Here is a 1,128,523-nt window from a genome sequence, read left to right as displayed (position 1 = left end):
CCTATCACTTCTAATGTGTCAGCAGCCCGGTCCAGTCCCTCTTCTCCTCCCACATGGAACCATCTGCCTGGTTGGTTCCTTCTAATTCCAGTTCCTTCATCCTCTAATGGAAACTTCATACCTTTCATCCATTCATTCAGTCAACAGATAACTATAATAATGGTTGTGTGTTCTTCTAGTTGACTTCTCAGTATTGTTCATACACACCCCTTCTGCCTGCCAGGTCTCTATGGGGGGTTGTTCTGCTATGCCTTTAGTCACAGCTCACATCCCCAAACCCCTGCTTTTCCTGGAATGTCTTCCTTTTTCACCTAAGCTCCACATACCTTAAAGGTTTAACTCAAGCATATCTTTTCCATGAAACCTTCCCAAATTATTCAGCCCAAAGTGATCTCTCTGCATTTACAGTTCTTATGCAGAATGAGTGCTATGATTTAACTCTTTTTACCATATGTCTTATGTTGTTCTGTCCCTGCTTTATGAGTTAGACTTGTCCAGCTAACTCCTACTCACCTCTACTGGAAGTCATCCCACACCCCCGTCTGACTTATATGCTATTCCTCTGGGCCGCCACAGCTCTCTGTGCTTAATGCTAACATAACTGTTATGTTGCCACTGTGCTGTGATCATTATTGACTTGAAGTCAGAGCCTAAGTCAACTGGCTTCTAATAAGTTCCTGGCACTTAAAAAACAAGAAGGAAAATAGAAAAACTGCAGTAATGCCTATTTCTGGCAGCCTGGATAAGAGAAAAGGCTCTCCCATTAAAATACAAGTAGAGCCTGGATAAATTACAAGACACATAATGTTTAGCACATTGCTGGGCGCATTAGAAAGAGAAATCACGAAAGGAAGAAAAAAATAACATTAAGCTGAAACCTATATGAAAGACGAGCAACAGGCAGCAGGAGCAGCAGGTTTGCCAATATCAGTATCGTGAAAAGAGGCTAAGGCCTGGGCCTAGCCATGGAATGGGAGAAAACCTGGGACTAACGGATTGAACTGAGACTCCTGAGGGGCTAACACAGTTCCAGATCAGGAGCATCATCTGGATCCTGGCACAAGCAAATGCAAATCCTCTCTGGGGGAAAGTACCCCCAATTTAGGCTCTCTGGATTCCCACAGATTAAGTTTAACAAAATATGAGCCCCAAACCCCCAAACTGAGAATAAACTGGGAAACAAGCTACCACAGGCAAGAGTGAGCAGAAAACAAAACATTCAGATACCGAGAAGTCACAGAAATATAAAATAACAATCCCAACAAATTTCAAAGGTTTAGTACCACATCTCTGAGCACAAATGATTAAGCTGAAAATGGATATCAAAAAGATAAAATTTTAAATATCCAGACATTTAGAAATTCATAAAACTTTTCTAAATAACCCATAAATTTAAAAAAGTCATAAAGGCAATTTAAATATTCTTAGGGCTAAGTTATAATCAAAATACAGCAAAAAAAATTCAGGGAATATAGAGAAACAGGTCCTTAAAAACTTACAGTAGAAAAGCAGAGCTTGAAAATTAATTAGATCAAATTTAAGATGTTATGGAAAAACATAAAATTAAATCTAAAGAAAGCAGAAGGAAATATTATAGATAATATCCATAATTAATGAAATGGAAAACAATACATAAGTGAGAAGACTGACAAAGCCCAAAGTAGTAGCGGAACATAGACAAGTAAAATAACACACTTCTGGTGCAACTGATGAGGAGGAAATAAGAAGGTAAAAGTACACAGTAGAAATGAAAAGAAGGACATGACTACCCAGAGAGCAGAGGCAAAAATAAATAAATAAATAAAATAAAAATTTCATTTAAAAAAAAGGCATGTGGCGCCTGAGTGGCTCAGTCGTTAAGCGTCTGCCTTCGGCTCAGGTCATGATCCCAGGGTCCTGGGATTGAGCCCCACATCGGGCCCCCTGCTCCGCAGGAAGCCTGCTTCTCCCTCTCCCACTCCCCCTGCTTGTGTTCCCTCTCTCGCTGTGTCTCTCTCTGTCAAATAAATAAATAAAATCTTTAAAAATAAATAAATAAATAAATAAAGGCATGAAATGCACAAAATCCTAGAACACTTACCCTAAATTGACTCAAAAAGAAAAAGAAAGTCCATAGCAGCAATGTCCACAATAGCCAAACTATGGAAAGAGCCAAGATGTCCATCAACAGATGAATGGATAAAGAAGATGTGGTGTATATATACAATGGAATATTATACAGCCATCAAAAAACCAAAATCTTGCCATTTGCAACTGGAACTAGAGGGTATTGCGCTAAGTGAAATAAGTCAATCAGATAAAGACAAGTATCATATGATCTCACTGATACGAAGAATTCTTAATCTCAGGAAACAAACTGAGGGTTGCTGGAGTGGTGGGGGGTGGGAGGGATGGGGGGCTGAGTGATGGGCATTGGGGAGGGTATGTGCTATGGTGAGCACTGTGAATTGTGTAAGACTGATGAATCACAGACCTGAACCTCTGAAACAAACAATACATTATATGTTTAAAAAAGAAAAAGAAGATAGTAGGAAGGGAAAAATGAAGGGGGGGAAATCGGAGAGGGAGATGAACCATGAGAGACTATGGACTCTGAGAAACAAAATGAGGGTTTTAGAGGGGAGGGGGGCAGGGGGATGGGTTACCCCGGTGATGGGTATTAAGGAGGGCACGTATTGCATGGAGCATTGGGTGTTATACGCAAACATGGAACATGAATCATGGAACACTACATCAAAAACTAATGATGTATGGTGACTAACATAAAATAAAATTAATAAAAAAATTAAAAAATTAAAAAAATAAAAATGAGCTATTAAGCCATGAAAAAAAAAAAAGAAATAGAAAGTCCAGACACCTATAATTATTAAAGAAATTGAATTGATGGTTAAAATTTTTCCCAAAAAGAAGACAGGCAAAGATGGTTCGACAGCTGAGTTTTACCAAAGTGTCAAGGGACAGCTCATTTCAATCTGATGTCAACTCTTCCAAAGAATAAGAAGGAACAGTCCCCAACTCAGAGGGTGTACAGACCAAATGAACCATCTTAGAAACCTTTTTAGAAATCTTACTTCAAAAAGGCACACAGGTACAAGAATGTTCATAGCAGCATTGTTTGTAATAGCAAAAAATTAGAAACAACCCAAATGTCCATTAATAGGTGAATGCATAAATAACTTGTGGATTATGTACTTGATGGAATATTACACAGGTGAAAATGAACGAATTACAGCTACTTACAACATAGATGAATCTTAGAAATGTTAAGTGAAACAAAGCAAACTTCAGGGGACTATTAGAGCATAAAATTTTTGTAAAGATAAAAAAAGCAAAATTGAACAATAATTTTTAAAGAGTATTTTACACATATGGTTAAATATATACACAAGTGTGTGTGTGTGTGTGTGTGTGTGGCAGGCAATTAATAAACATAAAATTAAGGACAGTGGTTACCTCTAGGGAGAGGCAGTGGGATAGGAATGGGTAGGAACACAAAAAACTCAATGGTATTTCTAATGTTTTAATGTATAAGTTGGGCGATGGGTCAAAGGTATTCATTTAATATTATGTTTCATAATTTATTCATGTTAAATATATTCTTTATAGATACCAAATATTACATATTATAATTTTTAAAAATCTGCTGTGGTGGAAACAAATTTTGAGTGAAGTCTCCCTGAAAGAAAATCTGTTTCCTGTGCAGAACCAAGATTCCCTGACAGAAGCTACCCTTATGCAGAAAATGACGTATGTCCTCAGTAAATACTGGTTGGTTTACTGCTTTTCAAAGGATAACGTCTGGGTTCCCTTCTTACTGGTGCTTGCTGATGTGCAGAGCTAACCTCCTGCCACACACCTAGCCTAAACCCCACAATCCTGGCTGAAATCCTGACACATGTATGACAAGAGACTGACACCTGGTGGATACAGAATGGATTTAATAAAATGACTAGGAAGTAAATCTTTCACTCCACTTAGTGAAAGTGGCAGTAGGGTCGGGGATAGGGAAGCAGAATGAGGAGAAAACCAACATTCAGAAACAGGAAAGGGAAGGATCTCCATCTCTGAAATGGGATTGTCACCTAAATGAGACTAAAGAGATAGTCCCTAAAGGAGAGTGACTTCCCTCTCATACCTTCTGCGCCTACAAGAGGAAAGAGGCTACAGCTGCAGTAAGGAAAATGCAAGACGGTGAGGGAAAAAGGAAACAGGTGTAGCTGATCCCAATCTAGCAAGCTAAAACCACATGTACTTCCTGGTATTGGCCAGGTGTCAGCTGCCTCCCCAGGAACTGCCCGCGTCAGTTCCCATTTGGAGACCTATGTGATCCAACCTTTCCCTGATGTAGAAAGAGCGAATTAGCATACACCATCCTTCTGGCACAGTGATTGGTTAGGGATCGGCATGTGACCCAGGCTGGCCTAATCAGAGTCCATCTTAAGGCTTTGCTAGGATGCCTGGCACAAAGATGCCCCCCACCCCTTCTGGTTGGGTGTAAACGAGAAAACGTCTACTCCCAGGAGTGCTGGCAGCCACTAGGTGGCCCAGGTTTAAGATGATCCTACAGAAGGTAGCAGCAGGGGGAAATCAATCAGGTATTTAGAGACACACTGAGCCACTGCATCAGCTTTTCCTGGAGCCAGTACTACCTCTGGACTTTCCGGTTATGTGAGCCAGTCAGTCTTTATTTTTAAGCCAGTCTGAGTTAGTTTTTTTTTATGATTTAAAACCAAAAGATTCCTAGCCTATACATTCATCATACTTACTCCATCCCTATCTTCCTGCAGGATAGCACAGAGATCCAGGTAAGACAGTCACGACAGACTTATCAATGACGCTAAAGCCAAGGGTACTGAGCTGGAAAGGTCAGAGGCAGGAGCCGGACACTGTGTAAGACAGGGTGCCTCAGCTGTCTGTAGAGAATGAATTCCCTTGGGAAAAGAAAAGCCAAATGAGAAGCAAGTGCAGAGGGGCCTCTACTAGGCAGGTAGAGTTAATGTGGATCTAAACACTCTTCCCCACATACCTATCATGGGGGTGTTGCTTTGGGGTCTTTCCCCTTGTGGAATAAGGAATTTTGAAGCACATGCCCCTTTAAGTCTTTATTACCCTGCGCTGCAGTGTCTACCTCTCCCTTTACCAAATGAAGAGCTTCCTTTTGGCTTCTACTGCCCTTGATGACACTCACTTTTGAAGTGACCAGAGGAATTTTATCTTCTGCTTCTTTGGCATGCCGGGAACTGGGGCCCCTTCCTCCTCTGGAAACAGCACCATCTTCCTGACCCTGGGCAAGCACCATCCCCTTCTCAGCCTCACCCACTGGTCCTGGCTTCCCTGACCCTCCAGCTGAGTTGCTTTCCCCTCCAGAGGCCCACGTCTCCTGTGGTAACCTTGGGGACTGGGCAGAGTCCATGGCAGGTGCTGACTTGTCAGGGGGAGAGTTCCTTTCCTTACTTCCACCTGATTTTTTTCGAGGGCGCCCCCGTTTTCTTTTGGCATCACTTCCTGTATCCTCTATATCCTGCTTTGCTGCTTTAGCAGGTGGATCCTGCCCAATGGCCTCACTCACAGGTACTTCAGCTGTCCTCTTGACACCCTTGTCATGGGGTCCCGGGTCACCACCTATGCCTACTTCCCTGTTCTCTGTGCCCTGCGGCTGAGTGAGCGCCCCAGGCAGGGCTTGCCCAGGCCCGGGTCCGGGTCCGGGTCCAGGCAAAGCAGGAACGGTTGGTAAGATCATGTTAATGATGGGCATAGCTGCCTGGGGTCCCCCCGCCCTACTGGGCAGAGGCAGTGTAGCCACTTTCAGGCCTGAAGAAAGCTTGGGGGCCAGGATAGGTGGAGAGACTCGGATTGGCTGAATAAGTGAGCGAGGGGCCCGGGGAAGGAGCAGAGGCAGCCGGGCCACCAGGGCATTAACCTGTGGGTTATTGGCTGCTGGGGCTGGGCTCTCCACTACACTCTTCTTCCGCTCACCACGTGCAGGGGGGCCACCTCCAGCCCGGGGTTCCAGCTCCTTAGGAGGCTAAAAGGTGAAGAGAGGACACAGTAAATGGGAAGACTAGACATCGGAGCAAACACAGACACAGGAGGGTGAGAAGATATAGGAAAGGGGATACCAAGCCCCCAGCCCAGGGCAGCAAGGTCAGCGGCATCAACTTCCTTACCTGGGCTGGTCTCTCTGGTTTCTTATGGGCTCCACCTTCTAGGCTCTCTACACCATTCTTGGATTTAGATGACCGCTCCCGAGGGGCATGTTCATCTTCTTCTGCAGAGGTGCCAGAAAAGGTAATAAGGTGAGGATGAGGAGGAAACAATGGCCAAGTGAGGCGACTCTGACTGACTGACTGGTGGAGAAGGGAGAAGAAGGTGGTCTAAGGCATGTCCTAATGCCCTACAAGGGGCACTAGGAATAGAAGACAAATGCAAGGTGTCTCTGTCCTAGTAGGTGGGAGGGCCTATGATGTTGAAAGCGGCTGAGAGTTTTTTGGGGCCTGAGAGTCTCCACCCACCAGCGAGCCCCATCGCCTTGAGCACATGGGCATGTGCAGATCGGGCAGAGATGAGATGCTGCTGCAGCAGGAAGCGGGCGACCTCAACGATGGAACTGAAGGACCGTTTCAGGATTCGTTCTGCCCAGTCGCAGGTGAGAGCACAGGCTGCCTCCACCAGCTCATCCCGAGGTGCTGGGGTTACTTCTGGGCCCATTTCTGGCTGCAGTGGGGAAACACATGCCTAGTCACACTCCAAACTAAAGAACCCTTGGCCCCTCTCAGACACCAATGTCAGCCACAGTTAAGACCAGACTGGAGATGGGGTAACTCATCCCAGAAACCCACAAATTCTCTTCATCCTCTGCCTGAGCCATAGGGTAGGTAGAAGGGCATATCCTATATACCTAGAAGCTATGTGCAGAATGACCTAGGCTGTGTCAGCCCTCCACCTTGGAGAGAAGAGTGCAATCGGAGGGTTGGTTGTTACTTACACCATCAGAGCCCTTCAGGTCAAGTCCAGGCAAGGGGGGCATAGATACCAAGGTCTTCCTTCGTATGCCACTGTAGCAATATCTGAGGCAAGTTAAAGAGCAGCCAACGGTGGGGATCTCCAAGCCCCGTGGGAAGGTTAGGCTGTTTCCACTCCTGGCCCTCCACACCCTAAGTTTTCCTTCCCGGGTCCTCCAACCCCAACCTCTCCATTCAAGGATACTTGGACTGGCCCCGGCCACCAAGCCTTCGGGCCTTGATGTCAGGGAAGATCTCTCTGATGATTTTGCCAAAGTTGGCTGTGCTGAGTGGGCGGCAACAGGCGAGGCTCTCACAGTACTTCCTGGGTGGGGAGGGGGTAGAGTGGGAAGACACTCAGAGAAGGAGGTCATGGTTAGATTCCGAGGGTCCCTGGCACAGGTTTGGGAAACCCTTTAAGAAGTCAGGCTCTATCGAGGCAGGGAGCTCTCCGGGGTGAGGGGGTAGTCCTATGCCCGCCAACCCACACCCCCCTTCCCCCGCCCCATTCACCCACCGATAGGCATCATAAACACTTTGCTTTGGCAAACAGGTGTCAGTATGCTCTTCTAGGTGGTTACGTATCCACCTATAGGCATACATGTACTCCTCATTGCTGAGTGTACTTGGCTCTGAGCTGCAAGAGAAGTAAAAGGGACAAGCCTTACTAAGATCCTAAAGTTGTTGTGGTTCTATCCAGACTACTGCTTCAGCAGTGCTGGACCAAATCACCCAGAATCCAGCTTTTCCTGGTAAACCAGGGCAGGACAGGGACTATTCTCATCAAGGACAGCTGTTATGAGTATTCCTATTCACCCAGCCCCAACCCAGTGAGCCTTCCTTTAAAAACCAGAACCTCTGATATCTTAAACTCTAGCACCAAACCTACCTTTTGTCTCCAGTACTGGGCCCTGAGGGAAGCTGAAGGTAGAGATACAGCTTGTCGTTGTCTGAGAATTTCTGTACATCTTGCTGAGGTAGGAACAGAGAGGCAGGAGAAAAAATAAGGGCAAGAAGGACACAAGACAGGATCTTCTGATCCTTCCCCCAAAGTCTAGCTGCCTTAGAGACTGTCAGACTGAAAAAGGACCTTAGAAATGATTTGGGGCTGGGTGTTCACTGTGCTCTGAGGAGTGCCCTTGTGAGCTACTGTGGTGAGAGGGGGAGTGGAGGGGATCGGCTTTGATATTATTCCTACTGAGCGTCTACGCAACAGGTCACAGAGAGATGAAGTAAGATGCTCAAGGTCAATCTGGCAACAAGTTGCAAAGCCAATTATCTTCTGACAGGGAAGACAATACTGCCACTCCCACATAAACCTTTCAGTTATGCATATCTTCATCATCCTCATCCCCCACCAATTCCACCTCTCTATTGCCCTCTTCCCGAAAATACTTACCAGGATTCCCTCGACTTTGTTCTGCACAGCCTTGCTGTGGAAAAGAGGAGAAAGCTGGAGGTCAGACACAAGATTTTCTCTGGTGTCTTATTGTTAGGGAGAGGAAGAGGGATGAGATGCTTAAGGAGTGCTCAGCAACTGCTCCCATGATGAAGAATCTCCCCATGCTCAGATGCACTTGCTCAGGGAGAGGCAGTTCATCTACAGAGGAAGTGAAGGGCTACAGTTCTGGAGCAAGGTTTGGAGGTGGTGATGAGTACTTACGAAATGGTACCTCGGAGCCTCTGAAGAAGGGTGGTGGGTTCTCCCGCCTCAGCACTACCTGAGGAGGCCCTTCCCCCAGTCTTTGGGCTCTTAGCATCGGGTTCATCTTCGGCCATCCCGGCATGAGGGCTAGAGCTGAGAGGAGACCAGGCATGAAGATTTAACCTCCCTTTCCCTGGAGGGCCCCGGGCACTCCTCATCTCCCTACCCAGAAACACAGAGAAACAGAAAGAAAGCCTCTGAATTTCCTCAGTGGTCTTTTTTTTCCACGACTTGCCTTCTCCAAAAATTAGAAATTATCCCATTACTTCTCCAGGCCCACATATACCCAAAGAGATCTTTGCCATATCCATTCTGTCTGCCCCACCTTTCTGCAGTCTCCTAAATATGGAAAACTGTAAAGGAAGGGATAGGGGGACTGGGAATCGACGTTAGACAGGTCCTTTTCTGCCTGATCCCGTACTGCCCTCATCCCCTTAAAGAAAAAAACAAAAATAAAAACAATAACAACCACAAAACAAAGTTCTCCAATTCTCTAAGCTACTCCTCACGCCTTAATTTTCCTGGGAGGTCAGAAAGGATACGAACATATTCTGCCCTTCCAGCCTTGGAAAACACTGGGCCCAAGTTCTCATTACTTAATCTCGCCACGGCTTCCTCCGCGGCTCCCCCTCCCCACGTCGCCGGTCCCTACGTCATCTCCCTCAACCTCCCATCCAGAGGCGCACCCCCACCTCCCTCCCTTCCCCCTGCATTCAATCCCGCGTTGTTGCAAGGTGGGGGGTTCAGGGTGGCGAACTCCTGGGCTAGGCGTAGGAAACCCGGTTGGGGGAACGGGGTCCCAGATTCGGGGCACGTGCACATGGGTGAGGGAGCTTTGAAAATAAATACAGCCAAAATCTTGTTCTGCTCTCCTCCCAACTCATACTGCCCCCTCCCTACCTTTGAACAGTCGCCTTCCAACACAAGCAACAATAAAGGTAAGGGAGAAAGAGAAACTACCTCGTAGCCACCTTCACTCCAGCCCAGCCCCACGGTCCTGGCCCAGCGGGCTCGTGCGTTGCTTTATTTTCTTTTTTCTGAATGGCTGGAACAGCCCCGATCTGCCTAGATACTCGGACAACCTGCTCTCTCATTGGTCGTTGCTGCCACCCGGAGACAGAAGGCGCCGGGCTCGCACCGCCGGCAGCTAAAGTCTGCCTGGTAACAGATTCTGATTGGTCAATAGGGGAGGGAAAATCCAAAGTTGGTCTTATTTGAGCGAAGAGGGGGAAGTCCGGGTTAGGTTTCGGTTAAAACTGGGGTCGGCTGGGACTGCCGGTCCCAAGAGATTCTTCTCTTAAAGGGACCGCAGGACGAAAGCCCGGGCGCTGGGCTCCCTTTGGAGCTTTTCCTTTGCCCTCTCCTTCCGGGTTTCAGTTTTGCCTTCGGTCGTCAGAGCCAGTGGAAGAAAAGAATCAATGGATGATTTAAAAAAAAAAAAAAAAAAGCTAGAAAATTATGGGTAGTAGTGATGGAGGTTCGCTGTAAGCTCACATAACCTTTTTGATGAAAAACAAATTGAGCACCCCACTCCCGACCCCCGCCCTCAACAGCATACAGGCACTTCACAACAAATCTGCAAACACAGGCTCACGTTCCTCTCTGATGGAGGCCTCAAAACCTCCGCAGCTGTACTACGTTTAGTTAAAATGCCAAGCGTTCCTGGGTTTCCCGTGGGTACTTTATTTCCTTCCAAAGAGTTGCTAATGTATCTGCATCCCCATAGTTCTGCACTCAACGAACATTGGAATTTTGACTGACACCCCCAGGGGGTGCTGGATACCCACAGGAACTCTTTACTCTCATAGAACTTTGTACTGTATAGGTCATGGGTTCTTAACCCTTTTCGTTAAGGATGTTTTTAGGTCATGAATCAAATGAAAGCAATGAATCCTCTGCCATGAAAAACGCACATGCAGACCAAGTTTCGCATCTAATTTCGGAGGTCAGGGACTGCAGGTTAACATTCTTTTGAATGGATGTATTTTGTTTTGCACAACAGATACTTTACACCTAAAACTCTATTTGCAGTCCTGATTCTAATACATTCTCTAGTCTCATCATCAGTGTACTTTTTAAAGGGGACAAGCAGTACTGTCTGATCTGGTCACCTTTGCCCTTTATAGCCCCCAATAACCAACTACTGGCTTCTGTGGGTGCTGGGAGAACCTAAGGAATTGCAGAGTTTGGGGGAATAAGGATACACTGGCAAGAAGGTTTTCGATTAACAGCAAAAATTTATTGGTGTTTTCTGTGTGCTAGACACCATCCCTAATTCTAAACACCTCATTTAATGCTCATGGCAGCTCTTTGAAGTAGGTAGTTATTGTCTCTGTTTTATAGGCAAAGAAATTGAGATTCGGAGAAGTGAAGGGACTTGTCCACAGTTATGTATGTAGTAAGTGCTGGAATCAGGATCCAAAGACAGGCAGTCTGCCTTCAGAGCCCATTTTCTTGAACACTGCCCTAGACTGTGTATACATACTTGTAGACACTCATATACAAATATGGGTATAGACTGATAGAAAGATACCCCCAACCACCACTGTTTGGTATGAAGGGAGATATAGGGCACTTTGATTAGAAAAAGAGATTGGGGTAAATTATGCTGGCTTAGGAATTTGCAGGTGACAGGGAATAAATGGGAACTTCAGGAAAGGGAGAAAAAGTATCATAGGTATGTAAAGGAGATTATTTTGACAGCACTGTAAGAAGGTGAGGTTGCATGGGGCGAAAGGCTTAAGATGGGAAAAACAGGCAAGTATTCACTTATGCCAGGCATTGTGTTAAGAGCGGGGAATGCAGCGCCGAATAAGGTATAATGTACCTTGCCCTGAGAAGTAACAATAAAAATGATCTGATTAGCATCACCACAATAACAGCAAGTATTTATCTAGAGCTTAATATGTGCTGGGGATTTCTCTAAAGGCCTCACATATGTTGCCACTTTATCTCTTAGCAACTCTATCAGATAGGTACTGTGATTATCCCTATTTTACAGATGAGAAGACTAAGGCATTGAGAGGTTAATAATTTGCCCAGTGTTACACAGTAAGTGAGGGAGCCAAGATCTGAACCTAGGCTATCTGGATCAGAATATGCTCTAGACACTATTGTACAATGCCTTCTGCTATTGGGAGTGAATTCTTAAACATGAGAAAGCAAACCATAAAAGACAATATTGATAAATTTAGATAATTAATATTAAAAACCTAAATTTATTTTTAAAACCACTATGAAAAGAATGTAAGATCAAGCCACAAATTGGGAGAAGATATTTCAAGACACATAACAAAGGATTATCATCTGAAATTTATAAAGGCCTTCTACAAATGAAAAGATAAACACCCAAATAGAAAAATGGGCAGAGAGGGGCGCCTGGGTGGCTCAGTGGGTTAAGCGGCTGCCTTCGGCTCAGGTCATGATCCCAGGGTCCCGGGATCGAGCCCCGCGTTAGGCTCCCTGTTCAGCGGGGAGCCTGCTTCTCCCTCTCCCTCTGCCTGCCTCTCTGCCTACTTGTGCTCTCTCTCTGCCAAATAAATAAATAAAATTTGTAAAAAAAAGAAATTAAAAAAAAAATGGGCAGAGAAAATCAACAGGAATTTCATACAAGAAGCAGAAATGGCTCATAAACATATGAAAAGTTGTTCTCTCTCTATAGTAATCAAGAAAATGCAAATTAAAACCACAAGATACCATTTCATACCCACTAAATTGGCAACAATTACAAAGTCTGGCAATGCTGAGAGCTGACAGGGCTGTGAGCCAACAGGAGCCCTCCTCCCTCACTGCTGGTGGGGATGCAATTTGCTATAATTTTGGAAAAGAGTTTGGAATTACTTGATAATGTTGAATATGTGAATATTCTATGATTCAACAATCCTACTCCTACAGACAGGCCCTAAAGACAGAGGCAGTAAGGTTTATAGTCTCACTGTTTGCATTAGCAAGCAGAGTGATAAGTTGTGGTATATTTATATGATGGAATGTCATAGGGCAGTGGGAATGAATGAGCCACAGCTACATGCACCTACACAGATGAACTTTAGAAACAGTGAAGGAACTATAACAGAAGAAAACATACAGTGCAATGCAATTTACAAATATTTAATGACAGGCAAAACTGAACAATATATTGTTTATGTATAAATACGTATGTGGTGAAAAGTAAAAGTAATAGAATTATTACCATAAAATTAAAGATATAAGTTACTTCTGGGTGCCTGAGTGGCTCAGATGGTTAAGCGTCTGCCTTCAGCTCAGGTCATGATCTCAGGGTCCTGGGATTGAGTCCCGCATCGGGCTCCCTGCTCCTTGGGAGCCTGCTTCTCCCTCTGGCTCTCTCTCTCTCTCCATCTCTCATGAATAAATAAATAAAATCTTAAAAAAAAAATAAAGATATAAGTTACTTCTGGTGAGCAAGGGAAAAGAGTTTTAGGAATGGTTGTTCAGCCAATCAATAATGTCTTCCGTAGAATCTAATTTAATTTGTTTGTTTTCCAAATGGATGGCCGGTCTTTTCTTTTTCTGGTCTTTTCTTTCTCTTTCTTTCTCTTTCTTTCTTTCTTTCTTTCTTTCTTTCTTTCTTTCTTTCTTTCTTCTTTCTTTCTTTCTTCTTTCTTTCTTTCTTTCTTTCTCTTTCTTTCTTTTTTTTTGCCAGCCTTTTCAAAATATTTATCATTTCCTCCTTTTTTTAAAAAAATATTTTATTTTTGGGCGCCTGGGTGGCTCAGTCATTGAGCGTCTGCCTTCGACTCAGGTCATGATCCCAGGGTCCTGGGATCGAGTCCCACATCGGGCTCCCTCCTCGAGGGGAGGCCTGCTTCTCCCTCTCCCACTCCCCCTGCTTTTGTTCCTGCTCTCGCTGTCTCTGTCTCTGTCAAATAAATAAATAAAATCTTAAAAAAAATTTTTTTTATTTTTTTAAGTAATCCCTACACCCAACGTAGGGCTCGAACTCACAACCTGGAGATCACGAGTTGCATGCTCCACCAACTGGGCCAGCCAGGTGCCCCTCATTTCCTTCTTATTATAGCTGTTTCCTTTCATACTTTTATCATATGCTAAGTTCCCTTTTATAGTTGGGTCTGTTTCTGGACCTTCTGCTCTTCTGTTGATTCTGTTTGTCTGTCTTAATTAATGTAATTATGTTTTGGTATCTGATGCTGAACATCTTCCATTATTCGTTTCTACATATAGAAGTATGTATTTTCCAAATGTGGCCACAACAGTATTTCTGGTTTCACAGACTATTCCACTTTGCCACTTCCCCATCAAAAGATGGAATCGATTTCCTGTCCCCTTGAAGCCCAGAAGGTCTTTGTAACTATCTCAGTGAATGGAATGCAGTGGAAGTGATGCTGTATGACTTCCAAGTCTAGGTTAGAATAGGTGATACAGTTTCCTCTTTGCTCTCTCTTGGGACACTCACCCTGGGAGCCCAGCCACCATGTTGTGAGGAGGCCAAGCAGCCCCACATGGAAAGGTCATGTGTAGGTCATAGCCCCAGCCAAGGTTGCTGGTGACGGCCAGCATCAATCACTGGGCATGTGCGTGAGTGAGCCATCGGATGATTCTAGCGTCTAGTCTTTGAGCTGCTCCAGCTGACACCGAACAGAGTTCCCATAGAGCCCTGTCCAAATTGCCGATTTGTGAACAGAAGTAGTGTTGCCATTGCTTTAAGCCACTAAGTTTTGGGGTGGTTTGTTACACAGCAATAGATAACTGGAACACTATGCATTTACATTTCCAGGTTAGTTTTAGAAACAGCTTATAAGTTTCATAAAAAATCTTCACCCCTCTAGGGTAACATTTCTGGTAAGTATCCTCCATGCCCATTTCCATGTTCTTACAAACACAAGTCTACCTAACTAGAAGTTTTTGTCCAATTTTTTTCTTAAAAATGGGGATTATACTATTCTCTTATATATATAATTCTGCAACTTAATTTGTTTACTTAACATAATGTTGTACATTCCCGTAAGTCAGGTAGTGTTTAGAGCAGAGAGTTTGCTAGGCCTCAAAATCAGTAATTCAGGAAAGGGACTCCTAATAGTGTGCCAGAGAATGGCCAGAAGCAGATATTTAGATCATGGAACCAGGCAATCAAATGTTTGGAAAGTACAAGAAGGAGAGTGATCCTCAATAATCCCCGAGATAAATGCAATTACTTGAGGTTGTCCTTAAAGACTTACCCAATTGCAGTGGGTGGGAGGGCTAACCATGCTAAAAGGACCAATGATGGATGGACACCTTCCAGTACTCTGTCAGTCCTTTGTCATGGCGGACCAGGGCTACAGCTTTTCTGGGGATGTCCTTGAGCTCAGCAAACTGTCTAGAACTTTCCAGATGGTGTCATAAACCAACTTATGGAGCTGACCATGGTGCTAGCAGGAGCCCCTTGATGATACACTAGACTTTGACATGGTAATCTCAGTTTTGCTATTCATGCTCCTCTAGCCTGGTGCTGGGGCATGGGGTGGAATCTTTGTGCGTACAACAGAGATGGGTCCTGTCAGAGTAGGTACAGCAGGGATGAGGGAAGATTGGGTCACACCACAGCTGCTGGCTGTGGCATCTGGGACAGGAGGGACTCTCTTCTTTTTGGAGTGTCTCTTTCAGTAATGTAGGGTCAGAATTAGAGAGATGAAGCCAGGACTAGGATACAGGTGAATAGCTTTTTTTTTAGTTTTTATTATGAAAAATTTTCAAACATACAAAAGGAGAAGGAAGAATACAATCCCCCGCATACATATGCCTATCATCCTGCTTTAAGAATTATTAGCATCTCATCAGTCTTGTTTTATCTGCATATCCTCCACTCTCCAACTCATCCGCTCTAGGTCATTTTAATGGAGACACTCTAATGAGTATCAGTACATCTGTATATAATTTAGTATTCATGTAAGTACTTCAGTGTGGCTAAAAAATAAGGACTCTTTTAAGCATAGTCCCAATGCCATTATCATACCTAAAAAATTAAACATAATTTCTTATTATCATCAAACAGTTACTGTCCAAATTTGTTCAACTTTCTAAAAAAATGTATTTTCTGTTATGTTCACATCAGTATCAAGGTCCACACATTGCATTGCATTTAGTTTTGGTTGACGTGTTTCTTCAATCTTCCTAATCTATACCCTCTCTCTTTCAATTTATTCGTTGAGGAAACAGGTCATTTGCTCTATAGAGTTTCCCACATTCTTCATTTTTATGATTGTATCTTTGTAGTGTTCTTAATTTTTTAAAACTTGTTCTTCTGTCTCCTGTGTTCCCTGGAAACTGATCATGAGATCTAGAGGCTTGGTCAGATTCATTTTGATTTTTTGGCAAGAATACTTCATAGGTGGCACATAATGCCTGGTCATCTCTCTTTTTGTGATGCAGACTGATTAGTGTGTTCAGGTTTTGTCGGTCAGCTCTTTCCATCATAAAATTTCATTTTAGTGTTTCATTTAACGGTTTTAGCAGCCACTGATGATCATTGCTTAGGTCCATTTGTCGCTGGAGGTTAAAAATTATTGTTTATTTGTTCATTTTATTGTTAATAACACAATAAGTTATCGTGTTATTAAAATTCTATCATTCCTTCTAAATGTACTAGCTGAAATTCTACAAAAAACTTTTCCTCATTAACTATTTGGTTATCCCAAGGCAAGTTCCCGAGGAAAATCAAGATAAATACTTGATTCCTTCTCTTTGTTCTCCAGTTTTTCAGAATAACAAAATGGTTTTCTAGCATCTTTCAAACATGACCAATTAGGGTTTTCTGTGTGTGTTTTCATGAACTTCTGGATTTTATTATAGTCGGTATATTTCAGTCTACTTTGATGATTGTTCTTTTTGAAACTCAAATTGTTCTATCTTTGGCCAGTGGAAGCTCCTTCAAGTTGACTTATGTGTTATTTTTTTCTTTTGAGATAATTGTGGATTCACGTGTAGTTGCAAGAAATAATACAGAGAGAGCTCATGTACCCTTCACCCGGTTTGCCCTCATGGTGCGCCTTGCATAACCATAGCACAATATCAGAACCAGGAAACTGACTGATATTGATACAACTCACCAAATTTACTCATGTTTCTCCAGCTTTACATATACTCATTTACATGTATGTGTATGTATATTTATCATACAATTTTTTATCATATTGTAGATTTGTGTAACCATCGTGACAGTCAAGATACACAACAGTGTCATCACTACAAGGATCCCCTGTGTACTCTTTTATAGCCACCCCCCCTCTCCAGTTCCATCCTTAAGCCCTGGCAACCACTAATCTGTTCTCCAATTCTGTACTTTTTTTAAAAAGAGATTTTTATTTATTTATTTTAGAGAGGGGGAGGGGCTACCCAGGTGCCCCTCCAAATCTATACTTTTGTTATTTCATGAATGTTATATAAATTGAATCATACTGTATATAGCCTTTTGAGACTGGCTTTTTTCCCCACTCAGCATAATTCCCTTGAGATCCATCCAGATTGTTGTGTGTACCAATAGTTAATTCCTCTTTATTGCTGAGTATTATAGTCCGTGGTATGGATATAGCAGTTTAACCATTAATCCACTGGAAGACATTTGGATGGTTTCCAGTTTGGGGCTATTATGAGTAAAGCTGGTATGAACAACTGTATACAGGTTTTTGTGTGAACATACATTTTCAATTTTCTGGGATATATGCCCAGAAGTTAATTGCTGGGTCATGTAAGTACATGTTTTGTCTTTTTTGTTTTTTTTGCTCAAGCCTGAGGTTTATTTTGTCTTTTAATATGACTTTGCTTACTTTTTCCTTGATGTGGCCTCTTCTGTCCGTCTAGCTGTGCAGTTTATTCTATCAGTCCTCAGGTCCATTTCTTAGGTATTCAGAATGATTTGATAGTTATCTAGCTGTGTTCAGGGGACAAGGCAAGCCTAGGGTCTTCCTACTATGCCGCCATCTTAGCTCCCCCCTGCGTGTTTGGTCTTCATAAGGAATTGCCAATGTATTTTCCAGAGTGGCTGGAATGTATGGAGCAATGAGTGGAGCAATGTATGAATGATCCAGTATTTCCTCATTTGCCAACATTTTGTATTATCACTATTTTCTGTTTTAGGCATCCTGATAGGTGTGTAGTGGTATCCCATGGTTTTAATTTACATTTCCCTAATGGCTAATGATATTGATTATCTTCTCATGTGCTTATTTGCCATCTTTACATCCTCTTTGGTGAAATGTCTGTTCATGTATTTTGCCCATTTTCACCAAATTGGAATTTTTTTTTACTGTTGAATTTTGAGAGTTTTTCATGTGATCTAGATATCAGTCTTTTGTCAGATATGTCCCATGTCCTTTAGACATAACCCCTGGAGTCTTCATAGTTTCCTTGCTTTCTGGTATGGTAAGTATTTGAGGTTCATTTTGTTGAATGGAATTTTAAGCTTTTAGAAATATTTAGAAATGATGTAGAACTATACCATCCTTTTTCTTTCTGAAGCAGTTTGGTTATTGAAAAGGACAGGGAAGAAATCTAGGAGAGAAACATCTGGTTAGACCCACTAAATCCCAAGGCTCCCTGTAACTCACTCATCCCACACACCTCCTTTATGTTCATTTATTCCTTAAAGCATACTATGTGCTAAGATGCAAGCCAGGTGCTGGGAATAAACAGGGAGTTTCAATATAATGTGACATATATGCATGCTGAGGTTAAGTGCTGGAGGCCCCTACCTGGGGAGTCAGTGAAGGAGGCTTTCCAAAGGATATGATAACCTGGCCCAGATGACAGGTAAGGCAGGGGGATGGAATCAGGACTAAGCTGAGGTAGATCTTTCAAAGAGCATATTTAGAGACCCCAAAGGAAAAAAGTGTGTTATATTCTTGGGGTGCCCTGGGAGTGCCATCTTGGGAGTCCTAGACTGCTCCAATGTTTAAAACAGGACACCTTTTTAAATTTAATTAATTAATAATTAATTAAAACAAGACACCTTTATGGAAGGCAGAGAAGAATGTAGGCTGATACCTGAATGTTGCTTGGTATCGTCTTGGGTAAGGAGTTAAGGAGTCAATAGAATTACTGCCTAGCTTTTGTCTCTTAGGTTCCTGAAACTCCCGTCTCATTCCTTTCGTAAAGAATGAAAGACCTAGTGCAGAGAAAAGAGACATCTCTGCTTTGGGCAAGGGCCTAAGGCACCATCCAGGTATGGAGACAAGAGAGCCAGGCCTGGTCTGTTGGGTTGGTTCACCTTGATGTTCCCGGCCCTCCTGCCCGATCATGTTCCTGTCTTCCAGATGGGAGGTGACACGCCTAACCTCCCGACAACTCTGTGTTCTTCCAGTACTCTCGCCAGCAGATTGCACCATCCATGTCAGGGGTCTGGGGTGTCCCTTGTGTGTGAGGGGGCACACTACACTCTCTTGGGGGTTGTGGGCGAGATTTTACATTCATTAAAAGAAAGCATGGATTTAAAAAATAATAAAGTTTAGGAACACCCATTGACACTCTCTCCTCCCAGGTCTCCTTGTGACAACCACCTCCAAAATCTTCACATTCTGTCTGGCCATAAAAGTGAGATTTGGGCACCCTTAGTATTGTGTTGTCATCACTGGTATGAACTAGTCACTCCCTTGGAGTACTCATCAGAACTTTCCCATGCAAGATACAAAGGGTCAGCAGATGGGAAGTCATAGACCTTGTGCCCCCAAAGATGAGGTGATCTGAGGAATAGGTTCACCAGTTTATTTCTTGATAAAGTAATTTCCGAGAGCTCATGTAAAAACAGCCAGTGAGCAACGTGCAACAGTGATCTGTAAATGAAGACACTACTCAATATATTCCAACAGCCTCAGGTTGGCTTTGGTGGGACAATCTGCCAAGGGTTGGGGGCCAAGAGGGAGCAGAGCGAAGCCAGGTCTCTGCATAAGTGAGGGCTCAGATGTGGACTGGCTACCAGGGGTGGACTTCAGAGCCAAATGTCAGAGCTGCAGTCACCCCCAGGGTAGCGGAGTTCATGGGCCAGGGCTGGGCCTAGCGGCTCCTTCCCAAAGTCCACGAGGAAGTTGGGGTTCAACTTCAGGCCTCCCTTTATTGTGTCTACATCAATCTGCAGCATCACGGAGCCTTCCCTGGTGGAAACAGGGAGCGGAAAAAAGAGAGGTCAGAGGTGGCCATCCCCTTCCCCCAAGAGTTTGTGATGCAGAGGTAGGTCCTAGGGAAGGAGCAGGGCCTGCAGGGTGGAAGCAGGTGGGGGTGCCCAAGGAGTCTTCAGAAAGCCAGACTCTTCTGGGAGAGGAGGGCTAGGGAGGGAAGCCCAGGCGGTCTGCTTCTCACCTGATGAGATCAGGGTAAAACTGCTTGTCCCAGGCACTGTACAGCGACGTGGTGACATATAGACGCTTCCCATCTAGGCTAAGCTGGATCATCTGAGGGCCTCCAGGTACCCGTTTCCCCTTGGGAAAACCAGGGGGTCAGGCCCATGGTAACATATGGGTCCTTGGAGGGGGATCATGGAGTATGCCCCCCACCCCATACTTCTCCAGCATGGATCTGAGGGTCCCATGAGCTGGGCTGGGCGCTCCGAGGTGGGGGGTGATGGGGGAGGGGGAGGGGAGGTAAATCCTCACCTTGACCACCAGGGGCTCTGGCTGGGATTTTAGCTCCTGGTCCTCCAACACTTGCACAGGCCCTCCCTTAACAATGCTGCCCCCAAGGAAGAGCTGGGCGGGGAGATACAGAGCGTAAAGGAGGACAATGGTGGGAGGTGAGGACATTGCAGGAAGAGCAGCTTGCCTCACTTTCCCCACGTGTAGCCATGGCTCCCCACAGACCTGGGCTGCACCATCCCTCAGCCTCCAGTTCTGCTATTCCTGCACCTCCTTTATCACCCCCCAGCCACTTCATACCCTCTCCCTCACCCCCAGACTTCTTTTTCCTCCCTCCTTCTCACTCCCCATTCTGTTGGCGCCCCACCTGTCCCGTGAGGCGGGGCCTTTGTGGGTCAGAGATGTCATATTGCCGCAGGTCCCCGTGCAGCCAGTTGCTGAAGTAGAGGAAGCGGTCATCCAGAGACAGCAGGATGTCCGTGATCAGGCCTGGGGTGGGAGTGTGGTTCAGAGGCTTTAAGGACTCTTGTCCCCCGGCCAGGAAGCCCCGTTTGACACCCCCCCACCGCCCCGGGCACTCACTTGGCATTTCAGGCAGCAGCCAGCCCTTCACCTTCTTGGGGGGCACCTGGATCACCTTCTCCACTGACCATGTACCTCCCTGGGGGTGGGGTTGGGAGGCAAAGAGGTGAGCTTGTGAGATCGGGGGGCTGGGGTCAGATGTGGGTCTCTCCAGGGCCTACTGTCTACAGGGAGCCAGCCGAGGCAGGGCCTTCTTGCCACTGGGGTCTAAGTCCGATGCAAGCCCCGTAAGGTAGGGATGACGTCTGCTTCACCACTGCATTCCCAGCACCTAGCACAGTGCCTACTGTAGAAGCTCACACATACTTTTTGAATGAATACGTGGGAATTTAGGGTTGAGGAGAGAAGAGAGAGAGAGCAAGTGGCCTTGGATTTTGTTCCTGGAGAAGTTGGGCTCCGGAGCCAGGCCGAGGGGCTTGGGTCACGCCTAGAGAGAGCGGTGCCTCACGGCTCTGGAAGCCTGGCAGAGGTACAGGCTGGGACTGCTGGGAGGAGAGGGCCGGAGGACACAGGTCACCTGATTCTTGTAGAAGCGCTGGATGGTGGAGCTGAGGGCACAGCCCACGAAGCCCTGGGCTGCGTCGGGGTTGTGCAGGAAGCGGACCTCCAGGGGGATGAGCCCATCCTGCAGAGGCAGGGTCTGCACGATCTCGTGACGCTGCCAGTCCCACACGTGTATGTGGCTTCCATATAGCCCTGGGGTGGGGACAGGGCCAGAGGATGGGCTCAGGATCCAGGCAGGGGGGCGGTGGGCAAAAGCCAGGGCACAGCCCCGCGCATTAGGTTGAAAAAACCAGTGGGAGGGATTAGAAAGATGCGTGAGCAAGTCAGAGTACTCAGCACACTCCTATACCAGCACCCCAAGAGTCGGGTTCACAGGAGGGGAGTAAGAGGCCCAGAGAGGGGTTTTCAAGCAGAGAGGAGCGGCATGCGTGCCCGGGCTCCTGCTGACCTGTGGAGGGCATTCTCACCCGCCTCTACGTGAGCAGGGTTGAAGCCATCTCCAAAGACATTAGGAGCCGCCCATTCAGTGCTGATCATGACATTGTGTCGAGGCTGGTACCAGAAGTCATAGCCCATAGGTGCGGCTCCCCCAGGCCGTTCCCATGTCCCCTTCACCTCGAACGTCTCTCCATCCAGCAGCACGAAACCCCCTGAGCAGGGAAGGAAGTAACGTGGCAGGTAGACGCAACAGAGCTGCCACCCTCAGCCAGCCCTCACTCCCAGGCATGTCCAAGAGGCTCCACGTCCATGGCCTGGTGCCCCTTCCTCCCACTGGGTTTGCCAGCTCCTTTGATTCAGGTGTCCAAAGGGTCCCACCCAGAGGACCGGGTGGGAGGTAGGGACTCACTCTGGTGCCCCTACCGCCATCAATTTCATCCCCGTCCTCTCCAGACCACAGGGGAAATTTTCTGTTCCCTTGAGCCAAGAGCCTGGGACTCAGCACCCTGTGCTTCTCTTGCCCAGCCTCCCACTCTCTGTGGGGTTCCTCCCAGAGTCTAGGCTCCATTCTGCTCACTACATTTTTTTTTTTAGAGCAGACAAATTATATTTACTTCTCATTCAACATGAATGCCCAACATGTTTTCTCTTGCTCGGTATGTTATGAAGCCTGGACAATTCTTTGCAAATACAACTAGATGTCAATTCCGAAGTGTTATTAAATCTAGGAGTGTCACTTTTCTCCCATCTCTGAGAAAAAGGAGCTGATAGTCTGCTCCAAGCTGTCAGATGGAGGGCGCTGACAAAATGGGTAAGGTTCAGAGGGAAGCAGCCCAGTGTAGTGATTAGGACTCAGATTCCTGGGTTTGAGTTCCACCCCTACAGCTCATTAGCTGTATGACTTTGGGTAAGTTATTTATCAGTCTGTGCCCTGCTTTCTCATCTGGAAACCAGAGATCCGAGTAGCAGCTCCCTCAGAGGTTGCGTCTGGCACATAGTAAACATTTTGTGTCAGCCCTGATCGTACCATAAATGAGAGAGCAAATGTGAAGATGAAGGGTCCCAAGGACTGTGAGACTTGCTCCTGAATTCATAAAAGCTGACATCAAATGTATGCCTTTTCTGGGGCCATGTCTGTGCTCACATTCCCCACAGTGGACTGTTCTGACTATAACTTTTAACTGAATTCATCAGTCAGGTTTCATCTTCATAGAAATAATTGAAACAACTGAAGTTAATTGACTATGGTTTAAATTTTGGATGAGACCTAGCCCTCTGGTTCTCCCTGGAAGGTCATTCTATCCCCTCCCCAGCTTGGGATCTGTTCCCCCCACAGATGTGCCTACAGTGCCAGCAGGTACCTTTGCCGTTGCCCTTGGGGTCTCCCAGGGTGCTGATCATCACCTCCCCACTAGCCAGGCAGTGGCTGGTGTGGTTGTAGCCCAGGCCACACTTGGCATGGATGTCCTCAGCCTCAATGACCTGGAGGGGGATAAGGAATGGCATCAGAATCTTACAGGGCTGGGGGGACCCACCCACGACTCCCCCATTCCCCTACTCCTATCTGCTGACCCCACCTTCTTTTCCTTCAAGACACGGACACAATTTTCCCAGTGGAAATAGGGCAGAGATTCAATCTGGTAGCTTCTGCAGAGCAGCAAGGGAGAGTCTGAGAGACTGCTAACTCCGCAGGCAGAAAGCACTGACTTCTGTCCCCCTGTCTCATAGCCCTGTGAGACCAGAAGCTTCTCGCCCGGGCCACTGCCAGTGTTAACTCCGTATCACCAGCAGCCAGCCGCGAGTGCGTGGCACAAAGATGGTGCTCAAAAACATGTTAAAAGGAAGGATTGGAGGCTCCTGCCTAAGGGAGGGAAAATTAAAAAAACAAAACAAAACAAAAACAACCCCCCCCCAAAAAAAACCAAAAAACTATTCCCACGCCTCCATTGCCCACCCCCAGGGTCCCTGAGCAAAAAAGGCAGGGCGCATGCCTTGTGTAGCTTCGGGGCCCGGGGATCGGAGCCCACATCCACCACGTAGATACGGGAGGACATGAGACAGGGCAGTATCAGCTTGTTGCGTGACTTGGTGCTGTCCCCAAAGCAGCTGCTGCAGGTGTTCCATCCCGAGTGATGCAGCTCATCCTTCAGGTTTGGCATGGGCAGCCGGTGGATGACCTAGGATGGGAGTGGGGAGGGGTGGTGCTCACCCAGACCGTGCCTCTGTGAGCCCTGGACCCACTTGGGCTTGGCGGCACAGCACAGCCTGGAATTCATCACTGCCCAGCACCTCAGGGGTGCCCTTGGGTGGAGAACACACTCTACAATCATACCCAAAGGAAGGTGAAGAAGGCTGGACTGGGAAAGGGCATCGCTGGGGCCAGGGCCAGAGGAAGGGTCTCAGGGTCCTCCAGTGCCCGAGCTCCACCTCACCTGGCAATAGTGGGGAGACTTGGGGTCAACGTCCACAGTGGCCAGATAATCCGGGGCCTCAGTGCCAGTGTTTCGGTAAATACAGGGCAGGTAGACAATCTCCTCCCTGGGTCCTAAAGGGTAGCAGGCAGTTAGTGGGGATGGCAGGGCGGAGCGGAATGACAGGGGCGGTGCTGGACGTGCCGAGGCCGAGGTCTCAGGTCGCCCACCCCCAGTAGCGGTGGAATCAGCCGAAGGTGCTGGCCTGTAGAATTCCTTTCTGGGGGCATGGGCTCTCAGACGTTGCACACTGACCTTTCATGGCCTCCAGAGGGGTAGGGTAGCCGGGTCCACACTTCCCGCATTTTGTAGCTGTGGAAACAATGCGGCACGTTGGTTGGACCACTCTCTGGAAGGTGAAGGCTCCCTCCCCACGTGCCACCACACACACCCCGCCACTGGCCAAGGCAGACACACCGTCCCGGGTCCTGTGTCAACTCCAGCGTCATCACTGCCACCAGTCTCCCAGCCCCTCAAAGCTCTGGTGAGTGTGTGCCTGTGGCAGAAGGAGCTGCACACGTAGGACCTGAAGATGGACAGACACTCAAGCAGGACCCAGGGGAGGGCAGGCGAAGGGTGAGCGCGACAGAGGCTGGGTGGCACAGCAGTGACCACATCGACTTGCACCCCAGTCCCAGCGGCTCGCTGACTAGCCATGGGAGCTTGGGCAAGTTACTTAACCTCCCAGCTCAACTTCCACACCATGTGTATAAAAAGAAGGTCCCAAGAACACCACAGCGGGCTTTGAGGAGAGGTAAACAGGACGGTGCCGTCAAGCGGGCAGCGTTGCGCTTGACCGGAGCCAGTCTGCCCGGGCTGCCCTCAGCTAGCGAGGGGGCTCGGCTCGTCCCAGCCGGTATCTTACCGGATCTGGGGCACTTCCTGTTTTCCACCCCTCTGGGTCCTGCCCCCAGGCTGCTGGCCAGAACCTGGATGACTTAGCCAAAGGTCTGGGAAGGAAGGGACAGGAGGCTGAAGTTCAAGGCCATAGGGCTGTTACCACCTGGCTGTCCTTAGACCAGTTTCTCCACCCCCCAGCCCCGTGAGCCCCACTTCCTTTATCTGTGTTTCGTCCACCTCTGGAGGGCTCAGAGGCCCACCGAGCAGAGCTGTGGGTGTGGCCCTGAAGTCTGGCAAGAGAAGCCACAGGGATCTACGGCACCAAAGTCGGTGGCCAAGAAGGAGTGCCAGCAGGACCAGGCTTCAGGCATCAGGCTTTGGGGTCTGACCGGGAGGAAGAGCTGAGGAATAGCACAGAGGGAGCTGCAGGCTGAAAGAAATCCCGGACTGGAGAGCACAGACGGGGCGCTGCCTCCCTGCCCTGGCCCGCGGCCAGCGTGGCCACTGCCCTGACAGCTGGGGGGCCGCAAGTGGGGAGGTGGGAGGAGCCGAAGTCGAGCCACCACTGGGCCTGGGCTCAGGCCCTCAGCCAGGAAACCAGGTCTCCTACTCATGGCAGCCAAGTGACTTAGGAGGCCCGGAGGTGGCAACGGCGTTTTTGAGTGCAGAAACCTGGTTTCGAGGTCAGAGCTGATATCTGCTCTCTTTACTTTCTCTTTTTCTTTGGCTAAAAGGGGGTAATAATATCTTACTTTCTTTTCTAGGTGACTATGAAAGTCAAATAAGCCAATGTATTCAGAAGTACTTTTGTAAAGGAGAAGTGCCGTATATATACGGGTAGGGCTGCGCCAGAAGTGGGGGACAGAAATCCCAGGGAGAGGGCTGGGCTGGGTGGGGAAGGGTGAGAGGGCCAGTCCAAAGCAACGAAGGAGACTTGTGCCAGGGCTTGGCACGGGAGGCAAGGGGGTGAGGAAGGAGGTTGCTGGACACAGAACAGAAGGAAATTCAAAACTCCAAGACATCAAGACAGAGACAGGAAACCCGCAAAGCCGAACAGAGACAGACAGGAGGTGTGAGGGAGGTGTTGCCGGCTGCGTCATCGTCCCCTCCCCACCCTCCACCCCAGCGTTTCTTAGAGTCAGTCAGGCCCTGTGCAACCCCAGGTCCCCAGGAGCATCAGTGTTCTTGCCTGACACCCTCCCTGTCTTAAGCATCTCAAGCACCATCTCTGAACACCTTTGGGTTTGAGATGAACCCAGGAGAAGCTCACTGGGTTTTCCCAGTGTCAGGCTGGCTGCTAGGCATTCTGCCAGGCCAGGGGAGAGCCAGATGCAAGGGGACAAGGGCCTCGATACTCCCAAGCAGACCCGAGCTCCTCCTCAGCCCGACATCCGGGAGCCCGAGGATGGGGAATAGGGGGGCTTTTGGGACTGGGAAGTTGGGAGGCGCTGGACAGGGCCCAGTGAGAGTGTGTGGGCTCTGATTCCCCTTTCAGAGCGATCGGGGGTTCAGGGTGGCTAGAGAGTGATCTGGCCCTAAGGCCTGGGTTTCCTACTTCCTGGAGTAAAAATCTGGCCCAGGGCTGGAATCAGGATTATCTTTCACCTATGGTGACAGCCAGGGACAAGAGGTTTTCCTTCCGTATGCTCCCACCTGTACCAGATTTTCCCAGCTGCAGAAAGGCCCCTGGAGCCCTCCAGGCCGCCGCCGGGGAGCCAGGTGGGGGTCCAGGGCCACCCATCCCAGCAGTCCCTCTACCCTCCTCTCTTTGCAGCTCTAGAAACATTGGCTGAACTGGGAAATGCAGGGGTGGGGGTGGGGGACACTGGAGCAGAGTTCAACACCCCCTCCCCTAACCAGCTTCCCCCAACCCGGCTTTTCTGTCCCTTCCTGTTTTGTGGGCCAGAGGTCGGCGGCACTTGGCTGTCAGAGGCCCCTCCTTACCCATGCCGCTTGCTGGTGTGCTTTGGTCCTGACCGGGGCTGTGCTGGTGCTGCAGGCAAGCTGTGCCGGGAAGGGGCAAAGGGAAGGAATTTATACAACCAATTGGGGGCGGGGTGGGGCAGGAGGAGGGCCTGGGCTGCAGCCCAGAGGGAAGGAGTGAAAGACCCGGGGCAGCTGGCCAGGACGCTCTCAAATGGCTCGGGAGGCTACCCGGTGTTTGAGTTACTGGGTGCGCGCGCGTGTGTGTGTGTGTGTGTGTGTGTGCGCGCGCACGCACAGGGGTCTGTGCACATGCAGATACGCGCTGTGCCTGCGCACACATCTCTTTTGTGGGTGCCTGGGCATATGTGACTTTGTGGGTCTGCGAATGTGCATGGTCTTGTATACCTGTGCGTTGCCTGTGTGTGTGTGTGCGTGTCTTTGCGTGTGAAAATGTGCCAGCGTGAGTGTTGTGTTGTCTGGACTTGGGCACGTCTGTGTGTCCTTGTGGGAGCCTGTGCCTGCCAGGGTGTTTACGGCTGTGTGCGTGAGTGTGCGTGAGTGTGTGTGTCTGTGTGAGCGTGTGTGTGCACGTGTCCCTGCCTCTAAAGGCTCTTCTCTGTACTTGGATCTGTTTCTCGCCATGAGGGGCACCCGGGGCTGTGGGCCCACTTGCTCCTATCCACAGCCAGGGTCAGCTCTCTCCTAAAAGGACCCTCTCATTCCAGCCATCCATGCTCCAAAAGGCACAACCTTACCCACCCTCCAGCTGCTCACCCAGGTCTTCCTGCCACAGCTGCCCTGACAGGAACCAGGGTTTAGAATATCCAGGTTTCACTTTCTCCAGACTCCTGTATTCCCCTTGAGCTTTGAAGTGGAAGGGAAGTTGGCAGTGCTCCTCATCACTTTCTATTGCCCTCATAAATCTCAGGAGGTGGAATTGGAGTCCCCCCAACCCCATCTCTCCGCTTGGTACCTCAACAGCTCCCAAGGCAGATAGCAGGACCCCAGGGCAGCCCAGCATGGTGCCACTGTCCTTCACTGGCCTGTGACGAGTCCTAAAACTCTCAGGGTCTCCACCTGTCCAGGAAAGAAGGAGAGCTCCAGCTGGAGGCTTCAGTGCGGGCCGGGGCTGCTGAGCCTGCTAGGATAGTGTCCCAGGGACATGTGATGGCCTCCGGGCAAAAGGCAACTGCTTGCTGAAGAACTAAGGCAGGGTTGAGGCCTGATCTGTTAGCTCTCTCTGGGTCTGCCCTCATCCAGAGAAGCCCAGGTTTGAAGGGCTGGACAAGGGAACCCACCCCAACAGTCCTTCATCTTGAAGCCAAGGGCCCCCTCTTTCCTGAAAGCTGGCTGCCTGACAAGGGTAAACTGCCCCACTCTTCTAGGAACCTGCTGACTCTGTGTCTACAGAAGCCACTTTCATCTCCTTGGATGAAAGCTGTGGGGTGAAGTTTTTATTGGGTAGTGAAAGGGACAAAGTTTGGTCTTGAGACTGCCTGCAGAAAGATCCATGGACTTCCCAAACTGGAGTGGAAGGAAGGAGAACAAAACTGGGCTGCCGTATGATGGGTGTCTGTCCAGCCTGGTTCCCGTGGGTGAGGGAGCCCACCCAGGAGGATGCTCCGTGGCCGCCCATGGCAGGGAGCCTCCTTTACCCCCTTCTCCCCAGTATCTCTCCGCCTCTCCTGGCTTTTTCCTATATCTGCATCCTCACCATTACACCATTGGCCAGGCAAGGGCCCCAGTCAACCATGTGGGTGCAGCTGTCCCCCCTGGGCGGCCGCTCGCGCTGCTTCTTCGCCTCTGCTGGCTTCTTCGTCTGCTGGCTCCTTCACTTACCTTGCCTTCAGCCCGCCCCTCTGGCCTCCTCCTCCTCCTGAGGTCTCATCTCATACCTCCTCTACTCTCCTGCTTTGGGGCTTGAAGTAGCCTAATATCCAAGATCTGAGAGAGAAAGAAAGCCCATCCTCACCCTCTCATCAAAAGTCCTGGAGTCATTACCTCCAAAGAGGCTGTGATTTTGCTTGTCCTAGACAAGAGTTGCAAAGCACTGTTCCATCCTGGACTGCCGGCTCTCTCATGCCCGGACCTCGGACCTGGAGTGCTCGGTGGCTCCCGCATGGCACCCTAGCCTCTACCTGCCGCTTTCTCCCAGAATGCTTCCTCCAGAGCCTGCAATGTGCTTGGGAAAAGTTGTCCAAATTAGGGCTACAGGTGGAGGCAGTCCAGGCTGGCAAGAGAGGTGTCCATGGCCTCTGGCTTGTCTTTGCTCCCATGGTGGGCCACCCTAGTCAGCCTCCTTCTGGCCTGAGCCTGCCAAATGCTGCTTCTCAGGAACTTAAGGGCTCCCTCCTCTATCTGATCCACCCTTCCCTAGCCAACCAGAGTCCAACAGAGCTGGCTAACTCCCAGATTCACACGAAGGGATATGGGGAGAGCCCTGAGCTTCCTGCCCTGGGCTGTCCCTGGGGAGCGTGGGACCCCAGCCCAGGCCTGTTAATCCCAGGAGGTTGTACACTACCCTGATACTGGGCATGGCCACTGCAAAGAAGGGTGGGTGCGGCCCATGCTCCTTCTGGCTCTTTCAAGCTCTAGGAAAGCACAGTAAACATTAGGGGAGGTAGGTTATCAGGCTGGCAGCCAAACAGTCAGGAGATTATGTAACAGTCAGGAGATTATGAACTTTGGCTCTGTTCCATCTTCACGGACAGAAAATGGATTCTTGTGACCTTGGGGGCATGGAGCCCGCTGTGGGTTCCCCCTTTTCCTTCCAGCCTCAGCCAGACTTCTTTGGACCTCTTTAAACAGGTCCTTAGACCACCGTTTGGTAAGATGGCGAAGGGAAAAAAGAAGGACTAAACCCAGAGAAGGGAAGGGAGAGGAGATGATGAAGCTGGAGTCTCCAAGAATAAAAATGTTAAAAATGTTTAAAAATGTTAAAAAAAAATGTTGTTCTTCATCTCTAGCAAAATAAAAGTGACACGGAAGCAATCAAAGTCCAGCCAAGGGAGTGATATTAGGGAGAAAGCAGAACTAACCTGTATGAACCACCTGGTCCCACTCACCCTTGCACGTGCGCCCCACTTACCCCTTGCCACACCCCAATCTTGTAAGTAAATCATCCTCCTTTTCCTTAGGAAGAAGCTGAGGCGCAGAAGGGGCCAAGGCACCTGGGAGATGCAGAGCAGGATTCCTACCAAGTTCATCTGACTCTGGAGCTCAGTTTTTCTAATTACTCTGGGGCCATTTTGTGTTTTGTTTGGCTCTGGCTTTGGCGGGGGTGAAGAGAGGGGAGGGTAGCGGGGGAGGCAGCCGGGAGGCAGAAGCACCAGAAGGAACGAGGAAAGCTGTGGTGTTGTGTCTCTGGGGAGTCTCAGAGGCCCTTTCTTGGGAATGGGGAGAGCAGTGAAAGAGCAGGTGTCTCCTGACCTGAGCAGTGAGGTCTTCATGGTGGGAAGGGAGTGGGGGATACCCCGCCCCCGTGCTATAGGAAAGAGACTTCATCCAAGTATAACCATGGTTACCTTTGGAGAGAGGCAATGGAGGGAAGGGGATCATTTTCCATTTTTACTTTATACACTTGCATATTTTAAAAACTAATAAGCATGTATTGCTTTTGTAACCAAAACCCCAAATAAAGGTATTAAATTTTTTGTTGTTTTCGGCCGGTCTGCCCTCTCCTTGGGGAGACACACATATGCGTGGTCATTCATTCATTCAGTCATTCACTCTCGCATTCCCCAAACACTTCTGGAGCACCTGTTTTGGTAGACAAAGTGGGGAACGAGGCAAAGTTTCTGCCTTCATAGAGATGCCATGCCATCATCAAGGAAACATATAAACCAATCACACAATGGCCGATGAGGGCTATGAAGGACCCGCGATAATGTGGGTGGCCGAGAGCAGGCAGGGATTAGACAGGGTCATCTGGTCTATACACGGACGGACCGGCCTGCAAACGAGCAGCCCAACCCACCATACAAGGGGCCTGTGGCGCATGGAGCCGCAGCCTGGGGAGGCCTGAGGTAGGCCTGGCTGCCCAGGCTGAGGTTTCTACCAGCTAAGCAGAGTTTCTGAGCCATGTCCTGCCCCGGTCTCCCGGTCTCACTGCAGAAGGCGGCAGTGTTTACTGAAAGCTGTTACCAGGCCGGCCCTGCTCGCTCGCGGGCCGCGCGGCCACTGCCCACAGCAAACCTGGACAGCGAAGGAGCGTTTTCTTCATCTCGCATCAGAGGAATCAGGGTTTTACGAATTCAACCAGCTGCTCACGCTGACTTCACAGCACCTCCCTGTCTCTGCACAATGCTGAGTTCAAAGCCTGCCGCCCACGGTAACAACAGAGCTCAGAGAAGTGGGGGGGGGGGGGGGAGCCCTCTGCCCCGGCTTCCTAAAAGGGGCATGATTTGCGAGGCGCTCGGGGGGCTTCCTGCCCACCCCCCATCCGCTCAGAAATGTCCTCCCTTCCTGACTGCCATGGTGCTGGAAACTTCGCCACTCACGGTGTATTTCTTCGGGATGGGACGCCTCTTCTCAACTTGCCGCTGCAGGGACTCCCCTGAGCTGTTACGTGTGACTCCGTTTTATCGGGAGCCTGCCTCTGGTGATAAGAGCAAGGGAGACACTGAGGAGATGGAAGTGTCTTTCTCTGGAGCGACAGGAAAAGAATAGAAAGTGAGAGAGGGAGAGCTTTTTCTGTATCTCTGTCTCTCTCTCAGAGGAAAATTTCAACATATACAAAAATAGAGAGAAAAGTATAATGAATCTGCAGGTACACCACCCACCTTCCATAAAAATCTGCTCATCACCCATCTGGCTTCAACTATACCTCCCGGCCCTCCTCTACCTTGGATTATTTTGAAGCAAACCCTGGACATGATAATATTTCTTGCATTAATATTTCTGTATGCATCCCTTCAAGATTAGAATTCTTGTTTTTTAAAACCACCATGTCATAAGCACACCTAAACAAATTAGTAAGTCTTGACTCTTATCAAATATTCGGTGTTCAAATTTCCCCTATCGTCTTATAAATTTTTGTTTTACAGTTCATTTGAATCAAGATCTGAAGAGGGTTCATAGCTTCCTATTGTTCTTAAATCTCTTCAATCTGTAGATGAGAAAGGGAGATACCTCGAAGACAGATCCAAGTTTAAGTGAAGAAGCATCTGACTGGAACAGAAATTATGTGTCTTGTCACATATCTAATCTACCAGAAGAAAAGATGAAGTGGGTTTGAACCCAGGTATGTAGCCTAGAAGAGGTAACAGCAACATCAGTCACAGGGATGCAGGGGAAAGTTCGCTATGACCTCCCCCCACCCCGCCCCTCCTGCCCCAGCTTTCCTCCTGTGCCAAGCCTGGCTCCAGAAAAGCTGAGACAAGAACAATAAAATGGCTTTTATGTAATCATCTCTACCTTTACAGAGGCCCACTTGGCTTGCACCTTCTCAGGTAAGAGCCCTGGGAAGAATTACGTCAGTCTTGGTTAATGGCCCAAATTAAGCCATCAAAACCCCTAATCAAGCCTCATTTTGGACATGTTATAATACTATAAATAAAAAATCCAAAGGAAAATAAAAGCCCTTCTATTTGAGGCTGGAAGAACCTTTGGCCCCTAGAGTCATATCCCTGAGTCACAGTTTCTCTACTTAAGCTCAGGACGGGCAGGAACAAATCCCCTCCTTCTCAGGGCCTCCATTTTCTCACCTCACCACCAAAATGCTGCCTGGGAAGAGTGGGGGGATACTCCCTCCAGGGTCCCAAAGACATGGGAAGCCTGAAGCTTTGGGAGGCTTGTCTTCAGTTCTACATGGAATCAGAGGAAGGTCTGGAGAAAAGCCTCACTGCCTTCCTGGATTCTCTGTCTCCCATATACTGTATCTGACCTGCTATTCCCCTAGGATCTCCCCAGGGTCACGTCCAAGTGTAGAAAGATGGAAAGTGCTCTCTGGAATGGGAATATTTTGGGATTTCCTGTCTCAGCTTATCAAAAGACTGCTCAAAACCAGAGTTTAAAAAACGCTTAGGGCGCCTGGGTGGCTCAGTCTGTTGATCATGTCTGCCTTCGGCTCAGGTCCTGATCCCAGGGTCCTGGAATCGAGGCCCACATCGGGCTCCCTGCTCGGCGGGAAGCCTGCTTCTCCCTCTCTCACTCCCCTTGCTTGTGTTCCCTCTCTCGCTGTGTCTCTCTCTGTCAAATAAATAAAAACTCTTAAAAAAAAAAAATCTCGAACATATCAATTAGAAAAAGACAAACAATAGAAAAATATTCCAAGGATATGGAAATGAAGGATAAATGGCTAATAAGTAAAGATACCCAATCTCATTAGCAATTAAAGAAATACATGGGGTGTTTTTTTTTAAGAAAGTTTTTTTTAAAGATTTTTTTTATTTACTTGAGATAGGGAGAGAGAACAAGTGAGAGACCACAAGCAGGTGGAGCGGCAGGCAGAGGGAGAGGGAGAAGCAGGCTCCTCACTGAGCAGGGAGCCTGACCTGGGGCTCGATCCCAGGACCCTGAGATCATGACCTGAGCTGAGGGCAGACGCTTAACCAACTGAGCCACGCAGGTGCCCCAAAGAAATACTTGTTGAAGCAAAAACAGCAGATATGATTTTCAAAAATCAAAAGATTGTTAATATTCAGTGTTGGAAGTAGTGTGGGGACAAGGGCACTCTTGTATGTTTTGGCAAAGGTATAAAATGGTGAGACATTTTAAGAAGACAGCTTAGCAGGCGCCTGGGTGGCTCAGTTGGTTAAGTGTCTGACCCTTGATTTGGGCTCAGGTCACGATCTCAGGGTTGTGAGATCAAGCCCCACGTCCAGCTCCGTGCTGGGCGTGGAGCCTGCTTAAGATTCTCTCTCTCCCTCTCCCTCTGCCTCTCCCCCCATAAATAAAATAAAATTTTAAAATAATAATAAAAAAATAAAATAAAATAAGGTAGTTTAGCAATACCTAGCAATATTTTCAGTGGAAATCCACTTCTAGTGATCCACTCTATGGAAATAGACAAGTATCCAAATATATTAATAAGATGTTCATTGCAACATTGTTCAGAATAGTGAAAAGTTGGAAACAACCAATATGCGAATAGTTAAATATATTATGGAACATCTATAACATGAACACCAAGCAACCATAAGGTATAGTTTTATACATTTTGACATGGAAGGATATCCAAGAAATATGGTTACGGGGGGAAAAGGCAGAAAAATAGTATGATCCCATTTAATTAAAATGATATATAAAATTAATTAGTTAAGCCACAGGGTTTTAATTAATTTGATTCATTTATATATTAAACTAATTAAGCTAAATTATAATTTATAATTACATAGTACATAATAATGTAATTTAATTTAGTGTATAATATAAATATATACTATACATATATATATGTATATATATATATGGTTATGTGTTTGTAGGAAAGGATTTGAAGAGATGAAGCTTCTTTTATCATACCAAACTTAGCAAATGTAACCAACACAGGTTACCTCTGAGGACTTGGATTATAGGGAGCAATTTTTATTTTTTCACATTATGTATTGATTATGTATTTTTTAAATTTTATAGTAAGCTTGAAATACATGCATGATTTAAAAATTGAAATAGGGAAAGAAGATAATAACACTGTTGCCTGTCAGATGAGCAAAAATTTAAAAGGTTAAAATCCAGTCATGGAAAGAATGTAAGGAAAAGGGAGGGCATCATTCAGGATTGGCGAGAGTGCCAACTGGTACCTTATTAACAAATGCAGTCAATACCTACCAAAAGTTAAATTGTGCATAGCCTTTTACCTAGGAATTCCAATTCTAGGATACAGTCCATAGAAATACCTGGACAAGCAGGCAATAAACAGGTCATAATGATAACAACAACAGATAACACTTATTAAATGCTGAGGATAGCCTTGCTACTGTTCTAAGCACTTTAAAGACAAAGAAAGAAATGAACCCCACACCCACATAAAAGCTCACTATGTGCCAGGTACTTAAGCTCTTTACATGCTCTACCTTATTTAATCCTTACAACAACCCTCTAAAGTGAACTCTTTTATTATGCCCTTTTCCAGATAAGGAAATTACAGCATACTAAAGGGAAGTAACTCCCTCCAACTCACACAGCTAGTGGGTAGCAGAGTCCAGGATTTGAATCTAGACAGCCGATTTCAGACTCTGTGCCTGTAACAGCTTCGCTCTAATGTAGTGAATCACAGAACCTTCCCCAAAGCTCCTTGAGATGGGTTGTTTTTATCTTGCATCGTTTGGGGCCGGCGAGCAGGGCGAGCACGCACAGCCGTTTTCATGTTTGGTGGGAGACGGAACCCACCACCAACCACTATAGGAACCACAAAGGCCAGACACTCGCTTTCCCAGATCCCTGTGCAGCTGGGAGCAAGCATGTGACGGTCCCGGCCGGCCAGGCGTGCCACGGCCACAAAGAAGTAGGACGGCGGCCGGCGAGCGCGCCGTGCGTGATGCGGGCTCCGGCGAGTGTGTGCGCGGCTGGCGGCGCCGCAGAAGCTTCCCGGGTCCCGCGTGCTGGTGGAGCCACGGCTGCCCGTGGAACGTGAGGGGCAGAGGCCGTGTTCTGACAGTGGGGTCTCGGACAGAGAAGGGCTCTCTGGCTGCTCCCGGCTGCGGTTCAACACCTCTGCCCCTGGGGCCTTAGGACTCAGTGGAGCCAATAGTGCTCTGCAGGTTGGGGTGATCCGTGAGGCTGGGGCAAGCAAGACCCAGAAGGAGAGTCCCCGGGGGTGGCCAGAAGACATGTTGAGGCTCAGCCCACGTCAGCGGGTAACAGCTCCTCTCTTGATAAATAGCCTTCTGTGGGCTTCTGGGTCCCAAGAGAAACTAAACATGGGACACTGGGTGACTTTGCGGCCCAAGCCCCTTCATGAACCGAGGATTAACCAACCCACTTAGTTGGCCCAGGATCTCGGGAGCTCCACGCTCCTCACCTCCAAGTACAGCTGCGTGAAGCTTGAGAACTTCCTGAAGGCCGAAAGAAACCACAAAATGCCCTGGTGTGCTCTCCAGCTTGCCCTGTCTTGCCAAAAGCATCTCCTTTCTCAGTCTGCTCCCCTGGCTTCGGAAGTCGGCTCCCCTGGCTTCAGGAAAGATATTGAGAACAAAAAACATTCGAGCTTGGATTACGGGTGGCTGGCTCTCCATAATACACCATCACCCGGCGCAAGTGGTCTAATAGGAGGTTAACAGCAAGAATTCGAGAACCAGACTGCCTGTGTCTGAATTCTGGTTCTACAGGTCCTAGCTGCATGAATTTGCACAAGTAACTGGACCTCCGTGTACCTCAGGTTCTGAATCTCTAAAAGAGATGATTTAAAAAAAAATTCTACCCTCATAGGTTGTTTTGAAAATTAAATGACTTAATGCATGTAAAGCTCTTCAAATAGCACTGAGCATGCACTAAGTGTTAGTGTTAGTGTTCCGATTGCAGCAATAAAGCCCTTCTCAAGTTCTGGAGATCTGTTGCACAAACCCACAACTGAACTGTACATTTAAAAATGGTTGAGATGGTAAATTTAATGTTACAGGTTCTTTACCACAATAAAAGAAGATGTTAGGGGCGCCTGGGTGGCTCAGCCGTTAAGCTTCTGCCTTCAGCTCAGGTCATGGCCCCAGGGTCCTGGGATCGAGCCCCTCATCGGGCTCCCTGCTCTGCGGGAAGCCTGCTTCTCCTTCTCCTTCTGCACTTGCTTGTGTTCCCTCTCTCTGTCAAATAAATAAATAAAATCTTTAAAAATAATAATAATAAAAGAAAATGTTATGAAACTTATGAAAACTGAAGTTTTTAAACATGGCATTTTGTTATGAAGATACTTGCTTTCAAAGACAACTAGCAGGGGCGCCTGGGTGGCTCAGTCGTTAAGCGTCTGCCTTCGGCTCAGGTCATGATCCCGGTGTCCTGGGATCGAGCCCCGCATCAAGCTCCCTGCTCAGCGGGAAGCCTGCTTCTCCCTTTCCCACTCCCCCTGCTTGTGTTCCCTCTCTCGCTTTGTCTCTCTCTGTCAAATAAATAAATAAAAAATCTAAAAAAAAAAAGACAACTAGCAATTCTTTTCTTAACTTGCAGAAAATTAAATGCCTCTTTCTTTAAAAAAACATAACAATGCTTTCTGAGAGATAGTCCTGGCAGCGAGTGGAGGAGGAAAACCCTCCAGTAGGTAAAATTTCAAGTGGAATGTGTCATTGGTTCTGTTGAGAGAAGACATAGTCTGAGGATCTTTACTGATTCATGGGCAAGGCCAGTCTTTGGCCGGGTGGACAGATTTGGATAGAACAAAATCAGAGGACTAGGGACAGGGAGTTTAGGAAGGAGGTTTGTGCAGAGACCTCACAGGAGGGTCCCAGAATATAAGAATATTTGTGTCACTATGGCCCCTCATCATCATAAATAAGGTCCCCTCCCTGGAGGCTGCTTCTGGTGATCAGGTGGGTGAGGTCAACCTGCCTTGTGGATGTCATTCCATTTCCTCCCCAGACATGCCACGAATGAAGTGGCTGTGGCGGCAAGAACACAGGCTTCACATGGCCTTCGAAGGATGGACTGGCCCTTACCGTGTCTGACCCAGCGAGGGCTATTGCTGAAGTTCCACTTGACCTACAAAAGCTATCAAACCAGCCGCCACCTGCTGAAGGATGCTTATGTTAGGTCTCTTCAACAAGGAGGGGGCAGAAATTTGTTCTCTCTAGAAGGCAATTTCATATTTGGATTTATTTTCCCTGCTCCCATCCATTTGCCGCCACCACCATCTGTAGACATCCTGGATGGCTCGTACGTTCCCACGGTGGCCCGCACAACGTGGCTTCTGACAAAGCTCTCACTGCACAGTGACAGAGTGCCAGCAATGTCCAGCGTGTGAAGTGCCCTGCACATATTAACTCATCTAATCTTCCCGGCAACCATATTGAGCAACATACTATCATTAGCTCCATTTTACAGATAAGGAAATTGAGTCATAGAGAAATTTCAAAAATTGCCAAGTCAATAGTAGGTAAGTGAGTGGTGAGGCCTGCATTTGAATCGAGATGATTGGTCTAGAGCCCATGGTTTAACCACCACACAGACTCACGAGAGTCATGGATCTTATCATGTCCCTTATCCATCCCTCGGAAGCAGTTGGCCTGACAGGAGACTCATTTATGGCAAAACCTTCTAAGAATGGAGTGCTGCCCACAGAGAGCAGTTTATGTTCTCAACCAGCAGGCATTCTATGGCATCATTTTTCTTTCAGCCAGAGTACACGATGGGCCCAGAAACCGAGAGAAGGGTGGGAGTTATGACCCATTCACAACATTTTTGCTTGCAGACCCATGACTCTGGGTTCCGCTGGGTTAGAGGTTTGGTATCCCAAGGAGATTTGCTTCTGCGAAGAGAAAGTTCCATTGAACTGGACCTTGGCACAGTGACCTCGCTATTTTGGGCTCTTAATGCCATCGAGCGAATAGGCAGAAAGGGGGACAAGATGTTAGCTGGGGTGACTGATCTTGATGATTTAGAGAAAATAAGGTTGCTGTCACACAACAGGGTGACGGAGGGAGATGGGTGCAAGCCAGGGGCACCCCAGGGATACCTTATACCACCATGTCTAATTGTGAAAGTCAGCAGAAGACTAAAGCAGTAGAAGTGAGATAACTGAGAATTCAGACCCTCCAGGAGTGAAGGTCTAAGTCACTCCATAGGGAAAGAGTTCCGACCATCTTGAGTCCTGGTTGTATAACATAGTGATTTAGAGGCTGAGTGCTCACACATGCTGGCTGTGTACCTGTCTCTGCTTTAGTTTCCACACCTGTAAAATAGGGATAATAATGGTTCATACCTCAAACGTTATTTTGAGAATTGAGTAATACTTATAAAGCACTTAGGACAGGGTCTGGCATGTAGTAAACACTCTGTAAGTGTTAGCTATTATTAAGGCAAATGAATGAGAAGTAACAGGGGAAAGTCATAAAGACCAGCAACAGCCTCATGATCAGTTGGGAAAATGAGAACAGTACACACAAAAACTTGTACAGGAATGTTTATACTAGTTTTATTTGTAATGGCCACAAATAGAAAGGAACAATCCAGATGTCTTTCTGCGTTGGCATGATTAAACAAACTCTGGTATATCCACACCATGGTAAGTTTACTCAGCAACAAAAAGAAATCAACTATTGCACAGTGAAGAAAACCATCAACACAATGAAAAGGCAACCTATGGAATAAGAGAAAATATTTGCAAATCATCTGTGTGATAATGGGTGAATATCCAAAATATATAAAGAATGCATACAACTCAATAGCAAAAAACCCCCAAACAATCTGACTAAAAAATGGGCAGAGGACATAAGTGGACATTTTCCCAAAGAAGACACACAGAAAGCCAACAGGCACATGAAAAGCTACTCAACATCACTCATCCTCAGGGAAATGTAGATCAAAACCACAAGCAGATGTCACCTCACACCTGTCAGAATGGCTATTACCAAAAAGATGAACAATAACAACTCTTGGCGAGGATGTGGAGAAAAGGAAGCCCTTGTGCCCTGTGGGTGGGAATGTACGTTGGTGGATCCAGTATGGAAAACAGGATGGAGTTTCCTAAAAAAATTAAAAATAGAACTCCCCTATGATCATCTGGGTATTTATCTGAAGAAAATGAAAACACTAACTTGAAAAGATACACACACCCCTATGTTTATTGCAGCATTATTTACAATAGCCAAGACATGGAAGCAACCTAAGTGTCCCTCAGTGGAGGAATGGGTAAAGAAACTGTAGTGTGTGTACACACACACACACACACACACACACAGGAATATTATTCAGCCATAAAAAGAAGGAAATCTGGCCATTTGTGGCAACATGGAAGGACCTTGAGAGTGTTATGTTTTTTTAAATTTATTTAAGTTCAATTAATTAACATAGAGTGTATCATTACTTTCAGATGTAGAGGTCAGTGATTCATTAGTCTTATATAACACCCAGTGCTCATTACATCACATGCGCTCCTTAATGCCCATCACCCAGTTACCCCATCCCTCCACCCCCTCCCCTCCAGCAACCCTCAGTTTGTTTCCTATAGTTAAGAGTCTCTCATGGTTTTTCTCCCTCTCTGATAACTTCCCATTCAGTTTTCCCTCCCTTCCCCTATGATCCTTTGCGCTGTTTCTTATATTCCACATATGAATGAAACCATATGATAACTGTCTTTCTCTGATTGACTTATTTCACTTACCATAATCCCTTCTAGTTCCATCCATGTCATTGCAAGTGGCAAGATTTCTTTTTTTTTGATGCCTGAGTAATATTCCAGTGTATATATACACCACATCTTTATCCATTCATCTGTTGATGGACATCTTGGCTCTTTCCACAGTTTGGCTATTGTGGACATTGCTGCTATAAACATCAGGGTGCAGGTGCCCCTTCTGATCACTACATTTGTATCTTTGGGGTGAATACCCAGTAGTGCAATTGCTGGGTCATAGGGTAGCTCTATTTTCAACTCTTTGAGGAACCTCCGTATTGTTTTCCAGAGTGGCTATACCAGCTTGCATTCCCACCAACAGTGTAAGAGGGTTCCCCTTTCTCGGCATTCTTGTTAAGGGTGTTATGTTAAGTGAAATAAGTCAGATAGAGAAAGACAAATCTTACCTATATGTGAAATTAAAAAAAACAACTCAGAACAGAGAACAGATTGATAGTTGCCAGAGGAGAGGAGTATGGAGGGTGGGGAAAATCAGTGCAGCAGGTGAAAAGGTATAAATTTCCAGTTATAAAGTAAATAAGTCATAGGGATGTAATGTACACAATAGTGATCACAGATAATAACATAGTATTACGTATTTAAAAGTAGCTAAGACAGTAGATTAGAAGTTCTCATCACAATAAAGAAAAATTTGGTGGTGATGATGTTAACTAGACTTATTGTGGTGGTCATTTGTAATATATGCAAATACCCAATCATTGTGCTGTACACCTGAAACTAAATTAATGTCGTATGTCAATTATATTTCAATTTTTAAAAAATGAACTATTATTTACACATGACAGCCTGGATGATTCTCCAGAGATGCTGAGTGAAAAAAGCCTATCACAAAAATTTATATACTGTATGATTCAGTTCACATAACATTCTTTTTTTTTTTTGACAGAGACACAGCAAGAGAGGGAACACAAGCAGGGGGAGTGGGAGAGGGAGAAGCAGGCTCTTCGCTGATCGGGGAGCTGGATGCAGGGCTCGATCCCAGGACCCTGAGATCATGACCTGAGCTGAAGGCAGATGCTTAACCGACTAGCCACTCAGGTGCCGCCAAAACAGTAGACATTTCATTAAGAGCATGGTTAAATAATTTGGAATATATCTGTGCTGTGGAATATAAAGAAAGCAGACCATCCATCTTGGCACAGGACAGTCAAGATATTTGGGCAAAAAGCAGGCTGCCAATTGCCAAACTGTATGTATAATATGATTCTATTTTCAAAAGAACAAAAAACAAAACTCTTTGTTTGCCTGTGGATAAAAACAGTCTGGAAAGACATGACAAAATGTAAAGGAAGTTTACTTCTTGGGAAAAGAGTGAAATTAGATAGTATTTACTTTGTATATTTATTTGTGTATACTTTGTATGTAGCATTTTATTATTGTTGTTGTTATTTACAGTAAACAGGTACTGTTTATATACTTTGTAAAACTCATTTTTGGGCCCAAGTGGGCTTAAAGAGGAACTATTTCATAAAGTTTAGAGAGTACTATCTCGAGGTCAGGGACCCTAAAAAAGAGGGTGACATAGAAGAGAACAGTCATTGAAAAAAAGCCTGGCAATTAGAACACAAACGGTCTTAGAATGAAAATAGTAAGACATCAAAAAAGACTAATGTGGCTTCAGAAACAAGTTCTCTGATTTAGGATTTTTCAAGGGCTTGTTCCAAACATGAAGGGAGGAGGGCTGAAGTTCTCCCCCTTGCCCTCCAACATCTTTGCTTCCTCTCAGATCATTTTTACTTTTTATTTTTTTTTAGAGGGGTTGGGAGGGGCAGAGGGAGAGAGAGAATCCCAAGCAGGCTCCATGCCCAGGGCCCAATGTGGGGCTCGATTTCACAACTGTGAGATCAGGACCTGAGCTGAAAGCAAGAGTCGAAGACTTAACTGACTGAGTGGCCCAGGCACCCCAGATCACTTTTATTTTATTTTTATTTATTTATTTATTTAGTTTTCCTCTCAGATCACTTTTTTTTAAAAATTTTTTTATTGTTATGTTAATCCCCATACATTACATCATTAGTTTTAGATATTCAGATCACTTTTAAAACAGCTTTATTGAGATATAATTCACATACCATAAAATTCACCCATTTAAAGGGTTGAGTTCAGTGGTTTTCAGTATATTCAGTTATGCAACCATCAACACAGTCTAATTTTAGAATATCTTCATAATCTCAAAAAAACAAGAAACAACCCTAGTATTCATTAGTGGCCACTTTCCATTCCCCACCCCCAGCCCTAGGCAACCACTAATCTATAGATTTGCCTTTCCTGGGCATTTTATATAAATGGAATCATACAATATGTGGCTTTTTGTATCTGGTTTGCTTCATTTAGCGTGATATTTTCAAAGTCTACCCATGTTGTAGCATGTGTCGTACTTCATTCCATTTCATGGCCAAATAATAATCCATTTTATGGATATACCACATTTTGTTTATCCATTCGTCAGTTGATTGACATATGGGTTGTTTCCATCTTTTGGGGTACTATGAATATGTGTGTACCAGTTTTCCTGTGACGTATGTTCTCTTTTCTCTTGGGTATATGCCTAGGAGAGGTGAGAGAACTTTTTCTGTTGGATTAAAGGGAAGGATTTCTTTCTCCTTTATGCTGGAGGATTTCCTCAAATATCTAGTGATCCCTGGTGATCCTGTTTCTATCTAAATCTGAATTTTCACCACCCCCACCGCAGCCCAGCCTTTCAAGGTACCCAATGCCTCCAAATCCTAAGATTTTTCAAGATGACAGGGTGTGAAGACATCTTTACTTTACCATCCTAAAACCAAAAGTCTCATGAATACATTAAAAATTAAGTACACAAGTAATTACTGTCTCCATTCTTTTTTATTATTTATTTTTTAAAAGATTTTATTTGTTTATTTGAGAGAGAGAGAAAGAGAGAGGACAAGTCTGGGGAGGGAGGGGCAGAGGGAGAGGGAGAAGCAGACACCCTGCTGAACAGGGAGCCCAACGCAGGGCTCTGACGCAGGGCTCGATCCCAGGACCCCAGGATCTGATCTGAGCTGAAGACAGACGCTTAACGGACTGAGCCACCCAGGCGCCCCTATATCCATTCTTAAAAAAAAAAATTGTAAAACTAAAATCCCATTATAACTTCTCCCAAAACCATTTCCCTCTCAGGGACCAAGTTACTCCCCTCACCCCAGCAAAAAGCATATTTCCTCTTTTAATTCCATTTCAATTGGCAGATTTTCTTGATTTTTTTTTATTGTTAGGAAATTTTTCAGAGGTTCCTTGAATTTTTCTTAAGTAAGATTACATAAAACTCACTTTCAATCACCATCATGAGTCCATTAGCCTTATATTTATATATGTATTATTTTGTGCATTTAAATTATTAGGAATGGTATCATATCATTTGTATCATTCCGAAGTTTGCCCTTTTCACTCAACAATGTGTTACATGTTAGTTTTTTTCTTTTTAGCTTCCTAAATAAATGTAATATATTGCATTTTATTTATTCATTCCCCTTTTGACGGGCATTTAAGACTGTTTTTAATTTTTTGCACTTGCAAGTAATATTCAAATGAACATTCTTAAACCTGTTTTCTTGAACGTGGGTGTCTCTTGCTCATAGATTCACTGGGTCATTTAGCATGTATATTTTTCATTTTTATTAGATGCTGTCAAATCATTTTCAAAGTGCCTGTTTCAGTGCATACTCCCATCAGCAGTCTTAAAAGTTTCTTTTCTGGGGCACCTGGGTGGCTCAGTCGTTAAGCATCTGCCTTCGGCTCAGGTCATGATCCCAGGGTCCTGGGATCGAGCCCCACATCGGGCTCCCTGCTCGGTGGAAAGCCTGCTTCTCCCTCTCCCACTCCCCCTGCTTGTGTTCCCTCTCTCACTGTGTCTCTCTCTGTCAAATAAATAAATAAAATCTTAAAAAAAATAAATAATAAAAGTTTCTTTTCCCAAATCTTCTCCAATACTTGATATTGCCAAATAACTACTTTTTGATATTATTGATGAAAAAATGTACCTCAATGTTTTAACTTGCATTTTGTGTTCATTAGTGAAGCAAGGATCTTTTCAATTTTATTGATCATGTGGATTTCTTTCCTGTACATTGTTGTTTATATTATTTGCTCATTTTCTTGGGATTGGTTGTTTTTCTTATAGATATGTAAAAGTGTTCTGAATTTTAGTCCATTAGAGATGATGTATTTGTTTCTCTGTCAGTTATAATTTTACTTTTTTTTTTTTTAGAGAGGGAGAGGGGGAGGAGGGACAGAGGGGGAAAGAGAATCTAGAGCAGAATCCACGACTCCATCTCACAATCCTGAGATCATGACCTGTGCCAAAATCAAGAGTCAGATGCTTAACTGGCTGAGCCACCCAGGTACCCCATAATTTTACTTTGTAATGGTATCTTGGACGATAACATTTTTAAAAATTTTGATGTTATCAAATTGATCAATCATTTCCTTTGTGGGTTGAATCATGTTTTAGGAATGTATTTAATATTGTAAAAATATTAATTCTCCCAAATTTTATATATATTTTATATATTATATTAAATATATATTTAATGTAATTTTAATTAGAATCCCAATACAGTTTCATGGGGTTTTAAAAAAAGATTTTATTTATTTATTTATTTTAGAGAGAGAGAGAAAGAGCACAAATGGGGAGAGGGAGAGTATCTCAAGCTCAACACGGGGCTCAAACCCACGACCCTGAAATCACCTGAGCAGAAACCAAGAGTCAGATGCTTAACCGACTGAGCCACTCGGGTGACCCCGATTTGGTGGTTTTTTTTTTAATTGGATAAAATGATCCTAAAGGAAGAATAAATACCCAGGAAGACAGACAACAGATTAATATCCACATTATATGAAAAGCTCTTATAAATTGTTAAGGAAAAGTCATGCAATCTAATCTAATAGAAGAATGGACAGACTATAATATAAAGAGACAATGCAGAGAGGAGAAAATTCTCTGCCAAAAAATATGAAAAGATGCTTACATTCACAGATAGTCCAGGAAATACAACTTAAAGATGAGATGCCACCCTCCACCTTGTCAGACAGACAAAATATGGGAAAGAGTTATTACAGCTGTTGCTAGCAGGGATATGGGGAAAGGATACTTTCACCTTTAACTTTTTTTTTAAGATTTTTATTTATTTATTTGACAGAGAGAGAGAGAGAGACAGCCAGAGAGGGAACACAAGCAGAGGGAGTGGGGGAGGGAAAACAGGCTTCCCGCTGAGCAGGGAGCCCGATGTGGGGCTCGATCCCAGGACCCTGGGATCATGACCTGAGCTGAAGGCAGACGCTTAATGACTGAGACACCCAGGCGCCCCTAACCTTTAACTTTTAATAGAAGGTAATGAACTAATTTATATACCGGAAAAAAATTTTTTTATCTTTATTCTACACCTCTCATTACACAATTTTGTCTAGATTTATGGTTTACTTTAATTTTAATCCAGACTCAATGTATGAGTTCACATGATAATTCTATTCCTCATTATTTTTATGCTCATCTGAACAGCAGTCTATATTTTAATTATGTTTTAATATCATGTCCATTTAGTCTTTTGGATTTTGTATATGGGCAATCATATTGCCTAGCCACAATTTTTTTCTTCCTCTTTCTCAACTCCTATGTCTCATTTCTTTTTCTTCCCTCCCTTCCTCTTACTCCTCCCTCCCTTCCTTCCTTCCATCCGTCTTATTTATGAGGCAAGGATTGCCAGTCCATCAGATGCAGTAATAATGGTCTTCTTCATCTTGTTCTTTACTTTAATGAGATTATGGGACAACATCTAAAGTTTTACCACTAACTAATATCTGTTGTAGGATTTTTGGTGGATATCCTTAGTCAGGTTAAAGAAACTCCCCTCTCTGCCTTCTTCATTAAAGGTTTTTTATAGGGGCACCTGGGTGGCTGAGTCAATAAGCGTCTGCCTTCGGCTCAGGTCATGATCCCAGGGTCCTGGGATCGAGCCCTGCATCGGGCTCCCTGCTCTGAGGGAAGCCTATTTTCCCTCTCCCACTCCCCCTGCTGTGTTCCCTCTCTCGCTGTGTCTCTTTCTGTCAAATAAATAAAATCTTTAAAAAAATAATAAAAAAATAAGATTTTTATATTCTTTTCATGGATGGCTATTAAATATTATAAAATTCTCTTCCTGCTTCCCCTGAAATAAGTATATATTCTCTCTTCTTTAATCTGGTGAGTTACATTGATAAATTTCTTAATGGTGAATTAACCTTGAAGTCTTGAGATAAACCCTACTTAGTCATGTTGTATTATTTAATACACTGTTGGATTCAATCTGCTAATATTTTATTGTTTTTGCAAATATGTTTAAAAAGCCTAAACTCTTCTTATACTCTCCTTGCCTCATGTCCCAGTGACTTTGGCCTAGAGATATAAAATTTGACTCTAATCTGCTCTATTAACTCAATGTATTGACAATGACTCTCAAGTATAATTTTGGCAGGAAGCATGTGAGAATTACCCTTCTCATCTTCAATCTGTTTTTGTTTGATTTAGGAGGGGTTAGGTAAAAATCTAAATACCCATAATCAGACAGGGTTCGTTGGCCTGAGAGGGGTGTGAGGGTTGAGCATGAGACTTCCTCTACCCCTTCTAGAACCTGGGAGCACACAGTTCAGTAAATGCTTAAAGGCTAGATGTAAGTGTAATGAGAAAACAGCCATTTTGAGTTGCTGCTTTGGCATTTCACAATATGACAACCCCGTTCATGCCCAGAGTCTGGGCATTTAGATAAGGACCCGAGTTTAGGATTCCACCCCAAGTTCCTCCTGTGCTTTTCCTGGGGCACCTTTTATTTACTTACTTACTTATTTATTTATACATATTATATATATATATTTTAAAGAAAGGGAGGGGGGAGGGGCAGAGGAAGAGGGAGGGAGAAAATCTTAAGCAGTCTCCATGCCCAGGGCAGAGCCCAATGCAGGGCTGAGGGGCTTGATCTCATGACCCCAAGATTATGACCTGAGCCAGAATCAAGAGTCAGATGCTTAACCGACTGAGCCACCCAGATGCCCCCAGGGCACCTTTTAAAATAACCACTTAGCGGTGAACCCCCGAAATGTTAGTGGCCTCTGCCCCAACCTCTATATAAGTAATAGGTGCTTGCTACCTTGCTGTCTACCTCCTGCTCACTGATGACCTGGGACGGAGGACTGCCTTCCTCTTAGCTTATAATATTTCTTGTGACTTTAATTCCTCCGTGTGCACGTACTGATGCTGTGCCTTCAACCAAAACGACCCCGGGGTTTTCATTTCCCCAGAGCGGGAGGTTGAATGCTGAGGAAGCTGCCTGCCCACCCCTTGTGGGTGTCTTGTGCCCTCTCACTCAGCGGGTGATAACCAGCATATTCTTAATTTAATACATCAGCTACAGACCCTCAACACAAAGAGGAACAGAGGGAATAGTAATGGATGTGTAAACGGTTGATTTTTCTTCTGGGCACTCCTGGCTCTGAGCTTTCACAGTATGAGAGGCACGCAGATTAGGATGGGTCAGGTCAAGCGGTTCAGGCGAGAGCATGTGTTGTGGACCTTTACTTGTTCTTTGGAACTTAAGGACTCTAACTGGTCATTGCTACTACAAAGAAATACTTATTTACATTTATCTTTTATCAGCCACTCTATTAAATTCTCTAAAAATTCTTGTAGTTTTTAATCTCTTGGGATTTCTACAAGTACAATCATATCTGCAAGTATAAATGATTTTATTTCATCTTCTCAAATATTTATGCCACTTTTTCCACTTTCTTGTCTTATCCCTTCAGCTGCAAGCTCCATGAAGGCAAGGATTTCATTCATTGCTTTATATAGACTGTTGTGTACAAAACAGTTCATAGCAAATACTCAACATTTACCAAAATAATAAATAAATCAGATGAAATCTTCAAAATAATGTTGAATATTTATGGTAACAGCAAGCTTCCCTGTGTAGTTCCTGATTTGAATACTTCAGTAATTAGTATGTTTGTTGTTGGCTTTTGGCAAATAAGAATTACTATGTTTAGGACTTCTATTTATATTCCTATTTTGCATATAGTTTTACTTGGAATGGCTGCTGATTTTCAGAAAGTGCTTCTGTGGGGGCATCTACTGATACAATCATATGGGCTCTCTCTCCCTTTATTTATACAATGAATTATGTTGACAAAATTAGTAAAAAGTAATAACTTAAAGTCCACAATCTATATGACAAAAAAGATGAACAATTACTTTAAAGATTAATAAATTACTGTATGGAAAGGTAAACCTTATTTCTAGATGGGAAAATTTAATATAAATATGTCAATCTTTCCCAAATTAGTAAGTAATTATTTTCCATTAAAAATCCCAATGGATGGGGCACCTGGGTGGCTCAGTTGGTTAAGTGTCTGCCTTCGGCTCAGGTCATGATCCCAGAGTCCTGGCATCGAGCCCCGCATCAGGCCCCCTGCTCAGTGGGGACCCTGCTTCTCCTTCTCTCTCTGCCCCTCCACCCAACTCGTGCTCTCTCTCAAATAAATTAAATCTTTAAAAAAAAAGAATCCCAGGGCGCCTGGGTGGCTCACTCATTAGGCGTCTGCCTTCGGCTCGTGTCATGATCCCAGGATCCTGAATCGAGCCCCTCGTCAGGCTCTATGCTCGGCGGAAAGCCTGCTTCTCCCTCTCCCACTCCCCCTGCTTGTGTTCCCTCTCTCACTATCTCTCTCTCTGTCAAATAAATAAATAAAATCTTTAAAAAAAAAATAAAAAGAATCCCAATGGATTTGAAGAAATTAAAGTTCACGTGGAGGAATAAATGTATAAGAATTGCCAAGAAAGTTCTAAAAACTTTCTTGGTGGGTTATTGCCTTACTTAATGTTAAAACTTCTTACAACATAACTGTGCAATGGTTCACTAGAATGACACTTACAAGCAGATTTAAGTACATGTAAGGACTTACTATTTGACAAAGGTAGACAGAAGAAAAGGATGTTTGCTTGTACATGGTGGGCATCTGTGGGCATACCTGTGTATTGATCTGGAAGAAAATAAAGTTAGATACATTATCTCTAATCACATACAAAAACAAAACTCAGAGAATAAAGATCCAAACTTTAGAAAGTGAAGCAGGGACGCCTGGGTGGCTCAGTCGGTTGAGCATCTGACTCTTGATTTGGGCTCAGTTCCTGATCTTAGGGTGATGAGATCCAGCCCAGTGTCGAGCTCCGTGCTCAGCACGGAGTCTGCTTGAGACTCTCCCTCTCCTTCTTCCTCTTGTTTATGCTCTTTCTCTAAAATAAATAAACCTTAAAAAAAAAAAAAAAAAAGAGGGGCGCCTGGGTGGCTCAGTTGGTTAAGCATCTGCCTTCTGCTCAGGTCGTGGTCTCGAGATCATGGGATTGAGCCCCACGTCCAGCTCCCTACTCAGAGGGGAGCCTGCTTCTCCCTTTGCCTGCCGCTCCCCCTACTTCTGCTCGCTCGTTCTCTCTCTTTCTGTGTCAAATAAATAAATAAAATCTTAAAAAAATAAGGAAAACAATGTATAAAGACTAGGGGCGCCTGGGTGGCTCAGTCGTTAAGCATCTGCCTTTGGCCCAGGTCATGATCCCAGGGTCCTGGGATCGAGCCCCACATCGAGCTCCCCGCTCAGCAGGAAGCCTGCTTCTCCCTCTCCCACTCCCCCTGCTTGTGTTCCCTCTCTCGCTGTGTCTCTCTCTGTCAAATAAATAAATAAAATCTTAAAAAAAAAAGTATAAAGACTATGACGAAGTAGTTCATAGAAGAAGAGATTTGAATACAACACTCTTCATCAGTATAATGGAAATTAAAAAAGGACAAGGAGGTATTTTTCACTATCAGATTGGCAAAAATGTAAAGACTGATAATATCCAATGGTTTTGAGGGTGTGGGGATATCAGGCACATTCTAATAACACACTACTTATGAGGGTAAAAGTTGTTGTTTTTTTTTTAAAGTTTTTATTTATTTATTTGACAGAGAGAGACACAGCGAGAGAGGGAACACAAGCAGGGGAGAGTGGGAGAGGAAGAAGCAGGCTTCCTGCTGAGCAGGGAGCCCGATGTGGGGCTCAATCCTGGGACCCTGGGATCATGACCTGAGCCGAAGGCAGACGCTTAAGGACTGAGCCACCCAGGCGCCCCTGAGGGTAAAAGTTTTATACAATCTGTATTAGTTGGTTTGGGCTGCCATAACAAAATACCACGGACTGGGTGGCTTAAAGTATAGAAATTTATTTTCTCACAGTTCTGCACGCTGGAAGTCTAAGGCCAAGGTGCCACCAGCAAGGTTGGTTTCTGGCAACACCCCTACTCCTGGCTTACAGATGGCTGTCTTCTTGCTATGTTCTTACATGGCCTTTCCTCTGTGTATGTGGGGAGGGAGAGAGAGAATGTATAAAATCTCTGGTGTCGGGGCGCCTGGGTGGCTTAGTTGGTTAAGTGACTGCCTTCGGCTCAGGTCATGATCCCGGAGTCCCGGGATCGAGTCCCGCATCGGGCTCCCTGCTTGGCAGGGAGTCTGCTTCTCCCTCTGACCCTCCTCCCTCTCATGCTCTCTGTCTCTCATTCTTTCTCTCTCTCAAATAAATAAATAAAATCTTTAAAAAAAAAAAAAAATTTCTTAAAAAAAAAAAAATCTCTGGTGTCTCTTCCTCTTCATATAAAGAGAGACACCAGTCCTATGGGATCAGGGCCCCAATCACATGACTCATTTAACCTTAATTACCTTCTTAAACACCCTATCTCTAAACACCCTGTTTGTTTGTTTATTTATTTATTTATTTATTTATTATTTATTTATTTATTTATTTTTAAACACCCTGTTTAATGTGTGAATTTTGGTGGAGGGGCGGTCACAATTCAGTCCAGAACACACTCCTTTTGAAAATAATCCACCAACATCTATTAAAATTAAAAATGTGCTTATTCACAATAGCCAACAGGTGGAAACAACCCAAATATTAATCAATAGATGAATGAGTAAACCAAATGTGATATATACATACCCTGGAATATTATTCAGCCTTAACAAGTAATGAAATTCTGACAAATGCTACAACATGGATGAACCTTGAAAACACTGTCTTAAGTGAAATAAGCCAGACAGAAAAAGACAAATAGTTTATGGTGCCCCTTCTGTGAGGTATCAAGAATAGGTAAATTCACAGAGACAGAAGGCAGAATAGAGGTTACCAGGGTGTGAGGGGAATGGGGAACGGTGATTATTTGTTCAGGGTAATGAAAAAGTTCTCTGCATGGAGAGTGGTGATGGTTGCACAACAGTGTAAACACACTTAATGCCACTGAATTGTACACTTAAAATGGTTAATATGGCAGGTTTTATGCTATGTATATTTTATTATAATAAAAGATACAAAAAACAAATTTAAATATGCACCCCAATTTATACAATGAATACCACACAGGAAAAAGAAATCCCTACTCTTACATAATAACATAGATGAATCTCAAAGACATATGGCTGAGCAAAAGCCAGGCACAAAAGAGTACTGCATCATTTGTTCATTAGAAGTTCAAGATCAATTGCTTCTCGGCCTTTTGGCTAAGATCAAGTGTAGAAGTTCAAGAACTGACAAATCTATGTTGACAAAGATCAGGATAGTGGTTTCCTCTCAAGGGAGGATAATTGACTTGGAAGGGGTATAAGGGAGATTTCTGGGGAAAGATTTATATTTTGATCTGAATAGTGGTTACATGGATATATACATATAAACATTTTAATTGAGTTGTGCATCTAGGATTTATGTACTATCTGTATGACATCCATAAAGAAGTAATAAAGGTATCTTTTGACTGCGTCTACAGAAACAAAAGCATCATTACGTAACAATAAAAGTTTAAGAATTTATTGCAGCAATTTATGGGGTGCCTGGGTGGCTTGGTCGGTTAAGCGTCTGACTCTTGATTTTGGCTCAGGTCATGATCTCAGGGTTGTGGGATTGAGCCCCGGTCTGCTTGCAGAGTCCGCTTGGGATTCTCTCTCTCCCTCTGCCCCTCTCTCCTTGACCTTTACAAGAAGGGCATACATTAAGGCATATGGGGGGTGGGGGTGGGGGTGGGGAGTTCAGGTCCTAGCAAGAATAGAAGCAGCAAAGGAGCAAAGGAAATAAAAAATGGTTTTTTTCATGGGGTCCCTTTGAGATAGGAAAACTGAAGGGACCCCATGAAAAAAAAAAAAAAGCCTTTTTTTTTTTCCCCTTTGCAAGTTTTCCAGCTTCTGTTCCTGCTAGGATGTGCACCCAGCCCTCCACTCTACATGTGCCTTGTCATGCAGACAGCACGAGTCCTCCTGGTAAGGGACAAAGAGATAATGTGATCCTCAGAGTCTTCCAGGAGTGACTGGGCAGGGTCAGCATGAATATTCTCCAAGACCACACTGACTCTAAACACCTTGACCCCAAGACCCCTGGCTTCAGGGAATGGGTGACTTATGAAGGACACCTGGCCGTTGGCCCTGCTCTGACCAGTTCCCAGATGCCTGACATGTGCACCAGACCACAATCACCAATAAAAACCTCAGACCCGAAGCAAGATGATAATCCTTCTCTTTTCCTTTCCAAGTGTCCTGGGTGCTCTGTCTGTATCTCTTCTCTCTTCATGTAGTTTCAGTAAACTCTGCTTTCACTTCCTCCTGGCTCACATTTGATTTCCATCCTGTGTGAAGCCAAGGAACCTCCTGGCTAGTCCTGTGCTACCTCCTCTCTGGGCCCTTGGACCCAGCCTGTCTGTATCACCTTCAGTTTCCCTGTCTCAAAACCACCGCTAGCTAAAAGACCTGTGAGGTGTTGATTATTTGTTTGATTATTTTTTGAATAATAATCAATAATATTTGTTGATTATTATTTGAACAAAACAACAGGGCATCAGACACACCTGAGAACAGGAGATCCCAAAAGAGCCAACAGGCATTCATAGGAAAGCACAGGCTAATTTGAAAACAGCCGTTGAAACAGAGAAGGGCTCTGCCCAAGCCAATGGCTGAGAAGGCAAGGGGTTCCGGGTCTAAAGGGGCTGGAGTAGTCTAGATGTCAGGAACTCTCCAACTGAGCAGCAAGGCTCCCTTCTAGGACAGTGCTACACACTGAGGAGAAACTGCTGGAAGCAGAGAAAAAATTAATCACAACAGGGATAATAGAGCCAAAGGAAGAGGAGATCTAGATAAAAGTGGAAAAGAGGAACCAAGCTGGGAAATCTTAGCACCCGCCATGTTTTTTGAAGCATTCCACAAAATCAACAGCAGAGGGAGCTCTGTGAAGTTAGAAAAGCTGTCCTGAACCACGACTCCTAAAAGTTAGGAAAACAAATGTTTCCAAAAGAAATGAGCAACAGACAAGGCTTGAAGGCAAATCCCACACAAAGTTATTCTATGAAAAAAGAGAGAAGGGAGGATAATATCCCTATGGACATTGAAACCATGCCAGACAGACATGCCCACAAGCAGAACAAACTAATTCACTATTTCAAAATGAGCTGAAAGATACTGAGGAAATGATACAAGAAATAAAAGAACAACATAAGTCAGAATTTGAAAAAATGCAACTATGAGGTGATTAAACTCAGGAAAGAACTGGAAATAAAAGAAAAAAATCTCAGAAATGAAGACTATAAACTAGAAGGAATGTAAGAGTAAGACTAATAAACACAACAGATAATGCCTCAAGAGAAACAGAATGTCAAAAAAATTTTAAGGTTGAAAATAAATGAAAAGATATTAAGGATTCAAGAGACAGTGACAAATACTAAAGATAGGTAAAGAAGATTAGGAGCTCTAACACATAGATAATAGACCTAAAGAAGAAAATCAAAGCAGGGGAAGAAAATAAATACTAAAAGCTGTAAGTCAAGGGAAGAAATATTTTTAAAACCCTACATATTGAGGGCGCCTAGGTGGCTCAGTCAGTTAAGTGTCTGCCTTTGGCTCAGGTCATGATCCAAGAGTCCTGGGATCAAGTCCAGCATTGGTCTTCCTGCTCAGTGGGGAGCCTGCTTCTCCCTCTGCCCCCGCCTTGTGCTCTCTCTCTCTCTCAAAAATAAATAAATAAAATCTTTAAAAACAAAAAGCCCCTACATATTGAAATAACACAACACATATAAAAGAACATTGGGGGCACCTGGGTGGCTCAGTCAGTTAAGCGTCTGCCTTCAGGTCAGGTCATGATCCTAGGGTCCTCAGATTGAGTCCTATGTCGGGCTCTCTGCTCCCTGGGGAGCCTGCCTCTCCCTCTCCCACTCCCCCTGCTTGTGCTTGCTCTCTTTCTCATTCTGTCAAATAAAAAGAAAAAAAAAGAAAAAAAAACATTGACTCAGAATGGCATAGTCATGTTCCAGTAAAATTACTGGACTTTAAGGAAAAACTCATTTCATCATCTTAGGCAAAAGGAGCAAATATCCTATGGGGGTGGGGGGAATCATATTGTGATTAGGCCATTTGACAAGAACGATCTAAGTCAGAAGAAAACAGAGCAATATTAACTCAAATATACTCAAGGAAAAAACTGTGGGCCAAGGATTTTATACCCAGGAAAACTGACATGGAAGTTTGAATGGTACGGACAACTGTCGCTGTTGTCTCTTACTTCAATAAGTAAGAGAATGTAGATTCCATGAGCCCTCCCTGAAGAATCCAGGCTTTAGACAAACAAAATGACCAGAACAACATCAACATAAGGAGAGCTGGTTTAAGCCATATATATGTATTATATATTAGCTATAAATTACTTGTAGAATAAATGGGAGTTAGAAGGAAAAGAGTATGGTATAATGGCTATATGATCTGACCATGTGGATATAGCATATCTATTAAAATGAGGGGGGAGAATGGGAAGAACAAATTCAAAAAATGTTTTAATTGTTTTTAGAAATGATATTGTTGGTGGTGGTAGTAATACTTTTATCCTGAGACTGATGTATAATGTGGGATAAAATAAATGAATAATCTGGGATATTTTAATTCTATAACCCCCCTTTGTCCTTGAGAAAACAGGGTCTCTTCTCATTGTGGAAGAAAAGAAATACAGATATCACAGAGACTAGGTTAAGTAAAAGATTTGTAGCATTTTACTTGAAGTAGAAGTAGAAGTATCAGTGTAAATTCATGAGGCACTTTTGATGAGTGAGCAGAAGGCAAGCTGAGGACAAATGCATAAGCTGACACCCCGCAAGCCCCCCCACCCCGAACTCCCCGGTGGGATATGTGTGACATTCCTCGGGTACTTCTGGCTGCCCGAAAACTAAGGGAAAGGAAAAACAAAAATGGTTAACTGATAAAGATCACAGTCCTGCAGGACATGAGTCTCCATCAGTTTACAAATGTCCTAATGATTTACAAGGAAAAAACATTCTTAACAACAGCCTAACTTTCAGAGACCCATAACTCAATTTCCTGGAGCCCTAACATTAAATTTCTTTAGGACCTGCAGCCCATTGACAAATACTTGAAAGTCCTTTTAGAAATCTTCCTTTTTCCTTACCTCCCCCAACCCCCAGGTATACAGTCAGTCACCCCTCCCACTTGTAATGCAGCCTTTTCTGCCACGGGTCCTGTCCCCGTACTTTAATAAAATCATATTTTTGCACCAAAGACATCTCAAGAATTCTTTCTTGGCTGTCGGCTCTGGAGCCCAAAGCTATTCAAAACTACATCACTTTGGGGGTGCCTGGGGTGGCTCAGTTGGTCAAGTACTGGCTCTTGATTTCACTCAAGTCATGATCTCAGGGTCCTGGGATTAATCCCTGAGTCAGGCTCCTTGCTCAGCGTGGAGTCTGCTTGAGGACTCTTTCTCCATCTGCTCCTCCTCCAGTGTGTGTGCTCTCACTTTCTAAAATAAACTTAAAAGTCTTTTTTTTTTTTTTTAAGATTTTATTTATTTATTTATTTGACAGAGAGAGACACAGCAAGAGAGAGAGAGCACACAAGCAGGGGGAGTGGGAGAGGGAGAAGCAGGCCTCCCGCGGAGCAGGGAGCCCGATGCAGGGCTCGATCCCAGGAGCCTGGGGTCATGGCCTGAGCCGAAGGCAGAGGCTTAACCATCTGAGCCACCCAGGTGCCCAAATATGGATAATTTAAACAGAGAATTGGAATCTATAAAAAAGTCAGATGGACATTTTAGAACTGAAAAAAAAAAAAAAAACAAAATCTGAAATGAATAATTCAATGTAAGGGTTTAACAACAAATTAGATACAGTAGAACATAGGATTAGTGAATTGGAAGACAGTTCAATAGAAAACACTCAAGCTGAAGTACAGAGATCAAAAAGAATGGAAAACAAAAATTATGAAGCATGAGGACATGCTCAAATATATAGCACATATGGAGTCTAAGGAGTGAAAAGAGATTGTTGAGCAAAAGCAATATTCAAAGAGATAATGGCTGAGAATTTTTGAAAACTAATGAAAGATACCAACCCACATATTCAAGAAGCTCAACTAACCCAAGGAAGATAGATACAAATAAAACCATGCCAAGGTATATCCTAACACTAATGAACATCAAAGACATTGCTGAACATCTTAAAATAGGTTAGAGGAAAAAAACCACATTACCTTCAAGGAAACAACAATAATACACATAGCTGACTTCTAACAAAAACGACAGAAGTCAGGTAACAATGAAATAACATCTTTAAAGTTCCAAAAGAAAATAACTGTTAATCTAGATTTGTATATGAAAGGAAAAAAAATGCCACCACAAAAAAGTTTCAAAAAGATACTTTTATCAAAACACTTAAAAAAGAATAAAGTTGGGGGTCTTATACTTCCTGATTTCAAATCTTGCTACAAACCTACAGTAAACAAAACAGGGTGGTACTGTGATAAAGACATACAGACTAAAGGGATACAACAGAGAACCCAGTAATAAACCCTCACACATACAATCAATGAATTCCATGAAGTACCAAGGCCATTCACTGTCAAAAAGACAGTCTTTCCAACAAATAATGTTGGGGAAACTGGATATCCACATGCAAAAGAATGAAGGTGGACCCTTACATTCTACCATACACAAAATTTAACTCAAAATGAATAGATCTATGGGGCGCCAGGCTGGCTCAGTTGGTTGAGCATGTGACTCTTAATCTTGAGCCCCACATTAGGTGTAGAGATTACTTAAAAATAAAATCTCAAAAAATTGGATAAGAAATCTAAATATAAGAGTTAAAACTAGGGGTACTTGGGTAGCTCAGTCAGTTAAGCATCCAACTCTTGATTTCAGCTCAGGTCACAATCTCAGGGTCTTGGGATGGAGCCCTGTGTCAGGCTCCACACAGTGGGGAGTTGGATTGAGATTCTCTCCCTTCCTCTCCCTCTGCCCCTTCCCCCAGCTCACTCTCTTTCTCAAATCAATCAATAAATCTTTTTTTAAAAAAGTTAAGGGGCGCCTGAGTGGCTCAGTCGTTGAGTGTCTGCCTTCAGCTCGGGTCATGATCCCAGGGTCCTGGGACCGAGCCCTGCATCGGGGTCCCTGCTCCACGGGAAGCCTGCTTCTCCCTCTCCCCCTGCTTGTGTTCCCTCTCTCGCTGTCTCTCTCTCTCTGTCAAATAAAAGAAATTAAAAAAAAAAATTTTTTTTTAAGTTAAAACTATAAAACTTAGAAGAAAACCAGGGGAAAGCTTCATGACATTGTATTTGGTAATAATTTCCTGGCTATGATGGCAAAAGTATGGACAAGAAAAGATGAAATTGATAAATAGGGCTAAATCAAAATTAAAAACTTCTGTGCATCAATGGACACTGTTGAAAGACAATTTCAATTACTGCCTTTGTGAGACTTTTAGTTTGGTGGAGGAGAGTCTTTGGACAAGTGTGACACATGCTGTAAGAGAGATACTATAGAAATGAATTATAGAAGATGAAAAATTGCAAAAATCCTCAGGGAAGACTCATAGAACAGTGCAGTCATGGACAAACTGGATGCGCTTTCTTTCTCATCTCTCTGTTATACCCCCTGGGGCCAGGCCCTGAACAGATCAGGAAATGATCCTTAACTCTTTTGAAGGTTCAAATTCCATTTCTCCTAAAAAATAGAGTAGTAAAAATGTTTCTGAGGTGGTTGTAATGATGTTTATTATTTTCCAATTTAGTCTAGTTTTATTTATTTTCTGAGACTTTCACAACATCCCCTATACCCAAGGATATCCTGACTGGTTTCAAAACCAGTCTGGGGATTGCTGACTTAAAAGCTTTAACTTTGGTGGGAGCTAAATGTTAATTAAACTCAAAGTAACAGCCAACCATAGAAAATTAGGCACACTTAAAAAAGATTTTCCAGAGGGGAACCTGGGTGTTTCAGTCACTTGAGCGTCTGACTCTTTTTTTTTTTTTTTTTTGAGAGAGAGAGAATGAGAGAGAGAGCACGAGAGGCGGGAGGGTCAGAGGGAGAAGCAGGCTCCCCCCCGGAGCAGGGAGCCCGATGTGGGACTCGATCCCAGGACTCCAGGATCATGACCCAAGCCAAAGGCAGTCGCTTAACCAACTGAGCCACCCAGGCGCCCGCTTGAACGTCTGACTCTTGATTTCGGCTTGAGTCATGACTTCAGTGTAGTGAGATCAAGTCCCATGTCTGGCTCCACGCTGGACATGGAACCTGCTTAAGATTCTCTCTCTCCCTCTCCCCCTCTTCCCTCTCTTAAAAAAATTTTTTTTCCCCCAGATTAATACCAGACTGCTTTAAAAAGAGAAGAAAGAAACTTCCTAATTTCCCTTGTTTTCAGTTTAATTTACGTCTTGTTTTCACCTCATAAGCAAAGACATGCTGGTCACCTTCTTTTGAATATTGCGTCATCAAATGTTGGTGGTTTGAGAGCCATTCTACTCTCAGGCTGGATGACTCCAGATCTTTTCACTTCTCTTCATTTAGACCTGTCTAATCTCTGGAACCGGTACTGGCCTTAGAAGAGCCTTATTCTGGGGACCTAAAAATGAGTGACACCAAAAACCAGCAACCCAGGAGGTCACTTCTAAACAGGGACATAGCCAGTTAATTGCTGATTGATTTAAAGTTCATATTATGAGGGCTCTGGCAGCTACAAATAACAAGGTATTCTTGTAGTTTTCGAGGAGTCCCAGTAAGCCATCATCCCACTAAGTGCCAGCTATTTGTCCAAGTAAAACTCTGAGTGGCCCAGGAGTCACCTGGAATGTAGGGTTTGGGGATGAGGTGGCTATTTTTAGAAAGGAAAGTAAATTTTTCAAGACCAAAAGGTGATACAAAGGGTGTCAGTCGGGTGCCTCTAACACAAGATCTTGACCCTTCCCTTTCCAGGGTTTCATGACCTAGTAAAATATTTTGTTACTTAATTAGGTTAAAATTTCACACACTGCTTTGGTTCAAATTGACTCAGGGAATTTTATTTTATTTTTAAGGATTTATTTATTTATTTGAGAGAGAGAGAGCGTGAGTGTGCATGAACAGGAGGAAGGGAAGAGAGAGGGAGAGAAGCCGACTCCCTGCTCAGTAGAGCACAAAGTCCAAGCGGGACTGGATCTCACCACCAGAGATCATGACCTAAGCCAAAATCAAGAGTCCCGGGCTCCACGGACTGAGCCACGCAGGCACTCCACTCAGGGAATTTTAAAAAATAAAACTGGGGGGCGCCTGGGTGGCTCAGTCATTAAGCGTCTGCCTTCTGCTCAGGTCATGATCCAGGGTCCTGGAATCGAGCCCCGAATTGGGCTCCCTGCTCCACGGGAAGCCTGCTTCTCCCTCTCCCACTCCCCCTGCTTGTGTTCCCTCTCTCGCTGTGTCTCTGTCAAATAAATAAATAAAAAATCTTTAAAAAAACAAAAAACAAAATTGATTTGGTTTCCCACTGTGTAAAAAATTCAAATTCAAGTTGTGTACAGAGTGATGAGGGAGCAGAAGGCTGGCTGAAGATAAAGCGTAAATTGACACCCTGCAACCTCCCCCCAGCCCCCACTCCTGGGTGGGACATGTAGGACATTCTTCCAGGAATCTCCTATCTTAATGTTAATGCCTTGCTAGAGGGGAAAAACCACCTTAACTTGACAATGGCAAGGCCTCCAGTATCTTGTAGGTCCTCCTTAGCATATGAATAAGTTCTCTCGAAACCTCCCTTTTTCCTTACCTCCCCTAACTTTATAGTATATAATCAGCCACCCCTCACAACCCGAGGGCAGCAGCTGTTTTTGCCCATGGGTCCTGTCCCTGTGCTTTAATAAAATCACCTTTTTGCACCAAAGACCTCTCAAGAATTCTTCCTTGGCCATCGGCTTCGAACCCTAGCGTCTTTCCCACATCAGGGAGGAGTGGCAAAGTAGTGGTTTTAGATTCATCAGTTTGATTCTAGACACTGCTTCCAGCTCCTGATACAGAACCACATCGGAACGGGAACTCCTGGAATTTAGTTTCACGCCCACAGTCAATGGAATTTTTCTGCTGCTCACGAGGAGGGCAAGAACATTGACAATAAGGGAACTTTCAGACATCTGTCCAGGGTCCCATAGAGTGTGATCCACCTGGGATACCATACACCCCAGGGCATGCACATCTGTATGATTAAAAGATTCTCCTATATTTATCAGAGAACAAGGACGGGGAGCGGCAGGCAGACAGAGAAGCAGGCTCCCTTTAATGGAGAACTTGATCCCAGGACCCTGGGATCATGACCTGAGCTGAAGGCAGACGCTTAACCCACTGAGCCACCCAGACGTCCGTATATGATTCCTTTTTAAATCTGGGCTTGAAGACTCAGATCTTTACTTGCTGTGTGGTCAGGTAAATAACCACGCCACAAGCCTTATTTATAAAATAGGTCGAATAATGCCTGCCATACAGGACTGCTTTGAGAAGTACAGACTTAAGAGATCCTGGTTCACTGTCAGTTTCACGTGGGGCTTTTTGATAAAGATCCAAAAAAGGACACGAGAATTTCTGCCTCCACAGTGTCTTGAAGTGGCTCCCCATACCCACCTCCCAATCAACCTCCCTTCCTTGAACTTGTGCGTCAGAACACTCTGATCTAGTCCAGCCTCTACTGCGATGCGGCCAAGCGCTGCGACGCCAGAAAATTCCAACTCTCTGGGTCTCTGCCACCAACCACGGGGATGCTTACGGTCGGCTGTGACCTCATCAACATGGCTGCTGGAAGCGGCTGGCAGGAAGAAGGTGTGGCCACCGAAGGGTCACTTCCGCTTCCGTTGGCGCATGCGTTATCATTTCTTCTGCCACCGTGACTAAGATGGAAGCGTTTTTGGAGTCGCGGTCCACACTTTGGGCCGGGGGTCCGGCTCCCGGGCAGTTTTACCACATCCCGCCTACTCCTGGTGCCTCCGTGGAGCCGGCGTCCGCGCCCTACGGGGGTCCGATTACGCACACGCAGTAAGTTCTCGGCGTCTTAGCCTGCGCAGGGGGCGGGACGGTGAGGCCTGGAAGGGCCGGTCGGTTCTGAGGAAACCGGGGAAGGCGAGGCGGGGACGGCGAGGTGGGGACCGCGGGGCCGAGAGTACCGAAGAGTGAAAGGAGACATGGAAAATCAGAAGCGGAACCCACTGCGTGGAAGAGAGCTCAGGCTCTTCTCCCGTGCCTCTTCCCTCGCCAGACCTCCCTCCCTCCCTCTGTCTAGGAACCCCATGGTGACCGGGACCTCGGTCCTGGGCGTTAAGTTTGAGGGTGGAGTGGTGATTGCGGCAGACATGCTGGGTTCCTACGGCTCCTTGGCTCGTTTCCGCAACATCTCTCGCATTATGCGAGTCAACGACAGCACCATGCTGGGTGCTTCCGGAGACTACGCAGATTTCCAGTATTTGAAGCAAGTTCTCGGCCAGATGGTGTAAGTTATCTGGAGAATAGGGGATAGATCCCAGGTGGGGAGAGGAAGTCACTGTTTTTGTTTTTAAATCCCCTTAGAAGTTCTAGAGTGGAGAACTTTGAGGCTGCAGCAGAGGACAGAAAAATGGTTGGGGGTGGAAGATGAGAGTGTTTGCAATACATAGTTTTCGGCGTTAGGGGGTGTAAAATGGGGAAGATTATGGTAACTTCTTTTGGGGGATGGGTGGAATTCCCGACTTCCATTCTTTCCTTTTTCTCATGACCAATTCCTTTTAAGGATTGATGAGGAGCTGTTGGGAGATGGACACAGCTATAGTCCTAGAGCTATTCATTCATGGCTGACCAGGGCCATGTACAGCCGCCGCTCCAAGATGAACCCCCTGTGGAACACCATGGTCATTGGAGGCTATGCTGATGGAGAGAGGTTGACTTGAAATAACTTAATTTCCCCGACTACCCAACCTCTGGTGTCTGTGTAGTGTTTTATCTCTTCCCTCTGAGTGAATGCCACTTCTCAGACCCCATGGCCCCATCTTTCAGCTAAGATACCTAAGAAAACCTAAGATGAAATGAATTCTTTGACCTGTTGTGTTGTCCTGTTAGCTTCCTTGGTTATGTGGACATGCTTGGTGTCGCTTATGAAGCCCCTTCGCTGGCCACTGGTTATGGTGCATACTTGGCTCAGGTACGTGCATGAGAGGGGAGGGAAGACAAGGCAGTGGGGGCTAGTTGTCATCTGCTTGTTCTTCCCTTGAAATTCCAACATGAGGACTAGGCTAGGATCCCTACTGCTGGGCAGATGGCTTTCTTTGTAGTCTGGAGGCTATACGTGTTGGCACTTATATTCCAATGACAAAGTGGTATGTCAGATTCAGTAGACATGTGCAAAGAGGGATGCCCTAGAATTTACCCTTCAAGTTGGTGTTAGCACAGGTAAGCAGAATTCAGTGTGGTGAGGCAGTAGGTGGATTGTCGTCTTTTTTTTTAAATCATTTATGCTGTGGATTTGGGACCAACAGGTATTCAGCCCCTGGTATCTCCCATGTTTTTCCCATTTCCCTAGCCTCTACTGCGAGAAGTTCTGGAGAAGCAGCCAGTCCTGAGCCAGACTGAGGCCCGAGAGCTAGTGGAACGCTGCATGCGAGTGCTGTATTATCGAGATGCCCGTTCTTATAACCGGGTGAGGAGGGATATGAATAATAAAGAAATGGGACTCTTAACTGGTGGGCTCTGGGTAGTTGTAATACCTGGGTCTTCGCTTTTGAAGAACAGATTACCAAATTTCCTATTTTCAGATTGGGGAAGATCCCTAACTTGACCTTTGAGCAGGTCTCAGGGACTTCATGGGGTGGGGGGGGGTAGAATTTTCATTGGGAACTCTTTCTTTCAGTTTCAAATCGCCACTGTCACTGAAAAAGGTGTTGAAATTGAGGGACCACTGTCTGCAGAGACTAACTGGGAGATTGCTCACATGATCAGGTGATTGAAATTAAAATTACAGAATTAAAAATAAGTGGTAGAACAGTTGGGAGGCCCGTTGGCTTGTACTAAGCTGGGTTTTTCTGGAGGTCTCAACCAAAAGAATTCTTTGGGTTGAGAGGGTTTTGGTTGGAGGATAGAGTTGCATTTAGGAATTAATTTCTCCCTCGATGGCGTCACAATTTTATTATGCTGTCTTCCTTTTTAGTGGCTTTGAATGAAATACAGATGCATTATCCAGAACTGCAGTTGTACCCTTCTTCTAACTTTGAACTTGGCTGGTTCAAAGGTATACTTTTCTATTGTAAAATAAATCAGTCCTTTGAAATGCTTGCTGAGTGGTTTTATTGTCTAAGTCACACCAGGAGTGAAGGTGTGAAGCACTGCCACATGCCATCTCCCTCCCGGCCCAGAGAACCTTCATCGCCCAGAGAACCCTTCATCGGCTCTTGATTCTTACAGCAAATACAGGATTTTCTGCATGACGGTACAGGAGATCCACCGTCATTTGGGCCTGTACTAGAGAACAGCTTCGTAGAGAGGCCAGGCTTAATCTTTGTGGGATAACAAAGTGCTTAACGTTTTTCTTCAACGTTTCCACCCATGTGCTAGATTCTTAAAGATTTTCTGGTTTAATGTTGGCTGCAAATGTGATTTTAGTTAAAACACCATTTCAAAGATGGAAATGTAGCATCTAATAAAGCTGCTCTGGGTAAGCTTCAGTCCCTCACCCATGCCACCTCCTCACCCTTAATAAATACTAAGTAACTTCAACATTTAACTTAAATGTTTATTGTCCATATCTAGTATCAGAAAACCTCTTAAAATTACTATGTGTTCATTTAAAAGTCCTAAGTTTAGCTGTGAGTCAAATCACTTGGGGCATTAGCCAAAATTCTCCCAAAATGGTGTTAAACCTGAACTTGAAAAATGAACACCCTAGGTGATTCAGATGCACATCCTCTCTAAACCGCTTTGAGAAACTAGTATAGGCAGCAAACTGAAAACTACTGCAGAAGTTTAGTGAGGTGAGAGAGCTGACGGGGAGATCAAAATATCCCTCCATTTTATCCATGTTACAACAAAACTAGTAAATGAAAAGTAAAAAGAAACCATGAGTTTTCTATTTCAGTCTTCCACATACTCAGTCTCAACACAGAAAGTAGTCAATAAATACTTGTTTATTGATTAAACTGAATTATAAAAAAAAACAAAACAAAAAAAACTTCCTTCTACTACTAAGCCATGCGGGTGGAATCCACAAAGATAACTTCCTGGCCAAACCCAGCTGATCCACTGTTGGTGTTATGGTCTTAAAAAAATTACCCATCAAGAAAGTCATATGCAGAGGCCAGGAACCCAGCTCTGCTGAGGCTGGGGCTGCTGTGGAGACTACCAAAGAGAAGGATTAGGTCATTGTAGATAGTTGACCATAGTTCTTGAACTTTCTCAAAGGCAAAGGGTTGACTTCAAAGTCCGTATTTGTCAAAATGGCATCAGGCAAAAAAGCTGGGGAAGAGAAGCCCAAGAGAAGATGGATCCTCAGTTCACTTTTCAGATGCCATGGGTTCATGAAGCTGGCCAAACTGTTTATGGGCGGGATCACTCCAGTTCACTATATTATAGTGTGCTGGGGGTTAAAAAACCAAAAAATGGAGGTGAGGAGAAACAGGGTAGTAACAAATGTCACACCCGTACCACCAGGCCCATCACATCTCGAGCATGTCCCAGTCTGTGAAAGCCTACTAAAATAGGGTTACCTAGAAAAAAAACCACATTGTTTATAAATCCATTTTCCCTCATTTTATTAAATGTTCCACTTATGTACATTTTAAAGATGAACCATTTACAAGCCTATGCAGGCTGCCTCCTTGGCTCCCAGGAGGGACATGTTGCTGAAAGCCTTGGGATGGACAGAAGGTTTAGCTGTGGGAAAGCTGGACTTGGGTTTTTGTTCCTTTTCTCTGTATGATACAGTACATTTCAGTTTATAACCATGAGTACATACAGTTAAAAAAAATCCCTCATGCAAATCGTAGAAAAATTCTTTCCTTGAAGCTGGCAGTGAAAAATAAAGATTCATGTCTTTTTCTTTGTGCACACCCCTGTGTGTTTCTTCTTCAGGTCACATTGTTCTCTAAGCATTAAGAGAAATAAGGAAAGCCACAGGGTAAGCAGGATTTCAACAAGTGGTCTGTCTTGTTTTTAAAGTTCAACACTTCTTGCACAATTAGCTCCTGGCTGTAGGACATGTGATCTCTTGAACAGGCATGCTGTCCACTTAACATGATGAAGACCCATACACTGGGAATGGCTTCCACCCTAACACTGTGATCACCTCAGTACCTCTTGCTTGCTAATGACACATGTATGATTCTTTGTCCAGAGTGATGGTGTGAGCATGGGAAAAGGGGTAAGGATCCCAAATGCAAAGAATATTGGTTTTGTCATGTTTTTGTTGGAGGGAGGGTGGTGAGGAAAAACAAATCTAATTCATCATTCTGGATGAGAGGATTTCATGCATTTTTAAAGCCACAATTTTATATCTCAGAGTTGCTGTAGAAATCAACATCTCTGGAGAGGGAAGGAAGGAAAGGAGAAGGAAGAGAGTTCAGTGGGGTTTTTTTTTCCATTTTCATTTTTATATAAAAGTGTTAAGACCACAATGAAAAAAGTTTTTTTTATCCATATATATAATAAACCAGAGTTTGTGAGCTACATATTTTTGTCTTTCCCATCTTCAGAAATGTTCTCACATTGACAATGGTTGGATAGCATCATGCCCAAAGACATTGCCACACAGTAAAACAAACAAAAAAAATCCAGATGTACTATGATACAATTGAGGTAAAAGGGGAAACAAAAAATTTAACATTCGCCCACGAAGAATTTTTTTTTTCTTTTTCTTGATTTTGTCAGAAAAATACCAAACACAGTGATTTAAATTTAAAAAAAAAAAAAAAAAGTCACGAAAACCTGTTTTTAGCAGAAGTGAACGACCGATGGGCCAGCTCTTGGCTCAGACGGGATCACTACTGGTATTCCTAATAATCCACAAATCCACAGGGAAACAGAAGTCACCATCGGGGGGAGTGGTGGCATAAAATTAAAAAATATAAACCAAATACCCGACCTGGCATATCCCCTTTCCCCGAAATCCCCCTACCCCCCCTTCACACTTTCCCACCCCCACTCCACACCCGCTCATGACCCCAACACTCAAATCTCCATCAGATCTAGGTCAGCTTCTTCAAAGCCATAAAAGGACTCGGTCTCGCTTTCACCCTCAAAGAGCTGGTGAAGGCTTTCAGGCTCAATTGTCTCTTCAGGAGATGACCTGGGTCGGGGAGTGGAAGCTGAGGGCTCCTCAGACTGTTCCCCACTCAGCTTCAGCTGCTCCTCTAGGGAGGCAATGAGCTCCTCCTGCATGTCAGCATTTCTTGTGGGTGAGTGAATGTTGCCATCAGGGCCAGGCAGAACACTAGCCACAAGGAAGGACCGCTGCACCAGCTCTGGACAGTCCCCAATGACGCCCAGCACCTCGGCCAGCCAGACCAGCACCAGTTGAAGCAGGACATCAGAGTCGCACGCGGTATCTGCCATTTCCCGAGCCTGCTCCTTCCACTTTTTGTGTAGGAAGTTCTTGACAGTTCGTTTGATGCATACATCTAACGGCTGGATTTTGGAGCTACAGCCTGCGGGGACCACCGCAGGCAAGGTGCTAGAGGCACTAAGCATAGCCAGCACCTCTTCGGACAAGTGAGTGCGATGACAGTCCATCACAAGCATGCCTTTGCTGCGCTGGCAAGCGGTGTGCTTCTGCCACACTCGGGCTGACCACAGCTCCATGATCTCGTCATCACTGTAGCCACTCTCCTTCGCCTCTAGCAATATAGAGTCTGGCACATTAGCAGGTTGATCCATTTGTCCTCGGTAGAAAACCAGGGTGGGGAGGACAGTGCCATCTGCCAGAATGGCCAGCACCACGTCACACCAAGGTTCCCCTGTGCCCACTGTCTGCAGGGCATTCTCCTTACGGTCATCACTGCTCAGCACCTCTGTATCCAGGAACAAGGAGATCTCATCAATAGCCACAATCATGGACAAGGGTAAGTCCTGGTTGTGAATCTGTCGTTGTACGAATTCAATGAAGAGTCCTGCATTCTCTGCCACATCCTTAGGTAGGGTGTGGGCCACAGCTCGTCGGGCATGGGGAGTCAGGTGGTGCCGGAGCATGAAACGCACAGCCCACTCATAAGAGATCTTAAACCCCCCCTCCAAAGAACGTCCTATTTTGGTGGCCTTCTGGAACAAGGTCTCCTCATTCACAGGTAGCTGTTGCTCTCGCTGGGTTAGGACCCACTCAGCCAGCTTCTCTTCTGCTTCTAAGCTCAGATATTTGCCCTCCAGATTCTCCCCCTGGGAGGCCTGGAAGCGCCGAAGCCAACGCCGGATCCGTCGTTGGGGATTTCGGAAGTGTTCGGCGGCCTGTTCTGTATTGCAGCACAGGGCAAACAGTACCACTCGAAGCTTCTTCACAGACAGCTGCTCCTTCTTGCCAACCCCACTGCCACTACCGCCCCCTGTTGCCTGCTCAGGCTCCTGGATGACTGGGCTCCCTTCATCCTGGTCATCAACATTCAGACATTCGGCTCCCTCTGCAGCCAAGGGTGGAAGGGCTGAAGGCTGGGGGTGGGTTGGGGTTGGTGGTGGGGTTGCGGTTGAGGCTGGTGACGGGAGTGCTTGGGCCATAGGAGTTGGAAGCTCTTCAGGCTCAGCTGGGGTGGCCCCCGCAGATTTCACAGTGGCAGTTTTATTAGAGGGGAAGGCAGGAGGCGGATATATATTCTTCAAGCCCCGGTCATGCACTCGGTCACGAGTGTGGCCATGTCTAAAGGGTTAGCAAAGAGAGGGAAAGAAAGCTCAGTTAAACCAGGAAAATGAAATACTAATAGTAGCAGCAATAATAATAAAAGATGAAAACACACTGAAAATAGAAATTAAACCATGAAGTGAGATTCCTGTTACCTTGAGTGAGACATCCAAGTGAGTCCTATAGGAAATGAGACAATAAAGAAATGTTAACTCAAAGAAACAAGCCCTCCAGTCTTATATAAATGTCAGGCTGGAATGCTTCCAATTTGGTGATGTCTATCTGAACAGTGGACGAGCTAGCCCAGGTAGAGAGGCTCCTGACTCATGGTAGGACTTATATCCTTATTTTCTTTTTTTGTTGTCCCACTAACTCCCATCTCTACTACTTACCCCGTGGCAGGATGCTGCTGGATCTGTGAGAGGGGTTGAATACCAAATGCTTGGCCATGGCATCTCCCACAGAGGTAACAAAGGTACATGAAGTGCAAGCTAGCTTGATTCCACTAAGAAAAAGAATCAAGAGTATATTAAACAAATGTATCAGTGACACTAGGGATAAAATCTGAGGTCTAATAAAGAGAGTATCCTTTCTCCTCTTTCTCAAATTAATTCACGTACCCCTCCCCAAGTTACTTAAAAGGATTTAATGTAAGAACGTGAAAAATTAAGAGGCCATCACTAAGTTTTCCCTTACCTCACAGAATTTTTAAACAAAGCCAAATACTTGGGGCTCTTGCGTGGAACATGATTGCTGAGAAAGACAAAGAAAAAACAGCATGAGTTAGGGGGTTCTGATCATTCACCAAGAGATCTTGGTCTCTGACAATGCCCCAACAAAAGAGATGCCACTTTAATCCATCCTCACCTCAACCCAAGCCAGTTTTCCTATCATATTAATATTCCCTATGAGTATGCATACGAATCACCAGGAGAGCTATTAAAACACACATTCTGATTGAGTAGCCTGGGGTTGGGGAGCGGAAGCTGAATTTCTAACAAGCTCCCATCTACTGCTGCTGGTCTTTGGGCCACACTCTGAGTAGCAAGGTCCTACAAAATTAGAGCACAGACCATCAAAGCCAAATGAACATGGGTTTGACTCTTACCCTGCTAGGAGAGATGGACAAACAGCTCTTAAGAGTTGAAGGAGGGAATGAAATGAGTTCTGGAGAATCTGAACTTCCAGATAAGATCACTGGTTTAACAGAGACTTACTTGATCATGTGGTTGGCATAGGCTCGAGAGCAGCAGGTGCTATAGCGACACAGAGAGCAGTGAACATAAGTAGGGAAATGATTAGGGAAATCCGGGATCTCAAAGCTGCACTCCAGGCACGTCTGCCGGCCCATGACACTCCTGTCAAGAAACAAAGAAATTTCTTGTTAACGCCCCAGGAGTCCTCAAACTGTGGGGGCTTCAGACAACAGATCCTGCTAAAAGGCTACTAGATTACACTGGCTATAGGAGTCGTCGTGCCCACCCGGCCCCCAGCCTCCAGAAGAAGGCACTGACATTTTCCTAACAGCTCTCTTCTGGATGTTGCGCCGGACAGGGGGATAAAGGAAGACGGGCAGAGGGTCCGTTGAGGAGGCCAGTGGTGCTGCCTCCTGCAAGGTGCTGGGAGGTGCATCATTGGAGGAAACAGGAACAGTTCGTGGCTGCCCTCGGGAAGCCCGGATTGTCACCTGTGAGCCAAGGGAAGGAACAATTAGACACTGTGCTAAACCTTGGAATACTGATAATCTCTATCCCCCCCGCCCCCTGGATCTATAGAAGAAATGGTGACAAGCCCTTTACCTTTGTGCCTGGTTTCAAACCTTCTAGCTGCTTGGGTTTACGGAAGGTTTTATGGTGCTGAAGCTTGTGTTCAATTTTGTCCTTGGCAAAGAGAAACTGCAGCCGGCATTTGTTGCAGTGATAAACATTCCTCTTCTGAAGGGGGGAAAAGAAAGAGAATCCCTTAAAGATTCCCAATAAATTTTCTTTCCTGATGAGAAGGTAGATTAATGCTAACAATCATCCTTTCCCCCTTTCTGTGGGTAACTGAAAGAGGAAGAAAGATACACAACACCAAAACCTACCATTGAGAATCATCACCTCCCATGGTCCCAAAGAAAGGGAGATTCACAGCCAGGATGACTAGGTCCTCCAACCATCTCTTCCTGACTTGGTTTAACAATGTGGATTAGTGGCTTAAGCTGTACTTGCCCCTACTCTGTCTTTACAATGCAGACAGTGCTACCTACTTCTGGACATTCTTCTTTTTTTTAAACACAGTAAAATGTACATGATGGAAAAAAAATCATTACTTTTTATTCCATATTCCTTCATGTTTTAAGTCTGCCTTCAATTCCAACCCTCCATCCCTTTGCACAGAAACAACTTGTTACCAGTTTCTTGGGTATTCTTTCATGGACAGTCTATGCACATAGCCACATAACACAAACACATCTCCAATCACAATCTCCCTCTTTGTCCTTTCTTTTTCTTTCTTAACATGAATGACAGTATTTTTCTCTACCTTTTCTATACCTTTCTATCCCTTGCTATTTTTCCTCTTAACACATCAATATATAGACATGCACTTGTCCCTGTGAGACAAGTTTGAGGATGCAGACTGCCTACTACTGAAGTCCTTCAGAAACAAGACCCAGGTCTATGGTTTCTTCCCAGGATAACAAGACTCCATTTACCTGAGTACAAAGGACAATTTCCATGCTGCTCTTTGGAAATACACATGTGGAGGATTACAGGCAGTCACACCTATGCATATGAGTATGTGAGCCCAAGAGGGAGCTCACATGTGACAGTGCAGGAACGTTGTGTGCAGACCCAGGAAAATGTTAAGCACAGGTGCACCCATCTGGTTCTCCATTTTGTGTCTTCTCTATGTACCTTCACTCTTCTCTAGTGGCTCCTTTCTTGCAGCATTTTAAAACAAGGCCCTATTTAATCCATCTTAAAATCAAAACACAAAAGCAAGAACAAATTCTCTTCTGCTACCTCTTCCCCTGGATGTGCCAACCCTCAGTCTTCCCCTTCTGAAACTTGTAAAAAAGTTGTTTCCATTTCCTCACCTCGTCATTCATCCTGCTGAAATCTGACTTCCACTCTGCTAAACAACCACATGGCTCCCATCAACGTTGCTATATTAAAGGTTGGCCTCTAAGTTTCTATAGTGCTTGACATCTTCCTGCAACATTTTGATCACACCCCTTTCTTCAAAACACTTTCCTCCCCTTAGCTTCCTTGACATCAAGTCTCTTCTGGTTTTCCTCCTAGGACTATGGTACTGGCTTTGTAGACAGAGTCTTCAGAGGTTCTAAACCTTCATCTTATTCTCAATTGGGGGTGAGGGAACATGGCAACTTCTATGTTTAAAATCACTTGATTTATGTAATTATGATTCCTAAGTATGTTTTCCACAACTCAGGCTTTTCTCCCAAGCTTCAGACCTATATATCCAACTACCTGTTCAATAGACAACTATATTCACTGAACTCAGAATACCCAAACATGTAATCCCCACTTCTGCTGCCAACCTTACTTTCTACAGTGTTTCTACCTCAATACATAGTCTCACCATTCATCCATTTTTCCCGAGACAGAATTTTAGGCACTATTCCTAACTCCCTCCTCTATACCTTTACCAAATCCATCTCTAAATTGTAAATATACTTACCTTCTCAATATCTCTCAACTCTATCCTCTTCTTCATTTCAAAGCCAAAAGCCACTACTGTCTCTCAGTCTCTCACCTAAACCAAAAGAGCCTTTGGCGTGTCCCCCTAACTGTGGTCTTAATCTCTTTCAATTCATTCTCCTAATGCAGCCAGTGTAATCGTAACTTAAAACAAATTTGACCATATCACTCAAGGACTTAAAAAATCCCTTTAATGCCTCTCCAATGACTTAAAAAAGTTGAAACCCCTTTTCATGGCTTACGGGATTTTCTACCACCTGTTTCCTAACTTCCAACCTCCCCCTTGTGCCCAACACTCCAACCACACTGAACTTCCTTTAATTCTATGAACCTTCACTCTGTGCTTGGAGGACACCATTCTTCCATCCCACTTCACATGGCTCACCCTTCCTCACACTTTAGGGCTTGTTGAATACTCTTCTTCCAAGAAAGCCTTAGCAGGCTCCCAAAATAGGTATATGCTTTTACATATCTTATACTTCCCCTAACACAATATTCTCTAGTACACTATTTGTGTTGTATACCACTAAATCCCTGACACCTAGCCCAGTGCATGGCACATAATTGAAATTTGGCAAATTTTTGCAAACATACATACAGTATCTTCTCTACCAAAATCTGCCTAGCTCAGCCCTGGCCCCAGCATCCATAAAATTAAAAAAATGAGAATATGGGAAATGCTTGGTGCCTGGTACCTGGTGCCTCATGTAATGCTGTTGGAATGCATTGCCATTTTTGAAGACCTTCAGGCAATAAGGGCAGAGCAGATGCCGAGTATCCTCATGGATCATCCGAAAATGGACATCTACCTCAGAGTAGAGTGAGGAGCGATACTGACACACCTGAGTCACATAAGAGGGAAAATAAGCTAAGAGTGAACAACTGAGGCCTTAAAAAAGAGGTAGCAACAAAAATGTCAAAGTAAGAGAAAAATAAGTTTTCCTAAATGCACAGAAATCAAATTATTATTCTGACTCTGTAATGCAGGGCTACTTGTGATAGATTCAGCTGTTGATTAAGATAAAAATAGGGGAAGGACAAGAAAGTCTGAGAACAATCCACTTTGTGACTAAGAGGAGTTAAGTTTTCTTTGTCCATCTCTACAGGGCCATTCAGGAGACACATTCCTGCAGTACATGTGTATGTTCTCCGACTGGGTTCCCTGGCTGGGTACATGCACATGTTCCTTTAATGTTTTTCTCTGGCATGGAAAATCCTGAAAACAGACTCTAGGTTTATTATTTCTTCTGGATCTCCACAGAGTTCCTAAAAAACTGAGTGTATGCAGTAGGTATGCAGCAATGTTCATTAGTGGGTTCTTTGTAGAATTCTCAGTGTAGAATCCACTGAGAGCAAAATGGCTAAAGCTCCCTAGAGAAAAAGGCAATACCTGGCAGACATAAGGCATCTCTCCAGGCTTATGAGTATCCTTCATATGCTGGAGAAATAGTGGCTCACTCTCAAACGCCCACTCACAGATCTTGCACTTGGCTGTAAGAAGAAAAATAATCAATAAATCCACCTGGAAATAAGACCAAAGTCCTGCTGACTCATAATCTTTATTCTCTGACTTCTCTATCTTCACTTTCATTAAATCTCTTCTTTCTTTAAAATGGTTCTGTCTTAACATCTGTGTTGCTGATAACAACAAACCTTATGCCTCTAGCTCAGACTTCTTACTAAAGCTCCATTCTAGGTTTTGAACTGTTTACAAGACATTTTTAATTGGATATTCCACCACCAACTCTAATTCAGCCTCCTTCTGATTCCTGGTTGTTTCGCTTCTCACTTCCCTACCTCCTCCTACACTTAGGCACTATCTCTGAGTCTACACCCCTGTGTTCTGTCACCATTATTTCAGAATGTATCTAGGAATGGTCATTTTTCCATTCTCACACACAAAAACTTGGTAGAAGCCCACACGATTTCCTACTACTAATCAGCTGGCTTCCAATACCTCCTATCTCTCCAATAAATAGTGTCTATGCTTTACATACCATTGCCAAATGAATTATTTTAAATTACTACACTGTTTCATCCCTCTGCTCAAAGATAGACAATGATCGTCTCCTATGAATAATTCCAAACATTTATCAAACATCTACTAAATGAGTACAAGAATTTGTCCTCAAAAGACTGACAATCAGGAACAGAAGTTCTTGCCTTGTTATGAGTTGTTGAGATGATTAAACTTTGAAATTGGTCATTTTGTCAAGCTTATTATAAGGCTACAATTCTGAATTTTTAATAATAATTTGAATTGCTACACATTTTGAATTAAATAGACAAAATAACTATTTTTCTTATGGTCACTGGAATTATTTTCAAGTTTTTGCAAATGTAGAAATTGTGAATTTGAAGCTTTAAGCATTTACTGGAAAATGTCCAATCCCTGCTCCCCCAAGAGAGTGAAACTGAAATAATTCTTTAAAGTAAACAAACAAAAAACCAGGGATTCTTAATCTGGGGTCCATGGACGATGCCTCAGGGAACCTAGGTATCCCCTGAAATTATTTGCGAAAGAGTAAAATGTTTATTTTCTGGGAAGAGGGTTCACAAGTTTTGTGTTTATCTCAAAGGGGTATGGCAACCCATTTAGAAGCACTGCCTAGAGATTCATTAGGTGCTACAAAGACACAAATAAAAAATTCTATCTAAAAGAATGAAGGTAAGCTGTAAGATATATAAGCTGAACGTTGAAAGAATAGGGGTTTGCCAGACACAGGGACCAAGAGAAGAACAGGAACAAAGGCAGGGAGATATGGAAGTGCACGCCATGTTTGGGAAATAGTAACTAAGTGTCAACTAAAAATGACAATATTTTGGGGGCACCTGGGTGGCTCAGTCAGTTAAGCGTCTGCCTTCGGCTCAGGTCATGATCCCGGGGTCCTGGGATCAAGCCCCACGTTGGGCTCCCTGCTGAGCAGGGACCCTGCTTCTCCCTCTCCCTCTGCCTCTGCCTGCCGCTCTGCCTACTTGTGTGCGTGCTCTCTCTCTGTCAAATAAATAAATAAAATCTTAAAAAAAAAATAAAAATGACAATATTTTCTCCTTTTGCCCTTTGCCTCTTAATTCAATTTGTCATTAATTGCTTTTCTTTTTTTTTCCTAGAACACCTTTAAATATTGGTGCTTTCCAACTTTCTGTCCTAACACCTTTCTTATTCTGTGTTCTCCCTGGGCAATCTCATTCAACCTTGAAGCTCTTCCTACAACCTATGTATCAGCTCTCTTGGTATAGCTGTTACACAACATCAATAACAACAACATTAATTATAGCAATTTCTAACACATAAACACCATACTAAGATTTATATATATTATCTCATACCAAGAAAACCAGTGAAATAGAAACCTAAGGCATCAGTCGATTTAAGACATCTCTAGTAACCATCCACATCTGTTCTAGTTCCACACTGGAGCTGGTATGGAAAGATTCCAGAGACAGAATAACTGATTTTGCAAAGTGGCCATCCTAACACGGTCCCTCCCAGCACCATTACCCTCATGTCCTTGACACCTAACACTGTCTGTTACTTTGAGAACATAGGAGTGAACTACTACAGCTTCTGCTTCCTGTTCTCCAAATTATGAAAGGATAGGGGCGCCTAACTGGCGCAGTCGGTTAAGCATCCAACTCTTTTTTTTTTTTTTTAAAGATTTTATTTATTTATTTATAGGATAGAGAGAGACACAGCGAGAGAGGGAACACAAGCAGGGGGAGTGGGAGAGGGAGCAGGCTTCCCGCCGAGCAGGGAGCCCGATGTGGGGCTCGATCCCAGGACCCTGGGATCATGACCTGAGCCGAAAGCAGACGCTTAACGACTGAGCCACCCAGGCGCCCCTAAGCGTCCAACTCTTGATTTCGGCTCAGGTCCTGGAATCGAGCCCTGTGTCAGGCACCCTGCTCAGTGGGGAGTCTGCTTGTCTCCCTCTCCCTCTGGCCCTCCCCCTTCTCGCATGCTCTCCTCTAAAATAAATAAATCTAAAAAAAAAAAAAAAGAAAGAAAGAAAGGATAGATATCTTATACCTTTCTAAGGTTCAGCCAACCTCATCATTCCATATATTCCAAGACTTTATCAAGCAATTAGTTCCCCCTTGGTTGAGTCGTTTTCCACACAGGATCCTCCCCTGACATCTGACCATGGTTTTAAGCCTGAAGCATCCTTCCCTCAACTCTACCTCTTCTTCAGTCTACTGCCCTTAAACAAGTGTGAAGAAAAACATAATGCTATTAAGATTATACTATTACTATAATTAAGTGCAATGATCCATTGATGTTTTGGGACAATTCAGGAAATTTGAAAATGGACTAGGTACTAGATCATATTAAGGATTTACGATTGCTTCTGTTAGATCTTGAAAAAGGTACTATGGTAGTATATAGAATACAGTCTTTATTTTTTAGAGATACATACTTAAGTATTTGGGGGTGAAATGTCATTATGTCTATAATTTCATTTAAAAACACTTGAGAAAATAGGGGCGCCTGGGTGGCTCAGTCATTAAGCGTCTGCCTTCAGCTCAGGTCATGATCCTGGGTTCCTGGGACTGAGCCCCGCATCAGGCTCCCTGCTCAGCAGGTAGCCTGCTTCTCCCTCTCCCAGTCCCTCTGCTTGTGTTCCCATGTCTCTCTCTGTCAAATAAATAAATAAATTCTTAAAAAAAAAAAAACCTTCAGAAAATAAAAGGAAACTTTTTTTTTTTTCCAAAATTAAAAAGAAAGCAATGGGTCCCAAAATTAACATTAAAAAATAAGCTACTTTTATGCAGGATCTGCCATGGCGTGTGGGAAAGAGGACTATAGAAAAGGTATTTACTTCTTTGGGTCAACAATTTCTCAGGTTTTTGATCAATATAAATTTTAAGTCACAGGATACTCAAAAATTAAAAGTCAGACATAACAAGAGTGAAAAGCGAAGAGAAAAGGACTGATGAGGTTCTGACTGTCTGGGAATCTTTTTTCCCCATAAGGAAAAACTTCTCTTTCCTATGTATAGTCCTTACATAAATGGAATTAACAAAAGCCCACCCACTGTATAAAAATGAGGTGTATTCACTAGGAGGTGTAGATGAGTTACTCAGATTTTCTGTCACTGACAGGGAAGACTTTGGGGCCCTAACCAAGACCAAGTTGGCTACTCTGCCACTAACTGCACAGTGGTTGATTCCAATATCTATTCTATTCCCAGATTATTAGTCCAAAGTTCTACCGTCTCATTAATTTTTAAACCCTGATTACATGCTAAAATGATATTTTGGATATACTGATTTAAATAAAATATACTATTAAAATTAATTTCAGAGGCACCTGGCTGGCTCAGTCAGTAAAGCATGTGACTCTTGAACTCAGGATTGTGAGTTCAAGCCCCACGTTGCTGTAGAGCTTACTTAAACAACAGAGGCGCCTGGGTGGCTCAGTTGTTAAGCATCTGCCTTTGACTCAGGTCATGATCCCAAGGTCCCGGGATCGAGCCCCACATCGGGCTCCCTACTCGGCGGGAAGCCTGCTTCTTCCTCTCCCACTCCCCCTGCTTGTGTTCCCTCTCTTGCTGTGTCTCTGTCAAATAAATAAATCATTACTCTCATCTGTCTGAATTCTTCTTGTATTTAAAGACCCTAAAAGTTTAAGTATGACTTTCTGCAAAATCTATCCTCAACGATCTTTTCAGTAAACTATTTCACCTATCATTGGTATTATACAATGCACAGGTTTATAATAAATATACTGTCTTGTTTCATTTCCTTTATTTATGTAATTTCTGTCTCTACAACAAAACCAGAAATCCCCTGAAGGACACAGGAGATATTCTAGGAAGACTGGGCTCAAATCCTCACAATGGCACCTTATTAGAGATGTATGCTCTGAAGTAAATGACTTAATTTTTGTGAGCCTGTGTTCATTCTGTATTTCCTCATCTGTTAGATGTACAGTGGAGGCGACACACACCTCATCTTACATTTCATTGAAAGCACTGTCTTAATGGTACTTCATAGTGTTTATAATGCTATCTTTTGTCTTATGTAAAACCTATCAGGGTACTAACTAAAGTGGAGGTCCAAATATAGATGATCTTGGTAAGGTATCCATTACATTATATTATATACATTACAACACATTACAGTGGTCCTGAATCAAAGCCCCTAACAATTCTAGCACTGAATTCAATTCAAGCTTGAAGAGAAGTCTAAGTTGTAAGAATAAAGGGTGAGTGAAGTAAGGAATTGATTAGAAATGTGCAAAGAGCTTCCTCTACACGGATACTCATATAGAAATGATGGGCTCCTCCCAGTGCCATTCAACGAATAAAGAGCAAAGTATACCCCTAGAGTGAGTTTCCAAACTTACTAGTCGATTCGTAAGGACTATGAACATTTTCCAAGTGGCACTGGAGCTGGAAGGGCGTGGAAAACTGGCGGTAACAGTGCTGGCAGATAGTATGACCATCTACCTCACCGTTTTGCTGATCGAGTTCTACGTGGTGTTTCATATGGTTCATGAATCTGTAGCACAGCACAAGAAGTACAGAAAACAAAAAAATCAGCAGCCTTGGAATCCCAGAACACACATTATGTGCCCCCCCCTTCCCTTGTTTGGGACAGTCCCTTTCTGAGCCCAGAAAAGGGTTCTTGAAACTAAGAGTTCTGTGTTAAGATGTACTGGTTTCCCTTACTCCACCCAAAGTTCTCTCTTATTATTACCACAATACCTCCTCCTTCTATAGTACCACTTATTGATTTAATGATAATCCTTAGCCAGACTGGAAAACAGGACTACTGCCCAAAGAGAAAAGACTAAAACATGTAAGAAAATTTCAGTCTTCTCTTGTCCAGGGTAACCTCTGAGGATCTTTAACACTTACCGAATGTTGTTTTTTAGCCTTTTGGTACAATGTGGGCATCGGAAAGATGTGGCAACCTTAGGGAAGTTTGTGAGTTGGGCCACTTTGCCACCATCCCGTCCATAGTAGAAGTCATCTACTAGCATGATGAGTTTGGTCTGGACAGCATCACCCACATTCTCATTTGGCTCTGGTACTTTGGTAGGTGGTGACAAAGCAGGAATAGGTGTAGAAGAGGGTGTGGAAGCAACAGGAGCTGTTTTCTCAGGGGATGGGGGCTTTGCAGCTGATGGGACACTGGGTTCTGAATCCAGAGATTTTCCTTTCTTCTGGTATTCCACCATTTCTGGGCAACAATACTATAAAGGAAGATCATTGTGGTTATCCGGGAGGCTGGGATGTGCCAACTCCCCAACCTCATGAACATCTCTTGGGAATGGTTCTAGGTATTCTCATCCAGGTTTCACCCTTCAATTTTCTATAGTGTTTCTAGAATTACGGCTCTTTCTAATGGATATTTATTTATAGCCATATGCCTCTCCAAACCCGGTACCTTGTATTCCTCCCTCCTGCCTTAGATCCTTCAACCACTTACTAGCATACTTGCCTCTGAACTCCGTGGCAAGAAGAAATTCCAACCTTTGTGTCCGGACTAATACCAAAAAATGAAAAGGCTAGAAATGGGAACTGGTTAATGACTCCTGGTTCATCCAAGGACACAATAAATAGAAAATAAACTGAGGGGTATCTAGGTGGCTCAGTCGATTAAGCATATGACTTCAGCTCAGGTCATGATCTCAGGGTCCTAGGATCGAGCCCTGCGTTGGGCTCCCCACTCAGCAGGGAGTCTGCTTGTTCCTCCTCCTGCTCATGCTCTCTCTCGCTCCCTCAAATAAATAAAATCTTAAAAAAATAGGGGTGCCTGGGTGGCTCAGTTGGTTAAGTGTCTGCCGTTTGCTCAGGTCACGATCCTAGGGTCCTGGGATCGAGACCCGTGTAGGGCTCCCTGCTCAGTGAGGAGCCTGCTTCTCCTTCTCCCTCTGTCATTCCCCCCACTTGTGCTCTCTGGCTCTCTCTGTCAAATAAATAAATAAATCTTAAAAAAAAAAAAAAAAAAGGAAAAAGAAAATAAACCAAGGCCAACTTAGTTTGAGTTGATTATCTAACAAACCTGTCCTCCTGTACTCCTGTGTAATTTCAAAATCAACCACAGCCAAGGAATAAGGTCGCATATGTTCCAATCTACTTGAGAGTCTTTAAATGTATCCTTCTATATTCCAAAGTTTGAAACTCTTCTAAAACAGGCCAAAAGGGAGCATAACCCTTTAAGAAACTTCTAAGTCATTTCAGAGTCCCTGCTTCACAAGCTCCTAATCCTAGAGGAGGTATGCAGTGGTAGCCACTGAAGCTGGATCCCCATCACAACTGGTATCACTTACACACATGTGACCTCTCAAAGCTTCAGTAACACGGAATTGAGCATTACACCGTGGACATATTTTCCGTCCACCATCCTGGAGGTCGAACACTGGGATAGAAGAAGAGGTCACTGGAAGAAGTGAGAAGCATTGATACGATTAACGAGATGATACTGGTTAACAGATTACTGGCCCTTTGAAGAAAAAGTTAAACACTCCCTAAAGGGCATATTAAGGTTGATACACAAGCATGAGTGATCACTATGAGGACCATTCTCTTTACCATTCTTTTCACTCTAAGCCAGGGGTCAGCATATCACAGCTCCTAGACAAAATCCAGCCAGATGCTAACTTCTGTTTGGCCCATGAGCTAGGAACGGATTTTACTTTTCTGTCGTTATACAACTTTTTCTTTAATTCAGGTAACATATACATGAAGTTTACCTCTTAACCATTTTGAAGTGTACAGTTAAGTACATTTGCACTGTTGTACAGGCAATCTCCAGAACTTTTTTCATCTTGTAAATCTGAAACTCTGTACCCATTTAACAATTCCCCATTCCTCCCTCCTCTTCGTCCCTGGCAAGCCCCAATCTACTTTCCGTCTCTGTGAATTTGACTCCTCTGGGTACCTCATATTAAGTGTAATCACACAGTATTTATCCTCTTGGGACTCAGTTCAGTACCTAGCAGAATGTCCCTCAGAGTTCATGAATGTTGCAGCATGTGTCAGAATTTCCTTCCTTGAACAATACGCTACTATATGTATATATCATATTTTGTTTATTTATTCATCGGTTGATGCTCATTTGGATTGCCTCCACCTTTTAGCTATGGTGAATAATGCTGCTATGAACATGGGTGTACAAATATCTGCTTGAGTACCTGCTTTCGATTCTTTTGGGTCATACCCCAGAAGCAGAATCGCTGAGTCAGATGGTAATTTTATATTTCACTTTTTGAGAGACCATCATACCAATTTACACTTCCACCAGCAATGCACAGTCCAATACCTACACATCCTCACCAATACTTGTTATTTTGTTTTCTGGAGAAGAGCCATCCTGATGGGTGTGAAGTGGTATCTCAACATGGTTCTGATTTGCATTTCTCTAATCATTAGTGATGGTGAGCATTTTTTCATGTGCTTAACAGCCATTTGTATATCTTGTTTGGAGAAAGGTCTATTCAACTCCTTTGCCCAGTTTTTAACTGGGTTGTTTTTTTGTTGTTGAGTTGTGCTTTATATATTCTAGATGTTAACCCTTTATCAGATATATGATTTGCAAATATTTTTTCCCATTCACTGGGTTGCTTTTTCACTCTGTTCACAGTGTCCCCTTTGATATCCTAAAAGTTTAAAATTTGATATAATCTCATTTATCTATTATTCTTATATCTACTATTATATTTTTCTTTTGTTCTCCATGCTTTTGGTGTCATATGTAAGAAATCATTGCCAAATCCAATGTCATGAAGCTTTCCCCCTATGTTATCTTCTCTTAACAGTTTTAGCTTTTATGTTTAGGTCTTTGGTTCACATAGTTAATTTTTATATATGGTGTTTGGGTCCAACTTCATTGGATGTGGATGTCTGATGTTTCCAATACCATTTGTTAAATGTTTTTACACTTTTTAAATGGTTGAAATGAAAGCAAAAGAAGATATTCTGACACATGAAAATTACATATAATTCAGAGTCCACAAACAGTTTTAGTGGAGCAAGGTCATGTTCATTTGTTTGTGTACTGTCTGTGGCTGCTTTTGCACCACAATGGCAGAGCTGAGTAGCTGTGGCAGAGACCATATTTAGTGCATAAAGCCTAAAATACTATCTGGTCTTTTAGAGAAAAAGGTTGCCGACCTCTGCTCCATTGAAAACCCTTATGCTCATATCCTGTCTACACCTGAAAACCTCTCTACCAAATCCCAACTTTAAAACCTTGTGCAGAAATCCACCTCCCTGTGAAGCTTTTCTTTTTAATTATTATTATCCCACCCAACTGGTCCATTTCACTCATCTCTACAGCACAAGAAACAGAGAATTATCTCCTTATAGCTTTTTTAGTTACGCTTTTCACAGTGACTATCCCCTTTCCTACACTAAAGTTTCACATAACAACAGACTGTGGCAACTATATTCTATAGTCTCTATTTCAAAGCATAGAGTTCTAATATAACAAATACTTTATTAATGTTTCTGAATGACTGGATACTCTGTCTTTCAGGTTACTGTACCTTTCATTGAAGACTCAGGTCCGCTGGTTCTCTGGGAGCCATGGGCAGAACTGTTGTTGGATACCACCACTGGCCCAGGACTCTGGCCCAGTGAAGGGATGGTGTTAAGGGTATTCACCAGTTTGGCTACTTCATTGCTATTTTCACCTGTAACCCCAGGTCGCTTCACAGTGACAAAGCTGGCAATGCTCACTGCAGGTGGAGAGGGGAAGGAGGGAGCTATGTTGGCCAAGTGATAATCATCTGTTCTCCACCCACTGCCCCGCCCAGCACTGCCATCTCCACTTCCCAGGGCTCACCTAGCTTGGGATTGGGGGTCTGGCTGGATTGGCCTGGAGGCTGAGCAGCTAGCTGCCCCAGTGAGGTCGGCTGTGTGGCAGTGGGAGTGGTGGAGGTGCTGGGTGTGGACTTGGTCTGCTGGGACTGGGACTGCGGGACGGTGCTTCGAATGGTCAGAGTAGCTGGGATGACAGTGGTGAAGGTGTTGGTGGTGGGCCGCACAGGCATTGTGGAGCCTGGCCTCACTGGGGTCATCTGAGAGAACACTTGTGGGACTCCAACTGTCGGCTTAACAAACTGGGTACCTGGGGCTTCAAAAGAGAGACAAAGAAAAGTACCAAAGCTTGGTCAATGAGCTCACCTCTAATACATTCCACCTGTCTTTACTGAAAATACTGGAATAAGGAAAGATTATTTCCCCAAAGTGTTTGGTGGCCATCAGAGGCTAACAAGAGTAGCACAGACTCTAATGTCTAAGACAATACATATCCAAGGTGATAAAAGATCCTAAGGAATCAGCCCTATTAAACTGAAGAAAGAAGATTCCTATCAACTCCTCCCAAAACACCTTACCACACTGCCTTTTTAATCCCAAGAACATAATCAGGAGTAGCTTGACCTCAGTACTGGAAGAGCGAGGATGAGTACAGAGTAGGAGGCAGTGTGCGTATGTATAGGCCAGAGGGCAGCTGTATACCTAAGAAAGCAATCTTTCTTTCTCAGGATACTAAAGGAGTCTTCCATTCTTTCATGTGAACTCAAACGGAAGACGGACTATGCCATTCTACTAGGATCCCAGAGGTGAATCTCCTGGCTCAGCTGTAAACAATTCCACTGACAAATATATAAGAAATACCAGAACTAGGTAAGTTAAATTCACGAGACTTTCATGAGAAAGGCCAAAAGCACTGTGTGGGCTCTGAGAACAACAACAAAAACTTAGGAAGACAAGCTCATGGAGGCACCCATACATCAACTAAATTAGGCTATTTTTTGGCCTGAATTGTAGTAAACTTACAGACACTAAGTAAAGAACTGTGGGGAAAATTACGAGATTTTAAAAAATTATTTTCAATTTAGTTTCTTAAAAAAAATACTAACTAGTCATTGGCAAATTTATCATCAAAGGGTAGGTCATTTGTTTAATTTATATCCAAGATCTATGCTATAAAATTAAAGCAAAATAAAGTTTATAATCCCAGCATGTAAGTGCGTAGACTTGTAAGAAATATGGAATTTGGGAGTTTGCAATAATAATATTCCTTCAGGATAACAAACACTAAAACACCAGAAACAGAAAAATGACTATATAAACCCTGTTTGAAGGGTGGTAAAAAGTTGAAAAGAAAAATAAATAAAAACCACCACCCTGGCCAAAGGTTAGAAACAGTTTTTTAAAAATTGGGCTTAAATCAATATGATCTTTATATTTTTATATTTTCCTTAAACACATTTTTTAAATGACCAAGAATATTTTGAGACAAGAAAAACAAATCTTCTGGATGCCAGTTTATTCAGAATGGGTAGACATTTTTCCTTACCTGGGACTAGGGTTATTGGTCTAACCGTCTGGCCTTGCTGTACGTTCAGCACAATCCCAACCTGATTCATTGCATTTTGTACAGGCCGGACATTTCTTACAGGAAATCCCTGCATTAAAAGCAAAATGATCTTTAACATGGAGATCAGCTAACACTAAGCAGAGATTACAATAAGACTACATCCTAAAAAATTCCCACACTCTTACCTAGTGGTTCTTTTTCTAGAGGTAGAGCTTTTAAATAACTGAGATGGAGAAATCTAGGAATTTTGGCAAACTTTTGAGTGACAAAATATCAAAACTGAAGAAGCTTTAGTACATATGAGCAAAAATGAAAACCTACTTTCCTGTCTTAAAAGAACCTCAGCTTAAAAAGTACCTCATTCACAAACTGGCCCCTAAACAGATAAAGGCATAGAAGAAGGAAAAAAAAAGACACTAAGAGTATTCACTGGAGTGATTCAACACAAAACAACTGTTAAGAAATTGTTCCCAAAGTCCACTTCAAAGGCCATAAACCTCTGGCAAATTTTTAAGAGAAGAATTTATAACTCAGGAAGCCACAGGCAGAGAAGCACTTGCCTTTATGTTCCACATGCAGCATTAGACTTTCAACTTCGAGTGACATTATATGTCAAATAAGTCATCTATCTTCCTCCTTCTCTTCCAAAGTTCTTCCTGCACTTTACCAATTTCACACACAAATTTCAAGAGTCAACTAACTCACCCCATTTTAAGAAAAAATAGCCCAAGCAAAGGGCAGGAAGTGTTAAGGGCCAAGTGTGAAGGTTTCCTAATCTAAGCTTTCCCACTAATTTCTGCCCAGATCTTAATCAAATCACTTAATAGCCCTCTAAAGGATAGGAAGAGGAAATTACCCAGATGTGTTATGTTTGGCTTTCTATAAAAATCAGTATTAAATTAAAAAACAGCAAATGAGAAAGCCAGGTCAAAAGACAGGACTTAGAGTTCTAAGTCAGAGCCTCCAAAGGTTCACAGTCTTTCTCTCCTTCCCTATGCAGCCCCAGAATTCAGAGTCCTACTCACCTGTGTAGTGATGAATATTGGTTGTGAGGCCACAGGAGAACTAGTCACATGATTGGCATTCTGCATGACCTGGACAGGCCTCAACACTGGTTGAGTAACCATTGTGCCCAGACCTGGGGTTGGATTCTGGGTTAGGATGAGTGGCTGTCCACCTTGTTGGACCAAAGAATTGCCAGCTGAAGAGTAAAAGGAAGAAAGAAAAAAAAAAAATGTAAGAAAAAACAAACCCACATTTTATAAGAAACATTATAGTCTCAGATAAGAAATGGTATCCCAGATATCAAAATATCCAGGATTGTCACACTCACCTTAGGTTTAATGTCACCAAACTCACCAAAAATTTAAGCTTTACCCAAATCTGCAACTAACAGAAAAACTGTAGATAGGGAAGGTTCACTAACATCTCCCCCATATACATCTTAACCAGGGATGTCTTAATGTAGTAAAACTTCTACATGGCTATCATTTTAACTCTGACAATATTAATATATAATTTAACATAATCTCTCCACACCAAATTAGCAAACAAAGTAACATATAATTTCTTTTTCCATATTTTCACTAGTAAAACTTATTTTGTCTGAATATAATTTGTTGTTAGGTAATTCACTTTTAATCTTTTTAAAAGCGGCATACTCATCAACAAACATTAATTCAGCAAGCACACAGAATCTTAAGAATGGCACCTCTTCCTAGTGAGTCAAAGCTCAGAAATCCAACAGATTCTCTAACAACCACTGTCTTTTACAGGTATGGGAACACAGAGATGGACAGGCTAACTTTTCTTGCTCTTTTTGACATGAGAACTGATGAAGACTTGGTCAAAAACTAACTAACATCCAGTAAAAATGGTATAACTTCAGAAGATAATGGTTCATTCATAAATAAATATTAATAAATGGACTATTTTTTTTTTTTTTTTTTTTTTTTTTTCAGGGAGCCTGGGCTCGATTCCAGGACCCTGGGATCATGACCTGAGCCGAAAGCAGATGCTTAACTGACTGAGCCACCCAGGCGCCCAATAAATGGACTATTATGGAACCTTTTATTATTTTATATTTATTATAATATATAAGTATATATAAAATATATATAAATATATTTTATATATATTTTATAATTATTAAACAATAATTATACCATAATTATTGAACCACTTTAGGTTCTTCTCATTTGTAAGAAAAGTAATTTTATAAATGTTTTAAAGTCTATTTACATTTGGCAAAAAAGTCATTAATACAAGTTTCATATTTATTTATTTTTAAGATTTTATTTATTTATTTTGACAGAGAGAGAGACAGCGAGAGAGGGAACACAAGCAGGGGGAGTGAAAGAGGGAGCAGGGAGCCCAATGTGGGGCTCGATCCCAGGACCCTGGGATCATGACCTGAGCTGAAGGCAGACGCCTAACGACTGAGCCACCCAGGCGCTCCCTAAGTTTCCTATTTATAGCGAATACTCCAAAACCAGACAGAAAATTTGAGCATCAATATACCTAAATCAGAGATTCAAGTAAGATATTGCCTCAACCTTTTACCTCAACTAACCAGAGTGGGATGGGTTCCTATGAGCTGTATGTCTTACTTTGACAGATAGAGTCACTGCAGTTAGCTACAAAGCTAGACCACTGGAGTGGGTACATAGGTGGCTATTAATGGGCCAACAATGGTTTGTCCCAATTTTTTCCAGAAAATGAGTGCCTATCAGTGGACTAGACCTCATAGTTACTAGGCCAGCTGACTAGTGATTATGAGGTTGACACAGATAAAAAATTACAAGTTCTATCTCTAATTATACTGGCAATTTACTATTTTAATTTAAATGTTTTATTATGGAGAAGTTCAAATACATATAAAAATAGCATACCATAATGAAACCCCATGTACCCATCGCTCAGCTACAACAATTATTAACTATGGCCAATTTTGGTTTTTTTTTGTACTTCCCATCCACATTCTATGAATCTAGTAACTCCAATGAATTCTAATAATTCTATTGAATTATTTTAAATGATTTCTACATTTTTTTTTTTTAAGATTTCATCCATTTACTTGAGAGAGAGAGCAGAAGTAGCACAAGCAGGGGGAGCAGCAGAGGGAGAGGGGGAAGCAGACACCCCGCCAAGCAGGTAGCCCAACACTGGGCTCGATTCCAGGACCCTGGGATCATGACCCAAGCTGAAGGCAGACACCCACCCACCCAAGCCACCCAGGTGCCCCTGATTTCTGCATTCTTACTAAATCTTTCTTTAGAGAAATTCTGACAATTCATGGGTTTTACAAAGTTCTACTTCCAGGAAATGAGAGGCAATCAGAATCCTTAGGCTTGGGTGCCTAGGTGGCTCAGTCGGTTAAGCGTCTGCCTAGAGCTCGGGTCATGATCCCAGGGTCCTGGGATCGAGTCCCACATCGGGCTCCCTGCTCAGCAGAGAGTCTGCTTCTCCCTCTGACCCTCCCCCCCTCTCGTGCTCTCTCTCTCTCTCTGAAATGGATAAATAAAATCTTAAAAAAAAAAACAAAAAGAATCCTTAGGCTTAAAAAGCCTATAAAACAATTAACCAACTGGGGCGCCTGGGTGGCTCAGTTGTTAAGTGTCTGCCTTTGGCTCAGGTCATGATCCCAGTGTCCTGGGATCAAGCCCGCATCGGGCCTGCTCAGCAGCGAGTCTTGCTTCTCCCTCTCCCACTCCCCCCTGCTTGTGTTCCCTCTCTCGCTGTGTCTCTCTCTGTCAAATAAATAAATAAAATCTTAAAAAAAAAAAAAAAAAAAGAATTAACCAACTAATACCCTGCCTCAAAGTTTGCTCTCAAACTAGGTACCACAGCCATAAACTGATTAAATAAGGGAAAGAGATTCAGCAGCTTCTCTCACAAAATGTTGTTTTACAAATCTGAAGGTCTTGATGTATTCCTTTATTCTTTTATGTTTACTTACATAGCCTTAAAACCCAGAGATAGGAGGACTAAATGGAGTCAAAATGAGCTAAACACGAGTTGAAAAACATTAACTATTTATAGAGTAAGAAACCTATAACATTAAATTCAGATCATTTAGGGGTGTCTGGGTGGCTCAATCGGTTAGGCGGCTGCCTTCGGCTCAGGTCATGATCCCAGGGTCCTGGGATCGAGCCCCGCGTCGGGCTCCCTGCTCAGTGGAGAGTCTGCTTCTCCCTCTCCCTCTCCCTCTGCCTGCCTCTCTGCCTGCTTGTGCTCTCTCTCTGTCAAATAAATAAATAAAATCTTTAAAAAATAAAAAAAGATAAATAAATAAAAAATAAATTCAGATCATTCACAGCTCAAAATTAAGCAGTGGTTTATTTTACTACATAATATTTTTTTCCAAAGCAAATGTATGATCAGTCAGAACTATATAAGTAATTTCTAAATGCTGAGTGATAGGTTCTGAAGAACAACAAAAAGAATTGTAAAAACGTTTCAAAATTTTACTCCTGAAACTTAAAAAAAAAAAAAAAAAGAGCTGGGGCGCCTGGGTGGCTCAGTTGGTTAAGCATCTGCCTTCAGCTCAGGTCATGATCCCAGGGTCCTGGGATCGAGCCCCAAATCAGGCTCCCTGCTCAGCAGAAGACTGCTTCTTCCTCCTCCTCTGCTGGCCACTCCCCCTGCTTGTTCTCTCTCTCTCTCTCTCCCTGTCAAATAAATAAAATCTTTAAAAAAAAAAAAAAGGGAGAGCTTTACTGAGATATCATCCACATACCATAGACATTACTCATATAAAGTATACAATTCAGAGCTTTTTAGTATATTCACAAGGTTTGTGCAACTATCACTTCTATTTAATTCCAGAACATGTTCATCATCCCAAGAAGAAATCTTACACCCATTAGCAGTTATTCCCTGTTCTTTTCTCCCCCAGCCCTGGTAACCACAAATCTATTTTCTGTCACTAGAGAATTGCCTATTTTGGACATTTCATATAAATGGGAGTCATACATGGGGCACCTGGGTGGCTCAGTCGTTAAGTGTCTGCCTTCGGCTCAGGTCATGGTCCCAGGGTCCTGGGATTGAGCCCCACATCGGGTTCCCTGCTCGGCGGGAAACCTGCTTCTCCCTCTCCCACTCCCCGTTTGTGTTGCCTCTCTTGCTATGTCTCTGTCAAATAAATAAATAAATAAATAAATAAATGGAGTCATACAATATGTTGCCTTTTGCATCTGACTTCATTTAGCACTACGTTTTCAAGGTTATTCATATTATAGACTTTCATTCCTTTTAATGGCCTAATAATATTACTTTATGCAGATAGATCACCTTTTGTTTATCCATTCAACAGCTTAAGTTATTTCTATTTGGGGGCTATAATAAATAATGCTGCTATGAACATTTGGGCAGGACGTTTTGTGGAACTGTTTGCGTGTTTTGGGTATATAGCTAGGAGAACTGCTGAATCATATAACTATGTTTAACTTTTTGAGAAACTGCCGAACTATTTTCCAAAGTGGATACACCATTTTTACATTCTCACCAGCATATACGAGAGTCCCAATTTCTCCACATTCTCATCAACACTTGTTATTTGTCCATCTTTTTGACTACAGGATCCTAGGGGGTGTGAAGCGGTATCTCATTGTGGTTATGTTGTTTTTCCTTTAATGACTAATAATGTTGAACATCTTTTCATGTGATTACCGGCCATTTATATATTCTCTTTGGAGAAATGTCTACTCAGATCCTTTGCCCATTTAAGAAATTGGATTGTCCTTTTGTTATTATTTTTTAAATTTTTAAAAAAGATTTTATTTACTTATTTGACAGAGAGAGACACAGCGAGAGAGGCAACACAAGCAGGGGGAGTGGGAGAGGGAGAAGCAGGCCTCCCGCCGAGCAGGGAGCTCGATGTGGGGCTTGATCCCAGGACCCTGGGATCATGACCTGAGCTGAAGGCAGACGCTTAACGACTGAGCCACCAAGGCGCCCATTATTATTTTTTTAAAAGATTTATTTATTTAGGGGTTCCTGGGTGGCTCAGTTGGTTAAGCGTCTGCCTTCGGCTCAGGTCATGATCTCAGAGTCCTGGGATCAAGCCCGGTGTCGGGCTTCCTGCTCAGCGGGGAGTCTGCTTCTTCCTCTCCCTCTGCCCCTCCCCCTGCTTGTGCTCTGCTGTCAAATAAATAAATAAAATCTTTTTAAAAAAAGTATTTATTTATTTGAGAGAGGGGGGGGGCTCTCCTGAAGCAGACTCCCTCCTGAACATGGAGCCTGATGTATGGCTTGATCCCAGGACTGAGATCATAACCTGAGCCAAAATCAAGAGTCAGCCGCTTAACCCAATGAGCCACCCCGGTGCCCCAGATTACCTTTTTATTATTGAACTGTAGTGCTTCTTTATATATTCTAGATATCATGTCCATTATCAGATATATTATTTGCAAAATTTTTCTCCCATTCTATGGGTTATGGTGAATTTCTTGATTATGCCCTTTGAAGCATAAAAGGTTTTGATCTTTATAAACTCCAATTTATCTATTTTTTTCTATGGTTACATATGCTTTTGCTATCCTAAGAAACCACTACCTAGGAGCTCAGAGTCTGCTTGAGATGCTCCCTCTCTCTGCCCCTCCCCCACTCAAATAAATTAAAAAATACAAATAAATGAAAAAGAAACCACTACCTAAATCAAGGTCATAAAGACTTACACCTATGTTTCTTCTAAACATTTTCCAGTCTTAGCTCTTACATTTAGTAGGTCCTTGACCATTTAGTTAATGTTTATAAATGGTATGTAGAAGTGCCAATTCATCCTCTTCTGTGTGGAAAAAGTATCCATTTGTCCCAGTATCATTTGTTGCAAAACTATTCTATCCCTATCAAATAGGAAAGGATTACATTTTTTTTTTTTTTAAGATTTTATTCATTTATTTGACACAGAGAGACACAGCGAGAGGGGGAACACAAGCAGGGGGTGTGGGAGAGGGAGAAGCAGGCCTCCCGCGGAGCATGGAGCCCGACGTGGGGCTCGATCCCAGGACCCCGGGATCATGACCTGAGCCGAAGGCAGACGCTTAACGACTGAGCCACCCAGGCGCCCCGGATTACATTTTTTTTCAACCAATTATCATTATCCATGGAACAGGTATTTTGGAAAATAGAACAAAATTGTGTCCATATCCCCACCCTTTTCTTTCTCCTCCCCTATTCATTCTTTTATTTTTTTTTTTAAGATTTATTTGCGACAGAGAGGAAAAAAAATTTGAGTGTCAGTGACCAGGGAGAGGGGAAGAGGGGGAGAGAAAGAATCTTTTTATTTTTTAATTTTTTTTAAGATTTTACTTATTTGAGACAGAGCGAGAGTGAGAGCAAGAAAGAGAGAGAGAAAGAGCACAAGCCAGGGGGAGAAGCAGAGGGAAAGGGAGAAGCAGACTTCCCGCTGAGCAGGGAGGTCAACCCAGGGCTCGATCACAGGACCGCAAGATCATGACCTGAGCCAAAGGCAGAGCTTAACCGAGTGAGCCACCCAGGTGCCCCCCATTCATTCCTGCAAAATAATATTCACCTTAATTATATTTTAACAGTTGGCTCTTATAAAATATTACATACCTTTAAAGTTATAAAGTGTAATGATAAAACAAACACTCTTGAATCCACTGCCCAGTGTAGGATTAGACCATTATAAAAACTAGCAATGTGCTCCTCCTCTGTCTCAACCCATGGCCTCCCTCTCACATATAAAAAAATGTTCCTTAAAAATCAAGAGTCAAGGAAATGCTTTCTATGTAGAGTGAGCAAGGGAAACGAGAGAAACAGGTAAATTATAAAAGCCAAACCAATACCCTCCAAAAACCAGTTTTTTACAATATAATTATTGGAGGAGGTGGCTATTTGTAACCAGGAGCCAGACAAGCTTTAAAACTGGTTTAAAAGGAGGGAGCAGGAAAAGACAACTTTTTCACTTTCTCAAGTACAAAATACACTAAGTGAAACAATACTGAATTGCTTAAAAGTTATTCTTTCTTGCTATGTTATTAATGTAATAAGTAGACAATACACCAATACAACTAAGCTGAAGACTTACAGGAAAACTGGGCTGGAAGACGGAACTTTTTTTTTAAAGATTTATTTATCTGCGAGAAAGAGAGACAGAGAAAGCATGACGGCAGGGGGAGGGGCAGAGAGTCTCCAGCAGACTCTGAGCTGAGTGTGGAGCTCAACATGGGGCTCAATCCCACAACCCCAAGATCACAACCTGAGCTGAAACCAAGAGTCGGACACTTAACTGACTGTGCCACCCATGCACCCCGAAGATGGAACATTTTTAATTCTCTCTATTCTGAAGTCCCATCCCTAAACCTAGATTAACATTTCAAGAATATAAGATAAAGGGGCGCCTAGGTGGCTCAGCTGGTTAAGTGTCTGCCTTCGGCTCAGGTCATGATCCCGGGGTCCTGGGATGGAGTCTCACGTTGGGCTCCCTGCTTGGCAGGGAGCCTGCTTCTCCCTCTCCTCCCTGCTCGTGCTCTCTCTCACTATCTCTGTCTCTCTCTCAAATAAATAATAAATAAAATCTAAAAAAAAAAAAAAAAAAAGAATATAAGATAAAAAAAGTTATAGAGGGCGCCTGGGTGGCTCAGTTGGTTAAGCGTCTGCCTTTGGCTCAGGTCATGATCCCAGAGTCCTGGGATCAAGTCCCACATTGGGCTCCATGCTCAGCGGGGAGCCTGCTTCTCCCTCTGCCTGCCGCTCCCCATGCTTGTGCTCTGTCAAAAAAAAAAAAAAAAAAGTTATAGAGTTGTCTATATTATGCAAAAAGGAGGTGGCTAGGCAAATTGTACCTATTAATGCATGCTTATCTATGCATGAAAATTTTTGGAAGAATACACATGACACATATAACTCTGGTTACCTGTCTATACCCAATTTTTTTTCCCCACTAGCATGGGTTAACATTTTAATTTGAATACTAAAAGTACCTGAAATAAAATCAAATTATATATATATAAATTTTAAAACTTTGTACACAGCCCTAGGTGGGCTCAGAAATCAATGGTCCATCCAAGGAGTCAAGAAGACTAGGTCATGTCAGTGTGTCATGACATGCTCCTCAGAAGCCTTGGAACACCCTAGGATCAAAGAAAAATTTAGCCACATGGTTGCTAATAGCATTTTGACAGATTATTTTTAAAAACAAATACACAGGGGCGCCTGGGTGGCTCAGCTGGTTAAGCATCTGACTTCAGCTCAGGTCATGATCTCAGGGTCCTTGGATCAAGTCCCACATCAGGCTCCCTGCTCACCAGGGAATCTGCTTGTCCCTCTCCTTCTCCCTTTGCCCTTCCCCCCTGCTCGTGCTCTCTCTCTCTCAAATAAAAAAAAAAAAGAAAGAAATACAGGAAAGCAGTATAACACAGTAGAAAGGATACAAACTTTGAAATCTAGACAATTCAAATCCAGTTTAGTCACTTACCAACTATTTGACCTTAAACACATTATTTAGACTCTCTAGTACTTGGTTTCCATGTCTGTAAAATGAGAGAATCCTATGGATAGTGGTTCCTCATCTTTCTATATACATAAGGGTCCCTATTTATAAGTTTAAAAAAATTCTAAGGATGTTTCATGTGATAAAAATCAGTAACAAAAGCTGAAAAAAATGCCTACAGAAATGAGATTTAAGTTCAATAGTACCTAAAGTTGGCAACAATATGGGGAAAGAGCTACTGGGGGACACTTATTCAGAACAATCTATTAGTACAATTTGACACTATCCAGTTTTAAATGCCTGGCCCAAACAATCTCACTTTCTACTGAAGATATGCTTACACAGTGGGCACAGATATAATGCCTGAGAATGTTCACCAAGCATTGTTTGTAATCACAAAAAAATAGGGACTATAATAAATATCTAACAATAGAGGAGTAAATGGTAATAAACAAAAATAAGACCACTATATGCACTTCTATGGAAATATAAACTGATAACAACATTTTCAGATGGCCAATCCAGCAAAAATATCCGATTCTAAAAACTGTGATGACCTTTGATCCAACAATCTGAAATTTATAAATACATTCTCAGGGGCGCCTGGGTGGCTCAGTTGGTTAAGCGTCTGCCTTCGGCTCAGGTCGTGATCCCAGGGTCCTGGGATCGAGCCTGACATCAGGCTCCCTGCTTAGCGGGGAGCCTGCTTCAACCTCTCCCACTCCCCCTGCTTATATTCCCTCTCTCGCTGTGTCTCTCTCTGTCCAATAAATAAATAAAATCTTTAAGAAAATAAAAAAATAAGTAAATACATTCTCAGAACTAAGGATGTGAGAAAAGATACAGAGATGTTCACAACAGCTCTTTAAAGTAGCAGTACAGGCCTTTACTACTATTGTTAATTAACAGCTAACCAAATGACAGGAAATACAGTTGACCCTTGAACAACTCAGGTTTGAACTGCACAGGTCCACTTGTACATGGATTTTTTTTTTCAATAAATATAGTACAGTACGGTGTTATTTCTCTTTTTCATAATTTTTTGAATAATGTTTTCTTTTCTCTAGCTTACTTTACTGTAAGAATATAGTATACATACTACATCCAAAATATGTGTTAATCAACTGTTATCAACAGAAGGCTATCTATAGGTAAGTTTTTGGGGTTATACGCAGATTTTCAACTGTGCAGCCAGCTGGCACCCCTGAGCCCCATGTTGTTCAAGGGTCAACTATACAGTTATTCATCAACAATGTTACAGACATACATTTGTTAAAATGAGAACATACTCATTACATATTAAGGGGAAAAGGAGGCAGAGTGGGTAGAGTGTATGATCCATTTTTATAAAAAGTGAATCATTACATATAGCATTGAAAGTACGTATATGTACAAAATAAAAGTTACAAATAGTTATCTCCAGGTAGTGAGATTACAGTTAAAAATTTTTCCCCTTCCTTTTATTTTTTTTCAGTTTACTTTTTCTACAATACACATTATTCTTATATTAATAAAGCTATTTTATTTTAAGAAAAATAATTAAAAGTCCTCTGCAGCAACACAATGATTCTACAAAGTGCTTATTCTACTTATGAATCTTAGGACATAACTTGCCAATAACTCATCTTTAGAGTGTAAAAATAGTCATCAGAAATGACATAGAAACCAATACTATATAGCTTCTCTGGTCAATAATACACTAAAGACACTATTCTTTCACCATTTCCTTCAAGTAGACAACAACCCTATCCTATTTTTCATACCCAGGAACCAATAACCAAATGGATCTGCCAGAAAAAATCCAAAACAAAGCTGCCCTGGGAGAATTCTTAACAAACTAGTAGGGCTCTTCTACTTAAAAAAAAAAAAAAAAAAATCAAACAAAACAAAACCCAGATCTCTTTAATTGTTAGGACTTTTGGGTTTACATTTTCTCTCCTAGAAATTATCAGCAGCAAGAATCAGGTGCCCTCGGACTTGAAACACCAGCATCAATTCAGCACTAACTCAGAAGGAACAGCACCACTCCTGAATCACTTCCACATCACTGAATCATTACTAAATTCACTCCAACTAGTTGAGCCACATCAGTACCTAAAACTAAATGGGTGCGTCTGTTCCTAAGACCTCTTTAATTCTCTCACCCTCTGGCCCAGGAAGAATTTCCCGATAATCCCACTTACCATTGTTGTTGGCAATTAGTGTGACAAGAGTCTTCTTTGTACTGTCGCTGTTCTGTGCCCCGCTGCTACTAACGGTGGTGGATGTAGAGAGGTGCCCAGCAACAGAAGCATGGGCAGCGATGGGCACTGGAGCCGAGACTGGCTGCTGGCTCACAGAAACTGTGGGGAAGGGGAGGCACAGTCACTTGGAGACAGGGACAGATGACACTAAAGGATACTGTTCTAATCCCTTTTCATCTTGTTGTGGCTCTCTATAACCAAAAACTTTCCTGCTTTCTTTGCAAATACAACTGTGCATCTGGTTTCTCTTCCTACTTGTCCCTCACTCCACCAATTAGACACAATGCCTTCTTCATCTCACATTGCCTGGTTAAATTAATTTAGATCACAAGCTCACTGAACCAGTATTTTAAGGTTTTGCTTATATAGCACAAGCAAACCTCTAAGACTCAAAGTTTTATTACCACCACTATTGGTATTCATAACCATGCAGACATAGGAAGACCTCCACAAGATCCTGAACTGTGTCCTGTTTCAGCCTAAACCAATGCCATCTTCAGGTCTCAAGGCAGGGAAGATAAAAATAGAGCAACGGATACAATTTAGGGGGCAAAAGAACTATCACCCACTTTCTGAATTCAGGGCAATCTAGAATTTGACCCTGCAGCATCACCTTTTTGAAAGAGCAGCTAACAAGCCTAAGTTTGTAAACTTTCCATGAAGGCAGACACAAAGCAAATTCTGCTCAGCTCACAAAGGAAACAAAGGTCAAGTAAAACAAAGAAGAAAAAAATGACTATGGGATCCTGTTTTTGACTGGGTATATAAATAAACACTGACACACACCACTACTTTGCATTCTTGTTCATTCGTTATTGGTAAGAGGATTGCTAAATATTTGATAGTTAATTCAACTCTCAACGTTTCTAGCTTTATGTATGAAGAAACTGAGGCATTTTTATACACTACAGCATGGGAAAAAAAGCACCAGTGCCACAATGAGGCATCCCTGGATTCTTAAAAGTCCTCCTCTGCCTCACACTTTCTTAACAAAAATGCCACCCAATTGAATCAATTTAAATAATCTAAAATCAAGAGGTTTTGTTACCTGTAGGAGTTTTATCCACTGAATTATAATCTTCAACGACAGAATCCTCAATGACATCACTGATTTTCTGCCATGGCTCCAGCTCCTCCTCCTCACATTCCATAAAGAGGTCGGTGTCCGCCATGCTACAAGAAAAAAAGACAAAATAAGATACCTCAGAATGAAAGAAATAATTTTATACAAAATATGGAATCAGATTCTTTAATCTATCAGTAACCCAACCCCTTGTGCTCCCTCTACTATTTCCCCTAACGTCCCCCAAAATTGTAACTTTTATTCTTTTTTTTTTTTTTTTTTAAGATTTTATTTATTTATTTGAGACAGAGAGAATGAGAGAGAGAGAGAGAGCACATGAGAGGGGGGAGGGTCAGAGGGAGAAGCAGGCTCCCTGCCGAGCAGGGAGCCCGATGCGGGACTCGATCCAGGGACTCCAGGATCATGACCTGAGCCGAAGGCAGTCGCTTAACCAACTGAGCCACCCAGGCGCCCCGTAACTTTTATTCTTGAAAAAAAATTATGAAAAAGCCCACAGCAAATTATTCAATAAATAGGAGTATAAAATTTAATTTGTAATATCTAGGACTGTGATTAGAGTGAGGCAAATCATGCAAGTGCAGGGTCTTCAATTAAAATGTATATTTTGGGGGCTCCTGGCTGGCCCAGTCAGTGGAACGTGTGACTCTTGATCTTGGGGTTTTGAGTTTGAGCCCCCCGTTGGGTGTAGAGATGACTTAAAAAGAAAATGCTTAGGGACATTTGGGTGGCTCAGTCGGTTAAGCATCTGCCTTTGGCTTAGGTCATAATCCCAGGAACCAGGAACCTGGGATCAAGTCCTGCAATGTCCCACATTGGGCTCCTTGCTCAATGGGGAACCTGCTTCTCCCTCTGCCTGCCACTCCCCCTGCTTGTGCTACATGCTTGTGTGCGCGTGTGCTGACAAATAAATAAAATCTTAAAAAAAAAAAAATCTTCACAATAAAGTAAAATAAGTAAATAAATAAATAAAATTAAATAAAAAAGAACCTCACAGTCTAGTCCCAGTTTACAAACTTAGGCTTGTTAGCTGTTCTTTCAAAACGGTGATACTGCAGGGTCAATTCTAGATTGCTCTGAATTCAGAAAGTGGGTGATAGTTCTTTTCCCCCCTAAATTGTTTCCTTGTACTTCACCATGATTTTGGAGTCAGCCTTTAATTTGAAAACACTTGCCTAACTTATATGCTTCTTATAAACATAAAGCCTACACCTTTACAATGTAGACAGAGATACTGCCTGCTATTCTGCCTCCCCAGTATTAGTTGACTAAAGGTCAATTTCTTTGTCTTGGAATTGTAGAAGCATTACTGCTCAATGTTCAAACAAAGCCTTTAATGCAAATGTTCTATCAGTGCCCTTAGTATTTCAGCATTTTTTTTTTTACCAAACCCCTAAGCCAAAAACAAAACAACCAACCTAAAACTAAATAAATAGTCTAAGCTGGATCCAACTTGACGGATTTGTTTTGAAGATGCCCAACAGATGGCGTTGTTCCCTTGAAAATTTAAAATATCTAGGCAATCTCCCAGGTGAGTTAGCTGTAGCCAAGTGCCCACAGTTTCAATGGGTAAAGTGCCTACCTTGATTCTACCTGGTCTCTAATATTCTAATTATTTGTCTTCCCAGACCAAAATCACAAAGGGGAGAAGATATGTACAAGGAAAGAAAAATATATAAGGTATCAACTTAAATTTTCTTAGTTACACGTTTAAGTTATATATATATAAAAGACGAAGCTAGCCAGAAACTGAATTTAAAAAGAAGCCAAATCAGGGGCACCTGGGTGGCTCAGTCAGTTAAGTGGCTGCCTTTGGCTCAGGTCATGATCTCAGGGTCCTAGGATGGAGCCTCGCATCGGGCTCCTTACTCAGCGGGGAGCCTGCTTCTCCCTCTCCCTCTGCCTGTCTGCCGCGCCCCCTGTTTGTGCTCTCTCTGTCAAATAAATAAAATCTAAAAAAAAAAATTAAAAAAAAAAGAAGCCAAATCCATATCATAGGCATTCCTTGAGCAAAGATTGCACAACACAAACTTCTGTATGTTTCACTGAAACATACAGTCTAGTTTCAGTGAAAAAGATAACATTCTAAACAACTTTTTTTACTTTTATTTTTTAAAGATTTTATTTGAGAGAGCAAAGCGAGTGAGAGAGAGCGAGCACAAGCACACGAGGCGGGGGGGGGGGGCGGTACGAAGCAGAGGGAGAGGGAGAAGCAGGATCCCTGCTGAGCAGAGAGCCCCCGACAGGGCTCAATCCCAGGACCCTGGGATCATGGCCTGTGCCGAAGGCAGACACTTAACCAACTGAGCCACCCAGGTGCCCCAACAACTTTCTTTTTTTTAACTATTTAATTTTATACCAGTTCTTTGCTGTATAACTTTCTCAGGCCCAAAGCCAACAAATAATTAATGCATAAATATCAAACACCCAGCAGAAGGAATATTAACTGTGGATGATAACCTCTACAGATGGTTCTCAAGCACCTTCTTTCAACCCAGACAAGGTGCAAGCAAACTCCCCATGCATATGCTGAGCAATTTGTAGAAAACTTTCCTTCAGAGTAAGAAGAGCTATCTGAATGCAAATTGTGGTTTTCAATGTCATGCCTATGGATATTTTAACAGCATATCCAAAAGGCTGGTCTTTTGGGCGCCTGGGTGGCTCAGATGGTTAAGCATCTGCCTTCGGCTCAGGTCCTGATCCCAGGGTCCTGGGATCGAGCCCCACATCAGGCTCTTGGCTCAGCGGGAAGCCTGCTTCTCCCTCTCCCTCTGCCTCTCCCCCTGCTCATGCTCTCTCTCTCTCTGTACCTCTGTCTCAAATTAATAAAATCTTAAAAAAGAAAAAAAAAAGGCTGGTCTTTTACCTCAGCTATTCATGATATTTTTAAAAACTTGAGTGCATGTTTTATTTTGTGAAGCAATGAAGTGTAATAAGAATAATCAAAAGTTTCTTCCACTTCATCACAAAGTCAAGCTATACTAAGTCCTCCCATGAAAAAGATACTCTAAGAAACAGACTGGGAAGAGTAAATCTGAAAAGATGGCTAAGAAAGATGTTTGTCGCCTAACTACTTTTTATCAACTGAGTGAGAAAAAGAACTCCCCAGGTATATGCTCTGCCAAGACAACCAATATAAATTAAAAGATTCAAAACAGGGGCGCCTGGGTGGCTCGGTCGGTTAAGCGTCTGCCTTCGGCTCAGGTCATGATCCCAGAGTCCTGGGATCAAGTCCCGCATCCCGGGTTCCCTGCTCAGTGGAAAGCCTGCTTCTGCTTCTCCCTCTCCCACTCCCCCTGCTTGTGTTCCCTCTCTCTCTGTGTCTCTGTCAAATAAATAAATAAATAATCTAACAAAAGATTCAAAACAGGCAGAAAATTCAACTCAGAAAATAGTTTCCAAGTTCTCTACAGCAAACAAGACAGAATTAACCAATAAGGCTTATCAACCCAGAAAAAAAGAAAAAAAGAAAAAAAAGAAAAACAAAAACAATCTGCTAACTGAGCATATTTCACACACTTATATCCAACATCTCTGAAAGACACTGAAACCAAGTTTTTTCAAACACTCCTCAGTTATGACCTAGACTCTTATCTCTGAGCATGATCATTCTTTTTAGCATCTATATAGTTCAGGGTCAAAAAACAACTTTGTTGAAAAGATGGGCCATACCAGGGATGCCTGAGTGGCTCAGTCATTAAGCGTCTGCCTTCGGCTCAGGTCCTGATCCCAGGGTCCTGGGATCGAGTCCCACATCGGACTCCTTGCTCAGTGAGGAGCCTGCTTCTCCCTCTCCCTCTGCTGCTCCCCCTGCTGTGCTCTCTCTCTGACAAATAAATAAAAATCTTTAAAAAAGAAAGAAGAAAAGATGGGCCATACCACAATAGAGATAACCACCTAAATTAAATACTTCACAAACTTGAAAAATGAAAAATGCAAATTTAGTACCCTTCCTGTGGTTTTCCAGTTATCAAAAAGAAATCTTCATTAATATGATGAAATGCTGTATTTAATATCTCTACCGAGATGCTCACGAAAGAAACACCATCATTCTGTGTCTTTCAAAAGTGATCCATGGCATATAGTTAACTTTCAACTATTTTTTTTTTGAAGATTTTATTTATTTATTTGACAGAGAGAGAGCTAGCAAGAGCAGGAACAAAAGGAGGGGGAGAGGGAGAAGGAGGCTTCCCGCCAAGGAGGGAGCCCGATGTGGGGCTCGATCCCAAGACTCTGGGACCATGACCCGAGCTGAAGGCAGACACTTAACGACTGAGCCATCCAGGCACCCCAACTTTCAACTATTTTTGATCGAAGTAGGCAGGAATTACTCAATACGCAGTACTACAATGTACGGATCTTCCCAAACTATCATTCTACTAATGTTTAACCTCTTTGCACACCAAACCTTTAACTTAATTTCTCACAAGGAGAAAAAAAACCTGGGTTTTTTCCCCCTCTCTTCTCTATTGTTTTGCTAGAGGTGTATTCAAGCTTAGTACTTCTCACATTAACAAAGAAGTTGAAATTCAATTCTTACTCAATTTAGGGGCATTTTCATTCTGAGTAACTGCCAGGTAAAAAAGTGAATTTCGGAAAATAAAGGCTAGCACATAGGGCCTCATCAAGAGGAAAACTTGGGATGGGCAACAAATTTGAGAATCATACTACAACCAAGTTAAGTGGGAAACTTTCATCATGTTACAATTATGAGTCTCTGAATCAAGACCGTTGTGATTTTTTTTTTTAAAGATTTTATTTATTTTTTGAGAGACAGCGAGAGAGGGAACACAAGCAGGGGGAGTGGGAGAGGAAGAAGCAGGTTTCCCGCTAACAGGGCGCCAGACGTGGGGCTCGATCCCAGGACCCTGGGATCATGACCTGAGCCGAAGGCAGACGCTTAATGACTGAGCCACCCAGGCGCCCCAGACTGTTGTGATTCTTTTCAGCTATTTTAAAAATGAGATATAGGGGCACCTGGGTGGCTCAGCTGGTTAAACGGCTGCCTTCAGCTCAGGTCATGATCCGGGGGTCCTGGGATAGAGTCCCACATCAGGCTCATTGCTCAGCGGGGAGTCTGCCTCTCCCCCTGCACGTGCCCACTCTCTCTCTCTTCTCGCTGTCTCAAATAAAATCTTTATTTAAAAAAATGATAAAAACTCTAATTAAATACAAAAGTAGAGATGTAGCCAATCATCCAGATTCAAAAATTATCAACCCAGGGGCGCCTGGGTGGCTCAGTCGTTAAGCGTCTGCCTTCGGGTCATGATCCCGGGGTCCTGGGATCGAGTCCCGCATCGGGCTCCCTACTCGGCAGGAAGCCCGCTTCTCCCTCTCCCACTCCCCCTGCTTGTGTTCCTGCTCTCGCTGTCTCTCTCTGTCAAGTGAATAAATAAAATCTAAAAAAAAAAAAATTATCAACCCAAAATTGTCCTTGTTTTATCTATGCCTCCTTTCCTTCGTATTATTTTGAAGCTAATCCCTATTATAAGTATTTCGGTATGTAGCTCTAAAAGATGAAGACTTAAAAGATCATATAACAAAACAAAAAAGTACCATTAAATGCCTAAAAATTGATAGTCCCTTAATATGAACATTCAATTCAAATTCTCTCAAATACCATAATTTTTAAAGTTTGTTTGAATTAGAATCCAAATAAAGTACAAATATATCATGATTATTTGATAAGTTTCTTATATCTTTTAATTTATAGGTCTTCCTTTATCTTTTTTTTTCCTTCCTTGCGATTTACTTGTTGAAGAACCAGCTCACCTCTTACAATTTCTACAACCTGCATATTGTTGATCCCATACCCATAGCACTTACATGCCTCTGTCCCCTGGATATCCTGAAATTGACAGTTGGATCTAGTGGCATGATTAAATACAAGTTGAGGGCACCTGGGTGGCTCAGTTGGTTAAGCGACTGCCTTCAGCTCAGGTCATGATCCTGGAGTCCCGGGATTGAGTCCCGCATCGGGCTGCCTGCTCAGCAGGGAGTCTGCTTCTCCCTCTGACCCTCCCCCCTCTCATGCTCTCTCTCTCATTCTCTCTCTCAAATAAATAAAATCTTAAAATAAATAAATAAATAAATAAATACAGGTTGAATGTTTTTCCCCCAAGATTACTCATAAGGATGAGGTTTTCTTCCATCAGGAGGCATGTTCAATGCTGGATCTAATCACTCTAAATCATTCTTTCTTCATTTATTAACTGGAACAAAAAGCAGGGGTGCCTGGGTGGCTCAGTCGGTTAAGTGTCTGACTCTCGATTTCAGCTCAGGTCATGATCACAGGATTGTGAGATCCAGTCCCACGTTGGCTCTGCACTCAGCAGGGAGTCTGCTTGAGATTCTCTATCGATCTGCCTCTGTCACCCTCCACCCCCGCACTCTCTAAAAATAAAATAAATAAATCTTAAAACCAAACCCAAAACAAAACAAAAAAACCAAAACGCAGGGGTACCTGGCTGGCTCAGTCAGTGGAGCATGCCCCACGATGGACAGAGATTACTTTTAAAAAAATTAAACAAAAAGGCAAAACATATTACTTGGTTACCCAGTGGTGGGTATTCCATCTTGATTTCTTCTATCTTGCCTGCTTCTTTTTACCAGTTTTCAAGGTAATTCAATAGCATTTCACCAAAGTGACCAATAAGCTTGTTGTTAAACTATCATTATGATATATTTTATTTTAAGAAAGGGAGTGGGAGGGGCAGAGAGAGAGGGGGAGAGAGAATTTTAAGCAGGTTTCAATCTCACAACCCCAAGATCATGACCTGAGCCAAAATCAAGAGTCCAACACTTAACCAACTGAGCCACCCAGGCGCCCTTATGATATCATGTTTTAAACGTAATTTATGTGTTTTGATCCATCGCAGTTATTTTTACTGATACTCAAAAATGTCCTATTTTGGCCAGTGGAACTTCTTCAGTTGGCTCCTGAGTCCTTCTGACAGAACCCTCAGTAGTGTCTGATAAAACCCTTGCAGTGATAGTGATAGACAAGATGTTCTAGGTTCATCCCATACATTTCCTGCCCCAGGTCAGAATCAGCCATTCCTCTAAAGAGCTCTGATTCCTTCTGGTGGGGAATGATATTCCAAGACCAGTCTATATGCCAGGGACCTTTCAGCTCATTTTAAATATAAAATTATCTCCCTATCAACCACCAATTATTAGTCAGCTATCTTCAATTTTACTCCTATAGCATGTGGCAGAAAAATTCCACATCTGCAAAGAATATGTCTTAGAAACTTAAAACAAAATTCTATTTTCTCCTGAAATTCTTTCTTGAGATTTCTCAGTCTTGTAACATATTTATTGAACAAAAAATTCTCATTACTTCCACTCTTCTCCTATTCCAAACTCCTTTTCCTTCCCTTAAGAAGCCTGGATCATTTTCCTGATTGGGAGAATTTACATATACAGTTGACCCTTGAACAACATGGGTTTGAACTGTGCAGGTCCACTAATAACAGATTTGTTTCAATAAATATACTGGAAATGTTTGGAGATTTGTGACAATTTGAAAAAAACTTGAAGAACCTAGAAATATAGAAAAAATTAAGAAAAAGTTAGCTATGCCATGAATACATAAAAAACATGTAGATACTAGTTTATTTTAGCATTTACTACCATAAAATAGAAACAAATCTATTATAAAAAGTCAAATTTATCAAAACTTACACACAGACTGTACGTGGTGCCATTTGCAGTTGAGAGAATGTAAACAAAGATGCGGTATGAAATAACTGCATAAAATTAACTGTAGTACACACTGTACTACTGCAATTAATTTTGTAGTGACCTCCTATTGCTATTGCAATGAGCTCGAGTGTTCTCTTAAAACACCACTTGAGCAGCCCTTCTCGCCAGTAAATTGTGTATCACAGTAAAAAGTGATCTCTCCGACGCCTGGGTGGCTCAGTCGGTTAAGCGTCTGCCTTTGGCTCAGGTCATTATCCCAGGGTCCTGGGATCAAGTCCCACATCCGGCTCCCTGCTTGGCAGGGAGTCTGCTTCTCCGTCTACCCCTCCCCACTGCTTGTGCTCTCTCTCTCTCATATAAATAAATAAAATCTTTAACAAAAATAAAAAATAAAAAAATAAGAAGTTATCTCTCCTAGTTCTTACTATTAGCAGTTAAATTTTGGGGAAGTCAAAAGTTATATGGAGATTTCTGATTGGGGGGGGCAGGTTGTTGATATCCCTAACATTCCCCCCAACACGATGTTCAAGGGTCAACTGTAGTTAAAAAATTTTAAGGATGGGGCACCTGGGTGGAGCAGTCGGTTAAGCATCAGACTCTTGGTTTCGAGTCAGGTTGTGATCTCAGGGTTGTGGCATTGGGCCCCAAGTCGGGCTATGTGTTCGGTGTGGAGTCTGCTTGGGATTCTCTCTCCCTTTCCTTCTGCCCCTCCTGCTCATCTCTCTCTCAAATAAATAAATAACATCTTAAATAAAAAAAAATTTAAAAAAAAATTTAAGGACAAAGGTTAACAAAGAGGATACATTTAATCAAGCTCTTTAGCAAGTCACTATGTTTTGAAAGACAGTCTTTTCTTGAATTCCAAGAAAAAGATAGATCACCTCACAGATATCAAACAAATATCAATCTCAACTATTCCTAACAGAAATTATCTATAGCATATAAGCTTATATAGCCAATAAGTTTCCTTTCCAAGGAAATGGGGGGGAGGGGTGTTAGATAAAGCAAAAAGCCTGTATCTTTAACTTATAAATGAAGAGCTCATTTCTCCCCTCCATAAAATTTCCAATAGAGCTAAAAAATTTCATCATACCCCACTGTTCTCCAACACATACCAGGCACAGCGGAAGCTATGCAGCCTATCTGCAGAAGAAATTTGGGTTCAGTAGCCGTATATGGGTTACATAAAGGGAAAGCAAATCAGAGGACATTACTAAGGAATCTTCACACATGCCAGTGGATTTTATCCAACTCAGTGATACTCAAAAATGGGAATTTGCCCCTGAAAAGACATTTGGCAATGTCTGGATAAATTTTTGGTAGTCATAACTATAGGTGGGATTGGGGAGTGCTACTGGCATTTATCTAATGGGTAGTGGCCAGGGGTGCTATTAAACATCCCATGATGTACAGATTATCTAGGGACTTACCTACTCTAAAACGTCAATAGTGCCAAGATTGAGAAACCTTGATCAAACTGAATCCATGCTCTGAAGGGGGAAAATTTCAAAATAATCATCCCACATCCTATGCATAAAGAACTACCATTTCTTTTTTTTTTTTTTTTTAAGATTTTATTTATTTATTTGAGAGAGAGAGAATGAGAGCGAGCGAGCACATGAGGGGGGGAGGGTCAGAGGGAGAAGCAGACTCCCCGCCGAGCAGGGAGCCCGATGTGGGACTCGATCCTGGGACTCCAGGATCATGACCTGAGCCGAAGGCAGTCGCTTAACCAACTGAGCCACCCAGGTGCCCAAGAACTACCATTTCTTTTTACAGTATCTATCTTCCTCAAAAACAGAGAAAATGAGAATACGTTTCCAATGAATTGTTCAGATGGTTACATCTCACAAAGTAAAAACATTTAATTTTTATAAAGCTCATATGCATCTGGTTTGTTTCACCTTATAATCATCTACCTGTGAAACTTGATTTTCTCTTCGTATTCATCTGACAACTTCTGTGCCATTCTTCTTTTTGCCCAAGTACCTAATTTCTCCTCATAAAACAGGAGCATCATGATGTCAATCTTCTAAGATTATACTTATTATCAGTAATGCTTATAACTGTCAGTATGTTATTAGTATTGACTAGTGAATAATTTTTGTGAAAATAATTTCCCAAAATCATTTAATCTAATCTCCATTTCTAAAATGTCTGGGTTTTTAAAAAAGATCTATTTATTTATTTGAGGGGGGAGAGAGGGAGAGGAAGAGAGAGAGAATATCTCAACCAGACTCCTCGCTTAGCATGGAGCCCCATGTGGGGCTTGATCCCAGGACCCCGAGATCATGACCTGAGCCAAAACCAAGACTTGGACGCTCAACTGACTGAGCCACCCAGGTGCCCTAAAATTTCTGGTTTTGACCCCTTTACAATTCCTCTATGGGTTGCTTCTGCTAAATATATCAACGCTTCTTGCCTGTCCAACTTCCAAATCATTTTCTCAGAGGACAGTGAACCAAAATGACACGAAGCAAACCTATTTCTGCGTTTTCTCAAAGTCTTATTGTTATGTTTCAAGTTACAGAGGTAGCTCTATATCTCAAAAACCAAAGGTTATGACAGTACTTAAGTTTAAATAGAAAAACGTCGGGGCGGCTGGGTGGCTCAGTCGTTAAGCGTCTGCCTTCGGCTCAGGTCATGATCCCAGGGTCCTGGGATCGAGCCCCGCATCGGGCTCCCTGCTCTGCCAGGAGCCTGCTTCTCCCTCTCCCACTCCGCCTGCTTGTGTTCCCTCTCTAGCTATCTCTCTCTCTGTCAAATAAATAAAATAAAATCTTTTAAAAAAATAAAAAATAAAAAAAATAAATAGAAAAATGTCAGCCAATAATCCAAACTCTGCCTGTCACCAACTGGTGTGTGACTTGTTCTTTTGTAAACAACAAACAAGCCACCAAAGATAATGTTTAACCTTAATCAAATCAAGCATTTAAATTTAACTTGCAGTTTGTAGGAAACAGCAAAATAGGAATAAGTAGCACCATAAGAAAATAATGACGTAAACCCAGAAGGTGGGACATTCTCTAAAGAAATAATCAGACAGGGGCGCCTGGGTGGCTCAGATCATGATCCCAGGGTCCTGGGATCGAGTCCCGCATTGGGCTCCCTGCTGGGCGGGGAGCCTGCTTCTCCCTCTGCCTCTGCCTCTCTCTCTCTCTCTGACTCTCATGAATAAATAAATAAAACATTAAAAAAAAAAAAAGAAATCATCAGACAAATGCAGAATATAGAGCATTCTACAAAACTAGTAACAAGTTCTCTTTAAAAATGTGACACACACACACACACACATACACACACACACAGTGAGACCGAACTAAATTAAAAGAAACTAAAGAGCCATTACAAATTCAAGATGTGAACCTTTATTGGATTTTGGTTCATATAAAAGCTATAAATGACATTCTGGGAACAACTGGAACATTTAAATATATAGATTAGATACTAGATGACACCTGGGAATTACTTTTTATTATTTTAATTTTTAAATTTATTTATTTTTTTAAAAGATTTTATTTATTTATTTGACAGAGAGATAGAGAGCACAAGTAGGCAGAGGGAGAGGGAGAAGCAGGCTCTCCGCTGAGCAGAGAGCCGGACGTGGGGCTCGATCCCAGGACCCCAGGATCATGACCTGAGCCGAAGGCAGCCGCTTAACCGACTGAGCCACCCAGGCGCCCCAAATTTTTTTATTTTTTAAATCTAAATTCCAGTATAGTTAACATACCCTGTTGGTTTCAGGTGTACAACATAGTGATTCAATAATCCTATACATTACCCAGTGCTCATCAAGATAAGCGTATTTGTAATTCCCTTCACTTATTTCACCCATTCCCCCCACGACCACCTAGGAATAACTTTCTAAATTTCCTTAGAAAGAACAGTTACATTAGAGTTATGCGGAAGGGTATATTTATTCTTAGCAAATGCATGAAATATTTAGTGGAAGTGTCATGACTGACTTTCAGGTGGTTTAGGAAACATGCATATTTTGGTATTTTTTTATAGACCTTAGTACGTTTAAAAAACGTCATGTCTAGGTAATGGGTCCACTGCCGGTACTCCTTGTATTGTATTCTTTCACTTTTACATGCATGAACTTTTCTTTTTTTTTAAGATTTTATTTATTTGAGAGAGAGAAGGCACAAGCAGTGGGGAGCGGGAGAGGGAGAAGGAGAAGCAGGCTCTCTGCTGAGCAGGGAGCCCGATGCGGGGCTCGACCGCAGCTGTGATCATGACCTGAGCTGAAGGCAGATGCTTAACTGACTGAGCCACCAGGTGCCCCTATGCATGAAATTTTCGTAATAAAAAGTTGGGGAGATCAGATGAATAAAGTCTGAGGATCTAATGTAAAACACGGTGACTATAACTGATAACACTATCATATAATTAAAATTTGCTGAAAGTAGAACTTAAATGTTCTCACACACACAAAAAATGTGAGGTGATGAATGTGTTCATTAATTAGATGGAGGGAATCCTTTCACAATGTACATTAAATCACCATAATGTACACTTTAAATATCTTATATTTTGTCAATTATATCTCAATAAAGCTGAAATTTATTTATTTTTTTTAAAGATTTTATTTATTTATTTGAGAGAGAGAGAAATGAGAGAGAGCACATGAGAGGGGGAGGGTCAGAGGGAGAAGCAGACCCCCTGACGAGCAGGAAGCCCGATGCAGGACTCATCCAGGGACTCCAGGATCATGACCTGAGCCGAAGGCAGTCGCTTAACCAACTGAGCCACCCAGGCGCCCAATAAAGTTGAAATTTAAAAAAAAGAAAAAAGTTGGGGATAAAAACTACCTATTCACATTTTGGTTGTGATATTTTTATGCTACCATATTCTGCCATTATCTTTTGCCATTTACTAAAACTGGTAACCTTGTTGACTGAATTTTCTGTTAATGTATTCTTATTTCTAGGAGCAATTTTCACATAGATTGTATATACACGCTTTTTTTTTTTTTTTAAGATATTTATTTATTTATTTATTTGACAGAGAGAAACACGGCGAGAGAGGGAACACAAGCAGGGGGACTGGAAGAGGGAGAAGCAGGCTTCCCGGTGAGCAGGGAGCCCGATGCAGGGCTCAATCCCAGGACCCTGGGACCATGACCTGAACTGAAGGCAGACGCTTAACGACTGAGCCACCCAGGCGCCCCAGTATATACATGCTTCTTAAAATGTACATGTTAATTAATGTTAGAAAGAAAACATGAATCTAAGGTGGATTTTGCAGGGCTACCAAGGAGGTACTCTAGGAGGAGATGAACTTTGCCATCTTCCATTAATCCAACCCCTTATTTGACATCTTGGTAACCTATCTGGTTTCTGTATTTTACAACAGTAATTATACTGACAACATAATTTTTGTGCACTCAGTAGGCTTTACTCAACACTGCAGCTCACACAGGACTATTAGCAATTCCCAGAGCCTTTTAAGTCTCTGGCATTCATCTATCCATCCACAATATGGGTATACCAAATACATCTTTCTAGAGAGAAGTGAATTAATTATACCTTACTTGTTGGTAAATATGGTAGTCTATACTCAGGTCCCAGCTAATCAGTAAAAGTCTACATAATGGAAAAGCAAGATAGAAAGAATCTTTACAAACAACCTGTTATTTAAAAGCAAGAAAAAGAATCCAGCAGATACACCCATCAGTCTACTTTTGCGGTACTTAATGCACAGCAAAATTTACCTACCCTCATCTCAAATAATATTAAGAAAACATGTTTTCTATCAAAACTCTCCAGGCAGATTTGGCTCTTGAAGATTTGAATTCCTTTAATTTGTCTGGTTCTTTCATAGATGTAAATACCAGGAATGAAGAATTCAGAATTTAACGTTTTCAATTCACTGCTAGTATATACCTACCCATAAATTAAGATAAAAAGAACATGTGGAACAGGAAAAATGTTTTAAAAAACAAAACATTTAAGAATACACTCTTATTCCAAGGTGAGAACTAAACAATCCTCGAAACAACTGGCATTTGTTTTCAAGTTAACTCAATTTTTGGCTTTAAAAAAGATTAATTTTAGAAAACCTATAGGACTAAAAACCTATAGGACATGGCTATGAAACTAATTATTGTTAAATCTGTAAGGAGCTTTTATTTATCCAGTCTTTTGCATGACCTATTTTATCCCTTACAGAATCTAATAGTTGTCAAATCTCACATACAATATTCACAATGTTATTTAATAGTGTTAATAATCTAATACTCCCAAACACAAAATATTTTCAATTTATCCGACAGCAAATCTATCAAGAAGCACCCAGATATAAGTCATGTGCTCTTTACTAAAACAACAACTAAAGTAAGCAGTAAATTCCCTATTTTTAAAGGATTAAATATTCAGGAGTCCCTTTCCCACGAAAAGCTTTTCCTCACTGACAGTTGTTATGATATTTCTACTCCCTTGATTTCATTTAACTCTGCTAAATACCAGTAATGTTAGCTTATTTCCCTTTTCTCCTCCCGAGTTACATGTAAAAATATGTTTCTGTGGATATGGCTTTAATATCACAAACCAGAATGCCAAAGAATCTATCAAAATCTTAACATATTGATATGACAAAGGCACCAACCAGCTCTAGGGTTTGTAATTTAAATCAGAAATCTCCACCCTCAACAAAAAGACATATATGTAGAATAAAGACTGAAACATTACCTGGAATGTATTTTACTTTACAGTGATATTGCCAGACGTTATTATGTAATTTACACTCATCTCAATGAATTTTCACAATTGTATGTACTAAGTACTACATTTTACAGATGAAGTTTTTTGTTTTTTTTTTTTAAAGATTTTATTTATTTGACAGAGAGAGCACAAGCAGAGGGAGAGAGAGGGAGAAGCAGGTTCCCCGCTGAGCAAGGAGCCCGATGTGGGACTCGATCCCAGGACCCTGGGATCATGACCTGGGCCGAAGGCAGCCGCTTAACCGACTGAGCCACCCAGGCGCCCCCAGATGAGGTTTTAAAAGGAGGTTTAGAGAGATTAAGTACCTTGCCCAAGGTTACAGTTACTAGATAACTGTAATCCAGGCCAGGATTCAAATCAACCTTTTTCTCTAGAATTCTTCCTCAAGCCACTGCCTCTTCTTTTATTAACTCCAACTAATATTTGTAAATTCTTCAGTTCCTAAATGGTGGAGGCAGATCTGGATGATCTCAGAAGCAGAAGCATAGGATACACTGAGTCATTCCCAAGTTTTTTGCTCTTGAGACCTCCTTACAGTCTTAAAATTATTGAGGACCTTAAAGAGTTTTTATTTATGTGGATTACACCTTTTGATATTTACCATACATACCAGACATTAAAACAAAAAAAGTTAAGTACTTATCAATACAATTAACAACAAACCATCAGGTTAACATAAGATTTTCAATTAAAAGTTACTATTTTCGGGGTGCCTGGGTGGCTCAGTCGTTAAGCGTCTGCCTTCGGCTCAGGTCATGATCCCAGAGTTCTGGGATCGAGCCCTGCATCCGGCTCCCTGCTCGGCAGGGAGTCTGCTTCTCCCTCTCCCTGCCACTCTGCCTGCTTGTGCTCTCTATCTCTCTGTCAAATAAATAAATAAAATCTTAAAAAAAAAAAAAAGTTACTATTTTCCCCAAAATAATCAGAGAGTAACATTGTTTTACATTTTTATCAATCTTTAAGGTCTAGCTTAATAGAAGGCAGTGGGATTCTCATAGCTGCTTAATGCATTCCGCCTGTTGCTGTATGCTGCTTTGGTTAAGTATATAGACTATCTGGCCTCACAGATAGCAGGAAAAGGGAAAAATATTCTAAAAACCTCTTCAGGTAGCTGCCTATATTGACACAATACTAAAACCCAACAAATGGTAGTTTCTTAAAGAATACTTGCATCTTGGAATCTGAATCCCTATCAATGAACTTTTCCTACTTCGTTACATTAAAATCCACTGGTGTAGGAACACCTGGGTGGCTCAGTCGGTTAAGCATCTGCCTTCGGCTCAGGTAGTGATCCCAGAGTCCTGGGATCGAGTCCCCGCATCGAGTCCCCTCATGCGCTCCTTGCTCAGTGGGGAGCCTGCCTCTCCCTCTGCCTGCCACTCCCCCTGCTTGTGCTAGCACTCTCCCCCTCTCTCTCTGACAAATAAATAAAATCCTTTTTTTTTTTAAAGATTTTATTTATTTGACAGAGACACAGCGAGAGAAAGAACACAAGCAAGGGGAGTGGGAGAGGGAGAAGCAGACTTCCCGCTGAGCAGGGAGCCCCATGCAGGGCTCGATCCCGGGACCCTGGGATCATGACCTGAGCCGGAAAGCAAATGCTTAACTACTGAGCCACCCAGGCGCCCCAATAAATAAAATCTTTAAAAAATAAAATAAAATAAAATCCACTGGTGTACCTTGCATTCTGAAAGGATCATTAACATGATGATTTTGAAACATCATGTATTGGTCACTTCGAAAATACAGACTGAGATGCCCATCCTCCAAATGTTGACATATTTCATTATAAATACAATATAAAAAAGATTTAAAAATCACAGTCATTAACACTGATGTTTTGAGAAAAGGCTTAATAGGACTGCGAAGCTGTCAAACCTGAGATGTCAACTTTTAACAAATTCTAATTTTCACTCAAATTTTTATCATTAGTAACAAACACTATCAATTGCTTTCCTCAAAATGACAGGCTCACCTCACTGTCAAGAAAATATGTGCCAAACATTAAAGTGTGAAAAACTGTAGTTTGTCAGTCGTTCTTCCAAGTAAAAATGCTGTTCCATGAAACAAGCAGCTCATGGGGCGCCTGGGTGGCTCAGTCGGTATGTGACTGCCTTCAGCTCAGGTCATGATCCCAAGGTCCTAGGATTGAGCCTCTCACATTGGGCTCCCGGCTAAGTGGGGAGCCTGCTCCTCCCTCTCCCCCTCCCCCCTGCTTGTGTTCCCTCTCTCACTGTGTCTCTGTCAAATAAATAAAATCTAAAAAAAAAAAAAAAAAAGAAACAAGCAGCTCATAACTCAATCTCACAAGTGCTTTTCATTATAAGAAGGATCATACCTCCTTAGGCAGCAAAAGCGCTTTATGCATCCTTCCCATTTGGTCAGATTCTTAAAAATTAAAAAACAAAACAACAGACAAAAAAAACCCATCTACTCAAGGGTTGAGCTTTAGTAAAAATCATTTTTACTGCTTCATCAAGGACATTCTCACATGGTGTTTCAGGCAACTGCCTTGCTTTGTGCTAAGGCACCACCACTATTATTACCCAGCTTTGCTTTTGGACCATTGATGCAAATATCACTGGAAAAAAGATAAATAGCATCTTAACATTTTCTATTTTGAAAACAGTTATGACCTCTCAGCTCCCCTGAAAGGGCTGAAGGATCCCCAGAGGTCAGCGGGCCACATTTTAAGAACTGCTTTCAGGGGCGCCTGGGTCGCTCAGTTAAGCGTCTGCCTTCAGCTGAGGTCATGATCCCAGGGCCCTGGGATCGAACCCCAGCTTCCTGCTCAGTGCAGAGCCTGCTTCTCCCTCCCCGTCTGCCCCTCCACCCCCTGATCGTGCTCTCTCTCGCTCACTCTCTCGCTCACTCTCTCAAATAAATAAAATCTTAAAAAAGAAAAAAAAAAAAAAAAGAACTGCTTTCCTAGATTATACCACTGGTTCAAGGTGGGGGTGGAAACGAACAAGATCCTGTTCATCCCAAGAGTCTCCATTCTGTTAGTTCGTTTAGTTTGAGATACACCACCAACAGGACTGTTACAACCCTAAGAAGGGGACGGAAATCAAGGACATAAATTGCCATTTAATTGTTTTAAGATGATATATTGAGCACTTTTACACTAAACCAGTTAATTCTCAATGTGGTTACCTCAGCCGGACTGCAGGTTAACAATGTCGAGAAGATGGCACTCCCTATCCCACCCAAAGAGACTTGGGGATGAGGGCCCCAAAACAGCTCTTTCCGCAATCTCCAAGGTACTTTTTATGTATCCCGAAGTTACAGATCGTGCGAACTAGTTTGAATTCACAGTCCAACTTCCAGTCCCAGTTTCCAGTTCCAGGGTCTGGAAATTCAACGTCGTTCATCAGGAAGCAGCCCTCCCCGCCCCCGCCATTTCCCCTCCCTCTAGATGGGAAAATCTTCTTTGAAAGTAAAACTCCGTTTCTCTGGGAGTGTAGAAGGCTAGGCTACAATCTCCAACAGGAAAGCAGTTGTTCTGAGGTGGTACAACTGTTTCCCAATTTCCGTCTGGAAAACGAGATTGCGCTAATTAACTTCCAAGACTCTCCTCAGCTCTACCTTTTTCTGAGCTGAGAACGTCCAAGAAAAGTGAGCAGAGATATGTCCAGTCATTAACAGTCTGGGGGAATCCCGCGTCTGACGGGAGAGGAAATCAGGGCAACTCGCAGAAAGGAGGAAAAGCAGGTGGATCAACGACATCACTCCTTTCCAGTAGGTGCCGAGAATCTAGAAAAAATAGTCCCTAGGATAAACATGGCGCCCACCGCGGCAGGATATAATCATCAGAAAATAAAGGTTTTCCGCCCCATCCCATCTTATAAATCACGGCGCCAACCCAAAGAAATTTTAGGGCCAAGGGAGGAGACTTTGTAAACTAACTGCAGTGCACTAAGGCTTAGGATGTACTATTGGACCAAGCACAGATTACATAACACAACGGAGCGGCACAGCAATCACTCATTTTCCTCATCGCGCGCAAAAAGAGCGCCCCACTCCTTCGCCGGCGGGGGCGCGGCGGGAGAACCGAGCGCTACCCCCCCGGGACGTCACCTCGGCGCGGCCTCGCCCCCTCGCCCGCCCCTCCCGCCGCGCCCCGCCGTCTCACAGCCGCCCGCGCCCCCGCCCCCTTCCCCGCGGGCCGGCGCCCGCGCCCGCGCCCGCGCCCGCCCACTCCTCCGAGACGCCTCGCGCCGGGCGTGCGTGTGGACGTCGGGTGTGTGCGGGGCCGTGGGGCGCGAGTGCGCGCGCGCGCGCCGCGGCGGACGCCGGGGGGCGGGGGCGGCCGGCAGGCAAGCAGGGGCCACCCGGCCCGGCTCGCTGCGCGGCTCCCGCGGCTCCCGGGGCGCACGCACTCACACTCGCGCTCGCGCACCGCACCCCACTCCCGCCGCCGCCGCGAGCCTCGCCGCCACTCGCGGGGGACGGGGGCGCGCGCCACCGGGCCCCCGCCCCCACCCCTCGCGCACCCGCCCCATCCCCCTCTCATTGTCTCGCCTCGGAGCGCCTCGCCGAGCGAAAAGATAACGGAACCCCCGGGAGAAGGGGGTGGGGAGAGAGAAGGCTCGCCCGCTCCCTCACTCACCTCCCGTGGTCGTCGCCGCCGGTAGTCTGACCCGAGGAAGGCGCCGTCGCCTTAAAGGGACCTTGCACCCGGCGCCGGGAGAAGGGGGTGGGAGCAGGGGAGGGGACGGGGGCTTGGGGGAGACGGCTGAGAGGGAACCGTTGAGAGCTCGTCTCCCCGAGGGTAAAAGGAAACCTCCCTCGGGTTCGAGTGATTTGGGGTGGATTTTTTTCCCGAGGGGGGCGGGGGGGGGCCCCGAGGGAGGGGGGTGGGGGGGCCAAGGAATGCGGCTCCGTGTACGGGAGCTGGCGCGGGGGAGAGAGACGCCGACTCCCCCCACCGACCCTCTCGCCCCGCGGAGGGATACGTCTCGTCACTTCCGCCCTCCCCCTCTCGTGGCCTTTCAATTGGTTGGAGCGTGTGGCACGTCATGGGCTCATCCTAACCCCTGCCCGGGCTTCTTTTCTAGTCAAGTTTGTCTGGGCCTGCAAATAAATAAATAAATAAAAACATTTTTTTTTTTAAATGAAATAAAGAATAATTAGTTTCAGAAGCAACATCTAAATTTTGGTGAGAAAAATGGGATTTCCAAAGAAAACATTGCCCAATTCACTTGCCTGGACTTTCCAAGGAAATTTTGGGAATCTCCCCACTTTCCACTCAAGGCTTGTACCTAACCAAGAAGGGAACCTCATGCCACAAGCCAGATGGTGAGGCCCAATGGCACCAACAACTGTCATTGGAACAAAGGCAGCAAAATGGCACATACTCTTCCTCAGGAGACATTCAGCCAAGTAGTCTTATGGCAGTAGCCTTAAGTGAAGAACTTTTAAAAGCCATTTTTACTCTGAACGCTTCTGGATTCTGGAAAGAAATCACATATATTGCTTATTAAAGTGATTCATGTATGGAAACTGCTTTGAAGCCATTGTCAATAGACTCAGCAGAGGTCCCCAATTCTAAGAAACTGTAGATTCCACATCTGTGCTTTTTGCTCCAATCAAGGCTGAGATGGATAGGCCCAAAGAAATTGATGCGTCCATTCAAGACCATCCACCTGTAATTTTTCCCCAAACAAAAAGTAACCTCTTTTCCAGGTGGCTAAGAAATTTTGTCCTTCTTTACTTCTAGAGTTGATGATAATATTGTAATATTTTCCTTGGAGATGTGAGTATATTGTTGCTCTCTAAGCAATACACAAGTATTTGCTCCAAACCAAATGTAAATCAAAGTACTTAGTGCATGACTGGGGAGATTCAGAACCATATTTATTCATTTTTTTATATATGTACACTCCATTCAAACCACCAGACTGAAGATAGGCCATGGAAGTAGGCATTACAAATTGTGCACCCATGCACATGTGTATACATGATGCCATCGATTTTCATTCCACTTCATCTCATTTCATACCAAGAACATGTGAATGGTTTCAACTTGGCATTTTTAGCAAGAACTTTATTATCTGGATTGAAAAAAATCACTAATCCTTCTGAAAGTACTTCTGAAGCCTTTCCAGACCTGATCTGGAAAAGCCCATGATGGGATTATGGAATCAATCACCAGAAGACAAATTCTACACGAAGCTCAAATCCTATTTTATGCTTTCCTGCAATAATTATAATTCACTATAATGTTATTTGTCTCTGAAATATTCTTGTTGAAGTGTATTTTGCCATACTGAAAGTGCCAGCTTATCCCCTCTGCCAATGAGGTCTAGTCCAGTTGACTGTACTGTGCACTGTTGACCAGTAACCATTAGCATACCATACTGAACATGTGTCATGCATTCATTCACTTATTCACCACATTTTTATTGACTGCTTTGCTGGTCTAGGTGCTGGGAGTACAGCAACAAAGAAAGCAAACGAAATTCCTGATTTCATGAAACTTGTACTCTAGTGGGGAGAGACATACAATATATACATAAACAAATTGTTCCAATATCTATTGTTGAATAACAAATGGCCCCCAAACTTAGTGGCTTAGAACAACAACAATTTTATTATCTTTCATGGTTCTGGGAGGTGATTAAGCTAAGCAGTTTTCACTTGGAGTCTCATGCAGGGGCTGGGGCTGAAATCATCTCAAAAGCTTCCTCAAATATCTGGAAGTTGGTGATGGCTGTTGGCCAGAACAGCTGACTGTTGGCCTCTCCATGTGGCCTGGGCTTCCTCATATCATAGTGGCTGAATTCCAAGATTGAGTGCCTCAAGAGGACTAGGCAGAGTATATGGCTTTTTGTGATCTAGCCTCAGAGGTCACAAAGCATCACTTCCACTACACTTAAAGGCTGCCCTCGATTTGAGGCTAGTGGGAAACATTTCTCAGAGGAAGTAGTAGAAATATCACATTGTAAGAAGAATCTGTGGCATGGGAAATCTTGTTGTGGCCATCTTGGAAACTATAATCGACCACACATCATATCAGTAGATATATAGTAGGTGATAACATGATAGGTGCTATGGATGGGGAAAAGGGCAGGAGAGGGCAAATTGGGAGTGTGGTACAGAGGTGGGGATGGGAAAGTCCTTATCTTATGTGGGGTGGTTGGAAAAGCCTTCATTATTAAGGCGACATTTGAGCGCAGACCTGAAGAAAGTGAAGGCAACTTCAGAAAGTGAAGTCATTGGAGGATTTTGAGCCCAGGAGTGACATGACCTGACTAACATTTTTAAAGGAACACTCTGGCTGCTTTTAGAGAATAACTGGAAGGGGCAAGGAGCATATGCAGGAAGATGACTTAGGAGCCTTTTGCAATAATCCAGGTGAGGTGATGGTGGCCTGGACCGGGTGGGAACCGTGGAGCTGCTGCTTCCTTCAACTGAGTGAGTTCTGCAGTGTGTTGTTTAGTTCTCTGTGACCTATTTTTCTGTAATTTTGTTTGTGTCCTGGAAGACAGGTTTTGTTTGTTTGTTTGTTTGTTTTTAAGATTTATTTATTTCTTAGGGGGGGAAGGGGCGGAGGGAGAGAATCCTGCAGCAGGGACTCCCCGCTGAGCACGGAGCCCCACTCGACTCTACTCAAGCTCCATCCCAGGACCCTGAGATCATGACCAGAGCTGAAATCAAGAGTCGGCTGCACAATGGACTGAGCCAACAAGGCGTCACGCTGGGAGAGAGTTTTGACCCATAATGGCTAACAAAATGTGTGAGTGATGGTGCCCTGCCTGCCACAAAGAAATAAAAGAAGAACATCATGCTGAATGTTGAAATGGGAGTTTTTTTGGGTATGGGAGGCACCTTTGAGGAAAGAGTTCAGGAAACAAGGATAAGGATCAACAATCAGGGAATGGAGCAAGCTCTTTGCATTATAAGAGATGTCCTAACTATGCCACAGCCAGGACTGATCAACGGTTGAATGACTAATTGTTGGAAGAAAGCAGTAGTAGAGACATTTTATAACTTCGGGGGATGTGAAAAGAACTTCACCACCCTGCAACACTAAAGCAACATCTGCAAAAGGACTCTACAGTTAGTGCTCTCCCATTTCCAGAAATGTATTCCCTGTGCTAAAGATGGAATGCCCATATTAATTTGGACAGTGTTGGAACATTTTGCTGTCCTCAGCTGACACAAGTTTCTCCTAGAGTGAATAGAACTGATAGCTGTGGTCTCTTATACTTGACCCATCTTGATAATGATGGGAAACCAAAGCAGCAGAGCCGATAACCTGGATTGAAACCTTAGAATTCCATTCACATGTGCCTCTACAATATATTAGGGAGGGGTCTGAAAGCCAATCCAGTTTGGTATATTGGAAATTGTACCCTAATACTGCTGCTAAAAAGCTACCCCTCCCTGTCTTCAGTAGCCAACTTAGAAAAATTGAATCCTCTCCATATGGGTTTCTAAGAAAGGTCAAAAGTTAATGGAAGTCCCAAGTTGGGCATTTCACAGTTAGGTAGCCGGAGACTGTTTCTTTTCTACAGTTTATGGAAACACTTATTTGCTTCCTTGGCTTATGGTTTCTGCCACGAGTTGAAAATTAGAACCACCTGTAGCTTGGAGAGTGTCAAGGCAGAGAGACAAATGATTTCAACATGTCTTCAAAACCAGTGATCCATGGGTGCCCCTCTGCCCTTGTTTTGCTAATATCCAGACCCAACACCCACTGCTCAGGTTCAGTGTGAAGCTGACCCATACTTGTCAGCGTGGGGAGTGGAGAGGATTGTGAGGTCAGTCCAGGCAGAAAGCAGCTTCAGTGGGGGACAATGCCAGGTTTCTTTAAAATGAACATCTTGCTCTCTGCAGCATACACTCAGGGTGGTCAAAACTAGGAACTCAAAGGAGCTACTCATTCTGCAAGATGTGAGAGCTAGAAAAACAGTGGAGAAATTTTCACCATCAGAACATCTCCCAGCCCCAAAAGATCGACAGCTGATTGCACTGAACCTGGGAGTCAAGAGAAGTCCACACATACGAGTGGGAATATATGCATAACGTGATGGGATATGCCTAACTTCATGGGGAAATCATTGTGACATAAAGGGCAAGTGATCTATGTTTGACCAGTGACAAATAAAAAATGGGGAACCCAGAGGCTGCTGCTAGGTTGTATTTAAAAATATTATGTGCGGGGCGCCTGGGTGGCTCAGTTGGTTAAGCGGCTGCCTTTGGCTCAGGTCATGATCCCAGGGTCCTGGGATCGAGCCCCACGTCGGGCTCCCTGCTCAGCGGAGAGCCTGCTTCTCCCTCTCCCTCTGCCTGCCTCTCTGCCTACTTGTGCTCTCTCTCTATCTCTCTGTCAAATAAATAAATAAAATCTTAAAAAAATAAAAAAAATATTATGTGCTATCTCCTTATGCTTAGAAGAGCTGAGGACTTTCCTAGGGGCTCAGAATATTCTCAAGAGGTGAGAAATAACTGGAGGAAGTTTTTAGACTGGGTTTCTAAAATAAACGTTGCTGGGGTGCCTGGGTGGCTCAGTTGGTATGTGACTGCCTTTGGCTCAGGTCATGATCCCAGGGTCCTGGAATCGAGCCCCACATCGAGCTCCCTGCTCTGCGGGGAGCCTGCTTCTCCCTCTCCCACTCCCCCTGTTTGTGTTCCCTCTCTCACTGTCTCTCTCTCTGCCAAATAAATAAATAAAATCTTTAAAAAAAAACACAGGTCTCATCTTTAAAAAAAATAATAAAGTAAAATAAAATAAACGATACTCATTAGCTTTCAGTAAAAAGCAACTGAAGGTCTCTGCCTTCCAAATATATTTTGCGAGAAATGGATGAGCAGCAATTTCATCAGTCATCAAGACTTTTCTGTGAGTTGCTGTATGATTTCATGGAAGGTAATAATTTAGTTAAACTTTGAATTAAATTAATATTATTTAAGAGACACCGAGAAGCAAAGCTACATTTGTTTCATCTAGGTTGTTGCTACGGAGTTGAGCAGGTATGATTATCAAGTAATTAAACTGATTCCATAAAGCTTCGTGGAAAAATTAATTGGATTACTTTATAGACACATTTGTTATGTGGTTTGTTCACTATAATAGATTGCAAAGTACAATTTAATTAAAATTTCCTTTTTTTTTCTAGGATACATTCTTTTCTAATTTAGCAGTGTTTGTATTTTATTATAGTCATGAATAATTTCCAGAACACAATTGCAGACATTAAGCAACTTGATTCATTCTTCTGAAGGACAAGAGGATTAACATCATTGTTTTACAGAGAGGAGACTCAGGCTCCAGAATTTAGTTTTAAAGGTTTCTGGTGTAGATAGGTGATCACATCCTTTGGGGTGTCTTCTTATTGTTGAGTATGTACAGTAGGAGTTAGAGGTAGCAAGAGGGCCATCTCCTAAGACAGCCAGAGATTCTTTTTTTTTTTTTTTTTTAAGATTTTACTTACTTATTTGACAAAGAAAGACAGCGAGAGAGGGAACACAAGCAGGGGGAGCGGGAGAGGGAGAAGCAGGCTTCCCGCTGAGCAGGGAGCCCATGTGGGGCTCGATCCCAGGACCTGGGATCATGACCTGAGCCAAAGGCAGACGCTTAACGACTTAGCCACCCAGGCGCCCCCAGAGATTCATTTTTAATGTCTTTTGTATTGCCTGAGACATAAAGTTAGTAAGACCTGAAAATGTGAAAGTGCCAAGATTCACCAATTTAAAATAATTTTATAGGAGCAAAATGATTGAGCCTTCATTCATCCAGGAAATTGTTCTCATTTCTACTCTTGGGTGTAAATGCATTGGTGTGGGGGCGCCTGGGTGGCTCAGTCATTAAGCGTCTGCCTTCAGCTCAGGTCATGATCCCAGGGTCCTGGGATTGAGCCCCGCATCGAGCCCCGCATCGAGCCCCGCATCGGGCTCCCTGCTCAGCGGGAAGCCTGCTTCTCCCTCTCCTGCTCCCCCTGCTTGTGTTCCCTCTCTCGCTGTGTCTCTCTCTGTCAAATAAATAAAATCTTTAAAAAAAAAAAATAAATGCATTGGTGTGTAAGTCCTTGTGAGTCAGTTGTAATATGAGTTTCTTCTTTCCTATGCATCTCTGCTTCTCCAATTCAGAGATCTTATTCCTAACCTAGAAAAGTGGATCTTAACCTTTTCTGCATTATGAACCTCTTGAAAATCTCTATGAAAGCTATGGATTATCTCCCTATGAAAAATGCACATTGGTACATGGATGTAAAATTTTGCAAATACTTTCAGGCTTAAAGCCCATTTGTGTGCTTCTGTATGAACCCCAGGGAAAGAATCTCAGGCCCTGGGTTCATTGGACAAGATCCTTCACTCCCTGTCTTCACAGAGAAGTGATATATTTCTCAGCAATAAAGGTGTGTTGTTATTGTCCTGGTGAAATCCAGGGTATATTAGGCAATGTGGGGCTCGATCCCAGGACTCTGGGATCATGACCTGAGCTGAAGGCAGACACTTAACCGACTGAGCCACCGAGGTGTCCCTTATTATTAGTTCTTAAGATATTCTATACCATAATGTAAGTATTTTATGGAACATGATAATATTTGACTACATTCATGGATAACAGGCTCCTATTCTGATTCTTTCCCAGATTTCCCACCTTAAAGTATCTCTTGGAAATAGTTTGGATCTTGAGCAAAAGTGTCTTTTATAAAATTGCTAGAAGTAATAACTTCCAAGAAATAAGTAGTTTATTATCTTTAATCAGCCAAATGTTCAGTAAAAGCCTATTATTTCTTCCATATATTAATGAACAAAACAGCAAAGAAGGTAACAATATTACCAAGTGCAAATGTGTGTGGTCCAGATAATTACAGAATAGAACACATAAAACAATGCTAACTGTGTGAGACAGACAGTATGTTCTGGAAAGAGAAAGGAAAGCTCTGTGCAGGTTCAAGTCTTCAGAGAAAGCTTCTTGAAAGGAGTGGGGCTCAGATCTCATCTTGAAGCATGGTTAGAATGTAGATAAATGAGGGAAGGGAAGAAGGCATTTCAAGTGGACAACAGAATGAGCAAGGTACTGATCAAACCTATAAAGGTAAATAAAATATGAGGTTGATTAATATAAAATCTCTGAAGGTTTTTTTGTAGGCAAAAAAGCAATCTAGGGCGCCTGGGTGTCTCAGATGGTTAAGCGTCTGCCTTCGGCTCAGGTCATGATCCCAGGGTCCTGGGATCGAGTCCCGCATCGGGCTCTCTGCTCCTTGGGAGCCTGCTTCTCCCTCTGCCTCTCTGTCTCTCTCTCTCTGTCTCTCATGAATAAATAAATAAAATCTTTAATAATAAAAAAAAGCAATCTAATATCAGCAATTTTCTGTTTTCAAATTAATACAAGTGGCATTTATGGAGTGGTACACTGGAAGTTTCAACTGTATGGGAGTTGAAGGGAGAGAAAGAATCTCTCAAGCCCACTCCACTTTGAGCATGCAGCCAAATCAGGGCTCCCTCTCCCAACCCCAAGATCATGACCTGAGCCAAAACCAAGAGTCGGACGCTTAACTGACTGAGCCACGCGGGCGCCCAGTAATGTTTTCTTTTTTACACTGAGTGGTAGGTACGTAAGTTCCTTATATTACTTCTTATTTCTTGTGGTTCTTAAATATTTTACAATTATCTCATTAAAATAATTTAAAGAAAAATAAAATAAAATAATTTAAAGAAGAGCAAAAAAGGAAGTTAAATCTTATCAAATAATTTAAGCAATCCCTTTACGTTACTTTTAGGTAACACTCATTCTCTTTAGGAAAATACCCTTGGAGACGCCTGGGTGGCTCAGTCGGTTAAGCATCTGCCTTGTCTCAGGTCATGATCCCAGGGTCCTGGGATCGAGTCCCACGTTTGGCTTCTTGCTCAGCGGGAGCCTGCTTCAAGGTCTGCCTGCCCGTCCCCCTACTTGTACTCCCTCTCTCTCTCTGGCAAATAAATAAATAAGATCTTAAAAAAAGAGGAAAGAAAGAAAGAAAGAAAAGAAAAGAAAGAAAGAAAGAAAAAAAATAACACTTGGTTTTCTTAGTATTCTCAGACCTTCACTTTTTTCTCCAGTTTTCCCCCAAATGGTTTAGGGGGCAAGCACAGCTTATGCAATTGTATGACAAAGGAGACAATCCAAGAGACCCCTAAGTGCAATGTGGACTGTTTTGGCCTTTGGGACATTGTCCCTTCCCCACCAGGCCACTGCTTGTCCTGCTGGTATTGGCAGCTGAAAGATATAGTTCCAGACCATGTGGATATAACTTGTGAGCTGGCCTTTGGTTGTTCAGGCCTCATGACTGTCTCTCAGCCTCCCCTCAGCTCTCTGGCTCTGCAGATCCTACAAATAACAGTCTGTCTCTGAGGTCCATTAGGCTTGGCCCTGGTTGGTGGAGGCAGGTGATCCACTCTGCAGGCTTCACTACTGTGTCACCTTGCTCTAGCTTGCTAAGGTCACCCCTCCAACAAGTTCCTCAGCCAGATACTGTGGCTCTCATTGACAGCTTCCCAGGAAAGCCAGACCCCAGGGCCTTTGGTCTGAGTACACTTTTACCTGATGTGTTACGCCAGAGGAAGATACAGAGCATAGCAAAAGGGAGCAAGTCCCTGCTATTCCCTCCAATCACATGATGTACCTTGTCATTTCTATTTGAGAGAGAGAGCATGAGCGGGGGTGGGTGGGGGGAGAGAAACAGACTCCCTTGCTGAGCAGGGAGCCCCATGTGGGGCTCCATCCCAGGACCCTGGGATCACAACCTGAGCTGAAGGCAGACACTTAACTGACTGAGCCACCCAGGCACCCATCTCGTCATCTCTAGACAGAAGTCTGGAAAGGAAAAATCGGGACATCTGACAGTTTTCCCTTCTCCCCTTATTCTCTCTCCCACTCTTTCTTCCAATTATCCCCCAGGACCAACAAACATAGGCTTCCCTGCCTTCCCCCACTCTGTGTCCTTCTACCTCTGAGCAGTAGACATCACGGCCTGGCAGTCATACCCTTTGGGAGAACTTCCTGAGTTAAGTCCTCCAAGCTGGTATCTTCAGGGAGTCAAACAGACTTTTTTTTTTTTTTAATCTTGAAAGGAATTTAGGAAATCTTCTTTCAAGCCACTAACCTGGCTTAGAAACTTCTTGTTTTGCTATAAAGTTCTATTTTGAATGTCAGAAGCTGAATATCAGTATTTTCCCCCCTTCCTTCTCTAACAAATCCTTATCTTCCTCAAGCAGATGGATGCCAAGGACCAATTAAGGATAAAGTCATTTATTCATAAAGGAACAAGGAAAGTACACTGTTTTTCAAAATAATACTTTTCTTTTTTTTTTTAAAGATTTTATTTATTTATTTGAGAGAGAATGAGAGACAGCATGAGAGGGAAGAGGGTCAGAGGGAGAAGCAGACCCCCTGCCGAGCAGGGAGCCCGATGCGGGACTCGATCCCGGGACTCCAGGATCATGACCTGAGCCGAAGGCAGTCGCTTAACCAACTGAGCCACCCAGGCGCCCCAAAATAATACTTTTCTAATTGCACTAAAATTCTCTCCATCCCGTTCCTCTCCTTCATAGATCTCCGACGATTGCCCCATGACAGATCAAATTCCAAGATTTATTGCCAGGGTGATGCTCAAAATGTTCAACAACCAGCTGAATAGCATCGCTGACCCATGATGAACACATAGAGGAAAGAGAACCAGTTAAGTCAGTTCCCAGTGTTTGCTCTTCCTCTCTCCCAAGGCACATCTGTGTATAGCTTGGAGAATGTTTTACCCAGGGGCTCTTCTTCTTCAGCCGGTGTTTGGAATGACCCCCTCCTGCCTGGTAGGCAAGATCTGTGGAGTGTGCCTGGTGCCAGTTAACAAGGCATGACTTCAAGGAACATAAATATCTCATTGATGTCACAACTGCCTTTTAGGCAGGAGGTCTCTGGGGGAAAATGTTCAGATTCAATATTCAGGAAGTCAGCGAAGAAAAGTGAAAGGAGAGCCTGGTGGTAGTTGAAGAACCATGCCAAGCACTAGCTAGCACCTCACTTAACCCTATCTAAGCTTAATGTCTTCAACTGTGAAACAAGGTTAAAGAGAATTTACTGACCTAATGCATGTAAGATGCTTAGTACAGAAAAGTGTTGAGTCAATGTCAGCTATTAGTGTAAACCTGAGTAATGTTTATTATTACAAGTATTTTATTATTGTTGTTGTTACTGGGCCAGCGTCTCACTAATGACTATGAAGAGTATTTCCTCACCATCAGCACCCTTAGCCACACATACCTGTGGGACTTCTGATACAAATATCGAATTAAAGAAAATGGCAGGAATGAATGAATGAATGAATGGAGCCTGTGTATCGCCAGCAACAGGGTAGTAAAGATAGAAAACTCAGTCACAGACCATGCCCCTGTTTGGCATAAAAGAGAGCTTCCCCTATACTGAGAAGGAACAAAGTCAAATTCAAGCACTACTGCCTTTCATATTATCTATACAGGTATAAAACTTTTAAAATAAGCAATAAAGGAAAAAAATACATATTTTAAATTAATATAAATTAAAATAAACTAGATAAGGGGAATATTTGATTACATAATATCACAGCAACCCAGGCTTTCTGGAGGGTCTTCAGACACATTTGGAATGTGGCCATAAGCCTGAGTCACAGGATAGAAGAGGGGAAAGAGGGGAGCTTGGCAGAACTGCCTTCACATTTTAAGTTATAGCTTTCTTTACTGAAATAATAGCTTTAAGGAGATAAATTATTCACAAATCATTAATAGCAGATGCTGAGATGGGAAGATAATAAGCAAGAAAGATAATTAAAGCCTGTAGTCTTTAAAATGAAGTATAGAGGCATAAATTGGATGACTTTTCAAAGCTTTCCAATCTAATAGCCTAAAATAATTCTGCCTAGCACTGAGGTTTTCAAACATTTTTCAACATCTCGACCTCATACATGCAAACACACACAATTTCCACCTGGTACATGCAAACATATACAATATTCTCTCACCATACAGGTTTCATTTTTTTTTTTTTTAAGATTTTATTTATTTATTTGACAGAGAGAGACACAGCGAGAGAGGGAACACGAGCAGGGGGAGTGGGAGAGGGAGAAGCAGGCTTCCCGCTGAGCAGGGAGCCCGATGTGGGGCTCGATCCCAGGACTCTGGGATCATGACCTGAGCCGAAGGCAGACGCTTAATGACTGAGCCACCCAGGTGCCCCGATACAGGTTTCATAAAAGAATATTGATCCTTACTATGTAATACTTTCTTTCCTTCCTTCCTTCCTTCTTTCCTCCCTCCCTCCCTTCCCCCTTACTCTCTCCCTCCCTAATATTCTTCTCAAACCGATTTGCCACTCAACAGTTTGAAAAATACAGGTCTAGTGGGTTTTCCTAAATATTTCTGTAGGTTGTTTACTCACCAGAATTCAGCGAACTGCCCCAAAGGGCAGTTTCAAGGTTTGACTTTTGGCTCTAGGATTTAAGAAGTCATTCCCAGGGGACCTTGGTTCCCCTATAGGACAGACAAACATGAGAATCAATAGAACGAACGAACTGCAAGGTCTAAAGACAAGAACCATTTGTCTAGTGGAATCTATTTTATATTATTTATTATTAATTTTTAAAAAATCTCCATCTTAAATATTTAGCACCACAGTGCACCTTTTACAACTAACCCAACACACAACTCTGGTTTGGGAGCCCAGCTATTCAGTTCCATGCAAGAGAAGCCTCTCTCCCAAAGCCAGGCTCCCGCGGGTCCCGCTGGCGCCCCAGCCCTCCTCCGGCCTCGGGTTAACTTTTCCCTCCAGTTTGGTGGAAGGTTACCTTAGAAGAAAATAGTCCCCACCGTCTAAAAACTTTTCAGGAGGAAAGAGGGCGTTGGACGTGCGAGTGGGTGGGCTGCGCGGGCAGGGGCCGGGGAGCCGGGAGCGGCCGGCGGGGCGGGGCGGGGCGGGGCGGCGGCGCAGGCGGCGGGCGGCGAGGGCGGGCCGGCGGGGAGGGGAAAAGAAAACCTGAAGTCCCGGGAGGGGCAGCGTCGGCCTGCGCGCCTCTGGTGAGCGCCCGCCGCCCGGGAGGGGGCGCTGGCGGTCGGGGAGCTGAGGATGGGACCGACGTCTCCCTGCCCCACCCCACCCCCACCGCCGGGGGAGGTTTAGTCTCCGGTCGCCTAGAGCCGCCTTTTATTGATAATTTCTTTTTGTCGTCGTCATCTCTTGGCCTCAGACTGCGTTAAGGGAGCCATATTGAGAGTGCAGAAAATGAGGTGACCTGGAGAAAAAATTAAAATGTGATTTAAAAAATAGAGTTTTTCCTACTTCCTTTTTCTCTCTCAAATTACTTTACATGTAAGTTACATTTGGAAAGGACCCAAGGTCAGGCTTTCCAAGGCTCTGTCTTCTGCCCTCACCTGACACTTAACATAAGATTTTGGTGTGATGGTAATTTTGGCAAATGGAGGTCGACTCCCCCAAACATCACCCTGGTAAGTAATGAACATTTCCATGGGTGAAGACTTAGTTTTTGCTTTACTTCTTCTAATACATGTCTCTTCTTTGAGTGGGTAAGATTATACCTAGGTCAGCCCTGGTTAATTCAGATTGTTTTTTAAAAATTTCTATGGTAGGGGATGCCTGGGTGGCTCAGTCGGTTAAGCATCTGTGTTCGGCTCAGGTCATGATCCCAGAGTCCTGGGATTGAGTCCTGCGTCAGGCTCCCTGCTCAGCGGGAAGCCTGCTTCTTCCTCTCCCTCTGCTCCTCCCCCTGCTTGTGCTCGCTTGCTCTCTCTCATTCTCTCTCTCATTCTCTCTCTCGCTCTCTCTCTTTCTCGCAAATAAATAAAAATTTTTTAAAAAGCTAAAAAAGTAGAATTTAGGGTCGCCTTGGTGGCTCAGTCGATTAAGCGTCCGACTCCCAATTTGGGCTCAGGTCATGATCTCTCAGGGTCATGAGATCAAGCGCCGTGAGGGCTCCATGCTGGGCAGGGGAGTCTGCTGGAGATTCTCTTTCCCTCTGCCCCTCCTCACATACGTGCTCTCTCTCTCTCTCTCTCTCTCTCAAATAAATAAATAAATATTAAAAAAAATATAGCATTTAGGATTTCATTTACATATAGTCTGTATCTTGTTATATATCAGAAATATTTGTGAAACGTAAACTCCCAAAATGTAGGGGCCCTGTTTTATTCTTCAGTGAAATGGAGTTAATCTCCTTCTGGCATTGTGCATTTTACAAGGTCTAGGATATAATAGGGACTCATTAAATGACAGCTATTAGTATTGTTTATCTTGATATCCTCCAAAGTGCTTTGCACGCGGCAATCAATAAGTATTGGTTGAATGAATTAGCATGCCATGTCCCGTACTATACACAGGGAAATGCTAGGATGGGAGCCCTCTAGCACAATGACTTCATTTCATCACTGAAGCTTAGTATGAAGGTATCCATCCTGCAGCCTTTTTACCAGATGCAGGCTCTCTTGACTTTGGAATGTGGACCACTTCAAATTTTCAGGGGGAAAGAAGCGTGCCTAATTAACTAGTAGGGCCTAACCTCTTGTCAGGATGGAACTTAAGAAGTTTGTTTAAATATGGAAAAGCTAAGCTCACTTGACACAGATTGGAGGGGGGAGGTTTCTACACATTATTCAAGTTATTCATGTCAAAAGCGATTAGTGGGCCCTGGTTTCCATTATTACATCACTCATTAGGAGAGTGAGAGCTGGGAGCTGTGCAAGTCACATGATTCAGTGAAGGAATTAACTGAATTTTCTTTGTGTTTCTGCCCTTGGCCATATTCAGTTTTTAGTATATTTGGAAAAGGTGAAAACAGAACATGGAGATCGAGTTACTTTAATGCTGTCAGACTGCTAAGTGGTGGAAACCTGTTGAAGAGATTTACCGAGCTGTTTCCTTAGATTAGACTTTAGTGAATTAATTAAAAAGGTTCTGAGAGATAAAACATGCCAGACCCCTACTGGCTCATAAAATTGTTCTTTCCTACTGATGTGACGTGACAGCCTAGCACAGTTCACGTAAAGCTGCAGGGGAATAAAATAAGGGCCGTGCTGATGTGTTCAAAGACATGCAAGTGTTCAACTCCATCTGGCCATGACAGTGGAGTCAGCTGGGCCCCATGCTCGTTTTCTTCTGCTCAAGCACCTGAGTGCAATAGAAGCACAGACTTTGGCAAGGTGCTAGACTATTTGGTGAAAATGAAGTCAGAACTTCAGAGGAGCTTCACAGATTTTGATGAGTAGGTATTATGTTTCATGTTTTAGTCATTCCTTTGGAATGCACACCTGATGCTGGCCCTCAGTTATCAAGCCAGATGTGCCACTCAGTTTCCAGAGTGACTGAACTGGAAGTGAACTATGTCTGTAAGGAGACAAATATCCCTGGAATGTTCCAGACAAGTAGATGAATTGCAGAAGTATTCTAAAAATTTTGACCAATGTTTGGGCCTAGCTGGTATAGGAAGTACATTCTTTTTCAGGCAACAGTGAAGTCAACATTGTCAAAAGCGTCAACCAACATTCAAGTTGCAGCCATCAACATTAATATATATCTGTAGTCAGAGACTGAGTATGCTATGGCTGAGTATAACATATTCATTCAACACATATTTATTAAGTGCTAGACCTTGGAGATGCCTCAGTTCTTATACTCTAACAGTGCTGTTCAATAGGAATATAATTTGAACTATCTATGTAATTTAAAATTTTCCAGTAGCCACATTAAGAAATTTAAAAGAAACCAATAAAATTAATTTTATTTTTTTATTTTTATTATTTTTTTAAGATTTTATTTATTTGATAGAGACAGCGAGAGAGGGAACATAGCAGGGGGAGTGGGAGAGGGAGAAGCAGGCTTCCCGCTTGAGCAGGGAGCCCGATGCGGGGCTCGATCCCAGGACCCTGGGATCATGACCTGAGCCGAAGGCAGACGCTTAACAACAGCCACCCAGGCGCCCCAGATTAATTAAAATTAATTAATTTTAATATTATATTTTATTTCACCAAATATATCTAAAATATTATTTTGGTATGTGACCTATATAGAAATTATTATTATTATTATTTATTTTTTAAAAGGTTTTATTTATTTGAGAGAGAGAGAGAGAGAGTGAGCGAGAGAGAGAGCCCAAGCCAAGGGGAGAGGCAGAGGGAGAAGCAGACACCCTGCTGAGCAGGGAGCCCAAGGCGGGGCTGGATCCCAGGACCCTGGGATCATGACCTGAGCCAAAGGCAGACGCTTAACCGACTGAGCCATCCAGGCGCCCCAGAAATTATTATTTTTTAATAGTTTATTATTTTGGGGGAATCTGGGTGGCTCAGTTAAGCCTTGACTCTTGATTGGGCTCAGGTCATGATCTTAGGGTCATAAAATGGAGCCCCATGCTGGGCGTGGAACCTGCTTGGGATTATCTCTTGCCCTCTCCCTCTACCCCTCCAACCACCCCCAAAAAAAGTTTTTTTTTTTTTTTAGTAATCTCTACACCCAACGTGTAGGACTCACGCCCCGTGACCTATTTAGAAATTATTAATGAAATAGTTTACATTCTTTGGAATCCAGCTTTTCTAATTTGGTATTTTACACTTTCAGCACATCTCACGTTGCGCTCACCATGTTTCAGCTACTCAAAGCCACACGTGACCAGTAGTTACCGTATGAGGCAGCCCAGGTCTAGAGGGAAATACAGATGAGTAAACAGGTAATTTCAGTGAAATGTAACAGAAGCTATGATCAGACAAGTCTAAGGTACAATGAACATATACAAAGGCTTAGTCCCTTTAGTTCGTCCCCAGATTCCACAATTCTTTGTGCTTCTCTGCGTCCTTCTTGCAGCGACTCTTAAACCAAGCCAGTATCCTTTCTCTGACTTGCACAACAGCCTCCAAAATTGTCTACCTGCATCCACCTATGCACCTCTCTGTGGCTAGAGTGACCTCTTAAACATGTGCATGTGATCATGTCACCCCCTCTGCTTAAAACCTTAAATACATGAATGCACGGTGAACAAATGTGAAATGATGGATGTAAAGCAGCCAGCACACAAGTTCTGCTCACTAAGTTCACTACTTCTCCCTTTCACTGTTTCTGCCTCTTCCTTCTCTGGTTCCTTTTTCTGTCGGCCTCTCAGCCCCAGCCCCTCCTCCCCCTTTTATCACCCAGCAGTCTCTTATCATCTGAATTTCTTTTTCTTTCTTGCCTTCCACTTTCTTTCCATTTCCTTTCTTTCTTTTTCTTTCTTTCTCTCTCTCTCTTTCTTTCTTTCTTTCTTTCTCTCTCTCTCTCTCTCTCTCTCTTCCTTCCTTCCTTCCTGTAGGCTTGCTTTCTTTCTTTCTTTCTTTCTTTCTCTCTCTCTCTCTCTCTCTCTTCCTTCCTTCCTTCCTGTAGGCTCAGTGCCCAACATGGGGATTCAATTCACCACATCGAGATCAACAGTCACCCACTCTACAGATTGAGTCAGCCAGGCACCCCTCTTCCTGCTTTAGTAGAATTTAAATGGGTTTGAATAGAATTTTAATGGGGTTAAAATTTTGTGCTATAGTTATTTACTTCTGTGGCTCAAGTTCTTCACTTAAAAATCAGGAGAGCTTGGGGCGCCTGGGTGGCTCAGTCGTTAGGTGTCTGCCTTCGGCTCAGGTCATGATCCCAGGGTCCTGGGATCGAGCCCCGCATTGGGCTCCCCACTCCGCGGGAGGCCTGCTTCTCCCTCTCCCACTCCCCCTGCTTGTGTTCCCTCTCTCGCTGTGTCTCTCTCTGTCAAATAAATAAATAAAAAATCTTTAAAAAAAAAAAAAAATAAAAATCAGGAGAGCTTGACCCTGTATCAGGTTTAAATTCAAGTGCTTTTCTTTTTTTTTTTTTTTAATATTTTATTTATTTATTTGAGAGAGAGAGAAAGTGCACAAGCAGGGGGAGCGGCAGAGGGAGAAGGAGAAGCAGGCTTTCCCAGGGAGCCTGATGCGGGGCTGGATCCCAGGACCCTGGGATCATGATGGGAGCCGAAGGCAGATGCTTAACCAACTGAGCCACCCAGGTGTCCGGGTGCTTTTTTTTTTTTTTTCAACATGGTCTTCAGTTAGCTCTTCTTGTAGATTAGAGACTTCTATAGAAAAATACATATCACCTTCTCCTTCTGGGAGAAAAACGATCCCCTTTCACATTTTGTAGAGGAGAAAGTGGTGTAGCTACTTACTCAGGATCATCTACTGATTTGAAACAAGTCAGAAGAACCCAGGCACTTGCCCCCAATGGTACCTCTTTTAGGTAGATTGCTGCTGCCTCCTGGTAGTAGGGCAGTGAGGCAAATTAATTATTCAGTGTCTGCAGAGGTCAATAAATAAATGAAATCCCTAATTAAATAAACCAGGGTGTTGAGAGCTTGCAGGTTCCTTAACTTTTCACATTTTCTGTGGAGCACCAGTTCTCTTGTTTGAAGGAACAGCCTATCCAAGCATATGGGCTGCTCCCTTTTACTTCTGGGAAAGTGGATTTATTCCAATATAGACAACTCTGCCAGGTGCCAACACTGTTTCTACCTCCAGTGAGAGCAAGAAGAGATCCTATAGTTACAGAAGGAAGAAAGGAAGTTATAATTCAAGAAGGACTTCCTGCAGCCAAGCCATAGTAGACACCAACACAAAACAAATGAGGGAGGATCTCATCCTAGAAAAGATGTTTCTGTACAAAAAAGAACCCCCCGAAAGGCTTGGGCATTCAGATTCGGAATCAGCAAACAGTTGTTGAATAGATACTATACACAAGGCGCATCTTTCTACTGTACCATTTTAATACTGGGGTCCAAGAGAAACTCTTCAGCTTTTTCCCAAATGGAATTTCTTTCTTTTTTTAAAAAAAGATTTTATTTATTTATTTGACAGAGAGAGCGAGAGAGCACGAGCAGGGGGAACAGTAGAGGGAGAGGGAGAAGCAGGCTCCCCACCAAGCAGGGAGCTGGATGCGGGGCTCGATCCCAGGACCCTGGGATCATGACCTGAGCCAAAGGCAGACGCTTAACCGACTGAGCCATCCAGGCGCCCCAGAAATTATTATTTTTTAATAGTTTATTATTTTGGGGGAATCTGGGTGGCTCAGTTAAGCCTTGACTCTTGATTGGGCTCAGGTCATGATCTTAGGGTCATAAAATGGAGCCCCATGCTGGGCGTGGAACCTGCTTGGGATTATCTCTTGCCCTCTCCCTCTACCCCTCCAACCACCCCCAAAAAAAGTTTTTTTTTTTTTTTAGTAATCTCTACACCCAACGTGTAGGACTCACGCCCCGTGACCTATTTAGAAATTATTAATGAAATAGTTTACATTCTTTGGAATCCAGCTTTTCTAATTTGGTATTTTACACTTTCAGCACATCTCACGTTGCGCTCACCATGTTTCAGCTACTCAAAGCCACACGTGACCAGTAGTTACCGTATGAGGCAGCCCAGGTCTAGAGGGAAATACAGATGAGTAAACAGGTAATTTCAGTGAAATGTAACAGAAGCTATGATCAGACAAGTCTAAGGTACAATGAACATATACAAAGGCTTAGTCCCTTTAGTTCGTCCCCAGATTCCACAATTCTTTGTGCTTCTCTGCGTCCTTCTTGCAGCGACTCTTAAACCAAGCCAGTATCCTTTCTCTGACTTGCACAACAGCCTCCAAAATTGTCTACCTGCATCCACCTATGCACCTCTCTGTGGCTAGAGTGACCTCTTAAACATGTGCATGTGATCATGTCACCCCCTCTGCTTAAAACCTTAAATACATGAATGCACGGTGAACAAATGTGAAATGATGGATGTAAAGCAGCCAGCACACAAGTTCTGCTCACTAAGTTCACTACTTCTCCCTTTCACTGTTTCTGCCTCTTCCTTCTCTGGTTCCTTTTTCTGTCGGCCTCTCAGCCCCAGCCCCTCCTCCCCCTTTTATCACCCAGCAGTCTCTTATCATCTGAATTTCTTTTTCTTTCTTGCCTTCCACTTTCTTTCCATTTCCTTTCTTTCTTTTTCTTTCTTTCTCTCTCTCTCTTTCTTTCTTTCTTTCTTTCTCTCTCTCTCTCTCTCTCTCTCTCTTCCTTCCTTCCTTCCTGTAGGCTTGCTTTCTTTCTTTCTTTCTTTCTTTCTCTCTCTCTCTCTCTCTCTCTTCCTTCCTTCCTTCCTGTAGGCTCAGTGCCCAACATGGGGATTCAATTCACCACATCGAGATCAACAGTCACCCACTCTACAGATTGAGTCAGCCAGGCACCCCTCTTCCTGCTTTAGTAGAATTTAAATGGGTTTGAATAGAATTTTAATGGGGTTAAAATTTTGTGCTATAGTTATTTACTTCTGTGGCTCAAGTTCTTCACTTAAAAATCAGGAGAGCTTGGGGCGCCTGGGTGGCTCAGTCGTTAGGTGTCTGCCTTCGGCTCAGGTCATGATCCCAGGGTCCTGGGATCGAGCCCCGCATTGGGCTCCCCACTCCGCGGGAGGCCTGCTTCTCCCTCTCCCACTCCCCCTGCTTGTGTTCCCTCTCTCGCTGTGTCTCTCTCTGTCAAATAAATAAATAAAAAATCTTTAAAAAAAAAAAAAAATAAAAATCAGGAGAGCTTGACCCTGTATCAGGTTTAAATTCAAGTGCTTTTCTTTTTTTTTTTTTTTAATATTTTATTTATTTATTTGAGAGAGAGAGAAAGTGCACAAGCAGGGGGAGCGGCAGAGGGAGAAGGAGAAGCAGGCTTTCCCAGGGAGCCTGATGCGGGGCTGGATCCCAGGACCCTGGGATCATGATGGGAGCCGAAGGCAGATGCTTAACCAACTGAGCCACCCAGGTGTCCGGGTGCTTTTTTTTTTTTTTTCAACATGGTCTTCAGTTAGCTCTTCTTGTAGATTAGAGACTTCTATAGAAAAATACATATCACCTTCTCCTTCTGGGAGAAAAACGATCCCCTTTCACATTTTGTAGAGGAGAAAGTGGTGTAGCTACTTACTCAGGATCATCTACTGATTTGAAACAAGTCAGAAGAACCCAGGCACTTGCCCCCAATGGTACCTCTTTTAGGTAGATTGCTGCTGCCTCCTGGTAGTAGGGCAGTGAGGCAAATTAATTATTCAGTGTCTGCAGAGGTCAATAAATAAATGAAATCCCTAATTAAATAAACCAGGGTGTTGAGAGCTTGCAGGTTCCTTAACTTTTCACATTTTCTGTGGAGCACCAGTTCTCTTGTTTGAAGGAACAGCCTATCCAAGCATATGGGCTGCTCCCTTTTACTTCTGGGAAAGTGGATTTATTCCAATATAGACAACTCTGCCAGGTGCCAACACTGTTTCTACCTCCAGTGAGAGCAAGAAGAGATCCTATAGTTACAGAAGGAAGAAAGGAAGTTATAATTCAAGAAGGACTTCCTGCAGCCAAGCCATAGTAGACACCAACACAAAACAAATGAGGGAGGATCTCATCCTAGAAAAGATGTTTCTGTACAAAAAAGAACCCCCCGAAAGGCTTGGGCATTCAGATTCGGAATCAGCAAACAGTTGTTGAATAGATACTATACACAAGGTGCATCTTTCTACTGTACCATTTTAATACTGGGGTCCAAGAGAAACTCTTCAGCTTTTTCCCAAATGGAATTTCTTTCTTTTTTTAAAAAAAGATTTTATTTATTTATTTGACAGAGAGAGCGAGAGAGCACGAGCAGGGGGAACAGTAGAGGGAGAGGGAGAAGCAGGCTCCCCACCAAGCAGGGAGCTGGATGCGGGGCTCGATCCCAGGACCCTGGGATCATGACCTGAGCCAAAGGCAGACGCTTAACCGACTGAGCCATCCAGGCGCCCCAGAAATTATTATTTTTTAATAGTTTATTATTTTGGGGGAATCTGGGTGGCTCAGTTAAGCCTTGACTCTTGATTGGGCTCAGGTCATGATCTTAGGGTCATAAAATGGAGCCCCATGCTGGGCGTGGAACCTGCTTGGGATTATCTCTTGCCCTCTCCCTCTACCCCTCCAACCACCCCCAAAAAAAGTTTTTTTTTTTTTTTAGTAATCTCTACACCCAACGTGTAGGACTCACGCCCCGTGACCTATTTAGAAATTATTAATGAAATAGTTTACATTCTTTGGAATCCAGCTTTTCTAATTTGGTATTTTACACTTTCAGCACATCTCACGTTGCGCTCACCATGTTTCAGCTACTCAAAGCCACACGTGACCAGTAGTTACCGTATGAGGCAGCCCAGGTCTAGAGGGAAATACAGATGAGTAAACAGGTAATTTCAGTGAAATGTAACAGAAGCTATGATCAGACAAGTCTAAGGTACAATGAACATATACAAAGGCTTAGTCCCTTTAGTTCGTCCCCAGATTCCACAATTCTTTGTGCTTCTCTGCGTCCTTCTTGCAGCGACTCTTAAACCAAGCCAGTATCCTTTCTCTGACTTGCACAACAGCCTCCAAAATTGTCTACCTGCATCCACCTATGCACCTCTCTGTGGCTAGAGTGACCTCTTAAACATGTGCATGTGATCATGTCACCCCCTCTGCTTAAAACCTTAAATACATGAATGCACGGTGAACAAATGTGAAATGATGGATGTAAAGCAGCCAGCACACAAGTTCTGCTCACTAAGTTCACTACTTCTCCCTTTCACTGTTTCTGCCTCTTCCTTCTCTGGTTCCTTTTTCTGTCGGCCTCTCAGCCCCAGCCCCTCCTCCCCCTTTTATCACCCAGCAGTCTCTTATCATCTGAATTTCTTTTTCTTTCTTGCCTTCCACTTTCTTTCCATTTCCTTTCTTTCTTTTTCTTTCTTTCTCTCTCTCTCTTTCTTTCTTTCTTTCTTTCTCTCTCTCTCTCTCTCTCTCTCTCTTCCTTCCTTCCTTCCTGTAGGCTTGCTTTCTTTCTTTCTTTCTTTCTTTCTCTCTCTCTCTCTCTCTCTCTTCCTTCCTTCCTTCCTGTAGGCTCAGTGCCCAACATGGGGATTCAATTCACCACATCGAGATCAACAGTCACCCACTCTACAGATTGAGTCAGCCAGGCACCCCTCTTCCTGCTTTAGTAGAATTTAAATGGGTTTGAATAGAATTTTAATGGGGTTAAAATTTTGTGCTATAGTTATTTACTTCTGTGGCTCAAGTTCTTCACTTAAAAATCAGGAGAGCTTGGGGCGCCTGGGTGGCTCAGTCGTTAGGTGTCTGCCTTCGGCTCAGGTCATGATCCCAGGGTCCTGGGATCGAGCCCCGCATTGGGCTCCCCACTCCGCGGGAGGCCTGCTTCTCCCTCTCCCACTCCCCCTGCTTGTGTTCCCTCTCTCGCTGTGTCTCTCTCTGTCAAATAAATAAATAAAAAATCTTTAAAAAAAAAAAAAAATAAAAATCAGGAGAGCTTGACCCTGTATCAGGTTTAAATTCAAGTGCTTTTCTTTTTTTTTTTTTTTAATATTTTATTTATTTATTTGAGAGAGAGAGAAAGTGCACAAGCAGGGGGAGCGGCAGAGGGAGAAGGAGAAGCAGGCTTTCCCAGGGAGCCTGATGCGGGGCTGGATCCCAGGACCCTGGGATCATGATGGGAGCCGAAGGCAGATGCTTAACCAACTGAGCCACCCAGGTGTCCGGGTGCTTTTTTTTTTTTTTTCAACATGGTCTTCAGTTAGCTCTTCTTGTAGATTAGAGACTTCTATAGAAAAATACATATCACCTTCTCCTTCTGGGAGAAAAACGATCCCCTTTCACATTTTGTAGAGGAGAAAGTGGTGTAGCTACTTACTCAGGATCATCTACTGATTTGAAACAAGTCAGAAGAACCCAGGCACTTGCCCCCAATGGTACCTCTTTTAGGTAGATTGCTGCTGCCTCCTGGTAGTAGGGCAGTGAGGCAAATTAATTATTCAGTGTCTGCAGAGGTCAATAAATAAATGAAATCCCTAATTAAATAAACCAGGGTGTTGAGAGCTTGCAGGTTCCTTAACTTTTCACATTTTCTGTGGAGCACCAGTTCTCTTGTTTGAAGGAACAGCCTATCCAAGCATATGGGCTGCTCCCTTTTACTTCTGGGAAAGTGGATTTATTCCAATATAGACAACTCTGCCAGGTGCCAACACTGTTTCTACCTCCAGTGAGAGCAAGAAGAGATCCTATAGTTACAGAAGGAAGAAAGGAAGTTATAATTCAAGAAGGACTTCCTGCAGCCAAGCCATAGTAGACACCAACACAAAACAAATGAGGGAGGATCTCATCCTAGAAAAGATGTTTCTGTACAAAAAAGAACCCCCCGAAAGGCTTGGGCATTCAGATTCGGAATCAGCAAACAGTTGTTGAATAGATACTATACACAAGGCGCATCTTTCTACTGTACCATTTTAATACTGGGGTCCAAGAGAAACTCTTCAGCTTTTTCCCAAATGGAATTTCTTTCTTTTTTTAAAAAAAGATTTTATTTATTTATTTGACAGAGAGAGCGAGAGAGCACGAGCAGGGGGAACAGTAGAGGGAGAGGGAGAAGCAGGCTCCCCACCAAGCAGGGAGCTGGATGCGGGGCTCGATCCCAGGACCCTGAGATCATGACCTGAGCCGAAGGCAGACGCTTAACCATCCGAGCCACCCAGGCATCCCCCCAAATGGAATTTCATCCTGAAATGATATCCTGCAGAGTGAGGACCAACTACAGGAATACTTTAGTATTCATTGTGTCAACTACATGCAAATTTAAAAAAGCCCAAACTGGGGCACCTGGCTGGCTCGGCTGGTGGAGCATGCGACTCTTGATCTTGGGGTCGTGAGTTTGAGCCCCACGTTGGAGGGGTAGATTGTACTTAAAATAAAATTTAAAAATCTTAAAAAAAAAAATCCACCCAAAATACTTTAGTATTAAGGTACCTCTGCAACCTGAAACATTTTTCCTACCTTTGACCATTGCTCTATGAAGATACAGACACTGTGTACCACATTCCATCCTAGCATGTGGTTCTTACCCTCTCACTACAAAGATGTACTGAGAATGTCTTTCTGGACAGAATTACTCTTGTGAAAGAGTGGAAGCATGTTGTATTAATTAGGATAATTGCTATAACAGATAGATCCAAATAAGGAAAATGGCTCAAATACAAATCTTCCTTTCTTTCTGAAGATTTTTATATATTTTTTAGAAGACTTTATTTATTTATTTGACAAAGAATGAGAGAGGGGGCAAGTGAGCACAAGCAGGGGGAGTGGCAGAGGAAGAGGGAGAAGCAGGCTCCCCGCTGAGCAAGGAGCCCAGACACGGGGCTCCATCCTAGGACCCTGGGATCATGCCCTGAGCCGAAGACAGATGCTTAACCGACTAGCCACCCAGGTGCCCCTAAAGATTTTTTTTTTTTAAGATTTTATTTATTTATTTGACAGAGAGAGACAGCCAGAGAGAGAACACAAGCAGGGGGAGTGGGAGAGGGAGAAGCAGGCTTCCCGCTGAGCAGGGAGCCCGATGCGGGGCTCGATCCCAGGACCCTGGGATCATGACCTGAGCCGAAGGCAGACACTTAACGACTGAGCCACCCAGGTGCCCCAAGATTTTTATTTTTAAGTAAACTCTACACTCAATGTGGGGCTCGAACCAGAACCCCGAGATCATCAAAAGTCACATGCTCTACCAACTGAGCCAGCTAGATGCCCTCAATTGTTTATTTCTTGCTTCTTAGCCAGAGCAGCCCACCTCCATGCAGAAGGTGGGACCCAAATTAAGGAAGGCCCACAAAAGGCATGGAGGAGCACATGTGGGAAGTTTTTGTGGGCCTAGAAGTAGGGTATGTCCCTCAAAATGGGCTGTATGGACTGGTATCAGTTTGGTGCGGTTACTGGGGTGTGACAAGATAAGTACAGAAATAGAAACTAAGCCTTTAGAAAGTTTTATAACCGTTTTGCTGCCGTTTTATGTCTGCTGAATTTAATTTAAATGTCTTTGTGTTAAAATTTCATTTTTTCCAGTAACTCATTTGTAGTGTATTTTACAAAAGTTTTGGTCTACAATGAATGAGAAGGAAAAGAAAAAAACAACAAAAAACATGATCTAGAAGCAAGAGTGTACATTACTTCCCTTCATATCTTCAGCTAGAATTTAGTCTCCTGTTCATGTCTAACCATAGTGGAGGTTAGAAATGTGGTCTAGGGGCGCCTGGGTGGCTCAGTCGTTAAGCGTCTGCCTTCTGCTCAGGTCATGATCCCAGGGTCCTGGGATCGAGCCCCGCATCGGGCTTCCTGCTCAGCAGGAAGCCTGCTTCTCCCTCTCCCCCTGCTTGTGTTCCCTCTCTCTCTCTCTCTCTCTCTCTGTCAAAATAAATAAATAAAATCTGTAAAAAAAAAAAGAAAGAAATGTGGTCTAGCTGTTTGCAAAGAGAAAAGGGGAGAACGGAGATGTTGGTGAGTACTTAGAAGTCTCTGGCACACTTAGCTTGCACACCCAGAAACACAGCCTAAAGTGTGAAATAGAAGAGAGAGAATGAAGTCCTCTGGGTGAGGCTGAGCAATGGGAGGTATATTTCCTACTTTTGTCCATTGCCAGCCATTGTAATTACTTACAATCCAGAAGGGTTTGGCTGTGAAGGCCAGAAGGGGAAATGTTTTCTCTACTTACTGTGCTCATTTCTCTCACACTCTAACTTTTCTTTCCATTCTCCCGACCATGCCTGAGTTCATCGTTTCTTCAACTACCGAAATAGCTTCCTAACATTAGTCCCTACCTCTAGCCACACATCTCTCATCCCCATCTAATGTGAACCTCGCCATGTTACTCTTCCATGATTCCTCATCACTTACAGGCTTGAGTTAGACTTTTGTCATAAAAATGCCATAAGGTCATTCACATTCCAGTCCCTTCCTACCTGTTAGGCCTCATCTCATGGACAGACGGATTAATGAAATCCTGCCTTTTGCTCTCGCGTGACTCATTGGACTTCCCGAAGGAACCAATATCCATCTCGCCCTCTTGTGGCCACAAGACCTGAGCTTTGGCAAGGAGTGAGGAGGAAGCCAGAGGGGAGGGCTAAAGTCAGCAGAGGGCTTTGCTTACTTAGCCCATCTGTGGGAGAAAAATGGGGTATTCAAGGAGAAGGAAGGAGAAGTTAGCAAGTTCAAGGGAACTATACTTAGGTCAATTCCTAAGTCCCAAGTCCATTTCCAGACCTAGGTGAGTCAGCCTCCCATAAAAATGAGGTCCAGAAAACTCCAGGAAGTTGATAAGACTGTCTTTCCTTTTTTTTTTTTTTAATTCTTTTATTTATTTATTTGACAGACAGAGAGAGAGAGAGAGCACACACAAGCAGAGGGAGCTGCAGGCAAAGGGAGAGGGAGAAGCAGGCTCCCTGCCAAGCAGAGAGTCCCACCAGGGCTCCATCCCAGGGCCCCAGGATCATGACCCGAGCTGAAGGCAGATGCCCAACCATCTGAGCCACCCAGGCGCCCCAGTAAGACTTTCTTTTTTTTTTTTTTTTTTTAAAGATTTTATTTATTTGACAAAGAGAGACACAGTGAGAGAGGGAACACAAGCAGGGGGAGTGGGAGAGGGAGAAGCAGGCTTCCTGCGGAGCAGAGAGCCTGGCGTGGGGCTCCGTCCCAGGACGCTGAGATCATGACCTGAGCCGAAGGCAGACACTTAACGACTGAGCCACCCAGGCACCCCCAGTAAGACTTTCTTAAGTATGATAAGGGCCTCTCAAGAGAAGAAATGGAAGACATATTCCCCTTCCTCAAGGAACTTGTCATATAATACATCCATTGGAGCAATCAGCAGGCAGAATTGTATATGGTTAAGAGCATGACTCTAGATCTAGTCAGGCTGTCTGGGTGTGAATGCTGGCTCTGCTACTTACTGTGTGAACTTAGGTAACTTATTTAACTTCTCTGTGCTTCGGTTCCTACACTTTAAGTAGGAGTGATAATGCTACCTACCTCATAAGATCATCATGAAGATTAAATGAGATAATATTTGTAAAGTAATTAAGATAGTGTCAGGCATATAATAAGTGCTTCAGTGCTTTTAAAATAAATAAACACGTATAATTAGAGATTTCTAGATAACATGTAACAACACTCATTGTGTGGCTTAGTTCCATAAGAATTCAGAAATTGGGGGTGCCTGTGTGGCTCAGTTGGTTAAGCAATTCAATCTCAGCTCAGGTCTTGATCTCAGGGTTGTGAATTCAAGCCCTGTGTTGGGCTCCATCCTGGGTGTGGAACCTACTTAAGAACAAAATAAAACAAGAGCAAAAACAGAAATGGGAAAAAACAGGGAAAAAGAAATTAAGAAGGGTTTCAGTAAGGTAGTGAAACTAAAGAGTGGGCAGATTTGGGAAGACAGAGGTGTGGCCAGATCCAGGTGAAGGCATGGAGGTAGAAACTGACATGGTATGGGGGCAGGTGGTGGAGAATGAGAAGAGATGGCAGGGTGTAGAGTTGCAATTGGGGAACAGAGAGAGCTAAGGTTCAAACCTGATTGCATAGGACTCTGACAGACTCTGTAGGAGGCAATGGAGAATTGTTGACATTTTGCAGAGGGAAATGACACGATGGAAATAGTGTTTTGGGAAGATTCATCTGGCAGTGGCTTTCTGGAAAGACTGGAGAAGAGAAAAGATCAGGAGTGGGAAGGATGGTTATAATAATTCTGGCTTGAGGTGGTTATAATAATAAAATAATTATAGTTATAATAATTCTGACTTGAGGTGGTGAGGACCTGATTTAATGTTGCACTAGACGTGAGATGAGGGGAATTTGTGAGATATTTGGTTTTAAATTTATTTTCAGAAAGTAAAAAAAGTAAGATATGCTTAGAGTTAAAAAAAATTGAATAGTACATAAAGGTATAAAATGAGAAATAAAAGTCTGCCTTGTCTTTGCCACCCCTAGTCTGGCTTTACAAAGGTAAACACTCTTAAAGATTTCTTGTGTACTTCAAGTAAGTTTTAAGCATATACCTGTATATAAACGGTTGACTCTGTTTTTCCTGGTAGTTATGTTCTATAAAGTTGTCTCCAACACTGAATTAGCAAATATAGAACCACTGCTCTTGGGGAAACACAGGGTTAGATTATTGCAAGTCTCTGATCATAACATTTTCTTTTCTTTTTTTTTCTTTTTATTTTTTTATTTTATTTTATTTATTTTTAAAGATTTTATTTATTTATTCATGATAGAGAGAGAGAGAGAGAAACAGAGGGAGAAGCAGGCTCCCAAGGAGCAGGAAGCCCGATGCGGGACTCGATCCCAGGACCCTGGGATCATGACCTGAGCCGAAGGCAGACGCTTAAGCATCTGAGCCACCCAGGCGTCCTTCTTTTCTTTTTTTTTAAAGTTGAGGAGTTTATTAGGGAAATATGAGAGGCAAAGACAACCCAAGTGACAAAAAGAAAATTCTGAAAATGTCCCTTCAAGCCAAGTGGGGGCCTCGCCTTGACCTCCCCAAAAGGACAAGAAACTGGTGGGTTAGGAACAACATTCTCTGGTGGCCACCTTGCCAGGGCGTAAGTGTCTCAGCCTGGACTGCCTCCCACCCCCCACCAAAGGTGGAAAGGAGACAAAGACTGTTTATAGAATCAGTGCAGAGGCAATGAGAGCTGTAAGGAAAGTCAGAGAGAGAGAGAGAGAAAGAGAGGTGGGGAAGACCTTGACAAAGAGTCCCAGGCGTTTGGCTCTGAGCACCTCAAATACACTGACGAACAGTTCTACAAAATGTTACTTAAAGGATAAAATGCCTAATGTTGGTTCCAAGAGCTCCCCTGGACGTCTTCCCACACGCCACATCACACACCGATGTACACGGCAGAGCCCAAAGGCCACGCTTTTGAAAAAAGAAAAACAAGAACAAGCCCTGTTGCTCTTTAAGGAGAGAGGAAGGAGCTGAGGCTGCTGGGGCCTCTCCCACGTGGGCCTGTATTCCGTAAAGCAGCTTCCCAGCAGCAGCATGGTGTAGTTCCAGGTGAGGGTCTCGCCTTTTGTCACCCGAGCCTCAATGTACTCTGTTCTCCGTTCGAGGGCTGTCAATTTCTCGTTTAATGTTGCAAGTCTCGAACGACAAGACATATCAAACGAGTTGAGAAAGTCCGTGATTTTCTTGATGCTGCTGGTGATGACTTCAATGTATTCCCAGTTCGCCCAGTCCTGGTGAATCTCCTGCTGCGCTGGATCCTCTTGACCCGCCACGGCTGCCACCTGACGAGGACCCACTGCCTGATCATAACATTTTCAACCGATCAAACATAACTTTGGTTTTGTGTATTTCTGTTTTAAGACACCTTATTCAATACGTATTGTTGATTCATTAACATTGAGCTTATGACCAAGAGCACTATGACTCATGCCTGAAGGGAGCTTATCTAATGCCTATTTTCTCTCTAGGGCACATGGAAGTTTTCTTGAGCTTGGGCACACTAGACAGCCCTTCAGCACAACAGTTGGGGGCCGTTTTAAACAGTGAAATCACCAACAGCACCAAAAAAATGTGAAAAACATGACACTTCATAGACCATGAGTAGGACACTTTTTGTAGGATCAGAGCTAAAAAAAGAAGGCAGAGCGTTCCTTTGTTGGACCTCAGCTGGGAACAAACCTGTCCTGTGACTCAAATTGTTTGCTGCTTTGTACGTGTCTATGGATGACCACGAAAGTGTTAAGAGTATTGATTGGGAGGCTACAAGTAAGTTTTAGCGAGTAGGCGAGTTGACAAATATAGAACCCACAAATAATGAGAATGAGCTGTGTTTAGAGAGAGGCGCAGCTTCACGGCCGTATGACCTGTGCAGTGACACAGAGCTGCACTCAGGGTGTATATATGTAAACACACACACTTCAGCATATGCTGACATTGCGTTCAGACACTATACCCTCAGTAGCCCTGCGGCCAAGCCGAAGGATATTTGTATTTCAAATAATGATCATGATTGCCTTGTTGCTCTCCAAAAAGTTTGTACTGATTTTCACTCCTAGCAAGAATATTTGAGAATGTCTCTTTTCTCACAGCTTGCTAACTCCGTGAATTTCCAAACTTTAAAACATTTGCCAATCTGATTGTTGCAGTTGTTTTAATTTGCATTTATGTAATCATGTGTGAAGTTGAACATGTTTATGTATTAGTCATTTTTCTTTTTTCCCTTTTGTGAATTGCCTATTGCTATCCTTTGTTCTAATACTATAGGTTGTTTGCCTTTAGTATTTCTTTATATAAATTAGTTAGCTCTTTGCTTGTTATATGAGTTATAAATATATTATCCCTGACTTATGAGTCTTTTGATTTTATTTGCAGCATTTTGGGGGGGGTACTTCTTAATCCCCTTCACCTATTTCTCTTGGCAACCACCGGTTTTTCTCTGTATTTATGAGCCTGTTTCTGTTTTATTTTGTTTGTTCATTTGTTTTTTTATTTAAAATTTTTTTTTTAAGATTTTTATTTATTTATTTGACAGAGAGAGACAGCGAGAGAGGGAATACAAGCAGGGGGAGTGGGAGAGGGAGAAGCAGGCTTCCCGCGGAGCAGGGAGCCTGATGAGGGGCTCGATCCCAGGACTCTGGGATCATGACCTGAGCTGAAGGCAGACGCTTAACGACTGAGCCACCAAGGTGCCCCTTTTATTTAATTTTTTATTTATTTTTATTTATTTTTATTTTTAAAGATTTTATTTATTTATTTGACAGAGAGAAAAACAGCGAGAGAGGGAACACAAGCAGGGGGAATGGGAGAGGGAGAAGCAGGCTTCCCGCAGAGCAGGGAGCCCGATGTGGGGCTCGATCCCAGGACCCTGGGATCATGACCTGAGACGAAGGCAGACGCTTAACGACTGAGCCACCCAGGTGCCCCTATTTAATTTTTTAAAGATTTTATTTTTAATAATCTCTACAACCCTGAGATCAAGAATCGCATGCTCCACTGACTGAGCCAGCCAGGCGCCCCCATTTGTTTTGTTTTTCAGATTCCACATATAAGTGAAATCATGATATTCATCTTTATCTGTGTGACTTCTTTCTTTTTAATTTTAAAAAAGATTTTATTTTTAAGTAATCTCTACACCCAACATGGGGCTTGAACTTACAGCCCTGAGATCAAGAGTCACATGCTCTACTGACTAAGCCAGCCAGGTGCTCCTGCTTTTAATTTTTTAATAAACAACTTAAGAATTATTTCAGATTTACCAAAAAGTTGCAAAAATAGTAGGTACCATAAGAGTAAGTGTTCTTATCTACCCTACACCCAGTTTTTCCTATTATTAACATCTTATATTAGTATGGTAACTTTATCACAATTAATGACCCAATAGTGCTATGTTATTATTAACTAAATTTCATGCTTTACTCAGATTTCCTTAGTGTTTTAGTCTCATATTCTGTTTCAGTTCCAGGACCCCATCCAGGATTCCACTTACTATTTATTCATAATGTCTACTTAGGCTCCTCTTGGCCATGACAGTTGTTTCCTGCTTTCTATCATTGTCATCCCACATCAATTCATGGCTATTGGGAGCAAAACCCTCTTGGAACCAGCCATGCCCAGGATACAGAATCAGCAAATAGCTGACTCTAGATCCCTATCTCTGCTCTCCCTACTGCTTCCAACCCCCTTACCCCGAGGCTCTCAGGCATTCCCACCTCCCCGTACATTCACTCCAGTGCCCTGTGCATTCCTCCTTTGCCCTCTGACTTCAACATATTGAAGGTAAGTCTTCCTTTGAAGTAAAAGGCTGCTTTCTAGCCTTCTTTGCCAGAGGCTGGGATCACCCACACATATCCCCACAAGCTTGCTTTATTTGTTTGTGTGTGTGTTTATTTATCATCTTGGTTAGGGTAGCTGGCTGGTTTTTTTGGTAGCTAGTTTCTGGTACCATTCTAAGCAAGGAGTCTCTCCTTCAGATCCTAGAGAGACTGAGGACTACCACTAGCAGAGACAGGGAGGTTGAGAAGAAGAGTTGGTGAACCGGGGAAGTTAATGCCCCTGGTGTGTATGTGTCTGAAGTAAAGGTGATGCAGAAGCGCAGAAGTCCTAGAGAAAGCTAGAAATATAGATTTTGTGCACTGACGAGAGGTCAGCAAGTAAAGGTGAGATGCACAAGCGCAGAAGTCTTAGAGAAAGCTAGAAATACATACAGATTTTGTACACTGACGAGAGGTCAGCATTTAAAATGGAGATGTGAGAGTTACCTGCTTTTGAAGGTGGCAGCAGAAGGCATGGGAATGAGGGAGAAGAGCTGAGGGCAGAGGAGAGAGCCTTGTCTACAGTTAGGAGACTGGGAGGGAGGGCCTGTGCTGGAGACAGGCGAGGGGCTGGAGCCCCTGGAGGAAAGAGTGTGGAAGACTAGGAAGCAGAGGAACAAGAGACATCCGGTAGAAGGAGCACTGAAAAGAGGTTTTCGGTTTCTGAGCTCAACTATAGAGGAGGGACAAGGGGACTCAGAACCACTGGGTATAAACTGACACAGGCAATGGCGAATAGAAAGGAAAGAGATAGGGTAGCAGCTACACGTGGCAAAGGGAAGGGGATATGGTTCTCCTATACATCTTTGAGGTCAGAAGGAAAGTAACTCAGAGGGTGAATTAGCGAAGACGATCGAGGGGAAAGGGAAATTGGTGGAAGTTGGGTTCTACTGAGGTTCTTGTAGTTGCCCTGCTTCACTAGGATGTAAGCTCACAAAGGCAAGGATTTCTATCAGTTTTGACTTCTGCCATATTCCAGGAGCCTAGAACAGTGCCTGGCACCTGGTAGGTCTTCAATAAACATTGCTGAAGGATTGAGAAGAATGGGAATTATTAAGTCTAGATACTAGGAAGAGAGACTGGCTTTATTTATTTATTTTTATTTTTTATTTCTTTTTAAGATTTTATTTATTTGACAGAGAGAGACACAGCGAGAGAGGGAACACAAGCAGGGGAGTGGGAGAGGGAGAAGCAGGCTTCCCACTGAGCTGGGAGCCCGATGCGGGGCTCGATCCCAGGACCCCGGGATCATGACCTGAGCCGAAGGCAGACGCCTAATGACTGAGCCACCCAGGCGCCCCTATTTATTTATTTTTAAAGATTTTATTTATATATTTGACAGAGAGAGAGCCACAAGCAGGGGGAGCTGCAGGCAGAGGGAGGAGAAGCAGGCTCCCCGAGGAGCAGGGAGCCCAATGCGGGACTCAACCCCAGGACCCCAGGATCACGACCCGAGCTGAAGACAGTCGCTTAACCAACTGAGCCACCCAGGCACCCCGAGAGACTGGCTTTAGAATGAAGGATAAATGAACACATGTATCTCTTCCTCTTAGACCATAGAGAAGATTGAGGAGCTGGGGGTAGATACAGAACTCATGCCTGAAGCCCTGGGCTGAAGGACACGGTACCCAATGAAGATGGACTGCAGGCTTGTCAAGGAACTAAGGGCAAAAATCTCTTCCTGCTTCCATCCAGGGCAGCCAAGAGCGGGCCTGGGACACCAGCTGGGCTCTTTCCCCATCCCTTTGCATTCCAGCTCAGTCCTGTGCACAATGAAGAAAGGGAACTGACAATGCAGTGACATGATTTAGGTTAATGAACCACTGGTCACCTGCCAAGTGGGTGGGAAGTTGTTTTTCTTTCTGCCCACTTTTGTAGAAAAAAAGTTTTTATGAATGATTCATCTTTTCTCATTACCCAGAGTACAAATTTGTGAGCTGATTACAAGAGATTAAAACCCAGGGAGAACAATATTCACCCCCACCTCCCCACCTACCCCCAATTTCTGGTGGATGGATATGTTCCCTATCTTGATTGCAGTGAGGATTTCATGGATATAAATATAGACATAGACATAGATATAGATATCTATATGTATCTCAAAACTATCAAATTGTACATTTACATTTATGCAGTCATATATATGTATGACTGTATGTCAATTATACCCCAATAAAGCTGTTTAGAAAAAGGAAAACAGGAATCTCATGTAAAATATTTTTTAAAATTTTTAAAAATTTTATTGTGTTATGTTAGTCACCATACAGTACATCATTGGTTTTTGATGTGGTGATCCATGATCCATTGTTTTCGTATAACACCCAGTGCTCCATGCAGTACGTGCCCTCCTTAATACCCATCACCGGGCTAACCAATCCCCCCTCCCCCCTAAAATATTTTTATAATCACAGAGTTAGGGTATTTATTTTGTGCATATATCAATTTATCGAATTTATCTTTGCAATCAAAGAGAAAATCATTTTGAAGTAAGATATTATTTTGGAGAAAACAAAGGACAACCAGGGAGACAAGATACAAAGAGTGTCATTGCGGGAATCCCAGCCACACACCAGGATAAACTAACCATTTTCTGGGGTGTGGGTGGGGGAGGCAAAGAACTTAAGAGGAGAAAGTCTTCCATTAGCTGGGATGAGAATGTTGTGTTCTTTTTGTAATTCCTTATTTAGCTGGCTGACTCCTTGAGACCATGCTCTCCTTGTCCCCACCAATATACATAAAACCCTCCTTTTTACAACCTAGAGAGAAAGGTGTTTTCTTCCCAAGGGAAGCCAGTTGCTCTGGCATTCTGCTGGTCCCAGGGTCTCATTTCATAGTCCTCCTGAGGCACTACAGAACTTGAGAGATGCAAGTACAGTTCACTGAATGGATGGATCAAGGACCTGGTTTCCCTGGCCCCAGGACTCAGTGATGAATGAAACTCTTGCTGAGGTCCATCCACTTTAAACTTTTCTGAAAAGGTTTTGGAAATTATGTCCACAGGAATCAAATTTAAGTGTCTAAGGATTTAAATTACTCCCAACGGGGGGCACCTGGGTGGCTCAGTCGGTTAAGCGGCTGACTTAGGCTCAGGTCAGGATCCTTGAATCAGTGGGGAGTCTGCTTCTCCCTCTCTCTCTGCCCCTCCCTCTGCTTGTGCTCTCTCTCTCTCTCTTAAATAAATAAATAAATAAATAAATAAATAAATAAATAAATAAATAAAATCTTTTAAAAAATTATTCCCAATTGGTCTCTGCCATTGCATTGCAGTCTTAGGGCTTTTATGCCAAACAATATGCATGAAACAGTGCTGGGTGCTGTTCTTAATCCTAAAGAGGCAGGGTTGGTTCTTGATCTTGACTTGAAACTCACAAAGGCTAGAGACTAAAATCCCTGGGGCAGAGGTGACAAATCAATAGTTGTGAGTTGGAACTGGTCTGTTTAATAGAGCGCATTCATAAGTAGGGAGGGTTAAAGTCAACTCATTTCCTGAACTAACAGGTCCCAAATTTACTAAAAATCTCCAAAGAATTCCAGGGGAACCATGGAAGCAAGGGTGCCAGTAATTGGCTTCTAATCCTTCAGGCTTTGGCTCAAAAGCCTCCTCTTCAGAGAGACTTCTCCAAACATTCTCCATACCTAGTTGCCATCATGGATGCCCTCTCAAAATTTTCTTCATAGCACATTTCAGTATCTTATCAATTAATTTACCTGTTTAGTTTCTGTCTCTCCTACAGTGGAAGAGACTCTCCATGGGAGCAGGGATGTCACCTCCTGTGTTCACCCCTGTATCACTGCAATAATGCAGAATGATGGCTTCCCAAACGTGGCCACATCCTTATCCTAGGACCCCCTAAATATGTTATTTCACAGGGCAAAAAGGACTTTGCAGATGTGATTAAGTTAGGGATGGGGACTCAAAGATGGGGAAAGTATCCTGGTCCAGGTGGGTCCTTCTGGATGTAATCACAAATGTCCTTCTAAGATGGAGGAAGGGGAATCAGTGTCAGTGAAGGAGATGTGACAACAGAAGAGGCAGTCAGAAAGTGGGAGAGAGACTTGAGGATGCTGCATTGCTGGCTTTGAAGATGGAGGAAGGGGCCATGAGCTAAGGAATGTGGGCAGCTTCTAGAAGCTGGAAAAGACAAGGACATAAATTCTCTCTGAGTGCCTCTAGAAGGAATGCAGCCCTGCCAATAGCTTGATTTTAGGATTTCTAATCTCCAGAACTGTAAGATGATAAATTATTTAAAGGCACTAAATTGGTGGTAATTGGTTATAGCAGCTATAGAAAACTAATACATATGGTACCTGGTGCATAAACATATGTTTATTGACCAACTTCCTTATATCTGGGACCCCAGCCTATAATAAAAATAATACTGAGGCACCTGGCTGGCTCAGTTGGGGGCAACATTTAACTCTTGATCTTGGGGTTGTGAGTTCCAGCCCCACGTAGGGTGTAGAGATTACTTAACAATAAATAAACTTTTTCTATGTCTTCTTCCAGATCTCATCTACATAAATACACATTTAAAAAAAACTTTGTGGGGTGCCTAGGTGGCTCAGTTGGTTAAGCATCTTCCTTTTGATTTCAGCTCAGGTCATGATCTCAAGGTCATGAGATTGAGCTCTGCATTGGGCTCTGCACTGGGCATGGAGCCTACTTAAGATTCTCTCTCCCTCTCTGCTGCTGCACCTCCCCCACCTAAAATAAATAAATTAAAATAAAGTAATAAATAAAAATCTTTGTGATTGTAATGTGTGTGTGTAGACACATATATATGTAGTTTTCATTTTTCTGTTTAACATTATTTTATTGCATGAGTGTGTCAGTTTGGGTCCTTTGGGAGAAGAGATACTGAGACAAAATTAAGAATGTAAGGAGTTTATTAAGGGTAACACCTGTGAAAGAGGGATGATGCAGGATGGGGCAAAGGAGAGCCTCCAGCACCATGCAAATCTGACAGTCTCAGCCTGCCCAGGACAGAGGCCTGGGGCAAAGACTGCCAGTATAGGAGGCCCATGTTGAGCAGAGATGGCCAGGTCCTAATACCCAATCATGCTCAGTCATTGGCGGGGGTTGCCAGGGAAGAGTGTGCTCTCACCTTGAACTAATAGTGAATCCTGAAGGTACTGCAGCTGGAAGAGGGGGGAGATGGGTATACTTCTGGCAGCTGAACAGAAGGCACTTTTTTTTTAATTTAAAGATTTTATTTATTTGACAGAGAGAGAGAGAGCAAAAGCAGGGGGAACAGCAGAGGGAGAAGCAGGCTCCCTCTGCAGGGAGCCCGATGCGGGACTCGATCCCAAGACCCTGAGATCATGACCTGAGCTGAAGGCAGATGCTTACCTGACTGAGCCACCCAGGTCCCCCCCCCCAACATTTTTTAAAGATTTTATTTATTTATTTTGAGAGAGAGAGAGAAAGTACTTTCTTGAAGGGAATCCAGCTGGGCACCTACATGGCTGCTACAGCGCCCCCCCCCCCCCCCCCCCCCCCCCCGGTCCTTTGGCTTCACTTCTCCTACACATTTGATAAGTGTTCTGTGGGCCTTTCTTCCTGAGGAGGAACTCAGAGGGAGGTTAACAGAATAAACTACTGTCCCTGTTGCTGCCATTAGTCTCAGGGCTGCAACCAGTACTCTTTGTTTGCTTCCTCCCCGCTGCAAACCTCCCTTGCCCTCAGCCATTACATCTCCTGTTCTCCGTGGCGGACCCAGTGGTGTGGCCCAAACCCTGATTCCTGAGAACTCTGAGGTCCCTTTGCAGGTCAGGGTTACTCTTGCTTCTCCTGACTGATCAGCATGATGTCATCAGTAGATCAAAGGGATGTTCTGCAGGATGTTCCAATAGTCCAGATTGTTTCTGACTAGATGGGCTGAATCCATTATAAACTGGACTTTAGTTAGGATTCTATATATTACCTGGCCCTCATAAGCTCTACTCAACAGGGGGCTGAGATGATGCTTTGGGTCTCCAGATATCAATGTCAACTCAGGTCCTGTGTCCAACAGTCCTCAAAATGCCTGGCCTGTTCTCCTCTCCTCTGTTTACAGTTACCTGAGCAAACAGTCATAAGTCCTCTTTGGAAAGACTGGGGAATTATTGTAGTATATACTTACCACCATATTGCCAGTCTTGGAGACCCAGCCACCTCTTTAACCGATGCACTTTAGGTCTGAAAACGGACTCAGGTTGCGGAACTAGGTAAGGGATCAGGATTTTTTTTTTTTTACTGGGACTTCCATCCTTAGGTTCCTGCTTATCTATTTTTGCTTTCTTTCAATGACATATTTCCAGCAATACCTGTGCTTTGATTGCCCTTATATTTGCCCCTAGGGATGCCACGTTCTATTAACCATCTCTACAACTCTGTGTCAAGCTCCCTGGGCTGTCACTCTGACCTTGCCAGTCATTAGGATAATTGTAACTCCCAGGCTTCGGGCAGTTAAGTTTAAGTGCTGCCACTGGGCCTCTATTGCTTTGGAACCCTCCTTTATTTCTGTTGCCATAAAAGAGCCAAGTGGTGACATCTCCTCTTATTAGCCCCGCAGAAGAAAGCCACGCTGAGCTCTGTAGCAATGCTGGTCCTCCCTCACCAGCACATTCCTGACGGCCTTGGTAAATGGGTTCCTGCAGAAGTTCTACGGAACATCCTCTGGTAGTTTCTGGCTCTTATAATTGATTCTAGCATGTGCTCGCTTCACTGAGCCATGCAATCCTTTCTCCTCCCCGTTGCCATGGCGATCCAGGCAGATGAGCTTCACTCAGCAAAGGCTCCTCCATGTTTCTAGGAGTCACTAGGGTAGGTCCTTACCAGGAAGTTAAATTCTATCCCAAGAGAGTAGGCCCCAGTGAATAAACTGTCCCTTATCCAGTCTTGTATTTCAGCCCCTTGATTAAGCACCAACCCCATCTTACCAGCACCTGCTGGTTAGTTCTTACGCAGCACATGCAGTGCTGGGGGTATAGTCCCTTTCTTCTCTCATCAGGACCAGCATGTCCTTGCTGGGCTATGCTGTAACTTAACCCTAAACAAGATCTTGGCAGTCAGGAGAGGACGTAGGGGCAGATTCTGGCAGTGACGAGGCCTCTGTAGTGTCTTTTCACGTGGAGGGAGTGCTCGATCTTCATAGGGAGGTGTGGGCCCCTTCTTAAGGCTCTGAGGGTTCAGAGGAGTGTGAGAGCCAAAAATTTGGGGGGCACCACTTAGATACCTCCATTCCATGTACCAGAGTCCTGGGTTTTCCCAACCAGGGCCCTGACCTTGATTACAGATCTGCCTCCTGGAACTCTGTTAAATCCCAAGTTTGGTCTTCAGTTTTTTTTGCTTTCCAGCTGCTACAGATAAGGGCCTCTTCGTAACCCATCAAAGAGGCTGTCTGGCCTTCACAGTTAATTTTCAATGTTTGGTAACTGCTCTCAGTTTTTCATTATCTCTTGGCAGGGCTCAATGCAACTTAATAACAGCCAGCCAATTCCATTGTCTCTGTATTCACTGCTACCCCTCTGTCTACCCCTTATGCCTGAATTGTTACACTACAGGAATATTCTCCCACTTCACCATCAGTGAAAGCAACTGGGCCACCATCTTGTCTCAGACTATCTGTAGCCCACGTACTATCTGGGAGGGGTTCTTATTGTCAGCCAGGCAGTGAGTAATGCAATTCCCAAACCCTATCTGATTGCCTGCTTTTTCAGACCACTCCTAGAACCAACTTGAGTTAATTCAGGTGGTCTGGGAAGCAGATGCTGAGGCAAAATTAGGAGTGCAAGAGGCTCAGTGGGTATTAATGCCTGTGAATGAAAAAGGGGAAAGAAGCAGGAAAAAGGGGAAAGAAAGCTTTCAGGTAGGATACAAATCCGATACCCCTGAAAGGAAAGGATGTAGGAAGCAAATTGGGCAAGGAGAACCTCAAGCCATGATGCAGATCCTTCCAAGCTCCAGTCAACCAAATGGAAAGCTCCAGAGCAGAGTGTCTGATAGAAGAGTCCAATAGTGGACAGAAATGGCCAAGCCCTAATCCCCATACCATGCCTTGTCCTAAACTAGGCGCTGCCCAGGGAGAGTGGGGCCTTACCTCTGACACTGTAACAGATCCCAAAAGTGATGTAGCTGGGGGCTGACAACTGTGTGCTGGTAGTTGAATGGCAGATTCTTCGTCAAAGGAAGATCTGAGCCATACAATCCTCATGGCTCCCACACAGGTATTTTGTCTCTGATTTCAGTGCTATGTCCATATATCATCTTCCCTTTCTCTGTATTTGAGATATACATTAAAAAAAAATTCACATCAGGAATCTAAGCAAATCTGGCAATTGGTGGGACCCCGCTGAAATTTCTTGCCGTAACTGACTGGGAGAGAACTTGGGGCTTTGGGAATGTGTGTACAGGTTTAGGCTGCCAAGCTTCTGCCTCCTTCACTGATGAGGAAAGGAAAGCAAGATGGGAGGGCGGAATCAGCTGTTGTTTGGGTGTGTGGAGGCAAGCTGGCTCTCTCCTCAGAATGGCGTCTTAACAACTCAGAAAGAAGAATTATGCAGAAGGAATCTGTTCCTTTTAATTCCCCTTGGAATTGGAAATATGTAGCCTTCTTGCTCTTTTTTTTCCCTTTCCTTTTTTTTTTTTTTAATTTTTTAAAAAAATTAAACAAAAATTTTTTTAAGATTTTATTTATTAATTTGACAGAGAGAGAGAGACAGACAGCGAGAGCAGGAACACAAGCAGGGGGAGTGGGACAGGGAGAAGCAGGCTTCCAGCCGAGCAGGGAGCCCGACGTGGGGCTCGATCCCAGGATGTGGGGCTCGATCCCAGGACCCCAGGATCATGACCTGAGTGGAATGAGACGCTTAACCACTGAGCCACCGAGGCACCCCCTTTTTTTCCCCTTTTAAATGATACAGTATTTTGAATGTCTACTGGAGACTTTCGACATACTGGAATTCGGTTGCCCGAGCGGTAGAGGTGGGGCAGCTAGGAGGACAAATGGGTGAGTGAGTGTAGGACGACAGGAGGAGCTTGGAGATGAGGCTCTCCCTTGTTAGGGAGTGACTCTGATTAGACCGAAAAGGTTGCTTGGAATTCTTTGTCCCAAACAGTTACCTTGTTATATATCAGATCTGGTTACACATACTCATGTTCCCAGCCCATGATAAGAGAGGGGCTGGAAGATAGAACAGGACTTTTTTTTCCCTGAAGATGCTCAAAGGAAACAATGTAATTATGAAATCTGGGACCATTTTCTTAGTTTTTCTGAGGAAACGGAGTCCCAGAGATTTAGGAGACTTGACTAATATTATGGATTTCCCAGAAATATTGTGTTTCTCCCAAGGAACTCTTGGAGATCCTGAACCCAAAGATGGGAAGAGTATATCAAGTGAGTATATAAAGTGACCCTTTCTTATTGTCTTCCCTAACAATACCCATAACAAAAATTTTACTCAACCAAGAAAAGCCCCAAGCATTAGTATGACAAGTTATTATTGCTCTTGAAGAGCAAAATACTTGTAAACAAAGCTCCAGAAAGAAATGATGAGCAGTGTGCAAAGGGACATCAGTGTGAGTGGTCCCTTTCTTTCTGCCTTTGCCACAACTCCAGTGTAGGGTGTGCCACCTCAACCAAGCCTTGCCATTGCATTTATCATATTGACCTAGCTTAACCCTCTTGAGTACTGCCTTGTTCTCACTCAAAAACCTTGAATAGTTCTCCATTACAAATAAAGCCCACATTCCTTATCCTGATATTCAAGGCCTTGTATAATCTATCCCAGAATCTACCTCTCCAGTCTTATTTCCCACTATGTCCCTGTCTCTTTGATTAGCTTGTAGGGGCGCCTTCCAATTCCCACAACAAACATTATGCTTTCCTGCCCCAGGACCTTTGCATGATTTCTGGCCCTCATTCCTCCTCTCCCTTCACCTACTTGTTTTCTCAACACTCAGGTTAGATACCACTCTCTTCTAGTTGAAAGAGAGGCTTTCCTGGCAGCATTTCATTTGAACCATTTATTTGGCACTTACCATATTCTTCTGTAGGTTTGTAGATAATTCCAATAGTTCCAAAACTGGTTTACAAAGTCTCCAGCCCTCAGAATCACCCTTCTTTTTGGCAGGTTGTACAATGTGGTGAACTAGAGTGATCTGACTCAACTTCAACTCCTTACCTGGTCTTCCAATTTAAGTTCCAGAACACAGACTTTACCTTTTCCTCTAGGTCCAGGCTTTGACTGCTTGCTCACACACTCTCTCTCCCTTATTTCTTGAATCTTGCTCACCCTTTTGGCTTATTCTCAAAATATAACCAAGTCTCTCCTCCCTAAAAACAAAATAAAACAAAAAACTTCCCCTTTTACCCTGTTTTTCTTTAAGTCAAGGTACCTTTTTCCTTCTCTTTTCTTGATATATACTTCTGTTGTTGCAGTCTGAGCTGAGGGTCTGCCCTCTGCTGAAACTTGCATCTGGAAGACCAACAAAAATTCAAAATGTCAAATTCCCATTTCTTCTCCTCCTTCAACACCTCTCTTCCATGGACTTTTTTTTACCTACCTCTCTGAATCCTCCATCACTGACTTTTGTGTTTCTCCCTTCTGTCCCATATTTCTCAAGGTTTGTTCTTTGGTCCTCTTTGCAAATTTGCATATCTCTTAGGATGATTCTTAGATCTGTTTCTAGCTCTACTTCTCTTCTAAGCTTCAGTTCCTACCTTGTGTGTGTGTGTATGTCCCACCTACTTCTCCAACATGGCAAATTCCAAAGTTAATTTATTATGTTCTTCCTCTTCTGGGTCCTCCCCAATCCCTCTGTCTCCTGTCCTTTCAATCTCAGCCAATGGTGTCACCTTCTTCCAGTTATTTATCTTTAAGTTACTCTTCCTATGCAGTCTTCCCTGCTCCTCCTCAGGAATTGGCCACAGATTAACGGGTAATAATTTCAGTAGAGTTGTTAGTGGTAGTGGTGATGGCCTGGGACACTCAGGAAAGAACAAAGGAAAGAATTGTAGGACAGGAATTTGGTTCCAAATTCACTTCTTAGTGAAAAATTTTCCAATTTACCTAGAACTTTCTCTTTTATACCATTTCACAAAAAGTATAATTACCACTTGAATATATATCAATGTAATTTATTCCTTCTTTCTGAATATTGTATTTGCTCTGCTTTCCTACCTTTGCCATATTTGTAAACTGGCCAATTTTTCCAAATTGTAACATTTCTTAAGGAGAAGGGACCACAAACTCTGGAAAAAGACGTTGGTGTCACCTTTACTACCTGTGCCTGATGATGGTGTCCTTCTGAGATTGAGTGCTTCCTTGAGGAATAGATGACACTATGGTGACTCTGAGGCCTCCTGGTTTTTCTTGTAATCTGTGTCCAGAGTGCTGGGGTGTGGTGTCTTCTTTACCACCCTAACTTTATATTTACTACAAATATACTAAGTACCCTAATTATTAAGGTGTTACCCGTGAGACTTCAGGTGTTTCCACTTTTCCAATATCTGGGTCAATTAACAATCTCCCATTTCAAAAAAACAGGTTTTTTTTTTTTTTTTTTTTTTTTTTTAAGTCTTCCCACTGGTCTAGAGACAAGTCCTGGAGGGATACTTCCTCTTCGGATCCCCACCCCCACACCTTTTTGCTGTTCCCTCCCCTAGGCACTGGCCTGTTTGATGACTCTAATCCGGGTATAATGCTTCCCTTGGAATGCGGAGACTTTGCATCTAGCTAAAGACCTGGTAGGTGGACTTTACCCTCCAGGACCCACACCTAGCTTCGGAAGGGGGGAGGGGGGAGGAAAAGGCAATGAGCGCCAGCGAGGGCACCAGACTGTCGGCTGCATTTAAGATTCCACTTCAACCCTAAATAGGTACACAATAAATATTTGTGTGTGTGTTTTTTTTTAATATTTGTTGAGAACAGTATCCAGAGCCCAGCAACGTAAACTAATCTCCTTTTTACATATCTCAGCGGTTAAAATCGAGGAAGCCAACTTTAATGCTGTTTAACCACAGCTAGCGTTTAGCAGGGGCCTATAGTTTGCTGAGCACCCCTGACCTGACTTTACTCTTCTGGGGCCTGGGATCAATGCCTCCATCTCTTGAAAGGCTAAACTCTAAAGTGGATTCACAATCTGAGGTTGAGTCCCCTTTTGTTTAGAGTGAGGGTCATTCCTATTCATTGTAAACTTACATTCCCCTTCAATGTAAACTTACATTGACTTTTACCCAATTCCCATTCATTCAACAAATTAAGCGCCTAATGTGTGCCAGTCCCTGTAACAGGCGTTTGGGATAGCAGCGAACACAAGAGATCCTTTCCGCGGTGGAGCTTAACGTTGGATGAGAGACAAACAATGAATATGATTCAAAAATTGAATTATGTAATTTGGAAAATGATAAAATACTACAGAGAAAAAGGTACCAGGCTGGAAAATGATTTGTGGAGGCCAGAAGATAGGGGCTGCGGCTCAGGCTGGGGAGAAGCGACACGAGCTGAAGTCGCGGAGCTCTGGCGTTTTGAGGACCAGGGAGATACCCTCTGCAAAAGGACATCAAAGCAATCTGATTTATGTGGAGCTAGGTGAAGGGCAGAAAGCGGTCTAGACAGAGATTCCCGTCGAGAACCGCGGAGACAGAGGGCTGCTTTCCAGCAAGGGCGAGAAGATGCCCTGGCGGTCAGCTCCTGGACCCGGGCGGGGGCGGCCACACACGGCCAACCATTACGCCCCCAAAATGGCCTCCGGTTGCCCCTTGCCGCCCCGCCCGCGGCGCTCCACCGCCCGCCGGCCCACGTGACCCAGCCCCCCAACCCCGGCCCGCGACCCCCGGTCCAATTCCCTGCGGCGAACGGCCCCGCCCCTCGAGGGAAACGGACCAACCAGAGGAAGGGTAAGGCGGGGCGGGTGGTGACGGCCAATGGGGGTGGAGCTCCGGAGGGGAGTAACAGGTTGGTGGGGGGGGGGGAGGGAGCGCCGAGGGACGGAGGGGGAGGGCCCGGGAGCGGCTGGTGCAGCTCTGCTGGAGCGCGAGCCCGAACCCGAGCCCGGGAGCGCCGAGCCCGAGCCCGGGAGCGCCGAGCCCGGCTGGGGTGAGTGAATGCGGAGGGGGCAAGAGCACCTGAAAGGCAAGCGGGCCTCAGGGCCAAGAGTACCTGAAAGGCAAGCGGGCCTCAGGGGCAAGGGGCGAGGCGATCCGAGATACCCTCCTCCGGGGTACAGGTGCTGCATTGGAGAGGGGAGGAGGGGAGGTGAAGCTGGGGTGGGAGTACTGATCAAGAGCTGGCTCCTACTCTAAGGTACCAGAGGCAGGTGCCTGGGAACGTGCCAGGTGAGGCTAAGGCTACTCTCAGGACGTGAAAGCATTTCAGGGCCAGGTTATCTCTGGAGGTCAGACGCCGGTCCCAGGGCAGAGTTTCTCTTGGAGACCGAGGTGTTAGGGGGAAGTAGTCTCAGTTGGACAAGGGGTCAGAGACGTAAGGGAAAGGCATCCAGAGGTGCTGTTTCCCTGAGGTTTTCCCCCTGGCTGCCGTTCTGAGCTGGCGCTGACACCTCCTTTCCGGCTTTGAGATGTCTCTGAGGTGTGGAATCTTGCTCTGACTATTCACCTACAGGTGAAGACACTGAGGGGCAGAACAAGAAGGCACCCCCATCTCTTTGCTAGGTGTGAAACTACTTAAGCCTTCAGTTTCTGTCGCCTTTGCTTTTATGCCTGGGAGAATTTTTCCTTCTTCCTCTTCAGAGAGTGCTCTTCAAGAGAGGGATAGGAGGAAACGTAGATCCCTAGGCCTACAAAATATGTAGAAATACTTTTTAATGACTGGGGCTAATGTCAAACCCTCTCCCCAAGCACGCATACTTTCTTCTGTGGTTCTAGATGGAGTCATTGGATGCGCTTTGGGAGCCTAACCAATTTCCTTGATGCCTCCCAGAAGATCCCCATTACTCCTTGAAACCCCACAAGGCATCCCTGACTCTGGGACCATGATGGCTGTCAGACTGGCAGGAGGCACCAGTGGTGTGGGAAATAGGCAGGACTCCTTAGGAGACCACAAGACTAGGGGAATTGGCACCTCTTGGTCTCCAGGCTGGATGAGAGCTGCACATTGGGGCCCAGACAAGACTTCTGAGGCAGATTTCCTTGCCTTAGGCAGGTAAGGGAACCAGAGCCAGTCTTAGCTTGGCCCCTTTGATGCCCTGCCTGAGGAAAGTTGTTGTAATTGGGAAATAATTAGCAACCGCTATGTTGTTCATAGGCTGCCTACGGGTGCCTCTGCACCTCTTCTTTCCTCCTTGATATTTGGGAGTGGGGGGCTGGCCCTAGGGGACTGCTAATCCAGAGATTTGCCTGACCCTAAGAGGATTCTGGCTTCCTAGAATCCTTTCTTCTTTCCCCAGGCTGACCTGCATGCTATCAGCCCTGTGGGAGGTGAGGAGAAGGTAGGGTTGCTTCTCTTCATGCTGGGGAGGGGAGAACTAAGGCCCAGGAGTTGGCCAAGGCAAGTGTGGGATGAGGAATGTAACTTGGGGAACTTGAGAGGGAGGGGCGGGGGATACAAAGTCTTCCTGTCACATACTGGCCTGTCACTCACCAGGTTCTTTGTGCATCTGTTCCTCCCTGTTCCCTCTCCACCTTCTGCCTACTCCTTCAGAGCTTTGGCTCTAGGCTGGACAGCCCTTGCCCATGGTTTTGCCCCCTGCCTCCTTTGTGGTGTGGAGTTTCTCTGGTCTGCTTTATGAGCTGCCAGTGGAGTGTCCGTGGCCCTCCCCTTCCCCTTGCCTCTCAAACCAGTCCAGCCAGTTTGCAGGGCCCAGTTTGTCATTGTGTTTTTTCCTCCACTGGCCAAGCTGCTCTAGCATGGCTCTCAGGTTTCTGCTTTTTCAGTGGACTGGGCCAGGAGTCCACATGGGGTGGTTCTTTTTGATCCGTGGGGAACCTTCTTGTCTTTGTAACTCTTTCTGAGAAAATAACCAATTGATCAAGGTCACTGAGGTGTCCTTTTCTATTTTGACCATTTACTTCCCTTGTTACCTCCGAGGGGAGTCTAATCTCTATACCTCTCATTCTTCCATTTTCTAAATCTGCCAATTACATAGCATCTAGCATGTTGCCTGGCCCTGTATATATCAGTTCTTCCTCTGCACACCCCAAACCACCCCACCCCCACTTCCTGCCAGAAGTCCAGAGACCGTCACTCCTAGTTGGAAGCCAGATGCTTATGGCTGGGCCAGAGGTGACGGAATTGGGGCAGGGCAGGCTAATGAGTAACTCAGGGAGAAGTGGCTGCCTGGTACAGGGGCAACGTATCCTCCCTTTTCTTACAGGCTGGAATGGCAGAGGCAGACAGATGAAGTTGAATTAACCTGTGGCCCGAGCTCTTCCCAGAGTACAGTTGGTGAGGAGTGCCCTGGGCACATGCCAGAGGAGGGAAAAGCAGGGGCAGGCTGTGAGCGAACCCTCTCTACTCCATGTTTCCTGGCACTGGATCGCTGTTTACCTGCCTCTGGGGCTTACGCAAGACCTTGGAGCTGCCTGGCTCCCCTGGCCACGCCCCACTGTCCTCGTAACTGAAGGCGGGTAGGTTTCGGGTTTTCCATGTTGAATCATTTAGAGCTCTGCTTTCTGACCCACCCCAAAGATCACTTCAACCCTCCTGGTCCCTGACCCACCTGTCCCCAGGACTAACGGTCCATTGAAGTTAGGGAGTCATTGGGACCTGGGGGCACGTTCAGCACTGGCTCTGAACAACTTGGTGCGCTTGCGTGGGTGAGGGACTGTGCGCTCTGCTGGGCCTAGTCGGGGAGCTCCTTGACCTGGATCTGGAAGATCAGTAGAGGTACTGACAGAGTAGAGCTGCATTATGAATAAATCATGTGACTTCTGAGAGCTGGCAGTCTAGGCACATCTGGTTCCAAAATTATGACTGAATGGGGCAGGGAGAGGTCTTGTTACTGGGGCAAATGAGAAATGGCTGTGAGGGGGTCATTGGGTAAATCTCCCCACTGCTGTGCGAGTCTGCCTTGGTTCAGGATACAACCTTTAACAAATATTTATTGATGCATACCATGTCACCAGGCCCTGGGGCCACCGTAGTCAGCTGAGAGCCATGTTCTTTGCTGTCCAGGAGTTTATAATCTAGTGGGGGAGACAGACAGGAAACAAATCATCACTGATAAATATATAAAAATAAACAGGGTTGTCTGGCTGGCTCAGTCGGAACAGCATGTGACTCTTGATCTCGGGGTTGTAAATTTGAGCCCCACATTGGGTGTAGAGATTACTTAAAAATAAACTGTTTAAGAAAATAATAAACTGGGCGCCTGGGTGGCTCAGTCGTTAAGCGTCTGCCTTCGGCTCAGGTCATGATCCCGGGGTCCCGGGATCGGGTCCCACATCGGGCTCCCTGCTCGGCGGGAAGCCTGCTTCTCCCTCTCCCACTCCCCCTGCTTGTGTTCCTGCTCTCGCTATCTCTCTCTCTGTCAAATAAATAAAATCTTTAAAAAAAAAAAAAAAAAAGAAAAGAATAAACTGAGGTAAATTCATTGAAGGACAACTGTAGAACATATAACATGGTTCTGATCTAGTTTGTGGGAGGGGGTGGTTGGGAAAGGCTCTGAGGAAGTGACATCCTTCTGTGAGGCACTTGAAGCCAGGAAGGTCCTGTTAGGAGGAACACATGTATGCAGGGTAACATTTGTTGTCAGCTTTGTGACAGGCATACATGCTGCTAGCTATGTTTCATGTTTTGTCATTTTCCCTCTTTTTTTTAAGATTTTATTTATTTGAGAGAGAAAGTGAGTGGGGGGAGAGGGGGAGAGAATCTGAAGCAGACATCGTGCCGAGTGCAGAGCCCAACGTGAGGCTCGATCCCAACGACCATGAGATCACAACCTGAGCCGAATCCGGGAGTCAGACGCTTAACTGACTGAGCGACCCAGGTGCCCTTATTTTCCCTCTTTTTATTAAAAAAAAATAATGGAACCTAAGTAAATTACATGCAAGAATCTGAAGTGTAGAACATGATAAAATTTTTACAGCTGTATACATGTAATTATTATTTTCTAATTCTCACAAGTATTACCTCATGAGGTATTATCATTGTACTTATTTTACCGATGGGGAAACTGAGGCTCAGAAAAGTTGGGATTTGCTCAAGGTTATATACATCCAATGAAGAGCAGGGCTAAGTTCCTTTTTTACTGGATGAGGTTTGGAGAACCTTTGCCTTGTAGCTTCTTTCCTGGTCCCATCTCTTACTTGAATTCTAACAAAGGACCCTGTCAACTAAATATCCTTTTGTTTGGAGTATCTGAGGTTGGTTAAAGTCCTCCCCAATGCTGGAATGGTGGGAGGACAGGGGTCCTTTAGTTCAGGGTGGGCTTGGAGGTGTCCATGAACCTCTTGAGATTCTGTGGTAAAAGTTTGGGTGGACTGTTTCTTGGGCGGGGTGCATTACTTTAATCATTCTCTCAATGGAGTCTCAGAACCAAAAAGGAGAAGAACCATTGCCAATAAGGGCTCCTCCCTCGCTATTCCTTTCTCTGGAGGGGAAGGGCTGGGAATGCTAGGAATGTTCTTCCCACCAAGCCCTTTCTCACCTGCAGCTAGGCCACTCCCTTCCCCTCTCACCCCCGTTTCCTGGGTTTCTTAGCTTGTCTACAGTCCCTGAAGGGGGCCTTGCCAACTTTCCTTGGCCGAGAGCTCCACTGGGAAATCGAGCTGGGTATGTTTGTGTGTCTGTCCGGGTCTTGATATACTCCTCCTCCAGTTAAGTGCTAGGCTGTGGTGGAGATTAGTTGCAGGGCTGGGAAGCTGGAGTTTTTATTTGCTTCAAGGAGAACCTGCCCTCCCCAATTCCTGGAGCCAGAGCACACCTGGAATATATTCCATTTGCCGACTCTAATCTTGGGTTGATGTGGACTGGAGGAGTTGGCCTATGGGTGGTCCTGGCTCTGGCCCTCATGTGGGACAAGTCTGCCTATCCTAGGGCCCTTTGGACTGACATTCTTAAATGTTATTTAAATCTTTTTTTGAATAAACAATACATCTACATGGTTCCAAGTTTAAAAGGGACAGTAGAAAGCTAGTTACTCTCCCATCTCTGTCCTTAGCCCCCAGGTCCTCCAACCCAGAGGCATCACTGCTATCCTCCCAGAAATGGGATGGCATACCTTGAGGGGGTTGTCTTCTGTATTTTAAATGAGCTCTGGGAGTAGAGGGCCCCTTTTCTCCATTGGGATAGAGGTATCTATAAGGTGGGGTTTGGGTTCTGCCTTCTTTGGAGTTGGAGGAGGCACACCATGCTATGGGCGTACATGCGAAGATCAAGCAAAATCATTAAACTCTCGACAAAGCCAAGCTCCCTAGGACTGTATTAGAGGAAATGGATTCTTCTAAGTCAGTGGGTTTCAAAATCTGGAATCTGGACCAGCAGCATCAATATCTCCTGGAAATTTTTAGAAATGCAAATTCAGACCTACTGAATCAGAAGCTCTGGGGACAGGGTCCAATAGTCTGTGTTTTCATAGGCCCTTGAGGTACTTCTGCTCAGATAAAATATGAGAACCACTATTCTATGTAGAAGGAACGACAAGGTAACAAGCCACACAAAAGCCAGACAGGTGGAGGTTTCTGGGTTTCTACTCCCAGTCTCTCAGCTTTAACTGTTTTCTTAATTTTCTAGGAACCCTCCCATTCATGGAGCAGGCATCTACCATGGCTGAGCCCCGGGGCCCTGTAGACCATGGAGTCCAGATTCGCTTCATTACAGAGCCAGTGGGTGATGCAGAGATGGGCACCCTACGTCGTGGTGGACGACGTCCAGCTAAGGATGCAAGAGCCAATACCTATGGGGTCGCTGTGCGTGTGCAGGGCATCGCTGGACAGCCCTTTGTAGTACTCAACAGTGGGGAGCAAGGTGGTGACTCCTTTGGAGTCCAGATCAAGGGGGCCAACAACAGAGGGGCTCCGGGAGCTCTGAGCTCTGACTCGGAATTCCCAGAGAGTTCCTACTCTCATGCCAAGGAATTTCCTGCCCGCTCACAGGGCAGCATGTCTGATGAGGAGCCTGGGGCCCACTGGAATGGAAGGCTACTCCGATCCCAGTCCCAGGCCTCACTGACAGGCCCTGCCCCTGTGAGTCCGACCACCAGGAGCACTAGCTTGCTGGAGTTGGCCCCCCAAGGAGCTTCCCCTGGGAGCACCATTGACACTGCTCCCCTATCTTCAGTGGACTCACTCATCAACAAGTTTGACAGTCACCATGGGGGGCAGGCCCGGGGCCGGACTGGCCGGCGCATGCGGACGCTGCCCCCTGAACAACGCAAGCGGAGCCAAAGCCTGGACAACCGGCTCCCACGTGATACCCTTGAGGAACGGGAGCGTCGGTCCCCCAACCACTGGACTCCTAGCACAAAGCATGACAGCCACATGGGCAGCTCCAAACAGTCGGCCCAGAGCCAGAGCCCTCTTGGTGGCTTTAGCCATTCCCGTCAGACCCAGGACTGGGTCCTTCAGAGTTTTGAGGAGCCACGGGGGAGAGCCCAGGACCCTGGCATGCTGCAGGTCAGACCCCATTCCTCTGTGGCTTCCAATCCCTAACCCACCAGCCCAGGGACCCCTTGCTGATTCAAATAACTTAAGGCAGAAGGTTTCTACTTTTGTTCTCCAATTTACCCATCTTCTTCATAGATGATACTCACATGTACAAGATACTTCCATGGAAACTAACTGTGAAATTAGTCTTCACAAGCATGAGAGTTCCGTGTTACTGCCCGGCCATGAACTGTGCCTCAGTCACTAGCATTTGCTAGGTCTGCAGCATAAGTAAGGCAGGCCTGGTAATATGAACAACTTCCAGTGCTCTTGTCAAAACTCCCACCTTTGTCTCCCACTCAGGAGTGTAAGTAAGTGGGGGAGCGACTTCTTAAGCCTGTTCATTTACAAAGTCTAATACGTTAACTGTCAGTAGCAACAAAACACTTACCACAGAGCTCCCAGCTAGTTGAGATCTGCTTGTCAAGGAGTATCTGGCTTGCAGCAACAGTGAGAGGTGTACCCTGCTTGGACCTCTCCTGGGCCTGCTGCTCAGGCCTCAGCGGTGTTGCCTCTTTTCCCCACGTGAGGCTTGTTCAGCACGCTTGGAGGGCCTCGTCTCCCACCTGCCGCTTCTGCGCCATCGGAACATCACACACACTGCTGGCTTCATCTTCCTGTTTCTCTGGGTTTATGTTTTGCAGTTCAAGTCAACTCCAGACCTTCTCCGAGACCAGCAGGAGACAGCCCCACCAGGCAGTGTGGACCATGTGAAGGCCACCATCTACAGCATCCTGAGGGAGGGGTGAGTGGGGGCCCTCCCAACAGCAGAGTCACACACCTCCCCTCTTTTCCTTCTAGCTTCCTTCCCCATCTTCCCTGCCCTTAGCTCTTCCTTCTCTCATCTCTGCTACCTCTTCCCTCCCTTAGCCTTTGCTTCTATCCTTTTTATCCTCCAGAAGCTCAGAAAGTGAAACCTCTGTGAGGAGGAAGGTCAATTTGGTGCTGGAACAGATGCAGCCTCTGGTGGTAAGTGGCTACCTCCTGGTGGGAGCAGGGAGGCAGTGTTGGGCCTCTCAGGCCTGGGTCTGGGTGTGGACCTGTTTTTTCCCGCCCTGTCTCTGGCAGATGGCTTCTCCTGGGTCTGCTAAGGCCCTGGCTGGGCAGAGTGAGCTCACCCGAAAAGTGGAGGAGCTTCAGCAAAAGCTGGATGAAGAAGTGAAGGTGAGGGGAGACTGGAGCTGCAGGAGGCACACAGGACACGGGAGAAACCGTGGCCTGGGTTGCTCTGCCAAGCGATCGAATGAGCGCTCGTGTGTTCTGTGATACGAGACAAGCGTGTGTGCTGGTCCCACCAAGGACTTCTGGGGTTCCCTGGAGCTTAGGGAGAAGAGCACATTCATCAGAGCTCCGACTACCTTGCATTCATTTCCTTTGGAAGTTCCCACCCTGGCTTTGCTGTTCACTGGCTGTGGATGCCTTGAGCAGCTTACTTCCCTCAGTCCTTTTCACTGCATTATGATGACGGCAATACCAGTAGCTGTCATTTATTGAGTGTACTTTATATTTATGTATATTTATTTGAGAGAGAGAGAGCATGAGCGGGGGGAGGGGCAGAGAGAGAGGGAGAGGGACAAGCAGACTCCATGCTGAGTGCAGAGCCTGGATCCCAGGACCCCAAGATCATGACATGAGCCGAAGTCTGATGCTTAACCAACTGAGCCACCCAGGCACCCCTATTGAGTATACTTCTTGTAATAGGTACCATCCTAGGTAATACGTAATAATTATAGTGATCTGTAAAGTAGGTATTGTGGACCCTTTCATGATAAGAAAACTGAAGATCAGACAGGTTAAGTGACTTGCTCAAGGTACTAAGTTACAGAGAAGGAATTTAAAAATTCAGGTCAGCCTTATGTGAAAGTCTTATCTACTCCCTTTAAAAAAAATATTGTGGGGCACCTGGGTGGCTCAGTTGGTTAAGTGTCAGATTCTTGATTTCAGCTCAGGTCATGATCTCACGGTCGTGGGATCGAGCCCCGTGTCAGGCTCCATGCTGGCCATGGAGCCTGCTTGGGAGTCTCCTCTGCCCTTTCCCCCACCCTCTCATTCTCTCTCTCTCTTAAAAAAAAAAAAAAATTAAAAAAAGTTTAAAAAATACTGCTCTCACCTCTCACAGTATTGCCTTGCGTGTAGTTGGTACTCAGTACTCAGTAAGTATTGGGTTGTAACTCCCCTTATTTCCTGGAAAGCAGAATAGTATCCTGGTTAAGTGGTCAGCTGTGGAGTCAAACTGAGTTCAAATCCTGGTAACCGTTGGCTGTGTAACTGACCTTGGGCATGTTCTTTATATGTTCTAAGCCACTGTTTCCTTAACTATAAAGTGGGGATAATAATTGTACTATATTATTTATCTATGGCTGTGTAACGAATTACCTCAAAACGTAGCAGTTTGAAACAATCATCTCCTGGTGTCTTGAGGACCCAGAGTCTGGAAGCAGCTTAGCTGGGTAGTTCCGGGTCTGTTATGTAAGAGTTTCCAGTCAAGGTATTGGCTGGGGCTATAGTCATTAGAAGACAATGGGTGTTGGCTGGAGGCCTCACTTCCTTGCTGTGTGGACCTCTTCGTGGGGCTGCTTGAATGCTGCACAGTATGGCAGCTACCTTCCCCCAGAGTGAACCATCCAAGAGAGAAGAAGGTAAGGAGGAAGCTGCAGTGCCTTTTTAGGACTAGTCGCAGAAGCTACACATCGCTTCTTCCTTTTTCTGTTTGTTAGAAGAGAGTCCTTAAGTCTAGCCCATACTCAAGGGGAGAAGCTTCACCTCTTGAAAGGAATGTCAGAGAATTAGTGGACATACTTTAAACCATCATAAGTCCCAAGGCTTGTTAAGAGAATTAAATCCAGATAATAAACACAGGGTTCGTAGTAACAGTGCCTGTCATTTAGTGAGTCAGTAAATGTTAGACATTTGCATTACTCCTGGTCCTCCTGAGAGGCTTTGCCTACTCTCCACCTGCTTTACTCGCCCTGCCTTTTCCAGAAGCGGCAGAAGCTAGAGCCATCCCGGGCTGGGCTGGAGCAGCAGCTGGAGGAGAAGACGGAAGAGTGCAGCCGACTGCAGCAGCTGCTGGAGAGGAAGAAGGGGGAGGCCCAGCAGAGCACCAAAGAGTGCGTGCAGTCGATGGTGCATATGGGGCTGTTTGGGGACGGAGGCCAGAGTTGGAGGTGCCACCTGGGTGGGAGAGATGGAGAGAAATCTCTAGAAGCTAGAAGGGGCAGACAGAGATAATTTAAATATAGGAACTTTCTCTTTACTTTCTCTGTTGGTAATGGTGATTGTGCCTGAGTTGGGGTACCTGGATTTGCCTCTCTAGTTCAGGCTCTAAATCTGTAAAATGGGTTAATAATAGTACCTACCTCACAGGATGGTTCATTCAGCAGATATTTTTGCAATGAATACGGTGTGGCAGGCACTGATCTAGGTTCCAGGCAGTGAACCATTCATATGACGAGCACTGCTCTCCAGAAGCATAGTTTCTAGCGGTGGCAGGGGTGTGGGGGAAGACAGACAGTAAATATTGAACATATTAGGTAAGTAAATTTGTAGCATGTGAGAAGGTGGTAAGTAGAGTAGGTCAAAGAAGATTGAGGGCCGAGTGGTGGAGGAGCAGGTTCCAGTATTAAATAAAGTGGTCAGGGGAGGCCTCATTTAGATTTGAACAAAGAAGGAGGTTTAAATGAATTAATATATGTAAAGTGTTTAGAAAACTGCTTGACACCTAGCGCTTGATGATATTATCTATTATTAATTATTAGGCTCCAGAACATGAAGCTTCTTGTGGATCAGGGTGAAAGGGCACGACATGGGCTGGAGACCCAGGTGGTGGAGCTGCAGGACAAGCTGAAACAGGCCCAGGGGCCGGAGTCTGCTAAGGAGGCACTAAGGAAGGTAGGGAGCAGGATGGCTCCCACAGCCTCTGCCTCCTTTCAGCTAGAGCACCCTCAAATCTGTTCACCTATAGTTTCCCCACAGTATGGGCAGTAGGTAGCTGATTATGGGTACCCCTTAGTGTGCTTTCAGACAGATTCAATGGTGGGGTGGGGGTTAGAGCCCAGAATCGTGGGCAGAGAGCACCTGGTACTGAGCCTGACAGGTACAAGGTGCTCAGTAAATATTTTTGATTGATTAAATGAATGAATAGGCAGGCAGATCCTAATAGAGTCACCTCTGTACTTCCATCTTCATTTCCCCAGGACCTGTTAGAGACCCGGGAGCTTCTGGAAGAGGTCTTGGAGGGCAAACAGCGGATAGAGGAGCAGCTGAGACTGCGGGAGCGGGAACTGACAGCCCTGAAGGGGGCCCTGAAGGAGGAGGTGGCCTCCCGTGACCAGGAGGTGGAAAACGTCCGGCAGCAGTACCAGCGAGATGCCGAGCAGCTTCGCCGGAGTATGCAGGACGCAACCCAGGCATGTGACCAGAGCGGGGGCTGCCAGAAGAGGGCACCCTCCCACCCCCAAGAAGGAGCCGCCTTGAGGTTTCTTGGTATTTTGGGACTTTCCTGGTCGTAACTGGAACTCCCTCTAAACGACACATGTGAGATGTAATGAAAACCTTGGCCAGAAAACCTACAAGGGCAGAGTGAGGGGATGCAGGCCAGGAGCACCATGAAGGTGTGTGACCAAAGTCCCATGGGGAAATAAATGGGGGAGGCTTCCTGTAAATGATAGCGGCAGCGGGGGGGGGGGTGCTGTGACTTGGGGAGAGCTTTTTGCTAGTATCGCACCAGGCACCACTGTGATCTCACAGTGTGTAGCTGGTGTGGTGTCCTCTCGGCCTGAGCCTCCCCTTCCACACACTTAGACTTTGGTCTGAAGTGCGTTCTCCCTCTGAGCCTCCTGGCCCCCAACTGTCTCCTTCCCTAGGACCATGCTGCATTAGAGGCGGAGAGGCAGAAGATGTCAACCCTGGTGCGGGAGCTGCAGAGGGAGCTGGAGGAGACCTCGGAGGAGACAGGGCATTGGCAGAGCATGTTCCAGAAGAACAAGGAGGAGCTTAGAGCCACCAAACAGGAGTAAGGACTGCCTCTCTCCCAGGAATGCTTATCCATGTTTCCTATATCCTGTTTCTTTTCTACCCATGCTGTGCCCTTTACTCTGCTGAGAGTGGGTGCCCTTTACTCTGCTCAGAGTGGGTGCCCAGTCTGTTGGCTTCTGGGGAGGTGGTTTGCATTGTCCTGCTAACTTCTCCCAGGCAGGTGGCCTGACCTTGTTCCCTTTCCCTTTGCATTCACCTGGCTGGGCTCAGACTCCTGCAGCTGCGGATGGAGAAGGAGGAGATGGAAGAGGAGCTTGGGGAGAAGATGGAGGTCTTGCAAAGGGAATTAGGGCAGGCCCGAGCTGGTGCTGCAGACACTCACCAAATGGAGGAACTCAAGAAGGTACTTGGAGGGGCACCTGGCTGGCTCGCTCAGTGGAGCATGGGACCATTGATCTCAGGGTTGTGAGTTTGAGCCCCATGCTGGGTATAGAGATTACTTAAAAAAAAAAAAAAAAAAAAAAAGGTACTTGGATTTGGGATGTGGAAGGGCAGGTTGGGGTGATGGCCACCGACCTCGCCTACCCATGAGGTTCCCTGTGTACTTGGTTTTCAGGACCCACCTTGCCTGCTCAGCCATCTCTCTCCCCCACACACTCTTTGATGCAGTTGGGCTGCTCTTGAGTATACAGGTTTTTAACGGAAAGGACTCCTGGTTGGGTTCTAGCCAGAGGCTGCTGGCTGCCTCCCAAGAGACCTCAGGGGGCGGGGAGTAGCATTTAGATGGATTTGTGAGACTCCAGGGTCATTTTTGCAAGCTTGGAATTTGGTCCGCACAGGGAGAGTTGCTCTGTCAGGAGGGGGTGGGAGGGTGGGGAGTGGGGCAGGGTGATGGACTCATTAACTACATCTATTAAACATTTACAGTTAGAATGCCAGTTTATTAACTTGTAACGTTAAGTGTCATCACACAGACTGGAATATTTGCATCGGCATGGCCAGCTGACCTACTTGGGAAGCCAAATTGCAATTTGAAGGCTGCTTAGAGTATAGAATCTAGATGCAGGGATTTTATCATGCATGGATGTTTTATAAATGATAAGATCATCAAATTGAAGTGAATACAAATATTTCTTCATATTTCTGGTATAGGTTTATGAAGGACAAGAAAGCAACTAATTATTTTGGATGATTTAGAAACTTAGAAAATATTTTTGTTAGTATAGGTAAGTGGCACTTAGGGCCTCCTGAGGATCCTTCTAGGTTTATAGTTCTTTGATTCACTACACTGGATATGTAGTTGGTGCTCATTTAACAAGTATTAATGAATCAATGCTTGTTTATCATGCCTTTACCATAAGACTGCCTAATTGTAATCAAGGTAATCATATTTATTAAACGAGTAAAGAAGTATAGCTCTAAGTGATGATTTTCCAGATAAATAAAAGTCTGAGCTTACACAAAATACTTGAAGAAAAATGTAATAAACATTGACCAAACATACTTTTAGTGATTGTGAAATGAAAAGTGCTCTTAAATTTTTCTATGTTAATATGAAGTTAACAAATATCAAGGATAGTCTGAAGTCTGTTCGGTATATTAGTCGACATAATAAACTTGGACATTCCTCTGGGCAATCTTAGTTGATTTATCATATGAGATAAAGCTAAAAAGTAATAACTAGTGCTTCATTTATCTCATATATGAAGTATATTTTATTAAGTACTCACTCAAACAACATACACATTAGGAAAACAGACCCCATCCAGTGTAGACCACACGCTGTGCTGTTCTTTTTCTTTGTAGTTAGTTTTGTTAGTGTCTTACATTAAAAACTCAAAATATATAACCTTTCAGCCTAATTATGGTACTTTCTGAATTTCAGAAGTAGCTAATAGCTAAAGAACTAGAACTAGAGCTCATATTTTAATTTTTTAAAAAATATTTTTATTTTTACACCCAATATGGGGCTCAAACTCACAGCCCTCAGATCAAGAGTCACATGCCCTACCCATTGAGCCAACCAGGTGCCCTAATACTTAAATGTTTTAAAAAAGAAATGAGAGCAGCGCCACTATTTATTGTGTAATATGTTTTGGTTTTCAACATATTTTCTTTTGTTTTTGAAATAGCCAATCCTATTTTATCCACACCCTCACCTACTCTCACTTCATGTGATTTTTTTTTTTAATGGAGATTTATTTCACATACCATAGAATTCACCCTTTTAAAGTGTACGATTTAGTGTTGTTGGTTTTTTTTTTTAAGATTTTATTTGTTTATTTGATAGAGAACACAAGCAGGCAGAGTGGCAGGCAGAGGGAGAAGCAGGCTTCCCACTGAGCAAGGAGCCTGATGAGGGACTCGATCCCAGGACCCTGAGGTCATGACCCGAGCTGAACGCAGACGCCCAACTGACTGAGCTACCCAGGCGTCCCTTTGTGGTTTTTAGTATATACACAAAGTTAAACATCCATCATCACTATCTAATTAGAGAACAATTTCATCACCCCAAAAAAGAACCCCGTATCCATTAGCAGTCACTTTCCCCAGCCCTTGACAACCACTACTCTACTTTCTGTCTCTATGCATTTGCCTATTCTGCACATTTCATATAACTGGACTCATGTATGTCTGGTTTCTTTCACCTAGTATAATTTTTTTTGAGGTTTACCGATGTTGTAGCAATTATCAGGACTTCATTACTTTTTGTGGCTGAATAATATTCTATATGGATGTACCACATTTTGTTTATCTGTTTACCAGTGGGTGGACATTTGGGTCATTTCTATATTTTAGCTCTCATGAAGAATGCTGTTTGTTACGAACATTCACGTGAACGTGTTTTTTGGGAACATGTTGTCAGTGCTCTTGAATATATATCTTGGAATGGAATTCATATGGTCACTCTATAGTTAACTTTTTTTTTTTAAGATTTTATTTATTTATTTGACAGAGAGAGATACAATGAGAGAGGGAACACAAGCAGGGGGAGTGGGAGAGGGAGAAGCAGGCTTCCCGCGGAGCAGGGAGCCTGATGCGGGGCTCGATCCCAGGACCCTGGGATTATGACCCAAGCCGAAGGCAGACGCCTAACGACTGAGCCACCAGGCGCCCCTCTATGGTTAACCGTTTGAGAAACTGTCAGACCCCTTGCCCAAGTAGCCACAGCATCTTTCATTCCCCCAGCAATGGATGAGAGTTTCGGTTGCTGCGCAGTCTGGTATCCCAGGCCGCGTCTGTGCCCTGTCACTGTCCCCCTCCCTTCCAGGAGCTGCACCAGACACAGCAGGATCTTAAGGAACTGAGAGAAGAGCAGCAGAGCCAGGAGGTGGCTGGGCGCCACCGGGAGCGGGAGTTGGAGAAGCAGCTGAGGGTTGAGGCTGATCGAGGCCGGGGGTTGGAACAGCAGAACCTCCAGCTACAAAAGACCCTTCAGCAACTGAGACAGGACTGTGAAGAGGCTTCCAAGGCAAGGGGAGTGGGCACAGGGCTTAGGAGGTGGAGGCTGAGGGGTCTGGAGGGCATGGAAAATTCCCTACCATGGGTATGTACAGACCAGATCCTTGATCCTAGGTGTGTGGTTAAAAGTAGGCAGGATTTGGCAGGGGGGAGGCAGGGCTGCACCTGGTGATAGCCACCACGTCTCTGTAGGGGTGGGCTTCTCAGGGGCACTACCACTGTTGAAGTCTGTCTAGTTCTCGCGGGCTCTCTTGGGTGTGGCTTTCCTGGTGGTGGTGGTGACCTGGAGCCCCGGGGTCTGAGCTGCCCCTCCCCGGACTGGCCGCAGGCTCAGATGGCAGCAGAGGCAGAGGTGGCAGTGCTGGGGCAGCGGCGGGCAGCAGTGGAAACGACACTTCGGGAGACCCAGGAGGAGAATGACGAGTTCCGACGGCGCATCCTGGGTCTGGAGCAGCAGCTGAAGGAGGCCCGAGGCCTGGCGGAAGGTGGGGAAGCGGCGGAGGCAAGGCTCCGGGACAGGGTGCAGCGGCTGGAGGTCAGTGCTTCTGCCCACACCGTTGGCTTCCCCCTGGCCCGCCCTCCTCTCATCTTGGCTAAATCCTCCCCAGCTAAATCCTCAGCCGCCCGTTTTATTTTGCCCCGAGTGTGCTTCCATTTGCCTTCCCAATCCACTGTTAAACTCGGGTTTATTTCCTGGAGCGTGCTTTGCTGTGGACGTCTTGGCCCTTGCACTGCTATTGTTTTTTTTTTTTTTAAAGATTTTATTTATTTATTTGACAGAGACAGAGATAGCGAGAGCAGGAACACAAGCAGTGGGAGTGGGAGAGGGAGAAGCAGGCTTCCCCTCGAGGAGGGAGCCCGATGTGGGACTCCATTCCAGGACCCTGCGATCATGACCTGAGCCGAAGGCAGACGCTTAACGACTGAGCCACCCAGGCGCCCTGCACTGCTATTGTTGTCTCTTATTCCCACCCTGGGCTTGTTCTCTGTGTCTTGATTTCCTCGCTGCTTCCTCTGAGCCTGTTTTCACTGCCCACCTTTTTCGTCAATCACTCTTCTTCCGTCCCATCTATTCCCCTCCAAATGGCTTGTGTCTTCCCTCTCCCAGGCAGAGAAACAGCGGCTCGAGGCGGCCCTGAACGCGGCTCAGGAAGAGGAGGGGAGCCTGGCAGCTGCCAAGCGGGCACTGGAGGCCCGGCTGGAGGAGGCCCAGCGGGGGCTGGCCCGCTTGGGGCAGGAGCAGCAAGCACTGAACCGGGCCTTAGAAGAGGAGGGGAAGCAGCGGGAGGTGCTCCGGCGGGGCAAGGCTGAGCTGGAGGAGCAGAAGCGCTTGCTGGACAAGACTGTGTGCCAGCTCAACAAGGAGGTGGGACACGGGGTGGCCTGGGCTCTCAGGAAGAGGCCCAGCTCTTACGGAAGCTTGGTGGCAGGGGGTGGGGGGTGGTCAGAGTGTGTGGTGTTTGCTTTCCTCAAGTTCATTGCTGGGGAGGCCAAGGCCAAATCTTTACAGAGGGGTGTCCTTCCTCCCGCTCCTCAGTGTTCTTGTCCTCCCCCATACATCCCATTCCATGTGGTCTTGGTCCTTGGAGAATGTCTCCTAGAATTCTCCCTTAGACATCTGTAGGACCTGAACATAAGAATCCTCATTAGTAGAATTTTCTGTTTGGGGTAGGGAAAGGAAAGTTCTGTAATCCCTCCCTAGATGTCTTTAAGACCTAAACACAGGAATATTTGTGGGTGGAATTTTATATTTGGGGGAGGGCAAGGAGAAAGGGAAAAAAGGAAATAAATTGCATTTTTTTCAGATAAGGTTCCCCTCCTAATCTCTTACTTTATAAAGCTGGAGCAAACAAAAATATTTCATCAGTTCTAAAATGCACATTGCATCATCTCTGAAGTTGACTTATGTCTTATAACTGATGATTACAGTTCATTTGGCAGGTTTTTCTTTCTTAGTGGTACATCTTACAATCATTGGCTTCTTGGGTTTGTTGAAATATGGTCATTTAAGGTTAACTTTGTATCAGACACTTTTATAAGTACTTTACATCATTAATGTAATTCTCACAACAACCTTGTGATGGTAGGTACCATTATTTTCCCATTTTACAGGGAACTGAGACCCAGAGAGGGTAAGTAACTTGCCTGTGGTCACATAGCTAATAAGTGGTAGAGCCAGGATTTGAACCCAGGCAATCTGTATACCACTACTAGCCATACTACGGACCTAGGCCCAGGGGAGAGCAAGGGAGGGCTGCTTCGGCTATAAGGAGAATCTGGGGCTCGGAGGAGGGACAGAGGTGTAGTGCTAAAAAGGCTCTTTTCTCTGCCTCTCAGCTGGAGCAGATTGGGAATGACTCTAAGCAGGCCCTGCAGCAGCTCCAGGCCCAGCTGGAGGATTACAAGGAGAAGGCCCGGCGGGAGGTGGCAGACGCACAGCGCCAGGCCAAGGAGTGGGCCAGTGAGGCTGAGAAGAACTCAGGGGGGCTGAGCCGGCTTCAGGATGAGGTAGGAGGAGAAATGGCCCAATGTCCTTGGTTTTAAGGTCATTGCCTCTTTTTTCTTTTTCTTTTTTTTAAGATTTTATTTATTTGAGAGAGAGTATAAATAGAATCTTAAAAAAAAAAATCTTAATACTGCAGTGTCAGTGGAAGTGTGGTATCAAAACAGAGGCATGTCTGACACAGAGTAGGTGCTTTAAATATGATAGCTGGTTTTATTTTTATTTTTTAAAAATGATAGCTAGTTTTAATGCTTCACAATCTTTTACAGTAACAATTTGTAACAATTTTGTGTTTTTTGATTACATTAAACCCTTTTTGTTTTGTTTAAAAAAACCAAAAAAACCCAAAAAGTCTCAGTACCCAACCTGGATCCTGTATTACTTAAATCACAACCTCTGGGGCGGGGACCCAGGATCAGTTGTCTAAAAATGACTTCAGTGATTCTAATTTGTGTAGGGCATTTTAAAACAATAAAGAAAATGGACTAAGAGCTCCTTTCTACCTGCTAGATAGGACGCTGCCTGATTCCTGAATTGTTGAATAAAGCTAGCTAGATCTTCAAAGAGAAGAAAATGGGACTAAAAGTTGACCTGCTTTTTATTACCACCATGCTCTGGCAATTCTAAAGAATGTCAGTGATGAAACATTTCTCCCCACAGGGGCAGACTGCTCCCATCCCTTAGCCCCCACCTTACTTCTCCAAGCTGTTGCATTTTTCCTTCTGTCCAGACCCAGAGGCTACGGCAGGCCCTGCAGGCATCTCAGGCTGACCGGGACACCGCCCGGCTGGACAAAGAGCTGCTGGCCCAGCGACTGCAGGGGCTGGAACAAGAGGCAGAGAACAAAAAGCGCTCCCAGGATGACAGGACACGGCAACTCAAGGGTCTTGAGGTGACGGCGTGGGGGTGGCGGGGCGGGGGAGGGGTGTCCAGGTCCTGGCACAGGTGGGACTTCCGTGGGGGAAAGGAGCCAAGACATGCCAAGCCCCCTTTCTGTGCTAGGTATCGAAAGCTGATAGGCCACAGCTGGTGGGTTTTGTTTGAGTGCAGTGTTTTAAATGACTTTGAGTTAATTGCCAGTGTTTGAAATTTATACATGTCACTTACTTATATATTCCGCTTTCTGGCTCCTTTTGTCCATTTGGAAAATCTGGTAACACTGAGCCTCTGTCCTGAGTTGTCTGCAGGGCAGCAGTTGGCTGGAGCTGAGCAGCGGCATCGCCCCTTCAGAGTGAACAGTGGTCTCCAGGTTGCTCTTTGGCAGTGATGATAATACCAGTGCAAGTAGTAGCAGCAAACACATACTATGCCACATGCTGGGCACTTAAGGCTCATTGAGTCCTGAGAATAACGCTGTGGGGTAGGGTCTCCATTTTATAGATGAGGAAAACAGACACACAGAGAGGTTAAGCAACTTGGCCATGGCCCTTCTGCTAGGAAGTGGTAGATGTGATTTTCAGACCCAGGCCGTGTGGCTCCAGAGCCCATACCCTTAGCCTCTATATGGGACTGCCTGGCTACTTCCTTGGTCTGAATCCTGGCACTTCGGTTTCTGACTCTCCATCCCAGCTTTGGCTCAGGCACTTTGGTTTCTGTCTGTTTCCCCATTAGGGAAATAGGGCTGCCCCACTGAGGAATCGATTCTGGGGTTTGTCATCCTGCCAAGGGCCAAGACTAGAGCTGGCGCCACCACCCTCTCCCCTCAATGCCACGCCTGGTCAGCAGAGGGTGCTAGCTCCATGCTGGCTCTGGGCAGGGGCAAAGACCAGCTGGTTATGGGACATGGGAGACAGGAAGGTCTGTGGAGGCTGGGCTTTGGAAGGGTCCTGGTTGGGGTTTAGCATTCTGGTGTCCAGCATGTGGGGCAGAATGAACCTCTCGTTCCTCTGCCACAGGAAAAAGTCTCACGGCTGGAAGCGGAGTTAGATGAGGAGAGGAGCACTGTGGAGCTGCTGACAGAACGCATGAGTCGTGGCCGGGACCAGGTACCTCCTTCCTTACCCCTTGGCCTTCTCAAAAACACCTCCACCCTCCCATCTGTCATAATCTGGAGAATTCTGGCTGATGAATCTGTGCATGGCTGGTGCTACTTCAGGGTCTCCTCTGCTTCAGGACGGGTGGAAGGAAGCCAGGGATTTGAGTGGGAGAAGGAATCCTGGTGGCCTGGGATCCTCTCTGCCCTGAGTCCAGGCTGCTTCCATTCAGAAGGGATGCTAGTTCCTGGTGAGATGGAGGGAGGAGGCCCTGTTTAAATTCTGTGGCTCCTCCCATTTGAATAGGCTGTGATTTCTTAGTTGCCTGAGAATTGTGGGGATTCAGAGAGCAGCCTACACTTTACTCTGCTTCATGGTTCACCTGGCTGGTTCATTGTTAGCCCTCCCCAAATCTGGCTCCTCTCATCCACTAGGTAGATCAGCTGAGGACAGAGCTCATGCAGGAGAGGTCTGCTCGACAGGACCTGGAGTGTGACAAAATCTCCCTGGAGAGACAGGTGAGCAGGGGAGGAAGGAGTCTTGGGGATAGACCCCAGGAGGCAGGTAGAATGACCGTAGGAGGGATCAGAAGTGGAGTGTGATCACGAAGACTTTCTGTCCCTCTCAGAACAAGGACTTGAAGAGTCGGTTGGCCAGCTTAGAAGGCTTCCAGAAGCCCAGTGCCAGCCTCTCTCAGCTTGAATCCCAGAATCGGGAGTTGCAGGAGCGGCTGCAGGCTGAAGAGAGGTGATGTGAGCCCATCCTCCCTCTCTCCCTCTGGGCTTTTCTCTGTCTTGCATGTCAGACATGGCCAACCTGGCCTGATCTTTAGGGGGATCCTCTCTCTTGGTAAAGAGCAGAGGGAGTTGCAGAACTTCTGAAATGTGAATGACCTCTTATCTCCCCAGTTCTTTGGATCTGCCCCTGGATCCTCCCTAGTGTGACGTGACTCAGAGGAGTTCATGGAGGCTGGAGGGGGCCAACTAGGGTTTCCTTTAGAAATGGCGACAGCCATAGACACCCCCCTACCATACTCTCCTAGGGAGAAGACCGTTCTGCAGTCCACCAACCGAAGACTGGAGCGGAGAGTTAAAGAGCTGTCCATCCAAATTGATGACGAGCGGCAGCATGTCAATGACCAGAAGGACCAGGTAAGGATGGTAGCCGGGGCCAAGCACCCATATGGTAAGCATATACCATCTGTGTGTTTGCTTGAAGGCCAAGGGAGGCCCCATCTCCTAGGTCTTCCTAGCTTCGACTAAGGATGGAGACTAGACTGGAGGCACTGGATTAAAACAGTCATAGTAAGCACATGCATTGAGTGTGATGTGCTAGGTTCTCTTTCTCAGTGTTACACATGTATGAGCTCATTTAATCCCCAAAACAAACCTGTGAAGTTAGGGAACTTGCACATGGTCACGACATTTTTCTAGGGCAACGATCCCTTGTCAAAATTGCTACCGGGGAGGGTCCCAGTCCATGGTAGCAGCAGATGCTTTTCTAATGTGGGGACTTGGTATCCTGCCCAGCTAAGCCTGAGGGTGAAGGCTTTGAAGCGGCAGGTGGATGAAGCAGAAGAGGAGATTGAGCGACTCGATGGCCTGAGGAAGAAGGCCCAGCGTGAGCTGGAAGAGCAGCATGAGGTCAATGAACAGCTCCAGGCCCGGATCAAAACCCTAGAGAAGGACTCCTGGTATGGGCTGCTTTTCTGTCCCCTGGCACAATCAGGATAGTCATGCGGGAAGGGAATGGGTTCTCTGGAGCTGAATAGGGAGGAGGATCTCTAAGATGGGACTCTGCAGTCACTCCTTCCTGGCTGGAAGCTGTATAGTTATTCTTTAGTATCTCAGCCCACTGTCTATATATATCCCATCTCCTCAGATCTCAGGTTGGTGGGGGATCTTGTACCTTGAGGCCTTAGGACAACTGGGAGTGTCCTTGGCATGAAAAGCATGGTTGTCTCAATCTTTCTGTCTCCCTCCCTTACAAGTATTCCTTTCTGTCAGGCGCAAAGCCTCCCGCTCAGCTGCTGAGTCAACCCAGCATGAAGGGCTGAGCTCAGATGAGGAATTTGACAGCGTCTACGACCCTTCTTCCATCGCATCACTGCTTACGGAGAGCAACCTGCAGACCAGCTCCTGTTAACTTGGGTCCACAAGGGACCAGAAACCACACTTGCGGCCTGCCCTGGCCAGGCCTATTCTGCCCTGCCAAGCCTTGAATTCCTCATTCCTGGAAGGGGGGACCCAATTATTCAGCCCTAAGACTGGAGGGGTGTGAGCGATGGTGATAAAAAGGGCATCGGCACTAAGCTGGTAAACGGGCTTTCCCTTTCCTCTGGAGGAGTGGGTATTTTAGGCCAACTGAGCCCTTCCCTTAAGTGCCGACCCTCCTTATCCTCCCTCACAGCAATAGGATGGTCAGCATATAGGCTGAGGGGGATGGAGCAGGACAGGAAGGGATAAGACATTGCCACGTATATAAAGCTTTATTTCTTTAGCCCTTAACCCTCAGGCTCAGGGAAATACCTTAGTGATTTTGCTCCCACTCTGGAGCAGGGTGAAGGGAACATGGGTAATGGACACACTGGGGTGGCTCTTGGATGCTCCTCTTTGCACAGTCATGGGACCCATATGTAGCCCCCACCCCTCTCCACTCCTATATATTTTGTCTTCCCCAAGCCAGGGGATCCAAGGGATCTGTTCTCCCCTTCCTAGCTTCACCATTCCTACCTTCCTTTCCTTTCAGTGCCTTAGGGTGAGGAGGTAAGGATGCTCTTCTTGCCTTCTCTACCTGCACATTCATTCCTCTCCAAGGACCAACCTTTCCCCAACCAGGGCCCTCAGCTTTCCCTGCTGCCCCAGTCTAGATAGAGAGCTACTGGCTCCTTGGCTGATGAGCCCTTGGGGGATGGACTTCGCTAGGACCGTGATAAGGTAGTGGGGCTTGGTTCTGCTCAGGGTTTCCATCTTTCCTCCTCTCCTTCTGTGACTATGGATGTGTTTATAAGGGGGTTGCATCTGGGAATCCTGATAACTGTCTATACGAGTTTGAAAAGCAAAGGTCTTCCTTGTGGCTTCTCTGACCCAGATGTGCCCAACCTCAGTGGGGAACCAGGGGACCCTCATTATCTCAGGAGCTTGGACCTGACACACGGCTTCCTGCCTAGGGCTAAAAACTGACTCTTGGTAGAAATGGGAAGAGGCAATGGAAGATTTATTCCTCCCTTGGGTTTTGGGGAGAGCCAAGCCCTGGTAGGGAGGAGGTAAGGGAGATGATTTACCTTTCTTATTTCCTAAGCAGGCTCTGTAAGGAGCCTGAGGGAGGAAGAAGGCTGTTTTCACCAATGACTTGTAATTTCATGATTTTTTCTTTTAAATCTTCTATTCTGCAAATTAGAGATTTTCTCCCAAACCAACCCAGCCTTGACTTTATTTTAAATTAAATATTAAAATTATATATCTATACTGAAATCCTTGCCTTCCCATTCTTTTCCATGGCTTATTTGGAGGTCTGTTTTATGAAGAAACCATTTTACCTAGAGAACTTCGAGGCTGAAGCTGGGGTTTTCTTTACCTCACTTTTTAGAGGCTCTTTACAGCTGATTAGATGGAACCTAGGGAAACTGTAAGTGTTTATAGCACCTCCATTCTCTCCTAAACAACCTTCTGGGAATAGAAAGGCCAGTAAATGCTGTCTCTGAGGGTTAAAGGAGACAACTGGGTTTTACTCCCTTGGGGCACAGGGATATCCCCAGCATTCACCTTCCCCGTACAAAGACATTCATTCCCATCTGGAATGGGACCCAGTCCCTACCTGGGAGGTAGCAAAATTCCTGCTCTTGTGTTGCCTTGAAGAGGGAGCTAGCTGTTCATCAGAGCCTAATGCCAGATTCAGGGGCACTGCCCACTCAAGAGTGGGTCAGACCTCCTGCCTGCTTTCCATGTGGACACAGCCCAGTGGAGCAGCCAACCTGTAGAGAAAAACCGGGCTGGGAGAGACTCTATCCTTGGCCATCCTCTCCTGTGGGCCCTTAAGATGATAATCTGGGCTTGGGGAGCAGATGCCATCAGAGAAGTTGAGGCTCATCCTTTCTCAAGAATACAAAATCCTTTTAAGGCAACGTGTCCCGCCTCTCCCGGCCATATAAGGGCAGCTTTGGTATAATAGCTTCTACAAAATAAGCCCCACCCAGAGCCAAGCTGGCTTTGGCTTTGGCTTGGGCCTCCTGCCAGGGCAGGGCACCTGTCAGACTGGCTTAGGCCAGTTTGAGTGAGTTGGCCTCTGGTGCCTGCATTTCTACCATGCTGAGTTCCTCAAAGGTGACCTGTATACAGGGAGAGGAGAATGTACGGAAGCTTTTTTCCAACTCATCCTCCAAGGGGCCCGCAGGGTGATTCTCTTTCACCAACAACGACCTTGGAGTTGAAAAGGGAACAGCAAGATTAACGAATGTCTGAGATGCAACCACACAAGCTGGACAAAATTTCGGTTAAGCAGCCTCAGGTAGCCTCCGAGCCCCATTTTTATGTAAGTCTGAGCGAGCGCAGATGGGCGTGTCCTGCTGCTTCTCGGTCACGCCCATCCCGCTCTCTCTTGCTCACATTGGCGAACGGCATTTTTGGGGCATGTCCAATCAGCAGTCCCCGCCCCGATGCGCTTATACATCGGGGCGGTTCCGTGCGCGCCTGCCTAGTAGGGCGGGCGGTGGGCTTCTGCACTGTGACCCCCGTGAGAGTAAGATGAACGGGACGCGGAACTGGTGTACCTTGGTGGACGTGCGCCCGGAGGGGCAGACCGCGGTAAGAGAGAGCCGCGCCGCCTCCCCCGCCCGGTATTCTCGATTTCCAGTTCGGTCCCTCCCGTGCCCCGCGCCGAGTTCGCTGACATCACCTGGGGCCGGCTTGGTGCCATCGGCTCCTCGTGGCGCTTCTCTTTCTCTTTTTCTACCCCCGCGTGGATGGCAGTGGGGTCCTGGGGAGTCGCGGCAGGAAGGCTGTTTCGAGGCTCGGGGACTCGGGGCATCCCTGCCGTCTGGGAGGACACTGCGGCTCCTGCCCGGGACCCCGCGCGAGTATCCGGTGCGCGCTACTCAGGCGTCCTGTGAGCAGTAGATTGGGTCGTAGGAGAAATGAGCTCCTAGAACGGGATCTCTGCTCTCTTTGTACTTTGGGTCTCCGACGGGGGAGATTAGGCTTTTCTGTGGGTCCTGGCGGTGTCAGAGGCCCTTCAAAGAACTTAATGGTGCTTTGGGTGGTCGTTAAGAAGACAAAGGGTAGAGAGTGAAATCCTAGGGCTTGGACCGAAGGGTGGGGCGGTAGGACTCCAGGTACACCGAGAGTGGCCAGGAACTCCACCTTTCTCTGGGAGGAATGGGGCTGTCCGCTTGGGGGTCACCTCTCTGCTCGGATTTCTTCTTCCCCTTGCAGTTCTCCTGGCTCCTCTTCCCCCGTGGGCCAACCGGTAGCTTCCTGGGACGGTTTGTTCACTTTGTTTCCGGGTCCAGCTACCAAGCCCCGGGCAAGTGAATGAAGGAGATGCCATAAACCAGGCTGGAAAGGGAAGGGAAGTGACCCTCGCGAGAGCTTCCGGACCTAGTGAGGGTGGGGGAGAGAGGGGCGTTCTCCAGCGGTAACACATCTGCTCCGCTCCCCTCACTCCCTGGCTCCCTGTCCTTGTTCTCCTCCCCACCCCAGGTGACCATATGATTTTTCTCCTCCAGAGGCAGAGGAAGGTAACTTGTGGCTGAATGTTTCTAGGCTTTGCTGGGGAACTTGACCCAGAATGAGTGTGTACTGTTTCATCGATTTTCAAGCTATTGTGGGTGAGAGTGAAATGGGAGCCAAGTTCTGGGGAGTTTGTATTCCTCCATTTCCCCTCCCTCCACTCTGTATCTGATTCCCTTCCTGGGTTCCAGTCTCAGCATGCCCCCTGGGGGAGCTAACCCAGCTGCACCCCGATTATGGCTCTTCAAAATAACTCAAAATAACTGGTAGAATAGTTTCTCATTTCAAGTTTAGAGTACAGATGATCACTTAATTCTGTTCACAGCCCCCACTCCATGTCTGCCCAGTCTGAGTGTTTCTGCCCACATTACAGGTCTTGATACTGCCTAACCCAGCGCTCCCCCAGCAATGCAACTCTGAAGATAGTAAAATCCGTCCTCTATTATGGCAGCCCCAACACCTACTGTGTGCTCTTACTCACTATTTTGGAATGGTTGAGACAGGGAAAAGAGTATGAGGAAAATAAAGGAGAGGGGTGTTGGGCTTCTTTTTGTTGGCTGCAAAAAAGAGATCGAGAAAGGTCTTAAGACCAATGTATTGGTACTGTTGAGAATGATTTGACACACTCTTCTGTCCCTTGATATTTTGTTGCCTCGTGGGGGAGAAAGAGTCAGTAGGAAAATAGTGAGCAAGGAATTCAGTCCGGCAGTATCCAGCCATGGATTAGTTTGAAGCTAATCAGAGATCTCTAGAACAAGGGGAGATAGAAATTCCCTTTATTCCTTCTTCCATAGACTGGACTTTAGAGGTATTTTACTTCAAAGCTGTGAATGAAAAGCATTGCGGGAATCTGTTCTTGGAGACATTCCTGAGCTGTTAAGGAGGGGGAGGAGGTGGTAAACAATCAGTCAGGCGATAGGCTTTGTCCCTGGATTCCTGTCCTCTGAAGCCTGAAGAAAGAATTTATGGCTCTGGACAGTCTCCAGGAAGCTGTAGTATATTCACACCATCGAGTGAGTGCTCAGTGCATGCTCAGAGTGAGTGAATGAATATGTAAATGAACAGATGTTTCTCCTTGGTGTCAGCAGTGTAGACAATTTAACTGACTAGTGTGTCCTAGTGGGAGTGAGGAACCTGGGACTCTGTTGGTGTTTCCCTGCCAGCAAGGCCGTGTGTGTTGGTGCATCACACTTGGACGTGGAAATACGGCTAATACCTCTCTGGATTATTTTTATTGTTGGAGGCAGATGCAGCAGGTACAGTGAGCCAATGTTTTTCATACTGCAGATCATCACTACCAGTGGGTCTGAAGTCAACTTAGTGGGTTAGAACCCTAGCATTAGAAAAGAAATGGATTCCGATTATATGACATTCTGGACTAGGCAAAACTGTGGAGATAATAAAGAGATCAGTGGTTGCCAGGAATTTTGAGGGGAGAGGAATAGAGCACAGAGGATTTTTTTTTTTTTTGGTCCTAACCCACAGAATGTACATTATTCACTTTACTTGAGTGAACCCTAAGGGGAACCATGGATTTTGGGTGATAATGATGTGTCAGTGTGTAGGTTCATTCCTGATAACAAATGTGCTGTTCTGGTGAGTGAGATAGGTAATGGAGAAAGCTATGCTGTGTGGGGATAGGGAGTATATGAGAAATCTCTGTACCTTCCTGTCAATTTTGTTGTAAATCTAAAACTGCTCTAAACAAAATAAAGCCTTCAAAACAAAAGAAATAGAATTAGCACTATCAGAGTGTTAGGGTGGACATTTTTAGCAAAAGTTTTGTTTCAGTTATATGTATGTATACATAATATATGTGTGTGTGTGTGTGTATGCTTACTAGATCTTGAGGTAAAATTTTTTTTAGGTCAGAGGAGTTTGCAAGCCACTGTAGTAAGTTATAATGGCAAATAGAAACACAAACAAACCTCAAACATTTTTATTAGACGTTCCCGTCAAGTTCCTTTGGTTATAAGCAGCAGAGAGGGACTCTAGCTAACTTAAGCAGAAGAGGAATTTATTAGAAGGAAATGGGCAGTCACAGAATGTAAGGGAAAGCTTAAAAAAAAAAAGTGCGAACCAAGGCTGTTCGCATTGGCAGCACATATACTAAAATTGAACCGATAAGGAGAAGATTAGCATGGTCCCTGTGCCAGGGCAACATGCAAAGCTGCGAAGCGTTCTGTTTGTCAGTGGTATTATAATAGCAGTCAGTGGCGGCAGCTGCCAGCTACGTTTGTGGTGGACATAGCGTAACTATAGAGTTGTCACAGCACTGCGTGGCATACCTGAGACTAATGTAACATTGTGTCAACTGTACTTCAATGAAAAAAAAGTGTGAACCAGGAGAGTCTTGGATCTGGCTAAGTGGAAGGAACTAATGGAGGGTTTCTACATCTGGGTGAATTGGTTCCAGGTGTTTTTGCCATTCTGTTCAAGATTCCAAGGAGAGGGTGTCATTGGCCCCTCACCCACCTTGGCCAGGGCGATACGGGGTTCCTTGATGGATGGGCCCACCAGATTATCCTATAAAGGAGGGAGATTGTGCAAAGCAAAACCCAAGTGCTGTTACCGGTAGAGGAAGATGGAAGCTGTGTGGCAAAAGCAACAGAAGTTCACTACATTAGATTTTGGTTTGAATGATCTGTTTCTTTCTTTTAAAAAAAAAAAAATTTTTTTTTTTTTTAAATTAAGTAGGCTCAGTTGCCTGGGTGCCTCAGTCATTAGGCATCTACCTTCGGCTCGGGTCATGATCCCAGGGTTCTGGGATCGAGTCCTGCATCGGGCTTCCTGTTCCACGGGAAGCCTACTTCTCCCTCTCCCACTCCCCCTGCTTGTGTTCCTGCTCTCGCTCTCTCTCTCTGTCAAATAAATGAATAAAATCTTTAAAAAAAAGATTAAGTAGGCTCCATACCCAATGTGGGCTTGAACTCACGACCCTGAGATCAAGAGTTGCATGTTCCACTGACTGAACCAGCTGACTGAGCCAGCCAGGCACTCCTCTTCCTTCCTTCCTTCCTTCCTTCCTTCTTCCTTCCTTAGGCACTTTCTTTCTTTCAGATTTTATTTATTTATTTATTTATTTATTTATTTATTTATTGAGAGAGAGAGAGCACAAGTGGAGGCAGAGGGAGAGAGAGAATCTCAAGCAGACTCCACGCTCAGTGCAGAGCCCGACTTGGGACTCGATCCCAGGACTCTGAGATCATGACCTGAGCCTAAGTCAGATGCTTAACTGACTGAGCCACCCAGGTGCCTTTCTTTTCTTTCTTTCTTTCTTTCTTTCTTTCTTTCTTTCTTTCTTTCTTTCTTTCTTTCTTTCTTTCTTCCTTCCTTCCTTCCTTCCTTCCTTCCTTCCTTCCTTCCTTCCTCCTTTCTCTCTCACTCTTTCTTTCTTTCAAGATTTTATTTATATGGGAGAGCACGCGCGAGCATGAGCAAGGGGGGAGGGCAGAGGGAGAAGCTGACTCCATGCTGAGATTGGGGCCCAATGTGGGGCTTGATTCCAGGACCCTGAGATCATGACCTGAGCCGAAGTCAGATGCTTAATTGACTGAGCCACCCAGGCGCCCCTCTTTTTTCTTTATAAATCATTTTTCAGTCAAAGGAATATATGTGCCTGGTTTTTAAAAGATTAATATTATCAAAAGGCTTTTTAAAAGAAACTAGCAAGCAGTTTCCTACCCCAAGCCCTGCCCCATGGGAGAGACCACTTTCAACTCTTAGCCCTTTTGTCTGGTATTTACCCCCATGTTTCTAAATAATATGCTTAGAGTGATACTTCTTGATTTATCAGTTTTAGACATCTGTTGACTTCCTGCTGTAGGAATTATAGGAAAGTTTATACTCCCACCCCTTACATACTCTCTTTCCCTTCTCCCATCCTCCTAGTATATTTACATCACAATTTTTGGCTAAACTATCATTTCTGTTAATAACATTGTGGTTAAGAGCCCAGTCCTGGAAATCTGACCCTACAGTGGGGCTGTAGTCAAGGCTTTGATGTTTCCTTTGCCTAAGATGATTTCAGTAAATTACTTAATCTTTTCCGTCTTAGTTTCCTCATCTATAAAACAGGGATAATAATTGCACCCTTCTAAGGTTATTGTGAGGATTAAATAAAATAATGTATGTGAAACATTAAGCACAGTGCCTGGAACACAATAAGTGCTCAATGCTAGCTGTTATTTTCTGTTTGCTCTACTTAGTGGCTTAGATGAGACTGTTTTAGCCTCTTGTGAGACCCTGCCCAAGGGATGGAGGAAGAGTCTGGGAACTCTGGTCTGGTCAAGGTTTGCTCCTTCTCATTATCTTCACATTTATGCTTATCTGTTCCTTTCCCCTTGCCTCTGCCAGTGGAGGATCTTGAGGATGAGAAGGGGCCTGTAGTAGGCCCAGAGTAACCTTTGCTAGTACCAACTCACGCAGGACTGGTCTTAGAGGAGTGATGGTCAGGATTCATATTTTAGTATCCTGCTCTAGGCCGCTTTCCTCTTCCTCCTTTTTCTGACTCATGGCCTAGGCAGCTGATGTCCCATGATGCTCTGGGCTCTTTGGTAAGATGATTCCCTTTAAGTAATCTATCAGTGTTACCCTTCCTCAGAATATTTACATTTTTTAATCTCTAATTTTTTTGTCTTTGAAAGATTTTATTTTATTTTATTTTTTTAAAGATTTTATTTATTTGACAGAGAGTGAGAGAGCACAAGCAGGGGGAGCAGCAGAGGGAGAAGCAGACTCCCCGCTGAGCTGAAGGCAGACGCTTAACCGACTGAACCACCCAGGCACCCCTCTAATTTTTTTTGTCTTGATCATTCTTGGCCAGAGAGTTTCTCTCAACAATGCCTGGGTGGATTTGGAATTTTTTCATCAGCCTACAGCTTGAACCTTTGTCTTTACCCTGGAACAGGTGTTTTTCTTTTAGGATCTCAGAAGCTGAATTAGTTTAATACCAAGTCTTTCCTGAGCTCCATTCTTTAAAAAAATTTTTTTTGGGGGAGGGGGTGCCTGGGTGGCTCAGTCGGTTAAGCATCTGCTTTGGCTCAATTTATGATCCCCAGGTCCTGGGATCGAGTCCCTCGTCGGGCTCCCTGCTCAGTGGGGAGTCTGCTTCTCCCTCTCCCTGCCTCCCCCCACTTGTGCTCTCTCTCTCTCAAATAAATAAATAAAATCTTTAAAAAAATTAAAAAAAAATTTTTAACTAAAGCTATGATTTATTGAAGGTTTACTATGGGCCTAATTTTTCTGTAACTACTTTAATGAGCTATACTTCATAGACTGCACAAATAACCCATTTAAAATGTACAATTCAGTGGCTTTTAGTGTAGTCACTGAGTTGTACAGTCATCAACACAATCACTTTTAGAACATTTTCTCTAGCCATAAAGAAATCTTGATCCATTAGCAGTCAATCCTCATTTTCTCTTAATCCCCCCAGCCCTAGACAACCACTAGTCTACTTTCTTTCTCTGAGATTTCCTGTTCTAGGCATTTTATGTAAATGTAATCATATAATGTGTGATCCTTTGTGACTGGCTTCTCTCAGTTAGCATGATGTTTTTATGGTTGATCCATGTTGTAACATGAATCAGTACTTCATTCCATTTTATTTTATTTTGTTTTTTGAAGATTTTATTTATTTGAGAGAGAACGTGAGAGCACAAGTGGAGGGGGAGGGGCAGGGGCAGAGGGAGAGGTATAAGCAGGCTCCCTGCTGAGCAGGGAGAAGGACGGACTGACTGGGACTGACTTGGGGCTTGTTCCCAGGACCCTGGGATCATGACCTGAGCCGAAGGCAGACGCTTAACGACTGAGCCACCCAGGCGCCCCTGGACATCTATTTTAATTTCTTTTGGAGAGATAAACCTAGGAGTGGGATTGCTGGGTCAGAATATCTTTATTTTGAAAGAGGATTCCTCTGGAGTCACTGGTACTCCAGAGGAATGAATGAATTCCAAAATGCTGACAGCACTGGCTCTGTGACCCCAGGGCGGGGAAGAAACTCCTGGGCAGAGGGACCTTTCAAGTTTGGTGACTGCCTGTTCCTTCCACTCAGGACACCTGTCCCCAGCTCAGCCCGTAAATTCCTCCTCACACCATTCCGTCTCCCCCATCCATCGCCAGATTCTTACTTTCTAGAGTACTACAGCTGATGTCTCCAAGCCTGCCAGGAATCTGGGGAATCCTGAGCTCTGCCAGAGGATCTGGGATAGGAGGCTTAGCCAATCACCTGGCATTTGGCGCCATATTTTTCTGGGGTGGGGGATGGGGTGTTCATCCAGATGGTTTCGGTTCCAGACACATATACTCAGCAGGTGAGACGAGCTTCCCCGCCTGCCGGTAATTATGGTACATGCCTCTCTGGGTCACAATGCAGAGTCTTGTGAAATGCTTTTGTTTCTTAGGGGTGGGGAGGCTTAGTTAGGGGAATAGGTATGTGCCAGGGAGGCTGGTGGCCTAGGTTTAAGCCTGGCCAGCAGGGGCAGGTAGAGGAGAAGAAAATAGAGGGTATGATGGAGATGGGTAGATGAAGGAAGAAAAAGGAAATGATTTTCTAGGGTCTGGAGGCACAAAAGTAAAAAATGACAAAATGACGAGAGGAGGGAGCACTGCCCCTCCATCCCAGGCTGACTGAGCACCTGGCGGGTTTCCTGGAGACCGACTAGCTCAGCAAAAGGGTGTCTTCTTCAGAGTTGAGCTTTCAGGAGCCCACCTCCCTCCTTTTTTTTTTTTTTTAAACAAAATTCACATTTTATTTAGGTTGAAATAAACTATACAAAATTGATTTTCTTCACCAAAAATAACAGCAATATTTTCTGTATTATTCCTAGATAAACAACAAAACACTTATTTTTGTAGGTTTTCCAGGTTTTATTTGTAAATCAAGACGAGGCAGTAGAAATAGTCATGGAAAAAGAGGAAACCAGACACATCAGTTGTCAATATCCATGGCCTCTGATCCTGTCTTGAGCATGAACGGAGGTGTTCAAGCCCACCTCCCTCCTTATACACACTCACTGTTAGGGCTCTTCTGCCCCGGCGGTTGCCTGTGCCAGGTCTCCAGGTGATGAGAAAGGCTGCCCCATTTAGGGTGCCACCCTAAATCCTTTTGCTCATTTCACCTCCCAATCACCCTGGTCAGCCCTCTGCATGGTGTTTGTCCAGCCCATGCCGCTGGGCAGGTAGCCAGACAAAAAGCAGACACCTGTTTTGTTGGCTAATCTGTGGGGAGGAGTGGAATAATTCTTTGTGTCATACTTGACAAAGGGCCATCTCTGGCCTAGAGAGCCCAGTAGAAGGCAGAACCAAGGCTGCCCAAAACCTGAGAGTGGAGTGGCAGCCAAGGGAGGGTAAGCCCCAACCACCCTGTCTGGCCCTCTTTGACTTTATTGGGGCTTTCCTTGTGCTGGCCTCTTGGGAGCCAGTGTTTCAAGCGGCTGGCTATTCCCATTTCTCAGGGGATAGGACTGAGGGACAGAGTGATGGAGGAATGGGTTATAGAGTGAAGATGAATTAAGGATGCTGGCTTCCAGCTCAGGGACAATCTCTACTGCCCTTACTTCTTCTTAGAAAGACCCTTGACCCTCCCCTGCCACCCATGCTCATGGCCCCCATAGCAGCCTAGGGAATAGGAGCAATAATTTCCTATAGATCTGTCCCCTATCACATGAGCCTGGGGTGTGAGAACCTCTGGGGCCTCCCTCTTTATCTCCCTATCATTTCCCCACAGCGTCTTGATCTCTAACCCCTCAGCTATGTGTTTATCCCCTCCCTGCTCTGAGGAGTGACTCACAGCTGGAGATTTGTTTGAGAGGCTGCCTGTAATTTGGAGGTGGCTGGGCTTCTCCCCAAGAATGTTTATGAGGTTAGAGGCTGCTTACCTTGTGATTAGCTGCTTCTTTTTCCCTAGAGAAGGCTCTGCTTCTTATCTTGCCTTTCAGAGAGTGCCCAGTGGGACTTCCCTGCTAGACATTTTGGGGTATTCCTAAAGCTCCCTGGAACCTTCTCATAGCCCTGAGATCACTCCAGCTCCAGAAAACAGCTAATGGCACCAGGCAGAGTTGGGCCTGGGTTTCCCTCCTTAGCTCTGGGCTGGGGTTGTGGTTTGAGGTTCATGGCCTTGCAGACTGGATTCTCTGGTTCTGGAGGCTGAGGTGGCAGAGAGAACCCTAGATTTGTTCACAGGCTTCATTTAGACAATTTGGCTCACCCACCCTCCTCCCCGTGTCTTCCCAGAGCTCCTTGGGAAAGTAATGCTGTCTCACCTTTGTGAAGTGATTTATGGTTTGCAAAGCACTTTCACACTATCCTACATCTCTACCTGTCCTGCGTTAAATGTAGGCAGGGTACCTATTATCACTACCATTTTGCAGATAGAAAACAGGCCCTAAGAGATAAAGTGATTTGCTCAAGGATTAATAGGTGTCAGTTTGACTCAGACCCCACCTCCAACTCCAAGTTTAGCACTTTTTCTTGCTTTCTCTTAATTTAGATATTTTACTAGACCAGTGCTGCACAAACACATTTTTGTTGCTAAAGTTTAAAACACTGTAGAAGCATGGACTGAAAGTCCCTTTACTCCTTTGTCCTTCTCCTGTTTAATGTGTATAAAGTCAGTGCTTCTTCCATGTGCTTACATTCTAGAAATGCCCTGTGGCATGGTGGTTGGGAACACTGACTCTAGAGCTACAGGACCTGGGTTTGAATCCTGGCTCTGACCCTTGCTAGTTATATGGCCGTGGGCAAGATACTTAACGTCTGTGCCTTGGTTTTCTCATCTATAAAATAAGGATATTGATAATAATATTTACCATATAGTACTATTATGAGGATTAAATGAGTTAATATATATAAAGCACTTAGAACAGAGCCCAGTAGGGCTCAGCACATAGTAATTGCTATATATAGGAGTTGACAATTACTGTAAACATATATATATGTACTTAAATAAATAGGAAGTCATTTTTTTATGAATTAGTGCCTTGCTTTTTTCCTACTTTATCTTGGAGATCATTTTCTGTCAGTTCACAGAAGTTTATTTTTTTATTTTTATTTTTTTTAAAGATTTTTTATTGATTTATTTGACAGAGAGAGAGACAACGAGAGAGGGAACACAAGCAAGGGGAGTGGGAGAGGGAGAAGCAGACTCCCTGCTGAGCAGGGAGCCCGATGCGGGGCTCAATCCCAGGACCCTGGGATCATGACCTGAGCCGAAGGCAGCCGCTTAGCCGACTGAGCCACCCAGGCACCCAGAAGTTTACTTTTTTTAAAAGATTTTATTTATTTATTTGACAAAGACACAGTGAGAGAGGGAACATGAGCAGGGGAAGTGGGAGAGGGAGAAACAGGCTTCCTGCTAAGCAGGGAGCCCGATGTGGGGCTTGATCCCAGGACCCTGGGATCATGACCTGAGCCAAAGGCAGACGCTTAACGACTGAGCCACCCAGGCATCCCCAGAAGTTTATTTATCAGCAGTGTAGTATTCCATAGTGCAGATGATACCATACTTCATTCACTCACTCACCTACTAGAGGATAGTTATGCTGTTCCCAGTTTGTAACTATTGTAAACAGTACTGCCGTCAACAGTTTGACACATGTATCTTTGGGCAAATGTGTGTGGATTTTCATAAGGCATATTCCTTTTTTTTTTTTTTTTTTTTAAAGATTTTATTTATTTGACAGAGAGAGACACAGCGAGAGAGGGAACACAAGCAGGGGGAGTGGGAGAGGGAGAAGCAGGCTTCCCACCGAGCAGGGAGCCTGATGTGGGGCTCGATCCCAGGACCCTGGGATCATGACCTGAGCCAAAGGCAGACCTTAACGACTGAGCCACCCAGGCGCCCCTCATAAGGCATATTCCTAAAAGTGGAATTACTGGGTCAAAAGGTTTACAAAATGTGCAAATACTTTTTATTAATATTGCCAAATTCCCAAAATACTTGTATAAACTTACACTCTCTCTAACAATATATGAAATTACTCTTTCTTCCTGCACCCTCACCAATCCTGGATATTATCAGTATCTTTTTTTTTTAAAGATTTTATTTATTTATTTTGTGAGAGAGAGAGAGCATAAGCGAAGGGGAGGGGCAAAGAGAGAGGGAGAAGCAGACTCCCTGCTGAGCAGGGAGCCGGACTCAGGGCTCCATCCCAGGATCCTGGGATCATGACCTGAGCCGAAGGCAGATGCTTAACTGACTGAGCCACCCAGGTGCACCAGTATCTTTAATATTTGCCAATTTGTTGGTCTACAAATGCTATTTCTGCAGGATTTACATGAAGAAAAGTCCATTGCTTTACTGAGAGCAAGAAAGAAGGCTTGTGTATATGGGAAGCTTTAAAGCAGAGCAATAAAATGGACAGCTGTGCACTGAACACTCAGCTTAAGAAATAGAACATTACCAATCTTTTTGAAGCCCCTGGGGTCCTTCCTAGTTCATAACCCTCTCCTTCCTCCACAGAAGTGATCACTGACTCGAATTTTGTGTTTATTTCCTTGCTCTTTGTTATACTTTTCCTACATGGACAAGTGATATAGTGCTTGAGTTGACATATTTTGAACTTTATATTCATGATATTATCTATATTCTCTAGCTTGTTTTTTTTTTAAAATTAATTAATTAATTAATGAAAGTAATCTCTGCACCCAATGTGGGGCTTAAACTCATGACCCTGAGATCAAGACTCACATGGTCTTCCGACTGAGCCAGCCAGGTTCCCCTTCTATAGCTTGCTTTTAAACTTACCATTAATTTGGAGATTCATTCATGTCGATACGTGAAGCTGTAATTCAGTTATTTTCACAGATGAATACTAGTTCATTGTACTAATATGCCAGAGTTTATTCATCCTTTTTCTTGTCAGCGGATCATCTGGGCTGTTGAAAGTGTGTAGCCGTTACAAACAATGCTGCTGTGAGCATATATGTGCATGTTTCCTCTTTACACTTCTTTTTCTTAATTTAAAGATTTATTTATTTATTTGAGAGAGAGAGAGAGCGCGCATGAGTGGGAGGGGCAGAAGGAGAGGGAGAGACATTCCCAAGCTGACTCCAAGGGCTGAGCTCGGAGCCTGACTCAAGGCTTCATCTCACGACCCTGAGATCACCTGAGCCGAAACCCAGAGTTAGAGGTTTAACCAACTGCACCACCCAGGTGCCCCTACACTTCTTAAATCTATCAATTTAGTGAAATTCTCCCCAAGATGATAACTCATTATTGTTTTAACTAACATTTCCCTAATTACTGGTGAGGTTGAGCATCTTTCATATATTTTTAAATTTTACATTAAAATTTTTTCCAATAATAGATTTTATTTAACCCAATATATGCAAAGGTTATCATTCCAAGTGATCAGGATAAAAAGAAATTATTCAATTTTTTGTACTATGTCTTTGTACAGAACATCTCTATTTGGACTGGCCACATTCCAAGTGGTCGATAGCCACATGTGGCTAATGGCTACCATATTGGATAATATAGCTCTTGATAGTGAATGGCTTGACTTAACTGACCCAACTCCCTGTATTCAGACCAAACCTCTACTTTATCAATCCATATGTCCCATCTATCTACCAACTGATCTATTTATTTATACATTAAACTTTTAATTTTATTATATCATTATTTTTAATTGAAATATAATTGACACACCTTGTGATATTAGTTTTAAGTGTACAGCATAGTGATTCAATAAGTCTATATGTTATGCTGTGCTCACAAGTGTAGCTACCATCTGTCTCCATGCAGAGTATCTTTTCATATGTCTATTAGCTACTTATATTTCTTCTTAGAGTTACCTTTCTTAGCCTTTGCTCATTATTTTTGTTTCCCCTCTTTTTATGTTTGCCTTTTCCAGTATTCCATATTGCTTCTCTAAACTGAGAAGTTTGAGTTTCTCATAAGAAAGGGAATTGGGGAAATCCTTGGTCTCATCACCTGGAATTGATGCAGTGTATATTTTTTGAGAACCTACTTAGTTCAGACACTGTGCTAAATAAGCTTCTGATTTTACTGGAGGAGTTGCATGAATAAGTAGTTATAAAGGAACGGGATCATCGCTATAGAGTAGTATGCGGTGGGTGCCCTTTCTCTCTCTCTCTTTAAGTAAACTTTTTATTTTGGAATAATACTAAGTTAAGTTTATAGGAAAGTTGCAAAGATATTACAGAGAATTCTCAATATACTCTTTGCTCAGTTTCCCCCAATGTTAATATCTTATGTAACCATGGTCCTGGGATCGAGCTCTGTGTTGGACTCCATGCTCAGTGTGGAGTTTGCTTGAGATTCTCTCTCTCCCTCTCCCTCTGCCCCTCCTGCTTATGCTGTCTCTCTCTCTCTAAAATAAATAAGTAAAATCTTTAAAAAATAAAATAAAATCTTTAGGGGTGCCTGGGTGGCGCAGTAGGTTATGAGGCCGACTCTTGGTTTTCACTCAGGTCGTGATCTCAGGGTTGTGAGAAGAAGCCCCATGTTGGGCTCTGTGCTCAGTGCAGAGTCTGCTTAAGACTCTTTCTCTTTGCCCCTCCCCCATGTGCTCTCTCTCTCATTTTTAAAAATAAATACGTCTTAAAAAAATTAGATCTTTAAAAGAAGAAAATAAAGAGGCGCCTGGGTGGCTCAGTTGGTTAAGCATCTGCCTTCAGCTCAGGTCATGATCTCTGGGTCCTGAGATCGAGCCTGACATTGGGCTTCCTGCCCAGCAGGGAGTCTGCTTCTCTCTCTCTCTCTTTCTCCCCCCGCCCTGCCCCTCCCTACCACAGTTCTCTCTCTCTCAAATAAATAAAAGCCTTAAAAAAAAATTTGGTTGTATGTATGTATGTAAGTAAGTAAGTAAGTAATCTCTACACCCATCCTGGGGTCAAACTTTCAACCCTGAGATTGAGTTGCATGCTCTACCAACTTAGCCATCCAGGTGCCTCTATCCATTTTATTCTTGAACATTTGGATAAATTCTAATTTTTGGCTATTATGAGAAATGCTACTGTGAACATTCTAGTATCATTTTTTTATGAGTAGAATTTTTTTGTTTTTAGGGGGAACATAGGTATACATTTCTTTTTTAAAAATTGTTTTATTGTTATGTTAATGACCATACATTACATCATTAGCTTTTGATGTAGTGTTCCATGATTCATTGTTTGTGCACAACACCCAGTGCTCCATGCAGAATGTGCCCTCTTTAATACCCATCACTGGGCTAACCCATCCTCCCACCCCCCTCCCCTCTAGAACCCTCAGTTTGTTTCTCAGAGTCCATCGCCTCTCATGGTTCGTCTCCCCCTCCGATTTCCCCCCCTTTATTCTTCCCCTCCTGCTATCTTCTTCTTTTTTTTTTTTTCCTTAACATATATTGCATTATTTGTTTCAGAGATACAGGTCTGTGATTCAACAGTCTTGCACAATTCACAGCGCTCACCATAGCACATACCCTCCCCAGTGTCTATCACCCAGCCGCCCCATCCCTTGGGTAGATAACTGGCAGTAGAATTGCTGTGCTACAGGGTTTGCAAGTGTTCATCTTTGGTAGATGTTTCCAAGGAAATTATGGTAACAAGCAATCCCACCATCAGTGTAGGAGAGTTCTAATTGTTCCATAGCCCCCAACGATTGTTTTTTGCTCTCATTTGTAGTCTTTCTGATGGGTATTTTGTAGTATTGCCTTGTGGTTATTGTCTAGCTCTTTGGTGACAATGACTAATGAGACTGAACCCTTTTCAGATGTTTATTGACCATTTGGATATCCTCTTATGTGATGTGTCTTTTGAAGTCTTTTGTCCATTTTTCTGTTGGGCACCTGCTTTCTCTCCCTTTCTTTCCCTCCTTGCCCTTTCTCTCTCTCTCTTTCTTTAAGTAAACTTTTTATTTTGGAATAATACTAAGTTAAGTTTATAGGAAAGTTGCAAAGATATTACAGAGAATTCTCAATATACTCTTTGCTCAGTTTCCCCCAATGTTAACATCTTACGTAACCATGGTACCTTTGTCATAACTAAGAAAATTAATGTTGATACAAGACTATTAACTAAAGTATAGGTTTTATTTGGATTTTGCCAGTTTTTCCACTAATGTACTTTTTCTCATCCAGGATTCAGTCCAGGAGACCATGTTGTATTTAGTCTTTTTGTTTTATAGGAATTCTTAATATATTCTGAATATTCTTTGCCAGATATATAGAGTGAATACCTTCTGCTCTGTGGATTGTCATGCACTCTCTTTTGATGAACAAAAGTTCAAAATTTTAATATAGTCCAATTTATCAAATTTTTTATGGGGAAGATATTTTTTGCTTTTTACATTTAAATCTGCAATCCAGGGACACCTGGGTGGCTCAGTCAGTTAAGCTTCTGCCTTCAGCTCAGGTCGTGATCCCAGGGTGCTAGGATCGAGTCCCACATCAGGCTCCTGCCTGCCATTACCCCTGCTTGTGCTCACTCTCTCTCTGACAAATAAATAAATAAAATATTTAAAATAAATAAATAAATAAATATGCAATCCACTTGAAATTGATATTTGTATATGGTGTGCGGTAGAAGTAAATATACATCTTTTTCCAACAAGACTCTTTTACTTTAGCGATAAGCATATGCTATGGCAAATATTTTGAAGAGGAGCATTGCATCAAATTTTGAGGAGCAGTACATCAAATTTTGAGGAACTGGAACTTTTGTTTATGTGTTTTAGTCACTATATTTTCACTTAAGCATCATACTGTCCATCTTACCAACTAATACGCTAAGGCTGAGGGAGAATAAATCAATACACACAAGAAATGAAAGCCAGAATCAGTGTTTGAGCACAGGTCCAACTGTTCCAAATGTGATTCTTTTTCTGCAAAGACGAGAGAAAGTCATTTGGGCTTGAGGGGTAACAGACGAGGCAATAAATTTGGTGGTAATCTAGGTACTATTGTGTATCATCTCATTCTAACTGTCAAAAGAAAATATATTTTCCGAAATAAAAAAATAAATATATAAGAAATAAAAAGAGGGGTGCCTGGGTGGCTCAGTCGTTAAGCGTCTGCCTTCGGCTCAGGTCATGATCCCAGGATCCTGGGATCGAGTCCCGCATCGGGCTCCCTGCTCCGCCGGAAGCCTGCTTCTCCCTCTCCCACTCCCCCTGCTTGTGTTCCTTCTCTCCCTGCCTCTCTCTCTCTGTCAAATAAATAAATAAAATCTTAAAAAAAAAAAAAAGAATTTGACAGTAATCTACAAAAGTGGGGGCAAGGGAGGGGGCTTAGTTTGAATACCTAAGTTTATTTAGTTTAATCTATTCAGTGGCATACTAGTGGTCATTAAGAGCCAGTTTTGAAGAATGTTGAGTATGATGGAAATTAACAATGTAATTTTTAAAAAAATTTTTTATTGTTATGTTAATCCCCATACATTACATCATTAGTTTTAGATATAGTGTTCCATGATTCATTGTTTGTGCATAACACCCAGTGCTCCATGCAGAACGTGCCCTCCTCAATACCCATCACCAGGCTAACCCATCCTCCCACCCCCTCCCCTCTAGAACCCTCAGTTTGTTTTTCAGAGTCCATCGTCTCTCATGGTTCTTCTCCCCCTCCGATTTCCCCCCCTTCATTCTTCCCCTCCTGCTACATTCTTCTTCTTTTTTTCTTTCTTAACATATATTGCATTATTATTAACAATGTAATATTAAAGGGAAAAAGCAAGTATATAACTTTGTACAGTAGTATGTTTTTAAAAAATAGGCGTAGAAAGATTATAAGGAATACACTAACATTTTTTTTTTTTAAAGATTTTATTTATTTATTTGACAGAGAGAGACACAGCAAGAGAGGGAACACAAGCAACAGGCAGAGGGAGAGGGAGAAGCAGGCTCTCCGCTGAGCAGGGAGCCTGATGCGGGGCTCGATCCCAGGATCCCGGGATCATGACCTGAGCCGAAGGCAGACGCTTAATGACTGAGCCACCCAGGCACCCCTCGTTTGTTGTTTTTGAGTGTTACCTGTTTGTATAGACTTCTAATGATTGCTCAGGGTATTACACTTGTATAAGTATAACTTATCACAGTCTACCAGTTGCCATTTTACCAGTTTGAGTGAAGTATAGAAACCTTACCTTCCTTTACCCTCCCCCATTCATAATAAAATTAATTTAAATATTACCTCTATGTACTTTTATTTATTTATTTTTTTAAAGATTTTATTTATTTAGAGAGTGAGAGAGAGTGGGAGAAGGGAAAGAGGGAGAGGGAGACAGAGAATCTCAAGCAGATTCTCCACTGAGCGTGGAGCCTGAGTGGGGCTTGATCTCACTACCCTGAGATTGTGACCTGAGCTGAGATCAAGAGTTGGAAGCTCAGGAGCACCTGGGTGGTTCAGTGGGTTAAGCGTCTGCCTTCTGCTCAGGTCATGATCCCAGAGTCCTGGGATCGAGCCCTGCATCAGGTTCCCTGCTCAGCAGGAAGCCTGCTTCTCCCTCTCTCACCCACCCTGCTTGTGTTCGCTCTCTTGCTGTCTCTCTCTCTGTCAAATAAATAAAATCTTTAAAAAAAAAAAAAAAAGTTGGAAGCTCAGCTGACTGAGTCACTGAGGTGGCCCCTCCTCTGTGTACATTTAGAACCTAATCAGACAGTGTCATAATTTTATCTTCAACCATCAAACGTATTTTAGAAAGCCCAAGAGGAGAGGGAAAACCTATTGTATTTAATGATGTTTTTGCTTCCATGTTGTTTCTGTCTTTCTCATGTTCCAAAGTTTCTTTTGTATTGTTTCCTTTCTGTTTGAAGACCTTTTACAGCCTTTTTTTTTTTTTTAAAGAGGTAAAGGGAGAGAAAGCTCTCGAAGAGGGGAAGGGCAGAGGGGGAGGGAGAGAATCCCAAGCAGACTCTGTGCTGAGTGCAGAGCCCATCATAGGATGCCGAGCCCACACAGGGCTGCATCCCAGGACCCCGAGATCATGACCTGAGCCAAAATCAAGAGCCAGCTGCCTAACCGACTGAGCCACCCAGGTGCCCCACTTTTTAAAAAAGATTTTATTATTTATCCCAGAGAGAGAGTGCAAGAGTGGGGGGAGGAGCAGAAGGAGAGGGACAAGCAGACTTCACGCTGAGCACAGAGCCCAATGTGGAACTTGATCTCACGACCCTGAGATCATGACCTGAGGCAAAATCAATAGTCGGACACTGAACTATCTGAGCCACCCAGGTTCCCCTACAGCCATTCTTTTAGTGTAGCTATATTGGTAACAAATTCTCTTAGTTTTCCTTTACCTGAGAACATCTTGATTTCCCCCTCACTCCTGAAGAAGATTTTTTGGTCATAGGATTGTTGATTAAGAGGTTTTTTTCAGTACTTGAAAATAGTGTGCCATTTTCTTCTGGTCTTCCTGGTTTCTGATGAAAAATCTCCTTTTTATTCAGAGTGTTTTCCCCCTATAAGTAAGGTGGCATTTTTTTCTCTGACTTGAAAAGATTTTTTCTTTGTCTTTAGTTATCAGAAGTTTAATTATGATGTGTCTTGGCATGATTTGGGGGCTCATCGTGTTTGGGATTTGCTCAGCTCCTTGAATCTGCGGGTTTATGTCTTTTGCAAAATTTGGAAAGTTTTCAGCCATTATTTCTTTGAGTACTTTTGCAAGTTGCCTACTTTCTCCTGTCCACCTGGAATTCTGATAACATGAATGGGTGAGATGACTTCTCAAAGGCTTCCATCTAGCCTAGTTGTCTGTGCTCTTTCAGTTAGAATGCCTGGGTTCATACAATAAACCAGACTTGATGATCTTCATTAGCTAATAATAACCCCTTTATTTTGGCTGAGGGATGCCCCAGCTTTCCCCAGCTGCCTCCCGGTATGGAGAGATGTTTTAACCTAAGTGCCTGTCTGTGTCCTGGGGAAAAAAGAGTTGGCAGCCACTCTGGCTATTTTGAAATCATTTCCTCTTCTTTCTTGTGTAATGTTCTCTTGATCTAGATGTCATGGAGCACTCATATACATTCAGAAAATACTTACCTGTGTAAAGGACTGTGGCAGACAGCAGCCCACAAGGAGTTAACAGAAGGGGCAGTTCCTCATGGAACATAAATAACTGAGAGGCAGGTGCCACGGGAGGCCCTGTGATGCTGAGGGAGCTGGGGGGGTGTTCCCACTGGATGTAGGGAAGAGTCATGTAAGATGTGGATTTCAGTGTGAATTCTGGAGGGCCTGGTAGATGCCCCATGTGAAAACGGGAAGAAAGGACATTTAAGAGAAATGGTGAAAGCCAAGTCACTGAGGTGAGATGTACTGGGCCAGGGGCTTTGAGAAGCAGTAACAGAAGAAGTGAGTTGACCCAGGCTCCGGAGGGCCTGAAATGCCCCCACGAAGGACCTAACTTGTATTTGGTAGGATTTAAGTATTTTTGTAAAAGCAGCTACATTGCTAGGATTGGGAAGGTGGAAGGGCCATGTGGGAGTGTCTTCCATCTGTCCCAAATTTGGGTTCATTTCAAGAAGTAAGAGGAGGCTAATATTTGAGTACCTCTCTCTTATGTGGCAGAGAACAACCTCCATACACTTTCAGTTAATTTTCAACAAAAAAACCCTAGTAGTGTTAGAGGGTAGTGTTGCCATTTTATAAGGAGAACACTGAGAGTTAAGTATCTGACCACAGAGACTGATTTCTTCTGTCCCAAGCTCTCTTCCTTGAATCGGAAGGACTATTCCCTGCCCAGAGAAGCTTCTCCCAGCTCCCTCAGTTAGGCACATTCTTTCTTCCTCCTTTCCTTCCACCAGACATTTGGAATGTTAGGAGGGTTCCTTAAAACCTGTTAAGGGTAAGATGGCATTTATACTCCTGGACCTCAAGATCCCTTTTATCCTTGGGTAGCTCAGCCCCCATCTTCCCATCATTGCCTGGGGGAAGCATATACTCCCTTTTCATGCTCTCATTGTATCAAAGCTGGAAGGAACCTTAGAGATACTTAGTCCAACTCCTTATTTTTCTGGTGTAAGCCAGAGGCCCAGCGTGGCTAAATCTTTCATCCAACTCTACACATAACACAGGTTATGGCAGGGTTGCTGACTCTGCCTTGCTGACCCTCTCTCAATGTTGTTATCTCCCCAGATCTTCAGCACCTACTTTTTCCATTTACCATATGATTTCCCTCTTTTTTTTTTTAAAGATTTTTTTTATTTATTTATTTGACAGAGAGATTGACAGCGAGAGAGGAAACACAAGCAGGGGGGAGTGGGAGAGGGAGAAGCAGGCCTCCCGCTGAGCGGGGAGCCTGATGCGGGGCTCGATCCCAGGATCCTGGGATCATGACCTGAGCCGAAGGCAGACGCTCAACGACTGAGCCACCCAGGCGCCCCATATGATTTCCCTCTTAATGTGTTCTATTTGCCCCACATTTTGTTTTTTATTTTTTATCTTTTTAAAAAAGATTTTATATATTTATTTGACAGAGAGAGAGCATAAGTAGGCAGAGCGGCAGGCAGAGGGAGAGGGAGAAGTAGGCTCACCCAGCAGGGAGCCAGATGTGGGACTCGATCCCAGGACCCTGGGATCATGACCTGAGCCAAAGGCAGACACTTAATGACTGAGCCACCCAGGCGCCCCCCACAGTTTGTTTTTTAAACCTCCTTTGAGTTAGGAAAGAAAACCTGCTTCTTCCTTTGAAATTAGACTCATCTGTAGATAGATACCTATTGTCTTGCCTTCTTTCATTTGGATAATTTCTGTATGCCTTATAAAAATAGGGGCTTGGGGGCGCCTGGGTGGCGCAGTCAGTTAAGCTTCTGACTCTTGGTTTTGGCTCAGGTTATGATCAGGTGATCAGGTGGTGAGATTGAGCCCAGCACTGGGCTCCGTGCTTAGTGCTGAGTTTGCTTAAGTTCCTGTGTCTCTCTCCCCCTCAACTCTCTCTCTCAAATAAATAAGTAAATCTTTTTTTTTTTCAAAGATTTTATTTATTTATTTGACAGAGAGAGACAGCGAGAGAGGGAACACAAGCAGGGGAGTGGGAGAGGGAGAAGCAGGCCTCCCGCTGAGCAGGGAGCCTGATGCGGGGCTCAATCCCAGGACCCTGTGATCATGACCTGAGCTGAAGGCAGACGCTTAACCGACTGAGCCACCCAGGCGCCCCTAAATAAGTAAATCTTAAAAAAAAGGGGGTGGTTTGGATTCAACTACTGCCCTATAGTTTGGCTCAAGAAGGAGGATATCCTAGTCTTGGAAAGTGCGTCTGTAGCTTCCTGGTTGGCTGTCAGGTGCAGGAACCCTGGATTGGGGATGCCTTCCTCAAGGCTGGGGAAACGGGAATGCGTGCAATGTGCTGTAATCCAAGGACCAGGGTAGCTAGCCCCTCTGGAGCTTCATGGAGCAGCATGCTGTGTAGTCTCTGGTGTGGTATACAGAGCACTGTCAGAGGCCCCAGAGACATCCTGCCACCCAGGAGTGACTGATCTTAGGCAGGCTAACGTCACCTCTCCAGACCTCAGCTTTGCTGTCTGTTAAGTGGTGATAATAAGGCCCACTCCACAGGGCTGGCAAAGTCCCAGTCGTGGACCGTAAAGGTAAGGGGTTATTGTTGCTGTCATTGTCATTATTAGGGCAGCGTGGACATTCTCAGGCTGGCTCTACAAAGTGAACTGACAGGAGATGAACTTGAACACTTAGCCCAGAAGGTATCGAGGTTTCTGGTGGGGTGAGACCTCTCCCTCAGCCAGTTCTCCTTCCTTGCTGCTGACTTCCCAAGCCAGTGCTGCCTGGAACCATCTCTGCTGCCGCTCAGGATCACCTCCTTTCAGACACACCACCTGACCTCTGCATTGTGCGCTGCTTTGGGGGATGGGGAGACCCCACTAAAAGTAAAACTAACTGCAATTTCTGCTAATTTCCCCCGTCCGGTGTTGCTGCTGTGTGGCTTCTGGTAGAGGTTCTGAAATGAATTTTTGGCAGGGACAATCAGACTAACCCTTTACATCTTCTGAGGAGCAGGTCTTCTGCATTGGTCAAGGGGCAGAAGTTCTGGGCTTGTCATGATTTCTGAGCCATTTCTCTCTCTCTCTCTCTCTCTGGCAGGCGGGCAGGAAGACCTATGCCGTGGTGTCTGGCCGCTCAACCAGTCATTCCCTGGCCTCAGAACTGGTGGAGTCCAATGATGGCCATGAGGAGATCATTAAGGTAAGCTTTGTTCACCTCCACTCTTTCTCCCTCCCCTCTTTCTCCTGACAGGCATGTGAGAGGGAGCAGCAGACTTTGCCACAGGGTTTGACTGTGGTTTGACTAGGAGGAACCAGACTTGTAATGCTAGTTCCTGGGTATTTTCCTGGAAAGATAATTAACACCAGGAGACCGTAGTCCGTGTGTAGTGACTTTGGTGCAACTCAGCCGTAGGCATGAGGATGGATGAGATGACCTTTCTAGGTGCCTATCCCACTATCCATATTTAGCTGCTGGAGGTTGTGGAGACAGGTGGGAGGTGTGGTTAGGGAACTTACTATTTTTTTTTAATAGAACAGTTTTTGTTACTTCCTTTTTAAAAACAGCTCTTTGAGACATAATTCACATACCATACAATCGATTCAGTTGAAGTGTACAATTCAGGTTTTGAGTATGTTCACAGATTGTGGCAATCATCACCACTATTAATTCCAGAATATTTTCAGTTACTCTTTTCCTGCTCCTGGCAATCACCAATCTATTCTCTGTCTCTGTGGGTTTGCCTCTTCTAGACATCTCACGTAAATGGAATCCTAGAACATGTGGCCTTTGTGTCTGGCTTCTTTCACTTAGCATAATAGTTTCAAGATCCAGCCATGTTGTAACATATGTCAGTACTTAATCCTTTTAATGGTTAAATAACATTCCCTTGAATGGATATATCACATTTTGTTACCCACTCATCAGTTGATGAACATTTGGGTTGTTTCCACTGTCTGGCTATTATGCTACTATGAATATTCAAGTGCAGATTTTTGTGTGAACATATGTTTTCAGTTTTCTTGGTATCTACCTAGGAGTGGAATTGCTAGGTCATTTGGTAACTCTATATTTAATCTTTTGAGGAACTACCAGAGTTTTTCTCAAAACATTTGTTCTATTTTATATTCTCACCAGCAATGTAGGAGGGTTCCAGTTTCTTTATATCCTTACCAACACTTGTTATTATCTGTCTTTTTGATTATAGCCATCCTATTGCATGTGAAGCCATATCTTGTGGTTTTCATTTGCATTTCCCTGATGACATGCTTTCATATGCTTATTGCCTGTTTGTGTATCTTCTTTGGAGAAATATTTATTCAAATCCTTTGCCCATTTAAAAATTCAGTTGTGTTTAAAGAGTTTATGTGTAGGTACAAGTAACGAATGTGGCCGCACTTTCTCCATGGTGTTACCCTGGCTATATTTGAATTTTTAAATAGCAGTGAATAGTCCAAAAGACTTTTAATGATAATTAATTAAATTTGCCAAAAAGAGTTTGGCATATGAATATTATAAATAAAACATTGTCATTTTTGTTAAGTCAATTGTGTTTTAATTTTCGAGATGTAAGGGTTCCTTATATATTCTGGATACTGACTAGATCCTTATGATATATATGACTTGGAAATATTTTTTTTGTAACTTTAAAAAAAAATTTTATTATGTTATGTTAATCACCATACATTACATCATTAGTTTTTGATGTAGTGTTCCATGATTCACTGTTTGTGTATAATACCCAGTACTCCATGCAGAACGTGCCCTCTTTAATACCCATCACCAGGCTAACCCATCCTCCCACTCTGACTTGGAAATATTAAAAAAAAAAAATTTCCCACTCTGTGTTTTGTTTTGTTTTTCACTTTCTTAATGATGTCCTTTGAAACAAAAGTTTTTAATTTGATGTAATCCAACTTATATATATTTTTTCTTTTATTGTGTTTTTGGTGTCCTATCTAAGAAGGTTTTGCCTAACCCAAGGTCACAAAGATTTATTCCTGTGTTTTCTTCAAAGAATTATGGTTTTAGCTCTTATGAATAGGTCTATGATCCATTTTGGGTTAATTTTTGTGTATGGTATAAGGAAGAGGTCCAGTATCATTCTTTCCCATGTGGATATCCATTTATTTATTCAGGTTTTTAGTATGTTTACAGATTGTGCAGTCATCACCACTATTAATTCCAGAACATTTTCAGTCACTCTTTTCCTGCTCCTGGCAATCACCAATCTATTCTCTGTCTCTGTGGATTTGCTTCTTCTAGACATCTCATGTAAATGGAATCCTAGAACATGTGGCCTTTGTGTCTGGTTTCTTTCATTTAAAGCAGCATCATTTGTTGGAAAGACTGTTCTTTCCCCGTTGAATTGTCTTGGCGTCCTGTCAAAAATCAGTTTAGTGTATTTTTATTGTATTATTATTGTTTCTGGACTCTCAGTTGTATTCCATTGATTTATGGGTCTTCTCCTTATGCCAGTTCCACGCTGCCTTGATTACTGTAGCTTTGTTAATTTTGTTAATATATATTAATATTTGTAATTTTGTTATTTTTCAGGATTGTTTTAGCTATTCAGAGTCCTTTGTATTTCCATACGAATTTTAGGATCAGTTTGTCAGTTTCTGCAAAGAAGCCAGCTTGGATTTCGATAGGAATTATATTGAAACTGTAGATCAATTTGGGGAGTATTACCATCTTAACAATATTAAGTTTTCCAATCCACGAAAATGGGATGTTTGTTCATTTTTTTAGGCCTTCTTTTATTTTTTTGAACAATATTCTCTAATTTTCAAAATACAAGTCTTGAACTTTGTTAAATTTATTTCTAAGTATGTTTTCTTTTTAAAATTTTTATTTAAATTCAGTTTAGTTAACATACAGTGTATTATTAGTTTCAGGGGTAGGATTTAGTGATTCTTCAGTTGCATATAACACCCAGTGCTCATTACATCAAGTGCCCTCCTTAATGCCCATCACCCAGTTACCCCATCCCCCCCTCCAGCAGCCCTCAGTTTGTTTCCTAGAGTTAAGAGTCTCTTTGGTTTGTTTCCCTGTTTTTATCTTATTTTTCCTTCTTTTCCTGTATGTTCATCTGTTTTGTTTCTTAAATTCCACGTATGAGTGAAATCATATGGTATTTGTCTTTCTCTGACTGACTTATTTCACTTAGCGTAATATACTCTAGTTCCATCCACATAGTATTTTTTCTTTTTGTTGCTATTGTAAATAGAATTGTTTTTAAATTCCATTTCGGATTGTTCCTTGCTAGTGTATAGAAATACAGTTATTTTTTGTATATTGATTTTTTTTTTTTTTAAAGATTTTATTTATTTATTTGAGAGAGAGAGAGACACAGCGAAAGAGGGAACACAAGCAGGGGGAGTGGGAGAGGGAGAAGCAGGCTTCTCGCTGAACAGGGAGCCGGATGTGGGGCTCGATCCCAGGACCCCGGGATCATGACGAGAGCCGAAGGCAGACATTAATGACTGAGCCACCCAGGCGCCCCTTTTGTATATTGATCTTAAATTCTACAACCTTGCTACAGCCTCTAAGAGTTATTTGTAGTGGATTCCTTAGGGTATTCTATATAAATGATCACTTCATCTGCAAATGGAGGTAGTCTTTCCTCTTTCTTTTCAATCTGAATGCCTTTAATTAATTTCTTTTTCTTATTTAAAGTCATTGCATGGCCCTTAAAGAAAGCAAAACTACCCCATAATTCTATCGATGTAATCACTGTTGTTACTACTTTATTGTGTATCCTCTCAGACATTTTCCCATATATGTGTATTTTTTCAAAAGTTAGATTGTATTATATATATTCTGTTCTACAATTTGCTTGCCCCCCCCACACTTTAATGCTTTAATGTTGGTTTATAACATCTTCTGTGTCCATAAATGTAAATGTCTGGTATTCTGATGGCTGCATAGTTTGCTATTACAGACATACCACAATATAAGTAATCCCCCATTGTGGGACATTATGCCTATTTCCATTTTTGCATTTGTAAACAATATTTTGCTGAACATATGTTACTAAATTGTGTATGTGTTCTATAATACAGGTAATAAATATTTTCTTAATTGTAAAAGATTGAAGCATGTATAGAGAAAAATGTGTAAATCCCTTTTTACAACTTCCTTTGCATAAATTTGCATATATATGTGAGTGTTTATGCCAGTTTGGCTAAATTTACTTCCTTAGGATAAATTTCCAGAAGTAGATTTGATAGGTCAAGGAGTAAGTATAGTTCTAAGCCTTCTAATTTGAATCGTCGAATTGGCCCCCAGAAAGGCGGTAACAATTGACCCTCCCAGCAGCAGTGTATGAGCCTGCCTGGGGGGCATTAACTGACCAGGAGGTTCCGTAACTGAACAGTACCATTTTCCTGATTGCAGGTGTACTTGAAGGGGACGTCTGGAGATAAGATGATCCATGAGAAGAATATCAAGCAGCTGAAGAGTGAGGTGCAGTACATCCAGGAGGTGGGCACCCCTCCCTCTGAGGGAACTTCCCATTTTTTTGGCTCCCTTCTTTTGTAGGGTCTGGTTCTCTCCCATCTGCTCCCTTCATACCCAAAGTGCCACCAGGCCCCTTGAGTCAAGTATCATTTCCGACCCTTCCAATAATCAGCCGATCCATTCATCAACACATATTTATTGATTACCATGGGCCCAGCACTGTACCCTGGCCATCGTCTCTAAAACTGCCAGTCTCTTTTCCCCAGCTTTTCCTGACCCTCCCCCTGGCTCCTGTTGGCTCCTTGGCACTCATCGTCATGTAATAACATATTACATGTTCCACATGTTTGCCTTTTGCGTTGTGTGTTTCTGCAACAAGAATATTAGCTCCGGCAGGGCAGGGTTTCCTGTTTGTGTAGGAGGGACTTGCCTGGGGTCCCTCCTTCCCCCAGCCAGTGCTAAGGACAGTACCTGGCTCCTAGGAGTATGGGTTGGGGATGGGCACAAAGCTGGGTGAGGTGGTATGCTCTCTTGCCTTTTTCCCAAAGCTAAGGCTTCTTGCCCTCCCCTCCCAGGCCCGGAACTGCCTGCAGAAGCTCCGGGAGGACATAAGTAGCAAGCTTGACAGAGATCCAGGAGATTGTCTCCATGGACAGGAGATACAGGTAATAGGAAATGGTCAATGGAAGAGGTTGTGCCGGGTAGTCCCGTTTGCATCACGCGGTGGGAGATTCGGCATTGCGATTCTCCGGGAACGGCGCAAATACAGGCAATATTGGCTTCTCAGAGCGCTCACGACTTTAGTAGTGCTCTCCAGCAGGTGGGCACTTGCGTTTACACATATCAGCCTATATAGAAGTATACCTGTTCCGAAAACACTGTGTAAAAATGGAATTCATGTAAATAAAACTACCATGAAGTTATTGGCAAAACCTCTGTTCTGTGAGGATTCTGTGATCAGTCTTTTTGCAACACAGTGTCTTATAAAGCAGACAATTACCTATAAATGCAAACTTCTCATAAGTCCATCATACTAAATTGGGGTGACACTGTGGTGTGAATTGGAAGTCTTGGTCCTTGTCTGTTATTTGTGTATGTAGCGGTCTCTGCCCTGGCACGAGAAGCTCCTCGAGGTTAGGGTTCACCCCCACCCCCATCTCTGTATCCCCACACTCAGCACAGGGTCAAGGATGCAGAAGATCATCAGTAAATGTCATATTGAACCTAGAGGCGAGGTCTTCTTGAGATGGATGGATAACCCTGGGATCTTGCTATTCAGCTTTTCTAAAATTGGAGGCTAGGGGCGCTTGGGTGGCTCAGTTGTTAGGCGTCTGCCTTCGGCTCAGGTCATGATCCCAGGGTCCTGGGATCGAGCCCCGCATCGGGCTCCCTGCTCCGTGGGAGGCCTGCTTCTCCCTCTTCCACTCCAACTGCTTGTGTTCCCTCTCTCGCTGTGTCTCTCTCTGTCGAAATAAATAAAATCTAAAAAATAAAAAATAAAAAAAAATTGGAGGCTAGAACTGACCTCAGGAGAAGAGACCTATCTCTTCCATTTCACCCTCATCCTCCTTTAGAGGCTGAGTTATAGCTCCTTCATTTGCATTTGGTTCGGGGAGGGGGTAGTCTTCCTCCAGTAGCCCCTGCCCTCATTCTCCTGAGGGAAACCGTGACCTGGCAGCTAGAGGCGGCAGGGCTCCTCTCTGGCGTGAGCGTGCCCGAAGCTTGTGTGGCCATTCCCCCTAACTCGCTTTGCTGTGACTGAAATAGGACTTTCACTGCCTGAGCTCACATCTGGCTGCTGGGAGGTGCTTTGTCGGGTGACTGAAGAGCCTGATGTGCTCAGAGACTGGACCAAAAGTCCAGGGTCCTTGCTTGCACAGACCAGCAGTCATATGATGAATAATCAGGCTTTGGGTTGGAAAGGATTGCAGCAAAGGCCGCTTCACCTTTCGCTTTATGCTTCGTCAAACCTTGTCAGGATCCCCGAGGGGCAATGGGAGCTCTTTTTTGGTGGCAGGCAGCTGCTTGTATCCCCTGGGCTTCCAGGAGTCAGCCTGCATGTTTTCCTGTCTGCTGAAAGGTTTTAGCCTGAGGTTCCCTGCATCCTCCCTGCAAGGCTACAGTATTCCCTTTCAAGGCCACACACGTTTCTCCACTCCCTCTCCTCCATTTTCCACAGAGCACTCAAAGTCTTTTTTCCCTTCCTGCCTGCGTACCTGCCTTCCTACTTGCCTTCCTTCCTTTTCTTCTTCATCTTCCTCCTTCACTTCCCCTTCCTCTTCTTTCTCTATCTTCTCCACCTCTTTCTTTTATTCTATCTTAAGATTTGAGATCTTAGGAGATTAATGTTTCAAAGTTGGTTTTATGGGCTGTTTTGACTACCAGTTTTATTTTTCTTTGAACAGGTGGTGTTAGAAAAGCCCAATGGATTAAATCCAAGCTCCATGACCCCATATAGCAGCCCACCTGAGGTAGGTAACAGGGAAAACCGTGGTAACTACTTCATAGCCAGGAGGCAGGATATCCTCCTCCCCTATCCCCTTGTTATTGCTCTTTCTCTCTCACTAAATGTAAGAGTAACATTTGCTGTAAAAATTCAAACAACGGAGAAACATACAAACCGGAGATTCTCCTTCCCCAGTTCCACTCCTTTAAAGGATCCACTGTGAACAGATTGAAATGGGTGGTTCCTTTTAGAGCAGTGCTCTTGGCCTTCACTGCTGGTTGGAATGGCCCTGGGAGCTTTGAGACAAGCCTGGTGCCAGCCCCCAGAGATTGTAATTTAATTGGTCTGAGATGTGGACTGGGCATCGGGGCTTTAAAAAGCTCTTCAGGGGGAGCCTGGCTGGCTCAGTGGGTAGAGCATGCAACTTTTGTTTTGTTTTGTTTTAGTTAATTAATTTATTTATTGAGGGGGCAGTGGAGAGAGGGAGAGAGAGAGAGAATCTTAAGCAGGCTCCACACTCAGCTTGGAGCCCAACTTGGGGCTCGATCTCACGACCCTGAGATCATGACTTGAGCCGAAATCAAGAATTGAACGCTTAACTGACAGAGTCACCCAGGCACTCTAAGCATGCAACTTTTGATCTTGGGGTTGTGAGTCTGAGTCCCACGTTGGGTGTGGAGATTACTTAAAAATAAAATCTTAGAAAAAAGAAAAAATATCTCTTCAGGTGATTCCACTGTCTAGCCAAAGCTGAGTACGAACGTTCTAGCATATTTTCTTTTCTTTTCTTTTCTTTTTTTTTTTTTTAAAGATTTTATTTAGGGGCGCCTGAGTGGCTCAGTCGTTAAGCGTCTGCCTTTGGCTCAGGTCATGATCCCGGGGTCCTGGGATCGAGCCCCGCGTCGGGCTCACCGCTCTGCAGGAAGCCTGCTTCTCCCTCTCCCACTCCCCCTGCTTGTGTTTCCTCTCTCGCTCTGTCTCTGTCAAATAAATAAATAAAATCTTTAAAATAAATAAATAAATAAATAAATAAATAAAGGTTTTATTTATTTGACAGAGAGAAGACAGCCAGAGAGGGAACACAAGCAGGGGGAGTGGGAGAGGGAAAAGCAGGCTTCCCGCGGAGCAGGGAGCCTGATGCGGGGCTCTATCCCTGGACCCCGGGATCGTGACCTGAGCCAAAGGCAGACGCTTAACGACTCGGCCACCCAGGCGCCCCATCTTTTCTTTTTTTTTTTTAAAGATTTTGTTTTTTGGGATGCCTGGGTGGCTCAGTCCGTTAAGCATCTGCCTTTGGCTCTGGTCATGATCCCAGGGTCCTGGGGCTTCTTGCTCGGTGGGGAGCCTGCTTCTCCCTCTGCCTGCCACTCCCCCTGCTTGTGCTTTCTCTCTCTCTCTTTCTGACAAATAAATAAAATCTTAAAAAAAAAAAAGATTTTGTTTTTATTTTTTTTTAGTAATCTCTACACCCAACATGGGGCTCAAACTGACAACCCAGAGATCAAGAGTCTCATGCTCTTCTGACTGAGCCAGCCAGGCACCCTGCTAGTTTATTTTTCTATACACAGACCACCGTATCTAAATACCACATGCATGTATGTTTGTATATATGGTAATATATACATAGACACCATAGATACATGTATAAATAACGTGTGTATGTTATACTTTGAACATGCACAGATGCAGGGTCATGATAAATACATTACTCCTTGCTTACTTTTCAGTTTTTTTAAACTGATAGCCTTCTATCAATTTATTAAATTTATAGCCTTCTTTCTATGTTAGTACATGTAGATCTACCTCATTCTTTTGAATAATGGCGTAGTAGTATTTTTTTCCACGGCTGTCCTTGTTTATTTATTTATTTTTTAAAATTCCAGTATAGTTAACATACAGTGTTGGTTTCAGGTGTACAATGTAGTGATTCAACAATCCTATGTATCCCCACCCAATGCTCATCATGGCTATCTTTTTTGAAAAAAAATTTTCCCCCAGCTTTATTGAGGTGTGATTGACAAATAAATATGGCTATACTTATAAAAAAAAAAAAAGGCCTCTGTTATTACATTTTTTGTGATTATGTAATAAGATATGCTTATCATAGAAACTTTAGGAAATTCAGAAACACAGAAACGTGAAAGAAGAAAAAATGTCATTCAAATCTACCCAGAAAAAAACCACAGTTTGAAATGCAAATATGTATTACACTATTGAGATTATACTGCATATAGCATTTCTTTCTGTTTGTTTTTTTTTGCTTGGGTGGATTTTTTGGTTTTGTTTGTTTTTGTTTTTTTGGATTGTTATTTCTGGCCCTTGAGTGCCTGGCTAAATCAGATCTACCCATCCATTCAGGGCATATTATCATCTCTGGTCTCATAAAGGCCTTTCACCTTTTTCTTTTTTTTGGCCTCTCCCCTCCCCAGCCAAAAGGTATACATTCTAATATATTCAGTGTATGATTTAGATATGCCTTTGTTTTCAATTTTCATAATGGATTTGTGCTATATTTCTCTTGTTTTCCTTTTTAACCAACACCATGTTCTTAGGATCTATCCACATTGCTGTGCTTAAATCTAATGTGTTTCTAACTCCTACATGCAAAGTTTTATAACTGCCTTTTTTCTCTTCATTTTATACCATGAAAATTTTCCATGTCATTAAATAGTCTTATAAGAACATTTGAAATAAGCACGTAGTAGTTATGCTCCAGGAGCCCTTTATTTTTATTTATTTATTTATTTATTTATTTAAAGATTTTATTTATTTATTTGACAAAGAGAGACACAGCCAGGGAGGGAACACGAGCAGGGGGAGTGGGAGAGGGAGAAGCAGGCTTCCCGCCGAGCAGAGAGCCCGATGCGGGGCTCGATCCCAGGACCCCGGGATCATGACCTGAGCCGAAGGCAGCTGCTTAACGACTGAGCCACCCAGGTGCCCCTCCAGGAGCCCTTTAAATCATTCTCACCTGCTCAGCCGCTTAGGTACAGATCTAGGGCAGTTGACTGGATAACTTCTTGATGGCTAGAGTTTGGCATGTTGTGATTCTAGCCACTCACTCTAGACGTGCAATTTGAATTTTTTCCCTTCCCCCGAACCACCGTATTTAGCAAATGTGCTGCTGGCAACAGGTTATAATCACACCTGGTATTGTTTGTTCAGCTGCTGCTTCTCACAAGCTCTAAGCCCTGCCGGATATTGTCCTCTTTTTGAGGCAGCCTGGAAGGCAGGGCATGGTAAGGAGTCTTCTTGCTACTTCACAGATAGAGAAGTGAAGGCCCACTGGACTCAGTGATCGCGCAGCGACTGGGACCCTGTGGCCCGCCTCCCAGTTGAGCTCCGTCCTTCCTAATGTGCAAGACGGGGAAAGATTTTTCTGTCAGACTCGCTGGGAGGTGGTAACTGAAATGTCTGGTACCTGTGCGGCAGAGGTGGGGGCAAGACCCCACATGCCAGCTCAGCGCTAACCACCAACCCACCATTGGGTGTTTCTGGAGAGAGACTCGTGGTAACCTCGATGAAGACACCTTTTCTCACATCGAATCAGATTCCTGGAGTCATGGGTGCTTTTGCTCTAAACCTGCCTGTCCATCAGTAACCCTCTACATGCTGATCTCTGTGCTAGATGCAGAGAAGACCAAAAGATGTGCCTTTGGGATGCACCCCTCGTGGTGGGTGTGGCACAGTCCCTGCCCTTGGGGCACTGTAGTCTAAAGGGGAACACGGCCCCTGCTCTCAGAGAACTCTAGCCTGATGGAAGCAGGACCCGCAGGTGAGGATGGCATAAGCATACCTGTTAATCAGTTGATACCTGTATAAAAATTACTGAGTTTGTCCTAAAATCATTCAGCGATTTGAGGCTAGTTGAGTTCCTTAGGATATGAAGAAAGAGTGTTTTCACGTGAATAACTCAGAGCACCTGGGTGCCCAAGACTAACTCTCCCGCTGAGTGATGTGAGGGTGGTCTGGACAAGAGGGCCCAAGTGTGTGTTGCGGGGGACCCTCTCTCTCTCTCTCTTTTTTTAATGGTAATTCTTTTTTTTAAGATTTTATTTACTTATTTGACAGAGAGAGAGAGAGAGCGAGAGAGGGAACACAAGCAGGGGGAGTGGGAGAGGGAGAAGCAGGTTCCCCGCTGAGCAGGAAGCCCGATGCAGGGCTCGATCCCAGGACCCTGGGATCATGACCTGAGCCGAAGGCAGACGCTTAACCGACTGAGCCACCCAGGCGCCCCGAGGGGGACCTTCTCTTATACAAACACAGGGCCTTCCCCTTCTCTTCCCTGCTCTGACTATAGGTAGATGCCTATATAAATGAAGACGTTGAGAGCTTGAGGAAGACCGTGCGGGACCTGCTTGTCAAACTGCAGGAGGCTGAGCGGCAGCACCAGTCCGACCGTGTGGCTTTTGAGGTGAGATTTGGGATTTGAGGAGAACGTGCCCCAAGGGTTGGGCTGCTGGATATAGGTGCCAGGGACTTAGCATGGACTCATGTCTTTCTGGCTGTGTGCCATCAACTGGAGAGGCTAGGCTTTGAGGCCTGGGCACTTTCCTCTCTGCTTTTCGCATTCCTGGACATGTATCGTTTTTGCTGTTCAAGGCTAGCCCATGGTTTAAAGGTTGGTACTTGGTTTTCTACTGAAGTTGAGTGGTAGTGCTGGTCTGGGATAGCAAGTAACTCAGGGGGCATTACTCTTACCACAGTAAGAATTACTGGGCTCTAGGCACCATGCAGGCAGGGACTGTTGTTGTCAAGGTCACCCTGCATCCCCATGTCTGGCATAACGCCAGATGTAAGGTGGGTACCTCTTAAGTGTGGACTAGTTGAGTGGATGGAACAGTGTGGTTGTAGAAGGATCTGTGCCCATGGAGTCAGAGGACTTGAAGTCAAATCTTGATTTTACTATGCAGAGCTTTGTGATCTTGAATGAGTATTTCAATTATTGTTACAAAAGTAATACTAAATTATTATGGAAGATTAAAGAAGTACAAAAGTCTGTAGAGAGTGAAAGCCCCCCCCATTAAAAACTGTTTGAGGTCTGCCATACTTTCCAGAAAATTCTTTGTGTATAAAATGAGGTACACTGGGAAAACACTAGGCTTCTGTGTGAGATTAACCATCTGTTGTCTGCTATTGTTCAGCCACATGTAAAGTATTTCTGTGTCATAAATTTGTAATGATAGGATATGCCCTGCCCAGGCATGCCAGGAGCTGGTGGTAGGAAGAAGACTGATGCTTCTCTTCCATGGGACTAAGAGAGAGAATTTTTGAGAGGGATATTGAGGCGGAGGAAGAAGGCACAGGGATAATCAATTGCCTTTAGAGATGACCAATTATTTGAGCAAGTAATTTAACCTAAGTATCAGTTCCAAATTATGTAAAAATGGGTCATTTTAAGTATATCTTACAAGTGTGGTGTGTGAATTGAGTGAGGTAAGATATGTAAGTATATTTATTACTCTGAAGGATTTTAGAAATATAAGATACCCTATATTTTTCTTAGTGATCAATTTAGTGAAGTGGGTTTTCCTATCCTAAGCAGTTTGGACTTAGCGTGATACTGCGATTAGTTTGGTCTCAGAACAAAGTAGCTGGGCAGTAAAGGAGTTTGCTGCATCTGTTTCAGATTCCACAATTTGGATAACTGGGTTGACGATGTATCATTTTGGTGACTAGCTGTTCCCTGCCTTCTTGGTACACAGCAGGAGGAAGGGGCGGTTGAGGCTGTAGCACTGACCAGACTGTGAATTTTGGAAAGAAATTTCTACACCGAGAGGCATTATGAAGCACTGGTTGGTTTTGGCCATCCATGGAGGGGTCTGCTCGCTCTGGGTTTCAGTGCTTGGACAGAAGGGTCCATGATGAAAGCCTAAGGCCAGAAGGTCCCTGACAGCTGTAGCCACCCGCCTACAGTTTCTAAGAAGGGGCTGCCCTTGGTAAGTAGCACCGGCCTGTAATCAGAGGTGCTGTTTCCACTGTTGGGGTAGGTTGGCACGCCCTTTTATGACTAAGAGGTTCCTTCGGGGCATTGCCGACTGGAGCAACAAGGACAGATGTGGCAGAGGAGTATGTTTTCTTCCCTTTGTGATCCCATAGCAGAGTGAGGACAGCCCGTGGCACATTAACGCTGTGCTCTGAGTACACATCAACCTGGGTGCAGTGTTAGGTACAGAAATGAGAGGTTTTGTTTTTACGTTCCTGTCCATGGGGCTGGCCTGTTCCAGGCTAATATGGGACCTCCGGAGGCTTTTCTCGGTCTTTGCTAGTGAATGAGACTCTCTGATCTACTTTTCTGAGCCAGGGGGTAGCAAGGGCAAGACTGTCAATTACGGTGCACACAACCTGCCCGTAAGCATGGGTTTTCCGTTCTCCCGGCAGCAGCCTGCTGTCAGGAGGGGTTCATGGAGAGTCTGCTCTGCACAGGGCCAGTGTGCAGCATGGACGTGTCCCATCACACATCATCCTGTGCTGTGCTTTCTCTTCCCTGATTCTGACTTTGGGAGGAGTCAGACAAACTGGCTTCTTTGGTGTTCTGTTTTCCCAGGGCTGCGTGGACTTTTGAGAGGTTCCGTGGATTCTTTTTCAGTAACTGACTGGGGAGTCAGTGTGGGGTAGCTGGGAAGAACTGAGATGGATGATGAAGGCACTGTGTTCTAGCATTGGCTCTGTTATTCCCTAGCTGTGTACCTTGGGGAGATCAGTTGACCTTTAGTTGCAAAAGGAGAGGATCGGACTAGATGAATACCAATTCCACTCACGACGTTAGCGAGCAGTAACTGTGTGCTAGGTACTGTGCTGAGCTCAAGGCCCCTGTCATGGTACTCAAGGCCCCTGCCAATGGCCCACTGGGGAGCGCACACAAGCGACTGGGCAAAATCCATTTGGTGCTGTAAGAGGGAAGGCCACACCAGTGGAAGGACTCCTCACCGGGCATGGAGGCTTCTGGAAGGAAGGGTATCTAAGCTGAGACCTGAAGTTGGCATGTGGGAGGAAGGGAGGCAAGTTCTTCCTTAATTTTTCATTCTACAGTTCTGCTTCTATCCGTCCCAAATTGGCTTATCGTCTTGGAAATGGAGCAGTTCTTCTGGTGCTTAGTAGCCCTTCCAGAGGCCATTTTGGCCTTTATATTGCAGGCTGTAATATTGCTTGATGTGAGGGTGAGGAAGAGTGGGGACACAGAAGGAAGGATTTGGAGATGTGCTCCCCTGGATTCTTTGCATTTGCATTTGTAGGAAAGCCACAGTACTGGGTTAAGCTTGGGTGGCACTGGCCGCCTTGGGGGGATGCTGAAGAAGTCCACCATCTGGAAGGTGAGAGGGGTGCCACCATGAAGAAGAGAGGGGTGCCTCCCTTCTCCCATCACTGCGCCTGGGGTCCTGGGTTCTCTCCTAAGGTTTTTATCCACGTTTGCTCTTTCCCCTCCATCCCCTTCACCCATCCCCATCCTGTCTGGGTTCCAGATGTCACTCTAAAGTAGAGCTTGATCAGGGTGCCTGGGTGGTGCAGTCAGTTAAGTGTCTGACTTGGTTTCAGCTCAGGTCATGATGTCAGGGTTGTGAGATTGAGCCCCGTGTCCGGCTCTACACTCAGTGTGAAGTCTGCTTAAGACTTTCTCTCCCTCTCCTTCTGCCCTCCCCACCACCACCACCCCTCACACCTTCTCCCTCAAATAAATAAATAAATCTTAAAAAAAAAATAGAGTGGAACTTGATCAACTATGTGAACCCTGGAAATGGAGATACCTGCTAGAAATGGAGATACCTGCTAGTTTCCCAAATCGTCCTAGAACCGTGAATGGGAAAGAGAGGGGTGCCTCCCTTCTCCCATCACTGCGCCCGGGGTCCTGGGTTCTCTCCTAAGGTTTTTATCCACGTTTGCTCTCTCCCCTCCATCCCCTTCACCCATCCCCATCCTGTCTTAGGTCACACTCAGCCGGTACCAGAGAGAAGCAGAACAGAGTCAAGTGGCCCTTCAGAGAGCGGAGGACAGAGTGGAGCAGAAGGAGGCAGATGTGGGAGAGCTCCAGAAGCGCTTGCTAGGCGTGCAGGCGGTAATTGTTGGAGTCCTGCCTTCAGGGCCTAACTCCTGGGCTGGGGCCTGGGGAGGAGGGGGGGCTGGTCCTGGGACTGACTGAGACCACTGTAGTCTGCTTTTCTGAGCAGCTCCAGAAAAACACACTTCACGGCTTCCTCAGCAAATACCTTTGAGAACCTTTTAGCCTTTAAGGAACAAGAGGTCTTTCTCTCAGCTAGGCTCAGCCCTTGCTAACTAGAGTTGAACCCATTTCCATTTCAGTTGGGTTCTTGTAGAGCTGCCCTTTATGGGCTTTTGAAGTGTGCTTAAAAGAAAAGAAAAAAGACAAGACTGCTCTTAAGGAGCCACTGGGCCTGGTTTCCCGGGGACCGGCAGCCCTAGCCGGCAGGTGGGCCTGGATAATGCAGGGCCAGGCTCTCTGTCCAGATAGCTGGGTGAGGCTGGGAAGTTTCTGTGTGCTGAGGGTGGGAAGGGTTATCCCTGACAGGGGAGGGCGCCCCAGCAAACCAGCTTGGCCTGCTGCTCGTTGGCAGATGTCCCAGACCCAGTAGGGGCTGAGCCCCAGCCCCCAGGCCCCTTTCACCCCAAACACGGAAACCCTTGCCACCTCCTTATCCTAGATTTTCTTCCCTTCGGCCCATCCAGGAGCATCAGACCTTACTGGTGAAGGTTAGGGAAGGGGAAACAGCCCTGGAGGAACTTCGGAGCAAGAACTCTGACTGCCAAACGGAACGAGAAAAGTAAGGGCCCTCGTCCCCCGGGAAGCTGGGGTGCAGGGAGGGGAGGGCAGGCCACGCAGCCTGCAGCTCTGTGCGGCCAGGCCTGGGGAGGAAGTTCCAGCTCTGACTCACGGGTGGCTGCTCTGGGTGGGGTCCCGCCCAGGGAGAGACTGTTTGGGAGGCTGCCATCTCTGAGGAGGTCATTTTCCATGGAGTAGGAGCCTAAAGCGAAGGCTTGCATGGTGTTGGAGCGAGGTGGGGCGAGAGCCGGTGACGGACCCGCCGCCGTGGCTCGCCGGAGGCCGCTGTGGTGGTGTTGCGCTGCATGTTCCTCCCCCAGACACAAGGCCGGCTGTAAAGTGTTTGAGGGTAAATCAGACAACTTCCTCACAAGTCATGCTTCGAAAAACACAGCGAGCGGCGTCATGAAGAGATTCTGAACTTCCTGTCACTGGAAGCTGCCGCACCTGAGAGCCGGCATCGGCCGTGGCGTGCAGGGGGTCTCTGGGATCCTTCTCCACCCCAAGGTTTTCACGGATGCCGTCTGATCAGAGATCAGAGGCCCTACCAGGGAAACCTGCAGAGCAAAGAGTAGGCCATTTGGGACCTTCAAGATTTGGGAAATTGTTTATGCTGCTGGCTACTAATAAATAAGGCCTCAAATGTAAATCAAAGTTAACACCAGCATACTGGGCCTGCCCTCCGTGGTGTAAGTTGGATCTTTTTAAGTACAACGGACGTCACCTGGAGGGCCTTCTAAGGCATTGCAAGATTAACAGACATGATCCCTTTTTTTTTTAAGACTTTATTTATTTGACAGAGCATGAGAGAACACAATCGGGGGAGCAGCAGAGGGAGAGGGAGAAGCAGGCTCCCCACTGAGCAGAAGGAGCCTGATGTGGGGCTCGATCCCAGGACCCTGGGGTCATGACCTGAGCCGAAGGCAGACGCTTAACCGACTGAGCCACTCAGCCACCCCAACAGACATGATCCTTACCCCCTTGGACCCTGCAGTCGGTGGGGGGCATCTTCTCTCCTTTGGGATAACCTCAGTCTAGGCATGGGACATGCAGACATTTTATTGTCGCCTCCTTTTGGGCTCGACGTCATCACGGAATTGTTTTAAATTACTCAGCACTCCTCCTTTCTCAGCAGTGGTGCTCATGGGCAGGTGACTGAAAGGAAGCAGCAGGAGAAACAAAAGAAGACCCAGATAATCCAAAACAGAGGCTTGGGAATGGCAGGCGATGGCTATGCACCATAAACGTTAATTTTCTAAATAAAAGGAGACTGAGCAATAGGGCACTGGAGAGCTGAGGGTGGACTCTTAGATTGTTTGAGGCTTAGGGAGGATGTCGGGGCTCAGATTGCATTGTACCCCGCCCCCACCCTCACCGGGAGCACTGCCCTTCCAACGGCACCTGTCTGCTTCCTCAGGCAGGAGCAGAGAGTGATGGGCACCGGCGGTCCTTCAGAGGTCTGAACTCCTGGACACCCTGCCCAGTCGCCGGACCTCTGGGGATCTTGGCCCAGTTTAGAAGATGCAGAGGATATAGCAGTGTCTGGGAATCAGGAGACTTAGGAACACACCTGTGTGAAGAGGCTTTAAGGACCCGTAAATCTTATCTCCCTTTGACATAGAGTCCTTTCCAACAGCTTGACGGCATTGGGTATTAAACTCCCAGCTCCCACTTGAATCTTTCCAGGAATGAGGAGCTCATCACAGCTGAGGCAGTCCACGTTCTGACAGCTTTGATGCTGAGAAAGTCTGTCCTTTGTTAGCATAAGGACTGCTTCCCTGGACATCTACCTACTGGTTATAGTTATACCTTCTAGAGCATTCCAGAATGACTTATCCATTCTTACCTCTCTGAGCTGCAATGTCCTTGTTCAGACTAGCTGATCTCTAGTGAGGCTTCCACTGTGCTGTTCCAAGGTGTCCCGAGCACCTCCGCCCCATGGCAGATCACTGGGGCATCAGGCAGAGGGGATCCAGTTCATGGAAGCCCCCAAGCCCAAGGTTCTTCCTGTGACTGGGTAGAGAAGGCATCTTTTCCCCTCGCCTCAGCTTTCTGGTCTTAATGCCCAGGGCTGCCAGTCTGGAAAAGGAAGTGGCTGGGTTGCGGGAGAAGATCCACCACTTGGATGACATGCTGAAGAGCCAGCAGCGGAAAGTGCGGCAAATGATAGAGCAGGTAAACAGGGCCCGTGTTACCACGCGTCACCTGCTCGGGAAGTCACCACATGGAGCCCAGCCCTGTTTTCCTGTCAAGTCCATGCTTTTGCTGTTCACTCTCTTGGGGAGCTTGGCTTATATTCCTTATATTAAAACATTTATGGCTACCAATTACTAGGTTTGGGTGATTGGGATTTGCTTTTCTCCCATCTTTCCCCTATGGTTTTAGTCATTTGCCTTTGCTTTCCAATGGGAAAAGAAGGAAAAGTTAGTCTCTCTTACACTTTGAAGAGTGCTGGTAAATGAATAATGAAGTCACAATAAACTCACTTATCTGTGTGCAGATTATCAACCTTTGTACCTCACGGCAGATTTTCTGCCTTTCCCCACCTGAGCTTCAGGGTAGCATACTCAGGATATGGCATTTTGCAGAATTGTCTTGAGAACTTAAAACCCTCTAATTGGGAGGGCATATTTGCTGCATGTCAGCTCCATGAGTACTAGGATTTTTCTGTTTGGTTCACTGCTATTTCCCAGTGTCTAGAACAGAGCCTGTCACATAGTAAGCACTCAACAAATATTTCTTTTTCTTTTCTTTTCCTTTTTTAGATTTTTATTTATTTATTTGAGAGAGAGAGCACAGGGGAGGGACAGAGGGAGAGGGAGAAGCAGGCTCCCCGCTGAGAAGGGAGCCCCGACGCGGGGATTAATCCCAGGGCCCTGGGATCATGACCTGAGCCAAAGGCAGACGCCCAATCAACTGAGCCACAGGCACCCCAACAAATATTTCTTGAATGAATAAATAATTTGTATTTCCCAACATCAAATGGAATGGGTTTTGAGCCATCCATGATTTTGGATCATCAGGATGGTGTTCTCACAACCCCTCCCCTCACGCCTGGGATAATCAAGAGCTCAATATCGACTGAAATGAGGCTTTTCTAGAAAAGCTAAGCAAGTTGTGTAAGAGGTGCAAAAGTCTGCCTTATGTTTCTGCTGGCTCCCCGGCAGCAGGGTGAAGTTCGACGAGTGTGTACTGAGTCATTTCAAAATGAACCCCATTTTCTCCCACATCTTTGTAGCTCCAGAATTCAAAAGCTGTGGTCCAGTCAAAGGACAGCACCATCCAGGAGCTCAAGGAGAAAATTGCCTACCTGGAAGCAGAGGTGTGTGCACTGGGCAGCCCTGGGAAGGGAGCAGGCTCTTGAAGACAGGACTGTACATAGGGAGGGAGAGATTCTGGAGGGCTCTTCGTCCTGTCTGGCTGCTGCTGGGAAGTGAGTATCTGGGAAGATTGTTGACGTGCAGTTCAGTTGAGTCAGTGTTTTCTGAGAACCTTCAGGGAGTTACGGTGGTAAAACCTGTCCCCACTCTAAAGGGACACATCATCCCTGTGTGAGCCGCGTGCCATGGGCTTAGCAGAGGAGGTGACAGTGGAGCTGGGCTGTGAAGGGGGAGGCGTTCTGTAGGAGGGCTCTTGTCTTCTCCACGGCTAAGGTGATGGCCTCGATCAGCTCATGAGTTCTTCTTAGTCTAATTTCCACCTTTCCTGAGAGCTGGGGAGGACAGCAGGGAAGGATCAGTGTTGCACACAGTTCTTGAGGGGAGGAGGCAGGAGCGAGAACTGGAGGAAGAGGGTGGTCGGGAGTGGTGAAGATGAGGGGTGGGGGGAGAGGGCAGCCTGGTGGTGGCACGCATGGTAGGGGTGGCGGTGACTGCAGCACAAACAGGTGCAGAGACCAGAATGAGCTAGTTAAATGTCACAAATGGCCAACTCTGACCCCACAACTTGTATTACAGAATTTAGAGATGCATGACCGGATGGAACACCTGATAGAAAAGCAGATCAGTCATGGCCACTTTAGCACCCAGACCTGGACCAAGACTGAGAACCTGGGCAGGTGAGTGGGCGTGCCTGTGCTGGGGCCTGGTGAGAAGTGAGGGAAGAGGGACAGAGCTGTGGGGAGGAAAGCTTTAGTGCTGAGGCAAGGGCAAGGCTCTTTTAAATCCCGCTTATGCTCACAGTCTCTAATCTGACCTGTTCTCCACCTGAACCATTTTCTAACCAGGTCAGAGTAGACACTGATAGCACAACGCCAGGGAGGCCCATGAACAGCCTCTGGACACAGATGGACCCCCTGCAATTGTTTGCAAAAATCATGAAGGTGTAGCAAGTGTGTATTTCTAGAGAGAGGGCCTTTTGTTTCTAAGAGACTCACAGAAAGGTCCCAGACTTTGAAAAAAGTCAAGACTCACAGCTAGACCCGCTTCTCAGTCCCTGTGTTTCCATCACCCCTGCCCCCCAGACAGCAGCATGACCCCCCGTATCTTCTCTTAGACGCTGCTGACAGTCAGTGTTTCGAGGTGTGGACGCGAGGGGGCCGATGCGGGAGGTGGCCGCGTGTGGGGCGGGCAGCAAGCAGCACTCAGTGTTTCTGGCTTTCTTTCAGCGTGAGGATATCCAAGCCCCCCAGCGCTGATAAGCCCCTGCCTCTTATCCGAGTGGTGGAAACATGAGCGGGAGGAGCCGGATGCTGCTCTTGGTGCTACCTGTCGCCTGCGGAGAAGCCTGCCAGCCCCGCAGGCTCTTCGCCCCGACTTCGACTTCCTGGCCGCTCCCGGGCTGCACTCAGGGCTGGGCAGTTCACGTGTCCCACTCTTCCCAAACTCCTGTCCCCCGTCTGCTGGGCAGACAGAGGGTGAACACTTCCTCTGGACACCGCAGCCCTCGGGAGGACGTTAACCGGCCAGCAAGAGCCAGGGCAGTATCCTTATTCCTGTAGTTCCTGTTTTTCTCTGTAGCAGAGCCTCCCTTCTCCTGTAGACTGGAGCTCAGCTGGCCCAGAACGCAGGCCGTCACTGGGTTGGGAGCCTCACCCGGCGATGCCGGAGGCACCGCTGTCCACAGCGATGGGAGGGCGGCCCGGGGGCATGAAGTTCCCTCCACAAACACGGCTCAGCTCTTTGCAACACGTTGTTTGTTTTCCCACTCGCCCCGCCCTTAGCCCCTGCTGAGCCGGGCCTCCTACGGACAGACACAGGGCGGCCTGTCATGGCCTGGGCAGAGCCAGCGAGCCTCAGCTTTGACCGGCCAGCCTTGTCTTCCTGGGAGAAGGAAATGTGCATTCCGGGAGTAGCTTTTAGTGGAAGGATTCTGTAGGGCCACAGGTAGTTCCGTGTGACTTCTCTCTGCTGGGAAGCCTCCCGGCATCTCAGGGTTTTCCCCTAAGATGCAGTGCAAGGTACACGTCCGTCTTCTTGACTCAAGAGCCTAAAAACTGTTTTCACTGGGTTACATCAATTTCAGTGAAACTCTCATTGTATTTATTTTGCTAAGTTATTGGTGTTTTTCTTTACATCTCACGACGGATTTAATACCAGAGTTTTACAGCCTTCTTTTGTGGTGTTTGGATTTGCTCCGTGCTGGGAAAAATGTGTTCCCACTTCTCCTACCTCCTTCTTTCCCTTCCTCCTTCAAACCTGATCTGAACTTCAGGAAGGCAAGCATATTTGCCCTGAGGCTTTGGGGTCTGAGTGTGTGTTGTTTGGGGGGGAGGGGTGATCAGGACTCTCTTGGGTGGGATTGAGTTCTTCTCCTCAGCCCTCTGCACCCTCCGCTCCACAGTCAGTCTGTTTTCTGGCTCTGAATGACCCTGACACTCATCGTGTTTTCTTTAGGGCTCTTCCTGCAGCCTCAAGGAGGAGATAAGCATCAGAATGTGGTACTGTAGGGCACAGAAACATTCAAAGTCAACATGGATCAAATCTTTAGGTTCTACTTGGCTCAGAACCAGAAGCCCGACGTCTGTGTGTTTCTGTGTGTCAGGACTGGGCTGACAGGCCGGTGCTGTCCAGAATGCTGTTCTGGTGTTCCGCATTCACTTTCCTCATTTGTAAAAAGAGGGGTCCGGATGGTCTCCATGGGCCTGTCCAGTTCTGATGTTCTTTCCTGTGGCATAGTCTTTGTATGGCAAACTTAATAAAATATGTTAATGTGTCTCTTTGAGCTGCTGGCCTGTTCCCCCGCCGCCCAACCCCCCCTCACCACCCCCAACTTTCCTGGGAGGATGAAAAAACATGATTTTAATGCCTGTTGAAGATGGGCCCCCTGTTGTCCACATCTGGAAGGTGTGGGTCAGACAGCCCAAACACTAAAGGACTGTGGCATTCAGAGGAGTTAGAATGTCCCTCTTAAGCAGCTCAGCTTTGTGGGCTGAGTCTTCACTGTAGGAGGTGGCCCTATCTGGGGTGGTGGCTTTGTGGGAGCCCTAGGCTTGGCCAGTGTGTGTCCTCCTCGATGGGAGAAGAACTGGTCACAGTGGAGGTCCTGTGACTACTTAGAGATTCACCAATCAGCATGGGAGGAAATGGAGCCACTCCAGGCCCTTGGCGGAAACGCCAAGCCTCTGGAAATGCTGACAGCAGCCGTTTAAGGGTTTCTCTGGGCATCGTTCAATTAGTCCACTGCTCTTTTTCTTTCTTCCTGCCAAGAATGTAGTTGACTGCAGAGCCCCCAGGGGCATAGCCAAGTTTACACAAATCTTTTCTAGACCAAAGAAACTAGAAATGCAGCCCCCTTTGTCCCTGGCCCCTTCCTTCTAGTTCCCCTTTCCCCTTCAATGGGAAGAACGGAAATTTTTCTCTTAGGACTCTTCTTCCCCCTTCTGCTTGTCAGCGACTTCACACCCCAGGTTTCAGAATGCATTGGAAACCTTCCATTCCAGACCTGGGTTTGTCTTCTGACAGCCCAGGGTTCTCTTCTTTCTTTGGCAGTCTTGCTTGGCAGGGGTATAGCTAGACTGTGCTTGTTCGCAGAGTGTGAAGAGGGTGGAAGTGGGGTGGGGTTGCCTGTGGCGCCAAGACTTGCAAGGCTGGAAGGCAGGAGTGAGTGTGCTGCCATACAGGGAAAGGGAGGCTCTCAAGCTGGGCCCCCAGGGCGTGGTGGGAAGAGCAGAGACTCGGACTGGAGATAAAGAAGGGGTCTGGAGACTAGAACTGGGGCTCTGAGAGGGTCCTTGGACCGAGACGCGCCTCTGCTGTGTATTTGCCACAGTCTAGTTGTACCACCACCGAAAGGAGCAGGGGCTTGCCCCCGAGGCTAAGGAGCGACTCTGGGAAGAGAATGCCGTGGGAAAGATCGTTTATACCTCAGCCGCCTTTTCAATGGAGAGCCGAGACGGGAGGAGGAGATAGAGCCCAGAGCCTGAGGAAGGGTGTGGTGAGCAAGCGGCTCCTGATTTCAGCAACCTGTTTATTGCCTGTGTTAGGTCACTGGTAAGCCAACTCTTCTGCGCTGCTTGAATATTTTGTGGAGCGAAGATTGAATCTGCCTGCCCGGGCCCTTTGCCACGAAGGCCTGTTTCTTTGAGCTGGGTGCTGAGAGCTGCCCGGACACGCAGCCGTCAGCACCCAGCTTCCTGCAAGCCTGCGTCAGCCCCGACGTGGGAAAATCAGGTTGCAGGAGCACGCCTTGCCTCCTGCGTGAAAAGCCCGGGAGGGACATGGTATTGCAACCAGGAGGTGCATGGCAACTTCTTAAATTTGTATTTATTTGAGTTTTTATTTAAGTTCCAGTTAATACACAGTGTAATATTGGTTTCAGGTGTACAATTTAGTGATTCAACATTTCCATACATCACCTGGTGCTCATCTCTGCATTTCTTAATCCCCATCACGTATTTAACCCATCCCCCCACCCATGGCAACTTTTTTTTTTTAATATTTATTTATTTGGGAGAGAGACAGAGATAGAGCACGAGTGGGGAGGAGAGGGAGAAGCAGGCTCCCTGCTGAGCAGGGAATCCGCTGCGGGGCTCGATCCCAGGACCCCAGGATCATGACCTGAGCCAGAGGCAGTCGCTTAACTGACTAAGCCACCCAGGGGCTCCTCGGCAACTTTTTTTTTAAAACGAAATTTCTAAAGCCCAAAGTTGATTCGCGCATCTTCATCTCTATTTAAAAGACTCTTTCACTATGAAGTGTTCCAAGATTTACCCTGGAAAGATGCTTTGATACGATATGGCTTAAAACAATTTGACCAAGGAGGGCAATGTCCCTCGGGGTCCTGAAGCAGCTCTTCCTCTTTAATGAGCTCTTCAGTATGTGTTGCTGTTTTTTGTGGGGCTTCTAATAATCCCCTGGGCTCCCTCATTCCTCAGAGCCAAGCGTTGCAGAGCTGGGGCTTGAGCTTGTTGAGGCTCTGACCCAACAGCAGATGTTAGCCTAGGGCCCTTGGACTCTTTCATGCTTGATTTAGCACTCTGGCTTTACAAGGAGAGATTGTGTCCTATCTTCTCTGTCCCAGTTCTAAGCACCGTGGCCTTGAAACTCAAAGTTGGAGACCTAAATATTCCCTAGACCCTCTTTCTCCAGGCTGAGGACAAAGGAGATGTTTTTTACAGGTGAGTAATTGCTAGCTCCATGTGCTCTGCGGGTTGGCAGCGAGACTTCTTTGAACTCTGAAATGTGTGTGACCTTTCTGCCGGAATCTCTCTTCCCCTGGAGCCTTCTGGGACATGGGACTGACGGTGGACGGTGACAGGATAATGCATTTCCTGACAAGGTCTTGGTCACCAAGTTGTAGACCACAGGATCTCAGTCAGCTGAGGGGGAAAGAAGTCACTCCCCCCTCATCACTTAATCGGCCAATTCAGTGCTAGGCCTTTCCTCCCTCTACCCAGAATACTGTCTGCAGCAGTTTTGGGACCCTTATACCTGTTTTTTTGTCTATCTGTATGTGTATGTGTGTGAGCGGGCCTGCTATGTAAAACATATTGTGGGGAAAAAAATTTGAAAAACACTGGTGTTTAGGAAAAGCTCCATTTTCCACCGATGTTTCCTCTGTACACACAGGACACTTCACTTCACCGAACGGGTAGGATTTTCCCCACACCAAACCACTGAGGATGCCTGCTGGGTGTCCTGCAATTTAACTCCATTCTGACACCATCTGCCCGGAGACACCATCCTATCCCTCAGGGTAAGGGCTCAGCCCACAAGGCTGCTCTCCACTTCAGATGCCAATCGCAAGTAGCAGGTCCCCAGGTTCCCACAACTTCTGTCTGACTTGGCTACAAATTGGAGGTTCCCACAACCGCTTCTTTAGCTTCGATTCATTTGCTAGAGTGGATCACAGAACTCAGGGAAACATTGAAGTTTACAGTTTATTACAGGACATGATAAAAGATACAGATGAAGAGATACCTAGGGTGAGGTCTGGGAAGGTTCCGAGTGCAGAAGCCTCTGTCCCCATGGAGCTGGGGGGTGCGCCACCCTCCAGGTGTGCATGTGTTTGCCAGCCTGAAAGCTCTTGGAACCCCATATTATTGGGGGTGTTTGGAGGCTTTCTCAAATAGGCATGGTCCATTATTAACTCCATTTCCAGGCCCTCCCCTCTCTGAAGAATGGGGGATGAGGCTGCAAATGCCAAGCTTCTAATCATGGCTTGATCTTTCTGGGGACCAGCCCTCATCCAGGAGCTTGCCCAGAGTCGCCTCACGGGAACAAAGATGCTCCTGGTGTTCTTTTATCATTAGGAAATCACAAGGGTTACAGGAGCCCTGTGTTAGGAACCAAGGCCAAAAACCAAATATTAGAACAAGAAATGTTCCCAATGCTCTTATCACTTAGGATATTACAAGTGTTTTAGGAGCTCTGTGCCAGGAACTGGGAGCTGAGACCAATATATGTATTTTTTCTATTATCTCACAACTGGTCTACAGGGCAGACCTCTCTCCTTGGATATATTGTAATCTCAGGGTCAGGAGGACAGGAATTGACTACCTTCCAAAATATCTCCCCTATTCTCTTTCTCTTTGTAAAAAGAGTCACTCTCTTCTGTGATTCAGGCTAGAGACTTTAAAGCTGTCTTTGACTCCTCTTTCCATTCCTTCATCTTTTGTGTCCAGTTGGTCAACATGTCCTGACGCTTCCTTGTTTGAAAAATCCCTCAGACTCGCCTCTTCTTGTGTCCACAGCCTTGTCTCAGCCAGTCTTGAAGGCTGGACTGCCTCAGAAGCCGGTGCCTGCCGGCTCTCTACCTTCTGGTCTAACCTACCCCAAGCCCATCCTCCTTACCACCAGCATTTGAATCTTTCCCAAATACTAGTTTCATCCTATTAGCTGGGGTTATTCAGCCAGGATGAAAAAAGGCTGATGGGAAACAGGACAGTCTCCAAAGATGAAAATCTATCCTGTAGGAGGAGGGGCAGGTTTACTCCATTGGCTCCAGAGGGCAGAACTCAGGTCTGTGGGTGGCTTTAGTGTGAGACATCCAAGAAACAAAAGAATGCATTGACAAGGAGAGAGTCGACTGGACTGTCCTGTCCAGTTGGCAAGTTTCCCTGCAGACACCAGTAATAGCCCAATTAGAAAACACCCTGAAATATAAAATACCTAGAAATGGAGTGCCTATGTGGCGCAGTTGGTTCAGCGTCAGACTCTTGGCTTCAGCTCAGGTCATGATCTCAGGGTTGTGGGCTTAAGCCCCGCAGTGGGCTCCACGCTCAGCAGGGAGTCTGCTTGAGTTTCTCTCTCCCTCTCTCTCTGCCCCCCCACCCCATGCTCGCTCGCTCTTAAATAAATAAATAAATAAATCTTTAAAAAGGTACCTAGAAATCGCCTTTATTGGAAATGTCAATGAGCAATGTGAAGACAATGACCAAATTTTGTTGAGAAATATGGGAAAAGTCAATGAAGAAAAACTTCCCTGGCTGGCAAAGTTAAGATTGTAAAGATGTCAATTCTTTCTTAATTTATTTTCAGGCTTTGTGTAATTACAGTGAAAATCCCAATAGAGTCCTTTTAGAATTGGATATAATTATTTTAAAATTTATCTGGAAGAATAAACAGGGGAGATGGCAAAGAAAATGTTGAAGACAGAGCTTAATTGGGAGAAGTATTAGCCTTGGCAGATAGTAAAACATTATATAGCTTATACATCAATTTAACAGACTGGCTAGGCAAAAATAGACCCAATTTTATATTAGCATTTAAAAAGAACAATGGGAGGGATGCCTGGGTGGCTCAGTCAGTTGAGCGTCTGCCTTCAGCTCTGGTCATGGTCACAGGGTCCTAGGATGGAGCCCCATGTCGGGCTCCTTGCTCAGCAGGGTGTCTGCTTCTCTCTCTCCCTGCTCTGCCTGTCGCTCCCCCTGCTTGTGCTCTCTCTCTCTGACAAATAAATAAATAAAATCTTTAAAAAAAATAAAAAGAACAATGGGGAGAAAGGCATTTGAATAGTTGGTTAAAATTTGGGGTGTTGGGGGTAGGTAGGGGACTCTATCCTTATATAGTACAACTAAATAAATTCCAGGTAAATTAAATATTACAAGTTAACTGTAGAAAAAAAATAATTTAATAACTCTGAGAGGAGATCCATTCAGAATTTTAGTACTAAAGGTCATGAAAGTATATGTCAATTATACCTCAATAAAAAATTTTAATTCACAAAAATGTGAATTCTGAATTAAACTAAAGGCCAAAAGAATGAGGAATTATTAGTGACAGAGATGATGAAAATGTAATATTTTTACTGATAAGCTCAAACAAATTGATAAAAATACTAAGATCCCCTTAGTCCACTGGTCAATATAAGAATGGATAGTTCATGCACATATTTATTAAGCTCCCACTCTGTGCAAGCCATCTAGCCTTGGTCTGAGGATTCCAGTAGGGTGACAGCAGTCAGGGAGACAAGTGTGTCAAGTGGGATAATGGGGGTTGCAAGTCCAATTGGCTTAAGCAATAAAGGATCAGTCTTACGGTTCAGGTGACAGAAAAGTCAAGAGATGCTGTAGGCCCAGGGAAGTGTTCATAGAGTACTTTGAGGTCTCACTAAAAACCTGGGTTCATTCTGTTTCTTCTCTCTGCGCCAGAGATTTGTTGCAGTGCTTCTTGTAATAGTGTGAAATGGGAAACAACACAAGTCCAACAACAGGGAAATGGGTCCAGTGCATGAGGATGTGGCTTCCCTGGGACATTCTGCATTCACTACAGATGGCCTTTATGAAGACTCTTTCGCATCAGAGAACAGTGCTGAGAATGTTAAGTGACAGAAAGTAGGGCACACCATTTTATGGACACTTACTACAACTTTGCAAAAGAAAAAAATGTTTCTAAAAAGGCTAGAAATAAATACTCTGAACCACTCATCATGCTAGTGCAGCGCGGTTTGTCGTTCCACTTGGTTTTTGTTATCTTGATTTCCAAATTTCCTATGGCGTTCATTCTTTTCTCTCCAGCAAGGCTGCTTCCCACACTGCCTTCGGCTCATGCGGGGATCAGTCCTGTCTTTGCACATTTTCTGGTGTTATTTCCTTCACCTGGAATGCCTTCCTCTTTTGACTTAGTAACCCATTAGATATTTACTGATAATCAACACAAGGAAATTGTGCAGCGTATGGAACATAACTTACATGAAAACACTTTGTAAAGTGCTTTACAGCTGTTAGTTTTTATTGTTAGGAATTAAAAAGGAAGAAGAGGGGGAGGAAGAGAAAGGCACCTATTATTTGCACAGTATTGTGCCAGGTGCTAAGGGAGGTCAGACTGGAAGAATCCAGAAGCTTACCATCTCGTCAGGTGGGTGGGGGATAAACAACAACATGTGGAATGCTAACATGAGAGAGGCCGTGAGAGAAGGATGGGGAGGATGTGGGGTTAGAAGAAGACCCTGAAGGATTTGGTCAGATAGGGTCCCAGGCAAAAAGAAAGCCCGAGTTATAACTAATCAGCCTGTGCGGGGGGTGGTGGGGGGTGGGCACAGCTGAAGAGCCCTGCAGAGGAAAAGTAGTGGGGGACTAGGGTGGGCACTGCCCCCAGAGCCTGGACTCTGATCTTTACAGCAACGGCTCTCCAGTGGAGTTTTTTAAAACTAGTATGAAGGTTTCAGGGGGCCAGGGGTCTTCACTTGTTCAACACTGAATCCCTAGTGTATAGAAGTGTGGTTCCTGGCACACAGTAGATACTCAATAAATGTTAGTTGAAGGGAAGTGGGAATGAAGGCTAATCCCAAAGAGGTGGATGACACAGATTGAAAGGTAAAGGCTGGTGGCAGACAAGTTAACAGATGGCTAGGCACCTCCAGGTATGAAGTAATGAGAGACTGACTTGGGCTAAGGGCCACGGAACTGGAAAGTAAGGGACTGCTGGGAGAGTCATTTGGAAAGATGGGATAGGTCCTGGTGACCAACTGAACGCAGGACATGGAGAGAAAAGAATCAGAGATAACATCAAGGAAAGGCACTTATGCTTCCTCTGCCAGGAAGTCTTCCCAGAATTCTCAAGCCCGTGCTGTGTGTTCCCTTTCTGAGCGCAACACAAATAATCTGTATTACCCCGTTTTAGGGTGTAAACATTATAATCCAGACTTTGCATGTTTCCCCAACTAGACTGCAAGCTTTTAAAGGTCAGAGGTATCTCCCATCCCCCCAATGCCTGACCCTACTGCTGCCCCAAGTAGATGCTCAGTAAGTCTTTACTGATTTAGCAGAAACCTGTATTCTCCTCTGTGCTGAAGAGGGCACTTTACTTTTTTTTTTTTTTAATTGTTTTCATCTTCTCTCTTAGTTGGTTCCAGGGAGTGAGGAGGAGGTACATCCTGAGTACTAATAGTTTTCCCATGGAAAAGTCAAGTGCCAACTATTGGCATTGCCACCAGCAATGAAGAATTTCATCCATTCATTTGTTTGTATATCGGGTTTGTCATAGGGGAAATAGTGTAGCATAGAGCCTAAGCCCCACACGGGCTTTGGATCTTCCTTATAATCTTAGATCTGTCATTTACTGGCCATGCTGGTTTGGAAAATGTATTTAATCTCTCTTAGCTTTAATTTCCTCATCCATAAAATCAAGATGATAATGTCTACCTAATAACATTTACTGAGTGCTTACCATGTGCCAGGCACTGCCGTTTAATTCCCATTTTACAGATGAGGAAATGGATATGCAGAGAGGGTAAGGATGCACAGGTAGGAAGTGTAGAACCAGGAGCCGGTCATAGGCCATCTGATCGCACTGCTCTCGTGCTTGGTGCTGTGCTTTATAACCTCATAGGTGTGGCGGTGGTCAACACAAAGCCAGACGGAAGGATCACATGCCACGTGTCTGGCACACGGCAGACACTGGATATGCTAATTTTGTTAATATTTTTGAGCATCTAACATGTCAAAGGTAAAGGCTTAGGCTTTGGGTATGTGAACAGGCAAAGATACACTCTGCCCTCAAGTTGCTACCAGTTCGGTAGTGCCACCAGATATTTGTGGGCCAAGAAGCAAACAGACAATCATAAACTACCACTGCTAAAAGAAACCACACAAAGCATAGAACTTCCTCACTTGACAGGAGAACATTGAGGCCCAAAGTGGGGGTGGGGGTGAGTCACTCAAGGTGGAAGCTTGGACAAGAATCTAGATCTCCTACACTGGAATGCTGGGTCCTTGGCCTAAGAAAGTGTCCAAAAAAGGCAGGAGATGGTCCTTATCCAAGCTGTGTGCACTTACAAAGCAGCTTTCCTTGGGGAGCCTAAGATGGCGTGGGGCTGTCACGGACAGGTGGAGAGAAGCCCATCAGATCTTCTCTGCTCACCTGGCTTACCAAGTCTGCAACTCTTTAGCATCATCATGTCTTTCTAAACTTCAAATGGCAACTCCCTCTTCCTTCCTTGTCTTCCAGTGAGGATGGGAGTTCCATTCCAGGCTACTTCCCTAACAGGGATGTGTCCTTGGCCAAGTGACAGAATCTCTCTGATCCTTGGGTTCCTTTTCTTAAAAAAAGAAAAAAGCCAAAAAAAAAAAAGGTTGGTTGGACCAAGGTCCCTTTCAGTTCTAAAATGGCGTGGGTCTTGTGGGGAATGCATTCAGAGCACATTTACTCAGTAAACCTGAAAAAGAGAACTTTTTGTTTGCCAAGTGGAGGTACCGATGCACCTCAGGTTGCAGCCACAAGAGGGCAGCAGGTCCCCAAGCACCTGCGCAGGTGGCTGCGGTGGGCGCTGCGGGAAGAGAAGCAGGCTCTCTCCTATACCTTGCGTGGGGTCCCGGGAGTTTTCCTGTTGTAAATGCCAAACTCACTTCTTTAGCAAAGGGCAGCCAGCCAGGTTGGGGCGAGACAAGGGAGCAATTTTGCAAATTAAGTCTAGCACCAAAGAGATGAAAGACAAGGCCTAAAAAGAAATTGGATTCTAGGAAAGTAAGTATTTTATGAAAAATTGAAAATGCATCCCTGTCCTAGTTTAAGTTGCCTCTAGCTCACATCAACAGAGGCACAGCTTTGAGAAGAGCTGGGAGCATTTTACAGGCTGATAAAATGTTTGGCAGGCTAAAAGGTGATTTTAAAAACTTATTTTTGGGGGCGCCTGGGTGGCTCAGTCGTTAAGCGTCTGCCTTCAGCTCAGGTCATGATCACAGGGTCCTGGGATCGAGTCCCGCATCAAGTCCCGCATCGGGCTCCCTGCTCCACGGGAAGCCTGCTTCTCCCTCTCCCACTCCCCCTGCTTGTGTTCCCTCTCTCACTGTGTCTCTCTCTGTCAAATAAATAAATAAAATCTTTAAAAAAATAAAAACTTATTTGTGACGCTCATGTGTTAGACCAGCATTTCCTAAAGCTACTTGAGAAGTTTCAGTTTATTTTGCTCATGTTTAGTAAGCCCTTACTCAGGAAAGAATTATTTCTGGAAGTTTCCAAAGAGCTCAGCCAAGCCAGCACTATTTTTTTTTTTTTTTTGAGAGAGTAAAATAACCCAAAATATCATGTGTCATCGAATGAAGAGCACCAGCATGGGCACATTAATGTGTGGAAAGAGGAAGCTCGGTGAGATTGTTGAGGAGGGCTGGATACTGGCTTGGCTTATCCTCCTCAGAGTTCCAACCAGCAATAATCACATTTCAGATCATCACAAAAGCCCATAGATTCCAGATGACCTGCCCAAGGGCCTTTTCAAATATGTAAAAGACCTCGATTCCTTGAGAAGTCAATTCCCATTGGAGATTACAATCTTGCAAAACTTCTACAACACCCACAGAACAAAACCTTAAGGCTATGAGCCTTATATAGAAAGAGAATCTTGCTTCATTATCAGCGGTAGAGCTAGAGCTTCAATCCTCCCCTCCCCCCAACAGGGCCATGAAGGGGTAACATTGGGATTAAGCTGCTCACTGCCTTACTCATCCAGCCTCATTTCTGGACCTCCACTACCTTGTGAGTTTCCAAAACACACTGTGTCCTTCCCCACCTCTCTGCTTTTGCATATCCTGTTCCCTCTGCCTGGCACTCTCTGCCTTGCCTTATCCTTCTAACAAGCTTCTATTCAACCTTCAAAACCCCACTCATGACACCGTTTGGTGAAGTCTTCCCTGACTCCCCCGAGAATCCCCGACAGTTAATCAGTGCTCCCATAGCAGCTGGTACAAAACTTATCCCATCTACAGTAATTGTTTTCATGTCTGCCTCTCCCCCCAGACCTGAGAATTCCTAATGGGCAGGGCTGATGATTTATCTCTGTGTCTGAGCCCTGGCCCAGTGCCTGGCACGTTGTGGACACTCAGCCAATGCCAGCTGAACAGACATGGATTCTCTTTCCTGTAATCAGCAGGGTGTTTTGCAAGGCGACTGACCAGGATCACAGAACAAAACAAAATCATTCCTGGAGGGAGCCCTGGAGCACTGCCCGGTATCAGGAGTTAAACGCAGAAAACTGCTAACATTCAATGTTTGTGCTTTGGAAGGCACACAGCATTCAAAGCTTAATGGAGGCCATTTGCCTAGAATCTATTTTAAGAAGAAGATTACAAGTAAGGAGAAATTTTTTGATCATGTGATTAAGCTCTGGGATGTGAATTTAAGGGAGTGATGGGTGCTCCCTGTTGAAGATCTTCATAATCTATATATTTTGGAAAAGACTTTTTGGAGTGAGTAGGTTAAATATGAACAGAGACTTCTGATTATAAGTTTATGTAACAGAACTGCTCAGCTCTGGGCACTGGACATGGGGTGGGGCTTTGGTAGCTTCCGGTGGAATGACGTGGCCCTCCATGAATGGGTGTTGGGGTTGGATACATAACTGTCACTTCTCTGCACAGCTCCTCACAGCTTTGCCTCATTTGCAAACATCTGAGGGATTAGTAAATATTAGTAGATATGTGTTGTCAGTAAATAGACTTTGTGAGAGCTGCCAACACCTGCTGGTGCTAAGTGCTTGTGCTTCTCTCTGGCTCCTTCCGAGTCTTCCTCTCTGCCTCCTTGTCCCAAAGGCTTTTGGCATGAATGTGGGGAGATCCAGCTGTACTGAAAGAGGACTAGGAGACAAAGGAAGAAAGGGGCAGGTAACCTTCAAGGGGAAAGTAAGTGAGTATCGTAGTTGGTTCCATTCTGTGCAGGGGGTTCCCTTGCAGGGCACTTTTGGGGGATGGAATTTCTTGAACTGCACGTCAGTCAGAACAACAGTGGGTTTGAGAACAGAGGGAAGGATAACACATGAATGTGAAAGAAGTGATTTCTGAGGCTAGGAAATGATTCTCACCCACAAATTAAAATGGGCAAAAGTCCAACATTAGGTTATCAGAGAGAACCATGAATTTATGTTGTACATTTGTACCTTTTTCAAGTTTAGTGCAATTCCTTCGTTGTATATCTTAAATAGCCTCACTATTTTATTGAAATGTTTTTATTTTGATAAAATAGACATAACATAAAACTTAACATTCTAGGGGTGCCTGGGTGCCTCAGTCGGTTAAGCATCTGCCTTCCACTCAGGTCATGATCCCAGGGTCCTGGGATCGAGCCCCGCATCGGGCTCCCTGCTCAGGGGGGAGCCTGCTTCTCCCTCTCCCACTCCCCCTGCTTGTGTTCCCTCTCTCACTGTGTCTCTCTCTGTCAAGTATATAAATGAAATCTTAAAAAAAAAACAAAAAACAAAAAACAAACTTAATATTCTAATGACTTTTAAGTGTACGATTCCGTGGCAATAAGTATATTTACATTGCTGTGCAACCGTCACCACCATCCACGTCCAGGACTTCTTCATCTTCCCCAACTGAAACTCCGTACCCATTAAACACTAACTCCCCATTTCCTCCTTCCCCAGCCACTGGCAACTACCATTTCACTTTCTGTATAAATTTGAATACTCTAGGAATCATATAAGTGGAATCATACAATATTTGTTCTTTTGTGACCAGCTGGTTTCACTTAGCACGTCTTTCAGATTCATCAGTGTTGTAGCATGTGCCTCACTGGTTTATTATTATTATTTTTTAGAGGGGGGGAGGGGCAGAGGGATAGGGAGAGAGAGAATCTTAAGCAGGCTTCATGCCCAGCACAGAGCCCCATGCAGGGCTTGATCTCACAACCCTGATATCATGACCTGAGCCGAAATCAAGAGTCGGATGCTTAACCGACTGAGCCACCACTGTTTCATAAGTGTATCCTGCAAAATCTTATTTCTTAAGGTATCTCCATGTATAGATTAAGTAGGCATCATCATCTCTAGTTTACAGTCGGAGAAACTAAGTTGAAGAGAAGGTAAGTGCATCAGATGTGACTGGCTGCTTCTCCAAATCTATATCCCCCTGTACTCTCTCCCTCACACCCTTCTTTCTTTTGGCAGAGCCCCGATTTTGTTCTCATATTTACTGGCAAGCTATGCCAGGGACTACTCTTAGCTCCATGAGTAAGTCTTGATTAGTTTGAATCAATCACAGTAATTTCAGTTCCTTTGCCAATGACTGGTTTAGGTGATACACTTTTGGCCAATGAGACATGAGAGGAAGTTGATGCAAGACTTTTAGAAAGAGTTTCTTTGCTTTTACAAATAGACACAAGAAGAAACTTCCCATTTTCTGCTTCTCAAAGTGGTCACGTGTGTGCGTGACGCTTGGAGCTCAGCAGCCATTTTTGCCACCATGGGAGGAGTTAGCCAAATGTTGAAGTGGCAGAGGAGAGAGATGGAAGGAATCCGATCCTTGATGATATGAATAAGCTGCTGAGTTAATCAACACTGGAACTCCCCACCTTAATCTTGTTATTTATGTGAGATCATAAATTTCCTTATTGTTTAAAGCACTTTAAAATTTTCTGTACTTGCAGCCAAAAACATACTGAATGACATGTTAAGGATTACAGCTAAACAGGAATGCAGAGGATGCAAGTCTCACTTCCTTTTTCCACTGGATGACGCTAATGACTCAGGATTGGTCTTTTTGCTATGTGATCTCCCAACCTACTATATTATTTCTGAACTGTAGGCTCTGGGAAGTAATTTCTGGGAAAAAGGACCTGTGGAAAATTAAGTTCGATTTTGAGGAAAAAGTGGGGGGCACTGGAGAAAATGAAGAGAGACACAGATAACAGAGTGACAACTGCCTAGGGACTTACGACTGGAAGGATGGTGAAAAATGTTATTTGGGCATGACCATCTGAAACATAACAGGTGTGGTGAGAAGGGCTGATGGAAAAAAGCCAGCCATTGTGGCTCTAAGAGCCAGGGAGCTTTTCTTTCCAATGGGAAGCCCAGCAAATCTCGGAGAGATGGTATATAGCAAAGTGGGAGACAAGGGCATGATATGAAGATGGCCAGGTGAAGGGCTTTGAAACATTACAACTACAGGATGCTGCTAGAGAAGTAACATAATTATAACTACATACTAAGCTGACACCTAAGTTGAGCCCGTGGTAGATTGTACTAGCTACTTTTTATAGTTTACCCAACAGCTTTCTTTGGGCATGTGACCTGGGTATGTGATCCAGTTTTGGACAATCATAGTTCTTCATTGTCCAGGCAACTTTAATTGGTCCAGGTGATGGGCACATGAAAGGGCCAAAGTCCTTCCCTCAGAAATAATATATGGATTTTGAGAAAAATTAGGTGTTTTTTGCTAATAGATAAAGAGAAGCAGAGATGAACAAAAATGAAAGGCAGATGAAAAAGAATTAGGTGGCCCTGAGTTCTCTGTGTCTGACCCTAAGGCTGTGGTTCCTATAGCACTTGGTTTAAATCAAGGAGCCATCCCAATGTGGCAGATTATATTTTTCAGTGACAGCCACCGTGATATAGCCCATCCCACATACTCTGATTATGTTGCAAAATTGACACTCTTCTCATCTAGTGGTTGTGTCTGTGTCCCCTCCCCTTGTACCTGGGCAGAACTTTGTGACCACCAGGACCAAAACAATATGGTAGAGTGATGTCATGTGACTTTCAATGCTGAGTCATAAAAATTCCATGCACTACTGCTTTATTCTTCCAGGACATTTGACTTTGGAACTCGGATACCACACTTGAAGAAGCCAAGAAGAAGAAACCACATGAAGATGCTATGTGTGGGGGTCAGGCCATCAGCCCCAGCTAAGTCCCAGCAGACAGCCAGCCTCAATGCCAGGAGTAAGACATTCCCAGATGACCTCAGCCATACAGTCACCCTTAGCTTTTGAGTCCTCCCAGCTGAGGCCCCAGGCACTGTGGGACAGAAACCAGTCATCCCTATGTGTCCTATCTGAATTCTTGACCCACAGGGTCCATAAACATAATAAAATGATGGTTTCATGCCACTAAGTTTTAGGATGGTTTGTTATATAGCTACAGTTAACAGGAATACCCAGTGTCCTTAGTTATGTGAACCAATAAATTCTCTTCTTTTTTGCTTAAGCTAGTTGGAATTAAGTTTCTGTCACTTGCAACTAAAAGACATTTGGTTCATATACCCTTTAGTCTGTAGGTGTTATTCACTTTGGCAAATCAGTTATTCAATTTACCAATAAATAAATAAATAAATAAATAATTTTTCATGTGGTCTTCATGGAGAAAGTACAGAAAAAATAGTGAGAAGGATAGAAGACTCAGAATTAGGAAAAAGGGTCTAAAAAAAGGGCCCTCTTTTTGTTTTCTTCAACCCATGAGTCTATGGGTAATGACAGGCCTTATTGCCTCACTTAAGCCATTTAATTATTTTTCCCCTAGTGTTGAGTTCTGGCCACTGATCTGCTGAGTGACCTTTGAGAAGTCATCATACATTGCTGAGTCTATTTCTTTAGAGAGAGGTAGTGGAAGGAGCTATTTCTTCATCAGAAAAATGAGGGAATGGGGCTAGATGTGATATCCATTATTATACATACTAGTGATAACTATGTACTAAGCATTATGTTAGGTGTTTTTCACATATCACTCATTTTACTCCTATACAGCAGCTGTTATTAGACACTTTCTAGTCCTTTTCTGGACTAAGATTTCATCAATACTCCTTCTCTTGTGCCTCTCACCCTCTGAGGACACGTCACGTGTGACAATTTCCTTGTTTTCCAGAAACTTACGTTCAGATTAGAAAGGTAAAGCTGGACTAGACATCAAATTATTATGGTCTAAACTGAGTGGCACACCATAAATATGACAGGAATTACATTTGTTATCTGCTGCCATGTAACAGATGACCCACAATCTTAGCAGCTTAAAACAACACACGTGTATTATTTCATAGTTTTTGTGGGTCAGGAGTCTGGACTCAGCTTAGCTGGGTCCTCTGTAGGGTCTCACAAGCTTGCAATCAAGGTGTTGGCTGGGCTGTGTTCCTTAGCGGAGCCCAGGATCCCCTTCCAAGCTTATGTGGTCATTGGCAGAACTTCTTATAGGCACTGGACTGAGGGCCCCTATTTTCTTGCTATCAGCTGGGGGCAAGTCTCCTCCTAGAGGCTCCTGCAGCTCCCTGGCCTTCTCCACAGGCAGATCAGAACATGGCAGCTTTCTTCCTCAGAGCCAGCAGGAGACTCTTTCATCCTAGTCTGCTAAGAAGTGTTATATAATGTAACTGTCGGTATGGGAGTGACACACATCACCTTTGCCACGCTCTGTTGCGTAGAAGAAAGTCACAAGTCCTGCCCACAGGCAAGGGGAGGAGATTACACAAGTGTGTGACTCACTGGGAGGTTGTGGTAGTGGGGGGGGGTGTCACTGGAAGGTGTGTTTGCCACAGGAATTTAGAAAAAAGATAAGTCAGAGAGAATAGGAATCCTCAAGGGAGGCTTTATGGAGGACTTAAGCTGGAGTTTAAAGGAGGAGTAGAATTTAGACCCACAAAGAGGGAAAGAGAAGAGGCTGACCATCTAGGATCAAAGGACTATACACATATGAGCAAAGGTGTGAAGGTGGGGTTCTCATTTAAGTTAATGCCCACACAAAAACCTAATGGAAACCTGCTGACTTTTTACATCACAAAGGATAGGAGGAACTTCTTTTCTTTCTTTCTTCCTTTTTTTTTAAAAAATATTTTATTTATTTATTTGAGAGAGAGAGAGAGAGGGAGAACAAGCAGGGGGAGCAGCAGAGGGAGAGGGAGAGGCAGGCTCCCTGCTGAGCAGGGAGCCCGACGCGGGGCTCGATCCCAAGACCCTGGGATCATGACCTGAGCTGAAGGCAGACGCCCAACAACTGAGCCACCCAGGCGCCCCTCTTTCTTTCTTCCTTTCTTTTTCCCCTTCCTTCCTTCCTCCCTCCCTCCCTCCCTCCCTCCCTCCCTCCCTCCCTCCCTTCCTTCCTTTTTAAAGATTTTACTTATTCATTTGAGAGAGAGAGCAAATGAGCAGGGAGGAGGGGCAGAGGGAGAAGCAGACTCCCTGCTGAGTAGGGAGCAACTCCAGGATCAAGACTTGAGCCAAAGTCAGACGCTTAACCCATTGAGCCGCCCAGGTGCCCCTCCTTTTTTTTTTAAAGAGTTATTTATTTATTTGAGAGAGAGCTGGAGGGGGGCGGTTTGGGGGTGTGTGGGGGGTGTTGGGGGCGTGGGGGGGGCAGAGTGAAAGGGAGAGTCTTAACCAAACTCAGGCTGAGCACAGAGCCCCAGGCAGGGCTCCATCTCATGACCTTAAGATCACGACCTGAGCCAAAAGCAAGAGTGGGACGCTTAATCGATTTAGCTGCCCAGGAGCCCCAGAACCTTTTTCTCTCTTTAACCAAAAGGAAGCTGGGTAGTGAAGAGAGTCCTGGCCGTTGTGTCAGAAAATTTGGGTTCATGGTTCAGTTCTGCTATAAACTAGCAGAATGATTGGGGCCTCTAAGCCTAGTTTACTGTGGATGCTTCTATTTACGTTGTGAGGACTTTGTAAGCTCTTGGGTGAGAAGTGCTCTGCAAACTTTCTGGGTCCCATTTCCAAAGGCAGCTTAAGCAAGTTCCAAGACCCGCTCTCTCCAAGGCCACACCGCTCTCTCGGAGTCCTCTTTCTCAGTCATCCTCTTTCTCAGTCCTCACCAGGTCTCTCTTCAAGTCTCCTGAATGGCTGGAGGGAGGCACTCCCCAGGTTCTGGCCTTGGCACCCTAATCACTTTGTTATCCGCTCTGCCTGGTGCGCTCCTCCACCACCACCCACCACCCAGGGCCCACGCTCACCAATCCATGCTCGCGCCAGACCCCTTCCCCAGCGCCGGACTCACACGTCCAACCAATGACTCATCCTTCCCTCCTGGATCTCCCCCAGACCCCTCAAATCTTCCTCGTACCCAGAACTAGACTCATCGCCCTCCCTGCGAGCCTCTTCCTCTTCCACCTGGTCTTGGGAAATCACACCATCAAGTCTGGGCTCTTAGGCCATTCTTTTCTGCCCTGCCCTCACACCTGAGCTCCAAGGGGTGCCAAGTCCTCTCTGCCCGGTGTGGCCCTCCCGTCACCATGGCCCAAGCCTCCCTCTCGTCAGTTCTCGTGGGAATCAGGGCACCTAGTTCTCAGCGGATCCTCCTGGCTCAGTTTGTTCTCCACACTTCCTGCAGGATGAACTTTCTCAAGCACGAATTTAATAGTATGTCCGCTCTGCTTAAAAGCATTCAGAGGCCCCTAAATATTTGGGAATGTGATTCTTGCCCACCTCCTCTGTCCCCTCTGCTCCAGTCCTACTGAACTACAGTCAGTTCTCACACTACACCATGTTCTTTCAAGTCTCTGGGTTTGAATGCTCTGTTCCCTCTGGTCAGAAATAGCCCACCACACCATCCTTCTCTGCCTTGCCGGCCCTTCTCATCCGTGATTACTCAGCTTAGCTGTTCCTTTTTCAAGGCCCCTCCTATGGGCACTCTTGCCAGCTTGTGCAGGCCTTTATCACAACTCTCATTACTCCAGAGACCCAAAGCCTGCGGTGTAATTGTTTTTTTCTTTTGCTCTCTTTCTAGATTGTGAGTTCTCGAGAGCAGTAACGGTGTGTTATTTTAGTTTCTTATTTTGATTCTCTGATCACCTTTTCTTCCAGTCTGATCCTTTCTACATATTTTATGTATTTATTTTTTGAATAGGTAACACATTCATCTGTCTAAAAATTCAGAAGTTACAAAAAGCTATATAATGAAAAATCTCCCTTCAACCGCTGTCCCCACTCCAGTGGTCCAGTCCCCCTCCCCAGAGGCAATCAATATTATCAGTTTCTTGTGAATACTTCTAGGGATATAAATACTTCTAGAAATAAAAACATATCTATGGTTCCCCTTTTATACAAAAATGTTATCATGTTCTACAGACTGTGCTGTACCTTGTTTTCACTTATGTACTGTATCCAGGACATCATTTCATTTCAGCACATAAAGAACTTCCTTATTCTTCATTTTCAGTTTTCCATTGTGGTTGTATCCTAAGTTAATCAATGAACATTAGGTTATTTCCAGTCTTTTGCAAATACAGATAATACTGCAATGACTATCTTCACAAAAATGTCACTTCACACATGTACAAGTGTGACAGTAGAATGAATTCCTAGAAGTGGAGTTGCCAGACCAAGGATTATGTGCATTTGCGAGTCTCACCATGCCATACTGCCCTTCATGGAGTTTGTAGATAACATCTTATTTATCTTTGTATCCCTAGCCACCACTGCAGAGTCTAGAACAGAGCAGGCATTCAGTACATTTTTTGTCAAATAAACAAATGAAAAAAATAGCTCTTTCAGTGGAAGCTCCCTTTTTCCTTTCTTTGATGTCCTTAGTGGATAAATTCCTGCCCATTCAGAGCTCAGTTCAAACCAAATGATTGTAGAGTATTATTGTAGAGCAAAATTCTTATTATTCCAACTTGTATTATTTTCCCTATTTGCGCAGTTAGTTGACACCCTTCTTCATTAGGTTGGTTATAAAATAAGGTCATACTAACTTTTATGTTCTAATATAATAACTGAATCCTCATCCCACATACTGTGAGATGTCTTAATTATTCTACTACTCTCCTTCCCCAGATCCTGAGCAATTGCTGGAAACCCATACATGGTTCCCAAATTCTTTCAGGGGGTTGCTTGTTGCTTTTATTTTATTTATTTATTTTTTAAAAGATTATTTATTTGACAGAGGGAGAGACAATGAGAGAGGGAACACAAGCAGGGGGGAGTGGGAGAGGGAGAAGCAGGCTTCCCGCTGAGCAGGGAGCCTGATGCGGGGCTGGATCCCAGGACCCTGGGATCATGACCTGAGCCGAAGGCAGATGCTTAACGCCTGAGCCACCCAGGCGCCATGCTTGTTGCTTTTATAAGTCATCAGACCTCTCTCTGCAAGGTAACTTTTACTGTCTTTTTTTTTTTTTTTTAGATTTTATTTATTTATTTAGTGGAGAGAGAGAGTGTGGGGCGGGGGGCAGAAAGAGAGGGAGAGAGAATCTGAAGAGGACTCTGCACTGAGCGTGGAGCCCAACCTGAGGCTCAATTGAAAGACCTCGAGATTATGACCCCAGCTGAAATCCAGAGTGAGACACTCAACCGACTGAACCACCCAGATGCCCCACTTTTACTGTCTTTTTTAAACTGTGAATCCCTGTTGCTCCTCCTGGATTGTTTATTAGCTGTGTGGCTTCTCTATGCCTGTTTATTCATCTATAAAGTAGGGCACATTATAGGATTGTGAAGATTAAATAAAATTATAGATGTAAAGTGCTTAGTGTTTGGCACATGGGAATGTTGAGAGAAACAGTCCCTCATGGGTCTGTCATGCTTCTACCCATCTTCCTGGGTATGCCAAAAATGCAAGACCCTGACTGCTCTTTAGCAGGGTCAATTCTCAAGGTTGTGTTTATAGTGAGCAACTTTAAGGAATGAAGTAATGTCTCCCTCCAGGACAGAGAACAGGTTTGCTCACTGCTTCCTATAAAATGGCAGGTTTCCCAAACTCAGTGTTCCCTCAGCTGTGGTGTAAATCCACCAAATAAGTGCACAGCATTCATGTGAGCCCTTCTTGTCATCCCCATAAGACTTGGGGGAAGAGGAATTGACACAAACGTGCTGAAGCTCATGTTGCTTCCTGTGTTGTAATAGTCCTTTGTCTCCAATCCAGGAATTCTGTGTCTTTTTGTCAGCATCCACAAAACAGTAACAGACTAACTTACTAGCCAGTCAGTAGGGTAAAATAAAATACGAGTACTAAGTGCTTAAGTAAGCTATTTTCATTATTTTTGCTCTTGCTCTTCTTTCTTGCCTTTGCCAGGCATTCTGAACACTATCTGTGAACGTGCATTTGGGTAGGTAGCCGAAAAACATCAACTGCTGCCATTGGCAAAGAATTCTACCGTGCTGTTGGGGAAAACAAAATAAATTAGAAATAAAGGTAACTTCAAAATCATTGCCAGATTTAAATTCTTATTTGGCCCTCCTAATATCCAGTTCTAAATCGCTGAGACCACAGTTTTCTCTGCATACGCTTTTTGTATATTTGGACCATAGTTTTTATGTAGTTGCAATACATGAAAGTTGCGAAAAAATAACCGGGCCTTAGTTCCTGTTACCTAATAGCTGGATGACTTTGGGCTCTCTACGGTTCAGTTTCCAAATAAGTGAAATAGAGAAACGAATTCATGATCCAGTCAGCTCACAAGGTTGCTGGGGCCACGGAATAAAATAATGTATGTGAACACAGAAGGTACTGAACAAATGAGTTGTTATAATTTAAGGTCACAAACGTCAATTTATCCTAATATTATTGCTTTAGAGGCTACGAAATGAGTTATGAAATGAAAGAAAAAACTTGCCCCACGTCAACAGCTGAATCAGTCCGCCGCACTCGGTGCTGGGTTAGCGACTCAAACTACAACTCCCGGCAGGCTTTGTTCCCCAACTGCGTCACATAACCTCCGCTCCGGCCGGGGCTCTGCCCTCTCCTCCGCCCCCACCCTCCAGAAACTACAACTCCCAGGAGGCTCCACGGGGCCCAACCGTCCGTTTTCCCCCCGCCCCCGGCCTTCCCTTTACCCCCCTCCGGCAGCTCTGTGGCCGACTCGGGTCCCGCGGGCGGCGGAGCGGGCGCGCGCGCTGGGGGTCGTGCGGCTGCTAAGCAGGGCGAGCGCGCGCGAGGAGGGAGTGGAGGCGTAGGGGGGCGGGGGTACGGCTCGCTCGCTTGCAAGATGGCGGACGAGGACGGGGAAGGGATTCACCCCTCAGCTCCTCACAGAAACGGAGGTGGCGGCGGCGGTGGGGGGTCCGGGCTCCACTGCTCCGGGAACGGCGGCGGGGGAGGCGGCGGCCCGCGGGTCGTGCGCATCGTCAAGTCCGAGTCCGGTTACGGCTTCAACGTGCGGGGCCAAGTGAGCGAGGGCGGGCAACTGCGGAGCATCAACGGGGAGCTGTACGCGCCGCTGCAGCATGTGAGCGCCGTGCTGCCCGGGGGGGCGGCCGACCGGGCCGGGGTGCGCAAGGGGGACCGCATCCTGGAGGTGTGAGTATCTGGGCTGCCCGCCGCCCCACCCTGCCCCGCCCCCTCCGGCCGTCCCCGCATCTCCCTCTACCCCTGTCGCCCTCAGGCCGCACCGTCCCCCCTCCCCCCCTCCAGCCCCTGAACCGGCACTCGGGACTCCGTTCCCCTCAGGCCCCGCACCTCCTTGGGGTTGACCCTTTAACCTCCCTGCGCCCTGGGTTTTCGCGACCCGCACCTCCCTCCCGGTAACCGGTTTACGTCCCTGCGCCCCGCTGTTTTTACCCCTGCCCCCATTCTTCTGCCTTCTTTTCTGCCCTTTTGCTTTACCCCCGGGCATGCTGCTTTCTGCCCCTTGCTGGACTTCTGCCCCTCGCTGACAGCATCTCCTTTTCTGACCCGGCCCCTGTCGCGTCCTCCCCAAGTTCTCATCTTTAGCATCGTAGTTTCTTGTTTTCCACCGCTGCCGTCAACCCCCATGGACCGTCCCTCTGTCCTCTAGACCAAGTAGGTAGGACCTGTGATCGGCTCCCACTTTTCCTCCGGGAATAATCATCCCTCCACTGCACTCCTTTTGCTTTCCTTAGTTACCCTCTCCTGCGGTTAAGCACCCCCTGCATTTTTCTATCCTGCCTTGTGTGCCTTTCCTCCTCTCCCGTTTGGATTCTTTCTCCCTAGAGTGTACCTTCTTCTCTGACCCTTGCTTGCATGCAAGCCTTTGTTTTTGTTTTGTTTTGGTGGTGGGGGAGGGTGTCTTGGACACTGTACTTTCTTTACACTGTTGTCCCGTATTACACCAGGATTTTGAATCTGGTGTCTCCCATCTTCACATCCCTCTGAGAGCATCCCTATTCTGGCCCCCCTATTCTGGTCTTGACTTCTGCACCATACTCCTACTTCTTTTTAGTCAGGATTATGGTGGAGCTCTCCTTCGTTCCTGCTCCTCCCCCCCCAAACTATACCCCTCTTTTGGGTCTTTGACCTCCTTACTTTTACGGGGCGTGCCCTTTCCATTCTCTCTCTTACTCTATCCTCTTGTGATCCCATGCTCAACTTTATCCTATTCTTTATCTCCTCCAGACTGCTTTCCCTTCTCTTTTTAGGCTCCTGCTGCTGCTGCAACCCATCCTCTTCCCTACTGCAGCCCCTCCCCCTTCATACTCCTTCATCCTTACTTCCCCACTGCATCCCTTAAAGCTCTAGCAGGATGCTGCCTTGGTTTGCAGTTTCTCTGCAGACCTCCTCCACCACTCTCATCCAGGTTTTACCTTGGTGGCTTTGTACTTTGTATTAAAATTTATATAGTGATTGCTGGTTGACTGGTAGGTGGCATATGCTCTCATTACCTCCATTCTCCCCAGCAGTCTTCAATCCTGTATCTCTTGCTTTTTTACTGAACCCTTATTTTTTCACACTTTTGCCCTCTCCCTCAGTGCTTGGATTTGCCCTCATGAAGTCTCTCTCATTTTTTATAAATGTTATTTTAGTTATAATTTCCACAACCTTCAGTTTCTCCTCTAGTAAAACAGTAGGTTTGCTCAAGGTTTCAAAGAGATTAGTATCTTGAGGTCTGGCCTATAGAGGCGTCCCTCCCTTTTTATTTACCTTATGCCCCCTACCCTTATCCTTGACACTCCTACTCTGTGGAATTCACTCATTCTGTTTCCTCTTACCTTCCACCTGAAGAAAGAGTAGCTCACCAAAGTAACTGTTTGGAGCTATTAAACCTTCCATTTATGCTTTTTCCGTTAATGTTCTACGTGCTCTTTTCTTATTCTCTGGTAATATTGGGGGCCAGGGCATTCAGATGTAGAATGCAGTAGTGACCAAAATTTTGCTTCATACCTGGGCATCTAATTCTTTTCTTTCTAGATAACTCAGAATTTGTGGCTGATGTTTCCTTCTGATAGAAGCTCTTGGAATTGTCATTTTCCTTTCCCTTTGGAAGTTAACTTTGGATCCAGCTGTTTATTTTTAAATTTAAAATTGAAGTATTTATTTAAAATTGTAAATTTATCATAAAGTTCTAAGTAATTTACTTTTTATAAGAGCTAAAGGAACTAAACCAAAAATAATTCTGTAGATGACCACAACTAACATGATCAATCATTTCAAATATATATGTATATATATCAGCTAACATAGTTGGTAGCTTCTTGCCTTTATTATGATTTTGTAACAGAGTCTACACATAAATTAGGTACTGTAAGGGAGACTTTAGATGATCCCCTAGGACAGATGGAGGGACTTGCCTCAGGTCCATGTTCCAGTCTGGGCCCATTCCTCCTTCTAGAGAGAAATCATTGAACTTTGGCGCATACTTGGTGGTGAGTAGAGACTGTCTTAAAAAAGACAAGAAAGTGGGCAGGACAAAAGAATGCTCTTTGCTTAGAGAACCTTACTCTAGAAGGTTGTGATGATGAGACTTCTTCGTGGCAATGGTTTCTTCGTGGCAATGGTTTCTCACCTTCCAGCTGTATTTTGATTTCCAAATTCTGTGAAGCTTCTTTGCTGTTACTGTGGAAATGGTGATAGTTGCAACACAGAGTCAAGCAAGTTGGCAAATTCTCTGAGACTTCAGCTATGCGGTCTCTTTCCTTCTTCCAAAGTCTGCATCTTCTCCTTAGGTTTTCAAGTGAGAGGAGGAAATCAGCGACCAAACAGACATGATTCTTGAGGGATATCTGTGTCTGTTACTTGTTTTGATTTTGGTTAGGTTGATGCAAATTTTTCTAAAGCATTCTTTAGGCAGCACTCCTTAGGGCTTTTCTTTGTCTCCTACAAGTTCCTTAAGTTAACCTCTCTATTGTCCCAGGAAAGTTTTGCATGTTATTGAAGTGCCAAGTGGGATCAGGGTTAGGCATAGGTAGATTATTATTGTGTAGGCATAGTTTGCATGAAGTCATAGGTAGATGTCTGGACCTTGATGATTGCTGTTTAACTAAGACTTGTCCCTATTTTAGATGCTTTCGTGTTATACACAAATTATTCCAATTTTCATATATTGTAGTCATTTGGATAACTGATTGAGTTGTGAAAAGAACCGAGTAACTTTGAGATTTAAGGGATTAAAAGCGTGGACAAAAGTAAGAGCATTGATTTCTTTGTATTTCTTTTAAAGTCTGCCTTATAAAGGCCCTGTCCTCATTGAATCTTAGAACAGTCATTAAACTAAATTCAGTATGGTTCAGTTTGTCCTTTCTCCCTTCAGAACTGACTAGATTCTAACTGGTTTGGAAAGAGTCACATTGCAGGGCTTGGTAGTAGGATATGAACAAGCCCTCTGGGCTCTAAATTTTACTGCAGATGGAAAGTTTTGTACTAGCAGTGTTAGTCTCCACCTTGTAATTTTTCCCAGTGTAACGTATATTGAATGTTTCCCTTTGATGTGTATATACCTGGAGGGATGCTTTCAATAAGTAGAACCAAAATACATATGTCTTTGCACTAATTATATAGTATGTGAAGTAACATTTGACTTCAGGTTAATTTTCTTAAAGGTTAAAGTATTTCTAAGGGCTCTTGATTGATTTCTTGAGAGGTGCCCTTAGGAGGGTTACAGTTGTGGTACCATCTTTATTTTTAAGGGATTAGGCTTATCTATTGACTAGTTTATATCTTTGGTATTTGGGTAGTGTGGTCTTTAATAAGCATGGACCCCTAAGATTGGCTTGCAAGCATTTAAAATCATGATATATTTGTCCTGGGTAGAGTATATGCTTTCCCTCTTCATAGTTTTAAGATAATATACCCATCAACTTTCCCTTGTTAAACTTACACTTGATCTTAGCCAAAAGGCCGAGAAGTGGTTCCCTTGTTAAAGTTAAACCATAAGAAAAATTAAAGTTCTCTCTCTTTCTATATATACATATATACACACACACACACATATATATATATATATAAATTTGTTTATTGGGAGTTCATTTTAATGTAATAACTTAGGAATATCTCATGGGCATTCTTTTTTTTTTTTTTTAGCTTCATTTAATGTGAAAGTTTGGAATAAAGAGGTTGGTGCCACAGGAAGTATTTTTACGATTAAGTGTGAGTCATTTAATGTTGACTGCTAAGTACCTTCTCAGGAGCTGCTTTCTCAATTGTAGATGAATTCTATTTGGCCCAGATTTTCCACAAGTAGATTTTAGAAATGGTGTTTGAAATCATGGTTATTGATCAAAGAAAATTTTATGGTAGTGATTCTTAAGCTTTAGTGAGCATAAAAACCACTGGGTGTGTTTGTCAAAAGTGTAGATTCTTGGGCTCATCCTTTAAGGGTTATCTGTGATTCAGTAGGTCTTGCATGGGGCCTAGAAGTCTTTATTTTTTAATCCCTTTGCAACCCACATACCCAACCCATACCTGGAGCTACGCTGCAGGTTCTGGGCCTTGAATTCTCAGTTCATTTTATCTTCGTGGTTATATTGAGAGTCATGAGTTAAGACTATACTAAAAAATAGTGATTTGTTAGACTCCTGAACTCCAGCTCTTAGAAAATCAATTCAGTAAGATAGTGGACTATTATATCTGCTCATCTAGACTTCATTGAATCTTTCTAAATGTTGTAATAAAGATAAGTGGTGAAGAGGTAGAATAAGTTAATAAAATCATTATATCACTTTGCACTTTTTTTAATTAAAGATTTTTAAAAATTTTTTGAAGGTTTTTTTTTTTTCTTTTTTTTCAGATTTTATTTATTTGACAGAGAGAGAGAGCACAAGCAGGGGAAGTAGCAGGGAGAGGGAGAAGCAGGCTCCCGCTGAGCAGAGGGCCCGACTTGGGGCTTGATCCTAGGACCCTGGGATCACGACCTGAGCCAAAGGCAGACGCTCAACCGACTGAGCCACCTAGGTGCCCCAAGATTTATTTATTTTATTTTTTAAAGATTTTATTTATTTATTTGACAGAGAGAGACACAGCGAGAGAGGGAACACAAGCAGGAGGAGTGGGAGAGGGAGAAGCAGGCTTCCCGCTGAGCAGGGAGCCCGATGCGGGGCTTGATCTCAGGACCCTGGGATCATGACCTTAGCTGAAGGCAGATGCTTAACGACTGAGCCACCCAGGCGCCCCAAGATTTATTTATTTTAGAGAGAGAGAGAGTGAGAGAGAGAGAGAGGGCACGGCGGGGGAGGGGCAGAGGGAGAGAGAGAACCTCAAGCCGACTCTCTTTGAGCGTGGATGCGTGGCTTGATCTCATGACCCTGAGATCATGACCTGAGCGGAAATCAAGAGTCGGACATTCAACATTAAGAGGTTGGATAGTCGGGTGCCTGGGTGGCTCAGTCCGTTAAGCGTCTGCCCTCGGCTCAGGTCGTGATCTCAGGGTCCTGGGATCGAGTCCCACACAGGCTCCCTGCTCAGCTGGGAGCCTGCTTCTTCCTCTCCTCCCCACTTGTGTTCTCTGTCACTATCTCAAATAAACAAAATTAAAAAAGAGTCAGACTTTAAACCAATTAAGCCACCCAGGTGCCCCTCACTTTGCACTTTATGTAGTGTGTTACAATATGCATAGTATTTTTACATTTGAACTTCACAACAGCCTTGTGAGATAGGGAAAATATAAATTCCTTGAGGATAGGGACTACATACATCTATGTTGTTTCCCTAGCCAAACGTCTAATGGCACATAGAAAGTATTACTCAATAAATATTTGCTGAATGAGTGTGTGAGTATTATTTGCCCCTTTTTCATAAGAGAGGAAACTGGGTGTTGCACTAATGAATGTTAACCAGATTTAAACCCAGGTCTTTGGATTCTAAATCCAATATATTTTCCATTTCTTTGTTTTCTTAGCTATTTTTGACTGTTAATAGTCAACTATTCTTGACTGAGTAGTCACTTAAAATTCTTAAAATTCAGTCGCATCCCTATAAACTTGGATAGCAGTTGAGCTTTGGTTCCATTGTGAAATGTAACTGTCTTACATCATTATTTACCCTGTCTCTCTGATTGTTAAATTGGATGGGTGACAGGGAGCCAAAATGGCTATTCGTTGCCCTTGTTTGTTGATGTTTTTATTGGTTGTCAATGAAGAGAGCCTGACATAATCATAAGTGCAGCCCCAGGAAATACTTTTAATTCCCTAGGTAGTTGAGGTAGCAAACAAATAAAACTAAATTTGAAAATAGCATTTATCTTTCTCTTGGAAATCACTTCCATAACATCGCCGTTACCAGGAAAAGATCTGTTAGTAACATGAAGATGTGTCTAGGTCATATAAATTATTATGAAGAAGGCTTCTCTTCAGTCCCCACTGACTAGTTTGTTTCAGGTGAGGGTTTGTTACCATGCTCTCAAGGATAATTATTATTTTTTTTTTTTAAAGATTTTATTTATTTATTTGACAGAGAGAGACACAGCGAGAGAGGGAATACAAGCACGGGGAGTGGGAGAGGGAGAAGCAGGCTTCCCGCTGAGCAGGGAGCCCGATGCGGGGCTCGATCCCAGGACCTGGAATCATGACCTGAGCCGAAGGCAGACGCCCAACGACTGAGCCACCCAGGCGCCCCAAGGATAATTATTTTTTAAGATAAGTCCCATTGGGAGTAATTCTTATGATAAGCAAAGAGACTCAATTGACAAGGAGACCCTTAAAATTTATGATCACTGCCCTGTGCTTTGGGAGCACGATCTGTGGTGAGTTTATTCGTTACATGATGGCATTACTGACACAGTGGATATTGTGGTTTAGATTAGAGCCAGTTAGAATCATTCTTTTTGACTATCAGCTATATAGATGTTTTCTGTGCTTTACTCAAGCAGTTTTATAAAAGCCGAATATGGGTGGTACAATTCCAGCCCCACACATGGAAAAAAAAAAAATTTAGGATTTTTACCCTGTCTCTCTGATTGTTAAATTGGATGGGTGACAGGGAGCCGAAATGGCTATTTGTTGCCCTTGTTTGGGGCAAAAAAAAAAAAAAAAAACCTAAAAAAATTTTTTTTAAAGATTTTATTTATTCATTCGAGACAGAGAGAGAGAGAGCATGAGCAGGGGGAGAGGCAGAGGGAGAGGGAGAAGCAGGCTCCCCGCTGAGCCAGGAGCCAGATGTGAGGCTCGATCCCAGGACCCTGGGATCCTGACCTGAGCCGAAGGCAGTCACCTAACCATTTGAGCCACCCATGCGCCCCTAGGATTTTTTTTTTTTAAGTAGGCTTCATGCCCAACGTGGAACTTGAACTCACAACCCTGAGATTAGGAGTCACATGCTCTACTGACTGAGCCAGCCAGGTGCCCCAAAAATATTTAGGCAATTTAAAAATATTTTTAAAAAACTTTCAAGTCTCTGTAAGAGATATATTTTATATTAGAACCAATATAAATACAAAAAAAACCCCACCTGAAGCAAGTTTCACAAAACTATATGTAGTGTTATTGTGCTCCCTGGCATTTTTTAGTCTGTTCAGTATTTCAGAGTTTTTTGTTTTGTTTGTTTGAATGCTGATGGTGATCCACATTAATTTCATGACAAATAGGTTATGATCCACTGTTTGAAAAACAGTGAATTAGGGTATCACTTTTCTGGTGTTGGCCCACTAATATCACCCCATCTGGTTTTGCAATTAAGCACAAACTATGTGTAAATTACTGTTACGCTTGTATGAGTCACAGAGTCCCTGCATCTCTGCCCTTGAGAAGCTTAACACTGCAGTGGGCAAATGTACAATTTACTGTAAAGCAAATGAATTAATGGAGATAAAGGAAAAACACAGTGAAGTTTAAAGGAATGAGTGAATGTGGTTGAGATGATTGGTCACAGAATGCTCTTAAACTGATTGAAGGACAAGTGTAATTTCAGTAGTCAGAGAAGGGGGAAGGATTTCATAGGCTGAGCAAACTGTGACCAAAGGGAGGAGGATATGAAAAGCTCTTGGGATAATAAGGAATCTAAAGTTGCTATTTGTAGACAGTTGTGCTTGAAGTTAGATCAAAAAGGGCTTTGAATGCAATGCTATGAAGTTTGGATTCTGTTCTGTTTTTGAGGTCAGAATAAAATTATATGTGCATTAATACCTAGGACTCCCTGTGAATTTAGTTTTTATTTAATTATTTACCCAAAGAGGTTGAATAACTTCCAAGGCTGAGAGGAAAATCACTATTAGAATTAGAAGAATTTCAGAGAAGAATTTCAGAGCATCTAGTCTCTTGGGCTGTCTTGTACTATATAAAGAAGGGAACTAAGAACAACTAAGCTCTAATACCCAGAGCTGGGAACAGCTGGTGAAGGAGCTGGTTGCCTTTAATTTGTATATGTTTTACCTCACAATCTAGTCCAGCTTGTCGAATATCCACTTCTCTTTTTAAGTTTTTATTTTTTTTTGAATTTATTTATGTATTTGGGAGAGAGAGAGAAAAGAGAGAGGCAGGGTGAGAGGGACAGAGGGAGAGAATCTTCAAGCAGACTCCATGCTGGGTGCAGGGTTCCATGCGGGGCTTCATGAGGATATGACAACCCTGAGGTCATGACTGGAGCTGAAATCAAGAGTCGGATGCTTAACACACTGAGCCACCCAGGCACCCCACTTCTCTTTAAGTTTTAAATGAGTGTACTTACTGTTGTGTTCACAGTTGATAAGTTTGATCCTTATATGCTGCAGGCCCACTGTGCTCTGCCCTACGAGGTTCTGTTTTAGCTGTTCTAAGAATTCCTAGTCTGCTCCTCTGATTTGAAGATGCCTCCTTTAATTTAAGTCTTTTGTTTCTGCATACAGCATATTGTTGGGAGTTGAGGGGACTGAAGACAGACAATATAGTACTAAGGTTTATTTTTATTTATTTATTTATTTTTAAAAAGAGACAGCGAGAGAGGGAACGCAAGCAGGGGGAGTGGGAGTGGGAGAGGGAGAAGCAGGCTCCCGCGCAGCAGGGAGCCTGATGCGGGGCTCGATCCCAGGACGCTGGGATCATGACCTGAGCTGAAGGCAGATGCTTAACAACTGAGCCACCCAGGCACCCCTGGTACTAAGGTTTATACCTCCCGTCTACCTTCAGAATGAAAATCCATACAAAGATCCTTAAATAAGAATTGGTGATGACCACAAAGTAAATTTTTGCTTTCTCTCAGTAATGTGAGGGGTACTTCAGGATTAAATTGTGTGATATGGTTTTAGTCAAATACTAGGTAGTATGTATGTAGTCTCTTGTTTATTACTTAGCGTGCTCCCTGCTAACCAAGTAAGGTTTTCATAATAGTTGAGGAAATACACCTATCTGCAAGGTATTAAAGTTGCAGAGTAAGGAACTGTATTTGAGTATCCTTTTGGGTACTTCTTTCCATGAACGTAAGTTATGAAAACATCTTTTAAAAAATGATTTGTTTTTGCTTAAGCTATCTGAAAGTGTAGATTCTTGTGTCAGACCTCAGAGCAAAACCAGAATGACAGATCTATGTATTCTATGGACGTGAAACACAAGTAATTAGTTTACTTCTCTTTGGAAAAATACAGTGTGTCTGCAGAGAGTCAGCTGCTTGTGTGGATATTCTCCCAGCTGTGTTCAAGCAGCTGATTACTCTTAGAGAACTATTCAAGGAGATTAACCAGGAAGTTGTCTTTTTTCCCCCCAAATACTGCAGTACTTTTATATTTATATGTCTATCTAGTTTTAGTTATGTTTATTTAGTATGTTTTAAAAATTGGGAGATTGATTAAATTAATTTTTGGTGATCTTGGAAAATGTGAAAGTTTTGGAAACTTCTTCCACTTCTTTTGCTCATCAATTTAATCATCTATAAAGTTTGTAACTTGTAAAGTGTGTCGTTTGTCTACTGAATGCACCATGGGTTACTTAATTTTTTTTACCCAATATTATTGTCATTTTTGATTTTGGTAGGGTTAAAAACTACTTTTTGGATCTGTTTTCTCAAGATATGTAACCTCTATCTATCTTTACTTGGACACAGCAATGAGTTTTGTTCTCTGGCTGGTATGTTGAATCTAAGGAAATGTGACACTTTTATGAGTTACGGGCTGGTAGATTATTTTAGATTTCCCTGCCCTACCCAGTTATCCTTTATATTGCTGATTCAGAAAAGGTCTTACTGTACCTTTCTTCTTGTTCAATGTGTTGAAATAGACTACAGTTTACAGAAACTGTATTCTGTGTTCCTCAGCTTCTAAGAGAAATTGCCCACATTTAATTTGGATTAAAGGATGGTATTTGACTGCTAAAGGACAAAATAATATCTGTTGTTACTAATTTTTGTTGTTGTTACAGATTTTTAAAGGCTATCTGTCATAGATGAAGGTATTTTGAGCTGATAGATCTACACTTCTTTCTTTTCTTTTTTTTTTTTTTTAAAGATTTTATTCATCCATTTGACAGAGAAAGAGAGAGCACAAGCAGGGGGAGTGGCAGGGAGAGGGAGAAGCTGGCTCCCCGCCGAGCAAGGAGCCTGATATGGGCCAGATCCCAGGACCCTGGGATCATGACCTGAGCCAAAGGCAGGTGCTTAACCAACTGAGCCACCCAGGCGCCCCTCTACACTTCTTTCTATACACTCGTGTATAGTACCTCTTGAGAGTAGTTGAATATTTAGGAAATAGCTATTAGGATTCAGGGTGTAGGCTGTTGTCCTAGAACAAACTTACCAGATCACAGGACGAGTCATGCTTTTAATCACATTATGTAGTAATCCAGAAATAGTAGTGAAATAGAACTTTAAAAAAATTAAGATTCCTTCTTTGGTAATTTGTGTTACTTGCAAACTAAAGTTGTTGATAAAGCTGGTAGATTTTATTCTTTAATTAACTTTCACTGTGATCAGTATACCAAATTAAAAACATTTGGGGGTTGCATTTAAATTGGCCATGTAGGGCAATGGTTCAAAATATAGCAGATCTCAAACTCTTTGAATTGGTGTTGGGAAATGATTTAAAACTGATTATGTTTGTTTACTGGTCAGTAACTGAGGGAGGGGTTCTCAGCAATAGTAGTGTACATAGGAAGCTATGTCAGGCTAGGGAAACCATAATGGCTGGTAGCAACTTTCTTACCCCTGTCTAACATTCATTATCCCACAGTGTAAAGAAGTAACCCAGTTTTCACCAGCCTTACTTTAAATAGAACCATGCGTTACTACATGCTGATCAAATGTTTAAAGACAAAAATGGAAAACCAGTCCTATCAAAACAAAATAAGTCAATGCTGTATATAGTTTTAGTATCAGAACTTTCTTTAAGACCTTACTGGTAATTCTTTAGCCTCTGTCATGTGAGGAAACCCATTGTGCTTAAATTTTTTCATACTAAGTGTGGTGCATTTTGTTTTCATGAGATGAAACAGTGTAATTACAATAGATTATTCCCAGAACTCACATGAAATAAAGACTCGCTTTTTAAATGTCAACATGTTTATTTCTTAATCCTTCTTACCTCATTTTGCTATCCTTGGAGTCAGTGTTTATATTTAAAAATAAATAACAACAATTAGTTACTTTTATTTTCAATACATTTGAGTAAAAGAAAACATAGCCTCACTTTGAAATTGCTTAAGTAATTGAATGCCATATTTTACTCTTAAGCATTATTTCTACTACCTCCCATAATAGAAAACAAAATAGGGGCGCCTGGGTGGCTCAGTTGGTTAAGCGACTGCCTTCGGCTCAGGTCATGATCCTGGAGTCCCGGGATCGAGTCCCACATCGGGCTCCCTGCTCAGCGGGGAGTCTGCTTCTCCCTCTGACCCTCCTCCCTCTCATGCTCTCTGTCTCTCATTCTCTCTCTCGCAAATAAATAAAATCTTAAAAAAAAAAAAAAAAAAAAAGAAAACAAAATGATCACTAATACTAAAGTTTGAAAAATGTAGAGCTTGCATAATGTTTTTAGTACTTCCCCCTAAACAGTGAAACCAGTATAAAAGTTAAAAATAAGGAGTGGAATTACGGAAGTGCCTGAAGGAAAACCATTATTGAATGTTTTTCGTGCTAGCCTTAATAATTTTTTCATTCATTCAGGGAAAAAAATTTTTTTTAAAGATTTTATTGATTGACAGAGAGAGAGAGTACAAGCAGGGGGAGCAGCAGAGGGAGAGGTAGAAGCAGGCTCCCCCCTGAGCAGGGAGCCCGATGTGGGACTCTATCCCAGGATCCTGGGATCATGACCTGAGCTGAAAGCAGACACTTAACGGACTGAGCCACCTAGGTGCCCCTCAGGGAAAAATTTTAATGAGTGCTTACTATCTGATGAACATGGGATTAGACACTGGAGATAGAAAGCTGAATAACATGTAGTCCTTGCCCTTAGGAAATTAGCTGTATGTACCGCAGTTTATCCATTCCTCTACTGAAGGACATTTGGTTGTTTTCAAGTTTTGGTAATTATGAATAAAGCCTCTATAAACATCTGTGTGCAGGTTTTTGTGTAGACAAGTTTTCAACTCCCTTGGGTAATACCAAGGAGGACAATTGCTAATTCAGGTGGTAAGAGTATGTTAGTTTGTAAGAAGCTACCAAACTGTCTTCCAAAGTGGCTGTACCATTTGGCATCCCCACCAGCAATGAAGGAGCGTTTCTGTTAATCCATATCCTTGCCATCATTTGATGTTGTCAGTGGTCTAGATTTTGGTCATTCTACTAGGTGTGTAGTGGTATAAAATTCATTCTTTAAATTATAAAATATTGTCATATGTTAGAGAAAATTTGGAGAGTAAGGAAAAGAAAAATAATCCCTCATCTTATCATCCTAACAAAACGACTTTTGGTATTTTGGCTGTCTTTTATTTAGGCATCTTATATGAAGTTGAAATCATACTGTTATATGTAATTTGTAATCTAATTTTTAAAGTTAATACTTTATTTTCCAGAACAGTTTGATTTACAAAAAAAATCAGACATTTCCCATATATCCTTCTCCCACCTCCACCATATAGTTTTTCCTTTTATGAACATCTTACATGAGTATGGGCCATTTGTTTAAATTAATGAACCAATATTGATATGTTATTACTAACTTAAGCCCATAGTTTGTTCACATTTCTTTAGTGTCTAGTCCTAATGTCTTTCTGTTCCAGGATCCCATCCAGGATACCACATTACATTTAGTTGTCATGTCTTTTTAAGCTCATTTTGGCTGTGACAATTTCTCAGTCTTTCTGTGTTTTTGATGACCTTGAGTATTGATGACCTTGAGTTTTGAGTATTGGTCAGGTGTATTATAGGATGCCTGACTATTGGAATTTGTCTGTTTTTTTTTTTTTTTCCCCCACAATTAGACTGGGGTTTTGTTTTGGGGGGGAGGAATATTATAGAGATAAAGTACCATTTTCATTAGTTCATATGAAGAGTACATACTGTCATTATGATTTGTGATGTTGATCATCTGGCTGAAGTCATGTTTGTCAGGTTTCTACACTGTAAAGTTATTCTCCGCAGCCCCTCTCCCCTACTGTACTCTTTGGATAGGAGTCACACTCTATGCAGCTTACACTTAAGGAGCGGGGAGTTACGCTTCCCTCCTCTAGAGTGTAGTATCTGTATAATTTAGAATTGTTCTGCATAGGAGAAGGGTGCCTCTTCTCCCCCATGTATTAATATATTCAGTCATTTATATCATTATGGGCTCATGGATACAACCCATAAACCAGTACTGCTTTATTTTATTGCTCCAGTTGTTCCAGCTTTGACCATGGGTAGGTCTTTCAGTTGGTCCCTGTGCCTTTTGCCATACACCCCCATTAATGTTTGGGTTGTTTTGTTTTGTTTTGTATTTGAGTACTTCTTTACTTTCTGGCACTACAAAAGGCTCTGGGCTCATCTTGTGTATTTCATGCCCCAATCCTAGAATCAACCATTTCTCCAAAGGGTCCTAGTTCTTTTTATGGGGGAATGGTATTAGAAAGCAAGATCTGGGCAGTAGATGTGGTGGTAGCTACTAGGGTATAACTTCTTTCAGGTCCTCTCAGCTGACAGCAAAAGAATATATGTGTGTATATTAACCCCTGTATGTACACATGTCTATAAATATTTCTATATGTAACTATCTTTATCTATATTTAATTAAACATGAGTTCTTACTGATACTGTAGCTTTACTCCATTACCATATGGATTTTTTTGTCACCCTCCCTTGCAGATCTGTACATTTCCACTTCAACAGTGAGAAAATTGGCTCCCCACGTTCACCATTCATTTACTTAATTGTTCAATTCCAGTATACATATATAGCAATTGTTAACTTGTACTCTGGGGAAGCAATTTTATCGACTAGAGTACAGTACTTACGTGCAGTCCCTTTTGCCTTTATCTTACAGAATTCATTTCAGTTACTTAGGTCTGTACCTTTCCCCCCTACCCCCTTTAGTGAGATTGTTTGAAATACTTTTGAAATACAGTTAGATTCTCTTGTCACAGTCTGGGATTCCCAACCTACTAGCTGATTTTTTTTTTTTAATTTGCATACATTAAGGTTTACTCTTTGTGTTGTAAAGTTTCATAAGTTTTGACAAATGCATTATGTCGTGTTTGTGCTGTTACAGTGTCATACAAAATAGTTTCACTGCCCTAAAAATCCCCTGTGCTTCACTTATTCATGCTTCCCCTCCCTCCACGCCCCTGGCAACACACTGATCTTTGCATTTTATAGAATGTCGTATAATCGGAGTCATACAGTATATAGCCTTTTCAGATTATCTTTCCCATAGCAATATGCATTTAAGGTCTCTCCCCCTACACCGTGTCTTCTGTGACTTGATAGTTCATTTCTTTTTATAGCTGAATAATATTCCATTGACGGGATGTACCACAGTTTTGTTTGTCCATTCACTTAAAAAGCATATCTTGGTTGCTTTCAGGTTTTGGCAATTATGAATAAAGCCGGTGTAAACACTTGTGTGTGGGTTTTTGTGTAAATATAAGCTTTCAAGTCAATTGGGTGAATACGTAGTAGTGTGATTGCTGGATCTTATGGTTGAGACTACATTTGGCTTTTTAAGAAACTATCAGTCTGTATTCCAAAGTGGCCATACCGTTTTGCATTCCCACCAACAATGAATGAGTTGCTCTTGTTCCACATCCTCACCGGCATTTGGTGTCATTTGTTTTTTTGGATTTTAGCTATTCAAATAGGTGTGTAGTATCTTGTTTTGATTTGCAGTTCTCTAATGATGAATGATGTTGAGTGAATTTTCATATTCTTTTTTTCCCCTAGATTTTATTTATTTGACAGAGAGAGAGAGCAAGAGCACAAGCAGGGGGAGCAGCAGAGGGAGAGGGAGAAGCAGGCTCCATTGAGCAGGGAGCCTGACATGGGGCTTGATCCCAGGACCCTGGGATCATGACCTGAGCTGAAGGCAGACACTTAACCCACTGAGCCACCCAGGTGCCCCACTTTTCATATTCTTACTTGCCATCTGTAAATCTTCTTTGGTGAGGTGTCTGTTCATATCTTTTGTCCAGTTTGTAATTGGGTTTGTTTTTTTATTGTTGAGTTTTAAGAGTTCATTCTATATTTTGGATACAGTCCTTTATCAGATATGCATTTTCCGTATGTTTTTCCCCCAGGCTGTGGCTTGTTTTTCATTCTCTAAACAGTATCTTTCACAGAGCAAAAGTTTCTAATTTTAATAAAGTTCAGCCTAGCAACTTTTTCTTTCATAGATCATGTTTTTGTTGTTGTACCTAAAATCTCTGCCATATCCTAGATTTTCTCCTATGTTACCTTTTAGCAGTTGCATTTTAGAATCCACTTTTTAAAAAAAAAGATTATTTATTTGACAGAGGTAGAGAGCACAAGCAGGGGGAGCAACAGAGGGAGAGGGAGAAGCAGGCACGCAGGTGCCCCTATAATCCACTTTTTAACATAATATTGGCCCAAACATATTTCTAGATATTTTCTTCATCTCTATAATTTTAAATGATTGCTTTATAGTTAATTTGTGCTATAATTTTAACTATTCATCCCTCTATTGTTGACTTTTTATAAGAACAGAAATTTGGAAACGATCTTTTTCTTTGTTCAGGATTATTTCATTTTTTCTTTCAACATATACTTGAGAGTGGTCTACATGCAAAGGTAAAGTTCTTGCTCTCTCGGAGCTCCTATTTTGATGTTTTCCTTCGGATAAATTTTTCAGTAATGCCGTTTTAATTGAAAATATAAGAACAGGGTGGCTCAGTCGTTAAGTGTCTGCCTTCGGCTCAGGTCATGATCCCAGGGTCCTGGGATCGAGCCCCACATCGGCCTCCCTACTCTGTGGGGAGCCTGCTTCTCCCTCTCCTGCTCCCCCTGCTTGTGTTTCCTCTCTCGCTGTGTCTTTCTCTGTCAAATAAATAAATAAAATCTTTAAAAAATAAATAAATAAAAAGTATTGAGATAATAATTTTGCACTTTTTAAATTGTTGACAAGATTTGCTGTTTATTGGAAGAAGCTCAAACATTTTAGAAACCTTTGGCCATTTACATTCTCTAGTTATACTTCTCTTTTCCTATCAATAAATTAGGTGTTTTAAAATGTAAGTTGCAAAATGTTATTATTTCTGAAACAAAATGCTATTATTTTTGAAACAAATTCCAAAAAATTTCTTTATTTAGTGGTCCAGACTAGTAATTTTGTGTAGATGCATCCAAGCTTCACTTTTAGCTATATTCGGCTTACACATGTTTGAATCTCTTATCTCAAGAGTTTAAGGGCAAAGTACAGCCTGATTGCTAAGACAGTTACTCAATAAAAATATTCCCTGACTTGATTGTTTGCCTAAAGTAAGATAGCAAGGAGGTGGAGTTAGATGAAAAGGAGCCGATCTAAGCCAGTCAGATGCCTTAACTGCAAAATTAGCAAGGACAGATCTTCAAATTTCAATAGAGTAGTTACTTGTTTTTTAGTCTAGTGTCTAGTATTGTTGTGTACCCACTAACTGGGCAATGAACCAGTGAAAAGTCAAAGTAAGGGTCTCTCTTCTGATGTGTCAGGGGTCTGTTTTCTCCAACTTGTGAGTCTTCACCCAATTTCTAAGAAGATCTATTGTGGAGAAAGTAGGGAGGTTGTTTAAAAAGCTTTGTGTAATTGAAGAAATAACAGGTACGTAAAATTTTTAAAAACTGCTCATAGTTCTAGTCACCCTAACTCAACTATTTGGCCCTGAACAAAGAAATATGTTTGGGCCAATATTTTACACATTGTGCCTTTTCTTGGGTGAAAATATTTTACGTGCTCATCACAATAGACAATATTTTGCATTTAACATAATATAAGGACTTTTCCATGTAATGTTGCATATAGATTTTATAGATATAGATATTTTTAAAGAATAATTGGTCCAGGGGTGCCTGGGTAGCTCAGTCAGTTAAGCGTCTGACTCTTGGTTTTGGCTCGGGTTGTGATCTCAGGGTCATGCAATTGAGCTCTGCATCGGGCTTGTGTTCAGTGCAGAGTCTTCTAGAGATTCTCTCCCCCTCTTCCTCTCCCTCCCACTGTGCTCCATCCCATGCTTGCTCGCGCTCTCTCTCAAATAAATCCTAAAAATAAAAAACCGGAAAAAGAATTGTATGGTCCGTTTGCTTGATGTACTTGAATGTCTTTATTCAGAGTAATCTAAAAGTAGAATAGGGATTATGTTTCACTCTGATGATGGACTACTATTTCACATTTATAAATGAGGATATTGTATAATAATTTTTATTTTTTTAAGATTTAATTTTTAAGTTATCTCTACACCTAGTGTGGGGCTTGAACTCATGATCCTGAGATCAAGAATCGCATGCTTAAATTTTTTTTTTTTTTTTAAAGATTTTAAAGTATCTATATCCAACGTGGGGCTTGAACTCACAACCCTGAGATCAAGAGTCACATGCCCCACCTACTGAGCCAGTCAACTTTATTGAGGTTTAATTTACATATGGTCAGATGCACACAGCTTAAGTGCAGAGTTTGAGTTTTGACAAAGGTTTAGACCCATTTAACCACCACCCCAATCAAGATATAGAACACTTCCATCATTTCTGAAAGCTTCCTTGTGTTCCTTTGCATTCAGTATTTACCCCTGCCCCCCCCAGACAGCCACTGATCTGATTTTTACCACTGTAGAATAGTTTTACCTATTCTGGTACTTCAAATAGATGGAATCAAATCAATCAGACCCTTTTCTGTCTCACTTCTTTTGCTCATTGTGTTTTTGAGATTCATCCATGTTGTTGTGGATATCAGTACTTTGGTCCTTTTTACTGCTGAGTAATAGTCCCTTGCATGAATATGCCACAATTTTTTTTTATCTGTTCACCTTTTGATAGATACTGGGCTGTTTTTAGCTTTGGACTATTATGAATAAAGCCTCAGTGAACATTGAACAGCAATTGTTTGTGTGGGTATATTTTCATTTCTCTTGGATAAATACCTAGGAATGGCATTATTAGGTAAATATATGTTTAATTTTATAAGAAATTGCCAGATTGTTTTTGTTTTATGCTCCCATCAGCAATGTATGAGAATTCCAGTTCTTCTACATCTTTGGCAAAACTTGGTTTTGTCCTCTTTTTTATTTAAACCATTCTTGTGGACATGTAGCCACTTTGTTTTAATTGACATAATTGAAATTTATATCATATTGCTTGCAGTTATAGGAATTTATTGTCTGTTTTTTTACAGGCTGCCTCTGAGGGACTAATTGTCCTTTAATTGCTTTCTTGAATGTCACAGGGGGCCAAGATAGTATTCTGCTTACCACACACAATGGCTCCTTGCTGTGGTACATTTAGTGATTGGCTCTTGTCATATTTCCATCCATATTTAGTTTCAGTATATACAGCTTCCTTTACAGTATACAGATCCTGACAATTTAGAGCTTTTTTCCGCCCTGCTTTTCAGAGTGTTTATATTAGCTTTACCATTTCCCCAGCTGGCTAACTTTAGTTGAACAAAAGTCTTGTCTAAAGCCACCCCTGCTAGCTAGCTAAAGGCCTCTGATTGGACCAGATTTTGGTCTTATGTAAAAAATGAGAATTTTATTAAAATTGTTAGGTATATTTTTATAATGCTGAAAACACAAAGTAAGTTTTAGGTATCCTCTAGTTACCTAAAGAAACAAAATTTTGGTCTTACTTGTGGATTGTTGGGTTTTTTACTAGCCTTCTTTTTTTTCCGCTCACATTTTATTATGAAAAATTTCAAACATACCGAAAAGTTGAAGGAAATGCCCAGTGAATACCTGCATACCTACCGCTTAGATTTTATAATTAACATCTTGCTGTATTTGTTTAATCACATATCTGCTGAAAATGTTTTGATAGTGTGTTTAAGTCGTTCCCTTTCTTTATGGAAGAACATAGATGAGTAGGACCCATTGGGCAGTAGTTACTTTTGTGTGGTGTAGGACTAGGTGGTTCTCTGATGCAGTGGTCTTATGAAGGGGATTCCCTTTTTGTGATGGGTCGGCGTAGGTTGAGAGCTCAATCTTTTTTTCAAATGAATTCCAGCTAGATTATATTACAAAGACAAAAGAAAGACAAGGGAGATTGAGTTTTGACAAAGGTGATAGGAAGGATTTGTGTCATCAGGAGGCCAACATGCTACTAACCTGCTTGCCCAGCTGATAAAAATACTGTCACACGAATAGCTATCATTTATTGAGTGGTTACCATGTTCTAGAGCTTTATCTCATTTTAGTTCTCATTCTGTTAGCTATAGGTATTATTAGCACCATTTTATGGATTAGGAAACTGAGGTTTAGTGAGATTGAATAATTTATCAATGTCTCATCTGTTAAATCGCACAAGTGGTACTCAAACCCAAGTCTGTCTGACTCTAAAACCCATGCTTTGAACCAGAATTCTACTGCTGGAAGTTTCCTTTATTGCAGAATTTATAGTATTCTTTTATGTCTTTATTATAATTGTCCAAATTGGGCCACACTTAATTTGAGCTTGGTAGAGTGGCATTCTTGTGGAAAAAAGGATATCATATAAACATTTTTATGATTGTGAAGGCCTCTTAATTCTTGAGGAGGGAGGGCCCTTTTTGAAATTAAACGTCCTGGGGTTTTTACTGACCTCATTTCATTCTCTGAAGAATGAAGGAATTTCCAGCCTTGTATTAAATTGTGGAATGTATAGCATTCCTTTTATAGTTGAACTAAATAAACATTAGCAAGTGTGTTTAGAATGTGACACTGGTAGTTCGTTCCTGTCTTTATTTATTTATTTTTTTAAAAAGAGGTTTTTGGGGTGATAGCCAATTTGAAGCTTGGTCTTTCTCGTAAAGAAGTGAAACTGAGCAAGCTCCCTTGCTCCCTGGCTATTGGAGTAAGCCCCACTTAGGTTTCTCTGATGACTTTCGGGGCTTGTTTTTTGAGTGACCCAGGAACAGTGTATTCTAACTTGAAAACTGAATGGGTGGAGGAAGTGTGCATTGAAAGCAGTAGTTCTTTTTTTTTTTTTTTTTTTTTTTTTTTTTTTTAATTTTATTTATTTATTTGACAGAGACAGCAAGAGAGGGAACACAAGCAGGGGGAGTGGGAGAGGGAGAAGCAGGCTTCCCGCCGAGCAGGGAGCCCGATGTGGGGCTCGATCCCAGGACCCTGGGATCATGACCCGAGCCGAAGGCAGACGCTCAACGACTGAGCCACCCAGGCGCCCCTGAAAGCAGTAGTTCTTAACCAGAGGTTAAGAACTTTTGAAGCCAGTGGAAGCCGTGGACCCCATACTCAGGGTGAAAAATACGTACATGCACAAATACAGTTTTACAAACAAATGCTATAGGTGTTTACCAACCCCCAGCCTGTTGACAGAATACCCGAAATTAAAGATCCTTTAAAGGGGAAAAAATTGGGGAGCTGAAAAATAAGATTTGAGCATAGTTGTTAAACTTTTTTTCATAAATGTGCCTTTCATAAAATTGATTATACTAACATAAAAATCTTGTTTTAGTATCCAAGATGTTCAGTCTCTAAAGTGAGTTTTCCCTATTTTGTTAAAAAAAAATTTTTAAGGGCATTCATGAGTAAGTTAAGATTCCTAGGGGTAGATGAAGTTCTCCATGTTGATTTTTAATTTTTGCTTTTTCAATTATATTTCTTCTACCAGTAAAACATTTTCTCAGAACTACTAATAAGGCTAAAGATTTAGATGAAATCCTTTGACAGTCCCCAACTTGAGGTTTCCATTTCTTCTTCAACCAACATTTCTTCAACAGCTACACAATACTTACTATGCCTTGTAATGCAAGTGTTCAGGTATTTTTCCCAGCGAGTTACATGTTTCATTACATTAATCCTCACAACAATCCTTTTAGGGGCTTATTATTATTATCCTCATTTTACACATGCACAAAATAATGCTAAGAAAGGTTAAATGACTTAGTTAAGACCGGTGCCTGTACTAAAGGCAGGGCCAAGATTTGAGTCCATAGCTTCAAAGCCCATTTTTCTCTCTGTTTTATCGTCTGGCTCTGTGATCAGAGTTGATTATTTTTTTTCTGATTACTAGTTTGACCTGATCCAAATTTTAAAAGCCCAAATTTCTATCGGTGGAAGGGGTGCTTTTATTTTTTTCTATAGCTGGCCAATTGTAAAATTACTGAATTTTTTTGTGTGTATAAGTTAGACTTTAGGTTGTCAAATGTCTAGAGTGCTGAATTTACTGATTAGATTGTTAAACCCAAAAGGAAGGAGGCTTAGCAGGGTGATCTCCTGCCTGTTCTGTTTATATAAATGGATGTTTCAGATACCAGAGTTTGACAGAGACAGTTCCAGTGTCTGAAAAGTTTGTGGAAGGCTTGTTACTAAGCTTAGCATCATTTTCAGGAAGGAAAAATCCTAATGGTTTGGAACTGAAAAAGAACTTAACTCTAAAGGGTAGTAGATAAACTTTTATCACATTGACTAAAGGCCAGGTGTATGTTTCCTAACTCTTGGGGGGGATAGCTATGGAGGGAACCTCCAGGTCAGCTAGCTGCCTAGTGGTTTTTGCTGAGACAGCAGGCGCAGGGTCAGCATTGTAGGAAGGTAGTTCAGTTTGCTGAGTGAGTTTTGTGAGACTCAGCATCTTTCTTGACAAAATTATTGTTCTTCCAAACCTTTTACTTTTCCTAGGTGCAGCCTTTTTATCCATTGTAACAGGGAGGAGAATGAGTAGGTTGATTTACTATATAACTTTGGATGTAGGTTTTTTTAGTTTGAACTGATGACCCAGGGCTTTAAGTGAGATAGCACAGAGCAGAAAGAAGAGTAGATAGAATGCTAAGAGAGATTAATGTAATTGGGAGGACAAGGGAAGTTGGTTCAGATAATAAAATTTCAAAATTGCCTTTTTAAAAACCAAGTGATAAAAGAAATTATTTGTATGAGGATATATACCACTTAACTCCCAAGGTGATGAAACTTGGTATAAAGGAAAATTATTTTTTTTTTTTTTTTTTTTTTTTTAAAGATTTTATTTATTTATTTGAGAGAGAGAATGAGAGAGAGAGCATGAGAGGGGGGAGGGTCAGAGGGAGAAGCAGACACCCCGCCGAGCAGGGAGCCCGATGCGGGACTCGATCCAGGGACTCCAGGATCATGACCTGAGCCGAAGGCAGTCGCCTAACCAACTGAGCCACCCAAATTGACTGATTTGGAGATACGGGGTGAAATCAGATATAAATATAAAAATTATCTTAAGTCATACTTTTGAATCTTTACAAATTAAAGGAATGCATTTTGTAAAAAATTTCTTCTAACAGAAATTTTAGGAGGTTTAAAAAGAACTAAGTAGAGTTCAAATGGCAGCATTATTAAAAGGCACTTTGATTGTATTGTATACATCCTTGGTTAGGATGAGGAAATTAGCTTTGAAAGCTTTGTTTCCTCTGCAGCTTCACCATGTGCTTTCCTGAAGCTATATGTGGGATTCTAGCATAGAGGAAGGGCAGGTCCTCTCACCTGTTTCCATTTTTCCTCCCTGCCATAAGTTCATAAACACTTTTACACATTATGATCTATAAAAATGTAAACAGCTTTTCTGGAACCAAATTAATCTTGATTTTATGGTTCATACTGCGTAACACTGGAGTGGGGGCAGGAGGGTGGAGATATAAGGTGTTTGGACCCTTCTGGTTTATGGGATTTCTTTTTCCCTTTTTCCCCTTAGGAACGGCGTGAATGTTGAGGGGGCGACACACAAGCAGGTGGTGGACCTGATCCGAGCAGGCGAGAAGGAATTGATCTTGACAGTGTTATCTGTACCTCCACATGAGGCAGATAACCTAGATCCCAGTGACGACTCGTTGGGACAATCATTTTATGATTACACAGAAAAGCAAGCAGTGCCCATATCGGTCCCCACATACAAACATGTGGAGCAGAATGGTGAGAAGTTTGTGGTGAGTGTCAGCCAACTCAATCCTCAAAACATTTAGCTTTTATTTCCCCCCAGTCTCGTCGTACATGATATAAGAGCACTAGAAGTAATCACTGCAACCTAGATCAGTTTGTCTACCAGGAAGATGGGTTCACACATAAATAAAAGACAGTGACCATGATTTTTTGCAGGGGGTGAAGTACAGTAATAAAGAGGATTTCTGCTTAAGTACAATTCCATTTTCTTTCCAGACAGTTTTAAGTTTGCATTCTGGTCTGTTGTAAACATGTGTAAGTTGGTTTTATTTGTTTGTTGTTTTATTGGTTGCCATATCTCTTTGTTAATAGCAGTCTCTCACTTACTATTGACTCCGTAGAGCTATAGAGCAAGATTAATTTCAAAAGGTGGTATCTTCCAAAACATTTCGGTAATACAGATTTTGCCCACATCAGAACCTACAAGTGCCCTGCACTTCTCTCCACATCTTGTTCTTTTTCGTTTTCTTTGGAGATATCTATGTGAATGATTAACTTGGGTTTTCTGCAAGGTCCTAATTATACTCTGACTACAGTAACTATTCTATACATTTCCAACCTGTTGCTGTTGTAGATGTGCAGGAAAGCCCACCCTGAGTTCTGGATAATATGTGCCAGCCCCTTTTTTGAGTACCTTTGCTTGTTCCTCAAAACCTAATAGCTGCTGGTAGCCAATCTACTTACTTTTTCTCTTGATTGAGGTATGCTTTATTTGCCTTTGATTATTTGGGGAGTGTTGATATAATGAGAAATTTCATTATTCTTTGTAGAAAGTGCAGTGAGTTCTGTTAGATACTGGCAAACAGACTACATGTGTTTCAGGGTGAACTACAGGTGTTTCAAGGTTGCAGTCTCTGAAATTGGGATTTGTTCCCTGTATAGGAATGAGCTACAGGACATTTATGGTAAATTCTTTTCAGTGGAGAGATGAGAAAAGCAAGCAGAGAAGCCAGAAAAGTTCAGAAGGATCAAATAATGTTTGACTGCATCTTTAATTTAGCTGGTGATGATAGCACATAGCACAGTTTATGTCAGCTTGGTCTATGGATTCTCAAAGCCATATACACAAAGTTTAGAGTTTTGTGTTTCAGAGGTGCTATACTTTGAATCACAAGGCATGTAAAAAGTAGAAATCAAGGTCAGTTCCTAAAAGTAGAGCAGATTGAATGTTGAGACCTTTTGGGAATTACCTGAGACCTTGGGAGCCTCTGTAGATTTTAGAAAAGGAATGAAACTACTAATTATCCCTTTTAAGAAAATCAACATTATTGAGCATAATTTACCTACATTAACATTCACCCACGTCAAGTGTCCAGTTTCATGAGTTTGGATAAATGTACATAGTTTTATAATCACCATCATCCAATCAAGATACAGAACATTTTCACCACCCCAGAAAGTTCCCTCATGACCCTTTGCAGTCACAGTCTTCTCCTCATAACACCACCCCTGTCGACCACTGATCAGCTTCCTGTTAGTATATTTTGCCTTTTCTAGAATGTCAAATCAACAGAATCATATAATAAATAGTTTTTGGTGTCTGGCTTTGTTCATTTAGTATAGTCTTTTTAAGATTGATACATGTTGCATATATTAGTAATTTGTTCCTTTTAATTGCATTTAATTTTTAATTGGATAAATTTACTGCAATTTGTTTATCCAGTGGCTTGTTGATGCATGTTTGGGTTGTTTCCAGTTTGGGGCTATTATGACTAAACCATGAAATAACATTAATGTGTGCGGCTTTACGTAGATGTATGTTTTCATTTCTCTTGAGTAGCTAGAAGTGGAATTGCAAGGTGATATAGTAAATGAAAGTTTAACCTTTTTTTTTTAAGGTTTTATTTATCTATTTGAGAAAGAGTGAGCACAAGTGGTGGGGGAGGGGCAGAGAGAGAGAGACAGGGAGAAGAACAAGCAGACTCCCTGCCAGGCAGGGAGCCCCATGCAGGGCTCAATCCCAGGACCCCAGGATCACAACCTGAGCCGAAGTCAGATGCTTAACTGTCTGGGCCACCCAGGCGCCCCTAGCCTTTTTTTTTTTTTTAAGATTTTATTTATTTATTTGAGAGAGAGGAGCAAGAGAGAGAGCATGAGCGAGGGGAGGGAGAGGGAGAAGCAGACTCCCCTGCTGAGCAGGGAGCCCAGTGTGGGGCTTGATCCCGGGACCCCGGGATCATGACCTGAGCTGAAGGCAGACGCTTAAACCACTGAACCACCCAGGCGCCCCAGAGTTTATTTTCATGTACTTAGTGGCCATTCTTATATATTCATTTGTGAAGAGTTCAACTTTTTTTAAAAAAAGATTTTATTTTTTTGAGAGAGAGAGAGCATGAAAGAACGATGGGGGCAGGGTTAGGGGCAGAGGAAGAGGGAGAAGCAGACTCCTTGCTGAGCATGGAGCTGATCACAGGGCTCTATCCCAGGACCCTGGGATCATGACCTGAGCCACCCAGGCGCCCCTCCCATTTTAAAACTTAAATTATTTATCTTTTTATTTTGTTGTTAGGCGTTCTTTATGTATTTGGAGTCCTTTATCAGAGAGGTGTTTTGTAAAGTATTTTTCCCAGGCTGTGGCTTGCCTTTTTAAAAAATCTTTTATTTATTTTTTTATTATGTTCAATTAGCCAGCATTTAGTACGTCATTAGTTTTTGATGATAGTGTTGAACGATTCATTAGTTATGTATAATACCCAGTGCTCATCACCACATGTGCCCTCCTTAATACTCATCACCCAGTTACCCCATCTCCCCACTCCCTCCCTTCTGTAACCCTCAGTTTGGTTCCCGGAGTCCAGAGTCTCTCATGGTTTGTCTCCCTCTCTGATTTCTTCCCATTCAGTTTTCCCTCCCTTCCCCTGTGGACCTCGCGCTATTATGTTCCACATATGAGTGAAACCATATGATAATTGTCTTTCTCTGCTCGACTTATTTCACTTAGCATAATCCCCTGCAGCTCAATCCATGTCGATGCAAATGGTGGGTATTCATCCTTTCTGATGGCTGAGTAATATTCCATTGCATATATGAACTACATCTTCTTTATCCATTCATCTGTTGAAGGACATCCTTTTTATTTTATTTTTAACAATGTCTTTCAAAGAACAGAAGTCTTAAATTTTGATGAAGTCCAGTTTATCTGTTTTGTTCATTTATGGATAATTCATATTCTAAGATATCTGCCTAACCCAAGGACACAAATCTTTTGTTTTCTTGTAAAAGTTTTATAGTTTTTTTTTTAAAGATTTTATTTATTTATTTGACAGAGAGAGACACAGCAAGAGAGGGAATACAAGCAGGGGGAGTGGGAGAGGGAGAAGCAGGCTTCCCGTGGAGCAGGGATCCCGATGTGGGGCTCGATCCCAGGACCCTGAGATCATGACCCGAGCTGAAGGCAGATGCTTAATGACTGAGCCACCCAGGTGCCCCAAAAGTTTTATAGTTTTAACTCTCTGTTTTTATAGTAACTTTATTGAAATGTGAACCAGCAATTGTACATCTTAAGTGTATATAATTCTGTGGTTCTTAGTTTGTATATGTGCTGCCGAAGTGAGCACTGTGGTTCTTAGTTTGTTCACAGAGTAGTGCAACCATTACCAGTCAGTTTTAGAACATTTTCATCACCTCGGAAAGGCTATACCCTTTAGCCACCATCCTCCAAACCTCCCATCTGCTCCCTACAAATCTTTCTGTCTCTATAGATTTGCCTATTCTGGACATTCCATATAAATGAAATCATATGTGTTCTAGGGTTTATCCATGTTGTAGCATGTATCAGCCAAGTAACATTCCGTTGTCTGGTTACGCCACATTTAATTTCTCTCTTCTTCAGTTGATGGACATTTGGGTTATTTCTACTTTTGGCTGTTATGAATAATGCTGTTTTGAGTTATGTGTGTACAGTTTTTTATGTGGATATATGTTTTCATTTCTCTTAGATATTACATAAAAGTGGAATTACTGGGTCACATGGTAACTCTTATGTTTTAACCTTTTGAAGTTAAAACTGTTCTCCAAAAAGTGGCTGCGTCGTAATTTTCAGTTATGTTTAGGTCTGGGATCCATTCAGAGTTGATTCTTGTATCAATACTGTATGATGTAAGGGTCAAGATTTTTTTTTTTTCCATATAGATATCCAGCTGTTTCAGCAACCTGTGTTGAAAAAGAATATCCTTTCCCCATTGAAATACCTTGGCTTTATTGTTAAAAATCCACTGAACATATATATGTGGTTCTATTTCTGTATTCTGTTCCATTGGTTATGTCTGAACATTTCAATATGTTATTTTGAGGTTGTCCTCTATTTAGTGCCTTTTCCCTTGAAAGGGGAAAAGGGAATAGCCTCCTGGTTCTTTGTACAGTGGGTCATTTTGGATTGTATCTTGGATATTGTGAATGTTGCATTGTGTAGGCCTAGAGTTCTGTGATATTCCCCTGAGGAATGTTGATGTCTTGTTTTACCTGGCTGCCACCTGTGGGCAGTACTCAAGTGTCAGTTCAATTCTTTCAGACTTTTCTGTGCTAGTTTGAGTCTGTTCTGCATGTATATCATTCAGGGAAGGATCAGTGTGAGAAGTATGTGGTGTTCATTCACAGAATTAAGGCATCCTTTTCTCTGTTTCTCTTTTCTGGAATTCTCCACTCATTCTGGTGGCAGCCATGCTTGCCTAGAATCTTTTCTCTCTTTCCTCCAGACAGCAGAATGTCAGAGTTTCTATTGGAATTTTAGTTGCCTAAGTCAGGCTACTTTGTGACTGATGCGCACTATCAGGGCAGAGCCCCCTAAAAGCAGGAACTCCCCCCAACCCTATGGGGTGCTCCATGTTTTGACTCCCCTCTGCAATCTGCCTGCATTTAAGTGTAGTATTCAGAATCCTCAGGTAATTGGTTTTTGCATTTTGTCTAGAGTTTGTAGTTGTTATCACTGGAAGGTTGGTCTTTAGGGGAATCTTCAGTTCTATCAAATTTTTTTTTAATGTATAATGAAGCTGTTGCCTTCTTGATGAATTGGCCCCTTTAATGTTATGAAATATCTCTTTATCTTCTGTAATACTCTTTGTTCTGAAGTCTTTCTCTGATACTATCTTATAGCCACTAATAGCCACTTCACCTTTTTTTAAAAAAAGATTATTCATCTGAGAGAGAAATAGTGCAATTGGGGTGGCGGGTATGGGCAGAGAGGGAGAATCCGCCCCCCCCCAGCAGACTCCCCACTGAGTGCGGAGCCCAACACAGGGCTTGATCCCAGGACCCCAAGATCATGACCTTAGCCGAAATTAAGAGTCCGACGCTTAACTGACTGAGCCACTTAGGCACCCCTCACCTTTCGTTTATTGTTTTCATTGAATATCTTTTCCATCTGTTTACTTTTAACTTATCTATATAACTGTACTTAAGGTGAGTGTCTTATAAACAGCATATACTTGTGTCTTGCTTTTTTATCCAATTTGGCAACTTCAGTCTTTTATTTGGAGTCTACTTACATTTCATTTAATTATTGATATAGTTAGTTTTATATTTACCATATTATTCTTTGTTAACTATATCTCATCTGTTCTTTATTCCTTTTTCCTCCTTTCCTGACTTCTTTTTGATAAATGGAGTATTTTTTTAGATTTTATTTTATTTATTTTTTTAAAGATTTTATTTATTTATTTGTCAGAGAGAGGCAGCGAGCACACAAGCAGGGGGAGCGGCAGGTAGAAGGAGAAGCAGGCTCCCTGCTAAGCAGGGAGCACGATGCAGGACTTGGACCCAGGACCCTGGGATCATGACCTAAGCTGAAGGCAGACGCTTAACTGACTGAGCCACCCAGGTGCCCCAGATTTTATTTTTTTTTTTAAGTAATCTCACCGTGGGGCTTGAATCTACAACCCTGAGATCAAGGTCACATGCTCTACCAACTGAGCCAGCCAGTCGCCCCAATGGAATTTTTTTTTTCTTTCTTTTTCTTAGAGAGAGAGAGCATGAGTGGGGAGGGGCAGAGGAAGAGAGAATCCCAAGCATCGCAGAGCCTGATGCGGGGCTCAGTTTCACGACCCTGAGATGATGATCTGAGCCAAAATCAAGAGTCAGACGCTCAACTGACTCAGTCACCCAGGAGCCCCTGGGGTATTTTTTTAATGATCCTATTTTATCTCCACTGTTGTATTATTAGATACAATTTGTTGTTTTATTTTCTTAGTGGTTGTTCCAGGTTTATAGTATACATCTTTGTAAGTATTACCTTTAAATAATATAATATTACTTCTCATACAATAAAAGATTTTTACAACAGTATATATCATTTCCTTCTCTCATCCTTTGTGCTGTTGCTGTCATACATTTTACTTCTATGTGTTATAAATTCCATGTTACTTTGTTGTTATCTTTGCTTTAAACAATTCAAGAAATTAAAAATAAGGAAATATTTAATCACATATTTACCATTTCTGGTGTCCTTCGTTCCTTTGTGTAAATTCAGTTTCCATCTGGTATCTATTCCTTCTGCCTGAAGAACTTCCATTAATGTTCTTATAGTACAGATCTGCTGGCAATGAATTCTCTTAACTTTTGTTGGTCTGAAAAAGTGTTTATTTCACCTTTATGTTTGAAGATATTTTTATCTGGTATAAGATTCTGAGTTGATGGTTTTTTTTCTTTCAGTACTTTATTTTATTTTTTTTTTTTTTTAAAGATTTTATTTATTTATTTGAGAGAGAGAGAGAGCACAAGAGGGGGGAGCGGGAGAGGGAGAAGCAGACTCCCTGCTGAGCAGGGAGCCCGATGCGGGACTCGATCCCGGGACTCCAGGATCATGACCTGAGCCGAAGGCAGTTGCTTAACCAACTGAGCCACCCAGGCGCCCTCTTTCAGTACTTTAAAAATGTGACTGTAGTCTACTGGCTTGCATAGTGTCTGATGAGAAGTGAGAGGCCTGCTTATTTTAGTTTGTGTTCCTCTCTATGTAATGTTTTAACCCCTTATAGTTACCTTCAAAATTTTTAAACTTCAAAGCTAGGTCTTTCTTGGTATTTATCCTGCTTGGGGTTTTCTAAATTTTATAGATCTGTGGTTTGATATCTTATTATTTTTCAAAAATTCTCAGCCAGTATGTTATCAAATATTTCTTCAGCTATGTTCTTTTTCTCTTGTCCTTCTGAGATTCCAATTACATGTATGTTAGACTGTTTGATATTGTCCTACAGCTTTTGGATGGTCTATTCTGTTTTTTTTTCTCTTTTTTGCTTTAGATTATTTTTGTTACCCTGTTTTCAAGTTCACTGATTATTTCCTCAGCTGTGTCCAGCCAACTGTTGAGCTTGTCAGAGAAATTCTTCGTCTCTGATATCATGTTTTTTATTTCTATCATTTCCCCTGAAATTCTCCCATCTATTTACACATGTTGTCTACCTTTTCCATTAGATCTTTTATTGTATGAATCATAGTTATTTAATGTCCCTTTGACATTTAGCTATCTCTGAGATTGCCTTATCTCTTGACATAAGTGGTTTTTCTTTGTTTTACTTTTTTGTCCTGTAATATATGATTGAGTGCCAAGCATCATGTGTAGAAAAGTAGAGACTGAAGTAAATAGTATTTGAACTGAAAATTTGCAAATGTCTTCCTCTTCAGGGGATTGAGTCAATCAGGCTCAGTTTGGGTGTTGTTTTGGCTTTTGGTATCTTTATTGTTCCATAGGCTTCAAATCCCTCTAATAGTAGGCTGCTTTGTGCTTAAAGTGGGGGCTGGAGTCAGAGGCTCTGTTTTTCTGTGTTCTACTCTCCCCTCTCTCTCAACGTTTAGCCGCCCCTGCGTTGCCTGTACCACAGACAAGTTCTCTCCACCTTTGCCTATCCCCCAGTGGTGGACTACTCTTGCTTTTTATTTAGGCTAGATTTGTAGTGGGGGTTCTCTGTTATCTGGTCCAGCTTCCATCTTAGACAGGGTCTACACAGACCCTGTGCCTATGTCTTGGGAGTGAGACTTTTTCAGTTTTTCTGCCCTTCTTCCTTATCACAGCTAAACTCTGCTTTGTATCTGTGGTTAGTCTTGGAAGAGTTTCTTGTTCCTCCCTTAGCTGTAGCAGACCTCTACTTAGTATCAGTATAGGAGCTTGGGTCTAGGATGGTTTCCTGCCTCTCACCAGGAATAAGGAGTAGAGGGTTTTTGCTTTGTTTTTCCCCAGAAGCAGTGGATCTTTGCCAGTGCCCTCTGAGAGGATTTGCTGCCAATACCCCCAAGGACTTAAGGCTTTTGCTTAATAGAAGAGAAGGGTCTAGGGGCGCCTGGGTGGCTCAGTCGTTAAGCGACTGCCTTCAGCTCAGGTCATGATCCCAAGGTCCTGGGATCAAGCCCTGCATCGGGCTCCCTGCTCCGCGGGAAGCCTGCTTCTCCCTCTCCCACCCACCCCCCCCCTGCTTATGTTCCCTCTCTCGCTGTCTCTCTCTCTGTAAAATAAATAAATAAAATCTTTAAAAAAAAAAAAAAGAGAAGGGTCTAGGGGCGGTAGGTGAGGCATTGTGTCTGTCCCCCAACAATTGCCAAGCACCTCTCTCATGCCTAGGGTGCCCCAATAGCCCATTTCTAGTGTCCTGCTCTGTCCCTCATCTTTCTTGTGAGCACAAGAGGCCCATGGGGAAAACTTGCAAGTGCATGGAAAATCTCTTATATCTAGAGTGGGATTACTGTTCTTGCAGCTTCCTAAATCCTGAACAGAAGCAGCCATGGATAGCTGCTTAATGTATTTGTCTGCTACTACTTTTGTTTCTGAGTCTGTTTCTACAGACTGAGTTTTCTCCTGGTTATGGGTCAAATTTTCTTGCTTCTTTATATGTCTAGTATTTTTTGATGGGGTATTGCACCCTGTTAATTAATGTTAGTGTGCGTTAGATTTTGTTATATTCCTTTAAAGAATGATGGATTTTTTTTCTTTTTCTTTCTTTTTTTTTTTTGCTGGCATGCAGTTAAGTTACTTATAGATTACTTTGATCCTTTTTTTCAGGTTTGTTTTTAAGCTCTTTTAGGGAGCATAGAGTAGCTTTTACTCTAGAGCTAATTTAGCTCTACTCCTAAAGCATGGCCCTTTTGAGTTCTTTAGAATGCCATGGAGATTCAAGGGAGGTCTCTCTGTTCTGGCTGGAGGGAAGTCAAATGATTCCGGATGCTCTTTGAACTCCAGTAAAATTGTTATTTTTACAGCTCACCCTGGTAATAGTTCTTTTTTTTTAATCAAATTAAATTAAATTAAATTAAATTTTATTTTAATTAACATATAATGTATTATTTGTTTCAGGGGTACAGGTCTGTGATTCATCAGTCTTACATAATTCACAGCACTCACCATAGCACACAGCACATACCCTCCCCAGTGTCCATCACCCAGCCACCCCATCCCTCCCACCCCCCTCCACTCCAGCAACCCTCAGTTTGTTTCCTGAGATTAAGGGTCTCTTTTGGTTTGTCTCCCTCTCTGGTTTCATCTTGTTTCATTTTTCCCTCCCTTCCCCTATGATCCTCTGTCTTGTTTCTCAAATTCCACGTATCAGTGAGATCATATAATTGTCTTTCTCTGATTGACTTATTTCGCTTAGTGTAATATCCTCTAGTTCCATCCATATCTTTGCAAATGGCAAGATTTCATTTTTTGATGACTGCATAATATTCCATTGTATATATATACCACAGCTTCTTTATCCATTCATCTGTTGATGGACATCTAGACTCTTTCCACATTTTCGCTATTGTGGACATTGCTGCTATAAACATTGGGGTGCATGTGCCCCTTCGGATCACTACATTTTTATCTTTGGGGTAAATACCCAGTAGTACAATTGCTGGGTTGTAGGGTAGCTCTATTTTTAACTTTTTGAGGAACCTCCATACTGTTTTCCAGAGTGGCTGCATACCCTGGTAATAGTTCTTTCCTCAAATTGCTATTCAGCTAGAATTCAAGGGGATCCTATGCAGATTTCTAGAGCTCTGTCTCTCTTTAGCTCCCCCCTCTTGTGTACTCTGTCCTACAAATTCTAGCTGCTTTGGCCTCCCTGAACCCTAGTCTCTGTCTCCACAACTCAGTGAAATTGCCATACTGTTTGGATGCCCTTGTCTGACCTGCAGTTCAAGCGTTACCTCTAGACAGAAAATCTAGGTTATGATAGGGCTCATCTTGTTTGTTTCCCTTTTCTTAGTTATCACAGTTCTTAGCTGCCTGTTGTCCAGTGTCCAAAAATAGTCGTTTCCTATGTTTTGCCCAGTTTTCTAGGTGTTTACTGTGGGAGGTTAATTCTAGACCATTCAGAAGTTCTCAGATTATCCTATAAAAACAGAATATTTTTATTTATAGGCCATTCAATTAAAACTTGATTTTCAATATTCTTGATTTTAAAAGGAATACCAGTGGAACCCTGCTTCATACTATTTAGAAAATTTGATTCCAAGTGGATTAAGGACTTAAATGACAAAATAAAAAAATTAAAAGCTCTTAGTGGAAAGTATAGGTGAATAGGTTTTTGATCCTGGGTATAGCAAAGAGTTTAACACAGAAAGCATTGGTTATAAAAATATTGATAAATTGGACTCCATAAAACTGAGATTTTTAAAAATCAAGTTACATAATAAAGTGAGAAGACAAATGACACATAGGAGAAGATACAGTATACACACATGAAAAAGATTATGTCAAGAACTTATAATGAACTCTACAAATAAATGAGAAAAGCACAAAAACTCAGTATAACACTGGACAAAATATATGAATGTGTATTTTACAGAAGAGGACACTCACTGGCCAATAAATATGTGAAGAGATGATCAACATCATTAGATGAAACATTAGAGAAATGTAAATTAGGACCACAGTGAGAAGTCTTTTCACACCCATTCCCCATTGGCAAGAAGTAAGAGGATCTTTTTATGTTTTACTGAAAGGAGTATAAATTGATGCAACCACTTGAGCTTACCATTTGGCATTATCTCGTTAGGTTGATTATTCACATACCTTATAATCTTGCAGTTCTACTCTTAGTATACCCAAGAGAATCTCTTATATATGTATAACAGGGGGCATGTATACAATTTCATAGCAGTATTTGTTCATGATAGCAAAAACCCAGTAACAACCCCAAGTGCCCATCAACGGGATAACAGATAATTAAAAAGCAAAACAGCAAATTGTTATATACAACAGAATAAACCACAAAGGTATGTAACATTGTGGATGAGACTAAGGGAAAAAATAAGGCATGAAAGGTCTCACTCTGAATGATAACCTTTTTATAAAACTAAAATACCTCCCCCCCCCTTTTTTTTTATTAGTTTCAGAGGTAGAATTTAGTGATTATCAGTTGCATATAACACCCAGTGCTCTTTACATCCTTAATGCCCATGACCCATTTACCACCATCCACCTACCCACCTCCCAACCAGCAACCATCAGTTTGTTTCCTAGAGCTCAGCGTCTCTTATAGTTTGCCTCCCTCTCAATTTTCATCTTATTTTATTTTTCCTTCCCTTCCCCTATGTTCATCTGTTTTGTTTCTTAAATTCTGCATATGAGTGAATTCATATGGTATTTGTCTTTCTCTGACTTATTTCGCTTAGCATAATACCCTCTAGTTCCATCCACATCTTTGCAAATGGCAAACTTTCTTTCTTTTTGTAATATTCCATTAAAACTAAAATACCCTTTAAAAATTAAAATAAAAAATAAAAATTTAAGGATTACTTATAAATACAGGAAAATACTATAAAAAGAAAAGCAAGGGAATGATGAACATGATTGAATATGTTAATTTTGGGGGTCAGAGGAGCAGGGAGAAGGAATGAAGGTGGCAGAGATGATGGTTAGAAATTATTGTCAGGGTCTTAGTTTATAGTTTACTTTTTACAAGGTTAACAATAACTAATTAAATATCCAAACAAAGAGCTTGCCATAATGAACCTGTGTTGTGAACCAAGGATTATGATTAATCCAGTTGTGGACACTTGAGGCCCAAATAAAGAAAGAAAAGTAACAGAGACCATTTATGATTCATCTTAGGGAAAATACACATATGCATGCATGCACGCACACACAAGAAACCTAAGTTATTTAAGAGCATATTGTGGCCTTTATGCTTTTTTAATTTCCAAGAAGGAGCCTAAAAACTTCAGCATTTGGGAAAAATCCCTGAGTTAAGGATCTCATGCATTTTACCCAGAAATCAACTAAGAGTGCTGTATCTCCTTTTACTTTATAAGCAGCTTGTGAATGGCAAATAATGTAGTTTTTTTAAGATGGATTTTCAGCTAAAAATAAGATTAAATAGGAGGGTGATGTTGGAAACAATTTGTTTGTCATAATGTACATTGAAGATTCATCCAGATCAATAGCAGAAACCAGGACGGCATCTATTTGACTTTTGGAAGCTGAACTTGGGTGATATTGCCAAAATGTCATCATTCTGTTTATCACTTTTGCATTATGTAAGGAGATTCTCTTCTGTGTGTTCAGTAGCACAATTCCTGTCACTTACTAGAGATTTGAGAAAATGAGAACTTTTTAATATTCAGATGCTACATAGGATGAGATGTTACCGTTTCAAAGCCTTAAGAAATCTATAGGTGGGGATTTAAGGAACCAGCAAAATGGAGATCTCTGATATCTGGGATTTCAGTCTTGCTACTGAATACAGAGCCCAGGTGTTAATAGAATTGCTTTCCCTGCAGTAGGCTGTGCTCATTGTAAGATTTTATCTGTTACAGGATGCCTGGCTGGCTCAGTTAGTAGAGCATGAGACTTAAGGTTGTGAGTTCGAGCCCCACATTGGGCATGGAGCCTATAAAAGAAAAAGAGAAAGAAAAGAATTTATCAGTTACCATCTTCTGGTATTCATTACATAGGATTAAGTCATGAGGCTAGAGAGAGAAATGGCACAGCATGGATTTTCAGCATTTACATATTAGAAATTATTTTGAAGCTGAATTTTGAAACTTTGACCTGCAGAATCCAGAGAAACAAAATTAGATCACTGACAGATAAGTTTTACACTTTCCTCACCCATGTTTTTTTCTTATTGGGTTCTTACTAAGCAAAGAGGAACTCAAGAGGACTGAAACTTGTTACCCTCAATGGTGCTAGGAGCGGTGCAGAGCCACATGCCGCCTCTAAGTCCACTGCGCCATGCCTGCTCCAGTCCTGGGGCCTGAGGGCACATGCCGTCTGACTCTGCATGGGCTCTGCTCTTGAATGGGTAACAACAGAAAATGGTATTGGAACACTGGGATTCAGCAGTTTTGCACAGGAAGCTTTGGGAGATGTTGATTAATGTAGTGTGCCTGAAGGTGGGACAAAATTGAACTATCAAGATGAATTTGGTGCTTTGGAAAGTGTGGAAGCTGCTAGTGAACTCTGTTCTCCTCTATTAGGAGAAGTAACTGAAATTAATGAAACTCTTGCAGAAAATCCAGGACTTGTGTACAAATCCTTTTATGAAGATGGTTGGCTGATCAAGATAATACTCAGTAATCCTTCAGAATTGGATGAATTAATGAGTGAAGAAGCATATGAGAAATACATAAAATCTATTGAGGAGTGAAAATGGAACCCCTAAATAAGCTAGTATGAAACGGAAGGAAGGAAGGAAGGAAAAGAAAGAAGAAAGAGAAAAAGAGAGAAAGAACTTGTTATCTCAGACAACTGGCTTTGCAGTCTGAACATTCCAACTTCAAGTCTTATAGGATATGGTCAGTTGGAGAAGAAAGTAACCAGTGATCATTAAATTCAGTGTACTATTGCAAGCTAGACTAACTTCATCTAATTCCATTTATGAGCCAGCCAGTCTTAGGGTTTAAATTAAGGTAGAATGCAGAAGCACTGCCCGCCTGTGTATATCTTTAGTTCCTGTTTGATTATGTTCCTCTTTAAGACCAGAGAATATATTTTTTGATAGACATTCTCATTTGTAATGAGACTATGGGCATTTCTTTTTTTTTTAATTTTTATTTTTAAAGATTTTATTTATTTGACAGAGAGACACAGCGAGAGAGGGAACACAAGCAGGGGGAGGGGAGAGGGAGAAGCGGGCTTCCCACAGAGGAGGGAGCCCAATGCGGGCTCGATCCCAGGACCCTGGGATCATGACCTGAGCCGAAGGCAGACACTTAACGACTGAGCCACCCAGGCGCCCCTCTTTTTTTTTTTTTTAAGATTTTAAAATTTTATTTATTTATTAGAGAGCGTACAAGTAGGGGAAGTGGCAGGCAGAGGGAGAAGCAGGCTCCCCGCTGAGCAAGGAGCCCGATGCGGGACTCCATCCCAGGCCCCTGGGATCATGACGTGAGCCCAAGGCAGATGCTTAACCAACTGAGCCATCCAGGCATCCTGAGACTATGGGCATTTCTCATGGACCATAGACATTCTTGAGTTTTAGGCAGAAGGCCTCAGCATGCACTAAGTGAATCAGTCATTTTTTTTTGGCAAATGAGTGTGTCCAAACCAGGGAAATATGAATACTAATAGATATTGGTTAATTTTAAGGACCAATGAAGAATAAAACAATCTGTTGGCGATCTTTTTGTATGTTTCTCATTTGCTTTCTCATTAATTTAAAAATGGTTTGGCTCTTGGGGAAGCCATTCCTACTTGCATTAAAGTATTACAGAACTGTCAGGCATCTGGATTATTTATATTTCTATTGCCTTGATGCCACATTTAAATTGGGAGTGGTGGGGAGGTAGGTGAGAGGCTATTTGATGTTACTCTTCTCACTTTATAAAGAAACTGAAAGTTGAATCAACTTTTCAGTTTTCTTGTTGAAATTATCACAAAGCCTCTCAGGCTGTAGCGTTCTTTTTACCCTAGGAAATGTTTTACTGGACTTGAGATCACTCAAGTGAAGAAATGCAGTTATAGTCTTCATGTGCATTTATCAAAGACCTACTCTACTCTTCCTTGGAAAAAGATATTGGGGAATATCTTTGAACCAGCAGTGTCACTAACTAGTTTTACCTCCCTCCCTTCCTTCCTAGTATGAGGAACACAGGCTGACATATATCACCCATAGTGTTACGGACTTGCTTTTTTTTAAGCAAAGGAATGGTGATGTTATTGAGAAGTTTGGATAGTTTAGTTTGAAAAGGAAGGATACAAGACAAGATTGACTGAGTAAGACTTTCTTAAGACTGCCTGCCCTCAAGAGAACTGTGGTCTTGTCTAAGGGGAATGCTGTTCTCTGTTTTAGGCATTTGTACTTCAAGAGGCAGTGATGGGAATACTTGATAATATATGTGATTCATTACAACTTTGAGTGATAATCACAGGAAGAAAGCTCATTGATCGGGATCATACACATCCTTGGAGACTGTTTCATAGTGATTAGAGGCTTTGCTTTTAATTGGGGGAGGAATCCTAGGCGGAGAGTTACGGAAGAGGAGTCTTGAATTAATAAATTATTTTTGTATTTAATTCATACTTCCTAAATCACAGAAGCATGGGAAAGATACTTTTTGAGCTTTGAAGGAAAGGCTTTGGCCAATACATCCTCAGTGATTAACTCTTGATTCCATGAGTATATGATCTGTTTTGTGCCCATTTAAAATTTGGAATGATTTTTGCAAAACCAGTAAATGTGATTTGGGGCCAGTTTTTCCATCTCTGCCTCATTGTTATGTTCTGAGAATACAAAGTAACTTGCATTATTAGATGTTTTTGGATTGCATGTTTTATTACTTTCCTTTATGAGGGTACATATTCAGGAATTTCACATATATTCATTTATTTATTCAACAAATATTTACTGAGTGCCTGCTATGTTCCACACCCTGTTCTAGAAGCTTGGCATGTATCTGTGAACAATAGACAAAAATCTCTAACCATTTCTTCATGAGGATTATTAACTCTCTGTAATTACAAAGTGGTCCTTAGGATACATTTATTCTTCAACTTTTTGTTAACCCTGTTTTAATGATGGAAGGAAGAACAAAACTAAAGATATCTGACTTCAGGAAAGGAGTTTTTGCAACAAAAACATTTTGCTAACAAAATGCTATTACATCATTTTTAGAACTTCCTTTGAAGTTTGGGCCACACACAAATATCAGGCACATTGCTTTCTAGTCAACCCTCACTTTATACATCTCCAAATTTTCTTGCTTGTTCATTCACAGGTTTACCACATTGGCTTTGAATGACCTAACTTTCTGAAAATAAAATCCACTCTTAAAAGCCTTTGAAGATATTTAAAACAATGTGTTGGAGGTAATTTTAATAGCAAAAATAAGATCATGGGCCACTTGAGTAGCACTCTGTTGTACATATCATTTCTGGCATATTTATTAAAAGTAAGCCTTATTTTACAGTGACCATGAACACATTCTCTGTTAAGTACATAGCAGAATATACCTCACAGCATCTGTCTGAGCTTGACTTTAGATGATTCTGTGATTTAATTTGTAGTAAGTAGGCTTTTTTTTTTTTTTTTTTTTGTTCTTTCCCCTCACCAGGTATACAATGTTTATATGGCAGGGAGGCAGCTGTGTTCTAAGCGGTACCGGGAGTTTGCCATCCTACACCAGAACCTGAAGAGAGAGTTTGCCAACTTTACATTTCCCCGACTTCCAGGGAAGTGGCCATTCTCTTTATCAGAACAGCAATTAGATGCCCGACGTCGGGGGTTGGAAGAATATCTAGAAAAAGGTAAACTGGCCTATTAAACTCTACTATCTTAAGTAGACATGGAGTCTAGGTATGTGTTGCAACTCTTAAACTCCATAGCTAAGTTTCCTGAAACTAGTGAAAGTAAATCGTATTTCTCTGACCATTGGTGTTGAATGATCTGAGCTTTGAAGCTGAGACTGAAATGTCCAGTACAAGGATTATTTGTCTATTTCATTGACTTGCTGAGCACTTAACAACAATAGAAAAATACGTAGTTAGTTTTTGATGCATTAGGGACCTTTATTTATAGGGTTATATTATTTGGCAGCAACCACAGACAGACTCATCAACATGCTGAGTTGAGTTGGGAACTAAGTGGGCAGTACTTAAAACATTTTTATTAAAATGATTCTCAGTTCACTGGCATATCCTACTTGAAAACTCCTTTTTCCTCTTACAGGTGCCAAGTTGTAGGTATTCTAAGGTCCTGTTGATCTAAGCAGGTTATAGGTTGAAGTATTGAAACCTACTTGTTATCTCAGGACTTCCAGATAGTATATCAGAAGTGGGATGTGGATGCTAAAACTTTTGCTTATCTGGAAAGGCAAGGAGAAATGACCCAGATCTTTGGAATAAGATAGTTCATTTTGTGGCTCAGAGAAGAGATCTTGCTTCACTACATTATGGAGTTATATAATTTGCCAGCTGTGCAACAGGCCTTTTTTAAAATACTAATTTAATAGAATAATGGTCTTATGTGATATTTATTAATTCTGTGTCCTTGTGTCCTTGTATAAGAACTAATTGACCTAGTTGAATTTTTTTTAAACTTTAGTAGAAAGCCTTATCCCTGAAGAAAAATCTATTTCCCCTGTAGAAGTTAGTGAGATTTCCTCATCTGTTTTTAGCTTTTTTTCCTAACATGGAATGGCCTCTAAACACAGCCCTTGGGAAATGAAAAAGGGTATAAATTTTTTTTAATAAAATGAAGTAAAAGCATCAGTATAACTTAACATCCTCATGAGAGTGTCAGGAAATTAACTTTGTTATATTTAGACAATTAGCTACTTACCTGCTTTCCTTCCTTCCTTCCTTTTTTTCTTTTCCTTTTTTTTTTGGTTGTTTTGAAGCTAAAGTTAGTGAGGTGAGAAGATGTCCTGAGCTTACTACTTAATTACCTACCCATTTTTTCCAAAGTGGTTTTAACTACTTATGCTTCTCTGACTGGCCTGACGCAGGGCTCGATCCCAGGACCCTGGCAGACGCTTAACAACTGAGCCACCAGGCGCCCCTCTAATTCATATTTATATGAATGTTTATTGTGCCTTGAGATGTCATGTGTCAGGAATGGCATCCTACCTCTGCATTCCCTGCTACTGATGATTTACACTTAAACCTTGATATATTCTTGACTTTAAAGTCTTGATTTTAGGGCCTCATGCCAGATTCTATTTTTGTTTTCTACAGTGTGCTCAATACGAGTCATTGGTGAGAGTGACATCATGCAGGAATTCCTATCAGAATCAGATGAGGTAGGTGAATACTCCCTTTAGTGACTGTTTACCCCTTGGCTCCTTGTGGGGGAAAATAAAGATATCGATTATAGATTGAATTGCCATAAATTCCCCAAATGACTGGTTTTTCAATTTCCCTTTCTTCTGTACCCTGCTTACCTTTCAAGACCTAGTGCTAGGTTCACCTTCTCTTTGACGCTTTCCCTGATACTCAAGTCATTGGTTTTTCATTCCACCAAGAACTTTTGCAGTCAGGACCACCCGATCATCACCTTGTTGCTCTCTCATTCTCTAATTTTTTTATACATATAATCAAATTATCACTTTATATTTTTAGTTCACTAGACTGTGAACTACCTGTAGGTAAGAGCTAAGTCTTTTTTTTTTTTCCAGTCTTATTGAGGTAGAATTGACAAATAAGAATCATCTGTATTTGAAAGGTACTACTTGATGTTTTGATATATGTATACATTGTGAAATATCACCACAGCTAGCGAAAATATCCATTACCTCATAGTTACCGTTTTCTTTCTTCTTTCTTTCTTTCTTTCTTTCTTTCCTTGTGTGTGTGTGTGTGTGTGTGTGGTGAGAACACTTAAGATCTATCCTAGCAAAATTCAAATATACAATACAGTATTGTTAACTCTGGTCACCATGCTATTATACATTAGAACTCAAGAACAAGAACTTGGTCATCTTTATATTCCCAGTGCCTTACCATAATGTCCAGCATATTGTAGGTACATAATAAATATTAATGGAGTAGAAGAATGAATACATAATGCTGCTATATTAAATAGTGTGTTATCTACTAACTATTTTATATGTATATGTCTTATTTTCCCAACTAGATTTTAAGTTTCTTGCAGACAAGGGCTTATAATGAAGTAATTTTTAGGATGGTTTTAGATGATGAATATTTTTTAAGTGGTAAATGAAAATCGACTTGCTCTTAAATAGTTGTTTTCTCTCTAATAAAACTTAGAGTCAAAAATCTGTTAGAGGAGGGGCACATGGGCAGTTGGTTAAGCATCCAACTCTTGATCTCAGCTCAAGTCTTGATCTCAGGGTCATGAGTTCAAGCCCTGAGCTGGGCTCCACACTGGGCATGGGGCCTACTTAAAAAAAAAAAATCTGTTAGAGGACTGTATTAATCATCAAAAACAATAAGAAAGAAGGATCTTTTGAATTAAGGGATAAGAATTGTTTACTCTTTTCTAGAAGAAAATTGAATATTACACTAACTCAGATTCCTGCATTTCACCCATTTTTCCTGTCAAAGGTATCATGATTACTTCAGGCTTTAGAAAGGAACTTAGGATACTACTTGAGCCAATCTAGTGTGCATGACCATTTAAACCCAGAGAATGTTTGTCAAAACTATTGCTTTCAGTTGTTTTCTTTCCTCATTTGTGAGTTCTGAATGTTTGGAAGTAAGCCAAAAATCTCATCTGTGTTTGACCTAGACTGCTTCACACAAGTGTTCTGTTTTGAAATGTGAACACATTGGCTTTAACATGTTTCTTTCCTCCCTGTTCATCTTAAAGGTTAACTTCTGCTGCAGCCTGAAGTCAGCTTTCTGACTTGTAAAATGTATTGACTTTAAGGTTTCTTTTTACCCCTTTTCATTGGAACTTGCTTTCTGTCACATGTTTAGGTTGTTGTTTAGCTAGCATGTTACAAGGAGAGTAAGGATATGCTGGGTGATAAATTCTGTCTCTGTGTCTTTTCCCCCAGAACTACAATGGTGTCTCCGACGTAGAGCTGAGAGTAGCACTACCAGATGGAACAACAGTTACAGTCAGGGTTAAAAAGAACAGTACTACAGACCAAGTATATCAGGTAAATTAAACTTGAACAAGTAGACTCAACTTTGGATGGGATAAAGCTAAGGAAAGATGGATTAAATGAGTTAATACATATAAAGTGCTTGGACTTATCTGGCATATAATAAGTTATTAAATGTTAGCTACTCTTGTTGATGTTATTATTAATGTGAAAGTACTTTGCCCTTCTTGAAAGAAAGGTACAGTATATATCCTGGGTCATAGTAGGTATGATTAGCCCCCCTCCTTTTTAATTGTAAAAAACTTAACATACATGAAAACAGAACAGTACAGTGAACCTCCATTTTTCCATCACTCATATTTAATAATCATCAAGATTTTGCCACATTTGTATTATGTATCCTTTTTTCCTTTTCCTTTGTTTAAATTTTTTTTTTAAAGATTTATTTATTTGGGACAGAGAAAGAGAGAACACGGGCAGGGGGAGAGGGGCAGACGGAGAGAAAGGGCAAGAAGCAGACTCCCCACTGAGCAGGGAGCCTCATGCAGGGCTTGATCCCAGGACCCTGGGATCATGACCTGAGCCAAATGCAGTTGCTTTACCGACTGAACCACCCAGGCGCCCCTTTGTTTAAATATTTTAAAGCAAATTCCATTTTATTGGACCTGTGTATATTTTCAGTATAAATCTCTAAAAAAAATAAGGACATTCTTCTTATATAAACACAAAGCCATTATCAGACCTAAAAAATTAACAGTATTTCCTTGGCGTTAACTAATAACAAATCCATAGTCAAATTTTCCCAACTGTCTGAAAATGATTTTTTATAGTTGGTTTGGTAAAATCTGGATCTAAACGAGGTTTGGTTTTTATGTTTGTTTTAATATAAAGCAGTCTCCCTTCCCTTCCCCAACTTTTTATTTCCATGTTACTGGTTTGTTGTAGAAATTGGGTCTGTGTTGTGCAGTGTCCCACATTCTGAATTTATCTTTTTGTTTCTTTTATCTGTGTCATTTAATATGTCCATCTTCTACTTACATTTTGCGTGAATTGAAGTTTGTTCTAGAGGCTCGATTAGGTTCAGGTTCAGCTTTTTTTAATAAGAATACTTCATAATTGGTGATATATATATATATACATATCCTATTGCTTTTCAACAGAGTTATACAATATCTGATTATCCCACTTTTAGTGATACTAAGATTAATCAGTGGGTTTAGGTGGTGATAACCTGGGCTCTCTATTGTAAAATTTCCCATTGGTCTGTAATCAGATGAGTGTATTATTGATGATTGCTGCCTTAACCAGTGATTTCATTAAGGGTTGCAAAGTACTGGTTTTCTAATTCTGTCATTTCTTTGTATTTGTTAGGTAGAATTCTTCTGTAAAGAACTTTGCCTTATTTTTTTTTCAAAATTTTTTTTTTTTTTAAGATTTTATTTATTTGCGAGAGAGAGAATGAGAGACAGAGAGCATGAGAGGGAGGAGGGTCAGAGGGAGAGCAGACTCCCTGCCAAGCAGGGAGCCTGATGTGGGACTCGATCCCAGGACTCCAGGATCATGACCGAAGCCAAAGGCAGTCGCTTAACCAACTGAGCCACGCAGGCGCCCAAGAACTTTGCCTTATTAACTAGGGCTATGTAGTTACCCTAAAATACAGTTTGTAGGAAAGGGAGGATAAATACTACATTTTTTTTTTTTTTTAAAGATTTTATTTATTTGACAGAGAGAGACACAGTGAGAGAGGGAACACAAGCAGGGGGATTGGGGGAGGGAGAAGCAGGCTTCCCACCAAGCAGGGAGCCCGATGCAGGGCTTGATCCCAGGACCCTGGGATCATGACCTGAGCCGAAGGCAGACGCCTAACGACTGAGCCACCCAGGCGCCCCCCAAATACTGAATTTTTTTTAATTGCCAATTGTCAGAGTAAAGAATTGGTGTCCTAGTTGATCCCAGTGATGTCCAATGAGATAATTATTTTGTTTTATTTTATTTTATTTTATTTTAGTATCATGGGTTTTTAGGTATTTAATGTGATTTAATCATATATTATCTTTGATGCTGAGATTGTTCCATTTTTGACCAGTGGAAGCTCCTTCATGTCTGCTTCTGTATTCTTTTGATGCACTTATTTGTTTGTAATAGCACTCTTGCTTTTTGGTACAACAAGATGTTCTGGCCTCATCTTTGTATATTTCTTATCCTAGATCTAGAATCAGCCACTTTCCTCAGGAGTCCTGGTTTCTTTCAGTGAGAAATTATATATATATATATTTTTTTTAATTTAATTTAATTTAAATTCAATTAATATGTAGTGTATTATTAGTTTCAGAGGTAGTGTTCAGTGATTCATTAGTTGTATATAACACCCAGTGCTCATTACGTCACATGCCCTCCTTAATTCCCATCACCCAGTTACCACATCAGCCCACCCACCCCCTTCCGGCAACCCTCAGTTTGTTTCCTTAGTTAAGAGTCTCTTATGGTTTGTCTCCCTCTCTGATTTCATCTTATTTTATTTTTCCCTCCCTTCCCCATCCTCTGTTTTATTTCTTAAATTCCACATATAAGTGAAATCATATGATAATTATCTTTCTCTGACTGACTTATTTTGCTTAGCATAATAATTCCATCCACATTGTTGCAAATGGTAAGATTTCATTCTGTTTGATGACTGAGTAATATTCCATTGTATATATATATACCACATCTTTTTTATCCATTTATCTGTTGATGGACATCTGGTCTCTTTCCATAGTTTGGCTATTGTGGACATTGCTGCTATAAACATTGGGGTGCATGTGCCCCTTCAGATCACTACATTTGTATCTTTTGGGTAAATACCTAATAGTGCTCTATTTTTAATTTTTTGAGGAACCTCCATACTGTTTTCCAGAGTGGCTGCACCAGCTTGCATTCCCACGAGCAGTGTCAGAGGGGTTCCCTTTCTCCACATCCTTGCCAACATCATTAATTTTAGCCATTCTGACTGGTGTGAGGTGGTATCTCATTGTGGTTTTCATTTGTATTTCCCTGATGCCTTGCAATGTTGAGCATTTTTTTCATGTGTCTGTTGGCCTTCTTTGTCTATGTCTATGTCTTCTTTGGAGAAATGTCTGTTCATGTCTTCTGCCCATTTCTTGACTGGATTATTTGTTTTTTGGGCTTGAGTTTGATAAGTTCTTTATATTTTGGATACTAGTCCTTTATCTGATATTTGCAAATGTCTTCTCCCATTCTTTAGGTTGTCTTCTGGGTTTGTCAACTGTTTCCTTTGCTATGCAAAAACTTTCTATCTTGATGAGGTTCCAATAGTTCATTTTGGTTTTTTTTTTTTTTAAGATTTTATTTATTTATTTGACAGAGAGAGACACAGCGAGAGAGGGAACACAAGCGGGGGGAGTGGGAGAGGGAGAAACAGGCTTCCTGCTGATCCTAGGACCCTGGGATCATGACCTGAACTGAAGGTAGACGCTTAACGACTGAGCCACCCAGGCACCCTAGGCCTTTTTGTTTATCTTTAATCCTGATTTGATCAAGACTTTCAGGGAGACAGGTTTCTGGATATTAATATTTATTTTTCCTTTGTAGCAAAGAAACAAATCTGTTCCCTATACATTTACTCATGTACTATATACCATGGCAGAGGATATGTGCAGAATTTGAGGTACTGCTGAAATTACAAAATGGTGCAGTGATTGCAAGGAACATGTTAATTTTACAAGTTGCTGATGTTTTGTTTTGTATTTTTCCCCCCCCAGTATTTCTCTAGCAAGGCCAATTACTTATTTATTTTTTTGACACTTTTCTCCTCATCCTGAGACTTGTAGCTATAAGCCATTTTCCAAACCTTTTTTTTTTAATTAAAGATTTTATTTATTTATTTGACAGAGAGACAGTGAGAGAGGGAACACAAGCAGGGGGAGTGGGAGAGAGAGAAGCAGGCCTCCCGCTGAGCAGGGAGCCTCATGCGGGGGCTCGATCCCAGGACCCTGGAATCATGACCTGAGCCGAAGGCAGACGCTTAACGACTGAGCCACCCAGGCGCCCCAGCCATTTTCCAAACCTTGAAAGCATTTCAGTTTCTGTTCAGTACAGTGTAGAATGGTGACTTAGAACATTTATAATCTCCAGTTTCTATCTCACATCAGGGATGAACTTAGGTTTGTTTGATATGTGAATAGATCTGGGAAGAAGGATATAATTATATTTGGTTTACTGAGACACTAGTATTTAACAATTTTATCTTGTTCAGTTAATACCTTATTTATATTAGGATTGATCTTGAAAAAGAATTGTGGTACTATTTTGTGTTTTTTGAGTTTTGTTGTCTTCTGTTTGTAATTTCAGTTTTCATTTATTTGCACGTGGAGTCTTTCAATTGTTTGTTGTCATATGAGCTCCTAGAAAGTAAGGACTAATACTTGTTTTTGTTTTGTTTTGTTTTTTAAAGATTTTATTTATTTGTCAGAGGAGAGAGAGCCCAGGCACGGGGAGTGGCGGGTAGAGGGAGAAGCAGGCTCCCTGCTGAGCAAGGAGCCTGATGTGGGACTCAATCCCATGACCCTGGGATCATGACCTGAGCTGAAGGCAGACGCCTAACTGACTGAGCCACCCAGGCGTCCCCCTAATACTTGTTTAATATTCCTCTGTTGTCCCAACATTTTACTCTTTTCATATAGATACTCATGGTGATAATTCTTAGGAAATGGAGGTCCCCAGGCTGAGGCATGGATCGTCCAAAAAATAAATAAGAATAATTTTGAAGCATGAACAAAATTGACAAACTCTTTTAAGCTCAAGAACCAAAGATACAGATTTTGTTGTTAACAGCCTGTATTAAATGTAGGTTAAATGTGTGAGAGTGGATATTTAAGAATTTATTTTCTTCTTAAGATCTGTTCTTATCAAGCACATGACTTATAAGTGGTGTTAAAAAAGACCTTCTTCGTGGGATGAAATCATATTTCAGAGAGAAAAGATGATATTTAAGGAGAGATTATTACCAGCTTGAATTGGAGGGGGAAATCATATTTAGAGATCATAACTGGGTCAAATGCAGGTATATTTTTTCCCTTTTATTTCATACATATGTGTGCATGAGTGCATGTACACATACATAAAAAGAAGAATAGCTATAGACGATGAATTTAGTTTATGTGAAACCAAGATAGCAAAACTCCTCCCTTTCCCTCCTTGCACATGCACACACCTGTCTTTTCCCAAAGTATTGTTTGATTTAGTTACTCTAAAATGAATCTATTCTGTTTACACTATAGGCTATTGCAGCAAAGGTTGGCATGGACAGTACGACGGTGAATTACTTTGCCTTATTTGAAGTGATCAATCATTCCTTTGGTAAGTGCCAGTCGGCTAATTTAAGTTTTGTTTGAGGGTATTTTATTCTAATACTATCAGACTGAAGCTCCCAGAAGCTGTCATACTGAAACTGTTTGCCTGGAGAATAAGAGCTTGCAGAAGGGGAAATCCCACTCATTAGGACTGTCTCCCACAAGCAGACTAGGCAGATCCTATTAAGCCCAAGTCAAAAGGGTGTCTGATCACTGTAGATCCTTTTTCCTCTTTTGTAAGTATAACATACTTATACCTAGCACTGATAACTTCATGATGTTTTTTAAAATCAGAGTTTCAAAATTAATATATTCCAATGAAATAGCCAAAAGAAGGATATTCCATTTAGCCACAACTTGTTTTAGTGTACTTTTATGCTTTTTGTAGATAATTAAGAATACCTTTTTATTTTCAGGAGTTAGAAAAGAGATACATTTCTTAAAAACCTTTGCTTTAGTGCATGTATTTAATTTTCCATATTCTCTTTCTAGGAAATTTTATTGCATGGTGACAGGAAGTTTCTCATATGTTATTTTATAAAAGCTAGGGATGCTGGTCACATTGGTTGCACTGAGATCACAAAGGGGAGGAAGTCCGAGTGCTTGCTGTTAATGACATAGATTTCCTATAGTTTATGGGTCTTTTCTACATCATATATATATGGGGCTAAGGCCAGAAATGACAGATATTGATTGATCCCACCCTCCTCATCCAGAAAGGGGGAGAGTTTGGTAGGTTTGGGTCACCTTGCCATCCCTGGTCAAGGTATAACAAGGTTGATTCCCCCTGAAGCAGCCATCTCCATATTACTCTTCATCTTCCCAACTCCCTATGGTCTAATGAGCAGATATAAATGTTACAGAGGATTGCTAGAGAACCACGGTACTTGGATTCTAATCTTACCCCTTTTTTCTAAGCTTTAGTTAACAAATAAAATGGGAAATATTAAATCTTTCTTTTTGCAGTGTTACAAAGTCAAGTAAACATCAAGAGAAGAAAACTCTGAGCCTTTCCAAAGAAAAGTAACGTAGAAATTAAACACAATAGTATTTTATCCTGCTGTGCCTTGTTAGGAAGAGGAAGAAACATTACTGAGAAGATACTTTTCACTTTGATGAATGTCTTAGAGTTGGGGGTAGGGAGTGGGGAGAGCCTTTCAGTTCTTAACAATAGAAGCAGTTCATTGAGAATTGCCACATGAGAGACTGAATGCACCAGAGCTGGGTGGGTAAGAGGAGAGGCTTGCATTAATGATGTTCAGTGGACATTGCTGTAACTTACCAGATAATGGATAAGATATTTTAATTGACTTTGGAATAGATGCTGTCTGCACAGTCAACATATTAGTTCAAGGGCGCGTCATTACAAGTGATAGATTTCCGTCAGTTTGAGGCTCGATTGGCCATAGTCATAGTTAGAAGGGATAGATTTGGCTAGAGAAATGGTTATTTTGTGGTCCCATAGCAGAGCTACTTGATGGTTCTAAGCCAATGTTCTGGTTAAGGATAGCCTGCCATTCTTAATCTGTTTTACACAGTTTGTGCTGAGGAAATTCCTTACATATCTTTTCACTTTAGCTTTCTTTCTTTCTTTTTTTTTGCCTTCTCTTCAGTACGTAAGCTGGCACCTAATGAATTTCCTCATAAACTCTACGTCCAGAATTACACATCAGCTGTGCCAGGCACCTGCCTAACCATTCGAAAGTGGCTTTTTACCACCGAAGAAGAAATCCTCTTAAATGACAATGACCTTGCTGTTACCTACTTTTTTCATCAGGTAGGTGAAGTGATCTTCCTGGAAAGGCCTGATTTCTTTTTCTGCTTATATGTAGTATGTAATTTGACAATCCAGTGTGAATTCCTTGGATAAATTGCTTTGCCTCCTGGATCTTAGTTAAGTTACATTTTTAAAATGTTCTATCATGGGCAACTGGTTGGCTCAGTCAGTAAAAGATGCAACTCTTGATATTCGGGTTGTGAGTTCGAGCCCCATGTTGGATGTAGAAATTACTTAAAAATAAAATCTTTAAAAAAATAAAATAAAATGTTCTATCCTATTTAACAGAAGATAAATAAGTTTAAGAAGTAAAGATGTCCTGGAGTTAAGAATAAATTTATTTATTTATTTATTTATTTTTAAAGATTTTATTTATTTATTTGACAGAGAGGGACACAGCGAGAGAGGGAACACAAGCAGGGGGAGTGGGAGAGGGAGAAGCAGGCTTCCTGCAGAGCAGGGAGCCTGGTGCGGGGCTCGATCCCAGGACCTTGGAATCATGACCTGAGCCCTAGGCAGATGCTTAACGACTGAGCCATCCAGGTGCCCCAAGAATAAATTTATTATTGTTTTTTTTAAACAACAGGAAATGAGCATATGGCTATGTACTTATTAAAAAACTTTTCTTCAAAATTACACATACATAGAGTTTAAAGCATCAAATAGTTCTACACAGGTATTAGGAAAAGTATTAATTATTCCACTTATCTTTATCTCCGCTCCCCCAGACAACCATTTTCACCCCCTTTAGCTTTTGTTTGTTGTTTGTTTTGTTTTATATTTACTTCCATGTCTCTGTTATGACTTGGTTATATTGCTCCTACTTGAATTTTTAGATTCAAGCAGTATCTCTTAATTTCCCCCTATAGAAGATGAGACTCTAGCTCCATTTCCTCCGGCATTCCCACTATGTACCATAACCATACCCATACTCAAGCGTACTTTGCTAGGTGACAGAGCTAGAAGTTGAAATGGTTTATTGACTTCAACTCTGAACTCATTATGTTATGTAAATATTTTCTCTTAAAAGGCTATGGGGAATGATTTTTACCTTAAAGAAATCAGCAGTCTTCTGGTAAAGGTTCAAGTGGCCCCAGCCTGGTGCCTACAAAAGTCGACCTTGTAGCAAATCACTGAGATTGGATTCTGAATACCCTGGACAAGTGATTCTGTTTGTTCTTTTCCTTCCTTTTTTTTTTCTCTCCCAGAGATGAATTTTCCCTTCTATTAGATTTTTAAAGTTTTTCTTGGGATAGACTGAGGTTGGGAAGGGGACGCATATTTCGTATAGCTGAACCAGGAGTAGTTGAGAATAAGCATATTATACCTAGATACCTTCATGCCTGTATCAGGTCCTTTTGGGGGTTTTTGTCCATGTACGATCCCAGATTTATCACTTCCTGTCTTCCAGTTGTTACCACCCTAGTTTTACAATCTTGTTTCACTTCATGCTTAAAGCACCATAACATCATCAGTCTCCCTTATTTCATTCTCTCTGTAGCTTGGTTCATTTGGCACTCATATACAAATCAGTCTGTCTTTTAAAAATAACACAAATTTTTATTGCTTATTTTAGCTCCAGTAGTCCTTAGTGCTGTCCTTAAGTCTAAATTTCTGTGCCTGTTTTCTGGGATCCTTCATAATCTGTTAACTTACCCATCCAGCATTATATTTTGTTGTCCCCTGACACGTACCCTTTCTTTAAATCAGGCAGATCTGTCTCCCGAATGTATTTAAGCTCAGATGCATTCCTGTTTCCTGACTTCCACTTGTAGTTTTTTCTGTTCAGCCTAACCTTTGGGGTCCAACCAAGTTTTCCCTGATAACTATAATTAGCAAAAAACTCTGCTGTTCTTACTGTGTATCACTTACTATCTGTACCATACATCTTTGCTACCTCATTGTTATCTTTAACAATTATATAGTATTTTTCAGTGTTCTCTAATAGCTTCAACCTGTATAAATTAACTGGAATTTAAATCTCTTAACAGGAGAAACAAGATCCCTCATGTGCCTAGAACAATTCTTGAGCACATATTGGGCACTCTTTAAATGCTACTTATTCCAATAAATATATCCTTGTGGCAGAGTTCACTGGTGATGATGATGATGGTCCAGATGGATAAGAGTTGTTCTGAAAAGGAATCTGTATCTCTTTATTTTTATCAAGAATATGCTTGATAATGAATTTGATGTTCCTTTCTTCTCTGCCCTTGTTTTGGTGACAGGCTGTTGATGATGTGAAAAAAGGTTATATCAAAGCAGAGGAAAAGTCCTACCAATTACAGAAGCTGTATGAACAAAGGAAAATGGTCATGGTAGGTTTATGTCCCCATAATCTCTTTATAAAACACCTCTTCTAATCTCTTAAACATGTTGTTCCAGTCATTTTTGAAAGATGTTACAACTGGTCAGTGGCTTAATTAATTTTAAAAAAAAGGAGGGGGATATAGGCCTTCATGTAATGCCCATTATGTTCCTCCATTTAGCATATAAGAGGATATTTTGCTACATGTGGGTATTTAACTTTATTATTGACAATAAACAGTATTCTTTTTTGATAAAAAGTTCTAAAACAAAAGATGTGGAGAACATTTAATATGTAAGTATCAGTTCTCGAAGAGTTGATATTCAGATTTTTAACATTAGAAATTATTTTATTTTGGCTCAGGTCGTGATCTCAGGGTCATGAGATCAAGCCCTGTGTAGGGCTCCGCACTCAGCAGGGAGTCTGCTTGAGATTGTCTCTCTTCCTCTCCCTCTGCCCATTTCCCCTGCCCCGCACACTCCTGCTCTCTCTCTCTCTCTCAAATGTTTGGAAAAAAAATTATTTTATTTGTGATTTAGCAATTGCAAAATTATTTGTTTTTATAACTTCTTCTCTGCAGTTGCTTAAAACATATATGCTCAGTGGTGCCTTTGGTTAGTGTGCTATCTTAGAGCTGTGCTGTTTGATTCAATAGCTGCTCGCGTCATGTAGCTATTTAAATTTAATATTAAACTCATTTAAATTAAATAAAATTTAAAATTCGATTCCTCAGGTGCACTAGCCTCATTTCAAGTTGAGTGGCCACATATGGCTAATACCTACCATGTTGGACAGCTCAGATACAGAACATTTTCATCATCACAGAAAGTTCTGTTGGAGAGCGGCTGCCTACAATATTCCTTAAATGTTTTAAAATGAGTTTTCAGTTTGTACCTGCCATAAACACAGGGATGGAAATTGTCAAAAGTAAAATTTGTAAAGAATGCTTACATAAAATTTCATTCATAGCATTTTAAAATTTCTTTCTTGGCAAATTCACATATAGTTGAAAGTTTTCCAATTACAGTTTTTCATGATTTCACACAAGACAGTTATTGCATTGGTGATGATGCTGATCACTGAATTTCTTTTGTACCCTCTGTGTGTGCACTTTTTTATGAGGGAATATTATCTTTCTAAACTAATTGGGTTGGAATAAGAATACAAACAAGTCAGCCATTAAACTCAGCCCATAATCTTTTATCTAGCTGGGATAGTTATTTTATCGCTTAAATGACAAAAAGTAATAAATCTGTTTGTCTTAGAAAACTGCCAGAGATCAGGGAACCATTTACCAATGTTCTGCATAGCCAACAGGCTAAAATAGACAACACAAAAATCTTTTAAACAGAATTAATTCTTGGCAGAATTTTGGTAAAGGGAATTTTACTATGTGAGAGACAGGATTTTAAAACTCGATTTTGGGGCACCTGGGTGGCTCAGTTGGTTGAGCATCTGATTTCCGCTCAGGTCCTGGTCTTGGGGTCCTGGGGTTGAGGGCCCCCCCACCTCCGCCGTGTTGTCGGGCTCCATGCTCAGTGGGGAGTCTGCTTCTCCCTCTCCCTCTGACCCTCCCCCTGCTCTCTCTCTCAAAAAAATAAAACCTTAAAAAAAAAAAAAACCAACTCAATTTCCACCTGTTCTTTAAGATCATGGCATCGTCTTCTTTATACTAATGCGTGATTCTGACCAACACATCTGCATCTTTTTGGTGAAAAGGACCAACTACTAAAGGACTATCAGCCTCTGAAATACTTCTTTGCCTTTGCCAAAGAACAAATCAAAGTACTTTCATAAGGGCTTCTGATAATTTCAGTATGGAATACATATTGTTTCTTTGTACATGTAGTACTCCAGACACACTATCTTCCATTTGTGCATTCGACAACAAATATTTGTGGATTACCAAGTGTGTGCCAGGCACAGTAGAAGGTACTAAAAATATTTAAATAGGTTTGGGTTGTCCTATGGCAAAATATAAAAGATCTGAATTTAACAAGCTTGGTAATCTATTACAAAATTACTTTTAGACTCAAATTTGTATCTTGTAATCACTCAGTTAAGAACTTGAATACAGGGGTGATTGGGTGGCACAGTCGGTTAAGCATCTAACTCTTGATTTCAGCTCAGGTCGTGATCTCAGGGTCATGAGATCGAGGCCTGCATGGGTGCCTCTGCTTAGGACTCTCACTCCCTCCCCTTCTGGCCCCCCCCCCCCCCCCGCTCACCTGTGCACACTCTCTCTCTCTCTCTCAAATAAATAAATGAATCTTAAACAACAACAACAACAACAAACCTCGAGTACAGTTGATTTTTCCCCCTTGGATCATTGGAATTGAGTATAAGATATGCTTAAACGTTTATGGAATTCTGTTGTCTTGAAAACCTAGTGCCACAAGTAAGTACTAGCCCTATAATATTGCAATTAGATTTTAAATAAAATCCCACCAAAGGTTGAAAAGCATGAATTTTGTTCAAGTGTAATTTCATGTATTCAAGTATTAGTGTTCAAAGACATTAGTCTACCCAGTGGTCAGGTTCAATTCATTGAAACTTCCCACTCAGATGGGCCCTTCTGATCCCATGTGTCTTGATAGCAACTTAATATGGTTGATAGGCCCAACATTAGGCCAAATCACTACTATTAGTTGCCAAATCACGGTGAGACCTTCAACAACTTCTCAGTTTTAGTTTCTTTTCTATAAAATGGGAATATTTGGATTGCCAGCTATCACGTAGACTCTTGACAAAATACTCCAAAATTCTTAAACATCTGTAAGTTCCCTTGTTTTCCAAATACAGAGGACAGCTCATATCTTTATACTTTGTGCAAATCTAGGAGTGTAGAGATTTGCCTAAAGCTGAGAAATACTACCTGACCTGAGAATCTGAAAACCTTACATTTCCCATATGAGATTTTACCTCTGTCGTCATACCAAGGCCACAGGTGCCCTTAGTTTCCATTCAGGCTATGTTTAGAACTTAATGCCATTAGAAAGTCCCCTAAAGGTCCTTTGCTTTCAAGAACTACATTCTTGAATATGGAGGGATAAATCAGCATTTTGACTCAAAGGTGAGAGAGAGGGGCACATAGAGTGTGCCTGGTACTGCTCTAGGCACAATATGCACATTCTCATTTCCTCCTTACAATAACTGTGCAGGGGTGTGGAGAAGTAGAGTCTGAGAGATGAAGATTCTGACTTAATATCACTTAGCTTGTCAGAAGTGGAACTAAAATTTGAACCTATTTCTGTCTGGCTTCAGAGCATGTGTTTTTCCCTGTAGCAGGGACAGAAGCTGGCCGCATTGGCCTTTATTCCCAGATGGCAGAGGGGAAGCCCCCAGGCAGAGTAATTCATACAAGGTCACAGAGAGAGGTCAGGGTATGCATAGCTCCATGCCTCGTCTGATGGCTTTTCCTAATCCCTCCCTTTGTCTACATGTTTCTCTTTTTAAGAAATAAAATAAAGCTCCCTATTAGGAATATGGCAGAAATATTTTTAAAATAATAGTGGTGCCTCTCAAAGAGGAGAAATCTCAGCAAATGTGTTATATGTAAGGCTCTTTTGGTAAAGAATGTGAGCAGAACCAGTCCCAAGGCTGCGTGACACCTTCCAGCATTTGCAGAGGTCCTAAGCACCTTTGAGCAGAATTTGCTGCTTACTGAGCATGCAGACTTTCCCATGACTGTGTTAGGAGGATGCCGTGGATTGAGCGCTTGCAGGCCTGCTTGCAGGGCACTCTTCTTTTCCCTTTAATATTTTATTGTAGAATATTTCAAATATTCAAATATTCCAAAGAAGTTGGAAGAATAGTACATTTAGCCCCCATGTACTCATTACCCAGTTTCAGCAACCTTCCACTGCTGTTCATGTTTCATCTGTCTCACGCACATGCTTTTTCCCCCCAGAGTTTTGTTTTTTTTTAAAGACTTTATTTGACAGAGAGAGAGCAGGAGAGTACAAGCAGGGGGAGCGGCAGGCGGAGGGAGAGGGAGAAGCAGGTTTCCCGCTGATCATGACCTGAGCCAAAGGCAGTAGCTTAACCGACTGAGCCACCCAGGCGCCCCTCCCCTGGAGTTTTTAAGAATAATATTCATATACATCATTTCACAGGGCATTCCTGAGAGAGAAAATAGTTTAGCCCTCTGGCTAAGGATAATGGAGCCTTTAAAATTATTTTTTTAAGCTATCATTTATTGAATACCTAATTATGTACTAAGTACTATGCTAAATACTTGAATGGTCACAAGTAACTGTGTGATGTAGGTGCTATTACTATTTCCCTTTTCACAGGAGAGGAAACTAAGGCTCCTGGGATTTAGTAATTTGCTAGAGTGCAAGTACCTTGCCCAAGGTGACATAGGAAGTGATGGAGCCAGGACTCAAGCCAAGGGTAGTCTGGGCCCAGGCTCTTGACCACTCTTTGTACTTGCTTCCTGTCCCAACCTTTGTTTCTGCTTATAACGCCAGAAGAGTTTTATTCCATGGCACTGCCTGTCCTGTCTACCAAAGTTTAGTGCCCAGAGATATCTTTTTGCTCATAGTGCTAATGGCAGGGCCAAGCAGTATCTACTTTTATCCCTAGTACAGGAAGGATGATGAGATAGGGGGATGGAGTAGGGTGATAAAAGGAAGGAGAAATGAGAAAAGAAAAATGACACAAATCAGGTATTGTGGTACTTCCTGTCGCTGTGTTCTTGCTGTCATTTTATAATTTTCCCCTTCGAAGTTGCCATTATACCTAAACAGAAGTAAATACAAAGTAGGGAAGGGAGCATGTGGTGTGATTTTTTTCTGTGGACCTTTAGGTCTTCCTAGACAGTCTCTGGGCAGTAGCAATGGTCTTGGTGCCGTTCATTGGTACCAGAGCTACAGGTTGCCCAGGGTCCTTTTTGTGCCTAGGTCCGTTTGTCTCTTTTTAGGCAGAAGGCGACTCTGCAGTGTGTTCAGTCTCCCTGCCCATCTAGTGTAGATCAGCTAGTGTGCTGTGCCTTTGTCTTCCTTCCAGCACTCCCTGCATGTCCCCAGTGTGCTCTGTTCTCCTGTGTGTGGGGACTCAAGGCTCTTTGCTTATTTCCTAGTCAGTCCCTGAGAGGAAACTGGGTCAGAGTACATGCATCTCTTTTTTTTTAAATCATCTTTTCCCTATTTCTGTTCTATTTTCCTTCCCACTCTTCTTTTACTCTCCCCTCTTAACTCAAAATAGTGAGTTGAGTGAAAGAGAGGCCAGTTTTCATTGTAGAGGGGAAAGGACAAAGAGCTAAGTTGGAGTCCTTTCTGAATCAGTCCTGTAGCACTGTACCTCTGAGGGTTGTATATGCCACTCAGTTTGGTCCACGTGCTTTTTAAGGAGGTATAGGTACTGGACACCAGGGGGTGGTGACACTGATCTGGGGACTAGCGGCAATAGAGAAAGGACCAGTGGCCAAGAAATTAAACCTGGCTTCTAATCTTGACTGTTCCACCTGTGACCTTAAGCAAGTCTCCTGTGGGAGACTCTGGGCCTACCTTTAGCAGTCTCTTTCAGCTTAAACATGTTATGAGTATGAGATGTGGGGTAGCTTACTCCTCCTCACAGAGATCCTTATAACTTTTGATTTGGGAGGAGACATGAGCTCCCTTTCCTTAATCATGCAGATCGGTTTGATTCCCATCCCAGAGGCAAGTGAAAGGAGAGGCAGACTTAATGGCATTGTGAGTCCCCCTCTACACAGAGCGCCTCTTTTGGCTCCATTGTGTACTTACGGGGTAGAGAAAGGAGATGGGGTTGGAAGTACGAAGGTAGAAGCTGGAAGTGGAGCAAAGGATCTGCTCGGAGTCCTGGCTCTTCTTAGGGCTGGGTGTGAGACCAGAGCATGGTCTTCAGGTTGCTGGGTGAGAGTTCTCTTCATGGTGGTTTAATACTACAGTAACACTGTTTTTTGCCTTCCTTTTTTTTTAGTACCTCAACATGCTAAGGACTTGTGAGGGCTACAATGAAATCATCTTCCCCCACTGTGCCTGTGACTCCAGGAGGAAGGGACATGTCATCACAGCCATTAGCATCATGCACTTTAAACTGCATGCCTGCACTGAAGAAGGACAGCTGGAGGTGACAGTTCGCCATGGGGCTGGGGCTGGGAGCACTAGGGACACAATTGCTCACTCACTTGCTGGGGTTTAGTTCCTGTTGGGAGGGGAGATGAAATCAAAGCTATTTTGATGGGGTAGGTAAATTGGCACTGGATCCACACTAATCCTTACCTTCCTGGCTCCTCACACTGACTCTTACTCTTCTGTCAAAGTCTTTTCTTTAAAATGATGCAGACATCTCACTCATTTCACTTCTGCTGTCTGCTTCAGAACCATCCTAGCTAAGCTCCCCAGCATTCTCGGACTTAACGCTCTTGTTCTCGGTTGTTTAGAACCAGGTAATAGCGTTTGAATGGGACGAGATGCAGCGATGGGATACAGATGAAGAAGGAATGGCCTTCTGCTTTGAATATGCCCGAGGAGAGAAGAAGCCTCGATGGGTTAAAATCTTCACACCATACGTGAGTGGTAGACAGGGAAACTGTCTTGGGGAAAGTAGATTGGATTTGAAGTTCTCAAGCTGAATGCATAAATGGGGAGAGCTATAGAGGTAGCAGTTGTTTTTTGAACCCTAGAGCCCCAGGTTATCTTCCTGTCTTTCCTGGAGGACTGACTAGGATTGGCAGTTTCACATCCCGTTTGACTCACAACTACCACTAGAAGGAGCCAGAGAAAAGTAGATGAACCAGGCCTGGGTTTTGTTTGTTTGTTTATTTGTTTGTTTGTTTTGTTTTGTTTTGTGGTGCTTGTCAGGGTTTTTCTCTAGGTTGAGCAAGTTTGGGAGGTGGGGTAACAGGGCAGGAGTTCAAAGGCATGGCCCTGTGGTGCCTGATCTTGAGAAGTCAGTGTTGCTATTTTGTTTTTGTTTTTCAGTTTAATTATATGCATGAATGCTTCGAAAGGGTGTTCTGTGAGCTCAAGTGGAGAAAAGAGGTAATTCTAAACAATCTTGAATTGACTTTTTTATCTGTTTGTTTGTTTGAAGTGATAGGCCTGTGGCCAAATACCTGGGACCTTCACCTCCATCTCAGTCTTCATAGGAATATTAGTTAGAGACTGTTTATTCTTCTAGAGAGGTTATTCTTCCAGCCTTTGGAGGCTGAATAGACTGTGCAAAAGAAGCCCTGCTTTTGTCTGTGTGTAGCCATTGGCTGTAGGCTATTCCATCTCCCATGACTTCATGGTCCCTCCTCTGCTGTGGTTTTGTTTTTGTTTTTTAATCAAATCACTGCCTATGTTGTTCCTGACCCAAAAGGGCAGCTGTCCTCAGTTTTAGCTGTTCTGACTAGACAAGTCGTGATAGAACCTGTCTGGGCGAACCAAGAATGCATATGTGTGGGAAGGGTTCTGCTCCTGTTTTACTGCTGTCCATATTTGCCAGTGCTGGAGCAGAATTTGGAAGATTCTGAATAATTTGCTACTGATTCTCAAAGACAATGTTTCTGAAGTTCAGAAGGTAAAGTCAGGATTATAAAAATTTATAATCTTGGTATAGTAGAAAGAACATTGGGCTCTGAGAATCAGATCAGGATTTTGTCCCAGCTTTTTTCCTCCCTGCAACGTTGGGCAAATGAGCCTCCCTAGATCTCAGGTTTCTTGTCTTTTCTTATCTATAAAATGGGAAAGCTGAACCAGATAACTAATATCTAAGCTCCTTTCTGGGTCTAAAAGGCTGTGCTTCTAGGTGGGAAGTTATAGCAGAGGTGGAGGCCAATCAGATGGAGTCATCTAGCCATATATTTTTCTCTTTCTGTCTGAGGGTGGCCACCAGGTGGGAGGAGATGCAGACACCTCAGGCTTCCCAGTGACTGTTCTCTGTTTCCCTTTCAGAACATTTTCCAGATGGCGCGGTCACAGCAGAGGGATGTGGCCACCTAGCCTTTCCTCACCCCTCCTCCTCACCCTCATCCTCTCACCCCTTTCGTCTCCTGTGTCAGACAGAGTAACCATTAACACAAAAGAAGAGAAAAAGGAAAAAAGTCATTATGTTCAAAAGCCCTAAACTAAATACTATTAATAATCCCTCTGAATTTCATGTCTCTGGAATTGAGCTGGTAGAGAATGACAGATTGGTCAGCACCAGGAGTCAGCTGAGTTAAGACAGGAAAATAAGCCCAACAATGCGCCAAAGGTATCTTTGTCCTTTCACCTGGGCCTCATACCAACAGACTCTCCTTGTACTATATTTTTAAAACTGGAACTATGAACTCCATCCATTTGCACTGTTCAGACATATATATGTATGTATGTAAAAATTATATATACACAAATTAGCTGCACGTATATACATATATATATTTCTTTTTAAATTTCATATTGATGGCAGTACCTTTTTTAGCTTGTGTTTTTACACACCTTTCACTAGAATTCATGACTTCTCTCTTGCTCTCTTTATTTTGAAACAAACTTTAAAAAGGAAAAAAAAATATTTTACCAGGAAAATACCTCTCCTCATGAAGGACTCGAAAAGTTTACAACCTGCTTGGGTTTTTTCCCCCCTTTTTTTATTGAGTGAAGATTCTGGCTCATGGGTTGCTGTAGAGTCTGAGGAGCAAGGAGCATAGTTTCTTTATCTTCCACGGAGGCTGCTGGGGAGGAGAAAGAGGTGTGTTTCTGAAGGGTAGCAAGGCTTGCAGATCTGCAGGGAGAGTCTAAAGACTTGGTGTGGTCTTTGATTCCAAGACAACTTTCCTGGTCCATCTCTCTCTTCCACTCATGGCTTTCTAGCCACATTCCATCCACATCTCCTTCTCACTTCCCGAGGGCCCCTTGAATGCTCACCCTCCACTGACCTAGAATGGAGGGGAGGGTCAGCTCAGGAGCTTGATGCCACAGGAACCTGAAACACTTCGTGGTTGTAATTTCCCATTTCCCTGCCGTTTCTGAAGCAGGCAGAGTACTAGGGACCAGAGTTAAAGCCAATACCTTTAGGCACAAAGATTGGACTTAGGGGAAAAGAAGGAAGAAATGCCCTAAGTACCTAAGCTTTTCCCTATCCATTCCTGACCAATAACCACCCATAACCAATTACATTCTCCGTGACTTCCTTAAAGAGCCTTGTTGGGGAGGGACCTGACAGTATCCCCAAGGCCTTAGGGAAACTTGGAATGAGTCAGTGGTCTGTGCCAACCAAACCAGTGCCCATCCAAGCCAGCCGAGGACCCAGGAAGGACCAGTAGGAATATGGTTGATTTGAGTTGGATCTCAATTTTTAATGAAAAGGAGACTGAAGAAAAACCTTTTTGTCCCTCAAAGAGCTCCTCATTTCACCTTGCAGTTTGAGCTTTTGAATCCTGAGAGCTGTATCCCAGGACCTGGGGGCTGGGCTGACCAGGTGGGGCAACACTCTCAGTGCCAGGCTCTAGAGATACTGCACTGGGAGCTCGAGGTTGGGCTCCGGTGCAACTGGAACACGTCTGTGAGCCTTCTTTTCTTTTTCCCTTCTCTACCTTCTAAACAAAAACCTCCATTGGGTGGCATCTTTTGCTTTGTCTAACTGGGAGGCAGCCATACTTGGTTTAGTCACTCTACTGAGCAGTGGTGGGGTGGTTTGAAGTTTTTTTGGTAACTTGTTTTTGCAGATCGTCGTGAGGCCACTTTTCTTTCTCTCTCACCCTGTAATCCTGGCAGCTGCTTGCCCCAGGACAGTGTGGGATCATACAGGACACCTGTCTTCCCTCCCCTTCTTCAAATCTAGGTGGAATCATAGAATACAGAATGTAGGGATGCTGAATGTTTAATGTTACAGAGAGTGATCCCAGGTTTGAAAGCTTTGATACAGGATTATCTTCTTTTGGCTTAAATGAATTTAATAATGAGCCAAAGGACCCTAGAAGGAAGATATGCTGATTCCCCGCTCCAAAATGCTAAAGAGGCTTTTGGCGCCAGCTTTGTTCAAACTGTAAACATAGCAGCAGTTTGCCTGTATTCCCTCAGAGTGGGAGAGGAATGAACAAATCTGGAGTCCGTGCACTATCCCAAATATTGACCTCCCGTTGTGAGATGTGAGACGTGGGGGGATGCCCGTAGGATGGAGGCCCCTTGGAGTGGGTGGATGCTGCTCTGGTCCCTTTGTGGCAGAGCATTCATTCACTTGGTGCTTTGGAGACTGGGCGAGGGCCCCGTGGGTATTGGCCTGTGGGCAGAATCTATTTAGGAACAGCCCCTACTTGTGGCTGTACCACTAACAAAGCACCCAGTTATAGCAAGGAGCGGGAAGGAGGGAGCCCCTGGAGGACGGCACCTTCCCCTCTTCCTCCCACAGCAGGCCTCCTGGACCAGGGCAGAGGTCACTGTGGCTCCATAGGATCAAGCTCTTTTTTGCATGAAGCAGTGTTAGTGTGACACTCCTTTCCCCCCTTGCTCTATACTTCCTCTCCCCAATCCCTGCTGTCTTTCTTAGTCCTGGGTTGTGCCCAGGGAGCCTTCTGCCCAGTCTTCTTTTGCAGTTTGTCTCTGGGAAGTGGAGGGGCTCCCCCTCCCCTCTGCTTTGCCCCAGCAGAGCCAGCAGGATCTTCCTGATCTCCTGTTGTCCTTCCCTCTTTTACTCAGTTTCTATCCTCTTTGGTAAAAGCTCAGAGTTTTGTACAGATCAGGAGAAAATGCAGGCCCTGAGAAACCTGTCCCTGCAGAAAGGTTTCCTTGGGCCATGCTTTGGGCTCTCTGCTCTTTATATTTTTATTCTACTCTTCCATTTTCCTGCCCTCCCCTTGCCCTCAGCCTAAGCTCAGCCCAGGTGTGTGCTCAGGGCAGCTCCTAGGCCTGGCCTGTCTAGTTTCATCCTGTCATCACCCAGGCCGGTAGCTTTGGTTATCCCCTCTTGTAGCTCCAAACCTGGTGCTTGGAGCAGCAGTACAGGGCATTGACAGGAGGGGACACCTCTCTCTCCTCTCAGAATTTGCCACCTTACAGCCTGGCTCCTAAGAGGCAGGTTTCCTTGAGGAGACTGCATCCTGGTTGACTCAGGTCTCCAGACCTGGAGGGACTATTGTGCTCTCTGGCTGGATCAGTTCAGCATAGAGACCATTTGGCTGTTGGAGCCCAGCATACTGCTAGGTTCCCTCACCAGATTGATTGTGTCCCATTAGCTTCCTTTTGAAGGGAGGACAACACTGTTGATACTCAGAAGAGAAGAGAGGCAGTGGGTTTGCTTCTTCAACTCCTGTCTTCCAGTTCCACCTCTTGCCTGCCCTTCCCCCTAGCCCTGAGCACGTCATGCCAGGCCTCACTCATACCAGGATAGCAGCTCACTCCTCAGCAATAATCTCAAGTGTGGGGAATGCTTAGGGTTCTGGGGAAGGGTAGGAGCAAAGAGGGGAGTGCTGTGGGCTGAAGGCACTTGGCCAATTGCTAAATTGGACACCAGTTTTATATCATGCCCCCCTTTTAAGCCAGTGAGCTGGGCTTCAGTTTTCCCCAGGCCATGCATACTTTTAATTTATTTGAGAAACTCTAATTGTATTTTCACTGCAGTATCTTGTATTTTTTATTTGTGATTTAAGAAATGTGAAGAGAAAATACACAGACACATAATGGCTAACAGTGTTTCTTCATTCCTTGTTCTAGAGCTAACCACTCTAAAATTGTTTGGTAATGTCACTTAGTGTAATTAATTGTAACATATTCTTTTAAATAAATTGATTTATTGATGAAAGTAGTCTGTGCCTTCCTAGACTACACATCCTTTGGGTTGCATGGGAAGAAGTGAAGAGGGACCTTTGAGATTGGAGTTAGAAAGGTCAGTCTGAAAATGGGAAGGAACACCTAGGTGGTTCTCCCGGGTAGCTAGTGGGGCAGTCTTTTGAGGGCAGGAGATAGAGAAGCTGGGAGGCCCCTCGCCTAAAGTTCTGTTTCCAGTGGCTCCTTTGGAAATGCCTCCTCCTCCCTCAGATGTCAGAGTTGATTGTGCCAGCCCCCCCACCCCCAAATCCATGGTAAAACTCACAGGACTCCTCTCCCTCAGCCTTACTCAGATAGAGCCTAGCAAAGCCCTTGGGACACATCTTAGCATTGTCCCCCTACCCCAGCAACATGATCTGCTATTTCATTTTACAAATACCTCAGGAGACTGATCTCCTGAATCTGAACCTAATATAACAACAACAATAATAATGCATAATAGTAGGCACTCTGGGTGGTTGTATTCCTTCCTCTGCCCACACCCCTGAGAATAAAGGTGGTCCTGGATGTACTTTGTTTTTACAGAGGAATCCCAGGTGCTGTGGCCTAATGACCTACTCCAAAGAGTACCTGCTCCTCTCTGTGCAAAGCTCAGCATTTGCGTTAGGTCAGATATTTTGTTATTTTTGTAAACCTTTCTTATTTTTATAACCCCTGACCATATGCTTTTGCTCCTTGATTGAAGGCTATAAAAGCAAGAACTAGTTTGACATTTCTTTTGGCAGTTTGGGGAGAGACATTTGTTCTGGGTCTCATTCACTCAGCCATCAGCATTAAATAATTGGGATCTGACAAATCTGATAATGGGGAAATAATTCTTTTTTCTTTAACAAGGAAAGAATCTGTAGAGAAGTAAAAAGTGGAATCCCAGAGTTGAATTACAGAAGTTTAAGTCGACAGACATTGATTGGCTATCTGCCATGCGCAGGGCATCCTGTTCCATACAACAGCAGATACAAAGGCAAAGGAAGAACCATTGTTCCCGCTTTCAGCCCAGCAGAGAACTGAGAGATTTACGAATGACATGATACACGGCAGTGGAAGGTTGAAGTGCCATAAGGACTAGGAAGAAGAGGGGGAAAAAAAGACCTCTGGATGAAAGCAGCTAAGGAAATCTCATGAAGAAAGTGGCGTTTAAGATGAACCATTTAGGATGAGCAGGATTTCAACAAGAAGGTTTTTCACAAAGTTTATTGAGCTGTTATGTGCCTGACACTTATAATTGGGAATGAAAAGCTGTGGGGGGAGGGGAAGGATCAAACCTGTCCAGATGAACAATGAATAGTCCTATTTGATTAGAACTTAGGGATGTGTAGGAGTAAGATGGAAGATGAGGTTTGAAGAGCCTTGAATGCCAGGGTGAGGTGTTCTACATTTAAAAGAAAAGGTTTTTTTAATGAGCTGCAGTTTAGAAACTGGTGCTTTAGAATACACACAGAAGGCTCAATTAGGCTCAATTAATCACTGTTATGATTAGTTGGTAAGTGGAGGCAGTGATAATTGAAAGGAAGGATATGGATGTGAGAAAAAAAATTGTGGAAGTAAAATCTTTCGTGATTTAGTAACATTGAATGCATGTGTCAGGAGTAAAAGACTCCTGAGGTTTCATGTCTAGGTGGCTAGAAAATGGAAATATTTAAGAGTTGAAACAGGGAGAAAATGTTTTAGCTTTGGACCTATTATGATTTAGGCATGGGTGAGAAATCTAGATATATAGACATCCAGCAGTTACTTCTTAATTATTTGTTGAGCACCTTCTAATGTTCTGGGCACTGTTGAGGGTGATGGGGATACGGTGGTAAACAAGGTGGAGAACGGACTCAGCATCTGTCTGTGAATGGATTTGTAGAAGGCTTCTATGGAGAACAGGTTGTAGGAGGGAGGGAAGGGAACCACAGAGACACATGAGGACACCAGAGGGCTCTGGTGGTATGAGGGTGACTTTGGATTTTGTGGCCATGGAGATGGAAAGACAGATGTGTGTAGGTCAACAATATATTTGAGAGAGAGGACAAGTAGGGCTTTGCAGTTGGATTGAATAGGAGGCGTGAGACAGTGAATAGTGGTGCTAGATACTTATGAGGAAGACTGAGGGAGGAAGGCACTCTCAGACTGAGTTCAGGAGAAAAGTTCAATTAGAAACACACAGCTGGGAGTCATTCTCATCGAGTGGATGAGAGGATGCAGTATATTGGAGGGAGACCCCATTTGTGGGGGGCAAGAGGAAGCTGCCTGATTACTCAGGGAAGTAGACCCAGAGAAGGCCCAGAGAATGGGAATCTTCGAAGGACCAGATGCTTGGCTCAGGGCGACTCAAGTTGTCAGACTCGGAGAAGAGAGTGAGTCTTGGCCGCAAGTAGAAATGCCTGCAGTCACAAATACTAGAAGCCAAGACCGCGAAGGCTTTGACATTTTAGCAGGAGAGTGAAAAGACAAAGGAAGCCCTGCAAGTCGGATGGGCTGTGCAGGGTCTCTGCTGAGGAAATGGAAACACCTTGCCTGACGTTTGTCCATTTCTAAGCTCTCAAAATATGGCCAGGGCATGGGGATGCATTGGAGGAAGAATTATCCAGGGCTTTCCCCAGCCACACTCTCATCCCTGGAGCCCCCCTAATGGAGGATATTTTCCTAAATGTCTGTTTTCATTTCTATAAATGGAAGGCTTCTCCCAATCCCTGCTATTAATCTGTCAGCTCCACTCTTTTGCCTTAAGAATTTCTTTTCCTTTTCCCTTCTCTTTATGCTGCCATTAACATTGGAACAGTAACTTGATCATATTAGAAGAAGCAGCTGAGTTTCATCCTGCTTGGTCTGAATTGGGGGATCCTACTGTCCTCATTTCTTATTTCTTCTGCTCTCCCATTTTATTGCTGCTCAGACCCACCCTGCTCAGAAGAGGTGGTAGTGAACTTCGGGAGCTAACAGAACTACCCTCCTTTATACCCTTCCTACTATATTTGAAGCTAATATGATGCCTAAGAAATCTGTTTTTATGCAAGATACAAGTTCAGAGCTTCCTTTTCTGTCTCCGAGGATCCTACGTTTTGCCATCAAAGTCCCTAGAGATGATGAGCACTGGGTGATGTATGGAATTACTGAATCACTATATTTTACACCAGAAACTAATGTAACACTGCTAACTATACTGGGATTAAAATAATTTTTATTTTTATTTTTTTATTTTTATTTTTATTTTTTTTAAGATTTTATTTATTTAACAGAGAGAGAGACACAGTGAGAGAGGGAACACAAGCAGGAGGAGTGGGAGAGAGAGAAGCAGGCTTCCCGCCGAGCAGGGAGCCTGATGCGGGGCTTGATCCCAGGACCCTGGGATCATGACCTGAGCTGAAGGCAGACGCTTAACGACTGAGCCACCCAGGCGCCCCTAAAATAATTTTTAAAAAGGACCTGGAGAATCCCTGTCCCTGAAATGTTTTGTTTCCCCCCAAAAGACCCCTCTGTGTCTCCCTCTTCATCATTCAACTTTACTTGTATCTACTGCTTCTCTGGAGAAAATCTGGCTCCTTTGGAGCTCCTTCTCCTTGCGGGGAAGGGCAAGCCGTGAGCAGTGACAATAAGGATTCTTCAGTGTTTGGTGAGGGGCTGCCTGAGATCAGGGGGGATACCAGGAGGAGGAGACTTCCGAGTCCTTTTGCCTCCCAACTCCTGCATCCCAGGAGAACCCACCAATCAGTATGTCACTCTGGGAGATGCTCTTTGGTCTCAAATACACCTTCCATCTTTCTGTCCTGACCCAGAAACTTGCGGTGAGGCCACAGCGAGACAGTACAAGGGAAAATTCCTGGTGTTGATACCAACTCCTGCTGTCCTTACACACAGTTTTGCCTGTCTGTGACCACACAGACACACACACACACAGACACTCACACACAGACACACACACACACACACACACACACACACCCTATATATTCGAGATTTCAGATGCTCCTGCCTGGATTCTCTTCCTTCTGAGTAAGGCCCCATCCCTGGACTCTGCCAATCTAAGAGACTTGTTTTCCCTGAAACAATATCCACAGGTATGTTTCTATTGCACTTCACACGTTGCTTCTCTTTGTACTACTCTCAGTTTGGGGCAGTTTAAGAGAAGGCCAAAGTACGGGGCTGAGGTTGGAGTGGGTGGTGAGGAGTCACACATCCTTGTGCGCTGGTGGAACAGCTCTGGCCTAAGGCTGGCTGGGCTGGAAGGTGAGCAAGCTTAAAGTGGGGGGGCATAATGAGGGTGGGTTAGCAGGTTGCTGCTAAAAGCAAGTGGCCCAGATGCTGTGAAGTCACACACTACCCCTGTGTGAGCCCCCTGAACCCAGCCCTAAAGTAGTTCACAGAGAAGAATCTAGGAACCAAATTGGAGGGACCTCAGGGCTTATGCAGTCCACCTTCTGCATGATGGGACTCGCTGTGACAGCCTGCTTGGTACTTGTTGGGATCATTGCCTCGGGTCAAAGACTAGGTAGTTGAGCCTGCTAGATGAGAGAATCATGGGCTTTGGAGTCTGACATATAGGGCTTCCTTCCTGCAGCCATCCCTTGGTAGCTTTGTGATTCTGGATAAGTCAATTACCCTCCCAAGCCCTTTTTAACCTGTCTATAAAATTGTATCCCGCCTCACAGAGTTGTTGGGAGGTTAAATGAGGAAATGTACATTTAGGGCCTGTAACAGAATCACAGAGCAAAAGCTTAGCTCCCTGTATCCCCACTGGTAGGTGCAGGGACAGCTCACCCCCACCAACAAGGGAGAAATGGAGGTCAGGAACGTGAGACTCAAGTCCCCCAGCCTTCAGAGGGACAGGGCTGGATACAAGAGAGGCCTGCTGACCTGCTTTCTTCCCTCTGTGCCTAGTGCTGCAGAGCATTCCAGGATTAAGCCTCAAGGAAGGGTGGAAGAATGGGATCATGAAGCCATGGTCAAGGCCTGGACCCCTCAAAGGTCTTGGACCCTCCTAACAGGTCTCTCTCCCAAACCTCCCTCCCTTCGTCCCCTCCGCAGTACGCAAAATCCCCTCCCCGCAACTTTCCAAGACTCTTATTTGATGCTTTTAAACTTTTTTCTTTATTTAGACAGAAAAGACCAACTCTTTAAAAGTAAAATGCAATAAATAAATAAGTTAAGCATAGAGAAGTGTCTGAAACGGACTCCCCAGTCTCCCCTTACCACTCCCACCCCCACCCGTTTCTTTCCCCTAAAACCTCTTCCTAAAGAAAATGATCAGGTAATAAACCCCTGTAACCCTCCCCACACCCCTCCTCCCAAATACCCAATTACCCCCAAAGCAAAGGGAGAAATCAAGAGAGAGAAAAAATCCAAGGGAAACATTGTCTAAACTCCCAGAAAGAGAGATGGCAGCGTCCGGGCCGGGCCGGGCTGGATAACGCACGGGTGGTAGTGGTATTTACACGGAGGGGACCAGCAGAGACTGTAAACATTTTTAGGGGTTCGGGGGAGGTCTTTTCCTCATGAAAGGAGGAGGGTCTCTGTGGCTGACTGGTGGAGAGGCAGCCCTCAGGGCTCCCCCACACCCTCCTTAGAGGGGGCCCATGGGGGAGGCAGTGAGTTTTAGGGCTGGGAGCCCAGGGTTCAGGGATATCCTACCTCTAGCTGAGGGTGGCAGGGAGTGTGAGAACCAGCTTCTGAGAAACCCCTAATGTGGGGAAGAGGCTGGGGTGAGGGTGAGGTGGGGAGCTTGTGGGAGGCCCCTCTGCCCTCCTGGGGGCCACAGGCCCGCTGGTGGGGGAGGCAAGTGCGAAAGCTGGGTACAGAAGGTCACCACAGGAGCCCCAGCAGAAGGCAGATACCCCGGAGCCTTTGAGCCTGTCCCTTGCTCCCTCACAAAGGCCAAAAGGGCACCTGGGAGGAAACAGGCCCTTCAGGAGGGGCGGAGTGGTGGGAGTGGGCCAGTGTCCTGTTCCCCCAGGGCTGTGAAGCAGCTTTTGCCCCAGGCCCCATCGAGGCCCGGGCAGGTGTGCAGAGAGGGCTGGGACCAGACGTGGGGAGAGGGGTGTGGTGCCCCTTCCTCTGGTGTCTCCAGACCTGTGAAGGAAGGAGACATGGGTGAAGCTGTGGGGAAGACACAGCCAGTGCAGGTCATAGGCCCTGCCAGGGAAGAGGTAGCTGGGCTGGCTGACGCAGGATAAGATGGGGCCGCCTGGGGAAGACAGGTCATCCGAAAGGCCTCAGTCCAGACGGAGCCCCCCAGCTGTTGGACAAGGGGCAATGATGGAGGAGACGGGAGGGAGAGGGCCCATGATATAAGAAACCAAAGGATATGCAGAAGGAGATATTCACACAGCCCGTGAGAGAAAAAAGGCTGGAAGATATGGTGACAGGGACTGGAGGGGACAAAGCAAAGGAGTGAGACAACAGGCAGGCAGGCAGAGATAGCTAAGAGAAAGGAGGAGAAGGGGCAGCAGACAGACAGACACCTGGAGGAAGAGCAAGGTGGCCAGGCTAGGACCTGGGGCTGGGCTTAGGGCTGCAGACTTGAGGGCTGAGACCCCCAGCCCCTAGAGAGTGCTCTCATTCCTTTTCAGAAAGGAACAAAGAAAGCAAGAGAGAAAGGCACAGAACACAGACCACAGTCACCAACCACTGTTGACCAAGCACATCCCGCGAGCTGCCCCCGGCCCTGACCCTGGGCTGAGGGGCGCTTCCCTCCGCGGCCCCCTCCCCAAATAACAAACAATCGGCTCCAAAGACAACACGCTCGTTCCATGCAACTTACAGGGGCCCGGAGCAGGGGTCCGGGGATGGGGGCTTCGGCCGACAATGAACACGGGCCCTGGGCTGGGGGGGCCCCCAGGGTGGGGGGAGTTAAGCAGCCAGGATTGGGGGGGAAAGGGGGAGAAACAGAAAATGTGGGTATTGTTCTTGGGTTGTGTTTTTTCAGGGGTTTGGTCCAAAGGAGATTAAACAAACACAAAAGTCACCAAAGCTCACAGCTCTGTGGCCATGAGGCTAGGGTGGTGCTGGCAATGGGGCGGAGGGGACCCATTTAGTGAAATTCAGGCAGTCCAGCAGTTTGGCCTTCTCCACCTAAATTGAAGCTTCTCCTGGGAGGCCTGAAGCTTGGACTTCCCCCAGTCTGTTTTGTGCACTCTCCACTGTCCCATGGGCCTATACTACATCAGAGTCCAGGGTCTATACTACCTGGAATCCAGGGCACTGAGGGTCTGATATCCCCACCTCTCAGGAGGATAGATATTCCAGGAGCCATGATTCTAGAACCCTCCAGTATCCTATACCAGCCCCCTTACTTCCCCAACTCTACTCCCCTAATTCCACTCTGACCCAAAGGAAAACCAAAAAGAGAGAGACACACAAACACATGGACACTGACCAGACAAACGAGACCAGATACTGAGGAAGACCTGGGGAGTGGACACAGATCTAGACAGACTTGGCTCTCTCTGGGGTCACAGTTTGTGTGTGTGCGTGTGTGTGTGTGTGCGTGCATGCGCACGCATGTGTATGTATATGTGTGTGTGTGAGAGAGAGAGAGAGAGAGAGAGAGAATGACTCGGGTGATTGAAACACAGCAGAAGGAAGGAGCTATACCAGATCCCTGCTTCGAGTGCCCAGAGTCAGGGGTGGGGGTGGGGTGGGCATCCCTGAGGCTGGGGGAACAGGGGGTGGGGGGGCAGTCCAAGTGAGGGCCCTGGCTTCAGTGTGAGGGAGCTTAAGAGGTCACAGGATGGGAACAGGACCCACCTGGGGGCCCTCAGTAGGGCCGGTTGGCATCCTTAGGCCGCTTTAGCTGGACTTTGAGGCGCTTCATGCCAATCTGGAAACCATTCATGGCCTGGATGGCAGCCTGCGCACTGGCCGGATTGTCGAAACTCACAAAGCCTGAGGTGAGAGGGGCATAAGGCCCAGCCCAACCCCACTTCACTTGCCTGTGCTGAGGGCCAGAACCTGCTCTTTGGTTCCCCAGCACCACCCTACTGCCTCCCGGGATCCTGAATGCCTGGCACACAGTAGGCATTCGATGGGTAGCTGCTGATGGATAGGTTGAGTTAATGAATGCAGTCCTGCCACTCACATGCACTAGGACATTCTTTCCAGCGCTCTTTAAAGGGCAGCCCCTTCCTCAGCCTGGATAACTCTGAAAACACCACTTCTGGCCCTTCATGACTTCTCAAGCAGGGAGGACAAGGCTCCTTCTCCCTTGAAGCAACTTTTAGACACAAAGCCAAAAGACTCCACTCCCTAAGCCTTCCTTTTGAAAACCAAACATCCCGTTCCTGAGCCTCTTCCAGACCTCATGGAGCATGAATTTGACCAGTGCTCAAGGAGAAAAGGTAAAGCTGCAGTTTTTGGAGGAAGAGCTGGGCCTGGACAGCAGCTGGTATGGGATGCCGAGGGTGTAAGAAAGGCTCTTTCCGACTCTTGGACAATCTGGATTTCAAAGTTTGGGCCCGCTGTGACCATAAATGCCTTCAAATGTCTCAAACCTTGTCCACAGGCAAAAATGTGCCGTATTTTATCTTTTGGATCATCATATTCTTACCAAAACACTTGCTCTGATTGGTGGCCCGGTCAACAAAGACTTTGGCTGAGATGACGTGGCCAAAGGGGACAAACATCTGGAGGATCTCTGAGTCCGTGAACTCCTGGGGCAGGTGGTAGATGAAGATGTTGCAGCCATCAGGGCCTGGGTGGTAGCAGAGACAGAGGAAGAGCCCAGTGATTGGGAAGCACTCAGGGGCAAGCGCCCCACGGAAAGCAGGCCCGGGGCAGACCCTCCCATCCCAGCCCCCAGCGTGCGGGCCAGGGCACCAGACACCTCATCCCCACTCGCTTTCTCCCCGCACATGGGGCCAGAGACAGGCTGCGAGCAGGCAACCGGGAGTCCCCAGCCCAGGGCAAGGGCACTCCTGTCCCGGAAGGCTCTGGGCTGGCAGGAGGGTGCCCAGGCCGCACCTTCCCGTTGCTGCGGCTGAGGCTGCGGCGGCTGCGGCTGCTGCTGGGGAGGAGGTGGGGGCTGCTGGGCGACCAGGGCGGGAGGCTGCGGGAACGCGGGCGCCACCAGGCTGTAGGCTGCTGGGTAGGCTGCTGGGGGGTGGAGAGCAGAGAGCTAGTGCGGGTCCCGAGACTCTCCCGGCCCCCAGGGCCCTCTGGCCAGCAGCCCGGGGTGGACAGGGATGGACAGGGCTGAGAGGGGTCAGAGAAGGAGCCGCCTTGAACTCTGGGTGCACTGCCCCTAACGTCAGGAAGCCTGAGGGGGTGGCTGGCAGGGCGGGGCGCCTGGCAGCCCAGCCTCGGTCCCACGCCGTCCCTCCCGTCCGGGGTGGCAGGGGGGGCCCTGGGCTCCTCACCTGTGTAGTGCTGCATCCCCGCGTAGGCCTGCTGCAGGGGGTCCACGGGGGCCGCGGGGCTCTGGGCTGGGGAGAGCAGCACCGACTGTGAGGGTGGGGCAGGACGCAGAGGAGAGGCCAGGCAGGTGGGGAGGACAGCCTCACAGGGCACGGGGTGTGACGGGAGAGCGCGCAAAGGCCCAGAGCCGCGGGGAGAGGGCAGAGCGTGGAGTCTGTGACTGGCTGTGCAAACCCTGGGCTTCTCTAAGCCTCAGCTTCCCTGGCTGAGAACGGGCAGGAGCATCCCTGCCCAAGGATGACAGAGCAGGAGAAAGCAGCTTATCACCCCGAGGCCTGGAGAGGGAAGGGGCGCCACGGCTGTCTGCGGGCAATGGCAGCGGCGGCTTTGATAGTTGCTGGGGAGAGAGGGGGGGCAGGCAGAGACCCCCACCTGGGTAGGGGTGAACCCCGTTGGGATAGAGAGCATCAGGGGCAGGCTGCCCGGTGGGCTGGGTGGGCACCGGGCTGTAGCCGTTGACGCCCAGGGCAGCAGGGATTGCCGAGACGGGCGTGGCAGCGATGGCAGGAGGGGTGCTGGTTCCTAGGGAGGAGAAAGCGACAGAGACAGAGCAGAGAAGCGGACACACACACACACACACACACACACACACGAATGCAGAGAACCAGTCAGCAAGTCTGCAGGCAGAAGGAAGGAAGCAGGCCACTCTCTCACCCCTGAGTCCCTTCCAGACCCTCTGGCTTCCCTGAGCAGTGCCCTGTGTCCCACCCCCCCACCCCCCCCTCCTACACCCCGGGCGGCAGCTCCTCTGACCTGTCCCATTCACACCCAGCCCAGCCCGCCTCGCCGGGGCCTTACCTGAGGATGGGGTGATGGGAGTGGCGATGAGGCCATTGGCATTGATGGCGGCCATGTGCTGCATCTGCACGGCAGCCATGGTGGCCATGGGGCTGAGGTAGGCACTGTGAGCCGCTACCAGGGCCGCCTGCTGCTGCATCAGCTGGGGGAAGGGGAAGAGAGGAGAGTGGGGCCAGGTCCCCTGTGCCCAGCCTGGTTCCCCTCCCAGCCCTGGGCCTTGGCACTGGAAGGGTGGGGACAGGTCCTGGAGGCCAGGAGGAGGCGGGGATGGGCCAGGCCCAGCACCCAGGGGTCAGTGCTCACGGCCTGGGTGTAGGCGCTGTAGGCTCCAAACTGCAGGGCGATGGGGCTGAACATGCCCAGCTGGGTAGCCACCTGCTGCATTCGGCGGAGACCTCGCTCCTTCTCCGTGTCAGCAAACTTCACCACCAGGCTGGATGAGGCACCCTGGGCAGGGGCCACGCGTGTGGTTAGAGGGACAGAGTCGGGATCTCTCCTCCCCAGAGCCCTCAGGGCCTGGCCTCAGTTCCACCCCTCCAGGCTTGGCCTCTTTGGGAGGGCAGCCATCGTAGTGCCTCTGTCAAACGGGAAGATTTTAATCCCAGCCTCCCCCTGTGCCAGGACGTGCAAGAGACTAGAAAAAGTTGAGAAACTCGAAGGCATGTGCTTGAAAAGGGAAAGGCCTACTGGGATCCAAAGGGCATCCCCGGCTTCTCTGTGAGGATTCTGAGCCGGAAATTATCACCCGGTTGGAAGGGCCACAGAGAATATTTAATCCCAGGCTGGTGGTGCCGGCTAGCCGCCCCAGCCCCGGCACCGTGACTCCTACCCCCGCACCCTAAACCTCACAGTGTGCTCAGAGGATGAAGCCTCAAGTTTTCATACTACCTTGCACTAAATAAAACCAAACCCAAGAACATTTGCAGAGAGTGTTGTAGAATCCTGGAATCTAGAATGCAGTTCTCTGTTCAGTGTTGCATCCTTTTGACCAAGTTTCTGCTAAATGCTTGCCCAGCCTCTGCTGAGGGAGCTTCAGAATCAGCTAGTTCCATCTGAGAACTCTGCCCTGCTGGAGAGCCCTCCATGAGTACAGTCGGCTGACCCACTGCTAATGTGCAGAGGGCACGTGCAGCCTCTAAGCAAGTGTTCTGATGCCCAGCCAGTGAGGGTGGGGGGTATGGGAAGGTGGGGGAAGAGACAGGAGATGGAGAGCCTGAGGGGTGGAGGAGGCCAGGGAGGAGGGCAAGGCATGCGGACTGGATGTGAGGGATAGGGATAGGGGCCAGAGGTGGGGAGATGTCATCTGAAATGTGAATGTGAGGGGGGCTCACCGGCAGGGTCCGGCTGCTGTGAAGGGTGTTGATGGCCGCCTGGGCCTCGGCGTGGGTCTGGAACTTCACAAAGGCGCAGCCTACAGCATCCAAGAGCAAGGAGGAAAGGGTGAGTGCTCACCCTCAAGGGCCCCCACTGTCCCCGTTGCCGGGAAGCCAGTGGGAGAGGAGCGGGAAGGCCAGAAGGGCCGGTTGGGGAAGGGGTAGCGACTGGGTACCTTTGCTGGTGCCGTCTGGCCCCCGGAGCACAGTGCACTCGTCTATGGTCCCAAAAGGCTCGAACATCTTCCTGACGTCCTCATCTGTCTGCTGCTTCCCTAGCATCCCCACAAAGAGCTTCCGGTCTTCTGGGGGGTAAGGCACAGGAGGAGCATGTTCAGGGCCCCCTGGCTGCTTTACCAACTCTATTCCCGCTTGGGACAGGCAGAAATCCTGCCCTTCACCTTCAGCAACTCCTTGGAGGTCCAGGCACTCCCCTCACCCTGGGACTAAGGCTTCTAACATATGATACCGGTGATGTTTGGGGAAATGGGGTACAGTTACATAGAGTGCTCAGTCCAGTTCCTGAAGGGCTTGCACTTTACTCTGGGCTTCAGTTTTGCCATCTCTACAATGGGCTGGATGACATCCCCTCTGACCACACTGACTTCAATCCCCACCTTGACCAGGAACCCTTTGGAATTCTCAGATTTTCTTCCTCAAGAGAGGCTGCCCCTCAGCTACTCCAAGCCCTGGGCCTGAGTCCAAAGTCCAAAGGTACAGCACCTACCTCCTCGGCTCTCGCTGTCGGCCGGCTTGACCTGGATCGGCCTGTTCATCTAAAAGGAGAGAAGAGAAGGCAACTGCTGGGGACCTCCTCTGAACCCCCAGGAGCCCTCCCCAGGCCGGGACCTGCAGAGAGGCTAGAGGGAGTAAACCCCAGGCCCTAAACTGCTGATGGGAAGGAAGGGATGGGCCTAATCTTGTGTAGGATTAGGACCCGAGGGGATTAGAGGCAGTGGAAGGTGAGGATGTAGAGGAGGATGCTCCTGGGGCCAGCTCCAGGCTCCGGTGAGGCCCCAGGTGACTTGGCCAGGGATAAGTGATGCCGGCTTTAGGGGGAGAATGGAACTTCCCATAGGACCTGGGTCCTGAGACAGAGCCCAGCCAAGGGGCTATTCAGCAAAAGCTGCCTCAATTTTGCAAAGTAGGCGCAACAGAGGCCACTCCAATAAGCAGCCCCAAGGAGGACTGTCGACCCAGGGATACCCCACAGATGCCCCGACTTCCTTCTGACCCCTAGAGGTGTGTCTGCTTCTCTATCTGCCCCCCTACACCCCTTGACCCCAGGGGGAAGGCACTCGGGCAGCACAAAGGGAGCAGATGCCCAGTCTCCGTGGTAACGGGAGAATGCGCGCCATGGCAACCGCCCACTCAGCCTGATTTATCCCTCCCGTCGCCCTGGCGACCGTGGTGACGTCATCACTTCTGCTGCTCCACACACCCGGCGAAGGAGTGTGGGGGGGTGAGAACAGGGTATGCTGGGGGTGGAGGATTTGGTGGGGACTGGGAGGTGGGGGAGGGGCCCAGGACAAGCTTCCTGATTCGCGCTGAGCAGGCTCTGCCGGGGCCACACTCTCCCTTCCTCTGCCTTCCTCCTCCAAATCAAATCCTTGGTGTCTCACAGCTGAGAGGGCTCCGAAGGAGGAACTGCTGTCCCGTGCTCTTTTGACATTCTCCCTGTACCCCGAAGTCCTCCAGAGCTCTCCCTTCTCTTCACTCCTGCAGCATCTCCCTTTGTTCAGTCTCCAGTGGAAATGCAGACACCCCCCAGTTCCACTCTCCACTTTCTTGTCTGGTGAGGGGACTTAGCAGTGACTTCTGCAGGTTGATTTCCTTAACTAGCGGGGAGCATCTTCGGAACTGGAGGGAGTGGAAGCACTCAGGATTTCGTGTCTGAAAATATTTTGCTATTGAGGGGGTATCCTAGCTCCAGTGACCAAAAATAGATATTAAACAAAAGAAACCATTTATCAACATTCTGAGGGGGGCTACGGGTATCCTCAGGCAAGGTACTGGACTGGGGGTCAGGAGACCCGGGTTCAGGGACTGGCCCTACCACTCACTAGCTGGGTGACCTTGGACAAGTCACTTCTCTCCTCAGGGCCTCAATGTTCTCATCTGTAAAATAGTGGGGCAGATCAGGCGATGGTGAGTCAGGTTACCCTCAGCTCTAGTGTTCCAGCTTTTGGGGATCTTGTGTGTCATCACTTCACACAGAGAAGTGCAGGATTGATAGTTGCCCCTTGCCCCTTCTCACACCAGACCCTCCCTGGTATCAGGCCATTCCAGTCAGTCTGACAGGACTCTGCTGGTGAGGTATCCCCAGCCCTGGATCAAACCTAAGCCCCACCTCAGCTGACACTCCTGTCCTGCCCCACCCCCATTTATGGATCCGAGAGCAGCTGGTTGGGGGGAGGTGGGTAACAGTCACCCAAATCCTCCAGCCAATCTGCTCCCAGCTTTATCCTCCACCAATCTGGGATTATCCCATGGAGGTTCAATCTCCTCAGGAGCTTGTGTGTGTGTGTGTGTGTGTGTGTGTGTGTGAGAGAGAGAGAGAGAGAGAGAGAGAGAGAGAGGTGTGTGCACGGGGTGGGGGTTAGCTGCCCAGAGCTCTCAGTCTTGCACCCTCCTCCTCTCTGTAATCAGGAGGTGCCCCACGGGCACCTCAGCCCCAGCCACACCCCCTACGGAAGAGGTAGAATCCGAATCAGGGTCTTTCCACAGCATCAGGGAATTCTTTACTTGACACTAACCCCTTCCCAAAATGCCCCTAGGGATTTGCGGTTCTAGTCGAGGGTGGGGAACCTGAGACCCAGAGAGAAAGGATGCCATTCCCTTGCTGCACGGGCTTCCAGGCACAAAAATAGCACCTCAATAAATATCCACAGCTGATAGGGATTCACACAAAGACACACGCAAGCACACAGGCCAAAGTGCAGACCACGCTGACAGAAGGCTCCCCTCGCTCCCCTACAGATAGACAGCCTCCCTCAGTGGCCCTCAGTGACCCAGGCCCAGGCTCTCCTTCTTGGCCTGGCGCTTCCTGTGGGAAGCTCGGTCTTTGTTAGCTCAGCTTGGGCACACCTGCCCCCTCCCTTGAGTCCAGCTGGGCCCTGTTTACCTGGCAACCCGGAGTCGGGCGCCTCTCTTCCCTAGCCACCATCAGCCAGATGATAAGCCCTCCCGAGGGCCTCCCAAAGAAGAAGAGGCTATTTATACTCCAAGTAGCACTCAGACCACTCCCCAACGACTTGGTCACTCATAAGGCCCTCATCCTTCTCACCAATAGCAAAGACCCCACTGCCAGGAAGAGCTTATATGTCCAGAAAATCTAATTCTCCTGGGGATAGAGGCCTGCTGCTCTCTCACCCCTGGCTCCGACTCCCTTCCACCCGGTGTCCCAGACCACACACGGGTCCTTTCCACGGGGCCAGAATTCACTGGCCCAACAGCAAGCCGACAGGGAGGGCCCACGTCCCCAGAGTGGGGTTTTGGCTCCCTCCCACCACCACCTCCAGGAGGCCACACCCTCTGGGCAGGGAGAATCCAGGGGCCTGTGGCTGAGCCCCTCCTGCGACCGATCAGGGGAGAGAAAAGGAAATGGGGCTTGACAGCCACAGGCCCAGCCTCCATTCTTCCTGTCTGCAGCCGAAGCATCACCCTAATGTGGTGGCACCTTGCAGATTCCGGGGTGACAGAGATGGGGAGAAAGGAGAGAGAGCTAAACACCCCCATGAAAAAAGAGCCTGTATTGGGGCACCTGGCTGGCTCAGTGGGTGGAGCATGTGACTCTTGATCTCGGGGTTGTGAGTTCGAGCCCCACGTTGGGTGTAGAGATTACTTAAAAATAAAATCTTAAAAAAAAAAAAATGCCTGTATTAGGAGGGTGTGGAGGGAGATTAGACAGCAGGAAGAACTTCCCACAGAGCTGGCACACTAAACAGCCGAGACTGTTTGAGGAAACAATGCTGCCAGGAAGGCAGGAGGCAGAGAAAAGACCTGGGGGATACAAAGGGTCAGGCAGAGCCTGGCCACAGACATCTGCTCCCCTAGACTGCCCTGATTTGCTCCCCCAAGCCCCTAGCACGTGGGTCCCCTTGGAGGATGGGACCCCCCCCATGTCCTATACTAGAGGCTCTGTCAGGCCAATCTGGATCCTGTCCCCTGAGGCAAAGGCCAAAGTGGAGGCCTCAGTGTCACCTGGGAGCTGGCTCAGGGGCAGGGCTAGACACTCATTAACCAGGTGCCCTTCTCCCTCACCTCCCACCCTGGGCCTGTTTGTTTCCAGGAAGGGGAGGCAGAGCCTTTCCACACCCGGACAGTTGGAGCCCTGCCTGAGCATGCAGGCAGCTGGAGGGGGCCGACCCAGGGCAGGTGCCCGGCTAGCGAGACAGAAAAAGACGAGACGTGGCGACGGAGATGAAAACTACTGATTTGTCAGGGGTCTCCACAGAGAAAAGGGAAGAAAGGAAAGTTGAGACGTGACGTGATGGAAACCAGGCTTCCCAGGGATGCGTGTGCCCACACCCACACAGCCAGGCTGGCGGGCGCACGCGCACACATGTGCACACGCACGCGCACACACAGGCTCCCTGGATCCCGAGCCTGCTCACACACACGCATGCACAGATCCTTAATTCCATGGGCCAGGGCTGTTCTGGCTGGCTTGCCACCAACTAGGACAAGACGGAGGGGTGAGAGCCAGGCGGGTGGCGGGCTTTGCTCTCCGGGCAATATTCAAGGGTTGAGGGCCACAGAGGGGGTGGGTCCTAGACCTCTGAAGGTTGGAAGCTGGGAGTGGGTGAAGTGGTTCTGATGTTCCTGGTTGCCCCTCCCTTTGCCCATCTGTTTTGTCTATCTCCCTCCCAGGAAGGGATGGAGAATCAGCGTTTTTCTCCATTCCCCACATGGGGGGAGGGCTAGAGGCTGTGACACGTGTGTCTCCAGCACCCAGGCTGTGCTCAGCAAATGTTTGCTGAAGGGATGGACGGGGTTAGCTCTCAGTCCTGGGGCTCAGGGGGTGGGAGACAACAGAAGCACAGAGACAGCGGAATAAAATGGCACATCCTTCCCCCCGCCCAGGCTGCCTGGATGGAGGCATCCTGAGATTCTCTATCCCTGCCAGCCCAGGCCTGGGGCAATCTGCAAGGCTGTCTCAGAAGAAGAGAAAAAGAGCTGACTTTTTCTGGAAAGAGGCCATGTCAGAGGGCACCCCTGCCGACCTGGGCACACTTTGGGGGTCAGGCCTGATCCTCCGCAATGATGTCTGCCCCTGCCTTTGCTTGCCCCCCAGCCCAGGCCCACCCAGGCCCTGCTCCACCCTGATGCCCAAAGCTCTTCCTAGAAGACACGAGGTGAGTCTGTCAGAGCTCAGAAGCCCGCACAGAGATGCTAGTCCAGCAGGCACCAGCTGTCCATGTCACAGCCAGACATCCCACCCTCAGAGCCACAAGAGTGCCTGGGTGCCTCCTGCTTACTTTGCCACACACTTGGTGTCCAGAGTCTGTCCCCACGCCTCCCAACCAGCTAAGTTCTCTCTCTACGTGTTGCCCCACGAGCAGGTTGCTCCTTACAAAGGTCACATTTGCTCTGCTAATCGCTGTCTTCCTTCTCTCCAGGTAGAAGAAATGAATGCATCTCTAGCAAGAAAGAGGGGTGTTAGAAGGAGAGGGGAGCTTCCTGGTGATGAGAGGAGGTAGAAAATGAGCTCCATGTCTCAGGAAGGTGGTGAGCCCCCTGCCCTTTCTAGGGCCCTTCTCAGCCCTCTGGCCCTACAAATATGGGACTCACCCCTGGAAGCGTCTTCTGTTCGTGCAGGGCGCTCTGGGCCTTCAGGGCTGAATCGCGGGCACAGTATGTCAGGAAGGCACATCCTGAGGAGGGGCAGGGGCAGAGAGACCGCGTGGGGGTGAGTCCCTGATCTCCCCTCCCTAAAAGGCTCCCCCCAACCATGAGACTGAGGACTGGGAGGCTTGTCTCTTCTTGCCACTTTCTGGCTGCTGAAGTGGGAAGGTATCTGAGAGGGGCCAGACATTTTGCCCCAGGGAGTCTCTGGGCTGCTGAACTCAGGGCAGAGACCCAGAGCCTGGGAGGTTTCTGTGGTGGTGGCATTGGGAGAGGGGACTGTTGGGAGAGGGGGCTTTGTGTGGGGGGAGAAGGGGCATGTGGTTGTCAGACAAGTGTGTGTGGTGTGGTTTCTCTCTTCCTTCACTGGCCTCTTTTCCCCTTCTCCTTTGCCTCTACCTCCCTCCATCTTGGTCCCCATCACCCCTCTCCTCTCCCATTTTCCCTATTTCCTCATCTCTCTCCAATTCCGCGGGAGGCAGGTGGAGGGTGGAGAGTGGGATAGAGGAGAAGGAAAGCGGAGAGCAGTTCACTGCAAGTCTCTAGGCCAGTGGAGGGGGAAGTAGTGGGCTCCCACCCCCATCCCCAGTGCCTGGAGCTCTCCAAGTCCTGACCGGGGCCTGACCCTGCTTACCAAGAGCGCACAGCCCTGGACAGGCCCAAGGAGTGTCGCTTGGCCAGGCTCTCTTAACTTCCCGCCCCCACACTTCCCAGATCTATACCAGTCTCTGTCCTCCACACCCTGCTTCTCAGGTCCCTTTCTTGGGTCCTGGATCTGCCCTGCCCAGGCCATGTCCACTCTTGCCAGGTTGACCCCCACCCCAATAGTGTCTGAGACTACTAAGATTCTCAGGCGCGCGCACACACACACACACACACACACACACACACACACACACACACACCCCTGCCAGGCTCCTTATCTCCCAAACCAGATCTCTTGGTCCTCCATCCTCCTTTGAGTTCATCCATGACACTACTCTCTCATCTCTAGGATCCACATCTCTGCATCTCCTCGACAACTCTTCCCCCAAAGAGGCTGTCTTTAGGCCTGCATCAGAGTCCCCTGGTCACCCTGGCTGTTCTCTTCCAGGTCCTCCATCCACTCCTTAGCCCCTGAACTCTTTCCTTCCACATCAGCCCTTTCCAGCCACTCCAGCCCTCCAGGCTGGCTTCCTCTCTTCCCAGCCTCCCCTCCCACCCCTGACACCTCTCCAGCCTGGCCTGACCCCTCACCCTTGTGCAGCCCGGTGTACTTGTCCTTGATGACAGTCAGCTCGAAGATCCGACCAAACTGTTCGAAGATGGGCTTCAGGTCCTTTTCCTCCAGATGCCTCGGGATCTGCCCCACAAACAGCTTGATGGCATCCGGCTCCTTCATTGGGGCGGCCCAGGAGGAGGGGCCGAGGGGAGCAGGGAGAAGCCCAAAGGCCAGGGGGAGCTGCCCAGCAAGGAGGCAAGTGGTGGGGGCCGGGGCCCAGCCGGGGCTGGCTTTCCCTTTGGCCCCCAACCACAGTGCTGAGGAGAGGGGCAGCTCTTCACACAAAGGAGGCCCAGGGAGTTGAGGACTAGGGGTCAGGGGTCTAGGCAGACACTGTCATGCCACCAGGGGGCATAGCCCAAACAAATGATCTCCCTCCCAGAGATTTGGCAAATATCCCAGGATGGGGGTCAGTGTGCTCAAGATCTGGAGGATTAGGGTGGTATCAGGGGTGCTGGGAACTGGGGGTTAAGAGCTGGAGTCGGGGAAAGGGCCTGAGGAGAAGGAGGTTTAGGGGTTAGGGGCCTGGTAGGTTGCCAGCAGCGTCGGGTGGGGGGGGCACTCCTGATGTGGGGCAGGTGGAGCTCTCGTTGGCTTTCCCGGGAGGACACCTCCCCTGTGGCTGATCCTTCTGCTGGGTCCGAAGATCCCTGATGCCAGATGCTTGATCTCTGATGGCGGCAGGGCTCCGGGGGTCCCTTCTGCCCTGCCGCCCCCCTTCAGGTCCTCCCCTCAGCCCCCCTCCCACCCCCACCCTGGTCCCCGGGCCTGGGCTGCTGCTGGCTGCTCCCGCTGCTGGGGCTGCCTGCTTTCCCGGTCACCTGGGTCCCGGAGCTCTGCTCTCCGGCCGCGCTCTCCTCAACAAAAACCTCCCCCCTCCACACCCCCCTCCCCACTCCCACCTCCTTTCCCCTGACATCAGTGATGTCAGTCTCAGGGGTGGAATACAAATTCTCTACCCTGGAGAGGGACGCACAATCCAGACAAGAGCCACGCCCTCTTTCTATCTCCTTCCTTCCTGACTCCCTTCCCACCCCCAGAAGAGCGGCTGGTCCTGTTGATAATAACCCTTCCCCCATCTTACTCCCCAATCACGAGTTGGGCAAGACACTAAGATGGAGAATTTATAGAGGAGCCCTAAGGTGGGGTCCATTGTTCCGGGGGCTGGAGCTGTCCCCGGTGCTGGAAGAGAAGACCCAGGAGAGGGGAGCAGGGGGGAGGAGGAGAGGGGAGCCGGCATCTGGGGAGACTGAGTGTGGGGAGTATAGGAAAGAATCCGGGGAAAAGAAAATGGCATAGGAACAGTTGGTCAGGTTGGGAGTGGGGGGAGGAGGGAGGTGTAGATGGGGTGGGAAATACATCTCAGAGCCTGGGGGAAAGGGCAGAAGGGTACCCAGAGAGGAAAGATGGAAAGGGGGGCGGGGTGAAATGAGCGCAGAGAGAGAGAACTGTGTATTTTCCAGAAAAGGATCCAAGAAAAACAATGTCTTGCTGGCATTTGCCAACGCCCCCTTCTCTCCCTCTGGGTGGTTTGTGTGTGTAAGTGCGTGGGCAGGGAGGCGGCGGTGGTGATGACTTCGAGAGTTATCGCTGTAAGCTCCTTGAAGACCAGGGCGCTGTTTAATTCAGCATTTTACTGTTTGGGGTCTAGCACAGTGTCTTGCTCATGCGTAGTTGCTAAACAATTATTTTTTGAATAAACAGTTGATGCAAAAGAACCTCTGACAAGAGCAGATCCCTGATTCCTTTGGGGTGGGGGAGAACCACAGCAGGCAAGCTCCGGCTCAGGGCAGAAGAAACCCAATTTCTTCTCCCTTTGCCCCCCTCTCCCAGTTAGGTTCCTTGAGTAGGACTCTCAAAGTGAATCAGGTAACATAAAGGGATGGGGGGAGTACATTTGGGGGCTATTACTCTCCTAGAAAACTCTTCTTCTATGGATGATCTGTTTCCCCCATAATCTCAAGGGAGCTTAATTCTTCCATGTGCTGGGCCCTCTCACACCACCCTTCAGTGCAGGGAGTACCTGCTGACATCAACTCTCCTGGACAGGGCAGTCCTTGCCTGCAGCCCTTGTGGAATGCCCTCTCTACTGTCATTTCCTTCTTCACCCCAGAGTGGGGCTGATGTCTCCATAGTGGCACTGGTGTCTCTGAAATACGAAATACGTCCCAACGGACGTCCCAACGTCCCAGCCGCCCCCATTCCTGAGCTATCACGGCAGGCAAGCTTCTCTTCAAGAAGGGAAGTAATAGTAAGGGTGCTTAGAAGACACTTACAGTGTCCCAGACATTGTTCCAAGTGCTTTATATTTACTAATTTGTTTAACCCTCAGCACCAGCCTATGATGTAGGTTCTACCATTACCTCCAAATAAAGATGAGGGAACCAGGGCACCAAGAGATAAAATGGCTTGCCTAACGTCACAGAGCTAGAAAGAGGCCTTAGTGAGGGTGGAGCCCAGGCAATCTGGCTCCTGAGTCCTGAGTTTAACCCCCACATCAAATGCTCCCCATGGGAATGGGAAGAGTTGTTAAGCCTGGCTTTTTTCCTCTTGTGTCTTCATTTGAGCCCTGTGTGAGAGATGACCTTCTTTCTACTGCTTGATTCTCTGTTGACCACCTTCCATCCTTCCTTAGCTTGGGTTTGTGTGTGTGTGTGTGTGTGTGTGTAAATATGATTACACTTCATCATATGGATGCCCAGGCCCTCCCATTTGGGGCCCTAAGATGGGCACGGAGGGGAGATGGTAGAGCACCCAGTACTGGGTGGTCAGAACACGGGATGGCAGTGCCAGGGAACCAAGAGTGCAAGCACATCTGGAAAGTAACTTTCCACTCCCAACTCCACCCTCACTGCTCCCTGCCTTGCCTCTTAATCAGATCTCAGTATTTATGGAGATGCTAAACAGATCACACCCTCTGAGGATGGAGCCTAGGAAGACCCCACGGCCCTGTTGATCTTGTTACTCTGTGTCTTGTCAGCAGATCTGCCGCCCTGCTGCTCATTCAGGCTTGGGGCTAATCACATTAATTGAAATATTGAACATTCACAAAAATGAATTATAATGAACTCCCCTTACTCCTCCTCCCAGTCAGCAATTGGGGAGACAGCTGCAGGCAGCAAAATGCCTCCAACCATTTGCTTGGTTTGTGGTCCCCAGATGGAAGGTTTCCATCTGAAAGGAGAGGCAGGGTTAAGGGGAGAAGAGGTGGGAGCTTGCATTGGGCCATCCTTGCTGGGTGACTGTGGGCACATCTCTGTCCTGTGAGGTAACTCTGGGGGGTTAACCCTACGACTCAGAGGCCCATTCTGGGGTGTTGCTCTCCAGGAGGAAATGAAGCTTCCAAACCTTACTTCTTCCAAGGTCTTTTCTCTTTCCACCATCCCCAAGCTCTCCCTCTTTCTTATTCTTCTGCACTCAATGCTTAGCTGCCCTACATAAAAAGATTATTGACTTTATAAAGGGAGAGCTCTACTCCTGATTTTAGATTCTTAGAAAATGAATAATTGGGATATATTTCAGAAAGGGCAAAATGTAGTGGTGGTATATGTGGGCAGAGTGGCTAGTCACCAAATACTTGCTAGCCTCACCAACTGAAAGCAGAGTGAAGCCATGTGCAGCAGAAACCATGACACTGTACAAAGAATCTCTTATATGATCTTCCTTCCCTAAAGTGGCTTCTACCTCAAATGGAGAGGTAAGACAGGCCAACACCATGTGCGATAGTGAGGACCAAGGTGCTGTAAGAAAACCAAAGTCAGTAGAAGTAGCATCTCTTATTTACACATAGTGGCATTTGGGCCATGGGAAGTGCTCAGTCAAGAAAGGCTTGATTGAGTCTCAAAGTACAAGAAGACCACAGACTAGCAGAAGGAGGAAATTACTTATTTTATGCACAGGGTGGGAAGATGGAGAAAATTTTACATACTTACGCATGTGTGTGTGCGTGTGTGTAGATTTGCCAGTCCAGTCCAGCACTGTTTAATATAAGGCAAGCCATCTACATAATTTAAATTTCTAGCAGCCACATTAAAAAAGTTAAAGAAACAAGTGAAATTACTTTTAATAATAGATTTTATTTAACCGATATATCCCAAATATTATTCAATGTGTTTATATGATATATCCAAAATATCCAACATGTCATCAATATAAAGATTATCAATAAGACACTTTATTTTTTTAAAACAACATGTTCAAAATCCAATGTGTATTTTGCACTTAATAGCACATCTGACACTTACAGCAACATTCTAGTGCTCAATAGCCACAGGTGGCTCGTGGTGACCATATTAGGTAGTGCAGCTTAAGGGGTTCCCCTGCCAGCTTCTCTGGGGGGGGGCAGGGTGGGAAGAAACAGGTCTTGGCCAATAGGAACTATCACCTGTGATTAACCTCTGCTCCTGCCTGAAAAAACCACTTGTGACAGATGGCAGCTTATCTACCTCTCTACTAACCCTTTCTCCTAAAAACCAGACAAACAAACGCAATGATTACTAACCTGGATGAGATTCCTGGGAAGAGGCCTGTAGCTCACTACCTCATCTATCTTCCGTGTTTTTTTCCTGGCTTGGGAACTGCCAACATTTTCACTTCTTCTCCTCAGTCTTTGCTGAGAAGGATAGAGGTGGACCGCTGAGAGACCCCCTCCAAGGCCATGGTCTAAATGTTGGGCTTATTTCTCCTTGGGCAGTTGTTCACCAATCTGAAAGACCAGCCTCTCTTCTGAGGTCTTTTCTCTGTTCCCCAGGAGGCCTCTGCTGGGCATGATCTCTGGGGGTGTAGAAACTCAGCACCATGTGTATGGTGTGTAGGGACAGACAGGCTCCTGCCCTTTCCAGGTCTATTTTCAGCTCTTTGGCTTTATGTTTCACTTTCCTTTCTTAATTAGATACTAAAAGAATACACCTTGAAGACCAACTGCCTTTCCCCTCCTCTGTTCAATTGGGAGTGGGAGAGATGATTTAGAATTTATGAGGAGCAACTTCATCTACACAAGAAAGTCAGTCCAAGGGGCTCCTGGGTGGCTCAGTCGTTAAGCGTCTGCCTTCGGCTCAGGTCATGATCCCAGGGTCCTGGGATCGAGCCCCGCATCGGGCTCCCTGCTCTGCGGGAAGCCTGCTTCTCCCTCTCCCACTCCCCCTGCTTGTGTTCCCTCTCTCGCTGTGTCTCTCTCTGTCAAATAAATAAAATCTTAAAAAAAAAAAAAAAAAGTCAGTCCAAGAGGGGAAACCTCTGGCAGGATGTCCCCCAGGTCCTTTCCAGTATCTTTAGTGTGAGAATGTCCCTTCCTTTGCAGCACTCCATTCACTCCATCCTATGGGATGCTTTCATGTTGTTAAGTGTTAAGTGTGTCTACAGGACTGATGGAGGGGTTTGGCTTTGGGGCCGGCTAAAGGTGAAGAAGCTTGAATTCTCTCTCTACTACTAGGTTTCAAGAGCTGCCAAACAAGGGAGAGGGTCAGGAACCAGATTCTGGGAGACTCTGACTTAGGAATCCCTTTTCCAGTTTTGCTCTAGAGCCAAGGAAAAAAAAACTATTTGAGGTTGGGTGGAGTCAAGAAGAGGGGCTCATTCCACATACAACCAAGCCGGGAAATTAGAGGGGAAGACCCTCCCACTAGGTTTCAGAGTGGCCCCCATATTCCTTCCCCCAGCCCCACCCCGCGTGCTGATGAGGGCCGGACTTGGGGGGCGGGGCGGGGCCTCTCCGCCCGCGTGGTCCGTCGCCTTGACGACCTGGACAAGATGGCGACGCTGCAGGGCGGGCTTCTGGGGCCGGACCCCGGGGCGCTGAGCCCCGCGCAGCAGGAGCAGCTTCGCAACTTCAAGGTGGGTGCGCCCCGAACTCCCGCCTCCATCGAAGTGCAGCTCCCCTAGGACAAGGGCTGCAGACCCGGAGGAGGTCCGGGAGGAGGGGCGCGGGAGCCTATTCTCAGATGAACTGGCGGAAGGCTGGGGGAGACGCCAGGCGGAACCCTGGGCTTCTGGGACCCGGGACGGAGCCCGACAGGCGCCTGGAAGTGCAGGAAGAACGAGCGCAGGGATCTGGCCAGTGAAATGGACCGAAATTACTGCCGGAGACAGTAACTTAGATACAGACAAGAACTTCCGGACGGTGGAGACCCGACCTTAGCTATGGCCCCTGAGCCTGACAGCGCAGGAGGTGTTGGTCATTAATAAAACAGGCGGCTTAAAATTTCAAACATCCCGGGAAAAGACCCAGGTCAAATGCACACCTAGTTTCCCCAAGGCCTTCACACGCCCAGGGCTTGAACCCTGAAATCTGCCTCCTCATGGAGCGTGACCTTTTGCTCTTATCCTCCTAGATTCAGACTCGGATTGCTAACGAAAAATACCTGAGGACCCACAAAGAAGTGGAGTTGCTCATAAGTGGTTTCTTCAGGTAGGTGGTTTTCCCAACCGGCCTTGACAGCTAGTGGGAAATAATACCAAATCTTGGTTGGCAGAGATGAGTTGACTGCTGCCTTTAGGGTCAGAGAGGTAGGAAAAAAATAAAATAATACATATACATACATATATGTTAAACTAAATAAATTAAATTAAAATTACATACATACACATATTTTTTTTACGTATGTAAGACAATATTTTAAGATTGAGTTTTTTCTCTCAGATTTGTGGCACCCAGGGTGTTCTTGAGTTATCTCTAGAGGTTTTCTTAAGTTATCTCTGAATTCTCAAAAATATTAATATTCAGTCATTTTAGCTGTAAGGATAAATATATATCTTCTGACACTTGGAAGAGGTAATTTGGCATTGAGAAACTCAACAGGCAGCCATTGGGTGTAGAGCACTATTTCTCCATCAGAGGAGCTTAACAAGATCACTAGAACTTAAAAAAAATTCAGATGTCTGGCCCTTCCCTCCCTGAGAGCCTTGTTGTGGAAAGACTCCAGTGGTTGGAAGCCATTCCCCTGTAAGTCTTGGGGAAGAGACTATTTTCCACCATATCCTGGAGCACTGTTTTTCTTTCCCCTACATTGCCCTTCAGGTTGGCATTTGTTGTTTGAATGGAAAATTCTCCTAATGGGATGAAAGGCAAAGAACTGTCCAAAAAAAAAAAAAAATCTTGGGGCAACAACTGATGAAAACAATAGAGCTATCTCAAATACTCTTTGGCTACAGACAAATAGGCAAGGTTTAAATAATAATAATGGCTTCCATTTCTAGGCACTGTGTTGGTTTCCCAGGTTAGCCTTTATCACGCTGAATTGGAATTTTTTTTTTTTTTTTAAAGATTTTATTTATTTATTTGAGAGAGAGAGAATGAGAGACAGAGAGCATGAGAGGGAAGAGGGCAGAGGGAGAAGCAGACTCCCCGCCGAGCAGGGAGCCCGATGCGGGACTCGATCCTGGGACTCCAGGATCATGACCTGAGCTGAAGGCAGTCGCTTAACCAACTGAGCCACCCAGGCGCCCCTGGAATTTTTTTTTTTTTAAGATTTTTTTTTATTTATTCATTTGACAGAGAGAGAGACAGCGAGAGAGGGAACACAAGCAGGGGGAGTGGGAGAGGGAGAAGCAGGCCTCCCACAGAGTGAGGAGCCTGATGCGGGGCTCGATCCCAGGACCCCGGGACCATGACCCGAGCCAAAGGCAGACGCCTAACGACTGAGCCACCCAGGCGCCCCCTGAATTGGAATGTGCACTTTGTCTGTCCCTGGACCAGAACCCCAAGCTGGTGCAGCCGTATTTGTGTCCCCGGTGCCTGCACACTGTGTGACATCTTGGTACTTGTGTGACCCTCCCAGCAACTGCAAAACATAGCTTATCATCACTTCCGTTTTACAGCTGGAGAGGTGAGGTTCCTTCCCCAAGATGCGGAAGCAGGATCCAAACCTCTGGTATTTCCACTGTGCTGGGTTGAAAGCTCACAGGAGCTGGTGAGCCAGAGGTGGGGCTCTTCTTTGTCTTCTCAAAAGTAGACCTGGAGCAGTGTCTTTTTTTCCAGGCTCTTTCGTCTTTCCTGGGTCTCACTGTTCTTCATATCCTAGTCATTTCTCCAGTGGCAGCAGATTCTCACAGAGCAGATAGGGGATGGAGAAAGGGAAAATAGAAACTTCCCTGTGAAGGTTGGTTTTATTTGGCCCAGAGGTAAGGCTTCGGCAAAAGATAGTTTAGGGGTTTTCTGTCAATGTCAGTCCTGGGGATCAGGCCATCATTTTTTACACTTCTTTTTCTTATTCCTTTTTTTTTTTTTTAAAGATTTTATTTATTTATTTGTCAGACAGACAGAGAGAGAGATAGCACAAGCAGGGGGGAGAGGCAGAGGGAGAAGCAGGCTCCCCACTGAGCAGGGAGCCTGACATGGGACGGTCATGTTAAGCAGACGCTTAACCGACTGAGCCACGGCATCCCTTGCGCTTCTTCTTCTAAAGGGAAATAAAGGTTGACCTCATTCCTATCCTGGGGAGCTTGCAGTCCAAGTTAGGAATGATTCCAGCAGGGAGGTTGGGGGTAGATGTTAAAAGCCTGAATTAAATCACCATTTGCCTTGTTCACAAACACAAGGAATGGGTGGTGGGGGGAGGTGGTGGTGAATGAAGAGGGTGGTGTTTTTAGTCACATATCAGGGGTGGCCCAGCTTCTCTGTCCAGGAAGTTTCCAGGAGGAACTGGGTGTCTGTGCCTGGCTGCCGCGAGAACGGCCCCTTCACTTCCTTATCATCCCCACCTCCCGGGCCAGGTAGGCCACTAGGCTCTTCCCTTTGCTGGCCCTGAAGCTCCCTACAGGAAATGCTCCTGGCCCCTTTTAGGCCTTTCTCTTTCTGAGGTGGGGGTGGGAGGGGGAGAAGAAGTGTTTAAAGTTTGAGGGTTTGCTTTTGTTGTTTTTGGTGTTACTGTTACTTCCTTTGGAAGATACCGGGATGAACCAGATTCAGCCCCTCATCTGTACTGGATACTTCAGATGGTTTTCCCCTTGGGAAAAGAGGAAGGGAGAAGAGGGGACAGAATCCTGGGCGGCATACCTGCCCTCACGTCTTTTGCAGGTCTCTGCTCTGGACTCACTCCAACCCATGAGAAGCTCCAAAGTGTTTTTGTTGGGAAGCGAGCTACCACTTGGGTTTTCCAGATCGTGATGACTTACAGTGATTCAGTCACAGCTCTCCAGGGTGTACTTGTATATACAGTGTATGGAACTCTTAACACCTTGAATTTTGGACCTGAAGGATAGAAAGAATAGCGATCTAACTTATTTTAGACCCCGGAGGTCTAGGGTTTTAGGCCGGAGATGTGATAGCAAAGTGTGAAACTGTAGAAAGGCTTTATTAGATATTTTTGTAAGTAGCCAGGCAGATGAATCTTCCCAAAATTTGGAACTGATTATGTCACTCCTTGGCCGGAAAAATCTGCAGTGGCTCCACAACATTGTCCCCCCCCCTCCAGCTTTTTAACATTCTGTTGAAATATAATGAAAAGTGGCATATCCTAAACTGGGTGAACTTTCGCAACATGAGAGTATACATGGTACTAGGGGCCAGATCAAGAAATAGAATCTGACTAGCACCTCAGACCTGCTGAGACCCTTCCAAGCACTTCCCCCTGAAGGCAGCCCGTATCCTGACTGCTCACAGCACAGATTTGTTTCGCCTTTCTGTACTTTCTGTAAGTGCAATTCCACAGTACGTGCTCCGTTGTGCCTGACTTCTGTCGCTCAACTGTTTCTCATAGATCCTCCATTCTCACTGTTGGGTGTGTTCTGCTGTCTGAGCTTTATGCACCCATTCCCCTTGTCTTTTTTTTTTAAGATTTTATTTTTATTTATTTGACAGAGAGCACAAGTAGGCAGAGAGGCAGGCAGAGGGAGAGGGAGAAGCAAGCTCTCTGCTGAGCAGGGAACCTGACGGGGGACTCGATCCCAGGACCCTGGGATCAGGATCTGAGCCGAAGGCAGACGCCCAGCCTACTGAGCCACCCAGGCGCCCCTCCCCTTGTCTTTTGAATTGAATATAAATGTCTCTCCCTGGCCTTCCAGGCTCTGCATAATAGGGCCCCTTTGCTCCCGACTACTCTCTGCGCCTGCCCGCCATCCCAGCCAGATGGAACCTCTGATCATTCCACTGACCTTCCCACTGACACTCCCGGGGGGGCCTGACACTCCCGGGGGGGGGCCTGACTCTTCTGGACCCTGGGTCTACAAAGGTGGATACTCCAGTTCCTACTCTTGAGGAGGACATGGACTCTTTCATTTCTGGGGCTTTACTCTTGCTGCTTCCCTGTCTGGGATGCCCTTGTCCTGTCTGTGGAAATACCAGCTGCTCTGTGAGGATTTCTGGGGCCCCGCTCTCAGTAACCTTTCTCGCTGTCCCCAGCACACTATTTTTTTTCAAGGTTTAGTTTTGTTTTAAAACATTTTATTTATTTATTTGAGAGAGAGAGAGAGAGAATGAGTTGGGGGAGAGGGGCAGAGGGAAAGGGAGAAGCAGACTCCCCGCTGAGCAGGGAGCCCAACGCGGGGCTCGATCCCAGGACCCTGAGATCATGACCTCAGCCGAAGGCAGACACTTAACCAACTGAGCCACCAGGTGCCTGGACACAGCACACTATTAACACCCTCTTATAGCACTTCCTGCAGGGTGCTTGGCCTTTTGGACATTTGGGAACTTACCCGTTCTCTTTTACTTGACTAATTTCTTTGAGGTGGTGCTGTATTTTCTCTTTTTTTAAAAAAAAAAAGCAACCCCTCATATCTCATACAGTTACTTACATAGAATTTGTGCTCAATAATTGTCAAATGGAATTCAAGGAGAAGGGAAGCCAAATTCTTAAAGCTTGGGAGGCAGGGGCTTTCTGGGCAGGCGACGCCTTTTTCTAGGCTGGTGGGCCGGGCAGCCACAGCCAGTAGGATGTGGTGTAGAGAGCACTGGCCTTGGAACTGCAAGACCTGGGCTCTGTGCCCTTTGTTTACTCGCTTGGTGAACTTGGGCAAATGATTAACCTTTTGAAGGTTTGATTTCTTCATATGTAAAATGGGGCACGGTCATTGCTGTTTCACAGGGTTGTTGTAAAGTGGGATAATATTTGTGAACATTCTTTATGAACCATAAAACTCTAGGCTAGATAAGGCATGTTCCCCGCCCCAGCAGCCCCGCCGCTGCAGGCTTTGTCAGTCAGTGTCCGCCGCGAGACCCACCGTGAGACCCGCAGTCCGGCCTCTCCGCTCTGTGGATTGCATCATCCCCCCACCCCTGTGGGTACTCCCGGTTAAACGTAGTCACCAGCCTGTGGGGTTGCATATATGTCCCACCACACGTGAGCCCCTCAAGGACTAGGCAGCGTGTCTTTCGTCTTCACCACCTTTCCCTGGCTTGGGCTCTGGTTCTGTGAAAATGTTTGTTGAATGAATGACAAGCTTTGCCTGGCTAGGGCACAGCTGTCTTGTGAAGTGAGCTTAGTGCCATTTAGAATGTTTTGCTCCTTGCCTCAGAGCCTGACCCGAAGGAAAATCATGAATGGAAGGGTCTTTGTCAGGAGTCCTCTGGCTCATTGACTCCCAGACGGGGGTGCTCGGGTCACTCTGCTCCCTGAAAGGTGGGACCTGCAGCCGAGGCTGAGCGGAGCCTGCCTTCAAGCCTGCTTTACTCCTGCCCTTATCCCTTCATGTTTTCCAGAGAAATGTTTCTGAAAAGACCAGACAACATCCAAGAATTTGCCGCAGGTGAGTAAGGCAATGTCTGTTTTGGGTCTTTGGGAAACCAGCCCAAGGAGTATTATTGCAAATTTAGACTCGGACAAGCCCTGCAGAGTCTGGGGTACTTCTTCACTTGATGTCCCCCCGGGGAGCTTTTTTCAGAAGGCTCTTTCATCCATTGTCATTTCCTCAAAATGAGGACAGATAAGAAATGAGGCAGAGCTTCCTTGTGGTGAAGATTAAGAATTTTGACACTCCCAAAGGAACATACTGGCAGCTCTTACCCTGGGAATCCTAAAGCGGGGTCCTCCACCCTGGCTGCACATTAGAATCACCTGGAGAGCTTTTAAGAAATGCTGAGGCCCGGGCCCACCCCCAGAGGTTGGTATTTAATTAGCCCAGGGTGGGGCCCCGCCTCCCGGTTGTAAAGGTCCCCCGGTGATCCTAATGGGCTCCACTGCCCCAGCTGGCTTGAGGTCAACGGTATTTAGAGGGAAGGGCTCGGGGTGGGGCAGGCTTCCTGGTCGCCTGTTAGTCCAGGGAGTTTGATGGCCTCACACGGTTTCAAACGGAGTCTAGTGCGTCTTTGCCGCCGCAGCAGATGCTGCCTCTGATTCACGTTATGCTGGGTGTATAAAAACCCTCCTCTGTCGTCATCGTGTGAGAGCCTGGCTCTCCTCTGAGAGGATATTCTCAGAGAGGAGAGGGCGTGATATCTCAGAGACGAGCTGGCAAGCTGAGCTGAGACAAGAATAACACTTGGCATTTATTTGGGCCTCGGGATGGGCTGGGAGCAGAAAACCCAGAGATCCCTCAGCCCTCTGATGGCTCCCCATGTGTCAGCAAGCTGATGACCCGCAGGGCAGTGTGGAAGGGTCAGGAGCCATCCTGTGTCAGCCCCTCCTGGGGGCACGGGAGCTGGCCGGCTCAGGACTCCGGGCGGGGACGGTGACCACGGGATCTGCTGTGGCTTCTATGACGTCGGAAGGCAGGGCCGCCAGGAACAGCCCTGCTGAGGCCGAGCCATCCTCGCTTTTGAGCGGAGTAAGCGGCCTCCCTCCCCGCGTCTTCCCCTTGGGTTTAGATAATTTCTTCTTTTCGATTCTTATCCCAGACTATTTCACGGATCCAAGACTTCCCAACAAGATTCACATGCAGCTAATTAAGGAGAAGAAAGCGGCTTAATTAGCAGAATCATGATGCTCAGCTGTTGAGAGAGACCAGAAAGAATCCAGCCTCAGGGTGGGTGTTAACCTCACTTACAGACAGAGGCTTCTTTACTCTTGTCAAAATAAGCACCAGCTTCTTGGCCCAGGGTGTGAAAGAAACCAAAGGGAGAAGCTGCAGAGAAGTTTCATGCAAAAGTGTTTCGTTTTCTTGACACTATTTTGGGGAATTAGGGGCTGTGAAGAGCGGCCCCGGGTTTGTCTGGCATGTCCATGGCAGGAAGAGACATCTGTCTCCTGAGCCTAGTGAAACGGAGTCGGAGAGTGGAAGCGGAATCGTGTGGGAGTGAAGAGTGGCGGGGAGACGGGGGGTGGGACCCGCTAGTATCCAGACCCCGCTGTCAGTCTGCAAAATATCGAGTGCTCCTGCAGATGGCCTTTTCCTTCTGTCCCCAGTGCTGGGAGCAGGGGGTTTCCGTTGCTTCTGGAAGGGGCGGGAACAGTTTCCCTCGTGGCATCTTGGACGAGGGACTTTCCTGCTCCCCGTCCTCTTCAGACCAGGCTCTGCCATGAGGGCCATCTCCCATTTTTCAGGCAGGATGATTTCTGAAAGGATTTTGCAGGTTGGGATTTTTTTCATGTGAGGTGGGAAAAAGCCACGTACCTGATGTCACAGCGCCATTTGTATTTTGCAGGGTCACCTGGAAGCAGGGGAGCCCTGTTGCCCTCAGGGTGGGGTTCCGAGCTGCCTTGGGCCGTGTCCACTGTTGCAAAGGCTTTTAAAGCTATTCATTAAAAGCAGACCTTTCCACTCTCTCTGCCGTGTTTCACTCCAAAGGAGGAAGCCACCCTGCAGGGAGGGCTGTTGCCCCCCACACCCCTTTGACCTGCTAGGCAGCAGGGCTGTCTCTGTGGCAGCCCGTGGGCCTCAGCTAGGTGGGCGGCTGCTCCCACGTGACTCACACTGTGTGCTCCCTGCCCCTCCAGGCTGCTTGCTCCCACAGCCAAGGCTGGACAAAAGAACAGGGGTGGGGACCCTGTGAGGACCACAGCTGATCGAGGTGGCCCTCAAGCCAAGTCCATGCTTTAGCACGGCTCCCCCCCGCCCCAATCTTCCCTCCCGGGTTACCGTATGGCATGTACCAGTGGTGGTTTAACTTTTCTCTACCAGCAATAATAACGGGGCTGGAAGGACAGCGAGAAAATGAGATTGGACAAAGAAAACCCATTCAGGGTCCTGCATCTTGTGAAATAAGAATAACAGGTGACTCAGAGGTGGTGGACTTTGTTCTTGAGGGTTTTAGGCAGTAAGCCGCCCATCCATTTGGTTTTCAGCTAACAGGCAGGGGAGGGGGTCAGTTGGCCTTTTGACATCCTTTCCAGGCCCGGAAGGCATGGATGTCTTCCATGTTTATGCCCCACCTCTCTGGCTTCCACAACCCACAACCCACGGTATGAAGGGCCTCTCACCTGGGTGTCTCAGGTCCATGCCACTATGGCAACAGAGGCCTAGCCCAAAGCAGGGGCTGCGTTTTCTCTCTTTCCCTTGTCTCTGTCCGTCGTGTTCCTGGCTACCAGCCCCTCCATGGCGGAAGGGCAACAAAGCCGGGCATGGAGAGGACTAGAAAAGCGATGCATAAGAAGCTCTGCAGCAGGAACCCTAAGAGTTCTTTCAAGTGCTTTCAGAATCCCACTTCAGCGGCCACGGCCCTGACAGTGAGGTACCCCTGCTTAGAAAACCCAGATGAAGCCTTCAGCAGAAAACTCACATGTACTAAGGACCTCTGCTGTAAAGTGTTAAATTAGACTCTCTTGAAAGCTCTCCTGGGAAGAGAGGCCTGCAGTAAGGTGGGGAGGGGGCCAAGTGTTTTTCAGATGCTTGGCTGCATGATGGGATACCGCAGGAGGACACTGGTTCGCTCTCGGGGGGTTTCCTGGCAGAAAAAAGAAATGCATTTCGATTAGAATATATATTTCAAAGCCAAGGAAAGAATGCATTTGGCATGTGGTCCTAGTGCCTCTGTTCTGTGTGACATCGAGTGCCAGGGTCAGAGAGTAAGGTGGGGAGGGAGGTCATCGTGCCACGTGGTGCTTGATAGTCTGGGAGGAGATGTGTAGCTTTTCTCCCCAAACTTGAACTGTCCAGATAGCTCACCATGTAGACTGAAAGCGCCATCAGAGCAGGGACCAAATCTACAAACCGGACTTGTTCACCATTGCATTCCTGACTGCTGGCCCTGTGTGTGGCATATAGTAAGTGCTCAGTAAGCATCTGTGGAGAGAATGAATGCTTGTGTAATTGAGTGAGCAATCATGTTATATCAGCTGCTATAAAGACTATAAAGTCACACAGCTGTGATGGATGTAGGTACATATAGAGAAGGAGGAAGAAAGAATACCCGGTCTACTTGCAGGAGTGAGGGAGGCCTCAGGGAAACTGGCATGTGATGATAGGTGGGAAAGGCTCTGCCAGGAAGATGTGGAGAGCGGCCTGGGGGAGCCAGGCGCCTCCATTTTGCTGAGCAGGGTGGTGGTAGCAGACCCTGTGTGTCACCTGCTCATCCCCCTTACCCCTTTCTTCCTTGCTGACTGAACACCAGCTTTGTTGAGGGCAGCCATGGACTCAGCCCCAAGTGGTAGATGGTATTTATTCTAAGCCAACCACAGTAACCACGGTCCCTGGTTTCCCAGCCTGCCTTGCAGCGAGGGGCAGCGAGGGTAAAAGTGTGCTGCAGGTTTCTAGGAAAGCTTTGGCTTTCTTAACAAGAATGGTGGGGGGGCGCATGGGATGACAGATTAAGTCGGTGTAGCCTTCCTTTTTCCCACATTTCTTACTGTTTTGAGCCTGGATGTGATGTCTAGAGCCGAGTGGCCATGGTAAAGCCGTGAAGTGACAAGTAGGAGGGTGCCCGAGCCAGTTCTCCAAAGTGGCAGAGAGCAAAGATCAGAAGACCGAGGTCCTGGTGGCATCTTTGAGCACTTGAACAACCCAGCAAATGCTTGCCTTCAGACTTCTTGACAAGTGAGAAAAATACATCTCTAATTTGTTTTGAAAGCACACCAGAGTTTAATCCCGACCCACCACTTACTAGATGTGTGGCCTTGGCCAAGCCACTTAACTTTCTTGAAGTTAGGTTTTTCATCTATAAACCAAGACGTGTAATTAGCAACACTTAGGGCTGCTGGGTTAGGAATAAGGAAGGGACAGTGCCTGGTACGTGGGCAGTGGTCACAAGGGAGTCTGACTGGAGGTGGGTGCGATGTAGGGAAAAGAGACCAGACAGGAAGCTGGGACCCATCACAAGGAGCATCGCACTCGAGGCAGAGGAGGCTGATCTTTATCATCTAGGCAATGGAGAGCCAGCAAAACATTTTAAGCCAAGAGGAGTTCATGAAGAGATTTGCATTTAGAAAGTGCCAGAGTGTGGAAGACAAACTAGAGGAAGCTGACTAGAAGTGGAAAGACCTGTCATCCCAGCCGCCACCGCCTCTCACCGCGGCCCCTCCTCACTCAGGGCTCAGCGGGCCTGGGGGACTCCTGCCCACTGTCAGCTGAGAGCCCGCCCCGCACGCAGCAGAAAACCCAGTTTACAGCGGCTGGTGCAGATGGAGGCTTATTTTTCTCTCCCAATAGAATGTCCGGCTGTAGGCAAGACTCAAAGGTTCAGTGGTGTCCACAGGCCCCAGACCAGGCTTCCATCCCTTCCACTTGGCCGGCTTTAGCCTGTGGCCCCACTGTTGCGAGGGGCTGCTTCTGTTCTCCAGCAGGGAGAAGACAGCAGAGCCACACCAGCTGAGCCCGTCCCTTCTTGTCAGGAAAGCAAAGTTTCCCTGCATGTCCTTTCCACCCACGTCTCACAGGCCAGACCAGGGTCCTGTGGTCCACCCAAGTGCTCCGGAGACGGGCAAGGGGAAATTTAACTCGAGCTTCTAGAGAAGACGGTGTCCGGAAAAAAATGGGATTTGCTGTTGGGTCAGCCCCAAAGCAGTATCTGCCCTCGCTGGTTCCTTCTCCCTGTCCCGGCTAGAATGACCCTTTAAGAAACCTAAACCATGGGGCACCTGGGTGGTTCAGTCAGTTGAGTGTCCAACTCTGGGTTTCGGCTCAGGTCGTGATCTTATGGGTCCTGGGATGGGCTGTGTCTGTGTGGGGCTCCATGCTCGGCAGGGAGTCTGATGGAAGATTCTCTCCTTCTGCCCCCCCCCCCCCCGCCGCCCACTTGCACGCCCCCTTGTGCTCTCTCAAGTAAATAAATCTTTAAAAAGAAAGAAACCTAAATCAGAGTATGTCACTCTCCTGCCTAAAACCCTTCCATGGTCTTCCAGGCACTTAAATCCAAATGGCCTTCCAGGGGCCTCGGAGCTTTGCAAGACCCCCTCCATCCCTCAGACTTCTTCTGCCCCCTGCCTCCCACCTGCCTGTGTTCCAGACACACAGGTCTTCTCTCCCTCCCTCGGACCTGCCACCTGAGTTCCGGAGTTAGGGCCTTTGAACTCTGCCTGGATTGTTCTTCCCCAGGTCTCACAGGGCTGGGGGCCCAGCTGGGATGCTCTGGTCTGAAAGGAAGCCTCTGCTAAGGGAGCAAGCCTTTCTTTTCTCACACAGCAAGTCTGGAGTGTTGGTTTAGGGCCTGCCTCTGCAGTTTCCTCCTTCTCCCTCATGGTCGAAGGACGAGCAGGCAGGGACTGTACCAGCGATTTTCTGGAAAGCAGGTCTTCCCCAGTACACCCCTTCCACCTCTGTCAACTCCCACTAACATCTCATTGGCCAGACCTGTGTACATGGCCCCCTTTAAGGGAGGCTGGGAAGTTGAGGATTTAGTCAGCCAACAGTGCCCTAGAGAGCTTCTTGTCACTTTCTCGGAGTCCTTTCCTAGGGATCCAGACATTTTTAATATTTAATTTAACCCCACCCCCACCCCCGCCATCTTCTCTCCTATCACTCTGTCTTCACAATACCTGTTGCTGTCTGATGTGATCTTGTTTGCTTATTTTCCTGTGACTGTCTGTGGTCTGGACTATGTGAGTTGTGTCGAGAGCTGGCCTGGTCAGCCGTGTTGGTCACTGGGGGCCTGGCACCCACAGCTGCCCAGAGTGCACTTGCTGAGTGAAGGCTGAGCTGTGGCGCCCAGGCCCCGATCTGTGCAGGGGCATGGGAACAGGAGATGGAGTCTCGTATTTAGGAGAAGAGCAGGCAGCATTGTGGTTTGAGTGGGTTAGAGTTATAAGGGCGGGTACAGATTCTCCAATGAGTTTTAGGTTTCTTGCATGGGCAAAGGGACCCATGATGGGATCATTCACTAACACAGAAGGGAAGTAGATGGGGGCAGGGTAAATGGGGAGATGGATTTAGACCCAAAGGTGTCTGCTGGGTTTGTAATTGGGGTGTGGGTGAAATTAGTATGAATCGCTGCGGTGGGGTGGGTGGGAGTTGGACTGAGTGGTCTTCCTGGCCTTTGTGAGATGGGGATGTGGGTGTGGATGCACATGCCTTTCTAGGAGCATGGTGGTGAGAGGAGACGGGGGAAGGGCAGTAGTCAGAAGAGGAAGCTGGGTCAAGGATGGGCTTTTGTAAGGAGATGCTTGAGCATGCAGGGATCTGGCATTTTTCATCTCTTGAGATCTGTTTTACTTTCAGGCTAAAAATGGTAGGAGCTTCTTGGAAATGTTGCACAGATAGGACCCGATATTGGAGGTAATGGGGACTAAAAGGCAGGCCTAACTGTGCCACCGCGTGACCTGTGGTGACCTGTGTCAGCCGCTCCTCCTCACAGTTGGGGCAGTGGCTCTCCCAGGCCTGCGGTAGGCCGCCCCCGTCCCCATAGCGCAGGGTGGCGAGGAAAAAGGGCAGCGTTTAGATAGCGAGGCGCTCTCCTTCTAGCCAGACGGGCCTCTACTGCCCTCTCCTGGGCATGGCTGCTGAGGGGAAGACACCCCTGGAGGCCGCCTGTTTAGGCCCGAGTGAAACCGTCAGCAGGAGAAGAGAAACAGGGCTTAGGAAGGCGGGAAGAGTCACAGATTCACAGATTCTTGTAGAAGGAAATTTCTTTAGAAGTTACAACATCCAGGGCCTTGTCTCTGGCAGCCCTGCTCCATGAGCTCACTAGATGTTTCCTTCTTCAAAGTGAGGGAAAAAAGAAACCTTGCAAGGTTGATTATTCATTTATTCATTTGTTCACTCATTCACTTACTTGCCCACTCACTTATTCAACAAATATTATGGTACATTATGTACCCAGGGTACAAGGTTTTGGGAATAAGATTCTCTTTCCTCAAGGAACTCACAGCCTAATGACTGAAGACAAATACATAGATAATTATAATACAGTTTCAAAGGTGAAGTAAGAGAAACATGCAAGGAGTGATGGGTGTGCAAAGGAGGTGGCCAGGCAATGTCTCCCAGTGTGGGAGCAGAATGCTAACAGATGGACCAGGACTGTAGGCCCCTGTCTGATACGATGTCTCCCCATTGTCAACTCTGAGGGGCGATTCTCGTTTCCTCCAAGGAAAGTTCTTCCTGAAATCTTCCCTCACTTTTATCTCTGTGTTTAATACAGTTTGTTAGGGCCTCGCTTTTCACATCTATGAAAAGAGGGGTGTGCTACTAGATGTTACATTCGAACATCATTGACATGACCAAACTCTATGAATGCTAACATTCGATGTGTTAAAACATCTTCCTGGGAGCAGGTTGGCATGTGCATATGGCCATCCTTGGGAAAATTCAGCTTCAGTCCAAAGGAACCAAATGTACCTTGCATACGACTACCTCTCCCTAAATGCTTGTTGAAAAAAAACAAATTTTCAGTGCTCTTAAACCATCCCTGTTGTTCCCTTGGGTGGCTGAGTGTCTTCATCTCTAAAGGGGGATAACGTGTCCCTTGTGCATTTTGCTGCGAGGCTTGGCATTACACACCCAGACATCCATATCCGTGTCTGGCCCATGGTAGGCCTTCATAGATAGCAGCTACTATTTCAGTGAAGTAGCAGAACTCAGTGCATTATTTCCCCAGAGCCAGGAGCAGTCACTGAGGAGAGGTCACAGGTGTGGGCATCCTGGTGAGAAGAGGAAGTAAACTAAAATTAAATGCAAGTTGACATGTTAGAATTTAGGGCTATTTCGCATGAGACTGAAGACTTAGAACTTTCTCAAGAAAACTTCTGCAGGGCTCAACCCAAGTGTTTCAGTAGTCACACTTTTTTTTTTTAAGATTTTATCTGACAGAAAGAGTAAGCACAAGAAGGCAGATCCGCAGTGGCAGAGGGAGGAGCAGACTTCCCGCTGAGCAGGGAGCCCGATGCGGGGCTCGATCCCAGGACCCCGAGATCATGACCTGAGCCGAAGGCAGACGCCTAGCAGACTGAGCCATCCAGGTGCCCCAGTAGTCACACTTCTGACCCCATCTGTCGCAGGCCCCAGGTGGACTGGAATCTGAGGTCTTTCAGAAGCAGGACTTCACCAAGTACCCTATTCTTTGGTCATGAGGGTGGAGAAGTGACAGCACAGATTCCTCAGAGAATTACAGTGATGAGAGAATCTCTGGGGCCTGGGAGAACAAAATGCCAGGTGTGTTCTGGTAGCTGTAGGGGCACTTCATTGTCCAATTAACAAGTACCTGAAAACAAAATCTGATGGGAAGAGGGAGGCTAAATCAATTACTGTGTTTCATTTCCACACTTTATGACTAAAGAAAACCAAATGCCAAACAGGATTGAATCGTAGAATTTTTCCAAGTGGAAATTGCCTTAGATCACCAAGTCCAATCTTAGTGATAGGTGAAGAAACTTGCCCACAGATGACAGAGTGGTCAAGGGGCTGGCACTCTCCTGATTTCCAGTCTAATGTGATTCCAGTATTTCATGCTAGAAAAAAAAATACCCAGAGTTATTTAGCGTGGAGAACAAAATGTGGCTAGGTAATAGTTCAGGAACATGGAAGTATTCTACCTCTAGGTAGTTAACCTAGCCTTCTAGCTGCAGGTGAGGACAAAATTGAGTCATTCATTCAACTAACATGTGAATGCTAACTATATCTCACTCAAGGTCATTTCCAGCTCCATGAGTTTCATGAATTCACTGTTCTGTACGTCATCTTGAACGAGATGCTATGGGAACATCTACTGAGTGTAAGGAAAGGTAGTCCTTCCCTTGAGGAAGGCAGGCTGCCCAGTGTATTCTTGCTCACAGGTATTCAATAGGTCATAGTGGTGTTTGTAATATGCCCCTTTCTGATTTTTTTCCCTCAGCTGAAGACCCTTCCAATAGTAAAACAACAGACCGTGAGACCCACCTACACCGAACCATGTAGGAGAGAAGAGACATTGTCTATAGCTGTCTTAGGCACCCCACTCCTCATATTTAAAGGTGCTGTGGTGGATGCCATGGTGTGTCATCCCGATACCCCTCGTCAGGACTGAAGCGCGCACCCCTGAGCTCTCTCTCCTGCCCACACTGCTGGGAATGTTGGTGGCTGACGGTTCTCAGCTGAGACCCCTCTCGACCACTGAAAAATCATCGAAGTTCATGCCCTCTCCTGAGACAGCCAGTAACCATTGATCAGTGTGGGAGTAGAGAGGTCTGATTCCCTAGCCTCTGTGGGGAACAACTGTGAAGGGTCACACAGCGCCAGAGTCCTCTGTCCGGTGCTGTGGTTTCTTGCTCTCCCAGGTGTGTTGGTCCTGACATACACCTTCATAAACCTTCACTCAGATTTCCATCTCAAAGAATGTTGGAACTCAACCTGGCAAGAATTGGTGCCAAGACTACTGAGGAAAGCAGATTCTAAATTGAGATTTTATTTTATTATATATATATTTATTTGAGGTGGTTGACATCTTTATTGCTTTGGAGTCGTGGGGTGGGGGCAGGTGCTCAGGCGCTCTTGGCGGGGCAGGCACGTCCTCTTCATCACAGGCTCCGGCAGCCATGCGCAGATCTGGGCGGCACTTGTCTGGCCGCGGATCATGTCTGATGTTGCTGAGGGTGGCCCCGGGCGTTCTTGTTGATGTGGTTCCTACGCAGGAGGTGGCGGGTTTCCTTGGCCGGAGCTCCGCTTCCTGACCACCGCTACACCTTTGCCGTTGGCCGCGGGCTCCATGGCCACAGTCTTGCGGTGGATCAGCCTGTTGTAGCGGGACGGGTTGCGAGCCTTCAGGGTACTGGGCTCGGTGGTGTTTCTCTGCTTGTTCCTCTTGATCACGAAGCTGGAGCCGCTCCGCACGACCATCCACTGCAGATGGGCGGACGGGGCAGCAGCGACTCTCAGTGTTCCCGCCGCCGCCGGAGGCGGAAAGACCAAACTGGGATTTTATTTTTTAAATATTTTATTTATTTATTTGACAGAGAGAGAGAGAGTGAGAGCAGGAACACAAGCAGGGGGAGTGGGAGAGGGAGAAGCAGGCTTCCCGCCGAGCAGGGAGCCCGATGTGAGGCTCGATCCCAGGACCCTGGGATCATGACTTGAGCCGAAGGCAGCCGCTCAACGACTGAGCCACCCAGGCGCCCCCCAAGCGGAGATTTTAAAGCTGAATCCCCTGTTGGCCAGCTGGCCGAGAGGACCCCATCACTGGTGGTAGGTGGAGCACGCACGGCCCTGGCACGCTGGCTCAGGGCAGTATTACAACCCTCGCTGGCTGTGAGCTAGGGTGGGATCCTGGGGGAAGGGAACACATTGCTGGGGGAAATATATCAGGTCTGAGAAGTTACAAAGATAACAGAATTGGATGGCTGCGGCTGCAGGCTCTCAGTGCATTGGAGAAAGACAACAAAGGCTGAGGGTAATTAATCACCAACTAAAGGCCAGCTGTAAAGCCCGAAGCCCTCCTTGGCAACTTAAGAAGAGACTTTTGTCTCTTGCATCTTGAGGATTCAAAAAGCTCAGAAGGTCCAGGATTTACTTGTAATAGTAGGAGAGCTCCGGAGAAGTTTGAATTCTTAACTCTGGCAGGTCTGCTGGGAAGGAGTGAGGCCCTGAGACATTGGGTGGGACATCTGGGTTGATGCTTTAAAAAAATCTTGAATTCCCCCATTCTCCTGCATCCCTTGGGACTGCAAAAGTACCCACTTCTTCCTGTTAAAGGCTGTGCCTCCTCCCTTACCAGCCAGGTGCCCCCTTACGGAAGACTGCCTGGAGGCCCCAGTGGGCCTGGCCAGCGTGTACTGGCGGGAGATGGGTGAAGATGTGTCAGGCTGGATTCTGAGGGTGTTGCACCGAGAAGGGTGGGACATAAGGGCGAGTAGATGGATATGGAAGCACCTTCCCATGATACAGGACTTAATACTCTGACAAGGACCCCGAGAGATACTGTTAATATTCTGACGGGATGGCTCTTAGAAACTTGGAGGAAGCCACGGCCCACATTAAGTGAAGCAGAAACACCAGAACAGCCGTGGTATATGGTGGAAGAGGGCATCAAAGGGCTAAAACACGTGGGCATGTTAGAGTAAATATGCTATGCTAAAGCCAGAAAACTCACCAAATGATTATGCTCCATCAGAGGGCCCGAGGGGCAGTCTGTCTCCAGAAGGGATGAAGAGAGCCCTGGTGAGACAGGCACCAGTCTCATTGAGAAGCTCAGGGATGGCCGTGCTCTCCAGGCCAGCGGTGAGCTGTCACAGAACCGGGCTCCCTGATAGCCATGCGGATGGCGGGACGCGGAAACGGGCAGGTGGTGGGGGCCTGCCCACTGGAATGGAAGGGACTGAGTTACTGCACTGAGCGGGAAGGTTGGAGAGGCAGCCAGGGTCTGGGGCTGACTGGCCGAGTGCTGGAGGTCATTCACAGAACACGGCTTTTCTGGAAACAAGGTAGATGGCACTCCACATGGCTGTTGTTGCTCCATCTGTACAATAAAGAGAAATCGAGGATGGATGATCAGGAGGCTGAGGACGCCTACCCTGATAAAAAGTTACAGTTCCTTAAAAAAAAAACAAGCTACAATTCCCTCCTGTCTCTACACCCTGAGCCAGTCAGCTTTAAAAGAATTCTTTATCGAGGTATAATTTACTTACATTAAAACACCATTTAAAATGTACACTTTAGGGGCGCCTGGTTGGTCTGCCTTCGGCTCAGGTCATGATCTCGGGGTCCTGGGGTCAAGCCCCGTGTCGGGCTCACTGCTCAGTGGGGAGTCTGCTTCTCCCTCTCCCTCTGCCCCTCCCCGCCCCCTGCTTGTTCTCTCTCCTGCTTTCTCTCAAATAAATAAAATCTTTAAAAATAAATAAAAATGTATACTTTAATAAATTTTTCAAATTAACCATCACCACAAGATAGGTAACATTTCCCTCATCCCACAACATTCCCTTGCGCCCAGTGTTGTACTGGAGTCAACTTACATCATCTGGTGAGATCCAGTTGTTAGCTAGCATCTCTTCCATACTCAGTGTCCAGTGATGTCACGCTGGATTTGTGAAATTGTCAGTGGAAGGGATATTTATACCATAGAAATTGGCAAATACGGGGCACCTGGGTGGCTCAGTCAGGTAAGTGTCTGACTCTTGGTTTTGGCTCAGGTCATGATCTCAGGTCTGTGAGATTGAGCCCCGCATCAGGCTCTGCACTGAGCATACAGTCTGCTTAAGATTCTCTCTCTCCCTCTCCCTCTGCACCCCCCACCCTGTGCTCGCGCGTTCTCTCTCTCTCCCTCTCAAAAAAATAAAATAAAATAAAAATAAAATAAAATAAAATATATCTATGTATCTATATAGAAACTGGCAAATGCTACAAACCAGGGCTTCCTTCCCGCTGAAAGCTGGTTGTTAGACATGTGAGCCCATCACTGCTGTGGTACCCCTGCAGTCCAGTCCTCATCCAGGGCTGGCTCTTGGCCACTGCTAATGCTTTATCACAAGAGTTTCACACAAGTGGACTCATACGGCATGTAGTTCTTCTTTCACAGAGAACTTTTCACAGAGCACATTTTTAGATTTATCAGTGTGGTGTGATTAGTTCCTTTATCTTGCTGAGTAGTATTCCACTGTTTATGTAACACTGATGGTCATTTGGATTGTTTCCATTTGGGGTCATCAAGTTCCTATGAACATTAATACATCATTAGTACCTTTTTTTTTTTTTTAAGATTTTATTTATTTATTTGTTAGAGAGAGGCAGGCAGAGGGAGAAGCAAGCTCTTTGCTGAGCAAGGAGCCTGATGTGGGACTCGATCCCAGGACCCTGCGATCATGACTTAAGCCGACTTAATCGACTGAGCCACCCAGGTGTCCCCATTAGTAACTTTTCATTTCTCTTTAGTAAATGCCTGGGAACAGGATGGCTGAGTTAAATGGTAAGGGCATTCCTTTGTAAGGAATTGGCAAACTCTTTTCCAAGGTGACTATCCTGTCCTGCATTCCTACCAGCAATATCTGACCAGTTTTTGCACATCCTCACCAGCATTTGATGTTGTTGCAACTTTTAATTTTAGCCATTTTGATAGGTGTGTTGTAATACCTCATTGTGGTTTTAATTTGCATCTCTCTCATGGTTATGTTGAATATCTTTTCATGTGCTTGTTTTCCCTCTATATATCCTTTTTAGTAAAATATATGTTCAGGTCTTTTGCCCATTTTCTGATCAGATTGTAGTTTTTTTCCCTTTGAGTTTGAGAGTTCTTTTTACACTCAAGATACTGCTCCTTTGTTAGATCTATGGTTTGCAAATATTGTTTCCCAGTACCTTGTCTTTTCATAGTTTTCACATGGGCTTTCTAGGAGCATAATATTTAAATTTTAATGATGTCTAAATTCTTGATTTTCCCTCTTATGGATCATTTGGTGTCAGATTTAAGAACTCTTTGGGGTGCTGGCTCATTCAGTACAGCATGCGACTCTTAATCTTGTGTTGTAAGTTCAAGTCCCACGATGGATGTAGAAAATCTTAAAAATCTTAAAAATCTTTAGGGGCGCCTGGGTGGCTCAGTCAAGTACGCGTCTGCCTTCAGCTCAGGTCATGATCTCAGGGTCCTGGGATTGAGCTCTGCATCGAGCCCCGCATCGAGCCCCACATGGGGCTCCCTACTCAGTGGGGAGTCTGCTTCTCCCTCTCCCTCTGCACTAGCCCCTTGCATGTGCACACGCTCCCTCAAATAAATAAAATCTTAAAAACAAAAAAACAAAAAAACAAAACTGAGGAGCTTGTTTAAAAAAAAATCTTTTGGGGTGCCTGGGTGGCTCAGTCGTTAAGCGTCTGCCTTCGGCTCAGGTGATGATCCCAGGGTCCTGGGATCGAGCCCCGCATCAGGCTCCCTGCTCAGTGGGAAGCCTGCTTCTCCCTCTCCCACTCCTCCTGCTTGTGTTCCCTCTCTTGCTATCTCTCTCTCTGTCAAATAAATAAAAAAATAAAATCTTTAAAAGAAAAAAAAATAACTGTTTCTTCATAGATCTTGAAATTTTTCTATTTTTTAAAAAAAGCTTTATAGTTTTAGTTTATTTTTAGGTCCATGGCCATTCTGAGTTAATTTTTGTATAAGGTGTTAGATGTAGGTTGTTTCATTTTGTGCCTATGGCTGTCCAATTGCTCTAGCATTTGTTGAAAAGGCTATCTTTCCTCCATTGAATTGCTTTCGTAACTTCATCCAAAAAAAAAAAAAAAGTTTGGGCATATTTGTGAGTCTGTTCCTGGGATCTGTATTCTGTTCCATTTATCTATGTGTCTATCCCTCCACCTACAGTTATACACAGCATTGATTATTGTAGCTGTAAAATAAATCTAAAAATTGGGTAGACTGATTTCTCACACTTTTTTCTTTTTGCTCAAAATTCTTTAAGCTATTCTAGTTCCTTTGCCTTCCACATAAATTTTAGGACAATCTTGTAAATGTTTACAAAGAATCTTGGGATTTTGATAGTAATTACATTAAACCTGCATGTCTATTTGGGGAAGAAGTAACATCTTTACTATACTGAGTCTTTTGATCCATGAACACAGTATGTCTCTCCATTTATTTAGATCTTTGATTTTTTTCATCAACATTGTGTAATTTTCAGCACATAAATCTTGTGTTTTCTTAGATTTATACCTACATATTTTTGAGCAATTTTAAAGAGTATTGTATTTTTAATTTTGGTGTCCACGTGGTGTGTGTGTGTGTGTGTGCGTATGAATTTGTTTTTTACAGATTCCTTGAGATTTTCTACATAGACAATCATGTCATCAGTAAATGGGGACAGTTTTATTTTTTCTTTTTTTGTCTTCCCTTTCTTGCCTTATTGCACTGTCTAGAACTGCTAGCATTATGTTGAAGAAGAGGGGTGTGAGAGCAGATATACTTGCCTTGTCCTGATCTTAGGAGAAAAGCACTCAGACTTTCACCAGTAAGTATAATATTAACTGGGACGCCTGGGTGCCTCAGTCAGTTAAGTGTCTGTATTCGGCTCAGGTCATGATCCCAGGGTCCCGGGATCGAGCCCCGCATCGGGCTCCCTGCTCAGCGGGGAGCCTGCTTCTCCCTCTGCCTGCCGCTCCCCCTGCTTGTACTCTCTCTCTCTGGCAAATAAATAAATTAAAAATCTTAAAAAAAAAACCCAAAACACTGTATTTAAAAAAAAAAGTATAATATTAACTGTAGACTTTTTGTAGTTCTTGTCAAGTTGAAGAAGTTTCCCTATATTCCTATTTTTCTGAGAATTTTTTTTTTTAAAAACCATGAATGGGTATAGACTTTTGTCAAATGATTCTTCTCCATCAATTGATATGATCATGTGATTTTTCTTCTTTAGGGTGTTAATATGATAGATTACATGGATTGATTTTTGAATATTGAACCAGATTTGCATCCCTGGAATAAACCCCACTTGAGCATGGTATATAAATTTTACCATAATTTGATAAAATCTATTTGCTGATACTTTGTTAAGGATTTTTTGCATTTATATTCATGAGAGATATTGGACTGTACTTTTTTTGGTACTGCTGGGGGTTTGTTTATTTTCATAATACTAGCTTCATAAAATGAATTGGGAAGTATTCCCTCCTATTTTATGGAAAAAATTATATAGAATTAGTGTTACTTCCTCTTTAAACATTCGGTAGAATTCTCCAGAGAAACCATCTGGGCCTGAGAGTTTTTTGGGGGAGAAAAGGGGGGCCTTAAATTATGAATTAATTCTCCTTAATTGTTATAGGGCTATTCAAATGATCTATTTCATATTGGGTCAGTTATGGCAGTTTGTGTTTTTCAAGGATTTTGTCTAACTTATCAAATTTATGCATATAGAGTTCGTAGTGTTCCCTTATCATCTTTTTGATATCTGTAAAGTCTCTACGCTGTGTTTCATTCCTAATATTTGTAGTTTGTTTTCTTAGTCAGTCTTGCTAGTGGTTTGTCAATTTTATTGATGTTTTTCAGAATACAAGCTCTTTCGTTTCATTGATTTTCTCTATTTTTCTTTTACAAATTTCATTGCTTTCTGGTTCCTTTCATTTTTATTTCCTTGCTCATGCTCGCTTAGGGTTTACTTTGCTCTTCCATTTCTAGGTTCTTGAGATGGGACTTAAGATGACTGATTTTAGACTTTTCCTCGTTCCTAATGTATGCATTTAGTGCTTTAATTTTCCCTTAGCACTGCTTTAGCTGTGTGCCACAAATTTTGCTATGTTGTTTTCATTTTTATTCAGTTCAATGCATTTAAGTTCTTTCCTTCAGAATTCCTCATTGACCCATGGATTATTTAGAAATGTGTTTAGTTTTGAAGTATTGTAAGATTTTCCTCCTATCTTTCCATTGTTGATTTCTATTTTGAGTCCATGGTGATCAGAGAACACATTCTGTATCATTCCATTTTTAAGATTTTATTTATTTATTGGACAGAGAGACAGCAAGAGAGGGAACACAAGCAGGGGGAGTGGGAGAGGGAGAAGCAGGCTTCCCGCAGAGCAGGGAGCCCGATGTGGGGCTCGATCCCAGGACCCTGGGATCATGACCTGAGCTGAAGGCAGACGCTTAACGACTGAGCCACCCAGGCACCCCTGTATCATTCCATTTTTAAATTGGTTGAGATTTGTCTTTTGGTCCAGGATATGGTCTATCTTGGCGTATGTTCTGTGGGAGCATGAGAGAAGGTCTATTCCACGGTTGTTGGGCGGAGTGTCCTGTGTTGCTTAGATCCTGTTGGTGACTGTGTTTTCATCTCAGTATCAGCACCTGCTATCTTTTTTCATGCAGTTTGAGATCTTCCTGGGTCTTGGTACGATGAGAGACTTTTTTTCCTAATATGTAACAACTTTATTTTTCATTTTTTAAGTAATCTCTATGCCCAGTGTGGGGCTTGAACTCACCACCCTAAGATCAAGAGTCACACACTCTACCGACTGAGCCAGCCAAGCGCACCCATGATGAGACTTTTTATCGGAGCCTGGACATTTTTGTATTATGAGATTGAATCGAAATTTAAACTCCTGTCTAACTTTCTGTGAACTGCTTTGGCATGGGCGGGGGAGGCGGAATTTCATGATCCTCCACCAGCTCTAATCTCTGGCTTTATTTAGGTTCCCCCTCTGCACTGTTCCCTATACTACAGTGTAGGAAACTACTTCTAGGCCATAAACTGAGACAATCAGGGGCTCACCTCATTTATTTCCCTTTTCAGTATCCAAACATGTAGAATTTTGTCTGTGTTTTTAGTTAATTATAGTGGGAAGGTGATTTCTGTAGCTGAGATCACTTCATGGGTGGAAGCGGAGGTATTTCTGAGCCAGGTTTTCGGCGGGAACAGATGTAAGAGGCTAGGCCCCTAGGAGAAAGGGCCTTGAAACAGCACGACCAGTGTGTGAGGTCGTAATCCCCCCAGTCTTCTCCCATAAGGACTCATGGCCATTTGCACAATACACACTGGAAAAAGAGGAATATTCGACCATTTGAAGAACTGTCTGCTACAGGGTCCTGTCTGATATTGATGTCCACAGATCTGAAGCGTATGGCCCCGTTAGAGCGGCAGTGTACTGGGACAGGGTGACAAATGTATTCCAGACTAGGTCTGGCTCCGTAGTTCTGCTGGGTTCATAGATCCACCTAGCGGTCACTTCACTGGTCCTCAGTGGGTAACTGAGATGGGTAAGTATTTGATAGTTGGCAGAACTACATTAACCATGACAGGGTAAGAGATATCTTAGTGAAGAAGACCAGCATGAAACTCTTGAAGCTGCCTCCACCATCTCAGGCCAAGATAATTAAAACTGTCACATCAGGGGGCACTTGGGTGGCTCAGTCGTTAGGTGTCTGCCTTCGGCTCAGGTCATGATCCCAGGGTCCTGGGATCGAGCCCCACATCGGGCTCCCTGCTCAGCGGGGAGCCTGCTTCTCCCTCTCCCGCTCCCCCTGCTTGTGTTCCCGCTCTCGCTGTCAAATAAATAAAAACAAAAAATAACAACAAAAAAACTATCACATCGGTGGCCCTCTTGAAGACCTAAAGGATGCAGGGATGGTGGTCCCATCATAAAGCCATTTAATTCACTAGTCTGGTCCCTGGTAAAACCAGACATTTCCTGGAGGCTGACAGTGGATTATGGCGATCTCAACCAACAAGTAATTTTCGACAAGTACTCTGCTGTGCTAAATGTGGTGTCTTTGCTAGAGCAGATTAACACAGCCTCAGGTACACGATAGGCAGCCATTAATCTGAACAATATATTCCTGTCCATCTCTGTAAGAAAGGAGGATCATAAAAAGTTTGCTTCACTAGTGGGATGAGCAGTAATATATATTTACAGTCTTGCACCTGGACCATGTAAACCCTCCCACCCTGTCATCCTATGACCTGGACCATCTGGGCATTCCACAGAGTATCACATTACCACATTGATGACATCAAGGTCGTTGTACAGGACCAGCAAGAAATGGCAAGTACATTAGAGACTGGTGGTATATAAACCTGCAAATATTCATGACATTTTTAGAGGTCCAGTGGTCTGGACCATGCCAGGACATTCCCTCCAAAGTAAAGGGGAAATTTTACATCTCCCATCTCACTACTAAGAAGGAAACACACTGCCTGGTAAACCTCTTTGGGGTCTATAGACAGACAGCATATTCCACACTTGGGAATAGTGTTCTGACACATGTATCAATTTTGATCATAAATGGGACAGATGTAGTCATGGCCTGCAAAGGGCACAATGACCAGGTACCTTATCAGGTAAACTCTTTGGACCAGAAGTACAAGTTGAGGGGGTGTAGCTAGAAATCTAAATGGGGAGTAGAGGTGGGAGAGGATAAATACCCATTGCAGACTGGACAAGCTATAGCAGCAGGGGCTGTGAGCTATCCCAGACCTTCCTCTGTTAGTTTTCCCAGGAAAAGGGGCCCATCAGAATCCTGAAGGGATCATTCTAGAACTTATGAAGTAAATGGATCTGAAGAGCCCAAAAGGTGGACTGTAGTGGAGACAGCGTGCGGCCCCAATTTCCCACTCCAGGACTGAAGCACTCCTTTCCCAAGCTGCTGAGAACGCTGATAGCTCCCATCTGAGTTCCCCCCTGGGAACTGCCTTTGCCTCAAGTCGAGTCACCTGAGCACATGGCCCTTTCCTGGTCCATGTGGGGGTATGTCTGGCCACTTGCCTCAATAGGTTACACATTTCTGCAAAGCTATCCTAGCTTGAGTGTGAGGGACTGACCAAGGTCTTTGTTGAGACCACTCAGCTCAACCTCCCCCCCTCTACACAGTCCTGCTTCCTTGACTCCCCCACCATACACTTCCTGCACACAAATTTCCAATTCAGTCTGTTTCACCAGGAACTCACACTATAGCAAATTAAAATGGAAACACTTTGGGATTAGCTGTGTGGAATGTTGTGCCTGTTGCTCAGGCAATTTCAGAGAGCTTTATGATGCTGACGGTGGTGGTGTGGAAAGATGTGTTAAATGAGCTTTTCATCTTAACAGCAGGGATGGAGATCAATTTCAACCACCACCAGTGGCGGACTTGAGTTACGGAGTCTGGCAAGTGTGAGGCTGGCCTCATGTGAATGAAAGTTACTTAACTCAGAGTGGTAGATGAGCTCAAACACTATGACAGAAACACATCTCTCTGAGCTTCTGGTAAGGACAGCGGAGGCAATGGTCCCTCCTATACCCTTCCTGAATTGTGTGACATCACATTATATTTGAGTGACTAGCATAATCCATTTGTCAACAGTTGGGTCTTTTTTCCACTCATGGACCTTGAATTTATGCAGAGCTACTTCCCTTATCTCCCATCAAGATACCTATTCCATAATTACCCAGTGACTAGCCCTATATCATAACCCTGGTCTAGAGACCAAGATATCTTTTTTATAATTTCAGGAGCTGGTTATAGAAACAAAACAGAAGTTCTCCTTAAATTTCTTTCATCTCAGCTTCATTTTCTCCAACAATTACCCTTAGGCTGTATTCAGATCCCTTTTAGAAAAGTAGAATCCATTGTACTTATTCATATTCATGACTTTATCAATATACCTAACAAAAATAACTCTTAAGACCAAAGACATACCAGATCAGCTTGTTAAGTTCTTTGCCCACAGCACCTATGGGATGTAGCCTGCAAATGCATCCTCTTCTTCCTTCCTTTTTAGCACCAAACCCCATAGCTCAAGAGGACAACCTACTTGGAGGTTCTATCCCCAGTCTACTCAGGGCTGGTAAACAACACCTAAAAAGAACACAAGCTCTATAGTCAGTGGTATTGTAATAGCATTGCATGGTGACAAATGGCGGCCTCGGCATACCTAGGTAAGCACAGAACGTACAGAATTATCCAATCACTATGCTGTACACCTGAGACTAACGTAACATGGTGTGTCAAGCATACTACAATCAAAAAAATTTGAAAATTAAAAAGAAGTTAAAATTTATCAAAACATGCACACAAACACTTAATGACCATACACAGCACCATTTGTAGCTAAGAAAACTGTAAAGGTGTGGTGTTAAGTCATAAGTGCATAAAGTAACTGTAGTGCATACCATATCACTGTCATAAAAACACCCAAAAATAAAAAGAGCACAACCTCTTTATTTCCTCTTGTGATGCAAATGTTCCGTATGTATGAAAATGGGACCAGTACTGGAGAGAATGGGTAGCTCTCCCATTTGTTCCAGCAAATTCCAGGCTCAACAGGATCTAGACTGTTTTCATCTGTTACTATTCAGCTTATCAAATCTACAGCCTGGTACTCCTTGAGCAGGACGGCCCAGGTAAGGCCGATGTGCTAACAGCCAAAGACAGAGGTGGGAGATACGGACGAGTCAATGTGGCCATGCAGGTTAGGCCCATGTCCCCACGTGCTCTCTAAAACTCCATTATTTGGTCAGAGCTGGGAGTGGTGTCAGCGTGCAGGCCCACTGTCGCTCACTGCTCCTCTGATTCTGCTCTTCTGCTTCTGAGGGAGAGAAGGTTCAGATCGTCTGGGAGCTGGTGGGGACCACCCCCTGGGCAGCTTGCCGGGCTAGCCAGTACTTGTATCTTTTGGTCTTGGGCCTCTCAAAGTTCACCACAGACATAGGTACCCTCACAGTGTCAAGTCCATTCACCTGCACACAGAACGACAGGAATCCTCAGAGGTCAGCTGGGCAGAAAAGAGCTACTACCACCGATTCCCACCTTTTCACCCAGCCAGAAAAAGGAGGCGGTATGTGAAACACTCACCGTCACCTCACACCAGTACTCGCCCCACCGCGTAATGGGCTCTTCTGGTAACTTTAATGCATGCGGGGCGACCACAACACCAAGCTGCAAAAAGTCACAACCAAAAGAAGCTCTGTTTACATTGATGCAACTGTAGGCAACCTCAAAGAAGGTTCTGGAATTTCCTGTACAGGAATGAATAAAACTGAGGAGTTTACCCTGGCTGATCCCATGGGAGGGCACAGACCTCCATAGATAGTGGCAGAGAAACTCAGTCTAATTTCTCAGAAAGGGAGGAGGATTCACCAAAGAGAAACAGGTCTTGAGCCTGAAATCACTGTATCCACAAAAGTACAAACTCCCCAGTGAGTCACATTTTCTAGGTTTTCCCTGGCTAGAGAGGAAATAAATGATAACACCATCTTTTCCTATCAGTCTTCAAATTCTGACATCCCTTAGTCCTTAGCCATTTCTCTCCCACAACTCCTGCAACCAACCAACAACACCTTCCCTAACTTAAGCTGTATGATCACACTCTTTCCTAACAAAGGGATCAATTCTGGGCCTCCTTCCCAGGGGAAGCTTATACCCTCAGAGGCACAGTGGTATGTGGGAACACTCACATTTTTGAAGAAATGGCGGGCGACTATTTCAGGGTTTAGTTCCCATTTGACGTTGTTCTTCATCCCCACTTCCAGGTGACAGCTTCTCAGAAATTTCACTGTCTGACAAATTATAAACAGGAAATAGGTTAGAGTTGCAATCAAAGGAGAAGAAACATGTTAGCAAGAGGCACAACGTCTGAGTTCAGGAAAAGGGCACAATTTCTGCTTCACAAGCATACAGGTGAGAAGATGACTGGGAAAGAGAAACATTCTTACTGTCTCACGGCTGATTTTGTAGGAAGGTGTTTTAGTGAAACTTTGGAGGAGAGGGTCACCTATACCTGGTTGTTCCTAAGCAAGGAGAAACAGGCCATGTCAAAGTTAGACCTATCAATGGGGATCAGTGGTAGATCTCAGGACAGATCGACTTTTTCTTTTCTTTTTGAGAGAGAGCATGCATGAGTGAGGAGGGGCCTAAGGAGAGAATCTTAAGCAGGTTCCGCGCAGAGCACAGAGCCCGAAGTGGGGCTCGATATAACAACCCTGAGATCATGATCTAAGAGGAAATCAAGAGTCGGACGCTTAACCAACTGAATCACCCAGGTGCCCCAGGATAAAATGACTTTCTTTTCTTCTTCTTCTTTTTTTTTTTTTTTAAAGATTTTATTTATTTGACAGAGAGACACAGCGAGAGAGGGAACACAAGCAAGGGGAGTGGGGGAGGGAGAAGCAGGCTTCCCGCTGAGCAGGGAGCCCAACACAGGGCTCGATCCCAGAATGCTGCGATCATGACCTGAGCTGAAGGGTGACACTTAACGACTGAGCCACCCAGGCGTCCCCTAGAATGACTTTCAGAGACCATATTAATCCAATACTTCTGGCCCTTCAATCCTACCCCTACCCCATTAATAACTTCTCCCTGCTTACAGAATGAAGTATAAATTCATTAGCTGAGGATTCAAAATGTTTTACAAGTCTCACCTCAACCTCCTTTCCAGCCACATGTTTTGTAATATTACCCTACATAAGTCCTCTGCTTTTGCTAGACTGGTCTACTTTCCATGTTAAAAACATGCCTGAACCACCTGTACTTTTTTTCTCCCCTTAATACCTTTCCCACCCTCCTGGCCTTTCCAAAGTCTACTAAACCCACAAGGCCCAATTCAATCCCGTCTGAAGAAAAGCCCTCTCCAATCACCTTTTTGATCTATGTCATTCTTATAATCTACTGCCTTGAGCTTACTGATCACGTTCTCATGTGTCTATGTTCTCTGTGACTTGTCTGTAAATATCAATGGAGACAGAGCCCTCATCTCACACTTTTCCATGGGTCCCCTGGTAATCAGGCTGCAGCCTTTCTCGATAAGCTAGGGCACTTCACCCAACAAGTTAGGATCTCCCAGGAGGTCTCAATACCAGTTATGGCAGCCAGACATTTCCTCTTTCTCCTACACTTGTCTCTGAAATCAGGAGATTTCAGGGAAATCAAGGAGCCTCTCAGGAAGAAATTGGTGACTCCTTAGGTGACAAATAAGTAACAACTTTCTATGTTTTTACTCACCATCTCACCTGCCTTGGTCTGGATCTTCTCTAATTTTCCTTCTTGTCTCAGCTAGAAAAGAAAGTTAAAGATGAAAAAAAAAGAAAAGAAAAATGAGTCCATGATAAATATCGAACTTACTATGCTGGATATAGGCTGAGTTTCTGGGTTCCTGTTCTTCTAATCCCTATTTCATTTTTAAGTTAGACAGCAAAGAAAAGGAAGTTGCTAGATGAACTCTTAAGGTTTCTATTCCTCCAAGTCCCTCTGCCTTCCTTTGCGCTCACCAATTTCTCCTCCTCAAACAGTTTCTTGTTTTCAGGGGATGCATATACAGCCAGACCTTGAGGCAGTAGTCGATTCCGGCCCAAAGATTTCTTCACTGAGACCAGGTCACCCCGGACTCCAAGTCCTGCCAATAAGAACAGACACTGGATCAGACTACCTAGGAGTACCTAAAGAGGAGGAGAGGATCAAAGAAAGACGCACCTATCATTCTCTCATAGCGGTTATTCCTCCCAGAAAAAAATGTTCACTAAGAACAACACTTAAAAACTTCTAATTAGTTTCTTAGGGCCTGATTTCGAAATTTAATATTCCCTGTACAAAGTGAGAGTTGCCCCCGTAACAGGATTTCAGGAATTGTAGCACATGCTGTTAAGCCTCCTTTTCCCTCCACGCACTGTTACTGATGTTGCTGCATTCACGTTTCTTTTTCTATGCAGGAAGGCAAGGACACAACCATAGTCCTTTCTATGGCTTCTTCCTCTCAAATACAGAGATCATTTCTACAAAGTAGAGAAAGGACGAGAAACAGCTAAGAGGGGACGGCAGGGAAAAGCTGATGCCAAACAGAGCCAGCCTAAGATAGGAAGTATCTTTGCCGGGCCTTACCTTCCACCGACTGCGTGAGGATGAGCTCCAGGCTGCCTTTGGGCCCGTGTTTCGTGTCCTCTACCAGCTTGTAGACCCGGTGTCGCCGGTGTAGGCGCGGCTTCCGGCCCTCTCCGGCCAGCGGCACCTTCCACCAGCGCTCCACGATGACCGTGCCCTGGCAGCCGGGGAGCGAGGGTGAGCGAGTCTCCCGGAGAACCCCCTGCCGCCCTCAGCCGCCGGCACACGGACAGCCCGCCACAGCCAGGCCGCGGCCCCCCAGAACAGTATTCGGGCGTAAAGAGCCCCACCTGAGGCGAGGACCCCCAGAGCTCAGAGCTGGCCCTCACCCGATTGTGAGAGAGGCTGAAGTCGCGCTCCGGGCCCGGGGTGCCCCGTGCGAGTCGCGGGAGCAACAGCCCCCGCACCGTCCCTCGCAGCAGGGCCCTCCCCGCGACCGCCGCCATGTCCCCAGCGCCGAGGGAGAGTGGAGGAGGCCCCCGGCGCCGGCGCAGGAAAGGCCCGTGCGGCTGCCCGCGGCGCGCCTGAGCCGCTGCCGCTCTGGATGGCGAAGCCGAGGGGCAGACCCGGCCCGGCTTGGACGGTGGCCTCGCCGCCTCGCGGCCGCCGGGACCTCAAGGAGCTGAGGCAACGATCCGTGATTCAGCGTTTTCCTCATTTCCTCCTCCCTGTTTCTTCTCCGGGCAGGGACGCGCATAGTTATCGACAGATCGTGGCATGAACCGGAAGAGACACCGTCTCCTTCTTGCCTTCACGTTATCTTTAAAAATGGGGGCGGGCGCCTGGGTGGCTCAGTTGGTTAAGCGACTGCCTTCGGCTCAGGTCATGATCCTGGAGTCCCAGGATCGAGTCCCGCATCGGGCTCCCTGCTCGGCAGGGAGCCTGCTTCTCCCTCTGACCCTCCCCCCTCTCATGTGCTCTCTCTCATTCTCTCTCAAATAAATAAATAAAATCTTAAAAAAAAAAAAAAAATTAAAAAAAATAGGGGCTTTGGTTTATCTCTCGCAGCTCTGAGGTCACTTGCAGCTCTGGCATTCTGTGATAACTGGATGCTGAGGAAAGAGGGATGCAGCTCTCACTTTTCCTTACTTGAGATCTTCCTAAAAGTGGTGGAGGGATGGGATCCTCTGGAAAATGATGGCAACTCCAGGAGGGGGCCTACCCTTAATCTTTACAACTGTGGTACTCAAGCTAGCATTTAAAGAATTCTAAATCACAAAGGAGATAAGCCACAGAAAAAGGAAAGTATGGCAGTGGTGAGAGAGCAGAAGGCAAGCTGACACCCACAACCCCCACCCCACCTTGTGCTTTGTCCCCAGCTTGCCTTCCACTCCCTCAGCAGCCCGGTCCAGACTGTTCTGTGGAGGATCTCGGTAGTGGAGAGAAGACCACATAGATGGAATGAGTAGGGTCTGTTTGGCAGCAGAGATTGTGTGAAGGTGCTCTACGCATCCTGTTAGTTGACCCGGAAACGTCCTCACTCCTCCAATAATTACACTTGCCTCACTTAGCTTCCAGGACACCAATTTTGTTTCTGTTTTCTTCCTGCTTCGCCAGTTTTCTTCACAGTTTGCTTTACTGATTTCTCCTTTTCTCCGAACTATAGAGTGCCCCTAGGACAGTCTTCCCATCTTGACTCTTTTCAGTATACACACCTGCTTTGAGCTCATTCAGTCTCAGTGATTTCCAAAGTTCTTTCTCTCTCCTAGACTTCTCCTAAACTCCAGACTTGAATAGCCCGGCGCTTATTTGTCTTTTCCTTATATATCTAACGGACAATTCAAAGTTAACATGCTTCAAACTAAGCCCGTCTCTACCCAGCCTCAAACTGCCTCACCTGCAGCCTTCCCCATCTCCGTTGATGGAAACTATTCTTTCAGTTCTTGGACTCAACTTCTTTCTCTCAGACTCCCGGAAATCCTGGGGGGTTCTATCTTTAAACTATTTCCAGAATCCAACCTCTTCCCACCACCTCCAGTGCTTCAGCCTGGAATAAGATGCTATCTTTCTCCTGGATCACTGCAGTAGTTTCTTAGCAGATCTGCCTTAGTGTTCTGCAGTTTATTTACAACACAACAGTCAGGATCTCTTAAAAAACATACATCAGATCATGTCATCCCTCTACCCAAAACTTTGCAGTGACTTCCCCTTTTACTCAGAACAAAAGGAAAGGGCCATACAGTCATCTACAGGGCCTCCCTAATCTGGCCCATTAGCGCTCTGACTTCATCACCATGCCCTCCCTGTTTCTTGAAAACACCAGGCACTTTGTCCTCAGGGCGTTTGCACTGGCTGTAGCTTAGGCATGGAATGCTCTCACCCCGAGATGTTGGCTTGGCTAACTCCCCCACCTTTAAGTCTTTGATTAAATGTCACCTTTTCATTGAAGCCTATGTGGATCACCCTATTTCTTTTTTTTTTTTTTTTACCCTATTTATTTCTCCAGCCTGCCCCACCCCCTTCACACTCCTGATCTTCCTTTATCCTCTTTTCTCCATAGCAGTTATCATCTAACATACTAAATTTTATTATGTTTATAGTTTATGTTTGTCTTCTTACTGTTTTAAGATTTTTTTTTATTAGAGAGAGTGCAAGCAGGGGGAGAGGGAGAGGGAGACAGACTTCTTGCTGATCGGGGAGCCCCACACTACAGGACCTAAGCTGAAATCAAGAGTCAGAGCACCTAACTGACTGAGCCACCCAGGCTGCCCCTGTCTTCTCACTGTTAGAAGCTAAGTTCCATTAAGCAGGGATCTTTGTTTTGTTTACTGGTGTATCCCAAGCACCTAGAATACTGCCTGGCTTTCAGTAGGCCCTCAATCAATATTTGTTGAATGGATAAGTGAATGAATATGCAGAGGTCTCAAACTGGTGGCCCCAGAATCAAATTTTGCTCACAATGTTGACTTTTTTTCATGAACAGTTTTTGTCTTTTGAGTTAGTAGCCACTAGTTAAAAAATGTGGAGGAATTTAACACAAAAATCTATCTTTCCGTTTTATGTTGAAAAATCATACAATCTGGGACCACTGAGTCTGCATTTCTACAACTGGATGGAGCTGAGTTGTCAGCTTCTTTTAGGGTGTGAGCTTTCCATTTTGCTACAGCCCCATCCAGCAGCTCCACTAATTCCATTAGCTGTCCCGGCTCCTGGAGGCTGTTTGCAATTTCTACCCTACAAGGCAATGAGATAATTCAACAATGTGTAGCACCCCTGGATTATTAAAGGTAGGGATATAATAAAACTATTGAATTGATAGGAACTGGGAACCAACGTATTAGGTCAGACATTGGATCAGGGCCTTGGAAGCCTACAGTGTTAGACACCAACCAGTTTGTTGCTCAAGTGGGATGTGTATATGTGTGTGTGTTACACGAGAGTGTGCACACACATGAGCGCATATGCCAGAATAAGGAGCCAGGTTGGGTGTGCTTGACAAGTGCTCAGGCAGGGCTGTTTACCAATCAGTACAGAAGCTAAAGTATTCTAATCACTGGTACAGCCAGGAAGTACTTACTAGATGAACAGGATAAGGGGGTTGGTTGGGTGGGGTAGGGGACCAGCAGAGTGGAGTCCTGAAGTGACATAAGGGCTAACCCCCTTGCCCATGTCATAGTGCCCACCGGGTCACAATGACACCAGGTTGTGTGAACCTCTGCCACCCATCTCTGAACCTCACTTTGCCGCAGGGAGGCACTGAACTGAGAAACTGCCTTGTAACAGGTTACGCCCCTCTGCCTTCTCCCTTTCTTATATCAAGAGGGGAAAAACACGGAACTACCTCTACCCGATCTGGTCACCATACGCCTATTACCTTTACTGTTACAAATACCGGATCACCCTCCGGGAGAAGATGCTGCCTTGTTGTTATAAAAGGTACTTGTTTTCATCTCTACTTGTAGTTGTTTATATAAACTGTCAGGAAAAATAAAAGAATTTGAAGGGAATTCCCAAGGGGCAAGAGATAATAGCAAAGGCGGTGGAAGGCTGGCATGGAACTTTACAATTTTTCCATCTGGCTGGCTTGGGAGAATGGAAACAGGCTGGTCCACAGAAGATACAGAAGATAGTGCCAGAGCCCAGTCCTGTGTTCCTGGAAGTGATGAGCCTCTCTCCTTCTCAGACACAGAGGGAAACTAATTTGGGCCCATTTTCCCAACCAGCATCACTTATAAGGAACGGGAGGACTTGACACTCCGGCCCCGTTCCTGCCTTCAGTGCTCCTGAGTCCCTAGCAGGCCTCCAGGCGGTCAGAAGCACCGAGCAGGGTGATCACGACCAGCTTAAAGAATTATACTCGGTAAGTGGCCTCTGTGCTGGGGAAGCCCCTAGCTTGCTTCAGTGACACCTTGTGAAGAAGGGGCATTATTGGCTAGTTGGAAAATAAATTGTAGATCTTGGAGCTCATGTATAACAGCTAGTTGCTTTAGAAACAAGGATTCTGGCCCAGAGATATCAAGTCAAGATCACAGAGCTGGTGGTGAAAAGCTTAATGGGAAAAGAGGAGGTGGGAACAAAGAGCAGAATGTAGTAAGGCTTCTGGGACATAAAGCTGTTTCGCTGCTAAGCAGGGACTAGAAACCAGAACTCCTCAACTTGCCCCTCTATCCTGCTGCAGTAACATGCCTGTGGGTGACCTCTACATTTTAAAAGAGAAATAGAATTCAGAGAAAACCCCTATCATGGAAAAAAGTGGAAGAGCATTATCAGTGAGACAGTAAACAAATGACACAGCGTCATTTAAAGAAGCAGCCCTCTGATATGTTTCTGAAGGGTTGGTGCGCCTCTCAGGTGAGGTCAACAGGCAGTAATACTGCCACTGCACTGACTCCTTTCTAGATTGTTTGATATCAAGGAAAGCTCCACGATAGAGAATTAGGTCCTAGGACTAAGGGATAAAGACTTTGGCTCCAATTCTCCCAGGCTCCGTCAGCTCCCCGTTAGCTTTCTCAGACCCAGCCAAATCAGCCTGCGATCTGAATTAAGGTCGAGATGAGAATAGAAGACTATTACTCTTATTCCTCTTCCAGGCTGGGAACCTGACGGTGCTGGCTACTGACCCCCTGCTCCATCAGGACCCAGTGCAGTTAGACTTCCATTTCCGCCTCACCCCCCAGACCTCTGCCCATTGGCACGGCCTTCTCTGTGACCATCGACTCTTCCTGGATATCCCATATCGGGCCTTGGATCAAGGCAACCGAGAAAGGTGACTGAGCCCAGATGGAAAAGCAGGGAAAGGGGGGGTGGAGAGGGGAAGAGGCAGGGGCTTTCCTTCTTTTATGTCATAATCAGGTAGTGGGTATGCTAACCACTGAGGGTTGATTCAGAAGCTAGATACTTTCACACCACTGAACTGGCATGCAAACAAGCCCATGAGCTGAGCCAAAATCTGGGCTTCGAGGAGTCACAGCCCATGGGAGGCTGCTGGACTCCGATTCAGAAACATAGAAGTGAGGATCCTTAAATAGTTGAGTAACAGGACGTGCCTTCCAGCTGTTTGTCTTTATATAGCAGTTCCTCTCTCCAGGCCCCTTCAGGTGTCAGTCTTATCGTGTACAATCCCTGGCCTTCAGAGGACAATCTATCAGTGCAAGTTCATCAACTTTCACTTCCTGGCTTAGGTCAGGAAAAATGGAACAATAAGGTTTCTTCTACTCCAAGTAGGGGTCTGGATTTTTAGTTCACTAAATATTAACCATGATTCTTCCCTCTGGCCCCTAGTTTGACTGCAACACTGGAGTATGTGGAGGAGAAGACCAATGTGGACTCCGTGTTCGTAAACTTCCAAAACAACCGGAATGACAAAGGTGGGGATCAGCTGTCCTTCCTGGCCCATGGTGCTGAAGCAGCTGACAGCAACTTATTCCTTTGTAGGAGACTCTTCCCCCACTCTTTAGAAGAGAACATGCTCATAGGCATTTCAGGGATTTAACCACCCCCCTCCCCTGCAAGGAAATGAAGGCACTGAGCACTCTGTGCATTCAGATTACACTGGGATTATGAGGAAGGCCCTGCAGGTAGAGGTCAAAAACCAGACTGAAGAAGCACTAGTGAAATTAACACAGAACCATTCAAGGCATGTAGCTGGTGGGACAGAAAGGACCTCAAACATATTAAGCACCTACAGTGTGAAGGGGTTGAACACAGGGCCAGGAGGATAGGAATATATTTACCCAGATGCTTGGAGCACATGTTGCAGAAACCACCTCTTCCCTCATACTCTGTTAGAAGACAGAAGATGGTCAAGAGTTTACTACACCATCATTGTGTTGGGCTTCATAAACATCAGCTCATTTAAATTCTGTGAGGAAGGTTCTATGATCCCCATCTTACAAATGAGAAAACTGAAGTTCAGAAAGGTTAACTTGTAGAATGTTACAAAGGTAAGTAAATGTTAGAGCCATGGTTGAAGTCTAAGTCAGCTAGTCCACAACACGTCACCCTAATGCCTACACTACATGGCTTTCCCCCAGCTACTCCCCAGTGAAAGAAGCCAAATCTGGGGGGAATAGTTGTTGTATGGAACCTCAGAGTGTTTTCTATTTTTTTTCTCTTTTCACAGGTGCCCTGCTACGGGCCTTCAGCTACATGGGCTTTGAGTTGGTCAGACCCGATCACCCTGCCCTCCCTCCCTGGGACAATGTCATCTTTATGGTGTATCCCCTTGAAAGGGAACCTGGCCACCTCTCCAATGAGCCTCCCTGAACATACTTATTCCTGCTGAGGGGATAATGGGAACTTGATAAATGGGAACCAGGATGTGATGCAGGACACCTTCCATCTTAGGAATAAAGGGTAGTGCAATCCTCAAGTGTTCACTTTTCTTGGGGGGAAGGCAGGGTTGGTTATGCAATCCTCAAGTGTTCACTATTTCTTGGGGGGAAAGCAAGTTGGCTGGAGTGGAGTGGAACTGAATTCACTATAGGATAACATTTAATGATGGAAAAAAATCAGAGGGACCTGCACCAGAGAGGGAAGGGAGCCAAGGATTTTAGGTTTCTTTGCCTTCCCCCCTACTCCCAAAGCCATTTACTTATCCTAACCCTGTACTGAGTACTTGCCAAGAGCAAAAACCAGGCACTATGGAATTCAGAAAGACTTAAGCCTTGTTGGGAGATTTTTGTCCATATATTTCAGTTCAAATTAGAGAAATACTAATTCCTTCTCTTTGGATGTGGAGAAAATCCAAGAAGGTACCTGGATCCCACAGCTTTGGCTCAATGGGAGGATTTCAACAGACAAAATGAGAAGCATAGAAGAGGAAATTCCACACAGCAAGAAAAGTACAGGATTGTGTTGAAAGAATAAGGAACCCATCTGATTGGCAAGACTTAAAAGCCGCATTAAAGGGACAGACTTAGCATTCACAGTAACAGACTGCAGCCAGGAATGAGGCATCACTCATTTTCCTGAGCACCAAGTCCTATGAATGATTTATATCAGGGACCCCTCTAGTTAAGGGTAATTGCCAAGGGGCCAAGGAGCCTGGTGACTAGTGGGCCTCATGACCTGACTGTCGAGCAGCACCAACCCCAGGGCCAAGCCTGCTTCAGGGGTGGGTTCACTGCAGCCAGGGTCTGAAACCTTGCCAGATCAATGGCAGTCCTTCACTGATTCTTCCAAGACCCCACAAGCTACTCATCAGAGATGCTCCTTCACTGGAGCCTTTCTGCTAAATGGTACTGAGATTTTTCTGAGAAAATATACTTCGAAAATTATGGCTATGGGAAAACATAGTCGCCATGCAGTATATGGGAAGGCCTAATTCCTAGATTTAAAACCCTGCATAAGGCATCCTTATGTGCTAGTTTTAAGTTTTGCAGTTCACCTTACTGATCCTTAAAAAGCCCTCCCTGTTCATTTGCCATTAATCCACCACCCACATTGCTGCTTATAATGTCTGCTTCCAAGTTTCTTCACAGTGCTCACTGGCCGCACACTACTACCCACAATGTGGGGAGACATGAGGACATGGCTCCCAAAGGTCTTACAGTAAGTTCACATAGTGGAGATCTACCAGAACCCAGGCCTCTTCTTCCAAATATCTAGCTTGGGTAGGGTCTTTTTTTTTAAAGATTTTACTTGAGAGAGTACACATGCATGTGAGTAGGGCGGGGGGGGGGGGGGGAGGAGGGGGAGAGGGAGAGAATCTCAAGCAGAATCCCAGCTGAGCAAGGAGCCTGAGGCGGGGCTTGATCTCAAGACCCTGAGATCATGACCTGAGCTGAAATCAAGAATCAGACGCTTAACCGACCGAGCTATCCAGAAACCCCGGTGGGTTCTTATTTATATAACCTAAACCTAAATTGGTCTGGTTCTTAGTGAATGGTTAATTCTGAAGTAACTTTAGGGAAAGGATAGGATCTGTGTATGAGAGGGACACTTGTTTCAAAGATGGGCCATCCCTGTGAAGCATGTGACAAATTCTACCAGGTTTAAGTTTAGAAGATACCCACAGGCCTGCTTCCACCTTGATTCAACCAACATTTAGTTTTAGATAATTTTCTTGAGAACTTTATTCAGCAAAGAATCCCCCAAATGATTCAAACAGCTATATAAGTTCTCTTTCACTCTATGGATGTCCGTACACATATAGATATTACACTAGCACTTTACAACATTTCCTGAGCTGCTCTCTCCTTGTCTACTTGTATTTTAACCAAAGTTTACAGGGAAATAGCTGGAGCAACTGTTTCAAAAAACCTATCTCCAATAACATATCAGCAGTTAAGGCTGGGAGGCAGTGTTCTCTTCCCATTTCCTGAGGCTTTTTAATAGAATTATAGTGATTTCTGCCTCTGCCTCCTGACTCAGCTGCAGTCTTTGAGTTCGCCAAAGACCACCTTTAACTAACAGTCACCTGATGAGGTGAGTCAGAAGTCTGCAGAATCATCACTTCTAGTGACCAAACCCTGGCTGCTTCCCAGCCTCAAAAAGGACACAGCCTTGCGGAAGCATAGATCAATGCCTGGCAGAAAACAGTGAGCCAGATGTTGAGCAGCCTGGAAGCAAACTCTGGAAGAAGACGGGGTCGGGCAGGTGGAGTGGGGACATGCACTTGTCCCCCTCTACCCCGCACTCTTTCTGGTAGTCCAACAGACGGAGAGAAAGCATTTGGTCCACAGCAAGCCAGATCATGTATGTAACAGAGGAAGGACTGCATAGATGTCTTTATCATAGGCTCCTCTCTCCAGGCACCAAATCCTGCCAAAGACACAAACACACAGAGACACAAAACGCTTGAACGGGCTCAGCCTGAGAGTGAAGCTGCAGGAACTCAGCTGCAGAGCAGTGTTCAGACAGGCTACGGCAGAGAGCAGAAGGCAAGGCCCCGGTGGTCACCCTTGTTACTTTCCGGTGGCTGCAGACAGAGGAGAGCTGCACTCACGCGGCAAAGCAGGCGGCTGAGGCGGCAGAAGCCAACTTCAGAGTAAGTAGTCATCGTCCAGGTTGTCGTCACCAGATATGGAGGCAGCTTCTGCTTAGCAGGGATGGAGAGCAAGTTAGGCATGGCCACTGAGACTCAGGGACAAATGGGTTTCTTGGTGCTCAGTGATCACTTTGGTTAAGAGCCAAGCTTTCACATCATTCCCGGTTTGGAGAGAATCACTGAAAACCAGTAACTTCCAAAGATGCTCTAGGGAGGAAATGCAGCTTGTACCTGATAAGCTGAGGCAGGACAGGGTATTTGCTATCTCTCCAGGGCTCTTCTTGGTCTCAGCGAGGACGCTGCCGAGAGAGACATCGGTTTCTGTGGCCTGCAGGATGAAGACAAGAGAGAAAGGAAGAACGTAGTGTTGGCTGGTGGGAAAGGAGAGGCCACCCCATCATTCTGCCCACAGGATCTGGTTAAGGCAGTTGAGTTTGGCTGCCAAGAGGGACACAATGCTTCCTTTGAGCAACCTGTGGAGCAACTCCTTAGGAACGCCCTCCACAGAATGCCCGCAGGACTAGAAGCCCTCCTGTCTCTCTAGGTGCGAGACCTGCCCTGAAGCAGCACCCTGCATGTAGCCACAATGGCTCACTCACCACGTCATGCAACATGTCTGGGACAGCTCTGTTTTCTTCCACGTCTTCCGGGAGCTCAACTGCGTATCCTTTACGAACTAATTCTAACCCAATATCAAGTTTCTGAGAAGAAAATGAAAAGGGAATGATGTTCTCTCTGTAGGGATGGGAATACCTGAGGAACTAGGACAGAAGAGTTAGGATACTTCAAAGACATTCCTTTAGTGGGACAGTAAGCAGGATCTTACGAGGTAGGAGTAGTATCAGATAAGGGTTTCTAGGAAAGAAAAAGTGAATGAGACTATAAATATACTAAAGAGACAGTGAGCAATGAGTGGACCCCAGTCGTACCTTCCCATTGCTAGTATCATATAAGTAAATCTTGGGCCAAGTTGAGATCCCAGTCTGGACATAGCTGGAGATCTTGGCCACCAGGGGCTTCCAGTCAGCACAGTGAGTGAGTCTGTCAAACTCATCCAAAGCTTCCTCTTCCCACTGTTCACCTGGTAAAAGATTGCAGGGAGAACCTAAGAAGGGGTCCCTGCTGACGGGGTGAGATTACACCCTGGAGGGAAATTCGAACCACCCCTTTCTACTCCAGAAGGCACCTATGTCTGCCTGCCAGGCTGCTGCTTTCTACTGCTGGGGAGGAAAAGACACCTGAGCCCCCAGAACTCATAAAGTCTGGGAATGTGAGAATTCCTTCCATGTGCCCTATGGAAGTTATTCTACGTGGAGGCAAGGTCAATAGGCCATGTGACCAATTTACCTGAGGGGGCGATCCGTGCCAGACTACACTCTATTGCTTGGAATGGAAGGCTTAGGAAGTCACTCCTAAAGTGAAAGAAACTGAAATTAGAATCCCAGCGCCAGAAGGGTCTCTTATAGTCCTTGTTTCTAGAGATCACCAATTAACCCAGCTGGAGAAGATAATCATCTGCTCTCTGTAAATCGGTTCTTTTCCCAATCCCCCTACACGATGAGTGCCAAGAGCACATCACCAGCTATGGCCAAGGCTGAGTTAACAACTGGGACTCCACCCTGGCCTCCACACTGACCTGAGTGCCCGGAGGTCCTTCAGTGGGCAATCTCCATTATCTCCAAAGTCAACGAAGTAGAGGTCTAGGTTCCCATTCTCCAAGGTGCCAAGGACCCGAGCTCTATACCAGGAACCATTTGTAGGTAAAGGTGCTGCTACAATGTCTCCCACGTGCACAGTCAAGTCTTCAGGCTGCACATGGGGATGAGCATCAGGATGGGAGGTTAGGATGGGCAGGCTCAAAAACAGATAAGCAGGAAGTACCAGAAGGAAGAACAAACAAGTAGTTGCTTCCCAGGAAAAGAAAAGAACATATCACAATGAAAAAGAGATAGGCCCCTTTTTCATCAAACCCAGCCCTGTCCCTATGGCAACTCACTAGACTATTCTCATAGTGCTGGGTCATCTCACTGACAAGCTTATCCAGCTGCAGGCTGCGGGAGCCAATGATTTGGATCCAGAAGTGGTTGGGATGTTCAGAGGCAGAGACATAGACTTCCAGGAACTCATCGGCATGGAAACTGAAGTCAGGACTGGGGACTAAACACAGGGATAAACAAGTTATGCTACCGAATCCTCACCATCTAAGCTGGTGACCATATCAGAGCCATCTCTGGTTGAAATGGGGAGACTGTCTCAGAGGTGAGAGATACAAACACCAAGTGGCTATTACCATTTAAAAAATGGCTGGAGGGACAACTGGATGAATCATACAAGAACATCCTGAAGATAGGTCCTAAGTTGAGCTGTGTACCTTTCTATGTAACTGAGCAGTAAGAGAGTTTACATTCCTAGTCATCTGCCATGTATTCAAATCAGACACCAATTATAACAAAGGTAAATCCTCCATATGCCTGCTGCAGCACGGACCAGTGGAAAGATGTGGGCCTGTTCCAGATCTCATTCTATTACTGACTCATTATGTGACCCTGGACAAGTCTGCGAACCTCTCAGGGGCCCTGGTCTTCCCTGTCCCCATCCCAGAACCTACGCACAGAAGAGAATGCTCACAGTCGTTTCATTCTTAATGGTGATGATTTTTAAAAACAGTAATGAGATAAGCCAAAAACCAAAAAACAAAAACCAAACAAACCAGGCTGAGTATTTTACTTATTTAATAAATCTGTGAAAGAGTATCATGTAAATTCAATTGTTGGATATATTCAGACTATTTCCTGTGAACTAGCACATTTTAAGATTTTAAGTAATCTCTACACCTAAGATGGGGCTCAAACCTACAACCCTGAGATCAAGAGTCACATGCTCTACTGACTGAGCCAGCCAGGGGCCCCTTGAACTAGCATATTTCTGTATCATTCTCCATCACTAGCTGGTCTGTGTTCAGAAATTATTTATGTTTAGTACTAACTCAGGTAAAATATTACCACACAAAGGGACATCTGTGAAGAGACTTATAAGTGCAATCAAGAAAACAAATTGTTCTTACTGCTTCCTATTTTGGGTTATCTAAGCCAGTATTTCTACCTTCCATATGGCAAATGGGTTCCCACTTTGTTACATACTTTCAAACATGGACATCTCTGGACTGGTCTGGGCTCCAGATTTCTGAAAGCTGTCACCATTAGGTTTCTCCCAAGCACCTTCTGGCCCTACAACAGCCGTGTCACCGCCTCCTTTTCGGGGAGGAGCTCCCGGTGGTGTAGCTGGCTCCGGCTCTGCACCAGTACCAGCGTGTTTCCACAAAGCTGGCTCTCCAGCTCCACCAGACTCTGTCACTTCCTCTCTTCTTACACTGATTGGCTGCTTGCGTGGGACTCTGGTTTCTGCAGAATGAGCAATTCTTTTCCGAAGTTCTTCATCTTCTGAAACTTTCTCCAGTATCAAATGCTGTGGTAAGAGATGAGATCTCTGTGGCCAGATATTTTCACCCAGGATGGAGTAAAGGGTTCTCATTCTTAGACACAACTCAAAGCTATTAGCTACTTGCCTTGGCTGCTGCCACTTCCTTTTGTGTTCCTGAGATTTTTATCAGTCTTGATAGTAGCAATGTCCCCTCTGATTCTTTGTCACAGGTAATCTTGGCTCCAGAGGCCTTACAGATAGAACGAATGGTCTCCCCACCTCTCCCTGCATTGAAAAACACATAAAAACCTGTCCTTCCCTCCTGGTCAAATGTAACTATTAGAGAAATCACTATTTTGTATATGCTGGGAGAGAAGTCAGTTCTCATTTCCAAAGTGAACAAAATTTAAGATACTGAATAGAAGCAGGAGCTACTGCAATCCTTACTGTAAAAGGGGGACTAGGGACTATCTGCTCTTTCTGCTTAAACTCTTGGTTAGTGTAACTTCATGTCATTTACATTTTTTGATCATTCAGCATACTTTACACCTACACTTCAGAAGAAGATATCCCACACTGTGTGTGAAACACTGGGCCAATGATGGACATTTCTCTACCTCTAAGAGCAGCATAAGGAATGCCCTTGGCGAAGGCATAACAGAAAAGCACTATCTTTAAAGATCTGGGATAACATGAGCAGGTTTAGCTTCCCTTTAAATATCTATTATGAGATAAATACATTTACCTGAGCCCTTCCGGAACCTATTTGTAAGGTTCAGATCACATAACTTCTTAAGGTAATGGGTTTTGCTTTACCACAGGCTGTATAAAAAAGTAAAGCTCTGGTATCAATGTCCCTGTCTTTTTTCCCCCCTCAGCAAGGTGAAGGGAAGTAGGCCAGAAAAAATCCTTGGGAAGGTGTGAAAGAAGGCAAAGGTGAAGAAAAAAGGAAGTTGTCCAGTGGTACCTATGATCCTGCCCACGGATCTCTGGGGAACTGAGAGCTGCTCAGACACGGGGGTATTCTCTGTCAGGATCTGATGGATGGCTGCTTTGGCCTTGCACACCTGAACAGGAAACCCACTGATAAGCAGCACCCGTTCATCGCCTACATCCTCCGTGTCCACATCAATCCGAGCACCTGTCTGTTTCCGCAACTGCAGAGAAAAGGATACATGGCTGTACGCTCTGGAACAGCTCCCGTTTGGGTCAGCGAGGTACACTCTCAACCTAACCCTGGAGGTAGATGGAACTGGACAGTAATCAGCTAAATCAGGATGCTATAAGCAGTCTTCAATTACCTGTACTTATGAAAGGAGATTAGTGACAAAGCTAACCTCAAATAGCAGTTAATTCAAAACAGTTTCTCTTTGTGTTTTGAACCCTCTTCCCCCTAATTTTTTTTGGAGAATCAAATATTTTGTTTTGACATTCCAAATGAACAACAGAAGAATTAGGTAGCAACTCAACATTTACTAACAATTAACGAGAGCTCATTAATTCCATAGTAGAAAAGAATGGTTCAAGCTACACCGAGTTGAGAATCATGCAATCAAAAGTCCCCATTTCAAGCTGAGTCATTCATGCTCTAGGGAGAAGTACTCCTCTCTAGAAGGAAAAGAGCATAGTTAACTAAAAGTTCCTGTATTTTTTCTTTTAAAGACATACATAGTGTGGGATGGGGGCAGAGGAGGAAAGCAAGATTAAGCAGAATCAATCTCTGGGAAAGCCAACTGCTTGCTTGCACACTTACCTGTTTAATATTGGCTCCTTGCCGGCCAATGATGAGCTTCACAGCCTCCTGGGGAACTCGCATCTCTATCTCAATGTCGTCCTCCCCAACAAATGTCAACCGCTCTTCTGCACAGATCATGACTCATCAGATCAGACTTAGATAGCATCCAAGGTACCCCAGCCCTCCCCTGAAGCTAGCTGTCAAAGAGAATGATCCACGAGATAGACGGAGACTCTCAACCATAATGACAAGAAGTAGCGTCTGAGTAGGAATAAGAGGGTCCCAGAAGACCAGAACATGGGCATTATCTCTGGGATACTATTAAAGATGCTAAAATGGGGAAAGTATTTGGATCTGCAAGGAGGGGGTGCTGGATTTTGGGCAAACTGGATCTCCCAAGAGATGACTCCTGGAGAAGAATGAAGGTTAAAATTTGCCCAAGGAGTCCACTGGGCTCAGAACTTCCATTTGTACCTAAATCCTTTCTCTAGGTTCTATTCTCTAGGTCCAGCCTGTGGGGAAACTGGATCCCATGGTTAGCCTTCTGACAACTAAACACAAGAAGCATATAAAAAAAGATAAATAAGAGTATAGATGCTAAAAAAAAAAGAAAAAAAAAGACAAAAAAGAACTCTTGTGGTGCTGCTGTTGAAGGGAACAAATCAAGAGAATTATAAAATGAGTTTACCATTTCATAGACTCGCTGCACATTAAGAACATAGAAGAAAAAACAGTTTCAAAGATCCCTCATAGAAAGCCAATTACATCCCAACAGACATACCCAGTCCAGCAAGGAAAATTTTCATTTCAATTTAACAAGGCCAGAGCACATTCTGAACATTTCCATATGCACAGCTGTGGGGTTCACATACCTCTGCTTTCCCTGTATCTGCGGTATAGGATATAGGCAACCGTTGCACTGGCTGGGATCCCGAGGCCCAGTGCTATTTTCTGAATAGTGGACAAACTTGTCCAAGAAGTTCGTTCAGTGGACATTTTCTGCTGTATTCAGACTTACATCCTGAAATAAGTAAATGAGGGAAAAGAAGAAGCTTTCATCCTATACCTTTATGACTGGCAGAGAGGCATGGGAACATATTACAGTATTATTAAAAAGAATACCACTACCAACCTTTCCATATTAAGGGCCTGAGCTGTCTCAAAATCTTTTTTTTTTTTTTTTTTTCAAAATCTATTTCACGTAAAAGGTCTCAGGGCATTTTTTCAAAGTTGCTAAAGGACATATATAATTAAAGAGAGGCAAACTTCATTCCCTCCCCCCTCCCAAGGAAAACCATACATTGACCACAATTTAAAAAAAATTATTTATTTGACAGAGAGAGTGCGCACAAGCAGGCAGAGGGAGAGGGAGAAGCAGGCTCCCTGCTGAGCAGAGAGCCCGAAGCAGGGCTCGATCCCAGGACCCTGGGATCATGACCTGAGCCGAAGGCAGATGCCTAACCAACTGAGCCACCCAGGCGCCCCCATTGATCACAATTTTGTAAGATGAAGGAACAAAAAAATTAAATGAATCAAACATTACAAAAATATACCTTTAGATTTCACATCAGACTACTTAAAATTGCTTATCTGTGCCCTTCCATGCCTCTAGGCCTTTCCAGAAGCTGTTGTCTCTGCAAGGAATGGCTTTCCAGGCCCAGTTTTATTTATTTTTTAAAAAGATTTTATTTATTTATTTGAGAGAGAGAAAGATCGAGCGAGTGCATGAGCAGGGGGAAGGGCAGAGGGAGAAGCAAACTCCCCGCTGAGTGGAGAGCCAGATAAGGGGCTCCACCCCAGGACTCTGGGATCATGACCTGAGCGAAAGGCAGATGCTTAACCAATGGGCCCACCCAGGTGCCCCTTCAGGCCTAGTTTTAGGCTCTGCTCCTTCTACTTCTTTTATTCTTTTATCTCTACTCCTTATTTCTATTTATTCCTCAGCTAACACTGAAAGGAGGTCTGCCCTGCTCCTTCACCAAAACTACAACTTTCCGTATAGTCAACCTAGATGGCACATATAAGCCCTATCTAATGTCACCTCTGCACCTTCTTTATCTTGGTTTCTCCTCTTTCCCTGGAAGTGCCTTTGCAGTTTTGGGCTTGTCTTCCTGTGGCCTCTATCCACTGCTACTGTCACTCTGCTGTCTTTGGGCAATTTCATCCACGCCTGCAGCTTCAACTAATGACTCCAACAACACTGCCCCTGACTGATTCAGAAGCTCATCAAATCTCATTTGGACCATTGGCCTTGTTGCTTTTTGTCTGGCACTGTATCTTCATTTTGCTGCCAAGCTAATTTTTAAGATTTTATTTCTTTGAGAGCAGGAGAGAGCGCAAGCACCGGCAGGCAGAGGGGCAGAGAGGGAGAGGGAAAGACAGACTCACCTCTGAGTGGGGAGCCGGATGCGGGACCCTGGGATCATGAGCTGAGCCAAAGGCAGACACTTAAATGACTGAGCCACCCAGGCGCCCATCCGCAAAGCTAACCTTAACATCATCACTGTATTTCCTTATTCCATAACCTCTCTCACCACGCTCCCAGACAACTCATACCATCTCTTCTCAAGCCTCTAGCACCTCCTCCATCCTCACTCTCAACTCATGTCTTACTTCCCATGCCACTGAGAAAGTACAGCATTCAGAGAAAATATAAACTAAGCTCCACCACACTTACCCACCTATCTCTATCTATGCCCAAATCTCCCTACCTTCTCTCCTGTGGCCATGGATGAACGGTCTCTGCTCCTGGCATTGAAGGCTCTCATAAAAGTGTTGCTCTCCTTCCTTCTCATGCATTGTTAATGTTTTCCTCTCTACTGGATCTTTATCTTTCCATCAGCAAACATGCCACTGTTTCTTGTTTCTTAAAGAAAACCCTTTCTTGATTCCACTTACTCCTCCAAATACTTCTCATTTCTTCCCTTCCTTTTACAGGAAAATTCACAAGTGCTAATACTTCTGTGCTCAATTTCTCTTCTTCTTGAATCCACTCCTACTGTTCTTGCCAAGGTCACCAGTGACTTCCAATGGCTAAGTCCAATGGTTAATTCTCCGTCTTCACTCTACCTGCCCTCGCCCCCGTATCTGGCACAATTGGGGACTCCCCCTGCTCTGAGACCCTTTCTTCACTTGGCTTCCACAACAGCACTCTTCTGGTTTTCCTTCCCCGCTTCTAGCTGATCCATCAGTTTCCCTCTCCTGCTTGTAACCTCTAAACACCACATTGCCCCCAGGGCTCTGTCCTTTAACCTCTTGTGGGTTATACCTCACTTTCCTTAGTGATCTCACCAAGTTTCATTCATAGCTTGGCTTTAAATCTCACCTGGATGCTGATAACTCCCAAATTCATTGATCCAGTTAGGGCTGTTCTCCTGAACTTCAGGTTTGTATACCCAATGGCCTAGGAGACAACGTCTCCATTGGAGGTCTAATAGGCACCTCAAACTTAACAGGTACAATGCTGAGCTCCTAATCTCACCCCCTGCCTGTAGTCTTAGCTGACTCAGTGAATGGCAAGTCCATTCTTTTAGTTCTTCAGGTTAAAAATCTTACTCATCCTCTCCCTCAAATAGCACCTTTAGTCTGTCAGCAAATCCTGTTCATTCTACCTTCAAATTATCCAGAATTTGACCACTTTTTACCTCTCTACTGCTAAGACGGTCGTCTTAACAACCATGCTCTAAACCATCATCTCTTTTCTAGATTATTGCTATCAATTATATCCCGGCATTTGCCATTGTCCATTCAGTTTATTCTCAACAGCTGAAGTCAAATAACGTTACTCAGCCACTCAAAACCTCCCAGTGGTTTTCAATCTCACTATGATTATAAGCCAAAGTCATTATATTAACCCCTGAGGTCTTCATTTTGATTGTATCCCCAATGGAATGTAAACTGCACAGGGCAGGAATTTTTGTTTTGTTCCTCAGTGCACATAGTAGCCAGTTAATAAACATTTGTTGAGACATTTCTGCAAAGAAGACATCCAAATGGCCAACAGACACATGAAAAAGTACTCAACATCACTTGGCATCAGGGAAATACAAATCAAAACCTCAATGAGATACCATCTCACACCAGTCAATGAACAAGTCAGGAAATGACAGATGTTGGTGAGGATGTGGAGAAAGGGGAACCCTCCTACACTGTTGGTGGGAATGCAAGCTGGTGCAGCCACTCTGGAAGACAGTATGGAGGTTCCTCAAAAAGTTTAAAATAGAGCTACCCTATGACCCAGCAATTGCACTACTAGGTATTTACCCCCAAAATACAAATGTAGTGATCTGAAAGGGCATGTGCACCCCAATGTTTATAGCAGCAATGTCCACAATAGCCAAACTGTGGAAAGAGCCTAGATGTCCATCAACAGATGAATGGATAAAGAAGATGTGGTATATCTATACACAATGGAATATTATGCAGCTATCAAAAAATGAAATCTTGCCATTTGCAACGACGTGGATGGAACTAGAGGGTATTATGCTAAGCGAAATAAGTCAATCAGAGAAACACAAGTATCATATGATCTCACTAATATGAGGAATTTGAGAAACAAGACAGAGGATCATAAGGGAAGGGAGGAAAAAATGAAACAAGACGAAACCAGAGAGGGAGATAAACCATAAAAGACTCTCAATCTCAGGAAACAAACTGAGGGTTGCTGGAGTGGAGGGGGGTGGGAGGGATGGGGTGGCTGGGTGATGGACATTGGGGAGGGTATGTGCTATGGTGAGTGCTGTGAATTGTGTAAGACTGATGAATCACAGACCTGTACCCCCAAAACAAATACATTATATGTTAATAAAAAAAATAAATTCTACTCACAAAACTGAAAGAAAAAAAACCATTTGTTGAATGAATAAACTTCAGCAATTCTGCTGTCTATGTGAAAACTCATTAGTGGCATGAAAGGTTCTTTATTTTTTTATTTTTTAAGATTTTATTTATTTGACAGAGACACAGCGAGAGAGGGAATACAAGCAGGGGGAGAAGCAGGCTTCCGGCTGAGCAGGGAGCCCGACGTGGGGCTCGATCCCAGAACCCTGGGACCATGACCCGAGCCGAAGGCAGACACCCAACAACTGAGCCACCCAGGTGCCCCTGAAAGGTTCTTTATAATCTAATCTCTGCCTACCACTTTCACAGCCTTATACTCTAATCCCACTGCTACCAGGGGAACAGGATGTGCTCTCCTGTGTCCCTTCTGTCTTCCTGGTCATACTCCTTAGCCCAGCTATCTCCCTGGCAAAACCCTACTCCTTCCTCACGTCTCAGCTCTACTGCTACACTTCTGAGGCCTGTGGGATTTCCCCTGGCTGACTTAGGGTGAGTTTCTCCTTAGCTCCTGCCGCCCTGTGAATGAGACTTCCATGATAGCACTTGTTCACACTGTATGCAACTGTGTATCTGTTATGCCTGTGTCCTCGAGACTGGCTTCAAGCAGGCTAGGTCAACCACATCTATTAAGCACTTCTAGGTGCTAGATGTTATTGTGACACTAAGGATGAAAAAGAGGAAAAGATAAATGTACTGAGTAGCTACTACGCCACCAGGCACTTAACCTCCATTATTTTAGTTGATCTTCACACAATCGTGTCAGGTAGGAAATGTTAACCCCAATTTTACAGAGGAATATACCTGCTTAGAGAGGTTACCTCTTACCCAGAGTCTGGGTTATTATTTGGATATTAAAAACCTTACAAAGTGACTTTAGAAGCCCCTCCCCCCTTTCTTTTACATAAACTGAGAACAGTAGTTGGTGTCTTTATTTAGGAAATTCAAAATTAATAAACAAACTCTAGTGGAAAGCATTGTAGCTGGTAAAAAACTAAAGACAGTGTCTACTTCCAGATAGTACAATCTAGTAGAACAAAACAGTGTGGCTTTTAATGAAATTTACTTTAAAATGAGTGAGGAAATATAATTTATGCTATGATTTGCCTCCAGGTACAAAAATTCAACCCAGATGATTTGCTATCCAAGAAAAAAATGTTTTACCTTTAAAAAAAACTGGTTCTAGGAAGGCTAAAAACATACTCATTAATATCGGACCTACTCAGGAATAAAACTTTGATTCTAAATGTGCTTTTCCTGAGGAGGAAAGAAAAAAAAAGAAACAGTGCTTTCTCTGAAAGCCTTTCAGGAAGGGTGATGAAGGAAAAGAGGAGACCTAGCACAGATATCTCATTCCAGGGACATCAGTGTGGCTCAGTTGGTTAAGTGTCTGCCTTCAGCTCAGGTCATGATCTCAGAGGGGCCTGGAATTGAGCCCTGAGTCTCCCTCTCCTTCCGCCCTCCTCCCCCCGTCATGCTCTCTAATAAAGTCTTTAAAAAAAATCTCATTCCAAGAAGCAGATAAAAATGTTAAGACTGCAGGTGGATTTCTTACTACATTCAGACAGAGGACCAAATTTTGCATCTGGACTCAAGAGCTTTACTGACCAGTAGAAATGAATAAAGTTCCTTAGAGAACCACCGGAAGTTTGCCTGTTTTTAAAATCTATGTTTTTAGACAATAGTTTTAAACAAATTTCATCCACTCTCTTTCCCACTCATGCCCAAAAGAGAAAAACCCTGTATTACCTGGGTGAGGGACCCTTTGCAAGTGTCTCGTTATTTCAGGCAATTCATTATTCAGTAAGAAGATCCAATATATACAGTATATCACTTCTGGAGATTTAGTACAGACATGGAGAAATGTGGCTGCTTTTTTTTTTTCTTTTTTAGTGGGTAGGAAGAAAAGGATTGAGTTTAATGTGGGTTTGAGTTATGGGGTTCCTTTCCTAACTGGATAAAAAAAATAATCAGCTTCTCTCTTTTTTTCTAGGCTGTAAATAAAACCTTTCACTGCTCTCTGTGCAAGTTTGGGTGGTATCATGTTTGCATATACCAAAGGAAAGGAAACAAGCTCTGTTTCATAAAGATTTTTGCTTAAGGTCTTGAATTTTTGAACCTCAAACCGCTATTTTCTTATATTAAGAGATGGTTTATTCTGGGTATCTAGAAAAGAGTTCACTTCTTTTATCTAGTGGTTACTTCATATATTTTCTTATGTGGTCTCTAAAGTGCAAAGCTCATCTTCACTATTATAGTGCCTCATTTAAATAGTGCTAGCTCTTTGTTATGGGCTGAGCATGCTGGGGACACAAGTAGGAATGAGAATTCTTGCCCTGAAATACAGTCTAGGAGGAAAGATAAAACACCAAATTACAACACACTAATTACAGGCAATGAAAAGACAATATAAATTCTTGGTTAAAGCAACAGCTGGGGGTGCCTGGGTGGCTCAGTTGGTTAGGCGTCTGCCTTCGGCTCAGGTCCTGATCCCAGGGTCCTGGGATTGAGCCCCGAATTGGGGCTCCCTGCTCAGTGGAGATGGGGGTGGGGACTGCTTCTCCCTCTCCCTCTGCGTTCCCTCTACTTGTGCGCTTGCTTTGCCAAATAAATAAAATCTTAAAAAAAAAAAAGCAACAGCTGGGGGGAGCTAGAACTTAAAAGATTTTTTAGATGGCACAGAGTTGAAAACTACCTCATTAAAATACAAATCATTTTTCTTCATCCAAACCAATAAATATTGAGTAGCCAATGTGTGGTTGGCCCTGGGGGATATAACAGTCCAGACAGACTTGGTAGCTGCCTTCATGAGGCTTCCTGTTGGCAGGGAAGGTCTTATCTTGACCGGCAAAATTGCCTGTAGGTGTTAAAGGTTTTGGGAAACAAATCTAGGCCTGTGAACAAGAGTGGTAACTTAATCCGCACTCTAATGCTGCCTTTTAACACCACCTTCTGGCCACAATTCATGCCTAAGAAACCATAGAATTTTAGAATTGGAAGGACCAAAGAAATGATCTGATTCCACTAATAATGTTCCAACTGGGGAACCCGAAGCCCAGGGAAATAAAGGTTTTTCCCTAAGGTTACACAGCTAATTAGTTATTTCCATACAATGCAGTATACAATGTGGTCTGAAGACCAGTCACAAAGGCACCTCTTTAAGGAGACTCAAAAAACTAATACCATTTTCACCCCAGTTCAGAAACTATCAAGATCAAGGCAAAAAAATATCTGATATTCCTCCGGCTCTGCTGCCAATTCCCCCCTCCCCAGTCCCAACTTTCCATGCTTGGTTAGGTTTCATCACTATGGGCTTCCATAGTACTCCAAACATCCCTTCATAACACATACGTTACTTGTAATTCTTGGCTGGGTCCGTAGTGAGAATGAATGGAAGGTAGCGAGTGTGGGGTAGGGAGACCAATTCAGAGGCTAGTTCAGGTGCCAATGATGGAGATGGAAGAGGAGAGTTTTACTAGGTAGAATACACACAAGATCTAACAACTGGTTCACGGAAAGGTTCAAGGGTGAGCCAAAGAGGTTCCTCATTTGAGCACCTGGTGGATGGTGTTTGAGACATAATATGATTTGGTGGTGGAAGGAATGTGGTGGGAAGATGAATGTCCATGACGAGGATGAATTTATTAGGCGACGTCTATTTGAATCGAGAGCTAAATTTCACTTAACTCCTTTTCACATATTACAAATGAAGTTTGCGTTGAGTTAGCTTATGTCTCAAAGAATCAATATCTACTTGATTAATCAAGTATGATTTTGCTATAATATACATTTTATATAGTTTCTCTTTCAAAATAAGTGGGAAATAATATGATGGCAACAGGGATATAACTGTATAGTACTGAATGCCAATTTGTGTTTGATTTTATTACTTCAAATTGAATGTGAAAAGGTGGTTGGAATTTAAATAGGGGAAGCGGAGTAAAGAGGAGACATTGGATCATTTCAAGGTGAGAGATGCAGATAATGGTTTTCAGTAAAAACCAATTTTGAAATTTCTTGACATTTATATAAAACAGTTGCTATTTGATATGTGTAAATAAGGCTTACTTTTTGTTATTTCAAAGACATCGTTAGGAGTCAAATCATTGTAAGCTCCATGGGGCAAGGATCTCTCATTCCCTTATCTCCAAATAACCAGAACCTACAAAGTAGCTAAAACATGGTGACAGGCCTGTTGAATTTAAGCAGCTCGTTCAATTTTCTCATCCTTGCTACATTTTTAACCAATGAGTGAAGAAAGCCAACCCATTTCAAACTGAGAATAGAGTAAAAATGTAGCTTTGACACGGGAGTCTTCAGCCAAAACCAGTGGGAGATATCTGCATTAGTAAGGAGGAAAACTGGGAAAACAAAAACCCCAATTTATTATTCTGCCGACTGTAAATAGTCATCCTATTAGAATAATTAAAGAAAAAGCTGGAGAAAATAAAAGGCAAACTGATAAACTGATGGCGGTTCTCAGTCTCAAAAAAGATCACTTGAGGAGTCCAAAGTAGCTTGGGGCCAACACTCCGGCACCGGGTCCGTTGTGGGACCAGAGCATGTCCTCCGGATTCGGTTGGTAGCCCGGGGTTCGGCTGCCCATACCCTCCAGACGCCTCCCTTCTCTCAGCCCCACATTCCCGCCTGCTTGTTGCCTGGGGCACCCCCGGCCCGGCCACTCACACTCCCCAAGCCTCCGCGCCCGGTCCCCGCCTTTACCGCTCCTCGAGTCAGCCGTCGCGCGCTCCGCCTCGCACCTCGCCCCAGCGGCCGTCGCCTCCTCCCTCTCGCACCGCAACTCGAGCCCCGCCTGCCTCGCTTCAGCGGCCTCTTCCCCGCCCCCCCAGCCCGCCTGCACCAATCAGCGCCCGGCTCGCAGTCTGACCAATCGCCCGCCCCGCCACAACCTATCCTTCCGCGGGCTGCCCCTGAGCGACGGGGCTGCTGCGTGCTGATACCCAATTACCCGGATGGAATTCAAAGCCGGTCACCAAGTCAGCCAATAGGAGCCAGGGAGATCAGACGTTTTTAATTGAGACTGCACCTGCTGAGAATTAAACAGCCAATTAGAGGCTTCACGGAGTCCTCCCAGCCCACTTCTAGTCCAATTACCGAGGAAGCTTCCACCTCCTCTCTGGGGGATAATCAGCGCTCCCGAGTCTGGGACCGAGGTGCGAGAGCGTGGAGTCACTCATGCGTGTCACCGTTAGCAAAAAATTAGTGCCTTTGTACAAAGCCAGTGCCACCCGACACCCCAGTTACCGTGGGGAAAGCAGCCTTGAGATGGGCGATGCTCCGCCGCTTGTTTCCTCTGTGATCTTTTGCCTTGATTGGTCCTAATACTGTGGCAGGGACTCAGGAGGCATGGAAAACATTTGTTTTTTGTTTTTTGTTTTTTTTTTTTGAAAACCTGAAACAGCTTGGCAGAGGTGGAGAGGTTGAGGGGAAGGAGCTGCTCGGAGGAGTGAACAGACGATGAAGACGGATACGGCAGCAGGAGAGATGGAGAGGGACCCGAGTTTGAGCGCGCCGTGGTAAGGGAGCTACGGGTAGTGCGGGCGTCAGGGGCTCGCCCTTCCCTAGGGATCGAGGGGAACGGGTTGGGCGACCGGCGCAAAGGCACAAGCCAGGGGGCCGTTTCTGTGGAGGGCGGTGAAGGGGGTGGGCTTTCCCAGGCGGCGGTTTCCTTCGGAAGAGGGCATTCCAGCCGCCGTCCGGGACCCGGGACCGTTAAGGACGGTTGGGCCCTGCTCCCGCCGCTCAGCGGCGGGGAGCCTCGCGAGCCGGACCCCGCACCGCCCGCCCCGCATCCAGGCTCAGCCGGGGACGCGGGGTTGGGCGCTCCTGGTAACGTGGAGGTCTTTTGCTCTATCTTCTATCACTCTGTCTGGCTCACGATAAGCACTCAGTGGATGTTGAAGGAACGCCAGATTCTATCTTTGGTCATCTAGGGCGATGCCTTTGGGCCTCAGGTTGTCGTTTTGTATTAATTTTTAAAATGTACATTTTGAATAAGTAATACATACACATTCTACAAAATTCATAGGCATAAAATGTTATTACAGTGAATAAAGTCTCTCTTCCCTCAAGAGGCAACCAGTTTTACCACATTCTTGTAAATTTTTTTCACAAGATATTCTATAGTAAACATGCACATATTGTATGTATTGATATATATATTCTTTACTCAGTCGATAACTTATTATCCGTACTGTTTTTGCAATTTCCTTTTATATAGCCTAGATAGTTTACCATAGCAGCACATGTACCTGCTTCATAGTAAGTTTCACAGTGAGCCTGAGGGATGTATTAAGATATATTTAACCAGTCTTTTCACATTATATTGATACCCAAGTATATTTCATCTGGCTCTTGTTTATCTGTGTAATAAATCCTTAGGGCTGCCAATACTAGATCAAAGAAGTGTGTGCGTTGTTTTTCATTTGGATAGATACAATTTTGCAAATTCCCAAAGACTTTTCTCATTTTCATTCCCTCAGAGATGTTTGAAAAAAAATGTGGTAAAGATAGTATGTATTGCCAAATTGCCTTCCACAGAAGCTTTAAATTCTCTCCCATCAGCAATGTATGAAAAGGACATGTTTGATAACATACTTATGCTTTCTGATTTTTGACAATCTCCTAGTGTAAATGGTATCTTATTGTAATTTTAATTTCCATTTCTTTTTTTCTTTAAAGATTTATTTTAGAGTGTGAGAGAGCGAGAGAGAGAGAGCAAGGAGGGAGGGACAGAGGGAGAGAGAGAAAATCTCAAGCAGACACCACGCTGAGCGCAGAGCCCCAGTGGGGTTCGATCTCAAGACTCTGAGATCATGATCTACGCTGAAATCAAGAGTAGGACACTCAACCGACTGAGCCACCCAGGAGCCCCTAATTTCCATTTAAGTCAGGTTGAGCATCTTTTAATATGTTTGAGTGGCAGTTGTATTTTTTTTTGTAAATTGTTCATATTCTTTGTTCATATTTATATTGGTTATTAGGTCTTAATATTTGCTCTTTGTTCATATATAAGTTAAAAATAGTTTTCGCTTTTCTCAGTTTGTCCTATGTCTTTTTACTTTGCTTATGGTGGTATTTTTGCTATGCAAATATTTTTATTTTTATGTATTTGAATTTGTCACCATTTTTTATTTTTATTTATTTATTTTTTAAAGATTTTATTTATTTGACAGAGAGATAGCAAGAGCAGGAACACAAGCAGGGGGAGTGGGAGAGGGAGAAGCAGGCTTCCCGCTGAGCAGGGAGCCCGATGTGGGGCTCGATCCCAGGACCCTGGGATCATGACCTGAGTCGAAGGCAGACGCTTAACGACTGAGCCACCCAGGCGCCCCTTGTCACCATTTTTTAAATAACTTCTGGGTTTCCTATAATATTTAGAAAAACCTCCTACTAAGATTATTAAGAAATTATCCTTTGTTTTTAAAAATACTTTAATAGCATGTAAACATTCTCCTGGAATTTATTTTGGTGTAAAAGTATGAGATAGAGATCCAACTTAGTTTTGTTTTATCCATGTCTACTTATTGAATAAACCCATATTTCCTCCATTTTTTTTTTTTTTTTTGAATGCTACCTTTATAAGACCCAAATTGCCATATGTATTCAAGTTTGTTTCTGGATTTTTCGTGTTCCATTGATGTCTTTTTTTTTTAAGATTTTATTTATTTATTTGACAGAGAGATAGTGAGAGCAGGAACACAAGCAGGGGGAGTGGGAGAGGGAGAAGCAGGCTTCCTGCCGAGCAGGGAGCCCGATGTGGGACTCGATCCCAGGACCCTGGGATCATGACCTGAGCCGAAGGCAGACACTTAACGGCTGAGCCACCCAGGCGCCCCTATGCATTGATGTCTTTTCAATTCTAGTACCATACTGGTTTTTAAAATTGATGTACATTATGTGTTTTCTCATCAAAAATTTAAAAGTTGATATATAATATATATATAGAAAAGTGCACAGATGAAAAGAATACATCTTGATGAATTTTCAAAAATGTAACACATTGTGTAACCAACACCAGATCAAGAAACAGAACCTTACCACAAGCCCAAAGGTGCCCAAAACCACCCTTGTGTTCCTTCTCAGTCACTACTCCCCTCAAGGGTAAACCGCTCTTCTGACTTCTAATAGCACAAACTAATTTTGCCTCTTTTTGTTTTTTCTATAAAGAAATCACACAGTATGTACTTCTTTGTGTCTGGATTTTTTTGTTTGACATATTTGTGAGATTCAGCCATATTGTTGTGTGTAGTTTTAGTCCATTCGTTCTCATTACTGTGTAGTATATTGCAAGAACATACCCCAAGGTACTTTTTGATTGTGCTGTTAATTTTATTTTGATTGGAACCACATATTGTTAGATTACCCAAGGGAGAATTGTATTTGTGATACAGAATCTTCCTATATACACATCTAAGCCATTGGTGTTCCATCAGAAGTATTTTAAAGTTTTTGTCATACAGACTTTACATATTTCTTGTTAAGATTATTCCTCAGTATTTGAGTGCCTTGATTGCAATAGCCACTTTTACTTTTAAAAATGTAGATGAGTAGTTCAGACCTAAGGAAGAATGTCCATTGTTGCTATAAAAAGTGCAAGCCTGCTTTGTGGACCCATTATCTTCTAGTTCCAATAGGAGGTGGTAGGCAAAAAGGATATGAAGTGGAAGTCCAAAAAGAAGGATTACAACTTAGCCACAGGAGGAATTTCTTAATCAGAGCAGCAGAAAACCAGGTGTAATCACTTTTCCCAGAAAATGTTTGAAGGCGTGTTGCCTTCTAATGAACTTCTAATTGGCTGAGCAGAGAGGTCGGTCAGTAGAAGGGATAGTTTTAGGTGAGAGGGTTCCAAACTCTCAAATCCTATTTGGGATTTGTCCTCTCACGCACCCCTCCAAGAGCCCCAGTCAGGGTTGAAAGATTGGGTTATGAGGCTGGGATTGGGTGAATTGCGATTTCTGTGTCCTCATCTTCAGTTCTGAAGAGTCTGTCCTCCTTCCTTGAAGGGTGTTCTAAACAGGGTGCAGAGTAGGTGGTACCAGTTAATGTAAGGTCTGGGTTTTCCAGAGCATTCAGTGAGCAGGTGTTTCCATTCAATAAGCCAAGCAGGAAAGTGGACTTTAGCTAGAAGGCTGGGCAGTGAGGGGTTCTCAAAGGCAGTAGCCTGGTTCCAGAGCCTTTGCTGCTCACAGAGTGCTCTTCTTGGACAACAGGCAAACAATCCAGGCAAACAGTATTTAACCATCTGGGTTTTTAGAAAACAGCACTCATTTCTCCCTTTGTTGAAGGGGTTACCCCTTCCTCCCCCATGACTCAAGGCTCTGTATCCGAAACCAGCAACCCAGAGGGTGGGCCTTAGTATCAGCAACTATGTTGTGCTGCTCTTTAGTCTTTAGATCAGATTGATGGATTGTGGCGGGTGTCCTCTGCTTCTCTGGCCTCCACCACTCAGCTCTATGTCTTCCTCCTTAATTCTCCTTACAGAGCAGTCTGGAGGAAGAGGACTTGGGAGTCCCTGGTATCAAATGCTCTCCATCCTGAATCACCACCACACTCACTTCTTTGAGCAAAAGTTCCTCCCCACCCCGAAGTCTCCTGCCTCCCCCTGAGAGATAGAAGCTGGTAGGAGGAGGGGAACAGGGGAGGGGAGAGCTGCTCTGATCTGCGCTAACATCCACTCTGTGCCATAGTCCTTCCCAGCCTTTTCTCTGTGCCTATGCTGGACCCCGGAGAGTACAGGCAGGCCCGTCCTCAGCCTTCCCCGCTCCCAAACCCCCACCTGCTGCTTCTCATGGCAGAGCTGCTTCACCTGCATTCCACGGAGCCTGTAATGGTTTCAGGGTGACTGAGGACAATCTCTGAGCATTTTTGTTCATAGCTCACTCCAGGCATTCTCAGAGGGGTCTGTGACTCCAAAAAGCTGTGGATCATTGCCTTGCAGGGCTTGCATCCTTGAATCAGGGATCCAGCATAGCAAAGGAAATAGAGAAATTGGAATATATCAGGAACCAAAATGGGGAGTGTCCAAATGCTTCCCGAGTATCTTGGGGTCCAAGCTTCTCTCAGCTTAGGTGAGACCATGTCTGAAATGGAAGAGAGGAGGGTGGAGGGAGGGAAGGATGAGGTAACCTCAGGAAGGCGCTGTCAAGCAGGGGTGGGCAGAAGGTGGCAAATTCTTCTTGATCTGAAATATCTCATAGATCGTTCTGCCACACTAGAAATTCCCAAGCAACCTAAGATAACCTAAGAGGTTGTTGACGTTAGAACCCAGAAAAGGACCAAGGAAATCTGAAGCCTCCAAAATGTGAGAGCTCTGTTGCTGGCATCCACGGTTTCAGTTCGGTCCATCTGATCCGTGGGATTTCTGCCCCTTTCTGTCTGTCCCTGGGGCAGAGGTGGAGAGGACATTTGGAGAGGGAACTGAGAAAGGGTAACAACCAACCAAACAACCCTCAGCTTCCCAAGTCAGGTACCTTAGTTCCTGAAGGCAGGGGAGGACCAACATCTGGCCTCATCCCCCTAAGAGACTTGTTCTGAGTGGTGGGGTAGAAGAGGACCTGGGTCAGGCCCTTCAGCAGAGAGGCCCTGGGGATGGGTCAAAAGAGCAGGCAATGACTAAAGCAGCACATGGAAGGCATTTGGGTTTTGAGTCCGACAGCCCCGAGTTCAAAAACAGCTCCCTCACTAACTAGCTGTGTGTCCTCGAGCAAATTCCTCCATCTATTTGACCCTGGGGAGAGCCTCTATTGGGTTGCCCCCACCATGGGGACTGTAACAGCCCTGCACATGCGCACACCGCACCAGCACGTGTCCCTGGTTGCATTTACAGGCTACTACACACACACACACACACACACACACACACACACACAGCCTGTACAGTCGCACCTGGGCTGAGGGTAGCCTTCCCAGGCAGGTAGAGAACTGCTTGCTGATGATTGGACAAGCTGTGGAAGTGCTCATCACAGTGACCTTGTCACATCAAAGGGCTTTAGGAAAAACTGTGTAAGGAAAATAAGGGGTGGTAGTGGGCGGTAGCTCCACGGGCATTTTCCGCAGGCTGAATGTGCTTCTCAAGGGCTCCTTTCCCCCCTCTGCCAAGAAGGCCCTTGTCCGTGCCCGGAGGTGGAATGTCTGTAGCTGTGCTGTCCAGTAGAGGGGCACGGGTTACATGTGGCTTTTGCGCACTTGAGAGATGGCTAGCATTACTGAGGAGTGGACTTTTAAGTTTATTTCAGTTTAATTAAGTTAATTTAAATGTTAAAACTGATACTGGATTTAGTTATTGGAAAACTTGTAATATATTTGGAACAACGTAGATGTGTGAATCTACTTTTTCAACAATGAATTTTATTTATTTGTTTTTAAAAGATTTTATTTATTTATTTGACAGAGAGACAGCGAGAGAGGGAACACAAGCAGGGGGAGTGGGAGAGGGAGAAGCAGGCTTCCTGCCGAGCAGGGAGCCCGATGCGGGGCTCGATCCCAGGACCCTGGGATCATGACCTGAGCCGAAGGCAGACACTTAACGACTGAGCCACCCAGGCGCCCCTCAATAATGAATTTTATGAAACCTAAGAACAGCTCCGATCTTTCTGGGGAAAATTTAGTGATTGAACTGAAATGTGCTATAAGTGTAAGCTATACACTGGATTTCAAACACGTAATATGAAAAAATAATGTAAAATATTTCATTATTAATTTTCATATTGATAACATGCTGAAATGATAATAGTTTGGGTACCCTGGGTTAAATAAAATATAGTATCAAAATGTAATTGTATCTGGGTCTTTTGCTTTTTAAACGTAATACTAGAACATTTGAAATTATGTGGGTGACTCACATTCTGTTGCTATTGGGCAGTGTTGCTCTAGAGACTCTGAGACTCGGGCAGCTGCATCTTCTGCGCTAGGGCACATCATCTGTCCCCCACTGCCTCTGGGGGCTCCCCAGAGATTTGTCTGCACAGCAATGCTGCTTCTGCCCTCTCCTGCATCGCAGAGTGGGCAACTAGAGTAAGAACCTCTAGTACTAGACCTCCAAGTCTCAACCTAGTGAGCTGCGGGTAGAAGATCTCGGAGAAGAAAGGGCTGTGCCAGCGAAACCTTTCCGGTGCCTTATAAACTGGAGAGGGGAGGTTGCCAGGATGTAAGAGAATTGTGTGGGGGTGTGGGGGTTGGGGGTGGAAGCGCAGGGATACCGTTTTCTCAAGATTGTTGGGTTTTCCAGCCTCACTCTCCACCTGCTGGGTTCTCACCTCTGGTCCACTCCCATATCCTCACTGGGCCCCACTGAAGAGCTTGCCTGCTGGTCAAGTCTGGCTGCCTCCTGGAGGGCACCTGCTCCTCTCCCCTGTTGGGGACAGTTTGAGCGGGGAATCTTCTAATGAGTGGAGTCTCCTCAAAGCAAGGACATGAGCAGCAGGAATCGCTAGGAAGCTCATGATGCTTGCATATTGAGGGATGGTTGGGGGCTCTTGAGGGCAGAGGGGAGCTAAGGACACTGAGCAGATGCTGCTGCAGAGAGGCTCCCCAGGGCCGCATGACTCCCCACTTCTCAGTCCCTCCTCCCTGCCCCTCCTCTCCCTTCCCTCCTCCCCTTTGGATGATGCTGAGGCTGCTGCCTCTCAAATCTCTCCTTTTCTCTGGCCCTGCCTTGCCTTCTATTTGAAGCACACTCAGAGGCAGTCAGCATCTCCTCCCACCCCGCCTCTTTACCTGGGGTCTCTGTTCGGCAGTGACCTCTATCCAGAGACAGCTTCCTACTGGGCTGCACCAAACAGGGAACAAGGGGCACCAGCAGAAATGGAGTGGAAATTAACTAGGCAGCCAGATCCTGCTGCTGCTGCTTCCCTCCCACTTTTCACTACAGTGTGTGGGGCCTCATCCTGCCTGTTTCCTCCAAGCCTGGTCCTGCCGGGTTCTGGGACTCTCCTAGGACAACTACAGATTCTTGCTTTCATTAGGCATTTTCTAGGAGTTCCCTTCATACTCTTCCTCCAGAGCACTAGGGATCTGTGACTGGGAGATCATAATTAGGAGATCCCAACAAGAATGAGAAAGAAGGGAAGGAGCTGGGTGTCCTAGGCTGGGATTTCTGCAGTGGGTCCTCTTGGAAGGTGAAGGACCTCTCCTTCTCCAGCTGCAGAGATACAGAGGACAGGGAAGGGCTGAAACTGAAACAGACTGGGAGTCTCTCCAGAACATCTCTGGGCCTCCTTCTGTGTCAAACCTGTATGTCAGGCAAGCCCATTGGGATACATGCTCAGTGGGCAGGCAGAAAGGATAGGGAGGGAGAGATTTGCTAACAATGAAGGGGGGGAGAAAGAGTGAAATAAACAAAACTCCTGATACCACACTTCGTTTAGGCTGCTACTATCATGGCCATTTGGCAGCAAGTTTAATGATGTGACAGATGGGGCACATATTGGAGGCTCATGCAGACACAGCACCAATGTGTAGTCTGTCCCTCCTCCCCTATTGCACACTCATATCTTCTTAGCCTGAGGTCCTTGGCCCTAATTCCTTGTGCCTGGGAGGGGACAGAGCAGAAAAAAGAGGGAGACTGCCTGGTTGAGGAGCAGAAACTCTGAGAAGCAAGCGGCACTTCCCAGCCTCACCTCTGCAATAATTTTTTTTTTTTAAGATTCTATTTATTTATTTGACAGAGAGACACAGCGAGAGAGGAAACACAAGCAGGGGGAGTGGGAGAGGGAGAAGCAGGCTTCCCGCCAAGCAGGGAGCCCGATGCGGGGCTCGATCCCAGGACCCTGGGACCATGACCTGAGCCGAAGGCAGACGCTTAACAACTGAGCCACCCAGGTGCCCCACCTCTGCAATAATCTTATAACTGTGGTTGGCAGTCTGTAGTGATTGTTAAAGGGTGTAAGTGTGTGCGAACAAACAGACTGGAGCCTTGGGGCTGTTTCCTGCTTTGTGTCAGGGGGATGGGTGGGCAGGGCTGGGCTGACTGTGGATTTGCATCTCCTGCCCCCTGGGACCCTCAAACTGCAAAAGCAGGGGGAGGCAGACCATCGGGAGGTGTCATTAGCTGCTGGCACGATGCGGGCAGGTGTGGGACTAGGTTCTGGTGCAAGCAGCCTTGGTTTTCTTTTTTCTCTTTTGGTATCTGAAGCTGGCTTGGCTGGAATTCCCAATGTGGAAGGAAAGGTCAGAAGAGCTTGGCAGTGACCCGGTTACCCCCAGAGTTCTTATCCCCAGAGGGCCGAGGTGCCACAAAGTCAAAGGTCATGTGATGTTTGACCCGGCCTTTGCCCTTGCTCCAGAGGGCAATGAGGCCAAAGCAGAGGGTCACTGAGGTGAGGAAGGGGAGGAAGCCAACTGCCAGCACCATAGCAACACCTCTGCTGTCCAGGATGAAGGGCCCTGGGATCCCTGGCGTGGTGATATTGGGGTCAGAGAGAGTGCCATTTGGTGGTTCAACTTGGATTACTTCTAGCCAGGTCCTCAGGGAGTCATTCCCAGCAACATTGCTGACCACACAGACATAGGCCCCTCTGTCCTGTAGCTGCACTGAGCGGATCTCCAGCGTCCCATCCTCTAGGACCCTCACTCGCCCAGCCCTTCCCAGCCAAGCCCCCTGAGGTCTCATCCAGGAGACAGTCGGGGCTGGGTCCCCGTCTCCAGAGCAGGAGAAAACAGCATGCCCCCCCTGCTCTGCAATGACCCACCGCGGCCCGGACTTCCGGATCAGGGCCGGCTGGCAAGTGAAGTGCCCAGGAGGTAGGATGTCTGAAAACTCCCTCAGGCTCTTGCCCTGCACGGGCTGTGGGCCGGCACAGGCCGGGGGCGAGGAGCCGAAGTCCAGGCGGCCGCGGCGCCGTAACAGCCAGAGGAGGCGGCAGTCACAGGTCAGGGGGTTGCCAGACAGCCTCAGGGTGACGAGTTTGTCCGGAGAAGGGAAGGCCGTTTCCTCTAGAGTCTGAAGGGCATTGTCCGCCACGTCTAGGAGGTGGAAAGCAGTCAGGCCGTGGAAGGCGTGGGCGGCGATGGAGGTGAGGCCCGCGCCCGACAGTCGCAGCTCCTGGAGCCGCACCAGAGGACTGAGCCTCCGGGCTGGGATGGCTGAGATGGGGTTCTGAGATAGATCCAGGACCCTGAGGAAGCTCAGGTGGTGGAGCGCCTGGAAGGGCACCGAGCTCAGATTGCAGCGGGTGATGGCCAGGCTGCTGAGATTGAGCCCAACCAGGCTCCCAGGCTCCAGAGCCTCCAGTGATGGCCAGTGGTGGATCTCCAGCTCCTTTAGCTGCCCCAGCCCCCGGAGTGCCCCGGCTGGCAGCCTCCCGATATCCAGTTCTCGAAGCCTTAGGGCCACCAGTGCCGGGAGGCGGGCCAGGGCCAGGCCAGGCACTGTGCTGAGGTTGCAGCGTTCCAGCGTGAAGGTGCTCAGCTTGGCCAGCCCTGCAAAGGCCCCTGGAGCCACAAACACCAGGTGGTTGTCCCCCACCTCCAGCTGCTGGAGGCTGCCCAGCTCCCCAAATGCTCCGTCAAGGAACAGGACAATCTGGTTGAGGCGGAGGTCCAGCAGCCGGAGGGCAGACAGGCCCGAGAAGACCCCAGGCCCCATGATCCGCAGCCGATTGCCCTGCAGCCTCAGGGTGAGTAGGCTTTGGAGGCCGTGGAAGGCTCCAGGCTCCAGGGTGGACAGCTGGTTGTAGCTGAGGTCCAGCTCCCGGAGCAGGCCCAGGCGGGAGAGCATGCCCTGCTGAAGCCCCCACAGGCGATTCCCACTCAGGTCCAGGAGCTCAGTGTCCAGTGGGAGTCCCCCAGGCACGGCCTCCAGTCGCCGATGGGCACAGAGCACTGCCCGGGGCTGGGAGGTGCAGTCACAGACAGCAGGGCACCCGCCACAGCTCCCTCCGGGCAGGAGGAGCAGGAACAGGAGAGGGGGCCATGGGGGCCAGGCTCGCTTTGGAGCTGTAGCCATAGCCATTCCCTCTTCAATCCTGGAATAGATGATGATATGGTCCTTTTTGGAAAGTGACTTCAGATGATGGTGACCCTGGACTTCCCTGGGCCTCCTTAGAGGAGAGAGAGATTGAGCTATCTCTCTCGGCATTGCCAGCGAGGACGGTGCAGACCTGGGAGCAACTCTGGTGGACCACCTCCTTGGGGGGCTCCTGGGCCGCCTCTTTGGGGAATCTCGACTTTCCTCCTGCCCCCAGCCCTGGTAATAGGCCAAGTGCTTACTGGCTCATGGAACCCTAGTTAAGTCTGACTTCAGTGGGCAAAGTTTTCTGTGGATGGGACAGGAAGCAAGGAAGTAACTTTGAGTGTTCCTGTAATGCGTTTTTTCTGTATCTGTGAGATCCAGGAATACCTCCGGTCTCTTCTCCCTGATACTTGTTCTCCCCAAGCTCTGCCCTCCCCCTCTCTGCCAACCGTTGTTCTCCCGTGTTATCTGCCCATAGCTTTGTCTAAGGCTCAGGGGGAATCACATCCTTGGAGTCTGATTGGAGTGAGGTCCTCACCTTGACTGAGTCCTCCAAGGGAAACATGCTCAGCTCTGCTCCCTGTACTTATTGCCCCTCTGCCTTTCTCCAGCCTGGCTCAGGGCCTGGGGCCCTGAAGTAGCAAGATCCAATCTCCCCGAAATGCCTGTGTGGACAACAGCCAAGCTGCACCTCAGCCACGGCGCAGATGCAGGGGGCACTTGAATCCCTCATAAGAACCCTAGGGGCGACCCCTATAGATGACACTGGGGTGTGTGAGGGACCCAAGGGATGCCCAAGTTTTGAGTTTTGTTGCTTGGTCCTTAGTCTCAGGCTTCTCTTCTATTCCTCCTCGATGGTGTTTTGATTTAGTCCAATGTGTGAATCTGAGGGAGCTCTCTTGTTCCCTTTGGGCTCAGCTGTCTGAGTGATACACAAGAGACAGACTGTGCGCCGGGGAGGCAGAGACAAGTGCGAGACACCACCTGGCCCGGTGCTGTGGGTGGGAGCATGCGAGCCCTAGGCTGGCACAGCGCGCTCTGGGGGAGGCCGTGTGCATAGCCTGGAGACTGCAAGTGGGTTTCTGGGAACCCAGGGCCTGGGCAGAATCAGGATGATGGTGAGTAGAATGGCCATCGGGGACTGATTGAGGTGCTAGAGGAGAAGGGGCCTGGTAGTTGGTGAACTCACCCTCAACTCACTCTGTTCAGTGTCAACAGGGCATTGAACAAGGGAGGGGAGGTATTGGAATTGGCAAGGGAGGGCTAAAGAGATGAGATGAGAGACAAGTGGTGCTCCCTGGGAGGCAGGCTGCCTGGGTTTCTTTCTAGCTGCAGATCCAGATGGCCTTCGGGGCTTCAGGCTGTCTGGGCCCTGAAGGGTCAGCTTTCTCCCACACGCCTGATTTTCTCCCATGTGGTACTTAGGAGAGGCAGTTTAAGAGATGGTATGACTTCTTCCCATTCAGGGGGATCACATCCCTGGATCCTGACTGGAACGAGGCTCTGCAGCCCTCCTTTAGACGGACGGGCTCTTCTGGCGGCTCTCCTGCTGTGGTAGTGGGAAACTGAAGATCAGAGAGGCAGAGGGATGCAGGACACTGTCCCCAGGCTTGGGGTTAGAGAGAATGGCACGGGGCAGGCCAAGGCTGCTGACCAGGCTCCTCTTGTCCCCAGCCCAACCTAGCAGGTCTCTCTGGCATGTTGAGAGTTCTCCCGGGACAGACGTGTCCCAGTCTCCTTCATTCTCCCTGTGCCTGTTCTGGGAAGTCCACCTGACAGCTAGCTCTTGATCACTACCGCTGCAGTTCCTGCTCAACCTTTTTGCTCCGCATTCAGCAAAAGTGCAGTGAAGCATGTAACCCAGCTTCCCTTCCTCCCATTCCCGTGAGTTTCCTCTTAGTCCCCAAAGCCTGCTGGGTCAGGGGCTGGGGGATCTGGGGACAACCCCTTTTCTTTATTTATAAGGTGGCTAATTTAATCACAAACTTCCCTTGCCAGTCTCCATGGCTACGGGACTGGCTTCCAGCCACTTTTGCAGGAAGAAATGGGTGTCAGAACCACTTCTTTCTTTAAATGGGGTGGGGTCTGGGTCATCTCTTCAAGGAACAGGAAGCTTTCTTCTTCTTGTGTCTATGTGGTAGTCCAGAGACACATCTGAACCTGGATATCCCTTTTTAAGCAGACCCGACGGAGGCATGGGGACCTGCGTGGGGAGAGGGCTGTGGCGGCGGGGGGGGGGGGGGGGGGGGGGGAGGTTTCTGGAATTTCCACACTGAAATGTGGAAAAACCCTTCCCAGAGGTAGAGGAAGCACTGGGGAGATGGTAGAGGTCTCCTTAGAGTCCTTCCCCACAGGGGCTCTGGGACATTTTAGTTTTCCCATGCAAGTCCGGTGGGGCCAGGATAAATGGCTGGCTGGGGGCGGCAGGGGCGGGGGCAGCTGGCGGGGAGGGACAAGAGGGGCACAGACCCTCTAGCCTGACAGGCCCGCCAGTCTGGCCTTGTCTCTGAGAATGTTACAGAGAAGGGCAGCTGCAGCCTCGGGACAGGAGGTGGGGTCGCTTACCGGAGAAGCTGGAGGGCGGCATCAGGTTGGACACTGCATCTGTCCAGGGCTGGGGACCGTCCCGCTGAGGCTGCACCCCGGGGCGGGTGGGGGGTGCTGTACCTCCCGGCGTGCCTCACTCCCCGCCGCCCCCGCCCACTGTGGCCGCTCTGGCTGCTGTGGCCGCTGCTGCCAAGACCGAGGTAGAGAAAAGAGCCAGAAAGCATTTCTCCTTTTTTTTTTTCCTCTCTCTCTTTTTAAACCAGGCGAGAATGAGTCTGCAGCAACCCTGTTGGTGCAAAATAAATAAATAAAGCCACCAGGGAGGGCTGCAGCAAGCACCTCACAGGATGGCGGGGGGAGGGAGCGCAGAGGGAGACTCGGGGGTGCAGGAGGGCTCAGGAGGGAGAGGCGGCCAGCAGCCCGAAAGGGTCTCTCGTGGACATCCTGACTCCCCTCTGGGGAGCTCTGGGGCCAAGCACCTTCCTCAGGGGTGTCAGTCTCCCAGATGCAGGGTGATTCTGTGCAGCCTCTCAATCTAAATGTCCCCCATGGGTATCGTTTTGTGGGGAAAGTTCTCAGTCCAGAACATCTGCTGGGGAGCTTAGTTCGAGACTCCTTTGGTGGGGGTTCCTGAGGAGCACCTCCAAAGCCTCCCTGGGGGGCTGCTCAGAATGGGGGCTGCAATCCTTATGATGCTCATGGGTTGCTGGCCTAGAAACCTGGGTCTCCACACAGGAATGAGACAGGAGAACAGCTTGTCTGTAATGCGATTTAAGTACCCCCACCCCTGCTCCTGCCGCACATATTCTGGCCTTTAAAATCATTTTATGAAGAATAGCACAAGTTGGGCTTTATGTTTAGCCAACTTAACCCCTCCGCCGAGAGGCACACAGCACCTCCACATCACCGGCCGTTTATCCCTCAGAGGAGGGCTCACAGCGATTTGTAAAGCCAAGAGAAGTCCTGGGGCATGATCACAGCCAGAGAAACAGGTGTTTGTCCTGTTCCCTGGTCTCCTCCCTGCTAGAGTTGGGGTGAAATTGTGTCTGTTTCCTTTCTGCATGATGACAGGAGGACTCTTCCAAGGGTCTGTCTGGGGCATCTGACTGACCAGTGTCCAGCCATCCCTTCTTCTTTTGGGGTTTCTTGTGCTAGAAGACAGCTGGGGCTGGGATTGAGTTTGGACCACCCCAGGTCTAAGGTTGGTGGACTGGCACACCACGAAAATGTTCTGGGGTCCCTCAGGATTGGGACTCTTTCCCTGAGGCCACTAAGCACCTCTGAGCTGTGACCTCAAGGAAGACAGAAATGGTGTCAGATTAAATGTGTTTACAGAGGTGCATAATTGCAGTTTGAGTTTGTGAGTGTGTGTTTCACCTGTACGTGGATGTGTGTCTCTTATCAGATTTGTGCTGACCCCTAAAGTCTACTTCTAAAGTGCACATAAGAGGTTTGAGTTCTATCTGTGATGTTCTTGGCCTCCATTGTAACCTATCCCTGTACCCAAATCCCATAAAAAAATTATCCCAGCCCCTTACCCCCACCCCGTCCTTATCTTCCCATATCCAGTTTTTTTTAGATCCTGGGAAAAGGGCAGGGTGCCAACCACTTCCTAGCTGAGCTGAGAGGAAGGGGGAAGCAGAAAATCTAAAGATCTGGATTCATGTTATATACAGGTCCTTCTGGGCTCCAGCCATCAGTCTCTGAGCTTGACACATCTCCCCAGCCACAGCCCATGGGGAGATGCAATGAGGTATTTTAAAGTCCTATTCTTAGCTTCTGAGCCCAGAGTTGAGTTCTGTTCATCCAGGGTGTCCTGGATCCCCCTGGTGTCCTGAGGACACCATGGTCCTCCTAGAGGTCCTTATGTGCCACCCGAGGCCTCTCAGAAGCTGGGGGTGAAGGGTCATGGGAAAGGAGACGCAACAAAGCTGAGGCTGGAGATGGTGTTCCTTCATCACCACCCTCTGGCTCTTGGCCCACTGCCAGGCAAGCCTGTGGGCAGAAAACCAGTCTCAGCAATTGCTCACCCCCAATGAACAGGCAGGGACCACCCTCCAGGGGGCACAGGTAAGAAAAATGTGAAGGTGGGAGGAGATCCAGGGAGGAGGGCCAGTAGGCTCTAGGGAAGGGAAAGGAGTCCCTCCTCCAGGTCACTCGGACAGCCCTTCGGGTGACTCAATTTCAGTGCTGAAGAGTTCCTTGTAGAGTGGAGGGAAAGCAGCTTGGACCACGATGGGGTGGAGATGCTGGAAGGTTTGCAGCTTTTCCACGTGCTGGCTACACAGGCTCCGAAGCTTCCCCTTGGGTGGCAGCTGGAGATGGGTTAACAGGGGAGGAGGGTCAGTACTCCAGCCTTCTCCCCAGAGCAAAGATGTCCTCTCCTCCCTGGGCTAGGGCAACCCGCCTTGCTTTCCCCCTCTGCGCTCGGCCCTGGAGGAATGGCTGGATTAGATCCCATCACAGGGAGGGGTATGTGTTCAGGAAACTGGAGGCAAGCGAGGACTGCTACGGAACAAGTGCATGTTTTCTGAGTGAACCCCCTCATCACATTCCTGCTACTCCTAAAATGAACCCTGGTGAATACTCTAACTCACACTTCCTGCTCTTAGAATAGTGAGACCCCGTAGTCTATTGCATGCCTCTTGGACCTTCATCAATGCTGTTCTCCTCACCTGGAATGCCTTTCTGATTCTTCTTTGCTTGGCTAATGCTTCCTCACTTTCAAGTGTCACCTCCTCTGGGAATATTTCCCTAACCACCTCTCCCTGGATGAGGGGCCTTTCCTTTGGACTTCCCTTTGTGTAGTAGCACTTAAACCCCATTTTAGGGAAATGGTCTAATTTGTCTGCCTTCCCACCCTAGCTAGGTTTAATCTAGGGTCTCTCCTTGTCTCTTTCTCTCCCTGTCTCCCCCCCTCTCTGTATCTTCTGTTCCTGTCATGTTTGGCACATGACAAATGCTCAATAACTGAATTATAAATGGTTTCCAAGCAGGTACCCAACACCACCAGTACTCAGCCAGAGGGGAACAAAAAAGGCCCAGAGACCCATGAGGAGACAGAAGCAGGGAGACCTCGCTGGAGAAAGGCTGAGAAAACCATTCATCTTCTGCAGCTTCCTGTATAACCAAGCTAGGCTTGAAAAGACCACTCACTAGCTGCCCCCCTCCTTCCCCCCCTACTTAGTTTCCTAGGAAAGGGACAGTCAGAGAAGACCAGGCAGCATAAGATCTCTTGATATCTCTTGGATTCATCCTCTTTTCATTTCTACTGGTTTAGTCTGAGTTTGTCTGGACTATCACAATAGCTTCATCTGTCCATCCATCTATCCATCCATTCAATAACTGTTGGGAACCTACTCAGCTAGGCACTGTGATGGGCTGTGGTGATATATCACTGGTTACAATAAAGTAGAATAAAATATCTAGCTTTATTAAATGCCTATTCTAATGAGGGAGCCAGAAAACAAACAAATATATATGTCTGAGAATTTCTTAAAGAACAATAATGCAGGGGTGCCTGGGTGGCTCAGTTGTTAAGCGTCTGCCTTCGGCTCAGGTCATGATCCCAGGGTCCTGGGATTGAGCCCCGCATCGGGCTCCCTGCTCCGCAGGAAGCCTGCTTCTCCCTCTCCCACTCCCCCTGCTTGTGTTCCCTCTCTCGCTGTGTCTCTATCAAATAAATAAATAAAATCTTAAAAAAAAAAAAAAAAGAACAATAATGCAGGGTGAGGGGTGGAGGGCTTTTTGCATCAGGCGGTCAGGGAAAACCTCTCTGGGATGAAGAGATGGAGCCATTTGGAAGACTAGGGGAAGAACCTTCCAGGCAGCAGGAACAGCAGATACAAAAGCCCTGAGATGCAACTGTATGTGACAGTATTAGGGTTACTGGTACACGAAGGAATAGCAAGGAGGCCAGTGTTGCTGGAACAGGAGACTGAGGGGCCAGTGGGAGGAGAGGAGGTGAGAAAAGAAGTCGGGGTCATATCGTGCTTGAGGCCAGTCAGCCATGACAGACTCTAGAGTTGCCACTCAGCAGCATGGGTGGCTAGAGCAGGACTGAGACCCGTGCTATGTGGCTCCTGCAGGACGGACCAGGGAGGACCAGGGGCCTCTCTAACAGGCCACGTGAGAACTGATAGGGGGGCCGGTGATGGTGGGCGGTTTGTATTCTGAAGGTGGAGTCAACCAGATCTGCTTTCCAGCCGAGCTCCCAGGCTCCAGTCTCTCCTTCCAATCCGTCTGACCCGACTTGAAGTTCTTTAGGACAAAAACTGTTGTGTAGGTCATTTCTCTATCCTCAGCACCTAGCACTCACTGTGCCTGGCACATAGCAAGGGCCCATTGCTTGAACGATTATATAAGTGGTTCCTCTACGCTGGTTCCAAATTAAATTGCCTAAATAATAGCTCTGATGATATCATTTCTAGCCTTCAGAGCTCTCCATTGCCTGGAAATAAAGCCTTCGCTCTTTAATATGGCACTGGAAGTCCTCTCTGATTTGCTACCTGACCTAATTTCAAGCTTGTCTTCTGCTACTTCCCCGCCCTCATCAATCAATGCTAGCTCCCAATCTTACCCATTAGTCAGAATGTACCATGAGCTATTCCCCATATCTGTACTATTTTATTTTGCCTCCTTATTTTTGCTGATTGTTCCCATAGCCTGGAATGCCTGCCCCACTCCCATGAATGTCTGTTAAAATCTGACACACTTCATGGCCGACCTTAAATGCCACCTTCCTAGGAAGCATTTATGACCCACTCCTTTTACCCCAAATTATTATTTTTTTTTAATTTTTTTTTTTAAAGATTTTATTTATTTGACAGAGAGAGAGACAGCGCGAGCAGGAACACAAGCAGGGGGAGTGGGAGAGGGAGAAGCAGGCTTCCCAGTAGGGCTCGATCCCAGAACCCTGGGATCACGACCTGAGCCTAAGGCAGACACTTAACGACTGAGCCACCCAGGTGCCCCACCCCGAGTTATTTTTAATCTCTGTTCTATGCTGTCATAACATTCCCCCGATATCTCTTATCAAAGTAACCTATCAGGGGCGCAGGGATATGGTGGGAGAGCACTGGGATTAAATCTTGCATTCATTACTTACCAATCATGCAAACTTGGACTAGTCGCTTAAGTCCCCTCATCGCTAAAAGGAGGTTTTAATACCTGTCCTATTGACTGAGTTGCCCTGAGGATGACAGCATGTCTGGGACAGCACCTTGTTAACCGCATTACTGTTGTATCACATACCGTATGCTACTCCATATTAGGGTTACTGGTACACGAGCCTCCTTGTACCACACTAAAAGCCCTCGGTGAGGGCAAGGACCGCCTCTCTGTATCTTTGCATTCCATGGTGCCTTGCACAAGCAGGTGCTGGGTGAGTGTTGGCTATATTAAGCCAAATTATTTCCTGGCGGAAATCCCTCCCAATTCCAGGTTCTCTTCACTTTCCATCTGTACGCACATGGAAGTGACGGCTCATCCCTTCGGTTCCCATGCTGCTGCAAGCTCTCTAGCACGTGGCACTCAAGCACTTCCCCCTCTGTACCCTCGGAGCCCGGCCCTCGCAAGCCCTGGGGGCCCAGCTCCTGCGCTGGACCTGACCTCCTCCACTCCTCCACCTCAGGGACTGCTCCTACCTTTGCCAGGATGCCTTGGCGATGAGTCTTGTAGAGATGGTGATGAAAAGCCAGCTCCAGGTTGTGCTGCAGCTGCTCTACCTTCCTCTTCTCTTGGAGCCCTGGCCGGTCTGAAGGAGGGCATGGGGCCATAGCGAGAACAAGAAAGAACATGGACATTAACTTCCCCCAAAAGGGTGTATCATGTTGGACATCTGTGCTGGATAGCGGCCTTCTCGGCTGAGCGCGTGCGCACGTGCGTGTGCGTCCTGGTTTGATCATGAAAAGTTCTGGGGCCTGGGGCTTGGCCGTCTACAAGGAAAACTGGGGAGAGATGAAAGGGATAAGAACATCCAATCTCCCGGGGTGCCTGGGTGGCTCAGGTCCTGATCCCAGAGGTCCTGGATTGAGCCCCACAGTGGGCCCCCTGCTCAGCGGGGAGCCTGCTTCTCCCTCTCCCTCTGCCCCCCCCCCCGCTCCTTCTCTCTCAAATAAATAAAATCTTTAAAGAGAAAGAAAGAACGTCCAATCCTCCTGACTCCAAGCAGCCTTCTCCCTGGTACCCTGATATTTCACATAGCCCATCCAATGCTAGGATTCCACTATGGGGAAAATGAGAGAGAGCCCTGTCACCTGGCCAAGGATGAGCCCGATAGCAAGTGGCTTTGGTGAAGCCTCCCAGGCCAGCAGCAGGGCCCCTGAAGCGTCTGTGGCTAACTCCAGTGGACAAACCACCTTTTGCCCTGGCTCCATAAAATAGCCAGAAGTCATCTTTTAAGTCTTTATTTCTAGTTCGAAGGATGTGTTTAGGTTTTTATTCATTGGCAGAGCCAGACAACAGATAATCTTGATCGGCAAACTCAGGTTAGTAGCTCTACCCATTTCTCCAGGTTCTCCAAATACTTAGCATTCCCTGGCTCAGCCCAGCCTGCTCCGTCCCAGTGAAGTGGGTATCCAGAGTCCTGCCGTGACAGCCCACAGTCTTCAAACTAGCTCGAGCAGACCAGTGATTCCCAAGCACATGACAATCACCTGCGGGAGACTGTACCCCAGCTCAATGAGCTCAGATTCTCTGGGAGTGGAGCCTGGGGAAGTATCACTTTTTAAAGCTCCCCAGGTGATTACAATGTGTGGGCTCACTGGACTCACTGACATGAGCACTCACGAGCAAATGAATTTCTCCCTGGGAAGCGGCACGCTTCCACTCATCCTCACGGCTCCCTAGCTCCCCACTTCTCCAACCCCACCTTGGAGGGTGCTTCCCTCTCTGAGGCTCCTCTGAATCTTCTTTCTGCTCTTTAAAGCCATTTCCCAGATTTAACCACATTTGAAGGTCCAGACCCTTCAATATCCGTCGCTCTCCTGTCACCTGAATGTCCCTTAGGCAAGCCCAACGACACTCACTGGCATTGATGAGCACGAGGGCTGTGTAGAGAGCAATCTCGTCCTCAGAAAAGCGCAAGGAGCTCAGGGAGCGGGAGAAGTCGAAGATGGAGCTGATGAGCTCACTGCAGCCTGAGGGAGAGAAAACCAAAGGATGAGCAAAGTGGGTGAGGCCACAGTGCCCGAGGACACCCACCCTCCTGGTGTTTGGAGCAGAGGGGGTGATCTGCCCTGAAAAGAGGGTGCCTGGGTCTTGAAGCTTCAGATGGACTTGCCATCCAACTCCTGTCTCTCTCATTTCCCCCTGCCCCTCACCCAAGGCTCGGAACAGCTCCATGCCACCATATTTGCCTTCGAAAAAGACCGTGTGGTTGTCAGCGTTGTAGGCCCGGCACATCCTGACCAGCACCACTTCCATTGCTCCTGGGGAGAAGGGGAGGGGGACATGCAGGCGAGAGTCAGGCAGAGCCAGGGAGCTGGCTCTGTCCCCCTCAGTGTCCTGCTTTCCCTAAGCCGCCTCCCTCCGCTCAGCCCCGCCCCATTGCATGCTCTGCCCCCCCTCCCTCCAGGCCTGCCCACCCTCCCTGGGCACCTGCTTTGAGAAGCACAATCTGGTCATTCTGGCAGAGCTCCATGAAGCCTGAGAGCCTCTTAGCGAACTCCACCACGTACTGAATGGCCTCGGTGAGGCGGTGGGCACAGCGTTCCCACATCTCCCACATGGACTGTAAGGAAGGAGGAGGGTCCCACTGTAGCCCCGTTTATGACCCTCCCAAGCCCCTGGGAGCCCAGACTGATAAACTGCAGGCGTGAGGTTCAGAACGCCCACACTCTCCACTCTGGCGTTTTTAGCCTATTCTCAGCACAGATGCCCACTCGGGGTGAACTCCTGTCATTTGGTCGCACTCACTGAGCACCCACCAGCCGTTGGCACTGAGTTAGCTGTTGTGGGGAAATAAAAAACATCTGAGATGCAGCTTTGCCCTCAAAGAGTTTGCATTTTGTTGAGGTGAGAAGCACATACTGACCCCTCTCCCCAAAAAGACCTGCCCAAAGGTCTTAAGAACGAAGAGAAGCAAAAATTCAGTGTCAAACGAGTGTTTTTAGAACATGTGGTGTTGTCAGGAGTGTGACAGGAAAGAGCATAAACTTTGGAGCCTGGTGGATCTGAATGTTCCTGTGGCCCCACTACTTTGTGACCTCGAGTAGGTCTGTTAACTTCTCTGAGCTCAGTTTCCCAGGCTGTTAAGAACAGAAATAAATGCCAACCTCACGGGTCGCTGTCGCAAGAGCGGAGGATCATTTATGGGAAGCATTTAGCACAGTGCCCGGCAGAGAAGGGGTGTTTAACAAATGGTAATCAGGGTTCTGACCACTGCTATCATTGAGAGGGGACGGGAAAGGAGAGTGTACACACCAAGGTGTGGGTGCTGGCGGAGGTAGGAGGAAGGCAATAGGCAGGGGAAAAGGAAAACCTCTCACCCATCTGCTAGCGGGTAGACACACACACGCTGACAAGCACGCACCCGCACGGTCTGTCCGTGCCGCCCCGCCTCGCCCCAGCCCACTTGCGCGCGCACTCCCTCCCCCGCCGCCCCCTCCCACGGGGTCTCCCGGCCTCACCTTCCTCTGGTAGCCGGCTACCTCCTCCCGGGAGAAGATGTTGGGGCGCTGCCGTAGCAGGTCCTCCAGCCGCAGCTGACACGTCTCTCGGTAGGACTTACAAACGTTCTGCACCAGGTGCTCTGGGGCCAGAGGGGGAAGACACAGGCTCCATCTCACCAACCGCTACCCTACCCCACACAAAGGGCACTCCTCGGCCGGCCTCCCCCCGCGCTGCCTCCCCTCCTCGGCCCCTCTGCTCCCTTGGGCTCACGTGTGGTGTACATGGGGTGCTGACCAGGGCCCCTCTCTTGGAAGCCCCTCCCTCACCATCCCTCCCCTCCCCGCCCCCCAGCCGCTCACCAGTCTCCGTCAGGGAGGCATAGGGCGCCTCCGGGGCGCTGTGGAAACTGGGGCTGCAGTAGCTGTCCGGGCCCCGTCCTGTCTCCTCGAGCCCAGGATGCCCGGCGTCCTCAAAACGAAGTCCACATGTGTCGGGGCTCAGCTGGCTGCCAGTGCTGTAGAAGCGCTCGCTGGCCTCGGCCTTGCCCCGCTCGGGGCTGTATTCCGCGTGGTACGAGGCCCCATCGGGCCCGGCCTTGGCCAAGCTGCTGGGGTAGGAGGACCCGGAGCCTGGGGCTCTCAAGAGGCCAGGGGGGCAGGCCGCGGCCTCAGGCAGGTCAGGTGAGGAGCCCAGGGGCAACTGCCCGTCTGGGAGCCCGATGGGGCCGGCGAGGGGGTCGGCTCCCTGGCCGCCCGCTGGCGGGGTCTTGGCCACCTGTCCCCGCTGCTGCTGTTGCTGCCGCTGCAGCTGTTTCTGCACCTCGGCGTGCAGGCTGTCCCTCTGCTTCTTGGACATGCGGCCGAACTTGACAGCTGAAAGAGGTCGGGGATCAGGAGTTTTCGAGGCAGGAGCACGAGGTACAGGGCAGCCTCGACAGGCATTTTGATCATTACAGAATTCACTTGCTGTTCCCTCAATAGCTGGCTCCGAGCAGAGCTTCTCCAGTGTGGCCTAAGGACCTCCCCGGGGGGCCCCCCACTTTTGCTCGAGACCCCTCCCACCGCTTGCCGGTGTTTGCCGCCGGGCTGCGTCCAGCCCAGGCATTTAGGTCTCCCAAGCAAAGTTTCCCAGCTGGAAACCAGCTTCTGCTGGTAGCAGAATTCAAGCAGTCAGTCTGGACTGAGGACTCTGGCCTCCTGATGTTTGGGCTGGGGGTGGCCGAGTTGGGGGCCTGGAGCTGTATTGGGGTCACCTCGCCTGTCTAGGAGGGTCGGAGGAAGAGGAGAGCTGAGAACACAGGTCTCCCTGTGGTCAGGCCTGCAGGCTCGCTGGTGACCTAGATACTCACCACAGCCCAACCCATGCTCCGCGGCTTGTTTCTGAACATCCTCTTCTGCTCTCTCTTTCCTGCCTTTTCACTCCCCCCCACACCCCTCCCAGGTGTGGGGGCACAGCCCCTCGCCCCGCCTGCCCCTTTGCACCCCTGCGTGTTTCCTTTCACTTTGTTATTTTGGGTGCTGAAAAGTGCTGACGGGCTCTTTCTGGCTCCTCCGTCACCTCATGCCTCCCCCAACCCCGCCCTGGGCTCCCTCTGTGGTGGTGATGGGGGGCTGCGCTGAGGTGGTGGGCGAGGACCGAGGAGAAAGGCACCGGGCACAGCCGCCCTCCCCACCCTCGTGCCTTCCAGGTGGCTCTCGGGCTGGCTCTGGCTGCGGTCCTAGCCACTGTCCTGTGTCCTAGCATGGGGATGGGGGACCAGGGAGATGGAGCTAGGGGCAGGACGGTGGATGTGGAAGCTGGACGGTAACTGGGCCAGTTCTTCTTCCATCCCGGGAAGAAGAAAATGAGGAGCCTGGGGCGTTGGGGAAGGGAGGGCTGTTCTAGCAGAGCCTACAGCTGGGGACCACGAAGAGCTTTGGTGAGGTGCACCCCCATGGTGCGTGGCCGGCCCATGCCCCACGGAAGGACACGTCTATAGGATAACCTCTTTGGAGACTCCAGGGAAACCCCAGGGGGCCGCCTGCTTGGCCTCACCATCTCGGGACATGCCCAGTGCCAGGCATTTCTGCAGGCGACAGTGCTGGCATCGGTTTCGGCTGGCGCGGTCGATGGGGCAGTTCTGCTGGCGGGTGCAGGAGTAGACCACGTGACACTGCTGGCTGCGCCGGAAGAAGCCCTGGGGCAGGCAGACGGGGACCTCGGCTGCCAATCCCGGCCAGGCCCAGCTCGCTCCCCGGGGCTTCCAGCCAAGGCTCTGGCCCCCGCTTGCCCAGACCCCACGCATGACCAGTCCCTTTTCTCACCTCCCTTTCTTAGCAGAATTATAATCTGCCACGCAGTCAGTCCCCAGATTCAGACAAGGCCCTCCTGTGTAAGGCACCTCTCCAGCAGCTCCCTAGCTGCCTCAGAGCCCCTTCTCCCCACCTTGGAAGAGACTCTGTGTGTGAGTGTGCATGTGTGCGCATGCTCACCTTGCACCCCTCACAGGTGATAACCCCGTAGTGGATCCCAGATGACTTGTCCCCACAGATTTTGCAAGGAATCACTTCAATTTGTGCTGGAGGAGAGAAAGAAAGAACAGGAGATGAGCCCAGGGACCTGCTCTGCCTCCTTCCCCACGTCCCCGGGCTGTAGACACAGGGACACGGTGCTTCTCCACCCTGCTCCAGCTTGCTCTTCACCTCTTGCAAAATGGAAGAAGTGCAGTGCCAAATGCTGCTCAACAAAGGGTCTGGGGAGGCCGTTTTCGGTTTCACGGGGCAGCCAGGACCTGCACCAGCTCCACAGGGGCAGAAAGTGCAGCTGCACAGAGGCCACCTGCTCAGCCCTTCAAGTTGAAAAGCTCCATTTGCCCCCCGGCCGCCTGAGGATCTAGGAGTTCTCGCTGCTTCACAACACCTGCTTCCCGCGCAGGGGGCTTCCTTTAGGCCACCCTCCCCCACCAGGCTTTGCTCCCATGGGCAGAGTGTGAGGCATGGGGGGTGGGGGGAGGAGATGTGGTGCACCAAGGCAGGGGGCCAGGTAGAGATGCCGGTCATCCTCAGCCTGGCAGTGAAGGCTCAGGGACGGGCTGGGCAGCGACCAGGGGCCAAGAGGACAGGGTCCACAGCATGGGGCCCAGAGAAGGCAAGGAGGAGTGAGGTGGAGCCCAGGAGAGGGTTCAACAAGCCAGGTCGGTCAGATGCTGGCGATCCAGGGTGAGAATCAAACAGGGCACCGAGGCCCCAGGCCCTGGAGCAGAGAGTGGGCAGCACATGAGAGTGCCTATGTTGATGGGCCCAATCTATGTGCTCCGATCATGAATGTTACCTCTGACTGGGACGAGGGACCATCTCATTCAACCTTTGTCCTGTCCTTTCCTTTCCAGGTGGAGGGATAGGCCAGATGAGGTAAGGTGGTTGGCCCAGGTTCATGCAGCTAAGTTGCCCCAGAGCTGGGTCTACACCCTAGCTCCCCTGCTTTCCATTATGCTATTCTGTGTACCTGGCTTTTGCGGCCCATACATCGGTGGGCATGTTTGAGGGTGTGTGTACACATGGAAGGTACAGGTACTTGTGAGCCGGCAGGCGCACCTGCCTGTTTGTGTGTTAGTGTTTGTTCATTGGCCAGTAGGACCCCCAGCTGCCCACTGAGCTCATTGTGGCCTTTTGGGGCTCCAGATTCTTCTCCTCTACTTCGCCCTGTCCCTGTCAATGCCCACAGCTCTCTACTGTTTTAGGGAGCAGCAGTTGGCCTTCTCCCAGCTCATCTTTGAAGGGGAGTTGGGATTCCCACTATGTCAGGGGTTTTCATCCATCCCAAGGGGACAGGGCTCTCTTCTCTGCCATTGGTGCCCTGCTGCTTCCCCTCTGAGCGGGGAGGCTGAGGCGGAGCAGGCCAGAAAAGTGATCTACACCCCAGCCCCAGCTCATCTCTGACCAGTCCCCTAACTGTGTCCCACCCTGAGGGTCAGTGAAGGCAGCAGCTTGCCTGTAGGGCAAACCTGTGTTCCGGTGAGCTTACCCCTGGCCCAGGCCTGGACCCCCCGGTCATGCGTAGGGCCTCCTGACGTGAGGTGGGGAGGGGAACTGTGGCTTGCCCACCACCCCCTGATATTTTGTTTCCCTCATCTTGAAACCATTGTCCCCTCAAGCCAGCTTTGAGCTGAGTCAGAGTAAGCAGCTGCCTCCTCATGGGGGACAGGCCCATGGGTGTCTGAAATTCTTCCATGAGAAGTCACTCCTCTCCCCCACCCCCGCCCCCACTTGCCTGCCCAACACCCACATAGGAGGCTGTGATCGTTGGGGACAGATGGCAAGTGAGCCTTTCAGATTCTTTCCCGTAAATTAAGAGCATATTGGAATGCATGGAAGGGAAGAGAGAATAAGAGGGGATTGGTAGCTGGAAAAGGGGCAGAAAATGTGGAGGCACCTGAATGTCCAGTCACTTAGATTCTCTAGGCCTAGGTTCCCTTGTCAGTGAAATCAGAATAAAAAAGAACATTGCTTGTCCGTGGGATGATTGTAGCTAGGACGGTAGGTGTGATGGTATTACCTGCGGAAAGCACTGTGTCTAAGAGGCAAACTCTACATACACTTTTGCCACAGAGCAGAGCTGAAGGCAAAGAAATGCAGGGGGCACCTGAGGCCCAGCAGAAGCCTCATGCTCCAGAGAGTCTGCGCTCGCCTCGACACCTTCCCCTCCGGCAGCGTGGGTCTCTCTCCACAGTGGCCCTCAGCCCAGAGAGGGGAGAAACCAACATGGGTCACCCAAAAAAGTAAGCAGAGGGGAGATTAGGCCAAGCCACAGTGGGAACTCGGACTCCAGCCCAGCAGTAAACCACAGGCCTCCCTGTCTCTTCCCTTCTCCCAGAGCCACATCCGGGTGCGTGTGTGCGCCAGCCACACAGGTGACCCAGACACATCTCTCCCTGCCCCACACCTGACCCACTGCTGGTCTCGGCCCCAGGAACCTCACAACGCTATAACCCAGACCTTGCTCTTCTCATGGGATGATGTGGCCAGCCATGGACCCCCTTCACAGATACCTGTGCCTGGGGGGAAGCTGGAGTCTGGACCCCAGCCACCAGGCCAGCCACTCTTCAGGGTTCCCCAACCATAGGCCCCCAAGACAGAGGTACACAGTGAGGCAGGAACACGGAGTCAGGGGTTCTGAGCTGGGGGGGCCAGACTCTGTAGCCTCTGATCTAGAGAGACCAAGAGGCTTGGGACTGGCCGACACCAGAGACTTAGACCCTGGGTTGGAGAAACAGGTGCAGAAACACAGAAAAACCCACCGTGATGTCCTGGCCCCAGTGCCCTGCCCCTGGCCCTGCCTGCACCATCAGCCCCTCTGCTCCCACTGCTCCCTCCTTCCCCTGCCACCTGTACCCCTTTCAGTGCCATCTGCCCGAAACCTCAAAGAGAAAGTCCCGGTGCGCGTGAGTGTGACTTGTGGAGGCGGGGAGGGGAGAGGACGGGAAGGTCTGGCAGAGGTGGCAGTGGGGTGAGCAGGAGCTGAAAAACACCTCGGATCCCTCACCTTCACAACCTACCCCTGAGCCCCTGCCTGAAGCAGCAGGTGATGGGAACCCAGGTTGGGGATGGGGAGCTGAGTAATCACGGGATTACTCAAACTGTTGCACTGGAGCCTGGCCTGCCAGGAACTTACCATCTAAGGGCCTGCCGGTGCCAGGAACTCGAACCAAGCAAAGGTCAGGCCCGTCTAGGCCAGCCCCTGCGGCCCCCGCTGCTTCGGGAAGAACTTTGTACCTCACTGCTGCTCTCTCCCAGGGCCCATCAAAGGAAACCCTCTCGCTCCCAGGAGACAGAAGGGCGTACTTGCTCATGAAAGCTCTTGAAACCATCTAGCGACTGCGTGACTCTAGCCCTTTGCGTTTCAAACAAGATCACGGAGGGATCTTGTGAGCAGGTCCCTGCTCGGGTCTGGGGGCCCAGATTCTGCATTTGGACAAGCTCTGGTGGGTGCCCATGCTTGCTGGTCCCCAGCCTACACTTTTGAGTAGCAAGAATGTAGCCCCTCTTGAGGCTTTCGGGCCAGGCTCCTCCTCCTGGGGGATGAGGGTGGGGTTGGCCATCTTTTCCCCCAGCTCATTCCTGTGTCTTCTCCTCAGCCTGGGAGACCTCTAGAGCTGCTTTCTGGCATGGTACCGGGGAAAGAAAATGAATCTCTTCTGGATTGCTTCAGAGACCGAAGTATCCCCAGGGAGCTTGTTATGCACACCTTCTCTGTGGGGAAATCCGGTAGCGACAAGGTGGTCTGTCTTCCCCTCCCTCCAACCCCTCTAATCTCACCCTTCCCACAGCTGTGAGATTCATTGATAGCGCTCTCAGAATGCAGCCAGAGCCTGGCCCTGGGCCACCTTAGGAAGCCAGCCCTGGGCCTTGTCCAGGTGCCCCATGCCACAGAGAGGAAGTGGTAGGAGCAAAGGAGGGGCTCTAACCCAGGGGGGGTCTCTCCCCTCAAACCCCACAACCTCCCCTAGCCCTGCTGGAGAGTGGATGCAGTCAGAGGAGCCGTGGGGTCCTTATCTTCTGACAAAGCAGTCTCCAGCTGCGCCTTCCTTCTCTTCTCTTTCTCTTTCCTTTTCTCCAATGGACAGTAATTAAGGGGGGATAGTAATGATAGACACAAGCCTGGGCTGAATTCTTACTCTGTGCCGGGCTCTGCATACGTGTTTCGTTAATGATTACGACAACCCTGGGAAGTAGGCATTCCTTGCGTTGTCCCTGTTTTACAGATGAGAAAGTGGTCCAGGAGGGCCTAAGTGGCTTGCCTAAGTTTACACAGTCCGAAGTGGCATATCTGGCATTTGAACCCAGGTGTCTGTAACTCGAGAGCCCATGTCCCCAACTGTTAAGCCATACCCCTGTAAGGATGAGGTGCCCAGATGCATCGAGAAAATGGGATAGGGAACAAGGTTACTGGCTGCAGGGGAAAAGCGTGAAGTGTGGAGGTGGGCTGGGAACAGAATTCAGAGAGGACCCCCTGTGGAACTAAAGCCAGGACTCATGTCTAGTGTAACGACCCATAGAGGCATGGTTCCCTCTGCCCCAGCTTTTCCTCTGTGGTGCCCACCTCCTCCTGCCTTTACTCATGTCTTGGGGCAGGCTTCCAAGGCCAGGGTGGAACAGCTTGCCTGACCCAACAGAGCTCCTTCGGGGGTGTGGACTGGCTTTCATACATCCTAATAGGCCTCTGCAGAGATGAATGAGTGAATGGGAAAGAAGAATGCATCTCTTTTCTTAGCTTAGCTCCCCCCAACCCCCACCAGCACGGAGACCACAGCTCGGGCCAGGGGTCCCCTGTGTACCCCAGCCTGTCACCAGCCTCCCTCCTTTCTCAGCTCTCCTTCCCACAGCTTCTGCAAAGCTGGAAACCACGGTGGTGGGTGCACCACAGGGGAGCAAGAGGGGGAGGGTCGGTGGGGGGCCAGGAGAGAAGCCGCTCTACCTGCTGAACACTACTCCCAAGTCAGGGCGAGGATTTTCTGCTGATACATCCAGATCCCAGGGCTGAGAAAGTAGTGAAGCTAAAACTCAGGTGGGCGAGGGAGAGTCTGGGGTTCTGAAAAGCCACGAAAGACAGCCAGCCACCTGAAACCCCTCCTGGTGCCCCCGCCACCCCCGCAGTCTGGGACAGGAGAAAGGAGGGGAAACAAAAGAATTGAGTGAAAACAACCAGTGAATGGGGAGGAGGGGATGAATCACCAGGAGGAAGCTCTGAGGAGTGGGAGCCCCAAGTCACAGTCAGCGGCTTCCCGGCCGCCAGGGTTGTATCTCCCTTCCACAGGGCTCTGCTGTTCCAGGACACACGGAACCCAGGGACACTCTGGCTCTGGTGCTGAGGCCCTGTCCTGTTCCTGTCCCTTCCCCAAAGAGACAGCCCCATCTGGCCCAGAGGCCCAGGACAGCATTGCAATAGCAGGAGGAGTAGAGGTTAGATCTCAGAAAGGACTAGCCATGGAGGACAAGAGGAGACCCCAGGGGCTGCCTTCCTTAGAGGGCTCTTAGCATGGGAAAGTCCCTGTTCCCTATTTGAGTCAGGGGCACAGAAGCAGGGGAGGGGAGGGAGCCCCTGGGTAGGGTGGGGACACCAACACCCATGCTTCACTGTACAGGACAGGCCGGGATGTTCCAGATTCTAGTACCTTGGGCTGAGAGTGTTTGGGATTCCTGTTAGGAATGGAAGAGAGGAAAAGGCAAAGGGTCAGGGGTGATACAAGGAAGGAGGAGGCCCTTTGTAAAGTCTTCAGGTGGCCATGGGTTTTCAGGATAAGAGCTGTGGCACCCTGCCTGGGGACCTGGATTTCTTGCAGGCCCACTGCTCGTCATTCTCATGACCAGACTTGGAAAGATCAGGGCACAGCAAAGACAGACATGTGACCTCGCACCTGTCCCCCCCAACCCCCTCGCCATCCATACCCAGTGCTGGGGCCTCATGCCTCTTGGCTCCACACTGGCCATGTCCTCAGAGAGAGATGACTAGGGCCACCATCCCTCTGGCTGGCTGGGGAGTCTGTTTGGCTAATGGACATTTCTTCTTTACTTAGCAGCAGGTCGCCCTGGCAGGGAGCTCTGCCATCCTTTCAGAACCTCCATGGACTCCATGCCTCCCTCTCTCTGTCTTCCTAGCCCCGATCAGGACTCCGCATCTCCCCTTCGCTGCCCATCCTCCTCCCTCTGCATCTCTCGCTGTGTCTGTGTGCCTTTCTATCTTCTGTGCTCCAGCTCTGTCTCAGGTTTCACACCTCGATGTTTGGGTGGTATTTCCTGGTATTTCTCCATTTATAGCTCCATCAGGACATCATTGGCCTCCGCACCTCTCTTTATTTCCTGGTCTGTGTCTACCCCTTGGTCTCTGGGTGTGTCACAGTCCCCAGCCCCCCATGTGCTGCCGCTCTCTGGCTATGGTCAGAGGGCATGGAAGTGGCTGGCACTCACTAGGTGTGTGTGTGTGGGGGAGGCAGTCAGTCAGATAACCTGGGGTTGTGAGATACCCAGAGATGTCCAAGTGAGAAGGACGGGTGGCATCCACCCTCAGATCGGAGGGGACCCCCTCTCCTATCTACCAGCGTGGATGGAGCTGTTGGGGGGAAATCATGTAGAGCTGCCTAGAAGCTCCCTCCCTCAGTCCTGGGGACTCCTGCTCTCCCACCGAGCTCTGAGGCACACCCGAACCTTGCTTGCTAGGGTGGGTTTGCTGACTGGGGGCCATTTCTGGGAAGATTGGTTTGCTAACCTTTGCTGCTAATCGGAAGAAGCTAGAAAGAAATGAAAGCTCCAAAGGGCCCCTCTTCCTGTGGAAGTTTTTGGCTCTTTTCCTCGCCCCACCTGACCCACCCCAGCTCATACATCTGCACTGGGATCTCTGTCCCAAGTTCTTCCTTTCCTATGGCCTCCTCTCCGTCTATGTCCTGGGAGAGTTGAGACGCCTTCACTAGCCTTGAGGGTGCTCACTTCGGGGACCAGGGCTCTCTCCTTGGTCCTGGGTCCTCAGAACTGGGAGCCTCTCCAAAGTTGGTTTTGTTTTTAAGTTCGGCTCTCTTGTTTTGCTGATGAGGAGACCAGGGCCCAATGACTTGCCTAAGGCTACGTGGCTAGTCAGTGACAGAGTTGGCACCAGAACCTGGTCTTTAGACTCTCAGCCCGTGGGTCTTTCCAGGACCCAATATGGCCTCCCCTCTGTGGTTTGTGGGAAGACCCCAGGTTGAGGCTGGGGCTGCCTCAGGCCTCAGGCCACAGGGACATGGGGCTTCCCTTTTGCTCATTTGCCCGCTGCTCCGAGAGGTTCTCTAGCTTTCCTTACCTGAACACAGGGATTGTCTGATTTACCCATCCTTGCTCTGCTAGAAGGCACAGGGACCCCAGACATCTGCCCACTAGCTGTTGGCCCATGGCTCCACACCAGGAAGGGGGTGAAGCTGAAGGCTTTCTGCTCCCATCTCCCCTGCCCTATCCCCCTCATCAAATGGGTGACTGAAACTGGGGACACACACACACACACACACACACACACACACACACAGACCTGGATGCAGGGTTCTGACCCTCTCTACCTGCCGATCTGGCTTTCCTCTTCCTGTCCTGCTGCTTCGGGGCACAGCAACCCCTCTGGCCCTCTGGCTCCTCTTTCACCCTGCTCGGAGGTAGGTTGGAGGCATGGAGGGAAACACTGCAGTGGGAGTCCGGTCGGTGCCTGTCAGTTAGCAGCCTCCCTCTGCTGCAGCGGTGGGATCTGGGGCGAAGCCCTGGCCTTGCTGGGGCTCAGTCCTTTCTTGTTAAATGAGGAGCAGAGCACCTCAGATACTCCTGCAGATCCTTTCCAGGGCTCATGACAGAGGCGTTCCTCTATAGCCCACTGTATTACCCTGCTCTAAGAAAATTGCCTGGGGAGCAAGACTCCTCAGCTACTCCACCCAGCTCCCAAAAGACCTTGGCCTTGACTGGGACACACGCTGCCAGCAAGAAAGAGCACTCAGCTTTGCTCACACTGTTCCCAAGACACCCCTCTGTTCCAGAGGCCCAGGGATGACGATGGCGTCCAGGCTTCCCCACTCCCAGGTGGCCCCATTCACTTACTTCTCATGACTGAGCCTTGGGCTTTGCCGCCTTAGCTCTCTGTCCTCAGCAGGGGGTGGTCCAGGGATGGGGCAGAGTTGGCAGCTGGGTCGGGGGTGAGGCCCTTTCTGCAGAGCCTCAGCCCGCAGCTCTGCACCTAGCTCTCTCCCAATTCTTCTGGGCCAGGGGGGTTTAAGCCACCACCACACAGGTGGCCGAGTGACAACCCCCCCCACTGCATCCCCACCCCCTCTGGGGTGCAGCGAGTAGGATGACAGGCGCCCCACGTGGCCAATCTGGGCCTGGGGCAGGGTGTGAGGGGCGGGGCAGCCAATTGCAGGGGGCGTTGGAAAATTCCAAAACCACATGCGACAGCCACACGCGGTAAAAGCTGTTTCCACCCGCCAGGGTAGTTCTGGCTGCGGAACCAGAATGGAGCTCACAGGAGCCCAGCCAGGTCCCTACTCCCCCTCCCACTGAGGACCCGAGCCTGACTCTCTGCCCAGTGACTCCAGGGACAGGGATGTTTCTAGAGGTAAGTCACAGGATGTCTGCCTGGGGGCAGTGGCTTGTGCCACCTGACACGCTGTGGACTGCCAACAGCCGCCCACTGGGGTGCAGTCTGGGAGGCCGCCTCACCACCCACCATGCTCATGCCCTCCCACAGATGTGGTGTATGCCCTGGGCTAGGGAAGAAATGATAATTGCAGCAGCAATAATCATCAGACAAATACCCGCTATCTGCAGGAAGTGTTAGTCTGTCAGAAATTTCCTCAAGAGCAAAACTGAAATTGGAATGCAGATGATGATGATGATGATGATGATGGTGATGGTAATAATAATAATAATAATAATAATAATAATAATAATAATGTTTACTTTGTGCCAGAACACTTCTTAAGGTTTTATATGGATTATCTAATACACACAAAATACTTTATGAGGTAGGTACCATTATCCCCATTTTGAAGATGAAGAAAATGAGACACAGAGAGGTTAAGTAACTTGCCCAAGGTCACACAGCTAGTAAGTGGTGGGGTCAGGATTCAAACTCAGGCGGTTTGGCCCCAAATCCCACTTGAGGAATGGGAGGGTTTCTCTGGTTCAAGTCTGCTCTTGAGGGTGTCTCAGCTTGGGAGGTCTCCTGGCATGTGAGTCTAGAGTTTCTCAGCCTGGGGGTCCTTCTGAGGGGCTCTCTCAGCCTCATATCTGCTCTGTGGTGTACCTCAGCCTGGGGATTCCCTCTTCAGGGCCCTTCAGTAGCTCGGCCCTCTCTTTTGTCTGGGGGTCCCTCAGGGGCTCCTCCCTTCTCGGCTTGTCTTGGACCCCCTCCTTGTGGTTGTCTCAATTTGGAACCTATTTTTCTGAGCCTCCCAGCCTGGGGGAGTCATTAATCTCTCCTGGATTCTCCGCACCAAACTTCCTAAGAGGTCTCTGATCTTGCCAGGCCTCTAGTAGCTCCTCAGCCTGGTACACGCCTTTCCCTGCTGGCCTTCCTCTGGCTCTCAGGACCTGGGCAGTGGCTTGGGGGAGGGGCCATCACCCTGGCTTCTCATAGGACACTCTGGGGTGGGGGTGGGGGCATGGCTGCACAGGACCAGTGGGCTGGGAAGGAGGAAGGGGGCGTGGTCCTGGCCAAGGTTTTTGTGGTAAGAGGTTAAGGTAGGAATGGAGCATAGCCTCTTCCAGTTCCAGCTGCTCCGAAAGTCCCCCTTCTCCCTCCCCACCCACGTATGGTCCCTGGCTCCCATCCCCCCAGCGCACGAGCACGTCACTCCTTGACCTGCTTTCCTCCCAGGGCCCTGCTCAGCATTTCCGTGGGGCCCTGTGGCTAGGGGCAGGTGAGGCACCGATCAGGATTGTGCTGAGCAAAGCAACCCCCCACCCAGGAGGCTGTAGCATCCTGGATGGCCCCCCAGCCCCTGTCTGCCCAGCTCAGGGACCAGGGGATGCTGTTGCCTCTGAGATTTCTCTGCCTGGAACAGGGAGGCTCTAGGCGATCTTGGAAGCCAGAGCAGGGTCAGCGAGCTCTCAGGAGGAACGGGTAGGTAATCCAAGGGAGGGCCATGGAGAAATGCAGGTGGTCTCTCTTGCCCCAGAGTGGTCCTCGTTAATTCAGGGACATATGCTTATGGAGGCTTTCCCCCAGAGTACCCTCAGGCTGCTAAGGGCATGCATGGCCCTGATGGGATATAAGCTTTGGGACTGAGGTGGAGTGGGTGCATTTTCTGGGTGAGTAGCCTCTCCCACAAACTGGGGGGGGGGGTAGATCTGCTGTGCTGAGAGGTCCCTAGAGAGGATAGATACTCGCCAGTATCCATTGGGAAGTCCTTCCTGAGCTCTAGCCCCCTTCCCACATGCTGTAGCCTCAGTCTTTCAGGGCCCAGAGTGTCCCTGTGTGTCATGTTTCCTACAGAGCTGAAGGCTTTCCTGCTCTCCAGCTCTGCACAGCCTGGCTTGTTCACACCTCAGGACGTGTTAACCACCGAGAGGAACACCAAACATGGCTCAGCTGCCACAAAGCCTGGTGGCGCAGGCTCCCTGAGTCCCTGAGGCTGCCCCTGCCCCCGTCTCCCTCCTTCCCCCTGCTGGCTCCTGTGCCTCTGTCCAGCACCCCTCCTCTCCGTCTCCCACGGATCCCTTTTAGAATCACTCTCTCCTCGCGTCTGCCGTGGTCCCTCTCCGCAGGCTTCCCCCTGATCTCCCGACGCCCTGCTCTTGAGGTTTCTTCACCCCTCCCCCTGCCGGGCTCCCCATCTCCCCTCTTTCCCTAGGTGCCGCCTCTGCCTGGGCCAGCTCCCGGCTTCCTCTCTGGCACCCCCCCCCCCCAGGCCCGCCGAGCTCCAGCCATGGCTCCACGCCCAGCACAGGAGCTGCCCCAGCCCGCTACTCACAGGTGTGGGTCTTCTTGGCAGCCAGCAGCTCTGGAAAGAGAAGAGAGAGGGCCGGGGCCAAAAGCTGAAGACCGTGGGCACCAGGAGACCCGCCCCTCCCCATCACAGGCCCTATCCCACCCCATTCCTTCCTCCAGAACCTGGTGTCTGAGCCAAAGGTGGGACCATCCTCCACAGCACCTCTCTTCGTTCTCTGCCCCGTGGGTCCTCAGAAGCGCCAGGCTCCTCACTACCTCCGGGAGTTCCCCAAAAGATTCCTTCCCCCGGAAGGCCCTTTCCTGACACCCTGCTCAGTGTAAAGCCAGCTTCCCCTCATCGCTCAAGCTCCCACTGGAGGAGCTGCCCATGCCCCTCTCCCTGCCCTCGTGCTGACACTCAGCACCGTGCATTTGGCTTCCCGACACTCTCCGCGCTGCTACCTAACTGCTATCATTGTGTCATTATCCATGAAACGAGGCTCTCCTGCTAGCTGGGAAGCTGTCTGTCTCATTGGCCTTGGTATTCCCAGAGCCTTCCATAGTGGCTGGCCCATTAGAGGTGTGCGATAAATATTCTGCAGCCAGAGTTACATCTCTGTGGGAGTTAAACCTCTTGGTTGCTTATTTGTGCCTGAAAGCCCCTAGGACTGCCCAAGGTGTGGAGGCTGAGAGTAAGACGCTGAGGATGTTTGGAGGAAGAGGAGGGAGAGCGGGGAGCACAGACCGCTCTGCCTTCCTGGGCCTCTGGCCGGCCAGCCTGCAGAGGAGGGAATCCCTTCCTCCGGCTGGTCCAGGTAGAGAGCAGGCAGTAACGTGCCCAGGTGGGTTGACGTGGGGTGGGCAGGGATGCACATATTTCAGGGGGGTAGCTGCTAAGGGGAAAGCCTTAGCTAGAACATCGTGGCCGTGGTGGGGGTGGGGGAGAGGTTGGGGGGGGGAGTTGGTCATTCATTTATAGCATTTATTGAACACCTACCAAGGGAGTCCCCTTCGAAGAGGCTTCCCCTGCCAGACCTTGGTCCGTTTCCTACAACCACACAGCAGCTCCTCATAGAGCACAAGGCCAACCTCTTGTCCCAGAAAAGCCTGCAGCCCTCCCTCATGCCCCCTAGAGTCTCCCTAACCTCTGGATCTGCTCTCCTGTTATATTTTTCCTTCCACTGCCCAATCCTGGTCTCCACCATCCCCCACACACTGTCCCTCTGCCCAGGAGATGCTCCCCACTGGCCGGCCTCCTCCGTGGAGGACAGAGTGGGGGTGAATGGACTAGAAGGGTTGGGCTCTGCTGGGGGTGGGGTGGGGGAGGACTGCCCAGGGAAGGAGTGGTTCCATCCGGCCCCTCCCCCCTCCCCCTGATCCTGACTGGCCCCACCCAGCTTCCTCCCTGACGTGGCACCCTCTCCCTGGCCTCCAGCCTTGCACCTCAGAGCAGTCCTGGGGTGGGGGTGCTCCCCTTGCCAGCCGTCCTCCACCAGGTGGCCCCCGGCGCCTGCTGGCACTCACTCCCTTTGGTGCTCATAGCTGACCAAGCATGTGGCCGTGGGTCATGCTCTGAGAGGGTCTCTGAGTTAGACCACGCGGGGGGCCAGGGACTGCCTGCCTCTCTGTCCCCCACTGCCCCCGGTCTGCTGCCCCACATTCTCTGCAGAAATGAAACCCCACCCTCCTGGGCCAGTGCGGAGGAAAGTGCCAGGCCAGTGGGCATGGGCAGCTGACAGGGTGTGGTTGCTTCCTCCCCCAAGCCTCTGTCTGTCACCCTGAAAGGCAGGACAGGTTCGTCCATTGGTGAATGAACGGAAGGTGGAGTGGCCAGCCTTCCAGCCACCGGGGCCCGTTCTGCCCACCGAGGAAAGCAGTGTCGCCCCCTCCTCGCAGGGGGTGCTCGCGCGCTGGGGAGGGCCTGCCCACATTCTGACCCTTCCTGGGTTCCGCTCTTCACCCCCTCCCCGCCCCGCACCTGTCTCTTCCTGCTCCGCTGCTCCCTTTCTTTCCTCTCCACGTGTTTCCTGCTTCTCCCCCTTTCCACGCTCTCCTCCTCCGCAGTGTCCCCAGCCCCTCCTCCTGCTTTCTCCTTCAGTTTCCTTCAAGACTGGCGTGCATCTCCTGCCAATCCATCTCTCTCCTCCTTTCTTGTCTTGCCCTCCTCCTCCTCCTCCTCCTCCTTGCTTCTTGACCAGACTCTTCCAATCTCTCTCTCTCTTCTGGCAAGTCCTTTCCACCTGCCTGCAGGGCCATGGGCCTCTTACCCTGCGAGGCTCGGTGCTGTGTCTGTGGGACCCTGTCCATGGGGCAGCTCCCTTGGTGCCGTCCTTGCTGCCCTGGCTGCCCAGGAGGGCAGGGAGCAGGGCCCAGGGGAGGGAGGAGGGAGCAAGGAGGGAGCACCTGGCCAGTCAGCAGGCAGGGGAAAGGAGTGGCTGACAGAGCGGCCTGGCAGCAGGAGGGGACAGGGCGAGAGACCAGAGGAACAGCGTTTGGAGCCTTAAGGAGGAACAAGTGAAGGGAAGGGGACTAGCGTTTGCCAGGCACTTTGTGTAAATCCATGATTTTCCTCGATCCTCACAACAGCCACCATTATTCCAGATTTACCCATAAGCTACATGATGCTCAAAGATATTACTGACTTGCCTGAGGACAATAAGTGGCTGCCCCATGATTTGAACCCAGGTCTTTGTGACTTCAGGTTGGTGTGTTTTCTACCTGACCAAGAGAGGTGACAAGAACAGGGCTTCTCTGGGGGGGGAGCGGTTGGGGGGGGTGCCGCTCCTCCAGGAGGAGGTCAAACTCATCCCATGGTTCCTCAGTTCCTGAGGCCTCTGCCTGCTTAGCCCCTGCACCTCGCTGCCTTTCCCTAGAATTCCGTGGCTTGCTGATGCCTCCACATTTTCCTCGTCTGTCAGGGGCCGTGTTGCAGGGCTGGAGGGGTGTGTGGGGGCAGAGGAGCAAGGGGAGGGGGGAGGCCAGGAGAGACGCCGCACTGCACCAGTTGGAGGAAGTAGAGCCCCCAGACTCGGTGGGTGCACACTGGGGCCCGCACGGAGGAAGGGCTCTGCAGAAGGCTTCGGGACAGAATGAGGCTGGTGCGGGTCCTGGATGCCACTTCTGTCCTGCACAGCCTCGGTCCAGAGTTTGATTAGCTGGGCCTGGCTCTCCTGGTTACCCAACAGGCTGGCTGGCCAGGGGCCAAGATGCAGTGGGGCGGCTCCCTGGCACCTCCTCCTGCTCGCTCCCGGCTGGTAAACAGCAGAGCAGGAGGCAGCCCCGCCACAGCACGTGGCACCTGGTGTGGAGAGGGCAGGCAGCTGTCCCTTCCCTCTCCTGCCCTCCCATCTCGCCATCCTCCACTCCCGCCCCACCCTGGAGCTTCACACTCTGCTACCATCAGCACCTCCATTCCTGGGTAACTCCCAGGGTCTCCCAATGGCCGCAGCTCGAGGGACAAAGGTTAGACGCGTAGAGAAGGACTTCCCAACTCCTAGGATGGTGGGCAAGGGGATAGGGAGTGAGGAAGAGTGGAGTGGCCGCTTTTGGGGACCTCCTTGTGCCAAGGGTCTGACAGTGATGTATCTGTGCCTCTGATTACCCCCATATCCTTTTGGTAAACGCATGGCCCATGCATCTGTGTGGCCCACATAGATCTGTCTGTCTATCTATCTATGGCCCACACTTCTCTGTACAGAACAGGATGCCAGTCTGTTTTGGGGCTCTCCCCCTCGGGCAGGCTTGGATTAAGAGGCAACGCTCTCCAAAGCACACTCCACCTAGTGCCCTCTGGCAGACAAGTAGAGCCAGCCAGAGGCAGAGGGACAGGGGTGCAGGGGAGGATTGGGGTCCTGTTGTATGGCTCTCCCCTTCCCAGCCCGATGATTGGCTTTGCTTCCACTCAGGATCCTCTCTCTGTGTCTCTCCCTGCCCGCCCCTCCCTGTCTATCGTTCTGTTTTCTGTGCCTCCCCGTCTTTTCTCCTCTTCCAGCCTCTCTTCCTCTGTGACTCTGGGTCTCCCAGGGCTTTTCTGAGCTCCCGGTTGGGGGCACCGTGCCAGGTGTGTCTGGCCACCCCCGATACCATGAGTATGGCTGCCCCTCCCAGCCACTCGTGCCACTGCGCAGGGTGGGGAGGAAGTGACTGGGGGTTTGGAAGACAGGGTCCTGGCCTCTAGGCCTAAGCAAGTCACATGCCTCCTGGACATTCTTGGGTCTCCACCCCTTCCCTGTCCTAAGCATGGATGCCTGGGGTTCTTTCTCCCTAGGGCAAGAAGGTACCATGATCATCCTTTTGGGAAGTCCACCCTCATGCCTAATCTTCTTCCCTCCTGCTGCAATCACAGCCCCTTTTCTGGAGGAATCAGTCCTTTCAAAGCGGGGCAGTGGTTTTTTTCCTCCTCGAATTCATTCTTACAATTCTTATGCAAGGAAGAGGCTGATAGGGATCAGAGAATCATTTCACCCCCCACGTGCCCAAGTTCCCTTATCAGACTGGGGAATCTCAACGCAGGGGGCAAGCAGCCTGGAGGGGGTAGAGGGTGGTGGTGGCGGCTTGGAACTGGGGAGCAGTCACCGACTTGTTTTCCCTTCCTCCCCACCCTCTAAACCACAGAAACCACTTAAAGCTCAGTGCAAGCCTGCCCTTCCAGGGAGGGCCTGGGGGTGTGAAGGTAGAAAGTATGTGGGGTCTGGACAGCCTGCAGGCCCCATACTGCCCCAGCCCCATCCTTCAAGGGCCACCTCCTCTGGGAAGCCTGATTCAATGATGAGGACAACTTTTCTTGGGTCCTGGAGAGACCTCAACCCACGGCAGTGACCCAGGGAGGGGGCTGTACCTCCTCCTCCCTCAACCATTAAAAAAAGCACAACCTAGGCTCTATCAACATCTGTAGAGCTCACGGCCTCCACCCCTCCCCCTTCCTGTCACAAAGGCCACTGTGGGTGGAGGGAACGGTAGGAGTTTGACCCCAGCTCCTGGCCCTGAACTTTCCATGGTGGCCCTGCCTGTACCACTCATCATCTGTCAGGTAACATCTGTGGTCACTTAGCCCAGGACGCGGCAGGGGGTGCTGAAAGGCGGGAGCTGGGATTTTTGGAGCCAAAAGACTTGGATAAGAACATGGCCTGCTATTTATTAGTCTTCAGTGAGCACACCAGTCAAAAGGGGACGATAGTAACTGTCCTGTGAACAGGCTTTGAGGCCCCCTGCAGTGTGCACACAGTGGGGGGTTCTTAGCACCTTATTTGTCCCGGCACGTTTCTGTGGCTTTAGCTAGCCAGGAAGTTCCTCCGGGGACACTGGCCTCCAGCACAGGGGGCAGCTCACAGCTGTGACCTGAGTGAGTTGCTCTTTGAATCCCCACCTCACAGCCTCCTCTGAGCAGCAGGCTGGGGTTGGGGGATCTGGGGGAGCCAGGGTCCTAAACCTTCCCTGCAGCCAGGCCATTCCCAGGCCAATTTACTTAACCTCTCTGATCTCTCTCTCAGTAAAATGGGAATGACAATACCTACCATACGGGGCGGTTGTGCTGATTACTAGGATAACACAGACAAGCTGCAGCACCTGGTCCAAAGTATGGTGGTTAAAAAAAGTGGTTTGGGCCCATCCCTCCCTCTTTCCATTCCTATAGTCTTCCCTTCTCTTTATCTGACTCCCCTTTCCTAGGAAGCCGCTTTCTTTTTCTCCATAACGTTTTACCAAGTAACTTTTTTTTTTTTTTTTTTTTTACATTTTACTGATTCATTTTCTAACTTGTCTGATCCCTATGTCTGTTTTGATCACTGGCATCTCCATGGGGCCTCCCTACCTTGTGTTGCAGGAATGCATGAATGAAAGTTAAATGACCTCTACATTTCTTTCCAGGGACTTTCAAATGGACATCAAATCCAGTTGTTCACCAAAGGTTGTGATGGGGGCATTTGGGGCTGAAGTAGAAGGACAGTATTAAGGACAGAGCTAGACCCATGGGTGATTTCACAGACTGAAAGAATGGGAGCGCTGTCATTCTAGGGAAGGAGGAGACTCCTTTCAGAGTGACCTGGGTGGGAGGTGGCAGCTGACTCTTAGAGATAGTATAGTGAGGGGGTTAAGAGCCCAGACTCTGGAACCAGACCCTCTGGGTTCAAATCCTAGCTTTACGCCTATATCCTAGCTTTACTCCTCACTATAGGAGTAAAGCCCAAGGTCACATTGGCTAACAACAGTACTTAATCCTCCTGGGAGTTGCTAGGAGGTATAAATGAGTTGACCAGTTGTAGAACAGTTCCTTGCTGGGTGATATTAGCCCTTATTATTGTTTGGTCAATGCTACCACCTGGTGGACAGCTGGAGCAAGGTTTCCCTGGCCTTGGGCTGGGGCAGCTGGTGGGGGCACCTAATCAGGGGAGGGAGAAGGCATCCCAGCGATCTGACAGAAGTGCGTGTGTGTTGTGTTAACATTACACATGCTGAGGTTTATCGGGATCCAGCAGGCTCATCCCTGGTTCAAGGCACCATGGAAACTGAGAAAGGGCCCAAGGGGGAGGGGGAAAGAAGCTGGGTTGGCCCAGTGCCTTCCTCCTCCTCTCCCTCCCTCCCTCCTTCCTTCCTCTAAGCCTGGCCTGAGCCAACAGGAACCAACTCCAGGGAAGGTGGAGAGAGAGAGAGAGAGAAGAAGAAGAAGAAGGTCACTGCTGACGTCAGGGACATTCAGGTAGGAGGAGGTAAACACAATCTGACCTACATTTATCCATCTCCTTCCCCCCCCTCCCCCTACTCACTGGGGTAGCTTTTTCTGGGCATCTTTGAGAAGAGCTCTCACACTCAGGTAGGACGCCCTCCCCATCTCAATCCCTGGGACATTTTATCTCCACCATCCAGTCCTCAAGCGCTACTCGGACACCTGGCTGCGCCTTCGCGCCCTGGGGTGGCACAGGCATAGGCAAGAGAGAGGACACCTAGCTCAGCACTGTGTGCTGACGTCTCCTGACTCACTCTCAAGACACGGAAATTTCATCTCTCCTCAGGACAGATGTGGGTACAAGTGGGGAGGAGGTAGATGAGTGGGGGATTGCTGATTTCCCCTGCGCAGCCCCAAGGAACCCCCTGGGGGCAAGGTGGCTAATGTTGGTTTCGGTCACAGAGCTTTTTCTGCAGTGATGGGAGGGCCCCCTGAAGGGGTGGAGGCCTTTTTGGACAGGGCCCTACCCAGCCCAGACCTATTAACCTAGCTTCAGCATCTCTTGGGGATGGAGCCCAGGACTGCTGATGTCTGATTACTCTAATGCTCACTCAAGTTTGAAAACCACCACTTGAGGTCTGCTCCAACTCAGCGTGAATGAGCTTCTTCCATCCCTGGTATAGCCAAGACTGAGGGAAGAGAGCAGGCTGTAGATCTGAGTGTAGGGTGCCGAAAAGGGGAGAGATCCTGCTAAAAACAGACATTTTATTAGCAAAAATAAATACAGGCTGGGCAGGTGAAAAGAACGAAGACCTCTTTGAGGAAGAGACAGTCTCCCAGTCTACAGGCTGAGATGGGCAGGCGCCAGGGAGGTCCCTGGACCTAGCCCCCCACCCAAGGGGGGCAGCAGGGCAGTGAGGGGCGTCTCACACTCCCCCAGCAGCACGTCTCTGCGGAAGCCTGCGCCCCTGTCCAGCACCTTGGCCCTCAGACTGCGGGCGGCCAGGTCTGGCGGGCCCAGCCCGTAGAAGAAGAAGTCCTCGTTGAAGATGGGGTTGGCGCTGCATTTGACCACGCGGCTCCGTTGGCCCCGTGGCCGGACGCGCGGCCGCAGCCTCAGCACCACGCAGCAGCCGCCGCCGCCGCTCCCGGGGCCGGCGGGGGACCGCGGCAGGCCCTCGGCGCTCACCAGGCGCAGGCGCAGCCGCCCGGGCCCGGCCTGGTAGTCGGCGGAGAGCCGCAGCCGGCCGCCGCGGGGCGCGAGGCGCAGCACGCTGTCCTTGGTCGGCCGCAGCTGGCAACACAGGAAGTCCAGGTGGAAGAGCGGCGGCCCGGGCGGCCCCGCGCGGCGCGGTGCGTGCGGGCTGGTGTCGGCCGAGCTCGCCTCCTCGGGGGCCAGCGAGTGCGGCCGGGGCCGGCCGGGGCCAGGCCGCGGCGAGCCGAAGGGCGACGACTCGGGCGACGAGGCCGTGTCGCTGTCGGCGGCCCGGCAGAGGCGCAGGTCCGGGGCGGACACGTGCAGCCGGGCGTGCGCTGGGGAAAGCCCCCGGGCGGGGGCGGGGGCGGCGGCGGGCGGCGGGGGCGGCGGGTGGAACAGGGACTCGCGCCGGCGCGTGTGCGGGCTCTCGGGCAGGAAGGCCCAGCCTTCGCGGCCTGCCAGGTGCGGCAGCGAACAGGCCGCGGGGAGGCTGCGCCCGGCCGGGGGCTCGGCGCCCCTGACGTCCGGGAGCCGAGGCGGGATGCAGAACTGCGGGATGCGATCGGGAGTGAGGACGTTGGGGCAGGCGCGCGCGGGCGGGCCCGGGGCTCGGCGCTTAGGGAGCAGGCTGGACGGCGCCCATCGGGGCCTGGACTCCGGGGGCCCCAGCCGGTAGCCGGCTTTCTCCAAGAGCCACATGCAGTGGGGTCCGAATTCCGCGAGACCGAGTAGGTGCAAATTCAGCGTTCCCGGTGGAGGCCTGTGGAGGACAGAAGAGGGCCGGAGGTGGGTGATACTGAGAACATACACCGGTTGGTCGACCACGGCGCACTCCACCCCCGCCCCCCCGTCCCCCCCCCCCCCGCCCGGTACACTGGCCCCTATCTGAGCAGGAAAAACAAGGGGGGCGGTGAAGCCTGGGGGCCTGGGGAGAAATGGAGGGCACTGGACAGTCACATTTTCAGACGCAGGCCTTTAGACACCCGCGATCTCAGACTCTGCCATTAGTGCTAAAGATGCTCACTCACTAAAGAGTTAGAAGGCCCAACACACCCACTAGAACTCCAGGCTACTATTCGGAGAATGGAGGAACATTCTCAAATTATCAAAAGGTCTGTAGTCACAAACTCGGACACGGATCCCGAACCCTCCTGGTACATCCTGCTCCCCTGAAGAGACGCAGAGGCCCTTGGCAGGCTGATCCCCTTCTCCCTCGCCCATCCCGAACTCAGACTCTCCTCCAAGGTCTTGGGTGGCGCCCCTCGGGCTGCCTTCGCCCGGAGCTGGGAGCAAGGCTCTCCAGCCTGAGCCGTCCTTCGGCCCCAGCCCCCCTGCTTCCTCTTGCTCCTCCCTCTCCTTTCTGAGTGGCTCCAGGCCAGAAGCCCACTCGCTGCACAGCTGACTGCTGTCCTGGGAGCACCCAGGGCCGGTCCCAGGAGTCGCACCCCCGGGGACGGGGGGTCACAGAATACCCTCCTCTCCCAGCCCTGGTTGTCCTGCTCCAGCCTCCCAGCCCCAAGGCATCCCGAGTCTGCAGGGCGGAGCGGCCGTTGGGCCGCCACTCCCACTCTCCACTCCTTCCCTCCCTAGGAAAACACTGAGCACAAAGGCGCTATTGATTCTCTGCCACCCCCAGAGCCTGCTCCCCGAGGCTCCGCCGCCGCTCGCTCACCGCGCCCCCGCGCCCCACCCGCGGGACCGCGACGTTCCGAGCGTCCGCCGGCCTGGGAGTCCGAGCCCACGGCGGGCTCGGTCAGACGGCCGGAGCGCAGGCCTCACCTGTGGGCTGCCGCTGGTTCCTGGCCTTCGGCTGGCTGGTGTGCAGAGCCCGGAGGGGAGCAGCTTCCTCTCCAGCTTGCTCCCCCAGCCCAGTCGTTCAGGGAGGAGTTGGCAGGGGCCTCCGTTGCCTACGTCCGACCTCTTTTCCTGGATAAACAGAGCTCTGTCTCCACGGTCATCAGCCCGGCCTTAACTCCTTCCTCCAGGTTTCCAGCAGCAAGCCAGTCCTGGGTCCCAGCCTCCTCTGCTGGCCCCCTAGGAGGGCTGCGGTGAAGAAGAAGGAGGTCATCAGTGGGCAGTGGCCTCCATCCCTCTGTGCTGCCCGGCCTGCACCCTAGCCTTGCTAGCAGAAACCTATAGCCGTGGTCACACACACTGCATATTGTGCAAAGCCGTCCTTGCTGGAATCCTGCTTTGGCCCCCATTGTCCTAGTCCGGAGCCATCGCAGTAGCTCTCAGACAGAGTGACTTGCAGTGACTAGTTCTCTGAACTACATGGCCCAAGGAAAAGTGATCAGGATCCAGATTTCTGGACAAGGAGACACTGAGGACAGAGCTGGTTCTATCAGTGGGTCGAGCTCCGGCTGGCCTGTGTGCCTTGTCGTTGGCAGAAGGCTGTTCACCTGCAAACGTGGAGGGTGCCTCTCCTCCCTTCCCCTCCCCTGCAAGAGGATCCTAGGAAGCACAGGCCGCCATTGGCAAGATCAGCCCCTCAGCTGCACCCGCCATCCCTCAGTCTCTCAAAGACATGAGGCGCATTCCCTCCTTAGGATCTTTGCATAGGCTGTTTCCCTTCCTAGGATGACTCCCCACTTTCATCCTTCAGATCTGGAGGCCCTCACTGACAACCTCCCATCTAAATAGGGGCTTCTGTTGTATGCTTTCCCAGCACCCCATACTTTTCCTTTCTGGCATTGGTCACAGGTTTTTTTCTTCTGTGATTTTTGTATGTGATTATTTATCTACTGTCTTAATTAGACTGTAAGTGTCATGAAGACAGTGCTTAGCACAAGGCAGGTGCTCAATCAGGATTTGTTGAATGAATTAATGACACTAAGCAGAATTATCCCTGAATCAGTTTATTCATCCATTCACTGTGTAGGTGCTGGGGATATATAGAATGGGGAGCAGGCTAAGGGGAGAGACAGACAATAAACATGCAAACAACAACAGGATATAGGAAACAAGATGGTTATTTTGACATCTGATACTTGAGAGTTTTAAAAGAGCATGTGTTTCTTTTTTTTTTTTTTAAGATTTTTATCTTTATTTTTCGATAGAGACAGCGAGAGAGGGAACACAAGCGGGGGGGGTGGGAGAGGGAGAAGCAGGATTCCCGTGGAGCAGGGAGCCCAATGCGGGGCTCCATCCCAGGACCCTGGGATTATGACCTGAGCCGAAGGCAGGCACTTAACGACTGAGCCACCCAGGCACCCAAGAGCATGTGTTTCTTTTGTGGAGATCCCTGGTGCCTCAAACCCTCCAGTTCCGTGACTCCTGACTCAGCTCAGCCCTGGTGGCCTTTCTGGGGAGGGTGGTCTGTGTGGAGTGCTGCAGCCAAGAACTCTAGGCTTTAGCATCAGTCAGATGGGTTGAGGATCCCTCTGCAATTTACTAGCTGTGTGATCTCTGGCACATAACTTAATCTCTCTGGGGTTCACCTTTCCCATCTGGAAGAGGGAGAGAACATACCTAACTCTCAGAGTTGGTATGAGGATTAAGTGAGTTATCTCACATGGGCATCAGTTCAGCTCACTTCCGCTAAAAGCACAAGAAAACAGAAACCCCAACTCAATCTGGCTTGATGACGACATTTTTGGCTTTTATAGTAAGTCCAGAGGTAGGGTAGAATTCAGGGAAGTTTGATTTTGCGGCTTCATTCATTCATTCAGTTACAGACTACCTACTATGTGCCAAGCACTGTGCTGGACTGGAGGATATAGCAGTGAGAAAACAGGTACATCTTCTACCCAGGTGAAGTTGATACTTTAGTGGAGGAAGAAAGATAACAGACAAAAAAAATTAGCAAAAAAAGTACAGTTTATGAGAAGGAAATCAGTGTTGGGAAGAAAATAAAGTAGGGAAGGATCATAGAAGAGCACTCAGTTTTAAATGGGGTGGTCACGGATGGCCACATTGAGAAGGGAATATTTCAGTAATGACATGGAAAGAGGAAGGTTTTCTGAGGGAAAAGCATTCTAGGCAGAAGGAATCATCAATGAGCGGTGCTCAGGCAGAAGCATGCCTGGAGTGTTCAAGGAGGCAAACTGGTCAGCATAGCTGGAACAGAATGAGTGAAGGGGAGATGGAGTCAGAGGGATAATAAGGCCAGATGCTGTTGGGACTCATAGGCACATAAAAGCTGTGAAAATTTTAGCTTTTATTTGAGCCGAGGAGTGATATGACTTGCCATGTATTAAAAGGGTTGCTCTGGTGAGAACAAAATGAAGGGGATAAGGGCATAATTAGAGAAATCAGATAGGAGACTATTGAAATAATCTTTGCACAAGATGATTGGGGCATAGATCAGGATTTTAGTAGTCAGTTTCTAGATGTGTTCTGAAGATCAAGTCAATAAATGGATCCATCCCCGTATAAAGAGAAAGAATGATCCAAGGTTTTTGGCCCGAGCAACTGGAAGAATGGAGTTACCATTTGCTGAGAAGAGGAAAGATTAGGAGTTCAGTTTTGGGTCTATGAAGTTTGAGAAGCCTGCCAGACATCTAAATGGAGACATTGAGTAAGCAGTTGCATATATGAACCTGGAGCTCAGAGGAAAGGTCCAGACTGGAAATGTAAGTGTGGGCACCAAGAGAAATGAAAATGGAATTTAAAGTCAAGAGACTTGATGAAGTGTAGGTAGAAAAGAGTAAGGATCCTGGGCTCAAGGTTCAAGACTGAGTCCTGGGCACGCCAACATTTTTTTGGAAGATGTTATTTATTTATGAGAGAGAGAGAGAAAGAGATTGAGAGAACGAATGGGAGGAGGGGCAGAGGGAGAAGCAGACTCCCCGCTGAGCAAGGAGCCTGATGCAAGACTCGATCTGGCATCTGGGATCATGACTGAGCCACCCAGGCACTGGGCACGCCATCATTTAGAGGGGAGAGGAGGAGAACCAGCTGTGCCAGATGCTGTGGCAAGACCCAGTAAGGTGAGGACTGAGAATCGATCATTGGATTTAGCAATGCAAAGTCATTGGTGACTTTGCCAAGAGCAGTTTCAGTGCAGTGGTAGAAGCAAAAGCCTGGTTGGAGTGGGCTGCAGAAAGGTTAGGGGAAAGAGAGAGCAAAAAACCCAACAAACCTCTCTTGAAGAATTTGCTGAAAAAGCAGGGGCAAGTGGGGTAGTGGCCAAGCGGGAAGTGGAATCAAGAGAGAAGTTTTTTTTTTAAATTTATTCATTTGAGAGAGAGAGAGAGAGCATGAGCAGGGGGAGTGGCAGGCAGAGGGAGAGGGAGAAGCAGAGTCGCCTCTGAGCAGGGAGCCCAGGACCCTGGGATCATGACCTAAGCCAAAAGCGGATGCTTAACCAACTGAGCCACCCAGGTGCCCCCAGAGTGAAACTTTTAAATCACAGAAATAATGGTATGTTTGTATGCTGATGGGAAAGATTCCATAGGAAGGGGAGAATTGGTAATGTAGAAGAGACAAAGGAGAATTAATGCAGCAATATTCCTGAGTAGACACAAAGAATAGGTATTGCGCATGAGAAATCAATCTGGAGCTTGTCCTTTGCTTGCTGTGTGGACAGCTCACCCAGTTACCGGAGAGAAGGTAGAATAACTGAGTAGAGGTAGAAGGTGGAGGAGTGGGTGGTGGGAACTTGTTCCCTCTGAATGCTTCTAATTGCTCAGGAAGCAGGATGTAAGGTTACCAGCTGAGAGTGATGATGGTTGGCGGAGGAGGTGACTCTAGGGCTTGAGTAGAAAGGACCAGGAAAGGAACAGTCACCCAGGAGGACAGGGGAAAGGCAAGGTGGCTGCTGGGCAGTATTGCAGGCTCGCCTAAAGGATAGCAGCCACGACTTTATGCTGAGACCAAACAGCATGGTTGTGAGATTTTTCTCCAGCTGTGTTCATTTGTACAGATGCAGAGGGAAAATGGGCAGAGATTTGGTTTAGGATTGTCTCAGTCGTTGACAGTTCACTTTGGTCTGGCTCTCTTTCTCCTTCCATTTCCTTCTCTTGGTGGTTAAAATCAAGGGCACATAGAAGAGTGCACACCACCTGGGTCGGACAGCAGTGGGACTAAGAACTGGGTATAGATCATCCATAGCCTGGCTGCATCAGTCAGGGTTTGGTGAGGAAAATAGCAACTGCTGGGCAGTTGAACAGAGGGAGTTTAACATAGGGAACTTGTTACAAAGGTGTTGAAAGAGCTAAAAAGGCAGATAGGTTGGTTAGGACGGTCTAGCAGGATCTGGAAGCGTGGAGACACAGCCATTACTTGAGTTGCCTTTCAAAGCAAAGAGAAGGGGCGAACTACCCTAACTTCTTGCTACTTCCCACCTTCCAGTCTGCCACCAGGGCCTCTCAAAGCCAGGTGACAAAGGAGCCTTGGGAAATGCAGGTTGTAGGCACTGGGCCTGCACAGTCTAAGGCAGAGTACGGGCGGAGCAGGGATCTGAGAGCCATCAAGCAAGTGACTGGCACACGGAGTGGCCACAAGTTGACTTAATGAGAACAAGAAGATATCAGACCTGGAAGGAACTTAGACATCACCTCACCTGTCCTTCCATTTGTATAGAGCAAGGAAAAGACCCAGAAAGCAATGACGTGCCAAACAGAGCAGAGGTGAGGCTAGAAGCCAGATCTTCGATGTCAAAGAGCATTGTTTTTTACTTGGACCCTAGAGTTCTTTGGACTGGAGCAGACATGCTCCCTTGAATGGGGCCCGGAGCACCGCCTCTTCACCATCACTGCCACTCCTGGAGAGCATCACATGTGACCCGAGGCCCTGATCGCCTTCTTCCTGCTGGTGCCACTGTAGAGGGACGCCTGGAGGACTGGGCATTACCGAAATCATCTGGGTTCAAGCCTGATGAAGAGGCAGGCAGGGCACAGGACTTTCCTCCAAGCAGGCAGGCAACTGCTCTGAGACTCCCTGGGCTTTTGGGTCTCACTAAGCTGTCTTTCCATGGCTTTGAGCATGGCCTAATAGCATAATTTGCTACAGGGCTCACTGTGGCCACTGGCAGGTGATGGGGTTGGTGGTATATTGTGACTTACAGCTCTGGCTCCTTACGTGAGACCTTTGATGAATGACTTAGCTCTGCAGTTCCAGGAAGGCCTTCGGGGCCCTTTCTTTAAGAGCTGGTATGAGCTACCAGAGTTTCCTGCCTTCTTGAATTGGTTATTCTTACACTTGCATTATTCACTCTTTGGTTCTCTTGACACTTGACTCAGGAACCTGGAGAAAACATATCCTCTGCTTTTTTTGTTTGTTTGTTTTTAAGATTTATTTATTTGACAGAGAGAGAGAGAGTACAAGCAGGGACAGCAGGAGAGGGAGAAGCGGAGCCCAATGTGGGGCTCGATCCCAGGACCCTGGGATCATGACCTGAGCCGAAGGTAGACGCTTAAATTACTGAGCCACCCAGGGGCCCCTATCCTCTGCTTTAAGCAGACTAAACTGCCACATTTGCCTGAGTGACTAGTTGGATTCCACTCCATCTACCTTTACAGTAGTTGCATTCCAGATGAATTTTGTTTTAAGTGTGCAGGCAGCAACTCCCCGTTTCTGCCTAGAAAGCTGTAATACTTGACGTCCTGGAGAGGAGAGGCATTTATCAAAGCCCTAGAGCCTAGGGAAGTGTTCCAGCAGCTGATAACCTTATTTCCCTTACCAATATCCCTGCCTGTTCTCCTGGCCTTAGCCAGTCAAGGCTGACATTCCCAGCCCTGCTGTGGGGTCTTGCCTGAGAGCTTCCCACCTCTGTAGATTTCCACCCTGTGCCAGGATGGGGGTCCCAGCTCCTGGAACCTCAGTCTCATCCTGAACTTGAATTCTTCACTTCCCAGGATAAGGGTTTGGATATGGACTCTTCCTTCCTCCGCCCATCCTCCTCTCAAACGGAGACAGTGGTTGCCAGCTACGCACCAAACCCTTTGCCCTTTCTTCCCCAACATGTAGTTAGACCATATTTTCCAACCAACCTCCCTTTGTTGATTGGTGGGGCCTCATGACTGAGTTCTAGTCAATGGAAATACTTTGAGGCTTGGTCCCAAACACCTCTCTTGTGATTGTCTCTTCTCTCATCTGGCAACTGGATATCAACATCCAGGATGATTTTGGGAGTCATGTGTTAAAGATGGCAGAGCTTTTGTCAGCCAGATTCCTGAGTGACTCCTAGACACCAACAACTGGACTTTATGTCTCTTCTATTTAAAATATGGGTTACACTTCAGAGATGTAAAGGTTTACCTGTCTCAGTATTTGGCTTTACCACATCTAATAATAAAATCCTTTGTGATATGCCCCCTTGGAGTTCTCATTCTTTGGTAACACTTCTCAAGTCCTTGGACCTCTTCCTGGGCATCCTCTGCACCCACTTAGTTTTGATGGCATCCTGCCTGTCCCTGAGGCAGCTGCTCAGTTTCCCACTTCTCTCCTCTGCTCAGAGGAGACTCTGGCTTCTCCCAGATGACGACTGCCTCCTCCAGTCTCTATTCTTCTCCTTCATGTCAGACCACTCCTCCTCAAAAATGTGCGCTAGCCATGTTCTTTTTTCTCCTTTACCACAGTCTCCTTGCCTGACTTAGCGCCATCATCCTGTAGTCCTGCTAGCTGGCTCACGCCCTCCCCTCACCCCAGGTCAGTATACTCCAGACCCCCGTTTTCCACCAGCGGTTGGGCCTTCTGCATGCCTCGGCCTACATGTACCGGGTCGGTTTGTTCTGATCCCCCAGTGGCCTATGGCAATCATTGCCCTTCTTCCAGACCTCTCTCCCCACTGAGGGCCTTGCCTCCTGTTTCACTGAGGGCACTGAAGTCCTCTGGCATGAATCCCCTCAACCTCCCATCCTGCTATGCACTCCCCCGTCTACTCCTTCCTTTTTTGGTATCAGAGTCGCTGCTGCTGTCTCCAGCGGTGCTCTTGATCCATCTCTGAGACCAGATAGCTGTTCTGCTGGATGACACCTCTCTCCCTGCTAGAGTTTCAGCCTCTCTCCACTGGCTCCTTCCAAAGCAATTTATAAATATAGTCAACCCTCTTTCCTTAAATAACATCATCAATAACAACAACATTCCTAGAAAGAATCATCTAGATTCACTTTGTCAGTCCCATCCATTTTTTCATTCACCATAATCTGGATTTTGCTCCCACCCAGCAAAGAAGACCCTCACCTTCCTCATTGCCAAAGGCAAAGGCCTGTTTTGAGTCCCCATCTGTCTTGCCTTCTTTTTAACATTTGACACTGCTGACCTCTCCCTCTTCAGAATAGTCAATCCTGTCCTATCCTTGGTCTCTGGTGGCTTTTGTCCTTTGCCCAACTGCAAGTTCTATCTATGACCGCTTCCCTAGCCTTCATTTCTCCCCCTTCCCCTCCTTTCACTCTATACTTCCCTCCCAGGGGTTCCATGTCCATTTTTACGTCGATGATTTACAGACTGAGGCAGTTGTTCATCCGTCTCAAGCTCCAGACCACAATATCCAGGCTCCTGCTGGTGCTCACCATGTGGCTGAAGTACCATGGGCACTTCAAGCTCAGTGCGTGGAAAATGAAGCTTGTTATTCACCCCCACCTCAAACCTGCTTCTCTGCACTCCTGGTAATGCCACCTGCAATTCCTAGGCCAGAAGCCTGGAGGCATCCTGGAAGACTCTTCACAAATCCACTACCTATAATTAGTGGCAAAGTCCCACGCTCTTTTGTTTGTAACATGTTCCATCTTTCATCTTCAAAGCTCTGACCCACGGCAGGCCCTTACTGTCTTTAGCTGGGGGCCGTGCAGGGGTCTCCTAACCAGGGTTCCCACCTTCAGGCTTGCTGACCCTCCCTTTACTGCCACCAGAGTCATCTTTCTAAGAAACAAAACTTTATGTCACCCCCCCCCCCCAGGCTATACCCTTTAAAGTCTTTCCTCACTGTGTGCTTGGTGCCTCACCCAGGGCCCGGCACCTGCAGGTGCTCAGGAGATCTCTTGGCGCTGGCTGGGGAAGTGGGTGTGTGGGAGGTGCTGTCAGGATTCTGATTTCCTACTACAGAAGGGTCTTAGCCTGAGAATGACGCCACGAATCTATTTATTCAGAGGAACGCGCCCTCTCCTTCCCGTCACCAGTCACTTCCTGGGGACCCTCCCTGCCGTGCAGTGGGTCCCAAGCAGGCAGGGCAGTCAGCAGGAAGGCACAGTGACTGTTACTGGGATGACTCCTCTTCCAGCTGCAGCTGCAGGAAAACACCTGCAGAGAAGAGGACAAGCTGAATGTCAGGAGCTGGTTGGGGTGCTCTGCGCATTTGCATCCTGTCACCTGGTGTCCGATCCTGTCCTTGTGGAACAGGTTGGGCCACTCCTACATAGAAAAGAATCCTAGCCAGGTGCTCCTTCATTGGAGTCTACAGCAGGTGCCCAGTCCCACTCTAAAAAGCTGGATCCCAGCTTGGGAGCGCATCCTCAGCATTCTTCCTTCCATTGGTCCTGAGGGTGATGGTGGCAGGACAGAGTCTGGCGCTGAGGCTGAGAACCTCTTTACCTGAGCACTTAGCATAGACTGTCTGCTGGTCCCTGCTCTGGGCGATGCACGACATGTAAAGCTTCTGGTCCTCGATCTTTTCCACGTCAACTTTCAGTACAGCCAGAGAGCCCACAGGGATCAAGCTGGAAGGGGAGGTGGCTTAGTCCATCCCTCATGTGAATCCCTGGCCGCCATCCCTTCACCCCTCTGTTTCCCCAGCCTTCTCTTCATCCCACTCTGCCTCAAGGAATAAGTGACTCAGGGCTCGCGGCCCACTTGCAGACTTCCAGAGTCTGATGGCAGAGGCTGTGCTCTGGCCGGGAGTAGAAGGTCAGCTGAGCAGCGGCTTGGGGAGGAGGGCGGCTGACAGGGCTCCCGCACCCAACCCCTGACCATGGCCACTCCTCAGTGATAAAAAGGGCATGACTTTGGCCAACGCCCAAGGATCCATACTTACTTTTTGAACCTGATGTTGAGGCTTACTGTGAATAGCCCCTCTCCAGCCAGGTAAGCAGTTTTAGAGAAGGTCTCGTCCATCATGGCAGCCAGCGACCCCCCATGTGCAAACCTGGGGGTGGGGTGGGGCAGGAACAAGGCCAGGGCTGCAAGCTTCCCCGCCACCCACCCTGATCCTGATGTGGAGCCATCCTGCCTCTATCTTTCTACAGGAGAAGAAAGGAAGCAGAGCAGGATCCCAGCTGATCAAACTGGTCCAAGTCACTTCAGCTTTTCTCCCATGTTGCTTCAGCAGCATGAGCAACCCCTGACATAATTATTTTATTTCGTCAGGAAAAATTGAGTTTTTTTTTTCTTTTCTGATAAAGTTAATGGAAAGGGGTGCCTGGGTGGCTCAGATGGTTAAGCGTCTGCCTTCTGCTCAGGTCATGATCCCAGGGTCCTCGGATCGAGCCCCATGTTGGGCTCCTGGCTCAGCGGGGAGCCTGCTTCTCCCTCTGTCTCTCCCCCTGCTCGTGCTCTCTCTCCCTGTATCTCTGTGTCTGGAATGAATAAATAAAATCTTTTAAAAAAAAAGTTAATGGAAAAACATTTTTTTTCTGATTCATCACCTAATTGCTGGCAGCAATTGCCATCATTTGGAAAGGTGCGCTCATACAAGGGATGGAAAAGCCCCTGTGCTTTTTGGCTTGGGCTCTGAGGCATGGCCTTGGGCCAGCTCCCACCTTACCCATCGCTACACCAGGGCCAAGCTAGCATGGATTACCCTCTTGTTCCCACCACCAGGAGGGGAAAGAGCTGGGAGCCATGGAACCACACCAACCTGGTTCGACTCCATGCTCCACCTCTCACTACCAGTCTGATCTTGAGCAAGTTGCTAAGTTGCTGAGTTGTTAAGTTGCTAAGCTTTTCTTTTTTTTTCTTTTTTTAATTTTTTAAAAGATTTTATTTATTTATTTGAGAGAGAGAGAATGAGAGAGAGCACATGAGAGGGGGGAGGGTCAGAGGGAGAAGCAGACTCCCCACCGAGCAGGGAGCCCGATGCGGGACTCGATCCAGGGACTCCAGGATCATGACCTGAGCCGAAGGCAGTCACTTAACCAACTGAGCTACCCAGGCACCCAGTTGCTAAGCTTTTCTGAGCCTAAGTTTTTCCACTATGAATTCTGAATAAAAATAATTCCTATTTCATCAGATTACATGAGGTAATGTTTATAAAACCCCCTACTTCCACATTGCTTGAAAGAGGGAAGAAGAAGTTGGTGCCAAAGAACCCCAAACCTGCTCTTCCCTTGTTATCCTAATTGGCCAGACAGGGGTACCATTGGCAAGTGTGTGGATTCTGCAGGATAGCTCTTGATCAGCCAGCAACCTATTCTTCCTCATTGCCTAGGGCTGGGTGGATACTTGTGACAAAATAGAAAATATATATATGTCTCTGGCCTGGATTCAACACAGTGCTGTTGAAATCCTTGTAATTTCCTGGGTGATGGGAGTGTCTTGTTCTACTGAGGTGACTCTGGGCAGGCTCCTGAATGGCTCCTGGATGGAGCCCCAGAAAGACGAAGCCATGATTAGAAGCTCCTAGAGAAAGAAGAAGGGCTGGAAATGGAGTATATGATGGTTCATGCCTGCGTGAGGAAGCTTCCATAAAATCCCAAAGGTATAGGGTTCAGAGAGCTTCCAGGCTGGCAAACACAGGCCCAGTGGGAGGGTGATGCACTCTGACCCCACAGGGACAGAAACGCCTGCATGTGCTTGGGATACTCCCAGACCTCGCTGTATGCATGTCTTCATCTGGCTGTTCTTCTGTATCCTTTATCATATCCTTTGATAAACTGGTAAATATAAGTGTTTCCTTGAGTTCTGGAAGCCTCTCTAGCAAAGTAATTGAACATCAGGAGGGGGTTGTGAGAACCTCTGATTTGCAACTGTAGGGGCCAAGGCAAGCTGTCCCAAGATGGGCCACTCTGGTGTGAATATTATTTTGAGCTGAAGGCAATCGAGACCCTGTGGGCTCAAGGGAAACTTTTGCCCCTCCCTTCACTACATAGAAGAATTTAAATTGGGGGTCTTTCCCAGAATAAAGGTTATTACCAGAGAAAAATTTTACCTGAGTGACCCATCTGTATGGCAGGGCAAGCAGCTAATTACCAAACATCTGCTCTTCTTCTTATTGCCCTGTGAAGTGCATTCCTTCCCTTCAAAGTCCCAGACCCCTGTCCCTTGCTCCTTAGTTCAGGATGACATGTAGTCTTCATTTTGCCTGTCTTTAGAATTTCCGTGTCTGTGTGGATTGCCTGTATGTACACTATTAAATTTGACTTTCTCCTGTTAATCTGTCTCATGTCAATTTGATTCTTAGTCCAGCTGGAAGGACCCTTGAAGGGGACAGGAAATTCTTGCTTCCTGACATAGCCAAGTCAGACAGAAGTTGTGGGAACCTGGTGGCCTGCTACTTGCTCTTGGCATCTGAAGTGGGGTCAGTCTCGTGGACTGAGCCCTTACCCTGTGGGATCTGATGCTGTCTCCAGGTAGATGGTGTCAGAATGGAGTTAAATTGTAGGACACCCAGCTGGTGTCACAGAATTGCCTCATGTAGGGAAAAGCCTCTCCCCATTTGGTGATCAGAACTATCAGAAGTAAAGGTCCTGTATGAGTAGTAAAGGAGACACACAGGAGAGAAAGACATAGTAGTTGAGAACTGGTTTTTTTCCCTACACAGTAGATAGGCTGAACTGGGTGTTTCTTTTTCTTTTCTTTCTTTCTTTTTTTTTTTTTTAAGATTTTATTTATTTATTTGAGAGAGAGAGAGAATGAGAGAGAGAAAGAGCACATGAGAGGAGGGAGGGTCAGAGGGAGAAGCAGACTCCCTCCTGAGCAGGGAGCCTGATGCGGGACTTGATCCCTGGGACTCCAGGATCATGACCTGAGCCGAAGGCAGTCGCTTAACCAACTGAGCCACCCAGGCATCCCTGAACTGGGTATTTCTTTCTGTTCAGTATGAATCTCTTCTCTGAACCCCTCAACCCACTGGCTTCAGTGTTGGATGGTCCTCCTCTGCCTCTCCTGCCCCACTTCCATGAGCCCCGAAATAAAAATCAGCTATACTTCACCCCCCCATCCCTGCCTTCTGGTGTTTTCCTCTTCAGAATGAAGGGCATTCCTGACCTGTGTAGGGCTCTGACCTAGTCCCCCAGCAGCTGATGCATCAGTGGGAAAATCATTGTCCTCACCGAAGATGCCTTTGGGATGGCCAAGGTGACCAAGGGCTGCAGTCTGAATCCATGGCCTGTGGAGGTGCTGACATCTATTAAGATCTCTGAATATAACTGCAACTGAGTCCCTCCCAGGCCTTGGGACCCTAAAGCTTCCCCCCACCCTTCTGTCTCCCTTGTAGGAACTTTGGCACCACCAATAGCCTTCAGTGACTGTCTAAAGAAGGAACGGGGATGCAGGAGAAGGCAGACGACCATGGACTTGGTGGCCCAGTGACCTTGAGCCTCTTGCTCAAGAGCAAGAGGCTCAAGGCCAGCTTGCTCTCCCTTGTGGAATTTACCTAGTGTGAGTTCCTTCCTGGGCCTATCCCAAGTTTGAAGGCAGCAGAGTATAATGGAGAGATCAATGGATTGGAGTCCCAGGTCCTGGATTAGAGACCTGATCTGACTTGGTTGTGTGTACTACTGTGCTACCTTACCTCTGTGTGCCTCAGTTTGCCCCTGGGCAAAAGATGAAGTCTGGAAAGATGGTGTCTGAGAGCTATATTGTGCCATATGATTTGTGAGTACATACACATAGTTCCAGGCATTCTGGCAGTTGGATATTATTGCCTCAGGTTTCAGGTAAGAAGGCTGAAGGCCAGACGTTAAACTGCTTGCTTAGGGTTCCAAGGCCAGCAAGGCAGAGCAGGACTGAAAGCCTGGCTCCAGGTCTTGTCCTCTTCCAAGTTCACAACATCTTTCTCAAAGTGGCCTCTAAGACCACCTTCTTATTGGAAAAATTTCAGACCTCCCTAAGGAGGCTCTCCTTATCTGCACAATGGGGACTGGACCAGATGACCCAGAGCGCCCTTCCAGTGCCCTGGTGTTGAGACAGAAGTCCAGTGCTCACCACCCCCACCTAGCTCCTTAGGGGGAGGTACAGACTCCGGGGCCTGGGGTGTGGCTCATCCATCAGCTGAACCAAGCCCAGAAAGCAGCCAAGAACATCCACCCAGGCCCTGCCTGTGGCTTACCCTGGGGCCCCCTCCAGGTAGGGGCCAGGTTGGAAAAGACAGATGGACTTCTTCTTGGATGGGTGGAAAAAAATGACATACTCGTAGCCTTGTCCTTCCACTTGAATGCACCTGGTGAAGATGCGCCAGTCACTTTTGTCTAGGGAGAGATGGGCAGTGTCGTAGCTGGAGAAGGGGGCGCATGAGTGCGTGGGGCCCAGTCACGATGCAGGGCCAGTCATTCAGCACCATGGGTGGAGCCCTGCCTTAGGCACAAGGTCCAGGAGAGAACCAGAGGACACCCAGCCTCTGCCCTCAGGGAGCGTTCAATCTGAGACTGGAGACACAGCCCTCTCCTCAGGGACCCCTCAGTCTGGAGGGAGAAATACTCAAGGAAGTTCCCTGGCTGAGGGGTAGAGATAGGCTCATGGCCAGATCAAGACTTTAACAGACCTTAAACATGGGAAATTAAAACTATAACATGTAATTCACATATAATTCAAAATAACAACAGTACTGAACAGTAAAATCGGGGTGCTTGGCTGACTCAGTTGGTAGAGCATGTAACTCTTGATCTTGGGGTTGTGAGTTTGAGCCCCCTATTGGGTGTAGAGATTACTCAAAAATAAAATCTTAAAAAAAAAAACACAGTAAAATAAGTGCAGAAAAGTCCATCAAAGTCCTGATTTTTTTCCCCCAAAACAACTACTACAACAACTACATCCTTTTTTGATGGATATCAAATATTTTGAAAAAAATTATTTTGGTGACCCTGCTTTGTGGCATAAACACAAAGGCCATCTGCCTACTGCACCACCCATTCATCAGTGGGCAGGAAAACCACATATATAAATGAGAGAGACAAGAAAACAGGGATGTGCATGTACACACGCACACACATGCATCTACACACATGAAGAAAGCTGAAGGTGGAAAGTTCTATCCATCTGATCTGGTGGGTGTCTGGGGAGACTGGCTGTGGACCCCGTAGAGCAGGGACAGTGTGCCGAGGCCCGCAGTGGGGGAGGCAGGCCCTAGGGCCTTCACTGGGTAGAGAAGAGGACTTGGGATAAGGCTTGACAGTATAGGAAGAACACCCAGCGAGAAGGCAGAAGGGCAGGGGGCTGAGGGGCTGTGCTCAGGGGGTGGCTCTTGGCTGGGAGCAAAGGCCGACACTGGGTTGTGTTCTCTTGGATGGGAGGAGGGAAGCAGAGATCAGAGAGAATACTCTTCTCTTCTCCTCTACCTGCCTGGGGCTGCATCATCAGAGGTGGGTCAGACACAGAAAGAACTTCCAGCTGAGAACTGGAAGGGAGCTTGTGGATCTCCTTCCCAAGGGCCAGGAGAGTCAGCACAGTGAAAGAGACTGGCTGAACCCACCCGGTGCGCTGGGGAGCAGGTATGCCCAGAGGCCTTCCCAGGCCAGGCCCTACCTGACGCCACTGCTAACCCAGATGGGAGCTTCAGCCCCTGGATGTGGTCTCTGTTGGACTTGAAGGAGGGCAGTTTGATCCAGCCGTCAGTCTTGGTCTTCTCCAGAAATTCCTGGTACAAGTTCAGCATGTCTGGACACCAGCTGGCATTAGGAAGGGCATAATCCTTAAAATCTGTCTTCTCCAGACAGAATCTTGAGACCTGGGAGGGAAAAATCGGGGAGATTAAACAGCTTCCTGGGGGATGGGGGCTGCTGTTTGGGCTGTGGGACCTCTAGGTGGCTTGCTCCTGGGTTCTTGGCTCCTCAAGCCCTTCCACCAGTGTTGACTTACAGGAAGCGGCCCATTTTCCTTGCAGAGGGCTAGGAGACACCTGAGGGTGACTGACAAGGGGACGCTAAGGTGCAAAGGAAGGAAAAAAAAGGAACCAGGGCTGACAAGTAAAGCCATACTGCTCTGTGGTGTGCCTTACCACTGTCCTGTTTAAAAACCCGTGAGCTGTTCTTTGAAGCTAAGAACTGCTAGTCTAAGCCCCACTGTACAGATGGGGAAACTGAGGAAATATGGCTAAGGTTGCCAAGCTTGTGAGTATAAGAGCTGATGCTCAGACTAGAGCCTGTCCTCAGACACTGTCTACCCTAGGGGGTGCGACCAGTGGTGGAGGACCATTGCTACCACCTCCTTACCTCAGGGGCTATCCCTGTTCTGTCCACAACTGTGGGCCTGCCCTGGAAAGGTGGCTCCTTTGAAACATGTTTCGAGTGCCCACAGAAGTGTGAAACTATCTGTGGGAAAAGCGAGCCCTCTGAGGCATCAAGCACTCATGGACCAGTAACAACTGTGGGCAGTAGGCTGGCTGCTCACCAAACCTCACACAGGACCGTCCATCTGGAAATGCCCCAACTCAGTTGCAACGGTCTGAGTTCCACAGGAAGAAGGTGACTCATCGGTGGCCACACAAGTTTCAGACCAGGACGAAAGTGTCCTGGTGGTCTTAGTTTTGGATCTGGGCTCCTTAGTCTCCTTTCCCTTCCCTTCCCTTCCCTTCCCTTCCCTTCCCTTCCCTTCCCCTTCCCCTTCCTTTCTTTTCCTTTCCTTTCCTTCCTTCTCTTTCTGCCTGCTTGCTTTTCCTTCCTTCCTTCCTTCCTTCCTTCCTTCCTTCCTTCCTTCCTTCCTTCCTTCCTTCCTTCCTTTCCTCCCTTCCCTTCCCATTCTTCCTTCTCTTTCTGCCTGCTTTTTTCTTTCTTCCTTCCTTTCTTTCTTGCTTTCTTTCTCTCTCTCTCCCTCTTTCTTTCTTTTTCTTCCTTCCTTCCTTCCTTCGTTTTTCTTCCTTCCTCTCTTCCTATCTTTAGGCCCCACATGGGGCTTGAACTCACGACCCTGAAATCAAGAGTCACATGCTCTACCAGCTAAGCCAGCCAGGAGCCCCTTGATCTGGGTTACTTGATATCCTAAGAGCACCTTCCCTTTGCCAAATCAAATAGCTCCCCAACACACTGCCCACTTGCCCCAGCCATCATCTGGGAAGAGGAAATTTGGGGTGCTCCTATGCCCTAGGCCCCCAAGAGAAGGGCTGCCTACCTGGCTGAGCTGGGAACTTACTGACCAGGGAGTCCGTGGAGGATCCGAATGCTGAGTTGGGGTTCAGTCTGGGCAGGACCTGGGGGACGCCAGGAAGGACTCTGTGCCGGCCAAGTCTTACTGCCACCTGGAAGCATCTCCTTATCATGGCTGGGTTCTGAGGTTGGGGCTGGTAGGACTGAGAAGGTAGCAAAGCGAGTGAGTGCTTTTTGGATGTACCTTGGTGCTGCAGGGGCGGCCACCTCTGGCACAAACCTCTCTCCTTTTTGTCACCAGGCCTTCAGCAGCAAGCTGCCTCAGCAGATGATTAGGCAAGGCTGGACTGGTTTGACACAATACCCACAGATGTTTGGAGCCTTTAGCTGGTCCCAAGCCCCACCCAGCGCTCGGGGAGAAGTAGATGCTGCTTGGGCATGAATGCTGAACAGGACTGGCCTGAGTCCAGAAAGAAACATTTGTTAAAGAGAAAAAAGTGCATAAAGAAATAGCATATGGTACATGGGGCCTTGGAGAGCTGCCCTGGAGTGTTTGGGGGGGCAATCCAAGAACATTCCAAGAAAATTCCCAGAAACGTAAGGGAGGTCTGTCTCTTGATTGGAGAGTGTTGGTGGAGTGTCTGTGTGTGTTGGTGGAGACTTTGTGGTGCGTGCTCTGCAGTGAGACCATGTAAGACCTCTATCTGGTATGGTCCTGGCACGCAGAAAACCAACTCACCGCCCTTAGCTACCCCTTCTTATATCCCAGACAAGGGGTCACACAGAGAAGCCTCCACCTGCTGGTCCCTGGAGGGGATACTGGTGAGAAGGAGAAGGTCTTAGAGGCAGAGACAGAAAATCATTTGGGAGCAGTCAGCTTAGCAAAGATGCTCTCAGGTTTTGGGAACCCCAGGGAAGGGGATGGGTGCTGGGGGTGAGGTGGGGAGCCGGGCAGTGGAGGCCTTGTCACTGGCAAGTGTGCAAGAGAGATAGCTTTCAGTGGAAAGAGGGGAGGAGCGTTCAGCCAGGGTCTGCAAGGTTGTGGGCTTTTTTGGTGGCGGTTATTTCTTCTATTGAATTAAAACTGCCAGTTTTCAACTAGAAGTCCTAGTTTTTAATTCACTGGAGAAAAGCATGCTGTGAAAGTCAGAACCGTGCAAAGGTGGAATTATGATGATAATGGTGGTGGTGGTGGTGATTTGGGGCAGTTTCTGAAAAATCAAACTGACTTAATAGGGAAGTTTACAGGTTTTGCCCCACTTTCTGTATTTGGCTGCCCCGGAAGACTAGAATAGAAATATTTTCCTCATGTCCTGTGAAGATTTGAATGAAGTTTCTTCAAGGACAGAGAAACCGGGTTTTTGATTGATTCAGTCTCTGGATCTAGCCAAAACTATTCGAATTCTTTGCTAACATTTAAAAAACAGGGAGTGTCACACAAAGCCGGTCAAAGACCTCCGGATGAGGAAGAAGATCTGGCAGCAGAGCATGTCCATTCCTGTGCAGTGGCAGCTGCCTGGGGCCACACCTCATGCCCTCTGGCTTGTCCCAGGCTTCCCCCGGTACCTGGCACCGCTTCATTCCCTTGCAATCTCTATCTGTGCTACTTGATGGAAAAGATGGGACTTGAGGAGGAGATGAGAGAGAAAAGAGGAATCTCAGAAAGGACTGGAGAGGAATCTGAGGAAACGGGAGTAGGGAGAAGGAGGGGCTCCATAGGAGCCTGATCCCAGGAAGGTGGCACTCACTGTCCGGATTCCAAGAAGAATCAGTACCTGAATCTGATCATTGACCAAGAGCCATGTGGGAGTTGGGTTATCACCCTTGCACAGCCTGACTTCCCTTGCAGATTGTGTACCCCAGTGGGATCAGCATCTCTTGTTGCCTGACTAGAAGAGGAACACTCTTTTTTTAAAAAAATTTTATTTTATTAAGTTATGTTAATCACCATACATTACATCATTAGTTTTTGATGTAGTGTTCCACGATTCATTATTTGCATATAACACCCAATGCTCCATTCAATACGTGCCCTCCTTAATACCCATCACTGGGCTAACCCATCCCCCCACCCCCCTCCCCTCTAACACACTCAGTTTGTTTCTCAGAGTCCGTAGTCTCTCATGGTTCATCTCTCCCTCCGATTTCCCCCCCTTCATTTTTCCCTTCCTTCTCCTAATGTCCTCCATGCTATTCCTTATGTTCCACAAATAAGTGAAACCATATGATAATTGACTTTCTCTGCTTGACTTATTTCACTTAGCATAATCTCCTAGAAGAGGAACACTGTTTGTGAAATAGTAGAAAAAATATATAATGGTTTCTGCCCCTGGTTTCCGAACACAGCTCCTAAATCCCTGGGAATTTTCTGGGTGATCTGAGTGTCTTTTGTTCCAATGAAGCAACTCTGGAAAATGAGTCTCCTGGATAGCTTCAGGATGGGCACTGGTCACCAGCAAAACCAAACCAGGATGAGAAGCTTGGAACTTACAGTTCCTGTTGGTTTGAACCCCCTTGGGAGCTTCCCTGTGTAATCTGAAACTAGCCCATAAGGGAAGGGTGAAGAGAGACTGGAAGAAAGAGGCAGGCCACTCCAGGTTGGTAGGTGAAAGTTTTAAGGAGCAAAGGGAACTTATAGGATAGGCTAGTCTTGGGTGGCAGCCAGACCAGTGGATCCCTGCACCCACCTGGCACATTTTAGGTTTAGGGAGAGAGGGGCCTTAACTGGATTCAGTCATGTATACTATGCAGGGCTTCTCAACACCACATCATTACTCAAGGGGCTGTGTCCTTGGAGCAACCCCTCAGAGTAGGAAAGGAAAGTGAAACCCACATTCCAAGGACAGGGGTGGGGGAGAGGACCTCTGATCACTAGGGTTCAACTTATGGATCAACCAGCAGTCATGTCTTCCTGATGACCTTCCCCAGCAGGTACCACCCTCCATTCTTCAAGAAGGGGACAGGGGCTGGAGATTGAGTTAATGATCCATTATGCCTAAGTGAAAGCCTCCATACAAATACTGAAAGTACAGGGCTTGGAGAGCTTCCAGGTTGATACATCCCAACTCTATGGGAATAGTGGTTCCTGTGCTCAAGACCCTCCCAGACCACATTTTATGTATCTCTTCATCTGGCTGTTCATCTGTATCCTTTATCATATGCTTTATTCTATAATAAACCAGTAAACACAAGTGTTTCCTGGAGTTCTGTGAGCAGTTCCAGCCAACAATCAAATCTAAGACAAAGGGTATGGGAACCTCTGATTTGTAGCCAAGTCAGACAGACATTGTGTAAGTAACCTAGGGACCCACCACTTGCCATTGGCATCAGAAGTGGGGGGGCAGTGTCGTAGGACTAAGTCATTAACCTGTGGAGTCTGCACCTAACTCCAGTTAGGAGTTAGCTAAGTGAAATAAGTCAAGCAGAGAAAGTCAATTATCATATGGTTTCACTTATTTGTGGAACATAAGGAATAGCATGGAGGACATTAGGAGAAGGAAGGGAAAAATGAAGGGGGGGAAATTGGAGGGAGAGATGAACCATGAGAGACTACGGACTCTGAGAAACAAACTGAGTGTGTTAGAGGGGAGGGGGGTGGGGGGATGGGTTAGTGTCAGAATTGAATTGTAGGGGGCCTGGGCGGCTGAGTCAATTGAGCGTCTGACTCTTGGCTTCGGCTCAGGTAATGATCTCAGGGTCATGAGATTGAGCCCTGAGTTGGGCTCCGAGCTCAGAGAGGAGTCTGCTTGGGATTCTTTCCCTCTTCCTCCCTCTGCCTCTACCCCTCCCCCTGCGTGCTCTCTCCCTCTCGCAAATAAATAAATAAATAAATAAAATATTTAAAAAATAAGAATTGAATTGTAGGACATCTACCTGGTGTTGCAGAGAATTTCTTGGTGTTGGGAAACCCCACACACCTAGTGTCAGAAGTGCTGTGCAGGGTGCCTGTGTGGCTCAGTCATTAAGCGTCTGCCTTTGGCTCAGGTTGTGATCCCAGGGTCCTGGGATGGAGGCCCGTGTCGGGCTCCCTGCTCAGTGGGAAAGCCTGCTTCTCCCTCTCCCGCTCCCCCTGCTTGTGTTCCCTCTCTCGCTGTGTCTCTCTCTGTCAAATAAATGAATAAAATCTTAAAAAAAAAAAAAAAAAGAAGTGCTGTGCAATTATAAAGGAGAAAAACAGGAAAATTTTCCTGTGGACATCCTGCCACTTTAGTTGTTTCACAACTTTTAATTAAATCTGCTTTCAAATATTTACATCATATGCTTATGTAAGTTTTGTTCTCAGTCTGGCCAAGTACTATAGTTAAATTTCTTTTCTTGTATAACTAATTTTCCCTGAGCTGATGTTCAGCTGGGTGCTGTGGCCCAGGGCAATACAGGGAAATGAAGGGGCTGCTCAGCAGATCAACCTTCATTCCCCAGCTGGGAGGGAAGAGATCTAGAAGAGATAAAAGAAAATAAAGACCTGGTGATGTCTGTGACATCAAGGGTCAAGGGTATGACAGATGGAAGGTGATTAGAAATATATCTGAGAGACCGTCTATGCTGACGGCAAAAGCATGGGTGTGGCCCTGCAGTCAGTGAATGGAGGAGGCTGTTCAAGGCCATTTTACTCATCTTGCAGGTTCTCTGTGCAACACTGAGCCCCGTCTAGATGTGGGCTGGGCGGTCAGCTACGCAGGGAGGTGGAAAGGTATTGGCCAGTGCCTTGAATGGGTTTTGTTACAACACGAACTTTGGCCCCAATTGTTCTATGTGAACAGAGCTCAGAAAGAAAAAAGAAAACTCGCTTAGAGGAAAGAAAGCTTCTCCCCAGACCTGGACTCTCTGGAGAAGCAATTAGGAAAAAGAGGGAATGGGGCGCCTGGTTGGCTCAGTCAGAGGAACATGTAACTCTTCATCTCAGGGTCATGAGTTCAAGCCCCATGTTGGGTGTAAAGATTACTTAAATAAAAAATAAAACTTAATGAAGTACTGTATGGTGACTAACTAACATAATAAAAAAATAAAAATAATAAACATTTTGAAAAAAGAAAGAAAGAAAAAAGAAAACAGAGAAAGTCAGTGAAAGTTCATTATAATTTAGAACTCCTGTTGGATTCTGATTTAGCCTGTTTGCCTGCTTGGTTCATTTCCTGTTTGGGACCCATGGGGGAATGTGGAGTCTGGGGGTTTTTCTCACTGTGATACGACCTGTCCCCAGAAGCACATCCTGGGCCAGATCTGACAGGTAGGTGATCCACAGGAGAACCGGCAGTGGGATGTGGGTAGATAATTAACAACTGCCTCTTGGGGGTGGGGAGGGCTCAGAAGTTTGCCAACCCTGTGGTGGAAATATTCCCATGGTGGCTGCTTTCAAGCTACCAGTATGAAGCCACGGACCCTGACTGTGAAGCTGGGGAAGGTTGTAGACAATTGGCTCCTGCAAGCTGGTAGGAACTGGCTCCAGCACATCACTGCTGTAGAAACTTCTCTGGTGTGTTGTGAAACAACAGGGTAATCAAGGCCTGGTAGGTTCCATGGATCACTTCCCAGGCCCAGGACTCTTTCTTCCTTCTAGCAGGCTCCCAAATCTGAATTTACACCCACCTCTGTCTCTTTGGGAATTTCTCTCCTATGTTGTAGCCCTTAGTCTCCCCAGCCTGCCCTCCTCCCCTGCTCCCACCAAACAAACTCATGGGACACTTTCTGCTTAGAGATATTTACTGTAAATCATTAAGAGGAAACAGGTAAAAAGGAACATTTCCAGAACTCTTACAAAGTCTTTCTCAGCTTGGGGGCCCTGGCAGACCATTCTGGACATGTGGTGGAGCTCCCCACGTGGGCTGGCCGACTCCCGGCTGTGATGGTGAGTTCCGGACACTTCGGAGTGGTTGTCAGGGTGGCCCCATCCGGCCCTTCTGGATGAGGAAGGGACTTCCCTAGTGGCATTCCTACATGTCTTTGCTCTTCTGTGAACTCGATCCCTCCTGAAGACTTGGCTCTTATACTCATCCCTGCAATTTCTAGAGGGCTCCCAGACTGCCCATGCCTCTCTCAGTCCATGACTGATCTTCAGACTGGTCAGGCTGGCCCTGACCTCAGGGAAGCTTGGTTTCTTGACCTTCTGAGCCAAGGGTCAGGGGCCAGGCTGAGTGATGGGAAACTGAGGGCACTCAGAAGGGGCTGCCCTGGTTTTGCTCCCCTCAGGAGTTGCCGGGAAGGAACATAGGCCCAGTTATCAGCTTTCTAATTTCTCCAGAAAAGCCAGACTTTTATGTTATGTGAAACCTTCCAACTTTTAAACGTTGCAACCAATTTATAAGTACACTGTGTGCACCAAATCAAATGCCTCTGACTGGATCTAGTCTGGCAGGCTGCTGATCCTGCCGGCTGGTTATAAGGTCGTTCCTGGCCCTTCTCACACTACCATTCTCCCAGGAGTCTGTGGCTCTTCTGCTCGGGTCCCGTTTCTCTGACTATCCCCAGAGCGGTCTTCTTCCCAGGGACCCTCCTGGGATTCATTTTATACCCTGGACCCCCATGGTAGGCACTTTGGAAAGGAAAACCACAGTCCAGTGTTGAAACTGATAAACCAGTTTCCTTGGGGTTTTCGCTCCATCCAGTTGCTAAGGGGTTTGGTCTGTGCTGTGTGTGGGACCTGTGAATGAGCAGCTGGGGGAAAGGCAGAGGCTCAGCCTTCCAGGAGCCAAGACTGGAAGGCGGGCGTAGGGAGGCTGCCTTCATGAAACCTGGGCTTGGAATGGAGCTAAAAGAAGTGGTTGCTAAGCGCTGTGCCCAGAGGGGCCCTGTAGGGGTGGGCTGGCGGGTGTTGCCTGGGGGGGGGGAAGGGTGAGCAGGGCTGTGGCAGGAGACCTTGTGCCCAGGGGAGCTGGGCAGCTGATAAGCAGACACTGGCTCTGGGTGCTGCGGCCTGGTGTGATCACTGCATTGATGGAGGGGGTCCCGGCCCAGCACAAGGTGCTAGGACTGACGGGGACTGATGGGGACCTGTGCTCCCCTCCCCACAGATGTGAGAGCCCCGACCACAGCTCAGCTGGAGTTCCTATTTGTGAACTGCCAAGAGGCAGAGGGCCAGGACCTCTAAGCTCAGAAAGTGGCAAATCCTGAATGGGTGTGTGAGGGTGTATGCGCACACGCAGGGTGGGGCTCCTAGTTCCCAGCCAGGCCTGTACTTGAAATCCCTTCTTCTTCAAACCCAGACAGTTACCTGAGAGGTGGTACCTTCAAATCAAAGGGACAGCCACATGGTGCCACTGGCAAATCTGCTTTACTAGCTTCAGGCACAAAGTAAGGTCACATTGCATTTCAAAAACGTATCAAACGGCTAACACCGCTCCCATGATACCTGGAACCCTTTCTTCCCTGAGAACTCTGAAACAGGGGTGTCAACCATCTGTTGAACTAGTTCAGGGGCCAAGTCTGTGAGGCCTCCAAGCACAGGAGATGGTGGCTTCCCTAGCTGCTGCGGGGCGCCCAGTATTTCTGCCCGCTTTCCCCAAGTCACAGGCACCCCGGGGCTAGAGTGCGTTTCTGTCACGCGGGTGCGGAGCCGAGGCCTGTGGCCCTGACAGGGCGGCCCTCTTGCCGACCACCTGGCATGGGCTAGGGGAGCGGGAGGGTGCGAAGGCGATTCCTCTTCAGGCCTCCAGGAGGAGCCTCCTCTAGGCCTTGGGAGTGTGCTCACGGGGTGAGTCAGCTGCCGAGTGGCCCCCCGAGGAGGCCTTGACCAGTGCCCTCACAGGGTAGCCTCTTCAGGCTGCCCCGCCTCAGGCTCCCACCTCTGTGCTTCCCAGGCAAGGAACCCCCTCCTTCTGGGGGCAATTTCCCCTGCCAGCCTCCCTGTAGCCACCCTTCTCCACCACCCCTTCTCCCCAGCCAGTCCTCAGACCTTCACTTAGTCCCCGTGTGGCTTCTCCAAATTCTTCCCATCTTTCACTAGAGTTCCCAGAGCCCATAAACCCTGGATGAGTAGCATCTGAAAAAAACAGTTCTTCCTTTCCTGGGCGATCGCAGGGCTCTATCCACACAGCTCTGGGAGAGGAGATGAACCATTCCATTCTTCGAGTGACAGGTAAAGATTACGTTTCACATTAAACCAGCCTAACCTTGGATTCCCTCCTCGAAGCCAGGCTTCCCGGGCGTGTCTGGCTGGGGCTCTGCCTTGGGTTCTCCGAAGACAAAGGAAGAACCCATAGGGAGGTCCCTTCCTGAGGCCGGGGCTCCTGGCTCAGCGGGGCAGGGGAGCTCCGAGGATGTGGCCTCCTCAGAGGGCAGCTCTCCTGACCATGGCTGGGCACTGGGCACATGGCATCAGCACGGTGCCTTGGTGGCCCTGTCAACAAAGAACAGTGTCGCGGCTGCTCCGGTGTAGAGTTCCTTGGTGTTGAGAAAGCCTTGCTCCCTCCCTTGGTGCCCTCTGCTAGGCTGAGCAGGCCTGGCTCCTGGCCACTGTGAACCCCAGGGCTTTACTCCTCGCCCCTACCTCCAGCACTGCCGCTTGAGTCCCCTGGCTGTTTCAGTGCATGCACATGCACGTGTGCACACACACCCACACACGGACACGTGTGCTAACTTACAAACATACTGTGCGTGGCTACACATACTCATATATGCACAAACATACACAGATGCACTCACGTATACACAGATGTGGATATACACGCTCAGAAACATACACACATGCATACAACACACAAGGGTTTGTGTGTACACATCTACCCATTCACATACATGAATCATACTGTACACGTGTCCAGGCAGTGTACACGCAGGCGCACACACACTCACAAACACACACGTATGTAGTCAGAGATACAGAAGCACATGGCCGTACACACATGGCATTTGTACACACATTCACATGCACACATGCTCACACAGACTCACATAACTACCATGTGTGCACACATATTCACACATATGCACACACATTCACCTGTTTACATATTGTGATATTGAGAGTTATTGCACCATGCATTGCTCATGTGAGAGAGGCTAAAGTTTTGCCTCTCTTTTAAAATGTAAATATTCCTGCAAAGGTCACAATGGGAGCAGTTATTAGTTATTTTATTTTATTTCTTAGTTTAACTGGGAACCTGAAAGTAGGTGTTTTTTGTTTTTTTTTAAGATTTTATTTATTCATTTGACAGAGAGAGATACAGCAAGAGAGGGAACACAAGCAGGGGGAGTGGGAGAGGGAGAAGCAGGCTTCCCGCTGAGCAGGGAGCCCTGGACCCTGGGATCATGACCGATCCAAAGGCAGACACTTAATGACTGAGCCACCCAGGCGCCCTGAAAGTAGGTTTTAAGGAGAAGGGGCACAACCTTGAGTCTGAGAAGTGACATTTCTCTGGATGCACAATTTTGCCAGGTACCCTCTCCCAGAAAGGGCATGGCTGGATCAGACAGACTGACTTCTTCATAGCTTAACTCCTACAGAACCTCAGACTGTCTAAATCTGGATGAGCCTCCAAACATTTGGTCCTTTGGTCCAAGTCCCTCAACTTATAGAGGAGGAAACTCAAATTCACTGAGGTTAATCAAGTCTCCTGGGTTGTATTTCCAAAACAGATCTGAATCTGTCCACTTCCCTTACTTGTCATCCACATATAAAATCCCAGGGCAAGACTAATTACTTAGGTTATGTGTCCCCTTCTTGGACCCATGTCTGCGGTCAAGGGATGAAGAGCTATGACTGATGAAGGCTGGTCAAGCACCTGCCCCCCTGCCAGGGCTGTGATTGGCAGCACTCCCATACACACTGAATCAAATGAAACCAGAAAGCACCGTCCTGTTACCAGAAGACCGGGAGGCAGGGATAGTGGGCAGACCAAAAACAACTGATGTCCATGACTGTATCTTAGCAATTGTCTAGAAGTTTCTGCCTCCGAGTTTTGAACAGAAATAAACACCAGGGTCGGCTGTGATGGGGGAGGGGCAGCTTAGGGACCCTGTCCGTGTGAGGCCTGTATTTGGGCAAGAAGGGATGAAGTATAAAGTAAGAGAAGGAGGGGTAACAGCGCTACAGTTCAGATGATTTTTGACTCTAAAGTAGGCTCTTCAGAAACTTAGTGATGTTTGTGGAGCGTGTCGCAAATGGACAGAGGACTTGGGTGACTTTATGGAAGCTTTTTTTTTTTCATATTTTAGATATGCGGGAGTGGCTATTGAATTTTTTACTCTTTTGTTTGTCTTTTCTCAAATTGATAGTGTTATAAATATTTAACTTTTTATGAAAGAAATTATAGTATTTGATTAGAAATCTAATAAAAAATTGTTAAAAAGTGTATACATTTATAACATGTACAGTATATATGTAAATATATATATAGTTAGTAAAAAATATTTAAAATATTTTTGACTATGTTTAAAAAGTTAAATATAGTCATATATTTAATATTTGATCTACTTCTCCAATGTGACTAGCAAAGTGCTTCTCAATGTTGGACAGGAAGTTATTGCAGTTGTGCAAGAAGATAAGGTATCGAATGAACTGAAAGCAATTAGTCTCTGATAAGTGGGAAGACGACAGCAAAAACCACGGCAGAGGGCAGTCCGACTCCAGCCCCTGAGTGCTGACTGGCCGTGTGACTTCGCTGATGGAGGGTGCTGGCTACATCAGTCCCACCACATACTTCTCTCTGGAGAGTGTTAGCGAAGGTCTGCATTTCTAGCCTGTGTGGGAGAAACGGGGTGATAGATGACAGCATCTTTTTCACCTTGGACTCTCTGAAACTTGCTGAAGGATATGTGCCTCGAAGACATGACATGGTCCGTGCCGTGGTGGTGGAGAGCAGCCAGTCATGCTATGTCTGGAGAGCCTTATGCATGACCCCAGTGAAAAGACAGGACTTTGCTGCCTTTGAGGAGGCTGCCGATGAGTCCTGTGGAGCCCTTTTATTGAAAAAGAAAGGTGATATTGAAGTCACGAGGATGACAAATTTTGGAACGTTAAAAGAAGGAGGAAGTAACAATATGGTGATCTGGATAGAGAATAAAGGACATATTCCTCAAAACTTAAGTCAGCTGTAAACTGGCTGGCTGGGATAAAGCAAAACAATTCAGATTTCAAATGCTGGATAAAACCCAAATGTGCCCAGTAGGGTCTCTTGTTCCTATTCCTGAGAAGGAGAAGAATTTTTCAGATGAAAATATTAACTCACTAGATAGCTACCAAAAAAACCACAACCTGTCAGGTGTCAGAGAGCGGTGTGGTGAACAACAAAGAAGTCTCTCCAGAGGACTGTCTGTGCTTGTGAAGGAGAAGATGGGGACAAAGGAGAGAGGAAGCTGGGGAAGCAGGTGACAGAGCTGGAGCCCGGAGGGCTCATCCCTCCAAGTGGAAGAGCCCTGATGGTGATTATATGTGATGCAAAGAATTCTGGCCCCAGCCCCTGCAAGGAGCTCCTTCTGCTCTGCTTCTCCAGCTTTGTAATTGGGCGGTTCCTTGAAGTGAATGTCATTAAGTGGGGAGGAGTCGCTAACAGCCGTCCCAGAACCATTTTCTTGGGAAAGGTCTGAAAGTTCAACCACATTAACATCCACAAAAAGTACAGTTGTGACCACACAGAAAAGGAACTCAAGATAACAACTTCCAAGTTTTCTTCCACAGTATCCAATACCAGATAGACTTAAGAAATGTGTGGAACAGGGGCTCCTGGGTGGCTCAGTCGTTAAGCGTCTGCCTTTGGCTCAGGTTATGATCCTAGGATCCTGGGATTGAGCCCCGCATCGGGCTCCCTGCTCCTCGGGAAGCCTGCTTCTCCCTCTCCCACTCCCCCTGCTTGTGTTCCCTCTCTCCCTCTCTCTCTGTCAAATAAATAAATAAATAAGATCTTTAAGAAATGTGTGGAACAGGGATGCCTGGGTGGCTCAGTTGGTTAAGCATCTGCCTTCGGCTCAGGTCATGATCTCAGGGTCCTGGGATCAAGTCCCGCATCAGGCTCCCTGCTCAGCGGGGAGCCTGCTTCTCTCTCTGCCTGCCACTCCCCCTGCTCGTGCTCTCTCTCTCTCTCTGACAAATAAATAAAATCTTTAAAAAAAAAAAAAGAAATGTGTGGAACAAAAAATTGACTTTCTAACTTTCAGCCATTACTCGCAGAGCTTTTCAACATCTCGAACTGTTACGGAACCTGGACTGGATTGCCCGATGGAAGAACCAAGCAGCACCTGGAGATCTTGGAGGATAGGAGGTTTATTTAACGCCAGCAGGCTCAGAGGAGAGTGGTCTCCAAAGGTCTAAGTCCCGAGTACGAAGGGGGCAATTTATACACTTCTACTTCCGTATACTTGGCACTTTTGGCGCCTGCGCGAAGTGGGGCAGGGAGAAGAACCTAGACTGGTGCAAGCGGGAAGCTGAGCAGGGAGAAGAATCCGGAAGAGCCCCGGGGCAAGGACTGGGACTCTCTCGCTGGCTCGGTTGGCCATCTTAGGACACACGTTTTCATTATCATTCCCCCCTTTGATGCCCCTTTAAACACCTAGTTTAGAGGGCATCATTTTCATCTTCTAAGGGGCGATAGTGAGTAAGGAGTAACTGGAGTCTGATTTTAGCAATTTGAGTAGTGATAAACCTAGTAAGGGCATTAAGAATACAAGGACCAAATGCCACTATGAGGAGAAGCAATAGGAGAGGGCCAACAAGGGGGTGAACCAAGGGAACCATTGTGCGAGGGAATCCCACCAAGTTGTCCGCTGGAGTGTTTCCCACTGATGACGCACACATTCCTGTAATTGGGTAAGTTTCTTGGACCACCCCCGACTCATTAGCGTAGACACAACATTCCTCCTGTAAGAAGAGGCAGAGGCCCCCTGCGCTGTCATGAGTAAGTCGAGCCCGTGCCTGTTTTGGAGGACCACTGAGGCCAGTGAATTGAGTTGGCACTGCAGGGCCAGGGCTGACTGAATGAGGGTGGAAAAATCCGCCGTGAGTTGTTGAGTTAACCCCTGGTACTGAACCTGAGACATCCCGACGCCAGCGGTGCTGAGGGCAACATGTGATGCAGGCTCACGATAAGAGGGATGGCCCCGGGGGAGCGTCGAGGTGGCTAGGAGGTCTCCATATGCGTGGGGCATCGCTCCCAGGGAGGACTGAAAGATTCGGTAAGAGACTGACAAGCGTGCATGATTGATTGCGCCAGGTGAGGCAGATGTATACACCTTGATCACAAGCCAGAAAAGTGTTGTTAGGCGCACAGATCCAGCTACGGCCCATGATGGGAGAGGAAGAGTTGCCATACAGAGGTACCGGAGCCAGAAAGGGATAATCTGCGGTCCCCAGGCCGAGGTGGGAGGTGACATGGTAGATTGGCTGAGGATGACACCTAGGTATTGGACGGGACCGGGCTTTATACAGATCCAGCAGTCAGACGCTAGGGGTGGATTTGGGTGGTTAAGCGCTTGGTGGGAGGCGTTAATCATACCTAACAGTTGTGCTATAGATGCTTGCTGCGTGTGGGTGGGGGACCCAGGGATACGCCAGGTCAAGTTATTTTCTGTCTGACTCTGGGGGTTGACTCTAAGCCTTGGCGTGAACATGGACTTAATCATAAATTTGGCCATGGGGTCGGTCCCCATAGGGTGATATTGGCCCAACAGGAGAATGATTCCTGTAGCCCACGATGTGGCATTGGGTTCTAAGACTGAGAGGGTGAGCGGTATACAGTGATTGTTAGGGCAAGAGGATGGGGTGGCCTTGCATGACAAGGAAATCTGGATGTCACTGTGCTGTTTGAGGTGCCACCTGGTGGACCATCGTTCCATTCCCGGCCAAGTTGCCACCCATGACTCACATCCCCAGGCTTGCGAGCAGAACTGAGGGCAGGTGTTTGGCTGTCGAGGCATAGGGCCCCACAGATGTAGATATCCACCAGCTGGTAACCAGAGTGAGGGCCATGGTAGGAACGCTGTCTATGAGGTTCCCAGGAGGTATCAAGAAGCTGGCATCCCTCAAAATGGAGGTTAACCTTTGGTGTGTGCCCATCCCAGGTGGAAGAAGTCAGTGGGGGCGCTGGTGCGGGATTGAGGGGGATAAGCTGGAAAGTCCATTTGCCAGTAATGGTGATATGAGAGTTGTCCCCCTTGCCTGGCCAGGCAAGCTAGAGGCAGTGCAGAGGAACAGCAGACCAGGTAGCAGAAGACCGGGACTGACTGGGGCCAGGAAAACCATGGTGAAATGTGCTCAGGAGTAGACAGCAGAGGGCCAGTAAAAGTGGGATCTACGACCTTAGGTAGAGGGAGCCATCATGGCTAACCTGACAGCAAATGAAACCTGTGGACAAGTAAGTGCAGTAATGCACCCTAGGGACACCCAATAAGCAATGACAATAGTAAGCCTCTGGGGGAAAGTCCAGTCAGGAGGGGCAACAGTGTAGAGTCCGACCCCCAAGATGAGGAAAATCATGCCGATGAGAGCCAGGACCACGGTGAGCAGGTGTCCATCAGTCGGTGAGGTCTCGCCGAAGGTGAAGCTGGAGTGGGTTTGTGAGGTCTGGCTGGACTCTCCACTGGCACAGCTCCTCGTCTGAATGATGAGCTTTCTTCACTCTGGAGTGGTGGACCCACGGGGTGACACCTGAGACCTTGAGGGCAGTGGTTAGAACAACAGTGTGGGGCCCTGTCCACTGCGGTTTGAGGGGGTATTTCTTCAAATCTTTGACCCAAACTGAGTCCCCTGTCTGGAAGGAGTGTACCTGAGACCCTAAGGATATTGGGGCCCTCTTGATGGTGTACTTTTGTAATTTATTCAGGGTGGCCCCCAGGGCCTGAAGCTGCTCCTTTATCCCTTTATCTCCAACCTGATGCAAGTTTCCTGGAAGGCTTCCCAAGCACGGGGGAGGCCGGCCATATATTAATTCGGATGGGGAGAAACCTGATGTCCCGGGTGTGCAGCGAGCATGCAGGAGAGCTAGGGGTAGCAGATTGGCCATGGGAGGTTAGTCTCCTGACAAAACTTTGGTAAGGTTCCCTCAAGAGTGTGATTCATTTGCTCTACTTTCCCTGAACTTTGGGGCCAGTAAGCGGTGTGGAGTCTCCAGGTGATGTTGAGAGATTTGGTCAAGACCTGTACAATGTCTGCCACAAATGCAGGTCCACTGTCATTATGGATTGTTAATGGCAGGCCGAACCGGGGCACGATCTCCTGCAAGAGGACTTTAGCTACTTCCCGGCTTTGTTCTGTCCTAGTCGGGAAGGCTTCGACCCACCCAAAGTATGTGCATACTATTACTAGGAGATATCTGAACCCCCTGCTTGCCTGCACATCTGTGAAGTCTACCTCTAGATCTTCGAAGGGGGTTGCTCCCAGCCTCTGGACACCTGGCGGGGGCCATGGTGCAGACTGAGCATTATTTTTAGCACGTGTTATGCATTGTTCACTCGTTGCTCAGCACAGTGCTGGCAGCTGACTGACGTAGTAGTGCTTCTTGAGAAGGGCCTCTAATGCAGTTTGTCCCAGATGAGTGAGTTGATGGTATTCCTTGACTAGATGCCCTCCAGTTGCTGTTGGAACAAAGATGCACCCATCTGGCATCATCTGTCATCCCTTTTCAGTCAGGGTGGCTCTCTCAGCCATGGCCCATTCTTTTCCTTTTTAGTGTAACTGGGTGGGGGGACTTCTTCCGGGGGTGTTAAGGCCATGGTGAGGGAACGGGCTCTGTCCATGTCCTCACTGGCTGTGGTCTTGGCTGCCTCAACTGCCAGATGATTTCCCCGCGCTATGGGGTCATCTCCTTTCTGGTGTCCCTTACAGTGAAGGATTGCTACTTCCTTTGGAAGCCAGATGGCTTCGAGGAGTCTCAGTATCTCCTCCTTGTTCTTGATAGCTTTTCCAGCTGTGGTTAGGAGGCCCCTTTCCTTGTAGATGGCTCCATGTATATGTACAGTAGCAAAGGTGTACCGAGAGTCAGTATAGATGTTGATTCGCTTGCCTTCACCGAGGGCTCAGGCTCAGACTAAGGCATATAATTCAGCGCGTTGAGCTGACCATCCAGCTGGTAATGCCTTAGCTTCTAGGACTTCAGTGGTTGTGGTTACTGCATAACCTGCTTTCTGGGCACCCTCTTGTAGGTAACTGCTGCCATCGCTGAACAGCGTGAGCTCTGGATTCTTTATGGCTTGATCCTGCAGATCTGGATGGCTTGCATACACTTCATCAGTCACCTTGGAGCAGTCATGGTCTGGTTCCCCCTCTTCTGTGGGGAGAAAGGTTGCTGGATTTAATGTCCTTACTGTTTCGAGGGTGACCCGTGGGTTTTCGCAGAGGAGCCCTTGGTATTGTGCTAGCTGACAGTTGGGAAGGAAGCAGGGTCCCTGTGCGTTCATGAAGGACACGACTGCATGAGGGACCTTGACGTTAAGTTCTTGCCCCAGGGTAAGTTTGTCTGCCTCCTTGATGAGTAGGACTGTGGCTGTCAGCACCCTGAGGCACGGCGGCCATCCCGCTGCTATGGGGTGCAGCTTCTTTGACAGGTAAGCAACTGGCCGTTGCCAGGGTCCAACAGTCTGGGTGAGTACCCCGAGCGCTATTTTTTCCTTTTCATGCACAAAGAGATTGAAGGGTTTTTCTACATCTGGTAGGCCCAGGGCTGGAGCCCACCCCAGGGCGGTCTTTACCTCTGTGAAAGCGGCTTCTGCTTCCTCAGTCCAGGTAGGGGGTTCTCGATCTGGTCACCCTAAGAGATCATAAAGGGGTCTTGCTATTGCTGAGAACCCAGGGATCCAGATGTGGCAATATCCTGCAGCCCCCAGGAATTCTCGTAGGCCCCTTTTTGTCTGGGGCTGTGGCAGGGAGATGATGACCCTTTTCCTCTCCGACCCTAGTTCTCTCTTCCCTTAGGTGAGGAGGAAACCAAGGTATCGGACCTGTTGTTGGCAGATTTGTGCCTTCTTCCATGAGGATCGGTATCCCGAGTCTGACAGGAGCTGTAGGAGGGCCTTTGTGCCTTTTGTGCAGTCTTTTTGTGTGTCACTGGCGAGGAGGAGGTCATCCACATACTGGAGGAGGGTGCATCATGTGGCCTCTCTTGGGAAGCTGGCGAGGTCTGCGGCCAGCGCTTCCCCAAAGAGGGCTGGTGAGTTTTTAAATCCCTGCGGGAGGTGCATCCAAGTCAGTTGCATCTGGCGCCCTGTATCAGGTTCAGATCATTCAAAGGCAAATAGTGGCTGGCTCTGGGGAGCTAAGCAGAGGCAGAAGGCATCCTTCAAATCTGGGCAAGTGAACCATCTGGCCGACCCTGGGATTTGGCCGAGGAGGGTGTATGGATTCGGAACCACTGGGTGAAGAGAGATGGTCACCTTGTTGATGGCCCACAGGTCTTGAACTGGTCGGTATCCCCCTCCTGGCTTCTTGACTGGCAGGAGTGGGGTATTCCAGGCCGCCTGGCACTTGACTAGAATACCTGTTTCTTTGAGTTTGGTCAAATGTTCTTGGATGCCGATCTTAGCTTCTTGTGGAAGGGGGTATTGCCTTTGCCTCTGAGATTGGGCTCCTAGGATCAGTTCAACAATGATAGGCCCGATTCTGGGCTAGTCCAGGTGGGTTGTTTTCAGCCCATACTGAAGGGAAGGTGAGTCTGAACTCCGGCGGGCTGCTCGTTTGGGTCTGGGCACAGAATAGCCTCCATTCTTCCCTTGGTGCAGTAATTGCTAGTATTAGAGACCCTGTCTCCTCCTGCCTTGGGTTCAGTGAGAGGCTAGTGTGTCCTGTGGGCTTAAAGATTATCTGAGCCCTAAGCTTGGAGAGTATGTCTCGGCCCAGGAGAGGGATGGGGCAATCGGGCAGATATAGGAATTCGTGTCGGACCTTGTGGCCCCCGAGTTTGCACTGGCGAGCCTGGCAAAAGGGCTGTTGTATCGCCTGCATTCCGGTGGCCACGAGGATGGTCGCAGTCCTTTTGCTGAAAGGTGCCACTGGGGAGGTAACAACAGAGTGCTCGGCCCCAGTATCAACCATAAAAGTCACTGGTTGGCCCCCCCTTCATTTTGACCGTGGGCTCATGGGGGCCAAGGAGGAAAGAGCCCAGTCCCCCTCAGTCTGAGTCCATTCCCGCAAGGCCTTATGAGGTCCTCCTCTCGGGGTTCTTCCTTGTAGCGACTGGGCTCTTTAAGCCTTTCCCCGGTTGGGACATTCGTTTTTCCAATGTCCTTTCTCTTTATAGGAGGCACATTGATCCCTTGCCAAAGGGGTTCTGGGCTTCCCCCCCTTTCGGTGGTTGGGGTCTCCCTGCCTTTGTGTTGTCCTTTTCTTTCAGGGCAGCGGCCAGGAGGCTGACTTTCTTTTTCATCTTTTTGTTGGCTTCCCGTTCGGCTGCGACCTCCCTGTTCGTGTAGACCTTATTGGCAATCTCTGTTAGTTGGGTGTTGTTCATCCCGGCAAAACCCGCTAGTTTCTCAAGTTTTTTTCTGATGTCTGGGGCGGCTTGAGCCATGAAGGAAGTGTTTACCATCTGTTGGCTTTCCTGTGCCTCGGGGTCAAATGGAGTGTATATCCTGTAGGCTTCACATAGTCTTTCATAGTAGTCCCTGGGGGACTCCCCTCGTTGTTGAGTGACTGAGGATACCTTAGTCATATTTATGGGTTTCTTAGCTCCTACCCGGATTCCCTGGAGGAGGGCCTCCTGGTACCGGCGGATGTGGGCCTGTCCCTAGGTTGTGGTGAAGTCCCATGCTGGGCGCTCTTCGGGTGTGGCTGTATTAGCCCGGGCAGCAGGGCTGATGACTCCCGCTGGTGCGTGCTCTTCCAGGTACCTTGGAAAGGTGCACCTTTCATTATTCTCCTCCTTTCCTCTGTGTTAAATACTGTGTGGAGGAACTGTTGGCAGTCTTCCCAGGTTGGCCGATGAATCTGGAAGAGGGATTCTATGAGGTCTACCATAGCCTGTGGTTTCTCAGAGTAGGATGGGGTGTTATGTTTCCAGTTGAGGAGGTCAGTAGTGGTGAAGGGCTGATAATACATCATGAAATGGCCAGGTTGGACTGTCCTGTCTTCATTGTGCCTCTTGGGTTCCTGCGTCTCTCGTACCAGCATTTGGAGGGTGCTTGCACCTGGCCTGGGGCACAGCTTGGCTGCTGGTCCTGGAGAAAGGGGATCTTTTAGGCCTGGGGGCACCGGTGGATCCTCTGGGCCTGGGGGCGCCAGTGAAACCGATGGTGGCGGAGTGTCTGGAGCTGAAGGGCCAGGTGTAGGCGGTCTTGGGGGTACGTACAGTGGGGACAGGGTTGGTTCATCCTCGGGATCTCTGGCTAGGATTTGTGGAGACTGGGATTTTTGCTGATTTTCTTTAGGTTGCTTGGATGAGGCGATTAAGACTCTGGCCTGTCCCTGCCTATTGCAAGCAAATTGCACCCGGGGGGGAGGGTCTGAGCAATTCCTAGCCAGGAGTCAATGTACGGAAATTGGTCAGGGTGTCCTGGTTCTCCTGTTATGACTCACCATACTCGACGAATCGTTGCGACATCCAATGTCCCTTCTGAAGGCCACCCGACATCAAAGGTGGGCCATTCCAATTCACATAGGGTTCTCAACTTGCTGGGGTTCATCCTGACTCCATAGTCTCCTGAAAACCCCTTCTTGAAATTTTTGATCATGGTCTCTAGAACCGTAGGTTTACTCTGCCCTGATCCCATGGTGATTTCTCTGTGTGCAGTGGCGCAGAGACAGACAAGGCGGGGGGGTGCCTCCTGAGATGAGGAGACCAATCAGATGCCCGTCTGGCTGTGTCCTGAAGGAGCTTAGCCGTAGTGGTCTCAGCATTGTGACTTACAGTCGGAAACTATTCCGATGCCTCCACAGACTGTAGGCTGTTCACCACGGAATCGCAGATGGGCCCACTCAGACTCCGTAGACCTTAAGGGTGCCCGCCTGTGGAGTCACAGAATCAGTCTGCTTGAGCAAGCCAGGTTGGACTGCATGTTCACTCACACATTCACACTCCAGAAGTTATTACATTCCCTCCCTGGGAGTCCCTACCTGTGAGACCTCTAAGAGGTCTCTGGGAGGTGATCAGGCTCCCCTTACACCCCAATGGGGGTGGGCTTGTCTGGGTCCTGGGGCCCCAGGCCTTACAGGAATCCGACGTCAGGACCAGGTCCTCACCTGCCAAGTCTCCTCAAGTCCGGCAGGAACAGAGGAGCAGGGCCAGCCCGAGGTGACAGGGGTGGGACAGTGGCGAAAATTAGGCAGGCGCGCCTTCTCTGTTACGATCCCTCGTTCAGTTACCACCCCGCCGTTGCCCCCAAAACCGGTGGCAAAAATGGGCCATTGTGGTTGGGTTTCCCAGTCAGGGAACCATATGTTACGGAACCTGGACTGGATTGCCCGACGGAAGAACCAAGTGGCACCTGGAGATCTTGGAGGATAGGAGGTTTATTTAACGCTGGCGGGCCCAGAGGAGAGTGGTCTCCAAAGGTCTGAGCCCTGAGCACAAACAAAGGGGGCAATTTATACACATCTACTTCCGCATACTGGGCACTTTTGGCGCGTGCGCGAAGCGGGGCAGGGAGAAGAACCCAGATTGGTGCTCGTGGGAAGCAGAGCAGGAAGAACCCGGAAGAGCCCCGGGGAAAGGACTGGGACTCTCTCTCTGGCTCGGTCGGCCATCTTAGGACACAGATTTTCCTTATCAGAACTACAAGGAAAAGTTTTCGACTTTGACTTGAGGAGATTCATGCAGAAATAGAACTGAAAGAGTATAACATGAGTGGGGTCACCTTGAAAAGAAATGGTGACCTGCTGGTTCTGGAGGTCCCAGGATTGGCTGAAAGTAGGCCTTCTCTGTTCGCAGGTGATAAGCTGATTTTAAAAACTCAAGAGTACAACAGACATGTCATCAAATACTCGGCTATGTGACTGAGATTCATGAAGATACATAATTCTTAAACTTAACCCAGAATTTGAGCAAGCATATAACTTTGAGCCTATGGATGTGGAATTCATATATAACAGGACCACAAGCAGATGGTGTCACTTTGCACTAGAACACGTCACCCACTTAGCTGTTAAAGTGTTGTTTCCAGAAGAAATCATTTTACAGTCTCCCCAAGTGACGGGGAATTGGAATGATGCACAAGACACCAAAAACAATGGACAGTCCACCATCAAGAATAGGAAAGCCCTGAAGGACCATACTAAGCACGCAGCAAAGGAGAGGCGGGCTGGTGCCCAGGACACGCTGGGGCCAGTGGCCTTTGCTGAAAAGTCAACTGATCTGGTAAATGAAGTTCAGATCCCCACGGCGAGAGAAGGAATTTTTCAATCCTGTGCTCAATGAAAACCAGAAGTTAGCGGCTAGAAGAATCCTGAGTGGCGACTGCCGCCCACTCCCGTATATTCTTTTTGGACCTCCTGGAACCAGGAAGACGGTGACGGTTCTAGAGGCTGTTTTACAGTGAACTACACTTTGCGGGACAGTTGAATATTGGTCTGGGTACCCTCCAACAGTGTGGCCGACCTCATGTGTCTGTGGCTGCACGAGAGCCAGGTGCTGTGGCCCGGCACCATGGTCCATGTAAATGCCACCTGTAGGTTCAAGGAGACAGTCACTGATGCCATCAAACTGGACTGCAAAGTTGGAGAAGATATCTGGAAGGCCTTGCACTTCAGGATCATAAGCACGACGTGCAGCAGCAGGGGTCTCTTTTACCAAATAGGAGGGAGAGTTGGACATTTTACACATGTGTTTGTGGACGAAGCAGGACAGGCGAGTGAGCCGGAATGCCTTATTCCGCTGGGGCTGGTTTCAGAGGCCAACAGCCAGACTGTCCTTGCCGGAGACCCCATGCAGTTTGGACCTGTCATCAAGTCTAGACTCGCCATGGCTTATGGGCTGAATGTTTCTGTGTTGGAAAGACTGATGTCCCTGCCAGCATATCTGAGGGATGAAGATGCTTTTGGTGCCTGTGGTGCCTACAACCCCCCGTTGGTTACAAAGCTCATGAGGAACTATAGATCCCACCCAGCTCTGCTGGTGCTGCTGTCCGGGCTGTTCTACCACAGAGCTTGAAGTGGGGTGACCTCCCTGCTGGGCTGGGAGAAGTTACCAGAGAAAGGCTTCCCCCTCATTTTCATGGCGTGAAGGGCAGCAAAGCTCGTGAAGGGAGGAGCCCGTCGTGGTTCAGGTCATGCGCTGTTGCTGCCTCCTCGCTAGGGGCATCTCCAGCCAAGTGTCTGCAAGTGACATTGGTGTGATCATGCCCTACCGGAAGCAGGTGGAAAAAATCAAAATTATTTTGCGAAATGTTATCTGATGGATGTAAAGTTCGGATCAGTAGAGGAGTTTCAAGGGCAAGAATATTTGGTCATCATCATCTCCACCGCATGGTCAAATGAAGATAGATTTGAAGATGATAGGTATTTTTTGGGTTTCTTATCCAACTCAAAAAGATTTAATGTTGCAATCACCAGACCCAAAGCCTTGCTGATTGTGCTGGGAAATCCTCATGTTCTGCATCCCTGTGTTGGTGCTTTACTGGAATACAGCATTACCAATGGTGTCTATGCAGGGTGTGATCTGCCTCCTGACCTGCAGTCCCTGCAAAAAGTCAGGATCAGAGGGACCCACAGGACCAGGTCCACAGCCCCAGTTGGTAAGGCATGGCCAGGAGGCCTGGCACCACATCCTAGGGAGCTGCTGTCCTCATCTCTGTGCTGGGGCCCCTGCCTTGTGTCCTGGCCTTGGCCATGAGCATGGGGGCCATGGGGTCAGATGGAGCCTGCTGTCCGTTCTCCACACCAGCCCATTCCTGCTGCTGGGCAGTTACTGCAACCCATCACCGAAATAAATGCTCACATGGGGCACCTCGAGTGCGGCTGGCTGGAGGAGGCAGGCATCAAAGTGTAGGACGTCAGGCTGAACGGCTCCACAACGGGCCACGTCTTGGTCAAAGACAACAGCCTGTGTTGCAAAGACTGCACCTGATCTTTCATGTGGCTCTTCCCACGGAGGCAGAATTTCAGCTGGTCAGGGATGTGGTGCTGTGTTCCCTTCCAAACTTTCTGCTAGAGGGCGTGAACAAGCTCAAGATCAGCCCAGTCACCCTGAAGGAGGCGTATGTCCAGAAGCTGGTGAAGGTCTGCACGGACACTGACCGCTGGAGCCTAATTTCCCTCTCCAACAGGAATGGGAAGAACGTGGAGCTGAAATTCGTTGACTCCATCCGGCGCCAGTTTGAATTTAGCGCAGACTCTTTTCAGATCATCCTGGACTCTCTGCTCTTCTTCTACGACTGCTCCAGCAGCCCCATCTCTGAGCACGTCCACCCCACGGTGATCGGCGAGAGCGTGTATGGGGACTTCGAGGAAGCCTTCGACCACCTGCAGAACAGACTGATCGCGACCAAGAACCCCAAAGAGATCAGGGGCGGGGGACTGCTCAACTACAGCAACCTCCTCGTGCGGGACTCCGGCCCACAGACCAGGAAGCAACCAAAGCTCTGGAGCGTTCCAGGTGCTCCAGGACTGAGGAAGGCAAGCATGCGGGCTTGGTCAAGCCCGGGACCCTGCGGGCACAGCCACGGAGCTTTCCCTTGGCTGACCTTGTGCCGCGCCAGGCCCAGCACCTGCATACTACAGTGCGGCCTGGACACCATCACACCAGTGAGCAAACCTTACATGCGGAGAGGGAGGGAGGTGTGTGCATACTTAACAGAAGAAAAACTGGTCCTCTGGCATTCTTTCAGTTGGGTTCTTTTTAGCTTGGGTGAAGGCCTGGTGTGCTCTAGCGGTGTGGCAAGCCTGTGCAAATAAGTGACATTTTTGAAGTACCCTCTCTGTCTAAACTCCTTTCTACTAATTAAGTGAAGCTGGACGGCAGTGCTGGCTCGTCCCTTCAGCTTCACGTTTGTACACATGCCTACAACCCACGAGGGCAAGCTGTGAGAGCTGCCACAAGAGCCCGCGGTCTCCAGTGTCATTACATGAAGACCAGGAAGAAAGGGTGGCTGCTGCGAGACATGCGAACAGCACAGCTGCGGGCCAGGCGCCTCCCCAGGCTCTACCAGGATTTCTAGGGACAGGGAACTGCTAGCCTCACCGTCACTGTGACCCCCATCCTCTGCTGGGGCCTTTCTTGCAGCTTGGGAGCTGCAGGTGGGCCCTAGGGATGGGAGTCTTTTTTGGGCTTGGCCATCCCAGGGTCAGTCAGCTCCGGCAGTGGAGGAGTCCAGCTGATCTTTTGGCTATGCAAGGATAACTGGGTAGATAACCACAAGGCTATCCCTAAGTCATTAGGTCGAGCCATAGGAAATTGTCAATATCTGACCATTCTGACCTTTGAAAATGGCTATTTCATGCGGTTCAACCTAAACTTTTAGTAAGGGGAAAGAAAGGAAAGAAACTGAAGCCCAGACTATTATCTGGTAGATTCTATTCAATCTATTAGAAGTAGAATAGGTTTCCTAGAACATTAGTCTCCCAATTCATTTTTTCATCTTTCATTTGTTTAAGGTTCTGTTATGGGTTGAACTGTGTCCTCCCAAAAGGTATGCTGAAGTCCTAATCCCCCACCTCATAATGTGAGCATATTTGGAAATGGGGTCTCTTTTTTTTTTAGTCTCCACGACCAGCATGGAGCCCAATGCAGGGCTTGAACTCAATGATCCTGAGATCAAGACCTGAGCTGAGACCAAGAGTTAGATGCTTAACTGACTGAGCCACCCAGGGGCCCCAGAAATGAGGTCTTTATTGAGGTAATAGAGTTAAAGTGAGGTCATTAGTGTGGGCCCTACCAATGACTTGGTGTCCTTATACAAAGGGGGAAATTTGGCCAAAGGGAAGATGATGTGAAGGCAGGAGTGATGCATCTACAAACCAAGGAATGAATGAGGCTACCAGCAGCTAGGAGAGAGGCTTGAGGCCTTCAGAGGGAGCTTGGCCTTGTAGAAACCTTGATTTTGTACTTCTGGTTCCCAGAACTGCGAGGCAATGAATTCCCCTGTTTTTTCAAATCACCCAGTATGTGGTACTTTGTCATGGCAGCCCTAATGTGAAGGCCTGAATGTTTGTTCCTGCCCCTGCCTTCCTATGTTGAAATCCTAATGGTATTAGTAGTGGAGCCCTCATGAGTGGGGTTAGTACCCTAATAAGAGGATCTAGAGAATCTCTAGCCCCTTCTACCACATGAGGACACAGTGAGAAGGTGCCAGCTCTAAGCCAGTAAGCTAGCCCTCACCAGAAGGTGACTGTGCTGGTGCTCTGATCCTTGACTTTCTAGGCTCGAGAGCTGTGAACAATAAATTTCTGTTGTATATAAGCTACCCAAGTCTGTGGTATTTTGTTATAGCAGCCTGAATGAAGATACCTAGGAAGTAAATATAGGTTCCTTCCAGTGATGATCAACTATGTCGTTGGTAAGACACAACAGGACAGCTTATGTTAAAAATGGTACGGTTGTTTAATCCCTAGGATCCAGATCTGAGGTATTCATTCATTCCTATAGGAACTTGTTGTACTTCCTACCGTGGCCAAAACCATTTGTTTGGATACAATAAAGTTAGCTTTGTTCTTTCTTTCTTCCTTCCTTTTTTTCTTTTTTGATGTAGTGTTCCATGATTCATTGTTTGCGTATAACACCCAGTGCTCCATGCAGAACGTGCCCTCTTTAATACCCATCACCAGGCTAACCCATCCCCCCACCCCCCTCCCCTCTAGAACCCTCAGTTTGTTTCTCAGAGTCCATAGTCTCTCATGGTTCGTCTCCCCCTCCGATTTCCCCCCCTTTATAACACACACACACACACACACACACACACACACACACACACACACACTCCTTCCTTTGGTTTTCTGGCATTTTCAAGTTTGTGGTAAGAGTTTCAATATGAATTTTTTCTTCAGTCTGAAATGGGGCAAATATCATGCTGGTGCAACCTTAAGGAGCCCATTCAAATTTAGGAGAACCAGAAACTTATTCTAAGGAGACACAAAGAATTGCTGATACTGTCACATGGAGTCCTTCTGTGTTAAAGAGTTTAGAAGGTGGAAATAGAGCTCCTGGAGTTGTATTCCGAAGATTTGTTGAGGAAGATCAGTGTTAGCAGGCTTCACCCTCTGGGGGACTCAGAAGTAGGTAAGTAGAGCAGAACTGGAGACAACAGCTTCTTCTGGAGGGAAGGAGTGCAGATTGGTGTAGAATGCACCAGAAGCTCTTTTATGTCAAACTTTTTTTAGGATCTAGTTTTACAAATAAACCTAAACAAACAAAATAACAGAAGGTGATTGTAAGTCAGCTGACTGCAGTCAGATGGGACTTCTCTGAGTAGAAATATATAGGTAAGGAAAGGGATTTTTTTTAAACAGATTTTTTTTTTAACAGAAGCACCTTATTTATTTATTTATTTATTAAAAAGATTTTATTTATTTGACAGACAGTGAGAGAGGGAATACAAGTAGAGGGAGTGTGAGAGGGACAAGCAGACTCCCTTCTGAGCAGGGAGCCCGATGCGGGGCTCAATGCGGGGCTCGATCCCAGGACTCCGGGATCACGACCTGAGCCAAAGGCAGACACTTATTGACTGAGCCACCCAGGTGCCCCAGGAAAGGGATTTTGATTCATATTTGTACCTTCCATCTTTGGGCCTACTCTCCTTTCTTAGCCAAATTAAGAATCAGCTTTTGACTATCACAATACAATAGTGCCTCTGGGAACCGGTCCTCTCCCACTTGGTCATTTCATGGTTCATTACCACTTCCATTAGAGATAGTTAGGAAAGTAAAAGGAAGTGAAATTACAACTAAGCCATCTGGAACCTTTGATACTGAAAGCCTTAGGGAGATAGGACACATAAACCACAGCCTGGAATGGAGTCTTTAAATTGACTATGGGGGCGCCTGGGTGGCTCAGTCGTTAAGCGTCTGCCTTCGGCTCAGGTCATGATCCCAGGGTCCTGGGATCGAGTCCCACATCGGGCTCCCTGCTCGGCGGGAAGCCTGCTTCTCCCTCTCCCACTCCCCCTGCTTGTGTTCCTGCTCTCGCTATCTCTCTCTCTGTCAAATAAATAAATAAAATCTTTAAAAAAAAAAAAAAAAAAAAAAAAAAAAAAAAATTGACTATGGATTCAAATTATTCAGGATCTTAGTCCTGCTTCTTTTATCCATCATTTCTGCAAACAGCTGATACTTGGCAGGGGGTGGGGAGGAGGAATGAATAATAAGACACAAAAAGCATTAATGATAAAGGAAAAAAAAATTTAATAAATACAACTACAGTAACATGAAAAAAACCTTCTGTTCATAAAAAAGATACCTTAAGGCAAATAAAAGTTAACTTATATACTGGAAGGTGCAGTTATACGTCCAGTAAAAACATTAATACAAAATACAGAAAGAACTCCTGTAAATCAGTTAAAAAAAGGGGGGGGGGGAAACAACAAAAGAGGCTGAACAAATAGGAATTTTACAGAATGGGAAACAAGTATGGTAAATGTATGAGGAGATGCTTATCTTCATAGGTGATCAGGAAAATGCAAATCAAGATCACACAGAGATAACATTATATAACCATTTGATTGGCAAAAACTCAGAAGTCTGACTTTACCAAATGCTAGAGAAGACAGGGATCAAGAGAATCTCATATATTGCCGGTGGGAGTATAATTTAGTAACAGCTTTAGAAAACAAGCTGGTGTGTTCCGCTGTGAAGCTGAATACTCCCATACTCTACAACCCAGAAATTCTACTCCTAACTATATGCCAAGCTCTCGTCCGTGTACACCACCAGAATGTTCACAGGAGCCTTTCACAAGAATCCAAGGCCCATGGGATACCTGGGTGGCTCAGTCAATTAGGCTACCAACTCTTGATTTTGGCTCAGGTCATGATCTCAGGGTCGTGAGATCAGAACCCCACATCAGGCTCCAGGCTGGGTGTAGTCTGCTTAAGATTCTCTCTCTCCCCACCCCTGCCACTCCTCCACTCTCCATCCCTCTCTTTACAAGAGTCCAAAGCCCAACATCAAAAGAGGAGATAAATCCACTGTGGTATACTCACACAGTGGAATATCACTAAACAGGAAAAATGAGGAAACTACGTGCCAACAACAGAGTGAACTTCAGTAATGTGAAGCTGAATGAAAAGAAAATCAACTCCCAGAAAAGTACATATAGCGTGATCTCTTTTTTGCAAAGTTCAGAACAAACAACTAAAGTGTACATTCCTATCAGAGAAAGACAAGTATCATATGATCTCACCGATATGAGGAATTCTTAATCTCAGGAAACAAACTGAGGTTGCTGGAGTGGTGGGGGGTGGGAGGGATGGGGTGGCTGGGTGATAGACATTGGGGAAGGTATGTGCTATGGTGAGCGCTGTGAATTGTGCAAGACTGATGAATCACAGACCTGTACCTCTGAAACAAATAATACATTATATGTTAAAGAAAAAAAGAAGAAGATAGCAGGAAGAGAAAAATGAAGGGGGGGGAAATAGGAGGGGGAGACGAACCATGAGAGACTATGGACTCTGAGAAACAAACTGAGGGTTTTAGAGGGGTGGGGGGATGGGTTAGCCCGGTGATGGGTATTAAGGAGGGCACGTATTGCATGGAGCATTGGGTGTTATACGCCCGATGCGGGGCTCGATCCCAGGATTCTGGGATCATGACCTGAGCCGAAGGCAGCCGCTTAACGACTGAGCCACCCAGGCGCCCCAACTTGAGGACATTTTGCTAAGTAAAATAAGCCAGTCACAAAAATGGAACATGAATCATGGAACACTACATCAAAAACTAATAATGTAATGTATGGTGACTAACATAACATAATAAAATAAAATAAAATAAAATAAAAAAAATTAACTGTACATTCCTTAGATACACACATATATTCTTGATACAACTTACGAAAATAACAAATTAGGTATAAGTGAATAGAACATTGTATGTTAATTATACTTCAAAAACTTTAGGGGAAGGCAGGAGGATGAGATGGGAAATATTTAGGTAGGGGTATGCTATTAAGATTCTGGTTCTTGGCTGATGGTAGGTGTTCAGGGTGTTTCTTCTTGAGTCGAAAAGTACATCAGTGAATGAATAAATAAAAGATGACTGTTTCATGCGTCACTGATGCCCACTGTGTCCTAACTCAAAGATTCTGATTAAGCCAAACCTGGGCATCTGAGGTCCCTTAAAATAAAACAGAATAGAAACAAACAAAAAGCACCGGATATCTAAATTAACTCGTCTACATCTGAAGCTACGGAATGTAAGGCTTCAAGGGCTCTTCCGTTGCAAAGGCCCCGTCAGAGCAGGGGCTGGGAGTGCTCAGGGATGCAGTCTGGAAGTACTTCTGATAAACTGCTCATGGGGAGCACAGAGGGAAGGGCCCCGCATCTCTAGACAGCAGCAGCAGGAGCATGCTGTGGTTTCTTTCCTCATTTTAAATAAAAACGCACATTTGTACCCAATTTTGCATTCTTTTTCTTTAATTTCTTGAACTGTGCAAGCTTTAGGTGCCACAAAACCTAACTCCTGTCCTGCTAATCCACTGACATAATCATGTCACAAGGTACACAAGGGCCTACGGTGGACTCTCCCTCCAACCTACCTGGTCCTCTTCCCAGAGGAAACCAATGTTTGTGTCACATTCCTGAAGGTCTATGCAACACAAGAATATACAGATATTTCCCCCTCCCTCCCATGTAGTACTTTTTACTTTGAAATGTCAAGCTGACAGAAAAACTGTGAGACTAGTACAAAGAATGGTCTCCTCTGGAACCACTGGAGATTAACTTGCCAAAATGTGTGTAAAATGACAATATATGAAGTTACTCACAATGTTATTTCTAAGAGCAAGAGACTAGGAAAACATTCATGTCCAAGATCTCCAATTCCAACCCAACACCACAGGGTTCATTCTAGTTTTCTCTTTCTGTATCTGGAAATCCCTTCTCTGACAGTAAGGCACCTGGCTCCCCTCTCGGCTGCCAGCCCGTGTAGACGCCACCGTCCCGCATAGGCTCTGACACCCTGCACTGAGCCACCTGCCCGTGTGGACACCCTCTTCACTCCACTCAGGCTCCAACCCGGTGCTCAGCCCCCACAGCCACACCTTGCTGCAGCCTCCAGGCCAATCCCAAGCCTACCATGCCCACTCTACCTAATGGCTTTTGGAATAAATTATTCAGGAAGGAAGGAAGGAGTAAAAGGGAAAGAGGGAGAAAAGGGGAAGAGAATGCAAAGATCTCTCTACATTTTCTCTATTAGTGATAATGATACTACATTCACAGTCCTGCATCTTGTGCTTTTCATTCAATATGTATTAATGAGATAGCCCCATAATTAAAGAATGTCCTTATTACTTAAGGCACCATAATATGCCACAGAATGTTTTGTGGCACACACTGTGTGGTTGCTCAACCAGCCTCCTACTGATGGGTAGCTATGTTTCGGCAATCTTCTGCTATTCCAAATAGCTTCACATGAGTAACACACTTACTGTGACAGCAGGGCAACACATACATTGTAATTTTGCACACTTTGGTACACCTGTGGGATCAGGTCCTGGAAACAGGTGAAAAAGAGCACACGACTTTGTAGTTTTGATAGATTGTGGCAAGTAGCTCTCTACCAGTAATGTTTAAGAATACCTTTAACTTGTTTTTTTACATGATAGGGAATTGAGAATTTCTGGGCATTTGCGGGTTATAAAACCAAACCAAAACCAAAACCAAAACAAAACCCAACAACTCCCAAGCCCCCAAACACAAAACCCAAGAAACTAAACCAGACCAAAAAAAGACATAGTGGTAGTTTCTTACTTGTTGCCTCGGAGTATAGGGTCTTTTCATCCACACTTCGGACATTACAGGAAACAAACAATTTCCTTCCTTCAACTTTATCAAGCTGGCTATTTATCACAACAACAGAACAAAGGGGGATAGGCCTGCACAAGAAAAAAAAAGGGGACAAAATTTGTTTTTATTAAATTTGTGTAACACTGAGATGACCAAGTGCTTGTGAAGGGGTGGAAATCTACAATAGCTGGTATCAGCGTGTGTCAGATAAAACTGTCTCAGATCAGACACCCCTTCCCTGGGCTGAACCCAGTGGCCATCCACACCCCTCCTTCCTCCTGAGTGCCACTGATTTCAGGTGGGCCCAGGCTGCCCTTGGCATTAGCTTCAGAGACCACTGGGGATTCTAGCTTTTCGATGGCACAGGCTGTCCCATCTGAAGACCCAGAGCAAAGTCTGGAGGGTGCTGGAATCCTTTAAAGATGTGAAAACAGGACCATGGACCATGGGATGGTCCCATCAGCAGCTCTCATTTTCTATCATAATCCAAATTTCTCACCCAATCCCCTTTAGAGTGACTGTCACTAGAAAGACACCCAATAACAACAAATTGCAGTAACAGCTTAATGTACTAAGCCAGGGCTGTCCAAGAGAAATTTCTGTGGTGATAGAAATGTCCCACCTCTGAGCTGTCCAATACAGTAGCCACCTTACAATGAATACCCAAAATGTGGCCGCTGTGAATGAGAAACTGAATCTTTAAATTTATTTAATGCATTTATATTTAAATTTAAATAGCTACATGTGACCAGTCGCTACAGTCGCCTTTGGGAATCCTGGAGATAGAGTGCCATGATGAAAAAGGTGCCTTTTCAAAGGTGAAATGTTATTTGGCAGAACCATAATGTGGAGCAGGATGGGTTCTGTGCTCCCTCAGTGCCCCTCGCACTGGGCTCGGCACTCAGGGGGGAGTGTGCTTGAGATTCTCTTCCTCTCCCTCTCTCTCTGTCCCTCCCCCACTTGCTCTCCCTCTCTAAAATAAATATATCAATCTTTGAGGGGAAAAAAAAGAAAATGAAAAAATCCGGTCACCTGCTACACCATGGGCAAAACTTGAGGACATTTTTTTTTTTTTTTAAAGATTTTATTTATTTATTTGACAGAGACAGAGACAGAGACAGCGAGAGCTGGAACACAAGCAGGGGGAGTGGGAGAGGGAGAAGCAGGCTTCCCGTGGAGCAGGGAGCCCGATGCGGGGCTCGATCCCAGGATTCTGGGATCATGACCTGAGCCAAAGGCAGCCGCTTAACGACTGAGCCACCCAGGCGCCCCAACTTGAGGACATTTTGCTAAGTAAAATAAGCCAGTCACAAAAAGAGAAAATGTATGATTCCACTTACATGAGGTAAGTCAAATTCATAGAAACAGAAAGTAGAATGGTGGTTGCTAGGGGTTGTAAGGACGGGAAAATAGGGAGTTAAGGTTTAATAGGTACAGAGTTTCAGTTTTGCAAGATAAAAAAGTTCTGAAGATTAGTTTCACAACAATATGAATATATTCCACACTACTCAAAAAAATGTTAATATAAAATATAAGGCACAAAGCCCATTAAATCTAAAAATACCACTGTGGGGATGCCTGGGTGGCTCAGTTGTTAAGCGTTTGCCTTCGGCTCAGGTCATGATCCCAGGGTCCTGGGATCAAGCCCCGCATCGGGCTCCCTGCTCAGCGGGGAGCCTGCTTCTCACTCTGCCTGCCGCTCCCCCTGCTTGTGCGCTCTGACAAATAAATAAATAAAATCTAAAAAAAAGAAAATTAAAATACTGCTGTGAACTCATAACCTTATTAAACATTAAAAACTTTCCAGCTGTGACACAGAAATGGCCCAGCAGCAAGGTTATCCTACCCACCATGAGAACACATCTAGTATTTTCCTAGTCTTTTGCACTATTCTCCACTAAAAAGAAATCAGCAATCTTTATAGTGTAGCTACTCTATGTCTTGGCACAGATATACTTCATTGTCGCTAAAATAAAAGTAATGATAATAACAACATTAACAATAATAATAAGCAGTCAACACTACTGAGTACTTGTTATGTGGCCAGATACTGTTCTAGGTGCTTTACATGCATTCATTCATTTATAGCTCATAATGACCCTATATGGTGGATATTATTATCCTCTTTTTAAAGATGAGGAAATTAAAGCACAGGGAGGTTAAGAAACTTGTCTAAGGTCATACAGCTGGTAAGCGGCAAAACAGGCATTTGAACCTGCTCCAAAGTCTGTCCTCTTAACCAGTATGTTATACTGTCTCTCTGGAGACAAAAGTACTTAAAAATCCATCTGGATAGAATTGAAAGGACAGGAACCAGTCTAAAGAGACTCCTAACAGGCCAAATGCAATTTAAATACAGAAAAGAGGGTGATAATTATGGTTAACCACATTATGGAAAGCCAAGAGTCCCTAATGATTCTCAAAAAAGGAAAAAACTAACTCAACAATTATAAAACTATAGCTATAATTCAAACATAAGGATGGCTATGATCAGGTAAGTTGAATTTTTTAAGCAGTTACATATAGTGAACAGTGCAGACAAGTATATGTCTGCCTCACAGTATTTTACTCTATGAAAGGACATGGTAGACACAGCGTGAGGGATGTGTATAGGTCAGCTTTGGGGAGGTTGCACTGGAAGAATTATGTTTATACAATCATGGCATAAACAATCTGGTAGTTTTCTGAGCTCTAAGGTCAGGTCTATAACGGATACCTACATTCAGCAAGAAATCTCCCATTTGTTAGTCAAAAGAGCTTTGATAGCCTACATGAACGGGCTAGGCAAAGACCTGGACAACCCTCAGCACCGGGGCTGTTACCGCTTATGTACCCTCAAAGTGTGTGAGGTACAGGTGGGCTGAAAGGTGAAAGGAACACCTATGCACATTTGGTGGATTTACACCCACGGACAAATGCCATTTGTGGATTTATTAAAGTCCAGCACAGTCTCCATAAGAACCCTCACTAACCCTCTCCCCCACACCAACAGGCAGAGAACTGTCAGGAAGCCAAACAATTCCAGAAAATGCAGGAATCGTACCCTTAACAGAAAGGCCTGGTTACAGAAAAGAATCAGCTAGAAAGGCAAATGTCTTGCCCAACTGAGTATCTCTGAAAGAAAACTAGTCTCATGTCCTTGTCTCCTGGGAGATGGAATCTCCACCAATTATAGGAGATGCATTTAATTGTAGGTAAGTGGTAAACCAAAGCAGAAAATATACAACTAAGACACAATGGACTCGGATACTAAAAAAGGGGAAGTGCTAGGTTAGAAAAAAGGGCGTAGGTTTGGAAAGTCCCTCTAACATGGTAAGGAAATCTTGACTCCAACAGGGGCTTGGCTTTATGAACTAAGGCATGTGTTCCAATCACCCTCAAAGGAAAAATCCTATTCCATTAAGAATCTCCAGGATGACTGCCCAGAACTTACAAATTCGGCTGAGCTGAGACTGTTCCTTTAGGGTCTGACACAAGTACTGGACACCTAATGAGGCTATGAGAACAAGTATACTAACCTCAGGAAAATAGAAATATTGGCATCCTAGAGAAATTAATCAACCCTGGAATGAAAAATTTTTAATAAGTGTAGGTGAAATACTAAGTTTTTAAAAAGATTTATTTATTTTAGAGAGATAGTGCATAAGTGGAGGGGGGCAGAGGGAGAGATTCTTCAAGCAGACTGCCCGCTAAGCGCAGAGCCCGACACAGGGCTCCATCTCACGACCCATGAGATCATGACCTGAGCCAAAATCACAAGTTGGTCGCTTAATCGACTGAGCCACCCAGGCACCCCGAAATAATAAGTTTTATGATCACTGAGATAATTTTGTATTTGACGCATCTGGAAAAAACACACCGTATTAGGCTTATTATTTTATTTACTGAAGTACTTAGTAAAATTTGATTATGTCAGCACTGAAAAGAATTTTTATTGCATAATTTGTAAGTTTGGATTTATTAATATGTCTGTGGTTGTGTTAGCTGTTGACCTTAAATACATTTGAGGGGATAATGACATAGTCTATATAAGAAACCACTTTCTCAATCTCTCTTACTACTAATGATGTTAAATGAAAGTCTTGTGCAGAACTTCCAGGAAGTCTCCTAAAAAGAGAGAAGACAGCTCTTCTTCTACCCTTCGTCAATCCTGCTGTCAGGGCATGTGATGCCTCTTGCTGGCACTCAGTACTGTGAAAAGGTGAGCTGGAAGGAGCCTGCATCTCTGGGAACCAGGGAGCTTGCCATATCAGCCCAGGATACCTTCCTCTGGACTCCTTTGTGTGATACATTTCTATCTTGTTTAAGGTGTTTTTTATTATGAAGTTATGATTACTGGCAGTTGGGGAGGGAGAAGTTAAAGCAGCTGGTCTCCAATTCTTTCATTCTGTGTGTGTTGGGGGGCGGGGGCAGGGAGCAGACAGAAACATTCCCAGGGAAAAGGAGATAAATGACCATGTCTAATTTTTTCCAACTGGCCCTCCAGGTGAACAGATCAGGAATTGGTAAACTATGGCCCCAATGGCCAGTTGCCTGTTTTCGTAAATGAAGTTTTCCTGGAACACAGCTATACCCATTTATGTATTGATGTATTGTCTATGGCTGTTTTTGTGCTGCAATGGGAGAGTTGAGTAGTTGTATCAGAGATGTTATGGCCCGCAAAACAAAATATTTACAGAAAAATTTTTGCTGGCCCCGGAAATAAACTGGTAATATTTGCTAGGGGGAAGTGTCCTCTTCTGTAGCATGCCTGGCTAAGGATTACTTATAGTAAATAAACCCACAATCTATGAGGCATGGCTTCCTAATGATGGCCACATACACCATACAACTCTCTGTGGCATAAAATGGAGATGTTTTGTAACTTAAATGCCCCCCACTGTGCAAAGTAATAACCCACAAAACCTTATTTGGAGACCTCATCTATTAAACTGTTCTTAAACTCTGTTTTGCACTATTGCTCTTTCTCTGTTTCTGTGCCAGTGTCCACGGTTTTGTTAACTGTAAGGGTATCGCTGTAGGATTGAAGAACTAAGACCTTGCGGAGCTTTATTTCTGATGGATACCAAACTCATCTTGCTGTCTGCCCTTTTATTTCTGTGTGAAGTTATAAAAAACTTCTATGTTTTGGGGCGCCTGGGTGGCTCAGTCACTTAAGTGGCTGCCTTCTGCTCAGGTCATGATCCTGGGGTCCTGAGATAGAGTCCCACATCGGGCTCCCTGCTCTGCGGGGAGCCTGCTTCTCCCTCTGCCTCTGTCTCTCATGAATAAATAAATAAATAAATAAAATCTTAAGAAAAGAATGAAAAACTTTTATGTTTTGTTATGTAGTGGTTATTGGTGCTCCACTCAGATCCCCTTCAATCCTTTTTTCACCTTTGTTTTGTTTTTTTGTTTTTTTTTGCCCAGAGCCTGCCTTGCTCAAACACAGAGAGCCCAACAGGCCTGGAATTTTGGTCCCCAGGATAGCCCTCATTGTATGACTGATGTGTGAGAGAGAGCTCCCTTGCTTAAGGTGGGAACAATCCAGAGGCACACATTTCACTCCAGAGCTCCTTGGATGATCAGGCTGAAGGACTTTGGGAGCCCAAGCCTGGTTGGCTTCTCCTTCCCTTTTCCTGTTTTGCTCCTCCCACTCCTGTGCTAGTCTCCCTTGGGAGCACCTCCTTTATCATTTGCACACAAATCTTTGTCTCAGGGTCTGCTGCTGGGGAGCCTGATCCATGACACCTAAGAAGCAGAGAATACCCAGGGATTTACCTTCTAAAATTGATGTTGAGATTGGCAGTCATGACAACTCCCTCAGCGGTAAGTGCACACATACCAAGAGTAGAATCAATCATGGTTGCAATGGCACCTCCGTGAAGGAATCTAGTTACAACAACAGAGAAAGAAAAATGTTTTCAGAAGGCTGAAAAACAGAGCCTCTGGAGTGAAATCATACAAGCACATCTCCATATAATTTACTTATGAAAGGCCCACTTGGCCCATGTTCAATGAACTCAATATCCACGTCCCCAGCTTTATTTTATTCATAGCACAATAGTATAGTATTGGTAATACACCAGAACTTAATGGTAATCAGATCCCAAGCAAGCAGAAAGCTAAAATATAATTTAAGAAATCTATGTCATGTTTTTATTTAACTGCACATATCATTGTTTAAAAATGTAGGAAATGAAGATAAACAGAAAGAAAAATAAAAATTGGAAGGCCTATAATCCCACCATCTAGTGACAAATCACTGTTAATATGTTAATGATACTCTCTCAAATTATACTATTGCCCTGTCCCATGCTTTTGTGATTTAATATTTATAAACATCTTTCCATGTCAATAAATATGTATATCTACATTGCCACTTCAATGCCTTTATTGTAGACTATGGATATGTATGACTACAAGCAATTTTTCAGACCAACATTTCTATTGATCAATGGGATGCTATCATTCTTACCCAGGTGCTCCTTGCAGGTAAGGACCTCCTTGAAATATGCAAACTGTCCTGTTTTCAACATGATTATGGAACATCGCATATTCAAACCCCAGACCTTCCTCAAGGCTTCTGGGAAAGAGCTGGGCTTGTGACATGTGTTCTTTTATAGGCTTTGCATCTGTAGGGAAATGAGGTGGAGGCATGAGAAAACAGGTATGAGAAAGATGCCCTGACAGAGCTAAGCATCTGTACCTTGCGAGAACCACAGGTTAATGGACGACTGATTAAAATGTTAACCAGGTACAAAATTAGAGGGAGTGGGAGCATCCCACAGAAACAGAATATACGATCTTTGCCGTTGTGGACTTAACAGTCTAACTGGGGACATAGTAAACATTAATGAAATCAAAACCAAGTACTTACTCACACATAGCAATCAGGAAATACAGTATATAAATGCTGAGGGCATACTAAATGAAATAGTAAATAAGGTACAGACAGAAAGTCTTCTTGGAATAAGAATGGCTTAAATGGGTTTTAAAGAAAATGAACAGTGTAACAGTAGGGAGGTTTTCTTTGCAGAAGTGAGTTTAGCCTCAGCAGAAGAAAGTTATCATACTGAATCAAAACCAGGTCCAGTTCAGTCCAATACTCTGTGTGACTAGGACTCTAAAGCCCCAAACTCAGGGTTAGAAGCATTAAGGTTCGTGAAATCAAATTAGTGAGTTGTAGTCAGACTTTAAAACAGAATGCTTCACATATATCCTGGGCAACAACTAGTATACTTGTTTAGATATGCTTTTTCAGTTATACAACTGTGCACAAGTTGTGTGTAGTGGGTTGTGAGTCAAAATGCAGGTCACTTCAAAACTGAAAGCTATTGTTCTAAAGGTAGGGCGTGTTTATCCTTACACATCTATGTTAAGATTTAATTCCCAAACTCTGATTTCTTTCTTGGCTCATCATGATTTGCCATGCATAACATTAAGTGTCTTTTACTGTTACTGAATTTATATTTACAAAGTTTGAAAAAGATATGAGATGAGAGGATTTGCAAGAAGTGGGGAGAATGGCTTTTATTTAGGCCATGAACATCCTGTGGGGCAGGTGCCCTGTCTTTTAGACTCTGTACGCTCAACAAGTGACATACTGTGTATGCACACACTATACGCACTCTAGTGGTTGTTGAGAAAATTAAGTTCTTGGCCTAGAACTTGTTCCATCCTCCACACTTTACCCCTACAGTGAGGAGATAAACCTCAATGACCTCTGAGATCCGTCCAACTCTGACACTGGAACTTCAGGATAAGATAAGCAATAAACCCTTCTAATTTTTTACTTAGGAGTTCAAAATTTCTGATCTAGATTACCAAACCTTGAGATTATCTCATAAAAATGAGAAAAATAAAGATGGTAAAATAAGTTTGTTAGAAATGCAAACTCTTAGGCTTTACCCCTGACCTCCTGAAGCACAGCCTGTGTTTTAACAAGACTCCCAGGTGCCTCATATTCATGTTCAAATCTGAGAGGCACTGGCCTTTTACAACATGGGTAACAATGACGGTGGCAGAGGAGTGACATGGTTGGACTTGCATTTTGAATCACTCTGCCAGCTATTGAAAGGAGGGATTGATGGGGATGAGAAAGATGAGCTAGAGGACCACTGAAACACTACAAAATCACGGTCACCAGCTCATCCCCTGGGTGAGGTGACGGTCTCCAGTGTGTGAAAGATGATAGGTGGCTAGATTTGTCCAGGGCCGGGGCTTTCCTGGATGAGTAGGCCAGAGAGGTTCAGACAAGTGAGGTCAAAGAATTGCTTCCATGGGCCCTAAACAAGCAAGCTGGAAGGAAGACAACTGTGGTCAGGAAACAGTGTCTAAATGTGTGAATGCGGAGGTTGTTCACTTGTTGCAGACAAGGCTCAGGATGTCTCTGGCAGTGTGCGGCTGGGGCTGGGTGAAGAAGAGTTCACAGTTGACAGGAAGCTAAGTGAACTGAGGAGTGGCGGAGAATGGTGGGGATTCAGAGGGTGAACAAGGTGTTGAGACACTCAGTATGTGAGGGAGAGGTTGGCAGAGGACAGCAACACAGAGAAGAGAAGGGTAAAATGTCAGACGGTAGAAACCTCAAAGGAACGGGGGTTTCTAAGAGGAACAGGAAGTAATGGGTTGAAAGCAAGTGTGGGTAACAAGGAGAACCTCCAAGTCCCCCCCTATTCAGAGAGGGCCAAGTTTCAGGCAAGAACCATAAGCCATTTGGGAAAGGAACCCTGGAAAACACTGATATTTAAGGAGTAGGGAGGAGAGAGAGAAGACTGGTCACAGGTTTGTGAAAGCCAAGAGAGAAGTTCCAAGGAGAATGAGATCAACAGTGAGGTCTAGTACTGTAAGGGCCAAAAAATGCCCTCCAAATTTGGTATTTAGGTCACTAGTAGCTTACACGAAGAAACTTCCATAGAGCTGGTAGGGGAGAAACTAGATCACACTGTTAAAGACATTCAACTGTGTGACAGGATAAAGAGTTGGAATGGAATTAGTAATACAAGTTACTAATTTTTCCCCTTCACTTGTAAAACAGAGAACTTCTTATTTTTCTCTATTGGAGGTTCTACAAAGAAACTTGTGAACTCTACTGTTTTTCTTGGTTAAAAGTAGTTTTATTGTTATTTCATCCGTTCTTTCAACAAATGCTACCATGAAGAAATGGAGGCAAGGAAAGGTAAAGTAACTTGCCCAAGATCATACAGCTTTAAATTGTGGAACCCAATTGGAACCCACACACTAAACTTCAACATTAAAGTAGGAAGTTGTCAGCTTTTGGATGGGGTCCAAAGCCACGTAACTGAATGGGATTAGCAACAGAGTATAGAGAAGAAAGGAGTCCTGAGGGCTGAGATGTGGGGCACCCTAATATTAAGAGTTTGAGGATAATGAGGAACCAGCAAAAGACATGGACAGGAAAGGACCAGTGAAGTAGGGGAGCGTGCTGTCTTGGATGCCAAATTCAAGGGGAAAGGAGGCACTGGCTGTACCAAAAGCTGAGAGGTCACTGGTTAACATCATGAAGGTCACTGTGCCCTTGACAAGAGTAGTTTCAATGGAGCAATAAAATTCTGACTGGAGTGGGTTCAAGAGCGACTGGGAAGAGAGAAAGAGAGAGTTGTGGCATGTCTGCGCACTGATGAGAAAAGACCCAGCACAGTGGGAGGTCTTTACGTAGTAGGCTAATGGGGAGGGAACGCAGTGCACGGAAACAAGGCTTGGCTCCCCTAAGAGGACGGGCAGTTCACTGGTAACAGGAAAAAGCAGAACACCAGGCACAGATGCAGGGAGTGGATAAATGAGACAGTGGGAGTTTGAAAGTTCTCTTCTGATTGCTTTTATTTTCTCTTAGGGGAACAGGAGGCAAGATCAACTGGAATCAAGGCTTGAGAAGAAGGTAGGATATGGCCATCTAGGAGAGCAGGAGCCTGAATAGACAGGGGAAAATGAAAAATGCTTGTCAGGCAACATTAAGGACCTACTTGAGGTCATTTTGTAAAAAACGGTAATAATCCCGGGCAGCCTGGGTGGCTCAGTCAGTTAAGCGTCTGCCTTCAGCTCACGTCACTATCTCAGGGTCCTGGGATCGAGCCCCCCCATATCAGGCTCCCTGCTTGGCGGGGAGCCTGCTTCTCCCTCTTCCTTGGCCCCTCCTCACCCCCTACTTGTGCTCTCTTTCTCTCTCTCACAAATAAATAAATAAAATCTTTAGGAAAAACAAACAAAAAACCCATCACAATCCCCAAAGTAGCCTAAGGACGAGTTTGGATGACTGAAAGATAATGAGTAAATTAGGAAATATCTGTATAAGCTCCATGAGGTCAGGGACCCTATCTGTGTACTCAGGCCTATTCTAGGACTACAGTATCTAGGGCAGCCCAGACGCTCATCAGATAGTTATTGAAGGAATAAATACTGGATTTGCAAATAAGAAGCCAAAAAGGGGGGCACCTGGGTGGTTTAGTCGGTTGAGCCTTTGGCTCAGGTCATGATCTCAGGGTCCTGGGATCAAGCCTCACATCGGGCTCTCCACTCATTGGGGAGTCTGCTTCTCCTTCTCACTCTCCCTCTGTGCTCTCTCTCTCTCTCACTGTCTCTCTCTCTCAAATAAATAAATAAAATCTTAAAAAAAAAAAAAAAAAAAGACTTATAAAAGAAGCCAAAAAGGTCTTTATAGGCTGACTCTAAAAATGAAGAATATATTAGGTATATACATAAACTTCAGTAAGGTTCAACAAATTGGCCACGTAGGTGCAGAAGAGGGGAGACCAATAGTTCACACAAATGACACACGGTGTTAGCTGGCTGTTAGTGGCAAGTGGGACATGGCTACCTACCTAGTGCTAATGTCTTATTCTACACTGAAAGGATATAACTGGTTTCAAGCTTAGTTCTGGGAAGCATACACTAAGAAGAATTCTGAGAAACTGGAATATGTCCTGGAAAAAGCAACCAGGCTTGTAAAGGAGACTGAAATATCCTCTGGGAGAAATACCTGAAAAAACAGAGAAGAGAAGCCTGGCAACAAGAACTGTCAGGCACAGGAGTGAGATGCATGCATCTAACTCCTACACATGAAAGGATGCTTATTCTGTGTGTTCCCAGGTGGTAGAACTCAACAAATGGGTGAAAGGCACAAGAGTGACTGTAGCTCAGTACAGTCTAAGGAAGAAATCACTAATAAGTAGAGCTGTCCAAAATGGAAAAAGCCCCTTTGTCCCAAGCACCCTATGACTGGAGGGGTTCAAGTGAAGTCTGGATGAATGGTCTTAAGGGTTAATATAGAAAGCAAGAGAAGACAGAGAAAAAGTTAGACTACAGTAGTGGGTCCCAACCTTCCTTCCATTCCAAAACAAGGGAGCCCACTGTCCTCTCCAACAGTAGTGGCTTAATAAGATTGCTGGGTTGTGAGCTCCACAATGGTGGGCATCCCAGTTGTTTTCTTCATTGCTATACCCCAGTGCCTAGCATAACGTCTGACACACAGTAGGTGCTCAATAAATATTTGTGTAAGGAAGAAAGCTAATAATCTCAAAAGAGAAAAGAAGGAAGCAGTAATGATGACTAAGAACCCTTCCCTAAGTGATTCTGATGGTCCATCCTTATATCCCAGACTAAATAATCTTCTAGGTCCTAACTCTCAGATTCTATGTATCTATTTTATCCTGGTTTGATTTAGCTAATTAATATATTTATATCAATAACTATCCACATTTTTAACTCTTTAAGCTATTGGTTCTTGACATTTTTAGGTCATGGATTCCTTTGGGGATCTTATGAAAGACACCGATTGGCCCCTGAAAAAATGGACATTCCTTAAAGGAAGAGAGACCATTACTTTTCTGTTTATCCGAAAGACTGACATACTTCTTACATTCTCATAAAGGCAGGTATTACAAGTTTTTGTTTCTGTTTCAAATGCAGAAGTCTAAGAGTCTAACTGGGCAAGAGAGCATTACCTAAAATGGCAGATAAAGGTGGGTATTATTGAGTTCAGTAAGACTGGCTTTTGCAATGCGACAATAAAACCAGTTTAACGAACTTTCAACTTCTAGTTGGTTGTTAACATCATCACAGAAATCAGTGGTTCCTTAATTCCAGGACTAACTGCATCCACACAGTCTGAAAGCTTGTTAAAAATAGATCCTCAGGCTCTACACCAAAGGGTCCAAGTGATTCAGATCAGGAGAAACACTGACAAAGGAGCTTAACTGTTTAGTTAGTGCAAAAGCGCTAAGCCTATGCAGACTTGGAAACAGAAGTTTTCCAAGTTTTTCAGATGTGCCCCCTTTAAATCACAACAGCTGGCCTGACTGTGGTTCGTACTCCTACCAGATCCAAGAAGGGAGGTGAAGAAAGCAATGGGCAGCATCAGTTACTCCTTTCCCCTGGTTATCTCCTATGGATACATGAGGTATACACGTTAATAAACTTGTTTATTTTCTTATTAATCTGCCTTTTATTACAGGGTCTCCACCAAGAACTTGGAATTATTTTCCTCCCCTATAGTTTCTGGCGACCCAGAAAGTACCTGCTGAGACACCACCACTTGTTCCAGAGCCTACAGAGGGGATCCTGGGAAAACAGGCAGAAGCCAGCCAAGGGTAAGAATTCTTACCCTGCTCTGCCAGGTCTTCCTCTAGTGCCTGGACAAGAGAGGAAGGTAAAATTTTATGTTGTCCCACCCTTTCCAAATTCAGCTTAGCAGGAGAAAAACACATGTAATTCTTTAAACTGTGGATCCTGGATTTGCTTTCAGGTACCCACTGGCTAACTATCCTTTCCCTCCTGTGGACAGTTACTACTTTTCTGTTTGTCTTGTTTTGTGTTCTGAGAACTTGGGCTGCATTTCTGCCTGCTGGGGCATATAGGTTGTCGGTTCTTACGTGTGCGGGTGGCCCAGCTGTCAGGTTGGGGGCCCCAAAATGTGGCCAGACAGAAATGTGAACTGTACCCCATTTGTGGCTAGTGTCCTGCCAACTTTTGCCAGCTCTCAGGGGTTGTATAGGTCTTTCTTTCTTTTGGTTACCTTTGGGAGTGGTTCTGGATTTTGGGAGGGTTGCATCTTTTGTCCCCTCCTTTGGGGACACTTTTTGTGTCCGTCATTAAGCCATAAAAGGCTTATTGGTTTTAGTTTTTAGTCACTTGATAGGTATGCCTTTGATTTAAAAGACACAGGAAAAAATATTTTAAAAAGGAATAATGTCAGGAAAATTTACTGTGTGTTTCAGCTGAAACCTGAGAAAATATTTGAAAGGAATTTTTAAAAAAGTTCGATGGTCAAAACTTGGCCACATTGGAGGCTGATAGGTTTTTGTTTCGTTTTGTTTTGAGAGAGAGAGAGAGCGAGAGGAGGAGGGGCAGAGGGAGAGGGAGAATCTTAAGCAGGCTCCACACTCAGTGGGGAGCCCGATGCACGGCTCCGTCGCATCTCACGAGCCTGAGATCACGACCTGAGCTGAAGTGGGACACTTAACCAACTGAGCCATCCCAGGTATCCCAGGAGTTATTTTTTTTTAAAAGGCCTCTCTTCTATTTGATCCTGGCTCCTCCCATGGGAACTTCTCAACTTCTCAATTGACTGAAACCCCCTTCTTGAACCCCTGCTGACTATATGCTCCACCAGCTCTGTCCACCTCTTTCTTGTTTGCATGATTTAACTAAGTATAATTTGGAACTTAACTGGCTTCTTTGGGAAACTTAAGATCTCCCTAGATTAGCTCCTCTGGGACCTCTTCTTCCTACTGCTTCTGTTCTTCCTTTTGTCACCTTCCATCTTCCATTCAATTCCCTGAATCCTTGCTATGTCCCCTGCTTCAAACTTCGACCTCGTCCAAACCTTCTCCACCCCAGCCATATTTTCCCTTCCCACTTCAGCCCCTCAGCTCCCTACAGCCACTTGAGCTGCAGGCCGCTTTCCTCTACTGGGGGCTCTCTAGGGACCCAGAGACCCCAAGCAACTCTCTGAGGCTGCAAAGGAAAAAGGAGCTATTTGGAAATGGGGCAAATGAAAAATTCTTAAGTCTTCTACACAAATATTCGTAAAAAGCTTTAGCTTAGTGGGTTAACCCTAACTTATTCCATCTGCCTGAAACACAATTTGGATTCAATTGTTCTTTTATAAACTACTGAGTATAAGATTTCTGTTTGCATTTGTCTGTATGTTTATGTATGTCTATATATGTATGTTCTAGATGTGTGATATTTTTCTACCTCTGGGTGGCATTGCCAAAATTACTCTGTAAAAAGAGCTCTACTTTATTGGCTTTAAAAAAAAAAGTGCTTATATAAATTAAGTTTGAGGACAAACTCAGATAAAGAGACTAACCCAAATGTTTTTCAAATTCACATGACTTGGGTAATCTTTGGTAAATAGAAATATTGTAGGTTTACTAAAACAACAAGCACTAACCCAGAAAAACAGACACACTTTCAGAGTTGTCAGCACTAAATGCAGACATACAACTTTTTCTACCTGGTTTACTAGTCAAATGAGCTCATGTTATCTGTTACAAAATTTGTTAGCAAGAAAAATAACTTAAGATGATGAAATTCTCATGAATAATGTAAACATTGCTAAGAATAAATGAATTAAACAGATGTAAGCTAAATGTTTATAAATGAACAATTAGATTTTATGTCTACCTAAAAATAGTTTCTTAAATCTCTTTGGTAACTTAATATTCTTAGGAGTTTTGCTAAGTTATGGATATTCATTAAATATCTAGATCATTTCCAAATAAGATAAAATATTGAAACATTAATTGTTAAATATTAAGCCTAAGTTTACCTGCTTGTAGCCTCTTATTACAGAGGAGCTAAACATATTGGGGTCTGTTAGTAAACATGTCTTGTGCCACACTGAAAAACTGTACTGTGAGGAAGTGTATGCTTCTAGAAATTATAAAAATGTATTCACAAATTTGCCAATCTCCACAATACTGGCATGACACAGTTCATAATTGCTTACTTCTTCATTTTCACTAGAAACTAAGGTTCTATGGGTTAAGAATTCTAATATATGTCATTCAACATACTACAAGTAATAAGGGAAACAACTATGCAAAGCAAGTAGGATGTATTTTTAGTAAGAAAAGGTATGAGGTATGGAGATGTATTTTTGTTAAGGAGAAAAAAGTAAATTTGTCCTCAAGTAGAATAACTAGTTGTTTCAGAATGAAAAGAGGAGAATAAAGGACAAACTAAGTAGATAAAATTGAGGAGGAGAGAGGGAGAGAGAATCTTACCTTGTGTGGTCAAGGTGGCTAGAACTGTATGAAATTATTATGAGGGTTTTTTTTTTTTAAGATTTAATTGTTTTTTGTTGTTGTTGTTTTAAAGCTTTTATTTATTTGACAGAGAGAGACACAGCGAGAGAAGGAACACAAGGAGGGGCAGTGGGAGAGGGAGAAGCAGGCTTCCCACGAAGCAGGAAGCCCAATGCGGGGCTCAATCCCAGGACCCTGGGATCACGACCTGAGCCGAAGGCAGACGCTTAACGACCGAGCCACCCAGGCTCCCCTTAAAGATTTAATTGTTAAGCAATCTCTACACACAACATGGGGCTCTAACTCACACCGCCAAAATCAAGAGTCGTATGCTCCACCAACTGAGCCAGCCAGGTCCCCGTATTATAAGAGTTTTTAAAGTAAGTTTTAATAGAATGCTTGTACAAAGTTAAAATTCAACCACATTTTGGGGTGCCTGGGTGGCTCAGTCGTTAAATGTCTGCCTTTGGCTCAGGGCCTGATTCCAGGGTTCTGGGATCGAGCCCCGCATCGGGCTCCCTACTCCGCGGGAAGCCTGCTTCTCCCTTTCCTACTCTCCCTGCTGTGTTCCCTCTCTCGCTGTCTCTGTCAAATAAATAAATAAAATCTTAAAAAAAAAAAATTTAACCACCTTTCATCTATTAGAAGAACACAGTTTTCTTTTTCTTTTTTTTTTAAAGATTTTATTTATTTATTTATTTGACAGAGAGAGACACAGTGAGAGAGGGAACACAAGCAGGGGGGGTGGGAGAGGGAGAAGCAGGCTTCCCACCAAGCAGGGAGCCCGATGCGGGGCTCGATCCCAGGACCCTGGGATCATGACCTGAGCCCAGACACTTAACGACTGAGCCACCTAGGCGCCCCAAGGACACAGTCTTCTTAAGACTATTGGTCTGCTCTTGATAAGAGATTGTGGAAGGTTTTTTTGTGTTTGTTTGTTTTTGTTTTTTACCTTTTAAGCAACCTGCCTAGAAAGCAAAGATTTTGTATCTTACCAACACCATTTCCTATGCTTCGTGTTGTCTTTTGCAGGTCTTTGATTACTTAAGAAACTGAGTCTTCTCTATTCACAGAAGTTTTTGTTTCACAGTGACCTATTTAATAAGGTGTTCTAAAACATTTGATATTTGACAAACTTCCCCTAACCAAAGTCTAAGTCAGGTGTTTTTTTTTTGAACTCAGACTAACTGTGGGATTTCCCAGCATGTTCCCTGGTACATCTTCTAAAGGAGAGATACTTAACTATTTAAATCGTGTAAAATTCCTAGAAATCTGCTGTGTCCTGGTATAATGTTATCAGTCATGATTCTAGTTATCTTAAAATCTGTGCCACAGAAATAACCACAGTTCCTTGTCATTTGCATTAGAATGAACTCTCATCAGATCTTTAACCAAGGCCATTCTTTAAGTCTTTTTGTCATTTAGAGTTTTACTCTGATGATTTTGCAAAAAAAGTGCTTTGTCTTCTGAGATTCAAGAAAAGGACTCTTGGGGCCCCTGGGTGGCTCAGTCGGTTAAGCGTCTGCCTTCAGTTCAGGTCATGATCCCAGGGTCCTGGGATCGAGCCCCACATCGGACTCCCTGCTCAGCCAGGAGCCTGCTTCTCCCTCTGCCTGCTGTTCACCCTGCTTATGCTCTCTCTCTGTGTCAATTAAATAAATAAATAAAAATCTTTTAAAAAAGAAAAAAAAGAAAAGGACTCTTATATGCACAGGTTTCTGATAACTTTAAGTAATCATACTACTGAATTGGGTAAGAATTTCCGTAACTCTACTGGAAAACTCAATTCACAAAACTGCCAAGATCAAGCAAAATAAGAATCAATTACAAGGGACTAAACGAATTGATGAAGATAAGCAAAACTGAAACATTTATCTTTCTCCTTACCTCATCTCATCAGAATTTGGAAATGCTTATTAAGTATTCTTATTTTCACAGTAATATATTTATTTGCAGATAATCTGTTCTTTGTAACAGACACAGACAAGACCAAACAGGCTCATGGAACTAAGGCTGACTTTATGGAGCCAATAAAGCCCCTTCAGAAAACTGCCTGGCATCTTGCTTACTGGGTTCCTGGCATTACAGTGGGTAAAGACGGTCACTTCCTGGCAGCATGAGAAGTTCAGAATATTTTGGGGGCCCTGAGAAGAGAGGAATCCACTCAAATTCAAAGGTATTGCAGGCAAGGACAGTGAGTCCTTGGCTTGGTTTCTGGCCTTGAGTGGCTTTTAAAGTCTAATCTGAGGGACACTTGGATGGCTCAGTTGGTTAAGCAGCTGCCTTTGGCTCAGATCATGATCCCAGACCTCGGATCGAGTCCCGCATCGGGCTCCCTCCTCAGCAGGGAGCCTGCTTCTCCCTCTGTCTGCCACTCCCCCTGCTTGTGTGCTCTCTGGCAAATATAATAATAATAATAATAAAATATAAGTCCAATCTGAGATTCCTTATGAAAAGCAAGCCCAGGGACGCCTGGGTGGCTCAGTTGGTGAAGCATCTGCCTTCAGCTCACCAGGGTCCTGGGATCTAGCCCCCTGCTCAGTGGGGAGTCTGCGTCTCCTTCTCCCTCTGCTGCTCCCCCTGCTTGTGCTCACTCACACTCTTTCTCACTCAAATAAATAAATAAAATCTTAAAAGAAAGAAAAGAAAAGAAAAGCAAACCCAAAAAAACCCATGTGGCCAGTCACTATTCTTGTGGTACTTATGTAAATAATAAGGCTATGTTTAATGAGATTAGATTCATTCTGCAAACAAATTAGTCTTATCGTGATTATCTCCGATACAAATGGATGACTGCAGAGAGAAAAAGTACGTTTCAATAGCACCTTTGTGGACATCAGATACCAGTGCTGTTTGCTGTCTTTGAAGTTGTTATCTATCTGCAAACTGACCTGGATCCTAAATTCTTCTAGTTTCCTCAAATATCTGACTATGACTCTCCAAACATTTCCAATTTTCTCCCACCCTTCTGACTTGGAATCACTAAGAACAAAACTGCTTTTCCTGAAGCCCTGCAAACTGAAACTGGACAACTTGACAGAAATTTCGTAAGAGCTCATGTGTGGACAACGTTCTTACCTGTTGCAGTTGGGCTATTCAGAAGGTTCACACCTGATGACATCACCAGAGATAGTCAAACTGCAAACCAGGAAAATGAATGAGACTGCTCAAGTATGGCTTTCAACTACCTCCGTTTTGATCTCGAGCTTTCTAATTGATTAAGTTCTTCTTTGCAGCTCGTAACTCAGACAAAAAGCCCTCCAGGCAAAGTATCTTGCCTAGGGAACCAAAACTACCCCCCTCAAGCAATAAGGACTGCCTAGACTAGCAAGACCCCCACCTGTGATTGACCCCAAGCTAATCATCAACTTGACCTTTACATAACTGAGGAAGGAGGGAATGGAGGCTCAGGAGGGAAGTTGACCAACGTAAAGCCATTTTGGTTTTTAGGTTGACTCTTAAAGTCAACAGGTCATAAAAAGAATCACAAGACCCCACTCCCTCTGGCTATAAAAGCCACATCAGCTGGACATTCTTAAAACTGTTCTGTAGGAGCGTTGTGCTGACAATACTGACCCCATCTTTGGCCCTCCTTCTTGTTCACATTTGCTCAGTAACCTCTCTTGGGGCTACATGTTCTGGGCCCCTTGGAGATGAATACATATACCTTAGAAATGCCGGCCCGGATGGGGGGGGCTTATTTTAGCCTCCCATGAATCTGTTAGAGGTAACATAGCTTTCTTTTCCTGATGCACAGGTGGTGCCACAAGATCTAATTAAAGGCCAGCTGTCAAATAAGGTGCATGCAAGCCCTCTGAGGGGAGTGCAAGCCTTCTGATCTCACTACAGTGATCTTCTGTGTGTTCCCCTCACTCTATACAATCCGTGGACTGAGGTCTGGGTTTCGTGGAGAATTAACTATGCAGCTACTGTGGACTGTCCTCCACCTGAATCCCTCTGTCAATAAGTTACCCTGAATAAAACTCTATGTAAACTGTATGGAGTGGCCTGCTTTGTTTTCTGGTCTCAAAGTGCCTTCTTAGCTTGGGGATACTTTACTGTCTATCCTCCACCTTCTAACATGCTCCCTGTAGGTTATTCCACAACCCTAGGTAGGACAACGGAAAAACCAACCGCGCAATATAAGTGATACACCCAAAGTTAAAGAGTAAGCTCCTCTCTATTAGCTAATTAAAAAAAACCCTATAAAACACTTTACTAGAAGCAAAGGGGCATAACTCTTCCTCACCCAGGAGAAGAGACCATTACTTTGTGAAGTAGCTCCTGATGTGGGAAACAAAGGCAAAAGAAGAAATTAAATTTCCTACTGCCTACAAGTCCTTGAAACGGGCAGAGTGACATACTCCTCTAGGAACTCAGCTGCCTTTATGTTAGTACTTTGCCGAGGGCAAAAGGCAATCTTAGCCTGACCCCCAGGATCCTGTGAGTCTACTCTAACACATAAAAATTCCTTTGGAAACTTCCTTTATCTCTACTCCCCACCCCAAAATACATGTTAGTAATTATCCTCTAAGCATATGGCCCACTAATCTACATCTGAAGGGTCTCATGACTCAGGTTTTATTAGACAATAATAAATGACCTTTTCCCAACAATAGCTAGCCCCCTCAAGGTCCTGGAAACGATGCTTCCAAAATTCCTTAGAGACTTATGCTATCCCTAACCCCCTCCCAACTTGAAAGTATATAATGGGCCACTCCTCATGACCCCAGTGCAGCTGTTTCTGCCTGCCCCTGTCCTTTAATAAAAACATCTTTTTGCACCAAAGACGTTAATTCTTTTTGGGCTGGTAGCTCCCAACTCCAACATTGCCACATCACTTGGCGCCTGAATGTGTGGCTCAGTCTTTTCATCTGCACTCTGAGCTTCCCTGTAAACTTGGTGAGTACTTTCTCTTCTCTTCCTTTACTCTCATTTCAGGGGATTTTCATGGAATATAGTCCTTTTTTTTTTTTTAAATAATATTTATTTTTTCAAGAATTTTTGTTTATTCATTTGAGACAGAGAGAGAGCGAGAGAGAGCACGAGCAGGGGGAACAGTAGAGGGAGAGGGAGAAGCAGGCTCCCCGCCAAGCAGGGAGCCGGATGCAGGGCTTGATCCCACGCCTGGAGATCATGACCTGAGCCGAAGGCAGACACTTAACGATCTAAGCTACCCAGGCACCCCCATGGAGTATGGTCTTATTGGAACACTTTCAGGTCAACTGCTCAGGCTGCAATCCTCTAGCTTGGGGCTACTCTACGGGGAGGAGAAAGCCTGGCTTTTGGCTGGAAGTTAGTACCCTGGCCAGAATGGTAGTAAGACCCAGAAACTTAGTTTCTTGATGTTCTCTCTTTATTCCTATCCTTACACAAAGTTGTCTTTTTTGAGCACGGGACAGCCACCTAAGTTGCTAGCAGAGCTGCCAATTTTAAGACTCCCATGTGAGGTTTCCTCCTCACTGGTTTAATGTGATGTTCTCCACATCTCTGGTCTAGTGATCTCTGGCCACGAGACTTCCACTTGGAACCGGCTGAAACCAGTACCCAACTGAATTAAAGCCCAACCGGGACAATTTCCTAGAGAAGTTGGCTGTAAAGACTACATGTGTTGGAATGTCGCTTAGACCATGACGGATTTCTATCTCTACTGTCTTCTGTCAATGTCCTCCACTTACAACAAACTATAGCGGCAATTTCCCCTTGTAAAAACTTTCCTAATGTTTTCCATGGGTTAAAAATGGGGGGTTCTTCAGGGCAAGGCAAGGTATGGTATCTCGGTCCACATGCCGGCACCCATTTTACAGTCTAGAATTCGATGCGCAAGCTGGGGGATGCGAGCATCCCTCCTACCGGGACTTTAATGGCAGGGCGGTGATCATAGCAATTTCATTCAAGGGGCGCCTCGGGTTGCTCTGACACCAGGAACCTCTGACAAGCACAAAGACTGTCTATACATGAGCTATTGTGCAATTTCTCTGAAGTTTACCTCAAGTTGTCTAGCTTAGGCAAACAAACATTCAAAGACAATGAGAACTAGAATTTAACATCTGCAAAGATGGGTTATTGAAACATATTTTTCTCTCTGTAATCACTCTCATTTCCAGAAAGAGCCAAATTAAGACTAATTTGTTTGTAAAACAAGTCACAATCTTGGCCTTAATTTCTCCTTTTGCTTTTGTTTCCCACATCAGTGTCACTTAGGCCAAGTCACCAAACTGGGGTTTATTTATATTTATTTGACAGAGAGCGAGAGAGCACAAGCAGGGGGAGCAGCAGGGAGAGGGAGAAGCAGGCTCCCCACTGAGCAGGGAGCCCTGACTGGAAAGCAGCCGCTTAACCATCTGAGCCACCCAGGCACCCGCAAACTGGGGTTTAATATCTAACCTAACTGCAGTGTCAGCCTCCCCCAGAAATGTTTTAACTGAGTCAGGCTGGAATTTTCTGGTCATCATCAATGAGGTAATCTGTTACCTAGGTCCTCTCTATCCCCAAAGGCAAATGAGGTCATCTGCATGATAAGACCCCCTGCCCTTTCCCCCAAGTGATAGTGACCTTGCCTGGAATCCTTTCTTTTCTTTTGCCATTAACTCCTTGCCCCACCCTCCTTCTTACAAAAACCTTCCATTTTGTACAACTCTTGGGAGCCCCTTTCTACTTGTCAGATGGGATGCTGCCCGGTTCATGAATCATTCAATAAAGCCAATTAGATCTTCAAATTTCCTCGGATGAATTTTGTTTTTTGGCAGGGCCCTCACTCCATCTGAGATGCTCTGAGCCCAACATCTAGAAATCTTGACTGTCCTCTGGACTCAAAAACAGAGTTTACGGTTTGTTCCAACTATTAACCTTTTTCTTTTGTTTCCATAAAAAAACGCCTCTTATTAAATAGGTGACTGCTCATGCCATGTAGAGCCCCCCTGCAATAAATACCACCTCCTAAAATGAGACACAACTGTTGTACACAACTAATGTATTCCCAGGACTAACAGACTCATTCAAAGACATGAAACTTCTTGGGGAAGCTTCAAAGACGGGAATGAACGACAGCAGAATTCGTCAACCCAAAATACGGCTCTTTGGCATCAAGATTATTTTGAGGAGGGCGCCTGGGTGGCTCAGTCGTTGGGCGTCTGCCTTCGGCTCAGGTCATGATCCCAGGGTCCTGGGATCGAGCCCCACATCGGGCTCCCTGCTCAGCGGGAAGCCTGCTTCTCCCTCTCCCACTCCCCCTGCTTGTGTTCCCTCTCTCACTGTGTCTCTCTGTCAAATAAATAAATTAAAAAATTTAAAAAAAAAAAAAAAAAAAAAAAAAAGATTATTTTGAGGAACAGCAGACGTGTTGGGCGTGGAGCCTACTTAAAAAACAAACAAACAAAAACAATAGAGAGTAAAGAAACCCCTGCATTACTTACATCCTTCCCTCTTCAAGCGGTAACTGATGTGGGGAATAAAGGCAGAAGGAAATGTAGTTAAAAATAATTTCCTCATATCCTGCAGCCAAGTGACAAATACTTGAGGCAGACAGAGCAGGACATTCCTCCAGGAAACTCCCAAGGGTCTTAATGTTAATGTTTTGCTAGAGGGAAAAACAACTTTAGCTTGACAATAGCCAGGCTTCCAGGATCCAGTGAGTCTTCTGTAGCTTATGAAAGACTTTTGGAAACTTCCCTTGGTCTTCTCCTCCCCCAACCCCAAGGTGTATAATCAGTGCAGCTCTTTCGGCCCAAAGGTCCTGTCCCGGTGCTTTAATAAAACCACCTCTGCCCAAGGGTCCTGTCCCCGTGCTTTAATAAAACCACCTTTTTGCAAAGACATCTCGAGAATTCTTTCCTGGCCATTGGCTCCAGGCCCCAACATTTCCACATAGTAACCAATGCCTCAATATTTTGTTTTATATTTGACATTTAAATATTCTTTATGAGAGAGTGGTTGTTCCTACCAGGAAAAAAGGTTTTGATCTTTTCAGTCCTTTGAGGAGATACAGATTTATGTGAAGGCAAACGTTTCCAAGAGCCATCTTCAGTTTTCTTCATGAACTGGTCAAAAAGGAGTCTCATGTCCTTGCTCCAGCTGGGGTTGGGGAGAGAACGGTCCACATAAATGACCTCTGAAGAAAACGACCTCTAAAAGAAAGAGAGGAGAAAAAGAAGAATGGAGAGTGAACCCTATCTTGTAACATATTCTCCTATTTTCTGAGACTATCTTGCTGCCTCTTCCAGAAGTTGGTCATTTCAGAGTGGAAGCACATTTTAAGAATCAGCTGATCCAACCTCCTTGAGAGGAGGAGAGATTGAGAGAGAGGGTAAGTGATTGCTCAGTGTCACCCCACTAGCTACTAGCAGAGAAACATTAAGCTCAGGTCTGTGGATTCCTTTCTTTTAAAACAAAACCAAACAAAACACCTTAATCAAGCACAGGTGAGCCAGGAACTGGAGATAAACAGATGAAGGACACACATTTTCCTCCATGTAAAAAGTGTTACCAGTGGGGTATGCAGGAGCCAGAGCACAGGGGAGAGGTGTTTAATTCAGATGGGGGGTGGGGTGGGGTTCAGGGAGGAGTTCTTTGACCTGAATCTTGATTTTGATGTAGGGAAGATGTTAGGGTTCGAAGCCAATGGCCAAGAAAGAATTCTTGAGCCGTCTCCAGTGCAAAAAGTGGTTTTATTAGAGCACGGGAACAGGACCATGGGCAGAAAGAGCTTCAATGGAGTCGTGAGGGGTGGTGATTATATACCTTCAAGTTGGGAAGGGGGTAGGGATAGGTAAGTCTCTAAGGAATTTTGGAATCAAGGTTTCCAGGATCTTGAGGGGGCTAGCTATTGCTGGGAAAAGGTCATTTATTACTGTCTAATAAAACCTGAGTCACGAGACCCTTCAGATGTGTATCAGTGGGTCATACGCTTGGGGGATGATTGCCAACATGTATCTGGTGGGGGTAGAGATAAAGGAAGTTTCCAATGAATTTTTAGATGTTAAAGTAGACTTACAGGATCCGGGGGGGCAGGCTAAGATTGCCTTTTGCCCTCAGCAAAGTATTAACATGGAGGCAGCTGAGTTCCTAGAGGAATATGTCACTTTGCCTGTTTCAAGGACTTGTCAATGGGCTGTAGGCAGTAAGGAAATTTACTAATTTTTCTTCTTTGTTTCCCACATCAATTGAACAAGCAGAAATTAGCCAGCTAGAAAGGGTATTGTAGGCATATGCAAAAGCAAGGAGGCATGACAGTTTTGTGGGGCCTCATAACAACCACACTTAACGAAATATTTATGAAGTAGGTACTAATTATTATCCCCATTTTACAGATGATGAAACTAAGGCCTAAAAGAAGCCTGGCTTTGTTTTAGTGCAAGGGGAAGAGCAGATGGCTACAGAGATGCAGACAAGGGCTTGGCTGGGAGAACTTCCATACTAAGCTAGTTGGCCTGAACTGGTCTGTATCTGCAGTTGTTCCCAGAGGGATTTCAATAGGGAAATGACAAGATCTGATCTGACCATCATAAGAAAGATAGTGGGAGGGACCAAGACTGGATGTGAGGACCCTGTGTCGAGGCTTTTAGAGGTAACCCAAGTGAAAATTATGACTGCATGAAGCAGATAAGGAGTAAGGGAAGAGTAAAAATACAAACACCAACCCCAGGTTTCTGAATTATGCAACACGGTGAGTGATAGAGCCAATTATCAAGAAAGAGAATATAAAGAGGAGGAGGAAGTTGGAGGCGGGGGGGACAGGTGCTTGGTGTCATAGTAACCATGACTTCCACCCATGCTATTTCTCTGCAGCACTGAGCAATGCTACCACTCATGCCCAGGCAGCAAGTGGAATGGTGCAGAGACCCTGGAGGGGGACAAAGGGTGACTTACGAAGGAGGACAAAGCAAATGGCCATAGGCACTGGAAAGGAAAAAATTTTTGGGGGGGGAGGGATCTTTTTTTTTTTTTTTGGCTTCAGCAGAAATCTTGGAATATTTAAGATCACAGAAGCTATCAACTCTATGGCATTCCACTTCCAGTCACCCTTGTTAATTCAGATTCAATGTATCTACAACACTTGGACTGAGACGTTACTAGGGTTCGAAGCCGATGGCCAAGAAAGAATTCTTGAGAAGTCTATGGTGCAAAAAGGTGATTTTATATTAAAGCACAGGGACAGGAGCCGTAAGCAGAAAGAGCTGCTGCACTGGGGTTGTGAGGGGTGGCTGATTATATACTACTGGGTTGGGGGAGGTAAGGAAAAAGGGAGGTTTCAAGAGAACTTTCACGTGCTAAAGAGGACCTACAAGATACCGGAGGCCTTGCCATTGTCAAGGTTGTTTTTCCCTTCTACCAAAGCATTAACATTAAGATAGTTGGGAGATTCCTGGAAGAATGTCACACATGTCCATGTCCCACCAGGAGTGGGGGCTGGGGGGAGGTTGCAGGGTGTCAGCTTATGCTCCGTCTTCAGCCATCCTTCTGCTCCCTCATCACGGACCACACCCTGATACCAAAACAGCAAGGCTGTGCTGTGATGGAAGAACCAGCCAACCAGCCTTCCACTGACATGCTGACACCTCGGCTGGCTCTGATCTGGCCGGCTCTGATTCTGGCCTGATGGTTGAGAATATAGGCAGCCTGTCTCAAAAACTCCACAGAATTAACAACTCCTTGACTGAACAGAAGGAAGTATCAACTTCATGAGGGGAAATGTGAGCAGGGTCGAGACTACTCCACTCCCTAACCCAGGATTTGTACCTTTGTTTTTTTCCTATGGTTTTGGATTCTCTATCTCTTTAGAACCCAGTTCAGAAAATTTGGGAAAGAAAGGAAAAAACAACTTATGGGTGCCTGGGTGGCTCAGTTGGCTAAGTGTCTGTCTTTGGCTCAGGTCATGATCTCATCCAGCCGAAGCAGGCTCCCTCTGCCCTTCCCCCCACTCATGCTCATCGGAACGCACTCTCTCTCAAAAATAAAAGCAAACAATGATAAATGTTGATGTCTTTCTACCAACTTATCTTAAATGTGATCTTTCTCTCATTTATTTAGGAGAGAGAGCAGGTGTGCTGGCAGGGGAGGAGCAGATGGGAAGGAAGAGGGAGAGAGACTCTCAAGCAGACTGTCCGCTGAGCTGAGCATGGAGCCTGACACAGAGCATGACCCTGAGATCTTGACCTGAAATCAAGAGTTGGTTGCTTAATCAACTGAGTCACCCAGGTGCCCCTAAATGTAATCTTTCTTAATACACTTGTAATTTCAGTAAGAAATGTATTTTTTCTTCCTGCCTCACCACTTAAAATTATTTAGTGCCCACTTTTTCATGTCCTTAATCTCAATTATCACCATTTTCAACAGCAGAAAAATAGTCCTTTAGACTCATTTACTATAATTTACCTAACCAGTTAAGTTAGGCATTTATTTTTTTTTTAAACATTTTTTTAAAAAGATTTTATTTATTTATTTGACAGAGAGAGACACAGTGAGAGAGGGAACACAAGCAGGGGGAGTGGGAGAGGGAGAAGCAGGCTTCCTGCGGAGTGGGGAGCCCGATATGGGGCTTGATCCCAGGACCCTGGGATCATGACCTGAGCCGAAGGTAGACGCTTAACGACTGAGCCACCCAGGTGCCCCTAAGTTAGGCATTTAAAGCGTTTCTAATCTTTTGCTGCTCTAAATAAAAATGTTCATTGGAAAATTATGAATATAGCCTTTTCTCTATTTTGGATTATTTCCTTAGAATCCAGTCTCAATCATGTGGCTTTTAAAGTACATGAATTCTGGAAATAAACACAAGTAGTCACAGATAAATATGCACTGAGCAATACATGCCAGTTGAGAGGTAGAACAGAATGTGTAGGATTTGGCTCATCCATAGGTCTTATTTAAATAGGCAACTCTAGGATGGATCAGTTCCAGCATCTTTTTATGGACCATGGTGATAGAGATAATTGAAGACTTTCGTTGAAAGATTTTATTTATTTATTTGACAGAGAGAGACACAGCGAGAGAGGGAACACAAACAGGGGGAGTGGGAGAGGGAGAAGCAGACTTCCCGCTGAGCAGGGAGCCCAATGCGGGGCTCGATCCCAGGAACTTGGGATCATGACCTGAGCCGAAGGCAGAGGCCTAATGACTGAGCCACCCAGGCACCCCAGAGATAACTGAAGACTTTTAGGAACTAGAATGACTCCCTTGGCTGTGGGCTCTCCTACCTGATTTTAACTTTGAAGTGTGGGATTCACTTAAACGCAGTGAACTTTTTAAAATCTGCTATATGCCTGGTTCTGTGCCAGGAACTGGTTAAGACAGAGACGACTTGGGCCCTGCCCTCAAGGGCTAGCAGCCTCAGGTGTGAAAAATACCGTAACAGAAGTACAAAAAGACACAGGAGTGACATTCAGGGAAAACTTCAAAAAGATGAGGACTGATGGAGTGATTTCTAAAGGATGAAAAGTTCACTAAGGAGAGAATGGGAGGGCTACACCAAGCAAAGGCACAGAGAGGTGACACAACTGTTTGACATGATGGGGAAGAACTGCAGGATTTCAGTCTTCATGGATGTAAGGTGCAATGAGAGTAGCAGCCAGATGTGGATGGCAAAGAAGGGGAACACACCATCGAGCCTCTTTGGCCTTAACACAGGGCTTAGATTTCATCTGCTAGGTCAAAGTTTCCAAACACCAAAATGAAAGATGATTTTAGGTAGCACAAGGACTACAGCATATGTATTTTTAAATACATAATACCAAAGGACATAAATAACACATCACACTTGGTGATCTCACAAATGTTATTCCTTAGGATGAAACTCATTAAAGAAAGGCAGTCTTTAAAAAAACATGAAGGTGGTATATGAATGATAAAATACTTTTTTCCACTATGGGGAGCCTTATGGAATTTTAAGCAAACAAGTAACATGAACTTAGGTTTTAGAAACCTTGCTCTGGTGTAAAGGATGAATTGAAAGGTGAGGGGAATCGCAGGGAAAGCAGTTAAAACTGTTGCAAAGATCCAGATGAGATATAGTTAGAAGCTGAACTAGGTATGGGGCACCTGGGTGGCTCAGTCAGTTAAGCAACTGCCTTCGGCTCAGGTCATGATCCCAGGGTTCTGGGATTGAGCCCCGCATGGGACTCTCTGTTCAGTGGGGAGCCTGCTTCTCCCTCTCCCTCTGCCTGCTGCTTCCTGGGCTTGTGCTCTTTCTCTGTCAAATAAATAAATAAAATCTTTAACAACAAAAAAAGCTGAACTAGGCAGAAAGAAATGAAGAAAAAAAAAGATTTAAGAGACTTTTAGGATACTGGGATCAAGGGATGTGGAAAGAGACTGATCATAGGGAAAACAGAAATAGGAGAGCCTTGGATGATTCCAGAATTGTAGCTTTGCAGACTGGGGCGGAAAGAAGAAAGGAGGTTCTTGTTACTGTTTGTGTTAGGAGGGGGAAGAGGAAGAGTGGATCTATAATTTTATTTTATTTTTTTAAGGTTTTTTTTTTCTTTTTTGAGATTTTATTTGACAGAGAGAGAGACACAGTGAGAGAGGGAACACAAGCAGGGGGAGTGGGAGAGGGAGAAGCAGGCTTCCCGCTGAGCAGGGAGCCCGATGTGGGGCTCCATCCCAGGACCCTGGGAACACGACCTGAGCCAAAGGCAGATGCTTAACGACTGAGCCACCCAGGTGCCCCTGGATCTCTAATTTTAGTTAGAGGCATGTAGATCCTAGGACCTCAGATGAACACTGATGTTGTGAGAAAAAAAATAATGAAAGTTTCAGTTCAAGAGGGTAGGAACTAAGAGATACTTGATGTAAGGGCACTTGGAAATTCCCAGCACAGGGGCGCCAGGGTGGCTCAGATGGTTAAGCGTCTGCCTTCCGCTCCCTGGATGGAGAGCTCCGCACCCCCCCCCCCCCCGCCCCCGCCTGACTCCTGGCTCTGCGGGGAGCCTGCTTCTCCCTTCTCCCTCTGCTCATGCTCTCTCTCTCTGTATCTGTGTCTCAAATGAATAAATAAAATCTTAAAAAAAAAAAAAATTCCCAGCACAGACTGTGTACCTGAGGGATAAATGTTAGGGATATCATTACCTTTTCTAGCCCTCTATAGAGGGCTTGATCTTTGGTTATATATTTTTCAAGTGGGACTTGTTAACTAAAGTTATGACTCCTTTTTAATGTATTTCCTTTTAAGATTAAGTTACTGAACCAAAAAAAACGACTTACAAAGCCTGTAAGTACTACTGTTAAATATTCTCAACACAGATTACAAGGCATCAACATATAATTAAAGAAACAAATTATCTTTGTTGTTGCGAGAGGAGCACAGGACATTTTCTTTTCCAAGGTGAAAGGTGGTATAGGATTAATAACCAGTCTGCACACATTATTCTTTAAAAGAAAGGTCTAAGAGCTTGCAGTTCTTGCTCAGTAAAAACTGTTCCCTCCCTCTAGGTTCCCTTAGAACTTCATTACAACATACAGTGTTTTAATTTTGCAATTTCATCCTTTTCTTCCAAACTAGATTGTGAGCTCCTTGAGAGAAAGGGTTTTCTTACTCATCTTTATATCATCAGAGACCAATGTCTTACATATTGTTGGGGTTTAATTAATAATAATTGAATACTTCAGTGAAGCAAAACATAGGGATAGAATAACAAGCATTATTTATTTAGTATTAACGCCAGGCAGCGCGTTCAACGTTACCTCATTTTACTCTTACAACAGCCTTTGAAGTTGAGAAAGTGGTACAGTTATCCGTTGGGCAGAGATGATCTGGGTGAAACCCTAGGAAGAGACACCGCTCTTCTCGCGAGCATACTACCGTAAAGGTCAGGAGCGGTTACTGCCTAGGTCAGACCCCAACTCCACCACGTGCCTGTGTGTGACCTTGCCCAAACCACGACCCAACTGGTCTCAGTCGCAGCGATATTCCTCGACTTGCTGACCAGAGACCAGCATCCCGCACGCTGCTTCAGGCCCGTGTCCCCTTCCTGTCCCTCTCCGCCTTTGGACCTCAGGACTGAAAGCGACCCCGCTAACACCGACGTTCGGCGCTGACGTTAGCTTTTACTGTGCGGCCAGCGGGTTGAGGATCTACAGTTCAGCGCGGCCATCCTCACCGGCTCCCCCCAGACAGAGCCTGGCCCAGCCGCCCGCTCCCGACGCCCGGCTCCCGGACTCACAGGCGGCGGCCGCGAGTCCCTCGCCGGCGGGGGCGCACCTCCCAAGCTGCCGCGCAGGGCCCCGGGCGTGCGCAGTCGTGAGGCGCAGCTCCGCAGCATGGCTCCGAGGGCGCGCAGGGCTCCGGCAGACACAGCTGCGGGGTCCGCCGGCTCTTCCCAGTCACCGACGAGCCACGTGACCCAGGGGGCGCGGCGTGAGGCGGGCGGGGCGGTGCCCTTAGGTCTCCGCAGACTTTGTGCCCGCGCCAGATCCTCCGGCCCAACTACTGTAACCGTCCCCCCGCCACCGCCGGCTGTAGGGGAAGGGGAGCGAGGCCCGGGAAGCGGGGAGGCCGGGAGGACCAGCCCCGACTCGCCCGCGGTTGCCGCGCCCCCCGCCCCCGGTCCCTCCCGGCCGGCGCAGCCGAATTCTGGGCGTGTAACCATGAAGTCCCTCCCGGAGAAGACAAAAGGCCCTCGGGCAGGTGGGAGCGCGCACACTCGTTGTTTCTTGTAGGCCACGGACATTTCCCTGGGATCGCGTTGGTATTGATTTGTACAGAGCCTTCCGCCGCCTAAGTGCATTTATACGCTTAAAATGCTCCTTTTCTGCCTCTTCCGCTGCCCCTCGTCTCCCGCCCCCTTAAAGGCCCGGGCCGAGCTAAAAGTCCTCTAAATCATGCTGTTTTTCAAAAAGAGAACTCGTAGGAGCACTTGAAGGATGTGTTCATCTCTAGCTTTGGAGATGGGCCTGAGCTCAAACTCCCCTCCACAACCTAACACTACAGACTCTGCACCTGGCCTCTCTTTCTTCATCTGTTTGTTGAGAATACTAAAAAGTGCACAACAGGATCTTCCCTTTCAGTGGGAGTCACGAAGTAGAAGTTAACCAGAAGTTACCTTGTACTTCCCTCAGGAAACTGCCCCCAGGGGCGCCTGGGCGGCTCAGTCCTTTAAACGTCTGCCTTTAGCTCAGGTCATGAGGGGTCCTGGCATCCAGCCCTGCCCCTGGGGCTCCCTGCTCAGCGGAGCCTACTTCTCCCTCCGCCCCTCCCCGCTGCTTGCGCTCCCCGGTGCTCTCCCGCGCTCGCGCGCTCTCTCTCTCCAATAAATAAAATCTTAAAAAAAAGAAAGAAGAAGAAACTGTTCCAGGCCAGTGGTGTGCTGGAGCTGGCTCCTACAAGCTCATGGGAGCAGACTTAAAAATTCAGAATTTGGGGGTTCTGGGTGGCTCAGTCGGTTGGGTGTCTGCTTTCTGCTGGGGTCCTGGTCCCAGGGTCCTCGGATGGAGCTCCGCATGGGGCTCGCTGCTCAGTGGGGACCTGCTTCTCCCTCTCCCTCTGCTTCCCCCCCCTCCCCCCGCTTGTGCTCTTTCTCTGTCTCTCAAATAAAAAAAATTCAGAATTTGGCTAGCCAGTCCTTAAGTACTGCTATTATTAAAATTTAAATTATGTCATGGGGCCTGAGTGGCTCAGTCACTGAAGCGGCTGCCTTGAGCTCAGGTCAAGATCTCAGGGTCCTGGGATGGAGCCCCGCATTGGACTCCCTGCCCAGCTCTGAGTCTGCTTCTCCCTCTGCCCCTCCCTCATGCTTGTGCACTCACTCTAATGTAAATAAAATCTTTTAAAAAAATTATGTCAACTTACAATTGAATAAATTGTATTAAAAACAGAGGTGTTTGATACTAAAATCTGTAACTTCCTAATTACTACGTTTTAGTACTGTCTGTGCTCTTGGGGTTATTTACCTTTATCGTATTTGTGTGGTGGGAATAGTAGGCTCATATCTTCCCAACATCCTCTTTAAGTCACATCACTTGGTGGCTAGAAATCCACTGCATGGGAGTATTCACTCAGATACTGCAAATGAGGGCCTTCTCTCTCCTTTTTTTTAAACATTTACCAATATACCATTAGTCCATCCTGAATTGAAGTCTTAAAACCCTAAGGGTTACTAGCATAATAGGTTACTAAAATTGCTTACACCCGGCACATCATTCATTACATGATATTTTCCCAACAATACACCTCTGTCACCACTCACATAGTAAAGGTGGAACGGGAGGGACCATTATCAGGAAAGATATATCAGAGATAAATAAACTTGGCTTTGGTCTTGGCGCTAAGTTCAGAGAGCCCCCTTCTACTTTTTTTTTGTGGGCAATTAGTATCCATGAAACTAATTTCCAATTATTCCAGCACCCTTTGTTGAAAGGCTCTCTTTTCTCCGTTCAATTGTCTTTTCACCTGGGTCAAAAACTGGTTATCCATATATGTTTGGTCTATTGCTGGACTCTGTATTCTGTATGTTAAGTTAGTTATCTTTCTTGATGCTAATCCCATACTGTCTTTATTCCTGTGGCTTGAAATTATTTTCAACTTTTAATTTCTTTTTCAAAGTTGTTTTGGCTATTCTAGATATTTTGACTTTCCATAGGAACTTTAGAATTAGCTTGTCAATATCTACAAAGAAATTGCTGGGATTTTGAATTGACATCTCAGCAAATGGAGTCTGCTCATGAAAGTTGTATTTCATCTACAAGTCTTCTTATGAACAAGTTATATCTTCCCATGTATTTAAATCATATGTAATGTCTCTCAACAATGTTTTGTGATATAGGTCTTGTACATCTTTTGCCATACAGACATACCTTGTTTTTGTGTGATTCTCTTTATTGTGCTTTGCAGATCTGTGTTTTTACAAATTGAAGATTTGCGGCAACCCTACATGGAGCAAGTCTATTGGTGCCATTTTTCCAACAGTATTTGCTCACTTCATGTCTCTGTGTCACATTTTGGTATTTCTTCAATATTTCAGACCTTTTCATTATTACTATATTTGTCATGGTGATCTGTAATCAGTGATTACGACTCGCTGAGTGCTCAGATGATGGTTAGCATTGTTTAGCAATACAGTATTTTTTTTTTTTAAAGATTTATTTATTTATTTATTTGACAGAGAGAGACACAGCGAGAGAGGGAATACGAGCAGGGACGAAGGCAGAGACGAAGGCAGACGCTTAACGACTGAGCCACCCAGGCGCCCCGCAATACAGTATTTTTAAGTTATGTACATTGCTTTTTTAGACATAATGTTATTGCACATTTAATAAACTACAGTGTAAGGACGCCTGGGTGGCTCAGTCGTTAGGCATCTGCCTTCTGCTTGGGTCATGATCTCAGGGTCCTGGGATCAAGCCCCGCATTGGGCTCCCTGCTCAGCGGGAAGCCTGCTTCTCCCTCTCCCGCTCCCCCTGCTTGTGTTCCCTCTCTCGCTGTGTCTCTCTCTGTCAAATAAATAAATAAATAAATAAAATCTTTAATAGACTACAGTGTAGTGTAAACCTAACTTTTATATGCACTGGGATACCAAAAAACAGCATTGGACTTGCTTTATTGTGATATTCGCTTTATTGTGATGGTTTGGAACCCAACCTACAATATCCTGAAGTATGCCCAAATTTATCTTTAAGTATTTCATATGTATGATGTTATTATAAATATTTTTTATCTCAATCCTTGATTGTTCACTGCTAGTATATGGAAATACAGTTACTTTTTAAGGGTGCCTGGGTGGCTCAGTCTGTTGAGCGTCTGACTCGATTTCAGATCATGATCTCAGGGCCTTGGGATCCGGCCCTGTATAGAGCTCTGCACTCAGCCAGGAGTCTCCTTCTGTTTTCCTCTCCCTCTGCCCCTCTCCCCACTCACACACACACTGTCTTTTCTTTCTCTCTCTGTAAAATAAATAAATCTTTTAAAAAAAGAAATACAATTACTTTTTATATATTCATCTTATATCTACAAACTTGCTAAACTCATTGGTTAGTTCTAGTAATTTCTTAATAGATTCCTTACATTTTCTACATAGATGAAGATGTTATCTGTAAATACTTTTACTTCTTTTTTACTATCCATACAGCTTTTATTTCTTTTTTTGCCTTATTGCACTGGCTAGAATCTCCAGTACAATGTTAAATAGTAGTGATGAAAACAGACATCCTTGTCTTATTGCTGATCTTAGGGGGAAAGTATTCAGTCTTTCACCATTAAGTATGATCTTAACTGGAGGGTTTTTGTAGATGCTCTTTAACAGGTGGAGAAGTCCCTCCTATTCCTAGTTGGCTAAGAGTTTCTGTTAATGGGTGTTGGATTTAATCAAATGCTTTTTCTACATATTGAGATGATTAGGTTTTTTTTGTTTGTTTGTTTCATACTGGGGTGCCTGGGTGGTGCAGTTGGTTGAGCCTCCAACTCTTGGTTTCGGCTTGGGTAGTGATCTTGGGGTCATGGGTTTGGGGCCCACTTTGGGCTGTGCTGTCAGTGCAGAGTCTGCTTGAGTTTCTCCCTCTCCTTCTGCCCCTACCCCCCCCCCCGCCCCGCCATGCATGCTCTCTTTCTGTCTCTCAAATAAATAAATAAAACTTAGAAAAAATTAAGTAAAATAAAATTTGTTTCATATCATGAATTACACTGATTTTTTTCTTTGTCCTCTGACCATGTGTTTCTAATGATCTCTACATGTGAATCTATTCTTCACAGCAGAGATTACATAGAGCTAAACACATGATTTGTAGAGGAAGAACAACAGCATTTCAAGACTAAATATGTGGAAGAGACCAGTGCCAGGTGTCTTTATGTTTGCTAAAATAAAGTTTAGAGATGTAACTGAGACTCGTGCTCAAAAGGGAAATTATGTATAAATAATTCAGATCCAAATAGGACTCAGTTCTTGATAAACAAAATCTGTATAAGTGTAGGTGGTTTCAAATAAAGAAATAGATAAAATAAAAAACGTGCATATGTGGAAACTGAAATGCAGGATAGGCATGTATATGTCATATGAATATGTATATACATATGTCATATGAAAGATAGTGTGTGTCATGATTAAAAATGCAGGTGTGGGGGGTGCCTGGGTGGCACAGTAGGTTGAGGGTCCAGCTCTTGGTTTCAGCTTGGGTTGTGATTTCGGGGTTGTGAGATCCAGCCCCACGTCTGGCTCCGCACTCAGTACGGAGTCTACTTGGGAGTCTCTCTTCCTCTGCTTCTGCCCTTCCTGCTTGTGCTCTTTCTCTTGCTCTTTCACTCTGTCTAAAATAAATAAATAAATCTTTAAAAAAAGTGCAGGTGTGGATTCCAGAATCAAACATCTGGATCCGAATCCTGTCTTTGACACAATATGTGTGGCCTTGGGCAAGTTATTTATTTAACTACTCTGTGCCTCAATTTCCTAATTTGTGAAATTGAGATTACTTTCTAGAGTTGCAGGAAGGATTAAATGAGACAATACATAAAAAGTCCTGGAAACAAAGCAAATGCCTATTAAATATTAGCTATTATTGTGTACAAAATACATGGAAGACTTAATTCATGAGTACTGCAGGCAATTGATTTCATGTGATATCTATCGCCTTTTTGGCCTGTTTCCAGTCTCCATGCCTTTTCAGCACTCCTGGGAATATCTGAAATGCACAATAGACGTGTTCTGCTTAGTCCATTTCCTGCCACTCTTACTACAAACTCCTCCCAGGAAAGCATCTCACAAATAGCAAGGAACAAGCACTGAATGCCTAGATGACATTTGAAAATGGAAACTTAGTACTTTCCCCACATCCAGCTTTGGAAGACTATTGCCCCATTACCCTGGTGGCTGAAGATGTCAGAAGCACTTGGCTGTGGTTCCTGGCTGGCTTCTCTGCATGTTGTCTACGGTGGCCCTTGGTTCTTTCAAATGCCCAGAGGCCTCAGTTTAGGGCATTACCTCCAAGCAATTCTGTCATCTGTGGTGGATCCTCAGCTCACAGCTTGGCTTTCTGAGTAATTTTGAAATCAGACACTCTTCTTTTTCACTCATAATGGAGGAAAAGGAGAAAAGGGTTAAAGCATGATTCTTTTTCATTTTATTTCTAAGATTTTATTTTTAAGTCATCTCTATACCCAACGTGGGGCTCAAACTCACAACCCCGAGATCAAGAGTTGCACGCTCCACTCACGCTCTAGCCAGGCATGCCTGTCGCGTTTTTTTTTTTTTTTTTTTTGAGACGTAACCCATGTATAACACTATATTAGTTTTAGAGGTACAACATGAAGCGATAATTGGTATATATTATGAAATGATCACCATAATGAGTCTAGTTAACCTCCATCACCACACAGTTACAACACCAGTCGAGTTCTGAATGTGAAACTAATTTTGCTTTCCTGGGATAAAACCACATGAGGTATTTTGGTCTGTGCTTTTCTTATAATATCTTTTCCTGGTTGTAATATTAAGGGTAAGAATGGCCTCATGGAATGAGTTGGGAAGTTTTCCTTTCTCTTAAATTTTCTGGAAGAGTTTGTGTAGAATTGGCTTTTTTTAATCCTTAAATGTTTGATAGAATTCACTAGTGAAGCCAACTGGACATGGGGTTTACTTTGTGGGAAGGCTTTTAACTACACACTGAATTTCTCTAATAGATGCAGGGCTGTTCTGTTTATTTCTTCTTAAGAGTTTGTACTTACAGCCTATATTTAGAGTTTAACTTATCATTTTCTGCTTTCAAGTGACATTATACCACTGCATGTACACTGTAAGAACCTTGCGGTAATGTACTACTGATGAAGTTTTAGAATGTAAGTGAGGTCCGGAGCCAACGACCAAGAAAGAGTTTTTAAGATGCCGCTGGTGCAAAAAGGTGGTTTTATTAAAGCACGGGGACAGGACCCGTGGGCAGAAAGAGCTGCTGCCCTGTGGTCTTGAGGAGAGGCTGATTATATACTCAGGAGTTGGGGAGGTGAGGACAAAGGGGTCTCCAGAAGGACTGTCATATGCTAAAGACTCTCAGGATACTGGAGGCCTGGTTATTGTCAAGCCAAGGTTGTTTTTCCCTCTAATGAGGAACTAATATGAAGACAGTTGGGAGTTTCCTGGAGAAATGTTACATTCCTCCTATCACACCTCCCTGTCAATGGATTTCAGGTTCAAAAGAAATTCAATTTTATTTACATTTCCTTCTGCCTCAGCCTCCCTCAATTTCATGTAGGGGAGGGTGATGTTAGGGCTTCAGGAAACTGAGTTATGGGTCTCTGGAAGTTAGGTTATTGACAAGAAAGCTTCTTCCTTGTAAATCACTAGGACACTTGTAAACTGAGGGAGACTCCTGTCCTGCAAGACTGTGATCTCTATCAGTTAACCATTTGTTTTTCCTTTAGGGCAGCCCAGAGTGCCTGAGGAATGTTACATATATCCCAAAGTTGGCGGGGGGGGGGTTGTAGGGTGCCAGCTTCCGCTTTGTCCTCAGCTTGCCTTCTGCTCCCTCATCACTACCATTTCTTCCCTCGTGGCCTTTATGGACGCTCTTTCTTCCCTCTCTCTTTTTTAAAAGATTTTATGTATTTATTTGAGAGAGAGACACAGAGAGCATGAGCCGGGAGAGGGGCAGGAGAGGGAGAGGAACAAGCAGACTCCCTGCTGAGCCCAGAGCCCTATGTGGAGCTTGATCCCAGGACCTCAAGATCATTACCTGAGTGAAAGCAGATGCTTAAACTTTTTACTCTTGGATGCTTTTAGGATTTTCTCTTTATCACTGTTTTGTTTTTTAGCAAATTGGTTATGATTTGCCTTGATGTGGTTTTTTCATATTTCTTGTGTTTGGGGTTCATTGGGATTCTTGGGTCTGTGGATTTATAATTTTCATCAAGTTTGGAAAATTGTCAGCCATTATTTCTTTAACTGTATTTTCAGTTCTCCCTTCTCTTCCCTTCTTTTAGGGACTCCAAATACTTGTATATTAGGCCACTTAACATTGTCTTGCAGCTCACTAATGCTTTCTTTCCAAATCTCATTTAAAATACTGGTATTTTCGGGGCACCTGGGTGGCTCAGTTTGTTAAGCGACTGCCTTCGGCTCAGGTCATGATCCCAGGATCCTGGGATCGAGCCCTGCATCAGGCTCCCTGCTTGGCGGGAAGCCTGCTTCTCCCTCTCCCACTCCTCCTGCTTGTGTTCTCTCTCTGTCTCTCTCTCTCTCCCCCCATCAATTAAATAAATAAATAAATAAAATCTTAAAAAAAATTAAAAAAAGAAAAAAATATTTATCTTTTCTCTCTTTCATTTTGGATAGTTTTTATTGCTATGCCTTCAAGTTCACTAATCTTTTTCCTTCTGAAATATTTAAACTGCTGTTAAATTCCATCAGTGTATTTTTCATGTAAGATGTTGTAACTTGATTTGGGTCTTTTTTATAACTGCCTTTTCTCTACTTAACCTTTTGAACTTACAGAATACAGAGATAATAACTGTTTTATGTCATTTTATGCCACTTCTAACATCTGTGTCAGTTCTGGGTTGGTTTTGGTTGGTTGATTTTTCTCCTCAATATGGGTTAGATTTTCCTGAGTGTGTATGCCTGGTAATCTTTGATTAGAAGAGGAAGAACTGAGTGTCAGACATTGTGAATTTTACCCTGTTGGGTACCTCATAGTTTTGTATTCCTGTAAACCTTTTTTTCCCTGTTTGTTTGTTTGTTTGTTTTGTTTTCCTATAAATATTCTTGAGCTTTGCTGTGGGATGCAGTTAATTTATTTGGAAACAATGTGATCCTTTGATCCTTTTGAGTCTTGCTTTTAAGATTCCTGAGGAAGGACTAGAGTAGCATGTAGTCTAGGGCAGGATTTCTGAAACTCAGCACTGACTTCGGGCCACATGGTGCTTTGTTGTCAGGAGGCTGTCCTGTGCACACAGGATGCTTACTAACTTCCTGGCCTCCCCACTCGATGCTGGTACCACCTCACTGCTAGTCCTACAGTCAAAAATGTGTCTACACATTACCAAATGTTCCCTGGAGGAGGGGAGCAAATTTGCTCCAGGTTGAGAACCATTGGTCTAGGGCTAATTATTTCCAACTACTGAAGAAAGACTCTATCCAATGTCCTGTGAACCATGAGGTTTTCCGGTTTAGCTGTTGGGAACAGGCTCTTTTCTGGCCCTATGTGAGTGCTGGGCACTGTTTCCCCTGATTCTCTCAACAGTTTTTCCCCAGTCAATGGGGTAGTTTCCTCAGACACAGACACCAGTCGATACTCTGAATATCCTCCCTACATCTCAGAGTATTTTCTCTGTGTAGGTCTCTCCTCTCTGGCACTCTGTCCCACAAACATGGCCACCCTGGGCTCCCATACTCTCACCTGGGTTTGTCTTCCCTATGCCACACCCTGAAACCCTCTTGAGTTCATTGTAGGGCTCTCTCCTACAATCCCAGGTTCTCAGAAATCACTGTCCTCTATTGTCTGATGTCCAGTGTCTTTTTTTTTTTTTAAAGATTTTATTTATTTATTTGACAGAGAGACACAGCAAGAGAGGGAACACAAGCAGGGGGAGTGGGAGAGGGAGAAGCAGGCTTCCCGCTGAGCAGTGAGCCCGATATGGGGCTCAATCCCAGGACCTGGAATCATGACCTGAGCCGAAGGCAGACACCCAACGACTGAGCCACCCAGGTGCCCCTGATGTCCAGCGTCTTGAAAATTGTTGTTTCATATATTTTTTGTATGTGTGGTTTTTGTTTTGGTTTTTTTTTTAGGTGGAGGGAGAGTGTTCTTTAAGGTGAGAGGGTAAATCTAGTCCTTGTTACTGCATCTTGGCCTCAAGCAGATCCTTTAATTAATTAATTAATTAATTAATTTTTATTTATTTTTTTTAAGAAACTAGGCTTTTTTTTTAAGATTTTATTTATTTATGTGACAGAGAGAGAGAGCACAAGCAGGGGGAGCAGCAGGCAGAGGGAGAAGCAGGCTCCCCACCAAGCAGGGAGCCCGATGTGGGGCTTGATTCCAGAACCCCAGAATCACGACTGGAGCTGAAGGCAGACACCCAACTGACTGAGCCACCTAGGTGCCTCTATTTATTTATTTTTTAAAGCGTTTATTTATTTATTTGACAGAGAGAGAGAGTGCACAAGCAGGCGGAGTGGCAGGCAGAGGGAGAGGGAGAAGGAGGCTCTCTGCTGAGCAGGGAGCCCATTGCAGGGCTCCATCCCCGGACCCCAGGATCATGACCCGAACCAAAGGCAGATGCTTACCCGACTGAGCCACCCAGGCTTCCCACCCCATGTATTTATTTTGTGAGAGAGAGAGAGAGAGAGAGGGCAGGGTGAGTGGCAGAGGGAGAGGGAGAGAGAATCTTAAGCAGATCCCACACTAAGTGCAGAGCCTGATTCGAGGCTCAACCCCATGACCCTGAGATCATGACCTGAACCGAAATCAAGAGTCCGAGGCTTAACCAACTGAGCCATCCAGGCGCCCCTGATATTTAAATTTTTCCCCATAAATTTAAATACTTGTAAGGTTTATAATATTTTGTGTATTGTATAATGAATATATAATTCAGATACATTTTCTCTTTTTAGAAAAAGATTTATGTGGCACCTGGGTGGCTCAGTCGTTAAGCGTCTGCCTTGAGCTAAAGTCACAATCCCAGGGTCCTGGGATTAAGTCCCTCATCAGGCTCCCTGCTCCGCAGGAAGCCTGCTTCTCCCTCTCCCACTCCCCCTGCTTGTGTTTCCTCTCTTGCTGTGTCTCTCTCTGTCAAATAAATAAATAAAATCTTTAAACAAAATAAATAAAAAGATATTTATTTGAGAGAGAGAGAGTGCGCGAGAGCAGGGGGAGGGGCAGAGGGAGAGGGAGAGAGGCAGACTCCCCTCTGCCAACGAGCCAGATGCGGGCCTTGATCTCACCACCCTGAGATCATGACCTGAGCAGAAATCAAGAGTTAGACGGTTAACTGACTGAGCCACCCAGGCTCCCCTTTCAGATATATTTTCATCAAAATCTTACGGGTTGCAGATTTAGCTTATTCAAGTTTTGGAAAATGTTTGCCATATGAACTAATTGGCAAAATCAATCCAAATTGGACTTTCCATTAGAAAGTGTCATTTTTCAGTTCAAATAATGGTGTTAATATGTATCCCTCTGATAAATTATTTCACTTCTGAATTTTAAGGTAAATTCTGAATCTTGCATTTGTACATTACCTGGGTGACAATAAGATGCTGGCATTTAATGTTTCTTGCTGAATTTCTCTCAGATTTGCTGTCATTAAGACTTCCTTAGGAAGGATGCATTTATTTTTATTTTTATATTTTTAAAATTTTAATTCCAGTGTTGTTAATGTACAGTGTTATATTGGTTTTAGGAGTACAGGGGTGCCTGGCTGGCTCAGTTGGTAGAACATGCGACTCATGATTTCGGGATTATGAGTTTGAGCCCCACGTTGGGTGTAGAGATTACTTAAGAATAAAATCTTTAGGGGTGCCTGGGTGGCTCAGTCAGTTGAGCATCTGACTTTTGATTTCCACTCAGGTCATGATCTCAGGGTCGTGGGATTGAGTCCCACAGTGGGCTCTGTGTTCAGCGGGGAGTCTGCTTAAGATTCTCTCTCTCCCTCTCCCCTTGCCTCTGTTTATGTTCTCTCTCTCTCTCTCTCAAATAAATAAATAAAATAAAATAAACAAACAAATAAATAAAATCTTTAAAAAAACCCAAAGGTGTACAATATAGTAATTCAACAATTCTATATATTACTCAGTGCTCATTATGATCAGTATTCTGCCTTGTGTTCTCTTCCAGGAATTTTATGGTTTCTAGTCTCACATTTAAGTCCTTGATCCATGTTGAGTTTATTTTTGTGTATGGTGTAAGAAATGGTCCAGTTTCATTCTTTTACATGTAGCTGTCCAGTTTTCACAATATCATTTATTGAAGAGACTATCTTTTTTCCATTGGATATTCTTTCCTCCTTTGTCGAAGATTAATAGACCATATAATTATGCATTTATTTCTGAAATTTCTCTTCTATTCTATTGATCTAGGTGTCTATTTTTGTGCCAGTACCATACTGTTGTGATTACTGCAGCTTTGTAATATAACTTAAGTCTGGAATTGTGATGTCTCCAGATTTGTTTTTCTTTTTTAAGATTGCTTTGGCTATTCTGGTTCTTTTTTGGTTCCATACAAATTTTAGGATTGTTTGTTCTAGTTCTGTGAAAAATGCTGTTGGTATTTTGCATTAAATCTGTAGATTGCTTTGGGTAGTATAGACATTTTAACAATATTTGTTCTTCCAATCCACGGCATGGAAGCATGGAATGTCTTTCCATTTCTTTTTTTTTTTTTAAAGATTTTTATTTATTTATTTTAGAGAGGGTGTGAGCAGGGGGACGGACAGAGACAGAGAGGGAGAGAGAGAGAATCTCAAGCAGACTTCGAGCTGAGCACAGAGCCCAATGCGGGGCCAATCTCATGACGCTGAGATGGTGACCTGAGCCAAAATCAAGAGTCAGATGCTTAACCGACAGAGCCACCCAGGTGCCCTGTCTTTCTATTTCTTTGTGTTGTCTTCAATTTCTTTCCTCGGTGTTTCTGTGTTGTCTTCAATTTCTTTCCTCGGTGTTTCATAGTTTTCAGAATACTGGTCTTTCACCTCTTTGGTTAAGTTTATTCCTAGGTATTTTATTATTTTTGGTGCAGTTGTAAATTGAATTATTTTCTTAACTCTCTTTCTTCTGCTTCATTATTAGTGTATAGAAATGCAACAGATTTCTTGGGGCGCCTGGGTGGCTCAGCCGTTAAGCGTCTGCCTTCGGCTCAGGTCATGATCTCAGGGTCCTGGGATCGAGCCCCACATCGGGCTCCCTGCTCCACGGGAAGCCTGCTTCTCCCTCCCCCACTCCCCCTGCTTGTGTTCCCTCTCTCGCTGTGTCTCTCTCTGTCAAATAAATAAACAAATCTTAAAAAAAAAAAAAAAGAAATGCAACAGATTTCTGTACCTTGATATTGTATCCTGTGACTTTACTGAATTCACTTACCAGTTCTAGTAGTTTTCTGGTGGAGTCTTTAGAGTTTTCTATATATAGTATCATGTCATCTGCAAATAGTGAAGTTTTACTTCTTCCTTATCAATTTGGATGCCTTTTATTTCTTTGTGTTGTCTGATTGCTGAGGCTAGGACTTCCAGTACTGTGTTAAATAACAGTGGTGAGAGTGGACATCCTTGACTTGTTCCTGACCTCAGGTGAAAAGCTTTCAGTTTTTCCACACTGAGTATGATGTTCACTGTGGGTTATATATATATATATATATATGTGTATCCTTTATTATGTTGAGGTATGTTCCATCTAGACTTCTTTGTTGAGGATTTATCATGAATGGATGTTGTACTTTGTCCAATGCTTTTTCTGCATCTATTGAAATGATCATATGGTTTTTATCCTTTCTCCTGTTGATGTGATGTATCACATTGACTGATTTGCAAATACTGAACCACCCTTGCATCCAGGGAATAAATCCCACTTGATTGTGGTGAAAGATTTTTAAAAATTTATTGTTGGATTTGATTTGCTGGTATTTTCTTGAGGATTTTTGCATCTATGTTCATCAGAGATATTGGCCTGTAGGGGTGTTTTTATCTAGTTTTGGTATCAGGATAATGCTGGCCTCAGAATGAATTTGGAAGTTTTCCTTCCTCTTCTATTTTTTGGAATAGTTTGAGAAAAATAGGTATTAACTCTTCTCTAAATGTTTGGTAGAATTCACCTGTGAAGCCATCTGGTTCTGGACTTTTGTTTGTTGGGAGGTTTTTTGTTGTTTTGTTTTGTTTTGTTTGTTTGTCTTGGGGGGGGAATGGGGAGGGACAGAAGGAGAGGGAGAGAGGGAATCTTAAGCAGGCTCCACAGCCAGCACGGAGCCAGACGTGGGGCTTGATTTCACAACCCTGAGATCGTGACCTGAGCTGAAATCAAGAGTCAGACACTTAACCGACTGAGCCACCCAGGTATATGGGTATATGGTGTCATATTTTATATCCTTTTATTTTGTGAATCCCTTGACTGATTTTTTAAAAAGATTTTATTTATTTATTTGATAAGAGACAGAGAGAACAAGCAGGGGGAAGGGCAGAGGGAGAAGCAGATTCCCCGCTGAACAGGGAGCCCGACGCGGAACTCCATCCCAGGACCCTGGGATCATGACTTGAGCCGAAGGCAGACGCTTAACTGACTGAGCCACCCAGGCGGCCCTCCCTTGACTGATTTTTATAGATTGTACAAAATATCTGCTTTTGTGCTTCCTATTTTTCGTACTCTCACTTATGATCTTCCTTTCCACTCAAAGAGTCCCCTTTAATATTTCTTGTAGGTCTGGTTTAGTGGCCATGAATTCCTTCAGTTTTTATTTTTATTTGTCTGAGCAACTCTTTCTCTCTCCTTCTATTCCAGATGATAGTCTTGCTGGATGAGTATTCTTGGCTGCAGATTTTTCCCATTCAGCACTTTGACTATATCATGCCAAGGAATTGTTATCCCCAGGGTCGTGCGCCAAAGTGAGATTCTGGATGGCAAAGGGTGCGGGTCGTGGGGAGCAGGTGGTGAGGAAAGGGGAGGTTAGAAAGAGGACTGTTTCAGGCAGATGCAATTCGTGTGCATCATTACTATGTTGCTGTAGTATCTAGAGGTATTGGATGGTTCTTATCATCCTTTTAACCAAGAGGCAAGAGGGAGGTTCTGCCTTGAGTGGCCAGACAGAGGGTGTTGTCATTTTCTAACCGTCATCGCGCTCCCCACATGGTTTCCCTTTCAGGGAATACCCCAGACTCTTTCCAGCCTCGGGCCTTCTTGTATGTTTTTCCTCTTCTGGCAGTGCTCTTACCCCCAGCTCTTCACCTGGCTAACTCCAACCAATCCTCCGGTGTCAGCAGAATTGTCACTTCCTTAGTGATCTTTCCCTGACAAGTGTGTCAGAGGCAATGCTAGGTGCTGCACATTCCGTATTTTATTTAATCCGAATTAGGTCCTTGTTAAGTTCTCCCACAGTAGCTGGGACTTTTCCCTTAAAGCACTTAGCATAGTTTATAATTAAGTATATATTTGTGTGCCCTCTGCCTCCCTCAGGAGACTGTGAGCTTTCTCCAGCCCTGCATCTCTAGTGTCTGGCACAGTAATGGACAGATCATGGCACTCAGAAAATAGTTGTCGAATGAACCAATGAATGGGAAACATTTGGAAAGAGGCTGAGGACTCTTCTCCTCTCTTAACCCCCTATCTCTAGATTATCTCATCAATTCTCATGGATGTAAACACTATCTATATGCTGATGCTCCCAACTTTTATCTCTAATTCAAAGCTCTCTTCACTTCATCATTAGGATAATTGTGTGAGATAACCATTATCATCCCTATTTTACAGAGGAAACACCTGGAGAAAATTATATGTCCTGGTGCTATCATCAAAGGTATGGTTTCTTGGATGTTAGGATGCATTCCTAAGAATGTTCTGCTATGTCATTCTTACTACAGAGTGCTGGGTCAGTCTTTTTCAACGTTGCTTTTGCTGACTTCAGAGTTAAAGTCTCCCATAAGATGGTTGATAGATCCAACCATGCTGTTAGATGAAGATTCTGATAGTGAGTGGGATCTGCTGAGCTGGATAAACACCATTCTTTACAGAATTATGTTTTAAGAAAGCTTATTTTTGCCTTGGTATGCCATGACTAATAAAAAGCACCATTTAAAAATACTTATAGAGTGCCTGGCTCAGTCGTTAAGTGTCTGCCTTCGGCTCAGGTCATGATCCCAGGGTCCTGGGATCGAGCCCCGCATCGGGCTCCCTGCTCCGCAGGAAGCCTGCTTCTCCCTCTCCCATTCCCCCTGCTTGTGTTCCCTCTCTCACTGTGTCTCTGTCAAATAAATAAATAAAATCTAAAAAAAACCCCAACAACTTATAAATGGGGGCGCCTGGTGGTTCAGTGGGTTAAACATCCAACTCTTGATTTTGGGTCAGGTCATGATCTCAGGGTTGTGGGATTAAGCCCTGTGTCAGGCTCTGTGCTCAATGTGAACTCTGCTTGTCTCTCTCCCTCTGCTCCTCCCTGCACTCATGCTCTCTCTCTCTCAAATAAATAAAATCTTTTAAAAAATAAATACTTATAAATGCTCAATACAGATTTTAAGGCACCGACACGTGACTAAAGAAACATCTACTTCCGTAGTTGTGGGATTACTGTAGGCCATACTTCCTTTGCTACTGTATGAAACCATTTAGGACTGGGCACTCGCCCAAATGGCTCACGAGTCTTGAAAAGGAAAGCTGCAATAGGTTAATAGTAAAACTGTCCCTGTGTAAGTCACTAAGTCCCTGAGCGGCTGAAGTCTGAGTTAAGTCTTGTGGGGCCAAGAGGAGTTGGCCCAGCAGGTGAAGCAGGAGAGGACATTGCAGGTGCAGGGTGTCCAGGAGCAATTCCCAATGACTCGCCAATGACTCCCCAATGCGGGGAGTCGCTCAGCAAGTCCAGGGAGCCACCAGTGGTTTCTGTGGGGTTCGGCGTTGGTTGGGAAGGGGATGTAGGGAAAGGTGAGGGTGGAGGAGCAGGCGGGGGGTCTTCCAGATCCCGAGGGACCATTACCACCCATACTACTGTGTTGGTGTTTACTCTAGGCCGTGGGGAGCCACAGGAGTCCTATTAGAGCAGTGACATTATCTGGTCTGTATTTTAGAATGATCACCGTGGAGGCTTTGTGGAAATTGCATTAGAATTAGGGATGTGCCTGAGAGTAGAGGGTACTGTTCGAAGTGGGAAAAGAAGTGTGTTTGGGGGCAGAGGGAAGAAGGAATATCTGTTGAGTTGGAGATGTCCAGTGGGCAAAAGTCAGGAGTTTGAGAGAAAGACTTGAAAATATCTTTTGATTTATTCACACAGAGCACACGTGAGGCCTCCCCCAGAGCTGCTTGGGTGGAGAGAGGCTGGTGGCCAGACTGGAGAGGTGTGTGGCATGGGTGGGAGCAAGCAAACAGGACACAGATGGGAATGGACTCACTGCCCCCCCCAGAAGCCTCCCTGTGAGGAGAAGGGGCGGCAGCCGCTGCAGCAGAAGAAAGGACTGTTTGTTCTTAAAAATGAGGTTCATTTTTGTTGTTGTCCTTTCTTCTTTAATACAGAGAAAATATCAACTATACATGCTAAGAACATTGAAACAACACAAGTTAATAAACTTGTCAACCTGCTTGGTGACCAGACTCCTGAGCGGGGGAGAAGGGGGATGGTACCTACCCTTTGGTGCTTTCTACACCCGGCCCCTTTCTGTTTAAACCTGCTCTTTCACCCAAAACAACAATAATGCTAGCGGACACCCTCCTTCCCAGTGCTGCCCCCTCTCTTCTGCCACAGCCCAGCTCTAAAAAAACCCCGCATTTCTCAACCCATTATATTCTGTCCCCAGGTACTACCGAATTGTCATTCACAACTGCCGGATTCAGTGGGGATTTGAAGGCCTCTTCTTACTTGGGTCCTTTGCAGCAGTTAAATGTATTGATCTCTTTTCTTTAAGCTTCCTTTTTCTCTGGTTCTCTTAACTCCACCTCATCCAAGTTTAATTCTTGGGTCTCTGGAAAGTTGCTTCTATGTAGAGTCATCAACTTTCTCATTACATCTTGGGACATCTATCCTCTGCTCTATTTCTTTTCACGGAGTGCAATCTCACAACCTTGGCTACTCTTTAAATACATTCTGGTAAAAAGCTTGGGTTCAAATCTGGTGAGTGACTATTTTTTTTCAGGCCCTGTGGAGTGAGGGCTCAATCCCACACAACTGCCCCACTTCAGATGCAACCTGCAAATGGGGCACTCTGGCTACCTTCACTTCTGCCAGCTGACTAAAAATTCAGATGTTCTCACACCCCTCTCCCCATTGAGTTCAATAATTCACAGAACTCAGGAAATCACATACTTACCATAACAATTTTATCGTAAAAGGTGTAACTTAGGGACAGCCAAATCCAAGGAAGGTGTGTGGGTGGAGGGGGTGATGCAGAGCTTCCATGCCTCTCTGAGCATGCCACCCACCCAGCACCTCAGGTTTACCAACCTGGAATTTCCCCCAAACCCTGTTTTTTTAAAATTGAGATTTCATTATGTAGGCATGATTGGTTAAATCACAGGCCACTGGTGTTTGAACTCAATTTCCAGCCCCTTTCTCTTCTCCAGAGGTCTAGAGGTGGGACTGAAAGTTCCAACCCTCCAGTCCCATGGTTGGCTCTGCAGTCCTGAAGATACCTAGGGGCTCTGTCTTGAGTCACTTCACTAGCTTACACTCAGGTATGGTTGAAAGGGCCTATTATGAATAACAAAAGACACTGTAGCACTCAGGAAATTCCCCTTTGTGTCTGGGGCATGAGAGACTCTCAGTTTTTTTTTCCATCTTCTGGGTTGTTCCTTCTCAGTCTCCTTTGAAGGTTAATCTTCCTTGACTAAGCCATTAAATGTTGGAGGTCTTTAAGACAAGTTTGGTTCATTGATTCACTTGCTGAATTTATTTAATCAAATGTTTATTGAATATCTATGTATTAGGTTCTCTTCTAAGTGCAGGGGATATAGCAGTGAACAAAATATACAAAAATTTTTTAAGAGTCCTTATGGATGTAATGATTCATTCCTTTACCATATGGTTTTCATTAAAGAGTGCTGGCTTGGTCTTTCTCAACACATTGCTTTTGTTGACTTCAGAGTTAGAAGGTGATCAGAACTAAGGAAAAAAATAAAGCAGGAAAAGCAGAGAGGGAGTACTAGAATGGGGGTAATCAGGGAAAGGATCCCTGAAAACATGACATTTGAGCAAAGACTTGGTAAAAATAAGGGAGGTTTCTGGAAAAGGACAAGTGCAACTACCCTGAGGCAGGAATTTGCCTGGTTTTTCAGGGAATAACAAAGAGGCCACTGTGGCCACAAAAAAATGAGTGAAGGAGAATATTATATGGAAAGAGCTAATGGAAGCCAAATTACACAGAGCTTTGTAGGTCATCGTAAAGACTTTGGCTCTTACTCTGAGCAAAATGGGGCACCACTGGAGGCTTTTATGTAGAGCAGGGGCATGATGTGCTAACTTAACAGCATTACCCTGGCCACTAGGTGGACAGTTGACAGGAGGGGGTCCTTTCTTCCCTCTGCCCCCAAACCAATTTCTTCCTTAGCCCATTTGGAAATCAGTTTCCATCATTCATGCCCAGAAACCTAGATGGCATTCTGAGTCCTTCTATCTCATGCCTCACATCCAACCAGTTACCACTAGTCAAGGAGACCAGTTAGGAAGTTAATGCAGTAATCTAGATGAGAGAGGATGGTGGCTTGGACCAGGGAGGGAGTGATGGAGGTAGTGACTCTAGATCTATTTTGAAGGTAAAGGCAACAGGATTTGCTGATGGATTGCAAGTGGAGTGTGAGAAAAATAAAGGAGTCAGGATGAGACCAAGGATTTTGGCCTGGGCATTGGAAGTATGGAACTGCCAGCAGCTGAGACAAGGCAGATAGTAAGAGGAATGGGTTTTAGGGGGAAGATCAGGAATTCAGCTTTGGATGCATTAGGTTTGAGATAGACAAACAGATCCATGGAATAGAAAAGAGCATGAAGATACAGACCCACACATATATGGACACCTGATTTACAACCAATGTGTCATTGCAACAGAGCAGGGAAAATACGTTCTTTTTAACAAACGGTGCTGAATCCATTGGATAGCTGATGGCAAGAGATGAGCCTTGACCCTCTTTCACGCCATGCACAAAAATCAGTTCCAGATGGGGGTGCCTGGGTGGCTCAGTAAGTTAAGTGTCTGCCTTCAGCTCAGGTTATGATCTCAGGGTCCTGGGATCAGGGCCTGAGTTGGGCTCCCTGCTTAGTGGGGAGTTTGCCCCTCCCTTTTCCCCTGCCCCTCCCCCTGACTCATGCTCGCATGCTCTATCATATAAATATCTTTTATTTTTTTAAATTTTTAAAAATAAAATAAAAAAAATCAATTCCAGATGGATTATAGACATAAACAGGAAAGGTAAAACAATAAAACTTGGAGAACATAGAGGAAGATGTTTAAGACCTTAAAGTAGAAACAGTATTTCTTAACAAGATACAAAAATCTCTAACCATAAATGAAATATATTGATAAATTGGACTTAATTATAGTTAAGAACTTATATTAATCAAAAGATACCAATAAGAGAGTAAAAAGGCAAGCCTCAGAGGAGAAGATACTTGTAAAAATGCATCTGACGAAGGGCTTTATGTAATTATTATTTTTTTGGAAAGATTTTATTTATTTATTTGACAGAGAGAGACACAGCGAGAGAGGGAACATGAGCAGGGAGCCCGATGCGGGGCTTGATCCCAGGACTCTGGGATCATGACCTGAGCCGAAGGCAGACGCCTAATGACTGAGCCACCCAGGCGCCCCTGTAATTATTATTTTTTAAAAGATTTTACTTATTTATTTTTGTGTGTGAGAGAGAGAGCATGAGCAGAAGGGAGGGGCAGAGGGAGAAGCGGACTCCCCGCTGAGTGGGGAGCCTGATCCCGGACCCGATCCAAAGGCAGTCACTTAAAGACTGAGCCATCCAGGCGCCCTGGCTTTATGTAATTAAAGAACACCTATACATCAATAAGGAAAAGTCTAACACACACACACACACACACACACACACACACACACGCACGCGCTCGTGACTCAATCAAGTACATCAGAAAAGAGGATATCCAGTGGTCAATAAGCAAATGAAAGGGTACTCAGTTTTATTAGTCATTAGGGGAATGCAAGTTAACCAATATACACCTATCAGAATGGGTACTAAAAAATCCCTGACAATACCAAATTTTTTATTTATACCAAGATTTGGAGGAACAACTGGAATTCTCATTCTTTGCTAGTAAGAGTATAAATTGATAAAAACCACGTTGGAAAACTGTTGGATAGTATCTGCTGAGGCTGAACATATGCATTCTCTATGACCCAGCGGTTCCACTCCTAGGCTTACACCCAACAGAAGTGAGTGAAAGAAACAAGGAAAAGAATGTCCAGAGTAGCTTCTTTTATAATAGTACCGAAGTGGAAGCCGCTCCATACCCATCAGCAGTAGAACAGATAAGCTGTGGTAAACTCATACAACTTCTTTAATATATTGATAAAGAATGGACCGTGCCTCCCACAACAGCCTGGTGAACCTCATAAACAATATTGAGTGAAAAAAAAGCCAGGCACACAAGAGTAGGTTGAAGTTTCATTTGTACAACCTTTAAAACCAGGCAAAACTAATTTAAAATGATAGAAGTCAAAATTGTGTTATCTTTAGGGAAGGGTTTATTGATAAGGAAGGGGCACATGGGAACCTACAAAGATGCTGGTAATGTTCCAATTCTTGAGACAGACAGTGGTTACATGTATATGTCCATTTGTATAAACCCATTGAGCCGACGCTTTACGACTGAGCCTCCCAGGCGCCCCAATATTATTCTGTTCCTTAACTCTTTTTAAAAATTAGTGTTAGGGGTGCCTGGGTGGCTCAGTCGTTAAGTGTCTGCCTTTGGCTCAGGTCATGAGCCCAGGGTCCTGGGATGGAGCCCCACATCGGGCTCCCTGCTCAGCGGGGAGCCTGTTTCTCCCTCCCCCACTCCCCCTGCTTGTGTTCCCTCTCTCGCTGTGTCTCTCTCTGTCAAATAAAGAAATAAAATCTTAAAAAAAAATAAAAAATAAAAATTAGTGTTATAAAAACTGTGATGATTCAACCTAAGTCCTCTTTTGTTGCTCACTTTTATATGAAAGTAGTTTTCTTGAACTTTTAGAATGAGGTAAGAAAGTGTTTCCAACTTCACAGAGCTCCCTCTGCTGTTTGGTGTGATGTTAAAAACATGGAGCCTGCTTTCTGAGATTTCTGGACTCTGTTTCCCTCCCTGATCAGGACCTTTGCCTCCTCTCTGTGCTGGAAGGACACCCTGGGAGATGGGTACTGATGGTTCATAGGGGCCAGACTGCTCAGCCTCCTTGGTCTTTACTGAGGGCTCCTTGCACTCACCTAATACTGAGAGAGCAGAATCTCTCCCAGTTTCAGCTGGGCCTTCTGGGTCTGTTGCTGTTTTGAAGTTTTCCTGTTCTTGGGTCCATTAGACACTGCCTCCATTTCTTCATTCTTCTTCCGTACTGATGCTGATACTGTGTGGGTTTTGTGACTGTTGATTTATCTCTACTTGCTTTTATTTTGGGGTTCATGGGGATATTCTGCCATCTACTTTTACGTTAGAGGGTCCAAGGGCAGGCCACCCCAAAACAGGTCACTTTGGCATGAAGATTATTTTAAGTTAAAAAGCAATCAAAACCCAGCAGATTCAGGAAAAGCTCTCCACCTCCCCCACATCTACCTGAGAAGAACTGAGATAGAGAACCTGCTCCAGAAAAGAGCTATCACCATGGATAACTACATTTACCATGAACTAGGTCTGGTAGGCAGGGAGGAACCTAGCAAGGCCTGTTTGATCAAAGTCCTCTGTGTCCCACTGTTTCTGAGTGGCCCAGCACATGTGTGTTTACCAAACATGTACTCTTTTTCAGCTTCCTGTGAATTGCATTTCTTCCCTTTGAAGTCCCAGGCCCTACTCCCTGCTCCTTAGCTCAGGACTACTATATACCACATTCTGCCTGACTGTCTTTGGAATTTCCGTGTCTGTGTGGATTCCCCGTAGATATGAACTTAAATTTGATTTTCTCCTGTTAACCTGTCTCATGTCAGTTTGATCCTTAGTCCAGGCAGAGGGACCTGGATAGGGCCAGAAGTTCCTCCCCACACGGTGAATGTCCATGAGGTTTTGGTTTTGCTATCCACTTGCTTGTCTGATTTTTTTTTTTTTAAAGTGGAGCCCAATGCGAGGCTTGAACTCACGACCCTGAGATCAAGACTTGAGCTGAGATCAAGAGCTGACGATTTACTGACTGCACCCCCCAGGCGCCCCTGTCTGTTTGGTTTCAGGTGAGGATTCAGAGATTGAAAAACTGCTGCTACCACCCCTGCTGAATCCCCTGCTCTGCAGATATGTGCGCTTTGCTGTATAGATAGTTTATTTTTATTTTATTTATTTATTTTTAAAGATTTTATTTATTTATTTGAGAGAGAGAGAACACGCTTGAGCGAGAGAGCACAAGTGGGGGGGCGGCAGAGGGAGAGGGAGAACCCGGCTCCCGGATGAGCAGGGAGCCCAATGCGGAGTTGGATCCCAGGACCCCGGGATCAGGACCTGAGCCGAAGGCAGACGCTTAACGACTGAGCCACCCAGGCGCCCTGTTGTATAGATATTTTAGATAGACTTGATATTTTAGAGCAATCTTAGCTTCACAGAGAAGTTAAACAGGAAGTACAGAGAGTTCTCCTGTACCCTTTCTCCCCCAGTTTCCCCTATTATTAACAGCTTGCCTTTGTTACAGGTGAGGAACCAGTAGTGATGCCATAACTAAAGTCCATCATTTATATTAGGGTTTGCTCTTTATGTTGTATTTGGTTTTTGACAAATGTATAATGTCATATATGTTATATTTCCATAAGAGGTAAAAAGAACCACCCTCTGCTTAGAAATAGCTTACCTGTTTCTGGTACTGAGACCTTGAGGCATGAATGTATACAGGGGTTCTCACCGAGGGAATTCTATATAATGCAACGAGTAACACGCTCAATGACACAAGGACAGCAAGAAGCCTCATACAGCTCTACCGTGTAATGTCCCTCAGTATAAGCTGGTGGTACTGAAGTCCAAGGAAAGCACTTTAAGGGGAGTGGAGAGACTCAGCAGGGGAGGCAATAGGTCTATAGCTTTCTGACCATCTGGCCTATTTCAGAGAAAAATGTACTGTAACTTATATATAGTTCAGCTAATCCTACATAAAAATTTTGATAGATACTGAGAAGTGACACCAACATTATAGATCTGTTTGCTTATGAGACATTCTTTGTCAAAGGTATGCCTTTTTTCATCTTTCTTTCGCTCGAGAAACTGTAAATGTGGTTTTTTAGGCTGATATTCTGTATGAGGAGAGGTGGGCTTTAAGCACAGTTAATAATCCACTGACCATCTTCCCAGCTCATAGAGAAATACATTAGGACTTCTTGTAGTTTTTTATTACCCCTCTTTGTGTCTTTGTGTGGAACTGTTTGCAGCTGTACATTCCATAAAGTTTGTGGTTTTAGTACTTCCAAGTAGGCTATAGTAACTCTGCCTTCCATTTATCTATTACATTTTTTTCCCTTTCATTTCTTTTGAAATTACCTTATGGTACACTGAGAACACACAGATGGAACATCACAGAATTTGTTGACAATTTTGTTCAGTATGTTCTCACCAAAACTGCACATTAACCTGAAACAGCCAAGATAGTGTGTATTAGTTTCCTATTGCTTCTGAAAAATTGCCACAGACTTAGTGGCTTAAAACAATGCAAAGATAGTTGGGGAGGTCAGAAGCTCAACGTGTGTCTCATGGGCTAAAATCTGAGGTGTCAGCAGGGCTGGAGGACTTAGGGGCGAGTCGGGTTCTTTGCCTTTCAGCCTCTAGAGGGCGCCCTCACTCCTTGGTGCTGGGCCCCCAGCCTGCAAAGGTGTAACTCCAGCCCCTGCTACTATCCCAGATCTCCTTTGATTCTTCTGCCTCCCTCTTCACATTTAAGGACCCTTGTGAGTACAGTGGGCCTACCCAGCAATCCAGCATAATCTCATTTCAAGTTCCTTAATGTAATTACATCCGGCAAAATCCCTTTTGCTACATGAGGCAACATTCATAGATTCTGGGGACTACACTGTGGACATCTTTGGGGGCCTTCTGTTCTGCCTACAAGAGGTGTTTTTAGGCAGTTATCTGTATCTTCCATTGACTTTTGGCCTAAATCTTCCGAATTTGTAGTCAGTAGGTAAAATTTTTGGCTATTTATGAACATCCTTTGAATAATTAGAAAGATTGTATACATCTTTATTTCCCCGTACACTTGTGGCTAATTTTCCTCAATAAGCTAATAAGTTGTGTCCATCACAATACCTAATAGTTTGTCCCTTTAAGGACCACTGTCTTATTAAGGGTTTAGGAAAACGTCAAAGCTGAGCCTTACACAGTGATACATTGTTTTTAACCTTTTTGGTTTCCAAAAGAACATGGCTGTTACTTACATTTTCCTTGGTTTCTGGTATCATAAGAGATACAGAACTCTTAATATATTTTCCTCTTTGGAATGAGGTGGTGAGAGCGACCACTTGTTGAGGAGCTCTCAGGTACTGGATACTGAATGAGGCACTTTATACCCATAATACCGCATTTAATTCTCACAGCAACCCTGTGGTGTCTGTCTTGATATGTCCATTTTAAAGGTGAGAAGACAGCTCCAGGAGATCAGTTAACTTTCCCAGGATCACGAAATTAGTAAGTTATAGAGCAGGAATTCAAACCCATTGTTCCTGACAAATTACATGCATTTTAACTAAATCATAGCCAGTCTTCTATAAATATTGGTGAAATCTCTCATTTCATTAATATGAGCATAATTTTTTTTAAAGATTTATTTTTTTATTTTGAGAGTGAGAGCGAGCAGGGGTGGGGGATGTCACAGAGGCAGAAGGAGAGAGAGAATCCCAATCTGACTACCCCCTGAGCAGGACTCTGAGATCATGACCTGAGCCAAAATCAAGAGTCGGATGCTTATCCAATTGAGCCACACAGGTGCCCCCAGAGCATAATCTTCATGTCATTCCCAGAAACATACACTATTGAAACCTGTATTTGCTCTATCTTGTTGGACCTGGGTTTATATATACAGGTTAATTATAATCTGTTAAGTCATATTTTAAAAAAGGGAGAGCAAGTTGCCTTGAGGACCTGCAGGGGGGCATCAGAGGCCCATTGACCCTGGTACTTTGTTGTCTTTAGCACAATTCAAAAAGAAGCTGTGGGGCACTGTGACTAGGGGGGTATCAGCTGTTGGGGGGATGTGGGGTGGGAATAAAACAAAGTGAAGCTTACAGAAGGAAAGAGGATGTGTCTCACTCTCCTCCCTGCTATTTTCCTACCCCATTGCTCTCCTTTCCTTTAAAAATTGTTTTGTTTTGGGGCGCCTGGGTGGCTCAGTCGTTCGGCTCAGGTTATGATCCTAGGATCCTGGGATCGGGCTCCCTGCTTGGTGGGAAGCCTGCTTCTCCCTCTCCCACTCCGCCTGCTTGTGTTCCCTCTCTCGCTGTGTCTCTCTCTGTCAAATAAATAAAATCTTTAAAATAAATAAATAAATAACAAAAATTTTGTTTTTGCATTGTCTTTTAACTTTTTTTCCCTGATCCTGTCCACTGTAATTACATTTTGCTTCTTACCTTAACTTCCTTATTCTTTGATTTTCTCTCTTCCTTACTCTTTTAAAATTACTTCTCTTAATTTAATTTTTAAAATTTTTTTATTTTTTAAAGAATTTTTTTATTTATTTGAGAGAAAGAGAGTGCAAGAGAGAGAGCACGTGCGGGGAGGGGCGTGGTGGGGGGAGGGGCGTGGTGGGAGAGGCAGAGGGAGAGGGAGAAGCAGAATCCCCCGCTGAGCAGGGAGCCCCACGTGGGCCTTAATCCCTGGACCGTGGGATCATGACCTGAGCGGAAGGCAGAAGCTTAACCAATCTGCCTAACCGACTGAGCCACCCAGGCGCCCCACTTCTCTTAGGTTTAAAAACCTCAAATTTGTCTTAAAATATACTCATTTAAAATTGCCTCTATATATGTAAAGATAATACACCAGCAGCACTGGTATTATAAAATAAGTAATTACTACCAAGAAAAGAGAGGGCCTGTAGGTGCTCAGTGACTTTTTAGGGGGAGGGAGCACTTCATTAAAATTAAATGGAATTGAAAGTGATAGCAATACTTATACCTTAGTTTGGAAAAAAGGAAAGTTTTACATAGATGCTTTGAATTGAGGTAAGATTATGATTTCTTTTACTGTTTTGGAGAAACCTTTTCAGTGATCTAACTTCAAATAACTGTTTCCTGAAATCTAACAGAATTTATGAGCTCAGGGAACCTCACACACACACCTAAAAGGTAGTAAGCATTAAATTCTATTTAGACTCCTGGATTCATAAACTGTTAAAGCTGAATGAGACCTCAGAGAGCATCTAGTCTCTTCTCTTTCCTGGGATGACTGAGATTCTCCTTGAGACCAAGGACAATGTTCTGTTCTTTGACCCCGTAAACCTCAGTCTACATTCTGGTTGGTAGCAGGTGTCCTGTAAATATTTGTTATCTGAATGAGAACACTGGAGGCCCAGAAAGATTACAGATTCTTGTAACTTCACATAACAAATCTGAAGACACAGGATGGACTCCAAATCTTGCAAGTACACATGGAATCACTGTGATTGCAATAGTACAGTTTCCGCATGGGATTCCACTGAGCCCACCTCTCAGACTATGGGTTCTAATACATATATTTCAGTGTGGTCACATACTGACCACTCAAATACAAAATTTATTTAATTCTTCTTTTTTAGTGAAGGACAGCAGTGATAGAGTTTTGCCAATAAATATCTAAGGTAACGATTTCAAAAGCCACTATGAAGCAATTCCATGCCATAGATTTAAATGTCTAAACTTGCAAAATTTGGCAAAAAGAATGTTATAAGTGGATGCCAAACACAAGGGAGTGAGGGAAAGGTAAAGCATGAGGGACTACTGAATTTTTGTTTCTCTGTGATAGTAGTGAGAACTACTATAAGTTCTGCTGTAAGAGGGGTGGAAAAATCTGTGTGGACTTTTACCAGAGCCATTTTCAATTTTTAAAAATTGCTTACAACAGTGTATGTTACCAAGCAACTGTAACCAAGTTATTATATCAGTGGTGAAAATACAATACACACACACTCATGATCCTTCCAACAAAGGGCCCCTGACTCATTTTCACCAGTCCTCGATACCAGGGTTCACGGATCTGCAGTAACTGTGATATCATCATTTCTTCCAAAGAGCCAGAGGAAAAGAAGTTACGAGAGTGTAGTCTGTGTGTGTGTGTGTGTGTGTGTGAGAGAGAGAGAGAGAGAGAGAGAGACAAAAATGGGGCAGGTTAGCTGGAAAGGGAGTCAAATGATCTTCATCAATTTCTGCAACAGCAGGCTTAGATTAGCTGAGGACACTGAAAAATTTTAAGAGAATCACAATGTATTTTGAGGGAACTGATTCAAGACTGACCACGGTCTACCATAAGGCAGCGGGTGCAGTGTTTACTCACACGGGCTCTGGCACCAGACTGCCTGGGTTTGAATTCCAGTTTCTTTACTTCCTTGCTGTGTTTTCTTGGATGAGTTGCCTAACCTTGATAAGCTGCAATTCCTCCATCTGTAAATGGGGGATAATAAGAGACTCTACACTGTAGAGTTGTTCTAAGGATTAAATCAGTTAAAATAGATGAAGTGCTTAGAACAGTGGGTGGCACATAATTAGTACTCAACAAATGTCAACTGTATCATCTCTCCCGATGAAAATCACAGGTGACTAAAAAATGCTGACCCTTTTGACCCTTTTGAACTGGTGATTCTCAACAAGGATGAGTCACCTCTAAAAAGTGGGGAATTTACAACTGTGGTTTTTGCTTACACAATGATTGGCAGGCAGCAGCACTCAGCGGGTAGGGTCAGGGTTAGACGTCCTACAGTCAGTGCAACGGTGAACCCCCCTAGGTCCTACACAACTTTATATATCCTCCTAGCCTTCATGTAGGTCAAAATTTTCTAGGGGCGCCTGGGTGGCTCAGTCGTTAAGCGTCTGCCTTCGGCTCAGGTCATGATCCTGGGGTCCCGGGATCAAGTCCCGCATTGGGCTCCCTGCTCGGTGGGGAGTCTGCTTCTCCCTCTGACCCTCCCCCCTCTCATGTGCTCTCTCTCTCTCTCTCAAATCAATCAATAAATAAAATCTTTTAAAAAGATACTTTAGTAATTTGCCAGCCTTAAAAATCAGGAGATTTCATGTAACAACCTAGATTTCTGGCTTCTCTTGAGACTATAGGAATGTCTGAAATCCCTGCCCTATTTCCTACTTGGCAGCAGTAGAGTGGAACTGAAATGGGGTTGTCCCCATGGGCGAACTCTCTCTTCACTTACTTGTGATCTGCTAGCTCCAAGGCCTTTGAGTCAGCTGCTGCCTGGTGCCCAGAACATCTTACCCAGTGCCGGCACCTGGTCACACGTGTGTCGCCAACACGTATCCAGTCCTTCCATGTGGAGGAGCTGGGAAGCAAGAACCCGGCAAAGCAAAGTTACTGAAAATCACATTATCCAAGACCTCCTGTAACTGAACTGCCAGGAATTGTACCAGTTTTAGCACCACTAAGCCCAGTCTTCAGAAACATTTCAAGTTAGTGGACAAGAGTATATTATATACACACCTGTCATAGTAGGGCATTAGCTGAAAGCTCAAAAGGAAGTTCTTGAATTAGGAGAATGGATGTAGTCAAATAGCATTTCTTGTCTTTTCCTTTTTCTAGTACATCTAGACACAGCCTAGTTTGAGACACTCCAGGGTTCCTCACTGATCTCATTGGGGAAGGAGAGAGGGGGAAATACAAAATTCTCAAAATACCTTTTTTTTTTAAAGATTTTATTTATTTATTTGAGGGAAAGAGTGAGTGAGAGACAGAGGGAGGAGCAGAGGCAGAGGGAGAAGCAGACTCCCCGCTGAGCAGGGAGCCCAATGTGGGGCTCAATCCTGGGACTCCAGGATCATGACCTGAGCCAAAGGCAGACACTTAACCGACTGAGCCACCCAGACACCCTCAAAATACTCTTAAAACATAATATAAATCCTTGATGTAACTAAACACTCCTGACACTGAGTGGGAAATGAGAAAAGTGGCAATAACCAAGGGGCAGTTTGGGGGATTCAGCCCCTTATTTTCCTCAAAATACCTTCCACAAAGGCCCTCCAAGTAAATATGCAACTATTTTGCTATGGCAAATGAAGCTACAAGAGAAGTATCCATACCCTACCCTCAGATTGTTAACCCTAGAACCCTCCTTTGTAGAAATTCCTGAGGGAACATGGGAAAGTTGGTGACAGCCTGCATCCCCTGCAGGTGTTGTGATTTAAAACAATGGGGATTGGTTCCCATTCCTCAGAACTCCGCTATCCCCACATCTGTAGCAAACAAGGTGGGTTTATGGTTTGTTTTCCTGAAATCTGTCTGACCTCCCTTTTGAACTTGATCCAGGTGCTTGGTTGGGACTGTGATCAGAATTACTTAGAGACAAATAAGATAAATAAGGCTTTTTATGTAGTGGCATCCCATTTAGCAAGCAAACTGACCTCCCCCACATACCATATTTCAACATACTTAAGTTACTTTAGCAGGCAGGCTGAGCTCACATGGAAACACAGTAAGCTCAACTGAATGGCAGATTTTTTTTTTCAAGTTTATTTATTTAAGTAATCGCTTTGCCCAGTGTGGGGCTCGAACTCACTACCCCAGATCAAGAGCCAGCCAGGTGCCCCATGAACAGCAGATTCTTTTTTTTTTAAGATTTTTTTTATTTATTTGACAGACAGAGACACAGCGAGAGAGGGAACACAAGCAGGGGGAGTGTGAGAGGGAGAAGCAAGCTTCCCGCCAAGCAGGGAGCCCAATGCGGGGCTCGATGCGGGGCTCGATCCCAGTACACTGGGATCATGACCTGAGCCGAAGGCAGAAGTTTAACGACTGAGCCACCCAGGTGCCCTGAACAGCAGATTCTTAGAGCCAAGGCTGAAATATGTGGCATGCTATCCCAGGAACTGTTACAAGCACTTCGCATGAATTAGTTTCTTGATCCTCACAACAACCCTAAGAGGTAGGAACTATTCTATCCCCTGTTTAGGAGTAAGCATACTGAGGGACAGAGAAGTAAAGTCACTTGCCCTGTTCGTTCCACAGCTAGTCAACCACAGAGGTGGGGTATGAGCCCAGGCAGCCCTGCTGCAGGATCCATGCTCCTCTGAGGATGAGGTGAATTTCTTGGCAATCCCATTTTGCTGAGCTCTCCAAGGAAGGCCTAACGCGGTGGCCACACCTGCCACACTAGCTTACTGTGGCACAAAAGTTTTGTAGTGTTGGGGAGCAAGAATTTCCTGTCCCCTTCTAGGTCCTTCTAGCTGGATCAAGAATCAAATTGACATGGGATAGATTAACAGGAGAAAATCAAATTTAATTTCATACCTAGGGGGAGTCCACACAGACATGGAAATTCCAAAGACAGTCAGGCAGAATGTGGTATATAGTAGTCCTGAGCTAAGGAGCAGGGAGTAGGGCCTGGGACTTCAAAGGGAAGAAATGCAATTCACAGGAAGCTGAAAAAGAGTACATGTTTGGTAAACACACATGTGCTGGGCCACTCAGAAACAGTGGGACACAGAGGACTTTGATCAAACAGGCCTTGCTAGGTTCCTCCCTGCCTACCAGACCTAGTTCATGGTAAATGTAGTTATCCATGGTGATAGCTCTTTTCTGGAGCAGGTTCTCTATCTCAGTTCTTCTCAGGTAGATGTGGGGGAGGTGGAGAGCTTTTCCTGAATCTGCTGGGTTTTGATTGCTTTTTAACTTAAAATAATCTTCATGCCAAAGTGGCCCATTTTGGGGCGGCCTGCCTTGCCCCCTACGGTATCATGATACAGTATGATGCTGTAAGCCCAGAGGAATTTTGTGTTACCTTTAATGACCCGAATTAGACCTAAGGAAACTGCTAGCCAACAATGACAGAATACTTAACTCACGTCAGTGCCTAAAAAAAAGTGGCTGAATGTAATTTTCAGTTTGCTTTTGAATTTAGGTGCAATCAAACCTCCACTCTCAGCTGTATTAAATGACAGTGGTTATTGCCTCCTTTTTCATCTTAGTCTCAAATAATGGCTGTGGATCCAGAGCTAATAGCCCTCCTTGAGTCCAAGCAATTCAGGCAGCTGAGAGGATGTCCTCTCAGGATACTTCTCCAGGGCATAAGGCTGTCCTAGGTGTCCCTGATGGCCCTCTGTCGGTAGGATAGGATCTGTAAATTGTTGCGAGGAATGGCAGTGGACTTGTGCTGACCTATCCCCCCGCAAAACCTCCCCCCGCCCCGGGGGCCCTTGTGGTCAGGGGTGGGATTTGTGAGAAGCCAGGCCTAAGCCAGGAGAATGTGTGGCTGTGAAGGAAGGTAAAGCAGCGAGCTGTAAGGAGGAATTGGGGCTGATTAGCACCAAACACAGAACTTTCTCCGTGTATCTGTGAATGGAGCATCTCTGTCCAGTTACTAGCCAGGTCTCTCCTACACCACTTCTTCAGTTTTTGCTTACTTAGCAGTTAGCTGTCAAATTCGAAATCCATCCTAGTTTAGTCTTCAAAGCCTTGATATAATCGAGCTTTCATTGGCAAAACCAAACAAAAAACCCAACCAGACAACTTGGGAGGATCTTCCTGTCCTATAACCGGAGGCAATCGGATATAGTGGTTGAATGTGTATCCCCGGAGTCAGACTGCCTGAGTGAATCCTGCCTCGTTTCCTTCCCAGTTGTGCAGCCTAAAAGTCTGGTGTCTCAGTTTCTTCATCCGTAAAATAGGAATAATAAAAAGTGGTGCAGTGAGCATTAAGAGTACCTCATTATCAGGCCTCAGGAATTACCATTATCATCCTGAGGTAGTTCAGCGTTGTCTGTAACTAAAGTCGCGTCAGAGACATACACCGAAGAGGAGCTGTTCCCGTAAAGTAAATTGTGTCATTTTGGATCTCTTTCTCTTTGCTTTTTCCGCTGCTATGTGACAGCTGTCTGTGCTGTGTGTCACTTGGCCTTTTCCCATGATTAATGCTTCAAATTTGTAACTCGTCAAACAGATAACCAGGGGAAAAAAAAAAAGGCAGCAGTACTTCATCTAAGCACACCCACAGGAAAGCAGACGCCGGGCTGTTGCCGTGGAAATGCAGGGTATTTTGTAAAACACTTGGCGCGGGGGATAGGAGTTGCCTCACACTCCTGCTGGGTGGGGAGAGGGCAACTGCTTTCTTTAAAACCACCAGGCCAGTGGTTGAGCTGGGAGACTCCCCAGGTTCCTGCAGTAAATCAGAGCTGTCTTGGGTTTGGGGTTTGGTTGTACACTTGGTTTGTTTGTCATGTGGACATTTTTTTCCAATTTCCTTCCTCTGGGTAGAAGGAGTTATAGACACCCCTTTGCTCTTCTACATACATCCAGAAACTGCAAACTTTGTTCTCATAAAAATAAGGTCTGTTTTCCTCTAAGTCCTGACACAACTAAACCTAGCAAAAGGATTTTTGTGAGCTGCTTCTCCTATCCCGTCTCTACGCATATTCATTGTCCATAAATAAGGCTCACTGAAGCATATTTTTTTTTAAAGATTTTATTTATTTGACAGAGAGAGATGGCAAGAGCAGGAACACAAGCAGGGGGAGTGGGAGAGGGAGAAGCAGGCTTCCCGCTGAGCAGGGAGCCCGATGCGGGGCTCGATCCTAGGACCCTGGGATCATGACCTGAGCCGAAGGCAGGCGCTTAACAACTGAGCCACCCAGGTGCCCCTCACTGAAGCGTATTATTCAGCATTTTCTTTTTAGCCAGAGTTAAGCACACAGGAGGATATTTTTCAGATAGAGGTGTTTGGACAACTCTAGGCATCGTAATTTCAGGACGGAAAATCTGTACCAGATATGACTTCACTGGAATTTATTAGCTGGCTGAAGTCAGTAATTCTACATGAAACAAACTGAGAAGCAGAGTTACAAGCTGATGGAATGTGCCGTAGCCTCCAGTGGTTAGTCTGGATTAATATTGCTCAGTCACCAGTGACTACCCATAATATCCTGGGCAGGAGCAGAATTAGACATGCTCTCTAGGAATCACATGCTAATGAAAGTCAACCCCTCAACCACCTAACCTCTCAATCATCTTACTGAGTTGCTAGGCCATAAGCAGGGATATAAACCCTCTAAAACACAGCTCTTGCCTTCTAAGAGTTTCTGATATAGGTGAGGGAAAACAAAAAACAGGAAAAACTACTAGCAATAATATGATGCACAAGGTAATATAAAATGAATATTGGCAGCGGTGGGCGATATGTATGTGGAGAAGAGAGAAATCCCTATGGGCTGTGGTGAAGGAAGGTAGGATTTGAGTCGAGCCTTGAAGGATGGGTAGCGGGGGGTGGGGGGTATTCAGGAAGGGGAAAAGACAAGAGTAACAGTGTAGAGGTCGGGTCTCAGCATTGGAACTTGGTCCACGTAGAGATGTTAGGACAGGCCCAGGGAGGTCAGAAACTGGGGAAGAGACAAGGCACTGGTGTGGGGCAGTATTAACATTGAGTGGGGAGTCGTTAGCACCGGGCCTAAAAGTTGTGAGCCAAGCAAAACCAGGAAAGCCATGTAGAATACAAAGGGGTCTATTTAAAAGTGTGTGAGTTATGGCCTTGCCAAGCAAGGAAAAGATGAGAGGAACACAAAATTCAGTCAACCCAGGGCGCCTGGGTGGCTCAGTCGTTAAGCATCTGCCTTCAGCTCGCGTCATGATCCCAGAGTCCTGGGATCGAGCCCCGCGTCAGGCTCCCTGCTCAGCGGGGAGCCTGCTTCTCCCTCTCTCTCTGCCTGCCACTCTGCCTACTTGCGTTCTCTCTCTGTCAAATAAATAAATCTTAAAAAAAAAAAAAATTCAGTCAACCCAAGTCATGCAATAGTGTAAAAGTTTACAATATAATTCCATAACGTGTGCGGGATCCGATGAATTGGCATTATGACACTAATGTGACTTGAGAGCCCAATGGAAGGTCTTAACTCAGAAGAAAACTTAAAAAGAAAATTATATACAAAGTCGGTTTTCAAATATTTAAGAGCATTTAATTAATTTGTGAAGGCACTCTGAGAAGTGATGGCTGAATTTTGCTTGATTAATAACTAGAATATGGAGATTTATGCTAGAAATACTGGATGTTTAAATTTAATAAATCAAAGTAGTGTTTTCTGTGCACGACTGCTGCTTTGGAGGAGCCAACAACCTCAGCTCGGCATGAGCACAGGATGGAAGGTGTCCACCTCAGGCCGAATGAGGTTCTGGAAGGCAGGAGGGCAGCACCAAGTCGAGGTCCATTAACTGTTGGGACTGAGGTTTGGGGAGAGACTTCAGTTCCTGGAAGCACGGAGAGGAAAAGGAAACACTGACAGCATAGGACCTGGGGCAGGAAAAGGAGTCACCTGGCAGCAATTCTAAGTGGCAAAAGGTTCTCTCTCCAAAGGGAAACAAGCACAGAGAAAAAAGAGAACTTTTAGGGAAGAACATGTGGAAATCCCATGGAATACTTTGCTTTTGCTTTGCATTGAGTGAAAGCCTATAGTAACCAGTAATAAAATGGGTATTGGTCTCTTTGTTAGATTGAAAATGAATTTTCATGAGTCTGGACCTTTAAGTAGAATTCAGTCTGTGCTGAGAGCAGGCCAAAATTCAAAGGCCCATTAGAAAGGACGGCTTTTAAAAATAATACTTAGGCCCTACCCCAGAACAATTGAATCAGAATCTCTGGGGATAGGGGCTGAACATCAATGTTTTTGTGTGTGTGTTCCTGGGAAGTCATTTTAACTCTCTGGGCATTGGTTTCCAACTATAAAATAAGATTGGACTAGATGATCTCAGGGCCCCTAACCAGCTCCAACAATCTGTGATTCGTGGAGGAGAAACGGCCGTGCCATTCATTATTAGCTCAGACGTGGCCCCGCCCACAGCCATGGCTCAATGGCCCACTCACTCTGGAGGAGTGTCACACAGGAAAGAAGATGCTAGCAGTCGGGGCGCCTGGGTGGCTCAGTCGTTAAGCGTCTGCCTTCGGCTCAGGTCATGATCTCCAGGTCCTGGGATCGAGCCCCGCATCAGGCTCCCTGCTCAGTGGGGAGTCTGCTTCTCCCTCTCCCTCCACCTTTCCCCACTGCTCCTACTCTCTCTCTCTCTCTCTGTATCTCTCTGTCTCAAATGAATAAATAAAAAATTCTTTAAAAAAAAAAAAAAGGTGCTAGCAGTCACAGAGACTTTATACTTGGTCAGGGAAACAAATGACAAAACCAGCAGAAGCAACAACAAAAGCAGGCTCACTTCCCTTGGCGTGTCCACATACTTGTTCCTAAAGGGAACTTGAATAACTCTCAAGTGGAGGCTTACATCTTGTGTTAGTACTGTATTGGGGCCATAACAAATTACCACAAATGGAGACGCTTAAACAACACAAACTTATTATCTTACAGTTCTGTAGGTCAGAAGTCTGACCTGGTCTCCCGGGGCGAACATCCAGGTGTGCACAGGCCGTGTTCCTCTCTAGAGGCTCTGGGGGAGGTCCAGTTCCCTTGCTCATTCAGGTTATTGGCGGGATTTAATTCCTTGCTGTTGTAGGAATTGAACCTCCTCCCCCCGCCAGTCTTCTCCTTTCTCAGCTCTCCAGTGCCAGGGAAGTTTCTCTGCTTTTAAGGACTAATGTGATAAGATTGGGCCCGCATGGACAATCTGGGATAATCTCCCCATTTTAAGGCCCTTTATCTTAATCCCATCTGCAAAGTCTCTTGCAGCATAGGATTCGAAGGTTCCAAGGATTAGGATGAGGGCCTGGGGGTGCAGGGGAGGAAGGTATTATTCTGCCTACACTGTGCCTCCAGAAAGTTGGTTTTTGTTTTGTTTTGTTTTTTTAACTAAAAGAAAGGGGGTGGGGGTGGATAAGAAGCAGGGGTGGGAGCTTGTGGTGCAGAGTAGGTCGTAGGTTTGTCTTCAGAGTCACTGAATATTGATCCTGGACAGGATGAAAATATTTATCTGATATAAATTATCCCCCACCCCCCCGGTAGGTAGAGGGGAACCTTGGACACTGAGAATGCTGGCTCTTGCCTTTCTTTTAGCTCAGGGATAAGAAAATAGTATGTCTAATTCTATTAGTATGTGTTCTCTGAGAACCATCGGCAATGGCTGAAAACAGCCTCCCTTCTGGGCCAGAGCTTTTCATCCTTGTCCCTGGAGCTCTCTGCTTTTGTAGGCATACTTTAGAAAGTCTGGCCCTGTTGGTCATGCCTTATTTGCACCCAGTTCATCTTCTTCAGCACTAACAACATCAGGGAATGGAATTTGGGCATTAACAAAAGAAATGAAAGAAGACAAAAACAAAAATACAAAAAAAGAAAGGAAAAGAATTTCTGATTTTCAGATCCTTCATGTACTTGGATCTGTCATGAGCACTATGAAGGCGCACACAGGATTTGTGTCTTTCCACAATGTCAGCTTTATTCACTCATAAAGCAAAGGTAAATCGCAATGATAAAGCGGGTTCAGGATTCCAAACTCAGTGACCATTCACCATGGGATTAAGCCTGGCTTCTTACACAGCACACGGAGCAGGAGAGAAGACAAGCCACACAACAAACAAGCAAACAGAAGGGTGCAGGCAGTTAAGGAACCGAACATGAAGTCGATCTGTGGGCGCACAGTTGAGATAAGGCCTCGGTCTGGTCCGGGTCAGCTCTCCGAACTCGCTGCTTCTGATGTTCAAGCAGCGAAGGATCTCGGTTCTCTTCAGAGATCAATCTGGCAGAGCCTTCGGCAGCAGTTGCCTTTTTAAAGTGGTCAGACATAGAGGGGTCAAGGTCTGAAGAGTCTGACGGTTTGCAGCCAAAATCCTCCCCTTTTTGAAGGGATTTCATCGGTTTCGGGTCTCTGCAGACCTCCTCTGGTTCTGCTCCTTATCATTTCTGGGGAGTCAGCTGATGTGGGTCCGGTGCTATCTCCTAGCTGCGGTACCTGAACTGCTCGCGTCACTGCTTGTCGCAGGGCCCTGCTTGACTGGAGGGACTCCATTTTGCTCTCTACAGGATCTGAACTCCAAATTAGATGGCTTTGAACACCTTTTCTTTTTTTGTAAGATTTTTGCTTTTTATTTATTTATTTGAGAGAGAGCGAGAGAGAGAGCAGAAGGGAAGGGCACAGGGAGAGGGAGAAGCAGACTCCCTGCTGAGCAGGGAGCCTGAGGCGGGATTCGATTCCAGGACTCTGGGATCATGACCTGAGCCAAAGGCAGACGCTCAACTGACTGAGCCACCTAGGCGCCCTCTTTTTTTTTTTTTTTTTTTTAAGACTTATTTATTTTAGAGAGAGAGAGCATGAGTGGGAGGGGTAGAGGGGCAGGGCGTGGGGTTTGATCTCACAACCCTGAGATCACGACCTGAGCCGAAATCAGGAGTCAGACACTTAACAGACTGTGCCACCCAAGCACCCCTGAACTCTTAACATAGGAATGACGAAGATGTCTTCATTCATTCAGTATTTATTGGGTGCCCACTCTGTGCAAGACGTGACTAGTCCAGAGATTTTTGGGAGGAAGAGGCTGGGTGTTGTTTATTCAAAAACAGTCACCCAGCCAACTCCGAGTTTTTGTGAAAGGGCTGGCCTTGTGGATTTGGAGTTTGTGCACCTCCCACAATTGTTTAATGATAGACAGGAACCTGAGCCTCCCTGGAGTTATGTCCCTTTAGTCAATTAATTATTCAAAAGACAGTTTCTAGTTTATAGCAGGAGGAAAAAGATGCTGTCCTTTTGATGTGGGGAGCAAAGGCAAAAGAAATGTGATAAAATTAAATTGCCTTATAACCTGCAGCCCATTGACAAATACTTGAGGCAGGCAGAGTATGACCTTCCTCCAGGATATCATTCCTCCCAACTGTCTTAATAATTAATGCTTTGCTAGAGGGAAAAACAACCTTAGCTTGACAATAGCCAGGCCTCCGGGATCCTGTGTGTCTTCTTTAGCATATGAAAGTCCTTTTGGAAACTTCCCCAACTCCAAAGTGTCTAATCCTCACAATCCCTGGTCAGCAGCCCTTTCTGCCCACGGGTCCTGTCCCCGTGCTTCAGTAAAACCACCGTTTTGCTTGGCCCTCAGCTCTGAACCCCAACCTTCAAACCACATCACTTTGACTTTTTCGTAGCTTTCTTAGGGACATTTTTTCTGGCATGCTCTGGCAGAGAAAGGAAACATCGCGTTTTGAAAAGAATGGAAGTATAACATTCCAATGCTTTCCACTCTTGTGGATTCTGATAAGCAGAATTTAGGAAACGTTTCTGGAAAAAAAAATGATTTTTTCCTAATCTCCCAGTAAAATGTTGTGAATGATTTTTCTCCACGTTAATGCAACAGCATCTTTGATTTGAACAGTTTTTCTTCACAGAGGGAAACATTCCAGTTCTGGATATTGCTGTGTGCTGGGATGGAAAACAAATGGATGAGAGGGACGGAGCCCTGCCACTCCTTGGTTCTGTCTCATTTTGTGGGTCATTTTAACCTCTCTAAAGTTTTGGTTTCCATGAGGTAATAATCATCTGCATCAGAGTTCTTGGTGTATCATGACAAACCAACTACAGGTTTACTCATACACTTAAGCAGAAAAGAATTTACTAGAAAGGTATTGGATAGCTTACCACATCTCAAGAAAGGAAAATGTGTACGAACAAGGCAGGTCAGGCAGCTGCCAGGATCGAAGCTCAAGTATGTCACACCGTGGTCTGGTGGACATAACAATGTCCGGTGGTTGGATGCTGGCTGCTAGTTGGCAGCCCTAGCTCATGGGAGCTCAGCATTGCTGCCTTCTGCCTGCTGACACGGTGGATTCTCTACGGTCTGTGCTGTTTAGCATCACTAATTTCTAATTCAATGGGGTAAGGTGTGTCTGCTTACAGAATTTAGGTCATCTGCTATTCCCTAGCAGTGAAGGAGTCTGGGGAAGCAAGTGTGTAGTATTTCAGCTTCTATAGTGAGAGGTGGGTTCTTCCAATCCACCAAAACTTTTAAGACTGGGGAATTTCCAAACATGAGAAAGAAATCTGGATGCTGGGTAGCCAAACCAAACCAAACAACTGCTGGAGTCCATCCCTTTGGTGGTCTAACATTTTCCTAATTCCTTTTTCCCATATTTATACTTTCAAAAGAAAAAATTCCTCCCACACAACCTAATGCAACTAAACTTTGTATCATTTAAAATGCTCTCACCCCTACTGGGAGTTACCCCAAGGATCTTCTGGATCCAGTCAGCCTGTTCCCAGCCTCATTCTGTGGCAGCATCCCTCTTTCCTCTTGATATTTAGGATCAATCATCTCTACAAAACTGGAACGAGGACAAAGCCTGTTCCACAGGCTGCTCAGGAGACTGAGCTTATAATTGGCTCTTTAGGGCATCTGAGATCTCTACTCTAGTTAGAGGCTCAGAGACAATGAGCGTCATTGTGGGTGGAGTGGGTGATGACCTGGCTTGACCCTTGCAATGTGCCTCCCTCTGGGTGCAGGATCATGGGCTGAAAGCATCTCATTGGACAAGAAAGGAGTGGCTGATGAGGAAGACTCAGAGTGAGGTTTCTGAGTGCTCTGAGTCAGCCAAATGCTGGCACATTTCCCAATTCCAGTATTCAGGGTTCAATTCTTTCTAAATCTCGCACAAAACATACCGTGAGACTGTCAGTTCAATATTTAATCTGGTGACCCACAGAATCAAACCTTTTTCTTTTTTCAAGATTTATTTATTTGAGAGAGAGAGCTTGAGCAGGAGGGGCAGAGGGAGAGGGAGAGAGAATCCCAAGCAGACTCTGTGCTGAGCATGGAGCCTGAGGCAGGGCTCAATTCCTTGATTCCAAGATCATGACCTGAGACGAAACCAAGAGTCCGACACCCAACAGCCTGTGTCATCCAGGTGCCCCATAATCAAACTTTTGAGGGTTTTTTTTTTTTATCATGAGAAAATATACATAAGAGAGCTTTATTTTTTAAGTTATATAAAGTCTTGGATTTTAGTCCATGTTGTAAGGGTAAAATGCAAGAATTTGAGCTTATTATTTTTTCTTTATTCTGACCAGTGACATTAGAAGAAACCACTGCACTCCACAGTCCTTGGATTCCTTATACTGTTCGTGTTGGTCTATGGCTTCTTTGTCCCTCATATCTTCCCTTCAGTGGGTTCCCTATTCCATGTGGACATAGGTAAGAATCTAATTAGCAGAGATTCTTTATAGTTCCTGCCTTTCTGGGTCACTAACTTCTGATTCAAGTCTGGATCGTCTGTCTGACAGTCTGGCCCAGGGCCCCTTGCTAACTTCCAGTTGCAAGGGGGTCTTGGAAAGTGAGTACCTGGCTTTCCAGCCTTTATAGAGGGAGGTAGACTGCTTCCAGCAAGACTCATGGGACAGGGGATTCCTCAAATGTATGCCTGGGGTAGATGCTGGGCAGCCTAAAACCCAACCAGGGTCTAGTGCACTTCCTTATGAGGTTGTTAGGGAGATTTAAAAAGATTATATATATAAAGCATCCAACATAGTACCTGATACATATTATATCTCAGTTGATGTTATTTCCTAGCATCTTCCTGGTTAATAAAACTGGCAGGTCTGAGCCATGAAGGATGGGACTGCAAATATATAGTTAAACTCAAGCATCAAAATTTGACATAGGATTTAGATAAAAGATTTAATAGTCAGACTAGGAAAAGTTATAGTAATTCATTATCTTCTGATACTTAGAAAACTTTTATTTTTGGTATCAGCATTGGCATTTTAATTGAGAAAAAGCGTGACTATTCAGCTTTTTTTCTAAAAAGTTTTTTAATAAAACCGGCTTACCAGTTTTTATCTGGTTCTTGTTATAAAGAGGAGATTAAAAAATTTAAAATTTGAATTCATCTTCATCCATGGCAAATTATTTAGACTGGGTGTGCATTCTCTGTATTGGTTGCTCCTGCTTGCTGTTCCATCTGGGTGTCTGAGTTAGTTTTGCATATTTGGTTTAAACTTATGAACATGTGTAAAAGGATCAGCAGAAATGAGAAAATACTGTTTTGACTGACTCCCAAGCCCAATCTGAAATCAGAATGAAATTGGCCATGAATTTTCTAGTCACAAGCTGCATTGGAATGAGAGGCCCCAGAGGCATATTTATTGGCTTGGAGATGTTAACTTTCTCCCTTGGCTTCTGTAAGCAACAAAAGAAGGTCACCTCTCAAGATTCACTCTGCATGACTTGTGATTCCTTTGCATGTATCTACATCCATTAATTCATTCATCAAACATATTTTTGAGTTCCTAGGACATATTGGATATTATGTCAGCCTCTGAAAGCACAGTGATGAAAAGACTGGCCTAATAGAATAGGTGAGACAGACGTATAAACAAGTAAGTGTAGTGTTGTGTAACAAGTGTGATGATCAATGTATGTGCAAAGATGAGTGGGGGCTCAAAGGACAAATGTTTAGCTGTGATTGTGGGGGAAGTGGATTCAAAGAAGACTTCACGGAGGAAGAGACACTTGAGCTGGACCTGGAAGGACAGCACAGGGGCTCCCTGAGAGAAGGGGAGAGGGCATTCCAGATAGGGGCATGGCCTGTGCGCAGGCATGAAGGCATGAGGTGGCCTGGTGCCGTGTGAAACTGCAGGTAGTTTGGACCACAGAGCAGGAGAGGGAGTGTCAGGACATGAGGTTGGAGGGGAGGCCAAAGCCAGAACCTGGGGGGCCTCTCATGCCACGCTTTGGAATGTACCCTTCACCCTAAAGGCGCTGGGGGCCATTGGTGGGGCAGGTTCGAATTTAGAGCAGTTATTCTGAAAGCAAACGTATGCTCAATTGGAAGTGGAGGTTGAGGGTGGAGCAGGCTGAATTTGAAGGCGGGGAAACCAGCGAGGGCAGAGAATATTGCACAGGTGCCTGTGAGAGGCGAGCAATGTCCATCTTTGACTCTGTCTCCATTCGATGTGATGAAGCTATTGTAGCTGTATTGGTAAGGAAATCCCAGGGCTCGTCAGATCACTTCCGTTTCCTAAAATGTCACTTATGGCAATGTGGCAGAGGCTGCCAGCTGGCCCCCAGAGACGCGTGTGCCCCTCGCATGGTGTAGAGCAGTGCTGGAAAGCAGATGCCCAGCCAGGAGCTCCGTTAGCAAGGCCCCCCCCTCACCGCACCCCTGCAGCCTGGCGGGCATGTGTGACTAGTTCTCAGCAGAGGAGGGGCTGTGTTTACTTCAGGGCTGGGGTGCTTAAATATCAGGTCTCTGTGCCCCCTCCACACCTTCTCCGCCTTGCTGGCTGCCAGTCCCTGTCACCACTTGGAGGAGAGCTGCAGGACAGGACTGGACTTTATTGTGCTATTGACTCAACAGTGAGCCTGCCCTGATACGGCCTGTCTGTACTGTTGCCAAATCATAGAAATTTGTTATTAGACTTGGTGGGCTTGCTGCCAAATTATTCAGGCTAACTCTAAGTCAGTTCATGGATTATGAATTATTTTGACAGTGACACTATCCAGAGACCTAGGTAGTTTGTGTCCTTTTTATTGAGAGCTGTCCCCATGATTTCTGGAGTTGGAGGTCGGGCCATTCTGTGTTCCACAGAGTGACTCAGGTAGGAAGCCAGAGGAAGTCAAACGCCATCACTCATGCCCCCTCTCTGGGCTGTGTCCCGTCAGTTTAGCCAAGTTACGCTGCACCTTGTTTTGAGTACCGTTTTGGTTCTTCTTTCTTTTTCATTTCCACAAACATTTTTTTGGCACCTGTCATGTGCCAGGCCTATTCATAAAGTTTCACTTTGGGCCTGGGACTGTGCTAGATTGTTCTGGCGCAATGATGAACAAGAAAGACATGGTCTCTGCTCTCCTGAAACATAGAGTACTGGTGGCAGGAGAGAATTAAGGAAACTTTTCAAAATGATATGACAAGTACTGTGTTTGGGGGAGAACAGGATGCCTTGAAAACAATGGAAGGAATATAAAACCTGAGCTTGGAAATTCAGGAAGGCTTCCTGGAGGAAGTGATGTTTAAGCAGATATATCAGGGTTGAATAGGAGTTAGTCTGATGAAGAGTAGGAGACAGAGTGTTCTAAGAGGAGAAAGATAGTGTGTGCAAGGGCCTAGAGGAGAACTAAAAGAAGTTGTTGGCCCCTTGAGAAGAGAGTACAAACTGGGAAATGGCAAAGGCTAAAGTTGGAAAAGGAAGCAGGGGCCTGACGATGAAAGGGTTATAAGCCATGTAAGGGGACTGTCTTATGTTGGGGTACCCCAAAAGCAGAAACCAAGGCAAGTAGAAGTAGTTTATTTGGAAGGTGGTTACAGAAAGCACAACGAAAGAATGGGGAAATAAGCGGAAGGGAAGAAAATGTTAACCAGCAGGGTGCTGCTCTGGGCAGCTGAAGCTCAGTGCCACCGGAGACGCCTGAGAGTGTGGGGACAGGCCTCTGAGTTGTCACACTGGTCCGGAAGGCGGGGCATTTATCCAGCACTGTCGTCCCTCATTGGTTGGCGGTTGCACCTGGGAACCTTAGTTCCTTCCACTTTTGGTCTGTCCTGGGCTCCTCAGAGAATGGCCTCGGGCAGGCTGAGAGACAGAGCCTCTGGAAGCCACGGTGTGCATGGGAGCAGTCTGGAGCTGATATTCAGGGTGGGCCACGGGGTGTGGCATAGCACCGACAGCAGCTCCCAGAAGTCTAAACGTTGTCCTAAGAACAAATGGGATCTATTGCAGGGTTTTTTTTTTTTTTTAAGATTTTATTTATTTATTTGAGAAAGAGAGAATGAGCGACAGAGAGCACGTGAGGGAAGAGGGTCAGAGGGAGAAGCAGACTCCCCGCTGAGCAGGGAACCCAACGTGGGACTCGATCCCGGGACTCCAGGATCATGATCTGAGCCGAAGGCAGTCGCTTAACCAACTGAGCCACCCAGGCGTCCTATTGCAGGGTTTTTAAGAATGCGTTTTAGAATGCTCATTTTGGCTGAATGGAAAGGGTGGATTAGATTAGGGCAAAACTGAAGTAGACAGATGAGTTCAGAGTTATTTTTATTTTTATTTATATGACAGAGAGAGAGAGGGAGCACCAAGCAGGGGGAGCGGCAGGCAAAGGGAGAAGCAGACTCCCCACCGTGATCATGACCTGAGCTGAAGGCAGACGCTTAACCAACTGAGCCACCCAGGTGCCCCAGTTCAGTTATTTTAATAAAATTTCCTTTCTGCTTGAATAAGCCTGAGTGAATTTTATTGTTTGAAACCAAGAACCCTGAAAAGGTCAGCTTTGTAATTTGTGTTGGGGGTGGGGGGCGAGATGATGAACATAGTTTTTTTGTTTTTTTAAATAGATTTGACTATTTGGAGCATTTTTAGATGAAACTGAGTGGAAAGTACAGAGATTTCCCCATATGCCTCCACCTCCACACCCCCACATATGTGCAGCCTCCCCCGTTATCAACATCCCCCACCGGAGGGTACATTTGTTACACGTGCTGAACCTACACTGATGCATCTTTATCACCCAGAGTCCATAGATTATATTAGAGTTTACTCTTGGTCTTGTACGTTCTGTGGGTTTGAACATACGTATAATGACTTGTATCCACCATTCTAGAATCATACAGAGTAGTTTCACTGCCCTAAAAATCCCTTGTGCACTGCCTACTTATTCATTCCTCCATATTTCCTAATTCCTGGCTACCACCAATCTCTTTGCTGTCTCCATAGATTTGCCTTTTCCAGATTGTCATATAATTGGAATCATACATCATGTAACCTTTTCAGACTGGCTTCTTCTTTTTTTTTTTTTTTTAAGATTTTATTTATTTGACAGAGAGAGACAGCGAGAGAGGGAACACAAGCAGGGGGAGTGGGAGAGGGAGAAGCAGGCTTCCCGCTGAGCAGGGAGCCTGATGTGGGGCTCGATCCTGGGACCCTGGGATCATGACCTGAGCCGAAGGCAGACGCCTAATGACTGAGCCACCCACGCACCCCCAGACTGGCTTCTTTCACTAATTAATATGCATTTAGGTTTTCCCTGTGTCTTTTAATGGCTTGGCAGCTCATTTCTTTTTAGAGCTGAATAATATTCCATTGTTTGAATGTACCACAGTTTATTTATCCATTTATACACTGAAGAACATCTTGGTTGCTTCTAAGTTTGGGCAATTATGAATAAAGCTGCTATTAACATGTGCACTTAAGTTTTTTCAACTCCTCTGGGGAAATACCAAGGAGTATGATTGCTGGATTGTATGGTAAGGGTATGCTTAATTTTAGGGGCGCCTGGGTGGCTCAGTTGGTTGAGCGTCTGCCTTCACCTTGGGTCATGATCTCCGGGTCCTGGGATTGAGCCCCTCATCGGGCTCCCTGCTCAGCCAGATGCCTACTTATACCTCTGCCACTCCCCCTGCTCTTGTGCTTTCTGTCTGTCAAATAAATAAATAAAATCTTTATTTAAAAAAAAGGGTATGCTTAATTTTGTAAGAAGTCCCCAAACTGTCTTCCAAAGTGGCTGTAACATTTTTCATTCCCACCAGCAATGAATGAAGAGTTTCTGTTGCTCCATATCCTGTCTTCTGGATTTTGGCAATTCTAACAGCTGTGTAGTGCTATTTCATTGTTGTTTTAATTTGCATCTCCCTGATGACATATGAGGTGGAGTGTCTTTTCTTTTTTTCTTCCCTCTTAAAGATTTATCTGTTTATTTTAGAGAGAGAGAGAGAGCACAAGTGAGTGGGGGGAGGGGCAGAGGGAGAGAATATTTCTTCAAGCAGACTCCCCACTGAGTGCAGAATCTGATGTGGGGCTCCATCCCAGGACCCATGAAATCAGGACCTGAGCCAAAACCAAGAGTTGGCTGCTCAGCTGACTGAGCCACCCAGGAACGTCTTTTCATATGCTTATTTGCCATCTCTACATCTTCTTTGGTGAGATAATTGTTAATGTCTTTAGCTTTTTTTTTTTTTAAGATTTTTATTTATTTATTTATTTGGCAGAGAGAGAGAGAGCACACAAGCAGGCAGAGTGGGCAGGCAGGCTGCTTCCAGCTGAGCAGAGAGCCTGACATGGGGCTCCATCCAGGACCCTGGGATCATGACCTGAGCTGAACGCAGAGGTTTAACCGACTGAGCCACCCAGGTTCCCCTTTAGCTCATTTTTTAATGGCTTGTTCATTTTCTTATTGTTGAGTTTTAAAAGTCTTTTTATATTTTGGATAACAGTCCTTTATCAGATATGTCTTTTATAGATATTTTCCCCCAGTGTGTGGCTTGGCTTTTCCTTTTCTTGACAGTGTCTCTTCACCAAGCAGAAAATTTTAATTTTAATAAAGTCTGGCCTATCAATTTTTCCTTTCATGGATCATGCCTTTGGTGTTGTATCTAAAAAGTCACTGCTAAACTTAAGGTTCACCTAGATTTTCTCCTGTGTTGTCTTCTAGGAGTTTTATGGTTTTGCATTTTACATTTAGATCTGTGATCCATTTTGAGTTGATTTTTGTGAAAGGTGTAGGGTCTGTGTCTAGATTCATTTTTGTGCAGACAGATGTTCAGTTGTTGCAGCACTGTTTGTTAAAGAGACCGTCTTCACTTCATTTTGTTGCCTTTGCTCCTTTGTTAAGATCAGTTGACTATATTTCCATGAGTCTATTTCTGGGCTGTCTTTTCTTTTCCACTGATCTATCTGTCTGTTCTTTCACCAGTAAGAACAGACTTTGATTATTGTAAAATTTTGATTACTTTTGATTACTGTAGCTTTAGTCTTGAAGTTGAGTAGTGTCAGTCCTCCAACCTTGTTCTTTTCCTTCAGTATTGCGTTGATTATTCTGACTCTGTCTCTCCACATAAACTTTCAAATCAGTTTGTTGCTATCTACAAAACAACTTGTTGGGATTTTGACTGGGATTGCATTGAATCTACACATCAAATTGGGAAGAACTGCCATCTTGATAATATTCAGTCTTCTTATTCATAAATGTGGAACATCTCTCCATTTATTTAGTTCTTCTTTGATTTCTCACATCAGAGTTTTGTAGCTTTACTCATGTAGATCTTATACGTATCTTGATAGATTTATACCTAAGTATTTCATTTTTGGGTGATGCTATTATAACAGGTATTTTTAATTTGAAATTTCTCTTGTTTATTGCTGGTATATAGGAAGTCAATTGACTTTTGTATATTAAACTTGTATCTGGCAACCTTGCTGTAATCACTTTATTAGTTCTAGGAGGTTTTTTGTCACTTCTTTAGAATTTTCTACATAGATGATTGTGTTATCTGTGAACACACTTTTCTTTCTTTCTTTCCAGTCTGTATACTGTTTATTTCCTTATCATGTCTTATTGCATTAGCTATTCCAGTATGATGTTGAAAAGCAGTGTGAGAGGGGACATCTTTCCTTTTTCCTGATCTCAGTGGGAAAGCTTCTAGTTTCTCACCATTAAGCATGATGTTAGCTGCAACTTTTTGGTAGGTATTCTTTTTTTTTTTTTTTTTAAGATTTTATTTATTTATTTGACAGAGAATGAGAGAGAACACAAGCAGGGGGAGCTGCAGGCAAAGGGAGAAGCAGATTCCTGCTGAGCAGAGAGCCTGATATGGTGCCCAATCCCAGGACCTGGGATCATGACCTGAGCCGAAGGTAGATGCTTAACTGACTGAGCCACCCAGGCACCCCTTGTCAAGTGGTTTTTTTTTTTTGCATTTATTGATAAGATTGTGTGATTTTTCTTTGTTAGCCTACTGATTTGATGGATGATATTAATTGATTTTCAAATGTTGAATCAGCCTTGAATATGTGGGATAAATCTCACTTGGTCAAGATATACATTTCTTTTCATACATCATTGGATTTGATTTGCTAATGTATTGTTGAGGATTTTTGCATCTATGTTCATGAGAGATATTGATCTGTGGTTTTTTTCTTTTTTTGTAATGACTTTATCTGGTTTTGGTATTAGGGTAATACTGGCTTCATGGAATGGGTTAGGAAGTATTTGTTCTGCTTCTATCTTCTGAAAGAGATTATATAGAACTGGTATAATTTCTCCTTAAATGTTTGGTAGAAAAAAAATGTTTGGTAGAATTCATTTGGGCCTATTGCTTTCTGTTTTGGAAGCTTATGAGTTATTGATTCAATTTCATTAACAGATATAGGCCTGCTCAGATTGTCTATCTCTCTTCTTGTGTGAGTTTTAGCAGATTGTGTTTTTCAAGGGATTGGTCCATTTCATCTAGGTTATCAAATTTTGTGGGCATAGAGTTCCTTATAGTATTCTTTCATTATCCTTTTGATGATTAGGATCTGTAGTGAGGTCCCCATTTCATTTTTGATATTAGTAATTTGTATTACCTCTCCTTTTTATTTTATTGGTATTATCAAAGAACTAGCTTTTGGTTTCATTTGCTTTTTTGATTGATGTACTGTTTTCAATTTTATTGCTTTCTGCTCTAATTCTTATTATTTCTTTTCTTCTGCTTACCTCAGGTTTGCTTTTCTTTTTGTTAGTTTCCTAAAGTGAAAGCTTAGATGATTGATTTGATTTATTTTTTCTTTTTAAATTTTTTTCAGTTTTATAACTTTATTTGACAATCATGGTTAGTTCTCATCCACATTAACTGTAGATTTTTGAAAGTGGTGGCAGGTACATAGGTAACCACTGATAGAGCTTGTTTGGTGAATCTTCATCCTCGTCCTTTTTCTGGACAACCACACATGGATACGGTATGGGATATTCTTTATTCCTTTGGCCCAGACAGCGTTGTTGAGCCTGGTGTCAATGCGCACATCTGGAGTTCCCATCTCCTTCATGGAAAATTTCTAGATCTCTTTGAGTGCCCAAGGGGCATGCTTCTTGAAACCCATTCCATGCATGAGCTTGTAAATGTTAATGGTGTGTTCTCTGGTCACTGTCTCATTGATGGCAGGATGGCCCCTCTTCTTGACACCCTTCTTTGCAGGAGCCATTCTGCCAACCTCAGTTTGGAAAACTTAGGTGATTGATTTTAGATCTTTCTTCTTTTTAAATATATGCATTTAATGCCATAAATTTCCCTCTAAGCATTGCTTTCACTGCATTCCAAAAATTTTAATAAGTTGTCTTTTTATTTTCATTTAGTTGAAAATACTTTAAGATTCTGCTTCAGATTTCTTCTTTGACACATGTGTTAGTTAAAAGTATGTTGTTTAATCTCCAAGTATTTGGGGATTTTCCAGCTTTCTTTCTGTTTTTGGTATCTAGTTTAATTCCACTGTGGTCTGAGAGTAGACACTGTATGATTTCTATTCTTTTACATTTGTTAAGGTGTTTTTTTTATGGCCCCAAATGTGGTCTGTTTTGGTGAATGCTTCCTGTGAGCTTGAGAAGAATGTTTAATCTGTTGTTGTGGGATGAAGTGGTCTATAGATATCAAGTATATCCAGTTGATTGTTGGCGTTGTTGAGTTCAACTATGTCCTTACTGATATTCTTCTTGCTACATAATTCAATACATTATTACTATTTTTAAAAAAGATTTTATTTATTTATTTGACAGAGAGAGAGTACACATGCAAGCACAAGCAGTGGGAGTGGCAGAGGGAGAGGGAGAGGCAGGCTCTCCACTGAGCAGGGAGTCCAACATGGGGCTCGATCCCAGGGCCCTGGGGTCATGACCTGAACCGAAGGCAGACACTTAACCTACTGAGCCACCCAGGTGCCCCACATTATTACTATTGTTATTCTAGCAACTTATTATCTGTTAGATCAACTAAGAATAAGAAAAATGAAAGTTTTAATTTTGCTTTTACTTATTCCTTTTCAGAAGCTCTTCCTTTATTTATGTAGATCCACATTTCTGACATATATACTTTTCATTCCCTCTAAAGAACTTCTTTTAACATTTCTGGCAAGACTGGTCTATTGGCAACAAATTTCCTCAGTTTTTGAGAACTCTTTATTTCTCCTACACTTCTTTTTTTTTTTTAAAGATTTTATTTATTTATTTGACAGAGAGAGACACAGCGAGAGCAGGAACACAAGCAGGGGGAGTGGGAGAGGGAGAAGCAGGCTTCCCGCTGAGCAGGGAGCCCGATGCGGGCTCAATCCCAGGACCCTGGGATCATGACCTGAGCTGAAGGCAGACGGTTAACAACTGAGCCACCCAGGCGCCCCTCTCCTACACTTTTGAAGGGTAATTTCACTGGGTACAAAATCCTAGGATGGTGTTTTTTTTTTCTCTGAACATTTTAAATATTTCACTCCATTCTCTTCCTCCTTGCATGGTTTCTGAGGAGAATTTGAATGTGATTCTTGTCCTTAAGCTCAGAGATTCTTTCCTTAGCTGTGTCTAGGCTACTATTAAGCCCATCAGAGGATTTTTCATTTCTGTTATTATAGGTTTTTTGATCTCTAGCATTTCTCTTGGGTTCTTTCTTAGAATTCCCATCTCTCTGCTTACATTGCCCATCTGTTCTTGCATGCTGTCTATTTTATCCATTAGAGCCCTTAGCATACTAGTCACAGTTGCTTTAAATTCCCAGTCTGATGTCCATCGACAGATGAATGGATAAAGAAGATAACACACACACACACACACACACACACACACACACACACACACACACAATGGAATACTATTCAGCCATCAAAAATGAAATGTTGCCATTTGCAAAAATGTGGATGGAACTAGAGAGTATTATGCTAAGTGAAATAAGTCAGTCAGAGAAGGACAATTATTGTATGAACTCACTCATATGTGAGTTCATACATATGTGGAATTTAAGAAACATGTGGAATTTAAGAAACAAAATAGAGGATCATGGGGAAGGAAGGGAAAAATAAAACAAGAGAGGGAGACAAAACATAAGAGACTCTTTTTTTTATTATTGTTATTATGTTATGTTAATCACCGTACATTACATCATTAGTTTTTGATGTACTGTTCCATGATTCATTGTTTGCATATAACACCCAGTGCTCCATGCAGAACGTGCCCTCCTTAATACCCATCACCAGGCTAACCCATCCCCCCACCGCCCTCCCCTCTAGAACCCTCAGTTTGTTTCTCAGAGTCCATAGTCTCTCATGGTTCGTCTCCCCCTCCGATTTTCCCCCCTTCATTCTTCCCTTCCTGCTATCCTCTTCTTCTTCTTTTTTTTTTTTTAACATATAATGTATTATTTGTTTCAGAGGTACAGGTCTGTGATTCAACCGTCTTACACATTTCACAGCGCTCACCATAGCATATACCCTCCCCAATGTCTATCACCCAGCCACCCCATCCCTCCCACCCCCCACCACTCCAGCAACCCTCAGTTTGTTTTCTGAGATTTTTTTTTTTTAAGATTTTATTTATTTATTTGACAGAGAGAGACACAGCGAGAGAGGGAACATAAGCAGGGGGAGTGAGAGAGGGAGAAGCAGGCTTCCCGCGGAGCAGGGAGCCCGATGCGGGGCTTGATCCCAGGACCCTGGGATCACGACCCGAGCCGAAGGCAGACGCTTAATGACTGAGCCACCCAGGCACCCCAGTTTGTTTCCTGAGATTAAGAATTCCTCCTATCAGATGAACCATGAGAGACGATGGACTCTGAAAAACAAACTGAGGGTTCTAGAGGGGAGGGGGGTGGGAGGATGGGTTAGCCTGGTGATGGGTATTAAAGAGGGCACGTTCTGCATGGAGCACTGGGTGTTATGCACAAACAATGAATCATGGAACACTACATCAAAAACTAATGATGTAATGTATGGTGATTAACATAACAATAAAAAAGATGCAGATTTAAAAAAAAAAAAAAGAATTCCTCCTATCACTGAGGTCATATGATACATGCCTTTCTCTGATTGACTTATTTCGCTCAGCAAAGTACCCTCAGTTCCATCCATGAAGAGACTCTTAATCATAGGAAACAAACTGAGGGTTGCTGAAGGGGAGGTGCACAGGGGGATGGGGTAACTGGGTGATGGACATTAAGGACATGGGATGTAATGAGCACTGGGTATTATATAAGACTGATGAATCACTGAACTCTACCTCTGAAACTAATAATACACTGTATGTTAATTAATTGAATTTAAATAAAAAATAATAAAACATAAATTAAAAAAATAAATCCCAGTCTGGTAATTCTAACATCCCTGCCATGTCTGAATCTGGTTCTGATGCTTGCTCTGTTTCTTTTTTTGCCTTTTTCTTCTTTTTTTTTTAAAATATTTTATTAATTTTTTCAGATAGAGAGACCACGAGCTGGGGGACAGAGGGAGAGGGAGAAGCAGTCTCCCCGCTGAGCAAGGAGCCAGACATGGGGCTCAATTCCAGGACCCTGGGATCATGACTTGGGCTGAAGGCAGATGCTTAACTGACTGAGTCACCCAGGCACCCCTCTTCTTTTGCCTTTTAGTATGTCTCTTAATTTCTTCTTCGTAGCCAGACATGATGTACTGGGTGAAAGGCACTGCTATAAATAGGCCTTTAATAACACAGTGGTAAGGTGTGAGGGGAGGAGGAGTGTTTTGTAGGCCTGCAATTAGTCTCAGTGAGCCTGTGCCTCTAGACTATGAACTTCCTGCAGGCTCTCAATTCCCCCACCCCTCACATGGGGCAGGATGCCTAGAGTGGGCTGGAGTTGGGTATTTCCTCTCTCTTTTTGGTAGAGATTAGGCTCTGGTTAATAGATTCTCCTGAGGGCAGACCTTGTTAAGAGGAACAGAATGCTTGGAGTATTTCAAAATGGTTCCCCTTCTTCTCCCTGTGCTGGAAACACTTGAGGATTTTTCTCTAAAAAATTCCAAAGTGAGAACCTGGTAGAGCTCAGGAGGTAAAACTTTCAGAAGTGTGAGAGGCTCCCAGGGACTTAATCTCCTTGGACTTTTTCTCTCTCAGACTCACCCATGCTGAGCCTCCAACACTTGGTATATTTCAGGTTTCCCTACCTTGACATTCATGAGGTTTCTGCCCCAGTTGTGGTTCTCTGTATCCTCCTGTTGATCTCTCCAGTTGTGGGGGCAGCAGTTTGCCTTGTGACCTCACTTCTCTGGTGGATATAGATATTAAGAAGGGTTGTTGGTTTTTAGTTTGTTCAGTTTTTCACTTGTTGTTGGGATGAAGTGGTGACTTGCAAGCTTCTTACATGCTAGACCAGAAACCTGTGATTGTAGTTTAATGCCGCGTTCAAGAGGCCTGTGGAACATCCAAGTGGAATTGTTACTCTTCTAATGATGCCTGAATGGGGAGGGGGTGTGGTAAATGAGATTACCCAGGGATAGAGGTAATGTGGGAAGAGAAGAGGACCTAGGCAATGTCCTTGAGAAAGACCAACATTTAAGGAAGAAAAAGAAATGCTAACAAGGCAGAATAAGAATGAACCTGAGAGGCAGGAGGAAAATTGGAAGAATGAGACCTGTGGAACCTAAGGGAAGAATGTTTTAAAGATTTATTTACTTATTTTGAGAGAGAGAGCGAGAAAGGGTTCACGTGAGCATGTGGGGGAAGGGTCAGGGGAAAAGGGAAAGAGAGAATCCCAAGCAGACGCCCCCCTGAGTGCAGAGCCCTACATGGGGCTTGATCCCAGGACCATGAGATCATGACCTGAGTCAAAACCAAGAGTCAGATGCTTAACTGACTGAGCCACCCAGGCGCCCCAAGAAGAATGTTTTAAAAGAGGGAGTAGCTAACAAGAGTAAATGCTGCTGAAAGGTCAGATAAATGAAGGGCTAAAGATTGTCTCTTGGAGGGAGATTTTTGGTGGTTTGGATGAAAACATTTTCAGTGGAGTGGTATGGGCCTAATATGGATCAGAAAGAATTGAGAAGGAAAAGGTGAGGAAATGGAGCGAGCAGGTGAGATTAATTTTTTCCAGAAGTTTGTGAGATATAGATTTGAGGGAGTGCTTTTTCTTTTAGCAGGATAGGTGGCAAAGGAAGAATTTGAACCCAAGTCTTTCTGACTCCAAAGCTCTTGCTCTTTTCAATAAAGCATTGCTATATGTAGCTTGAAGGGTAGGGAGGGACCTTCTGGTTGGAGGATGAATTAGGCATATATAAATGTTGATGGGAATGAGTGGAATGAGCTGGAAGGAGTGATGGAAAGAAGATATAGAGGAGGGTACGTAGCTGCTGGAGGGAAATCTCTTAGAAGGCCGGGAGGAGGTGAGAACCAGAGCACAGGAGGAGGGATTAACTTTAGAAGGGAAGAGGGATGTCTAGTCCGTTTTAACAGGAGAAAAGCAGGAAAGAATGCTGTAGGTTATATTTTATGTCCTTTAATCTTTACAAAACTCTCTGGGGCTAGATGTTGTTTCCCCCAGTTTTCAAGCAATGTAACAGAAGCCTGGAAAAGTTAGGTAATCTGTCCCGAGTCCACCGGAGAACCTAGGTCTTCCGACCCCAAGGTTGCTTTGAACTGCAACTATGATACTCATTTGCCTGTGATATTTTACAAGCTTAAGTTCCCCATAGGAAGTGCCCTGAAAATGACTGAGATCTAGTTGTGTCCTTGTTTTGTGACTTGATAAACCAGGATGCAAAGAGTTTTATTGCCACAAACATGCAGTGCCATTTGGTAGAGCCCTAGCTAAAGAGGCAGTCTTTAATTAATGTTTGACCAACTCCATACCAAAGGTCTGACTTTTCTTTCTGAGTAAGATTTTGCTAGAATAAACAACCTTGCTTCTGGCTCTATGTGTGGCTGAGAAGCACCAACATGCAAATCTTGTATAACTTATCTTCTGCATTCTTCCCAACAATTGCCACCATGTGGGTACAATTGGTCTGTGTTATAGATGAGGAAACTGAGGCTCAGAGAGGTCAAGTAGCTTGCCCAAGGCCACAGAGTAGGTGGCAAAGGAAGAATTTGAACCCAAGTCTTTCCAACTCCAAAGCTCTTGCTCTTTCAACAAAGCATTGCTATATGTAGCTTGAAGGGTAGGGAGGGACCTTCTGGTTGGAGGATGAATTATAAGTGTTAGCCATATACTGAGCATTGTTCTAGGTGCTGTAGGTGCAATAAATTAATCCCTGGGCAACCTGTGAGGCAGGTTCTATTATTGTCTCCATTTTACATAGGAGAAACTGAGGCACAGAGAGGCACAAACTTACTCAAGGTCACACAACCTTTAAGTAGCAAAGCCAGGATTGGAACCCAGAAAGTCTGGCTCCTGATTTTGGGCTACTGTCTCTCAGGAAGGGACTGTTGCTCTCTAATGAGGAGAATAACTAGACTGGATTCTCAAAGTTGATTTTCTGACTTCTTCCCTGTTTACCCAATTTAGTTATTTGACTAGAGGCATAGACTTTGGAGTCTGACCTGGATATGAATCAATAGCTCTATCACTTAGAGTTGTATGACCTTGGACAGATTACTTCCCTTCTCCACCCATTCGGTTTTTTTGTGTGTAATGTAGGGACACTGAGAATACTTAACTCAAAGAGTCTCTGTGAGGATTAAATGAGATAAAGCCTGTTAAGAGCTCAGCAGGAATGCAGGGCAATAGACAATGGGCAATAGATGTTACCTATTCTTAACAATATATCGTGAAGTTGACAGTAACCAGCAGGATTTGAGCGTAAGTCCGCTTGACTCCAGAGCCCCCACATCCTCTGGTGTACCAGAGCATCCCCATCCCAGTGCTCGGCAGGCCCCTCTTTTTTTTTTTTTTTTTAAGATTTTATTTATTTGACAGAGAGAGACACAGCAAGAGAGGGAACACAAGCAGGGGGAGTGGGAGAGGGAGAAGCAGGCTTCCCGCTGAGCAGGGGGCCCAGTGCGGGGCTTGATCCCAGGATCCTGGGATCATGACCTGAGCCGAAGGCAGACACTTAACGACTGAGCCACCCAGGCGGCCCTCGGCAGGGCCCTCTTGTAGACTTCCGCGATGTAGTGTTCCATCCAGTCAGGTGGCTCCTTTGACCCTCCCTCTTCCTGACCCACTGTGATAGCAGTTAGTGCTGAGAAGCTAGAAGTAGGACCAGACTGGGAGTTTGAGGCCAGAGGAGCAGGGATAAGAAGCCAATGCCAGTGGAGGTCACACGCCTGACCCCCAGTGTTGCCGGCAGCTCCCAGCGGGAATGTGCAAAGTCTACAGGCTAATGTCAGGTCCAAGTCAGGGTCTGATTTAGACAGTCCTCGCATAGAATGATTCATTACAGGTGGTCTTCTTTTGGAAATCTGCCACCCTAGCCCGCAGCCCTCGGGGCTAGATTTTGATGATCTTGCAGGTCCATCTAATACTTCTATTTTCCATCCATTTTTAATCAGTCATTGAGTCCTGTTACATTTTTAAGAAACTGTTTTTGTGTCCTGCCCCCTCATTTTGAGACCTGAGAATGCCTGCTGGGAGTGCTATTCTCCAGAAGGCTGCAGTAGTGTAGAAGGTTCTAGATTTCCCAGGGTGGTCTGAGAAAGCATAGATTAGGGGGGAATCCGTGTCAAGGAGAGAAGTCAGGATTGTTACAGGTAAACTGCGGATGTGCTTCAGGTCCTAAAGGTGAAATAGGGCCATAAATAAGAGTGTGATCAGATGTTGGCAGGATGGGGGCTGCTAGGAGAGTGAGCCCAGAAGGTGGGGTAAATGGTGGGAGTCCAAGGGCAGGGGTGTGAGGAGGATGCTGGGCACTTGCCACATGGGGCTGTTTGCATGGCATGGGGAGAGCCCCACTGCCTAAAGCAGGCTTCTCAACCTGGTCCCTCAGAGTGCAGCAGACTGTGGAGTAAAGTTAACGTGTGTGTGTGTGTGTGTGTGTGAGCACGCGTGCATGTGTGGGCATGCTGGGGGAGGGGGTGTCCAAAAAATGCAGCCAAAAGGAATACCCTGTAGGAGAGAATTTTCTTTGAGGTCTTATGTTTTATACTGAAGATCTGTTTGTTTTAACATAAAACTGTTTGAGAGGACAGCACCAAGTCAAGTGAGTGTTCCCTACTTATGCCATAACTTGAGTAGGCTCTGTCACTGCTCCTCACCTCAGCCCCCTAAAAGCCACAGTGTGGGAAGCGCAGGCTCAGGGACCTGGAGCTGGGGTATTTTGCTCCACCCTATTCTTACCTTCCCATCTCCTGTACTCTAGTCCAAATCTCAGCTTCTCTTACTTGGCTTATTACAATGTGCAGTTAAAATCTTAAATTCAAACAATACATATTTACTTAAGACAGGATAGTTCTTTTTTTTTTTTTTTTAAGATTTTATTTATTTATTTGACAGAGAGATAGAGAGAGAGCACAAGTAGGCAGAGAGGCAGGCAGAGGGAGAGGGAGAAGCAGGCTCTCCGCTGAGCAGGGAGCCCGACGTGGGGCTCGATCCCAGGACCGTGGGATCATGACCTGAGCTGAAGGCAGCCGCTTAACCAACTGAGCCACCCAGGCGTCCCAAGACAGGATAGTTCTTAAAAACATCTAAAAAGCAATGAATTTAACAATGAATTATTTTTTAAAGTAAAATTTTATTAAATTTTTTGTACATGGATTCATTTTGTACATGGATTCATATCCTAATGATATGAAAGGACACATAAATATTCTCCTTCCCACTTCCTGCTCCCCCCTCCCCCTGCCCCACCATCCTGTTTTTTCTGGGAAGCATCCGGTTTTATCAGTTTCTTATATATTTAAGTAATTATGGGCATGTATTCTCCACTATCATTTTCCCCCAAATGGTGGTTTAATGGACATACTTACAGAGAGACAGATGCACACTATTCTGTACTTTATTTTTTGCTCTAACATTATGTCTTGTGCTCATTACAGATCAGCATATAGAGATCAGTTGTTTCTCATGACTGCCCAGCAAGCAGCAGACTCTTAATTGGCAGGCCTCTTTCTAGTGTCTCCCATGTCTGTCATGTGTGTTGGATTAATTATGCTGAAATGTCACTCCCTTGCTCGAACCTACATGCTTTCCCCCATCCCAAGTATGACGTGGTCCTTGCCCTTCCCGCATCTGACAGCACACCCATCCCAGCCAGGCCCGGTCTTTCTCTGTTCGTTCTGGCCTTTTCCACGTTTTCTGCTCCTCTCTGCTCTTCCCACCCTGCCCTGCCCAAAGTGGATCTTCCTCTCTGTTCTTTTCTCCTGACTCCTCTCTCCATGAAACCCCGGACTCTCAGCACTGATGGTGGCATTTACCGCTCAGCACTCAGGCTGCGTCTTCGCCTCACCTGCTGTCACCTGCTGTCACCTACGCATTGTTGATATACACAGCTCTTGGTCCACTGGACTGCAAACTCCGAGCAGACCAGTGACCACACTCTCTGTGTCGTTCGCTACTTCCTGTGGTGCTTGCAGTCACACCGTTGAAAGGAAATTTCATTACAGGAAATCACCTGTAAAGTGGGAACAGTAATAGTACCTGATGTGTAAATGTTGCGGTCTGGGAGCAAATGGCCAAGAAAGAATTCTTGAGACATCTTCAGTGCAAAAAGGTGGTTTTATTCAAGCACGGGGACAGGCCCATGGGCTGAAAGACCTGCCCCGGGGTCACGAGGAGTGGTGATTATATACTCTAAGGTGGGAGAGGGGTAGGGATGGCTAAGTCTCTAAGGAATTTGGAAACAAGGTTTCCAGGACCTTGAGGGGCTAACTGTTGTTAGGAAGAAGTCATTTACTACTGTCTAGTAAAACCTTAGTCATGGGACCCTTCAGATGTGTATCGGTGGGCCATATGCTTAGAGGATGACGGCTAACATATATCCTGGGTAGGGGGTGGGTAGAGATAAAGGAAGTTTCCAAAGGGATTTTTATTTGTTAAAGGAGACTCACAGGGGCGCCTGGGTGGCTCAGTCATTAAATGTCTGCCTTCGGCTCGGGTCATGATCCCAGCGTCCTGGGATCGAGCCCCGCATTGGGCTCCCTGCTCAGCGGGAAGCCTGCTTCTCCCTCTCCCACTCCCCCTGCTTGTGTTCCCTCTCTCACTGTGTCTCTCTCTGTCAAATAAATAAATAAAATCTTTAAAAAAAAAAAAAGGAGACTTATAGGATCCTGGAGGTCAGGCTAATGTCAAGCTAAGGTTGCCTTTTACCTCTAGCAAAGTATTAAATCAAGGCAGTTGAGTTTCTAGAGGAAGGTCACCCTGCCTGTCTCAAGTACTTGTCAGTGGGCTGTCAGTTATAAGGAAGTTCAAGTCTTTTTCTTTTGCCTTCGTTCTCCACATCAATATCTATCTCATAGGTTGTAAAATTTGTAAGAAAGCCAAGAAACCTTTTGTGTGTTGACTCACCCAGAATGGGAGTAGGACAGAACAGAGTCCTCTCTACAGACACCAAAGCTGAATCCTCCTCCTCCTCCTTCTAGAAAAACAGGCTTGAGGCTAAGTGCTGTTACTGCTCATCAGAGCCTTAATGGATGTGCCCAGAAGAGGTTGATGGGAACAGGCTGAGCCTTTGCAGGAAGAAGCCGCAATGCAGGGGCTGCTCATTGATTAGCTGCTTGGGTGATATGATAGGATTTTTGCATTACGCAGTTCAAGTTCTGTGGTCCAGAGAGCTAACTGAAATGATTTTTTCTCCTCTGGTCAATCTTATCGGGAGGATGACATAACAGCATTAAAGAAAACATTAATGACATCACCATTTTTACTTTACATAACCGCTTCCAGACTTTGCTCACTTTCATGTGGTAAAAAATATACAGGGTAGCTGCAGTCAGAGTGAATATATCATTTTGCGGATAAGTAGGAATCTTGGTAGGACACAAGAATTAGTGTTCCATGGAGGCATCTTCCTCATTCAGACCCTGTGGCCCTATCATCTTGATTTTCTCCCCTCTTCATTTTGGTGTGACTTGCCAGAGGTCAGGTTTTTCTTTCTTCTCTGTTCTCAGTGCTTCTTAGAAAGGTAAATATAAAACCCCACTCTGGTTTATCTTTTGTAAGCTAGAACGTGATTGGGATGTGAGTGCTGGAGGAAAGTGGGAAGAACATTCACAGGAACTTATTTATTTATTTAAGGTTATTTATTTATTTATTTGACAGAGAGAGAGAGAGAGAGAGAGAGACAGGGAACACAAGCAGGGGGCAGTGGCAGAGGGAGAAATAGGTTCCCGCTGAGCAGGGAGCCCAGTGTGGGACTCGATCCCAGGACCCTACGATCATGACCTGAGCCGAAGGCAGATGCTTAACTGACTGAGCCACCCAGGCTCCCCCACAGGAACATATTTATTGTCGATCGCCCCCTATTAGACAAGAGGGTCTGTCTCCTATAGGAGTAGAGATAAGCCAAACCTTAGATTCTTAGCGTTTTTATCCAGTGACCTCACCTACCACACCTCACACATCATTTACTATTTCCCAGTTGTCATTCATTTATCACCTACCTTTTCTGTCTCACTTACATGTACTTTCTCACATGAATACACTCCATTCTAACCTCCCGGGGACTCTGTGTCCTGGACATTCCTCTGTACCATCATTAGTATGTCCCAGAAGGCCGCAGGGAAGAGTGGCTAAAACCATAGATGGTCTAGGTTCAAATTCTGCCTCCACCACCTATTAGCTCCATACCTTGGTCAAATCACCTGCAAAGTGGAAATCAACAGTCCCTACCTCACTGGTTGTTGGGAGGAGCGAATGCATTAATACTTGTAAGGCACTAGAACATAGTAAAAGCTCAATTAACATTAGCTATTATCTTAATATCCTCTAATCTTCAAAGACTAGATTACCTGTAATCTTCTCTGCCTAATCTTGCCCCACCCACAATGATCACTCACTCTTTTGATGGTGTAACATATTTGATACTTAATTTACACAAATAGCACCTGGAGACAGCTGCAGAATGGGAAGAAAGAAACACACCATCTGAGTTCACATCTTGACATTGCCACTTACTATGCGGCTTTGGGGTAGTTACTGGAGTCTTGGTTTTGCCATCTGTAAAATGGACGTTATAACACCTTAACAAGGTTACTGTGAGGGCTAAATAAGATAATGCTTGAGAAGTAGCTCATACAGATCTTCGTAGACCCTCAATAAATACACAAGTTCTTTTAAAAAATACTAGAATTTTGTTTTCCAGACTCCAAAAGTAGAATTGTAGAGAATTAAGATGACATAGCAGTGTATAGAAAGGAAATTAAAATAATCTCATAAACTTCTTCCTGGAGACAAGTTTCCTTAGCCGGTAACTCCTACCTTAGAAACCAAAACACAGCTGGATGTATTTCCTTTAGTCTTTTGTGTGTGTGCAGACACACATATTTTAAAAAGAAGGGAATCCCAGAGTGCCTGGGTGGCTCAGTCGGTTAAGCATCTGCCTTCGGCTCAGGTCATGATCCCAGGGTCCTGGGATCGAGCCCCACATCGGGCTCTATGCTCAGCGGTGAGCCTGCTTCTCCCTCTGCCTGCCGCTCCCCCTGCTTGTGCTCTCTCTCTTTCTCTCAAATAGATGGGTAAAATCTTTAAAAAAAATTAAATTAAAAAAACAATAAGAAAGGAATCCCATTATATACCAATTTTGCAACCTGCTTTACTTTACATACACATTTCCCCATCTGTTTAATATTTTTCAAAGTCATGGTTTTCATGAGTTATATAGCATCCCATGTACATTTATACTTAACTTATTTATTTATTTATTATTATTTTTTAACAATTTTATTTATTTATTTGTCAGAGAGTGAGAGAGCACAAGCAGGGGGAGTGGCAGGCAGAGGGAGAAGCAGGCTCCCCGCTGAGCAAGGAGTCGGATGCAGGACTTGATCCCAGGGCCCTGGGATCACAACCCGAGCCAAAGGCCTAACTGACTGAGCCACCCAGGCATCCCTATACTTAACTTATTTAACCCTATTGTTGGACCTTGAAGTTGTATTCAGGTTTTAGCTACTCTAAAGATTGCTGCAACAAATATATCTGTATACAGATCTTTGTCATGATCTTTTGTTACTTTGTTAGGATAAATTCTCCCGGGATAGAGATGTTAGGTCAAGAACAACACATTGAAGGGTGCTGGTGCACACCCCCAACTTTGCTTCCCACAAAGGCTGTAGAAATTACTTTCCTGTCAACAGTGACCAAGGGTGCCTGTCATACCTCACTCTTGCTAATGCTCTGTTGTGTTATTTAATTTTTTTTGTCTGCTTTGTCTATATCTTTCAACCAGATTGCAATCTTGAGCAGGCACTGTGGGCATCTGCCTCTTTATGTCCACCACAGAACTTTGCTCATTATCATTCCTATAGATAGCCTTTGTAAATAGTTCCCAAATGAATGAATTCACGACTATTCACGACTGTCCTTCTGAGGTTAAGAGCTGGAGAAGATACTTGAACAATCACTATCAAGTTGGTCAAATTGAGAAAGAGGTTTATATACTTGCCCTTGGTCTCCCATGGAGATGACTTAGGTAGAAAAATACTAAGTCACAGGTAATTGACTCATGTTCAGGGGACTTAGACAAAGGCATGGGGTCCAAGAGAGAAAATGAGATGTGTTTCAGGGTCAGCTCTGCAGCATTTCCACACTGCCATCTGTTCTTCCTTCATAACTGGGTGTGGAGAGGGGCGGGGTCTGCTTTTACAACTCAGCCTTGTAGCAGAATGAGTGGAATTTTCCAGAGGTTCCTCTTGATGGCTGTTGGCATAATCAGAGCTTTGCCCTCTGGGAGCCATTAGACTGCGACTCTTGAAGCCTAGATGATTGTTTCGGTAGGTCAGATTGTGGGATCTGTTGTTTATGTTGGCATGCAGAGTCATGTGGGGTTTTGAACCATAAATACCATTTTTATTTTCTTTGTACTAGCTCAAAACTCTATGTTCTGAGCAATGGGGCTAACGTAAGGAAAATGTGCTATTCTCCCCTTCCCCTACCAGCTCCATCATGCACACACACACCCAGATGGTTGCCTGGCATCGGATACTATTCTGAATGCCAGAGTCTGGGGTCATCTTCTAGGAATAACACATTGCATTAGAATTTTTTGGAATCTACATACCCACTATGAACATGAATTGAAACTTCCTCTGCCCTAACTCCTGAATCTCTCCTGGGCTAGTTCTCTTTCTGTTTTCAGGTAACGAGGTTTAGAGTGTGAAAGCTTGCTGTGGATTTGGGGACATCTGAGCCCACAGTAACATCCCTGTGTTACAGTTTCACTTGCTCATTTGTGAATTGCACACCAATTTTATAATACTCAGTAAACACATTTGTCCCAGGAAGCAGGTGGTGTAAACTAAAGGGGTAAATCTGGGCTGATACACATTCCTGTAAGACAGACAGACAGTTTGCTGGACTGTGATGGGTCAGTTTCTTCTCCATTCCCTGTAGCTGTCAGAGGTTATCTTTTAGAGCCTTCTTTCCTTAGAGCCATGGTTTCTTTAACCTACAGGTTGGAAGACTTGCTTTGGAATTAAGAATCATCCCTGTGGTTGGGGCGCCTGGGTGGCTCAGTCAGTTGAGTGTCTGCCTTCGGCTCAGGTCGTGATCCCGGGGTCCTGGGCCCCGAGTTCCACCAGCTCCCTGCTCAGCGGGGACCCTGCTTCTCCCTCTGCCCCTCCCCCCTGCTCATGCGCACGCGCTCTCTCTTAAATAAATGGATAAAATCTTTAATTAAAAAAAATCATCACTGTGGCAGATATGGTGGATTGGTCAACTCCTAATGTGCAGAGGTTGGAAAATGTGAAACTCTTATTTCCCAGGCTCCCTTGAAGTTAGGGCTCCGATGTGATTGCAGTTCTGCTAATTAGATGTACTTCCTTGAGCCTTGGGTGGGGAGCCAAGTCCTGTGTGGAAGGAGGCAGGGAAATGGGTATCTGGGTTGTGTGGCTCTGGAGCTGCCCAGCTGCAGCAAGGGCTTCCCAGTTCAGCAGACGGCTTCCTGAGCCAGCAGCCCCCTTGGTGGCCCAGTTCTGTGATCTGACATTGCCGGGGTCAGTGCCTTCAGCTCGTCAACCCTCCCTCCGTTTAATGACTTGTAATAAATCCCACTTTGTAAACCTGATATAATCCCATCGCTGCAAAGCTGAGTTGTATTACCTTGTTCATTTCTTGGCTGAGACAAAATAAAATGGCTGGAACTGTACCTTTGACCTTGATTTTATTACAGATTTCTTTTTCCGAAAGCTAGTTTTGGACTACCCTGTTCCCTTTTGCATGCTTTTCCTTGTGAGGATGGACGACCTCATACTGAGCTTTTCCCCAGAATTATGTTGATGTGTCCAATCATAAGAACAAATGTTTCCATCTTCACTGACCTATTTAATTGGAACAATTTCATGTGCCAATTCATACATCATCTCTCCATAAAAGCAGGGTATAGCATACATAGCACATAATGCACATATGCTGAAGCTTGCAACAGGCACAGACCGGGCTGGGAGAAACATCTTGCTGTTTTTTAAGACATTAGTACTGGCACTTCATTTTCAACAGAAAAGGACTACCCCATTCTGTAAGTTGTGCTAGCCTATTTCCTGCCATCTCAATTCAGTCATGACATCTCGTGACAACTCAACATATGTTAGTGTGTTGTTGTTACTGAAGCATCACACCAGACTCTGTTTTTTGATCAGTTGTCTTATGGACTTATTTTTACCTGAGAATTTGCCGAAACTTTGCAATGAAAATTGGACTCTGACATCTCAGGCATTCAAAGTGCTTGTTGGAAAGGCTCTGACTTAACTAGATGAGACGTGCTCAGTAATGGTAAAATTGGGATATGTTCTAGAAGTGCCTTCTCTTAAACCTTGGAGTTTTGGTCCTTCAGCTAGACACAGCTCCAAGGGCGGATCAATCAGGGAAGTCAGACTCCAAGCCTGAAAGGAGAGCGCTTTCCCGTTTTGCCCACTCTGTGGTGCGCCGGCTGCCCAAGGGCACGCAGGCTCTTCGGGAATGAAGCAGGGACGAAGCATTTCTGAAGAAGGAACAAACATTCCATCAAGTGAGGAACTAAAAAAGGAATTTGTTTATTGAGGTTAAGAGGGTACAAGCAATATAAAAATCAAAAGCTTATCTGACTTTCTCTGCTTCTCAAATGGGGGTTGGATTTTATTTGTACATTTTCTGAGGGTCCCGATCTGCTCATGGAATCGTTTATACAGGGTGAAGCTGTGGGACAGATTCCTAAAGAGACCCTTCAGGAGAACTCTCATTGGGTGGGTGGGAGTGTTGCTCATGTTGCCTACTTCTTTCCCTTCTGCTTCATGTGTATTACGAAATAGTCATTGCATGCGATGGTGAGCCCAGCAATTAGCGAGAAGAAGCTCTGGAAGCCCACTTTGCCGTCTCGGCACTGGTCCAGGTCCTTCATTATTTTGTCCACAGCCAGAGGGTCTTTTTGATTCTAAAAAAAAGAACAAAGGCAAGAAATATCGGTCAGTGGTTACTGTGACAAGCTTCTCTGATTTGCCCTGTTGACAACCATTAATATAATCTTCCAATTATCTGAACTCTTGTTGTAGGTTGTAAGTGATCTTTGGAGGTCACCTAAATGTATTTTTCTGCCTTGAGGGAGCATTTCAGTAAATTCAAATTATTAAGCTAGGAAAGAAGTTTCCGTGGTATCCTTTCATATAACTATAGGGATCTTAGGAACTGCCTATTTCAAGGAAGAGGAGGATTCATGTCAGAGAAGCTAGACCAGGCCTCCTAATTCTCAGTCCACCGCATTTGCCACTGTGAACCTGGCATGACCTCTGACCTGTTCTGCTTCTAGTTCAGCCGTTTCTACAATTTTCGAAATCACAGGATTCTGCCTAAGAACCCCCATTTTTTTTTTTTTTTTTGCAGTGTCAGCCTACATTCTCTTAACAAGTGCTTGTTTCTGATAACGTGGTCAAATCCTTGAAAAGGGAAACTCTGTAAGAAAAGATGGCGTAAGATAATTTAGGGAGTAAGTTTCAGATCACTCCTGTTCCTAGTGAGGATGGTTAGAAGTGGGAAGCGTGGCTGCTCCTACAGGGGCCAGACCATCAACCAGGGAGGGAGATGTGGCCCTCTGGAGGTGTTAAGGTGTTCAGGGAAAGTCTCTATACTTCTACTGGTTGTGTACACGAGTGAGGGAACTCACGCTCAGCGTCTCGGGCTGGATGTTTCCACCCTGCACCCAGAGACCCCCTAGGCTAAAGCAGCAGCATTTCCCACTTAAGGACTGAAAACTCCGTCCTAAGCCATCAACTGCGACTCACTCTGTGGGGCTGCGTCCACTTCAGGTGGGTTTCAGTTAATTCTGGCTTCACCCCTGGCTTCCTGGCTGTGGTCAGAAGGAGTGCAATTTGGATGACACAAGGGTCAACTTTAGAAACAAAATGCTCTGTCAGAGCAGCAGGTGTGGGTGTGCCTGGAATTAGGACCCATGCCTGGAGTAAATGACACCACCATGTTTGGTCCTCCGTACTCCGTACACCCTTTATGTTTCTCATGCTGCAACGCCTTCAGGGGGAAAGGGTCTGGGTCTCACATGATGTTCATCCTCGCTTTGCATTTTATGCAGGGCTTAGTACGCGGAGAATGCCTTTGTGTAATGGGCAGGCTTATAATGAACCCGCATTTTATGCTTGCCTGGAAGGATCGCAGAGAGCGGAAGTGTGGAGGTAATCGTGTCCAGCCCTCTCATTTACAGGGGCAGGAACCGAGGCCCAGAAACCAAAGCCACCTGCCCAGTGTTAGGACAAAGCCAGATCTTCTAACTCCTGGTCTGGGGCTGTTATCAGAGGATGTACAAAAGCAGAACAACAGCGTATTCTGCCCCCTTCTGGCCTAGCATTGTGGTAAGTGCAGCTGTGAGAAGGCAGCTGGGCTACTGGTCTCTGTTTACTTAACTGGTGGTGATGACATGGAAATCAGAGCGTACTGTAAAACCCCGTCTTTACGGAGTCAGGAGGCAGGGGCTTGACGAATGTGCTAACCACCAGGCAGATGACAAGACACAGGACCCAGCCCTTTACCACCATCTCCCTTCACCCGTTAGAGGCTAATGCAGTTTTCTACCGCATTCACAGTAACGATCCTCTTCCTTCCTTCCTTTCCTTCTTCCCTTTCCTTTTTTTTTAGATTTTATTTATTTATTTGACAGAGAGAGAGCACAAGCAGGCAGAGCTGCAGGCAGAGACAGAGGGAGAAGCAGGCTTCTCACTGAGCAAGAGCCTGATGTGGGGCTCGATCCCAGGACCCCCGGATCATAATCTGAGCCGCAGACAGCCACTTAACTGACTGAGCCATCCAGGCGCCCCAGTAACGATCCTTTCAAATGACCACAGTAATGGCAGGGAGAGAAGGGCTTGCATTTCACGCTAGAATTTTGTCAAGCAACATTTCCCCTTCGGTTAAATACCACAACCATGTCTTGAGGGCCTACCATGTAAAAGGACAACTGTGCCTTGTGGCCTAATGTCTTGAGTGAGGTGTCTGAGCTGATGGCAGAGTCCTCTCCTAGTCCTGATGGGCCCCTCAGTCTGTGGGACTCAAGCTGTGTTCCTGTGTTCTCATAGCATTTTCCGTGCGGAAAGCAGTGATTCCTGGAGTCATGCTTGGCTCTCATTCAGCAGATGCTCGACACCATTTCTTTATAGATTAGAGCAGGACACATATTTTTAAAAAGGCTTTATCTGAAGCAACTTAGGAAGAGATGCAAATTGCTCGGAGTGGATGTGACCAGAATGCGGCATCTCCAGTGCCAGGTTTAGGACCTGCGGTTGCCACTTTCTGGTTGATGACTCTCCAGTGAGAGGCCTTTTTTCTCCATCTCTGTCTCAACGGCTGTCTTGTGGTTATATGTGTGCAGCCTTGTTTCACCTCCAAATCGTAAGCTCCTTGAGGGCAGGGACTGTGTCTTCTCTACGTTCTGCTTCCCCTTCTATATCTCACAAACAGTAGGCACTCAATAATGTTTAATAAACAAAGGAACAAAGACACCTTTCTGCTAGTGGCCTCTGCAGGGAAGGGGTGAAAAGGGGAAGGAAAAGCCACCAGGGCTAGAAACACTGGGGTTCGTGTCTGGTTCTTTCTGGGCCGTTCAGTACTTACTTCCAAAAATCCAGGGAACTCCTTTTCCATGAGTACTCTCAGGTCCTCCTTTGTTAAGTAGCCTTTATCCCCAGCAAACTTGTGAAACGTGAACATCATGGTTTCCATGGCATGTTCCATTTGAGACGGCATTTTGGTGAAGTCTGTTGAAACCTTTTAAAAGATGTAAAGAAAGAGTTTACATGAACTTTTAAGCCACACGTATTGCCAGTCTTCTGTGGGTAACTGGAAGGAAAGTCATTAGGTCATCCATGTGACCCTTTCCGGCTCTAACGTTCAATGAATCTAAGGCCCAGTTCATCCCAGGTGTTGGGCCTCCTGCTGATGGAAATGGGCACCTCAGGTACTGATGCTCTGAATGAGGAATTTGTCTAGTTGTCCACTAATTCTGCATAAATCACCTAATGAGGAATAAAAACTCTAATCATTTGGAAAAGCAAGGTCAGTGTCCCTCTTTTTAACTGACAAAGCACCTACTGAAAGAGCAGAGGTTTCATCTTTTCTCTTGGCACTGGTACATGGGACTCTTAGATACGTCTGAATACCAACAACCCACACAGTCAAGCCTGGTTAATATTGAAAACTTCAACCCTCCAAGCTTAACTAGGAAACCTGATTCAGTGTAAGTTTTTTAGAAATCTGCTAACAGGGCCCCTAGGTGGCACAGTTGGCTGAGTGTCCGACTCTTGGTTTTGGCTCAGGTTGTGATCTCAGGGTCGTGAGATCCAGCCCTGCTCAGTGCAGAGTCTTCTTTTTATTTTATTTTTTTTAAAAGATTTTATTTATTTATTTGAGAGAGAGAGAGGGAGAGAGAGAGAGCACAAGCTGCGGGGAGCAGCAGAGGGAGAGGGAGAAGCAGGCTTCCCGCTGAGCAGCAAGCCCAATGTGGGATCATGACCCTGGGATCATGACCTGAGCTGAAGGCAGACACTTAACTGACTGAGCCACCCAGGCGCCCCAGCTGGTATCTTCTTAGCATTCTCTCTCCCTCTCCCCCTGCAAGGCGCCTGCCCCCACCCCCGCTGCCATGCATGTGCTCTCTCTCTCTCTTAAAAAAAAAAAGAAGAAAAGAAAAATGGAAATCTGCTTACAAGTGAATTTTCTCTGCTGGGTGTGTATTCTCTACTAAAGGTCTGAACTTGTTACTGCTTGCAATACAGACATTTGCATCTCTGGTAGTAAAGTGCAGTTTCTCAAAGCTACCCAAAGCTCATTATCTAGTTTCTTGAAAAGGAACAAGTAACAGTGTATCCCTAACTCCTTTGGGGACCTAGTTTTTGGCAGGAAGCACAGAAGAGCCACTCTGAGTCTGGGGCACAGTGGGAGAGCAAGAACTTTCCATCAGAAAGTGTTTAAAAGGAGGGAAAGGAAACATGTCAGATCATTATATTCAGGTATAAAGACCTGGGGGCATGTGCCGCATCAAGACCCAGTGCCTGGTATTTAATAGGAGCTCAGTGGATTCTGGCTTAATTGGAAGGAATGCTTTGGCCAGAACAGAGTAGTTTTGGCTGACATCACCTAAGATCACACTAGTGGATAGAAAACAGGTGAGCTTGAATGGAGACTGTAGTATACCACTCCAAAAACAAACAACAACAAAAAACCAAAAAAGCTCCAAAAGGGGAGCCTGGGTGGCTCAGTCAGTTAAGCGGCTGCCTTCTGCTCAGGTCGTGATCCCAGGGTCCTGGGATGGAGCCCCGAATAGGGCTCCCTACTTAGTGGGGAGTCTGCTTCTCCCTCTCCCTCTGCTGCTCCCTCTGCTTGCGCTCTCTCTCATTCTATCAAATAAATAAAATCTTAAAAAAAAATAAGCCCCCCAAAACCCCACGTCACGGGAACAGGTTTTGAGCACAGGTTGACCAAGAGGCCGGCACCTTCCCTGGCTGAAGAGTGCCCAGAGAAACCAGAAACATGATTTCGGTCTGGTTCCTGCTGCCGGCGGATCTGTGTTCACAGATTTCTAAATATCTTTTACGGAGGAGAAGGTGGAGTTAGTTGGTGACCATGGGGATTGAGCAATTACACTTACGAATTGTAAATTCTACCCCCTAATCCCCAGAAAAGTGCAGGAACCAGCATGCCAAAGAATGTGCTATTCTAGAGAATGTTACACGCCAGACTCTGGTATGATTCATCTGAAAGGCAGTTCTCTTGGAGAGATCAGCAAATTAATGCTTCAAGGTCCACTGTGAGATGAATTCCAGGGGAGCCACACCCTTTTCCCTCCCTTCCTACACAGCCCCTGTGGTTGTCGATGGCAACCCATGGCGCTTAGATGGAGTTGCCCTTGCCTGGATTGTTCTGGAAGTCCAGCAATTTAAGAGAACTGAGCCGAATGAGTCACCTACGGGAGAAAGATGTGGGATCCCACTCCAGTTCTGAAATAACTCAGGAAAAGAGTCAGTGACCAGAAGTATGAAAAAACCTGTGTCTAAGCTCAGAGTGGTAGGGTACTTCACACCGATTCCCAAAGATGCCAAAATTGGTACTGGCTGCCGGACACCCAGGTCACCTTCTGCACAGAGCAGAGCAGAGGGAAAGTGCACTGCAAAGCCAGAGAACTAAGAAAGGGGACACAGCACGGTAAGGACCCCTATAATGGGAGAACAGGCTAATTTAGGAACTTCTAAGAGATACAAGTTGTAAGCAGGAGATCTTGGCCACCCTTGAATATGTTCTTCAAGAGAGTAAGGCCAGTCTAACCCACATTCGCTCAGGTCTCGGGTCACTCCAGTCCTACCCCTCCTTGTCCACATTCATTACGAAGTATTCCTCTCTGAAGCCACATGCCTGCCCCATTGGGTCCCCCATCTCCCCCTCACCGTTTTATTTAAGAAATGGGCTGTAAGTACAGTAGCCAGCTGACTCCCTATTTGTCAGGTAGACCTTTTGTAATAAGAATGCAGAACAGTGGGCACCTGGGTGGCTCAGTCGTTAAGCGTCTGCCTTCAGCTCAGGTCATGATCCCGGGGTCCTGGGATCGAGCCCCGCATCGGGCTCCCTGCTCAGCGGGAAGCCTGCTTCTCCCTCTCCCACTCCCCCTGCTTGTGTTCCCCCCCCGCCCCGTCAAATAAATAAATAAAATCTTAAAAAAAAAAAGAAAAAAGAATGCAGAACAGTGACTAGCCAGGAGTTCTTAGAGATGAATGGCTTTGAAAACCAGAGGAGATGCCCACAGTCTCATCAGGAACCGGTGCCCAGAGAGCAATGAGCATGGCTATGAGCAAATTATTCTGTTTGGAAGGAGGAGCCAGTGCACTGGTTTTAAAGTAAGATGAAGGAAAAGGGGGAAAAGTTGTGATTAGAACTGTTCTCTTAGCTAGTGGATGAGTCACGGAGCTCGTTCCCCAAGTGCAGCTCTTCGCCCCAGAGTCAGCGGCCCTCCCCTCTTGGGTGGGGCAGGCTGCAGGGCTGACCGTTGGTAGCTAGAGTAGGAAGTTCAGGGACCTGAATCTGGCGCTTCCATCCCTCCAATCCTGCGACACGCTCTGCTCCATTTTTGCTGGGGTGCCTTGGGCCTGGGGCTGAGAGGTGGCAGCATCCTCTCTGTACCCAGGACAACCCAGTCCTGCACCTGAAACACTCCATCCATTTACTCTTTCAGCTGTCTGTCTCTCTCTCAGATTTAAGATCCTCTAGGTTAAAAACTGAGTTATTCTGTTCTATCTATGAGCCACATGATAAGCATTTGCTAAATGAGTGAATGAATAAATCAGACAAGCCCCTTGGCAGGACCTGAAGTGCAGGTGTGACCACCCAGGTCTGGACTGAAAACCTTGTAGTTCAGACCTCAGCAGAAGGATGTGAAGCTGGAAGAGTTGGGGAAGGGGCCCACAGGGGCTGCCTGTAAATGGAACAGTAGGGTACAGAGGAAAGCACATTCCATGAGTGCAGGAAAAAAACGCGTCCTGCTAAACAGGTCTGGCCGGACCCTGAACATGACTTCTCTTTCTCTTCTCACTCCTGCTGTTTTCTTGTGTTTTGGTTCTCACTGTGAGCTCCATAGGCTGTTAACTACCTCATCATTCTTTCATTTTTTTATTGAGTCATTTTATTCCGATGTCTGTGTATCCTCCCTACCTGCTTGCCTGGGTAAGAGGTCTTTAAGATGGAGGCTCAGAACTCTGTAGTCTTTCTCCGTGTAGCTTTCTCTACAGAAAAGAATTTTGGACTCCACAAATTTAGTCACAGTGGTGGGAATTAAGTTTTCCATTTCTGGTCCTCCTACCCTGAGCACCTGCTGTGCCCATCCCTGATGTGAGGCTGGTACGCGTGCTCGCACACACTCTTTCTCTCTCTCCATGGTGCTTGCTTTTGGGGAGTTCACCAGCTAATGGCATACTGTTTAAAAATATATCCTGAATTTTAGCTAATTGTGTTTCTGATTCTTGCCCCACTAGATTGTGGGTTCCTTGAGCACCCTGCCCTCCCACAGCCTGCTCAATGAAGTGGTGAGAATGAAAGTGACAATAATGTACATTTTGATTCTCCTGGGAGTAGCAGGGAGCAGGAGGCCTCCTTAGAAAAGTGTCTGCTCTTGAGCAGTCCCAGATGTTTGCTCTGGACCCATGCCCAGATTCAGACCGTAATTTCAAAAAGGACACTTTGAAAGAGCAAGAGGTCTGATTTACTTTGCTCTTCTGTGTCTTGTCTATACCCTAGTTTTCTTATGGCCCACCCAGAAAATAATTGGCAGGGGGACAGTCAAAACATCTGTTATTTAAAAATGTGTTTGAGGTTTCCTTCCTTTTGCCTTGGAGATTTTGAAAAGAAAAAAGCAAAAACCTTTTTTTTTTTTTTTTTTTTAATTGAACACAGAAGGTATTTTTGAATTTGATCCCTAAAGAGAATTCAGAAAAAAATGAGTTGAGGCAATGGATCTGGATCCAGGCTGTCTCTCCCACCTCTTCCCAAACATAAAACTTGCTCACCAAAAAAGTGGGCAGCAAAGAAAAAGCTCCAGATGCAATGCAATAGGAAGAAAGAACTCAGAAGCCTTCTCTACCCCAAGGGAGCACATCCACGTTTCCCTGAAGAGTTGTCAGACATCAGCCGGAACTGGCGAACAGTAGCCATTGTGACAACTGCTAGTAAATCCATCGGTGGGTTGGGTGGTAGTTACTTAGTGAAGGGGTAGGAAGTGCTGAAGATTGTCAAAAATATAAATTTTTTTTTTTGCTTTTGGTGTGAGATTTCTAAATTGTTGAGTCTCCAGGAAAATGAAAAGCTTAAGAAAGATGCTAAAACTTCATTCCAGCTTTCCCAGCACTCAGAATGCTAATTTATACATCATAACCCTGAAAAGATTCCATTGTTTCCCTCAACTTTGAAATACTGGGCTGTATCCAAGGGCATACCAAGTGGGTAGTACTCTAAAAAAGCCACATTTTTGGAACTCTCATTGGAAAGCAGGGAGGCACCCAGTCTCAGCCCCACCCAGCCCAAGGCCTGACTTCACTGGGGTGGCTGCTTGGGGGACTGGTCAAAGGCCAGACACGGGAGGAAAAGGGCCCATCTGACATTGTTTGCAAGAAAAGCCAGGGAAGAGCATCACCTAGAAATCAGTGTACTTTATGGCCAGTACACCCTCAAGAAGACTTGAAGAACTGAAATAGGAAACTTCAAATGGTGGGTCAAGGACAATGATGAAGAAAGTAGCTTCTGGCTGTCAAGGAAAGCATATATGTCATCGAGGAGAGACAATTAAATAGAAACAGGATAGGAATCTGTGAGGGCCGGGCTGATGAAGAAATTTCACATGAGTTATATGAACTCATTTCTGCCCCAGCCTCTGGTATTATCCTTTGCAACTGGCTTGCATGCTGGAGGCAAAGATCACTGTCAGGGTGTTTCCATGAGCCTGGCCTCACCTGAAGCGCAGCATATAAAGATCCACTGCAGCAGTTTGGAAACTCAAGCTGCAGGGGGGTGGGGGTGGAAACCTGCAGCAACTGCTAAAAACATCAACCGGAAGAGCTACCTCACACCTAAAGCTGTGGCAGCCTGCCAGCAGGCACACGGCCCAATCCCCCAACAGTGGTGCGTCTCACCATGGCCCTGCCAATCCAGTTGCTGCCCTCACCCGCAGTTCAGTCAAGAAACCTCTCCTTCAGATAGCTGGCCAGTCCCGGTGACTCACTTCCTCTTGGAAAATGCCCTCTGAGATGGCACAGTTCCCCTTCTCCTTCAGGGAGTGTTCTGTCGGAACCATCTGCAGAGAGTATCTGGAACCATTGGGGCCACACCCACATGGTCTCACAGCTGAGTCACGGGCCTGCACTAGGAGAATCTGGGAGCCCTTTGTGCTGGCCAGGCCCTGCACGATGCTCCCAGCTCCCCTTGGGAGGGAAGGGGGGGTGGGCTTGATGTATCTCAGGGTCTGGCCTAGGGCTCTGCTCTGCCTATCTTGTAGCTGCTCGGCTTTAATCGGCTTTCCTCACCAGCCCCACCCACCCAACTTGGCGGAGTCAATTAGCCAGAGTCTAACTGGACAGTAAGCAGTGTCCAGGCTTCGAGAAAGCCGCATTCCTTTGGCTAAGCTCAAGTTGTGACCCGGTACCAACGGCAAGTCTATCTGTGTCTCATTGCACGGGGCCAGGTTAATCTGGGTTGGGAGGTCTTTCGTCAAGGCTGCTCTTCCCCTCTTTATAGTTCCACTTGTTTAATGAAGATCGCAAGAAGGGAATCCTTTCGGGAGGGAAATCCCGTCCTATATTCCCCTCTCCGCCACCGCGGGCTAGCCAAGCTTTATAAAGAAAACAAACACACCTACACACAAACAACAGGAAGCCCAACCTGAAGCATCTGGGCGAGGGACTGAGCAGTGCCCTTGAGGAAGGGAGTCCGCCAGCTCCAACCCGTCCAGCTCGGGCCCTCCAGCTCACACACATCTGCGGGAGGTCAGCCCGCAGCCGGAGTCCACAGAGAAACAGGCCAGCCAGGAAGGGGCGAGAAGCGGGGCTTCGGATAACTCGGGGGACTAGTGGAAAAGTAGGAAAAGTGGGAGTAAGGAGAAACGGAAAGGGAGGAGAGAGCACAGGCTCCGGGGCGCCGACACCGCGGTCCTGGAATAAAGGACGAGCGCCCCTCCTCCAGTCCGCGAGGATCAAGGGCAGGGGCGCTGCCCGCCTCGCCCGGGTGTGGCCCAGGGCGCTGAGAAGTGGACACCTAGCAGCCCCCGGCGCCCGGAACAACCGCGCGAAGCCCGGGCAGCCGATGGGGGGCTTCCCCGGGCGCCGGGTCGGGGCTGGGGAGCGGCCGGGGAGCGGCGGGCGGAACTCACCTTGGCCTGAGGCGCGGCGGGGACGATTGGTTGGCTGGGACGCACGGCCAGTGAGCGGAGCGCGAAGGGCTGGAAGCCTTAGTACGGGGCGGGGGTGGGGGAGTGGGGGGGGAGGGGGAGGCAGGAGGAGCCTGGGCCGGTGTCCGGGCCGCGCTCACCCCACCCCTTCCCCCGCCCTCCTCTTCCTGTCCCCCCCCACGCCCCGCGCAGGCACACACCCTCCCCGCGGTGCCGCAGCGCGCGGACCTCCACCCGCTCTCACCTCGCCCGAGAGCATTCTTGTGAACATCGCTTCCTACTCGAGAGCTCTCGGATATTTCAGGACATCCCCACCCTGGGCCGTGCCCTTCCTCTCGGGTTTGGTTTAGAGAGTGAGCGCGCGAGGAAATCAAAGAATCCAGCGGTTCTGCGGGTGGGGCGCGCTGGCCCAGAACCAGATGTAGGCGGCTCTTCGGTAACCTACGGGGCTAGGACTGGACGGTACCGCAGGGAGGGAGGGCACGTGGAGTCCTAACGACCGCCAAGGTGTCGTATTCTCAGATTAGGCCCAGGACGTGAGTCCGGAGGGTCTTCGTGGCCTGTGCCCGTCCGCCTAGGTCTAGGGGAGAAGCCCTGCCTGTGCTTGCCCCGCGGGGGGTGGGGGGGATGAAGGGTGCTGTTGGCTAGTCGGCTCCCACATGAACCCTTTGTTGAACAAGGGATTGACCCCTCAGTGTGTATGGCTCCACGTGGTGGACAGTGCAGCTTCAGCTGTGGTTGACCAAAGTCAAGACCAAAGTTCCTAAGCCTCCTTTCTGTCCTGTAATTGGCCTGTTTGGTTCTCGAAGCCCTGTAGGAGAAATTTCTGGAAGAAATTTAGAGAAAACCTAAGTGTTTCTAGTGGATGCACAGTGTTTCCCTCCTCCCCCCATTTATTTTAACTGCTGTTTAGGGTTAAATGCAAACTACTAGCAGCTGTTGGTGGAAAAGGGCCCAGTCCCAAGTTCTGGGTTTTCCTTTGTTCCCAGGGGAGGTCCTGGGAGGAGTGGAGTGAGTGATCCTAAAGGAATGAGCAGAGTCGGGGAATCCTCCAGGTGCTACCATGTGACTAATCTTGGCTCTTGCTAGGAAAACCCAATTTGGATTTCAATTCTCACTCACGCTGGGTTCCTGCAACCCTCGTGGTGACTGTTTAGGGGGGAGTTCTTAAAAATCTTGCCATATGCTTCCCAAGTTTTTCCCAGGCCCCAGGTTATAGTCAAGAGTGGAGAAAATCCTGGATCCTGTTAGTCCCAGGGAAGATGCAACTGGTTTTAGAATGAGAACACCTGAGTTTGTATACTCTTACTTACTTGATTTCTTCATTTGATCCACAGACCTTTACGAATGCTCAGTATATATGGCAGGCCCTGGGCATTCAGTTTCTTCCCTCAAAGAGCTTCCAATCTAGTTGGAAGGTAGATAAGCAAACAATTAAAATCCGGTGCCCCCAGTGAATGGTAGAGGACACTAGGGGATACTTGGAGAATGTTGACTCCAAGTGGTCACAGAACAATTCCTGGAGGAGGCAACGTTTGGTTGATGTTTTAAAAGTAACAATGACACTTATTGTGACTTTTAAATCTGATTATAAAACAGGTTGTATTCTTATTATAGGTTTGGAAAATATACCAATGTATGGAAAAGAAAATACAATTATTTGTAAACCTATGAACCAAAGATAAACATTTCTGTGTTTTCTAGTCTTTTTATACATCTATTATATGTGTGTGTGTGTGTGTGCGCACATGCTTACACGCACGCACGTATTCGTAATTTGGGGATTTGGGGGGACAGAGGGGGATTTTAAAAAATTGAACCCAGAGGGCATTCTCAAATTTGGTCCCTAAAGCAAATTCAGAAAAAATGAATTGAGGCAATGGATCTGGATCCAGGCTGTCTCTCCCACCTCTCCCCAAACATAAAACTTGCTCACCAAAAAAGTGGGCAGCAAAGAAAAAGCTCCAGATGCAATGCAATAGGAGGAAAGAACTCAGAAGCCTTCTCTACCCCAAGGGAGCACATCCACGTTTCCCTGAAGAGTTGTCAGACATCAGCCGGAACTGGCGAACAGTAGCCATTGTGACAACTGCTAGTAAATCCATCGGTGGGTTGGGTGGTAGTTACTTAGTGAAGGGGTAGGAAGTGCTGAAGATTGTCAAAAATATAAATTTTTTTTTTTGCTTTTGATGTGAGATTTCTAAATTGTGATCACACTGATTATAGAATTATGTGTTCTATTTTTGTTCCATAATACTTTCTCTTTTCTCTTTCTTTCTTTTTCTTTCTTTCTTTCTTTTCTTTCTTTCTTTCCTTCTTTCTTTTTCTTTCTCTCTCTCTTTCTTTCTTTTTCTCTCTCTTTTCTTTTTACTATTTTCTGTCATTAAATATTGTCAAGAACATGCTCATTCATTCACTCATTCTTTTTTTTTCCCCATTCAACTACACTGTAGCTTCTCTGCTCTCTTCTCCTGGTTGCTGGTGCCAGACTCTGAGACCCCCCAGGTCCTAGTAGCTGTGGCTCCAAAGACGGAGGGAACTGGGTTTCTGAAACCCTGTTAAGTGCTGAGGACGCAGTGGTGAAAATGGTCAGTAGGATGGCTGCTATCTCTGCCTTTGTGCAGCTTTCTACAATTTCGTACTGGTAGGTCCATAAAGTCCCATGTATCTACCATGCTTATTATAATCTCCCTCTAGAAGAGGTTGTACCAGGCAGTTCGTTCTTTCTTTTTCTTTTTAAAGATTTTGTTTATTTATCAGACAGAGAGAGAGAGAGGACATAAGCAGGGGGAGTGGCAGGCAGAGGGAGAGGGAGAAGCAGACTCCCCGCTGAGCAGGGAGCCCAATGCGGGGCTCGATCCCAGGACCCTGGAATCATGACCTGAGCTGAAGGCAGACGCTTAACGACTGAGCCACCCAGGCCCCCCTAGGCCATTCTTTCTTGAGAAAGTAGTCATGCCTTGTAAACCACATGCATACAGTGGAGCCAACTCTGTTTACCTAGTGACAACCAATCAGATCAGGCAGCAGTGCCTGAGCCAGAGCTGCCCAGCAAGGATGGTAGAGTAGCAGGGGGAAGGGGAGCTGTGCAGAAAGAAACAGATGGCTCTGTGAAAAATCAATAAAAGAAAATCTTGTTTAAAGTGGAGTCAGGAAGCCAGCAGGGGGAGCTCTCATGCCCTAGGGCTCATCAATTGCAGACCCAAAAGGAAGAGAGGGACCTTGCGGGTGGATACTACTTACTATCCAGGCGGGAGGGAGGAAGGCTTTCTAGCACAGTCCAGCCAATGAGAGACTGTCACAACTCAGCCAATGAAAAGCCACTACCCTTCACATTCCCAGTTTACTTGAATGGACTTGATGTTTATAATAGTGCCTGTGAACTTGCAATTTCCTCTATAAAAGAGCAGTCCTCCTTTGTTCTCCTGACTTGCCTACGTTTGCTTGTCTCAGTTTGTAATTCTCTGCTATTCCCAAATAAGCCCATATTTGCTGGTAAAATAACTGGTAGTTTTATTTTTTAGATTAACAGCCATCCAAGGAATGGGAACAGAGGCCTGACTCAGTGTGGTCCCTGGAGCGAAGAGAAGGCAATGTTGAAGCTCTCCACCAGGTCTGTGGTATGTTCTAGTACACTAAATGCTAGGAGCAGGGGACATCGTTCCACTACTGAGGCAGCAGTGGGAGTTGTCCCTCTTCTCAGGGTGGGCACAAAACCCATTACCCGGTGGTTCTTAACTTTTTGGGGTTTGTAGCTGCAGCCCAGAGGGTGGCCTGTTCACCAGAATTGTGTGCTCTTCCTGTCAGAGTGGACAGGAGTACTCAGCCGGGAGTTAGGATCCCAGCACCTCTTGCACTTAGGTGGGACTCTGACCAGGCACCCGCTGAATGGAACTGGAAGTGATGTGTCACTTGCAGACCAAATTGGTTAAGAGGTGACTTTACCACATTTTTTCTTTCCCTCTGCTAGATGCTGAGGCTTTAGGGTTGGAAGAATCACAGCTGAAGGAGCCCGGGTTACTGAATCACTGAGTGGAGGAAAACCACCTGCTAACTAGGCACAGCTTCGCTGGAACAGTTATGTGGGTGAGAAAGAAAACTGTGGAATTTGGGGGTTTACTTGTTACAGCATAACCCTAACAGATAGAATGGCATTCTTTTGAGTGCTAGGAATTTTGGCAGCACACTCAGAAAGATTAAGTGGCGCACATAAGAGTTACACTATTATACTGATCACACGGCAGCATTGTGGCATGTTCGAGTGAACCAGCTTCCGTCCCGAGGCTCTGTTGGAGCCTCACGAGGCACAGTTTGCCCAGGTCTGGTAGATACGTACACCTTTTTGTCTCTTCGTGTGTATCAAGTTGTGCCTGTAGCGCAGGGAAACTGCATGCAGCCTAGCTCCACGTTCTGTTTGCCCAGAAACTGTTACTGCTGTGAATCGTAGTTGTAGCAAAAGAACACTTCATCTGTCAGTGAAGGAGCCCTGAGGAGTCACCGTGGTCCTCCAAAACCACAGATGTATGGCTGCCTGGCCAAGACGAGTTGCTGGCAATCCAGAAAACAAAACAAAACAACAAACCCCCAAATGTGGACACCCTAAACAGGGAAATGTAATTTACTAAACCTTTTCCGTAGTTTTTGAACATTTAGGTTGTTACCAGTTGTTTTTCTTTTTACTGCCATATATAATGATATACAATAGGACTACCTTTGAATAAACATCTTTGCCCACCTGTTTATTTTCTTGGGATAGACAAGTCGGGCTTCGATTGTGTGGGGGCAGACGGGGGAAAAGCACGTGCCAGAGCATGGAATTGTGGAGTAGTGCTTCTATCCCAGGAATTGCCCCAGTCCTGAGAGGAGGTGCCTTTCCTGGGGCACCTGAGATACTCTTCTAAGGAGCTTCGAGCTTGTTTTTGAAGGTAACAGGGAATCACTGAAGAATGTTAAAGGAGTGTGAGTGGCTACCCCCTTACCAGCTGCCAGGCTCCGGGCAGGTCATCACACCACTGTGAACTTGAGTCTCCTTCTGGGTAAAATAGGGAGAGACACCGATCTTCTGGGGTGACAGAAAAAAATGAAGCAGTGAGTGACCATGAAGGCACCAGCTGTGCCCAGCAGGCAGCGGGTTCTGCACAGTGGCCGGCTTCTGGGTGGTCCCTCCCTCTGTGAAGCAAAAGCTCTAGGGAGGCCAAGCAGGGCTCGGGGTCTGTAGTGTGTGATTCGTGGGCAAACGCCTTTGAGCAGTCTTCCCTGCAGGGCACTGGAGGGTTCCACAGAGGCTGTGTTTGCTGTGCTAACTTATCTCGTGGGGCAGCAAAAGCTGAAGGACTGTAGCTTGCCTATCTTCCTCCCTTCCTTCCTTCCTTTTAAACACAGAACTCTTAGTTGGGGGTTGGAAACTACCTGGTTCTTCTGTAGGTGAGCTGCAAATTCTAATGATTATAATCTATCAGATATTCACTGAGCGCCTTCTTCTTTTTTTTTAACTGAGCACCTTCCAATACCTGGTATGGTCTGGGTACTGTGGCTACGTCCATGACCAAGATAGACAGATTTCCGAGGCCTTACATTCTACTGGGAAAGACAAACAAAATACAAGTAAAGGAGAAAGCTAAACTAATATAAAAATTGTGGTAGGTTGTAATGAGGGCCATGATGGGAAACGCAAGAGTCCGAATGAGAGAAAAATTAAAGAGGACATGTTTTAGGTAAAAAGTCAGGGAAGAGGGATGCCTGGGTGGCTCAGTGGGTTAAGGGTTTGCCTTCAGCTCAGGTCATGATGCCAGGACCCTGGGATGGAGCCCCTCATCAGGCTCCCTGCTCGGTGGGGAGCCTGCTTCTCCCTCTGCCTGCCGCTCCCCCTGCTTGTGCTCTCTCTCTCTCTCTAACAAATAAATAAATAAAATCTTGAAAAAAAGTCATGGAAGAGTACACTGAAGACTTAGAGGAAGACGAGGAACCAGGGTTGCACATAGAGCAGGGGCTAGGAGGAAGCTTACCCTGTGGACGGAAAAGCAAGTGCAGAGACTGGGAGGTGGGCAGGGGAAGTGAGCCTGCAGCATGGTGGGGAGCAGAGGGGAGGGTGACAGGACATGAGGTAGAAGGCACAATTTGCTAGGTCTTAACATGGTGGTTAAGAGCACAGACTTGAGGTCAGTCCTATTTTCTGTGCCTCTCATTAGCCACCTAAGCTTTCCAAATTTTAGTTTTCTCATTTGGAAAAGGGACTTGATCTTAGTACCTGCCTCACAGGAATGTTGCAAATATAAATGAGAAAATGCATATAAATGCTTAGCTGAGTGCTTGGCACATGGGAAGCGCCACACTCATGTTAATCATACTTATTACTAAACGGAGGATGGCTTGGAGCCGGACGGGCCTGTATGGAATCCTGGCTCTGCTGCAGGGTTGCTTTGTGCCGTGGGCAGGCATGTCTTTATGCCCTCTGTTCCTCGTCTATGAAATTCCTTAAATGCCTGTCCTGGGGAGTAATTATTATGGGAATTATATGAGGTGATTTATGTGCAGCCATCCTGATGGTAGGAACCAACCCCTCAAGGTCTTATAATTATTATTATTTTTTTAAAGATTTTATTTATTTGAGAGAGAGAGCGAGCAAGCACAGAGGGAGAGGGAGAAGGAGACTCCCTGTTGAGCAGAGAGCTGGACACGGGGCTCGATCCCAGGACCCTGAGCTACCCAGGTGCTCCAGGTCTTATAATTATTTAAAAATATTTTCCTGGAAGGGCACCTGGTGGCTCAGTCGTTAAGCGTCTGCCTTCGGCTCAGGTCATGATCCCGGGGTCCTGGGATCGAGCCCCGCATCGGGCTCCCTTCTCCACGGGAAGCCTGCTTCTCCCTCTCCCACTCCCCCTGCTTGTGTTCCCTCTCTCGCTGTGTCTGTCTCTGTCAAATAAATAAATAAATCTTAAAAAAATTTTTTTTCCTGGATATTACAGCCTCTTAGTAAACACTCCAAAAGAGACAATCAAAACCTAAATGAAAATCTGTTATAAGTTTGTGAATCGGGCACCTGGGTGGCACAGTCGGTTAGGCATCTGAGTCTTGGTTTTGGCTCAGGTGATCTCAGGCTCATGATCATGAGATCGTGAGATCGAGCCCCAGGTCAGGCTCTGGGCTCAGCACAGAGTCTGCTTAAGATTCTCTCTCTCTCTCCTTCTGCCCCTCCCCCCTTTCTCTCTCTCTCTTTCTCTCTCTCAAATAAATAAAAAAAAAATCTCAAAAAAAAAAAAAAGCTTGTGAATCCACTTGTGTTATGGGTTGGGGTGGACGACAAAGAAAAATCTGGGAATTTTAGCTTTCCTTTTCCATTTTTCTCGTCAGGAGAGACCCTGATTTACCTGGTTTCTTGCAAGGAGGAAGAAAAAAAGATCCTGAATTAAGTAATAGAACACCAGCTTGTCTGAATCTCAAGAATGCTTGGTGCTGGATGCAAACTCTGCAGGGGGAGAGCTACTTCTCATGGGCTATAATTGGCCAGTCTCATATGCAGGCCTTTCCCCCTTATTAACACTTGAGAGCAAGTGGTGCTCCAGGCAGAAATTCTGGGGCCTGTATGAAAAAAAGTTGTTTAAGCCACAGAGACTGTGTGTTCGTTGGTGATACTGGAATGTGGCTGGGGAGGGCTCAGACCTATGGGGCCCTGGTGAGTCAAACCCTTTGTGGAAAGCTGGCTGCTTTGGGGGCCCCTGGGTGGCACAGTCGGCTGAAAGTCCGGCTCTTGGTTTCGGCTGGCTCAGGTCGTGATCTCGGGGGTCGTCGTGATCTCGGGGGTCGTCGTGATCTCGCGGTTGTGAGATAGAGTCCTGCCTCCGGCTCAGAGCTCAGCGAGGAATCTGCTAAAATTTCTCTCTCTCCCTCTTCCTGCCCCTCCCTGCGCGAGCGCACGCGCACTCTCTCTCAAATAAATAAATCTTAAAAAAAAGAAAAACAAAAGCTGGCTGCTTAGTCAGAACTGATGTCAGCGTCAGCCAGCAGCTAGCTCTGGGGTTTCCGGGCTGGAAGCAAGGGGAAGCTGCAGTGGGGCGCCCTCGGGGATTTGCGCGGGGAGAGGGTGTGTCCTTGCTTCCCAGCTAGTGCTGTGGGGCCCTCTGGTGGCTGCGGAGCGAGTAGCTCCGCTGCGGTGGGTGCTTCTTTCAGCGTGGCCCCAGTAGAATAAGGGGCAGGATTAAATAATTTAAATAACTTACCTAAGAGCATATTATGGCCCTGTCAGAACCCACACTAAGCCTAGTCTCGAAGCCTCACTCTTGCCACCACCCCTCTCTGCCTTTCTTTGGGTAGAGCAACAACGAGGACTGTAGCTGCTTCGGAATATAACCGGAATCTAGGCAGGAACAGGAGCAGCGTTCCTGAGTAGCTCTGATGGGAGGTCCTGTGTGTGGCCAGTGTTGCACAAGTGTAGACCGTAACCCGGTAGGATTCAGAACAGTAGGCTCGCTATTGGCTAGGACCCTTAGGAATAACTTGTGGGAGACACAGGGTTTGAAGTGAGCCTTGAAGGTTGGGTGCTGTCCCCTCTGATGGGCATTGATGTAGCACGTGGAACACGTACAGAGAGGAGGGCAGTCAGGGGGTAGGAGGAACAGAACTACAAAGGGGCGAACGTCAGGACACATTTGGGGAAACAGTAAGTGCAACTGGCAAAAGGCTTGGGTGGGGGGAAGGCCTAGCTTGAACTCCAGGCTAGAGATTTAATTTGCAGAACAATAAACCACAATAGCTGGAGTCGCCAACTGGGAACAGGGAGAGTGGGAGCCAGAAGATGATGGTGGGGATGATGCAGGCCTGAATTCAAATGGTGGTGGTGATAGTGGGCAGGAGGGTGCAGCCGGGCACCTGTATCACTGTGGTGCCTGCCACACACAGGGTGGAGACACTGGTTGGGGAAGGAAGGTGCTGAACAAGGTGCTGGTGGGATTCCAGGTGGAAATGACCTACTTTGTGATTAGTCTCAAATTGTTGGACTTACCCCTGGCATGGTGACTTGGGAGAGTGTGTAGACACTGGCTTTCCCAGTTGTCGCTGCACAGAGCCTGCTTCCTTGGACAGGGCCCCGTGGATTCCTGCACATGCTGGTAGTCAGGCTGAGGTCCTGGAAGGATGCCTGGTGCCTGCAGAGGTTTTCCTGGCCAGGCTCAGTTCAGTGATGAGAGCATCATACTGGCATTTGGAAAGCAGGACGTAGCTGCAGGGCTAGGTGCTTCAGGGAATGCAGGGATGAAGGCAGCAGTTCTGTGCTTGAGAGGAATTCATGCTGCAGCTGAGGAGACAGGCTGCGGGCGAAGACAGTGAAGGGGGATCAGAAGGTGGAAGTACCGGCTGATTGCAGAGCCAGGCACCCTCAAGGTTCTGGTCAGATGTCACCTCCAACATGACGCCTCCCTGAATCCCCCCAGACTGGGGCTGGGTGTTGGTCCTCGGGCCTCCTTTTGCACCTCCTGGCCCTTATCACAGGGTGTAGAAATTGCTTGTGCAGTTGCCTGTCTCCCTCAGAGCCTGTAGGTTCCTTGGGGACAGAGATTTGTCTTGGTGTATTGTGTCTTCTGAGCAGAATACGGGGGATGTTGGCGGGGAGTGTAAGTCACTGGTCAACACGGGCTGCTGAGGACAGCGGCCCTGGCTTGGAGCTGCTGGGACACCTGAGGATGGACTGCTGGGAGAGCCCCTATAGCCCAGCTCAGTGTGCCCAACTTCTCTTTGTGAAAGATCGGATTTACTATCTGTCACCTATTCTAGCAGATAAGAGTTAAAGCCCTTCATATTTTAAAACACATTCATGCTTCTCAGCTTACCTGTTCTTAAAAGTTAACGGTAGATGTGTCATCAAGGTCTGTTAATGACAGAAAAACTTCCGGTATGAGACAGCTGTCCGTCAACTTGACCCAACCCACGATAACATTGTTTTTTCCTTGTTAATATTTAATGGTAGCAGCTGTGGTGAAGTAGAAAGAGGATTAGAAAAATGAGGTTTGAATTCAGGTTTTCCCACTTATTAGCTTTGAGACCTAGGGCAAGTCACTTCACCTCTCTGAAGCTGTTTATTTTCAGAATGAGGATAACAATAACCAATATTTGGGAAACTCATTACATTTTATAGATCATTTTGGTATATTCATTCAGAAAGTTATTGAGTGCCAACTTTATGCCTGACATTGTCTAAATGCCGTGGATCCAGAAATAAAGACATTGTCTCTCCCTTCAGGAATCCCAGTCTAGGGACAAAACAGCATGTCAAGGTGAAAAGCATCATGGCCGAGGCGCCTTTGGTTGTTGCTGGAGTGCAGAGCAGAGAGCAGGGGCATAGAGGGGAGGCTTCTTGCAGGGGGAGCCACTGGAGGCTAATCTGAAGGATGAGTCTGAGCTCTCCAGGTTAGGAAGGTGGGGGAATGAGGGAGTCAGGCAGAGACATCTGGAGAAATAATAGATGATCTGGAAGGTTTGGTGGTTATACGTGCTATGTGTTTGGAGGTTACAGGAGATCAGGACATGGAATCCTTGAAGGGCCAGATCACAAAGAGCCTCCGGTGCTGAGGGAAAAAACTTGAACTTTATTTTGAATACTGTGAGGAATGTTGAAAGTTTAATACTTATGTGTGTCTTTCTGATGAAAAAAGTGATCTGTATCCATTGATAGAAAAATGGAAAACAGAGGGAGGAGTAGGAGACGTGGATTTTGTCTGGTCTCAGGAATTCAGCTGGATAGGGATCAAACCATTCTGAACACCTACGAACTCAACAAGAGATCAAAGAAAAGAATAGCAGCAACTCTCTGAACAGAAAAGCGACCACTTTCTGGAAGGTAGGACGTGCGGAGAAGTGAATCGGAGGTGATATTCGGGAGGATAGATGGCGGGGGAGGGGGCCTCCGTCGGCCGCTTCTGGCAAGTGATAGAGCTGCGGAGCACAAAATCGGAACTTTTAGAAGTCTGCTCCGCTGAGGGACGTTGCTCCAGTGGCTAAGCGGGGGGTGGAACCCTCGCAGGGACAGTGTGGTCTCAGGACCCTCGGGGTCACAGAAAGACCAGGGGTGCCTGAGTGCGGCAGAGCTCCCAGGTATCGGAGCAGGGAAGCCGACTGCAGAGACGGAGCCGAGGAGCGGGCTCTCAGCTCGGGGTTGCCATAAACCGTGATCCGCGGCACAGTCGGGCCACTGCTCCTCCAGCAGGGACCCAACAAGCGGCAGATCCGGAGAGACTCCCCTTCCTCCCCCGGGAGGAGTGGCGCGGGAGCTCACCGCAGGGATCTGCTGGGTTTGGAGACTCCACACGGGGTCATGTGCCAGAGATAGAAACGCTCGGTCACAGGCTGGGTGAGCATGGAGTGTGGCCAGAGACCGGGGAGACGGGAGTGACTGACTGCTTTTCTCTGGGGGCTCACTGAGGAGCGGGACCCTGAGTTCTTGGCTCCTCCAGGACGGATATTGGGAGGCCGCCATTTTCACTGTCGTCCTCCAAAGCTGTACGGAGAGCTTGGAACAAAAGCTCCCGAGAGCAAACCCGAGCAGATGACTTGGCCCCGATTGGCAAGGGCGGGGCAATTCTGCCTCCGGCAAAGACGTTTGGGAACCACGGCAACAGGCCCCTCCCCCAGAAGATCAGCGAGAACAGCCAGCCAAGACCAAGTTTACCGATCAATGAGAACGGCAAAACTCCAGCACTAGGGGAATACTGCACATAGAATTCATGGCTTTTTTACCATGATTCTTTAGTCTTTCAAAGTTAATTTTTTTTTAACTGTCTTTTTTTTTTTTTTTTGAATTTTTCTTTTTCCCTTTTTCAACCAACATCTTGTCAATCCCTTTTTTAAAAAACATTTTTATTTTTCATTTTTAGAGTCATTTTCTATCCCTTCATAGTAGTTATTCTTATTTTTGGCATATATATATATATATATATATATATATATATATATATATATAAGTTGTTCTCTCTGTAAAATTTTGAGATACAGTTTCTTCTAACAGATCAAAATATACCCTAAATCTCTAGTGTATGGCTTTGTTCTAGTCTCCTACCTGATCACATTCTCTCCCTTTTTTTAAAAAATCTTCTTCTTTCTTTTTTCAAACAACTTCTTATCAATTTCTTTTATAAAATTTTTTATAATTTCCATCTTTACAGTCATATTCCATCCCTTCATCGTACCAACCCTTATTTTTGTACATATATAAGTTTTTCTTTCTTTAAAATTTTGGGAGGCACTTTCTTCTAACAGACCAAAATACACCCAAAATCTAGTGTGTGGCACTGATCTATAAACCAGCCTGATCATATTTGATCATATTCTGTTTTTTTTTTTTGTTTTGTTCTGTTTTTATCTTTTTCTTTCTTTCCCTTTCTTTTCCCCCGGCTTCAGGTCTTTTCTGATTTGTTTAGAGTATATTTTCTGGGGATGTTGTTACCCTGTTAGCATTTTGTTCTCTCATTCATCTATTCTCCTCTGAAAAAATGACAAGATGGAAAAAGTCACCTCAACCAAAAGAACAAGAGGTAGTACCCACTGCCATGGACCTACTCAATAAGGACATTAGTACGATGTTGGACATAGAGTTCAGAATGATGATTTTAAACATACTAGCTGGGCTTGAAAAAAGCATGGAAGTTATTAGAGAAACCCTTTCTGGAGAAATAAAAGAACAAAAATCTAACCAAGTCGAAATCAAAAAGGCTATTAATGAGGTGCAATAAAAAATGGGGGCACTAACTGCTAGGATAAATGAGGCAGAAGAAAGAATCAGTGATATAGAAGAACAAATGATGGAAAATAAAGAAGCTGAGAAAAAGAGAGTTAAACAACTACAGGATCACGAGGGCAGAATTCGAGAGATAAGCAATACCATAAGACAAAACAACATTAGAATAATTGGGATCCCAGAAGAAGAAGAAAGAGAGAGAGGGGCAGAAGGTATATTGGAGCAAATTATAGCAGAGAACTTCCCTAATTTGGGGAAGGAAACAGGCATCAAAATCCAGGAGGCACAGAGAACCCCTCTCAAAATCAATAAAAATAGGTCAACACCCTGACATCTAATAGTAAAACTTACGAGTCTCAGAGACAAAGAGAAAATCTTGAAAGCAGCTTGGGAGAAGAGATCTGTAACCTACAATGGTAGAAACATTAGATTGGCAGCAGACCTATCCACAGAGACCTGGCAGGCCAGAAAGGACTGGCATGATATATTCAGAGCACTAAATGAGAAAAATATGCAGCCAAGAATACTATATCCAGCTAGGACATCACTGAAAATAGAAGGAGAGATAAAAAGCTTCCAGGACAAACAAAAACTAAAGGAATTTGCAAACACGAAACCAGCCCTACAAGAAATATTGAAGGGGGTCCTCTAAGCAAGAGAGAGCCTAAAAGTAACATAGACCAGAAAGGAACACAGACAATATACAGTAACAGTCACCTTACAGGCAATACAATGGCACTAAATTCATATCTTTCAATAGTTACCCTGAATGTAAATGGGCTAAATGCCTCAATCAAAAGACACAGGCTATCAGATTGGATAAAAAAACAAGACCCATCAATATGCTGTCTGCAAGAGACTCATTTTAGACCCAAAGACACCCCCAGGTTGAAAGTGAGGGGGTGGAAAACCATTTACCACGCTAATGGACACCAAAAGAAAGCTGGGGTGGCAATCCTTATATCAGACAAATTAGATTTTAAACCAAAGACTGTAATAAGAGATGAGGAAGGACACTATATCCTACTTAAAGGGTCTATCCAACAAGAAGATCTAACAATTGTAAATATCTATGCCCCTAACATGGGAGCAGCCAATTATATAAACCAATTAACAACAAAAGCAAAGAAACACATTGACAACAATACAATAATAGTGGGGGACTTTAACATCCCCCTCACTGAAATGGACAGATCATCTAAGCAAAAGATCAACAAGGAAATAAAGACTTTATTTATTTTTTTTAAAGATTTTATTTATTTATTCATAAGAGACAGAGAGAGAGAGAGGCAGAGAGAGAAGCAGGCTCCCCGCTGAGCAGGGACCCCGATGCAGGACTCGATCCCAGGACCCTGGGATCATGACCTGAGCCGAAGGCAGACGCTTAACCGACTGAGCCACCCAGGCGCCTGGAAATAAAGACTTTAAATGACACACTGGACCAAATGGACTTCACAGACATATTCAGAACATTCCATCCCAAAGCAATGGAGTACCCATTCTTCTCTAGTGCCCGGGGAACATTCTCCAGAATAGATCACATCCTAGGTCACAAATCAGGTCTCAACCGGTACCAAAAGATTGGGATCATTCCCTGCATATTTTCAGACCACAATGATTTGAAACTAGAACTCAATCACAAGAGGAAAGTTGGAAAGAACTCAAATACATGGAGGCTAAAGAGCATCCTACTAAAGAATGAATGGGTCAACCAGGAAATTAAAGAAGAATTTAAAAAATTCATGGAAACCAATGAAAATGAAAACACAACTGTTCAAAATCTTTGGGATGCAGCAAAGGCAGTACTAAGAGGAAAGTATATAGCAATACAAGCCTTTCTCAAGAAACAAGAAAGGTCTCAAATACACAACCCAACCCTACACCTAAAGGAGCTGGAGAAAGAACAGCAAATAAAGCCTAAACCCAGCAGGAGAAGAGAAATAATAAAGATCAGAGCAGAAATCAATGAAATAGAAACCAAAAGAACAGTAGAACAGATCAACGAAACTAGGAGCTGGTTCTTTGAAAGAATTAACAAGATTGATAAACCCCTGGCCAGACTTATCAAAAAGAAAAGAGAAATGACCCAAATCAACAAAATCATGAATGAAAGAGGAGAGATCACCACCAACACCAAAGAAATACAAACAATTATAAGAACATATTATGAGCAAGTATATGCCAGCAAATTAGATAACCTGGAAGAAATGGCTGCATTCCTAGAGATGTGTCAACTACCAAAACTGAACCAGGAAGAAATAGAAAACCTGAACAGACCTATAACCACTAAGGAAATTGAAGCAGTCATCAAAAATCTCCCAACAAACTAAAACCCAGGGCCAGATGGCTTCCCAGGGGAATTCTACCAAACATTTCAAGAAGAATTAATACCTATTCTTCTGAAACTGATCCAAGAAATAGAAATGGAAGGAAAACTTCCAAACTCGTTTTATGAGGCCAGCATTACCTTGATCCCCAAACCAGACAAAGACCCCATCAGAAAGGAGAATTACAGACCAATATCCTTGATGAACATGGATGCAAAAATTCTCACCAAAATACTAGCCAATAGGATCCAACAGTACATTAGAAGGATTATTCACCATGACCAAGTGGGATTTATCCCTGGGCTGCAAGGTTGGTTCAACATCCGCAAATCAATCAATGTGATACAATACATTAACAAAAGAAAGAACAAGAATCATATGATCCTCTCAATAGATGCAGAAAAAGCATTTGACAAAGTACAGCATCCTTTCTTGATCAAAACTCTTCAGAGTATAGGAATCGAGGGTACATACCTCAATATCATAAAAGCCATCTATGAAAAACCTACAGCGAATATCATTCTCATTGGGGAAAAACTGAGAGCTATCCCCCTAAGGTCAGGAACACGGCAGGGATGTCCACTATCACCACTGCTATTCAACATAGTATTAGAAGTCCTAGCCACAGCAATTAGACAACAAAAAGAAATAAAAGGCATCCAAATCGGCAAAAAAGAAGTCAAACTCTCACTGTTTGCAGATAATATGATACTTTATGTGGAAAACCCAAAAGACTCCACCCCAAAACTGCTAGAACTCATACAGGAATTCAGTAAAGTGACAGGATATAAAATCAATGCACAGAAATCAGTGGCATTCCTATACACCAACAACAAGACAGAAGAAAGAGAAATTATGGAGTCGATCCCATTTACAATTGCACCCAAAACCATAAGATACCTAGGAATACATCTAACCAAAGAGGCAAAGGATCTGTACTCAGAAAACTATAAAATACTCATGAAAGAAATTGAGGAAGACACAACGAAATGGAAAAACTTTCCATGCTCATGGATTGGAAAAAGAAATATTGTGAAGATGTCAATGCTACCTAGAGCAATCTACACATTCAGTGCAATCCCCATCAAAATACCATCAACTTTTTTCAAAGAAATGGAACAAATAATCCTAAAATTTGTATGGAACCAGAAAAGACCCCGAATAGCCAGAGGAATGTTGAAAAAGAAAAGCAAAGCTGGTGGCATCACAATTCCGGACTTCCAGCTCTATTTTTTTTTTTTAAAGATTTTATTTATTTATTTGACAGAGAGAGACACAGCGGGAGAGGGAACACAAGCAGGGGGAGTGGGAGAGGGAGAAGCAGGCTTCCCGCTGAGTAGGGAGCCCAATGCAGGGTTCGATCCCAGGACCCCAGGATCATGACCTGAGCCGAAGGCAGATGCTTAATGACTGAGCCACCCAGGCGCCCCTGGACTTCCAGCTCTATTACAAAGCTGTCATCATCAAGACAGTATGGTACTGGCACAAAAACAGACACATAGATCAATGGAACAGAATAGAGAGCCCAGAAATGGACCCTCAAGTCTATGATCAACTAATCTTCAACAAAGCAGGAAAGAATGTCCAATGGAAAAAAGACAGTCTCTTCAACAAATGGTGTTGGGAAAATTGGACAGCCCCATGCAGAAGAATGAAACTGGACCATTTCCTTACACCACACACAAAATAGACTCAAAATGGTTGAAAGACCTAAATGTGAGACAGGAGTCCATCACAATCCTAAAGGAGAGCACAGGCAGCAACCTCTTCGACCTCAGCCACAGCAACTTCTTCCTAGAAACATCGCCAAAGGCAAGGGAAGCAAGGGCAAAAATGAACTATTGGGACTTCATCAAGATAAAAAGCTTTGGCACAGCAAAAGAAACAGTCAACAAAACCAAAAGACAACCGACAGAATGGGAGAAGATATTTGCAAATGACATATCAGATAAAGGGCTAGTGTCCAAAATCAATAAAGAACTTATCAAACTCAACACCCAAAGAACAAATAATCCAATCAAGAAGTGGGCAGAAGACATGAACAGACATTTTTCCAAAGAAGACATCCAAATGGCCAACAGACACATGAAAAAGTGCTCAACATCACTTGGCATCAGGGAAATCCAAATCAAAACCTCAATGAGATACCACCTCACACCAGTCAGAATGGCTAAAATTAACAAGTCAGGAAACTAGAGATGTTGGCGGGGATACGGAGAAAGGGGAACCCTCCTACACTGTTGGTGGGAATGCAAGCTGGTGCAACCACTCTGGAAAACAGTATGGAGGTTCCTCAAAAAGTTGAAAATAGAGCTACCCTACGATCCAGCATAATTGCACTACTGGGTATTTACCCCAAAGCTACAAATGTAGGGATCCGAAGGGGTACATGCACCCCGATGTTTATAGCAGCAATGTCCACAATAGCCAAACTGTGGAAAGAGCCAAGATGTCATTGACAGATGAATGGATAAAGCAGAAGTGGTATATATATATACAATGGAATATTATGCAGCCATCAAACGGAATGAGATCTTGCCATTTGCAACGACGTGGATGGAACTGGAGGGTGTTATGCTGAGCAAAATAAGTCAATCAGAGAAAGACATATATCATATGACCTCACTGATATGAGGAATTCTTAATCTCAGGAAACAAACTGAGGGTTGCTGGAGTGGGGGTTGGGAGGGATGGGGTGGCTGGATGATAGACATTGGGGAGGGTATGTGCTATGGTGAGTGCTGTGAATTGTGCAAGACTGTTGAATCACAGATCTGTACCTCTGAAACAAATAATGCAATATATGTTAAGAAAAAAAAAGAAGAAGATAGCAGGAGGGGAAGAATGAAAGGGGGGAAATTGGAGGGGGTGACGAACCATGAGAGACGATGGACTCTGAGAAACAAACTGAGGGTTCTAGAGGGGAGGGGGGTAGGAGGATGGGTTAGCCTGGTGTTGGGTATTAAAGAGGGCACGTTCTGCATGGAGCACTGGGTGTTATGCACAAACAATGAATCATGGAACATTACATCAAAAACTAATGATGTAATGTATGGTGATTAACATAACAATAAAAAATTAAAAAAAAAGAAAAATGGAAAACAGAAATATAAAGAAAAAGATAAGCATCCAGAGGTAACCATTGATCATATTTTGGAAAATATACTCGATGAAGGTATATGGATATGTCTGTTAAGCCCTGGCTACTTAAAGTGTGGTCCGTGGACCAGCAGCAGTGGCATCCCCTGGGAGCTCGCAGAAAGGTAGAAACTCGGGCTGTACCCCAGGCCCAGGGAATCAGACTCTGCAGCTGGAGTGGAACAGAGATGCTTGGCAGTGTGTTCTCAAGTGCTTCTTGGTGGTGCAGGAGTTCAGAGGAGAGGGAGAGCCATGCTGATCAGAGTGGGTGTGGGAGCTTTTGGAAGACATGAGACCTGAGGTTAAAGTCTGTAAAATATGTGGGATTAGGTCACACAGAGAGGAGAGAAAGGATGAATGGTGTAGTGGCGAAGATAGGATTTTGGAAAGTAGTAGGCTTCTCCTGAGAAACAGAACCAAGAGGAGGTTTATTGTAGAAATCTGCTCAAGAGGTGATGGAGGCCGAGTGGTCCCAGTACCTGCTGTCTGCTAGATGGGGAACCAGGAAAGCTGGTGGTATAATTCAATATAAGTCCAAAGGTCTGAGAATTTGGAGGGCTATTGATGTAAATCCCCATCTGAGTCTGAAAGCTCAAGAAGCAGGTGTCGCTGTCCAAGGGCAGGAGAAGATGGTGGTTTTGGTTCAAACAGAGAGGACAAATTCTCCCCTCCTCTGCCTTTTTGTTCTCTTTGGGATCTTGGTGGATTAGATGATGCCCACCCCACATGGGGAAGGACCATTTGCTTTACTCACTCTATCAATTCAAATGCTAATCTCTTCTGAAAATATACTCACAGACACACCCAGAAATCATGTATTACCAGCTCTCTGGGCATCCCTTTCCCAAGTCAAGTTGATGTAGTATTAACCATCATCTAGAGTCAGGCCAACCTGGCCTTGTCTCTTCCTTATTTGCTGTGAGACTTGGGAAAAGTTCTGATTCTCTCTGTGCCTTAGTTTCTGCCTCTGTAAAATAGGTGTTAAAAACTGAGCTTATATCGGGGCCCTTGGGTTGCTCAGTCGTTAAGCATCTGCCTTCGGCTCAGGTCATGATCCCAGGGTCCTGGGATTGAGCCCCGCATCGGGCTCCCTGCTCCGCGGGAAGCCTGCTTCTCCCTCTTCCACTCCCCCTGCTTGTGTTCCCTCTCCCGCTGTGTCTCTCTGTCAAATAAATAAAATCTTAAAAAAACAAAACAAAACAAAAAAACAACTGAGCTTATATTATAGGATTATTAAAGGAATATAAAAGATAATGTATGTAAAACTCTAAGTGTATGGCATGTAATAAGTACTCCATAAGTTACTAGCTATTACCATTATTACTACCAATATCAACAGTAAGGGTACAACACTTAGGACATAGAAGACACTCAATAAATTTAAGTAGAATTATGTCAAATTGAATTCCATGTGAAGGGAGAAGTATCAAAGGTGCAGAGGCAGTGCAAGTCCAACCAGGTTAAAGAGCTTATTCTTGTTAGGGATGTAAAAATATAGACCAGCATGAAGTGCTAGTTGAAGCATTACTGGTTACACTTTCACTGATGAGAGAGATTATAGGGACACAAGAGGAGATGGTCAGAGACTGAGTCTGGCCTTGACCACAGTTAAAGGACAGGGAGAAGAGCTGGCAAAGGAAATGAAGAGTGAGAGGGGTTGAGAAAAGGAAGCAGGGGGTCCTTGAAGAAAGGTCTGGTGCAGGAAATGTACAAGATCAGCCAGGAACACCTTATACCAGAAAGCAAGGAGGTTATCAAAGACTACTGGAGTCATGTCAAAAGGGCTTAGGACCCAACTCAAAGGAGCTCCCATAGGTTAAACATGGAACATTATGAGCATCAAGAACATAACTGAAACACAATAAATATGCTTAAATCCATGAGTTAATAATGGAACTAAATAACAAAATGATCTCATTGCTCACTTTTAGAGAATGCTAGGTAATGATTCTGACACCAACTATAATGTGTGGGTTTTTTTCCTCCCATACCACCAAGGAATTCTCTGACACTAGCTGGGTGTTCTATAATTTAACTGAATTCTGACCCTGTCTCCTTGGAGGTGGCGTGGGACCCACAGGTTAATGGCTCATACAAGACTGCCCATCCCCCAACTTCAGAGCCAATTGAAAGTCCAGGGGGCCACCTGTGCTTCTGACCAACTGATTATAGATTGGAAGTTCCAACAGCCCCCTCCCCAGGTTTGATTAATTTGCTAAAGTGGCTCACAGAACTCAGAGGAATATTTCACTTACTAGATTACTGGTTTATTATAAAAGGATATAAATCAGGAAGAGCCAGATGGCAGAAATGCATTCAGCAAAGTATGTGGGAAGAGGCTGGGAGCTTCCGTGCTCTCTGGGAGGGTCACTCTCCCTGCATCTGCACATGTTCAGCAACCCAGAAGCTCTCTGAACCCTGTCTTTCTGGGTTTTTGTGGAGGTTTCATTACATGGGCATGATTGATTCAATCACTGGCCATTGGTGACTGAGCTCAATCTCTAGCCGCTGTCCCATCCCTGGAGGTCAGGGGTATGGACTGAAAGTTCCAGCTGTTCAGTCACACGGTTGGTTCCCCTGGTAACCAGCCCCAACCTCAGGTGCTTTCCAAAAGCCACCCCATTAACATAACAAAAGACTAATTCCAAGAGTTTTAGGAGCTCTGTGCCAGAAATGGAGACAAAGACCAAATATATATTTCTCTTTGTAAATCACAGTATCACACTTGGGAACCAACTGTTACTTTGAAAACTGGTAAATAAAGGGAAAGAATCAAGATTTACCCTGCTCTTCCTATGTAAACTGTTCTTTAGGATAACCAAATAGTTGATGAAGAGTTTCTCTTTTTATTTTATTTTATTTTATTTTTTTTATTTTTTATTTTTTTTATTTTTTTTTTAAAGATTTTATTTATTTATTTGACAGAGAGAGAGAGACAGTGAGAGAGGGAACACAAGCAGGGGGAGTGGGAGAGGGAGAAGCAGGCTCTCCGCTGAGCAGGGAGCCCGATATGGGACTCGATCCCAGGACCCTGGGATCATGACCTGAGCCGAAGGCAGACGCTTAACGACTGAGCCACCCAGGCGCCCCAAGAGTTTCTCTTTTTAAAAGCATCATAACTAAAAATGAATAGAATAAAACTATTTCGATTTTGCAACTCCTAATGAAATAATGGATTGGGATAGTGAGCATCAGTGAACATCAGTGACCTCACAAAAGGAGAAGCAAAAAGATGCTATGGGAATCCTGATGAAAGCACACAATCGGCTCTGAAGTACTCTTTGCAAAAAACTCGAACCTGAGTCTGATCAGGCTTCAAATCTGATTCTAATTTTTTGAAAGTGTAGGAGAAGAGGAGCACATTAAACATGAACACAGGACTACATTAGCAAAAAACTATGAGAAATCTTACAAGACAAATGAACTTGTTTCTTCAATAAATAAATAGCAAGGGACAGGGAGGAAAAGGGAGAGAGAGACTGCAGAGTAAAAGAGCTGTAAGATACGTATCAATCAGTTGCACTAAGGGGACCTTATTTTATTCTAATTTGTGCAAACAAACTGTAAAATACCTTTATGAGATAATTGGGGGACATTTGAACATTTTCTAGTTACTTTTTTAGGTATATATTGATTATATATGTATTTTATTTTTTAAAAGATTTTATTTATTTATTTGGGAGAAAGTGAGTGAGAGAGAGAGACAAGCCAGGGTGTGTGTGTCTGGGGGAGGCAGAGGGAGAGAGAGAAGCAGACGACTTCCCACCAAGCCAAGCAGAGCCCGATGCGGGGCTCGATCCCAGGACCCCAGGATCACAACCTGAGCCCAAGACAGCTGCTTAACAGACTGAGCCACCCAGGCGCCCCACTTAGCATTGTCTTTTTAAGGGCACTCTCACACTCACTATTTCCCTCCAGTCTTACGGAAGGTAGGGTAGGTGGTGTCATCTCTACTTTCCCGCTAAAGAGGGAGAGACTTGGAGAACTTGCTCAAGATCACACAGTTGTCTGAGACCAGACTCTGCATGTTCTGAGACCAGGGGAAGCAGACGGCGTGGTATGGTGAGAATCCAGGGAGGGGCTGATTTCCAGGGACATGGAAACAGTCACCAGGGTCCAACAGTGCTGTGAGTGGAGGACTGTGAAGGTGGAGAGGCTGCTACTGGATTTGCTAATGCAGTAAGGATTTATCAGACCCTGGGGGAAGCAATTTGAGCCATGGGGAGGAGAAAGCATCCAGATTTCGAGGGGGTTGAGGAAGTTTAGTGGTGAGGAAATGGGGAGCAGGTGAATTGGCATTTTATGAAGCAACCCCTGCTGCCTGGTTGATACTAATTTACACCTTCCCCGACTTTCACATTTGGTTTTCTTCCTCTGCCAAGAGTTAATCTCTTTATGGACTGGACTTGCAGCATTCCTGTGTCGTTGTCTTTGTTTTGCGTTCCTACCAGAAGCCCTGGTGACTCTGCAGATCATGGTTAATGATAGTGTTGACACTAAGCTGCTGTGGGCATAAAATATGAATGTAGTAACAGGAACACTTCTCTCTGGGAAGGTCAGGTTCTCAGACGAGAGAGGTGGGGCTCGGGCTCCAGATTATCATTGTTTCTCTCTGCCCTCACAGCCTGTTTTCTCAGGGGGCTCGGATCACTCAGAACCCAGTTCCCAGCCAGTGCAGACTTGCCTTTCCCTCCCAGTTTTCTTTCTTGCCTGCAGTTTTGTGGGAATGCTTTCAGCAGTAGCTGGGGGAGATTTAGGAGATTAGAGAGGGCAGAGAAACAAAGCATGAATTATCGCTATCCCAGCACAGGTGTGGTCCTCACCGTCCTTCTGCCTGAATTCCCAGTACATCTCTCACCAGGTTCATGGGCAGTACAATAGGGTCATTGTGAGGTGGGTGGGGCAGTGAGGCACCAAGGTCTTCTTGGTGGTGCAGCCAAGGGGGGAAAGAGTCTCTCCCTCAAAACTGGAGCTGGGCCATGAATTGTTGGTGGAGTGCCCAGCTTCACCATCTTTATATATTTGCATGACTATATATTTCATTTATAGAAGCTCTCTTTGGCTCTGTTTTTCCCTTCATGTATTCCTGTTCTTGTTTTATGTGTCCTATTTCTTGCTTTGTTTATTTGAACATTTTTTTTTTTTTAAGTAGGCTCCACACCCAGTGTGGAGCCCAATGCAGGGCTTGAACTCATGACCCTGAGATCCTGAGATCAAAACCTGAGCTGAAATCAAAAGTAGGACACTTAACTGACTGAGCCACCCAGGCACCCCTATTTATTTGAACATTTTAAACATACTCATGTTAAGGTCCTGTCCAGATTGCTCGCTCTCTCTCATTACTTGGGTGCAAAGTCTTTCCTCTGTTGCATAAACTAATGGTCCCTCATGTGCATGTAATGTTTGTGAGCCCATTTTAGCAGGATTTATCTTCTGTAGAAATCCTCCAAATAGCTGGGTCGTCTTCATGAGGTGGTTTGCACTTGTCTAGGGTTTTATGGTGCTTACTGCTCTGTAGCGCTTTTTAATCTCTTAGCCTGGGGATTTGGTAGCAGGGAGCAGTGTGGGTTTGAGCCCCGTGGCTTCAGGAAGCACAGGTTCGGTGCTCTGATTTCTCTCTGATGAGAGACCCCGGGGTTCATTCTGAGTGCTGTCTAGGATGGTAGGGCGAGTTTTCCAGTCTCTGCAGGGACAGTGCAACTCTTTAGTAGTTGTCTCCTTTAGCTAAGGGTTCAGTTCCTGTTCTCCACTGCAGCCCTGGGTCACATGGCCTCAACTCTGGTGTACTGTTACAGCTCTGAGTTCCCTCTTTGCTTTTGGCATCTGGCAATTTCTCTTTCTATCTTTTGATTGACCAAGTATTTAGACTTTTTAGGGGAAGGGGTTTCCATTTTATCTAGCATTGTTTGTAGTAGGAAAGGGGCTTGCTGTATCTGCTCCATCTTCGTTCTTCCTCTTCTTTTTTTTTAAAGATTTTATTTATTTGCTAGAGAGAGAGGGAGAGGAACAAGGAGACTCCGTGCTGAGCACAGAACCTAACTTGGGGTTTGATCCCACAACCCTGAGATCATGACCTGAGTTGAAATCATTAACTGGATGATTAACTGACTGAGCCACCCAGGCGCCTCTCAATCTTCATTCTTCTTCTTTTTTAAAGATTTTATTTATTTGAGAAAGCATAAGCGGGGGGTGAGGGGAAAGGGAGAGGCAAGTTCCCTGCGGACCAGGGAGCCCCATGTGGGGCTTGAGTCCAGGACCCTGAGATCATGACCCGAGCTGAAGGCAGCTGCTTAGCTGACTGAGACACCCAGGTTCCCCTCCATCTTCGTTCTTAACAGAAGTCCTAGCTAGCATCATGGCCCAAATCTTCATCAAAAGGGATGGATTTTGGCTTCTTTTTTCTTTTTTTTTCATTAAAAAAAGAATCAACATTGGATTTGGCAAGAAATCATCCTTGGATATGACAACAGAATCACAGGCAATAAAAGAAAAAATAAATTGGACTTCATTAAATTAAAAACTTCTATGCATCAAAGGACATTATCAATAGAGTGAAAAGGCAACCCACAGACTGTGAGGAAATTTTGCAAATCATGCATTTGCTAAGGGATTATTATTCACAGTATATAAAGAACTCCTACAACTCAATAACAAAAAAATGACCTGATTAAAAAATGGGCAAAGTCACCAAATTATATAAACTATACACAGTTTTTCTATATTAATTATACTTCAATAAAGCTGGAAAAAATTGGCAAAAGACTCAAATAGATTTCTCCAATGAAGACATATAAATGGCCAAGAATTACATGAAAATATGTGCAACATCACTAGTTATTAGGGAAATGCAGATCAAAACAATGAGATATCACTTCATGTCCATTAGGATGACTATTACTTAAAAAACAAAAAAATAACAAGTGTTGGTGAGGATATGGAGAAATTGGAACCTTTCTGCATTGCTGGTGAACATGTAAAATGGTGCAACTGCTATGGAAAATAGTATGGTGGTTCCGAAAAATACAGCAATTCCACTTCTGGATATGTATCCAAAGATATTGAAAATGGGGGCTTGAGCAGATATTTGTACACCCATGTTCATAGCAGCACTATTCACAATAACCAAAAAGTGGAAACAATCAAGTGTCCATTGATGGATGAATAGATATACAAAATGAGTTATACACATACAATGGAATATTATTCAGCCCTAAAAAGGAAGGAAGTTCTGACATATCCCACAGCATGGATGAAACTTAAGGACATTATGCTAAGTGAAATAAGCCAGTTAGAAAAGGACAAATATTATATGATTTTGCTTATATGAGGTACATGCAGTAGTCAGATTCACAGAGATGGAAAGTAGAATGTTGGTTGCCAGGAATGGGAGAAGGGGGGGAATGAGGAAATATTATTTAATGTGTACAGAGTTTCAGTTGAAGAAGACGAAAAAGTTCTGGAGATGGATGGTAGTGATGTTTGCGCAATAATGTGAATGTATGTATTTAATGCTTCTCAACTGTGTACTTAAAAATGGTTAAAATGGGGACGCCAGGGTGGCTCAGTCAGTTAAGCATCTGACTCTTGGTTTCAGCTCAGGTCATGATCTCATGGGTTGTGAGATTGAGCTCTGCACTCAGCGCGGAGTCTGCTTGAAGATTCTCTTCCTCTGCCCCTCCCCCCAATCACACGCGCACACACACTCTCTCTCTCTCTCTCTCAAAAATAAATAAATCCTTTAAAAATGGTTAAAATGTTAAATTTCATGTTATGTATATTTAACCACAATAAAAGGAAAAAATACTTCAATAAATTAAGAATATGTACTAAAAAAAAAACTATGTGCATTAGTGTTGGTACTTTGTCCTCTGCCTCTTTCTGTGGCAGGAGTAACTACCTGGTAGGGAAATACTGATCTCACCCTTCTACAATGTGCCGGATATTCTCCCTTCCGTCCAGATTCACTCTATGCTTCTCTGTCCTGCTCAGCCTTCCAGCTGGGTTGTCCTGTGAGGGGCACTGGCAGCAGAGCAGAAGGTGGGAAGGGAGAGAAATTGGTATTTATTCCCTCGGCTCGCTCTTGCCTCCTGTGTTCTGACAGTGGCTGCATTTCTGTGCCTAAGGCCACACCATCTCTGAGGGACCCCTTTCTCTTGCCTGTGGCTCTTGCTGGCTTCCAGTAACTGCTCTCTTGCCTTGTCCAGTCAGGCCTAGTGGTGGAAACAGCTTCCTAATTTTGCTAGTCCCTGGTCCTTTGCTTGTTGTTTATCTTATCCCTGCCCACACCTCTATAATAGTTTCTTCATTAAACTTTCTTCGTGACCCTTTAAGTGTGCATGTATTTTCTGTGGGGACCTTGACTGATACAGTGCCCTAAATCTGATTTTATAGCATTATCTATTTTTTCAGATCCACTACAATAGTCCCCCTTTATCTGTGGGGGATACGTTCCAAGACCCCCAGTGGATGCTGAAACCATGAGCAGTACCATACTATGCTATGTTTTTCCCTAACATACGTATCTTTTAATTTAATTAATTTAATTTAATTTATTTGAGAGAGAGAGAACACAAGCAGGAGGAGGAGCAGAGGAAGAAGCAGACTCCCCGCTGAGCAGGGAGCCCGATGTGGGGCTCAATCCCAGGACCCTGGGATCATGACCTGAGCTGAAGGCAGACGCTTAACCAACTGAGCCACCCAGGTGCCCCCATACATATCTTTGATAAAGCTTAATTTATAAACTAGGCATAGTAAGATATTAACAACAATGACTAATAATAAAACGGAGCAATTATAACAATATACTGTAATACAAGTTATGCGAGCATGATCTCTCGAAATATCTTACTGTACTGTACTCACCCTTTTTGTGATGTTGTGAGATTATAAAATGCCTGCATGATGTGATGAAGTGCGGTGATAGGCACCACAATCTAGCAGGGTTGGGCTGCTATTGACCTTCTGATGACAGGTCAGAGGAGCATCATCTGCTTCTGGTTGACCACGGGTAACTGAAGCCATGGATAAGGGGGCTACTGTATATGCTGGGCACCATGTTAAGTACTAGTGATGTCAAGGTGCATTTAACAAGGTCCCTGTTCTTGAATTCAAAGTCAAGTCAGGGAAGACAGACAAGTAAAAGCACCATTGCAATACAAAGTGATAAGCACTATGAGAGAGGTAGAACAGAGTGCTGTGGGAGCATAGAATAAGAATATTAAAACCAGTCTTGGGGGTGGGTGGGTGGAGGGAAGGCTTCCTGGAGGAGACCACACTTGTGCTGCTCTAGGGGATGAGCAGGATGAGGTGGATAGGGGGCGGTGGGCTTTCAGGGCAGTGAGAAGAACCTATGAAGGCACAGAGGCAGGACACTTAGCTGTCAGTTCAGGAGTGTTTGGCAAGGCTAGGGAAAAGTGATCATGTGAGAGCGGGAAATGAGACTGGAGGGTGGCAGGGCCTGGACCGTGAGGACTCTGGAGTGTCCCAAGATGAGTCTGGTTTCTATGCTGCATGTTGAGAGGAACCAATGCCATTTTACCATGGGAGTGACACCATCAAGTCCGCCTTTAAAACCCCTTTGGTCACAGGGTGGAGAAAGGAGTGGAAGAGGTCAAACTGGGGACAGGAAGAAGAGTAAGAGAGTTTATTGCAAAATAGTAGAGGCTATCTTTTTGGAAGGGGAGGGACCAGTAATTGGCTGGCTTATTAAAAGAAATCAGTTCAAATGAGTATTCATACAAGTAACAATATTTCAAATATTTACTTAAAACATGTATGCTTACCAATATTTTGCTATATTACCTTTCTTGTGTAAATCACATTCATGATGACTTTTAGGATTTTTTTAAAAGAAATATTTATTTTATTTTATTTTATTATTTTTTTTAAAGATTTTATTTATTTGACAGAGAGAAAGACAGGCAGAGAGGGAACACAAGCAGGGGGAGTGGGAGAGGGAGAAGCAGGCTTCCCGCTGAGCAGGGAGCCTGACGCGGGGCTCGATCCCAGGACCCTGGGACCATGACCCGAGCCAAAGGCAGACGCTTAACGCCTGAGCCACCCAGGCGCCCCAAGAAATATTTATTTTAGAGAAAGAGGGCATGCACATGTGTCGCAAGTGTGAGTGGGGAGAGGAGTAGAAGGAGAGAATCTTCAAGCAGACTCCTCGCTGAGTGTGGAGCCCTACATGGGGCTCCATCCCACGACCATGAGATCATGACCTGAGCCGAAACTGACAGTCAGACGCTTAACCGACTGGGCAACCCAGGCGACCCTAGTTTTTGTTGTTGTTTTCTTTTTCTTTTTTTTAGTGGAGAATTTAAAGATAATTGTGGGACAATCTAAGTGAAAGATGCTTCTAGATTTTTTTTTTTTAAAGATTTTATTTATTTATTTGACAGAGAGAGACACACAGCAAGAGAGGGAACACAAGCAGGGGGAGTGGGAGAGGGAGAAGCAGGCTTCCTGCGGAGCAGGGAGCCCGATGCGGGGCTCGATCCCAGGGCCCCGGGATCATGACCTGAGCCGAAGGCAGACGCTTAACGACAGCCACCCAGGTGCCCCTGCTTCTAGATTTTTACCAGTTTTTTCCCTCATTTGTTTATGGTTGTCTCAGATACACCTACATCAACTACAGTGATCTTCAGTGAATTTCCCTAATCAAGTCTTTGAAAATTCAATTTGGCTTTCATAAAGACAACCTTCTGTACCCATATTTTATTGGTTTATAGACTATTTAATTAAATTTCAATTTTCAAAGAACAAATACAACTGATATAAACAGATTTGGGAACAACCACAAATATGCTCTTAGTGAACACATGATTTCACTGATGGGGGCTCCCCAAGAGTTATCAGTTAGCCTCGGACATTTGCGGTTCTATGGTCATCAGTCGGCAGTTTTTTTTTTTTTTTTAGAGGGAATAGGGAGATGGTTAAGTGAGTCAGTTACAAGAAAGGTCTGAAATAAAGCGACAAGGGTGGAGAGGAGGGGATGCATATGCAAGAGTAAAACCCAAGAAATGATGACTAGATGTAGTTGTGAGAATGAAAGTCTAGGGTCATCTCCAGTTTCCTGGTTTGGACAGCTGGGTGGATGGTGGTGCAATCCACTGAAATTGGGAATGAATCAACAGGATCAGGTTCTGGGAGAAGGATATACAATTGAGCCTTGAACCACACAGGTTTGAACTGTACGGGTCCACTTACACGGTGATTTTTTTCAATAAATATATTGGAAGACTTTTTAGAGATCTGCAACAATTTGAAAAAACTCATGAACTGCATAACTGAAATATCAAAAATATTAAGAAACAGGTATGTCACAAGGCATAAAATATATGTAGATACTAGTCTATTTTATTACTTATTACCATAATGTATACAAAAATCTATTATATGAGTTAAAATTTATCAAAACTCAACACACACACTTACAGACTGTATGTGGCAGCATTAGCAGTCAAGAGAAATGTAAATGAGCATAAAAATGCAATATTAAATCATAACTGTATAAAATTAACTGTAGCACATACTGTACCATAACAGTTTTGTAGCCGCCTCTGGTTGCTATTGCAATGAGCCCAAATGTTGGGAGTATCCCAGTATCTGCACAAAACGTGTGATGCTAATACCACCATCTGAGCAGTTGCCTGGCTGGTAAATTGCATACTGTAGTAAAGAGTAATCTCTTGTGGTTCTTGCTATTATAGTTAAGTTTGCGGGGGGAGTCAAAAGTTCTGTGTGGATTTTCGACTGCGTGAGGGTCAGAGCCCCAACTCCTGTGTTGTTCAGTAGTCAACTGTAGAGGCCAGTTGAAAACATGTTGTGTTGGAGGCATGTGTTCCTTATGTGGGCATGCTCCTTGTTTTTTGGAGGATCCACCTCATATGTCTGATCCACTCTTCCCAACTCTTAGTTCTCGTAGTTTGGGTGGGGGTCCACCCCAGTTCTAAGGGTCAAGTACACAGTCCAAGCCTACGTTGATCAGTGCACTGCATACCGTCAGACCCATTGATTGGCCTGGGTGGGCACATGAAACAGGCCAGGGGTGGGAACAGCCCAGGAATTTAGAGAAAGACACCATCTCCTACGGCTGTGCTGAAGCCCAAGCTGTCCCTTGGCTGTTCAGTTACACGAGTCAATAAATTCCTGCTTTGCTTACAATTGAAATGGAATTTCCCATGACCGACAACAAGCTGTGGGACAACCAGGTAGAGATGTTGGGTTCAGCAGAGGACTTGAGAATTCTTGAGATAGATTTGGGCTGGAGATATAGAAATGTAAGTCATGAGCATACAGATCAAAGCCATGAGTCTGGAGAAGGTTGCCCAGGGCAAATGCACTGTGTAGAGACCCATTAGTGTGAGTGCCATGAAAGGGGAAGCACGGAGCCTGATCATTCGTGGGAGGGACGCTTCATCCCCACTTGGAGTTTTGCGAGGCTTCCTGGAGAAAAAAAACCATGTAGGCTGAGAAGGGAAGGGTAGGTGGAAACGGACCTGGGAATGGGTGTGGTGAGGGTGGGACAGAGTTCCGGGCAGAGAGCTCGGGCCAGGAGGTGAGAGAACCCCCTCATGTTGAGGGAACTAAAGGTCACGATGGCTGGAACATAGAAAGTGCACGCATGAAGGCAGAGCCCGGGAGGCCCAGTGCACCGTGAGCAAAGTGGGGGTGCTGTGCCTGGCCTTCCATGCCCAAGAGCCCAGGGGAGTCCACTGAAAGGCGAAGCTGGAGAGCAACCAGATCAGAGGCTTCAGGAAGGAGGAAGGTCTGGAGACGGGCAGGGCGAGAGGAGCGGGGCCACTGAGGAAGCTGCTGCAGTATCCAGACAGAGGTAGTGGTGCCTGGGTCGGGGGAAGCCTGGGGTGGGTTCGAGGGATATTTTGATGAAGAATGAGATGAACTTGAGGGTTTGGGTGGATGTGACGAGTGACTTCCATGTTTCTGGGCAGGGCGGCTAGGTGGATGGAGGTGCCATTTCCTGAGATGGGGGCAGTGGAGGAGGGGCCAGCTGGGGGCTTGGGAGGATGGTGAATTCAGTTTGGGGTATGCAGATCCAGAGAATGTTTCTTGAGGACAAGAATCTTCTCTGCCTTATTCATTCCCCTCTTCAGATACACAGACCACTTACACTTTGTTCAATACTTGAGTATGTGAAAGATACTGGTATTTTACGTGGAGAAATCCAGGAGGCAGTGTCAGAGTTCAGGAGCTAGAGGCGGGTTGAGGAGAGAGGTATGTGTGGTCACTGGCCTCTACGGGTAAATGAAGACAGGTGGACAAGATCCACAGGCAGAGCGTGAGGCATGGGAGGCAGGCTTCGCACGGAGTTGAAGGACCGTGATTGTCTGATGGGGTTCCTAACCATGATCTTGTCCCTGTCAGCTCTGCTCCTCTTCCCCGACCTCTTAGGCTCTCCTTTGCTGGGTCTTCTTCCTCTTGTTACTCCCCTCCTTTCCAACTGAGGGCACGCCCCCAAGCCCTCCTGTTTCTCAAGCCAGATCTCTCCAGACTTCAAATGCAGATGCCCACTGGGCCTTGCCAACTGGACCTACTAATGGCACTTTAAATACAACAACCCTTATGAGCTTATCACTTCCTCCCCAAACTCATTGCAAATAGGAGGCACTTCAGAGAGTTGTTGATTTGAATCTTGGATTAAAAGCTTGGTACAGATTGGGTCTTACTTCTTTCCAAGTTTGAGGGAGCCAAGCAAGTAAAGATTTCCCAGTTAGTTCCCTGAGCCTGACGTCTTAAAGCCAGGGCCAGTGATTTCTTGGTAGAATAGCAAATGGGCCAGTAACCTTAGGGTGCCTGATGTTTTTCCATCTCTTCCCTGGCTCAGTGTTCTTTGGGATAATAACTTTTAAATTATTTTTATTATTTATTTGTATATGGGTGCACCTGCCAAGGGAATAATATGCAGACTTTCACGGACTACAGATTCTATCCCGTGCTGCTAATGAATTAAGGAACTTATCCAAATAGTAGTTACAGTTCTACTTGAAAACTTAGGGTCTTGCCAGCCTGAGGCACTGGTCTTCATTCTGGAATGTCAGAGCCAACAAAAAATGGTTCCAGTAATGGTCTAATTCATTCTATTAATTTATGAAGGAAGAAACTGCGATCTAGAGAGCTTTTTACTAAGTTAAAACTCATGCAGATGGATAAGGAATCAGAGGGCCTCTAGAAACAATCACTTTCACCTGTGCTGCTTAGGGATCTGTGCCCCAGAACATGCTTCTCTTTGTCTACTGTATTTAACCCTGGGTCAGCTTTCCAGTCCTTCTGTCTAGGCACTTTCCCTGCTGCTTTATCAGAGGGCTTAGAAAATTAAGACCTTGACCACACTAGCCTCCTTTCCATTCCGTATCACACTCTCTGCTCCTTCTTACCTCAGGACCTTTGCCCTTGCTGTTCCTTCTCCTGAAACTCCCTCCTCCATTTTTCCTGAGGTTTGCTCCATCTCATCCTTCAGATGTCGCACACATGAGATCTCGGAAGAATGCCCTCCCCCAGCCCCCATTAACCTGTCTAACACACCACCTCGTAATCTTTCCTCCACAGGATTTACCACATTCTAGTCATCTTGTTTGTTGCTTACTCATTCACTGTCTTTCCCCCACTAGAAAGTCAGCTCAGTGAATGCGGGATCTTGTCTGTCTTGCTGACTGTATCTTCAAAGCCTGTGACAGTGCCCGTACTAGGGCACTGAGTGAGTTATGACAAGTGACATCTCTCCATCAGTCTGAGTAATCTGGAATGATTCTGTTGGTATCGTGAGTCATAATTACATCTACACCCAGTGTGTATTTTCACTATTTACTGTGCAGCTCTGGGAACTGCTTCCATCACGCTAATTCCATTCCTCCCATGCTGCTTCCTCCCTGGCACAAAGTACTGACTCTTTAGTGTGTGCTTTAAAAAACACTATTGCTTTATTAACTACCAGCAGGACTGGCCTGCACAGGGGGTGGTGGACGCTCTGGGCTCAGGGTCCGTGGAGGATGTGAGGAGGACGTGATGATTGGGAGGCTGTTTTGAAGGAAAGAGGTGGTCTGGAGGCCAAGGCCCAAGAGCCCCTCTGATTTACTTCCGGAAATGGGTAGACCTTGTAAAGGAGTCATGGCAAGCTATGGCCATGCCACCAATAAGATTAAGAAATTCTTGGAAATCTAGCTGCCCGTCAGCGTTGAGGTCCAGTTTCTTCATCATGCGATCAAGGACAGCAGGGTCCTTTTGGTTCTGCAAAGATAACAATAACCATCATAATGATACTATTACTATTAATAATACATTAATTTATATCACACTTTCTAAGATGCTTTCCATTATGCTGCCACATCTTAGTCTCACAAGAAATGTACGGTACAGGGTAGGGGTTAGTAACATTCCCACTTCCCAGACACAGAGACGGACTCAAACAGGTGAAATGACTTGCCGAAGGGGAAGACCTGTGACCAGAACCCACGTTTTCTGGCTCCCGGCCCAGGGTTCCTCTGTGACGGTCAGGGGTTGTGCAATTTCACAAAAGCAGCGGAACACCTTTTTCAAGTGTTGCATGCAACCGCAGTGTACGGACTATACGGAAGTGGAGTGATGCGAGGTGGAAAGCGGATGCAGGTCCCAATCCGCCTCCTCCTCTTCCACTCAGCTTAGCCGCCAACACATCACGCACGTACAGCCACTAGCTGCGTACGGCCATTTAAATTAGGGATTTAGAAAGTCAGTCCGAAAGTGGCACCTGCGCCTAGTGGCTCCCACATGGGATTGTGCAGATATGCAGAACATTATTTCCATCATCACAGAAAGTTCCGTGGGACAGGGCTTCCCTAGAGGCTTTGGGATGGAGGAATAAAATTTGAAAACTATCCTATTATACCATTTACCATTTCGTATGCCTTTTCCCTAAATGAAAGAAAAAAATTACCATTCCCTGTGTCATGTAGTTTGATAACTTTGATCTTTAAAATATATCTTATTCAAAGAAAAGAAGAAAAGGTCCTTTCACGGTCACGCAGAGCTCACTCAGAGGCCTAGGGGCTCAGCCTTGTCTATGCAGGCCCCTGGCTTAGAGTGAATGAAAAGGAGGCGGAGTGTGGGGGTCAGCTGGGCCTTCACTTCTAGCCATTCTGCCAGTGTCTTATTTCGAGCTCTGCGTAGTTTGAGGGCCGGGGGCTGGGAGCAATACCTTTGTGAAGGCAGCCAGTTCTGTATTCATGAAGGTTAGGAACTCTGTCTTGGAGAGTGTGCAGTTGTTACCCTCCTTTCCAGCAAACTTCTGGAAAACAGCAATCAGAGACTCGATGCACCGCTCGGTCTCAGTAGGGCTGGACATTTTTGCCTTTAGAGAAAAAAAGTCAGGGCTCAGACAAGGGCTAGATGCTAGAGAACACTCTATAGAGAATCTCATACCTTCATTTCGGGGCAAAGCAGTTTCCTAAAAGACTAGGTCATTTTTTTAGGGGACGAGGGGCCCAGAACAAACACAGAGAATCACATTCCGTGAGCCTCCTCTATTGGTTCCCATGTTTATTCTGGGTGAAGCATAGTGAGGGTACGCATAGAGTATGTGGGTGTGTCTGAAAGCAGTAGACTGCCTTGCTGAGAGTGAGCGTGGCAGGTTTTACTGATGTTTCGAGAATCTGTGGGTAAACATATGTATAACTATACAGCCACAGATCTGTAAGCACACCATGCACTGTCTAGAGATTAAATAATCTCCTATTTTCTTTTTTTTTTTTTTTTAAAGATTTTATTTATTTGACAGAGAGAGACACAGCGAGAGAGGGAACAGAAGCAGGGGGAGTGGGAGAGGGAGAAGCAGGCTTCCCGCTGCGCAGGGAGCCCGATGTGGGGCTCGATCCCAGAATTCTGGGATCATGACCTGAGCTGAAGGCAGACGCGGAACAACTGAGCCACCCAGGCGCCCCAAATAATCTCCTATTTTCTAAGAGAATATAGAGGCTGCCGGGATGAATGAAATGGCAGCTTTTTAAGGCAATACTGGGGGGTGTCTGGGTGGCTCAGTTGGTTAGCTGACCGCCTCTTGATTTCGGCTCAGGTCACATCTCAGGGTCGTGAGATTGAGCCCCAAGCAGGGCGTGGAGCCTGCTTAAGAGTCTGTCTGCCCCATCCCAATAAATAAGTAAAAATAAAGCAATACTGAATTCCTGGGACTCCTGCCTTTTCTAGAAGAATACTAAATGCCTAGTTATTATTGTGTGTGGGGTGGGAGATCTGAGAGCTTTTTGGATGTTCAAAAGCAGCTTTCATATCGAAGGTTAGAAACCATTAATTTTACATGCGAGGAAACGGAGACATGAGAAGGGAACTGACATAGCAGAACCACCCCGAGAATCTCAGCCTCCAGGTCCCTTTCTGCAGTTTTGATCTTTGTTCCTTCTACTTCCAGATGCCACTAATTCCTACAGGAATGGCTGGAGGAACTTCTTTGGTCACTTCAAACCACAAAGGTGGATCTCAGGAAGGGAGCTCTCAGGTTGCTACTCACACAGCTCCCGACATCTACAGAGCTGAACCTTAGCCGTGGTAGCACCAGGAGAAGCTGGGGTCAATTCTGTGTGAGCTCTGCTTTCCTTGTAACAGAATTCTTCAGGGAAATCCTATTTCTCGGAGTCTTCGGGTCATTCCTGCTGGTACCTATATCCCCTGGTGGTTCAGTCTGGCCACTGCAGGCTTTCTGGAAAACTTGCCAGCCATGCCCTTCCTTTGAGGCTTTATCTTCAGGTATTAACAATGATCTTTGTGGGGTTCCTGGGTGGCTCAGTCCGTAAAGCGTCTGCCTTCGGCTCAGATGATGATCTCTGGGTCTTGGGATCAAGTTCTGCATCAGGGTTCCTGCTCAGCAGGGAGTCTGCCTCTCTCTCCCTCTGCCCCTCCCATCACTCATTCTCTCTCTCTAATACATAAAATCTTGAAAAAAAAAAGATCTTTGTTTGGACGGTGACATTTGCAATTTAGCATTTAGCTTTTAATTTGGTCTTTTCCGGACTTCCTGGAGGCTTTCAATCCTAGTAATTAACGAGCTGCGGACTGTAATTAATGTGCTAGGAAATGATCTGAGCCCTTAGCCACATAGCTTTGGGCTCCTTCCCTCTTCCCTCCTGTAGCCTTTTCATCCGCCGTTTCTCCAGGTGCTTTACCAGCTAGATGAGCTGCCTGATCTGTAAAGCCCCTTTAGAGGTGGTTCTAATGAACTCTTCTGGAGGTGGATTCTTTCCCAACAGTCATCTTGTTGGGATTTTTTCTTTTTTCTCAAAGAGAACTTTTTCTTAAGGAAAGAAAAATGTTTGTAGGTCCAGGGTTTGGGAGTGAAACAGAATACCATAGCCTGGAAACAGATGTGTTTCCTCAACTGCCTTCCTTATCGGAACTAAAATCTCACTGTCTTACCGATGTGTCAGTTGACAGGAAGAAGGTCAGCTGGGAGGGCAAGCCAGATAAGGCAGAAGGTTCCAGGCTAAGGAGCAAGGGCTTTGTGAGGCCTACAGATGCTCCTCTGCCCCCTTTCCTTGTGGAATTCAGACCGTTTTGCTTTTCTGGTTTCAAAGTGGCTTTCTGCCTTATTTTTTTTCCTCCTTAACATCAGGACTATAATTTAGACTATTTTTTTTTCCTTCTTGAAACTGTTGCTTTCAGCCACACATGGAAAAAATTAAAACCTCTGTATTTCTCCTCAGAGGTAATTTTCCAGAGCAAAAGAAAGAAACACAATTACCAAATTACTGAAACGGAATTGCAAAATTGCAAGCTGGAGGGGGCCTGGGAGATGGTTCCAGAGAAGGGAGGCCCAGAGACAGGAAAGCTTTGCTCAAGGTGGAGCAGAGGCTGAGAGAAGGGAGAACCAGATCTCCTGCCTGGAGGCCAGCACTCCCCACCTGCATCCTCACAGTTGTATTTGGCACCATGATAGGAAGAAGAAAATGGTGTGAGATAACTGGATACCGTGAAAGAATTTTAAAAATCCATGCTAAATACTCAACATTTGAGGAAAGGGGGAAGAAAAAGTAATGTGAAAAAGAAGTAACACTTGAAAAAGACTCCAGCATTGCTGTTGTCATACTTATTTTTTTTAAGTAGGCTCTTCACCCAGCATGGAGTCCAACGTGGGACTTGAACTCACAACCCTAAGATCAAGACCTGAGCTGAGATCGAGAGTCCCACCCTTGACCAAGTGAGCCACCCAGGCGCCCCTGCTGTTGTCATTCTTAACCAATGTGCTCCTACCCTCCTATTCCCCCGCCCCGCAAAGGATCCATAATGGCATCCACCTTCCTCCAGGACAGGACAATCATTCCAGATCTTCACCACCTATTGGTGCAGGGTCCACCTTTTCAAGGTTCCATGGGACACATGCATGGAAAGTAAAGAGGAGAAGAGTAGGTTGCGATAAAGGTTGACACACTAGAGCAGAAGGGGGCAAATGTGTTTGTAAAGGGTCAAACAGTAAATATATTAGGCCACTGTGGTCCATGTTGTCTCTGTCACTCTTTTGTCGCGGGACAGCAACCACACAGGCAACTCATTGGGGAACGGGCGTGGCCGTGTGCTAGTAAAACTTCATTTATGGACAATTAAGTTTGATTTTCATATCATTTCACGTCTAACAAGTATTATTCTTCCTGTGATTTTCTTTCAACCACTCAAAAACGTAAAATCCATTCATAGCTTGGGAGACACAGAAACCCCATCTGGCCCCTGGGCGGAAGCTTATTTGACTCCTTTCACTAAAGAGGCCTTGGAGGAGGTAAATTTTGGAGGTGGTTTAATGCAAAAGTTAGAAAGAAAATTCAAAGTAGGTTGGCAGGAACTGGGAAGAGAAAAACAGATGACGACACGAGTCCCTGAAAAGATGGTGGGTTCAGAGGAAAAGGGCAGGAGGAGGGGGCTCGGCCTGGACGGGGCTCCTCCCACCGTCCGGGCTGCATTCCGACAGCTGGGAGCCGCTTCAGTTTCAGGCTCTTTGTGTCTTGGCCGGTTGCCTAGCTTACTGAAACGGATTTTCCCAGGGCTCAGACGGCTCAGTTCTGAGACGTGCCCTTTTCTGGTCTACAGAAACAATTAGAGCGGCCGGACGCCCCCTCTGCCCCACCTCTTTCACTTGTCTCCCTGGCTTCCGCGAGCCCAGGGCTGGGCCAGGGGCCTCCAGCCCCAGCGGGACCCCGCGACTCGCCCACTTCCCGGCGGAGGGGGATCGCGCGTGGCGCCACCCCGCGGGGACGCGGTGCCGAGCGCAGCCCCCTTCCCCAGCTCCGCACCTTATCGCCGCCCTGGAGCCAGAGACCCTCCGGTGGCCGCCCCTCGGCTGCTATCACAGCGATCACTAGGGCTGCTTCCTTCCTGCCTCTATACCCCAGTTCCAAACCACCCCCCCCCCCCGCCGGATTTATTTTTCCTGCCCTGCTTCCTGCCACGTCCACACAGAAATGAAAGATCAAGCGTGGTGGAAAGCACCGTGTGGCTCTTTTCCTTGCAGAGCCTCGAAGACGAGAAAAAGGTCGGGCTTACCATGTGTTCGCGGGACGGGCGAGGGCCGTGCGTCCGGCGGCGGAGGCGCTGCGAGTTCTGGGCGGCGTGCGGCGGGCAGCGGGCTCGGGTCTTTCTCGGCGCCCCGCCCCGCGCGCGGCCGCGCCTGACTCACGCGCTCCCCTCCCGCCAGGCCGCCTCCGCCTCCGCCTCCCCGGCGCAGCTCCCGACTTGTCCTCCCCGCCCGCGTTGCCCAACGCGCCGCTCACCCGGGACCCTCTGTCTCTTCCTGTCCTGTGGGCCTTGAAGATTTAAAGGACTTTTCTGATTTAAAGGTTTTGCATAGTGGTCTTGGGCGTGGTGTGCCCATGTCCGTGGCTCTTTTCCGTGTACGAGCTCACTCTGCTCATTCAGGTTAGAGAGGCAAAAGGATCCTTTTAAAAACGTGCAATGCGGAGTGTGAGCCTTAATTGTACAAGTTCCGTAGAAGCCGGGCTGTCTATTCCTTCACACTAAAGTTGGCTAATAGAGTAAACAGTGGTGATTTGTGCCAATCAAATGGAGCACCATTGTCTCAAACTTCTCCCTAACCCGAGACAGTTAAACCCACAAAACCCCAAACCACTGCAATTAAAAGCTGACCGGTGTGAGTAGGGCGTTTATCTGTGTGCAGCTGGCAGAAGCTCCGGGTTCTAATAGTGGGCCTGTCACTTTATTGCAATGCTTTTGGCAAATCCCCTCTCTCCTCGGAGCTCCATTTCCTTATCTGTTAAAAGTAGTGATGTTGCATTTCCTGTTTCGTAAGACTGTTATAACTGTCCAGGGAAATGATGGCTTTGAGACGGCTTCAGAAACTGGAGTAGACATGAATGAAAGATAACGGCCCGCAGGGCATCGTGTAAATTGCTTCCTCGCATCCGCTGGTCACTTCTGAGCAGATGTGTGTCTCCCCTCAGCTACTCAGACGTGCATTTTCTTGAATCCACTTGAAAGCCCCACCGGAGCCCCAGACTCAATAATTAAAGAAATAACCTGTTTCTCTCCCATCTTCCCCTTCTCTGCTAATGGTACTGCCATTCCGCCATTCTCCTGGCTTGAGAGCTTTGGAGTCAGGTTTTGACTGTAAATCCCTTTCTTACCCCCAAATCTTTTCAAGTGCCAACTGCTTTCACTTTTTTTTTTTTTAAGATTTTATTTATTTATTTGACAGAGACAGTGAGAGAGAGAGAGAGAGAGAGAGAGAGAGAACACAAGCAAGGGAAGCGGGAGCGGGAGAAGCAGGCTCCCTGCGGGACTTGTTCCCAGGACCCGGGGATCATGACCTGAGCCGAAGGCAGACGCTTAACCGACTGAGCCACCCAGGCGCCCCTATCAGTTTTTATTTTTATACTCTCTTGGATCTGCCCCATATTTTCTATTCCCACCTCCAGTGCTCTTAGTTTAGGTTTTCATTCCCTCTTCCCTTCAGTTTCCTAACTGGTCTCTTGCACCTCTAGTCTATTCTTTTGACTGTGAAAAACACATTTTCTGGGGCACCTGGGTGGCTCAGTCAGTTAAGCCTTTGCCTTCTGCTCTGGTCGTGATCCTGGGGTCCTGGGATCGAGTCCCACATCGTGCTCCCTCTGCTCAGCGGGGAGCCTGCTCCTCCCTCTCCCTTTGCCTGTTGCTCCCCCCTACTTGTGCTCTCTTTGTCAAATAAATAAAGAAAATCTTTTTAAAAACATTTTCCTGCCGTACAGCTCTGATCAATTGCCTACTTAAAAAACAAACCACAACAAAAGAATGAAACAAAATGACTCCTCCATGCCTTTTATATAAAATAAAAACTTCTTAGCCTCTATCTGGATTGGAAAAACTTCTTTTACCAAATGAATGAATGAATTCTTCAATTTATTCATTTAACAAATATTTTTGGAAACCTACTATGTGCCAAGACCAGTGCTAGGCACAAGAGATACAAATATGAATATGAATGATATAGTGCCTGCCTTTGAGGTGGTCTGTGGATAGACTTTACCCTTGGTGGCTTGGGGGGTGTTCCATGGATGGCTTCTAGGGTCCACAAATACCCTAAAGTTATATATGAAATTGTCTGCATAAGAGATTTTCTTTCTGGGGAAAGATCTATGGTTTTCATCTGATTCTCAGAAAAATCTAGGATTAAAAAATATTAAAGAATCATTAGTCTATATGATTCCATTCGTGAATCATGGAACCTTTGATAACATAATCCTCTTTCAGGGAAAATACCTCACATACAGCCTCTTCTGTAGGGTCAACCCAGTTGGTGACTTTTTGCATGATTTGACCCTGTGCCAACTGTCACAGTTGATTGGATTGAGGTTAGCTCTGGACTCAAGGACTACCAATCCATAGAATGGACAGTAGTGGATGTTTCATGACATGACATAGAAAGATGAACTGGGGCCATTCATCTTCTTGTCTTTGGGAAATTGAAGTTAGAAACACATAGAGAATTAGACATTCAGAAGAGCTGATGCTGAACATTTGTGTAGAGAGACCCATGAGGTCATGGCAAATCAGAATTACAAAGAAGTGGACACTATGAATAAATAGAAGCTATGACGTTTGGACAGTGCGTAGAATAGAGGGGAAAATAAATGAATCACTAACTAGAAATAAAAGACGTAGCTACTTGGACATTAGCTGAGTTGTATAAACAGTGAAGCACTAAGAGTGAGAGCCTGTGGTCCAACTTCACTAGTGTTCTTGTTCTTCCCGAACCTGGTTGTTCAGTTTTCCTGATTTCCTGTAAGATATTTATTGTTTCAGTAACTCGTCTGCCCCATGAGGTAGCTTGAGTGAAACCAAAGAAAAGAGCTAAACCAAATAAGTATGAATTGTCTAGAACCAGGCTGGGGCATCAGCTCCTTCCAGTTAGGGCTGCCAGTGTTGGTAACTGCCCAGGCTTGTGCTGAAATGGGTTCATTACTAGGTTTTCATCAATGGGGGGAGAGTTCAGGATAGATGGCGGGCAAAGGTAGATTTGGCAAAGTGGGTAAACAGTGCATCAAACTAAAGGGCTAAAGCAGGCAAGGAGCTGAGGATGAGTGAGGAGGACTGGTAAACCAATAGCAATAGACTAAAATGAGGTACAGAGGAGTAAAAGGGCAATTCAGAAAATAAATGTGGGGACTTCTATAGTGTAGGCTAATCCTTATGTGCTACCTGAACTCTGTGCAGCATTGGGTAGATTCTTAAATGGACACCATAGAGTGTGATAGACATAATAACCAGGTGTGACTAAGGTATGGTGACAACACTGGGAAGGAAATGCTGCGGGAGCAGGGAAAGCATCATGGAGGAAGTGCTGCCTGAGCTGGCTATCGAAGGATGCATGAGAATCCACTAGGCGGATGACGCGGTGGTGAGGCTAGGTGAAGTCCGGCAGTGTGGCGGTCTTTCCAATGACAGACTTGAACTAGAGCATGGGGTTCAAACCCAGTGCTGCAACACATTGTCTCTATGAGCTCCAGCGAGACATTTCTCTGCTGTGTGGCTCAGTTTCCTCATTTCCAAGTGGAGAGAATAGTAGTATTGAGGTTGTCATGAAGATTAAGGCATAATTCCTGTAAAATGCTTAGAACTCAGAGCACTGTCTTCAGAGGAAGCCTCGCATGATGGCTTGTGCAGAAGTAAGGAGGGCTGAAGCACACACGTGTTCTTAGGACTTGTGGGCGGTTCTGTAGGCCTGTACTTTGGGTGTGGGGTGATGGTAAATGTGAGGCAGAGGCTGCAGGAGATGAGCCTGGAGAGATAAGGTTCAGAGCATTAAGGGCTATGCTTGAAAATTTGGATTGTATCCTGAGGGCTATCTATCGAGAACCACTGAAGAGTCTTATGCAGGAGAGTGGCATGATGCACTTCACCTTTTGGGAAGTATAGAAAGTGTACTAGAGAGGAGAGAGACTAGAGGCACTGAACATAATCGAATATTGCTGCAATGACCAAAGCAAGGTGGCCATGAAGTCGGGGAGAGGGAATTACCCAGTGCTGAGAAGGCAGAAGCAATTGGATTCGGCCCCTGCATGGATGTGGGGGCTTTGGAAGAGGGATGAAATCACTGTAGGAGACAATAGGACTGAGAACAGTCACATTTTCTTAGAGCTGTTTTTTGTTTTTGTTTTTAATATGTATTTATCTGAGAGAGAGAGGGAGAGCATGCAAGCACGGAGGGAGGGGCAGAGGGAGAGGGAGAGAGAGAATCCTCAATCAAACTCCTGGCTGAGCAGAGAGCCCGACGCAGGGCTCCACCCCAGGACCCTGAGATCATGACCTGAGCCAAAATCAAGAGTCAGATGCTTAACTGACTGAGCCACCCAGGCGCCCCTGCTTATAGCTCTTCAAATCTCTCTCACCTCAGGGCTTTTGCAACTCTAGGTGGTGTGTCTGCAGTCATCTTTCTCATTTTCCTACTCATCTGTCTTTGTCTCCTCAGGCTGCCATAACCAAACACCACACACTGAGTGGGTTAAAAAACAGACATCTATTTTCTCACAGTTCTGGAGGCTGGAAGTCCAAGATGAAAGTACTAGCCAATTTAGTTCAGAGTGTGCGTTCTCTTCCTGGCTTGCAGACGGCCGCTTTCTTGCTGTGTCTTCATGCGGTGGAGAGAGAGGGAGAGATCTCACTCTTCTTCTTATAAAGCCACAGTCCTACTGAATTAGGGTCCCACTCTTATGACCTTTAATCACCTAATCATTTAACCATATTTACCTCCTAAAGACTCTATCTCCAGATAGAGTCACATTAGGGTTTAGGGCTTCAACAAATTTTGTGGGGGAGGGAAGAACATAGTAAAGTACCTAACATCATCCTTCTTAAAACTTAGAAATTATCTTCTCTAAGTATTCCTCATTCTCTAAGATGGGGCTAGACATCTAACATATCTGGCCCAAGACCACTGTACTTAGAAAGGCCTGCTTGCAAGGTTAGCAGTGGCCCTGGTCTAGCCTCTGGGAACTTAGATTTTGGGAGGTTTCCCTCCATTCCCTTACTGTGGCTCACTGTGCCTAAACTGTACAAACAATGTGGTTTATGCCAAACACCTCTTTCCTTCTGGGAGTTTGGCATTTTGGTATATGCCAGACAGGGTGTGCCTCCAGTAAAAACCTTGGGCACTGAGTCTCTCCTGAGGTTCCCTGGTTCACATGTGTTGTCACAGTTTGAAGCTGGAGAAATTAAGAATGTGCTGTATCCATCGAATGTTCCCCCATAGCTCCTTGTATGGTGATTTTTACCACACTCTACTGTCCTTTTCTGTTTACTTCTTTGTCTTGCTCACGAGACTGCAAGCTACTTGAGGACAGAACCAGTGCCCTGCTCACTCCAGCAGGCCCAACACTCAGTTGTACCAGGAGGGTCTTCCCTGGGTGTAGAGCTGGCCTAAGCACTGGGGCGACAGTGGCTAATAAGGCAAGTGAAGTCTTGTTCGGATGGTCTCAACCTAGCTTTTGTGGATAAACCAATCTTCAAAAAACAAGGAGGAAGGAGAGAGAGAAATGATCAAGGAGGCAGGAGGAGATCGAAAGCCTTCTCTGGTGTCATGAAGTCCATGGAAGAGAGACCTCCAAGATGGAGGGAGTGGTGGACAAGGTGAAGGCCTTCAGAGAGACAGAGTGGGATGAAGGCTGAGATGCATTCCCTGGATGTGGCATTCGTATCCAAGGAGACCTTTGCCAGAGCAGTTTTAGTGCAGTGGTGGGGACAAAGGCAAATGACTGTGGATTGAGGGGCGAATGAGAGGCAAGGAGTGGAGGCAGAGTGTGGATTGCTCATTTGAGAGGACTTGCTATGAACAAGGAGAAGCGGAGCGGCAGCCAGAGAGGGCTAGCTCAAGCGGGGGGGGGGGGGGTCTAAAAACATCCAGGGAGGGGCGCCTGGCTGGCTCACTCAGTGGAATATGCGACTCTTGATCTTGGGGTTGTAAGTTCAAGCCCCACGTTGGGTGTAGAGATTACTTAAAAATAAAATCTTAAAAAAACACACACAACAATATCCAGGGACAGCATGAATAGGATCACAGGTCATGGAGGAGTTCTCAGAGTGAGAAGGCAAATGGACAGGATTGAAAGGAGGTATCCTAGGAGCTGTGGGTGGAAGGAAGGAGAAAATCAGGAATAAGGTCATAGATAGTCCATAGATTTGAGAGGGTTGTGGAGGAGCAGCCTCCCTGATGTCACTGTCGACATCATGAACCAGGGGGTGAGGACATCTGTGGCAGTAGCCAGAGGTCTCAGAGCGACATGGAGAGGGGAGCTGACCCAGAATGACTGACTGAGTGCTGTAAACACTTAGGAAGCTATAATTCCCCGTGATGCTAATCTACATGTTTGTGTGATTGTGTGGCTGTATTTCTTCAGGTATGCTTAGAAATTTAGTCACTGGATCCAAGAAAGAGGTTTGTGGAGTAGATTTAGGGTTAGGGTTTCATAGGATAGATGTAACGAAAGGATAAGACAGTGAAGGAGTTGAGGGTGTTGGTGGGAAAGCAATCTACTTCATTGGGCATTGAGTACAGGACAGAAAAGGAAGAAGCAAGGACACAGAAGGTGGGTGGGCACCAAGTCTCCATGAAATCAAAGGAGAAGCAGAAAAGTGGGAAGGAGAGAGCTGGGGATGTGAGAAGTTATTGATATAATAATTCCAGTGAGTTTAATGTTTGTAGGTAGAGCCCTTACAAATGCTGGAAAATCCAAGCATGGGTGTGGGCATTAATGTTTGTGGAATTGAATGAGTGGTACAATTTCAGAGTAGGGGCTGTATCTGTTTTAATTCTGTGTGATTTAACCTTCATGACTTAATGTTAAATAACTTGTTGCTCCAAGAATTGTTTGACTCTTTGTGTTTTGTTTTGTTTTTTTCCCTGGGGGGAGGATCTCAAGATATTTCTCTTAAGAGTCTTAAATTTATATTCATTAAGTTATTCAATGAGTATTTATTGAGTACCAGATCCTATGTAGGGTCTGAGGATACAAAGATAAAAAAGTCATGATTCTTACCTTCAAGGATTCCCAAATTTAATTTGATTAATAAAAAAGGAATGGGATCTTTTTAAAAACTGTGCCATATACATCAAAGGATATTCACTCAGCCTCCAGGGTAAGTCTCTTTCCATTTAAGTCCTGGGCCAGAAGGTTTACCTCTTGATGATAAGAACTGTAAGGGGAGGTCCGTAGGATTCTCTCATAATCTACAGCTCTTGCCCCCGAGCACTGAGGCCACATTTGCAGTATGGAGGAATGAGCCCACAATCTCTGAGGCCAGTGTGCTGTAAATGGAAACACTAGACAGGGAATGTAAAGGCCCAAGTTTGAGTTCCAGCCCCGTCTATTGCTAGATAAGCTGTTTTCTATTTCTGAGCTTCAGTTTTCTCATGTGTAAAATGGGGATAATAATTAAGGAGATAATAAATATAAAAGAGCTCTTTAAATGGGTGAGGTGTTATACGAATGTTAATTGCTGCTGGCAATAACGCTGTGCAGGTTAAATCAAAGTGTGCTTTATAAACTCTACTTTGCAGATGGTGGGTGTCATTATCGTTTGCCCTCCCAGCCCTTCCCTCTTCACTTCTGTTACCTCTGTCCCAGTTGCTGGCCCTCATTGATTCCCTCACTGGTACTATTGTGAGGGTGTCTTAAGCAGCCCTGGGGACCCTGTACAAGCTGGAGGGGTTAGCTGTTTGCTTTCCTCCATTGTCTGCATATGTCTATGTTTTCTTCATGTTCTTCTAGACATCTTTCATGCTCCTGGTTGGAAACCATTAAACAACTCCACATAGTTGTTTCTAGATCTTCAACTGTTATTAAGAAGAGTTGAGAAATTTTCTCTTTCACAATGACCCACAGAAAAATTGTCACATATATGTTAAAATTTCTGCTCTGAGGAGGCTGCATCATATCAGGTCCACGTCCAATCTCTTAGCTCTAAATGTGTCATCAAAATATTTTCAGTGAGTCTGTAGTGCTTAATTTTTTTGTCTAAATTATTCATTTTTTAAAAATTTTTATTCATTTATTTGACAGAGAGAGACACAGCGAGAGAGGGAACACAAGCAGGGGGAGTGGGAGAGGGAGAAGCAGGTCCCCCGCTGAGCAGGGAGCCTGATGTGGGGCTTGATCCCAGGACCGTAGGCTCATGAACTGAGCCGAAGGCAGACGCCCAACCATCTGAGCCACCCAGGCGCCCTAAATTCTTCATTTTGGAATTCAAGATCCTTTATGGTCTAATCCCAGCTGTTTTTTCATTATTTCCCCTCATTCACTGCAAACTCAAGTCAAGTGGAACTTTTCACTGTGCCTGTAGGCAGAGTTGATCTTCCAGCTGGTTCTCACTGGTAGGCCGCATTGGTTGTTCAAATACTGAAATTCTTCTCTGCCTCCCTTCTTGTCTGAACCTCTGAGTGTTGTCCATCTGAAGCCCAGCCACCCCAGTCGCTCTGCTGGGCCATGCAGTTCCCATAATCAAGTAGCTTAAGGGTTAATGCGTGGTGTGGTGAGGGTCTCCAGGACTCGCTCCAGCCGGGCCACTATTCTGATTGGTTCAGTGTTAGGTCATGTTTTGAATACCTTCCAACCCCTTTAGGAGATTTCCCCCTTATTGATTTTCATTCTTGTGATTCCTTCCTTTCATCTAGAATGTTTTCCCCATCTCCTCATGTCCAAATTCTACCTATATGAAGCCCCAGCTCAAAAAGAACCTTCTCTATGAAGCTTTTGCTTATCTCTTCCAACTAAAAAGGATCTGTCTCTTTATTGATCTACCACAGCCCTTTATCTGCACTTTTGCTTATCTCTTCCAACTAGAAAGGATCTGTCTCTTTATTGATCTACTACAGCCCTTTATCTGCACTTTTCTTGTGGCATGTGTTCCAGGTGATCTTGAATTCATGCTGAAACATAGGTTTATTCTGTGGACTACATTTTGCAGAGTATCTGCTGAAGGGGCTGGCTCCTGGAATTGATTTTCCTTTCTCTGTGCATCCTCTGCCCCCCAACCTTGTAAACAGTTGGGCTTCTGTGAAACATCCAAGCCTTTGGCAGGAAGAGAACAAGGTACAGATTCCAGAGGAGAGAACCTTCGTACCCTCTCCCCTCCACTGATCCAGTGTGGAGGTGACTTTGGTTGCTTCCTGAATTACAAGACCAGACATTGCTGTGGCTTTGTTCACTCTGGGTTTTTATTATTTCAAGACGTCTATTTTTCTGGCCACTGAGACACTCAACAATGATTTTTTGGGTGAATGGACAATTTTATTTGGGCTGGAAATTTGGAGTTGATTCCATTAGAGATAAAGAAGCTGAAGCCCAGAGGGGGTTGCAGGACTTGGTGAGAAGCAGAGGCAGACTTCCAACTCAGTCTCTTGGCTTTATTGCAGCAGGTTTGGCCTTCAGTGTGTAAATGAATGAATGTTTGAATGAAGGAGTGAGTGAATATTAGGACTGTGTATCTTAGATTTTTCTCCTGTGATAGTGAATTTCAACCTTTCTGTTCTTGTCCACAGTCATACCTGTGAGATCACGTGCTTCATTACTTTATAATAAAGACTTTCCTTTAGACATTTTGTATATATGCCTATACATGTGCATTTTAATATTGTCTCTTTAAACTAACCATTAGTGGGGCGCCTGGGTGGCTCAGTTGTTAAGCATCTGCCTTCGGCTCAGGTCATGATCCCAGGGTCCTGGGATCGAGCCCCACATCGGGCTCCCGGCTCCATAGGTAGCCTGTTTCTCCCTCTCCCACTCCCCCTGCTTGTGTTCCCTCTCTTGCTGTGTCTCTTTCTGTCAAATAAAATCTTAAAAAAAATAAAATAACCATTAGTATTAAAAAAGAAATACAGTCTTATTGTGAAAAAAATTCAAACAGTACAGAAGGGTTTAAATTGAAAAGCGAAAGATTCTCATCCCCCCTAGACCCACTACCCTCTGTAATCAGTTTTTTGAGGGGTTCTCTCTAGTTGCTTTATTTGATTTACATATATGGAGTCACCCTGTATGCACTTATTTACCACTTGCTTTGTTTTCACTTAATTGATCTATTTTGGACATCTTTTCATATCAGGGCATATATTTCCACCATATTCTTCTTGATGACTACATAGTATTCTTTAAAAAAATTTTTTAAAAAATTTATTTACTTATTTGAGAGAGAGCGCGAGAGAGCACATGCACACGCCCAGGCGAGCAGGGTGAGGGGGAGAGAGAGAGGGAGAAGCAGACTCTGCTGAGTGTGGAGCCCGACGTGGGACTCGATCCCAGGACCCTGAGATCATGACCTGAGTTGAAATCAGGAGTTGGATGCTCAGCTGACTGAGCCACTCAGGCACCCTTATAGTATTTTATAAAACAGATACAACATCAAAAGTCAAATAGTGAGCTTTTATTGAGAGACACTTAGTTTCATTTTTTCTCCATGAAGTATTCAGAACTCCTGTACACATATAGGCATATCTAGGAGACACTCTGGGTAGTAGAATCCGTGGTTTCCAGCATATAAACTTTAACATTTTGATAGATATTCCAAAATTGCCCCTCAAGGGTTGGTAAGTTTTGATAAAGAAAACAAGTCACTTCTTAGGTCTGTGAGTCAGCAAGTCCTCTGAGACGTTTAACACCAAATGAACACAAAAGAGTTCAGTGCTGTGGTATATTCTTGTGTTTCGGCCGAGAGGTGAGGTATTTCCGGAGTCCACTGCCTCCCGTATGCCGCTTTGGTTCCGCTGGCGTCTCCAGTTGCCCTCTCCTCATTTCCCAGTCCAGCCCCGGCTCCACTTGGAGTCTCTCTGTACCTGGCAAAATCCCCCTCTGTTGCTTAGTCACCCTTGAGCAGGAGCCAAAGCAAACCAGCCAGCCCGTGAACAGGAAATACCTGTTTCTCCGTCAACACCCGCCAACGGTCTGTGATTTCCCAGTTATTGTCCAGAGTGTGGCCTCTCCTTGTGGTTTGGTGGGTGCTGTTTAGAGAAGAGAGGAAAGCAAAGTTCTTCTAACTCTAAGGCAGTTTGAGTGGCAAAGTTAAAACAAAACAAACAAAAAAAGCAAGTTAAAGAGGATAATGGTATGGGGATGGGGAGATACGTATTCAGTAAATGTTTACTTAGCACCCACCCTGTGCCTATTCAACAAAGTGGGTGTGTGTGGGATGAGGGGTGCTGGGCATGGGTAGGCTGAGTGCCGCCTGGGCCTCCTGTTCCGGTCTCACATATCAGGAGTAGGAAGGAACCCCTGTCTGTGGGTCTGTCTCTTCCTGCTCTGTCCCGCCCCTCCAAGCCAGGCTGGGCAGGAATAGATAGCCCCGTGGACAGGAAACTTGTGGTTTTGGTGGTGTGAGTGGAAACAATGACGTTTGCTCCTGCCCGGCTCGGAGCCTGGAGCAGCGTAGGGGCCGGGAGTCTCCCCAGGAAGTGACTCAGGATCCTGAGATGTTTGAGACGTGGCTTGCTTTCTCTTGCTGGAGGGCTGTGGGTGGGTCCCTTAGTGCTGGACTTGATTTCCTGACCTGGGACACCTGAGCAGCCAGGACTCCGATTCAGAGATAGGAGCACCACCTGTTGTCACAGGTCTTTGGGGACTCTAAAAATGCCAGGAAGCTCTGCCCCAGAAGCTGCCAGAGAGAGGTGCTGTGGTGGTTCCTCATTCCTCCACCCACCTATGTTGCCCACAGCCCCAGAGGGTGGCAGCCCTATGGCTTCAACTGTGGGGCGCAGTAGCCTGGTTCCCAGAGCTGGTGGTGGGAGGGTGGGGCAGACACACCTCAATCATTTCAGGTTTCTCAACTAACGAAGAACTTGTCAGATTCCGGGAGTCATAGGAGGCACTTAAACTCTCAGTGTGCCAGGAAAATAATCGTCACCATTTACTACCTGCTCCAATGTACCCCTTTTATCTAGCTATCTATCTACCTTATCATTTTATAATTTATAGAAGTAAGAATAAAGAAATAGTAACAATAGGGGTGCCTGGGTGCCTCAGTCAGTTAAGCATCTGGTCAGGTGCATCTCCCTCTGCAGCTCCCCCGCTTGTGCTCTCTCTCTGTCAAATAAATAAAAATCTTTAAAAAAAAAAAAGGGAATAGTAAAAATAACTTTATTATACATTATAATAAGAACTTAGATATGGCAAACTCAAATTTTTATTCCATATTTTCCTGGACTTGAAAACATACACACAAATGTTTGCTTGTGTGTCATTTATTTGTTCCATAATTACAAAACATTTTTTTAAAAGATTTTATTTATTTATTTGAGACAGAGAGAGAGAGCACAAGTAGGCAGAGTGGCAGGCAGAAGGAGAAGCAGGCTCCCCAATGAGCAAGGAGCCCGATGTGGCACTCGATCCCAGGACCCTGAGATCATGACCTGAGCCGAAGGCAGACACTTCACCAACTGAGCCACCCAGGCGCCCCATTTTTTATATCTTGAAATGTTTCAAGATATAGAAAAACGTGATCACCAAGACCTCAAAATATAGCTTTGTTTTGTAAAAGGGTCCAATGGACCCATATGGTAATTAAAGACAGAATGAGTTTTATTTTGTTTTTTTTTTTTTGTTTTTGAGTTTTATTTTATTTTTGTTTTTTTGTAAGTCTTTTCTTTGTTCTATAGAAGAACTCTAAGAATAAAGGTATGAAATATAAATCTTTGCAAATAGATAGAACTACTCAAGAGGGAAACCCAACATGTAAAACCTATGTTTCTTTTATTTTTTTTATTTTTTTAGATTTTATTTATTTATTTGAGAGAGAGAATGAGATAGAGAGAGCATGAGAGGGGGGAGGGTCAGAGGGAGAAGCAGACTCCCTGCTGAGCAGGGAGCCTGATGCGGGACTCGATCCCGGGACTCCAGGATCACGACCTGAGCCGAAGGCAGTCGCCCAACCAACTGAGCCACCCAGGCGCCCGAAACCTATGTTTCTTTTAAAGCTTACAACCAACACCAGTGTTTATCTAACATCATTATTTCCCCTTTTCCTCCCAGCTTCTGGAGGCTTTGTTAGGGAAGCACTCAAGCATGTGTGAAGAGGTAAAGTGACACTGTCTCTACTGTGGCGGTGGCTTTAGCTCAGAGCCGACATGATCCTCTTCCCTTACTGTCAGTGCTTCTGTGAGCGCTGACCTGTGCCTCACCTCTTTATCTCTGCTTTCAGCCTCAGGCAGTCCCTGGTCCCCACATTTCTCCATCTGTCAGCTCCCTTTATGCCACTTTTCCTGACCTCCCAGCCTGGACTCCACCACCCACCTGAGCAATCAGTCAGACATTCTCATTTCCCTGCAGTCCTTGTCTATCTAACCAGGTGCTCCCTCTGCCCTTGCTGCCACCCGTTAGCTGGGGCCGGCCCCGGGGGAAGGTCATGCAGCCATGGGTTTTTGTTTTTCCACGTCAGCCCGGTGCGTAACACTCATCAATCCCTTTACTTGTCTTTGGTGAGCTAGTTTCCTCATGCCCCTCAGGAGCTCTTCCCATCTGTCATCCTCCCACCTCCGCAGGGGACTTTTCTTCTAATTCCTGGGGGAAATGCAAGGCCCTTGGGTACAACCTCCCCCAGTCTCCACCAGCCCCAAACAGACCTTTCTCCACACCCATCCTCACCTCTTTTCCTCCTGTCCCAGGAACCTGGGGGCCCCTCCAGCCCTTATCCTGCCTCTTCTGTATTCTTTCTGGCTTTGGCCATGGTTTTCTCCTCTCTCCCCTGTTTTTTGATCCCTCTCTCCCAGGGCTCCTTTTTCTCCTCTGTATCAGGCAGGGGACAAAAACACACCTGTGATTTTAACAGAAAGAGTTTAACAGAGGGACTTGTTTGCTTGGTCCCTGAAAAGGCACACGGTGGCAGCGATTTCAGGAGGCGGGGAGCCGAGGGAGGCGGTGGGAGTCGTCAGTTGGGCAGAGGGGCTCTGGGACCGAAGCCTCTGTGAAAGGACGAAGGGACGCTTCTTGTGGCACACCATCTCTGAGGTGCTGCCACAAGGATGGAGAAACTGCACACTGGATTCAGCTGCCTTGGGGGAACAAAATCCAAGCCATGAAGGGCTGCTCAGTTGGGACAGACAGCGTGCCTTTGCAGGGAAATGGTCCTGCTGGGGGAAGGAGCAGGCTGGCGTGCAGTGGGGGCACCAGGAGCCATGGGGAGCAGGCCCCTCCTCTCTGCAGTTCCCCTCACCCCGGTGGGGCCCCCACTGGCAGAGCTCCTGGGGATTCAGTGGCAAGTGGAAATGTGGTTTGTGGAGTCCCTGGCATGGCAGAGTGTGCACCGAAGAGTAGTTTTGAAGCTGACAGACACCAACTTCATACTCTCCTACTTCTCCATTTTCTTTCCTATACATTCAGTACTTGAGTAGTTTTGTGCAATGTCTGCTCTTCCTTGGCTATTTCCTCAAGCTTCTGAAATTTGGCTTTGCTATTATCATGCTACCTAAAGTAAGTTGGAAAAGGCCTTGTTGGGCAGATCCCAGGGGCCTGTTTCCGTGCTTGTTTCATCTGGCTGCCTGAGTAAGCTGTGGGGCACAGTGGATCCGTTATCCGCCTCCTGGCTTCCGAGATTGCTCACACGCCTGTCTCCCCGGGTACCTCTCTACCTCTTGCTCCTGATTCTCCTCCTGGGTCCCCTCCTGTGCTTTCCCCTCAAGTGCCGGTGTTCTCCAGGCAGATTCTGTCCTCAGCTCCCTCTCTTCTCATTGTGCATTTCTGCCCAGGGGACCTCATTCTGGTGCGTAGTTTTATTTAGCACCTCCATATATACAAGTTGACCTCCAAATCTTCATGTGCATAGGCCACACTCCGGCAGCCTGCTGGCCATTTCTACTGGATACCCCACAGCCCCTTCAAATTAAATATGGCCAAAGCCGAACTCAGCATCCTCCCCTTCAAATATGCTTCTCTGCCTCTTTTCTCTCTCTCTTTGAAGATTTTATTAGGCCAGTGAGAAAAATGTCCATTCTCTGTGCTAAGGCATTTTAATAGTTTGGTAATTTGAAGATAGGAATATGCAGAAATTAATGGAAAACTTCTTTGACAAAATGTTATGATTTCATAGGAATACATATTTTTATAAGCATTGCTGAAGAGAGCATCTAGTGGGCTGTCACCAAATAATGCATTCATATATTAATAGTACCTCAGTGAGTTTTTTAAGCATTACATGGAGCTAATTCTGTCTTTCCTGTGAACTTTTAAACATCTGCCTTCCTGAATTTTAGTTTTTTTGTCTCTCACTTCTTGGCTTTCATAAAACCCAGGATGATATTGTTGCTTTCCCTCCACATTTCCATTGCTTTCATAGCATCAGTGACTTCTTCTGTCTTCCATCTCTGCAGCATTTTCTTCATCATGAGAGATTGGAAGAACAGAGAAAGTCAAGACCTTCCCACATACTGTGTTTTTAGCAGGCTGCCCCCACAGATGTCACATAGCCATGGGATTCGTGGGCCTTCAAGCATTGGTTCGAATCCACCTGGAATCCACACCCCTCCCCATGGTGTTAGCAGCTATTTATTCTGCATTTACTGTGTGCCGGGAAAATCCCCACCCTGGATCAATATTTTATATTGTAGGGGAGGGAGAATTCTTCCAGTTGGACTGGGAACTAAATTGACATGAGACAATTAACAGGAGAAAAAAACCCAAAGTTTTATTATGTGCACATGGAGGCTCAATAATGAAATTGGGACCCAAAGAAATGACCAACGCAGGCAGTTTTTATACCTGTTAGACGAAGAGACAATAAAGGCTAAGGAAAACAGATGTTTGGAAGCTTTAATTAGTAAAGAATTCTAAGCAGAATTTGGGCTGAGGTAGATCGGTAAAAAACTAACAAGGTGTTTATTTCTACAGCTTTTTCAACTTTAAAGTTCCTATCTCTGGTGAGAAGGATGTGTACAGGGAGGGTACCTTTCGTGCGGGAGATGTGTTTCCTGCTCTCGGGGGTCAGAGGATGGTCTGAGTGTCCCTGCACTGGCTGTTTCCCAAGCAGCTCCAGTTCAAGATATCAGCATGTCGTTGTGGTGCATTTCAGGGCGGCCTGCTCTGGGCTCATATAATGTGTATTTTCTCTAATCCTCACAATAAACCTGTGAGGTTAAGTGTTAAAAGCCCCTTGATAAAGGTGAAGAAACTAAGGCTCAAAGAGTTTTCAAAAATCTCACAAAGCCAAAAAGGGGCAGAAATGGAGTTGGCCCCGAAGCCTTCCCAGGCTTCCCAGGACAGGCGCTGCTGTCCGCCTCCTGTCACAGCCTGTGAGGGCGCTGCTCTGATCTGTGCGCAGTGGGCAATCCCTGAGGCCGTGCTCACGCGTACGCTGCCCCTGGCCGAGGAAGCCTCCCGCACGTTCTAACACAGGCCGTCCTGGCCCCTCCCTCCCTCGTCTTCCCCCAGTGCTCCCTAGCTGTCTCCGTCCATGGCCTCAGAGATGTTCATGCAGCTCGGTCTTGTCACCCAGCACTGCGCTTTGTTCCTCTCACGGCTCTGCTTGGTTTCTTTCTGACGGGAGTGGGCTTATCCCTATTCCAGCCATGATTTGTGTCTCACTGCACCTGGGAAATTCAACATACATTTACTGAGCCCTCTTAGGTGCTAAGTGCTAGGAATAAGGCCTCCTCCTTCCCTCTTTGGGCCATAATGTCAGGGCCACTCTGTTCACTGCTCTGTCACTCAGTATTACAGCTGGGCCTCCTTGGATTCCGTCCTCCTGTCGGTTACCAAGGACCGCTCACCTGTCACGTTGCAGTTGATGTCCTTTAGAGTAACTACTCTCACACTTTCCTATAGTAAGGGGCTTTACAGATGTTGGATGAAATGATAAATGTTAAATGCTGTTCGTGTTCCCACATACACTGAATATGTGTTAATTTGAAGACTCAACTATAAACATATAAGCAGTATCACTGCTGAAGTCTAAATTTGCAGGCTCACCCAGCACACAGCAAAGCAAGCACCTTCAGCCAAAGCCACTTACTTATACCACGGTAAACTGGTGTTAGGAATCATATCTGTTTTCAAGGAAGGTTAAGTTAGGTCATTTGAGGAGTATATTTTTAAAAAGTTAATTTCGGGCACCTGGGTGGCTCAGATGGTTAAGCGTCTGCCTTCGGCTCAGGTCATGATCCCAGGGTCCTGGGATTGAGTCCCACATCAGGCTTCCTGCTCAGCTGGGAGCCTGCTTCTCCCTCTCCCTCTACTGCTCCCCCTGCTTGTGCTCTCTCTCTCTCTTTCTCAAATAAATAAATAAAATCTTAAAAAAAAATAAAAAGTTAATTTTACTTTAATATTTATTTACTTAACATATGCTTATTGCAAGCTTTCCTGTGCCAGACACTCTTCAAGGTGTGAAGGTTCAGCAGGAAACACAACAGTCTCTGCTTTCTCACACATCACATTATACACATGTATTTGCCTACATGTTGCAAAAAAGGAATTACAGATAGGCAAAAAAAAAGGAAAGAAAGAGAATAAGAAAATGTATACAGTTCTATCATCCTGGTTAATTTTTCAGTGTACACGCTTCCTGACTTACGTTCTTTTCTTTTTTAAGATTTTATTTGTTTGTTTGTTTATTTATTTGAGAGAGAGAGCATGAGCAGGGGGAGCGGCAGAGGGAGAGGGACAAGCAGACTCCGTGCTGAGCGCGGAGACAACACGGGGCTCAATCCCATGACCCTGAGATCATGACCTGAGCCGAAATCAAGTGTCGGACACTTAACCAGCTGAGCCACCCAGGCGCCCCGTGTTCTGTTATAAACATTTGTATTTTACTCAAGAGTGGAATGAGACTTGATTATTGTAACATAACTAAACGTTGTAAATACTTTTTCATGTCATTAAATAGTCTTCTGCCTTATTGTTTTTCTTTTTTTAAAGATTTTATTTATTTATTTGTCAGAGAGAGAGCAAGCACAAGCGGGGAGCGGCAGGCAGAGAGAGAAACAGGCTCCTTGCTCGAGGAGCCCGATGCGGGGCTTGATCCCAGGACCCTGGGATCATGACCTGAGCCAAAGGCAGACGCTTAACTGACTGAGGCACCCAGGCGTCCCCCCCTTTTTTTTTTTTAAGATTTTTAAATTTATTTGACAGAGAGGGACCCAGCAAGAGAGGGAACACCAGCAGGGGGAGCGGGAGAGGGAGAAGCAGGCTTCCGGCTGAGCAGGGAGCCCGATGTGGGGCTCGATCCCAGGACCCTGGGATCATGACCTGAGCCGAAGGCAGACGCCTAATGACTGAGCCACCCAGGCGCCCCTGCCTTATTGTTTTTAATGATAGCATAGTATAACTGGAATCTATTTGATCAGAGTTTATAGTTGGTCAAGAACATCCAGTACCTAACCGTGAAAGTGTCAACACTAGAGTATGTTACATTTATTCACTTCTCAAATATTATTATATTATGTTATGTTATATTAGTTCTCAAATATTACATTTGCCTGGTTCTCAAACTTTAGTGGATATAAGACTTAACTTGGGAGCCCGTTAATAGTTGAGATTCTTGGGCTCCATACTCAGAGATTCTTATTTAGGAGGTCACGAACCTGCATTTTAATGAGTCTCACCAACCAAGGGATTATGAGGTAGGTGGTCCTAGGGCCACTGTGAGAATCTTTGCTGTGACTTATAGGAATAGCATTTTATAGGGTCACAACTCCCTTCTTTACTTCATGTGGGTCGTGGGAGTTAGGTTTCCCTTAAGTAAGGTGGTTAAGTTATACTAGGTATTTAAGAGAATGAATCAGAGGGTTGAATTTGAGTTGGTTAGGGACTGTTGGAGCCTGAGTTAAGGAAAATACCACCCCAAGTCTAAGGGACAGAGCAGCTTTGAAACTAGGGATCAAACTGAAGGTCAGCAGACAGAAGGACCTGGAACAGAATGGAAGCAGTGAGGAAGGTCCTAGACATATCTATCAATTAATGTCCGTTGTGCAGTTCTGTGCTTTCTTGGTGCTGTTGGGTGTTTTGTCAACACCCAGGTCAGCGTGGCTTAAAGTGTAGAGTCAAGGGCAATGAGAATTTGCAAAAGTCCATGACATATATTGCCCATAGGTCAGACAGTGATTCCCTGACTCTCAAGACTCAATAAAATGAACTTGAACCATCCCCACACTAAATCTTGACCAGCAGAAATCCCAAATCTGGGTGATCTCAGTGTGTCTCAGGGGCTCACACTCTTGTGGCTGCCTCTCAGCTGCATTGGATTTCTGCCTTCTTGACAAGGATAATTCAACTTCTTCTCAGATTTCCACCAAAAAACCACCTACACAGCATCTAGATTTTTTTTTTTTTTTAAGATTTGGGGGTCCTGGGCAGGGTTACATCACATTCCATACAGCCCTCCACCATTTATGGACCCCTCCCTACTCTCTCTCTTCCCTCCTGGAACAACCCAGATTCCTCGTTTCCTGACTAACAGCTTCTCAGTCCTTTTTTAAAAAATTTCATTTGTGTGTACCCTCTAGGTTTTGCCTTTCACCCCGAACTAACGCCAAGACATTTTTTCTACAGTTTCAGTCTGAAGAGATATTTTGGTTTTATAATAAAACCCTCTCCCTTTTTATGCACATCCCTGAGCCTGTCCTTGTAGCAGGGGTGGGGTGGGGTGTACTTATTTCTAGCTTCATGGTTAGCACTTAGTAAGCTGCAGACAGGAGTTGGAAGCCAGTCTTTAGTCAACTGCCGTGGTCATTAGCAAATGAATAGCTATCTGTTAGCACTGCACAACTCCATTAAAAGAAGATCAGGTTATTCTTAGTTTCCATCATGGTCTTTCCTTCCTTTCTTCCTTTCTTTGTTTTTCTGCAGGGTGGCTGGCATGGGGGCTCCTCTGGGTGGTGACATTTAAAATGCAGTTGGCCCTTGAATAACACTGGGGTTGGGGGGCCCACCCCTCTCCCCCACACATTTGAAAAAACCCCCTTCTATCTTTTGTCTCCCCCAAAACTTAACTACTAATAGCCTACTGTTGACCAAAAGCCTTACCGATAACGTAAACAGCTGATTAACACATATTTTGTATGTTGTATGTACTATATACTGTATTCTTACAATCATACCTTTTTCTTATTTATTTATTTTTTTTTGGTATTTCTAGGATACCCACTTGTGAGTTTTTCAAGTTGTCACAAATCTCCAAAACATTTTCTAATAATATATTGAAAAAAAATTCATGTATATGTTGGCCCATGTAGTTCAAACCTGTGTTGTTCAAGGGTCAACTGTACTTGCCCTCCAGAGTTGGCTGTGATCCGGTACAGAGTGATAGATACTGAAATGAACCTGTATTTCATTTCTTGTGTGGGTGGGCACTACCTTTCCTACCCAGGAGATTTTTCAGATGAAAGCAACATTCGAAGACCTGTTTATTGATGTTACAACAATTTTGAAATTCAGATGTGTCTTAAAATTGAAATACACATTTAATCTAGTGTTTTCTCTGCCCCCCCAACAAAAATGCTGCTTTTTATTTTTATTTTTTCATTTTTAAAATTTGAGTTCAATTAATTAACATATAATGTATTATTGGTTTCAGGGGTACAGGTCTGTGATTCATCAGTCTTATATAACACCCAGTGCTCATTACAACACATACTCTCCCTAATGTCCATCACCCAGCCACCCCATCTCCACATCCCCGCTCCCCTCCAGCAACCCTCAGTTTGTTTCCTGAGATTAAGAGTCTCTTATGGTTTGTCTCCCTCTCTGGTTTTGTCTTGTCTCATTTTTTCCTCTCTTCCCATTTGATCCTGTCTTGTTTCTTAAATTCCACATATGAGTGAGATCATACGATAATTGTCTTTCTCTGATTAACTTATTTCGCTTAGCATAATACCCTCTAGTTCTATCCACATCGTTGCAAATGGCAAGATTTCATTTTTTTTTTTTTGATGGCTGCGTAAAAATGCTGCTTTTTAATCAGTGGTTCCTCTTATAATCCATAGTGTCATAGAATAATGAAAGTGTAACACCACCTATCCAGAAAGGATCTGGATTTAAGAATTGTGTAGCACTCTCTGCTCTACAACCCCAGGTACTGATGAACATAAGAAGGGGAGAATCTCCTGTCCATTTGAAATTCCAAGAAAGAACACAAGGTGTTAACTACTCACTGTTAGCCCAGGACCATGGCAGCAAAGTGAGGTTTTCCCATTTCCTATTGCCTAAGATGGGTCTACTGGGGACATTGCAAGGAAGTCACCACAAGGTGGCGCACGGGCACCAGGCGTGAAGTTCTGAGGTCCATCAGCTGCAAGGATGTGGTCTTTTGTGGATGGCCATTCATGAGCATCTAACTGGCCATTCATGAGCATCTAATCACAGAATCTAATGCTGTGGCTGAGCCCACTGACCCAGGTGAAGACATGGACTCCATGGAGCAGCTGGAGGAGGGTTTGGGCAGCATGACTAGGGAAAGAAGTCAGGAGTCATTCATTAGAATAACAATATATATTGAATAAAGCCTACAATTGGCTAGATGTAGGGGATATAGGTAGAGAATAAGATAGTGTTAAATAACAAAAAATTCAACCGAATAAATTTTAAAGATTTTTTTTTTAAATTTATTTGAGAGAGAGAATGAGATAGAGAGAGCATGAGAGGGGGGAGGGTCAGAGGGAGAAGCAGACTCCCTGCTGAGCAGGGAGCCCGATGCGGGACTCGATCCCGGGACTCCAGGATTATGACCTGAGCCAAAGGCAGTCGCTTAACCAACTGAGCCACCCAGGCGCCCCAACTGAGTAAATTTTAAAGATTTAATTGACTTTATTAATCGATGCATGAATCGGACAGCATCCCAACTAGCAAGTAGAAGGGAGCACCAAAGGGCTACAGAAAAGGAAAAGTTTTTATTTTTAAAGATTTGTTTATTTAAGTAATCTCTACACTCAATGTGGGGCTTGAACTCATATCCCTGAGATCAAGAGTCACATGCTTTTCGGACTGAGCCTGTTAGGCACCCCAAGGAAAGGTCTTTAAAGGTAGCATGAGGGGCACCTGTGTGGCTCAGTCAGTTAAGCGTCTGACTCTTGATTTTGGCTCAGGTCATGATCACAGGGTTGTGAGATCAAGCCCCGAGTCGGGCTCCATGCTGGTCGTGGAGACTGCTTAAGAGTCTCTCTCAGCCCCTCCCCCACCCTCTCTTTTTCTCTCTCCCTCTCTAAAAAAATAGGTAGAATGGGAGCAGAAAAGAGAAAATTATTAGCAAAGGATCTATTGTTTTAGGCAGGTTTGCTTCCTCAGGAGAATGGAAGGGATCTATCAGTGCTGACTGATGAGGAAGAAGCAGAAAAATGGTCATCTTCTGTCCAGAAGGCTCACCTGTAGCCTGCATAGTTTTGATAAAGATCAAATTCATGCTTGTTGCTACATTTATTTTTAAAAACTTATTTATTTCCTTTAGAGAGAGAGTAAGCAGGGGAGGGATAGAGGGAGAGAATCTCAAGCAGAGTTCTCACTGAGCATGGAGCCAGATGCAGGGCTCTATGCAGGGCTTGATCTCATGACCCTGAGATCATGATGTGAGCTGAAACCAAGAGTCAGATGCATAATTGACTGAGCTACCTGAGCGCCCTCTGGTGGCTACATTCTCAAAGGGTCTCATGACTGCCTGTAAATCTCACTCATAGTTAATATGGAACTGAATGATAATCACCAGAGAAATCTTGCAAAAGTCATTTTATGAGTAGAAATTTGAAGAAGACACTTCTGATCTAATACTCCCTGCATGTCCCCTCCCCCTTGAGCACTAAGCATTATAACCACCAGCTTCATACAGCACAAGTGCAGATCTTTGTGCCCCCGGGTCCTGTCCCTGTGCTACTTAGAGAAATTTACTAAGTTGAACCGTAAAATGCCTCAAGAATGCTTTCCTGACCCTCCCACTCAAGGATCCCACAATATATTTGGTGGCCCATATGGGGATTACGGAGGGAATCCAAGAATGTCAGTTTGACTTGGTAAGTTTTTTCTGCCCCTGGTTTTTGTTTCTTACCTGTTCTTTTTCTTTTCTTTCTTTCTTTCTTTTCTTTTTTTTCATTTTTAAGATTTTATTTATTTATTTGACAGAGAGAGAGAGAGACAGCTAGAAGACAGAGAGGGAGCACAAGCAGGGCCAGAGGGAGAGGGAGAAGCAGGCTTCCTGCCGAGCAGGGAGCCCGATGTGGGGCTCAATCCCAGGACCCTGGGATCATGACCTGAGCCGAAGGCAGACACTTAACTGACTGAGCCACCCAGGCGCCCCTGTTCCTTTTCTTTTTCAGAGATGTCCTGAATAGTATGACCCTTCAGAAGGTGCCTTGTCTGAGTGCTCAGGAGACAACATATTGCCTGTGGCTACACTATGGGGAGGGACGAACTCCTGCCTCCTGGCTAGCTGGCTAGACACCAAGACACCAATACCTTGGCCATTGGGCTCAGAAATCAGGCTCTTCTTGTTTTTTTGTTTTGTTTTTTAAGATTTTATTTATTTATTTGTCAGAGAGAGAGTGAAAGCACAAGCAGGGGAAGTGACAGCCAGAGGGAGAAGCAGGCTCCCTGTTGAGCAAGGAGCCCCATGTGGGACTAGATCCCATGACCCTGGGATCATGACCTGAGCCGAAGGCAGACTCGTTTTTTTTTTTTTTAATTATGTTATGTTAATGACCATACATTACATCCTTAGTTTTTGATGTAGTGTTCCATGATTCATTGTTTGCGTATAACACCCAGTGCTCCATACAGAACGTGCCCTCTTTAATACCCATCACCAGGCTAACCCATCCCCCCACCCCCCTCCCCTCTAGAGCCCTCAGTTTGTTTCTCAGAGTCCATCGTCTCTCATGGTTCATCTCCCCCTCCGATTCCCCCCCTTCATGTTTCCCTTCCTACTATCTTCTTCTTCTTCTTCTTTTTTTTTAAACATATAATTTATTATTTGTTTTAGAGGTACAGGTCTGTGATTCAACAATCTTACACAATTCACAGCGTTCACCATAGCACATACCCTCCCCAATGTCTATCACCCAGCCACCCCATCCCTCCCACCCCCCACTCCAGCAACCCTCAGTTTGTTTCTGAGATTAAGAATTCCTCATATCAGTGAGGTCATATGATACATGTCTTTCTCTGTATCTTATTTCATGAAGGCAGACTCTTAATGGACTGAGCACCCAGGCATCCCCAAGCTCTTCCTGTTTTATCTGTTCTTTTAATACTTGTATTCTTGTTGGGCACATAATGGGCATACATATCATTAGGATGGCCACTGATCTTAAGATTCCCTGTAAGGTTTCCTCCTAAATAACCTGGTATGATCCCTCAATGAGCATAAAATCCAAGATATGTCTGACTGTGACTGTGTGCTTTCCGAAAGGAACTGGTCAGAGCTATTACTCAGTTGGGGCACTCCCTCAATGGCAGACCACTTCTTTGGGACTGGATCATGGCTAAAGCTCACAACAAATTTGCCCAGGTTAGATAGGCGGTCCATACTTTCATTTTTTCTATCTCTCATTTTGTACTTACCCATGGGCTTTTTGGCGTTCTCCGTCCTGCTCTCAGATTGAAAATACTGCTAGCTTAGATATATGATACTCGGTGTGATTAAAATAGCTGCACCTTCATTTCTTTTAAAAAATGATTTCTTTATTTATTGGAGAGCGAGAGAAAGTGTACTAGTGGGGGAAGAGGGGTAGAGGGAGAGGGAGAGAGAGAATCTCAAGCAGGTTCCCTGCTGAGCATGAGCCTGATGTGGGGTTTGATGTCAAGACCCTGAGACCATGACTGGAGCTGAAATCAAGAGTTGGATGCCCAAATGACTGAGCCACCCAGGTGCCCCTTGCCACTGCCTGTCACATAGTAGGTGCTCTGTAAGTACTTGTGGAATGAAGGGACTTTCCTAACATTAATGGCATACTATGTTTCATGGTTAAGCACAATGCTAGGTGTTTATTTTATTTATTTAATTTATTTTTTTAAAGATTTATTTGAAAGGGAGTGAGCACACATACATGCACATGTGCATGGGGGGAGGGGCAGAGGGCGAGGGGAATCAGACTCTCCACTTAGCCAGGAGCCCATCACAGGGCTGGATCCCATGACCCTGACCCCAGCTGAAACCAAGAGTCCGACACTCACCAGGTGTTGATTTATCTAGATAAATTTTTCCTTTCACTATTTTAAATTACAGAAAAACCAAACATGGATTAAAAAATAATCTACATCTCCTTGGAGATATCACATAGGTTTTCTCTGCCAGGTTCCAAGATGATCTGTATGAATGGGTTTCTCTTAGTGAGCTGTGACCTCCCAGAAGTGAACCATACCATCTAACAGTATGTAGTTAATATTCTTTCCTGGCATCCAAGTGGAAAGAAAAACTGCTCTTGGCTAGTATTTTGTTTAGAGGTTTCATCTATATTTATCAATGGGATTGATCTGTAGTTTTAGGGGGCTCTGGGATTTTGATATTGGAGTTCTGCTACCTTTGAAGAAAATGATAAAGCTTTCTTTATATTTGTAGTCTCTGATATGGTTTAAATAGTGTAGGAATTATTTGTTTTATGAATTTTTGAAAATAATCAGCTGTGAAACAATATTGCCTAAAGCTTTTGAGAGGGCAGTTATTTGACAACCTTCTCAATTTTTTTCTAAGGGTTATGTTATACCTTTTTTTGGAATCAATTTTACTAGAAAAGTCATCTATTTTCCTCCCAGACTTTCTTTCTTTTCTTTTTTCCTCTTAGTTGTTAAAACGTTATTCTTCTGTATCTGTAGCTAAAATTTTTTTTAAAAGATTTTTTTATTTATTTGACAGAGAGAGTGCACAAGCAGGGGGAGGGGCAGAGGGAGAGGGAGAAGCAGGCCAGGACCCTGGGATCATGACCTGAGCTGAAGGAAGACGCTCAACCAACTGAGCCACCCAGGCACCCCTGTAGCTAAATATTTTTGGTTGCAGCGTAATTATATTTTTTCTTTTTTTTCTTAATTATTTTAATGATTTTCCAAATATCTTGGGTTCTCTTATTTATTGATCAGTTATGTGGCTCTTCTGTTTTCTACTTACATGCTTACATGTTTATATTTTCCTTCTTCCTGCTTTTCTTAAGTCTGTTGTGTTTTAATTTTCTAAGTTATTGAATTGATTGTAGTTTATTCCTTTTTTGTTCTTTGTTGTTAATAAAATGCTTAAGGCTACAGCTCCAGATTTTAATATTTTGTGACTTTAAAAAGATTTTGTGACTTTTTAATTGGTTTTTAAAAAAATTTCCTTGGGGCACCTGGGTGGCTCAGTTGGTTGGGCGACTGCCTTCGGCTCAGGTCATGATCCTGGAGTCCCGGGTTCGAGTCCCGCATCGGGCTCCCTGCTCGGTGGGGAGTCTGCTTCTCCCTCTGACCCTCCCCCTCTCATGCGCTCTCTCTCTCTCAAATAAATAAATAAAATTAAAAAAAATAAAAATAAAAAATTTCCTTAATTGCAATTTTGCTTTCTTTCTTAACCTAAGTTATTTAGAGGAGTGCTTTTAAAATTCCAAATATTTTCATATATTCCTTTATTATCAATTTGTAGTTTTATTAGCATTATCATAAAAAACGTGATCTGCAGTGTTTATGCTTTTGGGAATTTTCATCATATTTGGTTAGCTTTTATAAATCTTTTATGGGTGCTTAAAAATATGTGCATTTTTGGGGCACCTGGTGGCTCAGTCAGTTGAGTGTCTGCCTTCAATTCAGGTCATGATCCCAGGGTTCTGGGATCTAGTCCCAAGTTGGGCTCCCTGATCACTGGGGAGTCTGCTTCTCCCTCTCCCTTTTTCCCTCCCCCTGCTCATGCTCTCTCTCTCTCATAAATAAATAAAATCTTTTTAAAAAAGTATGTGCATTTTCTGAAGTGTGTAGATTCATATATACCTATAAGATCAAAAATACTAAAAAAAGTGTTAACTAGATACTGTATGAAGCATTTTATTGTTTAATAACCTTATCTCAGGAGGTAATCTTATTTTTATCATTTCCATTTTACAGATGAGGAAATTAAGATTTAAAGAGGTTTGAGTGCCCAACATCATAAAGCTAGTTAGTATGGTGGAGCCAGAAGTTCAACCCTGATTGGTTTGCCTCCAGAGTTCATTGTCTTCACCATTACTTTAAACAAATTTCCTATGAACTTACTTATTTTCTATTTTTCATCTTCATCTCAGCTTTCAATCTGAGAGTGATGAATTTAAAAAAAAAAAAAAGAAGAAAACCAAGGAGAAATCAATGCTAATTGATTACTAATTTTTATAAGGTTTATAATTTGAATATGCAAGCTCTTCAAATAAGCCTTGAGAGTTATGATTCATTAAAGTTAAAATTGTAGGGTTATTGAATATTATATAACATTTAATTTTTCTTTCTATTATCAGCCATTCCTAAAAAATGTTAGAGTCCCAGAAGCCGAAAGTTGTGGAATTCTACCTAATATAGATTAAAACTAGATGTCTAAGATTTATAGAGAAAGAAAAAGCCAAGAATGCCTAATCAACCAGCTCAGTCAGCTGGGGAGGTAGAATTTCTTGGAGCATCTAGAAGGGATTTCAAAATTCATCCTCAGTGGAGTCAGGCTCATCTGGGACCCCAGGGCTCTTCTCATACTTGTGGTCTCCAGATTTCCAAACATGGTAGGGTTTGTCCTGCTGGTCATCAACACAATCTTTCCATCTTTCTTCCTTGTCTTGGTACAAACATTCTTCTTCTGGATCCCCAGTTGGGGAGCAGCCATAGCTTCTTCCCTTCCTTTGATCCTTAAACATCCCCAAACCTGTATAAGTGAGCTGATTTCTTGTATTTCCTGTTTCAGATGGGTCATGTAGGCAACAGCATAACCAGTTACCTTTCTGTTTGGGAAAAAAGTATACCTCACAAGTGAATGGCCCAATTTTTATGGTAGGTGCTGATCCCTGAGGATCTAGATCTTCAAGCTCAGCTTTTTCTTGTCTAGGAAAAGGCTTTTGATCTTGTTCTTTCCCAAGGTGCTTTTTTGTTTCATGATCAGGTTCCCTCAGAGGTGTGCTTCTTCTAAGGTTTCTCTCATTGCTGCCCCCAAGATGACTCTCATCCTTTTTTGAAGGGGGCCTTTGTTCTCTAACATCTAGTCTCTTGTCAGTCCTGGGTTCTGGGCTCAGGTCTCTTACTTGATGTTCCCCATCATCACTGGGTTCTGAGCTCAGGCCTGTTTCTTGGTGTCTTCCATCATTCCTGAGTTGTGGGCTCACATCCCTTTCTTGGTGTCTTTCGTCATCTCTTAGTACTGGGATATGGTCTCTATGTTGGAATGGTTCATATTTTGGAGTTGGTCTCTGCTCCCTTATTTCGTGTCCCCCCTTATTACTGGGCTCTGGGCTCAGGCCTCTTACTTGGCTTCTCTCATCATCCCTTAGTATAGGGATCTGGTCTCTGTGTTGAAATCTTTAATATTGTCTTGGAGTTGGTCTCTGCTCTCTAACTTGACTTCTACCATTCCTGAGTTCTGGTCTCATGTCTCTTTCTTGGTGTCTCCTAACATCCCTTGGTGCTGGGATTAGGTCTCTCACTATGTATCTCTCATTTTCTGTTCGAGTTGGCCTCTGCTCCTTAACGTGCTGTCTCCCTTCATTCCTGGGTTTTGGGTTCTTCTCCCTAGCCTGGTGTTCCCTATCATTCCTGAGATCAGGGCTCAGATCTTTCCCTTGACTTCTCTCACTACCTCTTGGTGAAGGGATCTGGTGTCTATGTTGGATACTTTCATATTGTCTTGGAGCTGATCTCTGCTCTGTAATATGGTATTTCCCATTATCCCTTGGTGCTGGGGTTTGGTCTTTCACTTGGTGTCTCATATTCTGTTAGAGTTGGTCTCTGCTCCCTAATGGGGTATCCCGCATCATTCCTCGGCTCAGGGATCATGTCTCTCATTTGGCTTTTCTCATCATCCCTTAGTGCAGGGATCTGGTCTCTATATTGGAATCTTTCATATTGTCTTGAAACTGGTATATGCTCTGTAATGTGATATCTTCTATTATTTCTGGGTTCAGTGTTCAGTTCCCTTACTTGGTTTCTCTCACCATCCCTTGGTATGGAAATCTGGTCTCTATGTTGCGATCTTTTATATTGTGTTGGAAATGGTCTCTGCTCCCTAACTTGGTATCCCCCATCACTCTTGTGTTCAGGGCTCAGGTCTCTCACTTGGCTTCTCTCCTCATCCTTTAGTGCTGGGATCTGGTCTCTATGTTGAAATCTTTCCTATTGTCTTGGAGCTGGTCTCTGCTCCCTAACTTGGCTTCTCCCATCATACCTGAGTGTTGGTCTCACATCTCTCTCCTGGTGTCTCCCACCATCCCTTGGTGCTGGGGTTTGGTCTCTCACTTGGTGTCTCTCATCTTCTGTTGGAGCTGGTCTCTGCTCCCTAATTTGGTATCCCTCATCATTCCTGGGTTCAGGGCTCAGGTCTCTCACTTGGCTTCTCTTACCACCTCTTGATGCAGGGATCTCGTCTTTATGCTGGAGTCTTTCATATTGTCTTGGAGCTGGTCTCTGCTCCCTAGCTTGGCTTTTCCCATCATTCCTGAGTGTTGGTCTCACATCTCTCTGCTGGTGTCTCCCATCATCCCTTGATGCTGTTTGGTCTCTCACTTGGTGGCTCTCATCTTCTGTTGGAGCTAATCTCTGTTCCCTAACTTGGTATCTCCCATCATTTCTGGGTTTTGGGCTCAGCTCTCTTACTTGATGTCTCCCATCATTACTTAGTGCTATAGTTTGGTCACTATGGTGGATTCTTTCATATTTTCTTAAAGCTGTCCTCTGATCCCTAACATAGTTTCTCCCATCATTCATGTTTTCTGGACCTAGGTCTCTTACCTGTTTGCCATCATTTCTAAGTTCTGAACTCTGCTTCTTAATTTGGTGTCTCTCATCATTCCTGGGCTCTGGGCTCAGGTCTCTCACTTGGTGTTTTTCATCATTCTTTGTTACTGAGGTATGAATCCTCACCTTGTATTTTCCATTTTCCTGTGGTATTGGAGTTTGATCACTAACTCCCAGTCTCTCATCCTCTCTTGGAGATGGTCTCTGCTCTCTAGTTTGCTGTCTTCCACTATTTTGAATATCTGAGCTCAGCCCTCTCACTGGATGTCTCTCTTCATCCATTGGTGCTGAGGTCTGAGCACTTATTTGTTGTCTCTCATCATCTTTCACTTCTGGTCTTTGTTCTCTAGTTTGTTGTGCTTTACCACCTCCGGGTAGTGGACTTAGTTCTCTCACTGGGTGTCGTCTCTCATCATTTCTTTGTACTTCAGTTTGATCATTAACTTCCTGTATCTCATTCTTTCTTGGCGAAGGTCTCTGTCCTCCAGTCTGAATCCCACTGTTACTTAATTCTGGGCTCTGGTGTTTTACTTGGTGACACTCACCAGCTTTTGGTGTTGGAGTCTGCTCCCTACCTTGTTGCCTTGTAATACACTGGAATTCTGGGCTGTGGTCTCTCACTTGATACCTTCCAACATCCTTTAGTTTTGGAATCTGGTCTCCCAATTTGCTATTCTCATCAACTTGTGATTCTAGTGTCTGCCTACCACTTTGTTGCCTTGATTGATCCTGTGGTTCTGGTCTGTGGTCTTGCACCTGATATCTCCCACCATTGCTTAGAGCTGGAAGCTGGTTTCTCACTTGTTGGCTTGCAACATTCTGAGATACTAGAATATTGACTTCTTCCATTTGAAGCCTCCCAATGTTCTCTGGTGTTGGGCTCTGGATACTTAGCTGGTGACATTCCTCAACTCTTGGTTCTAGGATCTGCTCCCTACCAGATTGTCTTGAATAATCTTGGTATGCCAGCCTCTGGTCTCTCACTTGAAGACTCCTGTAATCATTTTCTCTTGGGACCTGGTCTCTCTCATGGCATCTCTGAGAGTTTTGGGATTCTAGGCTTGGGTCTTTTAATTATTGTTGCCCATCATCATTTGCTGTTGAGATTTGGTTTCTCACTTGGTGTTTCTGAGCATACTGGGAATCTTGCCTCTGATCTCTCATTTGATCACTCTCAGTATCTCCTGGTATTGGGTTCTGGTCTCTTGTGTGTTATCTGTGAACAACTTGGGTTTCTGGGTTCTAGTCTCTCATCTGATGCTCTCCATCTTGCCTTGGTATTGGCATCTGGTCTCTCACTTGGTGTCTCCCAACATCCTGGTATATTAAGCTCTGGTTTCTTCCTTGGCATCTCCTATCATCCCTTGGTGTTTGGGTTTGGTCTCTTACTTGGTGTTTTCTTATATCTTGTGGTTCAGGGCTCAGGTTTCCCCCATGCTGTGATTCTAGGCTTTGGTCTCTCACTCCATGACTCTCATCATCACTGGGTGTTGGGATCTGGTCTCTCACTTCATCTCTCTGACTATCCTGGGACTCTTGGAATTCCCTCCTTTGGAATTTTTCTATCTGCAATTGCCTACCTTCTAGCTCCATTGCTTGTTGTCCTTGACTTTCTGTTCTTCTTTCCCTTTCATTTAATTCAGGACAGACACTAGGTTTTATGCATGTATAATAGGCCTTTGTCAGTCCAAATACGAGCAAAATGAAATCACTGAAATCAACTATTTTGTCACCATCTTGATCCAGCTGTTGGAGGATATTTTCTGTTGTTTCAGACTTATTTGTTTTCTATGAGGAAAAAAATCAAGAAAAGAAGTAGTGTATTTGTCATTTTTTTTTCTTATGTCTTTTTTTGTTACCTAGAATATTTCTTAGGAGACATGTATCAGTTCTCTTTTCTATTTCTTTTTGTTCTTTTTGTTAGGTACCTCATTGAATAATACATTTTTTTTCCATTGGATAAATGCATAGTTTTATATTTTGAAATCCCAGTGAATGAAATAATTATTCCTAACAAGTATTACTAAGGTAAAACATTATTTTGTGAAATATTTATTAATCACTAACACCCTCTCTCTTTCCCCAGCTCTCATTTCATATTTCAAAAATAAAACATGAGTTACTAAAGTAGAACTGTTCTCATCTATCCAAGCAAAGGATCAAATCTACATTGTTGTATACTCTTTTTTCTAAGACAATAGAGGAAGTTCATCTATTTCAAAGGCAAATCCTTCTATTTGCGTTTTGTTATTTGGTTACGGAGTCCGTGCCATTTACTTTCTAAATGACACAATACCTTCTGATAATCCCTCTTTCTCTTGATTTTTCGATATTTTAGTCTTCACTGGCCATCATGCTGCAACAGTTGCTTTATTAGGTATATATTTTAAAATATTTTTGTGTACCATCTTTGCACCTTTCTTTTCTTTCTTTCTTTCTTTCTTTCTTTCTTTCTTTCTTTCTTTCTTCTTTCTTCTTTCTTTCTTCCTTCCTTCTTTCTTTCTTTTTTTCTTTCTTTCCCCTTCCTTCCTTCCTCCCTCCCTCCCTTCCTTCCTCCCTCCCTTCCTCCCTCCCTCTTTCTTTTTTTTTTTTCTTTCTTTCTTTCTTTCTTTCTTTCTCTACTACCCATTATCTTTTCTTACCATTTATCTCCAGGCTTATTGAAAGAGTTATTTTTTTTTTTTTTAAAGATTTTATTTATTTATTTGACAAAGAGAGAGATAGCGAGAGCAGGAACACAAGCAGGGGGAGTGGGAGAGGGAGAAGCAGGCTTCCCGCCGAGCAGGGAGCCCGATGTGGGACTCGATCCCAGGACCCTGGGATCATGACCTGAGCCGAAGGCAGACGCTTAACGACTGAGCCACCCAGGCGCCCTTGAAAGAGTTATTATTTGCAAATATCTCTACTTCTTTACTCTTCATTCACCCTTTAGGCCATGTCACCCTGGCATTCATATTTACCACTATTTACCACTACCACTTGGTAGTGACTTCCTTAATGCCAAATACAATGGACCCTTTTCGATCGTCATTTCATTTCACCTCTCAGCTTCAATTCACACAACTAAGTAATCCTTCCTTTGCAAATGTTCTCTTCTCTTGGATTCCATGACCATCCCACTCTCCTGGTTTTCCTCCTACATCTCTGGCCCCCTTGTCCATTTTCTGTTCTCATTTCTCCTCTTCTATTTGACTTCTAATTATTGGAGTTATTCAGGATTTAATCTTGGACAGTCTTCCCATTCTATGTTGTTGCCTTATCACCCATTCTTGTAGATTTTCACCATAAATCAGAAGATGATAGTCAGATTTTTATCTTTGGAACAGATCTCTCATCTGAATTCCATACCTATATACTCAAATGCTTTGGTGACATCTTCTCTGTGATATATCACAAATAGGAGAAATTCAACTTCCAGCTTCAGAGTTCAATGTCCAATTCAGAATTCTTGACTTTTCCCCCATGTCTACTTCTCATCCTCCCCATCTCAGTAAATGGCACCACCATCCTTTCCAGTTTTTCAAGTCAGAAGCTTGGTAGCTGTCTTTGATTCTTTCCTCATTTACCTTCCAATCCAGTTGACCACAAAGCCTTCAGTTTCTACCTCCAAAATGTAATTATCAGCTCATCTATTCATTTTCTCTCTCATTGCTTGGATCCCAATCTAACCTACCATCATCTTTGCCTGCACTGTTGTAGTAGCCTTCTCATAGGTCTGTTAGCTTCTTCTTTTGTCCCTTACAATCTGTTCTCCACTCAGAAGTCAAATGACTAGGTCTTGTTATTCCTCCACTCAGAATTTTTTAAAATGGCTTTCTGTTATGTTTAGGGGAAAAACAATTCAATGCCTTAACATGGTCTACAAAGCTCTTCATGATTCAGTCCTGGCCCCATTCACCACCTTCATCTCCTGCCATTCTTCTGTCCAGTCACACTTGCCTTCTTCCAGTTCCTTGAACATATGAAGCTATTTCCTGACTCAAGGACTTTTTATACTCTTCTTTCCTAGAACTCTCTTCTAACCATTCTTTGCCCTGCCAACTTCTACACATCCTTCAAGTCTTAACTTATTTTTTTCTTTAAGTCTTAACTTAAATGTCACTTCCTCAAAGAATCTTCTCTGACTCCTCAGTAGAACATAATCTTTATCATTGTTTTTAACCAATAGTTTTATGATTATTTATTGTCTGTAAACTTTTTGAAGGCAAGAAGCATGTCTATTTTGCTCATTAATCTTCCCCAGAGCCTAGAAATACACTTTGCATATAACTGATGCTAAATAAATATTGGTTGAATGAGTGAGTGGATAAATGTGTGCCAGAATAGTGCCAGGTGCTAGAAATACAAAGGAAAACATGGCAGTCATGGTTGCCGCCTTTACAGACAAGTAAACAGGCAATTACTACACACTGTGTTCCACAGGGTGAAATGGGAGCCAGTGAGACAAGCACCTAAACCCAATCACTTTGGCTGCAGTTAGGTAACAGTAGATTGTGGCAATAGGGAGAGGCAAGAAATGCGGTGGGGAAACCAATTAGAAGGCTCTTGCAATAATCCAGGTAGAGATGCTAGTGGCCTGAACCAGTGCAGGGACAGCAGTTAAGGAGAGAAGTGGCCAGGTCTGGGAGAGATTTATTTAGAACTCAGAAGAAGCAGGTCTTGGTGACTGAATTAGATGTGATAGAATAGGTCAGAGATGGAGTTGTCAAGGCTAGTGTTCAGATTCTTGGATTAGACAAGTGAGTGGGTCTTTGATGCTGTATTTGCTGAGAAATGGAATGTAGAAGGAGAACAAGATTTGAGGGTGGATTTCTGCAAAGTTTGAGTTTGGGATGCTTATGCAATATCCATGGGATATTTGACATGTCTGAAGCTTAGGAGAGAGACCCTGACTGGTGAGTTGACTGAAAGGTGCAGTATGCAGGAATGGTTGAAGCAGAGAGAGTTAGAAGAATTACCAGGGGGAACACACAGAGTGAGAATAGAATCCCAGAGAACATCAGCCCTTAAATGACAAAGCATAGAAGGAGGAACTTGAAATAACCTGGAGAAGAAATAGCTGGAGAGGTAGGAGGACAGCAGGAGAGAGTAGTACCACTGGAGCCAAGAAGACAGTCCCAAGTACCAGAGTACGTGGGCAAGGAGAGTGACTATTCTTCTTACCTCCAGAGCATTTCCAAACTCTTGCTGGAAAAGTGTCATAAGTTCCTTCTTGGTCAGCCTCTGACAGTGTCCATCACTCTTCGCATGCTTGTGGAAAACATTGATGATACTGATGATGCTCCTCAGAAGACAGTGAGGCATCTTGTTTTGCCAGAAGTACACCTAGGATGTGACAAGGAATACTCAGCTTGTTTCATAGTCCTGAATTGTTACAATTTCTTCTTTTTTTCATTTCTTGGAAGGCAGACAACAATGTAAAAATCTGACCTATTTGTAATGCCAGATGTCTAGCTGGCCTATGTAATTTGTGAAATTTGGCATTTTTACTTCATCTTTCATTCCCAATGATAATGCTTTTACTATAATTCCCAAAAAGAAGAGGACAGAAACTAAACAGGGCCCCTTGGCTTTGTAGCCCTGAATGCATCATGTAGAAGTCATCTGGAATGAAGTTAGCATGGCCTTTCCTTCCACATCTGAAGTGTCTTCTGTGGACGTCCTCTTGGGAGGGTTCCAGACTGTACTAGACTACCTGGCCCAAGAAGTAAAGAGCAGGCCTAGACAATCTCCATGAGATTATCTTTTTCTTTGTATTTATCCCTGTTATGCTACATGTCACATTGCATATGAATTGCTTGTTTCTTATCTTACTCCTTTAAAGATTGTTCTGTAAAGGCCAGGACCATGTCTTATCTATTTTTTATATTTTTCCTAGTGCCTAGAATATAGTAGAAGTTCAAAAAATGTTTGATGGATGGATGCATGAACAAATGAATGATTCCTAATTTGAGTGGTATGTTGGATTAGGTCTGTGGTTCCCAAGCCTTGCTGTACTTTAGAATCACCAGGGGATCTTTAGAGAAATAGACTCCAGGTCCCACCTCCAGAGATAGTGGTTTACTAGGTCTGTGGTGGACCCTGGACTCTGCATTTAAAAAGCTCCTGGCTGATTCTGATGCAGCTTTGAAAACCACTGGCCACCTGATCTGAAGTCCTTTGCCGCTGGAGGGTGCTGTGATGGCAAAAGTAATAAATTAATTGATTCAACAGTTAACTATTTCTTTAGTGCCATTGCAGTGGTGTATTCTGGGAATGTGAGTGAATAAGAAACTTCCTTTCCTCAAGGAACTCAAAGCCTGGAGGAGGAGATACAAAGTTACACAGTACAGTCCAATAATGGACACCCAGTGGTTGGTGACTAAGACAGGAACCTTTCTTCAGATGTTTCCTTTCTTGAAGACAATAGAGGATTCTGAAAATATTAGCTTTTGGGTGAAGTCCACTAGGATTTTGCTTCTCTCATTCGAATAAGAACATGTCATGGTTGGGAAGGTCATAGAATTCTCCAGAAAGGCAAAATTACACAATCTGCACAATCTTAATTGTCTGTGTAAGAGTGCTAAGAAAGAGAAACAGGTATAAAAAGAGAAATAGAATTTTTTCTTGAAGGACTCACCTAGGTTGCCAAGAGAAATGGAGGACTTAGGCTGAGAGCTTGTGAAATACTGGTTTGGGGATCCTGGTGCTTATATAGGAGTTTTAATTGCGCCCTTTAGCCAGACATCTTTTGCAGACAACGCCCTGGTGTCTAATGGACTGATTCATTGCCAACCAAACCCCATTCCACCTGTTTCTTCTCCAACGGGTCTTTAATCTCTGTGTTTCCTTGAATGCCGTTCCTATTGCCTTCTCTCTCTGTCCGCAGCTTGACCCCTGAGGGACAGGTGTACCTTACACCCACTGTAAGGCCATAGCACCAACAGAGTGTGCTGACAGAGTGCTGAAAGTAAGCTCAAGAAAAACCTGGTGAATCAAGAGTGGACTCACCTCCTGGAAGTAAAATACGTTGATTCTTGATCTGAGCCATTTTGATCCTGAATAAGGTCTTTCTCACCATTCATAAACAGCACATCTGTATGTTGGACTAATAATCCAGTTACATTACATGCTTGCTTTCATGTGATGGTACACACAAACGTGCGTCTGTCTTAACTGCCATCTGGCCTGTTCCCCATGCTGGTGACTCTGCCCCTCATGATCCCTCTCCCTCTGTCCATGTGCTGTGCAAGCATAAGATGCTAGCACTGCAGTAGAGATAATGCTTTTCTAGCAGCAAAATCATGGACCCAGGAGAGGATCTGTGGGCTGCAGAGTTGGTGGTCTGTTGAAATTTCACTGCTTTTTGTAGAATTTCGCCAGCTGGGGACCCTTTCTATTTGGTTCTATTCACTTTCACTACTGTGAGCCTAGAAGGAAGTGTTTTTTGTTTTGTATTTTTCTAAAGATTTTATTTATTTATTTGAGACAGAGAGAGTGAACATGAGCTGGGTGGGAGGCAGAGGGAGAAGCAGGCTCCCTGCTGAGCGGGGAGCCCGATGCGGGGCTTGATCCAGGATCCTGGGATTACGACCTGAGCCGAAGGCAGACACTTAACCAACTGAGCAACCCAGGCACCCCGGAAGTGGTTTTTTTTTCATTATTATTAAAGACCATTTTCTTTCTTTCTTTCTTTTCTTCCTTCCTTCCTTTTTTTTTTAAGAGAGAGAAAGGGGAGGGGCAGAGGGAGAGGGAGAATCTCAAGCAGGCTCCACCCTCAGTGCAGAGCCCCACGTGGGGCTCAATCTCACGACCCTGAGATCATGACATAAAGACCATTTGCCAATTTCACCAGCTCATATATTGTTCCTTAGTTTCAAAGGAATTATGTATAGGTGGCTGCGCTCTCGCAGAATCTTTTATGACAATAAAAATAATTTCTACTCGTCTTTATTGCAGAAATCTGTAGTCTTCTCTTAGAGATAGCTAGTCCTATAACCTTGTTAATGGCTATAAGGTAAACCGTATCGGAGAAACCTGTAATAGCCTTGTGGAAATGACAAACTGATAAGAACTATAAAATCAATTAAAGTGAATACAGGTGAATTTATTTTCTGGGGAGCATGATGGTTCCTTTTCTGCTAGTTACACTGACTTTGAGAATAGCTCCATGTGCACCTTCATCTCTGTGTCAGAGAAAGAAACATCGAGTCTGCCTTCGGCTCAGGTCATGATCCCAGGGTCCTGGGATCGAGGCTTGTATCCAACTCCCTGCTCTGTGGGGGACCTGTTTCTCCCTCTCCCACTCCCCCTGCTTGTGTTCCCTCTCTCGCTGTGTCTCTCTCTGTCAAATAAATAAATAAAATCTTAAAAAAAAAAAAAAAGGAAAGAAACACTGAGGCCACAAGAGGTGGTTGTTTTCCCAAAGAAACAGTGAATCACAGACCTTGGTCCCAAATCTTTTTACCTCTAATTTGGTTGGTTTCATAAGAAACATAAGTTTCTTATGTGATTTCTAAGATTGTGTGTGATAAAGACATCTGGAGTTTTTTCCCCAAAGTCTGTAACAAAAACAAGAAATGTCAATTCTACCCAGTTTCTCCCCTGAACATCTCCATGGCTGTGGGCAATTGATTTCAGGGAATGCCCTAAGTATATTATTTATTAAACAAAAGAAAACAAAAATAGCTTTTGAAAAGAGGTATTCTAGGTATGTGACTCAATAATATCCCACTGTTTTTGAATTTGTGTAGGAAACTGTTGGGCCCATATTCAGAGGGTCCCCAGACACTGGCTGAAGTATTTTCCCCACTACTGGAGGAGGAAGAGGGAGGCCTGACCTCCTGTGACCCAGGAGAAGCCAGAGCCCTGTGTGCCTTGGGGGCAGGGGCCTGATGAATGGGCTCCCTGCAGCCAGAAGTGCCATTGTTGGGGTGATCTTTAACCGTAATACAAATAATTATAATTCTTGCTTTGAAAAACTTTTCTTTTGAGAGGAATTGTCTTTGTGTAAATGTCTTCCCACCCTCTTGGTAAACCAGTCTTTGGCAGCCAGACCAGCTGCCTCAGGGTTTTGTGTGTGATCACAGGGCTGATGCATAAGGTCTGCTGACCTTCTCTTCTGAGTTTGGTCTATCTAGTCCCTGGGGTCACTCTCTCATTTTCTGATGATCTCTTTTCTGTCTTCCTTTTGTCTTCCCCTCCATTCAACATTTCAGTCTGTTTCTTGTTGTCCTTTTCTTTCTGTGCCTTTTCTTGCCTTTTGTGTCTTCCAACCCGTCCCCTGCATTGCTACCCCATTTGTTCCAGAATATCTGAAGATCTTCGTTTTGGTCTTCTCTTTTATCCTCTTGGTCAAAAATTTATTCTTTCCCATGAGGGGAGATAAAAGCAGAGCACCCTGAAAACTGATATGTCGTGTTCCTGCTATCAGAAGGGAAAGTGACATTTACTGAGCATCCACTCTGTTGCCCCAGGAGAGGGAGAGCCTGCCGCAGTCACACGGCAAGGAGGCTGGGCTTCACCCCTGGTCTGTTTTGTGCCAGGGCTGGTGCTTTTCCCACTGTACCACCCAAGCTGCCTTCATGAAGAGGACAGTTTCTGACCCAGGGTCCATGACCAACTGGTGTTAGAATAACTTCTGCTGTGACAGCCTTCTGGTGGTGTGGCTTTGGACCCTCAGCATCGAGGGAGGAACTCCTAGGAGTGTCCACAGTCATGATTCAGATGACAGGAGGCTACCAGGTCATTTCAAGGTATTGAGTCCTCTGTGGGAGAAGGTTAGTGATTGGAGAAGTCACTGCTGGGGGTGGGTAACCCAGTGCCCATTCCGACTCTCCTGCTGGGCAACCTCAGACAACTTATGATATCTCTCTGAGCCACAGCAGCCAGATCAGGTGGTCATCATGTCTCGGGTGCGTCACTAGGATATTGTGCGGCTCAAGGAAATGCTGTATTGTGGTGTGTTTTAAACTCATCTGGGGAAAAGCTCTTTACAAATCCCAGTTATTATCCTTATTATGGGGCTCAGCATGATTAAAAGTGAAGCATTTGTTCCATCTGAAAAAGGTGCCTTTAAATACACTTGGGCCAGTAATTACAGAAATTTAAGACTTCCCCCAACCATGTTCACAATGAGGAAGGGGTGTAGCTGAATGAACGGGGGCATGAGGTGGACTCCAAGGTCCCTGACATGTTCTTGCTTAGCCCAGCCAAGCTTTTCTTGACCAGAAAATGGAAAAGAAACAGAAAACTCTAGTCCTTTGCATCTTCTTGGAAGAAAATAATAAACTCAGTGACCAAAGAATGGTGACATTTAACTTCTCTTATGTATCAAGACTTATTTCTGAAACTATGCTTGTTAAGGATTTTAAATAAGACCCAAACTGGTAGGGAGTACAGTTTTCTTTCTTGTAATTCAAACCATTGATGTAATTATGGATCTCAAAGTCATTTTTATTTACACACAAATTATGTATAAATTCTTGATTCTTTTTTAAAAGAGATTTTATTTAATTCTTTGAGAGAGAGAGAGAGAGAGCATGAGCAGGGGGGAGGGGCAGAGGGAGAGGGAGAAGCAGACTCCCCGCTCAGCAGGGAGCCCCACATGGGCCTCTATCCCAGGACCCTGGGATCATGACCTGAGCCGAAGGCAGATGCTTAACTGACTAAGCCACCTAGGCACCCCTAAATTCTTGATTCTTGAAAAACTAAAACATTACAGATAAAAATCTAAGACTTCTTTGATGAGTACTATGACTCCTGGTCCCTTTTATCTCTTCTCAGAAGAGGTCACAACCATTATCAAGTGGTGTTTTGCTTTCATATCTTTTCTTCGCCTTTTCATTTTTATAGACAGAGAAAACCAAGAGGATGTGTGTGTACAGGTCTCCACATATGTCCCCCATGGTTTAGTTTTGTCTCCTTCTGCTTGGTCTGACTCCACCCCTCTCCACCCCATTCCCAAGCCTGGCAGAGAGGTTTGTATATTGGTGGGGAATGGTGAGGAATAGTCATCTAAAACCTTGGTGTTTGAGAGAAACAACTGTACAACATTTTATTCCAGTAGAGTTAGTAACATGGCTAGGAAGTGTTCCAGATTCTGTGTTTCAAAACCAGCCCACCTCACCCAGGAGAAGTCAAAACATTATCTTATGGCTTTTTGACAATACCTTGAACTTTCAGCTTGACACAAAGGGATTCATGTTTATTCATACACTCTTCAAAGAATTGAAACATTGCTGATGAAAGAGTCTTTCTGTTGTCTCTTCATCTGCCTCATAACCCTTGGATGTTCTCATTATGTTCTGTTTTCCCAGAAGCAGACATGAAGGAAGACTCTTTTCCTTCATTTTCATGGAGACCCCTTCAGGGGTAGTTGTATCTAGTCAGCCAACCTCAGCACTGGCTCTGAAACCCTCCTAGTTTCTCATTCAGTAGTTTATAAAGGGCAGGAAAACATGTTTGTGATGTTTTCTGGAGGTTCCTGGAACAGCTTTAAAGTTCTTTTGACTCTAATTTCTCCTTCAGGCAACATATGCCCCCAGATACCTATGGAAAGATTCTATCTTTGTATTAAATCTTTCTATGTTCTTTCTAATTTTTTTCCTCTTTCCTCAAAATGGGTCCCTGTGGAAAGGACATCGCTGGGGTTGCTACTCTGCCTGAGTGCTTCCTGAAAAGCTCCCCAGAAATTTTTATCACAGACCCCTCCTCACCATTCAAACTTCACTCATGTTTGCCCACATCTGGAATCAGGTTGACTTCATTCTCTGAGCTCTCTCACACCATGCCTCCAAGCCTTTGTTCATGATGTTCCCTTTGGCCTGAGAGGAACCAGCCAAATTCCCTGCTAGCTGAACCTATCTTCTCCTAGGTGCCTTCCTAGGGATTTGATTGAGTCTGCACAGCTTCTGGCCACATTTTCTTCCACTGTGCCATCATTGCTCCCTTTTCCTGCTACACTATCCTCCTTATTCCTTGAACATGCTAGGCTTACCTCTCTGAGGGCCTTAGCACATGCTGTTCCCCCTGCTGGAATGCTCTTCCCCTAGTAACTGTTGAACGGCTCTCTTCCTCACCTCCTACGGCTCTCTGCCCAAGTATCATCTGACCTCCCTGTCTTAAAGGCTGACGCTTTTGCTTCCTCTGCCTCCCTCTCTCGTCCCCTCACTCTGCTTTTTACTCTCCCTAACATTGATTCCATATGACATATTATATAATTGCTTATTTATTTTCTATTTTTCCCACTAGAATGTAGGCTCCATGAGGGCAGGGACTTGGTGTATTTGGTTCACTGTTGTATTCCTAATACCTAGAAAATGCCTACTAGGTTGTATGTATGCAGCAAATATTTGTTGAGTGAATAAACCAGTGATGTTAACTACCATAATCTTGTTCTTTTAATAGTTTCTACACTGATTACCTGTGCCATGCTCACTAGGCCTGTACTGAGGCACTTGTCAGAGCTAAAGATGAGGCCTTATTTAGGCCTTCATCACTTAACAGCATGTTCTCCAACTCTTTCATGAGTATGTCTTATTTACTTAATTATAGTATAAGCTATTTGGGCATAGAGACCAAATTTTATTATTTTTATTTTTTAATGACTTAACACTTCAAATGGTGTTGGATTCCATTAGTAATTATTTGTTTGTTTATCTATACCCATGAAAGGACTAGAGGCTTCTCATAGTGGAGGCCAGTGTGGTCAGCAACAGCTATTGACTAATCAGTGATGGCAGTCCCTGGTGGGGTCACATTGACCCTAAGGACAGAGTGGATTTGGTGCATTTGAGTCCTTTATGTGAAATTCATAGTCCTCCTTGCAGGGGTGTGACATCTCTGACTGATGTTTCAACGTCCTTGGATCTTCCTTCCTCCGTCCTAATCTAGATTCTGTTCCACATATTCCTGTCATTAAGGGTGACTGTAAAACTGGTAATATATATTGCTGTAGATAAACCAGCATATGTGTTTATTTGTTATTTATAATATTTGAGGGAAGACCTATTCTTCCCTTTTAAATGAAGTTATTTATTGATAGCCTCTTCTGATTTGAAAGCCGCTTACAATAAAATATATAGACAATGAACTAGTAATGTTTATGAGGAGTAGAAAAATAGAACTAGGAAAAATGAGAATTCAAATACACCATGTAAATAGGGTCAGCATGACTGTTGTTGTACTTCAAGCTTTCTGGCAGCAGTTCTCAAGAGAAAGCACCATCAGTTACAGGACCCTCAGGATCGAAAGCAGAACTGTCATTCTTTTTATGAGGAAAGAAAGCATTTATTAGAATTGAATTCTAAAAGGAATATCTCAGGCAGGACTTTATAAAGGTGGACACCTCATGATGAAATGGAGAAAACTTTCAACAGTATTTTGACAGCCAGAGCAGTGATGAGTTTCACATCTATTTCTTGTAGTTTTTTTTTTTTTTTTAAGATTTTATTTATTTATTTGACGGAGAGAGAGAGCACAGCAGGGGGAGTGGTGGGCAGAGGGAGAAGCAGGCTCCCTGCTGAGCAAGGAGCCCAACGTGGGGCTCAATCCCAGGACTCTGGGATCACGACCTGAGCCGAAGGCTTAACCGACTGAGCCACCCAGGGGCCCCTATTTCTTACAGTTTTGACAAAAATTGAGGATGTGAATGGGGAGTTGCTATTCAATGGGTATTAAAAAAATTGGGTATGTGACTCTAAAACAACTCATTGGTGAAGGCCATTTAAGCTTGGTACATAAACACCACTTCCTCAGCAGGAGTGTCTGGGCGTCCTCCCTGATGAGCATGGCATGCTGGTACTCCCTCGACACTGCGGTGAAGGGTGGGTGTTCATACTCTACAAACCCGAGGAGCAGGTGTCAGGCAGGGTGACATTAGGAAAATTGAGGCAGTCTTCTCACCTGCATAAAAGACCATGCATCTCTGTGTAGACAGGGGCCACAAGGGCAGTCTTTCTCTTAATTAATAGACTCCTTACCATAATCGGTGTCAGAAGTACTGGAAAGCAGCCTGCACTTTTGTGTGGCTCAGCCGGGCACGTAGCACTGTAACATTTAATGCCGAGGTGATTCTGATTGGCTTTGGGAAACCAACCCTGTCCACCCTGTTTGAAGGCTTTGATTATCCGCCACTATTCAGCGGAGGGCACCTATAGTGTCAAAAATCCCCGGCAATAACCAAAATAGCCAAACTATGGAAAGAGCCCAGATGTCCATGACAGGTGGATGGATAAAGAAGATGTAGAATATATTCAGCCATTAAAAAGAATGAAATCTTACCATTTGCAATGACGTGGATAGAACTAGACGGTGTTGTGCTAAGTGAATAAGTCAGTCAGAGAAAGACAAATACCATATGTTCACTCATATGTGATATTCAAGAAACAAAACAGATGAGCATTGGAAAAGGGAAGGAAAAATAAAATAAGATAAAAACAGAGAGGGAGGCAAACCACAAGAGACTCTTAACTATAGGGACCAAACTGAGAGTTGCTGGAGGGGATGGGGTGGGGGGATGGGGTAATTGGATGATGGGCATTAAGGAGGGTGCTTGATGGAATGAGCACTGGGTGTTGTATGCAACTGATGAATCACTAAATTCTACCTCTGAAACTAATAATACAGTGTATGTTAACTAAATTGAATTTATTTATTTATTCTTAAAGATTTTATTTATTTATTTGACAGAGAGACACAGCGAGAGGGAGCACAAGCAGGGGGAGTGGGAGCACCTGGGTGTGGGAGCACCAGGGGGAGTGGGAGCTCCAGTAGGGGTGCCTGGGTGGCTCAGTCAGTTAAGCATCTGCCTTTGGCTCAAGTCATGGTCCCAGGGTCCTGGGATCGAGCCCCGCATCGGGCTCCCTGCTCCGCGGGAAGCCTGCTTCTCCCTCTCCCACTCCCCCTGCTTGTGTTCCCTCTCTTGCTGTGTCTCTCTCTGTCAAATAAATAAAATCTTTTATTTATTTATTTGTCAGAGAAAGAGAGAGAGAGAGAGTGAGCGAGCTCTTACAAGCAGGGAGAGCGGCAGGCAGAGGGAGAGGGAGAAGCAGGCTCCCCGCTGAGCAAGGAACCCAATGTGGGACTTGATCCCAGGACCCTGGGATCATGACCGGGGCCGAAGGCAGATGCTTAACCAACTGAGCCACCCAGGCGCCCCACTAAATTGAATTTAAATGAAAAAAAATCCCCGGCTACACCCAGGTGCAGTCACTGACTCAGCATGGCATCTCCTGGGCAGTGGGAGGGGGTGGGGATGCTGTGCTGGAAGGAAAAGGTGGCATTTGTGCAGCTGTTTCCTTTAGACTACTCTGTCTTTTCGTTTGTTTAGATTTATGGACCTAGAACCTGCATGTTCTCCCCGGGATGTAACAATGAAGTAAGAGCAGATATTATCCCATGCCCAGAGGCCAATGTTAGAGGTCTGGAAGGAGCTTAGGCTGGGAACTCAGGAGGCCAGTGGACTAGCCCTGGCTCTGGCAGCTGACATAGGGCCGTTGGCCTGCATGTACCCCACTTGTGCCAGAGAATGAAGGAGGACCCTATCTCTTCTTCACAGGGGACAGATAGAGCAGTGGGCCAGGTGCCATATGATGCACATGCTTGAGCAGAATAAAGGAGTCCACGCTAAATCTGAAACAGGAAAAGATATTCCCATACAAGGTGATAAGCACAGTACAGTCTGTGTGAGCTCTTTATCTTTTGGTGAGGAAGTGTTCCAGGTCCAAGACCCATTCTTATGTGGTCAAGTGGGGATCAAAAGACTGTGTGTATCAGACTGCCTTTCCCAAGAGGGCTGGAGTGACCTTGGGCAAGTTATCTCCCTTCTCTGGTCTCAAGCAGCCCTTCTGCAGACTATGAGCTCACCTCCTCTTACTAAAATTCAGGAATCCCTAAAAAGAGTTCCTAACCTATGCCCAAGACTAATTGATGAACTTCCTGAGAATTTGTGAAATGCTTTTAACAGATGCACAAACAGAAGCACAGAGAGGTTAAGTAATTTGCCCAAGGACACACTGAGTGACTTTGATTATAACCTGGGTATAGGCTGACTCCTGAGCCCATGTTCTTAACCACTATTCCATCCTTTATTTCTCATTTCCTCACTTCTTAGATACTTCTCTCCTGGCATATTGAGGAAGAAGTGTGAATTTTTATTTACCCTTGCCATAATAACTAGTAGGAGTAATGCTTCTTGAATGGTATAGACCCACCTTCAAGTGCTTTGTGGGGCATTGACCTCCAAGGGTTGATCCTCCCAATCTTGCTGTCCAGGGATTCAGAAATCAATCATGAAGACATGCCACATTCTCAGAGAGGTCTTCTGTGACCACTCTATTTAAATTAGGACTCCCTATTGTTTTTTTTCTCATAGCACTTAGCAGTTTGTAATTATGCATAGTTTTTGTGTTAATTTTTTAAATGACTCTCTTCCTCCATCAGACTGTATATTCTAGGAGGTCAAGAATTATATCTCTTTTGTTCATCACTATATACCCTGTATACATAGTTTGGTAGATGGTCAATTGTTGAATTAATAGTTGAAAAAAATGCCTCCCATGGATTGGTACTACTCTAAATTCACTGGTAAATAGTAAACACATATGTATTGAACACTTACTAAGGCCAGGCAGTTTGCTGGGCATTTTTATGTATATTATTTTGTTTACTTTTTTAAAATAAACTTTCTTATTGAAGTATAATATGCAAATCATAAGTGTACACTTGATGAATTATCACATAGTGAACACTCCCATGTCACCACCACCCAAATCAAGAAACAGAGCATTAACTGTGCCCCAGAAGTCCCTCTCTTGCCCATACTCTACTATCCCCCTCCACACCAGTGGTACCATTATCCTGACTTCTAATACCATTGGTTAGTTTCTTCTCTGTTTGAACTTGATGTAAATGCAGTCATTTGGTATGAATTCTTTTGTGTCTGGCTTTATTTTCCTCAACATTATACTTAGGAAATTCTTCTATGCTATTGCGTGTGGCTATAGTTCTTTTTTTTTTTTAAGATTTATTTATTTATTTTAGAGGGAGGGGATAGGGGCAGAGGGAGAGGGAGAGAGAGAGAGAGAATCTCCAACAGATTCCCCACTGAGTGAGGAGCCTGATGTGGGGCTCGATCTCATGGCCCTAAGATCATGACCTGAGCAGAAATCAAGAGTCAGATGCTTAATGGACTGAGCAACACAGGCACCCCTATAGTTCTTTTTTTTTGAGATATAATTGGCATATAATTGACATATAATATTATATTAGTTTCAAGTGTACAACATAGTAATTCAATATCTGTATATGTTGTGAAATGATTACCACAGTAAGTGTAGTTAGCATAAGTCACCACACAGTTAACAATTTTTTTCCCTAGTTAACAATTTTTTTTTAAGATCTACTCTCTTAGCAACTTTCAAATACACAATACAGTTTTAGTAACTACAGTCACTATGCTGATTGTACATTGCTGATTGTAGTTCTTTCAATCTCCTTGCTGTATCCTTTAAATGTGCTCCTTTATATGAATATAGTACAAATTATTGCTTTATTCTCAGTTGGTAGACCTTTGGGTTATCTTTTCTTTGGGGCTGTTACAAGCAGTGCTGCTATGAATATTTTTGAACATGTCTTTTGGTGCATTTCTCTTGGGTTATATGCCTGGGGTAGAATTACCTGGTCATAGGGTTGCATGTATTCAACTATAGTAGATATTGCCCTACTGTTCTCCACAATGACTATTATATCAATTTATGCTCCCACTACCAGGCTGAGAGTTCTAGTTGCTCTACCTCTTTGCATACACTTGATATTATCACTTTTTAATTTCATACATTTGGTAGAAGAGTGGTTCTCAGTGTGGTTTAACTGGCACTTATGTGATATCCAATAAGGTGGAGTACCTTTTCATTGGCGTTTTTGATATCTTCTTTTCTGAAGTGCCTGTTCATGTCTTTTACTTTTTTTTAGAAGTTAGGTTATCTTTTACTCATTGACTTATAGAGATTCTATGTATATTCCGGATACTGGCTCTGGTTTGTTTTTTGTTGTTGTTTTGCGTTTCTGAATTTTTAAAATTCTTCACAATAGCCCTGTGAGTTATTATAATGACATTTTACACAGGCAGATACTGAGGTCAGAGAGGTTAAGTCAGTTGCTGGTGGACATGTGAGGTATTAGAATGTAAGAATTATTCCTTCTCTTTGGTGACTTATAATCTATTTAGTTGGGGAAATAACACTCAGAGAACAATTAGTGAGTAATACTAGCAAGTAAGTATTAAAGTATTAATCTGGGTGGTATAGGCTGAACGAGCTTCCTAGCAGAGGTAGGATTTAGTCTAGGACTTTAAGGACAGGTATACTTGGGGAAGTACAAGAAATGAAAACACATTTCAGGGAAGGTGAACCACAGGAGCAGAGGCAGGCATGGAGATGGAAGAAATAACGTGACTAACTCCTTGCCTTTGAATAGTTCTTTGCAGGACTTCACAGTTGTCTTATGTAGGACTACATCTTTCATGAGGGCAGGCACCATGCCTGTTCCACTGACCAGGGCATGTCCATTGCCCACCACAGTGGCCCACCACAGTGCCTGGCACATAGCAAGTGTTTAATAAACACATTTAAATGAAATGAAAGAATGCATTCAATCCCAACAATATTCCTTTCAACTTAGTAGAATAGGATTTAAATGATCCTGGTGAGGATTTAAATTAGATGACAAACCTGATGTCCTCAGCAGGATTTCTAAAGAAACTAGTGGTAAATTGTAATTGAAGGGAAATATTATAGAGTTTGATCAGTTTATTTATTTTTTAAAAAAGATTTTATTTATTTATTTGATAGAGAGAGACACAGTGAGAGAGGGAACACAAGCAGGGGGAGTGGGAGAGGGAGAAGCAGGCTCCCCACGGAGCAGGGAGCCCGATGCGGGGCTCGATCCCCCCGGGATCATGACCTGAGCTGAAGGCAGACGCTTAACGACTGAGCCACCCAGGCGCCCCGAGTTTGATCAGTTTAGACTTGATGTGGCATAGAGGAAAGTGTAAGGTGTCACTGAGAGGTCTTGAACAGAGAGAGATGGAATGAAAACAATGTTTTGCAAAATTCCTGAGTGATTAAATGAAGGATGGACTGGAAGCAGAGGCCCAGCTAAGAGGCTGTTGCAATGATATCAGGATTTATTTACTTATTTGACAAACACCTATTGAAATCATAGTACACATTTGGTGCTAAGCTCCATGCTAATGAAGGATAGCAAGATGTGTAAATCGTGAACCTTGCTGTCAAGGAGCTTATAGTCTGAGAGGAGAGGTAAGACAAGCACACAAACAACTGTAACTCATGGGAGGAAGTTTGAAAAAGAGGCACAATGAAGACTGTTGAGTCAGGGGAGGACAACATCCACTTTGCTGGGGCATCAGGGAAGGCTCAAGTAGTCTTCTATAGCAGCACTTCTACCTGCCTCTGCCTTCCTGATCCCTTGTCCCTCTCTATCATGTTCCTTGCTTTATTATCTGGAATTATCTCGTTTATTTATGGTTGTACTTGTCTGCTGTTGGTCTCTCCCCTCTCTCATTAGAATACAAGCTCCAAGATAGAGAGTACCTATTTGTTTTGTCAGTTCTGTATTTCTAATTCTTCGCCCAGTATTTGGAACTAACAAATTTTTTAATAAAAATTTTGGAATAAATGAATGAAATGACATTGAAGTTGGATCCCATAGGATAAGCAGGATTTGGACATTCAATAAAAGGGGAGGGAGAGATATTATTTTAGGTGTAGGGTACTTGAAGGCCCATGGGGAGTGGAGAATGAAAGATGGATCTGGAAAATGGACTTAAGGAAGACTATGGAGCTACGGTAGTAGATCAGATATGGAGAATAAGAGAAAGCAAATGATGATTCCAAAATTTGTGCCTTTGAAGCCTGATAGAACAGGGATAGAGAGGAGGACAGAATGAGTGAAATTGAGAAGACAAGCCAGTTTAATGGGGAGTGATTGGCAGTCTCAGGGGTCATATCTTGTCAGCAATTGCACAGACTTGATTGAAGTGCATGTTCAAGTCTGAACAAGGTGAGTTGAGACTCACCATTGTAGAGACACTAGTAACTTGGGCTAAGGACAGTTTCTCAGAGGGAGAAAGTCCAGAAAAAAAGAGCCCTTGGAAAGAGCCCGAAGTCTAGGGAACTGGATGAGAGGAATCCACAAGAGGTGGGGAAGGACCAGTGAAGTGAGAGGCAGTCATCAGTATGAACTGCCACAAGAGATCTGAAAACATGGAGGTTAGCAGTCTCTAGTCTTGTCAGATAGAGGGCAATGCCATCTTCAAAGGAAGAATTTCCATAGGATGACGGAACAAACATTGCTTTGTGGTAAGGATAGAACAGAGGGCAGAAAGAGGGAGAGAAAAATTGGATGGTTGCTTGAATGTGAAGAGAGTGTTTAAAAACTATTATTTATTAAAAAAAATTTTTTTAAATTTATTTGACAGAGAGAGAGAGAGCACACACGCAAGGGGAGCGGCAGGCAGAGGGAGAAGCAGGCTCCCGGCTAAGCAAGGAGCCCGATGTGGGGCTCGATCCCAGGACCGTGGGATCATGACCTGAGCCGAAGGCAGATGCTTAACTGACTGAGCCACCCAGGCGTCCCCGTCGCTTATAATTCTATCACTAAGAGATGAACATTGTAAATACTTAAGTGTATTTTCTCTTCATCACATATATAGTGGATATCCTGTTGTAAGCACAGAATGGGTATCATGCTTTTCCACATAAGGAATTTTCCATATGAGTGCAGATGCTTCATAAACGCACATTTTAGAGACTATATAATAGACATCAAGGGGATAAATACGCTTTTCAAAGGCTATTAAAATTTGATTTCCTGCACTTTTCATTATTATGAATAATGGTGTTGTGAACATCTTTAAAATTTTTTTTCTATTTTACATTATTTCTTGAGGCTAGAGTTAGTTATTAAAAATAGCATTTATTTTCTGGTTGCAAATGTATTGCATTTCATTATAGAACATTTGGAAAATGAAGAAAATCTCAAATCAGGAAATAAACGTCATTTATAGTTACCCTACTTAGAGATAACTGCTGTTAAGATTTTGTTGTAATACTCTGCCTAGTTATCTGTTAATCTTTAAGTGGAATCATACTCCATATACCACTTTGTAATCATTCAAAGCTTAGTATTTTATTAATCCTTCCTCACTTAATTAAATAAAATCTTATAGTTCTATAATTATAATATAATCTCATAATTTCTAATGACTTTTGGCATTCCACAGTATCCAGTGACCATAATTTAGTTAACAATTCCTGTAATGATGAACATTTAGGTTGTTTCTGGGTTTTGTTGTCTTTAATATGCTATGACTAATATCTTTGTAGATGAACTTTTATATAGATCCCTTATTATTTCCTTATAATGCCATCTGAGAAATATTTAAAAATATTTTTGTGAATCTTATTGAATTGCCATCTGGGGAGGTTGTACTCATTTATATGCCTGTCATCTGTATTTCAGAGTTTCTGTTTCTCCACACTGAAATCACTGTGTGATTATTAAAAACAAACAAATAACATTTAATAGCTTGGTAAGTGAAAAAACTATTTTTAATTTGCATTTCCTTCAAGTCTAGTGAGGTTTTCATATATTTATTGGCTATCTGTATAGCTTCTCTTGCAAATTTGTTATTTATAACTTTTGTCATTTTTGCGGTTCCTGATATATATTGCCAGTTGCTTGTGAAAAAGGCTGATGAGTTTAAGCTCTAGTATATAATTTTCTTTTTTGTGAGTTGTCTTATGTCTCCTTGTCATTAAAGAGATTTTATATATATATGTAAAACATGTATATAAAATAAATATATATAAAACATATGAAATGTTATGTTGTTATATAAAACATATAAAAAATATAAATATATATAAAACATATATATATATTTAGATAAGGATATTCATTCATATCAAAGGTAGAATGAGAAAAGCTGAAAATGTTGGAGGGAGAGATATATAGGAGAATTTTAGATTCTGGAAGAGGTGTGCAATGAAGTGGAAGAATATTGAAACTCAAAGGCAGAATGCAATGGGAGATGGGGCATTTTGGCTTCAGGAAACATTTTATGATATCTATTTTATTCCCTTTCTGGGTTATTACTAGCTCTGAGGCATCATCCTTTAATTACAGTCAGTCAGTCATTTATTTATTAAAAGATTTATTTATTTATTTTAGAGAGCGAGAGAGTGGAGGGGGAGGGCTGGAGGGAATGGGAGAAAGAAGCTCTAGGCAGACTCCACACTCAGCACAGAGCCCCATGTGGGGCTTGCTGTCACAACCCTGAGATCAGGACCTGAGCCAAAACCAAAAGTGGGCTGCTTAATGGACTGCACCACCTAGGCGCTCCTAATTACAGTCTTTAAAAATAACCACAAATCACCTAAGATTGTTTTTGTTTCTGATCAGTGTCTCCAAGGCTAGATGGAGAATAAAGGGGAACAACAAGAGCCAACAAAAGATATTGATCATGAGGTTATTTATTTCCTACTTTTGATGCAATGCTATCAGCAAACCATATGGGTAAACATTTCGTAGACTTATAATATGATCTTATAAGTGGATCATAAGAGCTTCTTATGGAATCAAGCATACATTAGATTTGGATTCTGTGTCTCCTTCATAATTATTCTGATTGCTTATTTGAGCCAGAAACTCTGAAAACACTGTGTAAGGAGTGGGGTTTAATAGAAATTTGCTGAATGAATCAACGAATGAATGAATCTATGGCATAGATTTGGTTGCACCTGGACATTAGCAAAAAATTATGAATCTACTCTGATTGGGTGCTAGAAAGTCATAATTATTTTGAGTTTTATGGTGATATCTGAGATTATCTTGAAGGATAAACTTGAACTCTGTTAGGGTATGTCATGAAACAGAATAATCTGCATCTATGAATTAATTATATTTTATGATTATAAGGTGGTATTACAGAGTCTCATACTCACTATTGCCACATTATAAAAAGCCAACAAATCAATTGAAGAAATTGGCATCTGTTAAAGATATGAAAGGAAATTTTCTATTTTTAGTGATAGGTAAATTGTGAAAAACTGTCTCATGAGAAAATCCATTTTGGTACTCAGAAGTAGCATCATATGGTAGGATGTTTGGTGTGATATTTCTTTGGTGGCAGCTCCCACTGCTGAATACTTTCTTATTTGCTTTTGTAGAAATCTAGGAAGGGAATTTAAAATTTTTAAAAAGATTTTTTTATTTCAGAGAGAGAGAGGAGAGAGAGCACACAAGCATGAGCAGGGGAAGGGGGAAGGGCAAAGGGAGAAGCAGACTCCCTGCTGAGCAGGGAGCCCGGGGCTTGATCCCAGGACCCTGGGATCATGACCTGAGCCAAAGGCAGACTGAACCACCCAGGTGCCCCTAGGAAGGGAATTGAAAGGATTATCAATTTGCATCTGAATGTGTGCACGTGAGCTTTGAGGGTGATCGGGAGGGAAGAAATTTGGGACATGTTGAGCTGTATGAAGTTCCTTGGAACTTCTGGGATCATGATAATGATTTATTGCTTTTTGGTGCTTGCCTCCTTTTGTAGTACTGGTTTGTTTTCCTGAGGATAGCCCTGCTTATCTTCTGAGGCTTGGGGAGCTGATGTTTGCTGTGCTTCAGGATCTGCATCAGGCAGATGTTACCTGGTGTAATGTTGTAATGCTTGTCTGTCACTGAAGATGATAGGACAATCTGAGATCTCACGGGTGAGGGATACACTTGACTGGTTGTCGAGGAGCTCTGGGCTTGATGATCTAGCTGTCTGAGCTTGATTTTGCTGCTCCACTTGGGTCATGTCCATTTGTTGCAGTATCTTCTCTTGCAGGTACTGGTACAGAGGACTGGAAGAGACTGTACCCGTCTCCACAAAACCAAGCTCTTTGTCCGTCTGCATCTTCTCTTTAAGGCCGGACTGGGGGACTGAAACATCATATCTTTTCTTGGCTGGATTTTGTTGGTCATTGACTTCTGCCAACTTTTGGGGGCTTTCATCCTCTTCCAATGTTGCAGATTCCTCTCTTTCAAGGTGTGTTCTGGGGGATGCTGAATTGTCCTCATCCAGATTTCTTACTGGAGCCTCCTGGGTCTCTGGTGCTCTACCTTCCTCTCCTTTGGTACTTGGGCCCTGGACCTTTAGCTTTTTTCTGCTGTCTTCCTTTGTTGGAAGCTGCTTTATGGCAAACAGGTCAATGAAGTCTGCCTCCAGGGTACCAGGGATCTCTGTCTCCAGTGACTTTCTGTTTTCACCTCTTGCTGTGGACTCCTGTGCCTCTGGATGTCCATTGGGTTGCACAGCTGGAGCTGGGCCTTTGGTCCCTGAGCCCGGACTCCTGTACTCTTTTCTGGCAGCCCATTCTGGTTCTTCGGTGAGCTGCTTATCCTCTTCTCTGGATGCCAGCACCACTGCCCCCTGAGTTCTGCTTTCCTCACCCAGTGCTACCTGTTTCTCAATGTCTGGGTTATTATTGTGACTTCTTTCCACAGACTCTCTGAGATGGTCTACTTGATTCTGGGAATCCCCTTGCACAGGCAGGTCGGTTGTCTCTGAGCTGCTATCACCATCCTCTGGAGTCAGGCTGTTGGGAATTTCGGAAGAACCCTCATTATTCTGTGTGACTGTGGGCTCAGGATCCTCTCCCTGGTAACCATCATCATCCTTGACTGGCTTGTTATGAGTCTTGGTGACCCTCTTATTTTCTTCTCCGGACTGGTTCTCAAGTGGTGCTAATTCCTGTGTTCTTTCTCTTGCTCCTGGTGTCCCTTCTGCTGCAGGGGCATTTTTGCTGCTCATAAGTGCTTTTGCTGTGCTTTCCTTAGCATGTCTTGCCTCATCTCCTGGGGTGACTGCTCTTTCAATTTCAGGATGATTCTGATCTCCTCCTTCTGAGCTTAACTCTTGTGTTTTAGAACCTTCTTCAGCATCCCTTTCTTTTGATGACTCTTGGAGTTCCTGATACTTCCCATCCTGTGGTTGGTCTTCCAGGGTTAGTAGCTGAATTTTTCTCTCATTTTCTTTCTGCCCTGCTGTTCCATGGGCCTCAGGGCCTCTCCTCTGTTTCCTTACAGCCCTAATATCAGGTGTTTCTGAAACATTTCTGCTATCACCTTGGACAGGCAGGTCTTTTGTTTCATGTTCTTTGTCTTGTGCTGGTGGTTCTTGGGTCTCAGATGCTCTAAAGTCATCTCCAGGTTCAGCTGGATTCTTTGTCTCAGGTGGTGTCCTGTTGACATCCTCTCCTTGTCCTTGGGTCTCAGATGTTCTACCATCATCCTCAGGATAAGTTGGTTTCTCTGTCTGCAATGGTTTCTGGACAGCAGCTTGTTTTGGCAGGTCAGGGTGCTCTGAACTGGGCTCATATTTTCCTGGCAGCGATAGTTCTTGTGTTTTAGAATGTTCCTTAATACCTTTTTCTGCTGCAACTTCTTGATCTTTGGAAGGCCTCTGTGTTGTTTTTTCTGGTGGAGAACTTTGGGTTCTTAGGTTCCCTTCCTGTTCTCCAAATCGATCCCGTATCTTAGTGCCACTTTGCTCCCTAGCTGGTTTATCTCCCTCCATGGGACTCTCCTTATCCTGTCCCTCCTGCTTTGTGGGACTGTCGATCTGTTCTGATTCTGCTGTTGGCTTATTTGTCTCAAGTTGAGTCCCCTTGTCTCCTGTTGCTGGTACATCTTGTTGATCTCCATCTAGGTGTTGGTTCTTAGGGTCATTGTGCCCAGGTGCTTCTACTGGCAGTTTGCAAGTCTTGGTGTTTTCAACCCCATTGTGTCCAACTGCTCCCCTTTCCATAGGGCTGGGCTGAGCTGATGATGTCATTCCTGAAGGAGGCACCACTCTGTCTTGAGTTGGTGGAGTTTGCTCTGTCCACTGGCCAGTGCCACTGGTCACCTGAAGATCCATATCATCTGGTTTCTCCTCTGGCTTAGACACTTGTCTTGGTTCTGATTTTAGTAATGATTGTATATCAAGATAGCAGAGGTTCAACAAGTTGAAGATTGCAAGAACAAATTCATCAAAACTGATGGTGCCCTTGCTGTCAATATCCAGAAGGTTCAAGTTTCTCTCCACAGCATGAATGGCACGTGGCTGCATGAAAACACAGTGAGGAATCAGCCTATTTATATGTGGTCAAGCACCCTGAGTGTCTGCATGTCTCCCAAGAATCTGCTTTTTTTTTTTATACTTATTCCTCAGGAACTAGTGGAATTTCCCCAAACAGTAAGAATTTGTTGATTCTGGATGCCATTTTTCATCAGAGAGCTATGCTAAGAAGGAAGTTTTACGTCACTGTGAGTTGCATTTTGATGTATACTGGCTCATCACTCCTCTCATGGAGGAGAGGCATGAGAGGAGTCATGCTTCAGCTACTTTGCTGAAGCATAGCCCCAGTGAGGAAAACCTTATTTTCCTTTGTAAGACTGATTAAGCAATTGCACGGAGTAGGGAGCTGAGACTGAAAAAAGTTGTTCAAAATCAGTGAGTGCCAAGAGTTGGTAGCTAAATGTAAAACAGGCAGGGATCACCTCTGCCTATCTTGCATAGATTATGGAGAAAGGGTAAGTGGGGGGGAATTTCCACAGCTCTGTGAACACCTCACCTGAAGAATGTCCCCAAACTCGCCCTGGATGAGCTGTTTCAGCTCTGTGCAGGTCAGTGTTGCCTTGTCACCATCCTCCTGGGCATACTTATGGAATGTCTTGATTATACAGAGGACATCTTTCAGGAGCCGAGGCATCTTTCCCAACATAGGAGACTGTGAGAAAGAACAAACAAAGCTCATTTCCTACGAAGGGTCCTTCAGGAAGGACATACTGTGGTCATCCTTTTTTCTGTCCCTCCCATAGTTCCACTGGCATCATCTGCTCTATTCTGCCTATCTATCCTTATTAAGATATTGCATCTGAATTTCAATGATTTAGTTTTGTACCAGATAATGTCAGTGAGATCAGATCTGGCACAGGTAGGTATTAGAAGCAACACTTCATCCCACCCTGTGGAAAACAACAACACTCATGTCTTCAGAGAAAGCTTTATTGCAAAAGGAAGCGGGAAAAGAATGCAAATGTAAGTACTGAAATGCACAAATGATATCAACAGATGGGACCAATCCTTCCAGCCTTAACTGAGAGTGTCCACCTGTTTCTCCTACCTTGGGTCAGTCTAACTCCTCTTCTTAAGAAAGTATAATTTTTATTTATTTTTTATTTTATTTAAAGATTTTATTTATTTCTTTGACAGAGAGAGAGATAGAGAGAGCAGGAACACAAACAGGGGGAGGGGGAGAGGGAGAAGAAGGCTTCCCGCCCAGCAGGGAGCCCGATGCAGGGCTCCATCCCAGGACCCTGGGATCATGACCTGAGCCGAAGGCAGATGCCTAACGACTGAGCCACGCAGGTGCCCCTAACACGTTTTTTTTGTTTGTTTTTTAAGATTATTTATTTATTTGACACAGATAGAGAGAGAGATCACAAGTAGGCAGACAGGCAGGCAGGCAGGCAGAGGGAGAGGGAGAGAGAGAAGCAGGCTCCCTGCTGAGTACGATGTGGGGCTCAATCCCAGGACACTGGGATCATGACCTGAGCCGAAGGCAGACGCTTAATGACTGAGCCACCCAGGCGCCCCAGAAAAGTATAATATTTAAAGTTAGTAAAGCTTCTAGAGGAAAGAAAAGTAATGCCAAGAAAATCAACCCCTATAAATGCAGGCTGAGGCAACTTGTTTTTGCCAAGAAGACATGGCTCAGTGAACTCACTGGTAAAACAAATAGAATCCTGACCCCTCAGTCATTACCCATTATTTAAATGATTCTGTATTTTCATTTTAGTATAGCTCTGAGTCCCATGTCTTATTAAATAGTATTCATGCCTATGTCATACAGTTTATATTTTTTAAAGAAGACAGTGATCAAAGAAGTTCCAAAGCAAAGAATGCATCTGGGGGGCTGGAGCTCCTAGTTTAGTGGGATTAATAGTGGTCAACTTAGACTTGGGTTATGTCTCTCTGGAATCCTTACATAATCTCACATATAAGCAGAACAACAACCGAGATCCCAAGTATGCTCAAGCATATGGTCTACGAGACTTACCTTGTTCACGAATGAGAGCAAGTAGAATAAAATTGGCAGCGGGCTGTGAGCTGACAGCAGGCGCTGAAACCTTTTATTGAGTCCCTAATTGCACAGTTAGGAAGGAGACACCCTCTGGGTCTAATGCCCTGATTCATCACCACCAAACCTAGTTTCCCCTCTTTGTCTACTCTCAGCTTCTCTTATTTTTATTTCCTTCTTTAGGCAGCTTCAGTTAAGTCTTGGCTTCAGACTCATCCAAAGGAAGAAGAGGGGATATTTTGTTTCATTCACTGACTTGCAGGTTATAGTTTTGAAGGATCTTTGGGGTGGTGTTAGCTTTTTTTTTTTCCAACCTAAGAACACAATTACATTTCTGTTTGACAAATCATAGGGCTGGCAGGGACCTCAGAAGTCATCTGATTCCTTCCTCTGCCCACAGGATGGACTGTATTTGACCCAGCTGGACAGATGGGTGTCATCATGTGTTTAAAAATAGAGGCCCCATTGAGTCATGTGACAAGAGTGGAGATACAGTTGATTCAGGTGTTTCAGGGCACTGCTCTCCTTGCCCAGAGGCAGAGTTAGAAAAAAAAATCTTGCTGGGTGTGCAGAACTTTGCTTACCTAGAATGTGCTATTTTAATAAAAAAAAGTGATTGATATCTGCTCTTTAAAGGTGCTTTTATAATCCAAGGAGCTTAGAAATGGGCATCCATATTCCTATGTTCTTTCTGTAAAGGGGAAAGGGAGACCTAGAAAACACCAATCTGAGGACAGGTAAGAGAGAGCCCAAGATGCTAAACTGGTAAATGTTTTTGTTACCTTCTAGATCTGGGTCCCTCTTTGAAAAGAATATTTAACTAGCAGGAGAATTAGATTAGTTGTTTTATTAGATATTTAAAAAGAGAACAGGGTATGTTTTAAAACATTCTTGCCTGCTTGTAAAAGCATGTAAGAAATAGACCCATGAAAACAACTGTAAAAGGCAAAGACCAAGAGAATGGAGGGGTGGAGATGGGGAGGTAATTTTACAAGAAGACTGAGGCTAAGGGCAGCATTGATATGGAGCAAAACCTTGTTCTGATCTTCCTGATAATCAAAGCAAGTACAAGGGAACTGAATATTGGGGTTGGGGGGAATCCATGTTGATAGTTCCCACCTGTAAAAAAATTTCTCAACATTGTCCTAAAAAGCAGAAGCCTCCTCCTGAGAATTGGGATTGACATGTGAAGGTCATCTTAATTCTGATCAGTCAAGATCTCCTGAGTCCCAACTATTTCTCAGCCACTATGGCAGGCACTGGGGTGGTTAAAGTTGAATAAATTCTGTCTCCCTGCCTTGGAGGTCACAGGCCAGTTTCACGAGAAATGGTTGAAGGAAACTGAGAATCTTCAAGGTTGGGTTAGAAAGAAAGACTTAGGAGAAAGATAACAGCTGTTTTTCAAATATTTGAAGAGTTTTCATGGGGATAAGGAATGGGATGGGAAGAGAAAGGAACTTACATTCATTGAACACTTAAGACATGTCAGGTACTTTACATGGGCTTTCTTACTTAATCCTCATAGACCTTTTAGGTAGTTATTATCCTCTTTTAGCAGATAAGGAAGTTAAGGCTCTTAGCTGTTAAGTAGCTTGCCTATGGCCATGTGCCCAGTAAATGGCAAGCCTGGATTTAGAATTGAAATGCCTCAAGAATATCTCTGAGCTCATGGATATCTCCATTATGTTGAAGTCCTTATTCCGTGTAATGCCAGAGAATAGAGCTAGAATCAGTGATTGACAATTTCTAAAAAGAAGTCTTTAGTTTTTATTAAGAACTCTTTAAGGAACAGTGTTGTCTGACAATGATGCAGACTGTTCCTAAGGTAACAAGACCCCTCTTACTGGAACAGTCAAATAGAGGCAGAATCACAATCCACTGGCTAGGTTATGGGGGAGTCCTGCCACAGCAGGGGGCAAGGCTGGAGTGGCTTACAGGGAAGAGCATTGAACTCTTTCAACCCTAAATGTCTATGTTTTTAGGGTATAGTTTCTATTTAGAAGGTCAGGTTTGGATCTTGAACAATGTAAGGGCTGGCTCCCCAGCCCTTTTACAGGCATTCCTACTCTTTCAGAACTTACTTAAGACCATTTAATTAATACCCATTCTTCGGGGTGGGTAGTGACTCAAGGGATGGCAGAAGCAAGAGAGAGATGGGAGGAGAAGATAAGAATAATTTTTTTTTTTAAGATTTTATTTATTTGACAGAGACACAGTGAGAGAGGGAACACAAGCAGGGGGAGTGGGAGAGGGAGAAGCAGGCCTCCCGTGGAGCAGGGAGCCCGATGCGGGCTCGATCCCAGGACCCTGAGATCATGACCTGAGCCAAAAGCAGACCCTTAATGACTGAGCCACCAGGCGCCCCTAATTTTTTTTGTTTAAACAAATTCTTTAGATTGCTATACAATAAGCCACAAACACTTCTACTATTACCAAAGAGAAAGGCACAGCCCAGAATATGTTATGAAGGAGGGGCAGAGGTGAAGGCAGGTCCAGCCATGAAAACCTGGAGAAGCTCTGGACTCAGAATTAGCAGGTATGATGGAGGTGGGAGTGGGAAGTGGCACTTTAAATAGAGAAAGTAATTGAGAGTTTATGTGAGAAACTTCTGTCTTAGTGGCCATTCCCAAATCCCTCCTCCACTTTGGAGCATAGAACATAGACATCTGAGCATATACTGCCTCACCTTCCTAGCAAAACCCCAAATGGCTCTCCCTAAAGATATTGAACAAAATTCCTAGAAATGCTAAGTGTAAACTCCTTGAGGGCAGGACTCTGTATCTTATTTTCCATATTATACTCAGAAGCTGTATGAGTATCTGGACTATAGTAGGTGCTCTGTCATATTTGTTGATTAATAGATGGACTGAAAGCTAAGGCATCTAGTATAGATATTAATGCTCCAGGAAAAGCTTCTCCATATGGCATTAGTTGGGGGGTGGGGAAAGGGCAGGTCTGCAGCCTGACAGCCATTTCTAAGCAAATTGACAGGTTTCTCCTCTAGTCTGCCACAAGTTCCCATCTAAGTAAGAGAGTTGGTGTGAAAACAGACCTATTTATTCAAATCAGAAGAAACTCACATCTTTTAATTGATATAAAGGGGCAACTAAGAATATTCAGGCATATTAATAAATCAGCAGCATGAAAAAAAAAAAAGAACAAGATAAACAGACAAACTGACCCCAGAGGAAATAGATATAATTCAGGAAGCAGAAGAGAAATGAAAAAAAAAATGCTAATTAATATACTCCAAAGAGATTAATTGAGGCAAGACGAGGATGCTCTAAAAGAGCAATCAGAGAACAAAAATCAGAGAATAAAATGGTATTTATAGATTAAATTAAATAAAAAATGAAATGAAATAAATGAAATAAAAAAGAACAATAGACTTTAAAAAACCTCACAATGTTGACAAAGTCCTTTAGAATGGCATTATCCAATAGAACTTTAGATATTTGGACTGTCCAGTGTGATGGCCACTAGCTATTTATGTGGCATGAAATGTGGCTAGTGTGGCTGAGAAACTAAATTTTAAATTTTATTTAACATGTATTAATTTAAACTTAAATGCAAATAGCCACATTCACCTAGTGGCTACCTCTTTGGATAGTACAATTTTAGAATATAAAGCAAAAAGAGAAAGTGGGAGAAAAGGTAAGAAACATACATAATCAACTTAGGAGAGCCTACTAATAGGAACATCAGAAAGATAAAACAGAGAGATAAAAGATTAATTTATCAAAATATTAAATGAAGATTTCCTAGAGACTTCATATTTTAAAAGGTCCACAAAATGTTCATCTAGATATATCCTTGGAAATTTCAGAGCATCAAGGATAAGGAAAAGAAAGGTCAAGTGTCTTGCCCAAGGCTACAAATCTATTAAGTGGTAAACCCAGTTTTTGCTCCTAGGCAATCTTGCTTCTGTGCCTATGTGCTTAACATAACAATGTAGCTATTTATTGGTTTCCAAGTGTTAGAGTCTGTGTATGTACAAATCATGGCATATTTGTGTGGTTGGAAATGTAAAAGTGGAAGTGATACTGTCAGAAGTTGATGGAAAAGGAAAAGTATATTGAGTTAGAAAGGTAATAGAAGATTAGAATAATGAAACATTAAACACTGAGAAAGGGGGTGGAGAAGAGAGGCAGTGTAAGTGATTTAAATCCTCTCTTTTCATCGCGGATATATCATTTTATTTTTTTAAAAGATTTTGTTTATTTATTTGTTAGAGAGAGAGTGAGCACAATCAGGGGAGTGGCAGGCAGAGGGAGAAGCAGGCTCCCCACTGATCAAGGAGCCGAATGCGGAACGCGATACCAGGACGCTGGGATCATGACCTGAGCCAAAGGAAGATGCTTAACTGACTGAGCCACCCAGGCATCCCAATCGTGGATATATCATTTTAAATGGATAAATTTTACTACCAGAGGTCGCTACCAGAAGATCAACAAAAAAAATTTTTTTAGAGAGTCTTTCTCTGAGGAATGAGACTGGGGTTCAAAAGATTACTGGATCTTAGGGTAGTTCTATTTTTAACTTTTTGAGGAACCTCTGTACAGTTTTCCACAGTGGCTGAACCAGGTTGCATTCCCACAGTGTACTAGTGTTCCTTTTTCATCCTCGCCAGTACGTATTATTTCTTGTGTTCTTGATTTTAGCCATTCTGACAGGTATCTGATAGATACCACCAGTGAGGTGGTATCTCATTGTAGTTTTTTTTATTCAGATTTTTTTATTATGTTAATCACCATACATTACATCATGAGTTTTTGATGTAGTGTTCCATGATTCATTGTTTGTGTATAACACCCAGTGCTCCATGCAGAATGTGCCCTCTTTAATACCCATCACGAGGCTAACCCATCCCCCCAACCCCCTCCCCTCTAGAACCCTCAGTTTGTTTCTCAGAGTCCATAGTCTCTCATGGTTCACCTCCGAAAATTTTTAATTCTTGAAAAATTATGGTTTAGTCTGTTTCATCACTCCTTGGTCTGTCACTCACTTCTCATTGTAATTTTGATTTGTGTTTCCCTGATGATGAGTGATGTTGAGCATCTTTTCATGGATCTGTTGGCCATCTGGATGTCTTCTTTGGAAAAATGTCTGTTCATGTCTTCTACCCATTTTTAAATTCGATTGTTTTGAGCTGTTGAGTTTTATAAGTTCTTTAAATATGTTGGATACTAGCCCCTTATTGAATATGTCATTTGCAAAGATCTTCTCCCATTCTGAAGTTTGCCTTTCAGTTTTGTTGATTGTTTCCTTTGCTGTGCAGCTTTTTATTTTGATGTAGTCCCAAGAGTTTATTTTTGCTTTTGTTTCCCTTGCCTCAGGAGATATATCTAGAAAGAAGTTGCTATGGCTAATGTCAAAGAAGTTATTCCCCCTGTTCTCTTCTAGGATTTTTATGGTTTCAGGTCTCATATTTAGGTTTTTAACCCATTTTGAATTTGTTTTTGTGTGTGGTGTAAGAAAGTGGTCCAGTTTCATTCTTTTGAATGTTGTCCAGTTTTCCCAACACCATTTGTTGAAGAGACTGTCTTTATCCCATTGGATATTCTTTGCTGCTTTGTCAAAGATTAATTGACCATATAGTTGTGGGTTTATATCAGGATTTTCTATTCTGTTCCATTGATCTATGTGTCTATTTTTGTGCCAGTTCCATATTGTTTTGATGACTAGAGCTTTGTAATACAACAGTTATTTTAAAACATCTTCACTCCCTTCGGTTATCTGACAACCTCCTCCCCCTCCACTCTTGGAAGATGGTCCTGCCTGTTTACTTCATAAAGAAAATAAAAGTCATCAGAGGAGAACCCCTTAACTTTCTTCCACCAAACTACAAACTTACTGGCATCTATTTACATGCATGGTTTCTTTCTATGACGTTAGAAAAGGTATCCATCTAAGCCTAATCTCTCTTTCTCTCTGGATCCTGTTTTTTCCTCCCTTTTCAAGAAATCTTCTATGTTGATAATTCCCTCTATTTTCTATACTGCAGTCTCTCTTTATTGGTTCCTTCCCATCAGCATTTACATCTGCTCAAGTCTCTCCTATTTTATAAAATCCTGCATTGTGCCCCAAACCCCATCCAACCTTTCTCCTCCCCTTCATGAACATTTAGTAATGCTCAACATTGAGGAATTTTCAAAATACAAGAAGGGGCTTAGGGCTTCAGTATTCAGAAGGGAGGGATGATATGTTAGATGGACAGTAGAAACCTTGGACTAAACGAAATATAAGGGTTATAGTAATTCATGTGACAAATATTTATTGAATGCCTACATTCTCACACCTCCTTGGCTTCATAGGGACTAGGAACTTTTGAAATCCTAGGTGAAATTTTTGAGTATGTATATTTTTCTAGTGAGACAGTCCACATATTTCATCAGAATTTCATAGAGTTCTATTGCTTATTGTTTATCATGGAAAGAATATACAAAATAAATAATTCCAAATTGTAGTCTCTGCTTTCAATATCTTTACAATCTATTTGGGAGATGAAGCAAGTATAAAGCCAACTAAGGCAGAATGTTGTAATCAATTAATGAGTAGTAAAGATGATAGATATCTTAGAATCTCAGTGAATGAATGTGTGTCAGAATGATTAGGGAAGATTTTAGGAAAGAGGTGGGACTCAACCTGGGTCTTTTAAACTGAGTAGAAAGTATCCAGGTAGATAGGGAGGGAGGCATTCCAAATAGATAAAATTATGCCAATAAGTTTTTGAAGGAAGGACAATCATAAGGTGTCCTGATGACAACACAGACTTAGTCTGCTTTTAACAACATGGTTGGTTCAAGAGATATTGAGGAGGCCAGGGTTAAAAGGTGTATTATCAGGAGAATGTGGAGGACCTTAAATTCCAAACTGAAGATCTTAGACTTTATCTTGCAGAAAATGACACACCCATTTTTTCTTTTAAAGGGGAGTGATGACAAATAGAAATAAAATTTTTAAAAGTTTTTGTAATTCGAGTGCTTGCCATGGATGTCCTGATGGTTCAGAAAATGATAACCTATTCAGAAATCTATCTTTTGCATTAATTTTAGGTTACTGCATGTCACTGTCAGCTCTTAACTGACAAGGGAAATGTGCTTATTATATATTACATAGATCACAATCTTCAGAGGCTTATAGTACCAGTACACTTGCTGAACAGACTAATTACTGTGACTGAATGAAAATATTAACAATGTGTAATTAGTGCAGAAGATGGAACAGAGATGGGTTCACACTTAATTAATGGCCACTGACTTTTACTTTGAGTGGAACCAAGTTCCAGGACTTAATTTCTCCTCTGAAACAAGTAGAAGTAATTAAATGTATATGTGAAGTTCCAGAAGGCTAATGGTCTTTAGTAGAACAAGGATCATAGAAAATGAGGTAGGTTTAGGGTCTTCTCCCTTAATGAATAAACCTGGGATGATAGGAAACCACTCTGGAGAGGAATTTGGGAGATAAATGGAAGGAACAATCAGAACCAGATCTGATTGGCTAGAAAGGCAAGATCTTTGAAGCTAGAACTAGGCTCTGATGATCACCATCAGTTAATTCTTTTTCCTGCTTTCTCTTAGCTCAAGGTAGAAACTGGGGTGAGGCATTATTTGACTTGCTTTTAGAGTTTCAGTTGAACAAACTGAATGTAAGAATTAATTTTTTTCTGGTCCTAGGAATAACCTTGGTGATAGCTATTTCAACCTCATAGTTCAAAATACTAAACGAGGCCCAGAAAGCCTAAGTGATTTGCACAAGGATACACAGATAGTAAAGTGAAGGAACAGGTGAGAAGGACTATTTCACTACTGTATGCATAGTGCCTTAGAATGCTTTGCACATAGCAAGAACTCAATAAATAAATATTTGCTGAATGAATGAATGAATGAACTCCAGGCTTCTGATTCCTTGTAGCAGTCTTTCCACTGCACCATAGAAACTATGGCAGATTTAGTGAAGTGTCTTTGAGGAACCAGGATCTGCTTGTAAAATGTCAAAGGATAAATAAAAATCATCACATTATAATACAGATGTTTCCCTAGCAACATAACCTCACCTTACATGGTGTATTAGTGTGCTAGAGCTATCATAACAAAGTGCCACAGACTGGGTGGTTTAACCAACATAAATTTATTTTCTTACAGTTCTGGATGTTAGAAGTGTAAGATCAAGATGTTGGGACGGTTGGTTTCTTCTGAGGGCCATTAGAGAAGGATCTGTTCCGAGGATCTCTATCCTTGGCTTGTGGATGGCCATTTTCTTCCTGTGTCTTCATATCATTTTTCCTCCCTCCATGTCTATGTCCAAATTTCCTCCTCTTATAAGGACAACATTCGTATTGGATTAGGGCCTACCTAATGACCTCATTTTAATTTAATTACCTATTTAAATACTGCATCTCCAAATATGGCTACATAATAATGTGCTGAGGTTAGAACTTCAACATATGAACCTGTAGAGAGGACATAATTCAGCCCATAACATGGAGACCAGCTTTTCCATCACAGATCATATGTATTAAACTCTCAATCCCATTCCTCAGTAGCAGCCAGTTGGTTAATAGAGCTCCCAGTTTATAGTTAAGTAGCCAGTTGCCCAACAGCCTCAAGGTTCTGCCCATGCATGTACATTATTCAGGTGGAGCAGGAAGGTTGGCTTGCCAGTCTGTTCTCTTGCCAGCCACTAAAAGAAGAGCCACAGGGCATGGACTGGCTGACATTTTTTTTTCTAACTACATGTTATTATAACTGTGATGAAACCATACTTTCTTCTTTGGAAATTGGCCCTTTTCTCACCTTGTAAAGTGCTACAAGAAGTCTGAAGGGCTTTGATTGTTTTTGTTATAGTTGAACTGTAGCTTAGATGATGAGTGTATATTTCAGGAGTATCCTGGGGCTGATATTTATAAGGAGGCTCTGAAATGAGTGCCCATTGAGAGGATCCTGGGGAAAGCCCCTGCAGCTCTTCTAGGGTTTCTGTGAAGATTAAGTAAGGAAAAGCTTACACTTGCCTTAAAGAGAAAAATAGTTTTGCAGTTAGAAATCATTTGAAAGAGATGAAGTTCCAAGGTAGTATCAGGGGATTCCCAGGTTCTGTCTTTTGTGGGTATCTGCTATTTGTGTTCAAGTGAGAGAGAGGCTGGTGCTCCTTGCAGAAAATGTCACCTTACTCTATCGGAATGATTTTCAGGAGCCATAGACTTTGCTTTATTGTCTCTACCATTGATCAAAATGTTAAGTGTCTGTAACTTAGAACATCTTCTCACCCATGACCCTCACAATTAGAAATGATCCTTTCCTGGATCAGGGCCTTCTCGGACTTATTCCTAGTTACTAAGATATGAATGCTGAATATAGACTTCAGCAGGTGGCAGAGGGGTGTTTGGATTATTAGATAACAATTTTATACTTTGGCCTGATTAGTATTAAGCATCTTTTTTTTTTTAAAGATTTTATTTATTTGACAGAGAGAGACACAGCGAGAGAGGGAACACAAGCAGGGAGAGTGGGAGAGGGAGAAGCAGGCTTCCCCCAGAGCGGGGAGCCCAATGCGGGGCTCGATCTCAGGACCCTGGGATCATGACCTGAGCCGAAGGCAGACCCTTAACAGCTGAGTCACCCAGGCGCCCCAGTATTAAGCATCTTCTGACTGTGTCACCTCATGGATTATGTTGCTTAAGTCAACAGGTCATCTGTAATTTCTGTAATATTGAGCTGAACTTTCAGGCCATTTTTTACTCTTGGCTTATCAGACACCAGATACCAAGAAGCTGCTGTATTCTCAGAAGGAAGAATTAACAAACACATTATACAAATAATTTTGTACAATGTCATGACTAGTGAGTCACTGCAAGGATAGAAAGCCGTGGGGTCAAGAATAAAAACGCTTGGAAAGAGAATTGTAGCTTGGAGATGGAAATAATGTAGGGTTCAACCTAACGGAAAAAGTGGTAGGGGAAAATAGGTTTTTTTTTTTCCTTTTTCATATTTAGACATAGACAATAGTAGCCAAATACCCTTATGTGGGAGCTTATATCAGTTATAGACCATTAGATTTTGAATTATGATTTGATGCATAATCAAAACAGACAAAAATAATTGTTTGCCAAACATTTATTATTTTTTACACAGTCCAATCATTTCAACAAGAATGTCTCCAACGTAGTATCAATAGGCCTCAAAGGATTGTGGGCTGATGAGTCTCACCTAAGGGCCTCTAGGAATTTGCCCTTCTGTTCACAAATTTTCCCTTTCCCTCCCCCAAAATGCTGTGATCTCTTATTGGCTCTAGAGCTAAATAGTTGTTTACAGGATCCTGAGCAGGTTTCCTCTCAGTTAAAATGAACAAAGGTAGTAATATTCTCAAACTCATCAAAGACTGGGGGAAAAGAACTGAGCACTACAGACTACAGTAGACAGTTTTAAAATTTGAACTCTGGAGTTGTTTGAGAAACATCTTGCTTTTGCTTCATGAGATTTTAAGTGCTTATGAAGTGTGAAAAAAAATCTAATTCAAATTCTAAGTCTTGAAGCTAAATAAAGATACTTCTTCCAGTTAGGGACTGATTTCAGAGGGAATTTTTCTGTAGAAGTCACTCCCCCTGTGCTATTCAAGGGCTGTAAAAATTCAGTCCCCTTGCAGAATCTGTGCTAATTACGCCACAAAATCGAGTCTATTTGGAGGTAAATATTAATGTACTTTAGGCTCAAGAAGAAATGCCAACTGGAACATTAAAAATATTTGAACTCTCCAAAAGATGGATCAACCATTAAAAAAACAGACCCAGTTCTTCTGAATCTTAAGTCATATTATTCTTGTTACTTTTGAAAGCAATAAATTAACGTTCCCCAAACAAAACTCCTTAAACAAATTAAATGATTTATATTTTTAAAAAATGCACACCACATCTGCACCAAAGAGCAAAGACACCCTGCAGTAAAGAATTATTTCAGGAAGAATAAAAGGCAAGAGTACAAGGTACATGAAATGAGTGTAGTTTAAGGTTTTGGAAAAAAAAGATTTTAGAACATCAGAGAGTTCTCCCACAACCAGAAACATTTGAGTCATTTGGTATCTAGTGTTTCTCGTTTTCCTTTGCTGGAAGCTTTGGCAGGTGTCCGGGTATTGGCAGCATCTCTTATGGGCGGTACTGAGATCTCTGCTCTTGGATGTACTCGTACAGAGGGCTGGAGCGCACCGGGACACTGGAAAACTGACGCTTGCCCGGCTCCAGAGCCTGCTGACTGCCCTTGTCTCCTTCCTCCCAGACACCGCGCCGCCTCTGCTCCTCCTCCTGCCGGCGGCGCAGCTGTTCTTCCCTTTCCTGCAGGAGCTGTTCCTCCTCGCGGAACTTCCTGTCGCGCTGCTGGCGAAGCTGTTGCTCACGTTCCCTCCGGCGAAGCTGCTGTTCCTCCTCGCGGAGCTTCCTGTCACGCTCCTGGCGGCGCAGCTGTTCTTCCCTTTCCTGCAGGAGCTGCTCCTCCTCGCGAAACTTTCTGTCGCGCTCCTGGCGGCGCAGCTGTTCCTCCCTTTCCTGCAGGAGCTGCTCCTCCTCGCGGAACTTCCTGTCGCGCTCCTGGCGAAGCTGTTGCTCACGTTCCCTGCGGCGCAGCTGTTCTTCCCTTTCCTGCAGGAGCTGTTCTTCCTCTCGGAACTTTCTGTCGCGCTCCTGGCGGCGCAGCTGTTCTTCCCTTTCCTGCAGGAGCTGCTCCTCCTCGCGGAACTTCCTGTCGCCCTCCTGGCGGCGCAGCTGTTCTTCCCTTTCCTGCAGGAGCTGTTCTTCCTCTCGGAACTTCCTGTCGCGCTCCTGGCGGCGCAGCTGTTCTTCCCTTTCCTGTAGGAGCTGCTCCTCCTCGCGGAACTTTCTGTCGCGCTCCTGGCGGCGCAGCTGTTCCTCCCTTTCCTGCAGGAGCTGCTCCTCCTCGCGGAACTTTCTGTCGCGCTCCTGGCGGCGCAGCTGTTCTTCCCTTTCCTGCAGGAGCTGTTCTTCCTCTCGGAACTTTCTGTCGCGCTCCTGGCGGCGCAGCTGTTCTTCCCTTTCCTGTAGGAGCTGCTCCTCCTCGCGGAACTTTCTGTCGCGCTCCTGGCGGCGCAGCTGTTCCTCCCTTTCCTGCAGGAGCTGCTCCTCCTCGCGGAACTTTCTGTCGCGCTCCTGGCGGCGCAGCTGTTCCTCCCTTTCCTGCAGGAGCTGCTCCTCCTCGCGGAACTTCCTGTCGCGCTCCTGGCGAAGCTGTTGCTCACGTTCTCTGCGGCGGAGCTGTTCTTCCCTTTCCTGCAGGAGCTGTTCTTCCTCTCGGAACTTTCTGTCGCGCTCCTGGCGGCGCAGCTGTTCTTCCCTTTCCTGCAGGAGCTGTTCTTCCTCTCGGAACTTTCTGTCGCGCTCCTGGCGGCGCAGCTGTTCTTCCCTTTCCTGCAGGAGCTGTTCTTCCTCTCGGAACTTTCTGTCGCGCTCCTGGCGGCGCAGCTGTTCTTCCCTTTCCTGCAGGCGCTGTTCTTCGCGGAACTTCCTGTCGCGCTCCTGGCGGCGCAGCTCTTCCTCCCTTTCCTGCAGGAGCTGCTCCTCCTCGCGGAACTTCCTGTCGCGCTCCTGGCGAAGCTGTTGCTCACGTTCCCTGCAGCGCAACTGTTCTTCCCTTTCCTGCAGGAGCTGCTCCTCCTCGCGGAACTTTCTGTCGCGCTCCTGGCGGCGCAGCTGTTCTTCCCTTTCCTGTAGGAGCTGCTCCTCCTCGTGGAACTTCCTGTCGCGCTCCAGGCGGCGCAGCTGTTCTTCCCTTTCCTGCAGGAGCTGTTCTTCCTCGCGGAACTTTCTGTCGCGCTCCTGGCGGCGCAGCTGTTCCTCCCTTTCCTGCAGGAGCTGTTCTTCCTCGCGGAACTTCCTGTCCCGCCTGTTGGCTTCCTTTTGCTCCTCTCGCTTCAGCAGTTCTTCAGCTGGGAATTGTCTGTCGCGCTGCTGCCAGGTCCTTTCTTTTTCTCGCGCTCTCTCCTCTTTCTGTTCATCCTGTAGGGGCCACCGATCCTGCTGGAATGGTCTCTCTCGAACCTGGGAATCTTCCAATTGCCCGATCTTTTCTTCATGCTCTCTGCGTTTGGAGTAAACCCTGTGATTACGAACTTCATTTTCTTTTTCTGGTTGCCACTGCCATTTCAGATCACCGCGCTGATCCTCATCGTGGAATTGCCGCTTCCTGTCCAGGCGCTGCAGCTCTTCCTCCTCCAGATACTGCCTGTCGCGCTGCTCGCGCCTCCTCTCCCTCTGCAGCTGCTCATCCTCCCGCTGCAGCTGCTCTTCCTCGCGATATTGTCTCTCCCGCTCCTGGCGCCGCCTCTTCTCGCGTTCCTCTCTCTGCAGCTGCTCTTCCTCCAGCTGCAGCTGCTCTTCCTCGCGATATTGTCCCTCCCGCTCCTGGCACCGCCTCTTCTCGCGTTCCTCCCTCTGCAGCTGCTCTTCCTCCCGCTGCAGCTGCTCTTCCTCGCGATATTGTCTCTCCGGCTCCTGGCGCCGCCTCTTCTCGCGTTCCTCTCTCTGCAGCTGCTCTTTTTCCCTCAGCTGCTCTCGTTCAGCTGGCTTGGCGTACACTATGTGGCGGCGTCTCTGGCTTTCCTCCTCTGGTTGCCACCTCCATTTTTGTTCGCGGCGCTTCTCTTCCTGGCGTAGCTTCCTCTCCCGATCCTCTTGGAAGCTCTCCTCCAACTGGAGCTGCTTTTCTTCACGGACCTGCTGCTCCTGCCCCCTCTCGAGTCGCTGGCGGCGCTGCTGCTCCTCCTCACGGAACAGTTCCCGCTCCTGCCGCTCCTCCGCTCTTAGCTGTCTCTCCCGCAGCTCCTGCAACGCGGGCCTGGCCGACAGCCTCTGGCGGCGCCTCTTGCTCTCTTCCTCCGCCTGCCACTGCCATTTGAAGTCGCGGTGCCGCTCTTCCTCCTCCCTCTGCAAGCGTGCCTGCTCTTCCCGATGCAGCCGTCGTTCGCGCTCCTCCCGGAGGGGCCGGAACCCGCGCTGCCATTGGCGGTCCTCCTCCTGCTCCCGGAGTTGCGGCTCGCGCTCCTGGCGCCGCCTCTTCTCCTCCTCCTGCTCCTGGCAGTGCCTCAGCTCCTGCCTGCGGGGCCTGGAGTAGACTTTGCTCTGACGAGCTTCTGCCTCATTTTCGAGCTGCCACTGCCACCTTGGGGTGCGGCTCTTGCGCCGATCACGGGCCTCTTCCTGTTCCACCTCCTCCTCAGCCAGCTGCTCCTCGCGCCTGAGCTGCTCTTTCCGCCTCTCCTGTTCCAAGCGGGGCTCCTCGCCCCTCAGCTGCTCGCGTCTCTCCTCCTGCTCGCGCCTCAGCCGCTGCTCGAGTCTCTCTTCCTGCTCGCGTCTCAGCTCTTGCTCCAAGCGCTGCTCCTCACGCCTCAGCTGCTCTTTCCGTCTTTCCTGTTCCAAGCAGGGCTCCTCGCCCCTCAGCTGCTCGCGTCTCTCCTCCTGCTCGCGCCTCAGCTGCTGCTCGAGTCTCTCTTCCTGCTCGCGCCTCAGCTGCTGCTCGCGTCTCTGCTCCTGCTCGCGTCTCAGCTCTTGCTCCAAACGCTGCTCCTCGCGCCTCAGCTGCGCTTTCCGTCTCTCTTGTTCCAAGCGCGGCTCCTCGCCCCTCAGCTGATCGCGTCTCTCCTGCTCGCGCCTCAGCTGCTGCTCGAGTCTCTGCTCCTGCTCGCGCCTCCGCTCTTGCTCCAAGCGCTGCTCTTCGCCCCTCAGCTGCTGCTCGCATCTCTGCTCTTGCTCGCGCCTCAGCTGCTGCTCAAGTCTCTCTTCCTGCTCGCGCCTCCGCTCTTGCTCCAAGCGCTGCTCCTCGCGCCTCAGCTGCTGCTCGCGTCTCTGCTCCTGCTCGCGTCTCAGCTCTTGCTCCAAGCACTGCTCCTCGCGCCTCAGCTGCTCTTTCCGCCTCTCCTGTTCCAAGCGCGGCTCCTCTCCCCTCAGCTGCTGCTCGCGTCTCTCCTCCTGCTCGCGCCTCAGCTGCTGCTCGCGTCTCAGCTCTTGCTCCAAGCGCTGCTCCTCGCGCCTCAGCTGCTCTTTCCGCCTCTCCTGTTCCAAGCGCGGCTCCTCGCCCTTCAGCTGCTGCTCGCATCTCTGCTCTTGCTCGCGCCTCAGCTGCTGCTCAAGTCTCTCTTCCTGCTCGCGCCTCCGCTCTTGCTCCAAGCGCTGCTCCTCGCGTCTCTCCTCCTGCTCGCGCCTCAGCTGCTGCTCGCGTCTCTCTTCCTGCTCGCGCCTCAGCTCTTGCTCCAAGCGCTGCTCCTCGCGCCTCAGCTGCTCTTTCCGCCTCTCCTGTTCCAAGCGCGGCTCCTCGCCCCTCAGCTGCTGCTCGCATCTCTGCTCTTGCTCGCGCCTCAGCTGCTGCTCGCGTCTCTCTTCTTGCTCGCGCCTCCGCTCTTGCTCCAAGCGCTGCTCCTCGCGCCTCAGCTGCTGCTCGCGTCTCTGCTCCTGCTCGCGTCTCAGCTCTTGCTCCAAGCGCTGCTCCTTGCGCCTCAGCTGCTCATTCCGCCTCTCCTGTTCCAAGCGCTGCTCCTCGCCCCTCAGCTGCTGCTCGCATCTCTGCTCTTGCTCGCGCCTCAGCTGCTGCTCAAGTCTCTGCTCCTGCTCGCGCCTCAGCTCTTGCTCCAAGCGCTGCTCCTCGCGCCTCAGCTGCTGCTCGCGTCTCTGCTCCTGCTCGCATCTCAGCTCTTGCTCCAAGCGCTGCTCCTCGCGTCTCTGCTCCTGCTCGCGCCTCAGCTCTTGCTCCAAGCGCTGCTCCTCGCCCCTCAGCTGCTCTTTCCGCCTCTCCTGTTCCAAGCGCGGCTCCACGCCCCTCAGCTGCTGCTCGCATCTCTGCTCCTGCTCGCGCCTCAGCTGCTGCTCAAGTCTCTCTTCCTGCTCGCGCCTCAGCTGCTGCTCGCGTCTCTGCTCCTGCTCGCGCCTCAGCTCTTGCTCCAAGCGCTGCTCCTCGCGCCTCAGCTGCTCTTTCCGCCTCTCCTGTTCCAAGCGCGGCTCCTCGCCCCTCAGCTGCTCGCGTCTCTCCTGCTGCTCGCGCCTCAGCTGCTGCTCGCGTCTCTCCTCCTGCTCGCATCTCAGCTGCTCTTTCCGTCTCTCCTGTTCCAAGCGCGGCTCCTCGCCCCTCAGCTGCTCGCGCCTCAGCTGCTGCTCGAGTCTCTGCTCCCGCTCGCGCCTCAGCTCTTGCTCCAAGCGCTGCTCCTCGCGTCTCTGCTCCTGCTCGCGCCTCAGCTGCTGCTCGCGTCTCTCTTCCTGCTCGCGCCTCAGCTCTTGCTCCAAGCGCTGCTCCTCGCGCTTCAGCTGCTGCTCGCGTCTCTGCTCCTGCTCGCGTCTCAGCTCTTGCTCCAAGCGCTGCTCCTCGCGTCTCTGCTCCTGCTCGCGTCTCTCTTCTTGCTCGCGCCTCCGCTCTTGCTCCAAGCGCTGCTCCTCGCGCCTCAGCTGCTGCTCGCGTCTCTGCTCCTGCTCGCGTCTCAGCTCTTGCTCCAAGCGCTGCTCCTTGCGCCTCAGCTGCTCTTTCCGCCTCTCCTGTTCCAAGCGCGGCTCCTCTCCCCTCAGCTGCTCGCGTCTCTCCTCCTGCTCGCGCCTCAGCTGCTGCTCGAGTCTCTCTACCTGCTCGCGCCTCAGCTCTTGCTCCAAGCGCTGCTCCTCGCGCCTCAGCTGCTGCTCGCGTCTCTGCTCCTGCTCGCGTCTCAGCTCCTGCTGCAAGCGCGGCTCCTCTCCCCTCAGCTGCTCGCGTCTCTCCTCCTGCTCGCGCCTCAGCTGCTGCTCGAGTCTCTCTACCTGCTCGCGCCTCAGCTCTTGCTCCAAGCGCTGCTCCTCGCGCCTCAGCTGCTGCTCGCGTCTCTGCTCCTGCTCGCGTCTCAGCTCCTGCTGCAAGCGCGGCTCCTCGGGCCTCTGCCTTTGCAGTTGCTCCTCTTGCTGGAGCTCCCGCTCTCGTTGCTCTTGGCGCTCTAGCCTTTGCAGGTGCTCTTCCTCCTGGAGCTGGTGCTGCTCCCGCCTCTCTCGCCTTCGCTCTTGGTCAGGAAATTTCTCTGGCTCCCGACCTTTGCGCCTCTGCAGATACTCTTCCTCCTCAAGGCGCTCTTCCCGTTCTCGCCTCTGCGGCCGCTGCTTCTCTTCCTCAGCGAGCTCCCTCTCCAGTTCTTGCCTCTTCTGCCTGCGTTCTTCCAATTGTCTGTCCTGGGGCTCAAATCTCCTTTGGTCTTCTTGCCTGGCATCTTGTAATGGGTTCTCCTTTCCCTCACATTTGGCCCCCTTCTCATCTAGCCCGGAAGCCTGGCTGAGAGCGTAATAACAAGCTTGAGCCACCTTGAAAACGAACAGGAGGAATTCATTGAAATCGACAAGCCCATTACAGTCGCGATCCAGAAGTTCCAGGATCAGATCTACCGTCTCAGGATCATGTGGTCTCTATAAAAAAAAAAAAAAGAAAGAAAAGAAAACAAAAATTTTACAATGTACTATTTACAGTAGTAAACTTTAACACACACAATGAGTATTTTGTAATATGCCGACACTCAGAAGACATTAAGAGCAATTAGAAAAACATCCAGTGTGTATCAAGTCTTGTCCCTATGTAAAATGTGAACACTTCATTTTAAAACATACATTTGTTGAAAATTTTTGTAACTTGTAATTTAATGATCCAAAGAATCCATGTTCTCTTGAGCTGGGTGAATAAGAATGAACTCATGCTCAAGAGAGAAATACAATGAAAATTTATGAAATTTTACAGCAGTCATTTCTGTCTGAAATAGCCAGTACCCCTGTTCGATTTTTATCCCATGTTTGAAAACAGAACAAGACATTTATGTTAACACCATTTTACTAGAGAACAGGCTGATTTTAATTATTAAAATTTGGAAATAAATTTAAGTTCCTTCCAAGTTTAGTTTGATCTAACATGTTTGGTGATAACTTCCCATGAACAGTTCATTCACAATGATATTGCCATCAAGTACATGAATAGTTGTTAGCAACTTCCTTAGTTCTCAGACTACAATGCGAGCTAAGTACTCAGAAATGAATGGAGGTGGGGGCGCCTAAGTGGCTGGACACTTGGTTTCTGCTCTGGTCATGATCTGAGGGTTGTGGGTTTGAGCCGAAGGGGGTTCCGCGCTCAGCACGAGTCTGCTTGTCCCTCTCCCTCCCCCCACACTTGAGTGCATGCAGTCTTTCTCTCCTATAAATAAATAAAATCTTAAAAAGAAATGAATAGGGAATGTAGTGTAGAGCTGTGATGGTACAAAATGGATATAATAAGTCACCATTCTTTGCTATGATCTCTCCTGAGAAGAAATTTTATAACCCTAAATCAATAGATTTTCTTTTGTTCTTACCCGAAGGACATCTCCAAACTCCCTTTCAAGGAGGTTCTTCAGGTCTTTCTTGCTTAGTGCTGCCCCATCACAATCATATGAGGCATATTGATTGAACATTTCAGTGATATTGAAGATGCTTCTCAGAAGTGGAGACATTTTTTTTTCCTTCCTTCAAGTTCAAGTAAATCTAGAAGAATAAAGTAGGATTCAGAATCACAACTCTGTTTCTGATCTAGGGGAGGCTTCATCCACACTGTTTCAGTCAGAACAAAATTACAACAGTAGTTAATTTCAACCTGGGCTTTCAAAACTTTTTATCTTTAAATATTGTACTTAGAAAGGGGAAGACAGATTTTGAGAAATTTCAAGGCAGGAATTATTTTCAGACTATCTTGTAGTCAGCTTTTGATTGTCCACTCAATCTGGATTATCCATATCCTTTCCTTCTCTCTCTTCCTGCTCCCTAGCATAGGTCAGATCAGATAGTGAAGAGTGTAGAAATTTACATTTGATATGTTGTTACTCATAAGTATCTTCCTCTAAAGTTGAATAAAGAGAATAGGTGAAAGTCAAAAGGTAAAGGCAGATTTAAAAGTATCTTAAAGTGGATAGAAGCCATGTAGATCTAATTGTGGCAGCAAAACATTTGGTGGTAACCAGAAAAATAAAAAGGGAATGTGGATTATTTTCCAACCTTATAGTACATGCATCTATGAGGATAATTCATAAGCCACCAGTTCTAAGAGTAAGCACCACTTCTTCCTGGTCAAAGATGGCATTATAATATTCAGATATAACTATGCAGAAAACAGAGTACATGTTATCTGCATTAACCCAGATATGTTGCAAATACTCAGTTATTGGCTGGCTTTTTTAATTACTTCTCAACTCCAATACCTCAGATGTCATAACTACATGAAGATGGCCCATATTGAGTAGAACCAATATAGAAAGAGTACTGAGGGTTGACAATCTTTTGAGATGGCAGTTTTTAGGAAGAAGAACCCCATCAGAGTTACACATGACATCCTCCAACCCCTGATATGCAAACAAACTTATAGAATTCAAAGCCTTGGGAGAAGAGCCATGTTTCCATTTGAGTGATGGCTTCAGCTATAAGATGGCATGGAGTTAGTGGGAGTTTGACATCACTGTAAGATACTGATCCTTTCTGGCACACAGACCCTCCTCTCCCCCACCAAACATCTACTATAGCTGGAAATGAGTCATACAGAAGAACATGATCCCACTGACTGGGACTTACCCACTTCACCAAAGGAAGTTGAGCCCTCGCTGACACTGCTGGCAAGTGTACTGGACAGTTGGGAGCTGGGCCTTTTATAGGGGATTTAATTGTGCCCTGAAGAGCAACTTGGGAAGGAGACACCCACTCTGTGGGATGGCCTGATTCATTCCTAACCAAGCCCAGCTCCACCTCTGTCTCCACGAAGGACTTGTTTATCTCACTATTTGCTCACGTAGTTATTTGGCACGAGGTTCACAGACCTTGCTTTCTGACAGTTAAGGTACTAGTCCTACCTAACATGAATGGATAGACTATTTGACAGAATCTGTAATTTTCTTAAAGTGCTAAAATTAAGTAAAATAATGAAATAAAGAAATTAGTGTTCAGAATCTTAATTATGACTTCATAAAAAAATAGTAATCTCTAAGCCATTTACAGAGTGGGGTTAAACAGAAACTTTAGCATCAACTGATGAGAACAAATTAATATAGCAATTCTAGGATGATGAGAAGGTGTAAGGAATTGTTTTCAGTTTTTTCTCTAAAAATGCAGGTGGGAAAAAGTTTGCATTTATATTTTTGGGTCTAATGATGATTTTCCTACAGATTGGGGATTACCTCCATGGTAAGCAATTTTGGCACCTTAAAAATATGTTTTCATTAATTGTTCATAAGAGAACATGAAATCTATAAAATTTCATTCTTAGGATATTACATCTAAATGAAGTTTGCCCATTTCTTTTCTCGTTAGCATATCAATGCCCCTGGAGAAAAAGAGCTGGTGTAATGCATTATTGTAGATACAATCATCCTACTCAGCCTAAGTTACTAATGATTATGACACCTAAACACTTGGGTCTGCTTCTCCTGGAAGCACATTAAGGTAATCGGTCATTCTAGCCCATTATATCTGTCAGGGCTTTCTCAACCCTGGCGATCATTTGCAAATCTCAGCATCGTTTTATTGTAAGGAACTGGATTTTATCCCTGGTGTCAGTGACTTCCACCCTTACATTTCAGACTATATGAAACTTTGGTTCACAATAGGTTTATGGAGACTATTAAATGATTCAATGGCTTTCAGCATTTCTATCCCTCCTTTGTCCAACACATCCAACTATTGGTTTTCTGAATTTTGAGGAGACTCTGTAGGGCCCTTTAATAGAATGTGAAGATTTAGAACCTAAATCTTGATGGTTAGTACATTATGTGCAGATTGGTCCAAATGATAATAGAGTTGACTTCTGTTTCTCCCCTCACTTGCTGCTATTCCAGAGGTGGGTGAAGAGGAAAGTGGAAGTGATAAGTTGTGAGAAGACAATTGTAAGCCTGGCTCATTCCTGCATCCTTAAGGACTTTAGCACTGAAGCCTATGATCTGGGGATTTTCCTAGAACTGTCACTGTTTCTTGGGATCAGGTAGCAAACTTAATGTAATAAAGTACTTAGTGAAGAGTGAACATTTTTCTTTTTACCTTTCTATTTAGGAGTTTATATAGTTCTCTTAATCTTTGGGTTCTAGGATAGAACCATCATGATAGAACCACCACGAGCACTGTGTACAATGTAACCACAGATAATCTCAGAATCTCTATTTCTCGCAGAGGGATAGCCTTATTTATGGGTGTCCTTCAAGGAATTCCCTGGACAAACCTTGCTTTATGTTTGATTCTGTTGTCATCCACCAGTATGTGATCTGTTGGGAACCTCAGCCCAGGTGGTGGGATGCATTTGTCTGATTCCATTATCTTCCTGTAGTCAATACACTCAAAAGGAGGCTGGACAGAAATTAGGTTCTATGAGAATAAAGGGAAAGTATTAATTATTCTAAAATCATGGTCGAGCAAGCAAAATAATACAGAGGCAAACTTCCCCCCCAAAGCGCTTCTGAATAGCCTTGAGAAAATGGCTGAAATAGCTTTCATAGTAACAGAAAAACTCCTTCTCCATTATGAATGAAGCTTGATCTTTAATCCAGTGATGTCTCTCTTACCCACTGTTGTTTAAAGTCAGCACAACATAAGGCAAAATATTTAGAAACCTGAAAAACCTAAGAGAATTAGCTTATCTTTCTTGCTGCACTTTGTCCATCCTCAGAAAGGTTATATGTAGATTCAAATGCTAAATTCTAAAATCAGGTTTGATATTATCCTAATGAAGTGGCCCTCATTACTATATAATGTTCTTTTATTTAACACAGTATCGTTATTTTAAAATCCTGTTTAAAAAGAAGCTTCTGACCTAATGTTTGGATAGGGAAATAATTTTTATTGTTTTCTAGTTCCTTAAAAGTTTGGTAAATGCCAAAGAATGTAGAAAATTATCAATACCTAACATATTGGTTCAGTCTTTTTTTTTTTTTAAAGATTTTATTTATTTATTTGACAGAAAGAGACAGAGCAAGAGAGGGAACACAAGCAGGGGGAGTGGGAGAGGGAGAAGCAGGCTTCCCGCTGAGCAGGGAGCCTGATGTGGGGCTCAATCCCAGGACCCTGGGATCATGACCTGAGCCGAAGGCAGACGCTTAACGACTGAGCCACCCAGGCGCCCCAGTCTATTTTTTTTTTTTAAGACCAACATGGAATCCTTAAAATCTAGCAGTGTTCACTCATCATGGTTCATCAAAAAAGAATAATCTGAGGATTCCCATTCTGTTTATATAGACAGAAAAATCTCATTATCTTTCTTTTATAAGACTGGAGACTGAAGCACTGAGAGGTCAGAGAATACTAACTATATGGACTGGCCCAGGAAGGACCCAAGTGCCTCTGCTCCATTCTGCAAGAATGGTCCTTCTTTATCAAGGGTTAATGCTGCTGGGTCCAGAGCACAGTTACACTATTGTACTGTTACTTGGCTTTGAGACTTGGGCTCTTCATTACAGAGGAATTGAAAAGAAAAAATAAAATTTATATCACTCAGATGCTTTAATATTGTGTCAGTCATGAAGACTTGTCCATGCTGAAATCTCAGGGTAGAGCTCTGCTGGATTAATAGAACTAAGTATTAGGTTTTCCTTGTCTATATCCCAGTCAAAGGCTCATGTCCCATTTTCTGTTGTCAGAACCCAGAAAAAGTAGATAATAGATTTGACATTCTGTGGCATTCTACCAGGACCAGCCCTGTCTTTGCTTTGCTGGAAAACCACCAAAGTGAAAATTTAGGTGAAGCAGAGAAGGTACCAGTGTGATCGTCAGCCTTATGGGCTTCTCCAGAACACAATATGAGCCATGATGTGGAACTCTGGGAAAATGTTCAAGTAGGGTGATTTTATTTTATTTATTTATTTTTTAGTTTTTTAAAGATTCATTTATTTATTTCAGAGAGAGAGGGAGACAGCGCATGTGAGAGAGCATGCCTGTGGGGGGAGGGGCAGAGGGAGAGAATCCTCAAGCAGACTCCCCACTGAGTGTGGAGCGCCACGTGCGGCTCCATCCCACGACCCATGAGATCATGACCTGAGCCGAAACCAAGAGTCTGTCACTTAACTGACTGAGCCACCTGGGCACCCCCAAATAGGGTGATTTGAGATGGCTTAAAAATTAAGTTTGGTAAGCTCTCTAAACATCTCTCCAATGAAGACTTTTTTTAAAAAAATTATGTGTTAAACTTTTCAAGTTTTCCTATTGTTTCTTCTTATTCACTGATCCACCCAGTGGGACCACACCTCTGTCAGTCTAAGACCTAATATATTTTCTCTGAGGCTCTGTACAAGTTCCATCTCTTCCCAAAACCTTCCTTGACCTTTGCATATAATGATCTTGCAATTAAAAAAAAATTAACACAGCATGTGTAGTCAGCATCACACAATCTAGCACTAGTTAATGTGTATTTTCCACATTTTTTTCTCTAATTTAATGAGGGCTTGTTTTGTCTTCTCAGTTAGGTTTTAAGTTCCTTGAAGGCTATGCTGTATCTTTTACTTTGACTAGATGTTTAGTAAAATCCTTGCTGATATGATATAATTTTATCGCATTGCAGCAGTTTAAATGGCCAGCAGGTTAGAATGAGATGAGTTGCTTGATCTGGGATGGATTTCTGTGGGTTTGGGGATGAGGGCACACACCATAATGGGAGTCAGCTCTTCTGGGGCCTCTTTCTAGTTTCACCACATATGGGACAGATGATGGAAGAGGCATTACTCCACCCCTCTCTGCCTTCCCGCATGCCCATCACTTCACCCCTCTGTTAAGTTAGGAGCTGTAAGATATGAATCCCTTCCTCAGAGGGGAGCTGTGATAATTACGGCTTGTAAAGCATTTGTGATTCTTAGATATAAGAGGGCTAATTATTATGATCATTAATAATTCTTAATTTTTATCTTCTTTAAGGTAAATTATTCTTACTCTAATTATACCCCCACCCTGGTGGTAATTATACCTCTGAGAGTCAGCAGATGCTTTCATCTTACATCATGCCATGCAGGGTGACTGGGCATGAGTGCCCAGGGAGGGTACTTCTACCTTCTGCTCACTCCCGCTCTCACCCAGAATAGCAGAGGGCCCCTGGCTTTCTTTGTCATTAAACTGGTCATAGATTTCAAGTGATTTGTTTTCTCTGTTCTGTAACTGTATATCCTAACCAGCAGCTCCTCAGTTTCAGAGTGTTGGGATTTATCAAAAGACACATTGAATGGGAAAAATGAATTTAATTTTCATAATTTGATGAATACTCTGAATGATAGAAGCAGGCATCTTTGGTTGGTTAGATGGAGACTTTATGATGTCTATTACAGAAAGGCTTACAGCTGCCATATGAAAGAAGGGCCATAGGTCCTCAGGGGTCAAGGTGCTGTGTGACATTCTCTATTGGACTTAGATCTGCTCCTAGTGCAATGGTAAATCACTCTTTGGGATGAGATAAGAGGATTTGTATCTAAAGAACTAAAAAAAAATTTTTTTTTGAGAGAGGTTTTACTTCTGACAGTAAGGCATAACATAAAGGAGATTGGGAGCTGTGGCTTTACACTTAGTAGAAGTTTGGGTTGTGGGATAAAAGTCACAGCCTCCCGGGGCGCCTGGGTGGCTCAGTTGTTCAGCGTCTGCCCTCAGCTCAGGTCATGATCCCAGGGTCCTGGGATCAAGCCCCGCGTCGGGCTCCCTGCTCCGCGGGAAGCCTGCTTCTCCCTCTCCCACTCTTGTTGCTTGTGTTCCTTCTCTCGCTGTGTCTCTCTCTGTCAAATAAATAAATAAAACTTAAAAAAAAAAAGTCACAGCCTCCCAAAGGTGGAAAAGAGCACTGTCAGCACAGGCGGGCACGCTCCAGTCTGCTTTGGAATGTTTTCTCTAGGCCCAGACGTTCAACAGTCACCTGTGTCATGATCCAGCTATTGAGCCCCACTCCCAGGTGTTTCAGCCCCTTGAATCCCACCCCATCCCTGAAATAAGGATGGAAGTGGAACAAGGAGGAGGCCACTGTTCGGAATTTTTCATGGTTTTCATTCTGACCCTTCCCCTGCAGAGGGGCACATTCTTCCCTGGTCAGCCTCTGCCACCCTACGGCAACCTTCTTTCAGTTGCCTTCCTTTGCTCATTTCTCTTCTCTTCTTTTGAAAAAATTTTCCATTTCTCCACTGGTCAAGGTTCTTGTCCCTTTGGCTCAAATGAGAATCTGAATGGGCTCCTAGCATTTTTGGAGATGCAGAAGACAGGCTGTGTGTTTCTCCATTCTTCCCTCCTGTATTTGTCTCTCTGGCCCACAAGCTTTAAGTCCTTGTTCTGCGCCAAGCATGGTGCCAGACACCGAAACTCTCACCACCGGGCCCTCCACCCTGCCCCCTGATGATTTGGAGTGGGACATGGTAATTCTAAAAATAAGGCTATGTGTTAGTATTTGCTTGTATATGCAAAAAAGGTTTTTCTAAGAACACACACAAGAAAACTAGTAACAGCGGTTACCTGTAAGGAGAGAGATGAGAAAGCGTCTTTTTTACTGTCTACTTTCTTATACTTTTTGATATTTGAACCATGTGAATATGTTATCTATTCAAGAATTAAATACATTAAATCCTAAAAACAAAAGTTTAATTCCAAGAGAAAAGAGATGAAACAAAGAGAAGGTAGCTAGCAGAATATGAGATAGGGGGAAATAAACATTTTATTCTATGATGTAAAAGAGCCGAACAGGAGAGTTTCTAGGAGTTGGTGCTTCTAGAAGACAAGAATGCATCTTATTTACTCACTTGGTATTGCATCTGGCAGGGTACTTGGGATATATAAATATTTTTATTATTTATTTATTTATTTTAATTTATTTTTTAAGATTTTATTTTTATTTTTCAACAGAGAGAGAGAGACAGAGAGAGAGGGAACACAAGCAGGGGGAGTAGGAGAGGGAGAAGCAGGCTTCCCGCAGAGCAGGGATCCCGATGTGGGACTCGATCCCAGGACCCTGGGATCATGACCTGAGCTGAAGGCAGATGCTTAACGACTGAGCCACCCAGGCGCCCTAAATATTTTTATTTTATATACATGTTATAAATATATATATATAAATATATAAATATATTTATAAATATATAAAAATATATATATTTTACATGCAATGAAATGAAATAGCCCTTAAAATGTTTGAACCTTAAAACTCACTAAAGTGGTTGCACACTAAGCATTCATTCTAGCCTTTTAGCAATTCTGTCAGATGTGTAATTGGAACTTTTCAGAAAGTTCTTTGAAGCTTTTCCTTATCTGCAGATGAGAGTGCTATGGATGTTGCTTCTCTAGGTGTCTAACCAACCCCACCTGGCTCTGGGCTCTCAGTTGGCTTCCTGTCAGGTCTGTTCAGAGAGTACATCATTAATGGCTCATCTATAACTGCATCGTTTGAAAGCATTTCCCAAATTACAAGAAAAAGTGCTTTCAGCAGCACAAATTGAGTCTTTGAAGTGAACCATATCCTGTATAGGTGTTACAAGTGGGGAATGATTACAGCTTCTCATAGAGCAAAATCAGTTTTTCTGACATTAATATAATCCCTCCTTTCAGTGCCAATATATTTCAAAATCAGACTTGGGGTTCTTTTTTCATGCTTTTCAAGGTGCAAAACTCTTTGAAAGTCTCTGAATGCAAAATAGTGCTTGTATAACCTTACCTCTCCCATGAATGTCCATAGCACCTTGCTCCTCAGGTAATCAAAAACTTTCACTAAAAACCTGTTAAATGGAAGGCACTGCACTGGGTGAAAAGAAGACATCGTCCTGGGCATTCAGAGAATGTGATATAATTGTGAAGTCTGGTTGTAATCCAAACATGCTCTATGGGTTAAAGAAGGAAGGCACCACTGCTGGCTAAAGTAGTTTGGGAGGGCTTCCGGGAGGAGATGGTGCTTGTTCTGGATAAGATGAGTGGATTTCAGGGGTGCCTGGGTGGCTCAGTCGGTTAAGCAGCTGACTCTTGGTTTCGGCTCAGGTTATGATCTCAGGGTGGTAGGATCGAGTCCCGTGTCTGGCTCTGTGCTCGGTGTGGAGTCCGCTTGTACTCTCTCTCTCTCTCTGCCCTTCCCCGTGCTCTCTCTCTCCAAAATAAATAAAATGAATCTTTGGGCGCCTGGGTGGCTCAGTTGGTTAAGCGACTGCCTTCGGCTCAGGTCATGATCCTGGAGTCCCAGGATCGAGTCCCGCATCGGGATCCCTGCTCAGCAGGGAGTCTGCTTCTCCCTCTGACCCTCCCCTCTCTCATGCTTGCTCTCTTTATCTCATTCTCTCTCTCAAATAAACAAATAAAATCTTTAAAAAAATAAAAAAAAAGAATGTTTAAAAAAAAAGATGAGGGGATTTCAGGTGGGCCAGGTGGAATGGGGAGGCATTCTAGGCAGTGTGTGGAAAGCTGAGTAGGAACGGGCAAAGTCTGTTTTGAGAAATATAGCTGACCAGTCAGACTATATTGGAGAGTTATCACTCTCTGATAAACTCTCCTTGGTCCTATCATGGTTTGGCCTTACAGAAGAGATGTTGGTTTCAACCATCCATCCATTCATTTAGGAAGGAACTGAGTATGATACAGGTTCCATGGAAGCAGGTTCCATATCTGTTGTCTGCTGTTGTATTCCCCGTGCCTGTTATACAGCAGAGACTTGGGGAATATTTGTTGATTGAGAGAATGAATGAATTGCATTTTTGTGTCATATACAAGACCATATATAAGTACCGTGATCGGAAAATAGACCTATAAGAGTTTAGAAGAAGTCACTTTTTAAAAATTATTTATTTTTATTTAAATTCAATTTGATTAACATATAGTATATTAGTTTCAGAGGTAGAATTTAGTGATTCATCAGTTGCATATAACACCCAGTGCTCATCACATCACATGCTCTCCTTAATGCCCATCACCCAGTAACCCCATCCCCCCACCCACCTCCCCTCCAGCAACCCTCAGTTTGTTCCCTATAGTTAAGAGTTTCTTATGGTTTGTTTCCCTCTCAATTTAGAAGTCGCTTTTTAGGACTTTAGGAGATTAGGAGGAAGAGGAGCACGTGAGAGAAGTTAGGATGAACCATGAGATAGGAGGGAGAGCATAATATTATTTTTTAAGTTTTGCTGGGAGTGTGAAATGGGTGGCTGGATTGTCCAGGACATGAGGGAATGAAGATGGGGAGGACAAGGGTAATGACAATAAAACTAATATCCTACTTCTTTGTACAATGGCCTAGTCAGTGGTTTCTTTTGGAGAGTTGAAACAAAGGTTGGGAGAAAGAAATTATATTCACCAAGGGGCTAATTTCATATCTATAATTTAAAAGCAGTTCCAAGAGTATCACCTGAGCCAGTCTGAGCTTCCTCTGCTATTATTATTCAGATAAGGACTTGTCTAAGCAGAATTTGCAGCAGTGAGGAAATTGCCTGGGGCCCCAGCCTAGGCAGGGCTAAGTGGACTGGCTTTGCCCATATTTAGACAATGGCTCCTGGAGGAGACCTCATCTTTCTAACCCAAGCATCTGCCATATTTCAGCTTGATCATCTGCACTCAGCATCATATAATCAGTTAAGTCTAAACAAATTTACTGAGCACTGGGCCAGGTACTGAGAATGAAAAGATGGATGAGAGATACCTCTATCCTACATCTCCAGTTTGGTGGAGGGAGTTTGGCCTATGTGGCATGGTGGTGAAGAGTTTTTTTGTGTTTCTGTGACCATCACCACCACCATCACCACCATCATCATCACTGTGAGCCAGACATGATAGTAGCTGTTGTCTCTCATTCTTAACTGGTTTTGTGTGGTGAGCATGCTTAGACTCATTTTGTAGGTGGAGAGACTGCATTTGAGATGTGAAGTGACTTCTCTAGGGTTGAAGAGCTGGCAAGTGGCAAGGCTGGATTTGAATCCAGCTCTATCTGAATCTAAAACCCATGCTCTTTACCATCTTCAGTGCTACTTTAGTTCTTTGCTGCCTATGTGGAGGTGACAACACTGTGATATGGTTAGAACAAACACATGCTGTATAGTGGGGCAGCCCTTTGCAGCAGGTATCAGTTTCACGAAGGCTGTTCCCTCAGCCACGAGTACACAGAAGTTCATGGTTTTTGTGGGGAGGCTGTGAGGATCTTGTTTCCCATGAGACCTGGAAGACAACTTGACTTCTGTGATATTTTTCCCCTGGCAACTTTGTGTGAAGAAACTAGAGTCTGTCTGGACCAGTTTGTGCAGCTGATGCACTGAGGCTGAGAGTGTCCTGTTATCAGATACCAGCACAGTGATTGCTGAATGTCATGTGTGGACCTCGCAGACTTCTAGCCACAGCTTGATTATAATCATTAAGATTTTACAGGACACTGAATGTATTGCCAAGTGTTTTACAACCTTCTTTTTATTAGTTGTTCCCTATCCAGCCTAACCCTATGGAAGGGCTGCCGCCTCTGCTTTCCCGATGTGGAAACAGGGCCATGGTGAGGTTAAGGTTTTTGCCAGAGGTCACCCAGCAGCTGAGCTGGTGTTCCGACTAGCTGGCTTGGCCAGATGTGGTCTGCTCCTTTGGGCCAATCTGTTGATGTGGGAAACAGGGAAATTTAGAGCTAATAAAATAATACCGTGGGGTCTGGAAGGTAGTAGGATGCATTGTTTGAAATTTGTCTTCCAGTGTGAATTTTGGTTTTGGTGTCCAGAATTGATCAATCAAAAATAGAAGAGCTCAGTCATTCCTATTCCCCTTCTGTGGTTCTCCCTTTTTTGTGTGCTAAATTTTCCTCTACATTCCAAAAGAAGGGGTTGGTCTTGAATGAGTGATTTCAAGTTCCAGGCATTTAGAGAGGGGCCCAGGTAGTGGGTGGTTTTGATCATGCTAATTAATTACTGGCCACATGAGAATCACGAGATGGCTCTCTTTTGTTTGGAGCTAGCATTATGATATCCCTTCATTCTCCGTAGAGGGTCTCTAGTTAAAACATTGGTTTCATAGGATCTTCCTAGGGAACCAGGTACTTCAGGCTCTAACATTAACATTAATTGGAAACTCAGGGTTAAGCATATTGAGACACATTATTTATTAGTCTTGTACAGTAGGACTTCTCAAAGCCTCTGTGTGTTGTGAGTTTCCAAAGGGGAACTCTAGTGTAAACCGTATCTGAAACTCAAAGACCACCAGTTCTATTTTTTCCTTTGCTCTGCCTTCTGACAGTGACATTGCATGGAATACCCCTGAGGAACTTCAAGCTGAGATTCTCAAGCACTCAGACGGGCAGTTCACAGTCCCCTTCCTTCTTTCAGTGGCTCTTTATGGGACTTCACTGCACTCTGTGGAGTCATGGGAGGGGAGAAAATGCTCCCCTCATAATTCTCATGGGAAGCGTAGGTGAGAGATCATTCTTACTGCATGAACCTTCTAGGCATGAGCTTGTACCCAAGGCCAGGAGATGAACCACGCATCTCCTGAGCTGAACTTTTCATTTTTGCCCTGGCTCATTATGCCAACTGTAATTTAATAAATGAGTATTGATTATGGGGTATGTGTTTGGACATAACTTATCACACAGGTCTTAGGAGTACGGATCATGCAGGTTGTACTATATGATAAGCAACATTTTGAAATCATTTGTACCAATAATTTTTCAACATAAGAATGGCCTTGTGTTGGGGCCCCTGAGTGGCTCGGTCGGTTAAGCATCTGCCTTCGGCTCAGGTCATGATCCCGGGTCCTGGGATCGAGCCCCGCATCGGGTTCCCTGCTCAGCGGGGAGTCTGCTTCTCCCTCTCCCTCTGCCCCTCTCCCCCTGCTTGTGCTCTCTCTCTCTCTCTTGCTCTCACTCTATCTCAGATAAATAAAATCTTAAAAAGAAAAAAAAGAATAGCCTTGTGTTATCCCCACCAAATTTCCTCCCAGAACTGTGCATTTAGATATTTTTGGTACATGGTAGTGTCAGGGGGTAAAAATGTATCTTTTTAAGGAACAGTTAATTTTTAAATAGCTCTGGCTAGCCATGTGGTAAATTGGGAGCTGGCAGGGTGGGGGGCAAGGTTCCTGCTGTGGGTCCAGCTTAGACATTTGTATTCTCTATGACCTTAGGTGAGTCACTTAAACTCACCAGGTCCTGAGTGTCTATGTATGAAATTAAGATAATGACTCCTGCTTCCTCCCTTCCTCTTGGGGGTGGGGGTGCTAGAAGAAATGAGATCATATAAGCTTTGAGCCTAGAGGAAAAAAGCAAGAAGAGAATTTTTTAATGTATCTCCATTTTTTTTTCCCTTCCCTTGACATCTAAATGCAGAATCCTGGGAATAGATCCCCGGAAATCAGATCCCAAGGAGAGAGAAATGAGGTCAGGAAGAGATGCCTGCTCATGGAGCTGCTTATGGGCCTTCACAGACTCTTGCTTTCACTAAGTGTTGCCTGGAACATCACCCTCCTTGAAAGCTCAGTGACTCAGGAGATTTGCCTCTCTGTCCTTTATCTATCTATCTTCCTCTCTGTCCTTTATCTTTGTCCTTTATCTATCAGTTGATAGTCATCTTCTCTAGTTGTGGGGTGTTCAGTCTGATGTTATATTTCTGCATTAAATCTTTTTTCTATTATGTGTCAGGATTCTGGCAAAGTCTCTTTATGAAAATTGCCAAAAAACCTACTTGCTGAAATTGAGACATGTTTGCTGGACATTTGTCCTGCCATTGGCCTTTTCTTATCATGTGCCCAGGACATCTAGGACTGGTGTCTTAGACTATTCTTTATCTCTGATCATTAGGATCTGGCATCTCAGAGGCTTTTTGCTCTCAGGAACCTGAACCATTTCAGTGTTCTGCTATGTGTATATTGTTATGATGCCCATTTTCCTGAGGATGAGATGGAGGCAGAGGTGGGATGGACTTGCCTGGGGCTGCAGGGTGACTCATGAGCACAAGGGAGAAGGAGGATGTGAGGGAGGGATTCTTTTCCCCTGACCTCACTCCCAGACCCCACACCATCTAGCCCATTCCCTTCCATGAACTTGCTTGCTTGGAAACCCAGTTCCAGAGCTATTTTGTTGCCTCCTCCCATCCATCATTTATCTTTGACATAATTCATTTATTTAAGGCATCATTTAGCCCATTATCTCCTTGTGGTTCTCACTTGGTTGCAAAGAGTTCCCCATCTCTTGTTCTACTTAAGTACTAGTACAAGTCTCAGTAAGTGCAGCTCTCCACCTACCCTCCTTTTCTCTGGGCTCTGGTCCCTGTGTCAGAGGCTTGGGATCATATCTCAGAGTGATAAGTGCAGAGTGGTTGCTCAGGAGGGAAGAGAAACTATAATTTATTGAATGCCTTCCATTTGTCATGCTCTATATTAGATACAAAAATAACATAATAAACCTATGAGTATGGTATTCATATTTGGCAGATGAGGAAAATGAGGCATAGAGAGGCCAAGTGACCTGCCCAAGGTCACATGACATTCAGCCCACATTCTTTGTTAAAATTTTAATTGAGGTGTAATTAACATACAAAATTATATTAGTTTCAGGTGTACAACATAGTGATTCGACATTTGTATTCATTGTAAAACGATCACCACAGTAAGTATGGTTACCATCTGTCACCTTACAAAGTTAATAGAACATTACTGACTATATTCCCCATGCTGTACATTACATCCCCATGACTTATTTATTTTATAACTGGAAGTTTGTACTTCTTGATCCCTTTTACCTATTCTGTGTCCCCCATCCCTTGCCACTTTGACAGCCACCAGTCTGTTCCCTGTATCTGTGAGGCTGGGTTTTGTTTATTTTGTTTTATCTTTTAGATTCCACATATAAGTGAAATCATGAAGTATTTGTCTTTCTCTGTCTGACTTATTTCACTTAGTGTAATACCCTCTAAGTCCATCCATGTTGTTTCAAATGGCAAGATCTCATTCTTCTTTATCTGAGTAGTATTTTGTTGTGTGTCTGTGTGTCTGTGTGTATGTGTATAAATAAAATAAATGAACATATGTAAATAAAGTGTACATATATTTACATACATATATGTATATATATGCATATGTATATATACCATATCTTCTTTATCCATTCATCCATTGATAGATACCAGGCTGTTTCCTTGTCTTGGTTATTTGTAAGTAACGCTGTAGTGAATATAGGGGTGTAGATATCTTTTCAAATGAATATTTTTGTTTTCTTTGCATAGATACCCAGTAGTGGGATTGCTGGATCATATGGTAACTCTATTTTAAATTTTTTGAAGAACCTCTATACTGTTTTCTATGGTGGCTGTACCGATTTACATTCCCACCAACAATTCATGAGGGTTCCCTTTTCTTTACATCCTTATCGACATTTATTTCTTGTCTTTTTGATACTAGCCATTCCATCATGTGTGAGGTGATATCTCATTGTCGTTTTGATTTGCATTTCCCTGATAATGAGTGATGTTCAGCATCTTTTCATTTGTCTGTTTGCCATCTGTATATCTTTTTTGAAAAAAATGTCAGTTTCTTTGTCCATTTTTAAATCAGATTTTATCTGTTATTGACTTGTATGTTCTTTTTTTAAGCAGGGGGAGTGGGAGAGGGAGAAGCAGGCTTCCCAATGAGCAGGGAGCCCGATGCGGGGCTCGATCCCAGGACCCCGGGACCATGACCCGAGCCGAAGGCAGACGCTCAACGACTGAGCCACCCAGGTGCCCCTGTATGTTCTTTATGTATCTTGGATATTAACCCCTTATTGAATGTATGATTGGCAAATATCTTCTCTCATCCAGTAGTTTGCCTTTGCATTTTGTTGATTTTTTCATTCACTGTGCAGAAGCTTTTTAGTCTGATGTCCCATTCAGCCACTGTGTTTGCCACTGTGCCTCACTGCTTTGGATTTTACTAAAAATTTTTTGGTGGCTACACTTCTTGTTTCCACATAATCTTAATTTCATACATTTGTATAGTGATTTATGGCTTCAGAAAGTTATTACAAATTTTATCTTATTCTTGCAAAAGCCTTATGAAACAGGTACCACAGGTAATAATACTCCAGTTTTTTTTAGATGAAGAAGCTGCTGCTCATAAAGCTTAGTGATTTGCCCAACATCCCACTATCTGGTGTCCAGTCTATACCATATAATCTATTATCAAAATATTCTTCCTCAAGTACTATTTTTATTATGCTACTTTTCTGATTAAGAATCCTACAGTGACTGTCTATCGCTAAATATACAATTAACAGTCAGTTGTTCAACTCTCTTTGCCAGCTGGCCTTCCCCATCCATCATTCATTCATTCGTTTATTCAACAAATCTTAATTAAACACTTGTGATGTGTGAAGAACCGGGGATACAAAGAGGAATAATACCTGGTCCCAACCCTTGAGGAGATTACAGTGTGGTCAGGGAGTCATGCAGGTCAACCCATTATTTTAATCCAGGATAATAAAAGCTATGGTAGAGGGTGTTGTGGGAGTACATTGAAGGGGCACGTCACCCAGACAGTAGGCTCAAGGAGGGCAGCTTAGAGAAGGTGGGGCTTATATCGAATCCTGTGAGACAAGTTGCGGGTAGGGTGTGAGATAGGGAGGGATAAGAGACGAGGGTGGGAAAGCAAAGCAGGAAAGATCATGAAGGATTTTATGGGCAAAGGTAAGGAATTTAGACTTTATCCTATAGACTATGGAGAGCCATTATAGGATTTAAGACAGGAGAGGACTTGATGACATACTTAGATTTGCATTTTGGAGACGTCACTATGGCAGAAACACTGAGAATGGATTGAGGGAGGGCTGGATAGGAGATGACAAAGTCACTTCGGTATCCATTGCAATGAAATAGTTGAGAAATGGAGGCTTAAACTAAGGTATTTACAGTTGGGCTGGAGAAAATCATTTGAATCAGTTTTTTTTTTTTTTTAAAGATTTTATTTATTTATTTGACAGAGAGAGAGATAGCTAGAGCAGGAACACAAGCAGGGGGAGTGGGAGAGGAAGAAGCAGGGGAAAAGCAGGCTTCCCACTGAGCAGGGAGCCCGATGTGAGGCTTGATCCCAGGACCCTGGGATGATGACCTGAGCCGAAGGCAGACGCTTAACAACTGAGCCACCCAGGTGCCCCTGAATCAGGTTTTAAGAAGTAGAAACCTGTAAAGCCTGCTGACATATTGGATATAGAAGACAAGAAAGAGGAAGGAATCAGGAGGAGGTTTGGGTTTGTCTGGAGCCTCTGGACAGATAGATAGCAGGGAGAGGGACACGAGAGGAAGACATCAATTTTGAGCATGTTGAGTGCCTGTGAGACACCAATAAGAAGGCCCAAGAGGCAATAGGACACATAGGTCTGGAAGCCAGGAGTAAAGTCTGGGCTGGAGACAGGGATTTGGAAACCATTAGCAGGAATGAGATGGTTGTAGCCTCAAGAAGAGATGAAATTGAGTGGGCTGTGTGTGTGTGTTGGTGGGGGGGGCACAATGGTTCTCACCTGGGCTGTGCATTAGAATCACGGACGGGGTGGGGGGACTCTAACAATCCAGATAGCTTGGGTCACATCACAGTAACATTAGAAATTCTGGAAATGGGATCTAGGTGCCCCCCACCCTCTTTTTAGAACTTGCTGGATGATGAAGTGGCAGCCATGGTAGAGAAGCACTTGGCATACAGAAAGAGGAATGGGAGGAGACAGATGGGGAGGACCAGTTTGTGAAGGAGCCTAAGTTTCCTGAGGAGAAGGAGAGCCTGGAGAGAAGGGGTCATGGGTGCTAAAGGTGTGAGAGGTCTGGAAGAAAGGAGTGAACACCCTCTTTTACAGAGTCTTTAGTCAGTTCCTAAAATGACCCTTTCCCACAAGCACCCAATCTGTTGGCTATTTCTCGCATTAAATTGGGAGATGGTCCTCTGTATCTCTGCTCAAACTACTCTAGATACCCAGATTCCTGCCTTTTGCCAGGATACCAGTCCACTTCAGTTCCATATATAAGACTTGGCTCAAAGCTCGTCCTCCAAAGATCTGATTAATTTTGCCAGATTCTGAGGACTTCTCTTTAGATAATCCCTCATACATTTAGTGGTTCATCAGAGATGACCCAGCTCTGGGGCAGTGCCTGGAGCCCTGGACTTGGACTCTGAAGATCTGGGTTCAAATCCTGACTCTGCTACAAGTTAATTAGCTGAAACTTTTGGGGGAAGTCACCAGTTTCTTTATCTGTAAAGTATTCATAACTATACTTTGAAGGGTTCATGTAAGATTTGTGTGTGAGATTATAAGAAAGCTATACATGTGGTATAAAATTTTACACTTGTGAATAAGTTGCTCTACAAGCAAAGCCCGTGTGTATGTGTGTGTGTGTGTGCGCGGGTGCGTGTGTGCATTCATTTGATTTTCTAACTGGATTATAAACTTCTTAGAGACAGAAACTGTTTTGTTTCTTTTCTGCCTCCCTAAAAGGGGGTTTAGTGGGCTGTTGTGATTAGGCAGCCAACGTCTTTTGTGGGATCATGCTGGTTAACCTCAGCATCCCTGAGGATGTTGCTCCCAGGTGACAGGACTTCTGGACCTTTGTGCAGGGACCAAGAGTCAGATGACAGCCTGCACAAGCATAGGATGCTATTTGGGTCAGTAGCATCCAGTTCAGATCTGTGGGCTCCAAACATATAAGGGACACATCCTAGGTGTGTGCAGGAAGTGAGAAAGGATTGCGGCAAAACCATCTGATGGCTTTCCAGCTTGCTCTGAGGAAAATCTAAAATCCTTAAGCTTACTAGACCTTGCATGATTAGTGGATATGCAGAGTGACTTCTCAGATCTCATTTCCTGTGACTCACCCCTTACACATTTTGTAGCCACTTGTCTCTTTGCTGTTCCTAAACTCACCTGGTGTGCTGCTGTCTTAGAGCTTTTATAGCTGCTGTTCCCTAGGCCTGGACCGCTCTTCTCCAGGTGTTCATTTACTTTGTTCCCTTCTTAGGTCTTTGTTCTGATTTCGCTTTCTCAGGAGACCCTTCCTGACCACTTTATTTAAAATCATGACCCTCAACATTCCTTATCTTCCTCCACTACTTCTTCCCCTGTAGCACTTGTCATTATCTGATGTAATATGTATTTTATTTATTTCCTATTGAAATTCAATGAGGACCATGTTTTTTTGTCTGTTTTTTTTTGTCTGATTTTCAAAACTACTGTATCCCTGGTGCCTAGGTGGTTCTTGAATAAATGAGTAAATGAATGAATGAATAAAATTTACTTATCAATGGGCAAGATATTTTGAACTGGTGGAGACCCAGTAGGTCAAGGAGTCTGACTCCTTTCTTTACTCTGATTTCCTGTTTGTTTATCGGGTTTTATTTAATCCATTATGGTGAAAACTCTTATTAATTCCTGTGGGGCAATGGCTCTTTAGCTTCCTGGCTTTTTTTTTGTTTTCTCTCAAAGGGCATAAATCCTAAAGAGGAGAGGGTTTTGGTAGTTTATTGAATCTTACTTCAAGCTCTTTCCTCTTATATCTCCTGAATGTGGCTCCTAGTCATCTTGAAATTCCTACCTTTTTTTGGAGGGAATTTTCTAAAAAACAGTGGACCACAACTTTGAACTTCAAAGTCAAATGAAGAGAGAAGAATTAGGACATTATGGTTTATAAATATGTGGGATTATGTGGGATGATGAGGTTGATAGGGTTGGGAGTGCTGATTTTTTCCAGAAGAGCCTGGACAAATTTGCAGAAGTGAAAGCACAATGAGCTGCTTGTGAACTGTCATCCTAATGTGTGTGAAAGTTGTTCTCTCCCTCCACCTTTTTCATAGGGAGTGTACAAGCAGTGACTGCATGGACCACTGGTCATACCCAAGAGAGCCACTGTGGTGTGGTTCACAGCCCCTGGATGCTCTGCTCAGACACATGGAAGGACTAATTGTGAGTTGTGGCTTTTTTCATTTCTCATCTGACTCACCTCTACCTCATCCAGCTACATCATAGGTGGGAGTAAGACACATGAGTGAAAATATCTCAGAGCTTTACTGTTTTTTAAACCAGGTTTTGACAGAGTGTGGGAAACGATTTGGCAAGGATGCCAAGGCAGAGATTTCTGGCTTATGTGGGTATGTAAGGTGACCCCTTTACATCAAAGAATCTTAGAGTTGGATCATCTAGTTCAACTTAGAAATCATCCAACTCAAGATCCATCTACAGCAGAAGTGTTTCTGCAGTGACCCTGACTGATGGTCACACAGACTCTTAGGCAGGCTGGTGATGAGAAGATCACTACCTCCTAAAGCAGTGGACTCTGCTATAAATATAAGGATATTTCCAATTCCAAATTAAATTTCCAATTTAAATTGGGTAAAATTGCCTTCCTTTTGACTTGTACCTGTTGTCTCTAGTCCTACTCTCAAGCAATGTGGAATTGCTCCTTATTCTATGGGACCATCTTAACATCCTTTAAGTCTTCCTAGGAGAGAAGTCCTCATCCTACTCCTCTGGAAGAATTCCATGTTGCCCTGCCACTCATTATGTCTGGACTGAGCAGTGCAGGGCAGAGAGTTCTATTTCCTTCCTATCTGGACATTACTTCTGTTAATTTAAACTAAGATTGCTTTGCCTTTTTTAAATTAAAACAATTAAAAAAATTTAATTGTGGTAAAATATATACAACATAAAAATTACCATCTTAATTATTTTTAAGTGTATATAGTTTGGTAGCGTTAAGTACATTCACATTGTGGTGCAACCAATCTCCAGTACTCTTTTCATCTTGAAAATATGAAACTCTGTACTCATGAAAATCACCCTCTATCCCTAACCCCTGGAAATCATAATTCTACTTTGTGTATCTATGAATTTGATTACTCTGGATAACTCATATGAATGTAATCATATAATATTTCATTTAGCTTAATGTCCCTGAAGTTCAGCCATGTTGTTGTATCTGTCAGAATTTCCTTCCTTTCTAAGTCTTGATAATATTCCATTTATGTGTATATTACATTTTGTCTATGCATTCATCCATCAATGGACATGTGGGTTATTTTCATCTTTTGGCTATTGTGAATAGTGTTGCTATATCATGAATGTACAACTATCTCTTCAAGACCCTGTTTTCAGTTCTTTTGGATATAAAACCAGAAGTGTAATTGCTGGATCATATGATAATTCTATTTTTAATTTTTTGAGGAGCCGCCATACTGTTTTCCATAATGGCTGCACAATTTTACATACACACTAGCAGTACACAGGGTTCCAGTTTTTCTACATCCTTGTCAAAACTTGTTGTTTCCTGTTTTTAAAAAATTTTTAAATTTTTTTAATAGTAGCCATCCTACTGTGTGTGAGGTGTTACCTCATTGTGCTTTTGATATGCATTTCCCTAATTATTAGTGATGTTAAGCAGCTATTCATGTGGCTTGTTAGCTGTTTGTGTACCTTCTTTGGAGAAATGTCTTTTTAAATCTTTTACACACTTTTTAATTGGATTGTTTGGGGCTTTTGTGCTGTTGAGTTTTGGAGTTTTTTTGGTACATTTTGGATATGAATCCCTTGTCAGATATACATTTTGCAAATATTTTTTTCACATTCTGTGGGTTACTTTCTCACTCTATTGATTGTGCCCTTTGATGCACAGAAATTTTTAATTCTGATGTAGTCCAATTTATCAATTTTTACTTTTGTTGTCTTTACTTTTGGTGTGATGCTTTAGGCTGTTTTTTTTTCTTTCCTTTTTTTTTAAAGATTTTATTTATTTATTTGACAGAGAGATAGAGAGAGAGCACAAGTAGGCAGAGAGGCAGGCAGAGAGAGGGAGGGAGAAGCAGGCTCCCCACCGAGCAGGGAGCCTGATGTGGGGCTTGATCCCAGGACCATGGGATCATGACCTGAGCCGAAGGCAGCCACTTAACCAACTGAGCCACCCAGGCGCCCCTGTTTTATTTTTTCTTAAAGCAATCACAGTTCATTACTTTCCTGTTATGATGACAATCAATTAAAAGCCATAGTCAGAGCTCTCATGCCTAATGCTGTTAAGCCTGGTGACCCTCATTCTACCTGCTCACCTACATTTCTCTAAAGCCTACTCATCCCTAATACCCAGGCCAAATGCTTCTTTCAGCAAGAATCCAACTAGCATTCCCCAGTCAGATATAATTTTTTCTTCCTCTGGACCTTATGCTTGATTATAAGCCTGTCATAGTATTCTTTGGATTAAATGTATTGGCTTATATTTATCACTTCCTTCAGTAGACTGTGAGCTCCCTGAGGGGCGGAACAGTTTGGTTCATGATCGTGCCCCCCATCATACTAGCATCATGTCTTGCGTGTAGCTGTTTTAGCAAAGACTGGTAGACTTGGCAGTTATATGCCGGATTCTGCTCCATGAATTATAGTACTCATTAAGTAGGCTCTTTTCATTGGCTTGGGAGGCAATAAAGTGATTCAAAAACATGGACTCTGGAAGTCAGGACTGGATTTGAATTCTGTTTTTGTTACTTTGGGGGAAGTTATTTAATCTCTTCATGCCCTGGTTTTCTCATTTGTAAAATGGGGATGATAAAAAGCACCTAACTTATGAGGACTCATGAGAGGATTGCATGGAATAGGCATGTGAGCGCTCAGCATTGTACCCAGTGTACACTAAGTGCTCTGTGAAAGTTAGTGGCTATTTTTCACTTGTATTTGCAAACACTTTGTTCTTTTGGACCCATCACATGGAATTGTGATCATCTTCCTGCTCCATAGATTGTGAATTTTTGGTAGTGGACACCCTATCTCTGTAACCCTTCAGTGCCAGCACAGTGCCTAACAAATTATAGTCATCAGTGTTTGTTGGATGTATGAATGAATGAATCTGAGACTTTTGAACTGCAGCCCCAATGTTCCACATGTAAATGCTGTAGGCATTGCACTGTGGGGTCTTATAAATGAATACTAGCAATGATTTCCTTAACTTTAGGGAAGTGTGTGGAAGACAGCATGAAAGACAGACTTGCAAATTGTGAACTTTAAATTAAGCAAGTAAATCAGGATGCCACAATAGAGGAATGAGAAGAGTAGGTGCAGATAGGTGATGTGGAAAGGGTATGACTAAAGTAAGTGTAAGGGGTGGCTTTATGGAGGTGAAATTTGAAGTGAGATTTTAAGGACGAGTACAATATCGATTGAATAAATCCATCTGCCTATTTAAATCCTAACTAGTCATTAAAGTCCAGGGCAGATGCTGCCTCTACCATGAAGACATTTATCTTGCCCAACCCACATGTGATCTACCCCTCCTTTGAGTCTCCATGGTGCTTTCTTTCTTATTACATACCACCTTCTGTTATAGCCCTTGGTGTGTATGAGGTGATCAAAAATGTGCATCGAATCATTATTATTTATATACTTAGCTTAGCACCTGCCTCTACCCCTGACTAATTGCAAGCTCTTTTAGAGCATGAGTTGTGTTTCCACAGTTCTCTAGTGCCTAGAACATGCCAGGCATTATGCCAGGCACTCCACAGGTCCTTTTAGTCACCCTATGAAGAAGATCCTATTACTGGAATTTTAAAATGAGGAAACTGAGGCTCAAGTCACACAGGAACTTAAGTGGTTGGGACAAGATTGGAATTCACTTCTTTTGGACTCCCAGACTCTTCTTCCTCACTCCATAGCGATTTATACAATGCATATACTCTGCATAGTTAGGGACAGTTGCTGGTGTAGTAGAAACTGATGAGGAGGGGCGCCTGGGTGGCTCAGTTGGTTAAGCGACTGCCTTCGGCTCAGGTCATGATCCTGGAGTCTCCGGATCGAGTCCCGCATCGGGCTCCCTGCTCAGCAGGGAGTCTGCTTCTCCCTCTGACCCTCCCCCCTCTCATGTGCTCTCTCTTGCTCTCTCATTCTCTCTCTCAAATAAATAAATAAAATCTTTAAAAAAAAAAAAAAAAGAAACTGATGAGGAGTCCATCTGACAAAAGTCTTACCAGTTTACTGGGCAGACAGTGCCATACTATGACTTACTCCTTCTCAACAGTCTCATTTTTTCTAGACATCTCAGGACACAGGGAATCCAGTGGTCAGTAGGTGGCACTAGAACTCCATATGATATTTTTTCCAGTTTGCTGTCAAGGTGTTTTTAAGCCTCTGAAATATTTACTGTCCTTAATCAGCCTGGCTGATTCACCTAGACATTTAGCTATAAAACCAGAGCAATACAACTTTAAGGAAATCTACATTGTAAATTGTATTGTGCCAACTCCTCATTTTAAGGATGAGAACACTGGAGTACAGTATGAGGACAAAAAGTACCCAGTCATATGTGGCGTTAGCGGCAGTGGCAGGACTAGAACTCAAGTTTTCTGACTCCCAGTTCGTTGTGCTCTCTCTCTTAGACTGTTGCTATCTATTTAATAGGTGTTCTTAGTGACCTTTGCTCTCAAGAATGCAAGTTGCTTGTATGCAAAATGTATTTTGACGGTGGGTACTCAATAAATGTTCAATTCCAATTAGGTTCCAGCTGCTTGAGTAGGTCTCCAAGTAAGTTAACCAACACCAGTGGCTGCAAATCCATTGTGCTGGGTTTTCAAAGGAGCAAGCAACTCATCAGCTTCTTAATGGCCTCATAGCTTCAGTGGAAGGAAGGATGACATAGCGAAGCAACAGAAGAACATTTGTATATGCTTCCGTCAGAAAGCAGAGTGCATTTTCCCTTGGGGAGCCTGGTGGTTCAGTTGTTAAGCGTCTGCCTTTGGCTCAGGTCGTGATCCCAGGGTCCTGGGATCGAGCCCCGCATCAGGCTCCCTGCTCGGCGGGAAGCCTGCTTCTCCCTCTCCCACTCCCCCTGCTTGTGTTTCCTCTCTCGCTGTCTCTCTGTCAAATAAATAAATAAAATCTTTAAAAAAAAAAAAGCAGAGTGCACACAGGGGAGCCTGAGTATATGAAAGTCAACAGAGCACTGAGGGAGGGAGGATTAGAGGAGGTGAATTTGGAACTGGCCTTTTGAGGAGTTGGGGGATAGGAATTGTTGGGTTTGGACTGCAACGGAAAAGAAGAGGCAAAGTGGAGCGAGGAGTAAGAAAATAGAATGGCCACAGTCTGGGATCCTGCAAATCATGGAAAGCGTTGGTGCTGAGGGGAGATTGTGCACCCCTCAGGAGTTCTATTTCAACGATGTTGTGTCAGGGGGAGGTGGGTGGGGGCTGGGCAAAATGGGTGAAGGGGACGAAGAAGTACAAACTTCCAGTTATACAATAAATAAGTTACAGGGATAAAAAGTTTAGCCTAGGCAATATTGTCAGGACTATTGTAATAATGTATGGTGACAGATGGTGACTACACTTAATCGTGGTGAGCACTGTGTAATGGATAAAATTGTCAAATCACTATGTTGTACACCTGAAACTAATATAACATTGTATGTCAACTATACTTCAATAAAAAAAAATATAAGAAAATAATAAATGGGGCTTGAGCAGGGAGGCACAGGAAATCTGAGAGAGAGATAGGCTGGGTCCTGGGTTGTGAGGGAAGGTGGGAGGGATGAAAGCACACTAATGGCAGAATAGAACAAAGGGGACAGAGTGGTGGTGCCAGGCATGGAGGGAAAGAGCCATGATGTAATGGAGAGTCAATTTAGTTGAATTTGCTTCAACAACCAGTCACCAAATCCTTATTCTGAGTATTCTGGGTGCTGACAATGATGTAAAGAACAAAGTGTGGACCTTTTTCTGAAGGAACTTCTAATACAGCCAGGGAACAAGAATGTTCACCAGTACCTACAATAATGTAAACTGTGATGATGATCACAGAAGCTTTCCAAAGACACTGCTTGAAGACAAAGAAGTGGTTACTATTGTCTAGGAAGAAGGGGGGATCAAGGAAGACTTCTTGGAGGAACTGGCACAGAAGCGGAGCTTTTTTTTTTATTATTATGTTATGTTAATCACCGTACATTACATCATTAGTTTTTGATGTAGTGTTCCATGATTCATTGTTTGTGCATAACACCCAGTGCTCTATGCAGAACGTGCCCACCTTAATACCCATCACCAGGCTAACCCATCCCCCGACTCCCCTCCCCTCTAGAACCCTCAGTTTGTTTTTCAGAGTCCATAGTCTCTCATGGTTCATCTCCCCCTCCGATTACCCCCTCTTCATTCTTCCTCTCCTGCTATTTTCTTCTTCTTCTTCGTCTTTTTTTTTTAAACATATAATGTATTATTTGTTTCAGAGGTACAGGTCTGTGATTCAAAAGTCTTACACACTTCATAGCACTCACCATAGCACATACCCTCTCCAATGTCTATCACCCAGGCACCCCATCCCTCCCAACCCCCACCACTCCAGAAACCCTCAGTTTGTTTCCTGAGATTAAGAATTCCTCATATCAGTGAGGTCATATGATACATGTCTTTCTCTGTTTGACTTATTTCGCTCAGCATAATACCCTCCAGTTCCATCCACGTCGTTGCAAATGGCAAGATTTCATTCCTTTTGATGGCTGCATAATATTCCATTGTATATATATATATATATATATATATATATATATATATATATACCACTTCTTCTTTATCCATTCATCTGTTGATGGACATCTTGGCTCTTTCCACACTTTGGCTATTGTGGACATTGCTGCTATAAACATCGGGGTGTATGTACCCCTTCATATCCCTATATTTGTATCTTTGGGGTAAATACCCAGTAGTGCAATTGCTGGATCATATGGTAGCTCCATTTTCAACTTTTTGAGGAAACTCCATACTGTTTTCCAGAGTGGCTGCACCAGCTGGCATTCCCACCAACAGTGTAGGAGGGTTCCCCTTTCTCCGCATCCCCGCCAACATCTGTCATTTCCTGACTTGTTAATTTTAGCCATTCTGACTGGTGTGAGGTGGTATCTCATTGAGGTTTTGATTTGGATTTCCCTGATGCCAAGTGATGTTGAGCACTTTTTCATGTGTCTGTTGGTCATTTGGATGTCGTCTTTGGAAAAATGTTTGTTCATGTCTTCTGCCCATTTCTTGGTTGGATCATTTGTTCTTTGGGTGTTGAGTTAATAAGTTCTTTATAGATTTTGGATACTAGCCCTTTATCTGATATGTCATTTGAAAATATCTTCTCCCATTCTGTCGGTTGTCTTTTGGTTTTGTGGACTGTTTCTTTTGCTGTGCAAAAGCTTTCTATCTTGATGAAGTCCCAATAGTTTATTTTTGTCCTTGCTTCCCTTGCCTTTGGCGATGTTTCTAGGAAGAAGTTGCTGTGGCTGAGGTCGAAGAGGTTGCTGCCTGTGTTCTCCTTTAGGATTTTGATGGACTCCTGTCTCACATTGAGGTCTTTCAACCATTTGGAGTCTATTTTTGTGTGTGGTGTAAGGAAATGGTCCAGTTTCATTCTTCTGCATGTGGCTGCCCAATTTTCCCAACACCATTTGTTGAAGAGACTGTCTTTTTTCCATAGGACATTCTTTCCTGCTTTGTCGAAGATTAGTTGGCCATAAAGTTGAGGGTCCATTTCTGGGCTCTCTATTCTGTTCCATTGATCTATGTGTCTGTTTTTGTGCCAGTACCATACTGTCTTGATGATGACAGCTTTGTAATAGAGCTTGAAGTCCGGAATTGTGATGCTGCCAGCTTTGCTTGGCTTTTTCAACATTCGTCTGGCTATTCGGGGTCTTTTCTGGTTCCATACAAATTTTAGGATTATTTGTTCCATTTCTTTGAAAAAAGTGGATGGTCTTTTGATAGGGATTGCATTGAATGTGTAGATTGCTCTAGGTAGCATTGACATCTTCACAATATTTGTTCTTCCAATCCATGAGCATGGAACATTTTTCCATTTCTTTGTGTCTTCCTCAATTTCTTTCATGAGTATTTTAGAGTTTTCTGAGTACAGATCCTTTGCCTCTTTGGTTAGATTTATTCCTAGGTATCTTATGGTTTTGGGTGCAATTGTAAATGGGATCAACTCCTTAATTTCTTTTTCTTCTGTCTTGTTGTTGGTGTAGAGGAATGCCACTGATTTCTTACCAGAGTCCAGCTCCAGCCGGGGTGGGTCTCTCGTAGGAAAGGACGGCGTCGGCGAATGAGGAGACACAGACACAGGATCAGGTTGCAAGCATCTCCTCCTGACAGCCTCGGAGGAACTTTATTTATATGTTAGGATATTTTTGTTTTTCCAAATCTTAGATCATTTTCTGGATTACAGCCATAGCCTTCTTTCATTTTTCCTTTGTAATGATTAACATGACCTTTATTGATTTCCGCTTATTGGCTTTTGCTAAAACTAAAAAACAGTACGCGAAGAGAAAGGTGCTAGACAGAGCGTGACTGTCTTGTTATTTTGTTCTATAGAAACTAATTCTTCGTGGAATTAGTTTCATTATGATTGCTTAGATAAGCGTAACTAAGATGAGTAGTCACTTTATCATGAAACCCCAGAAATATTCCCACAATTATAAAGATTGCCATAAACAAGATACCACCTCACACCAGTCAGAATGGCTAAAATTAACAAGTCAGGAAATGACAGATGTTGGCGGGGATGCGGAGAAAGGGAAACCCTCCTACACTGTTGGTGGGAATGCAAGCTGGTGCAGCCACTCTGGAAAACAGTATGGAGGTTCCTCAAAAAGTTGAAAATAGAGCTACCATACGATCCAGCAATTGCACTACTGGGTATTTACCCCAAAGATACAAATGTAGGGATCCGAAAGGGTACGTGCACCCCGATGTTTATAGCAGCAATGTCCACAGTAGCCAAAGTGTGGAAAGAGCCAAGATGTCCATCAACAGATGAATGGATAAAGAAGTGGTATATATATACAATGGAATATTATGCAGCCATCAAAAGGAATGAGATCTTGCCATTTGCAATGATGTGGATGGAACTGGAGGGTATTATGCTGAGCGAAATAAGTCAAACAGAGAAAGACATGTATCATATGACCTCACTGATATGAGGAATTCTTAATCTCAGGAAACAAACTGAGGGTTGCTGGAGTGGGGGGGTGGGGTGGGAGGGATGGGGTGACTGGGTGATGGACACTGGGGAGGGTATGTGCTCTGGTAAGCGCTGTGAATTGTGCAAGACTGTTGAATCTCAGATCTGTACCTCTGAAACAAATAATGCAATATATGTTAAGAAAGAAAAAAAAAGGGAAGAATGAAGGGGGGGAAATCAGAGGGGTAGATGAACCATGAGAGACGATGGACTCTGAAAAACAAACTGAGGGTTCTAGAGGGGAGGGGGGTGGGAGGATGGGTTAGCCTGGTGATGGGTATTGAGGAGGACACGTTCTGCGTGGAGCACTGGGTGTTATGCCCTAACAATGAATCATGGAGCACTACATCTAAAACTAATGATGTAATGTATGGGGATTAACATAACAATAAAAAAATTAAAAAAAAAAAAGATTGCCATAAACAAAATGAAAGAGAGTAGCAGGAGCCAGCCCAGAAATATTCCCACAATTATAAAGATTGCCATAAACAAAATGAAAGAGAATAGCAGGAGCCAGCTGTGGAGTCTCCTGTTTTCAGGATCGTCCCCCGTACTTGGACCTTGTCAAACAGCATGAGTAGCTTGGCTCGCGCCAATTTCTGTGCATTGATTTTATATCCTGCCACTTTACTGAATTCCTGTATGAGTTCTAGCAGTTTTGGGGTGGAGTCTTTCGGGTTTTCCACATAAATTATCATATCATCTGCAAAGAGTGAGAGTTTGACTTCTTCTTTGCCGATTTGGATGCCTTTTATTTCTTTTTGTTGTCTAATTGCTGTGACTAGGACTTCTAGTACTATGTTGATTAGCAGTGGTGATAGGGGACATCCCTGCCGTGTTCCTGACCTTAGGGGGAAAGCTCTGTTTTTCCCCACTGAGAAGGATATTGGCTGTGGGTTTTTCATAGATGGCTTTTATGATATTGAGGTATGTACCCTCTATCCCTATACTCTGAAGAGTTTTGATCAAGAAAGGATGCTGTACTTCGTCAAATGCTTTTTCTGCATCTATTGAGAGGATCATATGGTTCTTGTTCTTTCTTTTATTAATGTATCGCATCACATTGATTGATTTGCAGATGTTGAACCAACCTTGCAGCCCAGGGATAAATCCCACTTGGTCGTGGTGAATAATCCTTTTAATGTACTGTTGGATCCTATTGGCTAGTATTTTGGTGAGAATTTTTACATCCATGTTCATCAAGGATATTGGTCTGTAATTCTCCTTTTTGATGGGGTCTTTGTCTGGTTTTGGGATCAAGGTAATGGTGGCCTCATAAAAGGAGTTTGGAAGTTTTCCTTCCATTTCTATTTTTTGGAACAGTTTCAGAAGAATAGGTATTAATTCTTGAAATGTTTGGTAGAATTCCCCTGGGAAGCCATCTGGCCCTGGGCTCTTGTTTGTTGGGAGATTTTTGATGACTGCTTCAATTTCCTTAGTGGTTATAGGTCTGTTCAGGTTTTCTATTTCTTCCTGGTTCAGTTTTGGTAGTTGATACATCTCTAGGAATGCATTCATTTCTTCCAGATTATCTAATTTGCTGGCATATAGTTGCTCATAATATGTTCTTATAATTGTTTGTATTTCTTTGGTGTTGGTTGTGATCTCTCCTCTTCCATTCATGATTTTATTTATTTGGGTCATTTCTCTTTTCTTTTTGATAAGTCTGGCCAGGGGTTTATCAATCTTGTTAGTTCTTTCAAAGAACCAGCTCCTAGTTTCGTTGATCTGTTCTACTGTTCTTTTGGTTTCTATTTCATTGATTTCTGCTCTGATCTTTATTACTTTTCTTCTCCTGCTGGGTTTAGGCTTTATTTGCTGTTCTTTCTCCAGCTCCTTTAGGTGTAGGGTTAGGTTTGTGTATTTGAGACCTTTCTTGTTTTTTGAGAAAAGCTTGTATTGCTATATACTTTCCTCTTAGGACTGCCTTTGCTGCATCCCAAAGATTTTGAACAGTTGTGTTTTCATTTTCATTAGTTTCCATGAATTTTTTAAAAATCTTCTTTAATTTCCTGGTTGACCCATTCATTCTTTAGTAGGATGCTCTTTAGCCTCCATGTATTTGAGCTCTTTCCAACTTTCCTCTTTTGATTGAGTTCTAGTTTCAAAGCACTGTGGTCTGAAAATATGCAGGGAATGATCCCAATCTTTTGGTACCAGTTGAGACCTGATTTGTGACCTAGAATGTGATCTATTCTGGAGAATGTTCCATGGGCACTAGAGAAGAATGTGTATTCCTTTGCTTTGGGATGGAATGTTCTGAATATGTCTGTGAAGTCCATTTGGTCCAGTGTGTCATTTAAAGTCTTTATTTCCTTGTTGATCTTTTGCTTAGATGATCTGTCCATTTCAGTGAGGGGGCTGTTAAAGTGCCCCACTATTATTGTATTGTTGTCAATGTGTTTCTTTGCTTTTGTTATTAATTGGCTTATATAATTGGCTGCTCCCATGTTAGGGGCATAGATATTTACAATTGTTAGATCTTCTTGTTGGATAGACCCTGTAAGTAGAATATAGTGTCTTTCCTCATCTCTTATTACAGTCTTTTGTTTAAAATCTAATTTGTCTGATATAAGGATTTCCACCCCAAGCTGGGCTTTTTAATAACATGGTAAACATTTATTAAGTTTCTATTAAAAATAATGCCAAAGGGGAAAAGATGATAAACATTAAATAAATAAGCAAGAAGATATCAGATTATTAACTACTTTATGTATGTCTTCTCAATTTATATTTAAGCAACAATTGGAATTTTTAATCTTATTTTATAGATGAGAGAATTGAGATTTAAAGAGATAAAGAAGCTTTTCAAAGTTTTCTAAGATTATAAAATCAGTAAATGGTTGAGGTAGGTCTCAATACAGGTCTTTTTATTCTAAATCTCAGTCTTTCTCTCTTTTTAAAAGATTTATTTATTTATTTTAGAGAGAGAGAGAGAGAGAGTGGTGCTGGTGGGGAGAGCAGCGGGAGAGGGAAAGAGTCTTAAGCAGACTCTGCGCTGAACGTGAAGCCCCATCTGTGGGGCTCAATCTCATGACTCTGAGATCAGGATCTGAGCTGAAACCAAGAGTCAGACATTTAACCGACTGTGCCACCCAGTTGCCCCTAAATCTCAGTCTCTTTACATACAGTTGGTCAGTCACTGTGCTTGGTGCCGAAGATACAACTGAATAAGATGCAGTTTCTACTTGCAAGGATCTTGCAGCTTGGTGTGGGAAACAGATGGGTGTAGAGTCGTTTCAGTGCAATATGATAAATTCTGCAATGGTGATAGGTCTGAGAGATGCTGCTAATTAATAGAATAGATAGGATTTGGCCAGGTGAAGGTTAGGAGAGGCGCCAGTGGGGAAATGGTATAAGCCGAGGTGTGGAGGCTGGGCAGTTGTCCGGTTAGGCTGGAGTCTAGATGGCAGGTGGGGGTATAGTGGGGAACAAAGCTGGAAAGGTAGACTGAAGCCAGATCACAGGGGCCTTTTGTGAAAACTCAGTGGACACTCACACTCACTGGGCTTGCACCTTGAATGCCTCCTCTTTTTGATGCAGAGGGTGCAGTGGTAAACAAGACAAACAAAATCTGTGTCCTTATGGGCCTTAAGTTCCAGTAGTGAGAAAAAGACAATAAACAGGTAACATAAAACCAAGATAACAGATATGAAAAATGTTGAGAACAAGAGAAAGAGGAGGATGTGATTGGGAGTGACTGGGGACTACTCTTGTAGACTAAATGTCGAGAAACCTTCTCCTGGGAGGTGATTCTTTAGCTGAGACTTGAGTGAAATAAGGAGCCAGTCACACAAAGCTGGGGAGAGGACTCTTCCAAACCAAAGCAATAGCTGGTTCAGAGGCTTTGGGGTGGGTACCAGCTTGTCCTGCTGGAATCACCAGAGGAAGGCCAGTGTGATAGGAAAACAGTGAGCACAGAGGGGAGTGGTGCATGACAGGGTTTGGCAGGGCCCCATCCTAGGAAGGAATGCTGGATTTTATTCTTGTGTGGTGAGAAACCACTGAGCCTTTTACCCAGGGGAGTGACCTGATGTGGTTTCCATTTCACAGAGGAGTAAGGAGTCCCATCAGGAAGCTGTTGCTGGGTTCTAGGAGGGAGGGTTGATGACATGGAAGATGACAAGAATGGTGGGATCTGGGCTACACTGTATTTTCAGATAAAAACAAAGGGACTGCTGATGAGTTTGATTGGGGGGAGGGAATTATTGCAGTAAAGAATGTCTCTCCTATGCTTTCACTTGAGCAGTGTGGATAGTCCTACCAACTTACTGAACTGGGGAAAATTGAGGGAGAAACAAGTCAAGATTCCTGTTTGGGAATGCTAAGACCAAGATGCTATTTGATGTCCCAGTGGAAATGCCAAAGAGATAATTGGATATAGGAGTCTGGGATTTAAGAAAGAGGTAGGGCTAGAGATGAAGACTGAGAGTCTTAGAAATAGTGGTGATATTTGGAGCTGTAGGAGTGGACAAGATAACCATAGTTAGAAAAGAGAAGGTGGCTGATGAGTGAGTCCCAAGGGGAAGATATCTTTTACAAAGGAATGGTATCTTTCTGGTGTGGGTAGATTTGGCGGACCTTTTGTGAATTAGCTTCATGGTGTGCATGGTTCTCTCAGAGTTTGAGAGTAGAGACAGTGCTTAAGGCGGGGGCGATCTGATGTTTGGTCATTCCAGTTGAGGAAATTGGGAAGGTTGCTTTCTGGTTTAGATCCAGAGAGCTGCTTTTTTTACCCGCTGCAGAGCAGTCAGTGCAGTGCAGTAGGACGTCTCTCCTCCATGCTTTCACAGGGGGTCTCCCTTTCTGGTCTTTTGGCCTTAGAGCTTGGATAACCTCCCAGTCTGTGCTTATGTTGTACCTGTGATGGGGAGTTACCCAGACCAAATTCATGTCCCTCCTTATAGTAGCCATTTCTCTTTATCCCATTATCTCTTTATCTCCTGCTGGTTTTCCTCTTTTCCTCTCATTTTCTGCTCAGAAAACTTTTGTGGCTCCTACTACTAACAAAAAAAAATTCCAAACTCTTCAAGGTGGATTTTGAAGTCCTCCGTGATCCAGCTCTATTTGTCCTTCCAGCTTTTACTCTCTGCTTTCTCTCTTTAGTGTTTCCTTGGAACTTCCTTCACCATGTGGCACTCATGCTGTTCCCCCTGCCTAGAATGCCTAAATCCTCCCACCCTTCACTGCCCAGCTGACCCACTGAAAGCCCCCAGGAACCCTTAGCAGCTTATAGATTTTGAAACCTCTCAGCTTTGGGTTTATTTTCCACCCTCTAGTTTAGCTTTCTGGGGAGGTCCTCAGTTACAGAGAATATTTGTGAAGAAGACCCATCTTACTCCTGGACAATTATGCCATTTAAACAGCAGCCAACATCCCCATCGAGCTTAAGGCCCACAACAAGCCATGACCCTTCTCATCTCCACTCCCTCAGGATCATGACCCTAGCTTAGATGCTTTCCTCCATGCAAGCTTATCTCAGTCCTTCCACACAATTACTTACTCCCTTCTCGGTGTTATGACAGCAATTTTCTTTTTTTTTTTTAATTTTCTTTTTCCCCTTTTTATTTATTTATTTATTTATTTATTTACTTATTATTTTTATAAAAATTTTTTTTATTATGTTATGTTTGGCACCATACAGTACATCATTAGTTTTTGATGTAGCGTTCCATGATTCATTGTTTTCGTATAACACCCAGTGCTCCATGCAGTACGTGCCCTCCTTAATACCCATCACCGGGTCAACCCATCCCCCCACCCACGTCCCCTCCAAAACCCTCAGTTTGTTTCTCACAGTCCATAGTCTCCCATGGTTCATCTCCCCCTCTTATTTCCACCCCCTTCATTTTTCCCTTCCTTCTCCTAATGTCCTCCATGCTATTCCTTATGTTCCACAAATAAGTGAAACCATATGATAATTGACTTTCTCTGCTTGACTTATTTCACTTAGCATAATCTCCTCCAGTCCCATCCGTGTTGATGTAAAAGTTGGGTATTCATCGTTTCTGAGGGCTGAGTAATATTCCGGTGTATATATGAACCACATCTTCTTTATCCATTCATCTGTTGAAGGGCATCTCGGCTCTTTCCACAGTTTGGCTATTGTGGACATTACTGCTATGAACATTTTTTCCCGCCTTTTTAAAAAAATTTAAGCTCATTTAATTAACATATAATGTATTATTAGTTTCAGAGGTAGAGTTCAGTGATTCATCAGTCTTATGTAACACCCAGTGCTCATTATGTCCCATGCCCTCCTTAATGTCCATCACCCAGTTATCCCATCCCTCCACCCCCCTCCCTTCCAGCAACCTGTTTGTTTCCTATGATTAAGAGTCTCTTATGGTTTGTCTCCCTCTCTGATTTCATCTTGTTTTATTTTTTCCTCCTTTCCTCTATGCTCCTCTGATTTGTTTCTTAAATTCCACATATGAGTGAAATCATATGATAATTGTCTTTCTCTGATTGACTTATTTCAGTCAGCATAATACCCTCTAGTTCTATCCACATTGTTGCAAATGGCAAGATTTCATTTTTGATGGCTGAATAATATTCCATTGTATATATATACCACATCTTCTTTATCCATTCATCTGTCATTGGACATCTGGGCTCTTTCCATAGTTTGGCTATTGTGGACATTGCTGCTATAATGACAGCAATTTTCTTGTACTTATGACATCTTGCTTTACTTAATGGTTGTTTGCTGTACACATATTTCTTACTAGATTGTAATCTCCTTGAGGGAAGGGGCTGCTGTTATGAGTCTATATATCCTTCCTATGGTGAATCCAATGGCCCTCAACATCCATTCTTATCTCCTTCTATATTTCCTAGACTCCCTTGTAGCTAGAGTTCTGGATATGAATTATGTTTTTCCAATTAGATGTGTTTACGTGATATTTGGAAGCTATGGTGATTTTTGCTATTTCTTTTGGTAAACAGGGTTATGGAACATGGTTGTTGACAGGCAGATTTGGGAGCAATGCCAGCAGCGTCTGGATCCCAGCTTTCTGATTGCTGGATTACAGTACTATGGATGTCTTGACCTCAATAATTCTGGGCGTCACTTACTGATTTCTAATAATTCAGCTCTTATAATTCTAGGCATTAAATGTTCTATTGCTTAAAATATCAAAAAAGGTTGCTGTTTCATTCACCTTCACCCTTGACTGAATAAGGGTCAAATTTAGCCTCTTTTGTCTGTTACTACATAAATATTACTATGTACATTTTTAGCTGAATTTTTCCTGAAGCCAGACTAAGTTCTTCCATCTGCCCACCTATTCAGCAAACAATTATGAGTGCCCCTGGACATTGGTGGCTGCACTAAGTGCTGAGCAGTACATAGTTGAGTACAATACAGTCTTATTCCCTGGTAGGGGAGATAATCACAATAGTGTGTGTGTGACAAATGTTATAAGAGAAATGAATGGGAATGTAAAGGAAGGAGTGCTTGGAGTGTCCAGGAAGGCTGCCCAGAAGATGTGATGTTTTAGTTGGGACACAGAGGATGCCCAGGTTTTTACCTGGCAGAAGCAAGGGGGAGGTACTCCAGGCTATGGAATGGTATATTCAAAGATATGAGTTAATGAAAGACCCTGATAAACTAAGAAAAGGTCAAGTCCTTGGTATGGCTGGAGGACTTAGTGCTCCTTGGAGGGGCTTTTCATGGGACTAAGCTGGATAGGTCATCTGGGTCAGATGGTGAAGGGCCTAGGTGTCATGCTAAGGAGTGTGAACTTCATCTTAAAGTCACTGGGAGTCACTGAAGAGGAGGGAAATTAAAGGCAGTGGACATGGAGAAGTGGGAAGAGATCCAAGAGATATGAAGGATGTAAAGTTGGCAAGACTTAATGACCATTTGAATGTGGAGGCGAATGAGGGCAACGGTCAACTTTGACTCCTCTGTGGGGGAAGGAGCTGAAAATATTTAGATAAATTCCTTTTGACCTTTTGTTATTTGTTTCATATTAATTCCTCTTCTTTCTCTTCCTTCTCCTTTCTCTTCCATTCCTCTCCTCCTCCTCCTCCTTCTTCTTCTCCCTTTTTTTCTTCAGTGCTCAGGAACTCAAAGAACAAAGGCATCTTAGAAGTCAAGAAATGTGGCCTTATTTTTGGAAAACTGCACCCAAGTGAAGATAAGATAGCATGTTCCCACCATGAAGAAGGAAAAGAGTCATTGAGATCATTGCTCACCAATCATTTATTGGGTATTTTAATACAATTCCATTGATTTTCTTTGAAGGGTTTTCAGGAGCTATGGATGGACAGTTTTGGCTTGCTGGAAGCTGCAGGCAGATGACATATTCTTTCTCTGTGTTTTATATGATCAGAAACTGGATAGATATGAAGCTGGAACCAGTCCAGTCAGCGGTAGTGATAGCAGCTCAGGGGACAGTCCCTCTGGTGAAGGGTGGGAGCCTGGGCATGGGAGATATTGTGGACTTCAGAGATGACTCTCCTAGAAGCCTCTCACCATGTTTCATTTTAGTGTAGGCTATGAGGTTTGCAATTCCCAGTGTTTCATCCACCGGAGCCCAAAGCCACCAAAGTCCAGCTGTCCTGTCCTCAGGCTGTAATATGTATCTTCAGAATACCTTTCCTGTTTCTGAATTTTTGGGAGAAGTTTCTACCATTCAGTGATCCAACCATGTCCCACCTACACAGATGGAAAACCAAGAAATGATTTAAATCCCCAAAGTAATCAAAATTGGAATCTGATTATGTCACCCAACTTACCACTCAGATTTAACCCAACCAGAACACCCTAGAATTGCTGCTCAAAGAATGGACATGCCCTAAAAGTGAATACTAGTTCTCAAAAGCATCCTTGCAAGTAGATAGAAGAGAGAAGAAAGACATACGTTTTCAATCTCTTAAACAGAAGTAAGGATAAACTTGACATGTAGATTTCTTCCCTAGCTTCAGGTTGCTTTTAGCTCTGGTGTGTGCACAGCCTAATGCTGATTCCTTTTCTGCTCTTGTACATAGTCATGGAGGGGGTTGGGAGTAGGAGATGCTTTGGTAGGGTGACTTCCACCCTGTTGTCTCCTTGGGGGCCTCCCACCACTCTGGGTGGGGTGGAAGGTCAGGTTACTGCGTCTTCCCTGTGAACCTCGCCTCTGGCTATTCTCATTCATGTGGATTTTTTCTCTATTAGCACAGCCTTGCTGGGTCCCATAAGATTGTTGATCCTGGGATCCTTGATACCTTTCTTCCTCCTCAAGGGTTTGCCTATCCCATTGTTGCTGACAGTTTTGACTCTCTTCGTGGGCTTCCCTGTCTCGTTGCTGACGGGTCTGCTCATCTTTGTGGGTTTGCCTGTCCTGTCTCTGACGGGTCTGCTCATCTTCGTGGGTTTGCCTGTCCTGTCTCTGACGGGTCTGCTTATCTTCGTGGGTTTGCCTGTCCCGTCTCTGACGGGTCTGCTCATCTTCGTGGGTTTGCCTGTCCCTTCTCTGACCGGTCTGCTCATCTTCGTGCGTTTGCCTGTCCCGTCTCTGATGGGTCTGCTCATCTTCGTGGGTTTGCCTGTCCCTTCTTTGACGGGTCTGCTCATCTTCATGGGTTTGCCTGTCCCGTCTCTGATGGGTCTGCTCACTTTCGTGGGTTTGCCTGTCCTGTCTCTGATGGCTTTTTTCCTCTTCATGGGTTTGCCTGGCTTGCTTCTCCCATGGAGTTACCTGACTCTCAACCATGTCTGCCCCAGCTTTGGTGGCCCTGCTCTTCCTCTGCCTGGTGGCTCTGCCCCTCTCCATGACTTTGCCTAGCCTGGGCCTGTCTGTGGTCCTGCTCACAACCACATGATTGCCAGTCACCCCTTTTGTAACCGCATGACCTTTCTTGCTGGATATGTGCAATGAGTTTGTGTTGGTGGTGTTGGCTATCCTCCTCAGGCTCCCATGCCTGGTGGCTGTTCTGCTGGCCTTCCCTAGACTGGAATCTCTGCCCCTGATTTCGAGTCATTTCCTGTCCTTGAGTCTTTTGACTTAGTCTCCCTGACCTTCCTGATTGCTCAACATATGAGTCTCTGCTTGTTCCCTCACTTCCTTGGAGGTAACTATTTTGCCCTGTTACCCCAATCTCTGACTGACCATAGTGAGAGCTCAGGCCCTGTCTGTCCGTCTGACTATAATGATAACCCTGGCCTTGTCTGTCTGTCTGACCATAGTGAGAACTCTGGCCTAGTCTGTCTGTCTGGCCATAGTGGGAACTCTGGCCTTGTCTGTCCGCCTGGCCATAGTGAGAACTCTGGCCTTGTCTGTCTGTCTGGCTACACTGAGAACCTAGGCCTTTTCTGTCTCTCTGACCATGGTGAGAACTCTGGCCTTGTCTATCTGTCTGGCCATAATGAAAACTCTGGCCTTGTCTGTCTGTTTGGCTAAACTTAGAACCTAGGCCTTGTCTGTCTTTCTGACCATAGTGAGAACTCTGGCCTTGTCTGTCTTTCTGGCCATAGTGGGAACTCTGGTCTTATCTGTCTGCCTGGCCATAGTGAGAACTCTGGCCTTGTCTGTCTTTCTGGCCATAGCGGGAACTCTGGCCTTGTCTGTCTGTCTGGCCACACTGAAAACTCTGGCCTTGTCTGTTTGTCTGACCATAGTGAGAACTCTGGCATTGTCTGTCTGGCCATATTGAAAGTCCAATTCTTGTCTATCTCTCTGACTGTAGCCTGATTCCTGATCCAGCCTCTGAGACTGTTCATGATAAGAACCTGATTCCTGTTGGTTTGTCTGGCCATAACGAGAATCGTGAACTTGTTTCTCACACTGACTTAAGGCAAAGATATATCCTTGTCTTTTAGGCAGGCTACTGCTAGATTTATGTCTCCATCTTTGACCATAGCTGGAGTCCCTATCCTGTCTCTCAGACTGATCATAGTGGGAGTCCCTATCCTGTCTCTCTGACTGACCGTAGCAGAAGTCCCTATCCTGTCCCTCAGACTGACCATAGCGGGAATCCCTATCCTGTCTCTCAGACCGACTGCAGCTGGAGTCCCTATCCTGTCTCTTAGACTGACCATAGCGGGAGTCCCTATCCTGTCTCTCTGACTGACCACAGCGGGAGTCCCTATCCTGTCTCTCAGACTGACCATAGCGGGAGTCCCTATCCTGTCTCTCTGACTGATCCTGGTGGACATCCTGGTTTTGTCTCTCAGACTGAGTGCAGTGCGAGTCCTGCCTTTCTCCCTCATGCCTCTGCCTGTGTTGCCTGCCTGTATTTTCTGGAAACTTATTGTCTCGTGTTCCCTCCTGCTCCCCTTCTTGCTGAGAGATTCTGTCTCCACATGACTTATTATACAGTTTATGATAGCAGGCTTGGGCCAATTGGAACACCAACAAGAGATATTCATGAAAATCAACATGTCCATTTCTGTCTTTATCCAAGAGGCTCGGGATGGTGTCCACCGTGTCTGGGTCATTTGGTCTCTGTGAGAAAATAAAACAAAGAGCAAAATCAGCTGTTCTCCTGTGGATACTGTGTGCTAGTATCTATGTCCCAGACTCTTCACTCCTGTATGAGCCTTCCTTGGTTGGAAACCATTAATCTGAAATGGCTTGGGCTTGGTTCTAGCCCAACGGATCAACTGGTCCTCAGAACTGCATCTCTTGCTGGACCAATGGGGGCATGATTATTCCATCCCATCACATGCTATATCGTAATTATTTTTTACTTATTTCTTTCCAACCACACTATGAGGTCCTAAAGGGAGGAGAAGCTGGTTTTATTCATGTTTGCATTCCCAGTGCCTAGGATGACTTGAATGGATGAATGAGAAGATGTGTGGACAGAAATCAAGATACGAATCTAGAATTTCTTCTGAGAAATTATTACTGGTTTGAAGTTGTGCTCCCTTCTGTCAAGCTCAGCTATAAGAAGGTGTGTGTGTGTGTGTGTGTGTGTGTGTGTGTGTGTGTGTGTATGCCTGTGAGCACGTGTGTCTGCTGGGAGAGAAGTACTGAGGAGCTGCCTGAAAATCTTTAGCTACAGGGTGGATGGAGCATGACCAGATCAAACAAAAAACATCAAACCCTGGATGCAAGTGTCAGAGTCACTCACACTTGACTTCATGGGGCCAGAATCTATGCATCTTACCCAGAGGATATCTCCAAGCTCAGCCAAGAGCAGCTGCTTCAACTCCTTCTTGCAGAGCAAGGTACATTTCCCATTCTCTTTAGTGTATTTCTGGAACACCTTGATCACAGTGAGTATGCTGTTCAGGAGTTGAGCCATTTTAACAAAAATGGGTAAACCTAAAAGAAGAAACAAGATTTTTTCTGTGTTTAGGATGAAGACCAGGAGATAGCATTTCCAGAGGGCAAGTGGCCCTTTTTGGTCAGGGAAAGAAGTTTAAGAAATGATAGAGCCCCTTCTTAGCCATACCCCTCACTCCCTTTGATCCACATTCAGGCTCAAAATATCATGTACTACAGTGGGAGATGGGCACAAACTATGGGTCCCTGACTAGGAAAAGTGACAATTTCCTAAAAAGTGAAGAACATATGGTAGGTGGTTTACATGCCCCATCCCCTACTCCAGGTGGAACTTGCTTGATTGAAACTCTTTTATTAGAATAAAAAGGAAGGGAGGTCAGGAGGCCCACAGAGGCAGGGCCAGAAGCCAGTATAGTAAGACATAATTTTCCACCAACTAAATAGACCCCACTGAATAGGCCTCAGTCTTCAAATGACCATTGCTCAAGTGGGAAAGAAGGCTAGAGGTCTCTTGCCATGGGCCAAGCAAGCTTTCTGGATAGCTAAATTACAGCAAGTACTTCTGGCCTGGATGGTCATTTGGGGTATGCTTATAAAGTAGAATAAATTAATATAAAAACTATTACCAATAAAAATAGCAAGCCAAATTTTAACTGCACAGATGATAGGAAGTGTATATAATCAGCTAGATTCCACAATGGCCATGTTGGAAAACTAAGGTCTTTTGGGATCTGGATCTCAGTGACATTTCTTCCTGTGCTGTAAAAATTCTAGTTATTGGGTTTATAAGCCTCCAAGAAGCCCTAACTGCAAAGCATATTGGAATTCCAAAAGCATACAGTGATGCCTATAAGGATGCATGGCACAATGAATTGCATGGGATATACTGAGTTCCTTATGGTATTTCACTGCAATGAGACGTGAATGTTACTGTGGCCCTGTGGTCTAGGGCCTCAACCCCAATGAGCTCTAAACTTTTCGGTCTTGCCTTACTTGCATGAAGGGTCAATGCTGCACTATGGGAGACTAAGCTATCCACCAATAGTTCTAGCCCTCAGTTTTGGGATGCCCAGGACATGCTGAAACAAAGACATGCATATTTTACAGTCTCTGAAGTGGGCCACCCCAGCTATCATCATATTCTCAGATAGAGCCAAAAACGAAGCAAGATTCTACCCAGACCTGTCACACACAGGGAACAGTCTCAGACCTCCCCAGCCTAGCACATTATAGCTGCTATCAAGAGCCTTGTAGATACTGCCATAACCCACTCCTCTGACCATCCCCCCCTTCCAGTGCATGCCTTACCTGCTTAAGGAGGAATGAGCAGAAGATTCAGAAGCCAGAGCGGGTACTGGAGACTTGAAAACCCATCCTACTTATAGGGGTTTTAATTGTTCTGCTAGGCCATCCCAGGAGACACCCATTCTGTGGTGGAGCCAGAATCACTCTGGGCCCAGCCCAGCTCAGCCCAGCTTGACTTCTCCCTCTGCAGACTGTTTGGCTTATTTACTTCCCCCACTTACTCACGAACCTGTTTGTCATTAGATAGGTGATACTGTTCAAGTCCCTGCCCCATTTAATTAGAGGAGTGTGTGTGTGCGTGCATGCTATGGGGGTCCCAAAAGACAGGTGTAGGTTGTGTTCATCCTTAATATGTGTCATTTACCAAGACTAATGGAAGACAACAGTTAAATCATACCAAAGAAGGATACTGTTATGGTCATTTTATAAACACCTGTCAGAGTAAGGACTAGTGATTCTAGGTAAATAGCCAGGATATAGTTACTGGAAGAGATTTGTTTTAGGCTATCTTTCTTGTGTAGGTAGATATGTATATATATATTTTTAAAGATTTTATTTATTTGACAGAGAGAGAGAGACAGCGAGAGAGGGAACACAAGCAGGGTGAAGTGGGAGAGGGAGAAGCAGGCTTCCCGCTGAGCAGGAAGCCCGATGTGGGGCTCAATCCCAGGACCCTGGGATCATGACCTGAGCTGAAGGCAGATGCCCAACGACTGAGCCACCCAGGCACCCTAGATATGTATATTTTAATCTATTGACCTGTTTTAATTTTAATTTTTTTTTTTCCATTTAACAGCTCTGCCTGCTAGAGGGAGAATTAGATACATGACCAATTTGGGGAGGAAAGGGTGTGATGATGGTGGAGCTGCCACCTTTTAAGGTCTTCCTAAAAAGTTAGAAGTTGATAGACAATGCGGACGCTATGATATCTGTGAGTAGAGCTGCTGTTGGAGTCACTGCTTATTCCCCACCTCTGCACCTGTGACGTGTCAGCAATGTCTTAAGCATAGGAAATTCTCAGTAACTTTTTGTGGAGTAAGTCAATTACTGATTTTTGGAAGCATTTGAGAATCTTGTGTAAAGTGCAAAAAATTCTAGATTTACCTCTACTTTCTACTTTTGCCTCACATCTAGATCCCTGCTTGGACTTTTTCCTATGTGTCCACACATCAGTCAGTTATTAGTGATGATGCTTGCTATTATTGACTATGTGTTCAGCATTCTGCACGGCAATCACAAAAGTGCAGAGATTTTAGTTCAGTTGGAATAAAGAAGCTTCATGCAGAAAAAGATTTTGAACAGCAGAGCAGGACATGAGAAGTGTGAGTGTCAGAAAACCTCGGTACATGTGGAGTCTTTGTGGGCTAGGCCCAGGCTCCCCTTAGCAGGTAGGATTTGTGTTGTTCCTCATGGAATTCAAGTGGGCAGAAAAGAAAGCAAAGAAATCCTGGTGGGGAGAAGGGAAAGACCAAAGGTACAAGGCAGGAATTTACAGGGTGTGTTTCGATTGTAGTAAGCTGGTGAGTCTGGCTGGAGGGGAGGCTATATAGAAGAATTGAATTAGAGAATTTTAGAGCTGCAAAGGAAATCTAGCTTTAGCCTCTTAATTTTACAGACAAGAAAATTGAGGTCCAGACAGATGGAGTGACTTGCCAAGGGTCTCACACGGTTATGACAAAAGCCAGGCTCAGAATCCTTGTTTTCTGACCTCAACCCAATGTGTTCTTATACATTCTCTGAAGCAGATTTGGGGCCTGCTTTAGGGTTAGTTTTTTTTTTTTTTTTTTTTTGAGATTTTATTTATTTATTTGAGAGAGAGAGAAAATGAGCAGTGGAGAGGGGCAGAGGGAAAGGGAGAAGCAGACTCCTTGCTGAGCAGGGAGCCCAATGTGGGGCTTGATCCCAGGACCCCTGGATCATGACCCGAGTTGAAGGCAGACGCTCAACCAACTGAGCCACCCAGATACCCCTTTAAGGTTAGTTTTAATGAGAAATGGGAAACAAGGAACATTTTGGTCAGGAAAATGACATGATCAAAGCATTGTCTGGGGGAAGATTTTAATCTGACTGCAGTAAGGCGGCCAGCTGTCTCAGTTTGTCTGGGACTAAGGGGTTTCCCAGGGCATGAGACTTTCAGTGCTAAAATGGGGAGAGTTCTGGGCAGCCTGGGACAAGTCAGTCACCAGAGACTGCAGTACACAGGATGAATTAGAAAGAGGAATGTCTGAGCAGGGAGACAATTTAGGAGTCTATTGTGTGGCCCACATGAGAAATGATGAGAGCTTTGACTTGGATATGGCAGTTTCAAACTACATGCCAGTAGCCGGATGAAAGAGGGAAGAAAGGGTGGGGTTTGGGGCTAGATTAGATGAGGGGCAGGGAAAGTGGAGAAGTCAGGAGAGACTCAAGGCTTTAGGCCTGGATAGCTCAGAGAATTGTGTTGTGCAGAAGGAATGTGACTTCTGAAGGGAACCCAATGGGGTTTCAGATTCGACACTCCTCCTGGCATCCCATGGGCTTTCTGCCTCTGGGATCCTGCCATCCTCCCTCCTGCTTGCATCCTCTGCTCTTCGGGGTCTTCTGGCACTGTCAGCACTTGCTTCAGTCTGTTTGTAAATCCCGAGAGTGGGGTCATACTAAGATTCTCTTTCTGCTTTTGAATCTCGACTTGTGAGTGCTATTCAATTATGTCTCTTCTTTCCCATTAGAAGAAAAACCAAGAGAAGGTTTGGTGACCCCAGAGGCAAATAGGGGGAATGGCAGTGGAATGGGTAGGGGGTAAAGACAACAGCCATTGCCATAGAGTGGCAAAGCTGTGGCCCCCAAGATGTTGGCATCTTCCAGGGCTCCCTAGAAACTCTTTCTTTTGGTTAGATGGGCAATTCTCTGCCTGAATCTGCAGTGGGTCTGCTATGTAGCATTCATTCAATGCTTAGTAAATTCCTACAGGAAGATTCCTACAGGAAAAAGAGAGAACTGTGTGTCGCTCAGTCAGTCCGTCAGTGGGGATGTGTGAGCACATGGAGGGCTCTTTTGTAGGCACCGAGACACAGGCACAGCCTTTGTTTTCGAGGAACTTTCAATCTTACTAGGGCATGGGGTACACAGGCTCCTTCTCTGCAGTTGAAATTGCTACTGTCATTGATAGGGGGTTGGGAGAGTTTGGTTAGAGGAAAGAAGGGGAGGATGCAGAAGCTAGAAATAACACATATTTGAAGAAATCATGGAACATACTGGGCAATTTTGGGCAAATCACTTAACCTCTTGGTCTTGTATTTCTTCATCTGTAAAAGGAGAGAGGGTTGGGCTGATCTCCAAGTGTTTTTTTTGGCATTAACATTTTTAAGATTCTGTGATTCTAATCTTAAGTTTAGCTTTAGAGATTCTGTCTTAACTTTGCTCTATTCATGAATGTGTTAAAGGCCTCAGAACTTTGTGCTTCCCAGTCTTCCTCCGTGGAGAAGGTGGTGGGGGGAGATTGTGAACGTTCTGTCACTTAGTTAGCATTTGTACTTTGCATGAGGATTTCTACTGTTTTTGTTCATTGTTTTTCAGTGTGTTTTGCTGCTTTTATTTGCGTTCGTGTTGGAACGTGGCCTTGTGGTCTCAAAGGCAAGATGTTCTTATTTATTTATTTACTTATTTTTCATTAACATATAAAGTATTATTTGTTTCAGGGGTACAGGTCTGTGATTCATCAGTCTTACACAATTCACAGCACTTACCATAGTACATATCCTCCCCAGTGTCCATCACCCAGCCACCCCATCCGTCCCATCCCCCTCCACTCCAGCAACCCTCAGTTTATTTCCTGAGATTAAGAGTCTCTTATAGTTTGTCTCCCTCTCTGGTTTCATCTTGTTTCATTTTTCCCTGCCTTCCCCTATGATCCTTTGTATTGTTTCTAAAATTCCTATATCAGTGAGATCATATGATACTTGTGTTTCTCTGATTGACTTATTTCGCTTAGCATAATACCCTCTAATTCCATCCATGTTGTTGCAATGCAAGATTTCATTCCTTTTGATGGCTGCATAATATTCCATTGTATATATATACCACATCTTCTTTATCCATTCATCTGTTGATGGACATCTAGGCTCTTTGCATAGTTTGGCTATTGTGGACATTGCTGCTATAAACATTGGGGTGCACGTACCCCTTTGGATCCCTACATTTGTATCTTTGGGGTAAATACCCAGTACTGCAATTGCTGGGTCATACGATAGCTCTATTTTCAACTTTTTGAGGAACCTCCATACTGTTTTCCAGAGTGGCTTCATCAGCTTGCATTCCCACCAACAGTGTAGGAGGGTTCCCATTTCTCTGCATCCTCGCCAACATCTGTCATTTCCTGACTTGTCAATTTTAGCCATTCTGACTGGTGTAAGGTGGTATCTCATTGAGGTTTTGATTTGTATTTACCTGATGCCGAGTGGTGTTGAGTACTTTTTCATGTGTCTGTTGGTCATTTGGATGTCTTCTTTGGAAAAATGTCTGTTCATGTCTTCTGCCCATTTCTTGATTGGATTATTTGTTCTTTGGGTGTTGAGTTAATAAGTTCTTTATAGATTTTGGATACTAGCCCTTTATCTGATATGTTATTTGCAATATCTTCTCCCATTCTGTCGGTTATCTTTTGGTTTTGTTGACTGTTTCCTTTGCTATGCAAAAGCTTTTTATCTTGATGAAGTCCCAATAGTTCATTTTTGCCCTTGCTTCCCTTAAAGGCAAGATGTTTTTAAGCTACAATTTATTGAGGTCTTATTGTATGCTAGGCTCTATTCTAAGCATTTTATATGTGTTATCTTGCTTAATTTCCAGAACAACTCCACGAGGTAGGGAATATTATCATCAGTTTTCAAACAGAGAAACTGAGGGTCAGAGAAAGATAAATAACTTGCCCAGGGTCATGCAGCTTGTAACAGTTGAACTGGGTATTGAACCCACACCTTCCTGGCTCCAAAGCCCTTGTTTGCAACCCCTGTTTGTATCACCCTTTGTAACATGACTGGTGATTGCCTGCTCTGCAATGAGAGAAATAGTTTTCTACAAGAGCTAAAGTAAGAACAAAGTAACTTCCTAATGACATGTTCTGATGGAATCCAACTTTGAAATGAGAACCTTCTGATGCTTAGCCAGTCAAATATTTATTATTTTCCCATGCATCTCACCTACCTAAATGGTTCCAACACTGAAGGAGCTTGTGATCTATTTGGAGAGACTAGCAGATGCTTATTCTTAATTTTTTAAAAACATGCATACAAAAAGTATCCTTCTGTCTTTACAGTTGACAGAATGAGAGGGAAGAAGTTCCATGGGTTGCCCATTCCTTTCAGGTCTTGACCCTATTAAAGCCTTTGCTGTTCATTTCCCATGGGATGCAGATGTGCCTAGTGGGTGTGACAGGTACTATTTTGAGCTAATGGAGTTTTCAGGAAGTCTCCTTGCATATTTTGACCAAATCATTAAGGATAATTATCATGGAACTCTTAGACTTCCTTTTTCCTTCTGTTGAGAAGTTGGGTGCCTATTTAGAGATGAAATCCTCAGGACCCAGAGAATGGCTGTTTGTATGACAAAGGAAGGCCCCTGTGTAATCCTGGGGCAGGCTCTCCATTCCTGCTTAGCTTTTGGAATTAAGCAGGTAGATAAACTGCAGATGGGGAAAATGACCACCTTTCCCTGGAGAGGAGTGGGACTAATTAATAGGCATAAAAGTCTTTGAGATTTCTTGATATTGAAAGGTCATTTATTATCATCTACACAAATAAGTTCTCATTTTAAAAATCTTTCCTTGCAGATGAATTACCCTCCTGTTAATTATAGGCCATCTCCCTATTAATGACATCTATGAGAGTCAGTGGTTTTTGAAGGTAACACTGGCCTCAGCAATATTTTAACTTTGTTGGAAAATGTGTTTTGAGCCAAAGGAAAGGGATGTTGGGTTCTTGGGGTCTGGTGCACAGGTTTGCATCTGGAGCTGGACTTCCTACAGCCAGCATGTAGCCCAGCTTTTTCTTCCATCATAGCTTTTGTTTTTGGATAGAAGATCGCATCATCCCCCACCTTCCCAGTGTTTCAGACCATGTTCCCCCCACCACCCCATGAAATGAGCAAGAAAGTGTCAGAAATTATTGCTGAGCACAGCCCATGGGGTTTTAGATAATTCCCTAGAATATAGTTAATAATGCTACAGACCAAAACATATGTCCTTAAAGTCTGCCACGTGTGACTGAAATTGGATCATTCAGGTTAGGTTTCTGAGTTTTTTTCTGCTTTTTGTTAAAGAGCTTTATTGAGATGTAATTCATATGCCATACAACACACCCATTTAAAGCGTGCCATTATATTTTTTAGTATTGTGTAACCATCATTAAAATCTCATTTTTAGAACATTTTCTTCCCTCCCTGCCTCCCCAAGAAACCCTATGCCCATTCACAGTCATTCCCTATTCTGCCCTCTTCCATCCCATGCTGCTGATCTACTTTCTGTCTCTTTAGATTTGCTTATTCTGGAAATTTCTTGTAAATGGAATCATATAATACGTGGCCTTTTTGGACTGGCTTTGTGCACCTGGCATAATATTTTCAAGGTAGCGCTGTGGCTATGTGCCTCCCGGGCAGGGCGGGGCTTGCGCAACACTCGCAACCCAGCAGCCACCGAAGAACCCACAATAGTAGGCACCTAATAAAGGTTTGTTGACCAAAAGAATGAATGTGTCCTGAGGTAAAGTGGGAGTGGAGGAAATGGGGCAAGGGAGACAGAGAAATATGCTTTGTAATCTGTGAAGTTTCAATTGTATTTTAGGTATTATTAGCAAGTCACTTGGGGTTCCATCAGTGTTTTCCATTCCCCAGCCTCCACCCTTCCACCCCCATGTCAGCTCCTTCAGGATGGGAAGAGGTGAATTTGGGGAGTTTGGGTATGTGGAAATCAGTGCTCGGGCATCTGCTTGTTCCCTTGTAAGAACGGTTGGATCTCCTCCTGATTTTCCCTGCAGCTCCTCCTGGCCCCTCACCTTGGTGCCCCAGAGAGCCCCCGGACTGAGAATTGGAGGCCCTGGCTTCTCATCAGGGCCCAGCTTTCACTGTGAACTTGGAAAGGATATTGCTACTGAGCCAAAGGCAGAGGCTTAACTGACTGAGCCACCCAGGTGCCCCAAGTTCAAAATTCTATTTTTTTTTAAATTTTATTTATTTATTTGAGAGCGAGAGAGATAGCGAGAGGGAGAGGGAGAGAGAGAGCAGCAGCAGGAGGGAGAGCCTCCCTCCCAGGGAGCCTGATGCGGGGCTTGATCCCAGGACTCTGGGATCATGACCTGAGCCGAAGGCAGACACTTAAGCACCTGAGCCACCCAGGTGCCCCCAATTTCAAAATTCTTAACATGCTCTTTGAGGCCCTCCACAGCAAGCAGATCTGTGGTTTCATGTGCTTTTACTTCTTCCTGACCACTGTAGACCACTGTCGACTTCTTGAGTTTCTCTTACTAAACCCTGCAGTGTCCTTTCTATTTCTATTCACACTGCTTCTCCCCCCTGGACCCACTCTTCCCTATTTCTATTAAATTTCTACCCATTTTATTATTTTTAATTTTTTTTATTAAAAAAATTTTTAAGGAAGCTCTATGCCCAACGTGGGGCTTGAACTCATGAGTTGCATACTCTACTGACTGATCCAGCCAGGCACCCAAAATTCTACCCATTTTATTTTATTTTATTTATTTATTTTTAAAAGATTTTATTTATTTATTTGACAGAGAGAGAGACAGCAAGAGAAGGAACACAAGCAGGGGGAGTGGGAGAGGGAGAAGCAGGCTTCCCGCTGAGCAGGGAGCCCGATGTGGGGCTTGATCCCAGGACCCTGGGATCATGACCTGAGCCGAAGGCAGATGCTTAACCGACTGAGCCACCCAGGTGCCCCTACCCATTTTAAACACATTTAAATAGTTACCTTTTCTATAAAAGCATCTCCAACTCTTCCTCACCAGAACTGTCTCCTCTCTGTTCCCGCCCTCCCCATACTCTGTAGCCCTCGCTGTCAGTGTGTGTGATGCTCTCTTTAGTGTTCTGTAGATGGCTGTGTCTGTGTTTGCCTAGCTCACGAGACTGAGCTCTATGAGGGAAAAGACAGTTTCTTAATTCCTCTGCCTGTCTCCTACAAGCTCTGCTTTGCCATTCCCAGTGTTTTTTTTTAGAGCTTCTGCTTTTTTAAAAAATATATGTATTTTTAAGGTTTTATTCATGAGAGACAGAGCAGGGGGAGGGGGGAGAGAGACAGAGAGAGAGAGAGAGAGGCAAAGGCAGAGGGAGAACCCAGCTTTTTTTTTAAATTGACACTGGTGGCTTTCTTTAGTTTCTGTGCCCCCTGGGGAGTGGGATTTTGAAACAAACAGCTAAGTTCTCATTTCATGTGGTCTCAGCCCTGTGTGTTGTTTCCTATGTATACTTCTTATTTCTGAATGAGATGATGAGTTCTCTGTGGGCAGGGACCTTGACTTCCCTTGTTTTGCCCCACACCCCCATGTGCCCTGCCACAGTGCTAGGCCCCCAGTGGGTGGCTGAACTGGACGACTGCCCACTTGTGCAAGTCTGTGCTCCGTGGAGAGTTCTGTGTGGGATTTAGAGCTTGTTTGTGGTTTGACTATTGGGAATAAAGAGAATACTCTGTGAAAATTATAGCTCCGTACAGAGTGTGGGGCAGGAAGATGGGTTTGTAAGCTGGACCGGTGGTGGGCTATGATAATTTCAGGAGGCCTGAGGAATGGCTGCTAGTATTTCGAAGGATTTGCACAGAGAAAGAATAGAGGAACAGTTTTAGTTTCCCCAGAAGATAGCTGGGTGCTATGGATCCCAGACCCAGCTGATGGGGTGGGCTCTGGGCATAGCCTGGGAGCTGCAGCTCTCCCCAGTAGCTGAATGTATCTGTAACACTGGCCAGCATGTGCACATTGAGTTCTGGGGCAGGCAGGCTGAAAGCAGTGTCGGGTGAGCATCAGACTCACTGTGCCTCTAGAGGTCATCTTGCCCTGCCTGGCCCCAAGATGCTCAGTGCCCAGGCCATCCTCAGCAGGTGTCCATCCTGAGGCTCCCCAGAGAAGCAGATTACTCACTGTTCCCGAGAAGCTCATGCCTGTTTCTCATTCCCTCAGCTGTAAGGTGCAGTAGGATGCTGGATCCAGGGTCCTGAGAGAGCAGGGAGAGAAAAGCAGGTAGTCGTGGGGGAGTTACTACAAAGGCTTCAATAAGGGGAGTGATCCTTCAGGGGTCTTTGCCAGCAGAGCACAGAAGGAGTATTAGAGGTCACTAGCTCACAGCCTAGGGGCCCTGGTGGAGATTATCTGGGAGTGGGGAGCGGTACTGTCCCCAATCCTCTGTGATTTATTGTCTGGTTCTCAAAATGAGGGCAGTTGGTGCTTGAATGATACACCTACTCGTCACGTCCACCTAGCAAATTCTTGGCATAGTCAGGAAACAAGGAAGATTGAAGGCCAAGCCAGAGTTTCTTCCTTGATTGGCTCATTCCTTCATTTTTTTGATTTATCCTCTTGACAAAATGTTAAGCGAGGAAGACAACCGTTAACAATGCAAAGGATTCTAGGAGAGGTTACAGCAGAGCTGGGGGCCAGGATTGGGGAAAAGCAAAGTTGTACCATCATTCGTTCTCTCCCCACAGTGGGACCAGCCCAGACAGCACTCCTCGTCCCTCTGCTCCCACCTGCAGTGCCTCACACCCTTTGTGTGCCTCAGCCAGACTCAGTGGCATTGCCACATCCCTTTGCCATGGGTGTTCTGCCTACTCATCCTCTTTAATCCCTAACCCCTTTATTGTGGTCACAGATGCTCCACATGGCCCCAGCACCCTACAGGAAAGAAATCATGAGTTTCTTGTGGCATCCAGAAACAGCACACCTTACTATTTGTCAGAAGGAGAAGAGGAGAGGGATTAGGGGAGGAAAAGTGGCAGCAGAGGGAGAAGCCCAGGCAGGATTTTGTCCTGACACATTGCCCAGGCTGATCAGAGTCAGGAGGAGCCTGGCTGCCTATCTGAGCATCTTGCCTCCGTTTATCTGTGCAGAATGCCAGCCTGCTTCTGCTAGTATGCGAGAGAGAGGCTGGTAGTCCCCTCCACAGGGGGTCCTGGACTCTGACTCTGTCATGCAGAGGTGGGCTGGTGAAGGGGGGTGCAAAGCATTCCCTGCTATCTGGAAGGACCAAAGCCCCTGTACTGTGAGTCTCTCAGGTTCCATAGAACAGGGAGCTTCAAGTATCCAGGGCCTTCCTGCCTTTGAAAAGGGAAAAATTGAGGTCCCTAGAGAGGATGTGAATTTTACAAGGTCACACAACATCACACAAGAAGCCAATAGTAAAGCTAGTTAGAACCCAAATGGTCTAGCACAGGGGTATGACACAGGATCTTTCTTGTCCTGAGACTATGTTCTGCTCTTCTCTCTGGTCCTGTTTACTAACCCCACACCAGGCAGAAAGAACCAGGGTCTGAGGGTCACGCATGTCTGCGTGGGAATCCTAGTTTTGCTCAGGCTTTTTCTCTCCCCCAGCCCCTGGCACAGGGGAGGACGTGGTCAGTGCACATTCTGCTCCCCTTCCTAGGGGCCTGCCCATCATTTCCTTTCTGGAAACTCACCGGGCAGCAGAGGTCCTGACCTACTTGGGCACAGTGCTGACTATATTTAGGCCTCCATTTATAGAATGTTTCAGGAGCTCAAGTACTTTATGGGTAGAGATTAATTACTATCATGATTTATCCTACTAGCCACCCACAGTGGGGAGATGCTGCTCTGAACCACCCCATTTGAGAAGAAGTGGGGGAAATTTCTGAGACTAATCAGGTCTGTGCTATTAATTTGAGTATTGAGGATGTGGAATCATGGAAAGTAGACTGTTTTAGAGAATCTGTTTCATGCTATGCTGTCACCTTTGCCCCGTAACCTGGTCCTTTGCCGTACCTTCCTAGCATCCCCTGCCAGGCTCTCATCAGATGTGTCCTAGAGAGCCACACACCCTGCAGAAGAGGAGGTGGGTGGTCTCCACACAGAAGCATCATGATTGTTGGATGGGAAGACAGAGGGAAGTAAGGGCAGATTGTTTCCATCCTTGTTCAGTGACGATTATGATTTTGAGAGACCATCTCTTTAGTCCAGAAAATGGATAGGAGAGGGACATGGATTTCCCTTGCTGGCAAATGCAAGATAACACATTTAGTGAAAATTACTTAGGGTATGAAGTGCATGAATTGCACTATAGGGGAGGAAGGTGGACCTGAAGTCAGGAACTGGCTTCCATTGCTGGGTCTGTGAACTCCTGGCTGTTTGGCACCAGTAACCTGGAAGGATCCCTTCTGAGAAGGGACTGGTGCGTGTGCTACAGCAAATGGGTGTGCTGTGACCGTGTGCGCTGCGTGTACCGACTCAGAGGCAACCCTGCCATGCGCTTGTTAGCCGCCCACTCTCTCTCCTGCCTGGGAACCCAGGCAGACCCTCGATGAAGGGGGCTTGGTGCCATTGGCAGCCTCTGCTTTCATGTCGAGGCTCTTCCTTGGAAAGCAAGCTTTTGTTTGATTTTGTTATCAAATCCTGGCCCATGTCAATGGTCCTTCGCCTCAGTCTTCCCAGAATGCATGGAGGCTTGTCCATAATGGCATCCAGTACTTTTGTTTGAGGCTTATCTCAAGGGACCTGGTAACCGTCTTTTCTTTTCCTATCACTTAGCAGATGTCTGCCTTTAGATCATGAACATACAGATGCTAGGCTTTGTAGTGTCACTGATTCCTGTCGCAGCGTGGAATTGTAGTGAAGACAAAAGGCTTAGAACTGCTGGCACGTAGGGGGTCCTCGAGAAATGTTAGCTGCTTTCAATATGATTTTTCTGTCTGTAAAAAGCTAGGCAAGACACTTGGCATGTGATCAATTTAACACTAGCCCAAATTATCCCTAGAGATCAATGGGCTCTGTGCTGTCCCCATGATGCAGGAAGGGGGCCCGGGGGTTACCGCACTGTTTCCTGAGGATGCCCCGCAGTGTGCGTGTGCTGGGCAGCCCCTGCCTCCTGCGGTGGGTCCCAGCCTCCTGTGCTGAGCCGGCCTCAGTGCTGCCCTCCAGCGGCACTGCATGGAGCCTGAGGGCTCCATCTGTGGCTTCTGTGTCTCCGTGTCCCTCGCTTGTGGCACAGTCTCTGGCACAAGGCACTTCCCCAGGATGAATAAACCTAAAAAGGAGACCCAAAGGATGGACACCCCTGAAGTGTGTACTACAAAGGAGCCAGGAACATTCACTCTCGGCTTCCCTGGCTCCAGAGCCAGACGGCCTGGGTTTTCGCATCCTGGCCCCGGCGCCAATGAGCCAGGGGAACCCAGCAGTGATGGCGCGTAGTAGGCACTCCATAAATGTAAGCTGTGATTATTTTTATCTTCGTTATTATCAGGAGTCTTTAGTGGACCAGTCCCTGAAATAGTCAATGCAATTTTGGTCTCCACACTTTAAGTAAGAAACAATTGGAAAATTTCAGAGGTAACTAGGAAATGATGATAAAGAACCTCCTTACCTGAAGGCCTCTGTCCTTGCTGTTCCCACTGCCTTGAATGCTCTTCCCTCAGATAGCCATGTGTTTTAATTCCTCATTTTATTTAGGACTCTGGTCAAATATCAACTTATCAGAGAAGCCTTCCTAGCCACCCTGTAGAAAATAGCAAGTCATCACCAAACTTTCTATTCCCTTACTCTGCCTTATTTTTCTTCTTAGCACTTACTACTACCACCTGGTTTGGTGCACATTGGCTCATTTATTATCTCTCTCCTCCCCTAGAAAATGAGCACTTTATAGCCCCAGTGTCCACAACAGTGCCAGGCACACAGTGCATGCCTGTTAATGTGTTTGAATGGCAAAATTAAGTCTCTTCGTTTACAGAGGATGACAGCAGGGAGGGCATTAAATGGAAGATTGTAAAATCAAGAAGGGCATATACTATATGAATATAGCCATGTCCACCAACACTTAACGTAGACTAAGGGAGTCCCCTTCCCTTTAAGGCTTGCAAAAGATAAGTTTAAGACAAAGGGAAGGAATTCCTACTTCATACAACAGGCCATTGTTTGGAGGAACTCCTTGCTCCAAGAAAAGATGCTAGGTGAAAAATAAGAATCCATTCATGGATTTCCAGCAGCTCTGGGTACCATTTCTAGCCCTCTGGCACTGGGATTTCCACAGCTTTCCTGCATAAGACTCTGGTACCTTTGTTAGGGGCAGGCCCTTGCACGAATACACACAGGGCTGCTTCCCAACTGGCCATTCAGATGATGCTGTGTACCAGGGTGACAAGAGAGAGAAGTCACAGGGCAAGGGATAAGTGCTATTGAGAGCAAAGAGGAGGGGAGAGTGGGGAACGAGAGATTGAATTTCCTGTGGCTCTTCATGAATGGGAGACACAGGGAAAGAACCCTGAAGGCTAGAGAGTGGTTCATTCGTCCCACGGTTCGTTTATTAAACAGGTGTTTACTGATAACCTTGTGACGTCAGGCACTGTTCTAGACATGGGGTTCCGGCCTCACACAGCTTCATGTTCTAGGATGGGGAGGCTCATAATAAAGTGAGTAACATCTGTAAGGTGTTAGTCAGTGCCAAGCACTCTGGAGAAAAAGAGGCAGGGCAGGGGACAGGGTTTTGTTGGGATGGTGGAACAAGGCAGGGACGGGGTGGGATTGTAATCGGCTAGCTGCGGGAGGCTGCTTTGAGAAGGTGACATTTGATAAGTGCCTGAAGGAGGTGAAGTTTTCTGTCTGGTCCCAACCAGAGGCCCAGACAGTTCTCAGCAGCCTATTTACATTTGACCGTGTGCTTCTGAGTCTTGTTTCATCCCTCTGTGTGACTTCTACGAGTGTTTCCTTCTCTGGCCTGCCGTCTAGTTTACTCAGTAAACACTGGGCACAGGGACACTGCGAACAAGACAGACAGGATCCAAGCGTCTATGGACCTTTCAGGCCGAAAAAGGAAACAAGTAAATGGTTACCCAACAGTGCGAGGGGTGCTGCCTTGGATGTTTTTAGGGTGCCATCCTAAGCCTCCTGGCTGATACCGAGCCTGAGCCCAAGTTGGCCTTTTCTTCATTTCCCGCCCTCTGTCCCTGCCTCCTTCCACTCTTTCCTGTCTCAAACGTCTCCTGAATTTCCAGTTCTTTTCCATACTCACATTTCTTGTTGTTTTAGGCATCATGACTGATTCTCCCTTGGCCTTTACTTCCCAATTAAGTGAACATAATAGCTGTTGCCACCCATATGCTCACAAGAATGCAGGAGTGTTACAGGGGATTAGTGGCATTTTAAGATTAAGGACAGGACGGTAGTTTAAAAGCTTTTAGCTCCTCCTAAATTAGGGGAGCTGCCCGACACAATGCATTGTTAAGCCTCACAGATTTCCCTGTGGCAATACTTCTGTTTCTCTGTGGGTCCCACACTGGCTACTATTTGGGAAATCTGGGCACGACTGCTTTGGGTGTCAAGCACATGTCTCTTGGACTTCAACCCTGCTCCCTTTTAGGGCCTTGTGACCACAGAGCTCAGGTATGCAGCACCTAATGGACTTGCAAGGGATGTGGCTGGTGTCAGGGAGGTTTGTTGAAGGCCACACACAGCCGCAGTGGGACACGGTATGGACGCCTCTGTGGTTCCTGTCCTCTGCACTGCAGATCTCACTGATTGGGGACTGGGACAGGGGGCACCAGGGGCCTTGCATCAGGGCCCCTTTCTCTGTCAGGGTCTCCATAATCTGACCTAACTTCCATTTCCAATTCCATCTCAGCTCCAGAATCCCCCTGCTCTAGGTAACATGGCGTCTTTGCTGAGCCCCTGGCCCACCTCCACAACTTTGCTCAGGCAGTAAGTCCTCTGTGAAACATTTCCTTTACCTCTCACTTTCTGTAAATCTTCCTCGCCGCCCTCTGCCCGCCGTGAAACACCCCTTGAGCCCTCCTTTGATCTCTCCGTGAACTGAGCTTCCCAGCACACCTTATCTAGCACAGCGCTTTGGTTCAGCAACATCTACCGCCGTAGAGGATCCTCAAGCCAGAACCGACCAGCACTGCATGACCCTAACCCAGTGTTTTTCAAACTGTGTTCTTTGGAACCTGTCAGGGGCTGAGGTGAGGGGCTTGGTGGGAAGGACTCTGCTGCTTACACCCATTCAACTAATTGCTTTTATCTTTCAAACATCCTAAGCTTTGCTTGAGGAAGGGATTCTGTAGTCAAACAGTTTGAAAACTATAGCAGCAGATTTGATTTGTTTATAATGTGGACATGGAGGTCTATAATGTACGAAATGACACATAGTGAGACAGTGCTGGGATCAATGTCAGTCCCTTGTTACCAGACAGTATTATTGGAGTTGTGACATGCCCGTTGTACCATCTAAAGTGAATTATAACCTCTTTAAAATCATAAAATGTCTTAATGTCTTATGCCTTCTTGTTCCCTGGCACAATGCCCTGCTCATAGATGCTCAACAAACACTGGCCACCCCCTCCTAGGGTGACATAGGGACACCTCCAGCGAGCTCCCTAGAGGCCCCTGGCTAGTTTCCCTGGCTCTGCCCCTCAGGTGCTGTGCCTCTGGCAGCGGTTAAGCTGTAAGTGCAGGTGAGGCATCTCACAGGGATCCCAGTTGCTCCCCAAACTGTGCTTTTGGTTGTCAATAAGGTTAACATGCACCAAGTCTGCCTTCTTCCTCATCATTCAGCATTGGCCTTGAAGCTGTCTCACCTGTGTCACCAAGAAACATGAGGGCTCCCCAGCGTCCCTGGCAAACCCAGCTTCCGGGCCGAGTCCTTGCTCTCCTGCCCGCACTCACCTTCCTCCTCTGCTCCACACGTGGTCTTTAACATCCCCCTCTCCACGGTGGCTCTGGCTCCCACGCTCCCAGCAGCCTTCCTTTCTCTGATAACAGTGCTTTTACCTTTATTATCTTGTTTTCTCAGTTTTATTGAAGTATAATTCACAAATAAAGTTATATGGTGTATGTCGTGAAGATTTGATATACATACACATTGTGAGGGGATTCCTCCCATCTAGTTCATCAAGATGCCCATCACCTCACATAGTTACCTTTTGTTTTCTAAAGAAAATTTTATTGTTTTGGGGGATCAACTTATAATTTTTCTTTGTGTATATATAAACATATATATAATATATGTTTTAAAGTTTTTATTTTAATTCCAGTTAGTTGACATACAGTGTAGTTTAGTTTCAGGTGTACAATACAGTGATTCAACACTTCCATACATCACCTGGTGCTCATCACAAGTGCCCTCCTTCATCCCCATCACCTATTTTATCCATCCTCCACCCACCTCTCCTCTGGTAACCATGTTTATTCTCTATAGTTAAGAGTCTGCTTCTTGCTTTGCCTTTCTCTCTTTTTTTCCCTTTGCTCATTTATTTTATTTCTTAAATTATACATATGAGTGAGATTATGTGGTATTTGTCTTTCTCCGACTTAGCATAATATTCACTTAGCATAATATTCTCTAGCTCCATCCATTTTGTTGCAAATGGCAAGATCTTATCCTTTTTTATGGCTGAATATATAATCCATATATATACCACATCTTCTTTATTCATTCATCAATCGATGGACACTTGGGCTGCTTCCATATGTTGGCTATTGTTAATAATGCTGCTATAAACATAGAAGTGCATTATCCCTTTGAATTAGTGTTTTTGTATTCTTTGGGTAAATACCAGTAATGTGATTATTGGACTGTAGGATAGTTGTGTTTATAACTTTTTGAGGAACCTCCATACTGTTTTCCATAGTGGCTGCACCAGTTTGCATTCCCACCAACAGTGCACAAAAGTTCCCCTTTCTCCACATCCTCGCCAACACCTGTTGTTTCTCATTGTTGATTTTAGCCATTCTGACAGGTGTGAGGTGGTATCTCATTGTACTTTTGATTTGCATTTCCCTGATTGTAAGCGATGATGAACATCTTTTCATGTGTCTGTTGGCCATCTGGATGTCTTCTTTTGAGAAATGTCTGTTCATGTCTTCTGCCTATTTTTAATTGGATTATTTGTGTTTTTGGGGTGTTGAGTTGTTTGAGTTCTTTATATATTTTGAATACTAACCTTTTATCGGATATGTCATTTGCAGAGATCTTCTGGTCCCTGGCTAGCTTTTTAGTTCTGTTGCCTTTTGGTTTCATTGATTGTTTCCTTCGCTGTGCAGCTTTTTATTTTGATGTAGTCCCAATAGTTTATTTTTGCTTTTGTTTTCCTTGCCTCAGGAGACATATCTAGAAAAAGTTGCTATAGCTAATGTCAGAGATTACTGCCTATGTTCTGTTCTAGGATTTTTATGGTTTCAAGTCTCACATTTAGGTCTTTAATCCATTTTATATAATTCCTTTTTTGCGTGTCTGAAAACATTTAAGTTCTAGCCTCTTAGCAAACTTTGATCATACAACACAGTGTTATCGACTATAGTATTTATTTATTGAGCTCTCTAGGCTCTGTGTCAAATGCTTTATATCCATTATTTCATTTGATGCTCACAGCAAGCTTGTGAGATAGATAATATTATTACTCTCACTTTATAGATAAGAAAGTAGGGTTAAAAGATGTCAAATAATTTGTCTGAGGTCCTGGAAGTAGTAAATGGCTGTGGCAAGATCTGAACCCAGGCAGCCAGACCCCAGAACGTAGGGGCTTAACATTGCAACTATGTTGGGTTCCTGTTAGGTTTAGAGACAGTCATATTATGTTTCATTTACTCACTGATCCCTTTACCAAATACTTGTTAGGCACCAACTATATTCTAGAGACCTTAACACTATTAAAAACGTGTTAAAACTACGTCATCCCCTTTGTGTCCGTATGTGTCAGTCTAGTCTTCCCACATGGACTGCAGACCCCTTGAGAGCAGCTCCTTTGTTTCCTACCTCTCTTTTGTCCCCTGCCTTTCTTTCTTGCTCACCCACTCAAATGGTTAGTACAGATGCTCACCCAACTGGTTAACTTGCATGGCAACATCCATAGCCTGTGACCCATGCCACAGATTCCTAGATTGGTGGGGAGGTTAGAAGTGATCTGGTTTATTTCCCTGACTCCAAGCAGCCCTAACTACAACTATACCATTCAAGGAAATACAATCATCTAATTTAGGTGTTGGCAAACTATGGCTGTGGGCCAAATCATGCCTGCCGACAGTTTTTGTAAGGCCCACAAGCCAAGGATGTTTTTTATATTTTTAACTGAATGAAAAAAAGAATGGAAAGAAGAACACTATTTTGTGATGCATAAAAGTCACATGAAATTAAAATTTTAGTGCCCATAAATAGTTTTATTGGAACACAGCGATGCTCATTTGTTGCACAGTGTCTCTGGCAGCTTCACATGGCTACTCGGTATTCAGGTGCAGTTGTAACTTGACATTGAGGGTCAACGTGGTCGTTCTGTAACATCTCATTTCATTTCCTACCACCAGTGCACACCCATCATGTCAAAACCAAAACCAAAAAAAAAAGAGGACAAGAGAAAGGTAGACTTCAAATGTCCTCCTTTTAAGGCACAAAAGAGCATAGTTTGCTGTCCTTCTCATCATGGAATTAGAGGGTAAAGTATTACGTTTATTACACAGGTTATGCTGCCGCTGTGCTAAATTAATACAATCTGAATTTGCGCTGATGTCATCAGACTAAGCACTCATCACAATGTTCCCAACTCACAAGAAGCAATGGTCAGAAATATTAGGAAACTGAAATTGAAATATTTTATCACAGCAGAATTTCTTTACAAAAAAATATAAACAAAACCACAACTAAAGTAAGTTTCTGAGCAGCTCTTTCGGTAGCCAAGCAAGGAAAGCTTTTACAGTTGGTGAGTTAATTAAATCATATTTGGTTCCAAAGGCTGAAGGAATGCGTCCAGAGAAAAGAAACTCGGTTCAGACTACTAGCCTTTTGGCAAAGAGTGAGGACATTTCGAACATCAACCATCAGTTAAAAGCAAGGCAAATGAATGGTTTTGAGTGGTTTTCTTTGGTTTTTGATGAATTGACAGATGTTTCTGATACTGCTCAGTTGTTTATTTGGATAGTCAATGCTGAGTTTGAAGTGACTCATGAATTAGCCTCTGGGGATAGTCTGTGAACAACCGCCTGCAAGGATGTGTTCCAAAAGTGGTGGATATTCTAACTCCCTGAAGTGGAATCTGCTACCATATGTTACAGCTGATGATAGAAATACAACTGGAAAAGAAAAGAGCTTAGTTGAAAAAATTTTCAAAGCTCATGAAAATGTAGTGTTTAAAGCCTATGATTCATCATTGTGTTATTCATCAGCAGATACTTTGGACAAAATATTTGAGTCTTTCATGTTATTGAACCAGCAGCGTCAATGGTGAACTTCACCTCCTCTTGTGCACTTAATCATCCTCAGTTCTGTGATTTCTTGGGTCAGAAACAGAGGCTGAGGAGTCTCACTTGCTTTATTGCACAACAGTTTGATGGCTGAGGAGTGGCCAAGTTTTACTGCGATGTTTTGAGTTCAAGGCTGAGCTTGAAATTTTTTTTTTTTAAAGATTTTATTTATTGATTTGACAGAGAGAGAGATAGCGAGAGCAGGAACACAAGCAGGGGGAGTGGGAGAGGGAGAAGCGGGGGAGTGGGAGAGGAAGAAGCAGGCTTCCCGCTGAGCAGGGAGCCCGATGTGGGGCTCGATCCCAGGACCCTGGGATCATGACCCGAGCCGAAGGCAGACACGTAACGACTGAGCCACCCAGGCGCCCCAAGGCTGAGCTTGAAATTTATATTGAATGAGAAGAATCATCTTCATCCACTATTTTTGAACACAGGTGGTTTTGGTAGTTAACTTTTGTGCCAGTCTTGATAATGTTTCTTAATGAATTCAATCTAAATTTGCAAGGCAAAACAGCTCTTAAATGTGGAACTTATACTGTGCTAAAGTTGTTTCAGAGACAACTAACACTGTGTGAATTACAAATAATGTCAAATTGTTTCATAGACTTCCTATGTGTCAAAAGTTAAAATAAAAAGTGTAGTCTTACTACCATACAAATTTGTAGCAGATGTACTTTCTGAGCTCAAACTATTGTACGGGCAGCAGTTTTTTTTGACCTCGATGTAAGTACAAAGGAAATTTCCATTTTTCAAAATCCATTTAATTATGCAACAGAAGATCTTCACCCTTAACCTTCAGTTGGAAGGAATTACTCTTTAATGCAATGCCGTGTTATAAGGCAAATATCAGGATATGAACCTAGTAGAATTCTGTAAGTACCTTCTAAGTGATGAATATGCTGAATTAGAATCTTGTCTATGGATTGACATCAATATTTGGTAATATCTATGTGTGAAGAGACATTTTAAAATATGGAATATGTAAGATCTCTTTATACATCCGCATTAGCAGAGGGACATTTGCAGTTGATTTTGATGACAGAGAACAACTTTGAACCTCAGTTAGATGAACTGTTACTCCTTAAAAAGAGAATTACATTTTTTCTCATTGTAGACCTGTATTACGAAAAATTGTATTCAATTATTATCATATTTTTGTCATGATTTTGTCAATAAAAATCATGGAAATTTGTTTTCTCTTTTGTTATGTATAAGTACCGATGTAATATCCTTATGCCTAAAATGCCTAAATGCCTGAAATATTTATCTGGTCCTTTACAGAGAAAGTTTGCCTACCCCTGATTTAATCTATACTGGAAATGTCCAAGGGACAACCCAAACAAGCAGACAGGTAGTCACCAGAGGATCCCATTTCCTTTATGGTTTGTTTCTTGTCAGAAAATACATTCTCGAATCTCATTCTCAGCCCAACCCTGCAGTTTAGCTGATTTTTTTTGGAATCTGCCATAACATCAGTGAAGAGCAAGGTCAGCAGGTCATTGTGAAAATCAGTTTTAATTTGCTCTGAGTCAGTTCTATGCAGCAGAATAATGAAGCCCTTTACTTGCAATAAAGAAACTTAGGGGTTTAGTTGCCTGCGTTTGCTAAACTGGTTTTCACTTATGGGAACTCTCTCCCTCTGAAGTCGGTAAATGCTTATTGGGATGGGAAGGGCGAGGTTGGGGACATCCCCCAGAGAGAGCCTGAGGTGGTTATGGAGGGGAACAAGTTCAAGGGCCTTTGGGCATGCCGGGCCTGCTGGAGAGAGAACAGAGGAGCCTCCTGTGCCATTAGGGAAGACAGGGCTCTCAGCAGGGATCAGGTATGGCTAGAGCTCTGCTTAGTCCTCTCCCTGGGCCAGAGATGCCTATTTCTTCTTCTGTGTCCTGCCCCCATTTCCTTTCTCTGTCCTTTTGTGTGTTTGTGTTCAAGAAGTGGGGCAGGGGCACCTGGGTGGCTCAGTCGGTTGAGCTTTCGACTCTTGGTTTCAGCTCAGGTCATGATCTCAGGGTTGTGAGATTGAGCCCCAAGTAGGGCTCTGCGCTCAGCACCGTATCTGCTTAAGATTCTTTCCCCCTTCCTCTTCCTCCATCTCTGACCCTTCCCCCCACCCTGTACATGCTCTCTCTCAAATAAAGAAAATCTTTAAAAAAAAAAGAAGGTGGGTAGTAACCCTATTTTACAGATGAGGAAATTTAAGCCCAGGGAAGCTAAGTAATTGACCAAGACAACATAGTCAGTGTAAGGTGGAGCTGGGACTTAAACACAGGATTTCTACCTTTTAATCTTGAGCCCACCCGACTGTGTAGCATTGTGCTGGCCCTAGGATGGGTTCTGAGCCCTTGTTGGTTGACAAACTGGAAGGCATCCAAGAAAACTTTCCTATTCAAACATTATTATGCTGCCAACCCACCATTAGACTTGCTCATGTTTTCTCGAGGCACTTTTTTTTTTTTTTTTAATTTAAATTCCAGTTAGTTAATATACAGTGTGATACTAGGTTTAGGAGTAAAATACAGTGATTCAGCACTTCCATACAATGCCCGGTGCTCATCATGACAAGTCAAGGCACCCTCTTTCAAAATGTGGATCGATATAGTAAGGCATTAACACTCTTCAAGTGAGTTCTTTTCTTTCTTCTCTTCTCTTCTTTCTCTCTCTTCTCCTCTTCTCTTCTCTTCTCTTCTTCTCTTCTCTTCTTTCTCTTCTCTTCTCTTCTCTTCTCTTCTCTTCTCTTCTCTTCTCTTCTCTTCTTCTCCTCTCCTCTCCTCTCCTCTCCTCCCCTCCCCTCCCCTCCCCTCCTCTCCTCTCCTCCCCTCCCCTCCCCTCCTCTCCTCTCCTCTCCTCTCTTCTCTTTTCTTTTCTTTTTTTTCTTCAGTTACTCACACTCAAGCCAGGAAAGTTAATGTTAGGAGTTTGGTGAGTAGAGTCAGTAAAGTTTGTGAAAAGGTGAGTGAGGGATGTTGAAGTCAGATTTTTTCTCTTTTATTGCTTTGCTCAGGGCCCCTCAGGACTCATCACATAGGCACTTGTCCTTCTGTTCTGGGGCATGAGAGACGTGAGTTTGAAATCTTCCAGGTAATTTTTCAAAAGGTGTGGACTCATCCCTGTGCCCTTCCCCGTGGTGGTGACCAGCCTATGCCTGGCCATGCCCTCTGATGCAGGAGGACCTCCCTAGGGGCAGCCTGTCTCTTCCTTCCCCAAGGTAGTTCTAGCCTTGGGAAATGTCCATCACTGGGAGATGCAATCTACCTGGGACCTCTGCTACTTGGTTCCCATTCTACCTTCTGGAACAACGTAATTCAAGGCTCATTGAATCCTTCCTCCACATGACACCCACAAAGCAATTGGCCAGGCTCCCTCCTACACCTCTTTCTGTCTCTATAGCTTCTCTTCTTATAACATTTTCTCATGTGATGAGGTCTTCAGAACATTCACAATCCTGGCCGCCATCTCTGGATACACTATTGTTTGTCAGCTCCTTTCATAAAGCATGGTGCCCAGAACTGACTGGTGCCCATTCATTCATGTCTGTTTATTTAACAAATATTTATGTGAGCTTGCTCTATACCAAACCCTGGCCAAGTGTCTGAAGGTTCCTGACTTTGTGGTACTTGATTAATACTCAAATAACCAAGTCCAAAAACAATAACAAGCTGCAATACATGCTGTGAAGGAGTGTAGCATATCTGGGAAGATTCCTGGCTGCTGAAGTCAACATTTAGGATGATCCTGGTGGCTCTGGCTTGACGGCAAGTCCTGGGCTTTCACAGAGGACTTGAGACACACTTTGACTACCTGCTTCCACAGAGGGAGGAGCCATTTAGGTCCTTTCTGGCCTTATGCTTAGTAGCCAGGCTCATTCTCTCACCTCCAGTCTCTCTGCCTCACCCCCTTTTCTTCTCTTTTGGGAAAGACACAGGCAGAGATGAGCTAAAGTTGCATAAAAAGAGTCTTGGGAAAGGCTCTGGTGGAGTTTTGAGACATGGTTCTCAGGGTTCAGCCAGTTCTGGGAAATGTTTTGTCTGGGTGGCTTTCATTTTTTACTAGACTTCAAGTGTTGCCCCTCAGCCTGATGTGATGTTTGGTCAAGAAAGAATTTTTTTTTTTTTAACTTTTTTACACTTATGAAAGAAATTGAGGAAGACACAAAAAGATGGAAAAACATTCCATGCTCATGGATTGGAAGAATAAACATTGTTAAAATGTCTATCCTGCCCAGAGCAATTTACACTTTCAGTGCCATCCTATTAAAATATCATTGGAATTTTTCAAAGAGCTGGAGTAAACAATCCTAAAGTTTGTATGGAACCAGAAAAGACCCCGAATCACCAAGGGAATGATGAAAAAGAAAAACAAAGCTGGGGGCATCACAATGCCTGACTTCAAGTTATATTACAAAGCTGTGATCACCAAGACAGCATGGTATTGGCACAAAAACAGACATATAGACCAATGGAACAGAATAGAGACTCCGGAAATGGACCCTCAACTCTATGGTCAACTAATCTTTGACAAATCAGGAAAAATATCCAATGGAAAAAAGTCTCTTCAATAAGTGGTGCTGGGAAAATTGGACAGCTATATAAAGAAGAATGAAACTGGACCATTCTCTTATACCATACACAAAGATAAACTCAAAATGGATGAAAGACCTCAATGTGAGACAGGAATCCATCAAAATCCTAAAGGAGAACATAGGCAGTAACCTCTTTGACATCTGCCATAGTAACGTCTTTCAAGACACATCTCCAAAGGCAAGGGAAACAAAAGCAAAAATGAACTTTGGGGACTTCATCAAGATAAAAAGCTTCTGCACAGCAAAGGAAACAGTCAACAAAACTAAGAGGCAACCCACAGAATGGAAGAAGATATTTGCAAATGACATTACTGATAAAGGGCTGATATCCAAGATCTATAAAGAACTTCTCAAGCTCAACACTCAAACAAATAACTCAGTCAAAAAATGGACAGAAGACATGAACAGACACTTCCCCAAAGAAGAAAAAATTCTTGAGGGGTGCCTGCGTGGCTCAATTGGTTAGACATCTGCCTTTGGCTCAGGTCATGATCCCAGAGCAGGGAGCCTGCTTTTTCCTCTCCCTCTGCCCTTCCCCCCACCCCTTGCTCTTGCTGGCTCTCTCTCCCTCATGCTCTCTCTCTCAAATAAATAAATAAAATCTTAGAAAAAAAAGAATTCTTGAGACATTTTTGGTGCAAAAAGGTGTTTTATTAAAGCACTGGGACAGGACCCCTGGGCAGGAAGAGCTGCACTGGGGTTATGAGGAGAAACTGGTTATATACTTTACATTGGGGATGGAGGGTAGAGATAAAGGAAGTTTTAAAGGGATTTTTAGGTGTTAAAGGAAACTTCCAGGATCCTGGAGGTCTGGCTATTGTCAAGCTGAGGTTGCTTTTTCCCTCTAGCAAAGCATTACCATTAAGGCAGTTGTGAGTTCCTGGAGGAATGTCCTCCTCTGCCTGTCTCAGGTATGTATCCATGGGCTGCAGGTTGTAAGGAAATTTACTGCATCTACACTTCTTTTGCCTTGGTTCTCCTCATCAAGCAGAGGCAGAGCTATGGTTTCCTCTCTTGTCTTTCCTGGCTCCAGAACACCAGTTTGGGCCAAGGTTGGCTCAGTTGTCCCAGGCTGGCCTGCTGGCTGAGTCTCTGTGCACTGTGGCTGGGAGAGTGGCAGAGATCAGCATGGCTCCTCCCGCCACAGCACACAGTAGTGAAGTGAGGCTCTGCTCTGCAGAAACCTGGTCTCCTCCCCTTGGCCCACAAATGATAAGAGATCATCCAGTAACTACTATTATTGTCACCTTGTTGTCCATATTACCATTATAGTTGTTATTACTATGCACTGCACTGACCACAGCGAAATCTAAAGAAGAATTTCATCTCATCCAGCACCCTGGGTCAGAAATAGCCAGAAGGCATTATTGAAAGGGCCTGCCATGAAGAGTAAGGCCTCCCTCAAATGACAGCACAAGAGTTGGAACAGGTGGCAGGGTTCTGACCATGCAGAGGATGGGACAGGTGGGGAAGAGAAGGTTGAATGGCTGAAAGCATAGACTTGAAAGGAACTTTATCTCAGCCCACGTGGTGGGCCAGGGGGGCAAGGGGCCCACTCTCAATGTTCTGTTATGCCCTAGGCACTGAAGACCTGGGTTTGGGGTGGGACCTAGTTATTAGAAGGGAAGAGGGATATAAGGTGCAAAGAGCTGAAGACAAAATAGAGGCAAAAGGTCTGGAAGAGAACATGAAGCCCACCTCAGTCCTCTTTGAGGTTAACCTGAAGTCAGGTGTAATGGCGGGAGGTGGGCTGCTTACTCCACCGAAAGCCTTCCGGGAGATAATTTATCCAGCTATGCTTTGGGGACAGTTGGGCGAGTTTACAGTGCTTCCGTAAGGAAGCGCCTGGAAACAGCCACCCTGAAGGGAAATCAACGGGAACTATTCCATGGGCTTGGAAATTGTCTTATAAGAAGTTATTAACATGGCATGGAGGGATGTTGGAGTAACAAAGGCCAACAAAGAGGTTACTATGATGTTTAAAAAAGAGCAGAGTAGAAGAAGTTTGAATCATTAGATTTCAATTAGCAGTATTCTGGGAAAGAGCATTCTGTTTCTTTAATTTAAAATCTCTCTCAAGGTGAAAATATTTTCTGTGCTGACTCCCTGTCTCCTATAAACTTGTGATATGTGGTATCAGACTCCTTAGTGGTCTTGTACACGTGATAGGCACATCCTAGTGCCTGGCCTGAGGATGACTGGTGTCTGTTATACATGAGTACTGGTGCTTGGCTCATCAGTCAGGAGATCTGAGTGTGGTTCCTGTGAGTCAGACTCCTGTACCTCAAGACCCCAGGGGGAACCCACGAGCTGGCCCCTTAGCCGTCAGCCTCCCAGTGGAATACACCTCAGATCACCCCCAGGGTGGCTGCTGTACTGACCCACGAGCTGGCCCCTTAGCCGTCAGCCTCCCAGTGGAACACACCTCAGATCACCCCCAGGGTGGCTGCTGTACTGACCCACGAGCTGGCCCCTTAGCCGTCAGCCTCCCAGCGGAATACACCTCAGATCACCCCCAGGGTGGCTGCTGTACTGACCCACGAGCTGGCCCCTCAGCCGTCAGCCTCCCAGCGGAATACACCTCAGATCACCCCCAGGGTGGCTGCTGTACTGACCCACGAGCTGGCCCCTCAGCCGTCAGCCTCCCAGCGGAATACACCTCAGATCACCCCCAGGGTGGCTGCTGTACTGACCCACGAGCTGGCCCCTCAGCCGTCAGCCTCCCAGCGGAATACACCTCAGATCACCCCCAGGGTGGCTGCTGTACTGACCCACGAGCTGGCCCCCCAGTGGAATACACCTCAGATCACCCCCAGGGTGGCTGCTGTACTGACCCACGAGCTGGCCCCCCAGTGGAATACACCTCAGATCACCCCCAGGGTGGCTGCTGTACTGACCCACGAGCTGGCCCCCTAGCCGTCAGCCTCCCAGTGGAATACACCTCAGATCACCCCCAGGGTGGCTGCTGTACTGACCCATGAGCTGGCCCCCCAGTGGAATACACCTCAGATCACCCCCAGGGTGGCTGCTGTACTGACCCACGAGCTGGCCCCCCAGTGGAATACACCTCAGATCACCCCCAGGGTGGCTGCTGTACTGACCCACGAGCTGGCCCCCCAGTGGAATACACCTCAGATCACCCCCAGGGTGGCTGCTATATTGCATGTTAGCCTTGTAGCTTTCTGGCCGGCTTGACCTCACCTGAAAGCTGCCACAAGTTCACCCTTACATGTGGCACTTGTAGTTTCTTGTTATGGAAATAGGCTTTCTAATAAGAGTCAGAAAAACCTGGCTCACATCCCGACTCTTGCATTGATGAACCATGGGGTGTTGGGCAGGACAATTTGCCTGTGTGTTTCTTAGTTTTTTCATGTGCACAACAGCTGAGAGTGGGAAGGAATAAGGAGAGCATTGGTCCTTTTCAACTCTGTCAGTCCTGGCTCTAAGATGTCTGGGAGGGTACCCGTTCCTCCACATTAATCAGCAGCACGAGCTCATGGAGTTGCTCTGGAATCTGGCATTTCCAACATGTCTCCCTCTGGATCTCTCCCCTGTGGTCTTCCTTTCCTGCCAGTTTTCATCTCTTAAAATTACGGCCAGAAATAAAATGAAATCAGTGAACACTCACAGTTGCTCACCAGATACTGAAGAGACCCTTAGCAAGGGTGCACGGGATGAGAGTGGGTCTCAGACCAAGGCCTGAGCTATGAAGGAGGTAGAGGGGAAGAGCCCCTAGGTAGTGGTGGGGCGGCACTGCAGCTGCCACAGTCGGCACCAGGTTAACTGGATCTGGACAGGATGTGTGTCAGTTCTGCTCTAGCATAGAGCGTCATTCAGCACCTTGCTCAGGGCTTCATGGAAAAGTGCTGAGTTGGAATCGGGGCAGCAGAACTGCAAGACTGTACTCCTGGGCATGAGTCTGCCTCAGGCCCAGAGGCTTGCTTCTCCCCGACTGGTGCTGAAGCTGCTGTACTGCCACAGATCTCTGGGTATGGAGGAGGCACATACTGGCTGTCTCCTACAGTTGTCCTGGTGGTGCTCTGAGTGCCCTCTATGGGAATGGGGGGACCCCAGCAAGTGGACTGGCTCACACGTGGCAAGGAACAGGGTGGGATTGGCCCTACTCTGGAGGGCTTGGTGGAAGCCAACACCTGGGGGCAAGTGACTGGCTGAACAACATATATAGGTAATGCCAGATGGGGGTGCAAGAGCTAGTAAAGGGTTTTCCACTGGAGTCCTCCCTGGTGCAGAGCCCTTTAGGACAGGTGATTCCAAATGCCACTGTGTTTGAGCTGCTGTTGAGCTGGTCTTTGGAGCCCCTCTAGCCACAGCCCTGAGTCTTAGGAATGGAGCTCTGGTGTTTATGCAATATAGGGAGATGGAAAAGAAGAGGGGACAGGGGAAAGGATGGCGAGAAGAGGGAAAAGGGATGTAAGAGGAGGGTGTATAAGGTGTAAAGGAGGGAAGAACGGAGAAAGGAGGAGATGGACGGAGGGGGAGAGAAGAGGTGGGAAAGGCAGCTGGTGATCCCCTAGGGTAGCTGTAGAGAGTCAGGGGTGCCCAGGCCATGGAAGCCTGTGTGCCTGTGACCCTTGGCCTCCTCAGATTGGCTCAGCTAAGCCTCACCCCACGTTATGCATCATACCAACCATATGGGTCTTCAAAAAGAGCCAGTGTTGCCACTGGGGAGATGTCTGCCATTTTCCAGGGAAGCCATTCCTTAGGGTAGAGGGGCAACCATCTTATATGGACATAAAATCCCATATTTAGAATTCACACAAATCTCTCAAGTTTGTCACCATTGGAGCTAATTCAACAAGCATTCACTGAGCATCACTACATGTAAGTTACCTTGTGTGGTGCTGGGAATAAAAGAAAGCCAAGGAATTTACAATCCAGCGGTGGTGGTATGCACTTGTGTAAACAGGATAAACACATAAATAGAGGCAGTGCGAGCCTGAACATGCTGGATGATACTGATGGCCCCCGAGCTGCAGGTACCAAGTATGTGCAGAGAAAAAAGAAGTGAATATCTACCTCCAGGTTTGTCAACAGCTGGAACTGATGACAGGGGAAAGAGAGGTAGAAGTTTGCAGTTGGGGACCCCTGTTGTGTGCTGAACAATGCTAATGTGTTCCTGTGCTCATGGGAGACAGATATTAAAGGCCCAAAGAGGAAAACATATTTGGGCCTGCTGGAGCAAGCAGGACATTTCAGTGCTGAAATGAAGGCACCTGAAGGCACAGCCAAGAACTTCTCAGGTGTGTAAAGGGTCAGAGCCTGGGGTGGAGGTTCAGGGAAACAGAGGGGTGATTTAAATCTCTTTTCTGGAGGCGCCTGGGTGGCTCAGTCAGTTAAGTGTCTGCCTCCGGCTCAGGTCATGATCTCAGGGTCCTGGGATCAAGTCCCTGCTTCTGCTTCTGCTTCTCCCTCTCCCTCTGCCCTCACCCCCCCCCCCCCAACTCATGCTTTCTCTCTCTTTCAAATAAATAAAACCTTAAAAAAAATCTCTTTTCTGGTGGACTAGAGGGTTCTCCTTTGGTTGGGATGACTTAAGTGTTATTCTGTGAAGAGGTAGAGGATGGGTGATTTGATAGAATCATATGATTCTTTCTGTGAAATCTGTTTCTCCTTCCCAGCCCTGGAGCACTAGCTCATGGAGTTCATGCTCCTTGAGCTCGAACTGGGTCTGAGCACTAACCAGCCACCCAAACCTGGGCTCTAGTGCAAAGCCCCCTACTGATACACCCTGTGTCCTTCGGCTGGTTACTTCCCTCTCTGTTCCAACTTCCACACTTGTTGACCCTGAAGTCAAACAGGGGTAGTCTGAGTGTGTATAGACACCTGGTGGCAGTTTGGAGGAATTAAAGTCAGTATTATCAGAGCAAAGCCCTGTAGGTTGCTTAGATGTGTCTCAGACACCTAAAAACACTTCCTGGGTTTGGAGGCTAAGTTAGTCAGTCTGAGGGGTTCATCCTGGGAAGATGGGCCTGTTTTCTAAGTCAGGTTTATCTAGAAGTTTATCCTTGTCCCTGGACCAAATGTTCACATTTGGTTTAATTTCTACTATTTCTACAATCTGCAATTAATTTCCTTTCTTAGTTCCACAGAATTTATTTTAGAGGTAAAATGCTTGTGGATAAAGGACTAACACAATGTCTAAAAGGTAGCTGAAGTTTTATGGTGCTTGCCAAGTGTCTTTTAGGTTCCTACTATTATCCACATTTTATAGATGAAAAAACTGAGGCAGAGAGGTGATGTAACCTACCCAAGGTCACAGAGCTAATCAGAGAAAGAGATAGGGTTTGAAGCCAGACTGTCTTAACCCCATAATCTCTACTTTTTAAAAAAAAATTTTATTTTATTATGTTATGTTAATCACCATACAATACATCATTAGTTTTTTATGTGGTGATCCACGATTCATTGTTTTTGTATAACACCCAGTGCTCTATGCAGTACGTGCCCTCCTTAATACCCATCACCAGGCTAACCCATCCCCCACCCCTCTCCCCTCTAAAACCCTCAGTTTTTTTCTCAGAGTCCATAGTCTCTCATGGTTCATGTCTCCCTCCAATTTCCCCCCCTTCATTTTTCCTTTCCTTCTCCTAACATCCTCCATGCTAGTCCTTATGTTCCACAAATAAGTGAAACCATATGGTAATTGACTTTCTCTGCTTGACTTATTTCACTTAGCATAATCTCCTCCAGTCCCATCCATGTTGATGTAAAAGTTGGATATTCATCCTTTCTGATGGCTCAGTAATATTCCATTGTATATATATAGACCACATCTTCTTTATCCATTCATCTGTTGAAGGGCATCTCAGCTCTTTCCACAGTTTGGCTATTGCGGACATTGTTGCTATGAACACTGGGGTGCATATGGCCCTTCTTTTCACTACATCTGTGTCTTTGGGGTAAATACCCAGGAGTGCAATTGCTGGGTCATACGGTAGCTCTATTTTTAATTTTCTGAGGCACCTCCACACTGTTTTCCAAAGTGGCTGTACCAACTTGCATTCCCACCAGTGGTGTAAGAGGGTTCCCCTTTCTCCACAACCTCTCCAACATTTGTTGTTTCTTGCCTTGTCAATTTTTGCCATTCTAACTGGTGTAAGGTGGTATCTCAATGTGGTTTTGATTTGAATTTCCCTGATGGCTAATGATGATGAACATTTTTTCATGTGTCTGTTAGCTATTTGTATGTCTTCTTCAGAGAAGTGTCTGTTCATGTCTTCTGCCCATTTTTTGACTTGATTATTTGTTTTTTGGGGTGTTGAGTTTGAGAAGTTCTTTATAGATCTTGGATACCAGCCCTTTATCTGTAGTGTCATTTGCAAATATCTTCTCCCATTCTGTGGGTTGCCTCTTTGTTTTGTTGATGGTTTCCTTTGCTGTGCAGAAGCTTTTTATCTTGATGAAGTCCCAAAAGTTCATTTTTGCTTTTGTTTCACTAGCCTTTGGAGATGTGTCTTGAAAGAAATTGCTGTGGCCAATGTCAAAGAGGTTACTGCCTATGTTCTCCTCTAGGATTTTGATGGATTCCTCTCTCACATTGAGGTCTTTCATCCATTTTGAGTTTATCTTTGTGTAGGGTGTTAGAGAATGGTCGACTTTCCTTCTTCTGCATATGGCTGTCCAATTTTCCCAGCACCATTTATTGAAGAGACTGTCTTTTTTCCATTGCATATTTTTTCTTGCTTTGTCGAAGGTTATTTGACCATAGAGTTGAGGGTCCATATCTGGGCTCTCTATTCTGTTCCATTGGTCTATATGTCTGTTTTTGTGCCAGTACCATGCTGTCTTGGTGATCACTGCTTTGTAATATAGTTTGAAATCGGGCAACGTGATGCCCCCAGCGTTGTTTTTCTTTTTCAACATTTCCTTGGTGATTCGGGGTCTTTTCTGATTCCATACAAATTTTAGGATTGTTTGTTCCAGCACTTTGAAAAATGTCATTGGAATTTGGATCAGGATGGCGTTGAAGGTATAGATTGCTCTGGGCAGCATAGACATTTTAACAACGTTTATTCTTCCGATCCATGAGCATGGAATGTTTTTCCATCTTTTTGTGTCTTCTTCAATTTCTTTCATGAGTGTTCTGTAGTTCCTAGAGTATAGATCCTTTACCTCTTTGGTTAGGTTTATTCCAAGGTATCTTATGGTTTTTGGTGCTATTGTAAATGGAATCATTTCCCTAATTTATCTTTCTACAGTTGCATTGTTGGTGTATAAGAAAGCAACTGATTTCTGTGCATTGATTTTGTATCCTGCCACATTAATGAATTGCTGTATGAGTTCTAGTAATTTGGGGGTGGAGTCTTTTGGGTTTTCCACGTAATGTATCATGTCGTCTGCAAAAAGAGAGAGTTTGACTTCTTCTTTGCCAATTTGAATACCTTTTATTTCTTTTTGTTTGATTGCTGTTGCTAGGACTTCTAGTACTATGTTGAACAATAGTGGCGAGAGTGGGCATCCTTTTTGTGTTCCTGATCTTAAGGGAAAGGCTCTCAGCTTTTCCCCACTGAGGATGATATTCACTGTGGGCTTTTCATAGATGGATTTTATGAACTTGAGGAATGTTCCCTCTATCCCTGAAGAGTTTTAATCAGGAAAGGATGCTGTATTTTGTCAAATGCTTTTTCTGCACCAATTGAGAGGACCATATCGTTCTTCTCTGTCCTCTTATTAATGTGTTCTATCACATTGATTGATTTGTGAATGTTGAACCACCCTTGCATTCCGGGGATAAATCCCACTTGGTCATGGTGGATGATCCTTTTAATGTATTGTTGGATCCTATTAGCTAGGATTTTGGAATCCATATTCATCAGGGATATCAGTCTGAAATTCTCCTTTTTGATGGGGTCTTTGCCTGATTTGGGGATTAAGGTAATGCTGGCCTAATAGAATGAGTCTGGAAGCTTTCCTTCTGTTTCTATTTTTTGAAACAGCTCCAGGAGAATAGGTATTACTTCTTCTTTGAATGTTTGGTGGAATGCCCCAGAGAATCCATCAGGCCCTGGACTCTTGTTTTTGGGGAGGTTTTTGATCACTGCTTCAATCTCGTTACTGGTTATTGGCCTATTCAGGTTGTCCATTTCTTCCTGTTTCAGTCTTGGCAGCTTATAGGTTTCCAGGAAGCTCTAGGTTTCCTCCATTTCATCCAGATTGCTCAGTTTATTGGCATATAGTTGTTGATAATAATTTCTAATTGTTTCTATTTCCTTGGTGTTGGTCGTGAACTCTCCCCTTTCATTCATAATTTTATTAATTTGGGTCCTTTCCCTTTTTTTTGGATAGGTCTGGACAGTGGTTTATCAATCTTATTAATTCTTTCAGAGAACCAGCTTCTAGTTTCATTGATCTGGTCTACTGTGTTTCTGGTTTCTAATTCATTGATCTCTGCTCTAATCTTAATTATTTCTCTTCTAATGCATGGCTTAGGCATTGTTAGTTGCTTTTTCTCTAGTTCTTTAAGGTGTAAAGTTAGTTGGTGATTTGGGAGTTTTCTATTTTTTTGAGTGCTTGGGCGGCTATGTATTTCCCCCTTAGGACTACCTTTGCAGTATCTCATAGGTTTTGGACTGATGTGTTTTCATTCTCATTGGTTTCCATGAATTGTTTAAGTTCTTCTTTGATTTCCTGGTTGACCCAAACATTCTTGAGCAGAGTGGTCTTTAGCTTCCAAGTGTTGAAATTTCTGCCAAATTTTTTCTTGTGATTGAGTTCCAGTTTTAAAGCACTATGGTCTGAGAATATACAGGGAACAATCTCAATCTTTTGGTACCAGTTGAGACCTGATTTGTGACCGAGTATATGGTCTATTCTGGAGAAAGTTCCATGTGCACTCGAGAAGAATGAGTATTCTGTTGTTTTAGGGTGGAATGTTCTGTATATATCTATGAGGTCCATCTGGTCCAGTGTGTCATTCTAAGCTCTTTTTTCTTTGTTGATTTTCTGCTTAGATGATCTGTCTATTGCTGAGAGTCGAGTATTGAGGTCTCCTACAATTAACATATTGTTATCAATATGACTCTTTATTTTGGTTAACAGTTGGCTTATGTAGATGGCTGCTCCCATGTTGGGGACGTAGATATTTACAATTGTTAGATCTCCTTGTTGGATAGACCCTTTAAGAATGATATAGTGTCCTTCTGTGTCTCTAACTACAGTCTTTAGTTTAAAATCTAATTTGTCTGATATAAGAATTGCTACCCCATCTTTCTTTTGAGGTCTGTTGGCATGGAAGATGGCTCTCTATCCCTTCACTTTCAGTATGGATGTATCTTTAGGTTCGAAATGAGTCTCTTGTAGACAGCATATGGATGGGTCCTGTCTTTTTATCCAATCTGCAACCCTGTGCCATTTTATGGGAGCATTTAGGCCGTTCCCTTTGAGAGTGATTATTGAAAGATAATAATTTATTGTCATCATGTTGCCTGTGAAGACCTTGTTTTTATAGATTGTTCCTGTAAATTTCTGTTCTATACCACTCTTAGGGTCTTTCTCCTTTTATAGAACTCCCCCCCCCTTAATATTTCTTGCAGGGCTGGCTTAGTGGTCACATATTCTTTCAGCTTCTACCAGTCTTAGAAGCTCTGCATCTCTCCATCCATTCTAAATGACAGCCTTGCTGGAAAAAGTATTCTTGGCTGCATGCTCTTCCTGTTTAGTACCCTGAATATGTCTTGCCAGGCCCTTCTGGCTTGCCAGGTCTCTGTGGATAGGTCTGACATTATTCTGATGTTCCTCCCTCTGTACATAAGGAATCTCTTCCCCCTAACTGCCCTTAAGATGGTTTCCTTGGTTGTAAGATTTGCGAGTTTTACTATCACATGCTGGGGTGTTGGCCTGTTTTCCTTGATCTTGGGACGGGTCCTCTCTGCCTCTGGGACACGAATGTTTGTTTTATTCCCCAGATTAGGGAAGCTCTCAGCTATGATTTGCTCAGATTTATCTTCTAGTCCTCTCTGTCTCTCCACCCCCTCTGGGATTCCAATAATTCTGACATTGGAATGTTTCATGGGTCACTTATTCCTCTGATTCTATTTTCATGGATTCTGAGTTGTTTTTCCCTGGCCTCCTCTTTTCCTTTTTTATCTATTAAATGGTCTTCCAGGTCATTAATTCGTTCTGCCTCACTTACCCTAGCTGTTAGATTATCTAGATTAGATTGGATCTCATTGATAGCGTTTTTAAGTTCTGCCAATTCAGCTTTCATTTCTGCCTTAGAGACTCTATGTTGCCATTAATTGATTTCTCCATTCTAGCTGTTGTCTTCACAATTGCTAGCCTGAATTCCATCTCCGACATCTTGGTTATATCTGCATCCATTTGTAAATCTGCGGCATAAATCATAATCTCTGAGTCTTTTCTATTTTGGGGCCTCCTCCTCCTAGTCATTCTGTTGATGGGTGTTTGAGGGAATGTATAGAGTCCAAATTATTGACCACGACCCAAGCAAGATGCACCTGTTTTCTAGGGACTTTAGGGTTGCTGGCCTCTTGTTCTCCCAGCCTGTCTTCTGGGGGAGGGGCCTGCCGCACTGTTACTCAGGCAACCCTGTTTGGGCAGAGTTGCCCTGCCCCCTGTGGTGGGGGATGGGCTCAGTGAAAACCGTTTTTTGGGGGCTTTTGTTCTCTGGTGGCTTTCCCTGGTGGCTTTCCACATCTTTTTCGAGAGTCAGAGCAGAAGAGACCATTTCCAACCCTCTGCCTCAGAGCAGAGAGATCGCTGTCTGTTCTTCAATGAGCTCTCCAGGCCACACTATCTCCATTTCTGTCTGTGTTGCTATAAACTGCAGTGTCCTGGGTTGTGCGCCCCTCAGCAGTGCTCCCAGTCCTTGCCTCCAGGTTGGGACACAGGGGCATGTCTCTGCCTTTGTGCTTCTAAAACCGCCAGCCACCCCCATTTCACATGTGCAACCTTGCTGCTCCAGGTTTCCATCCAGAGGGCTGCCCTAAAGTCCTTTCCCTGCCGCTACTTGTCCTTGAGTCTGTGCCCTGTCCCCAGCATGGGAGGCTATCACTCACTGGCAGTGTAGGATCCCCCTGGCCAGGCTCCTTCCTGCTGCCATTTATCCTCCGATATCTGCCCGCGGAATCACCGCTCCCTGCTTCGTACCTCGAAACCAACCGCCTGCGATATTCTGTTTGTAGAGATCCAGATCTATCTTCTTACATCTCAGGCTGATTTTGTGGGTGTTCAGAGTGGTCTGGTAGATATCCAGCTCAATTCTGGGGACTGGTTGGAATAGGGTCCCCTACTCCTCCACCATCTTTCCCCCCCTCCATAATCGCTACTTTTAACTTCTAATAAACAATAGTTGACTGACTGATACACATGTTTGTTACTTGAGGGACCCTGAAAAAGATCTTACTTCAAAATATACTTTCCACCAAGGGGGTATAGCTCTATATTTACCATCAGGCATTGCCCATTTTCAAAGTTTCTTATAGTGATTTTTTGAATATTTTTAAATTATATTTTTTATTCAAGTATAATTAACCTAGTGTTATATTAGTTACAGGTGTACAATATAATCATTCAACAATTCTATACATTTCTCAGTGCTCATCACAGTAAGTGTGCTCTTAACCCCTTTACCTATTTCATCCATTCTTCCACCCCTCCTCCCCTCTGGCAACCACCAGTTTGTTACAGTCTGTTTTTTTGTCTTTTTTTCCCTTTGTTCATTTGTTTTGTTTCTTAAATTCCACATATGAGTGAAATCATATGATATTTGTCTTTCTCTGACTGACTTATTTCACTTAGTATTATACTCTCTAGCTCCATCCATGTCATAACAAATGGCATGATCTCATCCTTTTTAATATTCTATTGCGTGTGTATATATATACACACATATATAATATATTACATATATACACATATATGTATGTATAATATATTACACATATATATACAGCTTTACATATATATACATATATGTATATATATCCATTGTATATATACATACACACATACATATATATATTAAGACTGAGTAATACACACACACACATATATGTACATATATACATATATATATGTGTGTGTGTATATATATATATATATATATATATATATTCCACATCTTCTTTATCCATTCATCAATGGATGAATACTTAGGTTGGTTCCATATCTTGGCTAGTGTGAATAATGCTGCAGTAAACATGAGGGTGCATATATCTTTTTGAATTAGTGTTTTCATTTTCTTTGGGTAAACACCCAGTAGTAGAATTACTGGATCATATGGTGGTTCTATTTTTTAAAAAAATTAAGTTCAATTAGGCAACATATAGTACATCATTAATTTCAGAGGTAGAATTTAGTGATTCATCAGTTGCGTATAATACCCAGTCCTCATTACATCACATGCCCTCCTTAATGCCCATCACCCAGTTACCCCATCTCCCCACCCACCTCCCCTAAAGCAACCCTCAGTTTGTTTCCTAGAGTTAAGAGTCTCTCATGGTTTGTCTCCCTCTCTGATTACTTCTCATTCAGTTTTCTCTTCCTTCCCTTATGATCCTCTGCACTATTTCTTATATTCCACATATGAATGAAACCATATGATAATTGTCTTTCTCTAATCGACTTATTTCACTCAGCATAATACCCTCCAGTTCCATCCATGTCGATTTCTGATGGCTGAGTAATATTCCATTGTATATGTTTACCACATCTTCTTTGTCCTTTCACCTGGCGATGGACACCTCAGTTCTTTCCATAGTTTGGCTATTGTGGACATTGCTGCTTGTTTATATGTTTATAACATTAGGGTGCAGGTGCCCCTTTGGATCATTACATTTGTATCTTTGAGGTAAATACCTAGTAGTGCAATTGCTGGGTCATAGGGTAGCTCTATTTTTAACTTCTTGAGGAAACTCCATAGTGTTTTCCACAGAGGCTGTACCACTTTGCATTCCCAACAGCGTAAGAGGGTTCACTTTCCTTCACATCTTTGCCAACACTTGTTACTTCTTGTGTTTTTGGTTGTATCCATTTTGACAGGTATAAAGTGACACCATATTATGGTTTTAGTTTGCATTTCCCTGATGATGAGTGATGTTGAGCATCTTTTTGTGTGTCGTGAAGTCATCTGTATGTCTTTTTTGGAAAAGTGTGTATTCAGGTCTTCTGCCCATTTTTTAATTGGATTTTTTTTGTGGAGTTGTATAAGTCCATTATATATTTTGGATATTAACCCCTTATCAGATATATCATTTGCAAATATCTTCTCCCATTTAGTAGGTTGCCTTCTTGTTTTTTTTTGTTTTCCTTCACTGTGCAAACACTTTATTTTGGTGTAGTCCCAATAACTTAATTTTGCTTTTGTTTCCCTTGTCTGAGGAGACATATCTAGAAAAATGTGTTGATATGGCCCATGTCAAAAAAATTGCTATGTTTTCTTCTGGGATTTTTATGGTTTCAGGTCTCACATTTAGGTCTGTAATCCATATTGAGTTTATTTTCCTGTATGGTGTAAGAAAATAGTTCAGTTTCATTCTTCTGTATGTTGCTGTCCAGTTTTCCCAACACCATTTGTTGAAGAGACTGTCTTTTGCATATTGCATATTCTTCTTATAGTGTTTTTGAAGGTGTAGATAGCTTATGAAGGGTTACCTTAACCCACTGATGTGTATTTAGTCATTAGATGTTTTCATTGCTTATTGAATGGAAGTGCTAGAAGGGGCTAAAAGGAACTGCTGGGTTCTTCAAATGTATTTCAATAAATAGTATATCCCTCCTCTGCTCTTGTTCTGAACAAGATTGAAAAAATTAAACCAAAAATATAGTAGTAAAGATGCCACCTTTTTTCTGATAGTGGCTAGATTATAGGCCATGGCTGTAGGTCTGTTAGCCAGAGCTTGCTCATACTAGACCTCAGAATTAGACAGATTTTGCCCACCCAATGGCAACCTTGGGCTGGGGCAGGCATCTCTGCATAGGTGTAGGTCCTGTTATGGCCTGGAGCATCTGTAGTTCCCAAGCAGAAGCAGGGCAGACCCGAGCCAATTATTCTTACAAAATTTGCCAACCAGTTCCTTCTTCCATCTCCAGGGCAAGGAGAAGAAAGGAGTGGAGAGAGGCCAGGGGTGGGGAAAAGGCACTCACATCCCTCAGAAACCTTAAACATCATCTAGTTGCACAGATGCATCGCATCATTGTACAGATGCAACAGAATTCTGACTTTGATAAATGAGTGTTGCAAGCTTGCGAGGGAGATGATCCAGGACACCAGACATCCTGACTTGGGTCCAGAGCTCCATCTACATTGCACTACACTGTTCTCCTACAAAGAGGAAGCAGAGGGAGTAGGAAGGCAAAGGAGGACAGAAGCAGTGATCCTGACTTGGGTCCAGAGCTCCATCTACATTGCACTACACTGTTCTCCTACAAAGAGGAAGCAGAGGGAGTAGGAAGGCAAAGGAGGACAGAAGCAGTGAAGCCTACATAACTGGGTCTAGGGAACAGGGCATAGGGTGACTCCCTTAGCACTTCAGAGCATCAGATGTTGGAGTCAAGCCCTTTTTCCCTGCTGATCTCCTTACAGCCCCACCAAGAGTCAGAATTGGAGACTATTTGAGATTATCCACTTTATTACCAGGGCTCCAGAGAAACAGAACCAATAGGATGTGTGTGTGCGTGTGTGTGTATGAATATATATAATATATACAATATATAATTATATATTATACAATATTATATATTATATATCAATTATGTATTATCATATAATACATACAATTGTATTATGTATTATATATCATATATATATAGTATACATGTGATGTACTATATATATAATGTATAATTGTGTGGGACTGGCCTGGTTCACATGATTACAGAGGCTGGCAAATGGAAAATCTGCAGTGTAAGCCAGCAGGCAGGAGACCCAGGGGATGGAGTCTCAAGGCAGTCTGCTGAAGAATTCCCTCTTGCTCAGGCAATGGGTCTTTTTGTTCTTTTCAGGCCTTCAATTGATCGGGTGAGACCCACCTATATCATGAAGGGTAATCTGCCTTACTCAGAGTTCACTGATTTAGACGTTAATCTCATCCAAAAACACCCTGCAAGTTGAAACATAAAATTAACCATGACACCTTGGTTGTCCTTGTTGGGTTGGTCACTTCCCCTGATGTTAGTTATTTGACTATCCCTTTCATGATTTTTTTGCAATATCTGTGTATTTATTAATATTTTCTTTAAACCAATGCTAACCACTCACTTTACAACATGGATGGAGCTAGAAAGTATAATGCTAAGTGAGGTAAGTCAGAAACACCATATGATTTCACTCATTTGTGGAATTTAAGAAATAAAACAAACAAAGGGAAAAAATAAGAGAGAGAGAGAGAGAGACAACGCAAGAAACAGATTCAGCTATAGAGACAAACTGATGGTTACCAGAGGGGAGGGGATGGGGAGATGGGTTAAACAGGTGATAGGGATTCAGGAGGGCACTTGCTGTGACAGCACTGGGTGATGTATCACTATACTGTACACCTGAAACTAATATAACACTATGTTAAGTAACTGGAATTAAAATAAAAACTTAAAAAAAATAAAGCTACTAAGCGGGACTGTTCAATTGCCAGATGTTGCACGTACCCATTTACTTGCTTAGCCCTGGATTATTTCATCTCCAATATCATAAAAATAAAACCATGTTTTATATATGCACACACACACAACTTACCTTTATACTTAAACACTATTCGAGATAAATGGGATTTGTTGCACTAGTTGTAATTTTTTTCTAACACGCACAAGAATAAGTAACTCAAACATTGTTAAACTGTAGGTAGCACTTACAACCATCTTGCACATTCCATTTGGGAAACTACCAACCAGGGCTGTGGGGAGGGCGCCGAAGCTCCAGCCCACCACCAGGGGGCGCCATCGCCCCACCGTCCCGGAAGCACTTGGCGTTCCAGGGCCCGAGCCCAGGCGGGCTGCAGCGGCGGGAAGACCCCGGAGCGTTACCCGCCAGGGGGCGAACGAGCGCTCCCGAATGGGGCGCCGCGGCGAGTCCCCCCATCCCCCGGGGAGGTAAGGGCGGGGCTGCGCGCGGGCCCTCCGGGCGGCGCGTGTGGGGCGGCGGGGCGCCGGCTCTGCACCGGCCCTGGCCGCGGTGCCGGGGGGACGAGGGCCGCGCTTCCGGGAAGGTCGGGGTCCCGGCTTCCGCCTGCTCGGCCGGAAGGGGCCGTGGGAGTCCAGGGGTCCCCGGCTGGCTTTGGGGCACGGTCGGGTTGGTGCGCACCCTGACGTTTTGTGGGTCCTCCGTGGCGGTGTCACGCCGGCCAGCGCGTGTGCGTGAGCGTTTCCCAAGCTTCGTGCGCGCCTGGTCCTGATGTCTCTTACATTACTCATATTTTGGTGTGAATGGTTTCGCCGCTTTACTTAAATGGAAACATTTGTTTCTCCGTTTTGAAAATTTTTACTTTTAAAGAAAATTTTCTTCATCTATAGAATGGTGACAACGGTACCAGCATCAGAGGGCTGATTAAATGAAATAATACCGGAAGTGCTTAAAACAGCTTAGAACATGGTATTATTGTTACCATTGTAGGTGGAAAAGGAGTTCTGGGAAACACTGGGACGTGTGGCTCTTCAGAGAAGGTTTTAACTCTCTCTTCCAGGAGCTTTTGGAAACTTCTGATTTCCAGGCTAGCCTCCTTCCTCCCGTTTTTACGTGGAGCCTGGTCGTCCTCACTTCTCAAGGGAGATGTTCCCTGCAATTCCATTTTCTCCACTGGAAATGTCTGTCAGTTTAATTGCTTAGGTGGCAACTAAATAGATTTGTCAGCAGGTGGCCCCAGAGCACCGTGAGTGTGTTTGTCCTTTTGGGTCCTATAATTTCAGAGGGGCTTATTTGAACATCTACCCCACATTATGGTGCAAGGTATGGGGGTGGGGTATAGGGATGCATGAAGGTGTGGGCAGGAGCCCCTGGCCTCAGAGAGAATATAAATGATTTATTTTTCTGGTCTTTTTCTTTCACAAGATTTTGGTCTTTATTGGATTCATTCATGTAATCATTCAATAAATATTTATTGGATGCCTACTGTGTTCCAGATGCTATTCAAAGACTTGAGGTACATCAGTGAGCTAGAACAAAGATTCTTGCCCTCATGGAGCTTACATTCTAGCAGGCAGCAATAAAGAAAATAAGTAAATAAGTTATATAGTTTGTTGGAAGTGTTATGAAAAAGAGAAGTGTAAACCTGAGTGTGTGGGGGTGGGGTTTTTGGGATGGGCAGTTTGCAGTATTGAAGAGGGTGGCTAATAGGCCTCATGAGGAAAGCAAAATTTGAGCAAAGATTCAATTTTAGTGTATGTGCTGCCGAAGCGAGCACTTGAGCAAAGATTCAAAAGAAATGAAGTTAGCCAGGCAGAAATCTAGGGGAAGGGTGTTCTAGAGACTATGAAAAATTTGCAGCAGTTACATTATGTACCCTTTTATAAATGAGGTAACTGAGACTCAGAGAAGTGAAATGAATTGTTTAAGGTCTTATGGGGGGTTACTGGCAAGTTGGTGTAGCTTTACCGCCTCATTCCTAGCCCTGTGTTGATGTACCAGATCACATTACTACTCTGTGTTTGCCAAGGTGATGGCGCCTTCTTGTAAAGCTGCACGATACACAGCCTGCTTAAGTGATGACTCAGGTCAGCTTGGCATATTTCCACCCGTTGGGTAATACCAAAACTGCCTGTGATCTTTCTCTTTTACATAATCAGTAAATATTTATTTGAGTGCCGTGGAGGCTAGAAATGAGGCATGGCCCCTGCACCTAAGGGACTAATAATCTATCCATAAACATTTTTGGTCTTCATTTCCTCTCTTTCATCTGATTTCCCTGCTTCCCCCCAAACAAGTCCACTGGTGATCTCTACTTACACCTTGGAATTGAGTTCGTTCTCAAACTTGGTCACCCATTCCCGGAATCTCCCCATATTCCTTTTGCTGCCAGCTGACACACGGTGCCCCTCCCTGGTTATCTCTAGGTCATGACTCTGCATTCCCTCTACACTGTGTTGGACCAGTCTTTGAGACCAGGCTTATGCTTTGTCCTCTAGTCCTAGGCTTTGATTAGATGCCCCTTACTTAGTGCCCCTCTAGAACTGTCTCTTTATCACCCGTATTCACAGTTGTTGAGATCTGTCCACTTGATTGGAGACTCTGTGTCCTCCTCCTTGGAAATTGTGCTCCTTGGGCATTCTGCTTGGTCCCTTTGAACTGCCTCTCTGAGCCTGAGTCACCTGTCTCAGCCTCTGGCCCTGAGAACTCAGGACATGTGCTGTGTCTCCTTCCTGCCCACATTTGCTGGGAGGATACTGTGTTACCTGGTGTTAAAGTCCTGGGTTATGGTGCTTGTGGAACAGCAGTGAAGGACAGAAAGCTGTATTTAGGTAATTAATTGAGAACTAGTAGTTTGGAGGAGAGCGGAGCTTGGTAAGCCTGTAGTGGATAAGAATGAGGAAGCCTGGTATTGAAGAATGGGTAGAATTAAGATGTGTAGGGGAGAGAACAGGGTGGGGGTGAACTTGGGGTGTTGTGGGGCAACGAGAGATGAGCCTGAATAGAACAGAGAGGGTGTGTTTGGGAGTGCTGTGGGAAGATGGTAGATAGGCAGGGCGGGGCTGGAGCAGGGCTTGGAGCACCAGGTCAAGAAGTTTGTATTACAGCATCATAAACTATTCTTAAATACAGAAGTTCCTGGGAAGCTGGTCTAAAGGCCTTAAGGACAACATGTCATTAGGACCTCTATATCCACCTGCTTCTCTTTGAGCATCTTAAATTTACTACATTCTTGAATGCCCCATATAAAAGAGGTCCCATTGGTTATTTTGTCATGGTGTCCTGTTTCTTATTCTTTGCTTGTTTATTCTCAGTCTCCTCTAGAGTGTCCTCTAATGAATGCTGCCACGACAGGGACTCCGTCCGGCTCCCTTTCGTATCCTCAGGATGCAGCACAGTATCAGCTACTAAAGGCTCTAAAAATAATTGTTGACTGAATGAACACTCTAAACTAAATATCTGTTTCTCAAACCTTGCTCTGCCTTCTGGATACTTGAATTCTCTTAGTGCTAACACCATCTGTGTGGTCTGCACAGTTGGGAACTTGGAGTCAGCCTTGATGTAGACATGAACACAGAACCTGACTGCCCCTGAACTGGACACGGGCTGTAGTCCCACTGAGACCTTGTTTCACACTCCAGTATGATAAGATAACAACGCACCCTGTTGCATTTTAGATGCGAAGGCTGAAAGCATCAAATGTAAACATTGAGGGAAAAGAAGTTAGAATTCACTGGGAAGCGGGGCCAGTGGCAAATCGTAAATCACATCTTTCTAACCATGATATTAATTATTCTGATCTCTTCAAGGGCCAGAATTACATAGTGGTTTAATAATAGTATTGGCTTATGTTAGGTTGCCTGGGCTCAGATCTTGCTTCTGCCACTTACTCGCTGTGTGTCTTTGGAAAATCTGCTTTAACCTCTTTGTGGCTCTGTTTTCTCATCCACAAAATACGAGCAAGAATAATACCTCACAGAATTATTGTGATTAAGTTCTTAGAGCAGTGCTAGCACATAGTAAATGCTCAACAAGGGATAGGTATTGTTAGCTATTAATATTCACTGAGCATTTAAGCTAATATGTGATCTATTGCCATTTTGAGCTGCTGATCTGAAACAGGCAGCCACATTTCATCAGGGAATGATCTTTACAAGATGTGACCAAGGGTGTGGTAGTGAAGGGACGTCGGAATTTGTTGAGTGAGGACTGAGTTTCTACAGGAGAGGCAGTGGCCAGGGAGAGCACCAGGTCTGGATGGGATTATTTTGGGTAGAACGTGCACACGAATTCCCTGACACAACGAAGGAAATATTACCACTTAGCTCTCTATATGCCGGGGTGCGCAGAAATCTAAAAGAACTCTGCTTCTACCCTGTTTTTGCTTTGTAGGAGGAGAAAGCAGCTGTGTTTGAAGCCAGGCCAATTATGATCGTGGTGGTTGGTGCCTTGTCAAAGCCCTCCTTTACATTCCCATCCTCTCTTTCTTCACTATGGCTCTCTGCCTCAGTGAACATAATTGGATGTTTCATTCCAAGAGTCGTGGTGGACAGGAGGGTTTGGAGATTTTACCACACTGGTTACCCAAAAAAAGTTCCTTTTCACCCCTGGGTCCCTGTGCCCCACCATTTCGGGTACTCAGTATTCTTACCACCTCCTCCAACAAACAGCAATGGTGGATTTGATAACCAATTATTTTACACTTTAGAGTGATTTTCTTTTGCTGAATTTTGAGATACTTGGAGGTGAAACATTTTAGAGCTATAGAAACAACTGTGGCAGATCTGTGCAGTGTTGATGAGGTCTCTCCCAGGCCCTCTGGGCTTCCTACAGGTGTCCTCTAGGGGCCCCTTAGTCCAAACTAAGGGAACTGAGGGTGCAGACACCAGCATTCTTCTCTTCTAAATGCCAAAGGCAATTAGCAGGTGTGAGACACAAAAGTCTGTGAGAAGATGCTATGGGACACTTCCATCCAGAATGGGAAAAAGATTGCCTGAACCCAGATGGAGGGGAGTTTGGAGAAAAAATAAAGAGTAGGATATAGCATGTGAGGCTCAGCTCTCCCTTGCCCCAGACTGAGTGTGAGGGATGGTGATTTTTTTTTTTTTCCCCAGAAAGGGACCGATGGAGGGCATGTGTGGTGATGAGCACTGGGTGTTATACGCAACTGATGAATCGTTGAACATGACATCAAAAACTAATCATGCACTATATGTTGGCTAACTGAACATAATAATAATAAAAAAAAGAAAGGGATCGATGTATTTCTGAATAAGGCCTTGATCAGGGTGGCCACCTCTCTTTATAGCACATTCTATACTGCCCGTAGATAAAGGAGTCTCTGTAAATGAGTATGTCCGGTATCAGTGAACAGTCCACTCGGTAAATGTGGGCATGCTGGAGCTGAGAGGACATGTGCCTCCCTGTCTTACTGTCCCCACAGTGCCTGCGAGCCCTGTAGAGAGTTGCTTTGGTGCTGTGGAGTAGAAGGCATGTCTTGGCATGAGTGTTGCAGAAACTCAGCCCCTGAGTTTGCCTTAGCCTGAAAATGGTCTGAGGGGGAGTTCGTGTGTGTCCAGTGAGCCCTGTCCCCCTCCTGGGCTCTTGCCTGTCTTCTTCTTCAACACTCTGGTCTAGTCACTTTTCTGATTCTATCTCTAAGAGGATTTAAGTCTCATATATTGGTTTTTCCCCATCACATGGGGCCATTCTGGACTCTAACCCTCAAGTTTCTTCTGGGTAGGCCCCTCTCTCCATTCATTCCTTGATACATCTGCAGAGCTGTTTCCAGAGTCACAGTCATCATCGAACCAGTCACCTCTTCACCTACAATGTTCTGGAATCTCTCTGCCTGCTCCCTCAGGTCCTTTCACTCATTCAGTGCTGACCCGATTTCCTGACAGTTTCACTGATTGTCTGGCCTTTGGCTTTTTGGTGATTTCCTTCAGCATTCCCTCCTCCTTGGTGTTCTTGGTGGCTTTATTTCCAATACACAGCATCCCCAGTTCTTTGCTTATTTGTTTGCCAGTAAAACCTGCCATTGCTCTTTGATTGAACCCATAGTTTTGGATCATGGAATTATACCATTAGAATTTCAGTGGGATTTCTGAGGTAACTATCTCCTCACCTAACTAAAACTAGGCTGTTCCTGAATGATGTTGCTTTCCAGCAGTTCCTGTATAGGGCACTCCTTCTCCCTGCACTGTGTATGGCCTGGAGATGGGGTAAGCATGCTTTCTGCGCACCGTGTGTCTTCTTTCAACAGCCACTCCTCCACTGACGCACATACACTCCACCCTCTTACCATCCTCATTTTTAGCTCAAGTAATCTCCTTGCCCTATAACCATATTCAATGAGAACTTTGGCACCTGTCTCTTTCCACCCTGGCTTTTGTCATCATTCTGGAAAACTTCAACAACCATGTTGATGACACATCTGGATCCTTCATTTCTTATACCCCATTGATTCCCACCTCCACTCTGCGTCAGCCACCCAAATAGCCGCACCCCACACCTTGCTGCCACCCACGATTGTTCCACCTCTGAAGCCATGAACCCTGAAATTTCAATTATTATTATTATTTTTTTAAGTAGGCTCCATGCCTAGTGTGGAGCCCAGCGCAGGGCTTGAACTCACAACCCTGAGATCAAGACCTGAGCTGAGACCAAGAGTTGGATGCTTAACTGACTGAGCCACTCAGATGCCCCATGAAATTCCAATTATTGATCTCACAGCACAGCTTTCTAACTCTGTGACTCCCAGGTTCCCACTAAGTCTGTTCTTAAAAAATAATCTGTATTTTTATTTTGAGTAATTGCATGCCTGCCTCCCAGAATTAATACTAATAAGCATTTTTGTCATATTTGTTTCAAGTCTTATTCAAGTGAATAAAACATTAAAGGTACATTTAAGTCTCTTTCCTGTGCTCTTCCCCCAGATTCTAATCTCCCCTCTCATCAGAAGCAGCCACCATCATGAATTTGGTGAATGTGTATGTTTGTGTATATAAAATATAATATTGGGGCGCCTGGGTGGCCCAGTCGGTTGGGCATCTGCCTTTGGCTCAGGTCATGATCCCAGGGTCCTGGGATCCAGCGCTGCGTCGGGCTCCCTGCTCAGGGGGAAGCCTGCTTCTCCCTCTCCCTGTGCCACTCCCTCTGCTTGTGCTCCCTCTCTGTTAAATAAATAAAGAATATCTTAAAAAAAAAGTAATCTTGTTTTTTGTTCCTGTACATAATTTGCAACTTGATTTTCACTCAGTGTTATGTTTGAAAATCTACATGTACTGGGACACCTGGTGGCTCAGTCAGTTAAGCGTCTGCCTTCGGCTCAGGTCATGATCCCAGGGTCCTGGGATCGAGCCCCACAGCCAGCTCCCTGCTCAGTGGGGAGCCTGCTTCTCCCTGTGCCTCTGCCTGCCGCTCCCCCTGCTTGTGCTCTTTCTCTCTCTCTGACAAATAAATAAATAAAATCTTAAAAAGAGAAAATCTACATGTACATAACAAATAGTCCGTTTCTTCTAAGTGCTCCATAGTATCCCAATGTAAGAATGTAGTGCAATTTATCCATTTTCCAAATTCATCACTACAAAGAGTGCTGCATTAAACACCCTTGTCAATATCTTCCCACACAGAACAGTCTGTACAGCTCTGTGGCTAGGGTGGGACTACTACCCTAGTAGACTCTACGGTGGACTAGACTCTATGGTGCCCTTGTGTGCATTAGAAAGGCTTCCTCTTCGCATGGACCTAGTCCTCTGAATACACAGCTTGACAAACGGAGGGGCCTGGGCAAAGAGTAAAGTTCTCAGGTGGATGAAGCTTTGTCCTCAGGATGCATGAATTGTTAAGTGGATGTGGACTGGGTTTCTCGGACTTAACTCCCTGTGGGCACCTCTGGACAGGGGACATATTTCACAGCCATCTTTGGTGCCTTGGATTAAGACAAAACAAAACTTTAGAGTCACACTGTGAGGGTTTAAATGCTAGCTATTGTGACCATAGCAAACTACTTAAAATCTGTGCCTCACTGTGCTCATCAGTAAAATGGGAATATGGAATTCTCTCCCGTGGGTTGTAGGGTAATCAGAAGGTTATATATAGTAGTTTAGCATTTAGCATATAGTAAGTTTTACATAAATGTTAGGTATTATTATTTTCTTACATGTGCAGATTCCTTTACGGAATAACAGCAGGACTATAGCTGCTGGTTGGGAGGGTATGCACTTTGAAATAAACCTGTTCTTTATCCCGTCCCTATTTTTTCAGTCTATCAGTCTCGCTCTTGCTTTCTTTCATATCCAGCCTGGATCCCATAATCACACTTTTGAAACTGTGGACCGCAGTCATGTTATAGGGCATTGGAATTATTCAGAGCAATGGGAAAGCATCGCAAAGAGGAGCAAACCAAATCACCCAGGCCGCTCCCCAAAGTGGGCAGAAGGAAAGGCTTGGATTAAGGGTGCAATAAGAGTGACCTCGTTCTGCCAGTCATGAGGACTCTTCTTATCTAGATAGGGCCTCCACCTCCTTTGAGAGATGTCTCACATAACAATGGCGAGTGATCTGAGCTCATTTTCTTCCTCTCACTTCCTTCTTTCCACCCCTACCTCCCCATGCACACACTCCTTCAGCCCACAGTCTGATACATTTATTATTAACAGCTGCTTACTGCCTGTTATTTGCTTTCCTCTCCCTGCTAATTCTCCCACATTATGCTTCTCTCATTTTCTTCAGTTCCGTTGCCAAAAAAGTCCCAATATTCTTAATTCTTTCTTAAAATACTCCCTGCAACCCCTTGTTCTACCGGAAATCTGGTTTCCCTTTATCCTATGAAGTGGAGCCTAGCTGTTCCTGGTGAGGTCAGTAGGCTAGTGGATGGATTGAGAACAAGTTTTGCAGTCAGTCACACTTGAATTTGAATCTGAACTATATCGTGGGTAGATTGTGTGTCCTTGGCCTCATGACAACTTATAAAGATCTCAGTTTGCACACCTTGGTTTAAGGATCTCTGCTCCAAAGAGCTGTGAGGTAAAAAAGGGATAAGTAACCTCACATTGATGCATAGCTTCTAGTATATTCCATATTGTTATTTACCTTTACCCAAAAAGTTGCTGCTACTAGTAAGCCCATCCTTACTACTGTAATTGGAATATAGAAGAAAATTTGCCTGTAACTTTATCCCTCTCTTCACACACATACAGTTTGGGCCCAAGGGAGGTCCTACAGGTGTCTTTCCTGTCCTCCCATACCTGTACCCTTCACTAAGGATCATTAAGTGTCCTTGAACCCTTCACTTTTCCTTGCACCTGCCCTGCCAATTCCAAACCTGTGGTTAACCTACCTTCATTTTCTTTGCTGCTTCTGCCAGGTTGTTGGGTGTTGGGTTAGCTTCTCTCTGCACATTTATGATGTGCAGCCTTATCTAGGCTCTGAAGACTTCCTGGCAGTCTCTTTTCTGATTCCTAGTTGGTGCCCTTTCTCAGACCCTCAACAGGTGTATCACACCTTTTCTGCCTTTTTCAAGCCTCCGTCCCTTCCCATCTTCCTTTTAGGAGATTACTTCACTTCTCCTTTATTAAGGTGGTGGAATAATTGAAAAAACATTAGGAGCCCAGTTTCAAGAAGAATGTTTCCTTGAATAAATGACACCGTAGATATTTAAAGGGAAAAAAGCCACAAGGTTACCAAGGTTACAGTTAGTGTGTTCACGTGGGTAAAACAGCAGTTCTTCCACATGATTATCATACTTGTAGAAGTTAGTATTGCAGATGTCAGGGAGAAAGCTTTTTATGTTAGAGAGACAGTAATTTACAGGAAAGGGCTCAAGGCTTCATTGATTTGGGGAGACTAATTCTAGGTAGAAGCTTCTTCCTTATTTTTAGCTTATCTGAGGGCATAAAGAAGATTTTTCCTCTCTGACTGTGGGACCGGTGGGCTTAGTCATAATTGTGGCTGGGCAAGGGGTCAGTTTTGTTTTCTCCATAGGGGCCAATGGATGTGAAGTCTCCTAAATTCCATTTTTCTCTAAGGAAGCCACTGGATCATAGGGCATTCAAATACAGGTTGCTGGGCCCCATCTCCTAGAAGTTTGGATTCAGTGGGTATGGGGTGGAGTCCAAGAATTTGCTTTTTAAATAATTACCTCAGCTGATTCTGATGCAGCTCGTCCAAAGGATCCCTTTTTAGAAACACTGACTTAGTGATATTTTCTCTCATTTTTACCTCAAGAGTGTGAGGTACACTAATTCCTTTTCAGGGCTGATTTCTCTCTATGTGCTCTTGATTGCATTTTGTCATTTCTTCTTGGTCCTCCAGCCAGCAGTGAACTTCCCTTTCTCTGGTACCGACTGTCTCACAATCTCCTTCCCCTTGGCTTATCAATATTATTCACTCATAACTTTTTTTATTTAGTGTCTCATATGTTTCCAGCATATAGTTTAATTTCCTTCTTTGTAAAGCCTGCTTCTTTCCTGCTCTTCTCCTCTTTACCACTGAACTTTTTGAAGGAATCTTTCCTTTCCATACTGATTTTTAATAATTACAACTACTGTAGCAACAAATAGTAATAAGGATAGCCACTGACATTTACTGGTTGATTCCTGTGGCCCAGACACTTATATTGACTGTGTAGCTGATACTCCACATATCAGTTAAAAAATATGTATATCAGGATATGATACTGGACTATTCAGTTATGTTGATGTGTACTTTTCTACCAATACCCTACGGTTTTGTTTATTATAACTTTATTAACTACATTTTATGTTCATGCCCATTACTTAACTGGAATTCTCATTTTGGTTTCTGGAACACCCCTTTTTTTGTGCTTGTCTTCCTACTTTGATTCATCTTTATCGATGTCCTTCACTGGCTTTTCTGCTTATGTCAACTCCTTTTAGAGCCCTTGAGAGCTTGTCTCCAACTTGATTTTCTAGCCACAGTTCCCAATACTCTTTCTTGGACCTACATGCTTCAGCCAGAGACACCTTCTTTTTGGTCCCTGAACATACTATTTCCTCCCTATCTCTGCACACGGAGTCCCCTTCTTTGCTGTGAAGTCTGGCAATATTGCATAGCAGATTGTCCCAGCTATGTGCCTCAGAGTGCCTGCTGATTTAAGATCTTCAACACCTGGAATGCTCAGGCTTTGTAGATAAGGACCAAGCAGCAGCTGGGAGGGCTGCTCAGGGATCTTTCATCCATGGGGTAGAGCACACAGGGTGGGGGAGTTGGAGAGCACAGGAATAGGTAGTGGGGCAGGCCGGAGACAGGGAATTCTGGCTGTTGGGGGCAGTGGATATAGGATCTTTGTCTTTTAAAGAGTGCAAGACTGTGGGTGGTTGTTTTTAATTAGTCCACAGTGAACTTCAAACGAGGCAAGCACTAAGGAGGACTAGGTCAGAAATGCCACCCCTTGGAATTGAAGCTAATGAGGACCATTAAATGTGATGAGATAGATAAAATGTGAGGACGTGAGTTCTCTGCAGCAGGGATCCTCCCTTGGAAATTGTTCTTAAGTGTGTTGCTAATGAACTAGGGTATTTCTCAAGTGTCCCTCAAGGACATTAAGTATCCTTGCATTGAGGGTAGGAAAGGAGAGTCAGAGGAATATTAGTTGATGTGTCTCCAGCAGTGCCCAAGAAGAGTGTGCTGCTCTGGTTTTAGGTGTTCGATTGTACAGATGGCCCTTGAACAACATGGGTTTGAACTGCACAGCTCCACTTACGTGTGGATTTTTTTGGATAAATACAGCACAGTACTGTAAATGTATTTTCTCTTCTTTACGATTTTCTTAACATTTTCTCTAGCTTACTTGATTGTAAGAATATGGTATATTATACATATAACATACAAAGTAGGTGTTATTTGAATGTTTATATTATTGGTAAGGCTTGCAGTCAGCAGTAGGCTGTTAGTAATAAAATTTTTGGAGGAGTCAGAAGTTACATGCGGGTTTTCAGTTGTGCATGGAGGGGAGAGGTCAGCACGCCTAACCTGCATCTTGTTTAAGGGTTAACTGTAGTTGTTTAAAGAGAAATATTACTAGAGTGGAAGACCTTTCTGGTAGCAACTCATGTTTTTGAGTGTCAGACAGATCTGGGTCTCCACCTGGCTCTACTAATGTAAGGAAGTCACCTAACCTTTCTGAGTCTTCTTTTCCTCTTCAATAAAATGAATATAAAAACACCTCTTGTCACAGGGTTGTTATGAGAATGAAACTAAGCAATGAATAATATATTAAATAATATATATAAAACACATAATTTAATATTCCCCACTCACATGGTACTCAATAAAGACGTTAGTTTCATACTCTCTTTCCCTTTTAGGACAAATTGTTAAAATTGTCAGGTTATCATAGCATGATAGAGGAACATTTTGAGAATAAAACTCTTTTGCTCTAAAGCTCATTTAACAACCTCTGATATCTCTTAAATGAATCTATCCATTGGAAGGGAATACCCCATAGTAGACAACTGGTTCCTGTTCCCAATGCTCATGTATTTTGTAGTTAGTAAATTAGATCCTTAAGACTTTGCTTACTATGACTCTGTCTTTCAGAGTTTGGTTACATCTGAGTGTACAGAAAAATAGTCGATTTTCTTCACCTTCAAAAGTGAGATCCAGACTCTGGACAAGGAATTGAGACCCTATAAGATCCTGCCTAAAACAATGACCTTCTGCTTCTACCTTTAGATTCTGTAGTCATAACAAAGAGAAGAGAAACACATGAAAAATGGGCTTAGCTATACAACTAGGCATTTATATGAAATTTCTTTGGTTTCTCTTACTAGAATAATTTTTTTTTTTTCTTTCTCCAGAGCTCTCAAAATTTGGAAGAGGCAAAGAATAAGTTTGGGCTGTTGCCTGGAAAAGGGGTCAGGGTTTGGTCATCATCCTTGTAGACTCAGATAGGTTGCACTACTGTCATAGAGTTGATTAGACTCACGAAAGCTGTTTCTTTGTAACTAGACTCACCAGGGACTGAAGTAAGAAAACCAGAATGCCAAGAGAGAGTCAGAAAGTCAGAAATGCACTGCCAGAAACACTAGGTATCTATGTTAGTGAATGGTTAGTGAATGCCTTTTCTTTTTGGGAAAATTATAGGAAGCCAAAAATTACAAGGCTCCTTGGTGAGTTTCAAGTTGAGCCAGACAGTTGGTTGTGTGATTCAGATGATGACTATCATCAGGTACTGATGTACTGATACATACATTTCAGCAACTGGGACATGCTGGACCAGATAGTCCAGGGACTAGCTTGGTAGAGTACTTTCTCCCTTGAGCAGTCCTTGATGGGCATTCTAACTTGGATCTTTGTGTCCTCCTTTTTCTTGTGAAATAATTTGAGGTTTACAAATAAGTGTAGGGAATAATATAATAAACATCTTTTTGCTTAATGGGGCACCTGGGTGGCTCAGTCAGTTAAGTGGCTGACTCTTGGTTTCCACTCAGGTTATGGTCTCAGGATCCTGGGATCAAGCCCCATGTAGCGTTCTGCACTCAACAGGGAGTCTGCTTGTGGATTCTTTCTCTCCCTCTCAAATCAATCAATCAATCAATGAATCTTAAGAAAAAGAACACTGTTGGCCTTGTTTATTCTTTTTTTTGAAAGAAGTTTTTCCTTCCTTCCTTCTTTTTTGTTTCAAGTTTTTATTTGAATTCTAGTTAGTTAATATACAGTGTAATGTTAGTTTCAGGAGTAGAATTTAGTGATTCATATAATACCCAGTGCTCATCTTAATAAGTGCCCTCCTCAGTACCCATCACCACTCTCTCCAGAGGTAACCACTATCCTGAATTTGGTGTTTAACATTTCCATAAGGATTTATAAATTATAAATAAATTAATAAATTATAATTTACCAATTATGTAGTTAATAACTACAAACAATGTATGGGATTATTGTGTATGTTGTAAAGCTAAGTAAATGGTATCACACTATATACACATGTTTTACAACTATTTTACTAAATATTCTATTTTGGGAACTTGTTCATATTGAGATATATATATATGTATGTGTGTGTGTATATATATAAATATAAATGCATATAAATATAAATATATATGCATATATATATATAATCAAGTAGAAGCAGAAAACTTTTCCCTTCTTCCCTTCTATGTTCTTTGGCTGCCCTAATAATTAAATTGGCATAAGACAGGGTAACAGGAAAAAAATTTAATTTCATATGTTTGGGAGCCCCATAAAAATATGAGACTCAAAAGCAGTCAGGCAGTTCAGGCTTGTATACCATCCTGAGCTAAGGAGATACAGGTCTGGGGCTTCATTGGGGAGGAAGGCAATTCACAGGAAGACAAGAAGAGCAAATGGTTGCCATGCCATGCAGTTCAGGCTTGTATACCATCCTGAGCTAAGGAGATACAGGTCTGGGGCTTCATTGGGGAGGAAGGCAATTCACAGGGAGACAAGAAGAGCAAATGGTTGCCATGCCATGCAGATAAGTCTTTCTGATACAAAAAGTGGTCTCTGGTAATAGCCGTCTCCCTGGTACAGGTTTCCTATCTAAATTCTCTTAGTTAAAGGAGAGGTACAAACAACTCTTCCTGAGTCTGCTAGGCCTTGATTGCCTTCAGCTCAAAATCATCCATATGCCAAAGTGGCATATTTTGGGGTGTTGTATTCTACCCTCTCCATATACATGCCATCAATTTTAACTGCTGTATAGCATTCTAGTATACAGATATTTCTCTATTACTCTATTCTTCTGTTGAACTTTTAAGTTGTTTGTAACATTTTGGTGACTCTTGTGTGGTTGTCAGATTGCTTCCTAAGTGGTTACCAGTTTGGACCTTATTGCTCCATGTCATCCCCAAAACTGGATATGGTCAGAATTTAGTTTTTTCTAATCTGATGGTTATGAAATGGTATTTCATTGTGTTTTAATTTTCTGTTCCCCTGAGAATCATTTTAAAAATGCCACTTGGCCATTCAGATTTCTATTTTGGAGAATTTTCTTTTTATAAGTTTGGCTGTTTTTTCCTAATTTGATATTTGTAAGTTCTTTGTACAATCTGGCTATTAGTCAGTTGTCACAGGCATTGCAAAAGTTTTATCCTAGTCTGTGTCTTATCTTTTTTATATTTTGAGAGTGTCTTTTGATTTACAGACATTTAGAATTTAATTGTAGTAAAATTCATGAATTTTTTCTTTGTGGTTTTTATATTTCTTGTTCAAGACTTCAGTCTACTTTGAAGTCATAAAGATATTGTCCTATATTTTCTTTAACATATAAAAATGTTTGGCTTATCACACTTTAGGTCTTTAATTCACTTGGAATTGATTTTGTGTATGGCATATGAAATGGAGGTATAATTTTTTTTACATGGAAAACCAATGATGGTGGCACTATTTATTGAAAGGTTTGTCTTTTCCCACCGAGATGCGGAGTCATTACTGTTATATGTGAGGTGTGTATGGGTCTGTTTCTGGATATTCCACTGCTCTATGTGTCTGTTCTTACAACAATTACATACTGTCCTAAATAATAAAACTTTGTAATATCTTTTATATCTGATGACTTTCCTCTTCCTTATTTAAAAATTGTCCTGGTCATCTTAAAAAAAAGATTTTATTTATTTATTTGACAGAGAGCAAGAGAGCACAAGCAGGGGGAGCAGCAGGCAGAGGGAGAGGGAGAAGCAGGCTCCCCGCTGAGCAAGGATCCTGATGCAGGGCTCCATCCCAGGACTCTGGGATCATGACCTGAGCCAAAGGCAGATGCTTAACCAACTGAGCCAACCCAGGTCATTTTTAATTCTTTGTTCTTCTATATAAAAAAAAATTTGGAATTAGTGTGTCAAGTTTCACAAAAAGCCTTGTGAAGACTTTAAACAAAATCAACTTTATTGAGATATAGCTTTCATATGATAAAGTGCATCTGTAGAACAATTCCATCACTCTTGTGCTCCCTTGTGTCCCTCTTTCTAGCCTATTCATAAATCATAAGTTCTACCCCCATTCCTAGTTAACCACTAATCCTGTTTTTATCTTTAGTAAGTCTCATGTAAATGGAATCATATTGTATGTACTCTTTTGTGTCTGGCTTCTTTTGATCAGTATAATGTTTTTGAGGTTCGTCCATCATGTATATCAATAGTTAATTCTTTTTTCCTTCCTAAATAGTGTTTCATTGTATCGTTGCACCACCGTTTGTTTATCTATTCATTGGTTGCTTTTGGGTTGTTCCTAGTTTCAGGCTCTTATTAAAGCTGCTATGAACATTCATGTAAAAATGTAAAAATCTTCATGTGGACATATGTTTTCATCCCACCTAGGAGCAGAATTGCTGGGTAATATAGTCAGGTATATTTAACCTTATAAGAACTTGCCACACTATTTTCCAAAGTGGCTATGTCATTTTATTTTTCCACTTGTTTTATCTACACCTGGTGTTGCCAGTGTTTTTACTTTTGGCCATTCTAATGGTGTGTAGTAGTATCTCAGTATGTTTTAACTTGCATTTCTTTGATGACTAATGACATCATGCATCTTTTCATGTGCCTGTTGGCCATCTGTACATCTTTTTTTGGTGAAGTGTTCATTCAGATCTTTTGCTCATTCTTAAATTGAGTTGTTTGTCTTATCCTTAAATTTTAAAATTCTTTATATATTCTGGATTGTTTGTGAAGGATAGGACCTTGGAGAAAAGGCTTCTGAGTTTGTTTCTAGTCTGACCCCCTATGTGTGAGAATGAAATGAAGCAGAGATGACACAGACCTCAGTATTTGATCACCATTATTTATTATCAATTTTAATGCAATCCAGTTATTTAGATCCAAAGACTTGAAACAAATATATTATAGTAAAACCAATGAACTATATAGCAGTGGCAGATAGTCTTCCTTTCCATCTGGGCACAAATGATATTTTCCTATGTGGAAAGACCAAAGTAGGTTGGAGACATTGTATTTTCATGCTATTGCTCTTCCTTTTTAAAAAAATTTTTTATTGTTATATTAATCACCATACATTACATCATTAGTTTTTAAAAAATTTTTTTATTGTTATGTTAATCACCATACTTTATATCATTAGTTTTTGATGTAGTGTTCCATGATGCATTGTTTGCGTATAACACCCAGTGCTCCATGCAGAATGTGCCCTCTTTAATACCCATCATCAGGCTAACGCATCCTCCCACTCCCCTCCCCTCTAGAACCCTCAGTTTGTTTTTCAGAGTCCATCGTCTCTCATGGTTCGTCTCCCCCTCCGATTTCCCCCCTTTCATTTTTCCCCTCCTGCTATCTTCTTCTTCTTCTTTTTTTTTTTTTTTTTAACATATATTGTATTATTTGTTTCAGAGGTACAGGTCTGTGATTCAACAGTCTTGCACAATTCACAGCGCTCACCATTTGCTCTTCCTTTTTTAACCTGGGGCAAATTCTTAGGAGCAGGGGGCAAGAACTTTCTTGCTGAAACCAAGTTAGAGTCCACATTTGGATCCTTTAATCCTGAAGGGTCCATCCCTGCTCTTTAAGAAAGAATGCTCTTCCTCACTGGCAAGGGAGAAGCTCCTGGGGCCACTTTTTAAATGCCACTTGTTAACTTACTGACTAAAGATTTACCCAAGAATAGGGTCTTGGTGGTTTTGGTAAGTAAGGAAACAATCAACACTGCATTTTTGCTTTTAGAATATTCCCCATTCTGTCACTGTCCAATGTGGGGGATACCACAATTATGGTCCATGTTGCTATAAGAGAGGCTTTGGACCCAGAACTGGTAATGCATTTCTAATACTTTGTTCTGTAGACTTAAGATGAAAGCTTTAGCAATGAGCTCTCAAAAAGATACCTCAACTAAACCTCATGCTTCTCATATGCTTTGTATTATTCTTTCAAAGTGACTCCTGCACATAATTTGTTCAACTCAGTGTTTCCTAACAAAGTGCCCACATACCCTACATTCTTCTGAGGGATTAATAACAAGGAATAGAGTACATGTTTAGAAGAAGAAATAGATATACCCACTTTTAAAAGCAGTTTTATAATGAATTGCTTATCTGTAACAGTTTTGCAGTTCTTAAATGGCTACTTGAATTAATTTCACTTCTGTTTGTTATTCATCCCTAGAATTGGCACCTCTGCTCTTGGATGTATTCATAGAGTGGCATGCTGCTAGGGAAACTCTGGGAACTTGGGCCGGTACTTCCCCTTGCACAATTATCTCCTCCTCTCTTATAACAATAGTCACCTTGTCGATTACCCTCCTTGCAAATTAACAATGTATTCGTAGTGTTGGATCTAGACTGTCCATAGGAGGGTGTAAATTGTCCAGAGCCACAACTTGAGGAGCTTTCTACTTGTCTATAACTGCGTCTTGATTGCCCTTCATTACAATTTGAATGGATACAGTCAGATTCCCATTGACCTTGGCTCCATCCTTGGCTTTGTTGCCTACATGTTCTTGATTGTCCATGAATACTCTCATATCCATCAGGCCCACTACCTGATAGGCCACAACTCCTACCTCTTTCTTTTTGGCCACACTCTGACCATTCCTGGTTATTGCTTCTTGATTGATTAGGGGTTGAGCACATTTTGGGTCTACTGTACTCATTATGAGTTCCACTTGAACTTGACCTACATCTCCCTTGTGTTTCATGTTGCTCATAGCTAGAACACTGACCAGATTCAGAACCACATTGCCCAGAGCTAGGTGAGTGACATGAACCAGATCTGTACTGTTCAGAGCCAGAATACTGACCAGATCCAGAACCACATTGTCCAGAGGTAGATGAGTGACATGAGCCATATCCATATTGCTCAGAGCTAGAACACTGACCAAATCTAGAACCACACTGCTCAGAGCTAGGTGAATGGCATGGGCCAGACCCATATTGTTCAGAACTAGAACACTGACCTGAGCCAGACCCATGTCGGCTACGGCTAGAAGATCTACTTGAGCCAGACCTGTGTCGGCTATAGCTAGGACACTGACCTGATCCAGACCCATGTTGCCCAGAGCTTGAAGAATGACCTGATCCAGACCGATGTTGGCCATAGCCAGAAGACTGACCTGATCCAGACCCATGCTGGCCATAGCTAGAATACTGACTGGATCTAGACTCATGTTGCCCAAAGCCAGAAGACTGACCTGATCCAGACTCATGATAACTGTTTCTAGAGGACTGACCTGAGCCAGATCTATGTTGGCCATGGCTAGAAGACTGGCCTGACCCAGATTCATGTTGACCGCAGCTTGATGTCTGTCCTGAAGCAGAACCGTATTGTCCATAGCTAGAGGATTGACCTGAGCCAGACCCATATTGCCCCAAACCAGGAGACGGACCTGAGCCAGACCCATGTTGCCCAAGGCCAGAAGACTGACCTGAGCCAGATCCATATTGGCCATAACTAGAAGACTGACTGGATCCAGACTTATGTTTCCCAAAGCCAGAAGACTGACCAGATCCAGACCCATGTTGCTCAAAGCCAGAAGACTGACCTGAGCCAGACCCATGTTGCCCAAAGCCACAAGACTGACCTGAGCCAGACGTATGTTGCCCAAAGCCACAAGACTGACTAGATCCAGACTCATGTTGCCCAAAGCCAGAAGACTGACCTGAGCCAGACCCATGTTGCCCAAGGCCAGAAGACTGACCTGAGCCAGATCCATGTTGGCCATAACTAGAAGACTGACTGGATCCAGACCCATGTTGCCCAAAGCCAGAAGACTGACCAGATCCAGACCCATGTTGGCCATAACTAGAAGACTGACTGGATCCAGACCCATGTTGCCCAAAGCCAGAAGACTGACCTAAGCCAGACTCATGTTGGCCATAACTAGAAGACTGACTGGATCCAGACTTATGTTTCCCAAAGCCAGAAGACTGACCAGATCCAGACCCATGTTGCTCAAAGCCAGAAGACTGACCTGAGCCAGACCCATGTTGCCCAAAGCCACAAGACTGACCTGAGCCAGACATATGTTGCCCAAAGCCACAAGACTGAGTAGATCCAGACTCATGTTGTCCAAAGCCAGAAGACTGTCCTGAGCCAGACCCATGTTGCCCAAGGCCAGAAGACTGACCTGAGCCAGATCCATGTTGGCCATAACTAGAAGACTGACTGGATCCAGACCCATGTTGCCCAAAGCCAGAAGACTGACCAGATCCAGACCCATGTTGGCCATAACTAGAAGACTGACTGGATCCAGACCCATGTTGCCCAGAGCCAGAAGACTGACCTAAGCCAGACCCATGTTGGCCATAACTAGAAGACTGACTGGATCCAGACTTATGTTTCCCAAAGCCAGAAGACTGACCAGATCCAGACCCATGTTGCTCAAAGCCAGAAGACTGACCTGAGCCAGACCCATGTTGCCCAAAGCCACAAGACTGACCTGAGCCAGACGTATGTTGCCCAAAGCCACAAGACTGACTAGATCCAGACTCATGTTGTCCAAAGCCAGAAGACTGTCCTGAGCCAGACCCATGTTGCCCAAGGCCAGAAGACTGACCTGAGCCAGATCCATGTTGGCCATAACTAGAAGACTGACCGGATCCAGACCCATGTTGCCCAAAGCCAGAAGACTGACCTGATCCAGACCCATGTTGGCCATAACTAGAAGACTGACTGGATCCAGACCCATGTTGCCCAAAGCCAGAAGACTGACCTAAGCCAGACCCATGTTGGCCATAATTAGAAGACTGACTGGATCCAGACTTATGTTTCCCAAAGCCAGAAGACTGACCAGATCCAGACCCATGTTGCTCAAAGCCAGAAGACTGACCTGAGCCAGACCCATGTTGCCCAAAGCCACAAGACTGACCTGAGCCAGACGTATGTTGCCCAAAGCCACAAGACTGACTAGATCCAGACTCATGTTGCCCAAAGCCAGAAGACTGTCCTGAGCCAGACCCATGTTGCCCAAGGCCAGAAGACTGACCTGAGCCAGATCCATGTTGGCCATAACTAGAAGACTGACCGGATCCAGACCCATGTTGCCCAAAGCCAGAAGACTGACCAGATCCAGACCCATGTTGGCCATAACTAGAAGACTGACTGGATCCAGACCCATGTTGCCCAAAGCCAGAAGACTGACCTAAGCCAGACCCATGTTGGCCATAACTAGAAGACTGACTGGATCCAGACTTATGTTTCCCAAAGCCAGAAGACTGACCAGATCCAGACCCATGTTGCTCAAAGCCAGAAGACTGACCTGAGCCAGACCCATGTTGCCCAAAGCCACAAGACTGACCTGAGCCAGACGTATGTTGCCCAAAGCCACAAGACTGACTAGATCCAGACTCATGTTGCCCAAAGCCAGAAGACTGACCTGAGCCAGACCCATGTTGCCCAAGGCCAGAAGACTGACCTGAGCCAGATCCATGTTGGCCATAACTAGAAGACTGACTGGATCCAGACCCATGTTGCCCAAAGCCAGAAGACTGACCAGATCCAGACCCATGTTGGCCATAACTAGAAGACTGACTGGATCCAGACCCATGTTGCCCAAAGCCAGAAGACTGACCTAAGCCAGACTCATGTTGGCCATAACTAGAAGACTGACTGGATCCAGACTTATGTTTCCCAAAGCCAGAAGACTGACCAGATCCAGACCCATGTTGCTCAAAGCCAGAAGACTGACCTGAGCCAGACTCATGATAACCATATCTAGAGGACTGACCTGAGCCAGGTTTAAGTTGGCCATGGCTAGAAGACTGGCCTGATCCAGATTCATGTTGACTATAGCTTGATGTCTGTCCTGAAGCAGAACCGTATTGTCCATAGCTAGTGGATTGACCTGAGCCAGAACCATACTGACCATGGCCAGAAGACTGTCCTGATCCAGACCTATGGTGACCATAGCTAGAAGATTGACCTGATCCAGACCCATGTTGCCCAAAGCCAGAAGACTGAGCTGATCCAGACCCATGTTGCCCAAAGCTAGAAGATTGACCTGATCCAGACCCATGATGGCCATAGGTAGAAGACTGACCAGATCCAGATTCATGATAACCATATCTAGAGGACTGTCCTGATCCAGATGCATGTTGACCACAGCTTGATGACTGTCCAGAAGCAGAACCATGTTGTCCATAGCTAGAGGGTTGACCATATCCAGATTTATGCTGTCCAGAACTTGACGATTGACCTAAGCCAGATCCATGCTCAGTGCCAGAAGACTCTCCTGAGCTAGACTCATGTTGCCCAAAGCCAGAAGACTGACCTGATCCAGACCCATGATGACCATTTCTAGAGGACGGACCTAAGCCAGATCTGCGTCGTCCATAGCTAGAAGACTGGCCTGATCCAGACCTATGTTGGCTGGGGCTAGAAGACTGGCCTGATCCTGACCCATGTTGTCCAAAGCCAGAAGACAGGCCTGTTCCAGATCCATGTCGCCTGGGGCTAGAAGATCGACTTGAGCCAGACCTATGTTGTCCATAGCTAGAAGACTCTCTTGAGCCAGACCCCTGTTGGCTGTGGCCAGAAGATTGAGTTGAGCCAGACCTATGTCGTCCATAGCGAGAAGACTCTCCTGAGCTGGACCCATGTTGGCTATGGCTATAAGATTGACTTGAGCCAGATCCATAGTGTCCACAGCTTGATGACTGTCCTGAAGTAGAACTATTTTGTCCGTAACTAGAAGATTGGCCTAAGCCAGACCCATGTTGCCCAAAGCCAGAAGATTGACCTGAGCCAGATCTATATTGTTCATAGCCAGAGGACTGACCTGATCTAAATCCATGTTGTCCACAGCTTGATGATTCATCTAAACTGGATCCTGAGCTAGACTCATGGTATTTCTCACTAGAAGACTGATTAGAACCAGGTCCATATTTTCCATAATTAGAGGACTGGCCTGACACAGAGCCATGATTTTTTCTTCCATAACCTCCTGACTGATGACTAGGGCTGCTGCTATGTTTTCTCTGAGTAAAGGACTCATAGGAGCTTGATTGATTTTTGCCATTGCTTATGGACTGGCCTGATTCAGACCCATATCCCTCATAGCTTGAAGACTGTTTTTGTTGTCTACTAAGTCCTGATTGACCGCTTGAATTGGATCTATGTTGCCTCTGACCAGAAGAATGACTCTCAGACCTCTCTTGTTGATGAGAGCCATGCCTGTTTTTCTTACTGTCTTTGAAGTGGCCTGAACTTGACTCTCTCCTTCTTTCCCCAGAGCTTTGCCTATGCTCTGAACTAGATAAGCCTCCTTGATGCTCCATTTCTCTGGAGCTGGACCCAGGCCTGTGTTTAATGCTTCTTCTGGAGCCCCTGGAATAGGAATTATTCTCTCCTGTACTTGGCCTTGAATGACCTTGCCTTTTGTCCTTCTCTTCTGTTTCACTTTGTTCCTCTTGGTGCTGGTGATGGTGGTCTCTCTGCTTTGACCCTGAAGCTTGGCAGTGATCTTTGCCGATGATTTTATTACAAGCCTGAGCCAGTTTAAATATCATCAGAAGATACTCAGTGAAATCCACTTTCTTGTCATGGTCTTGATCCAGATTTTGCATGATGATATCTACAGTGTCTGGATCATCTGGATTCTGTATAGGAACAAGGTACAAGGGGCAGCTATGTCACTATGGACTACATACCCAGCTAACCATTTGAAAGAAGATTGTAGAAATGTGAATGTTTGGCTTACTTAGGTGGAGCTCAGCCACCTAGTCCTTTAGGCAGGACTGCTCTATCTTGAGCAGAAAGAAAGAAAGAAATATGTAATGAACAATGCAGTGAGAAATTGCTAGAAGATGCAAATGGAAGATGTTAGGGAACAAGGAAATCGATTATATTTTGTAAGAAATAGGTCAGATATGATTAGCTAATTTATAAATAGGAATTTTTTAAAAATGAAAAAAGAATAGGTCAGATATGAATGATTAGCATAATTATATATGACTTTTTAATTTTCCTAGCTATTAATTCATTAATTAATTCATTTAACAAAGATTTATTGTGCACTTACTATCTGCTTAGCATTGAGTTAGGTACAGGGGATAAAGCAGTGAACAAGTTTGTTTTATGACAAAATGGAAGTTAAAGTTTAGTGGCACAGACACACAAACTTAAAATTACAGTGTATTGTGATAATGTTTCTGAAAGTATACCACAGGAGAACCAGTGGGGGTTCAAGGAAGGTTAATGAGAGAAAGTGATGTATTTTGAAGTATGGGTTAGACTTAGCCAAATGAAGGGGTAGGAAAGGAGGGAGAGAGGGCAAAAGATTGTTCCAGGCAGAAGGAACAATATGAACAAAGCTGGAGGTTAGAGGATGTATGGCTCATATGAAGAACTGAAAGAAATTCAGGATTATTAAATCTTGAGTCTCAATAGTCAAGAGATATTGCTGGAGAAACAAATAGAGATCAGATCATGCCTTTTAAGTTGTGTAAAGGAACTTTGGACTTTATTTATTTTAAAGGCTGTGAGCTTTGGGGGCACCTGGGTGGCTCAGTCGGTTAAGCATCTGACTCTTGGTTTCAGCTCAGGTCATGATCTCACGGTTGTGAGATGGAGCCCAGCCCCTCCCTCCTTTCCCCCCTCACCCCTGGAGTAAGCACTCTCTCTCTCTCTGTCAAAAAAAAAAAAAAAAGTGGGAGCTTTTGAAGGATTTTGAATTGAGCTGTGAAAAGATTAGATTTACACTTATGGCTGAGATTAGAAATAGAAGGTGGCCTGAGCTAGAGGACTAGCAATAGTGATGGAGAGAAATGGGCTGTTTTGAGAGACTGTTGATGAATTAGATGGAGGGTGGAGGATGGAGGTGCTTGCTGAGAGAAGAAGCCATGAATGGAACCAGATTTCTGCCTTGGGCAAATAGGAGGATAGAGTTTGGAGGGAAAATGGTTTCATATCTGACATACCGAATTACACCCTTAGGAGTCCAAATAAGAAATATTTAGTAGGCAGCTGAATATAATGAATGGACAATCAAGAGCTAGAGCTAAGCTCCCAAATATTTATTTTCAGAGCTGACATTTTAAGATGGTGGTAACCATATTTTATGATTTAGGAGTAAGATGCTAACTTCCTGAACTGAGGCCTTGTAGTTTCACAATCTCAGAAATGGGCAGTGGTCAGGATGTTCTGGGCTGAAGAACTACAAATAAAGGAAAGAAGATGCATTTTACGTACTTTTTTTTCTGAGAACCATCTTAATTTTTTATTCCATAAGAATTACACAGATAGGACATTATATAATCTATGGATTTTTGTCTGTTCAGTAGGATCACATCCCTTGGTCATGTTTTGGAAACCATGTGGGTCAACTTTTGATCGTATTTCAAGCCTTTACCAAACCCTGTTTTCTATCACCAAGTAGAGAGAGTCCTGTAGGAGTTTGACACATGTGACAAAAAGGTACGAAGGGGTGAAAAAGAGAATTGCAGCTGTCTTCAGTCCTGACCTGGAGTTCTTACCTTCAGAATTTGATGAAATTCATTTTCCAAAAGTTCTTTCAGTTCTGCCTTGTTCAACATGTCACACTCCCCATCCTGGGTGGCATATTGGTAGAAAAGCTCAGTGACAGTGACGATACTTTTTAGGAGTTTAGGCATTTTTTTGTAAATTTAACCTAAAGGAAAAAAAGGAGAGAGACCCACCTTTTATTATTCCTTTTTCTTGTTTAAAAACATAAATAGTTCCAATCGTTTGTAATATTTGTTCAGAATTAATCGAGCATGATTAATTTCATCTTTTGAAATCAAGAACCAATCCAGAGTTGAAAGACTTGTTCAAGCCATGTAGCAAGAGAGTGATGAAATTAGGAACAGAATCTATATCTCTTATTTTCATTCCTGAATGAATGTAGGAGCAAAGACTTTCTGTTTTGAGCTCCCCACCTCTACCAGGGATAATTTTATGAGCATTGTTCTGGAGCTAGAGAAATCCTGGGTGTGCCAATCTACCCACTTCCTCAATTCCTCTCTAGGTGCCAACCATCACTGAAGAGGGACAGTTCCATCATCCACATGGTATGCCTGACTCCAACCAAGGGATACCAGTGGCTAAGCTAGACCCTCAAAACTTGTAGGCCAGAGAAAGTACACAAAGTGGGCAACTACAGGCCTAGGTGATATGGAGCTGGAGGCAGGTGCTATCAGGCCCACTTCTGTTTTCATTCTCCAAACAGGGACTGACTCTCAGGCTTTACTGATTATACAACAGAGAGAAAAAGCTCAGTAGTTTAGGAAGCAACCTGCCTAGTGATAATTAAAGCCCCACGATCTTCAAGGAAATGACCCTGAAGAAAGAAGGTACTGTCATTCCCCGTCATCTCTTTATTTTCCTTCTCAATAAAGTTAAAATTATATCAAAGTCCCCAAAGTACATTAAAAAGAAGCCTGGTATCCAGTGCCTCTTTGCCTTAGGGCACATACTGGATTCTTGTAATTTGTAGCCCAAAGTACTCCTGTTCACTTACCTAGTTCACCAGAGAAACAAGTAGGATGAGACTGGAGCAGCTTACAGGGTGCTGCTAGTTGGGGATAGTGGCCTTTTTATAGAGGAAATAATGGTCCATCTTAGGGAGGAGCTCCTCTTTGAGATGTTCTGATTCACTTCCAAATAAGCCCAGCTCTGCCTCCACCTCCATCTCCACCTCCCAGGTGTTTGCCTTCTTACTTCCTTACATGTTCACCTGAGATTGCATTAGCAGTTCCCAAATCTGGGCTAGTATCAGCCCCACCTGCCAGAGTCTCTGGACACTGCAGAAAGACCTCTTTGCGTATTCAACAAAGTATCTAGCATAATGCATTGATAACCAATTATATGGACTTTAATTGAAGTTGAATGGAATGTGTGCAGAAACATCAGGGACCAAATGTCCAAGAATCATGGAATCTGATGTTTAAAAGGAACCTTAAGGATCATCCAGTCGAACTCTCTCATTTTGAGCTACATTTTCTTGTATGGATTTCCAGCCAAAGTATCATCCATGATATTATTACCCATGATATTATTACCATTCCTCTTGAATCGATAATGACTGTAGAGGCCTTCTTGTCTCTTTACCTAATCTTATTTACTATACCTTAGTGGCCATTCATCAATGTAGCTTTCATTTTAACCACTATATAACCTTAGAAAGAAATCCATGCTCTTTAGCATGGTATCCAAGGTTATTCATGATCTGGACTGTGGCTTCTCTCTAGCCCCATCTCTTCTCTCCCTGTTCTTTATGCTTCACCAGTAATTAATTACTTAAGCCTTCCTGAATATACCATCCTATTTCATGTTTTTTCTTGGACTACCTTTCCTCATTATCTGCCTAGTGAACTGCTATTCATTTTTCAAAACCTACTTTAGACATCCTGTAGGAAATATTTCTTGAATTACTCAAGAGAGTTATAATTGTGTACCTTATTCATAGTTTTATTGTAGTATCAATCCTTCTATATTATAAAATCTTTTAAAATTGTTTTACTATTGTAATTAATGTTTAATATAAAAATTACAAAATACAGATAAGCAAAGGAAAGAAAATGAAATAACCTTCCTACCCAGAAATAGCTACAATAGTTATTTGGTGTATATCCTTTCTTACCAATGGATGTGTATGCACACCATATGTATCTGTCTATGTGTTTATATCACTTCTATCCTGTGAGTTCCTTGAGAATAGGGAATGGGCATTATTATTACCTATATCACTGGGGGACTCAGCACATTGCTTGGCACATAAAAGTTCCCAGTAAATGTTTGTCAAATTGAATTGAAAGAAGACTGAGGGTCATGACTATAGTACTTGGCATTGACCAACTTCTACTTTTTCACAGGATTGGGGTCTACCCTCTCTCTTGCCATCTTTACCTCAGAGGACATGATTTCACCTGAATAGAAACTGAATCTTAATATTGGGAATCAACAAGTGGCTTTCTGCTTATCCCTGCGACCTTACTCTGCATTTCATCCACTGTGAATTGTATGTATAGCACGAATGTCATTGAAGCTGGGTGAAGTCACATAGACTTGAAGCTTGTGCAATATAGTCATTAGGATTTGGGAAGGAGTGGTAACAACTATTAGTAAATGATAAATTACATGATTCCAAATTCAACCATTATGACACTCTGTTTTCTTCTAAGAAGTACCCAGAGGGCTGCAGAGTCAGTATCCATTCTGTGGCTGTGTTTCCTCTGGATGCCTGATTTGGGCCAGATTGTCATGCTTCCATCAGAGGAGGGAGCTTTTTGAAGGTGTGACTGAGACTGTGGGAGTGCAGGGGAGGTAGAGTTTGCTGAGTGAAGACTAATTTCCTGTAGGAGACAGTTGTTGCCACAGAGGGAAGAGGAGGTTGCTGGTAAAGACTATTCCAGGTGAAACATGCTCTTGGAGCCAGTGTTCTCCTAAATGAGGGGTTAGCACAATTTTTCTGTAAAGGGTCAGATAGTATATCTTTTAGGCTTTGTGGGACAGTCTTTCTTGCAGCTACTCAGCTATGATCTGGTAACATGAAAGCATTCATAGATGATAGGTAAACAAATGAGCATGCCTGTGTTTCAGTAAAACTTATTTATTGACACTGAATTATTGACAATTTAAATTTCTTTTTTTATTAACATATAATGTATTATTTGTTTCAGGGGTACAGATCTGTGATTCATCAGTCTTACATAATTCACAGTGCTCACCATAGTACATACCCTCCCCAATGTCCATCACCTGGCCACCCCATCCCTCTCATCCCCCACCACTTCAGCAACGCTCAGTTTGTTTCCTGAGATTAAGAGTCTCTTATGGTTTGTCTCCCTCTCTGGTTTCGTCTTGTTTCATTTTTCCCTCCCTTCCCCTATAATACTCTGTCTTGTTTCTCAAATTCCACATATCAATGAGATCATATGATAGACAATTTAAATTTCTTACTTTCACATGTCACAATGGATGAATGTGAATCCTGACCCTCCTATGCATTTGCTTGTCAGGAAGATTCCCCAGGAGAGGAGAGTCTCAGAGGGAAGAGAAGGACTGGGAAGTGTGGGGCAGCAGAACCATGAATTCCTGTGGGAGAGAGAAGTGTGCAGGTCTGTTTGTGAGTGTCAGTGTGCATGAGGTGGTAGGGAAAGGGAACAGAACAAGGGAGCTTTGGGCACTTGTGAAAGAGAGGTAAATTTTGACTTTATGTAAGGAAGAAGTTTTAACCTCTGCATTGACTGAAAATGCATTGAGCTCTTTGCAGAGTAATTGAATTAATTGTGATGGGCATTAAAGAAATTTCCATGTATCATAGAAACAGTTTTAACCCTTTCAGGGCTACATTTTCTGAATATCCTCCAACGTCACCAACCAGAGATGTGTTGGACGTTATTTCCGGGGTTCATGTCCTGAAAATAAGAGGCATATTCAATGTGTGTTTTGGCATCTTCATTCTCTTTTGAACATTACTAATGTAAGAGTTGGACTAGATTATCACAAAAATCCTTTCCCAAACAGAGAGTCATGATTTTACCAGAGTATGTGCTCCACAGTAAAAGGGTGGGCATGAAGACTCCCGCCTCATAAGTCTGGTTCATGGTTTTCCCCTTGGAGATGACAGTGTTTGGGAAAAGAAATTTCTTTTTTTTTAAATTTTATTTTATTTATTTATTTGACAGACAGAGAGACAGGGAGAGAGGGAACACATGCAGGGGCAGTGGGATAGGGAAAAGCAGGCTTCCCGCCAAGCAGGGAGCCTAATGCAGGGCTCCATCCCAGAACCCTGGGATCATGACCCGAGCTGAAGGCAGACGCTTAACGACTGAGCCACCCAGGCACCCCAGGAAAAGAAATTTCTTATGCTATGTGCCACATTCTAGGTTTTTTAGTACCTCCGCATTTTGGCAGAAGAAAATTATGTTCTCCTTTATGCCAAGCACAGTGCTTTGCACTCTTACGTTCATCATTTTATTAATCCTCACAACCGCTATATGACGTAGGGTTCTTACCTCCATTTTGCAGATGATAAAACTGAGGCTCAGAGAAAATATGTAACTTGTTTTAAGTCACTTAGTTATTAAATGGAAAAGATGGGATTCACACTCAAATCTGCTTCTTCCTAGGAATAGCCAGAGAATACGGGACTCTTCATATCTTAGAAAAGGCAGGGTTTGGGGGGCTGTTCTTGAAGAATGAAGTGTTTGACCTAAAACAACAACAACAACAAACAACAACAAAAAACAACCAAGAATCACGGGGCGCCTGGGTGGCTCAGTCGTTATGCGTCTGCCTTCGGCTCAGGTCCTCATCTCAGGGTCCTTTTTTTTTTTTTCCTTTTATTTATTTATTTATCAGGGTCCTGGGATGGAGCCCCGCATCGGGCTCCCTGCTCAGTGGGGAGCCTGCTTCTCCCTCTCCCTCTGCCTGCTGCTTCCCCTGTTCTCTCTCTCTCTCTCTCTCTGTGTCAAATAAATAAATAAAATCTTAAAACAAAACAAAACAAAAAAACAACCAAGAATCAAAACTGGTGAAGATAAACAGTGAATTTCTCTTCATGCCCCAGGGCACTCACTTTCACCCTAGTCCAGAAGGTAATGTTCTTATAGCACCATCTGCTGGGTCTTAGGAAAACTCTTTTCCTCCTTGCCCTTTCTTTCCTCTTCTCTCACATCCCCCATGCCTTTCCTGGCAATTCTTCATAGCTTAGTCTTTATGAATGAGGAAACTACGTAAAAACCAGGGACATAACAAACAGAGAATGTTGATGCTCATGACTTTGGGTTAAGGGAAGTCAAAAGAAGTTAGCTAAAACCGGTTTCCCTCCATATTCTTCTTTCTAGGTACAAGGGTCATTTTTCTCTTATCTCAAAAAATCAAAAATAAATGTAATTTTATAGCTTAGTATCTATTCTCTAGGGAGTGGGGCAGGCATGGTGATATATCTTTTAGCTCCAGCCCCAGGCCCTGGAACATACTCTGCTTGAGTATTGGTCTTCCTCTTCAGCTGTTTCTCCCTCTCCTGTTGGTATTTTCCCTTTGCTCCTCCAAGTTCTAAAAATGCTCCAGATGCTGGGAACCCAGAGCTCATTCTTACTTCTATCCTCTTATTTATTCTGTCAATATCTTTCTCTAGTGTGTGTTCATCTCCTTAATTTGCCTTTTAATGCTCTTGTTGGCATGACCATTCATAGTCTGTATCTCTTGTTGCTGCCTACCTGAGGCTTTCTGCATGTAGATCTGGTCCATCATAGCAAGCAGTTGGAGGAGAGTGATGAAAGTGGTTCTCAAGGACCCTCCAAGTGTTATAAAGGTGATGCAGAACACCTGTTAGCATGGGTGGTATTGGGGTGACAGCTGAGCTTCAGGTATGGGGAAGGAAGAGCTAAGACATAGAGTCATTGGTTGTTGGAAGTCAGATCTAGAGCCTTTGCCTGTGTGTGTGTGTGTGTATGTGTGTGTGTGTGTGTGTGAGAGAGAGAGAGAGAGACAGAGACAGAGACAGAGAGAGAGAGGGGAGGGATACTTTTTAAAAGTTTTTATTTAAATTCTAGTTAGTTAACATATAGTGTAATATTAGTTTCAGGTGTACAATATAGTGATTCAACAATTCCATATATCATCTAGTGCTCATCACGACAAGTGCACTCCTTAATCCCCATCACCTATTTCACCCATCCCCCCACCCACCTCCTCTCTGGTAACCACCAGTGTGTTCTCTATAGTTAAGAGTCTGTTTCTGTTTCTTGGTTTCTCTCTCTCTTTTTCCGAGAGGGTTGGATACTTTAGTGTGAATGTGATGAGTATGACACTGATCAGGCCCTATTTCCTCTTTGACTTTCTCTCCTCCAGGTCTCTCTCTCATCATGGACTCTGCTGAAGCCATAGTACTTCCTTGTTATTCACCAAAACCTCCAGGCATACTCTTTCCTTAGGACTGTTTTCAGGAATGCTTTCCTCCCAAATATTCACTTTGTTATATCCTTTATGTCCTTCAAGTGCTTGTTCAAGTATCATCTTCCCTGACCACTCCATTTGGCATGTACTTCTAACACACTGCATAGTCAGCTTATTTATTTTGCAGGGTTTTGAGTAGAAGAGAGACAAGATATGACTCACTGCTATGGTGATGCTTGACCGTTGGGAGATGAGGTGAACAAGGAAGATCAGTCAGGTGAGAGGCAAGGGAATGGACGTAATCAAGGCTCCGGCTTGGATGACTTTGTGTATGGTGGTGTACACACTAGGAAAAGCAATAAAAGAGAAAGAGAAGGCTTGAGATGAGGGGAGTGATGATAAGTTGTCATCTAATTTATGCCCATCATCTAACTTTTTCCACTCCTTCATAACCTACCTCCTTAAAAGAGCACTCCCTGTCCCTCACCTTCCATTTACTCTTCAACACTTTACAATCTGATTTTCACACCCTCTTTCAGGCTTTTTTGAGGGCTCCTCTTTCTTGGCCAGTGCTTAAATGTTTTTGTTCTCCAGAGCTCTGTCATTAGTTCTCTGCATTTTTGGACCAGTCTCCAGTCTTACCATTTATAAAGTTGGGTAATGGAGCAGGAAAGAGGCAAGACATATTATTCACAAATTTTTATTGGCAATTTTTATGCATCTGCATAGTCTGAAACCAGAGACTTGGACGCTTGGGCTGTAAACTCAAAGGAATTGCCGTCACAGTGATGTGATGATGCTGTAACACCTAATACATCTTAAAGAGTCATGTGTAATATCAAAATTTGCAGAAACATTAGAACTTGAACTCTCATCTTTAACACTCTAATGAACCCCACACAACAACATTTTTTATAATATTATTAAAATTTAAACTTACACTGCTAACATATGCTAACTGAGGAGGACAAATATACACTATCCTTTAAAAGAAGATTAACACTAAGTAGAAGGATTAAAGTAGATTTACGTATTTAAAGAAAAGGAGAGATAACTGTCCTCAAAAAGAAGTTTTTACAATACATTCCTGTGCTTTATGTTTTTCTTCTCATGTCTTCATTTAGTTCATCTTCTGTTGGTGTCTTAAGATAATGATCCCTTTGTTTGTGGATGTATTTATAGAGTGGAATGTTGGTACAAAAAATAGTCAAATCTTGCTTTTTGCTTGCTTCCATTGTTACCTGTTGTCTCAGAGCTGCCATCTTGATAAATATCCTCATCCTGTCTGTACCTTCCACTGTCCCTCAGCTGACTATGGCCAGATTCCTATCTACACCTTCCACTAAGTCCTTTGGTTTTGGTACTAAATGACTCGTAATAGCTGTATTCTCCTATTTTTTTTTTTTAAAGATTTTATTTATTTATTTGAGAGAGAGAGTGAGAGAGAGAGAGAGCACAAGAGGGGGGAGCGGGAGAGGGAGAAGCAGACTCCCTGCTGAGCAGGGAGCCCGATGCGGGACTCGATACTGGGACTCCAGGATCATGACCTGAGCCGAAGGCAGTCGCTTAACCAACTGAGCCACCCAGCCGCCCTGTATTTTCCTATTCTTTTTGGGCCTTTGCTGTCACCAGATTGGTAAGAACTGGAGATGTGATCGCCACTTTTGTGAACTTTTTTTTTTTTTTGAAGATTTTATTTATATGTCAGTGAGAGAAAGAGAGCGAGCGCACAAGCAGTGGGGAGTGGCAGGCAGAGGGAGAAGCAGGCTCCCCACTCAGCAAGGAGCCTGATTTAGGATTCAATCCCAGGACTCTGGGATCATGACCTGAGCCGAAGGCAGATGCTTAACTGACTGAGCCACCCAGGCGTCCCCACTTTTGTGAACTTGATTGCCTTTGTTCATACCAAGATCACCTGGACATTGGACATCATCCTGGCTTTCTATCTGTACTGGACTTGAGCTGATTCTGTGTGTGTGTGTGTGTGTGTATGTATGTATGTATATATATATATATATATATATATATAAGTGTATGTATGTGTGTGTGTGTGTGTGTGTGTGTGTGTGTGTGTATAGTCACTTGAGTGGATATTACTTTATTTCTGTCTTCCAGTATCATTGAGTTGAATCCTGGTCCTTCATGACCAGAAGTCATCTGTCCACTAGTAGATGAGCATTTTCTATTTGAATATCCTGACTGAACTTCAGAGTCACTAGAATGTACATTGCTGGGTGCCTGTTTTCTAGTTGGAATGGATGATGGATCATGAGAGGAAGACATAGATAAAAAAATGACAGGATTCTAATTGTCTGTCATTCAGGGGACTAGCTATAAGTAGTTGGTGGTCTTCCACCTATGTTAGATCTAGACTGACCATGAGTGTCAAATTAAATTTATAGCTTATCCTTGAGTATCCAAAGTTAAATCTTTGCTCTGGACCCTGCATGATCAGAGGTGGACCTTGACTGTTCAAGACTAAGCTTGTTTGTACTTCTATTCCTAAATTTCAGTGGACTGGAATCAAGGCTGAGTTTCTATTGTTTTCACACTATCTATAGTCATATCTAGCACTTTCATAATTAACATGTTTGTAGCTATAACCCAATCTTTGCTTTTGTTTATGCTACTGTCTGGATATTATTAGACCGAAATTACTCTTGGGTTTGAATTGTCTGGCTTCTGAGTATGGCATCTCCTGCCTGATTATAATTATGACTAATTTGTTCCTGGAGAGAATTTGCTGTATAAATTATTCTTTTGGTATTGGATTCCGACTGCCCATGTGTTGACATCATCCATTTGACTAGACCTTGAATTTCATGCTTTGTCTTCAGAATATTAATGGATGGATCCTTTTTGGCTTATTTTACTAATTTCCAATTATCTGTGGCTCTCCTCAGACTGTCCATGGGTTGATGTTGACTCTGTATTTGAATCTCCTTTATTACCTCTAAACTGACAATAACTGTATCCACACTGTCTATTTTTTACTAGGATCAGACTGTGTAGATGAAGTTTGTCTATAAGCTGACCATGAGTGTCTGGAGCTCTTTTCTGATTGTTGGTGGCTTGACACATGTTTTCCTATTGTGCCAGACCTAAATTCCTCATTCGTAGACCCAAACCCCCTTAGTGGATGTCTGGTCATGATGAGATCCTCAGTATTTAGTGTACTTTCCTGTCTGCCCCAAGTGAGAGGCTTGTCTGCTTGTTGGGTTGAATCCTGACTGCCCATGAGTGACTTTTTGGCCCCAATGAAATTCTGACTGTATGGCCCTATCTCCTTGTCTTCCTCTGTGCTAGACCCATATTTCACATGTCTACATCCACTGTCCATGAGTTGCTACTAATGCCCTCTCTGAATCTTCTGATTGTCCTTCACTCTCCCTGGCCTGATTGGATGAACAAAACTGGATCTTTGATGTCTGCTTGCTCTCCACCCAGATGATGATTGTCCATGTCCAGGCTGAGTCTCTAGATCTGTGTCCTGTGTGTTCATGGAAGGATCTTTGTCTTTCTCTTATACTTGATCTTGATGGTCCACAGAAAGAATCAGACTCTCCACAAACATGACTTTCATGAGACCCTGAGTTATCAAGACTATTGCAAAATAAAGGGGGGGGATCAGAGGGGGAGACGAACCATGAAAGACTGTGGACTCTGGGAAACAAACTGAGGGTTTTAGAGGAGAGGAGGGTCAGGGGATGGGTTAGCTCGGTGATGGGTATTAAGGAGGGCATGTATTGCATGGAGCACTGGGTGTTATACACAAACAGTGAATCATGGAATACTACATCAAAAACTAATGATGTACTGTATGGTGACTAACATAACATAATAAAAAAATAAAAAAATAATAAAAATGAAAAAAAAAAAGACTATTGCAATTAGTCTCCTTTTTATTCTTGCTTTGTCTCACAATCTGCTGTACACACAGAAATCAGCCTGAAGTTTTAAACATGCAAGTCAAGAGTGTTACTTTCCTGCTCAAAACTCTCCAGGACCTTTTCATCATATTAGAATAGCAGACAAACTCCTTGCTATTATTCTTTTTGTGATTTGACCTCCATCAAACTCTTTGATCTTATTTTGTACCTTTACTCCCCTTGTTGATCATGCTGTAGACACACTGACTTTTCAGCTCAAAATAATGTCCTGTTTGTTCAGCCTGTACCTTCCTGAGGACCTTGATCTTTGACTTGATTGTTAGTTCTTTGTTTTCTGCATTGCTGACTTCTGTTTGTAATTCTGGTCTCTGCTCAAATGGTGCCTCATACAAGTAACTTTCCTTCCTACCTAGACATGCTGATACCTTTATTTTCTTTATAGCACTTATTACCATTTGTCATTTGTTTAGTGTCTGTCTCCCCTTACAGAATGTGTAAGCTCTCTGAGAGAGTGATTTTGTCTGTCTTGTCCTCTACTGTAAACTCAGAAACTAGAATAAAGCCTAGTTTATAGTAGGTAGGCACTTATTAATATCTTGCATGAATGAACAAATGAGTATTTTTATCTCTGTAAATTGTCCCTCATTTTTCCTTACCACATTGTTCACATTGTTTCCTTTGTGTGTTTAGCTCATTGTTCTACATATAGCATGGAATATACTAGATTATAGTTGGCCTGTAGGAGATTATCTCATGTGATGAATAATCTTTGTGAGGGAAGTATATTCATTTCTGTATCTCCACAGCTTATTCATCTTTGTGTCTCTAGCATGTATCAAAGCACTTAATGGTAGAATTCAATAAATATTACCTGAATAAATGGAATCATTAAATTAGAATTTGGTGAATCACTGGATTAGAATTTAGCCATCACTAATCTAGATGATAGAGAATCATAGAATTGGTCTCCTTCGATCAGCTTCTATCTCACTGAAGACTTGTCTAAATTAACATATATCCAAAAGGAGTAGGAAGACACAAGAATTTACTGCATCTTTAGATTCAACAGTGCAAGAGGCAGTATGACTCATCTGTTCCATAGTAAGAGCAATATGATATTTAGATAAAGCTCTCTGAACATAGTAGACACTATCAATAATGCTGACCCTCTTTTGGCCTACCATGTCTTAGGGCTGTACAATGCAGCAATGCAAGAGAATACAGAGCAATCTCAGAGAAGGCACATCTCTGTCCCCAGTTTCATCTTTATATAGAACCTTGTGATAACAGAGGACCTAAAATAAAGAAAAATTATCTAAGCATCTAGTAGTGTTATGCCTCAGAGCACATTTCTAGATTTCTACTTGGTTTACACTGAATAGGAGTAGTTGGATGGATTCCTTCCTACCTAGTTTACCAAAGATACAAGTAGGATATGGACCAGAGGATCTGGCAGGATACTGGAGGTCAAGAGAGTAACTATATTATAGCAATCAGTTGAAGAGACATGCTCAGGAGGAGCCACCTTTTATGAAATGGTCTGATTTATTTATAATCATATTCTGATCTATCAAATCTCCACCTTTCTTTACTGTTTATTTCCCAACCTTTCCAAGCATTTATTTCTGCTTGTGTTAGCAACTTCCAATTTTATTTATTTTATTTTATCTTATTTTTATCATGATGAGTGTACTCTTTAATCCCCATCACCTCTTTAACCCATCCCCCCCACCCACCTTCCCCCTGGTAAACATTAGTTTGTCCTCTATAGTTAAAAGTCTGTTGGTTTGTCTCTCTCTTTTTTTCCTTTGCTCATTTGTTTTGTTCCCTAAATTACACATTTAAATTGACATTAGTCCTGTGTAAAATAAATTTCAGAGAAGGGTCTTTTTGCAATCACTGGTTCCTTGTGTACATCTATCATCTCTTAAACTGTCTTGTGTCTTCCATATTGACTTAACAGATCTTTGATGTATATTTGCTCAATAACAGTGATCCTTGAACTGAGAGTGGTAGAATATGTCCATGCAAGAGAGATCTGAAATCCAAGAGAGATGAAGAGGTTTTTTGGTTTGTTTGTTTATAAAGTAAAAATTCAGTTTATTCATTTGTTTATGACACAGTACACAAGAGGCAAAATGTTTTACATATAGATTTCACTTCCAACTCCTTGGGATGTTCATTTCTTTGGCTAAAAGGAGAGACTAGACATCAGAGGCAGGGAGTGCTTAGGCAACTGAAATAAGGATGGGGAGGGGGCAGTGCTAATGTCATCCTCACAGGGATGGGCACAAGGGGACTGCTAGTCACAAGCTATTTTCTATAACTGTTAGCTGGAAACAAAGGAGCACCACTCCTGGATGCTCATGCTGTTCTGGGCTTCAGTCATCCTCACCACACAGGTACGTCAGCACTCTCTGGTAGTTGCCCTTGGTGTCTTGCTGGATGCAGTAGTATAGTCACTTGCCATACTTTCCGTTGAAATCAGACCTGATTTGCAACATGTCCACTTCCTGGGAGAGAACATGATTCAATCAGGACTTTTGTGAGTCCCCTTGCCCTTCATGGAGTCATACATTTGGTCAGCAAAATAGAGGGGCTTGTTCTGAATGCACTGGACCAGGTTCAGGAAAGCATTTTCCAGGTCTCCTTTGACCTCCTTCTTGATGCTCTTCAGCATGTTGTATGGGCTGTAGCTCTTGTACCTTTCAGATACTTTCTGGAGATGACACACACTTTGCTTGGTCATGATGCTAATCCACTTGGGCACATCAGTTCCTTTCCTCTTCACTCCATCATAGAGATTCTGGGTGTCCTGGTCGATCAGTTCATAATCAGTGACAGAGCCATCCTCTGCTCTTCTACCCTTTGCGAGGGCAACCATCAGCTTGCAGAAGTCACCAGTTGTGTCAGAAAAGATGTCCTTCTCCAGATCAGTCTTGTACATTTCCTTGTAGACTCTGTTAATTTCCTGAAGCTCCTGGTTGGTCCTTGAGTAGATGGTCTCAGTGAGGGAGTCCTCATCAGTCTCCAGCCCCTTCATGGAGGCTTTCAGCTCAGAAGCATCATACTGAGCAGGTGTTTTCAATAGGCCCCAAATCATGGTCCCCAGGTTTCCAGACAAGGCTGACTTCAGTGCTGATGCAAGTTCCTTTTTGGTCCTTCTCTCGTAGGTGAAGGCAATATACTGTCTCTGTTCATTGCTGTGGTTGGTCAAAATGTCGACAGTAGTGACCTCATCCACACCTGTGGTCTTGATGGCCATTTCAATGTTCAGAGCATCACACTCTGCATCAAAATTGGTGTATGCTTTGACTGATCCATATGAACTTGGGGGCATGGAGTGATCACCCTCTAAGCTGAGCTTGCAGAGAATTTTGTGAATAGTAGATATTTTGAAAGAAGCTAGGCCAAGCTGTGAGTGTCCCCAGTCATGGAGGTAAGAGATGAAGAGTTTAAAAGAGAATACCCAGTACCTCTAAAACAAATAATATATGTTAAAAAAAAAAAAAAAAGAAGAAGAAAATAGCAGGAAGGGAAAAATGAAAGGGGGGAAATCGGAGGGGGAGACGAACCACGAGAGACTATGGACCCTGAGAAACAAACTGAGGGTTCTAGAGGGGAGGGGGGTGGAGGGATGGGTTAGCCTAGTGATGGGTATTAAAGAGGGCACGTACTGAATGGAGCACTGGGTGTTATACGCAAACAATGAATCATGGAACACTACGTCAAAAACTAATGATGTATGGTGATTAACATAACATAATAAAATTAAAAATAAATAAATAGGATTAGAGGAGCAAGATGGCAGAGGAGTAGGAGACCTAAATTTCGTCTGGTCCCGGGAATTCAGCTGGAAAGGGTTCAAACCATTATGAACACCTACGAACTCAATAGGAGATCGAAGAAAAGAATAGCAGCAACTCTGTGAACAGAAAAGCGACCACTTTCTGGAAGGTAGGATGTGTGAACAAATGAATCTGAGGTGATATTTGGGAAGATAGACGGCGGGGGAGGGGGCCTCCCGTCGGCCGAATCTGGTAAGTGATAGAGCAGCAGAGCACAAAATCGGAACTTTTAGAAGTCTGCTCCGCTGAGGGATGTTGCTCCAGTGGGTAAGCGGAGGCTGGAACCCTTGCTGGGACAGTGTGGTCTCAGGATCCTAGGGGTCACAGAAAGACCGGGGGTGCCTGAGTGTGGCAGAGCTCCCAGGTATCGGAGCAGGGAAGCCGGCTGCAGAGACAGAGCTGAGGAGTGGGCTCTCAGCTCATGGTTGCCATAAACTGTGATCCACGGCACAGTCGGGCCACTGCTCTTCCAGCAGGGACCCAACAAGCGGCAGATCCTGGGAGACTCCCCTTCCTCCCCTGGGAGGAGTGGTGCGGGAGTGCAACGCAGGGATCTGCTGGGTTTGGAGACTCCACATGGGTCATGTGCCAGAGATAGAAACACTTGGTCACAGGCTGGGTGAGCACAGAGTGCGGCTGAAGACTGGTGAGATGGGCGTGATTGACTGCTTTTCTCTGGGGGCTCACTGAGGAGCGGGGCCCCGAGTTCTCGGCTCCTCCAGGGCGGAGATTGGGAGGTCGCCATTTTCACTGTTGTCCTCCAAAGCTGAATGGAAAGCTTGCAGGGAACAAAAGCTCCCAAGAGCAAACCCGAGCAGACTACTCAGCCTGATCCAGCAAGGGTGGGGCAATTCTGCCTCTGGCAAAGACATCTGAGAACCACGGCAACAGGCCCCTCCCCCAGAAGATCAGCGAGAACAGCCAGCCAAGACCAAGTTTACTGATCAATGAGAACAGCAGAACTCCAGCGCTAGGGGAATACAGCACATAGAATTCATGGCTTTTCCCCTATGATTCTTTAGTCTTTCAAAGTTAATTTTTTTTTAACTTTCTTTCTTTTTTTTTTTAATTTTTCTTTTTCCCTTTTTCAACCAACATCTTATCAAACCCTTTTTTAAGAATCTTTTTTATTTTTCATTTTTAGAGTCATATTCTATCCCTTCATAGTAGTTAACCTTATTTTTGGTCTATATATATAAGTTGTTCTCTCTTTAAAATTTTGGGATATGGTTTCTTCTAACAGACCAAAATATACCCTGAATCTCTAGTGTATGGCTTTGCTCTAGTCTCCTGCCTGATCACATTCTCTCCCTTTTTTTTCTTTTTTAAAATCCTCTTCTTTCTTTTTTCAAACAACTTCTTGTCTTATCAATTCCTTTTATAAAATCTTTTATAATTTTCATCTTTACAGTCATGTTCCATCCTTTCATTGTATTAACCCTTATTTTTGTACATATATAAGTTTTTCTTTCTTTAAAATTTTGGGAGGCACTTTCTTCTAACAGACCAATATACACCCAAAATCTAGAGTGTGGCACTAATCTATGCACCAGCCTGATCATATTTGATCATATTCTATTTTTTTTGTTTTGTTTTGTTTTTATTTGTTTGTTTCTATCTTTTTCTTTTTCTTTTTTTCTTTCTTCCTCTTTTTTCTTTCTTTCCCTTTCTTTTCCCCAGGTTTCAGGTCTTTTCTGATTTGTTTGGTGTATATTTTCTGGGGATGTTGTTACCCTGTTAACATTTTGTTCTCTCATTCATCTTTTCTCCTCTGGACAAAATGACAAGACAGAAAAAAATCACCTCAAAAAAAAAGAACAAGAGGCAATACCAACTGCCAGGGACCTAATCAATATGGACTTTAGTAAGATGTTGGAACTAGAGTTCAGAATGATGATTTTAAAGATACTAGCTGGGCTTGAAGAAAGCATGGAAGATATTAGAGAAACCCTTTCTGGAGAAATAAAAGAACTAAAATCTAACCAAGTCGAAATCAAAAAGGCTATTAAAGAGGTGCAATAAAAAATGGAGGCTCTAACTGCTAGGATAAATGAGGCAGAAGAAAGAATTAGTGATACAGAGGACCAAATGATGGAAAATAAAGAAGCTGAGCAAAAGAGAGATAAACAACTACTGGATCATGAGGGCAGAATTCAAGAGATAAGTGATACCATAAGATGAAACAATATTAGAATAATTGGGATCCCAGAAGAAGAAAAAAGAGACAGAGGGGCAGAAGGTATATTGGAGCAAATTATAGCAGAGAACTTCCCTAATTTGGGGAAGGAAACAGGCATCAAAATCCAGGAGGCACAGAGAACCCCTCTCAAAATCAATAAAAATAGGTCAACACCCCGACATCGAATAGTAAAACTTACGAGTCTCAAAGACAAAGAGAAAATCCTGAAAGCAGCTCGGGACAAGAGATATGTAACCTACAATGGTAGAAGCATTAGATTGGCAACAGACCTATCCACAGAGACCTGGCAGGCCAGAAAGGACTGGCAGGATACATTCAGAGCACTAAACGAGAAAAATATGCAGCCAAGAATACTATATCCAGCTAGGCTGTCATTGAAAATTGAAGGAGAGATAAAAAGCTTCCAGGACAAACAAAAACTAAAGGAATTTGCAAACACGAAACCAGCCCTACAAGAAATATTGAAGGGGGTCCTCTAAGCAAAGAGAGAGCCTAAAAGTAATATAGACCACAAAGGAACACAGACAATATACAGTAACAGTCACCTTACAGGCAATACAATGGTACTAAATTCATATCTTTCAATAGTTACCCTGAATGTAAATGCACTAAATGCCCCAATCAAAAGACACAGCCTATCAGATTGGATACAAAAACAAGACCCATCAATATGCTGTCTGCAAGGACTCATTTTAGACCCAAAGACATTCCCAGATTGAAAGTGAGGGGGTGGAAAACCATTTACCATGCTAATGGACACCAAAAGAAAGCTGGGGTGGCAATCCTTATATCAGACAAATGAGATTTTAAACCAAAGACTGTAATAAGAGATGAGGAAGGACACTATATCCTACTTAAAGGGTCTACCTAACAAGAAGATCTAACAATTGTAAATATCTATGCCCCTAACATGGGAACAGCCAATTATATAAGCCAATTAATAACAAAAGCAAAGAAACACATCGACAACAGTACAATAATAGTGAGGCACTTTAACACCCCCCTCACTGAAATGGACAGATCATCTAAGCAAAAGATCAACAAGGAAATAAAGACTTTAAATGGCACACTGGACCAAATGGACTTCACAGACTTATTCAGAAATTCCATCCCAAAGCAAAAGAATACACATTCTTCTCTAGTGCCCATGGAACATTCTCCAGAATAGATCACATCCTGGGTCACAAATCAGGTCTCAACTGGTACCAAAAGATTGAGATCATTCCCTGCGTATTTTCAGAACACAATGCTTTGAAACTAGAACTCAATCACAAGAGGAAAGTCATAAAGAACTCAAATACATGGAGGCTAAAGAGCATCCTACTAAGGAATGAATGGGTCAACCAGGAAATTAAAGAAGAATTAAAAAAATTCATGGATACAAATGAAAATGAAAATACAAGTGTTCAAAATCTTTGGGATGCAACAAAGGCCGTCCTAAGAGGAAAGTATATAGCAATACAAGCCTTTCTCAAAACGCAAGAAAGATCTCAAATACACAACCTAACCCTACACCTAAAGGAGCTGGAGAAAGAACAGCAAATAAAGCCTAAACCCAGCAGGAGAAGAGAAATAATAAATATCAGAGCGGAAATCAATGAAATAGAAACCTAAAGAATAGTAGAACAGATCAATGAAACTAGGAGCTGGTTCTTTGAAAGAATTAACAAGATTGATAAACCCCTGCTCAGATTTATCAAAAAGAAAAGAGAAAGAACCAAATAAATAAAATCATGAAGGAAAGAGGTGAGATCACAACCAACATCAAAGAAATACAAACAATTATAAGAACATATTATGAGCAACTATATGGCAACAAATTAGAAGAAGAATCTGGAAGAAATGGATGCATTCCTAGAGATGTATCAACTACCAAAACTGAACCAGGAAGAAATAGAAAACCTGAACAGACATATAACCACTAAGGAAATTGAAGTAGTAATCAAAAATCTCCCAACAAACAAGAGCCCAGGGCCAGATGGCTTCCCAGGGGAATTCTACCAAACATTTCAAGAAGAATTAATACCTATTCTTCTGAAACTGTTCCAAAAAATAGAAATGGAAGGAAAACTTCCAAACTCATTTTATGAGGCCAGCATTACCTTGATCCCCAAACCAGACAAAGACCCCATCAAAAAGGAGAATTACAGACCAATATCCTTGATGAACAGGATGCAAAAATTCTCACCAAAATACTAGCCAATAGGATCCAACAGTGCACTAAAAGGTTATTCACCACGACCAAGTGGAATTTATTCCTGGGCTGCAAGGTTGGTTCAACATCCGCAAAACAATCAATGTGATACAATACATTAATAAAAGAAAGAACAAGAACTGTATGATCCTCTCAATAGATGCAGAAAAAGCATTTGACAAAGTACAGTATCCTTTCTTTTTTTTTTTTTTTAAGATTTTATTTATTTATTTGAGAGAGGATGAGAGGAGAGAGAGAGAGCCCATGAGAGGGGGGAGGGTCAGAGGGAGAAGCAGACTCCCTGCTGAGCAGGGAGCCCGATGCGGGACTCGATCCTGGGACTCCAGGATCATGACCTGAGCCGAAGGCAGTCGCTTAACCAACTGAGCCACCCAGGCGCCCTACAGTATCCTTTCTTAACCAAACTCTTCAGAGTATAGGGATAGAGGGTACATACCTCAATATCATAAAAGCCATCTATGAAAAACCCACAGCAAATATCCTTCTCAGTGGGGAAAAACTGAGAGCTTTCCCCCTAAGGTCAGGAACCTGGCAGGGATGTCCCCTATCACCACTGCTATTCAACATAGTATTAGAAGTCCTAGCCACAGCAATCAGAAAACAAAAAGAAATAAAAGGCATCCATTCAGCAAAGAAGAAGTCAAACTCTCACTCTTTGCAGATGATATGATACTTTATGTGGAAAACCCAAAGACTCCACCCCAAAACTGCTAGAACTCATACAGGAATTCAGTAAAGTGGCAGGATATAAAATCAATGCACAGAAATCAGTGGCATCCCTATACACCAACCACAAGACAGAAGAAAGAGAAATTAAGGAGTCGATCCCATTTACAACTGCATCCAAAACCATAAGATACCTAGGAATAAATCTAACCAAAGAGGCAAAGAATCTGTACTCAGAAAACTATAAAATACTCATGAAAGAAATTGAGGAAGACACAACGAAATGGAGAAACGTTCCATGCTCATGGATTGGAAAACAAATATTGTGAAGATGCCAATGCTACCTAGAGCAATCTACACATTCAGTGCAACCCCTATCAAAATACCATCCACTTTTTTCAAGGAAATCGAACAAATAATCCTAAAATTTGTATGGAACCAGAAAAGACCCCGAATAGCCAGAGGAATGTTGAAAAAGAAAAGCAAAGCTGGCAGCATCACAATTCCGGACTTCAAGCTGTATTACAAAGTTGTAATCATCAAGACAGTATGGTACTGGCACAAAAACAGACACACAGATCAGTGGAACAGAATAGAGAGCCCAGAAATGGACCCTCAACTCTATGGTCAACTAATCTTTGACAAAGCAGGAAAGAATGTCCAATGGAAAAAAGACAGTCTCTTCAACAAATGGTGTTGGGAAAATTGGATAGCTATATGCAGAAGAATGAAACTGGACCATTTCCTTACACCATACACAAAAATAGACTCCAAATGGTTGAAAGACCTCAATGTGAGACAGGAGTCCATCAAAATCCTAAAGGAGAACACAGGCAACAACCTCTTCAACCTCAGCCACAGCAAATTCTTCCTAGAAACATCACCAAAGGCGAGGGAAGCAAGGGCAAAAATGAACTATTGGGACTTCATCAAGATAAGAAGCTTTGCACAGCAAAAGAAACAGTCAACAAAACCAAAAGACAACCAACAGAATGGGAGAAGATATTTGCAAATGACATATCAGATAAAGGGCTAGTATCCAAAATCTATAAAGAACTTATGAAACTCAACACCCAAAGAAGAAATGATCCAATGAAGAAATGGGCAGAAGACATGAACAGACATTTTTCCAAAGAAGACATCCAAATGGCCAACAGACACATGAAAAAGTGTTCAGTATCGCTTGGCATCAGGGAAATCCAAATCAAAACCTCAATGAGATATCACCTCACACCAGTCAGAATGGCTAAAATTAACTAGTCAGGAAACAACAGATGTTGGCAGGGATGTGGAGAAAGGGGAGCCCTCCTACACTGTTGGTGCAAATGCAAGCTGGCACAGCCACTCTGGAAAACAGTATGGAGGTTCCTCAAAAAGTTGAAAATAGAGCTACCATATGATCCAGCAATTGCACTACTGGATATTTACTCCAAAGATACATATGTAGTGATCTGAAGGGGTATGTGTACCCCAATGTTTATAGCAGCAATGTCCACAATAGCCAAACTATGGAAAGAGCCAAGATGTCCATTGACAGATGAATGGATAAAGAAGAAGTGGTATATATATATACAATGGAATATTATGCAGCCATCAAAAGGAATGAAATCTTGCCATTTGCAACGACGTGGATGGAACTGGAGGGTATTAAGCTGAGCGAAGTAAGTCAATCAGAGAAAGACAGGTATCATATGACCTCACTGATACGAGGAATTCTTAATCTCAGGAGACAAACTGAGGGTTGCTAGAGTGGTGGGGGTTGGAAGGGATGGGGTGGCTGGGTGATAGACATTGGGGAGGGTATGTGCTATGGTGGGCTCTGTGAATTGTGTAAGACTGTTGAATCACAGACCTGTACCTCTGAAACAAATAATACATTGTATGTTAAAAAAAAAAAAATAGAAGAGGAAGATAGCAGGAAGGGGAAAATGAAGGGGGGGGGAAATTGGAGGGGGAGACGAACCATGAGAGACTATGGACTCTGAGAAACAAACTGAGGGTTCTAGAGGGGAGGAGGCGGGGGGATGGGTTAACCTGGTGATGGGTATTAAAGAGGACATGTATTGAATGGAGCACTGGGTGTTATATGCAAATAATGAATTGGAACACTACATCAAAAACTAATGATGTTTATAACATATAAAAAATATATATATATGGTAAAGAAAATAATAAATAAATAAATAAATAAATAAATAAATAAATAAATAAAAATTAAATCTGAAAAAAAAAAAAAAAAAAGAGAGAGTACCCAGCTAAGATTTAATGTCACCTGGTTGGTTACTGTGAATTCCATCTCTGAGTATTGAAGAAACCTACCTATGAGATAATTGAATGTTGGTAGCCTTTGAGACACTGTGGTGAATGTGAAAGGAGAGGATGTTGGAGGTGAAAAAATTTATTTATATCATCCCAAATTGGGGAGGGGTCTACCTTCTTTTTTTTAAAAAATCATGGTTATTACCCTGGAATATCACACATATGCCATATACAGTGTGTTCACTCCTATAAAAGTATATTATCTCTTTGCAGGATGCTCTCAACCTTGGACTTTGTACTTCTAGTCTTTATATGTCACTGCCTATATCATCTCTCTACTTGGATACTTAAATGTCCCTGTCATCTTAAACCTAAAAGCTTCAAACTGAATGCATTGTAATGTGTCCCCAGCAGTATTTTTTCTTCTGTCACATACCAGTGACATCACCCTTCTTGAGTGTCTTGGGCTAGGAACTCTGTAGTCATTCTGTATTTCTCCCCATTTTTCACCCTCACACTCAGTTGACCACCACCTTCTATTCTGTCAGTCCTACCCAGACTTGTCTCCTAGTTCTAAGCCCCCCTGTCCTCAGCTGGATTTATTCTGGTCCTGGACGCCTTGCATCTTGACTGCTTCCAGCCGCTTTCTAATTAGTCTGTCTTTACCATCTGTCCTTCTACATTGCTGCTGGCTTCAATATCTTCCTATCAACAAACCTGTCATGCCATTTCCCTGTCTTACAGCTCCTGGTGTCTTTCCTTTGCTTATAGAATGAATTTAAATTTATTTGAAATTTAGGTCTACAAGCCTCCTTGAAATCAGGCACCAATCTTCACTTTTTGCTGTCTTCACTACTACTTGTCTCTTATGGGATTTCGTCCCTTGAATGTTATCAGCTACCCTTTATCATCCCACCCTCACTCCTGATCTTGCATATGCTATTCCTGTTCCCATTTTTCTTCTCCACTAGACACACTCTTCTATACATACTGTAAGATCTGGTTGAAGTGTCATCTCCTTTTATAACTTTCTCTGACCTCTACTGGGGTTTAAGTCATTCCTTCTAGTGCAATCACTTGCATCTACACAGGGCTCTCCTATCTCTCTTGTATTATAATTCTTTGTTCATGGACCTGTTAACCCATCACCCCATTGCTCCACCCCAGCTGCATGCTGATGTCTCCTTTTTGCTCATGTTTGTATCATTAGAGCTATTGGATGCTTATAGGTATTCTAGGATAAATAAATTATAGTGGTTCGGGACCTTTAGGGAAGGCACAGACTGTCCCCCTCTTGCGGCCATAGTGTGCATTAGACTATTTAAAAAATTTTTTTATTTAAATTCAATTTGGTTAACATATGGTGTATTATTAGTTTCAGGGATAGAATTTTGTGATTCATCAGTTGCCTATAACACCCAGTGCTCATTACATCAAGTGCCCTCCTTAATGTCCATCACCCAAATACCCAATCCCCCCTCCAGTAACCCTCAGTTTGTTTCCTATAGTTAAGAGTCTCTTATAGTTTGCCCCCTCTCTGTTTTTATCTTATTTTTCCTTCCCTTCTCCTATGTTCATCTGTTTTGTTTCTTCAATTCCACATATGAGTGAAATCATATGGTATTTGTCTTTCTCTGACTTATTTCACTTAGCATAATACCCTCTAGTTCCATCCATGTCATTGCAAATGACAAGATTTCATTCTTTTTGATGGCTGAGTAATATTTGATGGCTGAGTGAGTAACATCTGCTTTATTCATTCATCTGTCAATGGACATCTGGGCTCTTTCCATAGTTTGGCTATTGTGGACATCGCTGCTATAAACAGCATGTGCATGTGCCCCTTTGAATCACTATGTTTGTATCCTTTGGATAAATGCCTAGTAGTGCAATTTCTGGGTCATAGGGTAGTTCTATTTTTAACTTTTTGGGGAACCTCCATACTGTTTTCCAGAGTGACTGACTATTAAGTGCTCTGACTCTGAGAAGCTCTGTGGTACCTGAGACCCTGTGTCTGACTAGAGTTTCCCAAATGTTTTTTCTGCATGGAACTCTTCTTTTGAAGGACATCTACTACTAGTCATTGAACACACAAACGGAAATGGTGTTCAGTACAAATACTCTCTGAAGCATAAAAAAAGGACAAAATCCATCTTTTTGCTTCCTTATCAGCATTAGCTTCTCTTACATTTGTCCTCTTGTTTTTCTCTTCTCTTCTTCAGAAGTTTTTACCTCTGAAGGTAGAAAGTGACTCTAGCCACTTTGCTGGAAGTTTATGATGTGGGTGATGGCCCTCAGGGGACTGATGGCCAGGGTCTATGCTTACAATGGACTGCTTTTGAATCCAGCTGATTCATGGCTTGCTAACAATTTGCAGTGTGGTTAGCTAATATGCTATGGTGCTATTTTCTTGATTGTTTGTGGGTCACCTTTTTAATCCTTTAGTGACTTGAAAAACACTGTGAATAGATGGCAAACATGTATGTAAGATTCAAGATGCATGAAGATTTTATAGGCTGGAATGAAATGATGTGAGAATTTAATAGAAGCCATTTAAATAATGATAAATGTTAAAACCTGAACTTGGGACTAAAATAGCAATATAAACACAAGATAGAAAACATGTATTTTGGCAGCTATATGTATAAGAGACTGTGTGTGTGTATGTGTGTGTGTGTGTATGAGAGAGAGAGAACGAGATAGAGATAATAGCTTAAAATGAACCGGTCATGTTATATGGTGTCCAAAAAAGTCCATGTAATTTTTTAAAAAAGATTTTATTAGTTATTTGAGAGAGAGGAGAGAGGGAGAGAGGGAGCATGACTGGGGGGAGGGGTAGAGGGAGAGGGAGAAGCAGACTCTCCGCAGAACAGGGAGCCTGTTGCGGCGCTTGATCCTAGGACTCTGGGATCATGATCTGAGCCAAAGGCAGATGCTTAACTTACTGAGCCACCCAGGTGCCCCAAGCAGATGCCTGAACAGGGACATGAACCCTGGACCCTCAGATTCAATTTTTTGAGCACATTTATAAAAGTATAGTATCTAGACAAAGGAGGTAGTATTCTTTTTCCATTCCACACTAGTAAAATCTTACCTGCAGTTGTGTGTTTAATGGTAGTTGCTGCTTTTTAAAAAAAAAATTATTTTATTTTAATTCAATTAATTAACATATAGTGTATCATTAATTTCAGAGGTAGAGTTCAGTTATTCATCAGTTGTGTATAACACCCAGTTCTCATTACATCACATGCCCCCCTTAATGCCCATCACCCAGTTACCCATCCCCTCACCCACCTCCCCTTCAGCAAACCCTCAGTTTGTTTCCTATAGTTAAGAGTCTCTCATGGGTAGTTGCTGCTTTTAAAGAGGGCTGTAGACACTGGGGCATGCTCAATCTGGATGTCAAACAAAGGTGAGAACAAACACCACAGATGGCAGATAGAGAACAGGTACACAGAAGGAACTTACAGAGGTAGGGGTGCAAGATACATGTGACCCTGCAGACGTCTGTCACTTGTGAAGAGGCATGCTTGGGCCAGGTGCAGCTGGAGGCACCATGTGTTTTACTTCAGGAGGAGAGCTCAATTGCCAGCTACCTTGCATATTTGTGGAGGGGATGGGGGTAGAAAAGGAACAAGGAACTTGGATTTAGAGTTACAGCTCTGGTGGTGTCAGAAGCATCGTGTTTATTGATGCAAATCACCTGGAAGGTCCAAAGATCAGTGTGGCTCCTGTAAGAGGGCTTGAAGCTATTTTTGCTGAACCATGTCATTGTCCAGCTAGTTGAAGAAGAGCTACTGGGTCACTCAGCAAACAAACTGGTTGCTTGGTTTTTAATAGTAGAGCAACAAGGATGATGGGCAGAATATATATGAAGTGGTTTAAGAAACTGGTTGTGGACTCTGAGAAACAAACTGAGGATTTTAGAGGGGAGAGGGGTGGGGGGATGGGTTAGCCCAGTGATGGGTATTAAGGAGGGCATGTATTGCATGGAGCACTGGGTGTTATATGAAAACAATGAATCATGGATCACTACATCAAAAACTAATGATGTATTGTATGGTGACTAACATAACATAATAAAATTAAATTAAATTAAAAAAAGAAACTGTGTTTGCTTGTAGATAAGGAAAATAATGGATGGCATAATATCAGTCTTCAAATGTTTGAAAGACTGTCGTGCAGAAGAGGGATTGAGCTCATGTAGTATCATCTCGAAAGGAGATACCACCTTACACCAGTTAGAATGGCAAAAATGGATAGGGAAAGAAACAACAAATGTTGGAGAGGTTGTGGAGAAAGGGGAACCCTCTTACACTGTTGGTGGGAATGCAAGTTGGTACAGCCACTTTGGAAAACAGTGTGGAGGTTCCTCAAAAATTTAAAAATAGAGCTACCCTATGACCCAGCAATTGCACTCCTGGGTATTTACCCCAAAGACACAGATGTAGTGAAAAGAAGGGCCATATGCACCCCAATGTTCATAGCAGCAATGTCTGCAATAGCCAAACTGTGGAAAGAGCCGAGATGCCCTTCAACAGATGAATGGATGAAGAAGATGTGGTCCATATATACAATGGAATATTACTCAGCCATCAGAAAAGATGAATACCCAACTTTTACATCAACATGGATGGGACTGGAGGAGATTATGCTAAGTGAAATAAGTCAAGCAGAGAAAGTCAATTATCATATGGTTTCACTTATTTGTGGAACATAAGGAATAGCATGGAGGACATTAGGAGAAGGAAGGGAAAAATGGGGGGGGGGGAATTGGAGGGAGAGATGAACCACGAGAGACTATGGACCTGAGAAACAAACAGGGTTTTAGAGGGGAGGGGGGAGGGGGGATTGGTTAGCCCGGTGATGAGTATTAAGGAGGGCACGTACTGCATGGAGCACTGGGTGTTACACGAAAACAATGGATCGTGGATCACTACATCAAAAACTAATGATGTATTGTATGGTGACTAACATAACATAATAAAATTAAAAAAAAAAAGATCAAGGGGAACTTGTTTCAGATTTGCAAACTAAAATATATCCTGGTGAATTATAAAGAAATCTTTTTTCCTGACTTCACTCAACTCAGCTTAGATAGCATTTTTATCTGTTCAGTTCAAGAACTATGGTGTAAATATGTAATGTAAATATTTTACCATTTTCCCCTACAAATTATGGCATATATAATTTTCTGGAACTTACTTTTCTCACTTGATAATACCTTTTGGAGATTGTACTAGCATGTAAAGAATATCTTCATTCCTTTTTATCCTGGTTAGTATTCCATCATGTGTGTGTACCATAATTTATTTAACCAGTCCTCTATTAATGGACTCAAAGTTTTTTAAAGCAGGTAGGGCAGGATCATATTTCTGTTCAGGAAAACTAACTCTAAAAGCAATATGAATATTGGGCTGAAATGGGAGAGCCTATAGATGAGGCCCTGGTGGTCAGTCTGGAGAGCATGGAAGATATAAGAGAGATTTTGGAGGAACGTCCTATTGATGCATCGGGGTGGGGGTGGGGGGCACAGCAGATGTGAGTCTAGCTGGGGTTGAGGGGCAGGGGCACCCAGAGAAAGCAGACATTGGGCATGTGGGAGTCTGAGGTAAGATGGCTGGCAGCAGCTAGCAGCCCTGTAGGCACTGGATTGGGGAGACTGGCAAGAACAACAGCAAGACCTAATTCATGAGGGCCTAAAGCACATGAAATTAGGCAGAACCCCAATTACTATAGCCAGGGTACAAGGATCAGAGCATGATTAGTGGCAGTGGAAATGTGATGTGGGTGTAGAGACACTTATCCCTAAATAATTCCTGCCTAAGGTCAGAACCTGTCCCAGTTGACTGGGGGCAGGGAGTGGAGTGTCCTTTCATTTTGTTCTGATTTCATTGACAGAGCCCACCCCCCCACCCCCACCCCCCCAATGCCCCATCACTCCTTGTAGGAATCCTCACACTGGATTGTGGTTTTCTGGTCCCCTCTTGCTTGCCTTTTGGCAGTTTACCATTTTCTCATCCATCATCTTCTACTATCTTTCACTCGGGCCATTCCCAGGACTGTGCCACACATTTTATCCCTAATCTTCAAAATTATTGATCCAGCTTTGCCAGGACTCTTGTCTATGCCACGCCGCTCTCACCCAGCTTTGATAGGATTAGTCTGGAAGCCTGAGATAAGTGGAGAGAGGAGGATTATAGAGTTTAGTTGCTAACCTAATGTTGACTGTTTTAATTGTGTGAACTTATGTACTTGTATGTGTTTCCAGTAAGAGGGGATCTAAGAATGTGAATGTCTTTTTCAAGGGCTTTTCCTTTAAAGGTTATTTTCCTGGAGACCTCAGGAAGAATGATGCAATGGGCACAGTGTGATCTGGGTCCTGCCCCATCCTTCCTTCCTTCCTTCCTTCCTTCCTTCCTTCCTTCCTTCCTTCCTTCCTTCCTTCTTCCCTTCCCTTCCCCTTTCTTCCTTCCTTCCTTCCTCCCTCCCTCCCTTCCTTCCTTCCAAAATTTTATTTATTTATTTTAGAGAGAGAGCCTGAGAGAGAGAGAGCATGAGCAGGGGGAGGGGCAGGGGCAGAGGGAGAAGCAAGCTCCCCACTGAGCAGGGAGCCCAGTGTGGGGCTCAATTCCAGGACCCTGGGATCATGACCTGAGCTGAAGGCAGATGCTTAACTGATTGAGCCATCCAGGCACCTATCCCCATCCCCTTTCTAAACTTCAGAAAATCACCATAGATTTCCATGTCTCTTAGAGCATAGCTTCAGGGAAATTGTGACTTCTGAGTTGAGTTCCTCCAAGTAGTGTGTTGCTTTTAATCTGATTTTCTCTATTTCCAGATGCTGTGAATGAAGACCTTACTGGAAAAGCATAGCAAAAGAGCCAAGAACATGGTAAGGAGAAAATAGTAGAGAAATGGGATGAGGGTGGGGGATGACTATGCTACTAAATGGTTAAAAACCCCAAAATTGCATTTGTTCCTTCTTTTTGTCCCTGACTTCAGGTGTCCTATGTAATGTGTTCTCTCTCCTCCAAATGAAAGGTGATCTGCTATCGCAAGTCACATTGTAAATATTTAGTGAGACTTCATTTTGGGGGCACAGTTGGGTATCTGGCTTGGGTTTTGCGGGCCTATGTATAGGAACTTTTTAGCAGGAGAATGTGTGTCTGTAGGCCCTGGTCCCTGTGAGTCCAGCTCTAGCCAGCACCTGTAGCCTGCTCTGCTCCATGAGTGCTAATCTTCCTTTCTTTCTGCTTTTGGTCTCCAGTTATTCTCTCATTCTTTTCTCTCAAGACCCTCAGAGGTCAGGGTCCCCAAACCTAATTCCCAAGTGCTTTTTGTCTTTCTTAGCTATCCTACCATCCTGGAGTGTTCCCTCTCATTCCTAAGATTATTTCATGATCTTGCTGGGTTAACTTTATTTTGTGCCTCAAACCTGTTGGCATCTTGAGGTCCTCAGCATTCAGGGCAATGCTGTTTAATCTTGCCATGTGGGATTGAAGGCAGAATTAGAAAGTAATTATCAAGGAGTTCTCAAATGGCTAAAGGATGTCTAGGAGAGGGTAGCATGGAGAAGAATACAAGTTAGCCTCTGGTAGGGATGGCCAGTTGGATAGGGAGAGCAGGGAAGAGGAGCAGGGGATTCTACTTTTTGACCTGCTGTCTGTATCCTAATCTGTTCTTTTCTGTGAGCATTTTATTCTGTATATATATATGTATATATATATATATATATATATATTCAAACATACATATGCATATATACAGAAAGGTACACAAATCATTAAGTGTACAAATTGATGAATTTTCTCAAAGTGAACTATCCATGCAACTGACACTCTAAGAAATAGAACATTACCAGCACCCCCAAAAAGCCACCAGTTATATCTCCTTCCAGGCACTCCTGACTCCCCAAAAGAGTAACCATCATGCTAACTCCTAACACCATGGATTAATTTGACCTATTTTTGTACATAGCCATGGTTGTTCATTTTCACTGTTCTATCTTATTGCATTGTATGAATGTATTACAAATTACATATTCTCTTTATTGTTGGGTATTTGGGTAGCTTCCAGTTTTGTTTTGTTTTTTTCTTCTCATTCCCCCTCCGTGGAAGTTTATTTTTATTTATTTATTTATTTTATTTTATTATGTAATGTTATCACCATACAATACATCATTAGTTTTTCTTTTCTTTTTTTTATTATTATGTTATGTTAATCAGCATACATCATTAGTTTTTGATGTAGTGTTCCATGATTCATTGTTTGCGTATAACACCCAGTGCTCTATGCAATACGTGCCCTCTTTAATACCCATCACCAGGCTAACCCATCCTCCCACCCCCCTCCCCTCTAGAATCCTCAGTTTGTTTTTCAGAGTCCATCATCTCTCATGGTTCGTCTCCCTCTCCAATTTCCCCCCCTTCATCCCCTCCTGCTATCTTCTTCTTCTTCTTCATCTTTTTTTTTAAACATATAATGTATTATTTGTTTCAGAGGTACAGATCTGTGATTCAACAGTCTTACACAATTCACAGCGCTCACCATAGCACATACCATCCCCAATCTCTATCACCCAGCCACCCCATCCCTCCCACCCCCCACCACTCTAGCAACCCTCAGTTTGTTTCCTGAGATTAAGAATTCCTCATATCAGTGAGGTCATATGATACATGTCTTTCTCTGACTGACTTATTTCGCTCAGCATAATACCCTCCAGTTCCATCCACGTCGTTGCAAATGGCAAGATTTCATTCCTTTTGATGGCTGCATAATATTCCATTGTATATATATACCACATCGTCTTTATCCATTCATCTGTTGATGGACATCTTGGCTCTTTCCACAGTTTGGCTATTGTGGACAATGCTGCTATAAACACCGGGGTGCACGTACCCCTTCGGATCCCTACATTTGTATCTTTGGGGTAAATATCCAGTAGTGCAATTGCTGGGTCATACGGTAGTTCTATTTTAAACTTTTTGAGTAACCACCATACTGTTTTCCAGAGTGGTTGCACCAGCTTGCATTTGCACCAACAGTGTAGGAGGGTTCCCCTTTCTCCCCATCCCTGCCAACATCTGTCATTTCCTGACTTGTTAATTTTAGCCATTCTGACTAGTGTGAGGTGGTCTCATTGAGGTTTTGATTTGGATTTCCCTGATGCCGAGCGATGTTGAGCACTTTTTCATGTGTCTGTTGGCCATTTGGATGTCTTCTTTGGAAAAATGTCTGTTCATGTTTTCTGCTCATTTCTTGATTGGATCATTTGTTCTTTGGGTGTTGAGTTAATAAGTTCTTTATAGATTTTGGATACTAGCCCTTTATCTGATATGTCATTTGCAAATATCTTCTCCCATTCTGTCGGTTGTCTTTTGGTTTTGTGGACTGTTTCTTTCGCTGTGCAAAAGCTTTTTATTTTGATGAAGTCCCAATAGTTCATTTTTGTCCTTGCTTCCCTTGCCTTTGGTGATGTTTCTAGGAAGAAGTTGCTGCAGCTGGGATGGAAGAGATTGCTGCCTGTGTTCTGCTTTAGGATTTTGATGGACTCCTGTCTCACATTGAGGTCTTTCAACCATTTGGAGTCTATTTTTGTGTGTGGTGTAAGGAAATGGTCCAGTTTCATTCTTCTGCATGTGGCTGTCCAATTTTCCCAACACCATTTGTTGAAGAGACTATCTTTTTTCCATTGGACATTCTTTCCTGCTTTGTCGAAGATTAGTTGGCCATAGAGTTGAGGGTCCATTTCTGGGCTCTCTATTCTGTTCCACTGATCTGTGTGTCTGTTTTTGTGCCAGTACCATACTGTCTTGATGATGACAGCTTTGTAATAGAGCTTGAAGTCCGGAATTGTGATGCCACCAGCTTTGCTTTTCTTTTTCAACATTCCTCTGGCTATTCGGGGTCTTTTCTGGTTCCATACAAATTTTAGGATTATTTGTTCCATTTCCTTGAAAAAAGTGGATGGTATTTTGATAGGGGTTGCATTGAATGTGTAGATTGCTCTAGGTAGCATTGGCATCTTCACAATATTTGTTGTTCCAATCATGAGCATGGAACATTTTTCCATTTCGTTGTGTCTTCCTCAATTTCTTTCATGAGTATTTTATAGTTTTCTGAGTACAGATTCTTTGCCTCTTTGGTTAGATTTATTCCTAGGTATCTTATGGTTTTGGGTGCAGTTGTAAATGGGATTTACTCCTTAATTTCTCTTTCTTCTGTCTTGTGGTTGGTGTATAGGAATGCCACTGATTTCTGTGCATTGATTTCATATCCTGCCACTTTACTGAATTCCTGTATGAGTTCTGGCAGTTTTGGGGTGGAGTCTTTTGGGTTTTCCACATAAAGTATCATATCATCTGCAAAGAGTGAGAGTTTGACTTCTTCTTTGCTGATTTGGAAGTCTTTTATTTCTTTTTGTTTTCTGATTGCTGTGGCTAGGACTTCTAATACTATGTTGAATAGCAGTGGTGATAGTGGACATCCCTGCCATGTTCTTGACCTTAGGGGGAAAGCTCTGCTTTTCCCCATTGAGAATGATATTGACTGTGGGGTTTTCATAGATGGCTTTTATGATATTGAGGTATGTACCCTCTATCCCTATACTCTGAAGAGTTTGGTCAAGAAAGGATACTGTACTTTGTCAAATGCTTTTTCTGCATCTACTGAGACGATCATATGGTTCTTTTTTTTTTTTTTTTTTTTGGTGCAAAATCATGGTTTTATTAAAGCATGGGGACAGAACCCATAGGCAGAAAGAATGGCTGCACGAGGGTTGTGTGGGGTGACTGATTATATACTTGGGAGTTGGGGGAGGTAAGGAAAAGGGAGGTTTCAAAAGGATTTTCATATGTTTTTTTTCTTGTTCTTTCTTTTATTAATGTATTGTATCACATTGATTGTTTTGCGGATGTTGAACCAACCTTGCAGCCCAGGAATAAATCCCACTTGGTCGTGGTGAATAATCCTTTTAATGTACTGTTGGATCCTATTGGCTAGTATTTTGGTGAGAATTTTTGCATCCATGTTCATCAAGGATATTGGTCTGTAATTCTCCTTTTTGATGGGGTCTTTGTCTGGTTTGGGGATCAAGGTAATGCTGGCCTCATAAAATGAGTTTGGAAGTTTTCCTTCCATTTCTATTTTTTGGAACAGTTTCAGAAGAATAGGTATTAATTCTTCTTTAAATGTTTGGTAGAATTCCCCTGGGAAGCCATCTGGCCCTGGGCTCTTGTTTGTTGGGAGATTTTTGATTACTGCTTCAATTTCCTTAGTGGTTATGGGTCTGTTCAGGTTTTCTATTTCTTCCTGGTTCAGTTTTGGTAGTTGATACATCTCTAGGAATGCATCCATTTCTTCCAGATTATCTAATTTGCTGGCATATAGTTGCTCATAATATGTTCTTATAATTGTTTGTATCTTTGATGTTGGTTGTGATCTCACCTCTTTCCTTCATGATTTTATTTATTTGGTTCTTTCTCTTTTCTTTTTGATAAATCTGGACAGGGGTTTATCAATTTTGTTAGTTCTTTCAAAGAACCAGCTCCTAGTTTCATTGATCTGTTCTACTGTTCTTTTGGTTTCTATTTCATTGATTTCTGCTCTGATCTTTATTATTTTTCCTCTCCTGCTGGGTTTAGGCTTTATTTGCTGTTCTTTCTCCAGCTCCTTTAGTTGTTGGGTTAGGTTGTGTATTTGAGATCTTTCTTGTTTTTTGAGAAAGGCTTGTATTGCTATATACTTTCCTCTTAGGACGGCATTTGCTGCATCCCAAAGATTTTGAATAGTTGTGTTTTCATTTTCATTGGTTTCCATGAATTTTTTTTAATTCTTCTTTTAATTTTCTGGTTGACCCATTCATTCTTTAGTAGGATGCTCTTTAGCCTCCATGTATTTGAGTTCTTTATGACTTTCCTCTTGTTATTGAGTTCTAGTTTCAAAGCATTGTGTTCTGAAAATACGCAGGGAATGATCTCAATCTTTTGGTACCAGTTGAGACCTGATTTGTGACCCAGGATGTGATGTATTCTGGAGAGCATTCCATGGGCACTAGAGAAGAATGTGTATTCCTTTGCTTTGGGATGGAATGTTCTGAATATGTCTGTGAAGTCCATTTGGTCCAGTGTGTCATTTAAAGTTTTATTTCCTTGTTGATCTTTTGCTTAGATGATCTGTCCATTTCAATGAGGAGGGTGTTAAAGTCCCTCACTATTATTGTATTGTTGTCGATGTGTTTCTTTGCTTTTGTTATTAATTGGCTTATATAATTGGCTGCTCCCATGTTAGGGGCATAGATATTTACAATTTTTAGATCTTCTTATTGGATAGACCCTTTAAGTAGGATATAGTGTCCCTCCTCATCGCATTACAGTCTTTGGTTTAAAATCTAATTTGTCTGATATAAGGATTGCCACCCCAGCTTTCTTTTGGTGTCCATTAGCATGGTAAATGGTTTTCCACCCCCTCACTTTCAATCTGGAGGTGTCTTTGGGTCTAAAATGAGTCTCTTGCAGACAGCATATTGCTGGGTCTTGTTTTTGTATCCAATCTGATAGGCTGTGTCTTTTGATTGGGGCATTTAGTGCATTTATATTCAGGGTAACTATTGAAAGATATGAATTTAGTACCATTGTATTGCCTGTAAGGTGACTGTTACTGTATATTGTCTGTGTTCCTTTGTGGTCTATATTACTTTTAGGCTCTCTCTTTGCTTAGAGGGCCCCCTTCAATATTTCTTGTAGGGCTGGTTTCGTGTTTGCAAATTCCTTTAGTTTTTGTTTGTCCTGGAAGCTTTTTATCTCTCCTTCAATTTTCAATGACAGCCTAGCTGGATATAGTATTCTTGGCTGCATATTTTTCTCGTTTAGTGCTCTGAATGTATCCTGCCAGTCCTTTCTGGCCTGCCAGGTCTCTGTGGATAGGTCTGTTGCCAATCTTATGCTTCTACCATTGTAGGTTACATATCTCTTGTCCCGAGCTGCTTTCAGGATTTTCTCTTTGTCTCTGAGACTCATAAGTTTTACTATTCGATGTCGGGGTGTTGACCTATTTTTATTGATTTTGAGAGGGGTTCTCTGTGCTTCCTGGATTTTGATGCCTGTTTCCTTCCCCAAATTAGGGAAGTTCTCTGCTATAATCTGCTCCAATATACCTTCCGCCCCTCTCTCTCTTCTTCTTCTGGGATCCCAATTATTCTAATGTTGTTTCATCTTATGGTATCACGTTTCTCTCGAATTCTGCCCTCGGATCCAGTAGTTGTTTATCTCTCTTTTGCTCAGCTTCTTTATTTTCCATCATTTGGTCTTCTATATCACTAATTCTTTCTTCTGCATCATTTATCCTAGCAGTTAGAGCCTCCATTTTTTATTGCACCTCCTTAATAGCCTTTTTGATTTCGACTTGGTTAGATTTTAGTTCTTTTATTTCTCCAGAAAGGGTTTCTCTAATATCTTCCATGCTTTCTTCAAGCCCAGCTAGTATCTTTAAAATCATCATTCTGAACTCTAGTTCCGACATCTTACTAAAGTCCATATTTATTAGGTCCCTGGCAGTTGGTATTGCCTATTGTTCTTTTTTTTGATGTGATTTTTTTCTGTCTTGTCATTTTGTCCAGAGGAGAAAAGATGAATGAGAGAAGAAAATGTGAACAGGATAAAAACGTCCCCAGAAAATATACTCTAAACAAATTAGAAAAGACCTGAAAACTGGGGAAAAGAAAGGGAAAGGAAGAAAAAAGAGTAAAAAAAAAAAAAAGAAAATAGAAACAAATAAACAAAAACAAAACAAAACAAAAACAGAATATGATCAAATATGATCAGGCTGGTGCATAGATCAGTGCCACACACTAGATTTTGGGTGTATTTTGGTCTGTTAGAAGAAAGTACCTCCCAAAATTTTAAGGAAAGAAAAACTTATATATGTACAAAAATAAGGGTTGATATGATGAAGGGATGGAATATGACTGTAAAGATGAAAATTATAAAAGATTTTATAAAAGGAATTGATAAGAAGTTGGTTGAAAAAAGAAAGAAGAGGATTAAAAAAAAGGGGCAGAGATTGTGGTCAGGCAGGAGACTAGAACAAAGCCATACACTAGAGATTTAGGGTATATTTTGATCTGTTAGAAGAAACTGTATCCCAAAATTTTAAAGAGAGAACAACTTATATATATAGACCAAAAATAAGGTTAACTACTATGAAGGGATAGAATATGACTCTAAAAATGAAAAATAAAAAAGATTCTTAAAAAAGGGATTGATAAGATGTTGTTTGAAACAGGGAAAAAGAAAAATACAAAAAAAAAAAAAAAAAAGAAAGTTAAAAAATATAATTAACTTTGAAAGACTAAAGAATGATGGGGGAAAAGCCATGAATTCTATGTGCTGTATTCCCCTAGCCCTGGAGTTCTGCCATTCTCATTGATCAATAAACTTGGTCTTGGCTGGCTGTTTTTGCTGATCTTCTGGGGGAGGGCCCTGTTGTCAGGGTTCCCAAATGTCTTTGCCAGAGGCGGAATTGCCCGGCCCTTGCCGGGTCTGGGCTAAATAATCTGCTCGGGTTTGTTCTCTGGAGGTTTTGTTCCCTGCAAGCTTTTGGTACAGCTTTGGAGGACGAGAGTGAAAATGGTGGCCTCCCAATCTCTGCCCCAGAGGAGCCGAGAACTCAGGGGCCCCACTCCTCAGGGATCCCCCATAGAAAAGCAGTCAATCACTCCTGTCTCTCCAGTCTCCGGCTGCACTCCCTGTTCACCCGGCCTGTGACTGAGCTTTCTAGCTCTGGCAGCCAACCCTGTGTGGAGTCTCCAAACCCAGGAGTTCCCTGCGGTGCGGTCCTGCACCACTCCTCCCAGGGGAGGAAGGGGAGTCTCCCGGATCTGCCGCTTGTTGGGTCCCTGCTGGAAGAGCAGTGGCCCAACTTTGCCCCGGATCATGGTTTATGGCAACCCCGAGCTGAGAGCCCACTCCTCGGCTCTGTCTCTGCAGCCGGCTTCCCTGCTCTGATCCCCGGGAGCTCTGCTGCACTCTAAGAAGAAGTTGCTGCACCTGGGATCAAAGAGGTTGCTGCCTGTGTTCTGCTTTAGGATTTTGAACGAATCCTGTCTCACATTGAGGTCTTTCATCCATTTTGAGTTTATCTTTGTGTAGGGTGTTAGAGAATGGTCGACTTTCCTTCTTCTGCATGTGGCTGTCCAATTTTCCCAGCACCATTTATTGAAGAGACTGTCTTTTTTCCATTGCATATTTTTTCTTGCTTCGTTGAAGGTTATTTGACCATTGAGTTGAGGGTCCATATCTGGGCTCTCTATTCTGTTCCATTGGTCTATATGTCTGTTTTTGTGCCACTACCATGCTGTCTTGGTGATCACAGCTTTGTAATATAGTTTGAAATTGGGCAATGTGATGCCCCCAGCGTTGTTTTTCTTTTTCAACATTTCCTTGGTGATTCGGGGTCTTTTCTGATTCCATACAAATTTTAGGATTGTTTGTTCCAGCACTTTGAAAAATGTCATTGGAATTTGGATCAGGATGGCGTTGAAGGTATAGATTGCGTTGGGCAGCATAGACATTTTAACAACACTTATTCTTCTGATCCATGAGCATGGAATGTTTTTCCATCTTTTTGTGTCTTCTTCAATTTCTTTCATGAGTGTTCTGTAGTTCCTAGAGTATAGATCCTTTACCTCTTTGGTTAGGTTTATTCTGAGGTATCTTATGGTTTTTGGTGCTATTGTAAATGGAGTCGTTTCTCTAATTTCTCTTTCTACAGTTGCATTGCTAGTGTATAAGAAAGCAACTGATTTCTGCATTGATTTTGTATCCTGCCACATTACTGAATTGCTGTATGAGTTCTAGTAATTTGGGGGTGGAGTCTTTTGGATTTTCCACATAAAGTATCATGTCATCTGCAAAGAGAGAGAGTTTGACTTCTTCTTTGCCAATTTGAATACCTTTTATTTCTTTTTGTTGTCTGATTGCTGTTGCTAGGACTTCTAGTACTATGTTGAACAATAGTGGCGAGAGTGGGCATCCTTTTTTGTGTTCCTGATCTTAAGGGAAAGGCTCTCAGCTTTTCCCCACTGAGGATGATATTCACTGTGGGTTTTTCATAGATGGCTTTTTTTGAACTTGAGGAATGTTCCCTCTATTTTTATACTCTGAAGAGTTTTAATCAGCAAATGATGCTGTATTTTGTCAAATCCTTTTTCTGCATCAATTGAGAGGATCATATGGTTTTTCTCTCTCCTCTTATTAATGCGTTCTATCACATTGATTGATTTGCTCATGTTGATCCACGCTTGCATCCTGGGGATAAATGCCACTTGGCCCTGGTGGATGATCCTTTTAATGTATTGTTGGATCCTATTGGCTAGGAGTTTGTTGAGGATTTTGGAATCCATATTCATCAACGATATCGGTCTGAAATTCTCCTTTTGATGAGGTCTTTGCCTGGTTTGGGGATTAAGTAATGCTGGCCTGATAGAATAAGTCTGGAAGCTTTCCTTCTGTTTCTATTTTTTGAAACAGCTTCAGGAGAATAGGTATTACTTCTTCTTTGAATGTTTGGTAGAATTCCCCAGGGAATCCAGAGGCCCTGGACTCTTGTTTTTTGATCACTGCTTCAATCTCTTTACTGGTTATTGGCCTATTCAGGTTGTCAATTTCTTCCTGTTTCAGTCTTGGCAGTTTATAGGTTTCCAGGAAGGCCCCCATTTCATCCAGATTGCTCAGTTTATTGGCCTACAGTTGTTGATAATAGTTTCTAATAATTGTTTCCATTTCCTTGGTGTTAGTCGTGAACTCTCCCCTTTCATTCATAATTTTATTAATTTGGGTCCTTTCTCTTTTCTTTTGGATAGGTCTGGACAGTGGTTTATCAATCTTATTAATTCTTTCAGAGAACCAGCTTCTAGTTTCATTGATCTGGTCTACTGCGTTTCTGGTTTCTAATTCATTGATCTCTGCTCTAATCTTAATTATTTCTCTTCTAATGCGTGGCTTAGGCATTGTTTGTTGCTTTTTCTCTAGTTCATTAAGGTGTAAAGTTAGTGATTTGGGATTTTTCTGTTTTTTTGAGTGATGCTTGGGCGGCTATGTATTTCCCCCTTAGGACTGCCTTTGCAGTATCTCATAGGTTTTGGACTGATGTGTTTTCATTCTCATTGCTTTCCATGAATTGTTTAAGTTCTTTGATTTCCTGGTTGACCCAAACATTCTTGAGCAGAGTGGTCTTTAGCTTCCAAGTGTTTAAATTTCTGCCATATTTTTTCTTGTGATTGAGTTCCAGTTTTAAAGCACTATGGTCTGAGAATATACAGGGAATAATCTCAATCTTTTGGTACCAGTTGAGACCTGATTTGTGACCGAGTATGTGGTCTATTCTGGAGAACGTTCCATGTGCGCTCGAGAAGAATGAGTATTCTGTTGTTTTAGGGTGGAATGTTCTGTGTATATCCTGAGGTCCATCTGGCCCAGTGTGTCATTCTAAGCTCTTGTTTCCTTGTTGATTTTCTGCTTAGATGATCTGTCTATTGCTGAGAGTTGAGTACTGAGGTCTCCTACAATTAACATATTGTTATCAATATGACTCTTTATTTTGGTTAACAGTTGGCTTATGTAGATGGCTGCTCCCATGTTGGGGGTGTAGATATTTACAATTGTTAGATCTCTTTGTTGGATAGACCCTTTAAGAATGATATAGTGTCCTTCTGTGTCTCTAACTACAATCTGTAGCTTAAAATCTAATTTGTCTTATATAAGAATTGCTACCCCAGCTTTCTTTTGAGGTCTGTTGGCATGGAAGATGCATCTCCATCCCTTCTCTTTCAGTCTGGATGTATCTTTAGGTTCAAAATGAGTCTCTTGTAGACAGCATCTGGATGGGTCCTGTCTTTTTATCCAATCTGCAACCCTGTGCCATTTTATGGGAGCATTTAGGGTGTTCCCTTTGAGAGTGATTATTGAAAAATATGAATTTATTGTTATCATGTTGCCTGTGAAGACCTTGTTTTTATAGATTGTCTCTTTAAATTTCTGTTCTATATCACTCTTGGGGTCTTTCTCCTTTTATAGAATCCCCCTTAATATTTCCTGCAGGGCCGGCTTAGTGGTCACATAATCTTTCAGATCCTGCCAGTTTTGGAAGCTCTGCATCTCTCCATCCATTCTAAATGACAGCCTTGCCGGCAAAAGTATTCTTGGCTGCATGTTCTTCTCATTTAGTACCCCGAATATGTCTTGCCAGGCCTTTCTGGCTTGCCAGGTCTCTGTGGCTAGGTCTGATGTTATTCTGATGTTCTTCCCTCTGTACATAAGGAATCTCTTCCCCCTAACTGCCCTTAAGATGGTTTCCTTGGTTCTAAGATTTGCAAGTTTTACTATTACCTGCCGGGGTGTTGGCCTGTTTTCCTTGATCTTGGGAGGGGTCCTCTCTGCCTCTAGGACATGAATTTTTGTTTCATTCCCCAGGTTAGGGAAGTACTCAGCTACGATTAGCTCAAATATGTCTTCTAGTCCTCTTTCTCTCTCCCCACCCACTCTGGTATCCCAATAATTCTGACATTGGAACGTTTCATGGTGTCACTTATTTCTCTGATTCTGTTTTCATGGATTCTGAGTTGTTTTTCCCTGGCCTCCTCTTTTCCCTTTTTGTCTATTAATTGGTCTTGCAGGTCACTAATTCGTTCTTCTGCTTCGCTTACCCTAGCTGTTAGATTATCTAGATTAGATTGGATCTCATTGATAGCATTTTTAAGTTCTGCCAATTCAGCTTTCATTTCTGCCCTTAGAGATTCTATGTTGCCATTAATTGATTTCTCCATTCTAGCTATTGTCTTCACAATTGCTAGCCTGAATTCCATCTTTGACATCTTGGTTATATTGAATCCATTTATAAATCTGTGGCATAAGTCATAGTCTCTGAGTCTTTTCAATTTTGGGGGTTCCTCCTCCTCGTCATTCTGTTGAGGGGTGGTTGAGGAAATGTATAGAGTCCAAATTATTGACCACGACCCAAGCAAGATGCACCTGTTTTCTAGGGACCTTAGTGTTGCTGGCCTCTTATTTTCCCAACCTGTCTTCTGGGGGAGGGGCCTGCTGCGCTGTTACTCAGGCAACCCTGTTTGGGCAGAGTTGCCCTGCCCCCTGTGGTGGGGGATGGGCTCAGTGAAAACCGATTTTTGGGGGCCTTTGTTTTCTGGCGGCTTTCTGGGTCTCCTCCGATAGAGCAGATGAGACCATTTCCAACCCTCTGCCTCAGAGCAGAGAGATCGCAGTCTGTTCTTCAGTGAGCTCTTCAGACCACACTATCTCCGTTTCTGTCTGTGCATCTATAAACTGTAATATTCTGGGTTGTGTGCCCCTCAGCATTGCTCCCAGTCCTCGTCTCCAGGTCGGGGCAGAAATCTGCCTTTGTGCTTCTGAAACCACCAGCCACCTCCAGTTTGCACACGTAGCCCCGCCCCTCTGGGGGCTGCCCTAAAGTCCTTTCCCTGCCCTGCCCAGTCCCCGAGTCTGTGCCCTGTCCCCAGCATGGGAAGCTATCGCTCACCAGCGGTGTTGGATCCAGACAGCTGTCTCCCTCCCCCTTCAGTTTATCCTCTGATATCTGCCCGTGGAATCATGGCTGCCTGCTTCGTACCTCAAAACCAACCGCCTGCGATATTCTGTTTGTAGAGATCCAGATCTATCTTCTTCCATCTCAGGCTGATTTCGTGGGTGTTCAGAGTGGTCTGGTCGATATACAGCTCAATTCTGGGGACCAGTTGGAATAGGGTCCCCTACTCCTCTGCCATCTTTCCCCCCCTCAATAAGGTGCTTTTATAAAACTGAGATTTAGGAGACTTTGAGGTCTAATTGCTGTTTGGTATGGATTATTTTTGTGACAGACTCAAATGCAGAATTTGAACACTGATCTAGATATTCCCTAATGTGCATTCTGGTCTGATATTATGGAGAAGGAAAACTTAGGTATGATTCTCCCACAGTGATTTCCTTCTAATGGTAGAATCTTGTACACATTTGTACTACTCTTCATTTATTTCTTCATTCACCTGCCAACATCATGAACTATATGCATTTTCTTTCCAGGGTGGGCATTTTCTTTATTCTTTTTTCCTTTGTGAAGATATTTCTGCACAAATTCTTGCTTTCCTTAATCTCCATTGGAAAACAACTCCTAGTGTCTTTGGAAGAAGGATCTATGGTTAGTAATTTCTGTTTACTAATCTTGGTTTGACGTGCCTAATAGCCACTTTGGTTGTTGTTTGGGTAATAATTATGGTCCTATTCATGATTGAGCTAAGCCTTTTTGCATCCTGAAGGTGACTACATGGGACAATCATTATGTTGATTAAATTCTTACTTCATTGGACTTGTTATTACTTTTGCATGGTGTATAACTGCCATATGGTCATATAGTTTTCCAGTGATATAAGAAAAACATGTAATTTTGGCCATGGGGAATTAAGTCTTCTGGGGTCTATGAGAAATAAGCATAGAAAAGACTATGGGGGCGCCTGGGTGGCTCAGTCAGTTAGGCATCTACCTTTTGCTCAGGTCATGATCCCGGCATCCTGTGATTGAGCCCTACATTGGGCTCCATGCTCAGCAGAGAGCCTGCTTCTCCCTCTCCCTCTGCCTGCCTGCCTGCCTGTCTGCCTATCTCTCTCAAATAAATAAATAAAATCTTTAAAAAAAAGAAAAGACAAACTATGACATATGCTCAATTGTTTATTTTGAATCTTTATGCAGTTCAGTGTTTTGATTTTACTGAATCCAGAATAATATAGAATTCCATTTGAAGAACAGTAGAGGAAGATGTACTGAGCCTTGATATTAACATAGTAGCTTTGGTCTCTAGAACAGTGACTTTATATTTTTGGCAAAGATAATTTGTGACAAACTACAAAGTTCCTAAAATTTAACCTCTCAAAAGACAAAATCCTTACTTGAACTCCAACTACCAAGAATATTGAGTTTTCTAAATTTAGTTCTAAATGACATTGATTTTGCCCATTCACCATTTCCTAACTTAAGGTTTAAATCTTCCTAGAGAAGAAATGAAACTATCACCAAAGGAAAGAAATAGTGTAACTTATTTAAAATAAAATGGTAAGATAAACTCTTTGCAAGTATAATGAGAAAGTTTCATGATTCAATGTTATGTCTTGGCTCCAGTTTCTACTGCTTGGATTAACTATTCTTCCATCGGTTTCTCACTCATAATAATAATAACTTTGTGACTGAATAAATCCCAACTGCTTTGAATTATCCCTTGAATGGCTATATGTTCCTGGGTTCATATTACTGTCTGTTATATTGAATGACATAAATTTTTCTCCAAACTTACCTATGTCCCTGGATTCCATATAGGTGGAATCAAGACTTCCACTACCATGCTGAAACTGTCCAAATCCTGACTCAGACTGCCCGTGATTTTCACTCTGCCCCTGAAGAGGCCCTGATTGTCTAGAGATATCTATAGAGTGTCCATGACTAGATCCTTGTCTCCACCCAGTACCAATGTCTGAGTGTCCATGACCAGACTCAGACTGTCCATGATTATTGTTTCTCTGCCCTTGACGAGACTCAGAGCGTCTAGAGCTGTCTCTTACATGGCCATGGGCAGATCCATGTTGGTTTCCTGAGCCAGATCCAGATTGGCTCTCGGAATCTTCAGTGTGCCCTTCGCTATCACTGTCCTGACTAATACTGGACCCCCGGTTTCTCACTGGCCTGAATTCAGATGACGATTGTCCATGCCCAGACTGCGATTGTCTAGATCCATGTGCCCGAGAGGATGATTGCTGGTCGTGAGATCCTGAGTCAGAGTGCCCACCATCAGCTGCCTGACCCTCATGGGATCCTGCATGTCTAGAGTTGTCATGTGCCTGCTCATGGCGGGATCCTTGTCTCCCCCTGGTACTGGATTGAGACTGTCCATGGACAGAATCAAAGTGTTCTTGGGAGGATATCTGGTAGAAGCAATACCCTGAGTGCTCAGGGCTGCCATGTGCACTGCCATGTTTTCTCCTTTGCTTGGACCTGGACCATTCCTGTACTGAGCCTGACTGAGTATCTGAGTCTTCTGATTGTCCTTCACCATCACTGGACTGAGTGATACTGGATCCCTGGTGTCTGCTGTTATCAGATCCAGAAGAGGTTTGTCCATGTCCAGTTTCCCAGTGTCTGGAGCTATCCTGTGCCTGCTCATGGTGGCGCCCTTGTCTTTCCCTGGTGGTGGATCCTGAGTCTCGGTGGGCAGAGTCAGATTGCCTATGGGTGCCTGTCTGTCCTTGATGGGTCCCGGAGTGTCTGGATCTTTCTCCTGACTGCTCAGGGTGGTGCCCTTGTCTTTCCCTGGTGCTGGATCCTGAGTCTCGGTGGGTTGAGTCAGACTGCCCGTGGATGGCTGTCTGTCCTTGATGGGTCCCGGAGTGTCTGGATCTTTCTCCTGACCACTCAGGGTGGTGCCCTTGTCTTTCCCTGGTGCTGGATCCTGAGTCTCGGTGGGTTGAGTCAGACTGCCTATGGGTGCCTGTCTGCCCTTGATGGGACCCTGACTGTCTGGATCTGTCAGCTGACTGCCCATGTGTAGACCCATGTTGGTTTCTTGAGCTGGACCCAGAATTTCCATGGGTCTTTAGGAATTCTCTACCTGACTCTTCTGAATGTCCTTTGCTGCTGCTGGCCAGACTCACGCTGGTTCCCTGATGTCTGCTTGCTCTGGATCCAGAGGACAGTTGTCCATGTTCAGTGCCTGAGCGTCTAGATCTGTCTGCTGACTGCTCATGCTGTGATTCTTGTCTTCCTCTTGGGCTCGATGTTGACTGTCCATGGTAGGAGTCAGTGTGTCCCCGAGAGGATGACTCTCCACCATGAGACCGTGATTGTCTAGGGGTATCTGTAGAGTGTCTAGGACTAGATCCTTGTCTCCATCCAGTACCAGTGTCTGAGTGTCCATGACCAGACTCAGACTGTCCATGATTGTTTCTCTGCCCTTGATGAGACTCAGAGCGTCTAGAGCTGTCTCTTACATGGCCATGGGCAGATCCATGTTGGCTTCCTGAGCCAGATCCAGATTGGCTCTCGGAATCTTCAGTGTGCCCTTCGCTATCACTGTCCTGACTAATACTGGACCCCCGGTTTCTCACTGGCCTGAATTCAGATGACGATTGTCCATGCCCAGACTGCGATTGTCTAGATCCATGTGCCCGAGAGGATGATTGCTGGTCGTGAGATCCTGAGTCAGAGTGTCCACCATCAGCTGCCTGACCCTCATGGGATCCTGCATGTCTAGAGTTGTCATGTGCCTGCTCATGGTGGGATCCTTGTCTCCCCCTGGTACTGGATTGAGACTGTCCATGGACAGAATCAAAGTGTTCTTGGGAGGATATCTGGTAGAAGTAATACCCTGAGTGCTCAGGGCTGCCATGTGCACTGCCATGTTGTCTCCTTTGCTTGGACCTGGGCCATTCCTGTACTGAGCCTGACTGAGTATCTGAGTCTTCTGATTGTCCTTCACCGTCACTGGACTGAGTGATACTGGATCCCTGGTGTCTGCTGTTATCAGATCCAGAAGAGGTTTGTTCATGTCCAGTTTCCCAGTGTCTGGAGCTATCCTGTGACTGCTCATGGTGGCGCCCTTGTCTTTCCCTGGTGGTGGATCCTGAGTCTCGGTGGGTTGAGTCAGACTGCCTATGGGTGCCTGTCTGTCCTTGATGGGACCCTGGGTGTCTGAATCTGTCTCCTGTCTGCTCAGGGTGGCGCCCTTGTCTTTCCTTGGTGCTGGTTCCTGAGTCTCGGTGGGCAGAGTCAGACTGCCTATGGGTGCCTGTCTGTCCTTGATGGGACCCTGGGTGTCTGAATCTGTCTCCTGTCTGCTCAGGGTGGTGCCCTTGTCTTTCCCTGGTGCTGGATCCTGAGTCTCGGTGGACAGAGTCAGACTGCCCATGGATGGCTGTCTGCCCTTGATGGATCCCTGAGTGTCTGGATCTGTCTTCTGACTGCTCACTGTGGCGCCCTTGTCTTTCCCTGGTGCTGGATCCTGAGTCTCGGTGGGTTGAGTCAGACTGCCTATGGGTGCCTGCCTGTCCTTGATGGGTCCCTGGGTGTCTGGATCTGTCTCCTGTCTGCTCAGGGTGGTGCCCTTGTCTTTCCCTGGTGCTGGATCCTGAGTCTCGGTGGGTTGAGTCAGACTGCCCTTGGGTGACTGTTTTACCTTGATGGGACCCTGGGTGTCTGGATATGTCTCCTGATTGCTCACGGTGGCGCCCTTGTCTTTCCCTAGTTGCAGATCCTGAGTCTCGGTGGGCAGAGTCAGACTGCCCACGGATGGCTGCCTGCCCTTGATGGATCCCTGAGTGTCTGGATCTGTCTTCTGACTGCTCACTGTGGCGCCCTTGTCTTTCCCTGGTGCTGGATCCTGAATCTCGGTGGGTTGAGTCAGACTGCCTATGGGTGCCTGTCTGCCCTTGATGGGACCCTGGGTTACTGGATCTGTCTCCTGTCTGCTCAGAGTGGTGCCCTTGTCTTTCCCTGGTGCTGGATCCTGAGTCTCGGTGGGTTGAGTCAGACTGCCTATGGGTGCCTGTTTGCCTTTGATGGGACCCTGGGTGTCTGGATCTGTCTCCTGTCTGCTCAGGGTGGTGCCCTTGTCTTTCCCTGGTCCTGGATCCTGAGTCTCGGTGGGTAGAGTCAGACTGCCCTTGGGTGCCTGTCTGCCCTTGATTCCCTGGGTGTCTTGATCTGTCTCCTGATTGCTCAGGGTGGTGCCCTTGTCTTTCCCTGGTGCTGGATCCTGAGTCTCGGTGGGTTGAGTCAGACTGCCCATGGATGGCTGTCTGCCCTTGATGGAACCCTGAGTGTCTGGATCTGTCTTCTGACTGCTCCCTGTGGTGCCCTTGTCTTTCCCTGGTGCTGGATCCTGAATCTCGGTGGGTTGAGTCAGACTGCCTATGAGTGCCTGTCTGCCCTTGATGAGACCCTGGGTGTCTGGATCTGTCTCCTGTCTGCTCAGGGTGGTGCCCTTTTCTTTCCCTGGTGCTGGATCCTGAGTCTCGGTGGGTTGAGTCAGACTGCCCATGGATGGCTGTCTGCCCTTGATGAGACCCTGGGTGTCTGGATATGTCTCCAGATTGCTCAGGGTGGTGCCCTTGTCTTTCCCTGGTGCTGGATCCTGAGTCTCGGTGGGCAGAGTCAGACTGCCCATGGATGGCTGCCTGCCCTTGATGGATCCCTGAGTGTCTGGATCTGTCTTCTGACTGCTCCCTGTGGTGCCCTTGTCTTTCCCTGGTGCTGGATCCTGAGTCTCGGTGGGTTGAGTCAGACTGCCTATGGGTGCCTGTCTGCCCTTGATGAGACCCTGGGTATCTGGATCTGTCTCCTGTCTGCTCAGGGTGGTGCCCTTGTCTTTCCCTGGTGCTGGATCCTGAGTCTCGGTGGGCAGAGTCAGACTGCCCATGGATGGCTGTCTGCCCTTGATGGATCCCTGAGTGTCTGGATCTGTCTTCTGACTGCTCACTGTGGCGCCCTTGTCTTTCCCTGGTGCTGGATCCTGAGTCTCGGTGGGTTGAGTCAGACTGCCTATGGGTGCCTGCCTGTCCTTGATGGGTCCCTGGGTGTCTGGATCTGTCTCCTGTCTGCTCAGGGCGGTGCCCTTGTCTTTCCCTGGTGCTGGATCCTGAGTCTCGGTGGGTTGAGTCAGACTGCCCTTGGGTGACTGTTTTACCTTGATGGGACCCTGGGTGTCTGGATATGTCTCCTGATTGCTCACGGTGGCACCCTTGTCTTTCCCTAGTTGCAGATCCTGAGTCTCGGTGGGCAGAGTCAGACTGCCCACGGATGGCTGCCTGCCCTTGATGGATCCCTGAGTGTCTGGATCTGTCTTCTGACTGCTCACTGTGGCGCCCTTGTCTTTCCCTGGTGCTGGATCCTGAATCTTGGTGGGTTGAGTCAGACTGCCTATGGGTGCCTGCCTGTCCTTGATGGGTCCCTGGGTGTCTGGATCTGTCTCCTGTCTGCTCAGGGTGGTGCCCTTGTCTTTCCCTGGTGCTGGATCCTGAGTCTCGGTGTGTTGAGTCAGACTGCCCATGGATGGCTGTCTGTCCTTGATGGGACCCTGACTGTCTGGATCTGTCAGCTGACTGCCCATGTGTAGACCCATGTTGGTTTCTTGAGCTGGACCCAGAATTTCCATGGGTCTTTAGGAATTCTCTACCTGACTCTTCTGAATGTCCTTTGCTGCTGCTGGCCAGACTCACGCTGGTTCCCTGATGTCTGCTTGCTCTGGATCCAGAGGACAGTTGTCCATGTTCAGTGCCTGAGCGTCTGGATCTGTCTGCTGACTGCTCATGCTGTGATTCTTGTCTTCCTCTTGGGCTCGATGTTGACTGTCCATGGTAGGAGTCAGTGTGTCCCCGGGAGGATGACTCTTCACCATGAGACCGTGATTGTCTAGGGGTATCTGTAGAGTGTCTAGGACTAGATCCTTGTCTCCATCCAGTACCAGTGTCTGAGTGTCCATGACCAGACTCAGACTGTCCATGATTGTTTCTCTGCCCTTGACGAGACTCAGAGCGTCTAGAGCTGTCTCCTACATGGCCATGGGCAGATCCATGTTGGTTTCCTGAGCCAGATCCAGATTGGCTCTCGGAATCTTCAGTGTGCCCTTCGCTATCACTGTCCTGACTAATACTGGACCCCCGGTTTCTCACTGGCCTGAATTCAGATGACGATTGTCCATGCCCAGACTGCGATTGTCTAGATCCATGTGCCCGAGAGGATGATTGCTGGTCGTGAGATCCTGAGTCAGAGTGCCCACCATCAGCTGCCTGACCCTCATGGGATCCTGCATGTCTAGAGTTGTCATGTGCCTGCTCATGGTGGGATCCTTGTCTCCCCCTGGTACTGGATTGAGACTGTCCATGGACAGAATCAAAGTGTTCTTGGGAGGATATCTGGTAGAAGTAATACCCTGAGTGCTCAGGGCTGCCATGTGCACTGCCATGTTTTCTCCTTTGCTTGGACCTGGACCATTCCTGTACTGAGCCTGACTGAGTATCTGAGTCTTCTGATTGTCCTTCACCATCACTGGACTGAGTGATACTGGATCCCTGGTGTCTGCTGTTATCAGATCCAGAAGAGGTTTGTCCGTGTCCAGTTTCCCAGTGTCTGGAGCTATCCTGTGACTGCTCATGGTGGTGCCCTTGTCTTTCCCTGGTGGTGGATCCTGAGTCTCGGTGGGAAGAGTCAGACTGTCTTTGTTTGGCCCTCTGCCCTTCATGGGACCCTGACTGCCTGGATCTCTCAGCTGACCTGCTCTGGGTAGACCCATGTTGATTCCTTGATGTGGAACCAGTTCTTTTGTGGGTCATTGAGGATTCTCTACATGAATCTTCTGAATGTCCTTCAGTGTCGCTGGCCTGACTCACACTGGATCCCCGATACCTGCTTGCCCTGGATCTGGAGGATTGTTGTCCATATTCAGTGCCTGAATGTTTGGGTCTGTCTGCTGACTGCTCATGCCAAGGTTCTTGTCTTCCTCTCGTGCTTGGTTTTGACTGCCTATGGAAGGAGCCAGTGTATCCCTGAGAGGATGTGTCTCCATAAGGAGACCTGGATTGTCTAGAGGTGTGTGTAGAGTGTCCATGACTAGATCCTTGTCTTCTGGTACCAGAGCTTGACCGTCTATGGGTAGACTTAGACTGTGCATGATGGTCTGTCTGCCATTGATGAGACTCAGAGCATCTTGAGCTGTCTCCTGCATGGCCATGGGCAGATCCATGTTGGTTTCCTGAGCCAGATCCAAACTGTATTTCCAAATCTTCTGAGTGTCCTTCGCTATCACTGTCCTGACTAATCCTGGATCCTGGGCTTTTCGCTGGCCTGATTTCAGATGACGATTTTCCATGTCCAGACTGTGATTGTCTAGAGCCATGTGTCCAAGTGGATGATTGGTGATGGGGAGATCCTGACTCAGAGTGTCTACCGTCAGCTGCCTGAGCCTGACCCTCATGGGATCGTGCATGTCTAGAGCTGTCTGATGTCTGTTCATGTCCCTTTCCTCCTCTTCCTTTTGGGCTGTTGGATATTGTTTTCTTCCCCTTTCTATGATTTTTTCCTGATTGACTGGATTTTCTAATTCTTTCTTCTTTCTCTTCTTGTACTTTGTCTTCCCCTATGTCATCTTCTTCATCTTGTGTGTGGTACGCATGTTTTTTTTGGTTTTGCTCTGGTGCTTGGAAGTTCTGTCTTCTGGTCATATCATAGTATGCTTGAGCCAATTTGAATACCATCAGAAAAAACTCTGAGAAGTCTATTTTCTTGTCATGGTCTAAATCAAGAATATGCATGAAGACGTCAGCAGTGTCTGGGTCATCTGGATTCTGTACATACGGAAGACAGGGGAAGGTTACATGAGAATGACTCACATGGTCAGTTGAATAATTAAAAAACAATTTAGTGAATGTTATTTTTGGTAAGTAAATGTGGGACACTATGTGGGTTTTTTCTTTAAAAATGTTCAGCTTATGATGAGTTAGGAGGAAACTCTAGCTATTGTACTAAAAGAATATATCTTTAACGCTGGTTTGTTGACACTAAAAAGTTTGATGTGTCATGTGCCCCCTTTTTTTTCTTTATATGTCAATATGTTATGAAATCTATCAGTGAGTTGTCTCTTAAGTATATCTTCTTAACATTCTTGAGGTTAGGAAACATAATATCAAGAACTAATTATTTGGTGTTCATTTGTTGTCAATAAATATTTATATTTTTTTCACAGATGTATGTGGTGGGTTTGTGTATTGTGCACATCCATGTGTGTGCATAGTGTATTAAAGGTATAAAGACAGGAAAACAGATTATATTTGTTTTGAAATCAGATTAAGTCTGTTTCTATTCCAAAACCAATAATTCACAAAAGCTCACAGTTATTATTTGTCATATTGCTGCTGCAGAGCAAGCATGATGCACCTTTATGTTCCAGCAGATATCCCTTACCTTCAAGATTGGCCGAAACTCCATTTCCAGGAGCTCCTTCAGTTCTTCTCTGCTCAGTGTGTCAGTTTCCTTGTCTGTTGTTGAATAGTCATGGAATAGGTTGATAATGGCCATGATATTTTCCAGTAGAGTAGACATCTTTTGGAAGTAAAAGTGAACCTGGAAAGAAGAAATAAAAGGGGACTTCTTGGTCTTTTTCTAGGTCTTATCAATTATTATAATGAATTTCCACATTTTAAAAAAGGATTTATTTAGTTAGTTAGTTAATTATTATTATTTTTTAAATTTTATTATGTTATGTCACCATACATCATTAGTTTTTTTTACTTTTTAAATTTTATTTTATTATGTTATGTTAATCACCATACATTACATCATTAGTTGTTTTTTTTTTATTGTGTTAATCACCATACATTACATCATTAGCTTTTGATGTAGTGTTCCATGATTCATTGTTTTCGTATAACACCCAGTGCTCCATTCAATATGTGCCCTCTTTAATACCCATCACCAGGCTAACCCATCCCCCCACTCCCCTCCCCTCTAAAACTCTCGGTTTGTTTCTTGAGTCCATAGTCTTTCATGGTTCATCTCTGCCTCCGATTTCCCCCCCTTTATTTTTCCCTTCCTTCTCCTAATGTCCTCCATGCTATTCCTTATGTTCCACAAATAAGTGAAACCATATGGTAATTGACTCTCTCTGCTTTACTTATTTCACTTAGCATAATCTCCTCCAGTCCCATCCATGTTGATGTAAAAGTTGGGTATTCATCCTTTCTGATGGCCGAGTAATATTCCATTGTATATATGGACCACATCTTCTTCATCCATTCATCTATTGAAGGGCATCTCGGCTCTTTCCACAGTTTGGCTATTGCAGACATTGCTGCTATGAACATTGGGGTGCATATGGCCCTTCTTTTCACTACATCTGTGTCTTTGGGGTAAATGCCCAGGAATGCAATTGCTGGGTTACAGGGTAGCTCTATTTTTAATTTTTTGCGGCACCTCCACACTGTTTTCCAAAATGGCTGTACCAACTTGCATTCCCACCAACAGTGTAAGAGGGTTCCCCTTTCTCCACAACCTCTCCAACATTTGTTGTTTCTTGCCTTGTCAATTTTTGCCATTCTGACTGGTGTAAGGTGGTATCTCAATGTGGTTTTGTTTTGAATTTCCCTGATGGCTAATGATGATGAACATTTTTTTCATTTGTCCATAAGCCATTTGTATGTCTTCTTTGGAGAAGTGTCTGTTCATGTCTTCTGCCCATTTTTTGCCTTGATTATTTGTTTTTTGGGTGTTAAGTTTGAGAAATTCTCTATAGACCTTGGAAATCAGCACTTTGTCTGTAGTGTCATTTGCAAATATCTTCTCCCATTCTGTGGGTTGCCTCTTTATTTTGTTGACTGTTTCCTTTGCTGTGCAGAAGCTTTTTATCTTGATGAAGTCCCAAAAGTTCATTTTTCTTTTGTTTCACTAGCCTTTGGAGATGTATCTTGAAAGAAGTTGCTGTGGCCGATGTGAAAGAAGTTACTGCCTATGTTCTCCTCTAGGATTTTGATGGATTCATCTCTCACATTGAGGTCTTTCATCCATTTTGAGTTTACCTTTGTGTAGGGTGTTAGAGAATGGTCAAGTTTCATTCTTCTGTATATAGCTGTCCAATTTTCCCAGCACCGTTTATTGAAGAGAATCTTTTTTCCATTGCATATTTTTTCTTGCTTTGTTGAAGATTATTTGACCATAGAGTCAAGGTTGCATATCTGGGCTTTATTCTGTTCCATTGGTCTATATGTCTGTTTTTGTGCCAGTACCATGCTGTCTTAGTGATCACTGCTTTGTAATATAGCTTGAAATCGGGCAACATGATGCCCCCAGTGTTGTTTTTCTTTTTCAACATTTCCTTGGCGTTTCGGGGTCTTTTCTGATTCCATACAAATTTTAGGATTGTTTGTTTCAGCACTTTGAAAAATGTCATTGGAGCTAGCTAGGCAAGATGGCGGAGGAGTAGGAGACCTGGATTTCATCTCCTCTCAGGAATTCAGCTGGATAGGGATCAAACCATTCTGAACACCTACAAACTCAACAGGAGATCGAACAAAAGAATAGCAACAACTCTCTGAACAGAAAAGCGACCACTTTCTGGAAGGTCTTTTCTGATTTGTTTAGAGTATATTTTCTGGAGACGTTGTTACCCTGCTAGCATTTTGTTCTCTCATTAATCTATTCTCCTCTGCACAAAATGACAAGACGGAAAAAATCACCTCAATAAAAAGGACAAGAGGTAGTATCGACTGCCAGGGACCTACTCAATATGGACATTAGTACGATGTCAGATCTAGAGTTCAGAATCATCACTTAAAGATACTAGCTGGGCTTGAAAAAAGCATGGAAGTTACTAGAGAAACCCTTTCTGGAGAAGTAAAAGAACTAAAATCTAACCAAGTAGAAATCAAAAAGGCTATTAATGAGGTGCAATCAAATATAGGGGCACTAACTGCTAGGATAAATGAGGCAGAAGAGAGAATCAGTGAGATAGAAGACCAAATGATGGAAAATAAAGAAGCTGAGAAAAAGAGAGATAAACAACTACTGGATCATGAGGGCAGAATTCGAGAGATAAGCAATACCATAAGATGAAACAACATTAGAATAATTGGGATCCCAGAAGAAGAAGAAAGAGAGAGAGGGGCAGAAGGTATAATGGACCAAATCATAGCAGAGAACTTCCCTAATATTGGGAAGGAAACAGGCATCAAAATCCAGGAAGCACAGAGAACCCCTCTCAAAATCAATAAAAATAGGTCAACACCCCGACATCTAATAGTAAAACTTACGAGTCTCAGAGACAAAGAGAAAATCCTGAAAGCAGCTCGGGACAAGAGATATGTAACCTACAATGGTAGAAACATTAGATTGGCAAAAGACCTATCCACAGAGACCTGGCAGGCCAGAAAGGACTGGCAGGATATATTCAGAGCACTAAATGAGAAAAATATGCAGCCAACAATACTATATCCGGCTAGGCTGTCATTGAAAATTGAAGGAGAGATAAAAAGCTTCCAGGACAAACAAAAACTAAAGGAATTTGCAAACACGAAACCAGCCCTACAAGAAATCTTGAAAGGGGTCCTCTAAGCAAAGAGAGAGCCTAAAAGCAACATAGACCAGAAAGGAACACAGACAATATACAGTAACAGTCACCTTACAGGCAATACAATGGTACTAAATTCCTATCTTTCAATAGTTACCCTGAATATAAATGCACTAAATGCCCCAATCAAAAGACACAGGCTATCAGATTGGATTAAAAAACAAGATCCATCGATATGCTGTCTGCAAGAGACTCATTTTAGACCCAAAGACACCCCCAGGTTGAAAGTGAGGGGGTGGAAAACAATTTACCATGCTAATGGACACCAAAAGAAAGCTGGTGTGGCAATCCTATATAAGACAAATTAGATTTTAAACCAAAGACTGTAATAAGAGATGAGGAAGGACACTATATCCTACTTAAAGGGTCTATCCAACAAGAAGATCTAACAATTGTAAATATCTATGCCCCTAACATGGGAGCAGCCAATTATATAAGGGAATTGATAACAAAAGCAAAGAAACACATCGACAACAATACAATAATAGTGGGGGACTTTAACACCCCCCTCACTGAAATGGACAGATCGTCTAAGCAAAAGATCAACAAGGAAATAAAGACTTTAAATGACACACTGGACCAAATGGACTTCACAGACATATTCAGAACATTCCATCCCAAAGCAATGGAATACACATTCTTCCCTAGTGCCCATGGAACATTCTCCAGAATTGATCACATCTTAGGTCATAAATCAGGTCTCAACCGGTACCAAAAGATTGGGATCATTCCCTGCCTATTTTCAGACCACAATGCTTTGAAACTAGAACTCAATCACAAGAGGAAAGTCGGAAAGAACTCAAATACATGGAGGCTAAAGAGCATCCTACTGCAGAATGAATGGGTCAACCAGGAAATTAAAGAATTAAAAAAATTCATGAAAACCAATGAAAATGAAAACACAACTATTCAAAATCTTTGGGATGCAGCAAAGGCAGTCCTAAGAGGAAAGTATATAGCAGTACAAGCCTTTCTCAAGAAACAAGAAAGGTCTCAAATACACAACCTAACCCTACACCTAAAGGAGCTGGAGAAAGAACAGCAAATAAAGCCTAAACCCAGCAGGAGAAGAGAAATCATAAAGATCAGAGCAGAAATCAATGAAATAGAAACTAAAAGAACAGTAGGACAGATCAATGAAACAAGGAGCTGGTTCTTTGAAAGAATTAACAAGATTGATAAACCCCTGGCCAGACTTATCAAAAAGAAAAGAGAAATGACCCAAATCAACAAAATCATGAATGGAAGAGGAGAGATCACCACCAACACCAAAGAAATACAAACAATTATAAGAACATATTATGAGCAACTCTATGCCAGCAAATTAGATAACCTGGAAGAAATGGATGCATTCCTAGAGATGTATCAACTACCAAAACTGAACCAGGAAGAAATAGAAAACCTGAACAGACCTATAACCACTAAGGAAATTGAAGCAGTCATCAAAAATCTCCCAAAACACAAGAGCCCAGGGCCAGATGGCTTCCCAGGGGAATTCTACCAAACATTTAAAGAAGAATTAATACCTATTCTTCTGAAACTGTTCCAAAAAATAGAAATGGAAGGAAAACTTCTAAACTCATTTTATGAGGCCAGCATTACCTTGATCCCCAAACCAGACAAAGACCCCATCAAAAAGGAGAATTACAGACCAATATCCCTGATGAACATGGATGCAAAAATTCTCACCAAAATACTAGCCAATAGGATCCAACAGTACATTAAAAGGATTATTCACCACGACCAAGTGGGATTTATCCCTGGGCTGCAAGGTTGGTTCAACATCCGCAAATCAGTCAACGTGATACAATACATTAACAAAAGAAAGAACAAGAATTATATGATCCTCTCAATAGATGCAGAAAAAGCATTTGACAAAGTACAGAATCCTTTCTTGATCAAAACTCTTCAGAGTATAGGGAGAGAGGGTACGTTACCTCAATATCATAAAAGCCATCTATGAAAAACACACAGCCAATATCATTCTCAATGGGCAAAAACTGAGAGCTTTCCCCCTAAGGTCAGGAACGCGGCAGGGATGTCCCCTATCACCACTGCTATTCAACATAGTATTGGAAGTCCTAGCCACAGCAATCAGACAACAAAAAGAAATAAAAGGCATCCAAATCGGCAAAGAAGAAGTCAAACTCTCACTCTTTGCACATGATATGATACTTTATGTGGAAAATCCCAGACTCCACCCCAAAACTGCTAAAACTCATACAGGAATTCAGTAAAGTGGCAGGATATAAAATCAATGCACAGAAGTCAGTGGCATTCCTATACACCAACAATAAGACAGAAGAAAGAGAAATTAAGGAGTCGATCCCATTTACAATTGCACCCAAAACCATAAGATACCTAGGAATAAATCTAACCAAAGAGGCAAAGGATCTGTACTCAGAAAACTCTAAAATACTCATGAAAGAAATTGAGGAAGACACAAAGAAATGGAAAAACGTTCCATGCTCATGGATTGGAAGAACAAATATTGTGAAGATGTCAATGCTACCTAGAGCAATCTACACATTCAATGCAATCCCCATCAAAATACCATCCACTTGTTTCAAAGAAATGGAACAAATAATCCTAAAATTTGTATGGAACCAGAAAAGACCCCGAATAGCCAGACGAATGTTGAAAAAGAAAAGCAAAGCTGGTGGCATCACAATTCCAGACTTCCAGCTCTATTACAAAGCTGTCATCATCAAGACAGTATGGTACTGGCACAAAAACAGACACATAGATCAATGGAACAGAATAGAGAGCCCAGAAATGGACCCTCAACTCTATGGTCAACTAATCTTTGACAAAGCAGGAAAGAATGTCCAATGGAAAAAAGACAGTCTCTTCAACAAATGGTGTTGGGAAAATTGTTCAGCCACATGCAGAAGAATGAAACTGGACCATTTCCTTACACCACACACAAAAACAGACTCAAAATGGTTGAAAGACCTCAATGTGAGACAGGAGTCCATCAAAATCCTCAAGGAGAACACATGCAGCAACCTCTTCGACCTCAGCCGCAGCAACTTCTTCCTAGAAACATCGCCAAAGGCAAGGGAAGCAACGGCAAAAATGACCTATTGGGACTTCATCAAGATAAAAAGCTTTTGCAAAGCAAAGGAAACAGTCAACAAAACCAAAAGACAACTGACAGAATGGGAGAAGATATTTGCAAATGACATATCAGATAAAGGGCTAGTATCCAAAATCTATAAAGAACTTATCAAACTCAACACCCAAAGAACAAATAATCCAATCAAGAAATGGGCAGAAAACATGAACAGACATTTTTCCAAAGAAGACATCCAAATGGCCAACAGACACATGAAAAAGTGCTCAATATCGCTCGGCATCAGGGAAATCCAAATCAAAACCTCAATGAGATACCACCTCACACCAGTCAGAATGGCTAAAATTAACAAGTCAGGAAATGACAGATGTTGGCGGGGATGTGGAGAAAGGGGAACCCTCCTACACTGTTGGTGGGAATGCAAGCTGGTGCAGCCACTCTGGAAAACAGTATGGAGATTCCTCAAAAAGTTGAAAATAGAGGTACCATAAGATCCAGCAATTGCACTGCTGGGTATTTACCCCAAAGATACAAAAGTAGGGATCTGAAAGGGTACGTGCACCCCGATGTTTATAGCAGCAATGTCCACAATAGCCAAACTGTGGAAAGAGCCAAGATGTCCATCAACAGATGAATGGATAAAGAAGAAGTGGTATATATATACAATGGAATATTATGCAGCCATCAAAAGGAATGAGATCTTGCCATTTGCAACGACCTGGATAGAACTGGAGGGTATTATGCTGAGCGAAATAAGTCAAACAGAGAAAGACATGTATCATATGACCTCACTGATATGAGGAATTCTTAATCTCAGGAAACAAACTGAGGGTTGCTGGAGTGGGGGGTGGGGTGGGAGGGATGGGGTGACTGGGTGATGGACACTGGGGAGGGTATGTGCTCTGGTAAGCGCTGTGAATTGTGCAAGACATTTGAATCTCAGATCTGTACCTCTGAAACAAATAATGCAATATATGTTAAGAAAGAAAAAAAAAAAAAGAAGAAGAATGTAGCAGGAGGGGAAGAATGAAGGGGGGGAAATCGGAGGGGTAGATGAACCATGAGAGACGATGGACTCTGAAAAACAAACTGAGGGTTCTAGAGGGGAGGGGGGTGGGAGGATGGGTTAGCCTGTTGATGGGTATTGAGGAGGGCACATTCTGCATGGAGCACTGGGTGTTATGCACAAACAATGAATCATGGAACACTATATCTAAAACTAATGATGTAATGTATGGGGATTAACATAACAATAAAAAAATTAAAAAAAAAGGAAAAATGTCATTGGAATTTTGATCGGGATGGCATTGAAGGTATAGATTACTCTGGGTAGCATAGACATTTTAACAATGTTTATTCTTCCGATCCATGAGCATGGAATGTTTTTCCATCTTCCAAAGGACACCCCCAAATTACTAGAACTCATACAGCAATTCAGTAATGTGGCAGGATGCATAATTAATGCACAGAAATCAGTTGCTTTCTTATACACTAGCAATGCAACTGTAGAAAGAGAAATTAGAGAAATGCTTCCATTTACAATAGCACCAAAAACCATAAGATACCTTGGAATAAACCTAACCGAAGAGGTAAAGGATCTATATTCTAGGAACTACAGAACACTCGTGAAAGAAATTGAAGAAGATACAAAATGATGGAAAAATATTCCATGCTTATTTATTTATTTTAGAGAGAGAGAGAGAGTGCATGTGCTCATGGTGGGGAGGTGCAGAGGGAGAAGAAGAGTCTTACAGAGACTCCACGCTGAGCATGGAGTCAGATTCTGGGCTCAATCTCATGACCTTGAGGTTATGACCTGAGCTGAAACCAAGAGTTGGATGCTTAACCGAATGTGCCACCCAGGTGCCGAATTTCCACGTTTTTAAACCTATATGTTCCTCTATTTAATCCATCTTTAAAGTAGAAGCTTGCCTTGAAAAGCTTCTCTGTACCATCTAAATAGTGAAAATCAACACAGAGTTCATTTGAATTATTAAATACAATTTCTTGGCCTTAAACCCATTCATAGCAGTATTTAGGTGGTGTTGGTAAGACCATCACTCTTACTGAACTGACCATTGCCCATGGCAGGATTTTATTTTTTTATTATTATTTAAAAACCAATTTAAATTTGAGTATGGTTAACACACAATATATTTTTTTAATTTAATTTTATTATATTATGTTAGTCACCATACAGTACATCACCAGTTTTTGATGCAGTGATCCACAATCATTATTTTTGTACAACACAATATTATATTAGTTTCAGGTATACAACATAGTGACTCAACCTCTCTATGTTATACATAGCAGGATTCTGGAAAGGCCTACTGGTCAGAACCAGGAAAATTTATTCATATAAATTTGCTGAAAATGAATTCTCCAGAAGCTAATTTGCTAAATGATCAATGTGTTGAGAGACAATTTTCTGAAAGCTAATTTGCCAAATGGCTGAGACACTCAATGAATGTTCACACAATTTATTTTTTTCAACATTTCATGAAGTATGCAGTATTTTTAATTGGATAGGGTGGCTTTTCAATATTAGCTTTTCAGTATATAGCTTTTCAATATTTTAATAGCTTTTCAATATTATAAATAATTTTCTGTTGACTGGCTTTCATTTTGCCACTTAAGGAATAGCATTTAAGGAATGTTCAATTTATCTAATTGGTGAAAAAAAGAAACTACTAAGCATGTTAATAAATCTAAATAAACATTTATTTTATAAAAGCATTATAATGACTACTTTATGAATTATAAAACCAGGCAAAAGTAAAATGATATAGGAAACAATAATGTGAAAGACAAGACTGTTATAGAGCTAAAGCATGTATGGGCCTTGGATTGTTTTATAAGAGGAAATAGGTTTTGATTAATTATTGAGATTGTTAAATCTGTATTGTGATAAGTTTTTGGGTAACCACTAAGAGAATATAATTTATAACTTCTAAACCATTAGAGAGGAAAAGAGGAATTAAAAAAAATTCCAATTAACACAATATAAGCCAAGAAAGAAGAAAATAAGAAGCATAGAAAAGGCAGAGTAAACAGAAAGTATAAAATATAAGAGTAGGATTAGATATAATTTTATAATGAATTATGATATATGTGTTAATTGAACAGACTGGCTGGCTAAAAGACAGATTATAAAGATTGAATTAAAAAATACAGTTGTATGCTTTTTATAAAAAACACACCTAAGATTTAAGATTTTTTTAGGCACAGTGGAGGCACTGTCATTTACATTGATATTCCAGACCTTGGACTTTCACTGTCCCCAAAATCTCAGTCTCAAGGATTCCACTCTGACCTTCTTTTGTATCCTGAGTTCAATTATTCTTTGGCCTCACTGTCTAATTTACTGCATCATGTACTCATTTCCCTTTTTATTTTGGTTAGACATTTGGTTAATCTCCATCATTGCTCCTGGCATGCACCCTCTCTACCTTGTCCCGCTTTTTCTTCCTTCCTTCCTTCCTTTCTTTCGAAGATGTAATTGGCTTTATTTTTTTTCTCCCATAAAATTTACTTTTTTTAAAATTTAAATTTAATTAGCCAAGGTATAATACATCATTAGTTTTTGGTACAATGTTCAATGATTTATTAGTTCAGCATAACACCCAGCTCTTTCTTATACTCACTGGCAAGACCACTAACAGCCACTTCATTTCCTTTATCTCAGAAGATGTCCTTGATTTTTATTTTGCTGAGAACTGGGAAGCCAATGAAAAGGATTTCTTCATTTTCCCAGTATCTGATCTCCCAGCCTAGTGCATTTGTATCCATATACCTTAACCCTCACTGCTGTTATGTGGATATACAGTCTGTGCTCCTATCCTCTGTTTCAGCACTGGAAACACTCTTTCTTGCCTATTTAAACACTTTGCTTTTGCTTTTGTAGCTATCCTCTTCTCTACTGGATATATCCATGTATTCACACTGATGTGTCTCTTTTTTAGTGCCTTTCTTCTCCCCCCCCAACCCACATCTCCCTTTAGGCACAATCTGATTTATCTTTTCTCTTTTATAGTAATACTCCTTCAAAAGCTATAGCTATGCTTTTTTTTTTTTCTTCACTTCCTATTTTATTTTACTCAGATTGTCTTTCTCTCTAAAAAATCCATGAAATCTCTCATGAAGATAAAAAATGTTCTTCACCTTGGCAAATTCAACTATCCATTTTCATTTCACACATTGCTTGTCATATCAGCAGCATGGCTACATTGCCCTTCAGACGCCTCATACTCTCTTATTTCTTTCCCAAGCTTACTGCCCACTTTCTCCTAGTTTCCTCTTCCAGCCCCTAATGTTGCTGTGCTCTGAGATTCACTCTTTAGCTTCCTTTCTCTATTTATACTTCCTTGGGAGATCTCATCTAGCCCTATAACTTTAAATCCTATATTAGGTTGACAATTAACAATTCCCACTTTTATATGTTAAGCCACAGACTCTTCCCTAGGCTTCAGATGTGTATGTCTAAAGGCCTATACAATATTTCTTCTTGGCTAATAGAGATCTCAAACCTATTATGTTCAAAACAGAAGTCTTAATTTACAGCTACTTTAAAGTGTGGAGGGCCAAGACTAGCCAAGACAATCTTGAAGAAGACAAAGTTTGAGGATATACTAGATGTAAAAGTGTATTATAAAGGCAGAGAGCATGGTATTGGTGCATGGCTAAACAGATGGATCAGTGAAAGGTAATAGTCCAAAATCAGACCTATATCACTATGCATATTTGATTTATGATGAAGATGTGATGCAGGTCAGTAGGAAAAGAATAGACTTTGAATAAATGGTGTTAGGTTAATTGAAGTATCATATAGTAAAACAAATTAGTTCCTAGGTAGATTTTACATGCAAAAGATAAAAGAAAATAACATAGGAGAATATCTTCAAGACCTGGAGGGTAGAGAAATACTTTTTAAATAGAATTCAAAAAGTGTTAATCATAAAGAAAAAGATTGATAAATTGGATTCCATTGAAAGTAGGAATGGCTGTTTATTCAAGGACCCTATTAAAGGAGAGAAGGGAAAGCCACAGAGTGGGAGGATATGTGCAACACATTTGACTAATAAAGGGTTCTATCCTGATTATAAAATTAACTTCTTGTAAATCAATACAAAATACACAGACAACCCAATAGAAAAATGTGTAGAAACCACAGGAACTTTACATAAAAGGGTATCCAAGTGGCTAATAAACATACCAAAAGTTCTCAACTTTATTAATCATCAGGGAAATATAAATTAAAATTAGAGTGTGAGACCACATTACACCCAGCAAAATGACTAAAAAGACAAAAAGGAAGAAGAAACTTTACAATACTAAATATTGGTGAGGATGTGGAGAAACTGGATCTTTCATTTGCTGCTAGAAGGAGCATAAACTGGCAGAAGTACTTTCAGAATTTGTTTGGCAGTATCTAAGACCCAGAAATTTACTCCTTGGGAATATTTTAAGTAGAAATATATGTAATCAAATATATGCACCCAAAAATCACGTACAAAAATGTTCATAGCCCCATTATTTATAATACCTCCCCAAATGGAAACAACCCAAATATCTGCTGATAGAAAAATGAATAACTAAGTTGTGTTTTTCTCATATAATAGTCAGGGGTAAAGTGAAGGATAGCCTGGACTAGGGTGGTAGTGGTGGACAGGGAGACAGATGGATTAGGCATGTCTTAAAGGCAGAGTTGACTGGGCAGGGTGATGGATCAGTGTGGGGTAGGGAAAGACAGGGATCGTGGATAACCTCTAGATTTTGGCTTGAGCAAAGAGTTACTTCTCACTACTCTTACTCCCATCATCTCTCACCTAAACTTCAGTCTATCTCCCTGCTTCCACTCTTGCATTCCTATTAACTTTTTCCACAAAGCAGCCCAGAATGATATTTTAAAAACATACGTTAGATTGTCTCATTTTTCCTGCTGAATACTCTCCAGTGACTTCTCATGTACTTAAAATAATGTACAAACTCTACTATGCCTTTTACATGGTCTACCCCATCTAGCTCTCTAATGTCACCATACACCACTGTTCCTCTTGTTAAATATGCTCTTAGGCACACTAGCTTCTTTTTTTTTTTTTTTTTTTAAAGATTTTATTTATTTATTTGAGACAGAGAGAATGAGAGAGAGAGAGCACATGAGAGGGGCTAGTGTCAGAGGGAGAAGCAGGCTCCCTGCCGAGCAGGGAGCCCGATGCGGGACTCGATCCAGGGACTCCAGGATCATGACCTGAGCCGAAGGCAGTCGCTTAACCAACTGAGCCACCCAGGCACCCGCTTCTTTTTATTCTTTGAAACAAGTTGACTCCTGTTTAGAATCTTGCGGTTTGCCTTGACTGGTTCCTTTTGTCATTAAGATCTCAGCTCAAAAGAAAATTCCCCAGAGAGATCCTTCCTAGCCATCCAATCTAAAGTTCTCTCCTCTCATTACTTTACTACATCATTCTCTTATTTTCTTCATTGTTCTTAGCACTATTTGAAATTTTTGTTCATTTATTGTTTACTGGGTGTCTCCCCCTACTAAATGCAAGCTCCTAAGAGTAGGGAGTTTATGTTGTCCCTGTTATATAATCAGCCAAATAGAGCACTTGAGAAATAGAAGGCAGTTAGTATATATTTGTTCAGTGAATGAATAAATGGAAAATCCAGCAATATAAAGAGAGTATTGAGTAACTTTATAGAAAACACATTTATGTTCTCATTTTCCTTGTATATCAAAATAAGTTTTTAGTAACAGTTCCACTAAAAATGAAGAACCCCAAACATCTAAGAACATTTTGCCTTAGAGCATACATACATACATTCCAGATTTCTACCTTGCTTAACACCAAGTAGGCAAAGTTAGATGTATTCCCTTTTACTTACTTCCTTTACCAGAAGAGCAAGTAGAATGTAGACTGATGGAGCTTGCTGGGTGCTAAAGTCTGGGTTAGCAGCCTTTTTATAGCAAGTCCATCCAGGGAGGAGCCATCCTCTGTAGGATGGTCTGATTCATTCCTAACCAAATCCAGATCCACCCATATCTCCACCTCTATTTCTCTAGCAATGTGTTTACTTCCCACCTTCCTCACGTACTCATCTATACTTGTTTTACCAAGTTCCAAATTTAGGTTTACACAAACCCCACATACTGGAGATTTTATGGAAGGTTTTCTTTGGTTATTATAGGTTCTTTGTGTGCAGGGTCCACACCTTCTACTTTTTTTTTTATAACCCCCACTTTGACTTGATAGATGCTTGATAAATATCCATTGATAAATATACATTCTTATCTTTGTCTTTAGAGTGGTAGAATATGCATTTATGGGAACCCCAAATTTGTGGTAGGAAAATGTCACAAGGGCCTACCTGCATGTCCCTTTTTATCTATGAATTCTATCTCTGGATACTGGGAGAACTTGCCATGAAATGAATGTTGGTCTTCCAGAAATTATGATGAACTGAGAGAAGCTAGGCATATTTAATTTTGATTTTTTCAAAAGAAAGCAAGAAAATGAGCTCTTGAGTTAGAAACGGTGATCACCAGAAACTAGCATGACTTTATCGGGCAAGAACCACTAGTCTAATTTTACATTGCTTTCAAGGTTATTACCTTGGGGTATCAAGGATATGTTCAACTTACTCTTCCTATAAACTGTGGGTTTTCTAATTTATTCTCATAAATATACAGGAGATTCCTATCTGTGGTCTCTCTCTCAATTTCCAGACTTTTATGTGGAACAGACTACATCTTCATTTGGATGTCCCCTAGTTACCTCTGCCCATACTGTTCAAAACTGCGGTGGGTGAGGGGATGGAGTAACTGGGTGATGGGCATTAAGAAGGGCACTTGATGTAATGAGCACTGGGTGTTATATGCAACTGATGAATCACTAAATTCTAAACTAAACAAAGAACCCCCCCCCCCACACACAAAAAAACCCTGAGCTCATTATTGTGGCCTATACCAAAGTGTACTATCCTCCAGAAGTCCACATATTGGTTAATGACATCCCCATCCCCATCCACTGACTGTCTCAAGCTATACCAAGTCACTTTTCACTTCTCACTCTCCTCATGTGCATGCCACATCCTGCCAGTTCTCTCTAGACTTCATTCTGCACTGTAGGTGTGTTCTCTGTTTCTAGAGCTGCAATTTTAGTTCTGGACTTTATCATCTTTCAGTTAGGTATTTGTAAAAAGTGTTGTATCTAGCCCCTCTGCTATAGGCTGCCTGATTCATCTTCTAATCTTATCATGTCATTCCTTCCTGCTTATGTGTAGAATTCCAAAATTTTTCTCCTTAACCTAGAGGCCCCTTCACAATAGGCATGAATCTGTATCTTTTCAGCTGCCTGTCTTACTGTTTGTATTCTATGGGAAAGTCACTCTGGACTGATAAACATTTCTTGGATGACCCTTTAGTGGTATCCCACCATTTAAAATCTCTACTACTATCCTTACTGCCTGAAGAGTCCCTTAATCTTATCTTCTCCTCACCCTTTAAAACTTTCCAGGATCATTCCCTTCTTCATAAAGCCTTACCTGACATCTCCAGATAGATCACAGTTTCCCACATGCTCTGTATTTATCTTTCTCATGGCATTGGTGATATTTTATTGTAATTATTTACTTATATGTCTGTACCCCCTGCCCCATTTTGTGTTTCTTCTCACCCTAGTGTTGAGTAGGTTTGAATCATCTTTTGTGTCCTATAACAGTTTCTGGGGCATGATAAAATAAGAAATGCAAGGGGGTGGCCAATCTTGTTTAGAGCCAATGAGACAGAAATGTGTCTGAGTTTTGAAAATGTTGTTTAATGCCCTTATTTCTAACCTTACTGGACCATCAATTCTTTCTTTTGTGGAACATTAGTTAATGTCCACAGAACACAGATCTTCATTTTCTCCCCTTTTCTTCCTGGGTTTAGTTGTCTTTTGTGCCAGTAGTTATTGTGTCTTTGTCTCTCTCACCATGCTGTAATAATAAAAGTAATCTATATTGCATACCCATTTGGTGCTGAGGATGTGCTGAGATTTTGCACGTATCACTTCTAATCCTCAGAACAACCCCATGAGGTCATTATTATTATCCCTAATTTTGAGATGAGGGAACTGATAGTGGTGGGGTGCCTGAGGTTACCCAGTGAGTAAGTTACAAAACCAGGATTCAATCCCAGGTCATTCTAACTCCAACTCCCACATTATTTCCACTACCTCATGCAGCTCTGGGTGTGAACTTTTCTCCTTTTTTGTTGGGTTTATTTATCTTTTTAGTGTTTTAAACAGCAGTTTCTCTGAAAGTGCCTAAGTCCTGGGGGGAACTTACTTGTGGAGACCATTGCAGGGGCAGCAGAAAGACTTGGCTGTGGCATGTGTGTGAGCTCAGAAAGGTGGAGTTCAGAGAATGCCAAGGATGGGGCAACCTGGGATCTGAGGTTTTAGTGGCAGAGACCCAAATCTTGCAGATTCATATCAATATGGAGGGCAGTCTAGTGGTCTGCTCCAGGACTGTTTTCTTGACCATGATTATGATCATTATATTTTCATCAATTGCTTGGATGAAAATTTGGGCAGCTGGCAAACAATTTTAGAGTAGACTGAGGCTCCAAGAAAATTTTAGTATGTCACACCACAGCTCAGATCTAATAGAAGTGAGTCCTACTGAAATAAAGGTAAAATTCTGACTTTGGTTCTAAATTAAACTTTGCAAGGATGGGGTAGAAGACATAAGTAAAAGCAGGGGGATATTGTGACGCAGGAAGTGTGATGTTTTACCCAGAAAGGTAATGCTGTTTTAGGCTGCATTAAAAGAAGCACATTAGCTAGAACAGAATAAGTGGTGGTGGTCTGCGCTCTGCATTTTCCAGATTGTTTCTATAGCTTTTTGTTCAGTTCTGATGACCACTTTTCAGTAGAGATGTGGACAACTTGTTATATGTTCTGAGTAGAGTAAATAGGATGATTGGCCAGGTGGGTGGTAAAGGGAACTGAGTGAGAAGCAGGTGGTTGGGAGATGAGTGTCTGTCTTCAATTATATGAGTGGCTCGTACAAAGAATTAGGATTATACGTGGGTTGAATAAAAAGTCAGATAAATGGGTAGAAACTATAGAGAAGCATATTTTGGCTCTGTATAGGGAAGAACTGTTTAATAGTCAGAATTGTCCAAACATGAGGAGAATCATCTTTGGAGATAGTGAGTTCCCTATCACTGCCTAGAGAATTTTGAATTGCCTGAGAAGTTGGCAGTCAAGTAGTCTAGCCTCCTCATAGTGTAGTTGATGACCAGGAGGTCCAATGTTGCATGGCTGATAAATCAGAAAGTCAGGACCCAGGCCTCCAACTCAGGGCTTTTCACTGTAAATCCTCTTTGCATTGGATCAGGTTACATCAGTTACAGGAGATGAGTATGAGACCAGGGATATTTTGGAGGGGGGTTAAATAGAGGAACATTGGGTGAATGTCTGATAAATTCCTCTTTCAACCTGAGAGCTATGATTCTATTATTCAAGTGAGTTTCTTTGCCTGACTTGATTCAGATGACTATTTGATCAGTGCAGTTTAATAACTGTAGGGATAACAGGATTATCAGTTCCACTTTATAGTGTGAACAGGAAGATAGCACTTGGCCATACCCTGGTTTCTTCCAACATAGCTGATCCCTCTTGCATATTAGCTTATTACCTTTGGAATTCCAAAGAATTTATTCCCCTAAACATTTAAAATTACTGACCACGCAACAGTGAACTCTGAGATGTGGGGCATCTCCTCTATCTTCACAGAGAATTTGTTATTTGTTTCATTGTTACCAGATGATGGTATGGTTTCAGAGGCATTTTAGGTGTCCACAGTTACATATTGTGGCTGTCAGAATGTGTTAAGGGGTGCAGAAAACTCCCCCAAAGTCAGGAGTTATTGACAAATCACAAATTACAGGATTTCAATGACAATCATTCAATTGGTTGTCCCTCCCTTTTCCTATCCAATGAGCTAGAAAGGCATTATGTTGCCATATGGCCTCTGGGCTGCTGATGTGGGTCAGATTGTCACGATTCAAGGGAACAGCCCTTTGAGATGGGTGATAGGCTGTGGGAGTGAAGGGGAGTTGGAATTTGTGGTTAAATGATTTCCTACAGGAGCTGTAGTCATCTCCTGGGAGGTGCTGTTTTGGGGTTGGAACTTTTCCATGTTGAATATCCTCTTGGATTGCTTGGCATGATTGTCCCTGTGTTCCTGCTTAGCCATACACTGTGGGGCAGAATCTGACAAGAACACCTCTACTTTCAGCTTATATTTGCTAGGACAGTGTTGAAGGAAAGAAAGGTTTATCCCAAGGAAAAATTTCAAGTTGCCTTAAGTGACCTCGGAGTCTGCTTTCTTTAGCCTCTTCTGTGTGTTGTGTGTGTGTGTGTGAGAGAGAGAGAGAGAGAGGGAGACAGACAGACAGACAGACAGAGACAGAGTCAGAGACATGGAGAGACAGATGGAGAGATGGAGAAGAGGAGGGAAGGGATACTGGAGTGGGGGGAATGAAAACGAGAAAGAGCTTTTTCCAGATATAAGCAAGCCATTTTTAAAATTTTAATTCCACCCTTTATTGAAGAGACTGTCTTTTTCCATTGCATATTTTTTCCTGCTTTGTCGAAGATTATTTGACCATAGTGTTGAGGGTCCATATCTGGGCTCTCTATTCTGTTCTATTGGTCTATATGTCTGTTTTTGTGCCAGTACCATGCTGTCTTGGTGATCACTGCTTTGTAATATAGCTTGAAATCAGGCAATGTGATGCCCCAGCTTTGTTTTTCTTTTTCAAGATCTTCGGCAAAGCAGGAAAAAAAATATGCAATGGAAAAAAGTCTCTTCAATAAATGATGCTGGGAAAATTGGATAGCTATATACAGAAGAATGAAACTCGACCATTCTCTAACACCCTACGCAAAGATAAACTCAAAATAGATGAAAGACCTCAATGTGAGACAGGAATCCATCAAAATCCTAGAGGAGAACATAGGCAGTAACTTCTTTGACATCGGCCACAGCAACTTCTTTCAAGATACATCTCCAAAGGCTAGTGAAACAAAAGCAAAAATGAACTTTTGGGACTTCATCAAGATAAAAAGCTTCTGCACAGCAAAGGAAACAGTCAACAAAATAAAGAGGCAACCCACAGAATGGGAGAAGATATTTGCAAATGACACTACAGACAAAGCACTGATTTCCAAGGTCTATAAAGAACTTCTCAAACTCAACACCCAAAAAACAAATAATCAAGTCAAAAAATGGGCAGAAGACACAAACAGACACTTTGCCAAAGAAGGCATACAAATGGCTAACAGACACATGAAAAAATGTTCATCATCATTAGACATCAGGGAAATTCAAATCAAAACCACACTGAGATACCACCTTACACCAGTCAGAATGGCAAAAATTGACAAGGCAAGAAACAACAAATGTTGGAGAGGTTGTGGAGAAAGGGGAACCCTCTTACACTGTTGGTGGGAATGCAAGTTGGTACAGCCACTTTGGAAAACAATGTGGAGATGCCTCAAAAAATTAAAAATAGAGCTACCCTGTGACCCAGCAATTGCACTCCTGGGTATTTACCCCAAAGACACAGATGTAGTGAAAATAAGGGCCATATGCACCCCAATGTTCATTGCAGCAATGTCCACAATAGCCAAACTGTGGAGAGAGCCGAGATGCCCTTCAACAGATGAATGGATAAAGAAGATGTGATCCATATATACAATGGAATATTACTGAGCCATCAGAAAGGATGAATACCCAACTTTTACATCAACATGGATGGGACTGGAGGAGATTATGCTAAGTGAAATAAGTCAAGCAGAGAAAGCCAATTATCATGTGGTTTCACTTATATGTGGAACATAAGGAACAGCATGGAGGACATTAGGAGAAGTAAGGGAAAAATGAAGGGGGTGGAAATCGGAGGGGAAATGAACCATGGGAGACTATGGACTCTGAGATACAAACTGAGGGTTTTAGGGGGGAGGGGGCTGGAAGGATGGGTTATCCCGGTGATGAGTACTAAGGAGGGCATGTACTGCGTGGAGCACTGGGTGTTATACAAAAACAATGAATCATGGATCACTACATCAAAAACTAATGTGTATGGTGACTAACATAACATAATAAAGTAAAATAAAATAAAATTTAATTCCAGTATAGTTAATATACAGTGTTATATTCATTTGAGGTATACAATATAGTGATTAAATGTGTCTATACATTACTCAGTACTTATCAAGTTAAGTGTACTCTAAATATAAGCAAGCCATTTTATGCCAGTCTAAATTGCCTTGCAGTTTTACATGCCTGAGATAGTCATTCCCAGGCACTCACTGACAGTTTCTGTGAGGTATGGAGAAGACATATTGTGTGTGTGTGTGTATGTGTGTGTCAGTGATTTCTGCATCTGCATCTGCAGTAGCTGGAATACCATGTGTTACACACACACACACACACACACACACACACACACAAGTATATGTGAGAGACAGTCACAGAGAAAGAATAATCAAGGACAGGTGTTTTGAATAGTGGGGAAATATTCTCCAGGAAGTTATTTTTCTAAAAATCTGGATGGTTTATTAAACCATTTGTACAACTGCTGAGATAGCCAAAGGCATTGCATTCTAGGATGTGAAGTGGGTTGTATCCATGCAGTAACTGTGATATATATATGAAAGTTTTCTTTTAACAATTAGGGACAAAAGTAAGAACAGAAAAAATGATAGGAGGAATCCTAGAAAAGTGATGGATCACCCCGTGTAGTTAAGGGAAATGTTTTCCTGACTTAATTTTTTAATGGTTATGAGCAGAGAGATTATGAGATCTTAAGAGTGGTCATATCAGCAATGATTAGTATCAGCAGTAAAGGATGGGCCATCACCATTTCTCATCCCATAGAAACAGTGAGTTGTGGTGACAGAGTGGTGTAGCACTAGGAAACTAGAAAAAAAAAAAAGACCCAGAAGCAAGCCAGGATGGAGACATTATAGCCATTCTGACCAGACTTCACCAATGTCATCTGTTCACATAGGGTCTAGAATAAGCCAGAAATTACAGGTGAATGCGGAAGATCAGGAGGGCTAGAATTTGGAATAAGCACCTACTCCCCTTTCTTACCTGTTCCCTTTATATGTAGTGATATTACAGACAGATGGATAGACTAGAGTGTATTCTGGAGGGGAAACTTCTGCAGGTGTCAGAGGGAGGTTCAGATTAAGTATTCAGAGATCATTCATTGATTCAACAAGCATTTGTTACCAGCTGACTACTCCCCAGGCACCACATTTGTCCCAGGCCTATCAGTGAAGTCATGCTCCCTGTCCTCAAGGAGTTCATAATCTAATGAAGAAAGTAGACATGTAAATAATGTGACATGTGTTATAATAAAGATATTTATAAATTACTATAGAAAGAGAGGTGAGGAAGCAACTCATTCTCTTCTATTTTTAAATTTTCCCCTCAACTTTATTGAGTAATAATTGACAAATATAGTTGATGGTTGTATATATTTAAGTTGTATACTGTGATGATTTGATAAAAATGGAGCGATTACCCACATCAAGATAATTAACACATCCATCACCTCACATATTTTCTCTTGTTTATATGTGGTGAGAATAATTACAATCTATTCTCAGCAACTTTTAAGTATATGATGCTATATTATTAACTATAGTCACCGTGCTGTACAGTAGATACTCAGAACTTACTCTTCTTATAACTGAAAGTTTTTACCATTTGACCTACATCTCCCCATTCCCTGCCCCCCCCCCCCCCCAGCTCCTGGCAACTGCCATTCTGTACTCTTTCTATGAAATTGACTTTTTTTCGATTCCACATATAAGTGATACTATACAGTATTTGTCTTTGTCTTCCTTATGTCACTTAGCATAATGTTCTCCAGGTTCATCTATGTTGCAAATGGCAGGAGTTTGGGGCACCTGGGTGGCTCAGTTGGTTGGGCGTCTGCCTTCAGCTCAGGTCACGGTCCTGGGGTCCTGGGATCGGGCCCCGCATAGGGCTTCCTGCTCGGTGGGGAGCCTGCTTCTCCCTTTCCCTCTCCTGCTCCCCCTGCTTGTGCTCTCTCTCTCTCTCTCCCTGTGTCAAATAAATAAATAAAATCTTTTAAAAAAATGGCAGGAGTTCCTTCTTTTTTTAATGGCTGAATAATATTCCATCATATGTTTATACCACATTTTTTTATCCATTCATCTGCTGAAGGACATTTAGGTTGTTTCCATATCTTGGATATTACAAATAATACTTCAATGAACATATGAGTGCAGATATTTCTTGGGGATACTGATTTCATTTCCAAGGAATTGGGTGGGGTTACTTGATCATATTTAATTTTTTGAGGGACTGCCATGTTGTTTTCCATAGTGGCTGTACCAATTTACATTTCATACCAACAGTATATGAAGGTTCACTTTTTTCCACATCCTCACTAACATTTGTTATCTCTTGTCTTTTTGGTAATAGCTATTCTAAAAGGTTCATGAGGTGATAGCTTGTGGTTTTGATTTGCATTTCTCTGATAGTGATATTGAACATCTTTCATGTACCTGTTGACCATTTGTATGTCTTTTTTTGGAAAAATGTCTCTTCAGATCCTTTGCCCATTTTTAAATTGGATTATTAGCTTTTTTTTTTTTTTTGCTTTTAACTTGTATGAACTCTTTATATAGTTTTGATATTAACCCCTTATTAGATAGAGGTTGCCATTCTATAGGTTGCCTTTCAGTCTATTTCAGTCTATTGCTTGTTTCTTTTTTTTTAAATTTAATTTAATTTTATTATGTTATGTCAGTCACCCTACAGTACATCATTAGTTTTTGATGTAGTGTTCCATGATTCATTGTTTTCGTATAACACCCAGTGCTCCATGCATTACGTGCCCTCCTTAATACCCATCACCGGGATAACCCATCCCCCCAACCCCCTCCCCTCTAAAACCTGTTTGTTTCTTGGAATCCATAGTCTCTCATGGTTTGTCTCCCCCTATGGTTTTCCCCCCTTCATTTTTCCCATCCTTCTCCTAATGTCCTCCATGCTAGTCCTTATGTTCCACAAATAAGTGAAACCACATGATAATTGGCTTTCTCTGCTTGACTTATTTCACTTAGCATAATCTCCTCCAGTCCCATCCATGTTGATGTAAAAGTTGGGTATTCATCTTTTCTGATGGCTGAGTAATATTCCATGGACCACATCTTCTTCATCCATTCGTCTGTTGAAGGGCATCTCGGCTCTTTCCACAGTTTGGCTATTGCGGACATTGCTGCAATGAACATTGGGGTGCATATGGCCCTTATTTTCACTACATCTGTGTCTTTGGGGTGAATACCCAGGAGTGCAATTGCTGGGTCATACGGTAGCTCTATTTTTAATTTTTTGAGGCACCTCCACACTGTTTTCCAAAGTAGCTGTACCAACTTGCTTTCCTACCAACAGTGTAAGAGGGTTCCTCTTTCTCCACAACCTCTCCAACATTTGTTGTTTCTTGCCCTGTCCATTTTTGCCATTCTGACTGGTGTAAGGTGGTATCTCAATGTGGTTTTAATTTGAATTTCCCTGATGGCTAATGATGATGAACACTTTTTCATGTGTGTGTTAGCCATTTGTATGTCTTCTTTTGAGAAGTGTCTGTCCATGTCTTCTGCCCATTTGTTGACTTGATTATTTGTTTTTTGGGTGTTGAGTTTGAGAAGTTTTTTATAGACCTTGGAAATCAGTGTTTTTCAATAAGTGGTGCTGGGAAAATTGGACAGCTATATACAGAAGAATGAAACTCGACCATTCTCCTATACCATACACAAAGATAAACTCAAAATGGATGAAAGACCTCAATGTGAGACAGGAATCCATCAAAATCCTAGAGGAGAACATAGGCAGTAACATCTTTGACATCAGCCACAGCAACTTCTTTCAAGATACATCTCCAAAGGCTAATGAAGCAAAAGCAAAAATGAACTTTTGGGATTTCATCAAGATAAGAAGCTTCTGCACAGCAAAGGAAACTGTCAACAAAATAAAGAGGCAACCCACAGAATGGGAGAAGATATTTGCAAATGACACCACAGACAATGAGCTGATCTTTAAAGATTGAACTTTTGGATTGTATGGGAGAAGACAGAGGGAGGTGGAAGTGGAAGACTATATGGAAAGTCCTCAAAAGCCATGCTAAATGATGTGGATGTTATCTTATTTACATTGGATAGCAACCGAAGAGTTTTTAAGTAGAAAAGTGACAGGACCAGATTTTTATTTAGTAAAAATACCTCTACTAAGAATATGAATGGTGAATAGAGTTTGATACTGGCAAGGATTTGGCAACTTGAAAAAAGGAGGGGAGATAACGAGGTTTCAGACCAAGGTATTGGCGGTGGTATTGAAGGGAAGAGATATTCAGAAGTAGAGCTTGATGATGCGTTGGACATGGAGACTGAGGGAGGGCAAAGAAAAAGGAGCAATAGGCTAGAGTCTTGGGAAGCAGCTAGTGGAGACAGACAGGTTCAGAAGAGGTAATCTCAATAGAGTAGGGTTTGACAGGGGGACAGAACTCAATGATGAAGAAGCCAGGAATAGGAGATTTAGATTGGCAGGTGATGGGAAGTTGGTACCAACAATAGGACCCTATGGTTCAACTTTCAGGCCAGGATTTTAATTTTGGAAGTAGAGAAGACAGAAAAATAAAGAAGAGTTTCTAACATGAGGCACTCAAGAACAAAGAACCAAGCAGAGACTTTGTTATCATAACTGAGAGGCATCAAAGACAAATTATCAGCACAGGTGATCTGATGCTGATTCCTGAGCTTTGGGAAACTTCCATCCTTAAATTCCTTCTGCTGAAGGTCAGTACTTGAATGGGTGATGGGGAATCTGAACTTCTAGTACCTAAAGACCCCTCCATCTGCTCTGCACCCACTTTTTGTCAACTTGGACTTTAGTCCCCCCTCCCCCTTGCAAGTCTCTTGGTTATTCATCCATCATAATTTCCTACCTACACTCTGTAGATTATGCAGATGTTTGATTGATAATCCCCACAAATATTGGTGTAGATAGCTCCAGACTTTGACTAAATCACACCTCTCTCACAAAGGCATAGCCAGGGGAGGCCCCAGAGTGGTGTGTGTGGCTTAGCTGCAGGGCCAGCAGGGCTGCATAGTCTAATCACTAGGAACTGGTGGGTTCAGAAGTGAACATCAGAACCACTCTAGAGTTATACTGGCATATTATTTACAATTTCTGCTTATAGAAAAAGTTAAAAAGAACTCTAAAGTACCTTATGTCCCTAAGAGTCACTGAGACCCAAGCCTCCAGAGTCTTTAAGGTATGACTATGAGACTAATGATACTCTTCTTGTTAACTTCCTAGATTTTCACATCAATGGTGATCTTGTTGAAGTAGAGGTGGACTCTTGCCCCACCAACATTTCTCCTTTTTTATCAGCATTGCCTGAATATGACCAGATTTTCTGTTTCTTAGATTATTAATTTCAGGGGATTTATCTTTTTTTTTAGGATATCTGAATAACTTGGGACAAAGTCCCCTGGGCTAGATCAGACAACTTTTTGTGGCATCCTATATTGTTTATTATTAAATCAGTGTGTCAGTCTGGAGCCCATATATTTTGTCTGCAGTTTTTTCAGGATGACTTCTCTGCTCTTCTGCGGAAGTCCTTGAGAAATTGAGGAAGTTTTTGTCCTCAATTTTTGTTTAATAATTTAAATCCATATTTCCTTGATTTTACCTCTTATTTATTTATTTATTAAATTTTTATTTAAATTCTAGTTGGTTAACATATAGTGTCATATTGGTTTCAGGAGTAGAATTTAGTGATTCATCAGTTAAACATGACATCCAGTGCTCATCACAAGTGCCCTCCTTAATACTCATTATCCATCTAGCCCATTCCCCACCCACTTCCCTCTATCAACCTTCAGACTCTATCATTAAGAGTTTCTTTGGTTTATTTCCCCCAGATTGTACCTCTGTAATTCATTCTGTCATTTTTCTTTTTTTTAAAGATTTTATTTATTTATTTGAGAGAGGGAGAGAGAGAGAGAAGGACAAGCAGACTTCCTGTTGAGTGTGGAACCTGACATGGGGCTCAGTCTCAGAGCCTGAGATCATGACCTGAGCTGAAATCAAGAGTTAGATGCTCAACCAACTGAACTACCTAGGAGCCCCTGTTCTATCATTTTTCTAACCAGAACATTAGTTACTCTTGCAAAGTGTACTCTGGAAGCAGTTAATATATATTTATGTTTACAGCAATTCACAGAAAACTGTTTACAGTTCTTTTTTACAGTACAGAATTAATAATTCAGCCAATTGTTTTATTTTCTCCATGAAATTCCAAATTATAAGAATTTTTTAGAGGGGCACCTGGGTGGCTCAGTCGTTAAGCATCTGCCTTTGGCTCAGGTCATGATCCCAGGGTCCTGGGATCGAGCCCCGCATCGGGCTCCCTGCTCCGCGGGAATCCTGCTTCTCCCTCTCCCACTCCCCCTGCTTGTGTTCCCTCTCTCGCTATATCTTGCTGTCAAATAAATAAAATCTTTAAAAAAAAAAAAAGAATTTTTTAGATGAGGTATATGAAATGATTGGATTCAAATAAGGCTGTGGTCACAGTATCAGAGCCCTAATTAATGGTAAGATCACAAAGTCCATGGGAGAGTGTGGAGAGCACAGTGTTGCAACTGCACAGACTTGCCTCTAATTGCTGGCTCCTCCAGTTACCGGGTCTGTGATTGAGCAAATTTCCTAACTTCCCTGAGCCTGTTTCGTCATTTTTTTTTTTTAAGATTTTATTTATTTGACAGAGAGAGTCACAGCGAGAGAGCGAACACAAGCAGGGGGAGTGGGAGAGGGAGAAGCAGGCTTCCCGCTTAGCGGGGAGCCCGATGCGGGGCTTGATCCTAGGACCCTGAGATCATGACCTGAGCCGAAGCCAGACGCTTAACGACTGAGCCACCCAGGCCCCCCTGTTTCCTCATCTTTAAAGTAAGGATTATAATGCATACTTTGCATGATCATCAAGGTTATTAAATGAATTATATACAATGGTCTGGCACTCTGCCTGACATTATAGCAGGTGTTCAATAAATGGTAATTATTAATATTATGTAATTATGAAATCTTATGGACTTAGAACCCAATATAAGTCATTCTTATTTTGATTTAATTTTTACATGTGTATGGTTTCCATCAAGAGAGAAGAGCAGAAAGTATGTATATTTTTGTTTTCTTTTTCAAAGACTTTTTCTTCAAGAGTTGACCCCCTCTCCCTGAGATTATGGAAATTATTGAAGGTCCTTTAGGGAGCAGTGTGATCTGTTGGATTCCTTTACTATCTCTAGGAGATCAAAGAGAAGGTTTTCTTCTATTTTAGGAAGAGTGTAGCTTTTGATGAATAGTGAATGATACATGTAAATACTAAAAATGTGCTGAAAATTCCTCCAGATACTTTTATTGTTTAACTCCCTTGTATACAAAAACTACCGTCTACAACACTCCCTGATCTTCATGTGGGCATTTACCCACTGCCTACTCTTACTACTTATGGTTGTGGTGGGGTAGAGGGTCTGCTTTTGACTTGGAGGGTGAAGAATGCTACTTGGCTATTACTAGGAAATGGTGAGTGGGCATGCAACCTGGGTTAACTAAGGCAGAGAAGATCTCAGGACACCTGTGTGAACTGCCATCAAAGAGACATCATTCCATGTTCCCCCTCCCCCTACACCTTGAGATTTGAGCCTGGAAGTGTGTAGGCTGAGATGCTGCAGCCGTCTTGTGACTGTATGCCAACAGTCTGCCTGAAAATGGAGTCAGCAAAGAGAAAAGCAAGCTGAGAGACTGAGAGATTCACTTAACTCTGATGATACCCTTTGAGCCTCTGATTGAATACTGCCTGCAAGTTCCATCTAGGACTTTTGAATTATGTGAACCAATACATTCTCCTTTCCACTTATCAAAGTTTGAGTTGAGTTTTTTTTGTTACTTCAAATGGAAGTGGAACTAACTGATAGAATTGCTAATTGCTTTTTACTATGTTCTGTGTTTATAATAAATTTAAAAAACACCAAGATAACCAGGGCATGTTAAGGAAAGAGAAGTAATAGAGAGAGGAGAGAAGGAAGAATAAACAAACCCTCCCCCCAATTCTTTCATAGCTCCACTTTTCCTCCAAAGCAATGACTGAGTCAATATCAATCACATTATACTTTATTTTTTGATACATTCAATTGGGAGCAAGAGCAAAGGCTTGTCTGGGGATGCTGGAGGCCTGCTTCTAAGAACTTCTGCAGAAATAGGACTGTGTCTATGGCCCCAGCCCTGTTCAACTATGGGAACTACCTGGCTGTCTAAGCATGGTACTTGCTTTAGAAAATGATATAACTGCCTCCTTGTTTAACATTCCTTTTATCTTCTCAAGTCAGAGATCCAGAACCCATTTGTTTTTAGGTCTTCTATTCTCTCCCAGCACCCAGGACACCAAGGCCTATTTTTAAATTCCAGTAGTAGAGATTTGAGTAGACCATATTCCTCACTTCATGGCATATTTCATTATTGGTCTATGCAGATTCTTTTTTGGAATGGTTGATTCTTCACTCTCATTCCTCCATACCTCCCCCACCAGACAATTGTTCTAATGAGTTTACTGTGTATCTCTTAATTTGTATGGGTTCCTTAGAATATGCATCATTAAGATACCTAGGAATAAACCTACCTAAAGCGGTAAAGGATCTGTACTGTGAAAACTATGGAACACTTATGAAAAAAATTGAAGAGGACACAAAGAAATGGAAAAGCATTCCATGCTCATGGGTTGGAAGAACAAATTGTTAAAATGCGTATACTACCCCAAAACAATCTACACATTTAATGCAATCCCTATCAAAATACCAGCAGCATTTTTCACAGAGCTAGAACAAACAATCCTAAAATTTATATGGAGACACAAAGGATCCCAACTAGCCAAAGTAATTCTGAAAAATAAAAACAAAACTGGAGGCATCACAATTCCAGATTTCAAGCTATATTACAAAGCTGTAGTCATTAAGACAGTATGGTACTGGCACAAAATCAGACACATAAATCAGTGGAACAGAACAGAGAATGCAGAAGTGGATCCACAACTGACGGTCAACTAATCTTCGACAAAGCAGGAAAGATTATCCAATGAAGAAAAGTCAGTCTCTTCAAAAAATGGTGTTGATTAAACTGGACAGCAACATGCAGGAAAATGAAACTTGACCACTTTCTTAAACCATACACAAAAATAAACTCAAAATGGATGAAAGATTTACTACATTGAGATGTTTTAAAATATATATATAATTAAAAAAAAATTTATTTTATTATGTTATGTTAGTGACCATACAATACAACATTAATTTTTGATGTAGTGATCCATGGTTCATTGTTTTCATATAACACCCAGTGCTCCATGCAGTATGTGCCCTCCTTAATACCCGTCACCAGGCTAACCCATCCCCCCATCCCCTTACCCTCTAAAACCCTCACTTTGTTTCTCAGAGTCCATAGTCTCTCATGGTTCCTCTAGCCCTCCGATTCCCCCCTCTTCATTTTTCCCTTCCTTCTCCTAATGTCCTCCATGCTATTCCTTATGTTCCACAAATAAGTGAAAGCATATGATAATTGACTTTCTCTGCTTTACTTATTTCACTTAGCATAATCTCCTCCAGTCCCATCCATGTTGATGTAAAAGTTGGGTATTCATCCTTTCTGATGGCTGAGTAATACTCCATTGTATATATGGACCACATCTTCTTCATCCATTCATCTGTTGAAGGGCATCTTGGCTCTTTCCACAGTTTGGCTATTGTGGACATTGCTGCTATGAACATTGGGGTGCATATGGCCCTTCTCTTCACTACATCTGTGTCTTTGGGGTAAATGCCCAGGAGTGCAATTGCTGGGTCACAGGGTAGCTCTATTTTTAATTTTTTGAGGCACCTCCACACTGTTTTCCAAAGTGGCTGTACCAACTTGCATTCCCACCAACAGTGTAAGAGGGTTCCCCTTTCTCCACAACCTCTCCAACATTTGTTGTTTATTTCCTTGTCCATTTTTGCCATTCTAACTGGTGTAAGGTGGTATCTCAATGTAGTTTTAATTTGAATTTCTCTGATGTCTAATGATGATGAACATTTTTTCATGTGTGTGTTAGCCATTTGTATGTCTTCTTTTGAAAAGTGTCTGTTCATGTCTTCTGCCCATTTTTACCCACAGAATGGGGGAAGATATTTGCAAATGACAATACAGACAAAGCGTTGATTTCCAAGATCTATAAAGAACTTCTCAAACACCCCCCCCCAAAAATATATATATATATTTGAGAAACAAGACAGAAGATCATAGGGGACGGGAGGGAAAAATGAAACTAGACGAAACCAGAGAGGGAGACAAACCATAAGAGACTCAACCTCAGGAAACAAACTGAGTGTTGCTGGAGTGGAGGGGGGTGGGAGAGATGGGGTGGCTGGTGATGGACATTGGGGAAGGTATGTGCTATAGTGAGCACTGTGAAATGTGTAAGACTGATGAATCACAGACCTGTACCCCTGAAATAATACATTATATGTTAATAAAAATAAGAGATGGATCAAATATATATATAATATATAAATTTGTTTCTGATATGCAAAAGCATTTGGCAATACTTTTACAGCATTTGATTTATAGAATGAAAATTTCATACAGTACTCATTTTGATATTAAAAAAAATTCTCATAAAAATTTTTTATTACAAGCCTGACTGAATGATACTGTTCTCTTCAGTTTCTGGTTATGGTAATTAAAACCTTCATTAAGTCTGTTAACAAATCATTACCTGTACATTTATGAAGGCAACTGACATGATTTGCAAACAAAACCTTCAGGTTTTATGTCATTTACCAAAGAGTGCAGTTTGGCAAGAACAGAAAGCCCAGTATGCAAATTTACAAACTGTTTTACAAATTTAGCAGTTCCTGTGACACAAACTGGTTCAACCTTTCAAGGTACCATCCATAAAGTTCCATAAAGGTACCATCCATAAAGTTCCACATCATTGTGACCTGCCCCCTTGACCCACAGAGGCTCCATGAGTCTTTGACAATGCTCAAACAATGGAAGGCCACATGAGAAGTCACTGACTTCATCTTCAGTCCCATGAATTATTAATACAGGAGATGTTATCTTAGAGTTTTTGTCAATGTTTGGGAATGCATCCAAACAGTACGTCTTCAAGACTTCTGTCAGTACTACTGTCAGGAAAAGTGACTCCCATTCCTGAGGTCAAAGGAGAATGAATAGTAGCAGCAGCACTCTCAGAATAAGCAGCAAGACCCACAGATGGTCCTGTCCCTCTGCTTTGTCCATATATACTCACATTTTCAGGGTGAATGCCATATCTTGTCATAAGAGCAAGCCAAGCAGCTTCTATATCTGCATAGAGGTTCTTCTCCAGGCTGGCTATGTGGTCGTTTTTCACTTGGGCTATTTTTAATAGGACCTATTGGTTTAGATTCCTGTCTGAGAATTTCATGGATTCACTCCTGAATGCAGGAGATAAGAGAACCTGTGATTCATAACTTTTATATTTAACAATGTAATAAAAAACAAAGCTCACACACAAATATGAAGTTGCCTTTCCTTGAATGAATTTTGCCTGAATAAAGTAATGAAAGAAAAAGAAAAAAAAAAAAAACGGATGAAAGACCTCAATGTGAGGCAAAAATCTATCAAAACCCTGGAGGAGAACACAGGCAAAAACCCCTTTGACCTTGGCCACAGTGACTTATTAGATACATAGCCAGAGGCAAGGGAAACAAAAGCAAAAATGAATTATTGGGACCTCATGAAGATTAACAGCTTCTGCACAGTGAAGGAAACAATCAACAAAACTAAAATGAAGCCTACAGAATGGGAGAAGATATTTGCAAATGACGTATCAGATAAAGGTTTAGTATTCAAAATCTAGAAAAACTTATCAAACTCAACACCCAGAAAATAAATAATTCACTTAAGAAATGGGCAGAAGACATGAATAGACACTTTTCCAAAAGAAGACATCCAGATGTGTATAACCCAGTTATCCCAACCCCCACCCACCTCCTTATCTGCAACCTTCAGTTTGTTTCCCAGAGTCAAGAGTCTCTCATGGTTTGTCTCCCTCTTGATATCTTCCCATTCATGAATCATTGAAGATTATATCAAAAACTAATGATGTGCTATATGTTGGCTAATTGAATTAAAAAAAAAAAAGACATCCAGATGGCCTACAGACACGTGAAAAGATGCTCAACATTACTCATCATCAGGGAAATACAAATGAAAACTATAATGAGATACTACCTCACACCTGTCAGAATGGTTAAAATTAACAACACAAGCAACAACAGGTGTGGGTGAGGATGCAGAGAAAGGGGAACCCTCTTATACTGTTGGTGGGAATGCAAACTGTTGCAGCCACTCTGGAGAACAGTTTGCAGGTTCTTCAAAAAGTTAAAAATAGAAGTACCCTATGACCCGCAATGGCACAACTAGGTATTTACCCAAAGCATAGAAATATAAAGATTCAATAGAAAGACTTCCTAAAGGTAATGAGAAACGACCCAAATAAATAAAATCATGAATGAAAGGGGAGAGATCACAACCAACACTGAAGAAATACAAACAATTAGAATATTATGAGCAACTGCATGCCAACAAACTGGCAATCTGGAAGAAATGGATAAATTCCTAGAGACATAAACTACCAAAACTGAAACAGGAAAAAATAGAAAACCTGAACAGACTCATAACCAGTGCTCATGCTACTCAAAGCAATCTACACATTCAATGCAATACCATTCAAAATACCACCAGCATTTTTTCACAGAGCTAGAACAAATAATCAAAAACTGTATGCAACCAGAAAAGACCCTGAATAGCCAGAGGAATGTGGAAAAAGAAAGCCAATAAGAAATGCAGAGGGACACTATATCATACTTAAAAGGTCTATCCAATAAGAAGATCTAACAATTGTAAATATCTTTGCCCCCAACATGGGAGCAGCCAACTACATAAGCCAACTGTTAACCAAAATAAAGAATCATATTGATAATAATACTTTAAAAATAAGAGACCTCAACAGGTCTATTACTCTCAGCAATAGACAGATCATCTAAGAAGATCAACAAAGAAACAAGAGCTTTGAATGACACATTGGACCAGATGGACTTCATAGATATATATAGAACATTCCACTCTAAAACAACAGAACACTCATTGTCTTGAATGCACATGGAACTTTCTCCAGAATAGACTACATACTGGGTCACAAATCAGGTCTCAACCAATACCAAAAGATTGAGATTATTCCCTGTATATTTTCAGACCACAATGCTTTGAAATTGGATTTCAATCACAAGAAAAAAATTGGAAGGAATTCAAACACTTGGAAGTTAAAGACCATCCTCCTAAAGACTGGGTCAACCAGGAAATCAAAGAAGAACTTAACAATTCATGGAAACCAATGAGAATGAAAACAAACTGGTCCAAAACCTATGGGATACTGCAAACGTGGTCCTAAAGGGGAAATACATAGCCGTCCAAGCCTCACTCAAAAAAGTAGAAAAATCTTGAATGCACAAGCTAACCTTATACCTAAAAGAGCTAGAAAAAGAACAGCAAATAAAACCTAAACCAAGCAGGAGAAGAGAAATAATAAAGATTAGAGCAGAGATCAATGAACTAGAAATGAGAAAAAGAGTAGAGCAGATCAATGAAACTAGAAGCTGGTTCTTTGAAAGAATTAAGATTGATAAACCACTGGGCAGACTTATCCAATAGAAAAGAGAAAGGACCCAAATTAATAAAATCATGAATGAAAGGGGAGAGATCATGACTAACACCAAGGAAATAGAAATAATTATTAGAAATTACTATCAGCAACCATATGCCAACAAATTAAGCAACCTGGATGACATGGATGCCTTCCTGGAAACTTATAAACTACCAAGACTGAAACATGAAGAAGTAGACAACCTGAATAGGCCAATAACCAGTAACGAAATTAAAGTAGTAATCAAAAACCTCCCAAAAAACAAGACTCCAGGGCCAGATGGCTTCCCAGGGGAATTCTACCAAACATTTAAAAAAGAAATAATACCTATTCTTCTGAAGCTGTTTCAAAAAATAGAAACAGAAGGAAAACTTCTTAACGTTGTTCTTTGAGGCCAGCATTACCTTGGTCCCAAAGCCAGGCAAAGACCCCATCAAAAAGGAGAATTTCAGACCAATATCCCTGATGAACACAGATGCCAAAATACTCACCAAGATCCTAGCCAATAGGATCCAACAGTACATTAAAAGGATTATTCACCACCACCACGTGGGATTTATTCCTGGGATACAAGGGTGGTTCAACATTTGCAAATCAACCAATGTGATAGAGCACATTAATAAAAGAAAAGACAAGAACCATATGATCCTTTCAATTGATGCAGAAAAAGCAATTGACAAAATACAGTATCCTTTCCTAATCAAAAGTCTTCAGAGTGTAGGGATAGAGGGAACATTCTTCAATTTCATAAAAGCCATCTATGAGAAGCCCACAGCAAATATCACTCTCAACTTTTCCCTTAAGATCAGGAACATGACAGGGATGCCCACTCTCACCACTATTGTTCAACATAGTACTAGAAGTCCTAGCATCAGCAATCAGACAACAAAAAGAGACAAAAGGTATTCAAATTGGCAAAGAAGAAGTCAAACTCCTCTCTTCCCAGATGACATGATACTTTATGTGGAAAACCCAAAAGATTCCACCCCCAAGTTACTAGAACTCATACAGTAATTCAGTAATGTGGCAGGATACAAAATCAATGCACAGAAATTGGTTGCATTTCTATACACCTACAATGTAACTGTAGAAAGAGAAATTAAGGAATCAATTCCATATACAATAGCACCAAAAACCATAAGATACCTAGGAATAAACCTAACCAAAGAGGTAAAGGGTCTATACTCCAGAAACTACAGAACACTTATGAAAGAAATTGAGAAAGACAGAAAGAGATGGAAAAACATCCCATGATCATGGATTGTAAAAATAAGCATTGTGAAAACGTCTATGCAGTCTGCACTTTCAAAGCAATCCCTATCAAAATACCATTGACATTTTTCACAGAGTTGGAACAAACAATTCTAAAATTTGTATGGAACCAGAAAAGACCCGAATTGCCAGGGGAATGTCGAAAAAGGAAGCCAAAGCTGTGGGCATCACAATGCCTGACTTCAAGCTATATTACAAAGCTGTGATCCTCAAGACAGCATGGTACCAGTATAAAAATAGACACATGGATCAATGGAACAGAATGGAGACCCCAGAAATGGGCCCTCAACTCTATGCTCAACTCATTTTCAACAAAGCAGGAAAGAATATCCAATGGAAAAAAGACAGTCTCTTCAATAAATGGTGCTGGGAAAATTGGACAGCCACATGCAGAAGAAGGAAAGTCGACCATTCTCCTATACCATACACAAAGATAAACTCAAAATGGATGAAAGACCTCAATGTGAGACAGGAATCCATCAAAATCCTAGAGGAGAACATAGGCAGTAACCTCTTTGACATTGGGCACAGTGACTTCTTTAAAGGCATGTCTCTAAAGGCAAGGGAAACAAAAGGAAAAATGAACTTTTGGGACTTCATCAAGATAAAAAGCTTCTGCACAGCAAAGGAAATAGTCAACAAAACCAAAAGACAACTGACAGAATGGGAGACGATATTTGCAAATGACATTACAGATAAGGGCTGGTATCCAAGATCTATAAAGAACTTTTCAAACTCAACACCCAAAAAACAAATAATCCAGTCAAGAAATGGGCAGAAGACATGAAGAGACACTTCTCAAAAGAAGACATACAAAAGGCTAACAGACACATGAAAAAATGCTCCATATCACTAGCCATCAGGGAAATAGAAATCAAAAGCACAATGAGATATCACCTTACACCGGTTAGAATGGGAAAAATTATCAGGGCAGGAAACACCAAGTGTTGGCGAGGATGTGGAGAAAGGGGAACCTTCTTACACTGTTGGTCAGAATGCAAGCTGGTACAGCCACTTTGATTAATAGTATGGAGGTTCCTCAAAAAATTAAAAATAGAGCTACCCTATGGCCCAGCAATTGCACTACTAGGTATTTACCTCAACAATACAGATGTAGTGAGATGAAGGTGCACATGCACTCCAATGTTCATAGCAGCAATGTCCGCAATCGCCAAAATGTGGAAGGAGCTGATATGCCCTTCAACATACAAATGAATAAGGAAGATATGGTTCATATATACAATGGAATATTACTCAGCCATCAGAAAGGATGAATACCCACCATTTGCATTGACATGATGGAACCGGAGGAGATTATCCTAAGTGAAGTAAGTCAAGCAGAAAGACAATTATCATATAGTTTCACTCATATGTGGAACATAAGGAATAGCATGGAGGACCACAGGGGAAGGGAGGGAAAACTCAATGGGAAGAAATCAGAGAGGGATACAAACTATGAAAGACTCTGGAATCCAGGAAACCAACTGAGGGATACAGAAGGGAGGGGGGTGGGGGAAGATGGGGCAAGAGGGTGATGGGTATTAGGCGGGGCATGTGTGGTGATGGGCACTGGGTGTTATACACAACTAATGAATTGTTGAACACTACATCAAAAACTAATGATGTATTATAGGTCGGTTAATTGAACATAATAAAAAAAGAAAATAAAAAATAAAAAAGGGGGAAGTATAGGGGGGCTTTAATCTCTCAATGTGGATAAAGCAGGGTTTTCAGTAGTTCATGGGTGTATTTTGTTCTGTGTATTTGAGCACACTACATCCCAAAATCACTAAGAAAGTAAAACTTGTATATATAAAAAGGTAGACATCTAGGCTCTTTCCATAGTTTCACTACTGTGGACATTGCTGCTATAAACATTGGGGTGCAGGTGCCCCTTCAGATCACTACATTTGTATCTTTGGGGTAAATACCCAGTAGTGCAATTGCTGGGTCATATGGTAGCTCTATTTTCAACTTTTTGAGGAACCTCCATACTGTTTTCCAGAGTGGCTGCACCAGCTTGCATTCCCACCAACAGTGTAGGAGGGTTCCCCTTTCTCCACATCCTCACCAACATCTGTCGTTTCCTGACTTGTTCATTTTAGCCATTCTGACTGATGTGAGGTGGTATCTCATTGAGGTTTTGATTTGTATTTCCCTGATGCCGAGTGATGTTGAGCACTTTTTCATGTGTCTGTTGGCCATTTGGATGTCTTCTTTGCAGAAATGTCTGTTCATGTCTTCTGCCCATTTCTTTTTTTTTTTTTATGGTCAAAAGCCATTTATTTATTTATTTTTTTCTATCCCTCTCTTTTTTTTAAATTTTATTATGTTATGTTAATCACCATACATTACATCATTAGTTTTTGATGTAGTGTTCCATGATTGTTTGCGTATAACACCCAGTGCTCCATGCAGTACGTGCCCTCTTTAATACCCATCACCAGGCTAACCCAACCCCCCACCCCCTCCCCTCTAGAACGCTCAGAGTTTTTCAGAGTCCACAGTCTCTCATGGTTCATGGTTCGTCTCCCCCTCCGATTTCCCCCCCTTCATTTTTCCCTTCCTACTATCTTCTTTTTTTCTTTTTTAACATATAATGTATTATTTATTTCAGAGGTACAAGTCTGTTATTCAAAGTCTTACACAATTCAGAGTGCTCACCATAGCACATACCATCCCCAATGTGTGTCACCCAGCCACCCCATCCCTCCCACCCCCACCAAAAAAGCCATTTATTTTGGTTATTCTTTATCACCAGTGCATAATGTAATCTCTATATGAATGAATGCATGGATTATTAAATCAATTAAACACATTGCCAAGGGAAAAATAATTTGTAACTGGATTTTTTTATTCTATTCATAAGGAAATGAAGAATGAGAGAGAATTACCTTATACCTGTTTATTTAGAACAAAGAAATTAAAAGATTTGAGTTTATATTCTGAAGTTTGTGCGGACTCCAGAATAGTGTTCTCCATTTCTATTACAGTTACTCTTAACAATTTGACTCCAGTTATGGCCAAGAATAAAAAATTCTGTGTTATGAACACTAGGGAGCTAGAATAACAACCAGGAATTTTACCAATTTCATTGTTCAAAAGCAAGCAAAAGTTACCCAAATCTGGGGAAATAGCCAGGACATAAGAAAGCATACTATTTTTGAAGGCTTTTAAGGTATTTTTTTTTTTACTTTTGTTGCATTGTTATTTTTTTTAATTTTTTATTGTTATGTTAATCCCCATACATTACATCATTAATTTTAGATATAGTGTTCCATGATTCATTGTTTGTGCATAACACCCAGTGCTCCATGCAGAACGTGCCCTCCTCAATACCCATCAACAGGCTAACCCATCCTCCCACCCCCTCCCCTCTAGAACCCTCAGTTTGTTTTTCAGAGTCCATCGTCTCTCAGGGTTCTTCTCCCCCTCCGATTTCCCCCCCTTCATTCTTCCCCTCCTGCTACATTCTTCTTCTTTTTTTCTTTCTTAACATATATTGCATTATTTGTTTCAGAGGTACAGATCTGAGATTTAACAGTCTTGCACAATTCACAGCGCTTACCAGAGCACATACCCTCCCCAGTGTCCATCACCCAGTCACCCCATCCCTCCCACCCCACCCCCCACTCCAGCAACCCTCAGTTTGTTTCCTGAGATTAAGAATTCCTCATATCAGTGAGGTCATATGATACATGTCTTTCTCTGTTTGACTTATTTCGCTCAGCATAATACCCTCCAGTTCCATCCACGTCATTGCAAATGGCAAGATCTCATTCCTTTTGATGACTGCATAATATTCCATTGTGTATATATACCACATCTTCTTTATCCATTCATCTGTTGATGGACATCTTGGCTCTTTCCACAGTTTGGCTATTGTGGACATTGCTTTCTGCCCATTTCTTGATTGGATTATTTGTTCTCTGGGTGTTGAGTTTGATAAGTTCTTTATAGATTTTGGATACTAGCCCTTTATCTGATATGTCATTTGCAATATCTTCTCTCATTCTGTTGGTTGTCTTTTGGTTTTGTTGACTGTTTCCTTTGCTATGCAAAAGCTTTTTATCTTGATGAAGTATATATATATACAATGGAATATTATGCAACCTTCAAAAATGAAATCTTGCCATTTGCAACGACATGGATGGAACTAGAGGGTATTATGCTAAATGAAATAAGTCAATCAGAGAAAGAAATTTATCATGTGATCTCCTGATATGTGGAATTTGAGAAATAAGACAGAGGATCATAGGGGATGGGAGGGGAAAATGTAACAAGATGAAACCAGAGAGGGAGACAAACCATAAGAGACTCTTAATCTCAGGAAAACTGAGGGTTTCTGGAGTGGAGGGGGTTGGGAGGGATGGGGTGGCTGGGTGATGAACACTGGGGAGGGTATGTGCTATGGTGTGTGCTGTGAATTGTGTAAGACTGATGAATCACAGACCTGTATCTCTGTAACAAATAATACGTAATATTTTAATTAAAAAAAGGAATAAAATAAAATCTTCCACATCTTTAAAAAAAGGTAAAACTGAGTAGAGTGTAAAACAGTCTAAAATAAAGCATATATCTATAAAAATATAGGTGTGTAGAAATACAAGTTAAAAAGCACCTATGAAGAAATGAGTTGGTAGTAGACATCTTGCCAAACACAATCCGTTTTCTGCTTGTAGAGATCCAGATATATGTTCTGACATCTCAGGTTGATTTTGTGTGTGTTCAAAATAGTTTGATAGATATCCAGCTAAATTCAGGGGATCAGTTTAAATGGGGTCCCCTACTCCTCTGCCATCTTGCCTTCCTTCTTCTGTCAACTGCTTTTCTGCTTTGTTTGAGAGAAATATATTCTTTTTCTCTTCTAGTATATTAATGTGACAAACTGCAAACCCAGGTTATCTGATTTTGAATAATTTTTGGATTCTTGGTATAATCCTGCTTTGATAATGACATATTTTTAAACACACTGTTGGATATAGTTAGTTAATACTTTAGGATTTTTGAATATACTTTCATAAATTAAATGGGACTATGCTTTTATTGTATTGTTCATATCTAGCTTTAGAATCAAGGTTATACTATTTTATAAAATTTGTTGGGGAGGTATCACTTTATTCTTTTGTTCCTTCTTGCCATTTTCCTAAGCCTTCATTTGAAGGTTTAGCACATTTGTTTTACCTTTTTATTTCCTAATTAATGTATTTGATGCTATACATTTCCCTGTAAGAACTCTTTGATGTCTGTTTCACAAATTTTGACATGGAGTATTTTCATCATAATTTAGTTCTAAGTGCCTTTCAGTTCTCCTTATTATTTATCTTTAACCCAAAGACTGTTAGTTTCCAAAAATATGAGGGGGTTCTTTTGTATCCATTTGCTATTAGTTATTTGCTGTATTATGGTAGAGACTCTAGGCCATATGATATTGATCTTCAAGAATTTATTGCTTTATGGTCTGAATAGTCATTTTTTTGGACTTTGTCCTAGAAGAGTACATATTCCTATTTTAATGGATAGAATTCTTATGTTTGTAATAGGTTGAGCTTGACAATCTATTTTTAGTTTTTTTAAAACAGCTTTATTGGGATATAATTGATATACAAAGAACTGCACATATTTGGTGAATACACTCTGATAAGTTTGCCCATATGCAACACCAGTGATGTCATCGCTACAGTCAAGGTAATAGGCATATTCAATACCTCCCAAGTTTCCTTATGTCTCTTTTTTCCCTCATGGTAAGAACTCTTAACTTGAGGTCTATTCTCTTTTTTTTTTTTTTAAAGATTTTATTTATTTGACAGAGACACAGCGAGAGAGGGAATACAAGCAGGGGGAGTGGGAGAGGGAGAAGCAGGCTTCCCGCCGAGCAGGGAGCCCGATGCGGGGCTCGATCCCAGGACCCTGGGAACATGACCTGAGCCAAAGGCAGATGCTTAACAACTGAGCCACCCAGGCACCCCTATTCTCTCTTTTTTTAAATTTGAGTATAGTTGACACAAAATGTTATATTAGTTTCAGGTGTGCAACATGTGAATCTACAAGTTTATGAATTATGCTCTCATAGCAAATTTTGAAATGCACAGTACTGTATTGTTAGCTATAGGTCCTATATTGTATATCAGATCTTTAGAATCTATTTACCTAGCATAACTGAAATTTTTTACCCATTGAACAACAAATTCCCATTTCCCCCTTCCTCCAACCCCTGACAACTATATTGTATTCTCTGTTTCCATGAGTTTTACTATTGTAGATACCCTCTATAAATGGAATCATGCAGTATTTGTCCTTCTGTGCCTGGCTCATTGCAGTTAGCATAAGGTCCTTCCAGGTTCATCCATGTTGTTGCAAATGGCAGGATTTCCTTTTTTTTTTTTTTAAGGCTAAATAATATTCCATTGTATGTACATACCACATTTTCTTTTTTTTTAAATTTTATTATGTTATGTTAGTCACCATACAATACATAATTAGTTTTTGATGTAGTGATCCACAATCCATTGTTTTCGTATAACACCCAGTGCTCCATGCAATATGTGTCCTCCTTAATACACATCACCAGGCTAACCCATCCCCCCACCCCCCTCCCCTCTAAAACCTGTTTGTTTCTCAGAGTCCATAGTCTCTCATGGTTCATCTCTCCCTCCGATTTCCCTCCCTTCATTTTTCCCTTCCTTCTCCTAATGTCCTCCATGCTATTCCTTATGTTCCACAAATAAGTGAAACCATATGGTAATTGACTTTCTCTGCTTGACTTAGTTCACTTAGCATAATTTCCTCCAGTCCCATCCATGTTGATTTAGAAGTTGGGTATTCATCCTTTCCAATGGCTGAGTAATATTCCATTGTATATATGGACCACATCTTCTTCATCCACTCATCTGTTGAAGGGCATCTCGGCTCTTTCCACAGTTTGGCTATTGCAGACATTGCTGCTATGAACATTGGGGTGCATATGGCCCTTCTTTTCACTACATCTGTATCTTTGGGGTAAATACCCAGTAGTGCAATTGCTGGGTCATCGGGTAGCTCTATTTTTAATTTTTTGAGGCACCTCCACACTGTTTTCCAAAGTGGCTGTACCAACTTGCATTCCCACCAACGGTGTAAGAGGGTTCCCCTTTCTCCACAACCTCTCCAACATTTGTTGTTTCTTGCCCTGTCCATTTTTGCCATTCTAACTGGTGTAAGGTGGTATCTAGTGTGGTTTTGATTTGAATTTCCCTGCTGGCTAATGATGATGAACATTTTTTCATGTGTCTGTTAGCCATTTGTATGTCTTCTTCAGAGAAGTGTCTGTTCATGTCTTCTGCCCACTTTTTGACTTGATTATTTGTTGTTTGGCTGTTGAGTTTGAGAAGATCTTTATAGATCTTGGATACCAGCCCTTTATCTGTAGTGTCATTTGCAAATATCTTCTCCCATTCTGTGGGTTGGCTCTTTGTTTTGTTGACTGTTTTCTTTGTTGTGCAGAAGCTTTTTAAGTCCCAAAAGTCCATTTTTGCTTTTGTTTCCCTTGCCTTTAGAGACATGTCTTAAAAGAAGTCACTGTGGCCAATGTCAAAGAGGTTACTGCTTATGTTCTCCTCTAGGATTTTGATGGATTCCTGTCTCACATTGAGGTCTTTCATCCATTTTGAGTTTATCTTTGTGTATGGTGTTAGAGAATAGTTGAGTTTCCTTCTTCTGCACGTGGCTGTCCAATTTTCCCAGCACCATTTATTGAAGAGACTGTCTTTTTTCCATTGCATGTTTTTTCCTGCTTTTCCAAAGATTATTTGACCATAGAGTTGAGGGTCCATATCTGGGCTCTCTATTCTGTTCCAATGGTCTATATGTCTGTTTTTGTGCCAGTACCATGCTGTCTTGGTGATCACTGATTTGTAATATAGCTTGAAATCGGGCAACATGTTGCCCCCAGCTTTGTTTTTCTTTTTCAACATTTCCTTGGCGATTCGGGGTCTTTTCTGATTCCATACAAATTTTAGGATTGTTTGTTCCAGCACTTTGAAAAATGTCATTGGAATTTTGATCGGGATGGCATTGAAGGCACAGATTGCTCTGGGTAGCATAGACATTTTAACAATGTTTATTCTTCTGATCCATGAGCATGGAATATTTTTCCATCTTTTTGTGTCTTCTTCAATTTCTTTCATGAGTGTTCTGTAGTTCCTAGAGTATAGATCCTTTACCTCTTTGGTTAGGTTTATTCCAAAGTATCTTATGGTTTTTGGTGGTATTGTAAATGGAATCGTTTCTCTATTTTCTCTTTCTACAGTTGCATTGTTAGTGTATAAGAAAGCAACTGATTTCTGTGCATTGATTTTGTATCCTGCCACATTAATGAATTGCTCTATGAGTTCTAGTAATTTGAGGGTGGAGTCTTTGGGTTTTCCACATGAAGTATCATGTCGTCTGCGAAAAGAGAGAGTTTGACTTCTTCTTTGCCAATTTGAATGCCTTTTATTTCTTTTTGTTGTCTGATTGCTGTTGCTAGGACTTCTAGTACTATGTTGAACAATAGTGGTGAGAGTGGGCATCCTTGACATGTTCCTGATCTTAAGGGAAAGGCTCTCAGCTTTTCCCCATTAAGGATGATATTCACTGTGGGTTTTTCATAGATGGATTTTATGAACTTGAGCAATGTTCCCTCTATCCCTATACTCTGAAGAGTTTTAATCAGGAAAGGATGTTGTATTTTGTCAAATGCTTTTTCTGCATCAATTGAGAGGACCATATGGTTCTTCTTCCTCCTCTTATTAATGTGTTCTAAAACATTGATTGATTTGCGAATGTTGAACCACCCTTGCATTCCGGGATAAATCCCACTTGGTCGTGGTAGATGATCCTTTTAATGTATTGTTGGATCCTATTAGCTAGGATTTTGTTGAGGATTTTGGAATCCATATTCATCAGGGATATCGGTCTGAAATTCTCCTTTTGATGGGGTCTTTGCCTGATTTGGGGATTAAGGTAATGCTGGCCTCATAGAATGAGTCTGGAAGTTTTCCTTCTGTTTCTATTTTTTGAAACAGCTTCAGTAGAATAGGTATTATTTCTTCTTTGAATATTTGGTAGAATTCCTCAGGGAATCCATCAGGCCCTGGACTCTTGTTTTTTGGGAGGTTTTTGATCAATGCTTCAATCTCGTTACTGGTTATTGGCCTATTCAGCTTGTCAATTTCTTCCTGTTTCAGTCTTGGCAGCTTATAGGTTTCCAGGAAGGCCTCCATTTTATCCAGATTGCTCAGTTTATTGGCATATAGTTGTTGATAATAATTTCTAATAATTGTTTCTATTTCCTTGGTGTTAGTCATGATCTCTCCCCTTTCATTCATAATTTTATTAATTTGGGTCCTTTCTCTTTCTTTTGGATAGGTCTGGCCAGTGGTTTATTGATCTTATTAATTCTTTCAAAGAACCAGCTTCTAGTTTTGTTGATCTGATCTACTGTGTTTCTGGCTTCTAATTCATTGATGTCTGCTCTAATTTTAATTATTTCTCTTCTAATGCGTGGCTTAGGCATAGTTTGTTGCTTTTTCTCTAGTTCTTTAAGGTGTAGAGTTAGATGGTGAATTCGGGATTTTTCTATTTTTTGAGTGAGGCCTGGATGGCTGTGTATTGCCCCTTTATTACTGCCTTTGCAGTATCTCATAGGTTTTGGACTGATGTGTTTTCATTCTCATTGGTTTCCATGAATTGTTTAAGTTCTTCTTTGATTTCCTGGTTGACCCAAACATTCTTGAGCATAGTGGTCTTTAGCTTCCAAGTGTTTGAATTTCTGCCAATTTTTTTCTTGTGATTGAGTTCCAGTTTTAAAGCACTATGGTCTGAGAATATGCAGCAAATAATCTCAATCTTTTGATATCGGTTGAGACCTGATTTGTGACCCAGTATATGGTTTATTCTGGAGAAAGTTCCATGTGCGCTCGAGATGAATGAGTATTCTGTTGTTTTAGGGTGGAATGTTCTGTAAATATCTATGAGGTCCATCTGGTCCAGTGTGACATTCAAAGCTCTTGTTTCCTTGTTGATTTTCTGCTTAGATGATCTGTCCATTGCTGAGAGTGGAGTATTGAGGTCTCCTACAATTAACATATTGTTATCAATATGACTCTTTATTTTGGTTAACAGTTGGCTTATGTAGATGGCTGCTCCCATGTTGGGGACATAGATATTAACATTGTTAGATCTTCTTGTTGGATAGACCCTTTAAGAATGATATAGTGGCCTTCTGTGTCTCTAATTACAGACTTTAGTTTAAAATCTAATTTGTCTTATATAAGAATTGCTACCCCAGCTTTCTTTTGAGGTCCACTGGCATGGAAGATGGATCTCCATCCCTTCACTTTCAGTCTGGATGTATCTTTAGGTTCGAAATGAGTCTCTTGTAGACAGCATATGGATGGGTCCTGTCTTTTTATCCAATCTGCAACCCTGTGCCGTTTTATGGGAGCATTTAGGCCATTCATGTTGAGAGTGATTATTGAAAGATATAAATCAATTGTCATCATGTTGCCTGTGAAGATGTTGTTTTTATAGATTGTCCCTGTAAATTTCTGTTGTATATCACTCTTGGGGTCTTTCTCCTTTTATAGAACCCCCCTTAATATTTCTTGCAGGGCTGGCTTAGTGGTCACATATTCTTTCAGTTTCTGCTGGTCGTCGAAGCTCTGCATCTCTCCATTCTAAATTACAGTCTTGCCAGTTAAAGTATTCTTGGCTACATGTTCTTCTCATTTAGTAACCTGAATAGGTCTTGCCAGGGCTTTCTGGCTTGCGAGGTCTCTGTGGATAGGTCTGACGTTATTCTGATGTTCTTCCCTCTGTACGTAAGGAATCTCTTCCCCCTAACTGCCCTTAAGATGGTTTCCTTGGTTCTAAGATTTGTGAGTTTTACTATTACATGCCAGAGTGTTGGCCTGTTTTCCTTGATCTTGGGAGGGGTCTTCTCTGCCTCTAGGACTTGAATGTTTGTTTCATTCCCCAGATTAGGGAAGTTCTCAGCTACGATTTGCTCAAATACATCTTCTATTCCTCTCTCTCTCCACTCCCTCCGGATTGCAATTTTTCTGACATTGGAATGCTTCATGGTGTCACTTATTTCTCTGATTTTGTTTTCATGGATTCTGAGTTGTTTTTCCCTGGCCTCCTCTTTTAACTTTTTATCTATTATATTGTCTTCCAGGTCGCTTATTCGTTCTTCTGCCTCACTTACCCTAGCTGTTAGATTATCTAGATTGGATTGGATCTCATTGATAGCATTTTTAAGTTCTGCCAATTCAGCTTTCATTTCTGCCTTTAGAGACTGTATGTTGCCATTAATTGATTTCTCCATTCTAGCCATTGTCTTCACAATTGCTAGCCTGAATTCCATCTCCGACATCTTGGTTATATCTGCATCCATTTGTAAATCTGCAACATAAGTCATAATCTCTGAGTCTTTCCTATTTTGGGGGTTCCTCCTCCTAGTCATTCTGTTGAGGGGTGGTTGAGGGAATGTATAGAGTCCAAATTATTGACCATGACCCAAGCAAGATGCACGTGTTTTCTAGGGACCTTAGGGTTGCTGGCCTCTTATTTTCCCAGCCTGTCTTCTGGGGGAGGGACCTGCTGTGCTGTTACTAAGGCAACCCTGTTTGGGCAGAGTTTTCCTGCCCCCCTGTGGCAGGGGATGGGCTCAGTGGGAATCAGTTTTGGGGGCTTTTGTTCTCTGGCAGCTTTCCCTGGCGGATTTCCATGTCTCTTCCGCGAGTCAGAGCAGAAGAGACCGTTTCCAACCCTCTGCCTCAGAGCAGAGAGATCGCAGTCTGTTCTTCCATGAGCTCTCTAGGCCACACTGTCTCCGTTTCTGTCCATGCTGCTATAAACTGCAACGTCCTGGGTTTTGTGCCCCTCTGCAGCACTCCCAGTCCTGCCTCCAGGTTGGGGCACGTCTCTGCCCTTTGTGCTTCTAAAACTGCTAGCCGCTCCCAGTTCGCACACGTGACCCTGCCACTCTGGGTTTCCACCCCAGGGGCTGCCCTAAAGTCCTTTCCCCGCTGCTACCTGTCTGCGAGTCTGTGCCCCGTCCCCAGCGAGCGACGCTGTCACTCACCGGCAGTGTAGGATCCCCATGGCCAGGCACCCTCACGCTGCTGTTTATCCTCCAATATCTGCCCGTGGAATCACGGCTCCCCAATTCGTACCTCAAAACCAACTGCCTGCGATATTCTGTTTGTAGAGATCCAGATCTTCTTACATCTCAGGCTGGTTTCGTGGGTGCTCAGAGTGGTCTGGTAGATATCCAGCTCAATTCCAGGGACCAGTTGAAATAGGGTCCCCTACACCTCCACCATCTTTCCTCTCCCATACCACATTTTCTTTATCCATTTATCTGTTGATGGACACTTGGGTGGTTATAAAGTTTTTAGATTTTGATATCTCTGCTTACTTTTTGCGTTTTTAAAAAATTTTTTATTGTTATGTTTATCACCATACATTACATCATTAGTTTTTGATGTAGTGTTCCATGATTCACTGTTTGCGTATAACACCCAGTGCTCCATGCAATACATGCCCTCTTTAATACCCATCACCAGGCTAACCCATCCTACCACCCCCCTCCCCTCTAGAACACTCAGTTTGTTTCTCAGAGTCCGTTGCTTCTCATGGTTTGTCTCCCCCTCCGATTTCTCCCCCTTCATTCTACCCTCCTGCTATTTTCTTATTCTTCTTTTTTTTTTTTTTAACATATAATGTATTATATGTTTCAGAGGTATAGATTTGTGATTCAACAGTCTTGCACATTTCATAACACTCACCATGGCACATACCCTCCACAATGTCTATCACCCAGCCACCCCATCCCTCCCATCTCCCACCACTCCAGCAAACCTCAGTTTGTTTCCTGAGATTAAGAATTCCTCATATCAGTGAGGTTATATGATACATGTCTTTCTCTGATTGACTTATTTCACTCAGCCTAACACCCTCCAGTTCCATCCATGTCGTTGCAAATGGCAAGATTTCATTCCTTTTGATGGCTGCATAATATTCCATTGTATATATATACCACTTCTTTATCCATTCATCTACCAATGGACATCTTGGCTCTTACCACAGTTTGGCTATTGTGGACATTGCTGCTATAAACATCGGGGTGCACGTTCCCCTTTGAATCCCTACATTTGTATCTTTGGGGTAAATACCCAGTAGTGCAATTGCTGGGTCATATGGTAGCTCTATCTTCAACTTTTTGAGGAACCTCCATACTGTTTTCTAGAGTGGCTGCACCAGCTTGCATTCCCACCAACAGTGTAGGAGGGATTCCCTTTCTCCCCATCCCCATCAACATCTGTCATTTCCTGACTTGTTAATTTTAGCCATTGTGCGGTGATACCTCGTTCAGGTTTTGATTTGGATTTCCCTGATGCCAAGTGATGTTGAGCACTTTTTCATGTGTCTGTTGGCCATTAGGATGTCTTCTTTGGAAAACTGTCTGTTCATGTCTTCTGCCCACTTCTTTTTTTTTTTTTTTAAGATTTTATTTGTTCATTTGAGACACAGAGATACAGAGAGAGAGAGCGAGCATGAGCAGGGAGAGAGGCAGAGGGAGAGGGAGAAGCAGGCTCCCCGCTGAGCCAGGAGCCCGATGCGGGGCTCGATCCCAGGACCCTGGGATCACGACCCAAGCCGAAGGCAGATGCTTAACCATCTGAGCCACCCAGGTGCCTCCCGCCCACTACTTCATTGGATCATTTGTTCTTTGGGTGTTGAGTTTAAGAAGTTCTTTATAAATTTTGGATACTAGCCCTTTATCTGATATGTCATTTGCAAATATCTTCTCCATTCTGTCGGTTCTCTTTTGTTTTTTTTTGACTGTTTCTTTTGCTGTGCAAAAGCTTTTTATCTTGATGAAGTCCCAATAGGTCATTTTTGCTCTTGCTTCCCTTTACTTTGGCGATGTTTCTAGGAAGAAGTTGCTGCGGCTCAGTTCAAAGAGGTTGCTGCCTGTGTTCTCCTTTAGGATTTTGATGGACTCCTGTCTCACAGTTAGGTCTTTCATCCATTTTGAGTCTATTTTTGTGTGTGGTGTAAGGAAATGGTCCAGTTTCATTCTTCTGCATGTGCCATCCAATTTTCCCAACACCTTTTGTTGAAGAGACTGTCTTTTTTCCATTGGACATTCTTTCCTGCTTTGTCAAAGATGAGTTGACCATAGAGTTGAGGGTCCATTTCTGGGCTCTCTATTCTGTTCCATTGATCTATGTGTCTGTTTTTGTGCCAGTACCATACTGTCGTGATGATGACAGCTTTGTAATAGAGCTTGAAGTCCGGAATTGTGATGCCGCCAGCTTTGCTTTTCTTTTTCAACATTTCTCTTGCTATTCGGTGTCTTTTCTGGTTCCATACAAATTTTAGGATTATTTGTTCCATTTCTTTGAAAAAATTGGATGGTATTTGGTAGGGATTGCATTGAATGTGTAGATTGCTCTAGGTAGCATTGAGATCTTCACAATATTTGTTCTTCCAATCCATGAGCATGGAACATTTTTCCATTTCTTTGTGTCTTCCTCAATTTCTTTCATGAGTATTTTGAAGTTTTCTGAGTATAGATCCTTTGCCTCTTTGGTTAAATCTATTCCTACATATCTTATGGTTTTGGGTGCGATTATAAATTGGATTGACTCCTTAATTTCTCTTTCTTCTGTCTTGTTGTTGGTGTATAGGAATGCCACTGATTTCTGTGCATTGATTTTATATCCTGCCACTTTACTGAATTCCTGTATGAGTTCTGGCAGTTTTGGGGTGGAGTCTTTTGGGTTTTCCACATAAAATATCATATCATCTGCAAAGAGTGAGAGTTTGACTTCTTCTTTGCCGATTCGGATGCTTTTTATTTCTTTTGTTGTCATGGTGGTCATGGTGAATAATCCTTTTAATGTACTGTTGGATCCTATTGGCTAGTATTTTGGTGAGAATTTTTGCATCCATGTTCATCAGGGATATTGGTCTGTAATTCTCCTTTTTGATGGGGTCTTTGTCTGATTTGGGGATTAAGGTAATGCTGGCCTCATAAAATGAGTTTGGAAGTTTTCCTTCCATTTCTATTTTTTGGAACAGTTTCAGAAGAATAGGTATTAATTCTTCTTTAAATGTTTGGTAGAACTCCCCTGGGAAGCCATCTGGCCCTGGGCTCTTGTTTGTTGGGAGATTTTTTTTTAAAGATTTTATTTATTCATTTGAGACACAGAGATACAGAGAGTGAGAGAGAGAAGGAGTATGAGGAGGGGGAGAAGCAACGGGAGGGTAGAAGCAGGCTCCATTAGGAGCCTGATGTGGGGCTTGACTGGGATCATGACCTGAGCCAAAGGCAGACGCTTAAACATCTGGGCCACTCAGGCGCCCTTGTTGGGAGATTTTTGATTACTGCTTCATTTTTTTTAGTTGTTATGGGTCTGTTCAGGTTTTCTATTTCTTCCTGGTTCAGTTTTGGTAGTTGATACCTCTCTAGGAATGCATCCATTTCATTCAGATTGTCCAATTTGCTGGCATACATTTGCTCGTAATATGTTCTTATAATTGTTTGTATTTCTTTGGTTTTGGTTGTGATCTCTCCTCTTTCACTCATGATTTTATTTATTTGGGGCATTTCTCTGTTCTTTTTGATAAGTCTGGCCAGGGGTTTATCAATCTTATTAATTCTTTCAAAGAACCAGCTCCTAATTTCGTTGATCTGTTCTGTTCTTTTGGTTTCTATTTCATTGATTTCTGCTCTGATCTTTATTATTTCTCTTTTCCTGCTGGGTTTAGGCTTTATTTGCTGTTCTTTCTCCAGCTCCTTTAGGTGTAGGGTTAGGTTGTGTATTTGAGACCTTTCACGTTTCTTGAGAAATGCTTTTATTGCTATATACTTTCTTTTTAGGACCGCATTTGCTGCATCCCAAAGATTTTGAACAGTTGTGTTTTCATTATCATTTGTTTCCATGAGTTTTTTAAATTCTTTCATTTCCTGGTTGACCCATTCATTCTTTAGTAGGATGCTCTTTAGCCTCCATGTATTTGAGTTCTTTCTGACTTTACTCTTGTGATTGAGTTCTAGTTTCAAAGCATTGTGGTCTGAAAATATGCAGGGAATGATCGCATTCTTTTGGTACTGGTTGAGACCTGATTTGTGACCTAGGATGTGATCTATTCTGGAGTTGTTCCATGGGTACTAGAGAATAATGTATATTATGTAGCTTTCGGATAGAATGTTCTGAATATATCTGTGAAGTCCATTTGGTCCAGTGTGTCATTTAAAGTCTTTATTTCCTTGTTGATCTTTTGCTTAGATGATCTGTCCATTTCAGTGAGGGGGGTGTTAAAGTCCCCCATTATTATTGTATTGTTGTCAATGTGTTTCTTTGCTTTTGTTATTTATTGGCTTATATAAGTGGCTGCTCTCATGTTAGGGGCATAGATATTTACAATCGTTAGATCTTCTTGTTGGATAGACCTTTAAGTAGGATATAGTGTCCTTCCTCATCTCTTATTACAGTCTTTGGTTTAAAATCTAATTTGTCTGATATAAGGATTGCCACCCAGCTGTCTTTTGGTGTCCATTAGCATCGTAAATGGTTTTCCACCCCGTCATTTTCAATCTGGTGGCGTCTTTGGGTCTAAAATGAGTCTCTTGCAGACAGCATATCGATGGGTCTTGTTCTTTTATCCAATTTGATAGCCTGTGCCTTTTGATTGGGGCATTTAGCCCATTTACATTCAGGGTAACTATTGAAAAATAGGAATTTAGTGCCATTGTATTGCCTGTAAGGTGACTGTTACTGTATATTGTCTGTGTTCCTTTCTGGTCTATGTTACATTTAGACTCTGTCTTTGCTTAGAGAACCCCTTTCAATATTTCTTGTAGGACTGGTTTCATGTTTGCAAATTCCTTTAGTTTTTCTTTGTCCTGGAAGCTTTTTAACTCTCCTTCTATTTTCAATGACAGCCTAGCTGGATATAGTATTCTTGGCTGCATATTTTTCTCATTTAGTGCTCTGAATATATCCTGCCAGTCCTTTCTGGCCTGCCAGGTCTCTGTGGATAGGTCTGTTGCCAATCTAATACTTCTACCATTGTAGGTTACAGATCTCTTCTCCCGAGCTGCTTTCAGGATTTTCTCTTTGTCTCTGAGACTCGTAAGTTTTACTATTAGATGTCGGGGTGTTGACCTATTTTTATTGATTTTGAGAGGGGTTCTCTGTGCTTCCTGGATTTTGATGCCTGTTTCCTTCCCCAAATTAGGGAAGTTCTCTGCTATAATTTGCTCCAATATACCTTCTGCCCCTCTGTGTTCTTCTTCTGGATCCCAGTTATTTTAATGTTGTTTCGTATTATGGTATCACTTATCTTTCGAATTCTGTCCTCGTGATCCAGTAGTTTATCTCTCTTTTTCTGAGCTCCTTTATTTTCCATCATTTGGTCTTCTATATCACTGATTCTCTCTTCTGCCTCATTTATCCTAGCAGTTAGAGCCTCCATTTTTTATTGCACCTCATTAATAACCTTTTTGATTTCAACTTGGTTAGATTTTAGTTCTTTTATTTCTCCAGAAAGGGTTTCTCTAATATCTTCCATGTTTTATTCAAGCCCATCTAGTATCTTTAAAATCATCATTCTGAACTCTAGTTCCAACATCTTACTAATGTCTGTATTGATTAGGTCCCTGGCAATCGGTACTGCCTCTTGTTCTTTTTTTGAGGTGATTTTTTCCATCTTGTCATTTTGTCCAGAGGAGAATAGATGAGTGAGAGAACAAAATGCTAAGAGGGTAACAATGGCCCCAGAAAAATATACACTAAACAAACCAGAAGAGAATCGAAACTGGGGGAAAAGAAAGGGAAAGAAATAAAAAAGAAAAGAAAAGAAAGAATATGGTCAAATATGATCAGACTGGTGCATAGATCAGTGCTACACAGTAGATTTTGGGCATATTTTGGTCTCTTAGAAGAAAGTGCCTCCAAAATTTTAACGAATGAAAAACTTATATATGTACAAAATAAGGGTAAATATGATGAATAGATGGAATATGACTGTAAATATGAAAATTATAAAAGATTTTATAAAAGGAATTGATAAGGCGGTTGAAAAAAGAAAGAAGAGAAATTTAAAAAAATGGGGAGATGTGATCAGGCAGGAGACTAGAACAAAACCATACACTACAGATTTAGGGTATATTTTGGTCTGTTAGAAGAAACTGTATCCCAAAATTTTAAAGAGAGAACCACATATATATATACCAAACATATGGTTAACTACAATGAAGGGAGAGAATATAATTCTAAAAATGAAAAATAAAAAAGATTTTAAAGAAGGGATTGATGGGGTGCCTGGGTGGCTCAGTTGTTAGGCATCTGCCTTCGGCTCAGGTCATGATCCCAGGGCCCTGGAATCAAGCCCCACGTTGGGCTCCCTGCTCAGCAGGAAGCCTGCTTCTCCCTTTCCCACTCCCCCTGCTTGTGTTCCCTCTTTTGCTGTCTCTCTCTCTGTGTCAAAAAATAAATGAAATCTTTTAAAAAAAGAGGGATTGATAAGATGTTGGTTGAAAAACGAAAGAAGAAAAATTCAAAAAATTAAGAAATAGAAATAGAAAAAAATAAAGTTTTAAAAATTAACTTTGAACACTAAAGAATCATGGGAAAAAAGCCATGAATTCTATGTGCTGTATTCCCCTAGCACTGGAGTTTTGCAGTTCTCATTGATCAGTAACTTGGTCTTGGCTGGATGGTCTTGCTGATCTTCTGGGGGGGAGCCTGTTGCATTGATTCTCAAATGTCTTTGCCAGAGGCGGAATTGCCCTTCCCTTCCCAGGGGCCTGCTAAGTAATCTGCTCAGGTTTGCTCTTGGGAGCTTTTGTTCCCTGCAAGCTTTCTGTACAGCTTTGGAGGATGAGAGTGAAAATGGCGGCCTCCCAATCTCCACCCTGGAGGAACTGAGAGCTCAGGGCCCCACTCCTCAGTGAGCCCCCAGAGAAAAACTGTCAATCAGTCCTGTCTCCCTGATCTTCAGCCGCACTCCGTGCTCACCCGACCTGTGACCGAGTGTTTCTATTTCTGACACACAACCCCATTTGGAGTCTTTAAACCCAGCAGATTCCTGTGGTGCACTCCTGTGCCACTCCTCCCGGGGGAGGAAGGGGAGTCTACCCGGATCTGTCACTTGTTGGGTCCCTGCTGGAAGAGTAGTGTCCCTACTGTGCCGTGGATCACGATTTAGGGCAACCCCGAGCTGAGAGCCCACCCCTCGGCTGTGTCTTTGTAGCCAGCTTCCCCGCTGTGGTACATGGGAGCTCTGCCGCACTCAGGCACCCCTGGTCTTTCTGTGACCCCAAAGGTCTTGAGACCACCCTGACCCAGTGAGGATTCCACCCCCCCCACTTAGCCCTAGAGCAACGTCCCTCAGCAGAACAGACTTGTAAAAGTTCCAATTTTGTGCTCTGCTGCTCTATCGCTTGCCGGTAGTTGGCTGACAGAGGCTCCCTCCCCCTGCGGTCTATCTTCCCGTATATTGCCTCGGATTCACTTCTCCGCACGTCCTACCTTCAAGAAAGTGGTCACTTTTCTGTTCAGAGTTGCTGCTATTCTTTTCTTTGATCTCCTGTTGAGTTTGTAGGTGTTCAGAATGGTTTGATGCCTATCTAGCTGAATTCCTGGGACCAGACAAAATTTATGTCTCCTACTTCTCCACCAGCTTGTTCTCAGAACCTCTTCTGCCCATTTCTTGAGTGAATTTGTTGTTTTTTGCATGCTGAGTTGGTAAGTTCCTTATAGATTTTGGATACTAGCCCTTTATCTGATAAGATATTTGCAAATATTTTGTGCCATTCAGTAGTTTGCCTTTTAGTGTTGTTGAGTGTTTCCTTTGCTGTGCAAAACTTTTTACTTTGAGGTCCCAATAGTTCATTTTGCTTTTGTTTCTTTTGCCTTTGGAACTTTGTCTAATAATATGTAGCTGGGGCTGATGTCAAAGAGATTGGCTTCCTGTATTTAGGATTTTGGAGGATTCCTGTCTCACACTGAGGTCTTTCATTCATTTTGAATTTATTTATTTATTTGTTATTTTTATTTTATTTTATTATGTTATGTTAGTCATCATACAATATATCATTAGTTTTTGATGTAGTGATCCATGATTCATTGTTTTCGTATAACATCCAGTGCTCCATGCAGTATGTGCCCTCCTTAATATCCATCACTGGGCTAACCCATCCCCCCAGCCCCCTCCCCTCTAAAATTCTGTTTGTTTCTCGGAGTCCATAATCTCTCATGGTTCATCTCTCCCTCCAATTTCCTCCCCTTCATTTTTCCCTTACTTCTCCTAATGTCCTCCATGGTATTCCTTATGTTCTGCAAATAAGTGAAACCATATAATAATTGGCTTTCTCTGCTTTACTTATTTCACTTAGCATAATCTCCTCCAGTCCCATCCATGTTGATGTAAAAGTTGGGTATTCATCCTTTCTGATGGCCGAGTAATATTCCATTGTATATATGGACCACATCTTCTTTATCCATTCATCCGTTGAAGGGCATCTCGGCTCTTTCCACAGTTTGGCTATTGTGGACATTGCTGCTATGAACATTGGGGTGCATATGGCCCTTCTTTTCACTACATCTGTGTCTTTGGGGTAAATACCCAGTAGTGCAATTGCTGGGTCATCGGGTAGCTCTATTTTTAATTTTTTGAGGAGCCTCCACACTGTTTTCCAAAATGGCTGTACCAACTTGCATTCCCATCAACAGTGTAAGAGGGTTCCCCTTTCTCCACAACCTTTCCAACATTTGTTGTTTCTTTCCCTGTCCATTTTTGCCATTCTAACTGGTGTAAGGTGTTATCTCAATGTGGTTTTGATTTGAATTTCCCTGATGTCTAATGATGATGAACATTTTTTCATGTGTCTGTTAGCCATTTGTATGTCTTCTTTTGAGAAGTGTCTGTTCATGTCTTCTGCCCACTTTTTGACTTGATTATTTGTTTTTTGGGTGTTGAGTTTGTGAAGTTCTTTATAGACCTTGGAAATCAGCACTTTGTCTGTAGTGTCATTTGCAAATATCTTCTCCCATTCTTTGGGTTGTCTCTTTATTTTGTTGACTGTTTCCTTTGCTGTGCAGAAGCTTTTTATCTTGATGAAGTCCCAAAAGTTCATTTTTGCCTTTGTTTCACTAGCCTTGGAAATGTATCTTGAAAGAAGTTGCTGTGGCCAATGTTAAAGAGGTTATTGCCTATATTCTCCTCTAGGATTTTGAACGATTCCTGTCTCACATTGAGGTCTTTCATCCATTTTGAGTTTATGTTTGTGTATGGTGTTAGAGAATGGTCGACTTTCCTTCTTCTGCATGTGGCTGTCCAATTTTCCCAGCACAATTTATTGAAGAGACTGTCTTTTTTCCATTGCATATTTTTTCCTGCTTTGTTGATGATTATTTGTCCACAGAGTTGAGGGTCCATATCTGGGCTCTCTCTTCTGTTCCACTGGTTTATATGTATGTTTTTGTCCCAGTACCATGCTGTCTTGCTGATCACTGCTTTCTAATATAGCTTGAAATCAGGCAACGTGATGCCCCCAGTGTTGTTTTTCTTGTTTTCAACATTTCCTTGGCAACTTGGCGTCTTTTCTGATTCCATACAAATTTTAGGATTGCTTATTCCAGCCCTTTGAAAAATGTCATTGGAATTTTGATTGGAATGGCATTGAAGGAATAGATTGCTCTGGGTAGCATAGACATTTTAACAATGTTAATTCTTCCGATCCATGGGCATGAAATGTTTTTCCATTTTTTTGTGTTTTCTTCAATTTCTTTCACGATGGACATTGGGGAGGGTAGTTGCTATGGTGAGCGCTGTGAGTTGTGTAAGACTGAGGAACCACAGACCTGTACCCCTGAAACAAATAATATATTATGTTAATAAAAAAAATAGAGTCTCTTGTAGACAGATAGCTCTTTTTTTTTTAAATCCAATCTGATACCCTATATCTTTTGATTGGAGCACTTAGTCCATTTCGATTGAGAATAATTATTAAAAGATATGAATTTAGTGTCATTGCATTACCTTAAAGTTGCTTTTCCTTTCCGATTTTTGTTTTCTTTTGTTGTCTCTCTTTGATCAAAAGATCCCCTTTACTATTTCTTCCATGGCTGGTTTAGTGTTCACAAATTCCTTTTGTTATTGTTTGTCCTGGAAACTATCTCTCTTTCTATTCTGAATGATGGCTTTGCTGGATAAAGTACTCTTGGCTGCATATTTTTCCCATTAGCACATTCACTATATCATGCCAGTCCTTTCTGGCCTGCCAGTTCTCTGTGGACACGTTTACTGCTGGCCTTATGTGTCTGCCCTTGTAGGTTAAGGACCTCTTGTCCTGAGCTATTTTCAGGATTTTCTATCTCTGAAATTTCCAAGCCTCACTATTATATGTTGAGGTGTTGTCCTATTTTTGATTTTGATGGGGGTTTGTGGTGCCTCCTGGACTTGAATGCCTGTTTTCTTCCCCAGATTCGGGAAGTTCTCAACTATAATTTGTTCAAATAAACTTTCTGCCCCCCCTTCACCTTCTGGGACCTTTATTATCTGAATATAAGTTTGCTATGGTATCACTGATTTCTCAAAGTCTCCCTTCATGATGTAGTCATTTTCTTTCTCTCTTCATTACAATTTCCTTATTTTCTATCATTTTATCTTCTGTATCACTGACTCTCTCTTCTGCCTCATTTTTCCTCACTGTTAAGCCTCCATTTTTTACTGCATCTCAGTAGTAGCATTTTTAGTTTAGACCTTATTAGATTTTAATTCTTTTATTTCTACAATAAGGGATTCTCTAGTGTCTCTATGCTTTTTTCAAGCCCAGCTACTATCCTTATAATCATTGTTTTAAATTTTAGTTCAGACATCCTACTTATACCCATATTGATTAAATCCCTGGCAGTGAGTGCTATCTTTTGTTTTTTCTCTTGGTGGGTATTTCTCTGTCTGGTCATTATGTCCAGAATAGAATAAAAGAAAGAGAGAGAAAAGACAAAATACCACCACCAACAATAGAAAAAAAAAATAACAAAACAAACTGGAAGAAAAGAAATAGACAAAATAAGAAAAAAATGGAAGTAGAAACAAACAGAACAAAACAAAATATTAGATCCTGGGTGTATTATGGTCTGCTTGTTCAAAGAAACCAGATCTCAAAATAGGAAAGGATGAAAAACTTATATGAAAATAAAGTAAAATAAAATAAAATACAGCTAAAGGAAACCAAAGATAATATATATGTATATATATAATGTATATATAAAAATAAAAAATAAGAAAATAGTGAAAAAATAAAAATGAAAGGCAAAGAATAAAAACAAAACAAAACCGTGAATGCTGTATACTCTTTTCCCTAAGTGTTGAAGTTTTGCAGTTCTCTGTGATGGGTAAACTAGGTGCTAACCAGGTGTTTCTGCTGTGTTCTGGGTGAGGGTCCTATGTGTACTGATTCTCAGGTGTCTTTCCCCTGGTGGAATTGTGTCTCCCTCACAGGGTTATGAGATCAGTGTTAGCGGTTTTGATCCCACTATGTGGCACTGTTTTACTTCCTGAAGACTTTTAACACCAATGGGAGTGGGGGATGAAAAAGGTGGTGCCCCACTCTCTAACCCCAGAGCTGAAAGTTCTTGCCCCCCACTCTTCAGTGGGCTCTCAGAGAAAAGCAGTCAATCACTTTTGTTCCCTGGTTTCCATCTGAACTCCATGTTCACCCAACCTGTGACTGAGCGTTTTTATCTCAGGCATGCAACTAGGTTTCAATTGGTCAAATTTTGTGGACGCCTGTGGCACTGACCCACACTGTTCCTCCCAGGGGAGGGAGGGGTTCTTCCCATACTTCTGCCTTTTGCTGGGCCCTGCCTGCAGAGTGGCTGACGGGCCATGTAGTGGTTTGCAGTTTATGGCATCACCAAGCAGAAAGCCATTGCCTAGACTCACTATTTTCAGCCGGCTTCCCTGCTCCGATGCCTGGGAACTCTGCTGCACTCAGGCACCCCCATTCTTCTTGTGACCCTGGGGATCCTTAGACTATGCTGTCCCACCTGGGATTTCACCCCACTCTGCCACCTGAGCACCTTTAATCCAGGGACGTCCCCCATTGTAGTAGACTTCTAAAAGTTCCAGTTTTGTGCTCTGCTGCTTATAATACTTAGTGGTAGCCTCCTTAAGCCGGCTCCCTCCCCTCACAGTATCCTCCAATATATTGTCCCTGATTCAAGTCTCTGCACCTACTATGTTCCAAAAAGTGGTTACTCTTCTATTTGTAGAATTGCAGCGTTTCTTTTCTCATATCTCCAATGATTTTGTAGGTGTTCAGCATAATTTAATGATTATCTAGCTGAATTCCAGGGACCAAACTTAGGGTCCCTTTCTCCTCTGCCATCTTAACTTCTGCACTGTGTTTTCACTTTCATTTGCTTCCATATATTTTTAAAATTCTTCTTTAATTTCCTGGTTGACCCATTCATGTTCTTTAGCCTCCATGTATTTGTGGTCCTTCCAAATTTCTTCTTTGGTTGACTTCGAGTTTCATAGCATTGTGGTCTGAAAATATGCATGGTATGATTTCATTCTTTTTGTACTGGTTGAGACCTGATTTGTGACTCAGTATGTCTATTCTAGAGAATGTTCCATGTGTACTTGAAAAGAATGTGTATTCTGTTTCTTTAGGATGAAATTTTCTGAATATATCTGTTAAGTACATCTGGTCCAGTGTGTCATTCCAAGCCATTTTTTCCTTTTTGATCTTCTCCTTAGATGATCCATGGGAAAGGACACTCTATTAAATAAATGGTGCTGGAAAAATTGGACACCCATATGCAAAAGAATAAAACTGGATCATTTGTACCATACACAAAAATTAAATCCAAATGGATAAAAGACTTGAACATAAGACCTGAAACCATAAAACTTGTAGAAGGAAACCTAGTCAGTAAGCTCTTTGACATAGGTCTTGGTGATGATGTTTTGAAACAACTTACAGTGAAAGCAAAAGCAACAAAAGTGAAAATAAACAAGTGGGACTATGTCAAGCTAAAACCTGCAAAGCAAAGGAAACCATCAACAGAATGAAAAGAGAACCAACTGAATGGAAGAGAATATTTGCAAATCATATATTTGATAAGGGGTTAATAGCCAAAATATATAAATAACTCATACAACTCAATAGCAAAATAACAACGGATTAAAAAATGGGCAGAAGGGCGCCTGGGTAGCTCAGACGTTAAGTGTCTGCCTTTGGCTCAGGTCATGATCCCAGGGTCCTGGGATCGAGTCCCACACCGGGCTCCTTGCTCAGCGGGAAGCCTGCTTCTCCCTCTCCCACTCCCCCTGCTTGTGTTCCCTCTCTCACTGTCTCTCTCTCTCTGTTGAAAAATAAATAAAATCTTAAAAAAACGTAAAATAAAATAAAAAATGGGCAGAAGATCTGAATAGCCATTTTCCCCAAAAAGACATACAGATAGGCAATGGACACATGAAAAGATGCTCTACATCAGTAATCATTAGACAATGAGATATTACCTCACACCTGTTAGAATGGCTATTATAAAAAAAAAAACAACAAGAAGTAAATATTGGCGAGGATGTGGAGAAAAGGGAACCGTTGTGCACTGTTGATGGGAATGTAAATTGGTGCAGCCTCTATGGAAAATAGTATGGAGGTTTCTCAGAAACCTAAAAGTAGAACTACTGTATGATCTAGCAATTTCACTTCTGGATATTTACTCAAGCTTAAAAAGATATATGCACCCCCATGTTCATTGCAGTGTATTCATAATAGTCAAGATAAGGAAACAACCTAACTGTTCATGGAGTAATGAATAAAGAAAATGCAGTAGATATATATAGTGGGATATCATTCAGCCATAAAAAAGAAAGAGGGGAGCTTAGATGGCAGTGTAGTAGGAGGATGCTAGCTTGCCTTGTCTCTTAAACATAGTTATAACTATCAAATCATTCTAAATACCTAGGAAATTGACCTGAGGACTGACAGAACAAACTGCACAACCAGATGGAGAGAAGAGGCCACACTGAGGAAGGTAGGAAATGTGGAGACGTGGTTTGGGGGAGAAATGGATCATGAGTGCTACAGCGGGAAGGAAGCCCTGGTCATGGAGAAAAGCAAGAAAGAGAGAGAGAGGGAGAGAGAGAGAGAAAGAGAGAGAGAGAGAGGAGCACACAGGGGAATGCACAAGGAGAACACTTCGCTAAAGCCATTGGCTGGGAAAATGAGAGGGGCTGATTTTCATGAGTTTTTGCAACCAGCAGGGCTCAACGACTGGTGTTTTATAGGTTTGCCGGCATGAGGGTCATGCCCTATTCCTGGAGAGAAGGCAGGCAAGCAACCCAGGGGCAGACGGCATGATCCAAGGAATGCCTAAGGTGCACAGAGAGAGACTGTTCAGTCTTCTTGGAGCACATCTGTGATTTTCTCAGAGTTGCCTGTCAGGGGACAAAAGAGCAGGCAGGCACCATTTCCCTCCCCTGGCCCCCACCATGGGCTCAGAGACACCTGCTGAGGGTGGCTAAATCGGACACTGGCTGTTTAGCCTACTTTGCTCCAAATCCCATGCACTTTGGCACAATTGCCCTTCTTGGTCAAACCTGCATCAGTCTCAGTACAGCGAGATCCTCCCCCAGAAGGAGGTCCAGCGCAAGTCCCTGCCTGTCACACCAGGTAACTAAAGTTTGGATTTTTAAAAGTCAGCAGGCTTGGCTGGGATGGAGCCTGAAGTGCACTGTGCAGTTCCAGGCAGGCAGGCAGGCAACCTGAGAGAGACAGCATGAAAACAGTGATCTAAAAAATGCATGGGACACATGAGGGGAAATTACTCACTCTCCTGGAAATGCTTCCCTGAGAGCAACAAACACTGAATTCCCTCTTGGGGAACAAATGAGCTGGCTGGTGTCATTATCCTCCCCCATGCCTCAAGACTAACCAAGTCAGTACAGCGCCAACACTGGCTGCCTCCTGCCTCCCTCCACTCTGCTGGTACTGCTTTTCTTGTTTTTTATTTATTTATTTATTTATTTATTTATTTATTTATTTATTTATTTATTTATTATGTGAAGTTAGCCACCATACAGTACATCATTAGTTTTTGATGTAGTGTTCAATGATTCATTAGTTGCCTATAACACCCAGTGCTCATTACAACACATGCCCTTCTTAATACCCATCATCCAGCTACCCCATCCCCCTAAAAACCTCCCACTGAAACCCTCAGTTTGTTTCCTGGAGTCCATAGTCTCTAATGGTTTGTCTCCCTCTCTGATTCCCCCCCCCTTCAGTTTTCCCTTCCTTCCCCTAATGTCCTCCATGCTATTCCTTATGTTCCACATATAAGTGAAACTATATAACTGTCTTTTTCTGCTTGACTTATTTCACTTAGCATAATCTCCTCCAGTTCCATCCATGTCGATGCAAATGGTGGGTATTCATCCTTTCTGATGGCTGAGTAATATTCCATTGTATATATGAACCACATCTTCTTTATCCATTCATCTGTTGAAGGGCATCTCGGCTCCTTCCACAGTTTGGCGATTGTGAATATTGCTGCTATGAACACTGGGGTGCATGTGCCCCTTCATTTCACTACATCTGTGTCTTTGGGGTATATATCCAGTAGTGCAATTGCTAGATCATAGGGTAGCTCTATTTTTAACTTTTTGAGGAACCTCCATACTGTTTTCCAGAGTGGCTGCACCAGCTTGCATTCCCATCAACAGCGTAAGAGGGCTCCCCTTTCTCCATATCCTCACCAACATTTGTTGTTTCTTGCCTTGTTAATTTTGGCCATTCTAACTGGTGTAAGGTGGTATCTCAATGTGGTTTTGATTTGAATTTCCCGGATGGCTAATGATGTTGAACATTTTTCCATGTGTCTGTTAGCCGTTTGTATATCTTCTTTAGAGAACTGTCTGTTCATGTCTTCTGCCCGTTTTTTGACTTGATTATTTGTGTTTTGGGTGTTGAGTTTGATAATTTTTTTTGATCTTGGATACCATTATCTGTAATGTCATTTGCAAATATCTTCTCCCATCCCATGGGTTGCCTCTTTGTTTTGTTGACTGTTTCCTTTGCTGTGCAGAAGCTTTTTATCTTGATGAAGTCCCAAAAGTTCATTTTTGCTTTTGTTTCCCTTGCATTTGGAGATGTGTCTTGAAAGAAATTGCTGTGGCTGATGTTGAAGAGGTTACTGCCTATGTTCTCCTCTAGGATTTTGATGGATTCCTGTCTCACATTGAGGTCTTTCATCCATTTTGAGTTTATTTTTGTGTAAGGTGTAAGAGAATGGTCGACTTTCCTTCTTCTGCATGTGGCTGTCCAATTTTCCCAGCACCATTTATTGGAGATACTCTCTTTTTTCCATTGGATATTTTGTCCTGCTTTGCAAAGATTAGTTAATCAGAGAGTTGAGGGTCCACTTCTGGAGACTCTATTCTGTTCCACTGATTTATGTGTCTGTTTTTGTGCCAATACTATGCTGTCTTGGTGATCACAGCTTTGTAATAGAACATGAAGTCAGGCAACGTGATGCTCCCAGCTTTGTTTTTCGTTTTCAACATTCCCTTGGCAATTTGGGGTCTTTTCTGGTTCCATACAAATTTTAGGATTGTTTGTTCCAGCTGTGTGAAAAATGCCAATGGTATTTTAATAAGGATGGTGTTGAAAGTTTGGATTGCTCTGGACAGCATAGATATTTTAACAATGTTTATTATTCCAACCCATGAACATGGAATGTTTTTCCATATTTTTGTCTTCCTCAATTTCTTTCATAAGTGTTCTGTAGTTTCTGGAGTATAGATCCTTTACCTCCTTTGTTAGGTTTATTCCTAGGTATCTTATGATTTTTGGAACTATTGTAAATGGAATTGATCCCCTAATTTCTCTTTCTACAGTTATATTGTTAGTGTATAGAAAAGCAACTGATTTCTGTGCATTGATTTTGTATCCTGCCACATTACTGAATTGCTGTATGAGTTCTAGTAATTTGGGGGTGGATTCTTTTGGGTTTTCCACATAAAGTATCATGTCATCTGGGAAGAGAGAGAGTTTGACTTCTGCTTTGCCGATTTGAACGCCTTTTATTTCTTTTTGTTGTCTGATTGCTGATGCTAGGACTTCTAGTACTATGTTGAAAAATAGTGGGAAGAGTGGGCATCCCTGTCGTGTTCCTGATCTTGAGGGAAAAGCTCTCAGCTTTTCCCCATTGAGGATGATATTCACTGTAGGCTTTTCATAGATTTTTTTTTATGAAATTGAGGAATGTTCCCTCTATCCCTATACTCTGAAGAGTTTTAATCAGGAAAGGATGCTGTATTTCGTCAGATGCTTTTTCTGCATCAATTGAGAGGATCATATGGTTCTTGTCTTTTCTTTTATTAATGTGCTCTATCACATTGGTTGATTTGTGAAAATTGAACCATCCTTGCATCCCAGGAATAAATCCCACCTGGTTGTGGTGAATAATCCTTTTAATGTACTGCTGGATCCTATTGGCTAGGATCTTGGTGAGTATTTTGGCATCCATGTTCATCAGGAATATTGATCTGTAATTCTCCTTTTTGATGGGGTCTTTGGTTTTGGGATCAGGGTAATGCTGGCCTCATGGAATTATTTTGGAAGTTTTCCCTCTGTTTCTATTTTTTGAAACAACTTCAAAAGAAAAGGTATTATTTCTTCCTTAAATATTTGGTAGAATTCCTCTGGGAAGCCATCTGGCCCTGGACTCTTATTTTTGGGGAGGTTTTTGATTACTGCTTCAGTTTTGTTACTGGTTATTGGCCTACTTCTTCCTGTTTCAGTCTTGGTAGTTTATAAGTTTCCAGGAAGGCATCCATGTCTTCCAGGTTGCTTAATTTGTTGGCATATAGTTGCTGATAGTAATTTCTAATAATTGTTTCTATTTCCTTGGTGTTAGTCGTGATCTCTCCCCTTTCATTCATGATTTTATTAATTTAGGTCCTTTCTCTTTTCTACTGGATAAGTCTGCCCAGTGGTTTATCAATCTTATTAATTCTCTCAAGGAACCAGGTTCTAGTTTCATTGATCTGCTCTACTCTTTTTCTCGTTTCTATTTCATTGATCTCTGCTCTAATCTTTATTATTTCTCTTCTCCTGCTTGGTTTAGGTTTTATTTGCTGTTCCTTTTCTAGCTCTTTTAGGTATAAGGTTAGCTTTTGCATTCAGGATTTTTCTACTTTTTTGAGTGAGGCTTGGATGGCTATGTATTTCCCCTTTAGGACTGCGTTTGCAGTATCCCATAGGTTTTGGACTGGTTTGTTTTCATTCTCATTGGTTTCCATGAATTGTTAAGTTCTTCTTTGATTTCCTGGTTGACCCAAACATTCTTTAGCAGGATGCATTTTAACCTCCAAGTGTTTGCATCCCTTCCAAATTTTTCCTTGTGGTAGAGCTCCAGGTTCAATGTGTTGTGGTCTGAAAATATGCAGGGAATAATCTCAATTCTTTTGGTATTGGTTGAGACCTGATTTGTGACCCAGTATGTGGTCTATTCTGGAGAAAGTTCCATGTGCACTCGAGAAGAATGAGCATTCTGTTGTTTTAGGGTGGAATGTTCTGTATATATCTATGAAGTCCATCTGGTCCAATATGTCATTCAAAGCTCTTGTTTCTTTGTTGATCTGCTTAGATGATCTGTCCATTGCTGAGAGTGGATGTTGAGGTCTCCTGCTATTAAAGTATTATTATCAATATGATTCTTTACTTTGGTTAACAATTGTTTTATGTAGCAGCTGCTCCCATATTGGGGGCATAGATATTTACAATTGTTAGATCTTCTTGTTGGATAGACCCTTTAAGTATGTTACAATATCACTCTACATCTCTTACTACAGTCTTTAGTTTAAAATCTAATTTGTCTGATATGAGAATTGCTACCCCAGCTTTCTTTTGAAGTCTGTTGGCATGATAAATGATTCTCCATCCCCTCATTTTCAATCTGGAGGTATCTTTAGGTTCAACATTAGTCTTTTGTAAAGAGCATATCAATGGGTCCTGTCTTTTTATCCAATCTGCAACCCTGTGCTGTTTCATGGGAGCATTTAGGCTGTTACCATTGAGAGTAACTATTGAAAGATATGATTTTAGTGCCATCATATTGCCTGTGAAGTCCTTTTTTCTATAGATTGTCTCTGTAAATTTCTGGTCTATATTACTCTTGGGGTCTTTCTTCTTCTAAGGGGGATAAGAATCCCCCTTAATATTTCCTGCAGGGCCAGCTTGGTGGTCACATATTCTTTCAGTTTCTGCCAGTCCTGGAAGCTCCTTGTCTCTCCATCCCTTCTGAATGACAGCCTTGCTCAATAAAGTATTCTTGGCTGCATCTTCTTCTCATTTAGTACCCTGATTATGTCTTGCCAGCCCTTCCTGGCTTGCCAGGTCTCTGTGGACAGGTCTGATGTTATTCTCATATTCCTCCCTCCATACATAAGAAATTTCTTCCCCCTAGCTGCTCCCAGGATAGTTTCCTTGGCTCTAAGATTTGCAAGTTTCACTGTTATATGCTGGGGTGTTCATCTGTTCTTATTGATCTTGGGAGGGGTCCTCTCTGCCTCTTGGACAGGAATGCTTGTTTCCTTCGCCAAACTAGGGGAGTTCTCAGGTACGATTTGCTCAAATATATGTTCTAGTCCTCTCTCTCTCTCTCCACCCTTTCAGGGATCCCAATAATTCTGTCATTGGAATGTTTCATGGCATCACTGATCTCTCTAAGTCTGTTCTCATGGGCTTCTAGCTATTTATCCCAGTCCTCCTTGGCTTCCTTCCTTTCTATTATCTTATCTTCTAGCTCACTAATTCATTCTTCTGCCTCCTTTACCCTGGCTGTTACGGTATCCAGTTTAGACTGCATCTCATTCATAGCATTTTTAAGTTCAGCCTGATGAAATCTCATTTCTGCCCTCAGAGATTTGATATTATTGCTAATATTTTTCTCAAGCCTAGATATCGATTTCATGATTACTGCTCTGAAGTCTATCTCTGACATCTTGCTTATATCCATATCCATTAGGTCTGTGGCAGAGGCCATTATCTTTGGTTCTTTTCTTTGTTGGGAGTTCCGCCTCCTAGTTATTCTGTATAGGGGTGGTTGAGGGAATGTACAGAGTCCAAAGTATTAACCACGACCCAAGTAAGATGCACCCATTTTATGGGGACCCTAGGGTTTTTGTCCTCTTGTTCTTTTTGCCTGTCTTCTGGGGGAAGGGCCTGCTGAACTGTTTCTCAGGCAACCCTGCTTGGGCAGAGTTGCCCTGCCCCCTGTTGGGGGGCTGGGTACCTTGGAAACTGGTTTTTTGAGCTTTTGTTCTCTGGCAGCTTTCTGCGTGTCTTCCGAGAGTCAGAGAAAAATGGCCGCACCCAAACCTCTGTCCCAGAGCAGAGAAATTTTAGTCTGCTCTTCACTGAGCCCTCCAGGACACACAGTCTCCGTTTGTGTATGCGCTGCTGAAAAACACAGCCTCCCACCGTGGTGTGCACCCACAGCAACTCTCCAGAGGTCGACCCCAGGGCCTGGGCAAGTGTCTGCCCTTTGTTCTTCTAAAACCACGAGCCACCCCGGCTTCACACGTATGCACCTGGATCCTGTCTGGGTGCTGCTCTAAAGCCCTTCTCAGCCGCTACTGCTCTGCGAGTTTGTGTCAGTCCCTGGCACAGGACGCCTTTGTGCTCTGGTGTTATATCACTTCCCAGGAGCCAGCTTATAGCGGCTCCCTCCCTTGTCTGCCTATCCTCCAATATCTGCCTGCATATTCATGACTCTGGCCTTCATACCTCGTGCCTGGCAGAGTTTTTCTGCTTGTAGAGATCCAGATATATATTCTTATATCTCAGGCTGATTTCGTATGTGTTCAGAATGGTTTGCTAGATATCCAGCTAAATTCAGGGGACCAGTTGAAACAGGGTCTCTTACTCCTCCACCGTCTTGACTCTGCTGGTACTGCTTTTCTTGGGCAAGTGTGTTTGAGGACCAGCAAAGGACCGTTCCCTAGAAAAGTAACAGAAAGCTCTGCATGCACCATGTCTACTGGCCATAGAGTCCTGCAAGCCTTCAGTTCTAACAGAAGTAGCATCAGGTCTCACTTAAGAAGCAGACCAGCCCACACCTGGTCAAAACTCATCACACCGTGGCCAAGACCCAAATAGTACCCACTGCAGGGAAGGAGAACCTCTGCAGATGACTCACCTGAGGGACAGAGCAGTCAAAACACAGCAGCAGAGTACCTGCAGCACCCACCACAGACACTTCCTGAAGTGTTAGGATCTGGACACTATATGACCTCTTCTTCATAAAGCCAGTACTTTCAGGAATAGGAAACATAACAGGCTTTTCTAACACAGAGAGAAAGACAAAGACCTAGCCAAAAAGGCAAGATGGAGGACTTCATCCCAAGAGAAAGAACAAGAAAAAGTCACGGTGAGAGAACTAATCAAAACAGATATAAGTAATATGCTTGATGGAGAATTTAAAGCAATAATCATAAGGATACCCTCTGGTCTTTAGAAGAGCTTGGAAGATATCAGGGAGACCCTTACTGTAGAGATCAAAGAGCTAAAAAACAATCAGATAGAAATGAAAAATGCAATAACTGAAATTTGAAACCGACTGAGTAATGACAAGAAGAATGGAAAGAGCAGAGGAATGAATAAGTGATATAGAAGACACCATTATGGAAAATGATGAAGCTGAACAAAGAGAGAAAATTATGGGTCACCAGAGTACACTTAGGGAACTCAGTGACTCCATCAAAGGCAATAACATTCTTAATCATAGGAGTCCCAGGAGAAACAGTGAGAAAAGAGGGCAGAAGGTTTATTTGAGGAAATAATACCCGAAAGCTTCCCTAATCTGTTGAAGAAAATAGATATCCAAATCAAGGGAGCACAGAGAACTCCCATCAAAATCAACAAAAACAGACCAACCAAGACATATTGTAGTAAAATTTGCAAAATATAGTGATAAAGAAAAAAATCCTAAAAGCAGGAAGACAAAAAAAAAGGCCCTAACTTACAAGGGAAAACCATAAGGCTAGATGCAGTTCTCTCTGCAGAAACTTGACAAGCCAGAAGAGAGTGGCATGACATATTCAATGTGCTAAGTGGGAAAAATCTGCAACCAAGAATACTTTATCCAGCAAGGCTATCATTCAAAATAGAAGGAGAGATGAGTTTCTCAGACAAACAAAAACTAAAGGAGTTAATTATCACTAAACCAGCACTGCAAGAAATAGTAAAGGGGTCTCTTTGAGTGGGAAGGAAAGACCAAAAGTGACAAAGACTAGAAAAGAACAGAGAAATATCTGCAGAAACAATGACAAAACAAGTAACAAAATGGCACTAAATTCATATCTAACAATAATTACTCTGAATGTAATTGGACTAAATGCTCCAATCAAAAGACAGAGTGTCAGAATGGATAGAAAAAAAAAGACCCATCTATATGTTGCTTACAAGAGACTCATTTTAGATCTAAAGACACCTACAGATTGAATGTGAGGGAATGGAGAAGTATTTATCATGCTAATGGACATCAAAATGAATCCAGAGTAGCCATACTTGTATCAGACAAAGTAGATTTTAAACCAAGGACTGTAACAAGAGATGAAGAAGGGCACTATATCATAATAAAGGGGCCTAACCAACAAGAAGATCTAACAATTGTAAATATTTATGCCCCCAGCTATGGAGCACCCAGATATATAAAACAATAACAAACATAAAGGAATTCATTGATAATAATACAATAATAGTAGGGGATTTTAACACCCCACATACAGCAATGGACAGATCATGTAAGCATAAAATCAACAAGGAAACAATGGCTTTGAATGACACACTGGAGCAGATGGATTTAACAGATATATTTAGAACATTTCATCCTAAAGCAGTAGAATACACATTCTTTTCAAGTGCACATAGGACATTCTCCAGACTAGATCACATACTGGGTAACAAATGAGGCCTCAACAAGTACAAAATGATTTAGATCATACCATGCATATTTTCTGACTGCAACACTATGAAATGTGAAGCCAACCACAAGAAAAAATTGGAAAGATCACAAATAAATGGAGGTTAAACAACATGCTACTAAAGAATCCATGGGTCAGCCAAGAAATTAAAGCAGAAATGTAAAAATACATGGAAACAAATGAAAATGAAAACACAATGGTCTAACATTTGGGGATGCAGGAAAAGTGGTCACAAGAGGGAACTATATAGCAATATAGGCCTACCTCAGGAAGCAAGAAAAATCTCAAATACACAACCTAACCTTACACCTAAAGGAGCTAGAAAAAGAACAATAAATGAAGCCTAAAGGCAGCAGAAGAAGGGAAATAATAAAGACTAGAGCAGAAATAAATTATAGAAAAAGGAAAACAAACAAACAAACAAAAAAACCCAACAACCCAGTACAATAGATCAATGAACCAGGAGCTGGTTCCTTGAAAGAATTAATAAAATTGATCAACCCCTAGCCAGACTTATCACAAAGAAAAGAGAAAGGACCCAAATAAATAAAATCACAAATGAGAGAGGAGAAGTCACAAGCAACACTACAGAAATACAAACAATTGTAAGAGAATATTATAAAATGTATACCAACAAATTGAGCAATGTGGAAGAAGTGGATAAATGCCTAGAAACACACAAACTCCAAAACTGAAAGAGGAAGAAATAGAAAATTTGAACAGACTGATAACCAGCGAAGAAATTGAATCGGTAATCAAAACTCTCCCAACGCACAAAAGTCCAGGGCCAGATGGCTTCCCAGGGGAATTCTACCAAACATTTAAAGAAGAGTTAATACCTATTCTTGTCAAACAGTTAAAAAAAATAGAAATGGAAGGAAAATTTCCAAACTCATTGTATGAGGCCAGCATTACCATGATTCCAAAACCAGACTAAAATTCCACTCAAAAGGAGAATTAGAGGTCAATATCCCTGATGAACATGAATGCAAAAATTCTCAACAAGATACTAGCAATATGGAAAGAGCCCAGATGTCCATTGGCAGATGAATGGATAAAGAAGATGTCACACACACACACACACACACACACACACACACACACACACACAAGGAATATTAGTCATCAAAAAGAATGAAATCTTGCCATTTGCAATGGCAGGGATGGAACTAGAGGGTATTATGCTAAGTGAAATAAGTCAGTCAAAGACAAATACCATATGATTTCACTCATATGTGGAATTTAATAAACAAAACAAATGAATATAGGGGAAGGGAAGGAAAAATGAAAGAAGTTGAAAATTGAGAGGTAGACAAACCATAAGAGATGCTGAACTCTAGTAAATAAACAGGATTGCTGGAAGGGAGGTGGGTGGGAGGAAGGGATAATTGGGTGATGGGTATTTAAGGAGGGCACTTGATGTAATGAGCACTGGGTGTAATATGCAACTGAAGAATCACTAAACTCTACCTCTGAGATGAATAAAAAAAAGAATCTCTTGGAGCAGTGAAATATTTCCACGTACAGTTTTATCAACGGTAGACTGGTAGTTTCAGGGGAAAAAATGATAAACAGTTTTGTATCCTATCTTTCTCAAATTTGAAACATGGCATTATTTATGGTTGTCACAGATATCTCATTATGTTAATAATTATTACATTTGTAAAGATTTCAGGACTGCTTTAATTAAAGTGGCCAGTTTATGCATGTTTTGCTTATGTTTTAAAATGTACTTTATGTGTTCATACAGTTGTGCTTTGTTATATCTCCAAATTAGAAAAAGTCATTAATAGTTCAAAAGTGAAAAAAAAAGATACTAGCAAATTGAATCCAACAGTATATTAGAAGAATCATTCACCATGATCAAGTAGGTTTTATTCCCTGGTTGCAGGGGTAGTTCAATATTTGCAAATCAATCAGTGTGATACACCACATTAATAAAAGAAAGGATAAGAACCATACGATCTTAATAGATGCAGATAATGCATTTGACAAAATACAGCATCCATTCTTGATAAAAACCCTCCACCATGTAGGGCTAGAACATATCTGAACATCATAAAGGTCATATACAAGAGACCCATAGCTAATATCATCCTCAATGGGGAAAAAACCGAGAGCTTTTCCTCTACAGTCAGGAATAAGACAGGGATGTCCACTCTCACCAGTGTTATTTAGCATAGTACTGATAGTCCTAGCCTCAGCAATCAGATAACACAAAGAAATAAAAGATATCCAAATCTGCAAGGAAGAATTCAAACATTCACTATTTGCAGAAGACATGATACTCTATATAGAGAACCCAAAGACTCCACCAAAAAAAAAAAAAAAAAACTCTTAGAACTGATACACAAGTTCGATTAAGTTCTGATAAGGAAGACATTGTATATATTGTATAGATATATATGTATCTACATATTCCAATATATATGGATATTCCATATATATATATGTATCTGTATATATATATATATATGTATATATGGAATATCACTCAGCCATGAAAAAGAACAAAATCTTTCCATTTGCAATGATGTTTATGGAGCTAGAGTGTATTATGCTAAGTAAAAGAAATCAGAGAAAGACAAATACCATATGATTTCACTCATATGTGGAATTTAAGAAACAAAACAGATGATCATAGGGGAAGGAAGAAAACAAAAAAGAGGGAAGCAAACCATAAGAAACTATTAGCTATAGAGAGCAAACTGAGGGTTATTGGACAGGAGATGGGCAGGTGATGGACTAAATGTGTGTTGGGTATTAAGGAGGGCACTTGTGATGAGCACTGGGTATTATATATAAGTGATGAATCACTAAATTCTATTCCTGAAACCAATATTACACTATATGTTAACTAACTAGTATTTAAATAAAAACTTGAAACAACAACAAAAGAACTGATACATGAGTTCAGTAAAGTCACAGGATATAAAATCAACATACAGAAATCTCTTAACATTTCTTTTTTTTCTTTTTTTTTATTATGTTCAGTTAACCAGCATATAGTACATCGTAAGTTTTTGTTGTAGTGTTCAGTGATTCCTTAATTGTGTATAACACCCAGTGCTCATCCCAACATGTGACCTCCTTAATACCCATCACCCGGTCACCCCATCCCCCCACCCCCTCCTTTCTGTAACCCTCAGTGTGTTTCCCAGAGTCCAGAGTCTCTCATGGTTTGTCTCCCTGTCTGATTTTCTCCCATTCAGTTTTCCCTCCCTTCCCCTCTGGTCCCCTGCTCTATTCCTTATGAGTGAAACCATATGATAATTGTCTTCCTCTACTTATTTCACTTAGCATAATCCCCTCCAGTTCCATCCATGTTGATGCAAAAGGTGGGTATTCATCCTTTCTGATTGCTGAGTAATATTCCATTGTATATATTTTTATACACCAATAATGAAGCAGCAGAATGAGAAATCAAGGAATCAATCCCATTTATAACTGCACCCAAAACCATAAAATACCTAGGAATAAACCTAACCAAAGAGGTAAAAGATCTGTACTCTGAAAACTATAGAACACTTCAAAACAAACTGAAGATGACACAAAGAAATGGAAGAATATTCCATGCTCATGGGTTGGCATAACAAATATTGTTAAAATATCTACACTACCCAAAACAATCTACACATTTAATGCAATCCCTTTCAAAATACCACCACCATTTTTCACAGGTTTAGAAGAAACAATTCCAAAATTTGTATGGAACCAGAAAAGACCCCTATAGCCAAAGCAGTCTTGAAAATGAAAGGCAAAGGCGCACCTGGGTGGCTCAGTCATGAAGCATCTGCCTTTGGCTCAGGTCATGATCCCAAAGTCCTGAGATTGAGCCCTGCATCGGGCTCTCTGCTCAGTGGGGAGCCTGCTTTCCCTCTCCCACTCCCCCTGCTGTGTTCCCTCTCTCGCTTGTGTCTCTCTGTCAAATAAATAAATAAAATCTTTAAAAAAAAAGAAAAAGACAAAGTTGGAGGCATCACAATTCCAGATTTCAAGCTATATTACAAAGCTGTAGTGATCAAGACAATATAGTACTAGGACAAAAGCAGAATTGATCAATGGACAAAAATAGACAACCCAGAAGTGAACTCACAACTATATGATCAACTAATGTTTGTCAAAGTAGGAAAGAATATCCAATGAAAAAAGGATAGTCTCTTCAACAAATGGTGTTAGAAAAATTGGACAGCCACATGCAGAAGAATGAAACTGGACCACTTTCTTACATCATATACAAAAATAAATTCAAAATGGATGAAAGATTTCAATGTGAGACAGGAAACCATCAAAATCCAACAAGAGAACACAGGCTGTAACTTTTTGACATTGGCTGTAGTAACTTCTTCTTCTTCTTCCTTTTTTTTCTTTTGTAGTAACTTCTTACTAGATATGTCTCCTGAGGCAAGGGAAGCAAAAGCAAAAATAAACTATTGGGACTTCATTAAGATAAAAAGTTTCTGTACAGCAAAAGAAATAATCAACAAAACTAAAAGGCAGCATACAGAATGGGAGAAGATATTTACAAATGACATATCTGATAAACGTTAGTGTCCAAAATATTTAAAGAACTTGTAAAACTGACCACCCAAATAAATAAATGGGCAGAAGACATGAATAGGCATTTCTCAAAAGAAGACATACAAATGGCTAACAGACATATGAAAAGATGGTCAACATCACTCATCATCAGGGAAATATGAATCAAAACTACAATGAGATATCACCTCACATCAGTCAGAATGGCTAAAATTAACAACACAGGAAACAATAGGTTTTGACGAGGATGTGGAGAAAGGGGAACCCTCTTATATTGCTAGTGGGAATGCAAACTGGGTGCAGCCACTCTGGAGAACGGTATGGAAATTCCTCAAAAAGTTAAAAATAGAACTACCCTATAACCCAGCAATGCACTACTAGATATTTATCCAAAGGATACAAAAATACTGATTTAAAGTGATATATGCATACTGATTTTTAAAAAATTTTTATTGTTATGTTAATCCCCATACATTACATCATTAGTTTTTGATGTAGTGTTCCGTGATTCATTGTTTGTGTATAACACCCAGTGCTCCATGCAGAACGTGCCCTCTTTAATACCCATCACCAGGCTAACCCATCCTCCCACCCCCTCCCCTCTAGAACCCTCAGTTTGTTTTTCAGAGTCCATCGTCTCTCATGGTTTGTCTCCTCCTCCGATTTCCCCCCTTCATTCTTCCCCTCCTGTTATCTTCTTCTTCTTCTTTTTAAACATATATTGTATTATTTGTTTCAGAGGTACAGATCTGTGATTCAACAGTCTTAGACAATTCACAGCACTCACCATAGCACATACCCTCCCCAATGTCTATCACCCAGCCACCCCATCCCTCCCACCCCCCACCACTCCAGCAACCCTCAGTTTGTTTCCTGAGATTAAGAATTCCTCATATCGGTGAGGTCATATGATACATGTCTTTCTCTGATTGACTTATTTCACTCAGCATAACACCCTCCAGTTCCATCCACGTCATTATGCATACGTTTATAACAGCATTATCGACAATAGCCAAATTATGGAAAGTGCCCAATGTCCATTGACTGATGAATAGGTAAAGAAGAGATGTTGTATGTATACAATGAAATATTACACGGCCATAAAAAATAATGAAATCTTGCCATTTACAACAACATGGATGGAACTAGAGAGTATTATGCTAAAAGAAAGAAGTCAGAGAAAGACAAATACCATGATTTCACTCATATGTGGAACTTAAGTAACAAAACAGATGAACATGGGCCAAAAAAAGGGAGGCAAACCATGAATCAGACTCTTAACTGTAAGAAGAAACTGAGAGTTGATGGAGGACGGTAGGTGGAGGATGGGTTAAATGGGTGATGGGTATTAAGGAGGGCACTTGTTATGATGAGCACTGGGTGTTGTATGTAAGTGATGAATCAACTACCTGAAACTAATATTACACTGTATGTTGACTAACTGGAATTTAAATTAAAATTTGAGAAAGAAGAAAAAAGAATGAAATCTTGCCATTTTGACAACATGGATGGAACCGGAGGGCATTATGCTAAGTGAAATATGGCATATAGAGAAAGACAAATACTGTGTTATCTCTCTTATATTGGAATCTAAAAAAAACAAAAAACAAAAAACAAAAACCTAAGATCATAGACACAGAGAATAGATTCATGGTTGCCAGAAGTGGGAGCTGGGAGTGGGTGGTGGAAAAAATTGGTGGAGGGGCTAAAAATGTTCATCTATGGTCAAGCTTTGTGAATAGTAACTGTTCAGTACTTCTCTATGTTTGGGATGACTTACTGCCCTTATTTATACCTAGGAATTTATGGTAATGGCAATGAAAAAAAAAAAGAAAAGAAAACCTAACAAGGCAATAAAATTTAGAAAAGACACTCACTGGTATTTAGTTAAATGCAAATTAAAATAACAATGATAGATTCGGTCATTTACCTATAAGATTGATAAAACTTCCAAAGTTGATAATATGAACTTTTGACCCAGTGCTGGGAAAAGGGAACTTTTGTACATCTCTAATAGGAGTGTAAATTGATGGTTACTTTAAAGGTCAATTTGGCAATACCTATTAAATTTAAAATTGAATTGCACACACCCTATGTGCCAGTAATTCCACTTCTAGAGCTCCACCCTAAGGAAACACATGCATGGACAAGGAGACAAGGGCAAGATATTTATTGCAGCATTGTTTGTAATATTGGAAAAGTCAAAACAACTTAAATGCCTACCAATAGATGAATGGCTAAATAAAATTTGGTATATCCATATCATGGAATTCTATATTGTAACTAAAAAGAATGAACTAGATTTATTTATTTATTTAAATTTTATTTTATTATGTTATTTAAATCAACATTTCTAAACATTATTCAGTGAAAAATGTATAATGCAAAACAAGTACAGTATGACATATTTTATATAAAAATACATGCTAAATGTTAAATATTTTATCTGTGTCCCTGTTTATGTGTGTACTGCATGGAGCACTGGGTGTTGTACGAAAACAATGAATCATGGATCACTGCATCAAAAACTGGTGATGTATGGTGACTAACATAACATAATAAAATAAAATTAAAAAAAACAAAAAAACAACAAAAATAAAGATTTTATTTATTTATTTGACAGAAAGAGAGACAGCGAGAGAGAGAACACAAACAGGGGGAGTGGGAGAGGGAGAAGCAGGCTTCCTGCGGAGCAGGGAGCCCAATGCAAGGCTCGATCCCAGGACCCTGGGATTATGACCTGAGCTGAAGGCAGACTCTTAATGACTGAGCCACCCAGGCGCCCCTTTAAAAATACTTTTAAGGTATCTGGGAGGAATCAAGCTTAACTACCCAGTGATTATCCCTGGAGAGGGGAGGAAAGGGTTTGATTTGAGATGAAGGTCAGGAGAGACTAGCTTTATGTATAAATATTCTAATTTTAAAAAGGAAAAATGTGTTTATATATTATTTCATAATTAAAATTAATTTTAAAAACAGTTTTTATTACTTTGGTATATTTGTTGAAAGAATGAATCAGTATGTACTGATGATTTGCACAGTAATTTTTATGCTTATGTCTAATAGAGGGTAGGTTGATTTTGATGTGAGTTTTATTTATAGTAGTAAGGTGACTCGTACTAGCAGGCTTGCATGTTTATATAATATGCTGATATATGAAAAATAAGAAAAAAAAATCCATTGAGACTACTTAAAAAGCTGGGTTCTCATGTTGAATTTGCTTTTAACCTCAGTCTATACCTACATAAATCCATTTCTCTTTGGCTCTATTTCCAAAAGGAAATATGTATGTATGACATTGGGATTTACTTTCCCCAAATGAAAAATAAAGGGATTATCATGGGGTCCCTAACCTGGCAATATTTATGAGCAGACCTTAACAGGGTCTGTGAAGTCCCTGAAATTATAGGAAAAAATTGTGTGTAGGTAGGCATATGCATTTTTTTGATGCAGAGGCCATTTGGGAGAGAGTGGCTTAAATGGTTATGGAGCGACAAAAACAACAGAAGGTTTAGAGCCGTTGATCCTGATACTCTTCATTGTCCTTTTCAGCTGTGAAATTCTGTTAAAGGTAATCATTGAGACTCTTTCATACTGTCCTTTCCTCTTTCCACTCATCAAACTCCTAAAACAAACAGAGACAAAAACAGTTAACAAGTTTCATCAACTATAAAATAAAGACTAATAATACCTAATTCTCAAAGTTAATATGATTATTAAATGGAATAATCCATGTAAAGCCCTTTGCCACCATCTGCACATTGTAAGCCAACAACAGATAATTTTTTAAAAAAGAACTGTAATGGAATTTGTCAGTGTTAAAACAGCAACCTCAATTTCCTTGACAAATAAATAAGCTAGGCCTGTGGATTTTTAGCTTCTTGGAAAACTATGATTAATTGTACAATTGTTAATGTTCAGGGCTGGAAAAGCTCTGAAAGGTGAGCTCTGAGAGTAAGAAAACCAGTTGAAACCCAGTGAAATGAGAATTTTAGCTTTTTCTAGAACCTGCAAAATGATGGGCATTCAGTCAATGTTAGTTTAACCCAAAGATTGACTTCATATTCCAAAATTTTCTCATTTTTTTTTTTACCTAGAGGATCCAAGGCTTAGAAATCTTATTCAAAACCTAACAAGAATAGAGTTATGCTTTTTCAAGTGCTTGCTAAAATTTTCTATGGCTGCGGTTCACAAAATGTGGTCTTGGGGTACCTGTGAAGTCAAAATATATTATTTTCATTCTAATGCCAAAACATTATTTGTCTTTTTTTCATTGCCATTATTTCTTAAGTGTATAGTAGAGTTTTCCAGAAGCAGAGTATAACAAACAAAAATTATTAAAAAGTAATTCTAATCCCTGTTGGGTCTCCTAAAGTACATTAAAGGGGTTAAATTATGAGTCCACCATAACACTTCTTAAAAATTCCTTCTTCTGCTTCCCAGTTCTCTTTTATTCCTAGTTGTCTCCAAAGTCTTTTTCTGTGTATACTTTGTGCTTTTGTGAGTGTAAACATGAATTGTTTTATATTTTATTTTTAAAGGATTTTTTATTTAAAAGGATGCATACATATCATTTATAAGATAATCAAGCAATACAGAAAATTATAAAAGAAAACAGCAACAAAATCACCATTATTATATGAAAATAATCAGTGTTAACTTTTGTGATGTATTTCATACATCTGTCTTTGTAGGTATATAGCAGGATGGAGAGTTAGACAAAATTCATTTTATATCATGATATCATAAATGATATTTTTTACATAATTACATAAATGTAATTTTATTACATTTATTTTATTTATTTATTATTTATTACATTATTTATTATTACATTATGTAAATTACATAAATGTAATTTTAAATAAAAATTTAACAACTTTACATATTATCTTAAGTTTTATTCATATTTGACTTGTATAAATTTTTTCTGAAGTGAAGATAAAGGAAGATAAGTTTACTTGACATACTGTCTATAAGATTCTCTAAGGATAAGAGGAAAAGAGCATGAACAATTTTGGGATGATAATAAATGTTTTTTAAATTCAATTTTCCAAAAATAAATTTTTTTAGTTGGGGGAGGAGCAGAGGGAGAGGGAGAGAGAGAATCTTAAGCATGCTCCATGTGGGGCTCTGATTTCACAACCCTGAAATCATGACCTAAGCAGAAATCAAGATGGTTCCCTACTGTGAGAAATGAAGATATTAGTACACTTATACTTTTTCTCTCTCTCCCTCCTCTTCCTCATTTTTGATGGATATTATTTTTACTTTGTTAGGAGTTTTAAAAAAAGTATTTCTATTATTTTCTGCATTCAAAATTCTCTCAGTTTTTTTGACCACGTTTTCTCTATCTTTGAGTTCTTTATTGTAATGCATGTCTGAGTTGCCCATATTTCATCTTTAAGATGTATTTTCATGGATGCTACTTCTGGGAAAATTTTGGTAGTCCTAACATACAGTCTAGTTAAATTTAAAAGCTTCATCAGTAATTTTTACTGCTGTTGCTGTTCCAAAGGTACTTTTACTTTGAGCTAATAACACATTCCAAGAATGATTAATAAGAATCATTAACAAGAATTGCATATATTTAAATACTTGAAAAAAAATGTTTTTAGCATGCAGAATGTCATACTGATGATTTTTTGCTTTGTCCTCTGAGGACTCTACCTCCAGATCATTGTGAGGAAATTAAATACAAATTTTTACCATATTTTCTATCCTATTCTAAATTATGTATAAATTCAGAGTATTTCAACAGAGGCCCAAATACCTCCATTTTAATGTCATGCTTTATTCTTTTTTTTTTTTAAGATTTTATTTATTTATTTGACAGAGAGAGAGAGAGCGAGAGCAGGAACACAAGCAGGGGGAATGGGAGAGGGAGAAGCAGGCTTCTTGCCGAGCAGGGAGCCCGATGTGGGACTTGATCCCAGGACCCTGGGATCATGACCTGAGCCGAAGGCAGACGCTTAATGACCGAGCCACCCAGGCGCCCGTCATGCTTTATTCTTAACAGAAATGTGTACAACACAGAGAAATAAAAGGAGGCATCTGTATGATCAATATTTCAAATGATTTCTTTGTTTGGAGAGGGCTGTACAGCCTTGGGCAATGCACAATGTTAAGGTTTGGGTAATGGGTAATTTCTTTTGTTTAAGTGGAAGAAGGTCTTACTTTAAGTACAGCATGTGTTCTTAGAAAACGTTTAGGAAAGAATACATGTAGAAGTTGAGGATTTTGGAAGTTGATTTCCTTAAGAAGATCCATGTCTGTATACTGGTCTAAGTGAATGAAACCACCTTCAGGGCAGGGAGACACTCAACAATGATGGGAACCCTCATGAACTGGCTTGCACATGTCCTGTCCAAAATGAGATTACAACTATTCAGATTTAGCTGACTGTTGAGAGGGGATGTTGGCCCAGGGTTGCCGGACATTTGGCTTGAGAGAAAACAGAAATCCAGGGCCTTTTTTGGGGGTTACCATCTCCCAATTTCTAAACATTGTTAACTAATTCATATTTTAAATAGTGTGAACCAGTGGTTGGTGTGCTGCCAAATGCAGCACAGCAGTAGACCTTCTAGTCAATTTTGAACTTCTGGTTTCTGTATATGACCAGTGACCTGACCTAAATTAAATGCCTTCTAAAGAAAATACCAATGAAGTTTACACTTTCATCAGAGTCTTGTGTTTTTTTTTTTTTTTTTTTACTTCCTATAAACTTGTTCTATTTGGTAACTCAAGCCAGAAATGTAGCATGTCACCTTAGACAACTTTGTCTGATTCAGTCACTGTATAACATCTAAACCCAAATCTTTTCAGAAATATGTTCTGCATCCAGCCCCTCCTATACACCCCAGGTAACCTCTGTCATCTTTTACCTGGATTATTATAGTAATTTCCAAATTGGTCCTCACACTTCCAGTCTTGCTCCTCTGCCACAAAAAAATCTTTCCAAAATGAATATATGATCATGTGATTTTGATATGCTTCATTGCTTATAGATGAAGACAAAAGTTCTTAGCAAGGCTTATAAGGTTCATTGTGATCCAGCCTCTGTCTATCCTTCTGGCATCATTTCTTGCCATGCTGCCATGTACAACCTGTGTCTTAGCTATGTGGAATTATTTTCAGATTGCCTGAGATGATCATGGTCTTTCTTACTTTAAGACCTTACACATACTTCATATTTAGGTATGCCTGGAGTAATCTTTCCAAGCAATCCTAGATAACTCCTGGCCATTTCTGGAGACCCACTGCAAAATTCTCCTCTTAAGATTCTTTGAATCCTGTTTCTTCACTTTTAATCAGTCAGCTAATCACTTCACTGCAAACACAGTTCCCTTGGTCATGTATATTATAGCACTTGCCACACATTCATATCTGTTGCTTTCTCATATGTTAGTCTCCCTGATGAACATGTAAACTCCTAAAGGACAGGGGCAGTGTCTTCTCCTATTTGTAACTTTAGTACCAAGTATAGTGTCTGTCAATTAAGTAGTTATTAACTTCCTTCCAATGAATGAATGAATGAATGAGTGACCCTGGTGTTGCATTGATAACACCCACATTATCTGGATCATCTGGATTCTGTCACCAAACCAATCAGAGAGGGATTGCTGATCAGCCCATCCCACATTCTCAGATTACTTGTTGAAGGAGAACTGTAGAAATGTATTTTGTCATACATAGGTGGAGCTCAACCATTTATTACCACAGGCTTGGCTGGCTGAGCCTAACAAAACTCCTCAGGAAAAGTATTAGGTGAAGTGAGGCAAGGATTTGGAAGAAAAGAGCAATAGGAACTAGATAGTAATGTTGCTGGAAAATAAAGGCTCTCAGGTATTCTCCTACTATTCCAAATATTCACATCTGGAGTTTATGTGGTGTGTTTTGAGAGGCAACATAACTCTCCTCCAGCCCCTGGAATTGCACCAATTGTAAACAATTACAGGCTCTAATGCATTTTTTAGTACTACTTGGAATAAATTAATTTGAATGAGATGTGATTTGTTTATTGGTTGATTGGTTTTTAAGACACCCAGCCAGACAGAAAAAAAAAAAAAAAAAAAAAAGACACCCAGCCAGAGGAGCAATTCAACAACATCAGAGCTGATAAAATTCATCTCGAGAATTTGAGGAAGGGGAAGCATTGAATGGTCTTATTAAAGCCCTCTTGACAAAAGGGAAAGATACTGCTAAGTGAGGTATTGAAATGTTAATATTTTAAAAATCAAAAAATCTATTATGTATCTATCATCTATCTGTCTGCCTATCTATTATCTATCATCTATCTATCTATCATCTATCTATCTATCATCTATCTATCTATCTATCTATCATCTATCTATCATCTATCTACCTATTGATCTATCATCTATCTATCAATCTATCATCTCTATCATCTATCATCTATCATCCATCTATCTGTATCTATCATCTATCTATCTATCTATCTATCTATCTATCTATCTATCTATCATCTGTCTATCATCTATTTACCTATCGATCTATCATCTATCATATCTATCTATCATCTATCTATCATCTATCTAACATCTATCTATCTATCATCTATCTATCATCATCTATCATCTATCTACCTATCGATCTATCATCTATCTATCATATCTATCATCTATCTATCATCTATCTATCATCTATCATCTACCTACCTACCTACCTACCTACCTACCTACCTACCTACCTTCTTACCTACCTACCTACCTTCTTACCTACCTACCTACCTACGTACCTATCTGTTTAAAAGAAGAGACATGAACTAACTTATACAGGAAAGAAAGTAAGAGAAATTAGCATTGGATGTGTGTTTTGGGGTGTCAGAGTTCTGTGTTGTGTAGCCTGAGGGATGGTTGACACCTGAGTTTTTGTGTGTGGGGTGTCTGACTTTGAATATTGCTTTGTTGCTTACCAGCTATGTGCATTTAAGTTTTTTTTTTTTTTTTTTAACTTCTCTGACCCTCAGTTTTGTCTGTAGAAGGTATGGCTAATTTTTTATGTGCAAGGTTGTTGTAGGGAAAGTGTCTGAAACATAGCAAGTAGGCATTCAATAAATTTTAGTTTTCTTCTTTTGATCCATAGTGGAATAAATAAGACAAATACTGAGTGTTTTGTAGTAAGTCAAGTAATAGCAGTAGATTAGAACTCAGTTTTTTTTTTTCATTTCCAGCCCTAGTGGAATCTTGAAGTAATGACTTTAAGCTGGCAGTAATTTGTCTACACTGGTATCTGAGTTCTTGAGCTCCATAGATCCTGTTTTTATTCTTTTGTTTTTTTCAGCCCAAGCAGATGATCTCATTTGCATATTTCAGTCTAGCTCTATTTCCTCTTTTCTAACTGCTGTACTATGGGAAATTGCTTCTTCTACCCCTCATGTCTATGTTGTAATGAAAGACTGATAACCACTTAACCCTTAAAGCCTTAATTCTAAATGAAGGTGGTAAAGCCTGCGATACAGCTAAGCGATTTGGAACCAGAAGGTGACTCTCCACTTCATTCTCTTCCTAATTGCTATACTTTATGGCAGACAGGAGGACACAAGATTTTTGTCAATGTACCTCATGAAGAAATGAGAAAATCAGCAATAGAAGAGACATTTTAAGATATCTAAATAATCTTTTGAAAATAGACGCATTTCCCTCCCAAATTCCATACTTCCTTGTGCTAGATGGCTTTATAATACAAAGAGAATACTTGTAAACTTCTATTTGGTAACTCTATGTGCTTATAAGCAGAGCTTCACTCACTTTCATTTACCATGCTCCCCAAAGCTAAGGTAAGATGTTGCTTAAAATGGGTTTCAGAGTTTAGATTAGTGGCCTTTTAATAATGACAAATTGTTTATTATCAGGGAGGGAGCTGACCTCTGCTTGCTGGCTTGATTTATTTCCAGTTGAATCCAGAGTTGCCTCATTTTTCATCCTTTCTATGGTTCATTGACAATGAAGCTTATATTCTCACCTTTGATTGCATTAGAGTGCTCAACACAGGTTGCACTCAGCTTATGATATTATATTAGAAGATCCTTTCTGATTATCAAAACTCCTATAACACAGGGCACCAGGACTTACATTCCAACAAAGCAACCAGTGCATGTAGTGTGTCTGGTACAAACTGACCTCCAATTTCCCACACCCAAAGGTTTCTTTACCTAGAAAGTTTGGAGGAAGAACAATTTTGTCTTTGTTTCTCCTAATTTGGCCACTCAGAATTCCTCCTTGGTGCCATGTTCTCCTCCCTAACAGTACAGCCATGCTGTGAAGAATGTGTTGATATCACTTGGTGTTCTTTGGCACAGAGATGCTTTATCTATAGGATGCTGGCACACAGATGGTGGAAGAGGGGAAATCTCAAACTATATATAACCTATGATGCTTTTCTTTTCTTTTTCAAGATTGCTTTGGCTATTCAGGGTCTTTTGTGGTTCTATACAAATTTTAAGATTGTTCATTCTAGCTCTGTGAAAAATGTTAGTTATATATATATCACAACTTATTTATCCATTCCTGAGTTGATGCACATTTGGCTCCTTCCATAATTTGGGTATTGTTGATAATGTTGCTATAAACATTCGGGTGCGTGTTCCCCTTCAAATCAGTAATTTTGTATCCTTTCAGTAAATACCTGGTAGTGCAATTGCTGGGTCGTAGGGTAGTTCTACTTTTAACTTTTTGAGGAACCTCCATACTGTTTTGCAGAGTGGCTGCACCAGTTTGCATTCCCACCAATAGTATAAGAGGGATCCCCTTTCTCTGCATCCTCACCAACATCTTTCTTTCTTGTGTTATTTTTAGCCATTCTGACAGGTGGGAGGTAGTATCTCATCATGGTTTTCATTTGTATTTCCCTAATGATGAGTGATGTTGACCATCTTTTCAAGTATCTGTTGGCCATCTGTATGTATTCTTTGGAAAAATGTCTATTTATGTCTTTTGCCCATTTCTTCACTGGATTTCTTATTTTTTTGGGTATTGAGTTTGAGAAGTTCTTTCTAGATTTTGGATACTAGCCCTTTATCTGATATATCATTTGCATGTATCTTCTCCCATTCCATGGGTTGCCTTTTAGTTTTGTTGATTGTTTCCTTCACTGTGCAGAAGGTTTTTATCTTGATGAAGCCCCAATGGTTCAGTTTTGCTTTTGTTTCCCTTGCCTCAGGAGACCTGTCTAGTAAGAAGCTGCTGTGCTGATGTCAAAGAGGTTGCTGCCTATCTTCTCCTCTAGGATTTAAAAAAATTTTTATTTTATTATGTTAAGTCACCATACAATACATCATTAGTTTTTGATGTAGTGATGGGTATTAAGGAGGGCACATACTGCATGGAGCACTGGGTATTATACAAAAACAATGAATCGTGGATCACTCCTCTAGGATTTTGATGGTTTCCTGTCTCACATTGGGGTCTTTCATCCATTTTGAATTTATTTTTGTGTATGGTGTAAGAAAGTGGTCCAGTTTCATTCTTCTGCATATGGCTGTCCAATTTTCCCAACACCATCTGTTGAAGAGACTGTCTTTTTTCCATTGGTTATTCTTTCCTGCTTTGTCAGAGATTAGTTGATCATATAGTTGTGGGTCCATTTCTGGGTTTTTGTATTCTGTTCCATTGATCAATGTGTCTGTTTTTGTGCCAGTACCATACTGTCCTGGTGATGACATCTCTGTGATAGAGCTTGAAGTCTGGAATTGTGAAGCCTCTAGCTTTGCTTTTCTTTTTCAAGGTTGCTTTGGCTATTCAGGGTCTTTTTTGGTTCCACACAAATTTTAGGATTGTTCATTCTATCTCTGTGAAAAATGTTGGTGGGTATTTTGATAGGGATTGCATTAAATGTGTAGATTGCTTTGGGTAGTACAGAAATTTTAACAATATTTGTTCTTCCAATCCATGAGCATGGAATTTTTTCCATTTCCTTGTGTCATCTTTAGTTTCTTTCAGAAGTGTTCTATAGTTTTCAGAGTACAGATCATTTACCTCTTTGGTTAGGGTTATTCCTAGGTATCCTTTGGGTTTTGGTGCAATCATAAATGGGATAGATTCCTTGGTTTCTCTTTCTGCTGCTTCACTATTGGTGTATGGAAATGCAACAGATTTCTGTACATTGATTTTGTGTCCTGCGACTTTACTGAATTTGTGTATCAGTTCTACCAATTTTTTGGTGGAGCCTTTTGGGTTTTCTACATAGAGTATCATGTCATTTGCAAATAGTAAAAGTTTGACTTCTTCCTTGCAGATTTGGATATCTTTTATTTCTTTGTGTTGTTTGATTGCTGAGGCTAGGACTCCCAGTACTATGCTAAATAACACTGGTGAGAGTGGACATCCCTGTCTTGTTCCTGACTGCAAAAACTCTGTTTTTCCCTATTGAGGATGACATTAGCTGTGGATCTTTTGTATATGGCCTTTATGATGTTGAATATGTTCCACCTATCCCTACATGGTGGAGGGTTTTTTATCAAGAATGGATGCAGTATTTTTTCAAATGCTTTATCTGCATCTATTGAGAAGATCATATGGCTTTACCCTTTCTTTTATTAATGTGGTGTATCACATTGATTGATTTGCAGATATTGAGCCACAGCTGCAACCCAGGAATAAATCCCACTTTGTTAATGTAGTGCTGGATCCTATTAGCTAGTATCCTGGTGAGAATTTTTTTAATTTAATTTTATTATGTTATGTTAGTCACCATACAATATGTCATTAGTTTTTGATGTAGTGATCCACAATTCATTGTTTTTGTATAACACCCAGTGCTCCATGTAGTATGTGCCCTCCTTAATACCCATCACCAGGCTAACCCATCCCCCCAACCCCCTCCCCTCTAAAACCCTCAGTTTGTTTCTCACAGTCCATAGTCTGTCATGGTTCATCTCTCCCTCCAATTTCCCCCCTTCATTTTTCCCTTGACACTACAGATAAAGGGCTGGTATCCAAGATCTATAAAGAACTTCTCAAACTCAATACCCAAAAAACAAATAATCAAGTCAAAAAATGGGCAGAAGATATGAAAAGACACTTCTCTGAAGAAGACATACAAATGGCTAACAGACACATGAGAAGTTCTTTATAGACCTTGGATACCAGCCCTTTATCTGTAGTATCAATTGCAAATATCTTCTCCCATTCTGTGGGTTGCCTCTTTGTTTTGTTGACTGTTTCCTTTGCTGTGCAGAAGATTTTATCTTGATGAAGTCCCAGAAGCTCATTTTTGCTTTTGTTTCACTAGCTTTTGGAGATGTATCTTGAAAGAAGTTGCTGTGGCTGATGTCAAAGAGGTTATTGCCTATGTTCTCCTCTTCTAAGTTGACATATTCATTCTTTAGTAGGATGCTCTTTAACCTCCTTGTATTTTTGTTCCTTCCAAATTTTTTCATGTAGTTGACTTCAAGTGTTAAAGCATTGTGGTCTGAAAATATGCATGGTATAATCTCAATCTTTTTGTACTGGTTTAGACCTAATTTGTGACCCAGTATGTAATCTACTATGGACAGTGTTCCATGTGGACTTGAGAAGAGTGTGTCTTCTGCTGCTTTAGGATGAAACACTCTCAATATATGTTAAGTCCATCTGGTCCAGTTTGTCATTCAAAGCCCTTGTTTCCTTGTTGATCTTCTGCTTAGATGGTTTGTCCATTGCTGTGAGTTGGAAGTTAAAGTCCCCTACTATTATTATATTATTTTCAATGAGTTTCTTTAATTTTGTTATTAATTGTCTTACATATTTGTCTGCTCCCATGTTATGGTGCATAAATATTTACAATTTAGGTTTTCTTCTTGGATAGACACTTTTATTATGATATAGTGGCCTTCTTCCTCTCTTAGTACAGTCTTTGGTTTAAAATCTAGTTTGTCTGATATAAGGATGGCTACTCCAGCTTTCTCTTGATGTCCATTTGCATGATAAATGTTTCTTCACCCTCTCACTTTCAGTCTGGAGGTTGGTTTTTGTCTAAAATGAGTGTCTTGTAGACAGCATATTGTTGGGGGTTATTTTTTATCCAGTCTGATACCCTCTGTCTTTTGACTGGAGCACTTAGTCCATTTACATTCAGAGTGATTATTGAAAGATATGAATTTAGTGCCATTGTTTTACCTTAAATTTGCTGTTTTTGTAGATGTTGTAGATTGTCTCTGCACTTCATTACTTTTGTGCTCCCTCTTCACTCAAAGAAGTCCCTTTACTATTTCTTGCAGGCCCCGTTTAGTTTTCACAAATTCCTTTAGTTTGTTTGTCCTGGAAACTCTTTATCTCTCATTCTATTCTGAATGACGGCTTTGCTGGATAATATATTCTTGGCTGCACAATTTCCCCACTTAGCACGTACCAGTTCTTTCTGGCCTGCCAGATTTCTGTGGGCAGGTCTGCTGACAGCCTTATGTTTCTACCTTTGTAGGTTAAAGACTCTTGTCCCGAGCTGCTTTCAGGATTTTCTCATTATCTTTGTAATTTGCAAGCTTCACTATAGTATGTTGAGGTGCTGACCTATTTCTGTTGATTTTGAGGGGGGTTATCTGTGCCTTTTGGATTTGAATGCCTGTTTCCTCCCCGAGAATAGGGAAGTTCTCAGGTATAATTTGTTCAAATAAACCCTCTGCCCCACTTTCTCACTCTTCATCTTCTGGGACCCCTATTATCCAGATATCATTTTGCTTTATGGGATCACTGATTTTTCAAAGTTTCCCTTCATGATCCAGTAGTTGTCTTTCTTCTTTTCAGATTACATTTCCCCCCCCATCATTTTATCTTCTACTGCTGACTGTCTCTTCTGCCTCATTCATCCTCCTTTTTATAGCGCCCATTTTGGACTGCATCTCAGTAATAACATTTTTAATTTTGGCTTGACTAGATTTTAGTTCTTTGATTTTTATAGTAAGGGATTCTCTAGTGTCTTCTATACTTTTTTCAAGCCCAGCTAGTATCTTTATAATCATCATTTTAAATTCTGTTTCAGACATCTTACTTATATCTGTATTGATTAAATTCCTGGCAGTGAGTACTACCTCCTGTTCTTAGTTTTGTGGTGAATTTCTCCATCTCATCATTTTATCCAGAAAGGAATAGATGAAAGAGAAAAGGCAACAGTAACAACAAGACAACAGAAACAAATGAAACAAGCCAGAAAAAAACAAAAACAAAACAAAACAAAAACCAAACAAGAAACAAAAGAAAATGACAGAAAACTTGATCCCAAGGAAAGAAATACTTATATATATACAAAAATAAAATGAAAATAAAATGCAATGAAAGAAAAAAATTAAAAGAAATATATAATGTATATATGAAATATAAATTAAAAAGAAAAAATAAGAAAATAACTGAAAAAAGTAAAAGACTAATGAAGAAAAAAAAACCATGAATGCTATATACTATTTTCCCCAAGAATTGAATCTTTGCAGTCCTCTATGATCAGTAAACTTGGTGTGATCCAGTTTTTCTTGCTGGGTCTTCTGGAGGAGGGCCTGTTGTGCTGATTCTCAGGTGCCCTTGCCATAGTGGAAATGTGCTGCCCTTGCAAGGATCCCGGGTCATTGTAAGCAGCCCTGGATTCCACTATGTGGTACACTTTTGCTCCCTGTAGGTCTTCAGCACTAATGGGAGGGATGAAAATTGTGGTGCACCACTCTCTAGCCCTGGAGCTGAAATTTCACACTTCCCACTCTTCAATGAACACTCACAGAAAGGCAGTCTGGCACTCTTTTTTTTTCCTTCTGAATAATTGCATTTTATTTTATTTATTTAATTTTATTTTATTATGTTATGTTAATCATCATACATTACATCATTAGTTTTTGATGTAGTGTTCCATGATTCATTGTTTGCATATAACACCCAGTGCTCCATTCAGTGTGTGTCCTCTGTAATACCCATCACCGGGCTAACCCATCCTCCCACCCCCCTCCCCTCTAGAACCCTCAGTTTGTTGCTCAGAGTCCATAGTCTCTGTTCGTCCATGTCCCCCTCGGATTTCCCCCCCTTCATTTTTCCCTTCCTGCTATCTTCTTCTTTTTCTTTTCTTTTCTTTCTTTTTTTTTTTTAACATATAATGTATTATTTGTTTCAGAGGTACAGGTCTGTGATTCATCAGTCTCACACAATTCACAGTGCTCACAATAACACATACCCTCCCCAATGTCTATCATCCAGCCACCACCCCATCACTCCCACCCTCCGACCATTCCAGCAACCCTGTTTGTTTCCTGAGATTAAGAATTCCTCATATCAGGAAGACACAAAGAAATGGAAAAATGTTCCATGCTCATGGATTGGAAGAACAAATATTGTGAAGATCTCAATGCTACCTAGAGCAATCTACACATTCAATGCAATCCCCATCAAAATACCATCCACTTTTTTCAAAGCAACAGAACAAATAATCCTAAAATTTGTATGGAACCAGAAAAGACCCCGAATAGCCAGACGAATGTTGAAAAAGAAAAGCAAAGCTGGCGGCATCACAATTCCGGACTTCAAGCTCTATTACAAAGCTGTCATCATCAAGACGGTATGGTACTGGCACAATAACAGACACATAGATCAGTGGAACAGACTAGAGAGCCCAGAAATGGACCCTCAACTCTATGGTCAACCAATCTTTGACAAAGCAAGAAAGAATGTCCAATGGCAAAAGGACAGTCTCTTCAACAAATGGTGTTGGGAAAATTGGACAGCCACATGCAGAAGAATGAAACTGGACCATTTCCTTACACCACACACAAAAATAGACTCCAAATGGTTGACAGAACTAAATGTGAGAGAGGAGTCCATCAAAATCCTCAAGGAGAACACAGGCAGCAACCTCTTCGACCTCAGCCGCAGCAACTTCTTCCTAGAAACATCGCCAAAGGCAAGGGAAGCAAGGGCAAAAATGAACTATTGGGACTTCATCAAGATAAGAAGCTTTTGCACAGCAAAAGAAACAGTCAACAAAACCACAAGACAACTGACAGAATGGGAGAAGATATTTGCAAACGACATATCAGATAAAGGGCTAGTATCCAAAATCTATAAAGAACTTATCAAACTCAACATCCAAAGAACAAAGAATCCAATGAAGAAATGGGCAGAAGACATGAACAGACATTTTTCCAAAGAAGGTATCCAAACGGCCAACAGACACATGAAAAAGTGCTCAACATTGCTCGGCATCAGGGAAATCCAAATCAAAACCTCAATGAGATACCACCTCACACTAGTCAGAATGGCTAAAAGTAACAAGTCAGGAAATGATAGATGTTGGCCAGGATGCGGAGAAAGGTGAACCCTCCTACACTGTTGGTGGGAATGCAAGCAGGTGCAGCCACTCTGGAAAACAGTATGGAGGTTCCTCAAAAAGTTGAAAATAGAGCTACCATATGATCCAGAAATTGCACTACTGGGTATTTACCCCAAAGATACAAATGTAGGGATCCGAAGGGGTACGTGCACCCCGATGTTTATAGCAGCAATGTCCACAATAGCCAAACTATGGAAAGAGCCAAGATGTCCATCGACAGATGAATGGATAAAGAAGATGTGGTATTTATATACAATGGAATATTATGCAGCCATCAAAAAGAATGAGATCTTGCCATTTGCAATGACGTGGATAGAACTGGAGGGTATTATGCTGAGCGAAATAAGTCAAACAGAGAAAGACAAGTATCATATGACCTCACTGATATGAGGAATTCTTAATCTCAGGAAACAAACTGAGGGTTGCTGGAGTGGGGGGTGCGGTGGGAGGAATGGTGTGACTGGGTGGTAGACACTGGGGAGGGTATGTGCTCTGGTAAGCGCTGTGAACTGTGCAAAACTGTTGAATCTCAGATCTGTATCTCTGAAACAAGTAATGCAATATATGTTAAGAAAAAAAAAAAGAAGATAGCAGGAGGGGAAGAATGAAGGGGGGAAATCGGAGGGGGAGACGAACCATGAGAGACGATGGACTCTGAAAAACAAACTGAGGGTTCTGGAGGGGAGAGGGGTGGGAGGATGGGTTAGCCTGGTGATGGGTATTAAAGAGGGCGTTCTGCATGGAGCAATGGGTGTTATGCACAAACAATGAATCATGGAACACTAATCTAAACCTAATGATGTAATGTATGGTGATTAACATAACAATAAACAAAATGTAAAAAAAAAAAAGAACTCCTCATATCAGTGAGATCATATGATACATGTCTTTCTCTGATTGACTTATTTAACTCAGCATAATACCCTCCGGTTCCGTCCATGTCATTGCAATGGCAAGATTTCATTCCTTTTGATGGCTGCATAATATTCCATTGTATATAAATACCACATCTTCTTTATCCATTCATCTGTCGATAGACATCTTGGCTCTTTCCACAGTTTGGCTATTGTGGACATTGCTGCTATAAACATCGGGGTGCACGTACCCCTTTGGATCCCTACATTTGTATCTTTGGGGTAAATACCCAGTAGTGCAATTGCTGGGTCGTATGGTAGCTCTATTTTAAACTTTTTGAGGAACCTCCATACTGTTTTCCAGAGTGGCTTCATCAGCTTGCATTCCCACCAACAGTGTAGGAGGGTTCCCCTTTCTCTGCATCCCCGGCAAAATCTGTCGTTTCCTGACTTGTTAATTTTAGCCATTCTGACTGGTGTGAGGTGGTATCTCATTGAGGTTTTTTTTTTTTTTTTTTAATTTTTTTTTATTGTTATGTTAATCCCCATACATTACATCATTAGTTTTAGATATAGTGTTCCATGATTCATTGTTTGTGCATAACACCCAGTGCTCCATGCAGAACGTGCCCTCCTCAATACCCATCACCAGGCTAACCCATCCTCCCAACCCCCTCCCCTCTAGAACCCTCAGTTTGTTTTTCAGAGTCCATTGTCTCTCATGGTTCTTCTCCCCCTCCGATTTCCCACCCTTCATTCTTCCCCTCCTGCTACATTCTTCTTCTTCTTTTTTTCTTTCTTAACATATATTGCATTATTTGTTTCAGAGGTACAGATCTGAGATTCAACAGTCTTGCACAATTCACAGCGCTTACCAGAACACATACCCTCCCCAGTGTCCATCACCCAGTCACCCCATCCCTCCCACCCCACCCCCCACTCCAGCAACCCTCAGTTTGTTTCCTGAGATTAAGAATTCCTCATATCAGTGAGGTCATATGATACATGTCTTTCTCTGTTTGACTTATTTCGCTCAGCATAATACCCTCCAGTTCCATCCACGTCGTTGCAAATGGCAAGATCTTATTCCTTTTGATGGCTGCATAATATTCCATTGTATATATATACCACTTCTTCTTTATCCATTCATCTGTTGATGGACATCTTGGCTCTTTCCACAGTTTGGCTATTGTGGACATTGCTGCTATAAACATCGGGGTGCACGTAGCCTTTCGGGTCCCTACTTTTGTATCTTTGGGGTAAATACCCAGTAGTGCAATTGCTGGATCATATGGTAGCTCTATTTTCAACTTTTTGAGGAACCTCCATACTGTTTTCCAGAGTGGCTGCACCAGCTTGCATTCCCACCAACAGTGTAGGAGGGTTCCCCTTTCTCCGCATCCTCGCCAACATCTGTCATTTCCTGACTTGTTAATTTTAGCCATTCTGACTGGTGTGAGGTGGTATCTCATTGAGGTTTTGATTTGGATTTCCCTGATGCCGAGCGATATTGAACACTTTTTCATGTGTCTGTTGGCCATTTGGATGTCTTCTTTGGAAAAATGTCTGTTCATGTCTTCTGCCCATTTCTTGATTGGATCATTTGTTTTTTGGGTGTTGAGTTTGATATGATCTTTATAGATTTTGGATACTAGCCCTTTATCTGATATGTCGTTTGCAAATATCTTCTCCCATTCTGTCAGTTGTCTTGTGGTTTTGTTGACTGTTTCTTTTGCTGTGCAAAAGCTTTTTATCTTGATGAAGTCCCAATAGGTCATTTTTGCCCTTGCTTCCCTTGCCTTTGGCGATGTTTCTAGGAAGAAGTTGCTGCGGCTGAGGTCGAGGAGGTTGCTGCCTGTGTTCTCCTTGAGGATTTTGATGGACTCCTGTCTCACATTGAGGTCTTTCAACCATTTGGAGTCTATTTTTGTGTGTGGTGTAAGGAAATGGTCCAGTTTCATTCTTCTGCATGTGGCTGTCCAATTTTCCCAACACCATTTGTTGAAGAGACTGTCTTGTTTCCATTGGACATTCTTTCCTGCTTTGTTGAAGATTATTTGACCATAGAGTTGAGGGTCCATTTCTGGGCTCTCTATTCTGTTGCATTGATCTATGTGTCTGTTATTGTGCCAGTACCATACCGTCTTGATGATGACAGCTTTGTAATAGAGCTGGAAGTCTGGAATTGTGATGCCGCCAGCTTTGCTTTTCTTTTTCAACATTCGTCTGGCTATTCGGGGTCTTTTCTGGTTCCATACAAATTTTAGGATTATTTGTTCTGTTGCTTTGAAAAAAGTGGATGGTATTTTGATAGGGATTGCATTGAATGTGTAGATTGCTCTAGGTAGCATTGAGATCTTCACAATATTTGTTCTTCCAATCCATGAGCATGGAACATTTTTCCATTTCTTTGTGTCTTCCTCAATTTCTTTCATGAATATTTTAGAGTTTTCTGAATACAGATTCTTTGCCTCTTTGGTTAGATTTATTCCTAGGTATCTTATGGTTTTGGGTGCAATTGTAAATGGGATTGACTCCTTAATTTCTCTCTCTTCTGTCTTGTTGTTGGTGTATAGGAATGCCACTGATTTCTGTGCATTGATTTTATATCCTGCCATTTAACTGAATTCCTGTATGAGTTCTAGCAGTTTTGGGGTGGAGTCTTTGGGGTTTTCCACATAAAATGTCATATAATCTGCAAAGAGTGAGAGTTTGACTTCTTCTTTGCCGATTTGGATGTTTTTATTTCTTTTGTTGTCTGATTGCTGTGGCTAGGACTTCTAATACTATGTTGAATAGCAGTGGTGATAGTGGACATCCCTGCCGTGTTCCTGACCTTAGGGGGAAAGCTCTCAGTTTTTCCCCATTGAGAATGATATTGGCTGTGTGTTTTTCATAGATGGCTTTTATGATATTGAGGTATGTTCCTTCTACCTCTACATGGTGGAGGATTTTTATCAAGAAAGGATGCTGTATTTTGTCAAATGCTTTTTCTGCATCTTCAGAGGATCATATGGTTCTTCTTTTTTTAATTAATGTATTGTATCACATTGATTGATTTGCAGATGTTGAACCAACCTTGCAGCCCAGGGATAAAGCCCACGTGGTCATTGTGAATAATCCTTTTAATGTACTGTTGGATCCTATTCCCTAGTATTTTGGTGAGAATTTTGCATCCATGTTCATCAAGGATATTGGTCCATAGTTCTCCTTTTTGATGGGGTCTTTGTCTGGTTTGGGGATCAAGGTAATGCTGGCCTCATAAAACAAGTTTGGAAGTTTTCCTTCCATTTCTATTTTTTGGAACATTTTCAGAAATAGGTATTAATTCTTTAAATGTTTGGTAGAATTCCCCTGGGAAGCCATCTGGCCTTGGGCTTTTGTTTGTTGCGAGATTTTTGATGACTGCTTCAATTTCCTTAGTGGTTCTAGGTCTGTTCAGGTTTTCTATTTCTTCCTGGTTCAGTTTTGGTAGTTGATACATCTCTAGGAATGCACCATTTCTTCCAGATTACCTAATTTGCTGGCATATAGTTGCTCATAATATGTTCTTATACTTGTTTGTATTTCCTTGGTGTTGGTTGTGATTTCTCCTCTTTCATTCATGATTTTATTTATTTGGTCCCTTTTCTTTTCTTTTTGATAAATCTGCCAGGGGTTTATCAATCTTATTAATAATTTCAAAGAACCAGCTCCTAGTTTCGTTATCTGTTCTACCATTCTTTTGGTTTCTATTTCATTGATTTCTTCTCTGATATTTATTATTTCTCTTCCCCTGCTTGGCTTAGGCTTTATTTGCTGTTCTTTCTCCAGCTCCTTTAGGTGTACGGTTAGGTTGTGTATTTGAGACCTTTCTTGTTTCTTGAGAAAGGCTTGTATTGCTATATACTTTCCTCTTAGGACCGCCTTTGCTGTATCCCAAAGATTTTGAACAGTTGTGTTTTCATTATCATTTGTTCCCATGAGGTTTTTTAATTCTTTAATTTCCTGGTTGATCTATTCATTCTTTAGTAGGATGCTCTTTAGCCTCCATGTATTTGCATTCTTTCTGACTTTCCTCTTGTGATTGAGTTCTAGTTTCAAAGCAGTGTGGTCCGAAAATATGCAGGGAATGATCCCAATCTTTTGGTTCCAGTTGAGACATAATTTGTATTTGGGTTGTGGTCTGTTCTGGAGAATGTTCCATGGGCACTAGAGAAGAATGTGTATTCTGTTGCTTTGGGATGGAATGTTCTGAATATATCTGTGAAGTCCATTTGGTCCAGTGTGTCATTTAAAGTCTTTATTTCCTTGTTGATCTTTTGCTTAGATGATCTGTCCATTTCAGTGAGGGGGGTGTTAAAGTCCCCCACTATTATTGTATTGTTGTTGATGTGTTTCTTCGCTTTTGTTATTAATTGGCTTATATAATTGGCTGCTCCCATGTTAGGGGCATAGATATTTACAATTGTTAGATCTTCTTGTTGGATAGACCCTGTAAGTAAGATATAGTGTCCTTCCTCATATCTTTTTACAGTCTTTGGTTTAAAATCTAATTTGTCTGATATAAGGATTGCCACCCCAGCTTTCTTTTGGTGTCCATTAGCATGGTAAATGGTTTTCCACCCCCTCAGTTTCAATCTGGGGGTGTTTGGTTCTAAAATGAGTCTCTTGCAGACAGCATATGATGGGTCTTGTTTTTGTATCCAATCTGATAGCCTGTGTCTTTTGATTGGAACATTTAGCCCATTTACATTCATGGTAACTATTGAAAGATAGGAATTTAGTGCCATTGTATTGCCTGTAAGGTGACTGTTACTGTATATTGTCTGTGTTCCTTTTTGGTCTATGTTACGTTTAGATTCTGTCTTTGCTTAGAGGCCCCCTTTCAATATTTCTTGTAGGGCTGGTTTTGTGTTTGCAAATTCCTTAATTTTTTATTTGTCCTGGAAGCTTTTTATCTCTCCTTCTATTTTCAATGACAGCCTAGCTGGATATAGTAGTCTTGGCTGCATATTTTTCTCATTTAATGCTCTGAATATATCATGCCAGGCCTTTATGGCCTGCCAAGTCCCTGTGGATATGTCTGTTGCCAATGTAATGTTTCTACCATTGTAGGTTACATATCTCTTGTCCCGAGCTGCTTTCAGGATTTTCTCTTTGTCCCTGAGACTTGTAAGTTTTACTATTAGTTGCTGGGTAATTGACCTATTTTTATTGATTTGGGGGTGGGGTTCTCTGTGCCTCCTGGATTTAATGCCCGTTTCCTTCCCCCAATTTAGGGAAGTTCTCTGCGATAATTTGCTCCAATATACCTTCTGCCCCTCTCTGTCTTTCTTCTTCTTCTTCTGGTATCCCAAGTATTCTAATATTGTTTTGCCTTATGATATCACTTATCTCTTGAATTCTGCCCTCATGATCCAGTAGTTGTTTATCTCTCTTTTTCTCAGCTTCTTTATTTTCCATCATTTGTTCTTCTATATCACTAATTCTCTCTTCTGCCTCATTTATCCTAGCAGTTAGAGCTTCCATGTTTTATTGCACCTCATTAATAGCCTTCTTGATTTCGACTTGGTTAGATTTTAGTTCTTTTATTTCTCCAGAAAGGATTTCTCTAGTATCTTCCATGCTTTTTTCAAGGCCAGCTAGTATCTTTAAAATCATCATTCTGAACTCTAGTTCCAACATCTTTCTAATGTCCATATTGATTAGGTCCCTGGCAGTCGGTACTGCCTCTTGTTCTTTTTTTTGAGGTGATTTTTTCCATCTTGTCATTTTGTTCAGAAGACAATAGATGAGTGAGAGAACAAAATGCTAACAGGGTAACAATGACCCCAGAAAAATATACACTAAGCAAATCAGAAGAGACCTTAACCCGGGGGAAAAGAAAGGGAAAGAAAGAAAAAAGAAAAAACAGAAAAAGAAGAAAGATAAAAAAAAAGAATATGATCAAATATGATCAGGCTGGTGCATAGATCAGTGCCACACACTAGATTTTGGGCATATTTTGGTCTGTTAGAAGAAAGTGCCTCCCAAAGTTTTAAAGAAAGAACAACTTATATATGTACAAAAATAAGGTAAATATGATGAAGGGATGGAATATGACTGTAAAGACGAAAATTATAAAAGATTTTATAAAAGGAATTAATAAGATAAGAATTTGGTTGAAAAAAGAGAGAAGAGGAATTAAAAAAAAAGGGGGGGTGAGGAGAGAATGTGATCAGGCAGGAGACTAGAACAAAGCCATACACTAGAGATTTAGGGTATATTTTGGTCTGTTAGAAGAAACTGTGTCCCAAACTTTTAAAGTGAGAACAACTTATATATATATACCAAAAATAAGGTTAACTACTATGAAGAGATAGAATATGACTCTAAAAATGAAAAATAAGATTTTTTTAAAAAAGGGATTGATAAGATGTTGGTTGAAAAAGGGAAAAAGAAAAATTTTAAAAAAAGAAAAAGAAAAAAAGAAAATTTAAAAAATTGACTTTGAAAAACTAAAGACTCAGGGGGAAAAAACCACGAATTCTATGTGCTGTATTCCCCTAGTGCTGGAGTTCTGCCATTCTCACTGATCGGTAAACTTGGTCTTGGCTGGCTGTTCTTGCTGATCTTCTGGGGGAGGTCCTGTTGCTGTGTTTCTCAAATGTCTTTGCTGGAGGCAGAATTGCCCCACCCTTGCCAGCGCTGGGCTATGTAATCTGCTAGGATTTGCTCTCCGGAGCTTTTGTTCCCTGCAAGCTTTTGGTACAGCTTTGGAGGATGAGAGTGAAGATGGCGGCCTCCCAGTCTCTGCCCCGGAGGAGCCGAGAACTCAGGGCCCCACTCCTCAGTGAGCCCCCAGAGAAAAGCAGTCAATCACTCCCGTCACCCCGGTGTCCCACTGGAGTCCATGCTCACCCGGCCTGTGACCAAGCATTTCTATCTCTTACACACGACCCCGTGTGGAGTCTCCAAACCCAGCAGATCCCTGCAGTGTGCTCCCGGGCCGCTCCTCCCAGGGGAGGAAGGTGAGTCTCCCCGGATCTGCTGCTTGTTGGTCCCTGCTGGAAGAGCAGTGGCCCGACTGTGCTGCAGATCACGGTTTATGGCAACCCCAAGCTGAGAACCCACTCCTCGGCTCTGTCTCTGCAGACAGCTTCCCCCCTCTGATACCTGGGAGCTCTGCCGCACTCAGGCACCCCCGGTCTTTCTGTGACCCCAAGGGTCCTGAGAGCACAAGGTCCCAGTGAGGGTTCCACCCCCCACTTAGCTACTGGAGGGATGTCCCTCAGTGGAGCAGACTTCTAAAAGTTCCGATTTTGTGCTCCGCTGCTCTATCACTTGCCAGTAGCAGGCTGACGCAGGCTTCCTCTCCCTGCCATCTATCTTCCCGTGTGTCGCCTCGGATTCACTTCTCCACAGGTCCTACCTCCAGAAAGTTGTTGCTTTTGTGTTCAGAGTGTTGCTGCTATTCTTTTCTTCAATCTCCTGTTGAGTTCATAGGTGTTCAGAACGGTTTGATCCCTATCTAGCTGAATTCCTGGGACCAGATGAGATTTAGATCTCCTACTCCTCCACCATCTTGCTTCTCCCCTGCAGTCAGTCACTCTTGTCTCACCAGTTTCTGTCAGAACTCTGTATTCACCCAATCCTGTGATGGAGCATTTTTATTGTAGGCATGCAACTGAGTTTCCAAAACTCCAAATTTTATGGACTTCTGCAGTGCAGAGCTGCACTGTTCCTCCTGGAGGAGGAAGGGTGAGGTCTCACCACACTGCTGCTTTTTGCTGGACCCCTGCCAGGAAAGTGGTTGCACAACCATGTAGCAGTTCACATTTTATGGCAACACAGAGCAGAAAGCTCACACCTAGACTTCCTGTTTTCTGCTGGCTTCCCCACTTGTATGCCTGTGAACTCTGCCACGCTCAGGCACCCCTTTTCTTCTATGTGACCCTCGGGATCCTGAGACCACACTGTCCCACCTGGGATTCCACCCTGCATCAGCATCTGAGCACCTTTATGCCAGGACCATACCCCACTGTAGCAGACTTCTAATAGTTCTGATTTTGTGTTCTGCTGCTCATAATATTTTGCGTTAGCCTCCTTAAACAGGCTCCCTCTCTTCTGCCATATCCTCCAATATATCACCTGGGATTCAAGTCTCCACATCTCCTACCTTCCACAAAGTGGTCACTTTTCTATTTGTAGAATTGCAGCATTTCCTTTCTCAGATCTCCAATAGATTTTGCAGGTATTCAGAATCATTGGTAAGTATCTAACTGTATTTTAGGGACCAAACATAGGGTCCCTTACTCTTTTGCCATCTTAACTGCCTCCCAATCTCCATCTTTTTGTACTTGTTGAGGCCTGATTTATGGCCCAGTATGTGATCTATTTTACAGAGTCCCTAGTGCACTCAAAAAGAATGTGTATTCTGCTGCTTAAGGATGAAATGTTCTGAATATATCTGTTAAATCCATCTGTTCCAGTGTGTCATTCAAAGTCATTATTTCCTTGTTGATTTTATGCTTAGATGATCTATCCATTGCTGTATGTGAGGTGTTAAAGTACCCTCCTTATATTGTATTATTATCAGTAAATTCCTTTATGTTACTGTTTTATATATTTGGGTGCTCCTTAGTTGGTGGCATAAATATTTACAATTGTTGGATCTTCTTATTGGATAGGTCCTTTATTATGATATAGTGCCCTTCTTCATCTATTGTTACAGTCTTTGGTTTAAAATCTAGCTTGTCTGATACAAGTATGGCTACTTTGGATTCCTTTTGATGTCAATTAGCATGATAATTTTTAATCTGCAGGTGTCTTTAGGTCTAAAATGAGTCTCTTGTAGGCAGCATATAGATGGCTCTTATTTTTTATTATCCATTCTGACACCCTATGTCTTTTTTGTTTGTTTGTTTTGTTTTTTGGGTTTTTTTTATGTTCAATTAGTTCAACATCATTAGTTTTTGATGTATTGTTCAGTGATTCATTAGTTGCTTATAATACCCATTGCTCATCACCACACATGCTGTGCTTAATGCCCATCACCCTGTTGTCCCTTACCCACCCCCCATCTCTTCTGTAACCCTCAGTTTGTTTCCTGGAGTCCAGAGTCTCTCATGGTTTGTCTCCCTCTCTGATTTCTTCCCATTCAGTTTTCCCTCCCTTCCCTTATGGTCATCCACACTACTCCTTATGTTCCACATATGAGTGAAACCATATGATAATTGACTTTCTCTGCTTGACTTATTTCACTTAGCATAATCCCCTCCAGTGCCATCCATGTCGATGCAAATGGTGGGTATTATGGGTATTCCATTGTATATATGAACCACATCTTCTTTATCCATTCATCTGTTGAAGGGCATCTGGGATCCTTCCACAGTTTGGCCATTGTAGACACTGCTGCTATGAACATTAGGTTGTGTATGCCCTTTATTTCACTATGTCTGTATCTTTGGGGTAAATACCTAGTAATGAAATTGCTGAGTCAGATGGTAGCTCTATTTTTAATGTCTCGAGGAACCTCCATACTGTTTTCCAGACTTGCTGTACCAGCTTACATTCCCACCAACAGTGTAGGAGGGTTCTCCTTTCTCCACATCCTCTCCAACACTTGTTGTTTCCTGTATTGTTGTTTTTGGCCATTCTAACTGGTGTAAGGCAGTATCTCATTGTGCTTTTGATTTGTATTTCCCTGATGGCTAGTGATGTTGAACATTTTTTTCATGTGTCTATTAGCCATTTGTATGTCTTCTTTGGGGAACTGCCTGTTCATGTCTTCTGCCCATTTCTTGACTGGATTATTTGTTGTTTGGGTGTTGAGTTTGAGAAGTTCTTTATAGATCTTGGATACCAGCCCTTTATCTGTAGTGTCATTTGCAAATATCTTCTCCCACTCTGTGGGTTGGCTCTTTGTTTTGTTGACTGTTTCCTTTGCTGTGCAGAAGCTTTTTAAGTCCCAAAAGTCCATTTTTGCTTTTGTTTCCCTTGCCTTTAGAGACATGTCTTAAAAGAAGTCACTGTGGCCAATGTCAAAGAGGTTACTGCCTATGTTCTCCTCTCGGATTTTGATGGATTCCTGTCTCATATTGAGGTCTTTCATCCATTTTGAGCTTATCTTTGTATACGGTGTAAGAGAATGGTCCACGTTCATTCTTCTGCATGTGGCTGTCCAACTTTCCCAACACCATTTGTTGAAGAGACTATCCTTTCCTTTTTCCACTGGATATTTTTTCCTGCTTTGTCAAAGATTAGTTGACCATAAAGTTGAGGGTCCATTTCTGGGGTCTCTATTCTGTTCCATTGATCCATGTGTCTGTTTTTGTGCTGATACCATGCTATCTTGATGACTATGGCTTTAAATACAGCTTGAAGTCAGGCATTGTGATGCCCCCAGCTTTGGTTTTCTTTTTCAACCATCCCCTGGCGATTCGGGTCTTTTCTGGTTCCATACAAATTGTAGGATTGTTTGTTCCAGTTCTGTGAAAAATGTCGATGGTATTTTGATAGGGATTGCATTGAAAGTGTAGATTGTTCTGGGCAGCATAGACATTTTAACAATGTTTGTTCTTCCAATCCATGAGCATGGAATGTTTTTCCATCTCTTTGTGTCTTCCTCAGTTTCTCTCCTAAGTGTTCCGTAGTTTCTGGAATATAGATCCTTTACTTCTTTGATTAAGTTTATTCCTAAGTATCTTATGGTTTTTGGTGCTATTATAAATGGAATTGATTCCCTAATTTCTCTTTCTTCGGTCACATTGTTAGGGTATAGAAGTGCAACTGATTTCTGTGCATTGATTTTGTATCCTGCTATGTTGCTGAATTGCTGTATGAGTTTCTAATAATTTGGGGGTGGATATTTTGAAGAGTTTTAATCAGGAAAGGATGCTGTATTTTGTCCGTTGCTTTTTCTGCATCAATTGAGAGTATCACATAGTTCTTGTTTCTTCTTTTGTTGATGTGATCTATCACATTGGTTGATTTGCAAATGTTGAACCACCCTTGCATCCCCGGAATAAATCTGACCTGGTCATGGTGAATAATCCTTTTAATGTAGTGTTGTATCCTATTGGCTAGGATCTTGTTGAGTATTTTGGCATTCATGTTCATCAAGGATATTGGTCTGTAATTCTCCTTTTTGATGGGGTCTTTGTCCAGTTTTGGGATCAGGGTAATGCTGGCCTCATAGAACGAGTTTGGAAGCTTTCCTTCTGTTCCTATTTTTTGGAACAGCTTCAGTAGAATAAGTATGATTTCTTCTTTAAATGTTTTGTAGAATTCCCCTGGGAAGCCATCTGGTCCTGGACTCTTGTTTTTTGGGAGGTTTTTGATTACTGTTTCAATTTCCCTGCTGGCTATTGGTCTGTTCAGATTGTCTATTTCTTCCTGTTTCAGTCTTGGTAGTTTATAAGTGTCCAGGAATGCATTCATTTCTTGGAGATTGCCTAGTTTGTTGACATATAGCTGTTGGTAATAAGTTCTAATAATTGCCTCTATTTCCTTGGTATTGGTCATGATCTCTCCCCTTTCATTCATGATTTTATTAATTTGGGTCCTTTTTCTTTTCTTCTGGATAAGTCTGGCCAGAGGTTTATTAATCTTATTAATTCTTTCAAAGAACCATCTTCTAGTTTCGTTGATCTATTCTACTCTTCTTCTAGTTTCTATTTCATTGATTTCTGCTCTAATCTTAATTATTTCTCTTCTCCTGCTTGGCTTTATTTGCTGTTCTTTCTCCAGCTCCTTTAGGTGTAAGGTTAGCTTGTGCATTTGGGATTTTTGTAATATTTTGAGAGAGGCTTGGCTGGCTATGTACTTCCCTCTATGGACTGTGTTTGTAGTATCCCATAGGTTTTGAACAGTTGTGTTTTCATTTTCATTGTTTTGCATTAATTAATTTCCTCTTTAATTTCCTGGTTGACCCATTCATTCTTCAGCAGGATGCTTTTTAACCTCCAAGTGTTTGTGTTCCTTCCAAATTTTCCCTTGTGGTTGAGTTCCAGTTTCAATGCATTGTGGTCTTAAAATATGCAGGGAATATTCTCATTGTTTTGGTATCAGTTGAGACCTGATTTGTGACCCAGTATGTGATGTATTCTGGAGAAAGTTCCATGCACACTCTAGAAGAATCAGTATTATGTTTTTTTAGGATGGTATGTTCTCTCTCTCTATATATATATGAAGTCCATCTGGTCCAATGTGTCCTTCAATGCTCTTGTTTCTTTGTTGATCTTCTGCTTAGATAATCTGTCTATTGCTGTAAGTGGACTGTTGAAGTCTACTATTAATGTATTATTATCAATGTGATTCTTTACTCTGGTTAATAGTTGGTTTATGTAGTTGGCTGCTCCCATGTTGGGGGCATAGATATTTACCATTGTTAGATTTTCTGGTTGGATAGACCCTTTAAGTACGATATAGTGTCCCTACATCTCTTATTATAGTCTTTGGCTTAAAATCTAATTTCTCTGATATGAGAATTGCTATCCCAGCTTTCCTTTGAGGTCTGTTGGCATGATAAATGGTTCTCCATCCCCTCACTTTCAATCTGGATGTATCTTTAGGTTCAAAATAGGTCTCTTGTAGACAGCATGTGGATGGGTCTTGCCTTTTTATCCAATCTGCAACCCTGTGCCATTTTATGGGAGCATTTAGGCCATTCACGTTGAGAGTGATTATTGAACGATATGAATTTATTGTCACCATGTTGCCTGTGAAGTCCCTGTTTCTATAGATTGTCTCTGTAAATTTCTTTTCTATATCACTCTTGGGGTCTTTCTCGTTTTATAAAATCCCTCTTAATATTTTTGCAGGGCTGGCTTGTTGGTCACAATTCTTTCAGTTTCTGCCAGTCTTGGAAGCTCTGCATCTCTCCATCCATTCTAAATGACAGCTTTGGCAGATAAAGTATTCTTGGCTGCATGTTCTTCTCATTTAGTACCCTGAATATGTCTTTCCAACCCTTTCTGGCTTGCCAGGTCTCTGTGGATAGGTCTGATGTTATTCTGATGTTCCTCCCACTGTATGTAAGGAATCTCTTCCCCCTAACTGCCCTTAAGATGGCTTCTTTGGTTCTTAGATTTGCGAGTTTTACTATTACATGCCGGGGTGTTGGCCCATTTTCCTTGATCTTGGGCGGGGTCCTCTGTGCCTCTAGGACATGAATGTTTGTTTAATTTCCCAGATTAGGGAAGTTCTCAGCTACGATTTGCTCAGATATATCTTCTAGTCCTCTCTCTCTCTCTCCACCCTCTCAGGGATCCCAATAATTCTGATACTGGAGCGTTTCAGGGCGTCACTTATTTCTCTAATTCTGTTTTCATGGATTTTGAGCTGTTTCTCCCAAACCTTCTCTTTTTCCTTATTTTCTATCAATTGGTCTTCTAGATCGGTAACTCCTTCTTCTGCCTCATTTACCCTACTGTTAGAGTGTCTAGATTAGATTGGATCTCATTGACAGCATTTAAAAAAAAAAGATTTTATTTATTTGACAGAGAGAGACACAGTGAGAGAGGGAACACAAGCAGGGGGAGTGGGAGAGGGAGAAGCAGGCTTCCTGCCAAGCAGGGTGCCCGATGCGGGGCTTGATCCCAGGACCCTGGGATCATGACCTGATTTGAAGGCAGCCACTTAACGACTGAGCTACCCAGGAGCCCCTCATTGATAGCATGTTTAAGTTCTGCCAGTTCAACTTTCATTTCTGCTCTTAGAGACTCTATGTTGCCATTATTCGATTTCTCCATTCTAGCTATTGTCTTCATAACTGTTACCCTGAGGTCCATTTCCGACATCTTGGTTATATCTGTGTCCATTTGTAAATCTGTGGCGGAAGTCACAGTCTTTGAGTCTTTCTTATTTCTGGGGTTCCTCCTCGTAGTCATTCTGTTGAGGGGTAATTGAGGGAATGTACAGAGTCCAAATTATTGACCACAACACAAGCAAGATGCACCTGTTTTTTCTTTTCTTTTCTTTTCTTTTATTATTTTATTTTATTTTATTTTAATGTTATGTTAGTCAGCGTACAATACATCATTAGTTTTTGATGTAGTGATCCACGATTCATTGTTTTCGTATAACACCCAGTGCTCCATGCAGTACATGCCCTCCTTAATACCCATCACTGGACCAACCCATCCCCCTACCCCCTCCCCTCTAAAACCCTCAGTTTGTTTCTCAGAGTCCATAGTTTCTCATGGTTCATCTCTCCTTCCGATTTCCCACCCTTCATTTCCCCCTTCCTTCTCCTAATGTCCTCCATGCTATTCCTTATGTACCACAAATAAGTGAAACCATATGATAATTGGCTTTCTCTGCTTGACTTATTTCACTTAGCATAATCTCCTCCAGTCACATCCATGTTGATGTAAAAGTTGGATATTCATCCTTTCTGATGGCCGAGTAATATTCCATTGTATATATGGACCACATCTTCTTTATCCATTCATCTGTTGAAGGGCATCTTGGCTCTTTCCACAGTTTGGCTATTGCGGACATTGCTGCTATGAACAATGGGGTGCATATAGCCCTCCTTTTCACTACATCTGTGTCTTTGGGGTAAATACCCAGTAGTGCAATTGCTGGGTCATGGGGTAGCTCTATTTTTAATTTTCTGAGGCACCTCCACACTGTTTTCCAAAGTGGCTGTACCAACATGCATTCCCACCAACGGTGTAAGAGGGTTCCCCTTTCTCCACAACCTCTCCAACATTTGTTGTTTCTTGCCTTGTCCATTTTTGCTATTCTGACTGGTGTAAGGTGGTATCTCAATGTGGTTTTGATTTGAATTTCCCTGATGGCTAATGATGATGAACATTTTTTCATGTGTCTGTTAGCTATTTGTATGTCTTCTTCAGAGAAGTGTCTGTTCATGTCTTCTGCCCATTTTTTGACTTGATTATTTGTTTTTTGGGGTGTTGAGTTTGAGAAGTTCTTTATAGACCTTGGATACCAGCCTTTTATCTGTAGTGTCATTTGTAAATATCTTCTCCCATTGTGTGGGTTGCCTCTTTGTTTTGTTGACTGTCTCCTTTGCTGTGCAGAAGCTTTTTATCTTGATGAAGTCCCAAAAGTTCATTTTTGCTTTTGTTTCACTAGCCTTTGGAGATGTATCTTGAAAGAAGTTGTTGTGGGCGATGTCAAAGAGGTTACTGCCTATGTTCTCCTCTAGGATTTTGATGGATTCCTGTCTCACATTGAGATCTTTCATCCATTTTGAGTTTATCTTTGTGTGTGGTGTTAGAGAGTGGTCAGGTTTCATTACTCTGTATATAGCTGTCCAATTTTCCTAGTACCATTTATTGAAGAGACTGTCTTTTTTCCATTGCATATTTTTTCCTGCTTTGTTGAAGATTATTTGACTATAGAGTTGAGGGTCCATATCTGGGCTCTCTATTCTGTTCCATTGGTCTATATGTCTGTTTTTGTGCCAGTACCATGCTGTCTTGGTGATCACTGCTTTGTAATATAGCTTGAAATTGGCCACGTGATGCCCCCAGTGTTGTTTTTCTTTTTCAACATTTCCTCGGCGATTTGAGGTCTTTTCTTATTCCATACAAATTGTAGGATTGTTTGTTCCAGCACTTTGAAAAATGTCATTGGAATTTTGATTGGGAGATGCACCTGTTTATATGGACCTTATGGTTGTTGGCCTCTTGTTCTCCCAGCCTGTCTTCTGGGGGATGGGCCTGCTGCAGTGTTACTCAGGCAACCCTGTTTGGTCAGAGTTGCCCTGCCCCCTGTGTGGGGGCGGGATGGGCTCAGTGACAACCGGATTTTTGGGGCTTCTGTTCTCTGGCAGCTTTCCCTGGCGGCTTTCCTTGTCTCTTCTGAGAGTCAGAGCAGAAGAGACTGTTTCCAACCCTCTGCCTCAGAGCAGAGAGATTGCAGTCTGTTCTTCAGTGAGCTCTCCAGACCACACTATCTCCATTTCTGTCTGTGCTGCTATAAACTGCAGCGTCCTGGGTTGTGCGCCCCTCAGCAGGGCTCCCAGTCTTCCCCTCCAGGTCGGGGCATGTATTTGCCCTTTGTGCTCTAAAACCACCAGCTGCCGCCAGTTCACACGGGTGGCCCTGCCACTCCAGGTTTCAGTCCGGGGGGCTGCCCCACCACTACCAGTCTGCGAGTCTGTGCCCCATCCCCAGTGCGGGAGACTATTGGGATCCTGCAGTGCAGAATCCCAAATGCTCCCTCCCCCTTCTGTTTATCTTCCATTATCTGCCTGCAGAATCATGGCTCTCCACTTCATACCTCAAAACTAACCGCCTGCGATATTCTGTTTGTAGAGATCCAGGTCTGTCTTCTTACATCTCAGGCTTATTGTTCAGAGTGGTCTGGTGGATATCAGCTCAATTCAGGGGACTGGTTGGAAGAGGGTATCCTATTCCTCTGTCATCTTTTCCCAAGTCCTTTATTTATATTTTATTTTATTTTTTTATTTTTTTATTATGTTTTTTTTATTTTTATTTTTTTATTATGTTATGTTAATCACCAGATCAGTGCTCCATGCAGTACATGTCCTCCTTAATACCCATCACCGGGTCAACCCATCCCCCCACCCACCTCCCCTCTAAAACCCTCAGTTTGTTTCTCAGCGTCCATAGTCTCTCATGGTTCATCTCTCCCTCCGATTTCTTCCCCCTTCATTTTTCCCTTCCTTCTCCTAATGTCCTCCATGCTATTCCTTATGTTCCACAAATAAGTGAAACCGTATGATAATTGACTTTCTCTACTTGACTTATTTCACTTAGCATAATCTCCTCCAGTCCCATCCATGTTGATGTTAAAGTTGGGTATTCATCCGTTCTGATGGCTGAGTAATATTCCATTGTATATATGGACCACATCTTCTTTATCCATTCATCTGTTAAAGGGCATCTCAGCTCTTTCCACAGTTTGGCTATTGCGGACATTGCTGCTATGAACATTGGGGTGCATATGGCCCTTCTTTTCACTACTCTTAATAACAAGTTTTTCTTCTTTTCTTGTCTTTATTAGAGATTTTTTAAAAAGATTTTATTTATATTTATTTATTTGACAGAGAGAGAGAAGAGAACTGCAGGGGGAGTAGCAGAGGGAGAGGGAAAAGCAGGCTCTCCACTGATGTATTATTTGTTTCAGCATACAGGTCTGTGATTCATCAGTCTTACACAATTCACAGTGCTCATCATAGCACATACCCTCCCCAAAAAAGTCAACTGCTTTGAATGATTACCATGAGCTACTTTTTCTAGTCAGTATTACAGATAACATGCCCCTCCTTGCTGGACTTTTAAAATAATTGTTACATTGACCCTAAGCAGGGTGCTCCCAGTGGCCTGTCCATGACACATCCTGACCACATCCAGTCATTCAGGAGCCCAGGCTTCTCCCATTGAGTCTGGTGTCTCAAAGGGACTTAGGGCTCTATTGTATCTCTGCATTCAATGGCAGCCATTCTGCCAAAGTAAAAAAAAAAAAAGGGAACATTAAAAATAGCAATATTTGTCAGGGGTTGGGGAGAGGAAGGAGCCAATAGAGCTCAGATGATTTTAAGGGCAGTGAAACTCTCCTGTACTATAAGTGTGTGTGTGTGTGTGTGTGTGTGTGTGTGGTGAACATTACATAGATATCACAAAAGGTATAGACTGGAGAACACCAAGAATGAACCTTGAGGTAAACTATGGACTCTGAGTGATAAGGATGTGTCCATAGAGTTTCATCCTGTGTAAGTAATGTACCATCTGGTGGGGGATGTTGATAGTGGGGAAGGCTGTCCATGTGTGTGATTTTAGTAGATGTGTGGAACCTCTCTTCACTTTCTGCTCAGTTTTGCTGTGAACCTCAAACTGTTCCTAAAAAAAACTCTAGTAAAGGGGCACCTGGGTGGCTCAGTCAGTTAAGCATCTGCCTTAGGCTCATGTCATGATCCCTGGGTCCTGGGATTGAGCCCCACATCATTTATTTATTTTTAAATTTAAATTCAATTAGCCAAGGTATAGTACATCATTAGTTTTTGATATAATGTTCAATGATTCATTAGTTCAGTATAACACCCAGTGCTCATCATATCATGTGCCCTCTTTAATGCTCATCACCCAGTTCAATTTAATTAACATATACTGTATTATTGGTTTCAGAGGTACAATCCAGTGATTCATCAGTTGCATACAGCACCCAGTGCTCATTACTTTAAGTACCCTTCTTAATGCTCATTGCCCAATTATCCCATTCCCCCACCCACCTCTCCTCCAGCAACCTTCAATTTGTTTCCTGGAGTTCAGTGTCTCTTATGGTAAGCCTCCCTTTCAATTTTCATCTTATTTTATTTTTCCTTTCCTTCATTATATTCCTCTGTAATGTTTCTTAGATTCCACAGATCAGTGACATCATATGGTATTTATCTTTCTCTGACTGACTTATTTCACTTAACATAGTACCCTCTAGTTTCACCCATGTCATTGCAAATGGCAAGATATCATTCTTTTTGGTGGCTGAGTAATATTCCATTGTGTGTGTGTGTGTGTGTGTGTGTGTGTGTGTGTGTGTACACATATATATATACCACATTTTTTTTTTAAAGATTTTATTTATTTGTGTCAGAGAGAGAGAGAGAGAGCACAAGCAGGGGCAGTGGCAGGCAGAGGAGGCAGAAGGAGAAGCAGGTTCCCCACCGAGCAGGGAGCCCGATGCAGGACTCGATCCCAGGATGCTGGGATCATGACCTGAGCCGAAGGCAGATGCTTAACGACTGAGCCACCCAGGCGCCCCATATATACCACATCTTTATTGATTTATATTTCAATGAACATCTGGGCTCTTTCCATATTTTGGCTATTGTGGACATTGGTGCTATTGCACTACTACGTATTTATCCAAAGGATAAAAACATAGTGATTCAAAGGGGCACATGCAGTCCAATGTTTATAGCAGCAATGTCTAATGATGCTTTGAAAATTAGTGTTTATTCAAAGAATGAATGCTGATGGATAGATTTGTATGACTTGATTACTATTTAGGGTAACTATCATATATTCAGTTATTTTTTATGTGTACATTTATAGTATAACAATTATTTTCTTTCACTAATAAACTAATATGACTAGTGTTGTGTTTATCACATAGCACAGTGATCAAAGTTTGTATAGTCTTTCTTAAAATATTTAAAAGTAAATGGAATATATTCTGAGTCTATTCAGAAAACTTAGCCCGTGTTTTGTTTTTTCATAGAACTTCTGCCCCCAGTAGGGACTTCTGATCTTGAACACCCATTGATGAATTTCACTTTAATTTGAATTTCAAAAGTGAAGGTGGAAGAAAATGCAATGTTTATAACAGCAGTGTCCACAAATAGCCCAAGATATATATATATATGCAAAATAAGTCAGAGAAAGACAAATATCATATGATTTCACTCATATGTGGAATTTAAGAAACAAAACAAGAAAAGTAAAATCAGATAAAAACAGAGAAGGAGGCAAACCATAAGACTCTTAACTATGGGAAACAAACTGAGGGTTGCTGGAGGGGAGGTAGGTGTGGGGATGGGTTTATTGAGTGATGGGCATTAAAGAGGACACGTGATTTAATGAGCACTGGGTGTTATATGGAACTGATGAATAACTGAACTCTATCTCTGAAACTAATGATACAGTATATGTTAATTAATTGAATTTAAATAAGATAAAGAAAAAAAAGAAATCTGCATTTGATCCTTTGGCAGGGAGCTATGTTTGTTTGTGAAGATGAAAAAGAAGAGAAACTATACCTTGTTGGAAAGTTTATTAACAATTTTTATGCAATACAGGAGGTCATGACAATAAATTCAAAAGTAGTAGTATGAAGTACCAGTGGTGGCACAAAAGATGCAAATATTCTGACTAATCAACTACTACAGAATTTTTTGTTCAGAACATGGAATGTGTTACAATATTATTAGAGAAATTTTGGCTCCAAAATCATGTTTCTTAGCTCCCTGGATAGGTTTGTCAATGGTCAATTAAAATAAAATCTGGAAAGTCCAAAATCTGAGTCTCAGACATTTTTTAAAAATGCTTATTTTATCCCAAAGCACTCAAATCACTTTGTTATATAGTTCTGAATATAGTTCCAAGTGCTATTTACTTCTTCCATTCACTGTTTTCTAACCACAGAGCTTAGTGATTATGGAGCCTTACAAAAAACAAAAAACAAAAAAACCTGCACCAAACAAGAGGAGTAGAGTACAGTGCTACAGTTAAATAAAAGAACAGATATATGCCCCACTAAGAAAAGAAAGGATAATGGTAAATATCTTAATTCCATGCTATATTCTCATTTCTTCTTGGGTTAGTTCTTATCTTGAGTTAGTTTGTTTTCTGTTGGCCTCAAATGATTATTCGAAGTAATAACACCTTTGTTCTTGGGCATATTCATAGAGTGGAGTGTTGCTATCTAAGTAAAAGGAACCTGAGTCTGTTCTCTCCCTTTTATGGCAACCTCTGGCCTCCATGTTTCTTGCCTGCTTATCGTCCACATCCTGACTATATATTCTGATGCTTCCTAACAAACTTGATTCGGGCCCTTGCTTTTGCCTTTCCCCACTCCACATGATTGTACTGCTTGATAAATATCTATACCCATATTCTTCAGTTCCTTTAGGGTCTTGGCTATCATGAGAGTGACTGGAAATGAATCCTTGACTTCTGCTTCTGCTGTCAATTGACTGCCCATAGCTGTCACTTGATTGTCCATGGCTATATACTTGTCTTTCATTGGTGCTGAATCCAGATTGACCCTGGATGTCTCCTGATTGTCTATTACTTGATCCCTGTCTTACTAAATTTGTGCTGGATCTTTCCTGCTCATGAGAAGATGTATCTCCCAAATGCTGCTGGCTGGATCCATGTATACCTATAGTGTTGAATTCTGATTGTCCATGCCTAGACCCTGATGGTTCATGAATCTGTTTCCCCCAATCTTCTGAATGCTCTTTATTATCACTATGGGATCCATGCTTTAGAGTTGAGCTAAATGCTGAATGGCTGTGAGCTAATATGGACTGTCCATGGCTGGATACAGAATGATTGCTTGGCTGCCTATGAGTAGTAGATCCCTGCCTACCATAAGGAACATGGGTGTCACTTGATGGTTCGTGGCTTACTACTGAATGCCCATGAATAGATCCCTGCCTTCTAGTTACATTGGATCCGGACTTATTATGGGACTCAATTGACTGTCCATGACTTGAGCTTTGTCTTCCTACTATTTCAGATGCTTTTGATCCTGTATGGTTAAACCTAGAAACTGATTGTCCATGTATAGACGCTTGATTGTTTGCAGCTCTATCTAATGACTGCAAAGGGCTAGAATTGCGGCTGCTTGTTCTGCTGCCCCCAGAAGGTCCATACCCAGACTGCCCATAGTCATATTCTGCACTTCCATAACTGCCATGTTTCCATCCTTGACCTGATCCATGTTGTTGTCTTCCACTAATCTGTGACTGAGAATGACTTATTCTAGATTGGGGATGACTGCTATGTGACTGTTTCCTTATGCTATCCTTGGACTGCCTATGAGTATCACGTGACTGTGTATGGCTGGACCCATGTCTCTCTATTTTGCCAGTTCCTAATTGCCCATGGGAAGATGTGGTATGTCCCTGAACAGAGCCTGATGATGTAGATTTGTCTCCTGTCTGCTCATGGGAGGACCCAAAATTCTGTGAACTTCTAGAAACTGGTTGCTTATGAATTGATGTCCGCCCTTGATCTATGACTGACTGTTTAGAACTATCTCCTGACTGTTCATTCCTAGATTTATACTTTCCAGTTGTATCAGTACCAGTGTGTTTGGGGACAGACCCGGAATGCCCATGGCTCAAAACTGAGTGCCTTTCATTGTCACTGGCCGCATGGACAGTAGATCCCCTTCTCCCAGTCCTTTTGGATTCTGTCCTGGTGGGATGTCCATCCCCAGACCCAGCATGTCCCCTGGTGTCTCCTGACTGTCCATGAGTAGTTCCCTGTCTCCCTTTGACTGTGGATCCTGACTCTCCATGTTGAGATCCAGAGAGGCCACGAGAGGATCCTGCATGTGGTTGTAAGACTCCTGAGTGCCTTTCAGTGTCACTGGACTCACTGGCACTAGATCCCCTTCTTGCAGCCCAGGTGGATTCTGTCCTGCTGACTTGTCCATGACCAGACTGAGCATATCTGTTGGTGTCTCCTGACTGTGCATGAGTAGTTCCCTGTGTCCCTTTAGCTGTGGATCCTGACTCTCCATGTTGAGATCCAGAGTGGCCATGAGAAGATCCTGCGTGTGTCTGGGGGACTCCAGAGTGCCTTTCAGTGTCACTGGACTCACTGACACTAGATCCTCCTCTTGTAGCTCTACTGGATTCTGTCCTGGTGGCTTGTCCGTGCCCAGACCCGACATGTCTAGTGGTGTCTCCTGACTGTCCATGAGTAGTTCCCTGTCTCCCTTTGACTGTGGATCCTGACTCTCCATGTTGAAATCCAGAGAGGCCACGAGAGGATCCTGCATGTGGTTGTAAGACTCCTGAGTGCCTTTCAGTGTCACTGGACTCCCTGACACTGGATCCCCTTCTTGTAGCCCTACTGGACTCTGTCCTGGTGGCTTGTCCATGACCAGACTGGGCATGTCTAGTGGTGTCTCCTGACTGTGCATGAGTAGTTCCCTGTGTCCCTTTAGCTGTGGATCCTGACTCTCCATGTTGAGATCCAGAGTGGCCATGAGAGGATCCTGCGTGTGTCTGGGGGACTCCAGAGTGCCTTTCAGTGTCACTGGACTCACTGACACTAGATCCTCCTCTTGTAGCTCTACTGGATTCTGTCCTGGTGGCTTGTCCGTGCCCAGACCCGACATGTCTAGTGGTGTCTCCTGACTGTCCATGAGTAGTTCCCTGTGTCCCTTTAGCTGTGGATCCTGACTCTCCATGTTGAGATCCAGACTGGCCTCGAGAGGATCCTGCATGTTTCTGTGGGACTCCTGAGTGCCTTTCAGTGTCACTGGACTCACTGACACTGGATCCCCTTCTTGTAGTTCTACTGGATTCTGTCCTGGTGGCTTGTCCATGACCAGACTGGGCATGTCTAGTGGTGTCTCCTGACCGTCCACGAGTAGTTCCCTGTGTCCCTTTACCTGTGGATCCTGACTCTCCATGTTGAGATCCAGAGTGGGCATGAGAGGATCCTGTGTGTGTCTGTGGGACTCCTGAGTGGCTTTCAGTGTCACTGGACTCACTGACACTAGATCCTCCTCTTGTAGCTCTACTGGATTCTGTCCTGGTGGCTTGTCCGTGCCCAGACCCAGCATGTCTGGTGTCTCCTGACTGTCCACGAGTAGTTCCCTGTGTCCCTTTAGCTGTGGATCCTGACTCTCCATGTTGAGATCCAGACTGGCCTCGAGAGGATCCTGCGTGTTTCTGTGGGACTCCTGAGTGCCTTTCAGTGTCACTGGACTCACTGACACTGGATCCCCTTCTTGTAGCCCTACTGGACTCTGTCCTGGTGGCTTGTCCATGACCAGATTGGGCATGTCTAGTGGTGTCTCCTGACTGTCCATGAGTAGTTCCCTGTGTCCCTTTAGCTGTGGATCCTGACTCTCCATGTTGAGATCCAGAGTGGGCATGAGAGGATCCTACGTGTGTCTGTGGGACTCCTGAGTGCCTTTCAGTGTCACTAGACTCACTGACACTAGATCCTCTTCTTGTAGCCCTACTGGATTCTGTCCTGGTGGTTTGTCCATACCCAGACCTAGCTTGTCCCCTGGTGTCTCCTGACTGTCCATGAGTAGTTCCCTGTGTCCCTTTAGCTGTGGATCCTGACTCTCCATGTTGAGATCCAGAGTGGCCATGAGAGGATCCTGCGTGTGTCTGGGGGACTCGAGAGTGCCATTCAGTGTCACTGGACTCACTGACACTGGATCCCCTTCTTGTGGCCGTACTGGACTCTGTCCTGGTGGCTTGTCCATGACCAGACTGGGCATGTCTAATGGTGTCTCCTGACTGTGCATGAGTAGTTCCCTGTGTCCCTTTACCTGTGGATCCTGACTCTCCATGTTGAGATCCAGAGTGGCCATGAGAGGATCCTGCGTGTGTCTGGGGGACTCCTGAGTGCCTTTCAGTGTCACTGGACTCACTGACACTAGATCCTCCTCTTGTAGCTCTACTGGATTCTGTCCTGGTGGTTTGTCCATGCCCACACCTAGCTTGTCCCCTGGTGTCTCCTGACTGTCCATGAGTGGTTCCCTGTGTCCCTTTAGCTGTGGATCCTGACTCTCCATGTTGAGATCCAGAGTGGCCATGAGAGGATCCTGCGTGTTTCTGTGGGACTCCTGAGTGCCTTTCAGTGTCACTGGACTCACTGACACTGGATCCCCTTCTTGTAGCCCTTCTGGACTCTGTCCTGGTGGCTTGTCCATGACCAGACCTAGATTGTCCCCTGGTGTCTCCTGACTGTCCATGAGTAGTTCCCTGTGTCCCTTTAGCTGTGGATCCTGACTCTCCATGTTGAGATCCAGAGTGGGCATGAGAGGATCCTGTGTGTGTCTGTGAGACTCCTGAGTGGCTTTTAGTGTCACTGGACTCACTGACACTAGATCCTCTTCTTGTAGCTCTACTGGATTCTGTCCTGGTGGCTTGTCTGTGCCCAGACCCAGGATGTCTGGTGTCTCCTGACTGTCCATGAGTAGTTCCCTGTGTCCCTTTAGCTGTGGATCCTGACTCTCCACGTTGAGATCTAGACTGGCCTCGAGAGGATCCTGCGTGTTTCTGTGGGACTCCTGAGTGCCTTTCAGTGTCACTGGACTCACTGACACTGGATCCCCTTCTTGTAGCCCTTCTGGGCTCTGTCCTGGTGGCTTGTCCATGACCAGACTGGGCATGTCTAGTGGTGTCTCCTGACCGTCCACGAGTAGTTCCCTGTGTCCCTTTACCTGTGGATCCTGACTCTCCATGTTGAGATCCAGAGTGGCCATGAGAGGATCCTGCATGTGTCTGTGGGACTCCTGAGTGCTTTTCGGTGTCACTAGACTCACTGACACTGGATCCCCTTCTTGCAGTCCTAGTGGATTCTGTCCTGGTGTCTTCTCCATGCCCAGACCAGGCATGTCTGGTGTCTCCTGACTGTCCATGAGTAGTTCCCTGTCTCTCTTTAGCTGTGGATCCTGACTCTCCATGTTGAGATCCAGACTGGCCTTGAGAGGATCCTGCGTGTGTCTGTGGGACTCCTGAGTGCCTTTCAGTGTCACTGGACTCACTGACACTAGATCCCCTTCTTGTAGCCCTGCTGGTCTCTGTCCTGGTTGCTTGTCCATGACCAGACTGTGCATGTCTAGTGGTGTCTCCTGACTGTCCTTGAGTTTTTTCCCGTGTCCCTTTAGCTGTGGATCCTGACTCTCCATGTGGAGATCCAGACTGGTCTCGAGAGGATCCTGCATGTTTCTGTGCGACTCCTGAGTGCCTTTCAGTGTCACTGGACTCACTGACACTAGATCCTCTTCTTGCAGCCCTACTGGATTCGGTCCTAGTTGCTTGTCCATGCCCAGACCCAGCATGTCTGGTGTCTCCTGACTGTCCATGGGTAGTTCCCTGTCTCCCTTTAGCTGTGGATTGTGACTCTCCATGTTGAGATCCAGAGTGGGCATGAGAGGATCCTGTGTCTGTCTGTGCGACTCCTGAGTGCCTTTCAGTGTCACTAGACTCACTGACACTTGATCCCCTTCTTGCAGTCCTAGAGGATTCTGTCCTGGTGGGTTGTGTGTGCCCAGACTGAGCATCTCTACTGGTGTCTCCTGACTGTGCATGAGTTGTTCCCTGTGTCCCTTTGGCTGTGGATTCTGACTCTCCATGTTGAAATCCAGAGTGGCCATAAGGGGATCCTGCGTGTGCCTGCACGACTCCTGAGTGTCTTTCAGCGTCACTGGAGTCACTGACACTAGATCGCCTTCTTGTAGTCCTACTGGATTCTGTCCTGGTGGCTTGTCCATGACCAGACTGGGCATGTCTACTTTTGTCTCCTGACTGTCCTTCGGTTCTTCCCTGTCTCCCTTTAGCTCTTTCTCTTGTTTGACTGTCAGTTGAATCTGATATTGGCCTTCCACAATTTGGAGACCCTTTTCCTGAACTAGTCCCATAGGTTTCTTGTTCCCCTATTCTAGAGTCATATTTGTCATAGCCAGAGGAGTGACCTGAGGTTAACTCATGTTGATCATAACCAGAAGACTGGCTTGAGTTAGATCCATATTGACTGTGTTTGGAGGTCCTGCCTGAGGAAGACCCAGAGCCAATATTGGAGGATTGCTCTGAGCTGGAACCATGTTGGCCATAGCTAGACTGACCTGATCTAGACTCATGTTGTCCAAAGCCCAGAGAATGACCTGATCCAGTCCCAAAGCTATGGTACTGATGTTTGCTAGATCCATATCCAAAGCTGGAGGATTGACCTGAGCCATATCTATGTTGTCCAGAGCTAGAAGATTGATGTTCCCCAGACCCATGTTGTCCAAAACCAACGGACTCTCCTGGGCCAGACCCACGCTCTCCAAAGCTGGAGGAGTGTCCTGAGGCAAGCCCATGCTGATAAAAACCAGAGGACTGTCCTGAGCCAGACCCACATTGACCAAAACCAGAGGACTGACCTGAGCCAGATCCCTGTTGTCCAAAGCTAGAGGACTGACCTGAGCTGTATCCATGTTGTCCAAAGCCAGAGGACTGTCCTGAGCCAGTCCCATGCTGGTCAAAGCCAGAGGCTTGTCCTGAGCTTGACCCACGTTGGCCAAAACTAGAGGACTGTCCTGAGCCAGATCCCTGTTGTCCAGAGCCAGAGGACTGTCCTGAGCTTGACCCATGTTGGCCAAAGCCAGAGGACTGCCCAGAGCCAAACCCATGTTGTCCACATTTAGCAAATTCATTTGAACCAGACCCTTTTTGCTGAGAGTTTGAAAAGTTTCCACAAGAACTAGATCCATACTGACCATAACTAGAAGACTGACTTGTTACAGACCCGTATTGTTCACAGCAAGAGGATTGACTTGAACCTGTTCTCTGTTGTCTTCCACAGTTCTGTGTTTGACCACATGCTCTAGATCCATATTCTCTCTGACTAGAAGACTGGCTACAGGATCTAGGCTCATGTTGACCATATCCAGAGGACTGACCTCCTGAAATACATCCACGACCTAGTCTTCCACTACTTCCTGATTGATATCCTGACTGGGTACAGCTAGATTGATTTCCTTGCCCTCCAAATCTACCTTCCTGACAAGAAGTAGAAGCATTTTGTGGCCTTCCACACCCACCTGAATTGCTGGAGCCACATTCATAGCTTTGCCTTCCATTGTCTCCTGAACCTCTAGAGCTAGATCCAAGCTTTTGTCCTCCACTATTTCTTGACTGAGTAGAGTTTGATTCATCTCCACTAGCATCCAATCCATGTGATAGACCACCACGACCTTTCCTTCTCCTACTCTTTGATCCAGATCCAGATTCATATTCCTTCTCAGATTCCCTGGAGGGGCTAACATGTGACTTGTTTCTTCTTTCCCCCAGCTCTCTAGAGCTGAAACCATGTCTTTCTTTGCCACTACTCCATGAGTGACCAGAGCTAGAACCATGGTGTCTTTTCTCAAATTGCTCTTTGTTTCCTGAGCTAGATAATCCACCTTGCTTTCCCAGCCTCCTGGAGTTTGACCCATGTCTATGTTTCATACTTCCCCTTAAGCCCTCCGAACCATAACCATACTCCTCTCCCTCACTCCAACTTGAATGTCTGTAACCTGATTTCTGTCCCGTTGTGTCTTCTTCTTCCTCTTCTGTTTCACTTTCTTCCTTTCGGTGTCGATGACCATGCCTATGCTTCTTTGACCCTGAAGCTTTGCAGTATTCTTTGCTGAGAACCTTGTTGCAAGCCATAGCCAACTTGAATACCATCAGAAGAAATTCAGTAAAGTCCAGTCTTCGGTCATGATCTCGATCTAGCATGTGCATGATAACATCCACTGTATCTGGATCATCTGGGTTCTGTATACAAGTGACATACCAAAGGAGACCTAGTCAGCCTAGCTCACATAGGCAGGTAAAATATTCAGGTAGAGCTGTGGAATTGTGGATGTTTAACATTAGGTATTTTAAATCCAATCAAGGGTTACTTTAAACTAAAGCAGCCTAATAGGACCCAGCAGCTGAGAAGAGATAATAGAAAAGAATAAAATCTGTTGGGAATCCCAGCAGAATACAGTTCAAGGACCTAAGCTAGGGGACTAGGTACTCAGGTATAGCGTACAGGAAGGAGTTGAATAAATCAACTTCAGTACCTGGTATATTTTAGTTTTACATACATTTTAAACATTACATGCTAATATATTCTATGTTAGGATTTATAATTTTAAAGGTAATAGCTGAGTCCTTCCCAAGTAGATGGAAGAAATGCTTGTTTTTTGTTTGCAGTTTTTAGTCATCCTGGCTACTTGGTCAGCTCTCCTTGTAGGCATTTCCCTCTCTATACTTTTTCTTCCAAATTTGATAGGGCAATCTGTTAACTCATGTTTTAGCACATATTTATATTCTGTTTTTTCAGAAGGGGAAACCTGGGGGTATGAAAAAGTCTTAAGGTCTACATGGTGGGTGTACACAGGAAAATGAAAAAACATTCACCTTTCTAAAAATAAATAATGCCCCAGCAGACTTTCTGATGTCCCCCAAAAGTACACTCATAGAGTTTGCCCAAAGACCATTGAGACTGTGCACTTTTTAGCTAATCTTTGGTCACATAACAGATAATTTACAAGACCCTAGCAGCCTTCAATCCTGGTGTATGAGTTCTCACCTTCAGAATTGGACGAAACTCTTTCTCCAGAAGTTCCTTTAGTTCATCTTTGCTCAGTGTGCCACATTCCCCATCTTGCTTGGTGTATTTGTAGAAAACATCAATGACCGTGACAACACTCCTCAAGAGGTCAGTCATCTTTTTGCAAGTTTAAGTGAACCTGAAGAAAAAAGAAACAAAAGACCCTATTATTCATGTTCTTTTCTTTTAATTTATAAGCAATTCTGATTTTAATAATAATCATGATGGTTTTTCAAATCTCTTGTCTCTTTTAAACCTAAAATACTTCAACAAGTAAAGATGGGTTAGGGATCTTTCAATACAGTGAAAACTTTGTTAATTTTGAAGTACTTTGCTAAGTCATTGCATGTTGTTGACTGAACTGGGATTAGAGCTCAGATCTCCATGTCCTGGGTGAATATATTCCTTACATAATGTCTCTATACTTTGTGTACTTTGGTGTTCTGGGTGTTGTCCTGGAGCTTCCAAAGTTTCCAGAACCACCCAGCTGTATTATCCCAGTCTCTCTGGTAGTTTCACTGGTTCTTTTGAGACAAAAGTGACAGACCTTCTATCATACTTTTTTCTCCTCTGGGCACCAGAAGCTAAACAGGATTGTTAAGGCCTTCAGCAAATAAACAATGGGCAAGTTACCCATTACCTTGGTGCTTCAGAAGCATGAGATAGCCCACAGCAGAGCTAAGGAACTATCCTAATCTCAGGTTCAACCAAACACTCTAATCTTATTCTTTTTCAGTAACCAGGGAGAAGGGCTCAGCAATGCAGGCAGTAGTTTGACTAGTGGATGACTCGATCTTGGAGCCCCAGGCACTGACTGAACAGGGAAGGGACTCTACACCAGTGCTGGCCTCCTATTTCAGCTGGCCAACCCAGAAAAAAAAATAGCATGCAAAAGACTAGGAAGAGAGTGTGGAATGGTCTAGAAAAAGATGAACTTCTTTCATTATTCATCTTGACAACAACAAACTTATTCTAAAAAGACCCCAGAATAAACAAAACTAACAAAACAAATAAACAAAAAGAAGAAAAAGAAACAAGAACGAAATAGCCAAATATATATTAACTCTGACTTAGCTTTTACTCTTAAATTTCGAATGTGGACAACAATCAACCAAATATCCATCAATGTAGCTGGATGAATTTTCTCTCACCTGGTTCACCAAAGGAACACGTAGGATAAAGCCTGATGCAGCTTGCAGGGTGACCGGTGGATTGAGATAGTGGCCTTTATATAGCTAAAAATGTGTGGGTGCTTTTGTCTGTGGGATGGACTGATTCATTTCTAATCAAATCTAACCCCACCTCTGTCCATGTTTATCTTCCTACTTCTTCACATTCTTATCTTTGAGATGATTGCAAGAAGGATGGTGCTGGTCCAGCTTCCAGTATGAGGAAATGTTGTAGGACACTTTTTTCAGGGTCATACACATGTGAAAAGCAGAGAATATGTTTTAGAGGACTTGTGTAGTTCATTCCTTTCATTTAGTACACAAATAAGTAGCAAAGTGTGATACTTTTTAAAAATTTTTATTGTTATGTTAATCACCATACATTACATCATTAGTTTTTGATGTGGTGTTCCATGATTCATTGTTTGTGTATAACACCCAGTGCTCCATGCAGAACATGCCCTCTTTAATACCCATCACCAGGCTAACCCAGCCTCCCACCCCCCTCCCCTCTAGAACCCTCAGTTTGTTTTTCAGAGTCCATAGTCTCTCATGGTTTGTCTCCCCCTCCGATTTCCACCCCCTTCATTCTTCCCTTCCTGCTATCTTCTTCTATTTTTTTTTCTTAACATATATTGCATTATTTGTTTCAGAGGTACAGATCTGTCATTCAACAGTCTTGCACAATTCACAGTGCTCACCATAGCACATACCCTTCCCAATGTCTATCACCCAGCCACGCATCCCTCCCACCCCCCGACTCCAGCAACCCTCATATTTCCTGAGATTAAGAATTCCTCATATCAGTGAGGTCATATGATACATATCTTTCTTTGATTGACTTATTTCGCTCAGCATAACACCCTCCAGTTCCATCCACGTCGTTGCAAATGGCAAGATTTCATTCCTTTTGATGGCTGCATAATATTCCATTGTATATATATACCACCTCTTCTTTATCCATTCATCTGTAGTTGGGCATCTTGGCTCTTTCCACAGTTAGGCTATTGTGGACATTGCTGCTATAAACATCGGAGTGCATGTACCCCTTTGGATCCCTACATTTGTATCTTTGGGGTAAATACCCAGTAGTGCAATTGCTGGATCGTATGGTAGCTCTATTTTCAACCTTTTGAGGAACCTCTGTACTGTTTTCCAGAGTGGTTGCATCAGCTTGCATTCCCATCAACAGTGTAGGAGGGTTCACCTTTCTCCGCATCCCTGCCAAAATCTGTCATTTCCTGACTTGTTAATTTTAGCCATTCTGACTGGTGTGAGGTGGTATCTTATTGGGGTTTTGATTTGGATTGCCCTGATGCCGAGCAATGTTGAGCACTTTTTCATGTGTCTGTTGGCCATTTGGATGTCTTCTTTGGAAAAATGTCTGTTCATGTCTTCTGCCCGTTTCTTGATTGGATTCTTTGTTCTTTGGATGTTGAGTTTGATAAGTTCTTTATAGATTTTGGATACTAGCCCTTTATCTGATATGTCATTTGCAAATATCTTCTCCCATTCTGTCGGTTGTCTTTTGGTTTTGTTGACTGTTTCTTTTGCTGTGCAAAAGCTTCTTATCTTGATGAAGTCCCAATAGTTCATTTTTGCCCTTGCTTCCCTTGCCTTTGGCGATGTTTCTAGGAAGAAGTTGCTGCGGCTGAGGTCGAAGAGGTTGCTGCCTGTGTTCTCCTTGAGGATTTTGATGGACTCCTCTCTCACATTTAGTTCTGTCAACCATTTTGAGTCTATTTTTGTGTGTGGTGTAAGGAAATGGTCCAGTTTCATTCTTCTGCATGTGGCTGTCCAATTTTCCCAACACCATTTGTTGAAGAGACTGTCTTTTTTTCCATTGGACATTCTTTCCTGCTTTGTTGAAGATTAGTTGGCCATAAAGTTGAGGGTCCATTTCTGGGCTCTCTATTCTGTTCCATTGATCTATGTGTCTGTTATTGTGCCAGTACCATACTGTCTTGATGATGACAGCTTTGTAATAGAGCTGGAAGTCCAGAATTGTGATGCTGCCAGCTTTGCTTTTCTTTTTCAACATTCCTCTGGCTATTCGGGGTCTTTTCTGGTTCCATACAAATTTTAGGATTATTTGTTCTATTTCTTTGAAACAAGTGGGTGGTATTTTGATGGGGATTGCATTGAATGTGTAGATTGCTCTAGGTAGCATTGACATCTTCACAATATTTGTTCTTCCAGTCCATGAGCATGGAACATTTTTCCATTTCTTTGTGTCTTCCTCAATTTCTTTCATGAGTATTTTAGAGTTTTCTGAGTACAGATCCTTTGCCTCTTTGGTTAGATTTATTCCTAGGTATCTTATGGTTTTGGGTGCAATTGTAAATGGGATCGACTCCTTAATTTCTCTTTCTTCTGACTTGTTGTTGGTGTATAGGAATGCCACTGACTTCTGTGCATTGATTTTATATCCTGCCACTTTACTGAATTCCTGTATGAGTTCTAGCAGTTTTGGGGTGGAGTCTTTGGGATTTTCCACATAAAGTATCATATCATGTGCAAAGAGTGAGAGTTTGACTACTTCTTTGCCAATTTGGATGCCTTTGATTTCTTTTTGTTGTCTGATTGCTGTGGCTAGGACTTCTAATACTATGTTGAATAGCAGTAGTGATAGTGGACATCCCTGCCGCGTTCCTGACCTTAGGGGGAAAGCTCTCAGTTTTTCCCCATTGAGAATGATATTCGCTGTAGGTTTTTCATAGATGGCTTTTATGATATTGAGGTATGTACCCTCTATCCCTATACTCTGAAGAGTTTTGATCAAGAAAGGATGCTGTACTTTGTCAAATGCTTTTTCTGCATCTATTGAGAGGATCATATGATTCTTGTTCTTTCTTTTGTTAATGTATTGTATCACGTTGATTGATTTGCGGATGTTGAAGCAACCTTGCAGCCCAGGGATAAATCCCACTTGGTCGTGGTGAATAATCCTTTTAATGTACTGTTGGATCCTATTGGCTAGTATTTTGGTGAGAATTTTTGCATCCATGTTCATCAGGGATATTGGTCTGTAATTCTCCTTTTTGATGGGGTCTTTGGTTTGGGGATCAAGGTAATGCTGGCCTCATAAAATGAGTTTGGAAGTTTTCCTTCCATTTCTATTTTTTGGAACAGTTTCAGAAGGATAGGTATTAATTCTTCTTGAAATGTTTGGTAGAATTCCCTGGGAAGCCATCTGGCCCTGGGCTCTTGTTTGTTGGGAGATTTTTGAAGACTACTTCAATTTCCTTAGTGGTTATAGGTCTGTTCAGGTTTTCTATTTCTTCCTGGTTCAGTTTTGGTAGTTGATACATCTCTAGGAATGCATCCATTACTTCCAGGTTATCTAATTTGCTGGCATAGAGTTGCTCATAATATGTTCTTATAATTGTTTGTATTTCTTTGGTGTTGGTTGTGATTTCTCCTCTTTCATTCATGATTTTGTTGATTTGGGTCATTTCTCTTTTCTTTTTGATAAGTCTGGCCAGGGGCTTATCAATCTTGTTAATTCTTTCAAAGAACCAGCTCCTAGTTTCGTTGATCTGTTCTACTGTTCTTTTGGTTTCTATTTCATTGATTTCTGCTCTGATCTTTATGATTTCTCTTCTCCTGCTGGGTTTAGGCTTTATTTGCTGTTCTTTCTCCAGCTCCTTTAGGTGTAGGGTTAGGTTGTGTACTTGAGACCTTTCTTGTTTCTTGAGAAAGGCTTGTATTGCTATATACTTTCCTCTTAGGACTGCCTTTGCTGTATCCCAAAGATTTTGAATAGTTGTGTTTTCATTTTCATTGGTTTCCATGAATTTTTTTAATTCTTCTTTAATTTCCTGGTTGACCCATTCATTCTTCAGTAGGATGCTCTTTAGCCTCCATGTATTTGAGTTCTTTCCGACTTTCCTCTTGTGATTGAGTTCTAGTTTCAAAGCATTGTGGTCTGAAAATAGGCAGGGGATGATCCCAATCTTCTGGTACCGGTTGAGACCTGATTTATGACCTAGGATGTGATCTATTCTGGAGAATGTTCCATGGGCACTAGAGAAGAATGTGTATTCCGTTGCTTTGGGATGGAATGTTCTGAATATGTCTGTGAAGTCCATTTGGTCCAGTGTGTCATTTAAAGTCTTTATTTCCTTGTTGATCTTTTGTTTAGACGATCTGTCCATTTCAGTGATGGGGGTGATAAAGTCTCCCACTATTATTGTATTGTTGTCAATGTATTTCTTTGCTTTTGTTATTAATTGCCTTATATAATTGGCTGCTCCCATGTTAGGGGCATAGATATTTACAATTGTTAGATCTTCTTGTTGGATAGACCCTTTAAGTATGATGTAGTGTCCTTCCTCATCTCTTATTACAGTCTTTGGTTTAAAATCTAATTTGTCTGATATAAGGATTGCCACCCCAGCTTTCTTTTGGTGTCCATTAGCATGGTAAATGGTTTTCCACCCCCTCACTTTCAATCTGGGGGTGTCTTTGGGTCTAAAATGAGTCTCTTGCAGACAGCATATCGATGGGTCTTGTTTTTTAATCCAATCTGATAGCCTGTGTCTTTTGATTGGGGCATTTAGCCCATTTACATTCAGGGTAACTATTGAAAGATAGGAATTTAGTGCCATTGTATTGCCTGTAAAGTGACTGTTACTGTATATTGTTTGTGTTCCTTTCCGGTCTATGTTGCTTTTAGGCTCTCTCTTTGCTTAGAGGACCCCTTTCAAGATTTGTTGTAGGGCTGGTTTCGTGTTTGCAAATTCCTTTAGTTTTTGTTTGTCCTGGAAGCTTTTTATCTCTCCTTCTATTTTCAATGACAGCCTAGCTGGATATAGTATTCTTGGCTGCATATTTTTCTCATTTAGTGCTCTGAATATGTCCTGCCAGTCCTTTCTGGCCTGCCAGGTCTCTGTGGATAGGTCTGTTGCCAATCTAATGTTTCTACCATTGTAGGTTACATATCTCTTCTCCCGAGCTGCTTTCAGGATTTTCTCTTTGTCTCTGAGACTCGTAAGTTTTACTATTCGATGTCGGGGTGCTGACCTATTTTTATTGATTTTGAGAGGGGTTCTCTGTGCTTCCTGGATTTTGATGCCTGTTTCCTTCCCCAAATTAGGGAAGTTCTCTGCTATAATTTGCTCCATTATACCTTCTGCCCCTCTCTCTCTTTCTTCTTCTTCTGGGATCCCAATTATTCTAATGTTGTTTCATCTTATGGTATCGTTTATCTCTCGAATTCTGCCCTCGTGATCCAGTAGTTGTTTATCTCTCTTTTTCTCAGCTTCTTTATTTTCCATCATTTGGTCTTCTATCTCACTGATTCTTTCTTCTGCCTCATTTATCCTAGCAGTTAGCGCCCCCATATTTGATTGCACCTCATTGATAGCCTTTTTGATTTCGACTTGGTTAGATTTTAGTTCTTTTACTTCTCCAGAAAGGGTTTCTCTAATAACTTCCATGTTTTTTTCAAGCCCAGCTAGTATCTTTAAAGTGATGATTCTGAACTCTAGATCTGACATCGTACTAATGACCGTATTGAGTAGGTCCCTGGCAGTCGGTACTACCTCTTGTTCTTTTTGTTGAGGTGATTTTTTCCATCTTGTCATTTTGTGCAGAGGAGAATAGATTAATGAGTGAACAAAATGCTAGCAGGGTAACAACGTCCCCAGAAAATACACTCTAAACAAATCAGAAAAGACCTGAAGCAGTGGGAAAAGAAAGGGAAAGAGAGAAAAAAGAAAAGGAAAGAAAAAAAGAGAAAAGAAAAAGATAAAGATAAAGATAAAAACAAACAAAAGCAGAACAAAATAAAACAAAACAAAAACAGAATGTGATCAAATATGATCAGGCTGGTTTATAGATCAGTGCCACACATTAGATTTTGGGGTATTTTGGTCTGTTAAAAGAAAGTCCCTCCCAAAATTTTAAAGAAAGAAAAACTTATATATGTACAAAAATAAGGGTTGATATGATGAAGGGATGGAATATGACTGTAAAGATGGAAAGTATAAAAAATTTTATAAAAGGGTTTGATAAGTTGTTTGAAAAAAGAAAGAAGAGGATTAAAAAAAAAAGAAAGAAAAAAGGGAGAGAATGTGATCAGGCAGGGGAGTAGAAAAAAACCATACACTAGAGATTTAGAGTATATTTTGATCTGTTAGAAGAAACTATCTCAAGATTTTAAAGAGAGAACAACTTATATATATATGCCAAAAATACAGGTAACTACTATGAAGGGATAGAATATGACTTTAAAAATGAAAAATAAAAATGTTTTTTTTTTTTTTTTAAAAGGGATTGATAAGATGTTGGTTGAAAAAGGGAAAAAGAAAAATTCAAAAAAAAAAGAAAAAAAGAAAAAAGAAAAAAAGACAGTTAAAAAAAATAATTAACTTTGAAAGACTAAAGAATCATGGTAAAAAAGCCATGAATTCTATGTGCAGTATTCCCCTAGCGCTGGAGTTCTGCCGTTCTCATTGATCGGTAAACTTGGTCTTGGCTGGCTGTTCTCGCTGATCTTCTGGGGAAGGGGCCTGTTGCCGTGGTTCCCAAATGTTTTTGCCGGAGGCAAAATTGCCCCGCCCTTGCCGGTCCGGGCTAAGTAATCTGCTCGGGTTTGCTCTCCGGAGCTTTTGTTCCCTGCAAGCTTTCGGTACAGCTTTGGAGGCGGAGAGTGAAAATGGCGGCCTCCCAGTCTCCGCCCCGGAGGAGCCGAGAACTCGGGGTCCCGCTCCTCAGCGAGCCCCCAGAGAAAAGCAGTCAGTCACTCCCGTCTCCCCGGTCTCCGGCCGCACTCCGTGCTCACCCGGCCTGTGACCGCGCCTTTCTATCTGGCACCCGACCCCGGGTGGAGTCTCCAAACCCAGCAGATCCCCGCGGTGCGCTCCTGCACCTCTTCTCCCGGGGGAAGAAGGTGAGTCTCCCCGGATCTGCCGCTTGTTGGGTCCCTGCTGGAGGAGCAGTGGCCCGACTGTGCCGCGGATCACGGTTTATAGCAACCCCGAGCTGAGAGCCCGCGCCTGGGCTCCGTCTCTGCAGCCGGCTTCCCTGCTCCGATACCTGGGAGCTCTGCCACACTCAGGCACCCCCGGACTTTCTGTGACCCCGAGGGTCCTGAGACCACACTGTCCCGCGAGGGTTCCACCCCCCACTTCGCCACCAGAGTGACGTCCCTCGGCGGAGCAGACTTCTAAAAGTTCCGATTTTGTGCTCCGTGGCTCTATCACTTGCCAGAAGCGGCCGACGGAGGCCCCTCCCCCGCCGTCTATCCTCCTGAATAACGCCTCGGATTCACTTCTCCGCACATCCTACCTTCCAGAAAGTGGTCGCTTTTCTGTTCAGAGAGTTGTTGCTATTCTTTTCTTCGATCTCCTGTTGAGTTTGTAGGTGTTCAGAATGGTTTGATCCCTATCCAGCTGAATTCCTGAGAGGAGACGAAATCCAGGTCTCCTACTCCTCCGCCATCTTGCTCCGCCCCCCACTTTTTTTTTTTTTAGTTGTGTTTTCATTTTCATTGCTTTCCATGAATTTTTTTAATTCTTTAATTTCCTGGTTGACCCATTCATTCTTTAGTAGGATGCTCTTTAGCCTCCATGTATTTGAGTTCTTTCCGACTTTCCTCTAGTTTCAAAACATTGTGTTCTGAAAATATGCAGGGAATAATCCCAATCTTTTGTACCAGTTGAGACCTGATTTGTGACCCAGGATGTGATCTATTCTGGAGAATGTTCCAGGGGCACTAGAGAAGAATGTGTATTCTGTTGTTTTGGGATGGAATGTTCTGAATATATCTGTGAAGTCCATTTGGTCCAGTGTGTCATTTAAAGTCTTTATTTCCTTGTTGATCTTTTGCTTAGATGATCTGTCCATTTCAGTGAGGGGAGTGTTAATGTCCCCCACCATTGTTGTATTGTTGTCAATGTGTTTCTTTGCTTTTGTTATTAATTGGCTTATATAATTGGCTGCTCCCATGTTAGGGGCATAGATATTTACAGTTGTTAGATCTTCTTGTTGGAATAGTGTCCTTCCTCATCTCTTATTACAGTCTTTGGTTTAAAATCTCATTTGTCTGATATAAGGATTGCCACCCCAGCTTTCTTTTGGTGTCCATTAGCATGGTAAATGGTTTTCCACCCCCTCACTTTCAATCTGGGAGTGTCTTTGGGTCTAAAATGAGTCCCTTGCAGACAGCATATTGATGGGTCTTGTTCTTTTATCCAATCTGATAGCCTGTGTCTTTTGATTGGGGCATTTAGCCCATTTACATTCAGGGTAACTATTGAAAAATAGGAATTTAGTGCCATTGTATTGCCTGTAAGGTGACTGTTACTGTATATTGTCTGTGTTCCTTTTTGGTTTATGTTACTTTTAGACTCTCTCTTTGCTTAGAGGACCCCTTTCAAGATTTGTTGTAGGGCTGGTTTTGTGTTTGCAAATTCCTTTAGTTTTTGTTTGTCCTGGAAGCTTTTTATCTTTCCGTCTATTTTCAATGACAGCCTAGCTGGATATAGTATTCTTGGCTGCATATTTTTCTCATTTAGTGCTCTGAATATATCATGCCAGTCCTTTCTGGCCTGCCAGGTCTCTGTGGATAGGTCTGTTGCCAATCTAACGTTTCTACCATTGTAGGTTACATATCTCTTCTCCCGAGCTGCTTTCAGGATTTTCTCTTTGTCTCTGAGACTCGTAGGTTATACTATTCAATGTCGGGATGTTGACCTATTTTTATTGATTTTGAGAGGGGTTCTCTGTGCCTCCTGGATTTTGATGCCTGTTTCCTTCCCCAAATTAGGGAAGTTCTCTGCTATAATTTGCTCCAATATACCTTCTGCCCCTCTCTCTTTCTTCTTTTCTGGGATCCCAATTATTCTAATGTTGTTTCATCTTATGGTATCACTTATCTCTCGAATTCTGCCCTCGTGATCCAGTAGTTGTTTATCTCTCTTTTTCTCACCTTCTTTATTTTCCATCATTTGGTCTTCTATCTCACTGATTCTCTCTTCTGCCTCATTTATCCTAGCAGTTAGTGCCCCCATTTTTGATTGCACCTCTTTAATAGCCTTTTTGATTTCGACTTGGTTAGATTTTAGTTCTTTTATTTCTCCAGAAAGGGTTTCTCTAATAACTTCCATGCTTTTTTCAAGCCCAGCTAATATCTTTAAAATCATCTTTCTGAACTCTAGGTCCAACATCGTACTAATGTCCATATTGAGTAGGTCCCTGGCAGTTGGTACTGCCTCTTGTTCTTTTTGTTGAGGTGATTTTTTCTGTCTTGTCATTTTGTCCAGAGAAGAATAAATGAATGAGAGAACAAAATGCTAACAGGGTAACAATGTCCCCAGAAAATATACTCTAAACAAATCAGAAAAGACCTGAAACCAGGGGAAAAGGAAGGGAAAGAAAGGAAAAAGAAAAAGATAAAAACAAAAACAGAACAAAACAAAAAAAAAACAGAATATAATCAAATATGATCAGGCTGGTGCATAGATCAGTGCCACACACTAGATTTTGGGTGTATTTTGGCCTGTTAGAAGAAAGTGCCTCCCAAAATTTTAAAGAAAGAAAAACTTATATATGTACAAAAATAAGGGTTGATATGATGAAGGGATGGAATATGACTGTAAAGATGAACACTATAAAAGATTTTATAAAAGGAATTGATAAGATAAGAAGTTGTTTGAAAAAAGAAAGAAGAGGATTTAGAAAAAAAGAAAAAGAAAGGGAGAGAATGTGATCAGGCAGGAGACTAGAACAAAGCCATACACTAGAGATTTGGGGTATATTTTGATCTGTTAGAAGAAACTGTATCTCAAAATTTTAAAGAGAGAACAACTTATATATATATGCCAAAAATAAGGGTAAGTACTATGAAGGGATAGAATATGACTCTAAAAATGAAAAATAAAAATGTTTTTTAAAAAAGAGATTGATAAGGGCACCTGGGTGGCTCAGTCGTTAAGTGTCTGCCTTCAGCTGAGGTCATGATCCCGGGGTCCTGGGATCGAGTCCCACATCGGGCTCCCTGTTCGGTGGGAAGCCTGCTTCTCCCTCTCCCACTCCCCCTGCTTATGTTCCTGCTCTCGCTATCTCTCTCTGTCAAATGACTAAATAAAATCTTTAAAAAAAAAAAAAAGGGATTGATAAGATGTTGGTTGAAAAAGGGAAAAAGAAAAATTGAAAAAAAAAAGACAGTTAAAAAAAAGAAAAAAAAATTAACTTTGAAAAACTAAAGAATAATGGTAAAAAAAAGCCATAGATTCTATGTGCAGTATTCCCCTAGCGCTGGAGTTCTGCCGTTCTCATTGATCGGTAAACTTGGTCTTGGCTGGCAGTTCTTGCTGATCTTCTGGGGATGGGCCTGTTGCCGAGGCTCCTAAATGTCTTTGCTGAAGGCGGTTGCCCCGCCCTTGCTTCTCCGGGCTAGGTAATCTGCTTGGGTTTGCTTTCGGAAGCTTTTGTTCCCTGCAAGCTTTTGGTACATCTTTGGAGGACAAGAGTGAAAATGGCGGCCTCCCAATCTCTGCCCCGGAGGAATCGAGAACTCAGGGCCCCACTCCTCAGTGAGCCCCCAAAGAAAAGCAGTCAATCACTCCCGTCTGCCCGGTCTCCGGCCGCACTCCGTGCTCACCCGGCCTGTGACCTAGTGTTTCTATCTCTGGCACCTAACTCAGTGTGGAGTCTCCAAACCCAGCAGATACCTGCGGTGCGCTCCCATGCCGCTCCTCCTGGGGGAGGAAGGGGAGTCTCCCCGGATCTGCTGCTTGGGTCCCTGCTGGAGGAACAGTGGCCCGAACAGTGGCCCGACTGTGCCATGGATCACAGTTTATGGCAACCCCGAGCTGAGACCCATGCCTCGGCTCCGTCTCTGCAGCCGGCTTCCTCGCTCCGATACCTGGGAGCTCTGCCACACTCAGGCACCCCTGGTCTTTCTGTGACCTCGAGCATCCTGAGACCACACTGTCCCACGAGGGTTCCACCCCCCGCTTAGCCACTGGAGCGATGTGCCTCAGCAGAGCTGACTTCTAAAAGTTCCAATTTTGTGCTCTGGGGCTCTATCACTTGCCAGAAGCAGCTGACAGAGGCCCCCTCCCCCGCCATCTATCCTCCTGAATATCTCCTGGGATTCACTTCGCCTGTCCTACCTTCCAGAAAGTGGTCACTTTTTGGGGTGCCTGGGTGGCTCAGTCGTTAAGCGTCTGCCTTTGGCTCAGGTCATGATCACAGGGTCCTGGGATTGAGCCCCACATAGGGCTCTCTGCTCTGCAGGAAGCCTGCTTCTCCCTCTCCTACTCCCCCTGCTTGTGTTCCCTCTCTCGCTGTGTCTCTCTCTGTCAAATAAATAAAATCTTAAAAAAAAAAGTGGTCGCTTTTCTGTTCAGAGAGTTGTTGCTATTCTTTTCTTTGATCTCCTATTGAGTTCATAGGTGTTCAGAATGGTTTGATCCCTATCCAGCTGAATTCTTGAGACCAGACTAAATCCAGGTTTCCTACTCCTCCGCCATCTTGCTCCACCCCCCACAAAGTGTGATACTTGACAGGTGTGTAGTAAATGCATATTCAATTGAAAATGAACATAGGCAATGAACCTTACCTAATTCATATCTTTTTGCAATAACAATAACTACCAGTTATTGAGGATTTACTATGTGCTAGATATTGTGCTGAATATTTTTCGTATATCATCTCATTTAATCTTTATAACATTTCTATGATATTTGATTGTTCATCCCATGAGAAATCATTCAGGGAGCATGAGTCTTCTTCAAGGCCACACAGCCTATAAGTGGAGGAGCCAGGGTTTGAACCTGTAGCTACCTTACTGTAAGGTCCTTTCTCTTAACCATCATACTAGCTTACTTCCGTATATCTATCACAAACACCTATTATGTGGAAAATTATGCACTGTTTTAGGAGTGTCAGGCCCACCCAAACACAAATATACAAAAGAGTGATATAAGGAGTACTGTCAGCCAGGAAGACAAGAAATATCCTTTGGCCCCAGGAAAGCTCTTTTCTAAGCTACAAAAGTATACATAAATAGGCTATATACAAAAGTGATGTTTTAAGAACTGTTCAGGGTGAATCTAGAGTGAGCTTTCTTCTTGGGATTTTTTTTTCTGGCATCCTGCTATCCATTGGTTATCTGGCAGCTTTGGGCCTAGGCCCTTGGGCAAATGCCATTTATATACATAAAGTCTATCAAATATAATACCTTACAGAAGTGAAAATAATCAGAAAGTTGTATTAACCACGAAGAGGCAGCTTTTCTGTACTTTGCCACCAGGTGATGATGCTTCTGCTGCTGCTGAAGATAGCAGCTGTCATTAATTAAGTGCTTACTATCTTCTAGGCATACTGGCTTTACATATTTATTCATTATTTTTTTAAGTTTTTTTTTTTAAAGATTTTATTTATTTATTTGACAGAGAGAGAGAACACACAAGCAGGGTGAGTGGCAGGCGTGGGGAGAAGCTGGGTCCCTGCTGAACAAGGAACCCAATGTGGGACTCAATCCTAGGACACTGGGATCATGACCTGAGCCAAAGGCAGACACTTAACTGACTGAGCCACCCAGGTGTCCCTTATATATTTATTCTTTACAGTAACTCTGTAAGATCAATATTAATGCCATTCTCATTTTACAAATAAGGAAATGAAAGCATAGAAAAATTTAATAATTTGTCCAAAATCACCCCAATGTTCATAGCAGCAATGTTCACAATAGCTAAACTGTGGAAAGAGCCAAGATGCCCTTCAATAGATGAATGGATAAAGAAGATGTGGTCTATATATACAGTGGAATATTACTCAGCCATCAGAAAGGATGAATACCCAACTTTTACATCAGCATGAATGGGACTGGAGAAGATTATGTTGAGTGAAATAAGTCAAGCAGAGAAGGTCAATTATCATTTGGTTTCACTTATTTGTGGAACATAAGGAATAGCATGGAGCACATTAAGAGAAGGAAGGGAAAAATGAAGGGGGGGAATTGGAAGGGGAGATGAACCATGAGAGACTATGGACTCTGAGAAACAAACTGAGGGTTTTAGAGGGAGGAGGCTGGGGGGCTGGGTTAGCCCAGTGATGGGTATTAAGGAGGGCACGTATTGCATGGAGCACTGGGTGTTATATGCAAACAATGAATGATGGAACACTACATCAAAAACTAATTATGTACTGTATGGTAACTAACATAACATAATAAAATTAAATTAAATTAAAAAAAAGCACAGCTAGTAAATGGCAACACTTAAACAGAAACCCATGCTGTCCAATGTGAAAGTTGGGCATATCTATAACCACATCTATAGCACATACTTGGGGGTGGGGAGAGTTGATTCCTATCTGGGTGTTCCTCCAGGGAAGGCATCTTAAATTACCCCACCATCTAGACAGTGCCTAGAACTTAGTAATACTTAGAATGGGTGTCTGTTCACAAATAATGGTTACACCACTGACATACACCCATTGCTCTTGTAGCCAGGGAGCCCTAAACCAAAATGGCCACAGAAAAAGTTGTGTTGTCCCCTGGATATTGTGGTCATTTTCAATGGTAGGCATCTTTGGAACTGTGCTTGTTTTTGCTGAGATGACTGCAATGTCAGTAAGATTTTCAGAGCCCAGACTCCACACCAAGACAGGTTTTAAAGCCCCCCTTGCATGGCAACTCCAGTTTAGAACTTTGAAGCTAGTTCCATTGCTTGCCTCTTTGGAACTCCACTATGCACTCTTGTATGTTCTGTGTGTTCAGGTCTCTCTTCCTCTTCTGACTTGCTATCAGAGAGAAGAGTAGCAGTGAGAATGATTTTGAGCTCCAATCTGAGCTCTCTCTTTTCCTGGCTATGTTCCTTGGGAAGTTCTCTAATCCTCTGAGCCTCAGTTTTCCAACTTTATAAGAGTAGGAATAATAACACCAACCTCACTAGTGGAGATTGCTTAAGATAATACCACATATAGGAGGCACTCAATCATGTTAGATAAAAATTAAGTTAGGAGAGCCAACAGTAGGCCTTTAAAGGCAGAAATACTACTTCTCTGTCAAAAGCATGATAACTCATGATTCTTTTTATTAAAAAAATTACAATTTTATTGAACTATAACTTATATACAATAAAATTCAACCTTTTAAATTGTACAATTCAGTGGTTTTTAATATAGTCACGGAGTTGTGCAACTAAGTCAGGCTTGTCATGATATCTGTGTTCTTAAGTAATTTACCTCACTTGTCAATGCTTCAGTTTTCCCTCTGTAATAACCACAAAGAGGTATTAGTGTCAGGGTGCAAGTGGACTCGTGTCAGGCCATTTTAGCTGCAATTCTCGGAAACAGTTAGGGTCCTACCAGAGCTCCGCTTTTTGGAAAGGAACCAAAGTGATGGTCTCTAAGGATTGATTGGATGACACCTGCAGAGAATTTTGCCTGCCTGGGTTCTGAAAGGTGGTTTAGTCCAGTGAGGCAGAACCCTGGAGCCTGGAGCTAGGGTGCAGTTTCAGGTACACCATTTCTCTGGGTCTGGGCCTCCTTCCTGCCCTATTCTACTTATCTCATCACCCTCTGCTCATTCCACATTTACACTGCTCTGGGCTCTCTTCGATTTTAGGCCCATTTGGTGAAGCTGGTGCATTACTGGCCATTGGATTGTCTTGAGGCAGAAGCAATAACTTGGAATGTTAAAAATAACGGTAATTATACCTGTGGAAGTACCAGCTTTTGTTTTTTCTTCACTGAATGTCAGCTGAATTTTGTTTCTATGGCTCATCCTGTTCAAAGGGGGGTCTTTTTAAAGTTAAAATACTTCTGCTTTGGTTTCCTATCATGTTCAAATGGAATTCCTTAATGCCTTGCCTTAGGGCCTAAGTGGGGCTGTGCCTGTCATAACAGCCAAGCACTTTCTCTGTGCTGGGACTCTTAGGAGCCCTGATTTTGGGATTTTTCAATGAACTCACCTTAGAGCTGATACCTGGGTACTGCTCTAGGGTACTAGAGCATATTAAATGCCTCTTTTCTCTAAAGGTGGTTTAGGGAGCTGTTCTTGACTCATGGTATGATGCAGTAGGAAGAACATTGACTCTGTAGTAAGACATACTGTTTCTATACACAAGCTCCAACATACCCCCTGTAATACCTTGGGCAAGATTTTAAATCTGTGTCTCTGTTTCTGCACCTGTGGGATAATGAGGATAATATCAGATATATGGGAATTAGATGAGATAATATTAGGATACTGTTGAGTACCTGATAGGAATTTAACACATTCTCTTTTCTTTTCCTTCTTAATCTCAAGGTTAATCTGATTAGTAGTTTATCAATAGCATTTGGGGGTGATGGTTCCTGGATATGATTCTTAACTCTCTTCCCTCCTAGTAGCCACTCTTCCAAAGTGAAATCAGAGGCCAATTGGGTTGAACTGTTGGAACACAGTCTTCAAAGGAGTTTTACATTTATGTTATGAAAAGTCCATGGGGAAGGTGGAACCACTAGCTTCACCAGATGAGAATACCCCCAGATTCCTTTCTTATTTTACCACATTTTGTTGATATCTCAAGACCCATGTGCTGGAGCAATAGTCTCACAAAGAGATGCTGCTGACAGACACACCCAGGCTTTCAGTCTGGAATAGGGGGCTTCAGCAACTTCTTCCGTCCAGATCTAACTGAGATGTACCATCTGGGACCTCTAGATGCTCATTGAATTCTACTTGGGGTCCTTTCTGAAGGCTGCGTCTCAGATGCTTAAATGGTCTTTGTGGCCACAATATCAATAACCTGTGATGACAGTATGGATTTTGGGAACTTCCTGGCTACATAAACCTAACTTGAAAGAGGAGGAACTTGCATTAGCTCTGGAATGCTAGGATTCACTAGATGATCTAGAATTTGTATTTTGACAAGTAAGACAGCTGATCTTTTTTTTTCTTAAAATAGTCTAGAACATGTACCAAAGTAAGTTTCCTGAAAGGCTGTAAGTATGTGCCCAAAATGTTGGGGGAAGCTCCTCCTTCAAAGCGTTTAGAGCAGTATATACTTTTAAATATAATTTGGTAGGTTAAAATATTGGCATTTTATGTTGATAAATTTGTTTATTTTTTAAATTTAGTTTATTTTTTAATTATGTTCAGTTAGCCAGCATATAGTACATCATTAGTTTTCGATGTAGTGTTCAACGATTCATTAGTTGCGTATAACACATATACCTCATTTTTATTTTAGTAGGAGGTTTTCTTCCTTGGGGACTGGTATCTTAAATTAGGGACACTAGATCACCAGCTTAGCAAGGTAATTGCAAAAGGCAGAGAGAGTAATTATTTTGTGTTAACTATTAAAGGATGACTAAGGTCTCCGGGATTGACCTCTAATCCATTTGCTTCACCCACTGCCCCTAGTTTTGTGTAGGTCAAAGACAACGTGGAACAGAACTGTTCCCTGAAGGTCCAGGACCCCTTGTCTAGGGAGACAAATACTTAGCTTTTTAAGATGTTCAAAGATGACATTCTACTCATTTTTGAGATGGTTATGGCTTGAGAGGCAGATGGACTCATGGAGAGTGGGGCTTGGGGCCTTTGCCACAAAAGGAGAGGCTATTAGCCTAGACCTCTGCCAGGGCCTTTCTCACACACCTAAGTCTGGTCCATGTAGAATAATTCAGGGCAAACAGAGGGTAGGGTAGGGTTCTTGAAAGAATGTTTCTTGGGTTCTCCCTAAAGACTAAAACAAAATCTATTAGCAAACTTGTTTAGCCTAGTGATTAAGAGCATAAACCTTGGAATCTGACAAATCTAGGTTGGAATCCTGCCTCTGCCACTCACTAGTTATGTGACTTAATATTTCTGTAAATATGGGGAATTTCCTTCAGAGGGTAGTTATAAAATTTAAAAGAATTAATTCAAATGCCTGGAACAAAAGAGCCATTCAGTAAGAGGCAAAGAGGACATGTGATATGATGAGCCGTGGGTGTTATATTCAACTAATGAATCATTGAACATTATATCAAAAATTAATGATGTACTATACCTTGGCTAATTGAATTTAAATTAAAAAAGAGGCATAAATTACTTTTTTTTTTTTTTTTACTAAAAAAAACCCAAACCCACCTGTTTTTTTTTTTGCATTTGCTTGAAATATTGATATTTTCTACGTCCATTTTTTGGATGATATCATCAACATGAATGTTGCTTTTGCCAGTTTGTTTTGAGAGCCAAAATCATATGTCAGACATTGTACTCTGGATTAATCAGCTTCTCTAGACATCAAATACTATACAAGGTGACCTGTGATTAGTCTGCTTGGAAGACGGCCTTGGTTCTGGCTCAGTTGGCTAGTGGGTCACATTGATTAAAGATAATTATTATGCCTATAATCTTGGTGCTGTTTGTGGTGGTGGTGATGATGATGACACAAACTCTGTTCATAATGAGGATAGAATCCTCAGATCAGACCTATTTATTTTTGCAGCAGGTCAAGGAACAGGATTGAGATTTGACTGCAGGGTACATAGATTGTCTTCTTTCTCTTCTATTCATTCTATGGCTTATCTACTGTGGGGGGCAGAGGGAGTATGGTGCATTTATCTTGCTTTTATAATGTATAACCTTCCTTTCTTTGGTTATGCTCTAGCCCCTGGAAGCCCCTTCCTGGTTGGTTGTCTATGGTTTTTAGCCACCTTATCTTCATCAGAAAGGCTTTCTCTCCCCAAATATAGAGACCATGGATTCTTTTGGGGCTTTATAAGTAGAAAAATCTTTCTGCCCCTTCTTTCATAAAGAAGCCAGATTCCTAGCAGTCTGTAATGGATTGTGGATTTATGGATTCCTCCACTGCCTCTTACCCTATACTCCCATAGAATTCTTTTTTTTTTTTAAAGATTTTATTTATTTATTTGACAGAGAGAGTGTGTGCACAAGCAGGGGGAGCAGCAGAGGGAGAGGGAGAACCAGACTCTCCGTTGAGCAGGGAGCCCAATGTGGGACTCGATCCCAGGGCCCTGGGATCGTGACCTGAGCTGAAGGCAGACACTTAACTGCCTGAGCCACCCAGGTGCCCACATAGAAAGAATTCTTTTTTTTTTTTTAAATAGATCCTTAGTTTTTGTTGTATTTTCAATGATTGATTAGTTGCATATAACACCCAGTGCTCATCCCATCACGTCCCCTCCTTAATACCCAAAACCCAGTTAATCCATTCGAAAGAATTGTGATAGAGAAGTAGTTTTGTGTGATTTGGATTGGTCTAAATATCAGGGAGACATTTGCTGACTGCGGCATATTTTGCAGCTTTAGAAACTTCCTCTACCTACATGTAAAGCTGAGCTATCAAGTCCAGCCACTTCTTTGTTCAGCAAGCTGCTCAAACCTGCCAGTGCCTGGAGTTCAGCTGAAGCAAAATCCAACCCAATTTAGATCTTTAAGTAAAGCCAGAGGCAAGTTGAGTCAGGTACATACCAGCCAAGTTCAGATCCTGCCTGCTGTAGGACTGGTTCTCTCATCTGTTAGTTCCACAACCTAGCAATCTAGGGCCTAGGCTGGGCTATTTGTCAAACAGCATCATGAATGATAAGGCAGACTGAATTTCCATTTTGAGAATGGTAGTGAAGGGAAGGTCCTTTGTATATTAATTTAAATATAGATTCTGTGCCCCTGCCCTAAGAAATGCAGAGGTTGGCTGTCCTAAACCACACCTGTGTCAAGTTCATGGCAGAGGACTGTACTTCAACCCTTAGTCAATTTGAAATAAGTCAGTCCCATATGCTTATTCTTATACCCAAGAGATATTCATAGGAGCAGATAATTGCTGGATCATTGAAAAAGGAATAGGAGAAAAAGTACCAAATATACACCAGTGCTCATCCTCTAGACACAGTCACAATAATAGGAGAGCTACTCCCAAACCTTTTTGTGAAAATATAAAAGATAAATATGATACAGTATAATGCAAAGAACTCTAGATCATTCCTGACTTCTTTCTTTCTTTCATACCTCAAAGTCACACTATCAACAAATCCTACTGATTCTACGTTCAGGTTATAACCAGAATCTGCACAGTTCTCACCATCACCACTGCTACTACCCAGGTTCAACTGCCACCATTTCTTGTGGGTACTCTTAGCCTCCGAACTGATATGCTGCTCCTACTCTTAACAGTGGACAGTCTGAACATTTCAAAACAGAAGGCTGACCATGTCTCTCCTCTGCTTAACACCCTAGAGTGTCTCCTGTCTTTCTCAGAGTAAACCAGAGGCCTGAGAGGGACTATAAGGTCTCTGACCTCACCCTGCTACTCCCCTTATTCTCTTTGTTGCAACCACATTGGTCTCTCATCTGAGTTTCCTCTCTCTGGAGTGTTCTTTCACAGCTATTGCTCCTTTTTCTCCTTTAAGTCTATGCTCAGCTATTGCCTTTGGGATTTTCACTTCTGGCCAAGATGGAGTAATATGGATTGAATTTTACCTTCCCACTTTTGTCAGCTACAATCTAGTTAAAAAATGAAACAAATATTTTCATGAATTGGACAGCATGCAACATGGGGGAAATAAATGAAGTAATCCCCAGTTTGAAACCTAGAGAGAGTTTTCAGGCTGCAACATGAGAGAAAACCTAGGTGGGGTCAATTTGTCAAAAGAACATTGCCATTCTAAGTGTAATATGAACCAAAACTGAATAGAACTGCAAGAAGAAATAGTCATTTATAGTTAGAGATTTCAAAACTCCCTCAGTATTAGGTAAAATAAGTAGACACAAAATCAGTAAGTGTATAGAAGTCTTGAACACTATCAACCAACTTGACCTAAGTGACATTTATAGAACGCTCAACAGCAGCAGAATACATATTATTTTAAAGTGTACTTGGAACATTTATCTAGAATGACTGAATTCTGGGCCATAAAACAAGTCTCAATAGATTCAAATGGTTCAAGTGCTACAGACTGTGTTCTCTGATTGCAATTAGGAATTAGCAGAAAGATATCTGGGAATTCTTAAATATTCAGAAACTAAAACACACTTCAAAATACTTATAAGTTAAAGAACAACAAATCAAAGAGGAAATTAGAAAGTATTTTGAGCTGAATAGAAATAAAAAACCCACAAAATTTGTGAATTGCAGCTAAAGTGTGCTTAGAGGAAAATTTATAGCACTAAAATATCTATATTAGAAAAGAAGAAAGGTCTCAACTCAATGACCTAAGCTTCCACTTTAAGCACGTGATATGATGAGCACTGGCTGATATACTCAACTAATGAATCATTGAACATTATATCAAAAACTAATGATGTGCTATACTTTGGCTAATTGAATTTAAGTAAAAAAGAAGAACTAGAAAAAAGAAGAGCAAATTTCACTTAAAGTAAGAAGAAAACAGATAATAAAGACAAAAGAATAAGTCAATGACATAGAAAACAGAAAAATGATAGAGAAAAATCAGTGAAATAGGATCTGGCTCTTGGAGAAGATCAAAAGAATTGAAAACCTTTAGTTAGACTAATTAGAAGAGAGAAAGAGAGAGAGGTGGAGGTGACATAAATTTTCAATATTAGAATGAGAAGATATCACAAAGAGATAAATAGCCTTATGAATAGCCTTATGTGTATTAAATAAATTAAATATGTTTAAAAACCTTCTCACACACATACAAAAAAACCCTAGGCCTAGATGGCCTCACTGGCGAATTGTATCAAACATTTAATGAAGAAATAATACCAATTCTCTATAAACTCTTTGAGAAAGTTGAAGAGGAGAGAATACTTCCCAACACATTCTATGAGGCCAACATTATCCTGATACCAAAGCTGGACAAATACATTATAAGAAAAGAAAAATGCAGACTAATATCCCTCATTAACATGGATGCCAAAATTCTTAAGAAAATTTGGCAAATCACCACATCAAAAACTAATGATGTATGGTGACTAACATAACATAATAAAATTTAAAAGAGTTCAAAAAAAAAAAAAGAAAAAGAAAAAAGAAAATTTGGCAAATCATTTGACAATGTATTAAAACTATAATATGTTATGGTCAAGTGGGGTTTATCCTGGGAATCCCAGGTTGATTCAATATTCAAAAATCAATCAAGGTAATGTATCATATCAAAATATGAAAGAACCATATTATCATTTCAATAGATGCAGAAAAAGCATTTGATGAAATTCAGCATCCATTTGTAATAAGAAATCTCTTAGCTAATTTGGAATAGAAGTAACTTTCTCAGACTGATAGCAGGCATCTAGAAAATTCCTACACCTAGCATCTTACCTAATGGTAAAGACTGAATGCTTTCCCTTTAAAATTGGGAGTATGAATCTCACCACTCATATTCGACATCATAGTAGAGACCTTAGCCAGTACAATAAGGCTATGGGTGGGAAAGGAGAAAGTAAAACTTTATTTATTTACAGATGTTGTGATTGTCAATGTAGAAAAACCCCAAAGAAATTACAGAAAGAAAAACACCCCAAAACAAAAAACCTCAACTAGAACTAATAAGTGAGTTTTATCAAGTCCTGGGATATAAGGGCAGTATACAAAAAAAAAAAAAAAGTGGTTATGTTTCTTTTTTTCTTTTTCTTCTTTTTTTAGATTTCATTAAACTTCAAGTTCATTAACATATAGTGAATTATTAGTTTCAGGGGTAGAATTTTGTGATTCATTAGTTGCCTATAACACCCAGTACTCATTACATCAAGTGCCCTCCTTAATATCCATTACCTAATTACCCCATCCCCCCACCCACCTCCTCTCCACAATCCTCAGTTTGTTCCCTATAGTTAAGAGTCTCTTATGGTTTGCCTCCCTCTCTGTTTTTATCTTATTTTATTTTTCCTTCCCTTCCACTATGTTCTTCTGTTTTGTTTCTTAAATTCCACATATGAGTGAAATCACATGGTATTTGTCTTTCTCTGCCTGACTTATTTCACTTAGTGTAATACACTCTAGTTCCATCCACTTCATTGCAAATGGCAATATTTCATTCTTTTTGATGGCTGAGTAATATTCCATTGCATATATATATACCACATCTTCTTTATCCATTCATTGGTCAATTATATTTCTACATAATATTAATAAACCATTGAAATAAAAATACCACTTACAAGAGCACCAAATTCATGATATACTTAAGTATAATTCTAAAAAAATATGTGCAAGATATGTGTGCTGAAAACTATAAGATACTGATGAAAGAAATTTAAAAAAATCTGAATAAATGAAGTTACCCATATTCATGGATTTTAGCCTTCCAAGACTCAATATTAAGTTGTAAGTTTTTTTAAAAAAATGTTGTATAGATTCAACAAGATCCTAATAAGAATCCTAATAGGCTTTTTCTTTTGTTCTGTAGAAATGAGCAAGTTGATCCCAAAATTTACAGGGAAAGGCAAAGGAATTAGAGTAGGCAAACAACCTGTAAAAGAACAAAACTGGAGAACCCACATTGGTTGACTTCAAGACTTACCATAAAGCCTCAGTAACCAAGAAAGTATCTTATGGACAGAAGGTTAGTCATATAGAACAATGGGATAGAGTAGAACGTCCAGGAAAAGAAATTACTTATTCAGGTATAATTAACATACAGTGTTATATTAGTTTCAGGTGTACAATATGAAGATTCCACAATTCTACACCTTTTTCAGTGCTCATCAAAATAGGTGTAGCCTTAATCCCCTTTATCTATTTCACCCATCCCCCCACCCACCTTCTCTCTGGCAACCACCAGCTTGTTCTCTATATTTAAGAGTCTGTTTTTTTGTTTGTCTTTTTTTTCTTGTTCACTTGTGTTGTTTCTTAAATTCCAGAAATTGACCCAATTCTTTTCTGTGTGTTATGTTAGTCACCATATAGTACATCATTAGTTTTGATGTAGTGTTCCATGATTCATTATTTGCGTATAACACCCAGTGCTCATTACAACACGTGCCCTCCTTAATACCCATCACCAGGCTAACCCATCCTTCCACCCGCTTTCTCTCTGAAACCCTCAGATTGTTTCCCAGAGTCCATAGTCTCTCATGGTTCATCTCTCCCTCTGATTCCCCCCTTTCAGTTTTCCCTTCCTTTCCCTTATGTCCTCCATGCTATTCCTTATGTTCCACATATGACTAAAACCATGTGATAATTGTCTTTCTCTGCTTGACTTATTTCATTCTTCAATAAATGGTGCTGGGAAAATTGGACAGCTATATACAAAAGAATGAAACTCGATCATTCTCTTACTCTTTAGAGTTTATGATGGATGAAAGACCTCAATGTGAGACAGGAATCCATACCCCAAAAATACAGATGCTGTGAAAAGAAGGGACACATGCACCCCAGTGTTCATAGCATCAATGTCCACAATAGCCAAACTGTGGAAGGAGCCAAGATGCCCTTCAACAGATGAATGGATGAAGAAGATGTGGTACATATATACAATGGAATATTATTTAGCCATCAGAAATGATGAATACTCACCATTTGCATCAACATGGTTGGAACTGGAGGGGATTATGTTAAGTGAAGTAAGTCAAGTGGAGAAAAACAATTATCTTATGGTTTCACTCATATGTGGAACATAAACAGTAGCACGGAGGACCACAGGGGAAGGGAGGGAAATCTGAAGGAGGAGAAATCAGAGAGGGAGGTGAACCATGAGAGACTATGGACCCCAGGAAACCAACTGAAGGTTTCAGAGGGGAGGAGGGTGGGGATAATAGGGTGATGGGTATTGAGGAGGGCACGTGTTGTGATGAGCACTGGGTGTTTTACTTAACTAATGAATCATTGAACACTACATCAAAACTAATGGTGTACTATACAGTGGCTAACTGAACATAAAAAAAAAATCCTAGAGGAGAACATAGGCAGTAACCTCTTTGACATTGGCCACAGCAACTTCTTTCATGACATGTCTCCAAAGGCAAGGGAAACAAAAGTGAAAATGAACTGTTGGGGCTTCATCAAAATAAAAAGCTTCTGCACAGCAAAGGAAACAGTCAACAAAACAAAGAGGCAACCCATGGAATGGGAGAAGATATTTGCAAGTGACATATCAGATAAAGGGCTGGTATCCAAAATCTATAAAGAACTTCTCAAATGAAACATCCAAAAAACAAATAATCCAGTCAAAAAATGGGCAGACAGGGGCACCTGGGTGGCTCAGTTGTTAAGCGTCTGCCTTTGGCTCGGGTCATGATCCCAGGGTCCTGGGATCGAGCCCCACATTGGGCTCCCTGCTCAGTGGGAAGCCTGCTTCTCCCTCTCCCACTCCCCATGCTTGTGTTCCCTCTCACACTGTCTCTCTCTTTCTGTCAAATAAATAAATAAAATCTTTTTAAAAAAATGAGCAGACGACATGAATAGACACTTCTCCAAAGAAGACATACAAATGGCTAACAGACACATGAAAAAATGCTCCATATCACTAGCTATCAGGGAAATACAAATCAAGAGCACAATGAGATACCACCTTACACTAGTTAGAATGGCAAAAATTAATAAGACACGGAACAACAAATGTTGGCGAGGATGCAGAAAAAGGGGAACACTGTTGGTGGGAATGCAAGCTGGTACAGCCACTCTGGAAAACTGTATGGAGGTTCCTCAAGACATTAAAAATAGAGCTACCCTATGACTCAGCAATTGCACTACTGGGTAATTACCCCAAAGATGTAGATATAGTGAAAAGAAAGGGCACATGCACCCCAATGTTCATAGCAGCAATGTCCACAATAACCAAACTGTGGAAGGAGCTGAAATGTCCTTCAACAGATAAATTAATAAAGAAGATGTGAACCATATACACAATGGGATATTACTAGGCCATTAGAAAGGATGAATACCTACGATTTGCATTGACATGGTTGGAACTGGAGGGGATTATGCTAAGTGAAGTAAGTTAAGTAGAGAAAGACAATTATCATATGGTTTCACTCATATGTGGAGCATAAGGAATACTGTGGATGACCATAGGGGAAGGGAGGGAAAACTGAATGGGAAGGAATCAGAGAGGGAGACAAACCATGAGAGACTCTGGACTCTGGGAAACAAACTGAGGGTTATAGAAGGGAGGGGGGTGGGGGAATGGGGTAGTCAGGTGATGGATATTAAGGAGGGCATGTGACATGATGAGCGCTGGGTGTTATACGCAACTAATGAATCATTGAACACAACATCAAAAACTATTGATGTATGGGAGGAGCAAGATGGTGGAGTAAGAGACCTGGATTTTGTCTGGTCCCAGGAATTCAGCTGGATAGGGATCAAACCATTCTGAACACCTACGAACTCAACAGGAGATTGAAGAAAAGAATAGCAACAACTCTCTGAACAAAAAAGCGACCACTGTTTGGAAGGGACCCAACAAGTGGCAGAGGCAGGGAGACTCCCCTTCATCCCCTGGGAGGAGCGGTGTGGGAGCGCACTGGAGGGATCTGCTGGGTTTGGAGACTCCACACCGGGTCGGGTACCAGAGACAAAAACACTTGGTCACAGGCTGGGTGATCACGGAGTGCGGCCGGAGACCAGGGAGACAGGAGTGATTGTCTGCTTTTCTCTGGGGGCACACTGAGGAGTGGGGCCCTGAGTTCTCAGCTCCTCTGGGGCAGAGATTGGGAGGCCGCCATTTTCACTCATTTCCTCCAAAGCTGTACTGAAAGCTTGCAGGGAACAAAAGCTCCCAAGAGCAAACCCGAGCGGATTACTTAGTCCGGAACTGGCAAGGGTGGGGCAATTCCACCTCCTGCAAAGACACTTGGGAACCATGGCAACAGGCCCCTCCCCCAGAAGATCAGCAAGAACAGCCAGCCAAGACCAAATTTACCCATCAATGAGAACGGCAGAAGTCCAGTGATAGAGGAATACTGCACATAGAACTCATGGCTTTTTTACCATGGTTCTTTAGTCTTTCAAAGTTAAATTATTTTTAACTTTTTTTTTTTGAATTTTTCTTTTTCCCTTTCTCAACCAACATCTTATCAATCCCTTTTTTAAAAACCATTTTTTAATTTTTCATTTTTAGAGTCATATTCTATCACTTCATAGTACTTACACTTATTTTTGGCATATATATATAAGTTGTTCTCACTTTAAAATTTTGAGATACAGTTTCTTCTAACAGATCAAAATATACCCTAAATCTCTAGTGTATGGCTTTGTTCTAGTCTCCTGCCTGATCACATTCTCTCCCCCCCTTTTTTTTTCTTTCTTTTTTTTTTTAATCCTCTTCTTTCTTTTTTCAAACAACTTCTTATCTTATCAATTCCTTTTATAAAATCTTTTATAATGTTCATCTTTACAGTCATATTCCATCCCTTCATCATATCAACCCTTATTTTTGTACATATATTTTTCTTTCTTTAAAATTTTGGGAGGCACTTTCTTCTAATAGACCAAAATACACCCAAAATCTAGTGTGTGGCACTGATCTATGCACCAGCCTGATCATATTTGATCATATTCTGTTTTTTTTTTGTTTTGTTCTGTTTTTGTTTGTTTTTATCTTTTTCTTTTACTTTTTTTCTTCTTTTTCTTTTTTCTTTCTTTACCTTTCTTTTCCCCTGGTTTCAGGTCTTTTCTGATTTGTTTAGAGTATATTTTCTGGGGACATTGTTACCCTGTTAGCATTTTGTTCTCTCATTCATTTATTCTCCTCTGGACAAAATGACAAGACGGAAAAAATCACCTCAGCAAAAAGAACAAGAGGCAATACCAACTGCCAGGGACCTACTCAATACGGACATTAGTACGATGTTGGACCTAGAGTTCAGAAAGATGATTTTAAAGATATTAGCTGGGCTTGAAAAAAGCATGGAAGTTATTAGAGAAACCGTTTCTGGAGAAATAAAAGAACAAAAATCTAACCAAGGCGAAATCAAAAAGGCTATTAATGAGGTTCAATAAAAAATGGAGGCTCTAACTGCTAGGATAAATGAGGCAGAGGAGGGAATTAGTGATATAGAAGACCAAATGATGGAAAATAAAGAAGCTGAGAAAAAGAGAGATAAACAACTACTGGATCACGAGGGCAGAATTCGAGAGATAAGTGATACCATAAGACGAAACAATATTGAATAATTGGGATCCCAGAAGAAGAAGAAAGAGAGAGAGGGGCAGAAGGTATATTGGAGCAAATTATAGCAGAGAACTTCCCTAATTTGGGGAAGGAAACAGGCATCAAAATCCAGGAGGCACAGAGAACCCCTCTCAAAATCAATAAAAATAGGTCAACACCCTGACATCTAATAGTAAAACTTACGAGACTCAGAGACAAAGAGAAAATCCTGAAAGCAGCTCAGGAGAAGAGATATGAGAAACCTACAGCGAATAATGGTAGACACATTAGATTGGCAACAGACCTATCCACAGAGACCTGGCAGGCCAGAAAGGACTGGCATGATATATTCAGAGCACTAAATGAGAAAAATATGCAGCCAAGAATACTATATCCAGCTAGGCTGTCATTGAAAAAAGAAGGAAAGATAAAAAGCTTCCAGGACAAACAAAAACTAAAGGAATTTGCAAACACAAAACCAGCCCTACAAGAAATATTGAAGGGGGTCCTCTAAGCAAAGAGAGAGCCTAAAAGTAATATAAACCAGAAAGGAACACAGACAATATACAGTAACAGTCACCTTACAGGCAATACAATGGCACTAAATTCCTATCTTTCAATAGTTACCCTGAATGTAAATGGGCTAAATGCCCCCAATCAAAAGACACAGGCTATCAGATTGGATAAAAGAACAAGACCCATCAATATGCTGTCTGCAAGGGACTCATTTTAGACCCAAAGACACTCCCAGATTGAAAGTGAGGGGGTGGAAAACCATTTACCATGCTAATGGACACCAAAAGAAAGCTGGTGTGGCAATCCTTATATCAGACAAATGAGATTTTAAACCAAAGACTGTAATAAGAGATGAGGAAGGACACTATATCCTACTTAAAGGGTCTATCCAACAAGAAGATCTAACAACTGTAAATATCTATGCCCCTAACATGGGAGCAGCCAATTATATAAGCCAATTAATAACAAAAGCAAAGAAACACATTGACAATACAATAATAGTGAGGGACTTTAACACCCCCCTCACTGAAATGGACAGATCACGTAAGTAAAAGATCAACAAGGAAATAAAGACTTTAAATGACACACTGGACCAAATGGACTTCACAGATATATTCAGAACATTCCATCCCAAAGCAATAGAATACACATTCTTCTCTCATGCCCATGGAACATTCTCCAGAATAGATCACATCCTAGGTCACAAATCAGGTCTCAACCAGTACCAAAAGATTGGGATCATTCCCTGCATATTTTCAGAACACAATGCTTTGAAACTAGAATTCAACCACAAGAGTAAAGTCAGAAAGAACTCAAATACATGGAGGCTAAAGAGCATCCTACTGAAGAATGAATGGGTCAACCAGGAAATTAAAGAAGAATTAAAAAAATTCATGGAAACAAATGATAATGAAAACACAACTCTTCAAAATCTTTGGGATACAGCAAAGGCAGTCCTAAGAGGAAAGTATATAGCAATACAAGCCTTTCTCAAGAAACAAGAAAGGCCTCAAATACACAACCTAACCCTACACCTAAAGGAGCTGGAGAAAGAACAGCAAATAAAGCCTAAACCCAGCAGGAGAAGAGAAATAATAAAGATCAGAGCAGAAATCAATGAAATAGAAACCAAAAGAACAGTAGAACAGATCAATGAAACTAGGAGCTGCTTCTTTGAAAGAATTAATAATATTGATAAACCCCTGGCCAGACTTATCAAAAAGAAAAGAGAAATGACCCAAATCAACAAAATCATGAATGAAAGAGGAGAGATCACAACTAACACCAAAGAAATACAAACAGTTATAAAAACATATTATAAGCAACTATGAGCCAGCAAATTAGATAATCTGGACGAAATGGATGCATTCCTAGAGATGTATAAACTACCAAAACTGAACCAGGAAGAAATAGAAAACCTGAACAGACCTATAACCACTAAGGAAATTGAAGCAGTCATCAAAAATCTCCCAAGAAACAAAAGCCCAGGGCCAGATGGCTTCCCAGGGGAATTCTACCAAACATTTAAAGAAGAATTAATACCTATTCTTCTGAAACTGTTCCAAAAAATAGAAATGGAAGGAAAACTTCCAAACTCGTCTTATGAGGCCAGCATTACCTTGATCCCAAAACCAGACAAAGACCCCATCAAAAAGGAAAATTATAGACCAATATCCTTGATGAACATGGATGCAAAAATTCTCACCAAAATACTAGCCAATAGGATCCAACAGTACATTAAAAGGATTATTCACCACGACCAAGTGGGCTTTATTCCTGGGCTGCAAGGTTGGTTCAACATCCGCTAATCAATCAGCGTGATACAGTACATTTAAAAAGAAAGAACAAAGACCATACAATAGATGCAGAAAAAGCATTTGACAAAGTACAGCATCCTTTCTTGATCAAAACTCTTCAGAGTATAGGGATAGAGGGTTCGTACCTCAATATCATAAAAGTCATCTATGAGAAACCTACAGCGAATATCATTCTCAATGGGGAAAAACTGAGAGCTTTCCCCCTAAGGTCAGGAACACGAGAGGGATATCCTCTATCACCAGTGCTACTCAACCTAGTATTAGAAGTCCTAGCCACAGCAATCAGACAACAAAAGGAAATAAAAGGCATCCAAATTGGCAAAGAAGTCAAACTCTCACTCCTTGCAGATTATATGATACTTTATGGGAAAACCCAAAAGACTCCACCCCAAAACTGCTAGAACTCATACAGGAATTCAGTAAAGTGGCAGGATATAAAATCAATGCACAGAAATCAGTGGCATTCCTATACACCAACCACAAGACAGAAGAAAGAGTAATTAAGGAGTCGATCCCATTTACAATTGCACCCAAAACCATAAGATACCTAGGAATAAATCTAACCAAAGAGGCAAGGTATCTGTACTCAGAGAACTCTAAAATACTCATGAAAGAAACTGAGGAAGACACAAAGGATTGGAAAAATGTTCCATGCTCATGGATTGGAAGAACAAATATTGTGAAGATGTCAATGCTACCTAGAGCAATCTACACATTCAATGCAATCCCCATCAAAATACCATCCACTTGTTTCAAAGAAATGGAACAAATAATCCTAAAATTTGTATGGAACCAGAAAAGACCCTGAATAGCCAGAGGAATGTTGAAAAAGAAAAGCAAAGCTGGCGGCATCACAATTCCGGACTTCAAGCTCTATTACAAAGCTGTTATCATCAAGACAGTATGGTACTGGCACAAAAACAGACATATAGATCAATGGAACATAATAGAGAGCCCAGAAATGGACCCTCAACTCTATGGCCAACTAATCTTTGACAAAGCAGGAAAGAATGTCCAATGGAAAAAAGACAGTCTCTTCAACAAATGGTGTTGGGAAAATTGGACAGCCACATGCAGAAGAATGAAACTGGACCATTTCCTTACACCACACACAAAAATAGACTCCAAATGGTTGAAAGACCTCAATGTGAGACAGGAGTCCATCAAAATCCTCAAGGAGAACACAGGCAGCAACCTCTTCAACCTCAGCCACAGCAACTTCTTCCTAGAAACATTGCCAACGGCAAGGGAAGCAAGGGCAAAAATGAACTATTGGGACCTCGTCAAGATAAAGAGTGTTTGCACAGCAAAAGAAACAGTCAACAAAACCAAAAGACAACCGACAGAATGGGAGAAGATATTTGCAAATGACGTATCAGATAAAGGGCTAGTATCCAAAATCTATAAAGAACTTATCAAGCTCAACACCCAAAGAACAAATGATCCAATGAAAAATGGGAAGAAGACATGAACAGACATTTTTCCAAGGAAGACATCCAAATGGCCAACAGACACATGAAAAAGTGCTCAACATCGCTCAGCATCAGGGCAATCCAAATCAAAACCTCAATGAGATACCACCTCACACCAGTCAGAATGGCTAACATTAACAAGTCAGGAAATGACAGATGTTGGCACAGATGCAGAGAAAGGGGAATGCTGTTTGTGGGAATGCAAGCTGGTGTAGCCACTCTGGAAAACAGTATGGAGGTTCCTCAAAAAGTTGAAAATAGAGCTACCATAAGATCCAGAAATTGCACTACTGGGTATTTACCCCAAAGATACAAATGTAGGAGCCGAAGGGGTACATGCACCCTGATTTTTATAGCAGCAATGTCCACAATAGCCAAACTATGAAAAGAGCCAAGATATCCATCGACAGTGAATGGATAAAGAAGAAGTGGTATATATATACAATGGAATATTATGCAGCCATCAAAATCAATGAGATCTTGCCATTTGCAACGATGTGGATGGAACTGGAGGGTGTTATGCTGAGCGAAATAAGTCAAACAGAGAAAGACATGTATCATATGACCTCAATGATATGAGGAATCCTTAATCTCAGTAAATAAACTGAGGGTTGCTGGAGTCGGGGGGGGTGGGAGGGATGGGGTGGCTAAGTGTTAGACATTGTTGAGTGTATGTGCTATGGGGAGTACTGTGAATTGTGTAAGACTGTTGAATCACAGATCTGTACCTCTGAAACAAATAATACAATACATGTTAAAAAAGAAGAAGAAAAGAAGAAGAAGAAGAAGAAGAAGAAGAAGAAGAAGAAGAAGAAGAAGAAGAAGAAAAGAAGAAGAAGAAGATGATAGCAGGAGAGGAAGAATGAAGGGGGGGGAAATTGGAGGGGGAGATGAACCATGAGAGACGATGGACTCTGAGAAACAAACTGAGGGTTCTAGAGGGGAGGGGGGTGGGGGTGGGTTAGCCTGGTGATGGGTATTAAAGAGGGCACGTTCTGCCTGGAGCACTGGGTGTTATACACAAACAATGAATCATGGAACACTACATCAAAAACTAATGATGTAATGTATGGTGATTAACATAACAATAAAAAATAAAAAAATAAATAAAAACTAATGATGTACTATATTTTGGTTAATTAAACATAATAAAAAATAGTAATAATAAAAGTTGGCAGAAAATAATAAAAAAAAAGATTTTCAGCATCACTAATCATCAAGAAAATGCAAATCAGCCACAATGTAATACCACCTTAAACCTGTTAATCATACTAAAGAATGGATAAAAAAGATGTGGTGTATATATATATAATTGGATATTACTCAACCATCAAAAAATGAAATCTTGCCATTTGTAATGATGTGGATGGAACTAAATGGTATTATGCTATGCGAAATAAGTCAACCAGTGAAAGACAATTATCATATGATTTCACTCATGTGGAATTTAAGAAACAAAATAGAGGATCATAGGGGAAGGGAAGGGAAAATGGCTAAAAAGACTTTTAAGATATGTTAAATTAAGGATCTTGAGGTGGGGGAAGTGTCCTAGATTCCAGGTGGCCCAGTGTAATCCCATGTATCTGTATAAGAAGGAGGTAAGCCGGTCAAAGTCAGAGAGAAGAGATGTGACGATGGGAGCAGAGGTCAGAATGATGTGCTTTAAAGATGGAGGAAGTGTTCTTGAACCAAAGAATGCAGATGGCCTGTAGAGGCTGGAAAAGACAAGGAAATGGATTCTGTCCTAGAACTTATAGAAATAGGAATACAGCTTTGCCAACACATTGATTTTAACTTTTAAGACCCATTTTGGACTTCTTTTTTTTTTTTTTTTTAAAGATTTTATTTATTTATTTGACAGAGAGAGAGCACAAGCACGGAGAGTGGCAGGCAGAGGGAGAGGGAGAAGCAGGCTCCCTGCAGAGCAAGGGAAGCCTGATGTGGGACTTGATCCCAGGACCCTGGGATCATGACCTGAGCTGAAGGCAGTTGCTTAACCAACTGAGCCACCCAGGCGCCCGCATTTGGGACTTCTGACCTCCAGAACTATAAGAGAAAAATTTGTGTTGTTTTAAGCCATTAGACTTGTGGTAATTTATTACAGTGGCAACAAGTAACTAATGCAGTAAAAACTTACTGTTAGTCTGTGTCAGTGTTGCATACACCTTTAAATACTCCCAGATGAGATGGTTCCTATCTGTTCACTTCCAAGATCCCATGCATCCTTAGTCATCAACTTTAGGGTTGTAATGGTGTAGTTTGAGAACTACTTATTGATTGATTTTGGTAACATTGATGTAGACACTTAATAAGTATCTGTTGGTTAACTGATATACATTCTGGGCTCTATAAATGTAATGTCCAAAATCAGATACAGAGAGTTAAGATGGCAGAGTAGTAGGAGGACCCTATGCTTGCCTCATTTCTGACACAGATAGATAAATATCAAATCATTCTGAACACCTAAGAAATTGATCTGAAGACTGAGAGAACAAACTGCACAACTAGAGGGTGAGAAGAGGCCACATCATGGAAGGTAGGAGGTGTAGAGATATGATTTGGGGGTAGGAAAGCATTGGAGGTTCTGTGGAGGGGAGGGAGCCCTGATCATGGAGAGAGGAGAGAGAGAGAGAGAGAGGGAGAGAGAGAGAAGGGATTGCAGAAGAAAAACACTTCCCTAAAACCACTGACTGGGAAAGCAAGAGGGGCTGATTATCATGGGTTTTACAACCAGCAGAGCTCAAATATTGGAGTTTTGGAAGTCTGCACTGAGGTCAGTGTGGAGCCTGGTGGGCACAGTGGTACTCCTTTGGAAAAGGAGGGCAGAGGTCTGGGAGCAGAGGGCGCAATCTGAGGATCCCCTGGGATGCACTGGGAGAGACAGTTTCCCCTTCTTGGAGCACCTCTGGGAGAGGTGCCATTGCCTCTCAGGGGACAAAAGAGCTGGTGGGTGATATTGCACTGCCCTGTTCCTTAGCATAGGGGTAGAGACACCTGCTGAGGACACCTAACCTGGATGCAGACTTTTTGCTGCACTTTACTCTAAACTCCAAACTCCTGGGCATTTGTGTGACTACCCTTTTGGGACAAATCTGCACCAGCCCCAGTATGGCAAGACTATCCTTCAGGGGAACAGTGCGAGTTCGTGCCACACTGGTTTCCTAAAGTCTGGACTTTTGAAACTCAGCCAATATGCCTGAGGTAAAACACAGCTGCACTGAGCTGCTGGGTGGACAGATGGCTCAGACATGGACAGGGTGAATGTAGGGATCCGAGGGACACATGGGACACATGAGGGGAGATTGCTTTTCTCTGAGGGCTACCTGGACAGCAGTGGATGTCAAGTCCCCTCTCTGGGGATGAGGGAGAGGGCTGGTACCATTTTTCTCCACCACCTATCAGCATGGACTGACTTCAGTGAGCAGCACAGTACCCACAGTGAAAGCCTGAGATGCTTACACCAATGCCCACCCTTTTGTGCTCTACAGATCCTTCTTTACTAGGGCAAATGTGCCTGAGATCCAGAGCAGTGTGCTCCCCACCCCCCAGAAGACCAGCATAAACCCCCAACATGCACCAAGTCTACTGACCATAGAGTGCTGCAAAGCTTCAGCTCTAGTGGAAATAGGATCTGGCCTCTTTTAACAAGCAGATCAGAGCATGCCTAGTAAAAACAAGGTCCAAATACTCCCTACTGAATGCAAGGAGAAGCTCTGCAGAGGACTGACCCAAGGGAAAGAGCAGCCAAAACTCAGCAACAGAGTCCATGTAGCACACATCAGAGACACTTCCTGAAGTGCCAGGCTCTGGACAGTATATGACATTTTCTTTTTTTTTTAATTTTATTTTAAAATATTTTATTTGTTTATTTTTGCATGCACATGCATGCATGAGAGAGAGAGAAAGAGAGAGAGAGAGAGAGAGCACAAGCAGGATGGAGGGGCAGAGGGAGAAGCAGACTCCCAGCTGAGCAGGGAGCCCAATGCAGGACTCAATCCCAGGACCCAAGATCATGCCCTGAGCTGAAGGCAGACGCTTAACTGACTGAGAAACCCAGGCACCCAATATATTATCTCTTCTAAATAAAGTCATTACTCTCAGGATTAGGAAACATAGCAGGCTTTCCTAACACAAACAGAAGACAGAGATAGGTAAAATGCAAAGATGGAGGAATTTATCCCAAAAGAAAGAACAAGGAAGGGCCATGGCCAATTGAAAAAGATATAAGTAATATGCCTGATCCAGAATTTAAAACAACAATCATAAGGATACTAGCTGGGCTTGAGAAAAGTATAGAACACCAGGGAGTCCCTTACAGCAGAGATAATGGACCTAAAACGAATCAGGCTAGACTAAAAAATGATACAACAGATGCAAAACTGACTGGATGTAATGACAACAAGGATGGAAGAAGCGGAGGAATGAATAAGTGATATAGAAGATAAAATTATGGAAAATAATGAAGCTGAAAAGAAGAGGGGAAGAAAAATATTGGATCATGAATGTAAACTAAGGGAACTCAGTGACTCATTGAAGCATAATAACATTCCTATAATAGGAATCCCAGAAGTAGAAAAGAGAGGAAAGAATGCAGAAAGTTTATTTGAGCAAACTATAGCTGAAAACTTCCCTAATCTGGAGAAGGAAAGACATCCAAATCCAGGAGGCACCCCATCAAAATCAGCAAAAGCAGGCCAACACCCAGACATATCATAGTAAAATTTGCAAAATACAGAGATAAGGAAAAAATCTTAAAAGCATCAAGGGAAAGGAAATCCCTAACTTACAAGGAAAGACAAATATGATTAGAAGCAAATCTCTCCAATGGTATTTTGATAGGGATGGCATTGAAAGTGTAGATTGTTTACCTCTTTGGTTAGGTTTATTCCTAGGTATCTTACGGTTTTTGGTGCTATTGTAAATGGAATCGTTTCTCTCATTTCTCTTTCTACAGTTGCATTGTTAGTGTGTGGGAAAGCAACTGATTTCTGTGCATTGATTTTGTATCCTGCCACATTACTGAATTGCTGTATGAGTTCTAGTAATTGGGGGTTGAGTCTTTTGGGTTTTCCACATAAAGTATCATGTCATCTGTGAAAAGAGAGAGTTTGACTTCCTTGCCAATTTGAATACCTTTTATTTCTTTTTGTTGTCTGATTGCTGTTGCTAGGACTTCTAGTATTATGTTGAAAAATAGTGGTGAGAGTGGGCATCCTTGACATGTTCCTCTGGGAAAGGCTTAAGGGAAAGGCTCTCAGCTTTTCCCCATTGAGGATGATATTCACTGTGGGTTTTTCATAGATGGATTTTATGAGCTTGAGGAATATTCCCTCTATCCCTATACTCTGAAGTTTTAATCAGGAAAGGATGCTGTATTTTGTCAATTCTTTTTCTGCATCAATTGAGAGGACCATATCGTTCTTCTCTGTCCTCTTATTAATGTGTTCTATCACATTGATTGATTTGCGAATGTTGAACCACCCTTGCATTTATCCAGGGGATAAATCCCACTTAGTCATAGTGGACGATCCTTTTAATGTATTGTTGGATCCTATTAGCTAGGATTTTGTTGAGGACTTTGGAATCCATATTCATCAGGGTTATTGGTCTGAAATTCTCCTTTTTGATGGGTCTTTGCCTAGTTTGGGGATTAAGGTAAAGCTGGCCTCATAGAATGAGTCTGGAAGTTTTCCTTCTGTTTCTATTTTTTGAAACAGCTTCAGTAGAATAGGTATTATTTCTTCTTTGAATGTTTTGTAGAATGCCCCAGGGAATCCATCAGGCCCTGCACTCTTGTTTTTTGGGGAGGTTTTTGATCACTGCTTCAATCTCGTTACTGGTTATTGGCCTATTCAGGTTGTCAATTTCTTCCTGTTTCAGTCTTGGCAGCTTATAGGTTTCCAGGAAGCTCTAGGTTTCCTCCATTTCATCCAGATTGCTCAGTTTATTGGCATATAGTTGTTGATAATAATTTCTAATAATTGTTTCTATTTCCTTGGTGTTAGTCGTGAACTCTCCCCTTTCATTCATAATTTTATTAATTGGGTCCTTTCTCTTTTCTTTTGGATAAGTCTGGCCAGTGTTTTATCAATCTTATTAATTCTTTCAAAGGACCAGCTTCTAGTTTCGTTGATCTGATCTACTGTGTTTCTGGTTTCTAATTCATTGATCTCTGCTCTAATCTTAATTACTTCTAATGCGTGGCTTAGGCATTGTTTGTTGCTTTTTCTCTAGTTCTTTAAGGTGTAGATTTCGTTGGTGAATTCAAGATCTATACTCTAGGAACTACAGAACACTCATGAAAGAAATTGAAGACACAAAAAGATGGAAAAACATTCCATGTTCATGGATCAGAAGAATAAACATTGTTAAAATGTCTATGCTACCCAGAGCAATCTATACCTTCAACACCATCCTGATCAAAATTCCAATGACATTTTTCAAAGTGCTGGAACAAACAATCCTAAAATTTGTATGGAATCAGAAAAGACCCCGAATCGCCAAGGAAATGTTGAAAAAGAAAAACAAAGCTGGAGGCATCATGTTGCCTGATTTCAAGCTATATTACAAAGCAGTGATTACCAAGACAGCATGGTACTGGCACAATAACAAACATATAGACCAATGGAACAGAATAGAGAGCCCAGATATGGACCCTCAACTCTATGGTCAAATAATCCTCAACAAAGCAGGAAAAAATATTCAATGGAAAGAAGACAGTCTCTTCAATAAATGGTCATGGGAAAATTGGACAGCCACGTGCAGAAGAATGAAACTCGACCATTCTCTAACACCATACATGAAGATAAACTCAAAATGGATGAAAGACCTCAATGTGAGACAGGAATCCATCAAAATCCTAGAGGAGAACATAGGCAGTAACTTCTTTGACATCGGCCACAGCAAGTTCTTTCAAGATACATCTCCAAAAGCTAGTGAAACAAAAGGAAAAAGGAACTTTTGGGACTTCATCAAGATAAAAAGCTTCTGCACAGTGAAGGAAACAGTCAACAAAACAAAGAGGCAACCCACAGAATGGGAGAAGATATTTGCAAATGACACTACAGATAAAGGGCTGGTATCCAAGATCTATAAAGAACTTCTCAAACTCAACACCCAAAAAACAAATAATCAAGGCAAAAAATGGGCAGAAGACATGAAAAGACACTTCTCCAAAGAAGATGTACAAATGGCTAACAGACACATGAAAAAATGTTCATCATCATTAGCCATCAGGGAAATTCATATCAAAACCACCTTACACCAGTGACAACGGCAAAAATTGGCAAGACAAGAAACAACAAGTGTTGGAGACGTTGTGGAGAAAGGGGAACCCTCTTACACTGTTGGTGGTAATGCAATTTGGTACAGCCAATTTGGAAAACAGTGTGGAGGTACCTCAAAAAATTAAAAATAGAGCTTCCCTATGACCCAGCAATTACACTCCTGGGTATTTACCCCAAAGACACAGATGTAGTGAAAAGAAGGGCCATATGCACCCCAGTGTTCATAGCAACAATGTCCACAATAGCCAAACTGTGGAGAGAGCCGAGATGCCCTTCAACAGATGAATGGATAAAGAAGATGTGGTCCACATATACAATGGAATATTACTCAGCCATCAGAAAGGACGAATACCCAACTTTTACATCAGCATGGATGGGACTGGAGGAGATTATGGTAAGTGAAATAAGTCAAGCAGAGAAAGTCAATTATCATATGGTTTCACTTATTTCTGGAACATAAGGAATAGCATGGAGGACATTAGGAGAAGGAAGGGAAAAATGAAGGGTGGGAAATTGGAGGGAGAGATGAACCATGAGAGACTGGACTCTGAGAAACAAACTGAGTGTTTTGGATGGGAGGGGGGTGGGGGGATGGGTTAGCCGGTGATGGGTATTAAGGAGGGCACATACTGCATGGAGCACTGGGTGTTATACGAAAGCAATGAATCATGGAACACTACATCAAAAACTAATGATGTATTGTATGGTGACTAACATAACATAGTAAAATAAAATTAAAAAAAAAGAATGGTACAAATGTTTGTTTCTGAGAGATAAGAACCAATGTTGTCTTTCTTATGGAATATGGAGATATTAGGTATTGATCTAATGAGATATTGTGGCATTACAGTAACTTGTACTGGACATGACAATCTGGAGGAAACTAGAAAATGCTTAGAACTAAAAGTAACATAAATACTGCAAACCAGAACTCATGGGATATACAGTAAAAGCAACACAATGAAAGATAATGAAAGATTTAAACTTTTCATAGAAATGTGTAAGTTAATTATCTAAATATCTACCTAAATTAGAATTTAAGAAATTAGCATATTTCAAAGAAAGTAGATGTAAGAATTACTAAATATAAAATCAGAAGCTTGTGAAATAGAAAACAAATATACAACAGAGGGGGAAGCAACAATACTAAATTGATTCTTTGAATAGATGAAAAATATTTAAGACCAATAATATTGACCAAGGTAAAAAAAGAAAAAAAATTAATACTGAAAATATAAAAGGATGGTCATAACTAGAGTCAGAGTGGGAACTACAATGTAAAATAAATTTATAATAAATTTTAAACTTAAATGAGAAAGAAAAATTACTGGGAAAATAATTCAGTTGCATCAAAGTTTTATTAGTAGTAGTGGTACTAGTAGTAGTATTCATAGTAGTAGCAGGGAGAGACTTTATTCAAAATGATAATTGCAGGAGGAGAGAGTAACTATCACAATAGGGAGACCACTCTGATGACAGTCTCTGTCAGGCTTCTTAGATGCTTATAGTCTCACACTTTTATGCCCATCTCCCATTTTCTCAACCCCCCTTCATATAGGGGTATGAAGCTATGGCAACCACCATGCTCAGAGCTAGCCTGAAGCACCTTACTTCAGTGGCTCTTTTGTACCAATGACTGTCACGCCTGGAACACTCACAGGAGCCTGCTTCATCATGTTGGGGCAAATACAATGCAGAAGGGTGAGGGAAGTAACATCCCCTAAAACAACCACTGAATATTAGCAGTCAGGAGTCCATGAAGAGATAACATTCTTTCAGGGTCTCAGATGAGCAATTCTGATGAGCATTCTGTAAGGTCCTTAGAAGCTCTGGAGTGGGATTTAGCTGCAGGTGCCCACAGTAGCACGCAGCTCACAGCACACCCTTGGATTGACTTTGCCCGTGTTTTGTTTGATTCCTTGTACTGCTCTTGACTTCAGTTACTTGGGGTCACTTCTCAAAGTAAACTACTTGTATGCATTCTGTTGTCTTAGACCACACTTTTTTTAGGGGGAAACCAAGCTAAGACATCTCTATAAAATGTTTTAAATGTTCTGCACTACTCTTTACATTTTTAAGTTGAAATATATTTTTTATTATATATTTAAGTAGTTATAAAGTAGGGCACAATTTCTATATTGTCATTATTAGCATTTTTCAATGATTGTTTTTACTATTTTATGGCAAATTTTAAACATATACAAAGGTGAACAGGATTGTAGAATGAGTCTCATGTATATCATCCAGCTTTAATAATCATCAAATTATGACCAGTCTTGTCTCATTTATATCCCCAATAATTGCACCCTCTGTTTTTTTAAAGCAAATTCCAAATTTATGTCACTTCATCTATAGATATCTCTAAATTAAGGATGACTCTTTTTTTCTCCAAGCAGTTATGTTAAATATTATCATATCTTAAAAGTACCAAAAAAACCCTTTTATTATGAAATAGCCACTCAGTGTTCACATTTTCAATTATCTCATAAAAATCATCATTTTTAAAGAACTTATTTGAATTGAGATTAAAAGAAGGTAGATTCACTGTTATTGGTTAATATATCTTTAAAGTTTATTTTAATCTACAAAGTTCCCTGTCCATTTTTTGTCTCCTTGAAATTTTTTATTGAAAATATCACATTATTTGTCATTTAGAATTTTTTATCTGGATTTTGCTCGCCATTCCTCATGTTGTTCTTCAACATCACATAGACTTTGGTAGGGTTTTGTGTCCATTCATTCATATTGTGATACTTCTTCATATGACTTCCCATGGGCAATGGAACCATTCTGTCCTCACATGCATAAACCTGACGTGCCTGAGATTTTATGTCTCCCTGGAGTGGCCCTTAGCCAATGACTTATAGGCACTGGAGTGTGGAAGCTCCGCTCTCTTGCTTCACATCAGTACAGCCCTGAGACTTCTTTTATGGTCTAAAATTCTCTTGTGGGACCAGGTTGAAGCTATCTTCCATACGTCTTTGCCTGAAACCACATACCTGCATGGTTTTGTTTTCTTCCCAGTCTTGCTTCTTCTACTCCTTTACTAGTTTCTCTTGGAAGCACTACCTTCATAAATCACTTGCAAACAAATCCTCATCTCAGGGAGTGCTGCTGGGGAACCCAACAATGACAACCAGTTGTGGTTCCAGGAAGCAGATTCTAATGGAGGGATTCTGTAATTGGCTCACTCACTGGCCAAAAGAGACTAGAACCCCTTCATTGGTTGTAAGTGGAGTGTTGATTGCCCTTGGCATATTGTAACATGTCATTACTATCTTTTATGGTGAACTGGGGCAAAATATGGTCAGTGGAAGGTGTTGTGCTGGCTTGTGCAGTATATTTGACATTTGAGACACATGGAGGAAATGGTAATCATTATGGGCAGTAGGATTGGTTGATTATTCCTGGATCCTACTGATGCTTTAAAGAGAAAAAAATGACAAACTCAGGTCATCCATTTACTATCTTAGGACATGATACGAAAGTCAGAAAACCTCCATAGTAGTGTTTAAAGACCCTCCTCTCCTGCAGAGGGCAGATGGTGCTAAATACCAGGCTTACGACCTAATCTTGACCTTCAAAGAAAGTTGAATTTGTAGCATCCACATGTTCCTCTTTTGTTTTAAATGAAGTATAGGTGACACCCAATGTTAATTAGTTTCAGCGTACAACATAGTAATTTGACAAATCTATATGTTATACTGTACTCACCATAAGTGTATCTACTTTCTGTCACCATACAACATGATAACAATACCATTGACTATATTCCTTATGCTGCACCTTTCATCCCTGTGACTTGTTGATTCCATAACTGGAAGCCAGTAGCTGCTACTCCCCTTCACCTATTTTGCCCATCACCTACTCCCTCCCCTCTGACAACCACCAGTTTATTCTTTATATTTATGGTTCTGATTTGCTTGTTTGTTTTGTTTTTTAGATTCTACATATGAATGAAATCATATGGCATTTCTCTTTCTCTGATTTATTTCACTCAACATAATGTCTTCTAGGTCCATCCATGTTGTCACAAATGGCAAGATCTCAGGGCACCTGGGTGGCTCAGTGGTTAAGCGTCTGCCTTCGGCTCAGGTCATGATCCCAGGGTCCTGGGTCCCTGCTCAGCAGGAAGCCTGCTTCTCCCTCTCCCACTCCCCCTGCTTGTGTTCCCTCTCTCTCTGTCAAATAAATAAATAAAATCTTTAAAAAAAGGCAAGATCTCATTCTTTTTGTGGCTGAGTAATATTCCATTGTGTATATATACACCACATCTTCTTTATCCATTCATATGATTGGACACTTGGGTTGCTTCCATATCTTGGCTATTGTAAATAATGCTGCAATAAACATAGGGATGTGTATATCTTTTTGAATTAGTGATTTTGTTTTATTTGGGTAATACCTAATAGTGGAATTACTGTATCATATGACATTTCTATTTTTATTTTGAGGGAATATCTGTACTGTTTTCCATAGTGGCTGCACCAATTTACATTCCCCACCTTCCCCAGTGAATGAAGGTTGCTTTTTACATGTTTCTTAGACCAAGAGCAGGGCCCTGGGGAAGAAATGGAAACATATTCACAAATGTGCTTGATAACACTGAATTCCATAATCCTCTGAATTTTCTCAGCCTGTAGAAATGGGCCACTCTCCTTGGATAAGAGATCTGTCTTCACATTCCCATTGGCTGAAGGCTCTAAAGAGACTTCGACTAGGGGAGAGGAAAGATGGCAGAGGAGTAGGGGACCCTATTTCAACTGGTCCCCGGAATTGAGCTGGATATCTACCAGACAACTCTGAGTAAGAAGATCTGGATCTCTACAAACAGAATATCGCAGGCAGTTGGTTTTGAGGTACAAAGCGGGGAGCCATGATTCTGCGGGCAGATATTGGAGGGTGCCTGGCCGTAGGGATCCTACACCGCTGGTGAGTGACAGCCTCGCCCGCTGGGGACGGGGCACAGACTCGCAGACCGGTAGTGGCGGGGAAAGGACTTTAAGGCAGCCCCCGGGGTGGAAACCCAGAGCAGCAGGGTCCCACATGTGAACTGGGAGCGGCTGGCAGTTTTAGAAGCACAAGGGGCAGAGACATGCCCCGATCTGGAGGCAGGACTGGGAGTGCTGGGGAGGGGCACACAACCCAGGACGCTGCAGTTTATAGCAGCGCAGACAGAAACGGAGATAGTGTGGCCTGGAGAGATCATTGAAGAACACACTGTGATCTCTCTGCTCTGAGGCAGAGGGTTGGAAACGGTCTCTTCTGCTCTGACTTGTGGAAGAGACATGGAAAGCCTCCAGGGAAAGCCACCAGAGAACAAAATCCCCCAAAATTGATTCCCACTGAGCCCATCCCCCACCACAGGGGGCAGGGCAACTCTGCCCAAACAGGGTTGCCTGAGTAACAGCCCGGCAGGCCCCTCCCCCAGAAGACAGGCTGGGAAAACAAGAGGCCAGCAACCCTAAGGTCCCTAGAAAACAGGTGCATCTTGCTTGGGTTCTGGTCAATAATTTGGACTCTATTCATTCCCTCAGCCACCCATCAATAGAATGACTAGGAGGAAGAACCCTCAAAATAGAAAAGATTCAGAGATTATGACTTATGCTGCAGATTTACAAATGGATGCAGATATAACCAAGATGTCAGAGATGGAATTCAGGCTAGCAGTTGTGGAGACAATAGCTAGAATGGAGAAATCAATTAATGACAACATAGAGTCTCTAAAGGCAGTAATGAAAGTTGAATTGGCAGAACTTAAAAATGCTATCAATGAGATCCAATCCAATCTAGATAATCTAACAGCTAGGGTAAGTGAGGCAGAAGAACAAATAAACGACCTGGAAGACAATATAATAGATAAAAGGGGAAAAGAGGAGGCCAGGGAAAAACAACTCAGAATCCATGAAAATAGAATCAGAGAAATAAGTGACACCATGAAACATCCCAATGTCAGAATTATTGGGATCCCTGAGGGGGTGGAGAGAGAGAGAGGACTAGAAGATATATCTGAGCAAATTGTAGCTGAGAACTTCCCTAATCTGGGGAATGAAACAAACATTCATGTGTAGAGGCAGAGAGGACCCGTCCCAAGATCAAGGAAAACAGGCCAACACCCCGGCATGTGATAGTAAAACTCGCAAATCTTAGAACCAAGGAAACCATCTTAAGGGCAGTTAGGGGGAAGAGATTCCTTACGTACAGAGGGAGGAACATCAGAATAATGTCAGACCTATCCACAGAGACCTGGCAAGCCAGAAAGGGCTGGCAAGACATATTCAGGGTACTAAATGAGAAGAACATGCAGCCAAAAATACTTTATCCAGCAAGGCTGTCATTTAGAATGGATGGAGAGATGCAGAGCTTCCAAGACTGGCAGAAGCTGAAAGAATATGCGACCACTAAGCCGGCCCTGCAAGAAATATCAAGGAGGGTTCTATAAAAGGAGAAAGACCCCAAGAATGATATAGAACAGAAATTCACAGGGACAATCTATAAAAACAACGTCTTCACAGGCAACATGATGACAATTAATTCATATCTTTCAATAATCACTCTCAACGTGAATGGCCTAAATGCCCCCATAAAATGGCACAGGGTTGCAGATTGGATAAAAAGACAGGACCCATCCATATGCTGTCTACAAGAGACTCATTTTTAACCTAAAGGTACAACCAGACTGAAAGTGAAGAGATGGAGATCCATCTTCCATGCCAGCGGACCTCCAAAGAAAGCTGGGGTAGCAATTCTTATTTCAGACAAATTAGATTTTAAACTAAAGACTGTAGTTAGAGACACAGAAGGACACTATATCATGCTTAAAGGGTCTATCCAACAAGAAGATCTAACAATTGTAAATATCTATGCCCCCAGCATGGGAGCAGCCATCTACGTAAGCCAACTGTTAACCAAAAGAAAGAGTCATATTGATAACAATACGTTAATTGTAGGAGACCTCAGTACTCCACTCTCAGCAATGGACAGATCATCTAAGCAGAAAACAAGGAAACAAGAGCTCTGAATGTCACACTGGACCAGATGGACCTCATAGATATTTACAGAACATTCCACCCTAAAACAACAGAATACTCATTCTTCTCGAGTGCACATGGAACTTTCTCCAGAATAGACCACATACTGGGTCACAAATCAGGTCTCAACCGAAATCAAAAGAGTGAGATTATTTCCTGCATATTCTCAGACCACAAAGCTTTAAAACTGGAACTCAATCACAAGAAAAAATTTGGCAGAAATTCAAACACTTGGAAGCTAAAGACCACTCTGCTCAAGAATGTTTGGGTCAACCAGGAAATCAAAGAAAAACTTAAACAATTCATGGAAACCAATGAGAATGAAAACACATCGGTCCAAAACCTATGGGATACTGCAAAGGCGGTCCTAAGGGGGAAATACATAGCCATCCAAGCCCCACTCAAAAAAATAGAAAAATCCCGAATTCACCAACTAACTCTACACCTTAAAGAACTAGAGAAAAAGCAACAAATGATGCCTAAGCCATGCATTAGAAGAGAAATAATTAAAATTAGAGCAGACATCAATGAATTAGAAACCAGAAACACAGTAGATCAGATCAACAAAACTAGAAGTTGGTTCTTTGAAAGAATTAATAAGATCAATAAACCACTGGCCAGACCTATCCAAAAGAAAAGAGAAAGGCCCCAATTAATAAAATTATGAATGAAAGGGGAGAGTTCATGACTAACACCAAGGAAATAGAAACAATTATTATAAATTATTATCAGCAACTATATGCCAATAAACTGAGCAATCTGGATGAAATGGAGGCCTTCCTGGAAACCTATAAGCTGCCAAGACTGAAACAGGAAGAAATTGACAACCTGAATAGGCCAATAACCAGTACGAGATTGAAGCAGTGATCAAAAACCTCCCAAAAAACAAGAGGGCAGGGCCTGATGGATTCCCTGGGGCATTCTACAAAACATTCAAAGAAGAAATAATACCTATTCTACTGAAGCTGTTTCAAAAAATAGAAACAGAAGGAAAACTTCCAAACTCATTCTATGAGGCCTGCATTACCTTAATCCCCAAACCAGGCAAAGACCCATCAAAAAGGAGAATTTCAGACTGATATCCCTGATGAATATGGATTCCAAAGTCCTCAACAAAATCCTAGCTAATAGGATCCAACAATACATTAAAAGGATCATCCAGAATGACCAAGTGGGATTTATCCCTGGGATGCAAGCGTGGTTCAACATTTGCAAATCAATCAACGTGATAGAACACATTAATAAGAGGAGGGAGAAGAACCATATGGTCCTCTCAATTGACTCAGAAAAAGCATTTGACAAAATACAACATCCTTTCCTGATTAAAACTCTTCAGAGTATAGGGATAGAGGGAACATTCCTCAAGTTCATAAAATCCATCTATGAAAAACCCACAGCGAATGTCATCTTCAATGGCGAAAAGCTGAAAGCTTTTCCCTTAAGATCAGGAACACAAAAAGGATGCCCACTCTCGCCACTATTATTCAACATAGTACTAGAAGTCCTAGCAACAGCAATCAGACAACAAAAAGAAATAAAAGGTATTCAAATTGACAAAGAAGAAGTCAAACTCTCTCTTTTCACAGACGACATGATACTTTATGTGGAAAACCCAAAAGACTCCACCCCCAAATTACTAGAACTCATACAGCAATTCAGTAATGTGGCAGGATACAAAATCAATGCACAGAAATCAGTTGCTTTCTTATACACTAACAACGCAACTGTAGAAAGAGAAATTAGAGAAATGATTCCATTTACAATAGCACCAAAAACCATAAGATACCTTGGAATAAACCTAACCAAAGAGGTAAAGGATCTATACTCTAGGAACTACAGAACACTCATGAAAGAAATTGAAGAAGACACAAAAAGATGGGAAAAAATTCCATGCACATGGAGCAGAAGAAAAAACATTGTTAAAATGTCTATGCTACCCAGAACAATCTATAGCTTCAATGCCATCCCGATCAAAATTCCAATGACATTTTTCAAAGTGCTGGAACAAACAATCCTAAAATTTGTATGGAATCAGAAAAGACCCCGAATCACCAAGGAAATGTTGAAAAAGAAAAACAAGTTGGGGCATCACGTTGCCCGATTTCAAGCTATATTACAAAGCAGTGATCACCCGGCGCCTGGGTGGCTCAGTTGGTTAAGCGACTGCCTTCGGCTCAGGTCATGATCCCAGAGTCCTGGGATCGAGTCCCACATTGGGCTCCCGGCTCAGCGGGGAGCCTGCTTCTCCCTGTGACCCTCTCCCCTCTCATGCTATTTCTTTCTCGCTTGCTCTCTAATAAATAAATAAATAAAATCTTTAAAAAAAAAACCCAACCCCCCCCCCAAAAAAAAACCAAAGCAGTGATCACCAAGACAGCATGGTACTGGCACAAAAACAGACATATAGACCAATGGAACAGAATAGAGAACCCAGATATGGACCCTCAACTCTATGGTCAAATAATCTTTGACAAAGCAGGAAAAAACATGCAATAGAAAGAAGACAGTCTCTTCAATAAATGGTGCTGGGAATATTGGACAGCCACATGCAGAAGAATGAAACTCAACCATTCTCTAACACCATACACAAAGATAAACTCAAAATGGATGAAAGACCTCAATGTGAGACAGGAATCCATCAAAATCCTAGAGGAGAACACAAGCAGTAACCCCTTTGACATCGCCTACAGCAATTTCTTTCAAGATACATCTCCCAAAGCTAGTGAAACAAAAGCAACAATGAACTTTTGGGACTTCATCAAGATAAAAAGCTTCTGCATAGCAAAGGAAACAGTCAACAAAACAAAGGAGTACACCACAGAATGGGAGAAGATATTTGCAAATGATATTACAGAGAAAGGGCTGGTATCCAAGATCTATAAAGAACTTCTCAAACTCAGCACCCAAAAAGGAACAGCATGGAGGACATTAAGAGAAGGAAGGGAAAAATGAAGGGGGGGAAATTGGAGGGAGGGATGAACCATGAGAGACTATGGACTCTGAGAAACAAACAGGGTTTTAGAGGGGAGGGGGGTGGCGGGATGGGTTATCCCAGTGATGGGTATTAAGGAGGGCACGTAATGCATGGAGCACTGGGTGTTATACGAAAATAATGGATCGTGGATCACTACATCAAAAACTAATGATGTATGGTGACTAACATAACATAATAAAATTTTAAAAAATAAAAAGTAAAATAAAATAAAATAAAATAAACATAAAAAAAATAAAGAGACTTCGACTAAAGTAGATGCCTTGTAAGACAATACTTGTCTAACTCAAGAGTTGCCCCCTCCACTCCTGGCCATTGGTTAAAGTCTCAGTAGAGCCAGCTTGGTCAGTGCTGTTTCTGCCTTATAAGAGGGAGGTCAGGGAGAATTATTCACTGAAGGAGTTGCAAGTAGTATGTTCCAGCACACAGGAGTGCTTACCTGGGGGACGAGCTTGAGAATGTTAGACCATGGGGAGGAGAATAAGAGACCGACTAGGAGACTACTTATTGATCTGAGGCAATACTTATGACTTATGACTCAGTTCCCCAGAGATGGTCCTAATATGCTGCTGGGATGCTTGTAGGACTTGAAAAAAGTTATGGTGAAGGTGCCAGTCCACCTGAGAGCATTGAGGAAAGGATAAAGTGTTTGAGAGGTGGATGTGCTAGAATGAATCTATTATACAACCCAAACCAAGCAACTGGATATGTTCTTCAGGAGAGCTTGGAAGATATTCCTTTCATTAAAGTTACAAAGAATGTACTGATTAGGGGGCATCATCATCATTGAGAAGCCAGATACTGACTGTCTTCTGTAGTCTGGGGCTGAGGTAGGAAATATTTATTGAACTGGGCTCCACAGTGTCAGTGAGGATGATAGGATTCTGGAATAGCAGAGGACAAATGGGCTTGGTTAGCCTTTAGAGGGAAGGAAGTTGTGATTACTGTAATAGTCAGCAAGATTGGAATGTCAGAATGTTTACCGGTGCCCTGACTTACAGGGATCTAGAGCAATGGGTAATAGAAGTTGGTACTCCTAGAGACAAGATGGATGGGCAGTCATTAGGCATATATATTTGTTCCATATATATGGCTGATGTCAGCTACCTCAAAGCTAAGTTACAATTCCTTACCCAATATTCAGTCCTGAGGCAGTTCTCAGACTTAGAACCCATTGATTGAAAGGAGATCCAGTCCTCTTGAGGAAGGACCCTACAACACCTCATCAAGTATATACAATAGTGATGCACCGAATTATTTCCCAAGTAACTATACTTTGGAGAAAGAGAAATATCCAGACCTTTTAAGGGCTATTGGATGTATAGTCTGAGCTGATACTAATATTAGAGGCTCCAGGGAGCATCCTAGCCTTCCTGTTAAAATAAGAGGGTGAGGAAGTCAGGTGACAGAGTTCTGGCTCAGGTCCTTTTCACAATGGGAGCAAGAGGCCCATAGAGACACTCAGAGGCCATTTTTTCAGTTCCTGTATGCACTGATGCCTTAAAGATAAGATGAACTTTCAGGATGAACATACTTAGGACTTGGCAGTTTTCTCATATCTCATATCTCGTCCATGGAGTAAGACTTATCATAGTAGAAAGGCCAAATTGAAATCCATGACACTGTGCAACTCCCCCTCCCCCACTTCCACTAACCAAGACAGTACATAAAATACAGTACAACATCATCCTAGGCAGAATGACAGAGATTAATGCCACTCTCATAGTAGTTCCCATTATACATTCCTATTTAATTCACCAGTATAACCCCTCAAAAACAAAACAAAGCAAAGCAAAACAAAACAAAACAAAACATACGGATCATGATGAATGATTGTGATGGCTAATTTTATGTGTCACTTTGGAGGGTATTTACAAAGCTAAACATAATCTTATTGTGTGATCCAGCAACTGTGCTTGTAGGCATTGCCCAAATTATTTGAAAATCTGTCTCTAAGACAAAAATCTGCATGCAAAGATTTACAGCACTTTTATTCATAATTGCCAAAAATTGAAGCAGACAAGATGTCCTTCAATAGGTGAATGGATCAACCCATTGTGGTATATTCATACAATGAAATATTAGTCAGTGATAAAAAGAAATCAACTACCAAAATATGAGAAGACATAGGTGAAACCTAAACGCATATTGCTAAGTCAAAGAAGCCAGTCTGTAAAGGCTACATGCTGTAAGATTCCAGTTGTATGACATTCCAGAAAAAGCAAAACTATAGGGATAGTATAAGTGTTGGTGGTTGTCAGGGATTCGGGGAGAGCAGGGAAAGGGTGAGCAGGTGAAGCATAGGTGAGTTTTTTAGGGCAATGAAACTATTCTGTATGATAATGTAAAGGTAGGTACATATAATTATGCATTTGTCAAAGCCAATAGAATTTTACAGTGTTAAGAGTAAACCTTAATTTATGAAAATTGAAAAAAATTATTTAGGAAGTCAAGGAATCCTAGGGAGCAATGCATACTGTGATGAGAGAATCTATGTTACAATGTATGAAACAACTTCACTGGAGGGGGTGACCTCAATAGCTTTGAAAATGAGAGGGATCTGTAAAACTAAAGGCAAAGGAACTGTTCATAGGCATCGTCTCATAGTTGATAATGATATGAATACCCATGGAAAGGGGAAAGAGTTCAGGTTAATAATTCTGATTCAACTATATGTGTACACTGGAAATGAATGATTAGGAAAATAGATGGTGGATGGTAGGTATCAGGTTTCTCACTGTTGGAGTCAAAGTTTGAAGGTGGGAAAGGGGAGGAGGCTAGAATGATCCATGTAGTAATGGATTACAGTGAGAGTCATCAGTGTAAATTCATGTTTGCCTTGATTTAAATACAGTTGGTTACATATAGAAACATACACACACATACACACCAGTTAGAATATTAATTATATTTTCTTTGTCAGCTGAGAAGTCCTGAAAGAAGTGACAAACTAGTAGCAATGAGCATACCAAATGCTCATGTCTTGGTTTCTAATATCATTCTTCATAAAATGAAACAAGGCTCCTTGAAGAAATTGCTGTTTCTAGACAGGGGCATAAAACATACAAGACAAGCCTGGAGCATTTCGAGGTGCGAGAAAGTAAGAAAGTGCTCAAAAAGCAAAACAAATAAAGAAAAAACAAAAAATAAAACCAAATTGAAAAGCCTCACATTGATGTATTAAGAAAGGACACAGGAGCTAACGGATAGAGCTCCCAATGGCCAGAGCTGGAACAATCTGAGCAACAAAATAAAGTACTGTTCAGGTCCTTTGCCCATTTCTTAATTTGTTTGTTTATTGCTATTGTGTGGTAAGTGTTCTTAATATATTTTGAATATTAACACTTTATCAGATATGTGGTTTGCAAATATTTTCCCATTTCCTTTTCTTTTCTTTTATTATGTTATGTTAGTCACCATACAATACATCACCAGTTTTCAATGCAATGATCCACGATTCATTGTTTCATATAACACCCAGTGTTCCATGCAGTACGTGCCCTCCTTAATACCCATCACTATGCTAACCCATCCCCCCACCCCCTCCCCTCTAAAACCCTCAGTTTGTTTCTCAGAGTCCATGGTCTCTCATGGTTCATCTCTCCCTCCGATTCCCCCCCTTCATTTTTCCTTTCCTTCTCCTAATGTCCTCCATGCTATTCCTTATGTTCCACAAATAAGTGAAACCATATGGTAATTGACTTTCTCTGCTTGACTTATTTCATTTAGCATAATCTCCTCCAGTCCCATCCATGTTGATGTAAAAGTTGGGTATTCATCCTTTCTGATGGCTGAGTAATATTCCATTGTATATATGGACCACATCTTCTTCATCCATTCATATGTTGAAGGGCATCTCGGCTCTTTCCACAGTTTGGCTATTGCAGACATTGTTGCTATGAACATTGGGGTGCATATGGCCCTTCTCTTCACTACATCTGTGTCTTTGGGGTAAATACCCAGAAGTGCAATTGCTGGGTCAGATGGTAGCTCTATTTTTAACTTTTTGAGGCACCTCCACACTGTTTTCCAAAGTGGCTGTACCAACTTGCATTCCCACCAACAGTGTAAGAGGGTTCCCGTTTCTCCACAACCTCTCCAACATTTGTTGTTTCTTGCCTTGTCAATTTTTGCCATTCTAACTGGTGTAAGGTGTTATCTCAATGTGGTTTTGATATGAATTTCCCTGATGGCTAATGATGATGAACATTTTTTCATGTGTCTGTTAGCCATTTGTATGTCTTTTTTGGCGAAGTGTCTGTTCATGTCTTCTGCCCATTTTTTGACTTGATTATTTGTTTTTTGGGTGTTGAGTTTGAGAAGTTCTTTATAGATCTTGGATACCAGCCCTTTGTCTGTAGTGTCAGTTGCAAATATCTTCTCCCATTCTGTGGGTTGCCTCTTTGTTTTGTTGACTGTTTCCTTTGCTGTGCAGAAGCTTTTTATCTTGATGAAGTCCCAAAAGTCCATTTTTGCTTTTGTTTCTCTTGCCTTTGGGGATGTATCTTTTTTTTTTTTTTTTAAGATTTTATTTGTGGAACATAAGGAATAGCATGGAGCACATTAGGAGAAGGAAGGGAAAAATGAAGGGGGGGAAATTGGAGGGAGAGATGAACCATGAGAGACTATGGACTCTGAGAAACAAACAGGGTTTTTTTTTGGGGGGGAGGGAGATTGGTTAGCCCGGTGATGGGTATTAAGGAGGGCACGTACTGCATGGAGCACTGGGCGTTATATGAAAACAATGGATCGTGGATCACCACATCAAAAACTAATGATGTATGGTGACTAACATAACATAATAAAATTTAAAAAACAAACAAAAAAGATTTTATTTACTTATTTGACAGAGAGAGACACAGCGAGAGAGTGAACACAAGCAGGTGGAGAGGGAGAGGGAGAAGCAGGCTTCCCGCTGAGCAGGGAGCCCGACACGGGGCTTGATCCCAGGACCCTGGGATCATGACCTGAGCCAAAGGCAGACGCTTAATGACTGAGCCACCCAGGCGCCCCTGAGGACGTGTCTTGAAAGAAGTTGCTGTGACTGATGTCGAAGGGGTTACTGCCTATGTTCTTCTCTAGGATTTTGACACATTCCTGTCTCACATTTGAGGTCTCTCATCCATTTAGAGTTTATCTTTGTGTATGGTGTAAGATAATGGTCAAGTTTCATTCTTTTGTATATAGCTGTCCAATTTTCCCAGCACCATTTATTGAAGAAACTGTCTTTTTTCCATTGCACATTTTTTTCCAGCTTTGTCAAAGATTATTTGAGAAATTAGAGAATGGATTCCATTTACAAAGCACCAAAAACCATAAGATACCTCAGAATAAACCTAATGAAAGAGGTAAATACTCTAGAAGCTACAGAACACTCATGAAAGAAATTGAGGAAGACACAAAGAGATGGAAAAACATTTCATGCTCATGGATTGGAAGAATAAACATTGTTAAAATGTCTATCCTGCCCAGAGCAATTTACACTTTCAATGCCATCCCTATTAAAATACCACTGGCATTTTTCAAAGAGCCGGAACAAACAATCCTAAAATTTGTATGGAACCAGAAAAGACCCTGAATCTCCAAGGGAATGATGAAAAAGAAAAACAAGCTGGGGACATCACGTTGCTTGACTTCAAGCTATATTACAAAGCTGTGATCACCAAGACAGCATGGTATTGGCACAAAAACAGACACAGAGACCGATGGAACAGAATAGAGACTCTAGAAGTGGACCCTCAACTCTTTGGTCAACTAATCCTTGTCAAATAGGGAAAAATACCCAGGGGAAAAAAGACAGTCTCTTCAATAATTGGTGCTGGGAAAACTGGACAGCTACATATAGAAGAATGAAACTGGATGATTCTCTAACACCATACAGAAGAATAAACTCAAAATGGATGAAAAACCTCAATGTGAATTGAGGAATCCATCAAAATCTTTGAGGAGAACACAGGCAGCAACCTCTTCGACTTCAGCCGCAGGAACTTCTTCCTAGAAACATCGCCATTTTGCAAGGGCAAAAATGAACTATTGGGACTTAAGATAAAAAAGCTTTTGCACAGGAAAGGAAACAGTCAACAAAACTAAAGACAACCGACAGAATGGGAGAAGATATTTGCAAATGACATATCAGATAAAGAGCTAGTATCCAAAATCTATACAGAACTTTTCAAACTCAACACCCAGAGAACAAATAATCCAATCAAGAAATGGACAGAGGACATGAACAGACATTTCTGCAAAGAAGACATCCAAATGGCCAACAGACACATGAAAAAGTGCTCAACATCACTTGCATCAGGGAAATACAAATCAAAACCACAATGAGTACCACCTCACACCAGTCAGAATGGCTCAAATGAACAAATCAGGAAATGACAGATGTTGGTGAGGATGCAGAGAAAGGTGAACCCTCCTACACTGTTGGTGGGAATGCAAGCTAGTACAGCCACTCTGGAAAACAGTATGGAGGTTCCTGAAAAAGTTGAAAATAGAGCTACCCTACAACCCAGCAATTGCACTACTGGGTATTTACCCCAAAGATACAAATGTAGTGATCCAAAGGAGCACCTGCACCCCAATAGCAGCAATGTCTACAATAGCCAAACTATGGAAAGATCCTAGATGTCCATCAACAGATGAATGGATAAAGAAGATTTGGTATATAAATACAATGGAATATTTTGCAGCCTTCAAAAAATGAAATCTTGCCATTTGCAACAATGTGGATGGAACTAGAGGGTATTATGCTAAGCGAAATAAGTCAATCAGAGAAAGACAATTATCATATGAACTCACAGATATGAGGAATTTGAGAATCAAGACAGACGATTATAGGGGAAGGGAGGGAAAAATGAAACAAGACAAAACCAGAGGCGGAGACAAACCATAAAAGAGTCTTAATCTCAGGAAACAAACTGAGGGTTGCTGGAGTGGAGGGGGGTGGGAGGGATGGGGTGTCTGGGTGATGGACATTGGGGAGGGTATGTGCTATGGTTGGCACTGTGAATTGTGTAAGACTGATGAATCACAGACCTGTACCTCTGAAACAAATAATACATTCTGTTAATTTAAAAAAAGGGCTGGTATCCAAGATCTATAAAGAACTTCTCAAACTCAACACTGAAAAAACAAATAACCCGGGGGCGGAGCAAGATGGCGGAGGAGTAGGAGACCTGGGTTTCGTCTCCTCTCAGGAATTCAGCTGGATAGGGATCAAACCATTCTGAACACCTACAAACTCAACAGGAGATCGAAGAAAAGAATAGCAACAACTCTCTGAACAGAAAAGCGACCACTTTCTGGAAGGTAGGACGTGTGGAGAAGTGAATCTGAGGCGATATTCGGGAGGATAGACGGCGGGAGAGGGGCCTCCGTCGGCCGCTTCTGGCAAGTGATAGAGCCACGGAGCACAAAATCGGAACTTTTAGAAGTCTGCTCCGCCGAGGGACGTCACTCTGGTGGCGAAGTGGGGGGTGGAACCCTCGCGGGACAGTGTGGTCTCAGGACCCTCGGGGTCACAGAAAGACCGGGGGTGCCTGAGTGCGGCAGAGCTCCCAGGTATCAGAGCGGGGAAGCCGGCTGCAGAGACGGAGCCCAGGCGCGGGCTCTCAGCTCGGGGTTGCCATAAACCGTGATCCGCAGCACAGTCGGGCCACTGCTCCTCCAGCAGGGACCCAACAAGCGGCAGATCCGGGGAGACTCACCTTCTTCCCCCGGGAGGAGAGGTGCGGGAGCGCACCGCGGGGATCTGCTGGGTTTGGAGACTCCACCCGGGGTCGGGTGCCAGATAGAAAGGCGCGGTCACAGGCCGGGTGAGCGCGGAGTGTGGCCGGAGACCGGGGAGACGGGAGTGACTGACTGCTTTTCTCTGGGGGCTCGCTGAGGAGCGGGACCCCGAGTTCTCGGCTCCGCCGGGGCGGAGATTGGGAGGCCGCCATTTTCACTCTCCGCCTCCAAAGCTGTACGGAAAGCTTGCAGGGAACAAAAGCTCCGGAGAGCAAACCCGAGCAGATTACTTAGCCCGGACCGGCAAGGGCGGGGCAATTTTGCCTCTGGCAAAGACATTTGGGAACCACGGCAACAGGCCCCTTCCCCAGAAGATCAGCGAGAACAGCCAGCCAAGACCAAGTTTACCGATCAATGAGAACGGCAGAACTCCAGCGCTAGGGGAATACTGCACATAGAATTCATGGCTTTTTTACCATGATTCTTTAGTCTTTCAAAGTTAATTATTTTTTTTAACTGTCTTTTTTTCTTTTTTTCTTTTTTCTTTTTTTTTGAATTTTTCTTTTTCCCTTTTTCAACCAACATCTTATCAATCCCTTTTTAAAAAAAAATTTTTTTTATTTTTCATTTTTAAAGTCATATTCTATCCCTTCATAGTAGTTACCCGTATTTTTGGCATATATATATAAGTTGTTCTCTCTTTAAAATCTTGAGATAGTTTCTTCTAACAGATCAAAATATACTCTAAATCTCTAGCGTATGTTTTTTTTCTACTCCCCTGCCTGATCACATTCTCTCCCTTTTCTCTTTCTTTTTTTTTTTTTAATCCTCTTCTTTCTTTTTTCAAACAACTTATCAAATCCTTTTTAAAAATTTTTTATAATTTCCACCTTTACAGTCATATTCCATCCCTTCATCATATCAACCCTTATTTTTGTACATATATAAGTTTTTCTTTCTTTAAAATTTTGGGAGGGACTTTCTTTTAACAGACCAAAATACACCCAAAATCTAGTGTGTGGCACTGATCTATAATCCAGCCTGATCATATTTGATCACATTCTGTTTTTGTTTTGTTTTGTTTTGTTCTGCTTTTGTTTGTTTTTATCTTTATCTTTTTCTTTTTTCTTTTTTTCTTTCCTTTTCTTTTTTCTCTCTTTCCCTTTCTTTTCCCACTGCTTCAGGTCTTTTCTGATTTGTTTAGAGTATATTTTCTGGGGACGTTGTTACCCTGCTAGCATTTTGTTCTCTCATTAATCTATTCTCCTCTGCACAAAATGACAAGACGGAAAAAATCACCTCAACAAAAAGAACAAGAGGTAGTACCGACTGCCAGGGACCTACTCAATACGGTCATTAGTACGATGTCAGATCTAGAGTTCAGAATCATCACTTTAAAGATACTAGCTGGGCTTGAAAAAAGCATGGAAGTTATTAGAGAAACCCTTTCTGGAGAAGTAAAAGAACTAAAATCTAACCAAGTAGAAATCAAAAAGGCTATCAATGAGGTGCAATCAAATATGGGGGCGCTAACTGCTAGGATAAATGAGGCAGAAGAAAGAATCAGTGAGATAGAAGACCAAATGATGGAAAATAAAGAAGCTGAGCAAAAGAGAGATAAACAACTACTGGATCACGAGGGCAGAATTCGAGAGATAAACGATACCATAAGACGAAACAACATTAGAATAATTGGGATCCCAGAAGAAGAAGAAAGAGAGAGAGGGGCAGAAGGTATAATGGAGCAAATTATAGCAGAGAACTTCCCTAATTTGGGGAAGGAAACAGGCATCAAAATCCAGGAAGCACAGAGAACCCCTCTCAAAATCAATAAAAATAGGTCAACACCCCGACATCTAATAGTAAAACTTACGAGTCTCAGAGACAAAGAGAAAATCCTGAAAGCAGCTCGGGAGAAGAGATATGTAACCTACAATGGTAGAAACATTAGATTGGCAACAGACTTATCCACAGAGACCTGGCAGGCCAGAAAGGACTGGCAGGACATATTCAGAGCACTAAATGAGAAAAATATGCAGCCAAGAATACTATATCCAGCTAGGCTGTCATTGAAAATAGAAGGAGAGATAAAAAGCTTCCAGGACAAACAAAAACTAAAGGAATTTGCAAACACGAAACCAGCCCTACAACAAATCCTGAAAGGGGTCCTCTAAGCAAAGAGAGAGCCTAAAAGCAACATAGACCAGAAAGGAACACAAACAATATACAGTAACAGTCACTTTACAGGCAATACAATGGCACTGAATTCCTATCTTTCAATAGTTACCCTGAATGTAAATGGGCTAAATGCCCCAATCAAAAGACACAGGCTATCAGATTGGATTAAAAAACAAGACCCATCGATATGCTGTCTGCAAGAGACTCATTTTAGACCCAAAGACACCCCCAGATTGAAAGTGAGGGGGTGGAAAACCATTTACCATGCTAATGGACACCAAAAGAAAGCTGGGGTGGCAATCCTTATATCAGACAAATTAGATTTTAAACCAAAGACTGTAATAAGAGATGAGGAAGGACACTACATCATACTTAAAGGGTCTATCCAACAAGAAGATCTAACAATTGTAAATATCTATGCCCCTAACATGGGAGCAGCCAATTATATAAGCCAATTAATAACAAAAGCAAAGAAACACATCGACAACAATACAATAATAGTGGGGGACTTTAACACCCCCCTCACTGAAATGGACAGATCGTCTAAGCAAAAGATCAACAAGGAAATAAAGACTTTAAATGACACACTGGACCAAATGGACTTCACAGACATATTCAGAACATTCCATCCCAAAGCAACGGAATACACATTCTTCTCTAGTGCCCATGGAACATTCTCCAGAATCGATCACATCCTAGGTCATAAATCAGGTCTCAACCGGTACCAGAAGATTGGGATCATCCCCTGCCTATTTTCAGACCACAATGCTTTGAAACTAGAGCTCAATCACAAGAGGAAAGTCGGAAAGAACTCAAATACATGGAGGCTAAAGAGCATCCTACTGAAGAATGAATGGGTCAACCAGGAAATTAAAGAAGAATTAAAAAAATTCATGGAAACCAATGAAAATGAAAACACAACTATTCAAAATCTTTGGGATACAGCAAAGGCAGTCCTAAGAGGAAAGTATATAGCAATACAAGCCTTTCTCAAGAAACAAGAAAGGCCTCAAATACACAACCTAACCCTACACCTAAAGGAGCTGGAGAAAGAACAGCAAATAAAGCCTAAACCCAGCAGGAGAAGAGAAATATTAAGATCAGAGCAGAAATCAATGAAATAGAAACCAAAAGAATAGTAGAACAGATCAACGAAACTAGGAGCTGGTTCTTTGAAAGAATTAACAAGATTGATAAGCCCCTGGCCAGACTTATCAAAAAGAAAAGAGAAATGACCCAAATCAACAAAATCATGAATGAAAGAGGAGAAATCACAACCAACACCAAAGAAATACAAACAATTATAAGAACATATTATGAGCAACTCTATGCCAGCAAATTAGATAACCTGGAAGTAATGGATGCATTCCTAGAGATGTATCAACTACCAAAACTGAACCAGGAAGAAATAGAAAACCTGAACAGACCTATAACCACTAAGGAAATTGAAGCAGTCATCAAAAATCTCCCAAAACACAAAAGCCCAGGGCCAGATGGCTTCCCAGGGGAATTCTACCAAACATTTCAAGAAGAATTAATACCTATCCTTCTGAAACTGTTCCAAAAAATAGAAATGGAAGGAAAACTTCCAAACACATTTTATGAGGCCAGCATTACCTTGATCCCCAAACCAGACAAAGACCCCATCAAAAAGGAGAATTACAGACAATACCCCAATGAACATGGATGCAAAAATTCTCACCAAAATACTAGCCAATAGGATCCAACAGTACATTAAAAGGATTATTCACCACGACCAAGTGGGATTTATCCCTGGGCTGCAAGGTTGGTTCAACATCCGCAAATCAATGAACGTGATACAATACATTAACAAAAGAAAGAACAAGAATCATATGATCCTCTCAATAGATGCAGAAAAAGCATTTGACAAAGTACAGCATCCTTTCTTGATCAAAACTCTTCAGAGTATAGGGATAGAGGGTACATACCTCAATATCATAAAAGCCATCTATGAAAAATCTACAGCGAATATCATTCTCAATGGGGAAAAACTGAGAGCTTTCCCCCTAAGGTCAGGAACGCGGCAGGGATGTCCACTATCACCACTGCTATTCAACATAGTATTGGAAGTCCTAGCCACAGCAATCAGACAACAAAAAGAAATCAAAGGCATCCAAATTGGCAAAGAAGAAGTCAAACTCTCACTCTTTGCAGATGATATGATACTTTATGGGGAAAATCCCAAAGACTCCACCCCAAAACTGCTAGAACTCATACAGGCATTCAGTAAAGTGGCAGGATATAAAATCAATGCACAGAAGTCAGTGGCATTCCTATACACCAACAAGTCAGAAGAAAGAGAAATTAAGGAGTCGATCCCATTTACAATTGCACCCAAAACCATAAGATACCTAGGAATAAATCTAACCAAAGAGGCAAAGGATCTGTACTCAGAAAACTATAAAATACTCATGAAAGAAATTGAGGAAGACACAAAGAAATGGAAAAACGTTCCATGCTCATGGATTGGAAGAACAAATATTGTGAAGATGTCAATGCTACCTAGAGCAATCTGCACATTCAATGCAATCCCCATCAAAATACCACCCACTTTCTTCAAAGAAATGGAACAAATAATCCTAAAATTTGTATGGAACCAGAAAAGACCCCGCATAGCCAGAGGAATGTTGAAAAAGAAAATCAAAGCTGGCGGCATCACAATTCCAGACTTCCAGCTCTACTACAAAGCTGTCATCATCAAGACAGTATGGTACTGGCACAAAAACAGACACATAGATCAATGGAACAGAATAGAGAGCCCAGAAATGGACCCTCAACTCTATGGTCAACTCATCTTTGACAAAGCAGGAAAGAATGTCCAATGGAAACAAGACAGTCTCTTCAACAAATGGTGTTGGGAAAATTGGACAGCCACATGCAGAAGAATGAAACTGGACCATTTCCTTACACCACACACAAAAATAGACTCCAAATGGTTGAAAGACCTCAATGTGAGACAGGAGTCCATCAAAATCCTAAAGGAGAACACAGGCAGCAACCTCTTCGACCTCAGCCGCAGCAACTTCTTCCTAGAAACATCGCCAAAGGCAAGGGAAGCAAGGGCAAAAATGAACTATTGGGACTTCATCAAGATAAAAAGCTTTTGCAAAGCAAAGGAAACAGTCAACAAAACCAAAAGACAACTGACAGAATGGGAGAAGATATTTGCAAATGACATATCAGATAAAGGGCTAGTATCCAAAATCTATAAAGAACTCATCAAACTCAACACCAAAAGAACAAATAATCCAATCAAGAAATGGGCAGAAGACATGAGCAGACATTTTTCCAAAGAAGACATCCAAATCGCCAACAGACACATGAAAAAGTGTTCAATATCACTTGGCATCAGGGAAATCCAAATCAAAACCTCAATGAGATACCACCTCACACCAGTCAGAATGGCTAAAATTAACAAGTCAGGAAATGACAGATGTTTGCGGGGATGCGGAGAAAGGGGAACCCTCCTACACTGTTGGTGGGAATGCAAGCTGGTGCAGCCACTCTGGAAAACAGTATGGAGGTTCCTCAAAAAGTTGAAAATAGAGCTACCATACGATCCAGCAATTGCACTACTGGGTATTTACCCCAAAGATACAAAAGTAGGGACCGGAAAGGCTACGTGCACCCCGATGTTTATAGCAGCAATGTCCACAATAGCCAAACTGTGGAAAGAGCCAAGATGTCCATCAACAGATGAATGGATAAAGAAGAAGTGGTATATATATACAATGGAATATTATGCAGCCATCAAAAGGAATGAGATCTTGCCATTTGCAACGACGTGGATGGAACTGGAGGGTATTATGCTGAGCGAAATAAGTCAAACAGAGAAAGACATGTATCATATGACCTCACTGATATGAGGAATTCTTAATCTCAGGAAACAAACTGAGGGTTGCTGGAGTGGGGGGTGGGGTGGGAGGGATGGGGTGACTGGGTGATGGACACTGGGGAGGGTATGTGTTCTGGTAAGCGCTGTGAATTGTGCAAGACTGTTGAATCTCAGATCTGTACCTCTGAAACAAATAATGCAATATATGTTAAGAAAGAAAAAAAGAAGAAGAAGAATGTAGCAGGAGGGGAAGAATGAAGGGGGGGAAATCGGAGGGGGAGAAGAACCATGAGAGATGATGGACTCTGAAAAACAAACTGAGGGTTCTAGAGGGGAGGAGGTTGGGAGGATGGGTTAGCCTGGTGATGGGTATTGAGGAGGGCACGTTCTGCATGGAGCACTGGGTGTTATGCACAAACAATGAATCATGGAACACTATATCTAAAAGTATGTAATGTATGGGGATTAACATAACAATAAAAAATTAAAAAAAAAAAGAAAGAAAAAGAAAAAACAAATAACCCAGTCAAGAAATGGGCAGAAGACATGAATGGACAGTTCTCCGGAGAAGACATACAAATGGCTAACAGACACATAAAAAATGCTCAACCTCATTAGCCATCAGGGAAACACAAATCAAAACCACAGTGAGATACCACCTTATACCAGTTAGAATGGCAAAAATTAACAAAACAGGAAACAAATGTTGGTGAGGAAGGGGAATCCTCTTACACTGTTGGTGGGAATGCAAGCTGTTACATTCACTCTGGAAAACAGTATGGATGTTCCTCAAGATGTTAATCAAGTCAAAAAGTGGGCAGAAGATATGAAAAGACACTTCTCTGAAGAAGACATACAAATGGCTAACAGACACATGAAAAAATGTTCATCATCATTAGCCATCAGGGAAATTCAAACCAAAACCACATTGAGATACCACCTTACACCAGTCAGAATGGCAAAAATTGACAAGGCAAGAAACAACAAATGTTGGAGAGGTTGTGGAGAAACGGGAACCCTCTTACACTGTTGGTGGGAATGCAAGTTGGTACAGCCACTTTGGAAAACAGTGTGGAGGTGCCTCAAAAAATTGAAAATAGAGCTACCCTATGACCCAGCAATTGCACTTCTGGGTATTTACCCTAAAGACACAGATGTAGTGAAGAGAAGGGCCATATGCACCCCAATGTTCATAGCAACAATGTCCGCAATAGCCAAACTGTGGAAAGAGCCGAGATGCCCTTCAACATATGAATGGATGAAGAAGATGTGGTCCATATATACAATGGAATATTACTCAGCCATCAGAAAGGATGAATACCCAACTTTTACATCAACATGGATGGGACTGGAGGAGATTATGCTAAATGAAATAAGTCAAGCAGAGAAAGTCAATTACCATATGGTTTCACTTATTTGTGGAACATAAGGAATAGCATGGAGGACACTAGGAGAAGGAAGGGAAAAATGAGGAGGGGGGAATTGGAGGGAGAGATGAACCATGAGAGACTATGGACTCTGAGAAACAAACAGGGTTTTAGAGGGGAGGGGGAGGGGGGATTGGTTAGCCTGGTGGTGGGTATTAAGGAGGGCATGTACTGCATGGAGCACTGGGTGTTATACGAAAACAATGGATCGTGGATCACCACATCAAAAACTAATGATGTATTGTATGGTGACTAACATAACATAATAACATTAAAAAAAAAGATATTAAAAATAGAGCTATCTTATGACCCAGCAATTGCACTACTAGGTATATACCCCAAAGATGCAGATGTAGTGAAAAGAAGGGGCACATGCACCTCAATATTCATAACAGCAGTGTCCACAATCGCCAAACTGTGGAAGGAGCCAAGATGCCCTTCAACAGATGAGTGGATAAAGAAGATGTGGTTCATATATACAATGGAATATTACTCCGCCATCAGAAAGGATCAGTACCCACCATTTGCACTGACATGGATGGAACTGGAAGGGATTATGCTACGTGAAGTAAGTCAAGCAGAGAAAGACAATTATCATATGGTTTCACTCATATGTGGAACATAAGCAATAGCACGGAGGACCATAGTGGAAGGGAGGGAAATCTGAAGGGGGAGAAATCAGAGAAGGAGATGAACCATGAGAGACTATGGACCACGGGAAATGAACTGAGGGTCTCAGAAGAGAGGGGGGTGGAGGGAGGGGGAAACAGGGTGATGAGTATTAAGAACAGCATGTGTTATGATGAACATTGGGTGTTATACATAACTAATGAATCATTGAACACTACATCAAAAACTAATGATGTACTATACAGTGGCTTACTGAACACACACAAAAAATAATTCTTATCACCCAGTTACCCCATCCCCCCACCCACCTCCCCTCCAGCAACCCTCAGTTTGTTTCCTATAGTTAAGTCTCATGGCTTGTCTCCTTCTCTGTTTTTGTCCTAAAAAAAAAAATAGTTCTTTTTGCAACCTGGCATCCCAGATAACTGACCCACCAACAACACATTTCTGGTCTTGGCTTCCCAAGCTGAGGTTGTGGGTATACAGGTTTGAAAGAGGATCTGGGAAATATGATTAGAGGAAAAGAATAGAAGCTGGCAGTTTCCTGTGTGGGAAAGTCAGGTAGGCTGGTTTAGGTGGTAGGGATAGGTGCAGATGGCAGAAGAAAGAGCAGGGCATCCAAGTTGACTGAACATCTCTACATGAAAGTTGCTGTACACATAGTATTAATCTACAACAACTCTGTGAGGGAGATATGATCTCATTTTCCAGTGAGGAACCTGAAGTTCAAAAGGGTTTCAGTTCCTAAGTTATGCAGATGGTAGGTAGCAGAAACAGAATTCAACCCAGGTCTGTCTGACACTCTGACACCTGGACTGGCATTGGCATCTTTTTACTGCACCACAATGCTCTCAGAAGAAGACTGGAGCCCTGAGATACAGAAGGAACAGAGAAGGTGGGCAACATTGCAAAGTCAAAATGAACAAAGAAACAAACAAACACCAGACTCTTAAATACAGAGAACAAACTGGTGGTTGCAGAAGGGAAGGGAGGAGGGGAGATGGGCAAAATAGATAAAGGGGATGGAGAGGTACAAACTTCCAGTTACAAAATGAAGAAGTCATGAAGATAAAAGTACAGCACAGGAAATAGAGTCAATAATATTGTAATAACATTGCATGGTGACAGATGGTCACCATACTTAACGGTGGTGACCACTGAGTAATGTAGAGAATTGTTGAATCCCTATGATATACCCCTGAATCTAATATAACACTGTATGGTAATTATCCTTCAATTTAAAAAACTGAAAAAGCTTGGCATAGACAAATTTTATTGTCAGTTCCTAGGTCTGGGGAGAAGTGAGGGTTGTCATTCTGTGTGAGGGGGATGAAAGATGCCTCCATTTGATGGGTGGTCAAATTCCCTTGTGAAGGTGTGTGGGTTTAGAACTTGTGGCATGCCACTGAGCTGGATTAGCTCACTGATTTCAACAGGTGCTGTAAATCACAGTAGAGCCACATGTAGGCCCCACATCCACCTAGGTGAGGTCCACAATGTGGACCAAATTGTTCTAGTTTGTTAAATGTGCTTCTCTAAGTCAGATGCCATTGTAGAGCAATCAGCTTATGTAAGATTGTAGAGCAATCAGCAGCTTATTCAGATGGCAAAACTTTAGAGGGGAGGCAGAGGCCAGAACCAGCTAAGTGAGAAAGACCAGGTCATGAGTAGAAAAAACATAAACCTGTGGTTTACCTCAGATTACTGCACTGCTGCTAAATTTCAGGAAAAACAATACCTTGTGTTATATTAAAGTGTGATTTAATCTTTCATTGATTTGGGTAAGGAGGTATAATTAAATTTACAACACCCAGTCATAACACAAACAAACACTTCAACCATTGGTATGGCTGCCAATCTTATCAAAAAATAGATGGTAATTAGAGCACTGAGTTCCTGGCTGGTGTATCATGGAAAAGAGAAGGTCCTCTGTTTTATTAGGGCAACTACGTGTTTGTTGTGAGTGGCAGGCGGTGGCAAAGATGCTCATTGAAATGACAGCGGATGTTTTGTGAGAGGGAGGTTGCAGTCACAGATGAGTAGAGTTTCAATACAAACACATCTGTCTGCACCAGAGACTGAGGCTCAAATAGCCATTTTCAGGATTGGTGATGGCTGTGGCAGAACCACCTGGAATCATACCAATGCTAAGGTTCATTTAGGGAGCCCACAAACAGAGGGCATGGACTTTTGCACTCTGAGCTGATTCCTTGGTTATTTTAATACACTTTCCATTATATCTATTAGCTTCATGTTAACTCCTTGACAGAGAAACTTAGGTCTGGCTCATTTTATAATATGCCCAGCACAAAACTGGTGCTCAGTAAATTCTTAGTAACATATAAATATATAGTAGCATAGCATTCCATTTTTATTATTTGTGATTATTTAGATTTGGGATTAGGATTAAAAGATAAAGTGGATTTCAGCCTGTTTATAAGAATTTTTCTCTGGGGATGGTGACTTTCCCTTGGAAAAAAAATAGGAACCAAATAAGGAATATGTAATGCTATGGGACAAAATGTATCATAAAACAAAAGTTGGATTTTTCCGGTCAATGTGGACCAAATTGTTCTAGTTTGTTAAATGTGCTTCTCTAAGTCAGATGCCATAGTTGAGGCACTAAGGGTTGACTATGCTCTCGCCAACCACATACACTCTCCATTCCTCTGCCTGAGTCTTGGGGAAAATAGCCAATCACAGATCCACTCCCTACCCTCTTCTTAGGTAACAGCCTAATAATCTTGAGAGACAGAAACTGATTTTATCCTGATAGATCAGGGGCTTGAGAGACAGAGGAGAGAGCTGCTGTTACATGGGTACATTGAGAGTAATACTCAGATGTTCAGCCCTAATCCTTAGGTTTTCTTTGAGATGGAAATGACCATAGTTGAGTCATGGTCCAGAGCAGCTGCTAAAAGCCACAGTTATTTTCATAGGAAGAAAGTCCAGCGCTTGAGAATCTTCTCTACTGGGCCATGGTCAGGCTGATTAGGACCATTTGTATCTTCTTCAAATGTTCTTTGCTTTCTAAATGGCTGGTCTTAAAGAATGCTTCATTTAGTTCTTAACATTTTGTGAGTGCTGACCATGCCATGTGCCATATACATATACATATGTATACTAAAGTGTACATATACTTTTACATGTAAGGATTTATCTATCCTCACAACTACTAACTATGAGGAGATACCAGTATTTTCTCCACTTTATAGGTAAGATAACTATTATAGGTACACTTGTATCGAGGGCACACTTCTTGTAAGGTGTGCAGCTGAGGTTTGACTGTACTGACTCTACTGATATGGGATGCTCTAAGTAACTGAAAATAGTCCATGGAAGCTATTCTGCAACCATACATGTTTGTATAATGTATATATTTATATACATACATATATAATTTTATATAAGTATAATTTATATGCTTTACATATAGATGTATAATTTATATTTTACATATGTATAATTTATAGATATACTTTGCATATAAGTTTGCACATATCAGTATACACATACATTTTCCTGTAGATATTTATTTAGTAATTTGCATATAGAAAATCTGGAAGAGATTAAATAACAATGGTTATCTCTGGGCAAGAATATTATTGGTGTTTTTGTACTTGTGTCTTTGCTTGTGTCTTTTATGATTTCTCCATGATGAACATATAATGGCTTGTAACTAAATTTTCTTAATTTAAAAAAGGATTTTTTACTTAGGGCATTTAAAAATGTGCATTGACTGAACTTGTGACTGCTCTGTATAGGATTATATAAAATGCAGGCAAAACCCTGGGTCCAGAGAAGCATCTGGCTGGCTGGTTACTATAACTGGTTTATTTTCTTTTCTAGACAGGAGAGTGTAGACTTCTCATGGTATGCATTACTGTATTGTCCCCAGGACACTTCTCCAACAGGCAGTGCTCTTCCAGTTTGCCCCATTTTGTTATCTTTGTGATGTTAGCTCTTCTCCAGAAAATCCCAGATAAACTAGAACCAGTGTCCTCTCCACATTTCACCCAGAGCCATGGCCTCAGGTGCGCTGATAGCACCATGGAATGGGGAACCTCTTCCCCTGGAGATCTGCTTAGTGCTGTAAGAAGTTTCAGGGAACACTTTCAGCCATGGTAGGAGGTGATGCTGCTTTGAGAGTTTCACCTTATCTGTTTCAACAGGCCCACCCCTAATCCTGAACCCCTCTACAAGAACTGGGCCTTAGAAATCTGCAAACCTCTTATTACTCAGGCAGACAATAGAGGCAAAGCCATTTGGCTACTTTAGTTTCTTAATTTTCTCCCTCTGTTACATGGAAATATGTCAAAATAGGAGGTCCCCTTCCACCCCAAACTCTGCCACTTCCCAGAGATGTGGGGAAGGGAACCACCATTCATTACTTATTGCTCATGTGTAAATGGGGAGCACTGAGGATGCTCCGCACAGCTGAGTGGTCTACATCCACCCTGGGAGATGAATTCCATGTTCCTATGAGTGGCCAGGACAAGGGCAGGGAACTGCCTTGGTCTCAGGGCTCCCAGGAGAAGTGTACAGATTGCTGTTTCCTGCCTTGAGGGGAGGATGTCTACCTTCCTGCCTCTCCACAAGGACTGCTCCAGAAATGTACTTTCCCAGGTGAGATAATTAGGTATCCACAGGGCCATGCCTGTGCAGTGGAGACAAAGCCTTCCTGCAGAAGCTTCTTTAGAGGCATTAGTCCTCACCACCACCAGGGGGAAACAGTGCAGTGTACCTGCCCTCTATATGAAAACAAACTACTGGTGGAAGAGGTTGGCTGGGTTTTGGAGGAAGGCTTCAGCCGTGAGTATCCCTGAAAACCCATCCATTTTACACACTATAGGCAATGTGACTGGGGCTTGTGAGCTTTGCAAGCATCAATAAAATGTTTGAATCAACAATAAATAGATGTCTTTCTATAGGTATATATGTATGTCAGCTCCAAAATAAAATTGTGCAAAATTGAAATCTGTAAATGTTGAAAGGTCTAGAAAGAAAACTTCATGAATCTAGATTCATTGTGAAATCTAGTATTCATAAAAAATTATTTGTTAAGCAATTTTTAATATAGAGTTTTTTTTAAGAATGTGTACTGTAATTGAAAAGAAATCATAGTTAAATATATGACTTATTTGTAAATAATTTAAAAAACAAAATTATTAAAATGTTTCCAAAAACTTTTAGCAAAAATTATATTTCATACATTTTAATATGTTTGATATCATGTGGAAGGTACATTTTAATATGTTTGATATCATGTGGAAGGATTATTCCTCTACTCTTCAAAAGAAATAGACTCCATCTCAGGGACTGTGAACACATACACTCCATTCTCATCAAGCCTCTCTATATTTTCCACAAAATTTTCCTCTTGGCTCCAAGAAACTAAAAGTTTGAGTAAGGCCAGTAAGTCCTGAGAGAAGGAGGGGCATGGCCAGGGATGGAGCAGTGAGGTTACCTTGGCAGATGCCCTGTGGTCACAAGGGTTAGGACCCACTCACAGACACCCAGGCTCAGAAGGAAAGTAGATCCTTCTTGAGTGACAGACTCACATCTGCCAAACACAGAGACTAGAATTGGCAGTCATGATTTCAGTTAAACAATTTATAGCAAGAAACATAACTGTTGAAAGGACTGGTCACTCATCCCCTGAGCAATGCCTTTTCCTCCACGTGGACAGCAATATCATAATTAGAAGCTGGTGATCACAGACTCAGAGAAAAATTAGTTTCCTAATCCACCTGATAGAGGTCCATTGCCATCACAGACCTTGCCAATGGGACTTGGTCCTCTTGCCTAGACACAGACTGCTTATATGCATCCAGCCTCATTGACTTCCATGAGTCCCTCTTTCTACATTTAGCTGAATAACTCCCCCTCCCTTCTGAATGAACAGTTAATACCTTAAAGTTGCAGTCAGATTCTGCTGGCTTGGACCCCATTCTTTCTTTTTAAGGTTGACTGTGAATATGTTTCTAATTTGATCCATTCCAATGTTTAATATTTACAAGGACTCTGTTTTATTTATATCTAAACCTACTCACTGTAGCTTTCAGGCCCATCTGGCAAAGCACAGGAAATTACAGGGGGTAGGCTGCCTGCTCTCACCTCTGCTTGACTTCATTATTGCTGGCCTTCTCTTTCAGAGCCACTTCTGCCTCATATTTCCCCCACTGTTCTAGGGTAACCCCTTCCTCTTTCTGGAAGCTCCCTGGAACATGGATCCTGAGAATGGCATCTCTTCCAAGAAGTCAGTGGGCTCCCTGCTTTCATGGCCAGAATGTTCTATTGGGGCCAGTGGTGGGATTGGAAGAGCCACTGTCTGTGACTTCTTCCCAATCCCATTAGGTAAATTCTCACACATTCTGTGCCCTTTGCTTCTGTGAGGTGATCAATCACTAAGTTTCTATCCAAAAAGTCTGGGTTTAGTTTAACTCTGCCATTTTCTAACTGCATGGCTTTGGTAACACTAAAACTTTTTATTAAAAATAGAGCTACCCTACGACCCAGCAATTGCACTCCTGGGTATTTACCCCAAAGACACAGATGTAGTGAAAAGAAGGGCCATATGCACCCCAATGTTCATAGCAGCAATGTCCGCAATAGCCAAACAGTGGAAAGAGCCGAGATGCCCTTCAACAGATGAATGGATAAAGAAGATGTGGTCCACGTATACAATGGAATATTACTCAGCCATCAGAAAGGATGAATACCCAACTTTTACATCAACATGGATGGGACTGGAGGAGATTATGCTAAGTGAAATAAGTCAAGCAGAGAAAGTCAATTATCAAATGGTTTCACTTATTTGTGGAACATAAGGAATAGCATGGAGGACATTAGGAGAAGGAAAAATGAAGGGGGGGAGATCGGAGGGAGAGATGAACCATGAGAGACTATGGACTCTGAGAAACAAACAGAGTTTTAGAGGGGAGGGGGGAGGGGGGATGGGTTGGCCTGGTGATGGGTATTAAGGAGGGCATGTACTGCAAGGAGCACTGGGTGTTATACGAAAACAGTGGATCCTGGATCACCATATCAAAAACTAATGATGTATTGTATGGTGACTAACATAACATAATAAAATCTAAACAATTTAAAAAAACTGTTTTTTTTAGTTGATATGAGCTTGGTTATATTTATATTTTCTTTTTCATAGTCACAGGGCTGTCTAGAGATTATATGACCTAATGTATGGAAAGGGGAGATCAAGTTATTCTGTTTTTTCAACAAATAATTATTGAATGCTACTATCTGCCAGGATCTACTTCAAACACTGGGAAAAAAAGCAAGAACAAAACAGGCAGATGCAATAATGATGACTTTACCAAGTTCCCTCCACTAAGGCTGTATAATTTTGCATTCCCACCAAAAAGTGAGTGCTTCTTCTCCAGAGCATTGTCAACAAAGTCTGTTCTCAAACTTTTAGATGTTTGCCCAGCTGATGTTGAGAAATGATATCTTGATACAGTTTTAATTTGTGTTTCTATTGTTATAAACAAGCTTTAGCATCTTCTCATATATTTAAGGATCATTTGAACGTCTTCTATTAACTATTTGTTTATATCTTCTGCCCATTGTTATTTCTTATTTTGTGCATCTGTGCCTTCTCACAACCTTTCTTTTACCTTTTTTAAAAATTAGGTTCATGGGCAGAAGACATGAACAGACACTTCTCCAAAGAAGACATACAGATGGCTAACAGACACATGAAAAAATGTTCATCATCATTAGCCATCAGGGAAATTCAAATCAAAACCACATTGAGAGATACCACCTTACACCAGTCAGAATGGCAAAAATTGACAAGGCAAGAAACAACAAATGTTGGAGAGGTTGTGGAGAAAGGGGAACCCTCTTACACTGTTGGTGGGAATGCAAGTTGGTACAGCCACTTTGGAAAACAGTGTGGAGGTGCCTCAAAAAATTAAAAATAGAGCTACCCTGTGACCCAGCAATTGCACTCCTGGGCATTTACCCCAAAGACACAGATGTAGTGAAGAGAAGGGCCATATGCACCCCAATGTTCATAGCAGCAATGTCCACAATAGCCAAACTGTGGAAAGAGCCAAGATGTCCATAGACAGAGGAATGGATAAAGAAGATGTGGTATATATATATATATACAATGGAATATTATGCAGCCATCAAAAGGAATGAGATCTTGCCATTTGCAACGATGTGGATGGACCTGGAGGGTATTATGCTGAGCGAAATAAGTCAAAGAGAGAAAGACATGTATCATATGACCTCACTGATATGAGGAATTCTTAATCTCAGGAAACAAACTGAGGGTTGCTGGAGTGGGGGGTGCGGTGGGAGGAATGGTGTGACTGGGTGGTAGACACTGGGGAGGGTATGTGCTCTGGTAAGCACTGTGAATTGTGCAAGACTGTTGAATCTCAGATCTGTACCTCTGAAACAAATAATGCAATATATGTTAAGAAAAAAAAAAGAAGAAGAACATAGCAGGAGGGAAAGAATGAAGGGGGGGGGGAAATTGGAGGGGTAGACGAACCATGAGAGGTGATGGACTCTGAAAAACAAACTGAGGGTTCTAGAGGGGAGGGGGTGGGAGGATGGGTTAGCCTGGTGATGGGTATTGAGGAGGGCACGTTCTGCATGGAGCACTGGGTGTTATGCACAAACAATGAATCATGGAACACTACATCTAAAACTAATGATGTAATGTATGGGGATTAACATAACAATAAAAAAATAAAAATAAAAAAAAGAAATCCTCATATCAGTGAGATCATATGATACTTGTCTTTTCTCTGATTGACTTATTTTGCTTAGTTTGCTAGTATTTTTTTTTTTTTTTTTAAAGATTTTATTTATTTATTTGACAGACAGAGAGAGCGAGAGCAGGAACACAAGCAGGGGGAGTGGGAGAGGGAGAAGCAGGCTTCCTGCCGAGAAGGGAGCCCGATGTGGGACTCGATCCCAGGACCCTGGGATCATGACCTGAGCCGAAGGCAGACGCTTAACGACTGAGCCACCCAGGCGCCCTTGCTAGTATTTTTTAATTTAAATTCAATTAGTCAACATATAGCACATCATTAGTTTCAGAGTTCAGTAATTCATCAGTTGCATATAACATCCAGTGCTCATAACATCACGTGCCCTCCTTACTGCCCATCACCCATTTACCCCAAGCCCCCACCCACTTCCCCTCCAGCAACCCTCAGTTTGTTTCCTATAGTTAAGAGTCTCCCATTCTTTTTCTCCCTCTCTGATGAATTCCCATTCAGTTTTCCCTCCCTTCCCCTATGATAATCTGCGCTGTTTCTTATGTTCCACATATGAGTGAAACCATATAATTGTCTTTCTCTGACTGACTTATTTCACTCAGCATAATACCTTCCAGTTCCATCCATGTCAGTGTAAATGGTAAGTATTCATCCTTTCTGATGACTAATATTCCATTGTATATATGAACCACATCTTCTTTATCCATTCATATGTCGATGGACATCTCAGCTCTTTCTACAGTTTGGCTATTGTGGACATTGCTGCTATAAATATTGGAGTGCAGGTGCCCTTCAGATCACTACATTTGTATCTTTGGGGTAAATACCTAATAGTGCAATTGCTGGGTCATATGGTAGCTCCCCTTCTTAAGGAACCTCCATACTGTTTTCCAGAGTGGATGCACCAGTTTGCATTCCCACCAACAGTGTAAGAGGGTTCCCCTTTCTCCACATCCTCACCAACATTTGTTGTTTCCTCACTTGTTAATTTTAGCCATTCTGACTGTTGTGAGGTGGTATCTCATTGTGGTTTTGATTTGTATTTTCTGATGCCAAGTGATGTGGAACATTTTCTCATGTGTCTGTTAGACATTTGTGTGTCTTCTTTGGAGAAATATCTGTTCATGTCTTCTGCCCATTTCTTGACTGGATTACTTGTTTTTTGGGTGTTGAGTTTGAGTAGTTCTTTATAGATTTTGGATACCAGCCCTTTATCTGATATGTCATTTGCAAATATCTTCTCCCATTCTCTCAGTTGTCTTTTAGTTTTGTTGACTGTTTCCTTTGCTGTGTAGAAGCCTTTTATCTTAATGAAGTCCCAAAAGTTCATTTTTGCTTTTGTTTCCCTTGCATTTGAAGTCATGTCTAGCAAGAAGTTGCAGCAGCTGAGGTCAAAGAGGTTGCTGTCTGTGTTCTCCTCTAGGATTTTGAGGATTCCTGCCTCACATTGAGGTCTTTCACCCATTCTGAGTTTATCTTTGTGTATGGTGTAAGAAAATGGTCAAGTTTCATTTTTCTACGTGTGTCTATCCAATTTTCCCCACACCATTTGTTGAAGAAACTGTTTTTTTTCCATTGGATATTCTTTCCTGCTTTGTCAAAGATTAGTTGACCATAGAGTTGAGGGTCAATTTCTGGGTTCTTTATTCTGTTCCATTGATCTATGTGTCTGTTTTTGTGCCAGTACATACTGTCTTCTTCATGATTACAGATTTGTAATATAGCTTAAAGTCCAGAATTGTGAGGCCTCCAACTTTGGTTTTCTTTTTCAACATTCCTCTCGCTATTTGGGGTCTTTTCTGGTTACATACAAATTTTAGGATTGTTTGTTTCAGCTCTGTGAAAAATGTCGATGGTATTTTGATAGGGATTGAATTGAATGTGTAGATTGCTCTGGGTAGCATGGACATTTTAACAATATTTATTCTTCCAATCCATGAGCATGGAATGTTTTTCCATCTCTTTGTGTCTTTCTCAATTTCTTTCATAAGTTTTCTATAGTTTTTAGAGTACAGATCCTTTACTTCTTTGGTTAGGTTTATTCCTAGGTATCTTATGGTATTTGTTGCAATTGGCTATGGGATTGACTCCTTAATTTCTCTTTCTTCTGTCTCATTGTTAGTGTATAGAAATGCAACTTATTTCTGTGCATTGATTTTATATCCTGCCATATTGCTGAATTGCTGTATGAGTTCCTGCAATTTTTGGGTGGGGTCTTTTGGGTTTTCCACATAAAGTATCATGAGATCTGTGAATAGTGAGAGTTGACTTCTTTGCCAATTTGAATGCCTTTTATTTCTTTTTGTTGTCTGATCGCTGAGGCTAGGACTTCTAGTACTATGATGAACAGCAGTGGTGAGAGTGGGCATCCCTGTCGTGTTCCTGACCTTAGGGGAAAAGCTCTGTTTTTCCCCATTGAGAATGATATTTGCTATGGGACTTTCATAGATGGCTTTTATGATATTGAGGTATGTTCCTTCTACCTCTACATGGTGGAGGATTTTTATCAAGAAAGGATGCTGTATTTTGTCAAATGCTTTTTCTGCATCTATTGAGAGGATCATATGGTTCTTGTCCTTTCTTTTATTAACGTGGTGTATCACGTTTATTGATTTGTGAATGTTGACCCACCCTTGCAGTGCAGGAATAAATCCCACTTGGTCATGGTGAATAATCCTTTTAATGTAGTGTTGGATCCTATTGGCTAGTATCTTGGTGAGAATTGTGGCATCATGTTCATCAGGGATATTGACCTGTAATTGTCCTTTTTAGTGGGGTCTTTGTCTAAAGGTTTTGGAATCAAGGTGATACTGGCATCATAGAATCAGTTTGGAAATTTTCCTTCCATTTCTATTTTTTTGGAACAGTTTGAGAAGAACAATTATTTCCTCTTCTTCAAATGGTTCGTAGAATTCCCCTGGGTAGCCATCTGGGCTTGGACTTTTGTTTGTTCAGAGATTTTTGATTACTGACTCAATTTCCTTGCTAGTTATGGGTCTCTTCAGGTTTTCTATTTCTTCCTGTTTCAGTTTTGGTAGTTTAGGCTTCATTTTCTGTTTCTTTTCTAGATCCTTTAGGTGTAAGGTTAGGATGTGTATTTGAGACTTTTCTTGCTTCTTGAGACAGGCCTATATTGCAATATACTTCCCTCTTAGGACCACCTTTGCTGTATCCCAAAGGTTTTGGACTGTCATGTTTCATTTACATTTGCTTCCATATATATATATATATTTTTTTTCTCCTTTAATTTCCTGTTTAACCCATTCATTCTTCAGTAGTATGTTCTTTAATTTCCACGTATTTGTGGTCTTTCCACATTTCTTCTTGTGGTTGACTTCAAGTTTCATAAAGTTGTGGTCAGTAAATATGCATGGTATGATCTCAATTTTTGTACTTGTTGAGGCCTGATTTGTGACCCAGTATGTGATCTATTCTGGAGAATGTCCCATGTGCACTCTGAAAACAATGTGTATTCTGCTGCTTTAGGATGAATTGTTCTGGATATATCTGTTAAGTCCATCTGGTCCAATGTGTTATTCAAAGCCATTGTTTCCTTGTTGATATTCTACTTGGATGATCTGCCTGTTGCTGTAAGAGGGGGTGTTAAAGCCTCCTACTATTATTGTAGTATTATCAATGAGTTTCTTTATGTTTCTTATTAATTGATTTGTATATTTGGGTGTTCCCAAGTTGGGGGTATAAATATTTACAATTGTTAGATCTTCTTGTTGGATAGACCCCTTCATTATGATATAGTGCCCTTCTTCATCTCTTGTTACACTCTCTGGCTTAAAATCTAGTTTTTCTGATATAAGTATGGCTATTCTAGCTTTTCCTTTTTTTTTTTTTATGTCCATTAGCATGATAAATAGTTCTCCATCTCCTCATTTTCTTTTTTTTTATGTTATGTTAATCACCATACATTACATCATTAGTTTTTGATGTAGTGTTCCATGATTCATTGTTTGCGTATAACACCCAGTGCTCCCTTCAGCATGTGCCCTCTTAAATACCCATCACCAGGCTAACCCATCCCCCCACCCCCCTCCCCTCTAGAACCCTCAGTTTGTTTCTCAGAGTACATAGTCTTTCATGGTTCCTCTCCGCCTCCGATTTCCCCCCTTCATTTTTCCCTTCCTACTATCTTCTTTTTTTTTAAGATATAATGCATTATTTGTTTCAGAGGTACAGGTCTGTGATTCAACATCTTACACAATTCACAGCGCTCAACATAGCACAGACCCTCCCCAACCTCTATCACCCAGCCACCCTCAGTTTGTTTCCTGAGATTAAGAATTCCTCATATCAGTGAAATCATATGATACATGTCTTTCTCTGATTGACTTATTTTGCTCAGCATGATACCCTCCAGTTCCATCCACGTCGTTGCAAATGGCAAGATTTCATTCCTTTTGATGGCTGCATAATATTCCATTGTATATATATATAACACATCTTCTTTATCCATTCATCTATCGATGGACATGTAGGCTCTTTCCATAGCTTGGCTATTGTGGACATTGCTGCTATAAACATCGGGGTGCACGTACCCCTCTGGATCCCTACATTTGTATCTTTGGGGTAAATACCCAGTAGTGCAATTGCTGGGTTGTAGGGTAGCTCTATCTTCAACTTTTTGAGGAACCTCCATACTGTTTTCCAGAGTGGCTGCACCAGCTTGCATTCCCACCAACAGTGCAGGAGGGTTCCCCTTTCTCTGCATCCCCACCAACATCTGGAGTTTCCTGACTTGTTAATTATAGCCATTCTGACTGGTGTGAGGTGGTATCTCATTGAGGTTTTGATTTGGATTTCCCTGATGCAGAGCAATGTTGAGCACTTTTTCATGTGTCTGTTGACCATTTGGTTGTCTTCTTTGGAAAAATGCCTGTTCATGTCTTCTGCCCATTTCTTGATTGGATCATTTTTTCTTTGGGTGTTGGGTTTGATAAGTTCTTTATAAATTTCGGATACTAGCCGTTTTTATCTGATATGTCATTTGCAAATATCTTCTCCCATTCTGTTGGTTGTGTTTTGGTTTTGTTGACTGTTTCTTTTGCTGTGCAAAAGCTTTTTATCTTGATGAAGTCCCAATGGTTCATTTTTGCCCATGCTTCCCTTGCCTTTGGCGATGTTTCTAGGAAGAAGTTCCTGTGGTTGAAGTCGAAGAGGTTGCTGCCTGTGTTCTGCTTTAGGATTGTGATGGACTCCTCTCTCACATTGAGGTCTTTCAACCATTTGGAGTCTATTTTTGTGTGTGGTGTAAGGAAATGGTCCAGTTTCATTCTTCTGCATGTGGCTGTCCAATTTTCCCAACACCATTTGTTGAAGAGACTGTCTTTTTCCATTGGACATTCTTTCCTGCTTTGTCAAAGATGAGTTGACCATAGAGTTGAGGGTCCATTTCTGGGCTCTCTATTCTGTTCCATTGATCTATGTGTCTGTTTTTGTGCCAGTACCATACTGTCTTGATGATGACAGCTTTGTAATAGAGCTTGAAGTCCGGAATTGTGATGCCGCCAGCTTTGCTTTTCTTTTTCAACATTCCTATGGCTATTTGGGATCTTTTCTGGTTCCATACAAATTTTAGGATTATTTGTTCCATTTCTTTGAAAAAAGTGGATGGTATTTTGATAGGCGTTGCATTGAATGTGTAGATTGCTCTAGGTAGCATTGAGATCTTCACAATATTTGTTCTTCCAATCCATGAGCATGGAACATTTTTCCATTTCTTTGTGTCTTCCTCAATTTCTTTCATGAGTATTTTATAGTTTTCTGAGTACAGATTCTTTGCCTCTTTGGTTATATTTATTCCTAGGTATCTTTTGGTTTTGGGTGCAATTGTAAATGGGATGAACTCCTTAATTTCTCTTTCTTCTGTCCTGTGGTTGGTGTATAGGAATGCCATTGATTTCTGTGCATTGATTTTATATCCTGCCACTTTACTGAATTCCTGTATGAGTTCTAGCAGTTTTGGGGTGGAGTCTTTTGGATTTACCACATAAAGTATCATATCATGTGCAAAGAGTGAGAGTTTGACTTCTTCTTTGCCAATTTGGATGCCTTTTATTTCTTTTGTCTGATTGCTGTGGCTAGGACTTCTAATACTATGTTGAAAAGCAGTGGTGATAGTGGACATCCTGCCGTGTTCCTGACCTTAGGGGGAAAGCTCTCAGTTTTTCCCCCCTGAGAATGATATTGGCTGTGGGTTTTTCATAGATTTTCATAGATAAAAGATGGCTTTTATGATATTGAGGTATGTACCCTCTCTCCCTATACTCTCAAGAGTTTTGATCAAGAGAGGATGTTGTATTTTTCAAATGCTTTTTCTGTATCTATTGAGAGGATCATATGGTTCTTGTTCTTTCTTTCATTAATGTATTGTATCACATCACATTGAATTGTGGAATTTGAACCAACCTTGCAGCCCAGGGATAAATTCCACTTGGTTGGGGTGAATAATCCTTTTAATGTACTGCTGGATCCTATTGGCTAGTATTTTGGTGAGAATTTTTGCATCCATGTTCATCAGGGATATTGGTCTGTAGTCTCCTTTTTGATGGGGTCTTTGTCTGGTTTTGGGATCAAGGTAATGCTGGCCTCATAAAACGAGTTTGGAAGTTTTCCTTCCATTTCTATTTTTTGGAACAGTTTCAGAAGAATAGGTATTAATTCTTCTTGAAATGTTTGGTAGAATTCCCCTGGGAAGCCATCTGGCCCTGGGCTCTTGTTGTTGGGAGATTTTTGATGACTGCTTCAATTTCCTTAGTGGTTATAGGTCTGTTCAGGTTTTCAATTTCTTCCTGGCTCAGTTTTGGTAGTTTATACATCTCTAGGAATGCATCCATTTTGTCCAGATTATCTAATTTGCTGGCTCATAGTTGCTTATAATATGTTCTTATAATTGTATTTCTTTGGTGTTGGTTGTGATTTCTCCTCTTTCATTCATGATTTTATTTATTTGGGTCATTTCTCTTTTCTTTTTGATAAGTCTGGCCAGGGGTTTATCAATATTATTAAATCTTTCAAAGAAGCATCTCCTAGTTTCGTTGATCTGTTCTACTGTTCTTTTGGTTTCTATTTCATTGATTTCTGCTCTGATCTTTATTATTTCTCTTCTCCTGCTGGGTTTAGGCTTTATTTGCTGTTCTTTCTCCAGCTCCTTTAGGTGTAGGGTTAGGTTGTGTATTTGAGACCTTTCTTGTTTTTTGAGAAATGCTTTTATTGCTATATACTTTCATCTTAGGATTGCCTTTGCTGCATCCTAAAGATTTTGAACAGTTGTGTTTTCATTTTCATTGGTTTCCATGAATTTTTTAAATTCTTCTTTAGTGTCCTGGTTGACCCATTAATTCTTTAGTGGGATGCTCTTTAGCCTCCATGTATCTGAGTTCTTTCTGATTATCCTCTTGTGATTGGGTTCTAGTTTGAAGCATTGTGCTCCGAAAATATGCAGGGAATGATCTTTATCTTTTGGTACCAGTTGAGACCTGATTTGTGATCCAGGAAGTGATCTATCCTGGAGAATGTTCCATGGGCACTAGTGAAGAATGTGTTTTCTGTTGTTTTGGGATGGAATATTCTGAATATATCTGTGAAGTCCATTTGGTCCAGTGTCTCATTTAAAGTCTTTATTTCCTTGTTGATATTTTACTTAGGTGATCTGTCCATTTCAGTGAGGGGGCTATTAAAGTCTCCTACTATTATTGTATTGTTGTCAATGTGTTTCTTTGCTTTTGGCTTACATAATTGGCTGCTCCCATGTTAGGGGCATAGATATTTACTATTGTTAGACCTTCTAGTTGCATAGACCCTTTAAGTATGATATAGTGTCCTTCCTCATCTCTTATTGCAGTCTTTGGTTTAAAATCTCATTTGTCCGATATAAGGATTGCCTCCCCAGCTTTCTTTTGGTGTCCATTAGCATGGTAAATGGTTTTCCACCCCCCACTTTCAATCTGGAGGTGTCTTTGGGTCTAAAATGAGTCCCTTGCAGACAGGTATATTGATGGGTCTTGTTTTCTTATCCAATCTGATACCCTGTGTCTTTTGATTGGGGCATTTGTCCCATTTACATTCAGGGTAACTATTGAAAGATAGGAATTTAGTGCCATTGTATTGTGTGTAAGGTGACTGTTACTGTATATTGTCTGTGTTCCTTCCGGGTCTATATTACTTTTAGGCTCTCTCTTTGCTTAGAGGACTCCTTTCAAAATTTCTTGTAGGGCTGGTTTTGTGCTTGCAAATTCCTTTAGTTTTTGTTTTTCCTGGAAGTTTTTATCTCTCCTTCTATTTTCAGTGACAACCTAGCTGGATATAGTATTCTTGGCTGCATATTTTTCTCATTTAGTGCTCTGAATATATCATGCCAGTCCTTTCCAGCCTGCCAGGTCTCTGTGGATGGGTCTGTTGCCAGTCTAATGTTTCTACCATTGTAGGTTACAGATCTCTTGTCCCGAGCTGCTTTCAGGATTTTCTCTTTGTCCCTGAGACTCGTAAGTTTTTTTTTTTTTTAATTTATTTTTTATTTTTTATTTATTTCATGTTTAATCCCCTTTACATTTTCCCTTTTTTAAATTTTTTATTGTTATGTTAATCCCCATACATTACATCATTAGTTTTAGATATAGTGTTCCATGATTCATTGTTTGTGCATAACACCCAGGGCTCCATGCAGAACGTGCCCTCCTCAATACCCATCACCAGGCTAACCCATCCTCCCAACCTCCTCCCCTCTAGAACCCTCAGTTTGTTTTTCAGAGTCCATCGTCTCTCATGGTTCTTCTCCCCCTCCGATTTCCCCCCCTTCATTCTTCCCCTCCTGCTACATTCTTCTTCTTCTTTTTTTCTTTCTTAACATATATTGCATTATTTGTTTCAGAGGTACAGATCTGAGATTCAACAGTCTTGCACAATTCACAGCGCTTACCAGAGCACATACCCTCCCCAGTGTCCAGAAACCCCATCCCTCCCACCCGACCCCCCACTCCAGCAACCCTCAGTTTGTTTCCTGAGATTAAGAATTCCTCATATCAGTGAGGTCATATGATACATGTCTTTCTCTCTTTGACTTATTTCGCTCAGCATAATACCCTCCAGTTCCATCCACGTCGTTGCAAATGGCAAGATCTCATTCCTTTTGATGGCTGCATAATATTCCATTGTATATATATACCACTTCTTCTTTATCCATTCATCTGTTGATGGACATCTTGGCTCTTTCCACAGTTTGGCTATTGTGGAGATTGCTGCTAAAAACATAGGGGTGCACGTACCCTTTCGGGTCCCTACTTTTGTATCTTTGGGGTAAATACCCAATAGTGCAATTGCTGGATCATATGGTAGCTCTATTTTCAACTTTTTGAGGAACCTCCACACTGTTTTCCAGAGTGGCTGCACCAGCTTGCATTCCCAACAAAAGTGTAGGAGGGTTCCCCTTTCTCTGCATCCCCGCCAACATCTGTCATTTCCTGACTTGTTAATTTTAGCCATTCTGACTGGTGTGAGGTGGTATCTCATTGAGGTTTTGATTTGGATTTCCCTGATGCCGAGCGATATTGAACACTTTTTCATGTGTCTGTTGGCCATTTGGATGTCTTCTTTGGAAAAATGTCTGTTCATGTTTTCTGCCCATTTCTTGATTGGATTCTTTGTTCTTTTGGTGTTGAGTTTGATGAGTTCTTTATAGATTTTGGATACTAGCCCTTTATCTGATATGTCATTTGCAAATATCTTCTCCCATTCTGTCAGTTGTCTTTTGGTTTTGTTGACTGTTTCCTTTGCTTTGCAAAAGCTTTTTATCTTGATGAAGTCCCAATAGTTCATTTTTGCCCTTGCTTCCCTTGCCTTTGGCGATGTTTCTAGGAAGAAGTTGCTGCGGCTGAGGTCGAAGAGGTTGCTGCCTGTGTTCTCCTTTAGGATTTTGATGGACTCCTGTCTCACATTGAGGTCTTTCAACCATTTGGAGTCTATTTTTGTGTGTGGTGTAAGGAAATGGTCCAGTTTCATTCTTCTGCATGTGGCTGTCCAATTTTCCCAACACCATTTGTTGAAGAGACTGTCTTGTTTCCATTGGACATTCTTTCCTGCTTTGTCAAAGATTAGTTGACCATATAGTTGAGGGTCCATTTCTGGGCTCTCTATTCTGTTCCATTGATCTATGTGTCTGTTTTTGTGCCAGTACCATACTGTCTTGATGATGACAGCTTTGTAGTAGAGCTGGAAGTCCGGAATTGTGATGCCGCCAGCTTTGCTTTTCTTTTTCAACATTCCTCTGGCTATGCGGGGTCTTTTCTGGTTCCATACAAATTTTAGGATTATTTGCTCCATTTCTTTGAAAAAAGTGGATGGTATTTTGATGGGGATTGCATTGAATGTGTAGATTGCTCTAGGTAGCATTGACATCTTCACAATATTTGTTCTTCCAATCCATGAGCATGGAACATTTTTCCATTTCTTTGTGTCTTCCTCAATTTCTTTCATGAGTATTTTATAGTTTTCTGAGTACAGATCCTTTGCCTCTTTGGTTAGATTTATTCCTAGGTATCTTATGGTTTTGGGTGCAATTGTAAATGGGATCGACTCCTTAATTTCTCTTTCTTCTGACTTGTTGTTGGTGTATAGGAATGCCACTGACTTCTGTGCATTGATTTTATATCCTGCCACTTTACTGAATTCCTGTATGAGTTCTAGCAGTTTTGGGGTGGAGTCTTTGGGATTTTCCACATAAAGTATCATATCATGTGCAAAGAGTGAGAGTTTGACTTCTTCTTTGCCAATTTGGATGCCTTTGATTTCTTTTTGTTGTCTGATTGCTGTGGCTAGGACTTCCAATACTATGTTGAATAGCAGTGGTGATAGTGGACATCCCTGCCGCGTTCCTGACCATAGGGGGAAAGCTCTCAGTTTTTCCCCATTGAGAATGATATTCGCTGTAGATTTTTCATAGATGGCTTTTATGATATTGAGGTATGTACCCTCTATCCCTATACTCTGAAGAGTTTTGATCAAGAAAGGATGCTGTACTTTGTCAAATGCTCTTTCTGCATCTATTGAGAGGATCATATGATTCTTGTTCTTTCTTTTGTTAATGTATTGTATCACGTTGACTGATTTGTGGATGTTGAACCAACCTTGCAGCCCAGGGATAAATCCCACTTGGTCGTGGTGAATAATCCTTTTAATGTACTGTTGGATCCTATTGGCTAGTATTTTGGTGAGAATTTTTGCATCCATGTTCATCAGGGATATTGGTCTGTAATTCTCCTTTTTGTTGGGGTCTTTGTCTGGTTTTGGGATCAAGGTAATGCTGGCCTCATAAAATGAGTTTGGAAGTTTTCCTTCCATTTCTATTTTTTGGAGCAGTTTCAGAAGGATAGGTATTAATTCTTCTTGAAATGTTTGGTAGAATTCCCCTGGGAAGCCATCTGGCCCTGGGCTTTTGTGTTTTGGGAGATTTTTGATGACTGCTTCAATTTCCTTAGTGGTTATAGGTCTGTTCAGGTTTTCTATTTCTTCCTGGTTCAGTTTTGGTAGTTGATACATCTCTAGGAATGCATCCATTTTGTCCAGATTATCTAATTTGCTGGCATAGAGTTGCTCATAATATGTTCTTATAATTGTTTGTATTTCTTTGGTGTTGGTTGTGATTTCTCCTCTTTCATTCATGATTTTGTTGATTTGGGTCATTTCTCTTTTCTTTTTGATAAGTCTGGCCAGGGGCTTATCAATCTTGTTAATTCTTTCAAAGAACCAGCTCCTAGTTTCGTTGGTCTGTTCTACTGTTCTTTTGGTTTCTATTTCATTGATTTATGCTCTGATCTTTATTATTTCTCTTCTCCTACTGGGTTTAGGCTTTATTTGCTGTTCTTTCTCCAGCTCCTTTAGGTGTAGGGTAAGGTTGTGTACTTGAGACCTTTCTTGTTTCTTGAGAAAGGCTTGTATTACTATATACTTTCCTCTTAGGACTGCCTTTGGTGTATCCCAAAGATTTTGAACAGTTGTGTTTTCATTTTCGTTGGTTTCCATGAATTTTTTTAATTCTTCTTTAATTTTCTGGTTGACCCATTCATTCTTCAGTAGAATGCTCTTTAGCCTCCATGTATTTGAGTTCTTTCCGACTTTCCTCTTGTGATTGAGTTCTAGTTTCAAATCATTGTGGTCTGAAAATATGCAGGGGATGATCTCAATCTTCTGGTTCTGGTTGAGACCTGATTTATGACCTAGCATGTGATCTATTCTGGAGAATGTTCCATGGGCACTAGAGAAGAATGTGTATTCCGTTGCTTTGGCATGGAATGTTCTGAATATGTCTGTGAAGTCCATTTGGTCCAGTGTGTCATTTAAAGTCTTTATTTCCTTGTTGATCTTTTGCTTAGACGATCTGTCCATTTCAGTGAGGGGGGTGTTAAAGTCCCCCACTATTATTGTATTGTTGTCAATGTGTTTCTTTGCTTTTGTTATTAATTGGCTTATATAATTGGCTGCTCCCATGTTAGGGGCATAGAGATTTACAATTGTTAGATCTTCTTGTTGGATAGACCCTTTAAGTATGATATAGTGTCCTTCCTCATCTCTTATTACAGTCTTTGGTTTAAAATCTAATTTGTCTGATATAAGGATTGCCACCCCAGCATTCTTTTGGTGTCCATTAGCATGGTAAATGGTTTTCCACCCCCTCACTTTCAATCTGGGGGTGTCTTTGGGTCTAAAATGAGTCTCTTGCAGACAGCATATCGATGGGTCTTGTTTTTTAATCCAATCTGATAGCCTGTGTCTTTTGATTGGGGCATTTAGCCCATTTACATTCAGGGTAACCATTGAAAGATAGGAATTCAGTGCCATTGTATTGCCTGTAAAGTGACTGTTACTGTATATTGTTTGTGTTCCTTTCCGGTCTATGTTGCTTTTAGGCTCTCTCTTTGCTTAGAGGACCCCTTTCAAGATTTCTTGTAGGGCTGGTTTCGTGTTTGCAAATTCCTTTAATTTTTGTTTTTCCTGGAAGTTTTTATCTCTCCTTCAATTTTCAATGACAGCCTAGCTGGATATAGTATTCTTGGCTGCATATTTTTCTCATTTAGTGCTCTGAATATGTCCTGCCAGTCCTTTCTGGCCTGCCAGGTCTCTGTGGATAAGTCTGTTGCCAATCTAATGTTTCTACCATTGTAGGTTACATATCTCTTCTCCCGAGCTGCTTTCAGGATTTTCTCTTTGTCTCTGAGACTCGTAAGTTTTACTATTAGATGTCAGGGTGTTGACCTATTTTTATTGATTTTGAGAGGGGTTCTCTGTGCTTCCTGGATTTTGATGCCTGTTTCCTTCCCCAAATTAGGGAAGTTCTCTGCTATAATTTGCTCCATTATACCTTCTGCCCCTCTCTCTCTTTCTTCTTCTTCTGGGATCCCAATTATTCTAATGTTGTTTCGTCTTATGGTATCGTTTATCTCTCGAATTCTGCCCTCTTGATCCAGTAGTTGTTTATCTCTCTTTTGCTCAGCTTCTTTATTTTCCATCATTTGGTCTTCTATCTCACTGATTCTTTCTTCTGCCTCATTTATCCTAGCAGTTAGCGCCCCCATATTTGATTGCACCTCATTGATAGCCTTTTTGATTTCTACTTGGTTAGATTTTAGTTCTTTTACTTCTCCAGAAAGGGTTTCTCTAATAACTTCCATGCTTTTTTCAAGCCCAGCTAGTATCTTTAAAGTGATGATTCTGAACTCTAGATCTGACTTCGTACTAATGTCCGTATTGAGTAGGTCCCTGGCAGTCGGTACTACCTCTTGTTCTTTTTGTTGAGGTGATTTTTTCCGTCTTGTCATTTTGTGCAGAGGAGAATAGATTAATGAGAGAACAAAATGCTAGCAGGGTAACAACGTCCCCAGAAAATATACTCTAAACAAATCAGAAAAGACCTGAAGCAGTGGGAAAAGAAAGGGAAAGAGAGAAAAAAGAAAAAGAAAGAAAAAAAGAAAAAGATAAAGATAAAGATAAAAACAAACAAAAGCAGAACAAAACAAAACAAAACAAAAACAGAATGTGATCAAATATGATCAGGCTGGTTTATAGATCAGTGCCACACACTAGATTTTGGGTGTATTTTGGTCTGTTAAAAGAAAGTCCCTCCCAAAATTTTAAAGAAAGAAAAACTTATATATGTACAAAAATAAGGGTTGATATGATGAAGGGATGGAATATGACTGTAAAGATGGAAATTATAAAAAATTTTATAAAAGGATTTGATAAGTTGTTTGAAAAAAGAAAGAAGAGGATTTAAGAAAAAAAAAAGAAAGAAAGAAAAAAGAGAGAGAATGTGATCAGGCAGGGGAGTAGAAAAAAACCATACACTAGAGATTTAGAGTATATTTTGATCTGTTAGAAGAAACTATCTCAAAATTTTAAAGAGAGAACAACTTATATATATATATGCCAAAAATACAGTTAACTACTGTAAAGGGATAGAATATGACTTTAAAAATGAAAAATAAAAATGTTTTTTTTTAAAAAAGGGATTGATAAGATGTTGGTTGAAAAAGGGAAAAAGAAAAATTCAAAAAAAAAGAAAAAAAGAAAAAAGAAAAAAAGACAGTTAAAAAAAATAATTTACTTTGAAAGACTAAAGAATCATGGGGAAAAAAGCAATGAATTCTGTGCTGTATTCCCCTAGCGCTGGAGTTCTGCCGTTCTCATTGATCCGTAAACCTGGTCTTGGCTGGCTGTTCTCGCTGATCTTCTGGGGGAGGGGCCTGTTGCCGTGGTTCCCAAATGTCTTTGCCGGAGGCAGAATTGCCCCGCCCTTGCCGGTCCGGGCTAAGTAATCTGCTCGGGTTTGCTCTCCGGAGCTTTTGTTCCCTGCAAGCTTTCCGTACAGCTTTGGAGGCGGAGAGTGAAAATGGCGACCTCCCAGTCTCCGCCCCGGAGGAGCCGAGAACTCGGGGTCCCGCTCCTCAGCGAGCCCCCAGAGAAAAGCAGTCAGTCACTCCCGTCTCCCCGGTCTCCGGCCACACTCCGCGCTCACCCGGCCTGTGACCGCGCCTTTCTATCTGGCACCCGACCCCGGGTGGAGTCTCCAAACCCAGCAGATCCCCGCGGTGCGCTCCCGCACCTCTCCTCCTGGGGGAAGAGGGTGAGTCTCCCTGGATCTGCCTCTTGTTGGGTCCCTGCTGGAGGAGCAGTGGCCTGACTGTGCCGTGGATCACGGTTTATGGCAACCCCGAGCTGAGAGCCCGCGCCTGGGCTCCGTCTCTGCAGCCGGCTTCCCTGCTCCGATACCTGGGAGCTCTGCCGCACTCAGGCACCCCCGGTCTTTCTGTGACCCCGAGGGTCCTGAGACCACACTGTCCCGCGAGGGTTCCACCCCCCACTTCGCCACCAGAGTGACGTCCCTCGGCGGAGCAGACTTCTAAAAGTTCCGATTTTGTGCTCCGTGGCTCTATCACTTGCCAGAAGCGGCCGACGGAGGCCCCTCCCCCGCCGTCTATCCTCCCGAATAACGCCTCGGATTCACTTCTCCGCACATCCTACCTTCCAGAAAGTGGTCGCTTTTCTGTTCAGAGAGTTGTTGCTATTCTTTTCTTCGATCTCCTGTTGAGTTTGTAGGTGTTCAGAATGGTTTGATCCCTATCCACCTGAATTCCTGAGAGGAGACAAAATCCAGGTCTCCTACTCCTCCGCCATCTTGCTCCGCCCCCCGAGACTCGTAAGTTTTACTATTAGATGTCAGGGTGTTGACCTATTTTTATTGATTTTGAGAGGGGTTCTCTGTGCCTCCTGGAGTTTGATGCCTGTTTCTTTCCCCAAATTAGGGAAGTTCTCTGCTATAATTTGCTCCAATATACCTTCTGCCCCTCTCTGTCTTTCTTCTTCTTCTGGGATCCCAATTATTCTAATATTGTTTCGTCTTATGGTATCACTTATTTCTCGAATTCTGTCCTCGTGATCCAGTAGTTGTTTATCTCTCTTTTTCTCAGCTTCTTTATTTTCCATCATTTGGTCTTCTATATCACTAATTCTCTCCTCTGCCTCATTTGTCCTAGCAGTTAGAGCCTCCATTTTTGATTGCACCTCATTAATAGCCCTTTTGATTTTGACTTGGTTAGATTTTAGTTCTTTTATTTCTCAAGAAAGTGTTTCTCTAATATCTTCCATGCTTTTTTCAATCCCAGCTAGTATCTTTAAAATCGTCATTCTGAACTCCAGTTCTGACATCTTACTAATGTCCCTATTGATCGGTCCCTGGCAGTTGGTACTGCCTCTTATTCTTTTTTTTGAGGTGATTTTTTCTGTCTTGTTATTTTGTCCAGAGGACAATAGATGAATGAGAGAACAAAATGCTGACAGGGTAACAATGACCCCAGAAAAATATACACGAAGGAAATCAGAAGAGACCTGAAACCGGGTGAAAAGAAAGGGAAAGAAACAAAAAAGAAAAAAAAAAAGAATATGATCAAATATGATCAGGCTGGTGAATAGATCAGTGCCACACACTAGATTTTGGGCATATTTTGGTCTGTTAGAAGAGACTGCCTCCCAATATTTTAAAGAAAGAAAAATTATATATGTACAAAAATAAGGGTAAGTACGATGAAGGGATGGAATATGGCTATAATGCTGAAAATTATAAAAGATTTTATAAAAGGAATTTATAATATAAGAATTTGTTTGAAAAAAAGAAAGAAGAGGATTTAAAAAAAAAAAGAAAAAAAAGGGAGAGAATGTGATCAGGCAGGAAACTAGAACAAAGCCATACACTGGAGATTTAGGGGTATTTTGGTCTGTTAGAAGAAACTGCATCACAAAATTTTAAAGAGAGTACAACTTATACATATATACCAAAAATAAGGTTAACTACTATGAAGGGATAGAATATGACTCTAAAAATGAAAAATAAAAAAGATTTTTTACAAAAGGAATTGATAAGATATTGGTTGAAAAAGGGGAAAAGAAAATTTCAAAAAAAAAAGAAAAAGAAAAGAAAATTAAAAAAATTAACTTTGAAAGACTAAAGAATCAGGGAGGAAAAGGCCATGAATTCTATGTGCTATATTCCCCTAGTGCTGGAATTCTGCTGTTCTCATTGATCGGCAAACTTGGTCTTGGCTGGCTCTTCTTACTGATCTTCTAGGGGAGGAGCCTGTTGCTGTGGTTCTCAAATGTCTTTGCAGGAGGCAGAATTGCCCCGCCCTTGCCGGGGTCCGGGCTGAGTAATTGCTCAGGTTTGCTCTTGGGAGGTTTTGTTCCCTGCAAGCTTTCCTTACAGCTTTGGAGGAGGAGAGTGATAATGGTGGCCTCCCAATCTCCACTCCGGAGGAGCCGAGAACTCGGGCCCCACTCCTCAGGGAACCCCCAGAGAAAAGCAGTCTATCACTCCCATCTCCCCAGTCTCCGGCCACACTCCGTGCTCACCCGACCTGTGACTGAGTGTTTCTATCTCTGGCACACGACCCCGTGTAGTCTCCAAACCCAGCAGATCCCTGCAGTGCATTCCCATGCAGCAGATCCCTGCAGTGCATTCCCATGCCGCTTCTCCTGAGGGAGGAAAGGGAGTCTCCCAGGATCTGCTGCTTGTTGGGTCCCTGCTGGAGGAGCAGTGGCCCGACTGTGCTGCGGATCGTGGTTTGTGGCAACCCCTAGCTGAGAGCCCCCTCCTCAGCTCCATCTCTGCAGCTGGCTTCCCTGCGCCGATACCTGGGAGCTCTCCTGCACTCAGGCACCCCCAATCTTTCTGTGACCCAGAGGGTCCTGAGACCACACTGTCCCAGTGAGGGTTCCACCCCCTGCTTAGCCACTGGAGCGACGTCCCTCAGCAGAATTAACTTCTAAAATTTCCAATTTTGTCTCTGCAGCTCTATCACTTGCCAGTAGTGGCTGTCGGAAGCCCCCTCCCCCGCCATCTATCTTCCCGAATATCACCTCGGATTCACTTCTCCGCACGTCCTACCTTCCAGAAAGTGGTTGCTTTTCAGTTCAGAGTTCCTGCCATTCTTTTCTTTGATCTCCTGTTGAGTTCATAGGTGTTCAGAATGGTTTGGTCCCTATCTAGCTGAATTCCTGGGACCAGATGAAATTTAGGTCTCCTACTCCTCCGCCATCTTGCTGCTCCCCCCTCCATCTCCTCATTTTCAATCTGTAGGTGTCTTTAGGTCTAAAATGAATCTTTTGTAGGCAACATATAGATGGGTCTTGTTTTTTTTATTTGTTCTGCTTCCCTATATCTTTTGATTAGAGCATTTAGTACATTTACATTCAGAGTAATTATTAATAGATATGAATTTCGCGCCATTGTATTACCTGTAAAATTGGTGTTTCTGGAGATCTTCTCTGTTCCTTTCTAGTCTTTGTAGCTTTTGGTCTTTCTTTCTCACTCAGAGTCCCCTTTAATATTTCTTGCAGGCTGGTTTAGTCATCACAAATTCCTTTAGTTTTTGTTGGTCTTGGAAACTCTTTATCTCTCCTATTCTGAATGACAGCCTTACTGGATAAAGTATGCTTGGCTGCAGGTTTTTCCCATTCCACATGTTTAATATATCATGCCACTTTTTTTCCTGCCCGTCATGTTTCTGCTGTGAACCTGATTTGTCTTCCACTGTAGGTTAAGGACCTTTGCTCCCTTGTAGCTTTTAGGATTCTTCCCTTATCTCTGTGTTTTACTAATTTTACTACTATATGTTTTGGTGTTGGCCTGCTTTTGTTGATTTTAATGAGAGTTCTCTGTGTTTCCTGTATTTGGATGTTTGTTTCCTTCCCCAGATTAGGGGAGTTTTCAGCTACAATTTGCTTAAATAAACCTTCTGTCCCCTTTTCCCTCTCTTCTTCTTCTGGAACTCTTAGGATATGAATGTTATTACACTTTATGGAGTCATTGAGTTTCTTAAGTCTCCATTCATGATCCAATATTATTTTCCTCTTCTTTTCAGCTTCATTATTTACCATAATTTTATTTCTATATCACTTATTCATTCCTCTGTTTCTTTCATCCTTGTGGTCATTACACCAGTTGGTTTTGCATCTCAGTTATAGCTTTTTTATTTTACTTTATTTTATTTTATTTTGGCCTGACTAGTGTTTAGGTCTTTTATGTCTGTGGTAAGGGACTCCCTGGTGTCTTTTATGCTTTTCTGAAGCCCAGCTAATAATCTTATTATTTTTCTTTTAAATTCTGGATCAGGCATATTAATTTCATCTGTTTTAATTAGATCCTTGGCCTTGACCTCTTCTTGTTCTTTTTTTGGGGATCAATTCTGCCATCTTGACATATCATCTAGGTCTCTGTCTTCTGTGTGTTAGGAAAGCCTGCTATGTTTGCTGCTCCTGAGAGTAATGGCTTTATGAAGAAGAGATCTTATACTGTCCAGGGCCTGGTGCTTCAGGAACTGTTTCTGGTATATGCTTTCTGCACTCTGTTGTTGTGTTTTAGCTGGTCTTTCCCTCAGGTCAGTCCTCTGCAGTTGCCTGCAGTGGGGAGTGTTTGAACCTTGTCTACTGTGTGGTGAGTTTTAACTTGTTGTGTTTTGATCTGCTTGTTTAAAAAGGCTAGATCCTAATTTCCTTAGAACTGAAGCTTTGCAGATCTCTATGGTCAGTAGAGTTGGTATGTGGGGGGGTGGTGTTTCTGTTGGTCTTCTGGGGGAGGGATCTGCTGCCCTGATTCTCAGGTAGCCTTGCCCTAGTGGAACTGTACCTGTAGGGCACAGTGGCACAGTGCTTGGTGTAAGTGGCTCCAGCCTCCACCAGGAGCACTGTATTTCTCACTGAAATGGGTCAGTGGCATCAGCCCACACTTTTGTCCCTGGAGTGGGGCATTTGCACCTGCCACTATTCAGGAAAGCCCTCACAGAAGAGCAAACAATCTCCCCTCTTGTGTCCCTGACTTCTGTCAGAACCCTGCCTTCACCCTGTCTGTGTCCAGGTTGTCTGTCCACTTGGAAGTGCAGTGCTCCTGTGTTTTATCTCAAGCATGCTGGCTGGGCTTCAAAACTCCACATTTTAGAGACCTGGTGGAGCACAGACCCATGCTGATCCTCTGCGGGAGGGTCTTACTATGCTGGGGCTGGTACTGGTTTGTTCCTGAAGGCAGTTACAGGAATGTGCAGGAGCTTGAAGTTTAGAGTTTAGAGTGCAGCAAAAAGCCAGAGTCCAGGCTGGCTCTCCTCAGGAGGGGTCTCTGCTCCTATGCTTATAACAGAGCTCACTGGCTCTTTTGTCCTCAGAAAGGCCATGCCATCTCTCCCAAAAGCACTCCAAGAAGGGGAACTGTCTCTCCCAGTGCGACCCAGGGATCCTCAGACCATGCTTCCTGCTCCTGGCCTCCACTCTCCTTCTCCACAGGAATGCCTCTACACCCACCAGGCTCCACTCTGGTGATGGCGTGGACTTCTAAAACATCAGACTTTGAGCTCCATTGCTTATAAAAACGTGCAATAATCAGCCCCTCTTGTTTTCTCCATCAATGATTTTGGGGAAGTGTTGTTCTTGTGCAATGCTCTGCGCCCTGTTCTCTCTCTCTCTCTCCTCTCTACCTGATCAGGGCTCCCTCCCCTCTGTAGCTTCCATGACTCTTTTCTCCCCTAAATCACATCCCTGCACCTCCTATCTTCCATGATATGGCCTCTTCTCTCCCTCTAGTTGTGCAGTTTGTTCTCTCAATCTTCAGATAGATTTCTTAGGTGTTCAGAATGATTTGATATTTATCTAGTTTTGTCAAAATTGAGGCAAGCATAGGGTCCTCCTACTTCTCCACCACCATAACTCCTCCCTTGCCTAGGGGTTGTTATTCACCCTAACACATTTTGTTTTCTCCTTGGAGATTGCCCTTACTTCCTGTATACCAAAATGAAATGGAGAATATGCTTTATGCAGGATCTAGTTATTTTGTTGTGGAAGACCCTTCAGAGTATCTAGTCTGCCACACTGCCAGAAGCAGAAGTCCCCTTATAGTTTTTACACAGTTTTCATAGGCTCTACTCGAAACCTGTGGACCCAGTGCTTCTGAAGTTAGGTGGATAAATCTATATTTTAAAAAGTACCTCTGAGGTGATTAGTACAATAAACCAGAGTTAAGAATTTCTACCCCAGAACTTGTTCATATCCAGCAGGTGAGATGTAATGAAAGGTCAGAGCTGACACAGAGGAGGAGCCAGGGCTCTAGTTCTTGGCTCAGTTCCTGGTAGCACATGCCTTTCCCTTTTCTCCTACACAGTCCTCAGTGGCCTTCTCCCATTTATTAGTAACCTTAAGTTGGCCTTCCTATGTGAACTTACATGTGAACAGAGACTTAACACTCTAGAATTAGAGCCTACCTACCTACCTAAATCCTGCTTGTTTTTTAAGGGCATTGCAAAAAAGCCTTTTCTGGTTGAAAACTTTTCTGATCCATCTCTGCCAAGTATAAAAATATGATATCTACTCTCTTCACATTTTTGTAACTCTTGGAATCTTGTGCAATATTTTCTCAACCAGATGCTCTTCTAGGGTAGGGGCCATGTTGAGTTCATTATCACAGCCCTGCAGCCCTTAACCCATCATGTCAATAGTGATTGAAAGGGACACGGAGCCTAGTTGCTTAGGAAGGTTTTATTGGTGCATTAGGATAGATGGGGCAATGGACAGATGGAAGAGATAAAAGTAGCTCTGAAACCTCCCACAAACTAAGGTGAATTTGGCACAAATGGTTGACTGGCTCTGTGTCTTCCTGTTCCTGACGGTGTCTGTACAGCAGAGCAGCTCAGAGGAGTTTATGATAGAAAGCACCTTGCAGAAATGTTTTCATTGAGAAAGACCTAAGAGAGAAACACGTGATTAAGAACTGATGTCCAGAGACATGCCAACTGGACTGGTCAGGGCAGGACAAGCCAACCTTGAAGAAGAAGCTGTCTTCTTCCAGTATTGGGCACTTTAGTCTGGGGCTGGGACATTCACAGCTTGTTGCTCTTGAAGTAGGAATATAGCCGCCTGGCTGTGAGGCCTTGCTTCCCTTCTGGCTGGGCTGCCTCCTGGCCCTGGGCTGAAGGCATGCCAGTGTGCAGGCTGCCCTGGTTCTGCATTGGGATCACCATCTCCCTTGTGTGGTCATCCACCCACTCCTGGGTAACCACTGTGGGTTCTCTCTCTCCCTGCCCACCTGTCACAGTACACCTTGGGTGAGTGCTGCTCCAGTTCTGTCTACCTGTCAGAGTGCTTGACCCAGCCTGGGTCTGTCCTCCCAGCTTTCTCTCTCCTGCCTCATAGTGGCTCACTTGTGTCCATCTTTGACCACTGCCTGACTGCCTCTGGGTCTGTCCCTCATCTCTATCCCCTATGTGACTTGCAGTCTGGCTTCTGTCCTGCTCCATGGTCTGGGTGTGTGTCTGGGTTTGTGACCCTGCTTGTGTCTGAATGTGTTCTCCTGTCACCACTTCACTTGTTTGGTACCGGTCTTGACCCTGGACCTCAGTCCCTCTGGTCTGGCCATGGGTGGACTCCTGTGGCTGTGTGCCAGGGCTTCCTATCTGATGGCTCCTGTCCTGCTCCATGGCCTGGGCGGCACCTCCCAGTGTCTGAACATGTTCTCCTGTCACTATCTGGCTTGTCTGGCTCCTGTCTTGACCTTGGACCTCAGTCCCTCTGCTCTGGCCATGGGTGGACTCCTGTGGCTGTGTGCCAGGGTTTCCTATCTGACCGCTCCTGTCCTGCTCCATGGCCTGGGTGGCACCTCCTGGTGTCTGAACATGTTCTCCTGTCACTGTCTGGCTTGTCTGGTTCCTGTCTTGACCATGGACCTCAGTCCCTCTGGTCTGGCCATGGGTGGACTCCTGTGGCTGTGTGCCAGGGCTTCTTATCTGATGGCTCCTGTCCTGCTCCACAGTCTGGGTTGCATCTCTCTGTGTCTGAGTTCCAGTTCCAGTCACTGGGTCACTTGTCTGGTGTGTTCTGTCCTGTTCCCTGGTCTGTGACTGTCTCTCTGACTCCCTCTGTCTGGTCTGGTGACTCTTGGCTTCTCCCACTCTCTGGGTCTGCTGCACATGTCCCCCAGCTTGTGTCTGCTGACTCTCTCTCTCTTGTCTATGAGATTCAGACTGCCTGTCCTGGTCAAGATCCTGACCATGGGTCTGAGCCCCAGTCCCTGATTGTCCTCTGGAGGCCTGAGTGCTCTGTCCACATTGGCTCCCCTCTCGATGCTGTCCTTCCCTAGCCTGCCCCACTTCAGCTCTCCTGCTCTGTTCTTTCCCCAGCTCTTGTGAGGCCCCAGTGGGAAGGCTTCTACACTCTTGAGATCCACAAGCCCCTGCAGGACTCTCGCTCATTGTCTTGAAACAGGCTTGGGCAACTTTAAACACCAGGACCAGGAATTCCTTGAATTCCACAGTCCCTGTATCATCTTCATCCAGCAGGTGCAGGACTTCATCCACAGTGGCAGGATCGTGGGGTTCCTGTGGAGAAGAGGCCAAATCAGCATCTCTCCCCTGAAGAAAGTGTGGTTGGGCCAGTGCACTCAGCTTTCAGGCTTCCCACCCCTGAACGGAGCCCACCTGTGCTGGCCCCACACCACTCACATAGCTACAGCAGCCCTAACATGAAATCACTTTCAGTGTGCAGTCCTGCCCCTCTTGCAAGGGTAGAAAGCACCTTTTGTTTTGTATCTTCTGTGCCTGGCATAATTTCTGGGCTATAGGAGAACTGGGTCAAGATTCAATGAAGAATGAATGAAATGATTGAGCTCATAATGATTCTTTGGGTTTTCCATGGCCCCTGGCACCTGGCATTGAACAGGATTCTCTCCAGCAAGCCCAACACCAGGAGAAGGATAGCAGGAACATGGCCCCAAGAGGATTCTATGAGATCGTCACTGAGGCTCAGGTGTTTTTCGAAGATGGGGTGGGTGGGGTCTGGTGGGACCACACATTGCCCTGAGTATGCGTTCTGTTGTGTCTATACATTGCTGTCTCTAAGACCATCATCCTGGTTGCTTTAGATGCAAACCAGACAGGGAGAAACAGGGAAATGCCTCAAGGCCCTGGGTCTGCTTTGCCAGTGGTTCGGGGAGTGGGGAGGGGCTCCCAGAGTGTCCCCCCCAGCTGATAATAACCAACCTGCCCTCCAAAACTCATTTCTGATGTGACCACTCAGCTAATATTTTTGAGCAACTGCAAGACACAGAGCTATGCTTCTAATGAATTCTTATTAATGGATGATCAAATTTCTGATAGACATAAGAAGTAGTTACTATATCAGATTTAAGAAGCAGCAGAAAGCAGCAATTGCTTTCATTTCTAGAATATTCAAAGGCTCTGTTTCTCTCTGAGCTGTCCCCTGTGAGTCCTTTCACCTTGTCTCCAAATTAGAATTAATTGAAGTCAAAGTATTTTCTCTAAGGAGCAGGCCTGTCAACTCCTGTGACTGTCTCTTTTTCCTTTGCCTTCCCTCTTTCAGCCTGCACAGCTGCCAGGAGGCCTGGTGGGCCTGGATCCAATGGCTGCCTCCTCAGATTCCTGAGGCAAAGCATCTGCAGGTAAACCTGTTTCCTCTCTTCTTTCTGGCCCTCCCCACCTGGCCGGGCACACCATACCACAATGACATCAGCAAACTCATGTTCCAGGAGCCTTTTCAGCTCCCCCTGGGTGAGCACAGTGCAGCTGCCCTCGGTCCTGGCGTAGCGCCTGAAGGCTTCGATGATCCCATTAATGTTTCACAATAACTGAGGCATCTTTGGACTCAAGCTGGAGAAAGAAACAAAGCCCCCATGGGGGCTCCAAAATCAACTTTAGTGTTTCCTCCTGCTTCTTCTAGGTCTCTTGCATTTTCAGCTCTGCTTCCAGTGTCTCTGTCTGGGTCTTCCCTCCCCTTTCCTACTTAATGGATTTTATGAATGGGAAGGAGGGGCACACCATGGTTAGTGGCAGGCTCCAGAGTCAGGACTTCTATGCTAGCTTCACCACCTACCTGTCAGGTGAGCTAGGGCAGGTTGCTTTGCCTTTCCATGCCTCGGTTTACTCATTGTGAAATGAAGGTAATCCTATCAAGTACACTCAATAGGATTATTGTGAAGATTAAAAGGGATAATTCATGTAAAGTATTTGGCAGATGCTGGCTTATACTAAGTGGCAGCTTTTAAATATCATTATGATATTATTATACACATACCTAATGTTTATACATCTATGTAAACTACTGCTCACAAAGCATTTCCATATGCATCATCTCTTGTACTCCTTATTATCTCCACTTTTTTATAGGTGAGGAAACAGGTTCAGAGAAGTTAGGTGATTTGCTCAAGGCCCCACAGCTTGGGGGAACCAAGAAACCCAAGAACCCGTATCTCCTTAACCCAAATGCAATGAGCCTTCTAGACTGTTCCCTGTGGACAGTCTATCCAGTCAATCGTTGTCTGTCATATGATGTTAGGGTCCTGCTGGGAACACTGACAGGCAGTAAATACATATGTAAGTCAACCCCTGCCTCGGGTGGGGCCAAGCAGGAACACCAGGGGCCTGACTCCACCCTTTCTTGCTGCCTTTTGGGTAGGTGTTCAGGAAGAGGCTGGGCTACCAGCTATTGGCAATGCTCCAAGTCCTAAATTCCTCTGAACGTGACTTCTATCCTCAGCACTGGGACCTGTAAGGGAGGTCAGCCTGCCCATAGGTGTGTGGCTCCTGCCAGCCCACAGTGCTGTTAGCCTGTGAGGAATGGCTGCAAAATGAAGGGAGAGATTTTCCTTCTCATTAGCCAGGGATCTGGGCATAGCTTAAAGTGAGTCTTGGGTGCAGCTGGTTGGGCAAGAGGCAAAGGGACTTGGAGGTACATTAAAGCAGAAGCCTCAGAGACCAGGAGATGGCATTGGAGATGGCAAGTTTCAAATGCAGGGGGAGATAGAAGGCTGCAGAAGCTGGGACACGGGGAGAGGGCACCGTGAGATGGGAAGGAGAAGGCATGAGAGAAGGAAGGCCTGGGTGCAGAGGCAGGAGAATGAGGGGAGGCAGGAAGGAGGAAGACTTGGCACTGGGGAAGGTGGGACAACGTGGCCGAAGGCTACAGACCCCAGGTGGGCTCTTCAGGCAGTGTCCTTTCTAGGCCCCAGAAGCCAAAAATTTCAGACAGACTTTGCCTTTGTACATCAAGGTACAAAACTCAGAATATTGTATCTCAACAGAGAAATGAAAAGATCCTGTTTTTTGTTGTTGTTGTTTACCACATGGCAAACCTTAACCTCTGGCCTATAAATAGTAAAAATAATAAGATGACTTTTTAGTTACACTTCAGATCCTTTTGGATAAACCTATAAACTCATCTTGCCTAAATATGGCCCTGAGGTGGTGGAGAACCGCCATGTAAGCCCCTTCCTCTGTGAGAAGTTTCAAGCCCATTGTCGGGCTGGCAGGAGTAAACTGATTCTGGCCTCGCAGACTCTGAGCACTGCAAAGAGGCTTCCAGAGCCTTAAGAATAAGACACCTTTGATGTACAGGAAGGCACATGGGTGGTTCTATTGCTGCTGCTAAAACAGGCTTCAGGAGGAGAAGCTGCTGCCAGGCTAGCCACAGGGGAGAAGGAAAGAGCCCCATGCCTTCAGAAGAACATCCTCTCCCATGTGCACACACCCAGTTTGCCTGAGGCCCAGTCAGAGCGGATACTTTCTGCCCCCAGCTGACACCTACGGCCTGGATCTGACAGCCTGGTTTTATGAGCTCAGATCACCAAGACACTGAGAATAGAAAGAGGTTCCTCAGGAGGGCACTTACCTAATACACAGGCAGGATGAACAAGTGGCTGTTAGGCGATGTATGGAGTACCAGGTCAGCAGCAGAGGAACCTTTTATAGGGGATTTAATGGAGGCTAGTATTTTAGATATGCCATCCCCACCCCATGGGAAGGCTTGATTCATCCAAGGTTTGGCCCCGCCCAGCCCCACTTCCCTTCTTGTCTGTTTTACTTGCTGACACGTGGCTGTGTTGGCTTAATGAGCAGGCCCTCTTACTACACTGGGTGTCCTTCCTGAATCCCTCCCTGGGTCTGTCTCCTCATGTCAGAAGTAATGGACTCAGCAGTGCTCAGCACAGGTCTGGGTTCCCGGTGAACACTCTCCATCTCCATGTGACTGCAAAGTCATGGGACTCCTTTTTTTTTTTTTAATACAAACATTTTAAAACATTTCCATCTATTGAGGGTTACCCTTTCCAAAGTGGCCACTTTGGGAAGCTTTACATGTTTTTCTGGCAATGTTGCCATTACTTAGAACATTCTTGGAATTCTTGTTTTGGAATTGCCTTTCATGCCAAATTTATGAGACATGCAAGAAATTCAATCTCATTTCTTTTTGGTTGGGTCTCATTTTTGATTAAAACAAAAAAAGTTAATAGCTGTCCCCAGCCCCATCCTGTGGGTAGGCAGCATTTTACAGCTGGTGGGAGAAGAGGCTTAAGATAATTAAGTGCAACCCCTTCATTGAAAAGATGGGGAACTCAACTGGTCAACCAATCAGCAAGTATTTATGGAGAGCCTATTCCATTTCAGACATAGGGCCAGTCCTGAGGGAAACAGTGTGGAACAGGATGCCAGCAGTTTCTACTCTTACAGAGTTTGTAGCCTGGCAGTCCCAGGAGAAAGTCCCCAAGAGGTTAACAGTACTGGCAATTACTGCTTGATTTGCTTTGCTTTGATTTAATTTTCATTACCACCTCATTTTGTTGGATCCTCATAACTAAGCCCCTTTTTATAAATGAAGACACCAAGAACCCTTGGAGAAGTGGCCACTCTGAAGAAGGGATGGGTGCACCAGAGCCTTCAATTTCTGGCCATGTTTCCCCTCTATTACAATGTGGCACTTTACAAACATCAAATTTGTTCTCTGTGGATGAAGAACAACCATCCTTGAGGGTGATGAGAAGTAAGCATTCTGAGCTCTGAAGCCAAGTCCCAAATGGGCTCCTAACACACATTTTTGCAGAAAGTACATGTAGCTTCTGGAAAGGCATCTTCGCAGTAACTTGTCTGCATGCAGCCCACAGGAAAGGCAGTGACAGTCAGGATGGGAAAGTGCAGCAAGGGCCTTGACTGCAAAGACTGGCAGAGGGAGGGCATCCCTGCAGCCACAGCACAAGCCCCAGTAAGAGGAGCAGAGCACAGGGTGAGATGCAGCCTGCAGGAGGGCCATCTGCATGGAGAGGGGCTGGCTCCAGTCCCTGGTGGGATACCCCATCCCAGAGGTTGCTATGGTAAACTGGTCAGTTCAGAGAAGGCCAGTGTGAGAGGGAGGTTGGGGAATAAGAGGGGGTCCTGCAGATTAGACCTTCCTGCTGTGAGTGGTGTGGTAAGCCTTATCTGAAGGGGCTTTGAACCTCCAGAAAGGTTTGGGAACTAAGGGAAAGTAAGTTTGGGAAGTAACAAGCCAGGTGCTTTATCTATGAGGTAACTCTGAGGTAGGTATCATTACATCCAATTTACTGATGAAGAAACTGAGGTACAGAGAGGTTAAGTAACCTACACAAGGTCACATACCTAGAAAGTGATAGAATTAAATTTGAACTTAGGTCTGCCTGCCTCCAAGCCTGTGTCTTTCCATGGGACAGGACTGAGCCTCGGGAGGTGGCTGGCATGAATGTTTGGGGCTGAGGGAGATGAGGGCGTGTGAGGGATGGGACTGACAGTCTCTGAGGATGTAAAAGTGTTAGTTTGTGAAGTTTGTGAAGAGTTATTACAAATGAGTGGCTTTACTTAGTAGTCACATCCCTTGGGTCTGCCTGGAACCTTGTCTGAAGTTGAATCAAACTCTTATCCTATGTTCACTTTGCCTTGGAATAAACAGAAATATCTCAACAAAACAAACTCAGTTTTTTACTTCGATTCCTTCTTACACACTCGCTCAGAAATCGTTACTGATGTTCACTTCATTTATTTCTACAAGCACCTAACAGCCTATCTTTGCTACATTTAGTGGGCTACAAATGAAGAATAAAATTCTGCTTCCCAGGGAATCAGTCTAGCTGGGAGAACAGACTGTGAACACCCCAAGGAATTATTTAATAATGGAAGACAAGGTGTTGTAAAATGTAAATCTGTAAAACCAGATACCTTCACCTGCACCCTTGATCACAGAATGGTGACATGGGACAGGGGACTGGCAGTGAAGAATGATTGGAGGGTGGCCATTTGAGTCTCCTCCAAAAAGATGGAAAAATTCCATAATCTTGGGTTTCACCCTCAGAAAAGAACAAAAACAGGTCTGAAAGCCAGAGAGCATTGCCTGCAGTATCACGTGTGGTGAGAGAAGTCACCTGTCCATGCACTGCCTACACATCCTAAATGAGGCACAGGATGAGGACACAGCTATCAGAGAGAAAAAGAAGAGTGGACAGTTCTGGGCCTCCTTATTCTTTCTCTGCCCCAAATGTGGTCTCTTCTCCCAAACCCACCCCACCTGGGTCCTGGTTAGAGCATCCTGGAAGCCCAGATGCTCAAGTTCAACCCCGGATATGGCAGGGAGGATTAGGCAGATACCTGAGTCCTGCCTGTTGACACAGTTTGCAGTGTCTTAGTGAGTATCTATTACACATTATGGGCCTAATCCCCAACCTGACAGGTGGTGTTGATCCCACTGTGTCTCTGAGTCCTATGCAGACGGTGAGCATGTGACTAATAATGTCATTACCATTAGCCAGGAAAGCTGGAAGCTGTCATTTGAAAGGGAGTCTGAATTTCCCAGAGCTAGGTGTTCAACCCAAAGACAGAGCTTCTAGAACAAGCAAACCAGAAGGTTCCAACCTCCTTCCCATTGAGAAAAGGGAGAAATATCATGGGAGGTGGGGGAGTTTTTCCTTTTTATGCCTCATCAGCGCTCAGAAGTCTGCACAGTCCTGGTGGTACTAAAGGTTTGCTGATTTAAATGTAATGGTATCCAAGATCTATAAAGAACTTCTCAAACTCAACACCCAAAAAACAAATAATCAAGGCAAAAAGTGGGCAGAAGACATGAAAAGACACTTCTCTGAAGAAGACATACAAATGGCTAACAGACACATGAAAAAATGTTCATCATCATTAGCCATCAGGGAAATCCAAATCAAAACTACATTGAGATACCACCCTACACCAGTTAGAATGGCAAAAATGGACAGGGAAAGAAACAACAAATGTTGGAGAGGTTGTGGAGAAAGGGGAACCCTCTTACACTGTTGGTGGGAATGCAAGTTGGTACAGCAACTTTGGAAAACAGTGTGGATGTTCCTCAAAAATTTAAAAATAGAGCTACCCCATGACCCAGCAATTGCACTCCTGGGTATTTACCCCAAAGACACAGATGTAGTGAAGAGAAGGGCCATATGCACCCCAATGTTCATAGCAACAATGTCCGCAATAGCCAAACTGTGGAAAGAGCCAAGATGCCCTTCAACAGTTGAATGGATAAAGAAGATGTGGTCCATATATACAATGGAATATTACTCAGCCATCAGAAAGGATGAATACCCAACTTTTACATCAACATGGATGGGACTGGAGGAGATTATGCTAAGTGAAATAAGTCAAGCAGAGAAAGTCAATTATCAAATGGTTTCACTTATTTGTGGAACATAAGGAATAGCATGGAGGACATTAGGAGAAGGAAGGGAAAAATGGGGGGGAGGAATTGGAAGGAGAGATGAACCATGAGAGACTATGGACTCTGAGAAACAAACAGGGTTTTAGAGGGGAGGGGGGAGGGGGGATGGGTTAGCCCGGTGATGGATATTAAGGAGGGCACATATTGCATGGAGCACTGGGTGTTATAAGAAAACAGTGGATCGTGGATCACCACATCAAAAACCAATGATGTATTGTATGGTGACTAACATAACATAATAAAATTAAAAAAAATAAATAAATGTAATGGGAATAGGCAAGACAGTTCCCAGCATGTCTTTATTCCTGTCATAATCTCTGGTCAAAATTTGGACCTGCCTAGAGGCCAGAAAACTCCCTTTCCCTGCCTTGCTGATAGGCTTACAGGGTGCTGGCATCTGAGCAGTGGACCTAGCCACCAGACACATCCGCGTGGGATTCTAATTCAGAAGTGAAGGGTGTGAAGAAGTAGGCGCACACAGAGAGGCCTGTGGTAAACTGAGGCCTTTGGATCTGAGGGTGATGCAGGACAGTGGGGTCTTTCCTGGAATAATCTTATAGCCTGATTTGGGCTTTTTTCTTGTATGGCAGCCTCTAAATTCAACCCTCTGGTCCTAAAGTGGTTCTACTTGCTTTCACGTAGGCCTTCTAGTCCATGGTTTAGTGCAATGCCATTTCATCATGTTTAGGAAAATATTTTCTTTAACAGGTGGGTTTTTTTCCCCCTAGTCATTTAACCATGTTTAAAGATTTCAAGATATAATACCCTAAGTTTAGTCAGGAAATATGAAATAAATGTAATGCCAAGCATATTCATGTAATAGAATTCCATACATCAGTGAAAATGAAAAACTGTTACATATAGCAACATGGGTGACTCTCACATAAATTTCAACGAAAAAAGCCAGTCACACAATCTACATGGTATGAGTCCATTTATAGAAAATTAAAGCGACAGCAAAACCAAACCATGGTGTTACACATGAGAATATTAACTCTGGAGAGGCATTAGCCTAGCTTCTGTTTCTACAGGAAATCCCAGGACGAAACTGGGGCAAAGCTCCAAGGCAGCTCTCATCAGGATGAACTGGATTTATGCTGGTCTCCCTACAAACCCCACAAACCTGTCTGTGCTGGCCTCCCCTGGGGTTGGTCAGCTTTGAACTATTTCCTCCTTCATTGATCAAATGCCTATCCCTCCCAGGGAGGTAGCCAGGATTAAAAGGTGATGACAGGGTGTTCTGAGCACACTGAATGACAAAGGGACACTGTGGATATACAAAGGTGAAAGCCATTAAGAGTTAGTTGGTTTGGGGGCCTGGAAATACAGTCCTAATCTAATGGAAAGAGAGGGTGAGGTGCGGTGTGCTGTGGACCTGAGGTCATTCTAGGGGCTGCTGGCTATTGGCAAATGTCACATTCATCGTCTTCAGGCCACTGTGATGTTAGGAAGACAAGAAGGCACACAGGCATGTTCTTATCTCTGAGAGCAGAAAGGACCAGCATGGCCCCACTGCTTCACTGGCTCCCTGGCTTCACTTACTTGCTGAGCCCCTCTTTCCTTATCTATAACCTAGTGACAACCTCTGTTTGTGCCATTTGGTTATTATGAATTAACAATACACAGCCTGTGCAGAAGTGCCTTCTAAACTGATGAAGTCTAAAACCTGCATGGAGCATTATTATCGTTGTAATATGAAGTAGTAATGAGTAGTCCTTTTGAATATGGACAAAAGGAATGTACACAAAATTACTGCTCATGTGGATCACTCATTCTGCCCTTTTAAAAAGCTCTAATCTATAAATAATGGATAATGCATACACCTTGGACAATCCAAAAATAGAGATTAGAAAAAACACAGTGGGTGATTATTCCCTAATGAAGGTATGTTTATTTTTCCACAAAAGAATTTACCACAGACTTCCTTCACTTACCTTTGTATCAGTTTATACATTATTAAATATTTCAGATCGAATGTAGATAAAGCTAACATTTACTTAACATTATATTAACTTTATCTGCAGGTCAATCCAAAGTAAATCTATGAAACAGAAGGAAATGATATTCAATTTACACAACTTTTGTGGGGCGAAAGCGACATGGCCTTGCAGTGAGCCTGACTCCAGTTCTCAGCATGGAGAGCTGCTGTGGGGTTCTCTGGGGCAGTGGCAAACCGTCTGGTGCCCGGTCCTCCCACCTGAGAGCTGGGAATCTGCTTTCACTCCCTGGTTCCAGAATTGAAGGCTTCCAATGCCTGGTGGCCTTTGCAATTATTGTGAGGGTCCCATGAGTCCACGTACATGCCCATCATTGCTGCATAAGGAATTCCTATCCTGCACGTGTGTGTGCTCTTGTTTTCTAAATATGTTCTGGCCAAGTGACCAGGACAGAAGTCACTTTCTTCTAAGCATACCAGTGTGGAGACCCTCACCCACCATCTAAGGGAACTGGTCATGGGCAAGGCCTAAGGCCTGCAAGGCTGGATAGTGGCAGCAGCTGACTCCAGGGAGCAGTCACCAGAGCCAAGATCCACCAGCTCAGGACTGAGCACTGACTGTGTGCTGGTCACTATGCTATGGTGACTCCCGACACCCACTATCTTAACCTCTCACAAACACTCTGAAAGCTCCTTCTTCGTATTCCCATATTCCATAGGAGGCACCTGAGTTTCAAAGAGGGGACATGGACAAAGTCACACAGTTTTGGGTGGAGATAGGACTGGACCTATGAGTTTTTGTTCCTGGCTCGGTGGGCCTCTCACCACACAGCTGCCTCCATGGAGGGCTGGGAGAAGATGGGAACCTAAATGCCCTGAGCAGGAAGTCATGTGTTTTTGTTAGCATGGGGCCTCTTCCACAGCCGCCTGAGTTGTGTGGGAACAAGGACTTAGGAGAAAGGTCACATTGAGGAATATCGGCATGTGTCAAGGTGGCCCTATGGGAGGGCAAATCCTCAGAAGCAGCTTGCTGAGGTGTGGGCATGGTGATATCATGTGGGATCACAGGTGACAGTTTTAGCCTCTTCCTTTGCTGTCACCAACCAAGAATTTGGGCCTCCCTGCTTGCTTCTGCATTTCTCTCTTCTTAGCCTGTCTTTGTACAAGCATGACGTTTTGTTGTTGTTGTTAAATGGAAAACAAGGGCTTTGCTGGCCAACCAATGCTAGGATATATCCCAGCTCTACCACTTACGAGCTCAGTGACTTAGGACAAATCCCTTAACTTCTCTGAAACTTGGCCTCTTCTCTAAAAATGGAGCTTATGTAATGCAATGCCTCTTCTATGGATGGTTTATAGATTAAATAAAATAATGAGTCTTAAACATTTTCATGGGGACTGGTAAAAAAAAAGTAGGCTGTCAGTAGATAATGGGGTCTGATGTCAGTCATGAAGATGGGTCAAGAACATGATGATAACAGAACACCTGCTATTCAGGATTGGGCTCAAGGCCTTTAAACAACAGGGACTGATGTGATTAAACAGAAAAACCAGAGGTTCCTATGGTCATGAGGGAGGTCTTTAATAACTACTAGAACATAACACAGTTGAATTATGAGTGTGTGTGTGTGCATGTGTGCCCATCTGTAGAAGATAAATCTCCTTAAGTTGCAACATGAATTTCACTGTTCAGTAGCAAAATGGGACTTAGAAGTAGTTTGAACTACAAGTTGATGAAAATTCTGAACTTCGGGTAATTGCAAGTAGAAAGCCAGAACATTCTTTTAATTTCTATAACAACTGTGGCACAAGGATGTGACATTTTGGAGGTATGTTGATGAAGAAGTTCAGCGGGTGACACAGAACCAGAATAGCACAAGAGGGAAACCCAAAGAGGACCACACCTGCATGGTTCACTCATTCTTAGTGAGGAGGGAATCCATTTAACCCCGGAAGCACTCTGTAAATTGTTTTGTAATTTGTTGCGAATGTAATTTTGCTTACATTAATATTTTTGTCAAAGTTCAAATCATTTATACAATAATGTGGGTCCCATCATTCATAATAAGCTATTTTGCTGTCTATTCCTAAGATCTGAGTTAAAAGAAGCCCTGTGTGTTTTCTTACTGGAGTCCTGAGCATTGAGTGGGGCCCCTTGGCCACTGCCTTGTAGATCTGGTGTCCAGACCTGCAGTCTATATCTCACCTAGGGGTTGTTTCTGTCTGGATGTGCCATATGTTTCACAGGCGCCCCTCCCAAAATGCAGCTTCCACTCGGCTTGTCTCTCTTTGATCCTGCTGCCACGTGTGTAAAACTAAACATAAAACCCTGCAAGGTGTGAGGTGAAGTCCTCAAGGTAAACCATCAGGGAAGCACCAACTCTGCTCCACCATGAAGGGGAGTGCTTTTCCTTTGTTTCTCAAATGAGAAAGGCTGTGTTCTTACACACTTCCAGGCACTAATAATCCCTCTGACTGGTTGTCTTGAGCATAATAATAACTGTTCCTACAGATAATGAAGAGGATATGGACACCGATAATTACAGGCTAGCTCACCACTTCCTGGGGGGCTATGTAGATGGTTGTGTGTCAGAATCATTCTCACTGGTTTCTTCACATGGTCTGTATATCAGTTGGGGTTCTCCAGAGAAACAGCCAATTGGGAGAGTTTATGTTAAGGAAATGGCAATTTCCCCCACAATTGTTGGAGCTGGCAAGTCTGAAATTCACAGGGCTGATCAGCAGGCTGAAAACTCTGTCAAGAGTTGATGCTGTAGTCTTGAATCCAAAGGCAGTCTGGGGGTAGAATTCCCTCTCCCTTGGGGGAACCCCAGTCCTTTTCTCTTAAGGCCATTAACTGATTAGATGAGGCCCACCCACATTGTGGAGAGTAATTTGTTTTATTCAAAATCTACTGATTTAAATGCCAATGACAGCTAAAAAATACCTTCACAGTAACATCTAGACTGATGTTTGACCAAACAACTGGGCACCATGGCCTAGCTAAGTTGACATATTAAAATAACTATCACAGCCTAGGTCCTCTGTTCCCCAGTCCTGGCTTTTCTAAGTTTAGGGTCCCCCCTACTCCCAATTTCTTAGTAAATCATTGTTCTCTTATATCTTGGTCTGGACTTTTATTCCATGTCTTTCTTCCCAAGACATTTGCCTCAGATTTCTTTAATTTTAATTAAGCAATATACTTTTTCTTATTAAAAGTACTATAAGTACATGAAAGAAAATTTAGAAAATTAAGATATCAAAAGGAAGAACAAACATTACTGTGAAACCACCCAGCAGAACTAATCATTAGATTATACATCCTTCCAGTCATTTTTCCATGTGCATACATAAGCAATGACAATAATGGCTAACACATATCTTACTATGTTCCAGTTATTAACTCATTCAGTCCGCTCAGCTTCAGCGAGGTGGGTACCATTATTATTTTTACATTCAGATAAGGAGTACAAAGTGCAGAGAAGTTAAGTGACTTGCTCAAGGCCACAGAGCCTGTGAAGGGCAATTTCAGGCACCAAGTTTGTGGATGGCGAGGATGAGGATGAGGGGTTCTAGGGGTCCTGGCACCTGCAGTGCCAGCTCTCTTCCCAGGTTTGTATCTGTCATTCCACTGTTTCCCCTACAAACACAATGTCTTCAGGTAGGGAGAAAAAAGCCCTCTGGCTCTGGAATCTGGCTTTTAACTATTTCATTATAGTGCCCCTGTATACAGATATTTTTACAGTATGGGGATTATTGTAAATACAGTACTATTTATTTTTACCTGATTTTTACAAGCACCTTTTTAAAAGGCACAAAATAATCTTCAAGTTTTCTGTGTCATATTTAGTGGTAGCAAGGAATTCCACTGAATGAGACACCAGTTCTTATTTAATCATACCTCTCTTAGTAACTTACATTGCCTCTTGTTTTTCTTGTGTTAAACATACAACATGAATATTCTTAAACATATATTTTTGTACCTATTTATAAATTTTTCCTTAATAAATATCTAGAAATGAAATTGAGGAGTCAAAGAACATCAGTAACTTTAAGTTAACCACAGACCAAACTATTCTCTCAAAAGGTGGTCACAATTTACACTTCCATCAATATTTAGCCCCTAAAAGTCACCAATATTTTATGATTTAAAGAAGTTCCTACTCTAATTGTTGGTATTTGGGTGCGGTGATTTGAATTCCCTTTACTGATTGTAATGAGGACATGTTTTTTCTTCATGTGTTTATTGGTGATTTGTATCTTATATATACATTTTTGGTTCACTTCCTTTGTCTCCTTTTTTAGAGTTGGAAAACTATAGTCTTCCAAACTAAACTCTTTTATTTTGCAAATTACTTTTGAACTTTAAAAAAAATTTCCAGTGATGATTTTCTGTTTTTTATTATGTTATGTTAGTCACTATAGAGTACATCATTAGTTTTTGATGTAGTGTTCCATGATTCAATGTTTGCGTATAACACCCAGTGCTCCATGCAATACGTGCCCTCCTTAATACCCATCACTGGGCTAACCCATCACCCCACCCACTCCCCTCTAAAACCATCAGTTTGTTTCCTGGAGTCCATTGTCTCTAATGGTTCGTCTCCCCCTCTGAATTCTCCTCCTTCATTTTTCCTTTCCTTCTCCTAATGCCTCCATGCTATTCCTTATGTTCCACATATGGGTGAAACCATATGATAATTGACTTTCTCTGCTTTACTTATTTCACTTAGCATTATCTCCTCCAGTCCCATCCATGTTGATGCAAAAGTTGGGTATTCATCCTTTCTGATGGCTGAGTAATATTCCATTGTATATATGGACCACATCTTCTTTATCCATTCATCTGTTGAAGGGCATCTCGGCTCTTTCCACAGTTTGGCTATTGTGGACATTGCTGCTATGAACATTGGGATGCATGTGGCCCTTTTTTTTAAATTTAATTTTATTATGTTATCTTAATCACCATACATTATATCATTAGTTTTTGATGTAGTGTTCCATGATTCATTGTTTGCGTATAACACCCAGTACTCCATTCAATATGTGCCCTCTTTAATAGCCATAACCAGGCTAACCCATCTCCCAAAACCCCTTCCCTCTAGAACCCTCAGTTTGTTTCTCAGAGTCCATAGTCTCTCATGGTTCCTCTCCCCCTCCGATTTCCACCCCTTCATTTTTCCCTTCCTACTACCTTTTTTTTTCCTTTAACATATAATATATTATTTGTTTCAGAAGTACAGGTCTGTGATTCATCAGTCTTGCACAATTAACAGCGCTCACCATAGCACATACCCTCCCCAATGTCTATCACCCAGCAACCCCAGCCCTCCCACCCCCCACCACTCCAGCAACCCTCAGTTCGTTTCCTGAGATTAAGAATTCCTCATATCAGTGATATCATATGATAGATGTCTTTCTCTGATTGACTTATTTAACTCAGCATAATACCCTCCAGTTCCATCCACGTTGTTGCAAATGGCAAGATTTCATTCCTTTTGATGGCTGCATAATATTCCATTGTATGTATATACCACATCTTCTTTATCCATTCGTCTGTCGATGGACATCTTGGCTCTTTCCATAGTTTGGCTATTGTGGACATTGCTGCTATAAACATCGGGGTGCACGTACCCCTCTGGATCCCTACATTTGTATCTTTGGGGTAAATACCCAGTAGTGCAATTGCTGGGTTGTAAGGTAGTTCTATCTTCAACTTTTTGAGGAACCTCCATACTGTTTTCCAGAGTGGCTGTGCCAGCTTGCATTCCCACCAACAGTGTAGGAGGATTCCCCTTTCTCTGCATCCTCACCAACATCTGTCCTTTCCTGACTTGTTAATTCTAGCCATTCTGACTGGTGTGAGGTGATATCTCATTGGGGTTTTGACTTGGATTTCCCTGATGCAGAGCAATGTTGAGCACTTTTTCATGTGTCTGTTGGCCATTTGGATGTCTTCTTTGGAAAAATGTCTGTTCATGTCTTCTGCCCATTTCTTGATTGGACCTTTTGGGTATTGAGTTTGATAAGTTCTTTATAGATTTTGGATACTAGCCCTTTATCTGATATGTCATTTGCAAATATCTTCTCCCATTCTGTTGGTTGTCTTTTGGTTTTGTTGACTGTTTCTTTCACTATGCAAAAGCTTTTTATCTTGATGAAGTCCCAATGGTTCATTTTTGCCCATGCTTCCCTTGCCTTTGGCGATGTTTCTAGGAAGAAGTGGTCTGTGGCTGTCGAAGAGGTTGCTGCCTGTGTTCTGCTTCAGGATGTTGATGGACTCCTGTCTCACAGTTAGGTCTTTCATCCATTTTGAGTCTATTTTTGTGTGTGGTGTAAGGAAATGGTCCAGTTTCATTCTTCTGCATGTGGCTGTCCAATTTTCCCAACACCATTTGTTGAAGAGACTGTCTTTTTTCCATTGGGCATTCTTTCCTGCTTTGTCGAAGATTAGTTGACCATAGAGTTGAGGGTCCATTTCTGGGCTCTCTATTCTGTTCCATTGATCTATATGTCTGTTTTTGTGCCAGTACCATACTGTCTTGATGATTACAGCTTTGTAATAGAGCTCGAAGTCCGGAATTGTGATGCCACCAGCTTTGCTTTTCTTTTTCAACATTCCTCTGGCTATTCGGAGTCTCCTGGTTCCATACAAATTTTAGGATTTTTTGTTCCATTTCTTTGAAAAAAGTGGATCGTATTTTGATAGGGATTGCATTAAATGTGTAGATTACTCTAGGTAGCATTGACATCTTCACCATAGTTGTTCTTCCAATCCATGAGAATGGGACGTTCTTCCATTTTGTGTCTTCCTCAATTTCTTTCATGAGTATTTTATAGTTTTCTGAGTACAGATTCTTTGCCTCTTTGGACCTCTTTGGTTGGATTTATTACTAGGTATCTTATGGTTTGGGGTGCAATTGTAAATGGGATTGACTCCTTAATTTCTCTTTCTTCTGTCTTGTTGTTGGTGTATAGGAATGCAACTGATTTCTGTGCATTGATTTTATATCCTGCCACTTTACTGAATTCCTGTATGAGTTCTAGCAGTTTTGGGGTGGAGTCTTTTGGGTTTTCCACATAAATTATCATATCATCTGCAAAGAGTGAGATTTTGACTTCTTCTTTGCCAATTTGGATGCCTTTTATTTCTTTTTGTTGTCTGATTGCTGTGGCTGGGACTTCTAGTACTATCTTGAATAGCAGTGGTGATAGGGGACATCCCTGCTGCATTCCTGACCTTATGGGGAAAGCTCTCAGTTTTTCCCTATTGAGAATGATATTGGCTGTGGGTTTTTCATAGATGGCTTTTATGATATTGAGGTCTGTACCCTCTATCCCTATACTCTGAAGAGTTTTGATCAAGAAAGGATGCTGTACTTTGTCAAATGCTTTTTCTGCATCTATTGAGAGGATTATATGGTTCTTGTTCTTTCTTTTATTAATGTATTGTATCACATTGATTGATTTGCGGATGTTGAACCAACCTTGCAGCCCAGGGATAAATCCCACTTGGTTGTGGTGAATAATCCTTTTAATTTACTGTTGGATCTTATTGGCTAGTATTTTGGTGAGAATTTTTGCATCCATATTCATCAGGGATATTGGACTGTAATTCTCCTTTTTGATGGGGTCTTTGATTTTGGGATCAAGGTAATGCTGGCCTCATAAAAGGAGTTTGGAAGTTTTCCTTCCATTTCTATTTTTTGGAAGAATTTCAGAAGAGTAGGTATTAATTCTTCTTTAAATGTTTGGTAGAATTCCCCTGGGAAGCCATCTGGCCCTGGGCTTTTGTGTTTTGGGAGATTTTTGATGACTGCTTCAATTTCTTTAGTGGTAATGGGTCTGTTCAGGTTTTCTATTTCTTCCTGGTTCAGTTTTGGTAGTTGATGTATCTCTAGGAATGCATCCATTTCTTCCAGATTATCTAATTTGCTGGCACATAGTTGCTTATAATATGTTCTTATAACTGTTTGTATTACTTTGGTGTTGGTTGTGATCTCTCCTCTTTCATTCATGATTTTGTTGTTTTGGGTCATTTTTCTTTCTGATAAATCTGGCCAGGGGTTTATCAATCTTATTAATTCTTTCAAAGAACCAGCTTCTAGTTTTGTTGATCTGTTCTACTGTTCTTTTGGTTTCTATTTCATTGATTTCTGCTCTGATCTTTATTATTTCTCTTCTCCTGCTAGGTTTAGGCTTTATTTGCCATTCTTTCTCCAGTTCCTTTAGGTGTAAGGTTAGGTTGTTTATGAGAACTTTCTTGTTTCTTGAGAAAGGCTTGTATTGCTATATACTTTCCTCTGAGGACCGCCTTTGCTGCATCCCAAAGATTTTGAACAGTTCTGTTTTCATTTTCATTGGTTTCCATGAGTTTTTTTAATTCTTTAATTTCCTGGTTGACCCATTCATTCTTTAGTAGGATGCTCTTTAGCCTCCATGTATTTGAGTTCTTTCTGATTTTCCTCTTGTGATTGAGTTCTAGTTTCAAAGCATTGTGTTCTGAAAATATGTAGGGAATGATCCCAATCTTTTGTTACCAGTTGAGACCTGATTTGTGACCTAGGATGAGATCTATTCTGGAGAATGTTCCATGGGCAGTAGAGAAGAATGTGTATTCTGTTGTTTGGGGATGGAATGTTCTGAATATATCTGTGAAGTCCATTTGGTCCAGTGTGTCATTTAAAGTCTTTATTTCCTCGTTGATCTTATGCTTAGATGACCTGTCCATTTCAGTGAGGGAGGTGTTAAAGTCCCCTACTGTTATTGTATTGTCAATGTGTTTCTTTGCTTTTGTTATTAATTGGCTTATATAATTGGCTGCTCCCATGTTAGGGGCATAGATATTTACTATTGTTAGATCTTCTTGTTGCATAGACCCTTTAAAAAGGATATAGTGTCCTTCCCCATCTCTTATTACAGTCTTTGGTTTAAAATCTAATTTGTCTGATATAAGGATTGCCACCCCAGCTTTCTTTTGGTGTCTATTAGCATGGTAAATTGTTTTCCACCCCCTCACTTTCAATCTTGAGGTGTCTTTGGTTCTAAAATGAGTCTCTTGCAGACAACATATTGATGGGTCTTGTTTTTTTTTTATCCAATCTGATATCTTGTGTCTTTTGATTGGGGCATTTAGCCCATTTACATTCAGGGTAACTATTGAAAGATATGAATTTAGTGCCATTGTATTGCCTGTAAGGTGACTGTTACTGTATATTGTCTGTGTTCCTTTCTGGTTTATGTTACTTTTAGGCTCTCTCTTTGCTTAGAGGCCCCCTTTCAATATTTCTTCTAAGGCTGGTTTCGTGTTTGCAAATTCTTTTAGTTTTTGTTTGTCCTGGAAGCTTTTTATCTCTCCTTCTATTTTCTTTTTTTAAATTATTTATTTATTTTTGTAAATTTTTTTTTATTATTTTATGTTAGTCACTATACACCACATCATTAGTTTTTGAAGTGGTGATCCACAATTCATTGTTTTCATATAACACCCAGTGCTCCATGCAGTATGTGCCCTCCTTAATATCCATCACTGGGCTAAACCATCACACCACCCACCTGCCCTCTAAAACCCTCAGTTTGTTTCTCACAGTCCACAGTCTCTCATGGTTCATCTTTCCTTCCGATTTCCCCCCCCTTCGTTTTTCCTTTCCTTCTCCTAAAGTCCTCCATACTCTTCCTTATATTCCACAAATAAGTGATACCATACGATAATTGACTTTCTCTGCTTGACTTATTTCACTTAGCATTATCTCCTCCAGTCCCATCCATGTTGGTGTAAAAGTTGGGTATTCATCCTTTCTGATGGCTGAGTAATATTCCATTGTATATATGGACCACATCTTCTTTATCGATTCATCTGTTGAAGGACATCTCAACTCTTTCCACTGTTTGGCTATTGCAGACATTGCTGCTATGAACATTGGGGTGCATATGGCCCTTCTTTTCACTACATCTGTGTCTTTAGGGTAAATACCCAGGAGTGCAATTGCTGGGTCAGATGGTAGCTCTATTTTTAATTTTCTGAGGCACCTCCACACTGTTTTCCAAAGTGGCTGTACCAACTTCCATTCCCACCAACAGTGTAGGATGGTTCCCCTTTCTCCACAACCTCTCTAACATTTGTTGTTTATTTCCCTGTTCATTTTTGCCATTCTAACTGGTGTAAGGTGTTATCTCAATGTGGTTTTGATTTGAATTTCTCTGGTGGCTATTGATGATGAACACTTTTTCATGTGTCTGTTAGCCATTTGTATGTCTTCTTCAGAGAACTGTCTGATTATGTCTTCTGCCCATTTTTTGACTTGATTATTTGTTTTTTGGGTGTTGAGTTTGAGAAGTCCTTTATAGATCTTGGGTACCAGCCCTTTCTCTGTAGTGTCATTTGCAAATATCTTCTCCCATTCTGTGGGTTGCCTCTTTGTTTTGTTGACTGTTTCCTTTGCTGTGCAGAAGCTTTTTATCTTGATGTAGTCCCAAATGTTCATTTTTGCTTTTGTTTCACTAGCCCTTGGAGATGTATCTTGAAAGAAGTTGCTGTGGCTGATGTCAAAGAAGTTATTGCCTATGTTCTCCTCTAGGATTTTGATGATTCCTGTCTCACATGGAGGTCTTTCATCCATTTTGAGTTTATCTTTGTGCATCGTCAGGTTTCCCTCTTCTGCATGTGGTTGTCCGATTTTCCCAGCACCATTTATTGAAGAGACTGTCTTTTTTCCATTATGTATTTTTTTCCTGCTTTTCCAAAGATTATTTGACCATAGAGTTGAGGGTCCATATCTGGGCTCTCTATTCTGTTCCACTGGTATATATGTTTGTTTTTGTGCCAGTACCATGCTGTCTTGCTGATCACTGCTTTGTAATATAGCTTGAAATTGGGCAACGTGATGCCCCCAACTTGTTTTTCTTTTTCAACATTTCCTTGGCGATTTGGGGTCTTTTCCGATTCCATACAAATTTTAGGATTGTTTGTTCCAGTACTTTGAAAAATGTCATTGGAATTTTGATCGGGATGGCATTGAAGGTGTAGATTGCTCTGGGTAGCAGAGACATTTTAACAATGTTTATTCTTCTGATCCATGAGCATGGATTATTTTTCCTCTTTTTGTGTTTTCTTCAGTTTCTTCAGTTCTTTCATGAGTGTTGCGTTGTTAGTGTATAAAAAGCAAATGATTTCTGTGCATTGATTTTGTATTCTGCCACATTACTGGATTGCTGTATGAGTTCTAGTAATTTGGGTGTGGAGTTTTTTGTGTATTCCACATAAAGTATCATGTCATCTATAAAAAGAGAGAGTTTGACTTTCTCTTTGCCAATTTGAATACCTTTTATTTCTTTTTGTTATCTGATTGCTGTTGCTAGGACTTCTAGTACTATGTTGAACAATAGTGGCAAGAGTGGGCATCCTTGACATGTTCCTGATCTTAAGGGAAAGTCTCTCAGCTCTTCCCCATTGAAGATGATATTCACTGTGGGTTTTTCATAGATGGATTTTATGAACTTGAGGGATGTTTCCTCTATCCCTGTACTTTGAAGAGTTTTAATCAGGAAAGGATGATGTATTTTGTCAAAAGCTTTTTCTGCATTAATTGAGAGGACCATATCGTTCTTCTCTGTCCTCTTATTAATGTGTTCTATCACATTGATTGATTTGTGAATGTTGAACCACCCTTGCATCCCGGGGATAAATCCCACTTGATCGTGGTGGATGATCCTTTTAATGTATTGTTGGATCCTAGCTAGGATTTCGTTGAGGATTTTGGAATCCATATTCATCAGGGATATCGGTCTGAAATTCTCCTTTTTGATGGGGTCTTTGCCTGGTTGGGGATCAAGGTAATCCTGGCCTTATAGAATGAGTCTGGAAGCTTTCCTTCTGTGTCTATTTTTTGAAACAGCTTCAGCAGAATAGGTATTATTTCTTCCTTGAATGTTTGGTAGAATGCCCCAGGGAATCCATTGGGCCCTGGACTCTTGTTTTTTGGGAGGATTTTGATCACTGCTTCAATCTCGTTACTGGTTATTGGCCTATTCAGGTTGTCAATTTCTTCCTGTTTCAGTCTTGGCAGCTTATATGTTTCTAGGAAGGCCTCCATTTCATCCAGATTGCTCAATTTATTGGCATATAGTTGTTGATAATAATTTCTAATAATTGTTTCCACTTCCTTGGTGTTAGTCATGATCTCTCCCTTTTCATTCATAATTTTATTAATTTGGGTCCTTTCTCTTTTCTTTTGGATAAGTCTGGCCAGTGTTTTATCGATCTTATTAATTCTTTCAAAGAACCAGCTTCTAGTTTCGTTGATCTGATCTACAGTGTTTCTGGTTTCTAATTCATTGATCTCTGCTCTAATCTTAATTATTTCTCTTCTAATGCGTGGCTTAGGCATCCTTTGTTGATTTTTCTCTAGTTCTTTAAGGTGTAGAGTTAGTTGGCGAATTTGGGATTTTTCTATTTTTTTGAGTGAGGCTTGGGCAGCTATGTATTTCCCCCTTAGGACTGCCTTTGCAGTATCCCATAGGTTTTTTTTTTTTTTTTTAATTCTTATTTATTTATTTGACACAGAGAGAGAGAGAGAGACAGCGAGAGAGGGAACACAAGCAGGGGGAGTGGGAGAGGGAGAAGCAGGCCCTGGCTGAGCAGGGAGCCCGATGCAGGGCTCAATCCCAGGACCTTGTGATCATGACCTGAGCCGAAGGCAGACGCTTAACGACTGAGCCACCCAGGCGCCCCTCCCATAGGTTTTTGACCAACGTCTTTTCATTCTCACTGGTTTCCATGAATTGTTTAAGTTCTTCTTTGATTTCCTGGTTGACCCAAACATTCTTGAGCAGAGTGGTCTTTAGCTTCCAAGTGTTTGAATTTCTACCAATTTTTTTCTTGTGATTGAGTTCCAGTTTTAAAGCATTATGGTCTGAGAATATGCAGGGAATAATCTCAATCTTTTGATATCGGTTGAGACCAGATTTGTGACCCAGTATGTGGTCTATTCTGGAGAAAGTTCCATGTGCGCTTGAGAAGAATGAGTATTCTGTTGTTTTAGGGTGGAGTGTTCTGTAAATATCTATGAGGTCCATCTGGTCCAGTGTGTCATTCAAAGTGCTTGTTTCTTTGTTGATTTTCTGTCTAGATGATCTGTCTATTGCTGAGAGTGTGGTATTGAGGTCTCCTACAATTACTGTATTGTTATCAATATGAGTCTTTATTTTGGTTAACAGTTGGCTTATGTAGATGGCTGCTCCCTTGTAGGGGGCATAGATATTTACAATTGTTAGATCTTCTTGTTGGATAGACCCTTTAATAATGATATAGTGTCCTTCTGTGTCTCTAACTGCAGCCTGTAGCTTAAAATATAATTTGTCTTATATCAGAATTGTTACCCCAGGTTTCTTTTGAGGTCTGTTGGCATGGAAGATGGCTCTCCATCCCTTCACTTTCAGTCTGGTTGTACCTTTAGGTTCAAAATGAGTCTCTTGTAGGCAGCATATGGATGGGTCCTGTCTTTTTATCCAATCTACAACCCTGTGTCGTTTCATGGAAGCATTTAGGCCATTCACATTGAGAGTGATCATTGAAAGATTTGAATTTATTGTCATCATGTTGCCTGTGAAGACGTTGTTTTTATAAACTGTCCCTGTAAATTTCTTTTCTATATCACTCTTGGGGTCTTTCTCCTTTTATAGAACCCCCCTTGATATTTCTTGCAGGGCCAGCTTAGTGGTCGCATATTCTTTCAGCTTCTGCCAGTCTTGGAAGCTCTGCATCTCTCCATCCATTCTAAATGACAGCCTTGCCGGAAAAAGTATTCTTGGCTGCATGTTCTTCTCGTTTAGTACCCTGAATATGTCTTGCCAGGCCTTTCTGGCTCGCCAGGTCTCTGTGGATAGGTATGACATTATTCTGATGTTCCTCCCTCTGTACGTAAGGAATCTCTTCCCCCTAACTGCCCTTAAGATGGTTTCCTTGGTTCTAAGATTTGCGAGTTTTACTATTATATGCGGGGGTGTTGGCTTGTTTTCCTTGATCTTGGGAGGGGTCCTCTCTGCCTCTAGGACACAAATGTTTGTTTCACTCCCCAGATTAGGGAAGTTCTCAGCTACGATTTGCTCATATATGTCTTCTAGTCCTCTCTCTCTCTCTCTCTCCACCCCCTCAGGCATCTCAATAATTCTGACATTGGAACGTTTCATGGGTCACTTATTTCTCTGATTCTATTTTCATGGATTCTGAGTTGTTTTTTCCTGGACTCCTCTTTTCCCTTTTTATCTATTAAATGGTCTTCCAGGTCACTAATTCGTTCTTCTACCTCGCTTACCCTAGCTGTTAGATTATCTAGATTAGATTGGATCTCATTGATAACATTTTTAAGTTCTGCCAATTCAGCTTTCATTTCTGCCCTTAGAGACCCTATGTTGCCATTAATTGTTTTTCCATTCTAGCTATTGTCTTCACAATTGCCAGCCTGAATTCCATCTCCAACATCTTGGTTATATCTGCATCCATTTGTAAATCTGCAGCATAAGTCATAATCTCTGAGTTTCTATTTTGAGGGTTTCTCCTCCTAGTCATTCTTTAAGGGGTGGTTGAGGGAATGTATAGAGTCCAAATTATTGACCAGAACACAAGCAAGATGCACCTGTTTTCTAGGGACCTTAGGGTTGCTGGCCTCTTGTTTTCCCAGCCTGTCTTCAGGGGAGGGGCCTGCCCTGCTGATAGTCAGTCAACCTTGTTTGGGCAGAGTTGCCCTGCCCCCTGTGGTGGGGGATGGGCTTAGTGAAAACTGATTTTTGGGGGCTTTTGTTCTCTGGCAGCTTTCCATGGTGGCTTTCCGCATCTCTTCCAAGAGTCAGAGCAGAAGAGACCATTTCCAACCCTCTGCATCAGAGCAGAGAGATCGCAATCTGTTCTTCAGTGAGCCCTCCAGGCCACACTATCTCTGTTTCTGTCTGTGCTGCTATAAACTGCAGCATCCTGGGTTGTGCGCCCCTCCAGAGCGCTCTCAGTCCTCGCCCCCAGGTTGGAGCTCGTCTCTGCCCTTTGTGCTTCTAAAACTGCCAGCCACTCCCAGTTCGCAGGCAGGCCCCCTGCCCCACGTTTCCGTCCTGGGGGCTGCCTAAATTCCTTTCCCTGCCGCTAATGGTCTGTGAGTCTGTGCACACTCCCCAGCACAGGAGGCTATCGCTCACCGGCAGTGTAGGATCCCCATGGCCAGGCTTCCTCCTGCTGCCATTTATCCTCTGATATCTGCCTGCGGAATCACGGCTCCCTGCTATGTACCTCAAAACTAACCACCTGAGATATTGTTTGTAGAGATCCAGATCTATCTTCTTATATCTCAGGCTGATTTCGTGGGTGTTCAGAGTGGTCTGGTAGATATCCAGCTCAATTCTGGGGACCGGTTGGAATAGGGTCCCCTACTCCTCCGCCATCTTTTCCCCTTCCCTCTCCTTCTATTTTCAATGACAGCCTGGCTGGATATAGTATTCTTGGCTGCATATTTTTCTCATTTAGCACCCTGAATATATCATGCCGGTCCTTTCTGGCCTGCCAGGTCTCTGTGGATGAGTCTGCTGCCAGTCTTCTGTTTCTACCCTGGTAGGAGAAAGCACTTCGTGTCCAGAGCTGCTTTCAGAATTTTCTCTTTGTCTTGATATTTGCAAGTTTCACTTTTAGATGTTGGGGTGTTGACCTATTTATACTGATTTTGAGGGGTTTCTCTGTGCCTCTTCGATGTGGATACTTGTTTCCTTCCCAGGTTTGGGAGGTTCTTCACTATAATTTGCTCCAATATACCTTCTGCCCCTCTCTCTCCATTTTTCCTTTTCTGGGATCGCATTTATTCTATTATTGTTTCACTTTATGGTATCACTTATCACTCTAATTCTCCCCTCATGATCCGTAGTTGTTTTCCTCTCTTTTTCTCACCTCCATATTCTCCATTGTTTGGTCTTTTATATCACTAATTGTCTCTTCTGCCTCATTTATCCTAGCAATTGGAGCCTCCATTTTTGACTACACCTCATTAATAGCTTTTCATTTTGATTGGTTAGATTTTAGTTCTTTTATTTCTCCAGAAAGGGTTTCTCTAGTATCTTCCATGTTTTTTTCAAGCCCAGCTAGAATCTCTATAATCGTCACACTGAACTCTAGTTCCAACATCTTACTGATGTCCATATTGATTAGGTCCCTGGCAGTCGTACTCCCTCTTGTTCTTTTTTTTTTTTGAGGTGAGTTTTTCCGTCTTGTCATTTTGTCCAGAGGAGAACAGATGAATGAGAGAAGAAAATGCTAACAGGGTAACAATGACCCCAGAAAAATATACACTAAGCAAATCAGAAGAGACCCAAAACTGGGGGGAACGAAAGGGAAAGAAAGAAAAAATAAAAGGAAAAAAAAAGAAAAAGAAAAAAAAGAAAAACTTACATATGTATAAAAATTAAGGTAAATATGATGAAGGGATAGAATATGACTGTAAATATGAAAATTATAAAAGATTTTATAAAAGGAATTGATAAGATAAGAAGTTAGTTGAAAAAAGAAAGAAGGGAAATTAAAAAAAAAAAGGGGAGAGAATGTGATCAGGCAGGAGACTAGAACAAAGCCATACCCTAGAGACTTGGGGTATATTTTGGTCTGTTAGAAGAAACTGTATCCCAAAATTTTAAAGAGAGTACAACTTATATATATATACCAAAACTAAGGTTGACTACCATGAAGGGATAGAATATGACTCTAAAAATGAAAAATAAAAAAAGATTTTTTAAAAAGGGATTGATAAGATGTTGGTTGAAAAAGGGGAAAAGAAAAATTTTAAAAAAATAGAAAAAGAAAAAAGAAAATTAAAAAAATTAACTTTGAAAGACTAAAGAATCGGGGGAAAAAACCATCAATTCTATGAGCTGTATTCCCCTAGTGCTGGAGTTCTGCCGTTCTCATTGATCGGTAAACTTGGTCTTGGCTGGCTGTTCTTACAGATCTTCTGGGGGAGGGGCCTGTTGCCATGGTTCTCAAATGTCTTTGCCTGAGGTGGAATTGCCCTGCCCTTGCCAGGGGCCATGCTAAGTAATCTGCTTGGGTTTGCTCTTGGGAGCTTTTGTTCCCTGCAAGCTTTCCGTACAGCTTTGGAGGACAAGAAAGAAGATGGAGGCCTTCAATCTCCACCCCAGAGGAGCCGAGAACTCAGGGCCCCACTCCTCGGTGAGCGCCCAGAGAAAAGCAGTCAATCACTCCTGTCTCCCCGGTCTCCGGCCACACTCCATGCTCACCCAGCCTGTGACCGAGCATTTCTATCTCTGGCACACGACCCTGTTTGGAGTCTCCAAACCCAGCAGATTCCTGCAGTGCATTCCCATGCCACTTCTCCTGGGGGAGGAAGGGGAGTCTCCTAGGATCTGCCGCTTGTTGGGTCCAACTGTGCGGTGGATCATGGTTTATGGAAACCCCAGCTGTACGGTGGCCCAACTGTGCGGTGGATCATGGTTTATGGAAACCCCAGCTGAGAGCCGACTCCTCAGCTCTGTCTTTGCAGCCAGCTTCCCCACTCTGATACCTGGGAGCTCTGTTACACTCAGGCACCCCTGGTCTTTCTGTGACCCCGAGGGTCCTGAGACCGCACTGTCCCAGCAAGTGTTCCACCCCCGCTTAGCCACTGGAGTGATGTCCCTCAGAGGAGCAGACTTCTAAAAGTTCTGATTTTGTCTCTGCAGCTCTATTACTTGCCAGTAGCGGCTGTCGGAGGCCCCCTACCACCTCCCCCCACTGTCTACCTTCCTGTATATCACCTCGGATTCACTTCTCCTCATGTCCTACCTTCCAGAAAGTCATCTCTTTTCTGTTCAGAGATTTGCTGCTATTCTTTTCTTTGATCTCCTGTTGAGTTTGTAGGTGTTCAGAATGGTTTGATCCCTATCTAGCTGAATTCCTGGGACCAGATGAAATTTAGGTCTCCTACTCCTCCGCCATCTTCCTCCTCCTTTTGCATGTGGCCTTTCTTTTCACTACATCTGTCTTTGGGATAAATACCCAGTAGTGCAATTGCTGGGTCAGAGGGTAGCTCTATTTTTAATTTTTTGAGGAACCTCCACACTGTTTTCCAAAGTGGCTGTACCAACTTGCATTCCCATCAACAGTGTAAGAGGGTTCCCCTTTCTCCACAACCTCTCCAACATTTGTTCTTTTTTTGCCTTGTCAATTTTTGCCATTCTAACTGGTGTAAGGTGATATCTCAACGTGGTTTTGGTTTGAATTTCCCTGATGGCTAATGATGATGAACATTTTTTCATGTGTCTGTTAGCCATTTGTATGTCTTCTGATTTTCTTTTTTCTATTATTTGTGGTCCTTGGAGCCTCAGTAGTTTTGCTATAAGTTCTCTGACCTTCTTGATGGTATGAGCCAGGCCCTCAGCAGCCACAGTGGGGCAGGACAAGTTTTTCAGTCCCGGGAGGAGGTGTGAGGAAGAGGAGGTCATGGGGCTGCTAATGCCCTGTGGCCTGGCCTCCATGCTGGTGGCTGCTCTGGCCTAGAGAAGGGGATCTGACCAGGAGCCATGGTGCCTGCCTTTGAGAAGGAAGCTTCTTGCCCCTTGCACACATGCATTCCTTTGAAAAGGCAGCTTCTTGCCTCTTTAGACATCAGGTGCTCATCTGAAAAGCAGGGTGGATAGGGCTCTTTCATCAGGGTGCAGTGAAGATATAATAGGAAAGTGTTTTGCAGATGGTTATGAATTACAACAAAATAAAGTTCTTACTATTTTGAGCTGTGATTGTGGTTCTGGTTCTTCAGAGAAAGAGTTGGGTGGTTTGGGGTAAGCAGGTCGAAGTTTGTTATGTTTGGAGAATGTGTGACATTTTGTGGTAGGCTATGTTGATGGTCTCCCCACCCATGCTGTCTGGATCTATTTCCTCCTCTGTAGAGTAACATAATAACAGTACCAACTTCATTGTGCTGTCTGAGGATAAAATGAATTAATCTACTTGGAGCACTGAGATTAGCTGTTGGCACCTAATAAGAGTTTTACATAGATTAACTCATTAAATCATCACACAATCCAGTGAGGTTAGGTACTATTTTTCCTTGCTCCACTGGGGAGGAAACCAAGATCAGATGGGCGAAGTGGGTAGCCCAAGGTCACACATCTGTTAAGTGGCTGAGCTAGGATATACGGCCAGGCAGTCTGCCTTGAGAGTCCACATTTTAACCCCTGTCCTATACTGCCACTACCCTATAATGGGATGAGGAGAAAAGGTGGGTAAGGAAGGAGAAAAGCCTGGCCTTTCCCATCCAGCAGTTAAGACAACAGTCAGGCTTCCTTCATGCTTCTTAGCCCCTCCTCACATAGTCCCCTCCAGCCACACCTCCTTCAGGAAGTCTTCCCAGAGGAGTCCCACCCATGTGATCATCCTATTTTCTCCATCTACTTTGAACTTATGAACCTAATTGTCTGCATGGTGCTTTGTAATGCTTTTAAAATTATTATTCAATTTGATGGGCATTTATCAAATGCCTAGAACATAGGGTTAAAACCACAGGGTATGCAGACATGGATATAAAACATAGTTTCTCCCTGCCAGGTAATTTCTTATCATGCCAAGGATGTAGACTAAGATAGCCATACAGAATACCTTTGAAAGAGAAATTGAGATCAGTGTTGTAAAAGAAATATGAACAATGTACAACAAAATTGTGGGGGAAATAATGGTCAATTCAGACTGGGCTGGATGGCTTTGGACAGCTTCACAGACTCCAGGGAGGAGTCAATGATGACTTCCGGTGGCATTTGAACTGAGTCTTAAAGGATGGCTAAGAGTTTAAAAGGTATAATATGGTGGGAGAGCAATCAGAGTAGGATGAGGCAACACTGTTGGTGCTATGGTAGCCCCTTTGTGGTTGTTATTCACAGGAGCAGGAGCTCTTGAAACTTTTTCAAGTGTTTGCATCTCAGTTAAATCATCAATGGGGACTCTGAACTCTGTGCTCTTGTTCTGGATTTCCCCAGGCTGACACATGACTCAGAGCTCCCTTCTTCTGCAGGGGACCAACTGTCTTCTGATCACATGCTTGCCTACACTGCTCCCATTTCCCTGGTCTGGCAGGAGCACCTCTCTGGGCTGAGAGAGCAGAGCTGGAGCCCTGTGCCTACACTCTCTGGCAGTGCACCCAGGGAGGCTGTTCCCACTCCCTGGTCCCAGAGGAAGCATCCAGCTATGGTGCTTTAGGTTCTGAGCTTTGAGATCTCATGTAATAGGTGCCAGAGGCTTGGGGTTAACATGAGGAATCTAAACAGTAGACCACCTCTGAATAAGCAGGGAACTTTTCCCAGGCAGTAACTTCATTTTTCCATCCATCCATCCAACAAACACTTGTTTAGCCCCCTCTCTGTGCTGGGAATCCAAAGGCCAAAACCCCCCAGCTCTTGCCCTCAAGTTCAGAGTCTAGTGACATGTGATTATATGTTTATAATACTGAGTACTCTGATGAAGGAAGCAAAGAGAAGGGGTACCCAAACCAGAACTGGGGTTAGAGAGTTGACAAATCTTGAACAGTCTCAGTGGGCAAAAAGAAGGTAAAAGAGGTGGTGCAAGCAGGAGGTGTAGTAGAAGGCAAAGGTGTGGGGTGTCCAAGGACACTTTTGCTGTGGTAGTGACAGAGTTGGGGGCAGAGGCTACACAGCTTTGTGGCTGGAGGAGGCAGACAGAGTCAGATCATGAAGGTTCTTGGGGGCCATACAATAGCATTTGGATGCTACCCTTGGGGTCCTGAAGGGTTTTGAGCAGAAGAAATGGCTTGTTTTATAGAGAAAACACTGTGGTGAGGAGAATGCAGTGTTGGGGGAGGCAGTTTTCAGGGAAGAGAAGATGAGGACCTGGCCTGGGACAGGGAAGGGGACTAGAGAGGGGGAGAGGTTTGGGAGGTAGTAAGCAGGTACAATGGATCAGCACTGTCAAGAAAGTGTGGAGGGACATGGAAGAGTCAATGATGACTTACAGTGGCCTGACTTTGGCCATCACTTGTCGCTGGTCGCTGGTGATGCTCTTCACTGGGACAGAGAGCAGGAGGAGGAGCAGGAGAGCAGCAGGCCTGGGGCAGAGATGAGTTCAGTGTGGGATGAGTTGAATCAGTCAGAGATAAGGTGCTGGAACTGAGGGTTCATTGGGTCCTAAGGTAGAGATCTGGAAATCTTCCAGACATAAGTCCTAGGTAAAAAGCAGAGAGTAATGGACTTGAGTGGCGTGTATGAAGTAGATTCTAAAGAGAAATGGAGAAGACCAGAAAGAGTTGCATCAAAGACAGGGCACAACTGAGGCCTGTGTCAAAGACATGCAGCAAAGTAGAGAGAAAGGGTTCCTGGAGTTGGCATGGCTGGCCCCAGAGATAACAGATTTTGAAGAACAGAAGAAGTCAGAATGAAGTGAGTTGAGGAATAAGTGGGTGTCAAAGAGAACATGAAGGCATTTTTTGCAGTAAGTTTGGCTAAGAAGGTAACGAGGAGAGAGAGGGGAGAGACCAGTGAAGAAGCATTGTTTTAGAATGGGAAGGGCTTGATGTGCTCAGGCCTGGTTGTGGGGGTGGGGAGGAAGTCAGTAGAGAGAAAGGTTGAACAAAGACTATGTCTCCAGCTCAGTGGGTCCCAGAGGGGCCTCTGGGCCTTGAGGGCATAGGGCACTCCAGGTCCTGTGGGTAAGGCAGCCTTCCAGGGGAATGGCTGCCATGCCCCACCCCTGTGCCCCACCCAGGCCTCAGCCCCTTCACACTTCAGCAGAGACCCTGTTGGGTCTTTGCTCTCAAAGGTGGCCCCAGCTGGCAGAAGAGCTGCCTTGGAATCCAGCCCAACCTACTCTTGTCCTCAAGGCTTCAGCCTGCACTGAGCAACACGAAGTTTTCTTTGGGTCTTTCCTGCCAGCAGTGGAGGAGGGTGGGACAAGCCTGGCAGAGTGTAGGGCAGAAGCCTCAGGCCTTGGTTCTGAGCCAGGCAGGGGCCCGGGGTAACTAGGCTAAGGGTCTGGCTGCCACCTGGTGTTGAGAGCTGGATGCACAGCAGGATGGCCTCTAGTAGGCACCAGCCCTGAGCTGGGGATAAAGAAAGAGGAAAAACTTTCACCATTCAGAAGCTTCTTGTTTTGATGAAGTCCCAATAGCTCATTTTTGCTTTTGTTTCCCTTGCTTCCAGAGATGTGTCTGATAAGTTGCTATGACCAAGGTCAAAGAGGCTGCTGCCTGTGTTCTCTAGGATTTTGATGGTTTCCTGTCTCACATTTAAGTCTTCTATTCATTTTGAATTTATTTTTGTGTATGGTGTAAGAAAGTGGTCCAGTTTCATTCTTCTGCCTGTTGCTGTCCATCTCACAACAATCAACAAAACTAAAAGACAACCTAAGGAATGGGAAAAGATATTTGTAAATGACATATCTGATAAAGAATTAGTATACAAAATCTAGAAAAAACTTCTCAAACTCAACACCCAAAGAATAAATAATCCAGTTAAGAAATGGACAGAAGACATGAACAGACATTTTTCCAAAGAAGACGCACAGATGGCTAACAGACACAAAAAAAGATGCTGAACATCATCAAGGAAATACAAATCAAAACAATGAGATACCACCTCACACCTGTCAGAATGGCTAAAATTAACAACACAAGAAACAACAGTGTTGGTAAGGATGCAGAGAAAGGGAAACCCTCTTACACTGTTGGTGAGAATGCAAGCTGGTGCAGCCACTCTGGAAAACAGTATGGAGGTTCCTCAAAAAGTTGAAAATTGAACTACCCTAAGACCAGCAATTGCACTACTAAATATTTACCCAAAGGATACAAAAATATATCACCCCGATGTTTATAGCAGAATTATCAACAATAGCCAAACTATGGAAAGAGAAGAAACGTCCATTGACTGATGAATGGATAAAGAAGATGTGGAGTGTATATATATATATACAGTGGGATATTATTCAGCCATCAGAAAGAATAAAATCTTGCCATTTGTAACTATGTGGATGGAGCTAGAGTGTATTATGCTAAATGAAGTCAGTCAGAGAAAGACAAATACCATATAATTTCACTCATATGTGGAATTTAAGAAAGAAAACAGATGAACATAGGGGAGGGAAAACAGAGAGAAGGAAACAAACCATAAGAGACTCTTAATGATACAGAACGAACTGAGGGTTGATGGAGGGAGGTGGGTGGGGAGATGGGCTAAATGGGTGATGGGTATCAAGGAGGGCACTTGTTGTCATGAGCACTAGGTGTTGTGTGTAAGTGATGAATCACTAAATTCTACACCTGAAACCAATTTTACCAGGTATGTTAACTAACTAGAATTTAAATAAAAACTTGAAATTAAAAAAAAAAAAGAGGAAAAACCAGAAAACCTGCAGGGAAGGCAGGCTTCAGTGTGGGGCACACCATCCTGAATCAGAGAGGGAGTGTATTTCATATGGTGAAGATGAACAGTGAATTTACTAGTTAGTCTGAGGCCAGAGGCCAATAAAACTAACAGTGCACAGTTACCTGTACTGTCTCCCATGAGACTCTCTGAGTTAGTTACTATCATTTTCCATATTTTACAGATGGGGCTTATCCCTGGAAGGTTCAAAAGGTTTGTCCAAATCAGTGGCCTTTGAATGGCAGAACTGGGATTTGAAAGGAGTTTTCAGACATTGAGAGGGGGCTGGGTAGGGGCGGGCACTGAATTTCATGTCAGGAGCAATAGGAATAGTCTGGGCAGATGTAAGCATGGAGTGTGGAGGGTCTGGGCAAAATAAATGATAAATGTGCCCTGTTGGCCTTAAGGTAGAGAGTGAGGCTTGGAGATAAGAAGCGCATCCCTGCCCAGGATGAGTATGAATGGCCACTGGGCTTGAGGAGAGGTTTACCAGGGGGACAAGCCCCAGCAAGTCCCACAGAGGAGCCAAGACAGAAGTTGGCCCCATATGTCAGGGACCCTCTGGGTGGAGACCTAAGTGGTGGCTGATAGGAGAGTTGATGACAGGCCCAATGAGCATGTGATCTGCTAATCAGCAGCTAGAACAGAAGCCCCAAGATAGGAGAAATGTACCAGTGAGTGGATGGGGCCCTAAGAGCAGGTAACACCAGGGGAATTGAGACCAGGGAAGAGAAAAATTCATCAAGCTTACCTGCTGGCAGGTACCAGCTGGGAAGGGAGATAAAGGGGCCTCTGAGGGATGCTGGTCAGGGGTGGGTGGGCAGGACTGCCTTCAGTTCAGAGTCCCTAGTGGGAAACACAGAAGCATTTTCTTCTCACCTGCCTGCACCATGTCGGTAGAGGTGTGGGGGCAGCAGCTGGGGTCAGGTAGCTGATCCCTGCTAAGAGTAAAAAGGCAGAGTCTTGGTGGCACCTGCCAGCCACACCAATCTGCATCTCCCAATGCTGGAGGATATGGGTTCTGTGCCTGGCACAGCTTCCCACTTCTACCACTTCCTAATTACTTTCTTCTATTTTTGTTTTCCTCTCAGTTTCTCAAATAAAGTTCCCTTTGAAAAAATATCCCCACTCCCATTTTCTCTTAACAAGAAGGTGGAATCATTTGTCCCCATGCAGGGCAGGTTAACTAAAGGGACAGAACATCTCTAGGTGCCCAGGCCATAGGGTCTGAGTGGGAAGGGAAGTGAGCTCACACGGGCAGACAGGGACTACTTGGAGAGAAGACTGGCAACGTGGGATCTGTCCTACTGACAATGTCACTGCCCTGGCAGCACCCCTCAAAGGCCTCAGTAATCCTGCCCCCTTCACCCTCCCTGTGTCTCAGTAACCCCTCTTCTCACACACACTCAACACCTCCTTGCTTAACCATTCAAAAGTGACTAAATGGGTGAGTAGCAAACTAGGTCCTATTGCTAATCTATCAATAACTATGAATCAGTGACTGTATGCCCAACATCTGCTATTCCCACTCAGATTGCCTTAAATTTTTATTTTTAATAAAAATCTGGCTATAAGGTAAGACAGGCCCACTTTGGAAAAGTCAGGAAAGCATAATGAGGACAGTGGCAATCAGGCTTTTTCATTAATTAAAATTAACAACTTTATCTCACTTCTGATGACTAGTAAGTTCTTCCCACTTCTCTTCTCAGCCACCAAAGGGTCCTGGTGCTCTGGCGGCTTGTCTACAGTGAGTTCTCAGTCAATATTTGTGGGGTGGCTGGTTGTTGACTGGCATGCCCAGCGAGCTCCACATATCCTGTAAACATTTGAAACCATGGTGTGTGTTGGTGGTGGTAGCTGGTCTGTGACATACTGTCTGGGGAGCTGACTAGATTCCACATAGACTTGTTTTTCCCAGGTTAACTGGTAGCTTTCTTCCATGACCACAAGCTCAGCCCTGCAGGAAGTGGGTTTGGATGATGCTTCTGGATCACCTGAATGTGAGTTGATCCTGGGAGGAGTCGGTATCTCCTCAGTCAGATGGTGGGTGCCAACTGTGTGCCAGGCACTGTGTGGGCTACAGGGGATATAAAGATGAAGGTTGTTAGAGACAGGATCCACAAGCTAACTGGAAAGTGACCTGATAAATGTGGTCCTAGAGTTAGATACAAAACTCTGGGGGAACTAAGGGAAATGGCCCTGGGCATGAGTCACTCCAGGAGGGCTTCATGGAAGAGGCAGCATGACAGTTGGATCTTGAAGGGTGACTGGGGTATAGTTGCCTGGGGGACTTTGTGGCCAGGTGGAGAGAAGGGAGGCTATTCTAGACAAAATGAAGAATAAGAACAGTGACCTGATGTATGAAGGCTAAGGACCTTCTGTGGCTTTCATTTTCACATCTGAGCTGCACCATTAATAAGGGTGGCTGCTGCCTCAGAGACCCCTTGTGAGCAGCGATCTGCCCTAGAACTGCAGAGGACCCTGCCCCTTGTTCCTCCACGCTCTTCCTTGCGTTGACCTAGCAGGGAGCAGCCATGTCTGCTTGTGCTGTCAGGCCCAGGTTCAGTGCCTCTTTCCCTGCAGCCTCTGGGATTGTTGAGACAGATGTGACTGCTCCCACTTCTGGACTCTCACTGTACCCTGTCCTTACTGCTGTCATGGCCCCTTACACAGCAACTGTCTCTGTTTTAGGGTTTGGTTTTCTTTACTAGACTATGTGCTCCTTAGGCAGGAAATGTTCTTGGTTCATCCCTGCAGTCTTAGCATCTGGCATCAGACCTCACAAAAAACACACACTCAATAAATCTTTAATTCTTTAGCTTATTCTGTGAACACCTGCCAGTCACTCATCAGACCCTGGCTCAGTTTCCCCAACTAACCTCATTAGGGATTAAGGTAGGGCCCTCAGCAGTCTGCTGCAGGGTGAGAAGGTTCAGAGTAGATTGCCCTCATCAACCTCAATTAGTGCTTTATTGAGAAGGTCACAATTGAGGCTTATGTAACAAGAGCCCATTATTTAATTGATTAAAACAGGTTTTCAGTTGGCAGCTTGACAAGTGCATACTGCACAGCCTCTCCCACTCCACCTACAGGGCTGGTAAGTGACAGATTTGGGTGGCAAATTCTTGGAATGCCTTGAAGATCCTGCTCAAGCCAGCCAGCTGGGTGCTACTGGGATAGGGAGGATGCTGGTGACAAATGTGACCTGATTACTTATAGCTCTTTGTTCCTAGGATGGGCCTTGGGAGCCTGACCAGTTGCTGAACCGGCTGTCAAACAGCCCACCCGGGACTGGGAGAAGATGAAAACACGTCTCCTTGGTCCTGTCCTGTTGCATCATTTACCCCATTTGGGAACCTGCACCTTGACTTTTCTACTAATGGCCAATTGAAGAATCAGAACATTGATATAATAATAATAATAATAATAATAATAATAAATATATATATATAATATAATAATAAATATATTTCCTGTAAGGGAGTTTTGTGATGAGGCACTACCAAGGAAGAGTGGATGGATGAATGGATAAGCAGAAGGGTGGGATATATAGATAAACAGATAGTAAATCATCAAATGGATAGACATGTAGATAATAGAACAGGTGGATGGATTATTGGATTGATGGGTGGGAAGCGAACCCGTGCTTATGGCCCCCCTAGGGACATAAAGTCCTCTAGTTGTTGGTGGCAGTGCTGGCAGATGCTGCCACAGTAGTACCTTAGTTTCTGAAGGCTTGCTGTGAATATTTGAAGAGCTAAATATAAAGGGATAACTCTTCCAATTTATTTTTCAGGAAATAGCAACAAATTGAATGCAGCCGAAGCATCTTCAAAGATTTACTGCCTTCCAAGACTTTTAAGCCTGAAGATATCTTCATCTTCCCCTCTCACAACTGACAGGGAGGACAAATAAGACTGAGTGAAATAACCTGCAAATAGAACACCTTAAGAAAAGTACACCTATAAAAATAAGGTAACACAATAACACTGCAAACAGTTTGGCAAATGGAGAAAAAAGAATCACCTTAATAAACCCATCATTGTAGAGCAGGCCTTGTTGTTTTGTGTGGCTGTGCTTCTGCACAGGAAACATACGTAGCTGCAATCATCATGCTCATGACTACCCTCTGTACCCTACTTTCTCCACCTCACATGATGTCATGAGCATTTTTCTATGTTGCCACATAGACTTTATAATTACTTTAAATGACTGTAAAATATTCCATTCTCTATGCTACTGTTGAATATTTAGGTTTCTTGTATTTTTTTCCTTTGCTCATTTTCACGAATTAACAAATGTTAGGTACTTCACCTGGTGCCTGGCAAAATGTATACACTTAATAGGTGCTTTATTTCCTTCCCATCTCTCTCCTTTATATATCTTCATATTTGGGCTTTTCCTTAGGAAAAATTTCTTAGGATAAATATTAGTTCAAGAGTTTAAATAATTATATGGCTTTTCATGCATATGGATGCCATGTTGCTTTATTAATAACCATGATGATAATATAAATAGCTCCACAATTACACATATTATCTCCTAAAATCCTCTCAACATCTCTAAGGAGTAGCCATTACCCCATTTTTGATGAGAAAGCAGAAGCCCACACATTTAAGTAATTTGTCTAACATCCATGTTTGTTCTGTTTTCTTCTTTCTTTTCAGGGACTGGTACAGTGTCTGGCACATGGAATGGCTTCAATAAATATTTGCTGAATGAAGTCCACAGATGGGAATGCCATGATTAAGCCCAGATCTGATTTACTTCAAAGCTTGCACTTTTTCCCTTAAATCTTGCCAACTGGCTTTTGACATTTATTTGGGTGGGGGTAAGGTGTTGCCTTACCTTTTAATGAAGGACTCAGACTTAGTGAAGCATCCATTCAAGCTTAGGGCAAACATGTGACAACAAATGATGTGCTGTGGGTGGGAGTTTAGGAGCCTAATTGTAGTTAGCCTAGAACTGTACCTGCCTTTTTCCTGAGGTCACCCATGCACAGCTATCATGTAGTTTTAAGAACAATGCCATAGGAGAGTGGTCCTAAGTGCTTGGTAGCCACATTGAATTCAGAGGGTTTGTTGTTGTCTTGTGGCTGTGTGACCTGATTACACATTTACAGAAATGATGTACTCCTTAGGATCACTCTCTAACATCCAACTGTACATGCTGAAGAGGCAGAACAGCCTTGAGCCCTATTCTTCCTAGTTTCAGAGGATGCATCCCAAAGAACACCAGCCCTAAGAGTCTTGAGTAGTCATTTCCTCAGGTTGTGTCTTCTTGGCATAAGGCAGGAACCTATGTCCTATTTCTGTTGTATAGGATGAGTATTTTGAGCGTCAGAATGGTTCTTCAGAGACCCTTTAAATAATAAAGTCTGTACACTGATGCTACCTAGCTAGGCAGAGGGCTGGAGAGTTCAATGATAGAGCTTGCCTCAGGGCTATGAAGGAGACCCAACATGGTAGTGCTTCCTGTATGATGTGTGTGAGTATGAGTGTGTGTGTGTGTGTGTGTGTGTGTGTGTGTGTGTGCCTAGGTATCTAAAGCTCAATGGCAGTGGGTAAAATGTTCTGGACATCTCTCCAGATAGGAGTCACTGCCCCTTCAGCATGGCCTGTGGTGGGGGAACTTAGTCCTCTTCTTGGCTCTGGAAGATCAGAGGCGACTCTGCCCATGCCTTCTCTGATAAGGGCCAGGGGTTTGGAAAGTCAGCTTCATCTTAGTCATTGGCTCATGGTCATCTTGCCAGGATAAATGGAGGCCACTTTATTCAACACATGTTTATCAAGCTCTTGCTATGTGCCAAACCCTAGTCCAGGCACTGGTTATACAGTGGTGAGTAAAACCTACAAAACCCTACTTTCATGGAGCTTACATTACAGTTGGGTAGACTAGCAACAGGCAAAATAATAAATAAAACATATCAAAGAGTTACAAGGGCTATGGAGGGGCAGAAATGATGGGTAGGGAGTGCTGGAGTGGGGTGGAGGGAGTGGATGAGTGTGGAAAGGTGGTATGTGTGCCAGCTGTAGACTGTGCATGGGACCACTCCAAGAAGTGGCCTTTCTTGGCCTCTGGCCACTTAGGTGGCACTGTCCTACCCCTGTGGGCAATCTTTACACATCACCCTCTTTGTTTTCTTCCTAGAGCTTGTTGTGTTCTGCAATGACCTTGTTCATTTGTCTGTCTATTCCTTCTTCAAATGATTCAGATGAATTCTTGTGAGATTCCAAAAGGTGTAAATTTGGAGAGGAAATGGAGATGGGGATGGGTTGTGAAAGCTAGGTCATGACTCCATGTGCCAAGTTCAAGTTGAGAAGGTTCTGACAGACTTGGAAATTGAATTCATAGCTGGATAGTCCTGGTGCCTGTTTCAGAGATTCTCCTGACTGGGGAGAAGGGAAGTATACTAATGGAAGAGGGATTTGGAGAAGGAATTTGGATTGGAGACCATGAGAACTGGGGGAGCCACTTGGACCTCTCTCCCTTCTTGTTCTGAGCACGATGCAGGAGGGCAGGGTTTTCAAAACAGGGCTGCCATTTAGTTAGAGCCTGGCTTGTTCCTGATCTAGTGCTGAGATGTTAGAAGAGCTCAAATAGGAGGGACCCCCATCCCTGCACTGACCTTAGCCCCATTGTCCCACCTCTAGCAAGTTGCAACAGATTTTCCTATAGGAGCCTTGGCTAGGGAGGGGTGCCCTTAATCAGCAACCAAAACTCTGGGCAGGTGTTAATTAGGTCCAAGCAGCTGGACCTAATTTTTTAGGTCATCTTTCCTTTATTAAAGATGAGAAGAGTGTAAGGGGGCCCCTGCTTCTCCTTGGCTCTTCCCTGACTTCCAGAGAAGGCTGGGAGGTGGGGCTGGAGTTGGCCTGTTCTGGGGGAGGTTGAATAGAAGACCTGGTCCACAGAGCAGACTGCTGCTCTGCTGTGAAGCCATGCACAGAGGCAATGCCCTAGCTCAGACCATGAGAGGATGCAAGCAGAGGAGGGCCCTCTGAAAGCCCTGGACACTGGGTGTTGTTCTCAGCAGGAGAGGAAGGATCTTTGCTTGTGGTGCCACTTGCCACTGCTCCATCCAGCTGGTCTCATTCTGAGCATTTTTTCTTGTCATTTCCCTCTAATTATAAACATGATAAATACACACACACACATACACATTGCTTATCACAGGTTTTGGAGGCAGAGTGACTTGGAAGAAAACAGGTTTAGTAACAGAAAAGCAGGAGATTGGAATTGGAGGATTAAGGTTACAGTTCTTATTAGTTGACTCTCTGTTATGTGTTCATTTTACTTAAGTTGTGCTGACATATCTACCATCTATAAAATGGGTATTTAAAAAATTCATTCTTATTATGAGCATTTACATTTGTCATGAAGAGCTGAGATAATACTCTGGTAATTATGTGTAAACCCTGAAGTTCTGTCCCGGTATAAGGAAGAGAACTATCATTAAGCCATATACTCTCATTGGAGTGGACTGTTAAAGGAACTGAACTGACAGGTATAAGAGGTTGTAAATATTTTAAAACCCTTTTGAATTAACTTCTTCATAAGTGAATTGAGAGGGTTGGACCAGATGGGCAAGAGCCCTTCCAGGTTAGAGTTTGATTTTGAGGAGCAAACAGCAGACAGAGGTGTTTCTCGGTGGAGGTGGGGGTGGGGGTCCTTGCAGAGCACATGTGGCCTGCATGGGAGCCCCTGATACAGGACAGCATGTGTCAGGACAAGCATGGCCTTTGGCTCAAATGCCAGCCCCACCTGTTTGACGTTAGGCGAGTTTCCTAACGTCTTGGAGTCTTAGTTTCTTCATCTGTGAAATTGAGATAATTATTTCCGTCTCTTGCTTTGGGGTTGGAATGAAGAATTAAGTGAAAAAAATTACACAAAGTGCTTGGCCAAGGAATTTCAGAGTGTGGGAAATGGAAAGGTCCTTAGATATTACCTAGTCTCACCCTTCGTTTTACAAATGAAGAGTTGAGACTCAGAGAGGTAGGTGCCCAAAATTTCACTTCACAGAAAATTAGTGGGAAAGCCTAGATGAATACCAGGTCCCCAGAAGGCCATCCATTCAGGTTTTATAATCTATGCTTGAGGGACTCCACCTCTGTTGCTGTTGGAGAGCCCTATCCTACTCGGCCATGGTAGTCTAATTCTGGAAGGACAGGCTGGTGGCTAGCAGTCTTTCCTGAAGTCCACAGGCTCCCCCTGCTGGGCAGATGCCTTAACCGGCCCATGGGCACTTCCCGGGTGATAGGTTTTTAGGTTTTCAGTATTCCACATCATTGTGCCACTTTAAAAGAGATTCAAGAGGGCATTTGTTGTGATGAGCACTGTGTATTGTATGTAAGTGATGAATCACTGAATTCTACTCCAGAAACGAATATTGCACTGTATATTAACTAACAAAATTTAAATAAAAAAGGAGATTCAAATAATAAAAAAAGTGTTGGGGTGCCTGGGTGGCTCAGTCGTTAAGCGTCTGCCTTCGGCTCAGGTCATGATCCCAGGGTCCTGGGATCGAGCCCTGCATCGGGCTCCCCGCTCCGTGGGAAGCCTGCTTCTCCCTCTCTCACTCCCCCTGCTTGTGTTCCCTCTCTCGCTGTGTCTCTCTCTGTCAAATAAATAAAATCTTTAAAAAAATAAAAATAAAAAAAATTAAAAAAGTGTTTTCCTATGATCCCACATAATTACCATTTCATGTGCTCTTCATTCTGTTGTGTAGCTCCAGATTTCTGTTTATCATTTTCCTTCTGCCAGAAGACTTCCTCTAACATGTCTTCTAGTTCAAGTTTGCTGTTGATAAATTCTTTCAAAATTTGAATATCTTAAAATGTCCTTAATTCGTCTTCATTTTTGAAAGACATCTATACTGGGTGTAGAGGTCTAGGTTGAAAGTTATTCTCTTAGTAATTTAAAGATATTCCTCCACCATCTTCTGGCTTGGATCATTTCTGGCAAGAAGCTTGCTATCACTCTTCTCTTTCTTCCTCTGTAAACGTACTTTTTCTCTGGCTTCTTTGAAGATTTTTTTTTTTTTCTTCATCAGTGGTTTTAAGCAATTTGATTATGAAGTTCCTTGGTGTAGTGTTCTTTATATTTCTTGTGCTTGGGGTTTATTGAGATTCTTAGGCATATATATTTTTTTAAAGATTTATTTATTTACTTGAGAGAGAGAGAGAGAGAGCAGGGGGAGGGGCAGAGAGAGAGAAACAAATCCTCAAGCAGACTCCCTGCTGAGTGTGGAGCTCTACTAGGAGCTCAAGCCCAGGAAAACAGTCTGCCCTGAGATCATGACCTGAGCCAAAATGAAGAATTGACCACTCAACTGAGTGAACCACCCAGGCGCCCTGATGGGATTCAGAGAAATGTGATTTGTCCAAGATCATAACTCAGTGGTGGTTGTGCTGGAATTTAAATCCAGGTTTGCCCCTCTCCAAAAGACAAAGTCTGACTATGGGCACCTCCAGGGCAAGGAGCAGTCTTTATTGATTTCTGAGTACTCAGAGTATAGCGGGGTGCAATAGGTGCCAATCCCCAAAGACACGGGTCCTGCTTTACCCCCACGGTGTTATGCTCCCCTCCAGCACGTTTGTGCCCCTCTGTACAGGGGACAAACCTTGGGCCCAAAATGTGTTTGGGGCAGTCGTTTACCCCTCCCCTCTGAATGCTTTTGACAGCCATTTGGAAAACAGTCTGCCATGGTGCAGGGCTTCTCCTCCTACTGGCCCTTTCCTATAAGGGACCACCTTTCATCTTAACACAGCTCAGCCTTGTTTGATGAATGAGACTTGATTCTCAGAGATGGAAGGTGATTCATGTATGTATTCATTCATGAAACCAGTAAATATTTATGGAGCCTCTACTATGTCCCTGTCAATGTTATTGGCACTAGGGATATAGCAGTGAACAGAATAGATAAAAGCAGTGGTGTAAAACTAGGGGGTGGGGAGTAGGCAGTAAACAATAAACTTAATATATAAGTAAATTATATAAAATGTTAGAAGGTGATAATGGCTATAAAAATAGGCAGAATTTGAGAGGATTGGGAATGTATGTGGTGGAGATAGAGGCTAAGTTGCAATTTAAATGGACTGGTCAGATCTGCTTTATTAAGAAGTCTACTTTTTCACAAATACTTGAGTGGGGTTAGGCAGTGAGCCAAGGTGATATCTTGGGTAAAAACATTCCAGCTAGTGCAAATGCCCTGGGATGAGTGTGCTTCACCCATGCAAAATATAACAAGGACCTACCATTTGTAGATGGATGCACCTTCTTTGAGAAAGAGCCCAAAGCAAGCCACTTGGAGAATGAATCCAGTGATTCCATTGTTTATTAAATGAGGTTACACAAGGCAGGCTCTGTAAAGTAGCCAGCACAGCCCTTTTAATTATAGTTGACATTCCTGAGTGTCAGGGACTTTTTGTACAGATGTATAGGTTGTGCACTGTGCAAAGGCCCTGTGTCTAAGAAGATGCAATTTCCAATGCAGACATCATGTATTTGTGTTTATTATAACAATTTTCCAGGAAGTGGGAATAAAGTGTCTTTTTCTAATAAACTAGTAAAATATGACAACTTTTGGATGTGGAAGTAGCGTTGTAGGAAAGGGACATCTTTCTCTAATTGCCACAAAGGTATCACATGGGCTAGTTGTCCTATTGAGAGTTTACATGAAACAGGCATTCTTTTTTTTTTTTTTTTTTTTTAAAGATTTTACTTATTTATTTGACACAGAGAGAGACAGCGAGAGAGGGAACAGAAGCAGGGGGAATGGGAGAGGGAGAAGCAG

General features: G+C 43.9%; 24 protein-coding genes, 7 long non-coding RNA genes, 1 other non-coding gene and 2 pseudogenes across 84 annotated transcripts; 11 read left to right on the top strand and 23 right to left on the bottom strand.

Moving 5' to 3' along the window:
- Positions 1 to 3,921: 3,921 nt before the first annotated feature.
- Positions 3,922 to 9,776, bottom strand: RFX5 (regulatory factor X5). 4 transcript variants are annotated; one of them, XM_036118726.2, is made up of 10 exons: positions 9,667 to 9,776; positions 8,665 to 8,799; positions 8,401 to 8,434; positions 7,891 to 7,973; positions 7,519 to 7,638; positions 7,207 to 7,326; positions 6,986 to 7,067; positions 6,513 to 6,714; positions 6,168 to 6,268; positions 3,922 to 6,025 (listed from the first exon to the last, which is right to left on the bottom strand). In XM_036118726.2, exons 2-10 carry the CDS (start codon positions 8,778 to 8,780, stop codon positions 5,030 to 5,032), a joined length of 1,854 nt encoding a protein of 617 aa, XP_035974619.2. In that variant the 5' UTR covers positions 8,781 to 8,799; positions 9,667 to 9,776; the 3' UTR covers positions 3,922 to 5,029. The 4 variants fall into 4 exon arrangements, with proteins under 4 accessions (XP_035974619.2, XP_035974623.2, XP_035974621.2 ...); XM_036118730.2 differs by having other exon boundaries at positions 9,607 to 9,705; XM_036118728.2 differs by lacking the exon at positions 9,667 to 9,776 and adding an exon at positions 9,253 to 9,371.
- A 9,629-nt stretch (positions 9,777 to 19,405) lies between these two features.
- On the bottom strand, positions 19,406 to 27,278 carry SELENBP1 (selenium binding protein 1). Of its 2 annotated transcripts, XM_036118731.2 has the most exons (12): positions 27,062 to 27,267; positions 24,533 to 24,589; positions 24,239 to 24,351; positions 23,798 to 23,983; positions 23,168 to 23,288; positions 21,836 to 22,018; positions 21,382 to 21,560; positions 20,865 to 20,943; positions 20,650 to 20,771; positions 20,304 to 20,396; positions 20,011 to 20,129; positions 19,406 to 19,805 (listed from the first exon to the last, which is right to left on the bottom strand). In XM_036118731.2, exons 1-12 carry the CDS (start codon positions 27,063 to 27,065, stop codon positions 19,643 to 19,645), a joined length of 1,419 nt encoding a protein of 472 aa, XP_035974624.1. In that variant the 5' UTR covers positions 27,066 to 27,267; the 3' UTR covers positions 19,406 to 19,642. The 2 variants fall into 2 exon arrangements, with proteins under 2 accessions (XP_035974624.1, XP_035974625.1); XM_036118732.2 differs by lacking the exon at positions 20,011 to 20,129 and having other exon boundaries at positions 27,062 to 27,278.
- On the top strand, positions 25,735 to 30,673 carry LOC118552353 (uncharacterized). Its single transcript, XR_004925491.2, has 3 exons — positions 25,735 to 25,800; positions 25,882 to 25,954; positions 30,181 to 30,673. It is a non-coding gene; the product is annotated as an uncharacterized LOC118552353 (long non-coding RNA).
- Positions 30,674 to 61,503: 30,830 nt separating this feature from the next.
- Positions 61,504 to 63,950, top strand: PSMB4 (proteasome 20S subunit beta 4). Of its 3 annotated transcripts, none has more exons than XM_036118738.2 (7): positions 61,509 to 61,688; positions 61,909 to 62,139; positions 62,416 to 62,562; positions 62,742 to 62,823; positions 63,202 to 63,318; positions 63,529 to 63,617; positions 63,826 to 63,950. In XM_036118738.2, exons 1-7 carry the CDS (start codon positions 61,549 to 61,551, stop codon positions 63,836 to 63,838), a joined length of 819 nt encoding a protein of 272 aa, XP_035974631.1. In that variant the 5' UTR covers positions 61,509 to 61,548; the 3' UTR covers positions 63,839 to 63,950. The 3 variants fall into 3 exon arrangements, with proteins under 3 accessions (XP_035974633.1, XP_035974631.1, XP_035974632.1); XM_036118739.2 differs by having other exon boundaries at positions 61,511 to 61,688; positions 61,933 to 62,139; XM_036118740.2 differs by lacking the exon at positions 62,416 to 62,562 and having other exon boundaries at positions 61,504 to 61,688.
- An 830-nt stretch (positions 63,951 to 64,780) lies between these two features.
- POGZ (pogo transposable element derived with ZNF domain) lies at positions 64,781 to 116,587 on the bottom strand. Of its 5 annotated transcripts, XM_078072446.1 has the most exons (20): positions 116,356 to 116,586; positions 114,900 to 115,499; positions 97,282 to 97,406; positions 96,174 to 96,332; positions 85,559 to 85,734; positions 84,513 to 84,621; positions 82,992 to 83,282; positions 82,693 to 82,911; positions 80,476 to 80,585; positions 79,058 to 79,395; positions 78,544 to 78,698; positions 73,585 to 73,685; positions 72,890 to 73,036; positions 70,290 to 70,424; positions 70,005 to 70,177; positions 69,708 to 69,848; positions 69,187 to 69,243; positions 68,883 to 68,995; positions 68,646 to 68,670; positions 64,781 to 68,508 (listed from the first exon to the last, which is right to left on the bottom strand). In XM_078072446.1, the coding sequence occupies exons 3-20, from the start codon at positions 97,403 to 97,405 to the stop codon at positions 66,837 to 66,839; spliced, it is 4,245 nt and encodes a 1,414-aa protein (XP_077928572.1). In that variant the 5' UTR covers position 97,406; positions 114,900 to 115,499; positions 116,356 to 116,586; the 3' UTR covers positions 64,781 to 66,836. The 5 variants fall into 5 exon arrangements, with proteins under 5 accessions (XP_077928572.1, XP_035974626.1, XP_035974628.1 ...); XM_036118733.2 differs by lacking the exon at positions 114,900 to 115,499; XM_036118735.2 differs by lacking the exon at positions 114,900 to 115,499 and having other exon boundaries at positions 82,693 to 82,884.
- Positions 116,588 to 123,427: 6,840 nt separating this feature from the next.
- On the bottom strand, positions 123,428 to 128,672 carry LOC118552356 (uncharacterized). The gene is made up of 3 exons (XR_004925495.2): positions 128,549 to 128,672; positions 128,143 to 128,234; positions 123,428 to 123,787 (listed from the first exon to the last, which is right to left on the bottom strand). It is a non-coding gene; the product is annotated as an uncharacterized LOC118552356 (long non-coding RNA).
- Positions 128,673 to 161,380: 32,708 nt separating this feature from the next.
- Positions 161,381 to 184,375, top strand: CGN (cingulin). Of its 3 annotated transcripts, XM_078072444.1 has the most exons (22): positions 161,381 to 161,484; positions 163,718 to 163,970; positions 167,077 to 167,957; positions 168,632 to 168,732; positions 168,887 to 168,956; positions 169,056 to 169,151; positions 170,970 to 171,097; positions 171,746 to 171,878; positions 172,184 to 172,396; positions 172,853 to 173,001; positions 173,235 to 173,367; positions 176,236 to 176,436; positions 176,755 to 176,961; positions 177,535 to 177,792; positions 178,764 to 178,934; positions 179,660 to 179,821; positions 180,825 to 180,914; positions 181,337 to 181,420; positions 181,531 to 181,649; positions 181,945 to 182,053; positions 182,432 to 182,595; positions 182,909 to 184,375. In XM_078072444.1, exons 3-22 carry the CDS (start codon positions 167,091 to 167,093, stop codon positions 183,045 to 183,047), a joined length of 3,594 nt encoding a protein of 1,197 aa, XP_077928570.1. In that variant the 5' UTR covers positions 161,381 to 161,484; positions 163,718 to 163,970; positions 167,077 to 167,090; the 3' UTR covers positions 183,048 to 184,375. The 3 variants fall into 3 exon arrangements, 2 of the variants coding, with proteins under 2 accessions (XP_077928570.1, XP_035974634.1); XR_013447919.1 differs by lacking the exon at positions 182,909 to 184,375 and having other exon boundaries at positions 181,531 to 181,654; positions 182,432 to 182,460; XM_036118741.2 differs by lacking the exon at positions 163,718 to 163,970 and having other exon boundaries at positions 161,385 to 161,484.
- Positions 184,376 to 185,569: 1,194 nt separating this feature from the next.
- On the top strand, positions 185,570 to 229,406 carry TUFT1 (tuftelin 1). 5 transcript variants are annotated; one of them, XM_078072436.1, is made up of 13 exons: positions 185,581 to 185,704; positions 207,189 to 207,263; positions 207,661 to 207,762; positions 211,960 to 212,046; positions 212,598 to 212,687; positions 214,428 to 214,497; positions 218,773 to 218,882; positions 222,393 to 222,521; positions 223,151 to 223,245; positions 225,314 to 225,419; positions 226,483 to 226,566; positions 227,201 to 227,301; positions 227,851 to 229,406. In XM_078072436.1, exons 1-13 carry the CDS (start codon positions 185,645 to 185,647, stop codon positions 227,915 to 227,917), a joined length of 1,176 nt encoding a protein of 391 aa, XP_077928562.1. In that variant the 5' UTR covers positions 185,581 to 185,644; the 3' UTR covers positions 227,918 to 229,406. The 5 variants fall into 5 exon arrangements, with proteins under 5 accessions (XP_077928564.1, XP_077928563.1, XP_077928565.1 ...); XM_078072438.1 differs by lacking the exon at positions 207,189 to 207,263 and having other exon boundaries at positions 185,570 to 185,704; XM_078072437.1 differs by lacking the exon at positions 214,428 to 214,497 and having other exon boundaries at positions 185,579 to 185,704; positions 218,769 to 218,882.
- LOC118552392 (U6 spliceosomal RNA) lies at positions 188,716 to 188,820 on the top strand. The gene has a single exon (XR_004925511.1). It is a non-coding gene; the product is annotated as a U6 spliceosomal RNA (small nuclear RNA).
- LOC144381866 (uncharacterized) lies at positions 225,415 to 250,510 on the bottom strand. The gene is made up of 3 exons (XR_013447916.1): positions 250,366 to 250,510; positions 247,895 to 247,993; positions 225,415 to 226,956 (listed from the first exon to the last, which is right to left on the bottom strand). It is a non-coding gene; the product is annotated as an uncharacterized LOC144381866 (long non-coding RNA).
- Positions 250,511 to 250,591: 81 nt separating this feature from the next.
- SNX27 (sorting nexin 27) lies at positions 250,592 to 315,401 on the top strand. 4 transcript variants are annotated; one of them, XM_036118750.2, is made up of 12 exons: positions 250,594 to 251,048; positions 274,077 to 274,308; positions 290,783 to 290,975; positions 292,404 to 292,468; positions 294,188 to 294,292; positions 299,518 to 299,596; positions 301,203 to 301,366; positions 303,595 to 303,684; positions 309,618 to 309,767; positions 310,081 to 310,209; positions 310,622 to 310,681; positions 311,579 to 315,401. In XM_036118750.2, the coding sequence occupies exons 1-12, from the start codon at positions 250,738 to 250,740 to the stop codon at positions 311,624 to 311,626; spliced, it is 1,626 nt and encodes a 541-aa protein (XP_035974643.1). In that variant the 5' UTR covers positions 250,594 to 250,737; the 3' UTR covers positions 311,627 to 315,401. The 4 variants fall into 4 exon arrangements, with proteins under 4 accessions (XP_077928559.1, XP_035974643.1, XP_077928560.1 ...); XM_078072434.1 differs by having other exon boundaries at positions 250,910 to 250,977; XM_078072435.1 differs by lacking the exon at positions 274,077 to 274,308 and having other exon boundaries at positions 250,952 to 251,048.
- A 5,870-nt stretch (positions 315,402 to 321,271) lies between these two features.
- On the bottom strand, positions 321,272 to 334,977 carry CELF3 (CUGBP Elav-like family member 3). Of its 8 annotated transcripts, XM_036118759.2 has the most exons (14): positions 334,918 to 334,977; positions 334,072 to 334,177; positions 332,782 to 332,864; positions 327,716 to 327,764; positions 327,165 to 327,293; positions 326,947 to 327,026; positions 325,919 to 326,062; positions 325,616 to 325,757; positions 325,190 to 325,339; positions 324,760 to 324,825; positions 324,365 to 324,496; positions 323,952 to 324,095; positions 323,153 to 323,290; positions 321,272 to 321,475 (listed from the first exon to the last, which is right to left on the bottom strand). In XM_036118759.2, exons 4-13 carry the CDS (start codon positions 327,762 to 327,764, stop codon positions 323,163 to 323,165), a joined length of 1,164 nt encoding a protein of 387 aa, XP_035974652.1. In that variant the 5' UTR covers positions 332,782 to 332,864; positions 334,072 to 334,177; positions 334,918 to 334,977; the 3' UTR covers positions 321,272 to 321,475; positions 323,153 to 323,162. The 8 variants fall into 8 exon arrangements, with proteins under 8 accessions (XP_035974652.1, XP_035974646.1, XP_035974644.1 ...); XM_036118753.2 differs by lacking the exon at positions 334,918 to 334,977 and having other exon boundaries at positions 327,165 to 327,290; positions 334,072 to 334,847; XM_036118751.2 differs by lacking the exon at positions 334,918 to 334,977 and having other exon boundaries at positions 334,072 to 334,846.
- On the top strand, positions 331,592 to 332,674 carry LOC144381868 (uncharacterized). The gene is made up of 3 exons (XR_013447918.1): positions 331,592 to 331,685; positions 332,074 to 332,345; positions 332,610 to 332,674. It is a non-coding gene; the product is annotated as an uncharacterized LOC144381868 (long non-coding RNA).
- A 3,491-nt stretch (positions 334,978 to 338,468) lies between the features above and the next one.
- RIIAD1 (regulatory subunit of type II PKA R-subunit domain containing 1) lies at positions 338,469 to 355,681 on the top strand. 4 transcript variants are annotated; one of them, XM_078072443.1, is made up of 6 exons: positions 338,469 to 339,928; positions 340,426 to 340,502; positions 341,912 to 342,014; positions 345,732 to 345,778; positions 346,866 to 346,993; positions 355,164 to 355,681. In XM_078072443.1, exons 1-3 carry the CDS (start codon positions 339,845 to 339,847, stop codon positions 341,985 to 341,987), a joined length of 237 nt encoding a protein of 78 aa, XP_077928569.1. In that variant the 5' UTR covers positions 338,469 to 339,844; the 3' UTR covers positions 341,988 to 342,014; positions 345,732 to 345,778; positions 346,866 to 346,993; positions 355,164 to 355,681. The 4 variants fall into 4 exon arrangements, with proteins under 4 accessions (XP_077928569.1, XP_077928568.1, XP_035974661.1 ...); XM_036118765.2 differs by lacking the exons at positions 341,912 to 342,014; positions 355,164 to 355,681 and adding an exon at positions 347,613 to 347,733 and having other exon boundaries at positions 339,549 to 339,928; XM_078072442.1 differs by lacking the exons at positions 341,912 to 342,014; positions 346,866 to 346,993.
- A 6-nt stretch (positions 355,682 to 355,687) lies between these two features.
- LOC144381867 (uncharacterized) lies at positions 355,688 to 358,636 on the bottom strand. Its single transcript, XR_013447917.1, has 2 exons — positions 358,252 to 358,636; positions 355,688 to 357,758 (listed from the first exon to the last, which is right to left on the bottom strand). It is a non-coding gene; the product is annotated as an uncharacterized LOC144381867 (long non-coding RNA).
- Positions 358,637 to 366,885: 8,249 nt separating this feature from the next.
- Positions 366,886 to 371,049, bottom strand: MRPL9 (mitochondrial ribosomal protein L9). 2 transcript variants are annotated; one of them, XM_036118770.2, is made up of 7 exons: positions 370,847 to 371,049; positions 370,557 to 370,713; positions 369,950 to 370,074; positions 369,684 to 369,734; positions 368,141 to 368,242; positions 367,539 to 367,622; positions 366,886 to 367,423 (listed from the first exon to the last, which is right to left on the bottom strand). In XM_036118770.2, exons 1-7 carry the CDS (start codon positions 371,000 to 371,002, stop codon positions 367,289 to 367,291), a joined length of 810 nt encoding a protein of 269 aa, XP_035974663.1. In that variant the 5' UTR covers positions 371,003 to 371,049; the 3' UTR covers positions 366,886 to 367,288. The 2 variants fall into 2 exon arrangements, with proteins under 2 accessions (XP_035974663.1, XP_035974664.1); XM_036118771.2 differs by having other exon boundaries at positions 370,886 to 371,047.
- Positions 371,050 to 371,539: 490 nt separating this feature from the next.
- Positions 371,540 to 377,362, top strand: OAZ3 (ornithine decarboxylase antizyme 3). Its single transcript, XM_036118772.2, is given in 7 exon segments — positions 371,540 to 373,783; positions 374,317 to 374,432; positions 374,720 to 374,780; positions 374,782 to 374,856; positions 375,587 to 375,762; positions 376,278 to 376,363; positions 377,119 to 377,362. Coding segments are annotated over 7 exon segments (684 nt in total). The 5' UTR covers positions 371,540 to 373,756; the 3' UTR covers positions 377,262 to 377,362.
- A 1,498-nt stretch (positions 377,363 to 378,860) lies between these two features.
- On the bottom strand, positions 378,861 to 394,821 carry TDRKH (tudor and KH domain containing). Of its 3 annotated transcripts, XM_036118749.2 has the most exons (14): positions 394,700 to 394,821; positions 386,014 to 386,162; positions 385,160 to 385,266; positions 384,374 to 384,563; positions 383,552 to 383,691; positions 383,127 to 383,451; positions 381,983 to 382,143; positions 381,623 to 381,795; positions 381,334 to 381,398; positions 380,916 to 381,067; positions 380,586 to 380,687; positions 380,218 to 380,314; positions 379,945 to 380,034; positions 379,629 to 379,760 (listed from the first exon to the last, which is right to left on the bottom strand). In XM_036118749.2, exons 2-13 carry the CDS (start codon positions 386,135 to 386,137, stop codon positions 379,982 to 379,984), a joined length of 1,689 nt encoding a protein of 562 aa, XP_035974642.1. In that variant the 5' UTR covers positions 386,138 to 386,162; positions 394,700 to 394,821; the 3' UTR covers positions 379,629 to 379,760; positions 379,945 to 379,981. The 3 variants fall into 3 exon arrangements, with proteins under 3 accessions (XP_035974640.1, XP_035974639.1, XP_035974642.1); XM_036118747.2 differs by lacking the exon at positions 379,945 to 380,034 and having other exon boundaries at positions 378,861 to 379,760; positions 394,664 to 394,796; XM_036118746.2 differs by lacking the exon at positions 379,945 to 380,034 and having other exon boundaries at positions 378,862 to 379,760.
- Positions 394,822 to 394,972: 151 nt separating this feature from the next.
- Positions 394,973 to 500,026, top strand: LOC118552380 (uncharacterized). Of its 8 annotated transcripts, none has more exons than XR_013447912.1 (8): positions 394,973 to 395,151; positions 395,400 to 395,514; positions 492,971 to 493,080; positions 493,654 to 493,746; positions 496,412 to 496,429; positions 497,105 to 497,149; positions 499,005 to 499,138; positions 499,721 to 500,009. It is a non-coding gene; the product is annotated as an uncharacterized LOC118552380 (long non-coding RNA). The 8 variants fall into 8 exon arrangements; XR_013447909.1 differs by adding an exon at positions 396,680 to 396,891 and having other exon boundaries at positions 394,975 to 395,514; positions 499,721 to 500,019; XR_013447908.1 differs by adding an exon at positions 493,878 to 494,008 and having other exon boundaries at positions 394,977 to 395,514; positions 499,721 to 500,016.
- LINGO4 (leucine rich repeat and Ig domain containing 4) lies at positions 403,357 to 409,114 on the bottom strand. Its single transcript, XM_036118773.2, has 2 exons — positions 408,516 to 409,114; positions 403,357 to 405,963 (listed from the first exon to the last, which is right to left on the bottom strand). The coding sequence occupies exons 1-2, from the start codon at positions 408,719 to 408,721 to the stop codon at positions 404,169 to 404,171; spliced, it is 2,001 nt and encodes a 666-aa protein (XP_035974666.1). The 5' UTR covers positions 408,722 to 409,114; the 3' UTR covers positions 403,357 to 404,168.
- RORC (RAR related orphan receptor C) lies at positions 409,253 to 432,868 on the bottom strand. Its single transcript, XM_036118777.2, has 11 exons — positions 432,788 to 432,868; positions 430,564 to 430,593; positions 419,582 to 419,667; positions 419,145 to 419,286; positions 417,470 to 417,982; positions 417,128 to 417,249; positions 416,097 to 416,229; positions 415,820 to 415,927; positions 415,526 to 415,636; positions 414,143 to 414,252; positions 409,253 to 410,812 (listed from the first exon to the last, which is right to left on the bottom strand). The coding sequence occupies exons 1-11, from the start codon at positions 432,825 to 432,827 to the stop codon at positions 410,651 to 410,653; spliced, it is 1,557 nt and encodes a 518-aa protein (XP_035974670.1). The 5' UTR covers positions 432,828 to 432,868; the 3' UTR covers positions 409,253 to 410,650.
- On the bottom strand, positions 437,933 to 448,378 carry C2CD4D (C2 calcium dependent domain containing 4D). Of its 3 annotated transcripts, XM_036118780.2 has the most exons (3): positions 448,267 to 448,378; positions 440,159 to 440,422; positions 437,933 to 439,139 (listed from the first exon to the last, which is right to left on the bottom strand). In XM_036118780.2, exon 3 carries the CDS (start codon positions 439,076 to 439,078, stop codon positions 438,023 to 438,025), a length of 1,056 nt encoding a protein of 351 aa, XP_035974673.2. In that variant the 5' UTR covers positions 439,079 to 439,139; positions 440,159 to 440,422; positions 448,267 to 448,378; the 3' UTR covers positions 437,933 to 438,022. The 3 variants fall into 3 exon arrangements, with proteins under 3 accessions (XP_035974673.2, XP_035974674.2, XP_035974676.2); XM_036118781.2 differs by lacking the exons at positions 440,159 to 440,422; positions 448,267 to 448,378 and adding an exon at positions 439,767 to 439,899; XM_036118783.2 differs by lacking the exons at positions 440,159 to 440,422; positions 448,267 to 448,378 and adding an exon at positions 439,433 to 439,581.
- On the bottom strand, positions 448,386 to 456,783 carry THEM5 (thioesterase superfamily member 5). 2 transcript variants are annotated; one of them, XM_036118785.2, is made up of 6 exons: positions 456,543 to 456,782; positions 454,937 to 455,138; positions 453,525 to 453,663; positions 449,292 to 449,402; positions 448,853 to 448,977; positions 448,386 to 448,561 (listed from the first exon to the last, which is right to left on the bottom strand). In XM_036118785.2, the coding sequence occupies exons 1-6, from the start codon at positions 456,663 to 456,665 to the stop codon at positions 448,518 to 448,520; spliced, it is 744 nt and encodes a 247-aa protein (XP_035974678.1). In that variant the 5' UTR covers positions 456,666 to 456,782; the 3' UTR covers positions 448,386 to 448,517. The 2 variants fall into 2 exon arrangements, with proteins under 2 accessions (XP_035974678.1, XP_035974679.1); XM_036118786.2 differs by lacking the exon at positions 448,853 to 448,977 and having other exon boundaries at positions 456,543 to 456,783.
- THEM4 (thioesterase superfamily member 4) lies at positions 476,837 to 517,812 on the bottom strand. Of its 6 annotated transcripts, none has more exons than XM_078072423.1 (7): positions 517,676 to 517,812; positions 510,463 to 510,646; positions 493,730 to 493,886; positions 493,033 to 493,143; positions 487,237 to 487,361; positions 486,915 to 486,979; positions 476,837 to 480,220 (listed from the first exon to the last, which is right to left on the bottom strand). In XM_078072423.1, the coding sequence occupies exons 1-7, from the start codon at positions 517,772 to 517,774 to the stop codon at positions 480,128 to 480,130; spliced, it is 834 nt and encodes a 277-aa protein (XP_077928549.1). In that variant the 5' UTR covers positions 517,775 to 517,812; the 3' UTR covers positions 476,837 to 480,127. The 6 variants fall into 6 exon arrangements, with proteins under 6 accessions (XP_077928549.1, XP_077928554.1, XP_077928552.1 ...); XM_078072426.1 differs by lacking the exon at positions 476,837 to 480,220 and adding an exon at positions 481,854 to 482,674; XM_078072425.1 differs by lacking the exon at positions 476,837 to 480,220 and adding an exon at positions 483,650 to 485,602.
- A 201-nt stretch (positions 517,813 to 518,013) lies between these two features.
- On the top strand, positions 518,014 to 1,122,585 carry LOC118552378 (uncharacterized). 3 transcript variants are annotated; one of them, XR_013447915.1, is made up of 12 exons: positions 593,726 to 593,925; positions 595,943 to 596,133; positions 597,014 to 597,102; positions 597,460 to 597,575; positions 727,913 to 728,021; positions 844,905 to 844,958; positions 927,468 to 927,536; positions 1,085,592 to 1,085,678; positions 1,086,252 to 1,086,330; positions 1,120,962 to 1,121,048; positions 1,121,525 to 1,121,703; positions 1,122,396 to 1,122,585. It is a non-coding gene; the product is annotated as an uncharacterized LOC118552378 (long non-coding RNA). The 3 variants fall into 3 exon arrangements; XR_013447914.1 differs by lacking the exons at positions 593,726 to 593,925; positions 595,943 to 596,133; positions 1,085,592 to 1,085,678; positions 1,120,962 to 1,121,048 and adding an exon at positions 518,014 to 518,139; XR_013447913.1 differs by lacking the exons at positions 593,726 to 593,925; positions 595,943 to 596,133; positions 597,014 to 597,102; ... (2 more) ...; positions 1,085,592 to 1,085,678; positions 1,120,962 to 1,121,048 and adding an exon at positions 791,524 to 791,665.
- On the bottom strand, positions 583,105 to 593,750 carry S100A10 (S100 calcium binding protein A10). Of its 4 annotated transcripts, XM_078072429.1 has the most exons (4): positions 593,472 to 593,593; positions 592,985 to 593,168; positions 586,187 to 586,339; positions 583,105 to 583,505 (listed from the first exon to the last, which is right to left on the bottom strand). In XM_078072429.1, the coding sequence occupies exons 2-4, from the start codon at positions 592,991 to 592,993 to the stop codon at positions 583,344 to 583,346; spliced, it is 324 nt and encodes a 107-aa protein (XP_077928555.1). In that variant the 5' UTR covers positions 592,994 to 593,168; positions 593,472 to 593,593; the 3' UTR covers positions 583,105 to 583,343. The 4 variants fall into 4 exon arrangements, with proteins under 4 accessions (XP_077928555.1, XP_035974680.1, XP_035974681.1 ...); XM_036118787.2 differs by lacking the exons at positions 592,985 to 593,168; positions 593,472 to 593,593 and adding an exon at positions 593,734 to 593,750; XM_036118788.2 differs by lacking the exon at positions 592,985 to 593,168 and having other exon boundaries at positions 593,472 to 593,605.
- On the bottom strand, positions 626,591 to 632,361 carry S100A11 (S100 calcium binding protein A11). The gene is made up of 3 exons (XM_036118790.2): positions 632,208 to 632,361; positions 627,868 to 628,020; positions 626,591 to 626,921 (listed from the first exon to the last, which is right to left on the bottom strand). The coding sequence occupies exons 1-3, from the start codon at positions 632,208 to 632,210 to the stop codon at positions 626,766 to 626,768; spliced, it is 312 nt and encodes a 103-aa protein (XP_035974683.1). The 5' UTR covers positions 632,211 to 632,361; the 3' UTR covers positions 626,591 to 626,765.
- On the bottom strand, positions 685,262 to 688,809 carry TCHHL1 (trichohyalin like 1). The gene is given in 2 exon segments (XM_036118792.2): positions 685,262 to 688,160; positions 688,672 to 688,809. Coding segments are annotated over 2 exon segments (2,709 nt in total). The 3' UTR covers positions 685,262 to 685,589.
- Positions 701,177 to 708,609, bottom strand: TCHH (trichohyalin). Its single transcript, XM_078071637.1, has 2 exons — positions 708,511 to 708,609; positions 701,177 to 707,581 (listed from the first exon to the last, which is right to left on the bottom strand). Exons 1-2 carry the CDS (start codon positions 708,607 to 708,609, stop codon positions 701,318 to 701,320), a joined length of 6,363 nt encoding a protein of 2,120 aa, XP_077927763.1. The 3' UTR covers positions 701,177 to 701,317.
- Positions 745,843 to 748,032, bottom strand: RPTN (repetin). Its single transcript, XM_078071636.1, is given in 4 exon segments — positions 745,843 to 746,774; positions 746,776 to 747,697; positions 747,700 to 747,850; positions 747,994 to 748,032. Coding segments are annotated over 4 exon segments (1,848 nt in total). The 3' UTR covers positions 745,843 to 746,038.
- On the bottom strand, positions 807,949 to 817,728 carry HRNR (hornerin). The gene is made up of 3 exons (XM_078072422.1): positions 817,602 to 817,728; positions 816,598 to 816,752; positions 807,949 to 814,722 (listed from the first exon to the last, which is right to left on the bottom strand). Exons 2-3 carry the CDS (start codon positions 816,733 to 816,735, stop codon positions 809,290 to 809,292), a joined length of 5,571 nt encoding a protein of 1,856 aa, XP_077928548.1. The 5' UTR covers positions 816,736 to 816,752; positions 817,602 to 817,728; the 3' UTR covers positions 807,949 to 809,289.
- On the bottom strand, positions 829,257 to 844,091 carry LOC118544292 (annexin A2 pseudogene; annotated as a pseudogene).
- LOC118544289 (alpha/beta hydrolase domain-containing protein 17B pseudogene) lies at positions 897,317 to 899,160 on the bottom strand (annotated as a pseudogene).
- CRNN (cornulin) lies at positions 1,083,398 to 1,088,798 on the bottom strand. The gene is made up of 3 exons (XM_036084204.2): positions 1,088,556 to 1,088,798; positions 1,086,388 to 1,086,538; positions 1,083,398 to 1,085,251 (listed from the first exon to the last, which is right to left on the bottom strand). The coding sequence occupies exon 3, from the start codon at positions 1,085,123 to 1,085,125 to the stop codon at positions 1,083,758 to 1,083,760; it is 1,368 nt and encodes a 455-aa protein (XP_035940097.2). The 5' UTR covers positions 1,085,126 to 1,085,251; positions 1,086,388 to 1,086,538; positions 1,088,556 to 1,088,798; the 3' UTR covers positions 1,083,398 to 1,083,757.
- Positions 1,122,586 to 1,128,523: the final 5,938 nt, after the last annotated feature.

The sequence above is a fragment of the Halichoerus grypus genome, chromosome 5 (genome assembly GCF_964656455.1).
Source record: "Halichoerus grypus chromosome 5, mHalGry1.hap1.1, whole genome shotgun sequence".
Taxonomy (NCBI): Eukaryota; Metazoa; Chordata; class Mammalia; order Carnivora; family Phocidae; genus Halichoerus; species Halichoerus grypus.
This window is presented reverse-complemented; position numbering and strand designations above follow the sequence as displayed.

Coding starts and splice junctions, on each gene's coding strand:
- RIIAD1 (XM_036118765.2), top strand. CDS start 339,845: ATGGCGACGCTGCAGGGCGGGCTTCTGGGGCCGGACCCCGGGGCGCTG. Junction 339,929..340,425: donor AGCAGCTTCGCAACTTCAAG/GTGGGTGCGCCC, acceptor TTATCCTCCTAG/ATTCAGACTCGGATTGCTAA. Junction 340,503..345,731: donor CTCATAAGTGGTTTCTTCAG/GTAGGTGGTTTT, acceptor CATGTTTTCCAG/AGAAATGTTTCTGAAAAGAC.
- THEM5 (XM_036118785.2), bottom strand. CDS start 456,665: ATGATAAGGAGATGCTTCCAGGTGGCAGTAAGACTTGGCCGGCACAGA. Junction 455,139..456,542: donor GATCCTCCACGGACTCCCTG/GTCAGTAAGTTC, acceptor TTTCCCTCCCAG/GTCTCAAGATTCTGTCTGGA. Junction 453,664..454,936: donor TGGGTTAGCAGTGGCGTCAG/GTAGGGCCTGGC, acceptor ATCTCTCCCTAG/ACAAAAGTGACTGGCGCATC.
- HRNR (XM_078072422.1), bottom strand. CDS start 816,735: ATGCCTAAACTCCTAAAAAGTATCGTCACTGTCACTGAGCTTTTCTAC. Junction 814,723..816,597: donor AATTTCATCAAATTCTGAAG/GTAAGAACTCCA, acceptor GTTCCTATACAG/AATCCAGATGATCCAGACAC.
- TCHH (XM_078071637.1), bottom strand. CDS start 708,609: ATGTTCAATCAATATGCCTCATATGATTGTGATGGGGCAGCACTAAGC. Junction 707,582..708,510: donor AGTTTGGAGATGTCCTTCGG/GTAAGAACAAAA, acceptor TTTTTTTTATAG/AGACCACATGATCCTGAGAC.
- RFX5 (XM_036118728.2), bottom strand. CDS start 9,299: ATGAGAACTTGGGCCCAGTGTTTTCCAAGGCTGGAAGGGCAGAATAT. Junction 7,639..7,890: donor CCCAGTACTGGAGACAAAAG/GTAGGTTTGGTG, acceptor CTTCTCTTGCAG/CTCAGAGCCAAGTACACTCA. Junction 6,269..6,512: donor CAAGGCGATGGGGCTCGCTG/GTGGGTGGAGAC, acceptor GCACCTCTGCAG/AAGAAGATGAACATGCCCCT.
- TUFT1 (XM_078072436.1), top strand. CDS start 185,645: ATGAACGGGACGCGGAACTGGTGTACCTTGGTGGACGTGCGCCCGGAG. Junction 218,883..222,392: donor CCGACCGTGTGGCTTTTGAG/GTGAGATTTGGG, acceptor ATCCTGTCTTAG/GTCACACTCAGCCGGTACCA. Junction 227,302..227,850: donor AAGACTGAGAACCTGGGCAG/GTGAGTGGGCGT, acceptor GCTTTCTTTCAG/CGTGAGGATATCCAAGCCCC.
- THEM4 (XM_078072423.1), bottom strand. CDS start 517,774: ATGCTGCGGAGCTGCGCCTCACGACTGCGCACGCCCGGGGCCCTGCGC. Junction 493,887..510,462: donor GATCAAAACCTTTTTTCCTG/GTAGGAACAACC, acceptor ATTTCCCTACAG/ATGCAAAGCCTATAAAAGAA. Junction 487,362..493,032: donor CTCAACATCAATTTTAGAAG/GTAAATCCCTGG, acceptor TTTCTTGTGCAG/GCCTATCCCCCTTTGTTCTG.
- S100A11 (XM_036118790.2), bottom strand. Junction 626,922..627,867: donor AACTGGCTGCCTTCACAAAG/GTATTGCTCCCA, acceptor TTATCTTTGCAG/AACCAAAAGGACCCTGCTGT.
- RORC (XM_036118777.2), bottom strand. CDS start 432,827: ATGGACAGGGTCCCACAGACACAGCACCGAGCCTCGCAGG. Junction 419,668..430,563: donor TGCCAAGAAGACCCACACCT/GTGAGTAGCGGG, acceptor TCTCTCCTCCAG/CACAAATTGAAGTGATTCCT. Junction 417,983..419,144: donor ACTGGGCATGTCCCGAGATG/GTGAGGCCAAGC, acceptor GACCTCTTTCAG/CTGTCAAGTTCGGCCGCATG.
- CELF3 (XM_036118751.2), bottom strand. CDS start 334,216: ATGAAGGAGCCGGATGCCATCAAGCTGTTTGTGGGGCAGATCCCGAGG. Junction 327,765..332,781: donor AACAGAAGACGCTTCCAGGG/GTGAGTCCCATA, acceptor CTCTCCTTTTAG/ATGAACAGGCCGATCCAGGT. Junction 325,340..325,615: donor TCCCATCACCCCATCCTCAG/GTAAGGCCCCGG, acceptor TCTCCTCCCTAG/GAACCAGCACCCCTCCTGCC.
- CRNN (XM_036084204.2), bottom strand. CDS start 1,085,125: ATGAGCGAGAGTCCTGCAGGGGCTTGTGGATCTCAAGAGTGTAGAAGC.
- SNX27 (XM_036118750.2), top strand. CDS start 250,738: ATGGCGGACGAGGACGGGGAAGGGATTCACCCCTCAGCTCCTCACAGA. Junction 292,469..294,187: donor TCCTATCAGAATCAGATGAG/GTAGGTGAATAC, acceptor CTTTTCCCCCAG/AACTACAATGGTGTCTCCGA. Junction 301,367..303,594: donor TTACCTACTTTTTTCATCAG/GTAGGTGAAGTG, acceptor TTTTGGTGACAG/GCTGTTGATGATGTGAAAAA.
- C2CD4D (XM_036118780.2), bottom strand. CDS start 439,078: ATGTGGCTCTTGGAGAAAGCCGGCTACCGGCTGGGGCCCCCGGAGTCC.
- CGN (XM_078072444.1), top strand. CDS start 167,091: ATGGAGCAGGCATCTACCATGGCTGAGCCCCGGGGCCCTGTAGACCAT. Junction 169,152..170,969: donor AGCTGGATGAAGAAGTGAAG/GTGAGGGGAGAC, acceptor TGCCTTTTCCAG/AAGCGGCAGAAGCTAGAGCC. Junction 176,962..177,534: donor ACAGGGTGCAGCGGCTGGAG/GTCAGTGCTTCT, acceptor TCCCTCTCCCAG/GCAGAGAAACAGCGGCTCGA.
- SELENBP1 (XM_036118731.2), bottom strand. Junction 22,019..23,167: donor CCCCAAGGGCAACGGCAAAG/GTACCTGCTGGC, acceptor TTCCCTGCTCAG/GGGGTTTCGTGCTGCTGGAT. Junction 20,130..20,303: donor CAGAGCCCCTGGTGGTCAAG/GTGAGGATTTAC, acceptor GGTTTTCCCAAG/GGGAAACGGGTACCTGGAGG.
- S100A10 (XM_036118787.2), bottom strand. Junction 583,506..586,186: donor AGTTCCCTGGATTTTTGGAA/GTAAGTACTGAA, acceptor TCTTTTTTTTAG/AATCAAAAAGACCCTCTGGC.
- LINGO4 (XM_036118773.2), bottom strand. CDS start 408,721: ATGCTTTCTGGCTCTTTTCTCTACCTCGGTCTTGGCAGCAGCGGCCAC. Junction 405,964..408,515: donor GCCGCCCTCCAGCTTCTCCG/GTAAGCGACCCC, acceptor CATCTATTCCAG/GATTGAAGAGGGAATGGCTA.
- MRPL9 (XM_036118770.2), bottom strand. CDS start 371,002: ATGGCGGCGGTCGCGGGGAGGGCCCTGCTGCGAGGGACGGTGCGGGGG. Junction 370,714..370,846: donor TCTGGGGGTCCTCGCCTCAG/GTGGGGCTCTTT, acceptor CCCGGCTGCCAG/GGCACGGTCATCGTGGAGCG. Junction 367,623..368,140: donor CCCGCCATTTCTTCAAAAAT/GTGAGTGTTCCC, acceptor GACTTTTTGCAG/CTTGGTGTTGTGGTCGCCCC.
- PSMB4 (XM_036118738.2), top strand. CDS start 61,549: ATGGAAGCGTTTTTGGAGTCGCGGTCCACACTTTGGGCCGGGGGTCCG. Junction 61,689..61,908: donor GGTCCGATTACGCACACGCA/GTAAGTTCTCGG, acceptor TTCCCTCGCCAG/ACCTCCCTCCCTCCCTCTGT. Junction 62,563..62,741: donor GGCTATGCTGATGGAGAGAG/GTTGACTTGAAA, acceptor TTGTCCTGTTAG/CTTCCTTGGTTATGTGGACA.
- TDRKH (XM_036118746.2), bottom strand. CDS start 386,137: ATGTCCACTGAACGAACTTCTTGGACAAGTTTGTCCACTATTCAGAAA. Junction 383,692..384,373: donor ATCCGTGGGCAGGATCATAG/GTACCACTGGAC, acceptor TTTTCAATGCAG/GGAGAGGTGGGGAGACCATT. Junction 380,315..380,585: donor CAGACATGTTGCATGACGTG/GTGAGTGAGCCA, acceptor TTCATCCTGCAG/GCCACAGAAACCGATGTCTC.
- POGZ (XM_078072446.1), bottom strand. CDS start 97,405: ATGGCGGACACCGACCTCTTTATGGAATGTGAGGAGGAGGAGCTGGAG. Junction 79,396..80,475: donor CTTTGAGAGGTCACATGTGT/GTAAGTGATACC, acceptor CTTCCTTTATAG/TATTGTTGCCCAGAAATGGT. Junction 68,996..69,186: donor TTGTTTAAAAATTCTGTGAG/GTAAGGGAAAAC, acceptor TCTTTTTCTTAG/TGGAATCAAGCTAGCTTGCA.